Source organism: Microtus oregoni, unplaced genomic scaffold (assembly GCF_018167655.1).
Source record: "Microtus oregoni isolate MIOR12 unplaced genomic scaffold, Mior012 000021F_ref0000039, whole genome shotgun sequence".
Classification (NCBI taxonomy): Eukaryota; Metazoa; Chordata; class Mammalia; order Rodentia; family Cricetidae; genus Microtus; species Microtus oregoni.
This window is the reverse complement of record NW_024543080.1, coordinates 980,964-1,957,963: the sequence shown is the minus strand read 5'-3', so window position 1 is coordinate 1,957,963 and position 977,000 is coordinate 980,964. Positions and strand designations below refer to the sequence as shown.

The window sequence follows — 977,000 nt, the reverse complement described above, 5'->3', positions numbered from 1 at the left end:
TGCCTGTGTGACCTGAGTCCCATGACAATGGAGCTAAGGAGATAAAATCTGGAAGAAGCCAGCAGACTTTAGAGAATGAAGACATCATGAGAAAAACCAAGATGTTTTTCCAATGTGTCCTGCAGATGGCCTTTGTTCAGGAAACACCATTCCGAAATCACTTTTTATTTAAAAGTAGTATTTGATCCTCATGGCAATTCAATTCTTTTCATTTTCTAGTCAATCTCATGGTGAAACAACTAAGTGTAATCGAGCAAGGTAGGAATCTGGCTCCTGTTGAAGTGGGGAGAGCCCAGAGCAGAAACAGGGAGTTCAAGCAGTGCAAAAGTGGTGTCTGCTGCAGTATAACAGGTCCCAAACTGGGTGAGTAGAGTGGATTTGCTACAGTTCATTCTAATTGCCAAGCTGAGAAAATTTAAAAACACCTAGGAAACAAAACTCCAAGAACATGTACACTGGCATGTCCGGAGAGGTTTGTCTGATGTGGAAGAACCCAGCCTGAGTGAATAGCTTATAATTGGTGCCATTCCATGGTGGCCTGATACCCACCACACACACTGATTGACAGATGAACTCTCTCTGCTTCCTGGCTGTAAATCCAATGCTATCACCTGCATCCTATCCCTGCCTTATTTCCCACAATAAAGCTCAAACTGTGTGAGTTGAAGTAAACCTTCCTAACTGAAGGTGCTTTGGTCTGTAATTCCATCACAATAAGTATCAAGTATAGGTATTAAATCTGAATTGGATGTGTCTGTGCAATCTCAGATTCCAACGTATGCACCATACACAGCACATGCTTGTCCTGGAAGCTGCTAGAGTCTGACTTCCTTGGCACCACTTTCACAGAAACAAGCAAGGATCCCCAGGAAACAAACAATTCTAAAGACGAGGCGGAGATAATACGAGTCTGGAACAGGCTTTTCCAGAGAGCAGTTAGCGAGCAAGATTAATCAAAAGGACACAGATCCCCATCTGAAGGAATTCCCACTGGGAAAACGTGGGAGAACTGAGTGTTTAAATAGCCACAGCGATAGGAACAAATAGGAACCCGAGTGTATAGTGGCCACAGAGGGATAAGTTACAAGTCTGATTAGAAGAGGTTTAGTTGCAGAGTACCTGGCCACAGAATACATATTAATTGTTAAGAGGAACAATGGAAATGAGTGGCTGTCATCACTTTCGAGCAGTGATCAAAGACCATATCATCAATGATAGGTAATTCACGTTATCCTCTACCAGTGAAGATTTATGTCCGAACCAATCAGTCAGCTGTTACATTTTCAGGTGGACTGGTAAGGTGTATCTGATGTTATAGAGAGACTGTAATGTAATGGAGAGACTATGATGTAATGGAGAGATTGTTATGTAATGGAAAGACTATGATGTAATGGAGAGGCTATGATATAATGGAGAGACTATGATGTAATGGAGGGGCTGTGATGTAATGGGAGACTGTGATGTAATGGGAGACTGTGATGTAATGGGAGACTGTGATGTAATGGAGAGACTGTGATGTAGTGGAGAGGGCTGTGATGTAATGGGAGACTGTGATGTAATGGAGAGACTGTGATGTAATGGGGAGACTGTGATGTAATGGAGATGATGTGATGTAATGGAGAGAGTGTGATGTAATGGAGGGGCAGTGATGTAATGGAGAGGCTGTGATGTAATGGAGAGACTATGATGTAATGGAGAGACTATGATGTAATGGAGGGGCTGTGATGTAATGGGAGACTGTGATGTAATGGAGAAGCTGTGATGTAATGGAGACTGTGATGTAATGGAGAGGCTGTGATGTAATGGAGAGACTGTGATGTAATGGAGAGGCTGTGATGTAATGGGGAGACTGTGATATAATGGAGAGGCTGTGATGTAATGGAGAGGCTGTGATGTAATGGAGAGACTGTGATGTAATGGAGATGATGTGATGTAATGGAGAGGCTGTGATGTAATGGAGAGACTGTGATGTAATGGAGAGGCTGTGATGTAATGGAGATGATGTGATGTAATGGAGAGGCTGTGATGTAATGGAGAGGCTGTGATGTAATGGGGAGACTGTGATGTAATGGAGAGACTGTGATGTAATGGAGATGATGTGATGTAATGGAGAGGCTGTGATGTAATGGAGAGGCTGTGATGTAATGGGGAGACTGTGATGTAATGGAGAGGCTGTGATGTAATGGAGAGGCTGTGATGTAATGGAGAGGCTGTGATGTAATGGAGATGATGTAATGTAATGGGGAGACTGCATGCACCACTTCTAACAGTTCTGCCAGCATTGCCTAACCTCAGTCTAATCAGGACAAAATTTAAAAGGACCAAATCCTAGGAAAAGAACTGCTTATAATATTCAAATATTAAGACCATATAATAAATAACGGTGGAAAAACCACCCCAGGCTGCAGGAGACTTGAGACATGGCACACAAATGCAATGTTTTTCTGAGTTGGATTCTCAGCCTATCAAGGAAGTTGGAGGCCAACTGGTGAAAACTGAGTGATTTATAAAGTTTAAATGGTAGTAAAGAAAAAAGGTTTATTTGCTGTTTGGAGCCATTATTTTGCAGTTGTATGATACAATACCCTTAACTGGCAATTGCACTAAAGTGTTTAAAAGTCAAGGGACATCATTGCAGCTGCTTGTGTTTATACGTAGTCAGAGGAGAGGGTTTGTGCCATCCCTCATACTTGGCAATAAACTAGCTAATTCTGTTGGGACATGTGTACAGTATGCTTATAAATGTCACGGGAATGTCACGGCTCTCTCTTCCAACCTTGCAGATTCCACAGATCAAATGCGCACCCTCATACTTGGCAATAAGTGGTTTCACCTGCTGAGCCATTTGCCTGGCCCCTGTGACTCTTTTCCTATAAAGTAAATATTTGTGTATCACATTTGCAAATTCAAAGCATCACTTCCTTATACTTTAATCACAATATATAAACTTATTCTTATTTATTTTATTTATAGATTTGGTTAATTTTTGACACATTCTATAAAATATTAAAATTCATTTCTAAAATTGCATGATACTTGATTTTCTAAGGATTTCAAACCATTAACATATGAGTCTTCGCATGCAACTAAATAAATATTGCAAGTCTCAAGAACCAAACATACATAATATCTCTCATACTTTCTCAATTGTTACAATATATTCTGCCATGTCTAGCCTGGTGCCAGGAACAGACCTGACCAGGGCCGGGAAAAAAATTAAGAAAAGACATGCACGCAGGAAAGCTGAGCTCAGGTGTGTGAACTGAAGATTTGTGCTGGGGTCTCTGATGGAGAAACCACAGCACTCCTGGATGTTTAGCATATAGGGTTAAACAGAAAGGCAGAGTTGGTCCTTGTAGCTGAACAAGGGGAGGCTGAGTCTCTTATATAAGAATAAACAAGGAGGCAGGTTTTGTGCTGTACAGCTGGAATGAGGCTACAGGCTTAGTTAGTCTCAGTAGATGCATTCTCCGTAGGAAGAAAGTCTTCAGGCTCTAAACATCCAGGAAAAGAAAACTATGGCATTCATGTTCCACACACAGTTAACACTCACACGAGGTTCCCCAAGGAAGTTTCGCCATGCCTCTGAACCTCACCCCAGAGGGAACGCTTCCACAATGTCTTATAAAACTACATGCTTCTAATTTTAAATCATGTGTGCATTCATTATCCAAACGTCATATTTTAAACAGAAATAGCAGACGTTTATTGTTGAAATACTTATCGTCTAATGTGCAAGATTCTTGTAGCTGTAACCACTTCAATTTTTAAAGCTATCATTTGAAGGCTGTTCCTATATTTAATTCGAATGTTTAAGACACTAGAAAAACAATTCTATCATCACCCGTAATTTTCCCATTAGTTTCTGAGCTGATCTTACGAAGAGTAAATACTCTCCAGAGATCTGAGTTGGATGAAGGGTTGCCATAACAAAGTACTACAGGTCTGGTGGCTGAGACAACAGTTATTTCTTTTCTCACCATTATGGAAGCCAGAGCTCTGCCAAGGGGTCAGCTCGTTTGCTTCTGCTGAGGCCTCAATCTTTGCCTTGCCCTCACCACCCTGTGTCCCAAGTCTTCCTCTGTGTGCACACATCTGTTGCCTCTGTGCCCCAGTGTCTTTGTATGAGGATGCTGGTCTGATGGAATGAGGGCCAACCATAATAGAGCAGCATTAGTGTTCCCTTTCAGAATTCCTGTGTAAGCCAGCATGAACTTGTGTCTTTGGTCTATAAATTTTGGTAGACACATTTTATTCCATAGCACAATATGAGGACAAAAAGCTTCTGATCCATTATTTTGAGATTATATGTTCTCATGCAATGCTAACCCAAGTCAAGATCTCTGACAATGTCAATATAATGCCTTTAAAATAAAATAGCCATGGTCCAAGGGCCCTGTACTCAAGTTTCGTATTATCTGATTTCCTCGCCGCTGCAAAATGACTGATGGTCAGTGAATCCAAGTATGGCTTCATTTATTGCTGAGGTACTTTCATATTCTTTCTATCTGTAGGTCTGTGCTCGTAAAGATTTAATTGGCACTAGAGGGTTTTTTTTTTCATAGTTCTAAGGTCAAACTATTGGAATGATTGAAAGTTAGAACACCTCTACATGACAGCTTGTTAAGATGACTACCACCAAATAAGTAGATGGGGGAAATCTGTTAGGCTTACCCCAGCATAAACTAGAAGGTAAGTTTTACTGAAGCTAGGCCCAGGACTTGAGGGAGAGAACAAGGTATGTGACATGTACAAGAAGATCAGGACACAGGATCGCAGGCCAAAGACAGAACCAGAACTGAGCTAGCCAACTGAGGGAAAATTAAACAAGAAACTGGGCAGTGCAATAAAAAAATGAAGAGTATTAGAAACCAGACTGTTTGGCAAGCTAAAGTTGGTCATTGGCCAAATCACTTTATCTCTCCAGACTTTGGCTCTTAGAGGTGCCTTCAAAATCCAAAACATCCATGGTTTCTCCCGGCTGTTTCTCTAATCTATTTATAGACTGAGCTGAAAGGAAGAGTAACACAACATAAGTGTAATTTTCTCCCAGCGATGGTTTAGATATGTTATTGTGTATTTTAGATGGGTGTGACATTTATCTAAGTTGCATTTATATGACAAAAAAGATACAGGTATCACTTAGAACTAAAATAAAATAAATGCATCTTAATCCAGGAGCAACAATAATCATCAAACATGAAGACCACCGAAGTTCATTTTTAACTCGATACATTGCATTTTTTAAAAGAACAGCTCCTGTGTTCCTGCACACCTTCTGCCGTGACAGGAAATGTGCTTTCCACTGCCCTGGAGTCACATGTTCTCAATCTGGGTCTCCGTCTTCCCCTTCTTCTCCCTCTTTCTCTCTTCTTCTCTCCCATTTTTTCTCAGAAGCCCAGAGAACAGACATTTAATTCAGTATAGTCAGGTGTAGAACCCCCAGCAAAATTTAAAACCTAAAAGATTCACACTATATAGAATCCTCATTTCTGTAACTACAGAAACTCTCCTGACCTAAGAATCTTCAGAACAGTGAGGAATTCTGGGGGAAAGAATATACGTATTTCAATAGAGTGGGAGGTCGCCCAGGTGGCAACAGTAAAATTGTATGGTGTGTAGATTCTGGGGCTTCACAGGAGCAATGCCTCAGCTGACTCTGTGAGGCAGACAACAGAGGGACCGGCACTATGAAGCTTCTCTTTCTGTTTCTCATTCCCCAATACAACTAATGAAGATGAGCAAATGTGTAGTCAAAACCTCACCCAACAAATGACTTGCTTTTCTGTTAGTCATTTGTTCAGAATAACATGAATAGAAGCAGTACATGGTAACTGCTGATCCTTTTCATTTCAAGGAAGCTACAAGGGAAAAATCTATTGTTCCGTGTAAAGTACGAGTCATGGGTCAGATACACTTCTCAGACACTAGGAGGGTGTTTCAACAAATTTGCCAGCTTGGAATAAAATGGAATCTAAAGAATTTTGTTTTTATTGTTCTTGGCTATTGATGCCTCTGTTGTGAGTGGATTTTATCCCTCATCTCATGTTGCATTTGCCAAATGAGCATAGAGAAAGCAGGAATGCAGTAGAGTTTGAGTACACATCTTCTATCTGTGCTCATTATGTGAACTTTCAGGTGATACCCTGATTCTGTGAATATATAGTGTATACAAACAATGATAATTTAGGCTCTCCCTTTCCTCTGGTTGTGTTAGTCAAGACGTTTTCAGACCCAAATGAATCATGGTGATGATGATAGTATACTGATAAGACCTCGAGGGAAGTATCTCTCAAGAGTAGGATATAGATTATTAGTCTTCCCCCCCCCTAAATTTATGGAATTAAAAAATATCTGTCATAAAAAGAATATAAAATTAAATACTGCAGCTTTATCTGAGAGACTAATATGACACATTATGGTCCTGGGAAGTTTTGAGCAGGATTTTACAGATCTATTTAATCTTATTTCCCAAGTTGCCTACCAGTTGACCACCAGTTGACCTACCAGTTGACCACCCCCAAAATTCATTAGTGTCTACATTTTGTCAGATTCTTCAAAAGCCACATAAAACCTCAAATCTCATATAATTAGTCAGAATGGGGAATGTACACAAATCCTAGCAGCTCAAAACCAACACACTTGGGAAGGAAAAATGCAGAAGCGTTTATAGTTAGATGGGAAGTAAACCCCCAACTCAAAAGGCTCATGTGTTGAAGGCTTGACTCAGAAGTGGCATTTGGGAGAAGTGATTGTATCATGAGGGTTCTAACCTAATCAGTGTGTTAACTGACTGATGCAATCATAATTTGGTCGTATTATTAATATCCCTGGGATATGAGCTCCTCCCTTCCTCTCTAAACTTTCTTTGCTTCCTGGCTTCCAAGAGGTAAGCAGCCTGCTGTCACACATTCCTGCCACCATTATTCTGTTCCAAACCACATGTGTTTAATAACAGAACCAGCCAGCGTGGATCCAAACACACACCTTCCCCATTTAGTTGTTTAAGACCCAATGATGGAAAGTTGTTTGAAACATAGAAGAATGGAAGCCTCTCTGTCAAATTCTGCTACAGTAAAGTTAAGCTCCACCCTCTTCACAGTTTCTATAAATTTCATATTTTAAATTCTGAAAGATTAATCTGATTGCCCATGCTAGGGATGCATTGTTCATTAGTCCAAAGTTTGTGTGGATCATCCCTGTTCCTTCTTTGTTTCTACAGGCATCCTCAAGCTATGCTTCTGATTTAGAGAGATATCTCAACGATATCAACTTTAAAATATCTTTAATCAGTATTCATTTTGTTAGAGTTCAAGGATGACATTGTGCCTCAATTTAGTGTTAATATTTTAATTTTATTTGGAAGTATGCTGTTCTATTTTTTTTTCACTTCAGTGAGTTTGGCTGTCCATGTATTCTTCCAAAATTAGTTAATCCAAAGAACTAAAATTATTATAAATAAAGTTAAGGTCTGCAATACACTGTGTGGTTGAAGGCTGAGAATCATTCTAGGTAAATGAGCTTTTCAAATTAAAATGATTTATTTGTTCTTAGAATATTTGATTTTTTTCAATATTATGTATGAAAACACTTTACATACATAAAGTTTTATTCTTCTTTGTCAATAAAAGTTTACTTATAAGCCCTAAATATTGGGTTTGAGGTCTTTTTCAATTAATAAATTAATTTCAATTAATATTAAAAATAAATAAATTTCACTTCATTTTAAGAGCAATATGAGATTTACAAAAAAAAATAGCACAAAGCCAAGGCAACATCTGAACACCTCTTCCCCACTTCTATGCATGGATTACTATATCACTAACATCTGACAGGAATGTGGCATATTATTTAAAACTGTTGAGCCAATACTGAGCTATTATTAACTGAAGTTCATAGTTGATAACTGAGACCACTCTGTGTTCTTCAATTCTATATGTTTAAGATGATGCATGTCTTATATCCACAAACACAAATAGTAGTCCATTTCTTTTCAATTACTAAGTGATATTTTCTTGAAGGATATCTTGGTTGTTTCCAAGTCTGGCAGTTTTGAGCAAACTGCTGTAAATATTTGTGTGCAGTGAATTGCACAGACAGATTTCAGGTCACCTGGCTTGTACAAAGAGGCATGATTGATGGATGACAGGGTACAATTATGTTTAGTTTTGTACAAAATCTGAGAAAGTAAGCCATTTCCCAATTCACACCAGCCAATGAGAGATCCAGTTGCTCTCCAACCGAATCAGCACTTAATATTGTCTGTACTTTGAAATTTAGCCCTTCTCGTAACTGTGCAGTAAACTCCCCCTTTTTGTGCCATTTCAATTCTTCTGCTACCAAGCCTCTTTCCCTTTTTCAGTTTATTTCTGATTTTTGTATATTATTTATCTCTGGGTCAAGGTCAACACCAAGTGTTTTCACTTTTTTCCTTACCACAAATTTTAATCTTCTTTATTACAATTTTCTATAGTTCACACAATGATTTTTATAATATCTTTAATATCACTTTTTTTAAATGGTGGAATAATGTCTGAGGACCAAATAAAAACTAAGATTAATACCTACGTTGAAATAAGTATTTGATAAGGTTGTGTTTCTTATATAAATTACATGTTAAATGAAGTAAAATATCAACATTGTGTGTGCTACAAAAGAATCTAATATGTTTTCTTTTCTCCTTCATCACCTGTATTTTCTTGAGTAATCCACTCAGATCTGTTTCTCAACTACTGAAAACTATATAAGTCTTCTTGAGAACAATAAGCATAGCTCACTCTACCAATGAAGACCTATTCTTCTGTGCATAATGCCAAACCTTAAGGACCACTTATGAAACATATCCACTATATCCATAATGTTACACTGTGCTTTTATATAATTTCCCCCAGCCTCTACCTCAGCATTTTGTCCACAGCATACATAAAACTATAAGAACCTCTCTTATTATTATTATTCTGAAGGGGTGGTAGGATGGCTTACCTGTTAAGGAGCAGTGCTTTTTAAATATTTGTTACTAATTCTTTGAGAATTTCATACAGTTGTCAATAGCTCCTCAACTAGGGATAAGAGGTGGTGAGCCTTCCCTTCATGCTAAACTGTGAATTGTCCAGACCTTGTGAAGATTCTGTGAGCACTTGGATGCAGTAGTCCGGTCATGTCCAGAAGACACTGCTTTGCATATGTCCTCGCTAACTTCTACACCTACCATCTTTCTTGCGGCCTCTTCAACAATGATGCCTGTGTCTTGAAGAGAGAAGGATTGACACAGAGGTCCCCTTTGTGGCTGAGCACTCCACTGGCACCTATTCTCTGCTCTTTGTTCAGTACTGAGTTTCTGTGTTCACCCCTTTCCAGAGAACAGTGCATTTTAAATTCAATTCTTTGAACTTAATTATGAACATTGATCTCAAAGAACAATGCCAAGAAGATCCCCAGACAGAGGCTCTCACAGTCCACAGCAGATCTCCATGATGTTTCACTTGGACAATTTATTGCTCTGGGATAATGGTCTTATACACTGTAAAGTTTTGTTACTCATATTAGTTTAATAGAGTGCTGATTGGCCATTATCCAAACAAGAAGTATAGGTGGGGCAACTGTACTAGGAGAATTCTGAGAAGAGGAAAGGTAGAGACACAATAACCAGCAAAGAGCAGAGGAAATAAGATGAGAATGGCTTACTGAGAAAAGGTACCTAGCCATGTGGCTAAACATAGACAAGAATTATGGGTTAATTTAAGTCATAAGAGTAAATTAATAATAAGCCTGAACTAATAGGCCAAACAGTTTATAATTAACATAGATGGCATGGGATATCCTTCGGTATATGTGTTGCTTTTATTGGTTAATGAATAAAGAAGCTGCTTTCTGCCAATAGCTTGGAAATCTAGGTGAGGAAAACTAAACTGAATGCTGGGAGAAAAAAAGGCGGAGTCAAGAGATGCCATGGATCCACCAGAAGGGAAAGACGTGAGCTGACAGCTAGAACCTTGTCAGTAGACCATGAGCCTTGTGATATAAAATAAAATACTGGAAATGGGTTAATTCTAGATGTAAGTTCTAGCTAGCAACATGCTTAATTTATTGACCAAACAGTATTGCAAGTAATATAGTTTTCATGTGTTTGTTTTGGGACTGAGAAGCCAGGAACAAACAAATGGCCTCTGTATTTCTTTGGGACTGAACAGCTGCAGGACTGGGTAGGACAGAAACTTCTGTCTACAAATGGCACCCAACATAGGGCAAGAATTTCCACATAAAGCCTGAGAAAGCTTTAAAAAAAATTTTAAATAAATAAGAACAGAATCAAGTGCAGCTTCTTGGTAACCATCTTTACTCTGTTAGACTCTGTTTGCTGGCACGAAGCAGAGGCATTTTTTAAGACAGATTTCCTGACTCAGCATTAGTGGCCAAAACCTCACCACTCTTTAAAGAGGCCCTGCCACCTCTTTATGAGCATCCAGCAATATACTTCTTGGTGGTGGTATGGGCCTAGAAACTCTTCAGAATTGTGGCAATAAACATGGCTCCTTCCAATACTTCTGACATGAAGCAAGACTCTTGAGAAGCCAAAAGATGGGGTAGAGCCAGTCATCAAAGCAACAGCTTTAATCCTAGCCATGTTGCTTAGCAGATTAAATGCTCATGTGTGCAGAAAAAGAAAGGTATACAATAAAGACAGATTCATATTGACAAAAACTCTAAATAGTTTATTGTATGTTTAAAATATACATAGGCTTGGGAAAGAAAAGAAAAAGGGTAGAGAAATTCCTTTAAAAAAAAAGAAATAGACTAACTGAGCATGGTGGCATATGCCTTTAATTCCAGCACTGGGAAGACAGAGGCAGGCAGACCTCTGTGTGTTCAAGGCCAACCTGGTCTACAGAGTTAGATCCAGGACAGCCAAAGATACACAGAGAAACCCTGTATCAAAAACCAAAATTTAAAAATAAAAATAAAAGAAATAGAGTTTTTAAAACCATATAAATATGAAAAATATACAGAGAGTCTGGATTCTGTGTGTTATTGTGTTCTCTTTGAATTGTTTCACTACTAAAGAAGGAGCAACAGCTGCTAAAAGACATTTGATTAAAAATGATGCTAGATTAATCTAACCTATATATTTTGAAAATGTCTTGACTTAAAAATTTAAGTTCAAAGATATGTTACTTTGGAAAAGAGGTTTTGTTTTTATTTCCACAGGAAATGAAAGCCTGTGGATTCATTCTGGGTTAAGAAAAATAATGTTTGATCAAGAAAGACCCCCTGAAAAATCTCCAATGGGAACAGATGACCCAGATGATGCAACATTTCAGAGCATCTCTGTTGTAATTTTTTTTTTTGAGTTCTGTATCCAGAATAGCCTCAAGACTGCTGGCTGAGATGATCCAGCCTCACAGACTAGTCAGGACTTGACCATAATCCTAAATTTACTTTGAGTGCCCATAAGATAATCAGTTCCCCCAGTCAGTATAAAGTAGTCTAGAAAACTATGCCCACATTCCCAAAAAATAAGTTATGGATGATTGTCTTTGTTTATACTATGGGTTACAAGTTGTTATGGATAATTATTAAGAAAAAAAAGATAAACAAAGGAGATTAAATTCAGGGTCTTATTTTGAAAAGGAAAAAAAGGAAATGCTGTGGGATAGTACTCATGTACATTGTAAAGATTTGTCACTTATATTGGTTTAATAAAATGCTGATTGGCCAGTAGCCAGGCAGCAAGTATAGGTGGGGAAATCAGACTAGAAAAATTCTGGAAATAGGAAAGACAGAGATGCAGTCATCAAACAGAAGCAGAGGAAGCAAGATGAGAATGCCTTACTGAGAAAAGGTACCAAACCACATGGCTAAACATAGGCAAGAATTATGGATTAATTTAAGTTGTAAGAGCTAGTTAATAATAAGCCTGAGCTAATGGGCCAAATAGTTTATAATTAATATAGCCTTCTGTATGTTTCTTCAGGCCTAAACTGTTGCAGAACTGGGAGGGACAGAAACTTCTGTCTACAATTTATGACATTATTATTTTTCTAGTTAAAGGCCAAGAAATGGAAAACAAGGCAAAAGAGAGACTCCTGTCTAGCTCTCCAGTAAGCACAGACAGGGGTTTAACAACAGAACAAATGCTAATATTTGGGGCTGGATAACCTTTTGTTAGAAGAGAAATCTGTGCATTGCAGACTCTTTTCTGTATCCCCTGTCCCCAGAGAATCACAACTGCTCCCAACTGATGGCAGTGTCACCAGCTGAGAGGCACTAATATAGCTTGGGTTTCCATACAGAAGGATTATAATAGCAGATCTGTAGGGCATCTCCATATCCTTTTTTATTTGACAAGTTTGCTTTTGAAACAAAAGCGAATGATGTGGCCAAGCTTGGGAAATTTCTGAAGACTTGGATTTGGTCTTTTCATATTTTAAAGAGGTGAGAGGAGCCTCATCAGATATTCAAATGTGATCACATTTAACGACTTCAGATTATAAGGTAAGGGAATGATACTAAAGATTTTAGTATTAATTTTAGTTTAGGATGTCCAACAAATGAAGATAAAAATAAGCAACATTTTATTGGTGTGTTTTATCTGTAACAAACCAAAGAAGAGGTCAATAACTGTAGTAACTAGGGGCGGCAGGGCTCCGTCCCCAACACCCCAGCCGCCTGCCCGGCTAGCTTATGCCCCGAAATAATTACACGGACACTGTATTCTTTTAATCACTGCTTGGCCCATTCTCTTCTAGGCTAACTCACACATATTAATTTAGCCCATTTCTAATCATCTGTGTGTAGCACCCCAAGGTGCGCTTACCGGGGAGATTCTAGCCTATGTCCATCCTGGGTGGGAGCTTCATGCTGGGAGCGGGGCATGGCGTCTCTCTCAGGCGTCTGCTCCTGAGAGGAGAGCTGTCACCTCTCTGAGCTCACTTCCTCTTCCTCCCAGCGTTCTGTTCTGTTTACTCCTCCCACCTATCCTCTAACCAATAAAATGGGCCAGGGCAGTGCCTTTATTAGCCAATGACCTTCCTCCATCATTTCCCCTTTTTCGGTTTAAACAAAAAAAAAAAAAAAAAAAAAAAAAAAAAAAAGCTTTAACATAGCAAAATTACATATAACAAAACAGTTATCAAGTAAAAGTTACAATAATCTTTATCATAACTAAGGAAAACTATAACTATAACTAACTATTCTTAACTCCATCAAAGACTCCAGAAAGATATATTACCTAAGTAAACAAGAACTAAGAAACTTCAAACTCTAGAAATGACAAAGACATCTCGCTGCCTGGACAGTCACCCAAAGTTCTTTTGTACCGTTGGGGCATCCATCTTCAGCCTTCAGGCCCATGGTATCCAGCAGACATTTCCATAAAGCAGGAAAATTCAAAGTCAGTTCAGTCACTATCTGTTGTGTCCTGCAGAATGTCTCGCAGACTCTTTCAAAATGAATCAGGAACCCCGAAAGATCATCTCACCTTAGGCAAGTTCAGTAGTCCTCTCTGCGGGTTCTCTGTGTCCAGTTTGATGTGGGAGTGATTTCTTATTAATAAAGAAACTGCCTAGACCCATTTGATAGGCCAACCCTTAGGTAGGCAGAGTAAACAGAACGGAATGCTGGGAGAAAGAAGCTGAGTCAGGGGTCGCCATGATTCTCCCACTCCAGACAGACGCAGGTTAAGATCATTCCTGGTAAGCCAGCTCGTGAGCTACACAGATTAATAAAAATGGGTTAGATCAATATGTAAAAGCTAGCCAATAAGAAACTGAAACTAATGGGTCAGGCAGTGTTTAAAAGAATACAGTTTCCATGTAATTATTTCGGGTAAAGCTAGCCTGGTGGCGGGACACAGCCCGCCGATCCGTACTTCAACACCAGTTTATGCAATAGTCCAGGCAAGAGCAGTTTCTTGCCCAAATGGCTATCAAAACTCCATAACGAGCCTCTTCAATGCCCATCTTCCAGCCGCCTGCTAGCTTATGCCTAAAATAACAACACACAAACTGTATTCATTTAAACACTGCTTGGCCCTTTAGCTCTAGTCCTTACTGGCTAATTCTGATATCCTGATCAACCCATCTCTAATAATCTGTGAGAACCGGTCTTACCGGGAAGATTCTAGCCTAGTCCATCCTGGTTGGGAACTTCATGGCACGTGTCTGCCCGGGAGCAGGGCATGGCGTCTCTCTCAGGCATTTGCTCCTGAGAGGAGAGCTGTCGCCTCTCTGAGCTCACTTCCTCTTCCTCCCAGCGTTCTGTCTGTTTACTCCTCCCACCTATCCTCTAACCAATAAAATGGGCCATGGCAGTTCCTTTATTAGCCAATGACCTTCCTACATCAACTAACAACTGATGTTATCAACTTTGCACACTTTACTTAGCTCTACTTGGTCAACCTAGACCCATGGTTTTGCCAATATTTTATTTTCTCTAGTTTTACATTTGGAAATGGATCAGTGAATGACACCAATGTCAGATTTCCCTTCGCCTCTCCCCATGGGTGAGTCTTGTTTTAATAAAATCTAATTTTAAAGATAAAAACTGTTCTTTTCCAAAAAACACTAGCATTTAGTTTTAAATGACTCATAATCATAAAAGACAAATATTAGAAAACTTTCCTACTAAGAAATAATAAAATTGTCAATATGTACTTCTGACTTATCTCAGGAAGTTAAGTAAATATTTGTTAGGGTGATTAAGCAATAAGTAATAATTAAAATTAAAAATGTGTTTTTTCTTTTTCATTTATTTATTCCATTGCTTGCATAAAATCATGCAAAATCCATGCATTTATTGTGTTATTTGTAATCACTTGTCAACAATTAAAGATGGGTGAACTTGTAAACCTAATTTTTAGTTTATGATATGCCAATTGTTTTTGAAGAATAGCATTTATTTCTCCAATATAATTTCTAGAGGGTTTCATACATGAGCACCATACTTACCTCATCTTTACCTTCTCACTCTCGTCCACCAACTTTTCCCATGCCCCCAGGCCCTCTCAAACTCATGATCTCTTCTTCTTTAATTATCATTACTACATGTAGAAGAGGGTTACATAAAAGTCGACAAGACACTTCTAAGGCAGTCTATGTGAGAAAAAAACTAGTGATTTTGAATTCATACACCTAAAGTACATTGGCCAATTTTTCTGCCACACATATTGCTCACTGTGCCCATCAGGATAATGCAAAGGATTGCACAAGGTAAGATATCGAGGTACACTAGGATTTAATATTCTACCTCACAGTGATCAACACATCTCAGAGGTCTGCACAAACCTGAGATTTGAACTGAGAACATAACAGGAGGAAAAATAGTTAAATTACCTTAATTAAGTGAGGTGGATTTTATGGCAGAGCTGTGACATGATTTGAGCCACATGGGTAGGTCATGTGAGCAATCATAGTTTGTATTATGAGGGGCTTAGCTGTCCCTCTTTGGTAAAATAGGAATGTATTTGATGTAATCATGTTACAAGTTGAAGTGCAGCATGTAGGCCCTTGTTGGCCATGGTCTAAATAACTTGCTTCCTAATCTTTTGTGTCAGGGATAACCTTATGTAGTGTTTTTAAAATCTTATTTGATTATTGCATTTATGGTTTTCTGAGCCATGTATGGTGTTTTTGCCAATAGAAAACAGAAAAGGCAATTTGGCTTAATTTGACAGTCATTTATCCAAACACTTCTACCAGATCAATCACATTTTCTTTGATGGAAACAATATACATAATAAATCAACTCCAGGAGACCAAAGACTAAGTTCAGTTTTCTTATAATGAAATTAAGAATATGAGCACACTCAAATAAAGTAAGTTCCAGCAGGGATTGTGAGTGTCGTTATTCCTGAAGCATCCCTATCTGATGAACACATTCAGAACTGGATGCAACTGAATGCGAGGATGCTTTACTGGCCTCTACATTGAGTAAACTATGAAATATTTATAACACAGTTCTGTTTATGGAAGCACAATATGAGAAAAGAATGTGGGAGAGAAGAAGAACAGATTTAGCTGGCTGAACTTTAGTACAGGACAGAAAGGGAAGATGGAATGTGGAAGAAGGAGAAAGGTATCATCATTTGATTAAACTCCACGTGTGTAAAATGATAATACCTTCTATATCTCAAAGAGTAAGTATACAGTGATAGTCATTGGCTCATCTTGTTGGGTATTTTTTTTTCTTTTCTTTTTTGTTTTTAGTTTGTTTTTTTCTTTGTTTTGAGACATTTAAGGATACAACTTAGACCCATAATTTGTGCAACTTGCTGAAGATATTTCAACTGGTCCTTCAGAGATTAACGTGGGCTAAACGCTAGGAAATATTTCCCATATCCTCAAGTTTTTGGAGATACACTTTTACAAGACCGACAATTAATCAATGCTAAAGAATAAATCACTAAAACACTGAAAGCATCCATATGACACAAAATGCAGATCTTGGCCATTTTCCAGGGCCATCAAAACAATGCCCTCAAGCCAACTTGGTTGCTCATGAGTAAAGCATATATTATGTGTACACTACTTAAGTGCCATCATCTGCCTTACCACATGATTGCTAAGTTTAGCTGAGATGACTTCAGTCTATTTAAGATTATGAAATCCTAGATCAAGATTGTTTTTTTTTTCAAACTAAAAAGAAAACTTCAGAAGCAAATGTGTTTCACTGGTACCATTAAAATGGTAACATAGAGGACAGTTGTGTCTTTTATAACTGTCAGTTTCTGAGCAAACTGTCATTGTACCCATGATGCTAAAAGAAACAATATATATGGAGCAATACTGTTTGAGCAATATAAGAGAGCTACATCACCATTCATGTTGCTATTTGAAGTTTTGCTACATATAGTCTCTGTGGTGGTTTGAATAAGAATGCCCCCATAAGCTTATATAATTAAATATTTAGTCACCAGGGCATGGAACTGGTTGGGTAGGATTAGGAAGTGTGGCTTTGTTTGAGTAGGTGTGGCCTAGTTGGAGGAGATGTGGCCTTGGAGGAGGTGTGTCACTGGAAGTGGGCTAAAAGATTTCAAAAGCCCACAGAAGGATCTGTCTTCCTCCTTACCTGTTTTCTGCAGATTAGGATGTAAAGTGCAGGGCAGCTTCACCAGCACCATGCCTGTCTGCCTGCCTGCCTTCTGTACTGATAATGGACTAACCCTCTGAAACTATAAGTCAGCCCCCAATCAAATGCTTTCTTTTATAAGAGTTGCCTTGGGCATGGTGTCTCCTCAAGCAATGAAGCAGTAACTAAGACAGTTTCTAAGGAGCTTGCACTATTTCTAAGAGACATCAATTGGATATGGATGAGTGGTCACAAAGTGATATTCACAGAATTCATTACCTAAATTCCAGTATATCACAAAGTTTTGATGTAGTAGTAGCAATATAATTTGGAATTTCTTTTAAATTTCACATTTCCTATTAATGGTCTTAAGGACTTTTGTCAAAAGTCACACATCTGTTCTGACAGATGGTAAGCCAAGCCCTATCTATTCATTGTCTCCAAGAAATGCACTTTGCCACAAAACATAAGTGTTACCTCAGGGTGAAAAGATAGGAAAAGGTATTCTAAGCAAAAAGAGATCTCAAATAAATAAGTCAGTAATGTATCTTAGACTCTGAGAAAACCAGGTCAGGATCTCAAGGCAGTGTAGGGTTAAGACAGTCCCTTTAGGGGGTGGGGTTTGCCTTGGGCGAATGCCTACAGATAAATGGGCGTGCGGGAGGCGGCTCCGTCTTTTTGCTTCCTACCTCCTGTGCCACGCAGGAACTTCGGTTCTGTAAGTTTATCATTAAAGTGTAAATATTCTTTAGTATCTGCATTGCATTTATTTATGCCGATACAATTGGCGCCCTCCCCATGGGGCTTTGCCGAGGCCCGGCCCAAATTGGAGCCTCTTGGAGCCACTGCCCCCAGCGGTGGTCTCCGTGGGCGCGCGGAAGCAGCTGAGATTCTGAGTGACTCGATTTTCCCTACTGCTCGCTAGAGAATCAAGCAGAGAGCTAGCACTCCCCGGCATTTTGAAATCGGCAGCGCCACTGTAACAGCGTGATCAGTCTCTGTTCCCCTCCCACCTCTGCCGGTGCTTGGGTCACATGACAGCGGCCCTGCAAGCCCTGGCACGCAGGCATCCCTCTGATTTGTTCACTTTGGAGGCTTTTCTCTCTGTTCCCATTCTGGCCCAATTGCTACTTATCAGTCTGGTGTCTGTTTCAATTTTGTTTTTGAGTCATTTATTTCAGACTTAAGCCACGTGGACTCAAGTGGACTCTTTGGACACCACTGGCAGGAACCGGTCATTACAGGTAAAAGAATTTTTTCTTCTATAAATAAAATGTCTGAGAACATGACAATTTCAGATTTCAACAGCTTTTTTGAGTGTACCATTTGGGAGATTTTACAAGAGGTGTCTATCACCCAACATCTATGGATATTTCTGGGATACTTAATTTTCCTTAGCACTATTTGGTTTGATAATAGGAAAATGATCAAATCTCTTAAGGCAGAAGTTGAACGTTTAAAAACTATTGAGAATGACAACAATCTTCTCAAGAATCAGTTTGAAGTTCACCAGGAAGAAAACAGATCTTTGTTTAACATGACTTGGTTAACTGAGCAAAATCTAGAAAAGGTACAGGCTGATGTTAAGGAGAAATTCATTACTATGGAAGAAGGAACAGCTGAATTAGATCGTAAGTTCCAGCAGTCCCTTTCTGTAGGAACTGAAACATTAACTGATAGAATCAAAACTGCTGAATGTGACAATCAAATTTTGTCTAAAGCTTATGACAGATTGGCAGAAAGATTATCAATACAAGAAGGCATGGTTTATGCCTTAAAAATTATGTCCAAAGATGAGATGTTATCTCTAATGGACAAATTTCATACTTTAGAATCCTCAATGAAGGATTTGGAACATAATTCTGGACAGGAGATTCAGACATTACAAAAAGCAATGGTGAATAGAATTGAAAAGATTGAGGAATTTCTAAATTCTGCTGAAGAAGAGCAAAGGGTAGAAAGGCAAATTTTAACTACATCTGTGGATAAACCCCTCCGGGACAATTTCCACAAAGCTCTACCTACAGCTTTACATGCCTTTCCAGTAATAACAACAGAAAAGGTGATTGGTTCCAGAAACCCTAGGGTCATCAAGGAAGATACATGGGAGCTTGTCTGTATGAATGATCTCAAAGAAATTAAACAGACCGTCATGACTTTTGGGATGCACACTTCTTTTGTTAAAGAGATGCTAAAATCTTGGGCCACAACAAGCAGAGCAACCCCCTCAGACTGGCTCCAGCTGAGCTCCACTGTCCTTGAGAGTGGACGGCATTTAAAATGGAAATGCTTATTCAGGCAAGAGGCTAGACTTTTAGAGCAGCAGGAAAAGGCAAAGGGAAATGACATTTCCCTAGATAAAATTCTAGGTGAAGTGCTCTTTTCCGACCCTCAGGAACAAGCTAATTTGGATGAAAACATACTCTCCATGTGTACTACAGCAGCCTTAAGGGCTTGGGACAGGGTACAAGACCCAGGACAGAGAATGGAATCATTTGTCACAGTTAAACAGGGTCAGAGAGAATCCTTTAGTGACTTTTTACAAAGGTTAACTAAGGCTGTACAAATAGGGATATCTGACCCAGAAGCAAGACGTATAATGATTGAGTCTTTGGCTTACGAAAATGCAAATGTGGAATGCAAAAAGATCTTGGGGCCTTTAAAGTTCAGATCAGCGTCCTTGGAAGAATGGGTCTTGCATACACTAAATGTTGACACATTTGACTATGGCACTGAAGCATGGGTAGAAGAAGCAATTTCCAATGGTAAAAGGAAACACCAGAATACCAAATGTTTTAATTGTGGCAAAATGGATCATATGAGAAGGAATTGTAAACAACAGATTTTCAGAAATAATAATAATGCATCTTCTAGATTTTCAGAAATAATAATAATGCATCTTCTAGAAATAACAGGAATAGAAGGACTCAGCCTTCAGGTTTATGTAGAAGATATGGAAAAGGCAGGCATTGGACGAATGAATGCAGGTCTACAAGGGATAGACAAGGCTATCTGATACAGATGGGAAACGTGAGCGGGGGGGTCACAGGCCCCCATGGCAAACATGGTTCAGTCATTTCCAGTTTCTGCAGAGAACATGCCTCGTCAGGACAATTAGAAAGCCACATGCCTACTGTTACAAGCAATAGTAATCAGAAAGATGAGTTACGTGTGTTTTGGCAAACTTCTATAAATGATCAAAGACCTAAGCTGAGAGTGTGAGTAAATGGCATTTTTATTACTGGCCTGCTGGACACAGGTGCTGATGTAAGTAAGTATCATTACCCTAGAATCTTGGCATCCATATTGGCCTCTTCAGAATGTAAATGTTCAGCTCCTGGGAATTGGAACCCTATCTCGAGTAAGGCAGAGCATGAGATGGGTTGAATGTATAGGGCCAGAGGGACAAATAGGAAAATTAAGGCCATATGTAGCCAATATTGCAATGAATTTATGGGGTCATGACCTATTACAACAATGAACACCCAAATTAACATTCCTGCTACTTCTAGAGCCTATATTTCTGAAAATAATATTAAAAGTTATTACAAACGGAGAAAACTGGCCATTAGGGCTGTGCAAGAACAAGCAATTGATGTCCCTTCAGAGATACCAACAGCCTTGCCTCTAAGATGGTTGACTGAGAAACCAATACGGACAAAGCAATGGCCTTTAGCTGAGGAAAAGTTACAGGCTTTAGAAAAGCTGGTACAAAAACAACTAGATGCTGGACATATAGAAGAATCTACCAGCCCTTGGAATTCTCCTGTATTTGTGGTTAAGAAAAAATCAGGTAAATGGAGAATGGTGACAGATCTCAGGGCCATCAACAAGGTTATTCAACCTATGGGCCCTCTGCAATCTGGAATTCCTTTGCCCTCTTTATTACCAAAAGGATGGCCTCTCATAGTTATTGATTTAAAGGATTGTTTTTTCACTATACCTTTGCAAAAAGAAGATAGAGAAAAATTTGCCTTCACAGTGCCTACTTATAACAACTCTCAACCTTTGAGGAGGTACCATTGGACCATCCTCCCCCATGGTATGTTAAATAGCCCCTCCCTGTGCCAATATTTTGTGAACCAACCATTGCAAATAATACGCAAGAAATTTCCCAAATCTATAGTATACCATTACATGGACGATATATTGTTATCCGATTCAAACATAGACACCTTGAACAGACTGTTTGAAGAAATACAGAAACTGTTACCTAAATGGGGATTGCAAATTGCTCCTGAAAAGATTCAGAAGGGAGATTCTGTTAATTATTTAGGTTATAGAATAGGTTTGCAAAAAATTAAGACACAAAAGGTACAAATTCGGAGGGATCGCCTACGGACTCTTAATGACATTCAAAGACTGTTAGTAGACATTTCCAGTCTACAACCAGCTATCAGAATAACACCTGATCTAATAATTCATTTGAACAAAACCTTGGATGGTGATAAAGATTTAAACAGTCCCAGAGAATTAACAGCTGAAGCAGAAAAGGAACTGACAATGATTGAGGAGAAATTACAACAGGCACATGTGGACAGAGTGAATCCAGAGCTCGACTGTATTCTCGTCATATTACCGTCAAAAACTTCTCCTACAGGAATTTTAATGCAGAGAGATGATATTATCTTGGAATGGATCTTTTTACCACATAAACCAAGTAAGAAACTGAAAACTTATGTGGAAAAAGTCTCTGAGTTAATTATAAAAGGCAAGCTGTGACTTCGTCAACTAGCAGGCATAGACCCAGCAGAAATTATAGTGCCTTTCACTGCTGATGAACTAAAGAAATTATGGGAAGATAATGATCCATGGCAAAGAGCTTGTGCTAATTTTTTGGGAGACATTAATAACAACTATCCAAAAAGCAAGAGGCTTAACTTCATAAAGAGAACTTCTTGGATTCTTCCTCGAATTGTCCGTGATGCTCCAATAACTGGAGCCTGTACATTCTATACTGATGCCAATAAATCAGGGAAGGCAGGTTACAAATCAGAAGACTTGGGTAAGGTGGAACAAAGTCCTTATGATTCTGTCCAGAAGGCAGAATTATATGCCATTCTTATGGTACTAAGAGATTTTAAAGAACCTATTAATATAGTTAATGATTCACAATACGCAGAAATAGTTATTTTACATATTGAAACTGCTGAATTTATACCTGATGATACAGACTAACTCCATTGTTTATCCAGGTTCAAGATTTGATCAGGAACAGGCTTTGCCCTATGTGCATAACACACATCCGATCCCATACGGGTCTGCCAGGTCCTCTAGCACAAGGTAATGCAGAAATTGATCAATTATTGATTGGTAGTGTGCTACAAGCCTCTGAATTTCATAAAAAACATCATGTTAATAGCAAAGGTTTGAAGAAAGAGTTTTCTATTACATGGCAACAAACTAAGGAGATTGTAAAGAAATGCCCTACCTGTTCTTTCTATAACCAAACGCCACTGCCAGCAGAGGCTAATCCAAAGGGCACCCATAGGAATGAAATCTGGCAGATGGATGTGTTCCACTTTGCAGAATTTGGCAAATTGAAGTATGTTCATCACACCATTGACACTTATTCAGGCTTTCAGTGGGCAACTGCTTTAAGTTCAGAAAAAGCTGATTCAGTAATCACTCATTTATTAGAAGTCATGGCTATCATGGGTATACCTACACAAATAAAGACAGATAATGGTCCTGCTTATGTCTCTAGGAAAATGAAACGGTTTTTTGATTATTACAATGTCAAGTATGTTACAGGTATACCATACAATCCTACAGGTCAGGCAGTCATAGAAAGATCAAATCGAACTATAAAGGATATGTTGAACAAACAGAAAGGGGTGGAAAACACCCCCAGAATTAGGTTACATAAGGCTTTGTTAACCTTGAATTTTCTCAACGCTAATGAGAAGGGAATGACGGCTGCAGAAAGACATTGGATAATGGAAAAGTCTGCTGAACTAAATCAACCAGTTTATTTCAAGGATGTGCTGACCTCACAATGGAAGCCAGGAGATGTGCTGCATTGGGGAAGGGGTTTTGCTCTTATCTCCACAGGTGAGGAAAAATTATGGATACCGTCAAAATTAATAAAGGTTCGGTTTGAAGAAGAGAAGTCACTTGGAAAAGATAAATTTATTCACAAGGATGACGGGCATTCTGATGGTAAGGATTGCAGATAGGTTGGGAGCAGGGTTTTTTTCTTATCTCCACAGGAAAATACTCATCTTCAAAGAATTTAAGGGACCCTGAATATTTAATTACTGATGGATAGAAAATAGTTACAACCCACTGAGTATCAACAATAAAATTCTACATATACTGTAAGTATTGATTTTTTTATATCTATTTATATGTTTTATTGAACACTTCTTTATAAATGTGTAGAGCTGGTTTTGGAGTTGGGCTATGGCTCAGTCCCTCTTCAATTCCAAGCCTGTTGATAAGAGATATTTCGGAGTTTCTGTCTCAGGTCAGGAGCCATGAAATGGGACAGAATAAGAATAATTTTATATTTGATAAACTTTCTTTGCCTTTCCTCATATCTGTGTCTTTCTTTATATGTCAGTATATGTCCTTGTTGTTAATGTTTAAATTTCCCATAACAAGCAACATATTTTCCTACAGTAATCTTTGAAGTTTCCAGGATGAAGATGGGGCCCAACAGCATCAACTCAATCTGGCTTTTGAATTCTGGCGTCATGATTTTTTTTTTAAGCGCTAATATTAGACCTGTTTTTTGGTACCAACTGCAAGAGACAATTTCGAATGATGCACATTTTTGACAACACTCTGGCCGGACCTTCTCAAAACGCTCAGAGACTAGTTATAATTTTCTTAAGTCAAAGGTTAATTTGGGAATTTTACCATCATTTGCTTTCACTTGGGCCCCTAAGAAGAACGTCACCCCCATGTCAGCTAGAAGCAATCTAAGAGGACAACGTCCCCTCTCCCAACAGAGTTTGCCCACAGGACATCTTTTAGTGGTTGGTTTAGGGTTGAGGGGATGGGGAGATATTGTATGGAATTAGGGGTATATACAAAAAAGGGGGGGGGGATTAACTGGTTTGATGGGATGATTGGTATTTGTGACTTACTGTTTTTAGAAAATTATATTGGTACTGTTTCTTGTATATTGATATATTGAATATTGAATGTGAGTGTTCCTACCTCTATTTTTTGTATAAGAGTATGCTTATGTTGTATGGATACATCTATCATATCACAATGTTCATTTCTACCTCTGATACTATTTATGTAATAACATTGTTTACATTTTGATATGTAATGACATTGTTTACAGGTGAAGATCATTGTCTTCATATATTGCACAGTTGTTTATTTTCTTAGTTTTCAAATTAGATAGGTATTGAGAATTATATGTTTGTCATATTTATTTTTAGGTTAATCAGGTCTTTTAGATACATAGAGATTATTTTTAGTATAGATAGTATAATCTTCAGCCTCTTTGAAGAGCTGTAGAAAATGGCCTTTAATCTAACCTAGAATTCTGTGCCAACGAGACACAATTACTCCTGGCAACATCACTCTACTCCCAAGAGAACGTTGAGCACCAAAGACACTCCACTGGGAGCTTGTCTTCTTGGCAGAACTGGCCTTTGGGTTAAGAAAAACCCATACCTCAACTACTGACTAAGGTATGAAACAGGATTGTCTTATCTTGCCAAGACAGGGTAGGATAATTCTAAGAAAGTTCCTTGCATTTGATAATGGTATGTCAGTTATGTTAGGCCTTAGCCAAAGTTGGTTGACTCAACATTGCAAACGAGACTTTGGGTGATTGCCCAGGTAGTCAGTTGTCTCTGTCATTTGTTGCACATTTTGGATATCTCTCATTTGTTAAGTAATATTTATTCCCTTCTCAGATCTTTGATGGAGTTGAAGATTATTTAATAGTAGTTACTCTCTACATTATTTAGACTCCTTGAGATAGAATGCCTAGCAAAACTTTTGTTCTCAATATTGTTTGTTATATTTATCCTTTGTTATTATTGTTTATAGTTATATTTGGTTTAGTTCTGTCTTATTTAGACAAAAGGGGGAGATGTAGGGTTAAGACAGCCCCTTTAGGGGGCAGGGTTTGCCTCGGGCGAATGCCTACAGATAAATGGGCGTGCGGGAGGCGGCTCCGTCTTTTTGCTTCCTACCTCCTGTGCCACGCAGGAACTTCGGTTCTGTAAGTTTATCATTAAAGTGTAAATATTCTTTAGTATCTGCATTGCATTTATTTATGCTGATACAAGGCAGGAAACTGGAGGCAGGAACTGAAGCAGAAACCATGGAGAAACAGTACTTCTTGGCTTATACTTCTACTGGTTTGATCAGCCTGCTTTCCTATACAACCCAAAACCACCCACCCAGGGGTGGTACCACTGACAGTGAGCTGAGACCTCCCACGTTAATGCGCCAGTCTTATGTAGGCATTGTCTCAGTTAAAATTCCCTCTTTACAAATATGCTTCTTTGTGTCAAGTTTACAAAAACCAAGCAGCAAACTGGCCCAGTGGTCAACAGCAGGCATAGTTCTTGGTTCCTAGAGTAAGCATGGGGTGGATCACGATCCTCATCCAGGACCCAGGGCTATCTTCCATTCTCCTTGGGTATATGTACATATGTTCACATAAACATGCAAACACATTATTGTATACACTAATAATAAATGGACTGAGCAGTTTTTGTATATATATGTGTGTGTGTTTACTTACGTTCAGTATATACATGTACATATATTTGCATGAGTACATGTATAATATATGCATATATGCACACACATATGTAACAATAGTAAAAAGAGAGAAAGAGAGGTCATCAGGATAACTGTACATGAAGGGGGCAGTTCTGAGGGAGGGTGTCTGGGAGAAAATAGAGAAGGAAGAAGAGGGAAGTAATGCAATTCTATTTCAATTACAAATAAAATTTTTGAAAAAAATTTAAAGGTTCACAGGCTAACTACCCCAGGCTTTTCCTTTTCAAGTATAATAAACCAAGCTTCAAAAAAGTAAAAACTATTTTGTAAAAGCGCTGATTGTCAGGTTCTCAAGCAAAATCAAGTGAAAACAAAAAAAAAATGAAAAAACGGAGAAGAAAAAGGAAAAAAGCAAAGAAAGCAAAATGTTACAAGGAACCTAACAATAATAAAATTCAGGGGCTGGCACAATGGCTCAGTGGATAAAGGTGCTTGCTGCGACACCTGACAGCATGGGTTTGATCCCTAGAACCCTCATGATAAAAAGAGAAAACCAATTTCTTTAAGTTGATCTCTGATGCAAGTCTTCCATGTATGAACAGTGACACATCCATACACATATGCACACACATGGTGTAGGAGTTCCTTCTACTAGTGTGTTGCTTTCATTGGATAATGAATAGAGAAACTGCCTTGGCTTAGTTTATAGGACAGAATTTAGGTAGACGGAGTAGACAGAATTGAATGCTGGGAAGAAAGGCAGAGTGGCAGATGCCATGGATCTTTCTGCCTGAGATGGACACTGGTTAGAATCTTGCTAGTAAGCCACAGTCACGTGGTGATACACAGATTAAACAGAAATGGGTTAAATGAAGATGTAAGAATTAGCCAATAAAAAGTTAGAGCTAATGGGCCAGGCAGTGTTTAAATTAATACACTTTCAGTGTGGTTATTTCAGGTGTAAGCTAGCCAGGTGGCCAGGACAAACAAGAGGGCCTGCTCTCCATGCAACACACACACACACACACACACACAAACACACACACACACACACACACTTAAAAAAACTAATTTAAAAATTTAGTAACAAACAAGTTTTAAATACATTCCCAGACTACTACTTAGAGCTACTGAATCAGAATCTTCCAGCAGTGACACACTCATACACTCATAGTAGAAATTATGACTTGGCCATTTTCAGTTAGGGTATCACAGCCCTACAGGCAGCCCTTCATGGTAGGTCCCATAAAAATGGCTCTTGTCTAACCATTGCTGAATGTGGCCCTGATCTTTGGGAAGCTGTATGCCTTATGTCCCTGCCAGTGGATGGCTGGTTTATACCCCACAGCTTCCCACTTGTAAAACTCTCCAAGAAGAAGAGAGAGGAGGAAGAGAAAAAGAAAGAATTGGTGGTCAGACCTGACAGACCATATTATAGAAAGATGCATTGGAGCAAGTCATATTGCCTCAAAAATTTTGTTTTCTCTCCAAAAGTTGCAGGCCCCACCTCAGTCCCTACCATGTGTGGAGGGTTTTGTGTTGACTCCCATAATCGGAATACACCACTGATAGATGTTCTAATTACACAAATGATCAATGAGTAGGATGCACACACACACACACACACACACACACAGAGAGAGGGGGGGGGGAGGAGAGAGAGAGAGAGAGAGAGAGAGAGAGAGAGAGAGAGAGAGTCATTAGCTAGAAACATTTACAGACAGTTCAGCATATGAAATAAAATTGATATCTTATGAACTCGAAACTTTTAAGGGGATTCTGGAGCCTTGAAAAAGAAAACATTTATCTGAACTTGATAGCAATGCCCTGAATCACACAATTTAGTTGAGGAAGAATACGTAAGATCAGTTGAGTGCTGCATTTATGAATTCCAGGCTCTGAAATGACCAGTTTGTAGCTCCAGAGAGGCTTCTATGGAAATAGAAGGGAGACACGTTTACTTTTTTTCATACAATGTACGATGTCCAAGCTTATGTGGAAAAAAAAACTGGTTTTGTCTCTAGGGAAATTTTTTCTCCATTCTCTTATTTAATTACCTAATGTTTTAATAGAGGCGTTCTTAAAATCCAGGAAGTGAAACAAGAGAGAAATGATGTTTCAATGCTCTTGAGGTACAAACGACCTGAGGCACTGATAAAAAACATTAGAACCATTATTATCATAAGAGACTGAAACAAGGCTCCTTAATTAGATTAGGGAAAAAGAAATAAACTTTGCGCTGCCAAGCACACTCGGTATTATGATATGAAATCACTTTCTAATATGAGTTTATCATGAATCATGTCTAGTGATATAATTTCAAAGCCCTATCATAAATAGAGAGCAGGCAATAATCATTCCAAAAATAATGCTAAACTCAATAGAGAGGAACATGTCCTCTGTGTTGTGTTTGTTTTCATTGCCAGTGAATTTTGTTAGTGAATTTCTGTGTCTGTCCCTGAGAAGAGTTTAATATGCATGGTCTTTTGGAATGGTCCGAATACAGTTCACACTATGACTCCTTAAAGATTTGCTTCCTTTCTTGGCAATTCATCTTGCTTTAAGATTCCATGCCCGCTGAATCAATGTAGACAACAATCTGGTGGGATCCAATCACTCTGAGGGACTGTCTTACTCCCTAGTTATTTATGTGCCCAAAATACTAGATTTGTAGGTGTGAACGATAATCTGTCCTTACGGGGAATATGCACCAATGGGGAATGATGATTAACTAAACATAATGTGATATATTCCACAACTTCAGAGACACATTGCCGTGTGGAAGCAGAAGACTGAAGCCATGGTACCTGAGGGCTGAAAGGATTCCACAGACCTGATCTTCAGTTTGATGTACAAATCTACTTCCCTAGCCCAGCAAATTTCTTTCCTTTGTTTTTCTTTTTTTCTGATTTTTCACATTCTAGATATTTATCTTTTCTTTTTTCTCCATCTTGGGTGTCTATTGTTAGTTCCTTTAATATTTTTACAGCTAAAAGCCACATAGAACTTTAGGGCAGTCCTCTTTACAGCTAAGATTCATTTAAATCATGGCCAGAGTTGCTTTTCTAAAACCTCACAGGACCCTATTGCATGTGGACTGTGCATCGACCTTACAGACTCAGATGCCAACAATGACTCTAATAATAGGCATGGCACTAAGCAAAAAGATGTCTTGGAATCTTGTCATGTTCATGTTCATAAAAATATAAACTCACATGGAGAATATAGGTAAATAATCTAGCTAGTGGATCACCATGTTCTTTTCATTCATGATAGACCTTCGTACAGAGACTGGGAGTGATAATCCAATCTTGTCTATTTCTGTTTTCAAACAGTGAGTCAGCCTTTAAACAGAAACTTTTGAAATCATATGTTTTAAGATGTGCATGGTCTCCTATTTTATCTTTTTAATTTTCTATTTTTGTGTAACATAATCTTAAATTTCACTTTCATTTTTAAAACAATATTTATTGAAAAAGTGTTATGTCCCAGCTACTATTAAGTAAGGACTTACTTCTTTTAGCCATCCAAACACCGTTTCAAAGTACATATTATTCCTAACTATACAGATAAAGATAACTTGGACTGAGGTAAATTAAATAAAATTTCACAGAAAAGCATCATGAGACTTTTTGTCATCCACACATTTATGGATGTCAGCTCTGATGCAGAAATCTGTTGTGAGCCAACAACAGTGTATTTTACTCCAGAAGGGAGTCATTCTTCATGTTTGGTGTCACTGTGTCATGGATAGATATGCCCAACTCAATTTCTATGTTATAGAGCCAACTTTATATTTGAACCTGAGAGAGGATTTGCCACTTCATAGGAAAGAAGAAGAAGAAGAAGAAGAAGAAGAAGAAGAAGAAGAAGAAGAAGAAGAGGAGGAGGAGGAGGAGGAGGAGGAGGAGGAGGAGGAGGAGGAGGAGGTAGTCTATTGTCTATAATTAAAACTTGGTCAGCTTAAAATTTAATTAAAACATTACACCATTTTCTCTTCCCTCTCCTTTATCCTACCCTTCCTATGTCCATTATTGCTATCCCTCCAAAATTCACCACCCCCTTCTTTAACTTTTGTTGTCTCACACACACATAAAATTGTATTTTTCTCAGTTCTATGTGGGAGACTCTCATTTTGCTCACTTGCCTTAAGTGGTGAGGGCACACACATTCTCAGAAAGATGCTGTCCTTAGACAAATGTTCTGGAGACAAGAAATCACTGGCTCTTCCTTGAGGAAAACACAAAACTGTGCCCCTCGATCCACAGCTCCTACAGACCTTGGGAAGGAGCTCATTGCTTGGAATTCAACACACTAATTTGGGATTACACACTGCTAAATTCTCACCCCCCTTTTTTGGCTTCCTAAAGATGGAATTGGCAAACATCTTACCTTTTGACACCCTATCTTTTTCTATTACCAAATACATATCTCAGTATTTCTTACCAGGTGACAAATGTGTTTTAGAACCTTCAGAAACACACTGCAGTGAGCCAAAGTTCTCAACATCTGAAAACTTGTGAGAATTTAAATTATCTAGCAAAAAGCAGATTGTTTTCAAATATTGTGCTGGTATACATACACACACACACACGCACACGCACACACACAGTCTGAATTTGCCCCTGAAGCTTCATAGTACTGAGGTTTTGTTCTGAAATGAGAATTCACGGAGTCTCCAGTTCACAGATAAACGCAGAGTCAGCTCCCATGACTGTCTGGGAGGCAGATGGGGGCCCCTCATGCATACCAAGCAACTGTGCTTCAGGAAAGAAAACAAAAACCCAGGTGCAGAATGGATTGGAAAGTACAGATGGGCCTTCAAGAGTGCCCACTGTTTACAATAAATAGGGATGGAGGTCTCATCACTAAGTGCACACTCTTCCTGGAAATCCCCTTCTTTCCAGCTGGACTCAAAAGGAGTACCACCCCAAAGGCACAAGCAGCAGCTGTGAATGACCTCTGCCCCTTCCCAGGGTGAGGCTGGGTGGTGCTCTCGCCCCATAAATGTGGTCATTACTAATCCTTGCTGCAATGTTTCCATAGCCTGGCCACCTCCTGGCCACCTCCTGGACATGCTTCCCAGCTCCTCCTGAAGTTCTGTTTACATCTGTTTCAATTCAGATACCAGGCACCTTCTCCACCCAGTTTAGTTTTACAGGATCATCTCCTAGGTGTGTCTGAGGCATTGTGGGAATGAAAGTTGGTCCCAGGAAGAGACTGGGAGGAAAGTAGAGGCCGCTGGAGCTCTGTCTGTGTGTGGTGAATTTATGGTTTTCACACACGGTCCATGTGACCATTTTCCTAACTGATTCACTCTGAGCAGACGTGGAAACTGAGGCCCAGGTAAGCTAGCACTCTTTAAGGCTACCTTGGGATGGAGCATTGGGATGGGTGGGTATATTGGCTCAAGCCTTTAATCTCAGTAATCAAGGAGGCAGAGGCAGGATGATCTCTGTGAGTTAGGGGCAACCCAAGGCTACATAGCAAGACCATGTCTCAAATAAAACAAAATAACAAAACTAAACTAAACCCAAATCAAAATAAAATTACTCTCCTGTCTCTTTTCACCCCAAGTCAATTTTTACACTATCCAACTAATCTTCATAAAATATGGCTCTGATTGCTCCACACTCCAGCACGCATCCCTTGTCTCATAAATAAAGCTTAAACGGCCTCCCCTAATAAAGCTTAAACAGCCTCCCCTAGATGTGGCCTCGATTGGATCTCCCAGCCCTGACTCCAGTACTCCACTGATGTGTTTCTCTCAAGCAACATCCCAGATTTCACGTTTTCCTTAATGGAATGAATCCTGAATGTCCTATCTATCATCTGGCTATTCTTCTTATTCTTCTCACTGGGGTGTCCAACCACACTCCACAGGTGAGCACAGGCTCCATCAGGAAACAAATTACTAGGTATTAAACTCACAGTAACTCATTAAACTTCTAACCCTTGCCTTTGCTCAATAAAGATAGAAAACACTGTATGTCCAAATTAAATCAGCACCTGTAATCTCCAAATTTCTAGCCCATGTAGCAAGATCCTGTATCAAAACAACAAAAAACTCATAATAATAACCTCCATGGGATGCTGTATTAGGTACCATTTCGTGGAGAATTCAAGAAATAGACAAATAGAGAGAAAAGCATAAAAGGCTTGGAGAGGAAAGAGAACTTTTTAAAATAAATCAAGAAAAAAATAACTCATTCTGATTTAAAAGCCATAATATATATGAAGATAATATAAAACTGAATTTCTAAGAAAAAAATATATTAGTCTCTTTCATCAAAAAATATGAGGATCAAAACTTTTCATTAATAAATACATCTTTAGTAATGGCTGGGGTGAGAAAAAATAAACACTGCTTCCCTAAATTAAAAATATCATATATGATATATATTGTTTTATATTATATATATGAGAAGATGAGCTCATAAAGACTAACAATATCCCTCTGAAAAGAAAGGCTCTGAGGCTCTGAGGTGTATCATTTGCCAAAGCAGTGTAAATACTTCCACTACTGAGATTTCAACTTCCAGCTACTCTTGTAACAATGCTAATAAAAGAGTTAGAGGAAACATTCAGTCCTGGCTCCCAATGGATGGTGTCCCAGACTTCAAGCACATTTTGATGGAAGCCAGCTATAATCCCCTTTAGGTCACTGAGGAGACTGAGAGCCAGAGTATGGACCAGATCTCTCGGTAGGCTTGTGGCAGAGGTGTGCAGGAGGCCATTGTCTAGACTGTACCACCACGTTACTGAAAGGAGACACACACAGGCAACCTCCATCCTTTCTATTTCTACCAGGAGAGAGGAAAGCATCAAGGAATGACTCTGGGGGAACCAAGTTCTCAGTGCAAGGCTTCAGAAGAGGGGGAAGCTCACGTGCATGCTAATGTTCAGAAGCGAAGCAGGAAGGGAACGCAAATGCTTCCTTTCCACACACATTTACCCAAGCCTTTCCCATGCAGAGAAGCCCAGGATAATCTGTCTCTTATTCCAGCACATAGCAAGTTCCTCCTTACTCCCTCAGTCTATTGTTCAGTTTTCTTCATTTCCACCCTGCTTTGCTTTATCTTCCATTTCTTCTTGCTTGGTTCTTTCTCCCTGTGAATGTTAACCTTATTGTTACCCTTTACTTATCAAGAATCTAAAGCAATGGGTACACCACTTCCCAACATTATTCTTTACACAGAGTTTATTACCACATTGTCAGGAAAGGACTGTGCTTAAAGGGGATATCAAAAAGTAGCCCCCAAGGTCAGGAACGGTGGCCTGTGCTTTTAATTTCACTTCTCAGGAGGCAAAGGCAAGTAGGTGCCTGGCAATCCGAGGTCAGCCTGGGCTACACAGTAAAACTCTGTCTCCAAAAGAAAAGAAAGGGAGGAATGAAGGAAGGGAGGGAAAGAGGGAGAGAGGGAGGGAGGAAACAAAGGAAAGAAGGAACAAAAGAAAGAAAAAGAAAGAGAAGACAAAGAAAATAAAAAGAAAAGAAAGAAAGGAAAGGGGAAAAAGAGAAAGAAATGGATCCTGAGCTTGGCTTTATTGATGGATGGTAAAGGAGTCTGTGTTAGAGTTGAGAAAACACAACATTCCTGTTTGCAGTTTGGAATACAAAATTAATTTCTGAGACATCAAGTGATACTTTAGTTCTTTTAAGTGTGCACAGATCATGGGTGTAGAAAGATTTTTAAGTTTATTTTATTTTTGTGGAAGTTCTATAGATTGAGCCTTAGTTCATGGTAGATAACCACTATATCATCAAAATGCTTCCCAAGCCCAAGGTGCAAATTTTACGGATATCACTCTTACATTCCAACACCTTGTTAAGCCTCATTATTATTGTGTGACTATGTGTGTGCACCGTGGGTGGGGTAGGAACATGCCGTGCCACGGTATGTGTTTGGAAGTCATTGCTTGCTCCTTCCTCCTTTAGGTGGGTTCCAGCAATCAAAGCCAGGTCTCCATGTTTGTCTCCCAAGAACCATATCCCCTAAGTCTCTTGCTGACCCTTCAGATCCCAGTATCTTAAAGAAGGAAAGAAGGTATAGTGAGAAATGGACCAAGTATACCTTCTCTTGTTTCCATAAAGAATTCTCTGGGTATATCATTTAACACTGTTAATTTCTAACTCAGCTTCATAACTGATAGGAAAAAGTGATAGACATTGCAAACCAAATAGATTACAAAGCAGCTCATGACAAAAAAGAAAGGAAAAGCGCCTTTGCAGGGAAATCATTTTTTTTTTAAGTTATGTGCTCAAGACTCACTTTGCAGTCCTGAGCTTTTTGTCTAACATATTCCCAAGGGAAGAGTTGGCCCCTCTCCCATCCACCAGCACCCTCTTCATGTGCCCCGTTTGTCAAGCCATTTGTCAGCACACAGCCGCATCCAGTGGGCCTGGACTCTGTCAGCTTCTCATGTGGAAAGGAAAGCAAAGCTGTCTGTGGCCGGCCACAGCTGTCCCCACACAACGAACAGGGCCCAACCTACACAAACCTGCCACCGTTGAACTGCGTTCCCCTGCAGCCTGCCTCTGAGTAGCTGCAGATCGGCATCGACGGCACCATTTATAAAAACAGTGACAGGGAAGTCAAGAAGCAGGATGGACACCTGGCTCTGAGTGCTTCCAGGACTGTTTCTTCGATTTTACCGCAGAAGAGAGCTGAGACAGATGGTCCTAAGGTCGTTTCCAGGTCAAAATCTCTGTTGTGCCTTGCTGTCTTGACTCCACATATTCAGAGATTCAACAAGTAGGATAACTTTGGGGACATTCATCCTAAACAAGGGAAAGCTTTGGAGTTTAATTAGTTTAGAAACTCATGGAGCGAGGTATTATATAACAGAGATCTCCAAAAGGCATGGTAGCTGTTTGTACATCCACCGAGTAGGTACTGTGTAGACACATCAGATAAAATCCCAGAGGGGCAGGGCCTCCCATACCTGCAATATAGTGGCAAAGCCAAAACTCAGAAATGTTGTGAAATTTCTCTAAACTTGAATCTTTTGGAGACAGGGATTGGTTTTAAATCTTGGTCTGTCAAGTTATAAAGCTAATTTTACATGATATTCTAGTACTTAGTATAGTCCCAGGACTACCTACCCTGAGAATCTTCAAGGTTTTGTGGTTATATTCAGTTCTGGACTCTCTCTCTCTCTCTCTCTCTCTCTCTCTGCGATATATGAATGACAATCCAATTTTTTAAGAATTCAGCTGATTGTTTCATGTATCCCAGTTAGAGGTCTACACAACAGCTTTTTGTCTTTCTAAGCAAAACTGGCAAGGTCTTGATATGACCTCAACATTCATAAAGGAAAAAAAACATGCAGATATTAAGAACACTTTAACACTTACTTAGGATGACCAGGATATTCACTTCCAACACTAACCTCTTCCCAGTAGAGGGTCTAGAAAGCAAGAAGAGTCCTTCAAACACATACCTCTACCATAGGCTGACCCAACAAGAAACTAGTTTACACGATGCCCTGTAAGTTAGCCAGGTCTAACTTAGGGCTGGTAAAGGCTTGCTCTTTGCTCTACTCGGCTCAAATCACACACTGGTACACCGTAATCAGTCAAAGTGTAGAATGACACCAACTAGGTTATGGGTCCTGTTTCATGCTCTAAAGAAACAGCTTTAATGAGTTCACATACCTGAATAAACAGCCAACACCTGTAGATGGCATGTTCCAGGTGCTCTCCTAAGAGCTTGGCTTTTCTTAATCTATGTGAATTTTACAGAAGTGCAATGAGAGAAAACTCACTCGGTGCCCTCATTTCATAGGTGCCGAAACAGAGACCCTAAGAAGTTAGGTAAGTGTGGAACTGGGATATAAACACATGCCGCTAAGCCTCAGGCCATGTTCCTCCCTGCTCTGCCACATTATGTCTAAAAAAGGTTCCATATGCTTATTTTTGCTATTTTTAGTCTTTGATAATGACAAGCATACCTCTATGTTCAAGTGGCATTTTTGAATGACCTTGAATCTAACAATTAAAGATGGACTCACCGATGGTTTTGTCATACACACAGGATGATGGCGTGGAAAATCTAAGTTGCTTTTACTTATCTGCTTGTCATAGTCCCATCAACATGTTATCCACTCTAATCCCGTGATGATTTTAAAATGACATAATACAACTCCTAAACACAAATGTCATTTGGGAATATTAAATCAACTGAATGAAACATGAGATGTAATCATATTGTTTCTCCCTGGTTGCTTCAATCCCGCCTGACATTTGCCTGATTCTTTTTTATAATAAATTACTTACAAACTTAAGTTAGCCTTCCTATTTAGTGATACTCCCCTTACCACATTGCTGCTGACAGATACTAGAGATGAGTTCCAGCTAACTTACCCATTTCTTTTGTTATAATTCTGTTGCCTTATTTATTGGTCCTGTTGACAAATGAAACATGTACATACTTGTGGCACATAATGTCATGCTAAATTAATTACACTTGCAGTATTATCCTTGCTTTTCAAAACTCTATTTCAATATAATCACGCTACAGAAATACAGTCGTGTTAGTTTAAAGAATGCAACTAAATTTAACTTACTTATAAAAATCTCTACTAGAATTAGGATATGGCTCTCTACTTTATAAAAACCAAAAAAAAAAAATGTAGCAAATGTATGAGATCCTTCCTCAAACGCTGCTAAAGACAGCAAAAAAAGTCCTTGAAAAAAATCTACCTTTGGTTTGCCTCAGAGAAATAGCATATTGCATTGTAAACACTTAAAGGTTAATGTAGCCAAACACTGTTCGGATGCTCATTTACAAAATTTAGTAACTGTAGAATGTTCAAAGAGACAGAGGGAGCCTATATACAATGTGAAACTGGAAAAACTCTCTGAATTATGTAGCATGTAGCTTGTGAATCGGCACAAACCAAGACTTAATTCCTTAAATCTGAAATAACTCTCTGAGCTCGTTTCATCCGCTGAGGTCAGCAAGGATGAAACTCCTTGCAAGAAACTCCGGTAGTCTGATTAGACAAAGAAGGAGAAACTTAAGTTTCGGTCTCAACTTTTTAATCTAAAAATAAAATTCTACAGACAGCTCTTGGCTAATGTGCAATGAGTGTTAATTTGCTTCAACATGCATATGTAAAACGGTCCTCAGAATTAAGGAGCACTGGTCCTAGAAGGGGCTGTGAAAACTAAAAGGGCTACCAATTGGAGATAGATTCTGGTCTTGGGCTTTTCTTTTCCTTTTTGGTTGTTTGGTCATATTCTGATTAATTTAGTTTTATTTGTCTTTTTATTTTATTATCATTCCTTAGGTGCCTATTTGTTTTCTAAGGAGAGACACAAAGGGGATGAGTCCAAATAGGAGAAGAGATGGGCAGGAACTGGGAGAAATGTGGAGAGGGAAAATTGTAATCAGAATGTCTTGTATTTAAAAATTCAATGAAAGAAAAAATACTATTTCCTTTGGGAAAAATTAAAATAAAAACTAAAACAGCCTCTTGGAAGGCTGGAGCAAAATATCCAGCCATAGTTATAAAAAGTTTTGTCAAAACAATACAGCCCTCATGAATTATTCCTCAATGAAAAAAAATAAAATATAGCCTCCAGTGAATAGGGAAGAGCCTATAACTGAAAATACCTTAGATGTAGTGTGGATGGAGTCCCAAAAGACAAGCGATACCTTTACTTAAGGGTATCTAGGACCAGGCTTCTAATGTATTCCAGTGTATCATCTGTCACTATGGCCGATGTTTTATTTTTAAACTATTCCCTTGAAGATCTACAGCCTCTGGAGGTAAGATCTTCAAGGGTGACAACAGCCCCAATTCCAGCTCTGTCTATGAAGTCATCCTTTGCACTATGACCTCACACACCAGCCGGAGCTATCCATGCCGTGTGCTCCCTGGTGTTTTGCTGGGTGCCTGTGCAATGCAGAAACAGTGTGATCTGAATTTCCCAAGGCAGTGATTTAGATTGCTGTGACCTCAGTTAGCATTAGGAACTGGACAGTGTTTCCTCTTGAAATGTTTGCCTTAGTTTAATAAACAAACTAAAGGTGTAAGAAGGCCTCTTTCCCACCCTCTTCTCTCCTGCTGCTTTGCCTTCGTGTTAAGTTTCTAAATGACAATCCAGTCTACAATAATCCTCCTTTAGGCAAACCTAAACACCTTATGTTAATTGAAAAGGAAAATGTGCTATAATGTTGCCTCAAGCCTTAATTAAAGTTGATTATCTATAAAATGAAAATAATTTCAGACTTTATCCTCCACCAGATAAACTGGGAGGCAGTCAATTAACTAGTTTGTGCGTTATTGGGAAATCAAATATTACAGAAAAGAAAAAAACTCAGTGGGATGATTCAGCTGGGAGTGAATGACTAACTGGACACTAACATTCCTTGAAAGAGAAAATCAAACAAGATTTATTTCTAGAGGAGTTTCATACTCTATGCCATTGTAACAAAATGCTTCCGAGTCAGTAGTTTCTAAACAATAAAACTGATTTCTCATAGGTCTAGCAGCCAACAGCGCAAGGGCAAAGGGCCAGCTTGTTCAGTGTCTGAGGAGAGCTCACTATGCTTCATAAATGGGACATTATTTCTCTGTGCCCTCACAGCAAAAGACATTACCATGCTCTGTTGTGTGATATTTTGTTTGTATTCTGACAAATAAAGCTTGCTTAGAGTCACAGGGCTGAACAAGGCATTAGTTAACCATAGAGGTCTAGAGGTCTGGATAGAGAGGAGACAGAAAGTGATAAGGCAGGGCAGAGAGGGGAACTAAGCCCTTTCCTACACAAAAATAGAAAAAATAGGAAGTCACTGGTAGCTGCTCTGCTACTTCTCTGATCCTTCAGGTTTTCACTCTGATTTCTGATTGCTGGTTTTTATTGTTAAGGCTAATTAGATTTATACACCAATGCTCCCTCCTTTATTGGGAGAATAATGACACTGGCCACCTTCAGGAAAGTAGACCCCTCGTCACTCAGTCATTTACCCAAAGCCCAATCTTTTATTATTATCTTACTGTATTGAGTTCTAAGGAATGCAAACAATATTCTACATACTCTATTCTGTTCATCACATGAATTTGCTCATTGTCTTTCCATGTTTCTAACAAACTGTTTTTTGTTTGGGAAAATATGGTTGAAATAGTCTTTATTAATTTAAATTTTACCATTGCTGAGCCTTCTGAGAATATAGCCTGTCAAAATAATCTATCATAATTTCATCTTAAAGGAATTAATCCTAAAAATCCATGATTCTAAACCATGATTTTTTTCAATCTTACTAGCCATTTGAGGTAGGATATATAATTTAACTCAAAATGAAATTAAAATTATTATTGAATAGTTTCTACTTCCTTGATCAATAACATATTAAGTAATATAAAAATATTATATATTTAGCATATAATAAGTTTTCAACAGAAAACTTTAAACTATTATACTTATGCAAAATATTAGGCAGTTTGAACACTGAATGAAGTTTATACCGCGATGTTATCATTTTACTTCAAAAGTGACTCTCAGGACTCAGGGATATAGGTCTGGCAGACTGCATGTTTAGCATATACAAGGCCCTTGGGTATGTCTCCAATACTACCAAATAATGGCTCCCTGCAATAGAAGAATGTGTAGTTTGCACTAGAGTTATGAATATGTGGGTATTATTTAACCAATTCTCAGATTTTATGCTTTTTAGCTATAGTATATTATTAGCATTGTATTATATAATGAATATCATAATATAAAGATATTGCTTTCTATGTCGTACAAAATGCCAATATTTTCTTGTCTTAGTAGCCACTAAAGGGAAAACTCTTCAGGATGGTTGTTCATGTATTCATCTCTGTCTCTCTCCACACACAGTCAAATAAATGGAATTGTCAATCATGGCAGAAACAAATAGTTAAAGTGATTTTGTTTGTTTATCCACTATCCAACACTAGTATATTATCTTTTAAATTCATGCCTTTATATCTAATAAAAGATGAGTGAAATGTCTCGACATGTTTTTATTGTTATACATTGCACCTTCTGACCTTCAATAAGCAATCAAAATAGGTACAATAATATGGAAAACATATTAACAGGAGGGTGTGAGACCAACACATAAAAGTTCATTATATATTGAAAATTAATATTATAAAATATAGTACTTATAGGGCCCTGATTCTCACAGAAGCCAGTTCGTATGAGTCCGTGAGGGGAAGAGATGATTTGCCATGTGAGAACCAACTGTCATGTCAAGCCAAAGTCATATCAACTTGCTATGAAGGTGGGGGACAAAAAGGTTTTGTAAGGCATTGCTTGAACGACTTTAAGTACTATCCTCTAAACAGCACGGCCCAGTGATGCAGTCAATACTAAGCCTCACTCAAAGAGAGTTCCAGCTATGTCATCTAGAGGAGAGAGCAAATGAGAGAGCTAGATTGTGTTCTCTAAGTAGATAGAACAAGGGAAATAATTAATGTGGTGTGTGTTTTGTTTATTAGAATGACAATCTTTCTGAACCTCATCTTCTACCTTGGAAACACAGTTATCAAAATGAAATAATTTCATGATCCTTCCTGTTCCAAAGTGTTGAGTGGTTTTTCAAATGAGTTATCTGAAATGCACAAACATATACATTTTTTTATTTCACTTCCTCATTTTCCTCCCACTAAATCTTCTTGCACATCTCTTCATATGTGGAATAAGGCTAAGGATAGAGTCGGAAAGAGAGTCACAGGCACAGGAAGAAGTTGGAGAGCTTTCACTCATGGCTCTCAGAAGTGATTGAGGCTGTCTGGGGCAGGTGTGGAGTAAGAAGGGATCGACATTTCCTCCTGTGGGTCAGGCACTGCATAGTTTACATGAAACAAGGTGTGGGAGAGCAGTTACCACCCTCGACTGCAGTGCTGTCATCACAAGGTCAAAGTGCAAGAAGCGCGTGTTGTTAGGCAGGACGGTTTAATATTCACTTGCCCTCATAGCTGGGCAGGCCAGGTGTGAAATACTTAGTCTTTTTCTGAAAGCAGAGGGATTTTCAGGGGTGGACAGATATGAGCAGAACCAGAACTTCCTAGGTTAAATATTCATTACATGTGGGTGGTATTTTTTTAAACAGATCCAGACTTGCTATTGAAAGGCAGATGTGTGTTTTCTGTCATGAGGGGGAACTTCTAAAGAGAGAGAGAGAGAGAGAGAGAGAGAGAGAGAGAGAGAGAGAGAGAGAAAGAAAGAAAATAGTACCCGGAGCTGGACATTGCCCCCTGGACCAAGGGCAGGCATGAGGCAAGACCACAAACATACAGGGAAGACATGAAGAAGGGAAGAGGAATGAGGAGTAAAAGGACCACAGAGAAGTAGAAAAGGCCAGCAGGCTCATCCCAGGAGAGCTCATTAAAAAGCCACAGCTGAGCCCAGCTTTCTCAGCATCCAAGAAAAACTTCTCAAGCTGTAATGGACAAAGTGGTTAATAGTGGAGGCCTGGGAGGCTCCTCCTGACAGAAGTGACTGAGCTGCTCTTGGGTGATCCTGGGAAGAGAAGGGTCAGATACTTCCTCCTGCAACTGACACAGTCTTAAAGAAACTAAGGACAGAGCAGAAGGGGCAGCATCACTAGGGATGCAACAGAGGAGAGATGGCTGACTGGGGCGATACATAGGAGAGACTGAGTACTCCCCTGCTCTATCAAATGGGGGATGGCAGTGGAACTGAAGGCCACTGGTAAGGTGTCTAGGAATAAACGAGGAGGGAAAAAACAATAATGACACTGCCCATCCTTGCATGATTTCCCCACCCTAAATCTTTCTGGAATCTTAATAAAAACAGCAGCCAAACGAGCTTATTAATGCAGAAGCATTAATCAACAGGCAGTATTCCTCTTTTCTGAACTTCAATATATAAAGGTAAATTATTAAAGACAGTTGAACAATTAGGAGAAGATAGATAGGTAGATAGATAGATAGATAGATAGATAGATAGATAGATAGGCAGGCAGGCAGATAGATGGATGATAAGTAGAAAACAAAGTGAGAACTAAAGGCAAGTTATGCTTCTTTGTAAGTACAGGTTAAATCTAAGTCAAACAGAAATTTAAAAAAAACTATTTTAATCTTTTAAATTGATTTGTTCAACTAAACATTATGCATAAACACTAATGTGCTATAGACCAGGTTGAATCCTGAGCTCAGAACAGTGAGCAGAGATGGATACATTATCCATTTTGCCACTAGATCAGAAGAACATGTGTGTTTATACCCTAATGTGCTGAGGTTCTTTTTCCTTACTGAGATGAGAAGTTCAAAACATTAAATGTGGCTTTTCTCAGAGTAAAGCTAGAATCTATTTATCAGAAAAAGATGACTGTATTAACTGCTTGTAGATTGGATGAATGGGAGGGAAGGTTGACAAACTGAGGAGGTTTGGAGACTCTTCATCTAAGGTTGGAGGGAAGGTTGACAAACTGAGGAGGTTGGAGACTCTCATCTAAGGTTGCTGCATTAACCTTGTCTTTGCCAATCTGACAAGATTTACAAGCAGCAGGAGCCAGGGCAAAAGAGGAAAGAAAGTACACAATGAAGAGAGAAAATTTGAAAGAAGTAATAATTCTAAGAAGCAGAGAAAGCCAAGAGAGTCCATTTGTTCAGTTTTTATACAGGTGATTGAAAAGGTAGGCTAGAAGAATTACAACTCCCCAGCCCCTGGGTCAAGGGTGGGGCTGGGACTACCTGTCTTTGACTACCTATAAGAGACTCACTGCTAACACAGCCTCATTAGAGCTAAGGTTGTTTCACAGGCAGAGCTGTCCTTCATCTTGTCAATATTAAAAGAGTGAGAAGAAAAAAGACACCTCTAAGACCTACCACTTTTTTAGTCTTCAGAACATCCTTCCACAGAGCACATATCCTTTTCTGAGCACAGCTGAACCTTAGGTATCTAAAAGTTGACTTTATAAGACAAACAGAAACAGCTAAGTTTAAGGAATGTCAGATTGAGAAAAAGAAAAGTGTTTATCCCTAACACTGCTGCCTACGAGCTGCATGACTTGGGTAAGAAGGCACTACATCGTAGTTAAGTACACATACTAAGCTGAGAACTCAAACTCATTCATTCTTTAATTCATTCAACAAGAATGAAACATTCTCTTCGGGCTAATCAATGTTCATGACCCTGTGGACTCATAGTTTAGTATAAGTCAATAACAATGGAACCCAATACGACAGCATTACCAGAGAAGATCAGACATCTCTTCTGGGCAGTGGAAACTTCCTGGAGAAGGTCAATTCCAATCTTAGGTTCTAGAGTTGAGGAGGAGTTTGTTAGCTTCATCTGTTAAGCTTGCTTTTACCAATAGAGTGAAAGAACTCATGGTCAACCAGGCCAATGAAACACTTTAGCCTAGGGACTGGAGAGACGGCACAGCACTTGGGGGGGGGGGGTAGGTGCCTACTAAATCCTTGTTCTACAAGTCATAATATTTTTGTCAGGGAGCCTCTGGCCATTTTTCATCAAATGACATGGGTTTATATGGTTTTCTATAGAAAACCACATAACACTTTATCTAAGACAGACTTCTTATCTAATTTATACTGTTGATTCATTACCATTGAACTTAGTCAGCAGCACTGCTCCTCACACTTGAAGAAAGTGTGTTTGATACCCTCTTTCCCTATAAGATATACTATAGTCTTTCTGTGCTGAAGAACATCAGTGAACACTTTGGTATTGTGTCTGGAATCTCTTCAAAACAGCAAAAGTACTAACAAAAAGCACAAAAGAAAGGCATGTTAAAAAGGACAGCTATGTACAGCACCAGAGCTGAACAAGAAATCAAATGTTGCCTTGGTCATGTTCATGTTGGACAACACACAGTTCTCACTCCCATGTATGTGCAAACTAGTGACTTCAGAAGTGTCCCACTATTTATTACACAATTTCAGCCAAGTTGGTAAATTTACAAACATGGCATCCATGAAAAATAAATATTGTAATTGTAATCATTACTACTATTTATAAAGAGATAGAGACATAGAGAGCACATTATCTTACTTAAGGACTTCCATCTAAGAGGTAACCAATCAATACTTACTCACACTTTGCCTCATCTGAAGTCTTTAACTTTAATCCTCGTTTGCAAATTGTGTGATACAAGGACACACGCGTATAGATTTTGGAATGTGAGTGGCTGGGTTCAAATGCTAATCACCCCCTTATTTTCTGTTTGGCCTTAAAATAACAGCTAACTCCTCCAGGCCTGATTACCTGATTGGTAAAATTTGGACTCTAAGACTTAGGACATGCCTAGCAGAAATGAAATAGATTATCTTAACTACTCAACACCATTGTTTGCAAACAAAAGTGTTTTGTTAACCTCTCTGTAGCCACCACATGTTCAACAAGGACTGAATCCAACACTAGGTAGGAACATAAGATTCTATGTACTTCCTATCAGACTCAGGACAAAGTACAGAGAACCAAGCCAGATGCTGATCAGAGTGCAATGGTACAAGATGAATCCATAGATGGAGTATAATCTATACAATATGAATAAATCTGAAAGATGACTGTATACATAAAGATGTGTAGATAGCAATACTGTGCTAAATACTTACAGTGATAGAGGATTAATCAGTTGTTAAATATGCTTTTCAAAACAAGAGATGAGCAGAGGAAACTTCTAGAGGGAATGATTAAGTCATAGAACATAGGGCACTACACTTGTAAGTAGCTTCGCAGGTGTGTATTTGCCCTCGAATGCATCAGTATGGATAGATCTGAAATGCATAGGCTTTTTTCATGTTGGAGGTAGCAAGTACATGTGTTCTTGTGTGTGCAGATTAGAGGCATGTAGATGCCAGAAGTCATTTATCAGGTGTCTTCCTCAAAAACTCTCCACCTTAGTTTTTGAGACAGGGTCGCACATTGAAACTGGTGCTCACCAATTAGCTAGGCTGGGTTGCCTGCACACTCCAGACTTCCTTCCATCTCCACCTCCCCAGTGCTTGGATCACAGGCATTTGCTGCTCTGTCTTGCTTTCACAGAGGTGCTCAGCTCCTCATGTTTGCACAATAAGCATCATATTGACTGAACCAGGCACATGTCTTTCTGTCTTAGTCACAATTCTAAAACAAATTTGATTATAGACACAAATGGCAATATCTTTTGTTAATAGAGTCTTTCAAATCACTATGAATAAATTCAATGATATTATAGTATGTGTGTGCATCATATATAGCCTAGAATGTTTATACGTTAATGTATGTATGTGTGCATGTATGTATATTCACAATTCTAAGGCAAATCTATGAATGTCTCATCTTCATATGTAGGGAGCTAAAAGGGACATGGCAAATATCTACAGTTTTGTCCATTTTTTCTTGAACTATCTTGTTTCCATAATTTTTTCAAGATTATGGTTTTGGAGACATCATGAGTTGAAGAAGTCACCAAAGAAAGGACTCTGTAAAGCTAATTTTACACCAGTTTCTCTAGGCTATGTTGTCTAATAATTGTTTTATCAATGTTGCTGTGTTACTTGTGTCTCCTAAGTGAGATCAACTTGTAGACTCGGTTGTCTTCCAATACAGCAGATTACCCTCATGTCTTAGGTGGAGCTTATGTAATCAGTACGGATAATAGGAGTGAAGGCTGGGGTTTTCTCAGGAAGGAAGGATTTTGTCTCAAACTGCAACATACCATTCCCTTTCTCATTTCCATACTGCTGGCCTGTCTGCCCCACCAATTTGAGACTTGTCATTCCCATAGGAACAGGAGACAACTCCTTATAAAAGAGATGAAGAGCAGGGGAGAACCAGAGAGAGGGTATTCAAGAAGGATAATTTTACATATATGTGTATGTATATATACATACATAAGGATATATATTCCTATATAGATAGATGATAGGGAGGCAGTTGTAGATTACAGATCTCCACATAGAAAATGCTTGTCAGTAGAGTTTTCTGGGGTTTGGGATTTTACAGTATTTGCAGAGATCACACCACTTGTTCATCTCTAATCCAAAGCTGAAACTGTAAGAAAGGCAGAATCTGAAAGTTTTTGTAACATCTGTTGGGACTCCAAAAGTTTTGGATTTTGGAGAATCTTCATATTTTCAAATTAAGTCTGCTCAGCTCCCCCTCCACGTGTGTGCATGTCTCTTTAGTTTTTCTAATTCTCTATAGAAAAGCTTAATAATACAGTGAACAGCCTTCCTGGGTTGCATAAGACATGGGTTATATGAGACATACTAAGACCAAAATAGTCTAGGCTAACAAGCCATGGTCTTCTAATATAGTGCCATCTGCAGCACAATGCCCAGTGAGGAGGACCAATAACATTATGTAGATTTCCAGATTTCTTCAGACGATCTCTGGTACAGCTTATCCAGCTAATTCCAAGTCAAATTATAATAACTTTGAACTGCACTAGGGTGTGTGTGTGTGCATATGTGTGTTACACAGAGGGCCTGCACATTAGGGAAGGTCAGTAAACCAGAAATAAATACTCTCTCCACTGAACAAGAGATATTTAAATTAATAAGATCACATTTAAATTGGAAGAAATCCAAGGCCCAGATCTGACACCTAAGCTTGTTCTCTCATACGTAAAACATGTATGCATTAAACCACAAATGCTCATGTCTCTTAAGCAGCAAATTAAAGGGATTAAATAAAATGATGAATACAAACATATGAGCCCGGTCATGGAGAGGCTGGAATTAACTACACAATATGTATTCAGAGGTGCATCACACTGAGTCCCAAAGATGTCTGGGGAGATTAGAGGACAGAAAGGGGACAGGATTTCAGGTCTGAAATTATTTATCCAAGCATTGAATGGCCCTACTGAACAGTCACTACATCAAATGCTTCTCAAAGTTCTGGGGTTGCCCTCGGAAAGGTAGGGCTTGTACCAGAGGCTGGGTTAAAATCCTGGCAAATTGGTTAGATGGACTAAAATTATGGGCGAATGGAATGAAAATGAAGCTGACAGAGCAGACCGATAAATGTTATTGAACTTTGGAATGAGAAGTTCAAATGTCAGATGTTGGTCACTGGGGAATCACCGTGGATTCCTTAATAAGTGTGGAGTGGAAAGTCACCTCAGCTGTTCTCGTCCCACGTGTGCATGTGTGGAGAGACAAACAAGCAGTAACTCAACTGTCAGTGCGTCCTGCTGCTGGAAATTGAGATAGCAGAGATGACTGTAGAGAAAGAAAAGATGAACTTCTCACTTTTTCACAAGATTGAAAAATAAAAATCCCTCCTCAGACTGACTTTGAGCTGGGCTAGGCTCTGTGTTCGGATATTACTCATAGATAAGGAATGCCATAAAACACCTGTGCTGGGCAATAAAGCCCAACAGTACAGCTTTTACACGAGGGCCCTAGTCTATACCCATCAATATTTAGTAGGACTTCTACCACTGCCTGGTAAGAGATACAACTCGACCCACCTCTCCGCAGAGTACAGATAAAATAATTTCACTAAATATCAGCATTCCAGGGCTACCTAATCCCATTTACAGGCCCATCGTAAAGCCAGTAATAATACTTTGTACTTGTGAACTGCCTCACATTGAAAATCGCCAATGTTTTATAGGCCATAAATTCTCCCAACACCCTTTATGAGATAAAAAATAATTATACCCTCCAATTAACAGGTAAAGTAGAAACTAGCTTAGCTGAAGTGCACACTTGTCCAAGGCCACTGGGCTAAGACAGAGTCCACCCTTGAAGCTGATCCTGACTTGACAGCAAGGACAGCTACAGTCCTTCCTGCTGGGCACTGTTCCTACTCCCCCCCCCCCCCCCCCCGCTTCCCTTCTGGACCAACTTTTGGCAGCTCTCCTAAATTTCCTTCAAGGTGTTAACTAGTACCAGTTGATAATACTCAAGGTGTTAGCCTTCTCAGGAATATCTCTGTTTTATTAGGGGACTTTTGAAGTTGGATGGCTGACAAGACCCAAAGAAAGGAATTCTTTGAATCTCTGATATAAAGATTGCCCCCTTCCTATAGAGCACAAAGTGTCCTATTGGGGGGCCCTGCACCCCTGTACCTTACTTCTTGGAGACCATCTCCTTGGAGAAACTTCCTTCAATGATAGTCAGAATGGAAAGTCTTCCTCTATTTGAATGAGAAAGGAGCTGCCTTAGAGTGACATTGGGATAGCAGCTTGTCTGTGCGCTCCTTAGAGGAAGGGAAAGTTTCCCACATTTTCTAGCTCTGTTCTTTGCACCCACCTCTAGTGTACCAGTGAATTGTTTCCCGGCATCATCTGGAAACACAAGTCCTGCCACTGGTGAGATTTCTCTTACCATACAGGACAGGCATTTTCCATAGGAATTCCAAGGAGACTGATAATACTTGAAATCCCTTCTTACAGAACAATTTGAAGCCATCAGGAAAATTCTTAGTCGCCTCTACTCTTTTATTGTGGCTTGAATCTGATGTCCTGAAACAATTTCAAATAGAAAATCTCTTTAAGTGATTCAAAAGAAAGGTTGGAGATAAGAACTTCGGGTCTGAAAATCACTTCCGTATATTTAGTACGCGCTGATGATGTAAAGAAGAGTTTGCATGATAAACAACCACGAATTTAGAGAGGAAAATGCCGAAAGCAGTCTTTATCATCATATCACTGAAAGAGAAATTTCTCTCTTCTGAAGGAGACATAAAATGGAATTTGTTTCTGCTGAAAGGGAACGAGTGTCTGCTATCAATGGGAGCTGCAATGTTACAACGGGAGAAGACAGAAGAAAAAAATGAAAATCGAGTTTTCTCCTTCCATCTTCCTTTCCCTGGACAGAACGACTCTGCGCTGATGGCCTTCAGCCACCCTTCAGGAGGGATTTACAAAACAGGCAAAGAGCTTTCTTGGCAGAGGGAGTGACTCTCACCGTTAGGAAGCTGGTTCTGAAGAGAGATACCAGAGTGCTCAGGTGCCCATTCATGCTGGTACTGGCTCTCATCCGTTTCTGCACCACATCCTAATGGTCTGGGGTTGTAGAGAAGGTCTGCAGGAAACAACTGGAAGCTGAAGTTGGGTCATTGAATAGGGTTGATAGTTTGGGCTGGATTCTTTGCCTGGGTCTCATTTCGGGGAAATTTTGCATTAAAGTAGCTAAAACAAGAACAACCATGACAGGACAGAGATTTGTTGGAGTGAATTCTTGGCAATGAATTTGAACTGACTGATCTGGTGTTAAAATTAAAAATGAATAGTTAACTAACTACAAAGGTCAATACAATTCCTCCATCTGTACTACTTTCAAAACATGCAATTCAATAAAAAAAAGTGTTGCAGGTTGAACATAGAGAGTGGGATTATGGAAACAGAAGAGCAGTTGTCCTGACCCCTGTGACCTGTAGAGTAAGGATTTGTCAGTTTCCCTTTCACTGTGATTCCTCTCTGCTCAAAGCCCATGGAGCTCCCCCAGCACTACTCCCAACTTCTGCCCTGTTTACAGCAATAGTTACCAGGACTGACAACATGGGTACTTGAAATATTTATATAGCGTTTGTGCAATCACTCTTCATTGCCCAGTAAAAGAACTTGTTGGCAGGGGCTGGCTCCTTGCCAGAGTTATCTTGATCTTAATTTTATAAGGCAAGAATTAACCTCAGAGTTCAAAAATTGAAAAACAGGGTGGAGGAGTTGTTGGTAGATGATCGCTTGTGGTCAAGGAAAGCTGTTAGTTTCTCCATGGGCAGATATCCAGGGGCAGTTGAAAATGACTTCCCTCAAGGAGGAAATGCCATAGATACACCTGGGAACTCGGAAGCAAAAGTAGAGAACAAAACAGTCTGTGGTGAAGACTTTTTATCATATCTACACTCCCATCCAAGTATCTAAAACCATTGCCATCATACGTCAGCAGTTTTAACTGATCTTGTTAAGGTTTTACATGGGCCATCCAAGCAGCTACACCTGAAGTCAAGAGGGTGAAAAGGCAGAGGCCACCTGCTAATGAATGAATGAATCTTGGATGAGATCACCTCCCCCAATGACTCAGCTCCAGTTCTGGGAAGGTTAGTATCTTCCTCCATCCACTGCCCCACTGCAATTATGGATGGTGTCAGTAATATGAGAAAAAATGAACAATACGGGGAAGGGTAAAGAGAGAAGCCTAACCTTGGGAGCAGGGACTCATTCCTGTGTGAGTCTTCCAACCACTCCCACTTGAGAGAAACAAGTGAAGAAATAGGAATAGAAATGATCATCAGATAATGTGTAATGTGATTGCCAGGTATAAAAATATTTGTTATGTGTTCCTGTTTTGAAACTCATTTCAGGAAATTATCACCCAAGAACTGAGGTGAAAACAGAGAGGAGAGCTCTGGAAGAGTCATTTCCAAAGGAACTGTTTCTAAACGTCAGGAGTCATGGTGAAACGGCTACTGTACGGAACTTGCTGTAAAGACAGACAGAGACAGACAGACAGACAGACAGACAGACAGACAGACAGACACAAAGAGAAAACTGCCGCTGAAGGAAAGCCGTCTAGAGGCTGTTAAGAATTTAAAGACAGATCTCAGATAAAATATAGTGCCTGAACAGTCTTCATGGAGATACTGACGGGCCTGGTGAGTGGATCCACAGTGCAGAGCCCACAGACAGCATGGGGAAAGCTACACAAACATCTCCTGAGCAGCCTGGAGTCCAAGTGCTACAGCCGCAGCCTGTAGGTCCTGAAGAATGAAGATTTGAAAGCGAGGCCCTGGCTAAACACCTGAAGTTCATTGCCAGGACTGTGATGGTTCAGGAGGGGAACGTGGAAGGTGCATACAGGACCCTGAACAGAATCCTCACTACCGATGGGCTTACTGAGGTCATAAAGCAGCAGCGTTTCTATGAGAAGCCCTGCCGCCTCCGCCTGCGGGAGAACTATGAAACATGCCGGAGGATCTACAACATGGAAATGGCTCGAAAGATTAACTTCTTGATGCGGAAGAACCGGGCAGACCCATGGCTGGGCTGCTAAGCCCACGTTAGTTCTGTGTCTGACTGTTCTTACACAACCACAATCTCTGTTACCTTTCTCTACAATAAACTCAATCACAGGTGAACAAGAAGGCGAACATATAGAAGCTAAAAAAAAAAAAAATCTCCTGAGCAAACCTGTCCAGGCTCCTCTCTTAAGGGAGCACAGAAGGAATGCATTCAAGGTAGGCTCACATCGTGTGTGCCTCTCAATATGATTCAGGCTTGACTGGAAACATTCTGTTGATGGCAACAGACAGTCAGTGGAAGTCAACCTTTTTTTCTGGTGTTTGATGGATGTTGTGATAACTCCCCCTAGCACTGTTTTCAGGAGTGAGACTTAGAAACTATGGAATTCGGTCACGCAAAGGAGAAGTACAGTCAAGTGTGCCAATCAGTTATCAAGCCTTAGTGTGCATGCTGTTCCAATTTGTTAATTAAGGAGGATAATGAAACAGCATAGAAAGAGGTTTGTTGTCCTCATAATTTCAATTTTTAATTAACTAGAAAAATCAAAATACTATATGATTATAAAGATATAATCAACACGCAGAGTATTCTACACCCTAGGCAAAGAGAAAGTGTGAGTGGAAAATATGTATTAAAATGCTAATTTTGGTTTTGTTTGAGTCCGGTGACTATGGGTGATGCAGAAATATATAAAACACATCTTATGCCCTCAAGCAGCTGACTAATTCTTCTTTCTTATTCCATTTGTTTAGTCATCTTCAATTTTCATATCATTAAAACTTTAAGGAATGCCTTAACTGAAAACAAGTCGAGCGAATGTTACAAAAGGACAAAGTAAACAAATCATAGGATTTGTTCTACAAGAATGGAAAAATTATTTTAACTCAATGGATTTTCACAGATAAACAAGTGTGTTTGGCAGATTTAATGTGGCACCCTTGTCACATATCATTATCTGATTGAACTAAACACATAAAGTATCCCTACAGAATATATAAATATTACTATAGAAGGCAACTCTATAGAAGGAACCCTACAGAAGGCAACAAGAATAAAATCTAAATAAAAAAGAAAAATCCGTGCCTCAAAGGATCTAGGATAACAAAGTAAATCATAGTGAAGAAACAGCCAGCTCCCTGCACGCACAAGACTGCCTCCCATTCTCACTGGGTGTTCTCCAGAGAATAGATACAGGATGTCTGATTTTTTTTTATGCCAATTTTCCAGAAAGTGAGAGATGGTCACTGAGTGGCTCTTAGCAGGCTGAAGTGGAGAATGGTCACTAGATGATGCTTAGCAAACCGTTCTTGCTAATTGGTGTGCTCATCTGGAACACTTGTCTTGCAGAGCCTCCTATACCTGCCTTTCAAATCATTCAAGTTTCCATTCCAATGCTGTCTGCAGGCAGCCTTTCTAGACCTCAGTATGGCAAAACTGCGATCTACTCCCACACTGGCCTTGATCCTGCAACTCTGGCTTATTATCTCCATGGTATTTCTGTGCAATTCATTTTTTTTTAAATTTGTGTAGTAATAAGGGCGGCGGGGCTGCGTCCCCAGCACCCCGGCTGCCTGCTCGGCTACCTTATGCCCCGAAATAATTACACGGACACTGTATTCTTTTAAACACTGCTTGGCCCATTCTCTTCTAGGCTAATTCTCACATATTAATTTAGCCCATTTCTAATCATCTGTGTATGGCACCCCAAGGTGCGCTTACCAGGAAGATTCTAGCCTATGTCCATCCTGGGTCAGAGCTTCATCCCGGGAGCAGGGCATGGCGTCTCTCTCAGGCGTCTGCTCCCGAGAGGAGAGCTGTCGAGACTCTGACCTCACTTCCTCTTCCTCCCAGCATTTTGTTCCGTTTACTCCACCCACAGGGCCAAGCAGTTTCTTTATTGGCCAATGACCTTCCTCCATCAAATTTGGGGAAAATTCTCCACATTTTAGGACTCTAAACTCAATGTGGGAAGTCTTTCGAGAACTGAGGGCATCTACAAGAGTCTGTGCAGGCTTCATAAGATGCGCGCAGTGAAGATTTGTGACCTCGTGGAAAAGGAACATCTGCCTCTGACTCAGTCTTGCTTTATCACCTGCAGGTAACAGTGTCTGGCATCAGTGACATTGCAAAATAGTGAAAAGACAGAGACTGCAAAGAACAACACTCAAAGGACAGGAAACCAGAGCTGAAGAATTGGCTCCATGGATAACGACATTTGCTGTTCTTCCAGAAGACTCAAATCCAAAGGAGAATGGATGCTCTTTTATGGTCTCCTCAGGCACCCCCACACATGGCATACACACACACACACACACACGCACACGCACACACACACACACACACACACACACATGCATTTTTCTAAGTCATATTTTTGAAAGAGAGAAAACCAAAAGGAAAAATGTCATGTAAGACAGATTGTATAGTGATTGTATAGTTGTCTGTTATATTTGGTATATGTCTTATTTGGGGTTTCTACTGCTGGGAAGAGACACCATGACCACAGCAACTCTTATAAAGGACAACATTTAATGGTAGTGGCTCACTTACAGTTCAGAGATTCAGTCCATTATCATCATGGCAGGACGCAGCATGTAGACACAGTGCTGCAGAGGTAACTGAGAGTTCTACATCTTGCATGGGAAACAAGAAGTGATCTGAAACACTGATTCCACAGTGACTCACTTCCTCCAGTAACACCACACCTACCCCAACAAGGCTACACTTCCTAATAGTGCCTGTCCCTTTAGGGCATTTTCTTTCAAACCGCCATGGTATGCTTGTTTCTATCATCCCTGAATAAATTGAGTTTGCTAGTTCCGATGTGTCAATGTTGAGAGTGAGAAGGGGATAAAGTTCATGTGAAGCTTGGGCCAGAATGAGTGAGAAGAACATAGGATGGTACCTCCCTGCATTCCTGTGGATAGAGGAACATGCCAGAAAACAATGGAGCAAACGTGAAGTCAGAGGTTAGATCCTGATATCCCTCACTGGGACGGAGCATTTTTTTTTTTTTTGATTTTTCGAGATAGGGTTTCTCCGTAGCTTTTGGTTCCTGTCCTGGAACTAGCTCTTGTAGACCAGGCTGGCATCAAACTCACAGAGATCCGCCTGCCTCTGCCTCCCGAGTGCTGGGATTAAAGGCGTGCGCCACCACCGCCCGGCTGGGACGGAGCATTGTATGTTTGTATTGTTGTTATTATTTCTTTTTTTTTTATTTTAAAGAAGTGGGTCTTGCTTCATAGATGTAAACTAGCCATGTAACAATGTCTCCTGTGTGCTGTAAAAGAAGTTCTGAGTGCTGTGGAGATGGAAAGGAGAAAGAGCAGACACCACTTTGAAATATTCATGGAAAAGACGACAGTTCCAGATGAGTGGACCACACTAGACAAACCAAGGAAAGGAAACTAGCAAGTGGTCAAAGCTGTGGCTGTTCTATTGGAAGGGGGTGAGAAAAGAGGAAGAAACATTCAAAAATTGGGTGGTGGGAAAAATCTGAAAAGTTAGAGTAGGCCCTCAGGTCTTTATTTGACTTTTTTTTTTTAATGTAGTTGGTTATGTGTTGACGGGAGAGCAGGGCCCCTTGTTTGTCCATAAATAATCACACAGAAACTGTATTCATTTAAACAGTGCCTGGCCCATTATCTCTAGCCTCTTATTGGTTAACTCTCACATCTCAATTCAACCCATTTCTAATAATCTGTGTTCACCATGAGGTTGTGGCTTACCGGGAAAGATTCAGCATGTCTGACCTGGCAGCTCCATGGCAGCTCTCTCTCACTCTGCTTTCTTCCTCCCAGAATTCAGTTCTGTATACTCCACCTACCGAAGTGCTGCCCTATCAAAAGGCCAAGGCAGTTTCTTTATTCAACCAATGAAAGCAACACATAGACAGAAAAACCTCCTACACCAGTTACTTGCAGTTCCTTGCCTTTGGAAGAAAGTTTATAGCAAAAGTGGTCGATTTGGAGAACACAAGCCTAGTAGTCAATATTCTAAAATGGCTCCTAGTGACCTGTGACCTTTAAAGGGGCCCTCCATTTTGAGTTGGAAGAGGTGAGATGATTAGTTTACATCATATGCCAAAATTAACATTAAAAGTTGGAGATAATCATTGGTGAGTCTAGCATCAGGTAGTTTCTTCTTAAAAAAAATGTTTTATTGGGTTTTGGTTTTATTTTTTTCTTTTTGTTTGTTTGTTTGTTTTGTTTTTTGTAGTTTATTCTGTAGAAATAGGTCAGACGTACCACAATAAACCACAGTTTTAAAAAAATGGAAGCACAGAGCAGAAGTGTCTGGGGGCTTCCAGGCACTGACAAAAGCTCCGGCGAACAGCTAGATGAGACCTCAATCCCACCGCTGGCAGAAATGACTAAAATGGAAGAAACTGGAAGAGGATTTTTTTTTCCAGAACCCTCAAATGAAATCACCAAATTGGCCAACAATTTGACTGCAAGATCCTGGGCAGAGAACTTAGCTGAGTCCACCTGTACTGTAGAACTGGGAGACAATAAATGGGTATTGTTTAGGCCTCTAAATCTGTGGTAATTGCTTTCACAGCAGTAGAAATCAAGCAGGGGGTTGGAGAGAAAAAAAAATAAGTCCAGTTCAGAGATTATAAAACTAATCTATCTTAAAAATAAATTAGTAGCTCAATGAAAAAGGTTGCTATAGGAATAGATGAGGGGAATGGGGGGGCATACAAGATAGAAGCACTCTATAGACTCCAAATAAGGACCCTGACGTGGAATCTGGGTGACCGAAAGGGTGATGGGATCAGGATCAGTCATAAATGTTTGCAGGCAAGAATATGCTTGGAGGGTGGAGATGATGAGTTCCATTTTCCCATATGCTAAACGCATGATGTCAACAGGTCATCCACACATTTACTAGTAGTGAGTGCTGAAGCCCCATAGAAAAAAGTCAGACTCAACCACCTCATTTGTAGCTACCCCATAGCTAAATAAAAACACACAGTTAATGTGACTTAACTGAGGAAATAACTGGTGAAAACACTGGGCAAGAGACATGACAATTCCATAAAAATGGCTTCCCCCACTCCAATGTAGTAGATGCCCTTTCTCAGCCCCGAATATGATCTATGTAGATAATCTTCTGCTGTCTTGAACACGCTATCTAAAAATCTCTTGAAAAGTCTCCCACTTAACTTCAAAATTGTTCAAATGTTGCCTTTTCCATGCAGTGTATCTTCTGTGGTTTTCTGGAGGGGGGAGGGAAGACTCAGTCAATCAAAATTACATCAATATTTCCAAAGTGAATTAATAAGCTACGTCCCCAGTAGACTAAACTTTCACAGAAAGAGACCATATGTCATCATCTTCCAATTCTTTACACTAAATTAATGGTCATAATCAAAATGGACACAAAATATCCACTGGATAGATGAAATGAAGATGGGAGAAATAAAATGATAAGGACCAGAACCCACAGCTGCAAATACAGCCTGATATGACATTGACATTAACTTTTCTGGGCTGTGGGAACAAGCCATTCAGTCCAGGGTACCAACGACAGACCAAAAACAAACAAACAAAACAACTCCATCCAAGTCCAGTTCTATGAACCAAAATGTTTTCATTGTGGTCACTTAGAGGAGCACGCGTAAGGGACTACCTACAAGGGAGTGAGCAGCATACCAGTGGCTACATCCATCAAGAAGAAGCCTCCCCAAAAATCATTAACCACTGTATATCAACAGGGAGGGCTGAGAAGCTCATGTGCAGCTCATGCTCCTTAAAAACACTCCTGTCCACCCACAGAGAAATGTTAGTGGGCCCGATCTTGTGAAAGTCTATGTGGATTATCACAACTGGTCTAATTTTAAACCCCTGTGTCCATGTTGAACTCAGTGCATAGTGTGCCACAGTATGTGAGCATTCGATGAAGATTTTAGCACATGAATGCCCAAACACAGTGCACATACACACATATAGATCTAGGCTTTTGCAGCCAAAAGTAAAGTTCAACTCAACAGACTCCACTAAAATTCAAGCTGTGTTTTGCAGTGGTTTTGCAGCTATGAGAAACCCTTTCTTTAACTCTTTGCATTGCATTTAGGAAAGAGAGAAGAATGTGTCCCTGGCTTGGCAGTTGATTGTAACACTAACACTAGTATGTGTGGAATATCCTGTTACTAAAAACTAAAGCAACTTATTTAATCTGACACAATAGAGAGATCAGATACAAGATGTTTGTACCGGTTATGTGTTTAGCCCTGAAGTTACTCTTTGTGGAAAGCTCTGAATCCTCCCCCAAACAAGAAATCCTACACTTGAGGCTGGTCAGAATTAGCAAGCCTGTGGTCTAGCTATTTATTGTTTGGGGAAAGCAGGGATCAAGAGACACCAGAATTCTGAAACAATTTCAATGACCAGATCTGAGGTTCTGCAGCCCTGATAGCAGAAAACCCTGTCCTAGTGTCTTGATGGGCCGCAGTGACAACCGCAGGGGTGCTGATGAGGGGCCAGTGTGTTTCCAGTGCAGTGTGCTTTCAAATCAGCTCCAGCAAGAGCTGCTTAGAAGGTTGGCAAAGGTGCCTTTGCTTGTCTTCACTAGACTCACTGCTCCTGGATTCCCCTGTTTTCTATATGCTTCCGTCTTTCTGGGTGTATCAGTGTAAAGGAGCCTAAAATGGTTTAAAATTTGGATCCTTCTAGGGTTGCCCACTTGGTTCAATGGTTTCCACATTCGGATTCCATTCTTGTCTTTGACTTATAGCCCCTAATAGGGATCACTTCATGTGTGTAACACCGTACTCTCCTTGTTTTGAAACTAGTAAGTGGTCACTGAAATACAGAGGTGGGTGTGGTCTCTCCTTGTTTTGAAACTAGTAAGTGAAATACAGAGGTGGGTGTGGTCTGATGACCGCTGTGACAAAAACTGACAAGCAGTTCTCCTAGGTCTCAGCCAACTCTTCCTATGCATGAAGTGCATGCTGGGCACCATGTTAGCACTCTCTCCCCTTCCCACCCCAGATCACCACCATTCATAGTTGCTCCTTTCCTTCCTTGCTCCCTCCCTCCTGCCCTCTCCCATTTCTTCTGACAGGGGCTTAGTCCTGCTATGTTGACCAGGATGGCTTTGAACTCATATACAGCTTGTTTTGGCTTCCAATCTCCAGTCCCCCAAGTACTCAGCCTGCTGAGTCCTAGAATTACGGTACTGTGCTATTAGGCCCAAAGGAGAAGATACAAGCACAGAGAAGTGAAGGCTCATTCCGTTAGGAAGTACTCAGTCATTTCCACAAATTATGAGAACTTTATAAATTACAGGGCAACAAACTGCAGCGGAAATATGTGCCATGTACTGGAGTTAAAGGCATGAAGGAGCCAGGTTCTTGGGGATACTACGAGAAAGAGGGTGAACTTTTCACACTGAGGGGTCTGGCTGAAGAAAGCAGGACTGTGGCCTTAAGGACAACAGCTGGTCACAGTGACCACCTTAAGCAGGAAGAATCCAGAATTTTCTTCCCAATTTGGCATTGCTTCACGGCAGCACATGAAGATGTGAGAACATTTCACATGACTGAGACAAAGCAGAGAGGGGACAGAACCCAAAGATTCACAGGGGAAATCAAAGAGTAAGTTTCCAAAGACTATTGAATTCTGCAATTAGGTTTTCATTATTAATCACAAAAGCTATTATGTTTTCTGTGCCAGACGAAGATCACCCACATGATCTCATTGAAGTCTCTCCACCACTCTGGAAGCATGGCTTATTATCTACAGGGTTGTTCCTGGGGTGGCTAAGGGCAAAAGCCAAACAACAGAACAGTGGTTTGGAGTGACTCAGTGGGGAGAATATGGCTTACATTTGGGATAACTCGAGAAGAAAGGAACTGAGTCTGCACTAAAGACTAGGCATGCGCCAGTCACTGAGTACTGCTTTCTAATATGATCCCAACAAAACTCGAAGAGGAATTTATTATTATTCACCAATAAAGGAGAAACTAAACTTTGAAGGCTCTATGTAACCCGTGAATCTATTTCTTTTCCAAAAAATGTCCATGACCCGGAGCTGAGACAGTTTTCTGTAAGGGACATTGAATGAGAATTCTATTGCCACAGCCAGGAACTATGGTCAGGACATGCCCAGGGATTGTTTGTTCAGATTGGTTTAAAAGTCACTTCCATCCTTAAGAGTATGGAGAACACAGCTTAGAACTCAGGCTCCCTGGCTTTGAGTTCAGTTACACCACCTCCTAGGTATTGCCTTTTCTCTCAATACATCTGTAAAGTGGGCTTTGTTTTGATGAGTCTTTGATAACAATACCTATAGCCCAACATGGGTGATCTATGCCGGTAATTCCAATGCTGTGGGGGCTGAAGTTGTAGGACTGTAAATTCAAAGCCAACCTTGACTGCAGAGTGAAACCCTACCTGGGGGTTGGGGGAGACAACAAGTGCCTGGGATATGGTATCTGCAGCCAGACCACTGGCCAACAGCTTAGTCTCTCTTTTACAATCAAGGATACAGGAATAACTTGGACATCAGAACTAGTTACCTTTAAGTCTGCTCTGCACACCAGGATCTTCTAGAATCCAGTGACTCATTCTCCAGTCAAAGGTCCTCAAGGACACCCACTGAGAGAGGGTCTGGTAGGATGGGAGTGGGCTTGGGGTAGCGTGTGTGTGTGTGTGTGTGTGTGTGTGTGTGTGTGTGTGTGTGCGCGGTGGGGTGCAATTTCATTTCGTTTTCTCCTCAGGAGAAGATGAGGACATACGTGAAAAGGAGAGCCAGCCGTGTTGGGTTAAGTTCTAGGATGACAGCACAAGTGTCTGGGTCCAAGGCCCTCCCAAGAGGTCCAGGAAGAGAGCTAAGCGTGTTGTTGGTGTAATAGTGATTTTATTTGGAATCAGAAGAATACACAGCAAACTACAACAGCGAATACCTACACAATAAACAGCAGGAAAGGGAGAAAGTCTCCGGTTTGTTTCCTGCCTTTTGCTCGCAGGAATGAAGCCACTGTGCTCAAACTGATTTTTTAAAAGTCCCTCCTACTCTTCCTCCAGCCTCTCCTCACCAGAGCCACCTGCCCCTCCCTGTGCTCCCTTCCCCTTCTCCCTAGCCTTCTGGTTCTGGTTCGCTGGTTACTTCCCTCCCGGCTTCTCTTCTGGATATAGTTGCATCCCGGCTGCCTTAGGAGTGCGAGCAAGAGGTTAGAGGGAGAAATTGGCCACAGGAGAACTGAACAGATCTGATCAGGGCAAGAAGGAACGAAACCAATTCCTTCTCTCTCTCTCTCTCTCTCTCTCTCTCTCTCTCTCTCTCTCTCTCTCTCACACACACACACACACACACACACACACACACACACACACACACACACTAACTCACTCACACACCACGTCCTCTGAGAACTCAGCTGGCTGCAACCGCGCACACCCCGCCCCAGCGCGCGTCCCAGGCCGGTGGAGCGCAGATCCAGATCCCCAGCGCAGCCGCTTGGCCGGGTGTTCCCGAGCCTCAGGTGGCGCGAGAGGGAGAGCCCGCGCGTGACAACCCGGTTGCCCACGCCGAGACCTTCAGCCCTCTGGTCCTCGAGGGGAGCGGAACCAGCGGGTCTGCCACTCTCAGCCCACCTGCCGGCCCTCGCGGGCCCGCTCCAGCTGTGCGGGCTCCGGGCGCCAGCTTCACCGCTGGAACGCTACGCGAACTCTGACTCCTTCTCCTGCGCCTCCCGAGTGCCCCAGACGACCCGAAGAAGCGTGGCGCGACAGCGGGAGCTCGCAATGGCCGGGGCGCGTGGGTTACTGTGTCTGTGGCTGGGCTGCTTCTGCCTGAACCTGGCGCAGGGACAGAGACAGAGCCTGCACCTCTCTGAGCCCCGCCGGGCTGGGACAGACGACCGCACGACAGGTGGTGACCCGAGTCCCGACCTGCCGCCGCACGACAAGGTGTCAGAGCATATGCTGTGGCTCTATGATAGATACAGCGGCGGTAGTAGAGTTCAGGACACCCGGACGCCCGGCTCGCAGCCCCTGGGTCCCCAGCCCCTGCGCGGTGGCAACACCGTCCGCAGTTTCCGAGCCGCAGCTGCAGGTGAGTGCGGAGGGGAGGGAGCCCTTCCCGCCCCGGAGAGCAGAGGGCAGTACCTCCCGCCGTGCCACCCCGCTGTCTCCGGGCCCCAGGCTGGGCAGTCCTGAGACCTTTCTGGGTGGCTGCCTTCCGGTCCCCTGCCCTCTCGGAATTCTCCAGCTGTGTTCTGGAAGAGCCCAGTTTGAGCCGGACTGAGACCGGCAAGTGGGAGAAGAGTTGGGACAGTGGCGGAGCTTAGTTAGGAGTGCAGCGTGGGAAGAGGCCAAGGGACAACACCACGGCAGACTTGCCTTCTCCCGGGCACCGAGAGGAGATCTTTTGCTGTTGGGTAAAGTGCTTGGCGGAAATTCCCTCCGACAGGCTTTGGCTGCCTTTATTCTGAAACGGATGCCATTTTATGCCAACCTCGGGCCAGGAGAGAAAAGTGCACTCAGCGGGCAGTTCCCCAGACCCAGCACTCTTAACTGCACGACCTCTGTGTTACCATATCTGACACTTTCTTCTTGATAGTCCCCTAGTGGCAAACAGACAAACAAAACCAGGTGCGTGAGTGTTTAGATTATTTCTAACCCATCTGGGCAAGTAAGTCTGGCGTGGTCCAAGCTGGAAAGAGTTGGGGATGGGGCTGGGACGAGGCTGCCGGAGGAGAGTAAACATCTTTTAGTACCAGCAACGGAAATCTCGTCTTCCCATTTTTCAACACAAATCATTGACACTGAAATTCATGTCTTAACGCCACCCCCACCCCAAGCCAGCCAGCCCTTGTGCTGCAGTGAACAGTTTACTCCATCAGCTTAAGGGCAACTTTCCTAGACACTCAGTGTTTATATCTGCTTTGAGGTCGCACTAGGGGCTGTGTACACCACCTTCAGGATTAAGGAATAGGTGATTGCAAAGTCTGCCTTTCGAGCTTGTGTTAAGAACCAGCAAGAATGTTAAAGGATAGAGACTGTGTCTGGACTGCTCTCTCAATTCTGTCCAAATTACTGGACGGCTTACCCCCTCCCCAACTTAACTAGTTAGGACCCTGGCAAAAAAAAAAAAAAGAGGGGGGAGTAATCCATCAAAGAAATCTCTTGCTTGTCACTGGAATTCATGAATTCATTCTGCAACTCAGAGGCATAATGACATCTACAATCTACAATAAATGTGAGTTGTGCTTTAATACAGAGAAGTCTTTTTCTGGAATCTGAGCCAAGTCAGATTTCACTTTCTTCATAGACCCATGGGCAGGACATGTAAAGAGCTGTCCTCTACTGAGGACACAAAAACCCATCTTGCCTGTGCATAGCCTCCTAACCACTTAAAGAGAGGACCCTGACAGCTGACCACAGCAGTGACCCTACTGTTTACATTAATGAACCGTTGAAGGTGGAGCTCAGCAAAAGGAGCATGCGGGGCTAACAAGGTCTGGAAGAGGGCTGGAGGGTGGGCAAAGCAGGTGGCAATGAGGAAGACATCCAAATCCCTCTGGCTTTGATATTTTTTATTGATTCTTTCCCCAGAGAATAGTTGAGGCATCCAAGTGACAAATTATTTTTGTATCAACAAGTTTTATTTTGAATGTGGATCGCAGTGTTAGAAGGTAAAACTTGAGTTTGTCTCATTCACACACCTAGTTTGGCTACTGATTTTAGACTGAGCAAATCATGGAAAAGAACCTAATCACGTCTCTGGCTTTCACTCATTCCACCCTTTATAACTCCAATGCCCATTATCAGCCTCACCACAGTGTTAAACCATGAGATGATAAACTCTTCCCCAGGCCAGACACTCCCTTGAAATGATGGATTGCAGCTTGGAACATATACACAAGGCTGTGTGCCCTGATAAGAAAAGGAATCACTTTAGCATCCTACAAACTGTCTTAATGACTTATTCATCAAATGTAGACATGAATGTGTGTGTGTGTGCGTGCGTGCGTGCGTGCGTGCGTGCGTGAGAGAGAGAGAGAGAGAGAGAGAGAGAGAGCTAAAGTGCCAGGTTACCTTTACTTAGAGACTCCTGGAGAAGTGGTCCATGTTGGACCCCTTCCAGGATGTTTAGTTGTTCACACGGTGATATGATTTTGCTATAAGACCCTTCTGATTGACGTGAGACATGATTCTGGGAAGGAAAGTGCTAAAGCTGTCATGTGCTGCTCTCCCCAACACACCCTTCACTAGGTGACCTGTGTTGATGTAGGCAAAAGACGCCATCTGTGTTAATAAATTAGATTTGTTTTCCCAGCCCACCATGCTTAAGCTCCACAACAACATATGTGCCTCTCTCTACCTAAGTAAGACGTTACAGATTTTATGGAAGGTCGGATGTCTATGATCTGTATATAGAGTGCCTACTAATCTTCCAGGCTCTGCTAGTGCTTACTCAGGCTGAGTTATAGCCTTAGAGAGCCATTTGCTCCTCGGAACCTACCTAATTAGAATTACTTATTGTTCTAAACCTAGAATAACTGGAGTTGAGCTGCTGTGGGCTCCCTCTGATTACTTGCTACTTAAACCATTACTGATGGCAGGTGGTGTAGATCCTAAACACACTTGCTCTAACCCCTTTCCTCCTCTCTCAGCTCCAGGCAGCTGATGTGCCAAAACCAATGGTTGGGTGTCTTGTAAGCTTTTCTTTTGATATGTAAGACTTTATGCAAAGATGGGTTTTATCTTTTTCTTTGTAAAAAGTGATTCACAAAGTTGTGGCTGATAAAGAATTCCAATCTGCTAGAAACACATCATCTGGAGGGAAGACAAAAAGATGTGAGATTAGCTTTTATTTTAATCTGGATTTAAGTGTGTCCTTGGCTACTATTGGCCTACACAGTACTTTACATAAGGTTTTCTCCTGTCCTGATCCTTCAGGGTACATAATTTATCTTCTTTATTTCCATAGACACTTGATCTTACTTGTCTTAGTCGTAACTTCTCTAGGAAAAGCAATGAAAGCTGAGTTTTATTATTAAAAAACTATCACCACTTATGACACACAGCTATAAAAATATCACATTTCAGAGGATGCGTATTACCTTTAAGGAAAGTATACTTGCCTTCATGAATAACATCAGGAAGTATTGAAGTACTGCAGACTCAGGAGTGAATGTTTTGCCTCGATGGAGAAGGATGGGGGATGATTCTTACCTAATCTGAACCAAAACCTTTCAATATCAAGGACTGTGGCTTTGACATATTTCTAAAGTACAATGCTAGCCGATAAGGCTATAGGAAGGTTGATATATGATCCAAGCCTGAATAATCATTACTAGAAGAAGCCAGTGCCCTGAAGGATACATGGATCACTGGGGAAGGCTCATTTTTGCTGGGTTTCATAACAAGAGAATATAATGATGTTATTAAGACATAGTAATCAAGCTTCCAGGCACCTAGAAACAAGGCTTGAAACTCTAGAGTCCGTGGATTGTATGATGTTTTCATTTAAGGGACAATAGTACATCTGGAGGCGAGGCACTGGGATGCGCAGCTGCTTTGAATTATACACTACTTTGAATACATGATAGCCTCTAATGAAGTTTTACTGTAATAGGCAAGACAGCTTTACAATTTCTGACATTTAAAAATCCATAATACCATGAATTCTTGATTATTCATGCTAGACAGAAAGGAAAAAGAAAATGAATTACATTTTTTTAAAAAAAAAATCAAATATAGCTTTTGTAGTGTGGTTACGCACACTCAAAGACCCCAAGAGAGCACAAAGGTCAATGTGAAAAACTCCTAAGCAGATAATTCACTCAAGCAGACGATTTACTCAATTTTATAGACTACAACTGCATATATAATGAGGAGCTGAGAGAGCTACATGCATTACCTGAGTCATGGAAGTTCATAAGTGCTTGTTTGATTTCATCAAATATTTTAATTAGATAGAAATGTGAAGGCCAAATTTGCTTTTAAGTCTTTTTGCATTATGGACTTTTCTATTAGAAAGACAGATTGAAGAAAACAGGTCCTTTGATGGAAGCATAAATGGTCTTCATAATATATTTTCTGGACGAATTCTCAGCACGCAGATCTAATTTCAAAATTGGTTCTTTTTAGTGGCCTGATCTTATTTTATAAAGGGAAATTTCACAGAAAGTGGTCTCTGGAAGGTACTATATAAAACTGGATGCCGAGGTCAAATGAGTTGGAAAGAATGGTCAGTGTGGAACAGGCCCTTTAGTGGGGATGTCCCCTTAAAAGAGCAAGTATTCTCCTTCCTCCTCAAGAGAACCTTCTGAGAATTGTGGCCCTAGAATGTCTAGTTGGAAAAACATGGGTAGAAGGGCATCCTAATTCACCATAAAAGATCTGTAAAACTCAGTGCCCATCTGATTACAGATGAGCTGGGCTCTCTCTTCCCAGCAGCACAGGCTTGGGACACATGATTACACTGTCACCTTAATGACTTAGGTCCATTTGGCATGGTCCTGTCTTCTTGTTTCCAGGTTACAAACTTCTCTCTGTCTAACTGTAGAGCTTCTGTGTCTTTGCATTTTATTTTCTCACCTTCCGTAGGAGTCATTGTTTTCTTCTCTGTGGTTGATATTTATTGTTTTATGCAGGCATAATATCTTGAAAGAAAAGTCTTATTATTTGTGGAAAAATACAGTAGTGGACATACATATCTTATCATTAATATTTGTGCCAGCATACATGCCTTGATGAGAGGAACTCTTACTCAAGGCTTCTCTCAGGTCTTTTATTTATCTCCAGTGCCTGCTGTACTTGAGAGATCTAATGAAGTTATACCTATCAGGAATGCCTGTGACAATAACTGTGCAATTTGACATTCATTGTCTATGACCTAATCAGGTTTCTGTGCTACATTATGGAGAAGAACTTTTATACCCAAATTTTAATAATTTTCCTCAAATTTGCTGATTTTGCAAGTTCTGATAATTAGTATCTTCATCATTTTTATTGTAGCAGAAGTAACAGAAAGCTGGAATTCTTACTGTTAAGAATTCTGTCATTAAACAGAATTTGAGAGAGGGAAAGAGAGAGAGAGCATATGTGCAGTGTGTGTGTGTGTGTGTGTTTGTGTGTGTGTGTTATCTGTGTGTGAGAATGCCATGTGTATCTAGGTGTTCTTAAACGCCAGATGAGAGTGTCAAATTCTTTAGAGCTGGATTCTGAGAAGACATCCACCTGTTCTCCAAAGGCTGGCTAGCCATCTCCCTCTCTTTTAATAAACCCATCAGGTCACAAACACCCTGAGAAAGAAGGACAGGAAATTTTCATCAGCTTCCTTTGAAGCCTCCAGCATAGAAAAACCTAACACACTGAATGAGACAAGAGATATAATAGCACTCCACAATTTAGAGAGTGTTGATCATGTTGCGATCCTGAGCACTCGGGGGCCACTCTAGAGGAGCCGTCCTTGGAACTCACAAGTGCACACGTGCCAGGTGAAAACACAGAGGAGAGCTCCAGTCCCACAGTTTGTTTGCAAATGTCCAATGTGGGCTGAAGAATTCTCACAAGATTCTTGGTGATCTCCATGCTCCACAACATAGAATAACCAATTTCAAGGATTCTATTAAGAAACGTTGTAACCCCGCTTTGCTCAGCCACCAAGGACAAGACAGAACTAATCACCTGTTGAAAATAGGGTTGGAATAGCACGAACTGTGCCGTAAGATGAGTTCTGTGTCAACACCATCCTGTAGTACCCTGGGATACAAAAACACATCTTATTTCCAACATTTGAGATGTGTTTATGTTTTATGTGAAGCCAGAGGGGAAACGTTTTTGAAAAATATTAAAGATATTCATGTTTCTAAACTTGTATTATTTCTTTACATTGACTTTTTCAATTGAGTTTCACTTTTTGTTCTGTGAGATAGGCTCAAGTTTGGTTTAACCAGTTTCATATGTGAGAAACGAAGCCCAGCCATGTTAGATGAACTAGCAGTATGCTCAAGATTAGAATTTAAATCTTACTTGTATGTTTAGCCAACAGAAAAATGAAACTTCTAGCTCCTCCCCCCTTTTTCTATATTAAAATCATTTAGCTTGCTGGGTATGGGGATATGTGCCTTTAATTCTAGCACTCAGGAGGCAGAGGCAGGCAGATCTCTGAGTTCGAGATCAGCTTGGTCTACAAGACAAGTTCTAGGGCAGCAAAGGCTGCACAGAGAAGCCCTGTGTCAAAAAAAAAACAAAAGCAAACAAACAAGGAAAACAAAATCATAATCATTTAGCACAACCAATCTCCGAGTCCGGCAGCTAGACTCAGTTCAGTCTCCACATTAACACAAGGGATGAGGCTGAAAGTTGCTGTGAAAGGAAAATACACAGTGTGCCACACCCTAGCTGCTTAAAGTAAGAGGGATGGACACAAAGAAAATCTTGAAATTCTAAATTACTGGCTGCAGTTAGTACGTAAAGAAATATTTGCCAGGATTTTACTTAGTAAACTAATAAGAAGTAGCTGAGGCTAGTTATACAGTGAGAGAACTGTGCCCAGGCCCTTTAAGTGATAGCATTCCCAGTGTAGGGAAGGCACTGTGGCTATTGAGTGGTGGTGAGGCTACGGTTGTTGGGAGAAGGAGCGCCTTAAAACTAGATAGGTTGCAAGAGAATTCAGCTAACACAGGATGCTTCTTCCACTCATGCCCGACATGATGCTATTTTCAATAAATGAAAAAGAAATCTATGCCTTTAAAAACAACCATCTTTTGCCCTTGTAGAGCATTCAAAAGTGATGTATCAAAATTGTGCGCCTTTCTCTCATCCGTGCAGAGGGTTTTCAACACAATTTGTTCAATTGAGAGAGACGAGACCTAGGGTTTCCCTTCTTAGCCTTTGGAAGGCAGAATTTCTCTCACTTTGCCCTGACAATTTGGGGGACCCGCCACAGTTTGTCATATGGTTTGAATTCAACAAACATCTCAGTTGAATTGGATATGTTGTATAAGTTGTGAGTCGAGAAAAGAGAGTACCAAAGCCATCAACCAAGAACACTATCTTGGCTGTAAATAAATTGGCATTAATAATTTCTAGGGCAGTATTTTATCATTAGCAAGTAAAATAACTATATTCTACTTCATGAAATAACTGTTTTAATAATTCTCATTTTCATAGCCCAAGAAGGGAATTGCAGAGGTCCCTCATACTCAAGAATGGTTCCTCCAGCTTTGGGGAATTTGAAGTTACTTGACATATTTTTCGCCTTGGCGTTAAGTAGGAAACACTCTTGAACTTGGTAAAGGTATCAGCTGTTGATTTAACAAATTGAACGAATGGTCTTCAGTCGATAGGTGATCTGGACTGTCAAAGTAATCAAGGGGCATTCAAAGAGTCCCAGGAGCTGCATGCCCCCTGGGAGTTCACAGTCCAAAAATGCCCTTGGGTGGAAGTTCTGTGCCCATAGTTAGTGAATGTGTTTCTAGTCTAGAAAAATATACATTAGCTCATCTTTTGCTGCTGTTTTCTCTGGACATAGTGAATGGCTGTTTTGGGATCACGCAAGACTTGATCATTTGACTGAGACATCAAAATAATACAAAATTCCATGACTTGTGTTCAGCTTCAGAGCCTCTGTCTGAAAGAAGAAGGCAACCTGGGGTAGAGCCACTTGACCCACCAGGAATGGCTGGTCAGCTAGTGACTTCTGGGTACCTTCATCCCCCACCCTCCACTGGACCTTTCTAGAAACTCAACTTCCTCTGGAGGAAGAGATGGGGAGTGGGTGGGAAAACATGTACTTAATTACATAAGTATGGTAGAAATACTTTCCCTGCTTCCTAGGGATTTAACTAGCCATCAAGATTTCATTTGCATTAAAACTGGACTTTCCAGGGAAAGCTTCCCATTGTATCTGCTAATTCCCTTTGAAAACTTTCTGCATGGGTCCGCGTGAAGGCTCACTGCCTCTTTTATGCCTGCCTCACTGTCTCAGCTAGTACAAAGGGTAGGTGACAAATGAAGACCAAAATGGTTCTAAGACCCCTAAGCTGCAGCCTGATCACAAGCCCCAAATTGGACTCCACTCCCTAAGCTCAAGTCTTGGTTTTGTTTTTCAGATAAAATCAGGAACACATCTTCCACCTTTATTTATTGATTAGAAAGATCAATACAGGCAAAAGGCAACCCGAGTTCCCCTCCAAACAGAGGCTAACTTGCCAGCGAATTTCTGTGTTCTTTCATTTTATAATAAGTGAACAAAGCTGGTATATTCATTTTACAGAACAAAATAAAGGAAGGCACTTCTTGAATACAGCTGAAGGGTCAGGGAAACACAGTGCAAAGCAGAGCCCTGTCACCAAGGAGTTCACAGTGTTGTGAAGGAGGCATCATGCAAAGAAATAATCACAGAGGCAGGGGCCTAGCCAAGGAGTGGGTTGTCAGCACAAACTGACCTCTTGGCCAGTGCTGTTGCTTTCAAGGAAAAAAAAATCTCCCCGGGGAGAGACTAGCTTAGTGGGATAGCTTGTCTAGCTTGCTCAAGACCCTTCCGTCTCCAACACAGAAACAGACCTTCCAAACCACCCTCCAGTTCTCAGATATGGAGAACTCTCAGAAACGTCAGAACACAAGGTTGTGTGTGCTTGGTAACGCTGACCCAAGTGCTGTAGATGGAGTGCCTGAACAGAAAATTTTTGTGCAGAGTGGCCACCAAATAGTATGAAAATAGCGCCACCTATTGGTAGCTGTATTTTCTCATTAAAAAAAAGCCACCTCTTTTCTGCTTTGAGAAAAGCTAGAAGCAAACCTGTTGTGTTTTTGCTGTATTTTGCAAGGTTCCTAAGAAGTTTCTGGTTCCCGAACACCTTCTGTTACATTGTGGTGACACTCCTATAGTGCTATTGACTTACGGCTGCCTTCCTGTGAGTCCCATACATGTTTCTCTGTGACGTTGGAGTCATGACTTATATGACCCTGCCTCCAGCCCCCATTCAGCTATGACTTTTAGAGTCCGGTCTCACCTATGGCACTGAAAGACACATCATGATTGTGATCTGAAGCCTCTCACATATTCAAATGCAATTCTTGAGGCTGGAGAGATGGCTCAAAGACTAAACGTGCATACTGCCCTTTGGGTAGGATAGGCGAGGCGTTTGCTTCCTAGCACTGGCCTCACAACCACCTGTAGTTATAGGTCCAAAAAGACCTGAAGCCTCTCAAAGAGTGTGGTTATCACTCCTCACCAAAGAAGCTTGTCTCTCCATCAAGCGGAGACCACTATAGAACCACAACCAGGCACAATGCAGAGAACAGGGGGCTTGTGGAGACTCCATTTCCAGGGGATTCCTCTGTAGACCAACTTCTGCATCTGCTGCTCAGGGAGCATTGTGGGAAAGGAGGAAGAAAGCTCAGAGGGACCAGAATGCCAGGAAGTCTTCTATGAGACTGGAGCAATTCGAAGCAGGCTGCACAAACATGATCTAATAACAACAGTAGCTAACACTGAAGGGGGAACATCTCACAGGGTCCGCCCCTAGACAAAATGACAGCTAATGACTGCTGAGAGAGGCTTAACCTCTACCAAGGATGAGCCTCTTAATTGGCTAACTAGTACAATTAGCCCTGAAACCACATACATAGAAACAACAACATGAACTCAGTAGGTTATATTTATATATTTGTAAGGTATGTGTATATGTGCGTGTGTGTGCATGTATGTGTGTGGTGTGGTGTGTGTTATGTGTGTGTGTGTATGTGTGTGATCATAATCAAAGAAAAAGTCTATCAGTTTGAGAGCTTGGGGTCTGTACTATGCTGTTTTGAGATTTCCTCTGTCAAAGAAATTAATCCAAAACTCTTCACTTTAGCTTCAGGCAGACTTTTTATAAAAGGGCAAAAAGCATCCATATTCTTCATCAAAATATTACAAGATCAGTTTCTAGGCCACATACTGACATTCTTTTCCTCTGAAACCTCTTGATCTCTACAGTTCAAATCATTTTCAGCACCACTGTCTTCCATGCTCCTACTGGTATGTCCCATTAAATAGGGCTTAAACCATCCCACTGCTTTCCTAACACACAGTACCAAAGTCCATATTACTCCAAACAAAATTATGGTCAGGCCTATCATAGCAGTACCTCAGTTCCTGGTCCCAACTTCTATCTTATTTAGGGTTTCTATTGCTGTGATGAGACACCATAACTATAGCAAATCTTGTAAAGGAAAACATTTAATTTAGGTGGCAGCTTACAATGTCAGAGGTTTAGTTCATCATCGTCATGGCAGGGAGCATGGCTGCAGGCAGGCAGACATGGTGCTGGAGATGGAGCAGCTACATGTTGATATGCAGGCAACAGGAAGTAGACTGAGTATCACACTGAGTGAAGCTTGAGCAAAAGAGACCTCAAAGCTGGCCCCCTCCATGACACACTTCATCCAAAAAGGCCACACCTCCTAATAATGCCCCTCCCCTTGGGGGTCATTTTCTTTCAAACCACCACAGTTACTATTGCTGTGATGAAACACCATGAGAAAAGCAACTTGGGGAGGAAAGGGTTTATTCAGTCTACGTTTCCACAGCACTGTTCATCATCAAGGAACTCAGGATAGGAACTGAAACAGGCCAGGAACCTGGAGGCAGAAGCTAAAGCAGAGGCCATGGATGGTTACTGTTTACTGGCTTGTTTCACATACCCTGCTTAGTCTGCTTTACTATGGAATTCAGGACCACCAGCCCACAGATGGCACCACCCGCGGAGGTGTTACCATCACCTCCTCCAAACAATCAATAATTAAGAAAATCCCCTCCAGGGTCACATGCAATCCAGTTTTGTGGAGACTTTTTTTTTAAATTAAGGTTCCTTCCTCTGGGATAACTCTAGCTTGTGTAAAGTGGACATAAAACTGTCCAGCAATAGAGGACATGAGAAGGGTTAGAAGGGAGGGACACTGAAGTGGTTAGAGGAAGGAAGGGGAAGCAGGGAAGTGATGTGATATATTTTAATTTGTGTCCTGCAGAATATCTAGCAGACTCTTTTGTGTAGCAGGAACCCCGAAGGACCATCTCCCGTTTAGGCAAGTTCAGCAGCCATTTCTCTGTGGGTCCTGCATGTCCAGTTAAGCAGTCCAGGCAATAGCAGTTTCTTGCCCAAATGGCTAGCAAACTCTGTAAGGAGACTCTTCGATGCTCATCTTCTTCTTGAAGTAACTGGTGCTTCCAGGAGCAGACATGTCTCACTGTCATGAAAAGTCCTAACTTCTTAAACATTTTAAATGCCATATTCTGAAGGTCTCTGAAAGATTTGAAGAATATTTATCTAACTGAAATATATCTCTATACATTTAAAAAATCTAAATAACATGACTACAAGCTTGAATATTATAGATGATTATTTATTAACCTATATTTCTTAATTATACCTTACATTTTTCAATGAACTACACAATCACAACATCTTAATCAAGATTGGCCTTAAATTTAATCAATAAACCAAGATCTATACCAATGCAAATTATTCATATCTATATCATATCTCCTTTTAAATGTAAATAAACATTTATAGACAATATTTGAGAATATGGGCAAATTTCTCCATACTGCTTCCTGTTGATTGTTGGGCATAGTAATTTTTGGGGGTGTTCACAGTGGCCTTTGGTGGGCGGAGGGGTTCTTGTTCCATCAAACCACACCAGTCTGGAAGCAATTCACAGGTTCTCATCCTCTGTGGAAACAAGAGAAGAACCTCTTTTCCAAAGCAACATTTCCTCAGACCCAAATTTGGAAGTCATAATGCTTTATAATATACATGCTAGTTTAGATTAGCAGCCCATACAATGAAATGTCTCTTTGTACTTAGCTTATTCACAGTCAAAAAAATATAAAAATAACACAATAATATACATAATCCAGACTCTCTGTGAATTTCCCATTTTTACCTAGCTTATTTTTCTTTATTCCTTTTAATCTATGACTATCTATACTCTGTCTCTTTAAAGACTTTACCCTTTTTTTTTAAAGTACTAACTTTATCTTATGATTCTCTATACTCTTTTCCTTCTCTCTTTCAAGTTTATGTACATCTATCCAACACCATGACTCATCTGGATTTGTCTCAATTAGACAATACCATCCCAGACAGTGAGGTTCTAGTTAGCTAATGGTAAATGGGTCAATGTGTGTTTTGATGGAGTTCTTTCAATGAATTCTTATAATAATTTTATAGTTGATACTACTAAGTGTACTTTATAGATGAAGGAACCAGCAGTTTTGGAGCTTAGCTATTGTCTGCAGTATGTATGAGTCTTGACCACAGGGCTTTCACTGCAAAATAAGGCACTGGACTGAAATCGGAGAGCTAGGATGAGAAGGCAATGTGATAGAATTCTGAGAGTTAATTTACATTGAAGATTGGAGCTTAGGAGGAGGCTAAGTGATAGCAGGGTACAATGCAAGGAGAGATGTGCCTGAAAGAATGACATATTTAGATTGAATGAGATAGAATGTGGAGGAAAGAGACAAGGTATGTTTACCAAGTGAGACAGTGGCACCCCATCCTTAGGTGTTCATCAATTCCCTGCCAGTGTACTTGTGAGGAACCTTTCATTGCCATGTACTTGAAATGGGCAGCCTTCTCCTCCTTGCATTCTAAATGCCTCTCAGCTATGTGAAGTTTCGGTAAAAGTATATGTTGCGGTGACTGGGCTGAATTAAGGGCAGAGCCCCTGAACAGCCCTGATGCCATGGCTTTGTTATAAAGGTCTGTAAGATATTATCCCAGTGTCATGGATTATACAAATGTGCACAAATGGCAGTTTCCTCCTTTTGCTTCACACAATGTTAAAAATGAGTAAAATATGTTTCCCATTGCTCTTCCCCCATGCTTGGGGACTTGATGAACTCATTTTAAGTTTCCACATCTTTATAAAAATGTTTTGTTTTTACTGAAACGTGGTTTTGATCAGGAACATAATTTCACGATTACGTGTGTGTTTCTGAAATAAGTATGTATATGGAACAAGTGCATGGAGGCAATCTCTCTGGGACAAACCCCAGGGTCTGGATTCTTCGGACCTCACCTCAGCCTAGCTAAAACTCAGTCGATAATTCTGAGAGAGCTGGTTTCTGCCTTCGCTGACCCGCTTCCTGCTCTTTCTATTGCTAATTTTCTCAATTAGTACAATAATTAACAGCTGCAGTCATTTTACTTGATCTCTGTACGTTTAGATTTCGAATTTATGGAATACCAAACTTCAGACAAGCTGAACAGCAACGCTGTGTTTTTACATTTTTTAAAGGTGTGACTCATTTGTTGAGACACAGTATCCAAATGCTAAGCTCATACCCAGTCTTGCTTGGTAAAGGAGGTAGAAAGAGTCATAATTCCTAGAACAATGTCAGTCCAGGCTTGGATCAGAACAGCAATTTATATTTATATTTATATTTATATTAAAGAAACACTAGAACTTTCATGAACATTATACATATCATATTGATTCTGAAGACAGAGGGGATAGACATTGTAGCCAAAGATTAGCTTGGTGGCTTCCAAGAAAATAGATGTGGCTCCTCACACAAAAATTCTGATGGAAAAGTAGTAGTGGTAAGATAGGCAAGGAATTTTTTTTTTTTTTTTTGCTGATAATCAACTTTTTTTTATTGCGAAAAGAAGAAAAAAAACATAAACAAAAAACAAGTTTCCACCTCCTCCCAGCCTCCCATTTCCCTTCCCCTCCTCCCACCCTTCTCCCCCTCCTCCCACCCTTCTCCCCCTCCTCCCACCCTTCTCCCCCTCCCCCCACTCCTCTCCCCCTCCCTCTCCAGTCCACAGAGCAGTCCGGGTTCCCTGCCCTGTGTTAAGTCCTAGGTCCTCTCCGTCCATATCTAGGAAGGTGAACATCCAAACTGGCTAGGCTCCCACAAAGCCAGCACATTAAGTAGGATCAAAACCCCCTGCCATTGTCCTTGGTGTCTCATCAGCCCTCATTGTTCGCCATGTTCAGAGAGTCCGGTTTTATCCCATGCTTTTTCGGTCACAGTCCAGCTGGCCTTGGTGAGCTCCCAATAGATCAGCTCCTCTGTCTCAGTGGGTGGATGCACGCCTCGTGGTCCCGAATTCTTTGCTCATGTTCTCCCTCCTTCTGCTCCTCCTTGGGACCTTGGGAGCTCAGTCCAGTGCTCCTGTGTGGGTCTCTGTCTTGATCTCTATCCATCACCAGATGAAGATTCTATGATGATATGCAAGATATTCGTCAGTATTGCTCTAGGATAGGGTCATTTCAGGTTCCCAATCCTCAGCTGCCCAAGGAACTAACTGGGAACCTCATCTTGGGCACTAGGGAGCCCCTCTAGGGTCAAGTCGCTTGCCCACCCTAAAGTGGCTCCCTTAACTAAGAATTGTGGTTCCGTGCTCCCCTATCCACCTTTCCTTTATCCCAATTCTCCCGTTTCCCAGGTCCCCCCTCCTTCCCTTCTACCTTTTCTCTCCCCATCTCCCCTTACCCCCATCCCACCCCCCCCCAAGATCCCATTTTCTCCCCGGAAATTTGGTCTACTTCCCTTAGCGAAGAGGACAACTATATGTTTTTCCTTCGGTTCACCTTCTTCCTTAGCTTCTTTAGGTTCACCTATTGTAGACTCCGTGGTCCTTATTTATGGCTAGAAACCAATTATGAGTGAGTACATCCCATATTCATCTTTTTGGGTCTGGGACACCTCACTCAGGATAGTGTTTTCTATTTCCATCCATTTGCATGCAAAATTCGAGAAGTCATTGTTTTTTTACCACAGCATAGTACTCTAGCGTGTATATATTCCATACTTTCTTCATCCATTCTTCCATTGAAGGGCATCTAGGTTGTTTCCAGGTTCTGGCTATTACAAATAATACTGCTATGAACATAGTAAAACAAATGCTTTTGTCATTTGATAGAGCATCTCTTGGGTATATTCCCAAGAGTGGTATTGCTGGGTCCAGGGGTAAGTTGATCCCGAATTTCCTGAGAAACCGAAACACTGACTTCCACAGTGGTTGCACAAGATTGCATTCCCACCAGCAATGGATGAGGGTACCTGTTCTTCCACAGCCTCTCCAGCAAAGGTTATCCTTGGTGTTTTTGAGTTTAGCCATTCTGACAGGTGTAAGATGATATCTCAAAGTTGTTTTGATTTGCATTTCCCTGATTGCTAAGGAAGTTGAGCACGACCTTAAGTGTCTTTTGGCCATTTGAACTTCTTCTGTTGAGAATTCTCTGTTCAGTTCAGTGCCCCATTTTTTAATTGGGTTAATTAGCATTTTAAAGTCTAGTTTCTTGAGTTCTCTATATATTTTGGAGATCAGACCTTTGTCTGTTGCGGGGTTGGTGAAGATCTTCTCCCAGTCAGTAGGTTGCCTTTGTGTCTTAGTGACAGTGTCCTTTGCTTTACAGAAGCTTCTCAGTTTAAGTAGGTCCCATTTATTCAATGTTGCCCTTAATGTCTGTGCTTCTGGGGTTATACATAGGAAGCGATCTCCTGTGCCCATCTGTTGTAGGGTATTTCCCACTTTCTCTTCTATCAGGTTCTGTGTGTTCGGACTGATATTGAGGTCTTTAATCCATTTGGACTTGAGTTTTGTGCACGGTGAGAGATATGGGTCTATTTTCATTCTTCTACAGGTTGACATCCAGTTGTGCCAGCACCATTTGTTGAAGATGCTTTCTTTCTTCCATTGCATACTTTTAGCTCCTTTATCGAAAATGAGGTGTTCATAGGTTTGTGGGATAAAATCCGGGTCTTCTATACGATTCCATTGGTCAACTTCTCTGTTTTTATGCCAGTACCACACTGTTTTCATTACTGTAGCTCTGTAATAGAGTTTGAAGTCAGGGATGGTAATGGATAGGCAAGGAATTTAATCAGTCTGGCAATAACAGAAAGGCAGCAGAGATGAGTTCGACATCTCAACTCATCTTCAGAGAATTGGTGAGAGCGCCAGGTTTATATAGAGAAATAAATGGGGCAGTATGCAAAGGGTAAGTCTAAGTAAGCAATCCTGGACCAATTATGGTCTGACTGCTCTTTGTCTCCATTCTGTCTCTTCAAGTGACTCTGGATGAGTCCTTATCACTTGAAGAAACAACATGGTCCCCAAGATGATTTATTTTCTATAAGGGTATAGGGACAGCTCCAGCTTCTGTGGTGATGCAATCATGCCCTTTTAGTAATAACTCCATAATAAAGTCAACTTGCCTGTAAAGCTTCACAGTTCCTGGAATTCAAAGTGGCTGCTTACTAGAGATCTGGAAGCCTCTTTTGGAGGAGGGGTTCAAAATAGGGAACTGACAGAGTCACCTGTGAAATACCTTAGTTGTTCTTATTGCTATGCTTTCATACTTGAGGGAAACAAGGCTAGGTACATTTGGGGCTTCATCTTTTTGCACCACCAGATTTTAAGCAGATAATCCTTCAGCCAGTTACAAGTCTGGTCCAATTAGGCAGGAATCTACTCCAGAATAGAGAGATATGAAATGAGTGCAAAGATACCAGGCTTTCACGCTGCTTTTAGCAGTCTTGTGACCCGATGGGAGTCCACGTTCTTTATCCAAAGCAGTTTGGATAATGCAAAGTATTACAAAGTGTCTTTTGTAATAGTCTTTCTATTTTATGAATGAGAACATTAGTTTGTCCAGAGTTATAAAGCTAAAAAATCCAGGTCAAATTCTAGACCCTCTGCTTGCACCAGAAGGATGCAGTAGGGAGGTACAGGGTTTGTAGACACCTGTCTGGTATTCTCCAGAGCTCACACATCACCTGCTACCATACACAAACTAAGTGCACAGTGTGCTATAATTTCTGCACATTTATGGAGCTTCAGCTAAGGGCAAACTAGCAAAGCTGACTGAATTTGGCCGTGGTCTTCTTCTAAAACTCACTCCTGTCAGTTGAGTGTTTTCCCTAACAGAGACCCTCAATAAGGAGAAGCTGAACAATTTTTGTTCTGTGTTGTTTTCCTTCTTAAAATGTTCTTTCTTTTGAGACTATAATATAATTACATCATTTATCCCTTCCCTGTCCTCCCTCCTGACACTCCCATATACCCCTCCTTGCTCTTTTTCATGAAAGCAAAATTCACTATGAAATTAACTATTTTAAAGTGAGTGGATGATAAAGGGGCGGTGATGTTGTCAGGTGCCACACTATTGCAAAGTCCAACTTGTTCTGAAATACTTCCGTCAACTGGAAGTAAAACCTCAGAATTGTTACAGAGTTTCTTCTCATTCCCAGCTACCTCTAACCCCCAACAAACCCCTTTGCTCCTAACTTTGGATTTAACTAGTTTAGATTGTTTAATGCAAATAAAATTAAATAGAAAATGAACTTTTATAAGTGGCTTCTTTGTTCTTGCATAACTTCTCAAGTGTCATTCATGTTCTAACACAGTAACAGCATTCTGTCTTATATAGACACTGTAAGTTGTTTGTCCATCGGCTGAAGACTATATGGGCCGTTACCACCTTTGGCTACTGTAAATGTACTTAATTCAGTGTCTGTCTTCAGTGTCTGAGGAATTTGCTTTATCGTATGTTAATTTCCTGGTTAGGTTTTTGAGAAAATGCCAAAGTGTTTTCCATAGCAGCTGAATTAATGTATACCTACCCTAATAATGAGGAGTTCCAGGCTCTTCCAGTTCTGGTATCTGAGGCTTTCGGTTGTTGCCTGTGATAGCCACACTGTTTCAGGAGGTGCCATATCATTGAGACTTTGGTTTTATTTCCCTAGTGACTAATGATTTTCAACATGTTTTCATGTCTTACCAGGAACATGTCTATCTTCCTTGGAGATGTATCTACTCACGTCCTTTGTATTTGTTGAATTAAAGCTGTCCCTTGCGTGTTGCTTTCTGGCTACTAAAGTTTTAGATACACGGATAGGTGATATTTTATTGAATTCTGTAGATAATCTTTTCGTTTTCTCAGCACATTTTAACTCTGATAAAGTCAATTTTATTTAGAACTTTTATTTATTGATGTGTTTTTTTCTTTTTACTGAATTCATGTGGTGGCATATTCATGAAACCATTACCAACTCTAAAATCATGAGGATTTATCCCCATGTTTGCTTCTTATAAGGATTTTAGAGCTTTAGCTGTTGTATTTAGTGCACTGATTTATTTTGCGTTGAATTTTGAATAATGTAGACAACAGTAGTAGTTCCTATTTACTTCAGTTTCTCTCTTTGTTTTTCTTCCCTAGGAACTCTTGAAAGAAAGGGGCTGCACACCTTTAATCTGACTTCTCTCACCAAGTCTGAAAATGTTTTGTCAGCCACACTGTATTTCTGTATTGGAGAATTAGTGAACATCAGCTCGAGCTGTCCTGTATCCCAAGGATGTTCCCATCATGCGCAGAGACAACACATGCAGATAGAGCTCTCTGCGTGGATCCTCAAACCCAACCAAAGCCAGCTCTTGGGTCACCTGTCAGTAGATGTACCCAAACCTTATGGAGACAGCATGACTTGGCTGTCGAAAGACATCACCCACCTCCTAAGAAAGGCCAAGCAGAACGAGGAGTTCCTCATAGGGTTTAACATTACTTCCAGAGCTCATGAGCAGCCCAAGCGCATGCTACTTTCCCCGGAGCCTTACATCTTGGTGTATGCCAACGATGCTGCCATTTCTGAGCCAGAAAGTGTGGTATCCAGCTTACAGAGACACAGAGATTTCCCCGAAGGAACTGTGCCCAAACTGGACAGCCACATCAGAGCTGCCCTCTCCGTTGAAAGGAGGAAGAAGCGTTCTACTGGAATCCTGTTGCCTCTCCAGAACAATGAGCTACCTGGGGCAGAGTATCAATACAAGGAGGATGGCGTGTGGGAGCAGAGAAAGCCTTATAAGACCCTTCAGACTCAGCCCGCTGAAAAGAGTAAGAACAAAAAGAAACAGAGAAAAGGACCTCATCAGAAAGGCCAGACACTGCAGTTTGATGAACAGACCCTGAAGAAGGCAAGACGAAAGCAATGGATCGAACCTCGAAATTGTGCCAGGAGGTACCTCAAAGTGGACTTTGCTGATATTGGCTGGAGTGAATGGATTATCTCCCCCAAGTCATTTGATGCTTATTATTGCTCTGGAGCCTGCCAGTTCCCCATGCCAAAGGTAGCCACTGTCATTTACTTTGTGCTCGCTTTGTTTTTGCATGGGGTAGAGGAGCACGCTGAGTGTGTGTTTTCATTTAAGAAACTCTATTTGGAACCTTATTTATAACATTCTAAAGTATAGCATAATGGGCAATGTGGTTATGCTTGGGTTTTCTTTGATGATTGTTAAAAGTAATATGAGGTATGAAGGCTATGAAAACCATATGTGGAAAATATGCATTTTTGTTTCTAAACATGGTACATATCCAGCCATGTGGTCACTAGTGAATATACACCTGTCCTCAGTGAGCAAGCCCCAGGTGGCAAAAGCTGATCTCTGAGTGGTATTTAAGGGATGTATGAATATCGTGGAAGCAAAAAGAAGGAATAAAGGGTCTACTGCCCTGCTGTGGGTCATTTTTGGATAAACATTTTCTCATGAGGTGAAATGTCCCCATGCAGGTCATGATTTGGGTTTGGCTAGATCAACTGGCCTAAAAACCCAACAGATGCATGTTTCATTTGCTAAACTGCTATAGAGAGAGAGAGAGAGAGAGAGAGAGAGAGAGAGAAGAAAAGCAGAACGTGATGACAGTGACCTCCCCCAAGGCCCATCTTACCCTGCCAGAAATTACCTTCATTTATTCCAAAAGCATTAGACACTGCATTTAATCATATAAGCTTGTTTTTGTAAGTCTTTCCAACTCCAATGTCTGTCTTTCCACGCAAGTCCAAATGGCAGGTCTCTCTGCACTGGAGTATAAATAGTACACTCTATAGTAAAATTAGCCACACCCTCGGGATCAGGTTTGGCTTATTACTCCACTTCCAGTCTCAGCTTACAACAGCTCGAATCTCTACACTTAAAGGTAACTAAAGGCAGAGTTCAGAAGAGGAACCACAGTGGGCTTTTAGTAAAACCTGAGACCATTTTTGCTGTTCTCTAAAACTAGAGAAAGATGTTCCTTTTCTTCTTAGTCTGCAATTTCAGTTTATGGGTCTTTATATCGCTACTTTATGTTTTAATCCTGTGGTCACTGATTGACATATACAGAGAAAGGGCTGAAGACACAAAACCGGGTCAGGCTCAGGACCAGTGACCTATCCAAAATCCTGTTTTCCTTGTTAGTTATTTCGGAAAGATGAGTTTTGTACATTTCCTACGAAGTTGTCATTCCAGAGGAGGTTTGTAACTTTCTATTTTTAGAATACAACCTGAAGTCAGGGTTATGAATTCGGGGCTGTATCAAGAGCCTTATCTTACTTACCTCAAGATTCTTAAGAACCTTCAGTGCTCAGGCAAAATGTGCTCAGCTGGGGAGACATTCGGAATCCTGGGTGCAGCAAAGATGGCGGATGTTAAAAGCAGAGAGGTGTCCTATTTCAGGGTTTGGCTTGCATTGTGACCTTGAGATATGGGAATGTAATCCAAAACTGAATTTCATATCAGAGTGACTGACTTTAGGTAGGCCTTTAGGGTTTGTCCAAACAACCTCTTTTATTTCCAGTTGTTGTAGTTTCTTCTGGGTAACTTGGAGAAAATTTTCTTCTCTTCCTTCATCATGCCAATGAATGTTCAGGCTCAAGACAACATCTGAACAGAGATGCCCAGTCCCTTCGCTTTTCATCCCCAAACTCCGGAAAGCTCAGGTTCCACCTTTCTACAGTTTCTCCCCACGTGGGACTCTAACTTCATTCTGTTTCTTTTCACTGTCTGTAAACCCAGTCTTTTCAGAAGGGCTTTTGGAGGAAACTGAAGAAAATCATAGTTTGAAAGCTCCCATCGGCTATGTTAATAACTACAGAGATAAATTTAGGGAGAAGCATCTGTATACTTCAACCGTCATACGCGGACGTACTTGTTCACTGATGCTGCTGCTTCACAAACACTTTTTGGCAACAGCAGACTTGATAGTTTCTCTGGGCTTGGATTTTGGTTCCACCACTATGCAACAAGGGCATTTTAATAAGTCAGTAAAAATTTCTACATGTTATTTTTTTTTGCTTTGAAACAATGAAAGTAGAGGATAATAAAAATAACAGGACCTGCACAGGGCGAGGAAATGAAATCACAGAACAATGGACGTGGAGTTGTGGGTACTCCATAACCATTTGCCATCCAGCTGACTACTCGCCATGCCATTGAGGAGACTGAGTGGAACAGAAGAGGCATCTAAAAAAACACTGTGTAGGGAGAGCAAGCATGCAAAGGAAAGCCACGAGGCAAGACAGGTTTTGTAAATGTTTTCAGTCCTTTTTCAAACATCGCAAAACTGAAAATAGGATTCTCCCTCTGGGTTCAAAAGCCCTGAGCTCTTCCAAGGAGGTTCTTTCAGGGGGAGAACGGGATGAGGAGAGGATCTGTGGCAGTAACTGGACTCATCATAATATTTGTTGAAACTTGGAAGGACATCAGAGCTCCAGAGACACATAGCAGGGATCCATGTAGAGGGCTTTTCTCCGAGGTTGCGATTCTCTTTTACCAAGTCAAGAGCAGACGTTTAGCCTTGTGCAGACTGCTTGACTTTCAGCATGTGCTAGGGCTTCCCTTTAAGCTCTCGTGACTTTGTATCTTCCAGTCAGTGCTTTAACAAAGGAGGATGGGAAGTATGAGGTACAAGAAAAAGGTAGTTAATAGGCACTGCTGTTAGCACAGTGTCTGATGTGGCATCCAGAATGAGATATTTAAATAAAAATACAGTTTGACCAGCAGAGGAAAATGAAGGTCTCTCCTCAGATCAGCATAGCACATGTGGGCTGACTGAAGTGCCAAAGAACTTTCAGACTTCAGATATATATTTTGCCTCTGAGGAAAGTTCTCCCAGGCCAGACTCCTCTGTTGGGCCTCCTGTTTTTGGCCTCCTGGGTGAAAGCCCGGCCTATATGGCGGAGCCCTTCGTCTGCAAAAGTTGACAACCTGCTCTGTAATTCGGAACAGCTGTGTTCTGCCTTTCCCAAATTCCAGGCTTTGCCCTTTCACTGATTCCAATTAGATAGTTTCTGGGCCATCACACCCATGTGGGCTGGACTGGAAGAGCGTGGAGCAAAACCTCATGGCCCAGGTCAGGAATGAAGGTTCTTAGCGGCTGGCATGCTCTCCCCTCCAGCGCATCTGTAATCAAATGTAACCAGAGGACGTCATCCACGGCTTGGTGGGGCAAGCCTGGCCACTCGAGGTGTCATTCACAGACACAACAATTTGGGTTAGTTTTTTTTTTCTTTTTTCTTTTTCTGATTTCTGGCTCTTGCAGCCAGCCTGTTCTCCCAGAGAGAGACTCTTGGAATGAAGCCATCTGATGAAAACTACCCAGATAGCCAGAGCCAAGTGCTGTGCCTCTGCCTCCCTCACCACCTCGGCAGCAATGGAAAACAGAAATTTCAAATGAAAATGATTGAGCCATTGTTCCTGACAGAGATCCAAGAACCCAACAAGGATTAGAGGAATGAAGTTATTTCTGCAAGGAATTGTGAAAAAGCTAGGAAGAGCAAAGATACAGAGTTAGGCAACAAATAATTGAAATACTTTGAACTGAGTCTTCCATATAAAGTGATTCGCATTTAATTGATTCAAAATGATAGAGTATTAAAGATACCTCTAGATCTTCCCGTTCTAATCTCAGCCATGAAGACGAGCACTATAAACTCGAAATCTCGACAAAACTCAGCAAAATGGCACCTGAATTGATGTGGAAGGTGGAGGCGGTCGTAGGAGAGTGATGGGCACGGGGCGGGGCACAGATTCGCACTTGTGATTGGCACCAGCCCCAAGCTCAGAAGAGAGGACGTGAGAAACATGATCCTAGCTTGAAAACAAGACTTCTTACTGGCACAAGCTTCTCACCAGCAAATGACAGCATGGATTATTTGTGCATGATGTGACCATTCCTGGTAACGGTAGCCCCAGCAGAGGATTCCATAGCTAGGCAAAGGGGATACTCCCTAGTCATCTGAGAAGCCCCTGATACAAACACCACCCCAGAATCAAGGGCTGGGGCCTGATTCTGGTGGGCCCACTGGAGACTACTCGTGTACTCAGTTTCTGAATGCATCAGTTCTGACTTGGATTTAAAAAAAAAAAAAAAAACGACAGGAATTTTCCTTAGGAAACACCCACGAATATTTTCCATATCTACACCAAGTCACTTGCACAGAATCTTTGATTTTTGTTGATAGGAGTCATTGTTCATAAGTGGGTAAAACGGAGGGTGTATGATTTCCTCTAAGTATTTCAGCCATTTAACAACATTGCTCCGACGTCTGAATGTACACTCTAGGAGGGAGGAGTCAGGGCATAGCTGGACTAATTGTTCAAGTACTCACCTAATTAAGGCTCTCCACACTACATGACATCTAGGCATCAAACATTAAACATAGAGAATAATATCAAAAAATCTGATTTTTCCTGCCTCCCAGGCTTTACAGCAAGCTGTTTAAAAGGCCGAGTCTTCCACATAGCTTTCAGTCAATGATAGAAAAAGTGAATTGTGGCAAGGGTTCCTTGTGAAGATCATTAATGGCAATACTGCAGCCTGCAGCGGCTGTTCACTACCATGTTACAACATTAATGGTAGCTCATGTAAACCTCACAGACTTGGGGAGGTCTTTTGCTTCTGTTTGTAAATATTAATTATATAGACCTCTGGGAATCATTGTGGCCTCTTGTATATACTTGCATGCTCTTTTGAGCCGTATATTTTTTCTAATAATTTTCATTCAGTAAACACATTTTAATAGAGAGCAAACACTATGTAAAGTACCAATACCGGGACTTCTTAAAACTTAAGGTGAGACTACCCTGTTCTGTAATCAATTAGAGCTGATTACACTCAATTACCACTTAACTAATTAAAACTATTTTAAATATGCACTTCTAGTCAGTAGGAAGCAAGAGTAAAACAGTGCTGTATTTATTAGCAGTGGATACTTTACATTTTTTTCACAAAAATTAAAGTGTGGAGTATGGATTCCTCTTGTTGAAATTAAAAGATGGAATGATTCAGATAGCATTTCCCTTTCTCTGCCCGCACACCTTTGTTTAACTTGTTTGAATTTCTCTGATCGTATGTCAACTTTCTGCATTACCTCTCCATTGGCCTGGGTGCATCCGTGGCCTTCTAACTTGTCCCGATTGTCCACTCTGGTGTTCTTTATTGATTGAGAATTAGGGTCCCAATTCACGGATCTAAAAGTCTCTGAGGCAGAAAGAAGTGAGAGTTTTAGTTGAAATAATATTGTTCATCTTTGGGGAATTATCCTCCTTTGTTTGGCTGTTGTTTCTTTGTTCATTGTTACTTTTGCTTTCGGTGTGGTTTCTGCTTTGTTTTGCTATAGAGTCTCCTGTAACCCTGAGGTGAGCTTCAACGACCTCTGTTGTTGAGGCTGGCCTTGAACTCCTTCCTTTTCTGCCTTCAATAGTCAGGACTGCAAGTAGGCACCGACATGCTCAGCTCTGTCAGTCTGCTTGCTTGTTGTGTTTGCGTTTTTGAGGGGCAGCTGGGGACTCACACCTTGCACATAGTAGGCAAATTTTCTGTTGAACCACAACTTGAGTTCTCAAATTTCTGTTTATAAATCTGTTTCATCTACCTAAGGAAAAAAGAATACTAGGAGAGATGAAGTGTTGCCAGGCATTGTGGAGTCCTAACCACTCAGAGCTTCAGACTGTGGCTCTTCTCAACACTTCTAGGTAGAGTTGAGCTGTATGTAGCAGCTTCCCACGTGAAATGCATTTTGTTTTCTCAGTGAAGAGATTTAACCAAGGTTTCCCTGATTGAACTCCTAACACCCGTGTGAAAACTTTAGACCCCATAGTTTTGTTTTTTTTTTAATTTATTTATTTATTATAGATTTCTGTCTCTTCCCCACCACCGCCTCCTCGGCCCTCCCCCTCCCCCAATTAAACCCCCCCCCCCCCGCCTCCTCGGCTCGAAAAGCAATCAGGGTTCCCTGTCCTGTGGGAAGTCCAAGAACCCCCACCTCCATCCAGGTCTAGTAAGTTGAGCATCCAAACTGCTTAGGCTCCCACAAAGCCAGTGCGTGCAGTAGGATCAGAAACCCATTGCCATTGTTCTTGAGTTCTCAGTAGTCCTCATTGTCCGCTATAAATCAGGAGCAGAAGGAGAGAGAGCACGAGCTAGACCCCATAGTTTATTCCCAGAGGACATGGCCCACCTTCGACCACCAAGCCACCCTGTTTAAGTTGCCCATGGAGCAACAGTGACCCCCAGTGGTCAATGGTATGATCTTGTCCACCCAAATCTGTAGCCTGAACTGAACAATTGTGTTATACGAATGGAATAGTAAGTAACCAAGCAAAGACTAACCCTTTGGGCAACTACAAAACAAATAAATAAGTAGCCTTCTATCCCACTCTGTTTTGTTTTAATAATGGTGAATAAATTTCGCTCTAGAGTTGATGATGATTATCTCTGTTGGTGTGTTTATTAGAGTTCTTCAAAGGTTCATAGGGGGTCAGGGACAATTTTTTTTGTCATTGTAATTAAAAACATGGAGGATACATTAATTGGATGTTTCAGGGCTGAGTTGTTTCTAATTAAATGATTCCTGCTAACAGAACCACGTTCGGAGTTTCAGTCTACTGTTTACCAGCTGTTTGACTTCAGACATGTCATTTAACTCTCTGAGTCTCTGCAAAAATGTAACCAATTTGTTGTGAAGATTAAAGGCACCACCTACACAACTCCTGGAGCGTAGCAGGCACTGTTTAGATGCTACATCCTTGGAGGTAGAGGAGTTTGGGCTGAGGATTCAATGATGTAGGCTTTTTCAGAACTGTTCAAACAAGTCCTTTTTCTTTTTTAAATGTAATGAGGTCTGGGGAAAAACAGTTTCACCTAACATGTTGCTCTTATTTCTCTTTCCAGTCTTTGAAGCCGTCAAATCATGCGACCATTCAGAGTATAGTGAGAGCAGTGGGGGTCGTCTCTGGAATTCCCGAGCCTTGCTGTGTGCCTGAAAAGATGTCCTCGCTCAGCATCTTGTTCTTTGATGAAAACAAGAATGTAGTGCTGAAGGTCTACCCTAACATGACAGTGGACTCCTGTGCCTGCAGATAACCCGGCAGAGAAGGAAGTCAAAGGCTCCATACAGTCACTGGTTGGGTTTTTGGACCATTTCTTTCTTCTTTCCTTTCTTTTTCACTCTATTTGTTTTTGCACTGCCAATGCGTTTTTGTCCCAAAAGATGTTTTATTGCAGAAAAAGAATGATCAAATAGATCGAAAATTTCCACCAAGCAAAACTGAACTTTATTTTCTTCTGAATGTAACTAAAAGTAAGATTTTGGTAAATGCAGGCATCTATTTTTTTTTTAATCACATAAGAAAAGCTATTACTCAAACTGACTTTAGGAGTGTTACAGACCCTGTTGACTTATTTTTGTATTGGGATTTAAAACTAGGTGGGAAATAACAGCAATAACTTACCATTTGTCTCTACTCATCTAACGACAAAAGAGATGTAGATAGGAATCTTGAGGTTTTTTATTAGTTTTCTTGCCTTAGATTCATGAGCAACCCAGTCTGCTATACACCCAGCTGGCTTTGATGTTCATGTAAAGAATTTCTGAGATTTGTTTACCTTTGCTTCTTCTCCACAATCATGGTGTGTGTTGAGGGCTAGTGTGTGTATACACGTGCCAGGTGCCTGCACTTTTGTTAAAACCTTTTTCCTTTTGTGGTTCTGAAGCTCCATCTTCATGGGATTCCTTTTCTTTTTCAATATCATATTCTGATGAGCACCATCCACTAGTGATTGCCATGATTCAAGAGCATATGCCAAGAGCAATGCTTGATCCAGCCATCTGAGGGGATGTTTTCATTTCACTGCATTCCAGAAAAAGAGAATCAGGAATTCCATTTTTGAAAACCCAGATGTAGCTCTCCTGTACCTCCTTAAAGAAATACATTTTCATATGCTCTAAGCTAATTTCGGAAGTACTTCCTGAAGTTATCGGTTCTCTAGTTCTTTTGCTATTATCCTCTTTCTTTGTGTGCTGCTATCCACAGACATTGAGGCTTATACTCCGTTAGAAATGACCACGTGAATGACTATCATGTTCCCCACTTATTTCTAGGCTCTCCACCACAGAGATCAAGGTATCAGCCTTCATCATGGAACTTACAGTCACTTATATCAAAGATTGCTAAAAGCTATCCCCTAGGAAAGAGAGCCAGTCCAGACCACAGTGAGTTTCCATCTCCAATAGTCAAAAGTGCCTCCTTTTAGAATTTTTGTCCTTGAAAATCGCTTTATAGTCTTTCCCTCAGAAACTGGAAATGTATCTCAGTGGGTAAAAGTGCTTACTCCCCAAGTCATTCCTGGGACCAACATGGTGGAAGGAGAGGAAGGACTCCCACAAATTATCTTCTAACCTGTGCACATGCGTGCACTCACACACACACACACACACACACACACACACAATGTTAACATTTAAAAGATCTTGTGACAGAGTAAATTCAGGTCATGTGTGGCTGGCGGTTGTCTCTTAGATCAGTCTTACATGACGATTAGAAATAAGAAAGTCACTTCACAGTGTATATGAGATCAGAAGCCATGAGGCTTTATCCCATTTCTGCCTTTAGCTGTCTATAGAGCTCAGCCGTTATTAAAGGCTGAGAGTTTGCTTTCTAAGATGAGCTTTCTCACACACAGTCTTTCATGGGTGACATTTTAATTAATAAAACTTTATTTAAATGGAATACATAAAAAGTGCCTATTCGCAATGTGTTAGGCACAAGTTTCCATACGGTGCCAATGTAAGACTTTGATATCTGGGATTGATGGGAAAAGCATTACATTTTTAAAAGCTGTTTCCTAGATTAAACCTGCTTGGCCATCTCTATTTCCCTCTCTTTCCCTTCTCAACCTCACTCTTCCTCCTGTCTTTCCTTTCAAACACTGTTCTAGCCATTCTTCCAGACACAAACACACACACACACACACACACACACACACACACACACACCACAAAAAGATACACAGACAGAGGCAAAGACAGATACACACAGGGAGAGACATTTGAAAATAAAATAATTATTTTTTATTAAACAAAAAGTTTACAAAATCCACAAAAATACCACTGGGTTAGTTTTGTGTTGAGCATATTTACTCCTAGATGCAGAGCCTGCCCTGCAGTGTGGTTAACATACCCAGCAACACTCCACTGGAGAATGCTAATTTTTCATCTGCAGGTGGGTATCAGTTTCAGAAAGCTTCTTGATTAGGGGTGGGAGCCTGTGTCTGCCTCCCCACTTAGAGCTAGGATCCCATCTGGCTTGAATCTGTGCATTCTTTTCCTGATAACTGTTTTCTGGAATTCCAGTTAAGGGATTACCCATATCCATGCAGTATTTCAAGAATTCTTCATTGTAACCTGTGTAAATAATATATAATTTACAGAATCTAATGCTGTAGAAGGAAACTGGATATTGAATGCCTTAGATCTCAGGATTGCAGTATTCCAGATTAAATTTTACGCTCACCTAGCTATGTATTAACTGATGATCATTTATTCATTAATATAATGTTTTACTATTTCTGTATAAAAGTCTTATTACCCATTTAATATTTCATAGACAATTGTAAGTAATACTATCATCAGTCTGACTTATACAATGTTTTCTTTAACTACATTATTCAGTTAATCTTGAAGCTTTAAATTTTCTCTGTGCTACCAAGTAACAAATGTCTGAATATGTTGAATCAAGGTTGGGTTAGAGAATAGCTATGCATACCTGATCTATAAAGGATGAGTAAGCAACTAAGTAAGAAATCTTGGGTAAGTCTGATTTCTCAGTATTTTAATGTAGCTTATAAGGGATAAAATGATCCCCCTTTTTCTAAAAACAAAATTTTCCCTTCAACTTTTCACACTAATTTCTGTAAATGTTTAAGTTGAAAATCTAATGCCTGTACAGTCAGTGGCAATTTAAATATATATTATATGTATATGGAAAAAGTTTAAAGATGCTTTTAATTTATTTAATGACTGTTGCGTTTCTATATTGGTTAATGATTTTCTTCCTTACAAGGTGAGAAAACATCTTTTTTTTTTTTTTGTACTATAGTTCCTAGATGGGACATGCCATTTGGTTCTTTAGTCAAGTCCATGTCAAGGGTGTCTCCATGGAACTGTGAAGGGAACTTCACTACTGATGTGTTAAGCTTTGCTGAACTTGTATCATTCTCCTCCAGTAACGAAGGACTTTCATTCTATATTACAAAAATAAAAACAGCTTAATTGAACGTTTTCCCATACTATTCTCTTTCCTGGGGACGATCCTGCTTCAGAAACATTTCTCACTGGGCCACATTTGGTACAAGGAAAGAAGCGGAAACAAAGTTAAATCTTTCAGAAGAATGAAAGCTTTCAATGAACAGAGTTCCCCCAACATCTAACCAACAGAACGTGACCTGCATCTTAGAGAACCACAGAAGCTCACGCAAGGGAAATTTCTTGAGCCTTTGCAAGTGGGAACCCTTATCGCGATTCATTTAATGTTTTCTTCCTTCATTAGACCACAAAGTCTACATTTTGTGATAGAGAGATGTAGGTTTTTGAATTTTTTCCCCCTAACTGTCTGGCTTCCTAGCTTAATGATAACTTTATTTCTGCAGCCAAGATTACCACATATTGTCCATGTTAGAATGTTAAGATCTAAATGTAATTAGTCTGATCTTTATGTAATTAGTCTGATCTTTGAGATGCTGTTTAAATTGCAAAATTCTCTTTATGAAAAAAAGGCCTGAGGGTATGGAATAAAATACACTCCCCTGCCCTTCCCACCCTTCAGTCTGAGCCTACTCCACCGTGGAGGGTGAAAGCCAGGCTAGCTGAGACTAGAGGCATTAACTGATCATCTTGAGCAAGTTCCCTGTTCTCGCACAGCCTTGTCTATCTTACCTATAAATGAGGTACTAAACTCCTGCCTCTTTACCAGCCATACATGTGATGGAAGATTGCCAACAAGATTATGCAAAAAACTTGAAAAACTGAACATCAAAGGGGGAAAAACAAGCCCAATTTAAAAACAGGGCAAAGAATTCAACAGAGTTCTCAAAAGAGGAACTACAAATGGCTCTGAAATATTTTTTCAATATTATATTGAAGTTACACAATCAGATAAATACAAATTAAAACTACAGAATGGATAAGAATTTTTTTAAAGGGGGGGCAAAAAACAGCAGTGTGGAGTTGGAGAAAGAGGAGCCCTAATTCTCTGCTGGTGTGATTGCAAACTGGTGCAGTCACCATGAGAATCAGAGTGTAGGTTCCTCAAATGGCTAGAAATGGATATTCCACAGGATCTATCTGTACCACTCCTGGGCATACATACACACAAGGGACTTCATATCCTTCATGAATACTTGCTTATCCATGTCCATTGCTGCTCTGTTCACAATAACCATAGTGGAAACAATCTAGATGCCAATCAGCTAATGAATGGAAAATGGAAACATGGTATATCTTCACAACAAAATATTATTCATCTGTTCAAAAAAAGTGAAATTTGAAGGCAAATGGATGGAGCTGCAAACAGTCATCCTGAGTAAAATAACTCACATACAGAAAGACAAATATCTTGTTTTCTTTCATATGTGGAAGAATCATTGGACAGGTGTGTTTTTATGTGAAAAACCCATAGATGTAAGAACACTAGCAAGGACATATGGGAGGAAAGAGAGAATACATTGATAAAAAGGGAGAAGGTGTAATATTAGAACAGGGAAGAGCAAATGAGATGAGAAATGGGAGGAGGTCAGAGTAGAAGAGAGAATATGGGAAAGGGATCCTTTAAAAAAAAGTCATGTAAAAGCCTACTATTTTAAAAGCATCCTAAATTATAAATGCACAATAAAAAGAGTTTAAATAGAGTTACACAAAAACAGGAGTATAATACCCCCACCAGAAACCACCGGCTAGCAAGTACAAAGCCCAGTAACAGAAATGGATTACCACTTTTGGCAACGAGCCCCACCCCTGGGGACTGACAAATGTCCCTAAATTACATTGTCATTGCTCTTGGTTGCCCTCCAGGACTTGATGGTAAGACACTGAACCCTGGAGAAATCAAGCCGATGCAATCCTGGATGGTTTACCCTTAGTGACTAGCGTTCCTAGTGCTGGAAGTTGCTATGCACTCATCTAGAGAAAAAAGTACTCATCAGTCCTACGTGGGACATCTGTATCAACCCTTTCCCTCAGGGATCACCACAGAAGAGGAACCCGTGGTGCTGGATGATTACAGTGAAACTGGTTTCAGGACACAACAGGGCAACTGTGACATAAACTCACAGTAGTGATAGCGAGCTCACCTGTGCAAGCTAGAGCCAGACCAAACCCCAGCGTGGACTGGTGGTGAAGTAAACATAAATTGCCATCCCTAGCTGGGGAGCTAGTGGCACTTGACAGCTTCTGGAAGAGGCGGAGCTAGTTCTCTTTAAAGGTATGACTCCTGATTGGTTGAGCATGCATTGGTGACTCCTGATTGGTTGAGCATGCATCAGTGACTCAAGAGGTGTTGTAACTCAGCCCTCCCACCTGGGCCATGGAGGGAGGGGGCAGTGTCTCCATGGTGCTTATCAAGGTAAGCAGTTGTCTTACTTTAGGTCGGAGCCCTGACACAATTGTCTGGGTTACAGTCCAGCTAGAGGTAATTTTCTATTCCTTCCCACTCTAGCTCAGCAAAACTAGGCCTAACACTCCCTCTGACATCCTATCTTACCATGTGATCTCTCTCACACAGCATTCCTGCTGTGATGTCATCCTCTATGGTGTATATTTGGCTTGTGCTTACACTATGAGCCAAATACACTTCTTTTTTTTTGTTTGTTTTGTTTTTTGAGACAGGGTTTTTGATGTATCTCTAGCTGTGCTGGAACTCTCTCTGTAGTCAGGCTATCCTTGGACTCAAGAAGATCCACCTGCCACTGTCTCCCAAGTGCTGGGATTAAAGATGTGTGCCACTTTCGCTCAGCCATAACTCTTGTCTTTATATATTACCTGAGGCAACAGAAATGAATTAAAACACCCACTAAAATGCTTCCATACAGGAAATTTTGAGCATCGCTACATCTCATTGAGCTTGTCTAGTCCAACAGACTGAGGACATGTTATCATAGCCCCAAGGAATGTGTTCTGATGGTGCAGTGGGCATTTTCCATCTCCTAAGCAGTGGTGACATTGCTCCTTCTCCCTTGAGCTGTGAGCAGAGGCAGAAATGAACAAGAAGCACCTTTGGCCCCAGTCTACTCTGAGTGGATGAGCCATGTGGTAGAAGTGACTCTTCTGACAGACTCTGAGATATGTACTGTCTCTAACCACTCTGAGCTCAGCACGCTCATTGATTATGACCCTAAAATGAACAATTATTACGTACTGTAATAATTGTGTATCAGTTTTCAATCCCTCTCCCTCTCCATCCCTACTTTTTCTGTGTATATTTGTAAATCTCCTCCCCCGTTTACTATGCCTATTTTCTCTACAATCAACAGAGAAAGAGAATTCTACTCCAAGAGGCAATTGGTAGCTTTGGGTAGTTACTATACAGAAGAGAATGTGACACATTCTATGTTGCCCCACTCTTGAGTATTGTCAGGTTTAATTAATGACGGTTTGGTATTTATTTAGTGCTCATTTTCTTCTAAAGCATGGAAGCACTTCCTTGTTGGCAATGATATCTCCAATCCCAGACAAAGTTCAACTACAGTATAACAGATGTTTTTCCCTCACAGAAACACACACACTCATGCATGCACACACACACATGCACTCACTCACACACACACACTCACACACACACACACACACACACACATGCACTCACATACACATACAAACACACAAGGCAGGGAGGGAGAGAAATGGAAGATGGTCGATAGAGAAGTTCAGAGGAGGAGAAGAAAGGGGAGAAAAGGAGAAAGAGAGAAGCATCATTAAAGCAGAGATAGGATTACCATTGTGGTCCAACCCTCTGCCAGAAATATCAGTTTGGCTATGTTGTCCTGTTTATGGATGTCTCCCAGGACCATGAGCACTGACACATGAGCACATGAACATTCACAGAGTTCGTAAACGAGCTAAGCTTTTGTAATTTCATTAGACAATCTTATTGTTACAGGTGGGAGAAGTTAATGACACAGTAGCCACATGTGTGCAATTGTGACAGTCATGGAGACTGAGGATGTGTGGGGACTGGACCACATGTGTGCAATCGTGACAGTCATGGAGACTGAGGATGTGTGGGCACTGGACCACATGTGTGCAATTGTGACAGTCATGCAGACTGAGGATATGTGGGCACTGGACCACATGTGTGCAATTGTGACAGTCATGTAGACTGAGGATGTGTGGGCACTGGACCACATGTGTGCAATTGTGACAGTCATGCAGACTGAGGATGTGTGGGCACTGGACCACATGCTGTTGTCACAATTGTGTGTAGGAAAACTTTGAACCTTTGCAGTCTTTATGTTGATGCGGAGGTAGATGGTGAGCCTAGGAAGAGCTTACTGAGTGCATCTGCATCCAGACATAAGGCAGCCCTCTGAGCTGTGCTCTACACATTGGCTAGATGCTCACCTTCTAACATACTGAAGTGATGTGTGTTACACAGGCAGGCTGCAGGCTGGGTCAAGAGCTCCTTGAAGTTGCTCTTTCCCCTAATGTCACCTCTAAGGTCGGTCTCCTAATTACTTCAGCAGAATTTGAGAGGATTCTTTGTTAAGTCTATTCCACTCCAGTAAAATCCAGCCGGAGATCTAAAAGGGGATGAAGAATTTATTATCACATGAGACATTTTTGTCAGGTAGCAGAAAGGTGTCTATTTTGAACAACCTATTAGACACACCTGGAAGATTATTTTCTGCTAGAGAGCAAAGGAAAATAATTTAAAAATAAGTATATAAATGATTTAATTGATATTAATCTTTCGATATAACATCTTAGAGAAAACTGACCTTTGCTATTATTCTTCCTTCTGTAAATGTATGGAATAAAAAGAGTCATGGATAAGACTCCATTACCACAGCAGCATTAAATACTCCGTGGCAGAGGTGGGTAGTGGAGCAAGCCACTCATCTCGTGAGCAGGAGGCAGAAACCACAAACAAAACAGAACAAGGTCCCTTTGAAGACTAGCCCTCAATGACCTAAGAATTTAGCATTAAACAAGTTCTAAGCCTCTCACCACCTTCCCGTGACAGCACTCTCAGGACTGACCCTTTAGTACATATATCTTTGAGGTCCCCTCATCACTCATGCAAACCACAGCATCACTGAAGATTCACTTATGGAGAGGAACTTCCGGTGTACTGAGTTTATGGGAAAATGACAGAGCTGCACTCCAAATGTTCATAATCAGGTTAAAATAAATGCTTTTGGCTGCGAAGTTTCTTACTCAAAGAAAGAAAATAATGGGAATATCTGCTTTGAACCACTGAGTATTTGAAGAGGGTTACCATGATAGCCACTGGACACAAGAGATTGGGAGTGCCATTCATTCAGCAGTGGCTGAAAGGGAAGGATGCAAAGAAGTGGGCCAACTGGTTTAAGGCACAACCTAAAATTAGCTCTGATGTAGGCTTTAGATGCCAGGCACCTGGTGATGTCAACCGAAACAACTCACAGTAGATAAAACATTTGGTGAGTGTGACCTGAAGGCTGCCTGTATCATGACCATTCTATTCTAAGATCGAATAAAATTAAAGTTTTGGCTCTTCCGTTCAGCCACATTCGAGTCCTTCCCAGCCTCATGTTACTAATAGCTTCCTTTATTGCTTTGCATAGGCATATCTCCATTCCCAGTGAGTCTGACCTAAAGGATAAGCAGGAAGTAGCCTCACTTTGGCTGTAGGAAATCATAGGCTCTAAAAATGATTAAGTTCTTTGGTAGATTAAAGATCAAAAGACAGTTACAAAAAGATAAACTATACTTTTTTGAGATCGTGTGTTTATCACTCTGATGGATAAGCTGTCTCAAATCATTTCTCCTTCTTCTGGGTCCAGGTTCTACTCAATTTCAGTGCTTAATATAGATGTTAACTTACATAGAGAGCTGTGCGACTCCTTCTAACATTACATGACCAAGAAGATCCCAACAAGGCTTTCTCTGATTCTAACAACTTCTTAGATGGCATTGGATCTTCCAGAAGTCACTCGTAATCAGTCATGTCTCCTTGGGCAAGAAGATGCTCTTGTTCACCTTAGGAAAGTTCAGCATCTTTGTAGGTTGTAGGTGTGGCTTCTTTTACCTGCAATCTCAAGACTAGGGAGGATGAGGCAGGAAGAGTGCTGTGAGTTCAAGGCCAGCCTGGTCCACAATCAAGCCACTAGTGTGGTCTGTGTCAAAACAAAAACAACAAGTACAACAACAACAAAAGAATGTGCATAACTTAATTGTAGTGGCCAGAGTCTGCAACCTTAGCACTCTAGAGGTAGAGGCAGACAGTTCTAGGTCATACTTCATTCTACAGAGAGTGTGAGGCCACCCTTGACTGCATGAGATGCTTCCTTTAAAATGACATGTGCAGATAAAGATAATTAAGTCCCCTCAGGAGGCAGAGGCAGGCGGATTTCTATGAGTTCGAGGCCAGCCTGGTCTACACAGGACAGGCTCCAAAGCTACAGAGAAACCCTGTCTCGAAAAACCAAAAAAAAAAAAAAATATTAAATCACTTTGCTCTGCTGTTCATCAGCAGTCATTTCAATCCAGTTTTGATACTATCTCATCTTAATCAGCTGTCCAGGCAAACGACCTGACAAATCAAAGGTGTGAGGCACAATCATGTAAAATGTTGTAGGAGAAAATCATATTACATGTGTAAAATATTACATAAAGCACAATTTCCCTACACATTTCACAAAACTGATAAATCTCCAAATTTTCATCAACTCTGCTTCTTTGGAGATATCAAAACATGTAATAAACACTTAGAAATAACTTGGTCAGAAAGGTAGCTATTTCCAACGCTGAAATAGAACATCGTGGGTCTAAGCTAAACAAAGACAGTTCATTTTAGACTCCCCAGCTGGTTCTCCATGAGAGGTTGAATGTTTGCCCAGAAAACCACAGACTTACAAGGAAAGTCTTCAGCTTCAGTTACCAGAGAGAGTTGCTTTGTGCATTCTGAGGACTTGTGCTCCTCTATCATTTTAAAAACAAACAAACAAAAAACAAACAACACTCCCCCATTATTTTAAGCTGTTCAAGCTACAAAAATCCAAGACAACTGATGGGAATTGCTAGTGTCTCCTTTACTTAGAACGAAGTTCACAGGGCTCATAAACCATGGGATATGTCTGAGTTGTTTTTCACAGTGTGTAGAATGCAATAGGATTTCTTTATCAGTTATTCCCTCTAAGGTTTTGAGTGGAATTTTATCACAGAAATAAGATGTTTGAAATGGAATTCTTGAGCACTGAATACAACCTGATAGATCTATAAGATGTCCAAGTTGAGAAGAGCTCTTTCAGTGTGTGGGAAGGCAGTGGAAGTCACGGGAAGGCACTGCTGCAGCTCCTTTTGCCCTTTGTCATTCTGATTGGTCAGCTGATTGGTCTTTCCTTAACCTCCTAGTGGGCTTGGATGATTCCTGGTTTTCTGTTTTCTGATTATATTGTCTTCCCTGTTCTCCTCTGTTTGTCTATTGCTCCCATGAAGTGTATTCCTTCCTGTCTTGTGGTTTAAACCATCCTTCTTTTTCCTTTATGTATTGAATTCTCGTACGCATTTTCTGAGGTGCTGTCTGTTATCATGAATCGCCTTAACTGTGCATGTCTTGAAATATTATAATTTCTCCATCTATTCTAATAGATAACTTTGTTGGATATTGTATCCCAGTCTCCAGCTGCCATCTTTGGAAGCCCCTCTCCTGTGCCCATTGCATGTTGACCCCTCCCGGAGAAGGGTCAAAGTTGTCCACCAAACCTTGACACTTCCCAGGAAAGGTGAAGCCCACTCCCACAGGCTATTTAAGCTGCTCCCCAGAAAATAAACATGTAGTTTTTTCTCTTCCTCTCTGGTGGTCGCGTTGGAGGCTTTCCATTTCTGCTCAGGGCCACCTGGATATCTTTTAATTTGGTCTGATTTGGTTTGAGTGGGATTATTGCACCAACGGAAAGGCTTGGTTAGAAAATATTCCTAACATCTTGGAGGTCCCATTAGGGGCTGTTTTTCCTCTGGGTCCATGTGTTGTTGGACTTATCCCCTTATCCCGGTTCTCTCTGCCAGACTAAAAGCGACTTCCAGGATAGAACGGATTCCTCTTGGTAAGTCCCCCCCCTTTTTTTTTACCCTATGCTACTAGGGTTTTGGGGTACACATTTGTATTTACTTTTGTCGATTTTTGGGCTTTCACAGAAGCCGCAGTCTAGCCGAAAGCCTGATCCAAGCACCTGAGCCAGGCTTGGCTGAGGTGAATTTTGATTGACCAGGGACGCCTGCCATTCAATTTTCACAGCCCCGTTTTGGCCCAAGGGTTATTTCAGTGGGTGCACTGTAATAGACTTGAGCCACACAATTGGACATAGACTTTTAAAATGGGCGCTTGCAATTTGAAGCCAGATCTGTTATCGCCCCTGGGCTGCCTCTTACAAAATCTTTATAAATTGGGACTCTCAGATACAATCCCAAACTAATTTCACTATGTACTAAGATTTGGCATTAAATACGACATTGACAATGGGACACGACGGCCACCAGAGGGAACCCTTGAGTTTACTGTCCTCAGACACCTAGAAAATTTTTGTCACCTGGAGGAGACAAATGGACAGAACTCTTGTATGTCCACGGTTTTGGGACACTGCGCTCTTGCCCCTCCCTCCATTGCCATGTCTTGCAACACTGGTTTTAGTCGCTAGGCTCACAGAGTCTCCAGATTCCCAGCCATCTGGGAATTGGGATCCCAATAGCTTGGCCTTGACCATGCAACCAGAGGCACTGGCCCTTCCTCTACTCTCTGGAACCCTCACTACCCAACCCCCTCCCGTGGAGCAACATTCTCCACATTCCTCTAGTGACTCACCCTCACCTGCTCCCTTCCTAGGTCAACTTTCTCCTTACCTACTTCCCTCCCCTCCCCCACACTGCATCTTCCTACCCTTGGACCCCATCTACACACTGGGCTTACCCCTCCCAGTCCTCCCCCATCTCTTCCCACACCAAATCTCTCCATTACCCCACCCTTCTCTGCCCTCTAGGGGAAGTAGCTGGAGCCAATGGCATTCTTAAAGTCCATGTTCCCTTTCTCTTCCAGATCTTCCTCAGATAGAAAAGCAGCTGGGTTAAAGAGTTTTGCTATCTGTCCCAGGGCCATGATCTATCCTGGCATGACTTCTATGTTATCCACGTTTTTACTCTCACTCCTGAAGAGCAAAGTAGAATTCAGGCAGCAGCTAGACAATATGCAGACCAGACTCATCTCGTAGACGGTACGGTCCCTGCGAGGGAAGCCACAGAACCACACTGGGATTACCAGTCTGGCCAAAACAGCCAACAGAAACAGGTTCACTGCCTCCTTCAGGGGATGGAAATGGTCTCAGAAAAAGTAGTTAATTTTGACAGACGAAGACCCAGCCATTTTTTAAAAGAGACCATGGACCAACATGCCAGGCTGGACCCAATCTCCCCAGCAGGAACCATGGTCCTAGCTACCCATTTTATTTCTCAGTCAACACCAGATATTAGAAAAAAGTTTAAAAACATCGAGGATGGTCCTCAAACCCCTATACAGGAACTGGTGAGAATGGCCTTTAAAGTTTTTAAATGGCCAAGAAGAAACAGCTGAGTCCTCCAAACAGACAAGGCTGTAACAGGCAGTTAAGCTCTAAGCCCAAGCCTTTCCAGCTGCCCTGGGCGAAGGAAGTCAACCATGAGACTCCATTCACTGGAGCTCAGCCTAAGTCAACCTCGCTGGCAGGCTTCTTCAAATATGATCTAAATAACCATTGAGCATGATATTGTCCTGAACCCCACTATCTATGAGGCCATGCCCTATCTGCCAGCAACCTGGAAATCATAGTAGAACTCTCAGCTCCTTCTCTAGCACTTTGTCTCCCTGCATATTGTCATCTTACACCATGATGATAGTTGACTGAACCTCTGAACTCTAAGTGAGCCCCTGTTTTTCTTTTGAGAATGTGATCCCTTTGAACAACTTTTCTTGAAGTTCTTGACTAATGACCTGCCTTTCTTGATTTGTTTGCATCAATGCAGGGGCTCCAGATATTAGTGTTCTCTGTGCAGTATAAGGAACAACCCAATTGGTTATTTTTATACATTGTTTCTGGAATATTTATTGCTAATCTCTCCCAAAAATTATAGCAAACACTTTATCTATGTTCATTTTCTGCCGAAAATGAAGAAATTTCATCATTAGTAAAAGGTACTACAAATTCTATTGGGTCCATTCCTGTTAATTGACAAAGTCTTAATTTTTATTTCAGAATTAATTCAGAAACTTTTTCTACATAGGTCTTTAATGTTTTACTCTGTGTTACAAAAATATAAATTCTAAAATATTATCTTCTCTGTGCATAAGAATTCCTGTAGGAGAATGAGTCTAAGGTAGAATGACTAGGATGCAGTCTAGCTCTGGATCCAAGTGGGTGTCCTGTAATTTTTTTTATACCAGAGTGAATTTTCTCTTAGCCTCAGATGATAGGTTTTTTTTGTACTATGTAAGTCCTTATCACCTTGTAAGGTTTGAAATAAATAAATACTTAGTTATTGATTATGGGCCATAGTCAGTTAATATCTCCCAGAAATTTTTGAAAATCATTAAGAGTTTGTAAATAATCTTACCTGGTTTGAATTTTTTGAAAACCTATTTTATATCCTAGATAATTAAGAAAATCTCCTTTTTGTATTTTTTTCAGGAGCAATTTATAGTCCCCAGAAAGGCAATATTTTCTTTACTTCTTTTTTTTCTATGGTATCTGCATTTGAATCAGCTAGTAAGATATTTATATGATGACAAATTATGGATTGAGGAAACTGTTTCCAATGTCTGTTGTACAAAATATTGACACAGAGTGGGGTTGTTTATTTTTCCTTGTGGGACAAATTTTCATTGATAACTTTTAGTGGGCTGGGAGTTATTATACATAGGCACCATGAAGGCAAATTTTTCTCTACCTTGTTCTTGTAAAGATATAGTAAAAAAAAGCAGTCTTTTAAATCAATTACTATAATAGACCATCCTTTAGGTGATAGAGAAGGACGGGGAGTCCAGGTTATAAAGAACCTATCAGCCGAATTACTTTATTTATGGCTCTCAAATCTGTTAACATTCTCCAATATCCAGATTTCTTTTTAATGACAAATATAGGAAAATTCCAAGGACTGGTCGATTCTTCAATATGTTGAGCATTCAGCTGCTACAAAACCATCTGTTTTAATGTCTGATTTTTCTGATGTTGAAGGCCATTGTTCCACCCAGAAAGGTTTAATGTTAACCGTTTTAAAGGTAGGGCTGTTGGTACCTTGAAAAGATTACCAGCTGTTGTATCCTGTTTATGTACAATCTGAATAGTCTGTGACTGTTCTTTATAATACTTCTTAATATTTTTGTCAGAAACATATGTTAGTTTATGGTTTGTTTCTGAGATTGGAGGAATGTTAATCTGGGTATTCCATTGCTGTAACAAATTACTTCCCCATAAATTCATTGCTTTGTTTACCACACATGGCTTTAATTTTTCTCTTTCCTTCTGGCCCCATACATTTGACCCATCTTGTACTTTTTTAACCTGAGAAAAAATTCCAATCCCTAGAAGCTGAACATTTACCTCCTGAAGAGGCACATTTAGATGCCAAGATTTTGGTACAATTATTGTTACATCTATACCTGTGTCTACCAAACTGGTAATTTCAATGCCATTTATCTGTATTTTTAACTTTGGTCTTTGATCATATATAGAACTTTGTCAAAACATTTGCTTTATGATTTCTCCTGAAAACTTATTTTTTTCAACTTGTAAAGTTCTTCTGTCATCCATGGCAATGTGGTTTTCACGACAGGAATTGTCTTTTAATTGCTCTGTGGGAGAGTTTTCCCAATGCTGACAGGGAATGATTGAACCAAATTTGGCACAGGGGATGTGAGAGGCCCACCAAAGCATTTCCCAACAGGAAAGGGTCACCTTGCCTGTCTCTTGTTGATCTGCACTCATTAGTCCAACGCTGGCCTTCACCACCTTTGCCACACCTTCTGCATACTCCAGAAGGCTGGGGCTTTCTGTTTGGAATATGTCCAGAAAAAAAAAATATTGTTTCTAGAATGCCTTGCCTACAATCCCTTTTTAGATGAACTTGTTTATCACAATTATAACATCTGACATTTTGATTTTTCTTAAAGTTTTTTGAAATTACCTCTCTTATCTAAGCATCATCATGGTTATGAGATTCAATATTGACTGTATTACAGATCCATTCACCTATGAGTGCTGATCTTTCTTTTAAAGGCTTGATTCCCTCTTGCATTGTAAATTAGCATTTTCAAAAGCCAAATATTCAATTACTGTTTGTCTAATTTCTAGATCTGATATCATTCTGCAATAGTGAGGTAGAGTCTGCTCTAACTTCCTCTGTTTATGTCTGAATATTTTTTTATTTTTTAGTAACCTTTTCCAAGGCTTATATCGTACTGGTCACATTTTTATTATTTTCATTAGAAATCATTATTTCAAGTAAGTATTTCTAAAGCTTGCATTTTATCAGTCAAATTTTTATTATTTTCATTAATAAGTATTATTCAGGCTTGTATATTATCAGTAGTAACATATTCTAAAGCTTGAATCTTATGAATAGCAAGCTTTTCTAAGGTTTGTATCTTATCAGCCAATTTCTCATATTTGACACAGTTATTAAATCATTTTTAATGATAAATATGAATTACCAAGCTGATAATAATTATATCCGACATCTAGTCAATCCCAGCTAAAATATTTATCCCCTCATTTACCTTTTCAATTTGCATCCTATCCATAGTAGCAGTAAACAGAGTGCTAAATCCCTGCATTGTGGCATTTTCAATTTTTAACATTGAAAATCTTTTAAGGTTGTGCTCCCTCCTTTTTAAAAAAATCTATCTATCTATCTATGTATCTATCTATGTATCTATCTATCTATCGCCTAGTTTTCTTAAACTATCTTGCCATTTGCTGGTACCAATGCTCTACGGATTGGGTTTTGCAAAGGTATTCGATGTAGTGACGATGTTCTACCAGCAGGTGGAACAGGTGTGACATCAGGCTGGAGAGGAGCTGTTACGGGGAGATCCAGGTGTAAGAGAAGTCAGCAGCTGGGGTTCAGCATGCCAGGAGAGAATATGCTGTAGCCTAAAAGTTGACCAGAGGATGGCAATGGGGAGGAGTGGCCAGGCAGCCACACTAGCTTTTGCTCTGGCCCTTGTGAGTGCCAGGCCAAGTTGGCCTGGGAGGGGTGGCAGGCTGCTGCTGTGCTAGGTGGAAAGTGAGTACTAGGGTGGCTATGTTATGGCAGATCACATTGTTTTGGTGTTGTTTAATAATGCCAGGGCAGGAACTAGATATTGCTATTTCTCTTACCATTTATTAAAAAATAAAACTCGTAGATAAATATTAAAGATAAAAAGCTGAGACAATCACAAGCAACTGTGAAGCACACTGCCACTACTGGCTTCCTTGTGTGAAAAGGTCAGAGCAACCTTCTTGCCCTGCCTCCTCTCCAGAGGGCCTTCTTTCTCTCCTCCTGAGTCTAACAAAGACTCTATGATACATTCCAGATAGTAGAATGTGAACCCAGCCTCTAGAACAAAATGTTCTGTTCATTTGAACAATCAGACCACAATGTAAGCAAAATCCCGTAGCAGTGATATAGAAACTTCCTCTCTGTGTATAACGTGATTATGACTGAGATGTAGGGTACCATACCATAAGTTTTATTACTTATATTCCTCCTAATGTTATGGAATTGAGACCCAAAGGAAGTGAATTTACTAAATTCATATGGCAAACTAAATCTTATTTCACGATTGTTTCCTTCACAATTCTTTCATTATTACTACTTCTTGATCCTGCAAGTGTTTATTGAGCTTTGTGCTGTGCAGGCTCTGAAGAATGCAGATATAAACACAAAGGAGATGCTCCTGGTACCTTCCCTAAAATGGCTCATAGTCCAGTCTATTCAACATGTGACTCAGGAGGCAAATAGAGTCTATAGAAGACCAAAAAAGCCGAGTGTCTTCCCACCTTCCTCAGAAAGTCCCAGGACATTGTGTAGGAAACAGCAATCAGCAACCTCTTCTTGATATCTAGACAATAGAGATGATCGTTACTGTCTTAGGTTGACTATTTGTCTCCATGGTTTTCTGACAGTTGAGAATAATAGTTTGGGGACATCTGGACATGAATTCTAGACACCGTGGATGTAAATGCCATTCCATGTAGGAATACCATTACACAAATAATATTGATGTGGTCTGACAGATATTTACTCAGAGAATTGTCAGCGCCTCCCAATCCATCGCTTCTGAGCAAACCGTCCAGATTCAGTACTACTGACCTTAAAGCACCAGCCATTGGGAACATATTTCAATAGAATGCATTATGTTAATAATCTTCTAACCATCATGACCATCTTAGCTTTCCCAGGGCTTGTTCCAGATTCCATTTGTGCCTTGGCATAGCTAAAGCAATACGCTTTCACTCTCAGAAGTGATCTCATTTGTTTAATAATTTATATAGCCAGCCAACTTGTGATTAATAGAGGCTAATTCCTGCTTTGCTTTCATACAGAGAATGGCTTCCTTTTCATTTCTGAACCACTTGCTGTGTGCTAGGCATTCACTTAAGACATCCTTTCCTTCACAAGCATTAAATGTAAAAATATTGAGCTGTCCTGTAGATAAGAAAATATGAGTTCATTTATTTCTTAGGTAAAATGACGTGTTACCATAATAGTGATGGTGCCACTAAGATTTGAGAGCAATTCTGCTCCACTACAGTAATAGACAGAGTAACTTTGGCCACAATATTGAAACTAGAGAAGCCTATTCTCCAAGAAGCTGAGAGTTTGGTATAATGTTGGGCTGGGAGAATGTAATCTGCCTTAGTTAGGGTTTCTATTGCTGTAAAGGAACTCCATGACTATGTAACACTTATAAAGGAAAACATTTTATTGAGGTGGTAGCTTATACGTTCAGAGGTTTAGTCCATTATCATCAAGATGGGAAGCACGGTTGCTGGGAGTATAGTGGTGTGTAGGCAGACATGGTCCGGTAGAATTCTACATCTTGATCCAAAGGCAACAGGAAGTGAACTGAGACACTGGGTGATATCTTGAGAGTATATGAGACCTCAAAGTCCACCTCCACAGTGACACACTTACTCCAACAAGACCACACTACTTCAAAAAAGCCACACCTCTTACCCTTTGGGGGCCATTTTCTTTCAAACTACCATGTAATCAGAAAGACGACACAAGTGTGGAGACAGGAGGTCCATGGATTCATTGGCCAGCTCCACCCTCACCTTGTGTGGGGGCAAACCTTGGCCATTTTCTCAGCTCTTACACTTGAATCTGAGCAGCACTAGGCCCTATGGAGGCTGTAAGTACATGTTCAGAATGGAGACAGCGGCATGCATTTCCACCATGAGAGATGTGTTGGTATGCCCCCTCTGAGTGAGGCTTTGTATTCTTGCATGTTGCCTTTTTACCTCCTAAAGTATGGAGCCTCACTATAGAGTCTAGAGGATCTTAAAAGATAATTTTTCACTAGTAAACTAGATCTTATACGGTCTGAAAATATTGAACCCCTTTGTTGCTCCCTTTATTTACCTCAGCATTACGATAAAGTGAAGTGGGAAATTACTTACACATGTGGGCTAGGAAGTGTCATAGAAAATGTAGTTAAGAGATTTCCATGGGAATTCTACCAATCACTTAGGCTTTCTCACCCTCAATAAAAATTGCTTAATTGATTTATATGCTAATAAAAGCGATTTGTCATAACTGTGTGGGACTATATACAGCAGAGGAAGGTAAAATTGAAAGCAAAAACGTCTGTAATCTCAGTCCTGCCAGAAGTGTTCCCATGCTAATTCGTGTGAGTATACAGGCTATTCTCTGAATAGAACTATCATATATTGTAATATTCTTTTGTAAGCTATTTACACACTAAGATTAACATTCTTTATGGTAATGTTATAAATATAGACCATATGAATTTTCTTCCAGTGTGATGCTCCATGCTTGTATTCAATTATTTAGTCACTCCAACATGACAACACACTTAGGATTGGTTGGGTTTTGCTGCTTTGTCCTGCTATCACACCAAATGCTACCATGGAGATTAGTACACAAACTATCTATATAATCACTCATCTCATTGTTGCTTTTTTCCAGATTAAAATTTTTGTTTGTATTTCTTCGAGAATTTTATAAGCAAATACACCATATTTACATAATTTTGGTCCCTCCCCTGTGCCCTTCAACCTCTTCCCTCATTCTTTCCCACTCCTTCTCAAACTCATGCCTCTACCTCTATAATTATAAATGGTACATACATATTTATACATACAACCTATTGGATTCAATTACTGCTTTCCATGTGTACAAATGTTTGGGGCTGATGGCTTTGGATTGTATAGTCTATCAGAAAACTTGTCCCTGGGGAAACCACTCCTCCCTCCTTCCGCAGCTCCTCATCTAGAGGTGGGACCTTGTGAGAATTTCCTCATCCATGTTAGCATGTATTAGCATGTCACCTGATGTGGTCATTGTTCAGTCCACCAAACTGTTGTGGTTTCCTGAGTGCAGCATCCCTGTCAGGTCCAAAAGATGCTATCTTAGGTCAGGTATTAGTTTATTTCTTTTAATCAAATTCGAAAAATGTTTTCTTTCTCATTCTGATCCATATCATTAAGCCTTCTTCAGAGCACATCCTCCCTTCATCCATATGGTATAATTGCTAGTGAGCATTGATCTTTTTAAACTTTGCTGCTTTAACTAGAATTTTAATTTTGTTGTTGTCAACAGCAACTCGATTTAGTTAAGTGAATAGTTAGTTACTGAAATTAATTTACTTAATCATTAGTTGCTTTGTTTTATGTAACTTCTAGTAAACTGAAATGCATTATATTATTATTATTAGATATTATTTATTATCTTTGGTTCTTTTATTGTCAGTAAGGAATTGGTATTTTTTGTTTTCATACATAAGAATTGTTTATTCACTAAAACTATGAGATGTTTAACAGCTGTTCATGTTACAACTATTTTTCCTAAGTGGACAGATACTTTTTATAGACACTGGATCGTCTTTTATTGAGTATATTTGTATACCTACATATGTGTGTACACACAGAGACAATGTATAAACACAGACAGAGATATGAATAGACAGGTCACAGCTACAGATCAATATGTGTGATATCTCCTCATCCTACCACCTAGAATTACTTCATCTCTAGTGTTCTAGCTACAACTCTTTTGCAGCCTTCTGCCTATGAAATTTAGCAGAATTTAATGTATTTTAGACATCTGCATTAAACTTTTATATCTTCCCTAGAACTGGAAACCCTTGATGCCCCACACCGCACCCAGAACAGCACTTGGTGGTCATCAGTTGAAAGAGAGGACGAAGGCTTTGTGCTTTCCCTTCTCAGTTCAGAGAGCAGGGACCTGTCCCACACAGCGGCCACTGACCTGCCTGTGGTTAAATAGTAGGCGTTTCTCCTGACATTCGCCTGCACTCATTTCATTATTCTTCCTGGATTCAAAGAATAACAAAGTCCTCTCGCAACAACTGTCCCTATGGGAAAGGCTTAAGAGGACAACACCAGTCCAGCCCATCAGGTACTCGGCTACATCCTTGCTCACAAAAGAGATGCAGGAGAGAAACTCAAACGTCCAGAGGACGTTTGAGATTCTGTCGTTTTATTTTACCACGCTCAGACCCTATAATAACAGCAGTAGCCGCCTCTTAATAACCATCCAGTCTATTAACTTCCATTTAAAGTCTGAATCCAAGCAGCCAGACCTTAGCTTCTTACTCCCACCACTAGAGGGCGACCAGTTACTAGCCTGGAGAGACAATACCACAGGCTTATTGTATCCTAGCTTTTGCATGAAGCCTTGGTGCTCTGGTTCAGTTGAATGAGACCCTACTACTTGGAGACATAGAGGTCAGGAAACCGTTTAGTCCTGGCATTTTAAGTTTGTTTCTCAGTGTCGCTCTTCATCGTGAGATAATTATTCTACGGTGAAGGTCTTCAGTCGAATTGTGAAGTTAGACTCGGATGCTAACAAAATGCCTTCTTCCCTGTTTATCTTTTGAGTTGATTGTTCTCAGAATAAAATGAAACTCACGCGCCAAATCTAATCATAACTGAACTGAGACAGAAAGTAGAACAGAGAGAACAAGGAACATCACTTCCAACTCTGGGCGGTCACTTGTATAAAACTGAATTGCCTAGGCTCCATCAAGAGACATATAGATCACGTTACCCTATTTCTAACTTGTAATTGAAGGAAATATTATTTTTACAGATTTATATTATAACAATATTATATTTTCTACTAGTATGTCTAAAAAGTACGTGAGCCAAAGAACTCATTTCATAACAAATGTTACAGGGCTCCCTGATTTCATGTTTACATGGATTACTTTGAGAATGATTAAGAAATTAAAGATAGACTTGGCAAGGGAACCAATCATTTAATACATTAATAGCACAATACTTTGTGGGTGACCTGAGAAATAGAGTCAGTTACAAGCTTGAATTCCTGTGAGATATTTTAAAGAATGTAACAATTCTGACAACATTTATAAGCTTCTTTGGCAGGTTCCACTTGGAAAAGTCATACAGTATCATTGTCTTTTCCTTCCTGTCAATTCCCTGGCAGACACTATAGTGCTCAACAGCAATGTATGAGGATAAGTCAGGTCTTGGAGATTAGAATGAAGGAATATTGAATAATGTTCTTGGTCTCATATAAAAACTAAATTGCTATTCCCTAAATTTTTTGCAAGCTGGGTGTTTTTAGATTATTTACATTCTGTTTGTGCATAATGATGGAAATTTGCATCTATGTACAACTTGGTCTAATGTACACTGTAAGCTACTATGCTTCGTTGAACATTTAAAGATTAGCGTTAAATCACATCACTATTAAAGAAACGGTCAAAGATTTTTTTTGGGGGGGGGATTATATAAATCATGTCCAAACCATATTTTGTATTATGTGGTTCTCTTATAAGAAAACACAATCTGTTTATTTGAAAATGTTTAGAAGATATAGACAGCCCAAATCTAATTTGATGTATAGTTATCATAGCTGTAAAGCAACGTTACAGAAAAGTAACTGGACTGGAGAATCAGAAGATGGGCATTCAGAGAAGCTATATTAACAGTGAGTCCAGGTTTTTAACTCTTCGGTTTCAGTTACCTCATGAGTAATTCAAGCACTCATTTATCCAAAACAAAAGTCAAATGCCCTTGGCATGCCAAGGATTGTTCTAATATAGAGGAGAGAACACTTTGTTGAAGCTACATTTTATAAAAGGGAAACAGACAGCAAGTAAAGCAAATACAAAGGATCTTCTATTAGAGAACCATAAAACATGTAAGAGGAAAAGAGGTGGAGTAGCAGGACACTTAGGATTCTAAACAGAATCATCCAGATTAAAAAAAAAAAAACAAAAAACTGTGATGTGACATCAGAGTTGGAACCTAAGGAGGCAAATGTGTATAGAAAAAGAAAAACACCTAAATTCCTGGCAGATTGTTTTAATTGACTCTTTAACAAGTTCAAGGAAAACCAAGAAAGCCAACGCTAGAACAGGGGCAGTGAGTGAGACAGGACAGAAGGCCATTATGTCAGGGAGGGACAGAGATGGAGGACTGGATCCTGCTACAGTTTATGAATGGTTCTTCTTTTCTAAGTGTTCTAAGTGACGTCAGAAACCACTGCAGAGTTGTATGGAGCTGAGTCCTGGCTCCTCTTTCACAGGTGTACATGGTCTGTTATAGTAATAGCAGTCAGAAAGGAATCATGAGTGTCAAGTTGGCTAGGGGACAATTTTAATAATCCAGAGAAAAACTAAGAGCGGCTTAAACAACAAGGCAACACAACAAATCAACTTACGTCTCTAATCAATTTCTTTGAGGTACTAATAATTGAACCTTGAGTTTCATGCCAGATGGACCAATCTCCCTAACTCTAATTAAATAATGCTTTGAAGGGGAATGATTTTAAATTGCACATTTCTTGACAATGAGGACTACTGAGAACTCAAGAACAATGGCAATGGGTTTCTGATCCTACTGCACGCACTGGCTTTGTGGGAGACTAGGCAGTTTGGATGCTCAACTTACTAGACCTGGATGGAGGTGGGGGTTCCTTGGACTTCCCACAGGACAGGGAACCCTGATTGCTTTTCGGGCTGAGGCGGGGGGACTTAATTGGGGAAGGGGGAGGGAAATGGGAGGCAGTGGCAGGGAAGAGACAGAAATCTTTAATAAATAAATAAATTAAAAAAAAGAAAGTATATTTTGGCTTTAAGTTTTTCTATTATTCATTATATCTACTATTCCAGGTCAATTTTATAAATAATTCGTTAAATTCATTTAATTTTTATTTTTAATTCTAATTTTTTTTTATTTTTGAAATTATAAAATGTATGTGGAATAAAATATGATCATATCTACTCCTGTAAATCCCTGTGTATTCCCTAACATTCATCCTTGCCAACTCATTTATAAAACTGTAATACTTACGGAGATAATTTTCTTCAGTTGGATTCAATTTTTTTATTGTGCACCTCTTTGAACCACATGACACTGCTTTGCTTTTCTACTTGTCAGTATTATCAGCATTGAATCACTTTTTCTTCTTTTTATATAAATCATTAGATAATTGCAGAAGCAAAAGCAATACTGGACCATTACATGACTCTATGGGTAAAGTTCCTGAGTAGACAGCACTAGGCTAAACATTAACAAATCCATCTTGAGTATTCATTTTCTTACTTGCATATCGTGAATGCAAGCTGTAGAAGCAGAAGCATCAGTAAGCCCTACTGAGAAACAGAAAAAAGCTCATGGCCGAGCTCTGCTTTGGATAACTAGAATTAAACTCTTTGAAATACACAAAGAAGTTCAAAATGAGCGTGGTGAAAACTTCCTTGGATTCTGTGCACTCCTCTATCTCATTGGGAGGGTGTTATACACTGTTACAGACCTCTATGAAAAAATGTATTATCGGCACTGTGGTGATATTTTGTTTGTGCTGTAACAAATAAAGCTTGCCTGAAGATCAGAGTGTAGAGCTAACTGCACTAGTTAGCCATAGAGGACAGGCAGTGGTGGCACACACCTTTAATCCCAGCACTCAGGAGACAGGGGCAGATGGTTCTCTGTGAGTTGAAGGCCACCCTGAGCTATATGAAATTGATCCAGTCTAAAAGAGAAACGGAGCTCACACCTTTGATCCCAACACTTGGGATCACACACCTTTAATTCCAGCACTGAGGAGATAGAGACAGGAGTGATAGGGCTGGACAGAGGGAGTAACATAAGGTGGGAAAAGACAGGAGCTCAGAACATTCAACCTGAGGATTCGTGGAAACAGGATCTTGCCCCTTTTGATCTGAGAATTCAGTAGAGGTAAAAGAAAAAAATCTTTTTAGTGGCTGACTCCTTTACTCCCCTGATCTTTCAGAATTTACCCCAATATCTGACTCTGGGATTTTATTATGAAGACCAATTAGATTCATGCTACATGGAAACTTTATTAAATATTGATGGCTGATGCATGTGGTTTGTTCTGGGGCTCTCTATTCTGTTCCATCAATCACTATGTTTTATCTTTTCTATTTCTGAGAAAAATGTCTTTGGGGTTCCACTGGGGGCTGTATTGAAACCATTGCCTGCTTCAAACAGTTCACAACCATAATCTTTTTATTTACTTCAATATTGTGGTCTATATTTTTCCATGTTCAGTTCTTCATCTTTGGTTAAATTTGGTCCCAAATAATTACTGTTTTAATGCTATTTAAAATGAAATTGTTTTTCTGGTTTCTTTTTGAATAGTTTTCCTTAAAGCACAAGAAATAAAGATCTTATTTTTTATTTTATTTATTTTTAATCGAAAAAAATATTTTCCCTACAATACACTCTGATTACAATTCCACTCCTCTGTGTCATCGCAGATCCTCTAAACTTCCCCACCCACACAGATCCACACCTCACTCATTAGAAAATATCTAAAAATTTATAATAAAATACTATACAAAGTTGAGTTTAATTCTAGTCATTCAAATCAGAGCTAGGCCATCAGCATTGTTTTCTATTTTCACATAGGGCTTGCTAATGCTTCTGCTTCTGCTATTTGTTTTCATGATATGCAAGTAAGAAAACGAATACACAAGATGGATTGTAATGTTTAGCACAGTGTTGTCTACTCAGGGACTTTTTCTTCTATGATTTTTCTGAAAATATTTCCTGTGTTTTTGATGTTGGTTTCTACTCCTTCCTTTATTCCTATTATTCATAGATTGGGCCTTTTTCTAGCGTTCTAGATTTCTTGGATGTTTTGTACCTGGATTTTTTATTTTTTTAGATTTAACATTTTCTTTGACTGAGATAGTCATTTCTTCTATATTATCTTCAACACCTGAATTCTTCATTTCTGATTTTATTTGAGTTTGAGTTTTCTTCAGTGGTTCTATTCCTGCTCTCTTTTCCCCATTTCATACCACTGTTTGTTCATGTTTTCGCAGACTTTATTAGTGGATTTATTCATATCCCCTTTGAGATCCTTAAATATATTCATTATAGCTAATTTGTAGTTCTAGTCTTGTGCTTGATCTACATTGTGTTTCTCAGGGCCTACTGTCCTACTGTAGTGGGATTGCTGACTTCTGGTGGAGGCATATTGTCTTGGATGTGAATTCTTTCATTTTTGAGCTGGTGTCTAGACCATCTGGGTTTGGGATGATTATGATTCTAGGTAACAGTACCTGGTCTTGTCTTTGTTTGGTTGGTTCCATAATTTCTGCTGCATTCTCTGGATCTTAGGAACATGTAGTGGATGTGGATTTCCTGTTATAGAGTTCTTCTGAGTCATTGCTAGGTGTTACTAGGTACTGAGGACTGAAACAAAAGAATGGGGATACAGAAAAAAAAAAAGAAGAAGTCCGGTGCCTAAGAAGGTGGCACTAATTATAGGACCTCTTGGTCATTTGGATAGCCCTTGTATCTTGCTTATGGGAGAGTCAAGACCTTACAGCCATTTTCTGTGTCCCATCCTAACTACTCCAACATGTATATGGCGACAATTTTGGGCCCCTTCCCTTTCTGTGGTTTTGGATTCCTTGCCTGTGTTTGTGAACTGAGCTGTAAACACTCTAGGGGAAACTATAAAGTTTCTTAGCAAGCCTCAAAAAAAAAAAAAAAAGAAAGAAAGAAAGAATGGGGATGTGCTAGAATTGGCGATTGTGTTTGTGTGTGTACGTGTGTGTGAAAGGGTTCGTGGAAGGAGGAAAGCCAGGTCTCCCATGACATTTGGCAGTGTGTCCACAGAGAGTGGAGTCAGAGAGGAAGGGCAATCTCCTGCAAGTACTCTGCTATAGGGCTGGGATGAGACTGGGATTGGAAACAGAGGTCAGGACAGAAGACTGACTATGTAACCATGATTTTAGTACTATGTATAATTAGAAGCTTCATTGAATGTGCTTGTTAGTTACACATCTTTTCTTGCTTGATCGTACCAAGGGTTTTCATGTTGTCTACACAGGGAAACAATTTCACTCCTTCTTTTTCAATTTGGATGAGTTCTGTATCTCTTCCTGCCTGATAGCTCTGGCTAAGGCTCCCACTGCTATTGGAATCAGAAGTGGAACGAGTAAGCATTTTCACCTTGTCCCTGGCCTTAGAGAAAACCCTTCAGGCTTTACCACTGAGTATGATGAGCTGCAAGCCTGTCATATGTAGCTTTGTTGAGGCCAATTCCAGCTGTGGTTTTGCTTTGTCTTCTTTTGTTTATAGTGAAGGGGTCACATGCTGTAAAGCTTTTCCGCATTTATTGAGATAATCATGTGGTTTTTATCCTTCATTCTATTGACATGGTGAGTCATATTAATTGATTTACATATATTGAATCTGGATTTGGTTTGCTGAATTTGCTGTGGATTTTTAAATCTGTACTCATCAAGGATATTGGCCTCCAGTTGTCTTGTCTTACGTGGTTGGCTTTGGTATTACGGTAATATTAGACTCATGACATGATTTTGGAAATATTCTTTCTCTTTATCATAAGTTTTTTTGGACAATCCCAATAAAGATTCACCCTAAGTATTTTTTAAACACCTGGCAGAATCACCAGAAAACGAATTGATTCTTGGCTTTCCTTATTGAAAGGCTTTTATTATTAATTCCATCTCCCTGTACTAGTTTGCTTTCTGCTGATGTGATAAAACACTGACCCAACACAACTTGGAGAGGAAAGGGCTTGCTTTATCTCATCAAACATACCCTACATTGGAAGGAAGCCAAGACAGAATCTCGAGGCAGAAACCTAGAGAAGAATCCCCATTACTGGCTTGTTTCCTCTGACCTACTCAGCTATCTTTCCTACACAGCCCAGACGGACCTGCCCAGGGAGTCTACTACCCACAAAAAAGGTAGGACCTCCTGCATTAATTAACAACCAATCAAATGCCCTGATGACATGTCCACAGGCCAATCTGATTGAGTCTGTTTCTTTCATTTCTGTGTTTAAATATTTGAATCTTGGAACTTAATAGAAAAGAAAAGAAAAACATATCAAAAACAGAAACCAAATTAAAAAGTGGACAAAAAGAATTGAACAGATGATTTCTTTCAAAGAAGATTAAGAAATGGGTATGGGTAAATAAAAAGATGTTCCCATTTCCTGGTTACAAAGGGGCATGCTGATCAGACCACAGTGAGGTATCTCCTAAGATGAGTTAGAAAGTTAGAATGATAGTTACTAATAAAAGGGAACAAAATGGCAAAGCTTAGTGAGAATAACTTTCAACTTTCTTTTCCAAGAACTATACGATGATTGTTTTTACACTATATTTAAAATTCCTACTAATATAAAAAGTATACTGAAGCAAGGCCAACCTAACAAGATCCAAGACAAAATAATAGAACTCTGAGGGGAAAAAAAAATTGTAACCTATAAACCATCTGTGGGATTCAATCTCAACTGCTGTGTGAATTGTTGGGTTTCAGTGTAAGAAATTTTTATTATGATAGAACTTAAAGCTAGTGCTGTCATTTGTATATGGAGTGCCCTCCGTTCTGTTTTGCGCCAACGAACACTTAAAAGGTAGCAGAAATTGAATTTGCCATGCAGAGGATTAGATGAGTTTAGGACACTCCCACTCTTGTGGGTTTGGACACTTGGCCCTTAGCTGGTGAACAAGTTTATTAAGTTGACAGGACCCTTAGAAGGTGGAGCCTTGCTGGAGAAAGTCTTTCGCTAGGGGTGGACTTTGCAGCTTGGCCCTATTTTCTGTTCTTTATTGCTTGCTTCCTGTCTGAAGATGCGCTGTACTCAGCCAGACTTCTGCTTTTGCTATTTTTACGTAAAGCTGCTAAACCCTTTCTCCTGTCAGAAAGGCCTCCCGGCCTGAGGATTGGTCCCATAAATTCAATGTCAGAGCAGGGCATGTTTACCCCAAACCGAGGAACTATAGACATCCCTGTCTTTGTTCAAACTGAAGGAGGCAGATCCCTCAAAGACCCATAACCCCCCAGCCCTCAAGGAAAGGCCAAGCTTTGCAGAGGATTTTTGTATGTGCCTTGCAGTGTCCGTATTTCCTCACCCAAGCAAAAGCCTTTCTTTACTGGTTGACTCTGCTTACTTCTGTCTGCTATGTCTGAGATAACCCACATTCTCTTATCATGACCCCCATCCCTGCAGACACCTCTGAACAAGAATTCCTGGACAGAGGCTGTGTCTGCAATGTCTGCAAACACTGATGATAACTACAGTACTGTGGAGAGATTCGAAAGGTGCAGCTCTAAAGGTTAATTACTTCATCCTGGGCTAGTTTGAGCAGGCCCCATTCCTTACGCACCTCTGTGTCAGAACCAACATCCAGTGACTATTAAATTAAAAACATTTTGAAACCTATTAACTTAGAAGACTACTAAATACCACCAACTCCAAAGATTAGAATGTCATCAGATAACCCCTTTGGCCGACAGGGAAGTTTTCCCTATATTACTGTAACCTCGACTGTGACATACCCACCAATGTATTTCAAAGTCACCTTGATTTATCATAGTGGAACTGCTTCTGTGTTGTAACATAGAATTTGGTGTAATCTAAATCTGTATTCCTGGGCTGTGGTGACTCAAACTGTTCCCAAGAATAAGCTATCTCTTACTCCCTTTAAGATGAGATCTTGTGTTTTTTTTTTTTTCATTGACATATCTGTTCTGCTCAAGATTTTTCCTGCCTTTTAATTTTTTTTAACTAGCGGGGAAAACAAACTCAGTCAAGATCCCCAGATGGTAACACTTCTTATCACAGTAATATAAAAGTAACCGATAAAGAAACTGGTGCCAGGAAAGTGGCGTTGATGCGTGATGAACTCGATCATCTTGGGTTTTGGAGGATGTGGAAGACTTTGGGTCTTTGGCTAGAAAAGCCATTAAATGCTGTGGGTGGAGCTTGAAATGGCGTTTTCGGGGGAACCTGCAAGACAGGAGCGCTGAGTACAGCACAAGAAGTGGAAGCCATCTCCAGGGATTTTATAACAATGATGTCTACCTGCGATGTGGCAAGAGGCCACCTATGTGATAATGTAGCAGAGAACCTGCATCCTGACCCTGCTCTTGGAATTTGCATAAAGTTGCATTTTAAAAGAAACAGAGGAGCTTCTTTGGTGAAGAAAATTTCAAGCCCTCATAATTGAGTCTGCGTCTGCGGCATGGTTATCAGCTGAGTTCTCACCTCCTATGTGGATCTGCAGGGAGGCAGCAACAGATGAAGGGAGAGGGGCCACAAATATGCGATTAGGAGAGGAGAGAAACACTAGGGAGCTTAAGGCTGCAGGTAAGTCATGTGCTGAAAAAGAGGCTGCAATTGTTAGACTGTCACGGTTAAAGAGAAGGTCCCTGCTCTGCACTGTAGGAAAGGTGCCTTGAGGGTAAGACTGCTCCCAGCCAAGGCTCCCACTTGTGAAGGAGGAGAGCCTGATGCCTTCCCTGCTCCTAGAAGGTAGAACCCCAAGAGTCCTTTTATTTGCATCACTACACAGAGGCTGATTCAGCTGTGGTCCCAGGGTCAAGTTCTGTCCCAAATGACTATCAGAACCGGGCAGGGTCCTCTGTTTCGCACTGCCTTTGAAGACATGAGAGATACAAGATGAGGTTCTTCCTCTATGGTTTCAGAGATCTGAGGAAGCCAGCCAACATGTGACAGGGTTGGTGTTCCTGTGAGGAGGCGGAGAGGGCATTCCATGAAGCTGGGAAGGGAAAGCATGGGTTGGGACAGGAACCACAAATGGCAGACCAGCGGGACATCTGCGGAGAAGGGTTGCTCCCATGGGGTGGAACCGGTCCCAGAGAGAAAGACTAGCTGCAGCCAGCTGAGCTGGAGGTGCAGAGTCATCTAAGCCCCCTTGAAATTGAAGCCCCAGATACCAGACATGGAGCAACAGGATTTGGTGTTTTCCCTGTTCAGTTTCAGTCTTCCTTTGGTCCGATCTTTCCTTGCCACATCCTCATTCCTCTGTTTTGGAGTGGGGATGCATATTGTATGCCATATTGCACTGGAGTTCTATAGTTTGATTGTGGATTATACGAGGAAGTCACAGTAAGAGACTTTGGACCTTTGAACAGAGATGGTCATGCGCCTATGGTAGTCAGAGTTTCTAGAACGAAGAAGCCTTAGAGATTAATAAAAATCACTTTAATAATAGTGTGCATCTGGCTATGGTTAATACCCAAAGAGGAGTCAGTCATGAATAAAAGCTTTTCTAACTTTATAGTGAAGTACTATTGTAGTAATATGGGCGGCGGGGCTGCGTCCCCAGCACCCCGGCTGCCCACATGGCTAGCTTATGCTCCGAAATAACAACACACAAACTGTATTCATTTAAACACTGCTTGGCCCTTTAGCTCTAGCCCTTACAGGCTAATTCTCACATCCCAATCAACCCATCTCTAATAATCTGTGAGCACCGGTCTTACCAGGAAAGATTCAGCATGTCTAACCTGGCGGCTTGCTTCATTGCCTGCGTCTGCCCGGGAGAGCGGGAGCATGGCGTCTCTCTGAGGGGTCTGCTCCCGAGAGGAGAGCTGTTGAGTCTGAGCTCACTTCCTCTTCCTCCCAGCGCTCTGTTCTGTTTACTCCTCCCACCTATCTTCTAACCAATGAGGGCCAAGCAGTTTCTTTTTATTTAACCAATGACCTTCCTCCATCATACTATTATTAAAAACTCAGAGAAAGAAACTGGGGTCTAACCTGAAGATCAGAAAAGCAAAGCAACCAGCCATTGGCTCTTACCTGGACCTCAGTCCAAAATGGCAATCTTGCCTCCAGGAATCTCAGAATGAGACTGAGCCTGAGAGCTGTCTCCTCCCATTTTATAATCTTCTCTAGGGCTGGCATTAAAGGGGTGCACCGCCCAGTTTCTATGGCAATTAGTGTTATCACCGCCTGGTCTATAAGGCTGACCAGTTGGGGCTGTTTGACTCTCTGATCTTCAGGCAAGCTTTATTAAATAAAATACAATTGAAATGCCACTACAGTATAGATTTTAGGCTTATGTATTACACATTGTTAATTCCACCATTCAAGGATAAGATTGCTACTACAACTTAAAGTCAAATTTGAAGCAAGCTTTAATTAAATACTGTCCAGGTTGATGCACTCTCTGGCCAGGTCCATCTCTGGTTTTCCAGAAAAATGACCTCAAATCACATTTTGCAGGGGCTTAAGAGGGCAAAATCCATAAGTGCCACATTTCCTATGAAGTCTAATCAGGGGCAAGCATACATCCTGCCTGTTTACCTACTACCTACACCTAATCAGGGGCAAGGGTACATCCTGACAAAATCAGGTGCAGATAGGTCAAACGAACTTGTTTAGAGTAGTGAAAACATGTGGCTTGTTATCTCCCATAAACAATAGCCTCCTGATGTCCTTGGACAAGGAGTTTGCATATCAGAGGCATTTTTTTTCATGGATTTCGTAGGCATAGTAATTGAAACTTAAAGTGTAAGTTTGGCTCTCACATCCCCCCACCCACCTTGAGTTGTATTCTGAGTCAAATCCTTGACTCTGTGACAGGTAACTATTTACACTGGGATCTAATAAACATCAGCTTAATGATACCCAGAAAGGAATTGACATTTAGTTAAGGCATCAATGATTTAAGAGCCAACAGCAATAAGCAGAAACAGAACGTCAAAAGGCCCTGTGATGGCTAACACAGAGTTACTATCTAGAAAGAATCTGGAGATGAGAATGGGGAACAGTTTTTTACTTCATTTCTGGTCCCCTTTATTTGCAATATTTTTTTGAGTACAGCCAGATTATTGCTAATGTTTTCTCTTAAAGCTAAACAATGACTTCTCTGTCTTAAATTGAGCAGGTTGAGTGCCCTATCATACTATAGAACTATTTCAGCTAATGATAGATCTGGGTCTCCTTGTTTTCAAAAGGTACCCAGTACATCAATAGGCACTATAGATAGTTATTTTGTTCCCTATTTCAGGGACTATCCTTTTGATCGAAAATTCCAGCCCATTTGGGGACAAGGGGTAACGTACTCTCTTCTGTAACTATTTTCTGATGAAAGCACATTGTTGCCAGGGCCCAGGAGAGCTGGAATACTAATAAAGGCAAGAACAGAATTCAGTCATTGGGACATTCATCAGAAGCATCTGGTTCACTGACCCAGCTGAAGGGACATTGGCCGGACAGCTTCCAGCAAGCCCAGGGCTCAAAATCATTTGTAGCAGGCTGTAGTCAGCATCTGATGTGTGTGGATGGTAACAGCCAGCCCCATGAAAATCTGCTGAGATATATATATAGACTAGGGACAGAAACTAAAATTTAGTAACATTTTAGTAATGTAAGAAAATCTTACATTTGAAACTTTCAGGACCATTACCCTTGGAGTTGGGGGAGCGGAAAAGTCCCATGACCAGGTTGGAGGCAGGGGAGAGAGAAAGAGACGAGAGAGAGAGAGAGAGAGAGAGAGAGAGAGAGAGAGAAATATTTCACTTTCCTACTTTCAGGAATAGAAAGATAGGCAGATGGGAAAACTTAGGCTATACTTCTCTGGAGTCCTTTACACCTGTAAGAGGTGGATCCAAGTCTTATGGCTCCCTAGATTCTCTGAAGTTTACACGATCTTTTAGTTTACAAAAAGACTTAAAAGTTTTAGATATATTACAAATCTGAACTGAAATCCACTAGAGTCTCCTGTTGCGGGAGGTCCTTCCGCTCCTCCAGCCAATAGCCCCTGAGATACCAGCCCATTGGGGCGTGGTCTCTCTCTCTTTAAAAAAGCGGAGTCTTCCCTCCTCTCTCTCTCTTACTTCCTGCTCCGCTTTAGGCAACTAGACTCCTTCCTGATTGCGCAGAGGGCTGTTGTCTGGGATAGTGACCTGTAAGTTTTTCCCCTTTAAATAAATACCACCTTATTAATCATAATTCCAAATTGCTGTGGGATTGTTTGTGACTTATGCCGACAGTCTCCCTTATCTAGACTCAGCCTTATTTGGAAGTTTCCTTTATGTCCTTTGTCAGTTGAGCCACCTTGAGACACAGTGACAGAGAAAAGAAAGCAACATAGACCAGCCAAAAAATTACATTTGGTTATGTGAATATTCTGTACCTCAAGGCTTATAAGTTGACTCATAACCAAACTCTAGAGAAATTTTTTCTTGTTTTGTTTTTTCCTTATGATGTGGAAACAGAAAAGGGGAGGTGATGTGGGATTCTCCTCTGTATGTTGTAAATACCATTGATTAATAAAGAAACTGTCTTGGGCCTGTAATAGAATAGAGACAGGTAGGTGGGGAAAACTAAACTGAATGCTGGGAGAAAGAAGGGCGGAGTTGGAGAGATGCCATGTAGCCCTGCCAGAGACAGATGTCAGAACTTAAGCCGGTAAGCCACAGTCACATGGCAATACACAGATTAATAGAAATGGGTTAAATTAATATGTAAGAGTTAGCCAATAAGAAGATAGAGCTAATATGCCAAGCTGTGTTTTAAATAATATAGTATCTGTGTCATTATTTCAGTTCTGGGTGGCTGGGACAAACAAGCAACTTCCTTCCTACACCCTTAGTTTTGTTCTATAGATCTAAATCTTAGATATTTCTAGGAACTTTTTAATACTTTTATTTTCTTTCCTAAGTGTAACTGTGAACCAAAAACATCTACAACACAAGATTCAAGAGTCAGAGAACTAGAATAACTGCTTGGAGATTGTGCCTCTAGATATAACAAAGACGCTACACCCATGAAATCTTGACAATATGGTTGCCTAAACTAAACCTGCTAAATGACATCTCCAGCAGATATGTGAATGTAGATGAGGAAATCTCACAAGGTTCTACTTCCAGATGAAGAGGTACAGACAACCAACAGCTGCTTAGAGAAGGAGAATCAGTCTTCTTCAGCAGCGAGCCTCCTGATAGGTTTTCAAATCCCAAGTGGTCACTGCTACATTCATGTACATGAGAGTTACATTAAGTGGATTCAGTAGGTCCTGTGCACGCGCGCACACACACACACACACACACACCGAAGGCATGAGAAGAGTTGGAGTAAGGAGAGGGAAGGGTAGAAATGATGTAAATATAGTATCATGTCCTGTACTAATGTGGTGGGCCAGATTCACACATACCTTGAGTTGAATGCAGTCCACTGGCTACAGGTTGGATACACCTCTTAGAGTCTGCCTGTGCCTGCATTGTCCCCCATCTCCTAACTCAAATCTCTGTCACAGTTACCCTTTGATCAATTTCACCATTCAATGAGGGTCAGGGCAGATGACTTGTTTACTTGTTTCAAAGGCTTTCAGGCCTGAAAGTACATACTCAAGGTGTACCCAGGGGCTCCATCCACACCTGAGTAGGATTAGGTGACAACATCCGGAATGCTGGGACTGAGCCTGCTGATATTTTTATAGAGGCTCCTGGGAGGGAACAAATTTGTTTTGTGTATGGGAGTAATACGATAAGCAGCCAAAAGGGGACTGTGGCACTTTTAAGACTTGCTACGTAAGATTTGAAACTTTCTTCATTAAAAAGTCACATATGTAGAAGTTCATACATTGTACCCTTCCTTCATGTCTGGGTGGGCTTACGTTTCCATCACTAGAACACAGCAGACATACATAATTTTAAATCACTTCCAGAGTAACTCATGGAGCACCGCTATTTCTGCCTTGTTGGCTAGAACCCTCTTTCTAAGATTCCAGTGCTGCTCTTGAGGTATCTGGCTAGTTTAGGGATACCATTGTGGAAAGATGCCAAACAGCTGAGACAGCAAGTATAGGCTAAGTGGTACAGTTTTAGTTGCTGAACAGTTCAGCTCAGGCACCAGATGTGTTGGTGAGGAAGGTCCCTGGTCATTCTAGCTCCCAGCACTGGTGTTGTGGAGCAGATAGACAGATCGCCTTGGCTACCTGTCTAAGTTCCTGGCCCACAGGATCTGCTAATGACAAGATGATGTGAGTGTTCTAAGATTAAGGATAGTTTATTAGACGTGTACAACAACGGGTACCAGCCCAGACAAAAAACATTACAACTAAATTGGGAATGAAATATACACGTTTAAGGCCAATATGAGGCTTTGGAAACAGTCAACAGTTGGTGTTCGATATAACTGTAGAATCTTTTGTGAATGAAGCAATGGCTGTAAATTGTCCTAGCATGATATCTGGCAATAAAGAACAGGATGGATTATTATGTCAAAAGAACACACACATTTCTGAGTGATTATTCTTTGTGACCAGCTAGTATCAATATTTAGGTTCAGTGTTTCAAAACTTTAAATGTATATTTTGAAATTACAGAGGAACAAGAGTGGATTTATTAATAAGGTCATGAAAGTCTGGGTCTCATCTCTTTCTTTTCTACAAACTTCATTTTTTTCATTCTCCAAGACATTTTAATACTTAGGTAAAAATTAATACAAAGATGAAAATTTGACCCCATAAGGAAAAATCTGATACATGAAAAATTAGTATTATGTTCTAGAAAAGAGGAGTTAAAAATGATTTAATGATTAAAATATAATGGGATTTTCCATACTTCCATGTGTGTGTGTGTGTGTGTGTGTGTGTGTGTGTGTTCATGCACACATGTGTGCAAATACAAGCACATGTGCATGTATCTGTAATTCATGAATTTCAAAATGTAGGTCAGTTCAGTAGAGCACTTCCTTTTGGGGATGATCAATGCTTCTTATAAACTGAAGTTTGATCAACCATCCTCACTGCAGAGACTTGATTTAACTTAACAGTTCTGCATACAAACACCACTGACACATGGTTCAGAACTAAGTGGTCAATAAGGCCGCTTTAATTTCAACAGATACAGTAGCAGTAGTTCCCCTTGACGCATCAAGGATCACTTCCCAGACACCAGGTAAGGATCTGTCTGTAAACATCACTGCACCTTTGTGTTACAAGTAAGACGCGAGTACCCAAAGGCAAATCATCTTGTCAAGGTCACTGAGCTAAAAATCAAGCTGAGATTAAAAGATAATTCAGTCTTACATATCTTCATCTTTATAAAGGAAACACAGTAAAAAAAATCATATGTGAGAATTACATATGATATGACCACTCACAGGAAAAATTAACCTCTAGGTTGGGTTTTAAGTCTATACATGTGGTATTATTCTCTTCAATTAGAATAATGGAACAATTTTGAGAATACTATTGTTATTATAACTGTACAGTCCTAATATCCATCCAGTATATCCATTTTCTACCTGTATATGTTGGTAATAACAAAATATATACATGGAAAAACATATAGTACATTACAAACCAAATGCAAATAAAATATTTTTAGACTTTAGAAATTCTTAAAGCATGTTATATTAATCCTATTAAAAATGGCTTTTTTATATACAATACATAATCTTTAAAAATCTACTCCAAGAAACAAAACTCTTTGGTTCATCAAAAGGACTCTAAATATGTAAATATAATTTATTAAGGATGCACTTTCTTATTCTGGGCCTCGCTTATCTGGCTTTAATCTTCAGGAAATAAGTTGCCGACTTTCTATAAAAAATGAAAAAATACGTGTGGAGTTGGTGAAGTTTGCTTTTCACATAGAATATTATCATATGAAAATACAATCAGAAGTTTGAACGATACAGGAATTAGGAATGATGCAGAATGCTGTTTCTACCCTGCCGGATTAAAAAGATAGAGCGAAATTTGCCACCATTTTGGAAGGAAGAGAGGAAGCAGTTGTGCTCAACACCCACCAACACTCACCGGTGAAATCCTCAGGGATGGGTGACCAGGGCACAGAACCTCTCCTATTCACTCTTTGGAAGACTGCTAAGTCACAGCAGAAAGAGAGCAGATTCTGAGAGCTCCCTTGACTTCCGAAATCGTATCACATCCCCAGTAGCTTGTGCTGTAATTATATACATGACTCAAATGCTTTAAACAAAGCCACTAACGCCTCAGTGATTACAACAAATACCAGCATCTGCCAACCGGCTTCTCAATAAAGAGTAAAGGTGGTCCTTCTGTTCTTTGTGTTTATTAATAGCAGTAATAACGGACTAAATAGTATATCTCAGAGTTTGAAAGGATCAGCAACTTTACCTACCAGAGTTCATTGTGCTTAGTCTTTTGTGGGAAGGAAATGTCCTTCGTATTTTGTTCCACCAGGTTTTCTATTTTGCTAGTGGAAATATTTTTTAATATAAGGTAAAACATTTCCAAAGGCCCAATATTTAGCCATACTTTCTAAATGATTTCTAATGAAGATACTGAAAAATCTCTGAGGTATCACAGCTGACCAAAGGAAAAAGAAAGTTTTTGTTTACTTTTCTAAGTCATTAAAAATAATGTAATTATCTGATTTGATTAACTGACTTCCTTAAGTAACTGGTATTTCTGACTAGTATTCAAATGTTTTCTTTTCCCTGGATGGAATCAGAAAAACAATTTAGTGTATTTTTAGGTTAAAAGAAGATGAAATTCATGATTTCTGGAAACCACCACTTGAAGATGTCACAATATATCCTTGGTGTCTGTTCAGCCCTGGAAAGATTCTTCTAAAGTTGTTTATATTCTTCCTTCTATCTGGATGACTTAGGTGCTCAAGAAGAAAATATTAATATTTTCTTAGGATTCGAGGCAAGAGAGTATGAGTTGTAGGGAGTAACAGATCTCAGAGAAAACTATGCTATGCCAGCAAAAATAGATCTGATCAAGTAAAAGGGAGGGGACAGTCTTTGACAGCGGAGACAAATACAGAATGGGATACAGGGGTAATTCACAGCATCTAAAGGAGATGTTCTCATTCAGAACCACATCTAGCCACTCTGCTTCCGGGATCCATCAGGATCTTCTCCCTGATGATCTTCCAAGAGACCTTCCTGATGCTCTCACGAGAGGAATACTCAGCACGGTGTCATTGACCCTCACATGCCTGCCGTCACTTTTCTTCTGTCAGAAGTCTTTATCCCAGCCTGACATCTCATCCGGAGGCACCCCCCTTTCAGGAGGATACTTGTCAAAGTAGCTGTGATCTATGGGACCACTGAGCTAATGGAGAAAGGACAGAGCAAAGGTGAGGATCGGGGTGAGCAAGCATGCCAGTACGTCATAGTCTCAGCCTCATAAGACCATCCCATTAGATGATTAGATAAAGCGAATGATTTGGTTCTTGGTTACATTCCTCAGGAGCTACCAAACCTGAGGAAGTATTTCCAAAGGAAAAGTGAAACAAGTACTATCTACCTTCTTTTTTCAAGTTAAGAAACAGTTTCAAAACAAATTTAAAAATATCAAAATTTATCAGAATTCCTCTTTCATTTAAGTTTCTTACCAATATTGAATTTGAACAGTTCATTCAACCCTAATAACTAATAAACTATGCAAAATAGCAAACAAATGGACAATTCAAAATCTTAGTAATGCTGAAATGTCACTAAGAGAATAAAATGACTCTGGTATTAAATTATTTTGTACCAAGTGGTTTGAAATTCTTTACTTAAAACAAACTGCAAAGCACCTAATTAAATAAGATGAGGAACAATTAATGGCATTATTGTGATTTATTATGGTGTGTTGGGAGTTTGGGGGCCATTCGTGGGTCATGCTGGACAGCATAGGCTGAGAGAAAGTGGAACATCACGTGACTTGGGAGCAGTGTGTCAAGAACTAATAGTCAACATTCTACCAAATTTATGTGAGTGTTGTCTGAAAGAATTGTGGAAGCCGTGTCTCCCTTTGCTCACTCAGACATCGATAGCTCAAAGTTTGCACAAGAGCTATTTTATAGTAGAGAATGAAATTCTATTCTGACATATTCATTTAAATAATGTGATATCGCCCAATTTCTTAGACTACACTTACTGTAATTTAAATACCATAGGAGATTAGATATCTATTGATCATTTAAAATGTACACACCAATATTGTTCTTCCTGTTCCTTATCCTTATTCTTCCTGTTCCATTCTGTTCCCCCTTCTAAATTTTTCTCAAAGGCAAATAATTTTATGACTGAGCATTGCTCTTAATCATTCTTTATATGCCTTACATTTTAGTTTATTTTTCCTGTTTGTGTAATAATGCAAGCATTTCTTTCATATATAGATATAAATACATTTTGAGTAGCACGTGTTGTTAGGTGACAAATATATCCCAGTTCTTATGGTAAATAATAATAAAGTGCATTTCATCTGGGCACCTGAGCAATTCTGATGACTTTGAGATTTAGGAGACACTGCCATATATTTAATTCCCGAAAGGCGACCTCAGTGCTCATCAAATAGGCAATACTATTATTTTTATTTGTGTGTATTCATAGAGCATATCTGTGCTCATTATACATGTGTAGGGATACTGCACATTGCACATATGTGTACATGCCTGTGGAATCCACCTCATTGCTTTCTACCTTATGTTTGGAGACAGTATCTCTCCCTGAACCTGGAGCTCATCAGTTTGGTAAGAAAAGCACTGGTGAGTTTCAAGAACCCTGAGGCCTCTGACTCCCCAGTCTTAGGATTACAGGCACACACTACAATGCACAGCTTTTTATGTGTGGGATCTTCATGCTGCGTGCAAGCACTAGATAAACTGAGCCTTTTCTCCAGCCCCAGCAATACAATTTAAGTCCCTATATCATAATTACTGGGACAGCCTCACCTATTAAGTAATATTTCAAAGAGGCACCTAAAATCTTTTGTGTACATGCTATCTCACTCTTCCTCTCCTTCTCCCTCTTTCAAAAATCTGTTTTTAAAACTAGTTCCTAGAAACTAATCGAGGGAATTTCACAGCAAACTCCGTACCTCTCTTCGCAAAGGTGATGGAAGGTTCCGTGCTTTCAGGCCCTCCCAATTAAAACCATTTAACCACCTAAAATGAGAAAAATATGGAGGGCATTACTTACATAATAAATAACTGGCATTATGTAATAAATGGATAGCATTACATAATAAATGAATAGCATGTCAGAGCATATTTATCAATCCAGTTTTTCACTACCTACCTCGAAAAGTGATGCTGCAAGCAGTCGAAAGTTAAAGGAGAAGGAACTGTTTTGACCCGTTTTGTGTTAAACTCTTGCCTACTAAGCACTCACACGGCCCAGAAATCATCCTAGATATTTTCTTGTCACACTTAGATTCATAACTTATAGTCCATCACCTCTCCAGACTTTCAGAACTTTATTCCTTTCTTTATGATGTCCTCATTTCTTTTCATTATTTTTATTTTTTAGATTCATTTATTTTATTTTATGTGTACAAGTTCTCAAAGAATTAATAAAAACATGATTGAGAAATAAAAAGTCAACCTTAGAAACAAAAACGACAGAAGATGTCGAAGAAACAGTGAAATGCCAGCTCGTACTTGGGTGCTGTGTTAGAGTTAAGGGTGTATTAAGGTTAGGAGGGATAGAAAGGCATTACAAAAGGATGAGGAAACAACACTATCTGGGTCACCCAGAGAACGACCACAGGGCAGAGTGGAGCAATGGCGGTGACGGAGGCAGCAGCTGGGAGTCTGTCCCTGTTCTCCATTTGTCACACCGGAAGTCAAACGTTCCCTCCTTCCACAGCCTCACCTCACTTCACAGTTCTGGTCTAGTCCTTGATGGGATTTCCCAGCGCAAGCCTAATTTAGCAACGGATTGGGATCCAGTGTGTTCCACTTTAGATGCCATTTTGATAGAAGCTCCTACAACTCTCGTTAAAAAGCAGGAGCCAGACAAGAGTGTTAGCCAATGTCTGCCTATCCTCTGTCCCTGTGTGAAGCCATAGGTTTTCCCTCACTACACACCTTGGCACTGAGTGGGGGTCCCTCTTCAGACATTGCTGGGTACACATTTCTGCAGGATCTTCTATTGCCACCAATGCTTTTTCTCCAAGGAACCCCAGAAACATTAATGCTAACCATCACTGTGATTCCACTGAAGAAATCATCCCTGCATTTCTCAGCGTGCTTGCTGCAATTTGATTAATGATGACATTTACTTAGCGTGAGTGGCCTTTCTTTTGATCCTGGCCTTTGAGGCTCGCTGCATTTAATGCAATGCAAGTAACAGGACACACACATACGTGAATAACATTCAGCGAAGAAACGCTGACACCAAGAGCAGAGAAACTGTTTGTTTTCAGGAGATTTGTGGACGCTCTTCTCAGAAGTAATGGTAATGTATTTGATATCTTCTCCTGTCAGGAAATGTATACTTATATGCACCCAGGTTCACTAGCCTTCCTTTAAAATAGGTGCTAGCAATCCCAGAGAACCTAGACAACAATGAGAATCCTAAGACAGACATATATGGATCTAATATACATGGGTAGCAGAAAAAGACAAAATCTCCTGAGTAAATTGGGAGCATGGGGACCTTGGGAGAGGGTTGAAGGGGAGGAGAGAGGTAGGGAGAGGAGCAGAGAAAATAAATAGCTCAATAAAAACGATTTTTAAAAATACATATCAACAAAACATAGGCATTAAGAGAAAAGACTGAAGCCTCATTTCTAGGTTAGCTAATAAACAAAGGAGCAAAGATGACTTAATAAAGAATGCACAAATTGTGCAAGTTCATATAATAGGTGTTATGCTTAGGCACACATAGTTTTTTGTAGAAAGCTGGCATGAAAATTTTCTTTTAAAAATTAATTTTGGACAGAGGAGTAGAAAAATCTACATAAACGTTAAAATATTTTCAAAAGATTTACTTTATAATTTTTTAATAATATATTTGTGTATGTGTGCCCTTGCACATGTATGTATGTATGTGTGTGTGTGTGTGTGTGTGTGCACCCACTTCAATGCGGACGCCCAATGAGGAGGGAAGAAAAGGGTGTCAGGTCCCCTGGGACAGAACTCAAGAAAGCCATAGGCTGCTGACACAGTTGCCGGGAACTGAACGCATGTCCTCTGCAAGAACAGTATTCGTTCTTAACCACAGAGCCATCCCTCCAGCCCCTTAAGGAATGCTGCTGTTGCTGATTCTTAAGAATATACTGGTTATTAAGAAAGCTATTGTCTTGGGAGATTTGTATGAAGTTTAAAGACCCCATTTATCTAGAGAAACACACATAGGCTTCCCCACCCACACCCTGAAGTTGTCGCCTAGTTTGATAGCTTAGAAAAGGAGCCAGGAGGAGGAGAGCAGAATGAAATTCTGCCTTTCAGTGCAGAGAGCAGCATGCAATCTGTTGTCTCTTGCCAACTTTCCCTTACATTCTGACCCTGAAGCTGTCAGTGGCAGGATTCTGCCTATTCCAGAGAAGGAACAAATCATCTCTCACGGGGGAAGAAAAGTCAAATAACAGCATGCATTTGCATGCACATCCTGCCACTGTCTGGCTGCTGCATTGGAAAGAGCCTCAGGTAAATAAGAAGAAAAACACAAGACAGAACCGCTCGGCAATTAGACTCTGTTTTCCAGCCACCCCAAAGCTAAGTATGAGGACTCCTTAATGAGAAAGAGGGGGACAAGATAATAAGAATCACTTTAATTGGTGGGACACTTGTCAGTACAGGTTTATATGTCATCTTCTAATGAGAAAAGAAACTGTGGCAAAGTATGAGGTGCAAAGGAGAAGATAAATTGGATTTTAAGATAAATCGAAAGCTTTGCAGTTGAAGGCAATCCAGAGGATGACACAGAATAAAGTATTACAAGCACTTTAATGTCTGTGAAGTTGCAGAAGAGTCTGCCTGTGTGTGTCTGCCTGTCTCCCTCCCTCTCTCTCTCCTTTTTGTTCTAATTCACCCTATAAGGGAGCTTGATTGCACAATGGCGAACACACTGCTTGATTGTGGGGGAGGGGGTCATGAATTCATACAGCAGGACATGCTGTTTAGGATTTATTTATTTATTTATTCATTCATTCATTCATTCATTCATTTCGCAGCTGCTGTTAAGAAAAACCAATAGCAGCCACATGCCTCCTTTTGTACCCATACTGCTAGTGTTCTCCTGTTTGATTCGTGAGAAACATCAGTGAAGGGCAGTAGGTGCAGCTTAGTAGTGCATATGTTTATCATGCTTGGAACTCTAGATTTTATCCCGATTCTCAGCACACACGCACACAGAAGCACCACCCGCCCATCTGAGAGGAATAAAACATTAGAGGTGTTTTTAGTTTTCAAAGTGGACATATCAGTCAATTCAAAGGCTTGCAATAAGAAAATTCTCATATTTCTATGTGGGATCATCAAAGTATAGTTCAGGTGATATTTTCTGTCTTGCAAAGTGGAAATAAAAATGACTGGACTCTCTGAACATGGCGAACAATGAGGGCTGATGAGAAGCCAAGGACAATGGCACAGGGTTTTGATCCCACTTAATGTGCTGGCTTTGTGGGAGCCTAGCCTGTTTGGATGTTCACCTTCCTAGATATGGACGGAGGGGGGAGGACCTAGGACTTACCACAGGGCAGGGAACCCTGACTGCTCTTTGGTCTGGTGAGGGAGGGGGAGAGGAGTGGGGGGAGGGGGAGAAGGGTGTGAGGAGGGGGAGAAGGGTGGGAGGAGGGGGAGGGAAATGGGAGGCTGGGAGGAGGTGGAAACTTGTTTTTTTTTTCTCCTTTTCTCAATAAAAAAAAAAGAAAAGAAAACATCTGAAAATTCCAGGTCTTGCCAAGGATTGTTTAAAAGCCTTAAATCTTAAAGGTTCAATGTGCTACATATGAATATTTAATCAAATCAGAGAGGATGCCAAGGAAGTTATTGGGGGTCTAACAGCCATTAAAGGGGAATGCTAGATGACCCAAGAGAATGACTCACCATCATGAGTCTATAGAAACCAATGTACATCAACAGAAAAGTAAATGGAGGTTTCAGACCTCACAGAAACATTCAAAGGACATTATATTTTAAATGAATATATAGTATTATTTAAAACTAAAATAGAATACAAGTGACATATGATAAGTCACGAACTGAGAAAAACTAAATGTAATTTGAAAATATATTAAATAAAAAGGTTTAACAACTAAACTTCCGAACATCATAAGTAACAAAGTCAATGACTCTCCAGTCTTAGGGGCTGTGAACCACAGCACAGTTTGACTTCTTACTCATCTCTTTACTCTTCAATTGCTGCAGAAAGGATTTTAATACATCAGGATATGCTTTCTGTGAGGAGCTATTGATGGAGGAAGGTCATTGGCTAATAAAGGAACTGCCTTGGCCCATTTTATTGGTTAGAAGACAGGTGGGAGGCGTAAACAGAACAGAACGCTGGGAGGAAGAGGAAGTGAGCTCAGACTCCACAGCTCTCCTCTCGGGAGCAGACGCCTGAGAGAGATGCCATGCTCCGCTCCCGGGCAGACACACGCCATGAAGCTCCAACCCAGGATGGACTAGGCTAGAATCTTCCCGGTAAGACTGGTTCTCATAGATTATTAGAGATGGGTTGATCGGGATATCAGAATTAGCCAGTAAGGGCTAGAGCTTAAAGGGCCAACCAGTGTTTAAATGAATACAGTTTGTGTGTTGTTATTTCAGAGCATAAGCTAGCCAGGCTGCCGGGGTGCTGGGGACGCAGCCCCACCACTCATATTACTACAGAATGGCGCCCAACGTGGAGCTCGAACCCACGACCCTGAGATTAAGAGTCTCATGCTCTACCGACTGAGCTAGCTGGGGGAACACGCCCCCCAAGGGGCGGGACCTATCCCTACAAGCTATTTAGACATTAGCAGGCTTTAAAGATGCTGGCGCTGGGCCCCTCCCTCACAGTGCACAGCTTGTAAGGCCGAGGACTGGAACTGCAGGACTTCATTTATTTTTAAATGAGCAAAGTCATTTCTCTGGCCCTGGAGATGTGACCTCCTGAACTGCCCAGAAAGCCATCAGTACTATCTCCAACAGGATCCAGAATCCCCAAACCTTAGAAGACTACAGTCTAGTAGGAGCCTTGACAAATCATTGCCCCTCCTAACGCAAAACAGGAAAACACCCTTGGGAAAGCTGTCTGATCATGGGCTTCAGGAATAATGATAAATTATTCCTACACACATAGGCTGGAGCGATGGTCCTGCTCACCTAATGATAAATCCTAACTACACATACAGGCCGGAGCGACAGTCCTGCTCAGCTTGGGTACTCTCACCATGGCACGAGAGCACTCAGCTCTGCAATGATCCCTTTGGCCGCCACATAATCTTATCCATGGAAGCCACACTTTATTCTGTCATAAAATTTCCCCTATCTTTGCTACTACACTTGCCTCTTGTGAATTATTGTAATGGGGCTGTAAGGATTGAAGCCCGAGGTGACGCCAGAGCAAGATCCTGCATAGTCCCTCCCAAAGGCTTTGCTTTCACGGCGCCACAACGGAAAGACTCATTAGTTGGTGTCGAACAGTGAGTCAAAGTGTACTGCTCTCTTCTACATCTCTTGTAGAATTATATCCCACCTTACTTACAAATTCAATGCCAAGAACATTATTTAATCCCTCTACAGAAGCTAGGTTAGCAATAATAAAAACAACAGTGGATAAAAACTGTTTCTATGACTGAAAGATGTGATTTTACAGCTTTTAAAATAATTTTGCTCCTTCTTGGCATGAATGTCCGACATTAGAGAAATCACATTGAGATGATTCGGGCAACTACAACTAGCAAACTACAAAGAAACACTGAACACCGAAACACCCAAAAGTTGAAAGCCTGTAAAATGAAGACAATGGTCTCCTAAGAGAACCTGCCATGATCTCCTCGTGTACTGGTGACGCATATGTCAGGCTGATACCAGATAGGCTCCTCTGGGGAGAGGGAACCTGAAGTGAGAAAATGGTCCCAGCAGATTGGCCTGTGGGCCAGTCTGTAAGCATCCTCTGTGGCCTCTGCATCAGTTCTTGCCTTGACTTCCTGAATGATGGTCTACAAGCTGTCAGATGAAATAAACTCTTCCCTCTCCAAGTTGCTTGGGGCCATGGTAATTATTACAGCAATGGAAACCTTAAGGCACCTGGTTATTCTATATATTTCTATTTTTATCTTGGCAACAAAGAAAATCGGTACCTGTGCTTCTTAATGTCGTTGATCCCATTCTTCAGATTCCCCAGCCTTTCTGTTGGATTTTGCCTGGAATAATTTATGAAAGAAGTTTATAACAGTAATATTTGAGTGGTTTTAGATAATTGAGTAACATTTGTTTTTAAATTCATAAAACTTTCATGAGATCCTACTGTGTGGGTCAGCCACTTGAGTACAGGGAGAGAACAAAGTCACGACCCTCTCACCGAGGAGCAATAGCTGAGTGTTGATATATCTACCAGTTATTTATATGAGCTTTGCATAGATGCTGAATAAATGCTATCTTTCCAACTTGGCTAAGAGAACTGGAAAATACTTTAGAGTTTCACTTACATGGAACCTGTAATTCAGTAGTGTGCAGGAATCCCAAACTAGGTTTAATGACTTTACTAACTTTAGATGTTTTTAAAAAATCATCAAAGATAGAGCAGGGGATATTGTAGAACAATGCAGTTTAAGCAAGGCAAAACAAAACAAAAACTCTGGAAGTCTCCAATGTTTTTCTGAAAAATGATGCTTTTTGGTAGTAAGTAGAAGGCTGCAATAATTTAAAAGAAGACTAGAGAAATACTATTTTTTAAAAGACTATTGGGGGGCTGGAGAGATAAGCCAGTGGGTAAGAACACTCATTGACTGTTCTTCAGAGGACTCAAGTTTGGGTCCTAGCCCCCACATGACAGCTCACAATCTGTAACTCCAGCCCCAGGAGACACAATGCCCTCTTCTCACCTTTGGGGCCACCTCTGTGTGGTGTACAGACACACATGCAGGTAAAATACCCATACACATAAAATAAAAATAAATCTTTTCTTGAAACCTATTTTAAAAGGAAGAAAGAAAGAAAGGGGGAGGAAGGAAGGAAAGAAGAGGAAGGAAGACTATTAAGGAGCTGGAGAGGTAGTTCAGTGGTTAAGGAAATTTGCTGTTCTTCCACAGGACCTGGGTTGGGTCCCCAGCACCCACATAATAGCTCACAACTGGAGTTCCAGATTTGATTACACCTTCTAGGGTACCAGGTATGTACTTGTGCACAGATATATACTTAGTCAACACACACACAAAATTTTCAAAAATAATTTTTTAACTTAAAAACTTCCAGTGAGCAATGGTGGCACAAATCTTTAATCCTAGCATATGGGAGGCAGAGGCAGGTAGATCTCTGTGAGGCCAGCCTGGTCTAGAGAACATGTTCCAGGACAGGCTCCAAAGTTACACAAAGAAACTCTGCTCCAACACCCACCCCATCCTCCTTGCCCCCCCCAAAAAAAAACCAATTTCCTTCAGTTATAACAGCAACATAAAAAGTTCAAGTTGCAAACACAGAAACCTAACTGTGAAGCATCTATGCACAGTGGGTGAAAGCCTTCACACTTCCTCCAACACCAAGCATTGCTAATGGTCATTCTCACCTGCAAAGCCTCCGGATCAAATCCTCAGGCCTCCTTGTTATCTTCCTGGGAAAATCCATTTTTTCTATTCCTTTGAGAATCAAATTGTATGTCATCATTTGGTCTATTCCAGAAAAGGGTGGGCTGGGGAAGATGCAAAATAGAACACACTTCAATGAATGTCTGAGAGAACTTCGCTTCTCTTTTCCTACTTCTCCTCCTCCTCCTTCCTGTCTTTCTAACCCCCTCTTCCCTTGTTAGTTACTTGACAACAGATTTGGTTATATTCTGGAGAAAAACTTTCACCAATTTTATATCACTTAAATGATCCACACAGGTAAATTGTCAGGCAGTGATAATCACTAGAAAGAAAAAAAAAAGCCGAGGAGACAGAGAGGGAGAGTAGCTGTAATTTTCTCTTTTTGTTTTTAAGTCAGTGAGTAGGAAAAGCCTCTTCTTTGAGCTGACAGAGGAGTAGGCGGCTGACTGGACAGAGGGAGTGGATGGGCTACACACTTGTTTGTGGGCACCGACTTCCGAGACAGGAAGCGCGAAGGAATATGTCGGGAGTGGGCAGCTGTGGGCAGTGTAGGTGACAGAGTGATTAAGCTGTGAGGGGAAGCGAGATTATAGCAGCATCATATGCATCTAGCGAGCTACAGTAAGGATCTGGGGACCGATTCTGAGTCAGCAGTTGAACTTACAGCAACCGCAGTCATCTGTTTTTAATACAAGAGATAAAATACAGACAGGGGTGCTGAGCCTGGCAGCCTGGGAAGCAGTGTTGACGGTGGTGAAATAGACATGGTCTATCTAAACCGTGAAATGTGCTACTTATGCCCCTTTGTCAGGTTGATCCCATAATCTCGAAGGGATGGCAGCTGAGAGCTGACGCAGCTGATGAGGTTCGGGTTGGGCCATGAAGGACTAGGTTTGGCGGTCTTCTGAGACAAAGTACTGGCTGTCCATCTTCTTCCTAGTGAGGATCTCATAAGAAATCAGAGGTCTGCTACTAGAAGAGTCCACACTAGATCTCATCTCTTTCCTAAGGCTTCCAGGCTTCCAGATTGCAAGAAATAGATGATGTTCTTAAAAGAAAGTCACCCAACTTACAGTATTTTGTTATACAGCCTGCACTAAGGCTGATGCTAAAGTTAACAGGATTTTCTAATGTAGTGGATGCAGCGCAGAAGAAAGAAAAGGGAATCGAGGACCATGTTTGGCTGGAGAGTCCACAAAATGGAACTATTGTCACTAAGAGAGGCAGGCAAACGAGTGCCTGTCATTTGGATCTGGGCTACTCAGAGGCCTGATCCCCAAGCTGTCTCGCAAGGGGAGAGCAATGGAACTTTTGAGAGTGAGACATACTGCAAGAAAGTTAGATTACTAGGGAGATGACCCTGACTGTGATATTGGGGTGCTCACCTCCTCTTTTGCATGTTCTGGCCACTGCACAGTGAACAGAACTGTTTGCTACATGTTCCTGTCATAGTGCACCATGTTCAAAAATCTACAGGGTCAATCAATGAGTCATAGAATGGAACTAGGAACCAGAACAAATCTTTTCTTACTCATAAATGATCTCAGGTATTTTATTTCGCCACAGCAGTGGAAAGCCAAGTGACTCAGCAGGTGGTACAGCTAGTTACAGGGAAAAGAATCAGGATATGATGCAGAACCACATGGCACCGCTGGGCAGGCAGTTGGATTTATGAGCCTAGAATTGAGGAAAGTCACTAAGGAATTATGGCTTGGGTCATCTCATAAGGTTTATGGCCATAGGGCTTGAGGATATTACCCTATGAGTGTCGGATGGAAAAGGGGCCAAGGTCTGACTGGCCCAACATTAATCTATCAGGAAAATGAAAAGAATCTGGAATGGAGACAATAAAGGAGCAATCAGTGTAGGCTAAGGAAGGAGGAAGAGGCCCTGAAAACCACCTAGGTGAGTATTTCAAGGAATGCTGAGTAAAATCTGGTTGAGATGAAGTTAGGTAGCATTTTGATTCATATGTCATTTTGATTCCTAAAACACTTTTTTGTCTGGTTTAGTTGATCTAACTGTTGTATTGTATCTCAGTTATGTTTGTGCCCTCTGGAAAGCAATAGTATTCACCCGTGACAAGATACAATAAAATAAAAACAAAACTTTGAAGCAAAGGCAGTGTATCAAGTTTTCAATAGCCTGTGCTCCATGTATGAAGACAACGAAGGAGGAAGCAGAGGCACTGCTGTGACATCTTCAGTACACACAGATCTATACGCATGACCTCTTCAGTACACACAGATCTATACACATGACATCTTCAGTACACACAGATCTATACACATGACATCTTCAGTACACACAGATCTATACACATGACATCTTCAGTACACACAGATCTATACACATGACATCTTCAGTACACACAGATATATACACATGACATCTTCAGTACACACAGATCTACACACATGACATCTTCAGTACACACAGATCTATACACATGACATCTTCAGTACACACAGATATATACGCATGACATCTTCAGTACACACAGATATATACACATGACATCTTCAGTACACACAGATCTATACACATGACATCTTCAGTACACACAGATCTACACGCATGACATCTTCAGTACACACAGATACATACACATGACATCTTCAGTACACACAGATCTACACACATGACATCTTCAGTACACACAGATCTACACGCATGACATCTTCAGTACACACAGATACATACACATGACATCTTCAGTACACACAGATCTATACACATGACATCTTCAGTACACACAGATACATACACATGACATCTTCAGTACACACAGATACATATGCATGACATCTTCAGTACACACAGATCTATACACATGACATCTTCAGTACACACAGATCTATACACATGACATCTTCAGTACACACAGATCTATACACATGACATCTTCAGTACACACAGATACATACGCATGACATCTTCAGTACACACAGATACATACGCATGACATCTTCAGTACACACAGATACATACGCATGACATCTTCAGTACACACAGATACATACGCATGACATCTTCAGTACACACAGATATATACACATGACATCTTCAGTACACACAGATCTATACACATGACATCTTCAGCACACACAGATACATACACATGACATCTTCAGTACACACAGATCTACACACATGACATCTTCAGTACACACAGATCTACACACATGACATCTTCAGTACACACAGATCTACACACATGACATCTTCAGTACACACAGATCTACACACATGACATCTTCAGTACACACAGATATATACACACATGACATCTTCAGTACACACAGATATATAAGCCCACATGCATATTTGCTACTGGGTTACTTTGTTTCTTTTTCTTTTTGTTTTCTCATTTTTCCTTGTATCCTAAACACTAGATTGGGCAACTAAAAATAAACTTTCCTTCTGCCCTTCCCTGAAAATGTTTGGCCAGATAGCTTTATGATGGTTCAAGGCCACGTTAGCAATTCCAGGCTGTTGTGCTTTCTCCTCCTCCTTTATTTCCCCAATTCATCTTGCTATTCTACATGACACATATCCCAGGTGACGAAAACCGATGTGTGTATTTTTCTGTAACTCCAAGAACCACTATGTCACAACCTCTCCCCTAGTAATTTCTATGTCGAGGGAAAAAAATATTGGAAAGAGCCCAGGGTTAACCACACCTTAACACACTTGTCCTCCACGATGACCTGGAAATTTTCTATTCTTCAACCCACATCTTAAATGATGATTATTTGAACATGGTTATAGATAATGAATAGTGATTCCGATAAAATACGGATTTTCATTTCCTCAGTGTATGTGGACAAGGATGTGGACCATGCTGCAGGTAATTTAACAGAGTTAGCTAATTAAATGGCAGTATTTGAGATATTTAAGAAGATCCTAGCACAGTGGTTGAGTCCTTCTTCATAGCAAGCAAAGCCCTGTTTAGACTTTTGCTGTTGGAAAAAGAAGAAAGTTCAAGAAGATTCCATGAAATTGTGTTTTTTCACGTGCATGCTGATATTTATATCCCTCCCCCCACTAACAAACCCACTTCAGTATTGCTTAGAAAATTCAAATCTCTTGGAAACTAACGTTGAGCACAACCGGCTATAAAGGTCCAAAAGCACACATGTGTCAAGGAAGGCAAGTCACAGAGAGAGCCAGAAGATCGGGATCAAATTACTGATCTCAGGCAGATAGCTTTGTGGCCTAGTTGTCTAACCTGTGTAATTTAAGCAATAAAATAATAAAAATATTAATTATAAAATAATAATAAAATTCCTACCTTATCTTATCCACACAAGTGTATGAAAACTAAACTAGATTATATGTAGATATGCTTTGCAAACAGTGAAGTATTTTACACTTGTGGAGTATGCTGTGTTGCCTTTGAACGAGTGTGTGTGTGTGTTCATGTGTATTTGTGGGTGTCTTCAATATTAAGAACCACAGCAGATTCATTAATCTTATCCTTTCATCTCTTTGGAAATGGCAGTCCACTCGTAACTGCTGAAACACACGCTGTGTCTTGACTCTGTTCATTAGCACCTTAGAAAGGAGTTGGCAGGGCATTTAAAATTCAAATTCACCACTGTAGCTTTCTTTTAACATTTCTGGTTAATGATATCTGGGGAGATGGAAGAATCTGGTTAAATTTAGTTTGATTGATCGATGAATTTTACTGAACTAGGAAAACAGCTTCATTTATTTAAATTAAATTAAAGAAAACTTTCACCAAGTCCAAAGCTTTTGTTGCTTCTATTCCTGGATTATAAAACCTTCACATACTGAATGTGTTATCTGTAACAATGAAACTTGCCATTTTAGGTAAATTATAACAATCCTATACTCCTTTGCTTTAGCTTTCTGAATCTTCTATCTATATTTTAAACTTCCTATTCAAGCCCTATGCTTGAAGTAGAGAGGAAAAGGAGAAATCTTTAAAAAGATATTTTCAGATTGTTAAATTTTGTATTTTTATCATTAGTGAACTGTTTTGTACTGCTCTGAAGACAGGGCTGGGCAGCACTGAACTGAGCGCTCTCACTTACTTGCCCGTTAGGAGCTCATATACTAGAATTCCCAGGGACCAGAAGTCCACGCTGAAGTCGTGTCCTTTGTTGAGAATGACCTCAGGGGCCACATACTCTGGAGTCCCACAGAATGTCCACGTTTTCTGCCCAGAGCCAATCTTCTTGGCGAATCCAAAGTCAACCTGAGACAGGATGTCAAATAAAACTGAAGATGTTATAAACTCTATACTGCTCTTAAATTATTGCAAACTCTATGAGAATTTTCATCTGATCCACACTTCCTTTAACACACACACACACCATCTCAGATACTCCTTTGTATGTCATGTGCCAATCAGGCTGTTAAGAGAAAGTTTCTTCATGCATACCTCATTACCCTTGAAGACAACTGAAATTCATTCTTCTGCTCCCAGCAAACATGTCTAAAGTATATTTTAATTCGCTGGTTTGCCTAATGGGTTGAATAGAAAAGGGGGAAATGACAGAGACATGTGCCTTTAAGACTGCACCATGGACTAAAATAATAGCAAAGTGCAGAGTTTGGGAATCAGTCTATTGCTAGGAAGGGAGGCTAAAACCTCTGCCTAGTCCTAAAATAAAGACAAACTGTTCACAGTGTGTACCTCCTGTTGATTTCAGCAGTGAAAGCAAAGTCAACAGCATTCTTCCCAAGTCTGCTCTGAGCTCCCAACACTTCTGGTCCCCACTAGCATGGTGGGTGGTAGATAGTACAGGCTTTAACTTGCTTAAATGTAGGGTCAGCACACACTCTGACGTGGATTTTGTTCTGGGATTATCACACTGAGTTTGATAATGAGAAGCTGAGTGCTGGGAAGTTTATGCATGTGCGGCAAACCTGGCATTCTAAGATACACAGCAGGGAAGGAGACAGTGGAGGGAAGAGTAACATCCAGCACATTTGAAAGACAGGAGGGTGTGGGCACCATCTACCAGGAGGTGACACCTGGGGTTGTCCCTGACTGTGGGTTAGGAATTCTCTCCCTCGGTAAGAGGTCAGCGCCCCCCCCCCCTTTTGCAATGCATCTCTCTCTTCTCCAAGCTTTTACCCAATGAATTCTGAAGACCAGACAAGAAAGGAGATCAGAGCTTCAGCAGCCCCTCACTGAATGGCGCAGTGTGTATAACTGAAACCCAGCCCTGCAGGACAACAGTGAACTTCTTCGCACAGGGGAGGTAAGCATGTACCCATTCATCTCTAGTGTGTACTGATTTCATTTTAACTTTCTTCTACCTCCCTCAGGTAAAAGGAATAGACATTCTTTCTGGGCTCACCGTGCCCATTTTAATGGCTTCATTGCATGTGGATAATTTCAATAACATGGCAATAATCTATGCTTTAAAATGGAGAAAGTCAACATCAGGATCAGCCCACATTTTGAAAAGCTGGGGCCAGAAACTTAAACACCCAACTCCTTTGTTTGTTCAAATGTTGTTCACATTTAACACTTTTGTTTTTCCCTTAAGAAGTAAATCTCTTAAAACTCCACACCCCTCCCTTTTCTTTGACTTTTCATACTTATCACAGAGTAACAAAGATTTCTTTTCTTTTTTTTATTAATTACATTTTTCATTTATTTTACATACTGACCACAGTTTACCCTCCCTCCTTTCCTACAATTTTCTCCCCCCACCTCCCATATACTCCCCTCCCCAGATACTACTCCTCCACATCCTTCAGTTCAGAAAAGGGCTGGCCTCCCACAGACATCAACAAAGCAAGGCACATCAAGTTGAGGCAGGACAGTTTCTTTATTGAAAAGGGGAACTGAAGCAACCTCAAAGTGGGCTTTTCCTGTATGCCTTCAACTACACAGCATGACTCACAAACATTAAATATGAGAGATGGCTGGGAATATTATAAAATTAAACTCTGTAACCAGCTGAGATGACAATATCTACATATTCCTCAGAGAAAGAAACAATAGCGAAAGCCCTTGCTAATTTTATAAAGACTGAAGTTTAAGAGGTGAGGAAACAGCACTTAAAACTGCAATTGCATATATGCATACACAGAAACACTGCATTTTGTTGGATTATAATAGCCTCTAGTCTTTTCTTTAATTGTATTTAATTTCCCTTTTAAGAATTACTAGAAGTTTATTTGATATTTAGGAGAGCTATTTTAATTTTTAAAATAATATATTTTAATTTGAATTGCTGGTAAGTTCTTGCAATATTTGTATATTGGCTCAATGAGGTGGTAACAATTATACTAGCATTTGAAGATTTACAAGATTGGATCATTTTCTTCCTCTACTTGGACCATACCAACTTTGATCTAATACATTTGGCATTCAGAGCTACCCAAAGTTGTGTCACTAATGTAGAAGATGCCAGACCTATGTCAAGTTCTGTACATTTTATATCAGAAGCAAATTCCCCAAACCCATCTCAGCACCATGGCTACACCAAGGAGCCTTTCCCCTTCTCTAGGCAGCAGAAAGGTAACCTTCTTTTTCCTTTATTCGGTGACAGTGAACATCATCCTAGAGCAAGTACCAGGATGCACACAAACCTCTAGCTCTCAAGGAGCTTCTATCAAAAAGGAGAGAAACATAATGAGCATGGAAATGTGTCATCAAAATGATACAATGTCACCAGATAAGACATGTTGTGGGGAAGCCTACAGAAGATTTAAGTGCAGATGGCAAGACAAATTGCACTTGAAATAAGGGAACCAGGAGAACATACTTCAGTAAGGCAGCATTTGAACAGATTTGAGCAGAAATCTGAATGAAATAAGAGAGAGTTCTGTAAGCATCTAAGAGGGTCCTGCCAGGAGGAAGATACAGCACAAAGGCCTAAGACACAAACACCGGTGTTCATTTCAAGGCCTGTCAAAATTAATGAGACTGAGCCACAGTACATTGACGGGGGATTTCCCTCTGTATGCTGTGAATGCCATTGGTTAATAAAGCAGCTTCTTTGGGCCTATTGCAGTGCAGCATAGAGCAAGGTGGGAATTCTAAGCAGATAAGAGGAGGAGAGAGTAGGCAGAGTCAAGGAGAAGCAGTGGAGCCTCCACGAGGGACAGATGCCAGATGGATGGAACTTAACCAGTAGGCTACAATGACATAGTGATACACAGATTAATAGATGGGTTAATTTAAGGTATAAGAGTTAGCCAGGAATGTGCCTAAGCTAACAGGCCAAGCAGTGTTTTAATAATACAATTTCTGTGTGATTATTTCAGGTCTGGGCAGCTGGGAACCAAACAAGCAGCTTCCAACTACAGTACGTGGAGGCAAGGAAGATATGCATGAAGATCTGCCATGGGTTGGCAAAGCACAAAAAGAAAGAGTATGATAATTCACATCCTCGAGGGATCTTGGAGAGAAGAAAGCAGATGCCCTCTCCCTTTGTTTTCAAATTCTGTTTGAAACACCAGGCTTTGGGATCTCTAGAAAAACTATACACAGATTTTTTTTTAACAGTCTGCATTAAATTTCCACTACCAAGGATGGCCTACATTGAGCCAAGAGTTTTCAAACATACTTCTAATGGCTGAAATAAACTAGAAGGATTTGAGATACTTCCAAACCTAGAGCTGTGGCTGCATCATTCAGAAACAGAAAAATCAGCATGTGACTTCTTAAAGCTGTGTCCAGCAACAATGATCTTTTTCTTCCTCAGAAGTTTCTCTCTGGGGTAGTACATTTCTCAGGCATTGGTTCATTCACATAAGAACTGGGCACTAAGTGACCAGTCTCAATAGGGCAGGTAACTCATGGAGACATAATGCTCCATAAAAGTATTTATCTGGCATTTTTAGGGCACCTTCTTTACCTCAGGCTAGACAAGGGAGCATGGAACCTCTGTTTTTCTGCCAACTCCCACAGTGGACTAACATTCTTCTCTAGTGGACAGCAATAGTGCTTTTCTCTGAGTGGCAGGGGGAGAGGCAGAAGTAGAGGCAGTGGAGAAACCTATTTACAAAACAGCCCGTTCTCAACCGGGCGAAGTGATTCACTAAAACACTCAGAACACTGAGCTGGGCAAGGGAATGGGAAGACTATCATTCATACAGGAAAACTAGGGTAATCCTTCAAGGCTCATCTCACAGTACATTTCCTCGAAGCCTTCCCTGAAACACAGAACCTGTCTCTCTGCCCTTCCATGTTCCTCACCACCACCTAGTTTGCCTTTGGTAGCAGATTCTCACTGGATCACTACACCTAGCTCACTGAGGAGAGTCCTCAGATATTCACTGTGTAGACTATAAAGCGTGATGGGTGTTCAACTTGTGCTTGTTGCCGGGGAGTAAAAGGTGATTAACTGTTAAAGTCTATTTAAATAGGATACATTGTGGTTAGAAAAGCCACCATACACACTTGCATGATATAAAGGCCCCATTCAGCATTCAAAGACAAGTGTCTTGCAACAGGTAAATTGCAGCAGAAGATACTTAAAGGAGAAGCAGCTGTATGTGGTAGGCATAATTAATGGGAAAGCTCAACTCTCACCTAGTTAGTTAGCATGTAATGCTGTATCTGTAGAAAATGGTTGAGGCCAGTGATCATTTTCGTATTTTACATTAGGAAATTCTTGACACATGAAAAACGTGGCACAAATGCATGGGAAGCAGAAGGCCCTGGTGCCCCAGCAGCTCTGTCACTGGAAGAGAACTGGGATGGAAGCCCCATCCTCTGTGTTCTTGCCCATGGCCTCTTGAGCACCCATACTCTTAAGCACGCACTTATCAGTTTTCCCATTCATTTCTAGCCTCACCACACACCCACTCTCCCAAATACGATACACCTTCTAGCTTTCAATTGCTAAATAAATCTTATCATACCAATTTTGGGCTGCATGATTTTTCTCACTCAAAGCCATGATGGTGAGTTTACTGAACAATGTGTACTTACGTTTGTTGCTGCATGGTAACACCATTTAATTAACAACTTTACTATCTGTGAGCATAAACTCACTATAGCTCCAACTTTCCCTTCCTCTGCTGGTGAGTAGCTGAGCTATACTTAGCTCACATAACTGAGGAGACAATCTCATTATACCTGGGTTTCCTTATTTGGCCTCGTAAGTGCCTTGGCTGTTCCGAGCACTTGGGTATTCTAACATATTCCTAGCATCAGCTTGGCAAGCGTCATTAACAGCTCTGGTGGAAATTTCATTAGAAGCATATCAGGACTGTAGATCAGCTTATAGAGGACCATTTCGGCAAGGATGAAGAGTCTTCCTGTTTATAAACATGATGTGTCTGTCTGAGTCAGGATAAGTAATGATAGATGCTACAAAAATACATTCAGGAAGATACTAAAGTTTTAATTGTACATTAATTATTACTCACAAGATGTGTTTCCCTGGGATATATGTGGATCTTAAAGCAGTAATTCAGGGGCACAGACTTCAAAGTTGATGGCTCTGCTTATTCTGTGTTTGTTGACAACAAGCTAGGAAGGGCACTGAGACCCACATCACAATCACTTATAAGCCAGATTTGTGAGTGGATGAATCGCTTTGCTATAGTTCATGAGCTACAATGATATCACTTGGTCACAATGACGCAGAAAGAGGCTAAGAAGAGCTGTCTAGCTCTGTGCAGAAGAGGGAATGAGTCATAGCATCTATTCATTATGATCTTTTAATATCTTTCTATAATACTTTACAAGTTTTTCAGTAAAGCTGCTAAATATTTTCATTACCCATGGCCCTAGATACATTATATTTTCACACTTTGTCAGTGGCATTTGTATCCCTATTTGCTCAGTTTCTGATTATCTTAAAATATACTATGTATCAAGACTTTTATAGGGGCTGGAGAGATGGCTCAGAGGTTGCCTGCTCTTCCAAAGGTCCTGAGTTCAATTCCCAGCAACCACATGGTGGCTCACAACCATCTGTAATGGGGTCTGGTGCCCTCTTCTGGCCTGCAGGCATACACACAGACAGAATATTGTATTCATAATAAATAAATAAATAAATATTTTTTAAAGTTTTTTTTTTAAAAAAGACTTTTATATCCTGTAACCATACTGGAAATTCTCCATTTAATTGTAAAGCCTGATTTCATAAAAGTTTGGTTTTTTTATACAATAAATCAACCCATCTGATAAGTTCTGCTCTTATTTTTCAATGTATCTTTTAAATAAACTTACATCTTACTGCATTAGGTAGAACAGACAGTAAAATAATGAATAGATGCAAGCACAGCAATAATCTTAATTTTTTTTAACTTTTTTTACGTGACATGTTTTGATTATATCCTTTCTACTCTCCCAAATCTTCCCAGGTCCTCCCACCTCCCTATTCACCCAACTTCATTCCCTCTGTCTTTGGCACTGGCTCTACCTCTGTCTCTCTCTGCCTCTATCTCTCTCTCCAAAGCAAAAATCAAAACAAAAAAAAAAAAGAAAGCAAAAAAGATTTTCAAAAATATCAGAGCAAAATTAAAAGCGCACACAAATCAACATGGTGTCTGTTTTGAGGTGGCCAAGTACTCCTGGCATGGGCCATGGAGTGCGCCTGAGAGACCCTGTGGTACTCCACTGGAGAAAACCAATTTCTTCTTTCTCAGAAAGCGTCAGTTGCAAAGGACTTTGTGTTCACTTCCCCTTCTCAGTGCTTGAATTTTGTCTGGTTTGAGCCTGTGCAGGTCTTGTGTATGTTGCCACAGTCTCTGTGAGCTTACAAGTTATAAGTTTTTAAGATTTTTAAGACAATACTGTAAATGCTTTGTCAATTATACACACACACACACACATTTGTACTAAGTTATATTAGGTACCTTTTACTAGAAATTTTTTTTTTAGTTTTCTAAGAGATCTTTTTAAACATATATGAATGGAAAAATCTATTAATGTAGTGTGTTTTGCTGGAGCTTTTGAGTTCATTATAAAATTGCTTCTATTTTAATTTGCTGACTATGGTTTTTAGTATGTATATTTTAAGCCTTTATTTTCTTGTATATCAGTCAGTGAGACTCAAATGGATGCTACAGAGTTTACTCATATATTTCCTGTTCACTTCATGTTCTGCCTCTCTCAAGCTCAACAACATACCACAGCAGAACGTTTTTCTGCAACTGATGAACCTATATTGACAAACCATCCTCCCCAAATGTCTTTACTTTACACTAGGATTCGTAATTGATGTATGACTTGGAAAATATATAATATATAATTCCATGCTTCTATCATTCTATAGAGTACGGTGTAATTTTACTGTCCTCACACCAGCCATCCTCAAGCTTCTCCCGTATCCTGCATCTTAACAACTACTGTTTTCACTATGTCCAGTAGTTTTTCTTTTACAAAATGTCTTTCAACATTTCTAGAATGGCTTTCCTTTGCTTACCAACAGCATTTGAAGTTTCCACCACACCCTTTCAGGGGTTGAGAACTCACTTGTTTTGGCGCGGAATAAGTTTCCATTACCTGCACTTACCACAGTTTATCCACAGCCCAGCTCCGTGGTAAACCCATAAATGCACTGAACTGAACGATACCTTGGTTGCTCCCAAGATTCGGCAATTATGGTAAAGCTATAAACATTTATGTTCATGTCTTTAAGTGATCATAGTTCCCAGCTCTTTACAGTAAGCACAAATAACATAATTGCACAGTTGGTCAATGTATGCTTACTTCGTTAAGAATTGAACACGCTGCCTTCCAAAGCAGCCGTGCCATTTGCGTTATCCCGGTACTGAATGGAAGTTTCCGACAACCCACATTCTTCAGGACTTGGTATTGTCCATGTTCCAAACTTTAACCACTCTAACTTGCATGTGGTTGTCCAGTGCTGTTTTAGTGTTTAAATCCCTTCCCCATCGATCTATGATTTTGTGTTTCTCATGTTTCTTTCCCTTCCATAAATTTTCTACGGTAAGCCATCACAGATGCCATTAGTCTATCTTTAATCAAGTTGCTAATCATTTTGCTTTAAAATTTTTGCATATTTCTTTACAATGGTCCTTATCAGGTATGTCTCTTAAAAATATTTTTCTTTGGCCTGTCTTTAGCAGATCAGTTCCTTTTAATATCAGTGAAGACTAGCTTATCAATTATCTCTCCCATATGTACCTAAAAAGTCATCACCATTCTCGAGGTCATCCATGTGTTCCCCAGCATCATTTTCCAAGAGTCTGATGAGTAACAACATCTTATTTATGTCTGGGATCCATTTTGACCTAGTTTTATGCAGGGTATACGTTCTCTGTGTGGCTTACTGTGGGGTGGGTTATAGATGCAATTACTCAGTGTCAGGTTCTATTTTTTTGCTTGTTGGTTGGTTTTTAAGATTATCTTGGCCAGACAGATCACCTTTGATCATTTATTAAATATGAACTTCTTTATGTCTTATTTCTTCCAGCATAGCATTTGGAACATTATGTCTTTCAGAGAATCTGCCCATTTCATCTAAGCCACTGATCCTATGGGCTACATACAGAGTTACCTTATCACCATCTCAGAATCCACAGAGAAGGTAGTAACATCTTCTCCTACATTTGTAATACTAATAATCTGTGAGCCTTCTCTCTTTTCTTACTATTACAACTTGAGATTTATCAATTTTATTGATCATTTCAAAGCATTAGTTTTTTTAATTGATTAATTTTCTCTACGAATTTTCTGTTTTCAATCATAATGTCTTCTACACTGATAATTTTTAATTATCTTCCAGTCATTTTGAATGTAATGTTTTGCTTCTGTTTCTGTTTTCTGTTTGGTATCCCTCAGTCAGGAATATATAGATGGTTGATTTTGGATCCTTCTCCTTTTATGATAAGGGTGTTCAATGTTTTATGATTCTCTATAAAGTCTGCTTTGGGGAACATTAAAAAAATTATAATTCATTGGGTTTTTCCTTTTATTTGAATCAAAATATTTAAAAGTTATTGCGAGACCTTTTTATTGACCCATTGTGGTGGTCAGTGTTGTCACCTTGACCTGCAGAGGCTGGAGGGTCTTCTGCTTCTGCACAGTGACACAAGGAAAATTTCTGCAAGTGCACTTCAATGGAGCCAGGCTTCACTGCAAGTGGGTACTCAAATCTGGGTGTGCTGTCTACGTAGTTCTAGCTTTAGGGTCAAAAAAGATGTACAAGTAAAGGTGTTGTGGAATCTCTCTCTGTGGCTACAGAGTGCCACTGAGGACAGATGTGTGGCTGAGGAAACACTGCTTGAAGGCCTTGAGCAGCCATTCTATAAAACTGTGTAGGTGAAGCCTAGATTGCATTAGAGACCCTAAGATGTTGGAAATTCCAGAGCCATGGGATACTTGCCAAGAGAAGCTGCTAACAAAGAGTAGAACTAGTCATCTAAGCTCTCTGATGTGAGATCAAAATATCACACATTTCCCCATTTCTCTCTAAGTAAAATGGAAGGTCTAGCATAGTAAAATCATATACAATAAGTACAATAATGATACACACATGCATACAGGTAAGAATTACATTGACAATGTTCAGTTCATTTGTATTTGACAAAGTCAGAGAAAATACTCCACTATCTATCCTATCATGGTGAGTCCAATATTTTGTACATAATTCCTTTCTATCTTAATTTGCATTATGAACCCCAGACTAATTTTTTTATGTATCTCAAACATATATATTTTACATATCTTTTGTGAGTTTCTTTTCTGAATTTGGTAACAAAGAAAACATAACTATCTAGTCTTCAACTTCATCAGAGACCTGAGAAGACTATAAATAGAACCTGAGTAAACAGGAAGTATAGAACAAATAACTTCCAAAACTAAGAAATGACAGAAACAGCTGGCTGCCTGGGCAGTCACCCAAGGTTCCTCTGTAATATTGGGGCATCTATCTTTGCCCTAAAAGTCTAGAATATCTGACAGACTTATTTGTGAAGCAGAAATTTTGAAGGACTTATCTTCACAAAAATTCAGCAGCCATTTTCTTTTGTGTCCTGTTTGTTCAATTTAGACATGATGCTGTCAAAAGTTGAGGCAAGGGCAGTTTCTTGCCCAGTAATTAAGTTTTGCCTCAAAAAAAGTAAACTCCATATGGAGTTTGTTTGATGCTCATCATTCTCTCTGAAGTAGACTGGTGTTGCCAGGAGCAGGAATATCTCATTATTATAAAAACTTATATTATTAAAGGATCTTAAATGCCATATTCTACAGATCTCTTAAGTGTCTATCTAAAATATATCTCTGCTCCACTTTGAAAACATACCTAACATGACTACAAGTTTGATTGTAATAGGTGACAACTACTAATCTGTCTTTTATTTATCTTATTTATCTATCTTTATTGTCTTAAATAATTTGTAATAATAACTTCTAAGGACTAAAAATTTACATTACATTGCTAAATGAGCTTTACAGGTACAATACCTTAAACAAGAGTAGAAATACATGTACAGTATGTCCTAACAAAAATAACCTTAGATTTGTATTGATATACAAAGATATCTTAAGAGTAGAAACATATATACAGCATAGCAAAAAATAACCTCAAATTTATATCAACATCTGAAAATCCATACCAATGTAAAATACTTAAGGTTAATAGTTACCATTTATGGTTTAGAAATAGATTCAACAATCGGCCCTAATAGATTCAACAATTTATCCTTTTATTCTATCATTTCTATATCCCTTTTTTTTCTTTTCAGAATGATATCCCTAAATCTAATCTCATTTATTAAACTTTTTCCTGTCCATTCCCAATAATTACTTATAACTAATTCCCCTAAACAATGAAAAATATTCATAACTTACTAAATGACAAAAACCACCCACCCCACCTCTTGGGAATGAGGGCACTGAAAAAACTCTGCATGGGGTTTATTTTCTTTAGGGCAAAAACTAACCATGTGGGTAAAGAAACTGCCCTTGCCTCATTTGTTTACATGATACTCCAAGCTAGACTAGCAGAACACAAAAAAGGTGACTTCCAAACTTCACTATGACAAGATAGGATAGTTCTTTAAAATTTCCTGCTTCTCAGAAATGTCTTTCAGATATACAAGACTCAAAGGGCAAAGGTGAATGTTACGACATTAAAGAAGAACCTAGGGTGGCTTGTCCAGGCAGCCAACATTTAACCTTTCTGGTGTCTGTGATGGAGTTGGAAACTAGATAGTCATAGTTAAAGTTTTCCTTAGTTTTGATAAAAGGTAAATTAGCTAAAAAAAAACCTTTATACTCACAAAGATAAAGTATTTTCTTTAAGTTTGCCAAATACAAATGAACTGGATATTGTAATTGCAATTCTTACCTAATAACTGTTTGGTTGTCTATAATTTCACTATGTTAAAGTTAAAAACCTTAATTTTAATTAGACAGAAAGGGGGAAATGTGAAATATTCCTTTACACGTGTGAATATATGTAACTCTGATTGGTTTAATAAAGAAGTTGACTGGCCAATAGTTGGACAGGGTAAGGTTACGGGGAGAGCCAAACAGAGAATGCTGGGAAGAAGAAGGGCAGAGTCAGAGGAATAGTGAGCAGATAAAGAGAGAAGCAAAATGGACATGCCGTACTGAGAAAGGTACGAAGTCCAGGAGCAAAGCATAGATAAATAGATCAGTTAATTGAAAATGTAATAGCTAGCCCATAAAAAAGCCTTAGTTATTGGCCAAGATTTATAATTAATATTAAGCCTCTGTTTGGTCACTTGGAAACATCTTATTGGACAGAAACTTCCCCCTACACAGTGAGTTTTTTTTTTAACTTTAAAGAGCACAAATACATTTTAATACTGGTTTGATTTATTCATCCGTTGGAACCAGACAAAGGTTCTTAGCACTATTGCTTCATAAGTCTTCCTTGGCTTAGAAAGTGAAGCAAGATTTAAGGAATTATGGCATGGTCAGGGAAAAGACATGTGTGAGAATATTCATAATCCTTTGGTTCTTCAATCTGTACCTAGTATGTTTTCTGGTGAAGACTGGACCCAGGTAGAATCTGACTTGGAACAAACGAAACAAAACCAAAATGAAAGACCATTTCACTAGTGGCTGAAAAGGAAGAACAGAATGAGGTCTTCATTCCTCACCACAGACATACTGTCTGTAATTACCAGCAGTGGACACACTCTTATGAATCTCTAAAAGACACAGCCAAATCTAAGCTTTTCTATTACTTAGGTATTTTTCCTCAGAATATCTGTTTTATTTTCATAATGAAAACTTCTTACTTCATTAGGTGTCTAACTTTTCATTAACATTTCAGGGAATGAAGGAGAAATGCATACACAAATATGTACTTACATGCATTCATACATACATATATATGAGGTTAAGATCACCTTTACAAGGACATTGTGATTCCTGCCATGCTGCCAGCGGGTACCCTCAACCTTTCAACCATCCCAGGAGCCCTCAGTCAAAGCAGTTCTATGTGGCTTCCTGCCAACAGTCCAAACCCTAAATTTTTTTCTGCTGAAGCTTGCTTAATGGCCCAGTGTCTGCTAAAATTTTGCTCGTGTGCTTTCTATACCTTTTAGGAACAACATTCCATAAGCCTACTAGATAAAGTTTATTGATTGTGTTGTGTTCTAATGCTTTAGCAATCTCTGGTCCAAATGTTCTATCAGTTTCTGAGTGGTGTATTAAAATGTTTGTTCCTCCTAATTCCACCAGTCTGCTGCTTATTTTTGAAGCATCTTATTAGGAATTTTTTAAAAGGCTTTTTCTATGACCTTGATGAACTGTGCACCCTCTTATCCTATGTCTTCATATTTAGGAATACTTCCTCTCTGATAGCAACATGGTGACACCTACTTTAGAACTGATTCAATATTTCCCAGACGTTTTTTTCATTCCTAATTTCAACTTCTTGCACCTCATATTTTAAGCTGTTCTGCTGTAAACACCATATAGCTGGTTTTTATCTTATAATTTTATTTAACAATACATTTTTTAATCTAGAGAGTTAAGTTCATTTACATACCTTGGACTTCTCTCTAATTTCTTAGTTTATACTCTTTCCCCGCCCCCTGGCTTTCCTACTTCTTGCTGCTTTTCTGTGAAGATGACATTTTATCCTCCTATTCTAATTCAGTCCCTGCTACTTTGAGTGTATACGCTGCTGCTGTGGGGTTAGTTAGCATGTTCTCATTTGAATGTGATGCGTTACGTGATGATTGAGTCACACCATAATTTTTAATGAGTTGACAGATTTACCACTGTCCTGTGACCACCATTTCTTGTTGCTTTGCACTCCTGGGTGGGCACAGGTGTTCATTTCTTCACCTTCTGCAATCGTGTCCTTTTTGTGTAGGAAACAGCTCTCATCTTTGTCAGAATGTCATTGCACCCTTCCTGAGGGATGGTTTCCCTGGGCTTATAATTAAAGTTTGCCAGCTATTCTTATTCAACATTTTTTAGCATGACAGTCTACTGCATTCTGACTCCTTTTTGGGGGGGGGGGGATTTTTCGAGACAGGGTTTCTCTGTAGCTTTAGTTCCTGTCCTGGAACTAGCTCTTGTAGACCAGGCTGGCCTCGAACTCACAGAGATCCGCCTGCCTCTGCCTCCCGAGTGCTGGGATTAAAGGTGTGCGCCACCACCGCCCGGCTCATTCTGACTCCTTTTGCTGCTGGTAAGATACCAACTGAAAGCCCCTTCCTCTCCGATATTTCTTCCCTTTCTATCTTTCCATTTACACCTACCTGCTTTTTCTTATTTAAGGTTTTCTTTGTTTCTTATCCCCCGACTACAATAGCTAACATCCAAGGAGCTCTGATGATTAGCTCACCCTGGAATTTGAAGGCCCTCCCTCCTGCAGAACACCGGGGCTGGCTCTGCATGATCAATAGAATACAGTAAAGTGCTGACCAATGGGATAGGGCTTACAAGGCAAGCAGCTTGTCCAAAGTTACCTGGATGATACACTCTGATGGAAGCCGTGTGTCACATCTTAGAGACATTCAACCAGTCCCATGAAGAGGTTCATATGGAGAATTATGGCCTCCAAGAGACAGCTAATATCAGCTTGTGAGCCGTGATAGATTGGATCCTCTACCCTTATCCAGTCTGCAACTCTTCAAGTGACCATTGCCTCAGCCAACTTCTAGCTGAAGCTTCGCAAGCAATACTGAATCATGTCATGGTTAATACTGATTGTCAACCTGATAAGACCTAGGAAACTAGGTTACCTAGGAGACAGGCCTCTGGCCATGCCTGTCAGGGATGGTTTAGATTGGGTTAGCCTCTGAGCATGTCTGTGAGACAGTCTCTTGATTAGGTTAACTGATATGTGGAAACCTCTCCTAACTGCTGGACATTATCAAGGAGCTAGGAGGCTGATCAAGAGCAGTCCCTGTTCTTTGCTTCCTAACTGTGGATGTAACGTGACGAGATGCTTCAACCTCCCACTTCCGGGACTTCACAACATGTCATATGGTTCCCTCTGTGAGTCAAAATTAATTATTCTCCCTCCCATTGCTTTTGTCAGATGTTTGTTTCAGTAAAAATGAAAGTGACGAATACCCTAACCAATCCATTTCTAAAGACCCAACTTAGAAAGCCTGTGACAAATAATTATCATTATTTTAAATTTGTTTTAGATTGACATGCAAAAATTAGGTCAAACAAGTACAAGCAGTCCTAGTGTGGATCTGTTGATGTTTCTCTACCTCATAATCAGCTCATATGTGTGTGATGTTAGGTTATTCGTGCATGTGATCTATGTGTATGACTGTGTGGTTGGGAAAGTTTTAGCTATTATTTCTTTAAAATTTAAAATTGAATACACTTATTTATTCTCTCTCTGTATGTATGTGTATGTGTGTGCACACACGTGTGCAACTATGGACATGGGTATCACAGTATGGATGTGAGTGTCAGAGGCTAACCTGCAGGAGTCAGTTCTCCCTCCCACTATGTGAGTCCTGGGGATCAAACTCAGGTGTGCCACCAGGCTTGGCACCAGCAGCCTTTTGCATAGTCATTAGTTGTTTTGTTTTTTTAATATTTCTTTGAACTCCACTCTCTATATTATTTTTGTATTGGACACTAACCATTTTTCTCACTGTATTCACCAAATTTCTTCATTTTCATTCTTTTGGTTTCAATGTTTAAGTCTCTGTTACATTCTCTGTAATTAGTCAATTTTCTTTAAGTCTCTGATTTCTCTTTTTGTGATAATTTTCTACTCTGCATTCCAAATACACTATCCTAACAGACCAATAATTCACAGGTAATAAAGCACACTGCTCTTTGGTGTGCAGTTCACTGAATCTGATGCTGATTAAACCCCTACGAGAGCAGCCACCCCCATAGGAAACACACACTCTCACTATACAGGGAAATTCCTATGGGTTTCTTTCCCTACAAACGTTGAGATAACCATTATTGTGTTTTTGCCATCTATCCTAGAACTTTGATCACTGTGATTGTGGATAAGGTACTCTTGTGTGTGGCTTCCTTTGTTTAACACAGGTGTTACCTGTGGTAACTCATCATTCCTTTGTATGACGGAGAAACATTTACTGCTGGGTGTATGATTGAATCTACTTATGTGCAGTTAAAGATGGATATTTGGGCTATTTCTACTTTGAGAACTATTAGAAACTAAAGTGTTTTGAGCAACCATACATAATATTTTCCACAACATGGTTTCAACTATGTTAAGTAAATGCCAAGTGTGATTATTTCCTTACTAAGTTGTCTTTTGCCCTGGAAGAAACTGGCCAGTCGTACTTCAGAGTGGATTACCATTCTCTTTTCGCACCAGAAGTGTGAGAGAATGTCCTCACCAACACTTGCATTTTTTTAAATATATTAATTGTAGTGACTATGAAATGGCATTTCCTTGTGGCTTTACATTGAATTTTCTTGAAGACTGAATAGAGCCAAGTGATCCTTCCCACGTCTGTGTTAATGAAATGGGGTTTCAAGGTTTTGGCTATTTAAAAAATAGTTGCTCTTTCTTGTTATTAAGGACTTGTGGGAGTTTTTGTATATTCTAGATACAAGCTCACTGGTACACAAATAAAGCAAAAATATTTCTCCTGGTTTATGTCATGCCTATGGGCTTTCTTGGCAGTATATTCCAATAATCAGTATTTTATGACATTCATGAAGTCCAATGAACCCTTTTCTCCTTTAATATTAATACTAATTGCTTTCTAAAGAATCTGTACCCATCCAAAGCCATAAGAGAACAACACTTCTTTCTTGTTGCATACAGCATGAGGTGGGAATCAGGAGTTTTCTTTCTTCCACACGTGGATAGTCTCCAGGTGTTCCCTCGGGGTCTTTATAAAGGACAACCTATTCTCTCACTCATTTGAATGTCTATCTGTGACCTTATGTCTATGAGGCCATATGTCTGTCCTTAAACAAATGTCACATCACTGTCCACTGTAGCTTTGTACTAAGGCTTGATACCAGAAAGTGTAATGTTTTGTTTGTTGCTCTTCTTTTACAAAGTAGTTATTAGCAGGGGTGGTGGTGGTGCACGCCTTTAATCCCATCACTTGGGAAGCAGAGGCAGGTGGATATCTAAGAGTTTCAGGCTAGCCTGGTTACAAGAGCTAATTCCAGGACAGGCTCTAAAGCTACAGAGAAACTCTAAAAACAAAACAAAACAAAAACAAACAAAAAACCAAAAAACAAAGTAATTATTAATTCTTACCAGTCTACATTTGCATGTAACTTCCATTTCTAAAACTTGTCTTCTCAGATTTTGATTGTACTGACATTATTAATTTGGAAAATATAGATAACATCAGACAATTTTGCTTTATACACTCCTACTGTCTACAAATTATGAACACAGTATATAGTACCATTTAATTATTTGTATTAATATTCTACAATTTTCACTGAAGAGCTATTACACGTCTTTATACAATTTATTTATTATTTATTCACAATGATACTGTTCAAGTATAATATTTAACAATTTTGATGCCATAAGTACTATTTCATTTATGAGTTTTTATCATTACCATGTAAAAAAAAGAGAATTTTATTTATTAATTTTGTGCCAACAATGCCTAACTCTACTGTTCTAAGTACTTCTTTGATGGTTCTTAAGACTTCTCTAAATAATTTTAAATAAATAAAATAATAATAAATAATAAAATAATAAATAAAAATTCATGCTGTATTTGAATAAAAAGAGGTGACATATTTGATTTTCTGATATGGGGCCTTTTGTTGCCCTTTCTCGGTTTATTTCACTTACTGAAATCAATTACAATGTTCCTGTCCTAAGATCAGATCCTCTCTTCTTGTTCTCCATCTAATGGAAGAATGCCCAGTGTCACTCACTGGGTATGATATTAACTACAGGTTTAATCCTAACTCCTCATATACTGAGGCATGTTCCCAACAAACACCTAGGCAGCAGTTTTTAAATGTGGATCTCACGTAGCAGGATACCCTCTATCAAGGCTTGGATGTTTATTTTCAATGTCTTTCAATGCATTCACACTTTATACCTAAATTAGCTGCATCAGGATGGTCCAATGCGAGCTACTCCACCATTAGTTAAAAACTTCCACTGTACATTTACGTAATTATTATAGTCTTATTTTCTCAGCAGGCACTTCATTTGTTTGGTCTTTCTGCAAACTTCTTAGATCTCTTTTTGCAAGTTCACTTAAGCATCTATTTCTGTTCTTTGTTCTTCTGGCAAACAGTGACCATAGCAGTGAGTATGGTTTTTTCTCATACATTTATTATTGATATATTTCTAGCATGAGTTTGTCTTTCCTGGAACTTCAACTCCAGAAGTTCTTTGTGTCCTGAGCTGACAGCATATTATTTTAAAAAGAATACACAGTGATGCTTAGGAACATGGGCATAGTTCCAGCATGGATCCGTTTTCATTTAAATCTTTGCATAGACTTTTCCATTAAGAGCAGCTTGTGGCCAGGAATTCTTAGAGCTGCCTTTTTCCATCCCTCTACCATGAGCTAATGATGAGAGAAGCATATCTGCTTGCATGTACTGTCTTCATAAGTCTGGTGTTTGTTTAAACTGTGTGGTGCCTGCTGCACTATAGAGCTCTCTAGCTCACTTTCCCACAGTGCCCAGAGTGAGGTCGCCCATTCCTCAATGACACAGCTACTAAATCAGTCATTTAGACTTGCTGTTGCACACAAGTCAACAGCTTTGGTCTTGGTGCTGAAGACACAACCTGGGGCTCTGACCACACAAGGCAACTGTTGTACATCTTAAGCCCTTCAGTGTTTGATCACCATCTACCACTAAGCTATCTTCTTCCCCGACCCACAGAAACTCCTGTGTTGTCTAATGTATGTATCCATACATCACTAACACTCTTTCTCATGTCTCATATGGTATTTTTGAATATTATGTCGCAATAGCAATTCAGGATATCTAGTTTTAAATGTAATAGGTAATTGAAAACTCAACATTGAGTTTTTGAATAACTAAAATCACTGTTTATTTTGTTGGCTTTGAAGATAAATAAATGAGAAAGCTAGACAATGGCATCAAACAGGGCAGTCACTGCCATCTAGTCCTATAAACAGTCAACACACTACCTGAGGTTTGGGAGAAAACAACTACGGAAGGTTGAGAGATACGTTTAATAAACCGTCTGCAGCCCTCGTGAGTTTTCCTTTCTTCTAGAATATCCCAGAGGGTTTTCCCGAAGATCTGTGGGAGGCGCAGTCAGTGCAGGAACTGTGAGGGAGAGCAGTGATTGAAGCCTCGTGTTCGTACCTCCCCAGTTCTGAAAGCTGTCTTTCATGGATAAATAAAGCTTGAATGGATCAAAATGTTTCTTGGAAGTGAGCCAGGCTGCACATGAAAGGGCTCTTATTTTACTTCAGAGGAAAAGATCTCTTAAAATTTGAACATAACAAACTTAGTCACTTGGACTAAATTTCACAATTATACTAACTAAACCTATCTTGTAGACTACTGAATAGATTCACTGTGAAAGTTTGAGCATAGCATCTGCCTATGACATCTGAGCAGTAAATAGTGGTATTTTCCTACATCAAAGGGTGACAATGTATTTATGAGTGTTAAGTTCAGCTATAGCCTGATGCCTTCAAGGAGCTACGGAAATGAACCTCGGGAAGCTGTCTCCTGAGCTCCAAAGTACCTTAATTTTCTCTCAGTTTGACCATCAAGTTCTATTAATTTCTCACTGAAAGAAGTTTATGTAGTATTCTCTTATGCTCTCATTGATATGCCATGGATTCCTATTGGGAATTAATGGACCTCAGACACAGACAGCAAGGAAAGCTGATCCTCACTGAGCCTGTAGTCTCAGAGATTCGGAACCCTCACTGCCTATTAGAACAACTAGAAAGATGTCTAAACAGCCACACGTTTCCTTCTTCCCCTATTTGGAATGCGGATACCTTGGGACAGAAACCATACTAACTTCTTTGTTCTTCACAAGGCAGTTCTTATATGCAGCACCAAAAGAAACACAGTTAAAATGATTAAACAATACTAACGAATTCTAAAGGCATTTTACAGTGTGACTCTTCAGTAAGAGTTGTAGATATGGTCAGAAACACTGGGTCAGAAAAGAATATATACATAGTTACTGGAGACAGGGCCCAGAGGTTAAGAGCACTGGCTGCTACTGCACAAGGCGTGCGTCAGTTCCTGGCACCTACATGGAGGCTCACACCTGTAACTGCAGTACCGGGTGTTCAATGCCCTCTTCTGGCTCTGCAGGCACAAGGTGTGAACACAGTCCACATACACACATGCAAGCAATCCATTCATACTCCATTCATACACATAAAAATAAACACTTAAATAGGCTACATGCATGATAGGGCTCACAGTATTAAGCATGAAGTATTCAAGGGTTGTATCCCCTATAGTGAAAACAGCAGCTGCCCCCAAACTGAAAAGAGATTGCAACGATAGCACAATTTTGTGGTAGAAATATTCCACATGACACTATGAGTAAGAAAACTTGCCTTACCAACTTAAGGTAGCCGTCGGCATCCAGGATTAAGTTTTCTGGCTTCAGATCTCTGTAGATAATGCCTAGTCCATGTAGGTAATCAAAGGCTTCTGTCACACAGGCGACACAGAATTTGGAGGTGGGTTCATCAAAGCTGCCCCTGCAATGACATTGCTTTCTTCTTAATGCTCTTTGGTACTCTTCTGGGCATATCTAGATTGCATTATAAAAATTACATGGTGCATGTGTGTGTGCAACGCAGAGTTGTGTGTTGGTGTGTGTGGTGTGTGTGTGTGTCATGGTGCACATGTGGAAATCAGGTGCCAATGCTTGACTTACCCCTTATTTGATTAAGGCCTTGGTTTTGTTGATTGCTACTACGTATATCACGCTAGCCAGTCACCAAGCTTCCAGGAATTATGTACTATGTAACAGAAGTCACTGAAGTCACAAATGCCTTTCAGCATGCTCAACTTTACATGGTTATGGGGACTCAAATGTGGGCCTGATTTATGTGTAGTAGCAGTTTAACTCCTGAGTCATCTCCCTAGGCTATGTCAATGGACTTTTTATATCATTAACATTCAAATTTAATTTACATGAAAGTGGCTATAAACAGATCATAAAGAAATTGATGGGAACACTTAATAAAACTATAATAATTACACTAAAAAAATCCCTACATTTATGCACTTCTTTCTGGTAATCACATATGAACCCTGAAAACAGGGAGGAAGACTTATAACACCTGTGGCATATTGTGGAGATAGGCAGCTATTTTGATGAAAAGATTGACCAAGACTTACATAATTTATCATTTGACTAAAAATGGTTCAAGTGGCCACTTTCATTCTTGTCTACACAGCATAAACGAGTAACCCCAAGAGAAAGCCAGTCATAACTTCCCTGCTGGGCTCTCATTAATCTTTTATTAGAGTTATTCCATATAAGGATGGTTTCTAATTTTATACGTTGATTAATTTTTTTTTAATGTGGTAGTGATTCCTCATGTTTTATAACCCGAGGTGTGACTTTGGAAAGAAAACTCAGTTTGATTCCTGAAAACTGTTTTCTCCACTCTCCATATCCTCAGGTAAGTTATTCAAGTTCCCACAGGCTGGAGCGCCATGCCTCAATGACGGGTTTGTAACCAGGGTTGTCCTAAAGTGCCTACCAGGTGGCAGGAATACTGTGTTCTAAGGATACAGATTTCTCAGCAGATTTACCCGCTGAAGCAAAGATGCACTCTGCTAACGCTTCTGAGGGAATCCCGAAGGTCTCCTTCATTTTCCTGCTTCTTCCGACTGGAATCCAACAACATGCTCTTAACACAACATTCATTTACTTCATGTCTAGCTCAGTAGGTCTCAGCCACAAGTGCACTGAGAAGCACTTAAACAAATGATCTGCTGGACCCCACCCCAGTAAAATGAACACAACACAGGTGTATTAGCACACAACAACGCAGCCAGGCTTGAGAGCCACTGTGTCAGAGAAGAATGTGCAAAGGTCGGCCTGTCAGTAACTCCTGTGCTCTAACACACCACACCCTCCCGTTCCTCATCAGGTATCCTCTTCTCCTTCTTGCTGCTCCTGGCCCACAGCTTTCCAGCTTTGTCTGCCCTGTCCAGTCTTTGTCATTTTAGAGTGCCTCTGCTTTACCATTTCCTTACAGATACACAGCTTCTCTGGAATTATTCAGCTTTTGTATTGGTGGAATATTTTAATATCAGCCATTTTCTTCAGATAAACTCTAAACTTGTTTTTCTAAGGTTTATACTTGTATAGCCGTTTACATAGAACATTCTATACTGTCTAGGGAACTTGCAAGCTTTCACCATTGTTCCTTCTACACAGAAGCTGTTTAGTAGCCACCTGTGATTATGACGATATCAACACCATTCCTTTAATAAAAGCCAGCCTTTGTGGACATCTGACCCTCCTTTGTTTGGAGGAGGACACAGTCGCTCCCCATCACACCCTTTTTTTAGTATTCTAAATCTGAGTTTACACACAGGGTCTACCTCCTACCATCCATGTGACCTCAGACAGCTCACACATGCCTGAAACCTTTAGTCCATATACTTGGAAGTTAGTATGTTTTGGAAGTTCCCCATGATGGTTCTGCGGCGTTAGCTAACAGAACGCACCGATTCCTACTGTGATATACCTAGTGACAATGTCTTCCTATAACTGCGCCCTAGACTACGTCCTCCTAGGCCAGCCCAGATGTGAGCTGATAAGAGCTACTGTTCACACATCTCTTTTCATTACCTGTCCCTTAGAATACTCCACAGCTCTCCACCCAAGCAGGCCTCCAGAAGCATGTACACATATTTATTGTCCTTGAAAGTACGATATAATCTGTGGAGACAAAAACATAAGATCAGAATTGGAGGTCCTAACTGCTTTCAGTTGCTTAAGTTACTCCAGAAACATCTGGAAAAATGATTGCCATTTCCACATCAATATCCAACAGCCACACGCAGGGTAGGGGCGACATGCCCTCTTAGATCATTCGTTCCTCTTGCCCTGAATCTCTGGCTTTATCCTGTACGTAGAACAGACTGACCATCCTCACCCCCATTTCATTGCCAAAGTGTTATCATTCTTGAAAGTACCAAGGCCACCTTCATCATAAAGCAACTCCTTATCCCACCATCAAATAGGGCCTCCCTTCTTCCCCAAAGCCACAGACCTGAGAATGTATCACTTTAATGTGTCCATTGCACAACAGGTCATTATATTCATGTTGTATGTCCCCTAACTGTTTAGCCAGTATTGGAAACAGACTCAGGGACAGAGACTTCTAAATAGTTAGGCTGGTGGGAAGTGACGTGGCAAGGACACCTAGAGGTGGGGAGCGGCTTGGGAGAGGGGGTTTCCTGTAGGATCTAGTGTCAGCAAAGGCCCGCCTCTAAGGAGATCTGCTGCCCTTGGGTGACCCTGGAAAGTAGATGCTGAGTCAAATGATCTCATAATTGAGAACAATGCCTGAGAAGGACAGAGCTACTGTACTTCACAGGCCTCCGTACTCAAACCTGTGGTAAGAGAGCCTCAGACCTGCAGGAGTGTGCCCGGGCACTGCACCACATTCAACGCTTAGGTGAACACATTTTCTGGGGCTTAGAGTTCAAAAAGAACCCATTTTGGGGGGGTGGAAAGATGGATCAGCAACTACAGCATCCACTGCTCTCATGAGAGACCTGGGTTCAGCTTCCACAGGACAGCTCACAGCTATCTAGACTGTCAGCTCCAGGGTTTCTGTCACTCTCTTTTTGGCATTCATGGCTACCCCATCTGCACATGGTACACATCCATACATGCAGGCAAACACTCATACACACAAAATAAATATGCGTAAGGAAGAGTAAGGGAGAGGTAGAGGAGAAAGGGGAAGGAATGGGAGGAGGGGGAAGAGGGAGAGGAAAAAAACGTTGCAGTCCCCTTCCTCACTAGTGCCAACACCAGATGGAAGCACCCAGGAGAGCTAGCAGATAATGCGCAGACACAGAAACCCCAGGAGGTGGTCTCTCTGGAAGCTGGGCATGGTGGCATGGTGGCACACATTTGTATCCTAGCTCTCAGGAGCAGCAAGATTTCTGGGAGTTCAGGGTTATCCTGGACCACGTAGTTAGTACCAGCACAGCCAGAAAATGAAAGGTTTGAGTATGCAGACTCCAGAGCTGTAACCCAGGCTGGTTGCCACATGGGACACTTATTTCCTCCGTCAGTTATAGAACTGCAGCTTCTCATTTTACATATAGATGAATAAAATTACATACTGATTATATATTATTTATACATTGCTGTTGGTAAACATTTACTGGAAAACACACAGGGACATTTCTGATTCACTTCCTCATGAGAGACCAGTGATGCAAACATGATCATCTCACCGCCACCCCTGGTTAATTCTCACAGTCCCTTCTGTGTAAATCTCAGCATAGTAAATGTCTTCCCTGATATTATTCTAAATACCATCACTACTGTCCTGCATGTTAGCCCTTTGGTAAGAACTGGTATTGAAAAAACATACACAGTCCTTAAACTGCCCATCACAGCTCATTAGTGAATATGAATTTTTAAAAAAAATCTGGAAAAAAATATAATTATAATTGAATGAAGACTGTCAGCCTATATGCCTAGAATCAGTCTAATATTTTTAACAATGAACACTGAGCCTGGAACTAGGGATGAGTAGGCAGACTCTCACAAGGCATTTGGTCTTTCCTATCAGCTGTACATCATCAGAAGTCACCAGAAGTACACTCGGGGATCACTAAACAGTAAAGGAAAATCAAAATTGGCTTATGTCAGCAGCTTATCAATACACAAATGAAGAGGTCTAGATAGTATCTCCTCCAATAACAATTACAGGGGGGAATAAAGGAGTAACTATTAGAAGATGGTCACTTTGTAGCTTTGTGCTTTGGTAACTGTGAGAACCCAAATGCTCCTCCCTGAGGAGGTTTAACATCCACCCACGTGAGCAGCAGCTTGTGGGGTCTTGCTTCCTCTTCCCATATTCTGCATTACCTTTGGATAAAATAATTAGCTCCAACTATCCTATAATAGCCCCCCCACACACACACACAGAGAGAGAGAGAGAGAGAGAGAGAGAGAGAGAGAGAGAGAGAATGACCACATTAGCAAGGTTTCCCTAGAATAAAAGCAATTGGAAACTCCTGCTCAAGATCTCCTAGGAAAACTCAGAGACATGATTTAATGCTTCCTGGCAAGCCAACTGCTCACTCACTTCACTACGAACGGAGAGCACAGCTCCTCCAGGATCCTCTTCTCCGAGAAGACATGTTCTTGCTGCTTAGTGTCAACAATGTGCTTCTTCTTTATACACTTCATAGCAAAAGCAACATTCTCATTCTTAACTTTAACCTACGTGAAAATGAAAGACTCTTGTAATTAACACATCACAGCAATTTGCAATACGGAATGTAACATGTTATCAACGAGAGTTAAATTGTTATACATTTAAAGAGTATATAAGCTTTTAACTACTTATCTCTCTAGGATTGATTTCTATATAACTTTATACACTTCTGATCATTTTCAAAATACTTTATATAACTTGGTTCTAAAATTTTTGTACTGAAATAAGAAAAAAAATGTGGTTGAATTTCATTGAGAGATTTTTTTTAAACAGTTTTGATTATATAACATGAACAGCTTTCATAAGAATTGCCATGGCTTCTTATTTCTTGATATTCACCTCTAACTTTCACAGAAACTCATATCAAATTCTATATCTGTGGGAAGCCTACTAATCGCATGAGGTAATTTAAATTAAATTGATTAAAAGTAGGAATTAAGTTCCTTGATTGGAGTAGGCACATTTCCAAAGCTCAAAGGGCACATGAGGTGATAAAAGTATGGAAATGCATGTCCATCATGGTAGATATTGGTCTGGGACACTAAGATAGGGCCTCCTCTGTGCGTGAAACTCTTAAAAGAAACTCTTTCTTAAAAGAAAATCAAGATTGAAACAACTAGAATTTTTTTCTGATAGGCATAAAAATCCATACGCAGGCAATACTGGTTAGTAAATGAAAACTACTCCAGCCCATATTTTGATCATATTTACCATTGGTAGTGTCTATAGAATTTAAATAAGTGGAGAAATAACTGCTTCAGGAATTATTATCTCGGAAAGCAGATCTTGGCATAGTTAATTCAATCCTTGAGCTGTGTTTTTGGTAGGAGACACCAGTGCAGAAGAGTAACTGCCCAGAGCCCAAGTCACTACAAATGTTTCAGCCCGTTACAAAAGTGTTTGCCCTTTAACCAACAGAGACGAGCTCTAAAATGGGTTTGAACTGTGCCACTGGGGCCTGGGGTATCATTTCACAGATGTTTGTGCCCAGCCTTCCTGCAGACAAAAGCAGCGACATAGCTCCCAGAGGTCGCTGTACAGTGAATTGTTAAAAATTGGCTGGGCAGAGAAGGGCTTGGTAATTGCCACAGGCTTGGAGCCATCTGCACCCAATGAGAACACAGATTCCTATCCCACAGTTTCCTCAGAACACTTGATCTGAAGCAGGACTTCTGCTATTCCTTGGGAGCTGATTATGAAGCACAGACAGGTGGTGGCATGGACGCTAACTGAAATCAGCTCTGGCTCCCAGCTGTCTGGTCGAGCACCGCAGAAGGCTGCTCTTCAAACACCCTTTTGCATTCATCTTCCTTCCCTTTTCTCTAATGGGAAGTTTTACACAACCCCTAAATAGGGTAATGAGAGCCGAATACAGACATAGAGGTAGGGTTGCTTAAGGAATATGACTATAATATTGAGGATCCCATCTATGGTACTTTTGGGGCCACATTCTCTTTTCCTTTAGTGTAGAGAGAACATGTGTTATGACTGCACACATCTAAGTACATGTAACCCATTGCTAGGGAATACATTTCTCTTTTACATCTCATAATCTTTCAGAATGCTTACTCGGTACACTCTTCAATAATTACTATCCAAGACATTCATCACAGGATGTGACGTAAGAAGACTGACAGCCATCTAACTACTATCTGCAAGCAAGGACAGACTGAGACATTTACTTCCTTCAGTTCAGAACACTGTCAGACAGCAATGATAACTCATAGAGTCCTCCAACACAAGCTAGATATAAAACAAAACAAAACGAAAACGTCAGAATGCTTCGCTCAGATGCTTGAAACGTAAACCCCTTACAAGCTCCACTCTTCCGAACCCACCAACGCCCAGTGTGGCGATAACCTCGAGGTTCTGGAATGGGGACGTTGAGGAGAATCTGGCCACCTTCTCTTTCAGCTGAATCATCTCCAGAGAAAGGGCTTTGGATAACTTCCAGTTAGACATAGAGCGCCTGAAGAGAGAAATGAGACGTCACACAAACACCCTGAGCCACCCTGCTACCCTGCCATTCACAAACTCTACTCTCCCAGGGCTCATTTCTACCTGGAACACTGCCTATCAGTGCAACAAAGACTATCTCAACCCTGATAGAGACACGTTTAGTCCTATCCAGGGGGAAAAGCAATCTAAGACACATCACACGTAAGGACTAGACAAAAGTCAAACACTGTCAAGGAGAGGTAAAATGGGGAACTCTTGTAGCCTTTGAAACACATCTCAAAAAAAGCTGGTAATAAATAACCCAGGCAGGCAGGCAGTTGAAGAGAACAAAGCCAGGAACCTCCTTTGTCATTCACAGAAGACCACGCTAAGAATTTCTGCTTTTTGTCAACAAAGCTTTTCACGCCTTATGCAGAATAACTGCTTTATGAACCATGAACGAACACTTCACATTTAAGCATTGCTGTTCACAAAATACATGTTTTGTTTTTGAATTAAAACTTATGGTTCTGACTTATAAGAGGCCAAGGGCACAAAAACATTGCAAATGTATTTCTTGAAGAAAAGTAAAGCACTGATTGAACACTTTCGCTCAAAATTTAGTCTTTCCAGAAAATTCGAGTGCGCCTCTCTGGAATCCTGTCTTATGAACATGAGCTGCAGCTTTCACGTGTGATGTCCTAAGGTCTGGGGCTAGCAGAGTGGAGAGCATCCAGCTTGAGTGTATGTGGCCCTGGGTTCTATTCTCGGCACAAAATATTACAGTAAAATTTAAAAGCTTTATCAAGCAATTACAATTTAACAAAAGTTCCCTATAAATGAAAGTAATCAATCCCTATTACTAGGTTTGGAGTGATGCACTCACAAACACATCCTTGGAAATTTTCAAAAACTTCAAACTGTGAGCCTGCTCTGCACCCATAATCATGTTCTTTTGAACTAAGGCAGCATTCTGAAGTGTTCCCTTTATCTGGAAATTTCTTTCTCAAATTCCTACCCAGCCTCAAAGATTTCAGTTAGAGGCTTCAAACCTCTCCATTCTGGAGCTGAAATGGCGTCCCTAGAATGTTCTAATGAGGGCACATGCTGCTGCTGCTGCCAGAGGAAGCTGGCTCACTTACTTGGCATGTCTTTTTTCATCATCGCGGTTCAGGTTGGCCACATACCCCTCAAGGTATTTCTGGAGCTCCTCAAATGTCCCAACAGTTTGGTTGAATGTCCTAAGTAAAATAAAATGAAATGTTCTGTTGTGGCGGTATTAACACTCTGTTCCCGTTTCCCTGTGTTTCTACATTGACACAGGGGAATACCCGTGTGTGTACTGGCCATTGCCTTGAGTGTCATTACTCAGAGGCTCTCTGTCCACCTTCTCTTAGGACAGGGTCTCACACTGGCTTGGAGCCTGCCAATTAGAGTAGATTGCTGGCCAGCAAGCTCCAGATACATGACTCTCTCTACATCCCTCCTTTTTTTTTTATTGCCGTCCAGCTATTTCACACATTTCTTCACAGTTTCAAAATAGGAAAGGTAACTCAACCATATTCTTCTTGCACAACAATCAAGAGTTTGTTTAAAATTATGAGCTAGGGAAGAAGAAATAAGGATCTCCAGATTTTCTGTCACTCTGTTTTAGTGTGAGTATGGTGCCCTTTGGTCAAGCCACCATCTGCTGAGCGTGTCTCAGATGCCAAGGACTATGCCAGACGCTGGCTCTGCGGTCACAATGTGCAAATGACATATTTCTCTGTTTCTGGGGCTGATAGTAGGTTGGTAGGACAGGCGTTTAATAAATTAAACTCTAAGTATCAATTTGATCGCACCGAGTGTCACAAATGGTGCTGTTGCTGCCATTGCTGTAGGATCTTAATTTAGTCTATAAGTCATAATTAGAGTTCATCATTTCATTGATCAACAAAACTGAAATAACTTCCAGAGCGAAATGAGATGCCACTCACAGATACATAACCCCAGCGGCCCCAGAAACCTAGGCTGCAGGTCAACCTACTTGTACCTGACAGTTCATCTTCCTCATGTCTACTTCATACAATGTTTCATCTTTCACTGTGCCAGGTGGATATTCTCAACCCAATATGCATGTAAATTAAACACTTTAAAACTGTAAGCCTACAAATAATTTGCAAAGCCCATAAAAATATTGCATTTTTCATGGATTCTGAGTGACATTATCTGATATACGTGATAATAGATGAAGTTCATTCTCTCATATATTTTCTCCTGGCTTCTGGAGCAATTACACCACAGCTGTTAGTCAGCACATGAATATAGCTTCGGAAAACTCACAGAAAACAAACTGAACTAACACATTTTCCCTCCAACAGTTATCATCTCAGGATTGCCTTTATCTAAATAAAGTTTGCATTTTCTCAGCCCTGCGCCTTGGCAGGTTTGCCTCTTTTAGAGTGATTTCTACATTTTCTCTTTGCTTAGAGAAGTACCATTTTCAGGGCCATTTCAGCAATTTAAAATAAAAGAAAGCCTTTTCCACCTCCATGAACCATGGTTGCTTCTCTTTCTGACCAGGTGCTATGGGAGCTCTGTGGCATGGTTGGCAGAAGGATTAAATGAGCCGGGGGACCTGGGCAGTAGCCCCTGTCCGGTCACAGATGGCATTGCTGGGAGCAGACCTTTAACTCACTTGGGGTTCATTTGTCTTATCTGTAGGAAAGAATTATAACAGCTTGGGGGTACTAAAATTACATTCTAGATACGTTAACATTAGGATTGTGAGGTTTTTACACATAGTATTTGGCTTTTGGGGACAGTATAGAAATATATAGACAAAATAATTGAGTATTTTAAATTTCCCTGAAAGTACCATAAAAACACCATGGATCTGTGAAGCAGGTCGTACACTAGAAATGCATTGATAATGAATGAACGTCTTGCATTATGAAGTTTACAGTGTTGCTCTATTTTTCAAAGTTTGAAAATTTCCACGATAAAAAGTATTTTTCTAGGGTTCTAATTTTCTTTCCAGTGTTTCACATCTACGATTCAGTAAATGCTATCAACAAACAGCCGCTGACTATATTGCACTGTTATATCTTGTCATTTTACTAGTTTTGTTAATATTTCATAGGAGTGCATCTGATTTTTTGATGACACCATGTCTTTACATAGACAATGGCTCAGTTTTGGTTTATGTGGATTTATTCTTTAGATTGATTACATAACCAGTGAATATTTAACTGATTAATGAAGGGTCCAAGGAGTCAGATTAAAATGGGCTTTTAAGCAGTAAGGGCTAAAAAGCCAGCCTTATTTTTAAAAGTTACATAAGAATGATACCAATATTGAATCATATCATTAAAAATTACTACAGATGGTCATGTCTTTCTAGAATGAAACTAGATACTGACTTCACAGGAAGATTCTCGGCTGGCTCAACAGTTAGCAGAAATTGCTGCCCTCGAAGAGGACCCATATTTGGTTCCCAGAACCCATATCAGGTGGATCCCAACATCCTCTAACTCCAGCTCCCAGGATCTGACGCTCTCTTCTGGTCTCTTGGATACTCACACTCGGGACACACCCACAGATACACAAATAAATCCATAAAAGCACTAACAAACTGATTTCCCTGAAAGACAGAGAATTTAACTCAGCCCATTGCTGATAATTATGTACCAACTTTGCACACAAAATATTTAGCCTGCCAGCATCTGCTGCCGCAGAGACAGATTCTGATCAGAAGGCCCAGTTCCTGCTCATGAATTTTAATGGAATGCATTTGCAGCTGAGCATTGACCAGCATTTCCAAGTGGCGATGAATGTGCAAACAGAGAGAGATCCGAGGAACAGAAGCCAAGTCTTCCAAGTAGCAGGTGCCTGCGTTTTCCAACATCAGGATACTCACTCTCGGTCTATCACGAGGCACGCGACATCATTTTCTTCAGCAATTATATTGGCTGATCTGACATCATCACTGCAGATGAAAGAGAGAAGTCAGCTCTCAACACAGTTAGAAGCTAAAAGTCTGTTTTGTTAGGGAAGCCGCAATTTTATGTGAATTCACATCCACCAGCTAAACCATCCAAAGACCATAGTTTTTTGTTTTTTTTTTTTAAATAGCGTTGTACTTTATATTCAACCTTTTAAAAGTGGATTTGAAATATGTCTCAGTAAAGGTTATGTACACAAAGAATTCAGGGAAGGTAACCACGCAGGAAGCGCAGAAGAATCACCAACTGCGATGTGGAATCTCGTGTGTGTTCTCTCACAGCTGAAATGGAATAGCTCTCCCACATCAGAGGGGAATTCCTAATGAACAAGGAGGCAGCACAGAAAGCAGCTGACCAGGGAGATGTGAGCATCATACAGTAAATCAGTTGAAATAGAATCCAAGTATATGTTTACAGAGCCATGCCAACACATTAACTGAGTACTGAAAAGCCTTCATATCACAGGGTATAAAATGGATACTTTTTTCTCAGTAAAATCTCTGAAATTACTATCTGTGTTACAGTTGATGATGAACCATAGTGTAATTAGCACTGCTAACTTCCTTCTATGAAATGGAGTGGAGACTCTTACCATGGATATTTTAGATATAATGAGATACAGTGAACTGAAGGCAGTGAAACTGTCTATGTCAGTGGTGATTGATGAAATAGCCGGCATTTCCTCAGTGACCTCGGCTTACATGTCAGTTCTCTCCTTCTACTAGTCATCAATTGGACACTAAACAAAGCTGCATACTGATAGCATCCAGTGCTCAGAGACTCCCTAAGAGTAACCCAGGAGTACCAATGAAATGCAGTCATCGCAAGGACAGCTCTGGACAGTTTCAGCAACAGTAGATTCCTTCACATTTCCTTAGTGGGAGGACAGAGAAGACTCAGGTAGCCCATCTCCTGGAGGCCCCAGAAACTCCCTTTCTTTCTAGATGATATCCAAAGACCATCTTATGTAGTTTACCATCTGCCCTCAGTGTTTAGGATTCCTTCTAGGGGTAACAGTGGAATGAACCGCGCCTTAGGGTCTTTCAGTCAGAGGCAGGACAGCTTTAGATCAGTTTAAACACAGAACCAGCGGTCAAGGTGGAGGTATTAACAAAGGCAGGAATAGGGGAGAGGGAACCAAGCATAGACACAGACAGAATCATGAGCTTGGCTTATGAATTCAGAGCAAGGGAATAATTAAGGTTTTCGTCTGGCACGTCCACTTCACGACTGTCACAAAGATCATTCTCTGCACACCCCATAACCACCACAGTTTCCTGCGTGTGCTTTCAGAATAACTGTATGTTAAGTGCCATGGATTTATTTTTATAAATAAAATTCTGAAAGAACCTTTGAGACTATTTAATGTCAAATTTTGAAAACATATAAATTATAAGCTAGACTGAGCCATGGTCAGCAACCTTAAAAAAGACAATCATAAAAGGGTGAAAAGATTAAAAATAGGAGAAACCTTTGCACACATATTTCCTTCCCATTCATTTTAGCTTCGTGCTTTCCGATGCTTTGAAGAGTTGGTTGTCTACGTTAAACATAAATTTTCATATTTCCTATAGGAAAAGAACTATACTTGGCTAGCTGCAGCTTGGGTCCTGCAAAACCAACTAGCATACTAGCTCTCAAGAGCTACTTAATAGCTATACTACGTTATAGAGTCCTGGGAATCATCAAGGTTTCTTTGTTTTGCTTCAAAGAGGGTAGGAAATTATTACTTGAATGTGTAAGTATTAAGAACAAAAATGTTGAAGCCTTAGATAATTATGATAGTGTAAAAAAGAAGATAATTTCATTATCACAGCGAGTTCATTACCAGCTAGGAAATAAGAAAGAAACACTCAGCCTGTCTTTAAATTCCACTTTGAAATTTCTTGCATAATAACTAAAGCCCAATGCATTATGTTTTAGTACTTGGGCATTCTTTGAAATATAAAAGACATATGAATTTTAGATAAGCAGATATGTCTTTGGATAATTTTGGAGTACTTTCTCTTTGCACTGTGATTATGCAGCCTGTCATAGAAATCATCCAGACTAAAGCTTCATAGGTGAAAGTTCATGAAAAAATAAAAGGGCAGAAATAACTTTTTCTTCAGTAACTCTTTTCTTCAAGCACAAACTTGAAACAAAAGCATTTGCTGATAGTATAAAGATCTAAGGATTTCCTAAATAACTTATTATTCACTTAAAAACATATTGAACAGGACCGCAAGGGGTACACCCACACACTGAGACAATGGGGATGTTCTATCGGGAACTCACCAAGGCCAGCTGGCCTGGGTCTGAAAAAGCATGGGATAAAACCGGACTCGCTGAACATAGCGGACAATGAGGACTACTGAGAACGCAAGAACAGTCGCAGTGGGTTTTTGATCCTACTGCACGTACTGGCTTTGGGGGAGCCTAGGCAGTTTGGATGCTCACCTTACTAGACCTGGATAGAGGTGAGCGGTCCTTGGGCTTCCCACAGGTCAGGGAACCCTGATTGCTCTTCGAGCTGATGAGGGAGGGAGACTTGCTCGGGGGAGGGGGAGGGAAATGGGAGGCAGTGGCGGGGAGGAGGCAGAAATCCTTAAATAAATAAATAAATTTAAAGAAAACATATAGAACTCAAAAAATGCTTCCACCATTTAGGTCAATAGTAAATTAATTTCGATTTCAAAAGATAGAAGGGTCACATAGAAATTTCAAATGCATTATTTTGAGCTGATGTTAACACTTATAAATTGAGCTCACAAAAATTTCTTTAAAATAAGATTATTTTTGATATGATGCTTTAAAGACACCTAGAATATGAAAAGTTGCTGTGATTTTTAAAAACATTTTATTACAGTTATTTATTTGCTCTGAGTTTCCGTGTGGTATCTATACGTGTGTGTTTGCATGCCATGATACACATGTGGAGGCCAGAGGACAATCTGGGGGAGTCGGTTCTCTCCCTTCACCATGCGGATCCTGGGGATCAAACTCAGGTCATTAAATTTGGTTGCAAGTGCCTCCCCCTACTGACCCATCTTGCCAGCACTCTTCACATTTTAATTAAATAGAAAATTTTGAGTAGGATAGTATTTCAAACAACAGGAGCATAAAACCTTGTTCTAATTTAATAATTTTCTCATTTTTATATTATTTGGTAATATTTTAAAGCTAAAAACCAATCTTGTTTTTACTTACAGAAGACCTTCCAATTATTTACTGGGCAAAATTAGTGTTTGGTTAGAGAGTAGTTTTAACATGGAAAGCAGTCCCAGTCCTTTTTCCTGAGTGTCATATAAATCCATGGACTCACCTGATCAGAGCTTTTTCTCCAAAGTACTCCCCTTTCTGCAGGGTTTTGATCAACTGGGGCTGATCGTGGCCTTCTGTGCTCTGTGTGACTTTTACCTAAGCAAAGCGAAACAATTCAGAAGAGAGATCAGAGTAAACGAGAGATCTGACTACATACCCATCAGACAAACTCGGCAAAACCTTGTGAAGGAAGGAAAAGAGGAGGCTGTATCACTGTCACGGCCATCACACCCTTACATTCCTTACACTGTCACGGTCACTACACTGTGATAGTCCTTACACTACTGCAGTAGTTACACAAATATTGTTCTTACACTGTTACAGTCATTACACTGTTACAGTCCTAACACGATTACAGTCACCACACTATTACAGTCCTTACACTACTGCAGTAGTTACACTGTTACAGTCCTTACACAATTACAGTAGTTACACTGTTACAGTCCTTACACTACTGCAGTAGTTACACTGTTACAGTCCTTACACTACTGCAGTAGTTACACTGTTACAGTCCTTACACTATTACAGTAGTTACACTGTTACAGTCCTTACACTATTACAGTAGTTACACTGTTACAGTCCTTACACTATTACAGTAGTTACACTGTTACAGTCCTTACACTATTACAGTAGTTACACTATTACAGTCCTTACACTATTACTGTAGTTACACAAATATTGTTCTTACACTGTTACAGTCATTACACTGTTACAGTCCTAACACGATTACAGTCACCACACTATTACAGTCCTTACACTACTGCAGTAGTTACACTGTTACAGTCCTTACACAATTACAGTAGTTACACTGTCACAGTCCTTACACTACTGCAGTAGTTACACTGTCACAGTCCTTACACTACTGCAGTAGTTACACTGTTACAGTCCTTACACTATTACAGTAGTTACACTGTTACAGTCCTTACACTATTACAGTAGTTACACTGTTACAGTCCTTACACTATTACAGTAGTTACACTGTTACAGTCCTTACACTATTACAGTAGTTACACTATTACAGTCCTTACACTATTACTTTAGTTACACAAATATTGTTCTTACACTGTTACAGTCATTACACTGTTACAGTCCTAACACGATTACAGTCACCACACTATTACAGTCCTTACACTACTGCAGTAGTTACACTGTTACAGTCCTTACACTATTACAGTAGTTAAACTGTTACAGTCCTTACACTTCTGCAGTAATTACAGTTACAGTCCTTACACTATTACAGTCATTACACTGTTACAGTCCTAACACGATTACAGTCACCACACTATTACAGTCCTTACACAATTACAGTAGTTACACTGTTACAGTCCTTACATTGTTACAGTAGTTACACTGTTACAGTCCTTACACTATTACAGTAGTTACACTGTTACAGTCCTTACACTGTTACAGTCCTTACACTACTGCAGTAGTTACACTGTTACAGTCCTTACACTGTTAGAGTAGTTACACTGTTACAGTCCTAACACGATTACAGTCACCACACTATTACAGTCCTTACACTATTACAGTAGTTGCACTGTTACAGTCCTTACACTGTTAGAATAGTTACACTGTTAGTCCTTATACTCTTATAGTAGTTACACTGTTACAGTCCTTATACTGTTATAGTAGTTACACTGTTACAGTCCTTACACTATTTACAGTAGTTACACTGTTACAGTCCTTACACTATTACAGTAGTTACACTGTTACAGTCCTTACACTATTACAGTAGTTACACTGTTACAGTCCTTACACTATTACAGTAGTTACACTGTTATAGTCCTTACACTGTTACAGTAGTTACACTGTTACAGCCCATACACTATTACAGTAGTTACACTGTTACAGTCCTTACACTATTACAGTAGTTACACTGTTACAGTCCTTACACTATTACAGTAGTTACACTGTACAGTCCTTACATTGTTACAGTAGTTACACTGTTACAGTCCTTACACTATTACAGTAGTTACACTGTTACAGTCCTTACACTGTTACAGTCCTTACACTACTGCAGTAGTTACACTGTTATAGTCCTTACACTGTTAGAGTAGTTACACTGTTATAGTCCTTACACTGTTACAGTAGTTACACTGTTATAGTCCTTACACTGTTATAGTAGTTACACTGTTAGTCCTTACACTGTTATAGTAGTTACACTGTTACAGTAGTTACACTATTATAGTAGTTACATTGTTACAGTCCTTACACTATTACAGTAGTTACACTGTTACAGTTCTTGCACTATTACAGTAGTTACACTGTTACAGTCCTTACACTATGACAGTCCTTACACTATTATAGTAATCACACTGTTACAGTTCTTACACTACTACTGTAATCCACTCCTGCACTGTGATCTTGTAATCCACTATACCTGCTCTTTTTAAGGCAGGTACAGACAGCCCACTGTAATAAGAGAATATTCCATTCAAATCACCTACCAAAGGTCAATATATATAGATTGGTTTTTAAAGACAGGGTTTCAAATGGTGTGTCCCTGGCTTTCCTGGAACTTGGTATTTAAACCAGAATGACCCCAAACTAGAGATTTGCCTGCCTCCTAAGTGCTGGGATCAAACACATGCGCCACCACATCTGGCTTTAAACGTCAGTTGTTTTTTTTTTTTGTTTGTTTGTTTTTAACTCTTCATATTTTTATTATATCATTATGTAAATGCAAACACTTGCATTCAGTTACCTTGAATACATGTCATAATTCAATACTTTTTTTAATTTATTTATTTATTAAAGATTTCTGTCTCTTCCCCGCCACCGCCTCCCATTTCCCTCCCCCTCCCCCAATTAAGTACCCCCCCCCCCCAGCCCGAAAAGCAATCAGGGTTCCCTGTCCTGTGGGAAGTCCAAGGAACCCCCACCTCCATCCAGTTTGGATGCTCAACTTACTAAACGCCAGTTTTTAAAATGTAAACCCAGTGATTCTTTTTGAGAGATCCTCAGAATAGATAATCTGAGTCCTGTGGGGAACTTTGTTGCTTCAGAAATTCTATCAGAGTTGATAACTTAATCAATAATAGTGTGAGTATCAGTTTGAAGTCTCTCCATAGGTAGGCTTTATCTTATGAACCTCCAAAACAGTGCAAAATAGTGACTTGGAAAGGGCTCACAACTCAGTGGCCATTTCAAAGTGAAGCACAGGCTAGAAGAGCACAGCACGGAAACTTAAACTTACAATATTCCCTGTATGAATTACTCTAGTTAAATGTTAATAAGTGTTGTTTCATATTAGCTAGAATTTGTGATTGATATTTATAAATGTCACAATAAATTAGTACTTTAAATTATAATAACAAATGTAATTTCTTTATTAGCCAGAATTCTTCCAAAGAATGGAACTTTACTTGTTGAGTTCATTCTTCCAAACTGTTGATCATATCTGTTACATAAAAATGATATTTCAGTCCTGTTCTTGAACCATTGGGCTGACTGGCAATCACATACTCATTCCTAAAATGAGCCTCTAGAAATAAACCAGTCTTTATAGACATCACACACAGAGAGGCTTCCACAGAAAACAGAGCAACCTGTGTGCAGTTACCGATAAGCTACTATGTCAGCTGTGCCCTCATCCCCAAATGCAGATGGCCTCGTAGAAAACCCCAGGGACCCTATCAGTGATACTTCATTATTCTTTCAGTCAGGGGGCTTCTTCCAAGGCAACTCAGAACACAGTGACATTGATGGCACACCAATCAGAGCAGAAGTCTTAATAACTTAAGTTTTACTTAGCATTTACCTTTCCTTTTGCCAAAATGAAAAAGGTACTTCCTTCTTCTCCTTCTCTGATGATGTAATCACCTTTGTCATAGTATTCCTATCGGGATGAGAAGCAAACAGAACATCAGCTCAAGTGGAGGTGTGTGACAGAAGAAATAGAACCCTTTGTGTATTTAAATGAATGCGGATGGCAAGTAAGATGTCCTTCCCTGCCATTAATGCTGTGGTAAAAATAAGGAGAGTTGCTTTATTGATCAGAAAGAAGAGTTGTGTTTACTGAGAAACTTCATGAATTCAACATTCAACAGCCAGGGACACAGTGTGATATCACCTCTGGCTGAACTACAATGTCTAGTAACTGTCTGGAGAGTAGGTCAGAGGTTCATAAAGGAATGTATGATTGCATGATGATTTGAAAATACTCCCAGTGGGTATGAGGAACAGCATCCTCTATTTTCCTCTGTGCAGCAATGATACCTAAAAGGAGTCCGTATACAGAACAGGTAGTTCATTAGTTCTAAAGAACCCTCAACACGAAAGGTCCCAGAGACATCAGAACCTACATGTGCAATGCTGGATTTACTGTTGACTTATCCTCATGAAAGTGAAAATGATCATTTATTTCTTTCTTGGATTAATTTTTCTGTTTTTCATATACAGTTGTATAATTTGAGAATTCTTGAGCAGAAGTAATGTATCCATTCAACAGAGCAAAGGAGCAAGCTGGTATCCTTAGCACATACTACCCTGTATGGCCTTAATATGTTGTCTCAAGTCAGAGAACTAAAATGGATTTCTTATTTATATTAACAAAGTTGCTTTGTTTAATTTTTTTAAAAGGCAAAACTGACAACATAATTTCACTTATTTGTTTCCTTTAGACTAGAAAATAAATTCTAAACTTAACTACTTTAATGTGTTTGCCTTTCAATAACTTTCTGATCATTTAGGAAAAATGATCAAAGTGTAATAGAATAAATATTTATAGACTGACTATTACTCCTCATATCATTGAACACTGCTTCAATATTCCTAGCATTTTATATCTTAATAAGATATTTCAACATTTCTTAGAAAAACACATGAAACCAGAAGAACCAGATTCAAAGCCCTGCTCTACATGGAATTTCTTTTTTAAAAAAAAATACATCAGCTAAGAACATTCCCTTTAAAGTTAGAGAAATTCACTAGTTTTCTGTAGATGCTAAAACAATCAGGCATGAACCTAGAGACTTTAAGCAACACCCTTTGATTAGCATCCTGCCTCTGGGGACCAGACAGCCCAAGGACAGAGTCGAGCAGCTAGGTTTTCTTTACTGTGACCCTTAAGGATGACCACAACCCTACAACCCAAGGTGTTTTCCTTCTGGACCACCAGTCTCTTGAGTTAAGCTGCTGATAGCCCACACCTGAGGAACTCATCTTTACGTCTCTTGTCCCAACTCCAGCCTCAGTTCTCAACACCCACATGGAGCAGACATGACATGAGAAGTTTCTGAGGGGCCAACAGACTGCTCTTCAACCATGACAAAACCCCTTATATGTGCAGAGGTGTGGCTCTGATTCCTGCTAACCAGCTAAGTTGAAAGGGGACAAGCTTGAAAGGGGACATTGAGAAGGGTCTTATTATGTCTTAACAGGCGGCTTCCCCAGTACAACCAACCCAGGAATGATTCTTTGTCACCCCAAACCTCGGAAGGAAGGCAAATAATACCTCCTGGTGCATGGACAGTAACTCATAGATGAGGAAAGGCTGTGGAAATAGGTCAGACCAAAAATATATAGTGGTGAGTGCTGGCGATGATGCTAGACTGCCCAGTATTTGCCAACTGAGGAATGCAGGCAGTCAGGCCAGGGCAGACACCGCAACCAAAAAGAGAAGGGCAAACAGTGACTGTCCTGTGGTTACATCGCTGGGTCTCTTAGAAGACCGAGAAATCATGGACTCTATCCTGTAGGGAGATGATTCGCTTTACGTGGATACTTGATATACCCATAAAGCTACACACACAGGTAGATAGATACTTAAAATCACACCTACACTTCCACTTTGAGTTTGCAAAACTGTTTTATTAAATTGGTTTCCATGGCCCGAAAGGAATTTTTAAAGGAACATGTCTAGAAGTCTGAAGACGGATACAGACTATGTGAAAAAGATAAAAATAAAGAAATCAATTTCAGAACAGAATGAGACAAGAGCAGAAAAAAAAACAATGTTAATGGACACCCACCCCTACAGATAGAATTTCTCACTCTTATGAAGATACCCTTTGTGCTGATGAAGCAAAAGGCCATAAATTGAGTTCTTACACAAAAAACCTAAGAATGGGGAAGCAACTACAGAGTGACAGAGTAAAAGCAAAAATAATTCCAGACTTCCTCAATCTAGAACTTGTGCTACAAATTTTCATTGTACAATGTATTGATGACTGACAGATGCGACCCATATACATGCACACTCATCCATAGAAGCACACATGTGTAATTCATTCTGTGACTATGAATCCAAGTTCATTGTTCAAAGGTCTGCTCATAGAGCTGGGGAGATGGTTCAGTCAGTAAGGTGACTGTCTTACAGGCAGGAGTCCCTGAGTTTGATCCCCATCATCCATATTTTTGAAAGCTGGATATGGGAGCACTTGGTTGAAATTCCAGCATGAGGGAGGTAAGGACAAAGGATTGCTAGGGATCACTGGCCATCCATATTAGTAAGATCTGACCAATGTGAGACCCTGTTAAAAAGAAAAGGTGGGTGGTGTCTGAGTAATGATACCCACAACTGTCCTCTGATCCCTTCACACATCACATGCATACATACATGTGTATATACCCACACACTCACCTGAACTACACACAGCATGCACAGGGAGACTAGATTTTGAAAAACATGATTTAAAGTGGTAATCTCTGGAATCAAGAGGTAGTCCGCGGCCCACTCTACAAAACATGCTTTCAATTCCTTTTCACCCCCTGCCCTGCTGCTTCTCAAACTGTAGTGAGCTTAAGAATCCCATTCGTGAAATCTTGAAACAGTGGAACTGAGATTCTCTACCAGCTTCTGATTTGGTGAGTATGGTGGGTACCTGGGAATCTGCCTTTCTATTGGCACCCCCATCAGAAGAAGAATACAGACATTCACATTGCTGTGCCTCTCTCACCCCTGGCATGGCTGGAGCTCTGTGAAAGGTGCAAAGGTGGACATCAGGGTACAGAACTGAGAGCCACCGGGTCAGGTTCCAGAGCTCTGCCCCAATAGGCAACTTCCTGCTTAATCTCTGTGTTTGTAACTCAGAACACAAATTCCACACTTTTCCCTGTTGCCTGCATGGACACAGGACACTCTTGTGTCACCTGTCTTCCTGTTTTATGATTGCCGAGGGACACGAGCCACATTAGAATGTTCAGTATCATCCATTGTGGCCACTACTCCAAACCTGTACTGTCTTACGGCTGTCATTAGCTACACCCTAAAGCACAGCAATGACTGGGTGCCATTATCCCCGCCCATGTTCAGCTCAGAACATGAGCAGGGGCTTCCAGAAGATGGCAGACTTCAAACTGAAGGCTCTGGGAGACCTGAGTTCAAGAAAACTGATGGAAAAACTGGACTGCCAGAGTCAAATACTTGGTGTTGGAATGCGGCAGCCTGAGTCTTAAATGCATAGGATCTGAATGAAAAAGGAGGACCTGACTGTCCAAGGTATGGTTGAGGAAAAGAGTTTTGTTGTAGACATGAGGGAGAGTACAGCCAGAGGCATCTGGAAGAGTCCAGAGCAGGTGAGAAAGAAGTACACTAAACATGACCAGCAGACTGAACAGGCCTAAGAGTGGGTGGGGTCGGGGGAGAAGAGAGAGGGGCAAAAGAGGGGACCAGGGAGCCAAGAGTGGAAGCGAAAGAGCAAGAGAAAAGAAAGAGAATAAGGACCAAGAAGGCCAGTTGCTGAAATGGCAGGGTTATATAGGAAAGGAAAGCTGGGGGCAGGGAGACCCAACCTCCTCGCTACAAAGTTTTAGTGTAGAGAGCTGGGTGGGAAAAGCAGAGAGGAGCTGGGTACTGAGCAGGCCTGGTGGCCAGAGCGCTTTGGCATAGCAATAGGCCGCAGAGTTAGCCATTTGTGCTGAGTGTCTTTGGAACCTCACAGGATCCACTGCTTGGTGCTCATGCACTTGTGTTTGTGTGTGCGTGTGTGTGTGTGTGTGTGCGTGGTGGGGGGTGATGAACTGGAGGACAGAGAAACAAGGACTCTCAACCCTTCTCTGCCTTTTTCTCCCTACACATAAAGGAAAAAGGGGGAAAGGCTGTAGTGGCATTTCATTTGAACTTTAATAAATAAAGCCTACCTGAAAACCAGAAAAGCAAAGCAGCCAGCCACTGGCTCTAACCTTGACCTAAGTCCGAAGTGACAATCCTGCCTTCAGGATTCTCAGGGTGAGACCAAGACTAAGAGCTGTCTCCTTCTATTTTATATTCCTCTTCAGTTCTGGGGTGAAGGGTGTGCATGGCTTCTGTCTGGTTTCTATGGCAAGCTGGTGTGGCTACTGGGATTAAAGGTGTGTGTCATTGCTGCCTGGTCTGTAAGGCTGGCCAGTGTGGCTGTTTTACTTTTCTGATCCGCAGGCAAGCTTTATTAATTAAAATACAAATGAAATGCCACTCCAAAAAACTTCTCTACCAAGCAGCAGTTCAGATACCTTTTGTTTTCTGGAAGACTGTGGGTCTCAGGACATGGGCTCTAAGAACTCAGTAGGTGCTCGGTCATACCTGCCCACACCGGGGTGGGGCCGGCTGTGGTGAGGACCCCGTGGATGGGTCAGGAGTCAAGTTTTGCTGGGAAATTATGTGTTTTTCTTAGAACTTAACAGATCCCGTTACTCCTTTGCTAATCAGTTCCACATCGAGAATTTTCACACATCACAGAGACATGCTTGTTTGCCAGGTAGAATAAAGAAGCCTTTATAAACGGCACCGCAGCCTGCAGATGCTGAGATGCCATCAGGCTTTGCTGGGTGTTTTTAAAAGATGAAGCTTACAAACTTGAATTGGCTGCTAATTAATACTCAAATTAATAATTTGAGAAATTCATGTGCATATTCTGTAGCTTTTGCCTATGGTCACTATCAATATGTCTAACTGACAATTTATTTTTAATGACATCAAGTTCACATATTTGCTATTGGCATGGGATTCCCGTCTGGTGACTCTCCTCTATTAGTAATATTAAAAACAGATTTCTTTGGTTAACAACAACAAAATAAATATGTATATATAGGGCTTCTCTGGCCTGAAAAGAAAACATCCTGAGAAATTAGGATGAATTATTAATTTGTAACATCTGTGACTGGTTTATGTTACACTGGGAAAAATCCCAAAAGGATACAGACAACAGAGGATCCTTGAAGCTGATGTCACATCCAAAGCCCCAGGGGACAGGAGGCAGGGCATTATGTCCCCATAGCCTGTCCTTGATAAGCTATCGAATGCTTCATGTCTTATGTTTAAACATTACTGACGTCATTTAGGTTTAGGGTGAAATGGTCACTGCTTCCTTCTCAGCACATAGGAGTTTACATTGCTATGATTGACAGGGGCATGAATCTACCAACAATCAGAGCAGGTGGGCCCCTGTCAACCATAACAACTGAGAGCAGCTCTGCACGGGTGTCACCTCCAGCTACGACACTGCCACCAATCCCTACCTCCTCTTAACCTCAGAAAAGTCATTCTGGTTTCAATGAAATGGGCCCCCAAGAAAGGGAGAGAGGCTACTTGCTCTGAATTATAATCTCTGAAATCTGAAGAGGTTTTTCCTAAACTGAGTATCATCAAAACCCAAGGTGCATTATAAAAGCATTATTCACAATAAGGCTTGACAACACGGCGTAAAAGCAGCCATCTGGGGATGCCAGGAATAAGCTTTGGAACACGCTCCAATCTGCTGTGTGCCTCTAGACATTGAAAGAGGTAAAGCGCTCGATTGCAATCTCTTCCCATGTGCTTCCATGGCCCAGAATGAGTACAGCATGCTGCATGGTCTGGCTCCAGACGCCTCCCCCACAGCCCCAGCATGCCCTTTCTGTACCCTGTTTTCTAATTATGCCTCGCTGATTCCTTTATATTGTGAAAACTCTGCGGGGATTGTGATGTTAATTGGAGAAAATCAAAGGCCTCTTGAGTAAGGCAGATTAGTTGTATAAAATGTACTAAAAAGATTAAAATATGTAAATCAAATTTCATCTTACCAATGCAAATCCAATTTCTTTTCGCAAGTTCCAAAGCTATCTAACCCTTGCTGGTCCCTTAATTCAGGGTGAGTGAGCCAAAGAGTTCTCACAAACAAAACCTGCACCTGGCCTCTGTACATTAGTGTTCTACCATCTTTTCCTCTTTATTTATTTATAGTACTAATAATATGATTAGATTCTGAAATCTTCTAATGATATTTAGTTGAAAATTTCTTACCACTTCCAAGCAGTCAATGATCTTGGTTAGTTTATCTTCAGGTAAGTTCTTCAGCAAGGAAACACTTCAAAGTTAAAAACAAACCTTAAATTAATTATCTGTTTTTAATTAGGGGAAGTTTTGAGATAAAGTCTCACTATGTAGTCCAGGTTACCCCTGAACTCACGATCCTCCTGCCTCAGCCCACTAAAACCTGGGATTACAGGCAGGCAACACCACACCCAACCTTTAATTAATTTTGTCTTGAAAAACAAACATTGCATACAGTCACTATAGTTTTACATTCACTTACTATTATAATGTGGAGCACTTCAGTTTTTCCAAAATAAGAATCTAAATAACTGAAAACCCATAAATAACAGAATTTTTTGACAATTGGAAATCATTCATATGCACTATACTATTCCAGGCATTTGCCATACGTACAAAAACGAAGGTACCAAGATCCTACAATGGCGATAATCCTATCCCGTCAGTTCTAGGGGGAAACACATAAACATTGTGGTTGGTTTTCTAAGTGACTAACATTTGGAGAAATGTTTTTCTCTGCTTCTCAATGTCTCTTAGAGCCTGGGTTAGTTGCTCTATTCAAAATGAAGGATCAGATTTTCATCTAAATCCTTGTAATTTAAGTAAACACTGAACCTATGGGGACATGGAAATTATCGGTGACAAGTTCTTTGATTATTAATCTTACTGTACTGTCTTTTTAAAAATCAGTGTTTCCAGAGGTAGGTAACAGGGACATGTAAGTGCATACACCTGCACACACACACACACACACACACACACACAAGCACAAATAAATAAACAAAATGCCATAATAATAACTAAAATTATTTTTTTAAAAATTAGTCTTTTGCTGGACTCTCTCAGACCATAAGTACTTTTCAAAGCCTGGTGAGCAAACTCAGATGAATTTTTAGATCTTTTATGCTATGGCTCGCTCCTTCGATACAGAAATAAAAGAATAGAAAGAAAATAACTCTATGCATAAGCAAATGTAATTTTTAGTATCTGCTGCCATTTGCTGCAAGGGAAATCTTTTGCTGCTTGCTTCAATTATATAGAAACTGCTTGAATTGAAGAAACTTAGGAAAATCATGACACTGGCAAATATTGACCTATCTGCTTCTGTCACATGGTTACTCTTACCTTCTGAGGAAATTTCTGTACTCCTCATCCCTGGCTTGGGCTGTTCTCCTCATAATGTTCTGGAATACCTCTCTGTCGAGCGCCCACGTTTTAACATTGGTAATAGCTTTAGAAAATTTGAGAAGATAATACAACAGTGTTTAGCATCAGAAAAAGAAAATCGTCCAAAATGTTAGCCAGTGACTATATATTCATTGGGAATGTACTATTTAAACATGCAAATGAGAGGAAATAATGAAAGAGTGGGTAATTTTACATCACTTCAGTTTTGAAATCTGCCAAGATTTGGAAGAGGGTACCAGGATTGATTTGGGTAGGATGATATTCAAATAGTTTGCAATTTCCAGTTACACACCACATCCATCGGATGTGTTCCTGAGTCATGCTGGCCAGCCTGAAGCCAAGCCAGATACTAAAGAGTTCATAAGCAGGTACCTGGAAGTTAAAAGCCTTGTACGCACAAAGATGTGAATGCGTGTCTTTTTTTTTTTTTTTTTTTTTTTTTGGTTTTTCGAGACAGGGTTTCTCTGTGGCTTTGGAGCCTGTCCTGGAACTAGCTCTGTAGACCAGGCTGGTCTCGAACTCACAGAGATCCGCCTGCCTCTGCCTCCCGAGTGCTGGGATTAAAGGCGTGCGCCACCACCGCCTGGCGTGAATGCGTGTCTTTTGACAATGCTTAGACACGGCTGCCTAAGACCTAATTCCCACCCTGGAGAAAGTTCTTCTTAACCTGAATTATTCGTATCAAAGATCACATATGAATCTTTTTAATGCAATTATGTTTTTATAAATAAGAGTATATAGGGCAGAATGCCACCAGCTTGGCTAGGAGACAACCTTAGATACAGTGGTGATCCCACAGCTTCTCTCTTCTTACCTTTCACAGAGGCAGTACGGGTACAGTTGTACAAAATTGCCAGTTCCCCAAAAGTGGTCCACATTGGGATGGACGAGAGCAACTTCTCTCCTTGGAACACCTCTAGTCTACCCTCTGTCAAGTAGCATTTAAGAAAAACAGAAATCATCAAAACCTATCTGGGTTCCATAGAGAAAAAAAAATAACCAGAAATCATACAAAGCATTCAGTTGAGCTACTTAGGAAGCTGAATATATCAGAGTGGGGGAAAGATCCAGCCTGGTTCCAGACCTGCCATTTCCTCACACCCAGCAGCTTTTCAACATGGCGGGTGGGGAGAATCACATGCATTTCATGTAATTATGAGAATTAAGTGTTAATACAGGTAAGGAACTTAAAACAATAGATAGCACAGGTTAAATGTTATGTAAATACTAACAATATTCATTCTGCCCAATGAAAAATGTAACTATTTCTCCCTTACCAGGAGACCAACAATCAGTGTTTCTTAAAAACCCTGCACAGCTGTTTCAGTGAGGAAAGGAAAACTTATCAGAGCCATGACGCCCTGGCTGCCAGGTCAAGTTACCTAGTGCTACAACTGGCTTGCATCAGTTGTTGACTGTGTAACCCTGGAAAGTTATCCCAAGGTCCTCTGCTGCTGAACCTCCCATTCGGGTCCATATCTAGACCTACACAAAGCTGGGTCAGAGAAAACAGAGCACTCAGCACACTTCCTACTGTTGCTTTGCCCTGGAAACCCTCTTTTCTTTCATCTTTAAACGAAGCTTTGTCTAAAAAAAAAAGCCATAAGCAAAAATATCTAAATTTTTGAAGGAAGAAAATTGGGGAAGCAATGTCAACCTTTCGTTCTCCTACTCTCAAATAGCTTGGATCACTATGTCATCCACTCAATTCAACAAACCTGATATAAGAGCTGATATTGTTCCAGGAACCATTCATTATAAGTGCCAGACAAGAGAAACAAAGATGTTTGCTAGGGCAGAACTATATTCTAGGAAGAAAAAGGTCTTTTTTTTTTTTGGCTCTAAATTTCACAGATTAGATATGCAGTTCAATGACTTCTTATCACAGCCAATTCTAACTCCATCACAACCACTTAGTGGAGCTGTCTTGTTGTTATGCTGAATCTTAGTTCATGTCAAGGTTCTTTGCTTAATTGGTTATAGCTCATGGGATTTGAATAATACTGAAGGATTATATGGAATATCAAGAGTTTAAGATAACTATGCTGTACTATTTGATATTCATGCTGTATTTTATAAAGGAGAGAATTTTAACTATCAAATTAATTTGCTCAGGCAGATAATTAAGCCAGGCAATTCAGTCCTTAAATGTTACCATAATTAATTCAAATAAGAAACCAACTAATTTTCACTTCCATGTGGGCTGTGTGTCTCAAAGGTTGAAGTAATATCTCTAGCCAAGACTAATCAGAATTACTGACAAGGAACAAGATGGACTGGAGTGAGGTGCTTGTCCTCTCTTAGCAGGTTCCATAAATATTTGTTGACTTAATGACCTATCTTCTACTGTCAGAAAGCTGTTGTGTTGCCGAAACAGGTGTGAAACAGGCAAGAAAAAAGGTTGTAAGAAGAAAGTATTTTCTGTGAGTCACCTATCCCTCTAAAATTTGAACTTCTGTAATGCAAAGGACACTGTTAATAGACAAAACAGTAGCCTACAGAGTGGGAAAAAATCCTCAACAACCCCACATCTGAGAGAAGTCTTATCTCCAAAATATATAAAGAACTTAAGAAATTAGACATCAAAATATCAAATAGTTCAATGAAAAATTAGGATACAGACCTAAAACAGAATTCTCAGCAGAAGAATCTCAAAGGGCATAGAAACACACAAAAAAATGTTCCTCACCCTTAACCATACAGGAAATGCAAATAAAAAACGATTATGAGATTCCATCTTATACCTGTAAGAATGGCTAAGATCAAAAACACAAGTGATAGCTTATGCTGGAGAGGATGTGGTGTAAGGGGGACTCCTCCATTGCTGGTGGGAGTGCAAACTTGTACAACTAGTTTAGAAATCAATACGGTTGTTTCACAGAAAATTAGGACTTAATCTAACTCAAGACCCAGATATAGCAATCTTGGACGTATACCCAAAGGATACTCAATCATACCACAAGGTTACTTGCTCAACTATGTTTGTAGCAGCTTTATTTGTAATAGCCAGAACCTGGAAATAACCTAGATGCCCCTCAATAAAAGAATGGATAAAGAAAAAGTGGTGATTTACACAATGAAGGACTATTCTACTGCTGAAAACAATGACATCAAGAAATTTAAAACAAAAGGACGGAATTAGAAAAAATCATCCTGAGTGAGGTATCCAACACCCAGAAAGACAAACATAGTATGTAGTCACTTATAAGTGGCTATTAGCTATAAAATAAAGGACAATCTTGCTACAATCCACAGACTCAGAGAGGTAGGGAACAAGGAGGACCCAAGGGAGGACTTATGACTCTCTCCAGGAATGGGAAATAGAAGAGATCTCCTGGTTTGGGGGGGAACTTGAGGGGTTGATTTGGGGGTTGGGTGGAAAGGGAGAGTACTGAAAAAGATGACTGGAAAGGGAGGGGGCATGTCAGGGTCAGGTAGAAAACTGGTGCAAGGGAAACCCCCACGAATCTATAAGGATGACCCCGCTAAGACTCCTATCAATAATGGATATGTAACTGGTCATCTCCTGTCATCAGATTGGTGACTATCCCAATTGTCATTAAAGAGTCTTCATCCAGTAACTGATGAACACTGATGCGGAGACTCGCAGCCAAATGTTAGGAATCCTCCTAAAGAGAGGAAGGGAGGATTGTAGGAGCCAGAGGAGTTAAGGACATTACAAAAAAAAAAAAAAAAAAAAAAAAAAAAAAAAAAAAAAAAAAAAAACCAACACAGAGTCACCTAACCTGGCTCATAGGAACTCACACAGTCTAAAGCAACAACCAGGAATCCTGCATGGGATTGACCTAAGCCCTCTACATATATGTGACAGTTGTGTAGCTTGGTCTACTGTGGGACTCCTGGCAATTCTTGCCCCCAGTGCTTTGGCTGGCTCTTCATCATCCTAGATTGCCTGTCCAGCCTGAATACAAAGGGAAGTGCTTAGTCTTACCACTTGATAAGCCACCAAGCTTTGCTGATACTCATGGGAGGCCTGCCCTTTGCTGAACAGAAACAGAGAAGGAATGGTTTTAAAAGAGAGGAGGGAGGGGAAACTGCAGTCAGAATGTAAAATAAATTTTAATTAAATTTTAAAAGGGCCCAAATCAGCAAAAACATTTCATATGAGAACTCCAAAAAAAATGTGTGAAACTCACCTGCCAGCACAAAGATGTGGTTGCCCGGCTCTCCTTGCTTGATGATGTAACTGCCCTGTGGGTAGCTCCGCCCATACATGCATTCCACCATGTCTTTGATCTGCTGGGGGTCCAGTCTCTTCAGAAACTGGTTCTTATTGAGGGCGTCTGTGATGAGCTTTTTCTCACTGTGGGGCAATAACAGAAGTAATGAAAAGCATTAATGATTCATGTCATTCTGGGTTTTGATATTATGATCTACAAGCGTATAAATTTTTTTGCAGAGACATATTTGTTTCTTGATCTCATCAAAAACTGCACCTATAGAATAACCATATATTATGCATCAAACCCTTAAAAATATCTAGGATATTTTACTGGTAGTAATTATGATATCAACTTAATTATCATTTATAATCCTATCTCTCAATGGAAAATTCCCATGCCATGCAGCTGTCACACGGGAGCAGATGTAGGAAACAGGAAGAAGTTGCATTTGTGAGATTACAAAGCAGTGCCCTTCATGGGTGCACGTATGCATCCCTTCTTTGCTGCACACGTGCACATACAGTGCAGGGGTAGTGTTCTTCTATATCTTATTTAATCCTATATCCTGTAAAATGGCTACTATTCCCATGTTTATGAAGAAGCAGAATGAGAGGTAGGAGAAATTTACTCCTCCACAGACTTAAATCCGAGCCTGTGAATCTGCCATCTATGACACTTCCTTCTATCCCACTTCCTCTTCCAAGGTTAAAGGCAGCCCCTCCTTAGGATTGATTGACATGGGGTGGGGTTCAAGTCTGGATTTGCCTGGTTTTTTTTTCTTTTTTCTAGGCATGACTAACCTGGAGAGAAACTTCGTTTCCAGAGATACACCCTGCACTGCTCAGATTCAAGTCTTATTTATTGTCAATCCTAGAATCCTCTGCCTTCTGTCGGAAAAGCAGCAGCTCAAAACAGTTCCTCAACTGCCATGTGTTTCAAATGATTTAATTAGCATACTCCATCGTAGATGATACAAAGTATTGATCTAGAGGAAAAGCTGCTCCATGAGCTGTCAGAGCTTTCACATAGTCCATTTACTGTCAATGGGATTTTAAACCAGTTTTTCTGCATCATTCATTCAAACGCCCGTTAAAGGTAGATTATTATTTTTAATTTTGAAACTAGCAACCATTTTCTATACAAATGATTTTCAAACACAAGCTAAGTCTTCCAAAAATGAGTAACTTCACTCATGACCTCATCCATGGGAAGAAAACAGATGATCTCCTATGTAGGAACCCTCCCTTCTTAGAGTGTCTCCCCCATCCATAGAGACATCCAAACCCAGGGACCATCTTAAGAACTCCCTCCTCTTCCATCTAAACCATCATAGAACCTTGTCAGTTCTATTTTAAATGTAAAAATTGCTTGTTTAATACAAATATCACACAGCTAGAATAAAGTATGCACTAAAGCAGACTCTTGCCCAGATCCAAACTCTGTCCATCTCAGTGAACCTATGGACAGTAACAAGGGCTATGCTGAATAGCCCTGGATCTTCACATATGCACAGGGACATTCTGAAGACCTGGACCTTCATGTATGGTCAGTGAGAGAGTTATTCTGAACACCTAAATTTTTATGTATGTTCAGTGAGAAGGGCCATTCTGAAGCCCTGGTTCTTCAAGTAGGATTTTATGCTTTCAGGAGCGATTATATTTTTATGCATTTATCCACTATGAAAAACCATGTGAGATTTGAAACCAGAGAAACAATTAGCTTTGTAGCCTCTTCCATAGCTCATGTGTCTTTTATGTGCATTCCCTTCTCCCTTGTCACCTAAATGCTTCACTGTGGCCACACATAGTGCATTTACATATACACATGCATACATGATAGGCTGGTCCATGAATGAGGGAGAATGTGCAAGCTAATTTTCTTTGGGGGATTGGGTGACATTGCTTAATATTACACATCAAGCCCTTGCATTTTCTGCAAAGTTTGTGGTTTCATCTTTCTTGAAAGCTGAAGAATATTCTAATAAATATAATTGTTATATATTTAATATAATTTTTATTATCCATTCATCTACTGATGGGCATCTAGCTATTTGGATTCTGTTACAAAAGAACCACTGTTGTTCTTTTAATTTTCAGGTGGCAATAATGTCACCACCATCTAAGAACAAGTTACAGCTCTGGACAAAATTGGCAGCTTTCACTTCTGAGATTTCAGCTTCTTGGGACTTTTCCTTGAGGCGCATCCTGCACTATATTACAAAAATAATCTTGCTAGAAAAAAAAATGACTGAATGTTTCAGTCTGGGCTGAACTCTCCTTTATCCACAAGCATAAAAATCCCCCAGCTGGTATATACTGAGAGCATACTTTAGCTAGGCACCCTTTTCGGCTCGAGTGCTAGATAGGAACAGTGTCCAAAGGCTCAAGCACCAGTGAACTTTCAATGTCCATGTAGCATTCCAGGATTGTTTCCTCAGTGCCCACAAACCCCAGTCTCATAACATACATTTTTTAGGGACACATTAAAGTGCCCCGAGTTTAAGAAAAATTGAAAGTTCACAAAAGTCTAGCAGTAAACAATTATCTTTGAGGCAGTGTTTCAAAAAATCATTTTAAATCATTTATCTGTATATTGACTTCTGTTTACATTCTATAAAACTGCTATGAAATACCATTTGTCTGTGGAGGAAATCAATATTCTAAAGTATACTATTCACTGTTTTTGACAGCATAGGTCATTTCTTGAACAAATCCTTTAATGGAGTAAGATTGTTATTGTCTCCTAGTTCTGTCAGCTTTACCTTAAAAAGAGGAACATGCCAGCCTGGTCTACAAGAGCTAGTTTCAGGACAGGCTCCAAAACCACAGAGAAACCCTGTCTCGAAAAACCAAAAACAAAAACAAAAACAAAAAAAAAGAGGAACATGTTTTCTCCTCCAGTGTGGTTTAGTTTCTCCTCACCTCAAGCTACTCATACCATATTCATCAACCAAAGAAAAAAAAAAGCCTCCAGTGTCCTGAGTAGATGCAGATTTCATACGAAGCTTCCTTTCTACTCGCAGGATGCTTGGATTTGTGCCAAATGCACTGGACAACTTTTTCAAACACTTACACAGGACACATGTAACAGGCATCAAGAATATAAACAGAATGTAAAGGTGGCTCCGTTGGCAAAGGGTTTATGGTGCAAATCAAACAGACCTGAGATCAGATCCCACTAATCGGGTAAAAGCCAGGTGGGGTGGCATGTGTCCTTATCCATAGTGAGAGGGTGGGGGAGACAGGCGAATCTAATTGGTAGCTAATTGGTCAGCCAGCCTAGAAGAATTGATGAGCTCCAGGTTCAAAAGAAACCCTGTATCTGAATAAAGAATAGAAATAGAGAGTGACTAACGAAGACACCTAATACTAGCTTCTGATTTCTACACACACTCATGAATATGAACTTTTCACTTCGATGTACACCAGTTAATTATCAGCACAACTTTCTCTGGTTCCACAAAGCAACAACAGAAGATGATAGGTGACTAATAGACAGGTATACAGATAGACAGACAGATGACAGAAGACAGATCCAGCTGTTGAGACTTCTAGAGGCATGCTAACAGAACAGTGACTCCATAGGAAGGGTCTCTTGGTGCAGAAAAGCGTTCCACCTCATGGAAGACAGGAGGTGGAGGACATAGCCTTCCTACCACTCTGTTTGATCTCATTGAATGCTCAGAAGAAAGACAATCAGGGGACACCGACTAAAACATCTTACACATTGAACAAAACCAAGCTTTCCTTCTTTACGCTGTTTATCTCAGGTAGTTTTGTAATAGACATGAAAACTCAATGTACTATTAGAACTTCTATTGTTGTGATAAAAAATTATCAAAATCGAGTAGGAAGGAAAGGGCTTATTTTATCTTATAGCTTGTAGTCCATCATTTAGGGAAGTCAGGGCAGGAAGCTGGAGGCAGGAGCTGAAGCACTGACTGTGGAAGACTGCCGGTGACAGGCTCTTTCGTCATGGCTTGCTCAGCCTACTTTCTCATACATCCCAGGACTACCTACCTGGGGATGGCACTGTTCACAGTGAACTAGGCCCTCCAGTACCAATCACTAATTGAGAAAATACACCACAAGCTCGTCCACAAACAAGCTGGTGAGAGCATTTTCTCCATTGAGATTCCCTCTTCCCAATCTACCGTGCGTCTAGATGACATAAAAGTAGCCAGCTACAACTAGCCAAACTTCAACTACAACAATCATATTGCCATTAGTCACCTACAACAATCATATTTGATACTGCCATTAAGTCAATTCAAAGATACCAAGCCATAGAAAAGATGCACTATAAACTCCAGACCAAATACAATTAAAATTATGCGTATGGTATCAGATAGATGGTTCAGTAGATAAAGGTGCTAAGTTTAATTCCAGCAACCAAGGTGGAAACAGAGAACTGAGCCCTGAAGTTGTCTTATGACCTTCACATTAATGCTGCATCCACATTCACATACGTCCTATTAATATACACATTACACACACACATGCACATATCACACACACATGCACACATCACACACACGTCACACACATACACACATCATACACATACTCACACATACAAACATGACACACACATCACACACATGCACACATCACACATACACAAATCACACACACCACACACATATCACACACACACATCATACACAAATCACACACACATATACACACAATACTTTTTAATAAAAATCTTTTAAAAATTATATCTAATCCCACCATAGTTAAATTGCTGAAAACAAAATACAAATAAAAGAGTTATTAAAGCAGCAAGAAAAGAAACACATAACCTTCAAATGACCAACAAGAGGACTAATTCACTCTTGGGCAGAAATAATGGAAACCAGAGCACAATAGGAAATCTCCAAAGTGCTCCACAGAGCCCATTTCAATATCTCTGCTCTGAAAACTGACTTCAAAAATGAAAGCAAAATGAACACAATTTCAAAGTGTTTTTCCATTGGTAACAGATTCCTAATAGTGGATAACTCCAGACCGAAGGGATGAGAACCAGCAGAGGTAACAGGGAAGACAGAGCCACAGAGGAAGTGAGTGTGTGGGTGGCTAAAGGAAGATGGCCTTTATAAAAGAGTGATAGCTTCTGGGGCATAAAACACATAATAAATACATGAAACAGCCAAGACATGGAGATGGAAAGTAAATGGAGTCAACATAATAGAAGGTTCAGAAATTGATAAAAGTCTAACGTGAAACACTCATAAGTCAATGAGGCATGCTATAATTTAGAGCGTTTCCTACAAGATTAATCAGAGAATGTTTAAATAAAATACTAAAATAATGTAATAAAATATATGTTTAACTAATGCAAGACAATGACCAGATGAGATAGCAGGTTTGTCAAACTGATAGCCAAACAAAACAACCAGGCATGCTATGCATAAAACAGATGCTTCAAAGGAATGGGGTAGGAAATGGGAAGATGGGTGATACAACTGACCAGCTGAAGGGAACTGGGGCTGTTTCCTGATGAGAGCACCAGGGATCAGTTAACATGCTAAACGGGCATGCACCTAGGAAGACGCTATCAAAGTCTATAGAATGAGCACAAAATTCAAAGCAGAAGTTGACAAATTCTAGATTCAACTGATATTTTAACAGTCTTCGTTTAGTAAGCTCAAAAAACACACTATTCTGAGTGTACACCAAACTTCATGAAAACTGGTCACACATTAAACCAAGGGGAAAAAAACACAGAGCTTTGAAAAATGGATACCTCAGTCAAAGAAAATGTTAAATCTAAAAACAATCAGGTACAAAACATCCAGGAAATCTGGAACACTATGGAAAGCCCAAATCTAAGTATAATAGGAATAGATGAAGGAGAAGAAAACCAGAAAATATTTTCAACAAAATAACAGAAGAAAACTTCCTTAACCTAAAGAAGAAGATGCCTATCAAGGTACAAGAAGTACATAGAGCACCAAATAGACCAGATCAGAAAAGAAATCCCCTGTACATAACAATCAAAACATTCACCATAGAGAACAAAAAAAAAAGAAATTGGAAAAGATATCAGAAGATGGAAGGATCTCCCATCCTCATGGATCATTAGGATTCATACAGTAAACATGGCCATCCTACCAAAAGCAATCTGCAAATTCAGTGCAATCCCCATCAAAATCCCAACACACACAACACAGATCTTAAAAGGACAATTTTCAGCTTCATGTGGAGACACAAAAACTCCACAATAGCTAAAATAATCCTGAATAATAAAGAAGCTGCTGAAGATGTCCTCACCCCTGACCTCAAACTATACTACAGAGCTATAGTAATAAAAACAGCATGGTATTGGCACAAAAACAGACACATTGATCAATGGAATCTAACTGAAGACCCAGACAAAAATCCACACACCTACAGACATATCTGTTTTCACACACACACACACACACACACACACACACACACACACACACACACAGGAAAAGACAGCATCTCCAAAAATTAGTACTGGTCAATCTGGATGGTTGCATGTGGAAGAATTCAAATAGATCCATAGCTATTACCTTGCACAAAACTCTACACCAAATGGATCAAAACCTCAGCATAAGGCCAGATACACTGAACATGATAGAAGAGAAAGGGGGGACAGTCTTTAATCCTTGGCACAGGAAAAGACTTTCTGAACAGAACACTGTTAGCATAGGCACTAAGGTAACTATTAATGTTCTGTGGCTTGGGCAGACTGTGGTACCACTGGCAATGGGACCAGAATTTATCCCTAGAGCATGGACTGACTTTTTGAAGTCTATTCCCTATGGGGGGGGGGAAAGATACCTTGCTCAGCCTCAATACAGGGGGATGGGGGTTGGTCCTGCTTCAACATGATATGCCAGATGTTTTTGACTCCCCATGGGAAGCTTTACCCTTTTTGAGGAGTAGATGGGAGTTGGGTATGGGGAAAGTGGGGGAGGGAGCAGAAACTGTGGTTGGTGTGAAAAAGGCAAAAAAGTTATTAAAATAATAAAATATAAAAGTGTAAATCAATGAAGTATAAAATATGTACTTGTCAGAAAGCAAATGTCTTAAGAGCCATTTCTTTGAAAAGACTAATAAAAATGAAAAGCATTCACTAAAGATAAGCATGAAGAAAGGAAGAAAAACATCTTGTTTAATGATATTTAAGAACTGTCAACAAAATAAATCTAAAATTAATAAAAAGTTATTTTGTACATCATTCTGTAAACAAATAAGCATGTAGCTGTTGAATGTAAATTATCATTTTCATCACAAGCACGCATACACACACACATACAAACACACCAGAGACAAATGATGTTTAAGAAATGAGTAACAAACACAAAGTTCTAGATCCCTGCGATCCTGCTCTGTCCTCACATACCTGCTTCTAGCCACACCAAGAACCTCACCCACTGTTGTCACCAGCATGTTCCCAGTCCCAGCTCTGTGTACCAACTACTCTTCCATTGTTGTGATTAAGTACCATGACTAAAGCAAATCACGGAAGACTGAATTCAGTTTATGGTTCTATGGGGTTAGAACAAATGTGGCAGCAGGCAGTACAAGCAAGAGACTAAGAGATCGTATCTGTAAATGCAGCCTTGAAGCACAGAGAAAACTAGAGCTGGGTAAGGCTATAAACTCTCAAAGTCCACTCCTAGGGCCTAACTTCCTCCAGGAAGTCTACACCCCATCACCAAAAAGTGCCAATGTGAAATCAAATGTTTAAATCTATCTTAAACATGTTTAACATTCTGGTGTATGAAGCTAAAAGCCTATGAATCACAGTGCTGACCAGCATGTCAACATAGTCATCCTCAAGGGTTTAATAATGGCACTTATATACGGGGGTAGCAAACAGCTGTCTACTTAGACTTAAGGCCATATCAATGGGAGGTAATGTATGACTGGTACTGTAAACCTAGCCAACTAAACAAGGCAGAGAGGCCATATACACTAGATGGGAACTCACTGCTACCATTTACCTAAAGAAAAATTATTTCTCACTGCATGCTTAATATTTACTCTTCTGCCACAGATAAGTGTAGATTTTACCCTCTTGTCAAAGAAGCTCCAAATTTAGTACATCTGTAATGCAACCTCTACACCTAAAGCTTAGAAAGGTGGTGAAAAAAATTATTGGAAAGTTGGCAGAAGCCAGAAGAGCAGAATGTGCTGCTAGGTAGAGCCTTTTAGACATGAAAGGGAAGTTGTACCCATGAAGTGATAATGATATAGCTGCCTAAACAAAGCCTCCACAATGATGACACCATTTGACACACCCCAGCCCTAGATGAGAAGTTATAGGCAATAAACAGATGCTGAGAAAGAGAAAGACTACCCAATACCAAGAGGTCAGCCCTAAATCCACGTGGATGAATCACATGAAGTGGACTCTCTCTCTCTCTCTCTCTCTCTCTCTCTCTCTCTCTCTCTTTCTCTCCCTCCCTCCCTCCCTCTCCCTCTCTCTCTCTCTCTCTCTCTCTCTCTCTCTCTCTCTCACACACACACACACACACACACACACATGAGAGAATTGAAGGATGTGGAAGAAGAGGAGCAGAAAAAGAAGAATGGGTCAAAACAGTGTAATTACACTATCATGGGTGAGATTCTCAGAAAGATAAAAATATGTTAAAAGGAAATTACTAATAACTTGATAGACAGCTTCATATCCCTAAAAATCCATCATTTCACATCATTTTATTATTTTTATTTTAAAACATAATCAGATTATGTAGCCCAGATTGGCTTTGAACTCTAGACACTCCTGACTTTGTCTGTGAAGAGCTAAGATTACATGTTAATGTACCGTTATGTCCCTCTTGAAATTACAATACTCTTAATATGAAAAGTATACAGAAAATGTATATAATATAGACCATTTATACATTTATTCTAAATTGAATATTCATAAATCAAATTATTAAAAATAAACAAGATTTAAATCACAGGAAGATCAGCAATTAAAAAACGGACCCTCATGAAACTGAGAGGCTTCAGCATAGCATAGCATACCATCAATAGGCCAAAGTGTCAGACTATAGAATGGCAAAATACTTTTAGCAGCGACACATCCAGCAGAGGGCTAATATCCAAAATATATAAAGAACTCAAAAACTGGTTTATCAAGGAAACAAACAACCCAATTAAAATATGGGATACATATAGAAAAAGAGACTCCTCAAAATAGGAAACTCAAATGGCTGAGATACACTTAAAGAAACAGTCAACATTCTTAGTCACCAGGTAAAAGCAAATCGAAATGACTCTGAGATTTCATCTTACACCTATAATAATGACTAAGAGCAATAACAAAAGTGACAGCTCATGATAGCAAGGATGTGGAGCAAGGGGAAAATCTTCCATCGCTGGTGGAAATAGAAACTTGTACAGCTACTAGATGGGAAACGATCTACCTTAGGATAAAATTGAAAACATCCAAATTTCCAGTATAAAGAAGGTCAGTTATTTAGGATCATGCAATAAACACCACCACACAGCAATGATAATCCTTAAGTCATCACTACGTGTAACACAAAAGGGTTTTGCTATATAAAGAAAAGGGGAGAGCCTGTAGAGTTGTGATCTATAGCTCCAATAAAGTAAGTTATTAAAACACGTAAAACTCAACTTATGGGAACAGTAGTACAGTGAGTAACTTTGAAGTGGATAATGGATAAAAACTGGGAGATGCACTAGGAGCTTCTGAGGCAATGTTCTATTCTCATGCAATGATCAATGGTTACATGGATATAGTCACTTTATTATTTGTGTGCTTTGATGAGAAACCAGTCTGTGTACACTGTGATAATGCACACACATGTGCAGCCAGGGACCAACTTTGAAAGGCTTCCTTCACCGTTCTCCACATTACTTTTTTTTGAGGCAAAGTCTCTCACTAAACCTAGAGTCTTCCAGTTGGCTAAACGGGCTGGCAGGGAAAATCCTTGGGGTCCTCCTGTCTCTGCCTCTCAGTTTTGGGACTACAGGTGCACATTAGCACAGATGGCTTATTATGTGGGTACCAGAGATGTGAAATCAGGTAGCTGTGCTTGCCTGGAAAGCACTTAAACCATTGAACTATCTCCCCAGAACCATCACTGCTCCCAATGTATGTTAAAATGTTTGTGGCTCAGGAAATGGACAATGCTAGCCTCAAATATCAGCTCTCTCATTACCAGCTCCACAACCCTGGGCCCGTTACTCAGTCTTCTGAATTGTGGGTTTCTTCACTGTGGTTGGGGCATGGCACCCACACTTGCTCCATGGGAATACTCTGCACCTCATCACCAATAAAATGACAGCAAATCCACAACACACAGCAACATCAGCAGTTGGCAACACAAGGAATTATAGCATGCTCTTCTGGAGAGTCATGGAAAACCAAGGTTCTAGAAAAAATGCATTTTTGAGACAACTCTACTCCATTCCAAGTTCCTCTAGTGGGCAGTATCTTAAATTCATCCCCAGCTGAGGCAACATCACAACCTTTCCTTATCCTTTTACAATATGGACTACTAAGCTAAACCAGCATGTATATTATAAAGGTATTTTGACTTCACAATTTGGGTCTAAGAATATAGTGCTTTGGAAAAGAGGTTCTTCTTTTCTTTTCAAAAGATGAGAACCTCTGGATTGCTTCTACAGCAATATGGTTTCATGGGCCAAAGTCTCCTGAAAGGCTGCCATAAACACCCTTGAAAAATTACTTTGCTCAACTGCTGACTGGCATGAACCTAGCACACAGGATACACTATGAAAGACCTGATTAACAGTGCCCCCATACAGCAGAAAGCAGTTTGGAGAGAAAAAAAAACTGTGCCGATATTCCCAAAAATGGCTTATAAATGTTCTTTTACATTTAAAGGGGGATATGATATAGAGATTAATATTTTGCATTGATATGGATCTTGCTTTATTGATATAAATTTAAGGTCAGTCTTGTTATATGTATATTTCTGCTCTTGACTGAGGTGTTTTGATTGTGTATTCATTTAAAATGTAATATATAATTAAGAAATATAGGTTAATAGATAATCATCTATAATAGTCAATTTTGTAGTCATGTTAGTTAGATTTTTCTAGATGTATAGAGATATATTTCAGTCAGTTAAGTATTCTTCAACTCTTTCAGAGACCTTCAGAATACGGCATTTAAATGTTTTAAAAATTTAGGACTTTTCATGACAGTGAGACACATCTGCTCCTAGCAACACCAAGCTACTTCGAGAGGAAGACAGGCATCAAAGAGGCTCCTTAGCCATTTGGGCAAGAAACTGCTCTTGCCTGGGCTGTTGCATAAACTGGACATGAAAAACCTGCATAGAGATGACTGCTAAACTTGCCTAAAAATGAGATGATCCTTTGGGGGTTCCTGCTTCATAAAAGATTCTGTGAGACATTCTGCAGGACACAGAAGAAAGTGACTGATCTGTCTTTGAAATTCCCAGATTCATGGAAAAGTCTGCTGGATACTATGGGCCTACAGACTGAAGATGAATGCCCTAACTGTACAGAAGAACTTTGGGTAAATGTCCAGGCAGCGAAATGTCTTTGTCAATTCTAGAGTTTTGGAAATTGTTTATAATGCACTTCCTATTTACTTAGGTAATATTATATCATTCTGAAGTCTTTCATGGAGTTGAAGAATAGATAGATAGCTTTAGTTATAGTTTTCCTTAGTTATGATAAAAGATAAAGTAAATATAAGTATTATAACTGTAATTCTTATTTGATACTTGTTTTGTTAAATGCAATTTTACTATGTTAAAGTTAAAGCCTTCCTTTTTGTTTAAACAGAAAAGGGGAAATGGTGTACGAGTTTCTTCTGTTCATGTGTTGCTTTCACTGGTTAATGAATAAAGAAGCTGCTTTGGGCCTGATAGGGCAGAACTAAGGTAGGCGGAGAAGATAGAACTGAATGCTGGGAAGAAGGGCAGAGTAAGAGACGCTATGGATCTTCTGTCTGAGACAGACACTGGTTAGAATCTTGCCAGTAAGCCACAGTCACATGGTGATACACAGATTAGTAGAAATGTGTTAAATTAAGACATAAGAATTAGCTAATAAGAAACTAGAGCTCATTGGCCAAGCAGTGTTTTAATGAATACAGTTTCTGTATGGTTATTTTGGATGTAAGCTAGCTGGGCAGCCAGGACAAACAAAGACCCCCTCCCCTCCTTGCAACAACACAGCAACATCAGCAGTTGGCAACACAAGGAATTATAGCATGCTTTTCTGGAGAGTCATGAAAAACCAAGGTTCTAGAAAAAAAAACACATTTCTGAGACAACTCTACTCCATTTTAAGTTCCTCTAGTGGGCGGGATCTCAAATTCATCCCAGCTGAGGCAACATCACAACCTTTCCTAATCCTTTTACAGCACCAACCTGCATAATCAACATTCTTCTGAGCAATAAATCCCCATCTTCTAAGCTGGCTCAGGAAATTCCCTTTGTCAAAGTTCACCGACATTTCTCACTGCCCAGTTCTCAGCCCAGCTTCTGAGTCCTGGATGGTAGTGACACCTGGTCTCATCTTTGGTCATACTTCCTCATCACATGTCATCTATGCCCTTCTTTACATGAGGTTTGGCCATCTCTTACTACCAAGGTTTTCTTACAAGCATCAGTTCCGTGACCACATCATATGCAGCACTGGGTTTTATTTCACAGCTTAATTATGTAACTGAGTAAGAGGCATACATAGTACACTCTTGCTGTGAACACATGACCTTGAACTGGGCTATCAGAGTCTGACTCCAAGGTCTCCCATTTATTAGCTGTGGAACTTTGAGCAGGTCAACTAGCCCCTTAGATTTTTTCTAAGCTGTAAAACAACAATAAACGCAGTCCACAGGTCGTGGGATTTCTATGGGAATTAAACAAGTTAGGAGCATAATGCACTTAGAACAGTAACCGGGACATAAAATATACTGCTCAAGAGTTAGCTATTACCATGATGATTCAGCTGCTTGCCACCAACTTCAAAACTGAGAACTGGAAAACCCTTTCCTTTTTACATAAGTTCTGTCTATATTCATCCAGGGAAATCACTTCCCAAGGTTGGTAGAACTCTCCTACTGGCTTAACCGCTCTACTTGTCAAGTCTCTTCCCATTTTATGGTATCCAGACCCACTGAACTTCACTGAACTATCTGCTGTTCCCAAGTGTGCCATCCCACATTATATCCCCATATCTACATCTTATTCAATATCCATTTTGAGATTTTTCTCTTAAGACTGAGTGTGGTGGTACACACCTTTTATTCCAGCGCTCTGGAAGCAGAAGCAGAAGATTGCTGAGCTCAAGGCCAGCCTGTTCTATATGGTGAGTTCCAGACAGGTGAATTCCACACAGTGAGAACTTGCTTCACAATTTTATATATATGTATATATATATATATATATTCCTTCTTTCCTTAGAGCTATCCCTTACAAGTATTCACCACTCGTGGAAGAAATAATTTCCCTAAAGAGAGCCCGAATAGTCAGACCAAATCTATGCTTTCCTCCCCCAGCTACTACTTAACCTCTCAAGCTATACCGGGCACATATTAGGAATTTAATGAAATCAAAAAAGCTGGGAAACATTCAAACTCCTTCTGATTGTTTAAATATTATGGAGGGAGGAGCAAGAGTGGGTGCAAATGATACCAGTCACCTAATAAAACAGATAGAACAGAGTATGTTTCTCTTCGTTTCCTATCCCCACACCCTAAATGTTGATAGATAAAATAACAGAACGATACCTAATAAATGTATGTATTTATAAACTGATGAGCCATCCTGCATAGAGAAGCCATCATTCCGTGGAAATCAGAAAACAGGCATGACTTTGTCCTGCCCATTCTCATACCTGCTGTCCATGTAATCAAGCATGCCTCTAATTTAATCACATTGCTGTTTCTTCCTGCTTACAACAAACACTTCTCTGTCTCTTTCTCGGGTTTCTGCAGAAGGTTCTTTTTCCATGGGTATTAAAGAACAGAGATTAATAATGAAATGTTGAAAACAACTGAAATGTACAAGGGGCTTAGCCTGACAGCACGGCAATCAGATATGAAGGATAAACAGTTCTAAGTGTCTAATTAGCTCCGATCTTAGATCTTTCAGCTGATTATTTTGGAAGTCATCTGTATGGGGAGAGGAGTAGACCTCCTTATAAGACAGGGGTTCTCAGTGCTAATGGTGAGCAATGTTTATAAATCTCTAGGATGAGCCTGAGATCTCATCTCAAACCAATTTAAGCAGCCTCTCCCAGGGCTGGACCCAGATGCCTTTAAAAATAATGCCCCAGGCAACTACTACAGTGACATGGCTCAGTGGGTTGCACGTATGTGCACACACACACACACACACACACACACACACACACACACACACACATTCACACACATCAAATGAATAAGCAAATGTAAAACTCTTTTTTCTGAAGAGCTCTAGGTACAGACAAGGGATGCCATCATTTCCTCTCTAGTTCTGCAACACTAGAAGGATGTGGACGACACAGAAAGCAGCAACAATCTATCTAACAAATGGGTGTGTTTGTCAAGCAAGCCATCAAGTAACACTGAGTAATTAATAGCTGACTATTAACCAATGTTTACTATAGCACTTTGATATGTCATGTTCTCTTTCGCGGTCTAACAAATGAAACCAAAAATGAGAACAGCTGTATTCCTGACTCAGTCCTCCAAGCCCCCACATCTGGAACTTGAAGCATGGCCTAGCATTTGGAAGTACACTGCTAATCAGTCTAGGACTCTAATACTTAATTTTTTGATTGTGATAAAATGTATGTTATATAAATGTGTGCCATTTAGCTACTTTTGGATGCATAGTTCAGTAGCATTAGGTATATGCCCACTGTCTGCAGGCATCACTCACCTGCCCCCAGCTCTGTGCCTGTTACACAGTCCATATCCATGGCCATCTGCCCTGGTCATCTCCACTCTGCTTTATACCTCTGTGTAGTTGACTGCTTTAGATATCTCACCTATGTGGAACTACATGACACTTTTTTTTTTGAGGCTATCATGATGTCTTTAAAAATCATTTATATTATAGCATGAAATATAACATCTTGCTAAGGTTGTATCATGCCCCCCAGGTCTGCATTCTGCACACCACATCCTGTTTCTGTATTCATTATCTGGAAAACACTGGGTGGTTCCTATCATTTGGGTCTGGTGATGAATGTTGTCATGGACACAGAAGTATGACTCTGAATTTTTTGCATGTGTGCCTTTTAGACCTGCATGGCCATTTTTGATCAGAGAGACTCTGGAATAAAAGACTTTGGGATGGCCTCTACACTGTTATATAACACCTTGCCATACAGATCCAAGGATTTTTTGCTCACCAACAAAACACACAATAGTGGAAGGCTACCCCTATCTAAGTCAACTGTAAAGAGACTCCCCAACTACCACAAAGAAGTGCCCTGTGGTAAGGAGGCCTGTGAGAGGCACACATGGCAGGTCTGAGTGGCTGACATCAGACCTCTGCTGAAACCAGGAAGAAATCTCTGTAAACACAATGCACTTAATACTACAAACAGTTGTATGAACTTGGAGGAAAACCTTTCTCTAGAAGGTTCTAGAAAAGAGCACTGTAGCCTTGTGACCTACCTACACAAACCGAGAACACTCTGAGGTAGCACATACATGTTGTTTACATTGTGAATTTGGCAGCAACTTATTACTTGGTTTTCTCCAAGTTCCTAGTCCCAATATCCCTAGTCCCAAGACATTTCAAACAGTGACCACTTCTAGTCTCTCCTTAGCTCCCCATCCCTTGTCTCATGGTGTGTGTGTGCGGGGGGGGGGGGTGTTAGGAGCTCTAGGGACTCTTTTCCTTCCCACCCCCAGAGCTCGGTTATAACTTCTGAAAAGATTGTCAAACTGTTGCTAGAAAACGCAGCCCCAGGCTGAGCTGGTGTGACAAAACATCATTCTGAGAGGCCCACATGGACATAGGGATCCCTGACCACTCATACTCGGACATAAATTATATCTAAAACATCCTCCAGCTATGGTTGGTTTTAGATTTAAAGAAGAAAAAAAGGACACCTGTCAATTAGGATTTACAACTGAAAAATACTTCAAAGACAGACCATTTTCAAATGAGAGATGTGTAGTCCTAGGATAAGAAAGGTACCCTTTGCAAAGAAGGGACTCCCCTAAAGTCTAGGCACCCGAGAGGTTGACCTTGTCTCTGCTCTTCTCGCCTCGAAACTATACTGCTGTTTAACTCTTAGAAGGCGGGCAGGGAGTGGTGTTAGTTCACAAAGACTGCAGTGTTAGCAAAACCTGGGCCAAGGCAATGCTACTTTCTGGACTAACAAGCAGAGAAAGAAAGATACTGTTTCCTCAACTGCTCTATTTCTACTACTGTCTTCTTTGGGGACACAGCAAGGAAAGTGCACAGTGTCTAGAAGACAGCAATTGTGACTGAAAGAGGAAGCATATCTGAAAGGCACTCCCTCTATCAGAAGACTTCAAAAAGGCCTCCAAGACAGGGGTTCAAAGCCAGCTTACCCAATTCCAAACTCATATGACCAAGAAAGTCTATAGTAGCTGCAAATTGAGGATACAGAAAGCAAAATAAAACACATGTCAAAGTTGCTGGGCTTAAGTTGTAGCTAGCTTAACAGCTAGGTGAAGTGACACATACTTTAGATTCTGGAAGGTGCTATGCAGGCTACTGAGAGAATATAAAGTCAACGGTCTTACCCACTGTGAACCTGTGTACTGCAATAGTGACCCATATGTCAGAATATGCCCACGGGTGCAATAGGGGCATGGATGTTGTAGGGGTACACAGCTGCTTTCTGGTTGGATTTAAGGTCCACTCCACGGGAGGAAACACATGCCTCATACTGCAAATCTAGCCAAGAAATCATGGTTGGGGAGCTCACAAGCCCCAGTGGGGACTGTGCTAGTATTATTTTACTAAACGTACATAGTATCAGACTGCCCTATAAATGTGTGTCTCTCTACCCACAGAGCAGGGCAAGCTTCAGACCTGATCAGATTAATTTCTTCAGGCAATTATAGTGGCAAAGGCAGAGGCTTACAACTGTTCAAGCCTCTGGACTGCTCATTCACAGTTGGAACCACTGTAATACACCATGTCCCCATGGCTCAGGGGCCATATCAAAAGAGAGAAAGATTCTAAGAGCCAGGAGTTAAAGAAAAATACAGCAAAACATTGTCTTCTGGACATAATGGAACCACTGTGCTCTTGAACTAGCCAACGATACGGTTGCACAAGACCAGGGCAGCCAATATTTTTGCATGGAGTGGGATGGGATTCAAGAACCCCACTCCTAACTGAGGCATTACGGACAGCTGATGGCCTTTGGAGGAGAGAGGAGTTACGTTTCATAAGGGATGTGGCTCCTGGTAAGTTTACCACACTTCAGTATATGGTCCTATACACACGAGTGTATGGACAGTGCAAACTGGAGTCTATGTGTTATTAAAAGGTAGAAAATAGGGGACCCAATTTTTGAGAGATGTGGATATAGTGGTGGATCAGGAGAGGGATGTAGAGGTTGAATTGGGGGGGGGATGTGGAGATAGATCTGGGAGGGAGGGGTGGATCTGGGAGGAAGAGGTGGATCTTGGAGGGAGGATATGGGAGACATTGGAAAGAATATGATTAAAATATATTACATAAAATTCTCAAAGAATAAAAATCTATTTTAAAAGAAACTGCAGATGACGACCAGGAACTAGGCAGTTTACTAAGCCTCACGTACTAGCACCCCGTGGGGTTACAATGACAACAGTGGCTTAACTCTATTTAAAAGATGGAGCATCATTGATTTGGCATTCAGTAAATAAGCATTGATTTGAATTTGTTACTGTGCAGGGTCATCCACTGCTTGCTGTAACCTGAAGCTATTGGTTAGAATCAACACAGTTTCTGTGCAGTATAAAAATATCACAGAGTTTCCTCCTAACAATGTAGTCTGGGGAAGGGGGCGTATCCTCAACTCTTATGGTGAACACTTAACTTCAGAATATTCAAAACAGTCAGACTTCAAGTACTGGGTATTTTCTGAGACTTCGTTAAATGTTTTCCTGAAACCTAGCTGCTGACAGCCGGAAGTCAGGGTCACAGCAAGAAGGAATAAATGGTAGAAATGAATAAGTAGAGCATTTGCGAGTTTGGGGGGGGGGGGCTGATTGTACCAGCTCAGAGCCTGTATTCCTAGAGAAAAAAGGCAGAGCCCGAAAGTGAGAGGAGCCAAATGGCAGCAATAGGGAGGCCATTGATTCATTTAACTGCTTCGAGATGATAAGACAGCTGCACTTAATTCTAGACCCTCTTAAAACGCCCCTTATTTAACCTCCCCTCTTCCATAAAGCTTAAGGGTACCTCTCACCCACCCCAGCCCCCTGGAATTCCCCAAGCCTGCTTACATGACCTTAAGGGAAGCCATTCATACTGTAGGCTGCATCTGGTTGAGATATGCACTAGGCACCAGGTAGACTCAAAGTGCAAACTTGCTTCCACAGTCCATCAACACTACAAGCTTGAGTCGAGTGATAAATTACCCTGAGCTTTAATTTCACCTTTGGTACAAGGGAGAAATCTGATTAGGCAAGTCCAAAGCATCTAAGAGCTAATGTATGGAAATGGCCGGCAGTTAATAGTTAAATGATAACTTTGTTTGCTCATCCCATCTCTCAGCAGCTAGCTTGGATCTGGGTATCTATGCGAGCATTATTGTTATAAATCATAACCTTTGTTTCCAAACACCGTGACAACTTCCTGCGCACATGGCACTTGGCAAGCATCACCCATGGCTTCTAGCAATCTGATCAAACAGTTGGAATTCTGTTTTCCCAGGCCTTCACTGGACTCAGCGCTTCAGCGTTTGCTTGGATAAATTGTGAGGCTGAACTAGCAGCAGTATTCTAAGCATATGCACCAAATTTTTAACTACGAAACTTAATAAGCAAAAGTCTAGAATTTGTTCTGAACATTTCTAATTGTCTGTTAAAAGCTCTCAGGTAGCAATGTATAAGTCACCAGCTCAGCCCCTGTGCCCCATCCCCATGCAACTCCCTGGTACTGCCTACTCATTTCAGAGAAGCCCTTTCTGAAGGTATCATTCTTCATGGAGAATCAACAAAAGCAGAGAGGGGTTTATTTACTTACTTGATAGTGTTTTATTTGTTTTGGTAATTATAGCATTTGAATTATCTAGATATAATTATTTAACAGGTAACTTACTACAAGGTTTTTCAACCAAAGTAAGACAAATCTTATTCTAATTCTAATTTTGGGAAAATAACATGTAGCAGAGGTTAGACCTCTGCATCTGTGTCTTTGAATTCCAGTTCAGAAACGAAGGAATTTGCATCCTTAAATAAGTGATGTCATGCCTCAGGTCCCAGTTTTCTCATACGGAAGGTGGGATATGATGATCTACTGTAATTTATGTAGCATTTAGGCTGGTGACTAGCCCGCAGTTGCTAGTGTGTGTGTGTGTGTGTGTGTGTGTGTGTGTGTGTGTGTGTTGTAGTATGAGGCTGCTTGTTTACTTCCCGATCACCCGGACTCCCAAAATAATTACACAGACTCTGTATTCATTCATTAAATCACTGTTTGGCTTATTAGCTCTAGCTTCTTATAGGCTAGCTCTTACGTCTTAATTTAACCTATTTCCACTATTTTATATTTTACCATGAGGCTTGTGGTCTACCAGCAAGATTCCAGCTGTCAGCTCACATCTTTCCCCTCTTGCAGTTCCATGGCATCCCAATGACTCCACTTTCCTTTTCCCAGCATTCAGTTTAGTTTTCCCTACCTAACTCTACTCTTTTGCCCTATCACAGGCCAAGACAGTTTCTTTATTAACCAACAGTATTCACAGCATACAGAGGGGAATCCCACATTGTGTGTGTGTATATGTGTGTGTGTATGTGTGTGTATATGTGTGTATATGTGTGTGTATGTGTGTGTGTGTATATGTGTGTGTGTATGTGTGTGTGTGTAATATGTAAAGAGGGGCAGCGATGATCTGCAGAGTTGTTGGATTACATATCTCCATGTTTGTGAAGCACCAGACTGGTGACCAACACACATTTACTAACACATTATTTCTTTCCAAAGGTACTTCTCCGTTGAGGAAGGGAGACACGCTTCTCCAGTGCACACTGACTGCTCAGCACTGCTTCAGAAAGGAAGCACAAGTGAAAACAGCGTACTGTTCCTCACTCCTTTCCCACATCTCACTTCAACGTGTGACTCACCAGCCCTTTTCCACGTCACCTATTCAGCGCCTGCAGTAGGAGTGACTAATAAAACTGTCCTTGCTATAACCGGAGTCAACATCTGAGGTCGAGGGCAAGGCTTTGTTGTCGCTTTCCTTTCCACAGACGAACAATTGTTCCAAATGATAGTCTAAGCGCTCTTAGTGAAAGGCGCTCAGACCAGCCCCTTACCAGATGTCTCTGATGAATTTGCCTGTGTTCCACCAGCCATTCAGCATGAGCTTGTAATTCTGCTCTACCAATGCTGGGGTTGGCTAACCAATGTCTACAGAAACAGAAAACTCAGTTTCAGCACCTGATCTTACTCTGGATACTTGATTAACTTGCTACTCATGGAGAGTCTCACATGGACAGAAATACTGAACCCTTACTTGTCTTGGCCTTGAGAAGCACGGGATTTATTCACATAACCATATGTGATCTGCCACACGCAACACAGTTTGGGTCAGATTCATTCTTCACACCTTTACCACATGCCTTAGCTTGGGGCACAGCTCATGTTGACCATCAGCACAGCAGACAGGTCCTACTCAGCTCCACGCAGAAGAAAGAGCCAGCACCACCATTAATAAACCACAAACTCTGTCATCATAAAGCATCTTGGCACTTGAACTGTAGGACTGAGGTCTGTGGGCAGATCTACAATATCAGAAATTGCTAAGTCAAAGCTTAGATTCTCATCTGAGCTCACCTTCTGTGGTCTATTTTGTAATGTCCAGGTGTGCCTTTCTACACTCTTCCCAGAAGAAAGTAGCATGAAAGGATCCCTAAGCTTCCTCTAGCTCTAAGATCTTCTGATATCCACCTATGTCACATTTAAATCAGAGACCAAGACTCCCAATAGAATGGAGAGACTCTCCTGTGAGTTAGAGCATTCTGGTAAACCTGGTCCCTGTGATAGAAGCAGACTGCCTGCCTACTCAGCTGTCTGCTTTTGAAGATCTAAACTGGTCCACAGGCTCAATGCTAAGTGACTACAAAGGGCCTTGTAAGTCCAGGTCCACTTCACAGCGATTCTGCTCTGTGTCCACCTCAACCTGCTAGGATAGTGAACATTTACATTTTCTGTGGCTTTACTTATACTGGCCTCACTTTGTCTATAATGTGTTCCCAAAGAGCCCATAGAGATCTCCATTCTATCACTGGCAATGGAAGTTACAGGAAACACATATTCTAGAATGGTAATAATCAATAGTCTTTAGACGCATGTAGATATATAACCATAATTAACTGAAGTTGAAAATGTATTTCATTACAGGCTCTACCCACTTTTCAAGCATGCACAGCCACATCTGACTACTGGGTGCCACACTGGACAGCACGGGTTACAGAGTCTTTCAGTCATTGCACAAAGTTCTATTAGAACCTAATCCTTAAGAACAAATCCTTGAACTGTAGCAGAGAAAAATGTCTAGATCTCCTCCGCCCCCTGCCATGCCACTACATGCCCCCCCGCCCCCGCTCCAAGCACAGAGGTGCAGTGGTGCACGTTGCCTCTTCAAACTCTAAAAGTGCACTTGGCAGGTCCAGGTCAACAAAGCTGGCATGGGCTAAGGCTATCTTGAGGTCAATGAGGGTCATTCAGCAGTCACGGTGTATCTGTGGAGAGGTCTTCAAAGTCACAGGTGTGGTGCTGTGAGTGTCAGCTCCTCGTGGATTATTGAAACAGAACTTCAAAGTTCTTAATTTGTCATCTCACCAAATTTCATCCTCTGATTTCTCCTAATGGTTCACAGCTCTAAAACTGTTGATTTTAAGAGAGCTGTGAACCACTGCTGGCAAAGGCATTCTTTTACAAGAACATACCACAGTGACATTCGATGGCTTTCTGAACAGGCGTGGAGAGCAAAAGTTATTCAAAGTATATCTGATACATATATATTAGCTATAAATTTAGATCTCAATTCATTCAGGAAACATTACAGAAGCTCCACGAATAAATTATGAGAGCCTCAGAATGAACAGAACAGCCATTTTAACTGAGTGCATTCTGCTTTGAAAGTGGCCAAATCAATGGGTTATGTGTATTAGGTCTTGTTAGTGACCAACACCCCATATTCCTAATGCTCTGACTTCTAGAACATTGTTTCTTATAATTTTTTTTCATGAACTTCACAAGAAATAGTCAAAATTTATTTGGATAGACTCAAAACCAGAAGAGTTTAGAAATGGAAAAATGAATTGTTCATGGTAACTACTTCTAAGACTCTGGAAATCCTTCAAACTGAAGGAGACATGTGTTTGTACACTTAGCAAGGGAAGTTGAAACACAAGTCAGTCAATGAAAGCCCATATTCTGCTTAAGCATTTCACCTATGACCTCAAGGCTCTATGAGAGCAGATGACAATTATTAGGGCATAAATGATCTGCTGCTCTGCTTAGAATGAATCATTAAAGAAAATCAATTCGTCTTTGGATCTCCACAACTATAAAAGAAAATCAATAATTGCCTCTCTTCTTCCTGACCTACACATAGACATGTGACCGTCTGGCTTGCTGCGGGGGTGAGAGGACTTACAGCTACCCTTACTCAGAGAATCGCTACCTTTCCAGTGACCCCGTGACTGAAGAAAAATGATGGGGGCTTTGCTGAGAAATTCAAAGGGTACAGGTATCAGTACCCTTTGCCGTGTAACAACCGAGCTAACCAAACAGCTCAAAGGAATACGTTTTTCTCCTATTATTCAGCTCTAGGAGAGCAGTGTTTTACTCAAGGTGAGTGCAAGTCTTCAGATGAAGCAACTAAGCAAATCCTTGGTTTCAATAGGAGAGAGGGTAGCTTATGTGGATAGAAGGACAGAGATGGATTAGAGGTAAGCTTTCTCATACACTGTCCCATATATAAAACCAGATTCAATTTGAGAACATTTGGGGATGACAGTAAACCATCTATTACACATGTTAACATAGATACGTGTGTGTAATGATATAATGCATGGTGTATAGGTATACATCCTTATATCAAAATATATAGTCTATCAAAAAGAATAGTGGTTAATGTTCAAGTTCTGAAAAATATGCATGTTTATAATTTATAAATCCATACTACTAAAATAATTATTACTAGTTGGTTTAGATAGTAAAACTTTGGGCCTCACAAAACCTTACTAATATCTACTATTAACTAGATTCACTTCACCTACAGAATCGTATGATTAATAACTCAGCATGACTGGTTTTCCTCTCAAGTATTTATTGATCATTCACTGCTTCAAATGCTGTCAACAAGGTGAAGAATTAAACCCCCCTTCATAATTTCGTTGTCAAGATTAATCAGCTATTTGTTTAACTTGGATGCTTTGTCTTGATTTATGTTACTTGTGCCTGTGAGTAAATTAAAATTTGATTTAATTTCATAGATCATGCACAGAGATACAGGCTCAGCCAAGACATTACCAAGGCAAAGCTCTCATGTCAATTAAAAGCACTTACTCATTGGAAGACAATGCAGAGAGGAGACCATAACTCACCTTTCTAATCAATCTCTCCTAATCAGGAAATCAAACTTTAGACAGAAGTCTACCCATATATACACACACTGGCATACAGTTAAGAAGAAAACAGTGGGAACATTTTCTTTCAAAAGTTCAAAGTTTTGTCCCCAACGTGAATACATGGTGAGAACACAGAAATCCTAAATGCCCAATTTGATCAATGCACATTGGATACATGTATTGAAATACCAAACTGCACATATGTGCAGTTATTACATGTTGATTTGAAACATTTAAATGGCAATCAATCAAATTTTAAAAATTAATTCTAACTTTTAATTCATTCCCTTTGCCTGAAATGCTCCTTTCACCTGATTTCTGCTCAGCGTTTGTCCTTTGTGTCTGAACTAAAGGTCATGTCATCCACCAGCCAGGCCTTCATGATAACTGCACATCTTTCACCTACGCCCCACTCCCTGGACACTGCCTACCGCACGGCTTCTAGCCACTGTGCATTTGTTCCAATTAATAACCACGCAGTCCTCGTTTGTCTCTCTCTCTCTGAGTGCTATCTCTCCACACAAAGCGAGATCTGTGCTGCTTATTTTAAACAACCAGCATGAACCGTGCTGTGAACGGATGGAGTCCTCATCCTTTGCGTCTCCATCATGGTCCTTTCTCAGGGAGTGTCAAGAGAACAGGGAGGTGTCTACTAAACTTGGCCCCTCGGCTGCACCTGTCTCTGAAACTATACGCCTCACACCCCCGGTAAAGCACAATTCCAGATTTGAAGAAAAAGCTGCATTATAAGAGGTACAGTCCCCAGACAAACCTCTTCCACTAAGCTCTCCACAGCTGTGGTTCCCGTGCCCTCGGCCATTTGGGAAGCTTTATGGCCACCTCTCTCGTCCTTCCTAGAAGACCCCTTGAAGGAACAAAGCACAGAAACTTCTTACCTGGAGTCCTTCCTGACTCTTGCTTTCTCAAAGGAAAACTCAGGAGGTTTGTTGAGGTCATAGGTTCGGGTGGTGGGCTCCGCAGACACTCCAGCCTTCGCCCCCCTCCTGCTGTGTAGAGAGAGGAGCCCTGAGGTCTTGCGGTGGACCTCCAGAGGCACTTTGTCAGGAGAGGCCTGTGGAGGGCTTCCTCCCTGCACGTGAATGACATCAAGGAGCTTGTTCAGCTGGATACACTTGCTCGTCAGCTCTTCGGTGAGCTCCGCGATGGCCACAGTCTGCTTGGCCAGCTGCTCCCTCAGCTCCTTCAGGTGGTACTCCCGGTCCTGAAGCTCCGCATCCTTCCTCCTCAGCTCCCGCTCCAGCTCCGCCACCTTGCTCCGCAGGGCATCCGTGCCGAGGTTCCCTGACTGGCCTTCTGGATGCTTAGCATGTTTGGGTTTCACCGAACCATTTCCCATGTTGCTCGGGAATCTAAGGGAGGGCACAGAATTGGGAATGAGCAAGTGGAGTTCCGTTTTCTGACAGCCCTCCCCTTTCCAGTCTGCTTTATAAACAGACACACGGCAGTTAGCCTCCTTTGATGAACAATAAACTCTTCCATGGGTAGAGAGGAAATGAATGACGGGGTTTCAATATCCCTCTATCAGGAGTAGTTAGCATTTGGGTTCCTTCTCCCCTGTTCGTTCACCGGTACAAGCATCACACCTGAGCATTTTCTACAACCGACCTGAGTCGCCTGCTGTTCTCTTTGGTCGTTCCCTCTGGACAATTGTCAAGAGCACCCAACAAGACTGCGGTTTGAATGTCAGCACGTCAGAGATTAGATGCCAAGGGGCAGCCACAGCCACAGAGGCTTGGAAATGTCACAACACCTGCCGGTCCCAGTGAGGCTCTAGTAAAGAGCACCCCTCGGTTTAGAAACAACACGCCTGCCTTCCTCCCAGAGTAGAGGCAGAGTGGGTATCTCTTTATTAGCACTTTGTCCCTGCCTGGCACTCTCGTAAGTGTTGCCTCTCTGACAACGCTAGTTGTTAAAAACTTTTGAACCGTGGTCCCTGAGAAGAAAACATCCACATGAAGTCTCTTCTACATCCTTCACTTTAGATCGCCGTCATGTCGTCCAAAAAGTGATGGCCTGTGGTCTATCCTTTTGTTAGGAAAACCTTCAGAGCTCGAAAGATAGCTCAGGGCGTCAAGCACTTGCCGCACAACTAAGGTCGCATCCACACGAATGCTGGGTAGGCAGGCACGTGAGTCAGCCTGCCTGTATTCCTAGTGCCCAGGATACAGAGACAGGAGATACCTGGAGCAAGTTATGTAACTAGCCTAGCCAAATTGGTGAGCTCTAGGGTCGGGCGAGAGACCATGTTTCAATGCATAAGAAGGTAGAAATGAATTTACAGTGACAGCCAGCATCAACTTCCAGCCTGCCTAAGCACAGACACGTATGTGTGAGCGCACAGACACACACACACACACACACACACACACACACTCAGAGTCAGGCTCGTGGAGTTCCCAAAGTTGTTAGCATTAATCCAGTGGGTCTCAGGTTTCTAGAGGAAAATTAGAGATTATAAGGGATAATTTTAGTTCATTTATCATGTTTTAAAGATCCAAAGCTATGTATTTATTTTAACATTTATTACAAATTTAAAAAGCTAGCACCAAAACATTTTGTTTCATTTATATTATTACTCCAAGGGAAATTAAGCTGCGTGTTCAGGTTTACTGAGACAATTCCACATAAGTAATAATAGATTTTTAAAAAGTAAGTCAGGGTTTAGCAATCAGAGTGCCAACTGCCCACAACCACCTGTAACTCCAGCACCCAGGGATCCAATGCCCAGTCATCATAAATACCACACTCACAGGTGCCTACACATAATTAAAATTTAAAAAAATAGAATCTTTTTTAAGTAAATCACCTGCAGGTCATAAGCTTATGGAGTAAATGTGCACAGAAGAAGACAGCTGATGCTGCCCTAGCTGCCCTTTGCACACCAAGCACCACGGTTTTGGATGGCATAGTCTGGGGAACCATACAGAACTGTGAAAATCATCTGAAATACTTCTGATTTTATAAAGTCAGAACAGAGGATCAGAGCTGAAGTTCATCAACATGCAGATTTCAAGTTGAGAGAGAAACAGAGATCTTGACTTGATTTTATTACTTCTACCAGATTAATTGAGGCTGGCTAGGTGCAAAAATATAACACAGCCTCCACATTTTAAATAGATGCTACCAGCCAATGGAGGCTGCCCCAAACCAAGACAGAAACAAGAACGAAATTATCTTTCAACACTGGGCTACCTCTCAGCGGCTTCTCGCTGGGATCCTCCATGAATAAACATAAGCCTCTGCGGAGCTGCCTTCTCAGGCTGCAGACATGGAGCCTTCAGAGGCTGTAGACATGGAGCCTTCGCAGGCTGCAGACATGGAGCTTTCAGAGGCTGCAGACATGTAGCCTTCAGAGGCTGCAGACATGGAGCCTTCAGAGGCTGCAGACATGTAGCCTTCAGAGGCTGCAGACATGGAGCCTTCAGAGGCTGCAGACATGGAGCCTTCAGAGGCTGCAGACATGGAGCCTTCAGAGGCTGCAGACATGGAGCCTTCAGAGGCTGCAGACATGGAGCCTTCAGAGGCTGTAGACATGGAGCCTTCGCAGGCTGCAGACATGGAGCCTTCAGAGGCTGCAGACATGGAACTTTCAGAGGCTGCAGACATGTAGCCTTCAGAGGCTGCAGACATGTAGCCTTCAGAGGCTGCAGACACGTAGCAGGCATAGCCTTTAAGCTTCTGTTCAGCCGGCAGCATTTATTATTCTCACCCGTTAAGATCACACAGAAAGATAGAGGAGAGTAGAATTTAAAGAAGTGAGTCTAGACAGACTTGTATCCAGAGCAAGCCATTCAGAAGACATTAGAGAGGCTTGGGGGTTCACTTGAATGCTATTCTGAGAGGCACTCCCAAAGGTCTCTGAAATTAATATGTACACACGCTCCTATCGTGCAGCCCTGAGCCATCTTCCAGGCAGACTTTGTGAACAAGGAGAGGCAAGGAGGTCAAGGGATTGTCTTATAGAGAACTCAGCAAGCATAAGCAGATTTCAATGGAATATTAACCTAATGACTCAATCTGGAGTCACAAAACAATTGCTTACTAGGTTCCAAGTGTCATGGACTCTTACCAAGGCATGTCATCTTCTGGATTAGAACATGGATTTGATTATGAAGGGAGTTCTAACACCCTAAATATGAAAAGGTCTAGAATCACTTCTAGGGACAGAGCAAAATCTGTGTCAATTCAATTGTCTCGCAAGCACTATTAAGTAGAGTGTGTCAGATCGCCCCCAAACACCACTCTGCTCTTCGTTACTGAAGTCACTTTAGAAGCAGTTTTAAACTTGCAAGCTATTGAGAATTTCTCGAATGGAGAGAAATGAGAGCAGCTAACTTACCTTTCAAGTCACTGAACTACACAAGTTACCAAACACTTCCAGACTAGTGCAAGCTCTTACTTACTTCACCTGTTTGAGTGTTGCTGCCCCTAAGCAAGGTTTCACGTTTCCAGCTGCATAAAACCTGATTAGCTTCCAGGTGCCTACTTCTTATCTGTCCCTAAGGCAAGTGATCCCTCAAACATGGATTGCTAGTCACAAGGAGAACTGAGCTGCGGGATGTTGCTCCATCAATCTAGCAGCTACAGGTTATTAAAAATCAATTTTACCTCAAAGGACACTGCGTGATGTAATAAGAAATGACTTTAGAGATAAAAGCCCAATTTAACAGGAGCAACAGATTCAGGCTATGCAAGGGGAGGAAGCAACCTGGCTTCTCTCAACCTCCTCTAAGTTACATGGCATCCCTGATTTAAAATTTGTATCTATAAAATGATATATTTATCTCCATAACATAAGGTCATAATGAAGATTGTAAAGCACCTTCTTCAGTACAAAACATGTACGAGCATCAGGTACATAGGGGTTTCTTATAGCAATATGGGACTAGAGATGGATGCATGTATCTCTGCAGTGGGAAAACACACAGTTTCATTTCTGTAAGAGGCAGAAGTCTAGGGAACTGGACACCTTGAAAACAAGAGGTCTTTAAAGATGCACACAGTGCCTTGTGGGATGGAACCCTTACTCTTTCTGGACCTTATGATCTACTGAGAAAAGAAACCATTGTGGAACAAAACACAACAAGGGAACCAAGCCCCACAAACCCCCACCAAAAGACTGGCATTGAGAAAACAGTTTGAATGATTGAGTAACAATACAAAATCATATCCAGAATTTCCAGGTCTCCTTAAGCTTGGCAAATCCTTGGCTTCTACTTATTCTCACATGCTGAAGTGAAATTCTTAAATCAAAAAGGCTCACCGAGTTATCTCTGAAGGCACAACATTAATCACTGGAGTGGGGATACACTTGGCAGTCAGGGAGGAGAGAGAGATTAAGTCATGGCATTTAGCAAGAGGAGAGGATAATATCATAGTTTCCTTCATTATATTAATTCTCTTTGTGCATAAAAATCTACTCAAAGAAGGGCAAAGGAACCAGAAGAACCTGCAGGCCAATTTCACACCTTGCAGTCAGTATAGCAAAAACTTGGTTTTTTCTTCAGCCCTGGAGTAGATTAAAAACAAAATCTTGGCTCTCATCTAGATGATATTTGTTGTGCTCTTACCCACTTAGAGTCTGATAGAAATGCATTCACATGAACAGACACTGTACATACACAGACACAGATACAGAAACACATGGGGTGGGGGGGGAAGGGAGGCAGCTAGAAAAGGGGGAGGGGACATTTGCAAGCATATCTGTAAACATGGGAGATGGTGGTGAAGTGCTGGCTAGGGCCACAGAGCCAGAGTCCCTGACTCAGGAATTTCAATCAGTTTTTCTATGGCGTCAGAATAGCAACTAGGCTTCAGTAATAAAAACAGAAAAGACAGATTGACACATAGATAAATAATTTGCATATCATTTAGAATTCTTAGAGGGTCATACGACTTAGACAATAAAAAGAATTTAGCACTGTTCTCTGGTGTATGGCATTATGACTGAGTAAATACTAAAGAGTTACTGTAAACATTATTTACCCAAGGAAGTGACTTATCTCGATCAAAAGTTATACCAAATTAAGCAAACTATTAAATTAAATTAAAAACTATTAAAAGAGAACCGTCAGAGACCTGACCCCACCCCATACTGTGCTCACTACAAAGCCACACACATTGCGGGCATATGAACGGGAAGGGAGATGTGAGGGTCCTTGTGCATTTACAGGCGCATAGATCACTGGAACACAGCATCCCAGAAGGGGACTCAATTTGTGCAGTGAACTGACCCTTATGGAAAGCAAAGGAAGGCCAGAATTTAACCCCAAGGAAGATCACAGACCTAAACGTAAGACACAGAACTATGAAACCTAGAAGATAACCCAGAAGAAAGTCTAGGTGATCTTAAATTTGGTGGTAACTTTTAAAATAAAAGACTCCAAGTAATTTATGAAAAAAGAAATTGTTAAGTTCATGCTGTGCTAAAATTCTGCAAAAGAAGGGAGTGGACCAGTCTGGGAGAAGTCAAGTAAAGGAGATTTTCTCCACACACAACATTTTCCACAAACCTGAAAAAGACCTGAAAAGGTACTTCACCCAAGATTGATAGACAGCAAGGAAAAGAAGGCAAAGACACAGTCGTCTGTGGGTAGACAACTTTACACCAAGACTCCGTGATGACAGTTCATGCAGAGCATACCAAAGCCAACAGGACAGGGACCAACAGGAAGGATGGTGTCACCAGAGCATGTGTAAGGTATTACAGAACCTCAGAAGACAGGGTGGTCGCTGTCACTAAGTTAATCGTGGCTCCCTTGCTTATTCAATATGAGTCATGTGGCTTCCTCAAAACCTCCAGCTTCCATCCAAAAGGCGGTAACTGTAAAGCAACCATGTCCTTCTATTGGTTAACAAACTGCAGTACATATATTTAACAGAATATTATTCAAGAATAAGAAGCAGTATTTGTTGGAGGAGGGGGCTAGTCGTTGGTTATGGCCACCCAGTTACAAAATAATCACACACAAACTGTATTATTTCCAAAGTCACTACTTGACCCATTAGCTCTAGCTTCTTATTGGCAAACTCTTACATCTTAATTTAACCCATCTCCATTAATCTGTGCATCACCATGAGGTCGTGGCCTACCAGCAAAGTTTCAGCACATCTATCTCTGGTGGTAGCTCTATGGCTTCTCTCTAACTCTGCCTTCCTCCTCCCATGCTATAGGCCAAGCCAGTTCTTTATTCAATAACCAATAAAAGCAACACATAGACAGAAGGACCTCCCACACTATTAACCCATGAGAAGAATTAGAGGAACTTTAAATACATGTCACTACGTGAAGAAGTCAACTGGAAGAACCTACATACTGTTTGAGTACAGTTGCACAGAATTATGGGAAATACAAAGCATGGACAACGAATAGATTAATATCTGCCACGAGTTTTGGAGAACAGGGGAGAATAAATAAGTGAAACACAGCAAGTGCTGATGACATTGTGACCATACTATATGACACTGCAAAGAGAGATATATGTTGTTGCACACTTGTCCTAACCCACGGGATACACAATACACGGGATAAATCAAACTATATCTGATAGGATTTGCTAAGTACTGTGTTCATATCGGCTCATCAATTACATCTAACATGTCACACTGCAGCAAGATGTTAAGAACAGGGACTAGAGAGACAGCTCAGAGTCCCAAAGACCAGACTTCAGTTCCCAGCACCCATGTAAGTCAGCTCACAACTCCAACTCCAGAGGCTCTGGTGCCCTCTTCTGGCCTCTGTGGGCACAGCACACATATGGCACAAGCACACAGATACATACGCAAGTAAGTAAAAATAAATGTTAAAAATAAAAAAAAACTATTTTCTAAGTTGTTAGGAACAACAAAAACTGATGGGGGTGGTACTTAGTTACTGTACTGTTCTATGAACCTAAAACTGCCAGAAAGTAGGGAATCTATTCATTAGAAAACAGAACACTTATGATGAAATACATGCAAGAAAACCTAAAGCCTAACTCACTGAAGAAACGGGCTAAAAGCATGATGGGTGGAAGGAAAGTAATGAGTAATAAGGCTTAAAAAAGTAATACACTGGAGTAAGAACCCAAAAACGCACATGCCTTATTGTGGTATCTGGGTTTCAATGCAAGCCAAGTTCTTTTTCAAGCTGTATAGTCATATCTGTCCTTTAGAAGATAATGCTCCTGGAATAACTAGGAAACCAAATGAAGAAAGCTTAGGGGAAGGAAAACGAAGACAATTGCACCAATCCACGTAAGATGTGCTTATGAGATTAAAGCCAACCCAGAGTCTCAAACCTATCCTAATGACTCAAACGTCTTGAACTGGAGAAAATACAGACTATCTCCATGGTAACTGGGAGGAGGAAAACATTACTATAGAGGATTTCACAGAAGTGATCGTTATAGGTAACTGCAACTTCTTTTCTTTCAGTAAATCATGAAAAGCAGAGTCGATTTTTTTTTTTAAATCAAATTGGCAGTTTAGTTTGAAATTGGAGGAGGGGATTGTACTGGCTTCCTTAGATAAATTCTAAGCTTATAAGAAACTGGCATGTATCTATATGACTATCATTTACTGATCTCTCCAGAGCTCTTTTAGAAAACAATTAGCCATCACTAAATACCTAAATCCCTGCTTCTTCTCCCTGAAGCAACCCAAATAGAACCGACCCCATGAGAAACAGCTAATTTTCCTGGCAGTGCCACAATTGAGATCCCATTTCCACCTGCCCTGTGACAGTGGACAGCAGGCTCAGTTTGGAGTCTGCTGCTGTTTTATCTGTCCACAGAATCCTGATCTGGAGAATGTTTTCCTCCTAATTCACAACCGCATGAGCTTGTCATACCAAACTTCCAGCCACTACCAGCTATCTGTGAAGGAACTCACCCCCAGCAGAATTCACAGGATGAATTGTATGAATACTATGTATCCTGTATACTAAAAGATTTAGTAGCATTTGATTCAACTCTCTTGGTGGGGTGGTGGGGTGGGCGGGGTGCTACACAAGCATATTCACAGAAATGTGGGCTGTGGTGCACAGGTCAGGACATTAGAGCCAATGGAATTTGAGTGATGGCAGGAAGAAAGGGAATCAAGACTTCATGTTCACCTTGTGGTAACCGGATGAGAGCCGATGCCATTAGCCACAATGAGGAGTGGATTTGGGAGATGGAGAACCAGTTTAATGTTGGACATGCTCAAAACAGGAGACTTGTATGGATTTCAAGCCCAGGAGTGCAGTAAGCAGTAATAAATAAGGAACTAGAAAGTCTAATAAAAGGGAGAAATGAAGGCATGTAGCTGTAGTTGACAAGTAAGTGGAAACTGAAGAAGTTCCCAGGAATTCATGACCACACAAGGAGCAGTAGCATTGAAACATAAGCATTAGATTGGAAAGAAAAGTAGAGCTGCGGTCAGAAGCTATGTGTTAAAGTGAGGAGGACACCTACACAGAGAACTCCAGGCAACTGAGCACAGCTGAGAGCTGGGGAGGGGATCCGCCCCAGGGAAGAGCATATCAATTGGTTGTCCAGTGACAAGTGACAAGCCCTGAAAATACACAAACAAGTAAACACACATACAAGCAACATTATATGGACTGAACAGGATATCTTACATATCTATCTAATTTTTGATCTATCAATCTCTATCTATCTAGATAGATATATCTAAAATACATATATAATATACATATCTAGATCGATACATATGTATATCATATAATAACAACTAAAAATGAGACCATGAATTTGAAGGAGAGCAGGAGGGACATATGGAAGAATTTTGAGGGAGGAAAGGTAAGAAGGAAATGTTATGACTATATTATAATCTCAAAAACAGTTGAAGCGATCGAGAGTCATATTTGGGGTAGAGTCTCTAACTGCACAGAAGACACTGGGGCAAGTCAGTTCCAATGTTTTGATTTTGGAGCAGCTGGAGGAAGTTGGTGTTTCCATTCTGTGTCCCTCATTCACTTGGTGTTCCACGGAGCACCATCTACAGTAATCCGCCATGGCACAGACAGGAGAGAGGGGCCATGCAGTGAAGACAGAAGATTTAATGATTTTGAGATGCCCCTGCACCAACAAGATGGGGATGCCTATACAAGATGGGGATGCCTATGCAAGAAGTAAAGAAGGAAAAACTCAGGTAAGTTCTACAAAGAAAAGACTTGAATTCACATGACAAGATGAGACCACGGAGGGAGGTAAGAAAGAAAATCATTGTCAAATGAGGACATACATCAAACCTGCAAGATTATAATTTATGGGAGAAGAGGAGAAGCAATCCCTTTTGGTTTGAATAGGGATAAGGAAAAAATTGTAGGAATAAGAGAAGTCTTATAGACACCATGGAGATAGAAATTTCAAGTGGCCAGCAGCTCAAATCCCAGAAGCATCAAAAGGAAATGAGATCAGAGCCGAAAGCACAGACGTTAGCCATTTCAGAAGAGTGAAGCTAGAACCTCATTTAAAAGGTCCAGCGCAAAGAGCTGATGCCAAGAGTTGGGACTTCAGGATGATATTAATGGAACATGCAAAGAATTTGTACAGTAATAGAAATAAGAGTACTTATAGGCCCAAGATAATGAGCCAAGCAAGTAGAGAAAATGAAAACATGGGAGAAGAGGGAATAACTGGAGAACAACACAGAGGAATCAGACAATATGAAACTACAGGGCTTGGGCAACCACTGGGCAGCACACATCTACTTCCCCTCTGAAGTGAGTTCTCGTCTTGTCTCCTGCAAATTCAGAGGCCTGTTAATGGTAGGTTCCCAGGCATTGTCTTTGCAAGTTGTTTATTCTTAGTTACGCCTTGTTGCAATTCCAAGAACAGTCTAATTCTCCGAGGAGATTCATCACCCCATCACCCCATTACCCTGGTGTGAGAAACACAACAGGAACACGAGCAACAGCTGCTGTCTATTCTGTGGGATGATCGCCTTCTTCGTGAGCTAAATAGAAACTTGCAAAGACGAGAAACGGTTTCTAAGGCTTTTGTGTGTATGGGGGTGTGGCAGGGAGCAGGTGGATGTTTTATTCTTTTTAAGAGAAATTGCCCCTTTCCTACAGAACTTGGGAAATAAGACGAAGGTGCAGTAAGCTAGGCGGCATCCTTCCTAAGGGTCCCCTGAGCTGGTTCTGTTCTCGGCCCATGCCTCTCCCCTCTTCTGCCTAGGCACTCAGTTCTCATACTTGAACTGGAACCCATTTCTTTTTCTCTCGTCTTCAAAGAGACTGCTTTCTTGGCGTTTGCTTGCTCTTTCCCCTTCTTTACCAAGATATGCAAAAATGTGGAAGTCCCTCAGCATGCTGAGTGACAGGACACCCAAACAAGTTTACAAGCACTTATAAAAGTCCTTGCAGGAATCATGCGTCCCCAGTGGGCTAGCCAGACCTTGGAGAACAAAGCCTGGATGGCCACCGTGATAGCAGTCCTGAGCCTCAGTCCCCGAAGAGCTCAAAGATGTTGCAGTCACACTGTGCTCTGAACCCAGTTGCTGTACGGAGCCACCGGCGCCAAAGCAAGCGCCCACATGTCCACATGCAAACAGCATGAGAGACCCGCTGAGTGCTAGAGAAACACACTCCGCGCAATGCACGCCCGGCAGCACCCTCGTGTCCCCATGCCGTCCCTCTCCGCGCCCCGGCCCCGGGTGCCCGAGCCCCCCAGCCTCACCAGGCCGCCGCGTAACTTTCCAGGTGCGCAGCTCGTCCACTCCGCGCGGCCGCGGCGTCTCGGCGTCCTCCGCCACGCCGCCCTCCTGCGGCCCCAGCCGGACTCAGCTCGGCTCTCCCCCGCCGCACCGAGCGCACCGTGCGGGGTCCTGGCTGCTGGCGCCGCCGCTCGCGCTGCGTGGGAGCCAGGGACGCAGCGGGCGCGCTGCGGGCAGGAGCTGCGGCGACGTGGGTGCTGCCGCCTCGCCGGTCTGCGGGGGCCGCTGCGAGAAGGAGGCGCGCCGGAGGGAGGAGGGAGCTCGGCGGAGAGGAGGGACGGAGGAGGGCGGGGGTCAGCCCGGCGTGGCGTGGAGACCGCTTCCTTGAAGGTGGGGTCACCGGCGCCGGCGCGAACCTGTACTCCGGAGCCAGCCTGCAGCAAAGGCGATAGTCTGCACTTTATACCCCGAACCTCCGGAGTGAGGCAACTTAAGTAGGGCGATAACATCGTGGATGCAAGCGGGTGGTTGGTTGTGTTATTATTTCTATTTCAAGTGTGTGGGCCGAGGGAGAGGAAAGTTGAGGGGGGTATTCATCATCGCCTTCCCTCTCCACCCCTGTGCCTCCAGCCTGCTTCAGTGCAGACTCCTGCTCTCGCTGCCTGGCAAATCTGCTCGCACACATCCTGGACATGCTCTCTGGTGTCACAGTGGTGCCCTTCTAGAAGACATGTGACCCACGGGTTGCTTGGCCGTGCTCTCTTCCACCACTTCGGAGCCTTAACTCGCTTCTAGTCTGCCTATTGTATGTGATGCCTGGTGGGTCAGTGTTTGAACTGAGTTTCAAAGAGACGGAGATTATCCCTCCTAAAATCTGTAAGGCTTTGTTAGCATTCAAGAAGGTAATTTAATACTCTCCTGTGGCCTTCTAGGCACAGTATCACGAGGAGTGCATTATGGTTTTCTAAATATAAATAGATACAATCACCCACCGCAGTATGCTGGGCTCTAGTGCTGTGAGATCCTGCTGTAGGAAGTCCCCCTTTCTTCCTTCTCCCAGAGGGACATCCTGGCAGATTCTCAAAGACAAGAACAGTTTCTTAGCGGAGTGGACAGTACAGTAAGGGTCTATTCTTTGATTTGTATCCAGAGAATGTTAGAACTGGATTCCCTTTGGGTGTCAACCACCCGGAGGCTGTGGGTCTCCTGTAACTCCGGCATGCACTATTACATGCATAAACCCACATAGAAGGAGGCCCATGTACACTTGTTGAATAGGGCCATTAAGTTTCAGAGGAGGAAAAACGGCTGTTGGTTTTTTTCTCCTCAGTGGGGAAAAAAAAAATAAGCCCCTGTACTTTTTCACACGTCTGTACATTTAATGCTGACCTCCAATACCTCCTAACCAGAGAAGATGGGGGTAAAGAATTTGAAAGAAAAGGGGTAAATCCATGGAAAAATAATTAAGTCATGAGTAAGTCCTGGTTTAGAAGGGATCTTAAGTCAGACTTGACACGTTGAGTCAAAGCTACCATTTTTAAAGAATATAAAAAACAGTAGGAGTCAATTGGTTTCATGAAATCTGCTGGCTCAGTGTGTGTACGCTGCTAGGTCAACCACTCAACAGGTAAGTTCTGGTCATGGAGGTCAAAGCTTGAAAGCCAGTGTTGGGTACAGACAGTGGCAAAAAAAAAAAAAAAAAAAAAAACAAAAACTAAAAACTAGAGTTAAAGAAGATGTTGGGTGCTCTTCTAGCACCCAGGTGGTGTTCTTTTAGGTCATCTTCACGGACAGCAGAGAAATGGAAGAAAAACATACAATCTGGGCAGTGGGGCAGGGTAGAGGGGGAGCAAGAGTCAGAGAAAGAGGCCAAGAAGGAAGAGGAGAGGGAAGGGGGAGCCCTATTGCTTAAGAATTTGAGGCTCTCACCCATTTTTTCTCAGAGAGTTTTAAGCAAGCCCTGATTCACTCCTAGTGTTTACTCCTGGAAATTCGATGGTGAACAAAATGAACTTATCCTGTCAGCTTAGAGTCTTTTATCCAGTGGGAGACACTGACGTTAAACCCGAAACTATACATATGATAAATACTGTGAGAGAATATGAGGTCTTCATGGGAGTCTGTCGCTATTAATAAATAACCTAAGTAAAATGTCTGAAATGATAAGGACATTTATTGTTCCATGCAGCAAGAGGTCCCAAGGTCAAGAGGCTGTAGTTGGTCAATTCACCGACTGAGTAATTCCAGGGAGGATTGTGAACTGTTTCCGTTATTCTGTCTGTTATCCCTGGCATGCCAGCTTTATCCCCAGAACTGCCCCACCCATAGCTTTTGGACTGGAGACTCTCGAGTTATGCAATTCTGGCCCTGCCAGAAGGCAACACAGTGTCTTTTTCAAGAACAGGACAGTCTCTCTCAGAAACCTCCAGTGAGCCTGCTTCTCACCTTCCCCTTTCTCAAAACTGGGTCATGTGCCCAGCTCCCAAGGCAGAGAACAGGGCCAGTGGCATGTTACTTTGGTTGTCTGATTTGGGCTCTTCAGGATTAACCCTTGAAATCTTCAGGACTGCAGTCGCTAGTTGGATGACTGCATGGAAGAGGAGGGGGTGGCAAGGATCCCGAGTAGGCAGTGTCAGGTCGGCTAGGAAAGCTCAGAAACATCTCACTGAGGACAAGCAGTGTCATTCAAACTGAAGAGGAGTAAGAATCAGTTGGAGGAGAGGAGGAAATCCTTTGTGTAAAGTCTGACCCTGGTGGTGTGGTAAAGGCTTGCATACTTTGTCACTTACACCATATACTGCACTAGAGAAGCAAGCTGAAGGAGTTGAATCACTGAGTTGATAAAGCTGATGATCTTGACTTCTTCAATCTCAACAGAGAGTGAAATGCATCACCGATTGCTTTTTCTCTGCCTTTGACAGAGGAATGCAGCTTACCACTAAGCACCTTCAGAGGCATGTCTTCAGTCCTTGGACACAAAAGTCAGTGTCCATGTATATATAAATCTTCTCTTGGATGTAACTATGATACACTTGGTTCCCCTGACCTCTCTTAAAGCTTCTCATGAGAGAATGGGTATTTTAATGATGTCAACGCTCAGGTGTAGTCTACAGTGATGTGCGGAACAAAATAGCTCACTTTCTCCTCATTTTACACCCAATGATAGAAGTCCCAGCGCAGCCACCATGCCTTACAAAAGTCTCTCAGAGTCTCCTGTTCACCCCTTCCCACAGAGAACCACATTGGAGCAGGTTGAGCTGGGAGCAGGTTCTAGGAATCCTTCCAGACTCTCAAGCACCTGGACTACTAAATTCCTGTTCAGTCTCTTTCAACTGGAGATCTTTTCCTGGGACGAATTTCCAGAGAGGAGCCTCTAGAGATCCACTACACAGTCTTGTTACTCTCCTTCCCCCTCCACAAAAAACAATCGGATTGTCTCTGTGCTTCTAGCATCAAAGTTCAGCTTAAAACTATCAAGCCAAGCCCTCTTCTGGATGCCAGCAGATCTGGGATGCAAAAGGAACAAAACCAGCATCCCAGTGGCTCATACTATGTCCTCTCCTTTGTCCATCTCCTGCAATTGCTCTCTTTCTTACTTTCCTCATTCACATGTTTCCATACAAGTTTGAAACCTGACTTCTTGAGCAGTCATTCCAAGTGTTTTGACCACTGTGTCTTCTTTCTTTTGGCTTCACCAAATTCTAATCTAGGAAATGTAGCAGGTGCGTTTGGTGCTTTGGTGTTTGGGTTCCAGCATCACTTGGCATGGTAGGACAGCTGGGCAATGACTTCCACCAGTTTCCATGCTGTAGAGCATCTAGGATGCCCACCCCACCATCCAGTGCCTCCTTGACTCCCATGAATGCAGCACAGTGGCCCTCTCTGACACCACAGCATGAGGATGCTCCATGTTCCAGACTTGTGGACATGTTCCCACCTCTCCTACTAGAATTGAAAATAAGGACTTTGTAGAATTGACCCTTACAATTCCATAAATAACCTAGTTCAAGTCTCTTCATTATTGTAGTAGGAAGAGCTGTGGGTTGAATTTTTGCCCAGCTCTGCACGGCTAGCTTTACCTGAAATAATTACATGGAAACTGTATTCTTTTAAACACTGCCTGGCCCATTAGTTCCAGCCTCTTATTGGCTAACTCTCACATCTTGATTAACCCATTTCTAATAATCTGTGTAGCACCACGAGGTGGTAGCTTATCAGGAAAGATCTTAACTTGTGTCTGTCTTGGAGAGGAGAATCATGGTGACTGCCTAACTAGGCTTCTTTCTCCCAGCATTCTGTTTTGTCTACTCCACCTACCTAATTTTCTGTCCTATTAAAGGGCCAAGGCAGTTTCTTTTTTAACCAATGAAATCAACACAAAACAGAAGACTCTCCCACATCACATAATTTAGAAAATAATTTTAACAACTAAACTCCTTCCTATATTTTGTTTTTTCACCATGATATCAAAGACCTGCAAGAAACCCATATATGTTTGTGTGTTTCTTCTTCTTCTATGCAAACAAAGTTTTACTGTTTCTAATGTCTTATGATCATCTCAGCCCAGTCACTGGGATCATTTCTTTATTTCAGCCTTCCTCTCTAATCTGAGTGAGGAGGATGAGTGTCATAAGCATTAATTATAGGTGCATTTGGACGTTTTTCCTGCCTCCCTAGGCAGTGGCTAGAACCTCCCTGTGTCCTGTCTCTAAACTGGCTTTTATCTAGACCATGCTTCTTTCCTCCTTTTACTACCTCAACTTCTGCCCAGTCTGAAAGATTCCAAGACTCTGCTCTTAACCCTGCTGCCCTTCCTATCATCAGTCTTTGCTTGTGGGTCTCCGGTCCCCTGTCAGAAACCCCCAGCACCACATTTCTTCTCAGCTCCTTTCATGGCATTCGTTATTTTCTGCTTTGTATTACCCCTGTTGGTCTACGTTTGTAGCTCTTTGGTAGAGCTGCCAGCACCCAAGGACATGGCTCTTTTTGCTTTGCCTTTGCTTCGTCTCTCCTAATGCGTGCAGCGGGGCTGATTCCCACGGTCATAAATCATCCGGGATAATTAAACTTATGCTTCTGAGATGCCATGGAATATGGGGAATGTTCTTGATTTTCCTTATGAGATAAAGACAATGGTTTGGAATGATAATTACTTCATTAAGCACGCTGCTGAATCAGGAATCAAAAGATAGTAAATTTCCCACCAAGTACTAAAATATTAATTAATTTAGCTATCTGGTTTTCTCTGTGTTGATTTTTTATTAAAGAGTGTTTTTCCTTAGTTGTGGATGCCCTTTAAATATTACAGTTTTTTGAGTAGGAAGTATCTCTCTAAACAACTTGGGAATTGAATGATTGGCTCTAGACCAATGGCTCTATTTGAAGAGGTTTTTGAAACTTTAGAAGGAAAAACCTAGCTTGAAAAAGTAGGCCACTGAAGTGGGTCCTTGAGGAGTGGGTAAATACCTTGCCCCTGGATCCTTCTTATGTCCTATGCAGGAAGTGAAGAACTGAAGGCGTAAGTCACAAACAATGCCACACCAGTTTGGAATTATGATTAATAGGGTGGCATTTATTTCAAGGGGAAAAAACTTACAGATCACCGTCCCAGACAACAGCCCTCTGCACAACCAGGAAGGGAGTCTAGTCGCCGGCAGAGCAGGAAGTGAAGAGAGAAAGGAGAGGGAAGTGGCCGCTTTTTTAAAGGGAGAGAGGCCACGCCCCAATGGGCTGGTATCTCAGTGGCTATAGGCTGGAGGAGCGGAAGGACCTCCCACAACAAAGAACTGCCTCTACCATGTCTTCCTACCCCAGTGATTGTTACCAAAGTACACGGAGCATTCAAACAACTCCACCCAAGCTGAGTCAAAACAACTCCATCCTCTCCTTCAAGTCATTTCCTTCTGATATTTCAGCCACAGCAACCAAAATGCAGCTACCATGCCCCTGCATACTCTGCACCAAGCCCCTAGGGTTTGGCATCCTACCATCCCACCAGTCTGTGCTGTCTCAGAAAACCACACATCCAACACGCTGGCCTCTAAACGCTTCTGCTTCCCCATAATTAATCTCATACCTAATATACATCTCACTCAGCTTCAGCCATCCACTTCCACGGTCATACTTGGAATTGTTACTGAGATGACTGATTTTAATAGTATATATGCACCCAATAGCAATGTTTTCCCTTCAAGATCAGGGCCATTGGCTCTGCTTCTCAGCCACAACAGCGCTAGCGGTGGCTCATGCTATCTCCATGGTTGCAAGGCTGGAGCTATTATAGCCATTGAATTCAACCTCCCTGGAACTGAGGACCACACTAACACAGCTTCTGTAACACTCATTGTTGAGGGATCCTCAATAACTCCAGCTTCATGGGTTGACTTATCTGAATTCACAGGAGTTCTGGCTGTCCTCGATGTTGGTTGGAGGGGACCAAAACACAGCCCAGAAATACAGTGGAGTCCATGCCTTGTGGAGATGATCTTGACCACTGAGGGGAAGGAGCCAGAAGGAAGACAACAGATAAATTGTTGGCCTGTCTGCCCACCCAAGAGCTGTTCTAAGACTTAGTGGTTCTTCACCTCTGGCTGCTCTTCCATGACTCAGCAACCAACTTGGTTGCAGAGCGACTGCGCTGTGGTCAAATGGGCAACGTACCACCCTGTGTCTGCTCTCTTCCCTTCTTGCTTCCACTTTCTCCCTCCCTGCCGCTGCCCTGGAACAATCCCCTGAATAAAGTCTCTGCAGTAAGTGTGGTCTCTCTGAGTTCTATTTTCTAGGGAACACAAGCCAGGAGATTATTCCACTCTCTTACTACACCATTTCATCCTTCGATGGCAATGAAACATATTCACAGCTTACAGAGGGGCATCCACATCAGGTCTTCATATCAGAGGAACACACACTGGTGTCTTAGGAGGACCCAGACTGATGTTTCTGACTCTCAAAGGACTTGTGCTTCCCAGGGAGTGTGTGAAAATGCAGGTCCTGATTTACTAGGTCCTTCTCTCAGATCCTGTTTAGCAGTTTCAACATACTCCCTACACCATGCAGCTGATGCAGGGATCACATTTTTGGCCTACAACCCCTTCCTGCTCTTTCTGGTGGATGCCCCACTGAGAAGAAGATTTCTAAGGGATCTAAATTGACCTTGACATTCAGGATCTGGGAGGTAATGATAACCGTGTGCTAAGCTTTTCTAAGAAATGACTGAGGATTAGAAGATCGGGGTCATGATGCAGCATTGGAGCCGAACATGGGGGGTGAGTAACAGAAAAAACAAATATGCACTCACTCCAGACATTTCTCACTCAGAATCAGGCATGCCCCCAAGCCTATTTTTAAGATGCTAGATCCTGGCAGATCCTTTCCCTTTGTGACAGCTTCCATCAAAGTGTTTTGTAATCCAGATTCTCATGGACCTAGTAGAATTAAATTGTAAACCTCTAAGGGGCCAAACCAACATTTCCTTCATGGTAATCAGTGACGATCTATGGGGGAAAATAGAATTAGAAATCTATTCAGTCATAACTTCCATCTAGAATGCAGCATGGCTTGAGAATACACATCTCCACCTGGCACGTCCCTGAGTCCAGTGACAAGAGGTAAGCTGGCTGTTTAGAATCCCAACTGCCGTGTGCTCCAAAAAGTAGAAATGGCTTGAGATAGCCACAGATATATAAATGGCACTCCCAACTGTACATTTTAAAAGAACACACACCCATACCTGGAAACCAGTAGGGCACTGGGTTTTGAATTTTCATTTGTTTTATAGGTTGTTTATATTGTCATTACACACTAATTTACATTAGCAATAATGCAGACTTAATGCCAAAATAAGGAAGATAAAATAATGTGAGTGCTATTATTTGGCTTCCATTGGCTTTTCTGGAGTCAAATACTAATGGATATGGACTGTTACTTTCCTATCTTGGTCAAATAGCAGAACCTTAGTTTGAAATGCATTATGTTTGTCTCTTCATATAACCATCCAAGAGAAGCTAAATCCATTAGGACCTCATTGGAGATATAAAATAGTTTCATTTCCCAAATTCAAACTGCTCTTTCCAGAAAATCTTCTAAAACACCAGAAGTTTCATTTAATCAATAAGCAATAATATTTCCCTGAAATAAAGAGAACTGCTAAGAGTCAGTCCTTCATTGGGTCAATTATTTCGCAGGTCTTGCAGTCTGGGTAAACAGTGTACCATTAAATGAGCTTGTTTGATGACATAATGCCAGGCAGAACCATCTGCTTAGAGACAGCAAACCATAAATCATCTCCAGACCTCATGTGCAGCAAGCATGGTGCACTGGAAGGCTCTAAGACGCAACTCCTTCGCTGTCTTAACACATTGTCAAATGCCACTAAGTATTTCCATTTCATGAATTTGGAAATGGAAATACTACAAAGTGACCTAACCTATGTGTCTGTTGTTTTGTTTTGTTTTCTCCTGCTTATGTGCTACCAGTTTTGTGGCTTATTTATCTGATGTTCCTCTGGAGAGCTTAACTGGGAGCAGTGACAAGTTTAACTGTCCAGGGTGATCCATTTAAAAACAGGTTCCTGTGTTGATGGAATACAATAAAGTGTATGCATGGATGGTCCTGATCTCTAGTTTCCTCCTCAGAGGCCACAAGGATGCATGGCAGCATGCAGACTGGCTGTCTACCAACATTCGCTAAGCATCCGATACATAGGTAGAGTCATCAGCAAACATTCTTGAACGGGGATGTCAATATTGCTAGGTTTGTTGGCAGTAAGATCAATGATTAATTTCTTTTTTTCTTCTACTTTTATTTAAATTTAAGAAAAATGATAAAGGCGTGCACTGATTTTTTTAAATTGTAGATTTTTATTAGAAATTATGCAGCCATGATTAACAGTTGGTTCATTTTTCCTCCTTTACTGAGGGAACATTTCAAAAATGACGTAATTAGTGTCCCTCCTGCAAGAGTTAGTTGCAATGATATGTCCTGAGATTTTGCTTGGGAACTAAAGTCCATCTGCATCGAGAGAGGAATCGTTTGAGGGATCTGCAACAGAGATGATGGATACCAAAATTTAGCCTTGGGACAGAGATGAAATATCATCTGGTTCTGGATGCAGGTTCGTGGGAAGAAAAGGAACTGCTTTGTGGAGGGAGTGGGTTAGAGAAACATAGTGGTGAATGGGGTGGATGTGGTTCCCTGATAGCTTTGGCACCCAACTTATGCACCAGTAGGAATGAAGCCTGCTGGACGCAATGCTTTCTGGGTGGACAGTGGGCTTTGATACTTCCTGTGAGTCCATATTTGTCTAGCTCAGAGGTTGTGATTTTTTGGTCTCAGAAGACTTTTATAGTCTTAAAATTATTAAGGGCCCTTTTCATATTTTTGTTTATGTGGGTTCTGTCTATCAATATTTATCATATTCAAAACTAAAGCTAAGAAATTTTATAAACATTTGTTCATTTTTAAATAACTATTATTAATAAGTTACATAGGAGCATAAAAGTAGCTGCTTTCCAAAATTAATGAAAAGAAGAATTGTTTTATTCTTTTTTCAGTAAATCTTTTTAATGCTGACCTGATAGAAGGTGCAAGTCTAGATTTGTATATTGATATCTGTGTTTGATTTAATGTTTTGTCATTTATCACGAGGTGGATGGGGCACTGCACAAAGGGAAAAAGAAGGTTAAGTTCTCATTGTTGTCAGGACAGCCATTCTGATCTGTGATGCTGGGTCATTACCTCTCTCACTACTGTGGCCTGGTGGAAGCAGCCAAAAATGGGCATGCTCATTTTGGCTCACAGTTTGAGGGGATGCAGTCCCCATGGCGGGGGGACATGATAGCAGACATATGAGAATTCATCTTCCATCAGGAATCCAGAAGACAAAGACTGCTGCTTGGTCAGCTTTCTCTTATTTGCCCCTTCATCCAACCAAGACTTCAGATCACGGGATGAAAGGTAGAAATACCCTCACAGACAAGCACAGAAGTGTCTCCTAGAAAAACTGTAACCTAGTTGAGTTGACAATGAAGATTGACCATGGCAGATGCCTGGATGTTAAGGTCTTAGGGGTACCCATGGTTCCCAGACCACACCACACTTTGAGAAGTGCTCCAGACTAGGAGTCCTCATGACTCCTTAGGTCGCAAGGATTCCTTAGGTTAATTATCACTCTGGGTGTCTCTGAGTTTCTGCCAACGGCATAATCAGCTTATCCAAGCCCCACCTTCCAACAGGTAAATCAAATAAAATAAAGAAAATGTGTGGGAATCACTCGACTTTGAAAAATATTCTTAATTCCCAAGTGCAAGTAAGTTAGACAACATATGAATGAAATAAGATGTGTTCCTCGGTTGTAACACTTACATTTGCTTGATTTTAGAATTAGATTATGGTCCTCGACATGAAGCTGAATAAGCTTCACTCTATGTGTGATTAAGAACAATGAGGCCAATTTTAGGCCCTTTCGCATGATCATTTATCTGTTGCTCTAAAAACCTGGAAAATACACAGGGAAAATTAAGCACATGGAGGACTTTTAACAGCTGAAACCATTCATTCATGTACTGACCATACTATTGATTCAACAACCAGAATTGTAATCTAAGGAGTCAAAGTAGAAAAAAAAGCAAGTTCCCTGTTTTCTGGACATTTTAGAGTAAAACAGAAAATTCTGGCCTTTGTCTTCTGCTGATCCTCTCAGGAACTGTTACTTCCATGCAAGGAGCTTTACTGAAACACAGACGACAGCAACAACAACAACATTATCGTGGAACTCCATTTAGTGGGCTACAAACCCAGGTAAATAATTACAAAAAAAGCATAGCAAATGAATGGAAAATGAAGTGCAAAGCTCGTAGGAACTTTGAAAAGCAAAAGTATTTAGTGAAGGTTGAGTGTTATCACTTTCGTCTTGGCAAGATGTCAAGAGATGGGGCCGCTGGTTCTGTCCTCTGAAATACGCAGCTTCTAATGTCACTGCCACCACCTTCTAACCTCGCCTAGCCTGTTTGTGAGGACAAACGAAGCCGTATTTCTATAACCCCTAGCCCATATTGTCTGTCACAGTCAAATATTCTGCTGCATTCTTTTGGTAGAGATGAATGGGTTGACATTCTAAGTAAAGAAACCTATACTTGTGAAAGCAAGGACATCTAAAATAATACAATATTCAAGAAACAAACTTGATAAGCACAGTCAAACACCATACAGTAGTTATTGAAATAAAGTCAGAATTTCATAACTCATGTACAAGAACCTTTTCCTTGAAACACCTACAGAGTAAATTAAAATAAAATATAAAGTCTTTGATAGAATAAATCACAGGGCTGGAAAAGAAAGACCCAGAGGTCTCATGTGTGAGCATAGGGTTAAGTAGCACCTCACAACTTTTATCAGTTAGGGATGTGGCGTGTCAATGGACTTTGCGGTGATGTAGGATTCAGCTTCTTCAGCACGCATGCCCCAGCCTTTCATTCCTTCATGAACAGGCTTGACTGACATTTCTGAGGAGCATAGCATTTGTAAATATTCTCGTCAAAAGTCCCTATTGTAATTCTTCAGGGATGCTGCAGAAAACTCATACATTAAAACACACACACACACACACAAGCATGCACGCACATATGCATGCACACGTGCATGCAGAGGCAAATCTAAGGCATTCAAGGACAGCGTCCCAAGCAAAGGCGGGGGGACCCGGGAGAAGTCTATGTCCTGCTTACTATACTGCTTACTCTCTGAATTGTGCTTTCTGAATCAATTTCCTCAGACTACCATAGCAATGAGCTATACCCTGAAAGCACAAAACAGGAGGAATATGTTGTGTCACGGTCCTAGAAACTAGATTTCTAAACATGTTAGCAGTTCACCCTCCCTCTGATACCTACCCTCACCTGAGCTTCCAGCGACAGGCACCAGGCCATGGTGTCCCTCAGCTCATCATCGTAGAATTTCAGTTTCAGCTTCTGATTCTGTCATCCCATAGCAGTCTGTCTCTTTGTGTGTGAAAGGTTTCCCTTTTTCAGAACAATAGCTGTACTGGATTAGGGTCGCCTTCATGAGCTCCTCTCATGATATCTTCAAAAACTCATCTTCAAATAAGACCACATCCACAAGACCCAGGGGTCAGAGCTTCAGCCTACGTTTTGGGGGTGACACAGTCCACTTCTAATAGCGTCCTTAACGAATTAGAAACTAAATCTGTGTGCAATGGTGGTGAAAGGACAAAGTAGCTTAAAGGCCCTCTCTCTGCTCATCCAGAGCCTGCCTGAAAAATAACGCATTCTAAGAATGTCTATGTCTGAGAATCTTTGCATCATCTGTGAATGACACAGCAGGCATCTGCGCTAGAGAATGGAACTGAAACCAGAAAACAAAGGGGTCTTTACGCAACTGTTTTAGCACCAAGGGGCTACTGATGTTCCCCAGTGGCAAAGTGCTGTGCTCAGCTGTGCTCCGTGAGTAGGTGGCTCCAGCAGTAGTCTGAATGATAGAAATGAATGGGGAAGATCAGAAAGAAACAGCAACTAAGCAAGCTGATGAGAGACTCTGGAGAAGGTCATTGTCTGTGGAAGTCTGAGGGTATGGGGGCAGAGGGTGCACCCGGTCCAATACCGACCATAATAGGAAATGAATGAAAGGGGTCAACAAGATTCGGGGGCACTGGTAAGAAAGAGGACCCAATCTTGACTTGGAAGCAATAAGCTCAATTAGGCAGGTGGGGACGAAGTCACCATTAACTGATCAGAAACCACAGGAGGAAATGCAGGTTCTTTAAGAGACAGAGAGAAGACACTATGTTAAGATATCCACAAGGCTCTCCCAGTCATGAAGCTTATTAAAGCCACTTTTGAGAACCTCCTGCACCCAGGGAGTTTTATAAGGACACTGTTCCATAGCATTCTTTTTTTCTCAAAAAGCATGCAGTCACTCCACACTCAGATGCCTCCTCAGGCTCTTTCTGTCCCTTTGCAGTCAGCCTGCTCCATTGCCCCACAGCAGCCCTGCATCTTCCCTCATGGTAGCACCATCATTTTCTGTCTCCGAAGCCACAGACCTGAAACCTTCCCCCAGGCCCTACCATTCAGCAACCTGGTCATCAAGTCTTCAGTTTTTCAGTGCTTGAGTCCCTTAAACTGGCCTGGCCGTTTTCTTCCTTAGCTTCTGGTTTACTCATGCTCCTAAATGCCTCCCCGCCCCCCTGTCCCATTACAGGGGCCACCAACCAATGCTATCTGCAAATATCCTTGGCCTCTCTCTCACACATACACAATGCAGACAATTGACTCTCTGAAGAATGTGAAGTCTGACCATGTTGAATTCTGCTAAGATCTTTCCCTATCCCCCATTTCCTGATACACAAAATAAAGTCCAAACTCCACACCACAGCCTACAAGCCTTGAAGGATTCTGCTTCTGCTCATCGTTGGGCTCCCTATCTTCCTCAACACATCTAACACAGTTAAAAACTTGAAACTATAGTCTCAGAGTAATGCTTGCTCCCCCTTTCCTGGTGTTTTCTCTACCTCACTTAGCCTTCTCCATCTTGCCTCTGAAATCACTTGCTTTTGAAAGTTCTCTCTGTCCTCTGAGCATAGCTAGCCTTCATTCCTTCTCCTCCATCTATATTGCATGCTTCTTTCTTACACTTGAACAATGTATGCCATTTTTAATGCAGTTTAGTTCCTCCAAGTCTCCTGCAACAAGTTGCAACAGCAACTACCTGAGTTCCATTCCACGAATAGACTGAGCAGGCAGGCTTTGTGTGCACTGTGTTTTTGCTCATGATGGGAAGATGAACGGATTAGTCATCTCAGGTTTATAAAACCTGTGGAGCAGAAGATTGGTCAATTCAGCTACCGAAAGTCAGAAAATGGGAATATAAAAAGAAAAATAAGTTGGTATATTCCAAACTGAGATATTATAAGTAATATCAGAATTTAATGTGCTTAGTTAAAAGCTTTTATATGATGAAGTTGCTGTTGTATTATCTATAAACCAAACCATATAGATCGAGTCAGAACAAAGTGAAAATTTCCAAATATAAAATTGATGTCATTTTTTAGGTCTTTCAAAAAAGGAGTCAGCAGACCAATATATTGCTTTTGATATTTTATTCACACCAGGCAAAGTAACTCTCCACACTACCTCTCTCCAGTCAAAATAGAGACACAGTATAAAAATATATTTATTTTGAAAAAATAGAGTAGAGAAGTTATTCATTTTCTGATTAGAATTGCCCCCCAAAGGTATCTGACCTGGCTTCTGACTACAAACATGCCTGCCCTGCCCCAAGGCTTCCCACCCAGACACCCACACCTTGAATGTGGCTGTGGTGTTCCTGGTCTAAGCAGGCCACCTGCTCTCCTCCTGCTCTCTAATGTACCGCCACAGTTCTTTCTTGACTCCTAAGGTACTGTAGGATCCTCAACTCACCTTGCTGATCGGTGCATAGATCTCCCTAGGCTACCACCCCTGGGTCAGGAATGCAGCCTGATTTCTGTTTGAAACACTCACTCCCCTTCTCTTTCAAGGGGCCCTACTAAACTGCATTTGAACAACCAACAGCATATCTGGAAATAATTCGGCGTTTGACAGTTCACAGGTGTAAATTCACAGGGAATCCTGAGGTGGGAGGTGGAATCTTGAGAATTTGATTTTGACTATTTGGTTGTTGAAAATGATTTTACATTCAGATACCTGGGGAAGTAGAGCAATGACCTTCTCAAAACTTGCGGCTGGTTCAGATTTAAGTTCAGTCTTAGCTTTGCAGTTGGGTGAAAGCTTCATGGTCCACTGTTGCCTTCACTTGAAACCAAACTTCTTATTCCCCATCAGGGTGTCCCACCTAGGTCCCACGTCTGTTGTCTAGTCCTCCATCCTAAGGCCTTGCTCTAGGCTACCATCCCTTTGTAAATGAACTATAGCAGCCACTTCAAACTTGCTTTCATTGCCCCTAGTTCTCATCTTCTTGCTCTATTCTGTATGTACTCTATAATAGGCTAAGTCACTTTCTACTTAAAATCTCCTGCGGGCTTCCCCATTATAGGAATGAATGCAGTCCTTGCCCAGCATGGTCAGACTCATGCTCCTTGCAGTTTAGGCCCTATGGCAGTAGCTAGCCTCTGGTCTACCATGGAAACAATCCTACTCTATCACCTCCTTCACTGCTGGGGCTTTGCACTTCGCTATTTACCTTTCTTTACAGTGATGGTTTTTTTATTCTTTAGTTCTTGGCTCAGTATCACCTTCACTTGACAGTGAAGACTTTGTCTTGTTTCAGGTCCATATACTTCCTTTTAGGAATACATGTACTTACCACAAGAGCTAATGATCACCACTTTTGTTTTTAATTAACTTATTATTCCTTTTTTCTTCCTCCTATACTACAACAGGGGTTTTTTCCAGTTGGCATTCCCAGGACTTACCATAAGCACCTACTAATGGCCACTCAATGTGTGCTTATTGAGAGGGTAATCTTTAATTGTATGTCTTCTGATAAGTTTAAAGGAACTTTTTATAATTGAATGGGATTTTATTACTTGGATATATGATCTGCACTAAGGATCGATGAGTTCGTAGTTCAAGTTGAAGTCCCATTTTGGTCACTGCTTTATTCTGGGAATTCTGCAAGTGGTAAGCCCTTTGTCATATATTTTCATTCAATTCTATCAAAATAATATAAGACAATGACTGAAATAGAGCCCTTTTATTGCATGCACAACCTCTTTAGAACTTCAAACCAAGAGTAGAATAGATAATAAAATCAAGATTCCTCAGCGACCAAGGACTGTAAACTTTTGTACCAGGAATGACGTGCCTTCTGTGTTCTGAGAATGCTCACAGGTGGCCACAAGAGTCGTCTCTGACCTGACTTCTCAGGCCTTTGACTTTTACTAGTCTCACTTTTATTTACTACTCCATCTATTCATCTCTCCCCAAAATGGCTTCCTCCAGAGTGTGCTACTTCTATAATCTTCCTTAGTCATTATTCGTTCCTTCTTTGGCCTTTCTCCTCCTCACCAGGAATCTGCATGGCTTCCAGTCTCTGTGCATGGGCCAGTTCCACGAATTCCCCTTCTACTCATGCACTGTTTGTACCATTTTGTTTGCCTTTTATTTAAACTTGTTGGGATTATCAATAGAACAAACCATCGTGTTCATCAGGGATAACAAAGGCACCACATTCTTTGGTCAAGTGTTGGCAGAGACAGAGATATTAGAACAGTAGCACCCTCTTAGCAGGTAGGCTTGAAAGCTGACTCTCCTTCTCTGGACTAGAAAACTGGTCTGGAAAATGAAGTAAGTGGCTTATGTACAAGAAAGGAAATCATATTCTCATCCACCCTTCAGTATATGTCCTTTCTCATCTCAGGCATCGTGGCCTAAATGTATGTCCAAGGGGTCAAGAAGGTTGTAACATGCTCTTACTTAGATGACTCACTCAGAGCTGGCAACTCTTGCTACACATACATCAAAGCTTTCCATGCACCAGCAACTACCAATGGACACATAGTCCAACAGATGTCAACAGATTCATAGACTACACACCAACGAATGCCAACAGATGCCAACAGATGCGTAGTTCATGCACCATCAGATGCCAAGAGACACGTAGGTCTGAGTGTCAGTCGCTTTCCCTGTTGATGTGATAAAATTCTGTGAAACAAAATCGAGGGGAAAGGGGTTCATTATGGCTCACAGCTCCCGCTCACAGTCCACCACTGCAGCAATGCTCGCAGCAGCTGCCCACACTGCATCTGCAATCAGAAGAGTGCAATTAATGGGTGCCTGTGGTATCACTAAGGCAGTCCCCAGGGGTCGTCATTTGTGATTGCTTTTACTTACACTTGACACTGAGTAAATCTTGTCTATTGCCACCCTCAGCTGGATGAGCTTGCCTTCAGAGCACGCTTGGTCGGAACACCCCAGGTTACAGGTGCGTTCACTCTCCGGATTCATTTTTCCTGTGCTTGTGGCTTCTCTGTTAATTCCACCAAACTCCACAAGGCAAAAGTGCTGCCCAGAAGCTCTTTGCAAGAGTTACAGCAGGCCCAAGCAAGGTAGCTATTGTTATTTTTTTGGTGGCATAGACATAACCTTCAAATTTTCATCCTATGCTTTTTCTCAGAACCTCCCTTTCTGAGTGCCTACATCTTCAACATCCCCTAGGTTTCCTCCCTGCCCTCCTGATTCCACAGCGGTTTCCTCTTCATCCTCAACGGTTATCACCTGAGGAAGAGAGCCTTCATCACATGGCATCCTCAGACTCAGTGGAATGCCAACATACTCTTTCTTTGCCTCAGAATCATCCACTCCCAGATACATAAAGCCCTGCTGACATTCACAGCACCTTACAATAAACTGCACCCAAGGTTATAAACACACAAGAAGTCACTATTGCCATTTAGCATGTTTATGTGACCACTAGCTTCATGTGGCCAAGGTTTTACTGGCAGTGGTACCTCTGAAACACAACCCAAGAGCCCTAGTAACCTACTCTTCACATAGTTCCAGCTGTTCACCCATTTCCTAAACAGTGCCCAGGCCACATGTACCTGCACAGCATGGAAGGGCAACACAGACTACAGGTCAATGAACAAACTTTCTGTCTCCTGCCCCTTCGTAGGGAGGTGGGTCTGCTGGGAAAATTATATAACCCTGTCTTCTGAAGCAGAAGTGCTCTAGCAGATGCTGGACGCTAAGTTTTCCATGGGATTCATCAGATTGAAGCTATGTTGTGCTGTGCTCCTGGAACTCAAGGTAGCTATGCCCTAAGGGACCCTAAAGTTGGAAGCATGAGTTGAAATCCTTTTTTCGCAAGGGACCATAGAGCTATGGAAGAAGGGTTGACAGTTCCGTGAAGAGGGAGTCTCTGCCCATGCTCTCTTGTCCTGGAAGTTGTAGGCTGCCTCCTGTGACTGCCTCTCCTTAGTCTGTCGTCTCAGACCTCCTTCCCAGGTGAGCCATAAACACTGTGCCAGAAGTAAGTTCATGTCCAGTGTGTCTATGGAAGCACCGTTTTAAATCACCCATAATGTGGAGAAACATTTTCCCTGTGTGTATGTATGTGCACCAAATGCTTGGAGACCAGAACCGGAGTTATTGGAAGCTACCGGGAACTGAACCCAGGTCTTCTGCAAGAGCAGCAAGTGCTCTTAGCTGCTGAGCCATTTCTCTAGCCCTGCAAAACACTGTTTCTAATGAAGAATCAATATTCTTAAAATCGTCCATGATGTTCAACATCCTATTCCTAATTGTTGGATAGTAGCTTGTGTACTTTTTGACTGTGAATGTTTCCAGATTTTGCATTGGAGCATAATCTTATCCCACATATCTCTTCTGGGGAAGATGTACTGTGAGGCAGTGTCAAATAGCCATTGTGCAAGAGGACAGGGGTCATAATAGCCCACATGTCCTCCCTGTAATAAGGAGAGTCTATTTCCTGTAATAACTAATCGGCCCATTTTATTGTTCTGATCGATAAAATACAGCAATGTATTTTAATTTAATGATACTGGGCCAGTTATACGTCTTATGAGACCTTAGAACACTTGTTCTTGTTTTCTTAGAAGTTTTCAGGTGCCATATGAATGAGCATGTTTGAAAGAGGAACGCATGTAGAAAGAGGTCCTGAGTGCTCCATACGCCCCAACTGAAGCCTAACAACCAGCAGGCTGGCCAAACACCAGCTGCCTGAAGAGTCATGAGAGAACCATGGTGCTCATGTACCAGTGCTCTTATTGTGACACTGTAGCACCGTGGCTGTGTTAAGTGAATTTCATGTTATTACTGTGTGAAGTACAATGCAAAGGTGCCAGCCAAGTTGACTGTTTTTTATTCTTTTCAAGGTAAAGTCTCATTATGTAGTTTTGGTTGGCCTGAAACTTGATAATGTAGACCAGGCTGGCCTTGAACTCATAGAGACCTGCCTCCAAGTGCTGGAATTAAAGACCTATGCCACCACACACATGTAGTTGGTTCTTTCTATAGCCTAAGAAAGAAAGGTTTACCTCAGGCCTCTTTCTTTGGCTTGTAGACTGTGCCACCCAGCTCAGGCTGTCTTGCCTGTGTCTCCACATTATCGTCCTCTGATCAAATATGTATCCCTCTTTCTACTTCTTATAAGAATACCGGCCCATCCAGGAATAGATGTTAGCCTGAAGACTTGACTTTAACTTAGTTGCTTTTGAAAATGACTTATCCCCAAACAGATATCAACCTGAGATCCTAGGGCTTAGAACTTAAACATAATTGTTGTGATTGTAAGTGGGCCGTAATCCAGCCTATAACACCAGCAAAGACCAGTGAAGATAAGGGACCTGATTAGCCTAACCCCAACTTCTGACCTATGAAATCAAGAATCAGATAACCAGTCGCTGTCCTGTGTTACTAAAGCACTCCATTGCACAACTGCCGGGCTGTCATTCATTGAACTTTGGCATGCTTGCTGCTTGGTTTTCAGAGGGTACACTCGTAGATACCACTGAGTTCCAAGAACCATTCTCACTATGCAGAAACCTGCTGAGATCAACATCTCCTAGAAGCACACTTCATCTTTCTGGCACTCCGAGATAGGCTATCTGTGACTAGCCACAAGGGTTTTTATTACTTCTTTCAGGTTATGAAGGCAGAAGTTGTATCCTCATCATCACCTCAAACAGGCCTTGTTTTTCAATCAGTATGGATGCCTGAAGTGTGTGCTTGAAAATTTGTTTTCCTCCAAGTTTAACAAGACCTATTTTATAGTAAAGCTAGATCAAGGTCCCCCCACCAGCATTCTCACGTCAACAGAAAACATTATTTATTTTTATGCCAATGCTGTATTTCTAAAATTCCAGTATTTTTGCCAGAATACACTTAATCCTGTGAAGTTAAATTTCATGCATGTCAGAGGTATTTCCTCAATTGGGTAAATATTGAAAGGGCCAATCCTGCTTTTCGAGAGAAAGTGCTAAATGTGTTTGGTTGTCAGGATTGACTGAGTATTTCAAAGGGTATCCAGATGTTTCTGGCAGTGTCTCAAAGCTACAGTGAGTCTCCAGCCAACAGCTGTTGCTTTGATGAGTAATCTCTTCTCCGGGAAAGGAGGTTTTCTAGTTAATTCACCTTTACTTGCAAGTCCATATTCTCTGTTTTCATTTTGTGTATATGTGTGTGTGTGTCTGTCTGTCTCTCTGTCTGTATTGTATGTGTCTGTGGGTACATGTGTGTGCAAGCACAGTGACACTTTCACCCAAGAAATGCTTAACAAACTAGCCTTACAGTTCTCTTCCTGGAAAATTAATTTGTGATTCTAGTTCTAACTGGATTAATCTCCTTCAGAAGTTTACCATGTATCTTATTGTCCAACTTCATAGAGAATTTAGCAAATATTAGTGAAAACTACTAGAAGAATTAAGTTTTGTTTTATGTTTTTACTTCTAAAGAAGTATTACTAACATAATAAATATAATATACATGTCAGTGCTTTATGTAATTTACGTTTTTCCCCTTAAGGGGAAAATGTTGCAAAAATGTAGGTTCATTGGGATGCTCCAAACTCCAAAACAAAACTCTTGGATATTTCCTACTCCCAAATGTGTCTTGATGGTTGGGTATGTAAATCAGTGGTAGAAGAGTTACCTTTCATGTACTAGGCCCTTGTTCCACACCCAGAATAGGACAAACAAAAAGTTAGCCATGTCTATCTCACTACCACCACCACCATTTGTAACTGGGCTGCTGCTGTGTGCTTCAAAGTGTCAACAGTTTCCTCTTGTGGTTGTCTGAGGAGATGGATAGGTTCTGCCTTATTTGGTCTCCACACTGCCTTCCTTGTGTTGGCTTTAACTGAGTTTCGGCCATTTTCAATGTTCCAGGAAGTCTTCAGCGGCTGCACAACTCTAATTTCGTTCACAAATATACAAAGTTTATCTTGTTTAAGGACACAGATTAAGCCCTAGATAACTTCATTTTTTATTGCAAATCGGCCATCCCAGGTAGCAAACCCTAACCTCAGTGTTAGGTCACTTTGATTTTCTTTGAGCTTTCATCTCTTCTTCTCACAGTCCCTAGCTGGGCAAAGGTCAGTTCACACATCCTCATCACCTCTCTGGCTGGGGCCCTTTTTCTTCCTTTCATCTTTAGTAGTGGCACAATAGCTCTTTCCCTTTCTTTCTTGTTTTAAATTCTACTTTTATCTTTGCAGGTTGGACAGCATGAGAATTCTCTAACTTTGCTTTGCATCCCTTCTGCACCTGGCAAAGCTCTAGCTCCAACAAGGTCTCTTTCATAATCCAATTTCTTTGATTTATCCAGAATCAACAAGGAAATGATTCTTGTTATAGTTCTTTCTGAATAGAGAGCCAGTGTGCCAGGAGGTATTAGAGACTTTCTTCCCCAATTTCAAAGTTGAAAAACCCTTAATGTAAATTCTTGCAGAAATCACCTTTGGAGTCTGGCTTCTCAAGGCTTCCTCAGCCTTCTCTCTTTAAGAAGCTATCTTCCCACTCAACAGAATTTTTGCAGGACTGGACATAATCTTTCCTTGGAAATGAATAAAAGATGCATCCAATAAAAGCAGCCAGAATTTTTCCTTTGCATCCTCTGCTTCTGTATTTGGAAGGGGAAAAAAAAGTCTCCAACAACCAGGACATAGAACATTAATCCAAATAAAGTATCTTGACAGCTTTAATGATAAATGTAACTTGTGTCAGCTAGCAATCACTTATTGAAATGGTCAAAAAAATCTTAATATAAGTTTATCATGAAGCCAGCCTTTGAGCCATCAAATAATATCTACAGCTACCTGTATAGCAGATCACTATGTGCAATCCACATGTCCTGGAAACCTTTATAGACATAATATAGTCCTATAGATTAGAATAAATTGATGGTTTTAGAGGGTTTTTTTCTTTTTTTTTGTAATGTGGCGTTTGAGCTCACTGGAATAGAGGACAAAATGGAAGGCATTGATATTCATTAGACATCTACTCTAAGGAAGTTACTGTCCGTAATCATCTTATTATTTTTCACAATAAATCTCTAAGTAAGTATTCTTTCTCTAAGTTACTAGTGAGAAAGCTAGAGAGACATATACTAACAACAACCTGAGATCTATAGCCAGGATTGAAGGGTGGTTCTCTCCAAAGGGTATGGCCATTTTCCTCTACTTACATAGATCTCTACAAAGCAGAATTAAAGAGAAAATGCAGAGATATGGGATTCTTTCATCTTCTTGCTGTTTCCTACATGAAGTATGTCGGGGGCTTAGATGAGATGACGCAGAGATTAGACAAGAGACGTGAGGCTGCATCTTATGAATATGGAGACACAAGAGGTAAACTCTTTCTACTGAGGATTGATGAGTATTATCATAGCTTTTCTGGCTGTAAATATGTTCTCACAGACCATCAAGGACACAGTGCTGTGGGTTTCTTGGAATAGACCGTACATATCAAGTCTTCTTCCTCCCTCACCAACAGAATACTCTGACAATTGACTCAGTGTGTGTGTGTGTGTGTGTGTGTGTGTGTGTGTGTGTGTGTGATTGTTTCCTTGCTTGTGAAATAAGAATGATTTTAAAGCACACCTTACTTTCAGGAGTGAAAAGAATTACCCAAAACACACATGGCAGTCAATTAAAGCACTGTAACATATAATAGGTATGTAAAGGATACTTCTTATCATTATACTCAGAATCTTGCAGCATCTATAAATCTCTGTCACGAACATTAGCCATGAGAACCAATGGTGATATTACTAGATTGTCTTATATGTCCCTAAGATGAACTGTGGAATTAAGAAGAACATGATCTATTTTGTTGATAACTGTGAAGGTTCGCAGAGAATAATGGTTTCAATCAGGATGTGAACCTTAATTCTACTGTCTACTAGAAATACAGGCAGGACCAACTGGCTGAATTTTTCTCTTCTGAAATAGGAAAATATCTACTTCCCAAGAGCATAGTGAGGACTAACCAAGCCATATTTGGTAGAGCATGTAAGGGAAATGAGAAAGGCATCTGTGCGGGTATCTAAAACCTGGAGTCCCAGAACCAGAAATTCATATGCTAAGTGGGCTTTTTAGTTTACCTACCCTAGTGCTATGCCAGTGTCTCTTAAGCCCTCGTGGTGTGCTAAAGCTTACCCCTCATCTCGGTCACTCCACAAAATAGCTTCATGAGATAGGCTTTATTATCCTTAAGTTACAGGAAAAGGCAGAAAGATTTACCCACAATCACAAAATTGATCAATGATAATAGCCAGTACTTGAATCCAGATCTTTTGAGTAAAGACTTCTGGACTGGGTTCCCATGTCCTCCTGCTTTTGTCTTCACGTCTCAGGTGAGTTATTAGAGACCACAGGAGGACAGGTATCCTACAGGTCCTGCCCATAGATGTTACACTAGTCAAAGTGAAACGGAAAGACAGGGGAGGAACCTTTCTTAAAAGTAAGAATACAATTTCAAAGTAGACAGAAGGATAAAAGGTGAGTGGTAGTTCATCTTTTGTGTGTGTCTTTCATCTGCAGTCCTAAAGTCATAAAAAGTCTTCCCACTGACTAGGTGACTGAGTTCCCGTTGAGATTTCAAGAGATTTCTGAAAACAAGCTAAGCGGGAACATAACCAAACATTTTTATATTTCATGGTTTTATTTTTCTAATAGTCTCTTTTCACACACACAAATATGAGCATTGAAACCCCATTTAGAGCTAGTGGGAATATTATTAAATTATGAGGAAAACATTCTTGATAGAAATGTGTAGATAATTGCTATGATTTTCCCCCTAATCCACTGTCAATAGCTCTCACTCCTGTGGTGTAAGCTGACATTTACTTTCTTACTTTTTTTAAACTCCTGGGTTTCAGCTGAAGCTCAGTTTCCAGGAACTCCCTCCCCTTTGGGGTTTGGGGTCACTGTGTACCACAGCCTCAAATTCCTCTCACATCCCTTGCCCATGTACACAGTCATACAACTCACTGTCTGTCTGGGCCGGTTTGGGAGGCAGTGCCCTTGTGACAAAATTATATCCCTTGGGAAGGAACTGGAAAGAGAGGGAACAGATATTGCTCTCTCATGGATGGGACTTGATGTGGGAAGCCATGGAAGCTGCCACCACAGTCCCAGGCTTTGCCTGCAGTCTGGGATTGCTTCACTTTGGTCATTAGAATCTGTCATGCTCCTTTAAAAGAGTGCTGAGATGTGAAAAATATAAAACTCATCCCTTTCACGGAGCAAGGCACCCGGGTTGATTTCTCACAGAGGCATGAAGTCAGGATATTACAGTAATGGCTTCATGATGGGTATGGAGAGGGAGTTACGGGTCAAATATAAATATCTTGACAAGCCTGAAGGGATTGGAGTTATGAACCAAACTATGGTAAGATGAACTCTGGGATAGCAAAGTTAATAGGTTGGTTACACATCTCCTCCCAGAGATTCATGTATGTGCCTGAGTATTTGCCAGTTCATCCAAGAGCACAGCACCCTCCATGCTGAAATGATCCTACAATGTGGAAGATCACCAAGGCACCAAAGACACGAAGACAGTTTGGGGAGTTTGTTTGTCAGCCAGCACAGACACGTTGCAAGGCCTTCGGTGGGCTGGGACCACAAGTCAGTGTGTGGTGCAGAAAGAACTCACCGTGCAATTTGACAGATTCCAAAAAAGGAACAAAAATCCTAAGAGAAGACATTCATGACAGCAAAAATTATGGTTGGTGCGACTTGGCTGAATCGCTTGGGAATTCATGTGTCTGAAAAGATTTGCCTAATATATTGGGGTTAAATTCAGTCATGAAAGGGCCTATTTGAAATCATGTTGTTCTTGCAGCTGGCTGAGGGCATACTACCCTGAATTAACCAGACGCAAATGCTATTTTTACTCTTTCAACATCTGATTAAGTCAAGGGTTCACATCCTTTAAGCCTAGCTCTTTAAAGTCGCAGTATAGGCAGTAAACATCGGAACGCTGACAATATTCTGATTAGTGAGGTGAATTCTCTACTTATGCAAGATGTTCTCCATCATCAGCTTTCATCTCAGTGCTTATTGAGAGTTGGGGCACTATGTAGACTTCTTTTCTGCTGTGAAAGTCAGTGTGCTCAATATACACTAATTCGTTTTGGTTTGGTTTGGTTTGGTTTGGTTTGGTTTGGTTTGGTTTGGTTTTTCAAGACAGGGTTGTTCTGTGTAGTTCTGACTGTCCTAGAACACATTCTATAGATCAGACTGGCCACGAGCTCAAAGAGATCCACCTGACTCTGCTTCTTGAGTGCCAGGATTAAAGGCATGTGCCACCACTGCCCAACTACTCCTTAAGTAATGGTAACCAAAAAGTGTAATAAGATCCTAGATATCTTTGAAATTTGGATCCTGGATTTAAGCACTATGATTCTAGGACCTAGGAGACAAAATATATAATAAAATACAGAGCTATTTCAAAGTGGATTCTTGCCTCTAAGAACACGCTTGATTATTTTAAACATGTTTTCAGATTATCACCGCAACTATTAAATACACATTTTACTTGATCTACTTTCTTTTTATTAATTTTTAATTTTTTTAAAAAGGAAAACAAATTATCTTTTTAAATTACATATACCAATCCAAGTTCCCACTTCCTCCACTCCTCCCATTCCCTCCACATACGCCCCACCCCACCCCATCCACTTCTCAAAAAGGGTAAGGCACATTGCTTTGGAAAAGGTCCATGGCCTTCCCTACTATATCAAGGCTGAGCAAGATATCATCCAAAGAGAATAGGTTCCCAAAAAGCCAGTTTAAGCAGTAGGGATAAATCCTGGTGCCACTGCCAGTGGCCCCTCAGTCTGCCTCAGCCATGCAACTGTCAGCCATATTCAGAGGGACTAGTTTGGTCCTATGCTAGCTCCTTCCCAGTCCAGCTGGTGTTGGTGAGCTCCCATTAGCTCAGATAGACTGTTTCAGTGGGTGTACCCATCATGGTCTTGACCTCTTTGCTCATATTCTCATTCCTTCTACTCCTCAACTGGATTTTTGGAGCTCAGTCCAGTACTCTGATGTGGGTCTCTGCCTTTGTTTCCATCAGTTGCTGGATGAAGGTTCTATGGTGACATTTAAGATATTCATCAATCTGACTACAGGGCAAGGCCACTTCGGGGGCCCCCTCTCCTCTATTGCTTAGGGTCTTAGCTGGGGTCATTCTTATGGATTTCTGGGAATTTCCCTAGAGCCAGGTTTCTTGTTAACCCCATAATGGCTCCCTTTATCAAGATATCTCTTTCCTTTCTCTCATCTCTGTCCTTCCTCCATCTCAACTATCCTGTTCCCTCAAGTTCTCCTGGATTCTCCCCTTATCCCCTCTTCTTCCCCTTCTCCCCTCCCTTCTTCGCCCACCCCTATATTTCCAACTTTGCCAGGTGATCTTGTTTATTTCAACTTTCCAGGTATACGTGTGTGTGTGTGTGTGTGTGTGTGTGTGTGTGTGTGTGTGTTTCTTAGGGTTCACCTTGTTACTTAGCTTTTCTAGGATCATGAACCATAGGCTCAATATCCTTTGTTTATGACTAGTATCCACTTATGAGTGAGAACATACTATATTCATCTTTGGGTCCCAGGATAGTGGGTTTTTTTGTTTTCTTCATTTGCATGCAAAATTTAAGATGCCATTGTTTTTTTACTGCTAAGTAGTAAGTAATCTAGTGTGTAAAGGTGCCACATTTTCTTTATCCATTCTTCAGTTGAGGGGCATCAAAGGCAGCCTACTGAAAGGGAAAAGATCTTCATCAACTCCACATCAGACAAGGGACTGAGCTCCAAAATATATAAAGAACTCAAGAAATTAGACATCAAAATTTTAAATAACCCAATTTTTAAAATGGGGTTCAGAACTAAACAGAGAATTCTCAACAGAAGAATCTCCAATGGCCGAAAGCCACTTAAGGAAATGTTCAACATTCTTAGCCATCAGGGAAATGCAAATCAAAACAACTCTGAGATTCCATCTTACACCTGTCAGAATGGTTAAGATCAAAAACACCAATGATAGCTTATACTGGAGAGGATGCGGAATAAGGGGAACACTCATCCATTGCTGGTGGGAATGCAAACTTGTACAACCACTTTGGAAACCAGTATGGAGGTTTCTCAGAAAATTGGGAATCAACCTACCTCGGGATCCAGTAATACCACTCTTGGGCATATATCCAAAAGATGCTCAATCATACTACAAAGACATTTGTTCAACTATGTTCATAGCAGCATTATTTGCAGAACCTGGACATTGTTCAAAACGGCTAGTAGGTGGGAGCAACTCAGGACTTGATTGACGGAAGAGAGGATAACCAACATTCGCAGGCCTTCTGGACCCATCAGTCTGATTCTGTCTCACTCAACCATATCATTTTCTAGTACTATAAAGCTTTCTATAAACAACTGGGACTTTATACATACTTAGGACTAACTAACTTTAGAAAGCTGATTTCTAAAAGGTAGCAGGAAATTCAAAATGCTAGATAAGAGGTCTAAACTAGGTAAAGACTCAAGAGTCAGCCTGGCCAAGTGAACAAGTGACAGAGAAATGGTGGAGTCATTTCTCCATGGCTTAAGAGGCCAGAACACCAAATACAGCACAAGGTTTTCAAAAGCTAAAGGCACAAAGAAACTCAGTGCTGGACTAGGGATGGAGGCGAAATAGCATCACAAGCATGTATACTCCCTGCTTTTATATCTGTTCTCATGGTGGGTCCTTAAAATAGAAAGTGCCCATGGAATAATTTCTATTTTTAGATTGTACAGTCAATAGTTCCAAAACATTTCATAGTTTTATCGCAGCCTGTGTTCCTACCATCCATCTTTTTTTATAGCCCTATGTCTTCAGGTGTCCAGGATTTTGATTTATACTACTACCAGGTCAGATACAGCGCTATCCTTTGGAACCTTTTCTGTGGCCAAACACGTCCTCTGAATGGTCCAGGAAAATAGTAACCGCTAGCAGTGTGGCCCTAGAGATTGTCCCCTCGCATCTCAGAGTCTGCTTCTAATTGTTTCTGTCTTTGACTGTAGAGGACTGTCCTGAAACTCCTGGAACAAGTGCAGAAGCAGGGCCAGAGCTTGGCGGGCCTGGGAGTTCAAAGCTTGCCTGACCCCAGCCCAGCCTCAGGGCAGCAATTAGATCTTGCTTAGTGTAAGAGAATGAGCATCCAGCACTCTCTCCTGAATCAAGCCAGCTTTGGCAGATGCCAACCAAACTCTAGGTTCCTATACAGCACACAGCTGAAGCCACCCTATGCCAAGTGTTGCCTGGAATTCCTCTAGAAAGCATATAAATCCTCATGTCAGAGTCGGTGTCCAGGGGTTTCCTATACAAACTAAAATTCTAGCTCCACTATGACACTTGCCCCAGCCCTAGTCAGAATTAATTCCTAATTTGATTAAGAAATAATAGTACTTTATTCATATCTTTATTACAGCATTGTTAAATAAATAGGTCTTAATATTCATAATTTGGTCTCTGTTATAAATTTAATTATGCCTTCCAAAATCCATCTTAATGCTCTAATCTTCAATGTGCCTTTTATTTGGAAACAGCATCTGTAAGGTAGCAAGTTAGATTTATTGGGGTTAAAAAAAATGGTTCCTAAGCCAATAAGACTAGAGACCTTCTGCCTCAAGAAAGAGATGGCAGGGATCTCTCTTTCCCAGAATGCATCCCTCTTTCCCAGTCTGCAGAAAATAAAGGTCTTTTGAGGACCCAGTAAGAGGGCAGTCACATGCAAACCAGGAGGTCTTCCCTGAAGCTGAGTCTGCAGGCAGTGTGATCAGGGATTTCCAGTCTCCAGACCCCAGAGGAAGTCATGTCTTCCTGTGAGTTCAGACCGTGCTGGTACAGCAACCGTCATGCGCAGCTCCCGGGTGGGACATGGGCTCTTCCAAGTAGAAATCAATTCATGTTCCTTTTGTTTTGATCAGTACCTTAATTATACCAAGTAGCGCGTTAAAACTAAGATCTTTCTTTGGCGGTTTTACATGTTGCCTATAGTAAACATTTAAGTTTTGGAAAATGGTGGGGAGGGGGTTTCTTTTGAAGTTTCTAGTTCCTATGTCCCTCTTACCGGCGCCACGTACCCTAACAGTACTCATCAAGCAACTACACTTATGAAGAAAGACGTAACAATGAAGACAGCCATTTTGTCCTTTCTGTTGTCCAGCCCCACTCAGTCCTCTTAAAGTCAAGCTTACAGGAAGAGTGCTTTCCTCGGCACGTCCCTACAGGCATGGGCACAGTGCCCGAAGATGCCTTGAGTCTTATAATCAAGAGGAAAGAAACTGTTTCTACCTCAAAGAATTGCAGAGACATTGGCTTCTGAAGCTTAGTCTATGAGGCAGGCACCTCTAAGCAATGGACTATGGTGAAAATGTAATCAAATACGGACCTCACGGAGGTGATATGATTGTTTGATCCAATTCTTTCTAACATACTCTCATCAAAACCTTGTCTTTACACCAAAATGCATTAATGTGATCACTCACTATCAATTCAAGAGCACCCTGATGGCCTTAACTGACTATGTGAGGAGTTTGCAGATTAATTTGCTAAAAAGGATGAAGTGCATTAAACCTGATTCCATTCTGCAATTATTTTAAAGGGACTAAAATGAAATCACTTAAGGAATTCTTACTTTTTGAATTTCTTGGATATTTCAAGATAATGTCCAAGCATCACCTCTTTGAAGCTTGCTTTTAGTTAATCTTCACAGCAGGATCTCGTGTGTTTCCGATCACACCAAATAAAAATGTAAGAACAATCTAAAACCTTGATGAATGCATGGCAGAACTTCATTTCAGTGTTTGCATCTCATGCCCAAAGTATTAATACTGCACATATACTCACGTAAGAAAATGGTCAGACACACATTTTCCTTAATCTACTGATAACCCAAAGACATCCTCAGGCCTCACCAAGGCAAACTGTAACAAGAAGAGAGTTCTCCCGCTTGGCACATTCCTATCGGTATGAGTTTAAGAGCCTGAGGGATGGTTTGCATACAAGAAATCAGGCCGGGCGATGGTGGCGCATGCCTTTAATCCCAGCACTGGGGAGGCAGAGGTAGGCGGATCTCTGTGAGTTCGAGACCAGCCTGGTCTACAGAGCTAGTTCCAGGACAGGCTCCAAAGCCACAGAGAAACCCTGTCTCGAAAAACCAAAAAAAAAAAAAAAAAAAAAAAAAAAAAAAAAAAAAAAAGAAATCAAGAGGAAGGAATATTTCTCTCCTACCTGGAAAAACTATTGAGTGCCCTGATCTCTTGATAGTTCCTCCCCTTTCCACATCCCGTCCAGCATCTGACAGGTTTATTTCACCTTGCGTGCTGCATGTATGTGAGTGACAAGAAGTGGTCACATGACCACTCAGATTGTCCTTGCCTCATCCCTCCATCTGGGTGGTCTTCAGAGAAAACCCTCAAAGGGAGCGATGATGCCACCCACATCATGTCCAGGGTTAGAACCTAGCCAGCTTAAGCATATTGGCTATCCTAAAATAATAAAAACAAATTAATGGAAAGGCCCCAGGGGAAATTAACTTCCACTTATAGGCTGAGGGGCAGACACAGCTGTTAAAACTCGCTCGGCTGAAATCCCACAGCAGCTTGGAGGGGAGGCTTTTCAAAGGCTTTGAATCGGTTATGAGAAACCCAGCTAAATATTAATTGCTAGAATGAATTTCAGTGCAGGACAGGAAGAGCACGTGAAGTATGAACAATGGTTAAAATTGTGGCTGGGCCATTTGAAACATTTATATTCCAGTGAACATTGATAGACAGGTTCAGGCCCATTTTAGGTGGGGGATCATTAAAACCCTAAGAAATTTTTCCCCTGAAAACCCAGAACACACAAAGTGTTTCCACTAAGAACTTGAAGCCCCAGGAGCTTCACTGAGTGTGCTTTTCAAAGAGATTCCTGGGTGACATTTAACTATTTTCATATCAGCCTAAAATTCCTATAATAAAACTCCTACCTAACAATGACAGAAATAGCTTAAATCCTATGTTGCTGGTCAGAGACGGGGCTCAGAGGATACAGGCCCTTGCTGCCAAGTCTCGTGACCTAAGTTCGACTCCTACATGTTAGGAGGAGACAAGTGACTCCTGAAAAGTTGTCCTTTGACCTCTACGCGCACACCACAAACAAACACACATAAGTTGTCCTTTGACCTCTACATGCACACCACAAACAAACACACATAAGAACAGAGTTGCAAAAGTAAGTTTTAGAACCTTAGCTTAAATTTTAAAATAAAATCAATTGTCTGCATTCTTTTCCCCAAGGATCTTTCTATTTTGCTGAAGGGTTGTACAGCTCTATAAAGGTTTCCAGAGAAATCCCTGGAACCTTAGTAACACAGGAGTGCTGTGGAATAAGCCTCTTTTACACTGTGAAGAAGTCACTCAAATTGGTTTAATAGAATACTTATTGGCCAATATCCAGGCAGGAAGTATAGGTAGGATGATCAAACTAAGAACTCTAGGAAGAGGAAGGGCAGAGTCAGAGAGTCATCTGTTGACTCAGAGAGAGCATATTTGGCACTGCTGAGAAAAGGTTCCAAACCACGTGGTAAAGTGTGGATAAGAATTATGGGTTAATTTAAACGTAAGAGCTAGTTAGTAATAAGCCTGAGCAATAGGCCAAATGGTTTGTAAATAAATATTAAGTCTGAGTAATTATTTTTAAAGTGGCTGTGGGACTGGATAGGACAGAAAAGTCTCCATTTACACAGGAGTACTTCTGAAGAGAAAAGAAATGAGCTTATAAATCATTTCACTTTCTTCATCTTTTTTTTTTTTAAGAAAAAAAGGTTGAAGTGGGATTCCCCTACAACAAAGGTTAACTTGCCTTAGATGATATCTGAGGCATCCTTTGGCTCATGAGCACTAAAAACTAAAATACCCAGAGTTACTCATACTGACAAACAGCAGAGTTAATGCCTTTTAGGCAGCTAGGGAGGCTTACAGTGGAAGATCACAAGCCTGGATACGACGGCCTCTTCACCAGTAGAACTCAATTCTTCTATCTACAGGCAGAGGAGATGTTATTATAAAGCTATGATGGGGCTTACAGACACAAAAGGAAACTTACAGAATCTGAGACTCTAACTCACAGGAATCAGCACTGTGGGGAATGCAAGAGGCCAGTCTTCGAGACATTGTATTGGGACCAACTGGTTCTGCCCGTTTTCCTTCTACCATTCACGCTTAAGATTCAAACCTTAGGCAGGCAGGCGGATCTCTGTGAGTTCGAGACCAGCCTGGTCTACAGAGCGAGTTCCAGGACAGGCTCCAAAGCCACAGAGAAACCCTGTCTCGAAAAACTAAAAAAAAAAAAAAAAAAAAAAAAAAAAGAAAAAAAAGAAAAGATTCAAACCTTAGGGAATAACTCCATTACTCATATGATAGACTGATGATCAACTCTCATTCTGCCCCATTTCAGCATCCCTTCAACTATTGGGAAGAATAAAAATCTAAAAATTATATTTCTAAAAATTCTAAAAATTATATCCTATAAATTACAAAAAGCATAATGCAATCTTCTTTAAAACCAACATCCCAGAATGTACCTAAATCTTTAGCTATTCCTATGCATTTGTGTGAGCTGATGTCACATGAAAGATGGCCTGAGGTAGAGGCATGCTTGTCTTGTTTGCACATGTATAGCAAGGTTGTCAGAGGGTTTGTTTTCTTGCAACATGTTTAGCTGAGGTCTCCAACACCAGACATTAGCTTAACAGGTACTGAGAAGCATGCAGGACAGGAATCACTCATGTCCTATGCACTTTTCATGGCTCTGTAGCCAGTGATTCTGGCTATGGTTTCTGATCATCCAGTAAAACCTCGGGCAGCACATTCCTGGAACCAAGAGCTACAAGAATATTCAGGAGTTGGCATTGTATTTTCCAACTCTCCTCCCGATCATAATTAGATCACTCCACAGACTACTCTTGTTTTGAAAATAATTCCTGGAGCTACAGGTGTCTACTAATAAAACCTATTCTGCTTAAATATGGCTAGTTATAGTTCCATTTCAGTCAATATACCCTTGTTGTTTTTGTACCTACTTCTCAAGTAGTGATTGGGAGCCCTACCAAAGTGGCATGTCCAGAGATAATTGTTCTATGAGAAAATGAGGTGCAGGAGGGAGCTATATTATGGGTAAAATAATCAACCAGAATCCATCCTGTCAAGGAACACAATTGTAAAGAAATCAAAGCCATTTCAAGAGGGGCTTACTCAAACTTTCGCTATTTGCACATGATATGATAGTATATATAAGTGACCCCAAAAACTCTACCAGGGAACTCCTACAGCTGATAAATACCTTCAGTAATGTGGTAGGATAGAAGATCAACTAAAAAAATAGTAGCTCTCTTATATACAAATGATAAATGAGCTGAGAAAGAAATCAGAGAAACAACACCTTTCACAGTAGTCACAAATAACATAAAATATCTTGGGGTAACACTAACCAAGGAAGAGAAAGACCTATTCAACAAGAACTTTAAGTCTTTGAAGAAAGAAATTGAAGAAGATACCAGAAAATGGAAAGATCTCCCACATTCTTGAATAGGTAGGATCAACATAATAAAATGGCAATTCTACCAAAGCAATCTATAAATTCAATACAATCCCCATCAAAATCATAATACAATTCTTCACAGACCTTGAAAGAAGAGCAATCAACTTCATATGGAAATACAAAAACCCAGGATAAGCAAAACAATCCTGTACAATACAGGAAATTCTGGAGGCATCACCATTCCTGATATCAAGCTCTATTACAGAGCTACAGTAATGAAAGCTGCTTGGTATTAGCACAAAAACAGATAGGTTGACTAATGGAATTGAATCAAAGACCCAGATATTAATCAACATACCTATGAATACCTGATTTTGACAAAGAAGCTAAAATTATACAATGGAAAACCAAAAGCATGTTCAACAAATGGTGCTGGCATAACTGGATGTCAACATGTAAAAAAATGAAAATAGATCTATGTCCATACCCATGCACAAAACTCAAATCCAAATGAATTAAAGACCTCAGTATAAATCTAACCACACTGACCCTGATAGAGGAGAAAGTGGGAAGTAACCTTCAATGCATGGGCACAGGAGACCATGTCCTAAATATAAAGCCAGTAGCATAGACACTGAGAGCAACAATAAATAAATGGGACCTCTTGAAATGCAGAAGCTTCTGTAAAGCAAAGGATACAGTAAATAAGACAAAAAAGGTAGCCTACATAATGGGAAAAGATCTTCACCAACCACACATGAGACAAAAAACTGATCCCCAGAATATATAAAGAACTCAAGAAATTAGACATCAAAATTCTAAATAACCCAATTTTTAAAATGGGGTAAAGACCTAAACAGGGAATTCTCAACAGAAGAATCTCAAATGGCCGAAAGTCACTTAAGGAAATGTTCAACATCTTTAGCCATCAGGGAAATGCAAATCAAAATACTCTGAGATACCATCTTAGACCTGTCAGAATGGTTAAAATCAAAAACACCAATGATAGCTTATACTGGAGAGGATGTGGTATAAGGGGAACTCTCAACCATTGCTGATGGGAATGCAAACTTATACAACCACTTTGGAAACCAGTATGGTGGTTTCTCAGAAAATTGGGAGTCAACATACCTCAGGATCCAGCAATACATCTCTTGGGCATATACCCAAAAGATGCTCAATCATACATAAAGACATTTGTTCAACTATGTTCATAGCAGCATTATTTGTTATAGCCAGAACCTGGAAACAACCTAGATGACCCTCAACTGAAGAATGGATAAAGAAAATGTGGCACATTTACACAGTAGAGTACTACTTAGTGGGAAAAAACAATGACATCTTGAATTTTTCATGCAAATAAATGGAACTAGAAAACACTATCCTGAGTGAGGTAACCCAGACCCTAAAAGATGAATATGGTGTGTACTCACTCATAAATGGATACTAGCTATAAACAAAGGATATTGAGCCTATAGTTCATGCTCCTAGAGAAGCTAAGTAACAAGGTGAACCCTAAGAAAAACATATATAGATCTATCTAGAAAGTCAAAATAGACAAGATCACCTGAAAATATTGGGAGCAGGGGAGGGGGGGGGAGAAGGAAGAGTGGAAGGGGAAGAGGAAAGGAGATGGGGAGGCACTATGAGAACTTGAGGGAATGGGATAGTCAATATGGAGGAAGGACAGAGAGCAAGGAAAGAGAAATCTTGATTGAGGGAGCCATTATGGGGTTAGCAAGAAACCTGGCTCTAGAGAAATTCCCAGAAATCCGCAAGAATGACCTCAGCTAAGACCCTAAGCAACAGAGGAGAACTGGCCTTGCCCTGTAGTCAGACTGATAAATGTCTTAACTAGCACTATAGAACCTTCATCCAGCAACTGATGGAAACAAAGGCAGAGACCTGCATCAGAGCACTAGACTGAGCTCCCAAAGCCCAGCTGAAGAGTGGTAGAAATGAGAACAGGAACAAAGAGGTCAAGACCATGATGTGTTCACCCACTAAACAGTCTACCTAAGCTAATGGGAGCTCACCAACACCAGGTGGACTGGGAAGGAGCAAGCATAGAACCAAATTAGTCCCTCTGAATGCGGTTAACAGTTGCATGGAGCAGACTGGGGACCACTGGCAGTGGCACCAGGATTTATCCCTACTGCTTGTACTGCCTTTTTGGGAACCTATTCTCTTTGGATAATACTTTGCTCAGCCTAGATTAGTAAGGAGGTCCTTGGACTTCCCCAAAGCAATGTACCTTACCCTCTCTGAGGAATGAATTTGGGTGGGGTGGGGGGGATATGTGGAGGTAATGAGAGGAGGGGAGGGAGTGGAAACTTGGATTGGTATGTATAAAATAAGATTGTTTGCTTTTTTAAAAAACTTATATTAAAATAAGAGGAGCTTGAACTGGCCTCAGTTTTTTGAATTCCTTAACTGTTCTGAAAGTTTCATTACTTCCTGGGAGGAGTTTAACTGCCCTGTGGGAGGAGTTTAATTACTCTGTGTGGGAGGAGTTTAACTACTCTGTGGGAGGAGTCACAACTTTCCTACACTACCATCTGATCCAGGACTTTCAGCTCAAGTAAATTTGAAGACTTTTCTGTGGAATGAGATCCAGAACTGAGTCTATACTCTGTCTGTGTGCATGGGCACACATGTATTAAAAGTTTGAGTACATTGAGAAGTGAAAGAGAAGTCTCATTTGGAATCTTTACTGAAAGGTGTAAATATCATATCTACAAAAAATACTGCAAAGAAACGCAGATATTCAAGACACTATAGACTCATATTCATTTGCTGGAGAGTAAGAAACTCTCACTTCTGAGCCTTACCCAGAGTGCAATAGAAACACTCATCTTTTCAGGGCCTATTGGTTGCATTCAGAGCTTCCTGGCCGCCTCGGATAGAACTGAATTTAATTCCTGAACACATTCCAAATGCTAAGGTTCATTATCACCATAGCACCTGCTTGTTATTATGACATCTCAGCATTCTTCCCCAAGCTTAGTTTGTCCCTAGTTCTGGGATTGGTCCCTTAGGATACTAACTTTGGGCTGACAGTTGCTCTTGCCTGCCCAAATGCTAGACTGCTATTATTTCCTTCTCCATTCCAGCCAGAGCTGGGGTTTTTATTTCTATCCTGACCTGTGACTCCGCTGTTTTTCTCACTTAGCCTTTTCACACATTGAGGTCATCGTTTACGCGCACTGAAAATGCTGCTGGGACAACACTGTCATGATGATGCGCCGACCCAGGCTTGCATGTGTATTTTATGTGACACCTGATAGCGGGAAGGGAAGGAAGCAAACACTAAATGATTTCTATGATGTGTCAGGTATGTCTCATATCATAAACTCAGTGGTTTGCTTCCCAGAGCCAATCATCTTTCAGTATCCATCAATACTTTGCAGGACTACACTAGAGTTCGGCTTAATTAACCACCCCTCTTCCAGAAGAATCCTTCATCGTACTTACTTGCCTTGTTTTCAATCACTTCCATCCTGGGACCATTTCAGCTCAACCTCCCAGCGCTTGTGTTCCTTCCTGTTTTCATTCTTTCTATAGTGAAGCTCTGACCAAACCCAAGCTAGTTCTAAGGGAAATAAAAGCATACATATCCCTTTGATGCTAAAAGTGACCTTGCAGAGAAAATGCTATGGTAGCGAGCAGATTTCTAACATACCTCCTTTTCTCTAAAAGCAGGCTCACCTGTTTTGAATCAGGGGCACACTGGAAGTGAATGGGATTCTCCCAACAGGATAAAAATGAATGTGACTTATCACAGGATATCTCAAAGCTTTTCTGCTCTTCTTGGCCTTCCATGTGTCCTTTCTGAGCAGTAAGAGGATTGCTAAAAGATAAGCTCGCAAAATATGATAAAGTGCTCCTTAAGAAATTCTGGGATAACTGTGGGATGAGTGAACAGTAACATTAGCAGCTCGGAGGAGACCTCTAGCATCAGCTAAGCAGATTCTGGGTCTCCGTGGACACAGATTCCACATGCACAAACCCACACAAGGGTTCACAACACACTCTTCCACAGCATTTCAATGTTTAATGTGTTGCACTGCCTGTCCTCTCTCTGTATTCTGAAGCATAAAAACTGTTAAAGAAATAAATCTATTTTTGCAACAGGATTCCTAGTATTAGGTTTGGCCATGGCTTAGAAAATAAAAGTGTTAAGTTCCTAAAAGAACTGTGAGAATTTGGATTCAGACACCTCCCCAGGGCTTGAGGTGTTAGGACGAGGTATTTCTATGCCTCCTCTTTCCAACCACCCCCAACACAAGATGAGAAATGGGAGCCAGAAAGAATTTATCTTTGAGGGAAGTACTGGACCCTTGCTTTTAATAAAAAAACATACTATTCCCTGGAGCTCCTCCTATGGAGAAGATAAACTTTTCTTCCCTGTGTCCAAAGGAGGGCAGCTGGACAAGAATCTGTGGTGAGGTTTAAGGAGCAGCAGGGCAGTGTGTGGAAATGAAGGGGTGGGTGATGCAAAGGCATGATGGACTCATGAGGTGGTTGAGGTTTTGTTTTTTTGTTATATACCCACTGCAGAGCCTGACCGAGTCATCTGCTCAACACTTCTTAAGAGAGAAACAAGGGACACGAGGACAAAGCAGTGCACCGAAGAAGCCCTGAGGAGCTAGCAAGGGCACATCCTATACCTATCTACCAGAACCTAGCCCCTGAGAGCTAGCAGATGACAGGATTCAGAGGGGCAGCCCTGAGGTGCACACAGGGCCTGTAGTCTTGCATGGCACCACAACAGCGTGGGTAAATGCAGAACTCAGGAGAGAAATGACTAGACAATGTCACCAGCTACACATACCACAGAGTGAAGATGTGTGAAAATGGTTTAGCACATGTGCTGTGGGATAATGTTCATGTACACTATAAAGATTTGTCACTCATATTGGTTTACTACAATGCTGATTGGCCAGTAGCCAGGCAGGAAGCATAGGCAAGGTGACCAGGCTAGGAGAATTCTGGGAAAAGGAAAGACAGAGAGTCAGTCACCAGTCAAACACAGAGGAAGCAAGATGAGAAGGCCTTATTGAAAAAAAAAATAACAAGTCACATGGCTGAACATAGACAAGAATTATGGGTTAATTTAAGTTGAAAGAGCTAGTTAGTGATCAGCCTGAGCAGTAGGCCAGTTTATATCTAATTTATGTCTCTGTGTGTTTCTTTGCGATTAAATGGCTGCAGGACCAGATGGGAGAGAAACTTCTGTCTACACCTGTAGTATTCAGGCTGTAAATATCTAGTAAGCCTTAAAACCTGTATACAAGAAGGGACGTCAAAATAGACTTAAAAAGTGACAACTAACAGGGAAAACTACCATTTTTTTCATAAATTTCAAAAACTACACTTTGCTATTCGTTCTTTGTGGCAGCTGTTCCCCTGGCACTTCCAGACAGTCTACCCAGACCATCCCTAATTGACAGCTGCAGGATCACCAAATGTGATGGTTTTCAATGGCAGATTCTCATGATTAACTTTCCCCTAATTTTTTTAACTGTCAGAAGCCACTTGCTGAGAAATGTTTAACAACACGGTCTTCTGGGAGGAATAACACACCTGTTGTGTGTCCAATTTTCCAGTTTCTAGGCCATAAACACCAACTATGGCTAATGACACCAGAACTACCAAACTACCGAAATGGCACCAGAAAAAGGAAATTTAGGAAAAGATTGGCACAATTGCTCCTCAGAAACCAGAGCAAGCCATCAGTGAATTGAAATGTGATTTAGAAATACATTCATTCTCAACCACTGTCTAGCTTCAAAATGTTGTTAGATTATATCTTTGTCATTTGTGCTGTGTGTCCTTCCTCAAGCGATTCCAAAGAGTACGAAAAGAACAAACAGCACACTCGTGTGAAAACAAGATGGGGAGGAAACACAGATGAAAGGGTCCCCTTCACCAAGAAAAGTCTTGATGGATGAAACTAATTATGCATAGATTGGTGGATAATTAACACATTTTAAGGAGATAAAAAACAGTGCCAATAGCTTTAGATGCCCCTGCTGCAGTATATTTTAAACCCAAGGCCTTTGGAGTAGATTTACTGGTGGTGGCTTCTAAAGTAATTTGAGGGATAATAGGTAAAAGTGTTAATCACGCAAACCTGACAACCTGAGTTCAACCCCTGGAACTCACCATGGAAGGAAAGACCTGACTCCTGAAATTTGTCCTCTCTCTCTCTCTCTCTCTCTCTCTCTCTCTCTCTCTCTCTCACAGACACACACACACACACACACACACACACACACACTAATATAAAGTAAAAGAAATTACCTTTATTGTATAGGGTACTGACAGGACATTCTTTGCCACTGCACTGTGTGATCCTATCAGTTGCTTATGGGAACACAATTGTTTATAACACAACACTGTAAATAACAAAAGATTCTAGGGTTCTTACACCAAAGAAAAAGGTGCCATATTCTCCAAGATAGTACAAGGATATATTTGGGACAAGTCTCTGATGTCCAGAGATCTAGTATTAGCTGTTTCCAGACTAAGCTTCTCACTGGGGGTCTCTGTGTAATTCAGATCTTTGGCTATAGACCAAGTGGAGAAGAAAATGACCAGAGCACAATTAAGGTGTTTTGTCAAAGAATGTGATAAAAAAGACTATATCTATCACTGCTATTTCATAGAGGAAAATACCAGAAAATCAGACTGTTTTCAATCAAAACCAACAACAAAGAAAGATTCAACAGCATGACCTCAATTTCACATCTACATTAAGAATTCAAGAAGAACAATTTTGAAGTCATTTCTGAGTAGAAGAGTTTATCACTGGCCCAATTCAATTTCATGTTGAACTAAGGCCAAGTCAATTTTTAAAAAAATATCACAGCAAAGACTGTATTCTCACATAGAACTTTAATAGAAGTCTACTTTGCTTTTGATGCGCTATGTTTACACAGTGATTATGTCCTTATGAAGTTCGGTGAACAGCATGAGGTCAGGCCAATTAGAAGAAAACATGAAGCCCTTCCTGCACTGGTGAGTCTGCTTCTCCTATCTGCAATCTTCCCATTCCACGATGAACAGGGCCACGGTTTGCTGTGGGTATTTAAAAGCCTCACTCTGCCTTACTAAAAAGAAGAGTTTATTTTCAAAATTCCATCTGAATCCCTTTGTAGGTACATGTGATATGATCTCACATCGCCAAAATGAAAAGTCAGAGTTAGGGAATCATACTTTCTCCCGACTGCCCTTTGGTCATAAGCCAATCTCCTCCTCTTCTTAGGCAGACAGGCAGATTATAAATGGACAGGTGGTGACTGATAGATGATAGATACCAAGCAAATAGGTAGATAGGATCAAGATAGGTTAAAGTCCCTCCATGGGACTCCACCCACATCTAAAGAGCTTCTCCAGTAACACAGAGATAGAAGCTATCTTGGTTAAGAACTTCTCGATCCAATATTTGCCAGATTGGCAGAGGAGAAAGCCCAACCAAGAAAATTAATTTTGTGAAATAACACAGACAGGATGTGACCTCAAACCTAAAGGCCAACTCTGAGTATGTCATGAGTATGTGCCTACCTCAGACTTCACCTCTTGCTCAAGTAGTTTCAGCAATGTTCCCTGTGAACTTATTAAACTGAATGGGGCCAACTAGGGACTCTAAGAGTAAAGCGACATCCATTTTGGCATGGCTTTATGGATATGGCCCCTTTTGGAAAATAGATGATCACCAGGTACTCAAGGAACTTTCATAATTGTGAGCAAAAGTAGGGCAGCTGTATGCAGGATGGGGCCAGAGGGCTATTTTACGGATTCCCTGAAGCTCATCTTTAGACGACGAGGCCCAGTTTTGTCACGCTGGCCTGATGGGGATGTGCTTTTAAAGACCCCAGGCTAACTCAGGTAGATCAGAGCTGCAGAAGGCTCTGCTTCTGCAAATACAGCTGCAACCATGTTTCCAAGAGCAGAGTGGCTCCTTTCAGCCATATTTATTTAGACGATGAGGCTCTGTCACTGTCCTCGTAGAGTTAAAGTCAACACTGCTGACCTAGATACAAAAATTCGTTTGGAGCTATTGCCTCCATGACATTTGAGGCAGCTGACAAGTGAGAACATGAAGAAATGCTACAGATTTTGAATTGTAGAACTATAGTAGTTGAAAAATGTTTGGAAAGGAAAAGAAGTCAACTTCAATAATAACCAAAGACATAAGGTATCAATTTTTATCTAATTGATACTTCTTCAATGATATTATCCAGTAGAGAATAACAAGGAAAAGGAAACAAAAATAAATGTATTTACTTGTTAAATATGCATCTAATAGATACAATATACTTAACATAGATGTTAGCAATGCAGTAATGAACATCCTTGTTGACAGATATTGCTAGATAGACAGACAGATAGATAATAAGTAAGTAGGTAGATAGGATCAAGATGAAAACAACAGCTTTGCTTTAATTGGTCTTACACTTTTAAGATAAAATAATAAATGATCAAAATGACTTTTGTATTCATGTTCCTGTATAAAGTCCAATAGAAATCTTCATAAACAATGACAGGAGAAATGTCCATATCAGGTATGTAGAGCAATGCCTCTCAAAAGACATGATATTTGAGAGGTGATGGCAGTGCAAGGGCATTTTTAGTTTCAAAATCATGCAAAGGGGATGATATGCCTAAAAGTATTTGATGTGGCATTGAATGTATTCTATTATACAATCGTAAGAGATTAGAAACAACATAGAAGGTTGTTCTTTGCTTGGATTGCTTTTTCTGGAAGAAAGAGCTGCCATATTGTGGGTTGTCCTATATAGAGGACCAAGCAGTCGACAATGGAGACCCCAAGCCAACAGCCATATGAAAACCCTTGGAAGGCACCTGGTAATGGCCAAACCTTCTGACTTTGGTGGTAATCCTGATCCACCTACCTAAGCTTTGCTAAAGTTCTTCAACTACAGGAGACTAAATTCATAAACTAGTTTAACCTGGCCCAAATGGTCTTTGACATTTGAAACTCTGTGTTTTAGATTTGTAATCTAGTCCCCCTACTGCTCCTAGCTATCTCCATGCCCTTCTCTGACTCTCAACAGTGACATCTCTATGGCTTTTTCTCAGACACACAGTAAAAGTTGTGTATTTTAAACAATTGTACTAGGCCAAATATCTTCATTCTGCCAAACCAAAAAATGCACACCTACATGAATGAGGTTTATAATAAAAACTATTTGAGAAGGGCATTGATGTTCAAATTTCACTTGAAGACTGGCTGTGCATTGACATCTTGAAGGCTGTAGGACATCCCGCAGGAAAGAATTTTGTTGGCTTTAATATTAATCAAAGTTTAGGTAATTATCTATTCTTGTTTCTATACTTTGATTCTTTATTGCATGAGCAGTGGCTATGCAATACTTTAGGAAAAATTATTCCCATTAAAACAACTAAAATTATGCGGTTTGCTACATTGTTATTGCTATTGGGCTAATAGAGAAATGACTTGGAAGCATACATAAGTCATTTTAATAGAGGAAGCTTTGCCTGGTCTTGTGAGTTAGGGACTTTTTTTTTGGTTCAGAATCAATATTGTAAAATGGTTACAAATCCAACACAATCCCCAATAGTATTTAACAATATTATGGAAAAATACCGGGAAATCTGCATTAAAACATAAAATACTCTAAAGAGCCAAACCAATTCTAAGCAGGAAGAGCTGTTTTGGTGATATCACGATACCTGAGCTCAAATCACACTACAAAGCTATAATAACAAGAGCAGCATGGTACTGATACAAAAGCAGACAAGTGTACTGATGAATAGAGTACAGGATACAGAATAAGCTTACCAGCTACAACTACTTACTTTATTGACAAAGATGTTTAATTAGAGGGGGAAAAACCTATTCAACAAGTGGTTTGGGAAAGAATCAGATATCCACATAAGGAAATATGATGCTAGATCCATATCTTTCACCCTGCACAAAAATCAGTTTGAAGTATGTCATAGACCTGGAAGTCCGATCCACTGGTGGGAAACAAAGGCAGAATATTCAGCATAGGAAAAACTGATTTGTCAAGGATTCTAATAGTAAAGGAAATCATCTTAAGTATTTACACTAGATTACATATAATTAAGAAGCTTCTGTATGCCAAAAATATAATAATGGCAAAGTGAAGAACCTGCAGGATAGGAGAAAAATCTTTCCTAGCTATCAACAGACTGGGGATTAATGTCTATAATATAAAGTACTACAAAAAATATCAACAAATAGAGCCAAATGTTACAATCTATCAAAGAAAAGAAGATATCTCAGGTAGGGTATTGAAATTCATGCAGTAAAAGGACTCTTGCAAGAAGGAGTAGACAACAGGAGTTGAATAAAGAGCAGTAAGGAAAGGGATCAAAGAAGAACAAAGTACATATGAAAATGCCGCAATAAACCCCTGGCTTTGGGTGCTGTCTAGACGCTAATTAGAAATGCAAAGAATATTTGCCTTGCTTCCTTCTGTGTTATAATCCATTGCCAAACACAGGTGTATAGGGAAGTCATTCCTCAGTAGCAATCACTACCACAATTTTAAGACTTTGCCAAGCTTCCCCCTCCTGTCTAACCAGCATCCAAATCAGAAAGCATGACTATTTACATGTTAGCTTCTAGAAAGCAGATCAAAAAGATTAGAACAAGAAGAAAAAATGGATATACACATAATGATGTGATTATTGGCTCATTAGGTAGTAAAAATACAGTTCTTGTAGGAATAAAGATTACGACAAACTTAACTCGTTTCCTGGAGTGTTAATCGGTTGGAGACCAAGTCTCTAACAAATATAAATGTTATAAATGTTCCTTTCTTTATCAAATAAATCCTACGCATTAGCAGAATATGCTGGCTACAATTCAGAGCTGTATCACAATTCAAAATGAATTCTTATGCCTTGGCCTGGCATCAGGGTTAAAGGAACCAGGACAGATAGACCTGGAGGAGGTGAAACCTGCAAAGCCACCTGGTACAGGGTTGGCTCTTGGTTACAGAAGATTCTGTTCAGAGTAAAGCCTGTATCCCACAAATACCATGACCTATGGTATCTGAAAGTCCAACCAAGAAGTTTAGGGTTTTGCTGTTCAAACTATGACCTCTAGATTGGCCTGGCAACACCAACACCTTCTGGGAATTTGCTTTAAAATCAGAATTTTTTAAGCCATGTGTAGATGCTATATGAACTAGCATATTTAAAAAGAAGAAAAGAAAGAAGCTATTGTAATCTGCAAAGATTGCATGTACAATAAGCTCACTAGAACTAACTACCCACTGTGGTTGACAGAGTCTTTGCAGTCAAAGTCTATTGTGGATCCAATGGAGATTTTCACAAAAATAGAAGAAAAAAAAACTCTAAAATTCAGATAGAGTCACAAGAGACCAAAGGAGACAAAACCGTTTTGCAAAAGAGGAACAGATATGGACTCATGGAATTTCTGATTCCAAAGAGTAAAACTAGATACAAAACCAATGAGCAGACAAGCGCACACATATGCTATTTCATATGAGATCAAACAATCTTCACAAGCTTTTGGAAAACATAGACGGAGACCAAATTGGATCCTAATCTTATACTGTACACATGAAACCAAAAATGAATGAATGACAAGCATGAGATATGAAACTATAAAAATACCACATCAGGAAACGTCTCCTTGGCATCGATGGACCCTGGCAGCCTTGTTTTGAATCTGATGTGTAAAGCACAGGCAACAAAAGTAAAAGAATAATTGGGATGGGAACAGACCAAAAACTTCCGTATGACAACAAAAGTAAGTAAAAAATAATAAAAAAAAAAATCCCATTGCCATGGCAATACTAAGATAAGTTAACTTAGAGGGGGAACGTCAATTTTTAGATGGCAGGAGAAGTCTCAAGCCATAGTAAGTTCTTGAGTCTACTCCTTCAGACCTGTGGAGAGGTGGGATATTATGGTGGAAGAGCCTCACAGAGGTAACTCCTTGGTTCATGGTGTCCTGGGAGCAAAGAGAGGGACATGCTCTCTTGAAGCAACACCCTCACTGCTCTAACGCCTTCCAAAATGTCCCTATAAGGGCTATTGCTTCTCAATGTTGCAAGATTGGCAACTCAGCCTTTAGTTTGAGGGACGTTCAAGACCAAACGCATTAACATCTGCTAATAACCAAAGGGCTGAACACAGTGGTATACACTTTTATCCTAGCACTCGGGAGATAGAAGTAGGCAAACTTCTGTTAGTCTGAGTTCAGCCTGGTCTACAGGACAAGTTTCAGGACAGCCAGAGCTGTTACTCAGAGAAACCCTGTCTCAAAAAAAAAATGTGTATGCCGCATATCTGAGAAAGTTTAATATCAAAAATATATGAGGCATGCATATCACTCTAGAGAAAAAGGAAACAAAAACAAAAGGAACTGGGCACAGGACCTAAATAGACATTCTCTCAAAGGAGATGTTGAAATGACTAGCAGGTCAATGTGAAGATGCTCAAGACCATGTTAATCTTTAGGTAAATGCAAATGAACACTGTGGATAGCAGCTCAGGGAAATCTATACCAGCACAGTTGTTACAGAAAACAGCATGTGAATGCTTCAGAAATTAAAAAATAGAACCACCATATGAGCCAGCAACCCCACTTGTGAATACATGGCTAAATTAATTAAGTTTGCCAAAGAGCTCTCTTTCTCACCTGTTTTAATGCAGAACTACTTAGAAATCTAAGATACAGACTCAACAGAAATATTTATCAGTGTATGAATACAGAAACTTTAGTATTTATGCATATGAAGTGTAATATTATACAACCTTTAAAATAGGAAGCTAGATATGGTAGTGTACACACATCATCTTCAGCACTGGAGAGACAGAAGCAGGACAATCACAAGTTCAAGGCTAAAGTGAGCTACAAAGTAAGCATGAGATCATCCTGAGCTAAGAGTGAAACTCCACCTCAGTAGGGAGGAGGAGAAAGAGAATATCATACCATTTTCAATTATATGGATGGATTTGGGAGACATTGCACTAAGTGAAATAAGCCAGAAGGACATCACTGCATGTTCCCACTAATATATGCAATCAAAATATATTTATTTCTCTCTTCAAAACAGTAATAGCATGGCAATTACCAACAGTTGGAGGCAATGGGTGTGAACGAGGATATGTTGGCCAAAGGACGTAGACTTTTGGTAACAAGGTGACTGTATGGTAGAGAACTAATATATAGTTTGTTGTCTATAGTCAATAGAAGCATATTGCATCCTTACCCCATTCTAAGATAGTCTATCATAAGTGTTTCTATCATTACAGAAAGGAAGGGGTACACATATGAGGCAATGGATATGTCAACTGGCTTGATTTTAATGGCTATTTTGTCATACATAAATATCAAGATATATCTTTGATACATATAAGATATATATCAAAATACATCTTAAATATATCCAACACACACACACACACACACACACACACACACACACACACACCATTAGGAAACACTGTACTGTTATATTACTTTAGCAGCAGCTAGCTCCAATTGCTAACCTCTCCTAAAGGTGCAGTTCTCCAGTCAAGTCTCACTGGGTATAAAAACCACAGTTAAAGGTAGGCCGTAAGCCAAAAGTAGACAGCCAACACAAAATGACGTCAAGGATACTTCTAGAGGGTTTTTGTCTTATAGGGCTTTGTCAGGGCATTTTTATTTTTTTTTTTTTACCTAGCAAGTGTCTTGCTTCTATTTTGTGTTTCTGATTTTATTTTTATGGGTTTCTCTGGGTGAGAGGGTATGTGTGTCCCTGTGTTTGTTTGTGTTTCTAGTAGTTTTTTGTTTTATTTTCTGTTTGTTTTGTTTATTGATGATTGTTTCTTGATGTTTGGTTCTTTTTTAATAAGAGAGAGAAAGAAAGGGTGTGGATTTGTGTAGGTGGAGAAGTGGAGACGATGTGGGAGGATTTAAGGGAAGGGAAACTATGATCAAAATATTTTATATGAAAAATATCTATTTTCAATAAAAAATAAATTAGAAAAATGACATATAACAAAATGTATCTTTTTCTTCACTAAGCATGCTTCCTGCATTTTTTTTTCATTTTAAAAAAGTTTGCATTAGCCGGGCGGTGGTGGCGCACGCCTTTAATCCCAGCACTCGGGAGGCAGAGGCAGGCGGATCTCTGTGAGTTCGAGACCAGCCTGGTCTACACGAGCTAGTTCCAGGACAGGCTCCAAAACCACAGAGAAACCCTGTCTCGAAAAACCAAAAACAAAAAAAAAAGTTTGCATTATATTTCTTATAAATACTGTACCTCATGTTCTACTGAGTTACACTTGTAGAATACGTTGAACATGAGATAATTTAGATACAGCATTTAGTTCTAGGTACAAACAAAGCAATTCCAAGTTAAAGCTACAAAGAAAAGCAAACAATTCTTATTCTCAAATTACGCATGCTGGAAATGGCTGTATATTGAGAGTACCAAGTATGATGGTCATGGATCTGGAATACCAAGATCCTCCAGGAGCAATATTTTATTGTATTTATTATGCTATATATTTTTCTCCACTTCCCTTCCTTTTTCTCCCCTCCCCTTCACCCCTCTCCCATGGTTCCCATGCTCCAAATTTACTCAGAAGATCTTATATTTTTCTATTTCCCATGTAGTTTAGATCCATGTATGTCTTTCTTAGGGTCCTCATTGTTGTCTAGGTTCTCTGGGATTGTAAGGTGGTTTATCTTTGCTTTATGTCTAAAAGCCACTATAAGTGAATACAAATGATATATCTCTTTCTGGGTCTGGGTAATCTCACTCATTATTATGTTTTCTACATCCATCCACTTTTCCGCAAATTTCAAGCGGTCATTGTTTTTATTTTCTGTTGTGTAGTACTCCATTATGTAGATGAACCACATTTTCCTTATCCATTCTTCAGTCAAGGGAAATATCAGTTGTTTCCAGGTTCTGGCTATGACAAACAATGCTGCTATGAACATAGTTGAGCACATGTCCTTGTGGTATGATTGAGCATCCCTTGGGTGTATACTCAAAAGTGGTATTGCTGGGTTGTTCCCTAATCTTCTGAGAAATTGCCATACTGATATCCAAAAGGGCTGTATCAGCTTGCATTCCCACCACCAATGGAGGAGTGTTCCCTTCCCCACCCCACCCCCGCCGCCACATCCTCTCCAGCATAAGTTGTCATCAGTGTTTTTGATCTTAGCCATTCTTACAGGTATAAGATGAAATCTCAGAGTTGTTTTGATTTGGATTTCTCTGATGGCAAAGGACGTTGAACATTTCCTTAAGTGTCTTTCTGTCATTTTAGATTCCTCTGTTGAGAGTTCTCTGTTTAGGTCTGTACTCCAGTTTTATTGGATTATTTGTTCTTTTGATGACCAATTTCTTAAGTTCTTTGTATATCTTGGAGATCAGAGTTCTGTTCAATGTGGGGTTGGTGAAGATCTTTTTCCATTCTGTAGGTTGTTGTTTTGTCTTATTGACTGTGTTCTTTGCTTTACAGAAGCTTCTCAGTTTCAGGAGGTCCCATTTATTAACTGTTTCTCTCAGTGTCTGTGCTACAGGGGTTATATTTAGAAAGTGGTCTCCTGTGCCAATGCTTTCAAGTGTACTTCTCACTTTCTCTTCTATAAGGTTCAGTGTGGCTGGCGTTAGGTTGAGGTCTTTGATTCACTTGGACTTGAGTTTTGTGCATGATAATAGATATGGATCTATTTGCTTTCTTCTACATGTTGGTATCCAGGTATGTCAGCACCATTTGTTAAATATGATTTCTTTTTTAATTTTATGTTTTGTTTCTTTGTCAAAAATCAGGTGTTCATAGGTATGTGGATTGATATCTGGGTTTTCAATTGGTTTCATTGGTCCTCCTGTCTATTTTTATGCCAATACCAGGCTGTTTTCAGTACTGTAGCTCTGTAGTAGAGTTTTAAGTCAGAGATTATAATGCCTCCAAAAGTTTCTTTATTTACATGAATGTTTTGATTATTCTGGGTTTTTTAATTTTTCATTTGAAATTGAGCATTATTCTTTCAGGGTCTGTGAAGAAATGTGTTGGGATTTTGATGAGCATTGCATTGAATCTGTAGATCACTTTTGGTAAGATTGCTGTTTTTACTATGCTAATTCTGTACACCCAAGAGCATGGGAGATCTTTCTATTTTCTGGTGTCTTCTTCAATTTCTTTCTTCAAAGATTTAAAGTTCTTGTCATACACATCTCCCACTTGTTTGGTTAGGGTTACTCTGAGGTATTTTATGCTTCAAAATATATCTTAAATATATACAAAACATATTCATCAAGATATAGCATAAATATATACAATTTTTAAACAAACTATACCCCAGCAAACCTGGAAAACATGGGGCGGGGAGAAGCTATGCTCTCAGTTGTCTTCCCTCTGTACCTGTTTGAGGCCTTTTGTAAAACGGAAGAAGGAAACTTGGGAATGTTGGTGTTTGTTTTGTTTTGATTTTAATCTAATGACAGAAGGTATCCCAATGGCTATATTGTGTGTATTGAGTTACTTTGGGCTTTTTCCTCTAGGAGCCAATCTTGTGATAAGATTAAGCTTCAAATAATTGAGTTGTCAGCGGTGACCCCAGACACTCAATAGTGTATAGAAAGGAGAAAATAGAAAAGAATCAGCTCCAGCTGGGGCTGGGTTGGATGTTTGTGCAAGGACACCAGAGCTGGCCTGATGGAGGAAGGTCATTGGCTAATAAAGGCACTGCCCTGGCCCATTTTATTGGTTAGAGGATAGGTGGGAGGAGAAAACAGGACAGAACACTGGGAGGAAGAGGAAGTGAGGTCAGAGACTCCACAGCTCTCTCGGGAGCAGACGCCTCAGAGAGAGACGCCATGCCCCGCTCCTGGGATGAAGCTCTGACCCAGGATGGACTAGGCTAGAATCTCCCCGGTAAGCACACCTTGGGGTGCCATACACAGATGATTAGAAATGGGTTAAATTAATATGTGAGAATTAGCCTAGAAGAGAATGGGCCAAGCAGTGATTAAAAGAATACAGTGTCTGTGTAATTATTTTGGGGCATAAGCTAGCCGAGCAGGCGGCCAGGGTGCTGGGAACGCAGCCCTGCCGCACCTATTACTACACTGGCCCTGCTGCAATGATCAGGGATTGGTGCAGGACACCCACTCAGCCCAGTCATCCCTTCAGCTGTAAGGGGACTAGACATTTTTACCCTCCATATTACATTTCTCTCTCATGGGGACAGCAAATTCCTTTATATCCAGCCTGCCCTAGCAGACCTCAAGCAAAGCATTGAGAGTGCTCAAATTTGAAGTTGGATTTGAACGCGCTGAAACAGCCTGGTTTGTGTGTTACAAAGGGCAACTCCTATCCTTCCAGATGCCCTATGCTTTAAATCCCATCAGTGTAAGCCAGTGGTTCTCAACCTTCCTACCTCTGCCACCCTTCCATACAGTTCCTCATGGTGTGGTGACCACAACAATCAAATTATTTTTGTTGTTACTTCATGACTACAAGTTGTTACTGTTATGAATCATAATGTAAATATCTGTATTTTCCAAAGGTCTTAGGTGACCCCTGTGGCAGGGTCATTAGAACCTCAAAGGAGTCGCCACCCACAGGTTGAGACTCACCGGTAGAGTGGCTCCACCCCTCCTCTCTGCAGTTGCAAACCAAAGCAACCCATTCTGAGGTAGCCAGAGGCTGACCTGCCCAACCATCTTTCAGAGAAACTTACCTATAAACCTGGCCGGTCCCTTCCCTATCCATCTTGGAATCTCAGAGAAATATTAACCACTGAAAAGAAAAACTAAAGGCTTCGAATGATTTGTTGCTTTATTCTGATTACTCTTTTAGGAAAGAGGGAAGAAATAAAAACAGTGAAGAAAACCAAAATCCTGTGTTATTTCTGCACTTAATGAAGCAGCTTCAAAGACGTGCAGACAGATGATTTTGCACTTTTGCATATATTGTATGGAAATGCTTGTGGCTGATTTCTGTAGTTAAGAGTATTTGTAAAAAAAAAAAAATTGAAACGTAAGGTCCCAGAATGCCTTATTTGCATCTTAAAATGAAACATTTCTTTTAAATAAAAATATTTATAAGAGTTATTCATGATATACATCAATTAGGAAAAAAAAAATCTCATTGCATTGTAGCCTAATCATCCAAATGGTGCCTCAGAAGGGACCTGCCAGCCCCAAGAGCAGTTTGCCTGCGTAGATATCCTCCTGGCCTGCAGAACACAAACACAGCTGTCGTCATGCGGGGAAGGAATCACACAGACATTCTCTTCTGGCCCACCCACGTCAGGAAGTGAAAAGTCTACCAAATGATATTACCTCGTTAATCCCGTCATCATTAGATTTGGAAAGTGATTTGAATTTTATCTCCTTCAAACAGGCAGGGAGTCTTGACGAAATGACTGGTCTGGCGAGGTCCATTAAACTTGTTCACATCCTTGGAGATGCTTTGAGTTTGCTATTCTACGTAAGAAAAACCAGTCATTTCTCCTGTTGAAATTTGATCATAAAGCCACAGAAATATAACAATACTCTACACATATAACACATTGGAAAGCATTCAGAGTCTCCTAAGTTCTCCTGCTGCTTATCAAGCCGAACACTAAACGCCTTTTGTGCGCAGGTGTTTTCTAACATATCTGCCTTGCCTTGGAAACAGCTGTGCTGTCTCACATCATCTGCCACTTAGAAATAGAAAATTATTACAACATGGTTTTTAAAATCTGTGTAAGAACGTTTTATTTCTACAGCCTTCAAAAACAATTCTTGCTAAAGGTGCATGCATCTGCATACATGGGTTTCTAACTCCCTAACCACAGTGCCTGGCCAACAGGAGGAAATACTTTGGGGATCAAGAAAGGAATGGCAGGGGGAAGAGTTGAGATGGAAGAATGGAGCTAGTCAGGAAAACTTAACACACTCCCGCAGGAAAATGGCTTCGTCTTCAAAGACAAGTACCTTTTTATGGCTGAGAATTTCTAAAGAAAAATTTACAATAAAAATTTGTAGGTGTCATGCTCACATGGTCTGTAGGATCTCGGGGAGCTATTTTTATGGATTTGAAACACTTTTGTCAAAACATATCCGTGGCCTCACCTGCTTAGCAATGGTTTATCGTGAAGAAAACATGGTGGTGTTAATTTGGAAACCATCCGGATTGAGAATGAAATGATGTCAGTGTGCAGATTCACACAACTGGGAAGACCTCAGTCCAAATTCTAGTCCTTAATCTACTGGCACTCTGCTCTTCCCTTCCCTCTCTTAACAGAGATATTGCTCGTTAGCTGGGAGCATCATTGTCCTGCTGTGGTAACTTCTTCAGCCAATAGCCTTTAAGATACCGGCCCACTTATTTGTTGGCTCACAAAAGAGTCCCACAATACTGTCCGTGTGTTCAGTAACATCAGTTAGAATACCTGATACTGGTCCTCTCCACTAGACAGTTGCCTTTAGCAAGAGGATGAATTTGTCTCATCAGTTAAGAACTTTCTCAGTTGTTATCAGACTTCCTGATGGTAAGTAGACAGTAGCAGTCCTTGTGCCCAAACTAGTTTTAAACATCTGTTTCTCCCATTAAAGTTACTGCTCATTTCATCTTAAAAGAGAAATAGAATAATGCTAAGCTATTCCAGAAATGATAAACCTATCACTCCTAAATAATTACTGGGGAGAACATCATTCTACAGGTGAATAAAATTATATTCAATGATTCAATAAATAGATCTTAGTCATAAGACAAATTACAAAATAGACTCAAGTATGGCGTTCTCTTCCCCCACCAGCCCCAAAATCACATCATATACTGAAGCCCAACTTGTTTGTGGAATTTCAAGTCTTTAAAGGTTTAAGTAATGCAATTTCTTCTAGTTAAATGACTCAGCCTAACGTATTTGTTGTGGCGGATTGAATAGACAGTGCAGATTCTCTGTAGGTGGAAGAAAGGGGAGGATAGGAAAAGGAAGGAGTGATATTTAATAATAAATGAAGACACCCTTTAGCTCCTTCCTGAAGTCATTGTTGCTGGTATGTCTCTGGAATTATAGATCTCTATTATTTTCTATAAATAAATAAACTTTTCAGCAAAGACCAAATTGAACAGAGTGTCTGGCTACAGTATTTGAAAAGAACTTCTGCATTTTTCAGGACCTTGCCCTGAGTTTCTGACTCATAGATTAGTAGGAAATCTATGCCTTACTATCCCATATATCATTTCTGCCCTTATCTGCTTGATGTAGCTAGAAGTGCTTTGCAATCTGACTCCTCCCTCTGTGGAGGAGTTAAGGATGCTATCAATGTACAAGCAACACGGGATTTGTAGAGAAGGCAAAATGCATCCACGACAACAGACATTGGCTGAGGCCTCTGATGTCAGATTCATTTTTATCTGACAATGTGGGAGTACAATAAAAATGTGCTAGAAAAAAATAGTGTTTGTTTTCTCCCATAAGAGTCATAGCAGATGAAAGAGCTTGGAGCGTGAGAGCTGAAAGAGTCATTGCAGAATAGCAAAGACAGAAACAGATGAAGTAACAAACATGGGCTGTCAGCACTGGGGGGAAGTGGAGTCTGACCCTGACCATGATGTAAAATGACCTCGAGAAATCTCAGAGCATGTTGATCAAGTCATGTTTAGTCCTGCCCAGCTACACTCCGTACATCATACTTGGTGCATACACATGTATCTCACTGTATGGATTTACTGAGCTTCACTGATATTCCAGCTTTTACTGATTTCAGATTTGTGGCAATCCTTCTGCATCGCTATTTCGATTTTGGCAGCTGGTGCAATATTTCAAACTTTTTCATCATTATTATTGTCTCTTTGATTATTTCTGACCAATAATTTCTTTTTCAGTTATTTTTTATCTTACTTTGGTAATATTTTGGTAGTTGTCATGAGCCATGCTCATACAAGAAAGTGACTCTAACTGATAACTGCCAATTATGTTTCAAATTCTCTACCACTGACTGCTTCTTTGTCTCTGCTTCTCCTCAGACCTCCACATTCCCTTCAACACAATAATATTGAAACCACACTAATTAATACCATAGGCTCTGAGTGTTCCAATGAAAACAAAAGTCCCAAATCTCTCACTTTAAAGAACGAGCAAACGATGCTTGAGCTGAATGAAGCATGCATTCCAGAAGCTGAGATGGGCATGAGGAGAGCGCTCCCATGGTAAAATTCTGCCTCACAAGGACCTGAGTTCAATCCGCAGAGTCCATGTGAAAAGCTGTGTGTGTTGACACAAGCTTGTAATCCTGGCACCGTGAGACAAAAAAAGGCACATCCGTAGAGTTTTCTAGCCAACCAGAATAGCCTACTTGGCAAATTCTAGGCCACTGAGAGATACTGTTTTTCAAAACTGAAGTGTGACAGGGCATGAGGAATGAAATCCAGTCCTCTCACCTCCACCGGTGTGTCCACACACTTGCACCTACATACATGCATCAACACCCTCATAGCACACACAAAAATTATTTAAAAAAACAAAACAAGAAAGCCTGGAAACAAGGCCTCTTGGGCCTGGAAGCCCACAGATAAGTTCAAAGAACAAATCTGTGAAAGAAACCCCAAGTGCAACTTCAGAGAACACATGAAGGGCTTTAAGAAGCTGACTTGGCTTGCTTCGTGATAAGGAGAAAACTTTAGAGGCCTTGATGGACATAGCATATAGCCTTAAACGAAAGATGAATCTAGGGAAAGTCCCAAATTCTATTTACACCTACAAATGTTTGGAGGAAGGAAGCTGTAAAAGACAAGCTTGATACTACTGTGGGTTGATTCTTGAGGCTGAGCGCAGGCATAATTTTTAGTGGAAGATCAAGCAGCCAAGGCTGACACAGAAGCAGCTACGATCACTGATGAAGCTAGGCACACACCAGATTCCCAGTGGAGACACAAATTGGGGGAAATGCCATCCAGGACTTCCAAAGCTAGAGAGAAGTCAAAGGCAGACTTTCTTGTCAGGGAACAGTAGAGCTAGCAAATTTAAGTGAACGCCATTGCTCATCTAACATCTGGAGAATTGCAGGACTGATGAGAATGGTTCTTTCCACTCTGCTTGTATTCTGAAAATGGAATCTGACTACCACCATGTAGGTGAACATAGTTCACTGATTTCTTAAGACCTAATGGAGACCTACTTCTCAGGAACAAAGAGATCCTTTAAAATATTGCTTATGGACAGTGTACCTTATCAACCAGCGCTCCGATAGAAATGCACAGAGAGCAAAGCTGTCTTCGTGCCTTTTAAGGCAACTTCCCTTCTTCAGTCTGGGGACTGATGAAGGATTCTAACACTCTGACGATTTAACACCCAGAGATAAGAGGTAGTGCATGAAGCAAGAACAACTGTTAGACTCCTGGAAAGGACTTCTCCATCTAGAAGCCTTTAAGAACATTTATGGGCCGTGAAGGGAGATCAAAATAGCAACCTTAACAGGTACGGGAACAAGCTGACTCCAATCCTCGAGCCTCTGAGAGTGGAGGAAGTAACTGCAGCTGTGGTAGAAGCAGAAGAACTAGAATTAGAAGCGGAGCCTGCGGATGTAGCTGAATCGCTGCAATCTTGCCAGGGAAACGGTAATAGCTGAGGAATGGCTTCTGGATGGACAGGGAAAGTCATTTTGTGAGGTGAAATATATCCCCAGTGATGATGCTGTGGGCCTTGAAATGACGGCGGAGAATTTTAGAATGTTACATAAACTTAGTTGATAAGGCAGTATTAGGTTTGAGATAACTCTTTTGGACTGCCAACAAAATTGCTTTGAAGTAAAATTTGCCCACCCATGGTATGCCCCAGAGAAATCTTATGAAATATGGGTCAATTGATGAAGTGAACTTCATGGTTGTCTTACTCAAGGAGTAATCACATCTAACCTAACCTTCGTCAACCACCAACGAGAGCAGTCTGAAGCCATCTATACTAAGGCAAGATGTTCCACCAGCAAAAATATTATAATATGCTAAACAATCAGGTGTTTGTTAGCATTCATTAAAATATATTGAAATTATGTTACATATATACATGTGTGTCTGTGTATCTGTGTGTGGCGTGTTCAACATTTATGCCATTCCCCACTTAATAGACTTCAATATAGCATACATAGAACTTTCACAAGGGCTGGCAAACCAGCAATTGTGTGATTCCTTTTACTGTGACATTTTCTTCATGACAGTGGTCTAGCACTGTGCCCACAGTATCTCCTGGCCATACCTTTACTCTGTTCTCCTACATACAAAGAAATAATCCAAGCAAAGAGAGTCTACATATGCACAAATGCATGACTTGGTATTAGAAAATAATAGGCAAGGGTTTGAAGTGTCGCCAGGTTAATGTGGACAAAGCGTAGCCCTTTTAGTGTGTCTGTTGAAAATCCATCGCCAGAGAGAGCTTTGTAGTCCCATGGAGCCCCGGCTATAACACAAAGATAAATTAGCTGGCATAGAAACAGCAAAGAACAGAGGATTTTGCAGGCTTCACCAAAGATTTGTAGCAGTTTGAGATATGGTAAATCCATCCCAGTGGTCAACCTGGGGCTGAGAATTGGCTTTCTATGTATGTGACTTAAAGGAGGATCATCCAGGGATTATTTGAAACAATAAATCTGTTGGTATGACAGAATATGCGATGAATTGTTCATCTCTGCATATACAATTTCCCGAAGTTAAGAGACAAATTCACAGAGAAATACCACATTTGCCATGCACCCCACGAAGCAGAGTTCATGAAGTCAGCACGCCCATCATTATTATGTGTGTCAATAAGCATCTTTAGCAGGAAACTCAGAGAAGGGCCCTGAGCTTGAACCCTGAGGGAATTTCTTCCCTTTGGTAGCCTCAACCCCCCAGCCTCCAGTGCACTTGTCCTGAACCTGCATTCACTTCACACGGAAACAACAAAATCTCGCCCAGTCCTTCCCTAGACATGTTGCTTATCACTTCCAACTTTATCTAAACTGTGGAATGGATTTTCTCCTTACAAGATGAGGCCCTGTTCTCTACAGTCTGTTCTGGTGAACCACAGGGGAAAACTGTTTCCCGTCACAGAACCAGATGTGATGCATTTCTTCCCCAGCAATTGAATGGCATATATTCCCACTTCCATTTTTTTATCTTCTTCAAATTTCTTACAGTGAGACAAGATTTTATGAGTAAAATAATACCTAGGACTTGGCGATTGAATTTACTTGAAATCCATGTAATATAGATTTTCATTTAAAACAAACAAAGTACTGAATTCCTTTCCATTTCCCTCTATTTGAGGGTTTCCTCCTCCCTTTATTTAAATTCAGCAAAGTCATCCATTTCCTTTCCTGTACTTTGTAATAAGTACAACACAGATTTATATCCAGAGAACTTCTTAACCAGGGGCCACATCTCAAAGAGGGAAAATTTAAGAGCGAGTTTGCATACACAACAGTAACAGCAAAGCATGTTGGGATAGTGCCTCTCCTGCTAATAGTGCTGACTTACTATGTATTACTTCTCACCTAACGACTGTGAACATTGTCTGCTGGCTTGGTGATTCTGGAAACAGCATAGTCCCTTTATACTAAAAATAAAAACCCGTGACCGCCTTTCTGAGCCAATGTCAAAGGAGAAAGCTTCAGTTTGGAGGGGAAGGATTAGTACCCATTGCTTTCAACAAAATCCATCTTCATAAAGACCTGGAAAAATCCCCAAACCACCTCAACTATTTAAGTAGACAGCATACTAATAAAAAACAAGTGAAAACATCAGACAGGAGACCTAGCTATCTACTGGGGCACTGGGCCATGCCCTAAGAATTTGGGGGTGGAAGAGTCTGGGAAGGGGCAAAAGACACAGCAGCAAGCCCATAGTTGTGAGCATCAGAGAGGTTCAACTTGGCTTAGGTTGTAGGTGCTTTGCACTTTCTTTTTCTTTTCAGTACTAAGTTTGTATCCTTCACCTATATTATTACATAGAATCTGTTTTGAGACAAACTGGCTTCAGACTTGCTTTTCCATGCTTCAGCCTCCTGAGTAGCTGAGATAACAAACCTACTCCTACCAGCCTCTGAGATGCACCTACTAAAGGTCCTCCTTTGACACTAAAAACAAAACAATGAAGTTGACCTTTCAGAATTCACCTGAGGACATTTCTCTCAATAAAACATGAATTGTGTCAGGGTGGTGGGGCGGTAAGGGCACAGGGTTCATTTGACTTCCACAGTAATGTGGGCCAGGTTATCACTAAAGGTCCCTTGGTTCTTGATGTACTTCTCACGTACTTCTCGTTGTCATGAAAGTTTAACACATCTTCAAGATGATGGAGGAACATGAGGATCAGCCCTGCCTTCTCTCTCCCATGCCTCGGATGCTTGTTTTTAGATGTGGTACTCAGAATAATTCTTGTCATTGTGTTAGTATTATTGGCATAGAAACAAAGCCACTGTCCTGTTCAGTTCAGCAGTGATACAGACTTGGCTATAGTCCTAAGACAAATATCCCAGGAAGGTACATGAAGGTATATGCTGAACTCCTTTGGAGACTCAGAAGCACTAAGCAAGCCCAAACAGAACTTGCACCATGTCATTCTGGATCCTCAGGCCCTCTGCTGTTGCTTTCCCAAATTTCAGTCTATAAGACTCACACTGATTCCTTCCTCCTTCAGTCCCTTCTGCACGTTAAGAAATGCCCAGAGATCTCCAGAGACTTACGTTAACTTCACTTACACAAAAAGGCTGACTCAACTGGCTAGACTTCTATTCCTACAATTCTGTTCCTACACAATACTAAAGCAGAGAATCTTCCAGCACTCCCTGATTTGTGTTTTAATTGTATCCTGTGTAGGCATTACCTCCCCAGTGGGTGTGGCCTCTCTGATGGGATGCTAGACCTTACCTTATGATGGTTCTTCTCCTCTTCTTCCTTTTCCACTCCTCCCAGTGCTTTAGTCTATATAGACTTTGAATGAATTGCTCAAAAATTGTTTTACGCAGTAGAGCTATCTTCTTTTGTAGATAAAAATGTCCTCAGGCAAATGGGTTCTCTAACTAACTTTATAAGCTTGTATTCTAACTTCCTGGGCAAATTAAAGAGAAAAGGCATTACTGTAACAAACATTTCTCTCAGGAGCAATTTAAAAACAAGTCTGAGTGGATGTTACTCTTTCTAATAGGCTACAGAAGATGTCATCGGGGCTCTCCCGATAATGCACCGCTTGGAATCACAGTCACTCATTCTCCACTGCAAGTCACTCAGTACTCAGATCTTTCATGCAGAAAACTCCATTTTAAATTAAAGAGTAACAAATCATTGTAAAAACTCTATACTGACTTAATTCTTCATGAAAATTGACTCGCAAGACACAGGAATGACATGTCATAAATGTCCTTCTGAGACTGTCCTCTCCAAGAGAACAACCTGGAACTTGTCCTGAAATTGCCAACTCTTTGTATCCTTATGTCAAGGTCAGCGACCTGCAGCAGTAGAAAGGCCCACGCAGTGGGTGGCTAACTCTCTTCACACCCAGGCTCTCTTGGGCTGGGACGGGGGCGGGGTGTTTCATCTTTGGGCAAACTAGTGTTCTGCCTTAGGAACAAGTTTGTTGTGCAACATTCTGAGAGGCAAGAAAGAACACCCACCCTGTGTTTTCTGGAAGTCTGGTAAGTGCTCCATAGTCCACCTTTCCGAGAGGAGATAGAGATGCATTTCAGATCTGCTGTAACAAGCACCCTGGCAGCCAGGGCCCAGAAAGATCGACTGATAGTAAACTTGATGAAGTCCAGGGCAGGGCTCACGTTGCTAACAACCTCCCCGACGCAGAGCAATCTCGCTCTCACGGTCATTACTGTGCTTGCTCTCTGGTTCTGCCCATATTTAGAAACCTTTGGCATCAGAGTGCTGAGAAGCGCTCTGAGCCCATCTTCTCCCTGCACACACACAGCCTTGGCTGCCACCTCCCCACACACACCCTGCTGCACTGCCCTTTCTCTTAGGAAGCAGTCTTGGGGCTAATCTTTGGAAGGACAGCTTTACTTGATGAAGAGCATTTTTATCATTGCACTGCTCTTTATCCTATAATATGTTGCTGCAGATGTCTGAGTGTTTTGTTGGTATAATTATATACAGCAAATGTAATACCCAAAAGAAGTGTAAAATAGCATCTAAAATCCCTGGTGATAAATGGTCCCCCATAAAAATCCCTCCTACATGCATTAAACGCATCACTAACTAAATAATATGTATCGATCCTTAACTCGAGCACCCTGCAATATGAGCTAGCCTTGGGTAAGCATGCTCCATACAGCAAATGCTGTGCCAGCAGAGTTCTGTGTCATTTTATTTAACTCCCCCAAGAGTCTTAGGATTTACTCATGACTCTCAATTTTTGTCAATGAAAAGTAGAAGTTCAAAAACAGTATGCAAGTCATTAATCACAACATGAATACAGACTCATGTCTTCTGAATTCAATTCTAGAACTCCCTTCTCTCCCCACCCCACTCCCTGCACTATCAAGATGCTTTTGAGTCATTTAATTTCCCGAGCTTGTTTTAAAACTACCTGCACCATCTGGGGTTACTAGGAGACCCAAACATGAGCTGACCAAGGATATGACAATGAAGGGCATCCTGAACAGCATGGGCAAAAGTTCAGGAGTCCCCACCCTTCACAAAGAACTCCAGGCAGCTGAGGAAAGCTGAGAGCAAAAGAGGTGGTCTTCCCCAGGAAAGAGCACACCAACTGATTGTCCAGTGCCCAATTGTCAGCCTGAAAACATATATACAAGAAAGATTATACAGGCCAGCCTGGTCTACAAGAGCTGGTTCCAGGACAGGCTCCAAAGCTACAGAGAAACTCTATCTCGAAAAACAAAACAAAACAAAACAAAAAAAGTATTGTGGAGAGTGACTGAAATAGATGCCCAACATTGACCTCTGACCTCCATATACACATGCATAATGGCACACATAGGAGCATGCGTGCACACACAATACATCAGTAAGTCTCCCCATGCTCTCTTTGCCTTGAGCTATAGTTTATCACAGCACATTCATGTTGTAAGCTTAAAATATAAGTATTGACTGTGCATCATGCGTGTATTTGGTCCCCTCAGAGATCAGAAGAGGGAACAGATCCCCTGGAATTGGAGTTGCATATAATTGTGAGCCGACGTGAGGGTGCTGAGAACCGGACAAATGCTCTTTGTGGCTGAGCTGTCGCTCCAGCCTGACCTTTAAAAATCCTTAAGAAGTAAATTAATAAAGTAATTTCACTGCCAACGCAGCAGGAGATGTGCTCGTTTCCTGCCCGTTTCTAGGCTGTTTCCCATTACTGACAGAGGGGTCAGGAAGGAATGGATTCTCTTGCATCTTGCACAAATATCCAGGTCAGAGGAGGAACCCTGGAGTTGCTAAGGCAGAAGTCTGAGAAAGGAAAGAACTATGGTTCCATGCCGTTCTCTGCAGAAATCCCCAATCCCAGTGCCTCCGAAGAACAGGGGTTACTTATTAAATCATTTGCCTTATTCCCAGGATTTAATCTTTTACTAATAAGAGCACTGGACAAAGTTCATCAAGATTTATTGCCGTGTCCAAATGTTTAGCTAACAGGTCATATGACGTTAGAGCCTTCCCCAGTAGTCTGTTTCCACAGAAGAGATAATAAAAATGTATGACTCTACATGTTTTTAGCAAAAGGAAATCAAGTTGCATCTTCATATCTAAGCAAAACCACTGCTTTATAATTGAATAAAGTAATGTGGTGGTTAATTATTTTGTTATGGTAATTTATTGTTATTTAAGTATCGTCTTCTTAGAGTTATTTTAATGAAACAGATCAGTGTCTCATACTTACAGACTCAATTTCTGGGAAGCCTGGTTTCACCTTATCCTGTGAGAGACAGCCTCCAGATACCATATGCGATATAGGAAAGAAAACACATGAGGTCTCTAAGTACCAGTGTGCGTCCAAAAGGAAACCAAAGGAGATAAACAGCCACAAAGGACAGTAAACTCCACGAGGCTTCCCTTACCTCTGGGATATGGTGCAGTGCAGAAAACTTTGTTTGCATCTGTGACTGGCAACCTTTGAAACCTACAATGACCCCTTAGAGCAGTGGTTCTCAACCTTCCTAATGCTGTGGCCTTTCAATACAGTTCTTCATGTTGTGGTGACCCCAAGACCATTAAATAATTTTTGTTGTTACTTCACAACTGTAATTTTGCAACTCTTATGAATCACAATGTAAATATGTGATATGCAGGATATCTGATATGCAATCCTGTGAAAAGGTCAAAGGAGTCGTGACCCACAGGCTGAGAACCATTGTGAGGGTTTGTTCATAACTCACATGTCTTATCTTCATATCCTCAGCTGTTCTGACTTAGGAAGTAGAAAACCGACAGTTTCAGTCTTTATTTCTGGACTGGTTTTTTTTATTGTTGTTGTTTTGTTTGTTTGGTTGGTTTTTTTTATTAACTCACAACCCTTAACACCTTCTAATATACTAGCTAAATAAATTGTAAAATATGTTTGTTTTGTCTCTTTGTCAGAATCCACCCATCAGTTTTCCTCACCTGGATGGTACATATAGTGTTGGACAGAAGTCAAAGATAGAAAGTAGTCATGGTGAGTGGCTCCCTTTGACTACCAAAGAGTGATCCACTAACATGATGTTGCTTAACTGATAATAAACTGTTTACCAGGCCTGTCTCAGGCTATTGGTGATCCCTGTGAGGATTGGCACTAACATAAGTACCACTTAGTACCCTGCCAACTTCCCTGGTCTACCTCCTTAACCAACCAGAGCACCTCCAGTATCAGTAAGAGCAAGCAAGGCAATGGGTACTTTGTCGAAAGCTTAGATGGGCTGTATGCATCCAACCATGAAGGGAAGTAAAAGAATAAGGCCTGGACACTGAAGGAATTTTCCAGACGAGTCGTGGAGGTAACTGAGTGAAACTGTTGCCTAGTGTCTGGGAGCAACATGTACCTATAAACTTCCCTGCTAACAGAAATATAGTAAGTCCTATAGAACATATAAGTTTGGATCTATTAAAAGCCAGATCAGATTTGTAGCATATCTCTGCTTTCTAAACAGTTTGACTTGCAAATCTGATTAAAGATTTGCACTTTGAGAAATGTGGAAATATTGAGACATCAGTGAGATGGGAACTTTGCTAAGTCCTGAATGAGATTTGATGTTAAGCTCACTCCAAAAGGCTGATTAAAGGGAGCTCTCCACCAGCCCCACTGGAGGCATCTACGTCACAGCTCTAGCACCTACGGCTTCGGGAACATTGTGGCAGAGGAAGAGAACAGATCCCAGGAGCCAGAATCCCAAGAAGTCTGCTGTGGAACAGTCTCTCCTAGAAATCGCTCCTAAACAAAACCAGAGGAACAGTAACATCAATGGACATGTTAGTATGGAAGAGGGGACATTTCACAGGCTCTCATCCCTAAGCAGAGAACTACAGGCAACTAATGGGAGAAAGAGAATAACCCTCTGACTGGTCCAGTGCTGATTGAAGAGCCCTGAAACTCAGTGGGGGAGGGAGGGAGAGAGAGAGAGAGAGAGAGAGAGAGAGAGAGAGAGAGAGAGAGATAGCTGGATAGATAGGTAGGTAGATAGATAGATAGATAGATAGATAGATAGATAGATAGACTTCTGAGTGCATGCATGTGCACACACACCCACAAACCAGGGATGGGGGAAGATACCTGCACATAACAATAATTATCAAATAAAAAGAGGCTACCATGGGGAAGGTTGAAAAGAAGAAAGGTACCAAGAGAAGTAATGTGATTATATTTCAATTACAAACATTTTTTAAAGAGGTGCAATAAATTTTCTTTATTCTTTTTCCCTTTTATTAAGCATAGATTCTTTTCTCATATAATATAATCTAAATAGTTTCCCCTCCCCCTACTCCTCCCTCTTCCTTGCCACCTCTTCTCCTATCCAGATCCACTCCCTTTCTGTCACTCATTAGAGAAGAACGGGCTTCTAAGAGATAACATAAAATACAAGATAAAACAAAACCCATCATACTGAAGTTGGACACAGAAAGACAGGAGAAAAGTAAAAGAGCCCCAAGAGAATTCACCAGAATGAGAGACTCACCCATTCACTCACTCAGAAGTCCCCTGAGAGATCTAAACTGAAAGCTAAGTATACTGGCAATTTGTTTGTATTTTAATAAATAAAGACTGCCTGAAGATCTGAGAGTAAAACAGTCCCATTGGTCAGCCTTACAGATCAGTTTACGGTAGCACACACCTTTATTCCCAGTAACCACAATGACGGGCACCTTTAACGCCAGTAGCCACACTAGTAGCCATAGAAATCAGGTGGTGCGTGCCTTTAATCCCAGTGGTGTGTAGTAATAAGAGCGGCGGCAGGGCTGCGTCCCCAGCACCCCGGCTGCCTGCTCGGCTAGCTTATGCCCCGAAATAACAACACACAAACTGTATTCATTTAAACACTGCTTGACCCATTCTCTTCTAGGCTAATTCTTACACATTAATTTAGCCCATTTCTAATCATCTGTGTGTAGCACCCCAAGGTGCGCTTACCGGGGAGATTCTAGCCTAGTCCATCCTGGGTCGGAGCTTCATCCTGGGAGCGGGGCATGGCGTCTCTCTCTGAGGCGTCTGCTCCCAAGAGAGCTGTGGAGTCTCTGAGCTCACTTCCTCTTCCTCCCAGCGTTCTGTTTACTCCTCCCACCTATCCTCTAACCAATAAAATGGGCCAGGGCAGTTCCTTTATTAGCCAATGACCTTCCTCCATCATTTCCCCTTTTTCGGTTTAAACAAAAAAAAAGGCTTTAACATAGCAAAATTACATATAACAAAACAGTTATCAAGTAAAAGTTACAATAATCTTTATCATAACTAAGGAAAACTATAACTATAACTAACTATTCTTAACTCCATCAAAGACTCCAGAAAGATATAATATTACCTAAGTAAACAAGAACTAAGAAACTTCAAACTCTAGAAATGACAAAGACATCTCGCTGCCTGGACAGTCACCCAAAGTTCTTTTGTACCGTTGGGGCATCCATCTTCAGCCTTCAGGCCCATGGTATCCAGCAGACATTTCCATAAAGCAGGAAAATTCAAAGTCGGTTCAGTCACTATCTGTTGTGTCCTGCAGAATGTCTCGCAGACTCTTTCATGAATCAGGAACCCCGAAAGATCATCTCACCTTAGGCAAGTTCAGTAGTCCTCTCTCTGTGGGTTCTCTGTGTCCAGTTTATGCAATCGTCCAGGCAAGAGCAGTTTCTTGCCCAAATGGCTATCAAACTCCATAAGGAACCTCTTCGATGCCCATCTTCCTCTTGAAGTAGATTGGTGCTGCCAGGAGCAGAGTGTCTCATTGTGATGAAAAGTCCTCAGTTATTAAAACATTAAATGTCCTATTCTGTAATCTTTGAAAGACATAAAGAATGTCTATCTAAAATATATCTATGCACATCTAGAAAATCTTAATTAACATGACTACAAACTTGACTATTATGATTATCTATTAACAAGCTATATATATTACATTTCAAGTGAACTACACAATCACAATATCTTAACCAATAGCAGAAATATGCATATACATATAACAAAATTGACCTTAAAATCCATACCAATGCAAATTATTCATACCTATATCATTTCCCCCTTTAAATGTAAAAGAACATTTATAAACAATATTTGGGAACATGGGCGCAGTTTTTTCTCTCCAAACTGCTTCCTGCTGGATGGGGGCATCGTTAATTAGGTCTTTCATGGTATAACCTGTGTGCTAGTTTCATCTCAGTTGGCAGTTGAGCGAAGCAATTTTTTGAAGGTGTGCACAGGAACCATTCAGGAGGACGTGGTCCATCATACCAAATCAGAATAGAAGAAATGAACAGCGTCTCATCCTCTGTGAAAACAAAATAAGAAACTCCTTTCCAAAGTATCATATCCTTAGATCCAAATTTAAAATATCTATGTTGGATTAGTTTAGCAGTATTTATAAACAAATATCTTTTAGCAGCTGTTGCTCCTTCCTCAGCATTTAAATAATTTAAAGAGAGCATAATAGCATACAGTATCAAGATTTTCTGTGTATTTTTCATCTTTGTACAGCTTTGTTTTAACCTCTATTTTGTTTATTTTTACTTTTAACTTTTTGCTTTTTGAGACAGGTTCTCTGTATCTTTGACCTGAAGTAACTCTGTAGACCAGGCTGTCTTTGAACTCTTAGAGATCCACCTGTCTCTGCCTCCCAGGCATTCGGGATTAAAGGTGTAAGCTACTACACCTTGAACTCACAGAGAACTGTTTGTCTCTGCCTTCTAGGCATTGGGATTAAAGGCGTGTGCTACCACACACAACAACTCTCTTTTTTTGTTTTTTACTTTAAGAACTTTAACTTTTAGTCTGCATATATTTTTTTCACACACTTTAAACCATTCAGAAATTTTGTCTGTCTTTGAATCTCTCTTTACTGTATATCTCTCTTTTTCTGACGACCACACGAGTCTTTAATTTACCAAGCAATATCAGTAGGATTAAAGGCGTGTCTTTGTCGGCTGGATCCAGCCCATTCATTAGCTTTCTAGCCTCATGGCTGAGGTACTGGCTATAGCCAGCAAGCGAGCTTCAGCAGCCTGTGCTTGCAAACCGCACAAACCGCCTGCGTAAAAGAGTCAGAGTTTGTCCTGGCAGGACAGCCCAGAAAGCCGGCATTTTTAAACGGTGCAGCTTTTTTCCTGCTACGGCTGAAAACCGAAAAGCATGTGTTCAGCTTTTCGTCAACACCGTTTAAGTGTTTCATGGCAGGACCTCTTAATGAGCTGCAGGCTTTGAAGCTAAAGCTGAGTCAGGAAGCCTCTCTTAGATGACAGCGCATGCTTGCCTCTAACAAGCAGAGCAGACCCGAGAACACAGCGAGTCTAGTTGCCATCAAACAAATCGTAGCACTTTACTCCAAATGCTCTATTCAAAAGCTCTGTCTCCCGCAGGAGCCAGACAGAGATCGCAATGGCGGCACAGCCCCAGGAAGTCGCGCTTTAAAATGACACAGCGTTTTTTCTGCTACTGTTACCGAATCAGGAAATCTCTCTACAGCACGCCACCAACAAACAGCAAAAATCTGTGTTAAACTCTATTTCCCTTATTTTTAAGCCTTCTCAGGTTTTTTAAGTGGGTTTAGTCCATCACGTGGGGCGCCATATGTAGTAATAAGAGCGGCGGCAGGGCTGCGTCCCCAGCACCCCGGCTGCCTGCTCGGCTAGCTTATGCCCCGAAATAACAACACACACTGTATTCATTTAAACACAGCTTGGCCCATTCTCTTCTAGGCTAATTCTTACATATTAATTTAGCCCATTTCTAATCATCTGTGTGTAGCACCCCAAGGTGCGCTTACCGGGGAGATTCTAGCCTAGTCCATCCTGGGCCGGAGCTTCATCCCGGGAGCGGGGCATGGCGTCTCTCTCTGAGGCATCTGCTCCCGAGAGAGCTGTGGAGTCTCTGAGCTCATTTCCTCTTCCTCCCAGCATTCTCTTTACTCCTCCCACCTATCCTCTAACCAATAAAATGGGCCAGGGCAGTTCCTTTATTAGCCAATGACCTTCCTCCATCAGTGGTGCATACCTTTAACCCCTCCCTAGAGAGGAATATAAAATGGGGTGAGACAGCTCTCAGACACAGTGTCCTTCTAATGTTCCTGGAGACAGGATCGCCATTTCAGACTGAGGTCGAGATAAGAGCCAGTGTTTAGCTGCTTTGCTTTTTGGATCTTCAGGTTGAACCCCAATTTCTGGCCCTGAGCCTTTATTAATCATGCTTCAGTTACATGCACTCAGTTACAAACATTTCTTTTGGAAGGGGAGCTCCCCCAAAGGGAAATGTGATTGAGCTAGTAAAATATTAAGCTACACCATAATCTGGGCCATTTAGCTCTCAGACATTTAAGAGATTCAGTCATACAGTCCCAGAAATCATACATTAGAAACATTTATTGTGTTTTTTGAATTTTATATTAAAGTTTAATTTTTTTCTTTTTTTCCCTTTTGTATTACTTAAAACAAATACCAATCCAAATTCCCACTTCCTCCCCTCCTCCCAGTCCCATTCCTCTCCCTCCACAGACCCTCCCTTCACCCCTCCAACCCTAAGGGGGTGCCATGCACCCCACTCTGTGGAAAGTCCAAGGCCCTCCCTACTAAGTCTAGGTTGAGCAAGGTTTACATCTAAAGAGAATAGGATCCCATGAAGCCGGTATATGCAAGGAGAGACGCATCCCAGTGTCACAGTCAGTGGCCCCTTAGTCTGCCCCAGCTATCAACCCCCTTCAGAGGGGCTTGGATGTTCCCATGCTCATTCACTCCCAGCCCAGTTGGAGTTGGTGAGCTCCCATTAGTTCAAGCTAACTGTCAGTGGATGACCCCGTCATGGTCTTGAATTCTTTGCTCATACTCTCACTCCCTCCACTCTTCAACTGGATCTTGGGAGTTCAGTCCAGTGCTCCGGTGTGGGTCATTGCCTCTGTTCCCCATCTGTTATTGGACAAAGGTTCTATGGTGATACTTAAGATAATCATCAGTCTGACTACAGGGGAAGGTCCTCTATTGCTTAGGGTCTCAGCTGGGTTCATCCCTGTGGAATGCATTTTCCAGCACATATATGTGCATACACCTACACATGTGCATACTTCTAAACATAATATGCACACTCCAACACATACATGTGCACATCCCTACATACATGTGCATACTCCTACACACACTACGTACCCCTACATGCACACTCCTACACACATGTGCATACACCTACACATGTATGTGCATACCGTTACACTCACATGAATGCATGATGGGGGAGTGTCATATATCAATCTGTTGATTTCATTGGTTAAGTAATAAAGAAACTGCTTGGCTGGCCCTCATAGGTTAAAACATAGGTAGGCGGAGTAAACAGAACAGAATGCTGGGAGAAAGAAGCTGAGTCAGGGAGTCTCCATGATTCTCCCACTCCAGACAGACGCAGGTTAAGATCATTCTTGGTAAGCCAGCTCGTGGGCTACACGGATTATAAGCAATGGGCTAGTCCAGGTGCGAGAGTTAGCCGAGAAAAGGCTAGATATAATGGGCCAAGCAGTGTTTAAAAGAATACAGTTTCCGTGTAATTATTTCAGAGCATAAGCTAGAGCTAGCCATGTGGGCGGCCGGGTGCTGGGGACGCAGCCCCACCGCTCCTATTACAACAAATGCACCCTATGCACAAGTACAATACATAAAGTCCCCTTGCCAAGGAAACAATATCTATAAAACACACACTGTAAGCTCAATAACTTTCTAAGACCTTAAGTTTAGTAGGAAAGGTATAAAAATAAAATATTATTTATTTTGGGTTTTGAAGTGAGCAAACTTTAATATTATGCTGTATTTTCAACTTAAAAATTCTAATAAGTATTCAGCAAATGAATGAAAAGTAAAGAGTATAACATAAAACAAATGGGCAGATTTAATTCTGAATCCAAGGTGGTAGAATGAAATCTTTTCATTTTCTTTCAATCTACCTCCCATGCATTCTGTCATAGGAAGATGCTGGTTGTTAAGGAAGGCATGGTTCAAAGCCAGGAAGAGGAAAAGCAATGCTTTCTGGGAATAGCAGATCTGTGCACATTAGATTTGAGCACAGAAAGAGAGGACACAGTATAGGATGACATCTGCAAAACAAGACAAGAGAGAAAGCAGGACAGATTGGAGACAGAGGGAATGCTCCAGGACAGAACCCGACGTGAGCTATTAACACCTATGACGTGAAAAAATTCTTAACATAATAATAGATGTATGGAGAATGAGAAGATGCTCACCAGTAGTGATAGTGACTGGCATTTATTGAACTGGGTCTTATAAGTGCATGGAGAATTATGAAACTGAAAAATTATATGACGTATCAATGATTAAATTTAAAGGAAATGTTATTACAAGAGGAAACTCATTCTGCGTACATAGTGGTATTGACAGTTATTAATATAAACAGCATATTAATAAGATAAGTACAACTCATCTATGAGGCTAAAAGTGCTGATGCTACTGCCTCAATTAGAGAATGGTGTGCAAGCTTACAGGTGGAATTTCATAGAATGTTCTCATCGGTCACACTGAAGGATAATGGATAATGTTGAAAATAGTTCATTCAAGTAAATGTGATATAGCAATATGTAACAATTTTATCTCTAAATAAATATGACACAACCTCCAAAGGCAACAGTTGAGAATTAAAATGTTTATTGTACGATGTAGGACCAGTGGACTAGATTGTTGCTTTTTTAAAAAATTTTAATTTATAAAATTACCAAACATACTCATTTTATTCAAAATATTTAAAATAGGCTCCATCTATTGCAAGATAAATAAAGGACAAACAAACCAAATCCTTCAAAGGCATATTGTCACTAAAGCTTCTTCCAGGGCAAGCTCAGAATGGCAAGGCTTTCCTCTCGTCCAGGTATGAGGTTTACAGATGGTTGACTAGCGTGTGCAAAAATGGCAACTGCAGCTTCCTCCTCAAGAATGTGTACAGCCTGCAACTGTTCACCCACAGACACCGCCTATCAAAACTAGCTAACAAGTACACTGAGGCTCCCGGTTGTGCAGTAGTTGGTGCGTCCTCACCAGAGAACACACAGTCCATCTGTCCGCAGCTTTTCTGTATGTGTGTCTGTCCTTTCTTTGCTCCCTCACTACCCCAATCAGTTTCCAAAGACCAAGCCATGCTGGAAAGAGTAATGGACAAGTAATGAACCAAAATGGAACTAACAGGAATAACTAGGCACCCAAGAAACAATTCTTAGGCCTAAGCATCTTCTTCTGAGATTAAGAGTTAGAGATCAAAGTTTGGGGGAGGTTTGTTGTTGCTTAATTGTTTTGTTTTTATGGTGTTGATATTGGTTATATATTGGTTTTAAACTTGTCATTATGAAGTGTGGGATGGTTTGCAAATGCACTCTTGGCTTGCTTTGAATTCCTGGTGATCTTCCTGCCTCAGGCTCCAGAGCACTGTGGTTAGAGATGTGTATCACCATTTGAAGACAGTATGCCCAAAATAACAGTCATTCTGTGTGCTTGCTGTAGTCAAAAGCTGCTGCATGGACCTTTGTGAAAGGTACAGTGGTTGTTGTTGTTGTTTTCCAGACTATTTTGGCCACACACAAAAACACTCATTGGAATGTTTTATGAAGTAACATCATTTTCAAATCTAAAGAAATTGCCAATAATTGTTAATGCCCATAAATCCAGGCCTAAGGTTATATTTACATAATTGTCTACTGAGATTTTTCTGGAAGAACTAAGTACTTCAAACAACTTGCAAATATTTGATGGCAGATAATGAGCCCAGCTACCCCCACTTCTAATTTTCTTCTTGGCATGAATTAATGTATATTGTGTGTTTTGTAGATGTGCAGTTCCTACATATGAGTGCATACATGCACAAGCCTGTAGAGCTCAGGACAGGACACAGAATATCTTCCTTAGTTGCTCCTCAGGCTTATAGCCTTGATGCAGGGATTCTTGCAGACCTGGAAACTTGCTGTCGGGTTTAGATTGGCTGACCAGTAAACTCTTGGGATCTGCCTGTCTCCAACCCTCAAGGAGAGGGCTGTAGGCATGAGTAACCTTGGCTGGCATTTTAGGGGGGCATTGAAGATTTGAACTGAGGTCCTCTTGTTTGCAGAACAAGAGCTCTTACTTACTGAGCAATCTCCACAGGCCCCATCTTATTGTTTTCTAATCTTCATAGCTTTACCACACAATTTGAATCTAAGTTGAATTTACCACCTAGTTTGCCAATCACCCATGTTTTCCTTTCTAATAAGCTGTGCCCTCCTTGAATGCCAAGTTTTCATCTTGTCCATGTTTTATGCTGGTGTCTGCTTTCTATTAACCCTTCACTAAATATAAGTCCACTTAGAGTGAAGAGCTATCTGATACACTTATTGAATTAAATTAATTAGATTGAATCAGAATTTAATTTGATGTCATGGTAGGCAGACTCATAAAAGAGCTATCAAATGGGCAAAGCTTCAGATCATTAGGAAATATAATGTACACAAGATGAATTCAAGTCTCAGCTGCCTCTCTTATGAGTTCCAGAACTTCACCACGAACACAATCTCCATGTGCCTCAGTTTCCCTATCATAAGAAGCGGATTTATTACTAACAACTATGTTAGTAATAAATCCATATAAAGTATTTAGCATAATACCTGCCCCAAATAAAGCTCTGTAAGTACTAGCCATATATATTGCTGCCCTTTATGTTCTAGGGAAACCTGATTGTGGTCACTGTTAGGATCAACCTGGTGTGATTTAAGTCTTTGAAACAGTGGTGTGTATTCCTGTCAGTCACACACTTTTCACAAAACCAGACGGACTTTACAATAGCTTCAGATTGTCACAGCATCCCCTCCAGTTGTAAACTGTGACTCGTTAGACTAAATCAGGACTGAATATTGTGTGGCTATCGAATGTCAGACTCTGTCTTGCCCTGACCTACCTTGATGATTTGGTATGACAGAAAGCAATATGCTATTCTTCACATGATCTCACTGGATCTTCCTGCCAACTGCATTTGTCCCTCAAAGGAGAAATGATTCATTAGATCCAAGTGTCAAGCGTAAGAAGCAGTATATTAGCTCTTCAGTCATTTACCAGGCAAAACCTTCTCCGTTGCCAAGAGTGGCCTCCTACAGGTCCTCACAGTGAGCTCTCGTCTCACTTCTTATCAGGATTTCTCTCTTGAGATGGGCTGCCTAAGCATAAAACATGCATGTGTGCGTTCTTGACCCTTACTTGGTAAGGTAAATTTGTACTCTAGGAACATTCTTAAATATTCCCAACTGGGATGCATGCTCCCTTTTTCCTAGAGACTCTGTGATCTTGTGGCTGCTTTAATTTGTAGAATATGGTGAAGGATATTGATCTTTCTACGGCTATCATGAAAGGCTTGCCTTTCCCCTTCTCTTCCCAATTACTGCAGCACTCTCTAAATGTTATGAACTGAAATATTAGAAGAAAGCCTTAGCCATGTGACATCAAGTAGACTCTCAGGTCAACAGTTGCAGCTGAAGCCAAACTCGAGTCAACAAAGTCTAGGGGTCATCTATGTGAGTGGAGGATTTCCATGGGATTCTGTACCTCGGCCACTAAAGGCATCACTATTTGCTGGTCTAGTCTCCCAGCTGAGCACCAGCGATGTAAAGCTGAGAAAGGGGGCCCTACAACCATCTGCTGATAGCCTTGGCCCCAGAATCTGAAAGTATAATGAAATGCTTGTTGTTTAATGTTAATAAATTAAGGATGACATGATATGCACCCAGTGGGAGCATGAACCAAAGAGGAAGTCAGTGAAATTTAAAACCATATGGAAAAATCCCTGAAAAATATGCATGGAGATACACATGAAACAAGATAAAAGGTACACCTGCATGTGTGTGCACACACACATACACTATCATCTTTTTTTTTCTTTTTTAAAAACTTAAATGTATAAGGAATGGCCCCCTAACTTACTTTACTCAGAAAGGGCTTAAAAGCAAACATATGCCTCTTAATATTCTTGTCCATCACTGATTTTTTCCTACCTAGACCTCATCCAGCACAATCTAATATTCCATCCCACCCCATGAAGGCTCTCATGAGCTATACCAGAATGTTGGTGTCATTGGTACCGGAAACTGTTTTATCCTTCAATAATGGTAATGACTACTTCACTTATACCCAATGGTCAAGAACTACAATACACAACCCTGAGATGGTCCCAAACACTCTCAGATATAGTGTGCAATTCAAGAGCTCAATACCATACAAAAGAATTGCAAGACAGAAACCTGAGATGGTCCCAGATACTCTCAGATATAGTGTGCAGTTCAAAAGCTCAATACCGTACAAAGGGGGTCACGTCAAACTTAAAAGTTGGTCTATGGAACAGATGCCTGGGTTGAATTTTTTTAACTTGTAATACTTTAAACAAAAAGATAAATTTTACCAGTCAATCAAGAAATACCCCAAACAGATTTCTCATGAAAACTTTGCAAAGTGAGGATGCCCTATACAACAAAATGACTAAGATATGGGCCTTTGTTTTAAGAGAATGTCACTTTGTTATAACCTCTTAAAGAAACCTCAAAACCCCATGAAGTAGACAACGTTCCATCCAGAGAATAGAGCAGGACCATCTTTGAACACAGTGACAACTTTGAATCCAGTGACATGGTGGGAAACCACACACATATTAATGGCGTTGTCCAGCCACCGTCAACTCAGGCTTTCCAGGAAGCAGTCTAGGCTTCTGTTTATAAACATTCATGATGTCACTGGGAAAGGTGTCAGAGAGCCTTGATTTCCAGGAAGGGAAGCGTTGGTTCTGTACCCAGGGCTCAAGAGTGGAACAGCAGAACAGTGCAACCGTGTAGAACATCACACACATGGTTCACAGGAGAAGGGAAATCAGAAGCTTCCGAGGCTAAGCAAGAATTTCCAGGTATTGAACATCTGTGTTGAGTCCTATGGATTCCTTCCCAAAGCTCTGTGTGTCCGATGTCTTTTACTTTAGAGTTGAACCACTTGGAATTTTATGAAGATGTCCCCAGTAGTCCTTACAACCAAAGCATTCGTCGGAACTGAAGATGTAATTCAGCCGCCTTTTTAGTACCAGCAAATGTTGTCACTTTCTTCCTAATTCTCTACTTCTGTGGCTTTTGTCTGTTCTCTCAAGCTATGCTCAGCACCCCCAAAATATAGACTCCGGCAATTTCCGTGATTAACTGTATGTGAGATACAGCTGTGTACAGGAATAAATGTTTTCAAATCTAAGAGGGGGAAAATCTGTCCTACTGGGTAAGAAAGAAAAAGATCATGATTTTGGAAGAATCTTTTTTTTTCTTTTATTTTTGGGGGAGGGAACAATAAAATCAAATGTTTATTTAATGCCTATTAAATGATAAATACTATTCATGATACTTGGGACACATCAGACACTAAAACAAGGAGCTCTGCCATGGTGGAATACACAGTCTATGGTGTGTTCCCACTTCACCTATGTACTGCTTGTTCCCGTGGCCAAGTTGCTGCACTTCTCTGCCCAATGGGGGAACAAACAGGCTGGCTCAGTGGATTCTGAGCCTGGTATATTGCAGGTGATGAACAGGACACCAGCCCAGACTCTCCACCCAGGCTGCAGAGAGGGCTCAAGCCTGGTTTTTAATAATCAAGTACAGTGGAGAGAAGGGGAAAGAGGCTGAGCCACACAGGCTAGTGGGCTCTGAGACCTTCTGCTGCTGTTGCTTGGTGGTAGCTTCACTGGTCGGGTCTTTACCCTTTTCTGTAGCTGTTAATATGGTCTTGCTTTCTCTTTGGCTTCTATGGCTGTCTCAGCAAGTGTTTTGGAAGGGGCCTCATCATGTAGTTTAACCAAGCTGTTTTCTTCATTGTCTTGGTCACATTGCTTCTGAAGCAGGCAAGACCAAATTCCTGAGCACCTCTGGAGATGCTAAAGCTAGAGTAGACCCAGGCTTGCTGACAGATTTAATCCCTCAGCTGTGTCAGAGTTGCCACGGTAAATACATTGTTTTTTCCTCTTCAATCATCAGATGGGTGTGGTTGCTGTTCCAGGTGAAGGTGGTCGTGGTCCGAGTCTGTGGGTCTTCAATAGAGTCTTCCAGGATGTGGTCCGAGCGAGCAATGTTTACAGAAAGCAATCTCTGTGCCCAACTTGGCATCCCTGTTGGTTTTAGTGGTCTTGGACAGGAGTCTCTAGGACCAATGTTTCTGGTCAGGGGTCACCTCTGGGAGCATTGTGTCTTCACTAAGACATGTTTACTATAGGGATCCAGTATCGTTGCCAGAAGGCTTCAAACATTTGATTCTAAGACCTTCAGAATATTCTGTGACCCAGCAAATACTTCGTCATAATGCAGGCCAGGTGAGTTCAGCATCCACACAGCATCTGGGTGCAGAGCCTGAAGGGCTTGTGGCTCACCAGGCTCACAGTTTAGCTCCCATGTGCCCTGCCCAGGTTGCTACTGCTACCATGAGGGGCTATGAATCTTTTCCCCCAAAGATTATTGAACACTATTTTTTGGAACTAAAGTAGGAGATATGGAAGAATAAGAAAAACCATAGACTAAAACTATCAGACAGAAATTATGCCATTGTAATTCATATTATCAAAACTGTATGATCCCTACAATTTCCTTGACATTTGCTAATGGTGTCATTGCCTGTCTGACCCAATGCACCTTCACAGTACAAATGATGGGACAAGATATTTAAGACTTAGCTACATGCTGTACTTCACATTTGTAACATTCCAGCTAAAATACCAAATGCCATCAATCAAAAAGATCTCTGTGTCAATTATTTGGGAACTGTTGGGTAAGAAAGAAAAGTCCACCTACAAAGATCTTCAGAAGTAAGTAGGCTCAACGATACCTTTACTAGTGAGAACTAGGATAAAACAGAGGGCAGATCATGAGCAGAGTCTGTATGGTAGGCTGACAGCTGGTCATTTAAAGCATCCTTCCACATGACCTCACTGAATCCTGAAATCAAACGTGTGAGCCAGCCCATTCTTTCTATTTCATAAATAATCACCAGCTCACAGTAGTTCCCAAGGAAAACTTTAATTCTGAAATACCTCTGCATATCACAGCTTCACAATAAACAATGCCTAAGTGAAGATGAGAAAGATGAAGACAGCATCACTTGAAAACACATTTAAGAAAAAAATAGGCTTTTGCTTTCTTAAGAACTGGAAAGTGAAATTAGACATCTGAAAGTAGCTATCTGTCCAGAACTGGAGGAAGGGGAATCAGCATAAATTACAAACACACAAAGGCAAAAAAATAAAAATTCTAACATTACAGAAATATAGAAAATAAAAAAATTAGGGCTGGTGAGATGACTCGGTAGATTGGCTCTTGCTGACAAGCCTGGAGACCTGAGATTAACCCCTGGGCTCCACATGAAGCATGGAAAGACTCCATGGGAACACATCTGGAGGTTAAAGGGCACCTTGCAAGAGAGCACACACACAAACCTCAAGACAATTGTATGAAGTCTTGTGGTATTAAGGGGTGGCGGGGCTGCGTCCCCAGCACCCCGGCCGCTTGCTCGGCTAGCTTATGCCCGAAATAACAACACACAAACTGTATTCATTTAAACACTGCTTGGCCCATTCTCTTCTAAGCTAATTCTCACATATTAATTTAGCCCATTTCTAATCATCTGTGTGTAGCACCCCAAGGTGTGCTTACCGGGAAGATTCTAGCCTATGCCCATCCTGGGTCGGAGCTTCATCCCGGGAGCGGGGCATGGCGTCTCTCTCAGGTGTCTGCTCCTGAGAGGAGAGCTGTCGAGTCTGAGCTCACTTCCTCTTCCTCCCAGCGTTCTGTTCTGTTTACTCCTCCCACCTATCCTCTAACCAATAAAATGGGCCAGGGCAGTTCCTTTATTAGCCAATGACCTTCCTCCATCAAAGTCTCTGGTGATTGTTGTTTTCTCTATACTTGGAATTGCATGTTCCTTTATTATCTCTTCAAATGATAATGGTTTTTATACTATAGAACACACCAAAAATGTATTCTTATAGCAACTTGATACAAGGTATAGTCATCTAGACAGAAAGACTCTTAGGAAAATGACTCCATAAGATTGGCCAATAAGCAAACCCATAGGGCATTTTCTTGATTGATGATTGATGTGGGAAGGTCCAAACCATTGTGGATGGTACCACAGTGGTCCTGGATGCTGTAAGAAAGCAAGATGAACAAGCCCTGAAGAGCAAGCCCCTAAGTAGCATCCCTTCATGGCTTCTACTTTGTTCAGGCTCCTGTCTCCACATTCCTGCCTTGAGTTTCTGACCTCACTTCCCTCTGCAATGGGACATGATCCAAGAGTTGTGAGCTGAAATAACCCTTCCTCCCAAAGTTGCTTTTGGTCATGATGTTTTATCACAGCAATAGAAACCCTGACTAAGACAATGAATGACTCAGTCTGATTTATCTGTTTCTTTCCATAACTAAAAAATGTTAAACATACACCCTCACACAGAGATATTATTTCTGTTTGTAAAACTTATATTTATCACCTACAACATAGAGCCCTGAGAAGTAAATCTGGATAGCTCCTATCAGCTGTAGAGTGAGATGCTTTGTACATAAGCTCCACTTCTGAGTGTTCCCAATATGAAATGCAGAGACGCACTAGGAAGCAATAGGATCCCAATTCTCTCCTTGCAGTCACACACATCCAGTGCTTAAGATACTTTTTCTACAAACAAGAAAAAAGAAACCAGATTGTGTATCACACCATAATACAATCAATTAAGAATGGATCAAAGATTTAGATATAAGACCTAAAACTCTTCTAATCTACATGGGAAGTAGAAAAAGGCAAGATATCCTGAACAAATTGGGAGTGTGGGGAATCATGAGAGAGGGCAGAAGGGGAAAGGGGAGGAAGGGAGAGGAGTGGAGAAAAATACACAACTCAATAAAAACAATAAAAAAATAAATAAAATAAATATAAGACCTAAAACTCAAAAACAGAAGAAAACAAAAGAAACACTTCAGAAGACTGGATCAGAGCAAAGAGACTTTTTTTCATAACTTACCAAAAGCACTAGCAACAAAAGTAAAAATAGGCAAAGAGGGTTATTAGCAAACTAAAAACTTTCATCCCAGCAAAGAAAATATCAATAGCATGAAAAGGTAACCTATAAAATAAGAATAACATTGTAATTATTCACATGAAGAGGACTAATATCCAGAATCATGATAGAGCCACAATTCTAACAGCTAAAAAAAAAAAAAAAAAAAATTAAAAAAAAAAGAAAAGGTATCATGTTTTTAAAATGGGCTACTGATATCAACAATCATTTCTCAAAAGAAGTTATACAAATGACCATGGTAACATGGAAAATTGTTCAACATCAATATCCATGGAGAAAATAGTACTTAAAACCACACTGAGACACCATCTTTGGCTACGACCAATACAGCAACAAAATCCTCCACATTCTGGTGAGGATGTAAAGATGTAAGGAAGGGAGCCCTCGTGCACTGCTGGTAGCAAAATAACCCACACAGCCACTGTGGACACCCCATGGGGCGCCCTTAAACCAAAGAACCATAAACAGAACTACCCATGACCCAGCAGTTTGACCATGAGCACGTGTCCAGAAGAAATCGCATGTTGAAGAGAGTTCTACGTTCCACGCCACTGGAGCAGTGTGGCATGAGAGTGGGCATCCATCAACAGACCAGTAGTAGATAAGGAGGATGTGGAACACTTGCTCTACAGTAAAATGAGATGCATTCGTGAAAAAGAATGAAGTTTTTCATCTTGCAGCAATACAAACAAGCTTACAGGCTGGAGTATTGGTAAAATAAGTCAGGGACAGAAAACCAGGTCTCATCTACGTGGGGAAACCATCCAGATTGACACAAATACAGACTACTACTACTAAAGGGTAGAAAGGATGAAGAGAAAGCGGTCAATGGACACAAAGATATGGCTGACTAGGAGGAATAACATCTAATGCCTCATAACAGGAGAGGATAATTAGAGCTGAGGCAATTCACTGTCTATGTCAAAACAGCCAGCAGAGAGGATTTTCGATGTTTCTCACACAAAGAAATGATAAGCATTTGAAGTTCTAGACATGCTAATTACCTGATTTTATCATTGTGAGTTGTATATGTGTCTGTGTTATACTATACCCCCAAAATATCTACAATTATGGACCAGTTAAGGTTTAATGTATTCTTTTTAGTTACTAAGATTTCAAAATCTTCCATTACTTCTTTGACTTAAACTTGAACAGTCCACACCATATCAAAATCCCAATTATCTAAGGACCTTGTCAAGCAGCACTTCTGTGCTAATGAACTGGAGGCTGGGCTTTAAGGGGGCAAAAGGAGGCCCTGGGAGCTTCTGAATAATTTAAGATTTAAAGGCACTTCATCTAGATCAATTACAACCCAGCCTTGGTTAGCTTCATTTGCATAACCCTATTAGTTCTCCACCTCACCAAAGGCTGCATTCAATTACAGCACAGGGCCTCAGTTATCAGTCACAAGTGATGCTGACGGCAAACAAGCAGCGCTTGCCTGCTCGTCTGTGGTAGAGAGGGCACAGCAATCCACCAAGGGGAGAGGCAGTCTCCTGGCCTAAGCAGCTTGAATGGATATGATGGCAGGGGCAGGAGGCACAGGACCCCAGCGAGCAGCAGTGCAAGCAGAGCTTTCTGAGTTCTGGAGGATTTGCAAATGCAAATGCTGCTCACTTTTGTAATTCTTGCATAATTGCAGGAAGCAGAGATGTTGACAGTCTAGACATGGAAAAGCTACTTGTAGCAGCATTAATAAAAACCCAGAGACAGAAACTGGCATTCAACCTAAAGGTCAGAAAAGCAAAACAGCCAGACACTGATTCTTACCTCTACCTCAGTCCAAAATGGCGATCCTGCCTCCAGGAATCTCACAATGACGCTGAAACTGAGAGCCGCGTACCCCCATCGTATATTCCTCCCTAGGGCTGGGATTAAAGGCATGAACCATTGGGATTAAAGATGTGAACCACTACCACCAGGTTTCTATGGCAAATTAGCATGGCTACTGGGATTAAAGGTGTGTATCACCACTGCCTGGTCTATACGGCTGATCAGTGGGGCTATTTTACTCTCTGGTCTTCAGGCAAGCTTTATTTATTAAAATACAAATGAAATACCACTACAACTACCTATTCCAAAATGGAGAAAAGTGACTGTTTAAAAATATACAATCAAAAATCTCAGTAACAACTTCTAACAAGATGTTAAAGGAGATTATTTATTTTATCAACTAAGAATTCCACAGTTGCAGACTCAGTGTAATCATATTTGGTTTCTGGATACTAGCTACAATGCTACCTGACAAAGCAGTTCTCTCCGGGCCTGCAGAGATGTCTCAGTAGGTAAATTGCTTCCCATGCAAGCATGAGGACCAGAGTTCAACCCTCCCTGCCCTTGTAAAAAACAGCTGCTGTTTGGGGCGGCAGAGACGACAAGACAATTTCAGGAGCTTTCTGGCCAGAAACTCTAGATAATCAGTAAGCTCTTAGATTATTCAGAGTCTATGCAATGATCTTTCGGGGTCCTGCCCCTAAAGATATGAGGGAGAGCCATTGAGGAAGACTCCAACATCAAACTCTGGCTCATGAGCATCCAAAGAACAGCCTACTCATTGCTGAACTCATTACTATCTAATGTGGAAGCTTTCTTTATTGTCAGGTTTGTAACTCGCCAAGATTTTCAGGTCTTCTCTCAGGGTTCTTCCTGTTCCGCTGTCATTACGTCCCATCCCAACAAAGCCGCAATGCTCATGGGTGGTAAAGGGCATGGAGACAAAACCAGTCCATAGTCCTCTTTAGAGAACGGCTTCTGCTTTCCAGCCTGTGAACAGCCACTCCCATAGTGGAAGCCTATCAGCTGTGATTAGTCAGCACGTTACCTTGGATTGGACAGTGAGCTCTCATACCACCGTGGTCTCTATGTAGAAGAAGCACATAAAAGGAGAAGTGGAGAGTGCAGACTCCTCAGCAGGCCAGCTACTGGTTACTCAAGCTACTGCAGAATTCAGTGTTCTGACTTCTGGGAATACTCAGAAGCATGGGGTGTCATGCCTCTTGTCCTATGGTTGATTCTAAGCTCTGTGCAAGAGAGGTGGGCAGCTTTTGAGTTTGATATGCCTATACCTCATGCAAGCCACCCTTTCCCTCTTCTACAGAGAATTTTTGCATGGATGTTGGGCACTGCCTCTCTCCCTGGACACTGCCTCTCCTCCAAAGGCAAATTCAGTGATCCCAATGGGCAATACAGAATGGCAGTACTGTCACTGGAGTCCAGGAGATGTCTACAGCAACCTCAGCGTCAAGGGGCACAAGGATCCAGAGAGACAGCATCAACTGCTAACTCAATTATTTCAGCATTACAGCTTGTGCTTGCCAATAGTCATCAAAACAAATTATGTTGTTCCTAGGAATTATGATTAGTCCTCCATGTGCAGAGGTAAAAACACAAACCTGGGTGTTAGAGAGGAGGAAAAATGCCCAAGCTGGAGAAGTCATAGACTCTAGCCGAGCTGTTTCTTTCCCTTCCCCTCCCTCTCTGCTCTGTCCCTTCCTCCTGCCCTTCCTCTTCTCTTTACCTCCCCACCCCCACTACCTCTAACCAACTCTCATAATCTCCCCCCATTCTTCCTTCATTTGACTGAGTAGAATGAGAATTCAAGATTAAAATGATGCGGGCTGGAGAGATGGCTCAGAGGTTAAGAGCATTGCCTGCTCTTCCAAAGGTTCTGAGTTCAATTCCCAGTAACCACATGGTGGCTCACAACCATCTGTAATAAGGTCTGGTGCCCTCTTCTAGTCAGCAGGCATACACACAGACAGAATATTGTATACATAATAGATAAATAAATATAAAAAAAGATTAAAATGATGCTCAGTTTTAAAATAATAACATCTTATTTGGCTCTACTAAGCTTATGGCCTATAAAACTCATTACCTAATAAGTACACTAGTGTCTCATAGCTATTTAGTAAGAAAGTGTTTGCTATCAGAAGCCCACATGGGTTTACAAACAATACATTCTATTAACTAACCAGTATTTTCTTAAGAAGAAAAAAATCTGGGAAATTTTGAGAAAAAAAACATGAAAACTATAGACAAACATCCATATTAAAGAAAGCAATGTGTTTTTCATAACATTCCAGAGTCAGAATGATACAGGAGAAGAACGACTTCAAATTCCCATCATTTGAGTACAGAAATGAGGTTGAGGGGTTGCATGGCATCCTCAAGGACAAATTATCAAGCAGTCTCAGCAAGCGAACTTGAAATCTGGCCTCTTGTCTCTTGAGCAGCTCTCCAGGTGTGAAGCTGTGCTAGAAGCCTAGGGCCGGGAGTCATGATAACGGCCCTAGCTTTGGGCAGCACGAAAAGCTAAATTGGGGGGCATTAGATGAGCCCCAGCTAGCTCTACCCTCTAAGCCTAGGGGAGTTCTGGCCACCTTTCCTTATCTGGGGATTCAAGATCAGACTCTCGGCCAACTCACAGCACCATTATTTCATCCTTGTAGGTTCATGCCCAGGGCATCATGTTAATGTCATGAATTTGCCAGTGGTAGGAATGTCCCCAGGAGGAATCCAACAGACAGTATGACTCAGGGCGTTACCCATCACCAGACACACTCCATACACGTAACTACATGTCACCGCTCAGGGTCACTCTTGCCTTCTGCTCTTCTTTTCGCTGCCACCATCTTCTCTAGTCCTGAGTGATATTCTCCCTCAGAGATCTTGGGAGTAAAAAGGAGTCTTCTTACATTGTCTTATGACACATGGTACCTAGGACCATGTCCATATCATTTTAAGGAAACCGAGGCCACTGTGCTGGCCAGCCTTAGCAGGAAGTAAAAAAAGACACCTAGAAGTTTCTACTGTCCTTCCCACCTTGGCTCAACTCTCTTTTCTAGCTCCCCTGAGTTCATGAGAATGTATATACCCTTTTATACTTCTTGACACACATAATGGCCTGTAGTAAGACATCTATGACTGCAGAACTAATAAATGCACATACAATCGGTATCTTGTCCTGAGCCCTACTGAGCTGGGGCTGGAATATAGGCTTGAGTATCCCTATGCTAAAAATCAAAAATACGCAAAATCTGATATGTTTGGAGAAATAACGTGTTACAAGTAGGAAATCTCATATTATGAAACTTAGTTTTACATACAAATCTATTAAAATACAATGTAACAATACCTTTGGTGAGGATGTGAAGGAAAGCCAGCTTATATGACTTGTCAAGAATGTGAAATTGGAAGCAGATTAGTGTAACCATGATGGAAGACAGCATGAAGGTAACACTAAACAATGCACAGAACAACCATGTGGTCAGTGATCCCTGGCTGTGTGCAGACTGGAAGTAAAACCAATGAGTTAATGAGATATCTGTACTTCACCCTCTTTGCAGCCAAGCCATAACAGCTAAAATTTACAAAACTAAGCCTCAGCTGACAGATGATTAGGTATACCAAATCATGTCAGAGATAGACAGAGAGTATTTCAGGTTTGGGGTTTTTGAATTAGTGATGCTCAATCTGTATTCCAGTACCAGATCAACAAGGATTGACTATCTTTTTATGTACATCTGCCTTTATTATATCATAATACATACCTCAAAGCATACAATAAAATAAAACCAAAATCATAAAAAAAATTATATGAATCAGGAATACTTTATAGACCAGGAGATAGGCAGCAGGGCTGAAGACAAAACTGAAGCTGCCAAGTTCTTGTGCTTGCTGGTGCTAGAACCTGGCCCACTCCTAAAATGATAGTTTCATAAGATTTCCATTGTTTAGGCAATTCCTCAAGCTTTTCCTCTCACAGGTTGTACGATTAGTTGGGATTGTCCTGAGATTAGCACTCCCATTATTCTATTTAGCATTAGACTTTCCTTTAAACTTCTCATCACCTTGAAGACAAGACTTGGCTCCAACATTACATTTCCTGCTGCTCCTTTTCTCTTCAGAATGTGCATTTTGTGTTTCTCTTTGCCCTACTTGCTCCTTTTCATTGTAGACCTGTGTAAATGACCACCAGTAACCCTGTGACACAGCCATTGGTAGACTATCTGAAATCTTCTCTGCCAATAATATTAGTCCAAAACTCTCCAATGTAGTCTCCAGCAGATTTTCCCAAGAACAGAAAGTAACCACATTCTTTCCCAAGAAGAATGTCAAGAATGGTCTCCTGGCTACCTGCTAATATTCTTCCCCTCTGGAACCTCTTGAGCAGGGCCTGTATAGTCCATATCACCTTCAACACTACTGTCTTCCATGCTCCTGCTAGGATGGCCCATTACACCCTGCTTAAAGCATTTAACTGCTTTCCTAGCCCACTCTCAAGGTCTTGCATATTCCTCTGAACAACAGCAAGGTCAAGCCTGTCACAGCAATACCTCAGAGCCCAGTACCAACTTCTATCTTTATCACTGTTCTATTGCTGTGAAGAGACACTGTGGCTAAGGAAACTCTTATCAAAAGAGAGTATTTATTTGAGGGCTTGCTTACAATTTTAGAGTATTAGTCCATGATCATTACAGCAGGATGCTGACAGACATGGTGCTGGAGCAGTAGCTGAGAGCATTACATCATGATCTTTAGGTAGCAGTCAGAGAGAGAAAGAGATTGGGCCTAGCATGGGCCTTTAAAACCCCAAAGCCCACCTCCAGTGACACACCTCCTTCATCAAGGTCACACTTACTCCAGAGAGGCCATACCTAATCCTCTAATCCTTCCCAGGCAGTTCTACTAACTGGAAGCCAAACATAAACTGTATGAGCCTAGGGGTGCCATTCTCATCTGAACCAAGACAGGAACCCTACAGGAGATACTGTGCTGTGCGGGGATGGCCCCAAATCCCCATACCAGGGGAAAGTCTCTGCCTGTTCAACTCTCTGGCACCACAGCTGAATGGGCATAGGCATGTTTCCTGGCTTTTGATTCATTCTTTTGTGAGTTGTAAAACATATGTGTGTCTGTATATACACATATACATATACATTTGATATATAAACATAGATATATAATATTGAAAACCTGTGACTAACAACTAAATATTACTTTCAATACAATTACCTAGCTAATGAAATAACCAGATTTGACTTTTTTAAGTATTAAATGAACAATACTCTAGCAAGAGTCTAATATTTGGGCTAAGAGGGAAATGTATATCATATTACTTGATAAATCTCTCCATTCTTTGTTCAATGTCATTTATCTGAAAGTTATTAGATAGAGTATCAAGAGTCCCATATGCCTTTAATACAGTAAATTCTTCCTCCTGGGGGAAAAAAGTCCTTTTTCTTATACATGCGTATATAAAACTGATATCATAAATACTTACAGGAACTGATGAAGCAAATTAACTCCATGCAGACCAGATAAGATATTTCAAATATCCTAAAATATATACCTTAGTAAATGCAAAAGACATTTCTGTACTTATATCCACATAATCTTATTTGTCCCTTCAGAGACCTAAGTAAAATTTATCTTAATAATGGGATTTTTCTATTAATGTATATTATTATTCCATATACAGTGAAAACTGGACTTGGACTAAATCCTACCACTTTTTCCTGAAATGCATCTAGACCAGAGGATATTAACAATTGCCCCTTAAGTGCAAAAGGCAAAACAACCATCTTCAGCTTGTTTAACCTAGTCTCTGCTAAAAATGTGTGATGTTCTTTCAAATGCACTGAGAAAATGTATCCAAACCTGGTTCAGTCAATGAAACACTTGCCGTTTAGATTAAGGACCCAAGTTCAAGTCCCCAACACCCCAGCAAAGGCCAGGGACAGACGTATGTATATGAAACCATAGCTCCAGAGGGTGGGAAAAGAGGCAGAAACAGACAGATCTCTAAAACTCAGTGGTTAGTTAGATTGAGCAATTGGTGAACTCCAGGTTCAATGAGAGGCCTTGCCTTGAAAGTTAAGGTGGAAAGTGATAGAGAAAGGCACCCACCTTGACATCTGATGATGTGGGATGCCCTTATATATGTTGTAGATATGGTTTATGATTGTTGGTTAATAAAGAAGCTGATTTGGCCAATAGTCCACAGAATAAAGACAGACAGGAAAACCAAGCAAAGTCAAAGAGAGGAAGAAGGCAGATCTGGAAGATGCCAGCAGCCGCCAGGGCAGCAAGATGTGAGGTAACAAGCCACAAGCCTTGTGGTAAAATATAGAATAGAAATGGGTTAATTTAAGATGTAGAAACTAGTCTGTAATAAGCCTGTGCCATTGGCCAAAAAAATATGTAATTAATATTAAGTCTCTGAGTGTTTATTTGGGAACTGGCAGGCAGGAGATAAAACTCTAGTTCAATCTGGCCTTCATGTACAAAGGCATACAAAGGTCTACACCCAAATACATACACATATAACACACACACACACACATAATAAAAATAAGAAAATATATCTACTTAATAGAATAAAGAAATCAAAGTTAATTTTTAAGAATATTTAAACTATTTTGTTATATCAGAGGAAGATTGAAATAAATGCATGCATGGTATAATGCCCTCTCTAGTAATGAAACAGTAAGTTGTTCCATTTATATTGTTCCCAAATAGACAGTTGAAAGTATGCTTTTTACCACAGACAAATGTCTGAGAGCTATTCTCATGGATGCTCAGCTCATTAAAAGCAGACCTGACCTTTGAACTGTTCAGTAGCTTTTCTAACCATTGAAATAGCAGGCTTTGATCTTTCTTCAGGTCTAAGAACCCTTCCTTTTTTTGGCCAAGGTCACCGGTGCCAGACTCTTGTGATGAAGGGCAGAGATGCCCATGATGTAACTTGTGAATTTTCCCTGCATGTGACAGAGAATGAAGAAGGAGATGTCTTTAAAATAGTAGCCCTTGCTCTTTTCCTCAGGGGACACAGCACAACTATTGCAGTGGATGCCTGAAATCCTCATTATAACCCAGCTCTACTCATACTATATTTTTCTTGTTCATACATGTATGAAAGTTTAACTAAGTACAATGAGAGATTAGCAAGAACTGAGAATAAGACACACCTCTAACAACATACTGAAATGAAGGTAACGTAAACATGAGCTTTCTTGCTCTCCCTCTCAGTATCTTACTGCATATTCACTGCCTCACCTGAAGAAGCCTCTCCATGGCTTCTCTTCTACCGAATGTATGGTTGCTCAAATGGAAACACTGTGATACCAGCAGAGTTACTATGACAACCAAGATGTCTAGGAAGAAATGCCTGTTGGGCAACGCACACATTGTGGATATGCTGGGTAAAGGGATGAATCAGTTTCCAGGCTGTCTGTTTCCAGGTTGGGCTTCATTGTGCCCCTCATACAGGCAATTTCACTTAAAATTTATGAATTATTTTTTCTGAAATTTTTCATCTATTTTTTTAGACTGTGGTTAACTGTAGGTACCTGAAACTCTAGAAAGAAAAACTGCAGTCTGGAAAACCATCATATTTATTTATAGCACTGGAGTTGACCTTGACACTGTGTAGTAGCCATTGTCTTCAGAAAAGAAAACAAAGAAAAATCCTCCATAAAATATTCTGGGGAAAAATGATTCCCACTGAAAACATGGGATCTACTTTTTAGTGGACCTAAGGGATTTGAGGGCAAGGGAAAGAAATATTAGCACCAACGTATGTTAATTATATAATGAGAGAAAACCAGCATGTATATTATAAAGGTATCATGACTTCAAAATTTTGGTCTAATTATAAGTTACTTTGGAAAAGAGGTTCTTCTTTTCACAGAAGATGAAAACCTATGGAATGCTTCTAAACAAATATGGTATGATAGACCATGCCCCCCTGAAAGGTTGCCATGAACACCCTCAAAAAATTACTTTGCCCAACTGCTGACTGAGATGAACCATGAAAGACCTGATTAACAGTGCCCCCAATCAGCAGGAAGTAGTATGGACAGTACTATGCCCATATTCCCAAGTATTGTTTATAATTGTTTGTTTACATTTAATGGGAGATATGATATAGATATGAATAATTTGCATTGGTATGAATCTTGGTTTATTGATACAAATTTAAAGTAAATTTTGTTATACTGTATTTGTATATTTCTGCTCTTTATTGGGGTCTTGTGATTGTGTAGCTCATTTGAAAATGTTATGTATAATTAAGAAATATAGCTTAATAGATAATCATCTACAATAGTCAAAATTGTAGTCATGTTAGTTAGATTTTCTAGATGTACAGGGAAGAATTTCAGATGGATAGGTATTCTTCAGATCTTTCAGAGACCTTCAGAATATGGCATTTAAAATGTTTTAAAATTTAGGACTTTTCATGACAGTGAGATACATTTGCTCCTGGCAGCACCAAGCTACTACAAAAGGATGATGGGTATTGAAGAGGCTCCTTATGGTTAGCCATTTGGGCAAGAAACTGCTTTTGCCTGGACCTCTTCACTGGATATGCATGACTGGATATGAGAAATGACTGCTGAACTTGCATAAAGTTGAGATGATCCTTCAGGGTTCCTGCTTCATGAAAGAGTCTACAAGACATTCTGCAGGATACAGAAGAAAATGACTGGCTAACTGCCAATACAGGTAGAACTGTATTTGAAATTTCCTGCTTCATAAAAAAGTCTGCTGGATACTATGGGCCTGTGGGCTGAAGATGGATACCCCAATGGTACAGAAGAACTTTGGGTGACTGTCCAGGCAGTGAGATGTCTGTCAATTCTAGAGTTTTGGAAGTTGTTTACAATACACTTCCTGCTTACTTAGGTAATATTATATCCTTCTGGAAGATTTGATGAAGTTAAAGAATAGATAGTTATAGTTATAGTTTTCCTTATTTATAATAAAAGATAAAATAGATATAAATATCTAAGTGTAGTTTTTGCTTGATACCTGTTTTGTTATATGTAATTTTACTATGTTAAAGTTAAATCCTTCCTTTTTGTTTAAACAGAGAAGGGGAAATGGTGTACGAGTTCCTTCTGTTTGTATGTTGCTTTTGTTTGTTAACAAATAAAGAAACTGCCTTGGCCTAGTTGATAGGGTGGAACTTAGGTAGCCAGGGAAAACAGAACTGAATGCTGGGAGGAAGAAAGCAGAGTGAGAAAGAGATGCCATGAACCCGTCACTGGAGGCAGTTGTTCTGAGACTTTGCTGGTAGACCACGAACTTGTGGTCATATACAGATTAATAGAAATTGGTTAAACTAATGTGTAAGATATAGCCAATAAGAAGTTAGAGCTAATGGGCCAAGCAGTGGTTTAATTAATAGTTTCTGTGTGGTTATTTTCAGTGTAAGCTAGCCAGATAAACAAGTGGTCCCTTCCCCTGCAACATATCTTGGAGAAGATAGCATCTAGTAATAGTATTATCTGGTGACTGTGGACTACTCAAAGCACTTAATTGGTGATTATTAAAACTATAAAAATATTATGTACTTTTTCCTAAGCAAAAATATTACAAAACTGCCACCAAACACAATATGAAATAATCCTGAGTTTTTTTTAAAAAAAAATTCTTCCAGTTTGTGCCAAATAGAAAACTTCATCTCTTGTTATTTTGTATTTATGTATTCATATTTCTGTTATTTTTGTTGCTCACTTAAAGCCTCAGCCATATCATGGTTATTTGCTATGCCCTAGGAATGTGATGACTTGCAAAACAAGCTCCTAATCTTCAGAGACAAGCAGGTAAAGCAGAGCAAGTGACAGACACATGATATATTACAGAGTACTGGAGAACGTATGGGTATAGAGAGCAGAGGGAGGGAGGAGTTGGTGACAAGAGGGGCCCTGGGTATCAGGCTTGGCACTCACACATCACAGTTCAATTGACCATGAGAATGAGCGAAGGAGGCCCCATTTCTGGGGGAAAGTAACATTTTTTCAACCTCAAGTTCCCAGACTCAGGTCAAGAGCCAGCCAACCTTGTGAAAAAAGAGAGTGCTCAGGCCTACTGCAATGTTAACTCTTTTCACCGAAGAAACAGCTTGTGGTCCAATGACTTCAGAGTGACATAAGCAGGCTTTGAGTTGTTCCTTGCTGCGGCTGCCCTGGTTTTGATCACAGTGTGGCAGAGTTTTCAGTTCAGACACCAGCTCTCAGTTCAGCAGAGTGAGATTTGTATCCTGAGCTCTTAGGAAGTGCTGACCTTTGATTGGCCTGCTCAATACTAAGAATTCAGCCATAGATATAAATCAGTCATAGATGACTTGTTTCAAATGCACAAAGCCTGAGGTGTGATCCATGGTATCAAAATAAATGAGAGATCAATTAACTAAAGATAATGAGTGGCATCTGCTTTTTTGGTCGGAAGGATTAAACATACACTAGCTAAGCTGATGTTTCTTTTCAATAACCTTGACATAGAACACCCAAGCTCAATCAAATCCCAGACCAGATATGTGCTTTCTCTGCCTGGCCTTAGTGTTTGTCATGTGTGGCTTACTCCCTGTGTTGATTTCAGTACCCTCTTCATGCTAGGCTGGCTGCTTTAACTGTCTGACCTCCTGCTCTTGCACCATAGCTGGTTGCTTTGGCTGACTTCCTCACGTCCTACCTGCTTCTTCCCATCATCTAACCCTCTTCTTCCAAGCATGCCTACCGCCAGTGCTGGGAAGTGCATGCTCTCTGTCCTATCTCCCTATCTCTGAGGCCCGGGAGAGGGAATGACTGCAAATAAGAAAGTGTGTTATCTCTGCTCTTCAAACACGTGTCAGACATTGGGGCCCCACACCTTGCTGGTGGACCGGGTGTTTACAACAGTGAACTTTGTCCTAACTTCATTCTTCCTCCCTCAGCCCTCTGAGAGGGGCAATCTCAGAGCCTTGGAGTGAAGCCAGAGTCCATAGTCATGTTCTCTTGGGCTGCTTCCATATACTGGGAGAGGTGGGAGAGGAGTGGCAGCTGGATCTCAGGCAGCTGCTGTATGGCAAGCTGATGCGGCAAGCTGATGCAGATAATCGCAAACTGGGAGGGAAGAGGAAATGTATTAAGGATTCACTGGAGCGCATCTCCAAGAACCCAGAAAAACTGGAGCAATTAGGAAACTTGGGCTGACAAGCAGCTATCAGGACCACAACTTTTCTTTTTAGACGCAGGCATTGAACTAACTAGGAAATGGTGCCTCTTGGCCAGCAGCAATTAAGCACATTTCCTATGTGCTCAGTTGAGCAGGGACTATTAGGCCACTGAGAGTATTTTTGGCTATGTGTTAATCTAGGTTTCAATGTGTCTTTGACAATGGATGTTGTATGTGCCGTCCCCAGGCCCCCTACTTTGCAGGATAGGCGTAAGTAGAGCTGTCCAGTCATTCCTCATTTTGATTAAAAGGACTTCAGCAACCACAAGAGACTTCAGTAAGCTGGACTATTGTGTTGACTGAGTTTTCTGTCCTGCCAGGTTCCAACAGTCGTTAAGTCCCAAAGAAATCACATAGAGGTCTACATTAGTTATAAACTGATTGGCCCATTAGCTCAGGCTTCTTATTAACTCTTATAACTTACATTAGCCCGTTATTCTTGTCTATGTTAGCCACGTGACTCGGTACCTTATTCAGCAAGGCAGTCACATCTTGCTTCTTCTGTGGCTGGGTAAAGACAGTAGACTAGGACTTTCTTCTTCCCAGGATTCTCCTGTCCTCATTGACCTGCCTCTACTACCTGTCTGGTTGTCCCGACCATACTTCCTGCCTGGCTACTGGCCAACCAGCGTTTACTTAAAATATAATTGACAAAACAGACCATTGTTCCACACCACTGTTGAGTCAAGACCAGAGGGCATACAAGCTAACAATTAGGAGTACAGTATAGTGTGAGAGAAAAAGATGTGGGCTTAGATTCAAATTTGAAGTCATATGAATGTTTGTTTTCTGGTCTATAAAGTGGAGAGGAAGTGCCTCACACATTCTTTCAAGATTCCATGAAATAAAAACCTCCTCATAATAGAAGGTCTAAATGCAAGCCATCCCATCCTCTGACTTTGATGTCCTGAGAGAGAACAGACAGATGCAGCAGAAGGCCTTCACCCTTGCCTTCCACCGGGCACTCAGGTCTTGTATTCCAGCTAACAAGCAGCCAGTTGCTCTGAACTGTTTCTGTAGCTCAGCTTCTAAGTCCTAATAAAGTATGAGATAATGGTTTTTACCATCTCCTCCTTCTGAAGAGGAGGCAAACTTGTAGAATGTGCACATCTGAGGGGTACATTTTTTCGAACAATGAGCTTCACAATGTATTTCCCGAGCTTGTATCAGAAGGAGAAGGGTGCTCATAAGCAAGGCTCTGAAAGATTCCTCAATGCAGTGGTCTTACATGGGTATGCTTTAAACACTTGTCTTCCATAAGGTTTTTCAACACATAAAGGATTTTTTTCAATACACTGTGGCTTCTATTTAAATCTTAGAGACCATTCTTCTCTAATATTGTTGTTCAGGGAATGTTTGGGCAAAAAGAAAGAGTATCTTTATATGTTGGTTCAATTAACACAGCTTAGTCCGTGGGGAATCTTAGTCCGTGGGGAATTAGAAATTGGTACACAATGTAAGAACAGTGCCTTGTCCATACCAGAACCGCATCTGAAATAGCACAGGGAATAGGAAACATTTTGAAGATACTGGCTTAGGCATTCCCCAGACAGCCTCAGATTCAGTGGGGCCCTTAGAGAATTCAAAAGGCTCATTGTCTACTAATGATTATAACTAGGAATTATTATAGCCAAAAAGTACACAGAAAAATCAATGCATCAAAACTGTGGCAGTGGTTTGAAAGAAAATGGTACCCCAGGCTCATAGGGAATCACTATTAGAAGATGTGGCCTTGTTGGAGTAGGTGTGGCACTGTCAAAGGACATTTGTCTTGGTCTTTTCCTGTTGCCTCAGGATCAAGATGTAGAACTCTTAGCTCCTTCTCTAGTACCATGTCTGCTTGCATGCTGCCATGCTGTGGTATGGGAAGTCCTTCTGTCTATGTGTTGCTTCTATTGGTTAATGAATAAAGAACTGCTTTGAGCTTGCCTATGGCAGGGAAGAACAGAACTAGGCAGGGAAAGCTAGGCTGTATGCTGGGAGGGAGAAAGGCAAAGTCAGGGAGGTGCTATAGAGCCACTGCCACCAGAGTCAGACATGCCGAAACTTTGCTGGTAGGCCACAACCTCATGGTGATAACCAGATTAATAAAAATGGGTTAAATTAAGATGTAAGAGTTAGCCAATGGGCCAAGCAGTGATTTAATTAATATAGTTTCTGTGTGATTATTTTGGTTCTGGGCAGCGGGGACGAACAAGTGGTTCCTTGCAACAATGCTGTTTTCCACAACAATAATGGATTTAGCTTCTGATATTGTTAAGCCAGCCCCAAGTAAGTGTTTTCCTTTATAAGAGCTGCCATGGTCATAGTGTCTATTCATAGCAGTAGAAAACCTAACTAAGACAACTGTTCAAGGGGCAAAGACTAGAGGAACAAGCAGCAGGCTGCTCATAGTCTCTGCCCAGTGGAGCCACACAAGATGCCCTTAATGTTTCCAGCAATGACTATTGGTGAGCATAAAATTCTGCCTACAGAAAGGCTTGCTGAGATTAGAGGTCCAGGATTTTGTTTTTAAGAATAGTTACATAGCATCCTTTCCCTGGAACTTATCAGCCTGCTCAGCTTCCAGAAGGAAGTAAGGCACTTAGAGTAGGCCAAATAGTTTGTATAAAATAGCTAAGAGCCACTTTATCAGTTAGGATGACATGAATTTTCTCAAAACGGGAGTGTCCAGAATCTAGCTATGGGTCAACTGTGTACATAAGTCATTCTCAAGACAACAGCCAGGCCTGCTGTGTCAAGTCCTCTCTAAACAAACTCCCATAAAACCATGGGAAAGCCAATGAGACAATTACCATGGAAGTATCAGGGCATGGAGGAGTTTTAACCATCTGTTTTACAAGATCCATCTACAATAACAGCTGGTGATAGGCCCAACAGGGAGCACACTATGATGTGAATAAGGCTTGTCCCCTCCAAACTCATACAGGAGCTTGGTCCTTCATGTGACAGATGACAGAGTAGGGAGGCTGTGACCTTAAGAGGCAGTGAGACCACTGAGGGACTTTAACACCTTTCCTTTAAGTTTGCTAAGAAACCAGAGCAGATTGAAGCCATGCAAGTTTGTATGCCTTGATTCAGCCTATCTCTCTCCATGTAGCATCTTTTATACAAAAGGGCTGACTGCTCTTATAGGCATTCCTACTACCCAATGACAGATGGCATCGTTATACAGACAGACAACCCTTGCCCGATAGAAGAGACTGCTGGATCTAAACTTTCAACTTCCCAAATTAGGCTGCATGAATTTTTCTTCTTTATAGAGTGCTCGGTCCCAGGCATTCAGTTATAGCAATACAAAACAACTAAGATGCAGCAGAACCTGGTTGCCCAACTTATAGTGGTATGCTTTCTTCCTTCATTTCATTGCTATGTTTTGAAGTCCCCAGGGAAAGTAATCCCTACATTTGTCTTAAAAGGCCTTAAAAGATGTTAGATCATCATAGAATCAGTAATGGTGGCCATAACATTTATTAAACCCATAAACCCAAAATATTAAAGCCTTATGCCACGGATATTAAGAAATGAGCTCTAAAAACATTTTTAGACATAGAATGTGAGTGTCGCCATGATAATGTTGGTGAAGTGAGGGCTGGGTCCAGAACTGGTGACAATGTCCTAGATGGTTCTCTCAGATACCTTCTTCCATATGTTAGTAGGCTCTGACTACATTAGCCTACTAACATAATCTAGTTGATGTTCAGCAACCCCATATTCTACTCCGATGTTCGCAGAGTCCTTAGTGGATTTAAGTCTCTCATCTATGAATTGGCTAATCAACTAATCAATGCAGAATGTCACTGAAGGTTAGCTGATGGACAGAACAGGAAGTCTGTACCAGGCGATTTAGAGTGTGCTTGGTGCTGGCCTCCAGATAAACCCTGCACTTGTTCCTTGAACTCCTTTGTTTAGCCAACAGGCCACATATTAGGAGAGACATTACTTAAACTCTTCCTCTCCTCTTTGCTCCCCTCTCTCCCCATGGGGACAGAAATAGGACAATTGTGCAGAAGACAAATTCTTTTCTGTAAGAAGCTAAGAACTCTAAAATGCCAGTGAAACTTGGAGAGGGTGCTGAAAAGATGGACCTGATGGTTTCATGGTATCCTGTTCTTCCTGAAGATGCAAGCCAGGTCCCTAGCACCCAGAGACAGCTCATTGCCCTCTGGACTCCAGCTCCAGGAATGTAATGACCTCTCCTGGATGCCTTGGAGGCATGCACTCACATGTGCATATGTGTTCATTCAGACATACATTTATATATAATTAATTGAGAACTTGTCAGGAACAGGACTCCTGACCACGGGGAGGATGACACATCCCCTCAAGCTTCTCTGTCAACCAAATGGCGATTACTAGGGGAAGTCCACGTGTGAGAGGAGGAGAATCAAAGTCGTGACCCTGAGAGAGTCAGCACAAAATAAGATCAAGCTCCCAAGGTGCTGGACAATTAATTGCTCAGTCGGTCCCTGCCTGTCTTCATCACTCACGAGACAGAGAAGGTGAGACTGGCCTCCCCCACTCACAGAAGTTATTAGCTGTTCCTCCCATCCAAGCCCAGGAATTAGTTTCCCACCTCTAAGTATCAATGTTGGGTGCTTCCGATACCTGATGATCAGTGAGAAATTGCGTAGGCCTCTGTTTATCCTGAATGCTGGACTACTGAATTCACCCTCTTTTGCTGAGCCCACATAATTCCCAGTTCAGCATTCCTCCTTTGTAAGGATATTTGATTTTATTTTTCATTGTATTGGAGGAGGCACCTAGGTGAAGTGCCCTGGAGGCCACAAAAGGGGAACTGGATCACATGGAGCTGGAGTTAGAGACATATGAGCCACAGGATGTGGACACTTAAGCCTGTTCTTGAGTAAGGTTTGTGTGAGAGCTCTGGGCAGCTAAATCTGTCCCTCGCATGCAGTCCTTTCCTTTTCCTTGCCAGTTGCAATTCTTTGTCCCAGCTCCATTCTCTCAGCTACATGCTGGTGTACAGCACTCTATGCACACAACTGGAGACACCCCACATCAAAACCTCCCCTTTTGAACAGTTCTTTATGCTGCACCACCAAAGACATCCTTCTTGTTGATCAGATTTTGGTCTAGAACAACAGTTGCCTCTTTGTTTCCTCCCTCTCTGTAACTTGGTATGGACAACAAACTAAATTAGGGTCTTTATACTTTCTTCCTCCTCCTCCTCCTCCTCCTCCTCCTCCTCCTCCTCCTCCTCCTCTTCCTCCTCCTCCTCCTCCTCCTCCTCCTCCTTCTTCTCTCTCTCTCTCTCTCTCTCTCTCTCTCTCTCTCTCTCTCTAGCTGAATGAGACTTGTAAAACTAGACAGATGGCAAAATTTTTAATTTTAGTGTAATTAATCACTTTGTGTGGGGATTTTGCATGGTTTAACGTCTTCATCTATAAATACAAAAGAGCAAGGAAGTAGGTGGGTTTTGTGTAAATGGGTCTATGTATAAATATGAAATCGCAGGAGATAGAAGAGTGAGAAAAGCATTTCACTGGTTTTGCTCAGCTGGAAATGATGCTATTTTAGTAGTTATCATATATGAATATTAGAAAGGCACACTGAAAATACAGCTAACTTGGTGGTTTAGCTCCTTTAAGAGAAGAATAAGATAATGATTCTGAGTCAGATTCTGGAGTTTAACAGGATGAACTTTCAATATTGACTCCTCTACCTGCCTATCAGGTGACTTAATTGATGTGGGATTCCCCTCTGTATGCTGTGATTATCATTAATGAATAAAGAAACTGCTTTGGATCTATAGCAGGGCAGAACTCAGCTAGGAAGGAAAACTAAACTGAATGCTGGGAGGAAGAAGGTGGAGCAAGGGAGAAGTCACGCAGACCTGCCAGAGACAGATGCTGGGAACTTTACTCTGTAAGCCACGGCCATGTGGCGATACATAGATAAAAGTGTTAGCCAATAAGAAGCTAGAGCTAATAGGCCAAGCAGTGTTTTAAACAATATAGATTCTGTGTGATTATCTTGGGGGTCTGGGTGGCTGGGAAATAACCAAATGGCCTCCTTACAACAAATTGTATAACTTCAACCTCTGTAGACTACAATGTCTTTGTCTATAGCATATAATTACTGAAGTATCTCTCAGATAGAAATTTCAGAATATACAAAGCATGGAATAAACACCTTCAATTAGTAGCCATCATATGGGTGGTGGCTAAATGGCTCCATATTATATTTCAGGGCTAGTTTCATGAAAATGAAAGTGATAATCAGGCTTAATGCCTTAGTATAAGTGATGTGCTCGTGGCTGACTTGCTCATCCTTCCACTATCTATAAAGCAAACTGGCTCTTGGATTTAGTTTATTAAATAAACCAGATTCAATAGCATATTGGCCACATTTATTGGATTGACTTCCACAGTTGGGGGTTGAGTAGTCCCATGGTGGTCATGTACAGACTATTGATAACTGGTCAGTTCAAAAACCTGAAAACCAGGGCTGAAGAGATGACTCAGCAGTTAAGAGCACTCAAGTTCTTCCAGAGGACCCAGGTTCAATCCTCAGCAGCCACATGGTGGCTAGCAACTGTCTGTTACTCTATTTCCAAAGGTTCTGATGCCCTCTTCTGGGCTTCTCCGGCACCAGGTACACACAGATACACACATGCGAACCATTCATGTATGTAAAATAATAAAACACTTTTTTACAAAAGATGCTAGAAGCCCAAGGACAAGAGGGGTCAATGACATAGACCCAGACCAAGAGAAGGGTAGAATGTCTCCTAGAGTATTCCTGGATTGGGTCCACATTGATGGAAGATGGCATCTAATGTGAGGGAGTTTTCTAGTGCCAATTAGTTTTCTTTTCCTACTGCTCTAAGCTTCCATCTATCTCATTTGCTCTTCCACATGTCAATCCTCTCTTGAAATGCCCTCATGGACATCCACAGAACTGTCAGCTTTTTATTCCCGTTTTTCCCTTCATTAAATGTTACTTGGGACGAATGAAAGAAATCAATATTAACTCCACCATTGTAACACTAAATACCTTGTTATTAGTTATTGTTTTTCAAGCCCTGCCTTCACAAAGTAGCTTCAGCGGGTGCCATGATTTCGTACAGTGATGGGTATGATTGTGCCTCATGACATCAAGGAGAGGCAGGGTAGACCTTTATGCAGGGTCTCCAGACAGCCTGGTGGTGCAAGGATAACCACTGCAGTTAGCAAAGGTCTGAGTTGGCTTATGACCTTATGTCACAGACGGGACAACTACATAATGTACAGGGTTCTGTGCAAAAGGAAAATGCAGGCATCTTGTTCAAAAGACATTTAGAATTACTGACTGTGACAATAGAGCTTCAAGCCAAGCTCAGGACCCTGCTGAGCACAGGGCTACAAGCAACCAGACATCTGACGGTATCTGGTTACGGAACTAATGCAAGAGAGAGAGTGGCAAGAAATCCAGGAATAAACTGAGTTTCTGCTTGCAGGAAATGGTGGAAACAGTGAAGTCCAGAGCCGAGAAGATGAAAAGAGGCCATGAAATCTGAGAGTCTGGAGGATTCCCAGAAACAGACTTCAAGAATGCTGAGTAACCGCCCTGTGCTGGTTTGAATAAGAACAGCCCCCATAGGCTCATATAATGAACGCTTAGTCACCAGGGAGTGGAACTGTGGAGGGATTAGGAGACTTAGGAAATTTGGCCTTGTTGAAGAAAGTATGGTTTCAAAAACCCAAGTCAGTCTCAGTCTCTCTCATCCTACTACCTACGAATCAGAATATACCTCCCAGCTACTGCTCCAGCATGAGCCTGCATGCTGACATACTCCCCATCATGGGGATAATGGGCTAAGCCTCTGAAATTGTAAGTAAGTCTCCAGTTAAATGTTTTCCTTTATAAGAGTTGCCATGGTCGTGGACTAAGACACACCCTCATCAGCGAAGTTTCTGCTTGCGGCAAATAGGAATTAACACCAAAAACCACAACTGGATGGTGTGCAGAGTGGAGGAACTTGGAGCACTCACTACTGATGGGATGTCTTCATTAAACTCCTCCCATGAAGGGTCAGGGATCTCTGTGGAAGAGAAGGAAAACAGACTGTATGAGCCAGAGGTGGAAGAAGACTCCAAGGAAACAGACACAACAGCACTGATGTATATGAGCTCACATGGACTGTGGCAGCATGCATAAGACCTGCACAAGTTCAAGCCTGACAAAATCTCAGCATGGAAAGTGGGCAGGGTGTCCCACGCATAGCCAGGAAGCTATCCCCAACTCATAGCTACTAAAAGGAAGGAAATTGGTTTTCTCTCCAGTGGCGTGAAACTGGCTCAAACTCAAATAAAAACAGGAAAATTAGGCTTCCTATTAAACAAGAAGGGTCATCTTCTTGTTTAAGGAGAAATTCTGGCATATGCTTACAAAAAATAAATTGGAAGTAGTTCAGAGAAAATTGAAGCTAATTGGAAAAGGTTGTCATAACCTGCCCTTGGTTTATTTCAAAGTTATCCTTGAGCTTCTCTCTTAAATACAACATTTTCCTACTTAAATTTAAATTATTTAATAAAGAAATCTTCTCCCAAATATAAGAGTTGTGTTGAACCTTCGATTAGGAGCTTAAGACTGTTTGCATTCTGTAACCACCCTCAGGAGTAGCCTGCCAACACCTCAGAGTTTAACCTTGATGAGCAAATAAAACTATACTGAGAAAGAAACCTAAATACAGAGCAGCTATAAACATCAAATGATATAAATATTATATGCACACAAAAGCCTAATGTTTATCCTCTCACTTTTCCTTCCTACATGAGGTGGAACGGCCTCATTTTCCTTTGCTGTACCTAACACTTTCCTTGATATATGAGTTATATGATTAGAAAGTGTTCAGAGTGTATAAAGAAGTACTATGGAAGGCAAATCATTTCCTAATAAAATCAGCACTATTTCTTGTAGCAGATTACTGGCTATGGCAAATGTTACTCATAAAATACCTGTCAACGGACCAGAAAGGAAATCTAATTGTGTAATAGGTAGGAGAGTCTTACATCTTGTTTTGTTTACAGGGACTATGTTGTGTGCAGTGGAATTGTAAATCTTCCACATAAATCAGGGTGCTGTTTGTATATGGAGCACACAGGAGATAATTAAAATAAAGCACTGTCTCTTATACAAACCTATAGGCAACTTTTTGTGCTCTGTTAGTTTTAAAGAAAAAGGTACATATTATCATGCTTTTTTCATTTCTAAGCAACAATTAGGAAAGAACCTAGAATATATTCTTCAATGAAAGCTCTTTGCTAATATGTAGACTGACAGACAGACACACTCTTTATCATGAGCATATATCCAGGAGTATACATAAATCTTATATGTATTTGCACAACAAAGAAACAAGAAAGAAAACTTGCTGGTCCCAAGACTGTTGAAATTCGAAATTTATGTCTGTGTTTATCTCCTTGCTAGCCTTTTCTGTCCTTTCTGACTGGTTCTACCTCTCTGATGTCTGTCATACACATTTATAGTCTATCACTATGCCAACCCCCTGGAGGTAGGAACTAAAGCCTCTAAAACTGTTATTTCTTTTGTACTTTATACCAAAGTGACAATTAGTGTCATTTGGACCTCGTTCAGGTTTTCCCCTCATCCAAAAGGATCCATCCTTAGCAAAAGATAAAGCAATGGATATCATAAATTGGATCTCACAGAAATGATACAATTTTATATTGCAGAGGATAACATCAAGGCAATAAAATTATGGACCCACGGAGTGGGAGAAATGTTTCTCAAATGGTGGTGTGTTTGAAGAGGAACTCACACCTTGAATATAAAAGAGATGCTTAGAACTCAGTAACAAAAAAAAGACAGCAGAATTTAAAAATTGACTAAGAGTTTAAACAGATATTGCTCTAAAGAAAATGTACAAATGGTACCAACAAGTCTATAAAAAAGTAGTCAACATTTTTAGCTATCAGAGAAGTGGAAGCAAAACCTAAGGCATCACTTCATACCCGCCAGGATAGCTGTGGATAAAAATATGGGAAGACTGGTACTTGTGCATGGTTGGTGGGAATGTCAAATTAGGTATGGTTGTTCTGAAATGCCCAGGAAATCCTCAGGTGGCTTAAAAAAAGACCTACAAGATTCAGTAATTCAACTCCCACAAATATAACATAAAAAAAAAAACAGTACGTGATCACATAAGAACTTGTACATGAGTGTTTATAGCATCTCTAGTGACAGAAAGTTTGAAAAAATGGAAATAGTACCACAGAGGTGGCTCAGTAGTAAAGAGCACATACTGCTCTCCTAGTGAACCCAAGTTCAATTCTTGACACCCACATTGTAGGGGCTCAAAACTACCTGTAATTCCAGCTCCAGGAAATTCAAGACACTCTTCTGGACTCCATGGGCACATATTCTTACATACACACAGACACATACATACATGCATAAATAATTAAAATAAACATTTTTTCCATTTTTTAATTGAGAAAAGGAGAAAAAAAAAACAAGTTTCCACCTCCTCCCAGCCTCCCATTTCCCTCCCCCTCCTCCCACCCTTCTCCCCCTCCTCCCACCCTTCTCCCCATCCCCCCACTCCTCTCCCCCTCCCTCTCCAGTCCAAAGAGCAGGGTTCCCTGCCCTGTGGTAAGTCCTAGGTCCTCCCCTCTCCGTCCATTCCTAGGAAGGTGAACATCCAAACTGGCTAGGCTCCCACAAAGCCAGCACATTACGTAGGTTCAAAACGCCGTGCCATTGTCCTTGGCTTCTCATCAGCCCTCATTGTTCGCCATGCTCAGAGTCCAGTTTTATCCCATGCTTTTTCAGTCACAGTCGAGCTGGCCTTGGTGAGCTCCCAATAGATCAGCTCCACTGTCTCAGTGGGTGGGTGCACCCCTCGTGGTCCCGACTTCTTTGCTCATGTTCTCCCTCCTTCTGCTCCTCATTGGGACCTTGGGAGCTCAGTCCAGTGCTCCAGTGTGGGTCTCTGTCTCTATCTCCATCCATCACCAGATGAAGGTTCTATGATGATATGCAAGATATTCGTCATTATTGCTCTAGGATAGGGTCATTTCAGGTTCCCTATCCTCAGCTGCCCAAGGAACTAATTGGGGACCTCGGCTTGGGCATCTGGGAGCCACTCTAGGTTCAAGTCTCTTGCCAACTCTAAGGTGGCTCCCTTAACTAAGAATTGTGCTTCCGTGCTCCCCCATCTAACCTTCCTTTATCCCAATCCTCCTTTTTCCCCAAGTTCCCCCCATTCTCCCCTTCTCCCTTTTCTCTCCCCATCTCCCCTTACCCCCATCCCACCCCACCCCCAAGATCTCAATTTTCTCCCCGGCAATTTTGTCTACTTCCCATAGCCAAGAGGACAACTATATGTTTTTCCTTTGGTTCACCTTCTTACTTTAGCTTCTTTGGGATCACCAATTGTAGACTCCGTGACCCTTGTTTATGGCTAGAAACCAATTATGAGTGAGCACATCCCATATTCATCTTTTTGGGTCTGGGTTACCTCACTCAGGATAGTGTTTTCTATTTCCATCCATTTGCATGCAAAGTACTACGCTGCGGTAAAAAACAAAAATAAACATTTTTTAAATAAAACCAAAATATGGTATATCTGTGGTGTGGGAGAATTGTCTATATTCTTTCAATTATGTTTTAAATAAATGCTGATTTGCCAGTAGCTAGGCAGGAAGTATAGGTGGGACAACCAGACAGGAAGTAGAGGTGGGTCAATGAGAACAGAAGAATTCTGGGAAGGAGGGAACCCATTCCTTCCCAGTCCTGTCCAGACACCAAAGAAGCAAGATATGACCTGCCCCATCGAAAAAGGTGCAAAGCCATGTGGCTAACATAGATAAGAATACTGGGCTAATATAAGTTATAAGAGTAAATAAGAAGCCTGAGCTGATGGGCTCATCAGTTTATCATTAATATAGACTTCTGTGTGATTTCTTTGGGGCTAAAGAGCTGTGGGACCTGGTGGGAGGACAGAAACCTCAACAACAAATGCAGCCAACATGGAATATTATTTGGCAGAAAAGAGGCATTGAGTACTCAGACATGTTACAACATGAACAAACCTGGAAAACATTTTATTACAAAAAAAAAAGTGCAAAGAACTTAGTGTTCCATTTAAATGGAATGTCAAGAATAAGCAAATCTATCCTGTCAGAAAGTATGTAAGTGATTACTTAGGGTAGAGGATGGGCGATTGGAGTTAAGCTGAAATAAGCTGAAAAATTCTCACCCCACCCCTATGACAGCGATAGTGTAGACACTGATAAACTTGGTCTCATGAAAACCTGCATGTTTACTTATTCCTTCAGAGTGGAGACATTACAAATGTATGAGCTTTGTATCCTCATTTTTGATTGTGTGAAATTCATTTTACATTTCAGAATCTCATAAGATAGCCATCATTAAAAAAACTCACAGATATTGTGAGAGTCAAATAATGTGGCACTTCTAAGAAGCACTGGAGGCTGTAATTGAATACAAATGCAAGTGGTTACTAACAACAGTTCTTTAGAGCCAGGACCTGGAGAAGCATGTCCCAAAGAGAATGGGTCTGCAAGAAATAAGTGCCCCAAATGCAAACTCTGAGATCTGAACTCACAGTGGAAAAGAAAATCTCACTACCAATCAGGTAGAGAGTCATGTCACCCTGCACTCACTTCCTTCCCAAGACAGGAATTTACTGGTGAAACTCAATTATCACTGCCAAGTTATTAAGAGAATCTAGACTAGGAGTAGAAGACTTGATTCTCTTTGATGTATCACCACGATGACACGACAATCCAATGACCACCATCCTTGGACTTGCCAAGCAAACTCGATACCATCCTCTTCAGTCAAAGGCTGCTCATAAGGAAGCATTTGCACTGCTGTTTTCCCAGACTCCCATCTGGGCACTTAGAACTGCCTCTATACCTCCTATCACTCCTTGGTATTTCATACATTGGAACAGGTAAGAGAGGTCCACCCTTGGCTCATAGAACACAATCCATCCTGGTGGAAAAGGGTGGAAGCTGAGCGATCCACCTGCAGCAGCAGGAGGGTGAAGTAGTGGCTTTTACATATACTAGACCAGGACCTCCCAGCACAGTGCTGCCAGCTTGGGACCACACACTCAGGCACATTAGCCTATGAGGAACAACCAGACTCGAGCTGAAACACAACGCAATCACCAGTCTCAAGTGCCTTTCATACTTACTGTATTGACTTTCTCATGACCATGACCCATTCCCTGCTCTCTCTAAAAACTTTGACCCCATGCAAGTTCTACTGAGAATCTCAACTCATCTCCATGGAAGGGTTTCTTCGCTGGCTCAGTTGTCCTACAGACATTTTATCTGGGACCACAGGAATCCTACGACAAAGAGTTATTATGATCATTGCAAAGTTCTGCACGGCCAGGGCCTCTGTGGTTGATTACAGCAGCATGAATTGTCCTCCTCAGAAGCAGAGCCCTAGCCTCCAAGTCACCTGCCTTTCTAATATGGGCATATGCCTACTTCTTCAGAAACTTAGCCTTGACCTAAAAGATTTCAACAGTAGAAGAATGAAAAACACTTGAGTTTCATGACTATAGCATCTTTTTCTACTATCATGGAGAGGCCTTTATTCTAGAGTAAGTGAAAATGTAACCATTAGCAGATGTATGGAATCTTCCCAGAAATACAGACATCACTGGGAATGATCTACAGTGTAACAGCAGAAAGAATATGGATTTTTGAGTCAAAGACCAAACAAAAGTTTGTTTAGCTTGACCTCATCTAAGTAGTACATCTTGCTGCGGGTACTTAAGAACACTGAACTGGCTGCCATCCATTACAACTGTCTTTCCTAAGGTTGGCCTATGTGCTGGCTACTTGTCTCATGTGAACAAACACCAACAGAAATGCCTTAAGGTTGTAGAAGCCAGCTTGTTTTGGCTAACAGTTTCAGAAGGTACAGTCACTATGACAGGGCAGGTCTGGTGGCTAGGGTAGAGTGGCTTTATCTTTGCTGGTGGGAACCTGGAGTGTCTTGGTGGATCAGGAAGCAGAAATCATCAAGGCTGGTCTGATGGCCTATATCGTCATCTCTGTGTCAGTTCCAAAAAGCCCTATAATCTCTTCCAACAGCGCCCCCAGATGAGAAACAAGGGTTCAAACACAGACTTGCCAACTTACAGCCAAAGCAAGCAGCGTTGAGCCCAGCATGCACTAGGCACACCACAAAGGAGAGAGAGCTGCACCTTCACAGTCTTTAGAGAGACCTCGGCCGTCCAAAGTTAAATTCAGCATAGATCCTGGCTTCTGTGTGACCTCCCGAAAGTATGACTTTCCAGTCATTATTTTTAAAGTGAAGGGTAAACGTCAGTTTCCATGTTTGAAAGGAATAACAGTGCGGTTTAATTTATTTTTCCTCAGCACACTGAATGTTTCTTTCCTATGCATTCCCCAAAATGGACTTGGTGCAGTATAGAAGCTAAGTCTGGTTTATGGGGCAAGCTCTTAAGAAACTAGCTCCTATGTAGAGAACACAAACAGTATCTGTACAAATCTTCTTGTCTGATCTCATGTGCTATTTCAGGAGGGCGAGAGGGAAAGGAGCAGATCACAGCAGCTCAGGCATCTAACTTCAAAGCCACTTCGATTTAAACTGCTGTTTGACTTGGAAAAACCATGGTCAGATGTGTGGGCTTCTTTTTTAAAATCAAACAGCACATAAAGCCCCAGGAGCTGAATTCCCTGGGTTTTCAAACCTCATCTTTTCCAGAAAGGAAAGGACGAGCAGTCAGGAGTGTGGTGTAATGAGACATTTATAGCAAGTCGAGTTCGTTGCTGTGTCAAGGTGTTTCTCTGCTAACGATACTGGCAACCCCTTCCCCATGAATAAACAGATGCAGAAAAATGGGACCACCCCAGATGAAAGATCTGCAGTAGAACGCCATCCACCATGCAGTCTTAAAGGGAGGCTGGAGTAGCCGGGCGGTGGTGGCGCACGCCTTTAATCCCAGCACTCGGGAGGCAGAGGCAGGTGGATCTCTGTGAGTTCGAGACCAGCCTGGTCTACAGAGCTAGTTCCAGGACAGGCTCCAAAGCCACAAAGAAACCCTGTCTCGAAAAACCAAAAAAAAAAAGGAGGCTGGAGTGATCTTCCCTCTTCTTCTTCCTAAGATCGTATGTTCTGACTCTGCTTTCTCTTGGGCTAGCCTCCAGACTTCAGGAACCTGGGGGGCCTCAGACACTCAAGGAACTTCATCTCCTATTTCCCATTGGCTATTTAAACTAGTTGTTTGTGACTGTCATAACAAAATACCAATATCTGGGTGAGTTAATTAAAAGATTTTTTTTCTCAGTTCTGAGAGCAAGCAGCCATGATTAGTGCACCAGCACAGCCTTCTAGAAGAGTCCTCTTCCTATTAGGAAGAAGGATTTTGAGAGCCAATGGAGGCCGAAGGAGGACACCGAGGAGGCTCGGCCTCCTAGACACAACAGGAAGGATGCACATATGAACTCACAGAGACTGGCAACGTGCACAGGACCTGCATTGATCTTGGCCAGATCCCAAAGGTCCCCTAACTGAGAGGGAACTTGTATACAAGTCACCATCCGTAAACCAGAAGTTATCTCCAATTAACTACTAAAAACTTAAAATTTTGTTTTTTCCATGGGGTCTCATAGAGTATACAAACCACACTTAGAGCAGGTCCCATACTCAGCAGTAGTAGTGGGTCAAGAAGAAGAAGGAGGAGGAGGAGGAGAGGGGTGAGGAGGGGAAGAGGAAGGAGGAAGAGAAAGGAAAAGACAAATTTCATGGTAATTTTGGAGTTTTTCTTTGTTTTATATTGTTTTATAATGCTTTGTCTGGGATTTCCTACCGGTCTTTTGCTTGCATATTATGGTGTCCAGTTTTGTGCTTTTATGGGATTTCTCTGTGTGTGAATGTCTATGTCTCCACGACCATATGTTTTTCTTAAGGTTTTTCTTTGGCTCTCTATTTTCTGTTTGCTTGTTGTCCTATTCTAGCCTGTTTTTACTTTATCTTTTGGCTTTTTTCTTTTTCTATTTTTGATACCTGTTTGTTTTCTAATGAGAGTGAGAAAGGGTTTGGATTTCGAGGGGGAACTGGGAAAGATCTGGGAAGAGTTACAGGAGGAGAGGATGGGAAACCATAATCAGAAAACACCACATAAAAAATATTTTCAACAACAACAACAAAGAGCCTTCTTCTTTGGTTCTATCTGGTACCCATCTCACTGTGCACAAACAGAAAACAACACATGCCACCATACTCTCCTAAGTATCAGAGAGGGCAATGGAAACCAAGGCATAGAACACACGCCCAACAAAAACAAGATCAGACATCAGCACCTAGAATTGCAATTATCCCAAACACAGAGGCCTAGATGCCAGCATAAAAACACAATCAGTAACAACCAAGATGACAAGACAACTGAAGCAGGTCAAGAGGATACAGATTGCAAAGGACAAAATCAAAGTATTGTTATTTGCAGGTGATATGATCATATTCATAAGCCACTCCAAAAATTCTACCAGGAATGTCTTACAGCTAATAAACATTTTCAGTGATTTATTTGGATACAAAATTAACTCAAACAATCAGTAGCCTTCCTATGTACAAATGACAAACAGACTGAAAAAGAAATCAGGGAGACAACACCTTTCACAGTGGCCTCTCAGAATATAATATATCTTGGGATAACTCTTATACAACCAAGTAAAAGACTTATATGATAAAAACTTGAAGTCCTTGAAGAAATTGAAAAAGATATCAGAAGATGGAAAGCTCTCCCATGCTCATGGATTAGTAGGATCAATAAGGTAAAATGGCCATCTTACCAAAAGCAATCTACAGATTCAAAGCAATCGCCACCAAAATTTCAACACAATTATTTACAGATCTTGAGAAGACATTTTTTAGATTCATATGGAGACACGAAATCTCAGAATTGCTAAAACAGCCCTGAATAATAAAGAAGCTGCTGGGGATGTTACCATCCCTGATGGCAAGTTTTACTACAGAGCTATAGTAAAAAATACAGCTTGATATTAGCACAAAAACAGTATGTTAATGAATGGAATCAAAATGAAGACCCAGGCATAAATCCACACACCTGTGGACACCTGATTTTTGATAAAGAAACCGGAAGCACACACAATATCTTCAACAAATAGTGTTGGTCAAACTGAAGGGCTGCATGCAAGTATCCAAATAGATCCATACTTATCACCTTGCACAAAACCCAAGTAGATCAAAGACTGAAACATAAAACTAGATACACTGAACCTGTAAGAAGAAAAAGTGGGGTATAGCCTTGAACACATTGGCACAGGAAAAGACTTTGTAACCAGAACACCATTAACACAAGCACAAAGATTAAAAATTAATAAAAAGGACTTTATGAAACTGAAAGGCTTCCTCACAGCAAAGGACACCATCAGTCAGATAAAGAAGCAGACTACAGAATGAGAAAAGATTTTTACTAACTTCACTTTCAATAGAAAGCTAATATCTAAAATATATAAAGAAATTAAAAAACTGGTTATCAAGAAAACAAATAACCCAATTAAAAATGGGTACAGATCTAAACAGAGACTTCTCAAAAGAGGAAACACAAGTGACTGAGAAACAATTAAAGATTTGTATGACATCCTTAGTCATCAGGAAAATGCAAACTGAAATTACTTTGAGATTTCATCTGACACCAGTCAGAATGACTAAAATCAATAAAACAAGAGACAACTCATATTGGCGATGATGTGGAGTAAGGAGAACACTCTGGCGGGAGTGAAACCTTGTGTAGACACTACGGAAATCAGTGTGGCAGTTCCTCAGGAAGAAGGGAATTAAACTATCTTAATATCCAGCCATCCCACTCTTGGGCATGAATCCAAAGAATGCTTTATCCTACCACAGAGACTCTTGCTCGACCATGTTCATTACTGGTCTATTCATAATAATCAGACACTGGAAACATCCTAGATGTCCCTCAATAGAGGAACATGCATAAAGAAAATGTGATACATTTACACAATGAAATATTGCAATTGTAAAAGAAAAACATGAAAAAAAGATATTCACAGGTACATGTATGGAACTAAAAAAAATTCATCCTGAGTGAGGTAACCTAGATTCAGATAAAAAACTATGGTATGTATTCACTTATATATAGATGTTGACTGTTTAATCAGTGATAACCAATCTACAATCCCTAAAACCACATAGGTTAAGTATAGAGTAAGAGATAGGGGGCAGAAGAAGGACATAAAGATAGGTCTCCCTAGGAAAATTGTGTACACACACACACACACACACACACACATGATACCATATATACATATACCATATACACATATCCAAATGTTATATATATATATATATATTCACACACATAGAGTTTTTCCCATATATATGTATGTATGTATGAGCTGGGCGCTAGTGGTACATACTTTTAAATTTAGCACTTGGGAGGCAGAGATAGGTGCATATTTTGAGTTTGAAGTCAGCCTGGTCTACCGAGTGTGTTCCAGGACCACCAGGACTACACTGAGAAACCATGTCTCAAAAAACAAAACAAAAAGAATATATAGTTATGGATAGATGGGGATGGGAAGGCTGGAAAAGGATGACCAATAGCAGGGAGGGGGGAAGAAATAAGAAAGTTCTATGTGAACAAGAATTAAGACAAGAGATTATCTGCATACTTAAAATATTTAATGTCACATGTAAGGAAAGCCTGATATATCCAGTCTCACTATAAAAATGGCTAAAACCAAAGAGACCCTGAGAATCAAGTTCTATGGCAAGACTTTGTCTTTCTGAGCAGGCCCCCAATAGACCTGCTCAGTGTTCCTGATTCCCACACTTGAGAGCTGCCTAACACCGTAGGAGAACTCTCTGGCATTGCTCTAGCTGGACGCCACAGCACTCCTTGGTGGAGATATCTCAAGGTGATGTCCAGAACGAGGCTCCAGCATCAGGTGGTCTGATCCAGTCCCACAACTTCTGCTCCTTGGTTTGTGACCTTGAGGACTTGACTGGCGATGCCCTAAGCATGCATTTTCTCCAGGGTAATAGGTGGGTAATAAGCCCATGTTGTCTGTAATAATACTCTATGGATTGTGTAGGCCACACTGTTAACACATTAACCTCAGCAAATACCAATCAAATCTTATGGGCTGCTCTAAGAATTTCCAGAGCTCGGCTTAATCCTGCACAGTGTTAGCTCAACTGCCATTTGTAATATTTCCATGGTTCCTGCAACTGCAGCTGATCTCCTATGGCTGGGACCTGGCCCTCTCGTGCTAAAGGTAGAGACAGGCACTGTAACTCTTCTAGAGTGACTTCTGGCTCTTCTGTCCACTGAGAAACTTCTGAAGAGAACATACTGACCCCGTCTATATACCAAGAGTAGGACTAGGATGTTCAGAGTATAAGAGAGAATAGCAGAGGGGACAGTTTACACAAATGCTTAAAGACAGCAGCAGACACAACTGAGGTCAAAGCCAAGGGTGTGCTGTTATGGTCTTGGGAAATTGCCAGAACAATCAGGACCTCTTTTCCTCTATCTTGTACTTCATTGCAAAATATAATGCGTTGTGTATTAAGGCAACTCTGCTGGCTTGTTCAGTAACATTTGCTTGCTTTTACTCATAGTTCTGCTACCTAAATATTGATCTTTGATTACTTTCATCTGCACTTGATTCTTCCATGGATATGAAAGATTATCTAACTTCATCTTAATTTATTCTTTTAACTTTGGTATATGTCAATTCTTGCCCACATCCAGCCATTTTTATTATTTTACTCTATGAATGATACAATATCTTTTTCTGTTCCACTTTTGATTTTTTTAGGTTTTTTTTTTGCCCATTTTAAATAATGCTTCTGGGGCTAGAGAGAAAGCTCAGCAGCTAAAAGTATTGGCTGTTCTTCCAGAGGGCACAGGTTCAATTCCCAGCACCCACATAGCAGCTCACAATGATCTGAATTCCAGCTATAGGGGCTCTGATGCCCTCTTCTGGCCTCTTCAGGCACCAGGTGTGCACATGGTACACAGACAATCAAAATAGTCACACATAAAACAAATTTAAATTTTAAGCCAGGTGTAGCTGAACAGGTCTTTAACCAATGCCCTTGGGAGGCAGAGGTAAGTGGATCTCTGTGAGTTTGAGGCTGGTCTGATCTACATAGAGAAGCCTAACTCAAAATAACAAAATGTATTAAATAAAGTTTCTTTGAAAGTACTTGTATGTGTATTTGGGTAAAAAAATAGAATCAAATAGACATTCTAAAATTGAAAACACTCACACATGTCCTTGGTTTAAGTACAAATGAGAATAAGAGAAGGTACTCATTAACCAAAAGACAGATAAGTGCAAGGGACGCAGCTGATGCACAGAGGGAAAAGACTGGAAAGGCACACAAACAGGTCAGCACAGCTCCAGTGCTGGTTCTCCCACCTCATCCAAGCCCAGCTGGGAGGATGCTAATAGCTGCTTAGCCCCAGCAATTCAGATCATGGCACTCAGCGCCAACCTTGGAGCTGGGCTTTAGACCACTTGAGAGAGATGCTGCCTTAACTCCTGGCCTGGACCCATGGAGGAAGGTCAACCTGAAGTTCCAGGGTCAAGTAACACCAGAGAAGAGGGTAGCAGTCTTGAGTCTCTGCAAAGAACAACAATAGACCTGTCCTGGACTGCTCGGTTGTTTGAATAAATATTTTTTCCTCTAGCTTTAGAGGATTTCAAAGTAGCTTTTTTTTTAATTTATCACTTGCAGTGGGAACTATACTATAAATACTCCTTTACTCTTATACCCTTCCCAAATGCCTTAATTCATGTCTTCCAAAAGAAAAAAATCTACCTAAACGTCTGTGTGTGTGAGAGAGCGAGAGACAGACAGACAGAGACAGAGAGAGACAGAGGGAGGGAGATGGAGAGAGAGAGAGAGGAAGAAGGAGGAGGAGGAGGAGGAAGAGGAGGAGGAGGAAGGAGGAAGGGAAGGAGATGGAGGGAGGAGAGAGGGAGGTGGGGAGAGACAGAGAGGGAGGGAGGGAGAGGGAGGGAGATGGAGAGAGAGACAGAGAGAAAGAGAGGGGGAGATTGGGAGAGAGAGACAAAGAGGGAGGGAGATGGAGAGAGAGAGAGAGAGAGAGAGAGAGAGAGAGAGAGAGAGAACTGGGATTCTGGCTGGGAGCTCACATGACATCTGGGTCGCTCTCCTCTCCAGCAGATCCCAACTGACCCATATTCATTTAGCAAGCCTCTGCATTTCTCTATCCTTGGCTCGTTTCATGGACTTCTAAGTTTAATATATGGTTTTAATTAGCACTAAAAGCTTGACTCTTGAAGAGCAATGGCCTTTTCTGAGTGGAAGCATTCGTGATTCCTTGAGGAATGGAACCCTATTCAAAGGGAAGGGAAGTCCTGCTCGCTTCAACACTCTGCTCTTGAGTTGAGAAGGAAGCTGATGTTCAATGCTGCCATCCAAAAGGGTAGAAAATCTATTTGCTCACCTCTCTATAACTTGCCAGATTGAGCTTCTCAGCATCCTCCTGTTGAGTTCTTCCTTGCCTTGCCTCTTCACATGTGGTACTGTAGGCCCTCGGTTTTGAGCTGAGCAGTGTTTGTTGATGGCTGGTTATCACATAAAGAAACTGCCTTCACTCAAAGTTCTGTCTTCAAGCTCAGCACTGTCCCTAATCTGTCCTTCTTTACTGGATTATGATTTTTTCAAGTGGTGATATAGCTTCTTATTCTTCACTCTGTTTTATTCTTTGTGCGCCTCCCCTTCCCCATAACCCACACATGCATAAATTTAAAACAGGCAGACTGTAAGGCTGGCCCAAAGATATGCTTTATCTTGCTTTTACAATGCATCTTTAAATGATGCCTTTGCGATTAAATTTATATCAATAAAGCAAAATTTTAAAAAATGATGCCTTTGCTACGTGCAGTTAATAATAAGGAATGTTACATGACAGCTCTCACTTCAAGATTCTCTTGAAAAATCAGATTATCTGCCACCCATGGCAACAGTTAGCTAAAGCAAACTAATCAGTGTTGCTTTCCATAAGCCTGGTCCAAGTCAGTCATTTCCCTGGGCACTATGAGTTCCAGGAAGAAAGCACCATACAGAGTACAAATAGCCTCTGGGTGGACCAAAGCCTTAAACAGCCTAGGGCATCTTGCTGTATATAGTATTATGTGAAAACTCCAGACTTAAAGAGGCCTAGAACCCCGAAACTGTGGGCTACAGATGAGTGTGCAATCAAGGAATCGTCAGTTGATGCCACCAGGTGAACAGAGGAAGAAAGAGATCATCAACCCTGCAAAGCAGCACGCAAAGCAACGGAATTTTGAAGAAACGGGAGGAGCTCCATTGTCAATGTTGGAGGTTAACTCTTCTCAGAAACTGGTTCCATGGAGTGAGGGGCACCCCCTCCACAATACCAAGGCTGTTCCTTAGTTCCCCAGTAAATCAGGATGGCCGTCTTTTACACATTATTGACGGATGCCTCATAAGAAAATAATTTCCCTCCGCATTTGGTCACAGGCCATGCTATGTTTCTTTGGTAGTTTTTAGTCTCAAAAACTTTTGGGTAAGCTTCTGACATATCTGATTACAAGAATGCCTTTCAAAGTGTCTAGCCATAAACTTATGAATGACCTTGGCAGGTTGTTGCTTTTGTTTGTTATTGACATTAACAAATGACTAATAGAACAGCAACTAGGAGACACGTAAAATTCAAACTACAGCTATGCTTATTTAAAGTAGAAAAATTAAAGTTTTGTCTTATATCTTAGTATTCCCGAAGCTTCGTGACAGGCATCTATTCTTAATGTATGCCCCCCCCCCATTTTCTAAGACATAGCAAAATTTGATTTGCATGCCACCTCAGAACATCCCATTTCATCCTGAATGCCTCCACTGTAGTTCCTCAACCAGGAGCACTGTGTGGTACTCCACAATCACCTGCTCATTTGATGGGGATGGAAGGGCCAAATAATTCATCCTAAACTTGAATTTCCCCTGCACCACAGAGCAAAGTAAAAGAGAATGTAGAAGGTGTAGTTCAGAGTATAATCCTCAAGTCATGGTGGATGTGAGTGGGGTGTGTGAGCATATCTTCTAGGCAATGGTGCCTGGTCTTTATCGCTCATATTTTTGCTTCTCGAGTGTGCTTCCTTTCCCTACAAATGCTCAGTTGGGGAATCTGTTTCAGTAGAGGTATGCATTAGTTGAACTCCTCTAGAAGCAGATCCTGAGCTAAGCATTGAATGCATGCAGTTAATTCTGTAAGTTGGGGAATGGATGAGACCGAGAAGGGCAGCCAGTAGGGTTGTGATATTGAGCCTGCTGTCTCTGTGGGGAACTAGAACTTCCTCTGAGTGGGAAGCTCTAGAAAAGACATGAAGTGCACATCAAAGCAACTCTGTCGCCATGCACTGGACTGGGGTGTTTATACGCTCACCCTATTGAAATATCAGCTTGCTCCAGGATGGAGGTATTTAATTTCTTCACAGTTCAATAGCCAATATGGCTTCCAGCAGCCCAAGAGCAGGTGCTGTCCATTGTTAATTGGAACCAAAAGTAGGAAGATGGTTCTAGATTTTCAAAGACAATAGGACAGACTGCAGTACGGCATATCTCACACACTCTAGCTTCATATAGGCTTTCAGACTGGTTCTTTCCGATCCCTTTGTGTTGTTGTATTAGATCATATGCAGAACCTCCTTTCTCTTGGAGGTGAAGGCCGTCTGAGAAATGCATTCCCTTTTATCTTGCATTAACGAAAACAGCTACTTTTTGACAGAGGAAACAGTTTGTGTAGCATCTGTGATGTGGCACACAGATGTGTACCTCCCAGAGGTGAAACGCCTGCATTCAGAGCACACTGCATCACCATAAGAGAGCAAAGATGCAGAAAACTGGGGGGATGTCTTTCCTTCCAGGAAGGACCACGGCTTTGTGGACCACTTTGATGTCGACTCTCCTGCTTTATTACATGATGTTTTAGTTTACAAGCAAGGGAAACATCTGGGCAATTTCTTTCTGCTGGCTGCTCTCTTAAGTGCCGTTTGGATTGTTGTTTGGACAAGGCCAATACTCAACCTTGCCAGAGATAACACATGCTCTGGCTTTGTTCCCTAACGTTTGTAACATTGCCTCAACAAGTCTCCAAGCCAGCCCTGTGCTAACCAGATGATCCTTGGCTACTAGCGTCCTTATTCACTCTCATCAGAGGGTAAGGAGATCGCAGGACAGCTAATGTACTTGGATGGCAGTGTTCTGTGCGTGATCATTACCCAAGCAGGACAGGGCCATGGGGGAGGGGGGGTTATCTGGCTGTTTTCCTTTGATCTACCTGTAAATCCATCCTGCTGACTAAGCACATATCATTTTCCTCTCCAATTGGGACTGACTTTATTTTTTTTTAGGTTGTTGCTATCTAAGGCCTTGGTGTAGGGCTTTGTATCTGGGAAGATGCTTGAGACACAGCAGCAGGCATGGGATGAGACTCTTGTGTCGACGTCCCACTGGCCATTCTGCACATGCCTCTTGTTTGACTATGAACCGTGCCTCCTTGTTTCACTCCCACTACCTTGCCTTGTGCATTAAAGCTCTTTACATTCTCATAGTCACTCGGCAGGTCAAAGATGCTTTGGAGTATATTTTCAGGGATAAAGATTGCTATATTAAATCTTGTTATTACAAACCAGAAGAGAGAAACTAGATTGTGATGCTTAATTGTATTGTTCTAAATCAGAAGACAGAAACTAGACTGTGTTAAAATACTGTTACTCTAAATAAAAAGACAGAAAGTAGAAATTCATTGGTCAAATTTAGTATATGTATAAATTTTGATCTAAAGACATAGACCAATGTGAAAAAATATATTCAGAATTTTAGCATATATCAAGCTGTATAATACAGATATGCATGCTTTGTTTGATTCTGAAAAATCTAAGCTAGTAGATATATAGAAAAATTATTAAAATTAAATACACTGAGTTTTGTTGTGTGTGTGTGTGTGTGTACACATGTGCATGTGAAGGGCACAGTGTGCATGAATTTGGCTGTACACCCATGTAGAACCACAGGTAAACTTTAAATGCCATTTCTCACAATCAACCCATCTTTTCTGATACAGGCTCTGCCACTGGTACCTGAGACTTGTCAACAAGGCATAGCTAGCTGGCCAGCAAGTGCCAGGGATCCTCCGCTCCTTAGCCCTCGGATTACAAGCACCTGCCACTCGCCCAGCTTTCTCAGTGGACACTAGGGATCAAACCCAGGCCTTTCATAGCAAGTGAACTCTTTCCTAGGTCCCTAACCTAATTTTTAATGACAGTGTTTGCATACAGTTACATTTCGTTTACTCCTTATAAAAATGTTAAACATTTGACCCATTTTTAAAATGTCATATCACATTTGCCAATAAAGTTTTTTTTTTCCTTCTTCTCTCAAAATGCTAAAGATTCAACACCACTGGGCCCTCATTGTGCCCAGTTACCATGTCCGCAGCAAGAAAACTCTGCTCCTGCAAAGGTGAGAGAGCTGCCCAGTTTGCCACAGACCTTGTCACTTGCTGTTGACTGTTCTCTGTGGAACTCGATGTCTGTCACCAGTGTTTCTGGGAACACACACTGCCCTAAGTGTTTGTATGGATCTGAGACTACAGTTCTAGAGCAATGGAAAGTTAATTCACTTACCATTGTTCATCGCGTACCTACCATATTCATGAATGAGTGCAAGCTAATGGGTAAAGGGAAGTTTGTTCCTATCGTATTCTTTATCAAGAATGGCTATAGGGTCCTGAGTTCCTTGCTCGTGCTCCGTCTCCTTCTGCTCCTTATTTGGACCTTGAGATTTCTGTCCGGTGCTCCCATGTGGGTCTCTGTCTCTGTCTCCTTTCATCGCCTGATGAAGGTTAATATTCATGAGGATGCCTATGTGTTTGTCTTTGGATTCACCTTCTTATTTAGCTTCTCTAGGAACATGAATTATAAGCTCAATGTCCTTTATTTATGGCTAGAAACCAAATATGAGCGAGGGGTGCACCCACACACTGAGACAATGGGGATGTTCTATCAGGAACTCACCAAGGCCAGCTGGCCTAGGTCTGAAAAAGCATGGGATAAATCCGGACTCGCTGAACATAGTGGACAATGAGGAATACTGAGAACTCAAGAACAATGGCAGTGGGTTTTTGATCCTACTGCACATACTGGCTTTGGGGGAGCCTAGGCAGTTTGGATGCTCACCTTACTAGACCTGGATAGAGGTGGGAGGTCCTTGGGCTTCCCACAAGTCAGGGAACCCTGATTGCTCTTCAAGCAGATGAGGGAGGGGAACTTGATCAGGGGAGGGCGAGGGAAATGGGAAGCGGTTGCGGGGAGGAGGCAGAAATCCTGAATAAATAAATAAATTTAAAAAAAATGGCTATAGGGATAGAACGTTGGGCTTCAGCACCAGTCTTCGCGTCACCTCTGCTGACACATGGCTTGAAGCAGAGTCAACAGCCCTGGGAGAGTTCAGAGTGGGACTGATCAAAATGACAAAGGCTGAGCTCATTGACATAGGTTCTGGGAACTCCTCTTCCAGGTCACAAAACACTTATAAGGGGTGAGGGGCCTACTGACTCTTCTTCTGCACAATGTCGCGGTCTGGATGGCAGCGGATCCTTTGATGCCCACATGTTAGGAAACTGGAGTTTCTCCCCCTGCTCTTCCCATGGCCTTTTACTACTAATACTGTTCAAATAATAATGACTATTTTGTTCAATTTAGCTTTGTATAAATAAATATCACTGATATGTAAAATGTCTTGACTTTTCCAGAAGGTGTTCGCTTTAAATTGTTTCCTTGGGCTTGGAACATACCGCAGGAGTGTGCCTTAATCAGAGAAATCCATTGATCAGGTCTTCCATCCTGCCCTTCAAAATTAGAGTGCTTCTGCCCAATGGCTAACTGAGGGACAGAGACAACACCCATCCCTGATTCCCACCTCCCTCCAGAGTCAACCATGCCAAAGAGAAATCATAATCTCATCAAAAAGGCCTTCAGAGTAGAAACCTAAGTTGTGAGCCGGAAAGAAAGCACTCAAGATACCATCTATTGATGGAGGAAGGTCATTGGCTAATAAAGGCACTGCCCTGGCCCATTTTATTGGTTAGAGGATAGGTGGGAGGAGTAAACAGAACAGAACGCTGGGAGGAAGAGGAAGTGAGGTCAGAGACGCGACAGCTCTCCTCTCAGGAGCAGAGCTTGAGAGAGACGCCATGCCCCGCTCCCAGCATGAAGCTCCGACCCAGGATGGACATAGGCTAGAATCTCCTCGGTAAGCGCACCTTGGGGTGCTACACACAGATGATTAGAAATGGGCTAAATTAATATGTGAGAATTAGCCTAGAAGAGAATGGGCCAAGCAGTGTTTAAAAGAATACAGTGTCCGTGTAATTATTTCTGGGCATAAGCTAGCCGGGCATGCAGCTGGGATGTTGGGGACGCAACCACGCCGCCCTTATTACTACATATGGCACCCCACGTGATGGACTAAATCCATTTAAAAAACCTGAGAAGGCTTAAAAATAAGGGAGAGAGAGTTTAACACAGATTTTTGCTGTTTGTTGGTGGCGTGCTGTAGAGAGATTTCCTGATTCGGCAACAGTAGCAGAAAAAAACGCTGTGTCATTTTAAAGCGCGACTTCCTGGGGCTGTGCCACCATTGCGATCTCTGTCTGGCTCCTGTTTTGTTTGATGGCAACTAGACTCGCTGTGTTCTCGGGTCTACTCTGCTTGCTAGAGGCAAGCAAGCGCCTCATCTGAGAGAGGCTTCCTGACTCAGCTTTAGCTGCAAAACCTGCAGCTCATTAAGAGGTCCTGCCACGAAACACTTAAACGGTGTTGAAGAAAAGCTGAACGCATGCTTTTCAGTTTTCAGCCGTAGCAGGAAAAAAGCTGCGCCGTTTAAAAATGCCGGCTTTCTGGGCTGTCCTGCCAGGACAAACTCTGACTCTTTTACGCAGGCGGTCCCTGCGGTTTGCAAACACAGGCTGCTGAAGCTCGCTTGCTGGCTACAGCCAGTACCTCAGCCATGAGGCTGGAAAGCTAAGGAATGGGCTGGATCCAGCTGGCAAAGCCACGCCTTTAATCCTACTGATATTGCTTGGTAAATTAAAGATTCATGTGGTCAGAAAAAGAGAGATATACAGTAAAGAGAGATTCAAAGACAAAGAAAATTTCTGAATGGTTTAAAGTGTGTTAAAAATATATGCAGACTAAAAGTTGAAGTTCTTAAAGTAAAAAACAAAAAAAAAAAGGAAGAGAGTTGTTGTGTGTGGTAGCACACGCCTTTAATCCCAGTGCCTAGAAGGCAGAGACAAACAGATCTCTGTGAGTTCAAGGTGTAGTAGCATACACCTTTAATCCCGAATGCCTGGGAGGCAGAGACAGGCGGATCTCTGAGAGTTCAAAGACAGCCTGGTTTACAGAGTTACTTCAGGTCAAAGATACAGAGAACCTATCTCAAAAAGCAAAAAGTTAAAAGTAAAAATAAACAAAATAGAGGTTAAAATAAAACGAACAAAGATGGAAAATACACAGAGAATCTTGATACTGTATGCTATTATGCTCTCTTTGAATTGTTTGAATGCTGAGGAAGGAGCAACAGCTACTAAAAGATATTTATTTATAAATACTGCTGAACTAATCCAACATAGATATTTTCAATTTGGATCTAAGGATATGATACTTTGGAAAGGAGTTTCTTATTTTGTTTTCACAGAGGATGAGACGCTGTTCATTTCTTCTATTCCGATTTGGTATGATGGACCACGCCCTCCTGAAGGGTTGCAGTGAACATCTTCAGAAAATTGCTTCGCTCAACTGCCAACTGAGATGAAACTAGCACACAGGTTATACCATGAAAGACCTAATTAACGATGCCCCCATTCAGCAGGAAGCAGTTTGGAAGGAAAAAACTGCGCCCATGTTCCCAAATATGGTTTATAAACGTCCTTTTACATTTAAAGGGGGATATGATATAGATATGAATAATTTACATTAGTATAGATTTTGCTTTATTGATAAGAGATTTAAGGTCAATTTTGTTATATATATAAGTGTTTCTGATTTTGATTAAGGTATTGTGATTGTGTAGTTCATTTAAATATGTACTGTATAATTAAGAAATATAGGTTGTTAATGGATAATCATCGAAAATAGTAAAGCTTGTAGTCATGTTAGTTAGATTTTCTAGATATATAGAGATATATTTTAGATAGACATTCTTCATGTCTTTCAAAGATTACAGAATAGGACATTTAATGTTTTAATAACTTAGGACTTTTCATGACAATGAGACACTCTGCTCCTGGCAGCAACAATCTACTTCAAGAGAAAGATGGGCATCGAAAGTCACCTTATGGAATTTGATAGCCATTTGGGCAAGAAACTGCTCTTGCCTGGACTATTGCATAAACTGGACACAGAGATCCCACAGAGAGAAGACTACTGAACTTGCCTAAGGTGAGATGATCTTTCGGGGTTCCTGATTCATGAAAGAGTCTGCGAGACATTCTGCAGGACACAACAGATAGTGACTGTACTGACTTTGAATTTTCCTGCTTTATAAAAATGTCTGCTGGATACCATGGGCCTGAAGGCTGAAGATGGATGCCCCAATGGTACAAAAGAACTTTGGGTGACTGTCCAGGCAGCGAGATGTCTTTGTCATTTCTAGAGTTTGAAGTTTCTTAGTTCTTGTTTACTTAGGTAATATATCTTTCTGGAGTCTTTGATGGAGTTAAGAATAGTTAGTTATAGTTATAGTTTTCCTTAGTTATGATAAAGATTATTGTAACTTTTACTTGATAACTGTTTTGTTATATGTAATTTTGCTATGTTAAAGCCTTATTTTTTGTTTAAACCGAAAAAGGGGAAATGATTGAGGAAGGTCATTGGCTAATAAAGGCACTGCCCTGGCCCATTTTATTGGTTAGAGGATAGGTGGGAGGAGTAAACAGAACAGAACGCTGGGAGGAAGAGGAAGTGAGGTCAGAGACGCGACAGCTCTCCTCTCAGGAGCAGAGCTTGAGAGAGACGCCATGCCCCGCTCCCAGCATGAAGCTCCGACCCAGGATGGACATAGGCTAGAATCTCCCCGGTAAGCGCACCTTGGGGTGCTACACACAGATGATTAGAAATGGGCTAAATTAATATGTGAGAATTAGCCTAGAAGAGAATGGGCCAAGCAGTGTTTAAAAGAATACAGTGTCCGTGTAATTATTTCTGGGCATAAGCTAGCCGGGCATGCAGCTGGGATCTTGGGGACGCAGCCACGCCGCCCTTATTACTACAATCTATGATGTTGAAGAAAAAAAAACAACTTTTAGAGTGAAGAATATATTTATTCTTCCATTTCTTTAGCAGCAGATTCATTCCTTACCCGATTCTACAAAGCCTGAGTTGATGAGCCGACTTTCTTACTGTGAATTTTGGCTCTGCTCTGCACCCCCTAAGAGCCTTTTCCATGAGCCTGGATCGCTGTGATCTGCACACAGATGGCTTCAAATCATCCTGTAATCTGCTCTGATAACCCCCTCAGAGACGCCTCCCTTGACCACCTCATCTAAAGAGCCCCAACTCCCACTTTCTTACAAGTTAACATTATCAGAAGTTATCTAGTTGATTCTCTCTTTTGTTGTCCATGTCCCTCAGGACTTGGCAAAGTGTTCTACCAGAGTCAGGTCCTGTCTTCTGTGAATCACCGTGTTCTAAATACATGGCTCATGGTAAGTCTTCAGAAACAGTTGTTGGATGGAGGAATAGATAATAGAGATGCTTATATGTTTGTGTGCTTAGAAGCAGAGTTTTAAAAATCAGGAGGCAGTCTTCCTCTGCTACCTGCCTTATCAGCCTCTGAGTGGATACAGCTTCCATCTCAGAAGAGCACTTGGCAGGTGAAGGGAGATGCAGGAACCAGCGGCTATTGCTCACTAAACACCTCTATGCTATACTCCCATCATGCCTTTTGTGTGTGAGGAGCTTGGAGCACATAGGCCACCAGCTGGAACAGCCTTTGTCCTGCCTGCAGGGGTCAGTTTGCTCCAGTCCTGGGGGAGGAACAGCCTGTTAACCACCGTGCATAATCATTTCCCACTTCCTTCACTTTCTCCAGCTGGGCCCACTTATTCCTTGTCCCTGTCTCCCTTGGGAGCTTGACTCTAAGAACCAAGAGGCTTTGAAGGCAAGGTTTATCCCCAACGGTGAGCTGTACGGATGCACTGATGAGGGCTGAGCAGCTGAGGCCAAATTCCTCAGATTCATTGTCTCACGGAAACCTCACACCTTCTCCACAGCGGTGATCCTTGTCCACACATCTCAGACGAGAGACCAAAGCTCTGAGACTTAACCTTCCTGATGCCACAACCCAATGTAGACCAGACGCGACACATAAGTCTAGGTCAAGCTGGTTCTAAATGCTTTCAGGCTTCATTACCACCAAATGAGTAGATCTCTATACCCGGTTTTGTTTTGGTCTTTAGCACTTGCTCTTATTTAACTGAATAACTGGTTCCTGTTCTCTTTCATTATTGTATGGAAGATAAATATCTAAGTGTATTAATCTAATTTTCTGTAGATAGCCTCCATAAAATTCAAGGAAATGAGGTGATCTCTGCATTTCTAACTTTTATCAAGGGAATTGAGAAAATACGTTTTTGCCTGTCGGCTTTCTAAAATTCTCGCCGTGCCTGTCCCAGATACCCCCACCCAACTCTCCAGCCGACTGGGTCCGTTAAGCAAACAGCAGCTTCTAGCGCCACACTTTCTATACCGTGCTGCCCCCTAGTGGTGAAAGTCAACTCAGCATACATACTCCAAAACTGCAGGTGTTGGCCGGGTCCAGGTACACTAATTGGATAGTTCAAAATAACTAACCGGCACTTGTTGAATGACACAGATTCTCTCTCGGCCCAACAACCCGGGATTGTGATGTGGGTTCAAAACTACTGTGAGACATTTCCAAATGAAACAGGCTCCATTCCACCTGTTATCATCTTCTTCTAGACCAGAAATAAAGCGATGGCTATAAGGTGTGAAGACAGGCTGAGACTGTGGCACAGGATACGTGGTTCACAGGCGGCCGTCACAGGCAGAGCCTACCGTCTCCCATATCCGAGGGAGTGAGAATCAGCCAGCGCTGTTGCTGTGACACTAGCTATAATGTGCACCGCAGTCCCTTCTGAGGAATCCTAGCCTCTTTTATTTGTTTTAATTCAAATGAGAAAGTAGGGACTTTAGAGGAAAAGAGACAAGGCCAGGAAGCACTCTCCAGAAGAAGTACAAGTCACAGTCGCGCGGAGTCGTTTGTTTATTGCAGCTCATTGTGTAACTTATTTATGAGAAATCGTACCAAGCTCAGAAGTCACATCAGCATGAGGTTCTGAGGTTGGCCAGGCTGCCTCAATCCGCCTGCCCTCCAGCTTTTCCTTCGCTGAATCAGCAGCTGTGACGAGACCAGCCCAGTGTGCTGGGCCAGACCATAGAGCTTGCAAAAAATCGGACAAGGGTGACTTTCTCTTTGATTTGCTTGCAAAGCCACAAACACTGGGAAGGTCATAGACAAGGCAAGGGGAGACAAAGCTAGACCCTGGCCGCTGTGGCCTCACATGTCCATCCCCAGAGAGCATCTGGTTCAACAGCGGGTCCAGCCCACACGGGTGACATACCATCCAGAAAAGGGGAGCCAGACTCGGGTGACAAGGAGCTCCGTGGATCACCTGAGAATCTTGAATTGGAGTAAAACAAAAGGGCTGAGGGAGAATCTGAGGCTGTCTCTCTCAGAGAGGTTAAATGTACTCCCGCTGAAGGGGATTTGTGTGTCCCAGGGGAACAAGAGCTACCACATACTCCCTAATCTAAAAGCGCGCTGAACCCACAGAAGGACGCGGCTTCCTTTGCTGCCTCCAGGTAGTCGCATGGCATAGTGCCAGTCAACGAGGAAAAATGGAAATCCCCGGAGAGTTTTCCTAGCTAAAAAGACAGTGTGTCCGTGGGAAGATGGGACGATCTTCAACTTTCTCTCATCCTTCTTTGCCACACTGGAACCCAAATGGAAGCCTGGAGGCACTGTATCCATAAGTCATGACTGGAGGCAACAAGCATGGAAATGAAGGTTTAAATGTTAAAGATGGTGGCGGTGGGTATCAGTGTGCATCGCTGAGCCAAGAGGGCAGCCTTGCCTTGGGTGTCCATCCATCCTGCAACTTTTATGAGACAAACCTTAATGTGTAAGCCTTTCTTGTACAAACTGCCTTAGCTTGAGCTGCAATAACAAACTACTATACATCAAGTGTCTTAAGCAACAGAACTTCCTTCCTCTCCATGAAGGCTAGATGCCTAAGGTCGGTGCTGGCAGATTCTCTTCCTGGTGAGGCCTTCCTTGCTGACCTGAAGACAGCTGTCTCCTCACAGTAAGTGGATGGCCTATCCTGAACACATGTATCTGTTGAAGAGGTCTCTTGTGTCTGCGAAGACACAGGTTCAGTAATATGGACGCCACCTTCATGGCCTTAGTGCCTTCCAAAATGTCCCATCTTCAAATGGCATCACACTGGGGCCAGGACTTTGAGGGATGGACAGATGTATGTAAGCATAATACATACACAGCTACAAATCAGTAAGTCTGAGTTAGCTCAGCAGTTGAGAGCATTTGTTGTTCTTGCAGAGATCCTGGGTTCAAGTCTCAGCACCTGCACAGTGAATCACAAATATTTGAAGCTCCTATCCCAGGAAATTCAATGTCTTCTCCTGACCTCTAAGGGCACCTACCTGCTGCACACACACAAACATATAGGTAAAATGTACACCTAAAATTTAAAAAAAAAATCTTTTTTAAGAAAGAATTTTTATCATTTTCCTTTAGCCATATTGTACAGGTACATGGTGGGCTTGAAAGTGTCCTATAAGCCGTAGCATAGAGAACGTAACATAGAGGTCCATCGGGAAGGCTACCCTTGTCCAGAATCAAGGTAAGCCTTTGACCTAGTTGAAACTTTATCAAGATTTATCTTACTAGCCTAAGCCATCTTGGAAAAATAGAAAATAGTTCTATTTTTTAAAGGACTCATAATTAGTTAAGTCATAAGTTAACTTTGACTCTGCTGAATTCAGGATGTGAACAATCAAACACTAATTTCTATGTGGCTATCAGCATTAGCAATGCATCTCCCATTTTTAAAAATGTGCCCATATATCTGTTGACAATATAAATGGCATAACTTCATTTTGATACCCAGACAGCTTCCAACAGCATGCAGTTCTCACAGCTCCTCGGAGGAAGGATGAAGAGAAGGTCATTGTGAAGCCATCAGTCTGTCCCCACCACTGGCACCTGGTCTCAAGTTTGAATATAAACTGATAAAGAGATGGATTCAAGACAACACTTGAAAGAGCAACACAGCAGGAATACTTTGTGTTAACTCATCAAGAAAGTGGGTAACACTGAAAGCAAGCTACTCCCATCATAAGGCATACATAGAACTGTCAGCAAGATTCACAATCACAATTACAGGCCATAATTATGTCTTGTATAATTATGTGTTTCTATTTTTCTGTTATATAAGTATTTTTATTAAACAAAGGAAAAACGCTGTAAAAATTTTAAAACATTTTACAGGACTCCTGCATTTATTTCATTCATAACAGTTGTAAAAGACTTTATATAGTTCCCATCACATCCACAAAATCACACAGAACTCAATGAGCTCAAAACCAAAGGTTTTGTTTTCTCTGGGGGTTCATTCCTTAGTTCGTAAGCTGACACCTTCCTGCCCTTCCATTTGAGATGCCAATGTAGTTGATGCAGGGTGATGGTGGTACTGAGTTGTTGAGGGAAACTATTTAACTGCAGCATCAGAAACCGCATCCAAGCAGAGGGCGCGATTGCTAAAGAATGAGACTTAGAAACCTCATCTGCTTTCTGAAAAGGTCTTGTTTTCCCTTTTTCTTTAGTTTTTTAAGACAGGACTTCTCTGTTTAGTCCATTTATTCTGTTTTAAAGAAAAAAACCAATCTACGAAGTGTATTTTTCTATGTGTATGTTATTTTAATAAAAAGTATTATAAGAGAAACATGTGAAGTCAAAGTTGTAGATATTTGAGAAATTCATTTCTTTGAAAAATGTCATCTTTGTCTATCCAAATCTTTTTTAATTAAGTCAAATTCATTGGAGTTCATGTGGCCCTGGTGTACAGTTTCAATGTGTTTTCTTCACCTGCTCTGAGGATGACCACACTGGGGAAGTGCTGAGGTTATGATTTTTTTATTCCATGCCTAGGAACCACATTGTACTAAACACTCTAGAGAATTGAATCTATAATTTATTCCTGTACATATACCACCTGCAAAATGGAAAACACCGCAGGCCCACAGCCCTATCCATGGCTCCTTCCTGGGTTTCAGCACAGTCAAGGACTTGGAGGATCAAGGGAACCTGATTTGTGACATATATAATCATGTGACCTAATCATGGTAACTGAAGGAACTCTTAACACATGTGAAGATCAAAAAGTGTTAGAATAGGGGTCCGAGTTATATTTCACATGAAGTAGTATGTTGGTGAGTCCCAAAGTTCAGCTTCAGAAATCAGTCCTGGGCCCTGTTTCCTCTTTACCCTTATACAGATGTCAGATTTGTGCTTGAACTTGACTATAAATGACTATAAATATTTGTTCATAGGCAGGGAAGACAAGGGTTGCTATAATGGCATTAGAGATGCATGTTTAAGGAGTTGCTAGCCAGTAGCTCTGGAGCCATATAAAACTAGCCTAGCCGTAGACTAGCCAATATTTCTCCAAGTGTAATCCACCCCTTTCAGGTAAAGTACGCAGGAGCCTGTGCTACTGAAGGCATGGCATCGTCACCAAGAACAAGCTTCATAATTATTTTTATCTATATTTTGGTTTATGAGCAACAAGGTGTGATCATTTCTCCACTCATTCATTCATTCATTCGTCCACTCATTTATTTGTTCAGTGGATATTTATTTCATTTCTGGTAAACACTAGATAGTACAAAACAACTTGGTTATTATAGTATCTGTCTTCAGAAAACTTACCAGCCCCACTTTTGCTGAACTGTGTTACATAGTTCCCAGTGTCATCTGAGACCTTAATAGTTGTTACAAAATGTTAAACAGCTCATTCTGCTGACTGAAAGGAGAGCCATCAATCACCTGAGAGCTAAAGAGTATAGACAGTGGTAGCAACTGGAGACCAGGTTTTCATTATCCCTAGGGCTTGCTAAGTGGAAGCCAAACCATCACCATTACCTATGCTGACTCCATTTTCTGTGCAGAACAAGAGGAGGTGGGGCAAGAGGAGGAGCCATACGTTGAAATCTCTGACCAGAAGTGAATAGGACTGTATCTCAAGACTACTAGTGAACAGAAAGGCTGCTTGTTTACCACAAATATGAAGTTCAAAAAAGGTATTAGTTGAAACTCTCTTAGAAAATGACATGGCTGAGGCTGGGGAGATGGCCCAGTAGCTAAAGTGTTTTCTGTGCAAAAATGAGGACTTGAATTTGGATCCCCAGAACCCACAGAAGCTTGTGCCCATTACTTCAGGCCTTGGGAAACAGGTGTGTCCCTGGAGGTCACTGGAGCCAGCTCAGCTGAGTCAGTGAACCATGAGTTATGTAATATTATATCTTGACGTAGGAGATTTTTCTCTGTATGTGTTGCTTTTATTGGTTGATGAATAAAGCTGTTTTGGCCAATGGCTTAGCAAAGCAAAGCCTGGTAGGAAATATGAACAGAGATATATAGAGAGAGTAGGCTGAGTTAAGGAAATGCCATGTAGCTGCTGAAGAAGACAGGCGCTGGACCCTTACCAATAAGCCACAGCCTCATGCTGATACACAGATTAATAGAAATGGATTAATTTAAGATGTAAGAGCTAGCTAAAAGTATGCCTGAGTCATTGGCTAAGAAGTGTTATAATTAATATCGTTTCTTGTGATTATTAGGGTCTGGGCGATTGGGAAACAAACATACAGTCTCTGCTTGCCCTTCTCTTTCTCTTCCTCCTCCTCTTCTCCTTTAGAAAGATAGAAGCTATTTTAAGATCAGGTCTCACTATGTAGCCCTGCTTCTGCTTCAGCCTCTCAAGTGCAGGTGCTACAGAGGTGAGATGTTACACCCAGCTTAATTCCCACGTCACCTGTCTGTTCCTGCAGGGGACTTGCTGGTCTGCCAGGCCTAAGAGAGGAGTGACACCTGGCAGCTCTACACCCTTGCTGATGTATCTGAGACATTATAACAGGGCTTGTCATAAAAGAGCAGCTAGCTCTGGAGTCCCCAGAGGTAAGGGGCTGGAATTCAGCACAATACTAAGAAATTTAAACAGGGTCAAATTAGAAGCTCAGCAGAGCATGCTGTAGGGAAGATCTAACACCCAGGAAAGTGAAGAAGGGAGAGCTGAATGAGAGCCTTGGCCTCTAGATGACAATTCTGAGCTTCACGTGTGAGGCTCCCCAGCTGACTCCCCAAACCACACACAGCACATTCCAGCATACTGATTTCCACTCCCAAGTATTCTTTAAAGGAGGGTCTTCGTGAAAGAGAATCTAGAAGTAGGAAGAGATGGAAAATGATGACCAGACTAAGCCCACCTCTCCTTCGAACTTCTGTACTGCAGTGGCAAGAGCGTATCATACTACATTTGAAAAGAAATCCACTTTGTAAACTGGATTTGACCATACTCAAGTGATTACAAAACTATGGCACCTGGCCATATGTTTATAATGAAAGTGTATGGCTAAAGGCAGGTACATGTCATGTTCATCCCATACCAACTTCATTACACACACAGGTGTTCTGTGGTTAAACTATGTTCTGTCCTCCAATAAGACTGGATTCAAGGTAAACTAGCCCCTACACACAACACGACATTACGTTGAAAATGATGGTGACAATCAATGTACTGAAGACTGGGAAGTTCTGTGGAAAGGCCTTTATGTTGTATTCAACTTGGCATTTCTTTATCTTGGTTTGTTAATGCGTGTATGTGTATAGGTGTCATGTGTGTATGTGTGTAGGTGTGGTGTGTGTATGTATAGTGTATGTGTGGTGCGGGAGGGTGCATGGTGTGTGTGTGTGTGTGTGTGTGCTGGTGTAGGGGGTGTATGTGTGGGGTGTATTGTGTGTGTGTGTGTATGAGTATGATGTGTGTATGTGTGTAGGTGTGGTGTGTGTATGTATGGTGTGTGTGTGGTGGGGGAATGCATGGTGTGTGTGTGTATGTGCTGGTGTGGGGCGTATTGTGTGTGTGTGTATGAGTATGATGTTGTGTGTATGTGTGTAGGTGTGGTGTGTATGTGGTGTGTGTGCATGTGTGTGTGTGGTATAGAGGGGTGCATGGTGTGTGTGTGCTGTTGGGGGGAGGTGTATGTGTGGGGTGTATGGTGTGTGTGTGTATGAGTATGATGTGGTGTGGGAGGGGTGTCCTGTGTGTGTTGTGTGTGTGTCCTGTTCTCTCCATCAGGATACTGACTTTCCACAGGAGGCACTTTGGGAAATAAGTGCTGGGAAAATTGCTACTTTATAGATTATAAAATGTAGTTCCATGAGGTCATAGATCAAAGAGATGACCTGTAATATATGATCTTAATATTTTATTAGTGTGCTCTCATTGTAGTCAGTAAAAGTAACTTTGAAAGGACTACCATCCATAAAGCAACAATAACTAATCTTTATTGTTGCTTCACGTCTTCTGGAGACTTTTCTAAGCATTTTACAGGTATTACCACATTTCTCTTCCCAGGAGCTTTCCAAAGTAGACATCATTCATCTCCCTAGATTACAGCTGAAAGGATAAAAGCCTGGGCCACTCGTGGAGACCCCTGAGACCATGACTGTCAGAGTCCGGGGCCGTTGGGCTATGTGGATCTGCGTTCGTATGGGAAATTATCCAAACCGTGATCCTAATGTTACTCGTGACCGCACTGAATAATCAGTCAAAGCTGTGAGTCTTGCAGCAATTAAAATAATTCTGCCTTTTTTAACCTGCACTTGCAGGTTAAATAACAATGTCAGGGCCTGCGTAGTGAGTGTACTAATGATCTGAAATCGATATGAACTACAAGAGAAAGGCCACAGGGAGGGTGAACAGCTGGACGCTGAGGAAATGTTCGGGTTCCTCTGGGTGGCACATTATATGAGTCTCTAGAGTGTGCGTGAGGGGGCGGGGGTGGGGGCGGGAGAATATTTATCTTCACTATACCCCGAGTATGAGAAAATTGGTTGCAGATGGCTCACAGCTGTAAGGAATACCTTTGTTTCATTTGAAACTTGGTATAAATCTCTTCCTTAAACTACCTGCTCCGATGACTTTTAATTTAGAGGCTGTTGGGTAAGCCCCTGTCTCTGACCCCCATATATTATCATAAAGGTGGTGGGGTGGTTTGGGCAAGAAACCCTTGGGAAAGTCCCTGGATTTATTGAAAGGTAGGGTTGCTTCGGGCAATTTGGAGGGCTTGAGTAAAGACTTTTTACCGATTATCAACATCGCAAGATGAAATCAACTTTTACAAGAGGAAGGTTTAAGGGAAACAAATCCCCTTTAGCTTGCTATTTTTCTGGGGGGGGGAAGTGCTATGTTAGAATTAGTGGGTTTTATTTTGACCATGTTTTAGAAAATGGAAATAATATTCTGAAAATTGGGCTTGGATTAAAAAGACAGCGGTTTGGGGAGTTGGTTCCCCTTTTATTTTCCCTACAAAGTTAGCAGTGGCTGGCTCAAGGACCAATGGTCTACTCGGTGAGGAGGCTAAGCTGACTACAAGAGGTGCTTGGTTCCATGAAGTTCAAATCAATGCACACCATCTTTGGAAAGAAAAGTTTTCTGTAACTGTGTGTTTGTTCCGTGCAAGTTTTCTCTAGTTCTACAAAGTAATTTTATATTATTTAAAGAGCTTTTCCTAAATATTGAAAGTTACACCAACTTCTATATCACTGTTTTTCTTTCTCACTTACTGAAGGCTCAAGCATCATCAAACCCTAAGTCTTTGAAAGGTGAAAGTTCGGTTCTTGGCAGTATCCTCCTTGAACTCCTTGGAAGTCCTAAAAACGTTTGTGGGCTGACATGCTCCCCTGATATGCTTTGGTGAATGCTCATGTGTGGGCAGACATGCTCCCCTGATATGCTTTGGTGAATGTTCATGTGTGGGCAGACATGCTCCCCTGATATGCTTTGGTGAATGCTCATGTGTGGGCAGACATGCTCCCCTGATATGCTTTGGTGAATGCTCATGTGTGGGCAGACATGCTCCCCTGATATGCTTTGGTGAATGCTCATGTGTGGGCAGACATGCTCCCCTGATATGCTTTGGTGAATGCTCATTTGCACTTGGCGCAGGCTGCCGGCAGAGCCCAGTCTGACCTCATTGCGGGTTCCACGATCCCTCAGAAATATGCAAGACACAGTGGATGAAGAGCTAAGGAAGACCAAGGGAAGGCAGCTAAGTGTGTGTAGTGCTTGTAAGCCCTGTAGAATTCAACTATTTATGTTTGTGTTTTAGCTTTTGATAGACAGGAGATATATGACAGGACGGTGGGCGTGTGAGCTCAAGGCCTAGCTAAGCAATGCAGGGGAGCTGGCAAAACTGGATTTCCACTATGATCAATAATCAGACTCGTGCTTTCATCATTCAATCCATTCTCAAAAATGATACTGTTGAAAACTCTGCAAAGAATTCCAGGGAAAGCATTTCCTCTCTCACCAAAGTTACTGTGTAGCCAGAAGACACACTGACCATCGGTGACAAGCCCACTGTGTAGCCAGAGAACACACCGACCATTGGCGACAAGCCTACTGTGTAGACATTGGGACAGGTATGTCACTTTGTAACTTCCAAGTGGCTTCACATTTAGGAGTTTACAGTGGTGGTTTCACACCTGTATGCAACGTAATAAAATCAAGGAGTAAAGTTTAAAAAGGGAAAACCCAGATAGTCTGAAATCTTTCTACATAAAAATAAACCTTTTTCTAGAATCCAATAAATAATTCTCAAAGACTCTTCCCATAGATAAATAAAACAAATGGAAAAAGAGACCTGGAGAAATCGGAGCCGGTACAAGGATCAGAATAGCCACAAACAGCATTCGTACCCGCAACTTTGGGGCTGCTCTTGGGATATAGACTAATTGTATATATTTTATGTTTATAACTTAAATCTTATTTCCAAGTTATCCCAAACACTTTTTTTTAACCTTGCTCCCCACTAGTGTATTTTAGCACATTCTGCTAGCAAGTTCCACATTTTCCTAGGTTTCAGCTTTGCCCTTGATGGCTGACCACCACCTTGGCTTGACAGACCAGCCCATCCTGAGCAGAAGCGCTCACCTGCTCTCCAGGGTGTAACAAAAAGCTGAGGCTTGGGGGAAAAGAGAAGGAGGTGATTTAATGGGGGGTGCATACATCCATAAAATTTTCAAACAATAAACTCAAACAACAAAACCCCGGACACCACCTGAGGACCCACGCCTTTCTTTTGCCACTCGGCCTGTTGTTTTTTGTTGTTTGGTTTGAGATGGGTGCTTTGTATTGTTGTTCTGCTTTCTCTGACCCCTGTGGTCTTCCACCCACTGAGGAGACACTGAATATGCTTGATCAACAGGTCCCAGGTAACACAGCTGGAATCTGCACTTCCTAGAAATTCAATGACTGATTTGCTGCTTACTTGTTGCAAGGTTGATGAGAGAGAACACTGGATGAGGAAGATGCTGAGCTGTCAGAGGAGGACTCATCAGTGTAAGTGTAGGGACACCTTAGGACAGGCAGGAGCTTAGTGGTGCCCTATAGAAACTCATTTGACAGCTCCGGCACATCCATGAACAGCTCTATGCAAATTCCAATTAAAGAGCACCGGTGACTATGAAGTTTAGTCATTACAGGGAGATAGCATTTGTGCCCTTGGATTTAAATGGGATGAAAATGAAAACATCGAAAAGATAAAACTGGGGGCTCGGGTGCAGATTGACTAATGAGGCAAGAGGAAAAAAAAAAATAGTTACAAGGTCCCTCTAGAGAAAATATAGTAAATGAGAAGGAACAAATGCCACCTGAAGAGGCCTTTGTTAATTGAGTATCATAAACCTGCTGAAAAATCCTGTTTATGTGAAAGACAGCAAAACGTTGGGGGAACGAGATCCACAATTGAGACCATACACATTCTCTTACTATGTTTGGGCGTTAGGGGACTGAAACGTGTGCTTACTATCAAGATAATCTCGGGAGAGCTTTCTCTGCTAGGTAACACAAAGCAGTTCTGTGTTTTCTATAGATGAAGCTGTGTTTTGTTTGTTGTTAAACTTAGGCAGAGAGAAGCCCATGCTAACTTCATAGCTTTGACTCCATGTGTGTGTTCACAGGTACGCTTGGGCACACTCAAGTTGAGTCAGTCTCTCGGAACACGCAAAAGGTACTCCAGGAGTATTGCCCATACCCTGAAGCAGGGGCTCTGCCCCTACCCTGGAGACACTTAGGGGTTTGATAAGTTATTGTTTGCCATGTAGTATGGTAATATTTCAAGACGTTACGCAGCTAGACAAACCATACTGTTGCATGCCCAGTGATATCAATATTTCCAGTGGAAGGAGAACGGGAGCCATGAGCACTAAGAGAAGGAAACACTGAGATTCACCTGTTGAACCCTGGGGCGGAAAACACAGTTACCTACCTGTGCTCCACACCAAGGTATGACCAGGAGAGCATTTCTAGCTTCCCCCAGGGGGAAAGAGCTCCTGCTGTCGAGAATGATGGAGATGGATTGTATGCAGCACGTTCTCTCTGTATTCGTCAGCACATTAGCAGATGTCAATCATAAAGAAAACACTTGAACTTGGTTTAGCCGCTATGCTTCTACTGAACACCTACCCCAGTGTGTGTATGTGGGGTCTCTCGTGAAAGGATTTCGTTTTTGTGCAGCACTCATGTTCTGAGCAACAAGTTGAGGAACACCATGGTTATTGTCCTCTGCACTTAGGCAGGCCGGGTTTATGAGTTCTGGCCACAGCTCACCATCGATACACCCAAAGGCCAGATTTGTCCCGCAGCGGAAGTATCCAGAAGGGTTCATGACTTGTTGATAGTAAGACCAAGAAAAGCCCTCAAACAATTTCTATAAATTTCAAAAAGAAAAAATAACTTGCTTTGGGTTTTTTGTGTATTTTATTTCGTATTTTTTTTTTCCTCCACTGGGAATGGAGTTCAACACCTTACACATGTCAGGCAAGAATTCTACTATTGAAGTACACTTCCATCCCTCAGACAGCAAACATCTTTGAGACATTGTCTATATAATTTATCATCTCTGTTGATGCAGCATAGAAGTAGCCAGATATATCCTATGAATATATAAATGTTTCAATAAAATGTTATTTACAAAACTGGGCAAATGGCATTAGACTCATGGGTTGTAGTTTGTAGTTATTTTAATCAAAAACTTAAAAACAAACAAAACAAACCATCCTATGTCTTGTGAAAACAAAAACAACCAAGAAAAAAAAAATGAAAGCTAGGCCCCAGAAATCAATGAACTGGAATTTGAAAATTAATAGAAATAAGTAAATGGGCCCTGTCACTCTCCAAACCTATGAAAAAGAAATGGAACTGAGGCAGAGAGGAGGAGAAAATTCCTCACCGCAGTGGAAAGTTGCAGCATGAACACAGGAGGAGGAACTTGCCCTGCGTGCCCGAGACATTTAAAATTAGCCTTGCTTCAGCTACTGCCCCGAGACTATTGGGGACCGAAAGCCTGAAGACAATTGTTTGGCTGAGAATCAAGTAGCTGTCACTTCGGTGACCCTGCTGCTCGCTACTATTTTTATTTGATAAGCAGAACCTTCTACTTGGGCCCAGATTTGAGGCAAGATCATCAATGATTCATGGTTTGGGGATCAGAGCCCCCCCCCCCCATCTCCACATTGGCTGTGTTTGGGATTCCTTGGCTCGAGTATTGTAGATGTTTTCAATTAGGTGAAAAGTGAAACCTCAAGAGAGTATGGCTTTAACCCAAATAAAACCTCCCCTTGAATATAATTTTTCTCTCTTCTTCTGAAGGTGAATGCGAGTGTGTATGTGTGTGTAAATGGTTGAGACAGCTGCATTACACAGGTGGCATCCCAAGCAGTAAATAATACAGATTTTATAGATGGCTTGAGGCACACGGTCTCAAAACAATTAATTTTACCACTACACATTCGACCTAAGAGCACTTTTATCACAGCAGGAATTCCTTATCAAATTCTCAGGTGCAGGTGCCCCATAAACACTTTGGAGTCACGGCCGAGGTGGCTAGTAACTTGAGAAAGAAGAATAAGAAGTCATTAGGAGAAAGAGAAATAGAAAAGACTCACCTGCACTCAAAAAGGCAAAGCCAATGCTCAACTCTGCAAAGAAAGATAAATATAAAACACTGGCCCTTGCTCAAAAGAACAAACCCAAAATTTCATCCCTTCCCTTGTGGAGGTGTTCACTTATCAGTCAGCCATATGAGGTACTGGGAGACCCAGGGAACTCAGAAGTCAGCAATCCAGACAAGGAGTTGTTTTGTAGCATGTAGTTGTTATGAAGCATGCTCATAGTTACAAGAATCTTATTTCATTTAGAAAGCATATATAAAAATGGTCAAATGGGGGGCAAAGGAGTTACCCTGCCTACACATCAGGGCTATGAAATACCCTCCAGAGGTGACTCCCCAAAACAAGAATATTTCAGAGGAAAAACACACAGGAAGAAAAGAGTATATTCAAATGTACTTTCAAGTTATGTGTATATATCTGATACTAGAGACAGGTTTTATTCATTCATAAATTATTATATTTCTGAATATTCCTTATCCTACTGTCTCCATTTGATTAAGTAATGATTTGTGCTACAGATTCACATGATCTCCAAATTAGAGATTCTGCCAGGATTTGTTCTTCAGTTACCAAATTTCAGTTTGGCTGTTTGGTTGGTTGATTGGTGTTGGTTGGTTGGCATTCATTTTTTTCCCTCACTTTACATCTGCTTGACCTTCATGTCTTTGTTTAATAGCAACAAGGGGTGAAGGAACTACTACAATTATTTTTGAGATCCTTCAGAGTCCTTACACTGTCTCAAGTTCAACAAGTATTTTTGCAGACTGTAGCCTGGAGTGACAGTTGGGTACACAAATCACCATGGCTACTGAGCATACATTGAAAGAGCGTCCGTATGCTTCTATCCACCAAGCTCCCCTGAGATGCAGCTTGTATGCCCTAGAACAGAGCAGGGGCACTGGGGAAAGAAGAGGGCATTACAGAAAAGTCTGGCTCTCTTGGTGTGAGCTTTGTGTGCAACCATAAACCTACAGACTTAAAATCCCTGTAGTGCATACGAAACATCATATTTGCCTTCCTGGCCTCTCCCACTTAAACTCAAGTCTTATTGCGTTTCTTATCCTTATTCCACTGTCAAAATAAAATTGTTCTGGTGTCTTCCTAGGTACAAGATTCTGATGCTTGATGACTGGGACCTAATCTCCTGGAAGCTGTGGTTAGCATGGGACACACATAGCACAAACACATAACCAGTTAGAAACCAACAAAATCCCCAAAGCACTCTGTGATCCAGGTCTCTTTCCAGAAAAAAAAAAAAAAAAAAAAAAAAAAAAAAAAAAAAAAAAAAAAAAAACACGCTCATTTGTTTAAGCCTGAAATGTCTGCTCAAGTATTATTTCACTATTTTCCTCAAATGTCTGAAATGTTTAACACCTCGTGAGTCTCAAGTGGTTTCCACTCTTTCAAAGGGAAACTGTTACACATTCTCTGTTAAGAAAAAAGTGTTAGTAAGACAAGAATGACAGGGTATTTGTTCGTCGGATTTAACTGTATTTGGGCATTTGTCTGTTCTCTAGAGACGTGTGTGTGTGTGTGTGTGTGTGTGTGTGTGTGTGTATGCAAGCGTGCACGTGAGTGCATGTGTGTGCTTGTGTGTTCAACAAAATCATTATTATGAGAATCATTTAATGTATTTAATCAAAAGCCAAAATTACTTGTCTATCGTCCATGGAGAGAGATCACTGAACACCCTGAAACACAGATTTAAACCTGAACTCTGCAGATGTTAGTTGGAGGGGGAAAAAAACCCACTCTCCATTGAACTGTGAAGTCACAGAGCAACCTATAAATATCTTTAATTTAAAAATTAAAGAATAGTAGAACTACAGCCCCGTGTGCACTAGGAAGGTGGGACCACAGCCCCATGTGCACTAAGAAGGGGGAACACGGCCCCATGTGCACTAAGAAGGGGGAACATGGCCCCATGTGCACTAAGAAGGGGGAACATGGCCCCATGTGCACTAAGAAGGGGGAACACGGCCCCATGTGCACTAAGAAGGGGGAACATGGCCCCATGTGCACTAAGAAGGGGGAACATGGCCCCATGTGCACTAAGAAGGGGGAACATGGCCCCATGTGCACTAAGAAGGGGGAACATGGCCCCATGTGCACTAAGAAGGGGGAACATGGCCCCATGTGCACTAAGAAGGGGGAACATGGCCCCATGTGCACTAAGAAGGGGGAACATGGCCCCATGTGCACTAAGAAGGGGGAACACAGTTAATAAAGTGCAGCATAAACAAAAGAAACACACCTGAAAATAATATTCCCCAATTCTTTCTAAGCAAAAATAAAAAGTTTTAACTTTAGCATAAGTCTGTATACAATATGAACAATTTTCAAGTGAAGATTATATTCACAATGTACTGAATTCCAATTCACTTGTGTCTGGTAAGTTTAAAGAAAATACTCTATACTCTATCCTATCTTAGTAAATCCAAAATTTTATACCTAACTTACTTGCTATCATATCTAAGAATAACAGCAACTACAGCTATCTAGTCTTCAACTCCATAGAAGAAACCAGAAGGATATAATATTATTTAAATAAACAAAAAGCTCATTGCAAATGACTTCTAAAAACTCTAGAAATGACAGAGAAATCTGATTGCCTGGATAGTCACCCAAAGTTCCTTTACAATATTGAGGCATCCATCTTTAGCCTACTGGCAGACTTTTCAGTAAAGCAGGAAATTTAAAAGACTTTCCTCCTATATTGGTTTGTCAGTCATTTTCTTCCGTGTCTGGCAGAATGTCTGGCAATTTCTTCTGTGAAGCAGGAAACCTGAATGACCACCCCGCCTTGTTTTGACAAAGTTTGCAACAGTCACTTTCCTGTGGTCCTCATGTCCAGTCTGCACAGCAATAGCCAGCAGCCAAAGGCAAAAGCAGTTTCTTGGCTCAGTGAACAAAACTCCATAAGGAGCTTCTTCAATGTCTATATCTTCTCTGAAGTAAATTTTTGGCGCTCCCAGGAGCAGATGTGTCTCATTGTCATGAGAAACTTTAAATTAACAAAACATTTTAAATGCCATTTCCTATAGGTCTTTGAAGTATTTGAAGACCATCCATCTATCTAAAATATCTCTATGTGATATGAAAAACTTACCTCACATATCTACAAATTTGATTACTACAGATGATTAACTACTGACCTGTTTCTTGATTATCCTAAATAATTCATAATAGTAGTTTTCAAAAACTAGAATTTTACCTTATATTTTTAAATGAACTGCATAGGTACAACACCTCAAACAGAAGCAAAACATGTAATATATTGTAACAAAAATAACTTTAAATTGATATCAATAAACAAAATCCTTTAAACAAGAGTAGAAACATTCATACAATATGTAAATTTGTATCAATATACAAATTTCCTCTAAACAAGAGTAGAAACCTATACAGCCTAACAAAACTGACGTTGAATTTATACCCATATACCAAAATCTATGCCAATGCAAAATATATGAGAATAGTGGTTGTCTTTTTGTCCTATATTCCCCTAAATATAACAAACATCCATCACCCACAAAATATTCAGAGGCCACCCACACCCCCTTTTCTCCTGGGAATGTGTACATTGTGTTCTCTAGCCTGCTTCCTGCTGAATGTGGGCAAAGTATTTTCAGGGTCCCAGAGGAGGAAAAAATTGAGATAACAGCCACGTCCTGGGGAGACCACTTAGAACCTTTGTTGGTAGACATCACCTGTCAAGTTTTAGGAGGTCTCCCCTGATCAAACCAGATCCCAATCAACCTGGACTGAATCCATAACCTCTTGCTTCTTATGGAAACAAAAGCAAAACCTTCTGCAAAGCATTTTTGATTTCCATTTGACAAATACATTTTTTTTTATTTTTTTAAAGTTAAGGCATTCTTAAAATATCTAGGCTGGTTTATTTTCACAGTCCCTCTTTGAATTCCAAGTCTCTTAGCAACTGTCCTTTGCTCTTTGGCAATCAAAAAAAAATCAAAATCAACACAATACTCCCTGTGTGTTTCCCATCTTTATGTTGCTTTTTTCTTTAACTTTCCTTTTACTGTCTCCTTAAAGACTTTATTATTTTTAATCTATTTATTTCTATGACTGCCTATACCCATTTTCTCTCTCTCTTAAGCCATACACACACTGTGAAATACACTGGAACCTGTTCAGAGGGATTTTTTTCCACTGGACCTCCCACTACATATCTTTTAGTCTTTTTTGACCACACGAGTGCACTTTAAGACTGTTAAGCTACACCTGGCTCCTCTGCATGCTCTAGTAGCTAGTTCTGCCCACTCTCAGGTCAGGTTGTGAAAACCAAGCCCCAATTTGCACCCTGGTTCATGGCTGAGAACTTACATTAAATCTTCCTAGCTGTGAAAGTCAGTACTTGTGTTGCCACAACCGGTTTTTACTTAGCTTGCTGGTTCTAGTTTCTTAGCGCTGCCAGCTCAAGAGTGAAGTCAGAGGTGATAGATGCTGTGAATATGTTTTATTGTCATGGGTTAATAAAGAAACTGCTTTCAGCCAATGGCCTAACAGAGTAAAGCTAGGCGGGAAAACTAAACTGAATGATGGGAGAAAGTAGGCAGAGTCAGAGAGAAACAATGTAGCTGCTACAGGAAACAGATGCCTCCACTGGAATTTTGCAGGGAGGCCACAACATAGTGGTGATACACAGATTAATGGAGATGAGTTAGTTTAGGATATAAGAGCTAGTTAGAAATATGTTTAAGCTATTGGCCAAATAATATGGTTTCTGAGTGCCCCCAATCATCAGGAAGTGGCCTGGAAAACTACGCTCACACCCCAAAAAATGGATTATGAATGCTTGTCTTTGTTTAGAGTATTGGTTACAGGTTGTTATGGATAATGGTCAGGAAGAAAACTAAACAAAGGAAATTAGATTCAGAGTTTTTGTTTTGAAAAAAATGGGTACTGTGGATCAATGGTCTTGTATCCTGTAAAGATTTGTCACTTGGGGGGCTGGAGAGATGGCTCAGAAGTTAAGAGCACTGGCTGTTCTTCCAAAGGTTCTGAATTCAATTCCCAGCAACCACATGGTGGCTTACAACAATCTGTAATGGGGTCGGGTGCCCTCTTCTGGCCTGCAGGCATACACACAGACAGAATGTTATATACATAATAAATAAATAGATATTTTTTAAAAAGATTTGTCACTTGTATTGATTTAATAAAATGATCATTGGCCAGTAGCCAGGCAGGAAGTATAGCTGCAGCATCCAGACTAAAAGAATTCTGGGAAGAGAAAAGACTCAGTTTGCAGTCATCACCCAGACCAAGAGGAAGCAATATGAGAATGCCTCACTGATAAAAGGTACCAAGCCACATGACTAGCACAGACAAGAATTATGGGCTAATTTAAGATGTAAGCATTCATAAGAAACCTGAGCTAATAGCCCAACCAGTTTATAATTAATGTAGACCTCTGTGTGTTTCTTTGGGACTGAATGGCTGTGTTCTTTTTCTTTTCTTTTTCTTTTTTCTTTTCTTTTAGGTTTCTCATGCTCTAGGTGGATATTCAAGCCCCAAGTTGGTATGCCAGAATATTGTATGATGTTTTACTCTTTTGGAGAGTTCCCAAATAACTCACATATGAAGACCTATTCTTAGTTATAAATGCCCAGCCTTAGCTTGGCTTGTTTTTAGATATCTTTTCTTATCCTAAATCATCCCCACCACCTTTTGCCTTTGGGTTTTTAATCATTCTTACTTCTGTATGTCTTATTTTTCTTCTTCCTTCATGGCTGGCTGGGTGGCTGGGTGGCTAGGTGGCTAGCCCCTAGTTTCCCCCTCTCCTTGTTCTCTTGTTCCTCCTGTTTCTTTTCTCCCCTGCTACTTATACTCTCTGTCTGCCAGCCCTGCCTATCCATGCTCCTGCCTCGCTATTGGCCGGTCAGCTCTTTATTAGGACCATAAGGTGTTTTAGACAGGCAAAGAATCACAGCTTCACAGTTAATCAAATGCACCATAAACAAAAGTACCACACCTGAAAATAATATTCTCCAACAAAATATGGATCTGATCTCTTGTGGTTTTAGGCTTCAGCTCCTCAGGCCTAGAGTGGATGGCTCCCCTCCCATGTGTTTGCCTTGTCTTGAAGGTAAAGATAAATTATGCGATAAAAATCACGTGAAAAGCTTCACCCTGATTAAATTAAATCTATTTCTTTATTAAAAATAATCCTCCAGACCTGGACAGTGGTGGGTGTACACCTTTAATCCAAGCACTCAGGAGGCAGGATGCTGGCAGATCTCTGTGAGTTCAAGGCCACACTGGTCTACAGAACCAATTCCAGGACAGCCAGGGCTACACAGAGGAAACCCTGACTCAAAAAAAAAAAAAAAAAAGAAAGAAAGAAAAGAAAAGAAAAAAAGAAACAGGGGGGGGGAGAGAGAGAATTTACAGCTGTCTTTTTGATCTTTTTTTAAAGTTCAGAATCTCATCCTGTATGTCATATAATTTTGATTCGCCTTGATTATTTTATACTAACTATTGTAGACATTAGTTAATTGTTGAGGACTGGACTCAACAAAATCACTTGTCGCATTTTGTCTAGCAATCACCTTGGTTACCGCTGAGATGGTGGCAGTCCACTTATAAGCATTGCAGCCACCTGAATCTGACCCACGCTGTGCTGTGGAGCCGGGAAAGGCAGGAAACAAAGTTTAAAGGGCTCCCAGAGCTGGTCAATAGAAACGCCTAGAGGCTAGCTGACCTATGAGCCAAGGCATCTATATGGATAATTCTATGGTTTTTGACAGAGGAGAGGATCCAGCAATTCTCCTAATTTTATGACTACAAGATTTAAATTACAAAAGCAAGGACAGTAAGAATCAGCACGGCTGTGCCCGCCTAAGCTTGTGGTCTCACGCTGCAGTCTCAGAGCCGCTGCAACGGCGACACCTGAGAGTCTGTAAATTTATCAGCTGCCTCTAACCCTGGCCTCTGATGGGACTGTGCCCTGCCTGGGAAGAACAGGCAACGAGGGACTGACTGCCTGGTCCCAAGTACCCTTAGGACGGCCAAGCCACTGAGGGAGTCTGGCTTGGCCTGCACCGTGCAGTCCAGCTTTAGCTAGGAGCCTCGCATGACCTGAAATGCGAGCTGCAAACAAGTACCCTCGGGGAACTGCAGCTTCAGGCCAGTCTGCGAAAGTGAAAACAAAAAGGTGAAATATGCTTTCTTTTTTCCATTTCCCATTTCTTGCTTCTTTGTCAAAAATCTGGTGTCAGTCGGTGTATAGATTGATACCTAGGTCTTCACTTTTGGTTCCACTGGTCCTCAACAGTTAGTATTTCTGAAATTAATAATTCTTCATCTTTTAAGTGTTGTTTGGTTCAAGCGTCTTAGAAACATTTGAACTTCTTATTTTATGAGCCTCTAATTTACATATGAAATAACTTTGGATTTATAAGCTAATGCCATAAGAATATCATAAAATCTCTTCATTCTGAAACCAAATTTTATTCTAGTATGCTGACAATAAATACAGTTGGTTGGAGACAAAGACTTTAGTCACGACTTTTTTTTCTCTAGCTGGGATATCCACTAATCAGTCTGTCAGTACTTATTAGCCCATAAAGGCTCTAAACATAGCTTTCCAAAACCCAATTTTCCCTTCGTTTTTTTTCTCCCTCCTTCTGACAGAATCGAGTGTCTACCTTGTAGTGTCCGAGCGACTACTCATACTACGGTCCTGTAGCGCCTGTACTACGTGAATTAAGGTCCTCTGCCTGTAGGCGGCGCCTGCACTACGGACCGTTGGCGAGTCTCCACCTAGGGCCCTGGAGATTTAAACATACAAACACACCGAGACCGGACACGGGTCATCCTTGAAACAAGAATGCCAACAATGCCCACTTTATTGTGTGCAGGGGCAGCTTATATAGTGCTCTGGCCACGCCCCAGCTCTCCGGATCTTTCAGCTGCAGCCACCAAAAGCCACTCCCCTATCTCATGCTCAGAGCAGCTGCAAGCAAGTTGTTCCCAGGAAATTCGGGGTCTGAGGGTCCACAGCCCCCAGCATTTCCTTACTTCTAGCACCAGCTTCCAACACGTGTGACTTTCTGGGGCTGTTGTTAGTGGAAGTGGATGGAAACAGGGCCTGGTCACACTAAGGAAGGTACCAAAGGGTAACTTTGGAAGTAGTTTCTCAGCCTCCCCCTCCAGGGAGTGGCAAAGATGCGTGCAGCCCTGACTACCCTTGGCCAATCTGCAATCAGGGACCAACTTGAACATGAAATCAATACAGCCGAGCTGAGCTGAGCAGAGCTCACAGTGGTATCAACCTGGGCCCTGAGGGCATCATTGATTTCAAGTTCCCGGAGTTTGTAAGTTTCCCTTGAAAGCGGTGTGTCTCTCTGATTTTTCTGGTTAAAACCATCGGGGTTCTGCTTGCTTCTTCCCTGCAAATCACACCGGTATCTCATCTCTATTTGGGGCTGGAGGCTGGTGGCCCAGACTGGGATAGGATGACATTTTTAGTACTGTCTGTCTACTTGAATTTTAGAACATATAATGACTTAGGTGAGAGAGAAAATGGATGGGGGGACTTGGAGCTGTAGAAAGGCCAGTTGGACCCCATAAATTCTATTTATTGACTTTGCCAATTAGTTATTGCACACCCCCAAGTCCTCAATTGAAGGACAAGTTCATTATTAATTGAAAGCACTGAACCAGCTATCCACAAATTCCTTTCGTAAAGAGCCAGATCATGAATATTTTATACTGGCAGACCACACTGTCTCTATCACAAATATAAAACTCGGCCATTATTGTACAAAGTAGTCGTTGGCAATATAAGTACAGCTATTCCAGGAATGGCTTATTTATACAAATAGATGGCAGACTGGATTTCGTATGTGGTTTGAAACACCTGAAATAGATTATAGGGAGGCTGTAACCTGACAGTCAACGAATCCTGACTGAGACAGTATAGTACATGGCATCATTCATGAGGTCATTTGATTTCAGCTTTGACAGTGCCGGAGGATGGGGGAGGGTTCCACCCACACTAGGCAAGTACCAGGATTTTCCCCCAGCCCTCTCTTTCAAAGATTTTCTTTTACTTTTTTATGTTATGTATATGGGTGTTTTGCCTACATGTCTCTCTAGGTATCGGGTGTATGCAGTGCCCACAGAGGCCAGAAGAAGGCATCTGATCCCTTGGATCTGGACATACAGGCAGCTGTAAGCAGTCAGGTGAAGGCTGGGACCCAACCCCAGGTCACCTGAAAGAGCAGTCAGTGCTCTGACCAGCTGAGCCATCTCTCCAATCCCTCCCTCCAGTCTTCTTTTTACTTTTTATTCTTTGAGACAGTTGCACGGGGTTTAGCTGACTTTGAACTCCTTCTGTAGCCAAGGTGGACCTTAAATCTGTGACTTCCTTCCCTGTGCAGCAGCTGGAATTCCAGGACCGCACCTTCATGCCTGTCTCTATAAAGCATTTTTGTACCTACTCAACCACCAGAGACATTGAACTTAATGTAATTAAAACTAAAACGCAGTTAACAGGGAGAAAAGGAAACGTGTTAGATGTTACAATGAGAAAACACACAAGACATGTCATAGTCTTGGACAGTCATAGTAGGCAAGTCCCTGCTCCAGAGTAAAATAAATTATCAAATATGGTGTATGGGTTTTGTTTGAACCCTAACAACTAACCTTTTAAAAACTATAAAATATGGGTGTAATTTTCAAATATCTTCAGTATTGAGTCCAAGAAATTATTGGCTATGTTGGGAATGTAGTGACATTGGAATCATTTAAGGAGACATTTATGCCGGTGTAGTGGTGGCACACACATTAAATGCAGCATTCAGGTTTCAAACTTCCAGGGAGCCCTTGTTTGCCCCCCTCGCAGGGATGGTTGTAGGCAGAGTGGTGGAGTAGGCAAAGAAGAACAAAGGGGCCTTAACACAGAATTCATTTTCATACGTAAGGATGAGAAGATGTGAGGTCTGAATTTACATAGAGCATTTGGGAAAGAATTTAAGACAATCAAGTCTCAGCCCAACCTTACTTTCTTTATCTTAGGTTAACTGTCCCTTTCCTTAAACAATCTAACTTTTAGTTGAAGAAATTGCAGTGACTTTTCAGATGATAATTCCCTGGAAAGTTACTTGTTTTTATTTTGAGGAGTTGCCTTCATTGTTTTTCCATGAAAATATCCCTAACTGACCTGAGAACGGTGATGTGTATACTGCTTGACTGTGCATGCACAGTGGGCCGAGGAAATGGCCAAAACTGACTGGAAATGTGTCGTCTCTGAGTTCAGAAACCAGGCAACCAAGGAAGTAATGTGACATTTTACTGTCACCATTCCTCCTTGATGACTTGCTGCTACTATGTGTATGGGTGTTTTGCCTGCATGTGTGTGTCTGTGTAACAAATTGACACCCAGTGCCTGCAGAGGTCAGCAGAGGGCTTTCAGTCTCCTGAAACTGCAGTTACATAGGGTTGTAAGCTGCCATGTGGGTGCTGGGAACGGAACCTAGGTCCTCTGGAAGAGCAGCCAATGCTCATAATCACTGAACCATCCTTTCAGACTCTCTCTGTTGACCTTTAAACCCATGGATATAATCCTTACAATACAAACAAAGACAAATACAATACAATAAAGACAAATAGGGTCACTTTGTACACAGATTGGCACACCGATTGGCAATCCGATTCTATATAGTTGTCTATGTCTCAAGTTAGGGAGTCCTTCAGCATCCAGTAAGCTTGTGATGGCCAAGAAGGGTGTATTAATCTCATTTGGAAAATAACTTATTTTTTAGTGCCTGGGACCCTATGTCTCTTACCTATACAGAGCAGCTCTTCTTGAGTCTACTCAACAAAACTGAAGTGTGAGTCTCATGGAAAACCCAAAGTATCAGTCATGGGTGGATATGTACATTGGATGGAGAAAAAAACCTCTCCAGAGAACTACATAGGATGAATGTGTTCCTCCTTCCTCTGTCCTCTTTTGCTTTTTCTCTGCATGAGGAACACTTCATGCTTTGGCTCCTACAATGGTTTTCTTTGTAGCACTAAGCCTAAGGACATCTTATGACCAGAGATTCCCTGAACTGAGAAGGGAGCTCTACGTGAATCCCGTCAGAAGGTACCATGAGGAGGATCGCTAGAGCAAACCTCTCCTGTGTCCCTTCCCTAACCCTAGGCTTAGAAAATCTGCACTTTGACAGTGAGGACAAGGATGTGAGCCTAAGAAGGACAGTCAGCTCATCTCCCACCAACAACTAGCTTGGTTTAGTCTTTATGATGGTGGGCAGAAAAAAGTGCCAAACAACCCAACCCATTTTTCCACATCAGATAACCAGAGAGTGTGTTCACGGAAATACAGTACATTTCTACATTGTAGTTAAGTTGTTTCCAACCAGAAATAACTGCTAGAACTTCACAATCACCGAGGGCAAGTTCACTCCCCTTCGGTCACCTTCACACAGTGTTAGCCAGAGGGGAGCTCCCACCCCCACTAACAGCCCTCAGCAATAAGTTTTCTTTGGGATGCTATGTGTACCATTGGCCACTGATATCCTCAACCTAGAATCTACTCCTTGTTTCTGGTTGCCTACTGTTGTGAAAAACTGTCCCTTCTGGGAGAATCCCCTCAGGGATTCGACAACATTGTGACTGTATGGGCAGATCTTCACCGAAGCTTCATAATAATACAATAAATAAATATGAAGCGCCTACGACATTTCAGTGCTATAGAAAACCCTGGTGCTGAAGTCACTGGCTCGTGGTGTAGATAAGAAAAAACTTCTGATTACATAGAGTCACTGTGGGAGACTCACACAAAGATGAGAAGGAGGGGCACAATGACATCATCTGTCCCAGCAGAAGAGAGCAAGGTGACAGGCCTCAATGCAGTGGCTGTCCAACCAGGCAGAAAGACAGAAAGGTGTCCCAGAGAACAAAGTCAACAAATGCCTTTCAGGGATGTCTGAGGAACGTCTTTGGTGGCAGGAAAAAAGACAGTGGATTTAGGCCATCCTATAGAAGGTTCTGGATTCTTTGATGAGTTTGAACTTTACTCAGTAGGCAAGAGGCTTTATAAGGGGAATGACAGGAACAGGCATCTGTATTCAAGGACCAGCCCCATCTTTATTGTTAATTCCTGTAAGCAATCCTGCCCACCAATAAATCCCATTTATTCAGCATTCCCAGAACGGCCCTTTCACTTTCTAGCTTTTCCAGCTTTGTTTACTTTTTATCATTACCCCCACCTGAAATAAGTTCTCAATTTCCTGTTTAACAGAAGTCTACCCATCGTTCTGAGCCTAAGCCAAATCCTCTCCTGTCCAAAAGGCCTGTATAGCACCTCCCATGATACCGTGAAAAGATTAGGCTCCGGACTAGGGCAGCTGTTTTGTCACAGCAGGCTGTAGCTTAGCCTGTCTCCTCCCTCTCCTGGCTCTGTGGCTAAAGTCAGCAGCAAATGGAGAAAGAAGGGGGAAAATAGTGAAATAGATCACTTCTGAAGTCCATATTGGACTCTCAAAATCTCTCCTTGCTTTAAATTTATAGACCGCATTGTTGATTTCATTTCCATCTCTTTTTTTCCTGTTTTTTTGAGACAGGGTTTTTCTGTAGCTTTGGAGCCTGTCCTGGAACTCGCTCTTGTAGACCAGGCTGGTCTCGAACTCACAGAGATCCACCTGCCTCTGCCTCCCAAGTGCTGGCACCATCAGCACCCAGCAACTTACATATTGATAGTGCTTACATATAGAAAACAATAGTTGTTGATTGGGTAGTGAACGGAATTGTCTGAGGAAGGTACCACATAGGCGAATTCTTTTCTCCATTTTAATTCTGCTGTGGGTTTTTTTGTGAACTGTGGAGTCTACCTACAAAGTAATTTCACAAATTTTGAGTCATTTATTTTACTAGTTGGGAGCTGAATGAAAAGCATAAAGGAAGCAGACACAGTGGGTCAGGATGACAGTTCTACGTGACCCACCTGGTGCTATGGTCATCATCCTCGTGTGACTAGGCCTGGCATCCCTTCACTTTCTAGCTGTTCAGAGGGATACACAGAATACAGGCAGCATGCAAAATGCCCCCAGTGGTCATGCTTCCTCATACTGAATCTGCTTTTTTTCCTCTGTGAACAATATAAACATATCAAAACTTGATAACTCATGAATCACCTGTGAGCTTATTTAGTGGAGCAAGTGACAGCGACTCATGACTCTGGACTGATCTTGAAAGGGTCTAAAACAATCCAGTAAATTCTCCTATCACTAGTGTCTTCATTAGGGTTTCTATGGCTGTGAATGGCCCACAAAACAAGCTGGGGAGGAAAGGGTTTACTTGGCTGCCACTTCCACATCAACATTCATCACTGCAGGAAGTCATAACTGGGAACTCAAACAGGGCAGGGACCTGGAGGCAGGAGCTGATGCAGAGGCTATGGGGTGCAGGTGCTGCTTACTGACTTCTTGTCCTGGCTTGTTCATCATGCATTTTTATAAAACTCAGGACCCACCGCTCAGGGATGGCACCACCCACCATGGGTTGGGCCCTCCACCATTGATCAGTAATTAAGAAAATGCCTCACAGCCGGATTCCATGGAGGCATTTCCTCAGCTGAGGCACCTCCCTCTCTCTCTCTCTCTCTCTCTCTCTCTCTCTCTCTCTCTCTCTCTCTCTGTCTCTCTCTGTCTCTCTCTCTCTCATGACTCTAGCTTGTGACAAGTTGGCACACAAAACCAGCCAGTACGGCTGACCCCTCGTCAACGTGACATACAAATGTATCACTATTAACCCGCAACCCTTCCTTTCTTATTCATCGCCAAGATCTCACACTAAAATCATAAATAATTTTAGAAGTCCCACAGTCTTTACAAATCCAAACACATTAAGATTACAGTCTCTTTAAAATATCTAATCCTGTTTAAAAGTTCAAGACTTTCATTTGTGGGACCCTTTTTAAAAAATCAAAATTAAGTTCAATACCTTAAGAGGGAGGAACCCGGGCAACATCACAATCTGAAACGAGCAAAATCAAATTCCAACAGTATAAATAACTCAAAATCCAATGATCTGGGAGTCACTCACCATCTCGGCTCCTCCAAAGGACTTGGGTCACTTCTCTGGCTCCACCCTCTGCCCAACTTGTCTTCTAGGCTCTGGCAGGCTCCACTCCAATGCTGCTGCTGTCCTTGGTGGTCATCCCATGGTACTGGCATCTCCAAAACACTGGGGTCTTCTGCTGTAACCAGGCTGTTCTTTTACCAATAGCCTCTCCTAGGCTCTCTTCGTGGTGCCAAGCCTCAACTTTGAGTGACTCTTCAGTCCTTGGCCTTCAACTGCCACTGAGGCCGTGCCTTCACCAACGGAGTCTCCCGGCCTCTCACAACCACGACCCAGCTGGCCTCTATGACCCCTGCATGCCTTCAGAACCAGTACCCCCTGGGTGCCTATTACACATGACCAGGTCCTGCTGCCAGCAGAGGGTACAACCTTGGCCGCCTCTGGAACACAGCTTCTCTGTGTTCTCAGAAATCAGTTTCCAGACGAGTTCCTCTCAGTGATGCTGGTCTCCTCTTACTCATTGCTAATGTCTTAGCTCCACGTAGCCAGCACTGATTGTCCCAGTAACTTAAAGATTTCACTTCAGTAGTTCGGGTGTCTTCAGCCTCAGCTAACCAGAACCACAGGATCTTAATTCAAAATAACAAATGGCCCTGTTAGAGTCCTTAAACTTCCCTCTGAAACTTCCCAAGCCGGAAACTCCAGCTTTGGCACTGTCTCAACGTTCTTGTCTTCTAAGTTCCCACAGAACATCCCACAGAGCTCTTAACACACGGTGGCTCTTCTAAGCCAAAGTTCCAAAGTCCTTCCACGATCCTCCCCAAAGCATGCTCCAGCCGCAGCAACACCCCACTGCACTGGGACTAATTCATCTTCGTTAGGGTTTCTACTGCTGTGACAAATACCATGACCATAAAGCAAGCTGGGGAGGAAAGGGTTTATTTGGCTTCCACTTCCACATCAACATTCATCACTGTAGGAAGTCAGGACAGAAACTCAAACTGGGCAGGATCCTGGAAGGAACAACTGATACAGAGGCCATGGAGGGGTGTTGCTTACTGGCTTGCTTCCCATGGCTTGCTCAGCCTGCTTTCTCATAGAACCCAGGACCACCATTCCAGGGATGGCACCATCCTCCATGGGCTGGACCTTCCCCCACTGATCACTAATTGAGAAATTATCTTAAACCTGGATATTTCATGGAGGCATTTCCTCAACTGAGGTTCCTCTCTCTCTCTCTCTCTCTCTCTCTCTCTCTCTCTCTCTCGACTCTACCTTGTGTCAAGTTGACACACAAAACCTGCCTGCGCAACTAGTGTGCACTTAGAAAATTCAAATAAACACAATGAACCATTAGTACATATCATTGATAGACCAGGCGTTCTGAACAGGCCTTTCCATTTATGAGTTTCCACTATGTGACCCTATTCACTAGGGATCTGGATAGCCATTACCTTCATTATGTCACCTAATCATGATGTCATTTCTCTAGTGACTTGCCACTAGGAAAACTAAAATGAGGGCAAAGGCTTTTCCAGAGCTGTAGTTACTAAAGCTGCTGACCCTGAGTGTCTAACAGTGGAAAGCTGGCTAGCTCATATGCTGATGTCTTATCAAGCTCAGATTCTGATTCCTTCCTCCAACCTGGTCAGAAACAGGCCTGGGACACAGTATTCAGCCACAGTGATGCAGATTTGGAACCAGTGTTAGGCAAGTTTCCTGTACCCCAGAAGGTAATATCTTAAAAGCAGTTGGACCTCCAGAAGCTCTATATAAACAGGTTTTGTTGTTTTGGATATGTGGGCTTTCCTGTTATTTTTGTCTTTATTGGGGTGCACACATGCTCCTGCAGTATATCCCCAGGAAATCATCCTGTCATGGAGGCATTAATTCGGCTTTCCCCCTAACCCTCATCCTGAAGCAGTCTGTCTATGCTCGCTCCTGGTGTGATGGGCTTTAGCGTCATTCCTACTTCCTTCGGGATCTACTGCTCTCTCCTACTTACCTAATTGCCCTCTGCTCTTTACTGCACCCTATTGGAGAACAGAAGGAGCCAAAGTCAAGGGCTTCTTCCAGATCCTCCCATATCCATGTCCTGGTGAGGCTCAAAGGTGACCCCAACCATCAGCAAACAAAAGCATTATAAGCCGGAATAGAGTGTCCTGTGATGTCTCCACAGGAACAGTCAGTGGCGTGACCACAGTGAGATGCAGTCATTTCTAATAAGCGCAGTACAAGAGACGAAAACAACACAGTTTCTGTGTGAGAGGAGACTCCAAGCATATCAAGGGTCATCAATAGCCTTGCCATTTAGTCTCCTTTTTCTGGGATAATCATTAAAAACATTTTTCAGGTGGCCCTCTAGACAGTGGTGTGCTGATGCATTTTCCTTTCTTTTCTGGTGTTTAGTGGTACTATGAATGAAATCCAGGGCCTCATGAACACTAAGAAAAGACTCGACCACTGAGCTCAAAATCCCTGAAGCAGGCTGGAGTGTAGCACAAATTCTAGTTGGTCTTACTAATAAAAACTCGGAGTCAGATATTAGGGAGTGGAAGCTGAGAGACCAGAGAAGCCATGTAGCCAGCCACTAGAGAGACCTTTCACCTCGACCGAATCCTCAGACTGAAGGGACGATCCTGTCTCTACCAATCCTCAGACTGAAGGGGTGATCCTGTCTCTACCAATCCTCTGACTGAAGGGACTATCCTGTCTCTACCAATCCTCAGACTGAAGGGGTGATCCTGTCTACCAATCCTCAGACTGAAGGGACCATCCTGTCTCTACCAATCCTCTGACTGAAGGGACCATCCTGTCTCTACCAATCCTCTGACTGAAGGGGTGATCCTGTCTCTACCAATCCTCAGACTGAAGGGGTGATCCTGTCTCTACCAATCCTCAGACTGAAGGGACGATCCTGTCTACCAATCCTCAGACTGAAGGGATGATCCTGTCTCTACCAATCCTCAGACTGAAGGGACGATCCTGTCTCTACCAATCCTCAGACTGAAGGGGTGATCCTGTCTCTACCAATCCTCAGACTGCATCCTCAGACTGCATTTCCAGACAGCGCTGAGTTCCTGTCTCCTCCCACCTTTTACTCCTCTCTCCACCCAGCCATATCACTCCTGTTTCCACCTCCCTACTGCTGGGATTGAAGGTGTGGGATCTCAAGTGCTGGAATCACCTTTGTGTGAGTTCTGTTTCTCTTAAAGACTAGACCTATTTTGTGTAGCCCAGGGTGGTCTTGAACTAACAGAGATCTCTCTGCTTCTGTCTCCCAAGTTCTGGGATTAAAGGTGTGTGCCACCACTGCCTGTCCTCTAGTGGCTTAGCTCATCACTCTGATCTCCAGGCAAGCTTTATTTGTTAAAACACAAACAAAATATCACTATACTGAGGACACTGGCTGCTTCGACAGAAAACCAGGATCTGATTCCTAGTGGCCATATGAAGACTCAGAACCATCTATAACTCCAGTTCCTGAGAATCCAATGCCCTCCTCCACCATCCTTGGGCACCAAGCATACATTTGTTGTACAGACATACAGGCAGGCCTTTTAATGATGTATAAAAACATTAAGGGCATTTAAAAGGGCTAATCTACACAAACTGCAGTACAAACACCATAATTTCTAAGAGAAGGTCAGCTCTCCCCCATGCAAGATGTGAGACTAATCCAACCTAGAACAGAAATATTTGCATAACTTCTAGACAGGTAGCATCAGGGCAGTCATTCAGCACCTACAACAAGGTAGACAGTTCGTAGTCCTGAGCACCTACAACAGGGTAGACCGTTCGTATTCCTGAGTACCTATAACAGGGTAGACCGTTCTTAGTCCTGAGTACCTACAACAGGGTAGTAGTCATTCGGTAGTCCTGAGAACCTACAACAGGGTAAACAGTTCATAGTCCTGAACACCTACAAGAGCGTAGACAGTGCGTATTCCTGAGTACCTACAAGGTAGACAGTTCGTAGTCCTGAGCACCTACAACAGAGTAGACAGTACGTAGTCCTGAGTACCTACAAGAGGGTAGACAGTGTGTAGTCCTGAGTATCTACAGCAGGGTAGACAGTTTGTAGTCCTGAGGACCTACAACAGGATAGTCATTTGGTAGTCCTGAGAACCTACAACAGGGTGTAGGGATAAGTCCCGCCCCTTAGGGGGCGTGTTCGCCTCGGGCTAATGTTGGCTTATAAATTTGGCAAGCATGCTCCCAGCCATCCCTTTTTCTGCTTTCCTGGTCTCCGCGGGAATGGTGGTTCTGTAAGTCTATTTCGCCATTAAAGCTATATATATATTTTTACAATCTGTCTGCATTCGTTTACGCCGTTACAACAGGGTGGTCATTCAGCTATGCTGAGCACCTAACTGCCTGCTGGACACTTCACAGTAGCAGTGAAATCAGTCGATAATCCCAGATCCAGTAGTTACAAAACAATGTCTCAGTTTCACTTGCTTCACTGCGTCTAGCTTTTTTTCTGCTTCTAGGAGCAAAGACAGGTGGGTAGTTTTTACAAATAAACTAGTTGACCTCAGAAGTGTTTCTACCTCATTTCAGGTCTATCCTGGAAAAAAATAAAGCTGGTCTTTCCCTAAGGTAACTTCTGTCCTTCAGTGATAATGAGGCAGAAAGCACCGGGAACAGTTTTAAATGATCTTGTTCTCAACCTTTAGAAGAGTGGAAATGCTCAGCTGGAGGTCTCCTCCCCCAAGGGTTTCCTCCCACACTGTCTCAGAAAGAAGAGACTGGGGAGTTGGCATGAGTCAGGCAGCAGAGGGACTCTTATTAGAAATGACTTGGGGGAGGGGGTATCATTTTACTAAGCAAATATTCGGTGCTGTGTGGGCTGAGAGCCATTAGTAGAGTTCTGAGGTAAAGTGGAGCAGGAGAATGCCTACGAGTGTCCCGGGATGGGCTCCCAGCAGACACCCATTTAAACAGTGACTCAGGAGTCAACACATCTTCACACAGCTGAGGAAACCAGGTTTGAGGCCATGAAACCTGGCTGAGTAAAATCATAAGGGATGCCATTTTGAAAAAGCAGGACAGTAAGAGTTGCTTATGTTAGCAACTCCAAGTAGTTCAGTGAGGAGTGAGAAGAAATTACATCTATGCCTTAGAACTGAAAACCAGTACCAGGCCCACCCCTGAGAAGCCCGGTGCTCCCTGTTCCCAGCCTGTTAAAACAGACCAATAAATATAAATAAACATATCTCAGAAGAAGACATACAAAATTGTTAACAGGTATGATGACAAGAGTTCAGTTCAAAAACCATTAGGTGAATTAAAATCAAAATGAGATATTCCCTCACTCTAGTAAGATTGGTTGTGATCAAAAAGGCTAGCATGCGCCAGCAAGGATGCAGAAATAGAGACCCCATACAGTTCATTAGGAACACAGATTAGTGCTGCATCCAGCCTGCTGGAAATGAAGATAGCCTAAAGGATACTTGTGTCTCTCAATCTCACTGTGAGTCTATTCAAAGGCCTGGAAGAAGGCAGAAGAAGGGCCAGGATGACCAACTCAGCTGCCATACTGGCTCAGATTTAGTACTCATAGTCAGTGAACCCCAACATCCTCTCCATCTACAGAACAAGTGGAGGAGTCGGTCCTATGAAACCAGATGGGGAGCACGTCATGGCCATCCAAGATGAAATAAAGCTGTAATCAAAGATGGTGGCGGCTGCAGGCCCCTGCCACAGGACTGTGGAGCAGCTCTGAGGTGCGTGAGAGAGCCTTGGAGGAGGAGTCTGCAGAGCCCACAGTGTCCCTGGGATGCCTAGGGAAGTGTAGGTCCTACAGGAAGATGATTAGTAAAAGTGGACTCATGAAATCGGGAGGAAAGATAGCAGAAGAGAGCTGCATGCACAGGAGAGAGTGGCAAGACAACAGAAGCTACAATATAGGATCTGGGAGGGAGATGGGTGCACAGCTCCAGCAGAGAAAGAACACGGTTAGTGAGTAGAACTGATATTCTCAGGGAAGAGGAAAGAAGCAGCCAGCAATCGTCACCCAGACACAGAGGAAACAAGATGAGAATGCCTCACTGGTAAAGGTACAAAATCATGTGGCTGAACAGATGAGAATTAAGTGTTAAGATGTAGAAATTGGTTAATAAGAAGCCTGAGTTATTAGGCCAACCAGTTTATAATTAATGTAGGTCTCTGTGTGTTTCTTTGGGACTGAACAGCTGCAGGACCGGGTGGGACAGAAAAACAATGTCAATAGAAAACCTAAAAATGTGGGCTTCATGGAATTTGAGACTGGGATGCTGGTTGCTAAAAGCTTTGGAGAGAAGGAGGAAGAGAGGGGAGGGCTGGAGAAGTGTTGAGCAGCGAGCACTGAGTTAGACATGAACCAGAAGTTCTGCTCGGCCTCTACAGCCTGCAGAGATTGGCCTGACAATAATGTGTATTCCAGAAAGCTACAGGGAAAGAATTTAATTGTTTCACCACAAAGAAATGATAAAAACTTGAGGGGATAGACAAGTTTAATCTGACTTAATAGTTATGTAATGTACATATGTGTAGAAACATAGCATGGTACCCCATAAATATGTGCAATTTTTATATTCTTATGTATACATTTTACAAATAAATTTAATTTAAATGTAAAAATAAGAAAAGAAAATATTTACTTCACAGGCCACAATCAGGGCTCAAAGTTTCCTGGCATGGGTTTGAAGCACTCAATTTGCTGCATTTGTGAAATCAGTTTCAAGTTGCCTTCTCCCCAAAGGAAGGTCAGAGAGAGGCCATGTGTATGGGCCACACTTGAAGGCTAAGAGATGGTCCCCACAGCCTTCCAGGGCCACTTGCTCACTATGATTATGCCGCATCCATGAAGTCTCATCCGTCCCCCTAAACATTTTCCAATGAAAAAACTGTTTCTAATAAAAATTAATCAAGCTGTCATGGCCGCTCATGGTGTCACCTACGTCCGTGTACAGTCTAGGTTTTTCACTTTTATGTTGAAGATCCGCGTTTTCAAAATTGACCCACTTGGGAATATGCTAGATCCCTGTCTGGGAACCGTGGTGCGTGGTTACAAAAGCAGATGTGCAGGCGCTTACGTTGTTTTGCACACTCAGTTGTGTAGTGCTTACATTGTTTTGCACACTCAGCTGTGCAGTGCTTACATTGTTTTTCACACTCAGCTGTGCAGGCGCTTGCATTGTTTTGCACACTTAGCTGTGCAGGCGCTTGCATTGTTTTGCACACTCAGCTGTGCAGGTGCTTACATTGTTTTGCACACTCAGTTGGCTCTGGGTGGCAGAAAAGCTGTTTCTACTTTGCTTAATGAGCAGATGAAGCCTGGAAGAATGCGATTCCAGCCAGGGGGTCCCTTCCCTCCACACAGCTAAATTTCATTCCTGAAATGCAGATGTCTGGCAGCTTCTATCCCCTCAGCAAGTGCTTCGTAATTGCCAACAGAAGACCACAGGTGCTTCTCCCTGAGCATCCTTCCAGGCAGCCAAGACTCGGTGGTTCTGAACCTGAGAACGACCCATCTGATCAAATGGATGTTTCCTTTGGAGTCTGGCAGTCACAACGGTCACTAGACTGCACATTGAGCATGGGATGCCTTAGTTGAAAGTCACAGGCAGACTATGTAACCAAGCTATAAATTGTTGCCTTTTAGTTGGGCGAGAGTCTGTCTAGGAATGAAGTAATGATTCCTTCATTGAGCTCCAGAGACGTCAGATCTGGCATCTGGCCTGGGGTAAAACATTTGCTGAGCAGGACCATTTGTTTCCTTCAAGGTACTGCGATGGGATTTCCGAAAGTCTTCACAGTTGGGAGTGTCCCCTTGCCCTTAGGTGGCATCTGTTGTACAACCTTGAAGGGGCACTGATGCCACAAGAAGTGGGCTATGCCACTGGGCCACAGAGAAGCTAAATCAGATCCGCAGTCTGGTGTGGGGGAGTGGCATGGTACTGACGGGCTAAGCCAATGCCATGAACGCCCGTTTCTCAGAGCTGTGGGAAAGATTGCTTTCCTGAATATCTTTGACACCCGTATGTGCTGCCATCTTAATTCAGAAAATTGAGAGAGGTTCAGACTCTAACTGTGGTAACAGCATCACCAATAGCAAAGGCCCAAGCATAACGAGGTCCTCCTGCAGCCTGGTACTTTTGTCAAGTACTCAGAATTTGCAGACATTTTTTAGTCGAGGTCACTATATGCATACTATCACTTGTCCTGGCGGAGAGCTCCTAGGATAGAGAAACCAGACTCCAGTTACTCTTGTAGCAGACTTCGGGTAATCAGAACATAGCCTTTGGAGTCAAAGTGACCTGTTTTGAGTGCCAGACTTTCAGATATTCTTGACCTTGTGAGGTTACTGAGCTCCTCAAGCCTCGGCTAGGACATGAGCTAAATGGGCACAGCCAGCTTCTTTGTCCTTACCTTGACTATGAAAGTCCTGACTATCGTGCTTTACAGATACACAGGAGATGTTGGAGCAAATTTTCCTAAAATAAGCAGCTAACATTTTCAAAACTGAAATATATATATATATATATATATATATATATATATATTAGACCAATCAGGTGCCTTGGGCAGGCAAAGTGAAACAAACGCAGCACATCTTTACATAATTAAACAAATGCAGCCCAAACGTATGTAACACACCTTTACACAGTAAAGTAATATTCCACAACAGACATCTTTAGACTGCTGGCTTTGAAAACAGAAACCAAGGGTTTTGCTTCTTATTCCTATTTTAAAATATTATTTCACCTAATATGTTTCCACTTTCTCTATCCCCCCCCCGCCTTGTGCTCAGTGTAAAAAAAAAAGTGGAAGAAATGCAATGTAGCTAGAGGTCCAGATCTATCAATAGATAAAATTTGGACCATGCCCTTTAGCTCTTTCTGGAAATCCTGGTATTGTGTGTCTTATGGACTCTTCTGAACCCAGCACGTGCCTGTACAAAGGAAGAAGGGTGGTCTACCAGTGAGGTCAGCAGCAGAAGTGGTGGCTTCAAATGGAAACCGAGTGAAAGGTATTCAGCTTGACTGAACTTCTGAGTTACACATTAAAAAAACAAAACAAAACAGAATACTAAAAAGTGACCCCCCCAAAAATGTAATTTAAAGTCACAATATTGTACTCTGTAGTCAAAATGTACTTTGTACCACTGATTTATTTTTGAGTGGCCATTTTTTTTGTTTGTTCCTCTTTCTTTTATTGAATATAGCTTTTTTATTCCACAAAGTATTTCCTGATTATGGTTTCCCTACCCTCCACTACCTCCAGCTCCTACCAGCTCCCCTTCCATCCAATCTGTCTCTAATTAGAAGACAAACAGGATTCTAAGTTATAATAATATAATATAATACTGTAATAAGGTAAAACAAAAACTAACACATTGGAATACACAAACAAACAAAAGGAAAAGAGTACAAGAAACAGAGATGCAAGACTCACTCATTTGCACTAAGGAATCCCATAAAAACACAAGCCTGGAAGTCATAATACATATGCAAAGGACCTGTAGAGTTTAAACGGGGGGGGGGGAGAATAATTAGCTAAATAAATAAATGGATGAATAAGTAGATTAAATACATAAATGAAATAAACATTTTTAATTTTTTTTAAAAAAAGTCCTTATATTACATTATGAGACAAGGGACCTCCAAAGATGTCACTGATTGTGTCTTACGTTGGCCGTCTACTGCTGGGGGTGTGGAGTTGTTGTTTCCACGGTGAGACTCCCTTGGAAAACACTAAGTTTTCATTTGCAAGTGACCATCAGTTGGTGGTAACATCTGAGTTAGTAATGGGTGCAGGTATCCGCTTCTCCTTTCAGCTCTAGGGCCCCATCTAGTGGAGACCCTGCAGGCCCTTGTGCTTGCTGCCACAGTTTGGTGAGTTCATGTGAGCATCAACCCTGCTGATACAGAAGGCCTTGTTTCCTTAACATCCTCCCTCCCCTCTGTTACACTCTTTCTCCCTTTTCCATGGGATTCCCTCAGCACTGAGAGGAGAGATTTGATGGAAACATTCCATTTAGGCCTGAGTGTTCCAGGTCTCTCATCCTCTGCAGTCTGGCTGTGGGTCTCTGTATTTGTTCCTATTTGCTGCAAGAGGAAGCCTCTCTGAGGATGGCTGAGCAAGCCACTGTTCTATGAGTACAGCAAAATGTCATTAAAAGTCATCTCATTGCTGTAGGATTTGTTTGTTTGTTTTTCCTGACAGGGTTTCTCTGTGAAACAATTATAGCTGTGTCCTCTTGTAGAAAAAGGTTGGCCTCGAACTCACAGAGATCCACCTGCCTCTGCCTCCAGAGTGCTGGGATGAAAGGTGTGTGCCACCACCACTGCCCAGCCTTGTATCTGGTTTTATGAGTTGTGTGGAGGATGGAAAGTATGGCTCCAGGTACAATCTTCTGCATGCATCCATGCAGTCTGACCAGCACTGTTTGTTGAAGCTTCTATCTTCTTCTTTCCAGTGTATATTTCTGCCTTCTTTATCAAAATTCATTTGTTCATAGGTGTATGGACTTATGTTTGGGTCTTCAATTCAATATGTCTGTTTTTCAATATGTCTGTTTTTGAGCCAATACCATGCTGGTTTTTTTTATTGCGATAGCTCTATAGTATAATTTGAGATGAGGGATGGGTATAATTTGAGATGAGGGATGGTGATACTTCCACAAGTTCTTTGATTATTCAGGATTGTTTTGGCTATCCTGGGTTTTTCGTGTTTCCATATGAAATTGAGAATTGTCCTTTAATGATGTGTGAAAATCTGTGTTGGAATTTAGAGAGGGATTACAATGAGTCTATAGATTGCCTTTGGTAGGATGGACATTTTTACTATGTTGAACTTACTGATTCTTGAGCACGGGAGACTTCCCATTTTCTGATATCTTCTTTCAAGTTCAAAGACTTGAAGTTCTTGTCATACAGATCCTTACTTCCTTGGCTAGTTTTTCCAGATACTTTCTATTGTTTGAGGCTATTGTTAAGGGCGATGTTTCCCAGATTCTTTCCTCGGTCTTTTGTCATTTGTTTATAGGAGGGTTACTGATTTTTTGTGAGTTTATTTTGTATCCAGCTATTTTCTTGATAGTGTTTACCATCTGTAGGAGTTCCTTGGTAGAATTTTTAGGGTCACTCATATATACTATTATATCATCTACAAAGATACTTTTATTTATTTATTTCCAATTTGTATCCCCTTAATCTCCTTCATTGCTCTATTGTTCTAGCTACAACTTCAAGTGCTATTTTTGAGTAGTTATGGAGCAAGTAGACAGCTTTACCTTGTTCCTGGCTTTAGTGAAATTGCTTTCTCTGTAGTAAGGAGCGGCAGGCTGCGTTCCCGCCCAGCTCCCTCACGGCTAGCTTTACCCAAAATAATTACACGGAAACTGTATTCTTTTAAACACTGCTTGGCCAATTATCTCTAGCCTCTTACTGGCTAACTCTCACATCTTGATTAACCCATATCTAATAATCTGTGTAGCACCACGAGGTGGTGGCTTACCAGTAAGATCTTAACCTGCATCCATATTGGAGAGGACAGCTATGGCAACTGCCTGACTCGGCTTCTTTCTCCCAGCATTCTGTTCTGTCTACTCCGCCTATCTAAGCTGCTGTCCTATCAAAAGGGCCAAGGCAGTTTCTTTATTAATTAACCAATGAAAGCAACAGATAGATACAAGACCCATCTCCATCATTTCTCCCCACTTCAGTTGATGTTGGCTGTGACCTTGCTGTAAAATATCTTTGATAAAATTAGGTATGTCTCTTATATCCCTAATCTCTCCAGGTTTTTTTTTTTATCATGAAGGGTGTTGGATTTTGTCAAAGGCCTTTTCTGCATCTAATAAAATGACAACCATGTGGGTTTCTTTCTTTCAGTTTGCTTTTATGGTGGATTATGTTTATTGATTTACATATTTTGAATAATTCCCGCATCTCTGAGATGAAGACTACTTTAATCATGGTGGGTGATCTTACTGATGTGTTTTTACATTCAGTTTGCCAGTATTTTATTGAAAATTTTTGCATCTATGTTGATAAGGAAAACTGGTCTGTAATTCTCTTTCTTTGTTGGGTCTTTATTTAGTTTGGGTACCAGGGTAATTGTGTCCTCAAAAGATGGGCATTATTTCTTCTGTTTCTATTTTGTGAGATAATTTGACAAGTATTGGCATTAACTCTTCTTCAAATATCTGGTAGAATCTGTGCTAAAACCATCTGACACTGGGCTTGCTGTTGTTGATGATGATGATTTTAATGACTGATTCTATTTTACTAGGGTTTATAGGTCTCTTTAAATTGCTTACCTGATCTTGATTTAGCTTTTATAAGTGGTATGTATTGAGAAAATTATCCATTTCTTTTAGATTTTTCAAATTGGTAGACTATGTCTTGATGGGAGTTCCCTTGGTGTCTCTTATTATGTCCCTCCTTTCCATCTCTAATATTTTTAACTTGGATTTTCTCTCTCTACCTCTTACTTAATTTGGAGAAGAGTTTGTCAATCTAGTTGGTTTTCTCAAAAAATTAACTTTGTTTTGTTGATTCTTTGTAATTTTTGTTTGTTTTTATTTTATTGAATTCAACCCTGAGTTTATTTCTTGCCATTTACTCCTTTGGGTGTGATTCTACTTTTTGTTCTAGAGTTTTCAGGTGTAATGTTAAGTTACTAGCATGAGATTCAGAACCACTTTTATGGTGTCCCATAGGTTTGGGTATGTCGTGTTTTCATTTTCATTCAACTCTAGAAAGTCTTTAATTTCTGTCTTATTTCTGTCTTGACCCATTTTTCATTTTCAAAGTTTTCATTGCCAGATTTCCCTCAGTTTGAGATTTCTTTTTTTTAAGATTTATTTATTTATTTATTATGTATACACTATTCTGCCTGTGTGCATACCTGCACCCCAGAAGAGGGCACCAAATCTCATTACAGATGGTTGTGAGCCACCATGTGGTTGCTGGGAATTGAACTCAAGACCTCTGGAAGAACAGTCAGTGTTCTTAACCGCTGAGCCATCTCTCCAGCCCCCAGTTTGAGATTTCTTTATCGATTCTATTTCCACTTTTGTGTCTTGAGCTGTTTTATTTACTTCCCTCCACTATTTGTGTTTTCATAGATTCCTGTGATTTATTCATTTCATCCTTGAAGGCCTCTAGAATATTCATAAAAGTTATTTGAAGGTCCTTGTCTTGTACTTCAGCTATGTGGCAAACCTCAGGACCTGCTGTGGTAGGGTTTCTGGGCTCTAATGGAGACATATTTTCTTGGCAGTTATCAACTTTTTTATGCTGGCATCTAGGCCCTTAGACTTCAGATGATTGTAACTCTAGGTGCTAATACCTGGTCTCGTTTTCGTTGGATGGTGTTTTATTCCTTGGTCTGTTGTCCTCTGTGGTTCTTAGGAGGGCGAGGTCTCTGTGTCTCTGTGTGTTGTCTGGTAGGGAATTCTTCTGGCTTCCTGCCAAGTAAGGCCACTGAGGGTTCTGGGTAAAATGTGTTTCTAGGTATTGGGATCCGACATTTAGGGACAGGGATGTGATCTGGTCCCCGGGGGAAGGAGGGGGACAGGACTGACTACCAGATGTGGTTAGGCCCCTGGGAAGGGGGTCAGAGTGTGATGCCACAACAGGTAGTGTGCTACCAAGATCTGGGGATGAGACTGGGGGATTGGATTTGGAGAGGAAGAGGGAGACTGGAGACCTGAAGCCTGCCTGCTTGCCTCATTGGCCTACTTGTTTCTCTGCAGGCTTGACTGGCGGGTTCCCAGGGAGGGTCTGCTGGGGCTGGGGCTGGGGCTGGGGCTAGGACAACAGGATGAGTGGGGTGGGGTGGGGGGGTTGGAGGGGAAGACCTGAGTAATGGTGGAGTTGGGAGAAGAGAGGAATTGCCATTTTTGAAATGGCCAGCACTTCAGTGTGAATTCAAGTGTGGTGGACACTTTTTTTTTCTCTTGAGGGGATGAAAAAGTTCTAAAAGCTTTGGTGAGAAAGGGGGCATAACTCTCTCTCTCTCTCTCTCTCTCTCTCTCTCTCTCTCTCTCTCTGTGTGTGTGTGTGTGTGTGTGTGTGTGTGTGTGTGTGCCGTGCGTGCGCATGGGCTTCTGTGCGTTCTGTTTATTTTGCTGATATGGATGAGGCTGAGTAATGTATACATTCACACAGAATGTATTTTGCTGATATGGATGAGGCTGAGTAATGTATACATTCACACAGAAGTGGCCAGAACTACAATTCAAAAGTCACATATTCCATTTCCATATAAAAGAAAGATATCAGTGCCAAAGGTTTATTTGACTGAAGTCACAGTTTTGCCTAAGGATGAATGCTGACTTCAAGGGTCCCCGCATCTCACAAAGCTGACAATACACGCTTGGAAATGCCACAGTTCTTCTCACAATTCCCACAAGATGGCAGCATTTCGCCAAAGATGTCCCTTTCATAAGAGCCAGGAGTAGAAATTAAGTAACCCACAGGTTGAAAATTCATAAAAACAGAGAAAGTTCAAAAAGTTCCAAATCCTGATCATCACCAATTAAATAAAGGCCTATAACCTGAGAGTTTACTTTCAAATATAAGGACTTCCAGCCTCCTACAAATTAGAACAAGTCCCCTTCAGTTCCTTCAGTACTGCCCTGTGTTTACCACATGGGGGCAGTAAAGGCCCTTTCACATCAGAGTCGTTTTGTTTTTTTTAAGAGTTGATGGTTCTGGATCCATCCTTTTAGGTTCTTCTGGAGAAGAATGTACAGCTATCTCTTGGGGATACTACCCCTCCCTGAGCTGTGGCTTGCACATCCGAGCAAGGGCAGGGTCACAGGCGGACTCACACTTTCTCCATCATTGGCCTAATGAATTCAGGAATTTTCGTCCTTCAATCCCCAAGGCTCCACAGTTGTCCAAGTCTTCTTGAACTTTTCTTAAACATCTCCTGAGCTCCCGGTCCAACCTGACTTGATCCTATTTGGCTTCTTGAAAAGAAAGACTATGTTCAGCATTTGCGGGAGGCAGACCACATTCCCTGGGGATCCACAAAAATGATAACAAGCCGGGTATTGGAGACAAAAGATCATGTGAGGACAGTCACAAAGGACTATCCAGAACCATCTTCACTCTCTGAGTACCTTCAGTATAATATCAAGGCTGCTGTGGATCCCTCTCACCCCGACCCCACCCGGCATGTGTTAGCTAACTTACACGCTTACAAGGTAACGTGGTTCGGTTCTACTTAGATGAACATTGCTGCAAAGAAATCATGGAGAGAATTCAGGAAGGTCAGTAGGAGATGAAGAAAAGCCAGAAAAGAGACTTCTGTTGGGTAGCTTAAAGTTTACTGGAAGGGGGGGGGGGGATAAATGGGGGGGGGTGGACAGACTGGCAGAAAGGAAGTGGACTTTGTAAAATCACTTCAGTCTCTATTGCCCCGCCCCTGTAATTGAGGCTGATCCGTCTGCATCTCTGTCTGCCTTGCTACTGCTCAGATTGTATCTGTGCTGAGTGAGGCAATGCCTTCTTGGCACTCCCATCACACACACTTGGTGTTTGTAGACAGTTATTGTATCATTAGTCATTGCCGAGCCAGCTCTGCTCTTATGTTTCCACACAGCCAAGTCCCTCCCGCCCCCTCAGCCATGTCTGTCCCGCTCTCTGATCTCCTTCCAGCCCTTCGCTCTTCCTCAGGCCCCAGAGCTCTTCACTAACAACTTACTGTCTCAGGTAAAAGATCAAAGTTATTCGGGGAGGATGTGGGGGGAGGACGGGGGATGTTGTGTAGACTTGGGGGTGGGGGTGGGAGTGGGGGAAAGTAACACTTTTCACACCATTCTAAAGCCAGAAGCAGAGACCAAAAAACTTCATTACTGGCCACAACTATATTTAAAATGCTTGACTATTGCACGTCAGACACTTACACTTGGAAGTATACCTGCAAAATGTATTGAAGACATTTAGTGCTTTTCTTTCTCTTCATCAGAGAAAATCTATTACAGAAACCATAAACTTTTGCAGAACAAAGAACAGACCCAAGACAAGAGGAATGAGGACCACAGAAAAAGGCCTCATCCTTGAGCCAGAAGAGTCTGCACACTCCAAAGCCTCCCACAAGCAGTCATACCAGGGGCAAGCATGAGCCAGTTGGAAAAGATGGGGAGGTGGCACAGGAAGGTGGAAGTTGAGCTGATTTATGTCTGCTGGCCTTGACTATCTTGATGAAGCAGGAGGCGAGGGTGAATGGCAATGAGGTAGTTCTGAAGAAAGTCAGACCAGAGCAGCCTGGAAAAGAGGAGCGTTTAGTCTCAGCAGAAAGCGGACACCCCCACCCTGCTGGGCTTTCAATCTGAGAGTTCGGTGCCCTCCACCCCAACATGCCAGAACTATCATGAGTACTCGTTCCTTCTGACGGTCCCTGTTCTTGGTTCTGTACTCTTTCCCCCATCCTGACAACCATTCTTTCAGTACAGGTCCGTTGCTTGTCTCGTCACCTGCAGAGTCATTTGGTTAATCTTCCTCCTCTGTACTCCCCACCCCCACCCCACAGGCCTCTACCAAACCTCACCACATGGCTCTAAGAGTGAAAAGTCTTCAGGGACTGTGAGACAGAAGTCAAGCTTCTTTCTTTGATGCATAAGACTTGATAAACTGAAAAATGGTAACAAAATGTATCAATTATATGAATATATTTTTGAATAGTGTGGTGGTTTGAATAAAAATGCCCCCTTCTCGCCCTCCCCCCAGATTTATAGATTTGAATGTTGGTTATTAGGGAGTGGCACTACTTGGCAGGGATTAGGATGTATGGCCTTGGTGGAAGAATTGTGTAACTTGGTTTGAGTTTGCAAATGTTTGCAAATGTTCAAAGCTTCCTGCTGTCTGCAGATCCGGATATAGAACTCGCAGCTACCTCTCTATCATCATGTCTGCCTGAGTGCCACCATGCTCCCTGTCATGACAATAATGGAATAAACTTCTAAACTGTAATTCAATTATAGTCTTCCTTTGTAAGAGTTGCTGTGATCGTGTGTGTTTCTTCACAGCAATAGAACATTGACTAAGACATATAGTAATTCTGCATCTCTTCTTTTTTGAAAGATGGGGTCCATCCTGATTTAGGCTTAAATACATGACCTGAAGGCAGCTAAAAATGTCACAGAGAGAGAGAGAGAGAGAGAGAGAGAGAGAGAGAGAGAGAGAGAGAAAAGGGGGTGGAAAAAGCTTGAAAGCATGTGTGTCCTTCTTGATCTTCTCTCACAACACCTGGAGAAGTCCATGTGAAGAAGCTCACCTCAATGAATTAGGACACCTCAAAAAGAGACTGAACATCCTCCATATTGCAGACAAGGCCATCATCACCCAGACAACTCCAACTGACCACAGAAAAAGGATCCGGTGAACTCACCCCAAAGTATTGACCCACTGATTAATAAACTAAACTACCAAGGATTGAGAAGTCTAGAGGCCAGGCCTTCCATGGAGTAACTGAAAACCCTCCGGTACAAATTCCAAAACAGACCATGAATGCTCCTTAGAGCTCCTATTGCTGAGTCTGCCATCCATTGGTTATATGGTCATGGAAAATGGACACAAGGGTCCTCTTCATCAGGTTCCTGGGAAGTTTGTCCCAGCCAGTCAGCAACTGGACCATGGCCCTTACTCCCCTTCACATCCTGTCTTACACCATAGGATGCTGAACTCCTCGGGTAGGCATTGTGATCAGACACCTGCCTCGGACTTCCCACTAAGGTAAGAAACATGCATTCGGGTTGTAGAATCCCTGGGAACACAAGACCAGCCTTGTCTGTATATTGAGTTCCAGGTCAACCAGGGCTACTTAGTGAGAGGAGAGAGAGAAGCAAACAGAGAGGGAAAAAGACAGACAGACAGATAAAGAGAGAGATCAACCAGATTCTTGGCCTTGAAATGTGAGCAAGGAAAAGTAAAGACGATCTACTATAGATTGATCAGTAGCATCCTTCTGCCTGTGAAATGCCCAGTTCGCCAGAACACCCAATTGCATTCCAGAATTTGCCTTCTGGAAGCATCATAGTACTGTCTTCTCCCTAACAAGATTTCCAGGATATTGCTACCTCCCTTGAACTAGCTTGCTTCCACCAGTTAGCTCTTGACCTTTTTCCTGTTTTGTGCTGTTCATCCTTTGGGTTCCTGTGAAGCTGCATCTATCCCACTAAGTATGCATTCTCTCTGTATCTCTGCATGGTTAGTTGTTTTGATGGAAGGCTCTCTCTTTCATGCTGGTTAGGAAAGATGCCATTGATGCTCCTACTAGAAGATATCATGGTCTTCTGTGTCATATACCCATCCTCCAAGCTCCTTCTGCATACCTTGATGCCAATGGCTCATACCCTATATCAGGAATTCCATCACCTGATATGCAAGAAGTTTCCCATCTTCATCCTCCCTCCACCAAGGTAACTAACTCATAACCAACCAATGGGAGTTCAGGTACACAAGCCAAGTAAAGTCTGGCGTGTACCACGAGTATCAGACTTCCCTTGGGAATCAAGACGCATCTGGAACTTTACTTAGGATATTCCCTTGCTTGGCTTTTTCAAATTTTTATACAATGCTCTTAGCTCACTTCTGGTTCCTTTTAGAAGCAATTTTGTAGTATTTATTCCCTAGAGACACTCTTACCATGTTAGTAAATTATACTTAGTTATTCTTTCTATCAAGTGCCACTGTCCACCTTGAAAGACAATGAATCGCCTTTCCTCCGGCCCACTATGATGTTCATTCAGAGCAATGCCAATGATCACAATTAAGCAAATCAACATCCATAACTGAACAAATCCCTCCATATGTCAATGATTATTAGGGAGAAGGGTGTGGTTGCTGCTATCTACTGGTATATCTTCCATAATTAGGGATGAAGAATATATCTGTTGATTAGGAAACTTTTGCCATTGCCCTGAAATCTGCCTCTTTCTAATTTGTTTACTGGTACCCATCTTGTCTTTTCACACAGCAGAGTTAACAGCCCACCAAGCTGTGAGTCTCGACAACTCTGCGTCTAGAATCTCTCACATGCTTTTGAGTCACATGACTTACCATCTTCTCGCTCCTCTAAAATCTGTCAGTGTCCTCTCAGAACCTGATACTCAAAACTGAAAACAGGAGGCTGCCACAAGACAGACATCTGTCAACTGACCTTCTCCTCAAGCCGAGTCAGGCTTTGTCTGTCTGTTTTCCTTACTGAGACTGAAATGTTTGCAGGAAACGCAGGTGTGGTGTCATCCCGAGGGTCCACATGAAGAAAGCAATCAGTTAAAACAACCAGGCTCCCTTATGTGGAGATTTGGAGCCCGGTTTTTCTCCTCTTGAATTAACAGCATTGGGTTTTGAGCCTAACCTGAAGTTTTAACTTCTATCTATCAGGCATAAGCTCTTAATCTTGTTTTGTCCATTATTGTCCCAAAAGGAAAGTTTTTCCCAATATTGATATATCAGTTTGTGACCTGTCTAATCCTTTTTCTGATTAATAAGAGAGAAAAATGAGAGCAAGGCAAGGGCAGAGCCAGAAGCCTGTACCTTCGTTAAACATCTTTATGCAGGGGACACGAACTCATTAGTATCCCCCCAGCGGAGACTGTCGCCAGCAAGCTTACAACTCTCCTAACTACTATGACGCCATCAGAATTTATTTGCTCATGGAGTGATGTGAATACTTCTTTTTAAAATTGCCAAAATCAATTTTTAGCGTGCACTTGAAACGTTCCTAATGGAGAGAAAATTATATAGCAACAAAATCATGATTTCAGGGGTCAGAGTCAGATAAATCTGAGTTCTGCCACTTACCAGATTTGTGACCTTAAGCAAATATTAATATATCTAAGCCATCATTTCTTTATTTCTTAAGTAAAGATAATTGTGGTTTCCATTTCATAGGAAAGTTGAAGTAAATAAAATTAATCAGAAATTTAAGAGTCTGGATGTCCATCCATAAATCAAAGGACAAAAAAAGTGTGGTATATAGGTAATAAAATTTTTTTCTGTAATGAAATCACTTTGATAAAATAAGCCAGAATTAAAAAATATGTTAAAATAAGAAATCATTATGTTAAAATAACACAAATTTAGAAAAATATTATGAAGAATCTGTCTTTAAACTTGTACAGATATAAGCATGTAAATGCATACTGTATAGACATGTATATGACATGGAAACAGAAAGATGGTTATTAAAGAGGTTGTGAGGGGAGAGAGAGAGGAGGGAGATCTAATGGAGAGGGCAGAGAGAGAGGAGAGCAATTCACTGAGGGAGGGAATAGAGAGATCTATGGGAAGGGGGAAAGGAAGGAGGGAGGAGGGAAAGATCTAATGTGGAGGGAAGGCAGAGAGAGAGAGAGAGATCTAATGTGGAGGGAAGGCAGAGAGGAGAGAGATCTAATGTGGAAGGGAGGGAGAGATGAGAGAGCGGGATCTAATCGGGAGGAAAAGATCTAATGAAGAGGGCTGGGAGACAGAGGAATCAGTCACTGGCACTCTGTGTCAAGAAGAGAGAAGCAGGACTATTTAGGAGGGAGAGGGGGTCCAGCAAGAAGACAAGATGGTGCAGGAGAGACAGCACTTTGGCGGCTAATAATCACAAAATATAATTACACATGTGTATGAAAACGCACATAAGGAAACCTATTTCATTGCAGCTGAACCCAAAATAACAATTTTTAAAATACCTTCATTAAACAGAACTTAGTAGGAACAGAATCATGCAGTCGTAACAGTTCATCTTCTTACTCTAAAGCAACACAGATGCTCAGGAAATATCAGCTGATGGAGAAGGAACCAGAAGGCTGCATGGAGGAGACTTTTGAGCAGAGAGCTGACGGCAGAAGGAAAACCAGGCAAGATGCTGTCCTGGGAAGAGTGTCTCAAGCCTAGGCAATGGGAAGAGCTCCCGCTAGGTGATGGGATCTGAGATATGAATGATCACAGGGAAGAACCACAAGAAAGGAGATGAGGATGGAGACGAAACAGGTTTAGACCTCATACGACCTTGTATTTCACCCTGGAGGATAATAAACCATCATCAAAATATGGACAATGGTATTAGCAATGCAAACAAACTCTACTCTGATGATAACCACCGTTACTAGGCCATAAGAAGTCAGAGTCTGGGCAACTGCTGTGGGAATCCAACAGAAGATGAGGGTGTCTTGACCCGATGAGAGTTGTGGATGTGGTGGGCAGTGGTCTGTTTCCAGAAAGAGTTGAAGATGCAGTCTTCAGGACAGGTGATGAGAGACCAAACAAGGATAACTTTGTGATTTGGCAGAGCAATTTAGATTATTTATTAAGTTGAAAAATTCTCAGACCTGAGAGCTGTCATTAGTCTATGTCATTAGGTTAATCTGTGGGTATTGTCTTGACTGTTTATTAATGTGGGAGGGCTGTGCTAACTGTGGGCAGCACCATCCCTAGGCAAGTGGTCCTGGGATTATTAAGAGAGTTTGCTGGGAAGTAAGCCAGTAAGCAGCACTGCTCCATGGCCTCTGCGTCAGTTCCTGCCTCCAGGTTCCTGTCCTGAGTTTCTGCCTTGGTTCCCCTCAAGGATGGAGTGTAACCTATAAGCCAAGTACACCCTTTCCTTCCCAAGTTGCTTTTGGTCATGGTGTTCTATTACAGATATAGAAAGCAGTATCGGCTGAGCAGGATGCTCAGGTTATTGCGGACCATTTCTGTGGGTTGGAGCCAAGAGGGAAGACAGAAGAGAGAAAAGGGCACTGGGATGTAAGTCTTGTTTCTCTGGAGCCACAGGCCTCTGGGAGGGAAAGGTTCATTTCTTTACTAAAGGAACTTGATTTTAACTCTTAATTCTGATCTCTGTCTTTGAATCTTGTTATGGTGTCCCTAAAGCTAGTTGTTACACTTCACTGAGTCTTTTATAATTTTATCTCCCCATGTGTAACAATAAAACAGGTTTAGGACATTGACAGTGTTGTCTGAAAGAATAATGAGAAAATTAAAGAACTCTTTGCATGTGCTGGACTCTCTAAATACGGGCATTCTGTGAGGAGAGGTATTTTGGTGGCAGATCTGCACTCTTCATTATAAAACTTGCTGGCAGATCTAATGTCACACTTATTCCACTCTATAGCTGGCGATCACAACAGGATTGGATTCATCTCTGTGACTGATTGTGTAGGAATACCCTAGTAGAGTGCCCAGCCCGTTGTCATGGCAACATGATCTCTTTGTCATCTATTGAGTTTACTCTTGAAAACTACAGAACCAAATTTCAAAAAATAGAAAAACAGTAGGCTGAGGTGACAGCTCAGTCAGAAATTTGCTTGTCCTGTAAGCAAGGGATCCTTAGAACCCATGTTTAAGACAGGCACGGTGCCCACAACCGTAATCCTAGTGCGAGGGAGGTGGAGAATAAAAATCTCTGGGTATTTCTTGCAAGCTGAGGAGCTCCAGTCCAGTTGACAGACTTTTTTTCAAAAGCAATATAATAAGGGTGGTGCCTAAGGAATGACAGCCGAGGTTTCCTCTGGCCTGTATAAGCATGCACACACCATCACCGCCACCACCGCCACCACCATCACCACCATCACCACCATCACCACCACCACAAATCCCATAACATTTAAAGCAAGGTTCCGGTTTTGTGTCAGGACACATTTACAGCTATCTGCAGTCACGTCAGGCTTGTCAACTGCATGTAGTCATGCTGGGAGGAGAGAAAACATCTCCTAGTCTGGAACTTTTGAGGATGTTAAAGGAGCATCAGAGCACAAGGGAAGGGTGCAGCCTCCCAGCCAAAGGGATGGGATTTCCTTGAAGGTGAGACCACCACTGTCTTCCCCTGCGGTTAATCTAGCTGTGCTGACCATCATCTAGCTTCCTTAGACCATGCTAAAGAGACCAAAGAAGTCCCAGAGCCCCTGCCCACTAGCATAGTCCCCAGGAGCCTCCCTGGGGCCTGTTAGGACTGTCCCTTCCCTGTTCTGGAGTCCTGAGTCAGAAAGGTTTAACCTTCCCCTTTGTGTTTGTTCCCTTCTGTCTCGTTCAGGTGCTGCAGAGCCAAAGCATACCTCAGCTTATTCTCTGGGCTTCCTGACTCTTTCTCTGAAGCTCCCATTCCAGACAAATGGCTGCTGATCCTCCACGTGAATCACGCCCATGCCTAACTCAAACATCACAACTCTTTCTCCCTCTTAGGCGCTCATCTATGAATCCATAACAAACTTTTCTCTAAAACTTACCTTCTCTGGTCTGCGGATTTGGGCCTTCGAATTCATGAGACAAGAACCTGAAAGTCACGAGCTTGGGCGGCCAGAGTTTCCAGGACCCTAGCTCCTGAGAACGGTGTTGTTTTCAAAGGCACCCCATACCCCATGGAAATGGGGGAGGCTGAGAACTCCCTGGGTCGTTCTGGTCCCAGCTCCTCTTTGCCCTTCACAATGGCCTTGTTAGTTTTTGAATAAGCAGAGAGCAGCAGCTGATACCTGTTTTCTAGAACTCACGGGGTCAGTTCAGTAAACTAGCACAGCTGGAAACAGGCCTCTGAGTTACCTAGGCTACTCACTCACCCAATACCTAATTTAATAGCAAATAGTTCCTGAGTTCCCCGGAGAACTGGTTTCTTGGCTTCATTGTTTTCTCATTAGGTCTGAAACTACTTTGACTATTTCAGATGCTCAGATATCCTGAATCTGACACCTCTTCCCAAGCCCTCTTCCTCGCTCACCCAAATCTCTCTGCTCTGCTATTTCCACATCCATCTGGGGGACCGGGTTTGTCTTTCTCCACCTTCACCTATTCTCTGTTACTGTGTCCTAGCTAGGTTACAATTCACGGGGTCCTTCCCCACAAGGAAAGGTCTTTATCCTCCAGGGATGGTGTGTCCCCTTTCCGATGTCCTTAGATAATAGGACTTTGTCTAGCATACAGGACATTTTCAACAGCCCATCTCCAACTGGACAGCCTTCAAAGGAAACCATCTCGTGTCCCCGCAGGGTGATAACAAATTCAGGACAGGACGGGGATCATCACTTCTCTAGATCTTGGTAAGCCAAAGAAAGTCTTTCTGTAAATGACTAGGCACTTTAGGATGTCCACCTATACATCTAGATTAGCAAGCACCGCTCTAACAGCGGCTGTGACAAAGACGCACACATGACAACAGAGTCATTTGCGGAGTCCTTGGGCTTTCCCAGTCTAGCAGCTTGAAGTTATTATATTGGGTCTTGTATAAGCCAATTTTCAATTGCTGGGCTGGGTAACGACCACTCTTTTCTATGAAGAGTCTTATCTTGTTTCGTGGCATGCAGTTAAAGGGGTGAAGGGAGATTCTGCCAGGCCTTTGTCTGCTACCCCAGTCACAGCCTCTCTCCTTTTCCCTCTATAAACACACTTAAACAAACACAAAGGGGTCAAGCAGAGGAGAAGGTAGCAGTATACAAACAGGAAGCTGCATCTACTTGCTAATTTTCCTTTGAATTGGGCAAGCCCAGAAAGTGGGTTTAATACTAAAAACCTTTAGGCCCTCAACAGTCCATTCTGCTTCCCTTAGTCCAGATCCATGGAAGATCCTGAGGTTCAGAGAGGGGGAACTTCACCAGAGACCCAGAAACCTGGCTGGAGGGGGGTCACTAATTAGTCCCCAGTCCTGCTCTGGTGCTTTCCTAGGAAGTGTTCCACACTTATCCCATGTCCCTAAGTCATTTCAATCACTTTGCTGGGTTTTTATATTACTGATAAGGGCAGACTTAAAGTCATCTACTAATAACTACAGGTAAGGATTAACAATTTAACCATTTATTGGCTGGAGAGATGGCTCAGCAGTTAAGAGCACTGGCTGTTCTTCCAGAGGACCCAGGTTCATTTCCCAGCACCCACGTGGCAGCTCACAACTGTCTGTAACTCCAGTTGCAGGGCATCTGATACCTTCACACCAATGCACATAAAATAAAGTTAAATAAAATTAGAAAAAAAAACAATTTAACAATGTGAAAAAATACACACTAACTTGGATTTTCTTTGCTGGTCTCTGTAGAGGCACGATAGTTACATCAGAGTCGCTTTGATTTATTTAATTTCCCAAGTGCAGATATGTTAATTATTTATCTAAAGAATATGAAATCTGCGACTTCTGGATGATAACCAGGCTACTAATCGTCTTGCTCATGAGTATGTTTACCAAGCACACGTTATCTCCTCATCAGCAGCCATCTGCACTTACGAGTCCTAATCACCTGAGAAGAAACAAAACACGATGCCTGTCCTCCAACCACGTCGTCTCAGGTGAATTGACAACGCATTCTGCTAAACTCACTTTCCCACAGTGATTCATCAGGAGACAAATGATTTCACACTTTCATTTCCCCAAGCAGCGGGGTGGGAAGGGAAAGAAAGCAAAGCCTGGCTTAGGTAGACGGCAAGTTGGGTGTCTCATGAGGGGCACATCTTTTACAGCTCCCTCAGGATCCCCAGACTTTTCTCTACCAGTCCTGAGGGGGACAGCTCACACAGATGACGAGACCCTAAGACTGAAGACACGCTGGCATAGAGAGAGGACAGAGGCTCGCTGAGTGCAGGAATGAGGCCTGCAATGGCTACTAGTACTGAAAGGGAATTAGCTGCCTGGGGATTTCTTCAGTGAATTAAGTGAATGAGAGGGAGGGAGGGAGGGAAGGAAGGAGGGAGGGAGGGGTAAATAATCCTCTGAAAGGCCTTGGGTCTTAAGTACAGAATTGGACTGTTGTTCTAGTTCACATCGAGGCAGTCTGCAACTTTGAGTTTCTAAACCACACGGCTTGGAGACAGAAGTCTTCAGTCCCAAAATCCTTGTCAGCATTGAGTAGTCAAGTGACCTTGACTACATGAAGCAGAGAATGGAGGCAATTCTCAATCATCTAATCACACACACACACACAAACACACACACACACATACACGAAACAAACAAAACAAAACAAGCTTTGCCTTTCAACTTTCTGCAAGGCAGATAAAGTCCATGGCCTCCCCGCTTCATATCTTTGAGTTTTACAGTTAGTCAGTAGTCACTGACCGCATTCTTATTCAGGAACTCCTCTGAACCCTCAGCTATAGCAGAAAACTGCCCTAAACTGCTTTATTCTCGGCCTGGCAGTCTCCTACCCTTAGACTAGAGAGGTGAGTGTTGCTTTGTATTGAGAATCACGGGTGAAACAAAAACCACCCGTGAATGGTGGTGGCCACTCACAGTGTTCAGCTCCATATCTAGCTGAGCAGCTGACCGTGTACGGATGGAGTCCTCACACAGGCGCAGGGCAGCAGCAGAAATGTGCCCAAAGAGAAAGGGTGCTAGCAGAGGGGTAGACTTGGAAGTAGCCGAGGTTCCAAGACAAAGGCAACAACAGGTTTGATTGCAGTACCTTTGTTAGACATGGGCCACCCCCTGGCGCACTGAGCTGGGTCCTCAAAAGCAAGGGGTTATTTCAAGTAGGGATACACTCTCCTGTTATCTACCCCATCCATCTTCGGTCAGACCCCAGCCAGGCCCCAGCTCAAAGCCCTGTAGGTTTGGAATGTGTGGCGGGCATGCCTCAACACAACTACTGAGGCCGCCTGGTGCTGTTCACGCTTGCCTGTGCGTGGGCTTCCAGCCAGCCGTACAGGTCATACATGTGCCTACTGAACTCCTGTGAAGGCCACACACACACACACGTGGCACAAAAGGGAGAAATACTCAGTAGAGTCCACGAAAGTTTCCACATGGTTTAAACCTCTGGCTCACTCGGATAGTAAAACAGAACGGGAAACCTTCTCTTTAAACTGCCTTAGAATCAGTAGTCATAAGACCGCACTAGAAAAAAAGTAAGATCAGTGGCCATATTTAGGTATCTCATGTCACAAGGGTAGCGGTTTTGAAAACTTGAGCGAAAAGAACTACTTAGATCAATTATACTTTCCATACAGGGACAGAGTGTAAACACGTGGCTTTGGAGTCATCTGGTCTCTGCCCCAACTATCACACTGTGATTGCAGCAGGAAACAACCACAAGAGACACACGTAAGTGGCTAACATGACCATGGTCCCTTAGAGCTTTATTTACGGACACGGAAATTTAAAATTCCCATCGTTTCCATACGGCATAAAATGTAATTCCTTTTTTGAGTTTTTCAACCTGTTACCTGAATAGGCCATCGAGAACAAGTAACTGGCTAGAGGGGACGACCCCTGACCATAGACAGATGGAATATAAACATTGCTACTGTCAGCTACAGTTACGGCGGCCAGGGGAAGACAGTGCTAAGCGAATGGGACAGTATTGAAGAGGTATAGTCATCACATTTTAACGTTTTCTGTAAGATGTTTTAGCATCCTAAGAACCTGGCTGGCTGGTGAGAGGCAAGTCCTCCCAAAGCTAGAAAGGCCTGCAGAGAGTGAAGGTGCAGGGGACTCCTTTCATACACACCCCGACTAATTCCTAGTCTGTTCCACTGGCCCTCTCCATCGCCTGACTCCCATGTGGCATTTCTCCTGTCCTAATCATTTCAGGGCACCCAAGGACCACCCAAGGCCCCAGGAATTCGAGATTAATGTTTGCCTTGCCATGCCTTTCCCAAAGAAGCCTTCCTATAAGGCAGGGCCTCTGTTTCTCTGCCTCCTGCACCTACTGATTCCCCTCCGGTCCTCATGGCTATGTTCTGTCCACTTCTCTGAGAAATGTAAGATCTCTTTCAACAGTGCTGGCTCTCCTGTGTAATTCTCAGTCACTTCCACCAATGTAAATCTAAGACCAGGATGCGTGGAGTCTAAAATGGATCCAGGACCCCAGCATCACAGAGGCCCCACGCCAGTCTTGCAGGTTGAAAATCTTCAGGGAAACAAGATTCCCCAAGCTATCTGCAAGGGTACAAAAGCCTGGAATACCCTGATGAGTTAAAGCCTGGGCTCTGGATTAAAAGGCCTAGTTTAACCCTGTGCCTCTCATTAGCTCTGCGGCCTTCGACAACTTATCAGAATATTCACATTTCCTGTTGTGCACCTAAGGGTGGGAATGACGGTGGCAGAATCTGTGCTTAAACACCTTAGAAGTGTCTGAAACATGCTTGCTAGGGTTTCTTTTCAGAGCACAAATACCCATCCATGCCCATAGTCCTAAGACCCTCCTTCGGGAGTGCACAAATTCTGAACCTCTAGCTATAAGCCCACCCAGCCACAGTTCTGTCCAAAACGCAAAGAAAGACGCCACACCTCTTGACCACAGAGTGTAAAATGTATTGACGTTGTCAAGGGACGACTTGGTTCAGGCCTGTTGAGACAATGCATGCACAAGGCGTGCTGGTTCTTAAAACAGCATCAGAGAGGTCAATGAACACGCCTGGCGTTGGAACTTGGATTGTGCGTTTTTATTAGCCGGGCTCACTACTCTAAAGTTTCTCCTAGAGCATGTCTGAGGGCTGCTTTCAGAGCAACTACAGGCCTATTAGACGTTAACAAGGTGAACTGGTTCACAGTGAGACTGACCACTGCGCTACCAGCAACCTGGTTCTCATTAGCTTTGTTCACCGGGGGAGGAGGCCACTTTTCCAATTTCCTCCTCATTTACACATGTAATCACCAACAGGCTCCAGAAAATAATGAACAATAAGTTAGTTAAAAACAAATATGGTTATGTCATAGATTTTTTTTTCCCCAAGACCCTTAATGTCAGACCATTTACATTTACGGGGGTGGGGGGGGCGTTATGGGAAACTAAGTAACAATAAAAACAAAAACTACTGAAAAATACATTTATAGAACACAGGGGTCAGTTGTAAACAGCTCAGAGGGGCGAAGAAGACACCGTCCGTCCTTCCAGCAGGATGGGCAGTCCAATGGGCCAAACTCTGCTTGGTTTTTCTGTTTCCCTAGTGGCTATTTTCCCACCACAGTGTTGCGCTTCATTATTATATTCAATAACTTATACGGGCAAGGAGGAGTGTGCTAACCAGCAGCCAACTCAAAACCTCCGGGGAAGAGGGAGAAGAGACGTTGACCACACCGCACACACTATGGGAACAAGGTTCCCGGGCAGCAGACATCCACCCAGTCTTCATCCTCACCAGGACACTGCTGGCTCAAGCAGAGGTCTGGGATCCAAACTGAGGTGTGTGTGTGGGGGTTCTCCTCCCTCCTCTCCCTTTTTCATTTAAATTAACAAAGAAACATAGAGCCAGCACTTGGCTGGGTAAGTTCCATTAGCAGCAAATGTTCAAGCCAAAAAAAAAAAAAAAAAAAAACAACCACACACACACAAAAGAAAACTCCATCCAGGTGCAGAGCTGTGATTCACGTGGAAATTCCAGGAGATGAATCATGGGCAGAGCCGGGACTTTTAGAGGATTCTTTCTCAAGTGTCTTCAATGAGCATTTCGGTCTCCACGCTCTGAGTGCGTCTGTTGGCTGTAGGAAATGAGTTCTCCATCTGCTCTGCAGTTGGGCTTGCTTGCAGGGTCTGCACTGATTGTTCCTAGTACTAGATGCCAGAAAACAAAGGCCAGGCCCTCCAGGGTCTGTTTGATGCAGCAGCAGCAACAACAACAGCAACAGCAGGTCCCATATGTTAAACTCTGCCCAGCAGGCTGGACCTGTAAGGCAGAAGGCAGAGGATACTTGTATTTGCTCAGATCGCCTTGGTTAATGCTCATCTCTCCTATATTTTCAATGTCTTTTCACATAGTGAAACGATGGGTGGAAATCAAGATCTGGAGTCTTAGTAGTCCTGCAGGAAAACTGCTACACCCTTAAACAGTTATTAATGGAGACAGCCAAAGCACTGCTGTTGTTTGGTTGAGTGGTTTGATATTAAAACAAAAGGTGAACACCATTAATGATAACACGTGCCTGATAGCCAGGCTTATGCCTTAGGCTTCCGTTGCTGTGATAAAACACAAGGATCGGAAGCATCCTGGGAAGAAAGGGTTTATTTGGCTGACACCTTCCACATCACAGGCCATCGTCAAAGGAAGTCAGGGCAAGCACCTAGAGGTCAGACTTTGAACCAGAGGCAACAGAGAAGTAAGTGTTGCTTACAGGCTGACTCCTGATGGCTTGCACTCAGGACGGCCAGTCCATGGCTGGCTCCGCCCACAATGGGCTGACCTTCTCCTGTCAGTCATCAATTAAGAGACCACCTAACAGGCCAAGCAGGTGGGGGCATTTTCTCAATTAAGTTTCCTCTTCCAAAATTATTCTAGTTTGTGTCAAACTGACATAAAACTTGCCAACGCAGTTTACTTAGAAGGATAAAGGCAACTTCCACCGTGTTTTCTATGATCACTGAAGGGAAACAGCAGGTGATAAGGTAGGTGTCTGCCCTCAGCTGGGGGCTCAAGTCTGCACTGGGGTTCTGAATGTAGGAACAGCAGGAAAAGCATCTATGGACAGCAGCTCACTGCTTCAAAGCTAACGGGTACATGAGGTTTCAGGCAGGAACTGCCATTCTAAAGAGTTTACTGACATTTTTATCCTTTCTGTGGTTGCTAGGCCTTGGCCAGCACCTGCAATGTCCCAGCGTCATTCTGGTGATGCGGATGGGCATTATAACCCAGGCTGGCTGCAAAATCACTGTGTAGGCCAGGCTAGCCTCAAACTCGCAATTCTATTACCCCAGCCTCCCAAGAGCTAAGATTCTAGGCGTATGTCAACACGCCTGGCGTGCAATCCTCAAAATCATTTGGACCAGATACACATTATTGCTGAACATTTCTGAATTTATACAACTGTAAAGAGATCCCCACATCCATGCCTGAATTCAGCTAGCACACGGTTCTCACACCGCACATTTTCGGTTTCACCCACTGAAGTCTTTGGTTACGTCAAATTTTTTGGTTACCATATACTGTGTGTAGAGTCTACAGAGCCATGGGAAAAGCATGCAATCCATTCTTTCCTGTCAAGCCTTCTATTTGCAACCTAGCAAATGATTGCCACAGAACAGAGTAAAATAAAAGAATTATGGGTAGGTTTTGGGTTTTTAAAATATATCTGCATTTCACATGTACTTCAGATACTGAGTTTCAAAACTGATCTGTCTACTTCTTCAAATTCACAAACACACACACATAGGAGCTGGTATCTGGCTGGTAACCGACTGTTAAATGATACCCTACCTTCAACTGACCTTAATTTTAACCAGCATTTTTGTTGTTGCTTCGCCCAAATAGAGTTTTAAGATTAGAACTAGTCAACAATAAAGTCTGGACTTACAAAGATAGAAAAATGGTATTTTAAAATTTGTTTATTTTAGTATACCATGGGGTAATCTCAGTTTCACATTCTATTACATAATAGGGGAAAAACTGAAGTCACGGTATTAGCTGCCAGTGCAAGAAAAGAAAAAGAAAACCAATAAAACCGAGTGATGGCCATGAGAATCCCAGGCCAGAGAGATTCTCTGAACTGAAGCTAAGACTCTGCCAACATGATGAGGTAGGCAGGGCCCGCCCACAAGGTACATACATGGCTTTCCTGCGGGGACATTGACGCTGCCTTCAGACTAGTACAAGAAGCACTGAGACTCACCTTAAAGACTTCCATCTGTCCTTCTCTATGTTATTTTCAGGTCCTTCACTCTCGTAGGATGCCAGGTAGAGAGCTACAATCAACCAAAGGAAAGAAGAGTACGGTGTGAGTGAAGCCTTCTGATACCTGACCCCACGGCTAGGAAGACCTGCTTGCCTTAAGCCTGACTTCCAGAACACCCTTCAGATACGCTGGAAAAACACAAAACGAACAGCACTTCTCATTGACCAGCTCAGCAAAACCTGCTTCTGATTGGCCACTTCAACAAAACCCCTGCTTCTGATTGGCCATCTTGACAAAACCCCAGGGCTCTAAACTGAAAAAGTACTTCATCACCCAAGAATTTATGAGGCAAAAAACTTTGAAAATGCAAGCCATACAGTGCTGTTGAAGTACTCAGGTTTATTTTATTCCTTACAAAGGAAAGGGTCATGGCTCTTTTCTGGAGCCTCAGAACTTTAATAAAGGCCACGTGCATGTTGTTTAAATCAGAAAGAGCAACATCTCAAAACTGTATTGATCTTACTTATAGAAATGAAAACAATCAAGTTCCCGCCTCCACCCCAAAACAGGCAACAGGAATTCAAAATGGCGGTTGGGCAGACACCATCAACACACCATGAGGGTACAACAGTCCAGCAGAATAAGTTCTCAGGTCTTCTGCAGAAGACTCGACTGGTGAATCTTCCTATGCAGAAGCAATCCTTTTTTTCCTGCCCCCACTGTCCAATGCTTTCACAGTCAAGGCTTCCCATAGCTTTCTGAAATATTCCTTAATAGCTTTCTACTTAAGCTCATCACTGCAGAACAGGCATTAGGAAGGATGCTTAAATGCATTGTGTTTGGCTGATTAAAAATATTTTAGGGGTAAATTGCAAGAAAGAAAGAAACCAGGCTCAGAGGCCTGGTTTCGGACGTGAGAGCCAACCAAGTAGAGACATTTATAGACAGGATCTGGGGGTGTTCAGGGCAGGAACGCCCTAAAGGCCTCACCGTCTTCACTGAACACTGGCACTGAGAGCAGGTACTGTAGGACCTTCCGGTCATGTTCAAACGGACACTCCACCTGCTTCCACGTCATGAACTCACTCACTTGTTTGGCCAGTTCCCAAAATTTCTGAAAGAGAATTAAAAAATTGTAGGGCAATTGTTAAGAATGAATGGGCTTGCAAGACACAACTCAGTTTGCAATGTACCCAGTTTTGGAACTCAGGGATCAACTCTTCTTCGCTTAAATTAACATTATATTTGCTAAGTAGGGAGGGTGAGATCTAGTCACGTTCCCTCAGGTGACAGCACTGATGGGTGACATGGTTACAAGCTACTTGGTGGTGTTCATTTCTCACAGGCAGTAGGGGAATAGCAAGCTTGTTCCAAGCTGTGGCTCTGCCTTGCTACTGACTGGGACACTTAGAAACAAACCATTCCCACTCCTATCCTCTGGCATTAATTTTAGTATTTTTAGGTTTTTGAGACACGCTCTCACTATGTAATACTGGAAGGCCTGAAATTCACTATGAAGATCAAATTGGCCTCAGACTTGTGGTGGTAATCCTCCTGCTTCTGCCTCATAAATGTTGAGATTGTGAGCCTGTACCACCATCCTCCCTGATCCCTCCTCTAGATAGTCGTACCCTACTTCATTACACTCACCTCAAAGTTGACATGGCCGTTAGGAAGACGGTTGGCACAGCCCTCGTTGAGGAAATAAATATCTTTGATTAGGAGACTGAAGAATGGTATCACAATCTAGAAAGAAACAGATTCAGGGTTGCCTCGGTAAATAAGATATTTAACCTCTTGTTACAGACAGAAGCGATTAAGGAACAATGTGGATTTGGATTATGTGGAAGTCCACAATGAATAAGTGTACACTGCACTTCCGCAAGACAAAACTTGCTACCTTACACGGCATAGCCCAAGATGCAAGTGTCATCAAGACCCAAGCACAGTAGGGACTAGCACTATTGATAAGTGGATGGATACTTTTTGTACAGTTTTTCTGATTTTCTTCAATGTTTAACTTGATAAAATTGAAAGGTTCTGACCAAAATGAAAGTATATAAAAGGATGCTATTCATTTAGTGACCCCTGATTCTAGCAAAGCCCTAAAGGCACATGGCCTATCTCTTGGTTGTGCTCCAAAACGCCCCATCACCACTTAGACATCTACAGTTTAGTTGACGTTTTCTTTCTCCTTGTTTTTAGTTGTTGTTTTATGTTTTATCCTTGAAGCCTTTGCTCAAGATAATGTGACAGCTGAAGGTTTTAAGCAACAGTTGCTACATTTCCTGTTGAAGGAACCTGGCCGTGTCAGAGAACATGTACGTGCCTGCTGTCTAGGAAAAACCCCTTGGGAGGACCTGGCACCGTCTGCGGCAAGACAGATGCTCCTCAAGAAAGGGAGGGAGAGAAATGTAGGAAATAAAATTAAAGACTGTCCAGAGGACAGTATGCGTCTCTGATGATACCTTCTTGGCCCTGATTCCTTGGTCTGAGGAGGTGGTACTCAGCCTAAAGGAGCAACCTTTAAAGGGACCCTAAGTCTGACCCCGTCCATCACAAACAGAGATCAAAGTGCAGATAGAGTAACTTTTATTTTTTTCCCCTCAAAGGCAACATATTTGAATCAAAAAGTTCTGCAATGTAAATAATGCATCAAACAGATTATTTGGGAAATTCTGAAAACCCCAAGATCAGGTCTTTGAAGTCTCCTAAGCTCATGACTCATGGTATGAAAACGACGTTTTGGCTCACACACAAACAGTAACAATCCACTTCTAAAGAGAAACTCTGACCGTTTCCCCCTGAAGTCATTTTCAAAAGGGTAAAACACCTTTCAAATTTTCGTTTCATTGATCTCTGAGGATAATCAAATTTATCCTCAACTTTACTAGTACCCTTGACTACATAGTATTTGTTCTTGTCTGTGGAGCCCCTAAAGCAGAATTAGCAGGGAATGTGTGTACTTCCTTCCCCTCTGACATTATGGGCACAGGGCTGGAACTAAGAGCAAGACAGATCTGAACTCCACCTCTTCCAAGGAAGCCTTAGGCTGGGAGGTGCTGGGCTATGGACTCCAACCGGCAGTACCTAAAACACTGGCTCTACAACTGGCTAGTAATAAAAGCCAGGGGCTGGCAAAATGCAAGGTTTTTGTTTGTAGGTTTTGTTCTGTTTTAAATGTATGTGTTGTTATTTCTGGTATGGCCTAGGAGACATACGCCTTACATTTTTAAGTCGCTGGGGGAGGGCCTCAAAAGAATAATGGCTTCAGGGTGCAAGAAAAATCATGTGAAATGTCAATGACAGTGACCACAGGATTTCTCTGGAGGATGACCATGCTCATTCATCTAGACACCGGCTTTCCGCTACTATCCAAGTAGAGTTTACTCTTAGAAGGCAATAAACACCCATCATCCAGGGATAGCTTCAGGGAAACGGAGACAATGAAAATCAAGGGGTAGTAGTTGACAGGGCAGCAGCTTTGAAGAAAGAAGTTCCTGGGCTACCCCAGTTCCTGGGGCTGGACTGTGAGCCTCAGGTACTGTCTTTGATTGGTACTTAGACTCAGTTCTTGTCACAGTCTATAAACTGCAGGAGGCAGAAGGGTTCCTTCTGTGAATTTTGACTTCAGTCAGTGTCCCTACACGATGCCCTACTACCAACAGAGTTATTCTTCCAGGAACTAGGCAACACAGCCAGCCTCCCTTGGGGCACTTGACTGCTGTGTCTCATGCCCATGAGAAGGAGGGAATCTCAAACTTCATTTCCTTCTTCACTCATGGAAGTCCCCACCAGCTCTGCACAACCAACTGAACAGTGAAGAGGAGAAGAAAATAATAACTCAGGATTGTTATGAGATAAATATAGAGAACAAGTCTTGTTTCTATTAGGTCTTGCCAATATTATTACTGGGCAAACTTCTCAAGTAGCCATATATAAGATAGATAGATAGATAGATAGATAGATAGATAGATAGATAGACAGACAGATAGATATGGTAGGGTCATATATTCGTGACTGGCCTGAAGACTTACTATATAGCCAAGGGTAACCTCGAACTCCTCTAACTCTCCTGAGTGCTGGGATTTCAGGCATGGACCACCTTGTGTGGTTTTGTGTGGTGTTGGGGACTGAACTCTACTGTTTTTGTGCATCCTAGATGAAGACTCTACCAACTGAGCTACACTGTCAATTTCCCCTTAAATAATATTCTGAATCCTGGGACTGGAGGGCTGGCTTAGCAGTAAAGAGCACCGGCTGCTTTTCTAGAGGTCCTGAGTTCAATACCCAGCAACCACATGGTGGCTCACAACCACCTGTAGTGGGACCTGATGCCCTTTTCTAAAGTGCAGGCACGCATACAGACAGAGCACTCATGGACAAACACGTAGAATACATATATCCATTCTGAATTCATTTGGGGCTGGTAATCTCAGCTACTAGGGCGGCTAGGCTGGATGATTACAGGCTGAAGACTGTCTGGAATTCCTTCTCAAAAACAAAACAGTGAAACGATGGCTGGACATACAGTATAGTTGAATAGCAGAGTGCTCCCTGGTAGGGGTAAAACCCTGGGTTCACTCCCTAGCACCGTAAAAGCAAAACATTGGTAATTCAGAGTCAGCCTTTGTACTTGAAGGTATTATCAGTTCCATGTCTAGAAGGAGATGCAAATGAGGAGGGCCAAGTCTACAGAAACAAACAGAATAGCAAAAAGATGGAAAACCACATAATCACATGAGGCATGGTTAAAAACCCAGAGCAACAAGCACTTGCAGGGAGGGAGACTACTCAGAGAGCACCTCAGCACTCCTGTGTGGAAGAAAGATTTGATTGGCTTCATAATAAGCACCTGGAATGTGCCTCCCCCACACACAAACTGGAGATTTGAAAAAGATCAAAGACCATGACTTAAGATATGCTGCCCAGGAGACTGTAAAAGGGGACGTTGCTTTGGAATAAAGAAAGGAACCCTTCTGCTCAAGATAAGAAAAATAACCTCAATGTTTAATGAAGGCTAGATTTAGCTGGACATGTTCTTATTTCTTATTTTTCTATCAGCTTGCTTGACTTTTTTTATCAGCTACAAGGTAAAATTTACAAATTTATGCAGAACTGGCTTTTAAAAGCAAGCAGGAAGAATTTACTAAGTGGCATAAACTGTAAATAACTAGGTTTGTTTTCTTTTCTGGGAACAACTGTTAGGGTTGCACAAGGGACCACTCTTGGTGGCTGACGATGGAGCAGCAGTCCTTGGACAGACTCCACAGCCTCCTCCCACCGCTCCCTGAGGGCCATGTGTGAGCCCAGTGTCCACCACAGGGAGATGGGGCGTGGTCTCACAGCCTCCCTGCATCCTTCTCTTCAGGATGTGGAGGTCCTCCCACACATGTGTTCATCTTCAGAAAATCGACCCACTTCCGATTAGGTCGTTTCAGCAAAATAGAAACCCTAGCAAACTCTCAGGCACCTGGACGTTTCCTCGTCTAAAAATCAGAGTGAATACATTGGCAGTGTTTCTCAGGAGTCACTAGAGCCGGTATTTCGTGTGTGATGACAGAAGTGTCACATGTTTAAAAGGAGATTTCGTCACAGTTCTTGAGCCTGATGATTCAGGGGGGACATGACTTAGAAGCCCGGGGAATGTTTTAATCCTGTTTTCCCAAGCTGGGTGAAAATACTACTTAACGCGGGGACAGAATTCAAATAGACAATAGCTGCCACTAAGAAATCAGCATTAGCTGTTTGTCATAATTGGACATTAATCCTCAAATAGCATGACAGACAATCTGTCCTTCCTCCACGAGGAACTGAGACAGAAATGGACCAGTGGGACCAACAGAATCCAGAACTCCATAGATCCAGGGTGGCACTAATGGGTAGGGGACAGACGACAGGATCATTCTTATTTTTTTTTAGAAATTGCCCCTGTATTTTTCATGCCACCTACATATCCAATTAGTAACCGCAAGCCTAATGTTAGAGCAACTACCCTACTTTCTGAGAATAAATGACTGAACTGTAGGAGGTAAGCTAATTCTTCTGAAAGAAAAGGTTACATTAAGTGAGCTCCTTTATGCAGAACTTAAATGTCTTTTCCCCATTAAACCAAATTACTCTCTGATGCTATTAATCACCTATCACATGACTTAATTCACTGCCTTAAACACAGAGAAGACACTACAGAACACACCAAAAGCACAATAATGCAAGTCATATCCAATATCCAATGCAAAATTAGATTCCAAGTCACTCCTCTTTGTCCACAGCTCAACACTGCTCTGTGGTCGCCTTCCTCGTGTGCCAAGGGATACGATGTGTATAAACGTACTTCTCTTAGATCCGAGCTGGCAAAAAAACAGCCCCAGGGAGTGGTTCACACGTCAGTATAAAACACGGCAACTCCCCAACAAGTAATCCACACTTTTCAGAGCATACCTTCTCTCTGCTGCTGTGAGCAGTTAGGGACCTTTGTGCTGCTCCTCGGAGAGCTGTTCTGTAGTTATAGAAATTGCTTGAAGGGTCCATCTGGTGCTGTAGAAAGGCAATGTTATTAACCACTCATTCTTTACTGTAGCTGTTTACAAGATCATGTCTTTAACTATACATACAAATTCAAAGTTAGTTAGGGAATTCACAGATGTATGATTTACCCATCACACACACTCCACACGCACACAACCCCTCAGGGTTATACAGGAAGGGCTGTTGGTATTAACCAAATTTGCACAGTGGTGAATAACTATTCTAAGGCTAAGGATGCTACACAGAAGTGTGCAAGGCAAACTGGGATGTTGACCTCTCTACTGTTCAGGATTCTGGGTCTATTCTGGCATACACAATCATGTGATTGGGAAGTCAGCATCTTCCATCAATCACTCCAAAATGCCCGCCTCTATTTATAAAAGGATCAACCTTAAACCCAGTTTGTGTTGCCCTATTCCAGTCAGATCCCTCTCCTACCTTTGGGTCTGAAAGTCTCTTCCTTTGATAGTCCTTCCTAAAAGAGGCAGCACCACAGAGTGGTGCCTTGCTGTTCTGCCCAGGCTGCCCTGAAACTCAAAATCCTCCTGCCTCAGCCTCCTAAATGCTGAGATCACAGGCACGCTCTCTCCATTCAACTCTGAAACACGACTTTCACATACCTCAAGAATGTCAAACTTGGCAGTCTTCACTTTGGCCCAAGTTTTTTTTAGTCTCGAGACTGGGCTCATGTTCATACCAGCTTCCCGTTTAAAATGCACATGGAGAGAAGAAAATCAAAGTAGAAATGTAAGAAGTCATTCTAGCTTGGACTCCAAAAAAAGCATACGTTGCTAAGCATTAATAACTGAGTTCTGCACGTGTGGTAACAGCCTCGAGTTTTACACCATTTCCTTGAAAGCTCATCCTCAGGCTAGGGCTGAGCACATTCTTAGGATAAAAACAGTAAACATTTTAGGGTATGCAGCCCATGTGTGGGGCATGACACTGCCACGTTGTACCACGTGAGCAGCCACAGAAACACAGAAACAACAGGCCGTGGCTGCCGTCCTCCACACGTTACGCATAGATGCCAGTGCTTATGCTTTGCTGACATAGGGTCTCAAGAGGCTCAGACTGGCTGGACTTGGCTTTGAAGTCAAGACTTGAATTCCAAACCCTTCTCCTTCATCTCCTACGTGTTGGATGAAAGCCGGAAGACTTCATACCTGACTAGATGTTGAAGTTTGAATTTAGATTATATTTGTATGTTAGAAATTCTTTTTTTTCCCCCATTTTTCTCAATCACTTCAAAAAATGAGAACTCTAGTTAAGTAAACGAAACAAGACAGTGGGTGACTGGGCCACAGGCTGTCCTTTGATGACCTGTTTCTCTTAATACAAAAGTTGATGCTGCTGATGATGCTGTACTCACTTGTCTCCAGGATTCAGCTGGAGCGAGTGACAAACACAGACTTTTTTATTATTGATTTTTATTGGGCTCTACATTTTTCTCTGCTCTCCTCCCTACCTCTCCCCTCCCCCTTCAACCCTCCCCCAAGGTCCCCATGCTCCCAATTTACTCAAGGGATCTTGTCTTTTTCTACTTCCCATGTAGATTAGATCTATGTATGTTTCTCTTAGGGTCCTCATTGTTGTCTAGGTTCTCTGGAATTGTGGTTTGTGGGCTGATTTTCTTTGCTTTATGTTTAAAAACCAATTATGAGTGAGTACATGTGATAATTGTCTTTCTGGATCTGGGTTACCTCACTCATTAGCTTGTATGGATAGATATTTAATGGAGGATAAATGAACAAAAGCTATTCAATGAATTCAAGCTTACTAAGGAAAGAATATACATCCTTGCACCAATTTGGTTCCATAAAACATTCTGAATGCTCTGAATTACTCCAGATTAAAAAGAATACAGTTTTCAGAAAAAAAAAAAAAGATTTCCTTTTCTTTCCTCCTTCTTTTTTTCTTGGTTTTTTTTTTTTTTTGTTTGTTTGTTTGTTTTTGTTTTCTTCAGGACAGTGTTTCTCTGGAAAGAAATTTTTCAATGGATAAATTTTGAAAGCCCCATAAAATCAGTGTTCTCACAAAAATACTCACAGATTATTGCCATCAAGGAATTGAAGTTCCCGATGTTGAAACACTCTCGAGCCACATCGATGAAGTATTCGATCATTCTCGCTCTGTGTTTCTTCTTCACGGGCTGTAAGGAAAATGACAATGAGCAGACAGGAACCCAATACGCAGGCCCAACAGCTAGCAAGTAAGCAGGAAAAAAATGCACTGTCTCACCATGCAGATTTCTGTAGCGACCAAGTAGCTTAGGCGATTGAACCACTCTACGTAAGCTTCTAAGTTTCTCGTTTTCTTCCGCTCACTGTAGCAAGTCTGTGGAGAGCAATACGGGCAGATGAGGTCTGGAATACACGCTGATGCGCTCACAGAAGCACCTTCCTCTCCCTCCTGAGAAACTATGTTCCTCTGGGGTCATGAGTTCTCTCAGACCCTCAACTCCAAAGAAGGATTTGCTGGTTCGTTTTAACCCCCAGCTTCCCACAAGCGAGAATCCGATGGAAGGACTCTTAGTGGGGAATTATCTAGATCTGGCTGGCCTGCCAGTGTGTGGGAGACTGTCTTGATTGTTAATGGATGTAGGGAAGAGAGCACAGCCCACTGAGGGTGGCACCATTTTCTTGAGGCAGGGGTGCTAAACGGTATGAGGAGCGAAAGCTACTGGGCACAGCAAAGGAAGCGAGGAAGGACACAGACCGGGCTGTATTTAACTTCTTTCTACTCCATTTTTTTTCTTTAAAGATAAAAGTCTTATTTTTGAGGAACTTGTTGCCATATATATTTTTTTAGAAAAAGCAAAGATGTTACTCTCTCTTCATCCAAGGAATAAATAAGGGCATAAAACCTCTCCTTAAATGGTGGCAAATCTCTCTGCTCTTGACTGTGTGGTATGACTAGCTGCTTGAATTCCAGCCTTGATTTCCCCTCTGTAGTGTTCTAGAATCTGGAAGTGTGAGGTAAATAAGCCCCTTCTCCCTAAGTTACTTACTGTCTGGATACTATATCACAGCAATAGAGATGTCACTAGAACAAGGGTTGCAGGCTCAAACAGGATGCAAATGCCAGTTGCTATCAATACAGCAAGGAGTGGCTGTGTGTGCGGGGCTAGAAACCCTCTCTCACATTTAGATGGGACACAAGATGGAGCACCATTTACCCAAAGATAAATGGAATTCTACGCTATTACTCTCTTGCTTAGGGTGAACGGCACACCGTTCAAAAGCAGAAGCTCATCTTATCTTGGAGTTCAAGGCCACGCTTGAAGAGGTTCATTAATCCCTCTTTCCTTCCTTTCAGAAGACACAAACAAAAAAAAGTCCACTGGCCTCCTACTGAAAATCATGTCTTCACTTCCCATGCGGAGTGAAACTAGTCTAAGGCCGGAAACAGCTGTGGCCTTGTCTCCCCGAGAGACTTCAGCAGTAGGCGAAGCAGCCACAGATCGCCTAACAATTCAAAATGCTTCTAGAGGTCACTCTAGAAAGAAAAAAAAAAAAACCTGTGCATGTTCATGAAATGGATAGTGTCGGTCCAGGACCATGTTCTTTCTCTGTGTGCTTTGCCATAACACTGTCGTGAGGGATTCACTTACAGCAAGGGGCCAGGCTAACTGGAGCTCTGCTGGGCAGGCTGGATGTACATCCTGTCCTGCCCCTGCTGCTGAATCACAGGCAGACTATTCTCTTTGATTTTCTTTCTGGCTTAATCTGCTAAATCCATTATATGTTTTTATCGTCTACCTTCAGCACCACAAACACTTGGACCTTGCCAGGAAGGGCTTCTTAAATTCCTAAATAAGGAGGAAGTGATGGGGTAAACTATTGTACAGGCCCTTAGAGACCCAGCCCAAGAAAACAACAGTGAATCACACACAGCTAATGAAAAACACAAAAACAAACAACTTGATACTAATTACCTTATCATTGTCCAAGGGGTCCTTCTGCACGAATGCCTGAACAAATTCTTCTGGACCAATGTAATTGAGCCTCTCCTGAAACAAAAGCCAACAATATTAAATAAACAATATTAAAGAAAATGAGAAGAAACAGATGGCCACATTTCCCCTTATTAATTTTGGCAGCACCCCCAAATTTCTTAGATTATAAAATAAGCTTTTAGCCCTAAATACTTTCTTCATCTTCAAAAGGTGAAAGGAGATGTTTCATAAGACAGCTGAAAAATGACCAGTTATAGGAAAATAATTAGAGGCAGAAGATAAAGAAGGTCAATAAACCTTGCTTTCCCTCATCTTGTTTAGTATGTGTTTATGAGTAAATTCCCAGGATATCAGAAACATCCATATTCAAATGCCAAAAACAAAACATGCATGCTTCAGTTTTGTGGATTGCTTCCCTTTTGAGTTATTCTGACCTTTATCAGCAAACAGTCTCGATGCCAAAGCAAACAATTCTGAGGCCACAAAGGGCAAAGAAGATAGGGCCTTACCAGCTCGATGTGAGTCAGCTGCTGGGCCAACGTATAAGGGTCGCTGCAGACCGTCATGATGTCGCGCTGTATGGACTGGGGCTTGGTCTTCAGGACCGTGAGCCGGTCAGTGGCTGTGGAGCTGAGCTTCGCCAGGACTTCCTCGTACTGGCTGAGGGCGGCGAGTTTTCGGATGAGACACTGCATCATCTGCTGGACGTTCTTTCGGTACGTCTGCTAGGAAGCAAGGGGAGGATGACACTCTTGACCTGCCTGTCCTTTGCCAACCTCAGACACCCTGCCTTCAAACGCTTTGAGCTCCACCGGCTTCAAGGACACCCATACACAGCAAAGTGTTCAAAAACCTAGGTTCATTGGACCATTCTCTTAGAATGCTTTTGAAATTGTCATTCAGGCTGGGCCTTGAAAACACCTCAGAAACGTCAGATTAGCTGTGGCGGTGACCCAGTGTAATGGATACTACACACAAGGAAGTGTTCTCTAGTGAGAGTGTGCCTGTTCACTTCTGTTAGATGAAACCAACGTGTATCTCAAAGCAGATCATCCTCTCCCCATGTTCCTATAGCCGCCTGCATGACTTCTCCATTCCTATCACTTAGCCTCATTCTTCTGAGGGCGTGGAAACTATGTGAGCAGAGTACACCTTACTTTCCACTCCCCTGTCATTCACCTTCCTGACATCTATTACAGTGGAACTGGATACCCATTTTTGTTATCTAACCTATTCTTGATTCATGTCCATTTTTTCCCATTCATGAGTTGATATTGATGTCCACACATACTCTGGCACATGGCAGTCAACCCATTCATCATTCATCATCCATCCATCCATCATCTATCCATCATCCATCATTCATCCAACATCCATCCATCCATCATCCATCCAACATCCATCCATTCATCCATCATCCATCCATCATCAATGCATCCATCATCCATCATCCTCCAACATCCATCATCCATCCATTCATCCATTGTCTATCCATCATCAATGCATCCATCATCCATCATCCATTCATCCATCATCTATCCATCTACCCATCATCCATTCATCCATCCCTAACCCCTTCCTCTATCCTTTCTTTGGGTATACTTATTTAATACAGTGTTGCTCTTGTCTTTCTTTTCTGGCCCCAAACTGCTAACAGCAACTATCCTTCTAGGTAAATGATGATGCCTACGTAAACGAGAGGAATGCAGGCTGACACAGTGCCAGCTGGTCACTTAGGCTGACAGTCCCAGGGAGTCTACCAAGGCAGGCAGGCCCGTGCTTATGCCTCACTGGCTTTTTAAAAGGCTCCTGATACCATCTGCCAGAATTGGAAATTTGAAAATTATAAATCTAAAAGGCATAAAAAGTATCTTTATTTCTAATTTGGCTTAGAGTGTGTTTAAACACACACACACACACACACACACACACACACACACACACACCTGTAGCTGTTCACAATAAAGAAATTACAAATCTGAAATTGGCTACATCTCATGTAGGCAGAGGTTCAAAGCAACCACTGCCTTCTCCATCTTTTTTCGTCTCTACCTGGCAATGACATCAAATACGCTCTTAAGCAGGCCCACTGTATACCCTTTGTTTTTCTCTACCTTCACAGAGCAAGTGGGGCCTGAGGACTGGGAGTTCAAAGTCATCCTAGGGATAAGCCTGAGATACATAGGAACCAGTCCCCACCCCACCCCACCCCCCAAAAAACCCTCACCTTTAAACAACCTATCACCCTTCTAGGACTAGAGGTGGAAGCTGGAAGTCTAACACTCAAAGAAAATGTGTCTTTCTTTGGTACCCAAACCAATCAAGGCTAAGGAATGTGCTTCTCCTTCCCCACCCTAACCTCACCTTTCTTTGGGAACACTAAGATACACTAAAACTAACTTGTGTTTACTTCAGTCTTCTGTACCAAATGTCCTTATAAATGCCTACATGAGTGCTCCTGCTACTTCTTAAAATTATGCAAAGAGTTCTTGAGACACTTCAGCTGCACCGTGTACCATTCTGAGTAGAAAACATGTTATAAGGTTGCCTTTTTACAGCCATTAAGACCTATTTACAAGAGTAACCCACAACTACCATTACTAAAATACGAAACACAGCATGATGTGGCTAAGAGGATATTGGTCAAATAAGAAGAACTCAAAGGTTTCTAAACGGATACTTCCCTAAACCCACTGTTCCTCGGGCGTCTGAACCTGTACATAGAGCCATACGTGCCAAGGGGGCGCTCTGGGAGGATGCACACAAAACTGACAACACCTGGCGCTGTGCAGAGAGGAGGGATTGGTATTTTTACTTTGATTTGGAGCAAATACAGTGGAAGCCCACTTGGTGGTATTTCTCGGACACCATACATATGAGACACGTGTAGGAAAGTTCTTTTTCACTTGGAAAAGTGAAAAACTAATCTTCAAAATGTCCATTATTTACATCCCACACGGGTTGTCTCGGCACCTCACACCTCACCTCTTCCCTCTCAGGGTCCCTCACACAAGAGACTTCGGGTAGAAACAACCATTTTTCTTCAGGTCACCACCTGAAGGTCCCAGCAGAATAGCAAGGGGAAAAGAAAGGGCTGAGTAGGAACAGTCTGCAGCCTGAGTCCCATGGGGAAAAGTCCCACTGAGCAGAGGTGAGTACTGGGAGAAAGATGGGGGAGGGGGTACTGGGAGAAAGATGGAGAGAGGAGGTACTGAGAAAAAGATGGGGGAGGGAGGGGGTGCTGAGAGAAAGATGGGAGAGGGGTACTGGGAGAAAGATGAGGGAGGGGGAACTGGGAGAAAGATGAGGGAGGGGGTACTGAGAGAAAGATGAGGGAGGGGGTACTGGGAGAAAGATGGGGGAGGGGGTACTGGCAGAAAAATGGGGGAGGGGGTAATGGGACCCTTTTCAGTCTCTTGCTTTCATCTGATCCCATTGAGGAGTGAGGTTCTGCATGGTTAAGCATGCTTCCTCACTGAGTCACGAACTGCTAAATGTGTACTTATTCTTTTTTATGACTTCAGTTGCCAGAGACAGTAATTACCTGGCAAATAAAGACAGAAGTCCTCGTAGAGACCAGCCCCTTAAGGAAGAGAAATCGCATTCTATCCACTCCAGCCGTTTGTCATGGAATTCAATCATTAGATTCATTTCATGATTCTTCCCGGAGAGCCCCAATAAACCACCCCATTTGGGGCAAATCCCCAGGGGAGAAGCATATTAAGCCAAATTATGTGGAACTGTCCTAGCAGATTCTAAGGAACTTGACTAAATTATATACAGGGCACACCTGGATTCACTGAGTGCCAAAAACCTTCCCTGAAGTCAGAGGCAAGAAGCAACAGGCCCTGGTTCAAACCCAAGCTTCTTCCACGGGGAGGAATGATGTCTCCCCATTCTCACAGTTGACTTCTTTGTTAATCCGCTCAGTTTTTCTTTTTCTTCCTTCCTTCCTTCTTTCCTTCCTTCCATCCTTCCATTCATTCATCCATCCATCCATCCGTTCAAATATTCTGAGAACCAACTACATGCCAGGCATTCAGACAGGAGTTAAAGATGTCATGGGGAACGAAGAGAGCATCATCAAAAGTCCAGCAGAGCCACAAACAATTTAGCACAAATCCCAAAGTACCGTGAAGCAAAAAGCACAAAAGCCAAGAATGGGAGGGGCTGGGACTGGAGTTGTGAAAGGTCTCTCTGAGGAGAGAGGTTTAAACACGTGACAGGAAGGAGACCGCCAAGACAATCAATGCAGCAAGAGCCTCTACCGCACCAACATTAGCAGCCACTCAGTGCCATGGTTTCTGGAGATGGGAAGGGAGCGAGCAATTTGGTGGACGAGGCAGAGCACACTCCACTCGAGCAACGGTTATGTGTGGACCCAGTTCCCAAAGTCTGGATAAAAGCAGCCAAGGAAAGGTGGCTTCCTGTGACGCCCTGGCCAGTCAAGGCAGATGCAGACTCCACTTGACGGAGTCCTTGTTTCCCTAGGAGATCTTTCTCGTGCCATGCCATTGTCAAAGCCAGCTGACCTTTTCATGGTATGGAAAGAGTAGGCAAGTAACACATGCCAACAAGAAGCCAGAGTCAGAAGGCTGTCTGACCCCCTCCTCCACGTCACCCAATCCCTGGAGGCTTGACCTTGTTTATAAAGTTCAGATCTCAGCTGGCAAACAGAAAGGATCACCATCTCTGATTTCAGATAAGAAAGACCAATAGCCACCAATAAGGCATTTTCAAATCACTGCATTTTATCCGTTAAAAAAAAAATCAAGTGTTCCTTTTAGGAAGAAACAGTTATGATCTAATTTCTCTCCGAAAAAGCTACAGAGAACAATCAGCCAGCAATGTCAATGGTTCTTTACAACTGAACGGAAATGAAAATTTGATTGTGACTTCTCACCTTCATACAGAAACAGCCCTAGGATGGCACCTGTCTTGGTCACAAACCAAAGCCACTGAGCCAACCCTGGCCCTGCCAAGCGGCCAGTAGCAGCCACCCATACAGAATGCCTGCAGCAATGCTACCCTGGCGGACTTTCCCTTTTGTGGGGGTTCATTCACAGCAGCAAGAACCTAAGGCGGGAAAACTGACTAGAACACTGTGTGCTCACAACCAGCTGGGAGTTCCACATGATGCTTAAAGCAACAGCAAAAGCCCCTGAGTTAAATGCCACACAAGACAACTAAGCACAGAGCTCTCAACAGCCGGGTTTCCCTAATTTCACTGATCTCGGCTTAGGAAAATGGCGTGAGCATTCCCATGAATCAGGACAGGTGTCTTGAGCTCTTATCTGTGCAGCATGGAGCTGAGAAATCGGCTTCTCCAGGGAGCTGTCATGGAGGGGGCAGTGTGTCAATGGAAAGGACATCCCTGCCCTGTCAGGTACTCCAGCTACTTCTCTCTAGGTGACAGTTACACCGTGCCAAACTTACTCCCAGATGCTTATCTGCTGCATGGAAACTACAAACATATTCTTGCCCAGCAAGCCTCAACACACAAAGTTAGCCCTCCAGGCCTGCTTCAAATACCTCGGCTCTGTTGAAGCTGCTTAGCACCTGCTATCAAAGGCTGAGTTGGCAGAGGTGATATTTATGGAAGATGACCTAAGAGACCTGCTTTGAACCTCCACTTATTCCAGGTCCTAGCCTTGAATCTACTTCCAGCACCAGAATACTTGGATCGTTTCCTGCACGCCACCCCCAGCCTGACACCCCAGTTCCACGAATTACCTTTGTTAATTATACAACACTTCGTGCTCTCCCTTTGATCAGAGTGTGCGCTGTGAACACCATAAAAGAGCAAGCGAGGCCTCCTATGTGAAACCCTCCTAAGACTTTGTTTTCTCTTGTTTTCATTGCATTCACCATCACACGGGCTCATGTATGCCACACGAATGTTCTACCAGCCCCAGATTTCTACGTTTTCCATCTAATGCCCGGAATCCCTAGGATGCTTTTTCCTTCCCCTGTAAATTATGTAACCAACTGTATTTCCCTTTTATCTGGAACGGACCAATCACAGCCGCCCTTTCCAGATGCACTCGCTCTCAACACCGGCAGGTGTGCGTTCCCCCTCCATAGTCTGGACTGTCTATTTCTAATGAGTTATTAATATGCTATTTAGTTATATCTACTGTAAGTGTAGGTAGACACACAGAGAGAAGAATTAACATGTGAGCTGGGTCAAACCTTTGAAGAACACAGACCAAAGTGGAATAAAAACAAAATGCGCCTGGCCACACGAATTAGCATGAACACAGCTGGAAACAACAACCTAAGACTCCAGATCACACTCATTTAAGGGCATGGAATAACCGTTCACCACGTGACACACCAAAAAAGGCCAACATATGCTATGTTGAGGGCTGGCTGAAGGCAAAAGAAAAAGGCAACGCTGAGTTCTGGGTCAGTTCAGCCCTGCTTCCCTCCCAGGTTCCACCTGGAAACCCCATTGGCTCCACTACATTCCCATGACCAACCTCCTCCCCGCTGGCCATCCTGTGCGCCAGGTCCTTTAGGTTTCTCATCATTCTCTCATCCCGGAAGTCATAAGGAAACGTTTCCGTCCACTCTGTCAGGAGTTGAAGAATTTTAGGTGCAATTTTTCTCATCTGGTTCTAGGGAGAAAAAGAAATCTACATCAGGGATATCCACCACCAGGGTCTGCGTTAAATAAATAACGAAATAACTGTGTCACTCACTAACTTCTGGTGCCGCACGTTCTCTGGGGAAGAAGCAACAGCTATAGCCCCCTTCATAGCAATGCCAAGTATAGTTAACAACGGCAGGACAGTCCTCTGTGACTTTTTTTTTTTTTTTGGATTTTTTGAGACAGGGTTTCTCCGTAGCTTTTGGTTCCTGTCCTGGAACTAACTCTTGTAGACCAGGCTGGCCTCAAACTCACAGAGATCCGCCTGCCTCTGCCTCCCGAGTGCTGGGATTAAAGGCATGAGCCACCACTGCCTGGATTCTTCTGTGACTTTTATACTGCTCCTTGTTTTATTGTATTTTATTTTGCAGTGCTAGGGAGCTAACCTAGGGCTGTACACAAAGGAGGTTAGTGTTCCATCACCGGCCCACTTCTGTAGCCCTACCCCACAATTCCTTCACACCGGCCATTGTGCCAGTTAGGCACATCAGCCTGGGGCTACACGGGGGTCACTTTTGGAAACCATCACCATGGAATCTAAGCCAGAGTTAGCAGATCCAAAAAAAAAAAAACCCAAAACAACAACAATAACAACAAAACCCATAAAACTCAAATGCTGTGTTACCTTATCACTGTCCCCTTCACTGAGTCGCTGGTGCTCAACACACAGGTGGCAAACCTTGGCCATCAGCTCGTACGGATGCATGAATAACCGAGAGCTGAGCAGGAAGGTGAATATGTACGTTCTCTGCAGCAAGAGAGAGAGAGTCGTCTTCGTCACCACCTCTCTGAGTTTGCGCCATCCCAGCACACTATAATCTCCTCATACATTGGAGCTAAGAGGCTGTGGGTTCTGGTAAATGCCAAGTCCCCTCCACCACCACTTTATCTTTCCCCTTGAAACATACTAAAAATCACAGGATAAATTCGACTCCCGAAATGGCCCAGAGGACATTTTCTTATCTGTCATCAGGGAGCCAGGATGTATTCGTTTTCCAGTGTAATCAAGAAGAATGAAATTCAGCCCAGCGAGAATCAAGGCTGGCTTAAATAGGTTACCCACATTGAAGAAGGTCACGTGTCCACATACTATTTTAACCAATAAATAACAACAGAAAAACAGAAACCCTACCCTACCCGCATTCAGTCAAGAATTGCCCAGTGTGTTCCGTGCAGCACACACGGTGTTTGTGTTACAACGTTCGAAGGCTGACTTTCAACTGACCTCCTGGCTTGCTCAAGACTAAGCAATCTGATAAAGCACAATATAGCACTATATACTTTTCTCAAGCAACCACTGATGATGTGGTGCTTATTTATCCTAACAGTTTCAGGTTCTCCATCAAAAGAGGAATTCCATGGGTTGTTGGCTCCCCGGCCCTCCTTCGGCACCTTTAGTGCTTCATAAACACTTACAGTACTGAACAAGGGATTCCTTATACTCTCGATAACAAGTTTTCCATCTCTGGGAACATATTTGAAAAGGCTATGTAATGAATCACACAGAGATAACTCAGTTAAGGACATTACGGTGAATTACCATTGGCAAGCGCACGCTCTCCTCTGCAACACAGGTTATGATTGTATTTATAAAAACTAATAAATGTGGTCTCTAGGCATTTCCAGGAACTCACCATCAATAAACAGCTGCCTGTTAAACTCAACCTTCTTGTCCTTCTAAATCCCACTCAACAGACACAAGAGGGGAGGGGCGCTCACGTGGCCCAGAAAGGCCACCTGGCTTGACTGCTGATACTAAGAGGAACCAGTAAGAAGATACGCCTCCCCCTTTTGCCTCTCGGAACAACCAAGACTGAGATAGAATACAGCAGCCCTCCCAGGTTAGAAAGTGCCGTCTATGCAAGCATGTCAAGGGAAAGCAAAGTGAGGCCCACACCACCCGATGTCTGATCTGTAAATTACTGCATCTGTGTGTAACTTATCTCTCTCTATGGACTTTCCCTACGTACATTAAAGTCACATGACAGAAGCACCCAATGCTATCCTTAATTGCATTTTCACAGAGCAAGACATCAGCATGGATCAAGTCTACAGATATCTTTTCATTTAGACTGCCTAATGTGGTGGACAACCTAAAAAAAAAAAAAAATCAGATGTGGAGACTTTGCCCATCTGACCCATCCCCATGCTCAATGTGGTCTCAGAACTTTCAATAATTACTGTATAATTTCTTCTTAGAAAAAATTCTTAGCGACCAAAGTAATTTCCCAGCAAAGATAGTATGCCCGTATACCATACTGTAATTTCTTTCTTTGTTTGTTTGTTGAGACAGGGTTTCTCTGTAGCTTTGGAGCCTGTCCTGGAACTAGCTCTTCTAGATCAGCCTGACCTCGAACTCACAGAGATCTGCCTGCCTCTGCCTCCTGAGCGCTGGGATTAAAGGCGTGGGCCACCACCGCCCGACTCATACTGCAATTTCTAAGCCATACCAAAAATGGGTTTCAGAGGAACACTGATACCTACATCTGGATAGTAATCCACGTTGGGTACTAAGTGTTGGATAAGTGCCTCCAAAGATCCAGAAAGGAGGTTGTTGTCATGGTAACACAAGCCCCCGCAGCTGTCCTCTGCAGACTGGTAGAGGTTTCGATTGTAACCACTGCTGTCAAACATTGCTGAAAAGGGAGGTGTCTGAGGCATACTTTCCTAAAAAGAATGAAACACAAGAAAACACCATCATCAGTGACATGTGATACGAAAAGTAAGATTTCATCAGTAATTCTCATAACAGCGGAAGACACGCAGCTTGAGGAAATAGCTGTGACACATTGTCAGAACCAGGAAGAGCCCAAGTGCTCTGAGTTCACACGTACACACACACACACATGCAATCAAATATTACAAACTGCTTAGATCCAGTCTGGACTGTAATCCGCATGGTGTCATTTTTACACACGCTCCTTTACAGTTACTTGTGAACAGGTGTAGAGGAACCTGGCTCCAGTTGCTTAACCTCACTGAGCCAAGAATTTTCAAGTCAAGACATCACCAGGATGAATCAGATAAAACTGAAGGAAACTGACAGGCACTGGACATGTGGACGAGCACCAGGGCTGAAGTTGAAAAGATCTTCATTTGCAAGAGGCCTGGAATTAAAGGGCACAGATTGCATCTTTGCCTGTGTGTGTCTAACGTGTGTGTCTGTGTTTGCTCATGTCAAGAGACATCATGCTGGCTCCCCGGCATGTTATCTGGCCTTTGCTCCTCTCGTCAGCTCTCAGGTTTGGGATGCTGCGTGGGTACTGTGTGCAGAGCCTGTCTCAGTCAACGGGAAGGATGAGAAGGCACTTTATATTTCGGAACAGGGAGTACTGCCTCAGTCTAGAGAAGTTGCTCTTGACCCTCTGTGTTTTGTCACTCAAAAAGCCCATGTCAGACAGTGTTCAGTGCAGGCCAAAGGTCATTTCATTAGGTTATTATTGGGATTCCTGGGGACCTAGTGCAGGGCCCTGAGAGCAGACTCAGATTTCTGGCCGTGTGTCTAGACACTGGAGGCATTCAGAATTCATGGAGTCTGGGGATTCAGAGCCGAGGGAAACTCAAAAGGACTGATGAGGAGCAGCCGTGGAGGTTGCAGGAGGACACAACCTGGGCTAATCCTTCTTTTGAATAGGCTGAAAGGTAATTGCATCTAAATGAGGGGGCTAAGCTCAGCCCCCCAGCAGCATCTGTTCCACCTGTGGAGGTGGGAGATAAGATTGGGGCTAAGAACCTCGTAACCAGGTGGTATGTGGCTGGGATAGGCAGTGCCCAGGGAGAGGGTGTTAGAACAAAAAAAAGTCTATAATGCCAGTGTGTCAAATGAAAGCAGCATTTAGGAAGAGCGTATCAAGAGAGATATGGTGATAACAGAAGTCCTGGAAATGATGGCGCACACCTTTGATCTGAGCACTCCAGAGGCAGAGGCAAGCAGGTCTCTCTGTGAGTTCAATGCTAGCCTGGTCTACATTGTGAATCCCAGGACATCCAGGGCTATGTAGAGAGACCTTGTCTCAGAAAGAAAGAGAGACATAGAGAAAAATAGCTTCATGTTCTGACCTCTATCCAACCAAAAACCAGGACAGAGATAGAATTTCTAAAAGTTCCATTAAAAAAAACAAAATTGGCTGGGCAGCGGTGGCGCACGCCTTTAATCCCAGCACTCGGGAGGCAGAGACAGGTGGATCTCTGTGAGTTCGAGGCCATCCAGGACTACAAGAGCTAGTTCCAGGACAGGCTCCAAAGCTACAGAGTAACCCTGTCTCAAAAAACCAAAAAAAAAAAATAAAATAAAATAAAATAAAAAATAAAAAAAAATATTGCTAGAAATGGGAAGAAAATTATCCTTGAAAACTCCTCCACTGGGATTTTCAACACCTGGGTTATCAGTGCTGTGCTTCTATTAGGGAGGACATGGTCATAGCATCCAAAGGCTAGACTGTCAAGTCCCTTGGCGAATGGTTAAATAAACAGGACAACCACTCAGATGATAATATCTGAAATCCAGAAACTGTAGGTAAACTAAAAAACAAACAAACAAAAACAACAACAACAACAAACCCTCAGTGTTATTCCCTTATATGGCATAGACAGAAGTGACTTTCTTTCCTCTTCAAATCGCCACTTTTCATGAAGATAATTCAGGTATAATTCACTGGGCCCTGACAAGACAAACGGTGGAGAAACCCTTCACCTGCATTACTTGTCACAGCCCGGGAGGAACCCTGTCTCCATCTGGTTGTGGCTATCTTAGAGCTGCCTCCAACAGTGGCAGCCACACAGCATCCTTCACATACAGGATGAAGGCTAGGACTCCCAAGATGGGAAGCTTTGCTACCCAGAACTGTGACTTTTCCTTGACATCTCTACTCACCTGTCACTGAACCCAATCAAGTGTCTTTGAAGATGGTTGGCCAGGACTTGAAAACTCCAGAAAAATCAATAAATGATAAACCTCCAAAAGGGCCCCAGAAACTGTTTCAAGAGGCAGAAACTACATTTCTAAGTACACTCGATTAGAAGTGGCTGGTCAGAGGACCAAGGATGGCCTGGAGGATGGGGGTGGGGGCTGGAACTCAGTGGAAAGGTTGTCCTGAGTGATTAGCACAGATGGTGAGAGGCTAGAGAATAAGCCGCCCAAACTCTTGTTTCTAAAAATGTGGGACCTGGAGCTAAGGAAGGTGAACTGGGGTGACCAGGATAACATACACAGCCACATGACTGCAGTACAATGTGGCTCCCCAAGGAATCTGTGCCCCAGTGCCTGGAGCCTATCAGCAGTAAACAGCTTACCAGATAGTCCCAGATCACCCCAGTTCCCTTTTAAGAGCTTATCCCCTAAATTACCAGTATTTATTATCATTCTTTTTTTTTTCACCAGACAAAGGTTTGTTTTATTTTAATGACTGATCCACCTGAGGCCACAGGCAGCCCACTATGTACAGACTCGAGGGAAGCTCTATTTCTTGGTCTCTTCCTCCTTGGACAGAGTCTTGATGATCTCCTCCTTCTTGGCCTGGAGGCGCTCCTCCCGGCGCTTTCTTGCTTCCTTGGTCTTAGACCTGCGAGCCTCAGCCTGGTCAGCCAGGAGCTTCTTGCGGGCCTTGTCTGCCTTCAGCTTGTGGATGTGCTCCATGAGAATCACTTGTTTATGAAGACATTCCCTTTGACCTTCAGGTAAAGGCTGTGATACATATGGCGGTCAATCTTCTTGGATTCACGGTATCTCCTGAGGAGGCGGCGCAGGATCCGCATCCTCATCCAGATCACCTTCTCGGGCATTCGGGCATTGGCAGTACCCTTCCGCTTTCCTATGCCCATATGCCTACCCTTCCATCGAGCCAAAGTGTTTTTCCGGCATCGAGCCCGGGAATGCACAGTCACAGGCTTCCATCTTTGATCAGCTTCCGTATCTGCTGACGGGAGTTGGCTTTGGTCTCGTTGGGGTCCAACCAGACCTTCTTTTTAACACAGCGCAGGATGCTGGAGGCAAGCTTCTTGTGTAGCCTGAGCATACTCATGGCTGCGGACGCAGCAGCGAAAGGAAAGAGCCTTTATTATCACTCTTATTTACTCTTCTGTAAAGTAGATAAGAACTTGGATTCCACCCCCATACCTATCCCCCAAATTTGGACTCAGTGCTGGAGAGACAGCTCAGCGAAGAACGCTCGCTGTTCTTGTACAGGATTTGGATTCAACTCATAGCACCCACATGGAGGCTCACACCAGCCTCTAACCCCAAAACCTACTTCTGGCCTCTACAGACTCCTACATGCATGTGCCGCATGTATGTACACTCATGCAGGCTCACACACATACACACAAATATAAATCTTCTTTTAAAAAAAAAATCAAACGTATTGAAATAGCCCTTGATAGTTGTGAAGTCTTAGAAAGTCATCTGTCCCACATCCAGGTACATTTCACACCTGTCACTTCCGGGTTTGCTCAACTTTTCCCAAACCCTAATGGCACACACATACACACAAACACACACAAAACACACACACATACACTCACATTCGTCTGTGTCAACATCTTGTCTGCCTAGCAAAGCTCTTCTTAGAACACTGTTTAGAGAGTGGTAGCAAAAGCCTGTAGGGATCATACCACTCCAATCGCAATGGTAGCACTCAGAAAATGCCCCCCCACATACACACACACAAGACTCCTCAAGAAAACACTGTAAGTAGAGCTGGCAACCTAATGGAGGTAAGTTAATCAGTATTGTGGCTTATTATACCTAAAACATTAGTGGAAGGAAAGAGTGTGTCTCTGGCGGTCATCTGCCATCAAACTGATGCAAAGACCTGTGGCCAGCCGCTGAGATCCAATCATGACACGAGACCTATACACAAGGGACGTATTACTTAGTTCTCGCCTTGGGCTCAGACCCATGCCTCTGTCCGTCATCTCCAAGCCCTGTTCTCTTCACAGTGACCCTTCTGCCCTCTGTGATCTCAGATGCTAGGAAAGTCATCTACTTTCCATGGCTCATTTCCATAGAACTCCCCCCCCCCCAGCCATGAAGTTGTCCCTCCAGAGGGACATGCAGGCAGGGCTCTGGGAACCTCACTGACTTCTCTTGTTCAGAGTTTCCTGACTACAGATGTCTTTCTGGATTGCCCTCTGGTAATTCTTATAATCCTTCTTTACATCCATTTGTGACAGACATCCTGTTTTGTTTTGTCTCTCCCACCTCCATGCCTTCCCTGCTTCCCCCCACACACATAAGAAGACTACAGTAACTTGCCTGGGATTACATACAAAGTAACAGGTAAATTAGGACTTCAAAGTTAGGTCTCCAGATCCCGGGGACAAATTTTATTATATTACTTAGATTACATTTAAAATAGGCTTAGAATTTCTAATATATAGCCATAAAGTGAAAACCCCAACATTTTGCCCCAAATTGTATGCTATTAGAATGATTTATATGTTTTACATGTTCTGCATATATTCTTATTTCTAAGATATGTTAAAATCACGAATTATTCTTATTAAAATACAATCACACTGCTAAGAGTAGTAGTTAAGCGTCTGACTTTGGTGATCAATACACAGATCCATCCAGACAGGAAGTTCAGAGGTTCCAGTATGTGCCTCAAGAAGCACACTCTCTTTACAACTGGGGGGCATGGGAAGCCAGAATAAAGGGGTTCCGTTGACTTACTTAAGCAGCATATGAAAGAGCGCAGCGTTGTAGAGTAGATGGCTCAACCTGTGCCCATGGCTCCATGAAATGCAGAGGTATTTCCCTGTATTTACTCACAGATTACCAGCCAAAGAAAGCTGTACTGAGCCATTGACAATAGACCATGGGACAGAGTGGCCATCACTCATTCTAGACCGTCCCTAGCGAGCAGCCAATGCAGGAGTTTTCTGGAAGTCTCACCACCTAGTTAGGAGATAAGTACAAAGGAGGCAGAGCAGTACAGAAGGTACTGTTTGGAACCTTAATTTTAAATACCTAAGAAGAAAAGGCACAAAGGTTTGGTTTCTCGCAAGCATTCCCGGTCCCGTGACCCACATCTACAGCTAGGGTCCGTTCAGCACCATTCACCTTCCACATCAAGGTCTCCCACTCCATTAGGCTCAGGTCTGGGACTGAAAAGTGGAGCCCAGAAGATGAAATAAGATTGTGAATTGTCAAGCAAATAAATTCAGTATCTAATGTACTAGACATAAGAATCAGAGACTGCCTGAGCCCTGGGCTCCACCATCTCCAGGAACTTCTTGCCAATGACTCCTCGAGGAAGATCCAGGCAAGAAGTTGCTCTCACCCTCTGGCTCCCATCCATCTTTCCGGCTCACTGCAGGTCTGCTGCCTCTGCTGTACGGTCATCGTGACTAATGGGTTCTGGCACTAGGGTTCATGTGCTTACTCCTTCACACACTTTCTAACGTAAAACCAGCCCCTCCAATGTCCATTCCTTTTCCCTTTATGAAAAATCGAAGCCTACTAATGTAGAATCATCCTAAATTAAATACATGTATAAAGGGAATTAAAATGGAGCTACCTGAAAATTGGGAGGGAGGCAATACCTCTCCCAGATACTATAAGCTATCAAATAAAAAGCCTAGATCCAAAAAAAAAAGAAAAAAGAAAAAAGAAAAGGAAAATCTGTCCTGTCCAGTATACTCATAAACGGGGACCTGCTAACCAAACACCTTGCTTAGGAAACAGAGATTACTTCAGAATTATAGTGTATGACAGCAGTTAGTTAAATCCTGGCTCGATTTATACCTAATAAATACATAAAAAGAGTTAATTCCCTTGAAGAGGAAATCTGTATGAGACACACAAAAAAACCTGTTGGCGATTCAATCACTACTTAACCTACACTGCAGACTGGAAAACTGTTCTCACCTTAGAGAGTTTCATTTCTAGGTTGGTTGCTTGAAATTCAAGATACATCCTAGTCAGCTAATGGAACAGATCTTTTTGAAGAAATCCACACCTCTCTGCTGCTGTGCCCACATAAATGCGCTGACATGTCTGCATAGACACTACTGGAGCTCCTGTCCAGCACAGGGCGCTGGCCTAGCGTGGAGCCTAGATGTCTTATGCCTACTGCAAAGCAGGAGAGTGAGCTGGAACGACAGGGAACCTTTCTCCAAGACATTCAGAACTAGCTCCTTCTAAATCAAGTGTGTGTGCGTGTGTGACTGTATGTGCGTGTATGCATATGTGTGTATGTGTGTGTATGTATGTGTGTACATGTGTGTGCATGTGTGTATGTATATATGTATGTGTGTATAAATGTTTATGTGTGTGCATGTATATGTGCATGTGCATATGTGCATGTTTGTGTGTATATGTGTGTGTGTATGTGTGTGTAGTACCAATTCAGCTGAGTTAAAGAGAACACAAGAATGGCAGGTCTGAAGGGCAGAGTTCCTGAAATGGGCTCCCTGGCCCAGTGGGGCATCACTCTGGGTAGAAGGCATAGTAAGACAACAAGAAATAGATTTTATTTTATGAAACGATAAACTAGGATGAAGAAAAAAATGCCTTTCTGAGCACTAAAGCTAGCCCACAGGTTATAAGTTACGCTGGAAACGCTTCCAGCAGGAACAAGACACACCGAAGCCAGGCAGAGTAGACAAATATTCCTTCTTAAAATTGACTTGGGAAACAGAAGTCAGTTGACAGACATCTTACAGGGGCTGCTAATTTGTGCACAAGCATAGATCATGTTCTTCCAAAGACCCTGAAGATGACCCTGACATTGATCCCAAAGCAAGGGCCGGCTGTGGGTGATTTACAGGATGAATTGATCTGAAAGGCATGTCGAATGGCTTCAGACCAACCAAAGCTCCAGATGAAAAGCCACCTTTCCCTGACCGGCAGATTGTGTCTGAATTAGCAACTGCTTTGGCAGTGGTGTTTACGATGAAACAGGTGCACTGGGGAGGAGGTGGTGTCAGGTGAGAACTCCATCTGGGAAGGAGGCTGGGGTATGGATGGGCGTGGAGCCACATCAAAAGCCACCCTGACTTCTGTGACAGACGCTCTGACAACCTTTCCTAGAGCAGCACGTCAGTGATCCTTCCGTCTCAAGAGAAAATAGAAAATGTGCAGGGCAGAGAAAAGCACTTTCCACTCACCCTGCGTCACCACAGGGCGCAGTGTTTATAAACCCAACAGCTCTACACTGATTACAGTGTTTTAGCATCAGTTAAATGCTAGACAAGTGTCCTGACTTAAAAAAAAAAAAATGTAGGCAAAGCTCTCCTTATCTCAGCTGAACCTTGAAAGTGTGTTTGTTTAGTGGGAAAAGATTCCATTTAGTACCTGGAATTTGACCTTTCTCAACTCCTGTCTAGATTCCACGGAAACTTTGAGCTTCAGGATCTGCACACTGGACAACTCTTCTTTTCTCAGTTGACACTGCAGACGCTGGGTAAAAGTTCCTAGCACCCTCCTAGACCGACAGCTTCCCTTGTGTGACACAAGACTTGGGAATGCAGACAGACTGAAGGCTCCGGTGACTGTGGAGCTGAGCCCGGGTGGCATGCCAAAGGTGAGCCTCTGACGCTATCTAAAGCGTGGCTTATTCTAAGCTTGGAAATGTCAAGATGATAATCTCGATTCTTTCCTTAGACTGAGAAGCCCTTTCAGCAGAGACCTCAGAGAGGATCTCTGAAAGCTGGGATGCTGCTCCTCCTCTAATCGTCTTAGGAAAAGAGGTTGTGCAGGGAGAAGACACAGGGCTGAGAGAAAGACGAGAGAAAGTTAAGAAGTTCACAGATGAGAGCAGAAAGGCAGAATACACGGAAGCAACTCCGCAGTGTGCGGCTTTGAGAATTGAATCCCAACGCTCAGTACATTTCCTAGTTAAAAGAGAAAAAAAAAATAGCTTATTTAAAGTTTTATTATTAACGTGTACGTGGGGGTGGTGCCTGAGGAGGCCTGCAGAGGGCAGCAGATCCCTGGAGTTAGAGTTGTCTGAGCCAACACGGGCTGAGAACCGAACCTATATTTCCTCTGCAAAGGAATGGCGGTGTTTCCTGACTTGAGTTGCCACGTGCTCCGCACCCCCAAACATACAACTCAAATTTACATTTTGCTTTATCAGCTCTTATGCTTAACTAGGATTTATTTTTCTAACTAATCCCTAATTGGTGATGGAAAAGAATTCTGACTCAACTAGTTACAATTTTCTGTTGGAAGAACAACACAGATAAGATTCGTGATCTTCTGTCATGGGACAGTGGCAGCAACTCTGAATAGGCCTGGGGTGTCACTGAAATCCTTCCTATTGGGTGTGTGGGAAGGCAAGCCAGGCCATGCTGACATTCTTCACGCCTAAAAAGCCTGTACCATCTACAGCATCCTTGCAATTCTCGATCTTAGCAGTAGGTGGCGCGTGGCTCCCTGTCTTTGACAGAGCGGGCGCTTCCCAGCACTACCAGCTGGGGCTGGTTTAGGAAAACAAGAGAAGGGCGGCTACAGTACTGGGGGAAATGTGAAGATCCTAGCACGTATTGAACTCGGGGAAGGGGCACCGCCCGTGCTGTACTAGCCGGCAGTGCCCAACGGATCTATTTCCTGATGTCTCAGGCGCCCATCTGTGATGAGAATCAGTTATTTCATAGTCATAGATGGGTAAAACTCATCTCCAAATCATTACTACCAGAAGGGCTGGACTCCTAGAAGACGCGCCTCCTCTTGGCTCTCTGATAGCCACCACTGGCCACAGCGACCAAAGGGCACTTCACACAGGCAGAGAGTAGGCTAGAGAGTGACTTGGTGGCTCAGCGCTTCCACAGCATGCACAAGGCCCTGGGTTTCATCCCCAGCACAAGATGGAAAGAAACAGAGGGGGGAAAGACAGACAATCAAGAAGTATGCAATTTTGTTCAACTTAAGCATATTTATATGTAAAGATCTATATGCAACTAGAAGCTGCCATACTAAACAGCACAGACATGCTGGGATTATAAGATATATGACAAATCTGAAGCTAAATCAGGAAACATCACAGGGGATAACTTTTATTAAGATATTTTACTTTTCTGTGTCCAGTTTGTTTCAACAGGGAAATGGCTTGATACTTGGTAGAGGCATTTGTAAAAAGCCAAGATTATTTTTCTTTGTATTTAATTATGTAACATGGTAACTGGGATTTTTATTTTTTTTTTTTTTGGACTCTAAGTTCTTAAAAACTATGGATTTTTCCCCTTCAATGTTTTTTTCTTTTAGATAAGTTGAAAAAGGTTAATGATCTACAACACGTTTTCCTTTCCACACGACTAAATTGTTTGTGTCAAACTTTCACATCGGGGTTCTGTAACACATTTTAAAGCAACTGGATCATTCCTGGGTATATATTTACCTCAAGAGAAAAATATAAACACATAAACCTATGAAAACTGATTGGTAAAAGAGAAATTGACAATTAGTAGACGAGTTAATAAGCCATGAAAAATTTTCTAGCCCCACTTTACTGATAATTAGTAATCTTAAGTATTCCTAAAATGAAGAAGAAAAAAAATCAAAAAAGGCAATTCAAGAAAATACTAAATTTCTATGAAAATCCACCGAAAAGCAAGTGTTACTTGCCCCTTTTCGTGTCCCATGTGCTCAGGAAACACCTGCACGGCTAACAGGCTATCCCACGCTGGCATGGCCCTCTCTCCTACGGATGGATGAAGGGCACAGAAACGAAATGAACCAGCTGCCACAGAGACACCAGAGACCCATATCCTTCCAACGCCCACCCCACAGATACCACAGCTACTTAGAGAAGGTGTGGGTCTTTTGGGGCTCCCCATCTACCCAAACCCCAACTTCTCATTTCCAGGGCAGAGCTCTGCAAAGCTACAACTGTCATTTTAGAAGGAGCACTGCCTGCCCAGGTCTAATTTTTGTAGGCTTAACTAATGAATTAATAAAAAGATGGCCAACAATATAATACAGCGTGTTCTGGAATAATAAAAGGGGTGGAGATAGACAATACTTAAATTCAATTACTAAACCCCTCAAATCCTCAACGGTACAATTAGCCAATTTTAAGAATCCACAAAACCTCTTTAAAATCTTCTCATTTATTTTCTCATTATTTGTGCCATTAGAATTAAGATTCTCTTCAACCCTTGCCTGGGCTTCCTAACTCTTCTCCCAGGCAAGGCCTAGAACCCTTCTTTCCCTATCTCCTTTCCAAGTATTCTCCTTGGAGGTCATCCCAATATTGCAAGTTCAGGTCTTCTAAGTAAGTAGCCTTTGGAGACTGAACAGGCTAGTCCCATGGCTTTCTGTACTAGACTGGGGACCCCACCTAGTCTGTATAGGTCCTCTTGGCCCACATCTTCCTCCCTATTTTCTTACCTATTCTCTTTCCTTTAGATGAGTGGTATTTAACCGGTTCAATTTGGCCTATTGTACTCCATTAAACAGCGAGGTCAATGTTAGATTATAAGAATGAGATGTTAATAATGGTACAAGGAATATTACGATAAACAATGAATACTTAGCAATATTTAGTTACATATACTTAAAATAGATTAGATGCTAAGGTTAGGAAAAAGACAATGCGGATACATTCTGTTGATTCTCTTTTCCACCAGGCAGGACACAGCATGTGGTACACAGACACCATGTATAGTGTAGCTCATGCTATGGGGAAAAGCTGAAATAAATTCTAAGAACCAAACAGGCCTCAAGTCCAAGGCCAGTATTCTTGGTATCCAGAAGGGCTGGCACCTCTAGGAAAACAAAGGATTGACTGACACAGGGAAGTGACTTGCTCACCAGAGGTTGATGGTATCTCATGCCTGTCAGCAAGTCTACTTGAAAGGGATAAAGCAGCCAGCACTGTTTGTGACCGCTGACTTCTGTCAAAAGTGCCCTGGGTCCTCAGTGACTCAAACATTGCTCCCTGCCCCAAATAAAAATGTCATTAATGAATAATACTATTTAACTGGGGTTGTCATTTTTCTTCTATATATCCTCAACAGTCAAAAAAAAAATCCTTAAAAAAATCAGTTCTCCTTGTGCTTTGAATGCCACATTACCAGTAATCTCCTCCTGCATCCTCAAATCGGCTACACACTATCTTGGTTTTTAATCCTCTTTGCATAGGCTGACCACCCTGGTCACAACTATGCGCAGATTAAGGCACGGTCACCACAGGCCACGTTCCAGCTACTGTGCTCAGGACGAAAGAATAATTATTTACCCACCTGAGTCTGACTGGGCCCGACAACAGCCAGGAGCTCGGTACCCTGATCCCTAGCCTCTTCCCGCTTTATCCTCCGGGCTCGAGACCCGTCCTCCCTGTGAGACACCATCAGGGCTAAATATAGATCTACGCACACCAGCAGTTCCTGACCATTGTCACATGGCGCTGCTGACGAAGGACTCCTTGGAGACGCGTTCACCCAAACATACATACACAAGTATGCGTGCATATTTATTCATATGCACCAGACCCCGCAAATTCATCTGCAAAGTGGTACATTTACATTCAGAAGAGAAAACTGCAGCCTAGATGCTCTTCTGGCGCTGTTTACCACACCGGTCCACCCCCATCTCCCCGCACTATCTATCAGAGGGCTTAGCCACGGTGTTTAGCTTTGCCTGAACTGCATCAATTTGAATGGTGGCAAGCAATAGTCAAATCTACCACACACACAGAGGCGCGCACACCTCTGTTTTCCCATTTGCCCTTTTCTCTAGTAGAGTCCAGAAGTTGCTCTCAGGGCTCTCCAATAAAGAGGCGCCTCCCTCACGCTGTCAGCCCACGAAGCTTCCAGGTACCCTAAACCACGTTAGTATAACCCAGGCTAGTGTCCGAAGGCAACTCATCTGGTCCAAAGGCAAACGCAAAACAAGACAAACAAACAAACAAAAAACCAGGCTACTTGTTCAAGTTTGCATAAGAGTCAGGGAAATACAAGACTTCTATTTCCCTGTCTGTTTCTACAAGTCAGACCTTAGATTATAAGGAATCAGCAACAAAAATAAACAACAGTCGGTACACTCACAAACACCCCAGGAAACTAGCCCAAAGTATATGGAAACAACCTAGGTGTGCACAGGAAGCTTAGAAGGAAAGCAAAAAAGGATGAATGCCACTCCAACTCAGACAAACCCTCAAGATCTAACAAGATCTCTAAACAGAAGGCCTGGCTGGGCACTGGGGCGAGGCGCAGCACTGGGTCCACGGATCCCCGGGTCCCCGGCGCTCAGCTCCGCACCTGTTGGGACCGCGGCAGCCTCCGGCACGAAAGCAGCGGGCGCGGGAACTCCTAGGTCCCTGGCTCCGCCGGCGCTCGCTAACCGGGGACCTCGAGCCACGCCGGGTGCACTGGGCAGCTAGCTGGGTCCGGGAGCAGCATCCACGCAGCCCCGGGGCTCCGTGCAGCCCGCTCCCTCCATCCCGCCGTGGGGGCCCGCGGAGCACCTACCCGCACACGGCCCCGGGCCTCCGCCTCCTGGCTGCTGTACCGCGGCGCCCCCAAAGGCGAGCTCAGGACCAGGAAGGACCGAACGCAGAAGAAAGGAAAAACCCGCCGATCCAGTCGGGGTCCTTGTTTATACTGAAACTCCAGCCGCAGTCGCGCACACCCCCTTGCTCCTGAATGCCCGCCTCCTGCCGCCGGCGGCCCGCCCCCGCCTCTGGCCACGCCCATCCTCACTGGCCAATCGTGGCGCCGCTCTCCGCCCACGCCGCCCTGCAGCGGGCGCTCTGGGACTTGCCGGGCCCCCGCGGGTTGGGACTCCCGTGACGCTGCGGCCGTAGCCGCCCACGCCGCCCTCGGAGGCTGGGTTGCTGGCGCAGCGGGTCTCAGCAGCCAGGGCTGGCCCCACTCCGGCGTGCGCTTCCTCCTTCGTGCCGCTGCCCGCGGCTGTTTGTGCAGTCATGTGTCCCCGAGTGTGTATTCATTTGCCTGTGTGCTCTACCTGTAAATACCGGCTCGACTCGTTGTACAGTATCTATGATCATAATTATGAACTGTAGGTTACTGTCCGTGTAACTTTCGTACCAAATCCGGAAGGAACAACCGAGTACTTGCTGGGTGCTAGATACGGTGCAAAACGCTGGGGGCGCACTGGTAGCTGCGACCTGCTGGTCCCAGACCTCTGAAGCTTACTGGCTACTGGAGGGCAAACCCTAAGTAAACTGCCCGTCACTGAAATTACAGGTGTGAGAACTTTCCTCCTCTAATACATGAGGCTAGTCCTCAGTGAAGGTTGTTTTATCATTGTAACCACATACTTAAAGCTAGCATCAGATACCTGATAACTATTTTAGAAAAAGGGGGGGGGGACTCAAAACTTCCCTTGTAGGCGCCATAGAAAGGTAAGCGAAGAAGTGAGGGGAAGAGATCCGTGGGAGGAAAATTGTATAAGATCTGGAGACTTGGCAGCGCTGTGACCCTGGGTAAGAAAAGAAGGATTTGAGAGCTTCCGTTAACGTATAAATACTGATGAACCATCCAGTACGGCTGTAATTGGCATTATTAGAGCCCTTGCTCTAAGGTCCCTGCCTGTCTCCTTCCCGGAGTGGAAGGCGCCACCTTGACCTAACGTTCATTGCCTGTCCTCTGGCTGGAGAATCATTAGCAGGTCCCCTTGCCTATCTCTCTAGCCTATGCTCTCCTATAGATGGGTCTCCCTGGACCAGCAGTTTATTCTCAAAACTCTGAGTCTTTTGTTTACCTCTGGCATCTCTGCGCTGTGAAGAGGAATGGATTAGGACAAATGAGCAGGACTGCAGGCCCTCAGTCATGGTTGAGCTTTCCATCCTGTGTTTGCTAACAAACAGACCACAGGACACAGGGCAAACCACACTCTCATAATGGAGTCTCTCCCCTCACCTGATAAAATGTGAGCTCCATGGGAGCAGAGCTGGGCGTTTACCTGCCCTGTTTCTACCGTAAGCAAATTGACCAACACATAAGCCCTTGATAAGTGTGTACTGGCTTAATAAATGGATGGATGGATGGATGGATGGATGGATGGATGGGTGGATGGCTGGCTGGCTGGCTCAAAACACAGTATGTAATTTTGTTTCAACTGTGTCTTATATTTTCTATACCTCACAGTTTCCTCCGGATCTTTTGACTCCATGCAATCAATTTGTGTCCTCCTGAAAGATGTTGGAGGGCCAGTGAGATGACCCAGCAGATAGAGGTGTTTGCTACCAAACCTGGCCAACTGAATTTGATCCCCAGAAGTCACGTGGTGAAAAGAGTGAACTGAATCCTTCAACTTCACACACACACACACACACACACACACACACACACACACACTCACACCTGATTAATATAACAAAAATGTAAATATTAATAAACTCAACAATAGTAGTCAAGCTGATTGAGACAAAGCCCTGCAGAGCAGAACCTCATCATAGCACTAAAGGCTGGCGGCCCGTGTTACATTTCCACTCCACGGAGACTGCGTAGCTATGTAGGGAAGGTTGCTTTTCCTAAGCCTCCTGCACTTCAGGTACACAAAAGAAGTGCAAGTATCGTCATGAACAGTACAAGTCCAACTTCCTTTCTTTTTGCCACTTTCATTTCCAAAGAAAAATCCCAACTTACATAATGCTGTATTCAGTATAGTTTTCAACCCACCTTTTGGGAACAACGATGTTATTGCTGCAGGAATCCCATGAGAACATAGGCTGAATTGTCATTGTGCAATCCTTTCCATTCTGTTTCCTCCATTTCTGCTCACCTTCTGCCTTTTTAAATAATTCATTTCATTTTGCTTATTACTAGAGGATGTGTGTGTATGTGTGTGAGAGCCAGTGTGTGTGAGAGAGAGCCAGTGTGTGTGAGAGAGAGCCAGTGTGTGTGTGTGTGTGTGAGCCAGTGTGTGTGTGTGTGTGTGTCAGTGTGTGAGAGAGAGCCAGTGTGTGTGTGTGTGTGTCAGTGTGTGTGTCAGTGTGTGTATGCCGCAGCATGGCTGTGGAGGCCTGAGGACAACTTTTGGAAGTTTTTCCATTCTGGATTGCAGAGATGGATCTCAAGTGTCAGAGTTCATAGCAAATGGGTTTTTTTTTGGGGGGGGGGGTTGTTTTGTTTTTTGTTTGTTTGTTTTTTGAGACAAGGTTTCTCTGTAGCTTTGAGCCTGTCCTAAAACTAGCTCCTGTAGATCAGGCTGGCCTCAAATTCACAGAGATCTGCCCGCCTCTGCCTCCCAAGTGCTGGAATTAAAGGTGTGCGCCACGGCCACCCGGCCTCATAGCAAGTGCTTTTACCTGCTGACCTTAGGTGTAAGGATTGTGTTGCACACACTCCAGTTGAGGCTGGGAACCTCATGATCGCTTCCTCCCCCATTTTGATTAGTTGAGTAGCATTCATCTACTATAAAAAAAGAAGTTTTTCTGATGAGGGGGTGAGAACTTGTCCTTATCCATGGTGTAAGGATAAGTATTTAGCATACAGTTGGAAGCAATATTAATTTAGCAAAATGATTGTAGTGGAATCTCCTCTAAAGTCTATGACCCCTGCAGACATGGGTTCATGGCTAGGTTTATAGCACTAGGCATAAGCTCTGTCCTATTGAGAAGTCCAATTAAACAGTTGCTGGTTATGTTCATATATTAAGTGCCACCATTGCAGAGCTGGGGCTATCTTCACTGTGGCTCACAGACTTTACAACCGGGTAGCGTTGTGAACAACGCTTTCCCCCTGGTGGCTCACACAGCATCTTCTGATACTATGAGTTGTTAGGGATCTTTAAGAGCTTTATGAAACCATCATGTAAATCTTCAGAATGTGTTTATTCTACCCTCACTAATTTGTTCTCTTGGTCACTCTGGAATGCGGATCCAGGCCCTTGAAGGTGTGAACCCCGAGCTCCAGTTTGTAAATGGATAGAAACAAAGGTTCAGGCCACATTGCTAGTCTCCAGTTAGCCTGGACACTGCCTGATCTTCCAGCTTTCAAACCAAGATGGGTAAACCTGCTCTTAGGAAGGACGGTTTACAATGCCTGTCTTACGTCATGATGAAAGATGATGAAAATTTTGTACAGCAACGCCAGGAAGAGCGAGCACAGGAAGTGCCGATACACTGCATCTAATCATCTCTGGCTATCACTCTGCAGCTTGTTAACCTGTCGTGTATTCAAAGTGGCTTCTTGGTGACAGGCAAAAGTGATGGTTTTTCTTCAACAGGTAAAAAGTAAGGGAAAAAAACCCTCTGATACCTAAAGTACTTAACAGACGAACCACTCCCTATCAAAGAAAGTCCTTTCTGTTTCACTACTAAGAGATTTCTGAGAAAGGAGGAGAATGTAACACCCACCCCTCCAGACCCCATAGAGGAGGAAACCCTGCAGCTGTGTGGCCAAGACAGTGGAGAGCACAAGGCCCGCCTACTGGGGCCTCTGCCTTTGAACTCGGCAATCTCATTCGGATGCAAGGGGAAGACTACTGTGCCAAGGCCTTAGGACAAGGAGAGCACTTGGCTCCAGGCCGTAGAAAAAATCCCTTATTTCCTTCCTTGATTTTTTGTGTTGTTTTCCATCACTTCCCTTTCCTGATGGTCTGAGGACCTACAGCCAAAGGGGAAGAAGACTACTTGACGTGCTTTGGTTCCGTGCCCTCTTCCCACTTTGACCAAAGTTGGTGACCTGTTGGTGACCAGTCTAGCTTAGAAGATGGCCATGTTGGAATTCCTTGGAAATACAAAGGTGGGAATGGGCTCCAAACATTCACATCCTTGGACCACGGTAAGAAGAACAGGGAAGGACGGGTCTGAAAATGTATTTATTTATGATTCTGACTCCTTGCCCAGTGCCATCAATTCTTTGATGACTGTAAGGTTAAGTCTTGCTGCTTTGGGGGAATTTCTATGATGAGACAAATGACTTTGGAATGAATATTTCAAACATTATCAACATGAGTCAGTTTACAAAACTCTTTCCCATCTATTAATTGTTTTAGGGAGGAGATCAGTGAGAAGATTCTATCCAGCCTGCTAAGACTTTACGCCTAAGTGGGAGGACTTGAATACAGAAGACAACTTCCGGAAGGTTCTTTCACATACCCTCGCTTGTGCTGTGATCACTGCCACTCTTTAGCTCACAGACCCAAAACTTCCTCCAAAAATGTAACAATTGCACGGGAAATTCCACCGTACATATGATAGTTTTTCAGTTCCTTTAAGGACGTGTGAAAATTCTAAAAATTACTGAAGACAATAGCCGCCAAAAGGCAATGCTACTGCTTTTGCTTTGATGAGCATTGTCATTTTACTTACCTACCAGTTCAAATGTATAGTTAGAAAGAAGTTATGTGTGACACAGACAATGTCTCTCCTTAGACTAACTACTGACAACGAATACTAATATAACATGACCTGATCACAAGAGCAATGCATCTCTGTTGATAATGTAATGGACCACAGCATACTTTTCAGCACTGACAAAGAAACACCTAATAAATACGTGTCATTTGATTACAGCATATCACCACTTTGAACAGGAATGTAACTGTGTTTGAATTTGTATGGCTATTCTTCACCGTATAAATCATTATGGTGAAAAGCAGGTGTGTTTCTTTATTTGTGCTTTCTATGTTGCCAAGATCTGTCTGTTTTCTTCTGAATGAGTTATTCATTCTGAATTAAGAATAAGATAGCTTTCTGTTGTTTTATTTTGATACAGGGCCTCATGTGTCCTGGACTGCATCAAACGCTCTACTTGGCCAAGCATGACAAGAGAGTTTTATATTTGAGATACTTACCGCCTTTTATATTAAGCTTTCTTATTTTTCTAGAAGGTCCCTTCAGTTCTAACTAATTATCACTCTATGTCCTAGAACACTGAGTAAGAAGGAAGAAGGGAGAAAAATGAATAATAGAATAAGACAATTTTAGAGCTGGAAGGAATATTAATTATCAACTCTTCTAATCTTTCCAATCCTCATGCCACCAATCAAAGCATTTCTGAGATGAAGAAATTGAGTCCCAGAGAGAATAAATGATATTTCCAAGGCTAACAAGATAATAGCAAAGTTACACTTGTCCAAGCCCCGGAAATAAGTCAGGACTTCAAACAGTACCTGATTTGACTTGCTAATTATTATCCCTGCAGGGGTAATTCTGTAGGGCTACCTTTACATTATACAAGCAAAATTTGTTATGAAACACTGAGAACAGATGTCAACACTAAGGACTCTTGTTGACATGACAATGTAGAATTCTCTAGATTCTGCTGACATAGTGAAATTCTCTAAATGTTGCTAATCCTGGTCAATTATGGTCTTACTTAATGTTTAAGGCAATGAAAGAATAAACACTTTAATATCTTTATCCATAAAGTAATTGTTTTCTGGCCACTCTATTAGTCAGACCTCACAAAATTGTGGTGGTCAAAGGGCTTCCTTCAGCTAGCATCTGCTGTTGTTATTATGAAAACTCATCCCTGAGGATTCATCTCTCACATAGAGTCAGGCAGCCAATCAGAAGATTGTGTCATCTTTTAAATCAATTAGACCAGTGGCTCTCAACTTGGGGGTCAAACAACCTTTTAACAGGGGTCGCATATCAAATATTTACATTATGATTCATAACAGTAGCAAAATTACAGTAATGAAATAACAACGAAAATTATTTTATGGTTGGGGTCTCCACAATGTGAGGAACCTTACTAAAGGGTCGCAGCAGTAACAAGGTTGAGAACCACTAAAGTAGGCAATTTGTCTAAAGCAATGACTTCTGGCTGGTTCTGTAAAGTTAAATCAGTGACAATACCCAAAAATTCATTTTGATTTGTAGATAAACATTATCTCATCAGTAGAACCAGTATTCAAACACAATATATCTAGATGCTGTTATGCATGGAAAAGCACAGTGGTAAGTGTATTTCACACACACTCACAAACATTCACTCAGACACACACACAAACACACTCACTCCCACGAAGTGATCATAGAAGTCAAGTTTTTCTCCAAATGGCTGAGAAAATCTGTCTCTGGGACCAGTTGAGTCTGGGTATGGTGGGCCAATGAGGCTCTAACTTAATCTGTAGAATTCAATTCTTTTCAGAAAGACTTCAGCAGATTTGACAGTGTGCTGATAATGATCATTTGAATGCAAGGAAATAGATACTTTACATTTTTATTTTGTGAAGTCCTTAAAAATGGAAGAATTTATAATCAAAATTGGATTTTTCCATATAGCTACACTATATAAACTTAAAATTCTATATTTACTTAAACACAATATATACTGATGAAGCTAAAAAAATGTCTCTTAACTTTCTCTACTTATGGATTGATCACATTTATTAAGTTGAAGTACCTGTCAGTAGTCCGGGTAATTGCATCAGGTGCCACTGTGTAAAATGATAATTTATGTGACGCAAGTTTATTAAAGAATGTGATGGCCCTCACTTGTTTATCACATTAGCCGCCTCTTGTGTTCTGATGTGACTGTGTGGGGCCCACTCTGTGATGGGCACGGTGACACATGGCTAGCCCATGGATGAGCTTGGCTTCTTGACTGAAATCTGCTTGAAAGTCAAATCTCCCACATAACACCATTAGCATATGATTAATGTTTCCAAGGCCTGGAATTAACTGGTGATAATTTTAGAATCTACAATTACCCACACAATTGTCTCTAATTAGCTGTCTCTGAAAGAGTGGTCAAGAAGGAGAGGAAAATGGAGGCTGGCTGAGGCTCTGTCTCCCTATGGCTTGCACGGTGCCTCTACTTTAGATTTGTTGTAAGAGCGAAGAAGAGGTGTTGGGGTAGGAGATGGGCTGGAAGGACATGGCTGTGGCAGAAAGAGAAGAATAGAAAGGCAGGTTGTCTGAGCCGGACCATGGCTCAGGGATTTAAGAGATCACCTAAGCATTAAAGTAACAAAATCTGAGGAAGCCCAGGCCTTCTCTACAGAGGTACGAACTCAACACCTCTCTCTCACAGCAAGAAATACATGGGGGAGGACAAAACAAAATGTCCCAGTCTAGACAAAAGCCCCACAGAAAAGGAAAATATTTGCCTTATGTTCTGTTTGTTGTTTTATTAGAAACTCACAACAAATTCCTTTCCTAAATACCCCAGTTGAAAAGTCAAACACCAGCTGTTACAAGTCATAAACCCAAACTTTCTTGATGTTCCACTAATAATACTAATAAGTGCCATTTTCCTCCAAAATAGTTGAACTAGGACATAGTGTTTTAAAAACATCTCTAAATAGATGTTTGGTTAGCCCTAGCCCCTCTCACTTTAAACTTAGTCATAACCTTCTGATTCAGAGTACACAACAAAATAAAAATGAACATGAATTTTGCTCTTTCTCTTGATGAGACAAAACAACTGTCAAAGCCAGCCTCTAAAAAATGTCACAGAGCGACAAACTGGAGGGAGAAACCTAACAGTCAAGGGGCCCAAAAAGCTCCATGAACGTTACAGGACAGTTCTCGCCCTCTGTGTGTGCATGCATGTGCTTGCGTGTGTGCGTGCATGTGTGTGTGTTTCTCTCTGCCCCTCCCCCAGCCTCTCTATCTTTCTGTCTCCCACTCACCACTGCCCCACACCCCTTCTGTGGAAGCCAGGCTACAAAGATGGGTAGGCAGATAAAGTGCTTGTCTCATAAGCACAAGGACCTGAGTTTGAATCCCCAGAACCCGTGTATTGCCTGACATGGGAACTCACATCTGTAACTCCACTGCTCCAAAGAAGAGATGGGCCAGTGGGTCTCAGGCCAGCTGACAGTGTACTCAAGAGCAAACAAGAGACCCTGTTTCAAACAAGGTAAAGACCTACCCCTGAGGTTGTGTACCTTGGCACCTTCCCCCACCACACCTCTCTCTCACACACACACTCATACGATCTGAAAGCCACAATAATGATGAAACCATTTTCATCCCAAACTGAGGAGCGGTCACCCATGTCTCAAGGACGGGGAAGTGTCTGGCCTGCTAAGCAGAAATGCTCTGGGGGATAAAATAACATGGAGGGGGCATTCGCAGAGAGGGTAGCAAGACTTGTTCTGGAGAGCTCTGGCGGGAAGCAGTACAAACCAGGAGAACCGGTGAGCAAACGAAAAGACAGCGCTGTCTCACCTGGAGAGACTTTGGCAGTATTTCAAAAGGACTTTGGCCAGATTTGAGCAAAACACAAGCAACCGGCTCAGAGAGCTATTGTTTCAGATTCTCAGCATTCTACGTGAAGTGAAAGATGGCGGCTTCCTGTGAAGACTACCCTTTTGTTTGTTTGTTTTCTTCGCTTGCATTTTATTTTGAGACAGGTTTCATGTCACCCTGGCTGGCTGTGAATTCACTACAGAGCCTGACGATAAACATCTGATCCCCCTGCCTCCACCTCCCTAGTGCCAGGACTGCAGGTGTGTGCCACCATGCCCAGTTTATGCAGCCCAAGGTTTTAAACGTGCTAGGTAAGCCCTCTGCCAACTGAACTGCACACATAGTTGTCAGACTAAGACTATGATAACTGAGTGGCTTGACAAGGCCCAGGAATGGCAGACTTGCTCCAGCCCCGCTGGTGTCAGAGAGAGAGGGTGCAGCTTTGTTCAGGGCCCATTTCTGCATAGTGACACTGGTGTTCACGGATACTCCGATCTGTTCCTAGGAATGTGCTTTCCCTTTTCCTTCAGGCCCCAGCAACGCAAAACAGCAAAAAGCAAAAACAAAACCATAGCTCTCGCCTCAGAGGATTTGATTGATAATTTCTTTTGAGCCAAATATAAGCAACAATAATCCAGGAATGTAAATTTAAGTAAATATAAACATCCTGTTTCAATGTGCTAATAGTTCGGTAGAGTTTTTATAGTATCAGAACAAAGTAAATCATAAATCAAAACACCTTTTTAAGACACTGGGGCATAGACATGGAACCATAGATCTTAGTGCTATCTGATGAGACTATTAGCTTTGGGTTGCTGGAAGCTAATCCAAAACAATTTACCTAACAGTTGCAAGCTGTTGGTCAAACACAAAGATCGGCAACAAGCTGCCACGTAGGAGCTAGGATAACCCAAGGTAACTTGGCTATGGATCTGCAATATTCCTACCCTCCACATTATTGACACTCTAGTCAGTTAACTTGCCTTGTGAAATGCTAGACAGAGGTGAGGCATTTTTCTGAATGTTAATGTAACAGCTCAGATCTTCATGACAGGCAATGACTAGAACATAGTGTACCAACCAAGGCATGATAACATCCCTGCTTTAGTCTGGTTAAAACAGACTTAATATTCAATTTCTGTGACAGACAGTGTTTTGTGACATTAACCCTTCAGTCAACGCATTTGCATGCCACTCAGGCAACTAACTGTCCTGCTTGGCCTGGGACCAGCCAGGTTTAATACTGAATTTCATATCTTAGAAAAATAAAACAAAACCACTTTTTCTTAATTTTGTGTATGGGGTGGAGGAACCCATGTGACTTGGTTCTCATGTGACATCATTTGTAGGACTTGGTTCTTTCCTCCCACCTCCTGAGCTCTAGGGATCAACCTGGGTTTGCCAGACTAGAGGCAGGTGCCATTACCTCCTGAGCCATCTCCCCGGCACTAATCCCAAATGTTTTAAAGCAAATCTTCAGAAAAAAACCTTCAGGAATGGGTTCAACAGGGGGTGGTTGATCACCTAAATTCCAGACATTTCTAAAAGTTTTCTGCAGGCCAGGCCCTGGAGAAGGCATTAACCAAAACCATTGAGGAGAAAGCAGAGAAAGTGACTACCATCATGAAATGACCACCCCAGAAGGCAATGGGTCTTTTCTAAATTATCAGTCCTTAAAGAGATGCCCATGCCTGAGACAGAGATGTACTTCTCATGGGGACCCACTTGGAGGAGGCTGGGAATGAAGGCTGCTTGGCTTTCAGACCTGAAGGATGAGAAGGTGTTAGCGGTGGATTTTGTCAGGGGAGGGCCATCCCACTTCGTTTTTAAGTATGAAAAGCACTTCAGGATCTCTGGAGGATGTTAATGCTCTCTCTAAAATTATATGTCTATTTTGGTATCTGCTATTAGAATGAGACTGAGTGAAAGTCTCAGGTTGGAAATGTAGCCCTGTTGGCAGGCTGCTTGCCCAGCATGGAGAAAGAATTTGATTTTATCCCAGGGACTCACAAACTGGAACACAGAAGGATCAGAAGTTCAAGGACATACCATATACAGAGAAAACAACTCAAGACCCGCCTGATATAGAGGAAGTGAGGGGGGGAGTAGAGAAAGGGGAGGAGAAGGGAGAGGAGAGAGGGAGAAAGAGGAAGAAAAGGAGGGAAAGTGAAGGAAAGGGAGAGAGAGAGAGCTAAAGAGAGAATTTCAACAGAATAATTGGAAAAGGCACAAGCTGACAATGGCCTTGTCTGCACCCTGTTCTGATAACAAAATACTTGGCATACAGCAGGTACCCAATGCTTAATTAGTAAACACGCGCATGAAAACATTACTGCTTTTTTATGTATTATGTTCAGGCCTTCCATCCACTTTCCCTGAATACTTCCTTCTCTTCTCCCCAGCCTATCCATAGCCTGATGTAATTATAGATCAAATGGACCATGGCTCCGCCGTAGGCTTCAGGCTAGCGGTATCTGGGCCAGACTATACCTGCTGGTTCAAAGAGAGACTGTAAGCCTCTGCCTTTGCTTGGTGCCCACGTGGGAAGCCCGTGGGAAGCGCTCTGCTACCTGAGCCGAGGTGAGATCTGTTTCTGTTTTAAGCCCTGTGTGTCATGATCTGAATCTAAGGCAGAAAGACCAATGTTAAGGCACAGAGTTGCTGCAGGCTGGCAATTTCATTGTTTGCATTAGGGAATTTCTCCTCTTCCTCCCGTCATGACTGCCTATCACTTTCTCCCTGCTGACCACACCCCCTTTCTTTGGTCAGTTGCCTACCTCAGGAGGAGGCTCTGGCCTTTGTGTTTCACTCAGGAGAGCCTCTCCTTTCCCTTGTCTAATGTGAGATGAGAGAACTGTCAACCCCTTCATTTCTCCCCACCAACAGACACACATAATTTACTTCAATCAAGGTCACAGTCTCGCACACCCCAAGGGATCGGAAAAGGAGTTGTTTCTTTGCTTTCAAGGGACAATGGTTTGCTATGTTTAATAATCTGAGTCCTCAGGTTTATTATTTACACTTTTCTATACATACTAGCCCAAATGATGGATTCCTTACCTGAGCAGGAAAGAATCAGCCTACGCTTTCCTCTCCCTGTGGCTTTCTTCATACACTTCTACGCATACAGGATGAAGCTTCAGAGCCCTCAGATGGGTTATTAACAGCTGATATTTCTTTTATTTTTAGTACACTTAGTTTTCATTTCTGTGTAAGCGTGTGCAGGTATCATCAGGTAACAAGGCAGAGTGGCAGATCCCTGGAGCTAAAGTCACAGGCAGTTGGGAGCCACTTTGTGGGTGCTAGAAACTGGACTCAGGTCCTCTGTGAGAGCAACCACTGGTCTTAACTGCCAGGCCATCTGTCCAGACCCTTTACTTGACTTCGGAAATATACTGACAACACCTTAATCTTCAGTTCCTACATAAAATCTTTAAATAGCTGGCACAAACTAATAAATCATAATGGTTAACACTAGCAACTTTCTGTACATTAGTTGTGCAATATTAGTAGATTTTAGGGATTTGATGTCTTAATGCCTGGTGCCAAGTTGACAGCCACGGGAATGCTTGCAGGACCCAACAATGCAATCATTTTAACTTAAGGGTTTTTTTGTTTTTGTTTTTGGTATAAACTAGGGTCCTTTGGGGACATCCAAGTTAAATGCAACAAAAGGTAGGGGACACAGTTAACATTTATGATCATTTTTGTTCCATGGTCTCCTGATAAATATTCTTAATCTTATAAAAATCATATACATGCCTACCATTATCTCCACCATCACTGAAGTGGAAACTGAAGATGAACAAAGTTTTACTTACGGACCCAATGGACCTTACTCCAGAGAGCATGCACTTTGTGTAAAACAGACACATAAACAATGGCCCGCTTTCAAGTAAGTGCTACAGCTCAAGGGAAACAGAAAACTAAGTCCTTTCCATTCCTTCACAAGTGGTTATGAAGTCTGGGGCAGACAACGTTGCACAATGACAGAGATCACCCACCATGGAAAGAGAAAGAACCTGCATAAAACCCCAGCGCAGAGAGTCCTCTCGGCTACTCTCAGTGGCGTGTCTAAGACCAACCCTCCCACCCCCCACGCCCGACACCATGTCAAAGACTAAACTAATGCTTGTTTTGGAAATGAAGTTAAATGATGCATCCAGTCATGGGCGCAAACTCTGGAAAATAGAATTCAATAAATAGTAGTTAATTAAATATAATTACCAAAATTATCCAGCAGTCTCTTTCATGCCTCATACCTCAGTCTCTCCCTGATTCCTTTAAAAGTCAGGTGATCCCAACATGTCAGAGGCAGGTACAGGAATATTGGGAGTTCAAGGCTAACCTTGGTTACATAAAGAGTTCAAGGCCACTAAGCAGCTGAGACTATTTCAAAAAGCTACACACACACACACACACACACACATCTCCTTTTTTATGTGTGACGAGCCAGGCATGATGATGCCCACTTGTAACCTCAGCATTTGGGAGGCTGAGGCACAAGACAATAGATCATTATGAATTCAAGCCAGCCTGGCTTATACAATGAGCTCCTATCTAAAACCAAAACAAAATAGAAAAGAAGAAACAAGTGTGACTGTGGATCTTCTTATTCTGTATAACTTCATTTTGTGTTGTCGAAGAACTATTTAAATATTTGAGTATTATTACCCCTAAAATACATTTGTTTGTATCATCTCCTAAAATAAGGATTTTATTGTATACAGTATAATATAGTACATTCCAGAATCCCTGAAAAGTATCCAACAATATCCCTATAATCTAATTTCTACTGCATATTTAGATTTCCTAAATGAGTCTCAAAATTATCCCCAAGAATATTTTAAGCCTCTTTAAGAAACTAGACAATTTGTCCTAGAGAAAGCACCATTTTCTGTATTTGCCTGATATTTGTCTGTAAGTGATTTTTAATTGCTCATCTAACCTCTATATTCCCTATATATCTGAATGTCAATCTTTGGTTTTATTGCTTTTAACTTGAACATCATGGTGAGGATGCTTCTTTAAAGTCAATATTACGTAGTAGTTCATACTCAACCTAATCAAACTTTCCATGACCACTTCCTCTTCCCAACACGCTGCGGCTTCCTGGCTTTCTCTAAGGTATGACCAGACCAGTGGTTTTCAACGGTGGCTTCACTTAGAGCCCTCCACAGAGTTTTAAAAAATATTTGTGCCTGAATAACACCTCTATGCTTGAACAAAGGGATAATGAATCTTCCCAGGGCATTCTCATGTGTAACTCAAGACGAGGCGTGGTTTGGATGCCGCAAAGTCAATGTTCTGTTTTTCTTGTTTACTACCACGCATTCTTAGTGTTGAGAAGAGTGCCTGACTCATAACTACTTCTTAACAAGATGTGAATTTCAGCACATAGATGGCTTCAGCTTTCGTCCATGTTCTGACTTTTTCTTCTTACCAAATGGCTTGCTATGAAGCCAATGGGCTTGAGGGGGAGCAAAACTGGGATTTGCCTCAGTTGTCGCTGTTTACCCCAAACATACTAAAAAGAAAAAATTCCAACCATGGGGAAGAAAGCTGCTGGGACGGACCCTGGATGTGTTCAGACTCAACTTGAACCAAGTCTTACAAGAGAATAAACAACTGTCTGACTTGTCAGTGCTTGCCACAAACAGAAATCAATTCAAATAAGGTAGGGGTAGCCATCACCCCCATAAAGAAACCTGTGAGGATTAATTCAGGAAGCAGCTAACACACTTGCTTAGAAACCAAACTAAGTGAAAACCATCAATAGCCCAACAGGAAGTCCGTGAAGCACTAAAACTACCCTTTGGTTCTAAATGACTCACACAGAAGAAAAAATGCTCACTCTTGTTCATAATAGAAAAATAGTAAACTCAAAACATACTGTTTACTCCTGAGATTGGCAACATCTACTCTACCGTGAAAGGTTGGCAAGGGTGCCCCCCCCCCTTTTTCTGTTTTGCTTGTTTGTTTTTTCAGACAGGATCTAACAATGCAGTTCAAGATGTTCTGGAACTTACTTTGTAGATCAGGCTGACCTGAAACTCTTGACCCTCCTGCCTCAGCCTCCTAGCACTGAAGCTACCAGTGTCCGGTCCCACGCCTGATGGAGGCACATGTCTGTTAAGAAATTCCAAGGATCAAGATTCCCTAGCTTTGCTCCTCTTGACTTATGAATAACATTTGGACAAACTTACTTATTCTCTAAGGAAAAAAGATAAATGTCATTAACACAGAACTGGCCAGAACCTTCTGAGATGCCCATAGCAACAGGCACCTTTTGGGTATGGATGGAGCCTCAGAGTAAGACATTGGGGATGGTATTCCATAATAGCCATGAGAGAAAGGAACAGGAAGGAAGAAGTGTCTGCACTGGATTTGTCTATACGTAAAAAGCCCCTTGGGTAGGTAAAGAAGGAACTGCTAAGTGGCTGTCTGGAGAAGTAAGGCTGTAAGAGGAAGAGAAACAGAGGGGAAATCTTCACAGGGTAGCTTTCACAGCGTGTCCTGTTTGAACTGTGTAAAGCACACATTCAAATTTTCAGGTTTTTTGAAGTATTATTGGATGTTCTTGGGAACATATTTTTTTTTAAATAAAATGTATTCCAGATACTCTTGCTGCCCTTATTCCTGTTGGAGGATCCTAGAAATTACTTACATCCCTCTCTGGTTTCACTAAAAATGAAAGTGAAACTTTGCATATTTCTCATTCCCAGGCCTAAAAATGGCTCAGAAGAAACGTCTCATGATTTTTCCAGCCTTGAATTGGGTTCTTCTGCTTCATCTAACATTTCACTGTTTATACATGCATGCAGCTCAATATCTCTGATCCTAGAGATCCCCCCTCACATGGAAACAAGGGTTTCGACGTGAAGAGAATTCTTTATCTTCTGAAGCATGAGACTAGATGGGGAGAGAAATTCTTTGTAAGAAAAAAAGGATTCTTCCAAGATAAACCAATAAAATCAGAAGAAATTATGATTGACACCTTGGCCTCTCAGCATCTACTACTCTAGGTTAGGACTTATCTTCTGTATGTATAATCTAAAAATAAAATATTGCCCTTCACCAAGTGCAGTACATACAAGTGTGTCTTAGGAGTCTGGCAGACTACAGGTCTCTGGTTGGTTATCCTCCCTGCATCTTCACTCGGGTTCTTAACTGGAAAAGGAGGGATGGTACCTCATCGGAATGCATTGTATTTCTCATATGGTGACCAATAGCGACGACTTGACAGATTTTTGAAAGTGTGCATTGAAAATAGTTCTCATACTACTGTAATTACGGCAAAGGCATTGATCACCAGACAAAGTGGAGGAAGAATGCGGTCCTGGGAAATGAGGGAAGGAAACTTAAAAGGTCAAAACCAAACAAACCTTGACTAAACCCAAAACTAGTCAGAAGCACAAGGGAAGACAAACTCCCATCCAGATGGTTTAATCAGCTGCCTCGTTGCCCTGTCCCTTTGCTTCCGTTACCTAAGCCTAGAGAATTCATGGGACGTGTGAGGAAAGAGAAGGGAGGGTCGCTAAGGACGCTGTCCCCAGAGGGACAGAAAAACACTGGAGTAGAGAGAAGGCACAAAGGACAGTGGCATGTTAGGTTGGTCCTGGCCTGACAGGGACAGTATACAGAGCAGCGGTAAGGAGCGAATGTTGTAGTAAGCTAGCACTAAGTGACTGTGATCCACCAGGGTTGTTGGACACTGGGGTCTATCTCATTTAACCATCACGGATGGGACTAATGTCTCCTCCATTTTCTAGTTAGGGAAACAAGTGAAGGCTGATTGTCTCCAGAGCCTTGACGATCCCTGAGACAATGTGAAACTGCATGACCACTCTGTCTCGTAACATAGTCATTGATAAAGGTTGCAGACGATGTGGCCCAATGGAAAGAGAATTTAAAAATAGTTAAGGGGCAACTAAAAATGCATGTTTGAAGATTAAAAACTAATTCATTTTGCTGATGGTTTTCTTTTCTGAACATTGAGGGTAAAAAAAAATACAGCTATCAAGATGGACTGATTGCGAAGGGTTTTCTTTCTGGGAGATGATCTGGAGTTGGGTTCTACTTTATGATGGACCTTCAGGATGTTCCTATCAGAAGGACCAGAACCGGGCTCTGGGTTGCTTCAAAGCACTGCCACATAGTAACAGAACAGCGTGTGGGTGAGATGAGCCAGGAGCACCTATTTCTCTGCACTGAGACTGCTTCTGCGGGATGATGAGATCCAACAGAAGTCTAAGTTTTGTGCAACATTTTGAGAGAAGGGATGGGCATGCTGTCAATCCTCCCAACGGTGTGAGGTGATCTTTACTGTTAACTCCACTTTGAAAACAAAGAGATTGAGACGTGGAGAAGTTAAGTAACATATTCAAACAGCTAAGAGTGATGTGGCTGGGATTCAAACGGGCAGCTTGGGTGGAACATCTCTGCATTGCGCTTCTCAGCTCCTCTCACCTACGGCTTAACTTCAAAAGCAATTTTGCTGCCTAGCTTAAAACTCTGAAATTCTAGAGTTAGACAGAAAAGCATTCATTTATCTCTTTATTAAGTCATTCCATTACTCATCTATTATGCATTCCATTGCTATATTTTTATGTATTATACTCCTGTTATGTACCAGTCTTAATATTAGCAAAAATAGACATGATTTCTGGGATTCTTGGACTTAGATTCTATGAGGGTGACATACTTGAGCTATTACAGCTATTACACAAGTAAACATAAAATCATACATGCTCATAAGTACTTTAAGGAAAGATACAGGGTGTTACAATGAAGGAGAGAGGTGGAGAGAGGCTCAGAGGTTGAGAACACTGGTTGATGAAGACCAAGGTTTAATTCTCAGCACCTATATGATGGCTCACAACCATTTGTAACTCCACTCCCAAAGGATCAGGTACCCTTTTCATGTGGGAACCAGGTATACAAGGGGTGCACAAACACACAAGCAGGCAAAAGACCCATACACATAAAATAAAAACTGACTACAACAGAAGATAATAAAGGCATTTAAATAGGTACATGGCCTAGCAGAGAGCAGTAAGTCCCGAAGTGACCTTTGACCTGGGATTACTCAGCAAGGCTCCTCTTACATTCTTTAGTATTTCAAAATCTCAATTCCCCATGAGAAAAATAGGGTCAAAGGACTGAGTCCGAGTCACTGTGAAGATAACAGACGCTAGAAGGCATTCCAGGATTCCAGCGCCAGAAAAGACAGCTCATGACGGCGGCTGTTTTTCCCATTGCTATGACCCCTGTCCAGCAGAAAACTGGGTAAAAGTTTTAAAACGACAACAGTCAGACATTATGAATGGAGCAAGTAAGGGAAGTCTTTCAGAAATGCTACGGATTTTCCTGCTGTGAAAAGTATGCTGAGTCGATGGATTTATCCTTTTAATGGAGTTATTCAGTAAAAGAGTCGCATATCACAAGTAAGCAATCTGGAAATAATTACCTATGGGGAATCCAGTGCCTTGTTAACATTTTCCCCGACATCTCCGGGATTCTGTCATGGTGTTGCCCTCTGTTGCATGGTCTTTCTGTTCTTTTCAGCATTTCTCCGAGCACAGATCCGAGACTGCACCAGCTTCTACCCAGACTTTAATACCAAAGTGCAGTGGGCAAAGACCAGTGAGGTGGACTGTCCCAGGGTGTTCAAGGGCAGTGCAGGAGCCACGAGGAACTCTTAGCTAGAGGGTCAAGAGATACTGCAAAGCCAGTTTCAGGGTTTTAACTTGGTGGCTTGCGGTTTCATCTTAGAGAGAAAGAGGAGGATGCAGGCAGCCCAATGAGTCTGCCCTCACAGAAACGGACTCTCTCCTGAACCGTGAGGGTCTCAGGAGGGATCTGTCTGGGAGGGTTCATCCTGCTGTATTTTCTTGGCAGAAGTGTGCTTACGTGCCCTTCAGGAGAGCACTTCAAAGCTTGGAAGGCTACTTCAAAAGCTCCCTGCAGGCTCCATCCATGACTGGAGCTAACCCGATTGAGGGCTGAGCTCTGGCAACCCTGGCTACATGGGCAGACCAGCAGCTAGGCCATACAAACATGCACATCCAAATCACCAGCTCTGCCCCTTCACCTTCTGGGAGGGGTCAGGGTGGGGCTATGTAGTGTGAGGCCCGGTGAAATCTGGGAAGGAGCCTCTTTGTCCAGGTTAATATAGACTTTAGCTACACTCTTCCTTTAACCTCCAGGTTTGTCTCCACAGCACCAGGCCAGGCCAGCAGCATCTTCCAGGAATTCTGTGAACAACTACCCTGCTTTCTGCCGCAATGCTGGGGCACCTCTAGTCCTTTTCTTTGACTAGTTTGTAAAAAAAAGTGTCCAACTTCCTCTGCCTGATTCCCTCTAGGAAAAATTATAAAACATGAGAGGGAGCTTACATTAGAGCTGGAGATGTGGGACACTGAGTGCAGACAGCTTCTGGAGGCCAGTGGTAACCACAAACGTGCCATCCATGTTCCCCCAAAATGCAGTTGGCTTTGTTGGTAGTGGATGTAGTGGTATGTTGGCAGAGGCTGCTTGTTCGCTTCCCAAGCATCCAGACCCAAAATAATCTCACAGAAGCTGCATTAATTACAACATTGCTTGGCCTATTAGTTTATGCATATTTCTAGCTAATTCTTACATCTTAAATTAACCTATTTCCATTATCCTCTGTATCATCATGTGGTTGTGGCCTATCGTCTGTCCGGCGTCTGGCATCTGTCTCCTGTGTCAGCTACCTAGCTTTCTCTCTGACTCCACCTACTCTATATATCTTTTCCAGCCTGGCTATATTCTGTTAATCCATTGGCCGAAAGCAGCTCCTTTATTAACCAATGGCAATAAAACATATTCACAGCATACAGAGGGGAATCCCACATCAGTATTGTTTTTTTGGGTTTTTTTGTTTTGTTTTGTTTTGTTTTCTCATCAAAAGAAGCAAACAGCAGACCTCAAGTTTCCAGATGGATTCTTCAGGGCTCAATCGTTCATCTTGAAGCCCGTTCATTCACTGTAGCTGCTGGTTAATGACAACAGCAGGGTAGGCCCCTCCCCTCCCGTACACATAGGTACTGCATACAGTGGAGGAACGGGTAGGGCCTATACGAACCAGTAAACAATGTGATAGGCTAAGTATGTCGGCATGGGCCTAGAACTCTAACATTTAGGAGATTCAGTCAAAAAGGTTGTGATTTAAGGCTAGCCTAAACTATTTAAGAAGACTTTGTCTCCAAAAACCAAGCCCACATATAAAGATCTGAGGGAGAGACTTGAGAAGTGGACAGAATGAAGAGAGGAGGGAGTTAAGGAGAGAGACCTAGACAAGAAGCAATAGGGAGAAGGGAGATTCTGTGGACATAAGGACCCTGGTGAGAGCATGAGCGTGGGAACTCGGAATTGAAAGCTTCTAATTGCAGCTCAGCTCCAACAGGAACATCTCCAAAAGTGTACCATGCAGGCAAGGACAGACAGACGCCTGGCATCACACAGAGGAGAGGACAGACAGATTTCTTCAGTCACACAAAGGCAAGGACAGACAGATGTACACCCTTCAGTCCAACTTAACCTTAAACCTGCACAGCAAGGGGGATGCCGTTCCCTCTCTCTGGCACACCAAATGACTTTTAAAATGATGGATTCCCATGTGCACCTCATCAATACAGCTTTTCACCACTCCTAGACTACAGTTGCTATGGGAAGCCGCTATTGAATAAAATACATAAAATATGGAAAACCGATGTGTTCCAGGAAACCCATGCCTGCTTCTTCCTCAGGAAAACAACTTAGATTATTTGACTGATGTCAAGAAACAAAGGCCCCTTGCCGCCCTGTGCTCATTCTTTCTCAGGGATAGAAAACACCTTCTTGTTTATTGTGTGCCCTGTGGCTGCCGTACCTAGATTTAGTTCGAGAAATAAAAACAGGAAAAATGTCTCCAAACAGTTTTTCTGAGAAGGGGCCCCTCCCCCAGGGCTGTTTGCTGTCATCCCCTTTTCTTCTCCGCTTCCTCCCTCCAGCTTGACGCCTTCTCAAATGCTACCTGACAGACTGCCGCCATCACCCTGTGAATGTAAGTAATTTCCTTATTGACAGCCCCCCATTCTCTCTGACATCTGCCAGCACTCTCTGACACTTGAATAAGCATTAAGACATTAACAGTCTGGCACAGGTTTAAGGGCTGGAATGGTAATGCATGGCAGGCCTGCTGCACGGAGCCACAAGCAAAGGGACCCCCACCCATTCAAACTCCGCTGTCCTTCTGCTTGGAAGACGGAGCAGAGCCCGTGGTAAATGTCGATTACTCGCTTCGCTGCGTTGGCATTTTGGTGTCTCCTTAGGCAGACCAGATTGGACATTAAAGGAGAAGAAAAGGAAAACACGAAAATGCCTGCTTCAGAGGCAGTGGGATGATGGGGCACGTTGCCGTTTTGTGGGATGATCTTAAAGGAGTTGGTTTAGAAAGAGGCAAAGTCAGGCTCCCCTAACTTGCACCCGGAACATTTGCATCAGACTTTCTTCTGATAATATCACATTCGTCCCACACACTCGAGCTGGCAAGTGCCAAGGATTTTTTTTTTTTTAAGACAAATGTGTCAGATCGAGGATGTTCAGAAAATGATTAAGGGAGAATACCCGGGCAGCCTTTGTTGCTACAATCTGTTCACCGAGGAATGGTGAAGCTATTCACAGGCAAGGTATTAAACCATTAAGTGAGTCACGGGGCTGCCTCACTTCTGTTCTAAAGAGGGTTTATTTGGAAGCAGAAACTTGTAATCCACCCAGGTAATGCTAAAATTAACATCAAAATAGAGAGGCAGAGCCCTGCCTGAGTGGGAAGTTTTCTTGAGTCGAAAATGACTCAGTGTGACTGCAGGAGGGAAACAAAAGAATTAAAATGGCCTTTCTAGAAGTTCAAGGTCATCTGTAACCACTGGGCCAGCGAGACTCTGTGACTCCTGGCTCTCTGCACACCTCCTGGGGCCCCAGTCCATACTTCTCCATTTATCACCACGAGGATAGGCTAGCTGCCCGTGCACAGGATAACTGGCATTCCTTTTGCTAACTACCTTTGTGTTCTTGTTTGATCTGGGCCTGGGGTCACTGTGTCAGGATTGCAAATGAAAAAGAGAAAGTTGCTCAAAAAGAACACAACACTTTCCCCCAGATCACACGGGTTATTAGGAGCTGTGTCATAATTTGAACCAGCATCTTAACCCGGTGTTGGCATGTTTCAGTTACATTCAGTTCCAGCCCCAGGGAGCAGCTGGGTCCAAACTGCCAGCAACAAGGCATAGTAAACCTGAAAGGACAGTAGTCATGTTCCTGGGGCTGCAGGAGTGTCTGTGGCCTCGATAAGCCTGGTGGAAGCCTACTGCTGAAGCCAGAGCTGCAATCCACTAAAGTCTCTGAACGGCTGTTTGGGGCAATGCTGTCCCTTCAGAGGCAACACTGTCAGGACCACAACAGAGTCCAGACCAGCAGCCAGTGGGTATGGGTATTCACAGGAACTAAGAAGGGGACTGTGTGCTGAACAAATCAGGTGCCAGTTAGCTCTGGATCTGGGGCCAAGGGGACATGTAGGCTGGGCTGTATAACTCTTGTCTAAGCAAATGCTTAGAGTACTAAACAGTCAAGAAACTAATGGCTCCATATTCTTAGTATTCATCCGTAGAGGAGCCTGTGTAAAGCTCCTCTCACTCACTGTCCCGTCACCACCTCCTTTGGTCACTCAGTGGGTGAGACAACATTGGTTCCTATGGGGTTTACTTGAGGCCCCATCTTTGTGACTTAACACCACTCTTTAGATGTTCGGCTTCAGAGGCATACCCCAAACCAGTTCATCATCCACATGGCCCTAATCATGACAATAAAAAGCCACCAACTCTCAAGCCAGTCACCTGGGCTTATTGTCTCATTTATACTGAAGGTTGGGCTGGTCACTTTTACAGATGGGGTCCTTAAAGCTCTCAGAGGTCAAACAACTCATTAGAAGCTCCTCAGTGGTTCAATGTCACTTGATGGGAGGGATCACCTGACGCCAGAGCCTGTTTGGGCTAACTGTCTAAGCTAATGCCTGCCAGTCCCAGAGATGAGGCTGCCCTTGCTTTGCCTTTCTCTTCTCCTTGGGTCTCTAGGGCAACACACAGGGTTCTCCTTTCCTGCCAGCCCTCACATCTGTTGTGGGATAATCTTTTTGTGCACTGTGAAGATGAGTCTCTGCCTAAGGTCCCTTCTGATTGGTTTAAAAAAGAGCTGAATAGTCAATAGCTAGCTAGGAGAAAATAGGTGGGACTTGTAACTTCCGGAAAGAGAGAGGAGAGAGAGAGGGAGAGAGGGAGAGAGGGGGAGAGACAGAGAGAGAGGGAGCGAGGGAGAGAGAGAGAGAGAGAGAGAGAGAGAGAGAGAGACTGGGAAAGAATCTGAGGTATGCATACTTGCAGGATTAAGCCAGCCAAACAAGGAGTGACTCACACTATAGAATGGAGGAGAGGTAATGAGCTTTGTGCCTAGTGGCAGAATGTAAATGAACAGAAACAGGAAGTTCTAAGAGCTAGTTGGGAACAAGCCTAAGCTACAGGCAAGCATTCATAATTAATAATAATTCTCCGAGTCATTATTTGGAAACTGGCAGTACAAAGAAAGTCTGGCTGAACACATGGAATCTGAATCTGGCTGTTCTGGTTTAGGTCACTTTTCTATCTGCTGGAAATTGTTTTCTGGATGTCTCTTCCTCTTTCTCTGATTCCTTCCTTACTTCCCCATCCTCTTCTTTTCCTCCCTTTCCTCCTTTCTCCCATCCCTTCCTTTTTCTCCGTAAAATAGTGTTACCACACATCTTAGGCTAAACTTGAACACACAACCTAGCCTAGGATGGCGTTGAATTTTCAATCTTTCTGCCTCAGCCCCCAGATGCTGGGATTGCCAGCAGGTATCACCACCTCAAGCTTGGGCATCCATTCTATACCCAGCCAGCTCTCTTTCCAGCTCATCTTGCCCACCACAGTGCAGCCAGCTCAAGTTCCCCACTATATGCTTTTGCCATGCCCTGAAGCAGCCCTCCATGACTCCTGGTGTGCTGAAGCCCAAGACTGGTCAGCCTTAGTGGGGAATGAGATGTGCTTTCGCTGTCAATGTGCAGTTGGGCTTTTCAGCTTTCCCTCTGCCTTCTGCGGGTGCTTGGTGGAATGCCAGTTCCAGGTGGCCACAAATTTTCACCCCTTGATCACTGAGACATCCCCACTCAGAAACTGAAGCCTGGCTTATTGTAAGTGCTCACTAAATGGTTGTTAGATTAATTAATGAAACTATTTTCCCAGCCAGTGAGATTATACCCTTTCCGTGGTACTTCAACAAGAATACATTGAAGACATAAAATATGCTGTCAGGTTTTTTGAAGAAAATCTGAATAAAAATTCTTAAGGTTTGTTATATTTTATGTGGTTGTTTGTGTGTTTATTTGCTGTGCTGAGAGTAGAACCCACGGACTCTAGCTTGCTAGGCAAATTCTCTTTCACAGAACAGCACCCTCAAACCCCAAGTCTGTTATATTTTAGGAGTTAACACCTCTCCAGTAAGGGCTTTAAATGTTTATGAAGCGATGTATTTAATTGTTCTATTCCAAGATAATGATAGTATGACTTGTCTCCCTTCCCTCTCCCCTCGCTTACTCCAAGATAATGATAGCATGATTTATTCTGGTGACAAAGGACTCCTTGCTGTGGCCAGTAGAAGCCTAGCTGAGATAGGAGTATCAAGTCTTTTAAGATGGAATCCTAGGACTAAAGCTCTGCTATCCGCTGCATGCTATGGGCCCTATCTACTCGTATTCCCTTCCTTCCTATTTGGGTGTTCACCACATGCCCTACCTACCCTTCCTCCCCTCCTTTCATAGGATACGCTTGTCACAAAATTCTTCTCATTGTCGCAGCTTCTCCATAACAATGTACAGTGTCAATACATGGTCTATCCTATGGAATTTTGGTGGACTGGTCTTCCCTGGTTCATGAGAACAGGGTCCATCACCCATCTCTTTGTCACGCTGCCTCCTACTGTGGATCACAGAATGCCCACGGGGGCGGGGGTGGCTCAAGATGTACCGTGAGTAAAGAAACAGCTCTGTCAACACAGGTAGACATAACAGAAGGCATCGGGTGGCTGGCCCCCGCTCATGGAGGGAGAGGGAAGGGTAATCTTGGGAAGGGAGAGTAGGAGGATTAGCAGAGGAAGGCAGCAGACTCTGAGATAGGCAGAGCCACGGACTAAGCAGGTATGGGCGTGCTGCTGGGGTTCAGAGCTAGTCTGTCTTTTGCTTTCTATGTGGACTTTAGATATCCATAGGCCCTTCCCTTGTATCACAGATTCCAATGGGTATTTTTGTTTTCTCCTCTAAGAGTGACATATCTCAAACAGGTCTTCCCATTCGTACCGGATCTAGCACCCAGGAGCCAGGTGGAGCAGCACCTGGCACATCCCAACCATTATACACCTGTGGCTACAAACCACTTAGATCCAGGGAGGTCACTGTGGCATAGATTGGTGACAGCTGACCAATAGTCCAGCAACTGGAAGTGCTCAGTCCCTGTAAAGTCCTGCAAGAATGTTTGGATTGTGATGAAGTCTAGGTGGTGACCATCAGGGCAAGTGTACTGTGATGTTAGACATCACTTTCTCATTTGCGCTGGATTGTCTTACAGGAAAGGGCATATCCCTGGACCCGCTGATGTAGTCTTCCCCATGTGTGCCTCTGATTAGGAGTGGGAAGTCCATGTTCCAATTAAAATCTGCCCTGTGACCGTGGTCATAGGCCCTATTTTTTTCCGGAGCTATTTCTTTATAAATGACTATTGACATTCCTTCCAGCATAAAGAAGATTCGGCATCTCTAGGCAAACAACTGCTGGAATCTCCCTCCTAAGTGAGCACCAGCAACACCACTTGCAAAACCAGGCTACCAGGGCCTCGCCTTCTGGGTTCTTTTCTGCTTCCACAGAGCTTGGGTTAACCCTTAGCTGTGGCCAGCTTTCTAGGTAATGGCGTTTTTTTAGGACCCAGGAAAATGACATTTTAAAATCATTTTATTTCCTCTAACTTAAGGTCACAAAGCGGTTGGACAGAGAAACAAGTCATTTCCTAGGAAAGGAGAAACCACGCTGTGCCACGGGGACGTGAAAGCTCCTTCAGCTGACAGCTTCCCCTTTGATTCCAAGGGCTTAAAATAAAAAGCAGGTACCAACTGAAGACAGCAAGTGAGGCAGCAAGCTAGGTGGCTGCAGGAAGTGGATGGAGCTCAGGCTGAGAACCAGAACCCAGCGGGCTTCCATCCAGGTGACCTTGCCACTCGCTTCCCTAGGTTTGAATTTCCCCATCTGCAACAATAAATGCCCTGCAAACTCCTGTTGAGTGCACACTCATAGCTTAGCACTCTGATTCCATCAAAGCTAATTGACAAGGCTGTTTACTGCAGGCCTTAAAAGGCAGTCTCCTCATTTGTAGCCGAGGGGAGATAGCGTAAGGGAGGGAAAGGTTTACAGTGGGAGCCTGGTGCACACAAAACTTCTGAATTGCTAATATGCTTTGATCCCAGAGGAAGAATGAAAGAACCTGATTTATAATCATCTAAGAAACAAACCATATTCAAACTGCTACAACAGCAGGACAAGTGTCCACCCCTGCCCACTCTGGAGGTTCTAGGATCTGATGAAGGGCCTAAGCTCTGGCACATTCCTCCAGACCAGAAGAAGTCTGTCCATGGTAGGCAGCCATCCTTAAAAGTCTCAGCTAGAGATCTATCAAGTATCAAATTTGGTCCAGGGATTAGTACTGCACTAATTTCAGGACCCAGGTCCATGTGCCATTACCTGAGCTGGCAGGTGGCCGCTGTTCCGATGTCCTCGGCCTCAGCAGAGGTGACAGGTTTCTCTATTGCCTCTCCTTGGATTTCCGCAGTCACTCTCACGAGGACCAGACTTGGTCCATGACATGTGCCCATGTCCACAATCTAAGCCCAAGCATGAGAATGTGCTCTGAGACCTGATTCCCCATCTTCAAAACCATTCCTCCTACAGAGACTATATGATTACAAAGCTATTGGAAATCCACACTCAGCCTCAGGAGGGCATGTCAGAACACACATCCCTGATCGGCTCTGTTGCCTGGGAGCCTCTATGGAGGACGGAGAAGATGGAAAGTCTCATGTTCTTCAAACTCAAGCAGTATTCTCTTTCTGCCATTCTTCACGGTGTACTAGCAGCTTATGGCTAGCCACGGTGTGTGTGTGTGTGTGTGTGTGTGTGTGCGTGTGTGTGTGTGTGTGTGTGTTTGCATATGCATACACATGTGTGTGTGTATGCCTAAAGAGGATTCCTCTGATGAGGATGAGCACTTTTGCTTCAGCATCTCCTCCAAGATGGCCAACATTATTTTCTTGGTACCTTTTTTTTTTTTTTTTTTTTTTTTTACCAGAAGCAGTTTCTACCTAGTCCTTCCTCTCTCCTTTCACCAGAGAAGCCCGTGTCGCAGTAGAGGGTCAAGCAGGAACCTGGAGCGTGTGTAGCTGAACGGAGCAGGCTCAGCTAACTCTTCCCTTGCACTCTGACTGGCAAACTATTCTTTCTTGCCTCCCTTTCTCCCATTTCCACAACTTTCCATCTATAGTGAGCAAGATCACCTTCTCTTAAGGGACTCCCTCACTGGGGCGAGCTTTAACTTCCTTACCCCATTGACCTTCTTCCACATGAGGGCATGGGGCCAATTTTCACTTCTGAAAAAAAAAATTCCTCTTGAAGTGGGACTCTGGAGACTCTTCAGTAAATGAAGATAGACTTGGTGAGGAAATTCCAACCCTACAAGCAGATAATTAAGAGAGATTTCCCAAGCCTAGGGGGAAATCAAAGACCATTATGGATGTATGGTTTGCGCTAAACCACTTTTATTACAAATTGAGCCCCCATACAGCTGTGAGCTGTGGAGCGGGGAGAACACGGCCAATGAAACAATTAAAAGCCATGTGGAAGCAGGCCTTCTAGTAGCGAACAGGAGCCATTCTGTTTTTCTGCCTTGTTGTGGGTTATTTCAAAACCCCAAATCAGGAATTCCGTTGCAGTTCTGAGAAGAACATGATGAGGGAACAGCTAAGGATAATACTGCAAAATTCCCCAGTCCTCCCTACTCTACTCAACTCTCCTTTGACAGAGACAGGGTGAGAGGGATCCAGTTTGTGGAAAGTTACCTGAAGTCTTGGGGAGTTTAGAGGGAAAATCTAGAAGCAGGTGGGCTTAGAGATGCAATTTAGTTCTGCCACCCAATATCTGTGAGGTCTTGGGCAAGTTACTCAGTCTCTCAGAGCTCACCTTTCCCTGCCAGATAAAGCTACTGTGACAAGTGCACAAGACAGGACAAGGAAAGTGCCTGGCACATGCTAGCTCTCCACTGGATGATGTCTTTGTCCTTCGGAAGGAAGTTATCAAGAAAGTCGTTCTCCCTCTTATAACTGCAAGAGAAAATTATGGTGTCAAAAGGTTCTGCCATAATCAAATATCCCAAATCAAATGTTTTGCTAAGCCTTCATTTTGTGATTTGAGAGGAGGGGAAATAAGGTGAGTGGGAAGAGTCTTGTCCTATCTAAGGAAGGCAGCCAGTGTGAGGGCGGTGCCTGCAGAAGTACTTGCCGCACATGCTAGAAGACCTCAATTAAATCAGCAGAACCCAGGCTAAAAAAGAAATCTGGGTGCCTTGTTCTGGGCTTTTCATCTCCACACTGGAGCAAACGAGGAAGGCGGGTCTGTGGGGCTTGCTAGTTAGCCACTCTGGACTACTCAGTGAGTCCCAGTTGGAAACCAGGGTTGATATGAGGAGATGATCTATGGATAAGTTCTCTTTCTACACAGTTATAAGGCCTGGACTTCAGACCCCAGTATGTTCATAATAAGCAAGTCTGTAACTCCAGTTCCCGTGCATGCGGAGACAGAGGGCATCCAGGCTTCCAACCTAGGTGGGGAAACTGAGCCCCAAGTTCAGGGAAAGACCCTTTTGCAAAGGAATCGGCCAAGAGCTATAGAAGAGGACACTGGTTACTATTTCCTGGCCTCCTCACAAATACAAACAAATCTAATAAAACGACAATAGCCAAGATAGACAGCTCTTAAAAAACACTATTCAAGGTGTCCCCTGGCATGAGTGTGCACACCACACACACGCACACACACACACACACAAATATGCATGCATGCATGACAGATACTCATACACCCCCACATGCATTTATATATTCAAAAACAAAGAGAGATGACCACTAAGAATTTCTATCTGATTTGAGAGGGTCTGTATCTCTTCTAAAGGTAGTGGTGAGATTGATCCTTATGGATGTGCTGAGGATCCAGTATTAACTGGCAATTTCACATTAAATGGCTGCTAATATAGTTAATAAGGCCACGGAGTTTAAAAGCAATCTATTGATTGGTTATGTGGCCTGAGGGCTGCATTGTAACTTCTAGAAGGTGAGAATTCTATGATGACTCTCTATATAGTAAAATGTTTGGGTTTAAATACAATTCTTCAAATAATTCCATGCAGTATAAATAAACCAAATATACTAAATATTCCTGCCTGCATATTTCTGCTTCACCAGGAGGTGAAGATCCAAAAGTAACCTTGATAAGATGTGGGGGGGGGGTTGCCGTTATTTATTGCCGGACACCAGCTGACCACTCCTGAGCATGCGTAGTTAAGATGAGTCTCGGCTGTGCTGACTAAGATAGTTTCAAGGTGTGTGCCTACAAAGTACCATGCTTCCAACACTTGTCTACAAAACAGTGTTCCTCAGCACTCTCTAGGTCGGCACCAAGAAGGGAGGATATTAACCCGAGGTTTGAACATTAACCCCCAAACTGTTGCCTTCAAATCTTAAAAGAGGAAGCAGACAGGGCTTAGAAGAAATCATTTTATCCGAGTTTTCCAAGGCTCCAGCCGAGCTTTCCAGTCACAGAGAATGCTCTGGAGAAGAGTTGGCTGGGAACCACCCGAGGCAGAAAGCTTTAAGCCACCAGTTATTTAATTAACTTGCTCCACTCCATTTCCGAGCCAACCACAGAGGGAAAAAGAGAACTCTTTTTTGATATTTCTATATCAAAAGTCAAATAAAATGTTAAATCTCACTTTCAATTGACAGTCTCCCACACAGTTGCCTACCTAACGCTAGCAACTTTAAATTCAGATCACTTGTGAAACCCAAGGGGTTTCCAGGGTATGAGACAATCCAGATGTGTGTGCCTCATTCCCAGAAGCCATCTCTGTGCGGGAAATGTCCCGGTGACTTCCATCTGGATGGAAACAGGTATGTTAAGATAGGAGGTACCTCAGCTACAGGGGGATGATGGTAGCAGAGACGTGGAGGTCCTCTGATGATAAAATGGGTTTGTTCGGAACTGGCCGAAGGGAGCCAAGTCACTGATATCACTTCCCACCATCTCAGTGTGCCCTGCAATCATGCTTTCACCCAAGAGTTGCTCAATTCACAACTGACCACGCAGTATTGTGCAAGTATTGGATCAGAGATCAGACCCACTTGGTAGACTGACCACCTTGTTGACACACCACATGCACAAGTTACTCAGGTACTCTTACTATTTTCCTAAGTTTCCAGGGCTAAAAATTCCAGGCCAGGAATTTCATAAAGAAAACAGTCTTAAAAGATGTTCACATTCACATCCACCCTGTGATGTGGGAGTGATTTCTTTCTGATCTGTTGCTTTCATTGGTTAATTAATAAAGAAACTGCCTAGGCCCATTTGATAGGCCAACCCATAGGTGGGTGGAGTAAACAGAACAGAATGCTGGGAGAAAGAAGCCGAGTCAGTAAGTCTCCATGATTCTACCACTCCAGACAGACGCAGGTTAAGATCTTCCCTGGTAAGCCACCTTGTGGGCTACACAGATTATTAGAAATGGGTTAGATCAATATGTAAGAGTTAGCCAATAAGAGGCTGGAACTAATGGGCCAAGCAGTGTTTAGAAGAATACAGTTTCCGTGTAATTATTTCGGGGCATAAGCTAGCCATGCTGGCGGCCGGGTGCCGGGGACACAGCCCTGCCGCTCCTATTACAACAACCCTAAACACCGAAGGATTTCTTTCCCTCTCAGAATACAACTATGCCAAGAAACATTGATAAGGATCTATAGAAAGTGACAGACATTATTCTACCAAAATGATATCTCAGGGGTCAGTAAAAAAAAAAAATTCTCTCCTATTACCAGGAAAAGTCATACAATGAAAGTCATAAAATGTAGGATCCAGACATTCACCACCAAGGGTGTCTGATGAAGAACGTGGAGGTCTTTGAGAAGCAGACTCAAAACAAAGCCGCTCTTCTGGGAAGCAAACTATCAAATGGAATTTTTATTTGAAAACCCCGTCTCAAGTTACCTTCCTTGTTTCCCACTTTCCTCCTTTCTCATGACCCCACGACGACTCCCTATCACAAACATGACACTGGCCCTGATGACAAATAAATATATTTCATCTTGGGGATCTACTCATTTTAAAGGTAAATATATTTCAATCCCAGCACTGGGAAATGTCTTCATTTGAGAAAGTCGTTCAGTCAAATTTAAGAATGCATAAACCGGTAAGCTGACCTTTTGTAACCACCCACGTTCCCTTGGATTATCGTGTTCCCAGGGAATTTCATCATCTCCACCGGGTCAACGCTACAGTTTCCTTCAACGGCAGGAGTCCAAAGCACACAGCTAGGCCAGTTTGGGTACAGGGTGATGGTGAGGATGTGACTTTCTTGAAAACAGCACCTCACAATGGAACCTCCAGGGTCATTTATTTAGTTATGCGTGCGTTCATTCACTTTGCTGTTCTCCCTTCATTTAAAAGGGTAGTGAGGACACTAGCTTGCAAGGTTACAGAGGTGTGCTAGGTAGGCTGTTTGTGCAGAAGACAGGACATGTACTTTAATCGATATAATGGCAATGTTTCAATGCAGATTACTGCATTGTTCAAATTCCTGCTGTCATTCCAATTAGAATCAATGGTCTTCTTTCTTACCAGTTCCCTCCAATGTGTAGGTTGCTGCTACCTGCCAGGAATGTATTAGATTTTCTTAATAAAGATAGATCGATCACAGCAGTGGGCTAAGTGGTACAGCCAACAGTTAATTCTTGCTTCATTAAGCCAAACCAAATAATTCTCTTTAAATGAAGAAACTCATCCTGCTTCCTGGTAAATATTTGGTATTGAAGCAGCAATGAGAACCAATGCTATGTAAACCTTACTTCTCTTTAGGGGGTCCTGGGGGCATTTCTGCTGGAACCCCACTGAGAGTGATAAACATTCAAAATAAAATACTGGTCTAGATAAATGAGTAAAATAAGCTTTTTGAAATTGTCTCCCAGAGTTTGTGTTCTTTAAACGTGTGCACCCATGTTTGGTCTCGAAAATATTCTCATCCTCTAAGGGTTTCCCAGCCCGAGGATGAATTAGAAAGTTCTATGGGATAACCTCTGCAGATCGTCTAGTAGGAAGAGCCTGGGCCGTTCCAACTAATAACACATTATAAATAAATCATCATCACTTCAGGGTTTATTCGCAAAGGACGGATATTTGTAATCTTAGAAGTGTGTATGTGCCTGTGGCTACTGATTAACTGTTTCAAATTAATAGCTTAAAATTAAAACAAGCCTGGGGTTAAAATAAAGGGAAATGGTTTTCTTCGTAAGAAAAGCTTCAGTACTTTAAGAAAGCCCCTTGCCATTTTCCCTTCCTCTTATTTTCCAGCCCCCAGACTGCTGTCTACAGGGCTCATTGATGCCTTGCTATGTGCATTTCCAGATTTCACAGGCAAGAGAAGCAGTGGGCACAGCCAGGCACGCAGATGTTTCCAAAATGCATTTCTCAAATATTTCACTTAATTAGCTTGAATGTTTCCTGAGGATGTCACCCTGCGGTGGGACAGAATGATTTGTCTCGGGTCTTTCCTGCATGCATTGATACAACGTGGCTTGTAGAACACCTGCTACACTATACAAGCGCCTTCCATCGTGGAACATCGCTCACGAGAGAAAATGGTCCACTGAGAATAGAAGACAGGAACAAATGAGTGGTACTAGAACTACAGGGAGAGTAGGTGACACTGAGCTGTAAAACCAAACTGCTCTTTTAACAACAACAATAACCTCAAACTCTTCTTGCTATGGTTTGCTCTCTTTCAAGCTTACGTTGAAGTTTGATTGGCAGTTTGGAGAGGTGGGGACATCAAGAGTGATCAAAATCTATCTCAGAGCATGTTGGTTTTTGGAGGGAAAGGCTATCCCTCACGTTCTGACTGCCCTAGCCATACCCACCCCGTTGCTCTTCAGTCTTTTGCCATGGGGTGAGACAACACGAGGCCTTTGCTGGAAGCCCTTTCTCCAAAGCTACCTACTTAGCACTAACGCAATCATGTGAACCACTCCCCTTATGACCTCATGTAATGTTAATTACCTTCCATGAGCCCACTTCCCAATACCATTAACATGATAAGGAGGCCTTTCCCTCGGCTTCTTGCCTGCTCTCACGTGAAGTTTCCTCGTGTTCTCATGACATGTCACACCACAACCTTAGGGGCCCCGACTCCAGGAATGTGAGCTAAGTAAGCTTCCTTATGTCCTGCACACCCACTCCCTGATGTCTCCTTCCAGTTCTGCGAACTGGACGAGGGGGCTCTTCTTGCTATTTTGTCTCTGGTATGCCAGGCTTAGGTTTAGTTTGGAAAGTGTTAGAAATTAGACCCACAAGGCTATTGCAGATAGCCTTCTAAAGTTAGATGAGACACACAAGAAAAAGAACCTGTATTTTTTAAAGATCTGATTTTTTGGCAATAGAAATTTTATCTCAAAACTCTTGCTACCTGAAGGTATATATGTAAAACTCGAGATTTCTTTGTGAATTAACTATGGTGGGGCCACAGTCACTACACTTGCTGTACAGGTCTAAGGACTTTAGTTTAAGCTCTGGAATTCATGTTCAAACACTATGCACGGCAGCACAGATTTGTAATCCCAGTTCCAAGGAGGCAGAAGCAGGAGGAATCCTAGGGTTTGCTAGTCAGCCACTAGCTAAACCAATGAATTCAAGGTTCCCTGGAAGATCTACGGACATGACTTTAAATAACAAAACCTAAATACCCACCATGACAGACATTCTCTACCCCTTCTCAGTCCTTCAATTTAAAATTCTTCCTTGAGATTCAGTGCAGTTGTATTTGATGTGTTTTGAGCATGTTTCTACAAAACTTGGGCACTTACACAGAGGCCTCGCAAAGGCATCTGTGATCTCCCTCTCGAATGAGATTAGAGATACCCTAAAGTAAGGATTTGCTGGAGCATGTGTATTTCTGTTTGCCCTTCTGTCTCCCACCATGTGGCAGGGCAACAGTCATGGTACCAGCTTGAGATAGCCAGCATCTCTCCAGATAAGGAGCTGGCCAGCACTTTGGTGGCTGCCTTAGCTCCCTGGGCTGTGAGAAGGAAATTTCCATTCTCAATAACTTTTCCAGCCTATGGTATTTCATCACAGTGGACTAAACAGACCAATACAATATCCTCTATTCCTTCTCAGCCCTGCCTGCTCTGTGGGAGACACTATGACAAGCAGTTAAAACACAAACAAAACATCCCACTTGAGGTGACAAGATGTTGCAGGAAAATGCATCTGGCAGGTAATTAGGGCATTACAGACAAGTTATTAGATGTGTCAGTATAAACGGCAGGTGCTAAGGAATATTATGCGACAGAAAAGGTTTTTATTTCATTTTCTTGATATGTAGGATTCCAACTCACACAAGCAAAACAAAGCACTTTAAGAACAAGCAAACAGGACACTTAGTTAAGGAGGCTCAAGATTTGAAAGCAGAAAAGAAGAAACTAACCTAGCCGAGACAAAGACCTTGTTTGCTAAAAATGGCTTAATAAATTCATATTTGGGAAACGGTTAATAAAGATCCTGGACTATTTTTCTAATTAGCAATCCAACATAGGAGCTCTTCAGAAAGACAGTGAAAGCAGAATTCTGGAGAAGTTATTGCTATGGAGGATGGACTTGGAAACACTAGTGGATCCAAGCCAGTGGTTAGAAAGAGTTGTCCTTGTCCCCTCCTTCGGGGACAAACAAACAAGCCCTAGGTTCATCTACAATACACAGCTTGATCCAACCATTAACACAGAGATTTGATCCATACTCACTAAAGTCAAGAGGGACTTATTTGTAATAGTCAACTTAACTAATTTAATAATTTAGAAAATTATATTCGATTATTAAAAGGAACAGTGTGTTATGTGTTTATCCTCCTCTATTAATAGCAAGGCTACTCTGTAACATTATTAAGTTAGAATAAGCAGTTATTGGTCCTTCATCAGTTCATCAAGTGTTTACTGAAGTGTGCTTCTGTATTAGGGGGGAGGCTGTTAGGAGAGACACAGTACAGTGTTGCTGGTGCTTAGTGATGCTGGAGATGGGAGCAGCAGGTATCGGGAGGTACACAAGGCGGGGAGACAGACTCTGCACAGAGCACCATGTATGCAAGGAGGGGAGACAGACTCTGGACAGAGCGCCATGTATGCAAGGCGGGGAGACAGACTCTGGACAGAGCGCCATGTACGCAAGGAGGGGAGACAGACTCTGGACAGAGCGCCATGTACGCAAGGCGGGGAGACAGACTCTGCACACAGCGCCATGTATTTTCTAGGAATGAATATGGATCTGTTTCTTTCTGTAATCACAAGCCGTGGAAGTGTTTTTGTAAATTACAAAAACAATCTTTTAACTTTTAAACATCTTATCGTGTAACTCAGTGCAGCACTGGCAAGTGCTTAGTGTTGTGTTTGTACAGAATGTGCATCTTTTTGTAGACAGTGTAGCAGAGCGCTGCTTGGGGTATGAAAGTGAGCCCCAGCCAGAAGCATAAAATTTTCCATAGGAATTATTTGCACAGACAAAGATGTTGGGGTTATTGTATTTTAAACCCAGAGACAGATTAAATCTTAAATGGAGAGAGAGAAAGAAAGTAGGATAGAATAAAATCAGTATGGGACCTGCCAGGAAAGCAAGTAGGTTTGTGTACCAGGGAAGGCTCAGATTCAGGAGTAAGGGTTTGTGATAGCTGGCACATTTACAAACTGAAAACTGAAACAACCTGGCAAATATACACAAGAAGCCCAGTTCCACCCCTGACCACATCTGTCCAGACTCCCTTCTCCCACCCCTGACCACATCTACCCGTCCACTCCAACCACAATCCACTTTGATAACCATTTTATTATATTGTTATATTTATTATATTGTTATACTCTTCCCATTTTTTGTTTTTGCAAGCCCCACATAACGTTTTGGCAAATATAAAATTTAATTAGAGAAAGAAGAAGGACAAAGGCTACAGCTACGAGGGAATCTAACGAACAGGACAGACACTGGCCGGTGTTTTTCTCAGTTCAATTACCAATTCCCGAGGACATCTCAGAAAGTTGGCCTTTTTTCTGCCACCAGGCAAGACTTCCTGTTAGGTGGGCAGGAGAGCAGTCCTTCACATGGTACGCTCTAGACACCCTGTTTCTGGGGCCCCTCTGGTCACATCCCTGATGGCTTCATTTCAGCTCACTGTGTCGCCCTCCCCAACCGCTGAAAATACCCACTGTTTTGAGGACTAACTCTTGAAGGAAGTGGGAGCCATCAAGGTAGTGCTCTTTGAATAGAAGCTGCTCTCAGTATAATGCCTCTGGGAAGAACTTCCTACATGAGGCCAAGCTCATTCAACACATGTTGAGGTCTATTTAACTCATGGAGAGGGCTCCCTTTGGATTTAGTCTCTTCTGATGCCAACCTTACTCCTAAGAGAGTAATAACCTTTATATCAACTCTTTATAGCAACAGAAAAAAACCCAGGAAGCAGGTGAATAGGCCCTGTCTTGGACTATGAAATCGAAAGCCTTGGAACAAGAGACAATACATTTACCCACACCAGAGATCAGAAAACTTCCATAAACAGCCAGGAAGGAACAGTATATACAGATCAAGATGGGAAGTATTCCCTTGCTTCTTTAACATGGGCAAACAAACCAAGAACGGTCAGGGCCCTCTTGGAAGGGATGATTGGAAAACCTAAGGATTTGCAGATTTACCTCTTTCAATAGCAGCTTAGGGGTGTGTAAAGACCAGTTAATGATTTATAATCTAATCCAAATGCAGAATTATTTAAATTAGTTAAAATTAGTTAAGCTGATATCAATGAGAAGACCTTAACAGTGTGATAAGGAGGTAGGCGGTTTGTCCAGTGGCTAGGAAATCAAGCAGCCATGGGGTCTGGACATATTTCCTTTGCACATTTGAAATGGAGCCTTCAGAAGTTAGGTTTTCTTTGTTTGTTTGGGGGAGGTCTCACTAAGCAGCTCACACTGGCCTTGAACACACACCTCCTACCCTAGCCTCCAAAGTGCTGGGGTTGCAGCCATACACCGCCACTCCATAAGGTTTGCTTCTATCTTGCTGCTTGTGTCCTGTGGAGGCAGGAGCTCCACAACACTGAGTTTATACAAAGACTCAGTCTGACCTCCCTGGGTTCCTACATCGGCTGACTGCCTAGAGTGAGACTCTTGAATAGTGTACAGTGGCCTCTGCCCACTCTGGAGACCTCATCCTGTCTTGCTTCTAACACCTTCATCTCTCCCTTTCCCCACTGGACTTCTCCTGTAACTGCAGGCCTCTAGAAACAAGGGTCAGGAAGCACGGTGTGCATGGAAACCTGTTTTCATCCACTCGCCCTTCCCTGAGGCAAAAGAACTCAAATTCTTTTGTCACTACTCAGAAATGGTCAGGAAAATTTATTTTAATCATTCCATAAATTACAGTAGGACATAATTATTTTTCTGTTATCTGGACAGCAATCCTAAAGGAGCAAATAGTCAGGTCCCATCTACTCAGAAAACACGCATCAGCTCTTATTATTTTTTAGAGTCACAGATTCTTAGACTCATGACCTGGAATCCTGGAGAACTCAGCAAATATGTTCAGAATTAATTTAGTGTCTTAATTGCTAGTACAGAAATGGGTACTTTCCCATGGTTGAAAAAGTATACACGTTGGAATTTCGAAGAAACAATAATTCAACTGAAGCTGAAAGAATTACTTCTTGGAATGGGGGAAGCTGTTGAGATGATGCAGTCAGATACGAAGTGCTGACTTTTCAGCCAAGAGGATGTAAGTGTGAAACCCCACACTCATGGAAAAGCCAGGCACAGCCTTCCTGTAATCCCAGTGACAGGGAGGAGGATCCCTGGGGCTTGCTGACCAGTCCATCTAGATGAATCAGAGAGCTCCAGGCCCAGCAAGAGACCTTATCTCAAAAAATAAGGTGAAGACCCATTGAGAAAGACACCTGATAACCATCCCCAGCCTCCCTAGGCACGTATATGTGCACAGGCACACTCAGGAACACGAACACACACATGCACAAATAAAATTTTAAACAAACAAATCACAACTCACAAAAGCTGAGTAGGGAGCAGGGGATGAAGCCAAGCATAGGGAAATGGAGGCACAAGACAGTTCCAAGCGCAGGAAAGCAGTGACCCATGTCTCTTTATGATACTCTTAGCTTCTAGCCTGTGGATGAGGTGCCGGCTCTGTGAACATTTGTTCAGTGAATGCACGCCTGCACATATGCAGGGAGGAGAGTAGAAGATGACAAAACCACGGGGCTGGTGGAGCGATTCTCAGCTGGAAAATAGAATTTACAAGAGAAGAGGCCTCAATAAAAGGGTGCATTGTGCAGGTTGGATGGGGCTAAGGGAGGAAAACTGGCATCAGCCTGCTGTTAGCATCCAGGCATCAGCCATACGGGACTGGGACTGATACCAGCTCCTAGGCTGAAGGAACAGGATCTCACACAGAGCAGTTAATGTTGGACTGGCGATTCGGATCCATTATTTGTGCCCAGCCAGAAGCCAGAGACCATGAGAGCAAGGCAAAGAACTTTAGTAAGTGGCTCAGCCAGGGCTGACTCTGGGTGTGGACACAGTCACCGGCTCAGAGGCCTAGCAGACATGGAAAGCTGGACTGGAAATAATTCATATCTTCATATCCGGTGCCTTCAATCATTCCTTTCTCCCCGGAGACATCCAAGGTCCACTTGTCTCACGCCAATTGCTATTAGCTACGGAAGATGTTAAGTGAAAAGGTATTAAAAAAAACCCTGCAGCTCCGGGAAGCATTATCCCGGAGTTCAAACTCCAACCCCGTCATTCCGTATCACTGAACTGGGTTAGTCACCTTAGGTCTCTACACCTCAACTTTCTTATCTCTAAAACTAAGGGAATTGGAGCTGCTACCTCACAGCTTTGCGAGGAAGATCGCCTGAGATAATCTAAATAAAGTTCTCTGGCCTGACAGTATGGCTTTAAAGAAATTAGCATGGGCACTGGCTTCAGAATATTTGTCCTTCAGAAATGACAGGACAGTCTAAAGGGAAGGGAGGTGGGAGGGTATCTGGTGGGCTCAGATGAAGGGGGACCAAGAGAGAGGATCCACAATGAAACCTAACATTGTGTATGCTATTTAAAATTTATTTCAATTAAAAAATTTGTCAGGCCAGCGGAATGGCTTAGAGGTCAAATGCACTGCCTACTTTTCCAGCTGATTTAGGTTTGATTCCCAGTACCTACAAGAAGGTTCACAAACATCTCTAACTCCAGTTCCAGGGGATCCAATGCCCTCTTCTGATCTCCTTGAGCACCAGATCTGCATGTGGTACACAAACTTAGATACAGTCAAAATACTCCCCACAAAACAATAATAACCAATAATAATCATAAATAACAATAATGATAAATGATAGTATGATAACAATAATTACAAAAATGTCTCGCGTGTTGAAGAATTTATTCTCAAGTCTGTTAGAGCAAGGGCCTTGTAACTGGAGTTTCTGATGACTCTGAGGGTCATGCACTGGAACTTGCATTTGTCTCTGTAGACTGAGAAGTTCTTTTCCTCAGACATTGGCTTTTCCTACTGTTAAGGATGGTGGGGTGTTACAGAGGCTTTGGGTAGCCCTAGTGAGCATCACCTCCCCGCCATCTCAGGGCACAGTTGAAAGTTAGTCACTGGGACATTCTCATGAATTGCTTCCTTGGCTTTTCAGCATTGCATTGAAAAAAAAATAACCGAAGCAGAAAGAAAATCAGGCAGCAAGAGAGCTTCATTTTTAAACTCATTAGTTGGGAAGTTGAACAATTTGCTTAGATCGGCAGGGTTTTGAATGCAGGAACAGGCTTCTGAGAGGCAAGACAGTAGCTACAATCGAAAAGCCTTTCCTCACCCGCTCCCTCATCTTTATCACAGGCTCCATGTGCCCTGTTGACGGAGCTCTCCATGTGCCCTCGTCAGTATCAGACCTGAAACAGACAGACGGACACTCCATGGAAAGCGCAGGTCTATTTATGAACTGTACGCCCCCCCCCCCCATTTCCATTTTTAACAGAATTTTTATAAAGACAAATAATGTACTGAGTTCTTGAATCATTTCAAAAATTTCTAAAACTGTCAATCATATTTACAGTTGCAACACACCAAACTGACCAGCACGGGTTAAGCCAGGGGTGGATGCGGTCCTTTTGATAGCTGGGAATTGCCACTGATTCATCCTGACGATTCTTCCGGTTGCCCGTGATCAAAATATATGCTTCAAAGAAATAAATGACTTCTAAACACCACTTTTCCTGGAAGTCAGGCTTTTCTTAAGGTATCTAAAATACATTTAGATTTTTTAGGCCAGAAAACCCTTCAGCAGTGATTTTTTGTGAACTTCCCCTGTCTTTATTTGACAATATCAAGGCCACTAGACGGTCCCAAATCATACACTTTATATGTGTGTGTGTGTGTGTGTGTGTGTGTGTGTGTGTGTATGTGTGTGTGTGTGCATGCATATATATTTAAGCTATGATATTTAATCAGCAAAACCCATTGCATAAGAAATATTAAATTCAGCTAGTGTGGGAGTCAGGAATGACACAAAAGCTTACCTACAGAGGACGTCCATCCTGGGACCCTTTCTCCCAGTCTTAGACACATCATCAGGGACTGTGGGGACAGGCCCCCCAAGTTTGAATTTGATTCCTGGCACCACCACTTACTGCTACATTTCAACCATGACATCTCTTTCGTGCCTCAGTGCGATTACCTGGAATGGCAAGGCATGCCTCCTGGGACTGTTACAGAGCACACGGGCGAGCTAATGCATGCAGACGCCCGTGTGCGATAAATACACGGAGCTGCTTTGTGGTTACTTCACTGCTTATCATTCCATCTTTTCCCATAGACCGTGGACCCTATATCATATCTAGCAAGTAAGAGATGCACCGTGAAGAGCCATGTATGATTTCCACACAGCAAAGTGGTGTAGAGTGTCACAGTTCCACAGCAGTGATCCAGTTCTGTCTGTTCTCTCGTCTGTAATCTGACCTTATTTTAATCTTCATTTCTGTCTAAAGCCCATCAGCACGGCTCAGAGTCAGTTGATGATGACAGCCACAGACTGCACTGCCTGGCGGAAGAGGATCCTTAGACTAACGGGGTGGTGCGCACCTGTAAACCCTGCACTCAAGAGGCTGAGGCTGAAGACTACTGCTTTGAGACCAGCCTGGGCTACATCCTCACTATATAGAACAGCTACCCCAAAAAAGCAACAAAGAAAAAGAGAAAGAAGTGCTTGAGGAGGCGCAGGAGGAGGAGGAAGTGGAGGAGTGGAGCAGCGACTTTCAAATATCAATCTTGCTAACATTAGAAGCGCTAATCGGTTTCTGGTTCTTACGTGGGTCACAGGAACTAGGTCACATCTGCATCACAAGCTCAGGATAGTCAAAAGGCACCTCGTCCTTTAGGAAGTAAGCCAAGGTTCATAAACCGCTCAGTATCCTGCCTGACACCACTCTCTGCCCCGGCGGCCGTGGCTTGTAGCTGTCGGGCAGTGTACTGGACACGCTCATTTCTGAGAAAAGGACAGAACATGTATAAACGACTGGCTTGGGACTTTGTAGAGATGAATTTATTCTAAACTTTTTTCCAACTTCATTTTCCCTTATTTTAAAAACAATTTTAAAAGTGAAATATGTAGGAGGAGGAGGGCCCACATGTTCATCCCAGCTGCCTGGCTAGCACAGCCCCAAAATAACCACACAGAAACTGTATTAATTAAATCACTGCTTGGCCCATTAGCTCCAGCTTCTTATTGGCTAACTCTTACATCTTAATTTAACCCATTTCTATTAATCTGTATATCACCACCAGGTTGTGGCCTACCAGCAAAGTTCCGGCATGTCTGACTTTGGTGGCGAATCCATAGCATCTTCCCGGCTCCACCCTTCTTTCTCTCAGCATTCAGTTCTATCTTCCCTCCTTACCTAAATTCTGCCTTATCAACAGGCCAAAGCAGTTCCTTTATTCATTAATGATAATGACAGCACACAAAGGGAACTCCCACAGCAGAAACATGCATTTAATCTTTTCAAAAATGTTCCTGAGTGCTGGAATTAAAGGTATGCACCATCACTGCCTGGCTCCACTGTATTTCTTGAGACAAGGTTTCCCAACAATCCTAGAGCTTCCTGATTTGGCTAAAATGATGGACAATTGCACCGGCAGATCAAGCCTGTCTCTATTCCCCAGTGCCAGGATTAGAGATGTAGCTGCCATTTCTAGTTCTCTCTCTCTCTCTCTCTCTCTCTCTCTCTCTCTCTCTCTCTCTCTCTGTGTGTGTGTGTGTGTGTGTGTGTGTGTGTGTGTATGCAGGGGTGTATACAGATGTGTGCACCGGCACCTCACATATGCATACAAGTACAGAGGCCAGAGGCGGGTGTAGAGTGTTTAGTATTTGTAATTGAACCTCATTTAACTCCAATTCTTGTCTTCTTGCTTATATATAGACTTTGTTTAAAAAAAAATTAAACAAACTCACTGCTATGTATCTGTATGCTGACTTAGGAAGATATACATTATCCATACTCTTTTGTAAGATGAGGCAACCAGAAGGAATGAGGGCTTAGGATTTGGCACAGTGGTAGAGTGTTTGCCTAGCGTGCATGAAGCCCTTGATTCCACTCAGCCTTAGAAAAATAAATAAAGAGAAACAGGAGTGATGAAATCACCCTGGGAGGGGACCTTCAAAGGGCCATACCTGCCACTCTAACTGCCCTTTATTAACCCATTATAGGTCATTACTTCATTAAATGAACCATCAAAATACCCAGGGGATGAGTGGGAGAAATAGATCGGGGGAATTAACAGATACAAAGTAAATATGGTGCCGTGGAGGGAGCTCAGAAGACGGGAGGGAAGTCAGTAACAGCTCACTGAGCAGTACTGGTGAGTGTCTAATAAGTTGCAGAGTGATTTCGTATAAACAAGGGGTGGGTGGGAGGGGAGTGAATTTGTAATTGTACTGTCTGGCAGGAATGGCTGTCTTCTAAAGAGACAATGTGTTCCCTTCTCTGGCCATCAGGCTATTGGAACAGTGGACCTCAAGAAAATAGAATCTGCCGGGCAATGGTGGCACACACCTTTAATCCCAGCATTCTAGAAGCAGAGGTAGGCAGATCTCTGTCAGTTTGAGGTCAACCTGGTCTACAAATTGAGTTCCAGGACAGCCAGGGCTGTTACAAAGAGAAACCCTGCCTAGAAAAACAGAAAAAAAAAAGAAAAAGAAATTAAGGAAGGATGAATAGATGGACAGAAGGGAGGAAGGGAGGGAGGGAGAAAAATTAGAATCTTCCCCAGAGATCTTCTGTGTAGGGAAGAAATGGCTGATGCCTGGGACAGCCAAAGGAGGAACTTGTCTTCTGGACTAAGAGTCACAAGTTGTCAGATGGCCTATGAGGAGAAACTTGGAGTGAAGACCAGGTAGGCAGGGGACCACTTCTGATAGATGGCGTAATTATGTGCATCCCTCACCTTCTAGTTCAATCCTACCTCATGCCAGAATCTCTGAGGGTGAAACTGGGGGAGTTGCTGGACACTTCATCTCTTTTCTTAATGGGACCATATTGAATAAATCTCCAATTTCTGCTTTTCGCTAATAATTTGGCTCCTCCTTTACTGGCCATCAGAAGAGGAGTGGTCTCACCTGGCTTGTTGGGGCACAGGCTGTAACCCCTAACTAGGTCTGGGTGACAATATAATGGCTATGAAGGGACAAAAATGAACATTTTTGGCCTATCTATTGCCTGCAGCGAGTTGACTGTGGACAGATGGGGAAGATGGGAGTTGCCAGCAGCAACCAGACTCATTTCATTCCAGGGACATTTCCTGTCTTTTTACCTCTGTCTGGTGAGGAGTGCTAAAACAAGGATTGGATTTTCTTTTGGATTCTAGAGAAAGTCTGCTGAGTTTCTCCCCCATCACTGCACCCCAGGCTTTGCTTTCCTTCAGTTTTGAGTATTCGGAGGTTCTTTTAAGCCATTTGGAGTGGCTTCCATTTGTGGATTGGCTTCATCTTTTGGGGTTCTTCTTTAAGGCTATTGAGTAGAGAAACAGTGGCTACAGCAAGGGAAGAGAGAGCGAGCACTCAGGGGCACTTGGAATCTGGCCATTATTTAGGAACTAGGGAGACATTGCTCCACCACTCCTGCAGGCTGCAGGAGGGGAGGCATGGTTAGGTCTCCTTTACCTTGGGTTTGCTTTTCCCTTGTAGATTCCTGTGCATCTTCTTCCTCACAGGAGGGTTATGGCAGTTCTAAAAGGGAATAGGGCTTGTTTTCTTTAAGTTATGAAGTCTGAATTTCCAGAATGACCAGTGTTCAAAGGAGAAGACCATAATCTAACAATATTGTCATTGGTAGGCCAGGCCTGGCCAATTTGAAAGCTCTTGGGAGAAAATGTGAAGTTCTGTTGAACTATTTGTGGCATCAGCTATATGACAAGAAAAGTTGGGGGGCTCTTTTGAGTCACTGGGGTTCTGTTGATTAATTTCAGATAGAGAAAGGGGGAGTTAAGATCTGTGCTGTGATTTTTGCTTTGACGATGTTGAGATGGGCAAATTTTGCTTTGGGATAGTTGCTGAGACATAATGCATTGTGTTGTCAATCACGTTATAGAAGTATGTATTTTAGTATTTAAATTTACTGCTGAGAGAATCGGGGTTTCTTTTTTTCTGGGTTCTTATTCCTGTTGATGCAAGAAATTAGAAACAAGACTTAAAGATCGTGACATCTGAGAGACAGGCAAAGTGGGCAGCCTCAGGAACGGCAGTCTGGACAAAGTTACACGGAAGGACGGGGGTCTTCAAGAGCTGGATAAAAACGTGTAGTAGCAGCACGGATATGTTTGGGATCTTGGTTGGCATATGATAACATGGAGGGGAGGTAATGTGTGAATTGGAGCTGTGAAAAGCGGGCAAGGTTCTATTCTTTCGACAAGGAAAAGTAGTTTTCCATTAATGGGCCTTGGCAAAGACTGATACCTCTGCCTCTTTCCCTTCACGTGGCTCTTCCCATTCTCTGTGTGTGGTCCTGAAAATGTGAGATGGGGCCCAAAGTTGACTATGAAGGAAAGGCGCCTCCTCATTGACCTCCAAGCCTGCTGATGGCTGTCTCCTGTCTATCTGAACAGTATAGAGTAAATGTGCATTGCAAATTATTAAGATAAAACCAACATTGCTCACAAGTGGTAAAACACTGTTTCTGTTCACTGAATTATTAAACTTGATGTTCACGTTTGTAGATAGGACATTGTTATGATATATGTTACATGCTATGTAACTCTGGCAGATGAACATCACTGTCTAGTTTTTTATGTTCAGATATATTTTAAATAAAACACAGTGGTTTTCATGGCTGCCAGCAGCATGTGGTAGAGTCTGAGTGTCAAAAACCCACTTGGAACTTACTTCTTCTCCAGCTTCTGATAAACCCCTATTCCCCCCTAGCAATATGGAGTTAACTGTCCCTTCTTTGTCCCCGAGCTTTGTTTATACCCCTATTCTCTCCTAGCAATATGGAGTTAACTTTCCCTTCTTTGTTCAAATAGTTATATATTTCTCGTGAACTGAAACTCATCTGCCGGAAAACATGGTCTTTCATCTGGGGCTGACGGTTTGCATGTTTTTTACTGACAAGCTGGGTCTTTGGTTGTTCACGGGGTATATGAGATAGATGTAAACTCTACCAGAAGAGGATATTTTAAATATTTTTATTTTAAATTTTTTTTTAAAGGATAACACCAATCCTAAAAACAGTGCTTATCTTCACTAGTCAGTGTCTGTTTAATTTAAAGTTGTCAGTTTTCCCTTTGAAACAGAGCAAAGGGTAGACGTAGAAATGACTGTAGGCTCTGCTTCTCTTTCTGCCTCAGCTTCTTTGAAGAGAAATGCCTTCTGGCAACCAGAAATGACAGTTCTTAGGATTATGTTTGTTGAGGAAGAAAAAAATAATAGTTGTTTTTGGTTTGTCTGTTTGTTTATTATGCTTTTGGTCTTTGTGAAAGTCTTAAAATACTTCTGAGCTAGAAGGATGCTCTTGTCAGCATTTTAGAGTACACGCACACAGGAGACACACCTTTATACTGCCTCCCTCAGCAGCCTGAGCGGTACCATAGAGTTTTAGGGGTCTCAACTCAGGTCTAACCAGGGATGCATTATTTTTGACACTGAAGGCAATTTCAGGACTAGCTGGTGTGGTAAAGCAGAGATGGAAAGACGTTTAACATAGGCCCAAGCTTGTTTGAGACTGCCAGGCCATGCCAGGGAAAAAGAATGAGGCCCTGCTCAAGGCCAAACACATGCAGGCTTCAAGCCTAAGTTGGTATATGAGATCCTTCTGTCTTTGTGTTGCTTTCATTGGTTAATAAAGAAACTTCTTTGGGCCTGTTGATAGGGCAGAACTTAGATCGGCAGGGAAAACTAAATGGCATGCTGGGAGAAAGGAGGCAGAGCGAGCGAGAGCCACCATGGAGCCACCAGAGTCAGACATGCCGAATCTCTCCCAGTAAGCTACTGCCACGTGGCGATATATAGATTAATAGAAATGGGTTAAATTAAGATGTAAGAATTAGCCAATAAGAAACTAAAGCTAATGGGCCAAGCAGTGTTTTAATGAACATAATTTCTGTGTGGTTATTTCAGGGCTAAGCTAGCCAGGCAACCAGGACAAACAAGCAGGCCCTCTCCCTACAACACTGACTCATGGCTCTTTTAGCACAAAATATCGATATGTGGAAGGAGCATTACCTTTTTCTACAAATGTTGCTAATTGTGCTAGAATTCTTGCTTTTTAGCTGGTGAAAGGCTCTAGTAAGATGGCAGCTCCTTTCTCATTCCTGGCTCCCCAATTGTCTGTCTTTTTCTCATGCCACAATTCAACCAATCAGAAATCTGAAGTGTATCAGATTAAACGTTGTCTTTCTAGTCAGTCATAGGCTATTAACAGCAGAGAGCTATGACGGTGATGAGAGGTGGCTGTGGTCATGATGATGCTAAGGAGAGATGGCTGTGGTCATGACGACACTGAGAGGCGACTAGGCTGTTGCTTGGCTCTCAACATGTATAATGGGTAAGAACAGATGATTGTTTATGAACTAATCTGTGTGGTTTGTATAGTATTTGTCTTTTGGAGGCCTGGAAAAAATATAAGACAGTCCACATCATTAAATGGCTGCCTGTCCTCTCCTGAAATTCTGGAACTTAGATATTAATAATTAATACTGGTTTATCTTTCTGTGTTTGCTTGGAGAACAAGACCTGTATTTAAAACAGGGCTAAGGAAAAGAATGTAGGGGGAATGTAGTATGTCCCCCCTAACTATAAAATTCTACAGTTTGGGAACGAATGAAGTAAGATTCATCTATTTAAAAAATGAAAATATTCTCCTATAAAGAAGCCAGTATAACAAGAAGCTAATTTTTGTGTCTAAAGCAATGAGATTTTCCTAAGGATATTGTTCTCTACTTTTAGTAATGTTCTGTAATTGACTTGGAAGATAGAATTTTATGTCTTGCTTATTTTTTAAGATTATATTTTAGGTTTTCATTTATGTGTCTATCTATTTATCTATGTATCTGTGTATATATGTATGGAGGTAGGTATGTATTTTCAACACACAGGTTTTCTCTGTATATCCCTGCTATCCTGGAACTTACTTTGCAGCCCAGTCTGGCCTCAAACTCACTGAGATCTGTCTATCTCTGCCTCCCAAGTGGTGGGATTAAAGGTATGTGCCCAGCAGCTTTTGCCTGTTTAGGAAAATGTCTTTAAAAAGTTAAGGTTTGTTTGAGCTTCAGTTTGTGTTGAAGTATTTTACATGACACTTTGTAGGCAACTATGTTAAGAGGATTTCAGGACTTATAAAGTCCTATGTGTCTGTGATTGGAAATATATGGAGCAGTGTATCTGCACTTTACCTATTATAAAAACTTTGCAGGGTCAAAGGTAAAGTCTAATCTTTACAAGGCAGCCAGCAGGTGCTGCTGCTTTGAGTACGGCTTTCTCAGCAGCCAGGTCTGACCTGAGCCTTGGTCATGGGTACAACAGGCTACGGCAATGCTCTACTTCTTTATGGCTGTGGGGTAGGCCCAATAGTTTGTGTTAACCCAGTGAACATGGAGGAATGAAAGCCAGCCCCCACAGCAGCACCTGGATGGGAAAGAGGAAACCTCATGGAGACTGTGGATTATGGGGAGTGGGGTGTAACAAGGAAACTCCTTCCATTCACACATCTCTTCCTAACTGGGAGCTTTTAAAGGAACAACTGGTACAAAGGATGACATTTTTCCATGTCTAATTGATCCTTGGTAGCATTTTCTCTTTGGTTCCCTTAGTAACTGACTCCAGAAACCAACTGGTACCTGCTTAGAATGGGTAATGACAGGCCTTCATAAATCCTGACCACCTTCTATAAAAAGGTTCATTACACGTGTGGCATGGGCTGACCTCTCACTGTCTTACAGACTGAAAAAGACATCTGGGGAGTCTGTCATCTGGACAATTGTTGTTTGGAACCGTGGTACATGCGTGCTTGCCTTGACAGAATAAGAGCTGTCACTGAATGCGTGACACACACTTGTGCATAATAGGCTTGAAGTAACTAATGCTATTTCTGAATCGATGTGATATTTAAAAATCGGTGCTATAGACATATCTTACTAAACCAAAGATTCTAAATATTGCTTTAGAAGTAGAAACTGACAATATACAATGGGCTTCTACACAGCTCTGTGGAAGGAGGGTAGTTATTGCTGGCTCTTTTATACATACAGATGTCTCTAATGCTATGTGAGCCTTCAAAAGACGAGTGGGTATGGGATATGTATAAATTTGTGCATAATTACTTGACTTTCAAATTAGTTTTACCCATGTTGGTTATTTTTGTAGATATAAATAACAGTGAACATTCCACAGCTCTCAAGTTTCTGACACAGGAGCCTGGAAGATATTTGTAAGAGGTTGGGGCATTGCCCCCAGGGCACATGGACTGGACTCAGGTGCACCTGATATAAGGGCCATTCTTTCTGTATCTTGTACTTGCTTATAATTGGACCAAAGGCGTTTATTGGCACGAACACATTGGCATTTGCCATTTACCGCCCCCCAACACGGGATACAATCAGATCAATGGGTACACAATCTGATGCTGCCGGCAAGGGACAATGGAGAACAGGCAGCCAGATCTTAGTCATGATGTTCAGAAAATATTACTCAGAGATAAGGCAGGGAGTCAGAATCGAACAGATGTCAATGCTGGGCATGATAGCATTTGGCTGCAAACTCGAAGAAGGAAGAAGTCCAAAGTCGGCCTAGGTAGGCTTCGTGATGAGACCCTGCTTCAAACTGACACAATCAAGGAGCTTTTTGCCAGCTCTTCTGAAGCCGGGAGGTGACACAGAAATGGTTCATATGCACGGAAATCAGACACTGTCTGGATGTGTTTTAACCTGGCTTACTACTTGTATTTTATTTATAGTTGTTACACACACACACACACACACACACACACACACACACGCACGCACTTGGCTCCTTTAACGGGCTTTTTGAGGACAGGTGGTCAACCCTGGTTTGCTGGGGCATAGTCTATGACCCCTATGTCTGCTTACACATTTGCTTGGGTAGGAAGGCTTCACTAATACTCAGGGTCTGGTTTAGGCTGTAAAATTGCTTTGTTACCTGAGATAAAACCGTGAAGACTACAGTGATGCCTAGAGCTGGAAGAGGAGGCTCACTCTCCACCCGTGACATCAGTATCTCTGCTATAATGTAGAAAACCAGATCACTTTGATTTTCCTCAGTTTTGACCTAAAAAGTAGCACTAGGAGACGGGGTTTTAAGAGCTTTCTTTATTCCCAAGGCTGTGCAGGCTTATGAACTTGGGAGATCAAGATTCCACAGAAGCATGGCACAGGGGAAACTATGACCAAAGCCTTGGCAGCCCAGGACCCGAGGAAACTGTTTCTGAGCACTGACTCTAGGCAGGCGTTGACTTGGTCAGTTGTGGAGATGAGCGAACAAGACCCAGTCGACCACAAACTCTGACACTTTTGTGTTTAACTCACACACTGAAACCAGAGCCGAGCCTGTGCTCTGCAGTGTTTGAGCTTAGGGGAAATAGGAGAGGAGACCGGAAGAGAGTTGCAGGCCTGCCCAGGCAGAAGGCTCTTCGCAGCATTTTACTGCAGTTTCTCTTGGCTTTGTTTCCCCAGTGATGCACTGAGCTACAACTCATAGAGGGAAAGCCCGTTCAGGAGAGTGGGGTTATTATCTACACACAAAAGGCCATTTAGGGAGAGAACAGCTCTGCAATTGAGGCTGAGGCTGCCAGAGACCAGATCCATTAGAAAAAGGTTAGCTGTTTAAGTGGGACTACGAAACAAACGCAGTAATTAGGGCTAACTGGACAGCCTCCCCCAACCATGCTGCCTGGGATCATACACTAATTTCCCTGAAAGTTCCAAGCTTAGGGAGAAGCAAATCATAGACTCCAAATGACAGTTCTGTTATTAACCTTAATCCTACTGGGTAGGTAACTTTAGAATTTATTATATGATGAATGAATGAAAGGAGAAAAGAGAGGGATTTTTTTGCAACAAAGGAATGGATTATATACTTAAATTTATTTGAAAATATTGATTCTGTCTGAGAATTATTTCTCTTCTATTTTATTTTTATTATGTAAAAACAATTTTTAAAATTTAAACATATTTTGGTCATATCCTTCCCCTCTCCCAAGTCCTTCCAGATCCTCTCCCTAACCCTAACCACCTAATTTTATGTTCTTCTCCTCCCCCCAAAAAATACAAACCCCCCCCCAGCCAAGTAAATACAATAAACAACACCCAAAAAGAAACAAACAAAAGCCCACCAAGCTATAACCAAATAAAAGCTCATTAAAAAAAAACACACACACACAAGCTGTGGAGTCTATTTCCTGCACACACAAGCTGTGGAGTCGTCTACTTCCTGCACACACAAGCTGTGGAGTCTACTTCCTGCACACACAAGCTGTGGAGTCTACTTCCTGCACACACAAGCTGTGGAGTCTACTTCCTGCACACACAAGCTGTGGAGTCTACTTCCTGCACACACAAGCTGTGGAGTCTACTTCCTGCACACACAAGCTGTGGAGTCGTCTACTTCCTGCACACACAAGCTGTGGAGTCTACTTCCTGCACACACAAGCTGTGGAGTCGTCTACTTCCTGCACACACAAGCTGTGGAGTCGTCTACTTCCTGCACACACAAGCTGTGGAGTCTACTTCCTGCACACACAAGCTGTGGAGTCTACTTCCTGCACACACAAGCTGTGGAGTCTACTTCCTGCTGTCAGCTTCTCCTGAACACGTGGCCTGCCCTGGAGAGGCTGACGTGCGTACACAGTGTCACTCGATTGAGGAAAACTGATTTTCCCTTTCCCAGCAGGGAGAAATGACAGTTTGATTGTTAACGTTCACCCTAGTGGTTGGGTTTGCATTTATTTATTTTTTTAGAAAACCTTTTACGTATGATTTTTTTAGATGTACTTTTATAGGGTGGCCTGTTCTTTTTTATTTTTTAGTTTTTTTGTTATTTTTAGTTCAACATTATTGATATTTTGTAGCTCTCTGTGTGTGGTCTGTGTAAAGTAAAAATACATCTGTTTTTAAATTATTAGTGTTTCATTTTAGTTTTGAATTATGGGAAGGCATTGGAAATGATTCCCCTTATCTCCAGACCTGATTGTCTTTTATTAAACACAGTGTAAAAAGCAAGCAAAAAGGACATGGGTGTTTCACATAAAACTTCTTCTTTTTTTTCCTTTTTTTTCTCTTTTTTTTCAAGACAGGGTTTCTCTGTAGTTTTGGAGCCTGTCCTGGAACTCACTCTGTAGACCAGGTTGGCCTCGAACTCAGAAATCCGCCTGCCTCTGCCTCCTGAGTGCTGGGATTAAAGGTGTGTGCCACCACCGCCCAGTTTCACATAAAACTTCTAACCTGTCTCAACTAAAGGAAGAAGTACAAGTGAAGTTTCCATATGAATAGTCATGAGAAGAACAAACGGGAGTGAGACAGTGTCCTGGAGGTGCAGGGACTCCTAGGGATGACAACCAGGTCCCAGCACCATCTAAATAACCACATTTTCAGATATCATCATTGTTACTAAGATGACCAAGTATCTGCCATGTCCATGGCTCCAGTGTCCAGCTTAAAAAAAATCATGCTGGGATGTTTTGGTTGCTAAAGACCAATCATACACTAAGAGCATGGATCAGTAAATACAGACCTTAAATATTACACTCTTGAAATTATTTTTAAAATGCTTCATCCACAGAGGTAAAAGGACAACAAGTGGTCTTTGAATCTTGATTTGTAGGAAAACACTAGAAGTGAGTGAAGGGTGTAGCCTAATCAGGGTTGGGATAAGGATGTTGGTTCACTACCTTTGAGACACTGTGTCTAAATGCTTGCTGTATACCAGGCGCACTGTGTACATAGGTTTTACAGAGAGACAGGAGAGCATAGTACCTCAGAAAACAGTGGTGGGTGGGGAGGTCACTGAAAAGCAAAGCAAGGCATAGAGGGTTTGACTTACGCTCCACCATGCAAAACCTTGAAGGTGAAATTCAGAGTTACATGGATATTGGGGAGGAGAGATGTTCTAAGATACAAGTAAGGATACTAGAAATGAAAAACTCTTTGTTAAAGACATTGTTACCCCTCCAAAAAAGGAATTTGCCCAAAATGTAATTAGCATATATAACACTACCCTACAAAATAACAGATAAATACTAACAACACCAGATTATTCTTACAACTAGCCTATTTATAGTTAAGGACTAGCAAATTAAGTGTCTTATGTGTTCTAACCTTCACATGTACCATGCTCCCTGTTAGGAGCTGGTATGATGTTACGTTCACAATGATGCGACTAGCTTCAGATGGAGAGGATGCTGCTATCACTCGACCTATTTGGGGAGGCAGGAGATCCTCAAGGAAGAATGAGATTTGAGCTAAGGCTTTAAGGGCAAGTAACAACTATCTAGACAGAGGTAGAAGGAAATGTGGAGTATTAGAAAAATACAAGGACTAGCTCAAGGGGAGAGATGTCCAGTTGGCCAGGATCCCAGGAGAAAACAGAGGGGTCAGCTAAGGACAGTTGAATTAAAGGCCTCTTTATTGTGGTATCTCAATGGTTAAGGGTAACCAACAAGGGATGTACAGTACCCTTGCACAGCAAGAATGAAAAGCTACAGCTGTGCCTGGGTACGAAAGTGGAAGGCAGGGATGCCTATGAGAAGACAGTTATAGCCATAATTTATTTCATAGTAATTGTGGCCTTCTGTAAAGACTTGGACCCAGTCTGGGGCTCCCCAGCAGGGAGAAATCCAGGGGGAAATTATATAGTATAGTATCCAGCCTCTTCCTAAGGCACAGAGCAGGGTGGAGAAGGATAAGGGGATCTTCAGGGTGATGGAAAGCACCCTGCTTGAGAGGAAGCAGATTCTACCGGCCAAGTGAAAGCATCTCATGAGGGATAGTGGGCTCGGATCCACGTTCTTCAAAGGAAGTTGCTCTTGTAATCCGAGTGGGCTGAAGCCATGCATGAAGATGGAGGAAGCTCGGTTGTCTGTAATATGCTGGCCAGAGAAAAGAAATCTACTAATCTGGCGGTTGTGGGTAGTGGGGAAGGGGACTTAGAAGGCCACGCGTGTGAGCGGTTTTGGAAATAGGAAGTGGGGCGAGGAAATGAGACGCGTGGAGAAGTCTATACTTTTGGTTTGTGTAATGGGATGGATGACGTCATCTTCCCTGCAGGTGAATTCCATGGGTTAGGGAATGGAAAAGGTCATTAACTTGATTTTAGATATAGTGGGTGTCTTCCAGGAACCCAGCAGTAAATATCAAATCAGCACCCACACCTGGGATACTAAGGAAACTCAGAGCTGGGCATTCTGCATGAAATGTTTTCTCCTGTCCGAGTATATAGATGCAGACTCTTCCTCTTCCCCCATTTGATAGATGAAATCTTTTGTGAGGTGCTGAGTGGTTAAAGTCCTTGCTTACATTTAGAACTGGAGTCCAAACACCTCAGACCTAGCTAAACTTCACCTCCATGTATACACACACACACACACACACACACACACACACACACACATATATATATATATAGTGCTATGTCTGCAGGTCACTGTAGGTCAAGAAAAAGTGAAAACCCTTCTGTTGGGAGCTCTCAGTTCATGTGGAGGATCATATGGACCTTGTCCCTCTGAACTCTAGAGTGAGCTGCTCTGAGGTTCTGCTTGTTTTTCTTTGCTTTCACACTAGTGCTCGAACCCAGGGTCTGCATGTGCAGGGCAAGGGGCCTAGCACTGAGCTGCGCATGTCTAGCCTTTAGTTCCTTGTTGTGTAGCCCAGGCTGGCCTTAAATTCACTGTGTATGTAGCATGGGCTGCCCTAGAACTTACCACCATTCTATCTTTGCTTCCTAAATATTGGGATGCTAGGTTCAGGCCACCACTGCCTGCTCATACGGCTTTCAACTGATCAATCAGTCAATATTCACTTAGCAAATATTATAGCCTTCGGGCTTTTCTGGCCCCCATATAAAGGTTATAAGTAGCATGCGCTTTGTCGTGATAAGAAGGCTTAAAATGAGTCGTGGAAGCAAATAAATGCAGGAAACACCCTTACATGTGATAACATTATTCGAAATGACAAACTGCATCAAGCTTATGACTGGAGAAAAGGACAGACTGCATCCTAAATTGTATGGAAGGAACGTGATCAGTGAAAATAGCACTGCTGTGTGTTGATGGTTTGCTGTGGGATAACACTTCTACAAGATGTGAATATACGTTGCTCTTATTGATTGATAATAAAAGCTGCTTTAGCCTATAACAAGGTAGAATATATCTAGGCAGGAAAACCAACATGAATACAGGGAGAAGGAAGAGCAGAATCGGACATGAGCTAGCAGTCCAAGAAACAAGATGCCAGAAGACCCAGACCAGTAAAAGCCATTGCCATGTGGCAATAGTTAGATTAATAGAAATGTGTTAATTTAAATGTAAGAGCTAGTTAGTAATAAACCTGAACTATAGGCTGAATAGTTTGTAATTAATATAAACCTCTGAGTGATTATTTAGAAGCAGCTGCCAGATGGGGCAGAACAGAGGAACCTGTGCTTACAACAGCCTCAGATGTTTTGACATCTAAGGGTTGATTTGCAAAGGGATGTCTCCTTCCCAGGAAGTTTCTTTTTTTTTTTTTTTTTTTATTTTTCGAGACAGGGTTTCTCCGTAGCTTTTGGTTCATGTCCTGGAACTAGCTCTTGTAGACCAGGCTGGCCTCGAACTCACAGAGATCCGCCTGCCTCTGCCTCCCGAGTGCTGGGATTAAAGGCGTGCGCCACCACCGCCCGGCCCCAGGAAGTTTCTTAAGTGTGTAATTAGTTATACTTAGCTAAAGAAAGTACATATCAAACAGCCTGAAAATGGAAGTTTCTGGACTTATTTTATTTAACATTTCTTTTTGAAATTCCAGTAATCAAGAGTGGTTAGCTTCTTTGATAAGCAAAAGAGAAATCTGTTTACATTTTTTGCTGAAGGATAGGCTGAAATTGCGAACATGTTATGATCTCAATTCTTATCTCTTTCATGAAAAATGCCATCACCAAGCCTTAGTCTAAGATCTTTGAGGCTCCATAATCACACTGTGTATGAAAAAGCATCTCAAATCTACTTTCAATAGAAAGATAAGGCATCTCAAATAATGGTACCCAGTGCATTATAATGACTGATACTCAAAGGGCATCTTTGTGTGATGCTCCTGTGTACTGCATTCCATTGGCCAACTATGGAAGCTTATTTGGAAAGTTATGTTGGGAATGTAGTCCTCCCAGCCAAAAAACAAAAACAAAAAACAAATATTGTTTTAATTACATTTATAAGGAAAAAAATAGTCTTAGGTACCTAAACAGTATGAAGGATATCATATGTTGCTATCTAGTAAAACACTGTAGTAATATAAAAAGATAGCAGTTACATGTACAAGAACTAAAATGGATTGAACCAACTCAACATCTGGTTCTAGTACATATACTTATATGTGTCAGTTTGCTTAATGCTACTGATTTCTCTGCTATATAGATGAGGGAACACAGAGAGGGAAAAATATGCAAGGAACTTGCCCAAATAACTTACACAAGTAGGTAACAAAAGTACTGGGTTCTGAACTCAAGCAGATTGCCTCCAGAATTCTCATCATTTTTAATCGATACAGGACCTTCTTATGTAGGCCAGGCTGGCTTCAAACTGGATGCAGCTGGCTTGGCATCCTTACCACACAGATTACAGGCACATGCCATCACTGAACTCTTAGTCTTAACTGCTGAAGGCTTTACAAAATGAACATTTTCCCTTCATGAACAGTTTCTCAAGTAAAATTATAAGACTGCCAATAATTTGCAAACATAAATAAAAATTTCAAAACCAAGGCAGTTAGTTGTCTGGCTACAAACGCAAACTATTTAACAAATTCATATATAGAATATAAAAGATAATCAAAACCAAACGATCTGTTGGGAGAATTAGAATGGACAATTTTCTACCTTTTTTTCGATTTATTTTTTGAAGAAGAATGAGAGGTTAAGTAGGAAGAAGTTAGATATGCTCTAGCCTGACCCGGTGCTCTTATAATTGTAAAAATGTGGTCTTAATTCTTTCTAAACCATTTCCTGCTTCACTGGAAGGGAAACTAGAAGTTCTTTCTGCCTTAGAAAAATTCTATTCCTGAGCTAGAGCAGAATGTTCTAGAGTCCCTGTCTCAGAATCGCCCTCCTCCAAAATTTAATTTGTGGGTTCATTTATTTATGGAGTTGGGAATTAGACCCAGGACCTCACATAGTTAAGCATGTAGCCCTGAACTAAGTTACATCCTAAGCCCTAGATCAATCTCAGAAATAGAACACCAGAAAGAAGAAATAAAACGCAGAGTGATAGAAATGGGAGTGTCGTGCTCAAACACCGAGCACCATTCGATGGCACATGATTAAGAGTGGTTCATCTCTCCAGGAGAAAACTGCTAAGATAAGGCCACCATCTCTCCAGGAGAAAACTGCTAAGATAAAGCCACGTGGTGAACACCAACATCGAGGAGTCTGGGCATCGGTGTGTGGAGGCTGGAGAGGAGGGAGGAGACAGAGGAAGCTGCAGATGACGTCATGGCAGCATGTGTTCCAGCTCTTAACATGGGGGTGGCTTTTCCTTATGCTTCATAATTTACATATTCTTAAATTTATGCTATTTGGTTTCTTTTATCCAACAATAAAAGTTATCAGGAAATAAATCTAATTTACAAAATGTTTATCTCTGGCACAAATATGATATTAACTGTGTTTCTAAAATAGGACCTTCTCCATAATAGAGTGGCTGGTGACAACCCAGACACCTAAGCATCTCTAGAATGAATTTAGCTTTATTCAGTGGCTTGGAAATGACAAAAGAAACCTTCTTTTTCTCAGACAGGCCTCTGAGATATGGTAGAATGCTTTTCCTTAACTCTGGATACCTGCGTTCTTTTTATTTTTGCTCTAATTTTCAAGTAGCAAGATTAAGTGTCTCTCTAAAATCATGTCCTTAACACACCATCAATAGACATACCAAACAGACTTCAGAATAGCTGCCAAGGTACTTAGACCACCGGAAATACTTGGTTCTTCTAACAGTTCAGCTTTTTACTGGAAAGGAACAAAGTGATTCTCGGAAGGGGGAAAAGGCAACTGCTTGCAGTTTTCCATCCTTACAAAGTAAACTATTCACATGTATATAAATAACTCAGAAGAAATACAGTGGTTTTGCGCTAGAGATCCCACTTTCCCCAGGTAAGCAAAGATAAATGAGGCTTCCCACAGTCATTGTTTTGTAATGCAAACTGTCTTTAACAATAGAGATAGCATTTAGAGTGCCCCCCCACTCCACATCTAAAGCCTCCTGCTGGAGCAGGGTTCTTTAGCCAACAAGGGAAGACTGGGTGGGGTGAGCCCCCAGGGGATTCCTCTCCTAGGGCTCTATCCTGGGCAGCTGTTGTGAGTAGACAGGGAGGGTTGTGTAGGGGTGGACCTTTCAGAGGAGGGGACCAACCATAAATATTTCAAAGGCAGGTAAAGCCAAAGCTAAGTGCCAGCAAGAGCCAAGAGGGTCCATATGTCAGTATCAATTGAGGATACCTTTCCGGAGGGCTCAGTCCCAAGACGTATTTATATTTGTCTGCCAAACTGTTCAAGACACTTATGCAAAGAAAACTAAAGACTGACACTTAGTTTGTCTTTCTTGTGATGTGGGCTTCCCCTCTGTGTGCTGGGAATATCATTGGTTAATAAAGGAACTGTTTTGGGCCTATAGCAGAGCTAAAGGGGAACAGAGCCAGGCAGAGAAAACTAAACTGAATGCCGGGAGGAAGAAGGTGAAGTCAGGAAGAATCCATGTAGCCCTGTCAGAGACAGACGCCAAAACTTTAGCGGGTAAGCCACAGCCACATGGTGATACACAGATGAATAGAAATGGGTTAAATTAATATATAAGAGTTAGCCAATAAGAAGCTAGAGCTAATAGGCCAAGCAGTTATTTAATTAATGCAGTTTCTGTATGATTATTTCGTTTTCTGGGCAGCTGGGAAACAAACAAGCGGGCTCCTCCAACATTCTTGCTTTTCTTTCTTCATTTTAATGAGACAAAATGCTGAGGTCCTAAATCTAGAGGTGTCAGAGAGCACAAGGCCACAGCCCTAACCTACGGGCCAGTTCACTGGGGCATTGGCAGTGGCAGGCTGAGGTTGAGAGAGGGGCTGGGGTGGGGAAGGGTGGGATCTCACAGAGAAGACGTGTGGATGTGGGAAAATACTATACTGTTACATTATACTGTTTGCTATATCGTCAGATTCAAATTAGCAGTACTGTCCCCAGGTGTGACATAGTGGTTCCTTTGCATTTGTCAACAGCGGCTCCATAAATTGGGCTTGCCAGTTCCACTCCCTGGTTGCAAGGACCGGGCACATTAAATCAAGAACTGAATGAATGTTAAGAAAACCCTTCACACGCAAAGATTGGTATTAGTGAAGAAGGGAAGAGCTAGCTAAATCTAGATCGAGCTGGACAACATCTTGCAGTTTCTAGAAAAGCTACCAAGACCTGAAAAGTTTTAGAAACGTGTAGAGAAATAATGGTTTAAGAAAAAAAATCACCTAAGTCTTTAGCTTTGGGTTAATTCTCTAGGCTCTTGTTTTGAGCTACTAGCCATTTTCTTTCCTTTGCTTCCCCTCTTTAATACCAGGGTTGGGAATTCACTGTGTCTGTAGCGATGTAAAGGGATGAGCAGTAGCAGGAGTGACAGCAGAGCTGTCATTGTTTTCTGAACGAGGAAAAGGAAAGCAGGAACTTGGTCGTTGCACCCCAACACGCTCTGAAAGCCAAAGGTAAGAGGGAAATGGCCCACAGAGAAGTTGCACAACTCTGTGCTTCTTTACAAATCTGATGTTAATTATTAACAGAGAGAACCCTCTAAGGAAGAGCAGGTGTATAACAGTAAGAGAAAAAGCACACTGGTCTGTTAGGTTGTGGTCCAGGAAGACATGCCTATCATCAAATCAGCACTGTACCATAGTTTAATCAGACTACCGTCTAAGATGAAGCTGTGGGAGGTTGTTTTACAAAAGATTCATCAATAATAAGTTATTAACATAGTCAATTTAGAATTTGGGAGTCAGCAGCACTTCTTAGCCTCAAATTCATCAGCTTGTCTTCAAACCAGGACACCCAAAGTCTTCATTTAATCAGAAGTGTAAATGGCTCAACTCACTCACTCATTCCTGAGACATTTACGAAGTGGTCCGTGAGAGCTTTGCTGAAGGACACTGATGTGAGAGATATGGACTTAATTTGATATCAGTGGAAGTCATCTACAAATGAACAGCCACCTCACCAGCCAACCATCACAAATCTTGGATGCTTCACTTTATGTAATTATGATTTTAAGGAACTGCTATTCAAATTGTGGTCCTTGGGACAACAAGACCAGAATCACCCGTGGACTAGTCAGAACTGTTGAATCTCATGCCCCATCCAGAGCCACCCAAGAGACTGAGAAAGTAGGCCGGTGGCATGTTCATCTGAGGATTCCAGATGTGCAGAGTCAGCACTGCTCACTTCTGCACAATTCAGTATTCATCACACAGTTTATCATGGATTGTTTTTAACAGCTGAACCACTCACCTTTGGTAACTGCAGAACACAGCTTGAATGGCATGGCAATCAGTGGAAACTACAGACTTCTCAAACAAGCCCTTCTGTGAGTTACTGAATGTGGATATATGTACATTTGCATACATATCTATCTATTGCATTGAAAATAGCCATGTCCTATTTCTATATTTAAGGAAAATATATTTGAGAAAATCTTCAAATGCAGGCTAAGTCCCCTCACTGGTCAGTAGGGTGGGGGTGTGGTTTTGTGAAAATGGACCAGTTCAGTCAAGAGGTGTCTACTGAGACATGCATGTGAGGCTGGGTGGGACCCCTTTAATGCTCCGAGACCTTTGACAACATATATGTCATTCACTGATGAGGGGGTAACCTTAGGAGCTTTATCCTGAATGTTCCTATTTAAATGTTTATTCTTAGACATTGTGTTGTTTCGAAGGCTGTCAAGTTCTTCGTAGCCTTTTAAGAACATCATCAAGTTTACATTAAGCTTCCTTGGGTCAGTACGAGCTGATAAGAAAGATTTGGACTTAATTTGATATCACTGGAAGTCATCTAAAATGAACAATACTTCCTCATAGAGTTGGTTGGTTCTGTTTGTAAATTTATTGGGTGGAGGGTATATTTGGGACTCAGTTCTGGGTCCTGGAGATCAAACTCAAGTGTTTAAACTTGGTGACAAGTGTCTTTTACCCACAGAGACATCCCTTCAACCTAGTTCAAGCTTTTAAATCAATATTTTGAACATGAGTTTGGACTTTATCTTCTTTATATCATACCTTATGAATTCAAACCCATGTCCCCCCGTCCTCCATGGGTTTGATCTAGGACAGCAGCTCCTTTCTCATGAGAGACTGAACCTGGGGCTAGAAATGCTTGTCATTGCACACCTCGCTTCATTCTAAGCATCTTAAGAAGGCATAGGAACATGAGTAAGGCTATGCCAGGAATTTAAAATGAGATGACTCTTGCCACATGCTTTATCCCACTCTTCACAGATAGAAACTGAACAAAAAGAACTTAGTCACTATTCAGCTTCCTATTGTCTTGATGTCCCCATCTGTGAAACACTTCTCAATCAATCAACTTTTGATGGCGACATCTAGCACCGAAGACCTATGACATGACTACTGTTACAATGACATAGCAAATGCATACAGGTAGTTGGACTTCCAGGGAGAGGTTTTATTGGCTATTAAAACGGTCCGATTTCTGTTCCTATCTTGCCACAAACAGCCAGCAATTTAGTCTTGCTTATGCCTAACACATACACACAGTTCCCATCTCACATGGAGACACCAAGGCTTAGTGGGTCGCGGTAATTTGCACAAGTACCGCATGACTAGTAAGTGTGATCCCGGTCTCCCTCCCGTCCTTGATGGCGTCGCGATAAAGTCTATCCCCATTGCCAAAGCACCACAGCTAGTGCAGAGATGCTAGTGCAGAATCTCGTTGTTTGCTAATTTGTCAACACAGCTGTGAAAGCATCCCAAGGATTGCCCAACCAGCCAGAACACTGAGAACTCAGGTCGTTTTGTAACTAATTCCTAAATCCATGAAGTAGATAAATGATGGGCAAGTTCATTGAACTCAGTTTAGATCCGAGCCAGAGGAAAAGTCCAAGTTATTATTCTGATCTAGGCAATATCCAGCAACTTCTTAAAAATTAGTCTTTTGTGAGTGTGTGTGTGTGTGTGTGTGTGTGTGTGTAAGGGGGAGCCACGTGCACGTCTCTGGCTGTTTGAGGATGCAGCTGTCCTTACATATATATGTGTAGACCAGAGGTCAACTTTGGATGTTTTCCTCTGTAGCTCTTCACTTAATATTTTTGACACAGGATCCCTCACTAATCCTGAACCTGGAGCTTGCCATTTTGACTAGATTGGTTAGCTAGTAAGGAGAAGCATCTGTCTTCCCTGCCACTTCTCCCCAGTACTGGGTTTATAAATTGGGGGCTGCTGTACCCTAGATTATGTGGCTGAAGGGAACTGAATGCAGCTCCTCAGCACTTTACCCACCTGCCACTTCTTAGACAGGAGGATTACCCTTTTTAATATAATTTTTAAAATTTATTTTTATTGAGCTATTTTAAGATTTATTTATTTTTTTATTTTATGAGTGTGTACTCATGTACTATGTGTGTGCCTGGTGCCTGTGGAGGTCAAAAAGCAGACAGTCGGCATCAGATTACTGGTAATGGGAGTTACAGATGATTGTGATCTGCCATGAGGATGCTGGGAATTAAACCTGGGTTTTCTGGAAGAGCAGCCAGTGCCCTTAATCAGTGAGTCATCTCTCCAGTCGGCAATTTCATTCTTAACAGTTAAAAGAATATCCAGGCATCATGGTATGCATCTGTAATCTCTATACTTGGGAAGTTGAGACAGGGGAATCATCATGAGCTTAAAGCTAGCCTGACCTATAAGTCCTAAGAAAGCCTAGGATACACGGAGGGACCAGACTTAAACCTCCCAAGCCTCTGAGGGGAAAAAAAAGATAAGATAACAAAAAGCACATGAATATTTTAACACAAATAATAAAAACATTTTATGCTTTCAACATTATATGAGATCTTATTTTTATTGAAAATGGAAAATAAATATTTCTACTACCTGGAAGAAAATGAGTAATTGTTTGCTATAGAAAGAGAAACAAATAATAAAACTTGAGAAGTATCTAATGTATTTGTAGATGGAGAACTGTATTTACTGCAGAATAGAAGCTGGTAGGAATGTGCGTGCTTGCATATTTTAGGTGCTGAGTCCGAGTTTACAAAGAATACTTAGTGTCATTCACTTCTTCCAATAGCTTTTAAGTATCAACTGCATGTGGATTTGGCATTATCTCTTGAAATAATCACTGGAATAAATTCACTTTGAACAGAAACAGTTTTTGATCTGCAAAGAGAATTTCTTCACGGCAGAGAAACCACATTAATAAGGCCATCATCTTTGGAAAATGATTTAAGGAGTCAGCATTCACTTCTGACTTGTAGGCTTATTTTTTATCATCTCGAGAATTCTGGGTTCACAGAAATGCGTGTGTATGTGCGCGCGTGCACACACATTCACACACACACACACACACACACACACACACACATTTTCCACTAGCATATTAGGGCCCTGCCATAACAGAGGCTTTATTATTTCTCTAAACAGCATTATGAGAAATGGACACCACCTTTGAATAAATTAATCCAGCCCCATTTTCACTCTCAGACTGAGGAAGAAAATACATGCCGTAGCTTGTAAAAACGGATGAGATTGCTTAGAAGTGTTATTTCATTTCCCTCGGCATCCCCTACCAAGGCAGCTCAATAGTCAGGTGTGCTGGTTTGAATGAGACATGTGCCCCACAGGCTCACATATTTTAACACGTGGTCCTCAGTTGTGGCCCTGTTGGGGAGCCTATGGAACCTTTGGGAGGTGGAGTCTTGCTGGAGAACATAAGTCACTGGGGGTGCCATCTGAGGGTTTATAGATTCCCCTGCAGCTTTCTGCTTCCTGTGTATAGATCCGATGCGATCAGTTGTTGCCCAGCTCCTGCCACCTTCTGCCATGCCTTCCCACCATCATTCTCTCTTTAGAACTCTAAGCCCAAATAAGTCTATAAGTGGGCTTTGATCATGATATATATATTTGTGCCAGAAAGGGAAAGGTGGATAAAGTACCAGGCCTCACCGTTGTACAGCATTTCCCAGAGTCCTCCGCCACCATCTCTTTCTCTCGCGAGCAATCAGGACAGATGTCTGCTGTACACTGCTGCTTCGTCGGTAATGAGGGAATCTCTAAGGCCTCTCCTGCTTCTCCAGCAGGACATGTTGTGCTTGCTGCTTTACCAATATCAGGTCTACCAGGCTTGCCGTGAGGGCACATGCCATGATTTGCCACTGCCACGTTGGGCACATCTCTTAATTCTCAGTACTTCCACAGTGTCAGAGGCGTACTTTCTTGTATTGAACATGGGCTATGATCTATCCTGACTCCAACCGTTAGCACAGGCTCAAGCAACTGATAGCTAATGGGTGACCACTTACAGAGTGACCAGCAATCAGATTCACTTGCTAGCTGGCCAAGTGCCCAAAGACCTCGTAGACTATGGTAAGTACGAACTGGGGATGTAATTTGGATCAAAACTCAAAATGTGGCACATCATCCCCATTAATATTCAGGACATGGGGCTATCTGCACCCTAGTTTGGACTCAAAGACTCAGAGATAAAGGGACTTTCAAGCAAAGTCATCACTCCGTAGGGGAGAAAGGGGACGAAAGGCCTCTCTCACTAGCCCTACTCCTGGCTGGTCAGAATGCAAAGGTCAGAGGTCACCTCACCTCTTTTGTGCTGCATCACAAGGACACGTGGGTGCCAGTGTTAAGCATAAAGAGCAAGAAATATGGGCAGGGGCAGCCTTGCTAGTCAAAGCTGTTCCTTTGGGCTTCACAGAGGGGTAGGTATGCTGTTGGCAGAGATGCTGAGAGTCTGGGTAAAGCTACTGCTCTGAGGGAAGAAGCTCAGGAATCCTATGGTCTCTGAATTGAAACTAGGACAAGGCATTTCTTTCCCGGGGATGACATAGTTGGATGGGATGAACAGCTACAAGACAGGCAGAGGCAGCCACTCAACCCAGCTGCACTGTGTGCTGCACAGGAGGAACCCCAACGTTCTCTAACCCACACCTTCACGTCAGACAGTGTTTAGGAAAGCTTTGCCTTCCATGGATCTCATAGGGCTGGCAGAGTAGACCAGGTGGTCGCCATGATTGTCCATGGAATCCCCTTTGGGACCACAGTAAAGGAGACACCGTTGGCATGATTTGTCTTACTGGACTATATTTCCTGAATAAACTCTCCCTCTCTCTCTCTCTCTCTGAAGACACCAGAGATCCCTTCTTCCCTAAAAAGTCCTTGGAGCGGAGCCAAGAACCTAACAAACATATTGGCACATCTCCACAAGAAGATGGAGTTGCATTTCTTAGTGTGTAATAGTCGTTCAGACTAAAGAGTTTCCTTGTGCTCTTTTTATCCATGCATATTACACACTTTGGTTAAATTCACTTCCTCCTGCGTCTCAGTTACCAGCCTCTTCCATCATGCTGATTCCCTTTTCTCCCCTCACAGACCCCTCTGTCTCTGTCTTTTACCAATAGAGTTTGTGTGTTTTTGTTTTTGTTTTCTTCACAAGTTTATCTGGGGGATTCAGCAGACACTGCTAACTAACCACATCCGTGTTTGAAGTTGCCATCCCCGCCACTCTCTGTCATGAGTCATAATCTCATCCACAAGCAGGTATAGACTTGGAGACCGGTTAATGCAAAAACTGAGCTCTGAGGCACTTAACACAGGAATCTAACCAAGATGATAACCAGAAGTTTGGAAAGTCATAGGGAGAAGAATTTGGTAGAATTTTTTTTTTAATCTTAACTTCACTCAGTATTTAGCAGGTGATGAACACAGTGTCTAGGACAGGAAGATAAATGTGCCTTAGTTTCTGTCCTTTTTGATCTCAGAGTCTAGGTATAAAGGCAGACACGAAAATACACCAATGCCAACTGCCACAAATCCTCCACGAGAAGATGGCCATGGAAAATTTTATGAACATGTAACAGACACATGCATGCTGTGACATGCAGGGGTAAAGCTAGGTTTTAACACGATCACTAGGCTGTGGCCACACCGGAAAGATCAGCGGACTTACAAATGATGGCACATTCACTTTTTGTTGCATGGCTATTCCAAGCTCGGGTTTCTATTACAGTATCCACTCAGTGTGCTTCTGTTTTGATTTATTTATGGCACATTCGTGGTATCAGTGACTGGCAGTGGCCTCTGGTTTATGGAAATACATCTCAATAAAGCAAACTCATTTACTAGGAAACCATTGGAACATCGAGGTCTGGTGGAAAAACACAGTTATGTGTTTACTGATAATTTATTTCCTGATTATGTAACTGACCTGCCACGCTAAAGATTCTTCAAGCAATGTTTACAAAGAAAATGAGCAAAATTATTCTCCAAAAAAGAGTAAATGTTTTTCTCAAAGAAGAAATAAATTCCAATTAAAATTAGTTGCTACTTTTTATGGATTTATTTATACAAGACAAAAATATAAAATCCATAAAACATTTCTTTGGGCTTGGAATTTTTTTAATCACCTCACTTAGTTAGGAACCAGGATAACTTATTACATTAAAAATTGTGTGTGTGTGTGTGTGTGTGCGTGTGTGTGTGTGTGTGTGTGTGTATACACACGTGCACCCAGCAGTTTGCTTTCCATTGTGATAAACATGCCTAAAAGAAACTTGGGGGGGGGGGAAAGTTCTGCTATCAGGTCACAAACCCATCTGTGAGAGATTCAGAGTGGAAACTTAGCCAGCAATTCAGTAGCGTCAGGACCACAGGGTCCATTTCTCCCCTTTGCTGCTTGGTATTTGCAGTAATATTCCATTCTTTGAAATAGAAGCAGAAACCACTGGAAAATGGAAACAAGAATACCGCACACTGCTTCTCTTTCAGAATCCTGCTCATGTACCTCTCTTAGATGGCCAAAGCTCACCTGCCCAGGGCTGGGACTGCCTGCAGCGAGCTCGACTCTCCCACACCAATTAGCAACCACGGTCTCTAACAGACATGGTCACAGGCCAATTTGAGCTGAACCTCAGCTGAGGTCTCTCTTCCGTGATGTGTCAACAACCCAGACTAGCCGTGGCAGTGTGGATCTGGTGTGTGCACACCTGTGTGCAGGTGCACTGACTTGATCCTGTGCACACATGGGGGCCACACGAGGATGTCCAGTGTCTTCTCTGTCATTCTACACTTATTCCTTTGAGATCTGGTCTCTGCGGAACCTGGAGTCAGGCTGGAGACGTTCTGTTTACTTCCCCACCAAGGCTAGGGTTCCAGATGAGCACACCACTGTGTGAATGCTGGGATCTGAACTCAGAACCTCAAGCTTATGCAGCAAGCACTCTCACCGACTGGGCCACCTCTTCAGCATCTCCTCCTAGCCCTGCACTAGTCACATGATCTCTTTTCAGGTTTCTGTGCTGATCAGACATTTCTACAGCTGGTGACAGACAGCTTCAAACTCTTAGTTGAAGGATTTGGGAGTGAATGCTACTGATTCCACCATCTATCTTCTTATTTTCTTTACATTTTTTTGAACCATGATTTTTTTTTCACACCTTACATTTTGATACTAATCACCTGAAGCCAGTCCCTTGTTTTTCACCTTGCGTTTTCCTGTCTTGAGCTTTTCAGCGATACACAAATATTGCTTGGGTCTTTGATGGACATTAGTTTCCTTAGAGAGATATTGTTTGTTCATCTCAAATAAGGTAGTGCAGATCTCTCCTTGTAAAACATAGTTTTGCACTTTATAAAATAGAAATTTATACCAATCAAAAAGTCTTGATCAAACTAGGGCTCTTGGGGGCTCTTGGTATTTAACACAATTGATGATCGCATATGATGTAGACTTCTTTTGCTTCCTCAGCCACTAGCACCTCTATTGCTTCTTAGAGATTCACTCATGCCTAACGCAGTCCACAAGATCAGAGAGCCACTGAGAATAGCGTGTCACTGAACCCACAGTGTCTGCGAAGGAAAGTGGATGTTTGACTTATGAATGGTTAACCAGAGCCAGCCTGCAGGAACTACTGAGTTGAAGTTCCTGTTTCTGTGTCAGGGAATTTGGAGTTGGTGAAGTCTGTCCTCTACCTAAGAATGCCATTTTGAAAACTGAGAAGCTGAGAGATGGAGGGAGAAACAGACACTGTGATACTGAAGCAATTGCCTGATCCACAGACCTTACTGGGCCCTGTGGCTGTATAAATGTTTATGCTATACAAAAATGAAGCTGTTGAATTACTAAATTTATTAGAGTATTTATCCTATTGTTTAAAGAGCACATTGGCTATATTAATGTCTTATTGTCTCATGTCTGTGAGTAGATTTTAAATTTTATTTTTAGTAATTTGAATGACTGTTTTGTTTGCCTGTGCCTATACAATGTATTCATGACTGGTGCCCTTGAAGGTCAGAAGAAGATCTAATGGCCACAGAGAGCAGAACAAGCATCAGGTCCCCTGGAACTGGACTTATAGATGGTTATGGGTCACTATATGAATACCAGGAATCAAACCTGGGTTCTCTGGAAGAGTGGCCAGTGATTTTAACTGTTGAGCCTGCTCTCCAGCTTCTTCCTGCCCCAGAAGATGCTCAGTGCCTTGAATCACAATGCCCCATTAAATGGCAATAATGGATGCTTAATAAAAACTTCTGTGAGAATCTAAAATCTATCCTTTAAAATAATATAACTAGATATTCATATATTAGTAATGTAAAGATTTTATATTACTAAACAAGAGGTTAAAAAATTTAAAACTAAAAAGAACATTTATTTTGTATTCCATGTATGGAAATACTAAGACAACACAAGTCCAGGTTTTATGATGATCAACTCTCAATATTTATAAACATGAAATTGGAAACTACTTGATTTTAAAATATCTAAAAAAGACTTTACACCTGATGTGGGAAGTCCTTCTGTATATGTGTTGCTTTTATTGGTTTAATGAATAAAGAAGCTGCTTTGGTCTGTGACAGGGCAGAATAGAGCTAGGCAGGAAAACTAAACTGAATGCTGAAAGAAAGTAGGTGGAGTCAGTGAGATGCTATGTAGCTGCCAGAGGAGACAGACACCAGAATTTTGCCCAGTAAGCCACAGCCATGTGGTGATACACAGATTAATAGAAATGGGTTAATTTAAGATAGAAGAGCTAGCTAGAAATATGCTTAAGTGATTGGTCAAGCAGTGATTAATATAGTTTCTGAGTGATTATTTTGAGTCTGGCGGCCGGGAAACAAACAAGCAGCCTCCAGCTATATACACCTATAAATTTTCTGCTGATAGAATTGCAAACATAAAGACATATGAAGACAAATAGCACCTTCTACTTTAATTGAAGTTACTGACACTTTAAGTACAGATTGCCAGGAAATCGACATGAAGAATCACAATTTCGATTCTACTATGCCTACTGTGGTGTTTTGTTACAGGAATTTTGATTATGTTGTGGTCTGTTGTCCAACTGAACGGAGTGTTTGGTTCAAGAGGTGGGGTTTACATTCAGCTGGTCAGAATGGATCAGAGAGTCCTTGGTGGACTTGGGATGAGAGAAAGAGTGGCCCAAAGAGTCTAGATAGGAAAATTTTTTAGCCCTTTTGGAGATGGGAGTTGAATGGTGGCAGGTGTGTCATGGCCATGGTGGTTGTCTCAGGTTCTTCTATCTGTCCATGTGTTTTATATTATAATAAACAGTAAAAGAAATAGCAACAAATGGTGCCCAAAATGTCTTGCACCTACATCCACATAAGATCTGAGAAAGTTTTTAAAAAGTTCTAAATACACAAAAATGGAGCCAAACATGGGTTCCTAGTCTCAGGTCTCTCATGCTGGCCCATGGTACAGACAGACATCTCCCAACTGCTGCCTTTAGGCTTAAGCTACCAGTGTAACTGCTGCCAGAGTGAGGCCCACCAGCATGCCATGAACTCAGCCACATGGCAAGTTTATGTTTTGCTCATACAGACAGAAAGATTATAGACATGCAGTGAAGACAGGTCCAGACAGAAAGAAATCTCTAAACAGATTACAGTGTGTTAAAAAAAAAAGTACATAGGCTTAGAAGAAAAAACAGAATGGTATAGACATCATAGAAAAAATAGCTTAAAAATAATAAAGAAAAAATAAAGTAATATAAAGGAAGAAGGCACATAAAGATGGGAAATACACAGAGAATTTGGGTCCTGTCGTTATTGTGTTGTCTTTAGATTTTCTGATTGCTAATGAAGGAACAATGGCTACTAAAACACATTGAATTATGAAAACTGCTGGATTAAACCAACCTATATACTTAAAAAATGTCTTGACTCAAAATGAAAGTCAAAAGATATCTTACTTTGGGAAAGAGGTATGCTTTTTATTTCCACAGCAAATGAGAGGCTGTAAATTTGTTTCAGGTTAATATGGGTCAGGTTTGATGAGGGAAGACCCCTGAAAATCCTGACTACAGACATAAAGAAATAAACCTAGAAAAACTACAAAACACATAACATCTATTTTACCTTCTCAAATATGAAACAAAAAATCATCTTTGGCTAACTTATATACAAACACAGTCTGTACTTTTATTAATATGAAAATATATGTTACCTTTAAAAGTTTATATTTTCAGAATGAGGAGACCAAACACCAATAACAATGGATGACTAAGATGATCCAACAACATCCAGAACAACTTCAGGGCTGTTGGCTGAGATGATCCAACCTCACAGAATACTCCAGTCAAGACTTAACAATTATTCTGATTGTCTCAAGGTTCCCCTAATGATGCCAGTGCCCTCAGATGACAGGAAGCAGTCTAGAGAAAACAATGCCTACATTCTTAAAAGATTGGTTATGGATGTTTGCCAACATTTAAGGGGGGACTGGAACAAGTTGTTATTGGCAATATTTTTTTAAAAAGCTAAGCAAAAGAGTTAAATTCAAAGATTTCTTTCTAAAGGAAAAGAAGGATATGATATAGAAATGATGAGATAAAAGGGCAGTTTATTGAATCTCCTTTAATCCAAAAAACAACTATTAATCTCAAAAATTTTACATTGCTATTGATTTTGGTTTATGGATAGAAATTTAAAGTATGTTTCTAATTTTGTTTAGGTATTGCATTTATGCAGCTCATTTTAAAATGTAACATATAATTAAGAAATGTAGATTAATAGTCATCTTATAGTTATGTTAGGTATGATTTCAAGATCATATACAGATTCATTTAGATAGACAGTCATCAAACACTTCAAAGACCCACAGAATATAGCATTTTAGATGTTTAATAACCAGAAGCTTTTCATGACAGTGAGATACATCTGTTTCTAGCAAACCAATCTACTTCAGTGAGGATAATGGGACTCAAAGAAACTCCATGTGGAGTTTGTTTTCTTTATGGAAAAAGCTACCCATTTGGGTAAAGAAACTATCCTTGCCCCAATTACTGACAGTATACTGTCCAAAGGAGACCAGGAAGACATAAGAAAGGCAACTGACAAACTTTGCCAAGGCAAGGTAGGACAGTACTTCAAAATTCCCTGCTTCATAGAAAAGTCTCTCATATATACTAGACTTGCAGGCCAAAAATAGATGCCCCAACATTATAGAGAAAACCTGGATAACTGTTCAGGCAGCCAGATGTCCCTGTTGTTAAGTAACATTGCATCATTCTGGAGTCTTTGAGGGAGTTAAAGATAAATCGTTAAGTGTATAGCTTTTCTTGGTAAAGTAAATTAACTATAAAACTGTAGGCTAATAAAGATAGGACAGATAATGAAATATGTTCTCTAATTTAGCAAATACAAAAGAACTGGATACTGTAATAGTGATTCTTACTTGATAACTGCTTTCTTTGTATATAATTTTACTATCTTAAAGTTAAAAATATTCTTTTTAATTAGACAAAAATGGGGGAATGATATAGGGATATTTGTTTATGTTGTGGTCTGTTGTGCAATGGAATAGAGCATTTGGTTCAAGAGATGGGGTTCATATCCAGTTGGCCAGAATGGATAAGTGAATCCTTGGTGGACTGAGGACAAGGGAAAGAATGCCCCCTGGAGAAGAAGAGGCGGGATTGAAAGGTTGCATGACCATTTTCGAGCTGGGATTCAAATGATGGTGAGTGTGTCATAGCTGTGGTGACTGTCTCAGATTCTTGTCCCTAAGTTTTATATTATAATAAATCTTAAAGGAAATTGTAACAGTGGTTTGAAAGAAAATGACATCCAAAGGGAATGGTGCTGTTAGGAGCTTGTTGGAGGAAGTGTGTCACTGTGGAGACAGGCTTTGAGGTCTCATATATGTTGAAGACAGGGCCAATGAGAAAGACTGCTTCCTGTTGCCTGCAAGACAAGATATAGGATACTCTGCTACTTCTCTAGCACCATGTTTGTCTGCATGCCATCATGTCACCCACGACATGGACTAAACCTCTGAAACTGTGAACCGCCCAATTAAATGCTTTCCTTTATAACAGTTGCCATGGTCATAGTGTCTCTTCACAGCAATAGAAACCCTAAACAACTACTCTAAAATCAATACAAAAATCATAGATAAATATTTAATAATCTAGTAAACAACTTCACTAGTCCTAGTCTAATTTCTGTTGTTATGATAAAAAACACCTTGACTAAAAGCAAGGGGAAAGGGTTTATTTTCTCTCAATAACAGGTTTCAGTCCATCAGGTGTGGAAGTCAAGGCATCAGGAACTTGAACTGTTCCATCACATCCAGGGTCGAGAGCTGCACGCTTCCCGCTCAGCTCGCTTTCTTTATGCTTACACAGTTTTCGACCCAACCTAGGAAATGATGTCACCCACATTTAGTCTGGGTCTTCCCATATCACTGACATATTCGTGACAACCCCACAGACAAGCCCTCCAGAGAGCCCTCACTGAGGCTCTTCCCAGCTGACTTCTGACTGAGTCACGTTGACAAGAGAATCACATTCGCTCTTCATTCCTAAAGTCTACTGACATGGTGTCTCTACAAGAGGAAAACTTATCTTTCCTCTAACTACAAGTCGACCTAGTAATTTGGAGATTTCCTTTAGTTCTCACCTATGAATAGTCTACAAATGGTACATTAGAATCACCACCATCTGTCATTGTTTGGGTTCCTTAATGGTGGGGTCATTTATTTGTGGATCTCTGGATGAAAAGAAACGAATTAGAGAGATTAATGACTCACAGAAACTGTAATTTATAATTCAAGACCCTGTGTTTAGAGAAGCAGGGAAAGGCAGAGCCTAATCACAGAACTTCATTAGCAAAGAACTCTATAATTAATCTGCAATCTACTTCCTGTGTCATGAAACGCTGATACCTGAAGGCCACAGCATACAAAAATGAGCAAGTCACTATTCTCTCCATGGCCCAGACACACCCATCAGTCAACACAGCCTCTGCCCTGGAGCCCCTTGGCCTCAGTCACCACTAGCTTTTAATCCACATGGGGTGTGGCCCACCCCTAGGAGGGACGGGGTTATTGTACTTGGCGCCTCTTTCTCTGGCTTGTAAAATTGTTTAACAGAGATTTAACCACAAGTTCAATGTCCATTGGCTTCTGGTCAACAGAGTTCACCTTCTAGATTGCTTGACTTTAGTTTGGGAAAGATGTTTCTTATCCAACCGCTGGGAATCGAAAAGTTTAGAGCACAGAGCACTCATTGTACATGCCCGGTTTTGTCTTCCTGATTTAGGAAGGTGTTAGATTCTGTATGACCCTATGGTTGGCCATTTAGTATGATTTGTTCTGTGGTGGTGAGCGATTATTTAGTTATTATGCTACATTCTTACCTTCTAGTAAGAGTACCTGCTTCCCACAGTAAATCTTACTTTTTATGACTTTAAAGATGACTTTCTGTGTGTTTGGTTTTCCTTGGCGTCTGGGTTTAGAGACTCTGCAAACATCCCTGGCAGGAGAACCAGCTCCTTGCCTTGACATTGCCACACCACACACCCCTGTAGAGCAGAGCAGGCCTTTGCTCCTCAGGAGAGAGGTGCTTATGAGCCAGTGACAGTACTATTAAGTATTGAAGGATGTGTGTGGATCTCAGCAATCTGTTAAGAGAGCATTAGCACTCTTTCATGGAGGCAAAGAGAGAATAGAGTGTTATCACTCTCCCAGGTACCTGTACACACAAAAACATGCACACATGCGGATACACTCAACAGGGGCCCCAACACCTAGACAGCCTCACTGGGTTCCTCTTCTCACTTCACAGCTTCAGCAGCAGCCAAGAAGACCTGACACTTGCTGTCTAGAACTGCCAGGAAAGTTCCTGAACTTCACTTGGATAAATTTTGAATTCATTTAAAATTGTGTGTGTGTGTGTGTGTGTGTGTGTGTGTGTGTGTGTGTGAGAGAGAGAGAGAGAGAGAGAGAGAGAGACAGACAGAGACAGAGAGACAGAGACAGAGACAGAGACAGAGACAGAGAGACAGAAAGAGAACCATATGACAACCTTGAGAATCCTCCATTCTCTGGCTCCTCCACCTTGTTTCCTTGTTTATACAGGGTGTCTCCCTGGTCTGGAGATTGCCAATTGGCCTAGGCTGGCTGGCCAGGGAACCCCAGAGATCCATCTGTCTGCTTTGCTAGGCCTGGGATTCCAAATGTGCCCTGAGCCTAGTTGTGTTTTGTTTTTTTTAGTGTGGGTTTGGGGGACTGAACTCAGGTTCCTGGGCTCAGTATGATACTGAATAAGCTACCTCCCTACTTTCTTTTGTATGTGACTCTCATTTCACACCATGCATCCGTATCTGCTCTAAAGTCAAAAACGATCACTCAAAACAGAAAACCTAGCACTCCTTGTTTTATATTTATATAGCTACATTATCTTTGTTTTATAATCACCTATTCGTGTGAGTTGTGAACAACTTTCCAAAAAGCTTACAAACCCTGCCCAACTTTGATTCTAAAAGCATAGCCCATGATAACCTTCAGGAATTATAGAAGGTTAAAACAAAAAATAAAATAAAGGCCCTCCTACTGTGAGCTGACTTGCTAAGTCTTCCTGTATGTCATGGACAGGATAATTTGGAAGCTGCTTCTCGGTTCTTATGAGTCATGCAATGAGTCACATTGCCAGCCCTAATTTTCTTACATCAATACATTTTTTTTAAAAAAGTAATTTACTCAGGGTCTGGGCAAATGGCTCAGAGGATGATATGTAGATGTAAGGATTAGAGTTCAGATCCTTAGCACCCACTGAAATGCAGTTGCCTATAGCCCTGAACTTAGGGGGCAGAGAATGGGATCCTGGATCAACCTGGCTAGTTATTCTAACTCCAGGATGCCCTACCTCAGTCAATGAAGTGGAGAGGGATGGACTAAGACACCTTTATACCAACCTCTGGCATGTGTGCGCACGTACACACACACACACACGCTCAGCTAAGATAAGCCCTCAGCAAGCTTCATAAAGGACCCACACCAAGAGCTCCCTTCAATGCCTATACTGGATCTCTGGATCCATGTGTGAAGTAACTCTGCAGTAACACTGTGCCTGCATCCGGACAAGGTGGCAGGCGATACTGAACGCACATCAAGATAAAATGGGTTCTGTAAGAACCCCCAGTTCTACCATGTTAATCGCAGTGCAGAAACCCAGCCTGTGTTGTCACATGTGAATCTTTGAATAACATGAGATACCAATGACAATTACTTAATATTCAGTCATTTTAGAAAACGGATTATAAGAGGCGATGCTAATAAAAGCCAACACTCTAAAGCACTTCCTATGTACCTGATGAGAAGTAGCATGAGCCTTTCCATGTAGTCTTCCACAAACATGTTCCACAAGAACCCTATGAGGCAAGCGTTTTACAGTTCATTCCACAGATGTGGTAACTGAGACACAGAGCTAAATAAACCACTCAACCTTGTTCAGGCGGCAAAGAGAATGGAGACAAGTCAGGCCTGTGAGTCAGATGCCTCTTGCGTCATCTATGCAAAGGACCAGCACTCCACAGAGGTTTCCAGGTCTCCAGAGCCCATTCTGCTTTTTCCAGGCAGAGCTTCCTAAATTCCAGCAATGGTCACTAAGGAAATCCTCCTGTGTGCAGCAAAGTAATGGGAGTGCCTTTCAGGTTATGGATACCTCAATGCAAGCGAACGAGTAGCCATGAAAAGGAGATCTCAGTTGCCTTCCCCTTCCTTAAGAGGGCCTCTCCCCGGTATTGGGGGGGGGGGAGTTGCAGTAATAAAGAATCAGAAGAAGTTCATTACAGAGGATACACATACAGTGCATTTGAAAGGATACCGAAAACTAATTCAAGAAAAAGGAGTGAAACAAAGAATCGTGACATATTTAACCTGGGCAATACGACAGCAGCCATAAAACCTCGGCAGCACTCAAGTGCAGCAGCTTTTGCAGGGGACCTGACAAGGCTTTGAATCACAAGGCCAGGTGGCTCTGACCCTTTGGGAGAGATTTTCTCCTCATACCACTAACAAACTTAGACGATTTATTCCCCAGGCAAAGGTGAACTCCAAAGGGTAACCCACCTCTACGAACAACTTCTAGCACACACAAGGAGCAATTTTTTCTATGTGTTTATCCTCAGGGGACGATAGGGCTTTTTATCCCATAGGTATTTCATGGGACAGTAAGAACTGACCCCAACTGTAATTGTACCATTGCAGGAGAGAAAGGTTCCTTGGTACCTGGTGCTTCCCAGGCTGTGAGACAGGGAGAGATATGATCAGCAGCAGCCCAGGAGCAAACCAGAAGGGGGAGGATGGGCCAGGGATTCTCTGGGCTCCAAGGCCGCTCAGTGCAGAGAAGTGCAGACAGAGGGGGGACAAGAAGGACCTCTTAAGAGACAGCTCAGAAAGGACAAGAAGAATGCAGGTAAGAAGGTCTTGAGGGTCAGACAAGGCAGAGGAGGCTTCAAATCGATGCCAGTGTGTGACCAAGATTCTCTAGATAACCTATAATGGTTAAAACTGCGAACTGTTAACTGTTAAGATGCAATGAGCGTTCAAACAGTCAGTCAGCCTCTGAATGCCCTGTCCCTTCCTCTTGACACAGGATGAGGAACCGACCTTCATGAATGAGTGGTAATAGCTTTGATGTTCACGTGGTGTTCTTTCCTTTAACCCAGTGGTCAGTGTGTGGACGTGTGGGAGAGAGTTATGCACGTGTGTGAGTGTGTGTCTATGAGTGTGTGAGAGTGTGTCTGTAGTGAGTATTGTGGCTGTGTGTGTGTGTGTGTGTGTGTCCTTGAATAGTTCTTTCAGTTACTCAGAGGGAAGAGCCACAAGACTCAGGGGATACGTCGGACTGAGCACTGTCCGTACTGCCTTAGATGGAGTGACAAGCACCCTTAAAAGCCCATATTGTATTATCGTGTAACTGTTGAGGTCAGTTAGAAAGCATCTCTCCAGCAAATTGCTGAATTAAAATGAAAAGAACATAGCTATGTTGTAAGAGTGATCGGGCCACAACGCAATGATAATTTAAGGAGTTAAACAGAAAGGGCAAATGCTGGATTTAAACAGGGAGTTGGCAAAGAGAAGCAGCAGTCAGCACTAAAAGAGGGAGGGCTGGCATCAGAGGAAGACATGAGAAATCCTTACACGGTAAATCAGGGCACTCTGACCAGCGGGAATGAGGACAATATGACTCCCTAAGTAGGTGAAAAGCTAGAACAACTGTAATCCTTACAGGAAGTGGGTGGGACACAGATTACCATAGGTGACCCTGACAGGAAGTAATTGCTGTTAGCTAAATTCGCTCCCGAGTTCTTGAGAATGGAAAAATACTGTGATGGAAATGTGGTACACAGGAAGCAGTCTCTTTTCTTTCTTTCTTTTATTTTAGGCTGACCTCGAACTCACAGAGATCCACCTGCCTCTGCCTCCCAACTGCTGGGATTAAAGGCGTGTGCCACCACCACCCAGCAAAGAAGCGCTTCAGATAGGAATTTATGCTTCTCCCTAGAATGGAGACACTGAACTCAAAGGTAAAGATGGACAATATCTCTCACCTGCTTTTTGGCCTCATTTTTATATGAGTAGTTCTATATTGAGAAGAAAAATTACCAGACCAAAGGCTTTGGTTCAAACCTTCATTCCCCTGGCTACTATTTTCCCTTCCCAGTCTCACTTGATCTCTCTGTTTTTAACTTCTTTAGTGCCTCTACCTGTGTCCGGGATGAGTCACATTGCACCCAGGCTATCAGATTCTTCTACTATAACATAAGGAGGTACAATCTAGATGGGACCTAAGGGTCCCATCCAAGACAGGCTAGGGGATCTAGAAGACAAGCCAGGGGCTCAGGTGGATGGCAAACGGTTTCCGCAGTGACCGTTTTCTTTAACTGTCACCCAAAATGTCCTCGGGCAGTCTTTTCACATCTATCCCAGGCTCTTCTACAGCAAACTGATTCATCATAATTATTACTAATCTCGGCTACTGTTCCCCAGATTAGATTCCGAAACCTGTTTGTGGATTGAGCGGTTGATACAGTGAGTGAATGTAATTTTTTCCTTGTTTGTTTTTGCTTTGAGACAGTCTCCCTAAGTAGCCTATGCTGGGTTCAGACCCAGGATCCACCTGTGCCTGCCTCTTAGGCCTACAATTGTGTGCCACCCTGATCCATTTTAAATTTATTTACAATGAAGTAAGAAATTGAGTGTTTTTCTCCCCCCACCTCCTATTCTGCTTTTTTTTACATCAATGCTGCAGACTGAACTCAGGGCCTTACATATGTGAAGTGAGCACTCTACTCCTAACTATACCTCCGGCCTCATACCATGCTATCTTAACAAACAACGCAACACAATCAAAAATGAAAACCTCAGACCATATCAAATATGGCGATTATATAATTCTGAGACTTCTTGCTCTGTTTACACACATACATACGAATTGATGAATTCTCTTATAATAGTCCTGACTCGTGGTTTAAAAGGTATTTCTACTGCACATTGTGGCGAACAACCAAAGAAAGACGTGGAAATGCTATTCCAGACTCAGCATCAGAGGTGTGGCTATTCCCACAGCTCAGTGCCTGAGCAGCCAGGTAGAGTTGCTGGATCTTGAGCGCTGGCTGTGACCCTCAGGAGCAGTGTGCCCCTTACCTAAGTAAGTGACAGTTTAACATTCCCAACCCCAAAGTATAATTATTAAAAATACAAAGCTGTTTGAGTGTAGAAATGATATCATAAACGGAAAATTCCACAGTTAATCTCATGTGATAGGTCCCAGTCAAAACAGACATGCTAAAAATATCGTTTAAAAGTGCCTTCATGCTCTGAGAATGAGGTATGTATGAGACATACGTGAAGTCTGTGCTCAGACTCGGGCTCCATCCCTAAGATACCTTGTTACAAAGAGGGTTTTTTGGGTTTTGGTTTTAAAATCCCAAATGTGTCTGTAGCCAAGCAGCTTTGGTACAGGATGCTCAGTTTGTACCGTGGGTGAGTTTGAAGTAGCCACTCAGAAATAAACCTTTGGTAGATTTATTTTCTTAATAAACCGTCTCTACTACATGTCAAGATCAAAGAACTCATCCATGTGATGGTCCCCTGACTAGTTTATTGAATAAAGAAACGGATGGTAATTTATAATAAAAATTCCAGTTGACCTCCTGGAAGTCAGTGACTGTACTCTTTTGTTTTGTAAAGAAAACTTCCAGGGAAATTTTTCTTTGAAATCTGGTCCTGAATGTTTTAAACGGACAGAGCATTCACTTAAGGAAGGCCTCATGTGAGGAAATGGGTATTGCTTAAATACCTTCCCCCGGCATGACTCAGTACAGTAAAGAATCTTGCAGGCATGCAGGCTCCTTTACGGTTTCCTATATGGCCTGAGGTTTCTGCTTTTGCTTCTATTTCGAGCATCCTTCCTGTACGTCAGAGAAGGGGGCTTCCTACAAAGAGGAAACAAAACCAGCGGTAGTGATCACGAAATTGAGAAGGAATACCCCCCCACACACACAATCGCACACACACACACAAACACACAACCACTGTAGACTGGGGAGTCGGATTCATACGCAATGGGCACTCGGATCCCTTAGTTCTTTAGCCCAACATTTTATGCTCTTTCAGAGTTCAGCCAGGGGTAGCAGCAACCTATGGCTCTCTGAGATGTCTTCCTCTAACCATTTCATATTTTCAGTGAAGGAACTAAGGTTTAAAGAAAGCAATCAAAACCCCCTGTTACCTGCAGAAATGTCTAACATGTCCCTGGATTGCGTTAGCTTAACCTCCTGCATTTAGAGGCTTTCTCGAGGATATCTTGAATCTATGGATGCTGGAATACTCTGGGATTCTAAACCTGCAACTGGGTTCCCAAACATCAACCTGTTTGTCCCCCTTGGCAGAAATGTATGGTGCACATTTAGGCTATTAAATAACAATAAATTTGGCAAAGGATACAATTGGATTTTTAAATGTTTAAATTGGATTGTCCTTGCTGTGTGTCTCTTGCAGGGGAGTAAAAACTTATTTTTCTCAAATATATTTGTGAAGAAGATCAATGCCAAACAGATTTCCGTCTTCCTGGACATTCAAGTAATTCATTTGGGCACTGAAAGGTGACACCGTTGTCCGTTAGGGGAGATTATGAAACAATACACCTGGTCCAATGGTGTTTCCACTCCTTTACTCGGAGACTAAGGATTTTACTAATTTTATTTTATCTGAATTGGGAAATACAGATGATTAAGAAAATCAGTAGCCTTTTTTTTTCAAAAAAGTCACTATTTTGAATAAGAAAAGGAATGTAGTTTTCAATACACAGTAGAGCAAAAGGAGGAAAAAAGCTTTTGACATCTGAGTGAGCCAAACACCGTCAGCTGTCTTTGATTAGTATTTCCCCGGTTTGCTGTCAAGACGATTTCCATGCAAATGAGATCTGTTTTCTCAGTTCATATCTTGGTAAAATATGTTTTACTAAAAAAATAACTTTCTCTTGATAGTATGGTTAAAACTAACAAAATGTTCAGAAAAAAAATGTTTTTCAACATTCTGAAGAAAGAACTATTTTGTTTGAAATACAAAAGTTCATGAAAATAAGTAAAACACAGAGATATACTGGTACGAATAAAGACTAACACTTCATTCATTCATTGCATTATGTAATAACTGAACTATAAATAAAGACTGGATAGCAGGGCAAGAAATATTTATGGCATATTAAGTGAGGTTACGGATCTCTATGAAACAAAATCCCTAAAAAAACAGAAATAAGCATTTTTTAGAGTATGTCAAAACTGAAGTCAAATAAATCTGGGGTTTTATCTCTATTTTTTACAATTTATTTAATTTTATGTGCATTGGTGTGTTGCTTGTATGCATGTCTGTATGAAGGTATCAGATCCCCTGGAACTAGAACTGGAGTTACCTACAGTCTTGAGCTGCCATGTGGGTGCTGGGAATTGAACCTGGGTCCTCTGAAAGAGCAACCAGTGCTCTCAACCACTGAACCAGTTTGCCAGCCCCATAAATATAAGGGCTTTAAAAGATAATAATATTTACAATAGAACTCTTGGATAATGTTTTTGAGATTACTTTTAGTTGTCTTTATTGTTTTTAAAAAAATTGTAAAATAGGTAATGTCTCACACCTTTAATCCCAGTACTTGAGAAGTAGAGGCAAGGGGATCATAAATTCAAGGTCAGCATAGGCACTACAAAGTTAGGCACTCTGTCAAAATAAATGTGTAAGATAAACATAAAATTAAAATTTTTAGAAGTCATAAATGTGTTTTGATGTGGGAGGGAAAATCTACCCTTCCTTTCTGTAACTATTTTTGCTACCAATTTTGTGTTGATGAAGTCATCATTGTCCCGGACTTCCTCAATTTATGCTGAAGTATTTCATTATTCCCGAATGCACCTAGATCAGAGATAAGAATATAAATAAAACCAAATCAGCTTTTAGCATCCGGCTGAACCTGAAGAGTCCACACACAAGAACCCAGACTGATAGGCCCAATAGCTGAAGTTCGGGTCTCCAGACTCACAGCCCCGAAGGCTGAAGTTAGGTGTCTTTCTCTTCTATTGGATCAGAATTGGTTCCTGCTGCCTTGCCCATGGCTTTGTGTGCACAGCTATTTACCACCAAACCCTCAGTAGATTAGAGATTATAAATGGGAAGGAGAATGTAGGGGATGCAGCAACTGCCAAGAACATGGCAACAAGAAAGGGAACAGAACAACACAAAATAAAAGTCATGAGAAAAGCCCTTAAGCCAGTGGTTCTCAACATGTGGGTCACAGCCCCTTTTGGGGAGGGTGGGGCACTAAATAACCCCTTTTCAGTGTTCATTTAAGACCATAAGAAAACATAGATATTTACATTACAGTTCATAACCGTAACAAAACTACAGTTATGAAGCAGCAATGAAATAATTTTAGGGTTGGGGGTCACCACAACATGAAGAACTGTATTAAAGGGCTACAGCATTAGGAAGGTTGAGAACCGCTGCTTTAAGTGCCTAGGTCATGAAGGAAGGGCTCACATATGCAGGCTAGCTCACATCCTTCAGAAGGACCCAGACTATCACTACAGATGTGCAGAGGACAATCTCAGTTTGAACAAGAGTCAACGCTGAGTAGCGAAAGAAAGGCAAAGCTAAAATCCAAGTATACTTTTTAAAAAATAAATCAAAGGATGTATTATGCTATTTACATAAAACACTAAAAATAATCCAGCACTTCAAAAGGTAAGTTAATTTTGCTATGTTTAGCCATTTCTTCCTTTTTCTCATCATTTGAGAACAATTTATGTTCTGCAGGTAGTGAAGCAATGTCAGGGCCAGTCCATTAACAGCCCCTCCACAGACTGAGACCATACGGAGGGAAGATAACGGCAGCTAACGACAAGATTATTACTAAAACCGTCCCATCTTTGTTTTCTAGGGATGTCGGTCACATTATCCACTGCAGGTTAATCAGTGTCTCACACTAGCAAGTCAGGAAATTACCCCTGGAGAGGCAACTCTGTGGCTGCCTCACGTGACACGGAGGTGCCCTTTGTGTGGCACCAGCGGATCTGTGGTTAGGCATCACCTGATTACCACAGTCCAAGCGGAAACATAAAATTTGGGGGTGGCTCTCCATTCAGGGGATGCTAACGACATTTACAAACTGCTAACACAAGAATCCCCAAATTTTCTGTCATCACGGGATAAACTGCATTCCTCAAAATGAGTTATGAGAGAATTCCGAAGTCAAGATCCAGCTGGGTGTACTCTGGGCTGCTGGCCTGGGGTGGGGGTGGGGGGGGGGCTTGCTCCTCTTCTCACGCTGTGCCTCCGATTTGCAGCTCCGGTTTTTTCCTGTGAGTTTCGCTTTTGCTAACACCAGCCATGCTCTGCTCTGCCCTCAAAGTTTCCATTTCCCCAGTGAGTCTGGAGGGCGTCCTACTCCTGCCTCCTGCAGCTACTTGGCCACCGTCCGGTGGGTGGGGTGCCTCTTGTCAAGGACTGTCTGGGTCAGAAGTGACTGGGCCGATGCTCAGCTGGAGAGGCAGACGCGCTGTCTCCAGCTGCAGGGCCAAGAGATAAAGGGCTCTTTCAATGTCCCTTTCTCCTCCTCACTGGAAAAGGGATCGTAGAAAGTTCTTTCTCCAGTTCTGCCCCTCGCTCGCCCCTGAGAATTCTATGCTCTCTGATTTCTGGGCGGAAGATGTGTACAGAAAGTGAAGACCAACTGTCACTGATACCCGTGAACTACCGAGAAAAGGTCTACCCATGTAAAACGTCTCATCACAGTCAAAACATTCACGATATCTTCTAGCCAATGTGTCACGTCCCACTCAATTCCTGAACTTTACAGAACTTTTGTTGCCAGATTCCCGTCTCCCTTGGAGCCAAAGTCAGCAATCCCACGGTGACTTCCTGAGGACACAGTTTCTCCCCAGAGCAGCTGGATTTTGCTTCTAGCCCATTTCTACTTGTTCCAGCTTCTAGTTTTCTTTTCCCTTTTCATCCATCCTTAGCATCCTCTCAGAGCCTGTACCAATTCCTCTACCCCAGTGTCTTTCCCACGTTCTCCCCCTTTCCCATCCGCCCCTCCCCAACACTCCTCCCGTCATGCTCCCATTTGAATCTTTTCTCATGCTCTTTCTGGTACTCTCTGTTCATGATCCTTAGCTCTCCTGTCCTTCATGTTCTGTTTATCTTTCTTTTCTTCCAGAACAAAATGCAATAAGGTGGGAGGAGACATGGCGTTGTCCTGCCTGTGAAGCTTTGTCCCTTTCACTTGAACAAAAATAATCGCTGCCAGTAAGATTGCTCAATACTTGCTAAATGTTTGCAAAAGGATAGGAAACAGGACAAAAAGTACTCAGCTGAGCCTGGGGTTTAAATATGATACTGCACTCAAGAAGAGACGGGGCTTTTAACTGATAAGAAGCCAAAGTTGGGAAGCTCAGCCTTGTTTATTCTGAGGGTCTGTTCTATTTCAAATGTTCACTTAATATGGGGTAGTTTATAATTTCTTTGTGTGATTTTTGCTTTTTAAAATTATGGAATATTTAAGACGGGGCCTAGCAGGTCACACCTTTAATTCCAGCACTCCAGATGCAGAGGCAGGAGGATCTCTGTCAGTTTGAGGACAGCCTGGTCAACATAGTGAGTACTAGGACAGACAGAGCTACACAGTGAGAGCCTGTCTCAAAACAAACAAACAAAACACTAAACTAAAGTTATTACATAGTTTTCATAATAGCCTAAGTCCATTGTAGAAAAATTAAAATACATAAAGATACAGCACAGAAGGTTATTCTGTAATCTACCCAATTCTTGACTATTTTCTGAGATGCAATCACCTTTATTCATCATGTACCTATACATTTATGTATAATGCATTGTTCATAATGGCTATATATGTGTATTTCATATATGTAGCTATTTTGATATTCTTATCCTCTCCGTTGTATGCACAGGAGAACACACTGTACACATTATAATGAAACCTGGTCCATTCACCTAACAATATATAGTATAGATAACTCCTGCTAAGCACTGATACACCTGCTTTAGTTTCCTCCGCAGCCGTAGAACTCTGTTCTAGTAATATACTGTATTTGAGTTACTCTGGGGCATTTTAGTCTTTAGAAACTTGATAATATTAAAATTACTGAAGAGGGCCAGCAAGATAGCTCAGGGGCAAAGGTTTACCATTTAAGCCTAAAGGCCTAAATTTCATCCCCAGAGCCCTTAATGGAAGATCTCCATATGCATGCCCTGGTACATGGGCACCCACACATCCATGGTCCATACAGACACATACAAGTGCACACACACTCATACATATCAATGGTCCATACAGACACATTCAAGTGCACACACACTCATACACACAATAATACATAAAAACTTAAAATTGACCAAGACTTTAGAGAGCTCTTATTTATATATCAATATAAATGCCAAATTATTAGAAACTAATCTTGATAAATTTTACAAGTATTTTAATGAAGTAATGCATAATTATATCTTAAATTAACAAAAGTATTTTATGAAAATTAAAACTAATCACATTTCCCATGATAAAACAACCCAGTAAAGAAAAGTGACATTGCTTTATAAAATTTATAAATCTCTTTGATTTTTGGCCTAATTAAAAATGCTAGAACTCTTGTATTTGCTTCTGCATTCAATCTGTCACAAATATTGTTTTAGTAAATTATACAAAGAAAATCTGCTGGCATGCAGATCTGTTGCTGGTAAGGGAGGAGTGTTGTAATAACACAGCCAGGCAGTGGTGGTGCACGCCTTCAGTCCCAGCACTCACAAGTAGAGGCAGGGAGATCCCAAGTTCGCGGCCAGTCTGGTCTAGAGGAGTTCCAGGACAGCCAGGGCTTCACAAAGAAACCCTGTCTTGAAAACAACAAAAAAACAGCAAAACAACAACAAAAGACCTTTCTGGATCTTTATGGTTAATATTCTCTGGCCAGACTAAAACTCAATATATTAGTAATTTCCTAAGTTTAGTTCCAATAGAGAATCTGAAAATATATCGGTAAACTTCTGCCTTATTGATGGAGGAAGGTCGTTGATTAAAAAAAATAAAGAAACTGCTTGGCTGGCCCTCATAGGTTAAAACATAGGTGGGAGGAGTAAACAGAACAGAATGCTGGGAGGAAGAGGAAGTGAGCTCAGACTCGACAGCTCTCCTCTCGGGAGCAGACGCCTCAGCAGAGACGCCATGCTCCCTGCTCCTGGGCAGACACACGCAATGAAGCTCCGACCCAAGATGGACGTAGGCTAGAATCTTCCCGCACAGATTATTAGAGATGGGTTGATCGGGATATCAGAATTAGCCAGTAAGGGCTAGAGCTAAAGGGCCAAGCAGTGATTAAATGAATACAGTTTGTGTGTTGTTATTTCGGGCATAAACTAGCCAGGCAGCCGGGGTGCTGGGGATGCAGCCCCACCGCCCTTATTACTACACCTTATCACATTAAGGCACAATCTGCTGTTCCATCTTACATCTCTGAGCAGATCATTTGACCATGCCTGATTTTTGTTACTCATTCTGAACATAAGTTCATGTTAGGCACAGTTCCTAAATGCTGATGAATTTTATTATGTTGTAACATAAAATTACATTCACGTATCACCATCAGTATTTCCCCAAAGTTTTCAGAGAGAGTCTCGTAATGTTCATGGGGCAAATGCAAGGTTTCCAAAACTCTAATTTTCTCTTGAAAGCTCAGTTTTTGCCATTGTCAATAAACATGGCCCATTGTATGGTTTTTTTCTAGAAGTGATACAATTTACTTCACGAATTTTTGTATGTCTGGCAAATAACCAGTTCCTAAGATGTGCGGTTTGCCTTTGATGTTTCAGTCAACCCAAGGGGTCTAAAGACTGCATTTTGAAAACGGCTCTACAACACGTTTCAACAGGCCCATCTTCAACACATAGATTTCCCTTTGGTCTTTTGCTAAAAGAAACCTCCATAATAAATATCCTTAAGCTACTGTTTCTTGATGTTTTATTTTCTCTGTGTGTTTAAGTGTTCTAGCTTCAATAAAATTAAAAAGCTGCAAACCTCTTGTTACCGTCTCTTATCATGACTACTTAAGTATTTGTTGACAGCATGGATGAAGACCTGTGAAACGCAAACACCAACCAGCACTCGGTGTCAATAGCTTCCTTACGTAGATGAAGGCCTCAGCTGACCTGCATTTAGGGATTCAGAGAAAGAGAAAAAGAATTTGGGCAGGACAGTCTGTGATCTTCATCCCTGCACTTAGAGACTTTTCTCAAGTTGTGTTCCTCATGATAAGACATCAGTTATTAAAACTTTCCTTTCATTAGTTTTTAGATGTCCTTCACGTAGTGTGGCCAAAATCAAATATGCATGCATGAGGAAAAAGAGCCTCCCCCAGGCAGCACAATAAATGTGTTCCTCATACATGGAGTTCTAGGGTGGACTGTGTGCATGTTTGAGCATCTTAGAGGTAACACCATAGTTAATTATCTGTCATCAATTGGCTGGTGTTTTAAAGGTTGTTCATTATTAATGTTCTACCTAGATTTATCATTAGGTATTGCAAGCAGGTGCCTATTGTTGGAGGTTATTGATGCTGGGGGAGCTAATCCATTCAATACTGATGTTCTGAACACTTTGTAAAGCTGACTCTCGGTTTATCATGTGCTGGCTCCAGGCTACCTTCTGATGATCGGACGCCCTTAATCATAACATCACTTTAATGAGAATGCACATTTCATGTTTCAGTGCATGGAGGGATCCATGCCAAGCAAAGACGAGAACAGCAGAGATGCTCAAACATGCACACATTCCACAGCTCACCATTTATGAGCAACACATTTATCGTGCTGGCTGTGGGAGGGCATTTTTCCTCATGCGTGCATATTTGATTTTGGACACACTACGTAAAGGACATCTAAAAACTACTAACAAAAGGAAAAGTTTTAATATAACTGATGTCTTATCGTGAGGAAAACAACGAGAAAAATCTCAAAGTGTGGCAATGGTCAAGCCATAGAAGTGACTAAGAACCTGTATCCAGGCAACTGTACCGATCTTATAGGTATTTGAGATGTCCTTCATTGTGATAGGACATAGCATCACTGTTGCTTGCTCCATCCATGACTTAAGATCATAATCTGCTACATAGATAAGCTGTGTTTGGTGGTCCTGGCAATGGGGTTCATGGTTCTCTTAGCTGACTTTCAGAAATGGGTGACCCAGAGACAGGTGACAGCACACTGTCTGGTTAAACAAGGGCTCTGAAATGGGGAAGTCTGAGAAGGTACTAATACTGGGTATGCTTCAGTTCACTTTAAAGGAAGAGCCAGTCTTGGAGACTCATTTCTGCAGATCTTCTTGTTTCAGCTAAGACTCTTCAGGGGTTTGCTATTATTCTTGGATATATTTGAGGTAGGGTTTTACTATGTAGCTCTGGCTAAACTGGAACTCCTATCCAGTCTGGATAAGATAATCCTCTTACTCAGGGATTTCTCAGAACACAGATTCTTCAGACAGTCCACTCTCAACAACAATGGGGAAGATGCGGCTGACTTCCCAAGAAACTTGGCTGTGCTCCATGGGCCGGGGTGGAGGAATTAATCCGTGTTTCTTTCTTTTGAGAAGGAATCACATTTTATCTCTGAAAGTGGCTATTCCACCCCCAGCTCTACCCAGGTACCTTCACACACACACACCCATACACACACACACACACACACACACACACACACACACAGATGGCATCGTGGAACATTTAACAAGCAGAGTGTAACTTTCGTGGTTGCTTCTTAATTTATTTTTTTAAATAAAAAAATTTATTTTTTTATTGTGTTGGTAACAACGTGTTGTAATTTGTTAAAGAAAAATTCCAGGAGAGCAGCTAATTTCATAGACGGCAAAGAGAAGTCAGCGCCAGAACCTAATTAGTCAGTTGCTTCATGTAAGAGCAGAAGCCCCAAGAGCCGGTTATGTACCCCTGATGCTTTCTGAAAACTTAACCTCTAGATTAACTAATTTTCTTTTAAATCATTGTGCTTAATGCAGGCCAGCATCTGCTCAGGCATTAACTGTGAGACGGTCTAGATCAAAGGGCCTGTAATTATCTCAGACTTCTTCAGAACTTCAATTTCATCAGCTCAGCCAATGAGATAAAGGAATAGGTGCTGAATAACCCCTCTAGGTATACAAAGCATAAAGGAAGACGCTTCTAACTCACCACACACACACACACACACACACACACACACACACACACACACTTGTTTGTTTCTATTACCCTTAAAAAGAATGTGATAAACCATTTTGTTCTTAGCTAACAACATGAAAGGGTTTCATGTGAAAGTTACTAGAACATTAGAGGCAGCTCAAACATATACTTGACTTTTATCAAGATATCAAAGCATCTTTAGAAAATGGGGAATATGAAATGAAGATTTAAGTTCATTCTAGCCTTAAGAATATATAACTCTGAATATATAACTGAATTATATCTTTCATGTTTTTTTGGGGGGGGGGGGACCCGAGACAGTGCCTGCCTAGCAGGTGGCAGGTGTTCCATGTTTCCCACAGATAGGTAAGTATTTTAAGGTCTCATGGCATCTCCACAAGTGTAGGGAACTATAGGGATGTGCTGCAGTTGACCGACCCAGGTGGTGCACACCTATAATCCCTCCACTTGGCAGACTGAGGTAGAAGGATTGCATGTCCCCTGTGTTTATATTTAGAATTTTCATCTCAGTTTTGGGATGACATTTTAAGTTCTCGCGAAGAGAGGAGGCATTTTGAAAGACTGAATGGCACGCAAGATTAGCAGCTGTTCTTCAATAGTAAAATAAATACGGAATGAGCCTTGAGATCAAGTCATAGGATTTTTGTTGGAGTCCAGTTTGTAGCTTCCAAGAGGCTCCATGCACAGAAGTTTACATATTGCAAGTGCGCTGGATCTGTGTGTGCTTCCACTCCTGCAAATGACTAACCTCCCCCCATCCCCTTTCATTTCCTCCAGGTTAAGCAAGGCTGGATTCAAAGTATACAGGGTCTTTTTTCCCTGCCTGGGGCAGGGGAGACTTTCATTTCAGTTTGAAGCCCCGTGTTTGAATGAAATTTCAGTCTTCGAAGATGTCTTTCCTTATCTTCCATAGGGTAGATCTGATTTTCTGTTCCTCCCATCATCAACTTGACTTTAACCTAAAAAATTTCTTCTCTTCTTAAGATCATGTTTATCCACCAAGAGCAAACACAGCAGAAGGAAAGAAGCAAAAGCTTCTTTGTAGAGACAAACAGCAAGATTGAATGAGACTTGACTCCAGGTCTGGAGAGCCCATATTCCTTGGCATCTCTACTATAAATCCAAATGGAGCCGACAATCTTCAGTGTGTAAGCAAAATCCCTTCACAAAATGTAATTCTTAGCAAAATGATGGTTTACTGGAACCTGGGGAATTGGGGTCTATGTCAAGACAACAGGGTATGATTTTAACAAGTTCTGGAGTCTGAAGGCTTTGCAGGAATTTGCAGTTAGACTGAACATTTCAAGCCCTGCAATCAACAGGCTCTGGCTTGCAATCGGAGGCCTTTATTTATGTGGTTCAGGTAAGGTACCATCCCTGAAGGTTGCAATTGTTCTGAAACAAGAGCCAGGGGAAGAAGCATTATGGCCACCATCTTACTCTGAAGTTGAGCCAGCATCAAACTTTATAAATCAAATTGGTACTGAATTACAAGGTCATTTGGTTGAAATACAATCACTATTTTCTCTATTAGTATGGGGGATCAACCTCATGTTTGATGCAGTCTAGGCAAGTTTTGAGATACATTGCCATTCTTTAAACCAAACAAGCAAGCAAACATTTTTCAAGTACATTATGCTTTTGATTATAAACTATGTGTCCACATTAGACTGAAGAGATTGTCTAGTGGTTAAGAATATATACAGCCATGTCCTTTGCCTTGCAGAAGCTTCTCAGTTTCAGGAGGTCCCATGAATTGATTGTTGCTCTCAGTGTCTGTGCTACTGGGGTTATATTTAGGAAGTGGTCTCCTCTGCCAATGTATTCAAGGCTACTTTCCATTCTCACTTGTATCAAGTTCAGTATAAATGGATTTATGTTGAGGTCTTTGATCTACTTGGACTTGAGTTTTTCACAAGGTGATAGATAAGGATCTATTTGCAAACTTCTACACGTGGACATTCAGTTATGCTGGTACCATTTGTTGAAGATGCTTTCTTCTTTCCATTGTATAGTTTTAGCTTCTTTGTCAAAAATCAGGTGTTCATAGTTGTGAAGATTAATGTCAGGGTCTTCAATTCAGTTCCATTGGTCCATGTGTCTGTTTTTATGCCAATATACCAAACTATTTTTATTACTATAACTTTAAAGTAGAGCTTGACGTCAGGGATGGTGATGTTTCCAGAAGATCCTTAATTGTTCAGGATTGTTTTAGTTATACTGTTTTTTTTTTGTTTGTTTGTTTTTCTATATGTAGTTGAGTATTGTTCTTTTGAGGCCTGTAAAGAATTGTATTGGGATTTTGATGGGAATGCATCGAATCTGTAGATTGCTTTTGGTAAGACTGCCATTTTTACTATGTTGATCCTACCTATCCAAGAGCATGAGAGATGTTCCCATTTTCTGATATCCTTTTCAATTTCTTTCTTTAAATACTTAAAGTTCTTATCATACAAGTCTTTCACTTGTTTGATTAGAGTTACCCCAAGATATTGTATAGTATTTGTGACTATTGTATCAGTATTGTTACTGATTTCTTTCTGGGCCCATTTATCATTTGTAGATAGGAAGGCTACTGATTTTTTTTTAAGTTTATCTTTATCCAGCTACATTACTTAAGTTGTTTATCAGCTTTAGGAGCTCCCTGGTAGAAATTTTGGGATCAGTTATGTGTACCTTCATATCATATGCAAATAGTGAAAGTCTGACTTCTTCCTTTCCAATTTGTATCCCCTTGATCTCCTTTTTTTTTAAATCTTATTGTTCTAACTAGAACTTCAAGTCATATATTGAATAGATATGAAGAGAGTGGACAGCTTTGTCTTATTCCTGATTTTAGTGGAATTGCTTTGAATTTATCTCCCTTTAATTTGATGTTGACTGTCAACTTGCTCTAAATTGCCTTTATTATGATTAGGTATGTTTGTTGTATCCCTGATCTCGTCAAGACCTCTGCATGTAGGCGACAGTTGTATAGCTTGGTCTGTTTGAGGGGCTCCAGGATCTATCCCTAGTGTATGAGCTTTATTTTTTGGAGCCCATTCCCTATGGTGGGATGCCTTGCTCAGACTTGATGCATTTGGGGGGGGGGTCCTACCTCAAGGTAATGTGCCAGGCTTTGTGGACTCCCCATGGGAGGCCTTACTTTTTGGGAGGAGTGGATGAGGTGGGTTGGGGGGAGGTAGGGGAAATGGGAGGAGGGGAAGGAGCGTGAACTGTGACTGGTAAAATGAATAAAAAATTTAAAATAACAAAAAGAAAGAAGAAAGAAAAGAGCATATACTGCTCTTGTAGAGGACCTGAGTTTGGTTCCTAGAAACTATGTAGGATCATATGACTTCATCATATGACCTACGACTTCAGCTCTGGGAGGATCTAGTGCCAAGCCTCGTGTGCACATACCCCTACACACACACACACACACACACACACACGCACAAAATAAATAAATAAATAAGTAGTCATTTTAAAATGTATCTATTGAAGGAAAAAAATCATAATAATAAAACCAATGTTCCATTGTTATGAAGAGAAATCCTGAACAAGGTAACTCTTCAAAGGAAAACATTTAATTGGGGCTGGCTTACAGGTTCAGAGGTTTAGTCCATTATCAACATGGTGGCACACGGGCAGACATGGTGCTGGAAGTGGAGCTGAGGGTTCTGCATCTGAATCAGCAGGCAGCAGGAAGAGAGAGACACTGGGTCTGGCTTAAGCATTTGAAATCTCAAAGCCCACCCCCAGTGACACACTTCCTCTAGCCAGGTCACAGCTACTCCAACAAGACCATACCCTCTAATATCACTACTCCCAGGTAACCAAACATTGAAATCTATGAGATTACAGGGGACATTCCTATTCAAACCACCGTGATGAAATAAAATAAATTTTTATAATATCAACTGCAGCTAATATTTTGACTTAGTTTTCTAATCATTTCTATTCATCCCCATTTCCACACAGTGTTTACGTACTAGACACACTTCCGGTTCTTTGTACATAGACGCATACCCTGGGCCTTCCTGACCTCTCTCTCTGGCCACGGGTTTCTGGAGCAGCTCACTCTTAAGCTAGTGGAGAGCCTGCAACTTGTGAACTGACTCAAAAAGCTGAACTGAGCCCAGCAGTTTAGGAATTTAGAACTAGGGGACGAAAGCTGGAATCAACCAGCAATGCGGCTGACGTGGACAGATGGAAGATGTACTAGAAGCCCAAGAAAAGCAGATCACAGGTAGGAGGAAGACAGAAGGTGGCAAAATCGGCTTCACAAGAAGAGCTCACAGTGGTAGAGAAAGCGGGTGGAGCAGAAACTCAGGGAAAGATTCCAGAGGAAAATCCAGGAGCCCAAAAGAGGATCCCTATGCTCCAGAAATTTCCAGATTAAATTTGCAAGAGGCCTATCTACCATTGATTTCTATGCTTCCATTGTCAACAGACTTCTGATACACACATACTTAAAAGCTCTTCCATCTGAACTGGCCAATGCTATTGGCTGCCAAAAAAGACTTAACCCTCTCAAATTTAAATGTCAGCATTTCTGTCAACTGTTACAGTCCCATATACCATAAACCCATACTTGTGGACGGTTAAATCTTTTTTACAGTATGCACCTAGTGCTTAAAGATCATAAGACATGATACAGTTGTTTACCATAAATATTAAAGTTATTCTGTAGGTACTAAGAAATGTAAGAGCTGCAGTAGCCTAAATAATTTTTCTTTTAAAAAATATATTTTTTAAGGATAATTTCTCCTATTAGAAGTAGCAACACACTTGGGGCTGGAGAGATAGCTCAGCAGTTAAGAGCATCTACTGTTTTTCCAGAGATCCCTAGTTCAATTCCCTGCATCCATATGGCAGTTTACAACTGTCTGTTCCAGGGGATCTGACACCTTCACACACATAAAATAAATTTAAAAAATTTTTTAAAAAGAAGTAGCAACACACACACACACACACACACACACACACACACACAGAGATCAATTTAGTATGGAAAAAATCCAACTTAAATAGAAAAGTTTTCCTCGAGTACTGTTTTCCTAACTGCCCACTATTTTTATCAAACGGTATTATCCAGTTCTCGCATGTATTATAATTCACACTAGGGCCAACATAACCCCACTCTGACCTGATCGTTGTCCCAGGGACAAGATGATCTGGGATAAAAAGTCGCTGAGAAATATGGTGGCCAGGTTAGGACCCCAGGAATAACACATGTACTGTATCCAACATCTCCATTTTCTTTCTAACAGAAAGCCTGAGCAAATTAAAAAAAAAAAATCTGTCCTAAGTGTCATTTCTAAGAACAGCAGAATCTGTACCAAGTCAGCTTGACACCAACCCTCAGTAACACCCTAAGCAAGCTGTGAAGAATCTTGGTTCTGTTCTGTTTCAAAAGTACAATATCAAATGCTGGGAAAGAAAGTTTGCAACCTTTGCAACCTTCTCTGTTGCAAAATGTATCTATACGGTCACTTGACTGCGGTCCAGCGGTCCCAGCGGTCCCAGCATAATAAAACCATTTGTCTTCCTGTTCTGTCTTCCTCCACACCTCTGAGCCCACACATTCCCTCACAGCCCCACCAGCACAGACTAGCAAATTCAGATAGAGACCGTGATTTTACCCAAGGCTCCAGGGCCCTCCACATGAGGACGACAGTCTTTCTTCCTGTGCGTTGCTTTCTGACTTCCCTGAGAACGAATGATTGGCACCGTGAAGTAGCTAAACAGCCTACGAGGGAAGGATTTCAGGTTTTAGTATTTACTTGGAATCATTCAAGAGCAATCATGAGCTCAGGGATGTAGTTCCTTGGTACAGTATTTGCCTAGCATGTTCGAGGGCCTGGGTTAAATCCCCAGCCTGGAAGAAGAAAAGCATCGTGGATCTACATAACTCAAAATTTAATTCTGAAAGAGTGCAAGGTGCATAGAGTGTTCTCTAAAGGGTCAAGCTAGTCACAAAAGTCTTACTTTGGCTTGCTGGTCCGGTAGGCAACAAGATAAAGTGAACAGACAAATGGGAAGATCACAGACTTGGGCTCAAATGTCATACAAGATCCTCATCACTGGATTTGTAGCTTCTTCATCTATAATAGTGTATTTTTGATGTAGGAGACATTTAGTCTGATAAGATGTATGTTCTGTGTTAATGATAATGAGACTAGGAGATGTTTTGTATGTGTAGATAGTGGCCTCCACAGACAAAGGTCAATAGAACTGTCTCATGCGTTCCATAGTTAGTTATGGGCTAGCCATTGCTTCTCTCTGTTGTAAGATTTCCTTTGGTGACTCTCCCTTTACCCATACTCACAGGTGGGTATGTCTTACATTCTTCTGAGTGTCTCAAATGTCTTTAATAAAATATCCAATTCTGCTTCATAAAAGTTTTCCTTGATAATCTTCCAACCAAAATATAAGACGTTTATTGTCTATCTTTCACTTTCAATTATAGAGAATGTGCACTTCTGCTAGAAAATCCTAGGGGGAATAAATATTGGAATTGATTTTTTAAAAAATTTAGTATGGTATCCCAATTGAAAAATAAATATTTAAAAACTGCTATTCTATATATTAACAGGGAAGAAACTAACTTACTGATGATGGTGTTAGTAAAATTGATCTAGAGCTTCACTCTGTCTTAGACATCAGAAGTCATTAATCCTATGGTTGTTAAGGGTTAAAGGAAACCACCAACACACAGAAGCCACCAAAGAAGAGAAAGATGATAGCATTGGGTGACCTCAATGAACACACACAAGCACACATCCCTCTCTCCAATTCACCAGGAGAGGCAGAGATAGACACATGTGGACACTTATTTAGATGGCGAACAGAGTTGTAATGCCATCGGTGACAGGACACAGACAACTTCCGGCCAGCGCTGAGAGGAGCAGCCTGCTTCACTGGGTACTCAGGCCTCGCTGTGCTGCATCTAATGTTACACATTGTGTGTGCTTAAAGAAAACAGCTTTCCCAACTATAAGGGGTCTACTTATAAATCTAAGTTTTTTAAGTTGTTATACCTGCTGCTTACAATGCAAATTCTGATGTCAATTAATATAAAAGAGAATCTATTTTTAAAATCTCAACTAATTAATCTTTTGGGCCATGTTAGAAACATTTATGTTATTCTTCTTCCTTCATTCTCTTCCTTCCTTCCTTCCTTCCTTCCTTCATTCCATTCTTCCTGAGAGTCTCATTATGTAGTCCAGGATGGCCCAGAATTTCCTACGCACCCCCCCCCCCCCGGATGACCTCAACCCTCTGAAGATCCCTGTTCCATGTACAAAGCACTGTTTAGTCATGGAGCTTTACAAAGTTCTACGAAAGCCTTAAAAAACCAATGGCCAATAGAAAAAAAATGTGACAGTATTGTATTTACTGTTATTATTTATTATTCAAGCCCCAGAACCATAGAACCACAGGGTAGGGTGGAAAACACAATGCTGTACAGTCATCTCTAACCTCCACATGTACAGTGTGACACAGACATGGCCAAACAATACACAGAGAGGGAGGGAGAGGGAGGGTGGCAATACAAAAAGAAAAACAAGGAAAACGGGAGAGGGGAAAGGGAGGGATTGTACGACCCAACAGCTAAACACGAGATTTAGATTCCTCCTGTGGTGCTGTACATTTCTAAGGAAAGGTTTAACACAGAGTTGTTGGGATTCAAATAGAAAAATGGGCCAAGGATATAAACAAATACAAGAGAGGAGCAGACAGACAAAAAGAACTCAATAGGCAAACAAGAAAAAAAAATCAGTGCAACTGGTGAGCACATAATACAAATAAAGCCACGGGAAGAAAATCAAAATGGTGATAGTTGGTGGTGCTGGTGATTCCAGCAGGTTGGCATCCTTACAAATTGCTAGGAAGCATACAGATAGAACAATCTTTCTGAAATAGAATTTAGGCTTTGTATGCTCCCTTCGCCACTTACTCTGGAGGTAGTCACACAAACACACAGCTCTATCTATGAACAAGTATTTCACGGCTTATCTTTAGCACTATCTATAAGGATGAAAGTTAGAAACGGAAAAATGTCCAGAATCAATTACTGTTAAACATTACTAAGCTATAGCAATATGTTCACACACTAGCAATTAAAACATTATTTTGAAATCCATTGAATGACATTTTTAAATACTCACACTGTAATGTGAAGGGGACACACACTGGGAAGGAAACGGCACATGTTGAAAAATATGTTATGTAACACAGATGTATACATAAGAAGGAAGAAGTATGTCATAATAGTCACCGTGGTTATTTTTGTGGAAATTTTTATTTCCTTCTTGAGTGTCCCTAAGATTTTCAATGAGGAAGAATGAGGCTATTACTTTCATAATCAGACTAAGACTAATTCTTTTATAAACCAAAAAAATTCCAAATTTGATTGCAAATAACCACGACTTACCCCTATTTGTCAGTAACCATTTTAAGCTCACAGGTAAAACCTAAAGAAAAATTCTTGTATTCTTAAAGAGACAGAGAGATTTTTCTTGAAAATAGAATACTCTTGGTCAGGCATAGTGACACACACCTTTAATCCCAGCACTTGGGAGGCAGAGGCAGGTGCATCTCTAGGAACTCAACGCCAATCTGGTCTACATGTTGAATTCGCAGGCAGCCAGGGCTGTGTAGAGGTACCCTGTTTCAAAACAAAACAAAAACAAACAAACAAAGAAAGAAAATAAAATACTCTAGTTCTAAGTGATTTAATGAAGTGTGTGGGGCGGGGATCAGGGAAAGAAGTGGGGACAAGGAACTATAGAATTTGAGGCGGGTTGTGTGGGTTCAGGAAAAGGTATTTGCTACAAATGATAATGATTAGAAGTAGGTGTCATGCCTCTTGCCTTTTATCCCAGCAGTCCAGAGGCAAAGGCACGTGGATCTCTGAGTTTGAGGCCAGCTTGGAGTAGGCAGTGAGTTTTAGGCAAAGAAGGTCTACATAGTGAGACCTTTCTCAGAGAGAGAGAGAGAGAGAGAGAGAGAGAGAGAGAGAGAGAGAGAGAGAATTCATTGACATTTGAGGCATTTACCTTTACTTAACAACATGACGCAGTTGGTACTAACAACAGGACTTTATCTGGAACACTGTGGCTGTGTAAGATACAAGCTTTCTGGGCACACTGTAGCCAGGACCACAAGCTGGAAGTTAACAGTGGAGCACAAGATTGGATAAGTTCTTAAGATAGGAGCTGAAGCAAACCACGCATCCCTCTATTCCGGGCTCCACCCTCATTAGGTAGGAAGATGGGAATAATTAAGAATAACTCCTCTTCACTCCTACCAGGCATATGGGAGCTAGCCTAGTAGTAGAAAGTTCGGACACAGCTATCTTTTTGCAGGGTTTTTTGGGTTCTTTTGGTTTTTTTGTTATTGTTTTTTTTTTTGTTTTTGTTGTTGTTGTTTTTTTGTTTTTTTTTTTTTTTTTTTTGCTATTAAAAATATCCCTCCAGTTTGGATGGGACTTCAGAAAGCAAAAAAAAAAAAAAAAAAGAACCTTAAGGGGGAGTCCTGGACTTGCCGTGGATATTCTGCTCTTTGGATTGTTCTAGAATAAAGCACTTCCCCAACAGCCAATGCCACAGATGGGGAACCCCAGCAGCAAACATGATTTGAGGTCTTCACTTATAAAGTTTCTCTTATGACCCCTCAACCTACTCCTGGCTTGAATTATTTTCAAAGTAGCCTATTCTGGACAGGTTTTTTTTTTAATCGCTTCTAGTCCCTGCCATTATAAATAATGCTGAAATAAATATAAAAACACTTATATGCAGGACAGCATGTGTTTCGGTTATGACTTCCTTATTCCTAGAAATAGATGGCAAAAGTTAAGAACCTAAAATTTTACAATATGTGCAACCTAGCTGTGTTTCAGAATAATTTTCCATCTGTTTCTCTATGTGCCTCAAATGAGGGTCAGTCTCTGCTGCGCACCGCGCCCCCATGTCTGCACTCGGTGCGCTATTACCCAGTTCGCGAGTTCGGGCAAGGGGGCTGGAAGTTAAAATACATAAACACACAAAGAAAGACAGCGACACTGGTCATCCTTGAATTCCCCAAGAATGCCCCCTTTATTGTGTTCAGGGGCAGATTATATAGAGATAGCCACGCCCCAGCCAAACCCACCAGAAACCACTCTCCTGCCATTAGAAACTCCTGAAGGTCTCGTGCTCAGAGCAGCTGTAGGCACTCAGATCAGGATTTGGGGTCTCACTGCTCCCAACAAGTCTCCCTGAAGACTCCATGGTAAATCACAGTGACCTCTCTCATCACTCTGGAGCCAGGGCCAGCCACCACAAAGCAACTCAAGATGGACACGCCACCACACTTTGGAGGTTTCTGTTTTTGTCTTTTCTTTTGTTTTTTAAACCAACATTTTTCTCCACATAAAGGGAATAAAATTTATAAGCCCTAAGAAGTGGCTATAATGGGACAGCCATATGGCTATCAACCAGATTAAGGACACTGTCAACACCCTGGAAACACCCACACTCCCTGAGTTCAACTGACACCCTCCTTCAGCCTCGGCAGAGATTCTTCACCGCGACTGTAGCAGCCTGGAGAAGTGTTGGGACTCTTTCCAAAAATAATCCTTACTGTATGCCACAAGGCACTTTGTTGGTATTTAATTCAAAGGTCGACACTATTTAAAAAGATTTTTCTACTGATCACAGAAAATAACTATCTTCCAGAGCATAAAAGGCCTGTGCATTTGAGAGCACAGTTCGATTTCGGAGTTTAAGATAGTTCACCTTGCTTTCTCTGACTATTTCTGAAAGAATATTTTAAATATTTCACATTTGCCCTTTTGAATTAAATATTTATATTTTTAGCTGTTGTTTTCAGCATTTTTCCTATCAGCTTGAATGAGTATGCATATAAAATTGGATCTTCTTTATAAATATCTATATTTGTAACTAGTATCATGCCCAGTCATTTTTTAAAAGGAGTTCTTGAAAGTATTTTTATTAGTCAAATCTGGTTCTACCACCTGCTCTGTGCCAATAGTTTTAACAGTTATTGGTGATTATTAACTATATCCGCTAGTGCAATGGCTTTCTACCATTTTCCAGCTAACCATTCAGTGATTTCCCAACTTTCCTTGGCATTCTATGTACATTCTGTGAAGGGACAGAGACTGAAGACAGACTTCCTCTTGTGCAGACAGCACACAGGGCTCAGAGTGAAGGGTGTCTGAGAAGCTGGGCGGCTTCTGTGCCTCTCTAAAAAGTCAACCATCCACACCGAGGCTGACTTTTGTAATCACTCAGGATTTAATTGAATTGGTCCACTTTAAACATCATGAAAATGTCAGCTGTCCAAGTCTACAAACCATCATTTTGCCATTGAGGGGAATAACCTTGAAAAGTCTGCACACATGATATAATGACTCACATTTGAGCCGAAGGCATTACATTTCCTGTTTCTCTTCAAGGAAAAGAGCATGGCCACCTCTTTCCAAATGCCTGTGTCTTGGGTTCCTTACAGTTGCAGAAATGAAACTTCTTGGCTGGGTAATTTTTAGGTCATTAGACCTTTGGTTTGATTAATAAAAATAGACTGGATGGCTTATTGGGAATGGTTTTTCCACCTCCAAGCATGCCCCCTTCGGGTTAATGTGAGGCTAGTCTTGCAACAATTTTAATCGTTTAAAACAAAACACAAACACCCAGAAAACACTCAAGAAGCATCAATAGCTCCTTACTGCCTAAAAACTCAAATCCAAATTTAAAAACTGTTCCCCTCTTCTTCTTTCTCCTGTTCCTTCTCTTCTTTCTCTTCTTCCTGATTTGAGATATAATCTGTACATGTGTCCCAGGCTTGCCTAAAACTCCTGCTCCTCCTGCCCCAGGATCCCAAATACTGGGGTTACAGATATGCACCACCGCACCTCACTCAAATTATACACATACATCCCCACACTTTTCTTTCTTTCGTGCATTTATCAGAGTTAATATTTTTGTATTTTGTCACCTGCCTTCTTGGACCCACACTCACCTCTGGCATCTGTATCTTTCTCATTCCTTTCTCCTAACAGCTAATCTAGCTTTTTTCTTTTTCCTGAAAAACCTAAACATAACTCATCTGTAAGCAGCTCTGTGCTGGTGGTCCCCACAAACCTTTCTGCTCTTTAATCTAAAGAGAATGTCATAATTTGGCTTGCAGTTTTTTTTCTTTTATTTCTTATATTAGATCTGTTTTTGGCTTGTCGTACTGCACATAGGCACAAACCCAAAGGACTACATAGGCCTTTATTTTTAGAGCTTGTGCAGTTGAAATTCCTATGACATATTTAAGATTAATTTCAATGGCATGACGGATGATGTGATCTTACAAGTGTAGATGACCTTTCATATCTTATGATTTCTAGAACATTCAAATGACTTTAATATCTCACAAGGGGATGAGTCTACTTCCGGCTTTGGCATTTGCCAACTTTTCTTAACCAAACATACTGCAAAGGGTCTGTTCTGAGCTTAGGACTCATAGGGTTTTCTTGACTTCGTCAGAATAGACCCATCCTTTGCTTCATGAAGGATGAGAAACTAGCCATCTCAATGGAGATTCTCCTGGCCTGGAAGCTGATCCACCCAAGTTCTCAAGAATCACTGAGATGACCTAACCTAGCTGATATAACACAGATTTAGATGCAAAATGATTATTTAATCAACTAAATTTGGGGTGGACTTCATGCAGGGTGAACAGTACTGGATACAAAGGGATGTGAAGAATGTTAGCAGTGAATCATGACTGCAAGGGATATCAGCATCCTAGGGGAGCAAACCATGCGCTGAAGCTAAACTATAACTGTATTGTATGAAAAGTTCTAAACTCGAGTGAAAGAACAAACGTAACTATGTGACTATAAGATAACAGAGCTAGAACTCATTAACAAAACAGAGTGGCTGCGGTTTGACCACAAGGGTATGACTAAACTTTATGTTTCCATACTTCCATCAAAGCTAATTTTACACAAAATGAAACTTTATCATGTGCTGATCATTTAAGAGCCTAAAATAGAATTTGTCAGAGAACAGAGTTGGATGCGAAAGTCACAAGGAAGGACAGAAGGGGATGCAACTGTAAATTCCACAGAAGCACTGCAGGGGAGGAGGGTTGCAAGAGCTGCTGGCCACATTATGACATAGGATTAGACATGTCTCATGCCCTCTCACTAAAGACAGGGGCGCGTGTCTTCAGATCAGCATTGGGAAGATGTTGATTTCGAGAGGACACACTATCTATGACTTTAAAGACAGGTCCTCTACTTTTTATGATACATTTATCACACAGTTTTGTGATATTGAGCCAGCTGTGTAACATTGCTGAGTCTGTTTTCTCATCTGTAGAATGCAAATAACAACAGGACCTTTTGAAAACATGGTTAATATTAACTAGGACTTTTAAAGATTAAAAAGTCCAGGGTGTAGCTCATACATAGCTAACACTCAATGAACTTTACTTTCTGTCAATATAGAAAGCATTAGTATTATGGGATAAGTTACTTAGGAGAAAGAAAGTGTTCTCTCTCTCTCTCTCTCTCTCTCTCTCTCTCTCTTCCGTGGATGTAGTCACAGGAAGTGTGTCAGATATTTGTAGCATACATCTGAACATCAGATGGGAAGTGGCATTTCAATTATCTACAAACACAGACTGATTCTTTCTATATCCCTTAAGACTTGAATAACTTTGTGTTTTTCAAAATGCCCAGGACTATCAACCAAGTAATATTCATCTGTTTTACTTGATAAAACTTGACTTTATAAGCTGTACTTTATACTTTCCTTGTCCTAAACATTATTTCATAGTGAAATAAATTAAGATGTGTGAAAAGATTTTAATGATGTGAGATTCCCCTCTGTATGCTGTGAATACTATTGGTTAATAAAGAAACTGCCTTGGCCTGTTGATAGGGCAGAACTTAGATAGGCAGGGAAAACTAAACTGAATGCTGGGAAAAAGAAGGGAGGAGTCAGAGAGAGAAGCCATGTAGCCCCGCAGGAACTATAGCTGGTAAGCCACAACCATGTGGCAATATACAGAATGATAGAAATGAGTTAAATTAACATGTAAGGTTAGCCAATAAGACGCTAGAGCTAATGGGCCAAGCAGTGATTTAATTGATACAGTTTCTGTGTGATTATTTTAGGGCTAAGTGGCTGGGAACTAACTAGCAGCCTCCTTTCAACATGTAAAGATTTTTATTAATTTTGTATATATCTGCATGTGGGCATGTTCATGTGAGTATAGAGACCAGAAGTGTTAGACCCTCCTAGAACTGGAGTTACAGGCAACTGTGAGCCGTACATATTGGGAATTGAACTCAGGTCCTCAGCGAGAGCAGTACATACTGGACTGCTGAGCCATCTCTCCAATCCCATCAGAGATCTTTGTAATATGATGAAATTAAAGTTGCCTTTATATATAGATGTTAACTAAAACTGAAGCATGCAGATTTGCATGTCTTCAATTCTTCTCTATGCCATGTTTAAACTGTTATATGAGAAATTCTTTCCTGTTCACATTTATCCTTGCTAAGCAGAATGCCTGCATTGTTTGGTACAATAAGCTGAGCTTTCTTCTTTGATTGACCTAAAATCAAAAGTCTTGGCTTGCAGGCACTCACCACTTCTCATTTCTTTCTACTTCCCTCACCTGCCAGGGCTATCCACAATTATCCTCTCCTGCTAATGGCACAGCAGGTAGTTCTAACGGCCGCAGCAATTCCATTTAATGAAACAGACCTGGTATAATCACCTAAACTGGATAATATGCCTATCTTCCTCAATTATCTCATTGTTATGAGGTAATAGAGAGGAATTCACATTGGTCAAGGCATCTACCTTTATGGTTTGTAACTGATAATCATCTTGCCTTTTTCTTTTTTTTACAATGAGTTCCAGCATAATAATAGGTATTAATAGACATTAATCATCTCCATAGAAAAGAAATATTTTAATTAGGGTTGAGGGTCTTGGACTGTAGTGAAGAGAATCCTAAAATGTGCCAGTGACAGAAGGAGATTTGAATTCTAAGACTGAATGAGCTCTGGGTTCTGGGCGTGGAGAGAAGTGAACGGACAGACACAATGCATGGGCACAAGAGGGTCATTTGGTGCCCAATGTGCATCACATGTGCAACGCACCCAAGATTCTTCAATGCCCAGAGGATGCAACAAGGGAGAGCAGTGCAGCCATGGAAATGCAGAGTACAGATTCAACTGGGAGGTGCGTTTGCAGTAGAGAAGGGGGAAAACTAGCTGTAGACCAGAAGGAGACTTTTGAAAAGAACAAAGAGCCAAGCAAGACTGAGTGAAAGGAAGAGAGCAGGGAGGACACACTGTGTTGGCGGGAGCATGTCCATATGAGTGCAGAGGCCAGCGGGAAGCCACTCGGTCTCTGAGACAAGTAAACTGATAACACTTACACTTTGCATCCAGTATCTAAATGAGATATGGTCCAGGTCATAATCAGAGCCCAAAGTGTAAAAGGAGAGGGCGAGATGCTAAGCGTTTAGAATCTTCTGACTGTAGTTGCTGGAGGAGCAGATGTCCAGGAGGGAGGGACTATGAAGGATGGCAAAGTGTCCATCTTTCCATCTTGCATTCTTGAGTCCGAGGAGCCAGAAAGAAAAGTGAACTAACCAGTTTAGTTTGGACATGTTGAGTAAATGAGTCAGTAGAACAAAGAAATCTGCTCAAGGAAGCTAAGTTGGCTGTCTGAAAACAGTGCCAAGATGGCACTGTGGGAGACCCACAGTTACAGGTGCTGTGGAGGTTCTTCAAGACACACCGAGACGGTTGGATGAAAGTGGAGGGATCAGAGCTCATGAGAGTCAAGAAAGGAAAAGTGTTCACACAGAGGCCAGCTGAGTCAGGTACTGTGATGATCTTTGTCTTTGTCTTGGGTAGTTAGGGTTTTCTTACGATTCTAGCAAGATAGTCTGGGGCAGCAAAGAAAACTTTTATATTAATGAGCACAATCTCTCTCTCTCTCTCTCTCTCTCTCTCTCTCTCTCTCTCTCTCGTGTGAATCTCAACATAATGACTCTTATTTCCGATTGCCTTTTTGAAAAGTTTTTAGTGGAGAAGTGGAGACTTCTGGTTTTTGTCAATGAGCTGTCATTTGGTAAGCAACTGTCTATTAAGTAAGAGTTGGTTTTTTTTTTTTTTTTTTTCAGTAAGGAGTTCCTTACAGGGATGGGAGAGGCAGTGAATGAAACTATCCTAAGCTCGGGAAGTCAGAGCCTTCCTCTACCACTTCCTCTTCCTAACAAGCAGCTACTATCCGATAGCACTGCACTCAGTGCTCTGGGAACATAAATAAGAAATAAGGTACAATTCTGCCCCATTCCAGCCTGTAGCAAGGATATTAGAAGCCAGTGAAAGAGACAGATATGCAATCAACCAACCTTAAAAGAAGGTGGGTTGAAAGAAATGTTCATAAAGGTACAAGCCACGTTTTATGGGGACCAAAAGTAATTCTCCATCTCTCATGAAATGCAGGAAATGACCTTTAAAAACAGACACAATTGGGGAGTTCACTGCACCCTAATTACCTGCCTACTCTCCAGACCATAAACTTTTATGCGTGATCTGTTCTCTGTTCACTTCATTCATACACATTTATTTTAACAGGCATCCAAATGACCTATATGCAAAACTTAACAAGCGTTCATGGCAAATGGCGATCTCAACTCCACCCTTGGTTTTGTTTTGATTCCTTCATTAGATGGAACTTTAATGATCTTTAATAACACCACTTGGATTTTTTTCCTTGGGAATGTCAATATTATTAACATCAAATGCACAGCCTCACGGCTTATGTGAGCACCAAGCCTCCTTCTCCCACAGCAGATAAACTGGGACACCTAAATATATGGCATAGCTTCTGAGGACTCCTTCTGAATATTTTGATCTTCATAACCTCATGGTGACATTACTGCTGCTCCAGCTCCCTTTAAAGTTCTTTGCAAAGCCATTGCCTTTAGAGGGTCTGCCCAACACTGCGTGCTCAGAGATTTCCTATTGGTGCAGAATTGCTATTTTTAACCAGGGCCATTTGGTAAAAGAAAATCTAAGGTAGGTTAACTGCAACCAAAATGGCCTACAGTATAAGACAAGACATAATATTTTTTTTTTTCCTTTTTACATCCTTCTTGTATCCTCTTGGAAACTTTGGTTCTATTTCAACAGGAAAGCGGTTGTCTAAACGTTAGAGCGACATCTCTGCTAGGTGGATCAGGCGCAGGTTCTGAAGTCAGCATGCTTGGATCTGGATGCCATCTCTCCCACCATTTATTAGTTTTGTGACCTTGAAGCAGTTGTTTATCCTCGAGGCTTCACCTGTAAAATAATTAAGTGACATACCGCCTATAAAAACTTACGTTAGTGTATGGTGCAGAGTCCTCAAACAGTGATGGCCATTAGAGCAATTATTATTGCTGTTATCATTGGGAACCAAATTGCCCTGCAATCCTGTTTAAAGTACGCTGCATCATGCGGGGTGGGTCATATAAATCTACGTTTCCTCTTCTCGCGGGAACATTTGAGCCAGTCTATTGAGCAAAAGGCACACTTGGCATTTGTCAGTTGGGCTCTGTGAGACAAGCTGGGGCACCGCTAATGGGAAGAACTGGTGCATAGAGATAAGGAAAGAGTAAACAGCGTCCACGCAGTCCAAACATGACACTGTGCCCCGTGATAATGAAGCATTCCACAACAGAAGGGTCTGGGGTTGTTTATGTGTGTGTACGTGTGTGCACACTTAGCCCATGTATGTTGTATTATGTAGTTTAACCTTTACAGACCAAGAGTGAAGTGAGAGCAGAGGAAACATGGCTTTCTTTCTCACATTTCTCATTTCTACTGTGCGTCGACATCAACATACGTGGGGAAGGAATTATTAATTATCTAATAGCATTAATAACCTATTATTATTATATCAACTGTTCATATTTCTTTTATATTCTGCAGCTTCTTACAGGTAGGACTTGATACTTTTAGGCTTGAAGGAAGATGTAAATTGTATTGTCATTGATTATGCACTCTTGTTAAATTTTTTAAAAACCCTCTGAATTCTTCCTGAGGCTATAGAGTGGCAGCAGGTCAGGCTCCATGCCCTACTGTCTTAGACTGTGCCTCTCAACCCAAACGATTTCCTGAGGATGGAGCCAATGTTACGAGCCTTAGCGCCAGTGGTCCTATAGGTGTTGGTGAGATCCCTGGTAAAAAAATTTCAGGATTATATATTCCCATTCTTGATTATTTATCATTTACAGGACAGTACTAATTGAATTCATTAAAAAATACCCTGTCTTCAGTAGGCCTATACCATAGAAAATAAAATTTAAAAAATCATTATAAATGGGGTAAAGATAGAAACAGCCAGCTGAACAGCAAACAGCTTCAGTCACTGAGCCACCAGCAGACAGCACCATCCCTTGCCACAACCCAGTGCCCAGGGCTCTGAGGAAAGGCCCAGCGAAAGAAAGAAACTGTCCTGGGCTCCAGTGTCTAGCAGTGGTAACAGCTGACGTTTGAGAGAGTTGAACTGTGAAGGTCAAATAGAAAGTGTTCCAGACGGAGACATGAGAGTAGGTCATTTTCCATATAATCTTGATTGACGGAGAGAAAACAAAGCTGGGGTTCAGGGTGTTTGCTCCACGGAGTCAAGCCCGCCATAGCAAGTGAAGAGCTGGAGATAACGGCATATTCCTAAAGTGCTGACAGCTGCCTACAGATGATGGGAATCGACGGGAAGATTGCGCGCTAGACAACGGCTCGCTCTGGTTGTAGTCTTTGCTCTTGCCTGAAACATTATTCTGCCTTTTAATTCTCTGAAAACCTCACACTCGTGTACTCTGAGCTTTGTGTCATTTTCATCCCCTCCCCGAGAGCCCCTCTCATTAACACTCTTTCTGAAGCCCTCTTTTCCTCAAACAAATCTTCAGCTACTTTAATTTGGGTGGGGAGGGACCCCTTGAGTTTAACTAGACTCGCCTGCAGGAACATGAGTAGTAGGGATTACTCACTGGAACATAGGCAACTTTTCAGTGGCTACACTGCTGACAACCTTCCCCCAACAACCATTAACTGCTTGTAGTGAATGGTAGGGCCTCATGAGCCTCACGAGTCCCGTGACACCCCATCCCACCCATAATAAAATAGTGGCGGGCACATCTTGTGCATGTAAGCACAGATGCAGTGAGCCCCTGGGTATGATGACAATCACATGTGGGGAATGTTCTCCTCTCTAACTTCTGGCTCTCTTTTTCCTGTCTCTTCTCCCAGAGGATCCCTGACCATGGAGAGGTGATGCCCCATTTAGGATCAAGCATTCCCTGTCATGCATTCTCCTGCCCTTGTGAGTCTCTACATTAACCACAGCAGAGAAAGAACCGTGTCTCTGATAGAAACTAAGGTCAGCTTTAACATAGGAGTGCGAGCATAAGCATTCAAAACATTAAATAGTCTACTTCTACATGTTCATTTTGTGCATATGCACACACATACAGCACACGTGGTATACACATGTGAAGGTCACAGGACAACTTACAAAAGTCAATTCTTTCTTTCCTCCCACCATGTAGATCCTGGGGATCAAACCCAGGTCGTCAGACTTGGTGGCACGTGCCCTTATCCACTGAGTCATCTCATTAGCCCTTAAACATCAGCATTTAGAACACAGTTGGATCCCTTGCCCACTTATCTACTATAGTTCCTGAATATTTTCAAACAAATGTTATGGGCCTCAGTTCTGGGGATTTCTTTGAATCCAGATAACCCAGGTGCATTCCCTTCAGTCCTTGAAGGCAGGGTCTTACCCATCACCCTTTCTCAGAGGTCAGTGTGAGCTTCTCCGCCTCCCCATGCCCAGGCTGGATTTAGATGGAAGATGCTAACAACTCAGTTCTGCCCGCACTTCATCCATTAGCTGCTGTACCTGCTTGACCTGCGCTTGACACTGAATGCCTCAACGGTGCAGGCAGCTGCTCTCTCCCCTGCTCTAGGTAACTACTGACTTGGATACCATACTGTAGCAGCAATACCAGCACCCAAAGGGTACAGGTGCAAACAAGATGGAAGGCAATGTCTGCCTTAAGCAAGTCTAAGCAGTCAAAGACTCCAGAGTCAGAGACCCTCAGTCTTCAGTGTGGCCCCTCTGCTATCCTGTCTTAGTCCGGTAGAGCAATTCCAGCTTTGGTTGCCACCTCCATATGACACACCCAGTAAAAGGGATAGCATTTGCAAATATCATTTTCATTCACTTCCCATTGGTTGTAATCTAGGTCCAGCAATGTCTAGATGCTAAAGGGGCTAAGAGTGTACTCTTATCTTGGACACATGCCCAACTAAAACCGCCATTATTTTAGAGGCAGAAGAAAACAGACCTGGCAACTTGACGATTTTCTTCTTGTCATAAAAACTCCCAGAAGACAAATATTTGGCTTTATTCATGTTGCCTCGATGGCCAGAAGCACACAGAGAAGAGATGAAACTAAGTCAGGTGTTCTTATGTAGAAAATGTAGGCTCCTCTATTACTATAGCTATTGAATGGGTGCCTTTCTTCCCTAGGAACTACCTACTGATTGTTCCTATACCTTTAGGTAGTTTTTGTTTAAACAGTAGTAGACCGCAGACTGGTTCTGGGGTTAGCATCTTCATCTATTTGGGTCACCGAAACTCTCATTAATAAATACAAAGTGCCACGGCACTTAAAGACTGGGTGTTGTTCACCCAGACCCGGGTGACATATCACGATCGGGAAAGGGCTGTGCTGTAGAAGACCACGCCCCTCATTTACAAGGCTCAATGCTGTTTAGTAAGAACAGTTTTATCTGTACAAAGGACGCCCCTAGTCTTTCTTCCCACAGATGCCTCCAAGCTTTGACACGCAGCAGCACTGTTGACTCTGCGGTCCCCGTCCCTTCCTCCGTCCCTCTCTTTTTATCTGGTGTTTATCCAGCCACTTCCACCTGGCTCCTTCAGCTTCCCCTTCGCTCACCCAGAAGCACAAAAGGGTCCAGGGAGCGTGTTTACTTTCTCATCCGCGCCCTTCTATTTAATAACACCACTCTCCTCTTAGCGCTGTATCTCTCTGCCTTCTCCCCCAGTCCAATCGAGTCTTCGAGTCTTCAAGTTACGTCTCTCTGGAGCCAAGGTATGTCTACCTACCATCTGAATTCCTTTGAGAAAGGCAAGTTTGTCTTCACCATGGTCATGGGCAGTCCCTAATCCAAATGACTCTGTTTGCTTCCTTGTCCCAAGGCCTGTGAGGGTTGTGGGGCCCAAGGCGTTTGCACAATGCCTTCTGGAAGCATTAATAGAAATTTTCAAAGACCTAGGGAGTGAAGTTTGACACCACCCCTTAATGCTACCTATATCCTTGGGTCTTTGGATCTCTGCCATCATTGGCTAGTTCCTCTTGAACCATCCACTTTCAGTCTCGAATTAATTTATTTAAAGCCAGAAATCTTTTTCTTTTTTGCATTTGCTGTAATCTGAGCAACCTCTAAGGAATAGCATATTTACCATCAAACATTCTTAAATATTCTACCCTGATTCAACTCATAGAGCATCCCCTCCCCCAGGTCACACAGTCCTCTAGCTATAACACTGCTGAGTCTGCCCTGCTGAGTGCAACTCCAGCTTTCACAACGGGATCTTGAGCAGCTAGAAAGAGAAGGAAAACAGGGCCTCCAGGCTATTCCCAGGAAATCCCAAAATGCATATTTTTAACATTTGCATTCTTATTTCCATAAATTTGTATGTTCCACGTGAAAGGCAGTGACTCCAGTTATGCAAAGCTAAAACACCCGGCTCTCCTTTATCTGCAGGTGAATGCTCACATACTCTCAGCTTGCGTGCCTGCTGCCTACAGTGATTTTTTTTTTTTTTTTTTTTTTGGCTTCTCCTTCTCAGTTAGCATCCAAAAGTGTCCCTGCTTTACTCCGATCATGGCCATTAAAAACAGAGTTATCCTTTAGGGGCTTTACTACAGTTGGCTCCCAGATATTCTTTCCTTCAACTATGAACTCACACCGGAAGTGTCTGTCTAGCTGGCATTTTTGTAAGACCCTACTTTCTCCCCCGCGAGGAAACACTGGCTCTGAATTCAGTTGGGACAGCTTCATCTGGGTGTGGAACTTCCATGTAGGTCTAGCTTTCAGTCTTCTACTCCCCTGGAAAGTTTTTGCAGTGAGGAGGGCAGGCTGGATTCTGAGCAGAGTAGCGGTTAGTGCCAAGCGCCCACATCAAGTGTCTTCCATTGACTCCTTTAACTGAACCCTGAAAGCAGCTTTTGCTGTCAGGGTCATAGATCTCCCCTGCACTTCCACCAGGTCATGGATATCAGAGCGATGGAGAAATAAACTCACTAGAGTACTTTACAACAGCTATATTAAGTCCAGAAGTCAGGGCCGTGAGAAAAGAGAGAACATAAATGTCCTTTCGGGTCCATCTCAACCCAACAGTTTTGGGAAAACACAGAAATAACTGTGCTCACTGAAGAGCAGGTGAGAAGAACCTGAGGGCCACTCGGAGAAACCATGTCCCTGGACCCAGAGTGGCCATACTGGACCGTAGTCCCTTTCAGTTGGTCAAGAGAGACCTCTCTGAGGTGCATAAACTTCTGTTGACAGCCTCGCCCTCTTTCCTCAGACAAAGTGGTGGTTTATTAGGAGGCTATGGGCCAGAGCGCCCAGGAGCTGAGAGAAGCAATGAGCACTGAAGCGCTTGCCAGAGCATTTTGTGGGCAGTATTTTGTTTGTTGGCTGGTTTCATCCTCAGGACAAATGAAACTCCTTTCACTGAAGCGAAGTCAGCAGAGGGGAAGTACAGACCTCACTGAACACTGAGAGAACACAGTCTCAGGAAGCCTGACCTCTTCCCTGCCACGTCTGCTCAATGTCAGGCCTGCTGACACCACAGTCGAAGGCAGGCTTCCTCATCCAGATTTCACTCTACAGACCAAGGCCATGGGCGGAATGCAGAACTGGGGCCAAATCACCGGAGCTAGGCAGGGAGAGAGACCCATCCTGCTATAAAGATTGTAAGAACTGGCTTGCCCATATGCATCTATGAAGACCGTTTAAAGAATTTTTATGTATTTTGTTTCTCTTTCCCAAAGACTGTGATTCGTCATCGGCATTGGATTGTGTATAGAGGCATCGGAACCAGGTGCTTTGTGCCCTGTGTGAAGTTGTACCTGGAAAATGCCTCTGAGCAGCAGGGCTGTCTTCACCTTTCTTTCCTTCCTTCCCTCCTCCCCCCTTCCCCCTCTCTTTCTTTCTTTCTTTCTTTCTTTCTTTCTTTCTTCCTTTCTTTCTTTTTTTCAAGACAGTGCTTCACTATGTAATAGTCTTGGCCTACCCTGGAACTCGCTTTGTAGACCAGGCTGACCTTGTGCTCACTGAGATCTGCCTGCCTCTGCCTCCCAGGAGCTGGGCTTAAAGGCGTGCGCCACCACTGCTTGGTTCTCTTCACCATTCTAAAGTGTATTGTTGCCTTCCAGTTTCTCCAATTCAGCCAGCTGGAAATGTGCTTTGCCCAAACTTACTATTTAACTTTCCATTTTGCTCAGTCAACTCGTTTGCATAACCCATTCAAAACATGGCTAGACAGAAAACAAAACAAGTTAAAAAAAAACTTGCATTGTGGATATGGAGTAAAATATTTCACCTTTGCAACAGCCCCCCAAAACAGGCCTGGTATATGAGCAGTTCTTCTAACAGGAACTTGCTCAAAATCTAGAGAAGGTCAAGGGTACTCCACCCATGTCTGTCGGACTCAACACTCTGCCACTAGTAGCAACCAAAGAGTTGAAGTTCAGGACTTTTAACGACTACTCCTATGAGATGGATTAGATCAATTCCCCCAATCGCTCAAGACGAAAAGAAAGAAAGGCCATTTTGCTCAAGTTATGACATACAACAAGATGAGAAAGCAGTCTTACTTTCCCTCCTGGCTTCTCAATCAGAGGGCTCTTGAGGCACGCGGCAGCGAGACTGCAGTACACAGGCGTCCATCGCTGCTCCTGCAGAACAGAAAGACAGAGATTTCAGACTGTGGGGGCTCTCCTGCAGGGAGGAGCCCATTCCCTGCCTCAAAACCACCTCCAGCACTAAATGCAAAGGGTGACATTGAAATGCCTGAGCCAGCATTTTCACAGGGTTGCTTCAGGCTGCTGCCTGTGCAAACCCATTTAACCTTGTTCAGGGACATATTACAAAACCACTTACCACATGTCCAAAGAATTCACAGATACATGTTGACAGAAATTCGGAATATTTCTGCTTTATCTGTTAGGAGATCTTTCTAGGACTTAGGTCAGCATATAAGACTCCAATCTCATTGTCTGGAAACAGCACTCGGAAGTCTCTGGCTTCTGATTCCCGTGTGGCAAAATTTCCAAAGTTCTTTTTTTTTTTTTCTTTTTTTTTTAGTTCTTTTTGAGACAGGGTTTCTCTGTAGCTTTGGAGCCTGTCCTGGCACTAGCTCTTGTAGACCAGGCTGGCCTCGAACTCACAGAGATCCACCTGCTTCTGCCTCCCGAGTGCTGGGATTAAAGATTCTCTCTGCTTAGAACCCACTGAAGAGACCCCACTGACTCTTTCAGCCTCAGCTCCAACTCTCTCCAACAGTCATCACAAACCTCAAGTTGCACTGTTCCATGTGATTGCCACAAGTCCCCAGCGTCTTTGTGCAACTCCTGGTTCTTAATACCTTTTCTTCAGGGTCTACCCTGGAATTCCCACCCGTCCTGTAAAGCCCAGATCAGATTCCCAAGGAAGCACATGACTGCTTCACAGGCGAGAGGGATAGGTTTCTCTGTGCCGCAGGTCCCACTGAACCATATTGCTAGAGAACACAACCCATTACTGTGTCCCTGGGAATGTGGGCTGCTGAGGATGGGACTTAAGTCTTGCTTTTCATGTGGCTTCATTATCTAGCATGGGTCCTTCCACAGTGGAGGTCAGTGGTTCTCCATCTGTGGGGTGCAACCCCCTGTGGGGCCAGTTGATTCAATCCCTGGGGGTTGAATACCGTATACTCTGTATATCAGATATTTACATTATGATTCATAGCAAATTTCAGAGCAAGTAACAAAACTCATAGCAAAATTACAGTTACAAAGTAGCAACAAAAGTAAATTTATGGTTGGAGATCACTACAGCATAAGAAACTGTATTAAAGGGTCACAGCCTTAGGGAGATTGAGAACCTCTAATGTAAGATCTTTCTTCCATAGGTAAGTTCTCCTTCAGCCAACTGAAACTTTTCACGTCTTTATGAATTTCCATGATATGCTATTAGACCCAACTGCCTCCAATCCAAACTCACATTTCTCATGACACGTATTTATCTCTTGTAGTCTTGATAGAGAAGGGACGGTGAAGAACTTGTTAACAAAAAGGGAAAGAAAGAAACTAAACATATCAGGCTACCCAATAAAATAAAAATGAACTTTAATAATAAATCAGCAAATATTGACACATCCCTCCCCCCTGCTGTCCCTTAATTGGCTGTGTTCCTTGAGGCAAGGAAGATTTTTTTTTCCCACTGGTTTGGAATCTCCCTTCCTGCTGCTATGAATTACCTTCCCTTCACCCGACTAGGGCAGATCACACGCTCTCCACCGGGGTGGCGCTGCCTATGAATATGGCTTGTGTTATTTACACACATCTCGTAGAGCGTTCTGAGACAGAGTGTAGAGATACCTGTGGCCCAGAAGGACAAAGCATAATTGCCTGGAAGGAGGTTCTGCAATTTCCCCTCAAGAGAAATCATGCCAAACTCTGACTGCAGAGGCCGGAAAGGGGGGGCTGTGCTCAGATGCCCAGGGAGGCCGCCTGCTGTCCATTAGGAGTTAAACGGAGACCAGCAATTCATTTCACAGGTCATGTTCCAGCCATCAAAGTGTAATTACCGTCAAACCCCACTGGCACAAGCCCCAACTGTATTATGAGTGAAAGTTTTATAGGATTCTAAAGGATCCCATTACAACTTCCGCCTTCTAGAGATAAAAAGACACTGGATTGCACTAGGAAAAAGGCCTGAATAAATGTATTAACTTGAGACTGAAACCATTTTTGTCGTTGTTGTTGGGTGTTTGCTTTTTTTTTTTTTCAAATGAAAATAAAACTTGCAGTGTTGGTGATGGAGAAACATGACTGGGTTTGGAAGAAGTCAATCTGTTCGAAGCAGCAGATGAATTTGAGAACACTGCCCTTCAGTTGCTATAGCAACGTGGAACTAGCTTTCTTGGGGGCTTGGGCAGCCTGTTTTTCTGCAGGCCAAACATCCCCTTGATCCCCCTGCGCTGGGTACACTTGAGACTAAGACAACAGAGCATTTGCAAAACACAGATTCCTTACGTATAAACCGTTTGTTTGGTGGGAAAATATGATTCTGGGCTGCATGGGTCCATATGCAAAATGTCGACTAGTGTCGCGCACATAGTAATGATGAAAAGACTTTCCTCTTTTCTGTCCCCTGCGCTCACCTCAGGGTTTTCTCAGTTTGTTCCCTTTTCAGTGCTGAATTGCTTACATGGCTGGTGGGCATGAACAGTGATGCCCCCAACTTCACACTCGCTGACTGTGGGGAATGAGAGCACTTAGGATAGATGTGGAATAAAGACAGAAACAGCCATGTTGAGCCCCTTCCCTGCAGGGGAAATTAGCCATCCTCCCAGACCTCTGCAAAGTGAAAGCAATTATCACTTCTTATCTTCCCACCATATATTCCCAAGCTCTCCCAAGGAGTTGTAAAAGTCACTGATCCCCAAGGGGGTGTGTATGAAAGTCAGTGGTCCCTTAGGGTGTGGGGGGAGCTACCTGCTCTAACTTTCTGACTGGGCTTCTCAGGCTAGCAAGGCATCAAAGACCTCCGGATAGAATTGGAAATATGAGTGGCCCTTTGTATGAAAAGACAGAAGAAACCAGGGCTTTGAAGGAAGAGAGGGACCAACTGGGTCTTCACCTTATTGAACAGAGGGATCTGTCTGGGCACATCTGCTTAAGGGCCGTCACTGGGCAGCTAAAGGATCTAAACGAACTTTTCCTCCAGGGCCTTATTTTTATACTCGGGATAAAACACGGCTATTTAAGACCATCAGCTCTCCCATCCTCTTCTCCGCTCCTCCAAGTGAGCTGGGAGCTAGCCTGTTTTGCCATGGAAGCAGATTCTAGCAAGGGTTACCATTTCTCTAGCTAGCCTCCCCTTGACCCCTTTTTTCCTTATTTTAAGTGGGGCGCAAGCGTAGCGGAAGCTTGCCTAGGTAGTGTCAGTATTCCCTACGGAACTGCTGAGAGACCACCTTAGCTGCCCTTCACAGAGCTCCAGAACCACATCCGGTTCCGGGTACCTACGAGGGAGCTTGGATATCTCAAACAACCTGTGGAAAAAGAGCAGGGAGACGTCCCTGAATCTAGATGTGAGGCAGATAGATAGCTGTCACCGCCCAGGCCCCTGCTCTCTCTGCCTCTCCCCCAACCTGACTGATGAGGGACTAAGTCGCTTTGGACTTGCCCCACCCAGGCCAGCCACCGTCCCTTCCTTGAGGAGGAGGGTAGGGTGGAGGGCAGCTATGGGTTGACTCACCCGGGGTTGACTAGACTTCCTCCCTTTTGCGCCACATGAGTGCAGTCTGGCTGAACTTTAGTGAACTGTGTCTGCTCGAGGCTCGCCTCCTCCCTCTTTGGTTATTATTATCACAGGATTCTGAGCAGACAGGGTACCCCCCCTTGCGCCGTTGGAGCCGGTGCGGGGGTCAATGTGGAGAGCATCCCAACTTTTAGGTTTCCCAGACAAACCTGTCCTGTTTACGGCATCTTTCTGTATCTCCCTCAGCCCTCGCCCACCTCCCTGCCTGCACCCCGAAATCTCTGCATATAAATTTCCCTTCCCTGGGTGTTTTACAATGAATATTGAAATGTCCTTATTCGTCCACCATACTTTGTGAACTTCCCTAAGGCCTGTACCCACCACCAAGCTATCATCATCTAAAACATTAAAGTAGGGGCTGCTTGGAAAAGACCTTTCTACTAGGACCTTCTCCCATAGGTGAGCTTCCTGCCAGGAAAACACATGCCAAATGCATGTGTGTTTAGTGAGCATACTGCATTGTAGCAGACCCGCGGGCCTCTTCCCATCCTGCATTGTATATTTCCAGCAGTTTGATGTAGTCAGGATTGCCACCATGCAGTAAAAACGCAATGCCCCATCAGTGATGCAAACGGGGACACGTGTGAGGTCTTGGGGTATATTTTTACTATTTTCTCCTGTAATTAAAACTACTCTTTTCTATTTGTGCTTTGAATCATTTCTTTAGGCTATGTTTCCAAAAATAGAACTCCAGGGACAAAGACATAAACATGTTTATAGCTCTCGTTATTTTTGTTCAGCTTACAGCTTTATAAAAGGGCCTGGCTGACTTACAGAGCTGCCTCTTGTATATTGTACAATGGGTGTGTGTATATCTATTACAACACACATACATCACCTTTTTTTTTTAACAGCAACCCCCCCCCCAACACACACACACATACCATATCAACCTCACGTTTACAGATGAGGACAATAAGGGCCACAGAGGTTAAGTAACTCAGTGTCAGATGACCAACGTCCTCTTTATGGTTGCATTGGTTTCAAGCATTTGCTGTGCCCAGGCTGTCCCTGGTTTCAATGAGTAACTGCTGACTATGTCTCTAGCCTATAATTTCCTTAGCTTGGGCCACAGTGGAAACCGTGAGCATGGAGTCACACACATTCGGCCAAACTCCAGATCCAACATATTAGTAAGTCACATAACCAGTGAGCCGCCGAGCCTTGCTAAGCCTCAGTTTCTCCAGAGTAAAAGGGTACGGTATCACAACATCACAACCTTATTTGGAGGCTTTTAATAGAAACTCGGCTTAGCAAACAAACCAACACTGAAACAATGCTCCTCCTGTTTTTATTCTAATGAGAGACGCTTTGTTGTGACTCTCCTTGGAGCTTTTGCGGCGTAAAACAGAAGCTATTTATGAGTTTCCATTATAGCCTAATGCATAGCTTTCCGCCCCTGATGTCAATCATCTAATGATTCTCTAGGTGCTGGAACTTACTTCTGTGCTAAGTTTAGTGAGGGTTTTTACATATCTATTTATAAGCTGTGTCATAAAGCAGTTTCTTAAAATATCTGAGCAAAACTTATTAATAAAGATTATGAAAGGTACAGATAGATTATTTAGATGTTTACTAGTATATGTTTACTTCAAAATTTTAAAATATTCAATACTCACTGATCACAATTTTAAATACAAATCTATCAGAACTTATACAATTAGAGTATTTATATAATAAAGAAATATTTAAAATATTTTATGGAAGTACTAAAGCATATTAATTCGTAAGAACAATCTTTAAATAGTCAACGCTTATAGACTAAGTTTGTCTATCCCTAAGGGCCTTGGAAGTGAGAAACCTACAACACAGCGAAAAGTGCATTGCCCTTAAAACTGGCTTTGACACTTGGTTGATACAAAACCTCTTTGGGGTTTCATTGTGTATAATTTTTTAGAAGGCCCAATAAAGCAATATGCCTAAAGCAATAAACAATCTCTGATATATCCCCTAAGAGAGGCATATAAATTGCATAGCTCTTCAGAATGTCAAAACAAAGCATATGTTACTTAAATCTCAGTCCATTTATTTCTAAGGTGTGAACCCGAATTCTCTAGTAGTTCAGGAAAGCGAAAAGAGAAATGAAGACAGGAAGTCATCTACTGAAGCGTGGGAAAATAGCACAGGGGAAGAGACAGTTCTCTCTAGTTCCCATAGGTCGCTGGAGTTCAACTTCACCCTCAGCAGGAGAATGAGGCTAGGAAGTGCTGTGGAACAACCTTGGGACACTGTAAGTGTGTATTGCTGTCATCGTTAATAAAAAGCTGACTGTCCAATAGCTGGGCAGGAAGAGATTGGGCGTCGAGGCGGCCTGACCCAGAGAGATTGCTGGGAGGAAGAAGGGTGGACTCACAGCAGACGCAGAGGGAGCAGGCGATGAACATGCTATGCTGATAAGGTACCGCCATGTGGCAGAGCATAAATAAGGAATATGGGTTAATTTAAAATGTAAGAGTTAGCTAGTAACAAGCCTGAGCTATCGCCAAACATTTATAAGTAATCTTAAGTCTCCATGTTGGTTATTTGGAAGCAGGCAGTGGGAACAGGAAAACTCCATCTGCTCTGGGAGGAGGAAGAAGAAGGAGGCGAGGATGTAGGGGGTTGTTGCCTATACCTTTGGGTGAGGACGACTTGGAGAAATGTAGATAATTGAGGACGGTTATGGATGGGAAAAAACGTGCTGTGGTTGAATTGTGCCACCTCCAAATTCCTACGCTGAAGTTCTAAAATTGCCTCATTTCTATGTTTAGAAGCTGAGACTGTTTTTTTTTTAAAGGCAGGTTTCTCTATGTAATAGCCCTGGCTATCCTGAAACTTGCTCTGTAGACCAGACTATTCACAAACTCACAGAGATCCACCTGTCTCTGCCTCCCCAGTGCTAGGATTAAAGGCGTGTGTCGCCATGCCTGGCTGGAAACTGGACATTTTAAAGAGTTAATTAAGTCAAATGAGATCCTTAGGGTGAATCCTAATCCAATTTGACTACTATCTTTATGGAAAGAGATTTCAATACATGTATGGATAGAGAGAAGACTGTAAAACAGCAGGGGAAAGACAACTGGGTACTAGCCAAGGAGGGACCCCTCCGAAGGAGTCAACCCCATCCGTAATCCGCGGTTAGTCAGACCATTAGAATCAACAGAATGCACACCGGGGTTTGAGGGCAGTTGGCAGGAATGGCCATGGACAGGTTCCTAGTGCCCGGGCAATCAAGGAAGCAGGACAAACCCTGGGCAGGATTATAGGAGAAGGGAATGAGCACAGTCGGGTGCAGAGGGGTGCTCTGTGTAGGAAGAAACAACCAGCATCAAATGGCGCAAGCACCACCATTTGTTTTAAATACATCATTTTTTCTATGCAAATGTGCTGCGTCTGGGTGGATTTACCCCACTTTCCTCGCTCAAGTTTCTGCTACAGTCAAAATTTTCTGCTGTCTCCCGCACACACATTCTGCTTATTTATAGTTTATTTTGTCTTGGTTCCTTCTTCTCCCCGCTCCTCCCTGCCCCCACCCCGTTCTACCATCTCCTGTGTGAAGGGATTTCATGCACATCCCATGTTTCCAGGCCTTCCATACACTTCCTCATTCTCACAGCAGAGGTGACGATGGTGCCCAGGAAACGAGGTGGGTCCAGTGAGCAAGCCAGGTTCTGAAGGAACACACTGGAAAGAAACTCTAACCCAGAGGGGTTAGGAGACCCAAGAATGCTTCACAGAAGTGGCAGCTTCCACATCTTGCTGCCTGCCCTCTTATTCATCTCCTCTTGGGCTGTAGAAGACTCTGCATTGTAGCTCCGTGTAAATCTGTTCTCCACAGTATGCCTGGTCTTTTTAAAAATAAAGCGAGTTGTGATCCTCCCACGGCGGTGTTCTATTTTCTTCCTGCTCAAACCAAACACTTCAGAAGTTCCCCCACTCTTTCCCATGCAGAATAAAGCTTCATCTTGGCCTATAGGCTATTCTTGGTCAGGCTCTCCCTTTTATTCCTGACCGATGCTGCCCCGTGTTCATCTTTCTTCCAGTGTCCTTCCTCAGACCCTCTGCTTGTGCTCTTCTCTCAGCCTAGAACAAAACCGACGTCTTCTAACCTCCGAGCATCCACTCCTCACTTCCCTTTCTAAGTTGATCAGTTTCCCATTCACAATGAAACATGGCTGTGGTTTCCACTGGAGACTGTCCATTCAAATCCTTCTATGTTCTCATTTAGCAGAACAGCCCTCCCTCCTTTGGGATCTCTGTAATATTCCCACTTGCCTGAGACACTTGTCCTTGCAAGTGTGTGTGTGTGTGTGTGTGTGTGTGTGTGTGTGTGTGTGTGTATAACACACACATAGTGAGAAGTGAAAATAGCTATGAATTCTTTATACTCCAACACAACTTTTACAAAAGGGAATAAGCCTAATGGTGCTCCCATCTTCAGGGAACCCTCTGTTTCCAAAGTAGGTAATTTTGGCTGGTATTCACATCCTCTTTTCCTGGACTTTTGGATGCAGAAAGTGTGGAAAGACGAACATCTCTAGACAGAGCACCATCAAGGATAGACACCTTATTTCCCCTCTTTTGGATTAGTCAAAAGCCTACTCAGAATTACTATGCCATTTCAAAGAAATTTAACAGTTAACATCAATTCTATACAACGCAGGCCTCCTCTAGCCTGCCTAGAAAGTTACTGCAGAGCTAGGATTAAGTGGGATCGGTTGGCTGATAACATGCCAAATGGAGCCATGATGGCAGACACAATCCTGTCAATCCTGCCCGAAAGGTCATGACTGTTGCCTGCTGCTGCCTGGACACCTTTTCCTCATCCAGTGTTTGGTGACCTGGTAGATAGTACTTTGCAGTCATAATAGTGGTTAATGCATTTGGAACAAAGCTAATCTGTCTTACTAGAAGTACTTAACGATAAATCAACAGAAACTCAATTTGGATGCATCTTTAAGATGTGATCAGAAATAATGAAATGACTCTAGTAAGAATTTCCGAAGCAGGGATTACATCCATAGTCAAAATCCTGACTCTGTAGATGAGTGTATCGTATTTCCCTCCCATGTATACTTTGATTTACTCTGGGAAGGAGCTCTGAAAGGGGGGGATGGTTTGTTATCTTTAGCTACCAGAACAGAATGCCTTTGATCTCACACATCTTCTCCAGTGGCCATGCTTCCTGGGAGGTCAGAGCTGGGCACCATCAGTCCTGCCCTTGACTGACGTTAATGACAGATGCAGAATCTGTTGCATGCTGCTTTGAAGGAGCCAGAGACGCCCAGCCCTTTGCAGCACGAGAAAGCCCCCAAAGCTGGAATTTACCTTCACATCAGTAATAACTGAATGATTTTTAGGGTTAGATTGTGTTACGTCATTTGAATTAACTGTGACGACGTGCTGGCTTTGGAGAGGAATTGTTTCGTGGACACTGGTACTCTGAACTTGATAGCTAACGGGTCAAAAGTGCACGTTATATGTAGGTTTTAACCTGTCAGGAGATTTTTATGTAGCCAGTGATAGTTACTTTTTTGTATGATTTTTGTTTGGACTGCAATGCTGTGCCTTTAATTTGGTCTTCTTGCTATCTTAAGTTCATTACCATGTTTCATGGCATTCTTACAAGCCATTTCGCATATAAAAAGCAGGGCTTCATGTTTTTATTTCTAACAGCTTCATGTAGAACCTGAGACTTACGATGAACAGGTTGAGTGGCAGGCCTCCTATGTTGTCTCTTGTTATGTAAAGCTATGGCAGAATCTTAGTGAATAGAATACTTCAAAGGTTTGTTGTCTTTGTATATTAACAGACTGTGTTATATAAACTTACATGAGAGATGCATTACTGCTCTTCCTGGGTCATGTTTTCCTAACATTTTGCGCCTCACACCTCTGCTGAGTTATTAGGAAGGTTAAAAGGAACCGATAAATCATTTTTTTCATTTTAGACTTTTAGATAATCAGTTGATATGAAATATAACTTGATATGCAATTTTCCCTGTTTCAGAGGATATAATGATTATAGCAGAATATGCCCAGAACATTTTGGCATGAAAAGAGATTGAATAAATAGTTAATTTACTTTAAAAACAAAAAAGGGTGTTCAGGTAGGAGATGACAGAGAGGTCCAACTCCATGACTGAAACTGAGAAGGGGTACACTGGAGCATTCCACTTGGATCTGGCTCAAGCTGGAGTCTTGTTCTTCCCAGTTAACTAATGTATACCTCAGGGATGCTGAGGCTAAGGAGAGCTTCCTTGTTTTAGTATCAAGTATAACATGGCAAAAAAAAAATAATAATGGTTGCCCCGATACTGTCTTCTTTGAAGACTTTACCCCATTTATGACATTGCAGGTATGTATTTTGACCCTGTTCGTGTGGTCAGAAACAGGATTTGTGTCTCATGGCTGTGGATCCTATCGGCTGAGCTTTCTGGTCAAGAGAAGATGGTCTGAACGGAACCTAGAACACAGAGAGATGTGACAGCTCTGATGGAGCCCTAAGGAGCATCTGTGGAAGGACTGTCAGGTGCTGTGTTTAGTTTTCAACTGATAAACTTGCTGGTCCATTTTACTTATTAAAAAGTGTGACCCGGAGAGTACATTATCTATCTGAGTGACTATCTATCTATCATCTATCTATCTATCTATCTATCTATCTATCTATCATCGATCTATCTATCATCTATCTATCTATCATCGATCTATCTATCTATCTATCTATCTATCTATCTATCTATCTGTCATCTTCTATATACTTATTGTAAAGACAGGGTCTCAGTTTGCAGCCCGGGCTGACTTGGAATTCTCTGAGTTGACCTTGGAATTTACTATGTAGACAATCCTGGCCTTGAACTCATAAAAACATCCTCTTGCCTCTGCCTCCAGAAATCACAGATAATCCCAGTTAACTGTTCTTACTGGCTGATTTTAAAAGAGATTTTCTGTTGGACAAAAACTTATGAAGTATATATGACTAGTAGCTACTGAAATTAAAAAAAATGGTATTTAAGAAATTGGTATGAGTTTGCTCAAATCAACTATAAATAATTACAAAACAGGAATCAGAAATGGTTTTATTCCAAAGACCATACTGTTTACCAGCATTGACACCGACTCTTTAAGATTGAGAAAACAATTGATAAATTTATTATAAAGCATTTGAAACCAGTTTTGTTAAGTCCAAATAAGAGCAGACAGCACTAACCACATTTCAGAGTTTTGTATTGTTTTGTGTCCATGTAGAATATTCTAGGCAGCACGACAGTTGCGTCATTAGTAAGAAAAAACATCCCAGGGAGTAGAGCGCACGACAAATTGTAAATATTCGAGTTTACTGGAAGCTTCTCAGTTGGAATGTGCATCCCTACTGAGGTTTAAAAAAAAAAATAGAAGTCTTAGGTAATAGTGGGTGAACCCACACCCATAAAATAGCTGCATCCCTAATCACTACCAATTCAAATGTGTCTAGGATAAGGACTAACACCTCTTCACCATCAACATTCGTCTCTCTTCCTCAGAGTCAAGGTTATCATTGTACATACACCACAGAGAGAAAATACAATTTGATTTGCTCTTAACTTTTGCTTTGCTTAACTTTTAGATACTAAATTTAAGTCCCCCTATCAAATACTGAGTGATTTGGCCTGTGGGACTGGCACAGACTCTGAGGTTGACGTGTTCACATGAGGGTTGGCTGGGAAGCACGGAGGGCACTTTGGACGTGTTTTATGTGGCTGCTGACTTTTCAGTGTTGGGCTGGCATGAACTGTTCCTGACCTGACCCATTGTAAATGGCTCCAGGGTGGCTTTATCCAGATGCAGAGGATTTCTGCCCCAGATGGCATTTCCCTTGAGTCTAAATTTCTGTGGATTCAAAATGGATGTCACAAGAAGAAGATTCGGGAAACTGACTGGATTTGATCCTGGGAGGGCATTTTTGCACGTCATGTCACATCAAAAGGCAACACTGGAATCCACTCCCACATCAGCGGTTAGGGTCAATCCCCAAGAAAAGGCTTTTCTCGGCTTGGTAGGAAATGCAGAACCAAGGAGTAAGAAGAATAAAAACATTTCCCCTTGCTGGCGTAGTTCATTACATTGTTTCACAAACCAGCCCTTCTCTGAAAATCCCTTCTGGCCAAAAGCTTCCGGCAACACCTGCTGCCTGCTGCTTACATTGTCACATAAACTTGCCAGGTGCAAATCAAGTAATTAGTCAGCCTTGAGGAGAAGCGACAACCATGTCTTCCAGACCATAGCCATGCCAGCACTCTGTGCTGGTGTCCTATCTGCAGGCTGGGCTGCTGAGAGCTATAGAGGCTGCATGCTGACCAGCTGTTGCTCCTGCGATTTCACTCTCGCCTTTGGAGTGTGGACACCTGAGGTCTTGAAAATTCTGGCGGGAGAAGCGAGCACCTCCATGCACCTCCATGCACCTCCCACTCTGTCCAGGCTGCAGGCAGGAAGCACATTACCATCCCGCACTGGGAAAAGCACAAAGACAGCTGTACGCCACCAGGAAATGCACAACCTCAGCCCGTTATCCTATTCAAAGGTCTCCAAGCTGCTGTATTCTGGATGGACAGGAAATGTTCCTTCAGTGTCCCTGGATATAATGGAGAATCTTGAAGACAGAAAGGTCTGTCAAGGATGGATGCTCTTGATGGAAGACAGTAACTGAGTCTTGGAAAGCCCCCCCCCCCCCCCCCCCGCTGCCGCCATCGCCCCAATTCAACTATGAAACTCAGGAAATGAGGGAGGCACTGTTGCCTGTTCTAAACCTGGTATTCATGTGCCTTTTCCAGCCAAAGGCACTTTTAGCCTTGTGCTCAGTCTCTCTGAGCCTAACAACTAGATCCTTACCGTGTCATTTCAGTGACTGTTGTTGACCTCAGCTTTCAGAGACGGTTAACACAAACACAACACCATCTCCCTTCGCTTCTCGTTTAGATGCTGGAGTGCATCTGTCACATCACTGCTGCCCTGGGGGACAGGAGAAAGAAGAGACAGCCGAAACTAATCCACCCCATTCTTTCGTTACCTCTACCTGGCCTCTGCTTGACCTGAAATCAAGAATTTCGTGTGCCAGCCACCAATCATGGCAGGTACAGCAGGAAGCGTGCAGGAAGGAAGAGCTATCTCACTGACCTTTCAGCAGGAAACGCCCTCTGCTCTTTGACTGACAGCTCTGAGCTTCGGCCCATGAAGTCTATTTGTTTTGGCAGAAACTTAGAATCTGGGTAACGCCAGTTTTCTCATCAACTGGGAATTCAACTTAATCTGTAAACTTGTAACAAGCAGGTTGAGCAGATTCACTGCCTTGGTTACTCTTGGCAAGCGCTGCCGGCACACTTTCAGGGGACATCGCCGTCATACACGTGGACGCGCCTTTGCTTCCTGTCATCTATTCTGTCTGCATGCTGACTGTTAAGTCCTGAGCGTGTCCTGACCTGGGAGGGCTGTGATCTGGAAACTGGCGACACCCAGAGCAGCTGGGAGCTCTGCTCAGTTGCTCTGTCTTCTGGGTTAAAAATGTGGGTGGGGTGGTGGGGTGCAAATAAAGGGGCTGGAGAGGTTTTGGTTTCACATTTCAAGGTTCAACCTGGTTTCTCTCAGCATGGACAGAAATCCTGCTGGCCAGTTCATCTCTGGCATCCCCCCTCCCCCTCAGCCTCGCATGGAATAGGCGAGGGTGAATGAATACATTTGTCAGCGCTTTCTGAGTTGCGCCGTGTGCAATTTGCATACCTTATAAAGTTAGTTACAATGAGGGAATATCTTAACAGTGGAAGCTAGTATGTTGGCAGTGCCTCATATTTCATTCCTATCAATTGCCTGGATAAGTGTATCAACTAGTCCATGCAGAAATGGAAATCTTCCACACTTGGGAGGAACAGAAGATGGACAACCGCAGAGGCTGTTCACGTATTTCCCAGGTGGATCAGGGTGATTAAGGAAAACTGGGCCTGGCCCTACATCCAACGCCTTCTGCCAAACCTGAGTGAGGTCAGTGACTGAGTTGTTACGATGGAATTCCCTGCACACTAGGAGAAAATGCCACAATCCACTGTCTTCAAAGGCAGTGAGCCTTTCCTTCTCCTACTTAGTGGCCCTGAGATTCCAGGCCCATTTGGACGTTTCTGCTCCAAGAGGTGCATTCTGCTGGAGCCGCCTCACGTTTAAAGAGGGAAAACAAACCGAGCGTGGAGAGGTGCTGGTGCAGACACAGATCTCGCAGCTGGCCAAAGTCCCCAATAAATCACTCGAATGGGCCCATGACCACTTCCAGCCTCCCCGCTATTTTTTCCATCTAATTTACTGAAGAACAAAATAACACTTTAAGTGTTACTCACACGCACACAGTAAGAGTCACGTAATTATCATTATTCCCTTCTAAGTCTATTTCAAGCTTTGCTAAATCCAACTTAACCTAAAAAGTCACTGCTGCGATCTCTAGGCTTTCTCCACAGTTTGGCTCAAAGCCGAGTCCACAGCATTGGTCTCTGGCTGCGAGCGAGGCCAGTGTGCTTACCGCAGCTGCCCCTCCTTTCCTTGTTGGATACCCTGGAGACTTCTCAGCCTCCCTTGACGTCATAATGACCTTGGGAAAGAGGCTGGAAGAAAACCCAGTGATCATTACTGCTAGCAGTTGCATCTTTCCTTACAGCCTCAGACTCTGACGCATCAAGCTGAGCCAGTGACGTCAGAGGAGGCTGGCAACACCGCTGCCAGCTTAGGCTTCTGAGTGACTGTATCCACTATCCAGTTGAGGCACTCAGATTTTAGGGGATCATGGGTTACTGTGGCACTGTGCAGCCTGCCATGACTAACATATCAGTAAACATGTTGAAGACACGACGTACGAATTTACTCTGAATTAAAGAGGGCAAATCAGAACTCCAGAGACATGCTTAGGCCTCAAGAGTGAGTTCTTTCTTCCTTCCTGTGCAAATGACATGTAAATGACAAAATTCACGTATTCAGTGTCCTAGTCAAGGTCACCACTGCTGTGATGAAATATCGTGACTAAAAGCAACGTTCATCATTGAAGGAAGTCAGGACAGGAACTCAAACAGGGCAGGAACCCAGAGTCAGGGGCTGATGCAGAGGCCATGGTGCTTATCACTGGCTTGCTCAACCTGCTTTCTTATAGATCCCAGGACTACCAGTCCAGGCATGGAACCCCCCACCATGGGCTGTGCTTTCCCCTATCAATCACTACTTATGAAAATGCTCTATAGGCTTTCCTACAGCCTGATCTTACGGAGGTATTTTCTCAACCCAGGAACCCTCCTCTCCAGTGACTCGTGCTTGTGTCAAGTTGACACAACACTACCCAGAATATTCCGTAAGTATTCATGAAGCAAGGTACCTTCTAGATGTTGCAAATTCAATACTAGATGAAACCAAGACAGAAGATTTCTGCACTTGTGGACCATAGATTTCATGGTCATGGATAAAGTAAAATTAAAAAAAAAAAAACAGGTAGGGAAGAGGTAGGATTTCAGGAAGGGAAAGTGCACTGTTCATGGTGGCATGGACCATTCATTTCAGTACTAGGGAGACAGGCAAGGGAGGGGGCAGAATCTCTGAGTTCAAGGTCAGACTTGTCTACAGAGTAAGTTCCAGAACAGCTGGTACTATGCAGAGAAACCCTAACAAACAAACAAACAAACAAACAAACAAAAAAAAACACAAACCAACCAGAAAGTGAAAAGTGCTTTGGGGGAAGTAATGGGAGGGAGATATGAAGTTCACAGAGAAGGAAGGAAGGCTACATCCCACTGTCTATGGTGTTGCCTGGCCCTCTGTGAGCCTTCAGTAAATAAGGGCCCGGTCACTAGAGCACACTATAAGCTATCAACTTCCCTTCAGTTTTAGCTCCGCACTGTCTACTACATCTTTCTGTACATATATGACCCTGAGAACTTGCCCCACTTGCCCATTGCCCAAGAAAGTAAGAACGGCAGGTGCTAACATCTCTGAAGAAATAGCTCTGTCACCATCTGAGATATTCCTCATGATTCTTTTCCCAGTTGCCCACTGCCTTCTCCTACTGCAATCTGGTCTTTGCTGGGCTCCCAAATACTGGTTCCATTTTTCCCTCCCAAACCGCTCTTGACTTTTGGTGTTTAATGCTGGGGGATATGTAAGCTTCTCAAGTAACTCTCAACTCCCCTTCAATGACACATCTCATTCCCCAGATTAGAGATGTCAGTTAGTGTCTGCTCCCCGACTCCATCCTTTGTAGGGACCTTTGCCACGCTTAACCCCTGGCATTTGGATAGCCACATTGTAAGCCTACAATCCCTTTTCTTTTTCCCCTCCTCCTGGCTCTGGTAATTAAGCTAATGGTGGACACCTGAGCCACGCTAATCCTTTAGTTTATAGTTATTCAAAAAGAAAAAAAAATAGATGAGCTGGGAAAGCTAAGTTTTCTCTCTTAACTGTGAATTAAGTCAGACAGAGCATATGAGTTAATGAACCTGAAGAGTCACCGTGGAGCCGTGTTCTCAGGCGCACGACAAACCAAAGTTTTGAGGTGGCAGAAACTTTGAGTCAGCAGAAAAGGCTACACAGCAAAGCAAAGAAAAGCAAAGCTGACATCAGGAAGAGAAAAGGTCAGAGAAGACCAACCGGTGTGTTTATTGTTCTGTGGTGTTGTAGCAAAAGAGCTTTATGCCTTACCCCCTGCTAGACCAACCCGAACCTCCTGAACAAACACACTCTGTCACGTGACCTTGACAATCTTCCTTCTTGTCTTTATAGTCAGAAAACCCATCAAAACCCCACCAAATCCTCACCAGAAGACCAGGTCATATCGCTTCTATTTTCTTTCTGCAATTGCTCTACCCATTTGATTGCCTGGCCATGCCAGGAAGACATGAATTTGTCCCCAACTTCAAAAAGTCAGAAAACAGGACTGTAAAACATGATTTCCAAAGAAATAAAAACATGGCAATATAGGCTCGAAGTGTAAAATTGTCTTGAGGACGGCAACACAGTTAGCAGCTAGAGCTGGGGAGGCGCCAAGGCTGCCCACGTCTCTTTGAACTCATCGGTATATGCAGACTATCCCACTGGCTATGCTTTTATTGCTTTAGATTCCCTGTTTGGGACTGAGGGGCCACTTGAGACTTAGTGCCCCGACATGAAACCTGTCTGTTTTCCTGGTCCTTGGCACCCTGCTTCGCTTGGCAGTGAACCTACCCAGGAACTGAACCTCCACTGCCACGTTTCTTCCTCCTCAATTTCCAATGAATGGCATTCTTCCCAGAAAAAAAAAAGTCCAATGTTTCTTTGAGACCAGACACATATTAACTGAGCGCCAAGGGACTTCCTTACCACAGGGCCCTGTACTTCCTGGCGGTTTTGCCTGGAGAGCTTTGTGGTTGTTCATCCATCCATCCATCTGGCTATACTGGGGACAAAAGAGACAGCAAGGGCAGTGACCTTTTTTTTGTAGTGCTTGCCCCCTCCCTTCCTTCACATCTCTGCTCAGCTGCCCATCACAGACAGACTCTGAGTTCACAGCACACAGTAACAACTATATCATGACGTCATGTCACTTTCCCCTCTTCATAGCACTGTGGTGATCTGACAGGTCTCAGAGCTGTGATTTCATGTCTTCACAGTGGAAGAAGAGTGCAGAAATGGATGGAGAAATGGGAGGAGAAAGGAAGTGAGGAAGGAATGGAGGGAGGGAGGGGGAGGAAGAGGAAGGGGGATTGCTGTATCTCTTCCAGTGCCTGGAAGCTAGTAGGTGATCAATGTTTGTTGTGAATCCAGGGAAAGGCACCCAGAGGAGAGGAAACTAGTCTTGGCTCACAAAGAGTTTTCTCGTGAGTATGTGCAGGAAAGCCATTCCGAGTACAAAGAAGGACATCAGATAAGGTCAGAGGTCAGACTCTACAGTATACAAGGCCCCAAAAGGATGGATGGAACGCTGTGGTTCTCATGCAGCCGAGAATGGGGCAGAGCAAGGGAAGGTGAGTGTGCACAGAGACTGGAACATGTGTGAGTTCAGGTAGCTGCCAGACTACAAGAAAAAAAAACAGCTTGTGGAAGGTTAGAACCAGAGACAGGAGCAGGGACCCTGCTGCAGCTCTCCAGACAAGACAAGGCACCAGAACCCCAAATCCCAAGATCTCACGCATCTGAAACCACAGGCCCTGCCCCTGCAAAGCTGAGAGCACCATTACTTTGAGCTCTGCTTTAAAGTACTCAGGACCTTGTGTAGGGGAGCCGCTTCCCTTACAGAGAGCCAACAGGGAGGTGGCCTAGCCTCTCCCCATCCAGTGGGTCTACTTCTAGGTCTTATGTCTTCTTGTCCTCACGAGTAATGGGTAGCAGCAGGTTTTCTATCCATGTCCCTTGAGCAAGGGAGATGGGTTGTGCACTTCCCCAAAGAGTTTCTTTTGCGGACACAAACACAGAAACAGTTCTCAGTCTTGGTGGCCTATGACAGTGGCTTTGGGGCATTTGATCTGCAGTCCAACCCCTCGGCAATTCTGTCTGTCTACCTCTCAGCGGTGCTCTTGTTTATGCTTTTAATTCTCCAAGAGAATCTGTCCAGTATCGATTCAAACTCTAGGACTTGAGAAGAAACAAAACACTTTCCTCATCCGTCTTTGCATTGTAGATAGAACTGTGATTCTCTCCTACTTTTCTTCTTTCATTTACTAACAAGGAAATCAACATCATCATCAACAAAAACAAAAATTCATTTGCAAACATTTTTCATGTAATATTTCAGGTGGTTGATGAGGAAACTCTAGCTTAGATAGATAGATAGATAGATAGATAGATAAAACATAACAGGCTAAATAAACTGCATTATAATCAGTCAGGACCGATAAAAGTTAATTTCAAATATTTTACATTCCAAATCCTGGATTCCCCTCACCAACTCCATTCTATAAGAATCTCCAGTCAACACACCTCTCTAATCAGCCCCTCTCTATTGGTTGCCTCTAGATACTGAGCTATTTCTAGATTTTGTGGAGGACATTTTTGATTTCATTTTACCTGCGTGTTGATACTATGTGGTAAGAATCAAGAGCCCCCATGGTGATAAGACAGGTTTACAGCGAACGGAGATCCAGCTCAGTTGGCATACAGCAGTAAATGCTGGATTCACACTTATATACCAATCTTCTGGCTCCACCTCCAGTGTTCCCAACTGTGGGCTAGGATCGTCAGGACCAAAAACTCAGGTAAGAGCAAAGTAGTCTTAGAAAGAATATTTTAGATCCAAATATGTAAGCTATTCATACTATTTCTTCCAATTTTTCCCCCACCCCCCGAGGTCTTTGCATAAACATTACACACCTGACATCTCCACTTAGGTAAGTCACACAGGCTACCCTATAAGAAAAGACTTGCTGATGGCTACCATACTGCCCCTCCAAAAGCAGTGATTCTTAGATTATTCTGCTTCTCAGAAAACGCATATGCAGATGCACATTCGCACAGTGTGAATATGTGAGAAACAGGACATGCCCTACTGTGATGTCACAGTGTACACCATGTCATCACAGCTCAACTGTAAATCACACTGCTCCCCTGTGCATCACAATAATGCCTGGTGATATTGACTCTCCATTGAGATGTCAGAATGTTCCATTGTGCCAAGACAATGTTGCATTGTGAGATCGTAGTTCCCCAATGATACTACTATACAGGAATATTTAAGAATTCTCCTTTGTACCATCACAAATGTTGCATGTGACATCAGTAATTCATGGTTTTAGAAAACAATGCTGCCTGGTGACATCACAGCTGCCTGTGTCAATAAAACCTGTATTATGACATAACAGATCATTCGTGACATCACTATGTTCCACTGTGAGAACACTATGCTCCACTGTGACAACAATATGCTCCACTGTGAGATCACTATGCTCCACTGTGACATCACTATGTTCCACTGTGACATCACTATGCTCCACTGTGACATCACTATATTCCACTGTGACATCACTATGCTCCACTGTGACATCACTATGCTCCACTGTGAGATCACTATGCTCCATTGTGACATCACTATGCTCCACTGTGAGATCACTATGCTCCATTGTGACATCACTATGTTATACTGTGACATCACTATTCTCCACTGTGACATCACTATGCTCCACTGTGACATCACTATATTCCACTGTGACATCACTATGCTCCACTGTGACATCATTATGCTCCACTGTGACATCACTATGCTCCACTGTGACATCACTATGCTCCACTGTGACATCACTATGCTCCACTGTGACATCACTATGCTCTACTGTGACATCACTATGCTCCACTGTGACATTACTATGCTCCACTGTGACATCACTATGCTCCACTGTGACATCACTATGTTCCACTGTGACATCACTATGCTCCACTGTGACATCACTATGCTCCACTGTGACATCACTATGCTCCACTGTGACATCACTATGCCCCACTGTGAGATCACTATGCTCCACTGTGACATCACTATGCTCCACTGTGAGATCACTATGTGCCACTGTGACATCACTATGCTCCACTGTGACATCACTATGTTACACTGTGACATCACTATGCTCCACTGTGACATCACTATGTTCTACTGTGACATCACTATGCTCCACTGTGACATCACTATGCTCCACTGTGAGATCACAATGCTCCATTGTGACATCACTATGCTCCAATGTGACATCAATATGCTCCACGGTGACATCACTATGCTCCACTGTGACAACAATATGCTCCACTGTGAGATCACTATGCTCCACTGTGACATCACTATGTTCCACTGTGACATCACTATGCTCCACTGTGATATCACCATGCTCCACTGTGAGAACACTATGCTCCACTGTGACATCACTATGCTCCACTGTGACATCACTATGCTACACTGTGACATCACTATGCTCGACTGTGAGATCACTATGATCCATTCTGACATCACTTTGTTATACTGTGACATCACTATGCTCCACTGTGACATCACTATGCTCCACTGTGAGATCACTATGCTCCACTGTGACATCACTATGTTCCACTGTGAGATCACTATGCTCCACTGTGACATCACTATGCTCCACTGTGACATCACTATGCTCCACTATGAGAACACTATGCTCTACTGTGACATCACTATGCTCCACTGTGACATCACTATGCTCCACTGTGACATCACTATGTTCCACTGTGACATCACTATGCTCCACTGTGACATCACTATGCTCCACTGTGACATCACTTTGTTATACTGTGACATCACTATGCTCCACTGTGACATCATTATGCTCCACTGTGACATCACTATGCTCCACTGTGACATCACTATGCTCCACTGTGAGATCACTATGCTCCACTGTGACATCACTATGCTCTACTGTGACATCACTATGCTCCACTGTGACATCACTATGCTCCGCTGTGACATCACTATGCTCCACTGTGACATCACTATGTTCCACTGTGACATCACTATGCTCCACTGTGAGATCACTATGCTCCACTGTGACATCACTATGCTCCACTGTGAGATCACTATGTGCCACTGTGACATCACTATGCTCCACTGTGACATCACTATGTTACACTGTGACATCACTATGCTCCACTGTGACATCACTATGTTCTACTGTGACATCACTATGCTCCACTGTGACATCACTATGCTCCACTGTGACATCACTATGCTCCACTGTGACATCATTATGTTCTACTGTGACATCACTATGCTCCACTGTGACATCACTATGCTCCACTGTGACATCACTATGCTCCACTGTGATATCACCATGCTCCACTGTGAGAACACTATGCTCCACTGTGACATCACTATGCTCCACTGTAACATCACTATGCTACACTGTGACATCACTATGCTCCACAGTGACATCACTATGCTCCACTGTGAGATCACTATGATCCATTGTGACATCACTTTGTTATACTGTGACATCAAAATTCTCCACTGTGACATCACTATGCTCCACTGTAACATCAATATGTTCCACTGTGACATCACTATGCTCCACTGTGACATCACTATGTTCCACTGTGACATCACTATGCTCCACTGTGAGATCACTATGATCCATTGTGACATCACTTTGTTATACTGTGACATCAAAATTCTCCACTGTGACATCACTATGCTCCACTGTGACATCACTATGCTCCATGTGACATCACTATGTTCCACTGTGACATCACTATGTTTCCCTGTGACATCACTATGCTCCACTGTGACATCACTATGTTTCCCTGTGACATCACTATGCTCCTCTGTGACATCACTATGCTCCACTGTGACATCACTATGCTTCACTGTGACATCAATATGCTCCACTGTGAGATCACTATGCTCCACTGTGACATCACTATGCTCCACTGTGAGATCACTATGTTCCTCTGTGACATCACTATGTTTCACTGTGACATCACTATGCTCCACTGTGAGATCACTATGTTCCACTGTGACATCACTATGCTCCACTGTGACATCACTATGATCCATTGTGACATCACTTTGTTATACTGTGACATCAGTATGCTTCACTGTGACATCACTATGTTCCACTGTGACATCACTATGTTAAACTGTGACGTCACTATGCTCCACTGTGACGTCACTATGCTCCACTGTGACATCACTATGCTCCACTGTGACATCACTATGCTCCACTGTGATATCACTATGATCCATTGTGACATCACTTTGTTATACTGTGACATCACTATTCTCCACTGTGACATCACTATGCTCCACTGTAACATCACTATGTTCCACTGTGACATCACTATGCTCCACTGTGACACCACTATGTCCCACTGTGACATCACTATGCTCCACTGTGACATCACTATGCTCCACTGTGACATCACTATGCTCCACTGTGACATCACTATGCTCCACTGTGAGATCACTATGCTCCACTGTGACATCACTATGCTCCACTGTGAGATCACTATGTTCCAGTGTGACATCACTATGTTCCACTGTGAGATCACTATGCTCCACTGTGACATCACTATGCTCCACTGTGACATCACTATGCTCCACTGTGATATCACTATGTTATACTGTGAGATCACTATGTTATACTGTGACATCACTGTGCTCCACTGTGAGATCTCTATGCGCCACTGTGAGATCACTATGTTCCACTGTGACATCACTATGCTCCACTGTGACATCACTCTGCTCCACTGTGAGATCACTATGCTCCACTGTGACACCACTATGCTCCACTGTGACATCACTATGCTCCACTGTGAGATCTCTATGCTCCACTGTGAGATCACTATGTTCCACTGTGACATCACTATGCTCCACTGTGACATCACTCTGCTCCACTGTGAGATCACTATGCTCCACTGTGACACCACTATGCTCCACTGTGACTTCACTATGCTCCACTGTGAGATCAATATTCCAGTTCACTCAAAAGCGTCCAACTGTATTATCTCAATGGTTTACTGTGGCCTCACAGCTTTGTTGGGCCATCACAATGATCCATTGTCACATCACAGCACTTTATTGTGTCAACACAGGCTGCACTGTGACATCACAAATTCAATGTGATATCAAAATGCTCTGTTGTGACATCACAGTGCTCCATGGTTTAATCATGACGCTGTATTTTCAGACAATAATGGTGATCACTGCAGCCCTATTGTATTGTCACAATGCCCCATAGTGATGGCAAAGAACACGTGTTTTTTAAAGTGGCTGATCTGATGTCACAATAGAACAGAGTGCATCTGTGGAGTAGAGTATAGTGATGTCACAACAGAGCACTGTGATGATAAGTGGAGTTGTGATGTCACAATGAACCATTGGGACCGCATGCACAGTGCTCCATTTGAGGATACATAGCTCAAAGGGCTGATCTTTGTCATTCTGGGAGACCAGTGACGTCCTATCTTCTATCTTCCCCTTTCCTCCGGGATTTCTCTTTCTGAATAGTCTATAACCAACATGGAATGCTTCCCAATCAAGAGAGATTCAAACAATGAAAGAAAACAAGAGTCTCTGAAATTCCCTTTTTCTCCCTTACTTACCCTACTGTCATACGTTAGCAGCAAAACCCACTTAACATTCTTTCTTTCATTAAGCCTAAATAAACACTCCCCTACTATCACAAGAGTGTCATTTGTGATTATGCTTTTACTGAAAGTCTATAAATGATAAAATTACTCAATGGGTCATCATACAACTCAGGTATTACATACAAGGAGGAAGAAAACCCTTCTTTCTCCATTTTGCATCTTGAGAAACATCTCCATGGTCTCACTTATCATTAGCTTCCAAACGCCTGAGGTTGGCAGTATTCACGTCAAGGGAAAGCACACGAGTCGTTGTAGGTAGCCACATATGCAATTATGGAAAGAAATACAGAAAGCATCTATAGTGAAAGGCTAAATTTTATGACTGTAAACTATGAGTAGGCTGCCCTGAGTATTTATTGTTCAAACTTTTGGGAATGAGAAGGCGTAGCAATTGTAGTTTCCTGGGACAACAGACAGAGGCCCCAAACCTTCCAAAAAAATTGGGGTATAGGCACCCACATAAGGAATTAAAGAAAAGAATTAGGAATTTCCACTGCGATGCTCCTCAGATAGTAATTACCCAGGCCCGGTCACTTTAGCTTCTGACAGTCCTAAAGCACGTTCCCTGTGTCACTGACCCTACTCCACAAAGACCTGGGGTCCCCATGTACACACAGAGCCTTTGCACTAGCCCTCTATTCCCAGTGAGATCCCAGTTCCTCAGTGCACCTGAGGATACTTTTGTCTGGGAATCTGGAACTTGTTGGTCCTTTGTGTCTACAGCCTACTGTTAAAGGACAGTTGCTGAGGCTCTGTGAACCTCGCTAGTGTGACTGCAGAAGCAGGTCCAGCCACCGTCTGCCAAAACAAAGGCAAAGGGTCCCTCGACCTGGGTCTTGGCTAAAGAGCATAGACTCCAGCTTTGCTGCTAGTAAGGGCTCCTTCCTGTGGCTGCGGAACATGATTTAGGGGGTAATGAGGAAGTCCTGCACTGTTACACACAGGTTCCACCGGTGCAAACTCGCACTTGACCATAACGCACGTACATTTCCTTCACCAGTGAAAACTTAAACACAGGAGCGACCCATCACCCCTTGAGGTCTTCCTCACCCCCCTCCTCGGTCTCTCTCCCTCTGCTGTGTGGACTCTTGGATATGCTAATCCTCATGCCATGCCATGCAATAATTCAACACCAGAAGTTATGGCCAGCGGTATCCTTGGGCAGATCGTGTAAAGGCTTTTGACTTTAAATTAAGACTCCATTAAGATAATAAAACGTTTTCTTCAAGTTTATTGTTATTCTGCCTAAGGGGTCTGTGGGGAACACAGGATAAAAACTATAGAGGGAAAAAACATCCCCTTCACTATGGAAACAGATTCATTTATTTTTATGGGCTGATTTTTTAATTCCTCTCCCTGGGCAAAGCCCCACTAGTTTCTTCTGTTTGGAGAACGAGCTCATTTGCAGCAGTTTGCTGCGTGAGGTGAAGTGGTAGGCTCCCAACAGAGTCAAGATGGACAATAGACATCCGGTGGTCTGACTACAACAGAACACCTGACCAGCTGGAATAAGGAGACCATGCTCATCTTACTATGAGCAAGAGGAAAATAGCCCTGTGGTAGTTACTAGTTTAATATTCACAACTTGAAAAATTCAAAGACAGCTTGGTGCGAGGGTATATGCCTGCAATCCCAGCACTCAGGAGGTAGGGGTGGGAGGCTCACTGCAAGTTTGAGGTCATCTGGCCCTACCTAGCAAGACTTCATCTTGAAAACAAAATTCAATACCAGTAGCAAAAACAACAATGTAGAAAGGTAAGGGTTCAAGAGGCACGGTCACAATGAAGCTCTCTGGGGGCTTGTCGGCCGTCTGCTGCCGCATCATTGCTGTCCACAGATGAGCATCACAAAAGGGTCTGAAATCTTTCTGTCAATTACTTTTTGTATTTAAATTAAATTATATAAAGTATCAAATTTCTTTTAAAATAAAATATTTTTATTAATCCTTTGAAAATTTCAATATATTTTGGACATATTCCTCCCACTTCCTCCCAGATCTACTCCTTACCTCGCCACCCCTCCCAAAGTTGTGCCCTCTTTTTTCTTTCTTTTCCCCAAATAACCCACTGAGTTCAATTTGTGCTACCTGTCTACTCACAGTTGTGAGGCCCTCCATAGGTACCTACTCAGCCTACCAGAGGCTTAGAGAAACCTGAATTTCCCTCCCCCGGAAGGTATCAGTAGTCAATATCTCCTCGTCAATAGTCAATAGTTCCTCAGTTAGGAATGGGTGGGGGTGAACACAGGCAATCATAGGCACTTGAGAGCTGAGGAGTGCTGTGGTCATGTGATGTCCAGACAACACTGTTTGGCACCTGTCCTCCATGATCTCTAACTACATTTCTTCATAGCATTTTCAAGCATAACTCATTTTGTTGATCCATCCTCCATTCTCCCCCATACCTGTCTCCTCCTTGAGCCCTTCCACCCCTCCTTTTGGGTTTCATGTCACATGTGTTCCATTATCCTCCCTTCTTCCTTACACCACTTCCCCTCTCCAGTCCTCCCTTTTTTGATTTCACACTCTAGAAACACATTCATGGCCATAGATAGATAAATGATTGATTGATTGATTGATTGATAGATGATAGATATATAGATGATGGATAGATAGATGATAGACAGACAGATGATTGATAGATAGATAGATAGATAGATAGATAGATATTAAAGAACATGCTATTTTTGTCGTTTTGAATCTGGATTATTTAACTTAATATAAATTCCAGATCTACCTATTTTACTAGAAATTACATGATTTTCTTTTTCTTTATAACTGAATAAAATTCTGCTGTGTGTATGCACTACATTTTCATTATAATCAATTATTCATTACTTATTATCACTAGAGTTTAGCAGAATACAAAATCCCCTCTCTAACAAGCAGCATTTTTGAGGATTAGCACGTGTCCCACTTTTCCGTGAGTGAAGCGGCAAGAGAGGGTTGGCAACTTTGAGAACCAGCAGAGGGTTGGACACTTGCTGGTACTGAAGTCTCAGCCTGAGATGTTTGCGGGATACAAATAGCATCTTGATGACTTAACCGGACCTGTTTTAAGGCATCCTGTGCTGCGGCTCCTCTGCATGTCAGTGACATCATGGCTGGTTACACTGTGTGTTGTACAGTCTGATCAACCATGCCTGGCCAGTGGCAGATGCGCAGTCAGCGCCTGTCAAAGCTCTGGAATGCAGCACGGGGCAGTGAGTGCACAGATGATTGACAGAAAGACCCGTGGGACAATGTATCCATCAAATCTGGCTGAACATCGGCCACACCCCTTTCAGGAGACTCAGGCATTAGCCATCAGTCTTGAAAGATGGCTGGATCTGAGCCAGCGAACTCATGAGTCAGCAGGTTGAGGTTCACACAAAGGTCAGTCCAGTATGTCTGTGTGTGACGTCTGGCAGGGGTATGAAGAAGGTTGCAGGCATGGTGAAAGGTTCTCTGGAGAACAGCAACCATTTTCCTAGAACGGGCTCTCCACTCAATCTCTGATATGGAGAAACTTTTTGGAAGTTTGGAGCTAGTGTCTAAGTGAGGTTTCATGTTTCCCAGTGACACACAGGAGTCATGCTCTCTGACTAGCATCATCATCACGGTTGTTACAGATGCTATTTTTGACTTCTTTAATTGTGATATGAATGAATACAGGGGTACCAAGAGCAGGATGCAGAAATGGGAGAGATACATAGAAGACTAAACAACAGAACCTGGAATAAATAGGACAGGACATGGTGTTCCAAGGACAAATCTTCCAGAGAACAAGAGGGGAGTTTGTGTGTGAGGTGAGGGTTTTGGTAAGGCATTTGCGATATCTGTGAGTTAGGAGAAAGAGTCATGAGTTGCCCAGGCAATAGAAACATAAAGAAATCACACTAAATCCTCATTGCAAGTCAGTTACTATGTGTTCCAGGAGGTGTCCAAGTGACAAGATACACAACACAGTCCCTGCCCTTGGTGAGTTTGTAGGTTAAAGGACACAGACCAGAACACAATGACTCATCCAAAGGAGGAGGGCAGGACAGCCAGTGATGCTGACATTCTTCCTGGAGTGAGCAGCAAGAAAGGCGAGGATTAGCAATGAAGTGGTTTTTATGTATTACGAAGGCAGCACGTGCTTGCTCCTCCACACCCCTGCCCCACTGGGGATCCAGTGTGAAATCTGAGATACCTCCCTTCCCTGGGCCCACCTGAGCACACAGACACAGGTAGAGTTCGCTACTACTAACTACACTAATTTGCAAGGTGCTTTTTTTACTTCAAAACACAACACGTTATGAAGAACACGTCTTTCATATCAAAGAGCTACATAGTGGCTGTGTTTGCCAACACCCATCTCCCCAGAGGGACATTCATGCTATCAGTTTCCAGCCAGCAAAAAATGATGTCGTAGACATGTGACCTTATAGAAATATGCTGTGATTTTAATGATACCAACAGTGGGCTTCACTATGGTGGGAAAAATAAAATAAAATAAAAAACCAATACAGGAGACTCCTGAAGAAGTGCAGGCCCCAAATGACATACTGCAGTCCTGAAGGGCACTCACTGGCTCTGTAGCCTCCTGGTGGCTGGAATATGGTGGATGGTGGGTGGCGACTGTGGGACCCCAGGAAGAGAAGAGAGCTGTGTGGGGACCAGTGGGTTTCTTTTCTAATAATAACCCTCTCATAAGAACTGCTGAAATGTCACTTGAGAAACAGCAAAGGGTCACCCAGAACGTGCCAGCTCCAGTGAGTAGGGACATTCCCACGGGAGTCCCTTTCCTTTCATCACATGGCTGGAGAGCCACCCAGGGACTCAAACCTCCAACCGTAACAGACCCATGGGAGCCACACTGATCATACTCAAATCAGAGCAAAGAACACATGTATTTTATAACTGGATCTATCAAACCCAGACTGCTTTTCAAATAATGCATGCCATGAACAGAATTCTTAATAATGCTAGCAACTGTGGCAATGGAGGGCTCAGATGGAGCAGCGGGAAGGAGAAATAATATTTAGTTCCATTTTTAATTAGTTAAATCTATGGTGCCTACTAGGCATCGATGTGTTAACACCCAGCAGGCTGTGAGCTGTGCAGGGATAAATGACTCTAGCATCTAAGTGGATGGGGACAGCTCTGGGGAAGGGAAGGATGGAACAGAGAAAGGTTAACTGTATGTCTGGGGTACCACCCCCACCATAGAGCTGCAGGCAGAAACTAGGAATTAGCCAAGGAGGCTAAGGGTGTGCCCGAGAGCTAGGAGGAAAAGAAAACAACAGAAGAAGCAGACTGAGTGAGGGAGAGACAGCTCGGCTTCAAAGATTGGGGGTGTCAAACAGCGGGGTGGCCTGGACGCTGGTGTGACTTCTAGGTAGAGCACAGAAGTTTGAGTTCCAACCTCACGTTCTTTTAGAAAAGCTGCTTTTGTGTCAGTTCTAAGAGAGAGTGTGATAGCAACGAGTTAAATATACCTTTCTGCAAAAGTCAGCCCACGGCGGCACAGTTACTAGTGTGAAACTTCCTACTCCACGCGAGTCTTCAAAGCTGCCAGTGAGGTGATGCTGTATTTGTGTTTTAGCTTGCTTCGCCTCCCCCACTCTCTGGCAATCACGGAATAAAGTGACATAAATCATTCAATGACATATATATATATATATATATATATATATATATTCTATCCTAAAAGTGATCAAATGCTGACCTCATCAGCGCTGACAAACAGGGCCCGGATGCCACGTTCTCATTCTCCTTAGCACTCTGAACAATGGAAATAAGAGTGCTGACCTGCCTGTCATCAGGAGTCCTCTTGGTGACAGCTCTGAATCGGCCTCTACAGCAAGCACACCGTGTAATTATCTACATCACCCACCTCGTGACACTGGGCTCCGCTTGCAGAAGGGATCCAGAATAGGAAATTCCTCTGTCATAGATGGGCCCACATTTTTTTGTACAACTAAAACACTAAAGCACTCCAGGGAACGCTGACAGCCTCCTCCCTTTATCCCCTATTTAGTGAAGACCCACTCTGCAGATGGAGCTGACCTGGGAGGCAACACTTCCAAAAGGGGCAGTGGCTCTGTGGCCTGGTTAGGATGGTGGCTGCCATAGTCCTGACCTTGTTGAACCAGGCACTGTACAGCACTGAATGCTGCTGCCTCGGCAGGTACCTACAAGGGTGGTGTTTGCACAACAACGATAAAGGCCACCATGGGAATTGCAAATTCCGTTTGGCTTCCAGCAGTCAGGCTTGCCTCTGGAGACTGAGAGGATTTGAGCTGCCAAGAAGCGGGGGGAGGGGCTCCACCCCACTCTTTGCATTGCTGAAAATTAGTATGGATTGACAAAATGAGATAGCACAGTTGTCTGGCAGATAGACGGTAATTGCAGTTGGGCCACCGGGGCTGGTCTAGCCCAGAGGGGGAAATTATCATTTTGATTATGTTCGGGGAGATCTATTTATGAGTCCAGGGTTCTTAGTTGAGTTAGATGGACTATTTTTCTGGATGTAGAAAAACAAAATTTGGATATGAAAAAAAGTAACCACAGGTCTGTTCTTTGGCCCAGAGCGTTTCTAACCGTTTCTGCTTGGTGAGCAACACGGATAGAAAGGAGCAGAATGGTTTCCCGTTCTTTCACACCTGCTGTCTGGCAGAGGTTTCTCCTCTGCTTTGACAAAGAGGAGCCGGCCAAGTGTCCTTTGCACCGACGCCCTGTCACAGCTGAGCCTCCCTTTCCTCATGCTTTCTGCAGCCCAGCTGGCTCGCTAAAGTGACAAGGAATGAGGAAGTGAAAGGGCTACGCTGTGCATAGGAGGTCCTGGCCCATAACAAGGCCCTGACACATGGAAAGAGACACCAAGTCACACTGGACTCGGGGTTCAGACAGATCTGAGTTCAAATTCTATCTGGGCCAAGGAGGAGACACATGGTCTTGGGTGAGTTACATAACCTTTGCTTCCTGATGCACAGTAGGAAGAGGTGGGCGGGGCTACCATTTTAGTAAGGACAAAGGGAACTGTAACCACAGCAGCTAGCACACTGACCTAATGATGTGTATGTGCCCCCGGGACCTTGCAGGGACCATCAGAATGTAGTCATAGGAGGGCGTGTCAGGCCTAGAGGTATGTGTGCTGGATTTAAACTCATAAGTTAGTTCTCCTTAATGTTTAATCAAGAACACCATTCAAGGAATGGACATTTCTCTATTATTTTTCCAAAACAATAAAAAAAAATTTTTTTCTTCTATCTACTTCTATCATGTAGGCTGAGGAGTCTTAGGTTTAGGGACCCCACTAGTCTCAGGTTGGATTCTCCTGCAATTACCCTGAAGTTAGAGAAATTAAGCAATCTGTATGGCCTGGGGAGTCCACCTCCCCCACCACAGTTTGTCAGTCCAGTGATCCCCACATGCTTTCTCATGGAGCTTCTGTCTCTAGTCTCTACCACTGCTGGTCTTCCCACCGGGGCTCCATTAAGTTCTCACCTAGAGCTGGGTGGAGTGACCCAAGTTTGTAATCCCATCACTCTAGAAACTGGGGAACAGAATCATGAGCTCAAAGTTCATTTGGCTCACATATTGATACTGTCTCCAAACAAACAATCAACAAGCAAGTAAACAATGAACCAAGCAACCTTGGAGTTAACCTAGCAAAACAGAATCCCATGTAAGAAGGCCAGGGGTAGAGTTCACAGGGGAGTGCTTGCCACACAGGCAAAGCCCTGGGTTGCATCCCTAGCAACACACACAAACACACACACACACACACACACACACACACACGGCTAGTGGGTCCAGAAGGCCTGGGTTGCATCCCTAGCAACACACACACGCAAACACACACACACACGGCTAGTGGGTCCAGAAGGCCTGGGTTACATCCCTAGCAACACACACACACACACACACACACACACACACACACACACACAGCCAGTAGGTCCAGAAGGCTGAGGCTAGGAAAATCACACATAGAGCATGTTTGGAAAGAAAAGAGCCAGAGGCTAGAAGCAACCGCTAGGCTCATTTTCTACCGGGATCTGTGCAGGAGCAGAGCTTGGCCCTAAGGATTCGGAACTCAAAATGTCACAATCCCTCAGAGTCTAATAAGGAGCAGAAACACAAAACATTGTCATGAATGCTGATGATCAAGGAAATAAGGGTGCATAGATGGGAGGCCCCCACCAAGATGGGTTCTCCAAGGAAGTGAGGTTGAAGTTGCCCGGGAGTCAGCTGGGCCAAGAGATGTCATTTCTTAGCTGAAGGAATAGCAGTATGGACAGCAGACCGGCGGGGAGACGACAAGGAGTCCATGGGCCTAAGGAAGGCAGTCCTGGTGAACAGTCCACAGCGCCTGGTAGATCCCTGGTAATGCTGAGCTGGACAGAGCTGTGCCCACAGGGCCCCTCCGAACCTTGCCTGCACCCCATACCACTTTGGCTATGAGCATGTTTTTAAGCTCTCTCAAAACCTCATTTTTACCCCCACAAAGGCTATTCTAATGTCCCTTTTCCAGCGGTTACTATAGCAACAAAATGAAATGACATGTAAGAATCACCCAGCATCTTCCGTGCTACCAAGTACTCAGCAAATGTGGACTGTTATTAATATTAATGGAGATAACAAGAAGAAGGTCAAGTTTAGCCAGCAGGAATGAAGCTGCAGAAGGAAGACGGTCCTAGGGATGGATCTGGGACAAATCTAGATCACGGGAAAGCAGAAAGGGAAATGAAAGCCATGGACTAAGCTGATACTCAAGATCTCCCTGACCCCTCCCATTGCTTACCAGACTAGGTAGACAAGAACACACCAATGGACTCAATGACACAGAGCTGAAGAGCGGGCAGGTGGGCGCATCAGTGTGTCAAAACAGGGATTCCATTTGCATTCTGGGTCAGGGAACTGTGCAGGGCTGACCCTCCCGCTAGGACCATCACCATTTCTGGTCTTATGCACCGCATCCCACTGCTGCCTCCCTTGCTGCAGCAACAGTTTCCTGAGCATCCTTCAGGCGTATTGTTGCATAGCTTTGGAGACCACTGCACTTGCATATTTAACTGTGGGTACTTAGAGTCCAGGAGCACCCTTTATTCAAGGAGGGCTGGAACTCCCAGCCTTGCAGGTTTAGAAGGGGATGATGAATAGCACAGTGAGGCTCTCACAAAAGTGAGCGCTACATGTAGCACACGACCGCACCACACGCCGGGTGGTGTGTATTTGCTTGTGCCTTTTTAATCATATATTCTCCTTCAAGGTGAGGTCTCATCTCTGGCATAGGAATGAGCCAAATGCATCTGTGAAGAAGGGAGCAGAAGTTGGTGCAAATTATTCAAATGGCGTAAGTATAGGTGCCTCACAGAAGTGTCAGCAGAATTAATTTCTCAGGTCATTTTGCTGAGTTAGCTGGGCAGCAGTCTCAGGGAAAAGAGACCCACAGCTAAGATTTTACAACATTGTGCAAAAATGATCCGAGCAGATCAAATTTTGTCTTCTCGGGGTTCCTACTGGGTCACTGAAACCGCATCTCTCCCTATGTCTCTCCCTCATCCTCTATAAGGGAGATGCCACAACATAGGCCTGGAGAGGGGTCAACGGGCCTCAAGTTCCAATCCATAATCCCATTCACCTTCCCACGTTGTGTCGAAATTGAGACCACAGCCAGGCCAGCTCAGAGGTAGAAATCTCTGGGCTGCAGGTTCACCCAACATGGAACCAACAAGGTGGCTCAGTAGACAGAATACTTGCTAGGCAAGACTGGAGATCTACTCCAAAGCCTTCTGCCAGCTCAGTGCCTCTTACTAGGTCTATAGGTAGAGGGTCCTGTGATAGGCAGCTTCTAAGCCTGCCTTCCCTTTCAAAAGACAGCAGCCCCAGCTGGCCAGCCCTCAGGCGCTTTTCAGCTTATGCTCCTCATGTGTCACTAAACAAAGTGGCCTGGATGGGAAGGGGATTTCTGTTTCTGATTCCTGACCCCTGGTCACCATCAGGAAGGGCGGCTGTTTTAATTTCACAGCAGCGGAAGGATGTACATTTTGAAAAGGATTCTAAGTTAGTCAGAATGGACCAGACTCCTGGAATTCGGCCAAAACCCAGTGACGAGTACGGAGAATTGAGGTAAAATGACTGAGCCACATTACCCCAGAGGGTTGTGCGCTAAAGAAACAGTGCGTGTTGTTTGCAGACCGGCTGACAGTAGACAGCGCTGCCTGCGACCCTGGGGTTACAGGTGTGTGCCAGCACACCCAGCTCAAATGTTGTAATGATATAAATATGACAAGAAGCAGTAGCAGCACGTCCTATAAGATTATCAAACCTTTGTCGTCTTCTCATACTAAAGACAAGCAACCCAGTGTGACACACAAATTATTGATGGGTGCTCAAAAAATAAAAATAAAATGAGTGGGGGGAAAAAGATCAGTTTAAAAAAAAAAGATGCACAAATCCCAAAAAAATGAAGTTGGTTCTTCTTTCTCAGGCCTGAGCTTAACCACTCAAACGTAAGCGACAGAAGGTACAGGAGCAAGTTTCTGTGACCACGGATGGAGCAGTCTTCTTAGAGGGCACACCCAAAGAATGTGAAACAAAAGAAATAAATCAATAAATTGTACTTCATCAAAAATAATACATTTTATACTTCAAAGCATACAACAAGAAAGGGAAAAGATGGGGCGGTGAATTGCTCAATAGGTAAAGCACTTGCTACCCAAGTCTGCAGACCTGAGTTCGATCCCCTGAACCCACACTGAGGTGGAAGGAGAGAACCAAGTGCGCAGGCTTGTCCTCTGACCTCCACAAGTGCACCATAGTGTGTGCCCCCAATCATCATGTGGACACAAATACATTTCTTAAAGAAAGCACAGACTGGTCAAAATATTTATGTTAAATACATGACAGATTTGCATTTAGAGCCTAAAAAGAACTTAGTAATAAAGTGACAGATAACGCGATTAAATAATGATGCTAGGATTTGAATAGACTCTTCTCCAAAGACCATTAATAAAAACATAAAAAAATGCTTCATTTACCAACTACTAAAAAACACAAATCAAAACCAAAACCACAATAAGGTACCACACAACACATACCGGAGTCTGTGAGGTACCACACGACACATACCGGTGTCTGTGAGGTTCCACACAACACATACTGGTGTCTGTGAGGAATAACAGACAGTACAAGTTAGCAATGATGTGGAAAACTGGGACACCCCCCCCCCCACCCTGCACAGTGACGGGAAGAATATATAGTAGCACAGACGCTTTCGAGAACAACACTCTGGATATCTTATCATCCTGGAATTCTACTCCAAGGGATACAAAAACATATGTTCACAAAACAGCTCTCCAATGTGCTGAGAAAAACCACTCATCTTACTTAACTATTAAGAGACAAATTCCATAAAAATCTTGTACACAAATGCTCATTGTAGTATCACCTGCAATACCCACTTTGGAAAAGCCCCCACTTTCTGTCAGCTGAGAAAGCGATGGAAATCTGTCGACTAGAAAACTATGCTACCTTCAAAATAGAATGAAGCACTAATACACACCACAAATGGTTAAACTCTAAAAAAATGATGTCAAAAGTACAAGACATTAGACACAGAAGATCATGCCATTGATGTGGAATGCCAGGAATAGGAAACTCTATAGGGCTGGGAAGTGGTTTCCCAGGGCCGAGGTGACAGAGACTATTGGGAATGACGCGTGTTTACTTTGAGCGCAGCTATTGTAACTTCATACAACATGGATGGATTGCCCCACAGGTTGGTTATATACAGGGAACTTCAAGCCAATTGCAAATGTCTTCCGATGTCCATTCCTTGCCCATCTGCCCAGCTCTACCCTTTCAAGTTTTGGTATTGCCCTTTCTTCATGCCAGGCATTGGACATACATGTAGGGATCCAGGGATCAGGCATTCATATCCCAACATCTCAGGTCAAGGCATAGTGACCTCCATTCCAGATGAGCAGCACCTTGGCATGTTTTGGTGGAATGAGTAATTGGGGAGGCTGGGATGGAAAGCGAGGAGGTAGAAGGGAAAGCCAGTATCTCTCCTTCCAGGAAACAGGTACCCATTAACCCCGGCTTAGAAGTTGCATCTTTTAGGGTCTCCTGTCACTGCAGGTTGGCACAACAGACTTGTAAAAAGGAATGATTGACCTCTCGCTCTTAGCCACAGTCCTCTGCTAGGGAGTAGAGTGTTGTTTGGACTGGTGCCAGGTGGGAAAGGGATTTTGACGGTGGGTGGGTGTCTGTGCAGTTCGCACGTGCCCTTCACTCCCATGCCGAGATATTGTGACAGGAACACCAACTATGAAGCTCCTATAAGAGATAGAACATTGCAAAGAGAAGACAGTTTTCAACATTTGACATATTACTGCCTTCACCCACTCCTTTCCCTTTTCCTCAAATACAGGGACTTGAATTTTTCTTTCAGGGAGAGTACCCAGTGCTGTTTCAAAGGATGCCAGAGATGTTGGTGGGGACGGTTTCTAGAACTTCACAGTGGACATCATGAAGAACTAAATATAACAGCCCTGCCACAGGGACTCATGTCTTGAGTTAACTCTAGGGGACCTTTGGGTCTCTTGGGGACTTCCAGCTTGAAGATTTGGGAATCTGGGAACTTTGTCAATTTATGAGGACAGTTCTAGGGTGGATTTACTTATCCTAAAAGGAAACAAGAAGACTAACAATGAAAGACCATGGCAGGGAATGATGTGGACATGTCCTGGAGAAGAATGAAGACTTCCTGTCCTCCCCCCATCCTTAGGTCTCTGTTGTGCATCAGTTTCTCCTGGCCTTTCTTGTGTTTCCTAAGCACCAGCATCGGGGACTATGAAGTGAGTAACATATGTAGTACTTACAATGAGCTAAGTGCTACGGGTGCACCTTGATCAACAGAAGCTCAGTTCAGAAGTCAAACAGCCTAGGCCCACTGCAGGGCAGCTATGACCTTGAGAAAATGATTGCACCCAGTTTATCTATAAAATGGGAGGAGTTGGAGCACAATGCGAATGAATTTGCAAATATCCAATGAGTTAATACACATAAATCACAGAACGCTACTGCGCAAGGAAGCATTTTATAAGCACTGTCTATTGTGAGTTTTGAAGAGTTTTTTTTGTTTGGTTTAATTTTACTTTTTAATAAGAAAGCTAATTCACATTTCTCACAAGTTGCATCTCACTAATGTTTACCTTTAAGACTAGTCTCCCCAGACTCTTTTCTCACTACAGCCTCCCTGCAGGAGCCCATAATCCCAGCTTGGCCCATTCCCTGGGGGCTCTGATCCTTGGTGCAGAACCAGAGTTCCCCTAGCTGCTCCCTAACCATGCTTCTCAGCTTTCCTTCTATTCTTTGCGTCAGTGGCCTAACTACAGAAATATTTTACCAGGAACCCCCCAGTGGCCACACTGAGCAGGGAACTCAACTTTCCTCCATTCCTTGGTATCAGCTGTGACCCCCAGAAGCATTGTCTATCAGAAAACCCACTGTCACTACACTTGGTAAGTATCCAGAGTGGGCAACAGCAACCAAATAATAATACCCAGCCAACAAAGATAAGACCAGATATGTATGCCAAAAGCACCTCAAACATCATAACTCCAGATGCCTAGATGCCAGCACAGAAAGACAAACATGAACAGCTAAGACAATATACCTCTTCCAGTAGACCATAACTCTACCAGAATGGGCTCTGGGAAATGCAATCTAGCTAAAGCACAAGACAAGGTCTTCAAACTAGCAATTAGAAATATGTTCAAGGACCTTAAAGAAGTTATGCATAAATGTCTTAGCAAAGACCATGAGAATATGAAGAGTTGAGTGAAATAATGAGAATGCTTCAAGACATAAAAGTAGAAATAAAATCAGTAACAAAAATCCAAACTGAAAAGAAACTGAACATGAAAATCTTAGGAGGACCAACAGAAATCTCAGCAACAGATCATAAGCCATGAAAAAGACAAGGTGGAAGAAACAGATTGCTTAAAGAATGCCAAATCCAAGGACAAATAGCAGGAATTCTGGAAGTGTGAAAAGATGGAACCTAGGAATAACAGGGATAGAGGAAGGAGAAGAAACCCAGCTCAAAGGTGCAGAAAATATTTTTAACAAAATCATAGAAGAAAACTTCCCCAATCTGAAAGAGGTGGTTCTCTAGGTACAAGAAGCACACAGAACACCAAATAGATTGGACTAGAAAAGAAAATGTTCACAACACATAATAACCAAAACACTAGACGCACCGAAGAAAGAAAGGATATTAAAAGCTGCGAGGGAAAAAGACCACGAACCATATTAAGGCAGACCCATTAGAATAACAACTGACAGAGAAGCCCAAATTTTATGGGCAGAACCACTTTCTCATGGGGTTTAAAGCCAGCTCCATGGGATGGAACCCATACATGACACTGCCAACATGGCAAGGGCCTGAGACTAGACAGGATACAGTTCTGGGGGAAACACTATTATTATACTGCTAGAAACACCGCGATAAACGATTCCCAATGACACACTGCTTTACCCATAGACCAATACCTCACTCAGCCCTCACCAGACAGGCTTCCTCTCATAGTAGATGGGAATTAACCCAGAGACTCACAACTGGACAATGGGCAGAGAGTGTGAGACTTGGAGCACTCGGGCCAAAGGAATGTCTTCATCTTCCCGCAGGGCTCAGGGATCTAAGCAGAAGAAGAGATGGAAAGATGATAAGAGCCAGAGGTGATGGAAGACGTCTGGCAAATGGTGTCTTCCAGACGCAGTAGAACTGTACACACATGAACTCACAGATACTGTGGCAGCCCGCACAGGACCTGAGCGGGTCCCATGCCCAGGAGTCGCTGGCCAACAGAAAATGAACTCAGTGGTACTTTTTGTTTCATTTTGCTTTGTCTTACATTCCTTTTTTGTCTTTATTGGTCTTTCGCTTGCTTGTTTTTATTTTTTGTTTGTGGATTTGTGGGGGGGGTGTTTATTGTTTTGTTTTAATTTGGTTATTTTTAAAGAAGAGAATAGGAGAAAAGGAACATTAAGCTGGGTGGGAAGAGAAGTAGGGAGGGTTGGGGGAGGGAAAATATGATCAAATATATGAAACAAAATTCAATTAAAAAAGAAAGAAAAAGTCCAGTAACGTATTGTAGTTTAGGAACTCAGTTGATTCTAGCAGGAATGCAGAAGCCTTCAGTAAGGATGTCTGGAGATGTTGCTTAAGCAGTGTAGTACAGCAGGCCATCAATTTGCTTCTAAGACAAGATTTCACACTGTAGCCCACACTGGCCTTGAAACTTGACCCTCCTGCCTCAGCTGTGATTACAGATTCTTGCCACCATGCATTAGAGTTAAGTATATTTATTTACTTATTCATGAAAATAATCTATGAATCATTTAAGTACCAAACACCATTCCAGGAGCCCCACAAGATAAGAAATGTAGCTTCCAATCCATGAGGTCCTGCTTGGGTTGGTCCTGAGAACCTGACTGCAGTGGCAAGGCAATGAAGAAAGGACAGACACACAGACATATGTGTCGGAAAGCTGGAGTCAGGCGGGCCATGCACCAGTCTGATGGAGCAGCACCTTCTGTGAAAAGCCTGGAAGCTCAGCATGCTTTTTATGTACAGCACAGGGGAAGGAGTTAGCTGGTTTCTATAGGCAAGAAACCTAAGGCTGTGAGCATCTGGGAGAAGGAAGCTGCTGCTGCTAGTTTTTACATAACACTGCCGACATCCACACTTGATCACTCAAAGGCTTGCCAACCCTCTGAGCCTCATCCGGTGGAGGAGCTTCGCCAGTTCCCTTGAGTCTGAGGCCTTGGGTTCTTAACATGGCTGTGCCCATGTCAAACAGTGCACATTGACTCTTTGAGGGTGGGAAAATTCACATTTTGAGAGTCTACATCTACTATCGAAAACCTACTATCGACACAGGCTGTGTTTGTTTAGATCCCTGCTCTGTCTCCGAGCGGGAGTTCTGCCTCTGACAAATTATTTCCTGCAGGAATGACAACACAGACGGTTTCTGTGCCATACATGTTCTGTGCCAGCGCCAGGTTCTTTCACTACGTGACCTCACTTGTCCCCACTACACCTTTGCATGATCCATTCTTATCTTGGTTTATTGGATGCTCATCTCTAATGCTGGGACGTGGGCAGGGCTGGGAGTTGAGCCCACATCCCCCTGATATCAGGAACTTTCTTCCCTGTGAGTACAGAAGTGAAAATGAAGTTCCAGAATATGAACACTGGGCAGAAGCTTTTACTAAGTGGAGAAAGGAGCTGAAGAAAAGGAAACAGAATGGATTGTGGGAGACTCTGCCTACTACCGACAGACAATGGGACAAACTTTTACCAGTAAAGACAAACTTTTACTTTGTTACTCATGAGAAATATATATATTACATATATACATACATATAAACCAATGAAAAAATATATATACATATATATATACACATATATTTTTCCATTAACATATATTCAGCTAATAGGGTGCTGAGTTCTATGAGGTCATTATTTTCATACAAATGTCTAATGTAGTGGGAACTTACTTCCCCGCTGTACCTTCCATTTTCTTCTCTCCTTAGTCCTGTTTGTTCCCCTGGATGGTTTCATTTCTGCTTTCAGGTTACATATACAAATTTGATTTTCTAGATCTCACAAAATGAAAGAACACATACAATACTTGGTTTTCTGAGAATGACTTAATTTGCTTAGTATGATTATCCACAGTTGTTTCCATGTTCCTGCAAAGAACATTGTCCTGTCCTTCTTGATGGCTACAGACAAGAAATCCACTGTGTACATACACCACACTTTTTCTTAGAAAATGATGCTTTTTAAAGCAATTGCTTCCTGTGGCTTGAGGCTATTTTCCTGGGTAAGATACAGAGCAGTGGCCTGCTTGTCCTTGGAGACATCCTTCATGACCCCACTGCACCTGGGGATTTTTGTTTTTTCTTTTTTCTTGTGATGAGAAGATAAGGGGCAGGCACATTCCATACACTGTTGATAAGAAAGGAGAAAATCTCCTGGCAGATAACAGGTTTTGTGGAGCAAGGGGCATGAGGGGGCATCTCTTGCCCCCATGAGGGCCCCTATTTCTATTTCACAACCTCCGAATCCACTTTTGTTTTTTTTTAACTAGCTCTTGCTGTCACTGTCACCAGGCTCTGGTTCTTCAATGCCTCCCTGGGAATTTCCCTCCTCTTCCCTTTCCTGCAAACAGCCTGATCTCTGCTAACTCCTGCCAGGACTGCTGTTTGGAGTTCTGCTCAGACCCATTTGCATGACCATCGCTCCTTTCCCCAGTCTCCTCTCAATTAGTAGCTTCCTCTCTTTCCAAGACTCTATTTCTATTCTATTTCCCCATTTTTGTAGGAACATGCAATGCCTTGGTAATCAAATCCAAACTTCTAACTGCGTGAATCTTTAGAATCATCTACCCTCTGCTACGGGTCAGAGGTGACCTCCTGTGCACGAAGAGTGTACTAAGTTGGGAACTTGCTCCCCAAGATGGCTGTATCTGGAGGAGGTGACTCCTTTACAGTGTGGGCCTAGTATGAGGTCCTTAGACCACAGGGTGGGGACGTCTTCTGAAAAATCACTAGAGCCCCCTTTTACTTCCCTTTAAAAATGTGTGCTAACTAAACTTTTTCTTTATGAAGAACTTTCATTATAGTAATGAAAATCTGGCTACAGACTAGAATCACTTGGTGAGCTTCAAAAATTCCTCTTGCAGATCTCAGCCTGGCTTGGACCAGACAAAAGCTGCTTCTAGCCTTGAACACAGGAAGCCCCTCCTTGCGCTGCGCAGAGGTCAATGCAAAGGCCCATGGCTGCAGAAGATGCTGGAAGTAAAACATGGCTGAGGATTCATCCCTAATCAAGACATTTATACCACCCACTTCAAGGTCCAGGGGACATTGCAGAAGAGGAGGGTGGAGAGAACATAAGAGCTAAAAGATGGGAAGAAGGGCTGCGAAACCCCACCTTCTAAACATGTCATAGCCATGGAAACCACAGAATCACAGCATCTGTGTACACTGGCTGGGGGTCCCTCTGAACAGTCAGCTATGGCAAGGAAAGGGACTCAACAGATCCTACCATAGACTGCTGAACTATTGACTACCAACACATTCTGAGTAAGGGGGAGAATTATATCCGGTTGAATACCCACTAGCAAGCCTGCCAGGTTCTCATGGTTGGGTGGGCTCCAAACTCAGATTCACAAACATAGCCCTAGTGTTTGAGGGACACTCACCAGAGCAGCTAGTATAAAGGGGAAAGAGATGTGTAGGGAATCAGAGGGCTATTAGAGACCGGAGAGAAAGAGAAGCAGGTGAGAGGGAAGGAACCCAAAAATACAGTGTGCATATACAAAACTGTGAAAGAACAAAGGTTGCTGTTAGTAAAAATCTTATTGCAAGGACTACTTTCTAGGCTGGATAAGTCATAGTCCCTAGGGGCGAGACTCAGGCTGAGTCCCTACAGATGGGACCCAGGCTCTAGTGTTTCTTAAGCCTCTCTGTGATCCCAGTGTGCGCTCAAGATTGAGAAAACACTAAAGTAAACCAGTTAATCCCCGGACATCAACTCCCTCCTAATTGCTGGGCTCATCTTTTTATTGTCCTTTGCGTGTCCCACCTCTGCCCACAGCTGTAATCTCACTGCTGAGATTCTGTCCGGGAGAATGCTTTCTTCTTCCCACGCTAATTTGGATCTCCTAACCTGCCAGACCTTGCCTCACCGCAGCCCATTCCAGAACGACTTCCTTGAATGTGCTTGACCTCTGAACAAACCCGGATCTGAATATGCACTTACAGCGCAGGCACTCAGGCGCACGATAGTGCATTTCGTGCGCCCTTGCTGCCTTCTAAGCATCCATCCGCAGTCTCTCTGATGGTGTAAAATGGTGGTGCCAGGATAGTTTCCTGTGTGCTGGATTCTGCCCACGCTCCCGCGTCTGACTTCTCAGCAGCGCTCATTCTCTCATATCTAATTTATGCTCCTGTCTCTCTGTTTGATCTTGTCTGCTCGCTCTTGTCCTGGTGCCGCTGATTCCAACACAAACCCTTCCTTTTCACTCCCGCACGCATGCTCTTGCTCTCGCTCCATATTCTTTCCTGTCACTCTGGCAGATGTCGGCTTCATCCACCTGTCAAAGCCCTCTTCTCTCCCAGGTTGTCTTCTGTGATAGTCCCCTCGTCAGACAAAACTAAGGGTGTTTCCTTCACATTCCCACTGCGTTCAGCTTATCCCAGTCACTTAGAGTTTGTGGAAATGTAGCAGAGTTCATGGTCTCCGCAAATCTTAAATAATCTATAACACGGTAAGGGCATACAGGTAATTCATCATGAAGCGAGACTTTCAGCACTGTTTTATGAGGGGATTAAAAACCAAGGACTTCTGATAGGAAAGACCATTTTCTGCATTCACATCATTAGTTGGAAACTGAACTTTAATTAGCCCCAGTTCCTGGGCATCTGTTGTCTTGTATACATGTGCTACGGGTAGGGGTGTGCCAGCTTTCTTCCGATAAAATTGCATCAAGTGAACTGGTGAACAGGCAAAGTGTGCAAAACATGTTGCTCTGTTTGAAAGCTGTCACAGGTCAAAGACAAAAAGACCTGTGGACTGGCAGAGCAGAGCAGACTAGAAAACCCAGTGCCTTGAGCAGACCCACAAAGCTGCAGCTTCTTCCCCCAAGTTCCAGATGCAAAATAACCTTGCAATCCCTCATTTTAAAATAGCACCCACAGAAGCTGTGCCGGATAAGAATCCCACACTCGTAAGGAATCTTATCACCAGGGGTTCTGGATCCCTCCTCTGAGGAAAAGACTCTCTGTAGCGAGAAGCAAGAAGTTAATTTCACATTTCAAAATTAAATTGAAGCATGCTTGCTGCTATAAAAGTTGATGAGCTGAGTTTTCTAATCTTGAAATTGCCATTCTCCCATCTCTATGGGAACACATCACAGGGAAGACATGGTGTGGAAAGAGAAAGCGTGCAGCCTGAGTATGTAATTCTTTGGAGAATGTCCCTATCAGAAACTAAAAGTTACCCAACATGCCCCCCCCCCAATTGCCCCATTGTGAGTGAAAGCTCAGTTTTATTCTACAGCCTCCTTCAAAGAACCTAGCTAGAACCTCAAGCTCTGGTCACATGGATGAGCAAGCAGATTTTAGTCATTGTTATGATTTGTCTGTAACATCCTTTTGGGTTTTACCAAGTTTACTCAACTGACAAATCTCCAATGACAAAGATACGTGTGCACTGAAAGAGAGTTCAACTGGAACAGGGTGGGAACACGAGGACAGGCAGGATACGCAACTCCTGGGAGAGATGATATTTGTGTGTGTATTGGAAAATGAGTACAGTTTGCATAGGTGGATAGAAAGGAAATCACAGGCAACAGCTTGGGATGGGTAGGAAGGACTCTTTCACTGTAGATGGAACAACTGGTCTACCTACCAGCGTGTGTTGAATTGTGTCTCCTCTCCAAATTCAAAGCCGTGCATTAACCATCAATACTCACTGTGTGATCTTACTTGGATTTGTATCTTTTGAAGGGGTGACTAAGTTGAAACAAGACCATTAGGATGGGCCCTGGATGAATTGTGCCATTTGATGAAGATGCCAGGGATCTGTGCGCAGAGAGGAGAGCTGTCATTGGCCATGCCAGAGAAGCAGCAGGTGGCAATTGAAGTTCCTTCCAGGTGTCAGTCCACCAGAAGAGAATCCTTTGATGGACCAATCTCATTTGCAAGGTCTTTTACATGTTTGCTGCAGCTCTCTTTCTCTGCTGTCTAGCATGGTGTGGGTGGATGTGGGGAGATCTCCACTGCCTGTAATATAGTGTGTTTATCTCTTGGAAGCATCCCATTCTACTGGGATTTTTACTCGTAGATTGTCAAGAAGATGACCCCTCCCTAAGCTGCACTATCTAATTTGATAATAAAAATGGTAGCCTATATAAAGTTTTGATGAATAAAAATAAATACAAGGATATGTTTCAGGCAGGGTCTGTGAGTCTCACCTATGGAGATGAATGGATTTAGCTCAGTTAACGACTGACAATTGAGTCCCTATAGCCCAGCCAGTTTAAGTTCTTTTAACCAAATGTCAGGAGATATGTTCACAAGTCTCAGAGTACATCATAGCTAAAGCAAAGCTTTGAAAATAAAAACAGTTAGACGAAAATGTTTTTGTTAATTAGCTTTGAGGTGAAAAATACAAGACAATCTCAAGTTTTAGAAAGGCACAGAGTTGAATATGGAACTCTTTAAGGTCAGGGAACAAGAACAAAGCAACCCAATTATTACTGGCTGACATACTCTCCTTACTAGGTTTGGTTGATGACCAAAGGTGACAATTCCTTATACATATTTCTTCCCTCAATCTCATATACTTAGCTATTGATGAATGGATATTACCCCAAAGATTTAAAGTAGAGCTGAGTGATTCTTTTTCATATATAAAGGTTTAGGTTTGTGATTTCTTTAAGATTCTTTCTAAGATTACCTTTCAAGGTAAGTAATAAAATAATTGGCTCTTTCTTTGTTACTGCAAAATGCAGCCTGCCAGTAAGTAAGAGACCTGACAAGAACACTTCGCTTGCCACATGGTTAATCTATAACAAGTTGCTTGGGTATGAATGTATGTGGGTTCTTGGGATAACTTGTTTTTCACTTGTAATACATAAAATGTTTAATCATGTAAGGGAGATGAAAACCATGTTTTTACCTATAATCATTCACTTGAAAATGAAATGCAACTGTTTTGACTCTCGTACTGCCAGAGAGATTCTTAGATATACATATATACATATATATGGGGGTATAAAAGCTGTGGGAAAACACGAGAGAGAAACAATAAAGAGAAAGAGAATAAAGAAGGAAACCATCAAGAGAGTATTGGGAAGGTCTTCTTCCCTAACTCCCCTCAGATAGGAAAGTTTAGCCTTCTCAACTCGGTGGATTCCCATCAAAGCCCTGTGCTGCTAGAGGCTGCCCCCCCTAGACAGCGATAGAGAATCCTGTGAAAGAGAGCAAGGCAAGACTACCTGCAAGATAAGTGGATATCCTAGAAGCAGCCAGTGCTGCTGATACCTTGATTGTGAAATTCCAGTCTTCTGAAGGCTGCAAAACCTATTGTTGCTGATCAAGACACACAATCTGTGGTATTTTGCTATGGCAACCCCCCAAAATGACGATGACTGCCAAACAACCATTTCTCAATCCCCTTTCCCTGCCTAGCAGAGCCTACTGCCCACCACAAGTCTCTCAATTGCCTATGCAGTTGAGCAGAGACAACAACCCTCAACATAGAAAGGGATTTGTCCCTTCCTTCCTTCCTTCCTTCCTTCCTTCCTCCCTCCCTTCTCTCTCTCTCTCTCTCTCTCTCTCTCTCTTTCCTCCTTCCTCTCTCCCTCCTTTCCTTCCTTCTTTTGTATTCTAGCATCACTGTCTGTTGGAATAATTTATATAGAAACCCTTGATATGACAACAAAAATGATATTAGAAATGATTCACAATTGTTTCATGATAATCTGCCAGGCTTTCTGGTAAATCTTTTGCTGTATTATTTCTTTTAATCTTAACTCTTAACTTTCAATCTTAATTCATATTCTCTTTTAATTTACAACACTAGGACTTTTAAAAAGATTTTATTTTTAATTATATATATGCAGGTGCTCCCAAGAGGCCAGAGGCATCAGATCCTTTGCAGTTGGAGTAACAGGCAATTGTGAGTCACCCAAGGTGGGTGCTAAGAACCAGACTTGGTCTTCCGCCAGAGAGGTATGGGTTCTTAACCACTGATCCATGTCTCTATGCCCTGGAGTAGGAAATTTTGTCATTTGTTTTATAAATTAGAAAGCTGGAACACACAGAAATCTAGACAGTGGCTCGGGCCACAGAGCTGTTACAGGAAACTGAGCCTGAGTCTGTGCTACTGAATTCTGTTCTCCAGACTAAACAGAAGCCCTGTTGGTGCATGTATGTCTATGCATGAGAGAGAGGGTAGGCATGAGGCTGTTTATACACTGGGTCTAAGGAATCTGAGGATGGAACTCCTCTAATCTAGATAGTCTCCAGGGCAATGATTTGCTAAGAGAGGGGGCAACAGAGAGGGTATCCAGATGGGCCTTGGGGAGCAAAAGGAAGGATGCATATTGTAAACAATGCAGCATTTTGTTTCATTACTTTGACTTGTCTTTAATTATTCTCAAGTTTATTTGAATTTAATTGTTATAAATATGTTAATGATCATGCCATACATCCATGAACAAGCATGGGCAATAAAACACTATGAGAACACTGACTGAGCAGCTCTTGAAATGTGTGAATCTTAACCTTCCCGGTTGTGAGATCTGCTTATTGCCTGCTCCTTTCCAGCAATCTCTGTTCCCCTTCCTAACTTTAGATGATTCAGCGAGTCACACATCCTAATTTACAACAGTCAGGAAGATGGGCACTCACATGGCATGTCAATCAATGGCTCCCAATGGGGTGCAATCCTCTTTGTGTGCAGGCACACATGCATGTGCACACCTGATTTCATCTTGACCAAGCTCTTGTCACACACTTCAAAAAGCTTTCCTGAGCTTGTAGCCATAGAGAAGCAGCTATCCTGTCCACTCACTGCACAGGGACATCGCTAACGGAACTCACATGTATCAATAACAACTCATTTGATTCCCAGATGCCTCTGTGAACACAGGGTGGAAGCTCTGGCAGGACAGGGCTCGGCATGCAGTAGACACTCAGTGAATAGTTGCCTAACTAAAGCAAACAAGGCCCACTCTACTTGGTTACTTTCCAATGCAGAATCTGGAAAATGTGTCGGCCTTCTGGGCTTTTCAGAAAGATTCTGGTGGAAAACTCATCTTCTGGCTTTTAGAAAGCTGTCTGACAAGAAAGCCACATGAGTGTCTGACGTTGGGAGCCACTGCCGCCCTTTGGTGATGATAAGTAAGGAGACCCCAGAATGAGATCCTTGTTCCTTCAGCCATTTAGCCCTTCACAGAATCACCTCCTCCGGCTGTTAAAACCATGGTGAGATTCTCTACTCAAAGCATTCCTTAGTGTCAGTGGACATTTTGAAATCAATAAAACCCGGTTTCTGACTTTTCAGATGACTCTAAAGAAGCAGACTGCCCGATTAAATATAGAACACCAGATTAAATTCAGGACTTGAAAGAAAAGTCAAAGCTGTTCCTGTTGGGGGGTTAGATACAGTTTCATTTAAACAAACAGAAACAAACAAACAAGAAAAAAAAAAACCTTGTGATTTTTCTAAAACTTAGTTTTAACTGTGAGTCCTCGATTTGTGTTTGCTCAACTCTCGGTGGACCCAGAGTAACAAACACCTTTTAAAGCAGCAAAAAGGACTCTTGACTTAGTAAACAAACCCCTCCCAGGATGAGATAACACAGTAATAACAGCTTGGGTTCCCCAGGCCTGCACCGTTTTCAGAAAGAACTTGCAGCCATGACTCATTTCCCAAACAGCTTCAGGCTTCCACCTGCAAACAGCTTCTCCACTCTAACAAGTTATCTGCCTGAGGTAGGAAGAGTAGGGCTCGGGACCCAAACTCTTTGGCTACCTGGATCTTTACACAGAGGTAAAACTTGAACACAGAGCCAAATCATCACAGGGTTTATGGGAATCACAGAATGCTTCGGTGGGAACCTGCCAAGGCATGAGGAAGGCAGAGGGACACACATTTCTTACAATGGCCCAGGCGACACTGATGCTTGCTAGTCCTGGAACCATTGAGTGCTGGAATCCACTGCTTTACGTTGCACCAACTAAGGTGTGTTTAATTTTTGTTTTTTCTTAGCAAGACAAAAATCAACAAACACCTACCTTCTTTCAGAAAAGCAGAAAAACCTAGGTGGCATGTTAATTTGTGCATTGCAGTATTGGTTGTACAGGAAAGAAATAGAAACAGTCTAAGAGTTCACAGATAGGAGGATGGATGAACAAAAGGAGCTGTCGCTTTTGTTGATATTAGCTGCAAAGATAAGTAACCAAGCCCTGTGCGTCTCTGAGTTGTCGCATTTGGAGTCAGCGATGACATGAATACACACAGAAACAGTTTAGGCTGAACATGACACCTGTGCTCTTAGCGTGCATAGCTCACTTTATTCTTTTGATCCACCAGTTTTCACCCACAGTTGTGGAGCTGCACGAGGAAATGGGGTTTTAAATAAAGTGTGGGGAACACAGAAGCATGTGGGATGTGTGCGTCTAGGAGTATTATCATGGTGCGTGAAGAATTCTGAACAGGCTGCGGGGGCTTATGGGTCAGTATTCCCAGGACTTTCATCTCCTAAGTCCAGTTTTTTCAGGTCTTGAAATCTGACTCTTTGGAAGAGAAGTCAGAAAGTGGCTGTCTTTATTCAGGCAGCACCTCACCCTTTCCTCTCTCTCACCTCACCTCCATCATCCCGAGAGACACGCAAGAACCCAGGAGAAGCAGCCCAGGGAAGAGCAGTCCTGTGTGGCCGCCAAACCTCAAGCAGCAGGCACAAGGAAGGAGGCTGGTATGTGAAGAAATGACAGAGAGCTATGTATTTGCCAAGACATAATTTCACTGTCTTCATAAACAGTGGCCAAGAACACTAAGAACAAATAGAACTCTACTTGGTTCATATTCTCTGGACATTCCTGCATGCATGAGTGCAAGAAGTCCTTTGGGGTCCTCCCAGAGGCTGTAGCCACCCTTAGACCTGCAACCAACGAGCATTCCCGATCCTCATTGCATTCTCAGCCAGACATTGTCCCATTGCCTCTCATCTGCTTAGATGGTTTCTCTAGTTATGTCAGAATGAAGAGCAACTGTTTGGTTTCTGTTTCCCTTTTCAGAAACGTGAACTCTATAGAGCGCTATAAAGAACATTTAAGGTCTCATCTAGAAACCAGTTTCTGTTAGCATCTCCTGGGGCTTCTCCTGGGTTTTCACAGTTTGTTTTTACGTCATGAGATGACAGATACCACAACACAGCTTTGCAAAGCCACCTATCCGGTTCCCCGGATCCTTCTTAGGCAACAAATACCATGAATTTTATATGACTCCTTTCATTCCATTTGCAAATGTTTTACATGCATTCAGTGCATCATAAAACAAAATACGGTTATTATTTTTGTTCATATAAATAATTCATACTGAGAACCTTGCTCACCTCCTGTTTTGATGCCATATAACATTCCTGAAATCTAACCATCTCTTTTAGGTGCTCGCTTTAACTGTTCATTTCATTTACCTATTCCTCCACAAATGGATGCTAAGATAGTTTCCAATGCTTCACTCTCGAGATCAAGGCTGCACTACCCATCGTGTCTGTGGTGGCACACACAGCAGTGACTCTTTTAGCTGCATGCACACAAGACGTGGGATTTCTAAAACCAGGTCTTATCTGAGTAGGAAGGGGAGGGCTTGAGACCTGGAACTCTCTGGTACCTGGATCTTTTAAAGTGAAACTTCAACGCAGATCCAAAACACACGCAGGATTTATGAAAATCACAGGATGCTGGCTAGCGGGGCAAATGCTTGGTACACCCCGCTCCTGCTGATCCATAGACCCGAGGAGCCCAGGGAGGCACAGCCTTCTGTGTTCTCTCAGCACTAAAATACTTTCTGAGTGAGGGAATTTCTGTGCACCCTGTTCTGTAGGCAACTGCGCATTGCAGGAAAAAAACCCTGCACTTAATCCCAGATTCTTAGAGTCTCTCTTCTGTCATGAGGGGTGAGGTGCCAGTGCATTTATTCTCCTGAATGTGAGTGTGTCAAAATTGTCCTTCTAAGAGTGAAGCAAAGGAGCAGTATTTTACTCACATCCTGGAAACTTTGGATATTAGTCTCACTTTTTACAGACTGCCACAAAAGTTTTTAAAATTTGTGTTTCATTGTAAATTATTGAGATTCTGCTAAATTAGATTTCCCTGTTGTTTGACTCTTCCTATATTTACACACTTTTCCATATGGTTATTTGCTTTTCGCACATTGATTTATGGGGACATTTTTGTGTCTATCTCTTGTCTGCCCATCTGTCCATTCTGAACAATATTACATTATCTGTCATTTCTAAATATTGTTGCTTCTTCTTCCTGCCCAAGGCTTATGCATTCATGTTATGTTTAAGTAATTTATTGCTAGCTAGAGAAGGCAAAAGAAACAGGCACAGCCTGGACCAGACACTGCACATGCAATCCATCAGTGGGCTGGGGGATCAGGAAACAGAGTCAAAAGCAGTAATGTACCAGAGGAATCCACATTCAGAGTTGAGGCTAAACCCTACAAAACTGGAGCTCACTCCTGATCACACGTGCACTGTGTGCTCCCTGTCCATGAAATGGCTAAAATGTGCAAAGGGGACAACATCAAAGATCAGAAAAATCTCTGGGAAGCCAGTTAAGGGCTGCAAATTTTTATTTGCAGAACTCGGGTAATTCCTGGAAATGAGCATTGTAAGCAAACCCCCAGGACACAGTGCACAAGTCAGTGGGCGGGACTCTGGTGATACCTGATGACAATGCACCTAGGAGGGGAGCTGGTGGGGCCCAGACCAGATCTGAGTATGCCAGTCAGCAGTGTAAGTGCGTGATATGCCCCACTGCTGCTGATCCACCAGCCCTAGGAGCCCAAGGATGTACAACCAACGTATTTGCTGAGTGAAGGAATGTTCTGTGGGCCGAGCTCTGCAGGCAACTGAGCACTGCAGGAAAAACTACATCTAATCTCAGATTCTCAGCATCTCTTTACCATCATGAGGGGGAGAGGTATCAGAAATTCATTCTGCATGCCAGATGCTATTGACCTGGGTTACTTCATAGACTTGATCTGTCGCATTAACAACTGTCATATCACAATGAGCATATCACAAAAATAAATGTTCCTATCTGTGGTTCTGTTTATAAATTGATAGTTGATTTAGAAGGAGAAGAAAAAAATCAAGTCTACTATGTGAAAGGAAAATATACACAAAGAGAATATGCACAAAGAAAAAGAATTATTAAGATCTACTTATAACATTTGAATTTTGTTGAATAATACTAATACAATGTGAAGATATGTCAGGTTGCAATCCCAAGAGTGACACGGGTACCATTTCACCATTTCACTCGAATTGAACATCCGTGCACTTTTGGAAACAGGCCTTCTTCGTTCTCCTTATCCTGGTGCCACACTCAGAAACATTCTCAAAGACTCTGCTTCTCTTTAAAGAAGGGGTGACTCACTGGACCCTAGGTTTCACTCCTGACAGTGCCTTCATCCGGTTTCAGCCCTCTCTGTCTTTGATCAAAGCTGTCGGCATTTTCTTCCCCCTATGCATGCTTTAGTCACAAGCTGTTGAGAAGATCTGTGGGATCTTCTCTCCGAGGCAAGACACTCAATGACATCTTGAAGCCAGACAGGAACTCACTATGGCAGACCTAGGTATGATACAATGGGCAGAGATGTTCTGGCAGGGAAGAAAAAAGTGCAAGCATTTCCGAGAGCTTGGTCACCTTGCCAGCTTCCAGTTCCCTAAAGGGACAGGCATTGTTAGATAGCCTCAAAAGGTATGAGTGAGATGAGGCCCCAGTTACTGAGTAGGAAGCATGACAGAACCATGAGAGAATGTCATTCAGGTAGGGTTTTATCTCTTCGATATCTTAATGAAAGAGGACGTGAAGTTTCTTTAAGATGAGAATGCTAAAACTCGCTATGGCTTTAATCTAGAAACATAATTGTTTCTGTTTTAAAGATACACCAGTGGGTAGTCTTTTCCCCAACCAGAAAAGGTGGGAAGAGGCCTGGACCTTCTCAGTCCCCAAAAAGCACCATGAGACTCAGTACAGTGAGCTGCAGGTGGCAGCCGCTCTGAGTGGGTGATTATCTCCTCTGGAGGAGGAATGGAATTCTCTCTCTCTCTCTCTCTCTCTCTCTCTCCCCCCCCCTCCCTCCCTCCTTCCCTCATTCCCTCCCTCCCTCTTTCCCTCCCTATCCTTTCCTCCCTTCCTCTCCTCCCTATACCTTTCTCCTTCCCTCCTTCCCTCCCTCTTTCTCTCCCTCCCTCCCTCCCTCCCTCCCTCCCTCATTCCCTCCCTCCCTCTTTCCCTCCCTATCCTTTCCTCCCTCCCTCTCTATCCCTTCCTCTCCTCCCTATCCCTTTCTCCTTCCCTCCTTCCCTCCCTCTTTCTCTTCCTCTCTCCCTCCCTCCCTCCCTATCCCTCCTCCCTTCCTCTCTCTCTCCTCTCTCCTCCCTCTCTCTCCCTCCCTCCCTATCCCTTCCTCCCTCCCTCTCTTTCCCTCCCTCCCTATCCCTTTCTCCCTTCCTCCCTCCCTCCCTACTTCCCTCCCTCCCCCTCTCTCTCCTCTCTTTCTCCTCTCTCTCTCTCTCTCTCTCTCTCTCTCTCTCTCCTCTCTCTCTCTCTCTTGCCTAGACTGACAGTCAAGTTCGTCTCTGTTCTAGCCTCCAGAACTATTGCCCTCTCTTCAGTCCATGTCTGAGAGACCCAGACTGAAGAGGGCTCTAAGTACACGTATTGTTTGGGTCTGTCTCCAAGTGTCGTGCAGTTGGGACAACTTACAAACGATGTTCAAGGCCTTTAGGATCTGAAGAGCCTAGGTTGAGAGTCTCCAGAGCTCAAAGAGCTGAATCCACCCCTGCAGTAAACGTATCTGTAGCCCTCTGAAGACACTTCTAATCATTTGTGTGAGAGCATGTGCGGAGGTCAGGGGACAACTGGCAGGAATCAGTTCTCTGCCATCTAAGTTTTGGGACTGAACTCGGGTCGTCGGGCTCTGTGGTCTTTTGCTTTGAATAACCTTGCTGACCCTTTGATGACATTTTAAGCAAATAACTCTGATTAATTTGCACTAGATTCACAGAAACAATTTTTTCCTGTAGACTAAATGCTACGTGATGGTTATTTTCTGGTCTGCTTAAAGTTCTTGTTCTTGGAAACAGGAAGTAGAAAAATAAAACAGTTCAAATTTAGGGCAAAATCTGCAAGTTATAGAATTCTGGCAGAATATATTTTCTCACCTTGACATTATGAATATTAGACTCACAGTGGTTTTGACAGAAGGAGTACAGAATAAGTTTTTTTTTTTTTAAAAAAAGAAAATCTGTTCAGGATAAACAATCAAATTTTAATTGTCACTGGAATCTTTTCTCTATGAGCCAGTGTTGGGGGGGGGGGGGGACAGCAAGGGAGAGTGGTTCTTGGTCTTCTGCAGTATGAGTCTCACTTCACACAACTCAGAAGCCTCAGGCCTCACCCGCATGGTCCAGTCTTGCCCAGCTGCTGTCTGCTTCCCCTTTCATCCCATGGGCCAGGGTAGGAGTGTGAATGCACACGGAGCACTAGTGTAACAATCCACGCCTCTCTTAAAGTCTTATTCTAATTCTGTAGCGTCCCACTGTGATGACACATCCTCTTGGACTACTGGCTTCCCTCCCCCTCCCACAGTCCATGTCTCTACCTGCCGCATGCCATTTGCAAAGATCTACTCAGAGCCACGTGTCATTTCGGCATGCCTTTTGTGTCCCAGATACTGCATTTAATACTTTCATGCAAGTTATTTCATGGTCGAAATAGCTTTGTCGAATAAAATAATTACCCCAGAGGCAGCTACAAAAACCTGTGGTTCAGTCCCCGAAAGCAATATATATAGAAGTCTTTGGTTTTAAGATTCATACTCAAGCTGAACTGACTCTAAGTGACAATTATTTTTCTGTACATTATACGTTTAGACACAGACACAGGTCTAAAGGACAATGAATTAGAGCACAGTTCCCTATTCTCTGCACCAGAACATGTCTCGTGGCAGAGACGAGTGAATGTATGTAAATATGCAGGTGTGCGAAGAGTGAATGTATGTGAATAGGTGAACAGCGCATGTGCACACACGGGAAGAGACAGGCATGAAGGAGACCTTGGAGGATAGCGGTCTGTAGCATTTGGTTGTACGCAGAGGATTTTTTTGTGGTCTCCTATTAATCATACAATTCTGTTCCAAAAGTGCATTCCACTACTTCATATGTTTCTGTTCGCTGGAATGGTTTCCTTTGTTTCCTTCATTTTCTTTTGGTCTTTTGGAGACCAGTTTTCTCTATTAGGCACCTCTGGCTGCCCCGGAACTCACTATGTAGAGGGGATGACTTCGGACTTGCTGCATGGTTTGCCCACTCTAGAAACCCCTGGTGGCTGTCTAATGAACTGCAGGGAGCAGAATATAGACTTGGTGTCTGGACAGACCTAGATCTGAACCTCTGCACTAGGAGCCTGCAGATACGCTGAGAGCAGTGAGTGAGAACACACCTAAGACCACGTCTGTTATGGTGCTATGGCATGGTTGGCACTCGATAGCAAGGGTCATCGTTTTGGTGGTGTTTATTCTGTGACCAAGCTGGTTCACGGCATTTCTGCTGAGGCAGCAGCTGCACTCTAAAGCCACGTGTCCCGGATTCTGTCAGATCCTGTTGTCACATTCCCTTGATACATCGTCATTTTCCTTCAAAGCATTTACTGAGAAATATATTATTCTGTGTTTCTAAGATAATAATCTTACTTAATATAGTTTTTCCTCACAGCGCTATACACATTGAAAAGCAGATTCCTTCTGCCTTGCTCACAACTGTTTTAATTCCCAGACTCTAGTTTAGTGCCTGGAGCAAAGTAAGTGTCCAATCCTATCTCAAGAATGAATGAATGAGTGAATGAGTGAGTTAATGAATGAATGAAGGAATGAAATTATAAAGGCATGGTATAAGACATTTGTGTCTTTATATCACGTAACCTACAGACATTATGAGGGAAATGTGCATATTAGTTGGGGCCGAGGAGTCTTTTTCTGTCTCCTATGATTGCTACACAACGGCCTGTGCCATGGATGATGTATAATGTTCCACTGTAGACCAAACACATGGGCAAGGATATCAATTTGAGTTACCCAAACTTCTACTATCACAGACCAGGATCTGCCATACATACTGACCTAGATGGCTGCCCAGTAATGTGTTTTGGGGAACTCACAGTAGCCATGGGGAAATCTCTGCTTCCATTGTATTTAAATGGAAATTACAGGTATTTATTGTGCCTTTCTGAATTTATAGTCATTAGTATCATATAGAAGCTTGTTAGTACGTAGACACCTGGAGCCTCTTTCCCACCATTGTCCTTTAAAACACCAGGTATGAAACCCTGGAACTAGCATAGTAAGCAAGTTCTCTCAGGGAGACACGGGAAGACAGGTTCACTCCTTAGGAAATGACTGAAAACAATTACCACAGCATTTCCTAATGCCCTTCATGCAGATTAAACTGAATCATTATTTCTGGGACTTTAGTAGATATAATATGTAAGATTGTATGTAAATCCTGGTGAGCCTTTCATTGGAATCTTGGCAGACTGACAAAGCGCTGTATTAAGTGAAACGAGAGGGAGAGTTAATAGTTTGATCCTTTAAACAATCGAATACAAAAATCTCTTCGAACCTCAAGATTTTAAACTCCTAGAACTTATACATTTCTGTTTAGCTGAACAAAGAGAGAAACACCTTGGACATACTCAGGCCTCCGAGATGGCTATTTCTAATGGGTAAGGCGATAATGAAGGAAATGAACAACCCTGGTTAGTGCTGGCTGGTCACATTATTCTAGAAGTCTTTGAAGGGTAGAGGATGCCAGAGACTCTCGCACTTGGAAGGGATCAAGAAGGAAAAGTGCAGAAAAGGCCTGGTCCACTCACCCATGCCACATGAACTCAGAGTCCTACTGATGTCACACCTGAGTGGCTGGGAGAGGCTGTGGAGAAAACCCATGCTCACTGTAGTAGTTGGAAGGGAGGAAAGCTTTCAAAGCCCCAAGTGCAAGGCATGCCTCCCAGTTGAAAATCGCGCCTGTGGTGCATCCCCCAGCCACAGTCACCCCATTCATAGCTGCTGAAACCATTTCTCTCCCAAGCGTCACCTGTGCACCTGAGAATAAATTACCAAGCTACACAATGGATTCTACCTCTAATTTAGAACCTGAATTTCACGTCTTCAGAGGTGTACAAAAGGCCCGTGTCAACCTCTTGCTTACCATCAAGGCAGCAATTTAGGCCATCACCAGACACCTGTCTAACCTGTAATTTTTCCTTACTCCATTTTTATTTTGACACCATGGATATGTAAATGGCAGGGCTTGCCAGAGCGCTGAGCCCCAGCACAAAGGAGTGAGCAGTGAACTGCCGGGGTGGAGGTGAAGGGAGGAGAGATGGCCGCTTACAGGTAGTGAGTCTCCAACACTGGAATCAACCGTCCTTCCCCTCAGCCTCCATAACTACATGTGATCTATTGTATTTGGGGGAGTAAACAAGAGGCCTCAGAAGGCAATTAGGGAAAGGACAAAAGCACAGTAATCAGGATGATGAGAGAATAACACAGACTGGGAAGAAAAAGAGCAACACGAGGTCAGTTCTTGGAAAGAAGGCTCTCGAATGACTTTGTTATGTCCCTTTATTTGGCAGTAAATTCAGCATTATCATTGGCAGTAAATTCGGCATTGGCGGTATTACTGCACATAGAAAACAATGGAAAGCCTCTCGGGTTCTTCTGAGCTCTGTTTCTCTCTGCACTGTAGGCACTGATTCGCTACTTCATTCAGAAAACACACTGAGCATCAATTACACACTAAGCATTTGCTCTTGGAGCAGTGTATGAAGAAAAGCAGACTGATTTCTACTAATTTTCAGTGTATTTGACTCGACTGGGAAATAAAACTTCAACTCGGCGTATCTTCTGGCTAACACTTGAGTGTTCAGCCAAGGTTCCTAGTACTGATTCCAGCTGTGTTTCCAGAGCAGCAGAGGTTTCTAAGAGGCAGGGAGAGCAATGGTGCAAGAAATGGAGGAGGAGACTCCCAGGTAAATGCGGTAAATGCTTGGTAACAGATAGAGATCCCACAGTCAACAGGATGTGGAGAGCAGAGAGGCGGGGTTGTGCTGATGAGGGGCAAGTTTGGGAGAAGAAGAAAGAACTGTGTGCTGTCTTTTTCCGCCGCTCCAGACACAACTCATATTCCTTTCTGGCACCCTGAGCTAATCTAGCTAAGCAGCCAAGCTTTGAAGATTGACTGATGGTGGTCTCAGAGCTATTCACTTATAGCCAAGATAAATACACATTATAGCTGCTTAATCTCCCTACATACAGCAGACCCCAGGGCTCTGTTTCTTTTGACTTCTCTTCCTTACTCCCTCCATTTCCGGCACAATGAACAATGATACCTTCAGTGCTGCTGTCCCAGACAGATTTAATGCTATCTTTCAGTGTTTACACTATCTATATTACGCTTACTTTGTAAAAATGTCTCTCTCTAAATTCTTCCGATTTTATGTTCAGTTGTGTTTATTTTCTTTTCAAACATTTATAGTGTCTTCTTGATGTTTTTAGGAGTGGCCTATCTAGCAGGCCAAATCTCCTTGCTCTTGCTGTTGATATAATCTATGAGTTAAATTACAAACGCCAGGGCTTTGTACTGGCACCAAACAAAGCATGTTAAATGGGCACATCCCTGTACTTTCATCTGCTTTGCCTGGTGTGGAAATTCAGGAACACATTTTTTCCTGACCCATTCTTCAAGCATTACTGAAGACTTAACAAAATGCACTCAGAATATCTCAGAAAATGGAGTGTTAAACCTGTTCAAACCAGCTCACAGAAACAGGCTACTAAATTCTCAGAAATTCTGTGACCCAACTGTTAAATGCTATTAAAAATCAAACGATACAACACAAAACATGATGTGTGGGTAGTGTATACTCAAAGCTCATCACTTCCTAATTATCCTACTATTAATGCTCTTCAGTTTACTGTCTATTGCTTCTGTGGAATGTTGTACAACATGGGATGCTACTGTCTGTCTCTTCTCACTCCTGCATTTAATGACGTCATGTGGATAACTTTAAAAAGTTAATAGAAGTATTAACTTAAAAAAGAACTGGCAAATCCAAGCCAGTAAAATGGCTCATCAAGCAAAGTGTTTACTGTGCAAGGCTTCTGACTTGAGTTCGATGCCCGCAAAGGTGGCAGGAGAGAGCCAAGTCCACAGAGTTGTCCTTTGATCTCCATAGGTACATTGTCTCTCAGAACGTGGACACATGTGGGCTCCGGAATGCACAGATTTGGGGACAATGAAGCAACACTTCACTGTGGAACACTTGTTCGCTGCCCTGATTTGAAGTATTAGATGCGAAGCTGTGGTAGTCTGAAGAGTGTAAAGCCTACTTGGGCAATCCACCCACACTCTGTACTCCTGCTAACAGTGTTCATTGTGCAATCCACCCACACTCTGTACTCCTGCTAACAGTGTTCATTGTGCAAGTCTCCCAGACATTGTGAGAAGCCCCAAGGTGGAGGAACTTGTTCTGTGGATTAAGGTAAAAATTGTATCAGTATTTCACATGCCAAGAAATTTCTTCTCAGCCTCTCCAGTTTTTGGGTGCTCTAAAAGAGAATACATGGTCCCAATAATATGAACACACAAAGTAGGTCACATCCAAGATTCCAACACCAATGATCATGCAAGTGGATTTTGCCAGAAGTGCTAAAAGGCCTCTTGAACTTCTCCATGATTCTTGTGGCACTCTTGAGGTATACTCAAGGAGAAAAGGCAAACATGCTGCTGCTTAGAGAGGAGTGGACACCCTGTGTTTCAACTGCTTTCCTGAATTTAAGAACAGAGCCAGTTTAAGTAAACAGCCAGACCAGAATCTTCACTCTCTGACCTGTGATCAAACATGATTCTCACCCCCAGATGGCCCTGAATGGTGATTCTACATCTCAACTTTAATCCAAACAAATTACTGTCACAGAGAAACACACAGCAGTCCAAACCCCCTTCCAATTTCTAAGGTTATAGGAAAACCTTTCCTGAACAGGCAAAGAGACAGACTTGTATATCTGAAGGTCTCCAGGGTGCTTGCCCTGAGTCCCAGGCAGAGAAGTGAGTATTACCATTATACAGCAAACCTTTTCCTTAAGATGGCAGAGGCTTGAACAATTTCACAATTTCTGCCTGATTCAAGGACTCTCCGGAGCTGACTAAGCAAATAAAAAAGAATAACCTTGTCTTAGTCTGCAGCTCACTGAGCATACCATCCTAATGCTAGCTGACTGGCAAACTCAGAACACCTCCCAGGTCTTGTCTCATGAGAACGAGGAACAAAAAGAGGGTATTTCACCCATTCGCAGATATGATGATGTTTAACCCCAACTTTTTCCCTTACAATTGTGTGTGTTGTGTGTGCACATACACACACATGTGTGTGTACATGCACACACATGCGTGTGTGTGTCCAAGCCTATGCCAGAGGGTACGTGGAGAGGTCAGAGGATGGCTTGTGGGAGTCAGGTCTCTCCTTCCTCCATGTGGGTCCCAGTGAAAGAACTCTAGCGACCAGGTGGCAGCATGCATACTTTTATCCACTGAGCTATTTCATTGACCCATTAACTAACTCATTATTAATCACCGGAAGGAGTACAGAAGCATCCGGAACAATACACTCGAAAGGCTCTAGTCTCTAAACACCTTTCTTGATTAAGACATTTCTTTTTCTGAGTTTGAACATTACAAAAAAACTCTCATGTATCTTCGTGGGAAGGATTTGCTTTTCTAAAATCACCATGAAATGCACGTTAGAGATCTCTCCCAGGTGGGATTAGCAGAAAGGAAGCACTCGTGTCATTACCTGCCCAGGACAGACGTGGCCAATCAATCAGAATGAGCATGGATCTGTCTTTATCAAGAGATCAATGCAGCTCCTTATTCCCCATGTGGGATGCAGTGTATAATCTGCCTCCCCACCCCTCCGGGCACTGCCACAAATGCATCGAACCTGGACTTCTGACCAAGCCCAAATTTGAACCAAGGTTTTACGTCATTGAAAACAAGGACTGCAGGAGTTAAAATCCTTGGCTTTATAACAGCAGCACCAGAACTGGAAACTGATTTGATTTGCCACGCTTTTTTTTTTCTCACATTGTGTTGCCCGCACTGCACTAGTAGGGTTTGGTCTATGGGCTGACACAACCAGAATTCCCACCCATTGATTTAAGGATCAGTCGATGGATAAGACCAGGGAGGGCACTGCCTTTGTTTGACAGACATAAGACAAATGAAACTGGCAACGAGCTGTACACATACAGACAGCAACAGACAGACAGACAAACACACACACATAGACAACCAAACAAGATTCTTTTCATAAATGAATTTTCACTGTTTATGATATTAAGGCCAAGTGAAGAAATTAAATGGGCCAAAGATCTAGCTGCAGGATTAAGGAGGCCTACAGTGACTTACTCGTATGCTTACTCAAGTACAGTTATGAGTTGAATTGAGAGTAAGTAAAGCATTTCAGTCTCACGGGCCCTCCTCTTTGCCTTACAGACTGTGGAGACATGGGTAGGTACGTGAGGGATTTGGAAGAAAAGTTACAGTTGATGGAAATTTAGAAAGAGACAAGACTTAAGCTGCTTTCCTTGACAGTCGATGAGAAAGGACTAGCCATGTGCCCAGCAAGGCTAAGAGCAAGTAATTAACGTTTAATATCTTGCAACTATCAGACATAGGAAGCAGTGTGGTTGGGGCACAGGACAGGAAGGCCTACTGTGGGCACAGCATATTCTGCTAGCTCTCAGAGCAGCTCTGGCATCGGAGCTGCCCACACAACCTGACTGACACCCTGCCCTGGCTTTGGGAGACACCGACAAGCTTTCTATCTCCACCCTTGGCAGTAGGCCTCCTTGGGATGTGCCGCTTCACCGAGAATCTTGCTTAAATGGGTAAGTATGACTCAGAAATTTCCTATTTCCAAAGCCTTGTTAAAGTTCAGATATGTAGAGGAAGCAAACTAGGAAAGCATTGGGGTTTCTACCTGATCTTCCATCTTGGCATACCTGCAGGAGCAGTCCTTTGTCTCAGCAGAAGACCTAAAACATGTTGCTGGTATAAATAAGATGCTGACCTATGAATACAGACACCATCGCTATGCCGTCCTGTGTTGGTTTCTCTTATTGAGACCACGATGTCATCAAAGGAAGCATTAGGAATTCAGTAAGGAAGTTACAGCAGTAATAGTGCTCACCATTGCTATCTTACAGAATTTTATTATATTGAAACAACTAAATCTAATGTAGAGACTCTCTTTGCACATGCAGACCATTCTCACTGGCCACTTCAGAGGTTGCTGCTCCAATAACATCGGGCCTTCTGCTGCAGTGAAGAGATCTCGGGACTGCCCCAGCAACCGAGCCTCCAGCAGACACGCAGTGCTTATGGCATCTCCTCCTCATCTCCTTGGATTCTGGGTTCTTAGGTTTTGTGCCAAATTATGCATGTTATTTATATAATATAATATATATGTATGTATATATATTATATATATATATTACACATATGGGGTGGGGGGGATAAATGGATAGATAGTGTCCAGGAGGTAGACTGTGCTTCAGACTTTCAGCTTGCCTTTCTCCAGGCCTGAGGCTGCCTGGGGCCTTTGGGACTCCTGTGGAGAGTAGGGAAGTCATGCCTGAGAACGAATGGAAAAGTTTCCTCCTGCAGCACTGAACACCACTGTGTCTCAGGAGATAATAAGAAGACCAGGGAGGTCCACATTCTATTATTTATGTATTCATTTTTACATTTGAGACAAAATGTTTATCAAAGATGGAAAGAGGTGGGTTTGTTTTGTTTTTTCCTTGTAAGCTAGCTTCCCACAGGATTTACTGATAATGGCCCCATTTTGGTCACACAGTGGCCCTTAAGATCAAGTTCCCCCCTTCCCCAGTTCCATCCTGAACCACTTCATCTCTTTTCTGTGTTTACTGTTACTAGTTTCATAATAGAGATCAGAAAACTTTTAGCTAAAACCACCAAAGTGGGGGGGGGGAGAGAATGATGTGGGAATGTCATATATCAATCTGTTGATTTCATTGATTAAGCAATAAAGAAACTGCTAGGCCCATTTGATAGGCCAACCCTTAGGTAGGCGGAGTAAACAGAATGGAATGCTGGGAGAAAGAAACTGAGTCAGGGAGTCGCCATGGTTCTCCCACTCCAGACAGATGCAGGTTAAGATCATTCCTGGTAAGCCAGCTCGTGGGCTACATACATTATTAGAAATGGGCTAGTCCAGGTGCGAGAGTTAGCCGAGAAAAGGCTAGATATAATGGGCCAAGCGGTGTTTAAAAGAATACAGTTTCCGTGTAATTATTTCGGGTAAAGCTAGCAGTGGGGGCGGCCAGGTGCCGGGGATGCAGCCCGTCACCCTTGTTTCAACAAGAGAAAGGAAAAACCAAAAGGTTCACAACACCACTCTGGGCCAGTTACTCAAGGACCTCAGGCAGTGGTGAGGCACTAAGAGAGCCAATCAGTGGGTGTGCCCTTCCCTGTGGAGGCTAGCCTCTGCTCTAGGAGAGCCAATCAATGGGTGTGCCCTTCCCTGTGGAGGTTAGCCCAATCAATGGGTGTGCCCTTCCCCATGGAGGCTAGCCTCTGCTCTAGGAGAGCCAATCAATGGGTGTGCCCTTCCTGGGAAGGAGCCTCTGCTCTCAGCATTCTTTAGCAGCCTGGGCTTCACGTCTGTTGGTGTTGTCCTTGCTCACTTCATGCTTAGGCACTCCTGTTGGTGAGACTTCATGGGTGCAGCTTCTGACAGTGCTAAGAGACACAATCTCACAGCAAACTCCCAGATCCTCTGACCTTTTCAATCTTTCAGCTACTTCTTCAGCAATGTTCCCTGAGCCTTAGGTTCGAGAGTTGTTTTATATATGTATCAAGGTGCGTTCATGTATTTAGGAATATATTTATAAAACACCCATATATTTATGTAACAACAGTTAACAAGAAAAAGATGAAGTAGAAAAAGATCAAGGAGGGGCGTGTGGGAATGTTGGAATGGAGGAAAGACAAGGGAAAAATGATACGAATATATATCTTAATCTCTAAAATATAAAAGAAGTTGTTTTAAAAAGTAGGGGTCAGGCCAGGCATGGTGGTGCACAACTTTAATCCCAGCATTTGGGTGGCAGAGGCAAGTAGAACTCTGTGAGTCTGAGGTCAGCCTGGTCTACATAATGAGCTCCAGAAAATCCAGGGATATGCAGAAAAATTCATACCCACGTGAGTGTGCATGAATTCTCTCTCTCTCTCTCTCTCTCTCTCTCTCTCTCTCTCTCTCTCCACACACACACACACAAACATGTGGATACCACATGCATATGAAAATGGCAGGGGAAGGTCACGAACACAGAAGCTACAGATGTCCTTCTTAGCGAGAGCAGAACCTCTGGGAGCAGCGCAGAAAGAACAGAGCTGTGAGCCCCTGGAGAACTTACATGGACATTTCTACAGCCTTGGTCTTGCCAGTCAACCCAACCCCATATAGAACGTGTGAGGTCCAGATTTTTATTGTTGCATTTTGTATTTAAGGACATTTTAGTAATTTATTCTGCAGTCATCCATTCCTTCATTTCCTTCAATCCAGGGGCAAAACTAAAATACTGTCTCGCTTCAAGGCAGCCCTCAAAGGTGCTTGCTTTACTGCGGCCGTTGTTGGTTTTAAGAACACGGGATTTATTTAACTTGATGCATCTGTGTAAACCAAAATATAGATCTCGCAAATTTCCCTCAGGCATGCCAGGTTCTCTGGTGATGCCTATGTTGGCCTCATGAGCTGGTAATCTAAGAATCATATAAAGGAGGAAGTGAAGATGGGAAATTCTGAGGAGAGAGATTGAACACAGGAGCATAGCACTCCTTTGAAAGTATGGGCTGGACTCACGATGGTGACAAGACGCCAAAAGCTGCCTGACTCCAACCTCCTTCGTGATAGTTACCATGTCATCAGGGGCATCTAGCAGGACCCCTCATTGGCTAAAGCCGAGGAACAGCAATGGACCCAGTTCACTTGGGCAGTTTATGGCGTCCTCGCAGAGTAGCTACGGGGAATGCAGGTGGGAGGCAGGGAGACACACGGGTAGGGCCGCAATAAATACCTGCTAATGACTGCCAGGTACAAGTACAGAGGCGGGCTGTGTGGAGCATGGCTTCGTCAGAGAAGAGGGGAGTAGGGAAAGCATTTATTGTGTAACTATTGAGTCAGGCGCAGTATTAAGTAATGTGTGCATTGTAACTTATTGGGAACCACCAATAAACAGGCTGTGTGGGGAGGGCAGGATATAAATGAGGGAAATACTGATCATCGTGCTGAAAGTCACGTGGTGAAGTGGAAGGGCCAGAGGATGGTATTGGGGGTGGGTGTGTCAGATCGGAAGGCTCTCCGGCAACAGAGAATTACTTGGTTTGTTTGCTGGTATTTTGGGGGAGGGAGAGGCATTATTTACTGACTGCTTCCCAGCCCTGAAATAGTATACTTAATATTTATAAGTCATATTTAACCAAGGCTTCACAAGTGTCCTATTGGGTGTGTACTGTTGTTTGTGAGATGTGAAAGGTGAAGAGATTGAGGTAAAAAAAGACTAAGTTTCTTTTCTAGCCAGCAGAAGTCACACAGTTAACCTGCAGGGCATCACGTCCTTGAACCCAGGCAGTTTGGTTGTGGGACCCAGATCATATCGTCCGTATATATAACTGGATTGCATGGCTATGTCTGACTCTAAAAATTTGGGGGATGACGCGAAGATGGGAACCACTCTGAGTGCTTGTGTTATAACTTCCCCACAATCAGAATATTTTACATTCTGAGTTATCCTAGACATATGACAAAAAATTTCAAAAACGAAAGAGAATATTGACAGTGCAATCCACACAGAGGTTCAGACCCTCCTTTGAAGCCACACTGTGGTCCGGTAAACAGAGTCCTCTGTTCAGGCATCACCACCCATCTGTCACGCCTCCTGCCTGGTGGCTGACATAAGCCAGGCCTCTAGCAGCAGAAGTGACACCGGAAATGTAGACACTGAAGCTGACTACTGGAAGCCTGGCTGAGAGAGACTCCGTGAGGTAGCCGAATCCTCGCCAAGGCTTTCTTTCGGGAACCCTTCTCTCGGAGGTGCTAAGATATTGCTGGGACGTGGAAGGGAAATGCTCTGATGCTCTGATGTTTCATGGAGATAAAGCCGAGATGCTAAAGATCTTAATAGAAACTTTAACTAACCCCACCCCCCAGCCCGTCAACACAGCAACGGGACTAGAGCACACGGACAGGCCAAGGAAACCACGTTCCTACAGAAGGCCAGCTCTGCGGAATTTTATTTAAAACAAGAGAGAGGATTGTTGTGAAAGACTGGGGAAGGAAAACTGTCTAAATTACACTATGTGTAGTATGGTCTCCAACTCCAGGAAGCCACCTTTGAGTAAACAAGTCCCCTTCAAGCAGCTAACATCAGGGTAAGACTCATGCAATGGCTAAGCTACAGGACTTCTTGAGCATCTGAGGTTACTTGGAAATTGACTTTTAAGATGATAGTATAAACATGAAAATGCTAATTAGTATAACTTAATTAATCTTTTATGACTTAAAATTTTAGGAGCTCATCATTTAATCGCTTTAATGAAGCCATTATTAAAAACACCAGTTCTAGATCCATTAACCACACAGAGGTCCTAGCTAATGAAACCTGGCTAGCAATTGACACATGCTAACAATAGCCTAATTATCGTCTGTGTTCTGTCTGGTCTGCAAGTAAGGCATGTACTGAAATACCTGGCACACGGTGAACACACAACAGATCTGTGGTTATCTCTCCCCTCTCCCGGGCGGGGGTGTTTACATGGCTGTTGTCGATGTGGGTGGCATGTGCGTGTGTTCATATGTGTATGTCTATATCTGTTGGAGAGAGAGTGATGTGGCTGTCTTAAGAGCTCAGTCTTTAAAAGACGGCTTCATGGAAATCACACCGGTAATGGTGGCAAATTAGTTGCCAGAATACAATGCTGTCCTGTTCTACCATGTGAAGAAACGCGTCTTCCCACCCACAGAAGAGTCTTGGTTCTAATCAGAGCTAAGAGGGACCCTAGAGCCAGTAAAGTGGGGGCAGAGATGGATTTCACTAGAACAGGGACTTTGCTAGGGAGAAAGGCCACTTCACTTGTCCTGGCAGTGACACACCTCAGACTAACTGGGCAGGTGGATTCTCTAAGGACCTCGTAAAGAGACAGGTGTTGATGCTAGACTTAAGTTCTGGCATGAGACCTATTTCTAATAGGCTCCAAAACAAAGGCCATTCCAGTAGGCTCATAATCCACACTGTGAGCTGCAGGGACTAAGGTCACCAGTTGCTCACAATTCACATCCGGACTGACAGTCATCTAGGAGTGGATCAGCATGATTTGAACCTGGGCTCCATGTTGGGCATCAGGAATTCAGCCTGTGGGTTAGGTGGCCTAAAGAACGAGAGCTGTGTCCGGGCTGACCATCATACTACTGGCTGTAACGACTTGTCCTTGAGCCTTGGACCGGAAGCTGTACAATTGGTTCAGAGTTTACAACATGTTCCTCTGCACATCCTGGTCCTCAGCCTTCTCATTGATTGTCAAAGTGCTAGGTACCAAGGGCATCTGACTCATTCATGAAGATGACAGATGGCACCTTCTCCTTGGCCAAGGCACAGGACTATTTCCAGTGACTGTACCAGTTGGGGCCAGTGGGTCGAGAAGGTGGCCTTGATCTGAGCAGCGTAAGACCAACCAGTAACATCTCCCTGAGAGCAGGCTGCACATAGCCACACCCACTTCAGAATCTGGGTTCCCATGCCTCAAATTTCCCTCTGTGGTTCACTGGTAGAAAGACACCCTCTGGGGAGGGTTATAACTGGGGGACAAATGGAGCAGAGTAGAAAGCCACTGAGTTTGTAACCATATTTTGTTTGCTTTTGTTTTTTGCAGCTTTGGGAAATTTGCTAAAAATCTTTCAGTGAATCTTTGTTTCTGTTTCTATAAAGTATAGACAGTTGCTGGGGATGATGGCCCATGACTTTAGTCCCAGAACTCAGGAGGCAGAAGTAGGGAAGTCTCTGTGGTGTTCAAGGTCAACCTGGTCTACATAGCAAGTTCCAGGCAGGGTTACATAGTGAGACTTATATAAAAATAAAATAACAAAACTTAAAATAAAATAGACAATCATTTCATCTTACAAGGTCTAAATGGGACAATCAAAGAAATCACGTATGATCAAACAGACAGTACCAGAGGTTAATGTTGCTGCTTTTACTGTGAAAAAAAAAGTCTGGTAAGTGACAGCGAAAAATAAAAATTATGCTAATATTCTGAGTCATTAGCTTTATTAATTCGTCATAGAAGTTTATATTTTACTGAGCACGCCTTAATTCCATAATTCACAACAACAGTCTTGAAGCTGCAGGACCTACTGTGAGCCGATGACAGCATGGTTTTGAGGACATTCCAGAAGACTTGGGGGTTAGAGGAAGAAAAGATAACATTAGCAAATTTGGCTCCAACCAGTAGCCTACATTAAGGGGGAAATACACATCTCCATTTAAGAAAGAGCAGCTCTACCCCAGGCAAGCACACACTGTGACTACGTTATAGTGTTGGGGACGACAACCTCTTGTCACCCCACACCCTCCAAACACCACGGCGACTCACTCCTAACTTTCCAGAGAATTTTTCACACAGGCAAGACTGACTTTCAGGCCATCTGGATGTCATCAGAAATGAAGATCAGAAGGAATAATTTACTGACTGAACAGACAGGGAAGCAGCCAGTGTGGTGGATGACAAGAAGCCAGTCCATGTTTTTGTTTTTAAAAAAAAACATTTTTGTCATTTGGCTCATATGCATTTCACATTTTGAAATATTTTGGGACAAGCATTTAAACTGTGAGATTGGATTTCATCGTTCTGGAGAAAGCCAGGGTCCTCACGGAAGTCAGATCGTCCTCCCTTACATGGCTGACTCGTCTTCCAGCTCACAGTTGTCTCAGAATGAAACCTGAGGTCAGAAGACACCCATGCAGCCTGAGCACCACACACACACACTGAGGGGTCATCCTTCCAGGCAGCCTGGACTTGCTGAATTGATTTGTCTGGCTCTGCTGTGCTCCCATGATGCTTTGGGCAGACTCTTTTACTTTCCAGGTCTTTCTCAATCTTTTCGGTCATCAAATAGAAGCAGTTTTAGCTGCTTGATGCCTTAGCGGGCAGAGTGGATTACAAGTCAGAGGACGTAACCAATGAACATTTGTAAACACACAACCTGGGCCACAAACAAGTTCCCACCCACTCTGTCGATGCTGGTGGAGAGTGAAGGATGCCCAAGACTCTGATGTCCCAGGGAAAGACGAGGGACCCCCCAATTCAGAAGACAGCAAGTCAGAATGGATGAACTCAGTCCTTGGGCCTGCCTAAGGGTTTATGTGGGTTGCATTACCATATACATGTGTTATGACAAAAACAGTCCTTTTGGATCAGGATCAAAAGTAGATGAGGGAATGTCTTGGAAATATCAAAACAAAATCCAAGCTTTTCCCTCCTCTCTCCCTCCTATACTTATAGTCTGTGGCCACCTCAGAAGTTCAACTTCCTTTAGGAGAAGGTAGAAGAAACCTATATTTAGTCATTAACTGTAAGAAAATGTAGGTGTAATAATAATAATAATAATACTGTTTATTTTAGACACTTTCATTATGTAGCCATGACTGACCTTTGTCATGTAGACCAGGCTTGTCTTGAACTCACAGAGATCACCTGCCTCTGCCTCTGCCTCCCAAGTGCTGGGATTAAAGGCCAGCACTTAAAATTCAATTTGAAGTTAGCAGACAAAGTAATGTATTTCATCATGCCATCCTCATACACATGTGTCATTATACTCTGCCCTCATTTGTTACCTTTCCTCATTGCCCTCCCCCTACCATCCAATTAAGTTTCCACATAAACGTCTTCCAAAGGGGACGTACAGTTCACAGATGTACACCGAGACTTGGGCGACTGCTGAGGGGGCACCAGCAATTGTCCAGCCATCCTTGTGCAAGACTGACTTTTGTTTTTAGTAAGCCGACCCCATACAAGGGACATAAAGCCAGGAGAACACACAGGGACCAGTTGCTCTCAGCCTTGCCTGCAGTCCTCTTCATAGTCAGAGAAAGCCTGACTTTGAATTGCAACATTAGTTCTTTGTTTTGCTTTGCTTTGTTTGAGGGCTGATTTTAAACCCCCACAGATGCGAGTTGCAGATTTGATTAATTGGCAGCCCAATCAAACCAACGTCTGTTCAAATCTGGATTCAGTCACCAATTATGTGACCATCTTTGTCACGCTGCTGTTCCTGTGAGATGTGTTACTAGAGCTCTCTAAATATGGACCCTTCTGTATGTGCCACCACAACGCATCCCAGACGAAGTGGTTAGGTGCCATAGGACAGCATCACTGCTGCGTCTTGCTTGCTCCGCTGAGCAAGTGTTAAACCCACATAACCAATGGTGAGCTGCCTGCCTGCAGCTTCACCTACCTGCACTTTACCTGCAGGGCCCCGTCTCCTACCGTAAACTGAACTGCCAAGTCCTAAGGTACATAAAACTTATATTTTAATACATGTTACCAAACTACTCCCCCAAAATCAAGGTGAAAAGTAACAGGGATTTTTTTTGATTGAATACATACTATGAGACAGGCATTATACTGTATGTCATTTAACTCTTAGTGTGATATTTTTCAAATGGATTTTATCTTCATATATCATATGACAAAATGAGGTACAGGTGAATCAAGTTAGGTGCAGAAGTCACACAAACAGAAGGTGATAGAGAAAGATTTGATTCAGATCTGAGTCAAAATAGACCAGATATACTCTCCAGTGCCTCCAGAATTAAAATTACCCACAAATCTGTCAGGCTTAGAAGTGACTGGATACACGATCCCTACATTTGCTTACTTGCCTACAAAATGAGCTACCACAACTTAAGCAGCATGTAAGGTTTCCATACTCTCCAGCACTGGTCCCGAGTGATGTTGGGATACCTGCATACAAGCAGTTTGGGATGGTGTGTTCCTTCTCCATATCTGCAGGTATCAGATGAAAGAATGGACTCTTGGTAAAGACAGAAGCTTTTAGCAGAGGTGAAAGAAGCTCATCTAAGATTATTTGACTGCCTCAGATAAAACCCAGATACATTAATGGGTTCTGGCTGTAGACATGACCAGAGGGAAGAGACAGTTAGCAGGCATATGTGGTTTGGGTATAAGATGTGGTAAGTGAGGAAATTAGCCTTTAGCAATGCGATTCTGTGGATCATGCCATAGAGGAGATTTGGGATCCTTACAAGGTGAGTACTCACAAGAGACTCCACCGAAGGCATGAGAACTGTAATTCTGTGCTCCCAAGATGACGTCATGCACACCTGTTCTCTGTCCCTGAATCTGTAGTGAATGGACCCTAGAATGATAATTTTCACCCATTGTTCCTTGTTGAAAACATGGCTCGCTAACCTTCCTCTTAACAAAGTTTTTAATTCATCGGGTTTCTGATGGCAGCAGCATTCTGGACTTGTTCTAAAACCCACAGTTGGTTCTCAGAGGAGGGGTTTTGGGGCTCCCTTTGAGAAACAAACACCACACCTGGCTGATACGGTAAAGGAGGGAAGAGAAGTTTCATCTCTTAGCTTGCAAATGGGCTTGCAGATGTTCAATTACAGGGCAGAAGAAAAGCGACTACAAGGTTAGGACAGGCAGACAGGGAAAAGCATTTCCTTGGGAGTGTATTTTCCTCCTGTGTGTAATTACTGATGCTATCAACGTCCATAGACATAGTATTCTGTTGTCGCTGCTACTGAAATTATACTGCAACGTTAAGCCCTATTTATTGATATCAAAATAAATCCAGGGAAATTGGTAAGAATGAATGCCACTATAAAACCTTTATAATCTCCTTTGAAGGGCTTGTTTTACAAACATTGGCAATTTCTTTTGCTGACTTCTCTGTTTGAGATTATCAGCTCAGCATCCCTGAAAAGATAAAATTTGTCCCCTGTATCCTATGGTGATACAAGGGGCCTAAGTCTCTCCTGTAGAAATATGTGACTCAGCGTGTGAGTCACGTTTATTCAGCACTGAGCATAGAAACATTGAGTAAACACAGTAGGCAAGCATCTAGCTCTCATAGAGCATATGGACGAGTAGAGAAAAGGGCATCTAGTGCGTAGTCTAAGTGTGAACAGTCTCAGTGTGAGCAGTCTCAGTGTGAGCAGCCTCAGTGTGAGAAGTCTCAGTGTGAGCAGTCTCAGTGTGAGCAGTCTAAGTGTGCACAGTCTCAGTGTGAGCAGTCTAAGTGTGAGCAGTCTCAGTGTGAGCAGTGTCTCAGTGTGAGCAGCCTCAGTGTGAGCAGTCTAAGTGTGAGCAGTCTAAGTGTGAGCAGTCTCAGTGTGAGCAGTGTCTCAGTGTGAGCAGTGTCTCAGTGTGAGCAGTCTCAGTTGCGCAGTCTAAGTGTGAGCAGTCTGTGCGCAGTCTAAGAGTGAGCAGTCTCAGTGTGAGCAGTCTAAGTGTGAGCAGTCTAAGTGTGCGTAGTCTCAGTGTGAGCAGTCTCAGTGTGAGCAGTCTCAGTGTGAGCAGACTAAGTGTGAGCAGTCTAAGAGTGAGTAGTCTCAGTGTGAGCAGTCTCAGTGTGAGCAGTCTCAGTGTGAGCAGACTCAGTGTGAGCAGTGTCTCAGTGTGAGCAGTGTCTCAGTGTGAGCAGTCTCAGTGTGAGCAGTCTCAGTGTGAGCAGTCTCAGTGTGAGCAGTCTAAGTGTGAGCAGTGTCTCAGTGTGAGCAGTCTCAGTGTGAGCAGTCTCAGTGTGAGCAGTCTAAGTGTGAGCAGTGTCTCAGTGTGAGCAGTCTCAGTGTGAGCAGTCTCAGTGTGAGCAGTCTAAGTGTGAGCAGTCTCAGTGTGAGCAGTCTAAGTGTGAGCAGTCTAAGTGTGAGCAGCGTCTCAAGGACAAGCAAAAGCTGCTGTGAGAGTAAGCAGTTGAGGAACACACCATTTAATGCCTGGAATCATGGGATTGTTCTTTCCTCAGTAAACACATTACACGGAAGGCCTGAGCAGTTAGTAAGAGCTTGCTGGGGAAGGAGAGGGTACAGAGACAAGAAAGGGCACATTCATTCAAGGACCAGAAAGGCCCTTGTGACTGAAGCAAGGAAGAAGGGCTACTTTGTGGGGTCAGGATTATGGACTTCACCCTAAATTTAATGAGATTCAATAAGGGGATTAAAGCAGAAACCGGGGTAATCTGATCTGCTATTTCAGAAGCCATATTTAACTGCAATGTGGCAATGGGACCTCCAAAGGTCAAACATGGGAGGCAGGAGAGGGTTTGAAGGCACCTGCGGTGGATCAGGTGGATGACACCTGTCAGGCGCACTGTGACTGGGGGTGGAGGGGCAGTGAGATGGAGAGAACCGGCTGAAGGGGGCAATGACAGGAATTGCTGGGTTGACAGAGCATAGGCAGAGCAAGTGGTCAAGAGTTTTCAAGCTCTAAGAGCCACTGTGAACCACCCTGAGATGGGAGAGGTAGAAAAGAACAAAGTGAAGAGGAGGAAGTCACAGAGTTAGACAGAGCGACTTCGTGGCATTTTGAGAGCACGTGCTGTGAAATTACTGGTGAGAATCCAGATGAGATCAGTGGAAACACCACCCCCCGTTTAGTTCACCCCAACCCTCCGCTCCTTCAAAGCACCATTGGCACCAGGTCTCTTCATCTAAGATCCATCAAGTGTGAAACTCCCAGGCAAGTTTCTGCCCAAACTTCTACTTTGGTGAAATTCTGAACTTAAAGCCAACAAGTTTCCAAGTGAAACCACTGAATGAGACTTGTTTAAATCTTTCATACTGAATCTCCCATTAGTGCTAGAGGTTTCTTTATAAATGGGCCCATACTTACACTTAACTATTTGCTTAACTTTTAAACACATATTCTTAAAACCCTCAAACTGTAATTCTAGGAGAGCCAGACTCCCATTTAGGAGGATTAAGTGGAGTTGGAGTGGGTGGGGCTGGGGGCTGGGTGGTCAGAGAGTTAGTAAATTCTGTGGCTGGGATTGACACCTAGGCCTTCCTAGGGCCCTTCCCCCCCTTTCCTCTTCTCCAAGCTGCCTCTTGTAAATGCAACCACCACTCCAGCCTTTAAGGGTTTACAGGGTGTGTGTGTGTGTGTGTGTGTGTGTGTGTGTGTGTGTGTGTGTGATTACTCCCATCTCCTGCGACTGGGAAACCATTTTCCTTCTCTTTTAAGAAGCATGAATAACATTTTGCACCTCTTTGATAGCCACAACCAATTGTCTTGATATCTTCATGGTAATGTACGTGAAAAGAATGCCTTTGATGTATTTCAAGAAGATTGAAGAACACTGTATGCAGCAACATAGCATTAAAATAATACTTAAATCACTGTAAACTGGAAACAACCCAATTATTCATGAACAGGAGAATAAAATTATAGCATATTCGAACAATTGAATACACTTCAACAATGAGTATGAATTGACTATCTGACAGACAACCTGGCTGAGTGCTGAGTTCCCCAGGCAGTGTGCTCAATGAAAGCAGAAAGACACCAATAAGTACCTGGAGTGTAATCTGGTACAGAAAACTCTAGAATACAATATCTGGGGGAAACCCCATGCTGTTAGGATTCAGGCTATTGGTTCCTTTAGAGCTATGACTAAAAGCAAACAGAGTCAAGGGGTGCACAGATTTCACTTTCAAACACCCAACCAAACAGCAAGTTGGATCCCAGCCAAGGCTACATAGAACCCTTTGTAAAAAGAAAAAAAAGTAAAAGAGAAAATGAGGGACACAAAGAGGGGAGGGGAGGAGAAAAAAGAAGAGGAAATGGAAGGGAAAAGAAAAAAAAGACATGAACCCTCGGAATCCTTGGATATTTAAAATACTTTAATGAAAATATTTTAAAATCCTCTTCTACTTTTAAGCTCTAACCTAACATTCACAGCAGACAGTAAAGAACACACAAAGGCACAGCTTAAAAATAACCTCAACCATAACTTGAAATGCTGATACCCAGCCACTGAAAATATTTTTCACAAAGGTTATTAATACATTTAAAAGGCTCTCCTTATGAAGAGTCAGACCTCAGAGAGACTTCAGCTACGGAAACTTAAATGACAATTCCCACCGTGATCGTGGCTAAATTAACAAATTCCTCTGTTCTGTGCCGCCACGCGGAAGAGCAGAATAACTCCTACATTCCTCCCAGGGTGTTGTACGGCTTAATTAATGTTTGTAAAATACTTTCCACTCCCAGGGTGAAAGGTACCACTAAAGAATAAAGCATAATTATGTTTTAATTGCAGGACTCATTTTGAAGATGCCAAAAAAGCGCCTGTGAATTTATTACAGACGGTTCCACTAGAATCGCAGCCGGGAGTTCTGTCTTCTATGCAGAAATATTACCTGTTACACTAAGGACCTGGACTTTCTTTAGCCCTGGCTCAGTTTTCCTATTGAGGAGTGGGGTGGTATTGTTTCTGGGATCTGCTAGGACCCCTTTGCTGTTTGCAAAATTCTTCACTGATCCTTAGATGAAAAGAGAGGAAGAACTGCAAAGGCCCAATGCTGCCTGACCCAATGCTGCCTGAGGTGAATGACTCCTCTCAGAGGGAGACCAAAGTGTCAGCCTGTCTTGCAAAATGACCTCTGAGAGGGGAGGCCTGTAGAAGAAGAGGCCAGCTGCAGGAAGTCAGGATGCTGGGTGGCTGAGTTAGAGGTGATTATTTGTTGACATCAAGGGTTGTTTTATTCAGTTTTCTCAAAGGGGCCGTGGATTCCATGGTCTCTTTTATTGAGGCCATCTTTATTCCTGCTCTTAATCCAAATGGTTTCTATTAATACAAAACCAGTCATTAGAAATCTGTGTACACCTTAGACTCTGGCCTTTCGTGAATTAAGTAAGAGATGAACAACCGGCCTGAGGGTCGGCTAGATTTCTTAGCCCTAAAGCCCGGTCTGTCCTAGATTTTGACCTGGGGATTTCAAATAACTGACTTCTTGTACATTTCATGTTTTGGAAGAGAAGATATTCATAAAAAGAAATTCTAGTAATATTTTTTATCTTATATTTCAGTAGGCTAAATAAAACATAAGGAGATTCACAGAAAGGTATTTGATTCCTTGGTGACAATTTTTAAACATTACATATTAACAACATAGAGCTTTTTGGAGTGAATTTCTCTTAATACGTGGCACTTCATGTCTTTTATTTAACAAATATGCACACATCAGCCTTCCTCTATAGGAGAAAACACATGCACAGTCAGATCCAGCTACACCAGGTCACATGTTTTGGAAATATGCTTCCCTAAAGCACAAAGGTTTTAAACAAATAATCTTTCTTCTACAGGAAGAAATAACAGGGAGGTATTTTAACATCTTTAGCAAGCATCCTAAATCTTGATGAATGTAGACATATTTCAGTCACCAAAATTCCCTTGAAAGACTAAAATCTGTTTGAATATCTGAGTGTCCTCTAAATCCTTTCAAGGAACAATGGCAATGAGATACTCTGAGTTAGTGTGCGTCGTGTTCACAAGGTGTGTGTGTGTGCGCGCACACAAATGGATGTGTGCATGGTCGCTAACATTTGTGCTTTATGTGTGTGGGTGCACTGTCGGTTCTCTTTCACTGGAGAACCTAATAGAGCTGCCAGTCTGTCCGGTTACGTGATTGCCAATCATTACTTTCTGAAGCTCAGTTCAAGGCGGTCTGATTCAGATTCCTTCTGTAGAACTAATAATTTAAGAGACTCCGGAAATTTATGTCATAGTTCTTAGTACCACCCATCAAAGGTTTCCTATGCTTGTTCTTGAATAACATTTTTTTATTAGTGCACATTTACTGGGCATGGTGCTGACTTCATAATGACATTTTAATACAGGTATACTTTATCCCAAGTCCTCCTAGCCTGCCCTTTTCTCCTCCCCACTTTGGACACCTTCATTCCCCTATATATGCTAGATATATAACATGACTCGATGTGACCATATGAAATCTAAGCTCCACGAATACAAGAAAATATGATATTTGTCTCTCTGAGACTGATTTGATTTGTCCAATGTAATAATTCTCCAGTTGCATTCATTTTCCTGCAAATGATATAATCTTGTTATTTACAGCTGAATAAAAATATATATAATATCTTCTTTTATCCATTATTCTATTGACAAGTGGCTAGCTGACTCCATAGCCCAGCTATTATGAACAGGACTGTAAATTCGTGACTATGGGGCAAGGCATAAAAGAGAACTGTGTAGAGTGGCATGGTCACGTGACTTTCTTTAGCCAATGAAGTAAGCAGAAATACGTCCAGTTCCAGAATAGAAGTTTGAAGAGTCAGTGAGCTCTCTTTACCTCTGCAACAGCTAGCTACTGGCCATGTTCTAGGTGGGAGGCCCTTTGTCAGCTAGGGTGTTGGGGACAGGGGTAAGGACAGGAAGTTCACACATTTCACTCAGCATATGTGGCCACACGGTAAAGAAGAAAGGAATCTTGGTACCTTACAACACTAAGGTTTGGGCCTGTTCGCTCCCATTACGGACCCAAATCATTGACTGACTCAGTTATCCACTAGGCTTCCTTGGAACTCCTAGGAGGACGCCTAGCAGGGAGAACTGTCAAATCCATTTCTCTGCAATTCCGGTACTCCTACGAGGCTCTCGGCACTACTTTCCTCATGTCCCCAGGATGGCCACACCTCAAGTAACTACAGCAAACGGACACTTTCATATCACACATTTCCCAACTCTCCACCTCTCTCTCAAGGGAACTCCCTTCCTTGGACCATGATATGCTCATCGCTTTGCTTGGTATGTGAAGGGCAGTCTAAGTCTGACAGCAAATCACAGCCCCTACTCTGCTCCTGCTGGGCAAACAGCAGGGACCAATGGCAAACACGAGTCCCTTCTGCTTTGTACCACAAGGAAGAGTTTTACTCTAAATCTCCCAGTGCTCTTAAACCACCACCGATGTCAAAGAAAACGGCTTTGTAGAGACAATGGTGGTTCACTCTCAAGAAATGAAACCATACCTACCCAAGACAAGAAGAGTGAGGGCACATCTGACTGAGCTGGAAATTCTGGTGTGATGGAGGAAGGTCATTGGTTAATTTAATAAAGAAACTGCTTGCCCTGATAGGTTAGAACATAGGGTGGAGTAAACAGAACAGAATCCTGGGAGGAAGAGGAAGTGAGCTGAGAGATGCCATGCTCTCCTCTCCCGGGCAGATGCGATAGCTCTGCTCTCTGAGGCAGATGCACGCGATGAAGCAAGCCACCAGGTGAGACATGCTGAATCTTTCCCGGTAAGACCGGTGCTACACAGTTTATTAGAGATGGGTTGATCGGGATATCAGAATTACCCAGTAAGGGCTAGAGCTAATGGGCCAAGCAGTGTTTAAAAGAATACAGTGTCCGTGTAATTATTTTGGGGCATAAGCTAGCAGGCTGCCCGAGTGCTGGGGACGCAGCCCCGCCGCTCCTATTACTACACTGGTGGCCGTCCATCCAGAGGCACACAGAGCATCCGGGTGGAGTTGGTGGATTCAAAACCTCCACACCCAGATGGCTTTGTTCCAGCATCAGCTGGCAGGCATAAGCATGAAGAAGGCCTGCTGGAGAGCTACACTCTGTAATTCTGGGCAGAAGAGTTTAATTCAGGAGGGAAATTAATAGGAAGCCTGGTTGTGACCATAAACCTAGCTACTTTCTCCAGCTCACCATAACCAGCACCTGGCATGTCCCGACTGTTATACATCTTCGTAAACAGCTTTTTCAATGACTCAGTAAGACCAAGGAGAAGGGGCATTTGATCATTTTGCTATTGATGATATTAAATGAATAAGTTAGTATTAATCCCCAATTAGGTCATCCTGATTATTAGGGTGGTTTTTTTTGTTTGCTTTTTTTTTAGACAGGGGTCTTCCTACATAAGCCTGGCTGGCCTCCAACTCTGAGATCCGCCTGCTTCTGCCTTATGAGTGCTGGCTTTGGTTTTTTTGTTTGTTTTTTATTTGTTTGTTTGTTTTTGGTTTTATTTTTTGAGACAGGGTTTCTCTGTATAGCTTTGGAGCCTGTTCTTGAACTTGGTCTATAGACCAGGCTGGCCTTGCTCACAGAGATCTGCCTGCCTCTGTCTCCGAGTGCTGATACTAAAGGCATGCGCCATCACTGCCCAGCTTGTCCTGATCATTTTAAGAGAGAGATTTTATTTTCTAAAGATGTCCACAATGGTACTTCTATTCCACATATTTTATACACCTTGTGCTGGCACCATTTCCCTATCAAGTGATAGAGTTGATTTTTTTCTCCTTGGACATATTAACCAATACAGTATAGTAGATATCACACTCTTTGATGATGGTGGTTAGGGAGTAAAACCACAGTGCCTCTGCTCACTGGACTGCTTGAGCCTGGTACACTGACCTAGCAGGTTAGAGAAGTCTGATTTCCCTCCAGGTGTGACGACCAAGTCACGTGGGCAACCCCTGAGCAGTAGTAGCATCACTGAGCCAGCCCTGCCTACATGCAAGGTATGTAAGTAAAGAAACGGCCGCATCAAGTCCTTCCAAGTCTGTCCGTCTTTTCAGCTAAGGCTCAGGATATATGTGGAACAAGAATAAATCATCTATGCTGTTCCATGTTGGAATTTCTGATGCATCGAATCCATAAGAAAACGTTCTGAATTTCTAAAGTTGCTTATTATGCAAATTGCTAACTGGAATAATACCTACCTTGTACATCTGCATCTCACTTGCTTTTCCAGAACCATATCTGAGTATCTTCTATTTGCTGAGCAATAAGCTAGGCCTGGAAGGCTCATGGGTGAATCAGACACAATTCTTTTCCTTAAAGGTGTCTGTAGAACAGAGTTGGCTTTGGAAAGTATGAGTTTGCAGGAGTAGGGTGAAGAATTGGAGATCTCCCTCTGCTCTGGTCAGCTGAGTTAAAGCTGGTGGCAGACAGAGTGGCCACTGGCCTAACACCCAGGTGACTCCTCTGTCTGACCCACAGCCAGTGTTACAATTGCTCGCTCACACGGGGTACTGAAATCAGCATTGTTTCTAAAATACGGTGAGTTCCCATAAAGTTGTCATCTGAATTACAACCCAACATAAAAACAAAAACAAAATTCCTAACCTAAAAATAGTACCCTACTCTAAGTTAAACTCTGTCTCTCCAGCACTCAAACACTGAAGTCCTAAGACCAACAGCGCAGAGTGTGACTATATCTGCAAAGTCTTCTGACTGTATTCAGAAACAAAGCCTTTAAAGAAATATTTAAGGTAGAATTGGGCTTTGTGTGTAGCCCCTAATCCAATCTGACTGGTGTATTTTCTAGAATAAAGGATACTAACATGCACAGAAGGATGGACCCAGAGAAGACAAATATTTGTCAGCCAAGGAGGGAGACAGTGAGACAGCAACGCTGCCGTACCTTTGTCTCAGAGTGCCAGCGTCCTTCAGACCAATGCCATCTATGGCTGCTGTCTATGCCACCCAGACTGTAGTGTTTGTTATGGGAACACCATCAAACCAACAAAGTCGGCATGGGCTCTCCGGTCCCACTGACCACATGGACCACAGAGGTGGCAGAGGTGGTGGAGGCTGTGAAGGAACGGCTCCAATTCTTCTGGCGGTGCTGCCATCTTTCCCAAGTAAACTTACATAGTGCAGTCGGCCCCTTTAACACATACTGTAACTTTACCCCAGCATAATTCGTGAATTTAGATTAGCACTATGACTCTGTGCCATTGGTATAAATACTACTTAAACATCAGCCCTGATGTGAAGAGTCAAAAGTGTTAAAAAAAAAAAAAGGAATCTTTTCCATAGCATTTGGAGAAGCTACATGTTTAATAATTAGTTGTACAGGATTTCAAATTCTCTGAGAAATCTGAATGTAGTTCCAACTTTAAACAGAGGAAAAATACAGAAACAGATCCCTGTCACCCAGAGAACTCTTTGTGGATAGAAGTGGATAATAAATGAATGGCTGAATGAATGATGTGTACATCAGGAGTCAGGGGGCATATCTATACAAATCAGAGGGTAACTAGGTAAGGCTTTGGGGCCACATGGTCAGGTATCTCTATCAGAATTACTCCACATGGCCCCACAGCAGTCAGTGGGCGCACATATGAATGGGGAAGGCTGTGCTACAAAAAGAAAAAGAAATGCACAACAATCCAATTTATCACTTTACCAAACCTGGGTCTGAAGTAAGAGTTCTCCTGATTGATCAAAATCTTTTCTCACACTTGATTCTCTCCAACCTTTCGGACAAACCACCCACTAGAACCCAACGTTCTCCACAGCGTGAGCCTACAGACACGGCTTCTGCTCCAGTAAGCTGCACAGTTATCCCCACGTTCCATGTTCTCACACCGACTTCGCAAGAAGAGTCCCCCGGCCTCTGGGGCGCTGCTTGTCCTCAGTGCTGTCCTTGTTCTATGTCATCAGCCCTTGGCACTGTTCCATTGTCTGTGTTTTCTCTACTCAGAACCCCAGACTGTTTTTCCTAGCTGTTCCCTGCTCTTACTAAATCCATCCTCACATTAGCCAGTTCCGTGGCCTCTTATAACCTCCCACAAGACCCCGGACCTCCTAAGAGTTGTATTCCCGTCAGCTCTGACTGTCCGGCAACAGCTCAGACACACTACACGCTCAGTAAAGACTCCATGGACTCAAGGAACCGTGCTGTTGTGAATCTGATGTCCCAGCACAGTAAACACAAAGCATAGCATAGACTGGTTCAGCTCTAAACAAATCCCAATACTGGCTGTCTCTGCAGTATTACAACAGCCAGCTTCTACGGCCATCGGCCTGATAGCAATGGAATGGCCTTGGCGACAGAACCTTAAGAATGCATTTAGAATCTAGAATTCCTGGAGCCAGCTATCTTTTTAATTAACTGTGACCTGCAGGCAGCAACCACCTCCTCAAGTGCTAAACTTCCAAACAGGTCATCAGGAATAAAGAGTCTACCTGCCATCTTCCCGAGGGCTTGCTTAGAGTTAGGCTCTTCATGCCGGTGACTGAGAAGTGATTCTCACCTCAGTCATGTCCAGAGTGTGTCTGCACTGCAGAAAGCGCCATGTGAACGAAAGATAAGTAAGACAGGAACTTCCTGCTTCCTGGTAGCTGACAGTCCAGTCAGGGAGACAGACACAGATCCAAGGTCTAAAATATAAAGTGGCCAGTGGGAAGGGATGCAATAGAACATACGGTAGGAGGCTGTCACTGAGAGACAAATTAATTTTGATACAGGCAAGGTAGTCTGACCCACGAGGCTGGTGGAAGGGATGGAATTTAAGCAGGAAGTTGGAACAACAACAACAAAAACAAAATCTGTGGTTGAACTGGAGATATTGTGACCTCTGACCCACTTATTAGGTGAGGAAGGGGAGACTGAGGCAGGAACTGATGAGGGCTAGCTGATGTCAGGTAACCCACTTGGCCCCTCTGTAATCATCTGCATGTGACTCCAAACTCACTTGAGAGGAAGAAAAGGGATCCGAGACGATAGTGTCTTCATTACTAAGCATTTGGGACAAATAATCAGAGGTAGTGATTAGCAGTCTGACCACACAACCACCTCAAGGCCATGATGGCCCCCAGTGAAAGCCATTGCCTCTGGTAGTTATCAAGGGACCAGATTTAGCTGCCAGTAAAATTGCACCTGCGTCCTATAACTGAGGACGAGGCAGCCCACACAGGCAGCAGCGGAACAAAAGCTTGCAGTGAACTGGGGGACAGACCAGCGTGAGCTTTCAACTCTGGGAAGGGAATCTTCTAGAAAAGCTCAGCTTCGGTTCAAAAGAAGAGGCCCGAAATGCAATCAAAAGGGTAGTGATTTGCCCTACAATTACAGGCTGCAATCGACGGTAGGAAAGGCATGGGTTTGACTCCTGGCGGTGTATACTTCCCTGATTGAAGCTTGAGGGAGCTCACAGGTGTCCCGAGCCTCCCTCTGCCTGCCTGCAAAGCCCCTTCACGCCCTGAAAACACTTCCTGTCAAGGACAATGTGCTCCTTGCGATTGGGCTGATGCCAACCCAGAAAGTAAACCTCCAAGGTAAGGCAGAGAAGGAGCTGAGAGAGAGAGAAAAATATCACGGTGACAGTTTAATTTAAATGGACTATTCAACTGCCTTCATTCTCCTCACTTACAGGGAGCATGCGACTGAATAATTAAATGAGTCTTTATTTATTTATTTTACATTCGCAGGCACAGCTGTGTCTCCCCTGCCCCTGGAAGAAACCGATTTTGTCAAGATCCTCTTTGCCAGGACCCCTCCCCTCTGTATTTCTGCAACTCCGGAGCCCAATCTAACCTCCTGTCCTACCATGGAAATGTGTCAGGGTCATACTTGTCTGTTGAAAAAAAAAAAGACATAGTTTTCATAAAATTCAAAAATATTATCTCCAGATATGTTTAATAAAACCGAGTTTTCTTTCTTTTTGATGAAATTTACAGTTATTTTTCTGCATATAAAATTCCCAAGTTAAAAAAAGGAGGGCTCAGTGACCTATTCGTGGAATTTGTTCTTCAAGAACGGAGAAAACCAGACTTTTGAACGAGCCGTAAAGTACCTCTCAGTAGTGTTATGGCTTGCTTTCTACTAATGTGGCAAATATCAGAACCAAAGGCAACTTGGGGAAGCAAAGGGTTTGCTTCCCTTACTCTTCCATGTCATCACTGAGGGAAGTTTGGGGCAGGAACTCAAGGCAAGAACTGAAGCAGAAGTCAGGGAATAATACCGCTTGCTGGGTTGCTAGACTACTCTAGAATACAAGGAAGACCACCTTCTAGGGGATGGAACCGCCCACAGTGGGCTTGTCTCTCCCATGTCAATCATCAGTTAAAGAAATACCATACAGATTGCCTCCAGGCCAGTGTGAGGAAGGCATTTTCTCAAGTGAGGTGGCCTCTTCCCGGATGACACTGGCTTAGGATAAGTTGAGATAAAACTCCACTCACAGCCTGTACCAGTTTCATCTAGTTTACTGAACACTAGTGGCACAGGGGCTACCTCATTCTTCCTAGCAAAAGTGAAGTGAAATGCAATGCCGGAAGGTTGGACCACTGACATAATCAGCCCCTAACCCTTGTTCACTTTACAGATGAGAAAGCAAGAGAGGTCTGCGGGAAGCAAGCTGACTGCTTAGATTCAGTCAGGCTCACAGGTTTGAGAGACCCACTCTTTCCACTACATCTTGCCTCTGTGTCTTCAGCTCCAGCTGTGCTGGCTCTCTCTCCCCAACCTCCCGTATACAGAGCACAGGTTCGCACGAGGTAGCTGGCAGAGTTGGAGCACAGGAAATGTTCCTTGTAACCAAGAGGAATCATCCTCGGAGGAGGAGGAGGGAAGAGCTATCAGAGCCCCTGCCGCAGACACTGGAAGGTCATTGGCTGAGCTCCTTTATTCATTTCAAATCAAACACTTGGCACCTGGAAGCTACTGATTACAGCTGTTGGTTCAACGATGGGTTTCATCTCCTCAAAGGTCTTAAAACAAAAGGACTGAAAAGCTCCTATTAAAATTCCTGTCTCACACTTGCGTAAATTAAACAGGCAGTTTAAAATGTTGATTCTTCTGTGTCCCTGAAAGATACCCAGGCTAGCTTTCTCTCAATTCTTCACTCAGACATAAAATATGAATACATTTCATTCCTGGCATTGGAAGGAAGGGATAAAGAGATGTTGTAGTGGGTAAGATCATTTGCTGTGTAAGCCCTGGGGGCCTGAGTTTGATTCCCCAGCACCTACATAAAAGTTGGGCACATTCAAGGGTGCCTAGAACACAGTGAGGGGGCAGAGAAAGCCTGACCCTGGAAGTGTGCCTGGAACACAGTGAGGGGGCAGAGAAAGCCTGACCCTGGAAGTGTGCTGGCCAGCTGATCTAACCAAAATGGCCAGCACCGGGTTCAGTGAGAAATCCTGTTTCAAAGGAAAAAGGAGAACAGTGGAGAAAGATGCCTGACACTCTCCTCTGGTCTCTGCCTGTGCACACACAGGTAGGTGCAACCCATACACACATGAGCATGTACACGCATGCCACTACACACATGCACATGCATGCACACACACATGCACATACACATGCGCGCACACACATGCACACACACACAGAAGAGAGAGAGAGAGAGAGAGAGAGAGAGAGTCCCACAAGCTCCTAGCCTGAGGTCTCCTTAGGATCTTTGTACCTAATGACCCCTGTTGTCACTGACTGGGCCACATGCTCATTACTACAGAGTAGTGGTGTGTTTTAAAGGTACAACTAAAAAATAGATTAATTAATTAATTTTAAAAAAGGCTGTCCTTGCAGTGGAGAAACACACTCGCTAACGCTGGAAACTGTGATACACTCACTAGCCTCATTTGGTGGGGCCCTTCATCGATGCTCCTGTTTTGAAACTGCTTGCTTCCTGTTCTTCCAGCACTGGAAGTCTAGGGGAAGCCGCCCAGGTCCGTATCTGTGAGACTGCCTTTCTCCTGTGCCCGATCCCAGCATCACCTTTTGCTCTTTTCTTTATCATCACTCACATCCGTTTCATTACTAAAATCTGTATCGTTGTCTTCCAATGTGTCCTTCATTCGGAACTCCACTCTCTCTTCCATCTGCTCACTCAAGCTCACACCCTTCTCTGCAATGCTCCTTAGGTAGCTTCTCTAAACCCCATCCCTGTCCCATCAAGTACCAATGCCAAGGGTTGCTTCCGACACACCACAGGCCTGCTGATACCATTTTCCTTAAACTCCAAAGCTTCTAACTAACCCCCAAAGACTCAGTTCTGCTGTGCTAGCTGGTCTTAAGTCAACTTGCACAAGCTGAGCTATCTGAAAGGAGGGGACCTCAATGGAAAACACGCCTCTGTGAGACCTAGCTGAAGGACAAGTTCTTAATTAATGACTGATGGGGGAGGACCCAGCACATTGTTTGGGAAAAAACCCCGAGCCTACAAACTAAGCTGTGTGTGGTGCAGAGGGCAGAACCTGAGAAGCCACCCACTCCCCTTGGAGGTGTCCAGAGACGATGAGTGGATCCTAGACACTGGGCATTGTGTTGTTTACACAGTTGGGAGCTTGGTTTTGCTTGACTTGATTGTGACTGTGCCCTGGTTCTTCCATCTTGAAGTAAGAAAGTATTCATTTTTTTATTTTACTGAAGTTCACAGTTGAGAGACTTTGAATTTTGACAGAATTTGGGTTTTAAAGAGCCTGGCGATTTTAAAGGGGTTGAAATTTTAATGTGCTTGAATTTAAGAAGACTGTAGGATCTTTAAAGATATTCATGTCTTTAATGTGAGATCTTGGGGACGAATAAGAAAGGAAAGGATGTGGTTTAACCAGGGTGCGTTGTGTATCAACTGCCAAGGGGTCCTTTGTGCTGCCTGGTCTTATGCAACTCGACACAAGCTATCTGAAAGGAGGAAACTTCAGTTGAGAAAATGTCTCCATAAGATACAGCTGTAAGGTGTTTTCTTAATTAGTGATTGATGGAGGAGGGTCCAACCCACTGTGGGCCGGTGGTCCTGAGTTCTATAAGAAAGCAGGCTGAGCAAGCCATGTGGCGCAAGCTAGTAAGCAGCATCCCTCCATGGCTTCTGCATTAGCTCCTGCCTCCAGGTGCTTGCCCTATTTGAGTTCCTGTCCTTCAATAATGGACTACAATGGAGAAATGTAAGCCCACTAAATTATTTCCTCCCCAACTCCCTTTTTGGTACTTGCTTTTTTGGTTATGGAGTTTCATTGCAGCAATAGAAACCCTAACTAAGACTTTTGAAGTATTACTTTATTAAAATCATTTTGCAGAATATTCTGACGCAGACCGGACCTTCCTCACTGAGTCATGAACTCATGATGCTTATGGTTGTCTATGCTCCCTGTGTTCCAACTCTAGGGTTTTCTGTTTATCTTTGTCTCTGAGGCTGTTTCATTCCATGGACAATATACTAATACACAGTTTTTCTGAGGTTCAAATAAGAAAGGTGCATCTGAAAGTTCTTTCTAAACTGTTAATGACTTCTTAGGTCACTTTCAACCTGTTTGTAAGACACCGATGGTCTAGCCGGGCTGACAAGCATGTTCAAGGCCTCTGCCTGGCTCCACCCCCAGAGCACTGGGATTGCAGATGCACAGAGCTATGCTCAGCTTTTAGGGTGTTGGGCATCTGAACTCATGCTTTACTGACTGAGCCAGCTCCCCCAACCCTCCCTAGTCCACTAAGACAGTTACACTGTAGATGAGCTTTCCTTTCCACCAAACAGAACTGCCACCTACTTGGAAATACTTTCATTTTATCAAAATTGACTTAAGATGTTGTTTTCTTCTACACAGAACTCTCTGGTGGAATGAAATTGGCCCAGCAACCTGTGCTTCTCAAAGACCTGGATGAGTAGGTAATAAGTCTGCGTTTGCCACTCACTCCAGCTGTATGCTGGAGACAAGTGAGTAGAGCGTCAGTCAGCAGCAGCCAACTTTCGTATTAAGAGACCACAGAATACACGGTGATTAGTGAGAAACATCTGTGAGTGCTAGGAATAGATCGGGAAACGTTTGCTGCAAATAGAAACTTCCTACTCTGGGGACATTCAAATGATGGTTTCCCAAAGAGTGGTTAGAAACCCAAATCTTATAGTTTGCAATTTCTGAGCTGAGGAGGGCAGAAGCTATAGAGAGAAACTCAAATGTAAAAGGGGAACTCTCAATGAGCAAAGCATTTTGGCTAATAGGAGGCAGAGACTTCATGGCTTTCCCTGGTCCCTTTCTTTGGTTTCCTAGTTCCTGTTTGACCTAGAATACAGTGTGTGAGTGTGTGTGTGTGTGTGTGTGTGTGTGTGTTGTGTTGTGTTCTCAGTAAAATTCTATAACGGTTCTTCAGCCAAAAAATATGAATAATTTTTCAGCATCAAATCTCAGTGAGGTCTTCCTCACCAAGCACATCCCTACATGACCCCAGCCATACAAGTTTATGAAATAGGTGTATAAATCAAATATTTGATGATGTTATAGATACATTTATTTTAAAACTATGCTTTAGTACACATATAATTTTATTATTTATTAAGGAGTAAATCAAATTTGCATACTAAGGAGATGAGTGTGCTTATTTATTTCTACATGTGGAAGTCTTGGCTGAATAGTTGATACTGCCAGACAGATCACATCTTCAATGTTCTTCTGAATAGTTGATACTGCCAGACAGATCACATCTTCAATGTTCTTCTGAATAGTTGATACTGCCAGACAGATCACATCTTCAATGTTCTTCTGAATAGTTGATACTGCCAGACAGATCACATCTTCAATGTTCTTTGGGGTTGATTGCTGTTTTAACTATATAATTGTCAATACTGAGAAGATCACTTTGTAGGAATATATAGTACCAATGGCAAAAGAGTCGTTACAGTCATGTCAGAAATTGTTGTAAATGCTGTCCTGGACTCAGCCCAAAATTCCTTGCATGATTATTTTTAATGAAATATAGGAGAAACTCAGCAATTTTTAAAATCAAACACAGCATAATACAATCTAAATATATGCTAATGTGTATTCAGAAACCTTTAACTGTCGCCAAATACTTTGTGATTTCCCCCACATTTTGCGACATGGACCTGTTTGGATCACAGCCTTCAGTTTAAGAAGCTGGCGTCTGGACCACCCAACGTAATGTCTAATCAGGCATTTTCTCTCTTTCCCTTTCTCCATGAATACCTCAGTTCCCATCTTTCTAAGTAGATACCATATCTCCTGCGCAAAGCCGGCATGCCCCATGTTAGCTATACCTGTGCATTTATAACGCCCACTTTACACATTGTCAATGGGGATAACATTCAAAGTACCAACTGTGGCTTAAATAGAAATGCCGTAGGCTCACATGTTTAAACATTTGATTCCCATCTGGAGGTACTGTTTGGAAAGTTGTAGCACTTTCTGGAGGTGGAGGTTCTCTAGAGAAAGTGGGTCGGTGCAGGTTTGCCTTGGGGGTTGGTAGCCTGGCTCCACTTCCTGTCCGTGCTCAGCTTCCTAGTCCACCGAGACGTGAGATGAGAAGTTCTGCCACCATGTCGTCATGCACCGCCAGACATGTTATATTTAACAAATGAAAATTATAACCACATTCCCATCACAGGACAGGACGAGAGACGAGTAATTTACAAAAACATGTTTACTGTCAGGGCTGATGAAGTCCCAGCGGAAACTCAACTGGTTTGTTTGCTTCTGAGTCAAAGGGTGTAAGACTGGTGGGTACGAATTCTTCCCACCGCCCTGTTCTCCTTGGAGCTTTACTACAAAGTGTGCAACAGAAACTGGCTTTTGTATTTCTTCAGTTGATCATCAAACATGTATAAGGGAAAGAGGCTGAATATCACCAGAGAAAGTTCACAATTAAGAAAAATAAATGATAATAAACAATAAATCTGACGGTGGGGATTTAAGATGGAAACAAGAGTTTATTCAATTAATTTCCAAATTCAACTCCCACAGAGACTCCCTTCTTCATCCTTGGAGTATCATACTGACTTCAGTGTGAAAAAAAAATACTATGCCTGATGAAACATTGTAATGAATAACTCCCAATTAGCATGTTTTTATATGTTGTTATATTAAATGATTGACATTTTCCAATGCTAACAGACATTACATCAGCCCTCTATTTTTGAGTTTATTTTGGGGTCCAAAACTATAGCAAAGGGGGCTTATTAATCTTTAAAAAAAAGTCATCTATTATAGATTATTACATGGTGACCAAGCTAGAACAGAAAAAAAAAGCTGAAATTACAGATGACTTTTCATCATTTTTAATTTCTACTTTTAGCTTTGCCTCAATTTTTCTAGTAATAACAAGAGCTCTTTTAACTGTGGAAGGTTTTCTATTTGTTTTGTAGTGTTAGAGAAAGACCCCAAGGCCTCGCGAATGATAGACAAATGCACAGCCCCTGAGCTACACCCACAGCCCCGATAAAAGTCATTTATCAACAACTTCATTCTTAGCAACCAAAACTTCACATGCCTTTTTCCTTTACATGTTGATAAATTATTCAGTATTACTTTTTATAAGCTAAGACGATGAAACCATGCCTCATATCTGCAGGGAGGTCATCTGAGAAAGAAGCACTGGTGTCCAAAAGATGTGGATGCATCGTGTTTACGATATGAGGACATCCAAAGTACCACACAAGCATTAGAGAAGAAAGCCTTGGCTTAGCTTGTCACAGGAAAGAGGAGCAGAAGCCTCATGAGAGGAGCAGTCAAGCTGAGCTCAGGAGAAATGTTCCTTTTACTACTGGGAGAAGAGTGAAGTTAGGAAGAGAGCCCCCAAACAGAGGGAAAAGAGCAGAACCCATAAAATTATCATAGTAACTCAGAAAAACAAGATGAAGGCAAGACCCATGGCAGGATGGAGGGAATGGCAAAGAGGATGTGAATGACAGGAAAGGGTAGAACTGTAAGACTTGGTGACTGGGTGGCTGTACAGGTTGAGAAAAGGAAGGAGGAGTGGGCCCCACCTTTGTAGACCATTCAACCCTCCAGTACCCAGGGATTAGTGAGGCCATCAGTCCGTAGACTACATTAGAAGCGTCATCTTTCGGGGAAGATGGGAACTTATTTGGGTCATGAGAGTTTGATCTGCCTCCCAACTGGGCCTAAAGCTGTGTTTCAAACACAGAAGCATGACGCTAGAATCTGGAGGGAGCTCAAAGCAAGAGGTGAACACCTGGGTGGAGAGGTCACAACCCAAACACAACAGCTGTTAAGAGGGAGGGCGGGGCAGCCCCATGAGCATGCTCTCTATTTTCTATTTTTTTTTAATTTTTTTCTGTTTATTTATTTATTAAAGATTTCTGTCTCTTCCCCGCCACCTCCTCCCATTTCCCTCCCCCTCCCCCAATCAAGTTCCCCTCCCTTGTCAGCCCATAGAGCTATCAGGGTTCCCTGCCCAGTGGGAAGTCCAAGGACCACCCACCTCCATCCTGGTCTAGTAAGGTGAGCATCCAAACTGCCTAGGCTCCCACAAAGCCAGTACGTGCAGTAGGATCAAAAACCCACTGCCAATGTTCTTGAATTCTCAGTAGCTCTCTAGATCAGTTAACTGGTCCTCATTCCCACTTTGCTCCCTTCCCCAACGTGAAGCCCTATGGGAGACCTTAAAATGTAATGTTCCTACTGAGAGACCTTTAGTGTACCCAAACTCACTGGTGGGCAGACAAATGCCAACTGAAAAGACAATGGAATTCTATTTTTGTCTCCCGGGTTAGGAAAAATTAAAGATTGATAATATCCATTGCTGGAAGGCACCCGGGGAAATGAACACTGCTATATTTCTGGCATGAGTGCAAATTGCTATGATATTTTGGGATATCTATTATCCATTCAAACCCTTATGACTTATGATCCAGCAATGCACTCTTAGAATCTATATTTCAGGAACCAAAGCAACAGTCCAAAGGACACACGTACAAAGTCTTCATTCCTAAATTACTTATAAGAGTTAAAAGTTTTAAGAAAAAAAAGAAAAAAATGACAACTAAAAATGTCATGTTCAGAGAACTAAAATCTATATTAAGCAGTATTATGTAACTGTCATATATGTTTGGATATGAATCTACAAAGGCGTGTTTGGTAGACTCAGGTGGGGGGACAGGTTGCCAAATCCTATATTGTCTTATTAAGAGAAAACAAAGGGGAAAGTACATCTTTTTAAAGGTTTGGATTTTTAAATTTTTATTGGTGTGTGTGTGCCACGTGTTTGTTCATGCATGTATACATGCATGCATGCCCTTGGAGGCCAGTCGAGGTGGTTGGACATGCTGGGGCTAGCAGTACAGGCAGTTGTGAGCCACTCAACGTGGATGCTGGGAACCAAACTTGAGTCCTCTGCAAGAGCAGGAACCCTGGAACCTGATCCCCCCTTCTCCAGCCCTCAGGTGATCTCCTGTAATAGCCATATAGCAATAACAGATGAAAGCCCAGCAATGACTTGGCTAACAAAGATTATGTTAAGTGTAATATGTGTTGTGCATTGCATATAAAAATCCTGTAAAATGCAAGTAAGGGACTATCATCATTCTCATGTTTAGATAAAGAAAATCAGGGAAGTAACCCAAGGCAGGTCACACATGAAGCAAATGGTTGCTGGGCTTAGAATTTGTACACTGAGTCTCTGGACTATTTGGAGATTTTTTTTCATATCACTATATTGTTTAAATTATGCTATTTAAATTTAAAAATTTAAATTTAAAAATATTCTAATTTTTAATAGCTTTTAGAAAAATATGGGGGGATTAAAATGGCTCACCATTGTTTTTACAAATTCACAGTTGGTAACAGGGGCCTATGGTACCAACTTTCCAAGTGCTTGGTAATGAAACGGAGGACCTAGCCGGCTGGTGCTTAGCTGCTTCCAGGCTTAGAGCTTTGTTTAGTTAAAGACACTGTCTATCTCTAAGCACAAAAGTCTCTAAAAAGCCTCTGAAGATGCTGCCTTCTAGGGTAGGGACTGGAAAGAGCAGGGTTGAGCTCACTGATTCAGTTATGATTTAGCATCTGGGGACTCAGAGAAGAAATCTATTATCAGAGAACACAGAGGGTACCACTTTGCCAGCCTGATCAGGAGCAGAGCGTGTGGAACAGAACCCTAATGCCTCATTTATGTGGCAGTTCACAGTCCAGGATGGACCTCCCATTGCCCCTTACAGCTTTGGTCACCTATAAACCTGGGACGCAAAGACGGGCATGAAGTGACTACCCACAATGCACTTCCTCCAACTCTCAGAACTGTTTCCCATCATTCAGGTCAAGGCTCAACGATCCAAGGTGGCCACAATTTCAGTCTCAGATAGCTAGCAAAGAGCAATAATAATAATAATAATAATAATAAAATAATAAACAAATAGCAAGTGACAGACAGCTAGAATCAGCAGATAGGAAGCTGTTACCAGGGTAGAAACTCACAGCAACCAGTAGGAATAACCAAAGAGCATGGTGGCGGGGGGGGGGGGGACATCATCAACTGGGGACTTAGAACATCCAGAACATTCAGCAGAAAGGGGCTGGGAAGCAGTAATGAAGGAGCTTCTGACCGGGGGTTTCTCCACTGAAGGGTTTTCCTGCTGCAGGTATTTTTATGCCATGGGAAAAACAACACTAGCTTCATTTGGAAATGACTACCTTCTAACTATTCTTAAGAGTACATTTTTTTTAATACCTTCCCTGTTGACTTTCTTTTCTTCTCCCTGCAACCCAATTGGGGGAGGGCAGTCTACCCCAGAACATGGAGTTTTGGAGGACACCTGGATAATTTGTAGGTGTCCTAGACAAGGGAGGACTTCCTGATTCAGAGTCCAATTTTTAAGAATCACACAATACTGGAAATTTACCAATATAATGTATATTATACATTATCAGATGACTTCCTCCCTGAGCAAGAGGCACCTCACATGCTTCTTTCCCTATCTTGCATTGTTATTCCACAGAGCACCTACCTCTCCTTCACACGACACTATAGTTTGGTCATGGAGTGTCCCCCGGAGTTTCACGTATTAAAGGCTTCAGGGAACCGGAGAATCATTGGGTAATAAAATCTAGTGAAAGTTAGGTTATTGGAACCCCCCTCTCTCTTCCCCACTCTGTCCCAGCCCTCCTTTGCAGCCACCATGAGGTAAGCAGCTTTGTTCCACCATACCCTCATCATCATGGTGTTCTACCTCACCATAGACCCCAAAATAATGAAGCCAACTATTGGTTGGCGTCTATGAGTTAGAGGTCAGTCTTAGCACACAATGAGACCTTGTTCTCTCCCCCCTCCAAAAATGGACATGTACATTAATATCGAGCCATTAGTCAAGATTTTACTATCGATAGAGAAAGACAGTTTTGAAATCATAGACTAGGAAGGAGTTAGATGAAGAAGGTTGAGAGTATTGCTAACTCTCTGAAGGAAACTCCACTTTTGTCAGTGGTGACCCATTTTCCCATTGCTTGGCTCTTCGGGATTCAGAGGGAATAGAAGGAATAGTTTCTTTTATTGTTGCTGCTGCTGTTGTACTTTATACAAAAAAAAAAAAAGACAAAACAGAGAAGCGAAAGCTACTTTTCTCTTAGCTTAGAAACCACCCTGGAAACGCGCACAGCATTTGGCATTGATTTTCATGCCCCTTTAGCTGTCTTCGGCCTGGGGCAGTTCTTTCTTCATTTTTTTATGGCCTTGTCATTTGGAAAAGCACAGGAGCTCAGGGACACTGTGGAGAATCCTGGTCCATTCTGGTTTCTGTGACGTTTTCAAAGGATGTGATTTAGATGACGCGTGACGGCCGGGTGACAGAAGGGCAGGCCTGCGTGACTTGTGAGAAGCACTGGAGATTGCTTTGCTGCGTTGCTGGTGAGGTGGACTTTGATGAGTTCTCCACCTGGTTTCCTCATTAGAACGTTTCCACTTCCTCTGTGATAGTAGGGAATCTGTGGGGAGAGACTTCTGAGACCATGAACTATTCTGCTTGTCAACCCCTCACTCCTTCATTTTCACGTCAATAGATGGTTCTTGTTCTCTTGTTTTGAGACCAGAGTTTACTCTGTAGCTTAGGCTGGCTTCACAGTTACGATAATTCCTACCTTATCCTTTGGAGCTGGGATTAAAGGCCCGAGGCCCCAATCCTGAGTTCATACTCATGATTCTTCCCTGAGTCGATATTAACTGTGTGAATGACAAATGGTGGGTTTTCTAACTCCATAAATCTTTCTCTTTTTAAAATTCATTTAACTTTTTATTTTAAGTGCATTGGTGTGAAGGTCTCAGATCCCCTGGAACTGGAGTTAGAGGCAGTTGTAAGCTGTCATATGGATGCTGGAAATTGAACCCAGGTCCTTGGGAAGAGCAGCCAATGCTCTTAACCGCTTAGCCATCTCTCCAGACGTCCATAGTCTTTCAGTTATTAATATCAAGCCTGTTTTTATTAGTTGGGGTTTGCTTGCCAGCAGGCACTTCCCATTTACCCATTCATTTGTACAGATTTCAATTTAACCACACGTCAGTATCTAATGTTCCCATATTCACATCGCCTCCGACTTGGCCGGGGAAGACCCTTCAATCTAACCCTCTGTTCCTCTGACAAGTCCATTATTTCTGAAGCACTCCCTTGGTTTGTGGCACACTGAAATGTTGCAGGCTCACATTATACTTCTCTATACCTTGAGCCCTCGAAGCATCCACTTCTCCCAAGAGCGCTGGCTCATGGTGGAGAACCTAAGGACCAGACCTGGCAACAAAGTCCCAGAATAACGCTGGGCGAGGCTCTTCTTCCCATGAAGCAGCATGTGCGGCGTGCCCATTCCCAGCAGCACAGAAGCCAGGTCCAGCTGGCACCTGTGTACTAACATTCCCATCACTTTTTGAGCATAGTCTTTTACTTTGTTTGGTTTGAGACAGGGCTTCTCTGTACCTTTGGAACCTGTCCTGGAACTCTGTCTGTAGACCAGGCTGGCCTCAAACTCACAGAGATCCACCTGCCTCTGCCTCCTGAGTGCTCGGAATAAGGGCATATGCTATCACCATGTCCAGCTCTCCAGCCCATTCCTGGCTTACTTGTACTTAGCCCTTGTCTCATCCACTTCTCTAAGAAATTCTGGTACCCTAGAACCCAAACCTGGGCTTGCCATAATCCTTTCTTAAGGCAAGACTTATATTATTTAGGTTTTTTTTGGTGGTGGTGGGGGGATAATTTCTTGCACAAATCTCAGAGTAGCCTCAAATTCATTCATGGCAATCTTTCCTGACTCCTGAGTGCTGGGATTATAGGCATGTGTCTCCACACCTGGCCAGCAATCCCCCAGCCTTCTGAGTGCTGGGATTACAGGCGTGTGTCACCATATCTGGTTAGCAAACCCCCCGCCTCCTGAGTGCTGGGATTACAGGGGTGTGTCACCATATCTGGTTAGCAATCCCCCAGCCTCCTGAGTGCTGGGATTACAGGCGTGTGTCACCATACCTGGCTAGCAGTCCCCTGCCTTCTGAGTGCTGGGATTACAGGGGTGTGTCACCATATCTGGTTAGCAATCCCCCCGCCTCCTGAGTGCTGGGATTACAGGTGTGTGTCTTCATACCTGGCTAGCAGTCCCCCCTGCTTCCTGAGTGCTGGGATTACAGGGGTGTGTCACCATACCTGGCTAGCTGTCCCCTGCCTCCTGAGTGCTAGGATTACAGGGGTGTGTCACCATACCTGGCTAGCTGTCCCCTGCCTCCTGAGTGCTGGGATTACAGGGGTGTGTCACCATACCTGGCTAGCGGTCCCCCAGCCTCCTGAGTGCTGGGATTATAGCCTGTATTTCCATACCTGGCTAGGACTCATTCACGCTATTGAATCTACTCACTCCTGCCATTCCAAATGGCAGAATTGAATTAAAGCCATTTGCTTAAGATGATAGTGGCTTACTTCCTGCGCACCTGAACAGACAGAGAAATCCTGCACTGGGAGGGTGAGTAGGGCACTGGAGAAATGGCTCATAGGTTAAAAGTCTGTACTGCTTCTACAGAGGACTTGAGTTTGAGTTCCAGCGCCCACTTTAGTTGGCTCACAAGTGCCTTCAACTCCAGCTCCAGGGGCTCTAATGTCGTCTTCTGACCTCTGTGGTACTGTCTATAAATGCCCCCCCCCCAGAAGCATACAAACACATAATTAAAATAATATGTATGTATGTATATACACACATATACATGTATACACACACAACTCCTACAAGGGTTGGTTTTGCTCATCAGAGGATTCTCAACACATGTACAGAAAGTGTTCTATAAATACTGTCTGAATGACAACCAAACACACCTTAGAGATATCTCAGTTATCATTCCAATTCTAAGTTCAAAGGTCTCCACAGAGCAGTTACAGTCCCTGTGTTCTTTTGTTGTGGCCATTTATCACATTTAAAACAGACTTCTCTGCCTAGTTTAGTGATATTTGATTAGAACCAGGGTAAATAGTTATTTAGTGTCCCTTTTTTCTTTAAAATTTATTGTCTGTGCACAACACACACACATGCACACACAACATACAAGGGTGGAGGTCAGAGGAAAACTTGTTGCAGCGGGCTCTCTCCTTTCACAATGTGGGTTCTGGGGATCAAACTCAGGCCCTCCAGCTTGTGGGGAGGCATCTTTACCCACTGAAGCATCGCATGGGTCCCAGTGGTCCTTTTTCAACGCTCTCTCTACAGGTCCTCTTTTCAGATCCATGGCTGCTTTTCCACGACAGTCCTGACCTCTACCAAGTCTGAGTGAGGCTCCCCTCTTGCCCGTGGTGAAGTTCTCAGCATCTCCCCATGGGGTGGTAGCTGCTGTCTTCAGTTATTGTCTGTGTGTGTGGCCTCCAACTTCTTTGTTCCTGTTCTCCAGTGTCCCTTTAACCAATCCAATGTGAAACATTTTGTTATAATAACTGGTTTGATATGCTTATTTTTCTCAGTACAGAATGTCATCTTGCTTCTGTGTGTCTGCTAGCTACTCCTCTGAGATCATTTTCAAAGACAGAAAGTTAAGCCAGGTGGTAGTGGCACACGGCTTTAATCTTAGCTCTCAGGAGGCAGAGGCAGGTGGATCTCTGTGAGTTTAAAGTCAGCCTGGTTTATAAGAGGTAGTTCCAGGTTCTCCAAAGCTACAGAGAAACCCTGTCTCAAAATAATAATGATAATAATAATAATAATAATAATAATAATAATAATGTCTTTAGTCACCTCTCACCCGCTTTTTCTGAAATCTGCGACCCCAGCTCTCCTTCTTAATGTATTGGTTGCCATCTTTCCTTCTTCTGATCAGGGATTTTCTGATCAGTAATGTCCCAAGGGCTTTGAGGTCTCATTCAGAGCAGCACTGTCCCTCATCCTCATCCCTCTCTGGAAGGACAGAGACAAAGACTTCGCCAGTTCATAGGGAAGTACTTCTACCCAGGAGCCAGCACTAAGCAAATGCTGAAGCCGGTGCTTTTAAACCACTCATCACCTAGAGTCTCCATAAAACAGACTCCATGAAGGCTTTCAACAAAGGCCAGAGAACAGGAGCATACTTTGAGCTGGGACTGGAGAGGGTGCACTTGTTGTACTTGAGGGATGTCTTTCATTAAACAACTCAAGAGCATTTTCTGGTTGGGAGCAGCTGCACGTAGGCATCCTCCCCCGCTGCCCCAACACGGAACAAAGAACCATACAAACACGGAGCTAATTTATCTTCCTGAATATAAAATGTTCCATCAATTTTTCAAGGAGATTTATTGAAGACATAGCCCTCAGCATTCTTTCTACAGACCAGTAGAGATGTCAGAAGCGTCTCTCTTCTCTGCTGATATCATTATTGGGCAGCTCCTTTGGTTGCCTGGCTGGCGACTGATGCCAAGGAGACCAAGGCCACGCATGGGATGTCCTTATACTTCAGTTCCATTCACACAAGCAATTGTTCCATACACATGAGGTACACCAACAATGTTAGCAATGGTGCCACAGAAGCAGGGTGGAAAACTGTTGATGCAAAACCCATCACATATGCACAGGGTACACGGCTCAAAGTCTATTTGAACAGACTTTCTTGCCTAACCTCACATTGCTCCTCCATACCCTACACACTAGTCTTTTTGTTTGTTTGTTTGTTTGTTTGGCGTCCACTGTTCTCTGTTTCTTATCATTTACTGATGCTTGCCATAGTGATTTTCCTAAGCTTGTTCTTAAATAGGGACACTCGGTGCTGCCCTGATCCTATATTTGGGAAGCAGAGGGCAGGGGAACAATGAATCACCAAAGCTCTACCTTTCGACTCTTTTCTCAGTAGAATTAAAGTTCAATTTTAACGTCTGAATTAAACTATCCCCTGAGACCCATAAAGTATGGCAACAACATGGCCTTCGTTCTAGTGCAAATTCTTTGGGCAGCAATGCTGCACTGATAGATTTACTCTCTTCCTGTAACTCTGCATTTCTGAAGCTGCCATACATGAAACATGGACTAACTAAGGACAGAACATGCATGGTTTGTGTACATCCAGGAGATACCTTAATACCTGGCATGTAGTGAGTTTCAGAAGATGTTGTCAAATGGCAAGCTAGATGAACACTGTTGTAGGAAGCCGCTTGTTTGTTTCCGACTTCTCAGCCCCGAAATAACCACACAGAAACCATATTATTTACAATACTGTTTGGTCAATAGCTTAAGCATGCTTCTGGCTAACTCATATCCTAAACTAACCCATCTCCATTAATCTGTGTATTGCCATGTGGCTGTGGCTTACCAGGTAAAATTCTGGTGTCTGTCTCCAAGTGGCTTCTCCCTAACTCTGTTTTCTTTCTCCCAGCCTTCAGTTCAGTTTTTTCCGCCTAGCTCTGCTCTATCCAATCACTGGCTTAAAGCAGCTTCTTTACTAATCAGTGTATTCACAGCATACAGAATGGAATCCCACACCACCTCCCCTTTTCTGTTTAAATATAAAGGAAGGTTTTAACTTTAACACAGAAAAATTACATATAACAAAACATATATCAAGTAAGAATTATAGTTACAGTATTTATATCTACTTTATCTTTTATCATAACTAAGGAAAACTATAACTGTAACTATTTATTCTTCAACTCCAATGAAGACTCCAGAAGGATATAATATTATGTAAGTAAACAGGAAGTGCATTGTAAGAAACTTCCCAAACTCTAGAATTGACAGAGACATCTCACTACCTGGAAAGTCACCCAAAGTTTTTCTGTACCATTGGGGCATCTTCAGCCTACAGATCTGGCAGACTTTTCCATGAAGCAGGAAATTTCAAAGACAGTTCCACCTATATTGGCAGCTTGTCAGCCACTTTTTTATGTATCCTGCAGAATGTCTTGCATACTCTTTCACAAAGCAGGAACCCGGAGGGATCATCTCACCTTTAGGCAAGTTCAGCAGTCATTTCTCTGTGGATCCTGCATATCCAGTTCACACAGCTTAATGTCAAGCAGTTCAGGCAAGAGTAGTTTCTTGCCCAAATGGCTGTGCTTAACTCTATTCTTTTGTGTCTAGAATTATGTTCTAAACATTCTCAGGTTTTATGTGGATATAGTAGACCACATTGGGCTCCAATTTGTTGTAGGAAGCCACTTGTTTGTTCCTGGCTGCTCAGCCCCAAAATAACCACACAGAAACCATATTATTTGCAATACTGTTTGGCCAATAGCTTAGGTATATTTTCAGCTAACTCATATCCTAAACTAACCCATCTCCATTAATCTTTGTATCTCCACATGGCTGTGGTTTGCGGGGTAAAGTGCTAGCATCTGTCTCCGAAGGGGTTACATGGCTTTTCCCTGACTCCGCTTTCTTTCTCACAGCCTTCAGTTTAGTTTTCCCTGCCTAGCTCTGTTCTACCCTATCACAGGCCCAAAACAGCTTCTGTATTAACCAATGGTATTCCCAGCCTACAGGGGGAAATCCCACATCAAGACACTATTCTGTAGGTCCAGACCTCCACTGGATTTGATGCTAAAGTAAGACAAAGCTAAAGACATATCCTGATTCTAACCTTCCACAGTTCTGAGTTGTACTATTCTCTTTCCTGCAACAAACAGTCTGGCCATGACAACTTAAGGGTGAACAGCTAAAGCTGCCGGCCCATGGCAGCAGTGGCTTACAGGATAGTCATTCAAACTTCTGTCAGCAGGAAATGAAGGCCTGGGGCGGAAGTGAGATTGTGCCCACTCTAGTGACCCACTCTGTTGGCCATGTTTCCTGCCTCAAGGCTCCACGATTACCTAGAACACTGCCACCACCCAAGGACCAAGTGTTCACGCATTAGCCTTGAGGAATAGTTCACATTTGGACTAAAATACTTGGTTAGCCATACACTTATCTGCAAAACCAGCATAATAGCCATGCCTAGATTTGAGACACGACAGGTAACACTACTCTATCTGTATTCAATATTAAAACCAGGACTATGAGAGATCACCTTGTTAGTCTAACAGAAGTTAAGAGGGGCAGCCAGAAGATCTGTCCATCCAACCAATAATTACAGAACACCTGCTGTACAGCTGGCACCCTTCACAGGGGGCCCAGGTCTTCTGGGTCATGCAAATCAAAGAGGTGTCAATTTGCTTCCCAAGGAAGAAGGTGTGGATTAAGGGGCCCCACTATAGTTACACACAGCACAACAGAGCCAGGAAATTGATTCTTTGGGCAAAGGAATTATTTTTATTTGAATGGAATTTTCTATTCTTATTTCTTTTTTGAAAGAGACATATTATGTCTCTTTCAGCTTATATAATGCTTCATACTCGAACAACCTGCATTTCCTCTTTTGAGGCTCACAAAGACACTCATCTTTCTGAGCACGGTGACTATGTAATTAAGAAAAATGGAGTGTCAGATGCCACAGAGGATGGATCCATCTTGAGAGGAAGCCGGCATGCTTTCTGTGCTGAAAAAAAATTAATGTTGGAAGGAATAAAGTTTCAGTGACTGTCCTAGGTCCTAAACTGTCATTGGCTTGTGTGACCTTTGGTGGATTATGTGTCTCCTCTGGGTCCCAGTTCTTCTCCCTAATAGGTAATTGATAGTCCCACCCTAGGGCCACTAAAACAATAAGCCACCTGCCCTGCTACACTGATCACCTACATCAGAGAGAGGATTCAAAGACTTAACCCAGAAATGCCTTTAAGTTTGAAAGAACTTAAGGACACCAAGGGGACAGCTACTCTCTAAAGAACTCTTGTTTTTCTGTGAAAGGAACATTCACCTTTCCTGCATATGCCTAGCTAGACTGGAATTCTAAGGATTTTATTTAAAATAGTCACAGTGCTCTCCTGCTCTCCTAACTCTCTCTCTCTCTCTCTCTCTCTCTCTCTCTCTCTCTCTCTCTTTCTCACACACACACACACACACACATACACACAACACACACACACTATATGTGTTTATTGTAAGTAGGTCTGTGTATTATACATGAAAGAGTTAAGATTTTTTCATTTGCTAAGAAGGAATTTTCACCTCCATGGAGGTGATATAAGCCTCCAAGATTTGTGATCTAAAGTAGACAGTCAATGTATTTTTTTTTCACATACAGTCAATATTTTTAAATCAAAGCTTTCTTCCCTGTATATCTTACTTTAATCTTAACCTCATCTAGAGCAAAGCTGTGTTATCAGCAAGTGCATGTTTACAGTGGGAGAGGCTGGGCTACAGCACCAAGGGGGGATTGCTGTCTTAGCAACAGAGAAGGGTGTTCCTAGATACCTTCAGGAGAGAGCTGCTGCCTCGGCCAATGTCATACTCTTCTCCCCCCAAGCAGCATCCAGTGACTGTTCCTTGTAGAATATAACATTTTACCCACTGCTAGTCCCACCTTGGGAAACTCTCAAGGGCTACCACAGTTGTAGAGAACTTTATTTGGTTGGCTAAAGTCAGCTGACCAACTCCTGATGTATCTTTTCACTTCAGGATGTGATGTAGGGGGCTTGTAATAAAGCAACTTGATGTCAATCTTTATTTGATTATGGGGAAACCCAATCAAGGATTTTGCATGACCACTTCTGTTATTTTCTGCACTGATTCCCCATAACTTCTATCTTTCATTTTACCCTTGAGTGTCTCCTAGGGTTTTTCTTTCTGTCGTCACTCCTAGATAAACTCCACTCAACTCTACAATCTATGAGAAGCCTCTCCCCATTTTAAAACTGTAGCTTCTGAACTACTTCGAATTCCAGGAAATTTGAAAACCATTCACCAGTCTATGGAAGAAAATATTAGAATTTTAATTTTATTTATGTTTGATCCAATTACTAAAGAACAAATTGAACAACTAATATTCCATGAGCAAGTCACAGGGATGCAACAGAAGCAAGGTTACCTTGGGGCCTCGGAATTTGAATGCTCAGAGGAGCTGAAGAGGCATTAGGAACCACTTACTTTTGAGGTCTAGAAAGTGCACAATCTGATGTATTTATGGATAATTTTTCTTTGAATGCTAAAATCTTCCTAGGGGTATCTAGCAGTGGGATGCTGGAAACCATGAAGCTCTTGCTCCACAGAGGTCCACTGACCTCCCCTGGACACCGGAGAGCAGTCGAACCTTGAGATGATTCTCATACACTTGAGTCCGTTAGGCACACTTTCCAAAGCTTTCTGTAATACATGAGATTATCCACAGTATCTAGGGAATAGTTCTCAATATTTGACAATAAATGCCCTTTACCATTTTTTCTTTTGTTTGTCGCTCCTGATATAGGAGTGTTTTAACAATGATTTTTTTTTAAAAAAAATCACTTGAAAAAGAGAACATTTTGAAAACAGATGTCTGGTACTATTTCCACAATCACATGGTCTTGTTGCCTGAAAACAGTATGCCTCACTTAAAATATTTCTTTATCTGCTCTCTTTGGAGACTTGCTCTATTTTTAAATCTTCTAAATAAAGACATCTGGGTGGGGCTTGAAGTTACTCGTTGAAAGGATAGGGACTTGATACCATCTGATTAGTTCATAAGAGCAACTGATTGACAAAGTGATGAAGGTGAAAATTTATTAGGAGGCTGTGACAAGAGATGATTTGCATAATTAGTAAATGGGACTGGAAAATGAAAGGATAAATGTTGTAGCAAACATAGCCACAGATGTATTTCTTTCTTTTGGATCTGCATATCTTGGCGAATTATCTTTCCTAGCTGCAATAGCCATTTGAATAATATATTCAAAGAAACTAAACTTTGAACCTCATCCTTAACAAAGTATTTACAAAGATCATTAGCAAGCTGTTAGATCACGATTTGCATCCTCATTTGCATTGCTTTCATTAAAATAGGAAATTTTGTGGTAGAAACAAAAGATCTTTTATTCCATCAGTAGTAAAACAAAAATCACTTATATTACTTATCAGCACATCATTTAAAATTCCTATTCTATGTGCCTTAGATGCGATATTGGCATTATGCTATGTATAAATACTACTGGTAAGCATGTCTTAGATGATGTGCTCAAAATATTTTACTCTTAAATGCAAAAATAAAATCTTAAGAATGCTTCTTGGATTTATTTCCTGTAACTATTCTAAGAAATGACTACAAACTTAGCGACATTAAAAAGAAAGAAATTGGGGCAGGGAAATGGCTTAGTAGGTAAAACATTTGGCATGCAGTCATAAAGACCAGAATCCAGTTTCCCAGAACCCCCATAAAAGCCAGGTAGGCATGGCAGCCTGCCTATAGTCCCAGCACTCAGAAGGCAGAGACAGGGAGCCCTGGGGCAAAACTGCACACTAGCCCAGTTGGTGAGCCTGCTTTCAGCAAGATACCAGACCTCACCATAGAAGGAGAAGAGAGACAAGGAGGAAGCCTAACATGAACTGCTGGCTTCCACACACGCAAGCACGCACATGCACCTGCACTGTCATACATGTGCACCTCAACATGTGTGAACACATGTGCACGTGCAGAAAGCAAAAGACATTTCCACTCTTCTAGTTCTAGAGGCCATAGGTATTGAAACCTGTCCCCAGAGTTTCTGATTCAGCAGGTCTGTGGCTGATCGAATAATTTGCATGCTTGCCAGGCTCCCATGCGTTCCTGAAGCACCTGGCCCTGGGGTCACATTTTGAGAAGCACTAAAGAGGAAATGTATTGAGGCCCTCATAAGTTAGAACAAAGGGCTAGATGCCAGAGGTGTGATCTCTAGCTAGTGTGTCCTGTGGCTCAAGGAGACAAAGGAAAAGGGACCCAATGGGCAAAAAGGACACAGAACACCTGCTGGTTTAACACACAGCCTGATGATCTAGTGGCCAGCAACCAAACTGAAGCCTCAACAGTCAAATATTTCAACTTAGTATTGAGTATTAAAGACTATTTAGTCTTTAACTTTAATCAAAGACAATGATAAAGTCATGTTATCGTGCATTCTTGAGAGTTGATGCAAGCAGATCTTAGGGTCAGTTTCCTCATTTGAATGAGTCCATCTGCAAGGAGCTCAGAAACCCCTGAAGAAATAGAGAAGACAACCATGAGTAAGCTGACAGGGTCATCAGCCATGGCTTCCAGAAAAACAGGGTCCACTCACTACTTCATGCCAGAAATAACCGCTATTCCCAAAGTGGGTTGGTTTCCCTCAAACACAGACGTGTTTGAGATGAAGCCACCACACACCCTCCTACAAGTTTTGCCTCCATGTCAGATGCTCCAGAGTGGACTCTGGATGACATTGAAGACGTGCACTCAGTCATTCAACAAACCCTGTTCCAGGTTCTGTCCTCGCAATGGATGCTTCATGAGAATGTGCAGCTTTCAAACCTACAGCGTTTATGATAATTTTAAATGTTCTTTTAAACATCCTCTTATATGGCAAACACGAATTTCCTCCCAATACCTGTGTTCTTTGTTTTCTTCCATATAAGCTCATTCACCTCCCTCACGTTAAGGTGTGGTCCTAGGGCCAAATTCTTGACTATAAAATTAAGCGCATTAATGTGCATTTGTCCTGGCTTGACCCATCAACGTGTTTAAAGCATAAGGTCACCAGTTGAGTGGACAAGACAAAAGGATCTGAACAAGAGAAAAGTTATAAGGCCGAGATTGGAACAGCTCATCTCATACCCAGCTGAGTAACAAATACATTTCTATCGTCTTCCATTTCTGGAATGGGGGAACTGTTTCATACTGTAGTTAGCCTGCCCCAATAGTAAGAGCTATCAATACTATCAATAGAGCCACGCTTTCAGAGACATACTGGAATTTGAGTAACAAATACGTTCATTTTAAGTTTCAAATGAATGAAAAGAAGAGACTTTTTGATGCCAGGAGGATACTGTTTACGGTCTGAAAACTCTAGCATGGCCCTTTGTGGTCTGCAGCAGCACACGATAGGGACAACAGAGAAGGAGGATCATTGTGTTCTGATAATGCTGAGTAATGCTCACTTCAATCATACTTTACTCTAAGTCTTAAACTCGATCTCAGCCAAAGGGCTAAGAAGTGATACCTTCAAAAGAAATATAATAAATGGAAAGCATATAGCAGTCAAACCCAAGGAAATTCTAGCTGTTGAGAACGTGAAAACCCCAGCTGTGATGTCTCCTGTCATTTGGGTGTGGACCATGCTCGCATGAGCGCCATGTGTAGAAGAAAACAGCACACCTCTGAGACGCTTGCTGAGGGAGAGCAAACCCATCAAGCATCTCTCTTTGATTCACTCCATCAGACCCTTTCCTACGTGAGCACAGAGAACTCAGTAAGCAGCACAAAGCGATGGTCACTATGGCCAACATGGAGCAACACTTCTGCCACAAGCCAAGAGGAAGCACGCAGCTCACATGTCCACAGTGTCACTAAGCATCAGAGGATGCCATGACCCTGATACCACACAATGATTTCCTTACAGCTCTTCAGGATGCTTGGCAGAGAGGCAAAATCAATGGCCAAAGCTTCGAGCCATCATCTAGGATCAAGACTGAGTGCATTCTTTAGTACAAGTCCCTTGCTGACGATTCATCAGGAGCTAGACACCCAGGACTGTTTCTGGAAAGGAAAATCAATATGCCTGTCAATGAACTGCCTCTCTTGCTGGAGCTGGTGAGCATGCTGTTCCCAAGTCTGCTCATAGTCTGTTTGCCCCTGGCTTTCCCAACACCCACACAACTCTCTTTGTCTCAGGTCAAGAGAGGAGCAGCTTCTCAAATTTCAGATACTATTATGTGAACATCTGTGAGCAAATAAACTGTGAGTGTGGTTTCCAGGCCGTCCCCTGCTTGGGACCCCACATTTCATTTCCAACCCATTGAGAGCCAGTGCACCTGGCAGATGAATCCATGCTCAGTGGGTGGCTCTAAGTCTATAAATAATTCAAAGACAATAAACAAATAAGGGCTCATTCCCTTCACTGAGAGGAGACCGAATTTAGAAGATTATCACCTTAGGCTACAATTTAGGAAATTACATTTTCGTTTCAAAAGAACTGATCCTATAGACATAAAGTAAAATCTCCCTGAATGCTGTCTGACAAATCCCTGCCATTTTCCATTACAACGGCATTGGTCACCGTGAACACAGTGCTGCAGAAACCCAACCAAAATGCCACACTGGACAATCTAGTAGGCGTCAGAAATGTCAATTAATTTCCCATTGTGAACAAAGTAGCCTCTTAGATGAGTCTCCAATCATCAGTCTGACGTGTCTGTGTTGGTGGAGTCAGTCATGTCCGTGGTGTGATGACTCTGATGTATAACTGGGGCAAGAGAACATTCTAGTCTGCTGGGCTTTGGTCACTTTTCATCTGTTTCAAGATGACTTGGGAATTGTTGGGCAGAGTGCCCCCCCCCCAAAAAAAAACAAGTTACTACAAATTTGGGAGGCTGATCAGAATTCTGGTTTTACTTCTCAGGGTACCGAGACAACAGGGAGGTGCAAGTGTGTGTGCAAATAGTCTGTTTCTGAAGGAAGCAGACTCCGTGAGGTCTGGAGGTCTCCACATTCCAACCATTCATACCCGTTTTTAGTCAAGCCTCTAAGAGAAGAAGACTTTCTTCTTAGGGATCTATGGATGACGATTTCCCAAGACAAGAAGGAAGAATCTCACAACTTCATCCTCATTTGTACTCAGAGTGACCAGAGGCACCCTGGTTTGGAGAAGATCCAAGATTTAGCCGGAGAAGCCTAGGCAGTCTGAACTTGAGTAGCAGGACACATGGACAGGACTGAGAACGTTGGACATTGCCTCTCTCCTCAGCCATGGTTCTCTTAAAAGCTGCGTTCTCAGTGCTTTGTGGGTTGACTCTTCGTGTGTAATTCCTATGGGGCAATGACCATAAGAAAATCCAGACACTGGGAAAATGATTCAGTGAGAAGTGTTTGCTACCAAAGCCTGAGTACTTAAGGCCATGTTTCCAAAACGCACGCAAAAAGCCACGTGTGGCCATACACAACTGTAACCCCAACTCTGGGGGAGTAGAGACAGGAGGATTCAGAGCTTGCTGAACATAAGCCCTCTTGTGGAGAAAAAAATGCAAGCTTCAGGTTCCATGAGATATTCAGTCTCAAGGGAATAAGACAGAGAGCAAGAAGCTGCCCCAAGTGTTTTCCACACCACACAAAGAAAAACCTGTGTTGCTCACTCTTCATCCTGGTTTCATTTACTCAGCCTGCATAAGTGGAGCGCAGGTATAGTACACCAGTCAGTTGCGCTGAAGATAGCATTGTGAATGGCCCTCCCGAGGAGCTTATCTTCATGATGCCTACCTAGTGAGAATAGGAGAGAACGCTCTAAAGTCAGTAAAGAACTTTCTGGCCACCTTAAGTCCCATAAATAGATTGAACCGGATGCAGAGAAAGGATGGGACAGAGGGGAGTCCCTTCAGATAGTGTGTTCAGGAAAAGGTCTCTCTGACATTAAAGGTGACATTTAAGACTGGAGTCATGAAAAGGAGCCAACCATGAGGAAGGCAGAAGAACATTCTAGACAGATAGATGAGCATGTTCCAAGGCTCCTAAGCCTCTGCAGAGCCCGGGCACAGAGCAAATGGCAACAGACAGGGAGCAAGACTGAAAGAAGACAAGAACCATAGCCTGTAGAAGTCGGGGAGCCCTGGGCAGGCAATCACAATCAATTTGAAGCCACAGGGAGGACTTTGACAGGTTTAAAGCAGGAGGCTGACACAGTCCACTTCATGTTTCCCCAGCTCTTTCTGACTGCTCTGTGGAAAACAGGCTGGGTAGAATAGAAGGATAACTTGCTAGGATGTGGAGTAAGTTAAAACATGCTCCATGTGCTCTGTGAAATCTAGGAGGTCAGCCGCGATGAGGCAGGGAGTGAAAAGGATGACCATTATGAAATTCCTGCCATACATTCTGTGGGGCACATGTACCCTAGGTGCCACAGCATTATGAAGGGGCATTGGGTCTCGTTTCCTGTCATCTAGCAAATTAAGCTGTGTTGAGATAGAGTCAGAGGGTGTGGATGGTGGTCTTAGCCTACCGTGTGTATCTTCATGTGGAGTCATAGGGTGTGGATGGTGGTCCTTAGCATACTGTGTGTATCTTCACATGGAGTCAGAGGGGTGTGGATGGTGGTCCTTAGCATACCATGTGTATCTTCATGTAGAGTCAGAGGGGTGTGGATGGTGGTCCTTAGCATACCGTGTGTATCTTCATGTAGAGTCAGAGGGGTGTGGATGGTGGTCTTAGCATACTGTGTAGATCTTCACATGGAGTCAGAGGGGTGTGGATGGTGGTCCTTAGCATACTGTGTGTATCTTCACGTGGAGTCAGAGGGGTGTGGATGGTGGTCCTTAGCATACTGTGTGTATCTTCATGTAGAGTCAGAGGGGTGTGGATGGTGGTCCTTAGCATACTGTGTGTATCTTCACATGGAGTCAGAGGGGTGTGGATGGTGGTCCTTAGCATACCATGTGTATCTTCACATGGAGTCAGAGGGGTGTGGTGGTGGTCCTTAGCATACCATGTGTATCTTCACATGGAGTCAGAGGGGTGTGGTGGTGGTCCTTAGCATACCATGTGTATCTTCACATGGAGTCAGAGGGGTGTGTTAGCATACCATGTGTATCTTCATGTGGAGTCAGAGGGGTGTGGATGGTGGTCCTTAGCATACCTTGTATATCTTCATGCAAAAATGAGCGTGGCTTAAAAACCACTCTGCATTTTCCCTGAAACTGAAGACTTCATCCATGCAGGGGTGAGGCTTTGGCAATTGATTATCAAATTATAAATAGGAACTTAGTGGAGTTTGGAATTCTTGGTTTTCAAACAGTCTGTTTCCTGAAAGATTCTACAATCAAGTTTTTCTGGGTCTGGTGACAGTGACCGATGCGGTAGCAACGACTGAAGCCAGTGTGTTGGACTGCATGGGAAGATCCGCTTCTGCAACCCATCAGGTCACGGAGCTTCGTGCACACCAGCAAAGTGGTCTTCTCTCTTGGGAGCTCAGCAGCGGCAGTCACTCTCAGCTCTCCGTGATCGGTGAGGATATGAGCGTGATGATTAGCAGAGGTGACAGGTTGGAGGTCTGTGTAGCTGGGTGGGGGCAATGACCCAGCACTGGCAGTTAAGAAATAAGGACATCCCCTCTGCTTTCCCTTCTGGCAAAGAGGCTGGCTCTGGATGCGACAAAGTGGCCTAGCAGCATAGAAGAGGAAGGAAATCCTGAGACCAGGGCTGAGAGAGAAGGATTTCCTTTCTTTCCCCTCACCATTCTTCCTAGCTCTGGAGACACGGTGAGTAGCCGAATGCCACAGGGGTACACCACTCTGGGCAACATACATGTCCCATAAAACCCGCTCTGTCACTTGTTGGTCTTTGGTTACTGGGCTGCTTGAGCTCCAGCTTCCTGGACACAATGTTACTCTAACGCTCCCACTTCGGACTTGTTGCAGGTCCAGAAGGAGGAGAGCTTGCTCAGTGTATCTATCCCCCTTCTCCTCAACTCCCTTGAAAGGATGCACTGGTTTCTCCTGCCTGGAGACTTGACCTCACAGACAGGGCGGGGGGGGGGGGGGGGGGGGGCGTGGCAGGGAGAAGGGAGGCTGTAGGTGCCTTCCCTGCTGGAGAGACAGTCGTGACAGGAAAGAAGGAAGTAGAATTAAGAGGGTGCTTCCACGTGGAAGACTGGGCAAGATGCTCAAGGCCCACAAAGCCCCGCCCCAAACTCATCACTGTTCTGACACTTGCATGTTAGCTCACTTTTCTTCCAGAGCAATTTCTGTATCCTCGTTATCTTACCTCTGACGAAGGATGAGCAGACAACACTCAAAGCTTTGCAGGTGGCCTCTCACCACGCAGTGACTCTTTATTAATGCTTTCATGATGGCTGTCGATATAAACCCTACCGACTCCTTATGTGCTCTTTGATTAACCTTTCCTCCCTCTCATTATGCTAGTGTCTGCTGCGTTCTACAGAGAAACAGCACCCGGTGGGCACAGTCATTAGCTGGAGGGGATTCCCACCTATACTAAGATAGGTGGACGGCTTTCTGAGTTTATTAGGGGATCTTAAGGTTTTCCTGTGGTTTGTTATTCTCAGTTTCCTGGGCGTACTCTCAGCTAGAACTTCTAAATGTCTTACAGTCTTGTTCTATGCTGGAGATGGCCCAAGTTAAATGCTCATCCCCTTCTATCTGCTGGCTGTTCGGGCTAGCGGAGTGCCTAGAAACAGAGAACCCCAAACCAGAAGACTGAATTTGAATCTCAGTGTCACGGCTTACTGATGACCTCAGGAAAGTTACTAACACAGTAAAGTGAAACAAAGCAAGTCCCTGCCTTTTAATGGTTATCAGGAATGAGAGACATTAATAGTGTAAATGTTTGGGATAGTTACTTCAGCATATAAGCTATTGTGAACTACAGGGAAACTCTCCTTTGCTCCTCTGTCTTTATGCTAGGGGAAAAAAAAATCTAAAATAAGCGACATTTATTTTATGCCTCATTCAGTACAAAATTTAAGTGTAAGCATCCAGCAAAGTTAGCCTTCCTCTGTCAGGATGGCCTGTCTTGGGGCTCCCACCTTCTGCCCTGGTACAAAAGAGAGAATGGCAGGCCAAGGTGTCCTGGGACTGCTCCCTCCCTGAGTGACAGCTGGTGCTGTCAAGAGTCGTTACTGCTGCTGAGCGCAGACCTTCTGGCAAAGGCAGGCAGCGCAGAGGCGCCGCCGCCTCCCTGCCCACCTGTCAGCCTCATCCAGGAACAGCACAGATATTTGCTCTTTTCTTCCGCCAGCGACCAGCAAGCCCCAGTGCCTTCATTACTGCTCGCCGCCTCTTCAGTCCCAGCCTGCCTCCCTCCCCCTCCCGGAATACAAACTCTCCAACCTAGTCTTCCAAGAAGGGGATTAGGCCCAATTAATCTCTGGACAAATGTCAAGGAGCCTGGGGGAGGGGCCACCTTTCAAGGGCAGCGCCCCAAAGAGCAAATCAAGCCAGACGTGTGCCGGGCTGCTCTGCACCAGGGTGAACCGCAGCAGCTGCCAACACAATCAGCCAGGCCCTCTTAATCTCAGGCTTAGCTTCTGAGGGGACTCGCTTTCTTGCCAGCCTGTCTTGACAGACCGCAAAAGCCCCGAGCTGCAGCTCCTCTGCTCTGACCATCTGTGGGGTTTGTGGGGTCCCAGAGCAGGACTGGAGGCCTCCCCTGTAACAAGCAACGATGCTCCAAGCAGCATCCCTATCCTGTAGCTGTATCTCCTCTTTGCTCCCTGGCTTCCCTCCTCTGTCCTGGTCCACCCTCAAAGGGCTGGCACTCATTTCCAAAGCAGCCTGCATGCAAAATGAAGAGACCTAGGAGGCAAAGAAGACAGCTAGGCAGACAGGCTGCAGTCCAAGTGAAGGGAGTTCTCATATTGATATAAAATTATCTGACACCACAAGCATTCTATTGACCTAGCAGACAGAATCCTGGGCAAACCCTGGGCATATTTTTTTCTTTGCTATGATTACCAGAAGACTGCATCCCATCCGTACTGAAGCAACTGTTCTTGCAATGCTCCTAGAACCAGGTTCCTCAAATGCTACCTAAAATTGCTCCAACTTTTTGATTTACATGTCAGTGTCTAATAAATTAATGTCCTTTTATTAATCCTCTCTCTTTCTCTGTCTGTCTGTCTTTCTCTCACAAGACCTGGCTTAACCAGCAGGTTGTTAAATGCACTTCCACCTGCTCCAGTCCAATGATTCAGTAATTAATTTTCATAATGGCGATCTGGAAGGATTTCTAGAGCCCATTAGAAGATCCAAGAATTCTCTCCGCCCTACTGGCTATCCTGATGGCTATGCATATGCTTGGTGGGTGGGGGTGAGAGACAGTCAGGTGTCCAAGCCTGCTGTGAACACACACCAGCTGTGTGACCTTGGTTCAATTCCTTAACCTCTCTGTTTACTGCCATTTTCTAGTCTGCAACAGGGGAATACAAAGTTGATTAAGAAAGACAATAGCTTATCCTCTAGCTACTGACTGTGTCCTATGAGCCAAATGTTGCAGGTGGTGTATCTGAACCACCTTGATTAACTCTCACAACGGTCTTTATCATAGTCTAGTGTGTCCAGCTTCACCCCCATGCTTGCAGCACCCACAGCCAGTGCTAACAAGAGTACCTGATTGGCATAAACACCTTCCTTCTGCTGGATGCCACAAGCGGTCTACAGTCATCGCCCAAAACACGTCTGTGTTGAGGTGACTTTCAGTTCCTAAGACAGCGTGGCTCAAGTAGCAAACACAATACACTGGTCTTAGGCAGCGTCTCAGAATCGAACACATGAGAATTTCTGCACCAAGAAATGTGACTATCCTCTCTAGACAGGACAAGAAAGAGCAACATGACATCTCAGAGTGGGCTTTGCTACCCAAACAGCTCAGCACAGGCAGAAGTGATGCAAAAAGCATCTAGTCTACACCCAGAAGAGTGCACAACCATTGGACACTTTGAATCCTGGCCATAGCAAATATAAATTAAAATATCTATTTATCTTTAATCCCAGCACTTGGGAGGCAGAGGCAGGCGGATCTCTGTGAGTTTGAGACCAGCATGGTCTACAAGAGCTAGTTCCAGGACAGGCTCCAAAACCACAGAGAAACCCTGTCTCGAAAAAACAAACAAACAAACAAACAAATAAATAAATAATAAAATATCTATTTATATAAATCCAAATATTCAAATACACAGAAGTATCGGTGGAAGAAACTCTTCTTAAGAGCTACAGAGACAGTACTGTAATGGGAAGATGAAAGATGGTTTTAAAGCCCAAAGATTAAACCTTGTACCTTTTGCATAATGATTTAACTAGAAAACCTCTAGCTAAGAGAGCTTTAGCTAGAAACCCTGAAACCAAGCAAGCTACCTGAGAACAATTTTATGAACCAAGTTGGAGTGGGGAGTATTGACAAGGTTGTTTGGATTTCACAATTTCATCAGCTTGCTGGATGGAGGGCCAGGCTTCTAGTTCCCGTTCTGACAGGAATTACTGAATTCGGAAAGCATGACTCTAGAGTGACCTGAGATTTGTCAACAAAATGGTCACCAGTCTTGTCCTTTACAGTAGCTGTGAAGATCAAATGGGGCAGGATTCATCACTGCTTGTATGACTAAAGTGCTCAGCGAACTCAAGTTGTTTATTACCTTTTCAAATTATTCTCAAGATGATTACAGCTTTAATTACTCACTGTTTCGTGTTTGAAGGGCACAATGTTGCTGGGATGGGACAAGATCCCCAATTAAATCTCTCTTATGTGTGCATCACTGTTGTTTCCCGAACATCAATAAAGATCGGCACTGGTGGGATGACCGAGATGCTCAACTGTTTCTCTGATTTGCCTGGAGTTGCCCTTAGGACACAATGACGGGCAGCTGTGTCAAACCACGTAGGTACCCAATGCCTGATGGACATTGAAGAAACAAGCTTTCCAAGTGTCAAGTTGATCCTCATCCCACAACTTCCTGAAGCTCGTCTTGGGTCTCTTTAGTTGCTATAGTCTATGGAGAAAGCACCGTCAGCATCTCACAACCCATCGCTAGTCCCATCCAGCCTCTGATGTTCTCCATGACCTAGGCCAAGGAACAGCATCTCTCAGGTAAGATCGCCACCTGATGAGCCTGGTTGGATGGCCAAAGACGATTGGCTGTTGATATCTAGTGCTCTTAATGGAAGACACTTCTCACTGTACACAAAGCTTAACTGTTTCTGACTTGGACGGTGGCACTAACGCCAGCCTCATGCTGGTGATGTCAACCCAGCCAAGATAGCTGACTCCACAACCAATAGCAGAGTGAGCCGTCTCTGCCTTCGTGATAGGGACACACACACACAGCAGCCATGGTAAGGTTTGCGGCCTACTTCCCTGTGCATCTCTACAGCCTTTCAACTGGAGAAGTCTCAATGGCTGAGGGATCTGTGCCATTAGCCACAGCTCTACAAAATCAGCCATGAGTATTCTCTGGCCGCACGGTTATCTCTCTGCCAAGGAGCAATGGTTTTTTAGATGGTAGCATTTGCTAGCAAATGGTTCCTGGGCAACTAGGTTGCAACAAAGTAGGTGCCCCCTAAAAATGAAAATGTTGCAGGGGTTGGAAGTGTAGCTCAGTGGTAATGAGTATGTTTAGAAAGCTCAGGGCCTTTGCTTTAAGCCCAGAATGGAAGGGAGGGAGGAAGGGAAAAAGGGCGGAAGGAAGAAAGGAAGGAGGAGGGATGGATGGATGGAGGAAGGGCTAGTTCCAAATATCCCCTTCCACAGACAAAAGAACCTACCAAGCCACCTTGGCTGTGTAATAAACCTAGTAATTACCCTCTGTGGCTAAGGGCATCCTGGGTGTTAGGATCCGGAGCCCCAGGGCAGGCATGGACATGGCAGTCAGTGCACAGCATAAAGCAACACCGGGCTTGGAGCCCAGACTTTCTTTTCTTCAGAGGCTATGGCGCAGTGGAGGCAAACATACAAGGAAGCTGCCAAGTTGTTCTATTCCTGGCATAAGATAAAGTATAGAGACTGTGATAACAGACGTATCGATGGCCATGTTTCTAGGAGCATACACCTTTGTTGACACAGTCGCGCACATGGGAGCCAGGCAAAATGCGAAATGCAAAGACAGGCCAGATAATTGAGTCTTCGATGCGGGAGGGCGGCACGGAGAAGGCAGGCAAGCTTAGATGGGAGTAAATGGGTTTTAGGGGAGAGCGGAGGCCAGGGAGAGAGTTCCTCCGAGCTCTAGCTGTGGAATCTGACCTGCAGGCTCTCGTCTGTACCGCGGTTTTACCTGCCTTGGCTCATGACATTTTAGGAAGACTGCCAGCAATCGTGTTTCTTGGTAGCTGATCACATCTGGGGAAACGTGAGAGGACTTTAGATAAAGTCCTCCCATGCTTCCCTGGTGCTCTCAGCTTGAAGGCAAAGTGGCGTACTTAGCACTGACGTTTTCCATGCATCAACACCATATAGTATCTATAAGCAATATTTAACAGTATTATAATCACATCTTGAAGGTTAACCAACATAATTTTAATTACTTTGTCAAATTCATGGTTAACTCACTACTCTGCTGGCTATTTTTCTTAGCACACATGAGCACGTAAATGCATGTGTGCTGTGCATGCCCATGAGCGTGTATTCACACACACTTTAATACAGACTCTGATATTTCCTATTACTTGGTTCTTTCTCTGTTATTATTCAGTTGAAGAAGAGAATTCAGAAACCAGAGACTTGCTGCTTTAATTTTTTTTAGACTCCCACCATCATCACAAGAGGAGCTTATACAAGTAAATTAAAGCCATTTACAATTCCATCAGTATTTAAAAAACACTTTATGATTTCTATGCAAGGAATTTTTAATTAAGCTTAAAATTAAGATAATGCCCAAAGTATTCTACTGGATCATGTATGGGACTCGACTATAACGTAAGAGTGTCACCAGTCTGATTCTGAATAAACTCATGGTGAAAAGCAAAGGTCTTTATTTTCTACTCAAGTTTAGGTAAATAAAGATTCATCATGTGAGTGATCAGTGCAGGGCAGCCCTGCAGATTTGTGGGAGAGCTCCCACAGGACTGAGCTTTAATAATTTGGCCTCCCAAGGATTCACAAGTTAGAGGCTTGGTCCTCCCTGAGGCCATCCTGGGAAGTGGTAGAACATACAGAAGTGGCACCTAGTGGGAGGTGACTAAGTCATGGGGGCACATGACCTTTGAGGGATAAAGCTGGTCTCAAGGGACCCCGAGTCTTTCCCTTTAGAGTGGGCTGTGGAGAGGAGCAAGCTGCCCCCTTTCTTGCTCTCTTGCTTCTGTTATTATATGGTGCTTCCCTCCTGCACGCGTTTCCACCATTCTGCCATCTGTGATGAAGCCACTGCTAGAGACCAAATAGCTGGGGCCACGCCATCTCTCAGCCTTTATGCTGGGAGTTCAATGAACCCCTTTTCTTTATGCAGGGTGAAACTGTGGACATGTCTTAAGTAAGTGGAAAGAAACAGCAGTGATATAAAAGCTATCTTTATGACCCAGTGCCCAAGGGCTCATAGTTTCTTTTCTCGAGATGCCACACGTTGATGCTCAGACTCACCCTGCAGGAAGAGATCACAATGTGGCTGAGTTAACTGGACAAACCCATCATGACACCAATGACCCAAATGGGATCTCACCCATGACAAAGACTTCTCCCCTTACTAGAGAACTATGTAGCCACCAAAATACAGTAGTAGAAAAATACTGTATTTGGCTCTGTGGTATAATATTTAGTCTGCATAATTCACACTTTCTTCATCTGTCAAAAAGTCAGATGCAATTACATGGTAGTATAACAATTGGGGTCTAGACAAGAACACAAACATCACTTCACATACTTTTAAAGGTTTGCTTATTTCTCATGGATGTGTATATGTGTGAGCCTGTGTGAGTTTGTGTGACCCATGCATTGCCTGCAGAGAGTGGAAGAGGTTATCCAAAGCCCTGGACCTAGAGTTACAGCCGGTTTTGGGCCACCCTGTGGCCACCTAGGGTCCATTCTCAGTGAGCAGTGAGCATCCTTAACTGCTAAATTCATTCCTCCTGCTCCTTCAGATATTTTTGATAGAGCAGATACAAACAGAGAAGCGGTTATTCAGGTGTGTTGACTATTGGCCCGACCAGATAATGGACCTCCGCGGAACAGAACTATTGCAGGAAGCCTATCTATCCTAGATGGAAGAAAACAGGGGGAAAAGAAATGTTATCAGAATCTGAGGTAGAGCCACCAGTGGAAGCTAAAGCCAAGCTTGCCAGGCTCATGGGAGGTGAAGCCAAAGAGAAGATGCAGCCCAAGGTAGCAGGGGCTTGGGGCAGGGTGCTTGGACAACATGGTTTCCTTCTAATTGGCTTCCTGTATCTCCCCAGGGCCTTTGAATGCCAGTGCCACCCCCTCCTGCAACACAAAACAGAAGAGAGCCGGGGTGAGATGGGATCCAAAGGCCAGCAGCTCAAGACGTGCCCAAGACTCCACATAATTACCATGAGGCTTAAATGAGGCTCCACATAAAAGCATCCATCACAGGGCCTCGTGCATACTTAGCTTTCAATAAAGGTTTGTTTAATAAGAGAGTGCAGTCCACAGGGAGGGCAGGGTGACTCACAGTGTTACCAACCTACTGCTGCAAAGCAAAGATGCTTATTACTTTAATTTTTTTTGGAAAGAGTTAAAAAAAATACTTCAGCAAAAGATGTGTTGCCATCATCCAAACAGGAAACTGCAGATGGTATTTACGGTTTTCACAGAAGTGTCTCAGTTAAATTAATTGCTTATCTGTTAATTTTTTTAAGCTGGCAGCTCTTTTTTTCCCCAATGTGATCACTTTATGCAGAAACCAGCAGTCAATTAAATCAGAACAAATGACTGGCTAATGTTTAAGGTTATTCCTGGCTCTGACTCCCCACCAGTGCCCAGTGGCATCCATGATACCGTGATAAAAGGACCTGGGCTTAGCTCTGCTCTTTGTCAAGCCCAAGTACCACCTGAACCCATATTGACAAAACCCCCTCTTCCAAAAATCTTGAACACCATTGGGCAAAATAGAAAGCATTTTAGTCTCTTGGCTTTGAAAGGGGACTTCCCTAAGATAATTTATGTGAAGAGTGTGTTCTATCTTTTAAAAGGACACCAAAGGTTCCTTGTCCTCCTTCGGTCTTAATCTGTTCACAATGCAAACATTTATTTAGCCTGGAAGTAATAGAATTGAGTTTTTAAATTCATAAACAGATTTGGAAACGTCTAAGAAATAGTGATGCTGCCCATACAGGACGACAATAATAGTAGCAATAATAATAATAAATTATATTTATATGGTGCTTATTATCAATTATCATTGTGCCCAGAACTTCATAGCTATCAGCATATCAATTTTCTGACAAGCATAAAGTAGGTGCCGGTAGATTTCCATTTTACACAAAAAGCAATGGAAGCCCAGAGAGACTCAGTAACTTTCTTAGGCTTCTGTGTTGGTTACTTTTCCTGTGCTGTGATAAAATACCATGACCAAAGCAACTTTTAGACAAGTGTTTATTCTGGCTCATAGTTCTAGGTGGGTAAGAGTCCACCACAGCAGGAGGGAAGAGTCCACCATGGCAACAGGGAAGAGTCCACCATGGGAGGAGGGAAGAGACCACCATGGCAGCAGGGAAGAGTCCACCATGGGAGGAGGGAAGAGACCACCATGGCAGCAGGGAAGAGTCCACCATGGCAAGAGGGAAGAGTGTAGTAGGAAGGGCCACTTGTTGGTTCCCAGCTACTCAGCCCCGAAATAATTACACAGAAACTATATTATTTAAATCACTGCTTGGCCCATTAGCTCTAGTTTCTTACTGGTTAACACTTATATCTTAATTTAACCCATTTCTAGTCATCTGTGTATCACCACATGGCTGTGGCTTACCAGGTAAAGTTCAATCTCCGGCAGGCTACATGGCTTCTCTCTGACTCTGCCCTTCTTTCTCCCAGCATTCAGTTTAGTTTTCCCTGCCTACCTCTATTCTCTTGCCCTATCAGGCCAATCCAGTTTTCTTTATCAACTAACCAATCATATTCACAGCACACAAAGGGGAAATCCCACATGACAAGAGTCCATGATGGCAGGAAGGCAAGGGGTGGTAAGTGGCAGGCATGGTAACAGGAAGCTGAGAGATCACAACTTCAATAGAAATACAAAGCAGTGAGAAACCTGAGAGCTCGAAGCTCTTCCCTACCTGTGTACTTCCTCCAGCAAGGCTCCACCTCCTAAAGTTCCCATAATGTCCCCAGAGTGGTTTCATTGAGAGCTAATCCCCCATAATCTGTGGGAAGTGGTCAACTGGTCAACCCCAGAAAGGTGGAAAATACAAAGTTCATGCTGTGTACATCTACCCCAATAAAAATGAAAAACAAAAGCAGAACTATCAGCTTGGGAATTTCAGCGTCATTTCAATCCTTTCCTGCATTTACTAGTCCCAGACAATCACAAGGTTAAAACAAAAAGTCAAGGAACAATTCTTTTGCTCTGGAACAATTTTCTTTTTACATTTCTGCATGTCATCATAAAGGAGCATGAAACCGAATGCTTTTTGATAAACAAGTCTACACTAATAATCCCAATAATGTCCACATTTTGTAACTTCTAATAGGAATACGTTTCTTGATGTTTCTAGAAGTGCATGTGTACCATTAAGGAGAAGTCCTTCGGGACCTGGCTAAGGGAGAAGCCGCATGCCATTCTTGCAGGAAAAGAAAGCGCAACAAAGCAGTGGCTGCCTTTGCCTTGCTGTGTCTGCCCAGCAAAGCATCCTTCCCCTTCCTGCACACTTCAGTGGCTAAAGCAGGCACGGGAAATGGCAGGGGAATGTGATCCTGCTGAGTTGCACAGGTAGAAGAGAGAAGCTTGGGGATCACTGCAAGCTCTCTGCTCACTCTAGGGTTTGTAAACATTTCTGCATCTATTCCAAACTTCATTTTAGTTATAACTTATAATTAAATAAAGATATGATATAAATTATAGTGTATAATGACAAGGAAGGAAAACCCAGTCCCTTCATCAAAGGATGTGGCCAACATCCTGCCATGTGTATCTTGCCCTAGTGCGAGTGACTGCACCTGTTATTCTGCCAAGAGCAACATCTCCCTTCCTCCTCCCAGGACCTCTCAACGCCCTTTTGTCCGAGAGTCCAAAAGCAGAGGAGCTGCAGGCATGGAAAGACATGGCACTGTGTGTTTCACTTGCGGGAGTAAAATGCCCTCTTGGCTTCAGCAGAGGAGCACCTTTGAAAGGAAATGAAAGCTTCAAGGACATTTATCTATACTGGGATTTTTGACCTCAGAAGATACAGAAGTTGTGACACGTTTTCAGAGATGTCAGAGACTCTGTAAATTCACAGGGACAATATTTGCAAGTTCAGGTTGGAGCCCAAAGAAAGGAGCACTGCCCATTCTGTAATGTGCAGATATACTTCTCTGCCAGGGAAAAGCCTCCACGTCTGGCCCTGTGAACAATGGAGCAAGCATAGCTATTAAGTCCACACCAGGCACCCAGCATGCACTTGCTGGTCTGTGAAGCCAGAGAGCCACAATGAGTGTGTCAGATAATGGATACTGGAAGATAGACCACAGAAATGGCTACCAACATGCGTTCAAACACAGATTAGGAAAACGTTTGCTGTCCTCTTGTCCTGGCAACTTCGCCTTGCTCGGTAGGAAGACAGTAAAGATCAAGGAAGCTCACACCTTGTCTTCCGCATGTCTCCGTCCAATTTAGTCACGTGATAACAGGCACAGATGTCCAGGCCTGTTACACATAACTCATAAATGGTAACATTGGGAATGTTTTCAAATATCTCTTGCAAAATGAGCAGATGTTGAAACAATTATTGGCTGAAACAGAAATGGAGTACAAAAAAAATGGAGTATGAAAGCAAGTCTTCAAGGCAGAGAATCCAGCCGTGCAGTGGATGGAGCCCACACAGGAGGTTACGCGGCAATCTATGAGTTTGCGCTTTGCTGTTGGCACTCCCTTCTGGGATTATCTACACTGCATAAAGAAATATTTCAGCTTTCGGCTACTGTCTGACCTTCGCCTATACACCAGCAAACCCTTAGAGAAAGATACATTTTTAACTGACAAAACATGACTAGGTTCTGATTCTGAGGAGGAATGAACCAAGGAGCAGAAAAGCGAATGGTTGTCTTTAGGAAGTCTCCGCAGCAAACACAGGAACTGAGGGTCAAGAGCAGAGACTTTGAAGTCACGTATCTAACTGTAAATCCTTGCTCTGCCCCTTGCCAACAGCAAGATGGCTAAGTATGTCCGCACAACCAAAGCCTCAACGCCTTTGCCTGCAGCAGAAGGAAAAGAGCGTTTACTTTCCCAGAGCTGGGTGAGGATCAGACGAGACAATAGGTGTAAAGTACTGACTTAGTAGATTACATGGGGCACAGCCAAGCCTGGCAAAGCCTCTGCGTCACCACTGATGCCACTTCATATATATCCCAGGCAGGGGAATCCTGAGCCAAAACCAGGTCAGCTCTTGATGGCAGCTTACTTGTCCTAATATGCAGAAAGATCACATGTGACTCTGACAGACATTCTTTTCTCCCATGTCACAATTCTCTGGCTACTCACCCGGAGATCAGGGGGTGATGAAATGAAGCACCCCGTTTTGCTGTCTATCTTGAGGTGCACAGCAAGGGGTGAGTTTTGTCTGTTGAGATTATACTGCTGTCCAATCTCCAGGGATAGCAGTGGACACATTGCTAGGAACAAAGCTGCACTTTCTGCCTTCAGCTTCCTGAGCACCCAAGAGTGTCTGAGTTTGAGAGACAAAGACCATAATATTCCCTCATGCAAATAGATTAACGACAGGAACAGAATGGGAAGAGATCAAATGGTTTCTGTGGTTTCCTCTGAATCATGTTTCCTCTACCAGAATGACCTGCATGTATTTTTGGTGCCTTCTCCTTGAAGTGATATCATGAGAGCATGCCCTTTTATCTGGCCCAATAGCCTAAGGAGTCTTCTAAGTTTTACATTAGCAAGGATCTGTAAGCCTTTGATTTGTATCCTTCTCTATGAATTAGAACCATTGGTGAGCAGACTCTACCCAGACCAACTGAACCTGACTCCCTGGCCTGTCACTCATTATGCATGAGAATAACACACATCTGGAAGGTTGAGAGCTCTCTTGAGAAGGATGGTGGGCAGCTACACTGAGCATCATGGTTGCGCCAAACCATACAACTCTTATCACATCTTAGGATACATGGAGACAGAAGCCCAGCTGGAGGCTGGTGATCAGTCTTGAAGCTTTACCAGATAGACTAACCAAACAGACGCTGTTGCAATGACAATGCTGGGGTCCACAGTACACAAATACACCCATGCACCCATCCTTCCACCCCGCCTGCCTCAGGTTGCTGTGATTTCCTGCTAGGAGACCGATGTCTGCCATTTCTCCTCCAAAGCGTTTTCACCGCCCACAACTGTCTGCACTGTCTCAAACAGTGACCGGGACCTCCCAGAGAGAGAGAGCCAGCAAGGAAGGTTTCCCTCTTCAGGTAGACAAATGGACAGGAACAGGGCAGTTCCAAGGTCACACTGGAGCAGAGAAGTGAGCAGGAGAGCACACCCCCTTCCCACTTCCTGTGTGAAGGACTATAATAGAGAGTGGCACCGGGTGATTAATGCAAGCTGGGAAGGCAGAATCTAATCTAAAACTGCACCTGAGAATTCAGGACCCTGGTTTGAAGGGGCTGCACTTTATTGTTCAGCCTTCAGCCCCACCTGGCTATGTAAGTAGCCTCAGTCACTTCATGCCCCTACTTCTGCTCAGCTACCCAGTGCCCCAGCCAGGCCCTCTGCTGTAGTTCAGAAGGGAAGGCCATGTCTGCTGCCCTTCTCCCTTCAGCCTGCTTCTTATTCTAGCTTCTTGGCTGACTGTCTTATGTTTTCCCTGGGTTCTCCTGCCGTGACTGGCAGCAGGAAAAGGAACAGAAAGAGCTCTTACCTGGAGCATGAACTCAGGGAAGGGCCTTTGCTTCGGGAGCAAAGATGGGGCAGGGAGAGGTGAGCAAGTGTGGTGACAGGGAAGAGATGGGCAAGGGACGACCAGCGGCGTGAGTTGGACAAGGTGGAACCAATATTTGTGCTTATCAGGTGTCAGAAACTTTTCTTAGTTTTGTTTAGTTCAGTTCCCTGCCTATGACTCAGGCTCCTAGTCTGTAGAATGGTGATAAAGTTGTCTCTCGGCTACTGAGGGGCTATAAGGATGGCACCCCAGGGCGTATGTGCTGTGAATCTAGTCTGATGGTGGTATGATTGTGTCTTCTTGGGAATGTGAGGTCACAAGGTGCAAGAGTGGAAATAAAGACAGAAAGTAACTGAATTTATGCCTTTTTGCATAAAACCTACTGCGATTCTTGCATAATTTTGTTAAATGGAAAGTTCAGAATCCAAAACAGAGCATTTTTGATTATTTTTGCCATTAGTCCATAAAATCACTGCGTCTGTCCACATTCGCAGGTCCCCATCCTTTGGCGAGACTTGCCTTGTAAATCAGACCTGACCTTTGGGTTCATTCACTTGAGGTGCTCAGCATTCTCAAACCACGCAGCCTACCCAGGAAAGGGCCCCGTGTGGTGAACGCTGGCCCACCAGCCTCAGAAGAACCACTCGATTCTGAACTGGCTGTCCAGCTCTGATTATTAAAAACAGATTTTTCTGAGACCCTGCACCTTCGAAAATGGATTTTAGTTAATTCACCGACAAAATCAGTGCCCTGTCAACAGCCTCTCCTCCACAGGGAGCTGTCCTGGGACCTCTCTTGGACTTGCTATCCTCTTTGTGCAAGATGCCTTCCCCATCTATGTCGTGACCAGCTGCCCTCCACCTCTGGCCTCACCAAACACCTGGCTGTTTTAAACCGCCACATGTATTTTTCCAGGACCTATAATAAGACTTGCGGGGAAAAAACAACCCAGTGGTCAAATGTTCCTTCTCATTTTCTCTACTCAGTGGCGAGGCCAGCTGCATCAATTGTCCTTAAGGAAAATCCCACCCCTGAAAGGAGCACATTCAACCCCAAGGAAGAGCAACATGGCTGTCTGGAGTCTGCTTGCACGTGAACATAAGTAACCTTGAACCATGCTCTTCCTGTCTGGGACCTCCCCTTGAATGAATGACACGTGTTTCTCAGCAGCTGAGGGTCCAGCACTTCCTCCCAGGGTGGTTGAAATGTCTGATGGAGATGAATTTAAGAAACAATACTAGCACTTCTTCGACAATCAGAAAATGGTAGAAACCCATGACTGTTGTCACGAATACAATGTGTGGCCATGTATGCAACACCCAGCAACACCTTGTACCACACAGCATGTGATTCAAACTGAGGGGCTTAAACTCAGCGTCCAGCGAAAGTGGCTTTGCCAAGTTGATGATCACTATTAATAACTTTTTGATGGAGCAACGGCTTTGTTTCTTTGTTAAGAAAAGCAATGTCCATCGTGTGAGAAAGATAAAGGCGTATGCCTTTCAGTGAAGATATGGCTGGGCAGGAAGCCAGTCAGCTGTATAAACATTTCACTTGTGATGTCGGGAAGGACGTATTCCCTGTAGATACCAATGTTTGATGATATTTTACAAATCACATTTTATTATTTTATAATCCTTACGCCAAACAGGAAAGCTTCGGATGAGCCAAAGTGGAAGCTAATTTCACGCTAGGACATGCCATGAGAAAGGAGACTCTGGGGTATTCCATGCCACCTTCAAGGTGCCTCTTCTTAGATGTTGGTTTTTTTACAAAATAAGACAAATATTTTCTACCTCTTGGAATTATTATGAAGATTTAATGATATTATTCTAAAGAAGCTTGTAAACTATAAATGACATTAAGCTAAAACTCAGTAAGTACTAACATTTACCACCACGTTATAATGCCACTTAAGACATAAAGCCATGGTTCTAAAGGTACACACCTTGGCTCTTATACTGATTAACGGTTAACTAGAGAAAACATAGGAAGGTTTGTTCATGCTCATTGTTAAGAGATAAGACAAACTCAACCAAAGAAATAAAATGGTTCAGGTCTTCTCCCATCTACAATGTAGGTGGCTCCCACAGACTGCATTGTTACTGAGTGCTTGGTTCATTTATGTAGTATGGAAATTCAGAGGTTGAATTAATGTGCTTGACTTATGAAAGGTGAGACTTTTCAGAAGAATTTGTCCTCCATGATAGTCCAAGAGGCACGATACCCTGCTTAGAAATAACCCTTGACATCCCATGGAATAAAAAGTTCCCATGAAAATCAAGGACTTGAAGAGATGGCGTGGCTGTTAAGAGCACTTGCTACTCTTGCAGAGAACCCAGATTCCACTCTCAGCCCCACACAGTGCCTCACAACTGTCTATAACTCCAGTTCTAGGAGATCTGATGCCTCTTCTGTCCTCCATAGACACACATGTGATGTACATATATGTAGACAAACACTCATACACATAAAATAAATATAAATTTTAAATCTTTTAAAAAAGAAAAATAAATTACCTTTGCAGTTCATTATGGACACTGCTGAGATTTCCTTCTGAGAAAATGTACCGTGTCTTTGGTAAAGTCCCTCTTCCTAGTCTTAAAATGACCAGTTAGAACCTTTACTCTTAGCTACAAGAATATTCCCCAGAGAAAAAGATCTGTTTCAACTAACAGACAAACAGACAGAGAGAGAGAGAGAGAGAGAGAGAGGCAGAGAGGGATTTCACACTGAACTTGACCCTGCTTCACTGAGAAATGAAGCTGTCCATATACTACTCTGTAAATTTCTGACCATGACCCTATGAACCTGTCTACGTCAAATTCATCTCTGCCAGGCTCTCCTCCAGTTTGAGACGACTCCTGCATGCACCTTGATCCCTTTATTCCAAGCTGGAACTTGTCCACTTACCTTCTTCTTCCTTTCAGAATCCTGACTAGGCCAGGCTCTATCCTGAGACATCTATGTAATGAGTCATCTCACTCCAGCAAACATCCCTTGACTCAAGCCATCTTCTTCTTTTCTCTGCATGTGCCTGTTTCCCCTGCCAGGTTTTCGTAGTCTTCCTTTGAATTCTCCCTATGACCATTCTTCTACAATACATTCAACAATTAGTTACTGAGCGACTGTTACTGTCAACCATGTGCCAGGGTTTATGCTGAAAGACTACACAGTGCACAGACATGACCATGGGCACCTAAGCCCCAAGGAGCAGACAGGATGGCTTCAGTTTACTAAATAAAGTGGCTCTCTGAAATTCATCTTTTGTGTTAGGAAGATGCTGTGGAGTCGTGTCCTGACAGATCAGGAGGACTTTGGGAGAAGGGAAGAGCCAAGCAGAGGAAGGAGAGCAGGAATGTCCGTAGCTGAGGCAGAGGCATGAGAAAAACCTGGGGTTGTAGCAGCATGTGTGGTCAGAGACCCTCGAGTGGGTTAGGACGTCTGGTGTGGGGAGAGTGCAGAGGAAAAGGTATGAGCTGAGACCTAAGAGACAAGCACCCCAGATGCAGGCCCACAGAGAATCTGATGTTCACCCAGATATTGGCTTTGTCCTCTTTCTGGTTCCATTTATTCCTGATGCTCCCCTCTGGATGTTCATGAAGCCTAAATATGTAACACAAGCAAGATGTCAGTCGTACGTGTTGGGCATGGAGGAGACCATAAGTTCAACATCCAGTAATAAATGTAGCACCATCTGGCTCTTCCAATATATTGAAATCATCACAACTTAGTCTCTCTCTGGGGAAAATAAAGCACTTAATTTTTGCTACCATCCTCCTAATGATGCACAATAGTATAAACTTTTGGCAATGCAGCGAGCCTGGGAGTCATACCTGCAGCCTCTCCTTTCTTAACATCTAAGAATTGACCACGGCTCCATAGAGCAAACTTGGTTAGAATGATGCCATTTGTTTCCTCCTCTTTCCTCTCTGCTGCTACTTATTGAGCATAGACTTTTCCATCATATCTTGCCTGCAGAATGCCTCTGCACCCACCATTCCCCCTGACCTAACCCCTGTTGAGCCACAGAGTGATCCTCTAAAGAGGTGCTTCTCCAGCTTCCATGTAAGACAACCAGTAGGAGAACTTGCCCAAACGCAAGCCACTGGAGGCCTTTTCAGAGACGGATTCGGTAGCTCTAGGCAGGGTCTGATAATTTATGTTTCTAAGGAAGAGTCCAGGCAATGGTGGACACAGCAGCCCCTGGTATAGGACTGTCCTGCATCACATCTAAAAGGGTCCCTTCTCTGATCAACCCCCTTCCACACACACACACACACACACTGTTCCCACTGCTCGACTCTAACTTGAGAATGTGTCTCTTGGATGGAAGACTCTACGATTCAGCTACTGCTGACCTCTGCCGCCATGTTTCTTTCCCCTCCCCTGGTGATCTGTCTGAATTTGCTCTGCCTTAAGTCTGCGTGAAACCTTCAGGCAGGGCCCTGTCATGTCTGTGGCAAATGCCTGCTCAACTTTTCAAGAGAGTCTTTAATGTCCCATCTTCTAGGAAACTTCAGGAGTGCCACCTTCCCATCTTGTCTGAGTCAACAAAACTGTCCTCTGAGAATCCACAGCTCACAAACTTACATTTACTTTAATAGATATTTATATTAATCTATGCATTTATATACTACTGCCTGTCTGCTTGACTACATGCTCTTGGACAGGACTTTAATTCCAGATTTAAATAGCCATGTATAACACAACACCCTTACTCAACAGGTGCTTATCAGTAACTGTTTAATGAATATACCCAAATTAAAATTGTTACAACTTATTAGGCACTTCCTATATGAGAATCACAGGCTATGCTATAAATGTGTATGTATGTGAGTGTGTGATGTGTATGTTAATGGACTTAATCTCACAAGTCTAAAACACCTACATGACACCAAGTTGCCAGTGCTTCCAGAGTTGGGAACTTTCCTAAGGGGGCATATCTAGTATAACACCTATTTAGTGAGCCAGTCACAAACTGAAGCCACATCTGATCTTAGGCTCTAATTACATCACTACTGTACCTTACTGAAGTCTAAGTATATCATTCAATCTGCATGCTTTCAGTGATTCCACTGTAACATTATATTGTCACATAGCTGGAAATCTTAAACATTAAATTAATCTAAATGTACAAGACTTCGCTAGAGCAAGGGAGGGAGCTTGGCTATCAGAGTGCTTGCCTAGAATGCACAAGGCCCTGGGTTGGCCTCCCAGCCATGGTGATATACCTAAACTCCCAGCACTCCAGTAGACAAGACTAGCAGAACATTAAGGCCACCTTTTGGTACATATCAAGGTTCAAGGCCAGCGTGGGGCACAGGAAGCTCTGTCTCAAAAAAGAGAAAAAGGAAGAAGAAAGAAGACAGGCAGACTTCATGAAATAAATCTACAAAATACTATGCATGCCTATAAAGCCTGAATGTGTTTGCACATGCATGAGTGTGCTAACGTATGTGTGAGTGTGCATCTCAGGCCAGAGGCCAACCTTGAGATTGTTCACCACTTTGCTTTTTGAGACAGAGTCTCTTACTGAGACCTGAAGCCCTGGGGATTTTTACTATGTGTTGCTACTTTAAATTTTAAAATTAGGAATTGAGAATCCTAGCAGTAAATATCAAAGGCATTGCCCTGTGTATTTTAAGAGAAAAGAGCAAATCCTTTCTAATAATAATATCCATAACGATGATATTCTGTCCCAACATTTCTCAAAGAAGCTGAGCTCTTGGAGATGTTCCAGAAAAAACAAACAGACAAATAATTTTGGAAACTGTGCACCACAGAGCCGGCCTCCTGGAGAGTCACAAATCACTCAAGTGAAAGACTTCTTCAAATTCTGCAGTGTGGGTTTGAAAAAAGCTAGGCACAGTCCTTGAGTGTCCCATACATTATACCTCAGAACTCTGGCAAAGAACTAAGTACATGAAGAAATAGAAAGAAAAGGAAGGAAAAGGAAAAGAAAAGGACATGGCTGCTCCTAGACACAGAGAAGGAAAATGTTTATTATAGATACATGAGAGAGCGTAGCCAGAGACAGGCACAGGGACATCTGTGGAGTCCAGAGTAGACATGACCCGACTCTTGGGCCATGTGTGGAGAGAGAAAGGGGAAGAGAAGAGAGAGGAACTCGGTGTAGTAGGCAGCAGGCCAAAGATACAAAAGGGTCGAGTAACCAAAATGTCTGGATTCTATAGGAGCCTTTGGGGGAAGGGCAGCCCAGCCTCTAGGCCTGAGAATTCAGGGTGGAGGGAGGGGTTTGCCAGGGACTGAAGGATGCTGGGAGGACCTGGCAGCCAGGTCCTCTTTGATACACTAAACAGGCACCTCATCCATTTGTCCCAAAGTCTGAGATTTAACGCTAAGGTCCTGTGGAGAACACACAGGAAACACTGATTCTAGCAATAGTTTCCTCGACTCAAAATAAACAACCCAAAGCACAGAGCCGGTGTTCTTTGCAATGCATATGCCCTTTGACCCGAGCCTACGATACACATGGGATCCATAGTCATGGGCTGTTTACTGGGATTTTTATTGAACTTTGTGAACTACTATTCCCATTTTACCCGAATCCCGCCCCCTTTTTAAATTTTTATTGTTTCCTCCGAGTAGAGAGAATTTTTAGAGAGTTGACATACAAATCATAAAAGGATCCACCATCCTTGAAGGGGCTGGTGTCAAAGTTAAAGTGGATGAACTATAATAAAGTGTGTGTGTGTGTATGTTCATAGAAACTAAGAGTCAAATTAGCATTTTCCTTTATTAGAGCTGTGTACCAAATTTAGCTCCCACTTTCTAAGGCTTAAGTAAAGATGGGGGAAGCAAGATGCATCATGCCTATAAGAGGCAGAAACCAACAAACACTATGGTTATTCCTGGTACAGAGGGCTCCAGAAAGGTCTCCCACAGGAGGTCACAATGAGGCCATTATGACATGTGTGAACAAGGCCTTCATACACATCCCACTGTAAAGTCCACGGCAGGACTCAGCTGATGATGAGCAGAGCTGCCGAGGACACTATCCTCTCTGCAGGAGCGGCTGGACCATCATTTCTGTTCATGTAACTTCGTGACTATGATTTCTGATAACCAGACTTTTGATTTGGACAGGAGATCAAGTGCTAACGGGCAGCTCGCTCCTCAGCGGGCTTGGCAAAGATGCTGTCATGCTGACCAGCTCTGGCTGCTATAACAAAACACAATAGCTCTCAAATAAACAGATTTCAAAGAAAAAGATATTTCAGTTCTGGAAGCTAGGTGTCCAAGAACAAGGTGCTAGGCAATCCAGGGCCTGGTTGAGGATTCATTCCTTATCATTTCATTCTTCTCGATCAGGACTCATCTTCACTGGGCTTGGCAGAGGCAGCAGCAAGGCTGGCGTCTTACCCAGAAGTCACCCCTCCTCTGGCCGGTGCCTTGAAAGCAGGGTCCTCACACACTGTATCTTAGTATTTCTCTTTTCATGTGCACTCCTTGGGGTCAGCTAAGGGCCTCTTTTGTGCAGTCCAGGAACATTCCTCTGTCTCAGCACCATCAGTCTCGCTGTGGGCAGATTCCCAGCCATCTGTCCCTCCTACCTTCTTGAGCTCTCCCTGAAGTCTACTTGGAAAGTCTTCTTTTGACTATTAGTTCCCAAACCTGTTTCTTTCCTTGCTCTGGCTAAATGGGTTGGGTAGGGAATCATATTTTTTAAAATATAATCATATTTCTTTCACATTTGGAGCAAGAGAAGACTTGGCTTCAATTTTTTAGTCTACTGTGTAACGCTGACAACTGAATTAATACTATGTGAAGCCAAGCACTGGGACTGGACATTTCCGGTTTCCTCTCTTTTTCTGAAATCTCTCCTGTACTCATTTGCATTAATCACACTTATTCCTGAAGAACACATTTTCAGGCAGCCAGTAGCTAAATCTATGGTCTTATTTTAAGACTATACAGAGTTCTAAAATTTAAAAATAGCACGGAGTGTTTTGTGCACTTACCAGAAAATAAAAACGGATTGTGCGGATGTCATTTTCTTAGCAATTTGAATAATGAATTAATTTTGCCGGTGAATGTATCAAAGTAGGCCTGTCTTCCACAAAAGGCTTAGGAGTCTGTGCCATCTATTCATCCTGCGAGTTAGCTCAAGGGAAGAATCGCTAGAAAACATCCATTCAGTGGCAGGGCCACAGACTCTTTGCTTTGTGTGTTGAGTTTAAGCCTCTGTCACCACCAGGCCTTCTGCCAACACAATGATGGATTCACAGCTCTTCTAGCCTGATTGAGAACCCCCAGCCTCTGCAACATGAACCCCCTTTGCCCTCTGAGCAGTCTGCTTGGGGACAGTTCCCTGTTGGCTGACGCTGAAACAGCAGCCTCCAGCCGCCCTTTGCCAGCCTCTGTGGTCCTCTTGGCACTGGGCCCAGCCAGCACCTGTTCCCTTCCAGAAGCTTTCAGTGACCTCTACAGACACGCATGTGCACACACACACACAAACACGCATGTACACTTGTGTGCACATGCCCCTTTAGATAAAGTAGGACACTTAGTTACTGTCTAACTCAGGCTCTGGGACTTTAAAGGATCTCCCGGTCCACTGCTAGATGAAGTCGCTGAGGCAGACAGTGTTTTCAGTCACATGGTGCCTAAATCTTTAACAGCTTAAGAGTCCTGTGAAAATGGGAGAACTGGCAGAAGGCTGCGCTCCCAGAATTCACCAGGGAGTGGTAGAAGTCAAAAGAGATGGGCTGACCTAAACACTCCAAGGCAGGCTCTGAGCTCCCTTCAGCTGCTGCCTCCCAGCCCCACAAGGGAGACCGCTTCTTATGAGGAAACTTCCCCCAAAGACATAGAAAGAAGGTAGATATTTGTTCTATATTTTCTATATGAGATTACCCCAGAAAAAACATTCTTAAGGGAATAATCTGAGTAAACACAGGATCAAAAATTAGTTTCTGCCTATATGATATCTTTATTTTATTCTGAAACTATTAGGCAAGATAGTGTCTCCCAGCATTCCGCAAATGTGGAGTGACCTGAAAATGTATAAAGTTGGTCGTTGGCAGGTCTGTGAACTCTATCCTGGGCTGAGCATTTCTTGATCCACTTGTCCTTATTATGAACTTGAAAAATATTTGGAATTTTTTATGGCTGCTTTAAACTACTATATTTAGCATCATATTTATGTTTAGAACAGAAGCAGACAGACACAAACGTGCATATACATATATCAATTTTAATGTAATTTCCCCCCAACTCTAAGACACATGGTACAGGAGTTCATTCTTGAGTCTTGGAAGGTAAGAACCACCAGCCTCATGCTGTATCAGTTCTTCTAACACAGCACTCTAGAGATAAGAACTCACAGAAAACATAAGAGAAGCACAAACTTTGATACACTAATCAGCATGAACAGGAAACAGCAGGCCCGCTAATTTGCATGAACAGGGAATATCAGGCCTTTGGAATGTGTTTCAAGAGGAGCTTTTGTCAAAGGGACAGAGGTGCAGAAGTCCAGGTGTGTGACAGGGCAACGTCCTGAAGGGACACCTCCTATCCCAAATCCAGAAGCTTTCCCCAGAGTATTTCTAACTCACAATATCACCAGGGAATAATGGAGTGTTGGCTGGGTAGCTCAGCCTAGGGGCAGTGGCATTTGAGTGGACCTTGATGGAACGCTACCACAGGAGGTGATTAGAAAACGTAGCCAGGACATGCATGAATGGCCACAGTCATTCGCGTGCCACAGCAGGACAAATGTTCGCAGAGAGAGGGAAAAGGAATGCTTCACAGAGCTCTTACTATCTTTAGTCTCACAGGAAAAAAAATATTTACTGTGTTCAATCACCAAGTCTATTGAAGGCAATTTAAGGCATTAAAAACAAGATTACCATTTAAAGTTGTAATGAGAGATGTCACAACCACGAACGCAGATGTGACTGAAGAGAAATCGGCCAGATTTGCAACAATCCACACACGCCAGGCCTGATCCTGGGAATTGCCCCACTGTGTCCAGCTGTGCGGAGCCTTTATTCAGCACCCCGCAGTTTGTCGGACACCAGCCTGCTACAAACAGGAGCTTTCGTAGGCACAGCTTCGTGGTACGCTGTGACGCTGGCCATCCAAGGATAGTCTGGGGGGAGAACAAAGCACACACTTCCCCATACACTACACGCCCCTCTCTCATCGCTCCTGGTACACTCTGGGCGTGCTAGAGAATAATGATGTTTCTATCCAGAGAAATAGACACAGGCAAATAAAACTCAACTTACTTATGACCAAAGGGGCAGGATGGTCCACACAGACCCTTTACAGATCATTTTTATAGCTCTGTGTGAACCCGAAATCTAGGACTGGTTCTGTTGTTCTGCGTAACTTTACTTGGTAACGATAGACTCTACTGTAAAAAAAATGTGAAGGAAATGCCCACTTATTAGTCAGAAAATCACAGAAATATAAAATTAAAACAAGGTGTCTTAGCCTCGCCACTATTAGCATTTAATACTCTTCGTGGTGAACGTTGTCATTAAGCGTTCCCTTTTCTTTGGTCTGTAGACATTTGTCCTCCTATGGCACTGAGCTCTTGACTGTGGTCATTCATTCATGTCCCGGCTACGACTTCTATCGCCTCTTGTGTTAGCTAGTGTCTGTCACGGTCCACTCAAATGCCACTGCCCCTTGGCTGAGCTTCCTGGGGAACCTTCTGTATGTGTTCCTTGTTCTATGTTTGTATCACCACTGGTTTCTACCAACTAGATGCCAAGAATGCCCATGCTTCCCAGCTGTGACAAGGCAGATCATCTCCAGATGTTGTCAAAAATCCCCCCTGAAGTGAAACCCCCCCATTTGAACCAGTAGTTTAGGGAAGCTCATGGCCCTTTAAGAGACTAAACATGGAGGTCTTCATGCCATGCTTCACATCCTGACTGATAGCTTCCAACAGAGATACAACACCCTTAGCTTCCTCTAAGCAACTGGAGCCCTAGGCTGACCTATTCCGTTTAACCTTTCCTTTTTACATTTGCTTAACATTTTCCCTCGGATATGCCATTCCATTTCAGCTCTGTGAACACAAAGTAAACAAAGATAATCCTTCCACTGAAGGAGTTCAGAATTTTAAGGAGGAAACAGAATTGTAAGCAAAGAGGTCAGGGACCTCTGAGGTAAATGTGTTTGCTGTGAGGTTTGGCAGTCCAAGTTCTGATCCTCGGGACTTATGTGGTGGAAGGAGAGAACCAACCCCTGCCAGTCATCCTCTGACCTCCACAAACTCTCCCTCATACTCTTACACCAGGAAAGCCGAACGCCCGTGGGCCTCGGCATCGCCACATTCCCGCACCCTTTTCCCTTTCAGCCTGCATCACATCTAAATAACATCTGGCTGCATCTTCACCCGGAGCTTGGCTAAGAGATTTCGAAGAATGAGTATTCTAGTGTTCTATCCACTACTCATCCGCCCAGGGTGAGCATGGCAGGGTTTGGATGTGGGTGGACATCCTTTTGAGAGTCCCATGGTCAGGAGAGAGGCGGGGCTGCCGTGTACATAGCTGAGCTGATCATGCTCGGGTATGAAGAAGTACTGAGAAGGTTAAAGTAATCAGGTTTTAACATTCTCGTATTCATTTTTGCTCATCCCAAGCTTGTGGCATGTTAAACCATTGTATATTGATGTATGTGTTAGAGTCCCTTTACCTGTATAATTAGATAAATTATGGAAAAGTGCCACCTATTGTGATTATCAATCATGATTAGTAATAAGAAAGAACTTTATGCTCTACCTACCTCCTGCCCTTCTTCCAGGGATGATAACACAACAGCATCTGGATTCTGTGCTTGTGCTTAGTATCCTGCGTCCTGCCATAAACCGGAACGAATGCTCTGCAGGGCGACAACAGCCCTGCTGAATTCTAAAGGCTCCCAGGAAGCACACTCAGTGTGAGCAGCATTTTGTACGATTCCCCCACACTTCTTTGGCTTTTGGGGATGTGACCTATGGTTTCTTTATTCCCTTCCTGGCCACACCTTTCTAGTTCACTGACTCCTGCCCCTCTAGTTCATTCTGCAGGGCACAGTTCTGAGTTCTCCAAAAGAAACTTTCTTTTCTTGAGAGAGTTTGTTTCTCTCTCTCTGAGTATGTGTGTGCGTGCATATGTGCTCATGTGTCCTTGTGTTTCTCTGCCCTGTCTGTTTTTCTTTATGTCTGTCTCTCCGTTCTCTTTTTCTCCTTCTCAGATATGGATGAGAAATTCTACAGCTCTTTTTTAAGCCATGAAGAACTCCACTGAAGGATCCAGAATGCATTGGTACACATAACAAAGAGAAGGAAATGCCCTCATCTTTGAAGACCTCATTGAAGCGCTGGAAGAATCAGTCCAGAAGTCTGCATCTAGGCTGCTTCTTATATGCAATAACAATGTTAAGCTAGTTTCACTTTGGTCTCCCGTTATATAAAGGAGGAAATATTCTCATCGACGGTATCATATGTATGCTTCCTGAATTTTAAAAATTACATTATTTGTTAGGCATGCACGGGAGGTCAGAGGGTGACTTTTGGGAATTGATTCTTTCCTTTTACTGTGGATTGTGGGGATCAAACATCTGATCTTCAGGTTTGCAAAGCAAGCGCTTTACCTACCGATTTGCCTACTGGCCCTAAGATCTTCATCTTAACCATCGCGTCTGCTTCATAATCCAGCACCACTTGTCCGTGGACATCTTGATCTGGTATCTAACAGTCCTACCCCACTAACTTATCCAAGAGCACTGCATGGTCTTTTCTGTCCAAACGTGTTTCTCCCCTGGACCTTTCTGCCTATGAGATGTTGCGGTATACTCAAGCCAAAACACAGGAATTGCCTTGGATAACCACCCCCTCTCATCCACGTTCACTTTCTCCACCTGCTCTTTTACCTAGAAATGCTATCTGATGTTTTCACTTGTTCTCTTCAACCCTGTTTTCCAGATAAAACTCCTGGCTTCCTTCACTTGGGCTCATACACTGGCCTCAAACCCAACGTTCCTGCTCCTCTCTAGGCTTTCTCGTGGTCTCTCTTTGCAGTCGGAGTAGTTCTGCTGAACGGCCACTCCAATCACTCACATTCACTCTTGAAACCCACAGTGACACTCAACGCTTAAGCGCTATACCTTTGCCTTCAAGATCCCATATGCTGAGGCTTCTCGACTCAGTGTCCGCCATCACTCAGCCATTTAGGCTTCCTGCACTCTGCTGTGCGCCCTCAAACCAAGCTCACCCCGCTTTAGGATGTCACACTTGTTCACCCTTCTGCCACGTGTGCCCTTTCTCTCCAAGCTCTACACGGTTGGCTTACCTCATGGTTGGTGTCTCAGAAGCCATACCTCCTCAGACAGACCGTCACCGCTCAGCTCATGTACCTCTGTATCATCTGGATATATTGTCTTTATGGACTTACTGGTTTAGCTGTGTGTCATTGCTTACTTGTTGAGGTGGGGGTCTTGCCAGCCGTGTTCATTGCTGTACCGCCACTTCCTAAAGCGCCACTCTTGAGAAAGTGACTGGATGGCTCCAAGGATCAACTAATAGATCATGGAGAAACAGTGTACTGCTCTTTTAAGGTTTCTTTGTTTGTTTGGTTTTGCTTTTTTTTTTTCTGAAAGGACGCCTAAATACGGTTTTTTAAGTTGCACATAGTGAAGCCAGACTTAACCCATCTAGATCATACTGTGATCATACTGACTACAGCGACCATGGGTAAGACAAAGTTAATGTCTCCTACCCATGACATTAGTTAGTAATAGTATCTACCTCACAAAAGTGGAACAAGGACCAGAATAGTACATGAAAGGGCTGAGAACAAGGTCTGACATAGAAGGATGTCGTGCAAATTTGCTCTCTCTCTCTCTCTCTCTCTCTCTCTCTCTCTCTCTCGCTGAAATGGATAAATGCAACCCACGCATCAAATCCACCTCCGTCTGTTTTTTTTTTCCTTAAATTAAGGCTTTATTGAATCGTTGCCATATTGATTCATTTATATTTTGTCTATGGCTGGTTTTATTCTATAACAATAGAGTTGATAAGTTGAAACACAAAAGCAGTTATAGCTCTAAACTTAAAATATACGCTATGTGATATTTGGAAAAAAATGCCTGCAAATCATTATTTTACATTTATTATGACCCAGGAATTTACATAAATGTGCATAAACATAGCAATGATGGCTCTTTATAGTTATGCTGACTGAATTACCAGAAAAGCAAAACGTCACCTACAGCATTCAGAATCTGGGACCTTGATTTCATCTTTTGGGCCCCAAGTTATACAATGCTATTTAAAAGTAAATGGCAAAGCTGTTGATGGCCCAAGCTGCCCTACCCTGGAGGGCTGATCAGGGCCACACAGGGAGGGAGCACTGCTGGTGGCTGTGGCTAACTTCCCCATTAATCCCTTTAAATCAGTAAACAGAACTCCAGCCATTACTAACAGCCCTCTGGTACAACAACCCTTAGAAGGAGCCTTGACAATGAATCTTTTGAGCCTGCAATGAAAGAGCAAGATGGCTCAGTAAGCAAAGGAGCCTACCTCCAAGCCCAATGATCTGAGTTCAGTCCCTGGAATCAAACTCAAGTTGTGCACTATGTGGTACTTTACAGAAATGGAAACTTCCACAGGTTGTCATCTGACCTCCACACAGTAACAATGGCTTATTTAAAGAACAATTACACATACACACACACACACACACACACACACACACACACACACACACAAATGTATTTTCTTTTAAAGTTTTCAATTCTAGTTTCTGGGCTAGGCCCTCAATTTCCTGTGGCATACACTGCAGGCTGAGTCACATAAAAACGACGTGATTTCAGCCCTTCTATGCTTGCCTCTACCTTAGAGACTGGAACACAAAGCATGTGCCAGCATCTCTTCCAGTGAAAGGCAATTGCGTTTCACAGTGCCAGACAAAATGACGTGAGCACAAAGCTGTCTGGACCACCTTTTCAGTGTCTGCCCTTTGTCTCGAACACAGACTCGCTGCTTGGGCTGCCACAACTGTAGTGAGCATGCGGGAACAGGGACGTCAGTTCAAGCCATTTGAGCCTTAAATCTGGACCACCATCAGCAAAGCCCACCTGTGCTCTGGACAGAGGAATGGATCAGTCTTCCCATCAGCCACGGTCGCTGTGCCTCCTGTAACTTCCCACAAAAGTCCCTCCTAAATGCCATATGTCCCACCCAAACTGAGGAGCTAGTAGAAGCAGCACAGCATGAGAGAGCCCGCCAGGGGCAAGACGAGACTCTGGCCCTTCCATTGTATGAACAATATTAACTAGGGGACTTAATGTAGCTCATTTGCTTGCTCTGCCATCCCAACACCCAGTGACAGAGAGAAATGAATTGCTACTGCATGCTGGCACTCCGCTCACTCCCACCACATGTTTGCAGTGGAAGACCCAAGCCTAAGGGATGGTGCTGCCCATAGAAGGCTGGGTCTTTCCATGTCTATCAACACATGTGGGACAGTGCCCTGTAGACATGCACACAGACCAGCCTGATCTGGGTGTTATCTCACTGCGACATTCCTCCCAGAGGAGTCTAGATTATCTCAAGATGACAGCTGAAATGCTCATAGCACCTTATTGTTTATTAGCGTATGTATCGATTGACATTCTTGTGTGTGTGTGTGTGTGTGTGTGTGTGTGTGTGTGTGTGTGTGGAAAGGCTGTCATTTACCCTACCATCTGAAACTTAGAAACCTTTAATATTAGAAACCCACAAAACTCACCTCACTAATGTCTCCTAAGTCATAATTTCAAGACTGTGGTCTGAAAAAAAATATTTTTGACAATTCTAACTCAGTCAGCAATTTGGGACCACACTTTGAGCTGGGTGTCTTTCACTCATGGTAAAGAGTCTGACTGAAGGTGGAAGTCCAGCCCTGTAAACGAGAGAAGAGTGCAAAGCTCTTAGGAAGGTAATAAGGACTTCTGCATTTCTTTGAGCTCTGGTTCAACATTATTACTACTTTTATTCTAAAGTTACTTTGATCATAATTAATTGTATCTTGAAAATTCTTTCTACCATTTCATACTTCATAAAAATGAAGACATATGAGCAATTTATAGGCCAGAAAGTTGAAATAACCATGTGCATTAGATTTGGAGACAATCTAAGCTAAGCTTTCTGCTTCTTTGGGTGGGGAGAGGAAATGACTAGGGTCTCCTGAATAACCCTAGTTGGTCTAGAATTCACTACTTAGGCCAGGCTGACCTGGAATCTGCAGCCATTCTCTTGCCTCTGTGTCCCAAGTGTTGAGATTGCTGGCAAGTGACATCATACTCAGTTTTGGCCTTCTGCTTCTTTTTTAGGGACTTTGAATGTTTGACAAAATTTGAAGGTAAAAATCCTTATTCCTAATGAGACCAGCTTTGGCCACAGACCTGTGACCTCTCAGTTAACACCAGAAGAAGCCATCTACTTTTTCTAAGACCACAGTTACCATTTAGACAAAATGTCCTCCTTGGGATGTCATTGAGATTTTTTGTAATTTATCAAATATAATGGTATTATAAATATTTTTTATTTGTCCCTTCCAGATAGAGTTTATGTTTCTAATTAGCAGTTAATAATTTATTGGGTACCTGCTGTTTATTAGATTTTTTCCTGGGCAATGTTAGACCAGTGACTTCTACTGTGACTTCTACAACCATGCTGGGACAACAGAAAGCAAAAGCTGCAGGTAACGTCTCATGGCGAGGTGGCTTTGGCTGAGGAAACAAATAGAGCCATGCTCAGAGCCTAAGAACGCCACAGAAACGTACAGAAAACTGCAGAAAATGAGCTTTCTGTGACACCGATTCTCACCTGTGATTGGCAGCTACCAGCACCATCAGCAGAGAAATGACTTTTGCTTTTTGGAAACTGCATGTGTGGGTGAACTAAAGGCAGGAATTATTTATTTATTTATTAAGGATTTCTACCTCCTCCGCGCCACCGCCTCCCATTTCCCTCCCCCTCCCCCAATCAAGTCCCCCTCCCTCATCAGCCCAAAGAGCAATCAGGGTTCCCTGACCTGTGGGAAGTCCAAGGACCACCCACCTCCATCCAGGTCTAGTAAGGTGAGCATACAAACTGCCTAGGCTCCCACAAAGCCAGTACGTGCAGTAGGATCAAAAACCCATTGCCATTGTTCTTGAGTTCTCAGTAGTCCTCATTGTTCGCTATGTTCAGCGAGTCCGGTTTTATCCCATGCTTTTTCAGACCCAGGCCAGCTGGCCTTGGTGAGCTCCCAATAGAACATCCCCATTGTCTCAGTGTGTAGGTGCACCCCTCGTGGTCCTGAGTTCCTTGCTCGAAGGCAGGAATTTTTTTAATGTCTCACAAATGAAGCGGGGTGATTTGATTACATGTATGACATTAGTCCATGCCAAGATGCTTACAGATGGCCTGACGACAACACATTTTCTTTCTTCTTTCTTTCTTTTCCCTCCTTTCGTTTCTTCTCAGTGCTAGGGACCAAACCCAGGGTCTTATACAGACTGGGCTAGCACTCTCCCACTGAGCCACCTCCAACCACTGAGACAAGTTTTCTGAAGCAACAGAAGAGCATCTTGGACACTGTGACAAGGAGAGTCGGCTCAGCAGCATTCCCTGGTCCATCTGTGAAGGCGGCAGCTAGGTATCTCTAACGACCTTGCTGAGTGCCATCATTTCAAGTTTACCTATGATGACTTCAGCTTTGAGAGTGAGGGAGCATGGGAAGAAGCAGAAAAAGAGGACATGGAAAGGACTGGACAGAGGAAGCAGAAAGGTAGAAGTGACATAATTACATTTTAATTAAAATGTATTAAAAATAAAATTATATATATTAAACAATGAATTATAAAAAGAGAGGGGAGAGTGGGTATCTGAGCACTGTCTTAGCTTATCAGAGAGTTTTTAATAACAGGAGCCTTAAAAATAAAAAGCACAGGATCGAAGCACAAAGCCTCCTTGGCCTTTGGCAAGCCACCCGGCAAAGGTCACCTTAGGCCTTTCCTCTGAGATAATCACTGTCAGAAGAAAGCTAACTGTAGACTTTTCTCCATCTTCTCAGAGAGATGACTTGCAGAATAGACTGGCTCTCCTCCAACAGAGAAGCACCTTGAACGCATGATTCCCGGAATACCGCCACCCTTTCTGCCTTCTAAGGGTTAAAACAAGGAGGCTCTCAAGGCTCAGGATTTGTGGTCTTCCACTAAGAGGTGCTTTTAGATTAGAGTTTTTTTCTACTTACTTTGCAATAAAAATACATAATTGTTTTATATATGTATGTTTATATAAATGAGTAATTTTCAATGGCACAGTGTCTGTTAGAATGAAAATAACATTCATATTTAGCCTAGAGGAAAACCTATATACTATCTATTAATTGAAAAAAAAAGCATCTGTTAAAATAAAAAAAAATGCTGGGCAGTGGTGATGCCTGCCTTTAATCCCAGCACTTGGTAGAAGAAGAAGAAGAGGAGGAGGAGGAAAGGGAGGAGGAAAAGGAAAAGATGCTAACTCTATCAAATTGTACAGGCTAATTATCCTCTAACTTTGAGTAAGTACAGAGGTCAAAAGGCTAATATGTAGCTTAATCAGAAAATTATGTAAATTAGCCCAAATCAAGCATACCACATAACCCCACAATCAGTGAAATGCGTGCTTCACCTGAAAGTCAAGGGAGACTTCCAGCCGTTTGACCATCAAGGGAAAGAAGGAAAGCCTGAAACAGGTGAGCTCTGCAGCTTCAGGGCATTGGTTGATTTTAACAAAGTGAAAACATAGCACTGGGGAAGGGGAAGAGACTTCAGCAATCCCCAGGAATGAAGACACCAGAAATCTACAGGAGTGAAGATGCCAGCAATCCACGAGAGAAGTGATTTCGGCATTGGCACTGCCATGTGAGCACCAGAAAGACAGGGTGTTTGGGTTTGTTCGATCCCTATTACCCAGCGCATAGCAGATCTTCAGCAAATCTTCTGGAGTGGACAGTTAATGGAACAAGAAACACAAGCCAACAAGACACGGTTAAATTCAACAAATACAGCTATGTGTCACAACTTACGTCTTTTCTTCCTGAAGTACTCTCTTATCCATGATCCCCCCTCCTTGAACAAATATAAACATAAAACAACACTAAAGCAGAATTTAATTTTCTAAACCCAACAACAATATTCTTTGTGTTTACATGAATTGCTCTTAACTCTACTAATATTAAATAGTCCTAAATATTTGGAGCTATCTAGTATGTCAACATATTCAAATAAGGAAGCACCCAGAAGTAGAAGCATGGTTTTTCAGCCTAAGAGTCACCATGAAGTCAAGCCTAATATAACTGATTTGCAGCATCAAAACCCATCGAGCATTCTCTGCTTCGTCCACTGACACCCTTCTAAAGGGCTCCTCTGCACCTATGGACAGAAAAAGCTTCATCGTTTCCCCTTACTGCTCAAATCTCACTGGTGCATCCCTTTAAAAATGTCTCCCTTAAGTCAGGCATGTTGCCATACACCATTAATCCCAGCCCTCAGGAGTCGGGAGCAGGGTGGATCTCTGTGAGTTCAATGCCAGCTTGTTCTAATATCCTAGGTGAGTCAGGGCTACATGGAAAGACTTTGTCTCTAAAGAAATTGTGTTCCATATGTTAATAAGTAGGAACAAGGCATACTTAATAACTTTTTTATTAGAATTAAATTCCATTAGTATTAGAATAACTCACCATATTCTAGAACAAATTCAAAGCAACTTATGAAATACTAGATGTTATGAGAAAAACAGCATGCTATTTAAAAACAGTATCCTATTGGAGAGGCTGTGGATATAGTTCAGCTGTCAAAGTGATTGCTTAGCATGCATGAGGCCCTGGGTTTGATCCTCAGCATAAACAAATAGCGACGATGCACACTGGACAGACGATGGCAGGAGGATCAGAAGTTCAAGGTCGTCTTCATTTTATAGAGCGAATGAACCACCGCCCTATCTCAAACCAAATAATTAACAATAAAAAGTGACAGGCCACACAGTGGTGGCAAATGCCTTTAATCTGTCACTCCAGAAGCAGAGAAAGTCAGCCTGGTCTACACACACACACACACACACACACACACACACACACACACTAAAAATCTATACGCCATAAGATGAAAATAGGGATGAAACTACCACAAAAAATGCAAACTATGATGATTTTATGCATTTTGTAGGAAGTCACATATTTCCAAGTACCCTTGCAATCAAGATTAAAAAAGAAGGCACAATCACATAATCCTGAGTCTGAAAACCAAACGAATTAAACTGGACAGGAAGGCAGTCTTGGAGCCGAGAACGACGAGGGGAAGTCTTTCTTTGTGTCTGACAGTATGGGCAGTGGGTAATGTTATGAAGAACACTCCCACAGCATCTTTCCTGTTAGCGGCTATGCGTGCCACACAGGCTGTTAAGGTGGCCTTCACTACCAGGGAATTCAATAACGCCATGGGGGATGGGGAGCGAAAGGCAATGACCAGGCCCAGATGCTATCAGAACTGGGCTGACTTAATCCAGAAATTGATCTTCAGCATGATTAAAGGAGTGGAAAAGCCACATATCCTGCAGCCAATCGCCACAGATGCTGCTTCGTTAGCGTTTGATGAGAGCTAAAAGAAGTGTGTTCAAAAGCCTGTTTCTTCAAGAATCTGCTTCATGCTGCTGGATCCAAATGAGCACAGAATCATACACAGCACCAGCTATAAAACACATGGGGGCCGCACTTAAATGATACTGAGGAACTGTTTGTGTAAGTTATTAAGAATTTTAAGATGATAACAACAGAACAGAGCCCAGTGTGTGTGCTGTGTGTATGTGTGTATGTTAATATGTGTATGAGAATGTATTGTACCTTGGTATGTGTATATGTGTGAGTGCATGTTTATGTGTGTATGTCAGTGTATTGTGCCTATACGTGAGTGTTTATGTTTAAGTGTGTATGTGAGTATATATGTATGTATGTATATATATATATATATATTGTGTGTGAATGTGTGTTTGTGTGTGTATGAGTGTATTGAGCCCGTGTACATCTAAGTGTGTGTGTGTGTGTGTGACTGTGTGTGTGCTGGACTGGGTGGTAGCTTCATAGATAATACAACATGAAAGTGCTTCTGACCAGGGGCTTTACCAGTCAGGCAGCCATTTTTTTAGGTGCTCCTGTCCGGGCTGAAAAGATAACCTCTGTCTCATGAAGAAGACTCAGACTGTTCCAGTCTAACTCACAGGCAAGTTAGTGCTCACGGTGCCAGAGCGCAGCCCCAGACACATAAACCTGCAAGCCTAACAGTTATAGAAGTAGATAGCCTCAAATTCCCACTTTAACAATGAAAATCAAATAAGATACTAAACTTGGGAGCCCTGATCAAAGTCTATCAAATTTATAAAGCTCTCCCCACACGCAAGCACGCCTATTGTCAGAATCAAGGCCTGAGATCAGGCCACACTACATTGCCCAATCTAATTCAACACAACACAACAGAGAGAGAGAGAGAGAGAGAGAGAGAGAGAGAGAGAGAGAGAGAGACATAGAATATAACAGCTATGCTCAGTCCAGGACCCAACATGGTATAAAATAAATAAGCGTAGTTCAAAGGCATTAAGCAAAAGAAATTAAAAAACGAGTGTCATTATCCCTAAAATAAGGAACCCACTCCTAAACAAAATGTAGTATTATCTCAGGGGGAACCCCGCTCTCTGAGGTGAAAAGAAATATCCCTGAACTGGTTATGGCTTGAAAGCAGGAAAGAGCCATCCCTGGTGAGGTTCCGGCTCTTCTGAGGCACTGATGTCTATGAATAAAATAATCGTGATTAATATTGCATTGCCTTTCCTCATGTAATGAAATAAAAGACCTCTTGTTACCCCAACAGCCACGGGGAAGGAAACCTCACAACAGTAGACGAGGACAGTAAATTGAATTGAGTAAAATCTTGGAAGTATAGATCAAAATGGCACACATGGGCAGGGCTGTCAGCAAGGAATTTTCAAGACGTATTTTCTCCCCGTCCTTGAGAGTACAGTTAGAGAGGAACAAACTTCCTAGGGCTCCTCACAGACACTAGGCGAGATCTTCCATAGCTGGTGTAGGAAAGTCACCGCAGTGATGGACAGACAGAGCAACCAATCCTGTAGGGGGCAGAGGAACAGGGGTGGGAGGGACCAGGCCTTTCATCGAAATTGCACTTCCTTCCCGTCAAAGCTGACAGCACACGACTTAAATTTCATTTTATTTACATGGGAAGTAGCACTGACACCATTAGGCCCAGTGTCAAGAATGAAGTTCCCAGACGGGACACAAGCTTACTAGTGATAGATTTGATTTTGTCAACAAGCTGGAAATAGCGGTTGAACAAACATGGGAAGGAATGAACAGAACGAAAAGACTTAGTTAGGCGAAGTGAGTTTGCGGATAATCAAAATAAACAGGTGTGAGCTTCCAAATAAAAATTCATAAGACACTATTTGAGTGATAAGGTTTCTGCATTAACTTCTGTAAAAATTAATAAGTAAAATATCTCTTACACAGTTCACCTCTTCCCCAAATGATATGAAGCAGGGTGGAAGATAAACTAAATCAACAAAATAAATTCTTAACGGGAAGTTTTAATGGGAGGAGAAAAGTAAATAGTCAAAACACAATGAGTCAGGTCACGTGACTGCGAGTGACCGAAAAGGCCAACTACAATCACTCGATAAACAAGGGGAAAGTACGATAAGCCTCATCATTCACTTTGCTATGAGAAAAGGAAACCCACAGCTTTCCCGAGGGAGATAACGCCAGTCCTAGAACTCAGGAATTCCCCACGGGAGGAAGAGAGAAGGGATCACTCGAGATCTTTAGGCGGCACTTTACAGTTCCGGAGCAAAGGCAGAGACACTTGAAACGGTGCAAGGGCAAGCAGCACTTAAGGGAGTCGGAGTCATACACCTAAAACAAAGAAGCAAAGCCTCTCCTAAAAACCCTGGTCCGAGGACAGAACCTCTGGTCCGGTTTGCTTTCTGTTGCTGCAATAAAACGCTGACCACAACCAGCTTGGGGGAGGAAGTCATTTATTTAGCCCAGACTTCCAGGTCGTAGTTAATCTTTAAAGAAAATCAAGGCAGGAACTCAAGGCGAGACGTGGAGGCCTGCCACCTCATGGTTTGCTTGCAGGCTCCCTTCGGCTACCTTTCTTTTCCATTTCGGGGCTAACTGACCAGGGGTGGTACTACCCACAGTAGACTGGTCCCTCTCCCATCAGTCCATCACCTAGGAAACGCCACACAGAGATGCCTACAGGACAATCTGATAGAATCGGTCCCTCACCTGAAGTTCCCTTTTTCAGAAGACTCCAGTTCATGTCATGCCATCAAAATATAACCTGCACAACCAGGATCTAAAAATTAGCATACAGAACTAGATGTTGATAAAGGAGGTAATCTAATCCTGGATGTATTTTTTATGAACTATACTGTAGTGGTCAAAGTAACTATAGCCATGTAAACAAACACATATTTATAAATCTTCCCTGTGTATCTGGTTCTGGGATGGGTCCTTTATAAACATTATGCAATTCACGTTCACAGCAACACTATCACAGCATAGCCTGACATTACCGAGAAAGCAGACTCAGTTAGGAAACTGTCCAGGAAACCTACCACAAAGCAACGCGGATCCATCTAACTGCTGTCTTAGCCCCTGTGCCTGTCCGTCTCCTGACTCGAGACTCAGTGGACCCAAAGATTCAGATACATTGCTCAGAAGAAAGGTGGGGGAAAGTCTCTAGAGCATGCTTAGAAAATTGTTTGTTCAGAGCCTTAATATTCTAGAACTCATTCCCTAAGTCATACCCAGAAGCCATCTAGATGGTTTCATACCTGCAGCGTTACTTAAAACATAAAAAATAATAAAAACAAAGATATCCTGGATAAGCTTCCATATTAGACTGAGCTTTGAAATAACTCTAGAAGTTAGAAGGATTCTCCGAGAGCTTAGGTTGGACATTAGCTGAATTGCAATGAATTGATTTCAAAGTCCTGTTCAGAAAAGAACTGGGGGTGGGGTCCATCCTCGAGCATCTATTGCTGTGAAGAGATACCATGATCATGGCAACTCTTATAAAGGAAAATATTCAACTGGTCCTGGCTTACAGGTTCAGAGGTTTGGTTCATTGTCATCCTGGCAGGGAGCATGGGGGCACGCAGGCAGACATGGCGCTGGGGAAGGAGCCAGGGGTTCCACATCTGGATCAGCAGGCAGCAGGAAGAGAGGATGACACTGGGCCTGGCTTGAACTTCTGAAACCTCAAAGCCCACCCCAGGGACACACTTCCTCCAACAAGACCTTACCTAGTCCACAAGTCCACACCTCCTAATGGAGTCACTCCCTATCCGCCTGTGGGACCATTTCATTCAAATCACCACAGGGTAAAATAGTTTAATAAATTTCAGATTTTAAAAAAATAGAGTTCTCAGATTCCCCCATTTTCCTGTGACTAACAGAATGCTATAGAGTAATGGGAAGCTGTAGATCCTAATAACTAAGTCTCCCACCTGAACTGGACCTACTTAGATGTGGTTTATCATATCTTCCTAAAATAAAATAAAACACACTTAGCAGAAAACATAAAAACCCTCTATATTCATGACTAACTTCTGGCTTTTGTGTGACTTGTCACCTAAGTAATTTGTTAAAATCCAATTTTGTTTAGGTTTGGTGTCTCAATAATCTTAATTGATTTGGAGATTAGGAGGACAAAGACTTTTCCTACTGCACGTACTGGCTTTGCAGGAGCCTAGGCAGTTTGGATGCTCACCTTACTAGACTTGGATGGAGGTGGGTAGTCCTTGGACTTCCCACAGGGCAGGGAACCCTGATTGCTCTTTGGGCTGATGAGGGAGGGTGACTTGATTGGGGGAGGGGGAGGGAAATAGGAGGCGGTGGCGGGGAGGAGGCAGAAATCTTTAATAAATAAATAAAAATAAATAAATAATAAATAAAATATAAGTGATTGGTATAGGATTTCAGTAACATAAAATATGGAAGAGGGCTGGAAAGACAGCTTAGTGATCAAGAGCACCGACTGATCTTCCAGAGGACTTGGATTCAATTCCCCACACGCACACAATTTGAAGACCCCAGCTTAACTGCTGTAAGGCCATTTTGCAAGGCTTTCACATAAACAAGTATAAGTTCAAGGTAAAGTTGGTACTCCTAGGCTGTCAAACAGGATATCTGTGGTCAGACATCAGGCCTAGGAGGGGAACAAAAAGTTCTGGGAAAACTACATGTGCCCTAGATAGAGCCAAGTCAGCTATTATCAGATTTTCATGTCCCCAAGGAGCTTGTCCCCAAGTGAACCCATCGCCTCATTTGAACTGACCAATAGGATTCCTGTAACCATGCTTCTGCTTCTGTATGTCTGCTTCTGCAGCCCGTTTCCATATAAAAGACCCCCTGCCCAGCCTGAGGGCACACAAGTTTTCCAAATAGACTCTGGCGCCCGCAGGTACCTGTGCACCGCACAATAAAAAAACCTCTTGCTGTTGCAGCCAGTGGTCTTGGACTGTTCCTTGGGTTCAGGGGTCTCCTCCTGAGGGAAGGTCCTCTCTGAGGGTCTTTCAAATTCACAACTGTCTGTAACTCCACTCCCAGGGGCTCCAGTGTTCTTTTCTGGCTTCTGCAGGTACCAGGCAAGCACGTGGTACACAGCATAAGAAGGCAAAACACTCATATACACAAAAAGCCAATAAAATGGTAACATATGGAAGGAATTTCTCAGAGGAGGAATTGGATTTAATTAATGTCTTTTATTAATGAAGTATACTTGAGAACATGGGTCCAGCTTACACATGGATACAAGCAGGGTGGGTGGAGTTACATCTACGGCAAGCCTGAGGGGGCAGGATGGCTTATGATGCCTTCTGCAAATGCAGCTCTTTCCTACCTTCTCATCAGGCTTGTTCCAATTTTCTCGAGAGAGAATTATTGGACCGCCAATCATGCTATTCCATAATATTACAGTCTCGACTACACAGGCAGAAAGATTATTCAAGACAGCCAATCACACACCACATACCTAGAGGACCAGAGGCTGACCATGAAACTAGAAAATGACCTCAAGAGGCCAACAGGGCCTTCTTTGGACTGGGCTGAAAGTAGACATTGGGCAAAGACTGTCCTTATTCTCCCAGACTGGAGAATCGCCTCATGAGGCTTTCCAGGAGCCACCCCCTGCTACAGAGACAAAGGCCTATGAAGAAGAGTTACATCAACCTTCAGAGCGGATCAGAAACCAGAAGCCAATGCAACAAGGTGCCAGGACCTTGCTTGTGGAGCAACTGCAGCATTTCCAGAAAAAGGAATCAATATTTTCTCTCCTTTCATTTCATATAAGTGGATCTGGGATTAATCTCCCTCATAGTATTGATCCCATGGCTGAACCAAAAGCGGACTGGCTCCAGAGTGACCTAATCACAATGCCCCTAAGTTAGGAGTATCAATAATCTTACCTCGACTTTGTCTCATAATATGATAGCAAATAAATGTTTGCATATTGGTTAAAACCCTGCTTATGTACTACTGCAGACATACGATGCACACAAAAAAATTAAGAATCTAAATGTTACAGATGATAATGTACTTATATGATCTGGACTTGAATTCTGGCCTCTTTCTTCATCCCTCTTCCTCGCCTCACACTCTCCAGAAGTAATTTTCTGCGGCTGTGTAACCATTGTCTCCTCTGCATGAAAGACAACACAGCCTATAAGTCTGGGCTCTTGTGATTATAGGATTTTGAGCCAACTAGAAAACGTAAACCCTGAACTATAAGCCCTGATGTTTTCAATTACCAGTCTACTGGGTATTAGCCCTGTTCAGCTCTGCTCACAATTGGGATATGAAATTATACCCAGTGACTGTGGAGATTAAACGCACAGCTCTGGACATGCAGACAACGTGGGGGTGGAGATGGCTGGAGGGCGCAGGATGAGGCAGGTCTACCTCACACCGTTATTAACTATAGATTAAAAGGGGAGAAAATCTTTCTTGTTCTGTAGAGCTAACCTGGCTGCCAACTACCACCACAGTATAGTAAACAGCTATTCTTCAATAACATATACCAAATGTTTTCAAGTGCTAAAAAATGAACAACAGAAACCCTTCTCCCTAAATGAGTTTTGATATTGCTAAACAATAAAGTTATTATCACATTAATTCCATGCAGTCCATAGATGTAAAAATAGTTGTAAGTCCCCCAACTCTATTTGCTCTCCCAAATTTAACTGCTAACAGTTTTGTTATGCATCACAGATCGATATAGACAGATAGATGAAAGATTATAAAGTACAGATAGATTATTAATGGTAGATAAATGATAAGTTATAAGATTAGACAGATCATTGATACAGATGATAGATGATAGATAGATAGATAGATAGATAGATAGATAGATAGATAGATAGATAGATGACAGTCTACACCACAAATGCAAATTTATTATATCCCCTCTCCCTCCCAGCAGTATTGGCTCTGATTCGTATTCACATGCAGACTGTAAGGAAGAGCAAGGTCACTTCGCATGAAAGCGGTTTTACAGTTTTCAAACTCAGAGAGTCACTGTTAATTTCTTATCCTCATGAAGTTAACACTTCCTTTCAAATCACGCAGAGTTGCCGCTGAATCTTGTTGTGGAGCGTCAAGCACAATGAGCCCTTCCCTCTCCCGCCTGTGGTCTCAGATTTAATGATCAGTGTTGCAGACTTTCCTATTTTTCAAGTAGCTTTAACCATGAAAACACAAACAGTACTTTCTCCATTCCTATATGGAAACAAATATCATCTTGTGGTTTGATAGATCTTTTTCAGTTTTTTTTTTTTATCAAGGTATCTAGCCTAGCAAGAAAAGCAGCATCCTCTGTCTACCCAGGGCCATTATCTGTAAGTCAGGCTCATGTGTGCATGCTCACCTCGGTGTACATAGAGGGCACAGCTTGTTTCTTCATAAATATGATTCTTGGCTTTTGTTTTTTTAAGCAATCAGGTCCCTTTATGATCACCCAAATCACACTTCTAAGGGTGAGGAAACAGTCTGCTTAGCACAGGCTGTGCCTCTGCATCTGTGCGCAAGAGCCCCCCACCCCCACCCCCAGACAGACCTTCCAACAGCCCAGCAGCCTCGAGAGTGAACCCGCGAAGCTGTTAAGTAGATGCCATTCACTGGTAGCCACCTCACAGTGCATTCATTATGGCACGTGACACAGTGCATTCCCGGCAAACAATGAAAGCGGGAGAGAAATACCCAACTTTCCTCACCGAGGAAACACGGCACACACCTCCCTCACACAGGTCCTGTTACCATGGGTTACCACCTTCCTGGGCAAGAATGCAGACAGCCAGGAAGGCATCCGTCAGGGAGCTCACTGACTACAATTGTGTTTGTTGTGTCTATGTGTGTGCACCGGCTGCAGAGACTAACGAGTGCAAACAGATTCTGCCATGAAGTCATTTTTAACCATAGCCCAGACTGAACGAGCAAGCCATTTCCTTGGCTTCTTTCTTCTTGAGGCAAAGTGTTTCGTCTACAATTTTAGTGGTTTTACTAGAAACATCTTCTTCCTGAGGCTTTTAGATCATTCATCTAATCTATCATTCCTGAGATTATTAAGTTCTAGGGCTTCCTTGATTTGTTTTATTTTCTCTTTTGGGATTCAGGGCCTTGCGATTGCTAGGCAAACGCTCACATCCCAGTCCAAGGACTTTTCACTACGAAATGAATTACTTCTAGAAAGAGAACTTGAAAACACTAAATTAAATTTTTGTGATTATTCCTGACCTGTCCTTCTGAGCCTGTAGACTTTGTGTCTGTGTCAATTACCAAGGAAACAGAATCATTTGATTGACGGGAATATAGAGTGACCTAAAGCCGGGGATGAAATCAACCCAAGGTAAACTTGGAAAGGCTCCAAGCCTACAAAGAAACTACAGTATTCTGATTCACACAGAGGGCTGAACCCTATTACACCTTAACAACCACCACTAAACAGTCTATTTTAATGTACTACGACATAGTAATGACTTAGGAGAAAAACCCCCACCCTCACCCAAGGTTCTGTAAACTGGTCTATTTTTGTTTCAGTTTAGTTGTGTTTTTGAGAGGGCTAGGGATCAAACCCAAGGCCTTGGCCATCCTAGGCAAGGGCTCTACAACTGACCTATATCCCGAGCTAGATATCTGTGTTTTCATCTGGTCCTTATGAAGGCCATAAAGTATCAGCAGAGAAATCTTAGAGGAAAGAGACCTTTCTCTCAGTTTTTTAAGAGTCTGGGGAGTAACACTGTCAGTGAGCATCACATCTGTATTCAGTGATTAAAACTGATGGGAATCTTTCAAACTTTTCACGGCTTATCCAAGTTTTCCCTCAGGAAGCTCACCATTTCCCCCTACCAGTGTGTCAAAAGGTCCATCCCAGAGCAGTGGTGGGTACCACAGAGATGCTCACACTGAGACTTTACAGTACCTTCTGTTTAGCCAAAACGCTGGTATGTGAATTGAGACATCAGCAAACATCATCTTCATTGTCCCAGAGAGTGACTATTTTAAGCTTTGGGGCCATAGAGTCTTGATTGCAAGTAATTAACCCTATCATTTCATATCAAGGCAGACATATACAATTAAGAACAAAAATGGACATAGCTGTATTACAAAGAAATGTTATTTACAGAAAACATAATAGGTAAGCTGTCACATTTGATCCATGAGTCATAGCTCACCTACCCCTCACAAGACTCTATGTAGTCTTATGGTTTATTTTTTCATTTTATTTAGCTTTAGTTTATGTAGCAGTGCAATGGACTGAACCCAGTGTTCAGTGCGAGGCTTTTAAAAGACCAATCATACCAATTCTTAGCAACATTTGATTAGTAGTGTTCATGCTTTTTAACTGACACACTGTATACATATGTATACATATGTTTATTCTTATTATAATTTATACACCACACAAGTTCACTAATAGAACAAAAAGAAAAGGGAGAGAAGACAGCTCAAAATTGACAATATAGAGACTCTAACCTCAGCAAACGCCCATAGAACATCTTTTGGCTTGTGAAGGCTTTTCTCGATTATTGTCTTATTTGGTTTTGCAGCAGTGGGCAGGAGCTATGGCTCTGTCGTTGAATGCTGAGCTCAAGCGCTGTCTGTGAGACTGGGGTTCAGAGGTCAGAGCACAGAGTTGTCGGGTTGCAGGGTGACTGGCAATGTCAGCACTGGAGATCTCTGATACGCAGCCTGCCTGGCGAGGCAAGATTGCAGACGTCTGACCTCTGCTTCGCAGGTAGAGTGTTTTCTCCTTAAGACCTGAGGATTCCGTGGGCAGGAATGAACTGGCGATTCACAGTGCAAGAAAATGGATCTTGTACTCCAGCCTGCTAATGTCTGTTTTGTGCCAGAATTTTCCCAGTGGCACTGAGCCAGGAGGAACGAAGCTACTATAAATGTCTAAGCAAATGCCTGAAAGAAAATGCACAGTTATGGAACTAGTGAACTAACGCTGAAGTTACTCAGTCACAATACTCTCAACATTGCCCTGTGAGGTCCTGCAGCAGGGGCAAGAGATGCAGATGGGCAGGTAATGAAAAAAGATCTGCATATTTTCCTCCTGGAAAGACAGGCACCAGCAAAGGTGCTGAACACAGAAAGGTTGGGAGAGAAGAGAAGCCTCCAATTTGTCCTATGCTACCAATTTGTTCTATGACCAAGAACATTCTGCTGACCTTTTATCCCCCCCCCCCAAGAAAAACCTAGAAGAAATATGTCCAAAGAAAGTATAATTAGAAATGTCTTTTCTTTATTGAATTATATGGAATTTTTTAGCACAAGTGTACAAAATAATTGGTTTTCCTCTGGCATTTTTATACATGCATGGAATGTGTTTCCTACTCCGGGCGTCAGGCTCCACACAGAGCTCAGGTAATTCAGAGAATGTTCTGGAAGACCTGCTGCTAGGAACATTCCTTTCCGCTGTGTGAAGGGCTCGGCTGGTCTCCCATGGGCCACATCATTTCCTACTTACTCCCCATTGCTCTCCCGCACTTAAGGCGGGCCTTTAAGAAGTCCCTAACAGACGCTTCTCCCACATTTCCCACAAGGTCTAAATTTAGCCCTCTGTGTAACGTGCCTCATGGATGCTCTCGTGTTGCCTTTTCTCTGAAAGCATCATGCAAATGAGGAAATATTCTAAGCAACTGCTGTCGGGAACCACGCTGCCAGCTCTGTTTTACGCAGATGGCTGTGTTTTCAAACGTGCATCTGCAGGAACAAGATCAGCACTGTTTTGAAAAAAAGAGAGAACTAACCCGGAGATGCTGAGACCTTTCCCCAGAGGGTATAAGGACAGGCTTAGAGTTCCCCCACACCCGACATGGAAACAAAGCCTTGGAAATGTTCACAGACACCTTCTACCTAAGCAAATTATGGTCCAGTGTTGAAAGAATCCACAAAATGGGAGAATCTATGGGAAGGAGGAAGATAAATGCAAGCAAGCCGCATTTCATCTGCTGACAGCAAGCGGTACGGCACGGAAGACAGACCCGGCCCCTTCCATTAAGTTACATAAATCTCGACAAGTAAGTTCAGCCATATGGGTTGCAACTTCTCCATCATAAATATGAGAACGGTGATGTGTGTTATTATGTTTGCACACGAACGAAAGAAATTTGGTTTCCTAAACTGGCATGTGTGATCCAAACAGGAACCTTTGCACAGTCGAGGACCTTGCCCTACTGAGGATCCCTGGCATGTTTATCAACACCACATCTACAGTCAGAGTAGGCATCAACCACACTCAGTAGCTCTGCTGCCAATGCCTGTGTGGAACTGGGTGGTATGAGAGGGATACACTAAAGGGGAGATATCATTTATGTCTATGATCCCATGGCATTTTATTATCTGGGGAAGTACCTAGAAAAGCTCTTTCTTACTCATGATGTTGAAAACAAAATATAAATGAGCCATGTGAAATTGCCTTTTTAAAAATTAAGTCAGACACACTCAAATACTGGCAGTTTGACATAGTTCAACCTGGCCAGAGACTGAACCCGAGCTCATGGTTAACGTTTGTTAAACCTTGTTCCATATAATGTACTCCACTGCAGCTTTTCCTCCAGTTTACTAAGTCCTTGGTTAACTAAAGCACTGTTTAAATGATTATAAACTTGTACATTTGGAAACATAGTATCTCAGAGGAGGTAATAAGTAAGTACCATTTAAATACATGAGAAGCGCGAATTGCGCCCTATTTTCTCCAGCACTGAAGACCAACCCCAGGGCTTTCTTTGTCCAGTCTCTTAAGGGAGCCGTGGCTTTCACCTTAACATCCCTTCTCTTTCTCTGTTTAAATAATGGAACTCCAACATTCTTAAAGGAAACAGAACCAAAAGAAGATGAGGAGACTCATTTTAAGGATTGGCTAATATTGTCGTGTAAATTAGGATTACAAGATTCACAAGGAAAGCCCACACGGTAGTTCAAGTCCAAACCCTCTCTGCTGGCAGGATTCTCTCTGTCTTAGAAAAGCTCCTTCTGTCTTCTATCCAGCCAAGGCCTTCGGATGATTGACAGAGGCCCACGCATATCATGGATATCAATCTACTTTATCTAAGTGTTAACCTAATGTTAAACTCACACAGTGTTACAGAAACACCAGTTCTGGATATTCTTGCTGAAGACCTGGGTTCAATTCCCAGCACCCACAAGGCTACTCACGGCTGTCTTTTACTGCATTCCCAGGGCATCCAGTGACCTTTGCTGGCCTCTGCAGGCACCAGGCATGTATGTGATACACAGTCATCTATGCAGGCAAAACACCCACACATAATAAATAAGTAAAGTTTAAAGAAATAAAAACACTGCATGCCATATTCTTGTTAAATTTACATTTTATATCCACTTTGTCATAATAAAGATTTTCCCAATATGTCCTCTATGCCCTTGAAACTGCTGGCAGGGAATGCAAGAGTCACGGGTAGGGCTCTCTTTCCTGTGATATTTTTGAGAGAGGCTCCATTCCATCTCCCCAGAAGCATGATGTGACATCTTACCTTGAAAACTCAAATTCAGTTTCTAATTTTATCAGATAGCTTGAGCTGAGTCTTTTTTATGTAACCCACCTTGAAAGCCAATGCCGCACCACTGAAGACAGAACCACAGGGTTTCCTCTTGTCGAGAAAACTAATAAAGATTTTCCTGGGTTGAACTTCTTATGAAAGGCAGAGAAAACGGGCCAAGACACACAGAATGACTTTTTAATCTGTCGATCCTCTTTCCCACCTCTAAACTCATTCACTTGGATTTTATTTTCTCACCTGCTCTTCACAGAGCCCACGAGAGCAGACAACACCGAGTAACTAAGAAAACTCACTGTGAGCTTCACCTCTATCCACCCACCAGCTCCCAGGGGCTTTAAGAGGGCTCAGGTATAGGTTCTGAGAACACTGCAAAGCCCTCTGGGAACAGGGAGCAGGGCAGTGAGGATGGCAAAATTAACCTTCTAGCAATATCCCACTTTGAGGACTTAAGTCAGTGGGTAATCTCATTGGGATATGTCTTTCCTCCCGTTGGCTTTTTAAAATTAAATTAGTCAAAAATAACCCACCTAATCTCATATACAGTATTCTTATTAGGGTATTGTCATGTAAAATATATTACCATTATATGACGGCTACAAGGCCTAACGCTTAGGAAAATAGAGTAATTATCATCACTTAGAGGTCCAGGAAGAAGTAGTGCAGCGTAATGGAGAGAGAAATCTAATAAATGTGATTGCAAAACCCACTAGACGGGCTCAGAAATATTTCAGAGCACACAGGCACTTTCTTCCCAGCATGCACTTCCCAGTGTCTCTGTCCAGTTCCCGTGGTCCTTCTCTTCCCTGCCTGGAGAAGGAGGACACACATAGAATGCCAGCCTTTTTTTGGGTAGTCATAGACCACTGACCTAGCAGACGCACAAGGAGCCAAGGGACCAGGGACCCAGTATTTTACTTATCCAGAGCATCAAAAAATTAAATTCGCCATGCTAACATACACATCAGAATATTATCCTGACGTAGAGTCTTCTTTCTGACCGTTCACGTTACTCTCCCAACAGATAAGAAGGCTTCTGTCTCAAGATCCATTGCTCTGCTTCATCTGGATTCCCAACAGCTAAGCACACAGGAGGGAGTAACTGAGTAAGTGACTATCTGTTATTATTATTATTATTATTATTATTATTATTATTATTAACTTTTTGAATTTTCAGGGTAGGCAGATTGGAACGAAACAGGGAAGGAAAAGGTAACTGTTTAATTCAATATGCCACTGTGATTTTTTTCTTTTCCCAAAGTAGGAAAACAAATTAATTACATGTTATTAATTATTTCCTAAAGATTTAACTATATCTATTTCCCAGGGATGTGGCAATAACGGGCATCCCAGAGGTTAGGACAAAGAAAAGAATAAATATAGAAATCAAAATTTTCACAGGTAGGGGCCAGAGAGATGGCCCAGCAGTTCAAGAGGAATCATATTTGGTTCCTAATACCAGTGTGGGGCTCACAACTGTCTATAACTCCAGGTGTATGTGACTGGATGCCATTGTCTGCCCTCTGCGTGCACTAGGCATACAGGTGGCACATACAACATACATACAGGCACATGCATGTACAATAATAATAAATATATCTTTCAAAAGTGAAGATTTTCACAATGAGACTAGAGGTTTATGGTATGCCAACCCTGACCTTTCTCTTCGCATGCGATTTCCTGGAATGAACTCATTAATCCACAATACATTTTTCCATTGCGACTCTCAAAGCCCTTCTTTTCCTGGACTTGGTCCTGAACTGATTGGCTAGGCTAAAACTTCAACCAAAGCCTCTAATCAGGCTTGAAACCAGAAGTTTCTCTCTAAAGCTCATTGCTAATAACTTTAGGACCAATATTCCCTGGTTTAGTCTACCATGTGTTTCAGGAAGCAAAGGAAGATGGTCCCAAAGAAAATTAAACAATTGAACAGAAATCCGAAATGAAAACCCCATGTCTGTGACCTTTCCTGATTCTAGGACCCATTCCTGTATTCCTACAAACAAATCATGATTGTGAACTGAACAGCTTTGAATTCATGTCTGCTCCCTTCATCCCATCCCCCATATTAATATTCTGAGGGCTTATTTTGGTTTTATTTTGAGGGATAAGGAACCATACCTCCCCCTTTCTGGATGGATACATTCATAATAGGAATGTTCTTTTTCCAGCGGAGACTTCTGAGCTGACCCTGGCATCTGGCAAGTTGGTTACACTTAGGTCCAACCATCATTGTCACCTTCTCGTAGTGAGTGAGTGAAGACCATGTGCGTGGAGCTCTGAGTGAAAGTGTAGGATTTGACATGAGGGAGCCATGCCATGAATCAGGATCTGTGGGAAACTGGCAAAGCCTTTCCCTGAGGTAGGTCTTGGGAAAGCATCACCTTCCTTAGGTCCAAGATCAAGTGCCTACGAAAGACTGACCTGTGTATGCAAAAATAGCAACTTCAGCCACCTCCTCTCGAGTGTGCTTCATGCAATAGACACTCTGAGGTCCTAAGTGACTGAGGTGGTTGGTGCACCTCCACCAGAGTGCACACAGCCTTCCTGTCCTTGCGTCGGTCCTGTCCTGTGTCTGTCTTTTCTTCCTTCTGTCACTGCCCTGAGTCAGAGTCCCAGGGCCAAGCTGTGCTATCTTCTGACTACTGAAAGCAGAAATGCCGTAATCCTGAAAGTCAGAAGAAAAAGTTGTAGAGATGATTCTCTTTCCTAGAGCCTAGCAGATGCACAGCTGACCTCTGAGACTTGTAGTTTTTAATAGGCCATAAAAGGAGATCATCCCCATTGATGGGATCACAGACACTCTTGGGGGAGGAGCCGCACATCATGAATATGTAATAAGAAAGCTGGCATGAGAAATGTTTCTCTCTCATGCTTGCTGGCTTTTTAATTTTATTTTTATTCCCCTTTTCCTTTTTAATCTTTCATGCATAGCAAAACTCCTCACTGGTTCGTTATCTGTTTCTACATCTTTAACACAAGTTCATTTCCATTCTGCCTGCCAATCCCATGGCTCTTCGTTGATCTCCTGATGCACCCACACATATGTCTATAATAATGTATTCTAAACACATCATTTGATGTGCATTTTACCTCGCTCCTGTGATCACCAGGCTACACACTGAAAGAAGTCAGGAACTGCTGCTACAGTGCCAGAGTCTAATCACGTAGCCAGGCCCAAGCCACAAGTCTCTTAATATCCATCACCTGCTTCTGTTTCCTTGGTTAGCTGTGACTGATGCAGAAATCGATAGACTATATATAAAGGAAACCAGGTAGTAGGGTCAACTTTGCTTGTGCTCAGAATTCACTCCCTACCCTTTCTGTTCAATGGTTTCACCAATGGCCATGCCAGCTAGTGGTAACTTCTGGGCCTTTCCTCACGGTTGACCAACACTACAGGTTTTTGCAAGTACTTCAAGAAAAATCATTATTTGCTAGATCAAATCAAAGAATACTTTTAATTCAAACCTCCATTTTGTTATCTTCCTCCTTTGGAATGTTTGGGGACTTTCTTCTAATTCATGTGTTTCCTTTTATGCTACATGGAATTGGTTAACCTAGCCAATAACTTTAGTCATTATTGCCAATAAAGCCTGTTCTAGTAACTTTATGAAGGCAGTATCCAATTCCTAACACCTTGTGAAAATTGGTTTCATCTTATTTGCCATAGTTTCACCCAGACAGTCTACCAAAAGCTTTGTTAGAGCACCAGGGAGTGGCCTGGTGGTGAGGTGTGTGCTTTGTGTGGACAGGTGCTGGGTTCAGACCTCAGCACCAGAAACAAGACATTCCATCCAGCACAAGGCTAAGTCCATTGCTCTAGAATGTTTGCTCCATTTAGAAGTTGTCTATGCTCTTCATTCCCCAAGCCATGTCTGCTCTTAGAATATTTTGTGGCCTTGTCTTTCGGCATTTGATTTTGTTAGCCCACTTTCTCTGTTCTCTTATTCTTCCTGCCCACAAGTCCGCTCCACAGTGAAATTTCTCACCTTCAAAGTCTCTGTCCTAGACATGACTATAAGCCAAGAACCCCTTCGTGTGTGTGTGTGTGTGTGTGTGTGTACATGCACGTGCGGTGTATACATGTTTATACGAATGTGTGCAGTTGGTGGGCACTGATGGCTAAGGTCAGAGGTCGATGTAGGTGGCTTTTTCAGCTACTCCCCACCTTCTTTCTTCAGGCAGGGTTTCTCACTGAACCTAGAACTTAGTGATTTAGCCACACTGCCTAGACAGGCAACCCAGAGAACGTGGTGCCCCTGCCTCCGCAGCTCTGGGGCTGCAGGCGTGATCACCATGCTTGGCTTTCTCTGTGGTGCTGACGTCTGAACTCAGATCTCCATGCTTCGTTGGTTAAATGGGATTTTAAGTTGTTCACATTTTGACCTGTTGCATTTTTGCAACTTCTTAGGGAAAAACACTTCATCTGCTGCTCTAATGGATGTTTTAGAGGCATTTACTTGCTCGCGTGCCACTTCTGTTATTGCTGGGGAGCACAGCTATCATTAATGTCATTAATCAGCTCTTACATCTCCTATCATACTGTAAACCACTCTGAAATGCTGAGCTTCAGTCTCAGGTTCTGGACTGTTTGTTCTAAGGCTTTAGACAACACCAGTTTTCCCTCATGATATCAACTAAATTCCTCCACAGACGGTCGTCCTGACAACACAGAAAGCCATATATTCTAAAACAGATTTTTCATCATATATGTTTTGAAGAGGATGGGCATTTACAAATCTTTTTTTTTTCACCAACTACACCATATTTGGTTCCTAATACTTTCTTGACTCTCAGAATAAGATGTAGATTAAAGGTAGACACAGGTCTCTACAAATATGTTCAGTGAGAAGCAGACACTGTGGGAAAGTGCTGTTTTTTAATAGTTTGGCAAAGTTTGCTCATCAGATCCTGCATTTGTATTAAGAACATCAAGTTCTTCCATTCAGACTGCGTCCCCGACTCGAAGGGCCTCTGGGAATTAACAGCGATTGCCTGTTGACAAAAAGGAGTATCTGAGAGAACATCTTAAATACCCACACTTTTCCCAAGTGTTTCCCAGATGCTGGACTTACAGATTTTTATAATAAAATAATAGAGAAAGGTTGCTTCTGGTTTTCTAGAAAGAGGGGTGTTTTAAATCATTATACATAGAGAAAGTGCATGCTTAAATATGTTTTGTAGCAGTTATCTGGTGGGGAGTAGGCCAGGATTTCTCTAACAGGGTCTATGAGTAATTACCATAAAGGCAAGAAACACGGGGTGGATGTCTCATGAAGCTGAGGTGAAACCAAATCACTGGAAGACTGCAGTGCTTGAGCCTGGCCTACTTAGCCTGTTAGCCTACATGTCCTGTGCTCTTGGGCTGCCCTGTTTAGTCATAGATGACAGACCTCCTGAGCAGAGTTTCCAAAGTCTTGGGGAGTCAATTTAGCTCAGAACCGGATTCAGATTCTCTTCGGGCACAAAACTATTGCCAAGGCATTACTGCTGTATGGTTGTTGATGGAAACTTCAAGGTGAGCCAAAGCCAGGCAGAATGTAGGCATCGTTTGAGAACAGAAGCTCGCTCACTGGTATCTTATATAATGGTCCACAGTGACTGCTGGAGGTTGGCTGACAGCTGTGTGCAAGGATGGCATCCACAAGAGCTCTGCCCTCTCAGCGCATGACTTCCAACACTGCTGTGATCAGCCAGGAGGAAGGATGCAGAGAGATGGTGAAGGGTGTTTCTATCTTCAGAACCCCAGACCAGCAGCAAAACTCAGCTCTATCCAATTCCACAAATAAGAACTTAGCCTCATGGACCACAGCCAACTATAATAAGAGAAGGAAACTGATTTCTATCTTGGTAGTTATATGCTCATTGTGACCCTACAACTATGGGCGAATGGGTTTAATGGTAGTTAGCCTAACAGTGACCATGTTGGTTCACCTCATTCATCTTTGGCAGTGGTGGTCAAAGTTTAACCCTGTAGAATCAGCTGGGAAAATTTTCCTAACGACACATGCACAAATTATATGTAGCTCTACTGTGAGCCTCTATCGGGGGTTATACATATGGGGATTTTTATTTAGAGAGACTTGACTGCTTGCTGCATGAAAATATAGGTATGGTACAAAAAAGGGGTAGACCCACTCAGGAATTTCTAAACATCTAGATAGGGAACTGCCAGTTGTCAGTCTCAGAACCTAGAAGACAACAGCTAAATGATTTGACCTTTGCAAGGAGCTGAGCTGAGATGCAGTAGCTAAGTTCAAGAAATCGCAGGCAGGAACAGCACTGGGGACACACTGGAGGTGATGCCAAATAAGGGTGAGTAGGGGGAGTGCCACAGTTCTCCAGCTGCCCCCAGTAGGAACAGCATCCACCAGGTAGGGAAGATGAGGTTGGGGATGACTCAGAGAACCATTGAGGGTACTGGGATTTCACCGGCACACATCTCAAGCCCCCTGGGCTGATTATCTAAGCTGTCTTCTCTATATAACTTAGTCAGTACCCCTCTTCCTCAGCAAACCACCTTCCACAGCACATCTTCTACACCCTTCCTTCTCTAGGTTCCTGTTCACAAACATCATTTCCTCTATTGGACTATAAGCCCCGAAGAGAAAATAATTTTGTCATATTAATATTTGTGTTCATGTGGCTTGATGCAGGACAGGTATACCATAAGTATGTATATATGAATATAGTATTTTAAAAAGCATGTCTAGTATGTGCTTGGGAACAAAGAACAGATCACAGCCTGGGGATTGGGAAAGATTCTTCCACAGTGGTAGCTTGTCTTAGGGTCCTACTAAAGGGCTTCCCCGGCAGAATGGGAGCAGCAATAAGACAAAGTCAGACACAGGTGGGTAAGAGAGGTAAGAAATGGGTCAGATAGTCTAGCATTCTTCTCCTCGACCCTGAGCCCCTAAAGTGACAGGGTTTGTTCTATGCAGTCAGCTCTTGTTACAGATGTGTGATTCTGAAGATCACAGAAAATTCACCCATTCTCATTCTTCCCCCCTAAAGCTCATTCCTAACTGAATACTCTCTAGCCATGCCTATATCCTGCTTATAGAATTTATATATGGTAGTGACTAAGACCAGATAGGATCTTCTGCTCTTAAATGAGAACATCCAAGCCTTTGGGCTACTCCTTTCTCCTATGTCCTGTCCTAACCCCAGCTGTGACGACACCAGATTTCTCCCATTTTGTTTTTCCTAGCAGCTCATATTCTAGTAAACATAACTGATGGACAGAAGGTGCTGGGGGTCCTGATCCAGTTTGGTTCATTCGCTCACACACCAGTAGAATCAGAACACTAACCCTGTATCCCAGAAGCAGTTCTTTAAAGTCTAATTTTTTTTTTGCAAGTGCTTCAAGGCCAAACCTTTCAATAACTTAAGACATCTCCAAGCATTTCCTCAGATATGCTATGATCCCAGGGCCCACTGCTCTTTTCCAATGCACACTGTGTGGCATTGCCTCTGCCACTGTGGCAAACAGTGTTCCACAAACCATTTTATTTTCTGAAAGCAGAAAGCAAAAAGATTCTTTTGTGGTTTGGAAGTCCTCCAACTGTGTTTACATCATCACTTCCTACTGTAGATAAACAAACAAGCCGTTGCCGCAAGGCTTACAAATAAATGGCCTACCTGCTATTTCATGGTGCTGTGCGCACCCAACTGCTTTGTGCCCACCTATGTGTGTGTTTTATGGTCTGAAAAGTCACCTAATTGAAAAGTCATCAAACAGGAGCTGTGCATTCACCTATTCACTCCCAGAGATGTGGGCATACATCCATCTGAGATTGCTCGCTATCCTCCGGAGGATCCACTCATTTATCTAGCCATCACTTTATGGGCGTTTGGAACCGACTCGCCCTGTTCTGGGTTAGTTTGGATGTGCTGTTGTGGCAGAAGTAGCAGTGTTGTTCCTGCTCCTGAGAAGCTAATGGCGTGCAGGGTTTCTCACAGTGCGTCCAGAGTGCTGCCCAGCTACTGTCATTAGAAAGGATGTAATGAGCTCTCCCTCCACTGCATCTTGCTACTGTCTCCACCCATCCTTCACAGAAACTGCTGGACTGCTCTTCTCTTGCCTTTCTCACTCATGGGTGCTACCAAGAGGTCTTCCATCTGATCCTTTCCCTTCTCCTCTCTTCTCTGCCCTCAGGCAAGGGAACATGATAGTGGGGGCAAACTGTCTGTCCCCACAACATTCTGTACATCTGGCCCAAAATCTATCATAACCATTGATCAGCAAAAAAACACAGGTCTTCCATATAGCCACAGGATATTGGTTGCAATATCTGAGGATACTCTGAACTCTGAGGATGGGCAAGCTCCTTCTATAAAATAGCATAACATTTACATGTAACCCAGGCATATCTTCCTGTATACTTTAAACAACCTCTAGACTGCTTATAAGAACAGTACATCATAGGTGCTGTGTAAATACTTACTATACCACACTGTCAAGAACATGGAGAGAAGGAAAAACCCTATGCACATTCATTTAGATATAACTTTACAAGTATTTTTCCCTCTGCAATTGATTGAGCCCACAGATATGGAATCAAAAGACACAGAGGGTTGAGTGGATTTCTAAAATTAAGATACTTCCTCTAAATGACATAAATCCATAATGAAAAGAGATTCATGGGCTATCTTTTTTATTATGCCACAGTGACTTGAATAGGGTCACCCCGACTTAGTCATATCAGTTTTCCAGGTATTTATAGTTATGGCTAGCTATTTTTCATAAAATCAATCTAATTTTAATTTTCCTTTATTCCTGGAGTTGTGTCTATTACCTCATGCAACACTTTTTTCTCTTTAATTGAGAATTTAAAATAGCAAGAAAATGACATCAAGTTCAAAACAAGATGGCAGGTTTCCATGACCATGTCATGGGTTTCCTCAGCGCTCACTGGACTTTATCTGCAGACCAAGGCACCTTTACAAAGCTGACGTAGCATGTGTGGTTGGGCGGATGTGGCTGGGTGATTCAATAAGTGCCCTGGCTTCCCTTTTATGAATGAGGGTCAAGATACGAATCTATGCACGCTCCGGCTCTCTCAACCCTTTCCATCTGGAAACCGCTGAAATGGGTAACATTAGAGATAATGAACACAGAGCACAGACCTGGACTTCTTCTCAAAGCTGATTGATAAGAACAGAAAGATCAACATTTTTTTTTTCAGACTAATTGTCACACTTTCCTGAAACTGGTTTTGGGGGCTCAGACTTCAGGCTAGTCACTAGCTGAGAGATATAGTTACCACGATATTCTGGCCAGCCAGGATTAAGATTCTACGTTTCTCTGTTCATAGCCAAGAGAAACTGACCACCTGAGCATATGAACTATGTGACCCAGGAGCCACTTTTGGATGGAAGGGTGGGTAAACGTTTGGATGCAAGGGCGCTCTAGAGAAGAGGGCTGGAGTTACGGAGGAGACAGACAAGCATAATGAAGGATGATGCTGAGACAGGTTTCCTTTTAGACTAGGAGGAGTTGTTAGGGATCCATGGCAACAGCATTAAGGACCGAAATTAAAGGTATTTTACACAGGAGAGCATGCAAGCCTGAGCTTAAGCCGTGCTGGTTTGAGACTTAAGGACGCACATTCCTAGCAGAAGCAGGCAGAGGGTGCTTCCCAGTTTATGACCATAGCATAGCAGTGCTCTGCAGGGCTGTAGAGCAGAGCAGCGTGGTGCTGGGGCCCAGGCAGGAAAGTGGGACGTTTCTGAAAATGGCCAGCCACGGTGGCCATCATCTCTCTCAGGTAGCTAGTTCATCCATTCCCATGTGGTGTCCTGAAAAGTCTGTGTGGGAAATTCTCACAGATGCCTAGAAAAGTATGGGAATAGAAACTCGCTCAGAACTTGAAATGTCTTCAATGGTGGATGTAAGCAGTGATTTGACACAATACTATCTATATCCAGTGTTGCTTTTGTACTCCAAGCCTTGTGAGACCTGTGGTATCCAGTGAAACACAGCAGTAAGACAGGCAGTGTCTTACTGCCTCCTTTGCACTGAATACAAGGAGTGCAACTGAAACAAACGGACTCGGCCAAATGACAAGAGTGTCAGGACTTGAAGACTGCGTTAGGACCACCTCCGTGCAAGCTACGTCAGGATGAATACAGGCCGTTCTGTTCAGTGTTCGCAGACATTGTGTGCTGCTCTCCTTTGTCTTTAAGTCAAACTAACCAATCTTATCAGGCACTGAAGGTATGGTTCCAAAGTCTGCCTCTAGGTCAGTGAGTAACCAGCACACCCTCTTCCTCCTCTTATCTAGTCCATTCCCAGGACTCCATCCCTGAAGCATGAGCCAGGTCAGACTCCCAGACGGGATTTCCTGGACTCTCTGACCTTGGAACTAACAATCAATACATCCATTGCTAAACGACAATCAACTGGGGTGCATGCGTACATTTGTGCGTGCCTGTGTGTGTGTGTGTGCGTGTGTCAAAGTCCTCAGATAGCTTCCTTACATCCATAAGGCAGGGTTCCCCTGGCACAAAGCCTGCTGGCTGCTCTAGAAACACAGGAACCAAACTGCCAGGAGGAGAGAACGGTGTCCTTCCCTTTCCCACAGTCTCAAAACCAAGGATGCTTATATGACTGGGCCTTTAAGAGAGCGATCCCAAGGCTCACATGTATGCAAAGAAAACTGGTGGCCCTTTAGTTGCTGATATGTGAAGACCTCCGAGAAGGTGGGACTCGGTTAAAAGCATAAAGATGAATCCCAGGGAGCTACCACACCCCTTAGAAGCCCAGGCAGATCCTGTTTCGCACTCTCAGAACAGAGATCAGCGTACAAAGAGGAGAACTAGGGCTTGTCCTCAGGGACTATGAGCAAAGATTCCTCATCTGGGTCCCATGAGCACTGTAGGAGAAAACATAAAAGCATTATTATTGTTGTTGTTATTGTTATTATTGTGAACTTGTGACCTCATCGAACTTTAGATTATAGCAATTTATCCCCTTCAGACTACAAACAACAGCACCCGCTACTTTAGAAAATACTGGTGGTTAGTTCGGATCTGAGATGCTGTTCCAGGCTCAGGTGGGGGCTGGATGGCCAGCTGATATGATTTGGGAACGTCATTCAATCCAGGGGGCGCTGACTTCATCAGCAGGTCAGTCTTTTGATGGACTCATGATATGTAGCATTTTGGGGACGTGGTGGAAAGTAGAAAGTGGGGCTTAGTTGGAGGAGATACGTTACTGACGTCATACCCTACCTAGAAAGACACGTCTTATCCCTAACCCCTTCTCTGTCTGCTTCCCCACTGCTGTAAGGTGAACACCTCTGCTCCACTCATTCATCAATGACATGATGCCTCACCACAGGTTCAGGAACCACTGAACTGTCTCCCTTTAAAAAAGTACCCCTGAGAACTAACACAATGAGGACATCTGCTGAAGCTAGGCATAAATGTGTGTGCCCTCTGAAACAGGAATTCCACTCATGAATATACGTCAAGATGAAAGAGAGCTTTAAGCCATCAAGAAATAGGTACAAGAATAATCAGGGTTATTCCTGGTAGCCCAAAACCACAAGCAGATAAAAAGTGCACCAATATCGGGGCCATTGCGGGGAGACAGTTCAGTTCATAAAGTGCTGGCCCTGCAAACAAAAACCAGGGAGTAGTACATGTTCCTAATCCCTGCGATGGGATGAAGAGTCGGGAAAGGGAGCAGAAAAGGTGACCAGTATCTGAGGAACCACACCCAAGGTTGTCCTCTGAATTCCACATACACATATGTGCATGCACGTACACACGACCACCCACTCACGCACACATATGAATAAATAGGCAGTGCGCCAACAACTGACTTGATTAACAGAAGGAATTACTGGTTTGTGCAGTTCCACAGGTGACTCTTGCAGATATAACATTAAACAAGACGAGGCCAAAACAACAGATACGGTATGACTCCATTTAAACAAGGTTCTGGTGACAGAAGTCTGAAAGTGGCTGTCTTACTTGGTGGCCAATAGGAGGCAATTAGTGAGTTTCAGGTTTGTATCTCAACACACGTGGCAGGGACACAGGGATACACAGAGCACTGAGCTCAAGTACTTAAAAATCTGAGCCTTTTCTGTATGGAAGATACATATATATACATTTATTTTTATATATCTAGATATATATATTTATATTTATATATAAAACCCTTTCATTCATATATATATATATCATATATATATATATATATGGCCTACAAATTTAAGTTAACAAACCATGGGTATACTTATTAGTACATAGAATAAATTGGAAATCAAATGGAAAAAAAAACAAATCTTAGAGAATTGCAAAACCTTGAACTGAAAAATCTATGGTTGCTCAACGAGCAAACAGTAGGGTAACAAGGTAGCTTTACTCCAAAATAACTTTGAAAAAATTATGTTAAGCTTTATTTTTATTATTTTTCATTATGTGCATGTGTGTCTGTCTAGGTATGTGTGTATGAGTCCAGATGTCCTCAGAGGGCAGAGATATAAGGCCCTTGTAGCTGTAATTAAAAGTAGCTGTGAGCTGCTTGATGTGGGTTCTGGGGACCAAACGTGGTCTTCTGTAAGCACAGTACTTGCTCTCTAGTCACTGAGCCACCTCTCCAGTCCCTTAGAATAACCCTTCCCCCAGCGAGACAGGGGGATCAAAGGGACAGCAGTGGCGGAGGAATCATCCAGGAACAAAAGGACAAGGAACCTGGGCAGCCACGGCAGTACAGCCAGCAGCTTCTCTGACTGCCCAAGTCTCCCCTTTCTGATGGGAGCAATGAATAAGTGTGTCCCTTTTCTCTCTGGTCATTCGGTGCCATGTAGGTAATTTGCCATCAAGAGTGTGGAGATCTGTCTTTGGATCAAGGGAAGCGCTATCTAGAAGCAATGTAGAGACTCTCATGTGGCCCTGGTATTTGGGTTAAGGAGATGCCATGATTTCTCTATCCACAATTGGAAGTCATAGGATGGAGAGGGTTAGTGACTTGACCCAGCATCACTAATGTGTGCTGGAGGCGGCATTTTCTATAGGAACTCAGCCTAGAGTCATCTGGTGGCTACAAATGAACTGGAAATTGTGCCACCTGATGCTTGAGATACACAGAGAGCACAGAGCCTGTGTTTGCCAGTAAATCCATAACTAATAACTGTGTTTGAGATGGGAAAGCACATTATCAGTGCTCTTTGGAAGTTTAAAAAAAACATTAACCTGCATTTAAAAAGCAGGAGGGGCATTTCCATGGGCATAACAAAGACTTTCCAGGGATAGGGAGATCGCTTAGGTGGTAAGGTGCCTATAGCATAGGCATAAGGACTTCAGTTCTGTTGCCCAGCACCCACACAGAACACAGGCAGCAGACACCTGTACTCCTGGCACTGGGGCAGGTGGGGACAGGAAGAGTCTAGCAGGATTCATGAGTTGCAGGTTCAGTAGGAGACTTTGTCTCAAAAATTAAGATGGAGATAATTTTAAAAAATATATCTGATGTCAGCCTGAGCTGCACACAAGCACACACTTGTGCTTGACACTCATATGTCCATGTGGCACACACAAACATGTACAAATTCTCTCTCTCTCTCTCTCTCTCTCTCTCTCTCTCTCTCTCTCTCTCTCTCACACACACACACACACACACACACACACACACATACACACAGCGTTTCTATGCTAATATGAAGAATAACTGAGAACTAAAACTAAAAGCAGCAGATATCTCAGGGTGGATCAGGAACAAAAGCTGGACAGTCATTCCCCATTCCTGCTCAGGGCAACTCTGGGAGAGAGAAAGCACATCTCAGCCCTTCCCAGGCCAGTCTTTCAAAGGGTGTCTTTTGTATAGTCCCCTGGGCAGAAGGTGGGATGTGGGAGTTCGGGGTATGCCAAACATCTACAAACACGAAGGAGGCTTCCTCTGCAACTCCTGGCATCTCTGCTCTTCACAACTGAACACCAGATCACCTTAGGGACTGAGAAGGGATGGACTCTCAATACCACATCACCCTGATAATGCTAGAAGGCCTCCAGGCCTCCCTGGAATTCCCAGAGCAGCGTGGGATGACAAGATCAAGTTCAGCCAGGGCCGCAACCTTTCATCGGGTGAGTTTCACCTGTTCCAGACGCTAACTTTCCTGGCTCCTGACCAAAAAAGAAAACAGCACTTGCCTTTCCCTCCTTGGCTCACCTCTAAATCTGCAAGGAAGCCTTTTCCTGGAAGCTCTCTCCAAAGAAGGAGCCTCAGCAGGAGGACCCAGCACCTGTCTCTCTCACTGAGACAGGTGGACGCTGGCAGTGACTTTTGGGGTAGCAGCAGGTTGCTGGCACGGGCTCGCTGCAGTTCTTTTCATAGGCTACCATGTTCAGGTGCTCTGCGGCGGGCTGCCAGCTCGAGCACTAATTAATTAGAGGACTTCCCTTGCTGAGGATATTGGCCATTTTGACACCTCAGTTGGATGCTTGAGCTCATGGAGGAGCAGCTCTGCCTTCATCCCATTTGATCTCCCCAGTGGGAGAAACCAAGTGCCCAGCGTAGCAATAACCATATTAAGTACCGGTTTCCTTTGCCAAAGCACAGCGCACGCTTTCTTTATCCTTCCCTTGGGGAAAACTCCTACTGAGTCATTTACTGGGTTCTCTGCTTATCTTGCAATTCCACACCGACAGTATCATTTTTTTTCAACACACGTAGGCAGTTCCACAGGCTGCAAGGTTTGTGGTTTTTAAAGGGAATCATTACATTTAGGCCCAACCCCAAACAGAGCAGTTCAGAGCTTATGGCCCTTTGGGTTAGTATTTACAAGGTGAGTTCCCCATGAGATAGGCAGGAATGACCTCCAGAAATAACCTTTGGATACCATACAGGCAAAAATCAACTCAGAATCCCAGAGAGGTGCTTAGGCAGATGTGTTCATGGCTCTCCCAAAGAGGAACATCTGCAACCCGCTCCCTGCTAGCAAAGCAGTCCGTTTTTGCACATGTTATAGAATTCACCCTTTTGTGATTTCCCCACCCATGCATAGTTTTATCTGTCGATACTGAGTCGTGAGCTAACTGGTAACAGGACTTTGCTTGATATGGCTCTCTAAATTATCTCCTGAAACCTTTAATGTGCAACTGGGTCTAGATGAATCAAGGCATCTTCTCTGCCAGGGTCTAAAGAGTAGAAGACATATTATTGCGACTCAGTGGTGGGCTGGGATGATGGAAACCACTTATGATTACTAGGCTGTTACCTTACGTATTAGGTAAAAGTGGGGAGGAGAAGGAAGAATGGATGGGACCACAGAGGTAGGAACAGAGAAAGCTAAACAGAGAAGTTTTCAGAAGAAAGACAGAAGAACAAAGAAGAGGATCTCTTCACGGCTGGAGTTTATGGTTGCAAAGGTGTCCGGTAGATGGTTGGATCTATTTAGCACGCTAAAATGGACTATCTCCCTAACACAATGAATGTTTTTTGCTACATGCCACAGTAATAATAAAATGCTAGGGAACTAAATCTCTTCGTTAATCCTTGAAATAAATGTATTCAGGCAGCTATAATCCCCCATAAATATAAGCAGGCTTCAGGTGCCAAGCTAAATTTGCCTAATCTGACACTTAACTCTGCTCGAGCTGAGTAGAAATGAAATTTAAATTGTCAAAAACACGTTGTGTGAAAATTTGGCAATCAATCCAAAGCCATTCTTTTGTCCAAAGAGGAGGCAGAGCTTATGTTTGAAATTCATGAAATGTCACCAAATCTATACCTAACACTCCACACTTTTGTAATGAAATGGTTTAGTTAGCAATGCCCCTGTGATATCAGACATGGTGCCGGGAGACCCTGCTGCTATGATGCTTCTGTTATTGTTATGGACAAGATTCAGACAACACCACACTAACCCACTGGGACTCAATTTCTGTAGCTATTAATACACCAATTCTTTATTTTCAAACTCATCAATTGCCCATTACCTAATCCATTAGCATTATTTGAACGCTCACTGTAGTGAGTCGACATATAGTAAATGTTTTATAGAATTTTATGAAACAAGGATATATTCTCCATGAGATGTCTGCAAGGCATTGTCCTGGAAGGGCACACAGAGCTCAATAAAATCCTTTACCTTTTATTCAAAACTGATTTTCTCTCTTCACTTTCTCAATATGTCCTGTAAGTTTTCCCCATTTCTATAGATTCCACCCTTGCAAAGTAAAAGAAGAAAAACTAAGAATTTGAGAGAAAAATTGAAGAGTTCAGAGACAAAGGACATGAGAAAAACAGGAAAGCAATAAGAGGGGCCAGCCGTAGGGGAGCCTGGACAGTGGTCCTTAAGTTTGCTTAGCTCCTGTCCATCTTCCGTGACCTTTCTTTGGAGAGCAGCGCTCCACATTCTTGGTCCAGAAGTTTGGGTGACCCTAATCAGTGCCCAGGCCTGTTCAGTCAACACTCTCCATTCTCCAGACACTGTAATTTCAATGGGTGACTCCTCGGCCACGCTGGGTCGGTAAGGGTCAATTCTGGGGGTTTGTTTTGAATTTGTCCTTCTTACAAGTTGGTCAGTCAGTAGGCAGTTTCCAATTTCCTGGGAGGAACCTGTTGTAAAATAAAACCAATGCTGTTGAAAATGTGAGCGGATGATAGAAAAAAACAGTGGAATTCCCAAAGCTCTCACTTGGGCATCTGAACGGGCTCGTGCCTGGGATCAACTCTCCAAGGCTTGTGTCCAGGTATATTTGGCATTTTCCTTAAGCCAGTTGGAGTTGGTTTATGGTATTTATAGCAATGTGACACAGAGTTCAAATTACTGGCATATTACGCACACACTCGCACACCACACATTTTTGCTAATGGATTAATAAGTGATATTAACAAGACAAATGTTCACAAATGAGGTGATTTAATAAATAATGAAAAGCTCTCACACTGACCTGGGATGTTCTTCAGCGTAAGTGAGAAGCACTTCAAAATCCACTTATGCTCTTTCTAAGTGGTTAAGGAAACAACTTGAACCCTGGCAACAGACAGCCAGGATATCAGCCTGTGTCTTACTACAGGGTGACCTTAGACAAGCTAATTAACTTCTCTTCACCTCCACTTCCTCATCCAGAAATAGAGATGGTAACCGTACCTCGGGAGTCCATTGAAGACTAAATGGATTAATCCCTACAAAGGGTTTAATAGAGTCACTGCACATAATAAACATCCAATAGCTGTTACATTTATTTAATATTCGATAAGTGCTAGGCTGTTACTTTCATCCAGCCAGCCACATTAGCCTCTTCCCTCCCCAACAAATGCTCCAGGCAGAGTCTAGCCTAGGTTTCAACAGTCTGTTCCCTGTGCCTGGAAAGCTTTCTCCCAAAAAATTTGTGCAACTTGCTCCTTCATGCCATCTTCAAGCAAATAAAACCTTCTGAGTGGCCACAGGTTAAAGATTGCTATATGTTCTATACCTATACAGTCTATATGTCATATGCCCTATAACTATACAGTCTGTATGTCATATACTCTATACCTATACGGTCTATGTGTCATATGCTTTACACCTGTACAGTCTATATGTCATATAGTCTATCCTATATAGTCTATGTGTCATATACTCTGTACCTATACAGCCCATACATCATATGATCTATACCTATACAGTCTATGTGTCATATGTTCTATACCTATACAGTCTATATGTCATATGCTCTATATACATGGTCTATATGTCATTGCCCTATAACTATACAGTCTATATGCCATATACTCTATACCTATATAGTCTATATGTCATATGCTCTATACCTATACAGCCTATATGTCATAACTCTATCCTATGCAGTCTATATGTCATATACTCTATACCTATACAGTCTATATGCCACATACTCTATACCTATATAGTTTATATGTCATATACTTTATGCCTATAAAGTCTATATGTCTAATGGAGAGAAAGAACTTTGGAATAGCAGGGATATTTTACCTATTCTATTCACTGACTATGAACTAGTACTGGAATAAATTACTTGTACTTCTGCAGCCACTGTCACTATTTTCTGTCATAGCATACAATATAAACCCAGAGTTTGTAATCCTCTCTAGGGCATCCCTTAAGTAATGGAAGAAAAAGCCATCTCCCCAACATCTATGCCTTGTCGATGCCTCTCTTCCCTGGACCTGAGGGGGAACTCACGGGTCCATATCATGTAGCCCCTAGCTCTTTCACTCAGTACCTCTAAGGTCAGCACACACAGCTGCTATTTTTGTGGTTGACTCGAGCAATGATTTGGGAGATTATGGCAATCAGCAAAGCGTAGAATTAAAATAAAGAAAAATAATCAACACAGGAAGTAAGAGGAGGGACAGATTGCTTCTGCCTATACAGTGCAGTTCATTTACATAAACAAAAGGAAAAGCACAGAGCAAAGAGGCAAATCAGAGGTTGCAATTAGCTCAATTGTAGAGTAACTTGTTCCCGTCCTGAGCAACAATAGCCAGAGCAATCATTCTTAATTGAGGTAAATTAAGTATTCTGACTATGCCACTTTTATCAAGAGACTTCCAAGCCAGTAAAGAGATCCAATTTACACAAACTCTTCCCCATTCTTCATGCTGATTCATTGCTTAATCTTTTCAGCTTCTTTTCACTTGTAGTCTACTTTGCTGTAGACTAGAAAAACAAGATAAAATGTGTGTATGAATGCCTACCCTCCAATGTGCATCATGTAGAATTAAGAGTGTGTGTCTCTGTGTGTGTGTCCCTGTGTGTGTGTCTGTGTGTGTGTGTGTGTGTGTTCACATGAGCACATGCCTATCAAAGTAACTAAAGCCCTGTTTTAGTTATGGGGGATTTTATAAAATCCAAAAGGCAAATAATGAGGGAAGGATGGTGGGAAGGAAAGAGGGAGGGAGGGAGGGAGAGAGGGAGGGAGGGAGGGAGAGGGGGAAAGGAGAGAGAGTTGCACTAGTGCTCTTGAGACTGAATAATACAGTAACCTAGAAGAAAAACTCTGCCTCACAAAGGTAATGCAATTTTCAGCCAAAAGGTCACCGTAATATCTTTAGTGCCCAATAAAGAAGCACATGAAATCAAGCTAGCAATTATTCCACTAAACAGAGTACCGTTCCTAGCAGCCACCTACAAAAGAATAGCACAGTCATTAAAGGCCCTATTCACATCCAGTTTGCAAGCTTAGTCAACTCGTGGTCGCCGTCGTCATTGCTTCCGCCCTTGAAGTCATTTTGGCAGTTGGGGATAGCTGCAACCAAACCCCATGTTTCCTGGTAGCAGGTGTCGGTGCGGGGAGGGGGGCTTGCTAATTACCACGGATCCCACATAGTTTAAAACATATATTAGGCGGCAGCTCTGTCTGAAGCATGGGCTGCACAGGTCATCTTCTTGAAACTTGTTTCCACGCAGCTGCGGCACAATAATTAAGGCTTAAAGGGAACGCATGTCATAGCCTTTGCCTGTCACCGCTGCTCTCCTTTCAGCAGCTTTGCTGGTGCCGGTGAGCATGTCATAGAATCCTCAAGCTAAACTTGCTGCCTGTCCTGAGCTCCTGGGGACCACAGCGGCTGGGAGAGAGCAGTGGCCGTCCTCCAGCGCTGACAGTGAGAGCTGAGCAGTGGGGCCTCAGCCGAGAAAATGCTCACACCCCAAAAGGCACCAGGTGATGCTGTCGCCTGGTTCTGATGATACCAGAAAAACTTGCTCTCATTAAAAGGCAAGTTCATGGCTACAGTTTACTCTTTGATTCTTCCTTGGGGTCAGAAATGCTTAGAAACACATAATGCTGTTCTTTGGATCATGAGGTCATTTTCTATAAGCAGTTTTAATCCCATAAACTATAACTCACTGGTTTGACCTTGAGTATACAAGAACCCTTCTTTTCAAAAACTTCATCATCGGAAGCTTAAGAATAAAGTGTTCTTAGCACGCTGACGCAGCGGGAGAGTCACCAGGTCCACCCTATGCAATGATCGTCATGGCTACTGCACTGCAAGTGTACACTCCCATTAGTATCTTATGGTATCAGGCCAGCTCCTCCATCCACTGAAAGGTGGCCTTTTATGAGGAGATGAGGCCATGCCAGGCCATAGTATCAACTCCGCTTAACCAAGACCAAGGTAACAAAGTGATATTTTTCCCCAACATATGAGAACACTACTTGCCTTCAACAAGCCCCTCCTCTAAAATCAAAAAGGATCAACACTTAGAAGATGTACTAGATCAATATTACTTTGAGAGAGAGAGAGCTGCTCAGCAATTGATTCAACCTCTCTAAGCAAGCAAGAGTAGCCTATGAATGTTCTAGAGTCTGACAGAGAAGGAATAGACTCCTCCTTCCCCTTCTTTTTCAGTTCAGTTTCTGCAGGCCTTGGGAGCAATCATGCTATACTATAGTTATGCATTAGCAAGTGCTTGAATGTCTGCTGTGTGCTCAGAACTGTGAGCAGGGCAGAAGACAGCAGAGCACACTCTTCCTACCACTAGGAAGGTTTTATGTGCCACTTGTTACGAAATGCTTTGCATCTGCAGAGCTGGACTGAGAACAAAACGGAACTTGAATATGGGTTGATTATTAGGAATTAGAACACTTAAACTATATATGCCCCATCTGAGAGTTTCTCCAGGGCCACTATAGTTAGTTTTTTTTTTTTTCCAGATGCTGCCATTGGCCCGAGTCTGTTGTAGGCACTTTCACTGATATTGTTGATCTTCTAGGGCAGAAAGAAAAAGTCAGATTCAGAGCAGATCACTCCCAGCAAGCACAGGAGCAGAATAGTAATAGCCCTTACAACGACACTGCTCTAAGAATTTCACAAAGACTCTCATATTCAAGACTCACAACAATTCTATGGGTGGACATCATTTATTTCTCCCAATTAGCAGACGACGAGGAGGCGGAGACTACAAGATAGGCAGCTCTAGAAAACTGGGTGGTGGGAGGGGCTTAGCCATAGGATGAGGCCACTGCGTTTGTGGGTACCACAACCCCCACCACCTTCCACTGTCAAGAAAGTGGGGGGGGGGAAGCAAAAAAAAAATCCTCAACAATAAAAACACAAACCAGACTAGGCTATGGAACCTTAAAGAAGGACACATGGAATCCAGAGCCAGTTTTCCTATCCCAGTTATTGCTAGGAGCATCTTCTCACTGAGAAAGAAAAAGCAAGGGGAGGGGTGGGCAGGAGAAGGATGATGCAGTAGCGGCCCTCGGTTCAGCAGTGATGGAACCTCCTTCCCGTAAACTGGGAACCTGTCTTCACATGTGAGAAAGGGATAAGAACCTTGAAAGTGGGCACATGGCATCCTGTTCCCAGCAAAGGGCCCTACAGAAACTTTGCAAAGCCAGCGTTCTACCAAAAAATGAGCCGTTGCTGTTTCCCAAAACACTATTTTTAAAGCAAACAGCATTAAAACATACTCGAAATGACGCTCCTTGCTGTAACTGCTTCAGAACATGGTTACTGTGTTATTCCAAAAGGGAACTGAGGAATTTCCAAGATGCTGAGGGGGCTGACTTCATCTCTGTGCCCTCTCCCAGGGCATGGGAAGAAGTCATCATGACCTATGAGCCTGAGAACTCTTCCAAGAGTCTGAGAGTCGTGGGAATCTATCCAGCCAGCTTGTGGCATCCAATGGATGCCAGCTAGACACTGTATCTATGCCACAGAGACAATACTGCACTCTTAGAGCTATCGTACCATGCTGGCCACTGCTGAGATTGATAAGCATCATAGTTACATAGGATTTTGATTGTTTTCCTCCTTTGGAAGCCTGCATGGCACCTACAGGTATTGGGAAAACTACTACTCAGGGAGTGGGCATTCAGGTCAGTTCCAACTCAAACTTCTCTAGGCCCTCTTTCTGAAGTACATGGTGTCTTCAGCAATAGGGACATGGCTTCTTCCTCTGGGGGCAAACTGAGGGTGATAGCAATGGGCCATATGTTATGGGAATCTGCTGGACAATTCAAGAGAGGGCTTCTCGTGTCTGGTATTGAGGTTTTATTAGGTGGTCTTGCTCTCGGAGGGAGCATTGTCAGCCCAGGTGAGAAAAGTTCATTAAAACGGTTTCTGTATATGTATACACAGACTATTATAGAGTTGGGTTTTTATGTAAATAGTTGATAGCATGATTCCTTAAAGATTTATCAGACATCCTGATTGTCATTTAACCCCTTTCTGTATTCACTTCCTCTCCCTGCCTAAAGACCCCCCCCCCCCTCGCCTTTCTTCTCCCTGATCAGATCATTATATCTTCCTGTTTCTGTCTCTCTGTTGCTCCCAGCAATCTTTCCATTCCTTCTTCTGCAGTGTTAGGTATGAATCAGGAACAAAGTGTTTTGTAGATGTGTCTGCTGGGACTGGGTCCACAGTTGGGTCCAATCCAAGTAGCTGTGGTTTTCTGTAGTGGTCCCCTGCTGCTGTGAAGAGAAGATTCCTTGACAAGAGGTGGAGACTAAGCTTACCTATGGGTATAAGGACAAATGTCTAAACTGTTTTAGGGATTAATTATGCCAGTTTAGTAAACCAGTGGTTCGGGTTCTCCTATAACCATGACTTTGCCAGCACTGAGTAGTTAGCTAGGTTTCCAGTACCAGGCATGTTTTCCCTTTTGTTGGCAAAAGATCAAGAAATTTTCTGTGATGCTGTGTCTCCTAGTAATGTTAGAAACTACATCCATAATGTCTGGCTGGCATGACTGCCCAAACACGAGCTGAACAAGGAGGACACCAACAGACACGTCAAAGTGGCCAGAGAAAAGCCCATGAGGCCTCAGCCATACACAAGTACAGGAGATTGAAGGATGCTAAGAGGGGGAGGAATTGTGTACCCTAAAGAGCACATCAAAGGCTACCCAGTACCAAACAGCAGCCCTAGAAACATATTTGCAGTTAGCATGCAGGCTGAGCAGCTTATATTTAGAATATAAGCTTATATTTAGAATATATATATATGCGTCCAGTTTGTATGCATATAATTAATGATAAAAAAGAGGTCATGAATTTGAAAGAGACTAAGGAGGGTATATGGGAGACTTTGGAGGAAGGACAAGGAATGGAGAAACGTTGCTAATTATACTATAATCTCAAAACTTAAAAGAATATAAGCAACAAAGTAAAGATACATTATTGTTTCAAAAGGCTGGAGAATTGAGCATGAATAAATATCTTTTTATGAATAAATATCTTAACCACCAATACTGCTATCTTGACTTGTCTTTTCCCAAGAACCCATTTATCAATATTGATGAAAAGCTTGAGCTTCCACTGGCCCTTCCCACTGTCACCTTAAGTCACCTTCTGAGGGAACATTACCAACACAATGCAGCAGGTCACAGTGCATTCAAGGTAAAAGCGTCACCCAGTGAGCTCGGAGACCTCATGGTGCATTCTCTGTTCACTTCCAGGCTCTTGTTAACAGCAGAAGGCTCCCAAGTCAAAGGGTGAACATGGCCACAAATACCTCACAAAAATTTCACGGCCAAGCAGGTTTCCTTTATATTATCACGTATGCCAAAGTCAATACTCTTTGGAGTTAATATTTGTTGTTTTTGTTTTTCATTTGTGTTTTGAGACAGGGTATTACTGTGTAGCCCTGACTGGCGTGGAACTCACAGGGATACGCCTGTCTCTGGCTTCTAAATCCTGGGATTAAAGGGATGTGTTATCACCCAAGCCCAAAACACGTACTGTTTATTATATGACATAGTTTTCTGAATTATCTATTAAACTAATTTTTATAGGAAATTTTTCTAAGCCACCTTTTAAAATGAATATTTCCATAGGTTAAAACTTCTGTATGCCAGAAGTTCAGAGGCATACATAGAAGAAGAATAAAGGAAATAGCCCCACTCCCACTTATATGTGCAAAGGGCATATAATAAACCACCAAAATGCTTTCTGGATTTTATTTCTAAAGATTTTGTTTGTTTGCTTGTTTGTTTAATGGGTATGGGTGTTTGGCTTGCACGTGTGTCTGTGTACCACATGTGTGTAGTACCCACAGAGGCCAGAAGAGCATGTTGGGTCTCCCACAATCACAGGAAGTCATGAGCTGCAGTTACATATGGCTGTTAGTGGTTTTGTGGGGGCTGAAAATCCAGTTCAGATTCTCTGAACAAGTAACCTGTGCTCTTAACCACTGAGCTCTCTCTAGCCCCACTTTCTGAATTTTAAAAGCAAGCTTTCACCCTGAGAATCCTAGTGTTGTGCTCTAGGTGAGGGTTCCAGATTGGGCTATAGGTTACCCCATATGGATAGAAACAAGAGCAGAGTAAAGTGATTTTGATATTAACTTGGGGGGAAAAAATCACTGTTTTTCATTTCCAAGTAATTTGCAAAACAAGTATGTCCATACTCAACTCACTCCTGGGACCGATTCATCTGTTTCAGACCTCCGCCTTCTCTGTCAGCCATACCTGCCCATCATTCCTAGCCCCCTATGATCTGTACCCCAGGGTGAGTGAGAGCCACAGAGGACAGAATGAGCCTGGGGTGGTGGCAAGCGCATCTTTTTTCTTCACTATGCTTAAACTGCTGTCTGCTGTCAGTTAAACAGCACTGGCTCAGAATGTACCACCTCGAGTACTGAGTCACAATGACAGGACCCAAAGATCTTCCACTGGGAGAGATGAACATATCAGACACAAAGATACAACAAAAGCTAGGCAGGGCAAGACACCAAGGGGCCAGCCTGAGGACCGTTCTCTGGCACTTACCAAGCCGACATACCTCACAGATGTCAGCACTGGTTAAAAAGCATTGGGGTAAACACACGTGGGTGGGACTTAGGCCTGTCCTGCAACCTGAGTTGAACTTACCCTGGAGGGAGTCATTAGTTTCTTTTCACACATCGGCAATAAAAAGGACCTTCAAGTAGGAAGCACTCGATAAATAATCCACAATAAATGGACAAATGTGCACATTTCTCCTAATGGGCTTCCAGGCTTTCTGAATTAACAGTTAAGAAAACAAAGGTTCTTACAACTCCATAACGTGCTGATGGAGGAGCAGACTTTGGGGAACTTTCTAAGTCTGACCACCTTAAAAAAATGGCCTTAATAAATAAATCTTGAATATAAATATTCTTTTTCAACTCCAGTAAAAAGGGAGAAAACAGTTTGCTTGTTGGAACCACGCAGTCCTAGAATGATGTCATACTCCTGGGGAGGTTATGTGCCCAGTGACTCTGTCTGCTAAAGAAACTCTCCTGAGCCTTTATTGCCTAACAAGCATTGTCCCTCGTGGTGGGACCCAACAGAACCAGCCTTGTTTCCCCTCTCCAGGAGCTAATCGTGGGGGTGGTGGGACCCAACAGAACCAGCCTTGTTTCCCTCTCCAGGAGCTAATCGTGGGGGTGGTGGGACCCATTAAAAGGTCTTTAAAAGTCAGTGGGAAGAAGACGTAGTAAACACTAAGAGCCACACTGTGCAGGCGCCAGACTGCTGGATTCAGACTCCAACACCTACTACTAGCAAGACTGCAGGCAAGCTCCTCCGTGCCTCCAGCCTTGGTTTGGTTTGTATGTCAATAACACAAGAATAGCATGCTTTCTTCAAAGAGGGGCCACAGTAATCAAAGGAGATAATCCGTGCAATGCACAAAGCTGCCACAGGAAAGCGAGGGACATGGGAAGCAGTTGACAGGCTGTGCACTGATAGATATCCTACAATTTCATTATCCCAAGTCTCAAAGCCTGAAAGCCATGGAGGACTGGTGTGATGGTCAGGAGGTGAATTTTACCCAGGACCTCATGTGACAGGTCTAAGGCTCCCTCCAGGCTATGTGTATAAGATATATATGAAACATAAAAGGATTTTATATTTATATTTAATCTTGTGTTCCACCCCCAAGATATGCATTTATCACATGTGTGCAAAAATTCCAAAATTTAATTGTTAGAAGTCAAACACTTACTCGACCTATATTGAGACCAACTGTAAAATGTTAAATACGCAAGAGGCAAAGCCGCCAGCTTTATTGAGACCAACTGTAAAATGTCAAATACACAAGAGGCAAAGCCGCCAGCTTTGCCTGATGTTCCCCTTTTCTTTCGCTCCTGCTATGATAAAATACTCTGACCAAAACCAACTCGGAGAGGAAGGGGTTTATTTGACTTAGGCTTTTAGGTCATAGCCCATCACTCAGGGAAGTCAGGTCAGGAACTGAAGTGGAAACCATGCTTCCTGCTCACTCAGTGGTTCCTGCTCAGCCAGCTTTCTTGTACAGCCCAGACAGACCCATGTGCCTAGGGATGGTGCCACCCACAGGGGTCTGAGCCTTCCCATATCCATAATCAGTTAAGACAATCTCTTACAGACACGGCCACCAGCCAGTCTGATCCGGGCAATTCTCCACTGAGGTTCCCTCTTCCCAAGCCATGTAGACTGGTAATAAAACTAACCAGTTCACCTGAATAGGTCAAACAAACCAAGTTATAGGAGTCTTGTCCAAGGGGTCTGTCCATGGAGAAGCAAAGTTTCTGAGAAAGGTAAGAGAGAGAGGAAAGGACTCGAGAAAAAGTGACACAGAGTTCTCAGAGTTCACATTCAGGAGCGGGATGTTCCAGGCCACCACGCTCTAGCCATCTCATGGAGTACCGCAAAGGGAGCTGGAGGGAACGCAGGAATTTCTCAGGGTGACTTGTGACTAGAAGCAGGAACGACTTCTCGGCGGGCTGGATGGGTTTTATACTGACTAATGCTGAAATCTGTAAGATTGCTTAAACATTTTTATTTTTACGTCTTTACTGGCATTTATTAATTATGCAGGACAATAGGTTCCATTATGTCACGTAGATGTTTCCAAGCAAGGGCTTGCTATGAGCTGGTACACTTGCTGTTTGCTAGTTTGGAACACAACACTAATAGCCAACTGAAAAGTGGAGCGGGGAAGGGAAAACTTGGCACGAGGAAGGATCAAGGAGACAGTTGTTACAGTCCTTCCATGGAAGAATAAAGAATTAAGGGAGATGATGGAGGGACTCCAGGGACATTTCACTGTGGTATTTGTAGACTTTGACAGCTCTCTGGATGTGAGAAGGGAAGGCAGAAATCAGGTAGCATACTCGGCTTGCTACTTGGAATGATGAGCCAGTAACTGGGGGGAGGATATGAGAGCAGAATGTGCAGGCTGTAGAAAAGATTCCTATCTGGGCATGGGCTCTGGAACACCAACATAGGAAAGACCTCCAGGCAAGGAGCAACCTGGGCTCCCAAGAAATTTGACTATTTGAACTACATTAGTGAATGATTTTCTTATTATAAATATTCTTTGAATAGACAATATTTCTCAGAGATTTGGATCACTTATATGAATACTATATATTCAAAATATATCTGTAGACAAAACAATTATTTAAAAGTAGTATATTACAGGGCCGGAGAGATGGCTCTGTAGTTAAAAGTACTTACTGCTCTTGCAGAGGACTCAGATACCTTCCTCAGCACCCGCATGGTGGCTCACAACCTAACCCTCTGCAACTTCAGTCCCAGGGGATCTGGCCACTCACTTCTAACAACTGCGGGCATTGGGTACACACATGGTGCACACACATACATGCAGGCAAAACACTGATACTCATAAGAAATTTTAAACTACAAGTAGCATATCTTGGTATTAATAATGTATCCAAGTTCTTCTTAATCTCCCTGTCTATAAAACTGAAAAAAAGCCGGGCGGTGGTGGCGCACGCCTTTAATCCCAGCACTCGGGAGGCAGAGGCAGGCGGATCTCTGTGAGTTCGAGACCAGCCTGGTCTACAAGAGCTAGTTCCAGGACAGGCTCCAAAACCACAGAGAAACCCTGTCTCGAAAAACCAAAAAAAAAAAAAAAAAAAAACTGAAAAAAAATAATAACAAGAAAGTATCTTGGGTTCTTCTAATTATTCTACATATGGATACATAATATAGTTTCACAGACTCAAGGAGACTGAACAATCACCCCACACCCACCTCCATGTAGAAAAGTAAACAAAATGATTGTAGCCATATAACTGCACAGCTGCCTTTTTAGTTCCCTTTTTCTACATAAATTCTATCTTCCCTGTTACCATAGGGTAGCACACTGGCTCCGTCTAAGGTTAATTCTGGGCTTTGAACCCCAAATCCCTCCATCTTCTCAGTAGCCTCAGGAAGGAGCCATCCCCCAGCCTCTTTGCAGAGAGACCTTATTTCCTCCATGTTTATTGTCTTCTCTGTGACCGTGTTTAACACATTTGATCATCTACCATGCAGGGCATTCAGCTTTAGTCCTGTAACCCTACAACTATTCATCTCTGCCCTTTTTGTAACAAATTCCTTTAAAGACTGTGTTACTGTTTCTATTTTCTCGTCCCTCTTGATCTAACATCAACCACAATCTGATTTTTATGAGCCTCCTCTGATCTCAATAAATCCATCAGTGGCCCAGGGCGGGAGTAAAGTCAGAGTACACTGCACGGTGCTTGTTTTACTCAACTTCCCAGCAGCGGCAGTTTTGAGAGGAACGCCCACCTCTTCTGCTGGGGACTTTCTGAGCTGGCTTCCAACACATCACGTTTTGTCTTGATTTCCAGCCTTTGTCGTGCTCGGTTTCCTACAAAACTGACAGTTTCCTCCTAGCCCTAATGTGTTAATTTCCCCCGAATGTTCTGTGTGTAACCCGCTTATTTCCAATTCAGCTCACTCCCAGGGCGATCTCATATTTTCCCCTTCTTTCAATCATTTCTGTGTGCCTATTCCTCCCACATTCATGGGTCCAGCCCCGGGTGTTTTCCTGAATTAAAAGTCATCATGCCTAACTGTCGCCCTTAGTAACTCATCGCTGGCGTGCCACACCAGTGTGCCCGCCCTGTGCTGGTGTAACTTGTTCAGACACTGTCCCACGTACAACTCACATACAGGTGCTCCGTGGTCAACTGTTAACTGAGATAGGTGGGAAATGCAGCCATAGAAATGACCACCGCTAAGATTGTGCATGTGTAGAAATGGGAGAATTGATAAACAAGCCAAATGACGTCATAAAATACGCTTGATGAACCACCATTTTTAAATACAGGGTAATACAAAACAGCCCACATTTACACCATAAAAATCGTTTCCCTGAATATAAAAGTGAATCAGTCATATGTGATACCTCAGGTGAGAATGTCTAGAGGACATGACCAAGGATTTCAAACTTCTCATGGCCAACAGGAGGACGTGGTTTATGAGTAGAAAGTGAGGACATCTCAGACAATTAGTGTTAGCATTACACTCAGGAAAGCTGGCTTCTCACTGCTCGTCACTTTGCTTTGGTATACACAACTTCAAGTCTGTTCCTTCTCTGCAGCAGGCTCAAAAGCACTATTTGTGCCATTTCCCTCTTGTGAGGAGGTGCTAAGAGCTCCTTGCTGCTGCGAGCCTCTCAAAGCCCTGGCGTTTCTTGAAGGTTTTCCCAACCCTTCCCCACCTGTATAAAGACTCCAGTAAACAATCTGCTTCAAAATCCAAGAGACCACACGGGCTACCAGAAGTTGAGCCCCCAACCCAGACTGAGACTCCTGCTCAAGCACAGGTCACGCCAACCAGAAGACCTGAGAGGAAGCAGAAACCAAGGAACAAAACACACGTCCAACAAAGACAACCCCAAGGAAGCTCGCAGCCGGTCTTTTCATCATAAGTCATGCCTCCATTATGCCTTGCTCACAACAAGCACATAAACAAAGCATGCAGAATGGAGAGTGAGAAATCCCAATGCTCTGTGCCAGTGGGGCCACATCTGGAGAATAATGCATAATCCTAGACAATGGTAACAAAGGTAATGCAAAAAAAAAAAAGAAGGCAACTTGCTATAAAGTCAACAGCTGCAGTAGCTAATACAAAATCAAGTGTGGGGGCATTTTGTAAGTGCTTTATGCAGACTATTTCATATACTATATCGGATTAGTACAATCACTATTTCCCATTTTGCATATTATGAAAGTGAGACGCCCATAGGTGTATAACCAATCCAAGTAAGTAGTAAGTAAACCAGATTTCAAAAGCAGAACGCCACGCTCCTTGTTCATTGGAATCAACCATATCAAAGGCCTATCAGAAGTGATAAGGAAAATATTCCCCTAGGAATCGAATGGGAGGAGATTCAGAAGGAAGCATGGGAGCTGGTCTACATGAAATGAGCAGGTAGGACTTACAGGAGGCAGGGACTGGCTCGGTCACGTGATTTCAATTCTTTGACTCGTCTCACTAGGGAACAACCAGGCTCGTAGAGTTCACTGTCAGCAGAGGACAAAGGTCCATCTATAAATACTATCAAAGTTAGCCCCACCCTGGGAAAAAGGTGAACCCAGCGATCCCTTAAAGTCTCTTTGTTCACTGAGATCTGTGGTTCTAAAAATAATACATGGCCTTCATCTCTAACAGCTCGCCACCTCTTATAGAGAATAAGGCACACGCAGCAGAACTCAGGGAAGGTAAATCATCTAAAAAATCTATCAAAGTAATAAAAGGGAGTGGGTCCTCACACTGCCCCTAAAGATAAATACCTCTCCCTGCTTCCTTATTGAGCAATACTAAAGATGGAAACCACACAGTACATAATGCTATGATAGAAATCCTATGAAATGCCAAGTAACACATTAAGCACAAGTCCTCTCTCCCCATGCACCTGCTTTTTCATATCAATGATAGTTAGTGTCAAAGAATCTGAGTTGTCTGACTGTGAAATCACTTCCCCTCCTCGACCAGAGGACAGGTTCTAGTTAAAGCTGAGATTAAAGAGGTGGATCAAAGTGACCCCTGGCCCTCAAAGCCAGGAATTAGCCACGCCGCCGTGGCAGGCACTGCAGACGCCATCTATCAGATGTGGGTGAAGCGAATCCGTTTGCAAAGCATGACAGCGTCCTCAAACATGACTGTGGTGAATCCAAACCAGATTTTTACGCTATATAACCAGCTTCCAAAATTCAAAGTCATTTTGCTGTCACATTGAGCTTCGAGTTTACAAGTTTTCTATTTGTAGCCTAAGACACAGACGCCCGCAGTGCAGTCTACAGGACGGACCTGAACTCCCTGGCCATTCATCTTGTGTAAGAAAATACCAGATAATAGCGATATGGAAATATACGGAGTCAGTGTCTCTCTGCACCGAACATCTGTCAGACGACAGAGGATGTTCCCGCATCCTGAAAATGAGCCTTACATTCATACCCTAAAAGCTGTTCGCAATATGCCATCAGACAGACCATCCTCGGAGATCACACGCAGCTTTTCAATTAAACATCACCAATCCTGAAGCAGTCAGTCCTGCTGCAATTCTCCGCATGCCCGCTTCTTACCTTTTTGTAGTCAGATGAAGACTTCTCACCAGCCAGTGTGCTAAAGATGGTGCCCTGCAAAACAGGAAGGACACAGACACATCAGAGCTCTTCAGCGTGGAGGACATCACCTTCCCTTTTGCTTCCGGTCTAAGTGCACTTTCTTAGTCCCATGGCCTCAGATCTCCCTGCATTCCAGAGGCCACCATCCCCAGGTTAGACCATTTGTTTCAGGCCAATGAGGAAATGGCTCGCACCTTCATTTCACAAAGAATCAAATAATAATATCTTTCAAGTGGCTTGTACTATGAACCTGAGCTCTGCAGCAGGGCCCTTTCCTAAGAGAGAGAGTCTATGTCTGCACACAATGGTGCTAGAGCTTGGGGTCTCCCTCCTACTCCCTTCAGCACACTCGTTCCTCCTGCGGTTGACTTCTTGCCTGTACCTGTCTGCATGTGTGGCTTCTTGGCATGATGTGCCCCTTACAAGGCTTTCTAGCATCCAATGTTGCATGGGGATTTACACACAAGGAAACTATCTTGAACTGTTCCGCATAAAAAACATTGCTAGCCACAAGATGGCTCAAGGTTATCATCTTCTTGACTTTTAAGTATAAAATGAATGCACATGTTTTATGATGAAATCTCCTTGACATCCTGTTCTCTTGAGGTAGTCAACAGTGGAAAGTTCCCAGTGAATATGCATGAGAGAGGTACAAGATTGATACAGAAGAGCAGCTGTGTGCCTGACCCCACAGCATCTTCTGGAGGTCTCTGTCGGAAGGCAGACTCCCACATAATAACTCTATAAAGTGAAGTTTGGGGAGAGGCAGACAGGCGACTGACTCCTACATAATGGAAAAACACATCTTTATTTCAGACCTAGACATTGACTACTGTCCACTTATGTGGCTAAGCTGTGGTTTAGAATATCCAGGAACTGATAATTCTTGTTGTGGAGAGGAGAGGGGCATGCCACCCATCCAAGGATGCCCTACCTGGGGCCAATATCATCCCCCTGGCAGCTTCCATTGTAACACCAACCTATCTTCACACATTACTAAATATTGCTTCTGGACAAAATTGTCCCTAGCTGGAAACAGCTTGTTAAACCACTCACACAGCTTGTAGAAATGACCTGAATTCCATGAGTTATGCAACTAAACTTCCCCAGAAGTCTGGTTGCAGAATTTCTCTACCAACCACTGAATTTATGTGTAATTCTCTATTCTAACTAGGAATAGGAATATGAGAAAGGCCTAACTTTCAGCTATCAAAGACTCCACATTTGTGCGTGGGGGGTGAGAGGTGCTTCAAGGACCACGACTGTATTTTTAACTAAGTTTAAGATTTACCAGCAAGTCTGGCAAGATAAGCTCTGTGAGCAAAGCCTCTTATTGTACCAACTTGAAAAGAAATACAGGTTAATAGATAGTCATCTAAAATAGTCAAGCTTGTAGTCATGTTAGTTAGGTTTTCTAGATGTACAGAGATGTATTTCAGATGGATAGTTATTCTCCAAACCTTTCAAAGTCTAACAGAATATAACATTTAAAATGTTTTAAGAACTTAGGACTTTTCATGACAATGAGACATGTCTGCTGCTGGCAGCACCAATCTACTTCAAGAGTATGACGGGCATCGCAGAGGCTCCTTATGGAGTATGTTAGCCATTTGGGCAAGAAACTGCTCTTGCCTGGACTGTTTGATGTGATGCTGTATAAACTGGACATGCAGGACCCACAGAAAAATGACTGCTGAGTTGCCTTAGGAAGGTGAGATAGTACTTGGAGTTCCTGCTTTGTGAAATAGTCTTCCAGACATTCTGCAGGATAAAGAAGAAAGCAACTGATGGACTTTGCCATTACAAAGCAAAACAGATCTTCAAATTTCCTGCTTCATGGAAAAGTCTGCTGGATACTATGGGTCTGTAGGCTAAAGATGGATGCCCCAATAGTACAGAAGAACTTTGGGTGACTGTCCAGGCAGCGAGATGTCTCTGTCAATTCTAGAATTTGGAAGTTGCTTACAATGCACTTCCTGTTTACTTAGGTAATATTATATCCTTCTAGAGTCTTTGATGGAGTTGAAGAATAGTTATAATTATAGTTTTCCTTAGTTATGATTAAAAGATAAAGTAGATATAAATATTGTAACTATAATTCTTGCTTGATTCCTGTTTTGTTACATGTAATTTTTTGTTACTATGTTAAAGTTAAAAACCTTCCTTTTTATTTAAACAGAAAAGGGGAAATGGTGTGGAAAGTTCTTCTGTATATGTGTTGCTTTTCTTGGTTAATAAAGTCACTGCTTTCATCCAATAGCTTAACAGAATATAGCCAGGCTGGAAGAAATACATAGAGAGAGAGTAGGCAGAGTCAAACAGAAGCCATGTAGCCTTGCCGGACAGAGATGCTGGACGCTGGACAGAACTTTACCCAGTAAGCTACAGCTATGTGGGGATACACAGATTAATAGAAATGGGTTAATTTAAGATGTAAGAGCTAGCTAGAAATAAGCTTAAGGTATTGGTCAAACAGCATTGCAATTAATACAGGTTTCTGTGTGATTATTTCGGGTCTGAGCTGCTAGGAATGAATGAACAGCCTCCAATAATACTCTGACCTCTCTACATGAGCTGTGGTAGGCTTGTGTCCATACTCACACCCATTGTATACACCCATCGACTTCCACAGAAATCAACACACATACACACTCATGCACACAATTCTGAGAAGAGCAATTAGATGGTGTCTTTATGTGAGGGGTGTGCACATGTTTGGGTGTTTGTGCACACTGGTGCATATGTATCGAGAGGTCAGAGGTCAGGTGTTTTCCTTGTTTGGTCACCGCGTTATTTTTTGAGATGAAGTCTCTCTAAACTTGGAGCTCATCAGTTCAGCTGGGCTGGCTGGACAATAAACTGCAGAGATCAGCCTAGCTCAGTCCCACCCACCACTGAGTTTACTGACTTGCACCACTAAACCCAGATTTTATATGGGTGCTGGTAATTCAAACTCAGGTTCTCTGGGCTGTAGGGCAAGCATGTTATAGACTGAGTCCTAAAGACCCCAGGAATATCTGAAACTCCAGATGTTAGTGCTGTAGCCCCAGGAGAAATGACCCACAAAATTAAACAATGCCCTTCCATTTCCTTAGAACAGTCCCGGGTGATTTGAGAAGTGCATTTGAAGAAGAAGAAAGAGTCAAAATGTGCAGAAGTGGCTACACACACACACACACACACACACACACACACACACACAAGAAAAGATATGGCAAGCTGGAAATGTTGTATTTGTAGAAACAACTCGAGCTGAAGGCCAATGCATAGCAAAGTCCTAATACCTGGAATGAGTATAAAAGAGCAATGGCATGGATCAATGATAGTCCATAGCCTTAATTTAGCTATTTGCTAAGGAGATTTTACTTATACGCTTGGTCAATTTCATTCCATTCCCTTCCAAAGACTTTAACTGGCATCCAGTTTCCTAATTGCAACAATTGTGAATGGCTCTGGGTGGGCTTTCCGAGCCCTCCCATAACATGGTTGACTTAATTACTGAAAACGAAAGACTCAAGAGGGTGATGACCTTCTTGGGCTGTGACCTTCCTGATGATTGCATCAATATTTCTTTACGAAAGGAGAAACTGCCAATGAGTCACCTCCACCAAAGTTTGCATGAGGCTATGTTTGTCACACGACACAAACACAACAAAACGCAATGTGTTTTTAAAATCCCCCTGCCTCGGACCTTATTAGTGAGATGACCTGCACGGGGTGGACAGCATCATACATCAACAATTAAAGTGATTTTCCCCAAATACACTCAGGAAGTAAAGCCCTACCCTTGTGTGTTTATGTGGTGATGCTTGACATTTCTTTTACAGGATTTCTGTTTTTAGCATTAGCTCTGATTCATGGGAGATGCTCACGTGCCCGGGGCCACTGCAGGAAGGGACAGTGGAAATTTCATGCTTGTACTTCATTAGTCTCTTATATCTTAAAGGAAATAAATTCATCTGATCCACCCCAAAAGCATATTTTTGGTGCCCTTTTCTTTAAAATAATAATAATAAAGCAGATTTGATTGGCGAAAAGTAAAGAGACTTAGGTCATGAGGGCATTGGACACTCATGGTGAAGGGAAAAGATCTGAAGACACAGGTCACGGGTTAGATTCCTTACAAAGCAAGCTGTGAAATGGAAATGACACGCGAGGGGCATTCTTGGTGTGTGTAGAGAAGGGAAGGTCACAGGATGGAGCAGAGGATGGCAGTGAGCTGCGGAGCAGGCTCAACAAGGGTCTCAGGCAACCACATAGGATGCTCTGAAAACAGGCAATACCTCAGTGCAAACACGGGCACAAGAAGCATTGTCCTAGAAAGGGAACTTGTTTTGCTAGACCACATGACTCTTTCCACCCCCGAGCTAGAGCACTTAACTGGCAGCATCAGGGAAATCTGTGTGGAATGTGGCTAAGCCTACTATATTACACTGTGCTTTAACAAGCTCTACCTAGCCAGGCCTTGCTTGTAACTTCTTTACTACAGTGAAACACGACTTCTTACTGATGAATGTCTGCTGGTCTTTTATGATGTCTTGAATAGAAAACCAAGTGGACCACCTGCTTGGGAGCCTCAGCCCTAACCCTTGTCCCTTCCTAACAGATTATTGAGGAGCTTAAGATGGATCCTTGATCTCGAGGCCCTCAGTTCACCACTCTGAAATGAGAAAGCCCTATATCCTTTTTCCTTTAGGGTCATGAGATCCTTTGCTAATATGAAGAAGAGGACCCTGATTTTATCGGGCACAGTGTTTGGAAATCCACAATTAGGATAGATGGCTACTTCTTTCCTCCATCAGCTAACACGAGACCATTCCATAGAATGGTGTAGTCAGCTTCATCGTCTTCTTAGGCACAAAGAATTCTTTTAAGTAGTAGGTTATTAGTAGGTTCTCCAGAGAAGAAGAACTGATGGGCTACATAGAAACCTAGAAGAAAGGAGACTGCATGGTTTGGCTCATCCCACTAGGAAGGATGAGGAAGGCTACAAGATGTCATCTTCATGCTAGAAAACCAACCAGAGCAGCCAGAGGCGTAACTCAACTGAAGACAGGTCTGAGAATTACAGAGCCCATGGTTTAATTACCATTCTGAGGCCAAAGGTTACCACCCCTAAGAACCTTGGGAAGGAGAATGGGTCTTAGTATAAACTTTAAAGTCCAAAGAACCAAGAACCGGAAGCTTCTATGTCTGAAAAGAGAAAAATATGGATGGCCCAACTGAAAGAGGGTGAGGGACAGAAAGAGAAAGAGGGAGGAAGAAAGGGAGGGAGGGAGGGAACTCTTCCTCACCTTTTTGTTCTATTCAGGCCCTTAATAGATTGCATAATGCTGGTCACATTGGTGAAGACAGAGGATCTCAGCCTTCGGATTTGCATACTAACCCTTGCAGATAAAGCCCTAAAATAATGCTCTGTCACTTTTCAGGACATCTCCAGTCAAGTTAACCAACAATATTAACCATCATGACAGGTAGAGCACAAAGGGAACAATTACAGAACGGCACTTTGTTTGACTCTGAAACACATTAACACGGGAATTGAAGACTAGTGCGCACAACCTTGTCTCCCAAGTTAATAATCACCTGTAGAAATAACTACATAGGCAGAAGTCACGGAGACCCAGAAGAAAGCGTAATTCGATATTCAAAAAAGAATGAGCCTAGCTAGTTCTTGGTTAGAGAGACCACTGATGAAATACAAGTAATTCATGGGCATCCAGTCCAGCATGAACACAGAGAGCCATGGAATCTGAGCTGCTCACCCCATTCTCAGTGCTGGGAATGCTCTGCAGTGACCCAACACCAACAAGAGACACATGGCTCCTATTTCCCTGTAAATGATGGTTTAAGTCCGAGAACAAGCAATGTTGTTGATCTCCATTAAATTAGGCTTGGGAAAAGAAACCAGAAAACTGTCTTCTGCCTCCACTGAAGTATTTCTGCCATCCAATGCCCATAAATATTTTTTTAAAAAACAGCAAACATCTAATACTTATGTGATTAAATTGGAACAACTCAAGTATTGTATCACAAAAATTAAAGTATCCAGAGCCCAGATCTCTGAAATGGCAGCATTATGGAATTCCATCCCCAACCTGTGGATGGGTGTCTGTGAGCAGGTGCATTATTTTACTCTTAGGCAAACCAAACAGAGGGCTGCTGGTTTTGATGAACGGTCAAATAAAATCAAAAGCTAAGGTCCTTTTATGGAAATGATACCTGAATAAAACCCATCCATCTGAGGCCTCCGGTCTGCACGTCGCAGGCACGGGAGGTGATTTTTCACTTGTTGGTAGATGTCAGCACTGAGCCTACTCCTCTCACTAACAATCTGAAACCTCTTACATTTAAACGGATGGGTCCCCAGAATACACACCATGTGGATGCTTTCTTAGCAAACCAATCCTTGGGACTCTTTCCAAAATCCACATTTCCGTCCTGTTTTCATGCTTTAGACTAACATGGACACATACATGCTTTAAAAATGGCGTACCCTTCAGGCAAAGTTCAGCACTCACATTTATTTTTTAACTGCATAATTATAAGCATCAACCAAAGGGGGAAAATATGCTCCCAAATAAATGATAAAATTACAGTGTTTTCTTGTCGTCCATGAATACGGAAAATTTCAATTAGCCAAGTGAAAGCCATTGAATATGCCAGCACGATTTATATACCAGACTAATGACCATCATCTGCATCCGATTTAGCTAATAAAGGCTTGGAACACTTGTGGATAATTAAGGCAAAGCTGATGGGAGGAAATTCGAACCATGGAAAGATCAAATCTATTTATGTCTGCATTGAAAACTAAACACACTAAATAGGTCGTTCAATCAAAGCATAATGTCCACTCATCTGGGATAAGAGAGATGCTCATAAGTTATGTAGCCAGCACGGTCCCCAAACCCAAAAGTCATTTGTCCTTCATTCATTCAATAATTATTTAAAACCCCCATGTGCCTCTGACCTTGAGGATTAACACGACAGCACCATAGTTCCCTTAGTGTTTCTCTCACCGTTTTTCTTCTCCATCATAATTAAATGTATAGCTCTGGTTTTCTGTTTAAACAGAAACTTCCACCTGTGTACCATGAGAGACACAGCATGGCTGCAGTCTAGGGGCCGACAGAGATGACCACCCGCCTGTGAATCATGGCAGACACAGTATGGATGCAGTCTGGGGGCCGACAGAGATGACCACCCGCCTGTGAATCATGGCAGACACAGTATGGATGCAGATTGCAATGGCTGCCTGGATTTTTCTCAGCCCTGGAAGGGCCCCTTAGAGGGAGGTAGATATTGGAATATAAAGACAAAATCCTGATTCTTGGGAGCAGCTAGAACAGGACTCATGACCCACTGGGTTCCACTCATTTCACTGAGTAGAGAGAGTCCTGGTCAGCTCATCCAACTCTTCCTGGCCCAGAGGAGCAGGGAATGTGGTAAAGCTTACTCTCGAGGTGCCATCATCACCCCTAATAAGTCTGTACTTAGCAGATAATAGACACCTCAAGAACCCTGTGAAATTCCCACTTTCTCTTCTATGAGGTTCGGTGTAGCTGGTTTTATATTGAGGTTTTGATCCATTTGGACTTGAGTTTTGGCCATGGTGATAGATATGGGTCTATTTTCATTCTTCTATGTGTTGATACCCAGTTATGCCAGCACCATTTGTTAAATCTGCTTTCTTTTTTCCATTTGATATTTTTTGCATCTTTGTCAAAAATCAGATGTTTGAAGGAGTGTGGGTTAATATCCAGGTCTTTTATTCAATTCCCTTGGTCCTCCTGTCTGTTCTTATGCCAATACCAGGCTGTTTTCAGTACTGTAGCTCTGTAGTAGAGTTTGAAGTCAGGGATTGTGATGCCTCCAGAAGTTTTTTATTGTACAGGATTGTTTTGGCTATCATGATTTTTGTTTTTTGTTTTTTGTTTTTTTGTTTTGTTTTGTTTTGTTTGCTTTTCTATATGAAGTTGCGTACTGTTCTTTTGAAGTCTGTGAAGAATTTTGCTGGGATTTTGATGGACATTGCATTGAATCTGTAGGTTGCCTTTTGTAAGAGTGCCATTTTTACTATGTTAATTCTGCCTACCCAAGAGCATGGGAGATCTTTCCACTTTCTGGTGTCTGCTTCAATTTCTTTCTTCAAAGATTTAAAGTTCTTGTTATACAAGTCTTCCACTTGTTCGGTTAGAGTTACTCTGAGGTATTTTATGCTATTTGTGGCTATTGTGAAGGGTGATATTGCTCTGATTTCTTTCCCAGCCCTTTTATCACCTGTGTAAAGGAGGGCAACTGATTTTTTTTTTAGTTAATCTTGTATTCTGCTACATTACTGAACGTGTTGGTGAGTTGTAGAAGTTCCTTGGTAAAATTTTGGGGATTGCTTATGTAAATTATCATATAATCAGCAAACAGTTAGAGTTTCACTTCTTCTTTTCTGATTTGTATCCCCTTGATCTCCTTTTGGTGTCTTACTACTCTAGCTAGGACCTCAAGAACTATATTGAATAGATATAGAGAGAGTGGACCAACCTTGTCTTGTTCCTGATTTCAGTGGAATCGCTGGGAGTTTCTTTCCATTTAGTTTGATGTTGGCTGTTGGCTTTCTATATATCGTCTTTATTATGTTTAGGTATGTTCCTTGTATTCCTGCTCTCTCTAAAACCTTTATCATGAAGGCATGTTGTATTTTGTTGAAAGCTTTTTGGCATCTAATGAGATGATCATGTGGTTTTTATTTTTCAGCTTGTTTATATGGTAAATTACGTTGACAGGTTTTCATATGTTGAACCATCCCTGCATCTCTGGGATGAAGCCGACTTGATCATGTTAGATGATGGTTCTGATGTGTTCTTAGATTCGACTTGCCAGTATTTTATTTAATATTTTTGCATCAATGTTCATGAGTAAGATTGGTCTGTAATGTCTTTCTGTGGTTTGGGTATCAGGGGTAATTGTAGCCTCATAAAAAGAGTTTGGCAGTGTTCCTTATGTTTCTATTGTGTGGAATAATTTGAGTTGTATTGGTATTAGTTCTCCTTTGAAAATCTTGTTTCTGAGCTGAAACCATTTGTTTCTGGGCTTTTTTGGTTGGAAGAATTTTGATGACTGTTTCCATTTCTTCAGCAGTTATAGGTCTGTTTAATTTGCTTATCTGCCCTCGATTTAATTTTGGTAAGTGATATTTATGCAGAAAGTTGTCCATTTCCTTTAAGTTTCCTAATTTTGTGGAGTACAGATTCCTATATATAACCCCAGCAGCACAGACACTGAGAGAAACAGTAAATGTGAACTCCTGAAACTGAAAAGCTTCTGTAAAGCAAAGGACACGGTCAACAAGACAAACGACAGCCTAAGAAGAAGGAAAAGATCTTCACCAACCCCACATTAGAGGACTGATCTCCAAAATATACAAAGAACTCAAGAAATTGGACACCAAAAGATCACATAATCCAGTTAAAGAAAATGGAGTACAGACCTAAACAGAGAACTCTCAACAGAGGAATCTAAATGGCTGAAAGACACTTAAGGAAATGTTCAACATCCCTAGTCATCAGAGAAATGCAAATCAAAACAACTCTGAGATTCCATCTTACACCTGTAGGAATGGCCAAGATCAAAAACACTGATGACAGCTTTTGCTGGAGAGGTTGTGGGGAAAGGGAAACAGTTCTGCATTGCTGGTGGGAATGCAAGCTGGTACAGCCCCTTTGGATGTCAGTGTGGCAATTTCTCAGAAAATTAGGAAACAAGCTTCCTCAAGACCCAGTAATACCACTTCTGGGTATATATCCCAAGGATGCTCAATTGTGCCACAAGGACATGTGCTCAACTATGTTCATAGCAGTTTTTTTTTTTTTTTTTTTTTTTTTTTTTTTTTTTTTGTCATAGCCAGAACCTGGAAACAACCTAAATGCCCCTCGACCAAAGAATGGATAAGGAAAATGTGGTACATTTACACAATGAAAAAAATACACAGCAGAAAAAATAATGACAACTTGAATTTTACATGAAAATGGATGGAGCTAGAAAACATTATTTTGAGTGAGGTAACCCAGACACAGAAAGACAATTATCACATGTACTCACTCATAGGTGGTTTTTTAACATAAAGCAAAGAAAACCAGCCTACAATTCACAATCCCAGAAACCTAGACAATAATGAGAACACTAAGAGACACTTACATAGATATAATCTTCATGGGAAGTAGAAAAAGACAAAATCTCCTGAGTAAATTTGGAGAATGGGAACCTTGTGGTAGGGTTAAAGTGAGGAGGGGAGAAGGAGGGAGGGGAGCAGAGAAAAATGTAGAGCTCAATAAAAATCAATAAAAACCAAAAGAAATGAGAACAACAACAAAAAGAACCTGTGATCTTAGGATGGTTGATTTACATAATAGCTATATCAATTTGTATCCTCAGCAGCAGGTAATAAAGACTCCTTATTACCCACAACCTTCCCAACTTTTTTTTTTAACTTTTTTTTTATTGAGAAAAGAGAAAAAAAAAACAAATTTCCTCCTCCTCCCAGCCTCCCATTTCCCTCCCCCTCCTCCCACCCTTCTCCCCCTCCCCCCACTCCTCTCCCCCTCCCTCTCCAGCCCAAAGAGCAGTCAGATTTCCCTGCCCTGTGGTAAGTCCTAGGTCCTCCCCCCTCCGTGCATTTCTAGGAAGGTGAACATCCAAACTGGCTAGGCTCCCACAAAGCCAGCACATTACGTAGGTTCAAAACCCCGTGGCATTGTCCTTGGGTTCTCATCAGCCCTCATTGTTGGCCATGCTCAGAGAGTCCAGTATGACAGCCATTCTGGTTGGAGTAGGAGGAAGTCTGTTCTGCATAACCTTGAAACTAGGATTTTGAACATGTATTAAAATAGTTACTGGCCATCTCTTTCTTTCTTTGAAAACTACTTCTTCATTTCATTGACCCATTTGTTGGTGAGAGGTTTTGTTTCCTTGATGTTTAATTTTTGCATTTCTTTGTAAATTCTAGATATTAACCCATAAACCTCTAGTCAGCATTAAATGGAAACAAACTGAAAACATTTCCTCCAAAATCAGAAATGAGACAAGGATGTCTACCCATCTTTCTTAAAGATATTATTCAGAGCCTTGGATAAACAATTAATTTAATTAAATGAAATTAAAAACTAAGCAAGAGACGGGCGCAAAAAAGATAAAAATAGGGAAGAATGAAGTTAAGATATTCTTATTTGCAGACAATATGATTCTACACTTAAAAGACACCATAGAATTTACTAGAAATCATTTAGATACACCACTTACAGTACAGTTGTAGAATAAAAAATTAAGCTTAAACTGTAGCCTTTCTATATACCAACAATGAACTCTCACAGAAAGAAACTGGGGAAAATAGCTTATTCACAATAACTCCAAAAATTACCTAGGAATATGCCTACCCAAGAAAAGAGAGACTTGTATATTTAAGGCATTGAGAACAAAAACCAAAGACACTAGATGATGGAAGAAATCCATGTCCTGACTGAAGAAATTAGTAACATGTAAATAGCTACCTTCCAAATTTAATCTAATGATTCAGTGCAATACTCATCAAAATTCCGTTTTAACCTCACAGATGTCTAGAGAGAGCAATGACAGAATGCACAGGAAATCACAAAAGCTCAGATAACAAACAAAGACAACCTTAAGAAGAACCCATCTAGAGTTGTCACAATACCTGGTACTACACTACAGAACCGTACTGACAAAGGCAGCCTGATATTGACACCAAAACAGACAAACCAAAGAAACAGAACAGAGGCCCAAGAAATAACCCAACAAAGCTATGGCCACCTAATTTTTGATAACGATGGCAAAAAAAAAAAAGGTAACTGATTGAATAAATGGTGCTAGTAAAACATAAACTCTACCTCGGAAGAGCGAAATTAGATCCAGTCATTCATCTGACACAAAAATCAAAGTGAAGTTGATTAAAGGCCTTAAGTAAAAACTCCAAAAGATGAAGATGCTAGAGAAAAGTGTACTTTCCAAAATATTGGGTAAGAAAGAACTTTAGGAATAGACTTGCAAGGGTACAGGAACTGGTCTCCAAAATCAACAGATGGGGTGACATGAAATTTAACTTTCTGCACTACAAAAGAACTAGTAGAACAAACACAACCCACAGAATGGGAAGAAAAAGAGAAAATCTTTACCAGCTGTGCTTCAGAAGAGGCTAACCCTAAAATCTCCTTAAAATTCCTTGTGGAACATGCAATCCACAGCCGAGAACAGGGCCTGCGTGTGTACTTCCGGGTAGATTCTGCGATGAGACCTGCACTCTGGGGTCCCTGGAGCAGAATATGAAATCCATTTAAAGCAAATCACAAGCAGGGCTGGGGAAATGGCTCAGTGGTGAAAGGGCTGGCTGCCTCAGCCGGAGGGCCAGAGTTCAGATCCCCTATTCAGTGACACCAGCCATGGTCCTTCCCAGCTCAGAGGCTGGTTCACCTGCTGAAGGGAGAAGGGATTGAAGGAATGGAGCAAAAGGATAAGCAGAGGATTCTACTAAGAATAGTGTGGAAAATCTATTCTCAAATAGCATGTATATTCCCATCTATACTTTTTGGTTAATCATATCAATGATTTTAAAGGATTATTACCCAACATCTAGGGATTTAAATACTATAATACCCCACTGTACTTAGACAAATTTCTTCGGCAGAATTTACAAGTGACTTATCTTCTGTACTGGATTGTAAGCTTGCAGACCGCAGGAGCAAATTCTTAATTGTCGTCTCTATTCTACAGTTGAATACAGTGATGATCATATGGTTAAAAGCAAGGAGCGACTTCATAAATGTTAAGTGTACAGTGAATAAGGGAAGAAACAGACGTCAAAAGGGGAGAAGGGGGCATCAAGAGAGGTAGGAGGAGGAAGAAGGAAAAGTAATGAAAACTGGAGGAAAATACTCTATATGGGACAGAGAAAAATTCCACCTCCCCCAAAAGAGATGCTAACATTCTGGCCAATGGAACTATATTTAAAAGCAGCCTTTGCTAGTAACACGTTTAAGATAAGGATACTCACTGGAGAAATGGTTCGGTGACTAAGAGTACTTGCTATTCTTTCAGAGGATCTGTGTTCAAATCCTAGCCCCCATATGGCAGCTCACAACTGTCTGTAACTTCAGAAGTAAGACACCCTCTTAAAGACATATATACAGGCAAAATACCAATGTACATGAAAGAAAAATAAATAAATCACTAAGACAAAGCTATGGAAATAGGTTCTAATCCAGTATGACTGGTGACCTCATAAAGATGGTGAAACTGCCCACAGGCAGAGAGAGAAGAGATGAGGTGAGAAACAAGCATGGGACAGCCACGAAGGAACACCGTGGCCATGATCAGAAGCCACGCACAGGCTAGGAAGATGTGTCCTTGGGGCTTCAGATGGAAAGACAGCACTTTGATTGTAGACTTCTAAACTCTAGAACTATGGAATTTCTGTTAAGTCCCCCAGCTTGGGGCACATTTTACAGCAGCCGTCAACGTAACACGGGGACTGTGAACCAAGGACGTCTTGTTCTAGTGGTTGGTGATTTTCCAGTGTGAAGGACAAGAGAGTAAATGTTCCAGGCTTCGAGGCCCGTGAGGTTACTGTCGCAGCTGCTTAGCTATGCCACTAGAGTTTGAAAGGGCTTGCATGCTTTATACAAATAAGAAAGCCTGGTTAGATTCTAATATAGTTTTCATATGGTATGAAATAATATTCCTCTTTCTTTCATTTCTCAAATTATTTAAAAATGTCAAAATCACACTTGCCCCATAGTCCATACAAAAATAGGCATGAGAAATATGTTTTTCCACCTTGGATTTAGATCTGGGAATCAAGCAGGCCAGGTTTCATCAGTGATTCTGTAACCTGCCTAAATAAGGGTGTTCCTATCTCCAAGGAGCATAACAATCATCTTCCTGACCACCTAAAGGGCTAATGAATGGACGGTCATATACCTTCAAATATACTACAGTAACAGTATGTGTCCTGACACTATTAACTGTGTCTCACACGAACAGACATAAGTGTGCTCATGAAGGCCAGAGTGATGATCCGCTAAGTTACGGAATCAGAGCAAGGTGGAAGGAAATGCATGAGCCCTTCACCATCTACACCTCCAGTGGAAAGGACAAAGCTGTGAGTGACCAGAGGACATTCTGAGGTAAGTAAATGCTTGTCATCTAAGGTTACCTTTGACCTCAGACTATTACTGAATCATAAATTTTTATTTTCAGGGAAGGCTATGCATTAGGACAAACCTAAGAGGCTGCACCGCGGCTCCCTAACTCATCCTGATGAGTATTCATCAGCCGCTAACACTTCCCTGGCCATCTTGAGCCCTTTTCTGCGGTGCCAACAGCTGACAAAGCCATAAATATTCCCCTGCATGCAGACACACCCTCACACTCATCGCTGTAAGGAGCTGGAACTCTGCCACTGTGCTGCAGAGGAGCTGGACCAGAGATGACAGCTACAGACGTTCAGGTTTGGCACAAGATAAAGCCAAAAAAGAAGAAAGAAAGAAAGAAAGAAAGAAAGAAAGAAAGAAAGAAGAAGAAAGAAGAAAGGAAACAGTTCACAAGAGGAAATATCAGCTGCCAACACGGCATGGGACTGCAAACCTCCCAAGAACTAAGGCAATACTCCCTGGAAAACAGTGTGGATCCTTTCCAATCACCAAAGTCACAAGTCCCTAAAATATAGCTTTCCCCCAACTTAAACACTCCAGTTCCACCCCATCCCTAAGATTGCGCCATTTCCCACAGAGAAGTTCTGTCTCTGACTCCTCATACTTAAGTCTCAAATGGACAGAGGATCCCTGTCCTTAGTCTGCCAATCTCCTCTCTGCCCTTTCTCCATTTTTACTCTTACACATCATCACCACCAGCTTTCAAAGGAGCAGAGAAGCTAGCTAGAGCTCCTGAATGTCCGTCCAGAAGCAGCTTCATTTAAAAGATGTTTACATGAAAGCATGGGTAGCCCCAAAGGATGGTGTCACAGGAACAGAGTTGCTCAAAGGAAGGGTAGGGGACTCACATCCCAGCTTGACCCCTGGCCATGAGGACAGAGGCTCAAACTTCAGTTCTCTGAGCCTGAACTCCCTGGCTGTAAAATCACAACAATATCATCCTGAGGGTTTTCTAGAACTTAACACAATGTATTCTTTGTAACAACTGCAACTGCGGTGATTTCTGAGAATCCTAGACATCTTATCCATCTCTAGGAACATGTTCCACAGAAGTCATGAATGCCGATTTACAGGACTAGATCTATGTACCAGGGCACCTAATGGAGGCTGTAGAGCTAAAGCTACAGTTTAGTTGAGATCCGAGTGACAGAAGAGCAAGCGGTAAGATCAGGGAGGAGGCACTCACTCTCTCTTCCTCAACTAATCTTTGTATTATTATGTACTGGTAACGTTCATGATCCCGGTTAAAGTGCATGGAGAATACCTGACACTATAAATATCTAAGATGAAAAGAAAATGGCACAGGTGATCATTGCCAACACACACATGTACACACTCATACCACACACACACAGACACACATACAATGACACACACAGGGTCGCATACACTCACACATTCATACACACCCATGCAATCATACACTCACACTCTCACATACACACACACACACACTCACACACACACACACACTCTAGCATACTCTCACACACTCACACACATTCACACTGTCACACATGCATGCACACACTCACACACTTTCACATACACTCACTCACACACACTCACACACACCCACACAATCACATCACGCACAGACTCTTACGATCTCACACTCACGCTACACTCTCACACACACATACATACACCCACAGTGCTCAAAAGTCTGAAACAAAAAAAAATCCTATGTTTCTATACTTCTTCCTCTATAAAAGCATAATCTTTTTTACAGTGAGAGATAAAATACAGAAAAATAACTTTCAACTTAAAAAAATCTAAAAGACAGATAAAACAACTAAATACAAGATGCCATAGCACTAAGAACTGGGAGGTGGGGGTCCAAGTACTGTCGTCTCCAGCCCAGATCCATGGATGATGATGCTCAGGAGATGCTCATGGATGCTCAGAAGAGATGGGGATGAGAGAGCCTTGGGCAAGGAGGCTGACAATGCTGAGCCTGGGAAGACTTTTCATATTGGAGCATGTGTAGGAGGCAGGGACATATCATCACAAGTTCTAAAACCTAGCATCTTTCTTTTGTTTTTGTGGTAATTCTGTACCCCACTACACGCCTAAAGAAGCCCATTCATGCAGGGGGAGCAACAACTGCTCGTTTGCAATTAGAGTCACACAATGCTGTGAAAATTGGGTAGATGAGGACGAGCAGAAGAGAAGGTCAAGGCGGAAAGACATTCGCATAATTGCTGGATATTACAAACCGTTAAATGGACACACAGCAAGAACAGAGGGTGAGGCCCAACAGGACCGGTTCCCATGTAAAAGCCTAGCACTGCGGTTAGCAGTTGAATGGTGATGCACCATTATCTCAGGCTCTCTGGGTGATGGTTTGACAGGAAATCAATGGCTACATAATTTTACTGAACACCAGAAATATAAATAAAAAGCCCTCCCTTGCCATGAGCACATTTCAGAATTCATGCTCTGACAGTTCCCTGGCTGTCCACAGCTCCATCTTCAATTCCTCCAAGTTTCTGTTCCAACTACGCAAGATCTTCAGGAGAAAGGCAACGGCAGTGAGGAGCGGTTCTCTGGGGCTTGGGGAAACCCTGTTGTTGTTGCTGCTGCTGCTGCCGCTGATGATGATGATGACGATGATGAAGAGGATGATGAAGATGATGATGATAATGATAATGAAGAGGATGAAGAAGGTGATGGTGATGTTTTCTCCTTTTTCCCCCTTTTGTATTCTTTTCTAACTACTGCAGACCCAAACACCAAATAAGTACATTTGAGGACCAGACTGGGTTCCACTGTGCACTACGAGATGAACTCCATGACTGAGTGCTTTGGTGGCTATACTTGGTTGTCACTTTGACTCCATCTGTAACTAAAATTCAAACATGAAGGGCACACCTGTGTGGGTTTTTTGCTTAATTTGAAGTAGAAAGAACCACTTCTAATCTAAATCTTTGAGGTAAGAGGACTAGCTTTTAACCAGGATCTTTAATCCAGATCTAACCGGGCCATGCCTTCAGCTGGAAGCCTGTTCGACAGCGGTTCGCAGAAGCCTATATGGCAGAGGTTCTCAACGTGTGGGCTGCAACCCTTTCACAGGGGTCACCTAGGACCATCAGACATAGAAGATATTTACATTCTGACCAACAACAGAGGCAGGATTACAATTATGAAGTGGTCTTATGAACCCCCAACCATGTATTTCTTTTCATTGCTGCTTCATACCTGTCATTTTGCTACCAAGTGCTGTATTCACCCCTAAGACCATCAGAAACAGTGTTCTGATGGTCATGACCCCCAGCTTGAGAACCACTGCTCTGAAGCATCCTCACTAACCCAAGCACCTTCAACAGCTGGCAGGTAGATCTAGGCAGTTTCCTGTGTTCTTTGGAGAAGTTCTACTAAGTCCTGTCCTTGGCTTCTTCTCTTCCACAATGTCTCCAGTCCTTTGCAATCCTGTTGTTCATGGTGTCAATTCTGCATCTCATACGCCCTCTGTGACATCCCACTCCATACAGGTTCACCTTTCTTAGGCTATGTTGCCTCTCCCTTCAAGGCCTACAGAAGCCACACTAAAATGCAGTGTGGTTCCTACTCTAAACGGCTCAGCAGGCTTAGTCAGTCTTCGAAGATCTGTTGGCTTCTTTTAAAGACTCTTGGAGAAGTAGAAACGCTGTTTAAAGCTTTATTGAACAGAAGCACAATCCACACGGCTTCCACCACCAGCCACGGAAGAACCATTTTCAGTGTGTTTGGCCATCCCTTTCCAAGCTTCAAAGTTATTGCTCTCAGCTGACAGTTAAACATGCCTACCAGAACACTCCATGGGCATCTGAGACTTGTCTAGAACCAAGCACATCTTATTTTCCTCTCCCTTCTTTTGCCTGCATCTTGGTTAACAGTGAATTCGCTTATTCGCTCTCTCAACCATGAAATTTCTCTGACTCTTCTCTCCTCACCCATCACAAGCTATGGATCCAATGACAGAAAAAAAAATGCTCGTAATCATGAAGACGCTTTTCTTATTACCACTCTCTTAGTTCAAGTCCTCTCACCCCTCACTTAGTTTTCTGTCATATTTTCATGGTGAACACTGACACATGGATTCCCACCTTGATTTTGCCCTTTGCCAATTTAAAGAGTGCTGCCTGGCTCCCTGGTGTCATGCATGTGATGCCCTCAATAAAAACACACTGTTTCCTTCCATTGACACACTGACTGTCCCTTCTTTTCTCAGGCATTTCCCACATATCCTGTAAACTGCCATGGACAGACCATGGCTCCTTGCAAGGTCTTGAGTGTTTACTACCAGGTTCTCTCTGCCTAGAAACCCCTTCTTTCCCTCCTGGCCAGTTCTGACTTCCTTCTACAAAGTTTCCTGTCCTTCCCCATGTGTTGGCAGTTTCCCTCTCCATGGTCTTAGTCCTAAAGCCCACCCTTGTCACATATTTATCATAGTTCATGATTCAGAATGATCCTGAAGATCTCGTTAGCAAGGCTGGAAATCACTGAGCATGGTGAGGGTGATGCAGACATGGCCTAGTACATGGTAACTTGTCGCTGACTGTTTGTCAAAATAATGAGTCATTAATAGTCAAAGGCTGGCTGGAGATATGTCAGCACCACCTCTATATGACAGTTGAAGCCATGGTTATGATTGAGAATACCTAGGGAAGTATATAATTATAAGAAATTACACGATGCAACAACCTCTGGCAAGCATTGATAAAAGTAGGAAGAGCTAGCTAAGGGAATTGAGAAAAAGCAGACACTGGGGTGGGAGGGGAGCCAGAGTGTAGCCACACGAGCTCGCCTAGGACAGCACTTCTGGAAGGAAACCCTCCAGGGTCCGCTAAGTTGAGACTAAAACCCTTTTGTCTGTTCCCACTTCACACCACAGTTATCCCTACTGGAGTGCTTCTCACAGCATGCTTTAGCTGTCCACTCTCTGTGCCACCCCTGAATTACTTCCTCGAAGGCAGGGATTCTGCCTCACTGGCAGTGTGATGTGTACATGTATATGCAACATTCATGTACCTAGTGTTCAAGAAGTATATGCTGGATGACTGAAGGGGTTTGTGCTTACATGCATGAGGGAAATGCAGCTGGGAAATCATGCCCCATAAAGATTCAGAGATGCTTTTGAAATATCCCCCTACATATTGCCCTGGTTTCAAACTGGAAGGTCCAAGAATTAGAGATGGAAGGAAGAATTGGTCTTCCTCCTGGAACAATCAACATGAAGAGGGATGGATGAGTCGGAATCACTGCAAACAGACTTCACCCAGCAATTTTTTTATAACCAGATAACACAGAGGCGTCACTGCACCTTGAAAAGCATAAAATGCATCATCTAAAAGTCACACCAGCAAATAGGATCATCCTGAAGCCAATGAACTGACCCATGTCTTGGTGTTCTTAAAATTTCAGCTATTATTTCTCCCACATGTTATAATCCTATAGCCTATATTTAAGGAAGCATCAAAAATAGAGCAGCATATTATCACTAGAAGACTCCAACTTTCTGTTAGAGGTGGGGTATTCTGCTACAAACCCCCAGACAGATGACTAGAGGAGACCCCCTAACAGGTTGCTACACTTTTGCTTTCAGATTCACAATAGTCAATAGCTTAAGTATATTTCTAGCTAACTCTTACATCTTAATTTAACCCATCTCCATTGATTAATCTGTATATCACCATGAGGTTGCAGCCTACTGGCAAAGTTTTGGTGTGTGCAGCTCCATGGCTTCTGCCTCCCTTCTCCCAGCATTCAGTTTAGTTTTCCACACCTTGTTCTGGACAGATGCTGCTCACTCTTTCCTTCAGAAGCGCTCTCTCTCTCTCTCTCTCTCTCTCTCTCTCTCTCTCTCTCTCTGCCTTCTTCCCTCCCTCTCTCTCTCACCCTCTCTCTCTCACCCTCTCTCTCTCTTCCCTGTTTTTTGAGATAGCCTGTAAACCAGGCTGTCCTCGGACTGAAAGATCTGCCTGCTTCTGTCTTCCAAGTACTGAGATTAGGGGTGTGCACCACCACTGCCTGGCCTGAGGTTTGTTAAGAAAACTGGACTTCAGAAGGAAGTCCATCTGTCAAATAATATTCAGAACAGTTTACATAAATGACACCTCTAATAAATTAAAATGGATATACCATATCTGATACAGATACCATACTCTGTCAAAGACACCATCGTTCATAGCCAATTGTGTATTGCTATGACAGCATAAAAGAAATACTAAAACATGAAAATGTGTGCATATTTTTATTAAATTGGTAAAATACAGTAAGTGTCTAGAATTTTAGGTACAAACTATATTTCTTCTGGCAACTTAACTTGTTTTCTTGAGAGAGGAGAAGTCAGGAAGATATGAGCCAGAAGGAGCATCAGCTCCTTTGGGGTTGCCTTTAATTCTGGCTTATCCAGTTCCTACCAGTAACAATTAATAGTGTTTGAGGGGAAAGGCATCGGAAGAGAGGGTTTCAGAGCAAAGGGCGGGAGGGGGTATCCAAGGAAAGGGAGGGTGTTTGAGGCTTCCCCTCTTTCTTTTACGAACCACCCTTAATTTCCACCTCGTCCTGTGTTGGAATTGAGTATGGAGAGTGTGTACTTCTATACCTAACAGAAATTTAGCCAGAAGTTCTGACTGACAGGTCAGGTGTAAAAGGCCTGAGAGAGGGCTGCTGACCTCTTACATATGCAACCTATAGCGACACTTAGCGGTAGTTCCCTAAATTACAACCAGGAGGACCACTGCAGACAGGAAAATATTAACCGAATTCTCCCTCACCCCATTGAGAGATGGCACCATAATCACACCAGACAGGTGACTCTGAGACCCTCTGAGAGGTGGTGGCAGTAGCAGAAGCAGTTCATTTGTCACGGTCTTCTCTTTTCTTCCTTAGGCATTGTCTGTGTATCTTTGACTTCGTAACAGGATTGTATAGCTGAAAGAGACCCTAGGGATTAGCCAATTAGTTCTTCCACCTGAGATTATAAAACAACGACTCCACGTGGCAGCCCAAGGTCACCTGGGTTGGTGGAGTCTTCTGCAGAGTCTGGAATGCACTGTGTTCTCAGCAAAATGATTTTGTTGTTCATAAAACACAGTCTGGAGTATTGGTTCTTCATATTTTCACCATGTCCACTGCTCACTTAATAAGAAGCCAAACACATTGAATGACTGCTTGGAGTTCTGTAGAAGGCTTGAGAGGTGAACTAGGGAATGGTATGCAAAAATCAAAGGAAACGAAAATTAGTAGTCACCACCAACACAGCTAGGATGACTATGACAGAGACAGCTGTCCCCTCTCAGTCAAAGAAGCTGGGGCAGAAAGAGTTCCTTATAATACAAAAGAAGTAAACAGAACTAAAACCCCTAAAAGATCCCCAGGCAAGTAAGGGTAATGATGAACTGTGAGTCTGCTGTCAAGGAAAGGAAGTTGGGCTCAGTAACAAGCTGCAGTGTTAGAACCGTGTTTGGAAGAAAAAAGGAGAAATGGGTATTGGAAAATGGCACAAGAGAGAAACAACCAGAAGACATAAGAAACCTAAACCACCAACTTCCATAGCAGGTACCAGGAGAAACTCTAAAACTGAGAAGTGAACACAAACGGAACATGAATATGGAGATGGTTATACAGAGGCAAACCCAGGAGAGACTCAGAGGGAGACCCTAGAGTAGCTGTCCAGGCAGACCAGGCAGCAGTGGGAAGCGGAGGAAGGACAGCGTTGTTTTAGGTTATAAAGTTTGCAGACCAATTTAGTGCCCTAGAATGTGTGCCTCTGTAATGTGACAAAACGTAAAAGCAGATTTAAGAACTATAAGATAATAAAGGTAAATTACTTGTAAGTATTTCTTTCACATGATATGCAGAAGAGACCAGCGTGTTTCATAAGCATCTCAGAAGCAACAGCCCGTTTCATATAATGGTCTACTCATACCATTTGTATAGGACACAAATCACCAAATTTAGGACCACACTACAACAATGGCCTTGTACCTATAATTAAAAGATTGGCCAGTGAACAAACATCCATATATTTACACTGAAATAGAAAGTGTTTGGGGCTATATCATCATTCTGTGTGTGTTCCTCCTCTCTGGCTGAGTATTTGCCTTCAGCTGCCAGCACCATGGAGTGTTGGCACAGTGTGGCTGCCATGATGCCTGACCACATTCCATCTTCAGGACTGAGGCCACTCACTCCTGCTATTGGAATGCTGGCAGGTAACAGAGAAGCGTTAAATCACTCCATAGTCATTACCTTCGAGCAAATAGAGAAGCCTGGCCCAAGGCTAATAGCCATTTCCCCTAAAACTCAAGATGGAAACAAACTTTGGGGTCTATTGTCTCAAGATGGAGCAAGCACACATACTATGCACCAACTCCGAACCACCCCGAAGAAGGGCTGAGGTCTGTGTGGGAGCAGCCTGTCCTGCTTCCAGCTGTCTCTGCTGGGGTGTTGGTCCTGCCCAAGTCAGACTAAAATAACCCAAAGACAGAGCACTCAGTAGGCTGCAGCTGGAGGCTGAGTAAACCACGAAGGCAGGGAAAGTCTCTCCTGAAGGCTTCCATGTGACAGGAAAGAAGAAATGCCTCACAGACACAACCAAAAGAGCAAACAAACAGGCCTCATTACATTCCCCTCTGCCCTCCACTTAGTCCCACGAGATTACACGCCCTTGTCGTATCACACTTCTGTATGAGCGTCCACCACAACACGGTTTTTCCTGGGTCTTCGCTCATTGAGTTTATGCAGCCTTGGTCATAAGAACTTGCTATGTGCCTTTTCCTGTGGCTTTTGTTATAAGGGTCTCAACCATGAACTTTGTGAAGAGTGAAGACATAATATTTCTCCTTTTCTGTCATCTTTCTGGAGAGTGTTTCCAGCAAACCTCCCACATATTAATCTCCTGAGCTTTCAGTGGATTTGACACATGACCATCAACCATGAGTCCTCTCACCTTCATGCTAGGTATAATACCATCATTACTATGAACAGGAGCTTTAAGGATAAAATTCTGTGACTCTTTTGCTTCCCTTACTTCCCTTTCAAAGGACTTGTAAACAAAACATGCACACTCACGCCAAGCAGTTCTCCAGATGACAACACAACAATCTTAAAGCCTATTCAGGTTTGTTCGAGCAGCTGTTTTATGTGCCATAAAAGAAGGAGGGGGAAAGCACTTGGTGAGGGAATCAACACACAGTGGGTTCTTTCTTCCTCACTGAGTTTAAATTTTGGTAGAAAAAACAAAGTGCATGGCCATTGCTTTGAAGACTAGAAGGCAACAAAGAGTTGACGACGCTGCAGAAGTTCAGAAATGATCGTTCTGGATCTGACTGCAGTGAAGACAAGGGCTTTTAAAGTTCCTTCTTAGCCGAGCTCAGCTGACCTTTCGCATAGCTGTTACAGGCACAGAGGAGGGAAGGGTAGCGATGTTGTGATACCAGCTGCTAATCCAGTGTGAATAGAGTGTTGAAGGGTTGATGAGAAACAGTAATGAAGAAAGGAACGTTGGGAGCGTGAAGATGGCCAGAAATATATCTCTTTGGGCTGCACATACCAAATGACGCACGTTAAGGCCAGAACAGGAGCACATGATCAGCACATGGCTGTGGAGATGCCACGAGGAACTCAGTCTCCACCCCTCCAACTCCAGGCCACTGTGGCTGCCATGGGTACCCTGCCTGAGGGACCCTGCCTCCTGCAGGTGAGTTTGCTTTTCTGTCGGTCTTCTAGAGAAAGCCTCCAGGGATTGCCTTCCAAGGGGTTGCTTCCAATACACTAGTACCTATTTTAAAACTGGAGCTTTCCCAGGAGAAGGAACTGTTTTGAGACTTTTGGCAGTCAAACTTCTGTAATTATCTTTGAGTACTTTTAGAAATACATTCGTTATTGATTTTATAGGTATTTTTATGCTTAAGTGCATTTCTAGCTGTATTAAATATGATTTAATATTTATATAAATTTAAAGATTTCTAAAGATGAACTGCAGGACACCTCTCTAATTTCTGTGGATGGATAGTCTCCTAACTCAGAGCCTTTCTTTATTTTACGTTTATATTGAATTCAGCCTAAGTTCAGAGACTGCAATAAAACCACATTTTACACTTTGTTTAGAAAGTAAAGGCAGGCTGGGTGTGATGGCACAAGCCTTTAATCTCAGGATTCTGTGAGTTACAGGCCAACAAAGGCTACTAGTGAAAGCAAACAAAAACAAAGACAAAAAAAGGGGTTTTAGCCATTTTCTTTCTTGATAATTAGTGGTTATGGTCTAACCCTAGCAAACACACTAGTCTTCCCATGCTCTTGGTAATTTTTAAAATAATCACAGCTCTACATAATCTTAGACACAACTCATACTGTGCAAAGACACTTCAAAATACAACCTTTCTGTCCTAACATTGACTGTTGATCAAAAACTACTTTTTAATCTTTCCTTTTTAACAAAACTGAGAGTGAAGAAATCCCTTCCCATTGTTAGTGAGTTTGCTGTGGAATCCATTTCTTATCAGAATCTTGAAGCAAAGGAAAGAGAGAGAAGGGAATTCCTAGCTGTCCCAAAAGTGGCAAATTCTAACTCTCTACCCATACATTATCTTGTTCATTTGTATTCAGTGGGGAAGGAAAACCGTATTTGAAGCGGTGTAAGTGTGGTGCATGCAGGGATGTTTAAATATGCCAGTGAGGAGAATGTCTAAGAGGCAGAGTCGGGATTTTGCTGTGTGTTGGCTTGGTGGCACTTGTTCTCCCTCCTACCCCATGGCACCTTGTAGGTTCCAAGCCCATTAATCATTTCCCACATTTTAAGCTTGTGTGCACATCTTCAAGAGTGACTTTTGTTTAGAAATAGTTAATAACACTAAACCGAGGTAATTCTCCCATCATCCTAGTGGTACAGTAAGGCTTAAAGAGGGATACAATTTATAAGACTATACCTATATCATAATGCTGATAGCTAGTTACTGAGCAACAAAAGCTGTCATTCTCTGAAATTTTAAGAGAAATTGATGTCTGAATCAGAGAAGAGAATTTAGAGATGGTTTAAAAAAAGACACCTATCATTTATATATCTAAACAATGATGAAATTCTTTAAATATGAACAAAAATGAAAATGGAAACCTAGAGAGAGGAAAGCCAAATTGCAGATAAATGTATTAAATACGTGTGTACTCAAGAAGGGCACTGATCTATCTATTCAACAGCAGAAGCAACAGCAAGTACCTGGGTTAAAAATTAATCTGGGTGATGGAGCTGTCCAGCTTCCATGCTCCAGCTAACCTTGGACTAGGTCTGATCTTCATGACGGAGCTGTCCAGCAGCTTCCATGTGCCAGTTGACCCTGGACTAGGTTTGGTCTTCATGATGGAGCTGTCCAGCTTCCATGCTGCAACTAACCTTAGAATTTGTTTTCCTACTGAAATCGCCCCATTTTCCACAAGGGAGGAACCCAGACCTTTCAGTTACATTTTTATGTGAAGGGAAAAATTGGCCCAGTTCAGGCTTTCTGGTTTTACAGAGAGGTTCACCAAAAGGAGCAGAGAAATTTGGCTGTTGGTTTTATTTGCATTTTTACATCCATTTTTTTAAACTGGATGCTCTTCTCCTAGTGCTTATGAGGAAGCTTCTAAACCCTTTTCTTAGGAGTTTGCTGAACCTCACAATGGTTCAAAACAAAGCCTGATTTTTTAGAAATGACTGGTAATGTCTTTAAAAAAAATATTTTCTTACATAGATTTTTTTTTGCATATAGGACAAGAAACATACTGAAATCAAAGGTGAATGATAATTTGACTAATAATTTCACTCAAAATTTACAAAAGAAAGCTGGCGCACGCCTTTAATCCCAGCACTTGGGAGGCAGAGGCAGGCGGATCTCTGTGAGTTCGAGACCAGCCTGGTCTACAAGAGCTAGTTCCAGGACAGGCTCCAAAACCACAGAGAAACCCTGTCTCGAAAAACCAAAAAAAAAAAAAAAAAAAAAAAAAATTTACAAAAGAGCAAACTGGCTGAACTTAAATGATGTCAATGTTATATAAATTCATAAGGATAAAATAGCATTCAATTATAGATAGATGATAGATAAGATAGATATAGATAAGTGATAGATAAAAGGTAGATTATAAATATGATAGATGATAGATAGATAGATAGATGATAAATATGATAGAAGATAGATAGATAGATAGATAGATAGATAGATAGATGATAGATAGATAGATAATAGATAGTGTAGAAGAAATGAAGAGTTGAGTAGAAACAAGACTTTAACATTCTCCAAAAGATGCAGCTTACATTTGGATTTGGAGTATTGACAACTTGTAGTGTCAGACTCTGGCCAGTGTGTTCATGGGAGTTGGCCAGGAGAGCCTTCTCTGATGCCAAGCTTCTCTAGCCAAATGTCAGTGTGGGGACACCCCTATGAGCTGGGAATCTCTAGATAATTCACTAGTAGTCTAGAAACTCCATGTTCAATTCTAGTGTCTCATCTCTGGTCATACCAACACAGAACCTATCTCACCTCTCTTCTGGCAGGTTCTCATTGTAAAAGTCTAGATGTGACCATCACCTACATCCTCAGAAGATCCATGGGTCCCCAGACCAAGCAAAGGTTTGGGTTTATTCCACCAATGAGCATATGTCTATCTGATTGCACAGAAATCTCGCCAAATAACCTGGCAGTCTGTATGTACCCTGGCTTTCAGAATCATAGAGTCAGTTTTAGCAACCTGCCAAGACAAGTTGGTTTGTCTCCCAAACAATTTTTTAAACTCAGATTGAAAAGAGACTTGGATAGCATCCCAGTCTTTGATAATTCAGCGTAGTGTGTTAATAAGTACTTAACAAACAAATGGAAGGAGGCGAAAGCCTTTGTCATCTCCAGGTAGACGCATAGAAACCACCCATCCACGTGCCATGGAACAGCTGTTGCTAAGGCAGATTAAATGCATCAGGGTGGTTCAGTGTGGATTGTTTTGTTTGACTCCAGAATCTAGATGAACATGTCCATCCATATCTTTCCTCACAGTGTTCAGAATAACATTTGTACAGATGAGTAGTCAAAAAACTCCTCATGTGATGAATAAGAAACAATTGTTAACTTCTAGATGGAGCCCTGTGCTCTCCCACCCCACACTCCACTGTCAAGAAAAGAATGCCATGGGGACAACAGCCGCAAGGACACCATTGGGTGGAGTTTGGGGTATGATAAAGGTTAAAGGTCTGCTTTGGGGGTATAGTATTCCTCTCGATTTCATCATTGGAATCCTGACTTGTTTTAATTCTTTCACCTATGTGCCTGCCCTCTGACTCTGCCCAACAACAGAAGCCATTCTTCTTCCCGTTTTCACCTCTCTTTTTCACTGCCTCCACATCTCCTCCTTAGCAAGCAATGGAAACCAGGCTTAGACCTGACAAATGGGGCCTGTGGGAGCTGCCTCACTCCATCTGCATTAAGGTGGTCAGAAGCAGACCCACCATTTCTCTAAATCATCTGCCTTGTCCCCACTGGCCACCAGGAAGGACACAAAATGCAGAGAGACACTCGGGGAAAATAAACTATGAAGCTGTAGTATGAGCTTCAGTCGGTGACCTGGACCTACTTTGTACAAAATATCTCCTACATTCTTAACCAGAAGACCTTTGACTAGAAAATGATTCATGACCTAAAATCCAAACCACCAGCAGAGAGAGTATACTTTTTGTGCTCGCCTTCTATGTGTATATCTCTTTATAGCTCCTCAGTCTGAGGTAAATGGCCAGCTCAAGGTTTACAGAGCTCAGAGCTGGAGAGATGGCTCACTTGGTGAAATGACTTGTTGAGTAAGCACAAGGACCAGGGTTTGATCCCCAGCATCCATGTAAAAACTCAGTGTGGTGGCGCATAGCTGTAACCCCTGAGCTTACTAGCTAGTGAGAAAGACTATCTCAAAATCTAGGGTAAAGAGCAATCGCAAAAACAAAACACAAAAAACAAACCTGATATTAACCTCTGGCCTCCACAGAGATACTAATGAACAAGTACAACCTCTCTCTCTCTGTCTCTCTCTGTCTCTCTCTCTCTCTCTCTCTCTCTCTCTCTCTCTCTCACACACACACACACACACACACACACACACACACGAGAGAGAGAGGAGAGAGAGATATTTAAAGAGCTTAATCATGGTCAAATTCTTCTTGACACAACTAGCACATATACATATAAATCAATAGAACTGTTTCTGATGAATGGGATTAGCTCACACCTCTAAAGGTTTCAGAGTGGTGACAGAGCATACCATCTTTAGAGTGTAACTGTAAAGTCACATCATGAAGGAGAAGAGAAGGCCAGCCACTTCCTCTCAGGGATCTGAGAAGATGGCAACAGCACACGGTCTCTAACCAACAGCAGCTTGGAGCTCATGCACACCCTCGGTGGATGTGACTGTCACTTGACTATGATCTGCTAGCCATGCCCTACGTTCCCAGTGAACTCACCCTAAGCAGGAGTAAATCTCTATACACTGTCCTCAGAGAGCCCAGCCTCGCCATGGTTAGAGCCACTTCTCCACACGCCTTACTGCACTGTTATCATTCTTGCTGTAGTTATCAGCTGCCAGAATATAATGAAATGACTGATGGGATGAAGTTATAAAGTAAGGGTCAGTTTGGGTTCACAGTTCTGCAAGTTCAAGCCCAAGATCGAGCAAATCTATTGCTCTGGACCTCTGGTAGGCTCACAGAGACCCGACAAAACAGCCCAAGCTTATCTAACCAATGAGGACAGAACTGCAGTTCACAGTCAGGAAGTATGCATTGAGTTCCCATGTACTACTGAGTTACGCTTTTTTAAAAAGTTAAAAACAGAAGCCATTTAATATTGAACAAACCTAAGCATGCCAAGTCTCACGCAGAGTACCCCCTTCAGCTCACACACACTCAAAAGCCCAGAATAACTTACAGAGACACTCTCGAGCCAACCCATCATTTGCATCCTGCCTGCACAGATGAAAAGAAACGGTCAGCACAGTGAAGGCTGGAGTTCTTGCAGCTACAGGTGTTATAAACTGGGAAGTACATGCAGGCAGTCAGGAACCTGGCTCAATCTTTAAGAGGAAACAAAGCCCAGAGTGCTGGGAAGAAAGATGCAAAGACTAAAGAGGACTTTGCTCATTTCGATGCCAAATTATGCAAATCATATGCAAAGTACACAAATCTGTGTGAAGATAAGGAAGAAGAATTGTGTTTATTTTTTCTTTCTTTAAGTCTTTCTATAGACAGCTTCTGAGACGAACAGTGAGGGTGTTGAGTGTGCATCTCACAGGGAATCTTCTTCTAGCTACAGTGAAATCTTGTCCATAGAAAACTGAATTAACCAGAAAAATTAACCGAAAAATGTAGGTAGTGTAGGAAATTTTGTAATCCTTTTATCCTCGTGGTGGTTCAAAATTGGCTTTCAAGTACCTTTGGGGTCTTTCTCTCTACTTCTAGGTCTCCGACCTTCACACATCATCCGCCTTTTGCATTAGTGCCAAAAGGTGGGGTATCGCTGACATTAAAAGCCATCAGATTTGGTACCAGAAAAGCAAGCAATTCAATCTGAATAAGGGTATATCTATTATATTTGTTAATCCTAGTTTATTACTAGATTGCTAATTAGTACTGGGTATTTTCATCATAAGCTAATAAACTATATTATAGCATAATCTATTGAGCAGGATAAAAAATTCCATATATTTGATCCTCTGAGCTTCCTAACAAGGAACAGTCTTTTGAAGCCATATTATTCTGACCTTAGGAGGAAAAGTCTGCCCTTCAGACAAGCCCAGAGACTTCAACACACATTTCTCTACTTTTTCTGCAGCACCTATAACTCTCAAGATAAGTGAAAAAGAGTTTCTCCAGGTAGGAATAAATAAAAACGTAGACGCCTATAAAACATGAAGTGCATGAAGAAAGCCAATTAAAAGAGCCTAAAAATAGGCCTGCCAGTTACTTCTTTAGAAAGAAAATCCATAAAGGGTAGCAGAGACACAGATAACTGAAGTCTGCCTTCAGCTTTCTCAAAAGGTAATTTTAAGATAATCAAAGCTCAAACCCAGGAAATAAAATTTCAGATCCATCAAAGCGCCATTTCCGAGGAGTCCCTCAAAGAGACAAAGCAATTCAAACTATGAAACTGTCCCACTCCTAGAGACTATAACTTGTCTTGCCCTATTTTGGAGTAGAGGGCAAGAAAATAGCATCTTGTTTGCCATGGCCACAAGACATTAGCAGTGTCCGGGACTGCAGGACTTCTTCCTTAACATGCAGAGCGTTAGTTATTGACAGGAGATGCTCTCAGCCTGGCAATCTACCTCCTAGCTCTCATTATGCCAAATGGTTCTCACTTAAGGATTTCAATTATCAAAACTTCTCTCCACTAAACTTACAAAGAACTGGCCTCTGGCCACATCTTCTTTACAAGGAAGGAGTACTATGTGCTTGCGGATTGCTGCTAAAGCATCTTTCCACAGCCAATGTCGTCAAGTCACCTCCCTGCTTTACAATACTGCCTCTTCCCAGAGGATACAGTCCAGCTGTGGTAGGAGGCAAGTTCATTCAAGACTACATCTCCCGGCTGGGCCAATCCCGAGGCGCTACTCTGGAAGTGAAGACCAGAGGGCTCCGGGGCTTGCAGCTGGCCAGTCAAACATAGTGAGCAGCCCCTGGGTCCAGCGAGAGCTCATCTCAAAACTAAGGTGAGGGGATGCTGGGAAAGACACGACATCAACCTCTGGCCTCCATATACACACATGCCACACAACATGTACACACACAATACAAATCTCTTTCCTAAAGACTATTCACTCAAACTTTCCAGGTGGAGTTAAGCACTGCCTTACCGATACCTCTGGGATTCCTGCTGCTGGGTTAATCCCATGTTTAGCTGTAGTCTGTTTCTTTTTCATTTAGAGTGTGATTCCACACAGGGGATATGCATACCTGACGTGGTGTGTGTGTGTGTGTGTGTGTGTGTGTGTGTGTGTGTGTGTACAAACGCATGTGTGTGTACAGGCCTGCGCACGTGTGCACGCATGTGTGTGTGCAAGGGCACTCAGACGTCAGAGGACACTCACTGTTTACCTTGATTTTTGACACAAGTCCTCTGAGTGATCTGGACTCAAGGTAGAGCAGGCCAGGCTGAATGGACAAAGCCTCAGTGATTCACCTGCCTCTGCCTTTCCAACCCTGGGGTTACAAATGCGTGCCACCACACTCGGCTTTTATCCAAGTTCTGAAGGTTGAGCCCAGGTCCTCAGGCTGGCACAGCACATGCCTTACCAACTGAGCCATGCCCCAGCCCCACTTCCCTTTCATCTCCACGTCCCGACTTGGAGAAATACTTAATAAATAGGGATTGGGCTAAATGAATGGGCTAGAAGCTGACATTGGCGGAATTACTTCTGACTGTTGGTATCAGAGAGCACTAGTTCAAAATATGGTTGACAGTTACCAAAGGAAATGTGGAAGCTAAAGATTAATGCAATTATTATTGCTATAAATTTATAACAAAAAGTACTTAGCGCCAGATTTTGGAGGGTGGGGTGTGACCCAGAGAACAGCCCACGCACAATGTACATTGATTTAAGCAGTTTTTTTTCCAAGAAAGGCTCTATTGAAACAGGTGACCTTTATTACGACTTTGCTTTAATTGCAAATACTTTTAGTACCTGATGCCTATTAATTTGTCAGCCATGCCAGAAGCACAGCCAAGAAACCACAACAAAAGAAAAATAAACCTTTTAATACAGGCCATAAAAGAACTGACTCTGGGTAACAATTACCTTGAGTAATGCAGCAGCAATAAGTAGCCAGTGTCGTGTGCTAAATAAATTCCACTCTTAATTATGGAAAATAAGGACGACAAAATAAAACTGTCATCATTCATCGTAATTTGTAGGTGTCCAGAGGGATGTCTGGATTGCTTCAGTTTGCTTTATGGAGTAGAACCATTCAGCTTCGCTGGGCAATTGCACCTGCAGAAAGGGCCTGTGCCTCCACGTTCGGCGCCATCTGTGCAATCTAAAAGGAGAAGGCCCAGACACAATGGCCACTCCAGAGTTTACATCAATGGTAGCAAGACAATGGAACTGGGGGAACAGTTAGCTGCTGTCTAATTCTCTCTGAAAATTGATTGACTATTAAGCTTGGAATCAATAAACTATTTGGAACGCCCATCATGATTGATGTTACAGTACAGCAGGAAACAAATATTCTAATCATGCAACTGTTATCCTAGAAGCAAAAATTTTTGAAAATTCCCAACTTTGGGGGTTTCAAATTCTTTGACCGTGCAAGAGATTGAACCCCACCAAGCTATGGGTTGCAAAGCAGATGGAGGAAGCTGTGTTTAATCCTTTCTGTGCTGGCGGTGTAGACTGCTTTACCCAAATAACTCAGACTGGATAATTTCTAAACACTATAAATTCATTCTTTTGGGAAGGCCAAGATTGGGGTGCTGGCAGATTTAGAATCTGGTAAGGTACCTTAAATGCACCCTTACAAGGCAGAGAGATGGGAAGGCAAGAAGGGGCCCTTCTCTCCATCTCTGTTACAAGTTATAAATCCTATCCAGGAGGATGAGCTTCCTGTGGCCTGAGACCTTAACAGTCCAGCCTATGCCCTAAGACTGTTTGCACTGGGGATGAAATTGTAGACCAAATTTCAGAGGTGACCCAGACATTCAAACTGTAGGCGACCCAATTAAATAGTCCAGGTAGGAAATGGGATGCTCCCTATAGGAAGACCTAAACTACTAACAAAGTAATAGAGAATGGGGGAACAGGCATGGTGCAGATTTAAAAAAAAAAAAGTGTACTTTGAAAAACCTACAAAAATGAAGAACTGGTGAATGTCAGCCAAGAAACAGCAATGTGAGGACATACTTCCCATCTGCAGAAATAACTTGAAGATTAATCCCATGAGTGTCTGGAGAACCCAACTAAGACCAACTCGCTGGAAGAATCTTAAAGAGTTAACTCCAACTTAATAAAGAAATTTATCACAGGGGAACTAAAATTAAGTTCAGGGCAACAGAGATGGCTCATCAGCTAAGAGCACTCACTACTCTTGCAGATGATCCAGATTTAATTCCCAACACCCATGGCGGCTCACAACTATCTTTAACTCCGGTTCTGGGGGATATGATGCCTTCTTCTGGCCACTGCACATGGTACATGCACAGACATGCAGGCAATACACTCAAACACATAAAGCAAAAATGAATAAATGTGTTTAAAAATGAAAGACCAAAGTGGGCTAGCTCTAGTCAAAAAGGAAAAGCAAAGATTTTTCTCCCAGTATCCCTGCCTTGGACCTACGTCTGTCATTTCCGAAGAGACTCTCATGGCCTGCCTCCTCTTTTTCCCTTACATGCTTTCAACTGCCCTTCCATGGAGGAACTTACAGTTATACCGCTTAGTCAAGAATCTCAAGGCCTATCTGTTCCTCTCAGTCTGCACACGGATTACACCTGTCTCCTTCACTCCAGCCTCCTTTCTATAGTAATGCTCACGAGACTGGTCTGGTGCTGTGGGAAGAGGAGTTAGCAGTTGTAGGGTCCTCATGTGGTGGGTGAGCTCAACCCAGATGATGAGAGACTGGAAGTCTGCTTTGAACACAGAATTCAGCATCCATGTGGCCTGTGCTAGAATCAAGCTTAGTCCTTTTAACCTCTGGCTGTACTCCCCAAGTGGTTTAGAATGCAAAGGAGCAGAGATGGAATCAATTGGCTCCCCGATCTCAAACAATCTATATTTGAATTCCTATATGTTTGAATGGGAATGTTTAAAATTATCCCCCTAGAATCCACAGCCATCTGAGATGTAGGTGCTACGAGACCACAAAGCAAACAGACCAAAACTCAGTAGGTATTGCCACGTGTGGAGTACTCAGAACTAGGCTAAAAGATTTTTTTTAAAGATTTATTTAATAATTATGTATACAGTTTTCCCTGCATGTATGCTGCAGGCCAGAAGAGGGCACCAGATCTCATTACAGGTGGTGGTAAGCCACCATATGGTTGCTGGGAATTGAACTCAGGACCTCTGGAAGAACAGCCATCGCTCTTAACCTCTGAGCCATCTCTCCAGCCCCTAAAAGATTTTTTTTTAAACCATGCATTCTATTTGTTTATTTCTTCACCTATTTAATGTGTGGGGTGTTTCCTCTGCACATATGTCTGTATATCTATCATTGTGTCCTTGATGTCTGAATTGGATCCCCTGGACCTGGAGTTCAGAGGGTGGAGAGCTGTCATGTGGGTGCTGGAAATCAAACCGGATCCTCAAGAAGAGCCGCCAGTGCTCCTAACCACTAAGCCATCTCTCCAGACCCAGCTGAGACTTCTAACTGATAACAGAGCACTAGAAAACAACGTAAGAGACAGAAATCTTTAATAAATAAATAAATTAAAAAAAAAACAACGTGTTTCTTATACTGCAAGGTGGTAACTACTTCAGGATGCATGTTCTAATGAACTCGCCATCCCTACAAGCAGAAAACGCAACTCCTTCCTCATTAAAAAGCCATGTAGCATGTATCAGCTAAGGTCTATGCCCAGGTTTTTTTGTTTTGTTTTGGTGTGTGTGTGTGTGTGTGTGTGTGTGTGTGTGATAAAGAGAGAGAGAGATCTTTTCTTTATTGATTTTATTGAGCTATACATTTTTGTCCATCCCCCTCTCTTCCTCCCCTCTCTCCTTCTACCCTCTCCCATGACCCCTACACTCCCAATTTACTAAGGAGTTCTTGTCTTTTTCTCTTTCCTATGTAAATACATGTCTTAAGATCTCTTTGTTGTCTAGGTTCTCCATGGTTGTGGACTGTGGACTGGTTTTTCTTTGCTTTATGTCTAAAGCCAATTATGCGTGAGTACATATTATATTTGTCTTTCTGGGTCTGGGTTACCTCATTCAATATGGTTATCTCTAATCTATCCATTTACCCACAAATTTCAAGATGTCATTATTTTTTTTACCACTGCTCAATGCTCCATTGTACAAATTTACCATATTTTCTTTATCCATTATTTAGTTGAGGGGCATCTAGGTTGTTTCCAGGTTCTGGCTATTACAAATAATGCTGCTATGAACATAGTTGAGCACATGTCCTTGTGATATGATTGAGCATCCTTTGGGTATATACCCAAAAGTAGTATTGTGAGATCTTAAGGTAGATTGTTTCCTAATTTTCTGATAAATCTCCATACTGATTTCCAAAGTGGCTGTGCCAGTTTGCACTCCCACCAGCAATGCAGGAGTGTTCCCTTTACCCCACAACCTCTCCAGCATAAGCTGTCATCAGTGTTTTTGATCTTGGCCATTCTGACAGGTATAGGAGGTTATCTCGGAGTTGTTTTGATTTGTATTTCTCTGATTGCTAAGGCTATTGAGCATTATGAAGGGTGATGTTTTTCTGATTTCTTTTTCAGCTCTTTTATTTTTTGTATAAAGGAGGGTTGCTGATTTTTTAGGCCCCAGTTTTGTTTTGCATGAAATAAAGTAATTGTAATAGTGTTTTGCAACAAGGTTGAAAATGACTGATTGTGTACTTAATAATTATTATAATCATTATTATTTTATAATTAGAATATGCTAATGCTTAAAAGAAACCCTTGCCTTCCAAAAGTAGGTGTGTTTCTGTGAAAATAACTATCTACATTAGTGGGAAAATCTGGAAAAATGAACGTGCAGGATCAAGAATGTACAAAGGATTCCCTTTTAAAAACACATATGTGTCTATGTGCTCATAGGTTTTGTGTGTGTGTGTGTGTCTACATGTGTAAAGAGGGCATTATATATGCATGTGGACTCCAGAGGTTGACCTCACTAATGCCTACCACGATGGCAAAAGCTAAAAAGAATAACATCACTAAGTGGTAAGAGGGGCAGAGTGAAACTGAAGCTGGCATAAACTGTGAAGTGGAGTAGAAAGTAGGACAACCGGTGTGTAGAACTCTGTTCTTGGTACCCCGAAGGGTACATTGTATGCCAGCTGCTCAAGGTGTCCCTACAGTCACTGTGCAGGGCTCTGCTCATGGTGCCCCCCTGGGGTACACTGTACAGGACCTGCTCATGGTGCCCCCAAGGGTACATTTAGCCCTTTTCCATTTCAGCACTCAGTGACTTCACAGCAATAGCTTCTAACTGGTTACAATGGGAATGTTTACACCCAGGAAATCAGCAACATAGCACTTCATATGGCCATCTCCTCCTCCTTCATCTCTTCTTCCTCCTCCTCCTCCCCCTTCATCTTCTTAGGAAAACCAGTTAGAAGGTATTTACCATCAAGACCAATTAAAGTCATTTCTTATAAAAATAAATGGATATTTACTCTAATTTATGTATTTTAAAAATGTAGGAATGCTCATGACAGCTTTATTCATAGCGGTCTAAATTAACGGATATCCCGTCAACAGAAGAATGACAAAACACACCGTGGTAACCACATGTGGAAGAGCTCACAGCGACGAAAATGAATCAGTTCCTCAACATCCACTAAAGGGATGGACGCTCAGGTACCATCAGCAGATAAGAGATAAGGAAAACCATGGCAATATATGTAGTAATAAGGGCGGTGGCGGGGCCGCCCCCACGGCTAGCTCTACCCAAAATAATTACACGGAAACTGTATTCTTTTAAACACTGCTTGGCCCATTCTCTTCTAGGCTAATTCTCACATATTAATTTAGCCCATTTCTAATCATCTGTGTGTAGCACCCCTAGGTGCGCTTACCGGGGAGATTCTAGCCTAGTCCATCCTGGGTCGGAGCTTCATGGTGCGTGTCTGCCCGGGAGCAGGGCATGGGGCATGGTGTCTCTCTCAGGCGTCTGCTCCCGAAAGGAGAGCTGTGGAGTCTGACCTCACTTCCTCTTCCTCCCAGCATTTTGTTCTGTTTACTCCACCTACCTATGTCCTAACCAATAAAATGGGCCAAGGCAGTTCCTTTATTAGCCAATGACCTTCCTCCATCAAATATACACATCAGTCTGCCATTAGTAAACAAAGGCATGATGTCTGCAAGAAAATTGATGGAACCAGGGTTTGTATTAAGCAAAATGAGCCAGACTCAAAAAAAAAAAAAAAACATACATTTTTTTCTCTTTTAAAGGGATCTAGATTTTAAAAGGGGTTGGGGGAAGAAAACAAAAACTATTAGGGGGAAGAAAGAGGGGTGGGGGAAGGGAACAGAGGAAAGTGGTGGGGTAAACACAGTAGAAATGCATGATGTGTGTGTTTGAAAAGGTCATGAGGAAACTTTTAGTTTATACAATTACCAAACTACTAAGCCTTATACAGGACTGCCAGCTATATGGTTACTTTAGTACTCTGATAGGAAAATGGAGGGTCAGAGAAGAGAGCAGCAGCGAGAGTTCAACTGGAGTAATTACAGTCTCCTGTTCCGTGAGGACAAAGGACTGCGCCTGTGTGCATAATTCCAAAATTCCCATTGAACTCTAACCCCCTTGTGATGGTCTTTAGAGGCCGCAAGCTCCTGTGGGTGGAACCCCAGGGATGAGACCAGTGCCCTCACAGGAAGAGACCAAGAGACTCCCTGGTTCCTTCTCTTTACATCTCTTTACATACACTGAGATGTCTGTGATCTGCAGCCAGGAAGACCAACTTGATTCTGCCCTTGTAGCCTTCAAAACTATGAGATGCATCTCCTAAGTTAGTTCTTTAGCTGCTCTGAATTCAAGGAAAGAATCATTCCCATTTTACTGGGAACTAAACAGTCATTTGCCTCAAGTCCACAGCACATACATGAGGAATGACTTCATCTCAAAAAAAAAAAAAAAAAAAAAGTCCTGTGTGGGATGAGCAGAAACAGGGCTAGAAAGCCAAGAGTGAAGAGACAACTAGAGATGGAGTATTGATCGCACAGTCTCGGATTCACACATCTTTAAGATTAACAGCTTCTAGCACGGGCTCCGTAGTTCATGGGGTTGGCTGAAAACCAGTGTCTGTCCCTTGTCCAAAACTTACCAATAATATCAAGACAGCAGAGTATTACACCGAGGGTCACTCCCTTCTGAGAACCATTTCTGTCACTCAACCCTAGAAGTGGGCCCCAAGTAGAAGACAAAGAGTGTTAGCTGTGATTGCAATCACTCACGCAACCTTTTCTGTGACTGCTTTTTCCTGTCTTCACATCTTAAAGTTGGAGGCATTGAACCCAGGGAGCAAAGCAAGGTCGGCGCAAACCTGGGCAGTCATGGCATCTCTCCTCGAGCTGTAGAGGGGCCCTGTGAAAATCAAGGCACATTATCTGAAGGCGCTGCTCTTCCTCACAAATCGGCCTTCACAGATGCATCTGGGAAACACTGATGGATCTCCCTACCACAACAAACAGGTTCCATAGAGGCAGGCTTTGTCACCATCTGACTGAACTAACTCCCATCCCTTCCCTACAAGTACGAAGCCCGCCAGGAAGTCACAGAATGGCTTTTCCTGTTCATACCACTACCGTTTACCCTCAGGATTCCTAACTGAAGAGCTCATTCCTACTGCAGAAAATGGAGACCAAGGCAGCAATTGAAAGTGCTTCAAGAATAAAAGTTCCATTCCTTTCCAGGCCTTGACAATGCAGCTGTGGCCTAGCAGCTTCCTGCTCACATGGTGGCTTTAATCAGTAATTCTCAGGCAAACATAAAACACGGCAGTTTTGCTATGGATAACGGGCTGTTCATCCACCTCAAAGACGTCTATATTTTTTCATGTACAGTACAAAATGCTTCATTTCGACTGGAATCAGGATGACAAATCGTTCCACTTCAGAATTCTGCTGCCTGTCTTAGGAAGCTACAAAATACTGTCACGTACAGAATTGTACAAAGACCAGGCTAGAAAACAGCGCCAGAGACAGGCGGCCCTCCCTGTTTCATTTTCCACCAGACCCTGCAATCATTCAAATTTAAATTATTTCTCTGTAAGCCTTGATAACAATCACACTCAGAAATGATGCCCCAAACTACTAGGATGTAAGATTTCTCTGTAGGAGAAGCCATGGATAGATGCTACAACTCCCAGAAAGTCTTTTCATTTTAGAGAGAAGCCACCAAGTGAATTTGGAATAGGGGGACGGCACTCAATCTGCTGACCCTTGCAATGTCTAGGGCTGCCTCAGTAAAGGCTACAAAGAAAGAAGAAAAAAAAAGCAAAAACAGAAACAACAATTTTTTTTGTATGTGTGAAATGCAGAAGCCAACATTGCTTCCACAGTGGCTGAGAGGCCCAGTTGCCTTCTTTCTGAGATTCAGAAAAAAATCATTATGCATTTTTTTTTTTTTTTTGGTTTTTCGAGACAGGGTTTCTCTGTGGTTTTGGAGCCTGTCCTGGAACTAGCTCTTGTAGACCAGGCTGGTCTCGAACTCACAGAGATCCGCCTGCCTCTGCCTCCTGAGTGCTGGGATTAAAGGCGTGTGCCACCACCGCCCGGCCTCATTATGCATTTTTTAAATAAAAAGAGATTCTTCTGTCTTGTAGGCTTTTCAGCATCCCTAGAATTAAGTAAGGAAACCCAGTCTCTTCGGAATGGTGGAGCCTGCCTATTTGGATCAAGGTCCCTCAGGTCCTGGTAAGAACCCAGACCAAGAACAGGTAGAATCAGCGTGGGCTTTTTAATTTGGAGAATTCTCAGCAGTCAGCAGATCATGGGAATAAAGACAGGTGGGGCGCCTGCTGAGTGTGTTTGCAGATCAGCACACAAAGGTGTGGAGCGATGCCAAGGCAGTAGCTGAAGCCTTGTGTGAGTGTGTATTTATAGCCTCACCTGCCTCTCAGCGAAGCCAAGTCTTCCCTGAAGTAAAGTGAGCATGTGGATCTCCCACCAAGACTGGGCAGGCAACGGGTGGTGTGCCTGACCACTGGTGAACTGACTTTCTGTCACTCCTGGTTTCTCAGAGCACCAGTGACATCTTTGGAAACCATCCACTACAGTCAACTAGTTTGAGCCAGGAGGCAGAGATACCAGCATCATTTGAAATAAGATGGGGAGATGCCTGCCTTAAATCAAAAATACATTGACACAAAATCCCTATTTCTAATCATTGTAACATATCGGCATTTTCAGGGAGCCGGTTTTTATTCATTTGTTAAGCTGGGAAGAAGATAAGGTTGGGAGGCAGGCAAACCTGGTGGAAACTGGCTTCTGCGGGTTAACTGGTACATGTGGAGCAAGTGCTTAGCCCTAGACCTCCTGCAAGACAGAGGGAATAATACCATCTGATCTGTGTTATCTCGCGGTGGGATAAGATGATATATGTAAAACACCCAGCACTGGCAGAGCATGGAACACGTGTGCACACACAGATGGGGCTCTGACTCCAAGCTCTACCGTTCCCCCTCACCGATTCACTGGAATTACAGCTTTGTGCCGCCTGCTTTGCATGCATGCTAATGACGTCCTGGGGGGGCTTCGAGAGCAATTTTAACAGTCTCGTGTCATTCTACTTGTTAGTGGTTACACTGAATAATAAATGTGACTTATTAATCATTCCAGGTAGTCTTTGCGACAGAACGTGGCACGGGCAGCCTTCTGTATCAAGAGGCTGAGATGAGCCCTGAATGGAACAAAGCTTGATCGCACAGCTCAATTGTCTCTCAAGTGAGACCCACCAGTGTGCATACAGCTGCCTATATCTGATTCATATTTCTCTCTAATAGATATTCAAAAATTGCAAGATCCTTTCTCCAAATCAACGAAGCACTTAAGCCCTAGGGCAGACAGACACCTAGGCTGGAATCCGAGCTTCTCTGCTGGGTAACTGGTGACCTGGGCAGGTGACCAGTCCCCTCCACTTTCATTTCACCAGATTATCTTTAGGATGAAGCAAACTTATGGTGTCATACTATGCACGAACAGGGTAAGAATTCAAATCACCATTCTTCTCAATTCAACTAACACATCAGCTGAGAGATTTTCAGGGGCAAAGCAAGGGATGGCTCCCTTCAACTAGAATGTGGGGTCACCATTTTCCTGGGAAGGTCAAATGTTTCCCAACAGTGACTCCAAACTCTCTCTGGAGAAATGGACCAATGTGTGTCCTGAATCAGGGCTACCAAAGGGAAAAGTGAGAAAGTCTTTAAACACAGGAATGGCAGCTCCAGCAGGCAAGTAATTCCTGAGGTGCTTTGCAGTTTGGAAAGTGAAATCTTTTAATCATTTTAATCATTTAATCATAGAGACTTCCCTATGGAAATCATTCCTCCTAATGATACCAATGCAAATGGACATCAAGAATATTTTATCTCAGGCAGCAAGGAGACAGACCCTCCCCCATCAGCCCAAATAAACACAAATCAGTCCCTGGGCAGACATTCAGATGCTCACAATAGTTAGGTCATAGCTATCACTCCTAAGATCCTAAAGGGCTCCAGCGCCCACACAGGTTCACCACAAGTCACATGACTGTTTGCAATACTTTCTCAGTCCTCTATTCTCCCCTTCAGGGGCTCTCAGCCTTCCTAGTGCCGTGTCCCTTTAATACAGTTCCTCATGCTGTGGTGACCCCAACCATGAAATCCTTTTGTTGTTACTTCATCACTTTAATTTTGCTACTATTATGAATCATAATGTAAATAGTTTTGGAAGCAGGGGTTTGCCAGTGGGATCATGACCCATGGGTTAAGAAGCACTGCTCTACAGGACTGACCTGTAGATGGGTAACGGAGAGAGAGGAGCCTGGGACACTCCATCAACAGCTGGCCATGGTCATAATCGAGCTCTGTGTATCACCTCAATCATGAGGGACCAGAAGGTGGTTTCAGGACTGGACCTTCCTTTGCTTGGCCATTCTCCGTGGCTTCCTCCTCTCCTCAGAGGTGTCCCTCTTTAAAATGGTCAACAATTCCTTCCCTATGCAGTAGGGAACAACTACAGAAACAGAAATGAAAGCCAATTCCTTGTCCTGACCTAAATACCCTTCTTAATCTCAGATACTCCAGTTCAGCCACACTGAATTTCAGGCTGTTCTAAAACACACGCACACACACACGCACACACACACGCACACACACACACGTTTTCCCCCAGAACACATCTGGATTAACATGTATTGAGTCCTGTGCTCTTTTCAAGATTGTCCTCACATCTGGAAAGTTTCTAAAACTTCTCCTTACTTCACTGAAGTATCTGCTTGAACGTCCCCTCTTCAGAGGGGCCGAGCTCACCAGCCTAACATGAGATGAATAAGTGATTCAGAGTTCCCTCACGTGTGGTAAAACAGTTATAATAATGATTTTCTGTGTGTGCTTTACAAAAGCAGTCAAAGCAGAGTCACGTCCATTTTTCAAGCATCTACTTTACTCACACATGATACATTTTTCAAGCTAAAAGAACAAGAAAAACATAATACAGACATTAGCGCATAAGCGACAGTACTGGAGGCTAGCGCGGGAAATAGTGCAGAACCAGTTCCCGCAGGAACTAAAGACAGATACGCCTGCATGACAGAGTGAGTGAGCCAAGTGGGATGGTGACAACAGGGACCAGACAAATAAATGCCCTGACGGCTGCATAAATAACTCACTAAGAGGAAGTCATCAGCAGAAGCGACAGAGATGGTGTTTCCGTGGAGCGCGTCCCTATGAATCCTTTAAGTTCATGTTGCTCAGGCCCAAAACACAGAGTAGTTTTCACAAGAAGGAAACAGCACAAATTAAACGTTTAGCACTGATGGTTGAAGGTTCTTAACATCTAGATTATTCTGAAGACCTCATGTTCCTGGTGTCATGAGGGAAGTGGATAGCCCAGAGGCTGGACTCTCAACATCTGCCACGGGCTTCCCCATGGGATCTCAGCGGCTCAGCTTCAGCTAGGATGAGACCCAGGGTTTCAGGTAAGAGTTCTCAGCATTTAATGTTCCAGACTAATTCCAGTAGTTCAGAAACATTCGTCAGCTCAGACATGTCCACAGCCACCAGCACACTTCAGTTTCTGATCACTAATGTGCTATTAAGATGTGTAACCACGGAAGGATGGAAGCAAGGTGTCTACTCTCTGTCTCAGCAAATTTTAAAAATATCTGTTGCCTATTCAACCTTCTTCTCAGTTGCAAATGAGGGAGACCTGAGCTATCCCAGCTATAGAGAGGCTATGAGCTCTATCAGCAGAACTTTAATGATAAACTCACTTGGTTTTACCGACAAACTTTATAATTTTACTTTTCCCACATAGTAAGTCTGCATCTTTATGGGGTACGGTGGGATAATTAGATACCTGTATACAGTATAGAATGATCAAGTCAGGGTAATTCGCATATCTAGTGCTTGAAAGGTTTATCCTTTCTCTGTACTTGGAGTTATCCCTTCCCTCTCCTGGAGTTATCCATAAAGTGTGCAAGTTGTTACAAACGGCAGTCGCCTAGCCATGCTGTGGAGCCCAAGGACTTACTCCTGCCTGGGAGTGCCTGGGTGTGCCTGGGAGTGCCTGGATGTGCCTGGGTATGCCTAGGGGTGCCTGGGAGTGCCTGGGAGTGCCTTGGAGTGCCTGGGTGTGCCTGGATATGCCTGGGTGTGCCTGGGAGTGCCTGGATGTGCCTGGGTGTGCCTGAGTGTGCCTGAGTGTGCCTGGGAGTGTCTGGGTGTGCCTGAGAGTGCCTGGATGTGCCTGGGTATGCCTAGGAGTGCCTGGGAGTGCCTGGGAGTGCCTGGGAGTGCCTGGGTGTGCCTGGGTATTCTTGGGAGTGCCTGGGTGTGCCTGGGAGTGCCTGGGAGTGCCTGGGTATGCCTGGGAGTGCCTGGGTGTGCGTGGGAGTGCCTGGACGTGCCTGGGTGTGCCTGGGAGTGCCTGAGTGTGCATTATCCAGCTGCCCCTGCCCTTCCGAGCCTTCAGGGACTACTACACTAGTTTATCCCCCAAAATGAATGGGAATATGTGGTATTTGTATGCATGTTTTGTTTTATTTAATGTAATCTCTCCCAGCTCCATCCATGTTGCTACAAATGGCATATTACATTATTTTCCTTTTATCTCAGTAATATTCTTTTTTATTTTTGATAGTGTCCCAGTAAACACAGGAGTTTGGGTAACCCTTTGATATTATACACAAACTCTTAAAGACTCTGTGACTCTTTGTATGATCAATAATTCAGTTATCGTGGGTGAAATAATAAGATTCTGGTCAACATATACATTTTTTAAGCAAAGGAAATGTTTGAGTATCATAATTATCATATTTACTGCCCAGTTTATTAGTTTAGCAGAAAACCAAAGCAAAAACACAAGCCTAAAGCTAATATACAAACCAAGGGCATTGGTTTTTGTAGATTTAATGCTTACTAGTGATTGAATCCCAACAGGCTGGGCCATATGAAAGAGGCACCAGCTTCGGAGGAGTTTGCTGAGTGGCACAGCGGCTCCCTGGAAGGCACATTCCCTGGGGTCTTAGTGTCTTTCATCACCCATGAAATCTGTGTATGTCTCAATGCTCTAACATGACCACACTTACTAGGGAATTCACAGAAATCAGTACATGGATTAGTCTATTTTCTATTGCTCCAGCAAAACCCCCACTACCAAGAAATAGTTTTCAAAGGCTTATTTAGTTCCTAGTTTGGTAGCGCGCACACATCCCACTGCCACCAATGCCCCATCTGGCCATCAGCTGAGGACCCTGTGGAATTCTAACAGCTGCCATGCTTGCGGATGACATCACACGGGGAGATAGAAAACCAGGGGGCAGGAAGGAATCAATCTTGTTCTTTAGTGAGAACTCGCCCCATCTCTCCAGAGGGCAACACTCCAGTGCCCTGGCCACCTTGAACCAAGCCCCTCCTCTTAAAGATGCCATCATTTCAACATGACTACAAGGGAGACCAAGATTCTAGCACAAGTGTCTTATGGAAATAAACTCCACCCAGACCACAATAGGCTGTTTTCCTCATTTGTGTGTCCTCTGGATCTGCAGCCTATTCAGAGCCAGTAAAGTCCTCTTTAAGGTCAAAAGGCCTCTTAGTGCTGGAAGCGTCACCGTGTTCCCAGAGCTCAGCCCTGGCCTCCTGAGCCATCTCATTTGCAGAGTCCTGCTCCTGCCCCCATTCAAGGCTGACAAAACCCCCATCTCCCTCTTGGCTTGTTAGCTCCTGCTTGGGCCCAGTCACAGACAACAGATGCCACCACCGTGACCACTTTAAGCAAACACTATCTTATTGCCAGGAATTAGGTGCTTAACACAATCACCAAATGAAATGGAGGAATATGTAAATGACAATAAAACTTCCCTTCAGCAGACAAGAGTGACAGTTACAAGAAAATGAAAGAAGATGGCTCCCTCAGGAGCTATCTTGAGATACTGTCAACACTCGGGATTGTCACTAGGAAGGGCATAACCCAGGACGTATGCTTTTCAGCTTAATAACAAAGACAGAGCTGCCGCCTGTGTGTTTTCCTGAGTTCTCTACCTTCGGCACTTCGTTTGACCTGGGCCTGAGAAGTGCAAATGTATTTATTACGAGTGCAAAGCACAGTCTTGTAGAGAACTCATAGCATCTTAAGCAGGTAAGCATGAGTGATGTGTTCTGTGACCCCCTGGGCACCTCTTTCCCCAGGATGGTTATGGAGGCTCCGCCCTGGAATTCTCCAGCTCCTTTCCAGATCCCTAGCACAGCACAAACGGCTGGTTCAGGTTCCACTCATTCTGAGTCTCTGCCAGATAGAGGGGCAAAGGAGAGCTTTGGAAGATCACGAAAACCCCAGAGGAAAAAGGCAGGGTACTCTTATGGCATTGCTGGAATGCTGGTGGCATGTAATATTGCAAGAAACATAGACAGTCATGATACTCCGCTTACCTCCAGATATAACCCTGTGTCCAATCACGTCCCAACGTCCACCACCAGTTCTGCAGAGCAGAGGAGGTCACCATACCCAGTAAAAGAAATGTCCATGCCCTAGATCCTGTGTGAGCACAGAGCCCAGGACGTTGCGGCTTTCACTGCGACAACTGCATTTCCAAGCCCAGGGTCGCAGGCAAGACAACATTTGTAATTGTCTTGTTGGCTCGGGGTAAAACAAATACACATTTAGATCACCACAGATAAGTGCTTTCCCTGAATTAATCACACATGTGAGGCCCGAAAACACACTTCTATCAGGCAAATTGGATCTTAGAGTAGTAAATACACCCACAAAAAAATTGGAACTTCTTGAACTAAAAGGGGATTTTAGAACATCAGTGATACCCTTCAAGTTTTTTTATAAAAACAAGCCTGCCAAATGGCAGCAGACAGAAAAAGCCAGCAGAGAAGACTTGGAAGTAAATGGCAGGCTCGGGACTCATGTTTCCCAAGAGATCCCCCTGTTCCAGCTGGGGTGGCCACATATGCCCTACAGACATAGTACAAATCATGTTCATATGTGTTCTCGCGTGCTCATTGTGAACTTGGCGCTAGCAACCAGGAACGCTATCTGCATGTCCTACCAGCCATAGCAGTCTTGCTGAGAGCCCCTCACCCTAGAGAAGCCACTGGACTCTCACCTGCGATTCCAAAGTATCAGTTTTCTGTTAGGTATACATACCTGTTGCTCTGCTCAGAGCAGAACTAGAGAAGTTGGACAGTCCTTGGAAAGCATGGGATAAATCAGGTCTTGCAACAGAGCAGACTATGTATGGAGTTATTATTGCCACCCCAGTACCAGCCCTTTCTGATGGAAGGCGAGCAGAACAAACCATCCATCACTAGACAAACTCCCCGCTATGACAGCAAGCACACCAAGGGAGCCCGCCATAATACATAACCAGCCCTTAGCTCCCAGTTGGAGTTGACCCAACTCCAACCACATTGAGTTTTCCTGGAAGCAGTCAGGAAGTGATTCTTCCATGTGGATGCTTCCCACAGCCACTGGAAATGGCAGTCCAGAGAGCAGAGTTGGCTCCTTGAATCTTCCCCCTTCCTTTGCACCCCTTTGTTTCCCCTCTTTCCTCTCCCCTCTTGTCTCCACCCCCACAGGTTCAATTCTCCAGGAAACAGCCTGTGATAAAGCTTCACCTTCAGGAACTCTGTGGTGTGGAGTCAAGGGAATTGTAACCATGACAGGTGAGGGAGGCAAGCTTGGATAGGAGGGGCGGAGCTCAGGTACAGCGAGGGCTTTGAGCTCTTCAGAGATGTCCACAGTGGATCTTGGTAGTTCCATGTCAAGATGAAGTTATAACCCTGGACAGTTTCCTTCAACCAAGGACAATGTCTTAGGGAAGACTCAACTGGGAGCCATCAGCACCCAGCATAGATCCAGTAATTCACTTCTAAAATTCACCCAGTGTAGAAGTCTCCTCCTGTCCCCTCTTCCTCTGGCCCTGGGTCCTTACACCCCTATGTTCTCCTTGACCACATTTGCAATAATTTTATTCCATCTACTGTCACTAAACGGGGACACAATCTAAGGACAACCAAGGACCTGGAAGATGGCTCAGTGGGTACAGGTGCTTGCATGTAGCCATAAAATCAGAGTTTGATCCCCAGGACCCATAGGGTAGAAGGAGAAAACTGATTCCCAAAAGCAGTACTCTGGCATTCATTCTATCTCTCTTAATGTGTGTGTGTGTGTGTGTGTGTGTGTGTGTATGTGTGTGTGTATATATATATTCTTTATTTATTTGTGTGTATATATGTATACATGTATATGCTTTATTTATGTGTATCTATGTATATGTATACATATATGATTTATTTGTGTGTATATATGTATATGCATACCCAGAAATATATATATACATACAAATAAATAAATAAATAAAGCATATATAGTTAATATGTGACATCACTTAGCAAACTTGCAATAAATTTTCAAGAGAAAATCCATTTAATATAAAGTCCACAGTATCAAATGGTATCATATATCATCTCCCACTCAACTGAATGCGATTTGAGTGGTCTTAAGTAGGTAAGTGTGTTCTCGTTATCTGGGATGTAAAAATGTGTTCAGGGAAGTCTTTTTATCCTGGCGGCTCAGAGTATACTAAAGAAGAGAAGGCACATAAGGGCGGTGACAGATGTCACCTGTTCTCATTTACAGCCCCTTCCTGGTAGAGACACTATAACTCACCTGACCATCTATTTTACTTAGCTTTACTAAACTTAATCCAATAATGTTCTTCTCAGATGTGCTTTCTGATAGACAGACTTGTCTTGTGTGTATCTGTGTATGTGTATGGTGGGGAAAGGGGCTCCCAAAATCGAGGAGGGTGGCTGGAGTTCAGAGTTAATGGATTCAGTTATTACTAGTTCCATCACCTCAAAATAATACTTTAGAGATGAGCACTGCCCTCTGTCTTAAAAACTGGCTGAGAAAATGGACAGGTTCAGAAACACAAGTCTAGACATAAGTGTTTTCTTCATCTAGGTCTAAATATTATCAAGGAAATCAAGGTTCCTTTTTTTGGGTTTTGAATCTCACTAATAAAATAAATTTTTAAACGAGGTCAAAAGGAAGGCCGGGCACAGTTATACCAGAGTTTGAGCAAATACAAACAGGGTAGGTGAGCTGTAAACCGTGGAGGCTGCCAAGATGAGGGACAGAGACAAGAAAGGAGCCATGGCTTTTGTAGTTAGGGTCCAAGACAGCAGGCAGTCCCTGCAGCGGCAGCCTGGAGGCCAGCAGGCAGCTGCAGGACAAGGGTGGCAGGGAGAAGGCTCTGTGTGCGAGGGAAACAGACCTGCGGTTGTTGTCCAGTGGCCAAAGGGGAAAGAAGACAGAGAAAAGCTTGTGCTTTCCTGACTTAGAACATCGGCCACAGACAAGCGAAGAGGCGGGGCCTAATGGTAGCATTGTAAGTGGCTACCTCAAGGAGGGGCTTCAGAGCTAAGTATATTAGCTCTATGAGGGATAATTATGCCTCTCATCTCAATGGATCTCTTGGTTAACCAGCTTCCTGGAAGGGTACACCGTAGACAGGTTTTTGACAGGTCAGGCTGGATTAACTCTAACAGAAGCAGAAATAAATAGAATGTAGTGTTTTCTCCTTTGGAGCAGTTCAGAATGTCATGTATCTGCCCAGGGTCAAAGGTAGCCTACTATTAGGACCTGGGGACCTAAGAGGAAGGAACAAAGTTGATGTTGACCTTTCTAGTGTTACCAAGGAAACGAGAGATGGGGTGAGGGAGAGGTTACTTCTCAATGCCCTCTATGGCTTCTAAACCCTGGGTAGCTACTTGAGAGTTGAGATCCTAAAAACATTAGGAGATGGACTGAAATTTGGGGAATAGATATAACCAGCCATGCCATGGAAACCCAGAGATTCAGTTCCAAAGCTACTGGCAAGAAGGGATGAGCATCTGCACCACAGCCCCCACAAGCTCACATGTGCCCTCCGGCATTCTCCACCCTTGGTCAGGACAGAACCAAGCTGCCCAGAGGGTCTCGCTCTCCTGTCCTTACCAGGAGTGCAAGCTGCATTCTTGTGAAAAGAATAAACCAAGAGGACCAAACAAGACAGCAGGACCGTGGACTTGCGGACACTCTCAGCCTCACTCCCTACCCCACTTCATGGGCATTGTTCCAAATTCAGAAAGTGACTCCTGACATTACCTTTTCTGTTCCAGTCTTAGGCTTCAACTGGAAGGAAACCTGTTCTTGGCTCTTACCACTCATCCATCTCTCCCCTCCCACCCATCTCTCCCCTCCCACCTTCTCTCCCCTCCACTCAATCGTCTCCATTCACTTTGTATGTCAGCAATACCAGCTCTTTTAAAAAAAGAAACTCTTGCTGTAATTAACACCTTGTTCCCTTAAGTATTTTGTTCATATTTATGTCTTCTAATGTGACTGTAAACTCAAGACAGAAAGGAATTAAATAGATTTTAAAGAAAAGAGCATGCTCTGTCTTCCTCCATGTTCCAGGAAATGTTCTTAATATACATAATTAAACAGGAGACACCTAATGAGCTCCAGCTAGTGTGACCCTTCCTGGATGGTTTAAATGCGGTCACGTGACAAAGGGCCTTTCAACAGCATGAGAAGGAGCTGAGGAGGTGGCTCAGTCAGAAAAGTACCTGTCACACACGGATGCATGAGAACCCGAGTTTGGACTCTGAACACTTACACAAAAGTCAAGTACAGACTTCACCTCAGGGTCAGCAAAGACAAGCAGATGCCCAGAGTTCCTTGGCCTGCTGGTTGATAAACTCCAGAGCAAGTGAAGGCCCTTGTATCCAGAAATAATATAAAAAGCAAACAAGGAAGACACTAAATACAAACCTCTGACCTCCACATGCAGAAGCACCTGATGCAAGTGTGTGCACATGTAAACATGTACAAACACTCATACCATATCACATACATAAACATGTACATGTGTACACACATACCACATACACAAACATGTAAACATACACACACTTACACACATACAACACACACAAACATGTACAAGTGTACAGACACACTGCACACACAAACATTACACATATATACATACCCACACATACACACTCATTGTAGGGGAAACTCCGTCCAATGGGGGGGCGTGTTCGCCTCGGGCTAATGTTTACATATAAATCTGGAGGCATGAGCCCTGCTGCTCTCTTTTTTTGTATCTCCTGCTCATCGCTGGATCCCTGGTGTTGTAAGCTATTCCTTCATTAAAATTTGCTATTTCATACTAAGCTAGCCTGGTTATTACACATATAACTCACACACAAGCATGTACACATACACACACACACATATAACACATACACAAACATGTACACACACACAAACACACATCGTGAGGAAACTTTGGAAACATTTAGAGATGGGGAATACAGCACGACATGGTCCTGAAGAAAAAGTCCAAGATTCGGAGCAGAAAAACATAGCTCCCCTTCCTTTCGACTGCTTGAGGGTTTAACATTTCCATCTCTGAGCTCAGTGGCCGCCTCCTTGACTTTAAAAAAAGATTATAACCTCAGAAAAAAAAAAGTGAAGAAGAAAACCCTTTAAAATCCTTTTCTGTTGAGGTGACTTCTTCCTGTAGTGAGCTAAGAGGAGATAGACATTCTTGTAGGGGCCTTAATATCGACAAAGGAGGGATTACCCCTCAGAACAAGAGTGCACACCCTTCTAAACCCACCATGCCCCAAAGCAAGCGACCAAACTCTGGAGGACAGGCTGCACCAACTCCTGCCCTTCCCTCTGCAGCCTTCTTCTCAGCAGTTGAAAAGCACTTCTCCCCTTTGAGGTGAGGAGGGTAAGGGCAGACTGTCTGCTCCCAAGCCCAAGCCATGAACAATATGGAGAGGGCTCTCCTGTCATGGCAGGGCTCATTAACTGTCCTTATAAGGCAAGTCATGGGGAGAAAGCTCTCTGCTAAGTTTCAGCAAGGACGCCATAAACAGGGAGGCAGGAGCACCCAGCAGTGGCCTCCTACTGTTCCATCAACCAGCTCCTAGGCTTCCCCGGGAGCCCGGACTCCCTCCGAGAGCTTTATTACTCTGTCAGCTGCGCCCCACCTCCCCGCTCTCATTAATGCATGTCCTGGGGTCCTCTCTTCAGAAGCGGAGGCAGCATTCTTCAAGAAGGCTCTCCTAATTGATGGAAGAGTGCTGGGAGGTACACAGTCAGGCAGAAGCAAATGTTTACACGGTCCTTTCCTCTTCTCACCAGACCCCTGGGGCACGGTTTCCTGGAATGTGCTGCTGCCTCCCCAGTCCCTACCCACCCATCTGCATAGACTCTGCACCACCGCAGAATAGGTTCAAAGCAGAGGCTCCCAAGTCACACTGCCAGACACTGAACCCCAGTCTGCACTACTGCAGGAATCTAGGTAGGTCACCTCACTTACTGCTACCCAACCTGTGCAGCAGACAGTGATTTCACGAAGGATTATTACAGAGAATAAATGATACAATTATGTAAAGTGCCATCAGGCACCGTCCCTGACAGAGTAGACATCCATGTCAATCACACCTACCGTCCTCTCTGACCTCCTGCCACGTGGTTCCTGCTGATGTCAACCCCACAAGGCCATACCATCTGTCACAGAAGAACAGAATCCTCTCACCTTACCCTAGTCACCAGAGCTTCTGTTAGGGTTTCTTTTAACATCATTTTTTATGACACCAGGATGCTGCGCCTCTCACCCCGGGTCACAGCTGCACCCAGGATTCATACGCAGAAAAGCTAAGTGCAGCAGAGCAGCTGGGAGATGCACAATTACTTCCTATTGTATTCTGAGCCTGATAGGATCGGAAGGCATGAATTTTTTGTGGAGAAGAAAGGAAGAAGGCCCCACTCTACCAATGGGAGAGGGAAGTGCTCTAAGGCAATTTTCAGCCATAATCAATCACTCCCATTGTTTCCTTACTTGTACTTACAAATTTGAGGAAGGGTATGTCTTTGTAAGATGTGCATGTCAGCTTTTAGCAGACACGACATTTAAGAGAGAGAGAGAGAGAGAGAGAGACTTTGCACACGGCCACTTATTCAGGCATACCTGATAATGCCCCGTTGTAATTAAAGAAATGATGGCTGGTTTGTCCATTTCAAGACAACACATACTTCCAATCTCTCTCTTCTTGGGATAAAAATCGCTCTGGGACTAAGGGAACCGAGAGTCAGCTTCATTAGATGGATAAAGAAATAGAGAAGGAGGAGACGGTGCCCCAGGGAGGAGGAAGGACACGGGACGTGCCTGCAAATGAAGCTGCTGGTGAGAATTGAACTGGAACCGGCTAGCACACAGAGACCATCTCCACAGCTGGAGAGCAGCTGGATTTGGCTGCTTCTCTCTTATCCCTGTAGGAAAGGGAGCCTGCACAGGTGCACAGAAGGGAGCTTGGAGGTGAGAGGTGCAAATGAAGACAGGGAGATGGAGTGGAGGAAGAGATTCCTAGAGCTAGAAGGGGGCGTCTCTAGGGCAACTGAGCCACCTGCAGACAAGAGTCCTACAGGCTCTATTTTCTGAAGTCCCCATGAAGAGCAGCATTATACTGTCGCCTTCCAGAGAAGCCCAACAGTCAACAGTCCAATGACTAGACACAGGGCTCCCAAGAGGCTCTCTAAAGATCTACCTTAAATATGAACAGACAGCCAACGATGCCAGGTATTTGAAGAAAACATGCAGGATTAAAACAAGATGAACAAATAATTGGGAAAACAAAAGGAATTCATTCCAAATAGACATGATGCAGTAAGAAGAAGAAAAAAAGGAAGAAAGGAAGGAAGGAAGGAAGGAAGGAGGGAAGGAAGGAAGGAAGAAAAATTCTAAGATATCACAATCAATCTCCGAAAGTCTAAAGCCCTCTCAGTCAATACAGGGTCTTCTAGCTGGCCCAAGTGCTGAGTTGGCCCTGTTGGGACATGGCTACCACTCCCTCTGAGGCCCAGGAAACATCTCAGAGGAGCAGAGCCATTATGATAGGGAAACCAGACAGGGGAAATGCATAAGAAGACATGCGCTGGATAGGACCTGGCTGTTCTGTTCATGAGCCCAGTGCAGTCATGGTGACCTGCAAAAGACCCATACACGACTGGCCCCCTTGGCTTGTTTCTTCTGCATTCTTTGTCAGTACTCTCTTGATCTCTTCCAGGAATTCTGACTGGGCTGGATCAAGCCTTATTTTTGACACTTTCTATCCTATTTCCCAGCTCCTTGCCATTTTGCCACACTTTCTGGGTGACTTTTCACTCTTGAGGCCCTTCCTTTTCTGCTTACTGTGTTTGGGTTTTAGTACTATTTAAAAATAATTACGAGTTCTTTCTCTGAATTTCTTGCAGAGAAACATATTCACCTCCTCCCAACTCTTCCCAGACGTCCTCCCCAAACTTTACTTTTTTTTTTCAATTAAGACTAGTTTTTGTTGTCCAGGTTTTGCTGGAAAATTAAAAATAATGATCTTTAAATGTCTGGGTTTTTATTTATTCATATTATAATAAAATGATACATTTTATTAAAATAAAAATTAATGAAAAGTAACCCATGTTGAGATGCTACTGTAAAAATATATAAATATTGGAAATACAAAGATCTTAAAGGTTGTCACTTCACAAAGCAAATACCAGGAGTGTTCTTCCACCTTTAAAAAGCCACACTGCAAGATAGAAGTCAGCAAAACAGCCTCCAAATCCAAGAGAAAAGCATTTACAACCAAAGATTCTGGATGCAGCCCAGTTATCAACCAAGCAGAAACACTATAAACAAATACGTAAACCTCAGAAAGTCAGAAAATTGACTTCTGCCCTTTGAGCAAGGCGGATACACGACCTGGAACCCTGCACAGAGAAACTGAAGTAAACCTCTGGCAGAAACCAGCTCTCTGTTGGCCCAGAGAGAGGCAGACAAACCATGGCTACAGATGCCAGGAAGAAAAACTGGATGACCAGAGACTCCATGGCTTACCTATCAGACTATTCAAGACATGTCTTTCAAATAGCAGGTTGGGCAGAGCTGGGCAGGAGATGAGAAAGGAATAAAAGAGATCAAACCAATGAGTGAGACAGCGGCTAATTCCAGATGGGGGAAACGGTCATTAAATCCAACTAAAGTAACTCCAGGCTGATCTGCGGCTCAGCAGTAAATAGTACTTGCCTGATTAAAAAAAAAAAATCAACATGGATGCATCAGAAAATGAAATAGCACACTGAAAAAGAATAAAAATTCTGACTTCAAAATACAGAAAGTCATAGAACAAGAAAATAAAATGCTAAGCTGTTCATGGTGCCTGCACAGTTGGTTTACCCTGGCAGCGAGGCAGCTACTTCTAAAGATATCTTTCTTAGCACTTTAAATTCCCAGCGTTTTTATTTGTTTACCTAGTTAGTTGTTGAGTGTGCAAAGAAGGGGTACATGCATGCTACAGTGCACACATGGAGAGGGTACATGCATGCTGCAGTGCACACATGGAGAGGGTACATGCATGCTGCAGTGCACACATGGAGAGGGTACATGCATGCTGCAGTGCACACATGGAGAGGGTACATGCATGCTGTGGTGCACACATGGAGACGGGGTACACGCATGCTACAGTGCACATGTGGAGACGGGGTACACGCATGCTGTGGTGCACATATGGAGAAGGTACATGCATGCTGCAGTGCACACGTGGAGAGGGTACATGCATGTACAGAGCACACATGGAGAAGGTACATGCATGTACAGAGCACACATGGAGAAGCTACACGCATGCTGCAGTGCACACGTGGAGATCAAGGGGCAGTTTGCTGGAGTCCATTCTCCCCTTACATCATGTGGATCCTGGGAAGCAAACTCAGGTCACCAGCCTTGGAGTCAAGTGCCTGTGCCCACTGACCCCTCTCTTTCAGGGCTTCGTGACTTAAACATTCAGGTAAAAAGCTGAATGAAGAAACATCTTAAGAGGAAAGAATCAGATGAAATGGTAATACTATCGTGCCTGCCTTTTTTTGTCACTTAAATAGTTCTAAACTGAACTGAAAATATAAAAAATTATCTCTTGCTGGGGGTGGGGATTAGGGGTGTGACACACATCTTTAATCTCAGCACTAGGGAGGTAGAGGCAGGAGGATCTCTGTGAGTTGGAGACCAGCCTGATCTACAGAATGAGTTCCAGGAAAGCCAGGGCTACACAGAGAAACCCTGCCTCGAAAAGCAAAACAAAATGATCTCTTACTAACACTAAGGTATGCATTTGTGTGAACCATTTCATTTTAAAGATTTGTTAAATTAATTCCTTCCTTTCATGCATCCTTCTGACACAGACTGTCAGCGTCTAGAGTCTGTAGCCATCATTTTTCTTTCCTCTTGTTATCAGCCACTCAGAGATGTGGGCGTTTCACAGTGACTCCAGTCACCACCAAGAATGTTTCAATGACAAAGCATGACAGCAAACACACAGGAAGGCTCCTCCTTTGGCTCCGTTTATCATAGCAAAAGTAATGTCAACCCCAAAACGATCTACCATAGAAGACTACGACTTGCTGTAGTGACATTTATTTTAATCATGCTACCACTAATTAGGATTCATTATAAATCCTAAGTGATTCAATAAATAAATAGTGGAGTTCATTTGCAGGGTATCATGACTAACCTCGAATTAGAAAAGATTCATCCCAGCATTCAATACACAAGAAGAAGCAGAGGCTAAAACACTATGAACCCTTTGCTCTCAGCATGCCTAAGAGGAAAGAGATTCGGAAGCCCACAAGCCATTTCCCCCTCGCCCTAGGAGGGCATATTAGCATCCCACTGGTACAGAGAGAGAAACAGAGGAAGAAAGACAAAGACAGAGAGGAGTAGCTTGAAAAAAAAACTTCACAGGTAATTCTAGCATACCCCCATGTGGCCTGCTTCTACTCAGTGATATTTCCCCTGCTACCTCACCTCCATCCCACCCCACCCCACCCCCACCCCCGTCAACTCTGCTGTTTGTTACCCATTGACCTCACTAGTTTAGGGACCAAATTAAGAAAGGAAGAGGCAGAGAATTGGAAGATTAGGAGAAGGAAAGGAGGAGGCAGGAGAAAGGGCAAGAGGATGGAAGAGGAGGTGATGGTGGGGAAGAAGGTGGTGGAGGTGATGGTAGAGGAGGTGGGAGGTGGTGGTGATGAGGGTCGTGGAGGTGATGGTGGTGGAGGAGATGGAGGTGCTGATGGGGGAGGAGGTAGTGTTAGTGGAAGAGGAGGCAATAGGTAGAGGAGGAGGAAGTGGTGGAAGAAGAGGGGGTGGAGAAGGTGGCAGAGGAGGTAGTGTTGGTGGTGGTAGAGGTGGTGGTGGTGATGGTGGAGATGGAGGTGGTGGTGGAGTTGCTGGTTATGGAGGTGGCATTGGTGGAGGTGGTGGTGGCGGTGACAGTGGTGGTGCAGGAGGTGGTGGTGGAGGTAGAGGCTTTCAGTGCAGAAGACAAGAGCCCCCTGCTTCTGGTTCCATCATTTATGTTGGGTTTCCATAGCTAATGTGAGACCGAAGGATGACTGCAGAGAGAGTGGCTGTGCACAGAGGTGCACCTTATGTCAGATTCCCCTCTGTCCCCATCCTGAAGATGGGACTCTCATTTCCCTCATCAGCCCATATAAGCTGGGACTCAATACATTCTCACCCTGCTCCTTTGGTACCCCTTCTGTACCCACACTATAATGATTTCCGTACCTTGATTGATGATGAGAAAAGTAATAATATGCTGTGGGGTAATGGTCTTGTACCCTGAAAAGATTTGTCACTTGTACTGGTTTAATAAAATGCTGATTGGCCAGTAGCCAGGCAGGAAGTATAGGTGGGGTGACCAGATTAGGAGAATTCTGGGAAGAGGAAAGGCTCAGTCTGCAGTCACTACCCAGACACAGATGAAACAAGATGAGAATGTCTTACTGAGAAAAGATATCAAGCCACATGGCTAACACAGACAAGCATTATGGGTTAATTTAAGTTGTAAGAGCTAGTAACAATAAGCCTGAGCTAATAGGCCAAACAGTTTATAATTTTTATAAGCTTCTGTGTGTTTCTTTGGGACTGAATAACTACAGGACCAGGCAGAACAGAAACTTCTATCTACAATAATAGCTCACAGTAAATGGACTCATAGCAACCTACCATTTTATAAAATAAATTTCACAGATAATATTTGAAATGCTGCCCATAGCATTTATATGACTGAAGAATACAGCTATTTGGGAAAAGCATTCCATACCTTTACATAAATCTGTGTTATAGCCTAAGATGAGTTGTACACAATTTCATACAACTCTGAGTTTTCTCTTGGTTTAAAAAAAAAAAAAGGCAAGCATCTTCACATGGCTCCTCACATTTACCCTATCAGAGTTCCTTTTATCCCTTAATGCTTCAATTAGAACCAACATTATCTTATCGAGCATATGTATAGCCAGTGTTAAGAGTTCACTTGAACTGTATTTGACAGTAGTGAGTAAGATTCCTTCAAATTGAGTCTTCTGAACCAGAGGTATCATGGCCCAGGTTCCGAGAGCTTCATCCCCACATGTCTGGTCTCTTCCCTCATACCTGCATTGACTATTTCCATAATGCTGACATTATGAGCTGTGTGAGAAATGCCCCCTAGTCCAAACTGCTTAGCAATTAACACAGGACCCTTCTGACTTGTGCTGCTCCTGCTCCCCCACCCTGCAGCATGTCCTCTATAGGTCAATCTATATTTTGAAAAGTCTTTTATCTTTAAATTATTAATCCAAAGATTACTCCCTTCTTTCTTAATAAGTCAAAGATTCCTTTAGGTAGTATTAGCCAATACCTTTTCATGTTCTATTTATGAAAATCATTCCCTTGAAAATATTTACTACGCTAGGTGATAAGTTTCCAGAAAACAGAAATATAATCATATCTAAATCTCTCACATGGAACTTGGCTCAAAACCACTACCACTATATGTCTTGATTGACTATGTGAACAGAAAATCATAGAATACACAGCCTATGTTTTTCCTTGGTACAGCACCCAGACCAGCATCATAGACATTGAAGAAGCTCACCAAAGCTCTATGATGGCAGTTGTACCAGACTCACTTGGGTTCTAACCAACCTTCTTTTGGTTTTACATCTGATTTCAGAAGGGATAGAGTGGACATTTTTATGAATTAGATGCACTTTGAGGTAGCCACCTCTTTATGAGAGAATACTCAACAATGGATGAGCCTAGAACCCACCACTCCTTTTTAGAGCTCATCACTTAAAGGCACCAACCATAGGACTAAAATGCTGACACTGACTCAGAAATTTCATTGTCCCACAACATCTCTCCTTTATTTGGTCAGCTTCTATCATGATATCTCTGTGTCTATAAATGTTGCTACTAAGAGCTTATAGCTAGATTCTTATCCAGAGAAGAGTCTCTGGGGACAAAAACGCACATGGGTTATTTATATTTTCCCAGGTACAGACCACAGTGAATGACTGACATTTACAGTGGTACACAGCATTTTTCTTCAGATGGGGCTTGTATAAGGCACCAAATCAAGCTCCAGGGTGTCCCACTCAATGAGTGGGCTGCAGCATGTCATTGTGCATTTTGGTTCCTGCTTTACCTGGCTCCCTCACTTGTTTCTCTTAACAAATCTCCCACACATCTGCCTCTGGGGACTCCAGCTTCAGACAAGACCCATGTTTTATGATTCTGAGTCCAGTGGTCCCTTCACTACAGAATTCTGCCTGACCAAAGAAAGGTAGACAACACTTGATTCTAGTACTGCCCCCTCCAGAGCTCATCATTAAAACACGATTGTCATTGTGATGACATTAAGAGATAGGCGCAGGCGGACCAGCACGCAACACCAAGAGCATATTGCCCCACTACAATTAAATCAAAGAGGTAGGCCTTTGGTTTGCGAGGTCCCTGGCAAAAGAGGAGATGGGTCCTATAACTGAAGACCCTTCTGAAGGGTGAGAGGGATCGTGGCCCCTGGCAGGAGCCAGGAAACAGAGTGAGGGCATTTTGTAAGAAGAGCCCCTGGCCAGCAGGGAAACCTGAACTGGTTTTAAAAGACCCATTAAATAGCATCGACAGGAGGAGATGGGCAGGCGCCAAGGCAAAAACTCACCCAATAATCTCAAAAACAACAAGAAAACACCAGAACCCAATGATCTTACAACAGAAGGACTTGAACACCCTAACACAGAAGAAGTGGAAAAAATTGACTTTATGAAAGTAATAGAATCCCTTAAACAAATTGTGAAATACACCCTTATAGAAATGGATGAGAAGTATAACAAAAAGTTTGAAGAAATGAGTAAATATGTACATGATACCCTGGGAAACCAAGAAAAAACGATCAAACAGGTAATGGAAACAGTTCAAGAATTGAAAACTGAAATGGAAGCAAGGAAGAAAACACAAACGGAGGACCAGTTGGATAGGGAAAATCTAGGTCAATGAGCAGAGCCTACAGAAACAAGCATAATCAATAGAATACAAGAGATAGAAGAAAGAATCTCAGATTCTGAGGACACTATAGAGAAAATAAACGCACTGATCAAAGAAAACAGCAAAGCCAACAAATTCTCATCACAAAACATTCAGGAAATATGGGTCGCAATAAAAAAAACAAACCTAAGAATAATAGGAATAGAAAAAGGAGAAGAGTCACAGCTCAAAGGCCCAGAAAATATTTTTAACAAAATTATGGAAGAAAACTTTCCCAACATAAAGAAAGATATTCCTTTGAATATTCAAGAAGCATACAGAACACCAAACAGACTGGATCAAAGAAAAACATCCCCTAGCCATATAATAATCAAAACACAAAATATACAGGTTAAAGAAAGAATATTAAGAGCTGCAAAGGAAAAAGGCCAAGTAACTTATAAAGGTAAACCGATCAGACTTACACCTGACTTCTCTATGGAAACCATGAAAACCAGAAGGTCCTGGATAGAGGTACTTCAGAAGCTAAGAGACCATGGATGCAAACCCAAACTACTATACCCAGCCAAGCTACTGTTCACTATCAATGGAGAAATCAAGACATTCCAGGATAAGAACAAATTTAAACAATACGTAGCCACAAATCCAGCCCTACAGAAAGTAATAGAAGGAAAATCGCAACCCAAGGAACCCAACATTGCCAACACTGCCTACAATAACTCAGGCATCTAGCGACCCTTCACCAGCACAACTCAAAGAAGGGAGACACACAAACTCTACTACCAAAAACAATAAGAATAACCGGAGTAAACAACCACTGGTCATTAATATCACTTAATATTAATGGGCTCAATTCACCTATAAAAAGGCACAGGCTAAGAGATTGGATATGAAAACAGGATCCAACATTCTGCTGTTTGCAAGAAACACATCTCAACCACAAAGACAGGCATCTACTCAGAGTAAAGGATTGGGAAAAGGTGTTTCCAGCAAATGGTCCTAAAAAAAAAAAAAAAGCAGGTGTGGCCATATTAATTTCTAATAAAACTGACTTCAAACTAAAATCAATCAGAAGAGATCGAGACGGACACTTTATACTCATAACAGGAACAATTCATCAGGATGAAGTCTCAATCCTGAATATCTACATCCCTAATATAAAAGCACCCACTTATGTAAAAGAAATATTACTAGAACTCAAGGCAGACATCAAACCACACGCACTAGTAGAAGGAGACTTCAGTACACCTCTCTCTCCAATGGACAGGTCAATCAGACAGAAACCTAATAGAGAATTAAGAGAATTATTGGAGGTAATGAAACAAATGGATTTAACAGACATCTATAGAACACTCCACCCAAATAGGAAAGAATATACCTTCTTCTCCACAGCTTATGGAACCTTCTCGAAAATTGACCACATACTTGGAAACAAAGGAAACCTCCACAGATACAAAAAAATATCAGTGTCCACCTGTGTCTTATCAGATCACCATGGATTAAAGTTAGAATTCAACAACAATGCTACCCCCAAAAAACCTACAAACTCGTGGAAACTGAACAGTCAACTACAGAACCACACCTGGGTCAAGGAATAAATTAAGAAAGAAATTAAAATCTTCCTTGAATTTAATCAAAATAAAGAGACAACATACTCAAACCTATGGGACACGATGAAAGCAGTGCTAAGAGGAAAGTTCATAGCACTAAGTGTCCACCTAAAGAAAACGGAGAAAGCATACATAGGGACTTAACAGCACACCTGAAAGCTTTAGAAAAAAAAGAAGCAGACGCGCCCAGGAGGAGCAGAAGACTGGAAATAATCAAACTGAGGGCGGAAATCAACAAAATAGAAACACAGAAAACAGTCCAAAGAATCAACGAAACAAAAAGCTGTTCTTGGAGAAAATCAACAAGATCGACAAACCGCTATCCAAACTAATTAAACAACAGAGAGAAAACACGCAAATAAATAAGATCAGAAATGAAAAGGGGGACATAACCACAGACACAGAGGAAATTCAGAGAATCATTAGATCTTACTACAAAAGCCTATATGCCACAAAACTGGAAAATACGAAAGAAATGAACAGTGTTTTAGATAAGTACCATATACCAAAGCTAAACCAAGACCAGGTGAACGATCTAAATAGACCTGTTAGTTGCGAAGAACTACAAACTGTTATCAAAAATCTCCCTTACAAAAAAAGCCCAAGACCAGATGGTTTCATTGCAGAATTCTACCAGAACTTCCAAGAAGAGCTAATACCTATACTCCTTAATGTATTTCACAATATAGAAACAGAAGAGTCATTGCCAAATTCCTTTTATGAAGCTACAGTTACCCTGATACCAAAACCACACAAAGACCCAGCCAAGAAAGAGAATTACAGGCCTATCTCACTCATGAATATCGACGCAAAAATTCTCAACAAAATACTGGCAAACCGAATCCAAGAACACATTAGAAAAATTATCCATTATGATCAAGTAGGCTTCATCCCAGAGATGCAGGGCTGGTTCAACATATGCAAATCTATCAATGTAATCCACCATATAAATAAACTGAAAGAAAAAACCATATGATCATTTCATTAGATGCTGAAAAAGCATTCGACAAAATTCAACACCCCTTTATGATAAAGGTTTTGGAGAGACTAGAGATACAAGGGTCATACCTAAATATAATAAAAGCTATTTACAGCAAGCTGACAGCTAACATTAAATTAAACAGAGAAAAACTCAAAGCCATCCCACTAAAATCAGGAACACGACAAGGATGTCCACTCTCTCCATACCTCTTCAATATAGTGCTTGAAGTTCTAGCAATAGCAATAAGACAACATAAGGGGATCAAGGGGATTCGTATTGGAAAGGAAGAAGTTAAGCTTTCGTTATTTGCAGATGATATGATAGTATACATAAGCGACCCCAAAAACTCTACCAAAGATCTCCTACAGCTGATAAACACCTTTAGTAATGTGGCAGGATACAAGATCAACTCCAAAAAATCAGTGGCCTTCCTATACACTAAGGATAAGGAAACAGAGAGGGAAATCAGAGAAGCATCACCTTTCACGATAGCCACAAATAGCATAAAATATCTTGGGGTAACTCTGACCAAGGAAGTGAAAGATCTATTAGACAAGAACTTTAAGGCATTGAAGAAAGAAATTGAAGAGGACACCAGAAAATGGAAGGATCTCCCCTGTTCTTGGATTGGGAGGATCAACATAGTAAAAATGGCAATTCTACCAAAAGCAATCTATAGATTCAATGCAATCCCCATCAAATTCCCATCAAAATTCTTCACAGATCTGGAGAAGACAATAATCAACTTTATATGGAAAAACAAAAAACCCAGCATAGCCAAAACAATCTTATACAATAAAGGATCATCTGGAGGCATTACCATCCCTGACGTCAAACTCTATTACAGAGCTACAGTATTAAAAACAGCTTGGTATTGGCATAAAAACAGAGAAGTCGACCAATGGAATCGAATAGAAGACCCTGACATTAACCCACAAACATACGAACACCTGATTTTCAATAAAGGAGCTAAAAGTATACAATGGAAAAAAGAGAGCATCTTCAACAAATTGTGCTGGCAAAACTGGATGTCAACCTGTAGAAGAATGAAAATAGATCCATATCTATCACCATGCACAAAACTCAAGTCCAAATGGATTAAAGACCTCAATATCAGTCCGAACAAACTGAACCTGATAGAAGAGAAAGTGGGAAGTACTCTACAACACATGGGCACAGGAGACCACTTCCTACGTATAATCCCAGCAGCACAGACATTAAGGGCCTCATGAATAAATGGGACCTCCTGAGACTGAGAAGCTTCTGTAAAGCAAAGGACACTGTCACTAAGACAAAGAGGCAATCCACTGACTGGGAGAAGATCTTCACCAACCCCGCAACTGACAAAGGTCTGATCTCCAAAATATATAAAGAACTCAAGAAACTAGACCATAAAAATCTAATCAACACAATTATAAAATGGGGCACTAAGCTGAACAGAGAATTCTCAACAGAAGAAGTTCAAATGGTCAAAAAACACTTAAGGTCATGCTCAACTTCCTTAGTGATCAGGGAAATGCAAATCAAGACAACTTTAAGATACCATCTTACACCTGTCAGAATGGCTAAAATAAAAAAACCAATGATAGCCTTTGCTGGAGAGGTTGTGGAGAAAAAGGTACACTCATCCATTGCTGGTGAGAATGCAAACTTGTGCAACCACTTTGGAAAGCAGTGTGGCGGTTTATCAGGAAATTCGGGATCAACCTACCCCCGGACCCAGCAATACCACTCTTGGGAATATACCCAAGAGAGGCCCTATCATACAACAAAAGTATATGCTCTACTATGTTCATAGAAGCATTGTTTGTAATAGCCAGAACCTGGAAACAACCTAGATGCCCTTCAATGGAAGAATGGATGAAGAAAGTATGGAATGTATACATATTAGAGTACTACTCAGCAGTAAAAAACAAGGACTTCTTGAATTTTGCATACAAATAGACGGAAATAGAAAACACTATCCTGAGTGAGGTAAGCCAGACCCAAAAAGAGGAACATGGGATGTACTCACTCATATTTGGTTTCTAGCCATAAACAAAGGACATTGAGCCTATAATTAGTGATCCTAGAGAAGCTAAATAAGGAGAACCCAAAGAAAAACATATAGGCATCCTCCTGAATATTAATTTTCATCAGGTGATGAAAGGAGACAGAGACAGAGACCCACTTTGGAGCACCGAACTGAAATCTCAAGGTCCAAATCAGGAGCAGAAGGAGAGAGAGTATGAGCATGGAACTCAGGACCGCGAGGGGTGCACCCACACACTGAGACAACGGGGATGTTCTGTCGGGAACTCACCAAGGCCAGCTGGCCTGGGTCTGAAAAAAACAGGGATAAAACCAGACTCGCTGAACATAGCGGATAATGAGGACTACTGAGAACTCAAGAACATTGGCAGTGGGTTTTTGATCCTACTGCACGTACTGGCTTTGTGGGAGCCTAGGCAGTTTGGATGCTCACCTTACTAGACCTGGATGGAGGTGGGTGGTCCTTGGACTTCCCACAGGCAGGGAACCCTGATAGCTCTATGGGCTGACAAGAGAGGGGAACTTGATTGGGGGAGAGGGAGAGATATGGAAGGCGGTGGCGGGGAAGAGACAGAAATCTTTAATAAATAAATAAATGGGAAAAAAAATAAAAAAAGAGATAGGATCTTTGGGGATGATTACATCATGAAGAATCTGCCCACAGGATGGATTAATGCCATTTCAGGGGAGTTACCACAAGAGCGGGTCCTGGTAAAAGAATGAGTGTAGCCCAACATCCTCCGTTATGACAAGGCCCAAAGGTTCCCAAGACGCTAGAATCCTAATCACAATCTTATTTCCAGCCTTCAAAACTGTTAGCCAAATTAGTGTTAATAACATCCCTAAGCTGCGGTATTGTTAGAACAGCAATTAATGGACCAACATAAGTCCCTCACCTGACATGATGCTGTGACCCATGTGAGAGAATTTTCCTGACACAGAAAAAAATCCCATGAACTTATTTGCCACCCTATCTAAATAAGGCCTGCCTCAAATAAGGACAGAGATGTCATGCAATTATGTACAAATGTTTAAGCATTTCAATTAATATATTATAGTACCATTGCTTTATACCATATTAGATCCCTCCCTAATTATGAATGTTAGATTATTGTCTAATCCAAGTTAGACAATAGAGAACATCATTGGTCCATGTAATTAACATGTCTTGTTTTATAGTAGAATATAAAATAATTTATCAGCTTATTGATATGCTGGTGACATTATTATAAAATAATAGCTATCATCTCTTCTTCTTTGAGGTCTTAAGTGTGGTAAATGTCCTAAACTCTGATTTTACAAACTTAAACTTTCAAAAATTCTTCAAGAGACCCATTTAGCCCATTGGAAATCATCTCAGGAAACAGTATCTATACTAGTCCAGGTTTAATTGGAGCATCAGGAACCACTTTGTAAAGCTGAAACAGAGAGTTTAATAGCATAGAATAGGTGGCAATGGAGGAGATGGTGAGATGCCAAAGAGAAAGGCCGGCCAGAGAACAGCATCAGCAGGAAGCCACCGATGTTATGGCCAATACACATGTTAGGGTTAAAACAGCAAGGCCCGGAACACCAAGGAAAGTAAATAAGAAGCTGGCTATGAGGCAGCCAAGCTAACCAGGAAATTGAAAGGATGGGGCTATGTAAAAATCAACAACCAGTCTTAGCGGGCTCCAACTAACACCCATTCAGCAATCCTTTGCAGATGAACGTGAAGCTCTGTTGCCTTATACGCTCTTCTGACACATCAAATTACAGCAGATTTATTGTGGGTAATGACAGTGTCTATAAAAGCTTCCACTTTTCCAGTAGAGACCCTGTAGATAAGGAGCTAGACGGGAGAAACCAAGACAAACTGCAGCTACAATTTGGTAGCTGTGCCTGCAAACCTCAGAATGCCCCTTCATGCTTAAAGTCTTTGAAACTGCAGTTATGGTATAGTTCCCACTACACCATAAATGGAGTCTCCAGGGTTTCCCACACATGAGCAAGAACTCAGGGTAGGCACCCTCACCAGACATGATGTCATCATTTTATCACTTGTACATCCCTCCCCTTCTATTGGGATCTTGACAGGATATGCCCTGAAAGAAAGATCCTGCCTATCTTATCCCCAAAGGGGTAAGGAAGGGGACACCTGGGCCTTCCCCATCCTCCATCCTCCCGGTACTTTAAGTATCTCCTTCTTGAATAAACCTGGCAGGGAGAAGTTGAGGAATCCACTCTGCCAGATTTGATCTCTACCACCACATGGAGCACAACAGAGGAGGTAGGTAAGGGAGGTGCTTGCAGGCACATCACACTAGCACCCGCAGGGTGACACAGCACAGCTGTGGTGAAGAACCTCAGACACAATCAAAGCCCCACCCAAGAAGCAGCATGTAGAGATCAGGGCTCGGAATCTTAACACCAACGAGCAAGACAAAGGGGAGAGTGGCCTTTGATTTTGCAGCTAATGAAATTATAAATCAAAACCATGGGGCAACCCTTTGTACCCAGGCTTGCAACTGTGCTCACAGGGCCACAGAGCCTATGCCGCATCACCCCTGTTGGCTTTGGTGACAGTGTGAGCCGCTATGCCTGAAGGAACACAGAGACTTCCCAACAAGCAAAAGGACCCTGCACCCTGCTTTGGTTGCTGCTGCAGTCACCCAGCCTTCCAGTGTTTCTGTAAAATGTAAATTCTGCCGTCCATCATCTGGGGTAGGCTGAATTATAGATTACTAAATTTAAAATAAAAAGTTTTTACATTTTTGGCGTAAGAAATACAATTGGAACACTAGGTACTATAATTAATGCTTGCAATGATACTCCTCATTAAAACAAGCTGGATTCAAACATAAATCTTTGAAGTGAAAAATTAAGCTTAGTTAAGAAGTCTATTGTGCAAATTAAACACAGTGTAGCAAGTCCAATAATTTCTGTAAGTTATTCATTTTCAATGTTTTGTTTCATAGATAATATAATCAGAACATGAAGTGTAATTAAAAACTGTGAAATGTATGTCAGGATTTGCAAAGAGCAGAAAAGTGGGGAAAATTTTTTTTTTTACTCATGGTCCTGCTAGCATATTTATGTTCTAGCCATAAATCATTTATTTTGAGGCCCAAATGGGCTAAGCCCTATGCTGGAAAATGGATTATCTCAATTTGATGGTAACCCTAAATCAAGTTCACAGATCTTATCCTGGGAGCCCGGAGAAAGATAAAGAGAAATGGTACATTTATTACCCTCACCCTGCAGTGACATGGCAATCTGCATCCAGAGGAAGCCCCCACATCCTACGGTACCACGTTCTATAACCCACCATCTGGGCTCCCGGTAGGGTTTCCCAGCCCCAATCAGAATCACATTTCACATGCTCCATGAATGACGTAAGAGAAGCAGATCCCTGCAAAGTAAGAACTAGAGATCTCTGAGGAATATCCCGCCCCCTCCTCTCTTCAGGTCTTCAGCGTGATCCTTCAGAGGTTTTAATCAATGAAAATGAGCCTTCTGAGAGCAGAAGTTGCAATCCCAAGGTGGTTTCCCGAGACCAGAACTCATGTCACATAATTTAGAGCCCATAAGTCTAACTACCTGATAGCCATCCACACATATTTCAGTATCAGGGGGCTGCAATCAGACGAACGCCATCTCTTACCATTATCAAGCCCCCACCTCCACCAAGCACCTCTTCCACACTCAGTGAGTATCTTCACACTGTCTTCTCTGTCCCAAGTGTCTCTCTATAAAATCCCCCAATAAAGTAGGCAGACATGTTTGCCACACACAGATAACATAAGTGGACCCATCTTTCCCCTCTGCCCTTGCTCAAGTCCTTACCCTCTGATCCCACCCTGCAGGCCTGGAAGGACTGACAGATAATGATGCCCTTGGACAGTTGGCTGAGGAACCCCAGCCAACAGTGCTCTTTACTGTTTCATGAAGCATCGCACAGGGAAAGTGTGGTTACCACTGACAACTCTACATTAAAGTGTAATGATGGCCGCAGAGGCAGAGTGGCCAGGAAGAGAGGGAAAGGCATTGGAAGAGCAAGGGGACGGAAAGGAAAACATATCAACTCAGAGTGCAAGGAGGGAATCCGGAACGAGGACCCCGGGCTTGCTTCGGCTGCAATAAACACCTCGGGCTGTCTCTATTAAGATAAAGCTGTCAATTAAAACTAACTGTAAACTCTGATAAAAGATATGGGTGTTTAGGTCAGAACAGGGGTGCACACTGAGCCAGGGAGTTAGAAAAGCAGGTTGGAGCTACCTCCACACACTCATTTCAATTCAGTGCCCGTAGGTGGAGGCTTGCTCTTGCTTCCATTTGGGGCTTGAATTTCTGCTGAAGCAAGCTCACGCTCATTGATCTTATCTCATTTGTTCAGGGTCATCAGGGCTCTGTCTTTGGGTCTCTAGGAACTCAGTTCTCACTCCCTGCATCTCCTTCCAGGCTTCATCCCTCTCTGTGACAGCGGATTGGACAAAAGCGTCTAATATATAGACGCTTATTAATTAACTGATAATGGGGAATCTTTCTCAATATGCTGTGAATATGCTTCATTATCATTTGTTAGTAAAGAAGCTGCTTTGGTCTACGGCGGGATAGAATATAGCCAGGCTGGGAGAGATACATAGAGAGAATAGGTAAAGTCAAAGAGATGCCATGTAACTGCCGAAGGACACCCAGAACTTTTCAGGTGAGCCACAGCCTCGTGATGATACACAGATTAACAGAAATGGGTTAATTTAAGATATAAAAGTTAGCCAGGAATACGCTTGAGCCATTGGTCAGTGTTGTAATTAATATAGTTTCCATGTGATTATTTGGGTCTGAGTGGCAGGGAAACAAAAGCACAGTCTCCGTTTACATTCAGTACCCTTGAGTCTTTCTATGTGTGTGTCTTGTTCTGGTCCTGAAATACCCCTAACCCAACAAGCACCACCAGGATAGTGTTAGGGGCTGGAGCGCCCATTCAAGACTCCAGCCACTTGGTCCCTGGCTCTGTTTGTCATTGGCTGTACCCTTATATCTATTGAACATCTTTACACCTCAGTTTTCTTTGCCATGAAATGGGAAAGGGTGGGAAAAATAATCACCACTGCCAGATGACTTCCAGTGACAGTTTTGGGGATAGCTGTACCTTTCATGCCTTCCTTCCTCACAGTTCCTCAGACATACCTTAGATGCATGAAGACAGAATCATGGCCAAGATTCCAGACCACAGGTTCAGGTCTTACAGAATCTTAGCATTTTCAGTTTAAGGTACCCAGATCTCCACTGCCTTGCTTCCTTTGTGGATTTCCTTCTCCCTTCTATTTTCTGTCTCCAGCTTGTCTTGTGACTGAGTTGTCGATGTATGAAACTATGTTTTAGCTTGAAAGACCAGTGATTAGAACGACATCTGAACTTAAACAAATGCTGCTATATTAGGAAGCCAGAATATTCATGTCTAGACTCCTGCCCTTAATTTCATCTTAAAAGAAAATGACTCTTAGCTTAAAAATAAATGCAGAACAGCCATTTGATAAACCTGGGGTGGGGTTGGTCTATGATGGCTAATACGCATTGCTAACTTGGTAGGGTCCTCTAGGGAACAAACCTCTGGGAATCTCTGTGAGGGAGTTCCTACTCCAGGTTATAACTGAGATGAGAAGACCCACACTAAGTGCAAGTAGTCCCATTCCATGGGCTGGGGAGCAGGACCTCATTCAAAGGAGAAAGTGAGCCAAATGCCAACATCCATCGCTCTGTATCCTGACTATGTATACAATGAGAGCAGCCACCAAGCTTCCCTCACAAAGATGGAGCAACGGTGAGCCACGAGAAACCCTTCCTTCCTGCCTTAAGTTGCTTTTCAAGTATCTTGTTGCAGCAATAAAAAAAAGCAACTAACAAAGCTCTCCCAGGAATTGTGATGCTGTGTGGAACTCAATTACCAATTACAAAAGGCTCAAATATCACAATATATCAGAAGAAAGTTTAACCCCCAAATTATTCATATATATTCATATATTCATAAATAAGCTATTGGTTGAAGCCAAACATGTTTCAAACTAAATATTAGCTCCCAGTTGATGAATTTGCTAAGACTATGTCTGTGAGACAGCCTGCTCACCTCTTCACTACATACATACAATTGGTTTTTTTTTTTGTTTTTTTAAACTTCTTAAAAATATTCATTTATTTATTTGTATGAGTGTTTTACTTGCATATATGTCTGTGAACCACAAGCATGCCTGGTGCCTTGGAGGTCAAAAAGGGCTTTGGATCTCTGGGAACTTTGAGATGCTGGAAATCAATATATAAAAAAACATTGTCCTTTCTAGAAAAATAATAGTGGAAATAGCAACCTCGCCTAGGATCTGCTGTTTTAAGCCTATAGAGATGACCTCCTGAGATGAACTCATTTCACTGTTTTTGGTACTGTTAATTCCAGCTATGTCCCCCAGAAAGCCACTGGGGCATCTTTTACAGGTTATGGGGAAATAATACAGACTAAAGGCAACACCACAGACTCCACTCTAGGGAGTCTAATCCCCTTCCCATCACCTGTCAAAACCTTCAAGGAGAATTGTCACTTCCCTGAAGCAGCAACTTTTAATTTCCCGTAAGCTAGAATCTGTCCTCAGGCCTTTGCAATGACACAAAAGGCTCAAACTACTCCTTCTGAAGTCTGCAACACAAATAACAGGATGGGAAGGAACTCTTCCAGCTGGAAACCTTGCCTTCGGTTTCCACTTCTTCACTGTCTAAATTAACAAACTCAAAAATATTAAACATCCAAGATACAAAGACCCTACACGTATACTTAATTATTGTCAGTTAATGAATGTTATGTGGTGTTCATCTCTTCTAAGCTTCCAAGCAGAACATAATCCATTCTTGAGGCTTAATTCATGAACGTTTAGATGGCCGAGACCAAGGAAGCAATGTGTGAGAAACACTGGGTTTAGGCATTATATTTGAAGACAATAGAAGCGTGGAAAATGCAGTAGAGGCTCTGAATCATTTGTGGAAAATAATAAAGTTTGAAAAAAGAAAAGAGTTGAGATAGTAATTGTGCTCAAATGAGTTGGGAAGATAGGCCTACACAAAACCTGTACATGGGTGTTTCTAGAAAGCTTATTCATAACTGCCAAAACCTTTAGACAATCAAGATAGTCTTCCAAACCAACAAACAGTGATACTCCAGACAATGAAAAGTTTAAGATTAAAAGAGAAACATAAGGCAGGAGTGATAGCGCCAAAACTAGACACGTCTATCATATTTCCTACCATACACAAAGAAGGGTCAGAACAAAGGAGGCCTAGCAGGAACATCACTGGAGCATGTGAGACAGATACTAGGGACAGCAGGGATATGGCAAGTGTCAGGGATGCCACAGAGCATCGAGACTCAGGACGGCCTGTTATAGAGGGATCTGAACATACTGCTCCACCTCTAGCGATCAACTGTCAACTAAGATGGGCATGGCTGAGCACTGCGAGGTAACCAGAGATCCTCAGCAGTTCCTACCTATGCCCTACACCTGAAACAGTTACTGCTAGAAAAGCCAATCGCCCATCAAGGCCTGACCCCTTTCAGAGAGCTGCCACATTCCCACAGCACTGTGTTTCCTGGAGAAAGTGTCTATTCTGGGTCTTGTCCTCCTCTACCCACGCTCCTGCTGCACAGGGGCATCTTCAGAAGCTACTCCTCTGCAGTCTTGTGCAGCATGCACAAGCTACTGAGCCATGAAAAGATAGAGGAAATGCAATGCATATCACTAAAGGAAAGGGGCCAAGCCTTAGGAGTTCAGCTACATGGTCCTATATTGACTGGCAAGCAGACAGTAAAAGTCAACTGTTATCAAGTGTGGTGGTTTCAATGAGAATGGGTCCCATAGTCTCACATGCTTGAATGCTTGGTTGCCAGTTAGTGGAACTGTTTGAGAAGGATTAGGAGGCGTGGCCTTCTTGAAATAGGTGGGACCATGTTGGAGCACTGATGGGGGAGGTTCTAAACCGTAGAGGTTCAAAAGCCCACACTAGGCCCTGTATCTTTCTGCTTGCTGCCTGTAGATCATTATATAGAGCTCTCAGCACCATGTCTGTAAGCAAGCCTTTTTTATTATTGATTTTCAAGACAGAGTTTTTCTGTGTATCCCTGGCTGTCCTGGAACTCATTCTGTATCAGGCTGACCTCGATCTCAAAGATCTGCCTGCCTCTGCCTTGAGTGCTGTGATTAATGAGGTGTGCCACCACACCAGCTTAATGTTTCCTTTGACAAGAGTTGTCTTGGTCACCGTGTCTCTTCAGAACCATAGAGCAGGGGAGGGAAGAGTAACGGGCAGAGTACAAGGGACATCCAGTCTGTTCTGTGTGATCCATGTGACATATGTATGTAACCAGATAGATGACACATGTATCACACACATGCACATTTATCTACATTTATCAGAACCCAGAATGCCCAGCACCAAGAATGAATCCAGATGCTATGATCTGTGGTTAAAAATGAATCCTTAATACAGGTATAATAAACGTGTTCCTCTGATGTAGAATGTTGACCCTTGGCCTGTGCTGGTTGTGGCAGGGACAAACTGAATGAAGTGGTCAGAAAACAAAGGAAGAGTGATGGGGCTGGAGAGATGGCCAGGCCGTTTAAGACTTGTCATACTGGTCTTTCAAAGGACTTTAGTTTACTTCCCAGCACCCACATAGGGAGCTCAAAACCACCTATAATTGCAAGCCCAGAGAATCCAATGCTTCTAGCTTCTGTGGGCATCTGCATATGTGTGCCCAACCCACAAGCAGACACGGGCATACAGTACACAGACACACAGCACACAGACACAATTAAAAACAATAAAACAATAAATCTATTTAAAAAGAAAATCCTTCTTTTCCCACCACCAACCAAAGAAGTTATGCCCTGTTTGCTAATGCCAGAATTCTACCTCTGCAATTCACTTTTATTGGCTTCTGCTACTTGTTAAAATGCAAATGCCTCTGGGAGAGATTGGAGCTGGAGCCACACCATTGAAGTGTTATTTACTGGAATTGACTTGATTTGGAAAGATGATTCTGACAGAAGAAAGTACAGAGCAAACTCGAGATCATTGAAAAACAAACGATTTGTGAATGGACGGCTGGGGATGTTTAAACACTCTATTAACTCTAGCAAAGTAATTTTTCTTTCTGGTAAAATAGAATGAAACCACCAAAGGCTTTAATCCATGAAAGAAAGAAATGATACAATGGACTTTATTAAAATTAACTTTTATGCTCTGCAAAGACACTGCCAAGAGAATATAAAAACAGGACATGGGAAGGGGGTTGTGGGATATTTGAAAACATATGTATCTGATGAGAAATTGGATAAATCAAATCAGATACCCAACAATCAAGCTAAAACTTGGGCAAAGGCTTTTAACAGACACATCACAATAAAGGATACATAGACGACAAAGAAGCACATGAGAAGATATTCCACATCATATACTGTGTCTTTTAATAAATAAAGCTTGCCTCAAGTTCAGAGAGTAAACTTACACTTACACTGATCAGCCTTACAGAGCAGGCAATGATGACACACACCTTTAATCCCAGTAGCCACACTAGTTTGCCACAGAAACCAGGTGGTAGTGGTGCACATCTTTATTCCCAGCACTAAGACAGGAGGAGACAGCTCTCACACACAGTCTCATTCTGAGATTCTGGAGGCAGTATCGCCATTTTGAACGGAGGTAGAGGTAAGAGCCAGTGACTGGCTGTTTTGCTTTTCTGACCTTCAAGTTGAACCCCAATATCATGCTACAGCATATCACCAGGGAAACAAAAATTGAAATAACAAGATGCCATACCCATTAAAATGATCAAAACCCAGTAGCAAGACTGTAGAGGAACAGGTGCGCCCCCTGCTGCTAGGAATGCAGAAAGTGTAACCACTTTGAAAGAGTCCCCAGTTTGACTGCGGAGGTACAGTTGGAAAAGCGTCTGCTGCACAAGCATCCTGTGTGAGTTTGGATCCCTAGCACCCACATCAATGCTGTGCATGGCAGCACGCCTGTCTGTGACCCTGATCTTGGTGGTGGAGGGAGCAGGCAGATCCCAGAGCTCACTGGCCATCTACTCCAGCTCATCAATGAGCTCCAGGCTCTGGGAGAGACACTGACTCAAAACTGAGTGGGTAGCACAGACCATCCCATCCAGTGTACACACACGCACACACACACACGCACAGGATGTGTACACACTCATGCACATTCACTCGCATGCACGCACACACAAAAATATACATACACAGATAATACACACAAAACAACCCACTAAATTCATTTTAACTATATCACCCAGGAATCATATCCCTTGGTAATTTACCAAAAGAAGTTGAAATTTTCTGCTCAATATATATGTAGAAATTTATAGCAGCTTTCTTCCTAACTGTCAAAATATTAGATGCAATCAGATATGCTAGCCCTCAACAATGAATGAATATACTTCAAGGCATCCAAACAGTGGAATATTACTCAGTACTAAAAATAGAATGAGCTATTAAGCCGGGAAGGATGTATGAAGAAAACCTAAATATATATTTTTAAGTGAAAAAAGCAAATATGGAAATGTCACACACTATATGATTCCAACTATGTGACATCGTGTAAACGGGAACATGGTAAAGGGAGGTAAGGATCAGTGACCGCCGAGAGCAGAGAGAGCAATCAAATGCAAATCACGAGGCATCTTAAGACAGTGGAGTCATCGGCTTGATTGTATAATGATAGACATGGTGTGGGTCAGTTGTCTATATTCTGTCAGTTATGTTTTAAATAAACACGTATTGGCTAGTAGCCAAGCAGGAAGTATGGGTGGGACAACCAGACAGGAAGTAGAGGCGGGTCAATGAGAAGAGGAGAATTCTGGGAAGAGGGAAGCTCCCTCTGCAGTCCTGTCCAGACACAGAAGAAGCAAGATGTGAGTCATGTGGCTAACACAGATAAGAATAATGGGCTAATATAAGTTGTAGGAGTTAATAAGAAGCCTGAGATACTAGGCCAATCAGGTTATAACTAATGTAGACCTCTGTGTGATTCCTTTGGGACTTAACGACTGCAGGAATCAGGCAGGACAGAAACCTCAGACAACATAGACACACCTCACTGCACACCCATCCAAACCTTCAGGATCTCCAAACACCCAGGGGAGCCCTAACAAAAGAGCTAGACTTTGGGGTGATCATTAAGTCTCAGTGTAGCTAGCCAATAGCAGATGTACCATTAGTGAGGTGAGGATAGTGGAGAAGGCTATGCCCATGCAGAGGCAGAAGGTGTTATGGGAAGTCTCTGCCTCTGTTCAATTAATGTGAGCTTAAACCTGTTATTAACAGTTAAGTCTGAAATTTAAAAACCAGAATGAAAATGGTGTAACTACTTAAAGTTTACAAAGCCAAAAGAACACTGATTCCATGTCATCGTCGTGTCTTGTTTGGGCTTGGGTTTCTGAGATAGGGTCTAACACAGTCCTGGCTGACCTTGAACTTACTATGTAAGCCAAAAATGCCCTTCAGCTCTTGACTCACCTGCCTTCACCTGGCAGGTGCTGGGACGCCAGGCCTGTGTCACTACATCTGCTTCTGTTTACTGCTATTATTACTATTAAATGTTAGATACTTAGGAATAGCAAGTGTGTTTAATAGGGAGACCGAGATTCTTTGATTGATCTCTGCCTCTCCCGCTGACATTAGCACTGAAATAACAGACGAAGTGCCCAGTTACATCATGTTACTACACTACATTACAACGAACAGCCAGGAGGGCAGGGTCCACACGCCAATGCTGAATTACCACCGACAACCACCACACTGTTTAATATAATCAGGTGCCCTATAAATAACAAATAAACTCACTGATTTTCCCTGCTGGGTGAGAGCGGACATGAAAGACTAACTCATTGCCCAGACACGGCTCCTGATAAAATTCCGGTGTTCAGGACACCATTTGTCAAAGCGCAGCCTTAACTTCTCTCCAAAGGCCATGGAAGTGTCCTCGTTACTGGCTTGCTCCCCCTGGCTTGTTCAGCCTGCTTTCTTGTAGAACCCAGGACCACCATTCCAGGCATAGCCCCACTCACAGTGGGCTAGGACTGCTACACAGAGGAACCCTGTCTCGAATAATAATAATAATAATAATGATGATGATGATGATGATGATGATGATGATGATGATGATAAAAGAACCAACACATCTCTCTAGCCCTGAAACATTTCAAGGCTCTTGCTCCCACTTCAGTTTTACCACTGGGAAAGCAAAAGAAATGAAAATGAAAAAGGACTTTATCTCTAGGGACATCTCAGCCTTCCAAAAACAGATATCCCTGTACACCAGCAAGAAAAGTTAGGTGTTCAATGAAGAAAAAAAAAGCACAAGAAGAAAACATACCTTTTGCTTTGTGTTTGACTTCAGGCCAACTTGGGAATGGCTTTTCGACTAGAGGACAAACGAGAAAAAAAATCTATGAAGAATGCGCACAACTGTAGAATTTATGCTACAGCCCTTTCTTCTAGAAGGCGAAAGTTTTGAGTTAAAGCCCATTTCCTTTAGTTTCCATCAAAGCCACCAGAAGTCCAGCAACACAGCCTAGACAGGGTTTTCCTCACTGAATGCCAGCCTGTGCAAGCCTAAGAGGCAACAAGGCGGAGCAAAGTTTGCGCTTGTCAATGCCTTGCTCACAGTTACCACCTCGCACAGTTACCAGTTCAGCATCTTCTCCTGGAGGACGCCAAAGAAACCACCAACTGTAACACATGAAGAAGGGTTCACTGCTGTGATGAGGCAAATGGAAAGAAGAGGGGGAATGAAAGCAAGCGGTGGCAGGGGGCAAGGCACAGGAAGGAGACAAAAGTTCTGAACATTAGAGGAAGAGAAAGCAGATGCACGCAATGAAGAGATGAACCAGTGTACTCGCAAGGCTTCCAAGTACATTTCTAGAGGGCAGACGTTAACCTTTGCTCATAAAACGTGTCCGCAGTAGACGGAAGCATAGTGCTTAGGGACCAAAGCTTGTATTTAAGGGCCTTTTTCCTCAAGGTTGTTCACGAAGCTCTGTACTGACTGGGGACTAGTGAAAGAAAAGCAGACATTGAACTGCACAAGAATATTTGCACCAGTAATGTTGCACGTTGTTTTCTCATAAAGGAAAAGCAAAAGTCAAACTTCCTGTATGAGACAGTGAATATATTTGGCCTCGAGTGTATGATGAATCAGGTAATTCAAAACCAAAGACTAGAGTAATGTCTTCCTAAGTCAGCAATCTCAATGCTTTTAGACTTGGGTCACAAAGGGCTTCTGTATCTATTTATATCTATTTATTTTTAGCAACTAGGACTGAGAATGTTTTCAATATATATTTATTAGTTTTAAGATATCAGTAACAGGCCCATCTTACACGACCTGGCATAAGTTTATAGATTTGGTGTTATGCTGGATATTGACGAGAAAGCGGCACTTAGGTTTGTAACTCTCTTTAACCTTTGCCGTGAGTAGAGAGTAACTCCGATATTATATTTGCTTTTGCATTTACCCTACTTTGTTCACAGCAGATAAACCAAGTCTTTTCTTACCCGGATATGCATCTGGAAAAAGAAAGGCATTTAAAATAATCATTTCAGACAATTTCAGATCTTCCTCCCTGATAATGAGTGACAACCACTTAAGAAAGGAGAACTGTATCCATACAAGGAGAAAACCCCACATGAGGACCAGAGTGTCTATCTACAGCTCGGGAGCAATTCATCCTAAGGAAGCCAGACCTGATGACTGCCTGATATTGGATATCCAGTCTCCAGAATAGTCAGAAAATTCATTTCTATTGTTTACATCATCTGGCTGTTGCATCCTCTATGGCAGCTCCAGCAAACTAACATAGAGACCCCAACAAATCTACTCCCAAGAAGTCAGTGACCCTGAAGGCGGAGGCTCAACAAAGCCATGAGCAAAACTATGTTACCGTGACTTCCATCACCAGCCCTATGCATTCTACAACAGTGAACTCGGGTTAGTGATGCTCAGACTCCACGCTTTTTACAGATACTGTCCAGGGGCACAGCTTGTCATGTAACCTTCCCAAACCCAAGTCCAGAAATTCCAAATCAAGACACATTAGTCACTTTTCGCCACTGAAAACACATGTGCTAAACAACCTAATAGGAGGGAAGGGTGATTGTGGCTCGGGGTCTCAGAGGCTTCAGCCATGGTTGCTTGTCCTCATAGATTTGGGCTGGAAGCAAAGCCAACATCATAGTGGAGTCTACATGGTAGGACAGAAAAGTCCACCTGCTCACAGTATGGGTGAGGAAATAAAGAGAGAGACGGGAGGAAGGAGAAGAGGGAGGGAAGGAGAAAGAGAGAGAGAGAGAGAGAGAGAGAGAGAGAGAGAGAGAGGATTATCATAAACAAATTATACACCACTTAAAGAAGCATGCCCAAAGAAACCTACATCTTCTAACTAGATCTCACTTCAAAGTTTGTGCCACGTTAAACAATAAGAATCCATCAGTGGAAGAATCCATTGATAAAGGAACAACCCACACAATCTGATGGGGGAGAGTCTTCTGTTTTGTGTTAATTTCATTGGTTAAATAAAGAGACTGCCCTGGCCCTTTAATAGGACAGAAAATTAGGAAGGCGGAGTAGACAGAACAGAATGCTGGGAGAAAGAAGCCGATTCAGAGAGTCGCCATGATTCTCCCACTCCATACAGATGCAAGTTAAGGTCTTCCCTGGTAAGCCATCTTGTGGGCTACACAGATTATTAGAAATGGGTTAGATCAATATTTAAGAGATAGCCAATAAGAGGCTAGAACTAATGGGCCAGGCAGTGTTTAAAAGAATACAGTTTCCGTGTAATTATTTCAGGTATAAAGCTAGCCGTACGGAGCTGGGTGGGAACACAGCCCCGCCACTCGGATTACTACAGAGTGGCGCCCAATTATTTTGGGGCATAATCTAGCCATGCCGGTGGCTGGGTGCCAGGAACATAGTCCTGCCGCACACATTACAACAACAATCCAATCGCTTCCCGGAGGCCCCACCCCGAACACTGTTCTGTTAGCTACCAAGCCTTCAGCACAGGGGCTTGTGAAGAGCATGCTGGTGTCTAAGATGGAGGAGGCATTTGAGAAGCTCAGCTGGTATGTGGCCTTATCATAATCTCGGAATCACATGTTTAAGGGTGACAGCAGCTGAGAATGACGAGTGGGAAAATACTGGGAGCTGGTGCCATCGTCCCTCCCTTCTCTGTGAAGAACACAGACAAATGGACCTGTTCCTCTCCCTGTTAAATGCCTATTAACAACCCTACTTTGACTTGAGCTGTGGGTGACCAGAAAGAGCCAAAGCAGGTAAACAGTTGTCGAATGACCCCAGCTAGTCTAAAACAGGCCTGCAATCTTTCCTAACAATGCCAACTGACAAATGCAAGCACAGAAATCCTATTTTTGCTTCCTTTTAGAGCAAACTGCCTAGGCTCCCACAAAGCCAGTACGTGCAGACCCTACTGCACGTACTGGCTTTGTGGGAGCCTAGGCAGTTTGAATGCACACCTTACGAGACCTGGATAGAGGTGGGCAGTCCTTGGGCTTCCCACAGGTCAGGGAACCCTGATTGCTCTTCGAGCAGATGAGGGAGGGGGACTTGATCGGGGGAGGGGGAGGGAAATGGGAAGCGGTTGTGGGGACGAGGCAGAAATCCTTAATAAATAAATAAATTAAAAAAAAGAAATTTCATTGTACTTCTTTATCATATTAAACACGATGAATCTATGAATAGGATCTTTGTGTATCAGTCCTCATCATAATAGCTAAGACGACTTCAAGAAAAAAGTTTTTCATCATTGATAAGAAAGATTAAAAGCTGAGCTGCTTCTATGCCGTGGGCTTGTTGCTGCTGCCAATTGTGCGATCCCACGGGGGAGGCTGGGGGTGAGAAGACCAGACATGGAGGCAATGACACAGACTCCGAGAGAGCTCAGTGTAAAGACTATTGATTGTAAAAGAATCGGGGGTTTTATGGGGTTGGGGAAATTAAGCTGCCACAGGAACTTTTTTTGGTTGGTCCTTTTGAAACTAGCTCTCGCTGCTGGCATGTTGTGATTGGCTAGGAGTGCACCATTAGTTACTGTGCGTCTGGTCCACTGGCAGGTTGTTTTGGCCAATTTTGCGTATTCACTGTGACTTTGCCTGTGCTTGCTTGTGCTTGTGCTATTGCCCTGCCTCACTTCTTGAAAAAAGAATGTCATCTCCACTTGAGGTGGAATGAGTCTTGGGTCTCTCATGGTGAAAGATTGCTCTACTAGAATGACGTTGGGCTTAGTTAGAACACCCGAGCCACATACACTGGGCGTCACAGTCCCCTTGAAGTGAGCTGGTAGCCCTTGAAATTTTTCTTTTATAAATTAGACTTTATAGTTTATGTTTTTCTGTAAAAATAGTTTTATAGGCTATACTACAAAAGCCCATTTGATGTCAAATATAACCAAGATGCTGTGAGGTTGCCAAAAACATAAACTATCACAATATTAACAATTAAAGTAGAAAATAATAAAATTTTCCCAGAAACTGTCATTTTTTTTCATATATGGTATTTCTAACAATAGCATCTTCAGAAGGGTATACTTAATTTGAAGAGGATAGACTACAGTGGAAATGCAGGCATCCTGAATTTCAGGGTGCTGATTTACTGTTGATGTGTCTCCCACCTTTCTCACCTGAACACCTTCATTTTCCTTTCTCAGGTCATCTCCAAATCACCGTGACCTTCAGCAGCCACACACAAAGTGACTTTAGACTCCTTCTGGAGAAGTGGAATCGGCAGGGAAAGCCATGGAGCCACTTCCCAGGCCCACTCACTTCCATGGGCTCTCCGTGAGCCCAGGCTACCACCTACTGTCACCTGGCTGTCTTAGCTCAGTCACTATTGCTATGATGAAACTCTATGACTGAAGCACCTTAGGGAGGAAAGGGGTTTATCTGGCTTACATTTCCACATATCATAGTCCATCGCTGAAGGAAGTTAACACAGGTACTCACACAGGGCAGGAACCTGAAGGCAGGAACTGATGCAGAGGCCATGACGTGTGCTTCTTCCTGGCTTGTCCCCCTGGCTTGCTCAGCCTGCTTTGTTTTGGAACCTGGGACCACCTTGCCAGGGATGACCCCACCCACAATGGGTTGGGCCCTCCCCCATCAGTCACTAATGGAGAAAATGCTCTATAGGCCTGCCCACAGCCTGATCTTAAGGAGGTATTTTCACAATTGGTGTTCCCTCCTAGCGTGTATCAAACTGACATAAAACTAGTCTGTGTTTTTCTCAAACAGTTGAGTAAAAATTGGAAAAGATGGGACAGGAAAGAAAGATGTTAAACATGCTTACTGCACCATCCAGCCGAGACTCTTGGCGGCATGTAACCCACACGCATGGCTAAAAGGCAGGGTATTGATTACTGTGCGGGTTTTATGGATGAGAAGACTGAGGAGAAGGAAGCTCAGTAATTTACACAAACCCACACTGCCCCAAAATGCTAGAACCAGATCCCAGCCAGCCTATCAAACCTAAAACCCTGGGGTCTGAAAACACTGCACCAGCTATCTGAGAAAAGTTCCCCAAGGAAGAATTAGCTGAGCCCAGAGAACAAGAAGAGCTGAGCTGTGTGCAGAGCTGTCTCAAAGGAAGGACAGAAAGCGTCAGAGAAGAGGCGGTAGATTAGAACCTCACCACCAAGTTGGTCGAGTGAGAATTGAGCTGGCACCCATGGCCAAAGCTCTGAAAGTTTTCTCTGCCTTGAGCGCATGAATGGCAGCAGGGGAAGGGGAGCAGGGTGGCTAGGGGTGGAGCAGGGTGAAGGGAACTGCATTTGTGAGCCACACACAGCAGCGATGTTGATAAGTCAGGTGGGCCTAATTCAAACTTTGCCTAGAAATGGTTTTTTCGTAGACTTCAAGACATTTAAACAAAAAAACAACCCCACCTTTTAAGGCTAACCCTGAAAACATGCACACAGGCACACACCCCATCCCCTACCCCCCCCCACATGTGCACATAATAGAGAGGCAGCAGAAAAAACTATAAAAGAAACCAATGTTATTTTTTTCAACAATAAAATTATAGTAAGCTGTTGCTGCTGCAGGATTCTGACACTAACTCTTACTGAGTGGTGTTAACTAAAGCAGCGTATTCTCTACTTCAGTGATCCAAACAGCAAGAAGTGAGTAAGATTATGTTTTCCAAACTTTCTAATGGAAATGCGTGTTCTGATACCTATTTCTCCAATTAGGGTCAAGATCCCTGCATGTGTGACTTCAACGGGAGCCAAAAGGATATTAATTGACCTTTTTCAGCAAAGACCATTCGATTTCCCTGCCAAGGATCCTGACTGCTCGCTGAGACAACTCGAGCTCGTGAGCCCTCTGCTCTTTTAGCAGAATTAGGTAATGTTTCAGTTTGCTCTACCAACATTAGAGAATCCAATTTCAACCCCCAAGATGAAACTGACAAAGGCGCATTCTTAAATGCAAGCTCTGGTCTATGTTCCCTTAATTGAAAGCTGCAGGGTAATGTAATAGGGTCACCCTGCAAATACAACAATTACCAACTCACGGGCAGAGAAGACTGTTCTCTTATCAAGATATACTTTGAAGTGTCACCCTGTGTTCAGGGGCTGGACCAAAGACACCTCAGCTGATAGGACATTAACAAAGCCTCCCATTATACATGGCCTTCTGTTGCTTACTTTCTAAAACAACACAGAAAGAAAATGGGTGAATGGAAAGTTCTAGAAATAAGCACTGGCTACCTAATAACTGTGGGTGGCTAACTCTGCAGAGAGCCTTGCAGAGCAATGGAAGAACATATTCCCTGACTTCTGGCTTTTGTTTATTTTTTCCAATCTCATCTTCTTTCAAAGAAATCACGAAGGCAATTGAACCCAAAAGATCAATGATGTTTTGAACTGAGATTATTTCATGATGCAAGACCATTCCCTGCTTGCCCAGAGGGAGACAGAGAGCAGATAGTCTCCAATAGATAGTGAAGAAGCCCTGTGCCCTCTGTTTCAGAGCAGTGTCTGTGCAAATGATTGGGACAAACCTCTCCGTGGTCCCCCTGGGTGGCTTTCAGGCCCTTCTGGATGTCCTTTCTCAATTCTATTCTCTTCTGCACCTTTGGTCAGAAGCCAACTCAGAGCCCGGCTCTATCAGCAGGTGGACAATGCTAACCTGGGGAGCAGCAGTGGGCTCATTTCCACTACTGACAGACAACTGTACCTCACAGCTCTGTGCCCAGCTTCTGGTACTTGTGTTGTATCCTTCCATCCATCGGGGTACATCAGGGTAGAGGAAGAGATTCAGGGCTGACCCGAGATCTAGAAAACCAACAAGGGATGGAGGGGCAGCCCAAGATATCAATGGTGGGAAGTTTCCCATGGACAGGGAGAATTGTAATGCAGATAAGGGCTAGAGACACAGTAGTAGCCAGAATGCAACCCAGTGGGCAAGGAGTCAAAGCTGGCTGCCTCTTTTCACCTGCCCATCACCTACTGCCGCTGTCCATCATCCAGAATGCTATGGCAGGCAGAGGGCCAGGGACTCAGGCACGGTCCTTCATAATCTGAACAGCTTTCGGTTTATGCCAGCTTTAACTCATCTTTTTATGTTCTATTTTGTGATTTATAACCTGGTACCACCGTTTATTTTGAAGGTGAACTGTCACAGATGTGGCCGGTGAGAGGCCCTCAGACTGTTTTTAGGTCCCTTTGACTCAACCCCATCTTTCTTTGGTCCCTTTCCTACTTCTCTGCAGGGCATTTTCAACTCATCTTATGGCTTCCCGGCCCCAACCTTTCTTTACTCAACCATTTCTCCAAAGTTTCTGCATTCCTTTGAGTCAAGAATGGTCCCTAAAAGCATGCATCAAGAGAAAGCAATCTCCACGAAGAAGGCAGACAGTTGCATTCACATTTTTCCCTATCCATCTATCCACCTCCACCCATCTAGAAAGTCATGAATTCATAGAAATACCTCAAATTCCAATCCAATACCACAAAGTTGATTTGAGTTTCCTCTTCCATGTCTGTAACCTGTTCCTCTTTGAAAATCATGTCTTCCCTCATCCTTAAAACAGTTACTCATATAACCAATTCTCCATCCCTATTGCCACTCCCATTCTCTCCGGAACTCTCTGCAAACCCTTCCTGGTTCTGACGCCTCCCACAGAACTCTCTGGTCATATGGACACAGCATCCCCATCCTCCCCAAGATGAAACTCCCCTACCATGCTCACAGACCCTCTTCACCTCACTCAATGCTACATCCCAACACACTCATCTTCACGAACATTTTTCTCATCCTTTATGGTTACCTACAACCCATACTGGGCTGCCATTCCATTACAGTGCACTTTCCTCTGGGATTGAAACACTTCACCCTTCAGGGACACTCATTAAGACAGGAAGTAAACAATTTAAAACAGCTTCAGGAAGTTCCTGAAACTGACCAGATTCACCAGTCCCCTCCCTCCCCAAGAGTATATAATCAGAAAGACTGCTGGGAGTGACTCTCCAAGGAGCCTGTACAAAGGAAACTCAGACAAGCCCAGCTGCCTGGAAGAAGCAGAGACCAGCCAAACTGCCTAGAAGGCCAGCTGGGATACCTGAATGCCTCAGGTCAAACCTGCTAAGCTGCCTACAGGCTGCACAGTGTGCTCCATATTTTGAGCTTTTGTGAGCTGTCACCCATGCCCTGATGGATGAACTTCGATAATGCAGCTGTCTTTAAGTCATTTCCGTTCCTGTGAGTAACCCCTTCACCAATAAAACCCATTGGTTTCCAATTTAGACTTTCATTATATTCATTTCTTGGTCTGTTGAGAAATCACTTGCTAGGTTGGGAAGATGTGTGTGTGTCTGTGTGTGCGCATTTGTGCAAGCATGTGTGTGTGTGTGTGTGTGTGTGTGTGTGTGTGTGTGTGTGTGTTGTGTCCCCAGGAAAAGTCTGTCATATAACCCCCTCAGCTGAATACTGGTCCTTCCTCATCTCCCTTGGCACAGCCCTTCTACAGATGCGTTGCTCATCCTACCTATTGCTCTGACATCCTGCATCAGAAGACCTCACTCAGTAATGCCCACCTCGCCCCACATGGACTACAACACCTTGTGCTAGGCCATCATTGCCTCAGTAGCAGCCCTCCTCCAGGGCACTCCTAGCTTGCTCAGCGCCACACACTGTGTCTGGGGTGGTATTGTTCGGGAAGGGGAAAAAGAAAGAAGGAAAGGAACTGAAAGGTTCCACACAGGAAAGTAAGCCTGACAGGATATAACCTGGAGGGCATCCGTGGCCATGCCACGTCTGTCATCAGGATCTGAATAAGCTGATGCCGATGCAGCTGGATGCAGAGTCCGAGAGCTGCTGGAGGCAGAGCTGCACATTTGAATGCTGTAATCCGGCCCTGCCAAGGCAGACATGCATTATGGAAAGCTATGATAAAATTCTGCGCTCAAGCCAGTTCCACTTGGGATTTCTGTCACTGACACTAGGCAAATCCTAATGGAGTCTTTCTCATCATTAATGTGATTCTCACACTGTGCCACAATGCTAATAATTGGATTGCCTGCAATAGACCCAATGCTAAGAACCTATCAAGTATTTCAAATCAGATAATGGGATTTTCATCTTAATGATGAAACTCCCCCCTCCATGTTATAAGCACACGACTTGCAGTTACTGCTTCTGTGTTCCTTGCAACAACACCTGTCACTTCATGGTGTGCTGTCTTTGGTGACTTTGCCATGAAGTCACACCCTGCTTTCTGGAGACCCCACTCAGAACTGAGGTCAAGTCATTCCATATGAACTAGTGGCCGGGACCCTAGGCTGAGCTCTTAGAACAATCAAATGCACCCTGTCCGCCTAGACTCGTAAACTTTTATATCATCTCCTGATGTTGGTGAAAAAGCAAAATCACATTTGTCTAACCCATTAGACAAAGAAAGCAAAGCTGGAGACGCCCCTGGCTCACCTGAAAGCACACACACAGTCAGTATCTCTGCCTGGGTTTGAATTCGGCCAGCTTGTCTTCAAAGATGCCCCATCCCTCTATTTTCTTCTAGATAATCTCTGACTTAATGAAAGTAATAATAATTCTAGTGAAATACATCAAACATGAGCATTAGCATCTGGGCAGTTTTGAGAGCTACAGTAGTGTTAGTGTGTTACATGGCTGCACAGCCTCCAGAGCTTTTCTCTCTTCTGCTGGGATTCCACAGTTAGTTAACCCCCTATGTACCCTTCCCTTCAGTCTCTGGTACCCTCCACGCCACTTCCTATCTCTGCACTTCTGAAGGCTCTGGGAGGTTCGTGTAAGTGGAATACTGCAGCATTCACCATTTTCTAACTGGCTATGCCATTTATCATAAGAGCCTCAAGGTTTTTCTGTAGTGTGCCATGTGTCAAAACACCCTTTCCTGCCTCGGTGGGTCACCCAGGTGAACACCGTTACCTTCTAGATTCTCTTCCTCTCTAAGCAGGACATCCAACTGCACGCACAGAACACACCTCATCCCTCCATTTATCCGGCTACAAGCACAGCAGTCGCTTCGGGAAGTTGCCCCTCTTTGCCACTACCTTAGTCATCTTCCATTCCCCTTGCTGCCTGCTCTATCTAATCACAGCCTCTATTCTTCCTGGACTGCTCCTGGGCCTCATTGGGAGCTGTGGTATGCTGACCTGCCTATTAGTGCTTTCCGGTAGCAGCTGACCACTCTTCCCAGATGGCGGGGAGGGCGAGCCTGAGCCCTGGTCTCCAGGTCCTCGCTGATTCTGTCGACTGCCTCCTTTACTCCTCCACAGCGGCCCTACCACAAACCAGAGAAGAGTTTTAAAGGAGTGAATCTCCCAGCAGACAAATTACTGGGGAGAAGACTCCTTCCCATCTCCTTAAAACATCGCTCCCAGCCACAGGGCTGACTGAAGCTAGGAAGCGCTCACTGCTAGTAATAACTCTATAGTGCAGAGGGGAAGAAGGCATGCTCCAAATAAAACACTGATGAGCTCGGCTCACGGATACGGGCAAGACAAACGACTAGGATGTATTCTGCATTCCTGTATCGCTAAGGTGAATTCGTGGGAATTGAAGACGGAGCACTCCGTGAAAGCAAAGCAACAATGAGAATGTTACTAGAAACCAGAGAGTCTCGCCTGAGAATCTCCAAATCAAGGGTGATGTCTTAGAATTCTTCTCTACTGCTTTCTGAAGATGTGTAATGGGCGTTTATTCATCTTTCCGAGCAACGTTTCTACAGTTCTACTCTGAAACAGGCATGGGCTGCATGTAAGAGGTGTCATGGAGAACCAGGCAGACCCAGCTCAGGAAGCCACAGGAGCCAGCCGAGACTACAAGGCTTGAGTCCACCAATCCCTGTAAGGGGCAGAAGGAAAGAGATGAAATGGAAGGGTTTCTTTCCTAGCTCTTGGCTCTCCATGACCATTCTAGCCAGAGAAAAAACACGAAGCCTAGGAAGCCACCATTTTATATGCCGCCACAGGAAGAGAATGATCGTGATTGCTTGGAGATCACTTAGAACACTCTCAGCCTCTGTCCTTGGAAGGGCTTTATTGTCAACTCTTTTGGTTCTGAGAGCTCACCCTCCCCCCATGCTTTCTTTCCAGGAACACATGGAACACAGCCGTGAAGTGTAAAAGAGATGCTCGATGGTCTTCAAGGCTTTTGTAGCTTCTCCGTCCAGGGTTCAGAGAACATGCCCAGAGACTCCCACAGCACAGCATATTAAAGGGTCCACATATCCACTCCTGCATCCGCATCCGCTACCCAGTCATGACAGACCACTGTGGACCAGGCACCGTGAGCACGTGGTGTCAGACAGGACCAGGAGGTTGCTGTCAATCATCAGGCACACTGAAGCAGAGCAACAATCCTTTTAGACCCCAAGCCCATAAAAGTCTGCCTCTGCTAGAGTCTGAGAAAACTTCAGGTTAGGTCCTTCGTGGTTTAATTTTTATATTTAATTATGTAATCCATTTGGTGTTGATGTTGCTAGCTGGTGTAAATGGATTTTTCCACCCAAATCGCTAACAAGTCCTTCCTACAGAATTGATAGGAGCAGCAGCCTTTGCCGCTGCTTGGCATGCTCTCTGGGATCCCGTACTTAACTTTTTATGTGAGGTGCCATTGTTCTTTAAAAAATATTTCTTTGTGCCTTTTCTTTGAGGCTAATCTAGTTTTTTTTCCCCCTGCCATCCTTGGAAAGGGGTAGGGAAGGCTATATTAAGCCTTTTTACAAGGGAGCCTGCCAATAAAATGAGACCGTCAGAAACATTTGCAGTGTTTATGGTACCCCACAAGAGGAAGCAGGCAGACACCTGCAACAATAAATGAATTACATATTTTCCAATTTATGGCTGAGTACCGAAACATTTTAACGATCACAGTTTTTCATGGTTTAAGATCTAATAGGGAGAGCATCTCGCTACAGGCTTTCAAAATTGCCTTTGTAAATGCTTGACTATTCCTGCAGATTAACTACTTGTCCCGACCAGATTGTAATTACTACTGTACTGGCTCCATGAACTAGTGTGGGGGAAATCCGTACATATCTAATCTTCTCGTCTGGGAGTTACTCACTTTCAGTGAATTTGGATCATTATGCTTCTCAAGGTCACCCTTCAATTCCCAAACCCCAGCCTCACTTACTCTGTGACTTACTTACTCCCAAGGAAGACTGGGTCTATAGGCGGTGAACACTCTCCAGAGATGGGAAACAAATTTAAATGAGAGTATTTTCAAGGATTTTTTTGTCTGTGTTCTATCTGCATTCTAAGAATGATTTTAAGTCCCTGAAAGCCTGTGCCTTCTGCACCACCCATGTTGCATAGCCTTTAAATTAAACTGCATTTATGAAGCCCCAATGAGCTCTTTGGATTAAATACTAAATTTAAGTTCTAAAAACTCTTGTCAGTGCAGAGGGTACCCAGAGGGATTCACACTCTCTAGTTGCTTATGCTGCCTCCCCGTCTGAACTAGACCCTGTTTCATTAAAATTTCTATTAGTGTGATTCAGTTATGATTAAATATTCTTCATACTTTTTAAAAGAAGAGCAGAATACAGCTAGCTCTTGATGGCCTGTATCAACTGGGAACATAGATTAAGAGAACAGGTAAAATCCACAAGCAATCCAGAACCTTCATTTCAGCTGAGCTCCTTCAACAAGCCTTTTCTGAGAGCAGTTAACACATATTCTGCTTGCCCAGAGTCCCTTTTGGAAAGGGTCAGCTGTGGGTTTGGGGAGGTAGCTACCTGCTACTCTGTAGCCCCAGAACCCTTCCTGTGTCTTTGTTCTGTACCCTACTCATAGACACTTCTTAAACCCTCAGCACATCTGCCTTTTATCGGGCCAGTTTGTAGGTCCTGACCCTGCTGGTCCGAATGTCTACCCTTGCCCTCCATCTTCGCCATCCCTACGACTCCTCTACTTATCTAATAATACTATTTTTGGATACCATTTATGTTCCATTATTAGACAGGACATATTTTTCAAAAGAAAATTTAAGACAGTCATGACTATGGCTGGTGCATGGCTATAATTGCAGCTGTTTGGATGGCTGAAGCAGGAACGTTAAGTTCAAGGCCACAACTTGGGCTACAGAGTGAGTTCAAGGCTAGCCTAGGTGCTGGTGGTACAGCTCAGTGGCAGAGGTTCAATCCTCATCGCTATAGAAATAAACAAAGGCCACCAGGTAGAAGAAAGCTGGCGTGCAGCATCACACAAACCCCAGGTAAGCACGCTCGGTAAGTTAGACCTGTGAGGCTGTTGTAATAGGAGCGGCGGGGCTGCGTCCCCAGCACCCCGGCCGCCTGGCTTGCTTATGCCCCGAAACAACAACACACAAACTGTATTCATTTAAACACTGCTTGGCCCATTAACTCTAACCCTTACAGGCTAATTCTCATATCCCTATCAACCCATCTCTAATAATCTGTGTAGCATCAGTCTTACCGGGAACGATTCTAGCCTACATCCATCCTGGGTCGGAACTTCATCGCGTGTGCCACAGAGAGCAGAGCTCTCACATCCCCCCGGGAGAGGGGAGCATGGCGTCTCTCTGAGCTCACTTCCTCTTCCTCCCAGCATTCTGTTCTGTTTACTCCTCCCACCTATGTTTTAACCTATGAGGGCCAAGCAGTTTCTTTATTGCTTAACCAATGAAATCAACAGATTGATATATGACACTCCCACATCATGAGGCATTCTATAAAACAAATCTACCTTTTCACTTGAATAACATTCTAACTCTAGAGAAGTTCATTTCTATTCCCAACTGATGTCCCACTGATAGTGGCTCCTAGCTCTATGCCTTTAGTCATTTTGAAATAATTAAATCTATACAAATGTGTACTTTGTTTTAATGGCCAAACAATAACCCTATACACAAAAAATCCTATAATGAGGGGCTGTAAGATGGCTTTGTGGTAAAAGAAGATATAGATATTGATCTAGAAGATACAGATATTGATCTTCTCCACAGAAACTGCAGAACCCTAGCATCCACATAATAAGGCAGCACTTCTACAGATCTACCCTAGTTCTGGGGGGAGTACGTGGAGCCAGGCAGAACTTGGGGATTCACTAGCTAGCCAGTCTAGCTGATCTGGTGAGCTCCAGGTATCAAAAAAGTATCAAAAAACTAGAGATACAATTGAGGAAGATACACTGACATCAACCTCTGGTCTCTGCATGTACCTGATGGAGTATACACACACACACACACACACACACACACACATATAAGCCCACATACACATGAGCCCATGCAAGTGCATGCACACACTTAAACACATACACACACACACACACACACACACACACACACGCTTCTATAGTGAATCTTTTAAACACAGGATCTTTTGAAGTATAGATATTGATCTTCTAATTTTCCCATTTAATTAGTTGGTGAATGCCTCTGTTTGACAGACACAGAGCAATTATTGTCTGCTGCTAAGGCTTCCATTACAGATGCAAGAAAGGCATCCTTGTGTTTTCTGTCTGCCTGACTATGGCAGCCGAAAGTGAAGGGCAAATACAGAGGAAAATGAGGCACAGTTTTGTAACTCAGATGTAAGCTTGCAAATCAGCAGAGAGCCTACTTTATCAAAAAAAGAATCTAGAATTTTTATCTAAAAACTGAATCAGAGAATCTAATTTCCAAATAACCAACCTACATTTTCTAAAATGGTTGAAGACATAAAAATTTACTACCTTAGCTCCCCACTTGAGGGGTACCTCAAGATAATGAAAATAGACATGCAGAAAGTCTAGACAATGACAGGGCCCTTTAAAAATTCCTCCTGAGGGGTTTTTCTAAATGAGAGAAGCCTGATTGCTTCACAAGTAGAGTTCAAAGTCACATAGAATAAGGTTCACTTCCTCTCGGCTGCCTGCTCCATCACTGAGCTTCTATTCGGATTCTCCAACCATATCTTACTGTGAGAAACCCTTCACTCCCACCTGCCTGTGCATCCACCACTCCCAGCCAGTTCTGTGCTGTGCTGGTCCCACAACTAGAAAGGGGATTCTACTTCCCAAAGTTTCAAGGCACCCTGTTGTGGCTTCAGGACTATAGCTGTCTACCTACCCATTTCTATTAAGTCTGCCGCTCTTTAAAGAACTCTCAGAGGGGCTTTGGCCTCCAACAGGAGAGTTCCTAATTCTGTATCAGAAAGCTTTCCTTGCCCCACCTGGCACTTCTGTGGTACCACTGAAAGCATGTTATGGGCCTCGGAACCCTCCAGACAATGCCAAGCTGGTGGGTGACTTTCACTTTCAGGTCTCCTGGGGATACCACTACCTACAATCCCTTGGGTGATTAAACTGAAGTTTTATCAACATATTTTGTTGAGTTAGAGAATGCCTTCTTCAAGTCTGAGCTCTGCTACATTTCTATTTGCACGTCATTGGCTCCATCATTCAAGGTTTCTGACCCTTAGTTTCTTCATCTGAAATAGGGTAACTACTAACCACCATCTCAGTCAGGCACAGGGACACTTCATAGGGCTGCTCTAGGGTTAAGTGAGAAAAGTTCCTAAACCACCCAGCACAGTTTCTGTCATGGTACACCAGACAGGAAACACTAGCAATTATAGTGGTGGCCTTGGCTGTGGAGGTCACCTATGGTATCCTCTTCATGTAGTGTTTCCTCGGCCATTTCTCAAATACAATTCTCAAATAACTCAGCCAATGATAAGCTTATCTAAGAACACATGAAAATAGAGCCTAGTGTCTGGTGAGGTTCAACAGCTGCCTTTACACGGCCTGTGTTCGTAAAAGAAGAACATTGACCTTGGTCTTTTCTGGTTCAAGGCCACATTATGAAGACTTCTTACTACATCCTTCTTCATTCTTTGTTTACTCTCTCTTTTCCTTTTCCAACTATCAGTCACATTCCCCCAATAAATATAAGCATATAAAAGGAACTCCTTTCTGTTTTAAAGTCCATGAACCCACACAAATATTCTGCAAGGTTCCAATGTTTGGAAACCCTTGGACTGACCTCTGGCTATGGGAGGAAAGGGGTCTGGCCAAGAGCAGTGGGGCACCACAGCAACACATGAGACCATGAGGAAGGTGCAGACGTCACCAGATATATTTACCTCCAGTATGAGAGAACGGGAAAGAATCTTGGACAATTGTTTTTGTAATATGTGCACAGCCTGGCACATTTCCAAAAATATCCAAGTTAACTGGAAGCATGAGTGAATTCTCAAGAGAAATTTTATCTCACTTTCTGAGGGAGAAGTTACTACAGGGACAGGTAGTTGTACTTTATTAAGATGGTGTGCATCGGAAATCCAGTTTGCAGATTTATGACACTGTGTATTTATTTATTGGCTTAATTGCAGATCTACCTAAAGGTCTTGTTATAAGTTTCTCCATGTTATACCAAACTTCTGATAGCTGGAACCAAAATGTTTCCGTGCTGTTTGTCAACCCATAGGAATATTTTGAGCAGAACCAAATCGCATCATTGTTAATGACTGATATTATATCTATAGAGGGAGAAAAGTAACAACTGAGAGACTTTATGAAAACTGAACAGTAACATCAAGTTTTCCTAATTTTTTTAATGGTCATTAGTTAGCTCCTTCGATCAAACAGACTGAATGGTGGCACTGGAAACTCTATTCCCTTCCTCCGAAACCATCAATTATTAGCTACCATTTGCAGGGTTTTAAAAACCGAGCAGGAGTATCTCACATTGGTGAGCTGGCACCTGCTGGTGCAAAGAGCCCTTGTACTCCATCAGCTCACACTCTGGGGAACTTAATTCCAAAGGGGAAAAACTGGACCCACGGCAGCATCTAAGCTCAAAAGTGCTCACGGAGGTTGTCTCTTCCTGCATCTTTGGTGGGGTTTTTATCCAAACAGGCTATCCCTGCTGCCCTTTCCAGAATGAGAATGAGTGGTTTTAACCCCTTATACAGCAGTAGTTTGTCCTCTGTGGTGGTTTACTTCTGCTGCTTTCTTCTCTGTCGCTGCTTCCAGGGCAGCTGCAGGCTTCGGAGAAATTCTCACTTGCTCTTTTTTCCCACTAGAGATGGATGTTCTGGTTCTGACTCACAGCTAAGTCAGACAACAGCATCAGGAGCAGACGAACTTGGCAGGGAGTGGCTCAAAACATCCTGACTGGCCTAAAACACTAGCTTGTTAACAGGAATGTGTGCTTCTCTAGAAGTGTTCTTTGTTTAAACGCTGCTTTCCTATTTCTTTAATGATAGAATATGGAAAAGACGTTGGCTGCAAACAAGTAAAACTGGATGTCAGGGCTCGTAGCCCCATTTCTGGTCTGTGGCTCTTCACCTTCAGCATGGTATCTGACCCCTTGCTTTAACCAGTATCCTCTCAGCTTCTGGCTCAAGACCAGACATACTCTAATCACAGCCTTTCTCTTTCTGTTTTGTTTTTCTTGTTTTTGTTTGTTTTTGCCGCAGTATTCAGAGGAAGGGGTCTCCAGAGTTTTAAGTGACACCATTGAGTCTCTATCAAAAGAGCCAAGAAATGATCATAAAGCAAAAAGTCAGGAAAACGTGAAGCTTTAAGAGTAGAAATGACCACTTCTAACACTTATGTGTGCATGTCATCCCTCAAGGACCAACTGAGATCTGAATGATTATACTCCCTGATGGGAACCATCTGTCTTTCAGAATGGCCCCATGAGAGACAATGGGAACGTACACACACACACACACACACACACACACACACACACACACACACACACGAGGAGGGTGGTCTACCTCACATGGCTTATTCATTCCACTGTCCTCATTAGGAGACCTTTGCTGAGGCAAATAACTTGATCATGTATTACAAAAGTTAAAGGCAGGGGGGAGGTGGAGAAAAAGCTTAGTTAAGTGCTTGTCACACAGGCATGAGGACTTGAGTTCAGTCCAGATCCCACATATTAAAATTCAAGTGTAGGGGCACACACTTGAGTTCTAGAGAGTTGGAGATACAGGTGGACCCTAATTATCAAGCTACAAACCAACAAGAGACCCCACCCCCAAAAACAAGGAGGCCTACATCTAAGAACAACATGCAAGGTTGACCTACAGTCTTCACGAGCACACACACATGCATATACCTTCATACAGCCACATTAATGAACACACACACATGCACATACCCACATACACACATATGCACACAACATACATACACATGCACACATAAACATGCACACATACATGATGGAGGAAGGTCATTGGTTAAATAAAAAGAAACTGCTTGGCCCTCATTGGTTAGAAGATAGGTGGGAGGAGTAAACAGAACAGAACGCTGGGAGGAAGAGGAAGTGAGCTCAGACTCCACAGCTCTCCTCTCAGGAGCAGACGCCTCAGAGAGACACCATGCTCCCAGCTCCCAGGCAGACGCACGCGATGAAGCTCCGACCCAGGATGGACATAGGCTAGAATCTTCCCGGGAAGCGCACCTACAGGCGCTACACAGATGATTAGAAATGGGCTAAATTAATATGTGAAAATTAGCCTAGAAGAGGCTAGATAGAAATGGGCCAAGCAGTGATTAAATGAATACAGTTTGTGTGTTGTTATTTTGGGGATAAGCTAGCCAGGCAGCCGGGGTGCTGGGAACGCAGCCCTGCCGCCCTTATTACTACACATACACACATGCACACATGCACACACACATAGCTGCCAATAAGCCTCATGGCCTGAGATGGATCTTCAGAACCGAAATAGTGGAAGGAGAGAAACTATTCCCATGGCATTCTCCTGAGCTCCACACTGACACCATGGTGCATGCATACACACTCCAAGCAAACAAATGCCAAAATTTATAAAATTCATCCCTATTTAAAGCATTCCACATCAATGATTTTTTAAAGAAAATTCTGAAGTGTTTGAATAAGCAGAGAGGAGTTTACTATATAATGCTATATATAATTCAGGTAGACTTTGGGAAGCAATACTGTATAATTAGCCCTCGAGAATCAGGTATCTACAAAAATAACCATATTTCAATATTAAACAGGCCATCATTTATTCATTTCTGCGCCTGTTCACAAAGAAGATCATTCTCCTCCCAGCTTTTTGCTAGAAGGCAATTTTCTTGTCTTTTTTGGAAACAGCTACATTTTTGACACTGCAAAATACCTTCAAATCTACCTGACTTAAAGAGAATTTAAAGAGAGGAATTCGTCTCTTCTAACTACAATAATGATTAGAAACATGTCTCCAGAAGTAAAGAATGCCCCAAACAGGGATGATAAAAGAGCCCACCTCTGAGAGCCAAGGACAACCCTGAACCTGACAGACACAGACAAAATGTTCCTTCGGAACTGTAGAGTATGAGGAATAGGGGCTCATCAAAATATTAGATAGGGAATAAGTGATGAATATATGATATCTGAGGCTGCCAGGACATCTTTGCCACGTCCATGTGCATCCCAGACTCAGAGCAATGCTGAAGCTACCATTCATGAAGTTATGTGATAAGGTCAGGAATATCAGCACCCTGTGTTTGTCCCAAAGCACTGCCAACTTCTAGCTTTCAAAACCTGGAGAAGTGGCTCTGGGTCTCAGTCCCGTAGCTCCTCTGTACCCATGTGCCATCCCACTCTGAGCCTCAGCAAGCTGAGCCACATCCTATGCACCAGTGGCTCCTTAGCTTTCTGGCTTTCAGTGGGATTTGGTCAATAAAAGGCAGCAGCAACAAACTATGCAGGCATCTCAGAGAGTAAGGATGAGCATTCTCCCAGCTCTCTGACAATATATCTCCTCCACAGCCCATAGGTCCCTGTCACGCGGTCCTATCTATGTTGCTTTGATCCCCGGAATTGCAGGTTCCTGTGATCCCGGAATAGGAATGGCTCACAATACCGCTAACTCTTGTTTGTCTCCTAAATCCTTCCTGCGCCTTTATACATAATTCCTTTAACAAACTCCCCTCCAAATTGAAGGGTGGTGTTACATGCTGTAACTCCAGCATTCAGAAGGTGGGAGGATCCCCAAAGTCAAGGTCAGCCTGGCCTATTTAGTAAGACATTATCTCAAAATAAACCTTTTGAAAACACCTCTCCCCTCACGAGGCCCTTGGTTGATCTACTCAGGTAAGCGATCTCATTTCTCTGGACTCCAGGGTGAGCAGCCATAAAACCTGTCAAGTCAGAGGGGTTTACTACTGTGCACACAGGGAGCATTTGATTGCTGTCAGCTCCACGTCTGTTACATCTCCTATCCTTATTCCAACAGAGCAGATTCTTCCTGATACAAAACTGAAACTTGCTTTCCATGCTATTTTGCAAAAAGCCCATAGTTGTCCTGTCCTTCAACACCCATGTTCTTGATGCCCATGATGGTCTCTGTTAGCCCCTTGGCAATCAGCTTCAACTTGCAAATGAAGTGCAAAGTATTTGGCTGCTGATGTGGAGCAGGGACTCTGTGGCCTGCCCTTATTTTAGTGCACAGATATTTTAGTAGAGGTCTACCACCTGGAAAAATTAAATATGATCTGAGATCTCACTCAAATTGACCTCGTTAATCAGACCTAAATCACCTAGGCTTTCACTTCCATAACCTTGGCTAAAATTACAGGACAAGCTCAGAATTGCTTCTTGCAGGCCGAGCTCCCAAAAGTTCAATAACGATTTTCACTTGTGACAAGCAGCAATGGGCTTTATGTGAGAAACAATTAAAATAGCATCAATACACACTAATGTCTTCTACCAAGGGATCGGGATTGTGAAGATGCCCTGGACTCCAGGAACATGATGGATCATGTAGGCGAACGCCGTTGTCATGGAAAAGCTAATGATCATTATTTTTCATGGATGAAACTTTCACAGTGCCAATAAAACCTTCCTAATGGGCGGACTGTATCCCTCAGGAAGCATGTTTAGGCATCGTTAAAATCTGTTTCTCTCTTCTCTCTCCCCACAGCCTTTTTGAGAGATTGATTATTTAATGGCAAGCATTTTTTTCCATCTTGCTTCCTGTTGATATGGTGGCATCTTAGATTGTATATGTCTTACTCCTAGTCCTGTCACCCCTTTTCCTTTTGCCTGTGCTAGCTTCTCACCATTAAAGAAACCTTTGCATGTATTGACTTAGTGTCTGTGTGCCACACATGTGACGTGTGGGAGTGGAAATCAGACAACTTGCAGGAGTCAGTTCCCTCCTTTATTCATGTGGGTCCCAGGGATCAACACGTCACGGGGCTTGGTGGCAACAACCTTTCTTGCTGAGCTATCTTGCTGACCCACTTTTTTATTTTTTGTTTGCTTGTTTGTTTCATCTGAGCTTTCTGAGAAAAATCTTAGAATCACAGTTTGACAAGTCATGTAAAGAAACACCTTGTGAAAACAAAACAAACAAATTCAGGAATAAAATGCCTTGCCCACCCTCGTATTACAGAAACCAAATGTTAAGCCTTGAATTTGAACAAAATATAGTGTCGTTGAGCCTCAGGAACAAAGCTCTGAGAGGAAATAGAGCCAATGTGGCAAATCATCTCTGTGGTAGAAAATAATGGTCCGTGAAACTAACCAAAGATTATTGGGCTCAGACTTCACCAATGCGCTGTTTTACTTACAAAGGATTAAAATGATTTCTCGATGCATTGAACTAAATTCTGAACGACATTAACACACATGGGCAGTACCTACTTTAACATCCAAGCTTGGAACTGAAAATGCTCACGCTAACTTCATCTTCATCAGTTGGTCCCAGTCCATGCCATTAATCACTTTCTCGTTCCTGTATTCTAGTTTCTAGAATATGCCGTTCTTTGGATTGAACCTCCTCTTTGCTTCCCTGTAAGTCAACTTAGAGCGTATTGAAGTTGAAGATACAATCTCCAGAATTATTTCTTCTTATCACTATTTCCGAGCATTATTTTTCTCAGAGAATCTTTCATCTGGTAAAAACATTTCACCCAAATTTTTCAACAGGGAGCTGGAACAAAGCTCATGGGTAGAGACTGTGTGTGTGACCACACTGTGTCCTGGGCTGCCATCTACATGTCCCCAATAGAGAAAGAAAGAGAAAACATGGACCCAGAATCCTTGCTTCTTAAACACCATGGCTGGAAACAGCATCTCATTCCCATCCTAACAGTGAGAACATTACACGAACATGCTTAGCCTCAAGAAGGGCTGGGAGATCTCGTCCCTGCTGTTTAGCTGCTAATCCGTAGCTTCTGTGTAGCAGAAGGCGGAGCATGGAATTGGGAGTACAGCTGGCTGCTGCCTCTGTCACATTTTCCACTATCACTGCCATCATGCATGGCAGCCTGTGCCTGGGGGACACCCTACCAGGGGAACCTGATGGGAAAAGCAACAGGACACTTCCCCCAGCTCATCTCTGTCACTGGTGACTGTGGGGCTGGGGCTGCCTGGTGAGGAAGACACACAGACAAACCATCGTTTCTTAAACCTGTTGAGAAAGAAGACCGACCTGAACTGGTCAAGCTCCCAAATCATTAGAATGTGCTAAGCTGAATGAAGAATGAGGTTCAGCTCCTGAAAACAGCACTTCTCCCAAGTGACTTCCAGACTAGCCGACAGAAGCTCTGATGTGTTCGACAGTAGTATACTTATACATACATTTTCTACAGGCGTGATTCTTATGGAAACTCTGGAGGATGCATGGCCAGCGTAGAGAAGAGCCTGACGTAGAAAATGTATTCACTGAGGCAGAGACTAAAGAGGTAACTTCAAAAGCTCATTTTGCCACCACAAAGGATTCTCATCACTGTCCTCTACGGGCCCTGGAAGGTAGACTGAGAACGAATGCACGGCGAATTCTTTTCCAGTCTAGTTAATGGATTTGCGGTTACATTTAAAGGTCAAACACACTGGGCTCTAGATCCTTCTCCACTTTATTTATACCATTAGATGATAACATTTCAATTGCATTAAATGCTTCAAGCTTAGATAGATAGCAAGTGCATACCTTCAAGCAAATCAGGATTCTGCTGAGTAAATGCATAGAGTTCAGAAGAGAAACTGTAACAAAGAGATATACCGAAAATGCCCATCATTTTTCTTTTAAACTCAGTATTGATGTTATTCATCCTAAGCTCTACACTGAGAAACCAAAACCAGAATCTCAGTCAGGAGCATCCCCGGTGATGGCAAACTCCACATGAGCCTGAACTGCTCTATTTACACAAGAAGCAAGTATGCCTGCCCGGGGGGGGGGGGGGGGGGGAGTCCAGTCTCCCCAGCCTCCATGCCTGCTCTGCTTCCTGCCCATGCTGGCTGGGATCTCAAGTCTTCTACAATCGTGTGAACGGCCTCCCAAAACGATTCTTTTCTGCTTAAGTTAGTGACAGCTAGTTGCTGTTGTTCACATATGAAAACTTCAGGCAGAAATACCCCTTTGCACCGAGGACACAGGCTCAAGACGTTTCTATGAAACGGCAAAGACTGAAACTTCACTGGCAGCAGAGCAAACGGTAGAGAGTGATACGTGCTGTTTTGCCTTTCTGCATAGAGTAACTTCCAAGAAATCTCCAATACAGATACTTTTCTGTTTATACAGTACCTGCTCTGAGCTGGGCTGCTTTCATGGAGATGCTGTGTTCAGTTCATCCCTTTGCTCTCCATGGCTTGTAGCAGAGCCTATGATGCCCTGTGTCTTCACACTCCCCGGATTACAGGCCTGAGTCCAAGAACCAACCTATGGAATCTTTGAGGTCAGGCTCCTCAACCATTTTGAATTGGACTGAATGTTTACAGAATCTAGATTGATCCGGCAAACACACATTATTATCACTTCTTTATCCAGCCATGACTGAGAAGTGAATCAACTTAGAAACGTCATAAACAAAAGCCACCACTGACTCTGAATGAGAATCTTGCCAACTCTACCTTCTTCTGCCACTGACAACGTCAAGACACAATACTGCCCAGCAGAGCTATGACTCGGGGGCGTGGCCACAAACATGGCTGCTTCTGGGAGCCCCACGACAGCTCAGCTTTGTCTTAAGGATGGAAAGAGGCCAGCTCCTTCCCATCCTCCCAGCTCTTCCTCAGTAGAAAAGCGCACTGTTTGTAGAACTGAATCCCTGCACCTGTATGCCTGATGAGGAAGGAAGGAAGAGGTCATCTAGAAAGCAAAGCAACAGAGCAGGAAGACCCAAGTGTGCTCATTCAGTTAGCACAAGCAAGCCCAGGAAAACAAGACCATAGCCAGTAAGGAAAAACCTGCTTTGAATCTCTAGGAGGCTTCTGGAAAAACTGTCTTCCCTAAAGTAAGGCTTCAAGCAAAGCTTTATTTGACTCCCTGGGAGATCGTTTCTCTGTGGAGAGATTCTCATAAGTCACAAGCCACTTCTCTGAAAACGCGGCTGCAGTCTGCAACCTCCACAGTAATAAGTTACAACGCAAAGAAACACCTTGAGCCCTCGAGCTAAGAAGTCATCCCCCAAGAGCCTTTTCTTGCCTAAATCTGTACTTCTGGCCATGTAGACATTCCAGGAAAGTGGCACCTCCATGGGTAAATGTCTTCTTGGCTCAGAAAGTTTTTCTTCCATAGAATTGTGAGAATTTTTGCTGTCTGTACAACTTAATTTCATCACAAAAATTTATAGATGTCTGAACTCAACAAACTGCTTGCATAAAAAATATTTTGATCAGCTGCGCCTCTACAAAATTATTTTAAAAGTCAGCAATAAAAGAAAGTCCTCACCCCAGCTCTCCTTTCCGCTCCCTGACTTGCCCCATGCCACCTTGCTCAGCCAGGTAGTAACAACTGGAAATCACTCTCCCCAGATCCCTCCTTAACCTCTAGGATCACTCAGAATAACTTAAACCACATAAATACAACATAAAGTGGCCAAGGGTCTTCTGTCTTTAAAGACACAACAAACCTCCATAAGACACCAAGATGTGTGTCTTCACCCTAAAAACCCTGAGCCAGAATCTTTCTTCTCAAAACTCCTGGGAGCCTGAAAAGCGGGAATGGGGCCTGACTAAAATATTCCCTTTCCATTCCTTGCTCTTCTGGCACTTTTTTCGCAACATTAAATTCACAGCCTATCTCATTATATTCTGGAAATACTCAAACATAAATCATACATGAATAATTCACCTCTCTTTCCATTCTCATGGTTTTTATGTAAAACCATTGGTGTCACCCCGCTCTGACTAAATCTGGTGCGTCCACAGGCTTTCTTTTCACTGGCCCTCAGACACGCCCATCCTCCATGTGCGTGGCTCCCCTTTCAGCTTGGCTCCAGGTCACTTGCTCTTCCTTTCCCGCCATCCTTCTTGGAGATTAACTAATGTGTTTTGAATAGGAAACACATCCACACAATACTAAAAGCAGTACAAACCATGAAAGAGACTAAGCCACAAGCAAATGAACCACCCACCTTAATGTGGCCAGCCAGTATTAAGGGAGCTTCATTGCAATGACCTGTACCTTATTTGCAAAATTCAATTACTCAGCAAAGACTGGGAACCCATGGTACACAGTGCACTAAGAACTGAGTATAAACCATCATGATGGAGCACTTAACTCTCACCAGGCAGCAAGCACGAGCGAACATGTTTGATGTGCATATCTCTGCTGGTCATCATGATACCACCGTGAGCTTGTTTTACATCCTACAGTTTAGTAAACAAGGAAGGTAAGAGTAACTCATTTGATCAAGATGGTTTAAAACAGCCCTTACTATGGGCAAGAGAGGTGCACATGTACTTCAGAAAAGAGAACATCCAGGAGGCCAGTAGCTAGGTAAAAGCTACACACTTTCTCCATCATCGGGAAAATTCAAACCACAAAGACTTGCCATTACACAACTGTGGGAGGATAAGGACAGATGATGCTCTTGCTCTGGAGGTCTGGGAATACCTACTGACTCGAACATTGCAATTCCACAACTAGAAAAACTTCAAGGCACAGACATGCATTAGAATATTCGTAATAGTTACTACCCATAATAACCCCAAACTCAGACAACCCAAATTCTTACCAGCCATAGAAAGGATAAGGTATTGAATAGACCTACAGCAAAATGCTAAACCAAAATGAATAATCCACACCACCCAGAATGATAAATGTTGATAGGCACAAAAGAATTTCTACTGTATTACTCTATCTGCAGAAATAAAAACAAGGCAATTCATATCTAGGTTGTTAGACATCAGAATAATGGTTTCCCTCGGGGACATGGGGTGGCAGGAAGGGGACCTGGTGGAGGCTTCTTGGATGCTGGTAATGACCAATGTATTCAGTTCATGAAAATTAATCGGGTTCTACACTTATACTCTATGCTGCGTACAGGTTTACTTTCAACAACTTTTCAAAAGTGCATGTTCTCATGAGGTTTGCATTCTGGTACAACAGGGATATAGCAACTGCAGCAAAGGGCAGATGCCTCATTTCTTACCCATAAATTCCTAGATCCCTGGGCTACTACACAGCAGTGTTTCTATCGCTGTGGAGAAGGGGGCTCCATGACCCTTTCACATGTCAATCTCTCATCCCCACTCACTGAATGTTACAACTGCTGCACTCATATTTAAGATGAGCAGTGTGTATGTGTGTGTGTTAGGTAAGTGCATGTGTATGTGTGTATGCATATGTGTTGTTCCTCTAGACAGCCATTAACCTTGTCTAGAGAGGTCACTGGGACCTGGGACTCTCTGATTAGGCTCAGCTAACTAACCAAGGCGCCCTAAGGATCCCCATGTCTCTACATTACCGGTATGGGGATTATAAGCAATATCATAATGCTCAGCATTTTACATGATACTGGAGATCAAATTTGGGTCCTGATGCCTGCAAGGCAATCACTTTATTGATTGAGCCATCTCTCCTGATAAAGCAAGTATCTCTAACATGGAGTTTTCAAATCTCCAAGGGGCTGTTGGATAGAATTCAGGGGTTCATGAAACAGATAGGAGAAATCCTAGCTTTGTTTAGAAAGCTCTCTCTGAGATTTATTCTTTTCTTCAACTGTCATGGAGGTACCCAAGACAAATCCCCAGTAAAAACATAGACAGTTTCATGTATGTTCCAGTAGCAGGTACCGCGAAATACCATTTACACAAGCAAATTTTGATCAAGTAGAATCTGCCATTCAATCTTATAGTTTTATATGTTAATAAAGAGATATACACTGTGTATACTGCTGTGTCATAAGTATATTTTTTAATATTTTGAGAGTTGTTTTTTAACAACTGCAATCTTCTCTGTTCAGTTTTATGACCATTGCCCTGAAATCAGAATGTGTAGTTTTCTGGACTTCCCAAAGGGCTCACAGGATAAAAAGAATGTTGACATACTGCCTGTTTTCGACTTGCCCCTCACACCACGTCCTTGCTGCCCCACCCACAGGCTCCGAACCTTCAGTAGTTCAGTAGTTCCTGCTTTCCTGTTTTCTGGAAGTAGGCATGCTCATAATGTAAGAGCTCCCTCACAGCCTCTGCTCTGGGGAAATGCAGGAACCAGAGAATGGGCGGCACTGGGGAGTGGAGGATATTGGCTTCTCCACTCTGTCACCTCAAGGCATGGTTGTTCTTTTCCGGTGCCTTCGCCATTCCTGCTGTGGCTCACCCATGGGTGTTTTAAGCCCTTACTGGTCCTTTAACTGACCCAGAGGTCTAGAAAACATCCCATAATTAAACTCTCCCCAACTCATGTCTTTTGAGAAAAAGATCTACTTCTTGCCAGCCTAGTTCAATTTACAAACTGGGCTTACCTGGTAAACCAACGATACCAGAATATAACTGCACTCTCTTTTGGGGTAGCTAGTGGAATGGGAGTGTGTGTGTGTGTGTGTGTGTGTGTGTGTGTGTGTGTGTGTGTGTAGGTGTGTGTGTGTGTGTAGGTGTGTGTAGGTGCATTCACTTTGGGGGTAGCAAGTGGAGTGCATGTGAGTATGTATGCATGTGTGTGTGCATGCACATGTGTGCACAGATTGGGAGAAAATACCAGAGATTCCCTGAACTATGGCCGTTTTTCCAGCTTTCCAATTTCCTGAACAACCTCTGTGAGGTACAGGATGTAAAGCCAGGCAGGGAACATTGAGAAAAGGTCATGCCTGATCTGAGTATGTAAACAGCTGCAGGAACTGGCCAGGGGACATCGGGGACAAGGTGCAAACAGAGGCATTATCTTAGGCCCAAAGGTGGGAGGACTGCTGCTCATGGTCCTCCTGCAACTGCCACGTGCTAACATCACCTGTAGTCCAAGCAACGGAAAGAAAGAAAGCAAGCCTTTCCCTGGAACACAGAAGGCGAGAGCCGGTCTGCCTGAAGCAGATCCTCCAGGAAGTGAGACAGGGCACAGAATCCCCTACACAGGCTGCCGCTCTCCTAGAGGCCTCTGACTTCTGAAGGCTCAACAGACAGCAGGAAAAGAAACTGATAAAGTTCTGCCCGCAACGAAGATCATTTCTCCTACGCTATTCCTTGGCTCTTCCCCTCCCCTCTAATTCCCCTGGACAATGCTGGCTGACAGCCCTCTGATATGGAAGAGTGAGCGGAGACTGGCCAGGCAGGGAAGGAAGGAAGCCTGCCAAGAGCACACTTCCATATATCAGTCTGAGCTCAAGATAAATAATCCCAGCCAGCCCGTGCAGCTATCAAACCAAAGGGCATGTTGCAGGTAGCAAGATAAATCGTTCCTGTCAAGGATGTCTTTGTTTGTCCCCGACAGCCTCTTACTATATCTCCCTCTCCTGACAAAGCGACTTCAGGAACAGGATTCTAACATGCATTGCCCTCTGGAAATGATAGCACTAAAGTGGGAGAAAAATGAGCCCCGGATCCTGGGTCCATAAGCCAATATAATACGGCTGGCGGTGGGGCTGCTCACTAAACACAGGTCAGAAGCAAAATCCATCGGAAACAAAAGCTGTGGGTTATTTCCATTCCCCAAGACCCCTCCCAGCTAGCCAGGTCAGCAGATAGGAATGGCTAGCGCTCCAACGACAGGCTTGTATTGTGAATTTTAGCCGTACTGGCGTTCCTGGACTACCTCCCAGCCCATCACAGCTGCCGTGGTCATGAGACATGCGGCACAGCAGGAGGGCTGCCTAGTAGAAGGCAGTGGTCAGATTCTCCTTCTAAACCTAGAAACAGTCCTGATAGCTATCCAGGAGTCAGAAGAAGACAAACCTTTATTTGTGGTAATAATTACAGCTGCATTTGTTCCAACTTTTCATTGTTTAGCCCTGGGTTTGATTCCTAGAACTGTGTGCATGTGCACACGTATGTACACATATACACACACACACAAAAAAAAAACACCTTTGTAAATATTGAGCTTTCATCGGGTAACTGGGGGGAGGAAACCTGGAGTTACCACACTATAGTTTCCCCTGCCCTACACAGCTGCAGAAATTATTTGAGGATTCTACATGGATTGGGAACAATGAAAGGGAAAAGTACCCATCCTGACTTTAGTAGCAGGCAAGACACGCCGAGCCTCTCCTACTCAGTCATGCTTTTCACACATGACATCAAGTCATACGAGGTTAAGACAAACCCCATTACTCTTTGTTACACCAGAATGCGGTTATATCACACTGCCATGATGTGAGATGATACGTGCCTTAGTAGACATCTCTGTGCCCTGGTATAAAAACAGCCTCTTCTGGAAGCTCGGGAGCTCTGTCCTTCCTTCCCAGAAGGACTGCATTCCTGTCTTCTCCTGTGCTTACCGTGACAGCTATCCTTGGCAGTCAACTTGGCTGTATCTGGAAAACCCAAGAGCCAGGCTTCTGGGTACACCCGTGAGGTGAGAAGATCCACGTGAGTCTAGGCCATGCTTTCCCATGACAGCCATATACACGAAAAAAGGAAGCTCTTGCGCTTTGCCTTCCTGTCCTCACTCTCTTGGAAAGTTCATTTCTTCATTTACATTAAAACCTACTTCTTTGGGATTCTGAAATATACTGAAGACCAGTGGAAACATCCAGTCCCGGGGACTGAACACCTACTAGATGCTTGAACTTTCTGTTGGGAGACAACCATTGTTGAACAGTTGGACCACATTTTATAAACCACTCTAGTAAATTCTATTTACACACACACACACACACGCACATGCACACGTGTGTGCACACACACACACACACACACACACACTCTTCATTCCATCAGTCTGTTCCTCTAGAGAACCCTGACGGATACAGTTATCCACATGGTTAGCATGGGGAAAGGGTTAAGAGTTTTTGTTTATGTCCTGGTTCCATCACTTATCATGAAACCTAGATTTACATTTCTCATCATTAAGATGCAAATGGTAGCTTTGTCAGGACGATACATTTCTACAGGCCATAGAGTGGCACCATTTCAGGGTGTCCCTCTGCTGTGGCAAAACCCTAACCCCAAACAACGGGGGAGAAAAGGATTTCTTTTAGCTTATGGGTCACAGTCAGGGTAAGGACTCGGGAACCAGGAGGCTCAGGAACTGAAGCAGAGGGCTTGAGGGAACACTGCTCTTAGCCTGCTTTTTATACAACCCTGATCACCTTCCCAGAGGTGGCACCGCCTACACTGGGCTGGGTCATGTCCCAGTACCCACAAACAAATCTGATGGAGCCTCAACTGAGGCTCCCACTTCCTAGATGACTTTAACTTGTATCAAGTGGATAGCAGAAAGACTAACCAGCACAGACATCCCCAGAGTAGTGAGGGCTACAGTTTCCGAAATAAACAAAAACTTAACCAAGCACTCTCTTACCGCACATCCATCTGTGGTTGCACATTGCCCTGCTAACTCTCCAGGAGTCTCCATGTGCACCTGGCTGTGCCCATCTCTGCCACTTTCATGAGGCTCCGTGATGAGGACTCTAGGGGATGCTACACCATTGGATTCAGATCCTCATACAGTTCTTTGCTTTAGAACCAATAGCTACTCATCATAAAGGCTCCTCTCACATCTCTCTTCCTTCTAGAGGCTTCAATACCTGCTCATCCATAAGGGCTCCTCTCACATCGCCCTTCCTTCTAGAAGCTTCTCTGAACCATCAAATCTCCTTCTTTCACAATCCTACAGTCTGGTGCATTTGCTCTACTCATAATATGCTAATTTCTATGAAAATGACCTCCAGAGATGCACATGATTGAATATTTAGCCCCCAGGTGGGTGGAACTCTTTGGGAAGGATTAGGGGGTGTGGCCTTGCTACAGAAGATATGTCACTGGGGTCAGACTTTGAGGTTTCAAAAGACTCCATTCCAAGTGCATCCTCTCAGTCTCCTACCTGGGCATTAAGATGTGGCTTCTCAGCTGTTTTTGCCAAATACCTTTGCTCCATGATCATGTATTCTAAACCTCTGGATTGTAAACCTAATTAAATGCTTTCTTTTACAAGTTGTCTAGGTCATGAGCATTTTGTCACAGCAGGAGAAAAGTAACTACTGCACATTCTGTTTTAAAATTTTTAAGATTTATTGAATTTTATGTGCATGTTTTTCCTGTATGTATGTAAATGTACCACATGAGCTCCTGGTGTCTATGGATGTCAGAAGAGAGCACTGGGTCTTCTGGAAGTGGGATTAGGATGGGAGGGCTATGTGGCACTCTGCACGGGTCCAGCCATAGGTCAGGGACAATGGTGAGTCACCATCTATACACTGAGAATCAAGCCTGGTCCTCTGAAAGAGGTGGTGCATTAAACCACTGAGCCATCTCCACAGCCCCTCTGCCCACTCTTTAACTCATCCAGCCAACACAAAGTTTTCATGGAAGGTACCATGCTGGATGCTGAGCCGGGACATTCTGAAGAGACACTTCTGGGAGGCCACGATATGTGACAAGAATACTGAATAACTCATCTATGTGTCTGATCCAAGAACAGAGCAGAAACTTTACAGATTAATAAATAATTCTGAATTCAGCCTGTGCAATGAGATCTGAGGGGTTAACCTGTCTCACTCTGGACCCAACTGACTGGAGTCTCCTGTAAGCTGCTTCATCTGTAGCCAGCATAGACACACAGGACACAGGAGCACTGTCCCTGGCCCGTGGCTGGACCTGTGCAGAGTGCCACAGAGCCCTTCCCAGAAGACAGTGAAGAGGACAGTTGTAGTAATAAGGATGGTAGGGCTGCGTCCCCAGCACCCCGGCTGCCTGCTCGGCTAGCTTATGCCCGAAATAACAACACACAAACTGTATTCATTTAAACACTGCTTGGCCCATTCTCTTCTAGGCTAATTCTCACATATTAATTTAGCCCATTTCTAATCATCTGTATGTAGCACCCCAAGGTGCGCTTACCGGGGAGATTCTAGCCTATGTCCATCCTGGGTCGGAGCTTCATCCCGGGAGCGGGGCATGGCGTCTCTCTCAGGCGTCTGCTCCAGAGAGGAGAGCTGTGTCGAGTCTCTGAGCTCACTTCCTCTTCCTCCCAGTATCCTGTTCTGTTTACTCCACCTATCTTCTAACCAATAAAATGGGCCAAGGCAGTTCCTTTATTAGCCAATGACCTTCCTCCATCATTTCCCCTTTTTCGGTTTAAACAAAAAAAAAAAAAAGGCTTTAACTTTAACATAGCAAAATTACATATAACAAAACAGTTATCAAGTAAAAGTTACAATAATCTTTATCATAACTAAGGAAAACTATAACTAACTATTCTTTTTTTTTTTTTTTTTTTTTGGTTTTTCGAGACAGGGTTTCTCTGTGGTTTTGGAGCCTGTCCTGGAACTAGCTCTTGTAGACCAGGCTGGTCTCGAACTCACAGAGATCCGCCTGCCTCTGCCTCCCGAGTGCTGGGATTAAAGGTGTGAGCCACCACCGCCCGGCTATAACTAACTATTCTTAACTCCATCAAAGACTCCAGAAAGATACAATATGACCTAAGCAAACAAGAAAAAAAGCAACTTTTAAAACGCTAGAAATGACAGAGACATCTCGCTGCCTGGACAGTCACCCAAAGTTCCTCTGTACCGTTGGGGCATCCATCTTCAGCCTTCAGGCCCATGCTATCCAGCAGACATTTCCATCAAGCAGGAAAATTCAAAGTCAGTTCAGTCACTATCTGTTGTGTCCTGCAGAATGTCTCGCAGATTCTTTCATGAATCAGGAACCCCGAAAGATCATCTCACCTTAGGCAAGTTCAGTAGTCCTCTCTCTGTGGGTTCTCTGTGTCCAGTTTATGCAATAGTCCAGGCAAGAGCAGTTTCTTGCCCAAATGGCTATCAAACTCCATAAGGTGCCTCTTCGATGCCCATCTTCCTCTTGAAGTAGATTGGTGCTGCCAGGAGCAGAGTGTCTCATTGTCATGAAAAGTCCTCAGTTATTAAAACATTAAATGTCCTATTCTGTAATCTTTGAAAGACATGAAGAATGTCTATCTAAAATATATCTCTATATATCTAGAAAATCTAATTAATATGACTACAAGCTTTACTATTATTGATGATTATCCATTAACAACATATATTTCTTAATTATACAGTACATATTTAAATGAACTACACAATCACAATACCTTAATCAAAATCAGAAACACTTATATATATAACAAAATTGGCCTTAAATCTCTATCAATAAAGCAAAATCTATACTAATGCAAATTATTCATACCTATATCATATCCCCCTTTAAATGTAAAAGAACGTTTATAAACCATATTTGGGAACATGGGCACAGTTTTTTCTCTCCAAACTGCTTCCTGCTGAATGGGGGCGTTGTTAATTAGGTCTTTCATGGTATAACCTGTGTGCTAGTTTCATCTCAGTTGGCAGTTGAGCGAAGCAATTTTTTGAAGGCGTGCACAGGAACCATTCAGGAGGACGTGGTCCATCATACCAAATCGGAATAGAAGAAATGAACAGCATCTCATCCTCTGTGAAAACAAAATAAGAAACTCCTTTCCAAAGTATCATATCCTTAGATCCAAATTCAAAATATCTATGTTGGATTAGTTCAGCAGTATTTATAAATGAATATCTTTTAGCAGCTGTTGCTCCTTCCTCAGCATTCAAATAATTCAAAGAGAGCATAATAGCATACAGTATCAAGATTCTCTGTGTATTTTCCATCTTTGTACAGCTTTGTTTTAACCTCTATTTTGTTTAGTTTTACTTTTAACTTTTTGCTTTCTGAGACAGGTTCTCTGTATCTTTGACCTGAAGTAACTCTGTAGACCAGGCTGTCTTTGAACTCTCAGAGATCCGCCTGTCTCTGCCTCCCAGGCATTGGGATTAAAGGCGTGTGCTACCACACCTTGAAGTCACAGAGGTCTATCTCCCTCTGCCTACCAAGTGTTGGGATTAAAGGTGTGTACCACACACAACAACTCTCTTCCTTTTTTTTTGTTACTTTAAGAACTTTAAATTTTAGTCTGCATATATTTTTAACACACTTTAAACCATTTAGAAATTTTCTTTGTCTTTGAATCTCTCTTTACTGTATATCTCTCTTTTTCTGACCACACGAGTCTTTAATTTACCAAGCAATATCAGTAGGATTAAAGGCTTGGCTTTGCCGGCTGGATCCAGTCCATTCCTTAGCTTTCCAGCCTCATGGCTGAGGTACTGGCTGTAGCCAGCAAGCGAGCTTCAGCAGCCTGTGCTTGCAAACCACACAAACCACCTGCGTAAAAGAGTCAGAGTTTGTCCTGGCAGGACAGCCCAGAAAGCTGGCATTTTTAAACTGCACAGCTTTTTTCCTAATACGGCTGAAAACCGAAAAGCATGCGTTCAGCTTTTCGTCAACACCGTTTAAGTGTTTCGTGGCAGGACCTCTTAATGAGCTGCAGGCTTTGCAGCTAAAGCTGAGTCAGGAAGCCTCTCTTAGATGAAAGCGCATGCTTGCCTCTAACAAGCAGAGCAGACCCGAGAACACAGCGAGTCTAGTTGCCATCAAACAAATCGTAGCACTTTACTCCAAATGCTCTATTCAAAAGCTCTGTCTCCCGCAGGAGCCAGACAGAGATCGCAATGGAGGCACAGCCCCAGGAAGTCATGCTTTAAAATGACACAGCATTTTTTCTGCTACTTTTGCCGAATCAGGAAATCTCTCTACAGCACGCTACCAACAAACAGCAAAAATCTGTGTTAAACTCTCTCTCCCTTATTTTTAAGCCTTCTCAGGTTTTTTAAGTGGGTTTAGTCCATTATGTCGGGCGCCAATCTGTAGTAATAAGGATGGCAGGGCTGCGTCCCCAGCACCCCGGCTGCCTGCTCGGCTAGCTTATGCCCGAAATAACAACACACAAACTGTATTCATTTAAACACTGCTTGGCCCATTCTCTTCTAGGCTAATTCTCACATATTAATTTAGCCCATTTCTAATCATCTGTATGTAGCACCCCAAGGTGCGCTTACCGGGGAGATTCTAGCCTATGTCCATCCTGGGTCGGAGCTTCATCCCGGGAGCGGGGCATGGCGTCTCTCTCAGGCGTCTGCTCCAGAGAGGAGAGCTGTGTCGAGACTCTGAGCTCACTTCCTCTTCCTCCCAGTATCCTGTTCTGTTTACTCCACCTATCTTCTAACCAATAAAATGGGCCAAGGCAGTTCCTTTATTAGCCAATGACCTTCCTCCATCAGACAGTGCCCCAGACACAGAGAGGCCAAGGACCAAAGAAAAGAAGTTCAACAAAATAGAGTAAGTTTCCATTTTATGGAGAAACATTACCCCACTGTCTCTCCTGCCACCGGCAACCGTGCAGCTTGGCAAATGTCCATTCATTAGTTGAAGCAAGACAGTGCTTAGACACAACGGTGCCTGGGGTTGTTCCCACAGATGGCAGTGACTCCAGCCCTGATTTATCTGCCTCTGAAGATGATCGTCTTCAAGTTACTCAGCATAAGCCCTGGTGATGAGGCAATATGGCTGTCATCTGATTTGTTAAGAGATATAGCATGCGGGATGTTGAATCTATTGATTCATAAAAATTTAAAACAGGAAAATTTAAATATAAAAGAAAGGCTTTAATTTGTCTTTAATTTTGTAAAGAAAGGAGGGTGAAAGATACAGGCAGAGGGCTGGCCTTGCTGAAGGGCACAGGCAAAGCTGCTGTGTTTGGCCAGAACCAAGAGAAGGGAAACCACCAAAGATGGGCAGAAAGAAATAAGAAATGGGGTATTAATACAGAGAAATCAATGGTTTTAAATTAGGCAATTTGGATTTTAGTCTTCTTTCTTTTATTTAGTTGAGTGACTTTAAGGAGCATTTATCTTCAGTTTTACAACAACAAATGGGGCTGATATTAATCCCTGCTCGAGATACATCTCGAGTTTGGCATGATCAAGTCAGTTACAGACATAAGTCCTTAGAGTGTGCCTGGTGTACAGTGAGATGTGGTAAACGTTCTGCTTGTATTTTCCATGTTGGAACAAAGTAAAACACTAACCCCGTGATCGGCTTAGAGCCTCTGATGTGAGTCATGATAAACTATGCCAGTCATGAGATTTTCCTGGCACTTTTACAAACAATAATCATGAGGATAGCTTTTACAATGAGCGTTGATAACGCAGAAGCCAAGCGCTGTGTGTGTCACATGCGTGTTTATTCTCTATATTTTTCTTTTTAAAAAGTTTAATGTTTTATACATTTTCTGAGAATTCCATATACAAGTTCATATATTTACATTGCCCCCTCTCTTTTCTTCGCTGCAACTTCTCCCGGCTCATCACACCTCCTCCTATGACCTCTTTTATAATTGTTGTTGTTCTACATAAACGTAGATGTGTTGTAGATAGTCTACAGATTCTAATTAGCACTGTGTGTGTGTGTGTGTGTGTGTGTGTGTGTGTGTGTGTGTGTACGGCATAGGGTAAGTGGGAGGAACGACCAGCACAGAAGAGCCAAAGTGGCACAGTTGAGAGTGCAGCAGGCAGAGCTGAAAGCCAGCTTCCAGAGCACATCCCGGTGTGGCCAGGTTGAGCCACACAAATGGGCTGCAGGCTCACACAACCCCCCACTGTCCCATGGCACTGCATGAAATGCCTGCTGAAGACACAGGCGAGGGTACCTATAGCATGTGCGAGGGTACCTATAGCATGTTCAAATGGATTCTGCTGAGACACACTCTACAGAAGACTTAGAGGCTAGTCAACATATTAAAAACACTACAGAGATGATCCTGTTAGTGGGCGCTGTCTGGGACACTGTGGTGGCTTTCTTTCCCGAGCTACCATTCTGGAGGAGGGCTGCTAGTGACCATACACCATCCTCAACAGCAATGATATAAGTTCTCCTCCCAGAGGCAGAATCCACGTTTCCAAGTTCTTGATGGGTGGACAGAAGCCACCGGTGTAAGATGCCCATCCAAAAGGACCCCTTTTCTCAGCTACACTTTTCTCCTGCCACACTAAAGAGCACCTCCCATCCTCTTCCCCAAACTTCTGCCATGAAGTGTGTTGTCCAGGTGCCTCCGAGGAAGAAAGACTGCAAAGATGAGGAAAGGAACCTGAAAATCAAATGGAAACCGCCATGAAGGTCAAGCATGTGGCTAAGCCCTCCAGGCTGTCCTACATGTGACAAAACACAGAACAGTGGACAGAATTACTTTGGGCATGCGGCATCCACAGTGCATGCAAATCGCTTCTCTGTGAACACTACCTACACAGAGAACTGCATACATATGCGGCTTTTCTAGTGGGGGCGCCTGCCACCAAGACACTAGGAAATGCAGTTTATAAAATGTGGGTTCGTAAAAGATCCGGGATCCAAACAATTAAACCTCCCTATGCCTCTGGGGACGTCGCACTTTATGTCAACAAATGTTACGTCATCTCTAACCATGCCAATTTCCATTTAAGAACTTCCAATTATTCGTGTGGCCAGGGGGTGAATTCCAGTTTTCTGGCTGATGGTTTCATTACCTCGTCCCTTACTCCTCCTCTTCCATCCCCACACCCAACCCAGACCCCAAGAAAAAGACACTGGAGCTTTGTCTGTGAGAGAAAAGTAATCTTAAGCAAACCGCGTCAGCTCGCAGGGCCATGGCTCCAAACGGCCTCTCCAGCACCACGTGAAATAAATACATTTTGTTTTCGAACACATCATTGTATCCCTGCAGGTACTAAAGTGTAGTTTTAGTTTGTCACCAATTGTTCTGTATGGCTGCAAATTTTTCCCGAACGTCCCTCCACAGGGACATTGCAGTCTCGCACATGGGGGAGGGCAAAGATAGTGAGGTGTCTAGAATGTAATTAAAGGAGGTTAGAAGATGAAATCTACCCTGCAATCTCACGGGCCACTACTGCAGGAGGACTCTGCAATCATGGGGGTCCCTGCATTGCAAAGAGGCAGCTGTGTCAGTTTGAGAATTAGACAGACTAAGCAAATGGCCTCCCAGGCACCTGATGTGCACAAATTAACATCTCGTGCCCTGAAGTCAGTGCCGCAGCTTGGAGACATGATTGGTCAAACATTTGGCCTCTCCGGGAAGGATGCATTACTAGTCCCTTCGAGCATTCTCCACTTCTTTGTGATCTCAGCTTTTCACCATACTCAAGCATTTGGGCTTGAGAACTGGGTGCATCAGACAGCAGCAGGCATTTGGCTGGGTGGTTCCTTCTTCACTTCTGTCTATAGGGCACCAATTAACTGACAAGTCAGGCTACTGATTGCATGGCCAGTAGATGCCAGACCGTCCGAAGCCATATAATGTCCCATTACCAGCCCTCCTCTCCCCTGAGGGTGTTGTTAATTGTTTTCTGTGTGAACTTGTACATGTCCGTGCACGGTGCCTTTGGTTCGCAGGGAGGATCAAGCCTGAGTCCATTTGGCTCATTCCCCTGAAATAACTTTCTGTTGTTTGGTTTGATTCTTTACATAACATCATCCTCCACCCAACTACAGTGACCAAGACCTCGTCTGTTTCTGAAAGCTTGTCATCTTATTACTGCTTTGTCCTGGAAGGAGCCTACAAGGTGAGTGGTGGAGAGGGGAGGAATTGGGGCCAGGGAGGACTTTCTCTAGGAACCCTCAGAGGGGTCACCTTTATCTCCTTTTCTCAAGGACTTTCCACATATGGGTGGCGCCTGGGCCGCGGCACCAAGTCACAGTAACAAACTCCATGCTGTGTTCTCTCAGAGGTTAAAGTAGGGCAGAGGGGAGAAGGAGGAAGGGGGAAAGTGTGTGTTAGTGCAAGATGTTTTCCTTTTATGGAAGAGTAGGGAGAGGAAGAGCTCAAATAATTCTCACTGTGCCTCTGGCTGATCAAAAATGATAGATTACTTTATGAGAAATTAATTCCTAAACAAAAGAAGCCTTTGTGCTTTTTCTTCTAATGAGAGCTGAGGTAGTAAAATAATAGGGGGAAAGGAGAAGGTTCTTTTTCTAGAGTGGGCTAATTCTAGATAAATAAGCTATGGGATTGCCTGGGACATGCTCACCCACTTAGCAAACATGCATTTAGCCATTACTTTGTCCTGGGCACTGAAGGAGTGTATTTAGTGGTGTGGGAAGAGGGCTGCCTGAAGCTGCCACTCCGGACGCTCAACCACACGCAGATTAAAAAGAGAGAGCCAAGATGTTGGAAAGAAATGAGTGATCTTAAGAAATGGGGGGGGGGGGGGCACCTCGAGGGTAAAGGCAAGAAGCAACAAGTGCTTGCCAAAGCACGAAGAGTTGTTACAGAGGTCAGATTGCTTCTGTTTGACGCTCAACACAGGACCCACAGGTGAGCGTGCTGAGGAGGCATGTTGGGTTCCAGTGGAAATAAGACCCTTGGAGCCATTATTACTAAAGCCTTAGTTCTGATTTGCTTTTCATCACAGCAAGACTTCAAGCAGAATTGAACCAATACCTGTCGTGCATATTAAGTGGAAATTCAAACAACCCCAAAGAGGCCTCGCCAGTAAAAGCTCCCTGTGGTTCTTGGAGGTTCCAGGAGGAGTGCTTGCGGTTTTCCTTCTCTAGCAAGCTTTCAACTTGTTTACTTTTAATAATTAGTAATGCAAATTGTTTGACTTTTGCTATACTCTAACATTTGTGAAGTATTTGATTCAGGCCTTCTGTTTATTTCATTTTATAAATAAGAAAACTGATAATGTTTGAATTAAATAAAACAAAAGTTAAGAAGGGTTCACTGGCTAATGATGTCCCATCTCTGGGATTCCATGTGAACGCAAATGCTCAGGATATCTGTCCATCTATCTATCTAACAGGAAGGCAGCAATGGAATCAGAAAAAGAAAAATATTAAAATTAGAATGCCTAGGCTCTGTCTTTCTACTTCAGGTCTCAAACTTAGATAAGAATAATAAAAATAACCTTAAACTAAGGAATTTTTCAGTTGACCTCTGGATTTTTTTGACCTCCTGAATATTATATAATTACAACTCAAATTGTCATCAGGTAAACCACATTTTTCAGTGTCCCTCTCCTAGCTCTGGAACTGCCAACTTTACCATGTCCATTCTCCAAACCATTCAAGGTAGGAAAAACTGAAAGTCAACAGAAGCCAAGTTTTAAATATAATCACACCCACCGCCCTTCTCAAGCTGCCCTGTCTTTGTCTTTCTGCCTTGATGACTCACCCAACCCCCTTCAATGCCTGTGTGCACACAGAAAAACGTGGAGACACATATATTCCTCTGAAAAATTCACTGCCCAGTGCCCACAGACACTGAGCCCTAGCAAGTTCTATAGCCTCCAAAAATTTGTATCTATTCGAGCAGCTGTGACCAAGAACTTGCCCTGGAATTTGGGAAGCTGACCACCCAGAATCAGAATAACTTATTCAAGACATTTAAAACCCACCAGACAGAGTTCCAGAGATTATTATGCCCGGATCAATTCTCCTCCAGTAAAGAAATGGACTGGGTGATTTAATGTGCCCTTCCCACTGCTAATTTCTGTGTTCTGGAGATTAATTTAAATGCAGATATAATTTATTTTGAATAATGTCTCAAGAAAAGAACTTGGTTGCTATTTCAATAGGTGTCAGGGTGTGAAAAATTATTGTCATAATTATAGCAACTGGAATTGAGCTTGTAAAAATATTTTTGCGGAATATTAAACAGCTCCATAGTGACTAGGACCACACAGAGATGCACGCGCACACACGCACACACATGCACACACACACATTCATACACACCATAATAAGGTCTCATTTATCATTCATGTATATTTTTCCTAGACTATGTGCACGAGATGCTGTTGGGTTAGAATTATCTTGGAATAATTTATCCCAATTATCAGAGCTAAAGAAGAGACAGGGCCGACACAACCTTCCTGTGTCAGCTGTCTGCAGCCGTGACAGAATATCTGAGAACACAAAGCAGCAGGGATTTATGGGGATTCCTGATTTCCAAGGGTTCAAGCCACAGCTCCATTGCTCCAGCCTGAGTGAGACAGATCATGGCAGCAGGAGTGTGTGGTGTAGTAATAAGGGCAGCGGTGGAGCTGCGTCCCCAACACCCCGGCCGCCTGCCCAGCTAGCTTATGCCCCGAAATAATTACACGGACACTGTATTCTTTTAAACACTGCTTGGCCCTTTAGCTCTAGCCCTTAAGTGGCTAATTCTGTTATCCCGATCAACCCATCTCTAATAATCGGTGAGCACCGGTCTTACCGGGAAAGGTTCAGCATATCTAACCTGGCGGCTTGCTTCATGGCGTGTGTCTGCCCAGGAGCCGGGAGCATGGCGTCTCTCTCAGGCGTCTGCTCCCAGGAGGAGAGCAGAGCTGTGGAGTCTCTGACCTCACTTCCTCTTCCTCCCAGTGTTCTGTTCTGCCTACTCCTCCCACCTATCCTCTAACCAATAAAATGGGCCAGGGCAGTTCCTTTATTAGCCAATGACCTTCCTCCATCAGTGTGGCAGAGGAGATTGTTCACCATGGGTAGCCAGGAAGCATAGAAAACAGGAAGATATGAGGGCAGAGATAAATCCTCCAAAGGCACACCCCCAGCCACTCCCTGCAATGGTCTGTCTGGAACCCTAACCCTAACCAGAGACAAGCTCCCCCATCCCGTCCGCTGAGGCAAGCAGAACTTCCAGCCTGAGTTCCTTCCTTTCTGTCTCTCTCCCTTCTTCCCCCTTCTCCCCTTCACCTTCACCCCCCCCCTCTCTCTCTCTCTATCTCTCTCTCTCTCTCTCTCTGCCTCTCTTTGGTCTTTCCCCTCTCCCCTTTCCCATTCCCTTCTATAATCCATTAAGTCCAACCTCACTCTGCATGGCGTGTGCCTATCCATCTCTGTCTCTCAGCCACCACACGCCACTCCCTGTCTGGGACTCACTGTCCTGAGGGGCCTGCGCTGTCCCTCGCAGGCCCCTCAGGAATGGTGCCATTTTATTTTCACCATAACACTCCCTCTCCCCGCCAGTCCTTAGCTTCCTTCATCTCCACTCTCTCCTAGTAAAGTATTCAATCATGAATCCATGGGTAGATTTACCCGTCAGTACCCTCACAATTCAGTCGGTTCCTAAAAACCCCAGTTGTGAAAATTGTACTGAGGACAAAACTTTGAGCACACACCCTGTTGTGGGGACACTTTGTAGACACCATAACTCTGCTTACGACTGGAAGGTGACTAAAAGCCAAAACAAATCCTCAAAACGACAGCACTGAGAACATAGCAGGGCGGGAGCACCTCGTGAGCATTGCATTCGAGAATCCTTGCATGTTCACAGACATGGGTTTGCATCATGTTGAGTGACAATTTCTTGGTCGTTGGGTTAAAATATTCTAGTTCCAATAAACACATGATTCAGTGTGCATGTATTGCCACAGTGGTGCTGAAATGACAATAGAGCCAGTAAGGGGGGACGCAGAGACGCCTTGCAGCCTGGTAACTTCATATTTTATTCATTGTTTTCTCATAAAGAAAGTCATATCAAAATGAGTCTATGGCCTATTTTCCAAACACCAATAAAAAATGTAGCAATCCACGCACACTTTGTTGTACATCCACTACTTATTCTGTATTTTATGAGCATTGTGTAAAATCCTTATTAAAATGTATGGCAGAATCATAGCCGTGATGTTAGAGATGAAGAAACTGGGAGTCAGGGAGGTCTACTATCTTCACCAAATAATGAAGCAGCAGAATAAAAGTTCCACTTAACTCTAAGACCCATGCTATATCATCTGCATGTCTCAGGACCCATGTGAACGTCTGCAAAAAAGTTGCCCCTATTAAGAAACTGTGGATGAATCTGTCTTTTTAAAGCTTAGGTTTTTTTCATTGGACACAGTTTTTCTCCCACGTCATTTTGCAACTGCAAGCTTTTCTTACATCTCGCAATGTAACAGCCCTGGGAGAAAGTGTCATCATCTTGATTTTACAAAACAAAAGACTGAGGCTGGTTTAATTTTACTATCTCAGGGGCTGACTAAATTTTAACACACTTCAGTGGACTCCACTCATAGGTACAGGTAAATAAATACTCTGAGGATTTCAGATAGCATGAGAAGCACCCTAGGTGAACAGGGGTACGGAGTCATACCCTGGGACTCTTGAAGCCCATCCTGGAGAGGGTGTAAGCTTCCCAGCTATGGGCCCAGAGGCTTCCTTGCTTAAACGTAAGTCCCACCTGGCAGCACCCTGTCGGCAGGTTCTGCCTGTCCACTTATGACATGGTTGAGTCACAGATTCACTGTTGTCAGCTTATCCAATGACGACAGCACACTTCAACACAAGGGCACCCAGATCTGCTTTGAGACACCGTCCCCAGAAATGGTCTACAGCAGCTGCTCACAACCCAGCAGGCAGTAACCAACTCCCAGATACACTCCAAGCACCCACAACAAGCGAGGCCTAAGAAAAGAGCGGATCAGTAGGGTGGGGCCCTTGCCTGGAAACCCTACAATCCAGAACAAGTAGTGAGAGAATAAGTAACAAGTGACGGCTCTGGCCTTGGTCCAGCCCAGGACAAACCTTCTCTTAGTCAGAAGGGATGGCAGGATGAAATAAGATAGTGGTCCTTGGCACACGGCAGGCACACAGTCACAATTGCTTCCCTTCTTTCCCCCTCTGGCCAGGACTCCAGGGAACCACAGGAAGCCATCCTTGCAGCTTCTCCTTTCCTCTGTGGACCTGATAAGATGGCTTCTGTGTCCTTTTGAACACCAGTATTCACTGATAGTGCTAACCTGCCCGCAACCCGTTGCTTATAACAACGGAGTGTTTCAGCTTTCTGCCTTGCTCCTGTTTGTCATGCTCCAAATAACAAGTGTCACAGCCCAGCCAGTGACCAGCAGCCTGCTCCGTTGATGGGCTTGGCCTGGATACTGCCTATCCAGATACTGCCCGTTCCGTGATTGTGTAGTGCCTAGATCTATCTGCTCTTTGAGTTAACCAAGTAAATCACAAAGATCAACTCACTGAGGTATTGTATTGTTGCCTGAAGTCATGGCTAAGAAGCCCAAAGCCATGTCCAGGCTCTCGGAAGCAGATGACATGATCAGCCAGTGATGGCCGTCTATGGGACAGAAGGTGGGCCTGATGCAGGAGAGCTGTATTCTTCCACCCCTGTATCATATTCCGTTATCTTATACTTACTTTCCTCACTGGGTTCTGTGTTGACTTGCCAGAGTTACCTACTTCCCAGCAAGTGAGTCAGCAGCCTCTAATTTAAATTGTGTGCGTGTGCGCGCGCACACACATATGAGTGCAGATGCCCTTAGAGGGCAGAGGCAACAGACCTCTCCAGAGCTGGAGCTATAAGTGGTTTTGAGTCCCAAGTCATGGGTACTGGGCCTCCAACTCAAGTCCCCTGCAAGAGCGGTAAGTGCCCTTCACCACTGAGCCATCTCTGCAGCCTGTCAGGGGGGTCTGGATTTCACAGGAATTCTCTGACACTGGAACCTGCCATACTGCCCCGGATGGACCATTCTGATAGGCACTAGGGGCAGGAGAAAGGGTTTAGAGGACGGAACTGGAGCTCTGTCCACTAGCAGAACAAGCCACGTGATCATGTTTGCCAAGAAGCATCACATGAGCAGACATTTTAGCTCACACCTTGCTGTCACTGTCAGCTGGGACCACAGGTGTGGGTTTGGGGGTCAGTCTGCGATCATCAAACCCTTGTGGAGGCCCAAATCTGTGAGCCTATTTCCACCTTGTCTGAAGGTCAGAGAGGTTTAGCTTGTTCAACGTTGTTGACAAGTGCGGCTACACACCCTGACCAAGTGTGTGGTTACTTGGTGTTTTGGACATTAAGATGCCCATAAAGGTAGAACCACTCCCCACTGACCAATGGTCAGGAAATTCAACAATACTTCTCTTTCTTCTTTTGTATGGAGGTTTGGTATTGGGAGAGGTGACCTTCAGGATACCTGGTCTAGGGTGGGCTCACTGCCAGAACAGAGTACTAATAACTTGATATCTAAAAGTATTGACGCACATAACTGCTGTGGTTGTCCTTTGTATCACGTTAGTGCAGTCTTTGTCTTCTTCCCCTGTTGTGTTGGGGTATGAAAGTGTATGGGAAATCAAACACAGGCGAATTTCAGGATTCACTGGAACTCCCTCCCGGTACTAGCCTATGTTTTCTGTTTTATTATTTTTTACTTGCATCTTTGCTCTCTTTACTTACTTTTCTTACCCCCATGTCCTACCTGGGTAACTGGTATTTTTGTCGAAACTGGTCTTCAGCCACCCTGAGGCTAGGGGATGGATACTGGGATCTACCCAGAAGCACATCCGGGTAGGGTCAGGCCTATTCACAAAAGGCACTCATTTGGCATGGTGCATGTTGCCAGTCAGTTTTACAATCTCTACACTATGAAGCCTACCCTATGCGAGTGGGGTCGATTTAAGGAACAAAATCAATATTCAGGCCTTAAGAACATACGAAGAGATGGAGTGCCCGGGCGACTAAACAAGACATGTGATTGGACAACAATGCTAAGCAACGATTTGATCTGCAACCAAACTGAGAAAACTCTAGACCAATGAAAAAGTCAAAGTGGAGTTGGAAAGATGACTCAGTCAGCAAACTGTCCAGCACATAAATATGAGGACCTGGACTCAGATTCCCCACATGCCCCAGGACTAGGAAGGTGGAGACAAGAGGGTTCCTGGAGCTCACTGGCCGGCCAGCCCAGCCAAATCAATTAACTTCAGTTTTAGCAAGGGACCCTGCTTCAAAAAATACAGTATGAACACACACATGCATATAAACACACATACATGTGCATGCAACAACAACACACAAAAAGTCAAATTGTTATGCAAATCCAGACAGGGATGACTGATGTTGCACTGGGGTACGGGTTGGTGGTGCACACGGGGGAGGGAGGGTGTCCCGCCACTGCAGACACTGCACTGTTTCTTAGTCCTTTGTAGTGAGTGGTAAGAAGGGTGGATGTACATATTTCCCACAGCACATTGGTGGCCCTTTCGATTGCAGAGAAAGAAATCTAGAAGGAACAGAGGGCAATCAGTAGAGAAGACAGCCAACGAAATGGGAAGATATTCTAAAAAACCTAGAACCAGTAAAGAATTGAGAAGTAGAGAACTGAAGAAGAAACCTGAAGGCAAGAGTTCACTGGAAGAACTGAGGATTCTTGTGATGGAAATATTAAAATCAACAGCAAATTCAGGTTACTAATGCTGCCTCAGAATATAAGCCCCTGTGTTTATCTATTGGAGTCTACTCCAGATTCTCACTGAACTGTTTGTCTAAATCAGAGTAATGGTTCCCAGAATAAGGTCATTTATTTTTCTAGATGCATTTTTATACTCAGAGAACAAAACTACAATGTCAAGGAGCCCCGGGAGAAGCAATGTAGGACCATGTGATCTTTCTGCAGGTTCATGGCTCAAATTATGGAGCCACCCCACTTACAACATGCCTAGTTCAGGCCACCCCTGGTTCTCATTGGCAGAGGGGTAGGCAGGTAGATGTTCTCCCAGCTGGAGATGATCAATGCAACTGTTCCAGCCTGATCTGGTTCATAGGTTCCAGACTGGCTGGGGGTCTAGGCTCTCACTGCCTGCTGAAAAATCATTACCACTGTCACACACCATCTAGTTTGTCTATTTCCTATTCTTCTATGCCAACACTTTATCCTGAGACAGTTTCTACTTACTCTTAAGAGTTATTTTCTGCTGGGTGGTGGTAGTGCACGCCTTTAATTCCAGCATCCAGGAGGCAGAGGCAGGCGGATCTCTGTGAGTTCAAGGCCAGCCTGGTCTACAAAGTGATTTCCAGGACCTATTCAAATACTGTTTCAGCACTCATCTTAGAGTCATTATCTTAAATGACTTAAGCTGTGGGATGATGCTCTTGTACTATGTAAAGATTTGTCACTCAATGTTAATGAAACATTGATTGGCCAGTAACTAGGCAGAAGTATAGACAGGGCAGTCATATTATGAGAATTTTGGAAAGAGGAAAGGCAGAGATGCAGTCACCAGCCAGACACTGAGGAAGCAAGATGAGAATGCCTGAGAAAAGGTACCAAGCCACATGGCTAAACACAGACAAGAATTATAGGTTAATTTAAGCTGCAAGAGCTAGTTAATAATAATCCTGAGCTAATAGGCAAAACAGCTTATTATTAATACAACCTCTGTGTGTTTCTTTGGGAATAAACTGCTGTGGGACTGGGTAGGAGAGAAACTTCCATCTACAGACCTGTGTTGTAGAATATTAGTCAAAAATGTGTTACATTTGTTTATGCTGTGGAACATTTGTTTATGGTGCATTTATGTGTTGTATTCTTTTTTGGTGCATTTGTTTAGCTCTGTGAAGCTGTGTTACTTTGCCTGTCTAAAACACCTGATTATTCTAATAAAAAGCTGAACAGCCAATAGTTAGGCAGGAGAAAGGATAGGCAGGGCTGGCAGGCAGAGAGATTAAACAGGGGGAGAAATCTGAGAAAAGCTAGTGGAGCAAGAGAAGGAGGAAGAGGACTCCAAGGGCAGCCACCCAGCTGCACAGCAAGCTACAAAGTAAGAAGTAAAGATAGACACATAGGATAAAGATAAAAGCCCAGAGGAAAAGTGTAGACAGGATAATTTAAGAAAAGCTGCCTAGAAATACGCCAAGCTAAGTCCAGGCATTCATAAGTAAATAATGAGCTTCCATGTGATTTATTTGGGAGCTGGGTAGCAGGTCCCCAAAGAGCCAAAAGAGTAAAACAAAAACAACCAACAACAGACTTGAAGCTACATTAAGTGAATTGAAATTATATAAGTACAAATACATAGAGGGGTATAATTTATACCCTTTAATTTTCACATTCATATTCAGCTACATATTCATAAACAATATTCCTACCAAATTTCTTAACTGGATTAAACTGTTTCAGAAGTTGGAGATGACTGACAAGGAGAGAATGTTTACACCACAGAAATTGGCAAGCACTAGAAACTGTAGTCTTTAGTGCAGAGGCCACTCAACAGTTAGCACTCAAGTGTTGTTGAAAGGTCGCCTGTTTGTTTCCCGACTGCTCAGCCCTGAAATAACTACCCAGAAACTATATTATTTCAATCACTGCTTGGCCCATTAGGTCTAGCTTCTTATTTGCTGAATCTTGCATCTTAATTTAACCCATCTCCATTAATCTGTGCACCACCACAAGGTCGTGGACTACCAGCAAAGTTTCAGCAAAGGTCTGTCTCTGGCAGCGGCTCCATGGCTTCTTTCCACCTCCACCTCCTTTCTTTCAGCATTCAGTTACTCTACCCAATTACAGACCTAAGACAGTTTCTTTATCAACCAATGGCATTCACAGCATATAGAGGGGAATCCCACATCACTCAAGAAGTATAAGCTATTAATAGAAAAGGTAAAGAAATGAGGCTGGAGATATGGCTGGGAAGTTAAGAGCACTGAGTGCTCCTCTAGAGGAATTCCCAGCACTCACACACAGCTCACAACTGTCTGCAACTCCAGTTCCATGGTATCCTCTTGTGGCCTCTGAGGGCACAAGACACGTAAGTATTCAGACAAACATGCAGGAAAACATTCAAACACATAAACCAAAAGGAATCTTTAAGGAAGCAAAAGGTACAGAGAAGAACCTCTAGATAGTTAAAAGATTTCCCCCTTAACAAAAGCAGAAACAAAAACAAAAGACAACGTTCCAATTACATTGAGAAAACTGAAAGTCAAACTATCCTTTAGTGCTATGTTTGCTTAAATTACACACACACCAGACTTCTTCAGCCACAGAAAGCTTTAACAATTTATGTGCTCTTAGCCAGAAGCATCCCGCATGTTTCAACCTAGGACAAGTCAGACGCCTCATAGAAAATACATCACACGTGTCTCCTTTTGCTTTGGCTCAGTGGTCCTGCCAAACTCAAGGACGTGTGAGCTACATATCTCTCTTGAAGTCTGCAAATAAGTGTATGTTTGGGAATCAGCTCAAGGCCCAAACAAATAGTCTGAAACACAAATATCTCAAGGATATAATTTTATAGAAATGGCTGATGGACCCTTTCATCCTCCAACCAAGGAAGGAATGGATGGACTGGATTCTTCTGTGCTTCCAGTTTTATCCGTAAAGCAGATGGGTGCAGAGTAAGAGTAATCAATCAATCATGGCTTTCCGATGTGGAATCTTTGCCAACCACTTATCTTTATTGATAGAATTTAAAATCATGTTAAGTTTCCTGCAGGTCCCACTGTGGCATCTCCTTAGATGGGGTGAAAATGGAGCAAGTGGATTTTCACAGTCTTACTGACTGTATTCTACTCTTCGGTATTCATAGGGGATTAGAGAACACTGGAAAGGGTCCAATTCACATTACCAAAGATTATGAGCGAAACAAAGACCCAGAGATGTGACAGTGTGCAATGGGAAATCCGAAGTACTTCTGAAACATGGTTAGCAATGCTCTAAAACTTCCTCTTGCACTGGATGGTGGCGCACAACTTTAATCTCAGCACTTGGAAGGCAGAGGCAGGCGGATCTCTGTGAGTTTGAGGCCGACCTGGTCTATAGCCCAAGTTCCAGGATAGGCTTCAAAGCTATACAGAGAAACTTTGTCTCGGAAAAAAAAAATAAAAATGAAACAAAACAGAAAAGTTCTTTTCCAAAGCATCCTTAAGGATGGAACACTTCATGAAACAAGTCAATGAACGACTACTAGGTTCTAAAAGTCTCTGCCAAGTCATTCATCCCAGAGCCCTGAGGCATATCTATACTTCTGTATAAAGTGTTTGTTGTTTTTATATTATCTATATAATTCAGACAGAAAAAAAATTAGCCACCATTAATGTACTAGCACCCCACCTCTCCCTTATAACCATCGCCAGTTTCTCTTGACACACCCATGATTGCTGGGGGGGGGGGTGAGCTGACGGCCACACCGTGCGGAATAAATGGAACACACGCAGTTCACTGTTCCCTGTCTCCTTCTGGAAATTTTGGTCCCTCTAAGGGATGCAGAGGCTTACATCACCCCACTCCCTTCCTCAGTCCACAGAAAACCAGCCTCATCCAGCTCAGCTCATGGCTGAGAAGCAAATCTAATACACTCATCCTCTAACAGCCATTTTGAGCAGAAAAGACACCACTTTGAATGCTTCTGTATTTTAGTCTCATTTTATTTATTCATTTATTTTAGACAGAGCCTCTTTATGTGTTCTAGGATGGTTTCAAATTGACAATCCTCCTGCCTCAGACCCTCAAGTGCTAGGATTTTGGTGTGGATCACAACACGGGGAGTTACTCTTTTTTTTTTTATTGAGAAAAGGAAAAAAAAAAAGTATCCGCCTCCTCCCAGCCTCCCATTTCCCTCCCCCTCCTCCCACCCTTCTCCCCCTTCCCCCAAACTCCTCTCCCCCGCCCTCTCCAGTCCAAAGAGCAGTCAGGGTTCCCTGCCCTGTGGAAAGTACAAGGTCCTCCCCTCTCCGTCCATGTCTAGGAAGGTGAACATCCAAACTGGCTAGGCTCCCACAAAGCCAGCACATTACGTAGGTTCAAAATCCCGTGCCATTGTCCTTGGCTTCTCATCAGCCCTCATTGTTCGCCATGCTCAGAGAGTCCAGTTTTATCCCATGCTTTTTCAGTCACAGCCCAGCTGGCCTTGGTGAGCTCCCAATAGATCAGCCCCATTGTCTCAGTGGGTGGGTGCACCCCTCGTGGTCCTGACTTCCTTGCTCATCTTCTCCCTCCTTCCGTTCCTCATTGGGACCTTGGGAGCTCAGTCCAGTGCTCCAGTGTGGGGCTCTGTCTCTATCTCCATCCATCACCAGATGAAGGTTCTATGGTGATATGCAAGATATTCGTCAGTATTGCTATAGGATAGGGTCATTTCAGGTTCCCTATACTCAGCTGCCCAAAGGACTAACTGGGGACATCACCATGGGCTCCTGGGAGCCACTCTAGGGTCATTGCTGGTGGGAATGCAATCTTGTGCAACCACTGTGGAAATCAGTGTTTCGGTTTCTCAGGAAATTTGGGATAAACCTACCCCTGGACCCAGCAATACCACTCTTGGGAATATACCCAAGAGATGCCCTATCATATGACAAAAGCATTTGTTCAACTATGTTCATAGCAGTATTATTTGTAATAGCCAGAACCTGGAAACAACCTAGATGCCCTTCAATGGAAGAATGGATGAAGAAAGTATGGAATATATACACATTAGAGTACTACGCTGCGGTAAAAAAACAATGACTTCTCGAATTTTGCATGCAAATGGATGGAAATAGAAAACACTATACTGAGTGAGGTAACCCAGACCCAAAAAGATGAACATGGGATGTACTCACTCATAATTGGTTTCTAGCTATAAATAAGGGTCACGGAGACTACAATTGGTGAACCTAAAGAAGCTAAATAAGAAGGTGAACCCAAGGAAAAACATAAAGTTATCCTCTTGGCTATGGGAAGTAGACAAAATTGCCGGGGAGAAAATTGGGATCTTGGGGGTGGGGTGGGATGGGGGTAAGGGGAGATGGGGAGAGAAAAGTGAGAAGGGAAGGAGGGGGGAACTTGGGGAAACAGGAGGATTGGGATAAAGGAAGGTTGGACAGGGGAGCACGGAAGCACAATTCTTAGTTAAGGGATCCACCTTATGGTTGGCAAGAGACTTGACCCGGGGATTTACTCTTAATTTAAGTCTTTGCTTCCTAAACCTGCAGGCAGCATAAATGTGCTATTTATTTGTCTCTTCAGCGATCCCTCTTTGTCTGGCAGGTATTTGTGGATTCTAGAAAACCAATAAAAAAGATGGAAAACTCAAACCAACCCAGCTATGTCAAAAAAAACACTAGTTACACTGACTGGCAGAAAAGAAGACTATGCTTAAGTCATACACACGGGGAGTAACAGAAATATCATTAGTGTGGACCATCTCGGTTTTCCTTGAACTTCCAGGATTATAACACTGAATGCATTTCGATGAACTCTTCTGTTCTCCTAGAATGCAAATATAGGATACAAGGTAGGAAACAGAAGAGTATAAATAACCATTCCAGCTTAGTCAACTTGGTTTAACCTTGGTTTTTGTCTCCAGCCAAGACCTGCCACTCAGGGCTTCCTGCTCTGATCTCAAGAGGTTCCTCGCTACTTAAGCTAATTTCGTCAGCACCAAGGATCTGCCCCTTCCACCCTGGGGAGGTGGCCATTTAGAGAGAGAGCAGTTAAAATGTGAAGTTCATCAACAGCAGAAGCTCCCGGGATGACCCAGAGGGCTCACGACGGGAAAAGAAAATAGGATTTTAATTGACAGTTTCGATCCCAGGTCCTTCTCTAGGGCCTCTACATAGAGGTCACGAACGGTGGAGCTGTGTGGCTTCAAACCACTTTTGATGCAGTTCACACTTGACCTCCAAGGAATGCATTCCAGGCTTCAAAGTCATCCCATTGCCCAGTCTCAATTGTTCCATCCCGTCTCTCAGCCTACCTTGCTATGGCTTTAACTGGAGACACACAGATTGTGCTGGTCTTCCTGGTTGCATACCTTCCCTCCAGACCTTTCCAAATGCATCTACTCTGTCCCCAGCATTGGTGCCTCTGAGCCGGTCCCCTGCTCCTCGTGTACAGACAGAAAGACAATCACAGTCAGACTGGGACCATGACTAGGATTTATCCTCAAACCCAACTAAGGGTGCGGCAAGTTCAGGGGCTCCGTTCAGAGTAAAGTCCTTAACTTTGGGGGCTTGTTTGCTCCTCAATCCCCCACGCTCAGAAGAGCAGCAGGTGTTGGTGTCTGAGAAATATTTTGCAAACTAGTAAATGAAGTACTTATAACTTCAAAAGCAAATCTCCACTTTGAAGCTTTCAGGGGATCTCCACAAATTATAGAGATGATGATGACGGGTAAAGGCCCTGCTTAAAACATGATAAATGCCCTGCCTCCAGCTCTGCTAGACTTCCCACCTGGGAAAGCATCTCTTTCTCCGGCACCCAGATGAGCTGAGATGGTTTTGTATTTGCTGTATTGGCTGCTGAGAACAAACCACCCCCTGATGCCACATGTGTTCTACGGCCATTCTGCATTTAATCAGGCACATGCCCAAGTCAGAGACGAACTTTAAGGAGTGAGGCCAATCAGCACCTTGCTTTTTCTTTGGCTTCTGTGATTGGCTCAGAGATGACCCAAGAGGTTGAGACTCACTCTAAAGCCATGAGCGGCTTCATTGTGTTTTTAAAGGAATTGTTCTTTGTGTTTCAGGATCTTCTGCTTCGAGCCAAGCCCTTCCTCAACCCCCACCACTGCAGGACACAAGCCTAGAAACTGCCAGAGCTATCTTGTGACCATAAGCAAAGATATCCCTAGATGAAAACAGACCCAACAGAAACAGAAGAGAAAGGCAGAGATAATCAACAGCATGAGTGAGCCACTGGCCACCTGACCCACCTCTGTGGCTTCTCAGTTGCCCAAGCTAATAAAGACCTTACTGTTTTAGTCAACTTTGGATCGGGTTTTGGTTACAGTCACATGTCTGAAGCCAAACCCACTGAACTGAGCAAGGCAACTTTGAGTAAGCTACAAGTGACCTCTGCAGAAATCAGGGAGAGAAGATGAAGCCACTTTCGGGTTATGAGGTCACTTCTGGCCATTTCGGCCTCACTGAGTTCATTCTGCCATTGACTCTCATCCACTGTAGCTAATTCATATTCAAGCCAGGGCCCACACAGTGGCTCTACTCTCTAGAAGCTCCTAAATAACACAGAACACACAAAACAAGGATTTAAGATAATAAATATGCTCTGTTGGTAGACTTCTAAACTTTCCTCTGTGTGTGTGTGTGTGCGTGTGCGCGTGTGCGTGTGCTTGTGCGTGTGCGTGTGCGTGTGTGTGTGTGTGTGATTTTGGTGTTTAGGATGCTGTTTTGTTTTTTACTTGAAGCAAGTCCTCGCATTGCAAGCCCAGCTAGCCTCACACCCAGCCACGCTCCTGCCTCTGCTTCCTGAGACCTGAGATTACAGGTGTGCAGTAGCATACCAAGGCAGAAGGGAGCCCACAGAGTCTAAGTGTGCTAGCAGTAAGTGTCACACAAATACTATCTGCGGGCTGTGGCTGGTAAAGTGCTGTCTGGACAAACAAGCAGAAGGACCTACACTTGGATCCCTGGCACCCATGGAAAACGACCACAGCCTGCTGGTATCTTCATCTTAGCTCACGAGACCCCTCTTAGACTTCTAACTCCTGGGAGAGAAAAGTGTAAGTGTATTGTGTTTTAAGGCACTGAACTTTGTGCTATAATACAGAGAGCTGCATACATTTTCCTGTGCTGTATATATAGGAAGGGAGGAAAAGTAAGTTTCCTCTACCATCACTGAACTTGTGGCACTTTGTGCTATAACACAGAGAGCTGCATACATTTTCCTGTGCTGTATATATAGGAAGGGAGGAAAAGTAAGTTTCCTCTACCATCTTAAGGGCAAGGTGGGAGGAACTGCAGAAACACATGGGACATCATTGACAGGAAAAAGCAGAAGCTTATCAACATGTATGTCTCAAGCATGCATGGAAGGCATTCCGGGAATCAGATTCTTCAAGAAGGGGCTTAGAACACCAGCTTATAAAACATACTCAAATAAAAAGAGAAAATTCTTAGAGATGAAGGACCGATGAGTCTCTAAGAACAGCGAACTGTGGGAGGCGATAGGGTAGGCAAAGCCTCTGAGGAGAGCCTGTCATGCAGGTTCCTCTGGTGCCACCTCCAGGCCGAGGAAGATCTAGAGCCATCTTCAGTGCTTAGCCTGTGTTCTCCTGGTAAAGGGGAGGAGGCAACTCTGCCCATGTGTGTTCTGCTTGTCGGCAGAACGGAGGAAAGAAGAGTGAGGCTTCCCAGGTCTGTGCCCTTCCTTCCGACCCTCAGCTGCTCAAACTCATCTTTAGAACAAGAAGTGTATTTAGCATATTCCGGTTTTCTTCAGCAGATGAAACCTGGGTAATGGGTCTGATCCTGAGAGACCTCTCAGAAGTTGATCCTGAGAGACCTCTCAGAAGTGCTATTAAAATCCAATGCCTTGAAGGATTGGCCCAAGATGACAGAATTGGGTTCAGCTCAGAAAGTTAATATCCTAACTCTCTGCTTGTCTTCCTCTGTAATCTGGAGACAGGGCTATAATTAAATTAATCGTGGTGTATGTGTGTGTGTGTGTGTCTGTGCAAGCGTGTGCGTGCGAGTGCACGCGTGTGCAAGGGCCAGGCATTCTTGTGGAGGTCAGAGGACAACTTGGGAATCTGTTCTCTCCCTCCACCGTGTGGGTTCCAGGAATTAGACTCAGGTCCTCAGGCTTGGTGGTAGGAGCCGGTACCCACGGAGCTGTCTCTCCAGCCCTAAAAGAGTTTTTCAAGAACTGCAAACGCAATGCTAATCACAGGACTTGAGCATCCCCTGTTTCTTTTTATAAACTCCCAGAAGAACACTGAAAATAAACGCTAAGTTCACTTGGTGGAGTGCTTGCCTAGCATGCATGCTCTGGGCCCAGTCCCTAGCACCGTTGTGCTATCACACATCTGTGAGAGCAAACACCTGCAATCCCATTGTCAGAGAGGTGAAAGCAGGGAATCAGAAACTCAAAGTTATCATCAGCTACACAACAAATCTGAGGCCAGCCTAGGTTAACTAAAACCTTGTTTCAAAAAAAGGTATAGGAATTTATAGCTCATCAATGTCATTTGATAAATGTAAATTATATGCTATCTTCAAAAGAGAGACCTATGGACCCCATACTAGGGACCACTCTACAGTTTTGGCTCTCTCTCCTGACTGCATTCAAGCCAGATCTCTTGATGCAGGGATCAAGTTCACCTCCTAGTAGAATGGTATTCAAACCAGAAGACATAAACAGATTGATCTGTGTTCATTCTGCAGAGCAAATAACCAGTCCCGCATATGTTACTTGGGTCACTTCTCAGGAGGGGCACACGTTCTTAAAACAGCTTCCTTTGGGGTTCAATTCTGATCTGCATATCAAGGTTTTACCCTTTCCCCCAGTGACCCATTTGTCCAAGGGAGGCATTTAATTAGACTGCCAGAGCAAATTGATTCAGTATCGACCAGGAAACGCTTCTCACTTGACAGACGGCTGGGCAGGGGTGGGGCGGTTGCATTAAGTGTGGGTCCTCCAAGAATAAAGGCCCGGATATTGTGTGAGATGTTGACCCCGCTTCCGATACAGAATAGACAGGACGGGAGGGAAAGCTGCTTAGAAATGAGTTTCAGTGAAGTCGCCATCTGGCTCCCACCCTCCGCTCGAAGGAATAGGAGAAGAAAAGTAGGTAATGGTGTCTTTGCTTCTTGGGAACCTCAGCAGCTTCCTCTCTCGAGGTCAATGCTCCTAGGGGAGATAGCTTTGTTCCTTCCAGGCACTACTGTGGACCTACCTCTCCTTCCTCTCTGGATGGCAGACACAGAACCCAAGGCTGCCAAAGTCATCAAAGCTCTGGGTTCCCTCCTTTATGCATTATGCTTATCTTTACAAACAAGAAACAAATGCTCGGTTACTGGACTCAAGAAATTGAGTCCCCTTACACCTCGAGTATCAGAAAGCAGAGTACATCCAGTAAGATCAGAAAAGGTAAAAGTGCTATACTTAATTTACGGCTGGTACTTAGACCAACAGGCAGGAAGGTCACCAGCTTGTGGTATACAGCGCTGGCTATTCACCATGGCTATTTTTGAAATAATGCTTTGATTTGTTGAAATGTTTTACAACCTTTAATATCTGACAGAATAAATTAAATCCATCATAGCAGCCTTCCCTTGACTGCCCCAAGTAGAAACTATAGGTAAGATGACCCTTTATCCTGAAAACAAATCATTTAAAAAATTGATTCCATTAAAATAATTAGGACCTCACACACACAAACACCTTTATTTTAAGGTTGAGCTGCTAAACAATTATATGACTATGCTTTTATATTTATGTGGTCACATTGTTGGAATAGGGAGACATTTATGTGGCACACATATCATCTTGACATGCAGTATCTAAATGTCCCCTGTGAGAGGTGAGATCCATTATCCATGGCAGAAATGAAGCCGGTCATGCTACTCAGTTGCAGAAAAGAATTAAGAGATTTAAGCTCAAATCTGCATAATCCCAGGTAGAGGGGGGGAGTGACTGTCATCTACGATGTGCAAACCACGGGGGAGAGCTGTGCACGTTACAGAGCAGACGGTCTGGATGCAGAGAACCCAGGGAAACGCTTAGACAGATACACACAGTGCCCTGAACCAGGCCAAAGCACCGCTATCATTTGTGGAGTTGTCGGGCAAAGTCAATCTGACACCTACACACACATCTGTGGTTGGCAGAATACGGCTGTAGCTCCTTCTGTCTTCATGTGGAATGAAGTAAGTGTCCGATGAAATTTAGAACTCTGCCTCCAATGCTATCTAAAGAGGTCCTCCTTGGAAAACACTTCTTTTGTTCGTTACTGCTCTTCAAATATCAGTCAGATGTCCAGATAAGAATGTATTCTGCGTATCATATATAAACGGTATAAACATAATAAGAAAATAAGTGAGATAATAATAATAAACACACGTCCAAGGAAGAGAAAAATTACCTGCACTCTAGAACTTTGCTTAGATAGAAGGAAGAAGCAATTTTCTCAAAGAAAATATGAGCATAGGGAATTAGAATATGCCTTTCCCATATATGCCTCTGTAGCACAGGAATGCTTTAAGATGGTTATTCTGAGGAACTACACACAGGGATAGTTCTGAAGAGTTGCAATCTTGTAAAGAGAAGCTTGTCCACAGAGAAAAGCTCTATTTGTGAGGATCTGTGAGGGTCTCTGTCTCGGGGTGAGCCATTCGGGAAACACGGGTGTTTCAGCCTGAACTCTGAGGTCTGCTACGGGTTTCTTTGGGTTATCTTCCACGTACATAGATAGCGCACATGCTAGTACACACTCATTTTCTTTTCTCTTATTAATCTGTTTTCATTATAGGAGTCTATCCCAACTAAGAACTGTGGAGATAATTATTCCCCCTACCCAGTCACTCAAAACTGGATCCCAAATATTTTTCTAGGGGATATTGTTTTCATCATTTTCCCAAAATACTGAATCCACAAGTTCAATGCTAACAAAACAGCACCACAGTAAATGTTTGGTGTACTGCAACTCAGTACTGGCATTAGTATGTAATTCTTATTCTGTCAAAGACCATACCAGCTCAGATATGAGAAGAATCAAGAAGGAACGCACCAGGAAGAGCTATGGCCACTAAGCTTCTCACAGCACTATGACCAAAACCACATTAGCAGACCAGGACATATACAAAGCCCTTTGGAAGAATACTGAGGTGACCAATAGGTAGGACGCTTCGCTTCCTTGCCAGATCTTTTAGTGCCAGCCATACCAGCTTAATGTAGCTTCTCTCCTTCAGATCAATATCCAAACTCAGACCAGGGACTCCTCGGTGTCGGGGAAGAAAGGTTCACTGCCGGGGCTGTTAGTATCTGGGCACCTGTGAGTGAATGTCTTAGATCTATCTCTGCTGACACGATAAACACTGATGCAAAACAACCTGGAGAGTTACCGCATCTTATATTAGAGTCCACCATCAACAGAAGCCGGGGAAGGAGCTCAAGTGAGCCTGAAGTCAGGGACTGCAGAGAACCACAGCTACCTGCTGCTTACTCTGCTTGATTTCGTCCAAAACACAGGGCCACTTGCCCATAGGTGCCAAGCTTATAGTGGGATGAGCCTGCCTATATCAATTACTAATCAAGAAAATGCCCCGCAGACTTGCCTACAGGTCAATATAGAGGCAATTCCTCAACTGATATTTCCTCTTCCCATATGATTTTAGCTTGTGTCGAGTTGACAAAAAAGTAATAAATTCAATGAACACAAAGAATGAGTTCCTCATAAACTGAAAAATCATAAGAACTTATTTAGACAAGTCACCATAGAATACTGTTTAATTTTGTGGATTCTTATAAGCTATAGCCTTGATGACAGCTTGTGGTAACAGGAAAAAAAAGACTCTTAAATACAGCAAAATCAGAAAGGTTTTTCTGTTTGTTTGTTTGTTTTGGTTTTTTTTAAAACTTCTCTTTTTGGAAATAATATGGTAGAAGCTCAAAGCTTTTATAATTATGGAAAATGTGAGGTTCTTCTTTGGGAGTGTACACACAAATTAACCAAAAGGGCACAAATAGGAGGGACCAAAATTGACAATGCTCACATGTAACAAGATAGCAAAACTGCACAGAAGTATGATCTTGGCAAGATGGTTGACTAGTGGTGCCCAGTGTGCTTAGCACCTCAACAAAGGACCAAAAGAAGTTGAAAACAATAGCTATACAATGAGAGTATTTAAGAGAAAACGCCAGCATCTCGTGTGGCAGAAGACCGTGCAAATGAAAGAGATACACAGTGACCTTTCAGAGAAGGCAGCTAAGCCTGTAGCACATACTGTCCGTCTCTAAGGTCAACTGAAGCAGAGCTGGACTTGATTTAACAAGAAAAAGCCATCAGGAGAGAGCAAAAACATGTCTTAGAAACTCCAGCCACACAGATGTAATTTATGTAAATGGTGGACGTGACCAGACAGACCCAGAATCATTGTTGGCTTGACAAAAGGCGTCATCTGTGTTTTCTCCTATTATCCTTAAAGGGAAGGCAGGATATGTGGCAAAGATGCAGAAAAAGAGAAACCACAGACTCCAGCAGGCAGGAATCCACCAACTCCTCCAACTTCACTCCTGCGCTTCCCTGACACACCTACACTGCCTCCCAACCTCAGCAGGTTCTATATTCCTCCCTCCGGTCCTGCTGTCTGGAGACTTCTCCCATCTTTTATTGGTTCTGAGTTTTAGGGAGAGTTCACTCCACCTGAGTTAGTCTGAAACACCCCAGCTTAGGAGTCCTTGGTCCACCGGGTGAGGCTGGAGCCTCTGTGAAAGGAGGGGGAAAAGGGCCGTGACTCGGCTCCCATCACTCAGCTGCGTCACTGAGGTCAGGAACTTTTTCCTGCTTAAGTCACAACTCAGAAAAGTACCTTCAGCATGTGCAGGATTGGATTTAAAACTCTAAGTCAGGGGCGTATCCCTGGGGTAATTAGTAGTGAAAATCAATATGGACCTCTACCGTTAAGTAGTTACACAGGGAATCCTCCGTGGTAATCAAATGAGGTAGATGAGATACTATTTCACTTACACAACTTATCCTCTATGAATTCTTTCCCTTCTGTTGGCTTTATTTAAAATACCACTGCTTTCCATCCTTTAATAAGTGTCCAGGAAATACGGTCTATCATTTTACACAGTAAGTCAATATTCTCATCACCATTTATTAATACTGAGATTTGGGGGAGTCTTACATGTTAAGGTGACTTAAATTTCTTAGTGTCTGTGTGGAAGCCAGAAGATGATTACGTAATATCTTAAGTTATTTTTTTCAAAGACATTTGCATAATGCTTGAATACCAATACTCTATTGGGAAAAGCCATTTTAACGGGCAAGATTGAAAATATCAGAATATATAAGCATAAAGAAGACAAGTAATTGTGATTTAATACACCTACGAAACTTTAATTTTAAACCATCGCGGAGGGAAAAATGGACATGATTTGTTCAGATTCATGAAGACGCTCAATAAGTATTCTGTACCTCCAAAAAGAATGGAAAATTAAACAATGTTGAAAGCTAGGAAAGGGATGCACATTGGACCTCTAAATAGCCACCCTGCCCCTCAGCCATAGCCACCCTGCCCCTCAGGCATCCACGGCCACCTGCTCCTCCAGCCATCCACGGCCACCTGTCCCTCCAGCCATCCACGGCCACCCTGCCCCTCCAGCCATCCACGGCCACCCTGCCCCTCCAGCCGTCCACGGCCACCCTGCCCCTCCAGCCGTCCACGGCCACCCTGCCCCTCCAGCCGTCCACGGCCACCCTGCCCCTCCAGCCGTCCACGGCCACCCTGCCCCTCCAGCTGTCCACGGCCACCCTGCCCCTCCAGCCGTCCACGGCCACCCTGCCCCTCCAGCCGTCCATGGCCACCCTGCCCCTCCAGCCGTCCACGGCCACCCTGCCCCTCCAGCTGTCCACGGCCACCCTGCCCCTCAGCCATAGCCACCCTGCCCCTCAGCCATCCACGGCCACCTGCCCCTCCAGCCATCCACGGCCACCCTGCCCCTCCAGCCGTCCATGGCCACCCTGCCCCTCCAGCCGTCCATGGCCACCCTGCCCCTCCAGCTGTCCACGGCCACCCTGCCCCTCAGCCATAGCCACCCTGCCCCTCAGCCATCCACGGCCACCTGCCCCTCCAGCCATCCACGGCCACCCTGCCCCTCAGCCATCCACGGCCACCTGCCCCTCCAGCCATCCACGGCCACCCTGCCCCTCCAGCCATCCACGGCCACCCTGCCCCTCCAGCCATCCACGGCCACCCTGCCCCTCCAGCCGTCCACGGCCACCCTGCCTCTCCAGCTGTCCATGGCCACTATGCCCCTCCTGCTGTCTATGGCCACCCTGCCCCTCCAGCCGTCCACGGCCACTCTGCCCCTCCAGCCGTCCACAGCCACCCTGCCCCTCCAGCCCACCCAGATGCATACTCAAACACCTACAGGACCTGTGGATTCACTCTCAACAGAAGACTCTCTGAGCTGGGGAATACTAAGGACAGAAAGAGTAAAGGATGCCACATCTATAACAGACGGAGAACATGAGAGCAAACGCTGAAATGTGAGTGTCTCAGAGTCTCCCTCATCCTTGTCTCTAGAGTTCACACAGTTTTATAGGTGTACCTCTCCAAACAAACAAGAATTTGGGGTGTTTCTCCTTGGGGAAAATATTAGCTAGCCTCACAGAGAAGAGCCACTGGCGTCAGCACGGCTACATTAAGAGACAACGGGAAGAAATGGCTTAGCCGGTCATCCCACACTAAGACTTCACGTAGAACTTCCGTGAAGTATTTTATTGCCCCATTTAAATAGGAAGAACAGAGGGTAGGGCAACCAAGAAAGGAAATCTCTGAACTTGTACAAAAATGTAGGGGAAGGTCTTTAAAAGTCACTGCAGCCAGTTATCATTATTAAAATCAAATGCCTACAGTAACTAATCAAGTACCTACACTAACTGATCCAATGCCTACAGTAACTGATCAAATGCCTACAATAATGGATCCAATGCCTGCAGTAACTAATCAAGTATCTACACTAACTGATCCAATGCCTACAGTAACTGATCCAGTGCCTACAATAACTAGTCTAAAAGAGCAAGGTTTGTTGACTCACACTTCTGGATGCTCCTGATAAAATTAAACAGACCTACTATCTTGAGCCTCTCGCAGGAGTGCTGGAAGGGAATGGCAGATTTCTGTGGCAGAGCAAACCGCTCACTTCATGCCTGGGAAGCAAAAGGCAGATTAAAAGAAGAGGCTGGAATCCTCAGGGACCTATGTCCTCCCACTAAGGTCCTCCTAAAGGTTCTACCACCTTCTGGAAGACAAGCATTTAACAAAAGGACCTATAGAGACATTTAACATTCGAACTGTCATAGACAAAGACCCTCTGGTTGCTAAGAGGAGATCCTGAACTAAGAGGAGATCCTGAACTAACTAAGAGGAGATCCTGGACTCAGAGGAGATCCTGAGCTAAGAGGAGATGATCCTGAGCTAAGAGGAGATGATCCTGAACTAAGAGGAGATCCTGAACTAAGAGGAGATCCTGAACTAACTAAGAGGAGATCCTGGACTCAGAGGAGATCCTGAGCTAAGAGGAGATCCTGAACTAACTAAGAGGAGATCCTGAACTAACTAAGAGGAGATCCTGGACTCAGAGGAGATCCTGAGCTAAGAGGAGATCCTGAACTAAGAGGAGATGATCCTGAGCTCAGAGGAGATCCTGAACTAAGAGGAGATGATCCTGAGCTAAGAGGAGATCCTGAACTAAGAGATGATCCTGAGCTCAGAGGAGATGATCCTGAACTGATGAGGAAGAGTGTGTGCAAGAAGAATTCTCCAGGAGAAACTGCACCAGGCAAGTTAAATAGGTAAGAAAAACTTGACTCACAACTATGGCAATAAGAGAGACTGACTTCTACTCTGAATACAGTAAGTATGCCAGTGGGCAGGGTGAGGGAGTTATTATGGAGAATTACTGGAGGAACTTTGTAGGTATTGAGTTTGGTAACAGTGAGGTGATAAATGACTTGATTGGGTGTTAAGGGTGAGGGAGTCTCTCACATTGGCCAAGCAGCTTCTTAGCCAGAACCTGTTCAGCAGACCAAGACAGGAAAGGGAAGCTCAGCAACGCCGGACTCAAGTTTGCCCTTGGCAGGAGTCCTTGTCAGCATCCTAAATCGAAACTGAGTTTCTGGGAAAGAAGACCAGAGTGCCAAACACACAAAGAGCAATGTGGGAACCGGAAGATGATGAAGAAAACTAGAGACTGCCAAAGGCCTGATGGGAAGAAATTATTAAGAACATGAACAAAAATGTTCCCAAAGATAGAAGGAACATTAAGAGCTCAAACAAACAAACAAAAAGCCTATAAAATACTTGGTAAAAAGAAAGGAAAAGGCTGATAGTACCCTATATGTTTGTGAATATTAGAACACAGGAACTGTCGGGGAGAGAAGATCTGTGTGTTGAAATGGCATTAAGCATTTCACAAAAAAATTCAAAATTTACAAAACCATGTTTAATGTATCAAATTCGAGTTTTTAAAAAATAAAATTAGTACAATAAACTAATTTATGTAGGATCTCATATATTTACTCATACATTCCATGTCCTTTTAATAAGTAATGATTAGAAAATGTATTCTACCACCCGAGAGAATAAATTAGTAAGTATGAACATGTGGCAATTAACACAGAAGATTTCCACCCAGAAACAAGCAACAGGCAAATGTGATCATGAAGGAAGTCCTCAGAATGCCAGCTCTCGATCAGGCCCTGAGAGCAGCAGCCAGATTGTAGGGCTTACACCAAGTGGGAAAGAAGCTGGCTGCGTGACTTGAGCATGTGAAAACGTACTACTGGGTAAGTCACAGTTCTGCTAGAGTCCAATAAATAGTTCACGACAGGTTACAGAAACACATACACACACCACACATACACATACCACACACATACACAACATCATACACACACCATATACAAACATACACACACACATATGCACCAATATAGAATGTTAACGTCTTACAAAAACCCAAAAGAATTTCAAGAAAATGTTATAGCAAACTTCATGCACAGCTAGCGATAACATCTGTACAGTCCAAAGAAGAAATATTAAATATTGATTTAACAGCAACAAAAAAAAATAGAGCCATACTAAGGGGAGGGAAAGTTGCTGGAAGAGTGGAATACACTACTAACTTTTCATTTCCCTTGATAGCAGGTCAATAAATAATACGAAAAAAAGAAAGACAATCTCATCTTCAAGCCACTCTCCCTCGCTCCCTGGAGTCAGCCATGCCTCAGTGACTTCTGAGCTGCATGACCCCACTCTGGCTTCTATGAGACCACCAGAGAACATTCCCAGCTGAGGCCACATCAGCTCAAACCTTCTCTTTCAGAGAAGAGAGTGAAGATTCAAGTAATACAAAACCGCACCCCTCCCAGAACACACCGACAATGGAAGAAAGCCAACAGGTCAATGTTATTGGCATGTTTTCATTGCTTGCATCAAAATTTTAAGCTAAAAAAAAATAGTGCCTTGAAGTTTATTTGTTCATTGGTCTCAGACACCAAAAATGTTACATGTCGACTATTAAGTAACATAGGAGCTTGGAGGTCTTTCACATTGAACCATGTCCATCCCACTCGTGAGCACCCTTCTGGGTACAGGAGCTCGTCCTATTCCTCGCCTGCCTCCCCACTGCTTCCGCTGACAGGGAACCCAGGGAGTCAGCATCCCAAGATCTCCACCTTCTCGTTTTCCTGCCTTCTACTCATTTCCAACTGACCAAACTCAGTGGTTGGACTCGGATGATTTAGAGCGGGGAGACCTTTTCTCCTCCGACGTCACTTCTTTGCCATCGCTGACTCTTGAATCCCAAATTGTCCCCTTTAAACTCCATTTTGTGCAAGCTGAAGAGCCTCCCATGTCAGCTCCATTAGTAATGGTCCCCCCTTCCCTCTGCTCGTCAGTTTCCTGTCCTCTGGGACAAGCTTTCACTATGCACCCTAGACTGCCTTGGAACCCACTTGGAATCCAGGCTGGCTTGAGTCGTGGCAATCTTCCAGTTCTCTAGAGCAGGGACTATAAGCATAATAATTCTTATTATAACACCACGTCCTTTCCCTTCTCCAGCTGCCTTCTAGTCTTCCAATGCCCTTCTCTCCACTGAACCGCTGGGCAGAATTCTCTCAGCATTCAATCTGAACAGCAATGCTTTTAAGGGCATTCCATAGGGCGTTCAGTCTAACTGAGCTTTCAATAAATAGTAACTACCTGTCTCACGACTCAGTGTAGGAAATCATATAAATCATATATTAAATTGTGCATTTATTTTAGGTTTTGAGTATCTTATAATGAAAAAAAAATGTTCTGTAAAAAAGAAAAGGAGGGAGAGTTTAGATGAATGAGACTTTATATTAATATGTGTATAATTTCCCTTCTATCTTGAGTATAGTGTGTAGAAATAACTGTACAAATGCTTTCTAGCTTTGACAGCTACTATTACATTATCACTGTGTGCCAGGCATCTGCCCTCATAGAACTGGAGGAATAGATTATTATAATGCTAATTTTATAGGTGCTAAGAGGAGCTGGGTAGCTTGCTGAGACTACCAGCTAACAGATGGCAGGGGTGTGGTTTCGTTGTACATCATCACAATTTAGAACTTATGTTCCGAGCACTTCCACGTAGCAATTCCTACAGCTTCCAAAATGAGTGCTATCTGAATCTTAGAAAATTGAATAAAATTATCACTGTGAGAGGAAGTGAAGATAATCAGAGACAACTATTATTGAAGCCAGTCGGGTCTGGGAAGCTGGCTATTCGACCTTGAGGATTTGGGTTCGCATCCCCTGTGCCCATATAAAAGCTTGGCATGGCCACAAATGCCAAAGCTCAGTATGGGCAGGTACGGACAGGTGGATCCTTGGAGCTCACATGACAGCCAGCCTAGCTGAAACACCATCATCAGCAGGCCCTGTCTCAAGGGAACAGGGTGGCAAGCAATAGAGGAAGACTCCCAAGATCTGGTCTCTGCATGCGCACACACACCCACTCACACATGCATACACACACAACACACACATACTCAGTTTTTAAAAATAAAATCCGAGGCGGCCGGAACACCGGGCGGCGGAAGGCGGCCGGAACACCGGGCGGCGGAAGGCGGCCGGCGGAAGGCGGCCGGAACACCGGGCGGCGGAAGGCGGCCGGAACACCGGGCGGCCGGAACACCGGGCGGCGGAAGGCGGCCGGAACACCGGGCGGCGGGAACACCGGGCAGCGGAAGGCGGCCGGAACACCGGGCGGCGGGAACACCGGGCAGCGGAAGGCGGCCGGAACACCGGGCGGAACACCGGGCGGCGGAAGGCGGCCGGAGGACGCCCAGCACAGCCGGCGGGGACCAACTGGGACAGGCTGGAACCGGCGGGGACCAGAGCGGGAGCAGGGGACACAGGCTGCTGGTGGTGGGAACCATCCCAGCAGCAGAAGCAGGCTGCAGGGACCGCGCGAAACACCAAGAACAGATCGCCCCACTACAATTAAACCAAAGAGGTAGGCATTCGGTTGGGGAGGTCCCTGGCAGAGGAGGAGCCCGGTCCTATTCTTGAAGACCCTTCTGAGGGGTGAGAGGGATCTTGGCCCCCCCCCCCCGGCCCCCCCCCCCCCCCCCCCCCCCCCCCCCCCCCCCCCCCCCCCCCCCCGGCAGGAACCAGGAAACAGAGCAAGGGCATTTTGTAAGAGGAGCCCCTGGCCAGCAGGGAAACCTGAACCAGTTTTAACAGACCCCTTAGATAGCATCGATAGGAGGAGATGGGCAGGCGTCAAGGAAAGAATTCACCCAATAATCTGAAAATCAGCATGAAAACACCAGAGCCCAATGATCTTACAACAGAAGGTCTCCAACACCCTAACACAAAAGAAGTGGAAAAAATTGACTTTTTGAAAGCAGTAGAGTCCCTTAAACAACATGTGAAAAATGCCCTTATAGAAATGGATGAGAAGTATAACCAATAATTTGAAGAAATGAGTAAATATGTACATAATACCCTGGGAAACCAAGAAAGAACGATCAAACAGGTAATGGAAACAGTTCAAGAATTGAAAACTGAAATGGAAGCAAGGAAGAAAACACAAACTGAGGACCAGCTGGATATGGAAAATATAGGTCAACGAGCACAGCCTACAGAAACAAGCATAATCAATAGAATACAAGAAATAGAAGAAAGAATCTCAGATTCTGAGGACACCATAGAGAAAATAAACACTCTGATCAAAGAAAACTGCAAAGCCAACAAATTCTCATCACAAAACATTCAGGAATTATGGGACACAATAAAAAGACCAAATATAAGAATAATAGGAATAGAAGAAGGAGAAGAGTCACAGCTCAAAGGCCCAGAAAATATTTTGAACAAAATTATGGAAGAAAACTTTCCCAACTTAAAGAAAGATATTCCTTTGAATATTCAAGAAGCATACAGAACACCAAACAGACTGGATCAAAGGAAAACATACCCTCGCCATATAATAATCAAAACACAAAATATACAGGTTAAAGAAAGAATACTAAGAGCTGCAAAGGAAAAAGGCCAAGTAACTTATAAAGGTAAACCGATCAGACTTACACCTGATTTCTCTATGGAAACAATGAAAGCCAGAAGGTCCTGGATAGAAGTACTGCAGAAGCTAAGAGACCATGGATGCAAGCCCAGACTACTATACCCAGCCAAGCTTTTGTTCACTATAAATGGAGAAACCAAGACATTCCAGGATAAGAACAAATTTAAGCAATATGTAGCCACGAATCCAGCCCTACAGAAAGTAATAGAAGGAAAACCGCAACCCAAGGAATCCAACATTGCCAACACTGCCTACAATAACTCAGGCATCTAGCGACCCTTCACTAGCACAACTCAAAGAAGGGAGACACACAAATTCTACTTCCAAAAACAACAAGAATATCCGGCATGAACAACCACTGGTCATTAATATCACTTAATATTAATGGTCTCAACTCACCTATGAAAAGGCACAGGCTAAGAGATTGGATACGAAAACAGGATCCAACATTCTGCTGTTTGCAAGAAACACATCTCAACCACAAAGACAGGCATCTACTCAGAGTAAAGGGTTGGGAAAAGGTCTTTCAAACAAATGGTCCTAAGAAAAAAGCAGGTGTGGCCATATTAATTTCTAACAAAACTGACTTCAAACTAAAATCAATCAGAAGAGATCGAGATGGACACTTTATACTCATAACAGGAACAATTTGTCAGGATGATGTCTCAATCCTGAATATTTATGCCCCTAATATAAAAGCACCCATGTATGTAAAAGAAATATTACTAAAACTCAAGGCAGATATCAAACCACACACACTAGTAGTAGGAGACTTCAATACACCTTTCTCAGCAATGGACAGGTCAATCAGACAGAAACCTAATAGAGAAGTAAGAGAACTACTGGAGGTAATGAAGCAAATGGACTTAACAGACATCTATAGAACATTCCACCCAAATAGGAAAGAATATACCTTCTTCTCTGCAGCCCATGGAACCTTCTCGAAAATTGACCACATACTCGGAAACAAAGGAAACCTCCACAGATACAAAAAAATATCAGTGTCCACCTGCGTCTTATCAGATCACCACGGATTAAAGTTAGAATTCAACAACAATCCTACCTCCAGAAAGCCGACAAACTCATGGAAACTGAACAGTCAACTACTGAACCACACCTGGGTTAAGGAAGAAATCAAGAAGGAAATTAAAGTCTTCCTGGAATTCAATGAAAATAGAGAAACAACATACTCAAACCTATGGGACACTATGAAAGCAGTGCTAAGAGGAAAGTTCATAGCACTAAGTGCCCACTTAAAGAAAACAGAGAAAGCATACATCGGAGACTTGACAGCACACCTGAAAGCTTTAGAAAAAAAAAGAAGCAGACACGCCCAAGAGGAGCAGAAGACTGGAAATAATCAAACTGAGGGCGGAAATCAACAAAATAGAAACACAGAAAACAGTCCAAAGAATCAACGAAACAAAAAGCTGTTCTTGGAGAAAATCAACAAGATCGACAAACCCCTATCCAAACTAATTAAACGACAGAGAGAGAACACACAAATAAATAAGATCAGAAATGAAAAGGGGGACATAACCACAGACACAGAGGAAATTCAGAGACTCATTAGATCTTACTACAAAAGCCTGTATGCCGCAAAACTAGAAAATGCAAAAGAAATGGACATGTTTTTAGATAAGTGCCACATACCAAAGCTAAACCAAAACCAGGTGAACGATCTAAATAGACCTGTTAGTCGCGAAGAACTAGAAACCGTTATCAAAAATCTACCTTCCAAAAAAAGCCCAGGACCAGATGGTTTCAATGCAGAATTCTACCAGAACTTCCAAGAAGAGCTAATACCTATACTCCTTAATGTATTTCACAATATAGAAACAGAAGAGTCATTGCCAAATTCCTTTTATGAAGCTACAGTTACCCTGATACCAAAACCACACAAAGACCCAACCAAGAAAGAAAATTACAGGCCTATCTCACTCATGAATATCGACGCAAAAATTCTCAATAAAATACTGGCAAACCGAATCCAAGAACACATTAGAAAAATTATCCATTATGATCAAGTAGGCTTCATCCCAGAGATGCAGGGCTGGTTCAACATACGCAAATCTATCAATGTAATCCAGCATATAAATCAACTGAAAGAAAAAAACCATATGATCATTTCATTAGATGCTGAAAAAGCATTTGACAAAATTCAACACCCCTTTATGATAAAAGTCTTGGAGAGATTAGGGATACAAGGGTCATACCTAAATATAATAAAAGCTATTTACAGCAAGCCGTCAGCTAACATTAAATTAAATGGAGAAAAACTCAAAGCCATCCCACTAAAATCAGGAACACGACAAGGATGTCCACTCTCTCCATACCTCTTCAATATAGTGCTTGAAGTTCTAGCAATAGCAAAAAGACAACATAAAGGGATCAAGGGGATTCGTATCGGAAAAGAAGAAGTTAAGCTCTCGTTATTTGCAAATGATATGATAGTATACATAAGCGACCCCAAAAACTCTACCAAAGAACTCCTACAGCTGATAAACACCTTTAGTAATGTGGCAGGATACAAGATCAACTCCAAAAAATCAGTGGCCTTCCTATACACTAAGGATAAGGAAACAGAGAGGGAAATTAGAGAAGCATCACCTATCACGATAGCCACAAATAGCATAAAATATCTTGGGGTAACTCTGACCAAGGATGTGAAAGATCTATTTGACAAGAACTTTAAGTCTTTGAAGAAAGAAATTGAAGAGGACACCAGAAAATGGAAAGATCTTCCTTGCTCCTGGATTGGGAGGATCAACATAGTAAAAATGGCAATTCTACCAAAAGCAATCTATAGATTCAATGCAATCCCCATCAAAATTCTTCACAGATCTGGAGAAGACAATAATCAACTTTATATGGAAAAACAAAAAACCCAGCATAGCCAAAACAATCTTATACAATAAAGGAGCGTCTGGAGGCATTACCATCCCTGACTTCAAACTCTACTACAGAGCTACAGTATTGAAAACAGCTTGGTATTGGCATAAAAACAGAGAAGTCGACCAATGGAATCGAATAGAAGACCCTGACATTAACCCACAAACCTATGAACACCTGATTTTTTTATAAAGGAGCTAAAAGTATACAATGGAAAAAAAGAGAGCATCTTCAACAAATTGTGCTGGCAAAACTGGATGTCAACCTGTAGAAGAATGAAAATAGATCCATATCTATCACCATGCACAAAACTCAAGTCCAAATGGATTAAAGATCTCAATATCAGTCTGAACACACTAAACCTGATAGAAGAGAAAGTGGGAAGTACTCTACAACACATGGGCACAGGAGACCACTTCTTACATACAACCCCAGCAGCACAGACATTAAGGACCTCATTGAATAAATGGGACCTCCTGAGACTGAGAAGCTTCTGTAAAGCAAAGGACACTGTCGCTAAGACACAAAGGCAACCCACTAACTGGGAGAAGATCTTCACCAACCCCGCAACTGACAAAGGTCTGATCTCCAAAATATATAAAGAACTCAAGAAACTAGACTGTAAAAGGCTAACCAACCCAATTATAAAATGGGGCATTGAGCTGAACAGAGAATTCTCAACAGAAGAACTTCAAATGGCCAAAAGACACTTAAGGTCATGCTCAACTTCCTTAGCGATCAGGGAAATGCAAATCAAGACAACTTTAAGATACCATCTTACACCTGTCAGAATGGCGAAAATCAAAAACACCAATGATAGCCTTTGTTGGAGAGGTTGTGGAGAAAGGGGTACACTCATCCATTGCTGGTGGGAATGCAAACTTGTGCAACCACTTTGGAAAGCAGTGTGGCGGTTTCTCAGGAAATTTGGGATCAACTTACCCCTGGACCCCGCAATACCACTCTTGGGAATATACCCAAGAGAGGCCTTATCATACAACAAAAGTATATGCTCTACTATGTTCATAGCAGCATTGTTTGTCATAGCCAGAACCTGGAAACAACCTAGATGCCCTTCAATGGAAGAATGGATGAAGAAAGTATGGAATATATACATATTAGAGTATTATTCAGCAGTAAGAAACAAGGACTTCTTGAATTTTGCATACAAATGGATGGAAATAGAAAACACTATCCTGAGTGAGGTAAGCCAGACACAAAAAGAGGAACATGGGATGTACTCACTCATATTTGGTTTCTAGCCATAAACCAAGGACATTGAGCCTATAATTAGTGATCCTAGAGAAGCTAAATAAGGAGAACCCAAAGAAAAACATATAGGCATCCTCCTGAATATTAACCTTCAGCAAGCGATGAAAGGAGACAGAGACAGAGACCCACATTGGAGCACAGGACTGAATTCTCAAGGTCCAAATCAGGAGCAGAAGGAGAGAGAGCACAAGCAAGGAACTCAGGACCATGAGGGGTGCACCCACACACTGAGACAATGGGGATGTTCTACTGGGAACTCACCAAGACCAGCTGGCCTGGGTCTGGAAAAGCCTGGGATAAAACCGGACTCTCTGAACATAACGGACAATGAGGACTACTGAGAACTCAAGAACAATGGCACTGGGTTTCTGATCCTACTGCACGTACTGGCTTTGTGGGAGCCTAGGCAGTTTGGATGCTCAACTTACTAGACCTGGATGGAGGTGGGGGTTCCTTGGACTTCTCACAGGACAGGGAACCCTGATTGCTTTTCGGGCTGAGGGGGGGGGGGACTTAATTAGGGGAGGGGGAGGGAAATGGGAGGCGGTGGCTGGGAAGAGACAGAAATCTTTAATAAATAAATAAATTTAAAAAAATAAATAAATAAATAAAAAATAAAAATAAAGTCCAGCTAGTGGAATAGGAAAAAAGATAGAAATCCATTACATCTCCCCAGATTATTAAAAGTGGGGATTGCTCCCTTCTTCCCCTAACATCAGGTAAAACTATTGCTCGCCCCACCTTTCATGGTGAGCCCCAACAACGTGAGCACAATGATGACTGTAGGAAAAGGCCCCATGGGGTGCTGTATTGGACAGGGTGGGGCAGATGCTGAGGAATTCTCCCCTCTCGTTTCTCACTGACCCCAGTAGTACAAATAATAAAAACCCAGAGTCAGATATTGGAGTTCAACCTGAAAACCAGAAAAACAAGCAGCCAAGCCACTAGAGAAGTCTTCCCTCTACCAAGGCTGGGTGACTGCAAACCAAGCAGCCATCCTCTCTCTCCCCTCCCATTTTATCTTCCCTCTAGTGCTAGGATTAAGGGTGTGAGACTCCCTAGAACTAGGATTAAAGGGGTGAGCCACCACCACGTGGACTTGTTTCTGTATTGATCTTGTGTAGCCCAGGGTGGCCTTGAACTCACAGAAATCCATCTGCCTCTGTCTCCCAAATCCTGGGATTAAAGGTGTGTGCCATTGTTGCCTGACCTCTAGTGGCTTTAGCTTTGGCTCTGGTCTTCAGGCAAGATTTATTTATCAAAATACAAATAACAGGCCCTACACCAGGCCACTCCTAGGCTCTAATCATTCTTAAAGGGAAAACAAATTGCCCACAAGGTTTCAAGTGGCCAGGTGACATGTTTAGTTCTTCAAAGAAAGGGGAAAAATTTTTCAAAATAAATTGGACTGGTCTTACTGCCATTCTCCGGGTTTAAAGTGAATGAAAACCCGAAAAGGTTTTCTGATTTCTCATCTTCCCATCTTGAATGAATTTTAAGACCAATAAAAACAAGAGGTCATAGAAAAAATTAGAGATGGAGTATACCTTCTGAAACTTACAAAAAGTGGCAAAAAGTAAGATGCCATTGCAATTCTAGTAACCGGGATAGGCCCTATCGCTCAGTTTTAAGCTAATGGTAAAATACAAGGTTTAATTTTTCAATATAACATTTTTATTGATTCTCTAGGAATTTCACATCATGCACCCTGATTGCATTCACCTCCCAGTCCCTCCACATCTGCCCTCCAACCCTTGTGGCCTCCCCCCCGAAAAAGTTTTTAAAACATTCAATTTGTATTACCTACATGCTCACTGCAGGATGGCTTAACTCCCAGTGGACTGCCTTCTCAATAGACTGTGTCTTTCCCCTCCTACACTCTTGCAGCATCCTGTCCCCCTTTGGGGGTAGATGCGGGCTGGTTTGGGGGTAGGGGCTGTCACAGAAGCCCCTCAATTGTGCATCTGCAGTCATTGATATGACAGCAATGTTAGCCTCCATGCTCTCCACAGGCAGCTGGAGCACAGATCATGGGCCTCCACATGGTTTGGCGACACCACAGACCCCAAACACAGCCCCTGGCCACAGCAGGACCGAGGACAAGGTCCTTGGAGGCAGACCTGATCACAGACATCATCATGGCCTCAGGTGGCAGCATGGCCCGCAGACATCAACATGGGTTCAGGCTGCACCAGAGACCACAGAAATCCTCCTAGTCTGTGCTGGTACCATAGGCCACAGAGATCAACATAGACCTCTGGTGGCCTCACAGACCCAGGTGATCCTTCTGAAGGTCCAATCCAGAAACGGATCCATTCCCCATCCCAGGCCTCCATAGTTGCCCAGAGTCAAGGTGATCCCGGTGGCATGTTGGGGTTGGGGGAGGCTGGTGTAAGGTCTGGGCTGCGGCACACCATCCTCACAACCCTACTGGGTCACATGGTCCACCATTGACCTCAGACCTCTCTCACACCGGTTACCTCTCTCCACAGCACACACACGGCTCCATTTCTCTGTCTTTCCTATCTCCCCATCACACATTCATCCACTATAATGGTGCCTGCCTGAGGAGGTGGGCGCGGCCTCAAAACACAAGGTTTTATGCCATTTGCATGTGTATATGGTAGAGCAGGAATAGATTATTTAAAATGCATAAAATGCCATGAGGTCATGATAGCTGAAAAATTAAGCAAGAAGGAAATAACATATCCCGAGTCACAGACAGACACATCCAGAAACATTAAATGCCCACATGAAAAGAATCCACTCGCAAGCCACCTCCGGCTAAGCTAGTTTCTTTCATCACAATCTGGTTTCCATTTCATTAACCTTTGGGTCACAGCTTCCAGAGGCTGTTGACTGTTCCTCAAATGAAGCGATAAGTGTGGAAGGACTGAGCAAGGGGACCTCTGGGGAGATGACAGCGGCTGCGATATAGTTTGCAGATCTCCATGCGCCCCCCATGAGAGCAGACAGAGCAATCAGAACACCAAAGTCACGAGCAATACATACATCAGATGGTAACTACTAGCCGATGGGACCCTTTCCCCAGGAACCTGAACATACAGCTAGAAGATAAACCTCCAGCGGTTACATGACTCTTACACTACCTGCTGCCACAGAGGAAGAAATGGGATTCGGGGTGTCTACTAGACCTGAGAACGGGAACCCCTAAACTTGCCAACAAGAGCTCCGTGGAAAATACACCATGCCAATGTGCACAATGTAGCTAGAATTGAGACGAGCATATTCCCATTTGTGATGCAACAGCTTCTCAGTGATGGCTCCCTTAAGGGACCTGGGAGCTTGGTTCCCATAACTCTGCAAATCAACCATCTAAAGCTTCCAGGATTAAAACCCACAGAGAAGGGCTAGAGTGATAGCTCAGTGGTTAAGAGCAATGCCTGTGCTTCCAGAGGTCCTGAGTTCAATTCAAAGCAACCACATGTGGGCTCACAACCACGTGTGATGAGATCTGGTGCCCTCTTCTGGCCTGAAGACATACATACAGAACATTGTATACAAAATAAATAAATAAAACCCATAGAGAATGAACTGGTAGAAGCAGATGTGAGCTTGGGCAAGACAAGGAGAGAGAAGAGATCCAGAGCAAGAGTCAAAGAGAAAAGACACACATTCGGGGCACTTAGCTTAAGCTTGTCTGATCATCAGTGCTGTCATCTGAGCTAACACTTCAATTTGTTTTGTTTTTATCCAGTTGTTTTGCATTCTGTGGGGGAAACCTGACGACACTAAATAAAATGGAGCCTAAGGATGAACAAGTGATCACACTTGGATGGAGTTTGTCACATTACCAATCTAGGAGAAAAACAAGCTGATAGACTAACAACCACAAACACTGACTTTTTAAAGCATCTCTTCTCATTTGTGTGTATGTTATGTGTGTGTGTGCATTGGTATGCATGAAATTATGCCATGTGCACGCTGGTACCCGCAGAGAAAAGTGTGTTTGCAAGTGTTGGGTCACCTGGCTAGAGTTACAGGCAGCAGTGACCTATCCCACCTGTGTGCCCGGAAGAACAAGAAGTGCTCTTAACTTCTGAACCATCTCTCCGGCCTCCTACACACACAAAAATTCCATACACGTGCCGTTTCACTTCTATAGTATAACATATAATAGCAGCCAACTGTTGGTGAAGGGCTGAGCTGACCAGGTTGTACATCAAGTATTTTCTATGACTGATAGCATTTGCTCATAATAACTATTATTACGCCCAATTTTTTTACTCTGTTCTCTTTTGTTTTCAAAACAGGGACTCACTATGTAGTCCAGGCTAGCTCAACATTGCTGTCCTTCTATGCCACTTCTTGTTCCTTTTTAAAGATGGGTGTGCTGGCTACTGATGCCCGTCTGTGGTAGAACAGCTATTATGAACAACATAAGGGAGGAAGAACCTATCTTCAGAGGTTTGGGTCCATAGTCCTTTGCTCCATTGATTCTGTACCCACGATGAGGCAGAATAGCACAGTGGCATGAACACATGGTAGAGGCCACTCACCTTAGGATGGAAAAGAAGCAGAGGGTGGGACTGGGAAAAGATACGCCCCAAACAGCACCCTCTCAGTGGCCTAGATACTCAAACTAGCACTACCAGTTGGGAACTGTGGTAGTTTAAATGTAACATTGTTGAAGTAGGTATGGCCTTGTTGGAGAAAAGTGTCACTGGGCACGGGGGGGGGGGGGGGGGGACTTTAAAGTTTCCTATGCTCAGGATATCACCCAGTATTTCAGTCAACTTCCTGTTGCCTTCTAATTAAGATGCAGCCAGTACCATGTCTGCTGGCATGCCACCATGCTCCCCACTATGATGATAACGGAATGAACCTCTGACACAGTAAGTGATCTACCCCAACTAAATGTTTTCCTTTATAAGAGTTGCCATGGTCAGAATGTCTCTCTACAGCAATAGAAACCCTGTCTAAGACAGGAACCAAGCCTTCTATACATGACCTTCTCCTGGTGACACTCATATCCAAACTGGAGCAATAAAGAAATATACCAAGGGAATTATCCAGTCTATAGCAACACAGCCAATAAATGGAAAAAAAACAAGATTGAAATTCCACGTGATTCTAAATTTCACTAATTTGTATTTGTAATAAAAAACTAATATAGTAAAATACTATGTCAAAAATTAAAATCTGGTATTATTAAAACATATTTCCATATGACAAAACTATATTTTTCTTAAATGTTTTAATCTAAAAGATATGACTAAGCAAAAATAGAATATTTGTGAGGTTAATATGTAGACTGATCTTTTAAAATATTTAACAACAACGGTCTTGTTCATTCATGTCTGTGTGGAGGGGAAGAGAGCTGTTTTCTTATTGTACAAATATGACCATCCTGTTTATATCCAAATGCTACTTAACATTCAAATCTCAGTCATTCTCATCTACCATGTTTCTTTCTCCTGTCATTTGAGAAATGATTTCTTAATTTCTACAGCTGTAGTCATTGTATTTAGCACATGGTTTAGTATATAATTATTCCCCAATTATAATTAGAGTGTTTGCAGTAACAGAAACCCAATTTAGCCTACTTGCTGAAACTACAGAAAGATCACACAAAATATGTAAACCAATGTTTTGCAACAACGTAAGATAAGAGGAATGGGAGATCAGACAAAAGTCCTGAAGGATGAGACTCAAGTAAGGTACCATTTACATCCTGAGAAAGTTTCCAGACTGTGACATGGAAGAGGGGCCTTGGGAAGAACCCAGGTCATTCCCTGACTCCAGAAGACAAACCTGAGAAAGACCAAAGCCTGGAAAGACCAAAGTAAATAAAATTTACACAACAAAACACCAAGCAAGAGAAGGTGACACAGAGTGAGAACTCTGCAGATCTCTCTGAAACCTTGGGTGAGGCACTGATTTGTACACAAATGTGCTCTCCCCTCAGGTTTTCAGTGGAATACTTAGATAGAAAGTCTGAGTTCAGAGACTCCATCAACAGCAAAATTGAGAAGCGGAGATTTGGTAAAGACAGGGTCATCTTGTCAACAAACAGTCTTGGGTATTAGCATTTAATTAACAATGAAGGAGACTTTGGTCCATACCTCATATACAACTCAAAGTAGACCACTGACATAAATGAAAATGATGAGGCCAGGAAATATCTACAACAAGTAAGAATCCATTAGATTTAACACCAACTTCATGGCCCATGAAAGACAAAAAGCGATTAATAAAACTTCATCAAAATGTAAATCTACTTAACAAAGTCTGTTAACAAGATGTAAAGACAAACCATTGGCTGTAACAAAAGACTTTCAACTTTGAGGAAAATTCTTGATTTTAGAATATGTAAAATCTCTCTCAAAACTGAGCAAAAAGGAGAACAGAATAGGCAAATCATTTGTACAGGGACTTCACCAAAGAAGTGATGGTGTTTGCTGAGGTACATGGACAGCAAACAGGCCATTACAGAATGATCAACATCTGAGGTAGAATTTGGTCAGTAAGTCCAAGGCTCACTTGGGCAACATTGTGGTCCCTTGTCTCAGAAGAAAAATAAAACGAGAAGACTGACCATGATGACAAGGATACCAGGAGACCAAGGCACCCATATCCTAGTAAAAAAAAAAAATGTCAAATTTGTCAATCACTCCAAAAAACTGATCACCCATTTCTTCAAACAGTAAACACAGGCCTATACCACATGGGATGGTCATTTCATCCCCAGGCATGACCCAAGAAAAATGAAAATATGTGTGCATTTGCACATGTATATTCTTGAAAACTCTGTTTGCAAGTTGCAAAACTGTACATAATCCAAATGTCAATCAATAGATGAATGCATAGACCAGACGTGGGATATTGTACAAAAGATGCTCTTAGCTGCTGCGGGATTCCCCTCTGTATGCTGTGAATACCATTGGTTACTAAAGAAGCTGTTTTGGGCCTGTGATAAGGTAGAGCAGAGCTAGGTGGGGAAAATTAAACTGACTGCTGGAAGAAAAAAGGGCAAATAGAGAAGCCATGTAACCCCCTCCGGAAACAGACACTGGACGGAATTTTACCCAGTAAGCCACAGCCATGTGGCGATACACAGATTAGTGGAAATGAGTTAGTTTAGGATATGAGTTAGCCAACAATATGTTTAAGCTATTGGCCAAACTGTTTGCAAATAATACAGTTTCTGTGTGGTTATTTTGAGACTGAGCAGCCGGAAACAAACAAGCAGCCTCCTACAACACTCAGCAAAATAAAGAATGAAAAGATAGCATGTAGCCCAAAAGGGTAGATCATAAAACAAATGAGAGAGGTGGATAAAGGTGAATCAATGTTGAAACTGCCTACAGTATAAAACTGCAAAACTAAATGCAAAGTAACCCCAGTAACAAGGAAAAATAAGTGCTTCCTTGGAATAAGACGAGGAGCAGGTAGAAACATGGTGAAACAGGCTAAGGAAACCGAAGGATACTGCGGATGCTCATTGTCTTGACTGTGGGGAGACTTTCACATGTCTTCACCTGTGCCAAAGATATCAAAGGAATTTTGTACCTTTATTGCAACTTATAATAATATGCCCAATATGCTACAGTAAGGCTTCTTAAGTAGTGTTGATTTTATGTAAACTAAATCATATGGGTTTTTTTTCCATTCAATTATTTACGCTTCCTTCCCTCCTCCTAATCCCCTCCCACTCCCCCACATCCCCTCCTCCCTCTCCCACCCTGCTTGAGAGAGGGCCAGGAATCCTGCCCTGCTGGAAGTCCAAGGCCCTCCCCCCTACATCCAGGCCTAGGGATCTGTGCATGCATATAGGCCAGAACATGCTGTAAAAACAAGTCCCAATGCCTTTATCAATGGCTTCTCAGTCAGCTCCCATTGTCAGCCACAATCAGAGGGTCCAGTTTGATCACATGTTCATTCAGACCCGGTAAGAGATCCATTTTAGGGTTGGCAAGAGACTTGGTTCTAGAGGGGATCCCAGGTGTCCACTGGATGTCCCCAGCTAGGTCCTTGGGCAGCAGAGGAGAGAGTGCCTGAACTGTCCTTGCCCCACTATCACACTGATGATTATCTCGAATATCACCATAGAATCCTAGTCTGGCGACGGATGGAGATAGAGACAGAGACCCTCATCAGAGCAACAGACTGAGCTCCCAAGGTCCAGTTGAAAGGCAGAAGGAGGGAGAAGAGAAGCAAGAAAGTTAGGACAGCAAGGGGTTGGTCCACCAACTGAGGCAGTGTGCCTGTTCTAATCAGAGTTCACCAAATCTAGCTGGACTGGGTCTGAATCATAAGGTTTTAAAAAGACAATACAGAAGTGTCATGAATGAATTAACTTTTTTTCTAATAGGGCTATGAGTAAACACTATGTATGTATGTGAAGGATAAAAATATGACTTTAAGTTCGATGGGATCTTTGTATTTTTCCCATAGACAGCATTTGGAAGACACAACATCTACATCTTCCAAAGTTTTTCTCCCCATGCTAAGTGAAATACAAGAAATCTTACTAATTTATTTAAAAAGTACCAAAATGCATTCAAGTGTTTCCAAAAGACAATCAAATCAGGATTAAAAAAATGAGAAAAATAAAAAAATATACCAATCCAGTTGTCAAGAACAGGCTAAATGTGTCAAAAAAAAATCCTGAATGGAATAAACCTTACCAGATATGATTCTGCTGAGCATGATATTGGAAGGGTAGCTTGTATTTTTCTGAGTTCTTTCCTAAAAGTTTCTTAGTTGTCTGAATTCTGTTCCAGTCCCAAATAGATACTGTATTTAAATAGCTGTTTTTAACATAATGTGGTAATATCTCATACTTGTGAAGTATCCCATAGTCATAACTTGCAGGCCTTTAAGATATTCAAATTTCTTTCAAACACAAGTTATATCATCCCAAATAGTGTTGTTACACATTGGTGAATCTTGCCAGTGTACCCAGTGAGGCAAGAAATATATTTCTTTGTGCCCAGAGGGTTTTCAGAAACTTATTGCATAGTGGCTACTTCCTGACGCCTAAACTCTGTGTATTTATCTACGGTTCTCCAAGCGTGAAGGCAACGCTGGCTGATGACGCAGAGAAATCTCATAGATTTTCACATGGACTGGCCATAGGCGGTGATGAAGTAAGCAGATGTATCCAGAAATCCAGCACCCTTCTCTGAAAATGAGGGTCACACTAAAAATGTACTTGGGCTGCCTTTATTTTGTGACCACGTCTAGAAAGAACAGCTCTCTTTCAGCACCATGGACAGACACAATCGCCCTGGACATGTGGCAATCGAATTGTCTATAAGGTTCTTGTAGCAAACTGTTTTGCTATGTCAAATTAATTTGGTGTTTGTGATAACAAGGGGGAATTTTTTCCATTTTAATTTTCTGTAGTGCTTTTAAAAATGATGAGCAACTTTAAATATAGCAAAAATTGTTTGCTATGAGAAGGGAATTGCTATTTTTTAATCCAAAAGTAACCAAAATGATCTAATAGATTGAAAGTATGTATGCAAAAAGTTTCAACAGATATAAATGACAGCAAAAAGTTACACAAAAAGGGAAGCAAAAGTAATTTTATGTCATGTTTCTGTGCTTTTCAATCAGGTGACCCTAATAAGGCACAAAAGTTACAGTTCCCATTCCACCAACTTAAAAAGTCAGCTGGAAGTACTTCTATCCATATAAACAGTACCAAATGTGTTATAATAGTATGTGTTTACATTCACATCAGGGTCATTTTCTCCCAAAGGAAGACAAATCATATTAGCGATGTTAACATCCCTTCCTACCCACCTTTAAATTTGGAACGCAAATATAATTAAATTAATATAAAAATCTTAAAAGGGAGAAATGGTAAGGGTCCACCAAGAAAGCATCTTTACATATTATCAGCCAGTAGAACAACATCCAGATTCTCTTCCTAGTGAGGCAGAAACAATAGAAGAAAGAAGTCTGCTGGAAAGGAGAAGGTGTGCCTTTGTGCATTTATTCACCAATATATGAAGAGCTATATCATTTGGAAGCATTTCTAAGTGGGGACTACAGCAGTGATGGACAATCAGCACAGTTTGGTGTAACTGGAATCATGCTATGTTAATAGACCCCCATCTCTCATACCCTGGAAGAAGCGTGACTAGAGAAAGCAAGACGTTTACTGAAATGGCCAGCTCTGAAAACACACAGGTAACTTTGTCTGAACCCAACAGATTATATTTAGGAACATATATGTATATGCACATACATATGTGCATACAATAACAAGAAAAGAGTCCATGAATTTGAAGGAGAGCAATGAGGGCTCTGTGAAAGGCTTTGGAGGAAGGAAAGGGAAGGGAGAAACGTTCTTAAAAGACAATCTCAAAAACAAAGAACAACAAAGCTTGCAGACCCTCTTCAGAAAAACAACTCTCTACCATAACAAAGACAGAGCAGGTGACTCTGTAATTTTGCAAGTGGGCGTTTCCCTGATCCTTAAAATTTTTAAAGAAAAAGAATCTGATCTAGGCATTCGGTGAGCTCTTCCCACACCTAGAGGTCAAATAGGAAAGTGAGGTTTGAAAAAATGAGTAACAAAGAGATGCTGAGCATGCCATCTAGAGGAAAGTTGTGGAATTTTCCCTTTACAACTGAGTAAACATGTTTCTCTAGTCTTTTCAGTAGATTCATTTCTCAGGAAGCTTTACAATCCAAACATAATCAAGCCAGGCCTGATTTAAAAGAAAAAAAAAGACAAGGAACCATGCATTTATATTGTCTGAAAGGGAATGAACTATATTTGCATTACACATTGGCAAATCAGTTAGTTGCAAGTTCTGACAGATGTTCATGATGTTCATGATCAGCTTTACCTAGAAAGGCAAAAATAAAGAAGTGGTCAGCACAACTCTATGAAGACAGTGTGGCTTGCTGATATGAGCAGTATGCAAAGCCCACAGCCAGTGAATGACTCATGGTTATTTCCCAAGGCTTTATGTACAAGAAAGTGGTGTTCTAGAGCAAATTTATTTGAGTCAATTGATTTGCCTAATGATTTCACTTAAAAAGTGAAATATTAAAAAAATATTGGGACAAGTGAGGTGGCTTGGCAGGTAAAGGCGCTCACTGCCTAGCCTGGGAACCCTAGACCAATTCCCAGGTCTAAGTTCAATTCCCAATTTCTTCTTTTATGTTAGAAGAAGAAAACCAAACCTAGAAAATTGTTCTCTGATCGTCACACATGAGCTGTGTGTCCACGCACATATAATACACACATGTACACATAATAATGAATAAATGTTTAAATTATTTTAAATAAAAATGAGATAACTTTGAATTGATAGTCTGAGTTTTGATGTGCATGCTGAAATAAAAGCAGATTTCTCTTTCTCTCCTCATATACTATATAGAAAGAAGTATTCCCAGGGCATGAGCTGTCCAGTTTAGCAGCTATTAACTAAAATAACAAATCCTGGTTGATTCATCATGCTAACACCTATGCTTGGTGCATCCCACTGACACCTATGCTTGATGCATCATACCAACACCTATGCTTGATGCATCACACCTATGCTTGATGCATCACATCAACATCTATTGTGGCTTCATTTCCTTGTCAATCACTTTGCTAGTAATCCCCATTTCCCCTGTCTTGCATAAAAGGGGATAAAAGAAACTAAGACAGAAAGGCAAGTGTTTGTCCTTGACGTCAAGGCTTATACTGTAATGGATAGCATTACCCAGTAGGGCCTCCTAGTCACTGACATAAGCAGAAAATGTTATCATTTTTTGGTTTGGATATAATCTCCATCTTATATTCTTTGCATTAGGCTGTTATTATCGTAAGGGGAGACACTAACAGTTTCACTGTAACTGATACTTCGATTCTCAGGGGTATACCCTGAAGCTCAAATGACCCTTCCTGATGAGACAATGAAGAGAGACCAGTTCCCTAGAAACCAAAAACTTTGGAATATATTCAGGGATTGGGATTCTTTGTGGGTGTTTTTATAATCCTTCAACACATGTATAAATTATATTTTCTAAAGCCAAAACTACCATGCAACAAAAAGTCTCTTAAAAATATGTGTTTGAAGACAGGAGAAACATCTTTAAACAAGTGTAAGTGGGCACGACAGGTGACTTCCACTGAAACACTTCGGGTTAATTGCTTTTAAAAATGAATCAAAGTCTACCCACCACCCTCATGCACCTACCACTGAAAGCCCAAATATATGTATTTTTCTAATGGGAACTAAATCCAATCACTATACAGGGTTTGGAGCATTAAAAAAAACACTAGCATTAGAGTCATAAAACATAGCTAAGACCCAGTCTTGCTCCAGATTAGTTGCTGTGGTCTGAAAGCTTGAATCTGCCCCCAAATCACAAAACCCTTAACCTTCATGTAACAATACTAGAGAGTGGGGCTTTGAGGATGATTTGCTCATGGGTTAGAATCCTGCATGGGGTTAGTGCTCCTACAAGGGTAGATAAAGAGAGACCCTTCACCCTGGCATCAGGCATGGGATTGAGTCCTGCATGCGGTTAGTGCTCCTACAAGGGTGGATGAAGAGAGACCCTTCACCCTGGCATCAGGCATAGGACTGAGTCCTTGTATCAGGTGAGGTCAGCAAGAAGAAAGCTTGCCTTGAGGAGTACTTCAGATCAGAATCTTGTGAGTCACACACACGAGACAAACAGCACTTTCCTGAACTGGAAGGGGTTAGCAGGAGCAATAACTCAAGTGATCATTTTTATCTTTCAATAAGCTGCTACCTCATGAGCACTCAGGATGCCAAGGCAAGAGGTTGAGGTCAACTTGGGCAATAGAGGAAGTTCAAGGCCAGAAAGACGTGGGAAACAAAAGATTGCTTTTGATCCTCTATCATTTAAAGTCCTGGTCAAAGGATGCAACATATTCAAGTTTTGTAAACCTTGATGGCTTACAAAGATGGAATTAAGGAAGAGTACAGGAAAGTCACCAGACATGATGTAATACCTTGGAGAACACATCAGGTCACCACTCCTAAAGTATCAAAGGGGAAATCACAGGCAGCTGCAGCCGAGGGCTGAGAGGAGAGATATACATCACAGGGGCTGTAATCTTGGGTAGAGGGACAGGGACAGACCAGAGACTCCACCAAGACATCTGAGGTAGCAAATGTCTTTTCTTTGCAGTTTCTTCTCCCCCTGGTCAATGCTTTCCTTGGACAAAATAAATAGAGAAACTGAAGCAGGAGAGTCCTGCATCATGACACCTGGCCTGGAAGCTCACTGCCTGGAGCTCAGGACAGATGGAGATCAAGAGGTGGCAAGAGAATTCAAGTCTCTTCCCCTGCTGGGGAGCAGAATAGCTCCTCTGTGGTGCCCTCAGCTCAAAGTTTCTTAGTGATGTCATAGGCATGAGCTGCTCATCCAGGGAGCCCATGTGCTGTGCAGAATAGAATCCCTTCTGAATTCTGTCCACAGATTAGTGTTCAAATAATATCCATCCTGACACCAAGAGCCCATTAGAATCTTACGATGTACTCATCTGGAGTAATCTTAGACCTCCACAGGATTCCACAAAGAATGTAAGCAAATCAATTGCTTAAGTTAGATTAAATGTCAATTTTAGTAAAGATTGATTTTCTATACTCTCTCTCTCTATTAGTTGCTTTGGACATCAATGCTTTGATGCACGCACATGCATGTACATGCACACACACACTCACAAACACAAGCTATAATGATTTATTTTTATTTAGGAGCACCAGCAAACCAGAAAGATTGAAGCACAGCCTTATTAACCCTTTGATGGACTATGCATGTGGTATCATGCCACACTATAGACAGTGGTCCAGGGTAAAGGAGGAAGCAAGTGGAAGGGGGTTTCTTCCAAAGAAATGGCTGATGTATGCCTCTAGCGTAGGAAGGACAAGGAGTATGTCCATCACCATAGAGAAGAAAATATTGCTAATTAAATACCCACTGTCAGCACTAATGACTACCCTATTGCATCCTACCTCACTTAGTCTGCACAAAAGCCAAGCAAGATGCTGTCATTTAGAGCTTTGTATGTAAGGGGTGGAATTTTTCTGAGGCGCAGCAAAACAAGACCGGGAGACCCAATAAACTGCCCTCCTTTGAAAAAGATTGTTCAACTGGAAGCAAGTCCACACAGAGCCCCATCTTCTGCTGCTTTAGATGCTTGTGTGCATGTTGGAAAGCAATCGGATAGACACGACAATGTGTCCCACCTGAGTACTGTATCAATCGGGTACACACGACAATGTGTCCCACCTGAGTACTGTATCAATCGGGTACACATGACAATGTGTCCCCCCTGTGGACTGTATCAATCGGGTACACACGACAATGTGTCACACCTGTGGACTGTATCAATCGGGTACACATGACAATGTGTCCCACCTGTGGACTGTATCAATCAGGTACACACGACAATGTGTCCCACCTGTGGACTGTATCAATTTGGAAAAGCACAATTTCTTCTAAATTATCTACATTTGAAAAAATGCTTTGAGTAATGTTGCCACACCTAGAATCATATTAGAATAAAATGGGCTCATGAAACATTTAACCTAGAATAGGCACGGCACGCCAGGTGTGATGGCGCACGTCCTTAATCCCAGCATTTGGGAGGCAGAGGCAGGTGGATCTCCATGAATTTGAGGCCAGCCTGGTCTACAAAGAAAGTCCCAGGACATCCAAGGCTATATTATACAGAGATACCCTGTCTCATGGGAGGCAAGGGGGGCATGGCAACTTTGTACCACACCTTGGCACAGGATGAGTCTCTGGGTTTTTTGTTTGGTTGGTTGGTTGGTTTGGTTTGATTTGGTTTTTTTGTTTTGTTTTGGGGGTTTTTTTGTTTTTGTTTTTTGAAACAGGGTATCTCTGCAGCTTTGGAGCCTGTCCTAGAACTAGCTTTTGTAGAGCAGGATGGCCTTGAACTCACAGAGATCTGCCTGCCTCTGCCTCCCGAGTGCTGGAATTAAAGGCGTGCATCACCACCGCCTGGTGAGTCTCTGTTTTTATGCTTAGAAATCAAGCCTGCTCAAGTAAACTTGAGGACAAGTACCATATCCCGTTCCCTTTGTGTTCTCTCCAGCATCAGACAACATAAGGCACACACAGCTGGGCTAAAACATAGACTTGTTCAGTGAGGAATCAGCCTATCACTGTTGGTGCTGTGAAATAAATTTGGGTTCCATGCAGGCCAGGCATAAAGTATGTGTCAGGGGCCCTTTCCCATTCTTAGCACATGTACACTCAACACTCAAAATTCTGACATTTGCAAAAGAATAGCACAAATAAAATTTTAGTACGGTGGCCAAAGTGCTCATCAGGGAAGGGTCTTCACTGCCAAGTCTGAAGACCCGGTCTGGTCACCTGGATCCACACAGTGGAAGGAGAGAAATGGCTCCTACAAGCCGCCCTTTGACCTCCAAGTGCACAAAGTGTTTGCACAGAGAATGTACAAACCCCAGCATACATACAAAATAAGTAAATTATATAATAAAAATAATTAGGAATTTGAAAGACACAGGCTAAAATGTAAATCAAGATCAACTACAAAATCTAAAGAGAAGAGAAATGCTAAGGTTAACTGTACGCGCACATCACACTTAACACTAGATCTTGTTTTCCCATTAATTCTCATGAGAAGGACTATCTATCTTCACTTTACATATGAACACTTTAGAGCCATGACATTAAGTAGCTTGGCTATCATCACATAAACAACAGACAAATAACACAGAAGAGATTTGAACATAAACTCCAGCGAGCAATCAGTGAAGGATAGTCCCAGACAGTAGAAACAGGAAACCAGGCTTTCATTGGATGCTGAAGCCATCTTTGAGAAAAACAGCATGTCTGGGTCTCAACTTTCTCCTTACACTGGTGAGAGCCTCTCAGTTACCTGAGAGAAAAGAGCGGGAGGCCCAGGACTGGAGTCCCAGCTCTGGTACTTCTTGCCTGGTTATACCAGGATGCCTGCTTCCTCTCTTTGAACCACAGTCTCAAAATCCTTCAAATGGAAATGATAATCTTTCAAAGGCTATTAAGAGGATTGGTCAAAGTGCTTCAAAATCTCTTCATTACTAAGCTATAGACTGTTTTGATCATTCTCTCCCACTCTAGCATCCTCGGCCTCCTGCAAGGCAGGAAACCACACAGCTTCAGATGCTAGGGGGTCACTCCAATCTGATGCACCTTCACAGCCATTTGAGAGAGAGAGAAAGATGTTCTGTTCTCTAGAGTTCCCAGCTCGCGCGCCCTGCACCACGACGAGAGGAAATCAGAGGGATCTGGTGACCGGAACGAAGGGCATGATTTATGCTAATGGCATGGCACAAAGCCCTGGAATAATTCTGGAGAGCATCATCGGTACTGCTGTCATTGTTAACTTATTTATAGGCATGTGCAGAAATGGGAAGGCCCTAAAGAAAATACTTTCATTTAACTAATATTCTACCTCTTAGGCACACCTTTTGCTGGTGGTAGGTGTTTTAAATCGCTGGGCTGGCCCACATTCTTTCAGAGACTATCATATCAGGGTTCTTTCTGTTGGGGTGTTCTTATAGTTTGACTCTGTCACTTACACTCAAGGTTTATAATTTAGTATCAGGATATATACAGTAAAAATTAACATGCCCACCATTATCCATCTTTGCACAGGGTTACCCCTTTTTATATGTGTGTTGAAAGCACCTAAATTATATTCGCTTAGGAAGATATTCCAGACAGACAGAATACACTATTTTTAACTCTACTTAATCTTCACTGAATTTGCTTCAGATTTATACCCTTGGCCAATAAACTCCCTAGCAACACCCCCAACACACACACACACACACACACACACACACACGGTAACCATTATCCTTTTTAAAAAGAAGACATGTCTGCTTTTATAAGGTAAGAAATTATTTCTATTATCTGAAAAACTGACCGGAAAATTTTAGATCCAAGCATTTTTTGTTTTCTTGTTGTTGTTGCTTTTTCTAGTAACTATTATTTTCTAATTCTCTGCATCTTGGCTTCTTTTACCTGCACTAAGGTAAAACAGCTCCCTACAGTTCTTCTGTTTCTAACAAAATAATTCATAGTGTTTTTGTAATTTCTAAAGAATTATTATATATTGCCCACCAACTCTGCTAAGTGAGAACCTATTTCTTAGTCACCCTAGCCCATGACATTTTGAAATCAAAGATGCAACTCAGGGCGAGGACAGAGAAGCCCTTCTCTTTATCCTGGAAGCATTTGCACATAAGGGAAGCCTACCCAGCACACAGAAAGAGGGAGCTGCATTAACCAGGGACTCCAGAGGGTCCACCCAGCTGCTTGGACATTCAAACCCAGCACCAAGCAAACAGACCTTTAAAAAATCAGTCATCAGGATGGCGCACCCAGCCATCTGACGAACTCACAGCATCTGGGCATGAAATATTTTATTTCACAAATCCCTCTTCCCTGCCCCCCTCCTCAATCACACGTACAAACAATCTGGACAGCCCATAAGGCAGAGGATAATTTTAGGGCTTTCCCCAGGGCCTGGCTGGAAGCTTTCCAATCATTTCTTTCCGTGAAGTCAGATGCACTGTTTCTTTATAGATGTAAAAGGATGAAATCAGTTTCTATTCCATTCTATTTGCAGAATGAGATGGAAAAACATAAAAGTCTCACACAGCCCTGTTGCAGATTCCTAGAAAGGAAACTCCCTACACTGGAAGAGGAGGGAAAGGAGGCAAAAGGAGCACTCCAAAGGAAAGCAAGAGCAGTTTGCTAACCCCTGAGAAGGCTCCATGTGCATGATCTCACATACACAAACACACATGGGCTGGAGAGCAGAGCTGAGAAATAAAACCACCGTCATTTCTGGGTTTGTTTCAGCTGTTGGTTTTGACATGGTATTATCCTCAAGGCCACTCCAGGAGCAGATGCTCATGTGTCCATTTGTCTGTGTAATCTTCCCGTCTAGATAAGGCTCTGTGCATGTCTGCCCTCTCCCATCGTCCCAGCTTTTCCTAAAAGATAGATAACACTATTTATAACTTTATTTTTATTAGTGCTCACAAATTGTACAAGATCTGGGCATGAAATATTTTATTTCACAAATCCCTCTTCCCTGCCCCCCTCCTCAATCACACGTACAAACAATCTGTCTTTTGTTACGACATTTTCATAGTGGGAATGTATAATGTACTTGGATCACATGCTCCTCTCTTCCCCTGACCACGTTAGATTTCCAAATCATCGTCCTTGGATCTTAATGAATTTTTAAAGGTCTAGAATTTACATACAAGAAAACATGATATTTGCTTTCGGAAATTTGGCTTATTTTGTTTAACATATTGAAATTTTCCCACAAATATGATCTCATTTCTTCTTTGTGGCTTAAAAACGCTCTCTGGTGTTGTATATATACCATGTTCTCATTATCCACTCATCCACTGATGGGCTGATCCCACACCTCAGTCACAGTGAATAATAATAAAGATAATAAACACTGATCTGCTGTTATCTCTGTGTGCCAGCTTGGCTTCCTTGTGGTATATACCAAGAATGCTATAGCTGGATCATATGGAAATTCTATCTTTAGTCTTGGAGGAACAACCTTGCTTATTTCTGCAGTGCCTACACTAAATTGCATTCTACCCACAGTGCATAAGGGTTTCTGATGGTCCACAGAATCTCGGTCAATATTCGTTGCTATTCATTCCCTTCATACTAGCCTTATGACCGGTGTGAGAAGGACACTCTGGAGTTTTTATCTACATCCCTGGACAGCTAGGCTGCTGGGTGTTTCTCAAGTTCATATTGGGCAGCTGAACTTTTCTTGAGATTTGTCTTTTGCCTATCTTTACTGGGTTATTCTTTCAGTGTTCTTTGCATATAATGGCTATGAATCCTTAATTGAATGAAGAGCTGACACCAAGACTTTCTGCTATACTTAGGCAGGCTAAGACAACATATTTTAATACACATGGGATTTGGCTTAAATGAACACCAAGAATAGGTTCATTGACAAAAAAAAAAAAGACTTGTGAGGGTATGTTTCACAAAAACCCTTCCTGAAGCCCACTGAGAGAACAGAATAGAAAGGAATCAACAGGATTGCATAGATCAACTGTGTGTATATGATTACAGAAAAATGTTACCTTCTCACACCCATGCCCTGATCCTGCATCACACACCCCTCCACTTCCATCTTGAGGACATCAGGTTCTTCCCAGGTACCCCATGTGTTCTCTGGGGAAAACTGGGTCATGTGAGCTCCTGAGTCAACCCATGGAGCCCAGGGTTGGCAAAGGCTACTTTGTAGGGGAGACTATAGATCAGTGTGGCCCCTCCCACAATTACCATTTTCTGCTTTCCTGATACACAGTAGAATTCCATTCATCTGCAAAAGCAAATGAAATTTTCACGTACGTAGGTAAAATTAGAGAATTTACACTGCACAGAATGAGGCAACCCAGACACAGAAAGACAAACATGTTCCGTCTTATATACGGATCCTAGTTCCAAATCTTGAGATCTGTGTTTCTAATTTGAAGGGCCCATTTCTAAGAAGGAAATGGAGTGTTGGGCCAATCAGGCCCCCCTGGCTGTCTGTGAAACAATGAGGTAAACTCTTACCTCCCCTGCCTGTGTCCCTCACTGGGATTCCCCAAGTAGAATAGATTAGGTAAAGTATAACACCCAACGTCGTAAGAATCTGAAGAGAAATGCCGCACTTTCTCCAGACTAAAGCAGGATTTAAACCCCAGTGACTGCTGGGAGCCCATTCAAGCCTGCAGCCTTCCCAAGAGATCTAAATCACGACAGATGACTTTATCATCATCACAGGGTAAGGAGCGTCATTCCAGAAAAAAGATACCTCCATAAGACAAAGCCATGGGATCTGAAGGTGGCCAGGAATTCAGGCTGTCATCACAATTAAATCACATCGAGGCACTGACTCAGAAATACAACGGTGTAGCTAGCCATCCGCCCGCTGGATTTAGAAGTCCTGGCTCCAGCTGTCAACTGTAACTGCTCCATCTTTCCCTCTCTGCCTATCAGACAGAAGCAGCCCTCTTCTTTCCCATCCATACCACCACTAACTGTTCCTTCACCAGCAAGTCCCTGCACACCCCCGATGGCCAAGTAGGGGCCTTGGGTGTCTGTTCTCTTCATTACAATATCAGAATAGCAATTCAGATTTGTATAACACTTGATGAGTCACAGCTGACTTTCACATGTGTTACACACAGGACCTGACATCACTTCTGTGAGCGAAGCAAATCAAAAACTGACTCTTTCATGTCCAGGTCATGAAGTGGACGGAGGGGAGGGCATTTCCTCCAGTAGGCAGTCGGGAAGCAGGTGAGCTGCCCCTGGACCACAGCTTGGGATTCCTGCTGCCTGCTCTCTACAGTTCAAAGCTCCATTGCTCTTGTTCCCAGCCTTGTGGTCCTGGCTATAAACACTCTCACTCAACTTCCAGTCAAGTTCAAATGCTGGCGAAGAAAGCAAACCCCCGCATATCCTGGCACCACACCGAGTTTCCAGGGGAGTCGGGCATCATTACTGCCTCTGTCCCACTGGGGACATAATAGGGAAGCCCACTGAGCAAGTGTTCTTTGGAGTAAATTACTTCTGGAGTAATCGAATCTAACTTCTGATCAGAATTCCTCACCAACAGCATGGAAAATACGAGTCTGATGAACAAAACGTCTTTACTACATAAATTTGCTCCACTTGACCTACATGGAGGGTACATGTATGCAAAGCAACTGAAAACTAAAAGCACTCTGGATTTAACTATATTGCAATCTACAGCTGAATTTCACTTAAGTGGCATTTATAATTGGCACATTTTTCAAGTTCTGTTTCCGCCACAGTCGTGTGTAAAAGTACATTATCGTCATTTATACATCCGCAGCCTAAGTTAGCTGCAATATGTGTCCCATAGATTGGAGGGCAAGTCGTTAAAAGACATGGCTGTCACATTTCCATGAAATAAAATTACATATATCTAGAAATAAATTGGTTCCTAGATCCTGCTCAAACAGCATATGGGAGTTTTACAAAATTAAATAGGCATTGATTGAACACCTCTATTTTGCTCAGCACCGTGGAGGATTCAGAAACGTGTGTGTGTGTGTGTGTGTGTGTGTGTGTGTGTGTGTGTGTAAATATATATATATATATATATATATACTATGTTCTAGAACAACCAAAGCAGAGAGGTAACTTAGGCCATGCATAAGGCCACGATAAAGGTTTATAATAAAAAATAAAGTTAGTGCTACACATGCCAACTGCTATTTTAATTAATCCTCATAATGACTCAATAAGACATTATTGCTATCCCATGGTTATAAAAAACAAAACCGAGGCACAAAGCTAAGACATATTTAATTAAAGTACCTTAGATAAGGCATGAGAGCCTGTGTGCTCAGCGCCTCTCTGCTATCCACGGGACAGGCTTTGTAAAGGGCTGACTCCTTCTTGTGGCTCTGAAGACTGAAGAGCATTCAGGTAGGAAGAGAGGAAGAATGACACGGGTGGGTCAGAGAGTCGCAGGGCCCAGCAACCAAAGCACAGAGGCAACGATTTCTACCTGACACGTAGGATGCTGAGCAAAAAGAAAAGCAGGCCGTCAGCTGGACTAGGCAGCGCGGGATGCCCAACGGAAGACCTTAGAGACCACCTAGGAGAACTTGAAGACCAGACTGGTAAGTGCGAACATGAGGGTGAGAAGGCACTGTGTGTGCACACAGCATCTTCAGGACTGAGGAGAGGGGACACTTGAAGGGCAAAACCAATGAGTGACTGTGTGAGACGGCCCACAGAGCCACTGCTCCCTGATTACAGCAGGCTCTCAAACGATGGTTGTCATATCAGTAAATGAATGAACTCGTTTTCATTCATTCAACTATGAATTTTAAAGATATAAATACAAGGAAGATTGAACAGGCACCCCTGATGGGTTGTCCATAGTAGAAAGGGAAAGAAGAGAAACAAATGGGACGGCCCAGTACACTCTAGGAGAAAGAGAGGAGGCGGGGTAAGACGCATGGACTTGGAAAGCAGAACTGACTCTCAGGTGGGCGCAGGGGGCACGATGCAGCCTCCATTTTATTTCAAAGCGTAGGTTTGTAAGAAACCGTGACTGAATGACAGGCATCTGGAGAAAGAGGTCCCGCTTACACTTAAAATCCACCAAAGGGGAGAAGCACAGTCCTTGTCTATCACAAATTCAAAAAAAAAAAAATTCAAGTTGCTATTTTGTTGAAAAGCTCCCTCTAAAGGCATATATGCAGGTAGAAGTGGTATTCCTAACATGAATGTCACTCACTACTGACCTGTTACATTTGATCAAAGATGAGTAAAGAAGTTTTCAATGTACATAAAGATTCCCAAACTGGAAGAGCTGAACAAAAGGATGCATTAAGAGCTAAGCTCCCAGTCCCTGCTCCCTGGGACTTGCCGCCAGCACCGGCCATTTGGAAGCTATGAAACACCAGCCTTTCTTTATCAAAATACAAAGAAGAAGAAAAAAATCATTCAACGGGTTCTCAGCAAGAAGCCATTAGACAGATGTAATCATAATAGGACCAAACATTCCTATAAATAAAACGTGCACATTTAGAGCCGCACGCAGCATTTGAAAGCAGCTACCACAAAGGTAAGGAGAGTGGTCGCTGCATACACAAGGGCTCAGATGTGGTAGCAATTCAACTGGCCCTCAGATAAAAAAATGTGAATTTATGGGACAAACCCAGTATCCATAAGCTTAAAATCCAAATGATCCTCATGGAAAACCCAGCTGTGGCAACGGAGCTATTATTCTCAGAGTAAATTCTTCTCCAGGTGCCCATGGCCAATCAGCCCATTGCAAAACCTACAGCCAGGCTTGTCCAAGTCATTGCTTTAGAAACAACCTGGCCAAATGGTTCTTTTTCAGATGCTTGAAGCCCAGTAGAATGACCAAGTAGTACAGATGGTACAGGGGTGTTTGAACAGACAAAAAGAGTTCAACTATTCAGTATAATGTATAAACTAATCTAACAGAAATGAGAGGGGAAAGGAGCTGAGAGAGTCGGCAATAGAACCTTCTTAGAGAAGGGATGGAGTTGACAGAAACACGAAACTGGAAAGCTATAAGCATATGATAGGATAGAAATAAATGGAAATTCAGTCACATTGTTTAAAATACAAAAAAACATAGGTCATGGAATATGTGAAAACTTCGACCCAAATACTTGGCAATTTAGAAAGCAGGACCTTTCGAATGTAGTTTGGTGAGTGAGCTACTTGAAGCTCCAGAAACATTCCTCCTCAAAAAGAATGTTACTCACCGTGACTGGCTTCCCAGGATAGAACATTAGACCTTCCTATTGATAGTGCAACAATGTATGTGTATAGTGCAGGGATAATGGAGTAATACAAATTGTTTTGTAAAAATAGAAACTTATTGTTCATTATTCTATATAGAAATCCTTTTCAAATTATGGGTTACAATCCATGAAATCAATTTAGTCAGTCTTTACCAGTTTGTCTCTTGAAAGGGATGGAAGAAATGGGACACAAGGCAAAGAACTGCAAAGTCCAGAGATATGAGGAAAAACATTGTTCTTGCAACTTAATTTCAGGATTGTAGTTATTTAAAAAAAAACTGTGTGCAAAGCAAAATAGCTTTCTCACTGTGAGTTACAGTCAAGACAGCTTGAGCAGTCTTTTCGAAGGGCCCCCAGGGGTTCTTGGAATAAAGAGAGTATTTTATAATACTGAACAAACGATTGGTTGGATGAGTTGATAAACCCGTGGAAAACAAATAATAGGCCGCGAGCCATGTACCTCTCGGCCACAGCCTTGATACCTGCGATGGGAAGTTTGCTGTATTTGGCATTTTTATACTGAGGCACTGAAGGCAGAGAGCTGGCCAGTTACAGTTCCCTGTGTGGGGGTCTCTTGGCCTGGGATGTGATCTCTGGTGAAGTAGCAATTGTAAAGATGGGGATAGGAACAAGGGTCCCCCAAAGTGTGGGGGTTCTGGGGAGAATGGGAGGACAGAAAGACATCACTGCCTGATCTTTTATATGAAAAATACATGATGATCTGTCAACTCTGAATTTCACATGAACTTGAACAAATACTTTACTGGCAAAGAAAATTATGACCCTACAGGGATGGAAGATCACTTTGAGTAGACACTTATTCGATGCAAAAGTATGTGCAAAACATTATGCTAAGTGCAACGGAAGGGGAAAGTGCATCATCCCTGATATTGAAGAGGCACGCCACAATATCAATAAATTAGCATGAATTGAGCACTATTTTAAGTACTTTATGGGAATTAATTCATTTAACACTCAGTTCCCTGTATTAAGCACTGCAACTGTAATTACCTTTAAAGATATAACTGAAGTAGTTTAAAATTGTCCATGGTATCATAAACACACACACATGCATGTACGTGAACATACATGTACACAACGCACGCACACACACACACACACACACACACACACACACACACACTGTTCAATAGACCTGAATATTATCCAGGGAGTATATCTGGACATGAGACAGGATGGGATGTTAAAGACAGATAAAACTTCAACAATGAATATTAGAAGAAGAAAAATTCAGGTGTCAAGCCACATAACAGCATCAGTACGTGGGCAGGAAGAGGAAGTAACATTAAAACTGCCAGAGCACACAAAGCATCATAGCAGAATGAAGGGGATGGGACAAGGATGCCAAACTGTGATTATCATATGGCGAAAATCCATGTGCTTTTACTGAATCTATACAGTGGCAAACCACAGAGGAATTTATGACAATTAAGTGATCACCATTTTGAGTTGGGCTGTTAGAAACATGATTTGGTCCATAGCACAAAAGACAGTGGATGAGAAAGACATCAGAGGCCAAGAAGCCATGTAGGTCAATGCAAGTATCTGTCAAGCACTGTGGCAAAAAGCCCAGGGTTTATTTTCTAGACTAGATCTTTTGTGGGTGGGTGACATTGGACAATTCATAGACTCACTCTGAGCTTTGTTTGTCCTTCTTGTTCATAAAACAGCACTAACCATACCACTTACTTTATAGCATTATTGGGGAAATAAGGAAGGTCATTGCTCTGAACAGTGACTACAAGCTAATGAAAACTTTCCCCAGAATGGAGAAAACAGCACACAGGAAAACATTCTACAAACACCAACGCCCTCTAAAGGACCACCACGACTGAGCTCGAATCTTTCCCAAGACGATTTCTCAGAGTCCACTAAGCCTTTGAACTTCTCTGGGAGTAAGTGACGTTCATGTCACACCGAGGCTGACATGGTGAGGACAGAACTAACTTTCCTCCGTTGAAAACTCTCTCTGGGAACGAAGGGAGATGACGAGAGCCAAAACAGACTGTAGGTTCCTCTTCCCACGGCTGTGACTAAATACTCAACAAAAGCGACTTTGGGGAGGGCCTTTTGTGTCTCACGATTTGAGGGTACGGGCTGTCATGTTGGGGGATCCCAGCAGCAAGAGCACGAGGCAGCCGGTGACATTGCACCGAATCAGGAAGCAGAGAGCGGTGTTGCTGCTCAGCTTGTCTTCTTACCCACACTGGGGCCCCAGTCTGTGAACCGGTGATGTCCAGATTTAAGATGGACCCTTCTTCCTCCATTAACACAATGTAGAAAACCCCTCCTGGCCCTCATATGTCCAGAGCTGCCCTAGACGGTTCTAGATCCTGTCAAGTTGACAGCTGATAGGAACCATGGCATTAACCAACTCCAACAACCAAGGAGTCATAGATGGATGAGATGAAGTGAACTTGGACATAACGAAACCTTGAGTTATCATCCCACTCCAGCACCCACTATGACAGGACCTTAGTAAATTATTGATACCCTCTAATGCTCTCCATTTTCTCATCCATAAAATGTGATTGATAACATCTATGCCATGAGACTATTAGCACAGCTGAGATCATGTATAATATGTCCCTAGAATAATGTGATGATAACAAATAGCCACGATGTATTATGCATTGATGAAAATCAAGCCACACTTACCTGCACATAGGCAGCAATTCTGGTAGAGACGGAGATCAGAAACATATAGATGCTATGTAAGCATGGAAACTCTAGACACCACACCCATGAAGGAACTCAGCATTCCTGTTATAGAGCCAGATGTGTTCCCCCAACATAGGTGACTCCATAAAGACCATCCACTGGGTTAGTAAGGATGACAGGAGCTAAGAATGCAGCTATGCTGTGAGTGGGGAGAGAGCAATGTGGAAGATGGAAAAGCTATAGCCTCTGAGTGAATTATTCTCCCACCATGGCTTAGAACGTGGACTCCATCACTAAGACAGAATGAAAGCAAGACTTGGCTTCACATAGGGAGCATGGTCACAATATGTCATAAGTCAAAGGGGACAGGGAGAATGCCAGGCAAGGACACATAGACTACACTCCCTCCTCCCCTCTTGGGAATGGAAACGCCTGTATGAATGTTTCTGGCCTACCTTTCTAGATATTAGAATACAGAGAAACCCAGCTGTTTCTGTACGTGATCTGCCTGAGTGTGGCACAGAAACTCCTAAACCGCCCAGTGCTCAAGCCGCTCTCATGGTCCTGAAGTCCTTCATTTTTCTCCTAGAAATTAATTGCTTCCAAAAATTTGGTTTCGTTTTGCTTTGCTTTACAAATATCCAAATTTTACTAAGACCACAAAAGGTAACAAAATGGGCAGTAAGGCACTCTGGCTGCAATGTGCATCTTCTGTCCTCAGCCTCTGGAGGTGGTACAGGCAGGCAGGCACACACTGGAGCTGTTTTACAATCACAGTGACATTTTGCCCCACTTTGTTTGTTTGTTTCTTATTAGCCACAACCTGTCAGCTCCCCTTGATCAAACCGCAAATGTGGAAGAGTTCCTGGACTTAGCCTGAAGACCTCTCTTGCAAACCTGCTTTGGCCACATTCTCACCAAAATGAAATCAAAGGTTGGTCATTCATTATGACAGTATCCACCTCTTTTTCTAATTTTCCTGAAACTAAAGGGAAGCTTCAGTGTTAGTATATTTGGCATTTGGGGGATTAAATGTTGCCCTCCCTCTTTCAGTAACTTAGTACTTTCAAGAAATGAGTATTTAGAGAGGCTTAATTCTCTTCCACATTTCTCTCCATCCCAAATGTAGTAAGCTGGACCACACCCTTCCATTTAGAGCAGCAGTGTTCATCTGAAAGGTATCCACAGGGCACATTCCTGCATCTTCGTCTCCTCCTCAGGCACAGACATTCCCAAAGGGAGGAACTCTTTCCAGGGGCACTGATGACATGTGACACCTGATACACATTTTAGGTTGATTCGGCCAACAGTAACTCAACCAGTTGATGGGGAGAGGCGATGCCAAAAGTAGTTCCCACCTCCAGATGAGTGGGGAACACCACAGATCAAGTTATAAGAAGTTACCAAGGACTGAGGGACACCTCTTCCCCTGGGACTTTTCAAAGATAAAACAGCCACTTTGGTTTGAAAATGGCAGTCATCTAAATGTGCAGGAGACTGGTCCCAGGGGTCAGCTCCTCTCTAGAAGAACTGGGAACCCGTTCTGAAAAGTCACGGTGAAGCACCTGCTGCCTACAGAAAAGCAGACGCAGGGCCGTGTACCCAAAAGACAGTGCATACACCAAAACTTCTTGGGGGAGGCTTTTGGAATTTTATACCAAAACATTCCAGCCTAAGTAAAGAGAAAATGAAGAGGGCTGGAGAAATGGCTCAGCGGTTAAGAGCACTGATTGCTCTTCCAGAGGACCGGGGTTCAATTCCCAGCACCCACATGGCAGCTCACAACTGTCTGAAAAAAAAAAATCCAGTTCCAGGGGATCTAACACCTTCACACCAAAGCACATACAAAAAATAAAGATAAATAAATCATAAAAATAATTAAAAAAAGAAGACGTTTGAATGTGCATTTTAGAAAAAAGAAAAGAAAATGAAGAGACTGGCAATTTAAAGGTGCACTGCAGATCTCCAGAGCGGCCTCGTAGCCATCCGGCTGCCTAACATACCATGGAGAAGATGCTGAGGCTCGGGGAGGGGGTGGCTAAGGCTGGACTCTTCATCCTTCAGGCTTCAGCTCTCACCTGTGTGGGCATTTCCCCACCTGCCTTTTCTAAGTTCCTCCATCCACTCACCCTCGGGCTCTCCCTGTCACTGAGAGAAGTATGGATTGGACAATTTGAGCTCTAAAGTCACAGGGAATGGTTCCACGTGATCTCAGAAGAAAACTTAGAATTGCAAAGGTGAAGGGGGACCAATAAGCAGCTGAGAAGACTTTGGAAAATCTGTTTCTCCATCAGTCTGGAAATAGCTGTCTGTGAGTGCCAGGGCACCTGGGGCTTCCAGGAGGCTTTGAGACCAAGACAGGTGGCAAGGCTAGTTGACCTGGCTTGCTTATCGGGCAGTCTGTAGGAGAGGGTAGGAGCAAGAGAGACCAAAGGCACTCTGTTTCTAACTACAGAGTGTGAAGGGTCACGCAGCCCGGAACTGTCCCTACTGAGTGGCCCAGATGGGTCTCATATAAAACGCTGATACGGCCATTTCCCCCAGGAGGATGAGCAAACCAGCCAGCCAACTCCTAGCAAGGATGCTTGCAGCAGGGTCACCGCACCACCAGCAGGTGTGGGCAATTAGGTGTAGCTGCCTTCAGAAGGCGCAATGTGGCTAATCCCATTGAAACTCCCTCCCCACGCTCAGTGTACCACACACCAGAAGAAATGAGTTAACTTACAAGGAGTTTATGCCTCGCTGGAGGTTGGGGGAAGGGAGTGGTTAGAGCAGGCAAGAAGGTAGAAACCTCTTGAAATGAAAGATTGCTTCCCGTTAATAATTTAGAAAAGCCAGGGTAGGCAGCGGAAGGATGTGTAAGAGACAGCTCGTTTTCGAATGTGCCTGGCATGTTAGGCAAGGGGCAACTCGCAAAACACGCGATTCACAAACGTGTTCACCTGTCAACTAGGGAAGAGAAAAACAAACATGCTGTGAGGGCTGAGGAGGCAAGGAATTCAGACTCAGAGGCTTCCATCTTCCCCTCTCACGGCCCTCCTCAGCCCTGCCCCAGAAGTCCTTCAGGTGAGACACATTTGCCAAGTGATGAGGACCCTAGCGGCGGGTCAGGGGTGCTCACCGCCATCGGCCACAACCCCTGCCGGACACACCCTCCACCTACCTCCAGCCTGGGAGAGGCGCCTTTGCTCGGCAGTGTGCAGCCCAGGAGCGCCGCGAGAAACTTTGCCATATACGAGCAGGGAGACCGGGTCCCCCTGGCGCTTGCCGCCTCCGTCCTCGCCCTGCCCCTGAGCTGGGGTGAGCAGGGCGGACCGAAGCTCGTGGACCCGGGCGGGGTCGGAGATCCGCCTGCTAAGGCTGTCCCGTCGGGGGTCTCCGGGCCTGGGGGAAGCTCGCCGTTACCGCTCCGGAGGTGCCCGGGTGAAAGGAGCAGACAGCCGCGGGCGTCCCAGCCTTGGCGCCGCGGGAGCTCGGCTGTGCTAGCCGGTCCTGCTGAATGTCACAAGCGCCGTAGTAAACGGAAGGGCCCCGCCAAGGGGGAGACGGGAGGGCCAACAGCGCACGACCCGCGGCGGTGCCCGGGCAAGGGCGGCGGGCACAGCGTGGCGACGCAGCGACAGGCCGGCCCGCCCCTGGGCAGTGATGCAGATGATGCCCAGACTCCTATGACAGCGTGTGGCAAAGGTGGGAGAGGCTGTTCACCGGAATCCCCACTTCCCTAGTTTCTGCCTGATTTGTGACGATGCAGGTGGGAAAGGAGGGGGTCCAAGACCGATGACACTTGGCGAATTACCAGGACAAAAACCAAGCTGCCCACAAGGGCTCCCCACCGGCCAGCGCCAGCCCCACCCTTCCTGTGGGGAAGGAGAAGGCTCCAACACCGGAATGAAGAACTGCACTCCTGTCACATGTGAGCCCCTGACGCTGGGTGGGACTTGCACAACTAAGCCCCAAAGAGGAGCGGGTGACTTTGGGTGATCTCGGCTGGCTTGCTCCCTAGACTGCCTTCCAACCAGCAAGGCCCCGGGATGGGCATGGCTGTGACAGGGACACTGTTACACACAGGTGTGGCCTGTTGTTCTTCCAAGAACCACGCCTGGAGGGTTTCTCTGGAAGACTGGGGACCGAGGGCCAGCGTGACACTTGACAGTACTGCTCACGGCTGTACTCCCACTTAGTGTACTATGGATGACAAGTGGAGCGTGTTGAAAATGACAAGTCCTGAGTGCAGTGAAGTCTGGGGCAACCTCACGATCTGATTCTTTATTAGGTACTCCCAGTCCCACCGCAGGTGGTGTCTGGCTGTGCTTTGAAAAACACTACCCAACTGTGCCAAAGTCAGAGGTTCAGAAATGACACAGGAACCCCAGAAAAAGCGTTAACCTCTCACCGCCCGCCCCCTGCCCCGATTTTGTATACAAAGTAAGAGAGCAGAAAGTCTCGGCTACTCAAGTCAAACTCAGGACTCACGGTTGTGTACTGTGCATGCACCTGTAAAGGCTGAAGATGCTCGCTGAGGGGGTGACTAGAAATGAGGGGTTGACCCAAAGAAAAACATACAGTCATCCTCCTGGATATTAACCTTCATCAGGCGATGAAAGGAGACAGAGACAGAGACCCACATTGGAGCACCGGACTACAACCCCAAGGTCCAAATCAGGAGCAGAAGGAGAGAGAGCACGAGCAAGGAACTCAGTCAGGACCACGAGGGGTGCACCCACACACTGAGACAATGGGGATGTTCTATTGGGAACTCACCAAGGCCAGCTGGACTGGGTCTGAAAAAGCATGGGATAAAACCGGACTCTCTGAACATAGCGGACAATGAGGACTGCTGAGAAGTCAAGAACAATGGCACTGGGTTTTGATCCTACTGCACGCACTGGCTTTGTGGGAGCCTAGGCTGTTTGGATGCTCACCTTACTAGACCTGGAAGGAGGTGGGAGGTCCTTGGACTCCCCACAGGGCAGGGAACCCTGACTGCTCTTTGGGCTGTTGAGAGAGGGAGAGTTAACTGGGGGAGGGGGAGGGAAATGGGAGGCGGTGGCGGGGAGGAGACAGAAATCTTTAATAAATAAATAAAAATAATAATAATAATAATAAAGTAAGAGATAATGAGTGATTGGTGGGCGGTGCTGATGCAAGGCCCGATTTCCTGTAATCACTGGCCTAGCAAACATCACTTCAGGGAGCATCTTAGTTAGGGTTTTCAATGCTGTGAAGAGACTCCATGACCATGGCAACTATTATTTTTAAAAAAAACAAACAAACAAACATGTAATTGGGACGGCTCACTTACAGTTTCAGTGGTTCCGTTCATTATCATTGTGAGCATGGCAGCATGGGCCAGAGTGGTGCTGGTAGCTGAGAGGCTACATCTTGCAGGGAGCAGGAAGTTGATTGACTGTCACACTGAGGGAAGCTTGAGCAAAAGAGACCTCAAAGCCCACACCCACAGTGACACACTTCCTCCAACAAGGCCACACCTCCTAACAGTGCCACTCCCCTTGGAGGCCATATTTTTTCAAACCACCACATTCCACTCCCTGACCCCCAAATGCTTATAGCCATATCATAATGCAAGAAATATGTTCAGTCCAACTTCAAAAGTCCCCATTGTCTATCACAGTCTCAAACTGGTTTCAAAGTCCAAAGTCTCTTCTGAGACAAGTGGAAATCTCTTAACTGTAATCCTCCTGTAAAAATCAAAAATCAGATCGCATATATCTAATATATAATGGCATAGGATATACATTACCATTCCAAAACACAGGGAAGGAAAACATAACGAGGAAATACTGAACAAAAGAAAGATTGAAAACCAACTAGGCAAACTCCAAACTCTGCCTGTACACGTCTGATGTGAAAACACTCTTCAGATCTCCAACTCCGTTCAGTGTTGTTGACTACAACCCACTTCTTTCTCTTGAGCTGGTTCCACTCCCAGTTAGTAGCTCTCCTCAGCAGGTATCCCATGACTCTGGCATCTCTAACATCTTAAGTTCTCCAAGGAAACCAGGCTGCAACTTCACAGCTTCACAAACTGGCCTCTCTCCCTAGGGGCACCCCTGACACATGCCAGGCCTCAGGTACTGTTACATAACTCCTCTTTTCTATCCTTAACTCTAAATCCAGAACCACGCAGCAGAAGCTGCCAAATTTTGCTGCTTACTAGTGCTGAAACATGGTCTCCATGTTCCCTTCACCAGCTCTCTGTTTTTGATTGTCACCCTCACTGCCTAAGTTTGGCTGTCCTGAAAACTTGCTCTGTAGGCCAGGCTGGTCTCAAACTCAGAGATGCACCAGCCTCTCAAGATTAAAGGTGTGTGCCACCACAGCAGGCTCTAAATTTTCCTTTAGTTCCTTTTCTCAAATTGTAATTTTTTTTCTGGGCGGGATCTTGCCCTGAGATCACCACTCCCTTTATTCTATTTCTTAATCCCTTTATCTTGTTGAACAAGAGATTTAGCTCCATTCTACGTCCAAGTGCTCTTTTTCTCCTCAAAACTTACTTTCCTGTAATTACGCTGCTCAGCTTGCTCCTTTTCATTATAAATCTTTATTAGAGTTACCACTAATATCCAAGAACAGAGTCGACAGCAGGTTGTTTTGAGATTTCCTCTGAAACCTCTTCTCTTTAGCCTCAGGCAGACTCTTCAGATGCATGGGCAAAAGCAGCCACTTTCTTCATCAAAATATAAGAATGACCTCTCAACACCATACTAAAATTCTCCTCCTCTGGAACCTCTTGGGTGAGCTCCAACCCCTCAGATAACTCTTAGCACTTCTGTCTTCCATGCTCCTATTGGTCTGGCCCATTAAGCAGCACTTTTTAAAGCATCCCACTGCTACCCAAAGTACTAAAGTTTATATTCCTCAAACCAAAAGCACAGTCAGGCCTTTCCCAGCAACACCCCAGTCCCCGGTGCTGACTTCTGTCTTAGTTAGGATTTTATTGCTCTGAACAGACATCGTGACTATGGCAACTCTTACAAATGAAAACATTTAGTTGAGGCACTCACAGTTTCAGAGGTTCAGTTCATTATCATCAAGGTGGGGAGCATGGCAGCACGCAGACAGGTTTGGTGCTGGATCTGAAGTCAAATGACTCACTGGACAGTATCCTGAGCATAGGAAACCTCAAAGGCCACCCATACCATGACACATTTTCTCCAACAAGGCCATTCCTTCTAATAGTGCCACTCCCTATGAGCTTAAGGGGGGCCAAATGCATTCCAACAAGCACAGGGAGAAAGGAAAGTATCATCCTAACACCATTGCCACTGCTCCTCAACCCTGTTCAGTCAAGAACCTTTCCCAATAAAAAGCTGATCAAGAACATAGTTTATTTTATAGCTTTCCTATAAATAAATGTTGGGGTTTTTTTTGGTTTTTTTTTTTTTTTTTTTTTTTTTTTTTGGTTTTTCGAGACAGGGTTTCTCTGTGGTTTTGGAGCTTGTCCTGGAACTAGCTCTTGTAGACCAGGCTGGTCTCGAACTCACACAGATCCGCCTGCCTCTGCCTCCCGAGTTTTAAAACCTATGACAAATTCAGACTGCCTATGCTTCTTCCCATCACTTCCTCCATCTTCCAACTGCACTAAGTCCTTCCAAGATTCAAAGCTGTCTGGCTTCATCTTTCGCCCACAGCCAGAGAAAATGTTTGCATCTAAGGGGCCCGGACAGTGACGTCAGTCCTAGATCCTTCCTAGTTTGCAGTCAACCCATTTAGACACCATCGTTACATCTCATGCAGTGTGAATCAGAATAACACCAGAGGTGATCAACCACAAGAAGGGTGCAGACTCCTCTTACCACAGGCTTATTTTGAGGAATATATAGAGGATATACTTATCATTGCCTTATTTTGTCATACCTATAAAAAGAACTTAAAGGTTGGCTTTTTTATTTTTAGTTTTTTTCTACACATAGCCACTTCAACAGGGCTACACTCTATTTTAAATGTGAGAAACAGATATTCAAAAAGACTGTTCAAGACCCCAAAGAAGGCTGATATCAAAGTCAGCAGTACATCTAGGACAGCTGCAACGATGGGCATTTAGGCATTTCTCCTTATTATACCGTTGAGAGCTGGGCACCAAGACAGAGGACAGAGAGCAGTCATTGGGAGGAGCGAGACCTGAGAAAGAAGGCAGCAATAACCAGGCAAAATATCACAGCAGCTTGCTGTACACTACTAGCTGACAGTAAGGACAGAGTACTAAATCCTGACTGGAATAAGAAGCCAACTGGCCTTGGTGGCTTCTCCATCTGTATGTCCCCTGTGACCTCCTCCCCAGAGCTCTCCTCTCCTCTTTGACATCTGTAGCATCAGGAAGAAATAAACACATCTGAAAGCCGGCTGTGCACTGGCCCAGCCTGGACACTGTGAGCATTGTGCAGGGCCACACCCTGGTTAGAATCACTACCATGACTGTTTTCTACTGTCCTTGGGAGAGCAAGGACAGGGACTCAGGACCAAAAGAAAAGGAAAAGAGTTAAGGAAGAGAGGGAGGAAAGGAAGGAGGGAGGAAGAGAAGAGGAAGAGAAAAAGGGAGAGAGGGAAGAAAGGAGAGAGGAAGAGAGGGTTAGAGGGAGGAAGGTGAAAAGGAGGAGGGAGGGAATAATTACACACATACCTCTTCTCCTTTGAAGACAGGCTGCAGGAGCATTCCCTAGAGAACTGTTCGTATATTAACCCAGTGTTTCACTTTTCCGCATTTATCCGAAAGGAAACAATCAGAGAATTCCTCTAAGACAGCCCATGTGAAAGTGTTTCCCACACCTAGGGTCAAATGAATCTTTTCTACTAGTGTAGTGCACACAAGGAGGAGGGGTGGGCCTAGAGTTGGGTGTGAACTCTGCTGCTGCCCGTGAGGATTCTGCAGCAAGTCTAAAACTCCTCTTCCTCACCTAAATAGAACTGCTAGGAATACATACCTCATAAGAATTCAATTACTTAATACTATTATCTTACATTAATTTATTATATTGCATTCAAATAATTTTCATACCAATATCCACAAATAACTTGGACTTGAGTAATAGGAATAAACGTTATCTATTAGAAGGACTACAATTAATCATATATGCTTAGCTTCTGGCTCTGAGTCAGGCACACAATACTCAATAAGCTCTGGTTATTAAATGGACCAATGGACAAAGACCCTTGTCACAGCATTATAAAGCCCAATCGTGCAAGCCATCTGAAGTCCAACCATGAGAGATTGGCTTAATGTATTATGGTTCAAATGCTTAGAACCAACTGTGCTTGAAAAGAATATTGAATGGTCTAGGAAACGTCTTTGTGAAGTCAGCAGGTGATAGCAAACACTAAATGCAGTGTAGCCTAAATCCACAGCCAGTTTGCAAGTACATATGGAGAAAATATAACAAACGGCAGTCATAATCTCCTGGAGTTAAACTTTTTCACATTCTCCTGAATTTTTTAGATTTCCTGCATTGCACGTGAACATAATCCCAGTTCAAATGCTCCCCCTGGTCCTATGAAATAAGAACTCAGGCATTTAAAAAGTGATCACAAATTAATCCTAACTTAAGATCTCATCGCTTCGATGAAACATTTAGAATGAGGCATTTAACGCCACTAAACCTGCCCCACCAACACTGTCTGGAAGGCACTGTGCGTTTGTGATGGGGTTCTAAATGTCACCCAAAATTTGATGTGGAGTGCACCTTTGCCATGAGAGCAACAGTCCAGCTACTGACAGTGCTGAACCCCAGGGATTGCAGTCACCAGTGGCAAATACAGTCTCCTTTCAGACTGATCTATCAACCAGGCAACATGGTGTGTTTTATCCTTGCACTCAAGAGGTGGAGGCAAGAGGTAGAAGCAAGGAAATCTAGACTCCAAGGTCATCCTTAATGACATGGTGAGTTTGAGGCCAACCTGGGTTATGTGAGACTCTGTCTTAAAACAAAATACATAAAATTTACCTGTTATCTCTTCCAGTTTGGTTGTTATTGTTGATTTCATGTGAATGGGTGTTTTACCTGCATGTATCACATGTGCCTGGTACCCTCAGAGGCTGGGAGAGGATGTCAATCTCCTGGAACTGGAGTTACAGACAGTTTTGGGTTGACATGTGTATCCTGGGAACTGAACCTGAGTCCTCTGGAAGAGCAGCCAGAGTTCTTTGCCATCACAAAGACCTTGCCAGTCTCTATCCACTTTGTTTAGTCCAGAAGCAAATTACAGGACTCATGGTGTAAAGCCTGGAAAGCATCCTTGACCCTAGTGAGAAATCTCCATTACTGCAAGCCTCCTGCCTCATCATAGAGCCCCCCACCCCAGATGCTGGACTTTCCTCTGCAGCCCTTACTACCACACTGTAAACTGATCTTCACTGAAGTCAGGGATGGAGCAGTCCAAAGAATCAACTAGCCCAACTCTTCACTATCACTTGAATTACCAACACCTGAATTACCACTTTGAAAAAAGTGAGGCAGATATAAATTGACATTTATATCAAAACTCCACAGAAGCATCCAGCTTTTGTAATCCTTTGATGAACTGGAAGGCACCTCGGTCTCTTGGGGTATCAGGTTCATCCGCAAAAAGACATCTATCCTAGTAGAGTGGATGAATGGGGAGGCTGGTTTGCAGTTGAGGAGATAAGAGCAAGCCAGGATTCCTGTTGAGGAGGCTGAATCAATGCCTACTGAGCACCTCCAGACAGAGGCCCTTATTTGTATCGGATGTCACAATTACTAGTCCACGAGAATATAACAATGAGGTTCTAGTTTACAGCAAAGAAAATGAGATTCCAATTATCCAACAATCTTCCTTCCTCCCAGTGAAACTCATCCCCACGTAGACTTAGAGCAGGGCCAATTACAACCCTGTCTCATGCACTGGGTGTTTCTGAAAGAATTTCATACCACACGGCAGCTGCTGGCAGTGACCAAAACAATTTGTGAGAAAACAATTTCATCTTCCGGACTCAGGTAATGTTATTGATTTAAACTAAATGCATACTGCCTATTTGTTCTTTGCATAATGTGCCGGCATGTGACCTTTTTCTGGGTCCCCATCCAGTCTTTGCAAGAGGCTGGGTGACAGACAGATATGAGTATGGGCAAGACATTTGTCCATCAGGAACTGCTACATACCAATTTTTATCATAGAAAACATATTTTTAAGATCATGTAGATGAACCCAAAAACTCATGCACACACACGTGTATATATGTGTGTGCTTACACAAGTGAAGATGGACACTAAAAAGAAATCCCACACTAGCTCAGAATTGAGTATAATAAAGGGTCATTTATTTAGGGGTAGACTCACAGATCACAGTCCTCTACACAAACAGGGAACAGGAACCGAATCCAGCAACCAGAAGAGAGAGAGAACACACGCTTTACATCAATACTATATTATAAGAGGCCACGCCCAAATGACCAGGTAACTTAAAGGCTACTGGCTGTAGAATTTCATACAGCACCTTCCCTTTTTATTTAAATAAGAGAGTTCTAAGCCTAATGCAAAATTATATACAATAATAATAAATATCAGGTATAAAAATTAGAATTACAACCAGCATAAACAATGTCAAGCAAGAAATGTGAAAAATGTTTCAATAATTATCCTAACCTAAGGAGTTTAAGTCTTGGATTATAAATAACTTGGCCAAGTCATGAGAGGAAAGTAACTATGACTATCTAGTCTTCAACCCCATCAAAAACACAAGAAGGGAAATAATATTACTTGAGTAAGCACATAGTACAATCAAGCAACTTCCAAAATGTGCAACAAATGACAGAGACAACTAGTTACCTGGGCAATCACCCAAAGTCTCATTAGCAACGTTGAGCAACCAACTTTGGCTAAGGCCTAAGTAAGTGACAGACCATTTTCAGAGGCAGGAAATTTTTCAAAACCATCTTACCCTGTCTTGGCAAGGTTTGAAAGTCTTTTTATTGTATCCTGCTTGTCCTGTCTAGACATCATGCATTTTGTCAGTGGTTGAGGCATAGGCAGTTCTTTGCCCAAAGGCCAGTTTTGTCAAGAAGAAACAAGCTCTAAGTGAAGTGTCTTTGGTGCTCAACATTCTCTTGGGAATAGATCGGTGCTTCTAGGAGCAACTGTGTCTCAGTCAACAGAACCGTAAGTTATTTAAATGCCATATTCTACAGCTCTTTGAAGTGATTGAAGATTATCTATCTATGCAGAATACAATCTCTATGTATCTAAAGAACATAATTAGTCTAACTATAAGTATGACAAACATAGATGACTATTGACCTAAATTCTTAATACCTCTATAACTTAAAGACTAAGAATTCATATTAGAATATTAAACAATATTTAAACAAGTGTTCAACAAATGAGGACAATGACCTCAAAATGTAAAACATGTATAGGTATCTTGATCAGGGGTAGAAATGTATATTGCAATATGATAAATATATCCTAAAATTGTATTAATATACAAAATATCTTAAGCAGAGGGAGAAGCATGCATGCATACAATATGACAAAATAACTTTGCCTAGGTATACAAATATTGTAGACAAAAATAGGAACATATTCAATATAATTTAAGTTTATATCAATATACAAGAATCTATACCAATGTAAATTGCCCATAAATAATAGCTCACAATATTCACTTACTCACTACTGTTATTAGTGTAAACTCACACTAATCCATTATCCCACCCAATTTCCCTTATTTTTTTCAAAGAGATCCCTGAGCCTACATAATTTCACCCCCCAACTCAGAACCCTATATCAATTATCATCAACCCCTAAATCATGTCCCTAACCCTGAGGACAAACTTTGTTGGGAGAGAGGATGTCATCTTCTAGAATTACTTCCAGCTGTCATGGGGGCGATGTTCTTTCTCTGGGATCCTGTGAAAGTAAAATGATGGTTAAGTTCCAAGATTACTGTCCGACATAATTGCAAATAGTCTCTGAGTATTCAGTAGTGTTTTTCTGAGGTTCCTATTTGGACTTCTGGCCAGAACGTTGTAAAAAAAAAGTGCACCATTTCAGTTAACCAAGTTAAAACTATCTTGAGCAGCTGGTACCCAAAACAGATCTTATAGTAGTGCTATCAGCATCATGACATCATATCAACCAGGTGGAGTCGTTGTTGTGGGACCCCATCTTCTTCCTGGAAACTTCAAAGATTACTGCAGGAAAATTTATTGTTCATTGTGGAAAACTTAAACATTATTTATACAGATACATATTCAATGAAAGGTATGATAGAGACAAATATAAGTATGAAGAAAAGTAAATTTTTTTTTCTAAATTCTTTCTTCATTCTATCCTATACTGGCTCCTGGTGTGAGACAGAAACTCTGAATTTTTCTTTTAGCAACATGCCTGGATTTAGAAGACAAAGCCACTGTCCAAAGCCAGCTTTGATTTTTAAGTGAGTCATGACTATTATTCTAGTTAATATTCTGAGATTCTTACCCTCAGATGACCTGTCCTCATAAGTGATAATTCTCTTTGCATGGTGATCCTATCTGGATAATTATCTTTTTCTCTGTAGGCATATAGATGTCCAGGGTCTCTTGACTTTCTGAAACTGAGTATTTTCCTGCAAAGACGAGAACAGAACCCTGCCCCAACCTTTATGAGGTTTCCTTATCACATGTATGATTGTCACCTCTGTGGATGAACCGTCATTTCTCTTTCTCAAGAGATTTCTCTTTTTCAAACAAAATCTTTATTAATTTTGATAGTATCCATAACTTTTCTTCTCCTTTTGTAACAAGAACAAAACCCCTTCCCCAACGTAGCACATCTCCTGGCTTCCATTGTGAGGTCAACATATTCTTGAAACACACCAGCTGATTTAATTCAGAAGACTTTCCTACTTTCCAGTGTCTCTCTGCTGCTTTTGTTCCTTTCTCATTAGCGTTAAGAAAATTCAAGGTTAATAAAGCATTATGTAACCTATTTCTGCAGGTATTTTCCATCCCTTTCTGTTTGTTTTAACATATCCTTTATAGTACGGATTGATCTTTCTATAACTGTCTGACCTGTAGGATTGTTTGGTATCCCTATAATATGCTTTATATTATAATAAGTAAAAAAACTGTTTCCTTTTCTTAGAGACATTTGATGGATCATTATCTGTCTTTATTTGTGCAGGTATACCCATGATGGCCATAACTTAATAACTGTGTGATTACTGAATCAACCTATTCTGAGCTCAAAGCAGTTGCCCACTGAAAACCTGAATAAGTGTCAATGGTATGGTGTACATATTTTAATTTTCCAAAATCTGCAAAGTGGAACACATCCATCTGTCAGATTTCATTCCTTTGAGTACCCTTTGGATTACTCCCTGCAGGCAATGGTGTTTGATTTTCGATGGTATTTATCCTGTCAGGTAGCTGCTCATTATTAGTCTATAAAGACTGTATCATTTCTAAAAGTGCCTCATTCTTGGCTCTGTTATCAAACTATTTTCTTAAGGATATAATATGAAGAAAAAAACTGAGTCCCAATATCCAAAACATGGATGTATCACAATAACCACATAAGCCTTGCAGAATACAACCCATAGTATCAGCAAAAAGGTTACTAAAATTTTCCATAAAAATATTATCTGCCATTCTATAACTTTCAAGTTTATTGATTTACTAATTAATAAAATATTTACCTGCTATGAAGTCCGGTAAATTGCTTTAGTTGTAACAATCTTTATTTCCAGCAGGGGTTGTGGTTGCAGAGTTGCGACCAGTGGCAGCACAACCATTGGCGCCATAGACAGTCCTGAGCCACTTTGGTTTTCCGCCTTGGTGCTGGTTAAATACAGACAAATATGCTTTGCTTGATAAATTAAAAGCAATTAAATCAACTCTGTATATGAAGCAAGGAGCCCAGAACTCAGGATCAGGGAGCACAAACTGGAAGCTGTGCAAGTTGCCCTGTGGCAGGGAAGGTGGTAGTGGTGGAGGGAGTGTGCTCGAGCTTGGGAAATTTCCAAGTCGCCACGGGCACTTAGCTCCACTGTGGTGGGGCTTTTACAAAAGAAAAAAAACCAGTAGATGAAAGCAAGCCAAGCAGGCAGGGGTGGGAGACCTTCTGGGCCTATTAGAACAGTCCACCCGGTAGGTGTGGATTTCAGATCCACATGGGGCACCAGATGAAGATGGACACTAAAAAGAAACCCCACACTAGCTCAGAATTGAGTATAATAAAGGGTTATTTATTTAAGAGTAGACTCACAGATCACAGTCCTCTGCATGAACAGAGAACAGGAACTGAATCCAGCAGCTGGAAGAGAGAGAGAATGCACGCTTTACATTGGCATTTATAGTATAAGAGGCCATGCCCAAGTGGGCGGGTAACTTAAAGGCTACTGGCTGTAGGATTTCCTACAGCACACAAGGACATACATACATACAGCCACGCCCATCCCACCCTCTTAAAAGTCGACTCAGATTTACTTTTCCACATAGGTTCTGAGATGTTCTGTATCGGATAAGCAGTAAGATTGGAGAGCCTTGGACAAAGCCACCGACATGGCTCCACCCATCACCCAGACATTACAATCAAACATAACTAAGTTAGACCGAGCCTGAAAGCCAAGAGTGCTGTGGAGAGGACAAGGCAACTCTGACCCCACGGCACACCTCCATGAGTTCTGCAGCATCTGCAGACCTTAAGGAATGTCTTTAGAAAATACAAATTTTCTCCTTTCTTCATTCTTTTTCCTGCCATTCTTCTCCAACATTGGTGCTAGCTGGGGACTAATTGTTTAACACATGAGTCTGTGTCATTGCGCTTCATCAGCCCTATGATTTTATAAATCAGGAAAATGTACGTGGAGATATGTACCACCACCTGGGTCATTTAGCTTGTAGGTACAGGGGCACCCAAACCACCTCCTTACCCAACACCCCATCAACACTGGACTAGGAAAGCACCAGAGAATTAGGCTCTCTCAGACTTGGTTGTTGGAAGAAGTGAATTAGAAGTAAACAGAAAGAAGACACAATCATTAATTATATGTTACCTGATACAACAGGAAATATTTGGCTGACAGAATGAATATAGCAAGAATATTAAATTTTTATCCCTGCACCCAGGACAGTATCTCTGTTAGTGACCATCTCAGCTCAGAATAATCCCCAGAGAAGTCCAAATCTCTTTCCAATCAACTGTCATGTAAATTAAAGCGCTTTATAAACTCTCTTGCCAAATTTTCTAACTTAAGTGAGATTTCGTGAACTCCATTGGACTGACTCAACTTATTTTATCTTTAAGAGTTCACACTTCGTCTATGTTGATTCCTTTTTTAAAAAAAAAAAAATATGTAGCACCGCATTTTAAGGCAAAGATCTAACATTGATATATCTTTGGTTCTTGAGTGAGCTGTAGTTACTAGGAGCAACCCATTGGTAAGGAGTTTGTTCTCAAAGGAGAAAATGAAGTTCAAGTCATATCTTAGAGAAACTACACCAGGTTCAGCTATCCATGGTCTAATCTGCACCCACTTTTAATGTCCACATACCAACTACCATGTATATGGCATGTATACTAGCCTCACTATGCCATAGATGCCAGTGTGCTCAGGTCTATGTGAGACGCACACCCTCACACAATCACTCTTACAATGCAGGAGCTTGTTGACATTTATTTGAAGGATGCAGTCTGTAGGAAAGTGGAAAATAGTCATTTAAATATGCCAGTGGCATCAGGAAATAAAACAAAAGTAAATATAATCACAGAAAGGGTAACCCTAGTAACCTACTCCACAGATAAGGAAAACATAAATGTTCTACACTAAATGCTTCAGAAGGGGGAAGGAAAAAGAAAGGGGGAAATAGGCTTTTTGTGTTTGATTCTGAAAACATATATTATGCTCACACTGAGCATTGGCAGACAGATGGCTGCAGCTCTTACAAGGAATATTAAATCTTTGTGAAACCCTCTTGCCCTCCTGATACAACACTGCAGATGCCTAGAGGGCAAGACAGTGAGCTCGCAAATGCCCACAAATCACTCAGACTCTGCCACTAACTGGGAAACCCTCACAGCATCCGTGAACACAGGGGGGTTGAATAGTTGGCTCCATCCATCACAGCAGGTCAGAGGGAGTCTCCTCTCTCTCCTCTCTCCTCTCTCTCTCTCTCTCTCTCTCTCTCTCTGTCGTGTGTGTGTGTGTGTGTGTGTGTGTGTGTGTGTGTGTGTGTGTTCATCCTGATCTGCCATTCTAGGCAGTTATAAAATGAAACGGCACATGACAAAGCCCCAGCATCCCTCCTATTCGTGCGTTTCAGGGAGCACTTGCAATCTTTTGGGGGACAGAAGCTCATCAGTAGATATTTTAAAGGCCAGGAAAAATGAAGACTCAACACTTTTCACCTGACCCCGCTGTCCTTCACTTGAATTCTCCAAAGTGCTCTCATTCAACAGCACAGTGAAGGTGACACATTCCACTAATTCCACCTGGAAATTACAAATCTGGGGTAAAGGAAGTCACCTCAAAGAAAAGAAAATGGCACAACCCGCTCCACGGTTTGGGCACCTAAATTTTAGTGACTTATGAATATTTGAAATGCCAGGTATTTTTGAGTCAAACTACTTACGGGACAGTTCACAAACCAAGATCATTGGTGCTACCAGGAGCTGCTTAAAATGCAGACAATCCCAGGCCTCCTGCATTGGGATATGCATTTCAGACAAGCTCCCCTGATGAGTTTGCTCTCTCCTAAAACACTCTAAAGCAGTAACTCCAAGGTGTGGCTTGCGTCATCTACTGGAGTACAGAAAGAAAATTCTCCACTTTCATTCAGTTATTTTTTTATATTTGTTGTATTTTTTAATAATGGGCTCAAAGAAGAAAGGAATTGAGCTGCTCTACAATTTGGCATTTACTTTGATAATAGTCCATGTAGAACCTGTGCAGAGAGTGTGATCTCAACACCCTTGAAATTGGTGGGACTGTTCACTTAAAAATGAGAGGCCCCCACCCCTGGATAAGCACTGGTGTAGGCAGGCCATCTCCAATAACACACTCCTCCAACAACCCTCGCCTCCTGATCTTTCCTGAGCAGTGTCACTCCCTGATGACTGTACACTCAAATTTATGAGTCTATGGGGGTCATTATTATTCAAACCACATTAGGTAAAAATAACCTGCTGTGCAGCTGAGTTTGATCCTAAAGCCCAGCTGAAGTGGCTCCTATCTGAAATCTCAGCACCTCTGCTTCATGACGGGAGGCAGAGCTGTCTAGACTTGTGTACAGCAAAGACAGTCTCCTGCGAGAGAGTGTGGACTTCACTTATTCAAAGGGTTCACACTGTCTGTTCTGGCTGCAGAAATATGAACGCATGCTGGGATATCTGGAGAAAGCCTAATGCCACACACTGGTTTTGAAAGGGCCCTTTGAATGATAAAAAGGATTTATCTAAGCAGAGAAAGGGGGGACGTGAGGGAAACACTTGGGCAGAGGCAGAAAGTGACCACCATGTGTGGTGTGGAGTGTCCTTACAACACTGTCTGATGGAAGAAACAGAAAGAACCATCTGAAATTTCCTGTTTCATGGAAAAGTCTGCCAAATACTATGGACCTGTAGGCTGAAGATGGAAGCCCCAGCATTATAGAAGAACTTTGGGTGACCAGGCAGCAAGAAGTCTCTGTCAATTCTAGAGTTTTGGAAGTGCATTTTCTATTTACTTAGATAATATTATATCCTTCTGGAATCTTCAATGGAGTTGAAGAATTGATAGTTACAGTTTTCCCTAGTCATAATAAAAGATAAAGTAGATATAAATATTATAATCATAATTCTTGCTTGATAACTGTTTTATTATATGCAATTTTACTATGTTAAAGTTAAGACCTTTTTTTTATTTAGACAGAAAAGGGAAGATGATGTAGGAAGTCCTTCTGTATATATATATATATATATATATATATATATATATATATATATATTGCTTTTATTGGTTAATGAATAAAGAATCTGACTTGGCCTGTGACAGGGCAGAGTAGAGCTAGGCAGGAAACCTAAACTGAATTCTTGGAGAAAGAAGGTAGTGACAGTGAGAAGCCATGGAGCCACAGCAGGAGACAGACACAGGAGACAGAAGCCAGACAGAACCTTACCTACCGGTAGGCCACAACCACATAGCAATATACAGATTAATAGAAATAGGTTAATTTAAGACATAGAACTAGCTAGCAATACGCTTAAGCTATTGGCCAAACAGTATTGCAAATAATACAGTTTCTGAGTGATTATTTCAAATCAGGACAGCCGGGAAACAAACGAGCAGCCTCCAACATCGTTGTACAGGCATTCCAGTTTGCACAAGAACGTCCTACTTTTAACTCTGACCTGACATCTCAGATATCTTGGGTGACTGTTATTCTATTGTAGCAACCACTTCAGATGACCTCAGAAGTAGGTTAACACATATATGGGTAGCATCTACAAAAATGACATTGAAAGATTTGACAGCTATTTCCCATCTAGAACCTAAAATAATAGCCTTTTGTCACCATGGAGATAGAAGTAATGGTGTGTCTCTGTGATAGCTGCATGAAACCAGTCGTTAGGAAGCCCAGAATGCAGTGAATGTCATTGCCTATGATGACATCTGCATTGGCTTCCGTCTGGAGCTGTGACAAACTTGACACAAGCTAACCAGCTTAAAATACCACAAACTTCTTATCATGTATGTAACCCTCGAGGTCAGAAATCAAAAAACAGCTCAGCAAGATTGCGCATCGTTAGTGAACTATATGTGAAGATCTACCCTGTCACAGAAGACAGGTTGTTGCTACCAGCTCCAAGCAACTGGCATTCCTTGGCTTGCAACCCCACATCCCTCTGACTTCTGCTTCCATCGTTGTATCTTCAGACTCTAGCCTTCTTATTACTTGCCCTCTGAAGTTCCTGATGCTTACATTTTTATGTTACAATCTGAATAATCCAAGATAAATGCTATCTTAAAATCGAAAGAGCAAGAAAGTCAACAAAGTGCCTTTTGTCATGAAATTCATTATAGTTATTTATTTTTCCAATATGGACATCTTGTGAAGGGATATAAATCTATCACAATTCTTCATTATAAAATTCAACCTAAGAATGAATTCATTTTAAAAGATACACATATATACATCTATACATCCTGGGTTTGACAGGGAGGTACAGTAGTAAAGACCACATTCTATGTCCTCATGGAGCTGGCTGGCATTCTGGTAAAAGGGACAGTTAACAGATCCTGGGAGTGCCATGAAGAGAAAAAGGCTGAGAGCTAAGCTAAGGCAGAGGGAGGCCTGGGGAGCAGGATGCTAGCCAATATAGGTCCGCCCTGGATGGGGAGGCAGGAAGAACCCAGCCCCCATAGCCTTCATCAGAAGCTACAATATTGCTTCCGGTTGGAACTTGTTTTCCCTTTGGTGCTGAGTTGCGCTGAGTCAGTCCCAAAGGGGACATAACACTCTTTGCTTCTCTTCTTACTCCCTTCAAAATTAACTCGGTAATTTTAAACCTTCAGCTGAACTTTTGTTGCTTTTAGTTTATACTTTCATATTACACTCCAGCATTTCCACTCCCTAGCTCCTAAAGCATCCTCCAAACACCCTCCTGGGGTTTGCTCCTAAAGCATCCTCCACATACCTCCTGGGGCTTTCATCAGCAAACCAAAGCTATGGTAAACAGGTGACCCCTGTCCCCGCTGTGGGCCAAGGACCAAGACAAAGTCTACTGATTAAATTCCCATCAAAGGCTCATTCCTTCTCAAGAGAAAAAGAAAAGCCATCTGGAAAGTTCCCAGCTTCGTTATGACAGCTACAAATTGCCAATTATTAATGGCTCCCGATTCAACAGCCAGACTGAAACCAGGACTCGATTTGTTAGAGAAATGCCAGAGACAAGCAATTTAGCATAGAAAAGGGCAAACACACCCGCCCAGAGGCCCTCCTCCAAGCAGTTCAAAGGTTCCAAATCCTGCCGCTGGAGAGGTAAACGTGAAGGCAACTCATTAAGGGGAGAAGGCCGATGCTTCAAGCTGTGGCTCACGACTAAATCCTACAATGCAACACCTTCTCATTGACCTTGATTTATGCATTCAAACAACGTGCCCTGGCATTCCAGTTGCAATCAGGGTAGGCACGATTAATGGGAACATTCCTCAGAGTTGTGTAGGAAATAGAAATACAATCTGGGGGAGGAGGGTCTCTTGTGTTTTTCATGAAAGCATTTTAAAAATTGGAACAACCTTCCTGTGATTCTGAAGGTTGTTTAACAAGACACAAGAATGACAAAAATATTCCAGAAACTTAACTGTCGTGGATATTTAGCCTAGGCTTCTAGCTTCCTAAATTTATTTAATGATTCCATTCCAGTCATTACAATCATCTTAACATTACACTGTTCACATACAAAAGTAGCTTGGTCCAAGCCCTATGGAAAACACCAGGAATCCGGACATTTATACTTGTATTTAACATGACTCTGAAACGAAAAGCAAGAAGCCAAGAGATTTCCCCAACCACCCAGACAAAGCTAAGCTGAATACTTTACAAGCCACAAATCACAGGTTTGTTGGACAACCTTACAGGTTAAACAATGCACGCAATTTTAGTGTGGGCCGGCGTGATGTCCACTGGAATGAAATGTGAACCCATACATACCTACAGGGAGATGTTCAAGCTGATCCGTGAAGATTTAACCGTAAGTCACTCATTAGAGTTAATGGAGCATGACTCCGAAATTTCAGATCACGCCTCAGACATCTGACTGCCCGTGGAAAGGCAGATCAAGGCAGCCGCAGCAGCTGTGACCTGGGGAAACTGGAGGGAGATACAATGTTTTCACCTGTTCAAATTAGTGAGGGACCAAAGATGTAAGTCATCTCTATTCATTCTCAACTGTCAACGCAGGGCGGTTTGCACAGAGACTCCTGTGCTAGAACAGTCTTTAATGCCTTTGCTATAAATGATGTGAGAGGAGACAGATGTGTTTAACCTGATTTGACAGTTACATAGTGCATTCATGTAGTGGAGCATCACGGAGCATGCTATCAGTGTATAGGATGTTTATGGTTTTGTATATTAGCTTAAAATAATTTAAAAAAAAAACCTACCTTGGTCTACTCAACATTGATCTAGTCTAAGAGAGAAACAGAACAAGGCAGTGATGGCCCAGGTGGCCTTGAACTCACAGAGATCTGTCAGCCTCTGTCTGTCTCCCAAGTGCTGGGATTAAAGGTGTGTACCACCACTGCCTAGCCTCTATGGCTAACAAGTGTGGCTGATCTCCAGGCAAAGTTTATTTGTTAGAGCACAAACAAAGCATCATCACATGTTCCTGCCTGAAATTTGCAGATGTGGAAATGATAGAAAGACAGACCAACCTCAGGCCAGAGCCCAGCGGGGAGCTGACACTGTGGAGTGACTTCTTTCTTATTATGCATCTTCTTGTAGTTTAGATTTAGTTGACTTGGTGTTAAAAATACAGCGTTTCTTCTCAAAATGACTTGGGGGAAAATAAACATAAGCAACTTAGTTTCAATTGTAGAATATTGAGAAAGTAAACACTTGTCAAAATGTCTTGCGAAGGGCTGAATTTCAGAATACACGCCAGTTTAAATTCATTAGCATGGGGCACTGAGGCAAGGGAAAACATCTTTGCTCAAGCATCGCCACTCCAGAATTCCTGAAGGCCCCTGCGACACATAACTTCATGCATTTCCCCAATGACAGGAAACCCCAGTGAGGATTGCAGAATTCCACAAAGGAAGGAGTAAGCAAAAAGGAAATTAAAAATTGTGAGAAAGGGGACATTAAACAGACTTCGTTCATTTGTTTTAATTAGCATAGCTGAATTTTAATTATCGCGGTTCTTCACCAGACACTAGTAAATGTGCTGAAACCATCTTGTAAAATTAACAGAGCTCTAACACGACAGGCCCTTGTTTAATTCTGTTCTATTCTTCATTGGTTTAAAAGAAAGTAATTTCAGGAAGAAGGCGGGGGGATTTGGGTAGACAACTAGAGTAGAACGAAGTAATTCATCTGAGCACAATCTCCATGAAAGCAGAGACGCCTCTGTCCTGTTTATTAGATATTGCTTCTAGCATAGTTAATAACTGGTACCTGGAGGAACGTAATCATAAACAAATAGTACTTCCTCTTGTTTCCTCGAAAGGACTATAAAGCTCACAAAGGCAGAGATCATAGCTTTTACTTCTTCTTCATCCACTCTGTCAGCAGAAGGTTGGGTCATCAGGAGTCAGTCAGCAGGTATGCCTTAGCAAGCCTGCTTTCCAGGGAGGAACACTCTTCACCATCTCCCGCTGCAAAGGTCCTAACAGTCTAGACACCAGAGGTCAGATCAGTGCAATCCCAGAGGAAGCAGACCCTCCTGCTTCCACCCCCACTCCGAAAGGATAAACAAAATCAAATAAATACATTTAAAAATAGCACAGTTGTCCCTAGATTGTCAGAGAACGACTGGTTATTCTCTTTGTCAGTATATTCTTGAGACTAACGCGAGCTATAATTAGTCAGGCCAGGGCCTATATTCCTCACACCTCAGTGGGTGTTTCCATGTAGCTCATTCCTATCTTCAGGGTTCTTTCTGTCACCAGAGGCTATGGAAGTCTGGAAAACAAGAGAGCCCTGTGTTATGTGACTCCCCAAGGCTCCCTCTCAGCTCTCATAGATCAGTCTCTGGAAGATGCCAGCTGCCAGTGTCTTTGATTTTTGTCTTCACTAAATCGTTGATAGATCAATCAATTCAGACTATAGATTGGCTGACTTGGAGCAGAGTATCTCTGACAAGAAGAGAGCATCACACCTCATCCTCAGGAGCATTTCCTCAGCCCACTAATCCCTGACACTGTTGAAGACAGGAGCCTGAGAGCCTGAGGTTCCCCTTTGCTGTTGGCTTCCTTCCTCTCACTCAGAATCACAGTAACCCATGAGGTTCTACAACAAAACAGGTTCGTATTCCTGGAAATGGGAGGCCAATGTTTAGGAAAGCAACACATGTACATGCAGTTGAACAATATTACATTAGATAGAAAGCCACTCCACAGGAAAGACAGCTCCTTCACAGTCTCACTCCCAAGGAAGAGCGATGTCAATCATCTCACTGGGCTGACTCTCAAAGCCTTCCAGTTCAGCACCTCAGTCGTGTTGGAAGGGGTGTGTCTCACTGTCATCTATCAGGCTGGACTGAGTCACAGGACGGAAAGACCACAGTGTTATAAGGACACAGCTCAGCCCATAAATTGCATTGGGCAGTAATTGGAGAGTAAATCAATTGCCATTATTGAGCAAAGTCAGGGGCTATCTGTCCCATCCGCAACTGCCTGTCCCTCTGCTTAGACTTCACATGTTTGTTTAGAATGTTTCTAGATCACACACAAAGAATATGAAAAGAAATAAAAATGATTTGGAGCAAAGTGAGTTTTGTTTTGTTACCTTTCAATCTATGCCCTCATCTCCTGGGCTCGCCTTCTAACATGGAAGATTTGATTCTTCTACACCTACTTGCGTTTAGGCATCAGATTTATGCGTCAGGTGCTCTACAGACCTTCAACTTGCAAAATATAGTTGCCATCTGAAGCCAGGTTTGCTTTTACTGTACAAACAGGTTTCAGGGCCTCTCTATATCTAAGTGCTTACATTTCACAAGCAAAGTCAAACTTCCCATACGTGAGTGATTAGCCTTAATCCCTGCAAGAGTTAGACACAACAGTAGTTATAGATATACCTGTGTATAGATGCAGGCACATATTTGTGTGTGTGTGTGTGTGCGTGTGTGTGTGTATGTGTGTATATATATATATGTATGTGTATATACATATATATATGTATGTATATATACATATATATGTATGTATATATACATATATATACATATATATATATGCCTCTAAGAAAAGACAAAACTTTATTAGGTTACTAATACTGGAAACAGAAGAACAGAACAGATTGTTGATAGTGAGCATAGGACTCGTGTCTTGCTAGTCTGAAATTCTTCATTCTTTTCATGCAGAATGTGTTCTGTCTATGAATCCTCCTGCACATAAAGTTGATGCGTGCTGGAAGGTCTGGAGTGGGGTCCGCTCAGCATCCCTCACTCCTCCAGGGAATCACTATGGGACACAAAATAAGAGCACAGCACCAGGCTTTTTGGAATTCACTTTCAGAAGCTAAATCTACATTCTCCTTCCACCATATGCTCAGGTAGCTTTCAATGGCACCTCATGCAGCTGTGTCATTGAGTTCCCCCGTCTTAATGAATAAACTAATTACAGCCTGAGACGAAGTCTTGCTGACTAGCTATCTCCTGTTATAGATCAAGGAGCGAACTTTATTCCCACAGCTATCTGCTAATTTGCATTAGCCATAAAAGTGCACCCCACAGCCTTCTCTAGTCTAGCTGGGCAACAGGGTTGCACCCCCAGAACACTGTGCCGCCGCTGGTATTAATTCCTCACAGGTCAAGTGGCCCAGTAGGTATGCTGCTACCACAGAGATTGTCAGGTCTAAGTGCAACGAGGTAACTCTCGATTCTCTTGAGTCTGCTGGCCGGCTCACACATTATAAATCCCACTGCATTGAATTTGACAATTAAGTGATATTATTCCTTTGAGTCCTGAAGTTCTCTTTGTTTACAAAAGATTTCCAACAGTATCAAAATAAAGCTTTGCCCATTTGAAGCCTTTTTAAATAGTGTAAATTTATCAAGTACAAATATAGCTGGGTCACCTGGAAAAAAAAAACCCACAAAACCTGACAGACACCAGATGTAAAGCAGATTTCATGCTCTGCTCCCAGATTTCAAATGAGAAGTCTACAGTACATGTTAATTATAACACTGGTTTGGATTCCAACAACACAGTTCTCAGATGGAAGTAACCTTGTAGTGACTTCATTACCAGATAAACTCCATCTTGCCAGCACCAGGTCTCACAACTGTAGCACACAAAATACAGAGTCAAGGGCTTCTGCACTTCCTCCTTTCTCGGTGTGCTTGCAGTTTCCCCACTGGACTTGTAGAATTTCGAAGAGTGACAGCTCTGACAACCAATAGAGAAAGGTGAGGGCTGGACTATAGTCCACCTGTGGTTAGACCTGCATTACAGATGGACTTTTAGACTCTAGGATTCAGGTTTCCTTCTCTACAGAGTAGTGTGTAGTTGAGCTCCACGGAGAGCAGAAATATAAGATTAAATACCTATGATACCTAATGATAGGTGCCAAACCATGTTTTACTAATCTTTGACTGAATTAAATATACATGTTTTCTAGTTTACACATTCTCACGATCATAGATAGAAAATATGACCTCTTGAATAGAAGAATCATTTTGCAAATAGATATTTGGGTAGATAAAGAAAGGAATTGACCCAAGATGTACATCCAATGCTCATCAGCTGAGCCTAGATTTTAGGCATAGTTAGCATAAATGGGCTCTAACGTCTAAGATCGCCAGATGCCATCCAAGGCATGCATTTAAATTTGCGTTTCACATAAACAATAAAATGTAGTGTATTGCCAAGATATCACAGAAATGGGCAAGCATTGGAGATATATCATTGTGTGTGTGTCTCTGTGTGTGTGTGTGTTTCCCTGATCTGGCAACTCTACATACAATCAAATCTTAGCTCTGTCATTTTCTGGCTGGACAATCTCAGATGAGTGAGTTGAGATCTCTGTAGTTAGGCCCATCTTTCTGAACATACAGCTAATAGAAGTACATACTTTATAGAACTGTGACAATTAGGAGTCCAGTGTCATCTTACCACACAATGCCAACTTTTTCAAGTCTATAAAATGAACTCAAACCCGACTAGAAACGCAACTGTATGTAACCAAGTTAAGAGTTTTGGTGATAGGGAACAACATAACATGGTGGGAAAGACCATGCTCTCATGTCTGAAAGTGAAAGCATCATTCTCAATCACAGAAATAGGGAAGACCTGACTGTTAATAATTTTTATCCATTCACACATTGCTATCAGTTCCATTATCCCACCAGATGAGTGATATCAGGCTGGTCTTTAAACCCACTCTAATAGCAAACACTAAAACCTATATAATCGGGCAATCTTAAATGTGACAGGCCCACACAGTCATTATTCTCTGATCATTGCCTATCCAGTCAAACATAGTCTAAATCAGCTGCACTAAGAGAAACACAGTCAAGGGATCAGTCAGAGAGCTGAGCAGAAAAAGGTGCTGCCACCAAGCCTAAAGACCTGAATTTCATCCCCAGTAAAGGAGAGAACTGACTCCTGCAGGATGTCCTCTGTCTGTTACACCTGTACTGTGTTACATACATGCATACACAGGAGATAGATAGATAGATAGATAGATAGATAGATAGATGATAGAGATAGATAGATGATAGATAGATAGGTAGATAGATAGATAGATGATAGAGAGATAGATAGATGATAGAGATAGATAGATGATAGATAGATAGATAGATAGATAGATAGATAGATAGATAGATAGATGATAGATAGATATAGATAGATGTAAATAAAACCTAGCCAAGTAATGACAGAAATGTGTCAAGTTAGAAACAACTCTAATATTGCCCTAGTGGGAAATATTGTCTCCGATAGTACTATTAGAAAACACACACACACACACACACACACACACACACACACAGTCACATCTCAAAGCAATAAAGGGCCTGCAGAGAGAGAAAGCAAAATATGCTTGCTGAGCAATCATTATCGAACAGGAGGAAGCCTGAAATCAACAAAGACCAGTCATGAGAAATTTATAAGTTAATATCGATCACACCTGCAAATTACTACAGTGAGACCCCTGACCAAACCCAGAACACCATTTAAATGGATTCGCTGAGACGTTTATATACCCTTGCAGTCACTGAAATGCTAGGAATCTAAATTTGCCAGTTATCCCAGTTAAGGGCAAAGGAAGTGATGCCTGTCACAGTACGGATGAAGCGAGTTTCAGGGTGTCACAGAGAACACCTAGAGCATCTGCAATGTGTTTCCTCACACACCTTGTCACTCAGGATGCAAATGTATTAATTCCTTTAAATCTTCCCTTCCTAAAAATGGCCAGACTCTTAAATGCCTTAAAAAACCTCCAACAGGAGACACTCCGGGGGTGCCTTCAGCCTTCTTACCGAAACATGTATTTTGAGTTGTTGGCCAAAATAACCCACTTGAGTAACAATTTGCACACATGTCACATCTCTTCATCTCCCTTGTTTTCAAGGAAAAGGTCAAAGCCATCAAGCCGACATGCTTAGCCAGAGTCAGAGAGAGGCGTCATTTCACGGCCATGAAGTGGAACTCACAGCAAATGAGGCTAATCACTCAGCAACTAGGAGGGAAAGAGATTATATGATCATCATTTTCTCACCAATTGAGAATCACTGTGCATAAAAATAGACATTACTGGGGGAAAATTCAGACTCCTTAGCAAGGAAATAAGAGCACTGGATAGAAGCCTCTCTCAGCTGAGGCTTGACTTTCTACTGCAGGAGAAACAGAACACTCGCTGATATTTCAATGGGATGACAGCAAAGGGAAATGCCTCCTGAAAAAAAAAAATCTGATGTTTCTTTATTCTCCAAATCCGGTTTGTGGCAGACACCCTCAGTAGCCCGGAAAACGGCACTCACCTGGTGTTGGTTACACACTCTTTCTGCTACTGAATGGCAAATGGTTCTGTTTCTGTAAATATCAGTGATGCTGTCCCCAACATGCCCGCCAGAGTGCTGTGAAGAGCCGGGAGGCTGACGAGGAGGCCCTGATGTGCACCTGCTGGTTAAAGCCCTCCACATGTCCTGCTTACCTGTCCTCGCACGAGCATCCAACAGCAAAAGGCGGGAAGAAAAGAGCCTTTCTCAGCAGCTGTGCCTCGAGGAGTGCCTGGATAGAATTAGTTTCTCCATGGAAGAAATAGACAATAGATCTTAGGAGAATGCTTTTCAGTGCCAAAATTGTATTCCAAAGATGAGAGGTTCTGTTAGAGAAAAACCTAGATGGGCCTTTTGTTGAGTCAAGCACCTTAGTTGAGGCTGGAAGTGTAAAGGTTGCAGGATGGGAGGCTAGGAGCACAAACAATATTTTCTGGATAAGAGTGAGAAAAGGCTGGCTTCCCTGAGAGTAAGCCTGGAGAGGGGAGAAGTCCCAACAAGCCAGGAAATGGGGAAGACCAACAACAAGGTGTATGTGTGTGCACGCATGTGCATGCATGTATGTGTATGTATGCGTGCACGTGTGTGCGTGTGTGTGCATGTGTGTGTGCATGCGTGTGTGCACTTGTGTGTGTGTGTGTGCATGCCCATGCGTGTGCAGTTTAGAATTACTGCAGCTGCTGATGCAGCTTAGAGCTCCTGTGTGTGACAATCTGCCAGGACCTCAGTCTAGCAAAGGTTACTAAAAGACACGAGCTATGAGACGTGAGACACAGAAACGAGCAGGGTGATTTTAAACATTTAAAAACTCACCAAGTTTATAGCAGAGTGACTCCTAGACCTTGAATGACACACACCACAATTTTATTGGTTGACCTTTCAAAAGAGAGATCTAACTAGACACTCTGATATGCAGCTCTGAATTACAACGAGCAAGCAGGGGTCCCCAATTCCCCCACCTTCACAACCAGCCATCCGGTAATCTTGCTAATTAAAATTCCCGGCAATGCTACCTCCAAGTGGAGGTCCCCCTCCAGCCCACACTGCTTGGGCCTGCTATGTGGGGTGGCTCCCCCTCCCTGGCATGCTACCTGCTGTGCTGTTTCTCACCACACAGATCCTGGCTTACGACAACTGCAATGTATTTCTGTAACAGACGCCCTGTGTTTACTTGGGTGTCTAGAGACAGGATCTCTTCAGATGGGTAATCATTAGAATGAGGAAATTCGAGAAATCACTGTAATCCCTACCTTACCTGCTGGACAAAATAAATTCCATGTAGATTAAAGACTTACAGCCAAAAACCAAACCAGAGAAAGTCCAGGACAATTGAGCAGGTTAGCTGCAGTGTTTATAAGAGTAGAACTTGGCTAAAGATTTAACTTCAGCCTTCGCCTATGGGGAAACATACAAATATACACTGTAGCATTATGCAGTGATATATGCAGCCACTAACTAGCCTTTAAAGGAAGGGGTGTCAGCTGGCAAGATGGCTCAATAGGGAGTGTCATCCCTTATACATACATGATAGAAGGAAATAATCAAGCCCCCAGGTTGTCTTCTGACCTCCCAACACAGCATAAACACACACACACATACACACATGCACACAAATTACCATTTGGATTTTGCACAGAAAAGCTGTCTGTGACATTGGTTTTGTGGAAACAAAAATCGAGGTGAGGTATGTGTTAAAAAAACAAAGGCCTCATGGGTCTACGATGGAGACTTCTGGGGACCACCAGTCTCTTCACCGCAGCTCTGTATGCTTTTCAGTACAGCTCAATATCTGTGAAAGAAAAAGGTACAATGCAGTACATTGGAAAATTCCACTCATCCCAGAGGGAAAAGGAAGGGCCATTTCAACAGTGTGATCTTGGTTAGGAGAACAGAACCATGGATCCCAACGCCTACCCGGTCACTGTCTAAGCGTGCCAGCAGCCACTTGTCCACTTGGTGCTCATTTGCTTTCCATACACCAAGTATGGAAACATGCACTGGTGCTGAAATAATTAATTGGAATAGCTAATACTTATAAGAATTCAAAAAAACCGATGAGAGTTCATTGCCTCGTCTAGTGCATTAAAGGGCGGACACACCACCTTTTCTCATTAGTGGGCTTCAGTGTTCGAGCCTCCCCTAGTGTGAACATGTTTCTGGGTTCCATGGGATTATGGGATTTGAAGATCTATATTTTGATACTGAATGGATCATAAACAAGAGTCAATGGCTTTTAGCAGTTAGTCAAATACACAGTGTTTTGCTTTGACAACTGTGTTCAGGGTGTTATTTTTACTGAAAAAATAATGCTGAAAAATATTCACTGTGACACTTGTAAATACAGTTATGCATACCTAGTTTATGTGAAAGTTAAGGGACTTTCTTTATGGGTACTTTATCTTCGATTCTTCTTCTTTACACATTGACCTCAGACCCTAGTCACAATAAAAGATGTATTTCTTCTTAAAATCTAAATAACTGTTGAGTTCCGATGCTTTGCATATGACAGCTAGAATCATTACAAGGAGTCCTGACTCTCTGATTTCCTGATGTGACCTCTTTTCAAGATAACTTCTCTTCTACACTTTTATCTTTTCAGGACAACTTCTCTTGTACACTTTTATGCTACAAAGGGTTCTGACTTTTCTCTCCTGAATCATTTTGTATGTTGGCTTGATGAGGGATCGAATAAATTCCTGGGAAGAAAAACCACACAATTACAGTCTCTAAGAGACAGAAAACCATAGGCTATCTGGTTCTGGCAGCTATGTGACCTGAAGACCTCTTGGGCTCAGAGAGCCTGGCACCAGTCACAGAGGTTCAGGTTTAATACAGCTAGTTCCCAGTGGGCAGGTAAGAGCCACATTCGGGAGAAGCAGCCAGAAGAGGTTCGCCACCATGGAGATGACCAAAGTGCCATGGAGCAGCAGCCTAGAAAATGCCACGAGATGAAAGACAGAAATGTAGAGCTGGTATGTTTTAGGGAGTTAAAGGGGATTTCACAGTGGAATCTACCTTGCATCCCCACCGGAATTCTGGGTACCATTCAGGGAAGAATGTCAGATTTGGCATTGGATGTGGATCTAGGACTAAATCTATTCTCTGTGCACTGTATACTGAAACAGAACAAAAAAATTCTGAAATTAGCTCAGGGTTCACTTCAGACCATGGGAAAATGTTCACTGTGTGCAGGAATTCTATGCCACAAAGCCACCCACCAATCCAGGATCATAAATCCCTCCAGAGACTCCTCAGTGACACTAAGGATCCAGTCAGCTTAGCGAGCCTTGATGCCCAGTATTTGACCACCAAATGACACTTAGGAAGGAATAATAAACTATCCAAAAAAAATATCCTGCAAGGCTTTCCTTGATTATCACAGGGAGAAGCCAGAGAAGGAAGTGGCTGGCCAAGGTGGGCTTGGAGATTCAAAAACCCCTCAGTCACATGGGTGGTCAGCTGATCCAGAATAGACATGAACTTCAGTGGGCCTAGCCCTCAGTTCCAACCCTTAACCTCATCCTTCCTCCAGACCTTCCAGAGACGCGTGTCTTCTAACTGATCTGTATGGGGAGGCCGCTAGGATATGCCTCATGTTTCTGAATTTTGAGTTTTATTGAATTGTTGAAGAAAAAAAGAACACTACCTCAGAAGAATATGTTGTTATGAATATCCATATACTGTAGCTGATGGATCAGGCTCCTAACTTTTGAGTAGGTCTATTAGTTACGGTCTCAGCTACTTTTCAACAGCTGTGACTGACAAAACACCATGGCCAAGGCTACTCCCAAAGCCAAGTGTTTAATTGGGGCTCATGATACTAGAGGGTTCGAGTACATGAGCATTCAAGTGGAGTACAGCAGCAGTCAGGCAGGGATATGGTGCTGGGGCAGTAGCTGAGAACTTACATCCTTGTTCAAGAGGAAGAGGAAGAGAGAGATAATTGGGGAAACTTTCAAAATAACTTTGAAACCTCAAAGCCCACTGCCAGTGACACACTTCCAACAGGGCCACACCTCCTAATTCCACCAACAGAGGACCAATGACTCAAACATGTGGCCTGTGGGGGCCATTCTCATTTAAACCACACCAGTAGAGTATGAAAGGCAGGTTCCCTGATTGACTGGTGTTGCTGTTGCTGCTGCTTCTGGTGTTGTTTGAAAGGTGATAGTGGAGCCAAGCAAAGGTTCCCAGCAAGTCATTTTGAACCTGTAACTGAAGAACTGACTGGACAGTCACCCCAGTTCCCACTCTTGATAAACATTAATAAGGATAATAAAGAACCAGGCTGATTGTCCTCATCAGAGATTCTGCCTTTCAAAGTCTTTGGTTTTAAACATCCCAAAGTCAGGACCCAGGTATCTTTCTTGATCACTGTCTATAAAATGAGCATGTGCAAGTTGACTGTTCACAGAAAGGCAGACACCATCTCTGGTTGCTTCCTTCTAAGAAAAAGGCAAGAGTCAAGAGCTGGGCTGAGTTTTACTATTAGGACAGTCTCTGTGTACAAGAGTACAGTAAACTGTGCTCACCTATAGTAAAACATACTACAACTTAAAGCTGTGCCATACACACATACACAAGACACCTTCCCCTGCGAGCTTATGAGAGAAGATCTTTATTATATAGAGGAAAGGAGACTGGATTCACTGTGGTTCAGGAGAATGGTGCTTTGGTTTGTGTCTGAAATGGCTACCACATGTTCATATATTTGGCTTTTGGTTAGTGGTGCTGTCTTAAGAAGCTATGGCCCCTTTGTGACAGAAGGAGGTCATTTGGGGCGGGTCTTGGAAGCGATACTCGCTCCAGCTTCACCCTTTGTTCTCTATACACTCCTCATCCAGGAAGCCGTTCTACTGTGCCTTCTCCACAGCGAACTGAAATCTCTTGGTAACCATGAGTCAGAAAAATCCCATTCTCCACTAACTGGCTTCTGCTAGCTTTCTTTCCGCAACAATGAAAAGAACATACAATACAAGATAAAGAAGCAAGTTTCAGTCTGTTCTGAAAAGGAGACCCTAGATGCTTGTCCATTATCCCCATGGGTCTCCCTTCCAGAGTGACCCTGCCACAGTACCAAGTCCATCTACACATCCAAGCCTACCCATGGCCGCTTCAGGGGTTTCCTCTATTGCTTTCTTCCTAACAAACAGTTGTGGCCATCTATTTCTCCTATATGGAAATATTTGGAGAAAAGTCAGATATGGGCACTATCTTGAAACATATAGGCCAAGGAACTCGCATCAGGGAAGTGCTGATAACAAAACCCCTTTGAGAGATAGCTGCCTCTTTCTCACCTGTGGGTCTCGAGCTGGGAACCATGGTGACCATGCCCAGACCCTGACCCTAAATAGACTCTTAAATAATTTGTTCTTTACAAAGCTTTTCCTAAATCAGAGAAACCCACATGACTCCAGAATCTGCAGCACCATTGGATGAAAGCTTTCGCCATTTTCCAAACACTCCTTCGGATTTAGAGCCTTTTCCCAGGTCATGCTTTAAATATAATCACAGTCTAGCTCATCGTAATGGGGCAGGTTACACAATAAGCAAGTGCCATTAGATACCAAAGCAAATTAGAAGGGCCGTTTGCTGTGTTCTCTGCTCCCAGGGAACCTGCTAAAGCTGTTTAGCCTGCCTTCCTTACTGAACACCCTGCCAGCTTCAAAGCATTTAAAATAATCAATTAACTAATCCCTCAAAGACCTCAAAGGGTTGAGCAAATGGTCTCATAACATTTTAGAGATATATTTTTAAAAGTCAGGAAAAAAAATAGTGGGCCTAAAAGGCAGTTGGAGTACACAGCAATGCAGAAAAGCTGAGCAGCCAGCAGCCAATGCTGAGGGTTAAGACCCAAACAAAGGAGTTTTCCTCCACCAGGGACCTCCTGCTTCCATCGCTCACTATTAGAAGAAGATTCGTCTGAAAAATTCCAGAATTGGTGCTAGATTTCCAGAGCAACTGTGACCAGTCAGTCACAGAAATAAAATATCATTTAGATAAGCAAAAATGTGTGGAGCATGGGAGCTCTTCCCCCCCCCCATTTGAAACACAAAGTCAGCACCACAAAAGGAAGAGGAATTAAAAATGGCTACTTTGGAACTGATGGGGCTTACAAGTGAGTGATGCATTCAGCGTGAACAGAAACTAAGACAGTCTGGGATGCTCACACGGATTCTTGCAATGCACTGTAGGATTGGGTAATGGAGAGGGCGATATTATCCCCATCCTAAATCTGAGACCACTGAGGACCAGGTTGGTTAAGTGATCTCTACTCCTACTTAACAAGTGGCAACCATGTGTTCAACCCTGGGTCAAATGGAAGATGATCACTAGGCTAACCTGCTCTGTAACACAGGGACTCTTGAGATAAGCGTTCTCTGCTGGAGCCCTGAAAGAAACAGCAGGTGTGACTGAGGAACCCAAGGAAAACTGCATCAGTGGTTTCTCTACCGTGATGTGGCAGAGAGCTGAACTAAGTCGCTGGGGTTGGGAGGGTGGGGAACTAGACTCAGAAATCATGTCTCCTAGCAACTAGTGGGCTTGAAGGCAACAACATGGTCACCGCAGTCACTTTCAGAAAGGAGCAACATACAAGAACTACGGGAGAGAAAAACAGGTAAAATATATCAAAAGACGAACAAACAAGGGATCGCCTCCATTAGAACATCAGCGGAGGGGGGGGGTCTATACATTCCTTCTTTAGTCAATGGCTACTGCACACCGAATAAACAGCTACACCTATCAATTCTTTCAATTTTCACTCTGCTAAATCCCTGTGCAATGAAGAGTGACTGTATCATTAAGGCCTAAATGGACATTGAAAGGAAAGCCTATTATGAAGCAATATTTAAATTAAGATGAAGTGCAGACATCGGTGGCAGTCCCATTAGTCCCCCGAGACAGAGGGTCCTGCTGCCCTGCACAATGTATGCAGCCTGCTGAGGGAAAAAGACTATGATGGACTACGCATCATGGTGGGGACTTTTCCCCATTATTTGTTGCTGTTGTTCTAATCAATGACTGCCTAAAAACTCAGAGAAAGTAACTGAATCCCCCATATTTCCCTCACTGGTGAACTTGGCTGAAGAATGTCTGACCTATAGCCTGGTCTTGACATTCACCCATCATGATTAGAAATGGAGCCAGGCAGATTAGCAGATAGTGATGGCTGGAGCCAGCAACTCACCATAATGTCAAAGCCCCTGGACAAATTCGCAGGCTGTTCCAGAGTTTTGCCTCACAGGTGGCTGTAGGTTTAGCTTAAGGTAATAATACCTACTGGGGTAACAGAGACCTTCTCAGCTAACCAGAGCTACAAGGAAGGATACATTGCCCTGGCCCAGATACTTCCCACTGCAGGGCAACGAGACTGAGGAAGGGGCAATGGGGGAGGGATTACAAGGCAATGAGCGTGGTGGTCCAAAGACTAAGGAAAAGGTAATGAGTGGAGGGGTGATTGTTCTTCTTCTTCAGCAGAGCTTCAAATTTTTTAGGACAAAACTTACTGCATGTAGCAAAGGGCATGTTTGATGGAGGAAGGTCATTGATTAATTAATAAAGAAACTGCTTGGCCTAATAGGTTAGAACATAGGTGGGTGGAATAAACAGAACAGAATGCTGGGAGGAAGAGGAAGTGAGCTCAGATGCCATGCTCCCCTCTCCCAGGCAGACACGATGCAGCCAGCCACCAGGTCAGACATGCTGAATCTTTCCCGGTAAGACTGGTGATACACAGATTACTAAATATGGGTTAGGCAAGATTGTGAGAATTAGCCATTAAGAGGCTAGAACTAATGGGCCAAGCAGTGTTTAAATGAATACAATTTGTGTGTTGTTATTCTGGGGCATAAGTTAGCTGGCGGCCAGGAGCCGGGCGGCAGGAATGCAGCCCACAGCTCCTACTACACATGTTCCTGCGGATGGTCCCATATTCGGGAAGCTGTGGGCAACACCAATTGTATTAGTTTTTTTTTAAAGAAGACACAAAGTTGGGGGATTCAGGAAGGGGGGATGAATTTGGGAGTAGTTAGGAGAAGGAACAGGATACGGACATAATCAAAATACATCACATAAAATTATCAGAGGAATAATAAAACCATAAAATAAAAAGAAAGTAAACCTTAGGGGAGGAGAAAGTAATTGTGATTAAAAAGTGGGGGACAAGCTGGAGAAGGGAAGGGGGCATTTCTGGGAGGACACTGTGACAAAACCCAACACTTTGTATGCTAGCCTCTCATATTATTCTTTTAAACTGAGGGAGGGAAAGAAGGAAGGAAGGAAGGAAGGAAGGAAGGAAGGAAGGGAGGAAGGGAGGGAGGGAGGAAGGAAGGATACCTGAAACTGCCCCTCTTCATACACTTCAACAGTCAATACACGCTGTTCTGGAATCTTCTCTGCAAATGAAATTAATTCAAAACTCTTCAATTTAACCTCAGGAAGATTCTTAGGACAAGGGAAAAAACCCAACCACATACTTTGCCAGAATATCACAAAAAATAATTCTAGCCTAACTGGTAATATTCCCCTCTATAACTTTTTCATCTAGGCTTCCATAATCCACATGACTCTCAGCACTGTTGTCTTCCAAGCTCCTATTGGATGGCCTGTTATGCCATGCTTAAAGCATTCATCTGATTTTCTAGCCCCAAGTCCCAAAGTCTTCCACAGTCTTCTAAAGATCAGCATGGTCAGGTCCATTGCGGCAATATCCCAGCCTCTTATACTAACTTCTGTCTTAGTTACTGTTCTTTTTGCTATAAAGAGACAGCATTACCAAGGCCATGTATAAAAGAAAGCATTTAATTGGGGGCTTGATTTTGGTTTTAGAGGTTAGTTCATGATCATCATAGTGAGAAGTAGACAGGCAGGACACTGGAGTAGTAGCTGAGTAATGTGGGATTCCCCTCTTTATGCTATGAATACCATTGGTTAATAAAGAAACTGCCTTGGCCTGGTGATAGGGCAAAATTAGGTAGGCGGGGAAAACTAAACTGAATGCTGGGAGAAGTAAGGCTGAGTTTAGAAAAAGCCAAGTAGCTCCCACCAGAGACAGATGCCGGATAGAACTTTACTGAGTAAGCTATAGCCACAGTAGTTTAGGATATGAGTTAGCCAGAAATACGCTTAAGCTATTGGCCAAACAGTATTGTAAATAATATAGTTTCTGTGTGATTATTTTGGGTCTGAGCTGCCAAGCAGCTGGGAACGAAATAAGCCGCCCCCTACAACAGCTGAGAGCTTTATATCCTGATCTGCAGGCAGCTGGCAGACAGAGAGAGATTGGGCCTGGCTTTGAAATCTCAAAGCCCACCCTCAGTGACACACTTTCTCCAACAAGGCTACACCTCCTAATCCTTCCCAAGTAGTTCCACTAACTGGGGACCAAACATTCAAATTTATAAGCCTATGGAGGCCATTATTATTCAAGCCACCAGAGTTGGCTAAGCAGGACCTGCATAATAAAAACACTAATTGGCATGCCATCATGGACAAGGTTAGGTACGCCCCGCCCCCCCCAGGTGAAGAACTACAGGTAACCAACAGCTACAGAGATGGGGAGAATCCGCTTTCTCAGAGGACAAGCTCCCTAATAGTATGCCCTATGACTACCCAAGTATTCAGCACAGGTACATATAAGTAATCCTATTTGGACTCATCAGGAGGTGTGTGTGTGTGTGTGTGTGTGTGTGTGTGTGTGTGTGTGTGTGTGTGAACAGTAATACATAGTAACATATAGAATATTATAGAAGAGGTCATGAATTTGAGAGGTAGACAGAAGACATAGGAGGACTTGGAGGGGACAGAAGGAAGCATGCAAATGATATAGATATAGTATTTGGTAGGAAAGTCTCAAAAAACTTCATATATTTAAAAAAGTATCTTTTTTCCTTTTATTGAAAATATATTATTTTCTCATATGATGTATCCTGATGACAGTTTTCCCTCCTCCATACTCCCAGTTCCTCCCCACCTCTCCTCCCCTCTAAATCCACTCCCTTTCTGTCTCTCATTAGAAAAGAATAGACTTCTAAGAGATTACAATCAACCATGACAAGAGAAAATATAAGACAGAACAAACACCATCATATCAAAGTTGGACAAGGCAACCCAGCAGGAGGAAAGAGCCCAAGAGCAGGCACAAGAATCACAGACCTACTCATTTTCACACTCAGGAGTCCCAGAAAAATACTAATCAAAAGCTATAATATGGACTCAGGGGATCTGGCCGATGACAACATCCACACAACTCATTGTGTAGTTGGTGCCTAAATGGAGCTTTTATCCCTGTGTTCTAGAGTCTTTGGTGCAGGAAGGCACTCTTCAAGCTACCAAAAGAGAAATGTAAATACCACCTCAGCCATAAAACCTTTGCCCTACAATCTGCCCTGTCTAGAGCAATGGTGGCAGAGAATCTGTGGGAGGAGCCAAGCAATGTTTGATTTGATTTGGCCTAAGGCCTCCTCCACAACGTAGAACTCTTACCTGACATTGCCCGGATAAGCCAGAACCAGAGACTAGATAACTCAGAGACCTAGAGTTAAACTAAGCGTTGTTGGTCTAAAAAGAAAAATGTATCAATAAAATGACTCCTGATGATAGTCTGCTATACTTACAGAATAATGCCTTCCTCAGTCCTCATCAGAGAGGCTTCCTCTGGCTGCAGATGAGAGCAGATGCAAAAACCCGCAGCCAGAATGATGAGGAAAGAGAATCTAAATGGGATGTCTCCACCAGATCTTCCCCTTGGAACTGCGGCAACCACATGGAAGAGGAGGCAGGACAAGTATAGGAGCCAGAAGGAGTAGAGGACACCAGGAGAACAAGGCCTTCTGAGTGAACTCAGCAATGCACAGATGAGCTCACAGAGACTGAAGCAGCAAGCCCAGGGCTGACACAGGCTGTGCCAGGTCCTCTGTGTGTATTGAATAAAAGTATCTTAATGAACATCCAGAATGAACCCAGGGCTCTTGCTGGTGAAAAACAGGACACCCTAGAGATCGTGCCTGGATCAAAATAAAATAGCTCTCACATTCCTTAAGTTCATGTGAATACAGCGACACTTACAGGAGCCTACATGGTTAAGAGGGAACGTTCACACCAACACGCCTTTCCCCTCCACTAACGGAATGCGAGGGAACTGAGGGGACAGGCAAGCTCACTGCAGCACACAGGAGACAAGCTGCTTGGCTTCGGGTAGTACAAGTTCTTGCACATGTCACTGTCAACTTTTTAATTCAATCGTCTATTTGACAATAAAAACTTAGAATATATGTCTATCCATTATGATACGGGTAAATCTAGATAATTACCAATTGTAATTGTCTATTTTAAGGTCTTGAAATATTACATAAAGTGGTCATTGGCTACCATAAAGCTTATGGCATTGTCAAGTAACAGTTTAAAGGGGGTACGTGATTATCAGCCTGGTACTCCTATTCAGCATGACATCACCATGCCCCGTCACAGCACAGACGTCTCCATACGTACATGACATCACCATGCCCCGTCACAGCACAGATGTCTCCGTGCGTACATGACATCACCATGCCCCATCACAGCACAGACGTCTCCATACGTACATGACATCACCATGCCCCGTCACAGCACAGACGTCTCCGTACGTACATGACATCACCATGCCCCGTCACAGCACAGACGTCTCCGTACGTACATGACATCACCATGTCCCGTCACAGCACAGATGTCTCCGTACGTGTTGTTGCTCTGTTCTCTGCACTGGACAATACCTAAAGTGACCAGATCTCTCTCAGGGTAGTTTCCATGTGGTAGATCACAACAGAACTCTGATCATAAATATGTACCCTGTAGAGCTTCTATATTTTATTTTCAAAAGATGTCTATCTCCTGAGATTTTTAAAAATTATTACCACTTAAATCATTTTTAAATTTTATAAAAATAAAACCATTTTAACCAACAGGAGCGATTCTGTCTGATACTTTACCTCAAATACCTCCATGGATTATTTTCAGTATAACATATTTATTATTCAGACAGTATGTCCATTTTTCATCAAGTCTCCAGCTAACTGCATTTCTCAACTCTGTACTGAACAACGAGGAAGAAGACATCACAAATCACCGGGCAATAACACTGACAACTGCCGGGGCCTCCTACAATATTAAATGCCGAAGACGAAGCAGCCAATCATACAGACCCAAGTGCGGGTCGCTTTGCATAATGAAACAAAACTGCTGCATGCGAAAGCTAGGCAACCCTGACCCCGATTTGTCCAGGAGGGTAGCTGCCCTAGATGTCTGTCAAGATTGTGCATCAGAGTGTATTCTTAATCAGCGAGCAATCAAAACAAATATTTCACTTCACTTCATAAAGCCCAGCCGTGTGATTGCATCTGGCACATCTAGGGGAAGCAAATCCCTTACAGTTCACTTCTTCCTGTCCCAAATGGAGGCTGGGCTGCCTGAAGCCAGTCTCCACTCTGCCACTTAGTAAGCAGAAGGACACCGGGCGTTTCAGGGGATCTAGTGCAGTCATGATTTCTTACTGGAACTAAGAATTACAATAACAGTGACCCTCTGCCTAAACAGGACTGTCAAAGTCAGCGGGGGGTGGGGGGGCTCGCAAATCAGCCGTGGTAGGAAATTAAGGTGAGATTCTTTTCAACAGAAACAAAGGCAGTAGTGTGGTTATTTCCATCCTTTTGGCAGTCCCACAAAAGCGGGGGCGGGGGGAACACTTCAGTTACTTCTTAGTTTGGAAATGGTTGAATGATTTTTTCATTCATTTGCTCATACAGTGTGTTGTATGGTGCGCACAGCCAGACCGCCCAAGGTTTCTCCGTCCACCACTTCCTAAGATCGAGATGCTCACAAATTTCTGCCTTATCTGCGCTTCACTTTCTCAAATGCTCAATTTCAAAAACACTGATAATACCAATAACTACGTCACAGAGTTGATGAGGGGATTAGATACAAGTAATGCCTTTATAAGAGTGATTAACCGTTCAACAAAGGGCACTTTAATAATTAAAGAATTCAGTTAAGCCTGCTTAGGTCCACTAACTGATTGGATGCATGTCTTTGGCAAAGCCATGCTCAGAGTAAGAGACTATGAAAGAGGAACCCCATGAATCCTAACCCTACACACCTATACATATTTGCCTGGTATAATAGTAATAATAAATAACAATAATAATTATAATAATCTAGAAAGATATACAGCATATTTTTTCCACTAGTTCCTTAGGAGTGGGTTTGGCTGGGAGAAGTGAAAGAGAGGAGAAGTAAGCATGTGTGGCAAGACCTACACACGAGACTACTTAAAGTCAGAGCTACCTAGCCTTGGGCTTGGCAACAGAAGTCAGCACAGGCCCGGGAAGGAAGAGAAGCTGTTGGAGGCCAGTCCTGACAGGCGCCTCCTTCCCACCTGCTCCTTGTCTCGTGACTGCCAGCTCCTGAAGAACGCTGAGTGTGAGGGTAACTTCAGCTGTGCCGGTAGCCACAGAGGATCCATTAATGGGTGATTCCGTCCCTGGAGGCATGTGTTCCTAGATGTGTCCGTGGGGATTAGGTTATAGGCAGAGCTTAAGCAATGGATGTTTCCTTCCCCTTCACACTATAGCTCCAGTGTGGATGACCACAGCTCCATGCTGGACCCCATGGAGGCCCCAGGGGGAGAGCCCCAGCCTCCATCTGGAACAGAGCTGAACTCCGGGCAGAGGGGAAGAAAGTGGAGCTACATGGCGGCTGTTACAGTTTTGTCTGCAAGTGGCTCATCTCTTCTGCTCACATTCCTTTGCCGAGAAAGGCACGTGTTTGTGTCAGGACAGTGTGTGCTACGAGAGTGTTTGCACTCAACAGTATGTGCTATGTGTGTGTACACTCAACAATGAAGTGCTACGTGCTTGTCTGCATTCAACAGTGTGCTACATGAGTGTCTGTACACTCAAAATGTTAACAACATGAGTGTGTCTGCACTCAACAGTGTGCTACATGAGTGTCTGCACTCAACAGTGTGTGCTATGTGTGTGTACTCAACAGTGTGTGCTACATGTATGTGCACCAAACAGTGTGTTATGTGAGTATCTGCACTCAACATTGTGTGCTACATGAGTATGTGTGCACTAAACAGTATGTGCTATGTGAGTGTCTGCACTCAACAGTGATGTGCTACCATGTGTGTGTACTCAACAGTGTGCGCTACCATGAGTGTGTGTGCACTCAACAGTGTGTGCTATATGAGTGTCTGCACTCAACAGTGTGTGTTACATGAGTGTCTGCACTCAACAGTGTGTGCTATGTGAGTGTGTGTGCACTCAACAGTGTGTGCTATGTGAGTGTGTGTGCACTCAACAGTGTGTGCTGCCTTCCATCATGAAGGTTCCAGTGTCATGGATAATGAGGCTGTCAGCCGTACTGATTCCCCAGCGCACTGAACGGTTCACACAGCTTCTCCTTTGCTCCCTGAGCTCTGGTCCACAGTCTGCTACTGAATGCCTTGAGCTGGATGCATTTCAGAATTCTGTACTCCACTATCACACATTAGGTAATCACTGAAATGAGATTTGGGTAGCACCTGCATTGAATACTTCTGTAGAAAAATAGCCAGATGAAAGGAGATAAAACCAGAAATTGTCTCACCCAGGTTTGGAACTGGCAATTCCACTAAACAAATTTGCATCATGCTTATGAAAAAAATAAAGATTTTCAGAGCTGTGAAATTGAGGTTGTAAATATTATGGAGAGTTGGTTATTGAGGAAGTCCACTTTCAAGGTCCTTCTTCCAGCAGAAACAAAACAAAACTCAGAATATAGAGAACCTTAAAAAATAAAGTAGCATGTTCAGCAGGTCCATGAGACGCTCCCTCTACTTCTTGTCACATCCATAAAATTATATCAAAATTTAAACTCTACCTCCAAGGTATAAAGCATCAAGAAAAATAGGAAGAGTGGGGAGGGAATCAAAGCAAATCTGAACATGCTTCAGATCTCTCCACATTGTAGCTCTGACCTGTATTTACAGGAAAGTTCATTTCAATAATCTCTCAGGAGCTAAAATTTCAATATGCATTCAGGAGTTTGGACAAATAAAAGGTGATAAGATAGAAAAATCATCTTGAACAAACACGAAGACAAAACGGCATGGAAAGTAAACACACTCTACCAGCTCCTGTTGTCGGGCAATCCAAAGTCAGAAACCTGACTGATGAGTTCTCACCTTCAGAAGGGCTGTGGCAGCCACTGTTCCAGGAAGGGGTTGTGAAAGGAGCATGCGTTGTGGTCAAAAGACCTGGGTATCATTGTCCTCTGTGCCACATGCTTGTTGTGTGAGCTTTAGCTGCATGGCACATTCATCTCTTCCATGTAAGACAGCTAGTGACTTTACATCTGCATCATAAGATTGCCAAGAATCACGTAAGAAAATCCTTCCATGCTCCCAGCTGCGCACAGATGCCGGTGCTTCTGCTCTGGCCACCTTTTCCACCCATCTTTCCTCCACACAGCCATATGGAGACCACATCCAAAGTTCACTGGGCTTGACCCATCTTGAGGTGCATTCTGCTCTTTTAAAGTACCCAGGATAAGACTTAAAAGAGGATGTTTTGTTTCAGTTCAGGGTTTCAAAGGTTTCTGTCCAGGGTCAAGTGGTTTTATTGCTTTGGGTCTCAGTGAGGCAGAGCACTGTGGCTGAGTGTGTAGCCGGTGATGACTGCTCCTCTCATGGTGGCCAGGAAGTAGAGACAGAGAAGGGAAAAGTTTCCCGTGTCTCTTTCAAAGGAGCTTTTTCTGTGGCCTCACTTCCTCCCACCAGGTTCCATCTCCCAAATGCTGGAAACCTCCCCAGAATACCATGGGCCTTAGGATGTGGTCTCTGTGGGACATTTCATCTGTAAACTGTAACAATAGGCAATATTTCTTGATAATTACAGGAATTACTATGAACTAAAAAAGAACGAAAACAGATTTTATGTTTTATTCTAATCATTTGCCCTCTAAGTTCAAATTGAAAATATTTGCATCTTTTTAAGTGAAGGTAGCTTCTTCAGTCCTTCTTTAAGTAGGATTTGCTGAACCCCTATTACATAAGAAACATGAGTGTGGGGCTGGAGAGATGGCTCAGCGGTTAAGAGCATTGCCTGTTCTTCCAAAGGTCCTGAGTTCAATTCCCAGCAACTACATAGTGGCTCACAACCATCTGTAATGAGGTCTGGTGCCCTCTTTTGGCCTTCAGGCATACAAGCAGACAGAATACTATATACATAATAAATAAATAAATAAATATTTTTTTAAAAAGAAAGAAAGATGAGTGTGAGCAAATCAGTGTATTGCTTTCCCACAATGGGCTGTCTGAGGAAGTTGTAGATTCTGGCAGATGCAGATCCTGAAGCTGCAGGAGGATTGGTACCAAGGGTCAGCCTTACCCCGCTGGGGCTCTGACAAGGCATTTCCAGCAAAGGCTCATAAGCAAGGCTGCATGAAGCTGTCTGTCTTCTAAACGGGGCACCCCAGAGAGGTCAGATAAAGCTGGGGGCAGCTCTGTTAGGTTTGACAACTCTACAGAGATGTGATACACAGCCCAGAGTTATCAGAGAGACTCGGTAAAATATTTAGGAATCAGCAGACAGGACCCTCGGGGACTCCTAGCTCCCTGCTTTCATCCTTCACTAGTTAAGTGTGAACGGTCCTGCCAGAACTGTAGAGATGTAAAACAGCTCTCGGTCTTGAGGTTGGCAGAAAGTTCCAGGTGGATGCAGGGCAAAGCTGCCTGGCTCTCTGTGAGGTCAGGATGACAGGTGTTCAAGTCCTCTGGGCCTTGTAGCCAGACAGGAGAGCCTAGAAGGGTGATAAATGAACCGCAAGCCCCTGGGTCTGTTCATGAGGACCACGGACAGCGCAACAGAGAGATACAGCCCTCAGAATGAAGGATGCAGGATGCTCACAAAGCCCCAACACCAGAGCAACATGAAAGATTCTTGGGATGAATCCATTGTCTTTTCCCGAGATGTCCCATAAGTCTATCATGGACGGTTAAGCCTCTGTTAAATGAAATGGAGGATACGTTTTCAGCGCGATGCTTTGTCAGCCGTTGCTTGCTAGGGGTGGTAATCACATCTGGATGTATTGCTCTTCTCACTTGTGGGAGAAGGAATCGATCAGAGCAGGGAAATATGCTTAGATTCTTCCTAGAATCCCACCATGTGGTGGAAAGGCACGAAGAGGGATCAGTTGCTACATTGAGATGCGGGGGCTGCCTGCATATTCATTTGGCACCATCATTTTATTGACGGCCTGCTCTGCCTCACTGGCAGAAGGGCTGGCTAGTTGAAAGTCCAGGAGCCCTACAGAACAGCAATGAGTCTGGCTGGAGTTCAGATGTAGTCCACTGTCTATAAAACAGTCAACTTCCCTGTGTGGCCTTGTCCAAGGTCAGTATTACACTCTAAAAGCCAAGCTCCCTGTGTGGCCTTGTTCAGTGTCAGTATTACACTCTAAAAGCCCTCCCACGTAAGAGTTGGGTAGATGATTCCCTATGAGAAGACCCTCGGCTGCGTCAGTGACTGCTTCATTTCCTTCCCAGGGAAGGCATTTCCACAGACCGAGGAGTTCTTACCCATCCACTGTCAGCCCCCTTGAAGCTCACCATCTTTCTGGCATGAACTATACCAAATTGACAACTCCTCATTGCAAACCACACCTTCCACTCACCATGACAGTTAGGAGTTAAAAGGATGCTTTGTCCCTCCAGTCCACATTACGCTGATTCTAGCCTGGGCTGTCATAACGCCTGCTCAGAAGGGTCAGAGTAGACGTGTCTCCTAAAATGTGCACTGCAGAGCCCAAGGGCCCCTCCCTGGCGTTCTCATCTCAGAGACAAGAAGTAGAGGCCAGGAATCTGTATTAAAACAAATACCTAATATTATTCCACCTCAGGTCCAAAATTCTGTGAGAATCAGCGAATAGAGTCTGGAGTGGAATTCTGGTGTCTGACATTTACTAAGCACGGGAAATGCAAAACCAGTATAGATTCAAAACCACAGAAAATACGGATGAGAGCTTGTGCTCTCAAACATGCATGGCACCCAGCCTGCCACCTCCTCAGAGAGGAGACCACTGCAGGAGAAGAAAGGCCTGCTACGGCCAGCTGGGGACATCCAAGCCCACATCCCTGCTTAGCTCTGGTCTCATCACACCACCTCACCCTCACGCCCACTGGGGGAATGACTCGTTCACTGTCTTTTCTAGCTGCCTCAACTCAACAGCTGGGAACATCATAAGTGGTACTGACTGAGCGCAGTTCGGCAGAACTGGAAATTAACAATGGACTAGATGGTCTAGCCAGGAAAGCTGATGGATGATTTCCTGAAAGAAAGATTACCAGTACAGTCTCAAGGTGTGAGTAGGGTGTTCCCAACCAAAGGAGGGAACAGGAAGGAGATGATGAAGAAATATGACCAAAGGGAGCATGGCTAGCATCTGGGGTAAGGGCAGACAGCGGTTCAGCATTGCTGGACTATACAGTATAAACCTGGAAAGGGAGTATATGAAACAGAAGGGCAAGCACAGGCCAAGGTGTACAGGGTGCAGATTGGTTTTTATGAGTGAAGAGTTGCCAAGAACCGCATTTAATGGAAGGCCAGGCTAATTTGCATTTATTTATTACTTTGATTACTATTTTAGTACCAGGGACTGAGTTCAGGGCCTCGTACAGGATAGGCAAGCACGCCACAGCTGAGCTGTATCTCCAACTAGATTTGCGTATTTTGAACATCCTTGGTCAAAGTAAGGATGGCTGGTACGGGGTGAGCAGGGCAGGGTTAGAGGTGTCAAGAGCAGTTATGAGACTTCTGCCGTGGTCAAGCCCAAACATGATGATGCTCCTATAAATTCAGAGGTGATCGTGAGGAAGAGATGGGTCTGAACAATTGTTGATAGGACTCGACCAATTGGGTGTGTGTAGGCGAAGTTTTCCTGTCCCGGCAACCACTTCCAAATTGCCACACACAGGCTTATATTAATTGTCTGCATGGGCCTGGCTGTTCCAGAACTTGTTATAGACCAGGCTGGCCTCAAACTCACAGAGATCCACCTGCCTCTGCCTCCTGAGTGCTGGGATTAAAGGCATGTGCCAACATGCTTGGCTAATGAATCCTTTTTTTAAAGTCTAGATGTGAGCCAAATTTATTACATTATTTAGGTGGGATTTTATAGCATCCGTTTAGGTCTTGTATGTGTGTGGCTGTGTGACTTCGTGTACTGGGATGTATACTGGGCATCAAATCCATGGCCACGTACATGCTAAGCAAGTGCTATACACCTGAGTTGAAACCAGTATCTTAAAAAACATTTTCTATGTACATTTGGAGTCCTTCAATAAGTATTTGCCATACATTCATGTTCACTTTATACCACCCAGACTAGTGGACTATGAAGGGCTCTGAACTGTAAGGAATGCTGGGGGAAGTGATAGAAAGGTATGTCTTTGTTTTGATGGCATTCATCTTCCAAACTTAATAATTTATTCTAAATCAATTGGAAGGAATATGTAGATTTTCAACTGTGGTATTATTATCATTGGAGTGTGTGTGTGTGTGTGACACAGTCACTAGGAATACGTTATCTGGGCAGGAAGAAAAAGGCATGTCTGTAGAGCAGCAGAGAGGATGCTCCGAGAATTACAATGAGAATAACCTGACACAATGTTCCTTCTCAGGACAAGAGGGAAAGAAACGCCTTAGTCCAGATTCATGGGCTAATACTTCAGGAAAGGACTGCTAAGCGCAGGCGGACTGACATAAACCTGACAGTCCATGGCAGAGATCTCCACTGAGAGGGCCTAGCTGCTGGCCCAGAAGATCAGAGGCATTTCCAAACCTTCTGCTAGTCAAGGACTTGAACAGTGGATGGAGGGAAAGAGAATGTGTCTTGGAACTGTGGGTGTCAAGGTGACACGGCATACTGATAGGGAGGTTGCTGTGCATCTGGGCTCTCTGGAGCTGGTGCCGGTGCCCAGAGGCTCAGCAGCTGAAACCAAAGGAGGAAAATGCTCTTTTCATTATGCAGAAGGAGGCTACCAGCCAATGGGGCCGGTGGAGCATGTGCAGCAGTAACTTCCTTATGAGCCAACCTGAAGTCTGCTGTGAGGCCTGGAGACCATCGATGTCACGATGACCTGGGCCAATGAGAGAGAGACAACACAGCAGTCCAGATTGGTGCCACCCCTGGGTCCTGGGAGGGGGTATAAGAGACTGGCCATGCCCTCAATAAAGGAGTCGGCTTTTGCTTTGGCCTGACTCCCAGAGTCTGTGTGGTTGACTCCACGCCTTCTTGCCCCCTCCCTCAAGGGGTGTCCTTGCCGGGTCTATAGGGCAAAAGGAACAGCTGGAGCAGGAAACCAACCAATCTCTGAGCACCCTGACTCTGAACCCAGAGCCAGTGAAAGAAACACACCCTGGATTTGAGACCTGAGTCAGGGAAAAAGACATATTTATCCCTAAACCCAGGACCAAAAAACATGCCCTGGCTCTGAAACCAGTGCCAAAGAAATACACTTTGTCCCTAGAATCAGAGCCTGTGAAAGAAATATGCCCTGGTCCTAAAATAAGAGTCGAAAGGCTAAAAAGGACCAGTGGAAGAAACACAGTTTGGCCCTGAGGTCAGAGCCAGTTCTGCCCCTGACCAGCTAAACTGACCTATCCCTGAGCATGGAAAAGAACCAATCCCTCTTCTTCCTGGGAAAACTCTGCCCCTAAGAAGCCCTATATAAGCCTCTCTGCCTCTTCACTTAGAGGCTGGCATTTACACCTCCCTAGCAGAGGCAGCCACTCTCCTGGATTCCTCCTTCGCAAATAAATCTCTCAAAGAAAAGTCTTGGGTGACAGTCTTCATTCACCAAAGCAGAACAGAAGAACCTGGCTGAGACTGAGCTGAAAAACCTTGCTGAGATGCTCGCTAAGGGGGACTGAGCAAGGCTGAGCAGAAGAAGTACCAACTTCTCACAGGAGCTAGAGGAGGTCGCTGCATTTGTGCAGGGCTTCCCTTTGGCAGGGTTAGCAAAGGAAGTAACATCCTGGGCCAGAGAAAGGGATAGCTCTGCTAGGTCATTCCCTTAAGGGAACAGAGCAGAGCTCAGTTGTAACGGTTCTCCAAGAGAAGAGCAGCATTGCTATATTCTGCAGGGAGTCCATTCCCCCACTGTACCCCAGCTTCAGACAGCCTGCCTGGCTTTCTGATAAATCAGGAGCTGTCCTATTGTGGCTCCAGCCTCCAGAGTTGTCCTATTATCGCTGTATCCTCTAGAGCTGAGCTGTCCTGTTGCAGCTCCAGCCTCTAGAGCTGTCCTACTGAGGCTCTAAGCATAGCCTGGCTTCCTGATAAGTCAGACTATCTTTGCAGCTCTATGCTGTAACACATCCCTTACACGGTTTCTCCCAACACCTGGCCCCATCCCTCTTTATCTCATTAACTCACATACCTGTCCGGATCACCTGTAACGAAGCAGTTACCAACGGTAGCCGGGAAGGAGTGTCACTTTCTTCAGTGGCATAACCACTGGTAAGTTGCCCATGATCTGATAAATAACCTCGAACCCATGCTCTCACAGCAACCTAGTTAAACTCAGAGGGACATACACACGAGACATAAAGTAAGAGGGGACATTGGGGGAGACTAACCATTTCTGCAGGAGGATGAGGGAAGATAAGCGGGGTGAGGGGGACTAAAGTTAATTATACACACGTCTGAGATCGTCAAAGAATGAAAAATAAATTAATGTAAAAAAGAAATTCATAAACTGAGATGGAAACAGTCCTGGAGTTTGGAGTTTGGTATTTTTTTCTAGAATGTAAATGTAACACTACAGTACACAGTTAAAATGGGTGACATAGAGCTGGAGAGATAGCTCAGCCGTAAGAGCGTTTTCTACTCCTGCAGAGGACATCGGTTCAATTCCCAGCACCCCCATTGCAACTCACAAGCATCAATAACTCTAGATCCAGGATATTCAGCCCCTCTTCTGGCCTTCAGGAGCACCAGACATATAGGCAGAGAAAATACCCATACACATAAAATAAAGTAAAAATAACTTATAAAGAATGGACAACATGGTAAATTCTAGGTTACATGTGTTTGACCACAGATCTCAAAGTGATTTCAGCATGAAGGAAGGAATGTCAGCTGATGAGGAGCTGGCCAAGTTTCGCCTCATTTCTCCTGGAGTCTGTGGATGGGAGTCAGTATGACACCCAGCCCCCAGAGAACGTTTGCAGATCAGCGGGAAGCCAGGGGGGCTGCTGCTAGTTGGAGCCAGGCAGTAAGCCTGGTGATGAAGATCTTGGCTGATGGGGTTAGACAGTCACAACAATCCCAGCTCCACCATCCAATGACATAGCCCTGAGCAGGTTACTCGGCTAGAACTGCATCCTAATTGTAAAATGAGGTAATAACAGCCATACACACTGGATCGCTACAGAATGAAGTAAAGACGAGGCACAAGATGCAGAACAATGCGTGATACGATGGTATTGTGCTTGAAATGGAGGAAATGCTTCAGAGACGCTGCTATGTTTGTGCGTGTAGAAGCCTCTAAGAGGGTTTATGAACACGAGTAATGGTGATGGCTCCTTTGGGGGATGGTAACGATGATGGGAAAGAGGGAATTTTAGTCACTCTCTTTCCTAATGAACCATACACATATGGTATCTACTATTACCCACAATCACTATGTCAAAAGACAGCGTACAGAGTGTGCCATTCTACGTGAAAGAATTGTCAGTGATGACAGCCACCCCCACAGCTGCCAGCCTCACCCGAGTTCCCAAGCCAGTCAACACACTCCTTAAAAAGTCGAGGCCTTAAAAGAAACCAGAGATTCTTGCCTGAGTCTTTAAGACCTGAGACTCCCCATGACTGTCCCAGAATTCCCAAGGCATTGCCCAGATCAAAACTTCTATAATGCTTAACAGAGAGTTTCTGTAGTATGTTTCCACTGCTCTCAAAGCTGACACTTACAGAACACAATACTAACACGACCAAATGAGAATTCCAACTCAAAGAACATAAACTCAGGGAAAGGTCGGGATGGAGACAAGGCCAGGGCAGGACAGGGAATAATCCTAACCATAAGCAGAAGCATGACCTCCCCCCCCCCATTTCCCTTTGTTCCCACAAATTGCATCCAGAGTCCTCCCTTCAAGCTTTTTATGGTTAAACCTACACTATCAGTTTAAATAGCAATAGCCTAGACCCAAGTAGGCTGGTATTAGACTGCCTCTGTCCGGCGTGCCAAACCACGCGCCTTGGATCTGTGTGCCCACAGTCACACAGAGACAGCTCTAGTTGCTTCCCAGCCCCAGGATGCCAGCAGAGCAGAAAGTGCCTTCAGGGCAGTTCCCTAGGATTTGAGGAGCCGGCTCCGTACACTTCCCCCATGCTCTCCCAAGAACACAGCTGTCTGATCCTAGGTACTCTTCCCATGTCTTTGGCGTTCCCGTCTTGCTGGCATCCATTATCTGGTCTCAACGCCACTGCCAACACAGAAAGGCACAAACGTTACTGAACAGCACCACAGTCAGCATGGCCAGACAGCTGCTGTCGGCATACTCCCGTGTCCTGCACAGACGGCCTCGTCTGGGCAGTGAGTTATTTAAGCAAATCTGCATTTTTATATCCTACCCTGTACAAAAACAATCGGTTCCACTTGGGTACACAAGAATACAGAGAGAAGAAGGAACACATTGTGGTGTTAATATTGGAGCCTGAAGATCATTGAAGAGAGATCAATAAAGGTTCTACTGTCCGCAAAGGCGTCCCCTCCCAGCCAAGTTGATGTACGGGATGTTTCTCGGCCCATTCACCATGGTAATCTACCACTAATTCTCAGAGATTTATTTAATTATGAAGGATCAAGCCTTTCAAAAATAATTAATTATAAAAGCTACTTAATATTCAGAGGTGTCACGCAAGCAGAGAGCTGGCATTCTCTGTTTGTGGTTTAATTAGACAAGATGATGAGAAAAGCTGTCATTGCGGGTGGGTGGCAGCGGAGAGGGACACACTGGGAAGCACCACCAGTTGGCCATCTGTAGCAAACACAAAAGCGTGGCTCTTCAGCTGGCCTCCCTTCCAGACAGCCCCTCACCCTTGCCGTCTCATCCACGGGCAGTTCCTTTCTGTGACACAAGGCTGGAGACAGAAGATAAGTGTGAACTGTAATCTCAAAGTCGATGTTTCATGGTTTCAGAAGGTCAGGGAAAACAAATAACCACTTAGTGCCTCAGTTTCTCCACCAGAAAAACACAATTTGTAAATGTCACCCATCCATCTGCCTCCTGGAGCAGCAGCTGTTGAGTATTTTCTTTACAAATGGCCAGAAATATGCCAAGTAACAAAGCTGCCGCCTCCCCACAACACTCTGATACAATAAGCTGGCGAGAGGAGGCATCTCGGTTTTATGCTGAGTATTTCAGAGCTGGCTTTTAAGATTGCTGTGCATCCACTGTCTGTATTATTATCTTTCCTGTAGTGTCCTTAGACAAGCGATAACACTGCCCGGGCGGGACCACTCCTATCAATCATTGAATCTGTGTTCACGTTTAAACTCAGAACACACTGAGGTCACTGGGTTTTGTCACTACTATTTCCATTCTAAAGGAAAAGAAACTGAAGTTTAGAGCACTAGGGTGACCGGATCCGTGGCCTAAAATTAAGTGGCAAAATTGGGATTAGAATTCACATCCAATTGTCTCCAAGCCCCTGAAGATTCTTCTGAAGGAAGAAGATATTCGTCTCTCTGCACGGGCAGAACAGCAGGATTTGTGCTGTTTAGAGGTCACCATCACCATGGAACATGGGAGCAGCAGAACTAACTGCCTTGTGAATGTGGTCATTCAGTACACAGCCAGGCTCCTGGTGAATGTGGTCATTCAGTGCACCGCCAGGCTCCTGGTGAATGTGGTCATTCAGTGCACAGCCAGGCTCCTGGTGAATGTGGTCATTCAGTGCACAGCCAGGCTCCTGGTGAATGTGGTCATTCAGTGCACAGCCAGGCTCCCAGACAGAAAAGGCCATCAGCGGGAAACACACGGAGTCTCCTCCCAGATCACATGACCAAGCCATCCTGGACCAGTACTGCTCTTGCTTTTCTAAGCTGAAAAGCTGGCAATGTTTTGTGAAATTTGATAAAATTTAAATAAAAAGTAGATTTGAATGGCTAACTGAAGTCTGCTGAGAGTCAAAGTTGGCCTTAAGGTTAGGAAATATTTAATCTACATACAAATAGTGATCTTTATTTCATATGACACCCAATTCACCTAATTTTTCTTTTTAAAATTGTTTAAATTACATTTATTTATTTATGTATTTATTTATTGTGTGTGTGTGTGTGTGCACTCAGGTCATCTGCTTAGCAGAAAGATCTTTACCCACTGAGTCATCTCATTGGCCTCACAAGCCGTTTCTTGGTGGTGTTTTTTTTTTATTATTTATTTATTATGTATACAATATTCTGTCTGTGTGTATGCCTGCAGGCCAGAAGAGGGCACCAGACCCCATTACAGATAGTTGTGAGCCACCATGTGGTTGCTGGGAATTGAACTCAGGACCTTTGGAAGAGCAGGCAATGCTCTTAACCTCTGAGCCATCTCTCCAGCCCCTCTTGGTGGTGTTAATGGGGAAAAAATTGATTTTTGTGTATTTTCACAGATAAGAGTTCATTAAGCAACAAAAAAAATCGACTTGTACATTGAATTTTCATATTTGGGGTAAAAATTAAAATAATAATTTTGAAACTGTTTTAACTTATCAAGTATTGGATCTCTAAATATCTTCTTTAAACAATTTATTTAATATATTGTATAGATTTTAAATATTATTGAACAAATCTGCTTCAAATAAAATTAACTTTTATTATTTCTTATTATAAAATTAACTTCTAGTAAAAAGAATTATAGTGACACAGGTCCAAAGCTACATACTTTTTCAAATTTGTTTTTTATTTTTGCTTTGTTTTTCAAAACAGGGTTTCTCCATGGAACCCTTACTGTCCTGGAACTCACTCTATAGACCAAGCTGACCTCTGACCCACAGAGATCCGCCTACCTCTGCCTCCAGAGTGCTGGGATTAAAAGCGTGAGCCACCACTACCCTGCAATTTTTCAATTTTTCAAATAAAAAACAGACAACAAAATAATATGCAACCACGTGAAACTACAGATCCATTAAAATTATAGTTAAAGAACTTCTGGCACATTAATAAGCATTTCCTTTTCCTTTATTGAATTTCTGGTCAGAATTTTCATTATAGCTATCTAGTGAAAAGTGTTAAATGGCTTCTACTTACCTCGTATCCTTGAACAAGCACTGGTAATTTTGTTTTGACAATGGACTTGAATCAAACATAAACGAGCTATGAAATAAAGCAGACGAAGAACCATATAGTGCCTCAGAACACTAAAATAAAACAAACCCACATATTAATTTTCTTCCTGCCTCACAAACCCTGTCAAAGTGTATAGTAACAAAACAAAGAACAACAACAAAACAGCACAGGCCTCCAAGTGACAGGCTCACCAACATAGCCTCTGGATGGGCTCTCATTCCTACAGGCGCACACTATGATTTCTCTGTAGTTTTTATTACCAGTGAAGACAAGGCGACTGGTGTCAATCCTCTTCATTTCCGGGGACTGATTTAGAGAACATTCCAAAAAATCTGACTCAGCTTCAAGTCACCGTGAGTTTGAGTCTCAAGCACTGAAGGAACTTAGTATCAGTGGGAGGGGCTCCATGAAGAAAGAGAACCCAAGCAGCCAGCTGTCTTCCTATATGCTACAATCCGAAGCTACAGGAGCCGATAGTTATAAGCAGGAACACCCATGTCCTGTTACAATGGGCCAGAGGTCAGAGGCTGCACCATAGCAGGGCTGCCTGCCTAATTGTCTCTGGGCTTAAAGTTCAGTATCAGATGTCTTTGGGGATGACATGACAGTCACACAGAGGAGCTGCTGGCATGCATGGAATTTTCATCATGGTAAGTGTCTCAGGACAGCTTTTAATTCTGCAAACTGTCGAATGCATGATCAGCGGTTGAGATGCATTTGGGTGGGAGGTCAACAGGCTGGGCGCGTTTGGGAAACTAGTACGTATGATTCTTGCTGTTTTATGACTTAAAGAACTTCTGGATGGAGTTTATCACTGATTTCTGTTTCAATAGCAATTGCACCAGGGTTCCTGGTTCGAGGGAACCACAGGCATGGAAAAGATTGAGGCTCGGGTGGATGTTTGAAACTCCGGGATGCAAAATTCAGTGCACATGTGCATTTCCCTGGGAAGTGGGCCACTACTGCTCATTCTCAAAGGCATCTCCTATTCAGAAGGGAAATACCACTCTATGAGAGCCACCGAGTCCTTGTAGAGATCCAACTGATACGTCCGCAGAAAGGAAACCATTGCAGATGTCTCATGGGCCGTTTTATGATGCTGCATCCCTGTCAGGACCTCAGCAGGCATTAGCATGTGGCAAGAGTATCTGTCAAATGAAAACAAAGATGTCATTAGGGTTGCCCCAATGCAGCACAGCTGGATCTCTTATAAGGAAAGGGAACTTGGGACAGACTTGGTGGCACAGGCCTGGGGGCTCAGCTGCTAAGGAGGCTGAGCCAGGAGGATCACAAATTCAGGCAAGCTTGTGAAACTTAGTGGGACTCTACCTCAAAATGAAAAGGAAAAGAAGCTTGATGACAGAGCCCTTGCTTAGCACACAGGAGGCCCCAGGTTCCCAGGACTGACTGCTCCAAAAGAAAAAGAAAAAAAAAACTTAAAGGAAATTTGGACACAGACACAGGGGAAGGAAGACTGTGAGGACATGAGAAGGACGGACAGGGGAAGGAAACTGTGAGGACACAAGAAGGGACGGACACAGGAAGGAGACAGTGAGGACACGAGAAGGGACGGACAGGGGAAGGAGACTGTGAGGACACGAGAAGGACAGACAGTAATACTGGACTGTGAGGAAAGGATTTGCCTACAGTATTGGGACCATTTGGAGTCCTGGCCTCCAGCTGCTCTTCCCTGCTAGAGATCTTTACTTTCCTTCTGATTTGAGTCACTGAAAGCTGTGTCAAAGTTGTTTACCAGCTCTGCTTCACGAGCACGGGTTGCCTTGGCCTTGAGATCAGAGGATAAGGTTTTCACCTGTTGGCCCACCTGACTGTTGGGTATATGAGCCTCCATGGTGCTATTGAATAAAGGGCTTCTTACCAGTGACTAGAGGTCCGTGTTTCTGTCTCTCTGTCTGTGTGTCTCTGTGTGTTTCAACCTCCAGCCCCTTGCCCAAAGCTTGCAAACTGTATAGTAGCTCATAGAGCACAGACAGGCATTGTGCACGGCACTACAGCTCTTTGTCACAGCAGCGAAGCGAGCTCAAACAGACGCTTGCTGTATCCATTTCAGATTCCATACACCGTGGAGAGGAAAACATGGGAAGGACTGTTTGAAAGAAGGAAATACCCACTATTTCACTCTCATTTCGATTTTTATACACAAGATCATAAACATGAGAGACTAGAAACATCCACCTGCTCAAACAGCCCACGCATAGAAGGAATGAAGAACATAAAATGATTTCTGCTAAAATCATTCAAGAGTGAGTGGCGAGCTGGTGCGTGAATGGCGAACTGCATCTTGCAGCCCATGCCTTCCCATCTCTCCTCTCACAGGTTTCTCAGCGAGCAATGCAAGGAGGACTTTGTGTTTTACCTTTTATTTATTTTGAAACAGAACAGCATGAGGTTCTTCAATTTTTTATTCTTTTATTGAAAATACATATTGTTATGTGATATATTCTGGCTATTGTTTCCCCTCTCTCTACTTCTTCCAGTTCCTCCCCACCTCCCCTTCTATTCAGCTCCACTCCCTTCCTGTCTCTCCCTAGAAAACAAATGGACATATAAGAAATAACAATAAAAATATAAAAGAAAAATAAGTTGGATGAGAACAAAACAAAAAATGCCAACAAAAACACACAAGAAATACCCACAAACGAACATACTCATTTGCACACACAGGAATTTCATAGAAACACAAAGAACGTGTAAGGGGGAAAAAAAAACCCTGACGTGGCATTATAAGACAAGGAACCTCCAAAGATGCTGTTGAGTTGGTTTCTGTTGGCTGTCTGATACTGAGCATGTGGCCTGCCCTTTAAAATGATTTCTTTCCCCAATGGCACTCCCTTGAAGAAAACTAATTTTTTGTTTGCATGAGGTTATCAATTGAAGGTAGCTTCTCAGATGGAGACATGTGTCCAATGTCCACTTCTCTCAGCTCTAGGACCCCTCTGGCACCTACATGTGCAGACCCCATGCACACAGCCACTGTCTCTGAATTCATATGTGCTTTATTTCTATTGTGTCTAGAAAACCTGTTTCATTGGTATCACCCATCCCCTCCGGCTCTTACAAGCTTCTTCTAAGTTCCCTGAGCTATGAGGGCAGAGATTTGATGGGGACATCCCATTTAGTACTGGTGTTCCATTTTTCACTCTCTATACATTGTCTGGTTGTGGGTCTCTGTATTTGTTCCCATCTGCTGAAGGAGGAAGCTTCTCTGATGATGGCTGAGCAAGGCACTGGCCTATGAGTATAACAGAATGGTCTTAGGACTCATGTTATCGCTATGTTCCTTTAGCAGAACAGTAATTTGGTTTTCTCCTAGGCCCATGGCCTATCTAGTCTCTGGTTCTTGACCACCCAAGCTGTGTCATGTATGGGATCCATATATGGAGCTGGCTTTAAATCAAATCACCTAGTGATTGGTTGCTCCACAGCCTTGTGCTACTATTGCAGCAGCATATCTTCCAGGCAGGTCATCCCTGCAGCGGGGTGGCTGTTCTTCTTTATATTTTGGTAGCTTGCAAAGTGAAGTAATATGAGTGATGGGGCTACATTCCCGGCACCCGGCCGCCCGCACAGCTAGCTTTATACCCGAAATAATTACAAGGAAACTGTATTCTTTTAAACACTGCCTGGCCTATTAGTTCCAGCCTCTTATTGGCTAGCTCTTACATATTGATCTAACCCATTTCTAATAATCTGTGTAACACCACAAACTGGTGGCTTACCAGGGAGATCTGAACCTGCGTCTGTGTCCGAGAGGGGAACCATGGAGACTGCCTGATTCAGCTTTCTCCCAGCATTCTGTTCTGTCTACTCTGCCCACCTAAGGGTTGGCCTATCAAATGGGCCAAGGCAGTTTCTTTATTAATTAACCAATGAAAGCAACAGATGAAAAAGAAATCACTCCCACATCAGCAGAGTACTTTCTAGAACCGTGAACACTGGTCCATAGGGGTGAAGGCTCTAGACAGTCACTGGCTTGACTTCACAGTGTTCACAGTGTAGGTGTTGTCTTTAGCAGTAGGGCCTTACCATCCATTTGTGGAGAGCAGCTAATGCTTTGACAAGAGCCTGGGCTATCTGGAGTTTTCCAGGGGACTCCTTTGGCCAACACTTGATTAGATATAACCCATTCCTAGAACTAGAAGCTTCATTTGGTGATGAGGGATGTCCACTTGAAGCTCTTCTTCCATTATTTGGCCATTTTGTTTAAATCAACTTCATTTATGCATATATTTTAGGAAGCTTCTATATTAAGTTTCCTTGGACTCTTCAAATGACCCTTACTTTTAGCTGTCCCTCCCTGTATTCTCTCCACCCCCTTTTCTCTCCCACTCCCCCATTTGATCTTCCCATTCCAGTCACCTCCCCCTACTCCATCTCTGTCCATTCATAACAAGCTATTCTATTTCCCTTCCCTAAGGTGATCCATACCTCTCTCTTAGTCCCTTACTGCTGCAGGAAATCCTACAGCCTTTAAGTTACCCACCCAGTTGGGTGTGGCTTCTTATACTATAAATGCCGATGTAAAGCATGGGTGCGTTCCCTCTCTCTTCCTGCTGCTGGATTTGGTTCCTGCACCCGTTCATGCAGAGGACTGTGATCTGTGAGTCTACCCCTAAATAAATGACCCTTTATTATACTCAATTCTGAGCTAGTGTGGGGTTTCTTTTTAGCGTCCATCTTCACCTTACTCTATACCTAACCCCTGTGGTTTCAGGGACTGTAGCTTGCTTATTAAAGACTTAACAGGTAGCATCCACATATAAGCAAATACATGCCAAATTTGCCTTTCTGGGTCTGGGTTACCTCACTATTTTTTTTTCTATCTCTGTTTATTTACCTGCAACTTTCATGATTTTATTTTATTTTTTTTCGAGACAGGGTTTCTTCGTAGCTTTTGGTTCCTGTCCTGGAACTAGCTCTTGTAGACCAGGCTGGCCTTGAACTCACAGAGATCCGCCTGCCTCTGCCTCCCGAGTGCTGGCTTAAAGATTTATTTATTTATTGTGTATACAGTGTTCTGTCTGCATGTATGCCACCATACCAGAAGAGGGCACCAGATCTCATTATATATAGATGGTTGTGAGCCACCATGTGGTTCCTGGGAATTGAACTCAGGACCTCTGAAAGAGCAGGCAGTACTCCTAACCTCTGAGCCATCTCTCCAGCCCCCAAATCATGATTTCATTTTTTAATGGCTGAAAAAATATTTCACTGTGTGTAACTTTATCCATATTTTCTTTATCCATTCATATGGTGATGGACATTCAGGCTGATTCCAGTTTCCTGATGTTATGAATATATCAGCAATGAGCATGGTTGAGCAAGTATCTCTGTAGTAGGATGAAGTGATGAAGTGTCCTTAGTGCATGTGCCCAAGACTGGTATAGCTGGATCTCAAGTTAGATCTCTTCAAAGCTTCCTAAGGATCTGCCACACTGATTTCCAAAGAGGCTAGATAAATGTGCACTCCTCCCAACAATGGGTGAGTGTTCCCCTTACTCTACATCCTCGCCAACATGAGCTGCCATATGTTTTATTGATCTTGGCCACTCTAGCTGGTATGAAATAATATCTCAAAGTAGTTTTTTTGATTTTTATTTACCTGATGACTAAGGATGTTGAACATTTTTTAGTGCTTCTGAGTCATTTGTATTTCATCTTTTAGGAACTACATTTATATCTGAACCCCATTTTTAATAGCTCATTTGTTTTTCTGATGTCCAGTATTTTTAGCTCTCTATATGTTGGGGGTATTAGCCCTCTATCAGATGCAGAGATGGCAAAG

At 42.6% G+C, this 977,000-nt stretch overlaps 4 protein-coding genes, 1 long non-coding RNA gene and 2 pseudogenes across 11 annotated transcripts; 2 read left to right on the top strand and 5 right to left on the bottom strand.

Moving 5' to 3' along the window:
- Positions 1-49,808: 49,808 nt before the first annotated feature.
- LOC121460653 (28S ribosomal protein S21, mitochondrial-like) lies at positions 49,809-50,818 on the top strand. The gene is made up of 2 exons (XM_041671106.1): positions 49,809-49,855; positions 50,454-50,818. Exons 1-2 carry the CDS (start codon positions 49,809-49,811, stop codon positions 50,722-50,724), a joined length of 318 nt encoding a protein of 105 aa, XP_041527040.1. The 3' UTR covers positions 50,725-50,818.
- An 8,994-nt stretch (positions 50,819-59,812) lies between these two features.
- On the top strand, positions 59,813-88,750 carry Bmp3 (bone morphogenetic protein 3). The gene is made up of 3 exons (XM_041671561.1): positions 59,813-60,755; positions 78,884-79,788; positions 86,654-88,750. The coding sequence occupies exons 1-3, from the start codon at positions 60,446-60,448 to the stop codon at positions 86,843-86,845; spliced, it is 1,407 nt and encodes a 468-aa protein (XP_041527495.1). The 5' UTR covers positions 59,813-60,445; the 3' UTR covers positions 86,846-88,750.
- Positions 88,751-122,537: 33,787 nt separating this feature from the next.
- Prkg2 (protein kinase cGMP-dependent 2) lies at positions 122,538-225,476 on the bottom strand. Its single transcript, XM_041671459.1, has 19 exons — positions 225,083-225,476; positions 214,292-214,765; positions 189,579-189,745; positions 186,236-186,349; positions 185,359-185,464; positions 184,204-184,267; positions 177,763-177,840; positions 174,004-174,098; positions 170,615-170,683; positions 167,859-167,957; positions 166,594-166,747; positions 164,647-164,783; positions 162,162-162,251; positions 159,906-160,047; positions 140,040-140,203; positions 134,961-135,083; positions 133,537-133,599; positions 127,339-127,405; positions 122,538-125,583 (listed from the first exon to the last, which is right to left on the bottom strand). The coding sequence occupies exons 2-19, from the start codon at positions 214,750-214,752 to the stop codon at positions 125,488-125,490; spliced, it is 2,289 nt and encodes a 762-aa protein (XP_041527393.1). The 5' UTR covers positions 214,753-214,765; positions 225,083-225,476; the 3' UTR covers positions 122,538-125,487.
- Positions 225,477-300,826: 75,350 nt separating this feature from the next.
- On the bottom strand, positions 300,827-306,157 carry LOC121460652 (annotated as a pseudogene).
- A 97,838-nt stretch (positions 306,158-403,995) lies between these two features.
- Rasgef1b (RasGEF domain family member 1B) lies at positions 403,996-919,618 on the bottom strand. 7 transcript variants are annotated; one of them, XM_041671328.1, is made up of 17 exons: positions 919,344-919,618; positions 817,775-817,822; positions 740,706-740,759; positions 553,020-553,100; positions 426,930-427,112; positions 425,071-425,193; positions 424,276-424,413; positions 418,303-418,518; positions 417,773-417,847; positions 416,077-416,172; positions 415,885-415,987; positions 414,456-414,535; positions 413,749-413,844; positions 408,958-409,053; positions 408,298-408,421; positions 407,305-407,377; positions 403,996-405,368 (listed from the first exon to the last, which is right to left on the bottom strand). In XM_041671328.1, the coding sequence occupies exons 1-17, from the start codon at positions 919,410-919,412 to the stop codon at positions 405,344-405,346; spliced, it is 1,680 nt and encodes a 559-aa protein (XP_041527262.1). In that variant the 5' UTR covers positions 919,413-919,618; the 3' UTR covers positions 403,996-405,343. The 7 variants fall into 7 exon arrangements, with proteins under 7 accessions (XP_041527262.1, XP_041527263.1, XP_041527265.1 ...); XM_041671329.1 differs by having other exon boundaries at positions 418,303-418,515; XM_041671331.1 differs by lacking the exon at positions 817,775-817,822.
- On the bottom strand, positions 429,838-430,465 carry LOC121460772 (annotated as a pseudogene).
- A 9,313-nt stretch (positions 919,619-928,931) lies between the features above and the next one.
- On the bottom strand, positions 928,932-937,881 carry LOC121460773. Its single transcript, XR_005976103.1, has 3 exons — positions 937,827-937,881; positions 930,833-930,974; positions 928,932-929,061 (listed from the first exon to the last, which is right to left on the bottom strand). It is a non-coding gene; the product is annotated as an uncharacterized LOC121460773 (long non-coding RNA).
- Positions 937,882-977,000: the final 39,119 nt, after the last annotated feature.

Bases quoted from the DNA above. Each gene is read 5' to 3' on its own strand.
- Prkg2 (XM_041671459.1), bottom strand. From the start codon at position 214,752: ATGGGAAATGGTTCGGTGAAACCCAAACATGCTAAGCATCCAGAAGGC. The intron at 140,204-159,905 runs GTAAGGCAAGTT...ATCCTGTCTCAG, and splicing joins CCGACGGCTACCTTAAGTTG to GTTGACTTTGGATTCGCCAA. The intron at 133,600-134,960 runs GTGAGAATGACC...AAATTATTCCAG, and splicing joins TTGATCCGGAGGCTTTGCAG to GCAAAATCCAACAGAAAGGC.
- Rasgef1b (XM_041671328.1), bottom strand. From the start codon at position 919,412: ATGGCAAAGTTTCTCGCGGCGCTCCTGGGCTGCACACTGCCGAGCAAA. The intron at 817,823-919,343 runs GTAGGTGGAGGG...TTTGTCCTCTAG, and splicing joins GCGCCTCTCCCAGGCTGGAG to TCGAAAAGCCATTCCCAAGT. The intron at 415,988-416,076 runs GTGAGACAGTGC...TTTTCCTTACAG, and splicing joins TCGCTACAGAAATCTGCATG to CCCGTGAAGAAGAAACACAG.
- Bmp3 (XM_041671561.1), top strand. From the start codon at position 60,446: ATGGCCGGGGCGCGTGGGTTACTGTGTCTGTGGCTGGGCTGCTTCTGC. The intron at 60,756-78,883 runs GTGAGTGCGGAG...TTTCTTCCCTAG, and splicing joins TTTCCGAGCCGCAGCTGCAG to GAACTCTTGAAAGAAAGGGG. The intron at 79,789-86,653 runs GTAGCCACTGTC...TTCTCTTTCCAG, and splicing joins GCCAGTTCCCCATGCCAAAG to TCTTTGAAGCCGTCAAATCA.
- LOC121460653 (XM_041671106.1), top strand. From the start codon at position 49,809: ATGGATGGTGTCAGTAATATGAGAAAAAATGAACAATACGGGGAAGG. The intron at 49,856-50,453 runs GTAAAGAGAGAA...AAGATTTGAAAG, and splicing joins AATGAACAATACGGGGAAGG to CGAGGCCCTGGCTAAACACC.